Below are 1,153,433 nucleotides of genomic sequence, written 5' to 3'. Positions count from 1 at the left end.
CTCAGAACTATATTCAGAGTAAATAGAAGAGCTTTTGAAAATGACTTTTTCTATGCAGAGAAAGGGTTGAATCTCTCCCACTTAAAGCTGTGTGATCTCATGCAAATAACCTTAACCTATCTGGACCTCAGTTTTCTAATAGGAATAATTTCTACCTCATAAAGCTATTACGACAGTAGATGAAAAGAAAAAAGTATTAATTTGTTTGATATTTCCAGCACCATGTTCATGATAGGTAAAATAAATGACGACTTTCATTATTAAAGTTGTTAAAATGACCATCAGCAGTGCAGCACAGTCCTTTGATTAAAAGAAAGAACACAGTGAGCCTATAACAATTTCTGGTTCCTGATCCACCTAAAAAATACAGGCAACCATATGAGAGGAGTTTTGGAAGGAAGGTCAAGAAGTTATTAGAAGATGTGACTATTTTCAACTAAACTTTACATAAGACATCACCAAAGAGCTCAACTTCCAAATGTGTGCCATAAGCCTTAAACAAAAAATGTTAAATAATGAATAAAATAATATAATTAAACATTTATGAAACAGAACAGTCTCTCAGGGTGATTTCTCTATGACCCTCAGTTTTACTTACATTCCTCTGCAGGCACACTTAAGTAAAACCCTAGGAAACACAAGAGATTATTTTTCCAAGTGTTGGCATCTACATTACTTTAAAATGATATTTCTTATTTTTAGAAAGAGAATCACTTTTTTTTCCAAAGGAGTATAACAGTTTCTTGGCCTTTACCTCTGAACTCTCACCTTCCCAAAAGGCATCTCCAGCAATGTACAAACTCCTCCATAAGAAATGATTTAATTTGGCAAATGACAAAAATACCAATTAACTTTATGTTAATTGACTCAACTGTGTGATGTCTGGAAAATTTGATGACTCACAAGAAAGTCTGACAAAAATGTTTTCACATCAGAGGGAAATTGCAAAACTTCTGGCCGTGCACCAAATAGGCCAACTTTGGCAACATCCTGTAATAAACACCAGGAGAAAATTGTTAGGTATGCAACAATTTATTCAGGACATTTTTTTAAAGGTTTCCATGGGATAAAATGGCCTTTTCTTTTTTCATTTATTCTTGAGCGCCTGTCTGTGTTTGGTATTCTTCACAGTGAACTACTAATTAGAACCAGACCCAGCACAAGCATCTCTGAAATTCTCCTCAGTTAACTGTTGACCTGTAACATTCATGATTCCTACTGGACAACTATTATGCAGGTACTTGCCTTAAAAATAAAACACACACACAAACACACACACACACACACACACACACAAACTTCTTGTATCAGATACATTAGGATTAAATTGCAAACTTGAGTTTTTCCTTAGTATGGAGTTACCAATAGTGAATATTATCTTCATCTAATGGGCAAAATGCAGCAATAATGAGAAGCTATTTAGTACAATGGTCATGAGCTTGGGCTCTGTCATTGACCTAGGCCTCTATTTTAATCACAAATTCTTTGCTTATTAGCTGAGTGACCTTGGACTTGTTAGTTAACCTTTTCAAGCCTCAATTTCTGATCTGCAAAACAGAGCCAGCAATATTAATTCCTCTAATTAAGAGTTAAATCAAGGATAAAATGAAATAAATTTTATAAAGTTTTCAAGCAGTGTTTAGCAGATTTGGGATGTATTACATTGTTTTATACACTTGTAAATTCAGAATAAAAGAAGCAAATTTTATTTATACATATTGGGTTAGATATACAACCAGGATAAGCTATATTCATTACTTCACAGATTTAGATGGGAAAAAATGTGATCCCTTCTAGCAGATATTGGTTAGTTTTATTTTGTGGAATACATGTAATTTTAGTTTCAGCACTCAAATCAGTCAAAAGAGTTGGGCCAATTTTGTCTGTAAACATTACTTGAGATTGACTCAATTCTAAAATTATGTAATTTTGTCTTTTGTTTCTGAAGCCTGATACATTGGACTGGGACCAACCAACTATAAGAAAAACAATACAACATTAATTTTATTTGGATCCATCTTATATTTCTATGTATTCAGACAAGTTAGCCACTCCCCCATGATGAATTATTTATAATGAGTTACCATATCTTAAGAAATTTATATATATTAAAATACACAAAACAAATAAAACCACACTTCTAAAAAGAAGCAAACTCTCTGGACTTCTAAAGAACAGGTGACCTAAAATGGTATGCTCACTGTTCTCTGAAAGTCAACCAGAGGATGCCAAATTACAGTACCCACTCCAGACTTCCTACAATATTAAGCATTTAGAAATGTTAACATTTCTAAAACAGTAACCCAATCAAGATGAGAATAATGATTGATCTTCATGGAATGTGGAGAAGAAACAGAAGGAATCCCAAAGGTGGCAATTTACAATAACACAAAGATGTGCAGTTTGAAACTGTCATCTTGCATAGTACCTAGAAATGAATAGGAAGAAAATAAGAACTGCAAAAAAATTATTCCCTTTTGCTCCAGGAATTTAGGAGAAAAGTTTAGGAGGCATGAGTCTTCTGGATAGTTGTCCAGGGACTTTCAGTAGTATCCCACAGGCTTGGAGAGCTTCGGAAAAGATGCTACAGGGCTTTAAATGTACAGCAACTGAAAAAGTACTTTTAACCCTGTTGACTTGTTGGTACCTCACAGAAGCACATTCAAAAGAAGCATCACTGAAGAGAAAGTCAAATTGAATCACAACAAAAACTTGTACTTCCTAGCAAGCAGTTTCATTTGCTTCTTCAGATTTGGCAAAAGTCATTTTTGATTTTGTCTTTAATTTGAACTCTTAATGTGATATTGAGGGAGGATGACATGGAAAGAAAGACTCAAATTGAAGACTTTATGTGGCTTATAGCAATAATTCTTCTTAATTTAAGATGGTCTTCTATCTTCTAGACTTATAACTTGAAGTTTATGAGTGTCAAGACAGAAAAAAATAGGTCAAGAATGCTTTTGTAGCTTGACATAATAAAAGGAGATGCTTAAAAGTTTTGAGAAATGATCAAAATATGCCTTTCACAATTCGGTAATCCCAAGGAAAGCTGAGGATAACATTTCTAATACACAGGGAATGAACATGCCAATATTTATATATTTCAAAGTTGTCTTAAAAATAAATATGCTTAGCAGAATACATGACATGTTATATACACATGAAAGAGATAGAGAGAAGGGGAGAGAAAGAGAAATGGAAGAAGGAAGAAAGGAGGAAGGAAGGAAGGAAGGAAGGAAGGGAGGGAGGGAAGGAGGGACGGAAGGAGGGTAAAAGAAAAAGAAAGGAAAGAAAGAAAGACAGAAAGAGAGGGAGAGAAAGAGTGAAAGAAAGAAAGATTAGGTCTTTTTTCTTTGTTCCAGGCCTACCAGTTGATAAGACCTCCCTGAAAGGAGGTTTTGGAAAGGCATTCTAAACTTTTACCAATGACTGATGATGTTATAGACTTCATGCTTAACCAATTTTCAGATGACATGAAGTATATTAGAGGCTATCTAACCTATTGACCATCTGTCAGAATCCCTCCCTCCCCACACACAGAAAAAGATAAATGGAGTGAAGAGAAGAATCTAATAGGTTTTTAATTTTATTTTAAATGTAGAAGCACAGTACATATTCACTCTAAAAAATAATCTTAGAAAAAAATCAAACAAGAAAGAAGGCTATAAAGTGAATATTATAAGATTCTTTTATTTTTTCTTGGACTTCTACAATCTTTTCAAATATAATCACGCCTCAATGTTTCTTGCTTACCTTTTCAATATTTTCTATGTGACTATATGCATATAGATACATATGTAGCTAATTTGTATACATTTTCTAAAGGTTGCATAAATGGATCAAGTTACACATACACACACATATACAGAGAGATCTATATGTAGTATGTATGTATGTATATATGTATACTCATACATAATTCTTGTTAGCAATTGCATGACAATCCATTATATGAACTAATATCTATTTAACTAATTTCCTATAGATTGAGATTCAGGTTTACATATAATGCTGAAATAAACAATGTTATACACAGATCTTTATGCACTAACGTGAGTTTTAAAAAGTGGAATTATTGGAGCAAAGTGTGAAAATACATGAAAACTTTTGTTAACTACTAGAAAATCTCTAGGAATGTCCAAACTCAAACTCAGCTCACAAAACAAAATCCTAATGAAACAAGCATGGATCTGAATAAAATACTCAGAAAACACAATACAAATATAGAGGATATAAGACATGAAGAATATAATATAATAACAACTAAGCCTATCATAATAAAATTATAGAACACAAAAAATAATAAATAAAGCAAATAAAGAGGAAATGCAGATAATATAAAAAGGAAGGAAAATTAGACTGACAGTAAACATCCTTACAACAATATTGAAAGTAATATTTGGAATGGAACACAGCACAGGTTTAAAAAAATCATAGGAGTTTGAGTTAAGAATATACTCATTCTCAGCCAAAATTAAGCAGTGACTTCCAAAATAAACTAATATGAATTTAGAGAAACATAGTAACGATATCAGAATAGCAGGGGGAAGAGATTTTAGAATTGATGTGCTATTTACTTGTAAAATTACACTGGGAATGTGGGACTTAGTTCTATTACTATCTTGTTTCAAGTGAAGATATTCTAAGTTCTGTTCTTAAAGGAGCTGGTGAAGGAATTGGGGATTTGGAGAAGTCATAGAGATCACAACAGCTATTTTTAAATAGTGTCAAATTTGAGTGCTCGCCACACAGAAAATAAGTTAGATATGTCCTACATGGGATAAATTTGAATGATTGTCATACTGAATAGGAATTAAATATGTTCTGTACCTGAGAACCACATGTGCATTGTCATATTCTGAGGAAACACTGATCTCATTATTACAAATATTCAAAGATAGAATGAGCTCTTTCAAAAGGTAGTGAGAGTCTCATCGTTGGAGATATTCAAAAGAAGGCAGGAAGAAACTTGGCAAGTAGACTATAGAGAGAAATCAGGAAGTACACGAAAAAAAGTAAGCTTTAAAGTTTATGTCAGTTGGCCTGGAAGAACAGGAGCATGCACTGAGGGTATCTCTCTGGAGAAAATAACAGCAATGAGTGGAAACCACCTCCCACAAAATCCCATCTTTACCAGCAAAGGCCTCAGTCTTTTTATACCATCAAAGACCAAAGCAGGGAAAATGCAACAGTTAAATGCTGGCCTCTTTTAAGAACATAATTTAAAAAATAATCCTCTTATTTATATGGATTTTTAGTTGTAAAATCTATCCAGTATGTTTACTCACTTCATGTCTTCAGCCCTATGGGAAGAATTAAAAGAAAAAAAAGCTCTAGTGGCCAATAACAATATTGAGTGTGCAGATTTCTCTATTTTCGGTACAATATTTTGTGTTCCACTGTACATTATTTATTTTGATAAAGTTAAATTATTGAGTGAAACAGAGGAAAGGGCAATTTGAATAAAAATTCAGTATAGTAGTTGATGGCACTAAACTCAGGAGAGGTATCAAACTATGGAATCACACCTGGATTCAAGTGATTACTTTGTTATTTACTAATTTACTCTGTGACCCTAAGCAGGAACTCAATCTCTCCAACCCTCACTTTTTCACCTGTGAAATGAAGATAATGGTAACTACCTTGCAAAGCCACTAGGAAATTTAAGTAAGAGGGCAAAAACCTAGCCGAGTCCTGGTGCAGTTAGTACTTGATTTATGTTAGTTTTTTTCTCTTCAATTAATTGATTCATTTTGTAAAACTGGTTTAGAGCAATGAAGAATAATATTTTCATAACACTAAGCAGCATGAAGGTAAGAATCAAATCCGGGTTGTTTACCATGATAGACCTAGGACTTGGCACAAAGGAAGTCCCCAAAAATAATTAGGTTGATATTGTAATTTATAAAATTTAATTATATAGATTTGAAAAAACAAGTTAAGATTAAAATTTTCCCCTTATTTTCCTGCCATTCTATGACATGAATTACTATGCTAAAGCAATGATCTTGTCTTAAAATTTGGAAAAAAGTAACGATTTTGTACTTTGAGATACTATATCTCATCAGAAGCTGTATTTCCTTATCTTCAAATACAAGAGGCCACATACTTTACAGGACAACTTCTTGGAACAGGCCAAAACCCAAGAGCCCTAACATCTGACTTTGTGACCAACAAAAGCTGCCTTTTAAGTTTGTATTTGTAGATGTCATTTTAAAAAATCAATTTCCCATTTTGGCATAAGAGTCAAGGACCACATTTTCAACAGAATACATCTGGTTTGCATTTCATTTCCAACTTCAACACCAGGTGTCTTTCATGTGTATTTAATTTTAGAGAGAGGGAGCACCTCAGACATGGAATGATTTGAAGTGGTTTAATAATACAGATAAAGGATATGCTGATATTGTATTTCCAGAATACAATTACTTCTTATTGGTGATGTTGCTATTATTGTTGGTATGGACTGAATTGAAATTATCTTTCAAGTTGTAGGCTTGGGATATAAGACAGTAAGCCTGATTTTAGGTACACAGTGAGCTCACATACATTCATGAATAAACAAACACTGTATACACTCAATGAGAGTTTCAGAAACTAGGACACCCCCCCTCCCAAAAAAAAAAGAAGAAAGGAGGGAGGAGGGAAGAAGAGTGGAGGTGAGGGGGAGAGAGAGAAACAGAAAGAGATTTTTTCACCAACATCTTTATCAAATAATTAGTCATCCTTGGGAAATGTGGCTCAATCTCTTTGAGAGTGTGAAATTTAAACAGAAGAATAATTATTACATTAGTTACAAAAACCAAGCCGTCTTTAGGGAAAATGTTTTGATTAATGAAAATCAATTTCATCTCCTTGTATACAGAGTGCTATAAAATGATTTCCATTGGGAGAATGAGTCCACTTTTTTTTTTTTTTTTTTTTTTTTTTGAGATGCAGTTTCGCTCTTATTGCCCAGGCTGGAGTACAACAGCGCTATTTCAGCTCACTGCAATCTTTGCCTGCTGGGATCAAGCAATTCTCCTTCCTCAGCCTCCCGAGTAGCTGGGATTACAGGCATGCACCACCATGCCTGGCTAATTTGTATTTATAGTAGAGATGGGGTTTCACCATGTTGGCCAGGCTGGTGTTGAACTCCTGACCTCAGGTGATCCACCTGCCTCGGCCTCCCAAAGTGCTGAGATTACAGGCGTGAGCCACCATGCCCGGACGAGTCCACTTTTAATTTAAACAGAGCCCACGGTATGAGTCCATACACAGTGTTTATTTCCTCTAGTGATCAGAAAATCACCAACCATATACAATGCTACTGGTTTTAACAGAATATATGAAGTTTTATTTCTAAAGCAAGTAAATATCACTAAATATTGATAACCAAAAGAGATTGTTTATATTGTAAAATCACTAATACTCAGAAAGATTTTTTTTGGAAAAACATAATAATGATTTTTCTTGAACACTCTAAATAGAAGTTGGCATGAACGTGACAGGACAATAATTTATGTAAAATCAAAATAATACTAAATATGCAGCCTGTATTAACTAATTAGCTAATAAATTAATCACAACACATGAGAGAAACCTAAAAGTGTAATTCTTTATTATTAAGCAACCAACTCTAAATCTAAAATCTTCTTTCAAATTTCCTTGAAACTATATGTTCTTCCTTTCAGGGTAAGCTTTCAACAAACACAGTGCTTAGTTTGTAATAAAAAAACAAAAACAAAAACAAAAAACCTCTTTATCTGTGCTGCTTAGTTGAAAGGTAAGTCTTCACAGAATGCAAAAGATACAGAGGTCAAGTTTACTTGGTACATGATTATATCATGGCTTAACATCTCTTTATCCATATTATGACATGCTTTGTAAACAATCAATACAAAAACATAAGAAAAATTTGGGTTCAAACTATTTATGCCAGAAATGCTCAGACAACTTCTTGCATTATGTAACTCATGGTTACGGGGGGATCATGAGAACTCTCCAGAGCCACCTTCTGGGGGCACTCAGCAGCTTGCACCCCTAGGTTTGGGCGATGCAGCATGTTTCTATGTGTCAGTCACATATCCAGAGGCCTTTCAGAAAGCCCAGCTTTGTGTCCAGCTCATTCCTGCAAAGACAGTACTGAGAAATAATTTTACCTCTTTGAACTTTAATAGTAGGTATTAAATAAGCTAATGCATCGCATGTGCATACTTATTGTCTGGTCCACAGTAAGCAGTCAGTACATAATTATAATCTTTATAACTACTATTATTATTATTTTCATTAACTCCTAAACCAAGGGGAGGACAGTTGCTTAATGGAACCTTATCAGAGCACACAGGGTGAAATACAAACACTATCAACAAACAAACTCAGACATCTTTAGTTAACTTGAAATTATAGAATGAAAAACCACACTCCTACAAGCTAATTAAGATTAAGGATCACATTTTCCCTTAAGAAAAGCTGAAAATAAATTGGGCTTTTCTGCCTATCTCAGTTTAAAGGCTATAAGCCTTATTAAAAGCATAGTAAATAATGGCTTTTCATTAATTTGATTTATTTAGATGTAAAGAAACTGGAGAGATGCACATCCTGAACTTACTGTATATCCCAAACTCCTAAACTGAAGAAGCAATGGAATAAGCATATACTCCATACTCCAGAAGCAGAAACTAATGTTTTAAAGGTTGGAATTATTTCACTTAAACTCTAACACATGGAAGGATTTTTTTCCATATAAACTGCAAAGATTTGAAAATAAAGATTGATAATAGAAATGCCACATGACCCCAAGGTGAACTTGGTGGGTAAGCCAAGATGCAAGAGGTCAGAGTTATTTCCTTATGACTTGATTCCTCATCTGGCTAACTCCCTTAGAGATCTGCAGAGCTTGTAGTAGTTAACTGGCAGCAGCTGGGTTGGTTATCAAAGCCATGCATTAGATAAACATTTATTGAGTTATCTATTGTAGAGCCAGATGCTGGGTTAAACTGTAGAGATAAAAAGATGACAAAGACACTTCTGCTGCTGCCATCTGTAAAGTTCAGTGACCCTAGAAACATGAAAATAGCGAGTGACTGTACAGCATGATGACAAGTTACCAAGGCACTGCCAAAATGCAACATATTATGTCCAGCTACAGGAAGGGGCATTCTAATTTACCCAAGGGATAGAAAAGACTTCACTGAAGTTGTAATACTAGAAACAGTGGTTCCAGAATACCTGCCTAGGAAAGTCTTGGGGCAGCAATTTGGTCACCAGTGACTGGCTTAAAGTTGTGTTTGCATACATAGCGCTTTTTACTAGATTAATTGATAAAATGTCACTCTTCACAGGAGAAAAAATGTGGAGGGGAGCGGGCATATATTATGAGAGTGCTGAAGTTGTTCTGAGTCTCTCTCTCTCTCCTCTCAGTGCCACAACTAATTTCAACTGAGTGTTTAAAGATGAACAGAGGTTTGCAAGATTGAAATGGTGAGCAAGGATTTCCCTGGCAGGGAGACAAGAGAGAAAAATAGAATTCGGAGATTACAATAGTTTAATTGGTGAGAAGAAGTGGGTCTTGTTCTGGCGGCACATTAGAATCCCTTCATGGAATTTCTGTTTAATGCCAATGCCAAATTTTATCTCAACTAATTAAACCATAGGCTCTAGAAATGAGGTGCTGTCATTGGTTTTTGCTAAGTGATCCCAAGGGGATTCTAATGTGCATGCTGGCTTAAAAACTATTGATCTAGAAAAGTGTTTGCAGAGACAGAGAAGAAGATGTGACTGGGAAATTACTAACCTCGAATCCTTCATTATCTGGAAAAGAGAGATTATAATACCTAGTGCATAGGCTTGATGTGGGCATTAACTGGGAAAAAGTAGAAAGTAAGATTGGTAAGATTTATAAGTGCTTATAATAATACAGAAACTCTTCAAAGTATTAGTATTTTGTACATATTCTAAATTTATTTAATCTCCATAAAGCCATAGTGAAACATTTAAAGGTGAGGAATCTGATAAAAAGAGGACTCTGAGGTCACATAACTGATAAGTCTGCCAGGCGGCCTTCAGAGAGCCTTGTTTTTAAGCTTTGCTTTTCCCAGGGTGCCTGGCATCTGGGAGGAACCAATAAACATAGATGATCATTCCTATTGTTACTAATTTAAAAGATAAAAAGAAATATATAAAAAAATAGAGAGGGTTTGTCTTTGGGTAGTGGGCCTATGGATGCTATATTTATTCTTCTATTGTTCTGTATTATCTTTAAATTACTTTATCATGAACTTTCAACTTTATGGTACAATAAAATAAAAACATAAAATAAGTTAAAAACAATAATAATCCAAGTTCTATTTCTGCTTCCATACTGTTAGAATAACTTCACTGAGTTTAAATGCGGATGATATTTAGCTGTGACTTTCAATATTTTTAGCAGTGGAATTCTTTGTTTTAAGAAAGTCTATTTTAGAAGTCCAATCTGGTAAACAGACCAACACATATCTTCTCTGATTATAGTACAGGAGGGGAAAGAGATTTCAAGAAATCTCTTGTAGGGGACACAGAGTAGTGAGGCCTGAGCTATCATCACCCTATAAAATACGCACACACACACACACACACACACACACACTCGGGAGAGACATGGTTAAACTGTAGAAACAAACAATCTCAAGTTTAAGTCACTTTAGTCAACAAGAATTTCTTGCTCATGCTCTATGTCTAAGATAAGTAAGTGTAAGTGATGGGCAAGGAAAGATGGAGGTAGTGGATTCAGCTCCACATAGTCACTCAGGGATCCAAGCTAAGGAGATTTCTCCAGCTCATTGCTTTACTTTCAGATGTTCATGGACTTTTTGGTTATGAGGATGGGGAAAGAGACAGATTGAATAATTACATAGAGTCTTTATTTGACTTAACCAGGAAATGAAATGTGTGGCTTCTACTGACATTTCACTGGCCAGAAATAGTTATATGGCCAAGTCAGCTATGAAAGGGCTGAGAAATGCAGTCTCCCACATGCCTGCTAGAATAGGAGTAGTTATCAACGAAACCCAGCAATGTTCACTATATGCATCAAGGGGGCCTAAGAGATTCCTCAGAGCACAGTTTTAATACACCACTAAAAGAGGTGTTTCATCATAGCCTTTCTACTCAAGTAGTCTGTGAATGTTTGTGTCCTACAAAGACTTTCAACAACTCTCCTTTCTTACTCCTAATATTAAACAGAAGACATAAATCTATGTTGTATTACCTTATTTATCCTTCCTGTGCTTATGTCTTTGGGTGCAAATAAATGCTCATTAACTCTCTTTACATGAGCACAACCCATAATATCGCTATGTACTTTGCTTTTCATTCAGTATCATTTTCCAATTGAAATAAGGATTTCATGAGAACAACAAAAGCTCTACATTCAAATAAATTCCAGAAATACTGGATAAAACAAAATTAAACAGTTATATTTATTGCAGAATTACTTGCTTTTAATATGGCTGCATGATTTAAATTTTGCATAAGGTAGTTATGCAGCACTTCTCAATCTAAATATTCTTTTAATTAGACAATTATACAAAATTTTCAGAACTCCCTAGAGCACAGTTATAAAACTACTGCATATATTAGAATATGGCATCTACAACACAACCAATATTTTGATACTGATAGATGTGCTGTGAACCATGTTTTGGCTTGTCCTATTGTTTCTTAATACCTTTAACAGCCACAGAAGTGAGGTATAGATAATCAAGTTCCCAAATCCCAAATCCCACATGATAGTGGGTGCGAAGTCTCTCAGCAGCAGTGCCTCTGACCTGACTGTAATGGTGTTACACAAAAATCTATGCATGTTGCTATGCAAAAGGGGGATCTAGTTTTCAACACCAAACCTGATAAAGAAGTGAGAAAATCTTCCCCTCTAAGGGAGGAGAATGTGACCATCATCTGTGTCCATAGAGCACATCCAGTGAAAAGCAGACCAAAAGAACAGAGCATTCAGGCCACAGAGAGCAACAGGATGAAGCAGACAGATAAACACGATACCTAGGATTAACTGGCACAATCCAACACTTTGCAGAACCTTTTCAAAGTAGATGTCTGAATAAACAAATTGATAAAGACTAGGGGATTTTTTCAATGTATATAAATGAGGCTTGAAATTAAAATAAAGGATCACAAAAAGAAAAGTTACAATCTGAACCTAGATGATGATATTTTGCAAGATGCGAATGTCACATGTTACAAAAAATTTTAGGAGAATTCAAAAGATTAACACACCTCTGTCCATAATCTATCCCCTTAGACTCACTGACCTAGGGCTTTTGCCAATTTATTTGTGAAATGACATCAGTTTCATCAGAAAAAGAAAGAAACATAGCCAGAATCCAGAAATGATCATCCTTGACCAGATGCCTTTTGCCAACACTGGCCTCTGAGAGAGAGGCTCACTTGATGTTCTGGACAAAAATACTCTTTATTACTTGATAGACCTTAGCCCTGAGTCCTTCTTTGGTCTTCTATGCCACAAACTTGGCTGGCTGCTGTGAGAAACATACAGGTTCTCTCTTGACACTCTTGTCTCCAGTTTGCCTAAGCAGATTTTTGTCTGCACGTTTGTCTCAGACCAAGCTCAGCCTTTCATCATTATAAATGGTAAGAAGAGACATGGGAAGAGAAACCCACAGAAAAATTAGCATCATTTTTGAAGCCTAGTATAGAGCTGTCCAAGTCATTCCCTAGATGCTTTTCTTCCTGTCATGGGCATTATAAGCAGTAGGAAAAGGAGTAGGAGGCCACTTCGAGTTGCATGATAATGCCATTGTCACTCTCTAGCACTGCAGCCCAGTGGGATCCCTGGGGGTTAGGTATATGACATCAGACTGTATATAAAAGGGCACTTCAAGAATTTCATGGAAAAATGAAATTAAAAGATAAAAGTAAAAACTATAAACTTTATTTCTCAACACAAGCTCCACCAAGTTTAAGACACTTTTGTAAGCAAGGATACCAGTCATTTAGTCCAGCCCTTGAAAACTAAGGGTCTTAGGAATTTAACCATGCCAATGCAGTCTTTTTTACATGATTGATGGGAAAAAATGAGTGCCCTCTAAAGATTTTTTTTAAGATTAGGAAACAAAAAAGTCAGAAGGAACCAAATTAGGACCATAAGGTGAATGTCTAATAATTTCATATTGAAACTCTCACAAAATTGCCCATGTATGATGAGGAGGAATGAGCAGGAGCATTGTCGTGGTGAAGGAGGACCCTCTGGTGAAGCTTTCTTGGGCATTTTTATTCTAAAGTGTTGGTTAACTTTCTCAGAACACTCTCATAATGAGCAAATGTTATTGTTCTTTGGCCCTTCATTAAGTCAACAAACAGAATGCCTTGAGCATCCCCAAAAAAACTGTTGCCATGACCTTTGCTCTTGACCAGTCTGCTTTTGCTTTGACTGGCCCACTTCCACCTCTTGGTAGCCATTGCTTTGATTATGCTTTATTAAGCCATGTTCCATCTCCTGTTACAATTTTTTGAAATAATGCTTCAGGATCTTGATCCCACTTGTTTCAAATTCCATTGAAAGCTCTACTCTTGTCTGCAGCTGATCTGGGCATAACAGTTTGGCACCCATGATGTGGAAAATTTGTTCAACTTTAATTTTTCAGTCAGAATTGTGTAAGCTAAACCAACTGAAATGTTGATGCTGTTGGTAATCATTTCTGATGTTTATCATCAGTTGTCTCCAATTAGGGCATGAATAAGATGAAGTTTTTCCTGACAAATTGATGCAAATGGTTTGCCGCTGCAGGCTTCTTCCTCAATATTGTCTTGTTCTTTCTTAAAATGCATTATCAATTTGTAAACTGCTGATTTCTTTGGGGTATTGCCCCCATAAACATTTCATAAAGCATCAGTAATTTCACCATTCTTCCACCCAAGCTTCATCCTAAATTTGATGTTTGCTCTTGTTTGAATTTTAGCAAAATTCAAATTGCTCTGACAGGAGTTCTTTTTAAACAGATGTCTTAGCCTTGTTAGAGCCTCACACTAGATCCTGTTCAAACATGTTATGACAAGTTAGTATGAGTTTATTTTGGTGGAAAAAATGTGAAATCCATGCATTCTTTTTATAATAAGCACTTTCCATGAATATTTTAAAGATTCCTCATATAATAGATTGGGCAGCCTTTACACCATGTGAGGTACAAGCGAAGGGATTACCCAGAAATAGCCACATCTCCTCCTTCTCAGTACTCCCAAATATCTCTTGGTCTCCCAGTAAGAAAACAGGGTATGCCACTATCCAAGTTCTGGGACAGCCTGACATGATGGCACTTGAGCAAGGAACAGTGGACTTTCTAATGGTAGGCCTCAGAATCAGAGAGATTTGCCCTCAAGTCATAGGCAATGTTGTCCAACCTCCGGACTTCCACAAAACAGGGGCAAATCCTTCTTCTCTCTACCTGTCCCACTGCTGGCAGTCGACCAGAACACATGCTCTAAATAGCCAGCATATCCCCATTGAGAAAAAGGAGCAGAAGAAACAATGTTACAGAGTCCTTGTCACAAATTCTATAGACAAGTCACCACACCCGTCAAGGGAAAGAGAGAGTCAGGCAACAGGAGGAGGATGACATGCTATGCAAAAGGAAGCAGAAAGCAGGGGGAATGGAGGTTCCTGGATCCAACAAGACACAGAGTTAAGACTTCATGGTGTCCTATGCATTTCAAGGCTGGTCACGCACAAGTGCTCATGGCCCTCCCCCACAGTTCTCCCATTCTGATTCCTCCTCTGAGCCAATGTTTGCCACTCAACCCTCCTGCAGTCTCATCTAATTGCAGTCACCTCTGTGGGGAATCTGATTATGCTGCCTTTTTACTTTGTCTAGACTACTCTCTTCTTGTCTCCTCATCTCCTCTCACTTCTCCCACAAGCTGCCCAATTAATGCATGGAGGCATACAGTTTACTGGCCACAGTTGCCTTTCAAAAGAAAGCCCCCTTTGTCCTAGCAACCTGAGTAATGATAGGCACCACCAGGTTTTGTTATTTAGGGTATCTTCCTCACAAGCAAACAAAAGCACATTTTAAAAGACTACCTAAAGGCTGGAACTTGTTATAGAAACTTGAGGTTTCTGGAAAGACAATTCTTGGATAACAGAAATCTCATGCTAGATCCAGAGTTACTGTAGATCCTAGTTTATAGTCATTACATGGGGTATCAAGAATCTTCACAGTGACCACTAATAGGGTTCTCCAAATGGCATAAATGTCTAAAGAGGTTTTCTTGCTCTAGCTTATTCATGATAACATACAGGCAACCTCAGTACATATTTGACTTGTCTATTCATTTGTGAATTTAAAAATAAACCTATATAATTTTCTTCAGAAATTACACGTGGCATAATTTTCATGTCACATTATTATGTTTTTTAAAAATACAAATTTAAATATTTTGGAAACTACACAATTTTTGTTATTCTTTGCCATTGCATACATTTGATCGAAATGCCTATGTTTTTCTTCAAATTGTTACCAGTGGCAAATCTATACGGGTCTGCAGCAACTTGATCCTTGCCTCCTCAGTGTAAAGAATTCAGCTGAAGGACAGAAGTAGATTTAAGGCAGAGGGAGAGACTAAGGCAAGTTTTAAAGCAGGAGTGAGAGTTCATTAAAAAGTTTTAGAGTAGGAACAAAAGGAAGTAAAGCACACTTGGAAGAAGGTCAAGCAGCAACTTGAAAAATCAAAGTGCCCAATACGCCCTTGACTTAGGGTTTTATGCATTGACATGGTTCCAAGGTTTGTGTTTCTCCCCCCTTGATTTTCCCCTTGAGGTAGGCTGTCTGCATGTGCAGTACTTGGGAAGGGCCACATGTGCAGTGTGTTTACTGTAGTTGTGTGTATGCTCACTTGAGGCATTTTTCCCTTATCAGTCAAGCATTCCCAGAGGAAAGTCATATATTGGTTGAACTCCTCCATTTTGACTCTTACTGCAAATACTTGAGCTCACTCACCCAGCTCCTGAGATCTCCTCAGGAGGCTGCTGATCACCAGCTTCAGTTTTGTATCTACTGGAAGACTGTCTTTTCTCGGTGCTGGCTGTGGCCCATTATCATTTTTGAGGGACAGTTTAACAAGTGCCTCTCCATCACCTGATGGTCTCCTGGCATTCCTGGTCTGGGTGAGGAGCCTCTTCCACCCTGCTCATGTCTGTCTAGCTACCTACTCTAACAAAATCACCTCTAATATTTTATGTTTTAAATGCAATGGAATATAGCTACATATAGAGATAGACAGCAAGAGCGATAGATATAGCCTAAAATAGGAGCACAGTTCTCATTTCACAAATGCAGGTATAGCAAAACACATGGTTTCTCCATCTGGGCAGGAACTATTCTTGTCATGCTTGCCTAAAACAAACCATATAGTAGTTACTCAATAAATATTTGTGAATTGTTTAAGCAATTGTCTGGAAAAATGGAAAGCTAGAAAAATAGTGTGTTTTTAAAATTATTACTATTATATCTCTACAAAAACTCATTCATAAGCTATGATTAAGAGCTTGGAGTGGAGTTAAACTACTTTGATGTAAATTCCAACTCCACTATTTAAATAACTGTAACCTGAGGCCTTAAACTTACATCCCCTCTGCTTCAGTCTTTTCCTCTCCTTTAAGATGGAGAAGACAGTAACAGGAACTCATAGGGTTAGAGTGAGGATTAGGTAACATTACATGTTTAAGATATTACTAAGTAAGCACTCAGTACATTTTTACAGCTACTACTACTACCACTACTACTACTACTATTTTCTCTGTATTGCAATTTCCTCGCTTATAAAACAACGTGTATGAATAATGAGTAGCTTTCAATCACATTTAGTATATCTTCTATGGTTCCATCAGAGAAGCAGAGGGTCTTTGAGTGATATAGAATAAGGAACTTATTTTATGTATCATACCATATACAATGGTGGGAGCTGTGAAGATATCTATGGAAGGCTGCTGCATCTATAGTCAGTAGTGAGATTGAAGTTGCTGTAGGTCAACAGAGCCAGCGTCAACATCTGGAAAGAAATGCTTAACATGAAGCAGGGAAAACATGGACAAAACAGAACTCTCAAGTACAATAGAAACCCAGGAGATCAAATTGGAACTTGCCTCTGTTCTGTACCCCCTCTACCTGTGATGAGAAAGGCAACTTTCAGAAAAAACTAGCACCCTTCGCCATAGTAGAGTTGCATTGCTACTGGCTCAGGACATGGAGAAGTTGAAGAAGCAACAGGACTAGTTGCTGTCTCATGCAAACAAAGTAATCCGGCAGATTAGTGACAGTACGTAAAAGCTGGTCTCTATACTGAACTTCATAGCATAATGATACCTCTTCACTTACCTACCAAATCTAGTACAAAATTTCCTGTGACCAACCCTAATCTGAAACAATACAGAAAAGGGAATTCTGGAAAACATAGTTGTAGTTAGGCTAAGCTGACACAGTACAAAATCACTGCATTTAGCAATAGAACCATAAAAAATCTTCATGTAGGATCTATAATCCAGTAGTCCACACTTATTTGTGTTTTCACTTTCCGTGGTTTCAGTTACTCACAGTCAACCCTGGTCTGAAAATACTAAATGAAAAATTCCGGAAATAAACAATTCATAAGTTTTAAATTGGATGCCGTTCTGAGTAGTATGATGCAATCTCACAGTATCCTGCTCTGTCTCACTCGGGATATCAGTCTTCCCTTTGTCCAGCATATCCTCGCTGTAGACATTCTCCATCTGATAGTTACTTAGTAGTTGTCTGGGTTGTTAGATGGACTGACAATTTCTCAGTGCTTGAGTTCAAGTCGCTCTTACTTTACTATTCATAATGACCCAAAAGTGCAAGAGTAGTGATGCTTGCAATATGGATATGCCAGAGAGAGGATGGACAGTGCTTTCAAGTGAAAAGGTGAACGTTCTTCACTTAATAAGAAAAGAAAAAAAACTGTATGCTGAAGTTGCTAAAATCTATCTTAAGAACAAATCTTCTATCCATGAAATTTTGAAGAAGGAAAAAGAAAGTTATGCTAGTTTTGCTGTCACACCTCAAAACGCAAAAGTTATAGCCATAGTATGTAATAAAAGTTTAGAGTAAAAAAGGCATTAACTTTGTGGGTGGAAGACATGAACAGAAAGGTGTTCTGATTGATGGCAGTCAGATTCAGTACTATCCGTGGGTTCAGACATCCACTAGGGATCTTGGAAAGTATCCACTGTGGATAAGGGGGAAATATTGTATCAGAAACCAAAAACAAAAGTGCTTTAGCTGAAAAGGAGCAAAGGTCAAGGATCTAAACCCATTGGCTTCTTCCTTATATGTCTCCCACAAGCTACTCCCTCCCCAAAACTCTGCGCAGTTTGAAAACTCTTTTCAGTTGATCTCTCTTTCTCTGTAAAATGCAGACCAGAGTGTAAAATGCAGACCAGAGTGTAAAATGTCAGATATGCTTCTCATATCACAGAGCTATGATGTCAATTAGGCATTAGACTGTTAAATAACATAGAATTCCAGTCAATAAAATGCAAATCATTAAAATTAAATTAACTCGGTAGAGTTACATTAGATTCCATCATTTTTCAGTAATGATCAAACATACCACCATTAATACTGATATCAACCATGTAGACAACAATTGTCCTAAAATAGTGACATTAACGTTTTAACTCAATGGTGCAGAATGTAGAAGAACATGGATTTTCCATATGTCAGTTCAATCTATGTGTTACTCCAGGATTTAAGTATACCTGTATTTAATCCAAGGGGTTTTTATTTGCACAACTGTTGCTTTTAGTGTTTTTTTTTTTTAAACTGTCATGGTCTTACCAATATAGAGAATTATTTTCCTAATAGTTTTAAAACTTGGATATTCAAAATATTAAATGATAGCTCTCATGAATCAAAGTGATTGAAATGAAAACATTTTCACAGAGTACAGACCCAGGTACATTGTGTGTGAGTGTGTATATGCATTTTAGGAGTCATCTAAGATTTATAGAGGTAACTGTCTTGGAGGTTGGCCAACTTTTTCTATAAAGGACCAGAGAGTAAATTATTTTCAGCTTTGTAGACCAGATGGTCTCTGCCCCAGTGATTCAATTCTGCTATTAGAGAACAAAAGCAGCCACAGACCATATGTAAATGAATGGGCATGGCTATCTTCCAATAAAACTTTACTTATGGACACTAACATTTGAATTTCAGATAAATTTCATGAGTATTATTATAACTAAAAGTTACTTTTTTAGCAATTTAAGAAAATAAATATAATTATTAGCTCACAAGACAAAAGAAAACACAAATGGAATGCTTTTGAATCACAGGGCATAGTTTACCAACCCCTGACTTATTTCAATAGAAATCACTAGCCAATTAAGAAACTAAAAAAAATTAACAAAAACATGCAAATACTTAACTAAATTTCCTTATAGAGAAACTCAAGATTAAAATATATATATATATATATATATATATATACAATTTTGTGTCATTAAAACAGAATTATGGAAAACTAAAATCCTTTTGTATACTAAAAGTTGCAATTTTTTTTCACATTGGTACTGAAACAGAGCATATGCCTTGCATGCAGTTATACTGAAAAAATCTATTATTTAATTAAAATAACAAAGATAAATTTCTGTATTTAAGTTTGTTTTTATATCAGTGTAGGCTTTAGACAAGTTAAGGTTACTTCTTGGCTACATAGAAGCATGCCAAGAACGATTAAATAATCTCTTGCCACATCATCATAGCTAGTTGTTGAGTATCTTGCTTTTTCTATCTTATGGAAAAATGAAAATCTAAGCATTCTGCCAATGTATTTCTTTCCCTAGTGCTTCAAAATCCAGTGTATAAAGCCATCACTTGCCATAGAAGCAAAAGAACATAGGTTGTAATATTCAGAATATGTCAAAACATAGTACGGATTATCATATCAATCTAGCATGTAAGAAAGACCTTCGCAACCCTGCCAATTGATTATGGGATTTGTGTCTTGCAATGGGTAGGCTTAGTATTCCATCAGGAAATATCATATGACTGCATTGATTCCATTGTGTTTATCTTTAGCAAATGTTCTGGGCAATGTTATCAGAGACAGCAATTTAAAAAATAGTGATTTCCATCTTTTAGCAAAAATCAGACCAAAAAAAGTCAAAATTTAAATTTCTTTAAAGTGAACCTAGACTATAAGACTGTAATTTAATCTTTATTTCAAGGGAGAAAGAAAACTCTCAATTAAGCTCATGTTAAACACTCCTTTGTCTGTAGCCATGCATTCTAAACTTACCTTTTTATGTTAATTGAATAGTACACACAACGAAGAAAATAAGTTTTGAAATAACTCCACTTTTAGTTAAAAGACTACAAACTACACATTTTCAAATTAATTCAATTTATCTTCCCCAAATTCAGGTCTGTGTAAGTTACTTGTAATTTTGTTTTGTTTTGCCTTGGTTCTTTAGTAGTTTCTTTTTGAAATTGTTTCGTATCTATGAAAGTGAATTGTTTACTATAAATATTTACTATAATATACCTCTTGCTTTTATTGGAAACATGCCACATAAATATCAGTAATAATTGAGTAACACATAAATAGTGAAAAGTCTAGAGTATTTTAAGAATTGGATTCAAAAATAATGCATCAGAATATCAGAATATTAGAGCAATTTAAAGTTAAAAGAAAGTGAATAACAATATATTGACAATATATAGCATTTCAACTTATTGGTTGGACTCCAATCAATTAAAAATAATAAATAGAAAATTATAAATGAACTAAAAATGCAGGTATTTTATAAAATGCAGGTCTTTTATACCATTTCAAATTCCTTGTTTTTATCCAAAAAGTACTTTGTGTGTGAAAGAATCTTTAAGTGTAAGGCAGACCTGGTGGTGACAAAATCTCTCAGCATTTGCTTGGCTGTAAAGAATTTTATTTCTCCTTCACTTATGAAGCATAGTTTGGCTGGATATGAAATTGTGGGTTGAAAATGCTTTTCTTTATGAATGTTGAATATTGGCCCCCACTCTCTTCCGGTTTGTAGGGTTTCTGCGAGAGATATGCTGTTAGTCTGATGGGCTTCCCTTTGTGGGTAATCTGACCTTTCTCTCTGGCTGCCTTTAACATTTTTTCCTTCATTTCAACCTTAGTGAATCTGACAATTATGTGTCTTGGGGTTACTCTTGTTGATGAGCATCTTTGTGGTGTTCTCTGTATTTCCTGAATTTGAATATTGGCCCTTGTTTGGAGGGCTCAGAAGAAGACAGGAAAATTTGGGAAAATTTGGAACTTTTTAGAGACTTACAGGGCTCAGAAGACAGAAAAATGTGGGAAAGTTTGGAACTTCCTAGAGACATGTTGAATGGCTTTGACCAAAATGCTGATAGTGATATGGACAATAAAGTCCAGGCTGAGGTACTCTCAGATGGAGATGAGGAATTTGTTGAGAACTGGAGTAAAGGTCACTGTTACCACGCAAAGAGACTGGTGGCATTTTGCCTCTGCCAGAGATCTGTGGAGCTTTGAACTTGAGAGAGATGATTTATGGTATTTGGCAGAAGAAATTTCTAAGTGACAAAGCATTCAAGAAGAAGCATATCATAAAAGTTTGGGAAATTTGCATCCTGACCATGCAAAATTCTATGGATCTACCCTAGAATTGTAGATCCATTGACAGCTTGCACCATATGTCTGAAAAAGCCACAGACACTCAGCACCAGCTGTGAAAGCAGCCAGCAGTGGGGCTGTACCCTGCAAAGCCACAGGAGTGGATCTGCCCAAGGCCATAGGAGCCCACCTATTGTGTCAGCATGACCTGGGTGTGAGACATGGAGTCAAAGGAGATCATTTTGGAGCTTTAAGGTTTAGTGACTGCCCTATTAGATTTTACATTTTACATTTCCACCAACAATATATGAGGAGACTCATAGGCCCAACACCACGTGTAAGCCACCAAGGTTTGGAGCTTGCACCCTCTGAAGTAACAGCCTGTGGCCCTTTTGTTTTGGCCAATTTCTCCCATTTGGAATGGGTGTATTTACCCAATGCCTGTACCAACATTGTAACTAGGAAGTAACTAACTTGTTTTGATATTACAGGCTCATAGGCAGAAGGGACTTCCCTTGTTTCAGATGAGACTTTGGACTTGGATGTTTGGGTTAATGCTGGAATGAGTTGAGACTTTGGGGGACAGTGGGGAAGGCATGATTGTGTTTTGAAATGCGAGGACATGAGATTTGGAGGGGGGGCAGGGTGGAATGATATGGTTTGTCCCCACCCAAATATTATTTGGATTGTAGTTTTTATAATCTTTACATGTCATGGGAGGGATGCAGTGGGAGGTAATTGAATCATGGAAGTGATTACCCCCATGCTGCTGTTCTCATGATAGTGAGTGAGTTCTCATAAGATCTGATGGTTTTATAAGGGGCTTTTTCTCCTTTAGCTCTGCATTTCTCCTTCCTACCACCATGTGAAGAAGGACAAGTTTGCTTCCTCTTCCACCATGATTGTAAGTTTCCTGAGACCTCCCCAGCCATGCTGAACTGTGAGTCAATTAAACCTCTTTCCTTTATAAACTACCCAGTCTCAGGTATGTCTTTATTAGCAACATGAGAATGGACTAATATAGATGTCCATGTGCAAAAGAATGAAGTTGGACTCCTACCTCACAGTATAAACAAACCAATAAAAAAACTAAAACTCAAAATAGATCAAAGATTTAAATGTAAAAGCAAAACTATACAACTTCTGTACGGGAACATCTTCAAGAATTTTGGTTAGGCCATTATTTCTAAGACATGACATTAAAGATACAAGTGGTGAAGGAAAGAATACATCAATGGAACTTGATCAAAATTGAAAACTTTTTTGCTGCAAATTATGTAATCAAGATAGTAAAAAGGCAACTCACAGAATGAGAGAAAACATTTGTATATCATACCTCTAATAAGAGACATGTATCCAGATTACATGAAGAATTCTTACAATTTAATAATAAAAAGATAATCCAATTTTAATATTGCAAAGGACTTGAATACACATATCTTCAAAGAAAATATACCAATGGTCAATTATCAAAGAAAGAGATTATCAACAGCATTAATCATTAAAGAAATACAAATTGAAGTCACAATAAGATACCACTCTATAACTACTAGGCTTCCCTTAATCATAAATATAAATAATAACAAGTGTGACAAGGGTGAAGGAAACTCAACTCCTCATATATTGTTGGTGGAAATGTAAAATGGTGCAGCCTCTTTGGAAAAATATTTTGGCACTTTGTCAAAATGGTAAGCATATCAAAATATTACATGCACCCCATAAATATGTACAACTATTATAAATTCATAAAAATAAAAAAATTAAAAGAACATAGAATTGTCGCATACTCCAACAATCTGTTACTAGGTAGATAATTACCAGAAATGAAAACATATGAGCACACAAAACTTGTACACAAATGTTCATAGCAGCATTATTCATAATAGCCAAAAAGTGGAAACAACTCAAATGTCTACTAATTGATGAATGCGTAAACAAAATATACTACAACCTTAAAATGGAATATTATTCAGCCACAAAAAAGAATGAAGTATTGAGAGATGACACAGTATTGATGAGCCTTGAAAACACTATGCTAAGTGGAAGAAACCAATCACAAAGTACTGCATATTATATGATTTCATTTATATAAAATGTCTAAAATAGCTCTATAAAGACAGGAGTAGATTAGGATTTTTCTAGAATTAGATAAGGGGCATGGAGAGTGACCATAAGGACTATTGGGTTTCTTTTATAGATGATGAAAATGTTCTAAATTTAGATCGTGGTGATAGCTGCACAACTTTTTTAATGTAGTAAATACCGTTGAATTGTATACTTTGAATGGCTCAATTATATAGTTTCTGAATTACATCTTAATAAAACTGTTAAAAATAATATGATCAAAGCTGAATTTCTCCAAAAAGTTAAATGTAATCTTAATATGCGGGAACTAGAGTGAAGAGAAATTGAACATAGGGAGAATTGGGAGTTTGTGCCTTGGTCTATTCAAGAAGTACCAAGGATATGAAAGGAAAAGAAAGACAATCGTCATTTATTGAACACTAATTGTGCCTATATCATGTTTAATATGACCCAAATCTTTACTTACAATATCCTTTCAATAGTACTCTTGACCTATACTATACTCCGGCTAGACTTAATATCCCCTTGAACTAAGGTGGTAATAATAGGATTGGTAAGGAAGATTCGAATGAAAAATATACAGTTACTGCTCTCCTTTTCCTCTACGAAGACTATATTTAGTTATTTAACACGTTGAAAAACTAATTATCAATTATTAGAAAGGATAGGCTAGATTATGCTACTGCAGTGGTATTTAAATTTTAACTTGCGTCAGAATACCCTAAAGGGATTATTAAAATACAGACTGCTGGGCTCCATCCCCACAGTTTTTGACTCAGCATGTCCCAGTGAGACCTGAGAATTTGCATTGCTGTAAATTTCTTGTTGAAGCTACTGTTCTTGGTCTGGGACCACACGTCCAGAACACGTGTGATAATTTTAACAAATATGTTTTCAAATCCTTGTGGCATATTTGCACAACAAAAAAAAAATTGTCATACATGCTACTTGTCCACCTAAGGTAGGCTAATGTCGAGAGGGAGGTTTCTGTTCCAAGTAGTCACCCAGGGACACAGGCCAGGCTCCATCTCTGTAGCTGGATCCTCTAAATCCCACCACATCTTTGGTTGCCAAAGAAGGAGAAGAGAGACATGGGGTCCTCAAGGCCAGTCTCCTATGCCTTGGCTTAGAAGTGATGTATGTCATGTCTGCTAAGAGCCTACTGGCCAGAACTAGTCATATGACCCTCACAGCTTTATGAGGGTCATAAGATGAGTAAAAGAAACCAGTCGCAAAGTACTGCATATTATATAATTTCATTTATATAAATGTCCAAAAAAGATAAATCTATAAAGATAGAAGTAGGTTAGAATTTTTCTAGAATTAGGTAAGAGGAATGCAGAGTGACTGTAGACTCCATTTTCTCTAACTGAAAACAAATTGGATATTAGTGAGCTCTAGTTCTCTAACAAACATTAGAATTGCATGTTTAGGGTAATTAGCCTCAGTCTTTTATGGAACACAAATGATCTAACTATACAGAGTTGATAAGCCTTAAGCCTGATAGTGGCTGACTAGAATATAGTTGTGTGAATACTAATTTTCTATGGTTATCAGAATAGTGTGATACTGGCATAAGGATAGACGTATAGATCAATGACATAGAACAGAGAGCTCACATATTTATACCTTTGCATATGTGATCAAATAATTTCTCACAAGGATGTCAATACCATTCCACAAGGAATGAACATTTTCTTCAACAAGAAATGGGAAAATTAGTGCTGGGAAAACTGGATATCCACATATAAAACAATGAAATTGGACTCTTACTTTTTTTTTTTTTTTTTTTTTTTTTTTGAGACGGAGTCTCGCTCTGTCGCCCAGGCTGGAGTGCGGTGGCGCGATCTCGGCTCACTGCAAGCTCCGCCTCCCGGGTTCACGCCATTCTCCTGCCTCAGCCTTCCGAGTAGCTGGGACTACAGGCGCCCGCTACCACGCCCGGCTAATTTTTTGTATTTTTAGTAGAGACGGGGTTTCACCGTGTTAGCCAGGATGGTCTCCATCTCCTGACCTCGTGATCCGCCCGCCTCGGCCTCCCAAAGTGCTGGGATTACAGGCGTGAGCCACTGCGCCTGGCCTGGACTCTTACTTTGACCATATACAAAAATTAACTTAAAACTGAATAAAATATAAGAAAACATAGGAGAAAATCTTCATGACCTTTGATTTGGCAATGATTTCTTAAATAAGACACTAATAGCACAGGTAACAAAATAAAAATTAGATAAATTAGACCATCAAAATCAAGAATGTTTGTGCAAAGGATATCATCAAGAAAGCAAAAAGACAACCTTCAGAATGGAAGGAAATGTTTACAAATAACACATCTGACAAAGAATTAATATCCACAATATATAAAGAACTTCCACCACTCAATAACAGAAAAATATAAATATTTTAATATTTATATTGAAATATAGGCAAATGACTTGAATATATATTTTCCCAAGAAGATATACAAAGACCAATAAGCACTTAAAAATATGTGCAACATCATAGCCATTAGGAAAATTCAAATCAAAACCACAATGAGATACTGCTTCATCCTTATAGAATGGCATAATAAAATACAAAACAGAAAATAACAAGTGCTGGTGAACATGCAGAGAAATTGAAACTGTCATACATCACTAGTGGAGGTGTAAAATGGTAGAGATGCTGTTGAAATGTTTGGTGGTTCCTTAAAAAACTATATGACTAACAATTCCAAGAGAATTTAAAACAGGTACTTTAACAGAAACATATACTCCAATATTCATCTTAGCATTATTTACAATGGCCAAAAGCTGGAAACAATCCAAATGTCCATCAACAGATGAACAGATAAACAAAATGTGTTAAGTACACACAATGAAATATTATTCAATCATAACAAGGAATGAAGTTATAATACATGCATAGCATGGGAAAATCTTAAAAACATCACACTAAGTGAAATAAGTCACATACAGAAGGACAAATATCGTATGATTCCACTTATGTGAAATATCTAGCATTGACAAATACACAGGGATAGAACTTAACTTAGTGGCTACAAGAGAGGGAAGTGGGGAATTATTGCTTAGTGGTTTCTGTTTGGGATAATAAAAAATTGTAGACAGTAGTGATGGTAACACATGTTGTGAATATAATTAATGCCACTGAATTATACATATAAAACGGTTAAAATGGCAAATTTGATGGTTTTATGTTTACCACAAAGAAAAAATTGACATTATAGTGCCTCTGTATCACAGTAAATATTATAGTGATCTCATTTAAAAATGAATATCAAAACTGTGTCGAATATGTATATATATGAGGGCATGTATATACCAGAACATGGACAATACTCTCAAATAATAGGAGAAATTATCTTATTTTTCCTCTTATTATTAGTAAAAACATTTATCCTGTTATTATTTTATCAGCAGTTATATTTAATGATATCATTGAATCATATGTCTATTACTCAAGCTGCTTTGAGAAATGCCAGATGGATTGTGATGGTTAATTTTACCTCTCAACTTGACTGGGCTAAGGGATACTAAAACATTATTTCTGGGTGTGCCTGTGAGGGTGTTTCCAGAAAAGTTTAGCATTTGAATCAGTGGGTTGAATAAAGAAGATTTGCCCTCACCAGTGTGGATGGGCAGCATCTTATCCATTGAGGGCACAGATAGAATAGAAAGGCAGAGGAAAGGTAAAATCTCTCTCTTCTTGAGCTGAGACATTCCTGCCCTGGGACATCAGAGCTCCTAGTTCTCAGTCATTGGGACTGCGGGACTTGCATCATTGAGAGTTACACCATCAGCTTCCCAGTTCTCAGGGCTTCGGACTCAGACTGAGTTACACCACTAGCTTTCTAAGTCCTCCAGCTTGCAGACAGCAGATGGTGGGATGCCTTGGCTTCAATAATTATGTGAACCAATTCTCATAATAAATCTCCTCTCATATGTCATATATATAACGTATAATCCATGTCTGTTTCTCTGGAGAATGCTAACTAATACATGGAATCAGGTAGAGAATCAACATAAAATGGTTATGAGCACAGATTGTAGCTGGAGTACTTAGCTAGATTTGGATCTCGACTCTGTCATTCATTACCTGTTTCATCTTGGGTAAGTAACTCTGTCTCACTTTCCTCTTTTTAAAATGGGGCTAACAATAGTACCTGCCTCTTACATTGTTTTAAAATTTAAGTGAATTAATACATATGAAGCACATAGAACAGTGTCTGGTTCATGGTGAATGTTATGTTTGTTAAATAAAGTGCATTTCCCAACACAGTGGCCAGGTGATTTAATCTGGAATAGCTCACAGATTCTCAAAGTACTGTAATGCTTCTGTAGTTGCTATAGTGGTAATGCCAATATCATATCCCCTTTCTTGAAAGAAAAATTTCACTGGGGTTACTACAGTTTGGAAAGTCTTTGTATGGCAGTGAAATGATGTAATCACATTTGGGAAAGAGAACACAAATGATCCATCAGAATATCTGAGAAGGATCCAAAGAAAATACAGTTCTCCCCAGCCCTTCTCACCTAGGTAGGTGGGAAATGATGCCCAAATCTCTCTCCTGTCAGGGGATGGGAGAGATGAACTCTGCTTCTCCACCAGGGTTCTGCAGGGTAAATACTGGAGGAGGAGTCTCTCACCAATGTTTTTAGGAACACTGAAATCCCAGGAGTCAACTGAGCTAAGTTGAGAGAGATTCTCAACTCCAATTAGCCAAAAAGCCTGGGAGGTGGGAGTAGGGAGGGGTAGCCAGGGATTCAAAAGCCAGAAAAAGAAAGTGAACCAAACAATAACAAGTCGATTGTTAACAGGAAGAGATCTAGGTCAATTTCTTGTAGTTTTATTGCTGTCTGAAATTTGCTTTTATGTGTAAACCACAGCTATGGAACTAGGAGGCAGATTTCGTCGTTTGTTCATTCAATAAGCATTTAGGCATGTACTGTACCCTGTTGGGAACACTGTGCTACACATGAAATGGGGTGTAGGACCTTCAGCTGCACCAATACATTATGGCTAAGAAGGAAAAAAATGTTGGAGACGAGGGACCCCAGGGAACTCTAACATTATTGCTGTTGTTTTTCAAAGGAAGTGTAAAAGGATACGAAATATTTCTTGCATGATGTCCTAGCAAGAATTCTTACACCTAGTTTGGAAAAAAAAAAAAAAAAGAAGAAGAAGAAGATAAAATCAACTGTGGGAATAAAGCTCTTTTGACCTTGTGACTTATCTAAGCAGAAAGTTGCTTCCCTTGATGTTGGGTAAGATGCCTTGTTTGTACTCACTTGATCCCTGGACTTCTTTACCCTCCCTCTACCCCCGATCTGCCTGAAAATAGTTAAAAGGCAAAGCAGTAAATCAGGAAGTCTCCAAACACAGCAGGGTTCACTTTACAGTACATCAGGGTTAGGGTTGAAAACTGAAGTCGTCTAATTCCATTTTCAAAGCTGAACATCTAATGGTGGATTATCATTAATGACAGACAGCATGGTGTCAAAGGGTTGTGCCAGGTTCCAGACCTTTTCATGCTTTAAATTCCTATGTTTAATCAAAGGTTAACCAAATCATTGCTGGTAGCAAACTGCTGCTTCAGTGTACTGTGGGTGGCCTGTCTCTGCCACTGAGTCAGCCATTGCTGATAAGGAAAATAATCCACGGAGTTCATATAGATACATTCCTTGATGTTTACCACTTTTCAAAAACTGTAACAACCAGCACATGGGAAATTGGGGCTGGAGAGGCTATGTCATTTTATCTTCAATTGGAAACTAATTTGGTGATTTGAATATAAAATTGTTGCTTTGTTAAATCATGTCTTTGTGTGTTAAACAAGCATTACTAAGTCTTAGCAATGTGCCCAACGCTTTGTTAGCTCCTAAGTATTTCCTTGAATACAAGAATCCTGTCCTTAAGCCTAGACACATGTAAACAGCATTCAATTCATTGTGATAATTATTTTATTCACAGAACATAAAAAAAGGTTTCAAGAATATAGCAGAGAGTAACTGCTGGCCAGAATCAAGGAAGTCTTTATGGAGGAGGTAATGTTGAAACTTGGGAAGAAAAGTAGGGGTTTGCCAGGGTGAGAGAAGTATGCTCTAGACGAGATAGTAGAGATAATACAATAGCAAAGAGCTTGGTGTGGTCAGGAGACGCTGAAAATTGTACATGTGTCTCGTATAATACAAATGTCCTCAGTGTGGTAGTTGGGTGGCAGGCTAGGGCTAAATGAGGCTGCAAAAGTTAGGAAGACCGTAAAGAACCTTGAATGATATTTAAGGAGTCATCACTGTACCTGCAGACGAGTAGTTCTCTACTCAAGCACTCCTGAGAATCACCTGGATGACTTTTTGAAATACACATTGCTGAGCCCCACCTGCAGAATTCCTGATTCAGCAGGTCTGAGTTGGGTCAAGAATGTACACTTTCAGTAAGTTCCCAGGTGATGCTAATGCTGCTGGTCAGGGGATCACACTTTGCAAACTATTGTTGGTAACTGGAAGCCAGAAGCAGGTTTTATTCCTAAAAAGAAAATTTAAAGTATAATAGTATTTGATATGGTTTGGCTGTGTCACCACCCAAATCTCATCTCCAACTCTAATCCCCACGTGTTGAGTGAAAGCCCTGGTAGGAGGCGATTGGATCATGGGGCGGTTTCCCCCATGCTGCTCTCGTAATAGTAAGTTCTTGCAAGAACTGATCATTTTATAAGTGCAAGTTTCCTCTGCTCTCTCTCTCTGTTTTCTGCCGCCTTGTGAAGAAGGTACTTGCTTCTCCTTTGTCTTCCACCATGATTGTAAGTTTCCCGAGGCCTCCCAGCCATGTGGAACTGTGAGTCAATTAAGCTTCTTTCCTTTATAAATTACCCAGTCTTGGGTATTTATTTATACCAGTATGAAAACAAGCTAATATGGTATTTAAATGGTAGAAAGAAAATTCAAGATGGAATGGATAAATTAGAGTATGAGGTTGCAGAGAAATAAGACACATAGTCCATTTATTGCCATTTACTGCATGAAGCACTCTGTGTTGAGAGTTAGATTTGTAACTTTCATTTAAAATACTTACATAATTGCCAAGTCTTACGCATAAGGCTTTGATTTAGCTGAGTGTTAGAATCATAGTTAATAGGTTCTGGAGGAGAGGAAGAGCTGAAGGATAGTGTTGGTCCTGGCATGGTAGAGTTGCAGCTCCCAGGACCAGCTGTTGGCTGCTGGTAGGACATGGAACATTTCCAATGAGGTGAAGGGAACTTCAGCACAGCAACCTTTTCATTAGCTGTGATGTGGGAAGGGAGACTGGCCCCATCACCTCACAGAGGCTCCTAAATCCTCCGAATCAGGCACCTTGTCAGCTGCAACCAAACCTCACCTTCTGAAAGTGAAGACAGGTGAGTTGCCTAGACACAGCTTGAAATTTAAACTCTTCATCTTGGCTTTTTGACTTCTCCTTAAACTAGATAACTTCAGGTCCCAGTGCTTTTAGATATACACTTGTTCTTGAGAACCTGGTTATCTGACAAGACCTCTAATATGCCATCTTTGGTCCCACCTTAGTGCTTTTTCCCATACTTGTAATGCTCTTCTCCTTTCCTGTCAGTCATATCCTTCTCATCCCTCAAAGCCAAGCTCATATTCTTCTTCCTTGAACCCTTTTTTTAGTTTTCTAGCCTGCACTGATTCTGCAAATTGTGAAATACTATAACCACAACTGACTTATAATTCTCATAATTTAGTAATTAACTATGCACATTTCTAACCTCTATTCAGTGTTTCTTTATCAGTCTTAGTTTCTCAGCCAGACTGTCAACTTCTTGAAGTTGTCTTCTATACTCAGAAATTATCAAGGTGTTCTGTACAGAAAAGAAAACCAGACCTGAAATGCTGATTCATAGTGTCAACGTAAAGAAGTACAGTTAAATCCTGAATCAAACATGTACTTCAAGTGGCACATGAAAATGCTGTGGCAAATAACCTAAGATAGAATAATGTAACCTACACATATCCGATGAACATCCCATGCACCCACCCTCTTTGTACTTGGCCTTTGTGAGCACCTCCATCTTCTGATTGCTTGTCCTCATTCTTACAGGCATTTGTCTTCTCTTTGCTTTCAGGAATATTCTTTGTCTTTTGTTAGTTTTAAGCTTCTGAATTGCAAACCATAGGAGGAGGCAGGAATAGTACAGATACAGAATTTTGAAATTCTAGACTCCAGGAAAGTGCATTCTGCACTCCTACCTCATCTTGCTGCCCCTGTGTCTGGGACTGGCTCCAATTTGGCTTGGCTCCTGGAGTAAACGGTGCCAAGATCTCCTTTTCCCTAACAGAAAACTACTCTCTTCCTACAACAGCATTTTCTTGTAGATCATTCCCAGACTACCTTTCTAAGCCAATCTTACTACTCCCTTTGTCTAGACCTGCCTTTTAAGCTTTCAGATATTTTTGCCCAAGTGTTTCACATTCTGCAAACATATCATCCTATAGACAAATATAAAGATTGCTATTTGACCCCAAGGCCATGCTCCTATCTTGCTTGTCATTATTGGTAGTAGGAGCAACAAACCACTGCAATTCTCACAGGCAGCCAATGTGGAGATCATTTTAACTCTTTCTCTTAGTTTATTTTTGTCCTCTGTTCTTTGTTCATAATATTTGCAATATATCCCGATTTGCAGCAAGAGGAGGAACCCATACCTTGCTAAACACATGGAGGAATTATGTGTAACACTGGCCTCTCTTTTGTGTTGTCCATTTAATTTGAATTGGTTTTTCTGTCCATAGTAAATGTGGTTTCCAAAGACTCTAACAGGATTAGATTCTCTCTCTCTCTCTCTCTCTCTCTCTCACACACACACACACACACACACACACTCCATTTCTGTACAGAATTTATAAACTCTTAAGAGTGGCTTAAATGTTGGCCACACATGTATCCTTATTTGGACTCTTTGCCTTCTTCCTTCTGACTCCTGAAATCAAGTTGGGCATTGGATTACTTCAGCTCTTTCATTCTAATTACCTCTATACTTCTATGACATTCTGAAATCTAGAACAATCTTTTTTATTGAGTTAAAAATTATTTTAGGAGCCCTGTCCTTCAAAGAAAATCAAGAGTTACCCAAAGCAGCCAACTTGAAATACTAATCTTAAAAAGCTGGGTGTGTGGCGGGGGGGTACATATTGATTATTTCTAAATTTTCATCAATAATCAACCTAGACTAACCCAACTATATTTTAAGCTGAATCTACTTTTAGATTCCAATTGAAACCTTCTTTAGATTATGTGGGGAAAATAAAAGAATCATGGCCCAAATGGTCTGAAAACTTGGAAAAAATATCTTGAGATAATGGGAGAATGGATAGTGGCAAGTAGTTTTCTTCCCATTTCTTTATGTGTGCTATAATTTTTCATAACCAGTACAAAATAGTACTAAATATATATAAAAGAATAAATTAACATCAAAATAATGCCTAGAAAATTATAGCATATGGAAATGTTCCTACTGATTCCAAAGTCTGCTGGATTCTCAATTCAAGATGCTCTAGTTTAATTTTCATGTTTTGAAAACATAACTGAGGATGCAGCCAAAATACATCATGAAAACTACATTTTGAAAATCTTGTTAATTTATGTTTCATTTTAGAAGAAAAATTTGTTTCATTTTTTTAATGTATTTCCCTGAGTCTTGTCAAAAGGGTGGTATTGATTACAATGTTTACTTACACTTTGGAATCTCTCTAAACTTTAAACTCAGCTTAAAAGCAGGATCATGTATCTGTTCTTGAGTAAGTGTAAGGCAAAGTTGCTATAATCAAATAATTTTAGTATTCACATTAAAAATAAAAATAACATTGAAGTCATTTTAGGTAGACAATTTGCAAAGGCTCCCGAGTCCATTAATAATTGCACATTCCAAAATCTCTGAAACTTTGATTGATGCATTGATAATACTTTCTTCTGTTTTAGATAAAGAAACTATTGACTAAAACTAAAGCCAAGTTTTGCTTTTAAAATATCTCCAGTGAATGTCAAGCTATATCATAGCCTAATTCATACTGCAGTGCATATCATGAACATTGTACCAATCATAAATCCCTACTTTAAATCTAGATTTTATAATGACAGCTCTGCTTTCAGTTATATTGTTGGCAAGATTTCTCTGAATACTGACTACAGGGATTACAAGGTCATTGTTGGTTCCAATGAATCCCATAAACTTGTGAATAAGAAGCCCTTAATTTTCCAGGGCTTTAAGTGTCATGATAAGGAATAGAATATGTCAATAACCTGCTCTGTAGGTTTCCTGTCTTAGATGTCTGGATTTGATCACATCTCGGGTAATAAATTTGCCTCATAATTATTTAAGGAAGATCACTTGGAAACATGGATGGCCAAAGGAACTCTTAATATTTAAAGTTACTTGGAACCATTAAACAAATTTATTAATATTGATCAATTTTAATTAATATTAACCTCAGGAAAACAAACCAACATTAGATGATTTTGAGCACTCTCTTGATTATTCATATTACTAATGCTTGATTAGTTTGTCCAAATTGTCCTTTCATACATGAGCTTTAACTGTTCCTGAACATCAAGTCTGATTCAGATGGCAGTAAGAAAAGGTACAAAAGCTTTATCCACATCAGAGTCCTGATTAAGAAGCTAGAGTTTCACTGACACTATGAGTTCCATTATTCTTAACCTGTGAATAACAGCTTCCATAACCATTTAAATGACATCCTACTCCTCCCAGTATGTACCACTGACTCAGCCTTACCCTTCTGGTGTACATACTTGATTCTCATTGCTTCTGTGTCTCTTGCCTTCAATATGTTTCCTTTTTCTTTCTTAAAAGTCAAGAAACTTCTGATAGCCTCAAATCCAGGGTGCCATTTCTTCTATTTTTAACTCCTTGACCCTTTAAGCTATGTGTATTACTCTTTATGTGTCACTGGTGTGTCTCTTATTCTCAGAGAGGCAGAAACAATGTAGTTTTTTATTAGTACTCACACACAGCCAACTGTAATACTCAGTATGCAGTAGTTATGTCACATATGCTTGATGAATGAAGAGATAACAATGCAATTTGGAGAATCTTCCCAAAAGAGTTATCTTGCCCACTCACCCTTGCGGTTTGTTAACCCTCTATGAAAACAAATATTAACGAATTATATTATTACATCCCCCACTCTCCTTTATAATCATCCTTTGCAATAGCAACTATATTGCCCAGGTATAGGTACTTGGGGAGAAAAGGAAGAAAATCAGGAAAATGGCTGATTTAGGATTCATCTTATTGCTTAACAATCATAATTTATAATGTGATATTAAGAGTTTTTAGGGAGATATATAGCTTGAAATAATTTATTCTGTTTATTAAATTATTTTAAAAACCCAGGAAATTATGCTTACTACCAAGCTTTGCATTTGATTTTTCTAGCTCTGTCATTTCTAAAATATATGTGCAGAAATATTCTTCTGGAAGCCTGGTATTCTGGTTTCATAGACGGGAACAAAGTAAAGTAGGCTGTTGAATTAATTGGAGCTGAAACAAAAGGCTTCCTGAACCTCACCTGTTAATCACTGAAATGAAAGGCCAATTCAAAGATGTAACACAACCCTGTCAGCCGTCCAGAGCTGCTTGCATTGCCACAAATTCACTTATGACTCTCCTGGGAGTCCCACTGCTGTGAAACCTACAGATTCAGAAACTGCCCCTCAGTTCTGCTCAGCACAGAATGCAAACATTTGACTCGTATGGCACTTGTTTGTCAAATGAGCCAGGACAGGGAAATTGATGAGTGTACTAATTATTCTTGAAAGAGCCAGAGAAGAGTGGAGAACATTCATGAACTTAAGATAATGAAGTGAAGAGCAAGGGAATGAATTCCCCCAAATTTTAAAAGGCTTCAGATTCACAGACAGCAAGGCTGGTGAGCAGGACAGGGATTTCTCAGTTAGAAACAGTCCTCCTCCTCTATTGCAATCCTGACATCTCCCTTGCAGATTAAAGCAATTGGAGCATAAATTTTTGGAAATTGTGAAATTTTTTATTTTTTTTTCCAGCATTGAATACCTATGTGTAATAGGGAAGTACAGATCATAACTCCTTTGAGTAATCACTTGTCTTCTTAGTTTTTATAAAATTAATGCTTTTTCTCCTAAGTACCAAAGCGGAACACCACGGTAGTTCAAATGGTGGAGCCTCTCAGAAAAAGGCTAAATTACTATTTAACATAAACATACAAAGGGACAATCCTGAGCCTAAGTGAAATTACTCTGGACTTTTTAAAAAATGAGTCAAATTTGGTTTTTAAGCCACAGATACTTGCCTGCATCAAAGTTACAAGTAAAAAATGTCATAAATATGAGCTAGAATTAAATTTTTGAGTTGGTATACTAATACAAAGTGGCAATGATTTTAAGCTCCTTGCAAGGAAAATTAAAATATTTATATCTTCTACATCCTTTCTCTAGAAAATAAAGAAGACACTAGAAGAAAAAACCTTCAAAAGAGAAATATCTTAGGTGAGTAGGCACCCATTGCCATAAGAGGACACAGTGGACTTTACCCAGGGATATTTGCATTTTTAACTGGACATGGTTAAAGATTGAGAAATTTCCAAGCCTAAAGAAATGAAGCCTTATGTTGGGAAATCAAGTGGTATGACTTACCAAGATGGAAAGTATTTGAATGTGTGCTGGAGTATGATGAGCTATCCAATGTCCATAAAATCATACCAATGAGATATCAAAAAAACTGATGAAAGTTTACCATGTTTACAGAGCACTGTTGAAGGTTCTATAAGAGCTTGCACTAGCCTTCAAAGAGCATTTAATTTAGTAGTGTTACAAGAAACACACAGAAATCTGATGAGAAACTGGTTGGTTTAAGACATAACATAGAAAGAGATGTTATGTGAGAGCACAAACATTGGAAAACCAATTCTCCATGCTGAAGTGGTCAAGAAAATTTATGGTAATTGAACATGCACAGTTGCTTGTTTTGCCTAATTGTAGAAACATTCCCACTGGCTGAACTCTGCTTTTCTGCTTTTAAAATGACTCTCAAGTCTTTCATTATTGATTTATTGGGGAACACAAACAATCCTGACAAATCCTCTTCTCCCATTTCTCACCTACTGTGTTACCCCCTCGACCATCATAACCCTCACAAAGGGTGGTTGATGTCACAAGAAACAGTTTAGCATAGTGTCCATAATTGTCTTTCTTTTATCCCCTATAAAATATTTCAGCTTCTCCAGTAACTCAGAGCTGAGCATATCCAGATAAAAGATAAGGTTAGATTACTAAAAAGAAACTAGAGTGAAGAATTATGATTGGGTGACCCCATTTGAACTAAGGAAATATATTGCAAACACACTCAACTAGGCCAGAAAAGACATGTTCTTCCCAGAGGCTTGCCAAAGCTGGTTGCAGTGCCAATACCTTTGATCTCAATGTTCTCCAGTAACTAGGATTGTGGCTTAATAAAATAGAATCCTATTGTCCTTGGTTTCTGAAAGTAAATACAGATTGTGGGCACCATCTGGGCATGCAGGTACAACCAAGTGTCCTTTGCACCCTATGCCCATCAAGCCAGGGCAGCACACTCTGTCTAAGGATGCCCTGAGGAATGCTTCAGATGCAGCCAAAGATAGGAAGCTGTTTCCCAGGCAGAATGGGTTTATTCAAGGGAAATCCTAGACTCAGGATTGTTCCTTTGCATGCTTAGCTTAAATAGTAATTGAGCCTTTTTCTGAGAGGCTCCACCATTTGAACTGGTAAATGTTCTGTGGTTATTCAATTTCACAATGACTAGGTCTGGATTACAGAAAGTTAAATCTAAACTAGGACAGAAAATTGACAATAGAAGCAATTCAGATAGATTCTTGAATTAGGACAGTGACTTAGTTACTCAGATCTTCAAGGAGGGTTTTGTTAATGTTTTTGTATTTTTGTTTCATTTGGTTTAGAGAACTGCTAGAGTGGCCAAGACTGGGTCCATGGAAGAAAAGGGTATATACCAACTATCTCAGGTAGTTAATTGACATTTCCTTTTTTTTTTTTAACATAGTGTTCACTGTGTTGAAATGGATACTTGAGGGTAAATTACATGGTATGCTCCTTTTTTCTTTCCAGTTAGTTCTAAAGCAGGAAATGATAGACTGTTCTATTTCCTTGCATGTCAGAAGAGAAATGTCAAGCATTTTATTGGCTAGGAAAATTTCTGCCCAGTTTTGTGGGCCCAAGGGACCTTAGATATAAGAAAGACGCAAGCTGAAAGTGAAGAGTACATAAAAGAGCACTGTTCTTAGAAGACTTCCTGAGAGAGTGATTGGCTATACTTTATCTCTCTTCTGCCATTTAAATCTTCCCCTCTTGTATTTTCTTTGAACTTTGGGCCATAACAAGCCTTCAGACTATTCTGCCTCTCAGAGGTCCCCAGATGTATTGGAGAAGCTGTGGGTTCAGATGTCTGCAAGTATCCTCACTTATTTGCCATACTAGCCCATTGTTTAAAACTGCCATGTTCTCAAGTATTTTTTATTTTTTAATAGAAAGGCCATTCCATTTGTTGGAAGATTTTTCTTACCAAATGTTGGAGAGTTAAAAAGAAATTTCCCATATACAGCACTTCAGAAGGACCCAAGTCATTCACAGACTGTTTATGACTACAATTAAGTCTTCTCTTAGTGGATGACATCAACTCCAAACCCATACAAGCAAGCTGAGTTCCATTCAAAGCAATAACAGCACCTACTCTGTGCTTTCTCTTCTCTTCTGAAAACAGCTTAGCAGCTTCACAGTAATGATGTCTTCAAAGAATTCTGATGAGCCAAGGACTGTGAGCATAGGGCTGATCTCCATCATACCTAGTGCAGCTCTGCCTGATTGCACAAAACACTTATGCAGTTTCCCTTTCAAATGAAATTAGCATAGATGAACGTATAATTTCTGAGTAATTTGCCAGGCCTTCCCCCTTTTTCTCATAATAAAGCTATTCTATTCACCATCTTCAACTTCAAGGATATCATTTTGAGCTAAATAAAATTGTAGAAATATCTACTGATGTTTCTACTCTAACTTCATTTATCAGTCTTGGATATATAAAGTTTTGTTTGGTGCCTTATCAATTAAAACAGCTAACATTTTCAGAGTTCTAGCCAAAGCTGTTAGCAGTCTTACTCTCCATTTGATATCCAGAGATGCTTAATCCCCACTTTGGGTAGATCTCACTCCCCTACCCACCACTGATTTTGAATAGAAAAAGGATTATTTTGCAATTTTCCTGCTTGGACTTTGTTTCTCTCATTTTAAAATTATGCTTTTTTTCCCCTCTTTTGAAAACAATATTTTCTATCACTATCTAAAGAAATGCATGTTTCAACACATCAAATCTTATCTCAGGTGTAAAAATGTGTATTTTCCTCAAAATGAAAAATGAAAAATTATATATAATTCATGCTTATTAGTTTGTCAAAAATTAAAAAGCAGGATAAATTATTTATGAATGTGTAATTGGTACACTCTTTCTGAGAACAAACAAAAGATATGTAATAAAAGCTTTAAAATACACTTACATTTTAAGCAACTTCACCTTAAAATCCTTATCCTAAAATTACTATTAAAAGCATGGGCAGGCCGGGTATGGTGGTTCATGCCTGTAATCCCAGCACTTTGGGAGGCCAAGGTGAGTGGATCACCTGGGATCAGGAGTTTGATACCAGCCTGGACAACATGGTAAAACCCCACCTCTACTAAAAATACAGAAATTAGCCAGGTATGGTGACTGGCACCTGTAATCCCAGCTACTCAGGAGGCTGAGGCAGGAAAATTGCTTGAAATCGGGAGGCATATGTTGCAGTGAGCCGAGACTGCGCCACTGCACTCCAGCCTGGGCGACAGAGTGAGACTCCATCTCAAAAAAAAAAAAAAAAAAAACTAAACATGGGCAGATAGATAGATGAGCAAGGAAATTTGCTGAACCATTACTTATAAGTCAGATCTTCTACAGCAGGAGATTCAAGTACGCTGGTTATGTTCATGGGATAAAATATTATATTGAGCATTAAAAAATTATGTTTTAATGTAAAATTATACTTGTAAGTAAAAATTAAACAGACTATAAATCTGCACATATGGAATGAGCATATATATATATATATAGAGAGAGAGAGAGAGAGAGTCATGCACATATTTATACTGAAATGAAAAACTGCAACTGTAGATAAGTAAATTGTTTTCTATTTTTCAAGTATTAAGTAATTTTTTTTTTTTTGAGATGGAGTTTCGCTCTTGTTGCCCAGGCTAGATTATAGCAGCGCAATCTTGGCTCACTGCAACCTCCGACTCCTGGGTTCAAATGATTGTGCTGCCTCAGCCTCCCAAGTAGCTGGGATTACAGGCATGTGCCACCATGCCCGGCTAACTTTTGTACTTTTAGTAGAGACGGGGTTTCACCATGTTGGCCAAAATGTTCTAGATCTCCTGATCTTGTGATCTGCCTGCCTCGGCCTCCCAAAGCCGAGGGATATAGGGTGGCCTATATCTCTTTTTCACAATAGATCACAATTATAACATAATTACCCTACTTTAAAATGTACAGAACTATTCTATAAGCATTTGTAGACATAGAATATAAGTATGAAAAGCTAATAATTTGCAGGTTGCAACTTTTGAAAACAAGTCCATCTTCTCACACTGTAAGAGCAAGATTAAATAATTTCATATAATGTATTATGTTTTTTGAAAATGGATTAGTGACACTGCTCTAAAAACAGAATTTTCAAGCCTTTCTCAACAGTAGAATAGCTTTCTTTAAATAATTTAAAGAAATTGTTAAAAGAAAGCTATTCTCTAATATTGAGTCATTAATATACAGTACTTCTTTTCAAAATACTGTGGCTATAAAAGTTTGCAGTGTGTATGTGTGTGTATGTGTGTGTGTGCAACTGTGTGTGTGTAGTCATTGTCTGTCTTCAACTAATTAACAAAACTAACCAGATCTGTGAGTGTTATGAAGACGTCCTAAAGGCAGACAGCAGTTGCTCTAGGTTAATGCTATTGCCCTGTTTAAAGCATGTGCACAAAGGCAAATTATCAGCACTCTTTCAAACCAACAAACATAGTAATACATAAACAATGGGCCTTCAATAAAGAGCTATTAACAGCTATTTAGTGAGCCTCTACTACAATCCTAACTCTGTCTTACTCCTTCCATAGAAAAAAAGAGGTTTAAGAATGATTACCTTCTAAACTCAAGATTCAAATTTTAACAAAAAGTAAAGAGAAGAACAAGTGAGAAAGCTAGTAGCAATGCAAGCATGCTTGAGGACATAGAAAATTCATGGAAATCTGCAACATGAAAAAAATCAGAGAAATCGTCAAATCGGTATCAGAAAAAGGTTGTGGGAAAAGCCAAACATTGGTTGAATTTGAGCTGACTGGAGGATGCAAACTACAGCCGCAGGTCCAGGCAGGTAAAAGCAAATGTGCAAAACAGGCCACTGTAAGACTTAATAGACAGGGATGGAGACAGTGACAACATAGAGAGGGGACAATTGCTTCTCTTTCCCAGCAGGTTGTCAAAAGGTCATGAAGACCCAGTGTTGGCAGGTCTTGGGTTTTCCAATGCCAGTTTTTTGCCTGAAGACAAAAGGGAATCATGGCTAAGATAGTGATGCCAATTGATTCTAATTATAGAGTCCTAGCCCCTCTGTGAGACAGGGTTCCATCAAAAAAAAAAAAAAAAAAAAAAGCATAACCCCTAGGAGATGTAAATGTAATATTTACTATGGGGGTTTGGCCATGTGTAATTATCAGAACTGGTTACATAGTCAATTTTTTTTTTAGATTTTTTTTAATTCAAAAAACAAAAAACAAAAACAGGATACATGTGCAGAACGTGCAGGTTTGTTACATAGGTATACCTGTGCCATGGTGGTTTGCTGCACCCACTGACCTGTCCTCTAAGTTCTCTCTCCTTACCCCCGACCCCCAACAGGCCATGGTGTGTGTTGTTCCCCTCTCTGTGTCCATGTGTTCTCAATATTCAACTCTCTCTTATGAGTAAGAACATGTGGTGTTTGGTTTTCTGTTCCTGTGTCAGTTTGCTGAGGATGATGGCTTCCAGGTTCATCCGTGTCCCTGCAAAGGATATGATCTCATTCCTTTTTATGGCTGCATAGTATTCCATGGTGGTGGGAATGTAAATTAGTTCAACTATTGTAGAACACAGTATGGCAGTTCCTCAAGAATCTAGAACCAGAAATACCATTTGACCCAGCAATCCCAATTCTGGGTATATACCCAATGAAATATAAATCATTCTACTATAAAGACACATGCACATGTATATTTATCGCAGCATATTCACAATAGCAGAGACTTGGAACCAACCCAAATGCCCATCCATTATAGACCGGATAAAGAAAATGTGGTACATAGTTGATTTGAGGCTATTGTTCGTTGTTTCTGTGTCTGGTGCTAGAATCAGAAGTTCAAAAAGCAGGACATTAGGAAGGAAGAGTGGACTTGAGAGGAAAGCAAGGGAAATCTGGAACCTGTGAGGCTGAACTGGAACCCTTAAGGAAGAAAAACCTGCAGTGGCCTCTTACTACTCCCAGGCTTCCAACTTCAGTGAAAGAAGTGTCCTGCAGGAGAAGCTGTGGGCTGGGTTGCTGCCCTGCAAACCAGCTGAGTTCGCATATAAGCAATAACTTGTGCATTGCAGCAGTGCTTTGGACTCTCCTCTAACCTCCAAACATAAAAAGATAGCTGCTGCAATGGCAGCCGCTACCTGATCCTCTTTCAGCTCTTCTATTCCTCTGACAAATGTGTTTTAGCTTTTTGATGAAAGGTGCCAGTTCTCCTGCAAAGAATTCCCATCATCAAAGTTGGGGGCTTGGAAGAGTAGAAGCAACTTAGATAAGATGATAAACAATGTCAGTTCTGGACTTTACTCTTTACTGGAGTAATTCTAGGCTAGACACTTAACTTCTCTGGGCCTCAATTTTCTCATTAATAAAATGGAAGAATTAGGGTGGCCTCTAAGTTGGCAAGCCTAGAAAAACAATGCCTGTGAAGACGAAAATAATATGCGAAAATTGCACTGGGAGAGGCTGCTCACATCTTTGCATGGGGTATGTAAAAGTACCTAATGAAAGATCTGAAATTAAGCTCACAGGCCAATTCAAAGGCAACAATATGAAATAAGGAGAGGTAGGATGACAAGAGTATGGTGAAAAGAAGAGAATTAGTTGCTGAGAGACCTGGACTCTTGTCTTGACTTCATCAATGACTACTTGACCTATAAACACAATCATTTAACTTCAGAGGACCTCAGTTTTCTCCTCTGTGAACTAAAGGCATGACGTGGTGTTGCTCATCATTGGCTGCACATTGGAATTCCCTAGGAACCTGTAAAAAATATTGATGTGCAGATTCCATCCCTGGGGATCCTGATTTCATTGGTCTGTGGTGTGGCCTGGGCATCAGGATTATTTAAAGCTCCCCAGATTCTAATGTGAAGCTAAGCTTGAGAACTCTTTGTTAGGGATTGCTTGGAAAACGGCCGTATGATTTAAGGGTGGTGGGAAGACTTTCCCCCTCCTCCCCACCACACACATACATGTCCACCACAAACCTGTCAGGCTGCATGACATTTCATCCTTAGAGATTCACCCCATTGAGCTTTGAAGGCTCTTCATTACTTATGAAAATTCATATACTCCTGGTAGATGTGACACCTTGAACTTATAATAAGTATATCTTACCCAGAATCAGAAAAACTAATTTGGGAAGAATTTCAGAGGTCACAAGTTCAAGCTGGCAAGTATTTTTATTATGATTTTTTTTAGATAAGAAAAGTGAAGTCCAGAGATGTCTTTCTCCAGCATTAGGCTTTTCTGTAGTCATTCATTTTGGTATGTATGTGGGAAGGGAGTTTAATTAATGACATCTTTCTTACATAACCTTTTTTTTTTTTTTTAAAGGCTTTGGATTGTACTTGTGTGATCATGTCTTTTTTCTTTCTTTCTTTCTTTCCTTCTTTTTTTTTTTTTTTTGAAACAGGGTCTCACTCTGTCACCCAGGCTGGAGTGCCGTGGTATGATCACAGCTCACTGCAGCCTTGAACTCTCAGGTGAGGACTACAGGCACACCACCATGCCTGGCTAATTTTTGTATTTTTAGTAGAGACAGGGTTTTGCCATATTGCCCAGGCTGGTCTTCAACTCCTAAGCTCAAGCCACCTGCCGGCCTCAGCTTCCCAAAGTGCTGGGATTACAGGGGAAAGCCACTGTGCCTGGCTAACCATGTATTTTTAAAAGCCATATGTGCTTTTATCTCAACCTAGAGTTTTAAATCCTTTCTAGATGGGAGTCACCATGAATGACATTTAGCCTTTAATATGCCTCATTTATCTAAACAAGCATTTCCTGCTCTGTGTTACTGTTCTGTAATTGCTTCCTGTGATCTACCTTTTACTCTTTCTACCTTTCATCTTGATCCATGATATCTCTGTTATGCTGGCCAAAAAGAATAAGTCATTGCAAATTCAAAAGCAGAAAGATCTCCCCTTTATATCAAAAGACATAGACAGCTGGCACGCAATCTACATGTCTGTTCTCAAAGACATGTTGGGCATTTTGCCTCTCTGGGAATCGTTCAGGTTGCCATAAAGTGAATGGAGACAAGTCTATAAATTTGTAAAATGTTAAATAAGTCAATCCATAAAAGTAAAGTTCTAGTCTGTTTAAGCTTTGGTTATGCTAATTGGAGGACACCCTTTCTCTCCCCTTTAATTAGCATAGTCTGTCTAAATCAACCTGTCTGAATCAAACCCGAGGTATCTTTCTACCAGATGTTGGTGAAATGATGTTTGCAAAGGCATGACCTCATCAAAGATTCCATTCTATAGGAAGGGATTCTGAGGGATTCACACAAGCAGGAAGTTACAAGCAATATATTTATTATTCTTTGTGACCTAAATTATAATTGGAATAACGCAAGCCTCCTTGTCAAAATTCCATTGCTGGTTTATGTCTCCATTGGGGAATTTCTTTCTGTACGAAAATAACTGCAAACAATTAAATAATTTTTAAAATTCTCACAAGTTTTGATGTTTCTCTCCCTTTACTATCTAAAGCATAAAGATGAGTGTAACATTTAAGTATATTATATGTTGCTTATGTTAAGACTTCTTATTTACATAAGGGACATTGCCATAATATGTTGATTTGAAAAAGTATTCAATATGTTACATGTTCCAGCCTGAGAGAGAAGAAACCTCTTAAGATGTTTCTTAGATATGAATATTATTTCCTAACTTACCAGACTAATACAATTATTTTTTAAAGAACTAAACAAGAAATAAAAATTTTCACTTATATCTGTCCAGGAAGAGAAAAAATTACATTACTTTCACTTGGAAAAATTACTAAAATGATCTACTATTTTAAGGCTTAATATTTTTGAAAGTCTCAGGAACTTTGGGAATTTTGGAATTTATCCATAAATTAATAACTTTCAGCATGAATTTCAATTTTCTCTTCATTTTGACTCAAATACTATGAAAACTGTTTTAATAAAATATGTTCTGTGAATCATACAGCGTTTTAAACAACAATAATTAACACAGAGTGATATAGTACTTCTGAACTCTATCTTTACTCTGCCACATACTGGTTGTGTAAAAATTAGCAAAATTACCTCTTTAAAAACAGTGGTATTCTCATTTGTAAAATTCATGTGTGATGAAAAAATGCCTGACAAAATAGCAGCTACTTGAAAGAAAAAAGCATTTTTAAAACAAAACATGATTATCCATGAGAGCATTGTTACTTAATAGTGATCCCCATCCATTAAGGATTCCATCAAATTTCATCTTCTTCAGAACAACCCTCCCCAAGACTTGCCGAAATCTGGATCTTGCCACTTTCTTCTCATTCTTGAGATCTCTTCATACTTTGCTACTTAATTACATGCAACTTGCCATTATAGAAATCTTTATTTTTAAATATTTTCATGGAATCATGGTATCTAACATTATAGGGAGTTTATGAAATAGTCTACTTCTATAGAGAAGGAAGTGTTGTATATTGGTGCAGCTTTTGTAATAAGGGCTGTATGTATTTAATACTTTTAATTAGTTTATTTACATAAAACAGCTTCATCAATACAAAATTCACATACCATATAGTTCATCCATTTAAAGTGCACAATCCAGTAGTTTTTAGTATATTCAGAGTTGTGCGAGCATTACCACCATAAATTTTAGACTATTAGTATTACCCTGAAAGAAATCCCATACCCACTAGCAGTCACTTCCCATTTTGCCCCAGTCTTCCCATTCTTAGGAGATCATTAATCACTTTCTGTCTCAATAGATTTGCCTATTACTGACAATTAATATAAATGGAATTACATATATGTATATGTGTATGTGTGTGTATGTATGTGTGTGTATATTTATATATGCACAGACCACATTTTGTTTATCCATTCCTCAGTTGATAGACATTTGGGTTGTTTCCACTTTGGGGCTATCATGAATAATGCTGCTATGGATATTTATGTATAAGTTTTTGTAAGGACATATGTTTTCATTTCTCTTAGGTGTATTCCTAGGAGTGGAGTTGATGAGCAATATGGTAACTCTATGTTTAACCTTTTAAGAAACTGCCAGGCTGGTTTTTTTTTAATCATTTTGCATTCTCACCAACAACGGATGAGTGTTCTAATTTTTCCACATACTTGCCATCATTTAGTATTACCTGTTAAAAATTAAATCCATCCTAGTGGGCATGCAGAGGTATTTCATTGTGGTTTTGAATGTATCCTATGTTTCCCTGATGGATAATGATGCTGAGCATCTTTTATCTGTTTTTTTAATCACCTTTGGAGAATTGTCTCTTCAATTCCTTAATCCATGTTTTGATTGGGTTATGTCTTTTATTGTAAGATTTCAGGCTGGGAATGGTGGCTCAGGCCTGTAATCCTAGCATGTTGGGAGGCCAAAGCGGGAGGATTGCTTGAGCCTAGGAGTTTGAGAACAGCCTAGGCAACATGGCAAGACCTCATGTCTACTAAAAATTTTTAAAATTAACCAGGTTTGACAGTGTACATCTGTAGTCCCAGCTACTTGAGATGCTGAGACAGGAGGATTGCTTCACCTCAGGAGTTTGAAGTTACAGTGAGCTATGATCATGCCATTGCACCTCAGCCTGGGTGACAAAGCAAATCCTTCTTTCGTTAAAAAAAAAAACAACAACTTATTATACATTAGAAATACAAGTCACTTATCAATGCAGTATTTTCTTGCATTATGTGGGTTGTCCTTTCACATACTTGGTGGTACCCTTTAAAAAGCAAAATATTTTAATTTTGATGAACTATTTATCTATATTTCTTTCTTTGCTTGTGTTTTGAACGTCATATCTAAAAAGGCTTTACTTAACCCAAGTCACAAAGACTTACTCATATTTAATTCCTTTAATAATATTTTCACTATTTTTTAAAGTTATTTCTCAGTGGTTGCTTTAGGGTTTACCATATATATCTTATAGAAATCTCCTTCAGATGTATACTATGAATAACACTACTCAAATTAGATATAGAGTTGTGACTCCTATATAGCTCTTTTCTCCTCCTTCATTTTTTTATGCTATTGTTGCCATACGTATGATATATACATATGTTAGAAAGCCAATAATACATTTTTGTATTTATTATTTTGTATTATGTGTTCTAAAGAGGCTGACAGAAGGAAAAAGATCTAGTTTATATTTATGTAGTTTGTTATATTAATTTTAATTTTCTTATTTACTCTTTCATGATCTCTTCATTTCTTTCTGTGGATTCAAGTTACCATGTGGTGGTATTTCTTTAATAAAAGTGGGTCCCCCTTCCAAATTCTTTGTGCTATTATTGTCAAATAGGTTATATTTCCATATATAGGCCAATAACACTGTGACTTTAGATCCGTTAAAAGAAGAAGGAGAAATATGTAGTTTTTACAATCATTTATAACTACCTATATAATTGTTTTCACTGAAGCTCTTCAATTTTTACACGCGTTGAATTACTGCCTGGTGTCACTTGCTTTTAGCTTGAAAGGACTTCCTTTAGTATTTCTTGCAATGGAGGTCTCTAGCAAAATGTTTTTAGGTTTTGTCTGTCTTGGAATGTCTTCATTTTGCTTTCACTTTTCAAAGATAGTTCTGCTGGATATCAGATCCTTAGTGATCATTTATTTTTCTTTCAGCAATTTTAATATGTTATCCTACTGCCTCTAGCCTTCATTGTTTCTAATCAGAAGTCAGTTGTTAATATTATTCTCTTGTATGTGAGGAGTTGTTTTTCTCTTACAGCTTTCAAGATGTTCTATTTATGTTTGGCTTTCATCATTTTCTCTGTGATGTGTCTGTGTATGGATCTTTTCCATTTATCTTATGGGGAATTCCTTGAGTTACATGAAGTATAAATTAATGATTTTCAGCAAATTTGAGTATTCTTTTTTTGATTATTTTCTCTACACTTTCCTCTTTCCACTCTGACTCTACCAACAAACATGGCAAGCTTAGTGCTGTCCCACATTTCTCATTTTTCTTTATTATTTTTTCACTTTATTAATTTTTCTCTGTTCTTCTGATTACATCATCTCTCTCTACCAATTGTTCTTTAAGCTTATTGATTCTTCTGCCAGTTTAAATGTACTGTTGAGCCCCTTGAGTGAATTTTTCATTTCAGTTTTACTTTTCAACTCCAAAATTTCCATTGGTTCTTTTTATAATGTTTCTCTTTATTGATAGTATCTATTTGTTGAGACATTATCATCATATTTTTTTTCTTTAATCATGGTTTGCTTTAGTTCTTTGAACACGTTTGTAATAGCTGCTTTGAAGTCTTTGTTAAGTCTGACATATGGGCCTTCTTATGGTAATTTCTGAATGTTTCACCCCACTCCCGTCTTCACCCACATGCATATGAGTCATATTTTTCTGTTTCTTTGCATGTCTCATAATTTTTGTCAAAAATTGATATTTTAGATAAAATAGTGTAACAGCTCTAAATACTGACCCTCCCCACTCCGTATACCAGATTATTGTTTATTTGTTTAGTAACATGGCTGGACTATTTTAGTGATGTCTGTATCTCTAGCAGTATGAAGCCTCTGATGCTGCGCCTCACAGGGCACAGCCTTGGACATGTGCACAGGTGCCCTGCTATGATAGTAATTTCAGCAAGGTCTCTTTTTGTCTTTTTCCCTGATCTCTCTTAACTATCTGCCTCTTTAGGTATCACACCCAGTTGTTAGCTTCTATTTATTGCTATCTGATTACTCTATTGTTTTCAACATTTCCCTGGGACATAAATTGCTTCAGTCTAATCCAATTAAATTTGAGCGTCTTTGAAGGGATACTTTTTGAGGCCAGACTTGGAGGTTAGTTCTGAACCTGAATAGTACTCTTTTTAGCTGTTCCTGTTCCTGATTCTAATAAATTAGCTGGACTTGTATAATATTTAGTTTGTTGTTCTCATGGAACTACCAGCCTCCTCTTTATTTCTTACCACCAAAATCTCATGGTTTCCAAAAGTGTTATTAGGCTTGAACTCCCCCATCATCTGTTCTAAATAAAGTCAGTTCCCTGAGGAGAGCGTTAGGGCCTTGTATTATTATGGCCTGCTTCTCCCTGCTGGGCAAAATCTCTGAACTTTTTCAACAGGATGGAGTTATAGCCCTGCTTTAAGAGCAGGCCACCCAGCAGGGACAGTGGCATCTAGTCTTCTTAACTTACCTCTCCAAGGACTGAACTTTTTCCCTGCAAGTGATCTCCGGTGAGGTAGACTGGGGCCCCAGCATTCTTGGCCTGCTACCCCTGGAGTACAGCCTTCACCCTGAGAGGGGCTTGGGTAGAGAAAGCCCTTTTCCAACCTCTTGGCCTCACTCACCTAGAATATAGCCTCTGTAGCACAAAATTGAAGGGGCTGGTTTCCTGCCCCACTTGGGAAATGCCGGGTTTTGAGAAATTGAGAAATGCTGGTTTCCTGCCCCACTTGGGGAGATACCATAGCTCTTAACTGGGAGCTTGGAGCAGAGGGCAGGAATCTTGGGTTCTTGGCTGTACTGACTTAGAATGGAGCTTCCATCACACTGAACTGACAAATTGATTACTAGAAAATAATTTCCATTAATAATTTTTCTGTGCTACAATTAATAGGGTGAGAATATCCCTTTTATTTTTTAACAGGAAATGACATTTTCATTTATATTACGTTATTACTGATATTGAAAATGTTTCCATTTTCTCAATATTGATTAGTTATTTATACATTTTATGCATGTCTATTGAAACTATTAAGGCTTTTCTTATTTTTAGTAGATATTTATATGATATAATAAAGATAAAAGTGACAAATATTTGCTAAGTGCTTTTACTTGTTTTACACTCTTTTCTTTGAACACATTTTTGACTAAGTAATTTGTATGCAATCACATTTATTCAGGAGAGCATCTATTTGATTTTTTTTTAGATGGCAGAAAAGAGGCCCATAATGCCTTATCTTAGAGGTCACAATTCTGAAAGCTATCAGTTATTTTTGGGCCATGAAGTACTTCCTGGGGAGTGGCTACCCCATAATAGCTGTAGTAGCAATGTCTCCACTGAGATGCATGGGGCTGGTCTAATCCTCTCATGAGCATCACATCTCATCAATTCACTCTGTCTGGGAAACTCCCTACCAAGGAGCTATGCTCAGGGTCATTTCCAGTGGGTTGGGCAGATCAGCTCTCTCCATTACCGCATTACTGTTATTCATTTATTTATTTTATTTTTTTTACCCCAAACACTTTGAGAGCCATGATAGTCTATATTGTAGACTTCAATTTTTCTTCATCTTGGAGGCACATCTTTTAACCCGCTCAGTGGTGTTATCTGGGGGAAACTAACCAGACAATGTAAAGAAAAGCACATTTCTTAATTCTAACTCTTTTTTTTTTTCATTCATCTGATTGAATGAGAACACATCCATTCATCTTGACTAAGATAAATTCTTCCTGCATGCTGACTATCTTGACTATTCCTCTTAGTAGGAGGGCACCAGCATGTGCCCTCTAAAATGTGTAGTTCACCATCAATTATGAATCTTAATTGACAGTACACTGAGCTCTGTAGAGACAGCACTGGGGCACTTGAGACTTGAATGGGCACTGAGCAATTCTGTGCCTCGCTGAGGAAAGATAACTAAGCCTGGGCAAAGGAGGTCCTAAGAAGCCGAGAGGCAAAATGTCATTATATGCATTCTTTGCGCAAACTTGTCAGGAGGAGCTCAAGAAGAAGCATCCAGATGTTTCAGTCAACTTCTCAGAGTTTTCGAAGAAGTGCTCAGATAGGAGGAAGACTATGTCTGCTAAAGAAAAAAGAAAATTTGCAGACATGTCAAAGGTGAACAAGACCCGTTAAGAAAGAAATTGAAACCTATAGCCCTCTTAAAGGGAAGATAAAAAAGAAGTTCAAGGATTCCAATGTACAGAAGAGGCCTCCTTCAGCTTTTTTCTTGTTCTGTTCTGAGTATTGCTCGAAAGTCAAAGGAGTACATCCCGGCCTATCCATTGGAGATGTGAAGAAACAAGAGTTGTGGAATGACACTGCTGCAGATGACATGCACTCTTATGAAAAGAAGGCTGCAAAGCTGAAGGAAAAATATGGAAAATATATTGCTGTACATGGAGCTAAAGGAAAGCCTGATGCAGCATAAAAGGTAGTCATCAAGGCTGCAAAAAAGCAAGATAAAGTAACAAGAGGAGGAAGATGAAAAGGATGAGAAGAAGGAAGATGAAGATGATGAAGATCATAATGAATGAGTTGGTTCTAACAGTTGTTTTTCTTGTCTATAAATCATTTAATCCTCCTGTATACAACTCACTCCTTTTAAAGAAAAAAGATTAAAATGTGATGCTGTCTAAGGTTTATTTTCAAACTGCACAGTGTCTTTATTTTGTGTAATTAGCACATCACCAAATGTATCTTTAGATAGCTCTGTCCTGGTGGTGGTTTCAGTAGACACTAACCTTGCCTGGTACAGTATGGGAGCTGTAAATTGTCACGGAAATTTAAAGTAGGTTCTTGGTACACAGCACTGATTAATCGTATACAGGGATGGGGGTTTTCTCATCCCCATTTGTCTCAGATGCACTGAAATAATTACATGAAATTGTTCTGTTAACTACTCTGTTAACAGAGTAGTAGTAAATACTACACTGTAATTGCAGAAAAAATTGTAGCTTTTTTTTTGACATTCTGAATGCTTCTAAGTAAATATAGTTTTTTTGTTGTTTTTAAAAAATCTTAATTCTCAAGTTTTTCTCGGACAACATTTCAACCTATTTAAATGCCTCCTGTAAATGTCTGTTGTTTTCCTTTAAGAGGGTAGCCATATTTAGTTAAACTTTCCACATTTTCTAGCCTCTGGGCTACAGGTAATTATGGGTTGCATAAATTCTCAGGTAACCAGAAAAAAATTAATTTCAATTTCAAGGTGGCTGGGAGTTGAAAGCATGATATGCAAATCCATACATCAACTCTAACTGATCTAACCAGTGACATCACAAAAGTAGATAGTCATTAGAACATTCCAGGATGGCTGTGCAGACAGATAACTGCTAATGGGCAATCCCCCCTTATCAACCAAAACCCAACTAACAGGAAAATGAAAGCACAGGCACATATCCTGCAAGTTTGTGTTATTAAGTTGTTATTTGTATTATTAATTTGCAATAGGATTAGACAAATGTGATTTTATTTTCTTAAAATATCTGGCTGGTAGTAGTTCCAATAGAAAATACTGATCAAAGTAAATGACAGTCCAGTTCATTTGGGAAAGGAATCAGCTTCTATCAGATAATTTTGCTCTATGGTCTGAAATAATATGGAATCACATTAATTGAGTCCAGAAATAAGTCGAAATTATGTGTTACTACCCATTCTCCCTAAATATATACCGTGGTCTATAATAACTTGCAGTTTTTTCCTACTGCCCTGAAAGGAAACCTTTCTGACTGAAAGCTCTGGAATCATATAACCTATATTTTATTGGCTGGGGGGGAGGGGTGTCTTAAAAATGGAAATTCCAAACTGGCGTTTTCTCCAGAATGCAGCTCAGGCTCACTTTTCATATGTGACCTTATCCTGAACTTCTCTGAAACAGCACAGTCAACTGAATATATTTGTATGACCCTATCATTTTACTGGAATTTGAATATATCTGTTTCTATATATATATCTGCATATATCTATATTGGCATATATCTATAGATAGATAGATAGATAGATAGATAGATAGATAGATAGATAGATAGATAGATGCCAGTATTAGCAGGGAAATGATACTCCAAAGTTTCAGGTATTCAAAACCTCTTCATGTGAAAATCTGAATGTACTTTGTTACTAATTGAAAATGTTTTGCCCACTATTATCTGCCCCTGTGTGAGTCTTCCCATCATAAGCAAAAACCTTGGAAGATCAAAAAATATAAAACACAGTAGCTAATGTTTACATCCCCAGAGTATGTTGTTAGCTTATGTCCACTTTGGGGAAAAGGAAGTCAATTGCCCATTTTGTCTCAGGCAATTGCTATGGCCACAGTTACCAGAAGGAATAGAAATTCATGTTGCAGCATTTTTTCCTTCAGTGAATTTTACAAAATGGATATGTGACAAAGGTCCCACCCAGTAGCACCACAACACACCATGCCATGTCAACACGTTCTTGCCATTGTTATTCTCAATGGCTCAGAGGAAAAAAACAATAGAAATTCCTCTGGGCAAGAATATGAGCCAGCAGGCCCCAACCTAGTGAAGAAAGCTTACGTTTAAAAGGTTCAATGTTTTTAGTTAAGTGGCTTCATGGGCTTTATTATACATTCATGCATTTTGCTAGTGATATTTTTAAGTAAATAGTTCACAGATTTAATTTATAAATCCAACTTTTGACAAATCTGACCAAAAATATATATATATATTAAGCCCTCTAAATGGGAAACATGTCCATCTTTGGTTATGAATATTCATAGGCCTGAAAGCTTCCTTTACAGAATATTATGTAGCAAGCACCCTTGGCCCACACATCTGTGCTCTATTGTGTTTTCCTGAAAAAATCAACTCATTCAGGGACTATAAAACAAGAATTTGTATAAAAATGTATATAAGGAAGACACATTTCCCTTTTTAAAAGTTCATTCATCCATGACAAAGCTATTAAAAGTAGTTCAAGTTAACAATAAAGAACAAAAGATAATTGTGTGGATCTATGTGTTGGGAAGACCCAGACATGGCAGTCAAGTTAGAATGATGGAGACCCAGACACCGGACAGACCACAAGGATGTCCTCTGGGGACTTATTTGAGTATGAATAAAGAGTAGGAGATCTACACAGATGTGCCAAAGACTCATGGTAAACAGCTGGCAGACATTCCAGTCAGTGAAGAAAGTGTGGTGCTGGAGAGTGCTGGGGTTAGAAGAGGAGAGGTGTGGCAGGACATGGGAATGGTGCTGGAAAAGAATGGGCAGCCAGCAACACAGAGAAGTTAAGGAAGATACCTGGGAAGTCGGGACCTGGGAGGTGCAGCTGTAGCATATACTAAGGGAGGAGACCACCCCTCATGCCCAGTTTCTGCCTCTAAAGAAAGAAGTAAAAACTAAAAGGCAGAAATGAAATCCACAGGCAGATAGCCCGGTGTGCACCCTGGGCCTGGTAGTTAAAAATCAACCCCTGACCTAACTGCTTGTGTTGTCTGTAGATTCCAGACATTGTATGGAAAAGCATTGTGAAAATCCCTGTCCTGTTCTGTTCTGTTCTAATTACCAGTGCATGCAGCTGTCAGTCACGTACCCCCTGCTTGCTCAATCGATCACGACGCTCTCATGCGGACCCCCTTAGAGTTGTAGGCCCTTAAAAGGGACAGGAATTGCTCACTCAGGGAGCTTAGCTTTTGAAACAAGTCTGCCGAAGCTCCTGGCCGAATAAAGCTCCTTCCTTCTTTAACCCGTTTGACGAGTTTTGTCTGCAACTCGTCCTACTACAGTACCAGGGGAGGTATGTTCAGGAATAAATCTCTGACACATCTGTGGGTCCTGGTTCTCAAGAAACTGAGACATTGGAGGGTCTCACAAAGCAAGGATTGCAGCACAAGTGACCCTCCTTCTGATCTGAAAAGGATTCTCAAAAATGAGAAGGGAAAACTCCCCCTTGGCAGCACATATTAGAAACTGATCAGAGTAAAGGCAGTCCATATGCAAATTATGTAACTCTACCTCCATCCAGCCTCCACTCTACCATAACATGCACTCTTACTGATAGAAAAGCATCTTGTTGTGAAGGTATGTTGGGGCAAATAAAAAATGATGGAATGCTGAAAATCATTGAAATAGGAACTTCGTCATAAAAGGACCAACTTAAGGAGCCTAGTTCATGACTGCAATGTCAGGAATGGATTTGAATTTAGGTCAATCATGATGCTGAGCTGTGAGCACCAGGCAGCTGGGTGTTACAGGAGTATCATGCACCTTAGAGTGAGAGTGGCCAGGGTTCAATTCCCAAGCCGTTGCATACCATAAGGCATGTTTTTACATCCACTGACTCTCATTTTTCTACTACTTTAGATCCTCATGACCATATTATTTTTTTAATGTACACAGCACGTTTGCTATACTTTAGCTCTTCAGTGACTTATTCCTCCCACTACCTCCTTCAAAATCTGTCCCTTCCCATCCAGCTGGAAAATGGAGGGAAATGTCTTTACAATCTAATTTTCTAGGGCTGGGGCTCAGACAGAGGATGCCAGAGAAGGCACAATAGAAAGTGAAGAAGAATAAATTGGAAGTTGAGAAGGGAAGTAAGGATCATTAATATGAGCTCTTGGTGGGGCAGAGGAGGAAGGCTGAGGATGACTTGGGGCCATCCAGTGTAAAACCCAAGAAGCAGGTGCTCTGTGCATGGCCAGAGGTGTTTGTGTTCAGCATTCTCTTTGTGTCTTTGTGTGTGTTCTCAGGTTCCTGGCCCCCGCTTGCCATCTGTGACAATCATCTCTTTATCCCTCTCTTCTTTAGCTCTCTGAAAAATGAACTGTAGTTTCAAAAAAAAAAAAACCCACAAATATATAATTACAAATCAAGTTAAGTGCTAAGTAAGAAAAATACAGAATGAAATGAGAAAGTATATTAGGGGCCTAATTTAGGTATGGGGGGTTGGATTTGAGAATTGGTGAAATAGAATAAGTAGAAGCTAAACATCTACAAACTAGGAAAAAGGGGGTTTCTAGGCAGAGAGAGGTACAAAAGTTCTATTTTAGCATCACTTGTGTTAATAACTCTAAAAAGCAGTCATCAGTACCCAGAAACCAGCTGGGTTTCAGAATCAAATGATCTATGAATGCTGTGATGCTTACAAATGGAAAAAACAACAATACTTAAATTCCTAAATAACGAGACTAAATCAGCAATATAAAATAAGAAATTAAATCAGTAGTAATTACATGGTTCTAGCCATTTCCATTTTGACCCAAAATGGGAATTTTCCCAGGTCCTAACAGAGGGAAAGGGGAAATAAAAGCTTAGAAATCTTGAAATGTTCCAGGTTGTCTTCCTCACCATTCTGTAAGCTGCCACTGATGCTTAAGAAACTTAGACTCTCTCACATGCTTCCAGAAAAGTTCCAGAAATCTCCTACAGACTATCTCCCATGTGCTTCATGGACTAGGACTCTTGACCTCTTCCATTTTTCCTCCTCTTTCATCGATTCTCTGTCTAAGCAACCTAAAGAAGCAACTCTCCTGCATTCTCATCTCCATTCCTGCTAGGGCTGGCCAGGAACTGACAGGCACCAAAGGGAGGTATTGCCAATCTGCCATAGCTGTCTTGAGACAATTGATTACTTACATCAAGGGCTCTACTGACTGCACCTAGAGTAGCTTCTGTCATTTCTAGAAACTTCTGGCACTATTTCTCATCATTGCTAGAAACTCCTGAAAGTTTATGGTCTCACTGTTTCACGAAGGTTACACTGAAAATTAGACTAGGTTTCACTTATTTCTTTAGTGCTGAATGAGGATTTAGTCCTGAGTCCTTTGGACCTCTGGCAGAAAGACAAGCCCAAATGATCAGCATAATAAATATAAACAAGATGATGCTTTACATATTATTATATGTTTTTCCTTTTGCTTTTCTGAATACAAAATTCACTTACCCGAAGCATCCATTAGCCTCAGGGGACATTCGGATATTATAAAGAGAAAAGCAAAGTAATACTCAACCTCTAAGATCAAAACAGGCTATTGTTAAGAGCAGAGAATTTTCAGATTCCATGGAGGTTTTATCCCCCTTTTAGATTATAACAAGTAAGCCTAGGAACACACTGTGGTGTGGAGAACATGTTCCATCTGGGTTAACTGAATATAAAGAGAAGATGTGATTTGAGAGAAATAAAAGAAATGATCAACACTTTTCAGGTCTAGGAATTTGTGGGAAGGAGAAGAGAAGAGAAAAACAAGAGTGTGAGACGGATATCCTCTCTGAGGAGGAGAAGCGAGAACATTTCAAAAGGGTGAGGGAAACGCTGAAGGCAGAGAAAAGCTATGCCTGTTCCACATGAAGGCCTCTAGAAAGAGGCTACCTCTGAAAAATCCCACAGTCACAAAGCCAGGATGTGGCCACGCACCCGGGCACCACGTGGCAGTCAGACGGAGGAATGCCTCAGAGGTTAATTTTCTGCAACCACTCTGAGTTTTAAAGCAACTGAGATTGTGGCTGGGAGGTTGTCACACTAGTTTGACAAGAGGACTTGTACCAGGGGTTGCTGAGCAGAGGACAAGGCTGAAGTTTCATGGAGTCAGACCCCTTCAGGGTCTGAACACAGCAGAAGCCAATGCAAGTCTCATTTCCCAGGGCAGACTACTCAGCCTTGACCACGCTGAGAAAGACTCCATTCAGATATTTTGTCAGCTACAGGCTTCAGTGGCAAATGGCAAGACAACTAGCATCACCAGCTGGAGGAAGGATGTTGTCCTAGAGCTGGTCACAGCATGGAGCCTCAGGACCCGGGCCCTTCCCATTAACTGAAGGTTATGTGTGCCATACTCCATTCTTCATGTGCTCAGACTAACATCAGATATTAACTATCATAGGACACTAACATAGGACACTAACTTAGGGAGAGAAAGAGAGATGAAATGATATTTGAATGGCTACATATATTTCAAGAAAGACTGAACTCTTAAAGTAATAGTTATATCAAATATTTATTCTTATAAATGTTTAAGAAGATGGTAAATTGTGTCAGCTCCTTAAGTTGAAGGATCATGCTTTTTTTTTTTTTCCATTTTTGTATCCCTTCCCGTACCCATTCCATGGCTCTGCATGTAGAAAGAGCTCAAAAACCACTGTTGAATGAGTTATGAGTAAATAGATAACACTATTTTAACATTTTAATGGTTCACAAAACCCTAGAAAGCAGCAGAGTATCTTACAGTTTGTCCCCTATTTCCATACTTCCCTAACTCAGTGCTCCAGAGATAAATTATCTTGAGAAGAAACCACACTCATACGATTGGATTTCAAAACTTAATGATTTTTTTTCTGTTCCCCAGTAATTTTTGTGTTGGGAGGGGGCAATCGCATCAAGTTTGTGAAACTCTGGCTGTAAGAGATTTTCAATCAACACACAGGTTCAGAGGTTGTTCCTTCCAAGGATAATCTCCCAGGGCCTCATTCGACAATACGTATTTCCCAACTTCCCCAGGCAGAACTCCGCAGAAGGCCGCAGAAGGCCGCAGAACTCCGCAGAAGGCCGCACACAGTAAGGAAGTTGCCTCCGCGTCCAGCCCGCTGATTGAGCAGGCCGAGAGCCAATGCGCAAAGAAGGTCCGTTTCCGTTTGTTTTCCTCATACTTTTCCTTCTTTCTGACCAGTAAGCCACAGAGTTATGGAAAAGGCTGGGAAAGAATCTGTGGCCGAGTCCTTCTTCCCACAGGTCCACTAATTATGGAGAACCAAAGTTTTTTCTTAAAACTGACGGGACAATCGATGAACCTGACCACTGCAGACATGGACTTCCCTAAACTTCAATCTGTGGAGAGAGGCCTCAGAGTCTTCACTCGCTATTTCATTTTCAGGCTCCTTCCAGCAAAATAAAAGTAAAAACAACAGCTATTTGATGGCTCATTGCCTTTGTTTCCCTGGTAGATCCTCAGGGACGTTCCAAGGACATTCTACTTTGAGTGTCATAGAAAAAGCACCAGAATCACAGTCTGATATCTTAAGAGTGACAAGAGACCAGCATTCAAGACTTAGCTTCTGATAATGGTATGTATGGATAAAGCCACTTGCTTCCTGCATGACAATGGCCAGGTTCTTTTACCTCTCTGTGTCTAAATTTCCATCCTTAGTTAAAGGAGACCTTGGAGTAGTGTTTGAAATTCTGTATACAGGATTTTATTATTATTATTGTTATTAACTAGATAAAATACCTTGACACTTTGGCCTGAGTTACACTTCTGTTTTTGCAAGAATCGTTTTAGGCGATTTTCTAAATTCGTTTCTTCAATTTACTAGCCTGAATTAGTTAATAAATAAAAACTTTCCTTCACAAGCTATTTAGATACTTTTAAGATAAAATTCATACAGGAAAGTTAGAATAACTATTTTTCTTCTTTCCCATTATCACACATTGTATTATCAAAGCCCAGAGAGCTTTATGAGTAGAGTTGTTTGTGATTTTTCTCTTTGGAGTTCTGAGTATCTGTCTCTTATAGATAGCTATGTTTTATGCTAAAAGATGGAGGATGGGCCAGGTGCGGTGGCTAACGCCTGTAATCCCAGCAATCTGGGAGGCAGAGGTGGGCGGGTCACCTGAGGTCAGGAGTTCAAGACCAGCATGGCTAATAGGGTGAAACCTTGTCTCTAGTAAAAATACAAAAAATTAGCTGGGTGTGGTGGTGGGAGCCTGTAATCCCAGCTACTTGGGAGGCTGAGGCAGGGGAATTGCTTGAACCCAGGAGGTGGAGGTTGCAATGAGCCAAGATCGCTCCACTGCACTCCAGTCTGGGCAATGCACTGCTTGGTGCATATTGGTTGTATTCAGCCAAAAAAAGGTATTTTCTGGAACTAGCCTTGGTCCAATTACTAATTTTTTGAATTTTGTAAAAGCTATATTAATCAAAAGACTCTCATGCTGTATAATGGAAAAATTCTTCCTAGACAATAACAATATATTCAGAAAATCCAGGTAGTCTCAATAAGAGAAATAAAGTGTTAATGAAGAATAATAATAATGAGATATTGAGATGGTAGCTCGAAAATAGGGACTTCAGATTAAGAAATGTCTTGAGAAAGAGGTTTGCAACACGTATTCAGAAATATATATGACAAAGTGATTAAACAAAATTATTTCCACAAATTTGCACTAAGAGAACAAAATAGATGTCAATTTATTTAAAATTATATAGGTGTTAGAGGGAGGGCATGATTTTATGTATTTTAACACAAGCATGCTATTTATGTTTTTAGAAATACTAGCTTTTATATACTCTAAATCAGCAGTCCCCAACCTTTTTTGCACCAGGAGCTGGTTTCATGGAAGACAAGTTTTCTATGGAGGGACAGGTGGCAGAGGGGATGGTTTTGGGATGAAACAGTTCCACCTCAGGTCATCAGGCATTAGCTCTCAAAAGGAGCATGCAACCTACATCCCTCACATGCACAGTTCACAATAGGGTTTGCGCTCCTATGAGAATCGAATGCCACCGCTGATCTGACAGGAGGTGGAGCTCAGGCAGTAATGCTCTCTCACCCAACACTCACCTCCTGCTGTGCAGTCTGGTTCCTAACAGGCCACGAACCGTCTCTGGACCACAGCCTCAGGGTTGGGGACCCCTCCCTGCTCTAAATATACTCCTCTATTCTTATCAATAGCCACTTGGCAAACCAAGTATACTTGTATTAAGTTCTCAATTATCTCTATGTTAGCAATCTCCGACATCTATACTCAGGTCAAACAAGTACCAACATCTAACAGAAATCAACAAAGAACATGACATGTGGAACCATTGCTTTTTCGGTTACAGGTGATTACGTTCAGAAAAGAATGCAATAATTCCTTTAATGTTAACTCTACTTAAATGTCTGTTTTCCACCTTTGTGTCTTGCCAGAAGCACAGTAATCATTCCAGACCTGAGCTATGTAATAAAGGTCTGGGAATAGTTTACTTGCTTGATCTGTTCCTCATACTAAGACATAGAACATGTGTTATTCCACCATCTGGGGCCAGTATTCGTAACTCTTCCTAGGTCTCCACAGAGTCACATGCTCTGAAATACAGTAATACAAATAATAATAAGATGTTATTTCACCTATGGCTCAACCTATTATTCAAAGAAGCCAGTTAAACTTTTCATTTGAAGTAAAGTTTTTAAAAATGCTTTGTTGGAAAATAATGCAGAAAGTGCATTTGTATTTTAAATTTCTAAAACAATTACCAAAGTATCAGAAGTTTACAGCTTGATAGTAATCCTCAAACAAAAATCAGCTGGAGAGGGGTGGTTAGGAATCAAATGATTACATTTTAAAATGCAACAAGGGAGGTGATGAAAGCATATTAATAATGAAAAAAAAGTAAAACACTAACAGATGTGGAATATTGTACAAAGTCCAAATTCAATAGACATCCATGTAGAAAATAACCATGAAAATGAAAAACTAAAAGAAATTTCCTGAGGTGGTTTTAGTTTGAATTCAAGTAGGCTGGGCTTAGTTAAATTTCCCTAAAATTTTCCATTTCCCTGTCAACCTGGATGACTGATAAATAGATCTTAAATGCACAGATAAGCATATCACCCAGTGAGTGGGTAGAAGTATGGACTGGAAATAAAAGGTGAGACATTCCCCCGGTGCTAGGAGATACATAATGTATACATTACGTTCCACAATGTTCTCTTGAAAATGCAAAAGCTGATTCTTCTGGATACTTCTCTGTGAACAATAGTCATGAGAATGGACTTCCTGAGTTTCTTTCCTCACCCTCACCCCCACCCCAGGTCCAAGCCAATTTTGTCCATACATAATCTACCAAGCCGGTGATTTTCCTGGAATTATCACTTGGGTTTCAGAGTCAATTACTACAGTTCTCACAAGGTCACTCCACCCAAAGAGCCTAGATTGTTCTTCAGGAGTTTGCTATACCTCCAGGGTTCTCATGTGATCTGTCCTCAGCCTCACTCACCAAGCTCAATCGGTGAAACTCTGCTATCCCACAGCTACACTGGATTTCGAAAGGTCTTTTCAAAAGCACACAAGCTGTTTCCTGATCCTGCCCTTTCTCTCTGCCTGAAATGTTTTCCCTCAGGCTCTTTGCATGTTTGAAGTGGTCTTATTCTTCAGATCTCTGCTTAAATACAACTCTTGAAGGTCTTCCTGAACACTAGGTAAAGTGTTTATATTTTACGTAGAAAGGAACTGGTCTCCATTACTATCTGTAACGGCAACCCTTTACTCTCCTGGTTATTACTGTTCACTTGTTTACTGTTGGTTTTCCTCACCAGAACGTAGCTGGGCAGGGAAAAGTTCTGTCTCATTTATTATTGTGTCCCTACTGCCTAGCCCACCTCCTGCAACATAAGCCTCAGAATAATGTTATTAAATAATAGAAGAATGAAAAGTTTTTATAGTGAAATGGAAAGATAGAAGGAGGGTAATTAGCCATTCTAACGGGGGTAACACGATATTGCGGTTTTGATTTGCATCTCCCTGATGATTAGTGATGTTGAACATTTTTCATATACCTTGTGGCCATTTGTATATTTTCCTTTGAGAAATGTCTATATGGATCCTTTGCCCACTTTTTAATGGGGTTATTTGGTTTTTTGCTTTTGAGTTCCTTGCGTATTCTGGCTATTACTATTAATCCCTTGTCTGATGAATATTTTGCAAACATTTTCTATCATTTAACAGGCTGTTTCTTCACTCTGTTAATTGTTTCCTTTGCTGTGCAAAAGCATTTTAGTTTAATATAGTCCCATTTGTCTTTTTTTTTTTTTTTTGGTCTGTGCTTTTGGGGACTTACTTATAAAATCTTTGCCTATATAAATGTCCTAGAATATTTCTCTCGTGTTTTCTTCTAGTAATTTTTTAGTTTTAGGTCAAGGACTATTATCAAAAAGATGAAAATATAACAAATGCTGTCAAAAATGCAGAGAAAAGGGAACTTATACACTATTGGTGAAAATGCAAAATTAGTACAGCCATTATGGAAAATAGTATAGAGACTTCTCAATAAAATAAAACTAGAACTACCTTACAATGCAGCAATCTCACTACTGAGTATACAAAGGAAAGGAAATCTGTAAATCAAAGGGATACACATACCCCATGTTTATTGCAGCACTATTCACAATAGCAAAGATATGTAATTAACCTAAGTGTCCATCAACGGATGAATAAAGAAAATGTGGTATATTTATAGAATGAAATATGACTTAGTCATAAAAAAAAAGAAACCATGTTATTTGCAGCAACATGAAGGGAATTAGAGGTCATTATGTTCAGTGAAATCAGCCAGATACAGAAAGACAAATATGGCATGTACTCACTCATGTGGGAGCTGACAAAGTGGATCTCATGGAGGTAGAGAGTAGAATGACAGTTACCAGGGGCTGGCAAGTATGTGGGTATGTGTGTGGGAAGATGGAGCATATAGTTTGGTTAATGGGTACAAACATACAGTTCAATAGAAGAAAAAAATTCAATAATAGAGTTGGGTGAATATAGTTAACAACAATGTGTTATATATTTCAAAATAGCTATAAGTGAGGACTTGAAATGTTCCCAACACATAGAAATAATATATGCTAATGGTGATGGATATGATTAATATCCTGACTTGATCATTACATTCTATACATGTAACAAAATGTTACACGCAACCCATAAATATGTACAAATATTATCCATCAATGAAAAAAGATGGAAGAAGGAGAGAGGTTCATGTAGATGGTGAAGAAGATGAGAGTATTAGAATTAGGGTGAGAAGTTACTTATTTCCTGCGACTCTTTCTAAACCCTGAGGTTTTCCCCAGAATCTATGTGGACAATATGAAATTGTTCTTAAGTGTATCCCTGGACCATTTGGGGATGCAACAATGAGGTCTGACTTCAAGAAGAAAATGAAAATCAGAGGGAAATAGCCAAAATACCACAAAAACAAGTCTTCAGATACTCTAGAGGGACTAATAGAGTCTCTGGATGCACTCCTGCTAGTTACCTTAGCCATTTACCCTGTCTGTAATTTGGGAAATTGAGTATTGCTAGAAGATAAATTTTAAACATCTTAAATGTGTTAAATTGTTAACTAAAAAGACAAAAATTAGGATAAGATTTGTTAGAGAAAGGCAAAAGACAGTAAAACGAATGCTTATTATATTCATAGTATGAAATCATTGAGAACAGTGTAAGATTAGAGACATACATGTGAGAAGGTGAGTAACATTAAGAATCAGAGCAAGAATGCAGCCGAGAATAACCCTGCAGTCATCCTTAGTCAGATGCCCTCCGTGGGGACAAAATGCCCACCGTCACCTTGTTGGTTGGTTCAGGAGTTCAGTGACCTTCAGTTAAGCTGTATTGATGTAATGTGCTGGTGAGAATAGATGTTTGCACTTCTACTGAGGATGGAGCAGCTTTTTCCTGATGTTTACTGTAGAACTTGGATTGTAAAACATCAGCAATGAAGAGGGAACAGACAACTTAAGCTTTTTCCCGTAAGCACTCACTCGTCTCTCACTTGTCCCTGCCAAGGGCTCCAAGTCAATCTGCATTGAGCAGAGAGCTGAAACCCCGCTGAGTTGACAGCTGCTGCTGGCCTGGAGCCCACTGTGGACCTGAGGAGAATAATGCTCCCCACTTCACTCAGGGCTCAAAATAAAGCTGAATCACCACTTTGGAGATACACAATGTGTCCTCCTGGGGAGGACTGAGGTCTTTGCTTATGATCTTCTTGGGTCACACAATAATAGCAGCCTTCTGAAAATACGTTAAACACGCCACGAACTGAATCACTTCAGTTCACCAATTTGCATTATTTTCCTGTTTCCTATGCAATGAAGAACTCATGGACTTTCCAAAATTACTTTTGCTTCTCCACTCATTTCAGAAAGTTGAGGATAACTTTCCAGACCTTGAAAAATATTTATAAAATAATGTTTTCTAAAGAAATCATAGAGAACTCTTAGACCTGTGGTCCAAAGTAGTGGGACATGCAGGCTCAAGGGCCATCCATTGTCAGGCATTCCTGCATTTCTTTTCCTTTTATGTCCCAAAGTGATGGCAGAACTTTAAGAAATAGATTTGAAATATATTTTGACAAATGATTAGAAAAGAAATTTGTCAACTAGATAAAGGATGAAGCCATCCATTCGAGAATACCGAAATAATAAAATTACAAGGGTTTCCTGGGATACTGTTCCTGAAAATTCATCTTCCTTTTTGACAAAGCATTCTTAAACAAATATAATTACTCACCATATACAAAAGCTATGTGTCATCAGAAACAATTTATGAAGCAGTAGAAGGTTGTATGTGGCAATATATTAAACACTTCTCAAATACATATGCAGCAGGGGTTTTTTAATATGCAAATAATTTAAGTTCTCTATTAATCATCTCATGAATTTCAGAGAAAAATGGATACCATATAAATGGTGCGGAAGAACTGGAAGATGCTGAAACACCTCATTAACACATCTAAGAAACTGGAGCACATTTTAATCATGTGTTTTCAATAGCCTAGTTATTTAAAAATTGGTAAACTACTTCTGTTTTTAACAGAGGGATTCAGATGAACTAGAATATTCCCTTTCCATTTTAAAAATCATTCATTTCCTACTATGTCCCAGGCACTATGCTAAGCACTAGGCATATAGGAATTAAAAAGCTGGGTATGGTGGCTCACATCTGTAATCCCAGCATTTTGGGAGGCTGAGGTGGACAGATCCCTTGAGTTCAGGAGTTCGAGACCAGCCTGGGCAACATGATGAAACCCCATCTTTACCAAAAATACAAAAAATTAGCATGTTGTGTTGGCATGTGCCTGTGGTCACAGCTACTCAGGAGTCTGAGGTGGGTGGATCGCTTGAGCCTGTGAGGCGGAGGTTGCAGTGACCCAAGATCACACCACTACATTCCAGCCTGGGTGACAGAGCAAGACCCTGTCTCAAATAAATTAATAAATAAATAAAAATTTTTAAAAAGAAATTTAAAAGAGAAAAGATCCATGCCTTCGTACAACTGGTTATCAAAGGAAGTAGATTGATTTTCATATTTAATGATATAATTATGTCTATGAAAAGTTTCCCTCAAATGAAAATAAGTGGCACTAAAAGAGCTTATAACAGGATATCCTGACTTAGTTTGTAAAATCAAAGAAAAATTTTTTGAGGAAGTGATGTTAATCTGAAATACGAAGTGTGGATAATATTAGATACAGAGCATTCTAGGGAAAGAAACAGCATATGTGAAAGACATGAGATGGGAAAAAGCTTAGCAAGTTGAATAACTAAAAGAGCCAAAGTGGCTGGAAGCTCAAAAGCAAGGGGGAGGGTAAAGGGAGAGGAAGGTATTAATGTAAGCAGGATCTTTCAAAAATTTTTATGTAAAAAATTTGAAATTTATCTTAAGAGTCAATGGGAAAGTTTGATGTATTCGATACATCAGAATGCTATGTATTTTTAAAGATCAATTTTTTTGCTATTTTAAAAAATGAATTGAAGAGAAAACAAAGATGTATGTAGAGAGATGCATTCAGCAGCTATTGCAAAAGTTCCAAAGCACAAGAATAGTAGCATAAAGATGGATAGTAGAATCAGTGGAAATGAAAAAAAGTAGATGGATCTGCAATGTAAAGGAGAACACTTGATTTATCTGGTACAGAGTGGAGTTCAGTAAATATTTGTTAAATGAATGACTGATTTATTTTGCATTTAGGAAAAGAGAAGAATCAGGCGTACCTCTTCCACTGGTTTAACTGAGAACTTATTATGCATAAAGGTGTTTTCTATTCAAAGAGTTTTCCACAGACCAGCAACATCAGCTTCATTTGATACCTTGGTAGAAATGCAGAATCTCTGGCCCTCCTCTCAGAACTGCTAGGAATGTGGCTGTTAATGAGATCCCTCGATGATTCGTGTGCACGTTAAAGTTTGAAGAGTGCTCTCAGGTAGAGCAACATTGAGGCTCAGACACACAGTTGAAACCAAAAGAAGGAAATGCAGAGTGTATTTAAATTATACATGGATTGAAGATAACACCCTATTAAAGATAGACTTTAGTACATAATTCGGTGAATCTTTTATGGAAACTTGTCACCAAATTTGCCAAATTGAATTTTCAAAATCGAAAAGTCACAAAACAATGCTTGTGATAAAACTATTTCTCTGCCTAAATGAGTAATAATAATTGTAATGACAAGGGTTACATTGTGTTTTATCATTAGTGTGTGTGTGTATATATATTTTTTCTGTTAGGGGAATTTATATGAAAGAAAAAAACCTGTACAAGTAGGGGGAAGAAAAGACTATTGTATAGTATGTGCAAACAAATGTTAAAATTCTTAATTATACCTAGGTATTTTGACAGAGGCTAACTTAAGAAAACATAGATACTAAAGCTCAACATAATCATATCATAAAATCTATAACCCATGTGTATAAGAAAAATTATGTCATGCTGTTTATACAGAACAAGCACAGAAACACTGGAATATAGAAAAGATGTGTCCAGGATTGCTGTATCAATATGAATCTCGATAGGAGGAAAATGCCAAAAATAGTTCTAAGTTGCACTCTAACCCAAAGTTCCATGCAACCAAGATTACTAGCCTGCTTACCATTATGCACTAGATTAGTTCCATATATCCCCAAAGTGGAGGGGGCAGGGGAGGGAAGCCACAATATTACATCTATCCTTTATATATTGCCAAAAATAGACAAGGTTCAATTGTGCTCAATGGCTCCAGAGGTTACAGAACATCATTCTTTTCTAAAGTTCCAGCTGGCAGGTAGTTCCCCTACTTTCACCTGCTCCTTTGTTTCTTTTGTATTCATGCACATGACAGTGGAGTAAACAATTCGGCCTGTGTCATCATGTCAATATTGTGGTCAGAAAAAAAAGGCACAGGACAATTATTAGATAAACAATTGAATAATTCAAGGTGGTCACTTAGTATTAAAATCAAGTATATAACTTGAAAAGGGCAAAGAGAGGAGCAACAAGAAAGTTACAAGGTATAAATGTTTGACCTACAAAGAAAGAATGAAAATGATGACTTGCCTTGACCTTGGAAACAGGAGGCTGGAGGAAGAAATGAGAAGCCTAAGATTATATGGCAGGCTTTAAAGGTGGAGGCACTAACCCTTGGTCAATAGGGCAACAGAACAACACGATGGAAATGGCCACAACAGAAGTTTAGGATAAATCTGAAAGGGTGAGAAAGCCCTAGCATAATGGTTAATACAGGACTTTGGATTTTAATATCCCTGGACTTAAATTCTGGCTCTGCCAGGTTAAGACAAAACTGACCAGAAAACTGCAGAAATAGAGAAACTATGAATTGTTATTTTTGTAATAAAGAGGGTGAGAGAATGGGGTTTAGATTATTTAATGTCTTTGTAGTGAAGATTGAAACATATAATCTTAATCTCTGGTTTGTAATTCCTGTCAATTACTTGCTAAACTTTTTTTTAAATTTTGTGCCTTTTCTCTCTCTTTTTTTTTTTTTTTTTTTTTTGTTTATTTGTTTTTAAGTCACACTGCCAGGGTTTGAATATTTACTAGTTACTTACTCTCTTGAAGTTTGGGGTCTCATACTCATATAAATAATAATAGTACCTATGTTGTATGGTTTTCAAAGAATTAAATGATGCCTTCTGGACTGCTTGGGACATAGTAAATATGCAATAAATGTTAGGTCTTTTTATTATTATTCCTGGCTTGTATACAGGACTAAGTACCTATGAAGAATTCAGAGATGAATCAGATAATGAACCCAACCCTAAGAGCTTTTAGAATCAAGTAGGGAAAATAAGACATGCAGGCAAGTGACCATAATAAAGACTAAATCTGCCTCAAGAGAGATACAGGTAAAATAAGATGGGCATTTATAGGAGAGAACTGACTTTAAAAGAGAGAGGAGGATATGGGAGGAATTTGTGGAGAAGGTGGTTTTCGAACTGGATTTCAAAAGACAAAAAGTTTCACTGACTAAAGATGGGAGTGGCACAGAGTAGTGGGAAAATAGTGAGATAATGCATTGCTTCATAAGGGAATAGGACAAGTATTCATTTTGGAAGGTTTTCAGATTCTAATACTGACTTGAAGATATGTTTCAACAAATTTTCCTTTTAAGATATTCTAACACTATGCTAAACTTTCAGTAGTAACTTGGCCTGCACATACCAGTCCCAAAAGCTGTGACACCTGGTTTGTTAAAGAAACAACAGGCATTTCAATGAAATGCCGAGGCCTCACATGGGGTATAACCCTTATGAGTTGTCATTGTGATTCCATTGTTGAACTTGCTTCCAAGTTTTATTTCATCATCCATATTTGTGCTAGAACAGTAGTTTATTCATATTTGTTAAAAGAGAAACCTCAAATAATCTAAACAACCTACTTAGATCCCAAATACAAAACTCAAAGTGCATCTTTTTGGAACAAATGTTCTATTTCACATTTTGATTCGAAAAGTGTAGAAAATCATGAACATCAATAAGTTAAAGATGTTAGAAAGGAATGGATTCATTTTCTAAGTCACATAGAAAATTTATTGGGACGAAAATACTAGGGGAAACATTCTTGGCAAAAATATATTCATGATTTGTCTTCAGGCCATTAATTTGGAAACTTTTGCATAACTGTGAGGGAATGACTCTTGGGACTCCCAGACATAGCTTTCTGTCGTCTCCTCCCATCACCCCTGCCCCAGCTTATGAATATGGTTTTTAATAATATACATTTACATACATATATATCTGTTGTATTTGTACATTTCAATAAAAACACGAATTGTGTAGCATGAGGACTTAAATTCTCAGCTCCACCAAGGGGGCGTTGCCTTCTGAAACTTTGTTGACATTCAGTGGGTCAGAATTAGATACCAAGAAGGAAGGACGCCATCACTTCACCAACTTGACCCAATGAATTCAGACCAGCTGAGAGCAAAACAGAATCAAATACAGATTAAACTAGCTCACCCCAGGGAACGTTCACATCCTTGGCTGAGGTGTCCAAATGAATCAATAATATGCTTTCCTGACCTACATATAATGGTAAAAAATTGAACTCAGGTTCACAAAGAAACTGTTAACTTTGGCTATAGCAATGGCATTTCCCCCTTCTTTGGAATGTATTGAACTAATGTTTCTTCTGAATCATAAATTCCTCAAAATTAAATCTAATGCAAAATCACATTTCCTATAAGAAAAAATCAAATTTGCAGTTTCATCAGAACTGAAATACATGGACTCGAGTTCAATGTGGAAGGAATCCCCTGCTTGGGCTGTGTTTCTACTAATGATATTATAGTGCCCTCTCTCCTTACTTCTGAGACACTATTTTATTTTTATTTTTATTTTTTTTAATAAAGGAAGGAGTTCAAAGAATGTCTTAAGAGAATAATGCCCAGATTTATGGGCAATATTTTGTCTTGGGAAACACATTTTGTTGTAAACATTTTTTTTTGATTCTTCTTAGAGGTAGGCTGTGTATTGTGGGAAATGGAGGGCCTCCTCTCATCTGTGCACCATATGAACTGATAGTTGAACAGCTGTGGTATATACACACATTTATGCACATATTAAAAGTGATCGCTACATCTGAACCTACATTCTCTAAGGAAAACCACATTGAGAATCATCACATTGTAGCAGCTTACCGAAGCTTATCTATCTTAGGTGAGGACAAAACCCTTCACTGGGGAGTTTATTTTACAAAATTATCAATGAATTCTAATTTCTAGGTCATGAGAAATGCCATGTACTGAGAAAGGAATGCTTTGCCTATATTTGTCAAACAGAAGATAGAGTGCTTTTTTTTTAAATGCGTGATTACAGGAAGGCAGTATGGTACAGAGGAAAGAACGTGAGCTTCACAGTCAGAAATAGCTAGGTTTGTATCTTAGCTCTACCACTTACAAGAGTCCTGGTTTTGAGTATGTTATTTCTCTAAGTTTCAGTTTCATAAATGTCTGTGGTAGAAATGATAATGCATATCTTGCAAGCTAATTGTGGAGGAATAGATAAGATCATTTTTGTATCCCGAACAGTTTCTAGACTTCTCAAAATCATAGGCACTGTTGGAATCTTACTCTTACTGATAGGAATAATGCAGACCTTAGTGTTTTTTGCCCAGTCCCTCATAATGGAGGATTTACAGTCTAGCCAAGTTTCACCCAGTTATTTCTTGACATTACTAGATAAATCACCCCAACAGTATTTACTACCCCAGTGCTTTCCTTTGCAACGTTCTCTGAGCCTGAAAGCTTTCCTGTGCCAACACTGCTGTTGCAGGTCATGAGAAGGACAATAGATGTTCTAGGAATGTTGGCTTCCAGAGCTGCCCAAATGGAACACCCTCAAGGTGTTTGAGCCACCACCTTCCCCTAAATCCTGTCTGCACTGAAGCCGGGATGAGGCCTACTCAGAAGTGAGAAGAGAGTCTGTCTCTTACTCAGTGGCACACTATGTCACCTGAGCCCCAAAACTACTTGTGCCACCCTGGTTTTCAGAGTAACTCACACAATCAGTTTCTTCACCTTTTGCCTACAGCTCCCCTCCCCACAAAGCTCAGAGTGATAGAAGCCACAGAGATCTGCTGTGTGATCTTGAGCAAGTTACTTAACTTTTCTGTACCTTGGTATCCTGCCATATAAAATAAGCATTATACTAATAGGTACTCAGTAGAATTGCTGTTATGACCATATGCTTCAAGTATACAAAACATACATTGTAAGTATTGCATAAGTGTTAGTGGTTAGCAGAACTTTTACCCTCAGAAGTATTCTAGAGTGTAGGCCCTGGGAATAAGAAGAAATTGTTGGAAGAATTATATAACGACTGAAACCATTTAATTGAAATATGAAAAGGAGAAGTGATTAATGCTGTGCCCCAAACTGGTACAGTTATCTCTAATCAGATGATACTGTTTCAAAACAAATAAGTATTCTAGGAACGTAGAGGAAAAATTAACTTGTCCTGTGAACCTAAGTCTATTGACTGTATAAGAGGAAAGGAAGAAAATTCATACTGGAGTTAGTGTCTTCAAAAACCTGGAAAAATTTAAGTGATTTAAAAAGAAGAGAAGAGGAGATGGTAAAACTAGATTAATGGTATGTCATGACTATGGAGATGGCAAGGAAACCAGGTATATTTGAAAACAGTGAGTGGTACACAGGATAATGGAAATGAAAAATATGGGCATTCCAGTTGGAAAAATAAGCTGGGTGTAGGGATAGCGTTGAATGGCATGTTCAGAAGTTTAAATTTACTCTTCAAGCAATGAAGAAACACCAAAATTTTTATAAATAGAACCCTTGACCATTTTAACATTTTCAAAGAATGCTCACTTTCAAACATGATGCTTGAAAACCCTCAAATTGCCTTTTATGTTCTAAATTTACCTGTGTTTTTGTTGGTAGGGCAAGCTGTGTAATTTGCAGGTGCGTCAGCATCTTAGCACAAATTTTTAAATTGTATGTTTTATTGTGTTTTACCTATATTATACCAACAGAAAATAAAGTGCTGATATAGGTGAGAAGTAAAGACCTCATGAACTGAATAAACTTTGAGATAAAGATGGAAATCATCACATAGAGACTGTTAACCTTCAATTTGTTACTCATTGAACCTAAGCCTGTTGACTGCATGAGTAATTAGGAATGAAGAGAACAAAGTCAAAGAACATATGTGAAATGCTAATTACAAACTTTTAAGATAATATCTAAAAGGTGAATGGTAATTAGAAGTTTGGATCAATTTTTTGTACTCCAGGAGTTTTTTCTTTCATAATTTCACTGGTGGCATGCACATATTTGCCTTTGGTAAGTTTTCAGGAATGTTGTTATGTAAGAACACAGGGGACTATTTGAAACTGATGTTTTGAAAAGATAACTTGGATAATCCTGTGGGTAAGGGAGGAAAGCTTTGCTATAGCTCAAATTAAAGATGATGGAGACCTAAGGCAAAAGCGGAGAGCATGAACGGAGGTTCCACAGCAGCTGCGCAAGAGAAGAGAAAGGAAGGCCAGAAAAGAAAGGAAATTGGATGACAGAATATCATCTAACTTTCTCTAAGATATTTCATGAAGTTTGTATAAGCCTGACGTCAATACCACACAAAGACAAACAAAAAGGAAAATTATATCTTGAACTGTGTGTACATAGACAGAAAAGTTCTAAGAACATATTGGCAAACCAAAGATAACAATGCATAAAAAATCATGACCACATTGGATTTATTCCAGCAGTGAAATGATGGTTCAATATTAAAAAGACATTAATATACATTACCACATTAACATACTTTTTAAAAGACATCATTATTTCAACTTGTGGAGAAAAGGACTTTAAGTTCAGTGCCCATTAATGATATTTATGATAAAACCTTTAGCAAAATAAGAAAAATGACTTAACCTGGTATATCAGTGTTGTTCTAATCAGGAAAGGAAAACCATACAGCAATATGAATAGGGAAAGTTTAATAAAAAGTTTTTTTAAGTAAAACATGATATTAGAGTGGGTGAGGAATTAGCTACAGCAAGTATAAAATGCACTGCTACCACTAGGGCTGAGATACAGTACCCAAAGAACACCCTCTCCCCATTCCAGGTCCAGAACTTCTTGGAGTGGGAGATGGTAGAGAAGTTACTATGGTGCCATGCCACTGGAATTTGATGAAAATCTGCCCTCAGGAAATTGCAAGAAACCTACTCCGGGATTTTGAGGGAAAACTGTTCATACAGTAGTATCTTCCTGGAAGAACTGTGCAATGAAACAATAGGAGAGAGATGCCAGTGGAAGCTGCTGTTCACTGGTGGCTTCTACCCTCCATGGCCTCTGGTTGCCTAGCACTGAAGAAGCAGTTTGTGTTATAGGAGCTGGACATTGGGGAAGCTGCCCATTCCTGATCTTGGAGAAGCTGTAGTGCTTCAAGAGCAGATGCTAGAGGAGCTGCCTGTGCTGTAGGGGCTGGGCACTGGACAATCCATATGAGCAAGAGCATGCATGGTTACCACCCCAAAGTCAGGAAAGAAAACCCTTTCCTCTTGCAGTCTCTCTCTACAACCCACTACTGGCAAAGTTTAACATTATGCCAGCTGTCAAAGGAAAAATCTTAAAGGGCCCATTTCCATTTACACAGGCAGGCAACAAAGAGTGTATTTGGAGTGAAGAGGCAATAATTTGATACGTAGTGCAGCTAGTAATAGAAATCAGCCAAAAAATATAGCATATGGAGCAACTATTATAATTTTGCAATATTTAAAAATATTTCCTTTTAAATCAAGAACAGGACACAGATTCTAGCTATTATTTCTTCAACATTTAACTGAAAGATCTAGCCAGTAAAATAAAATAAAAATGAAACAAAACATATAAGCATTGAAATCAAAGGAAACAAAAGGATTATATTTTCATGAAAAACATAAGAGACTACAGATAAATAATTAAAATTTACATCATTTTTAACCTGGGCTGCCAGACTATGAGCTCATATTTTTAATCGTCTTTGTATGTTGTCCCCTTAAATTCTCAAAGACAAGTGTTCCCAAGCCAGTGGCTCATGCAAGTTCAACATTCAACAAATATCCATTGAGCACTTGTTATGGGTTAGGCAATCTAAGTTGTTGGAAAAACAGCACTAACAAGATAAGCAAAGTCCTTCCTGTCTTCAACTTATATTCAGATAGGAGAAGTTCTGTGAGGAAAGTAAAACAGGGTAATCTACTAAGGGTGCCTTGGTGAGCTTAGCAAAGATTCTTCTTCCAACATATCAACTCAACAATGGAGCACTAACACCAGTCTCATGAGTTTAAGTACTGATTACAAAACTAAATTTGATAAAACATCTTTGCTCAATGCACACTCCAGCCCATCGATTTCAGGGTTAATTAATGCCTAATGGGCTCTTGAATAAGTTCAGTTTGAAACCTTGGTGTACCATTTACTATTCATTAGCTATTCATGACACCTCTGAAATGGAGATAACATATATATATATCTCAATAAATAACATTATGCATAATCACATACGATGGTTATCAAGACTGAATGAAACTAAAGTGCTGGGCATCGTGGTTGGCAAGCAGCATTCAATACATATTGAAGATAATGGTGATAATTTTAACTTTATTAAAAATATATTATCATTTAATATAAAATATTAATATAAATATTTTATTTTTATTAAAAGCCATATATCTTAAGTTATCCTATCAAATGCAGTCAATCAAATGGCATACCTATATGATAGTTACTGAGCTGAGTGAATAAATTTGTTGGTCTATATCCATCTAAGATCTAAAGGGCTCTTCTGTTAAAGAAATCATTAGCTAGGGAAACAGAGTTCTACATGTTTCTCACCATTGGGTGTAGGCAGTCCAGATTTAGTGAAAACACATTTGTGGGCAAGCTTACATAGAATCGTAGTTTAGATTTACACAAACCTATACATTTTCAAAGCATGTTATGATTATTTACCATGTTGTTATGACAAAGAGCCAAAGCTATAAGTCAGCATTGTATGGGAAATGCTTACAATTACATACAAAGAAGTAAGTAAAGGTGTTTATAGAAGCTTTAAGTAAAAACAAAAAAAAGCAGGAAATTCTGTGTAGTATTTTTATTTTTGATGAATTGTTTAATCTTTTGAAGTGATCACTTTGGGTGAGGTGTGTAATCAAGATTGGTGATGTTAGCTTGCAAGTCTTTTGCCAGTAGCAGATAGCAGGGATCTGGTATTGATGTCAAAAATAAAAGAAGAAAGGGAGAGAGAGGTAGCAAGGGAAGCAGAAAGGCTTAGAAGGAGGATGAGAGAGAGAGAGAGAGAGAGAGAGATCTCCAGTTGTCATAGTGATTCATTTTGTGTTTTCTATTTAAAGCTGTTTGCTAAGGCATTATTATAAATGCAATTCTCTGCTTTTCCTTCTCATTCTCCAGATTTTCTTTCATTCACCTTTCTTACCCTACTTTTTCTGTATCTTGTGACTCTTCTCAAAGTCAGGTTTCTTCTATTGGGTCTAACATTTTGTTTATTTTCTATTTGTTAATAGAAAATAATGATCCATTCAGGTCAGCAGAGGAACTGAATAACAATGTTATGTCCTTTTCCCTTATAACAAAACTAAAGTTTTGTATAGGAGAAGGCATTAAGTAAATTTTCTAAGAAGTTTGCTTTTAATGGAAGGAATAGTATGGAGATTATTTTTCTGTTATTAATCTTCAGAAAGAGGCTACAGTAATATTCTCAATACCACCTTAGAGATTTCTCTAGCCTGAAGCAGTATTATATATAAAATATAGAATCATAGAATTGTTAGTGGATCTATGTCATTTTTCATCTACCTAGGAGGTCTCCTCCTTCCTAATCCCTCCTTGGTTTCTGTCAAAGATGTCGTCCTTTCCTCATTATATGTAGTCTCAGTGGGAAGTAGCATCTGCTTCCTATCACAGTCTTGGGGTCAGATCCTCCCTCACCGTGTTCCTGCGCACAGAGTCAGTAGACTGTGATCTGGGCCAGAAAAATGAGATACTTTCTCCCTGGACCAGAATGATAAAGGATGTGAGTCACGGTTAGAGCTTATTGTTTTATCACTGCAGTGGTGACATGCTACCTAAATTCCTGTTGAATGTCATTCCTCTGTAATCCTCAAGTGTGATCCAAGTGAATCTCTTTTGCTTTAAGTAGCCAGAGTAGATTTTTTTGTTGCTTACAACAAAAAACTGAATTTTAGAGTCATTTCGTTGATTAGAAGAAATCTTGGAAGTTCCATTTTAGGAAAAAGATATAAACAAGATGAGAGTGGTCACCTATAAAACAAGGTTCAGATAAACTAACCTTATCAATGACCATCCATCACTTGATTGACAATGGATCATAAGCACACAGTAGTTTTATCTGTAGAGGGACATTCAGAGATCAGCTAGTGTGGATTGGGCTCAGTGCTCTGGAGAAGGGATGTCACACAGAACAGGAAAAAAAAGTAAATTCTCAAAAAATAGACCTTAAAATACTAAGCAAAAGATATATATGATCAAGGTTTTTTGAGTTCTTGAAGCCTAGCTTTGGTTGACCAAAATCCAACTTATTGTATAAAAACAATAGAAATGAGAAGAATGTATATGAGAGTCAATTTTTCTAACCTGAAGTTAATTAAAAAGAAAAAGCTGAGGAGGGAGAAGAAAAGCCTAAGAAGAGAGCAACAGGAGTACAGGTCGGGTAGGGGCTTTACGCCATCTTCTCCAGATTGTCCTCACTCTAAAAGAGGTTTAGAATAATAGGAGAGTACATTAAATGTGCCTAGTCTCTAAGTAAGCCTAAGGAGGCAGGAAGCCTTTCTGAGAGCCTCACACTCAGGGGCGATTGGCAGTGGAAGAAAAGACACAATACCTTGATGTCTAGGCAGAAGGGATGTATGTGGCCTTCCAAGTTTTGATTATATAGCAGAGAATCAGGAAGTTTCTCAAATTCTTAGAAGGGGTGCAGAAATACCCTAGAGAGGTTTGACTCCAATTATGATTTGGCTTTGTGTCTCCATCCAAATCTCATCTCGAATTGTGATCCCCATTTGTTGAGGGAGGCACCTGGTAGAAGATGATTGGATCATGGGGTCAGTTTCTCCCATGCTGTCTCATGAATTTTCATGAGATTTGATGGTTTTATAAGTATTTGGCAGTTCCGCCTTTGCTCTCTCTTGCTTGCCGCCATGTTAGAAGTGCCTGATTCCCCTTCTGCCATGCTTGTAAGTTTCCTGAGGTCTCCCAGCCATGTGGAACTGGGAGTCAATTAAACTCCTTTTCTTTATAAACTACTCAGTCTTGGGCAGTTCTTTATAGCAGTGTGAGAATGGACTAACACAACTCCTCTGAGAGTCCAAGAGGATCCTGTGTGCACGGACTGACGCACATCAAATAAGAACTTGCCTCTCCACAGAATGCCAGTGAAGATGGATGCCAAAATGTAGGGTAGGGATGAGGTACATTTGAGTGGATGCTAGCATGGACACATGAGGAGCTTGGGCCATATCCCTGATACTTCAAACCCAGCCTCATAAATACATAATGTTACAAAATCTCACTGGATGGCAGATCATTTCAGGTAAAAAGAGAGGACTGACATGAATGAGAAAATTCCTAATTTGAGTTTACTTGGCATTAAAATTATATTTTATGCAGTCAGAAAAATTGGCAGCTAAATAGAAAATCTACTTTGAGTTATAGAATAATAAGAAAAATATATTTCTGGATGAATAAATTATGGATCAAAAAGATTGTACCTCATAAATGTATCCAAGAGTGTATCATTTATTTTGTTAAAAATTCTTCAAATATCTGATAAAAATATTTTGTGATTGCCTGCACAGAATTCATCCCCTCTTGTTCTGCTTGGAGCTCTGTAGCTTTTCTTCGGGAAATCCACCATCTGTGTTCGTTCCTGAGAGGTTTTTATGAGGCTGATTCCACCCTCTAGCTCTGGGGTGGGCAAGTCAACAAGGCACAGTGGATCAGAGTCAAAGTTCTTGGTTCCCAAGTGAGTTTGTGATAGTGTAGAACAATAAGGGTTATCCTGGGGAATTGTTTTTGCATGGAAAACAGGTGTTAGTGTGGACATGCTAGTAGTCATCTTTCCCATGTTAAGGTAAAAGCTTGCCTGAGAGTAGTACCAAAATAGAGAAAGTAAATATGTAGAGAAACAAAAACTATCCTGAAATTATTACTCAAAGTCTGGATCTAGCTCTGCCTGGACCAGATTTTTTTCTTCACTAATTTTTGGTCACATGCAACAAAATTTTTTGCTTGTTTAAGTAAAATTTGTTTACCCAAATTTGGGTACCCAAAAAAGCCATAATAGAAATACATTCTCATTGAAATTCAAAATAAAACACAAACTTCTTAGCATGACCTACCAGGTCTTATATCATCAGTTCCTTGCTGGGCCCTTCAGCCTCTTACTATACCCTTCCTCCACAACAAAGCTCTGGACATCCGAGATTATCCTGCCTCATTCTTCCCACTCTCCCTTCGGTGATTTTCCTGGTTGTTTCCTTCTCATCCTCAGGCCCTGGTTCAAATATTAAAGATACTATCTCTGTTCAATACTGCTCCCACCCCACCTCAAATCTTCTCCATTTCATCATTCAGTTTATTTTCTTCATAAAATTTATCAGTACCTAGAAAAACGATGTCTATTTAATTATTTACGTTTCAAATTATCTTCCTTCTCTAACCAGAATGGAAGCTTCATGAGAGCAGGTACGTTACCTATCTCAAGCAAGCCATGGTGATTAACCTTTGGTAGGCACATAATCAATACTGCTGGAACGAATGAGTGAGTTTTACTTTTATATTGAACAATTACGTAGTGCTTACTACAATGCTACAGGTCTTCTAATTATTAATATTTTTCTTATAATGTTCCTATGAGGTTGGAATTAGTACTTATCTCCATTTGCATGATTATCAATCTGAACCACAAGATGGTTAAGCCATTTGCCCAAGTGGGAGAGCTGGCTTCATACTGGATTCACACTGGCCAGCTGGCTCTGAAATTACTTCTCTCATCCTATGTGCTTTACTTCCGGAAACACTAATTGGATGATTTAATGAACAAGTTGGCTATTAAGGAAGTGATCCTTGCTAGATGGGCTGAGAATGCTCAGTTCTGAATGTAAAAAGCAATGATTGACCTTGTAATCCATGACTTAGCCAAGACATTAGCCCTAAGAAGTTTGACCAGTGGCTGTAGGAACTTCCTTCATATTTACTGGTACAATATTGTGCATATTTGAGAGAGTTGTTAGGCTGCTGTGGTGGTTTATGAGTGCTTATAAAATCCTTTACATCTATTTAATATTGTGATATAACCTTAGTCAGTTGAAAAGATACCAATTAGTTCATTCATGAGGAAAAATTGTAAGGGCTTTCAGTGAGAAAAGACCTCAAAGGCATACTTTTCTCATTCTTTATAAAGCAACTGTGACATTTTATAATGTTTGACCAACCATTGTATAGTGAATGCTGTTGAATTTTTGTAATGTACTTCAAATCTTATCTCCCATTTTCTTTAATACTTTTACAATAGTTATGGTCTGATGCTACTCATCATCTGGAAATAAGATGAATTTAATAGAAAGAATGTTTCTCATTTATTCTTCAAAACCATTTTTATGTTAACCAACATTTAAAAAGCTGTGGGTATACTTGTTTCTTTCCATTGAGAACATTATTCTTCTCTTGTTATAGACAACTTTTTTCCCCTTCTTTGGGCAAAACTTAATCCTTACTGAAACGAATTGCAGCTGTTGTCCAAACTTACATTTTTATACTGATAGGAAGCAGTCAGACATTTCAAATATTCCGTTTTGTTTAAAAGTAAGTTAACAGTTTGGTTAACTGTTAAGAGTACATCAATGAAGGAATTGTACAAGAATGTGTTTGTGGCCAACTGGATGTTTGTCATTTAAAATACTTGTGAAGGCAACACAGCTAGACTTGAAAGAGTTATAAGGCCCCGCAGACTGGGAGAAATTCATTGAGGGAGAATCCACTAACTCTTGAAGTGGTAGCTTTTGACTTCTGGCACTGTAAATACCAGCTAAATGAGGCACAGACTGCATTTCTAAATGAACTAACCCTTACATAATTTCCTTTTTTAAACAACTCCATAAGGGCTGCAATGGTTAGAATTACAGAATCTGACATAACAAGATAGATTTATTTTGATACCAAGCTCCCCTAAAAGTCAACCACTCTCTTCTTGTATCTCCATTCTTGACTTAGAACAATATTGATTTTCTTTTTTGAAAACTTGCAAAGTATTAGGAAAAATCAGCATTTGATACATTCTCTTCACCTTGAATTTCCCACTAGCAATTCACACCTTATTTAATCTTATGAAATAGTAATTAAAAGCATGGGCCTGAGATAACTGATCAGAGTTAGAATCCAATTAATGTAAGCCCACTAGAAAGTAGCCTCACCACTTAATAGCCATCTAGCTCAGGGTGAATTAGGTAACTTTTCTAAACCTCACTTTAATCTTCCACATAAAAGAGATAATATTGTCCACTTCATAGAATTTTGGGGGGCATTAAAGAAATAATCTACTTGTAGTACCTAGTATCTACTCTATGATTCATCAACAGAAACACCAACACCAAGAGTTAAAGGAAATATTAAAAAGCTTAAATTACCACTAGAAAAAAAGGTTCCGTCTCCCACCAGCTTGTATTAATTAGAACTAATTCAAATTAACTAAAGAAAAAACTTCCTTAATAATAATTCAAAATAATACTAGGATGTCTTATATAACTCAAGGACAGGAATGCTGCTGGTCTCAGGAAGAACTGGAAGAGAAACTTCAAAGCCAACAGAATTCTCTGTCTCTCACCTATTCACATTTCTGAATATCCACTTTGTCCTTCTCTCTACTCTGTTTTCTCTCCCTTCTCTTGACCATGTGGTAGAAGTCATGACCATTAAAAACTCCCAGAGGTTATAAGTTCATCCGTTTAAGAGAAAATTACTTGTTATTTACCTGCCAAATCCAAATCCCTGATCAAAAGCTTCACTAGTCCACTCTGGCTCAAGAGTCCACTGCTGGTTCAATAAGTGAAGTCAGAGAGCCCCTTGGCTACAATCATCATAATAGGAAGGGGGAGTAGTAGTAAGGAACTATTTAGTTTCTTGCAAAGGGATTTCTTGGGTGGCCATAAAATTGCCCAGCCTTCTCCAACTCTGTTCAGCTCTCCCCTTATGTTGGGGCATGTGTCATCTTGGAGATTCTGGTTTCTGTTGTTGCCGATGCCATTTTTCTCCCAAGCATGGTATCTTTCTATAGTACTTCTATTATGAGCACAGCTACTAGCCTTGATGCAAATGGTCCAGGTTCTCAAAAGTGCTTGTCTAATCTATGTGCCTTTTTTATCTCCTCCAGGTAGATTATAGAATCTCAGCACATCAAAGTGAATTTAGAAAATGGAAGGCACACACACATGTATATACACATTTTAAAAATGAGAAAACTGAAGCCCAGATAGGTGAAATGCTTAGCTAATGTCACACAGCAAATTAATAAATTATGACCAGAAGTCAAGTCTCTGGACTTACAAATTAGTCTTCTTCTTCCTATATTAATCTGGATACTTCTTGGTCATCAATTACCACTCATAATCCATTTCTCTGTCTACAAAATGCAGATTGTTTCTGTGTCTAGAGTGCTGCTCTTCAACAAGAATAGCTGTGTCCCTCAGTGCACCCTAATGATAACTATGCTGATTATACCCCACTTCAGCAAAAGCAGCTGCTGCATGAAACTGTGAACTTTAATTGCTGTTAGCTTACAGGCAGCAAAATACAACTGAAAGGGGTATAAATTATAGACTGTAATCATTATCTTTGTAACCCATGTTTCATTAAGTTCCTTGTTATTAGTGCATATATTAAGCACCTGAGTATCCTATTTGTGACTATTTTGAAAAATATTTATAAGTGGACAGCAGAAAATGTATAATAGTGAAGAGTTTGGACTTTGTGAGACTTACTGTGAATGAGCTTGGGTCTTTGAGGAATCATGGATATTTTTGAATACATTTCTAAAGAAAATAAAGTCACTCATTCCTGGAAAAAAAAATCAAACACTTATAAAGAGAGCCTGATGCAAAATTATTTCATCTACTCTTTGATAGTTCTCTAGGTAGCCCTAAATATTATGTATTTGAAAAAAATAAGGAATAATTAATTATTACTGCCTAATGTAAAGCATTTCCAATATTATATCATGATGTACTGAGCTTCATGATTATTTGTTTATATTACACATATACTCCTTATTGACATACCCATATATTTTTCCTCATGTCATATTTACTTCACATTTGTTGGTTTGGGATTCTCAAAATGTCCACTAATTTTTTCAAGTCCCCCTTTCTCCACTCTAGTCCATGTGGTTTTAGGGAGTTGGCTCTACCGTTAGATCCAAGAGATGGCACATCACCAAGATATGGCCAACTAGAGACCCCAGGTCTCCTGTCCCTGCTCAGGAATAAGCCTGTATCCCAGTAAAAGACAATGAGACACAGTTTTATGACATTTGTTTAAATCATTGGGTAGAATTCTAAAAAGATAGATTGTAAGTTAAAACTCTTGGCAACCACCAGGGGAAAAAAAAAGCCTTTCTGAGACTTGAGCCAACACAGAAGCCAAACTGAAAGATGGATAGAAGTTCAGCTGATATTATTTGAGCCCCTGGATCTAGATCTAGCCATGCATGATTTTTTTTTAATTTAGGAAAGTATTATTTTTATCTGTCACTTGCAGTTGGAAGATTCTTGACCAATTTGATGTAATAACTTCTTTCACAAATCTATCTTCGTATAATCACACTTCGCTATATCTTGCCTACTTTTAGAAAGGTGGAGCTCATTTAAAAGTGTAACTGCAAACATTGGAAGATCCTTAAGTAAAGGATGGCATGTTTTCTGAAAGGAAGGGAAAAGACCAATAATTAGTAATAATTGGTTGATGCTGGAATTTGATTTTTTTGAAAGTAAAATATAATAATCAAGATGGGAGATAATCACACTTTAAATGATAAAGGTGGAGAGGAAGAAATGCACAATGGAAATATTGAAGAGGAAAAATTCAGCAGTTGTTAATATTTACCCTCAGGCTTTGTGCTTTGGGTAATAGTAGCATGATTCAGTGCATTTGGCAACTGGGGAGGGGCAGAAATTATGCAAGGGAAGTTTGCTATTTTATCTCTGCTGAGTTTTCTTTGATTTGGCACCAAAACAGCTTGTTTGAAAGCGCTGAGGCTTGGATCATAGATAGATAAATCCATTTGCTTGTCTTGTGTGTAGAGAAGCTGGTTTAATGAGAGTAGGAGGAATTAGTTACATGTTATCCTGCAGAGATTCAAGCACAAGGTCTAGGCTGGGATGCCAGAAGTTCACAGTTGTTGTGAAGAGAACTGTGTAGAACCTGCCATGGGGAATCCCAAAGGTAGGGGAGGTAAACTGGTAAAGATGCAAATGTTCTACTTGACCATTTGATGGGGCCAAGGAAGACTAGCTAAAAGCAATGTCTATCCCATGGCCTGTATATTTAAGAGAAAACCCACATTTTAACACAAATTAAGGGAAAGAAAATTGGAATTCTTGAGTGCTACTTTAATGTGAATTTAGCCAGATACCAATAGACATTTTTCATTATCCCCTTCTAGTTTGTCTGTTTTTAAAAATAATGTGGCAGATTAAAACACTCAGATAATGTGTTCAATGTAAAATGTGACACCAAGCAAAACATTGTGGTTGCTCTCTTTTTATAAGGCACCATGTTTCCAAACTACTAGATTTATGGTAATTTACCTAGTGGGAAAATACCCTTCCAAAATTGTAGTATAAATGTTAGTTTAATAATATCTGATTATTTACAGTATATGGCATTGGGAAGGCTTAAATCATGTTAAAAAATATCTTTATACTTAAGCATCACCTTAGCAGAATTTAAATAACTGAATATATATAAATGTTAATAATCTCACTTTCTATAGAGAAAGTGTATCAATCATTTGGAACAAAGAATAAACATACCATACTACTTTATTTTCAAGGAATTATTCAGAAATAGACCACTATTCATTTATATGCATGGCTTGCTTGAGTTAATATATCTTGATAAATTTTTAAAAGCATTTATATCATCAGTAGAATAATATGCATAGGATTTTGTATGATTCAGGAAAAAATTATGAAAGTTATATTAATACATAATTCTAATAGGATTTCTAAGCATGCTTCCTATACTTTACAGAGTCATGTGATTATTAGCTATTTACTCATCCCTTTTCTTACAAAAACTAACAGATGGGTATTTAGGGATAAACAAATTTGGACTTTTATAAGAATACAAGCATTTCTCATTTTGTTGAACTTTGCTTTATTGTGCTTCACAAATATCTCATTTTCTATAAATTGAAGATTTGTGGCAACCCCACATCAAGCATATGTACTGGTGCCATTTTTCCAAGAGCATATGCGCATTTTGTGTCTCTGTGTCACATTTTGGTGATTCTCATAATACTTCACTTTTATTATTATGGTGTCAGTTATAGTGATCTGTGATCAGTGATAAAATGGCAGATTTAATTGCTAAATGTGTGTGGTCTGGCTACTCCACCAATCGGCTATTCCCCATGTCCCGCCTGTCCTTGGGCCTCACTTTTCCCTGAGACACAACAACATTGAAATTGGGCCAATTAATAATCCTACAAAGGCTTTTAAGTGTTCAAGTGAAAAGAAGAGACACAGGTCTCTCCCTTTGAGTTAAAGTTGATTAACAGGTTTAAAATACACAGTTTGATAGAAGAAATAAGCCATAGTATTATTGGATAGATTAGTAGCATGACTATAGTTTACAAGAAACTTTTATACATTTCAAAGTAGCTAGAAGAGAAAAATGTAAATGTTTCTAGCATAAATAAAAGATAAATATTTAGGTAATGGATATTCCAAGTACACCGATTTGATCCATATAAATTATATAAATGTATTAAATGATCATGTGTACTATTTTTTAAAAGCTAGAAATGATTAAGCTTAGTGAAGAAGGCATGTTGAAAGCTGAAACAGGCCAAAAACTAGGCCTCTTGCTCCAAACAGTTATCCAAGTTTCTAATGCACAGGAAATGTTCTTGAAGGAAATTAAAAGTGCTACTCCAGCGAACATATAAATTATAAGAAAGTGAAACAACCTTATTGCTGATATGGAGAAAGTTGTAGTGGTCTGGATAGATGATCAAACCAGCCTCAACATTCCCTTAAACCAAAACCTAATCTAGAGCAATTCCCTAACTCTCTCCAATTCTATGAAGGCTTGGGGAGCTGAGGAAGTTACAGAAGGAAAGTTTGAAGCTAGCAGAGGTTGGTTCATGAGGTTTAAGTCAAGAAGCCATCACCGTAACATAAAAATGCAAGGTGAAGCAGCAAGTGTTGATGTAGAAGCTCCAGCAAGTTATCCAGATTTAAGTAATATCATTGATGAAAATGGCCATACTAAACAATAGAATTTCAATGTAGATGAAATAGCCTTATATTAGAAGATGATGCCCTCCAGGACTTTCATAGCTAGAGAAGAAAAGTCAATGCCTGGCTTCAAAGCTTCAAAGAACAAGCTTACTAGCTTGTTAGGGACTAATGTAGCTGGTAACTTCAAGTTGAAGACAATGTTCGCTTACCATTTCAAAAATCCTAAAACCTTTAAGAATTATGCTAAATCTACTCTACCTATACTCCATAAATGGCAAGTGGCACCAACAAAGCCTTAATAATAGCACAAAGCCTTAATAATAGCACATCAGTTAACATCATGGCTTGCTGAATATTTTAATCCCACTGTTGAAACCTACTGCTCAGAAAAAAAATATTTATTTCAATATATTATTGCTCATTGACAATCCACGTGGTCACTCAAGAACTCTGATGGAGATATACAAGGAGATTAATGCTGTTTTCATGTCTGCTGACACAACATCCATTCCATAACCCATAGATTAAGAAATAATTTTGATTTTCAAGTCTTATTATTTAAGAAATAAATTTTGTAAGGCTATAACTGCCAGAGGTATAGTAAATTTACTTATAGTAAATTTTTACTATAAGTAAATAGTAAATATATGGTAAATAGTAAATTTTAGTATATACTATAAAATTACTACTATATTACTATTATTCTATGAAATATAAAATGTTTAGTATATACTATAAAATATAGAGTATATAGTAAGTTTTTACTATAAGTAAAATTTTTGGCATATACTTACAGCCTTTTGTAAGGCTATACCTGGGAAAAGTAAATTGAAGACCTTCTGGAAAGGATTTGTCATTCTAGATGCCACTAAGAGCATTCATGATTCATGGGAGGAGGTCAAAATATCAACATTAACACAAGTTTGGAAGAAGTTAATTCCAACCCTCATGGATGATTTTGAGGAGTTCAAGACTTTGGTGGAAGAAGCAACTGCAGGTGTGGTAGAAATAGCAAGAGAACTAGAATTAGAAGTGGAGCTGAAGATGTGACTGCATTGCTGCAATCTAATGATAAAACTTCAATGGATGAGGAGCTGGTTCAATGGATGACCAAAAAAAAATGGTTTATTGAGATAGAATCTACTCCTGGTTAAGATGCTGTGAACATTGTTGAAATGGCAACAAAGGATTTAGAATACTACATAAACATCATTGATAAAGCAGTGGCAGAGTTTGAGAGGATTGACTCTAATTTTGAAAAATTTCTACTGTGGGTAAAATGTTATGAAACAGCATTGCATTCTATAGAGAGATCTTTCATGAAAGGAAGAGTCAATCAATGAAGAAAACTTCACTGTTGTCTTACTTTATGAAATCGCCACAGCCATCCCCACCCCCACCTTCAGCAACTACCACCCTGATCAGTCAGCAGCCATCAATATCGAGGCAAGACCCTCTACCAACAAAAACATCAGAACTTGCTGAAGGTACAAATGATTCTTCACAATTTTAAAAATAAAGTATTTTTTTAAATTAAGATATATACATTGTGTTTTTAGACATAATGTTATTGTACAATTAATAGATGACGGTAGAGTGTAAACATACCTTTTATATGTACTGGGAAAACAAAAAATATTCATGTGACATGTTTTGTGATATTTGCTTTATTGTAGTGGTATGAATCTGAACCAGTCATATCTCTGAGGTATGCCTGTACATTAACTCTCCCAAAATATCACTGGACAACTAATAGATATTTAATACTCCATGATTGCTTTTTTAAAGTACCTTTATACAATATTTATGCTTAAACGCACCTGCATCCAAACTTCCATACCTATGTTCCTAGTGTAAAAGGATGAAAAAGAAGAAAAAGAGGAAGAAGAAGTAGGAGAAGGATAGAAAGGAGAAAAACAGAAAGAGGAAGAAAAAGAATATTAGCATACTTTCTTTTCTCTTCATGTCTAAAGGCAAATCAAGTTTTCTTTCTGTAAGATGAGAGGGAAGTTTGGAAGGAAAGATACCCAGAATGAAATTGGAAAACACCATCTGGCTTTGGTTGTCTACCAGTCTAAAAATCCTTAAGAAATTTGCTACAGGACACTTCTTGGTATTAGAGGGAAATAGAACCTGTTTTTGAGGTGAGGACAATAAGATTCTAGGTGCCAAGCTGTTTTGCCCCTGTATTTGACTCCCTGTTAGGATTATCTGCCACATACTTTCGTACCCCTTTTAAAAAAATTCCCTGAATTCTCATTTCATCCACAAAATCCTCCCTGACAATTTCCTCCCCTGCTATGGCCCCAGCTATTTTCGTACAACAGTCATAAAATGAAGAACAAAGTTTAAATGACCAAAAGTGTTAACCACCATCTGTAAGACTAAAAATATGTTGCTAGTTGATGCTGTAAGGGTCGTAGCTTTTCCTTCACCTGTAGTTTTTATTCAGGCTCCACAATTTAACTAAGTCTACTTTGATACATTCAGACCATATTTTCATCTCATGGAAGAGCATTTTTTCCTTTTATACTTTTAAAATTTATTTTATATGCTCAGGAGTTTGACACACTGCCTCTTATAAATTCCAATATTTATTACTATCCCAAATGGACTGGAGAACATTCTGGTCAAAGAATCTAACCATGAAATCACCTTTTATAATCCTTAAGACTTGTATTTTTTATAAAGGCATATGCCTTTCTAGTTTCCTTATAAATGCTTGAGCAGAAGTCTAAGCAAATTTAGCCATATGTCTGATGCAGTGAAAGGTATATGTATTTGGAAGCACAAAATGGTAGGGATGCAGGCAATAATTTAAATGAATCACATAACTTCATTTATTTAGTAATTCACTGGTGTAGATAGAATAACCTCCCTGTAGTAGTTATAGATGGGGGTGAAGAATTAAGTAGTAGTAATGACAGAAGTATCTTGTTTCATTTTTAAATAATTTTTCTACTTTCTGTAACCACCCAGAAGCAACAAAAAGCACTTTGGTTTTGTGCCCTACTTAGTTCTTTAGATAGTGCTATTTTAGAAACTTTATTGCATTTCCTTTTCATATTTCAAAAGGAAATACATGATTACTCAAAACAGTAAAATTAAAAAATATCTGTAATGGAGTTTTGCTCTCTACTTCTCCAGCACTGTTTCGTCTTGTAGTATTTATCCCAGGTTTATATGCAGGAATCCAAATAGACAAGGCTACAGGTTACTTAAGCCTAAACTGATCAACATGTACCATACCTTGATATGAATGATTGGGTCCCAGATGAGCACTGTATTAGTCTGTTCTTGCACTGCCATAAAAAATACCTGAAATTGGGTAATCTATAAGAAAAGGGGTTTAATAGGCTTAGGGATTTGCAGGCTGTACAGGAAGCATGGCTGGTGAGGCCTCAGGAAACTTATGGTCATGGTGGAAGGTGAAGGGAAAGCAGGCACATCTCACATGGCAGGAGCAGGAGGAAGAGAGTGAAGGGGGATGTGCTACATATTTTTAAACAACCAGATCTTGTGAGAACTCACTCACTACCATGAGAACAGCAAAGGGAAAAGCACCCCCATGATCCAGTCACCTCCTACCAGGCCCCTCCTCTAACATCAAGGATTACAATTTAACATGAGATTTGGGTGGGGACACAAATCCAAACCAAATCAAGCACTTCAATGATAGGTAGCAAAAGGCAATAGGATTTTTCTAAAATGTTGCAAAAGAGGTTTCTCTTTTTCACTGGCATTCTGTCTGGGAGCATATGAGGAGATGATTCAGCTACCTTGTAACCACAGTGGAAAATCCTGGCATTCTGGGGTTATATTTTTGAGCCTCAGAATAAAACCAAAATAGGAATAGGAACTACTGATGAAGAGAAACTGGGCCGGGCACGGTGGCTCATGCCTGTAATCTCAGCACTTTGGGAGGCCGAGGTGGGTGGATCACGAGGTCAGGAGATTGAGACCACCCTGGCTAGCACGGTAAAACCCCGTGAGAAAAAGAAAAATTAGCCAGGCGTGGTGGTGGGTGCCTGTAGTCCCAGCTACTCGGGAGGCTGAGGCAAGAGAATGGCCAGAACCCAGGAGGCGGAGCTTGCAGTGAGCCAAGATCGCGCCACTGTACTCCAGCCTGGGTGACAAAGTGAGACTCCATCTCAAAAAAAAAAAAAGAGAGAGAAACTGATAACCTTTGAGCTGCAAATCTATGTTGGCAGCCCTACTTCTGAATATTTCTGATGCTGATAAATGTATTTGAACTGATTGAAGTCTCTTTTACTATTTTTGATCCCTTACAATTGGAGTTGTTAACTGATAGATAGTCCTTGGTTAGAGTAGGATTTCTTAAAGTATTAGCCAAAATATTTTCCAAAATTTCCCAGGAAATTTATCATTAAAGTAAATTTTCATGGTCAATACATTTGAGGAATTCTGAATATCTTTTTCAGGAAAATGATATTTTAAACACCAGTTCCCTCCTTAAAAATTTTTGCACTTAGAATAAAAATCATCATTCATATTATCTATAAGATTCTGCATGGACTTACCCTTAATTATTTCTCCTACTTCATCTCGAGTCTCTTGTTTGCTAGACTTTAACCACATTGGCCTTTTCTCTCCTCCTATGTAGCAAACTCTCTCTTGCCTTGAAACTTTGAATTTGCTTTTTCACTCTATGATCTTAAATGCCCCTCTTTATCTGGCTAATTCCCACTTCTTGCTCCAGTTTAGATCACCCTTTTTGTGGGAGGAATTTCCTAAATCCATCCTCCGTTAAATTGATACCTCTTCTTCATTCTCATGGCATCTTATTCTTTCCCTCCATAGTACATTACGATTCACTGCTATCTAAACATTTACATTTTTATTTGTTTAATCTCTATCTTCCCACTACTTTGGAAAGCTTGTGAGGACAGAAACCATGTCTGATTTGTTGATGTTTCTTTGAGCAAAGCATGGTACCATTCCTGGCACACAGTAGGAACTAGATAAATATTTATTGCTTAAATGCTATCTAGAGCTGTGAAGCATCTTAGCATATTACAGTGTTTTAATAAAGAATCCTATTTAAATTTGTTTAACCAAGAATTTCCCAATTATTTAAAAATCTAAACTTTTTGTGTTTTAACATATACTAATATTTCTAGATACTATTGTCCTATAGCTCACATTTCATAAAACATTGTTTTACACTGTTTAAGACATTTCTGATTTAAAAACTCAAGTCTAAAAGCCTGAGCTTATATTCTTATGATCATTGGATGAGTCTAAACCTCAGAGGCTTAAATAAGATAAAGCAACAATCATCTTTTAGGACATTAACCCCAATCACTTTAGGGGGCATTGTATAGCATGCATATGTTACTTTTCTTGTGCTGCTTTTCAGGGAAAGGATGTAAAACATGCAACTTAAAGTTCATCAGCATGGAGATTTTTATGATATTAGACTTTAAAGAACTAGTGCATACTCCATTAGAATTTTAAAAATTACTAAATCAGTGTTCATTGAGAATATGGTTTGGCTTTTATTTTTAGGCACCTTTTAAATAAAGACAATCACATCATTGTTATGGGGATTAAATACTGTGGCGATTATTTTATTTTATTCATGTTCTCATTTATATTTGAAATGTACATTTTCCTAATACACAGAATTCCATATAAGCGTCCTTTAAAAAAATCTCAGAAGAACACTTCAAGCTGGCACTTGCTTTACTTTGCCTTCAGTATTTTGAACTTAACTTTCTGAGTTCTGCCAAAAGCAGATGAGGTGAGTCCAAGAATATTTCAAATGACCACACACCTCAATAATCAAACCTTCAAGCCCAGGTTCCTAACTCCAGAGCACAATAGAGTGCAGAAAACATTGAAAATGTCCATTATGCTGAGCAGGTGGAGAGTGAACTATTATTTGCTCACTCTGATGGAAGTCTGCCCACAGGCAGAATTCTTTCAAAAACCACAGGCTCCTCACTAACCATATGCAGGAATGACTTGCTCAAGGAAGGGTTGGGAAAATATCATCAGCTAAACCTGATAGTCGTCTTTGCTTCTACCCAACTAGATCTACTTTCTCAATTTCATTTTAAACCAATGGATTTCAAACCAAAACTTACCAAGGAATGTTATGATTTTCTACTTATGATTTGTCCAACACCATCTGTAATAGTTTTTTGATGTGTTCAAATTCATTTTCAACCACTGCAGAAGGTAAGAAGTTTTTCTCTCTTTATCCTCACATTGGAACATAAAACACAATCATCACCTTCTGGAACTTGCACGTAGAAAGCCTGGACAATGAAGAAGAGGCCCTTTTCACTGTACCTGATAGCAAGATAAGAGATAGAGGGTCTCTCTAGTGAAATAATACTCAGGTGTCCTGCAAGAGACAAGCCATCCTAGCTAAATCAAAATCTGTTTTGCCTCTAGAGAATTGGCACTGAGATCAGTCAGAATTGTTTTAATTGTCTCCCTGCAAATGTCCTCAACCCTTCTTGGATTTGAACACTCTCTAGTTTAAGGAAGAACAACTGGAACTGCATGACAGACATCCCCACACAAAGGAGAAAGAGAAAGGGTAGGACTGTAAGAGGAAGAAGGGAGTGGTGTGTGAAAGTGGACCTAGAACACCAATAGGAAAGGGGTGGAGAGGAGATCTGAAAAGAAATAGGCTCCTTGGGGAGCAGAAGTAGAGACTGTGCCCAGGAAAGTATAATGGGTGGAAATGGGCTTCTGTGAGTGGCCAGTCCTGCAGAAAGGATTGTCCTGCACATTGTTATGGATGGCTTGTGTGTGATCAGTCAGCACTGAGTTCCATCAGTGACAGATTATACTGTCTCATTTGTCCAAAGTTAAGGTTGGGTTAAGAAAAATTATTTTTTATAATTTCAACTTTTATTTTAGATTTAGGGGATGCATTTGTTACCTGAGTACATGCATGATGTTAAAGTATGAGGTATGAATAATCCCATCACACAGGTAGTGAGCATAGTACCCATAGGTGATTTTTTAGCCCTTAACCCGCTTCCCCACTTCCCCCTCTAGTAATTTATAGTGTGGGTTAAAGACATTTTTTAACACAGTTTTAAAAAAATACCTCATATCAGAAGCACATTCAGGAATAAATATATTCAACTGTTGTTGGTGGAATAAATGCCTATTTTAGGACAAATTCTAAATCACTTTATACAATATCAAATATACAGATACCAAGGTATATATACAATTCCAGGCATCTATAAGAAGCTCAATGCATTACATAAATTATTTTATGTAGCTGAGATTCTACATGTAAACACACACACACACACAGACACACACACACACAGACTACCATCATTGCCTTAGGAATCCTGATTCTACTTTAAAGCTTACTAATACCTCATATTTATTCCGATGCTGCTTTGAGTTCTTAAAATGAAAGTGATAATTTAAAACAGGGTGATTTACTGTTGAACTTTGATATTGAAGTGAGACCAAAGAACAAAACATTTGTATTTCTGCAAGTTCAAGCCAAGTAATTTTATGTATCAAAGACATCACTTCTTTTTTTCTGGGTTCAATAACAGTCTCACCAGTGGTGGCCAACATTTCTCATGAGTTGAATATCATTTTACCAGACTTTAGCTGCAATTCAATCACCATGGGTCCTTACTTTCATTTGAGGAAGGGGAGTAGATTAATTAATACTTATAAAGCATTACATAAGTTTAAATAAAAGTTGAAATTAAAATGTGCTCGATGCAAGACAGACTGAATTTCGTCAGCAAAATCTTGAGTCAATTTTTAAGTATATGAATAGGGTTAGGGAGCCAAACTGCCAAAGAAAGTCTTAACGACATTGAAAAAGGGATAAAAAAAGGCCAGAAAGCACAAAAATTGCTCAAATGAAGGAAACAAAAAGAAGAAACAGACATCAACTCAACTTTTAAAACCTGAAACCACAATCAGCTAGAAAATACATAAATAGAAAACAGGAAATTAAGACAACAAGAGAAATTTTTTTTTAAATATGAGAAGAAACCAACAAGAAATGGAAGAAACGGGAACCTAATTATATTTAAATTACAGGGGTGGAGATTTAAGCAGCTAAATAGATGGCAGATGTTAGAGATTTCAGGATAATAATACAAACCTTTGTATTTAAGTGGAAAGTGAATTAACAAAAAAATGCAGCAAAGAAATACAGTATTATATTAAAATAAGAGTGTAGGTATAAAACAGCTAAGCAATGCAGTTTAGGAGGACCCAGGTTATATTTATACCCAGATCTCCAGCCTGAGATTTCAGCATGCTTGGATATGAAGGGAGTGTTTGTAGGATGGCTCCACCAGGAGCCATCTAATAGAAAGAGCTACCTGGGAAAGAAGAAGAAAAGGACAGGCACTTGAGATTGGCCAGTATGAACACATCAGTCATCTGACAGGCCTATTGGAAAACAGTGTCGTTCTTATTTAACATCTGCCATATATTGAACATTCCCAGGACCCCAGAAATACTATCTGCAGCTGAGGCTCATCCACTATTCACCTCCTTCCTCTTTCCCCCTTCCTATCCTCTCCATGCATGTGTCTCAGGTCTAAGGAAAAAAGTGTGATCATATTAAAAATAATAAAATAAGAATCAAAAGATCTTTCATCCCCAAATCCTTGTGAAACCTTTTTGCTTTGCTACCAGTGGAACACAAAACAGTGAGAAAAAAGATGCTCCTTCCTTAGTAGATAACACATCCTGGATATCTGTAGAACAAAACCTGCCACCGACACAAGAGAAGCACCTCAGGGGCCTGGAAAACAGGAAAACCTGATTGAGGCATGAATGTCAACTCCCTGTGCAGTGCACACAGCCAGCAGTGGTAAAGTGAGTTGCTCTCATGAGGGTTTACAGACATGTGAGGCCTAGAGAAGGCAAATATCTTGGAAGTATATTTATGAAAGCAGAAGTGACCTATTTGTGAGCACATATGAGATATCCCCAGAGGCCTCCCAAGGAATAGTAGAGAGACTCTGAAACAGAGGATGGATATCTATAAAATTTGTGGTAGAAAATAGAGCCAAAGAAGTTTATCATCAACTTGTAGCCCTGCCTTGCTTTGAGATAACAATGGTCTGTAAAATGGACCCTATAATTCAAAATTATAAAAGGCATGAAACCACTTGCATGAATGCATGATTACCCACAGATATGTAATAGTTTAACAACAAATATATTTACTGAGGACTATACTTCCTATTAAATTGAAACTCTGGGTGAACTGAAAGTCTGGATGAAGTCTACCATCTGCAGTCAAGACCTAGGTTCAAGAAATCTTCTTTTAATGCCATAGGAAATGACCCTAATCCCTTTGGGTTTAAAACTCAATTATCACAGGTTTTTCTCACTCACCTACATTTGAGAAACCCTTCCAAAGTTAGTGACTTATGAATGGTTTAGCCCTCAGAACAGAAACTACGATGGGTAATGATTAAGGGCCACTGCTCCAGTATTAGTCTGCCTTTGTACACATCACACTTTCAATATTTAGTAGTTTAAATGCTCTAAACTTCAGTATACCTATCTGTTTTGTAGACTTTTAAGCACAGAGCCTGAGCTCATGTCAAAAGTATATGTGCCATAATCACATTCTCAACTAAAGTTTTATTTACTGGGTTAGTGCAAATGTAATTGTGGTTTTGGACCATGAATTTCAAATCAATTTAACTAGGCTAAAACACGTCTTTATTAATGAGAATAGAAAATGATAGAGTTTGGCTATGTCCCCACCCAAATCTCATCTTGAATTACAGTTCCCATAATCCCCATATCCCCCAGATAGAGAAAATTGAATCATGGGGGCAGTTTCCCCCATCCTGTTCTCATGATAGTTAGTTCTCACAGGATCCACTAGTTTTATGCAATACTTCATAGTTTTATAAGAAGAGTCCTTCACCAGGCTCTTATTCTTCTCCTTTATGCTGCCATGTGAAGAAGGATGTGGCTGCTTCCCCTTCCATCATGATTGTAAGTTTCCTGAGGCCTCCTGAGCAATGCTGAACTATAAGCCAATTAAATCTCTTTCCATTATAAGTTAGCCAGTCTTGGGTGTGTCTTTATTAGCAGTGTAAGAGTGAATTAATATAGTAAATTGGTACCAGTAAAGTGGAGTGTTGCTATAAGGATACCTGAAAATGTGCAAGTGACTTTGAAACTGGCTAACAGGCAGAGGTTGGAACAGTTTAGAGGACTCAGGAGAAAACAAGAAAATGTGGGAAAGTATGAAACTTCCTAGAGACTTGGAGGACTCAAAAGACAGGAAGATATGGGAAAGTTTGGAACATCCTAGAGAGTTGTTAAATGGTCTTGACCAAAATGCTGATGGTAATATGGACAATGAAGTCCATGTTGAGGTGGTCTCAGATGGAGATGGGGAACTTCTTGGGAACTGGACTAAAGGCCACTCTTGCTACGCAAAGAGACTAGTGGCATTTTGCCCCTGCCCCAGAGATCTATTGAACTTTGAACTTGACAGAGATGATTTAGGGTATCTGGAAGAAGAAATTTCTAAGCAGCAAAGTGTTCAAGAAGAAGCAGAGCATATAAGTTTGGAAAATTTGCAGACTGATGATGTGATAGAAAAGAAAAACTCATTTTCTGGGGAAAAATTGAAGCCAGCTGCAGAAATTTGCATAAGTAATGAGGAGCTGAATGTTAATATCCGAGACAATGGGGAAAATGTCTCCAGGGCATGTCAGAGACCTTCACGGCAGCCCCTCCCCTCAGAGGGCCAGAGGCCTAGGAGGGAGAAATGATTTTGTGGGCCAGGGCCAGGGCCCCCCTGCTCTATGCGGCCTTGGGACATGGTGCCCTGTGTCCCAGCTGCTTCAGCTCTAGCCATGGCTAAAGTGAGCCAAGGTACAGCTCAAGCTGTTGCTTCAGAGGATGCAAGCCCCATGTCTTGGCAATTCCATATGATGTTGGGCCTGCAGGTGCACGGAAGTCAAGAAGTGAGGTTTGGGAACCTCTTCCTAGATATCAGAGGATGTATGGAAATGCCTGGATGTCCTAGCAGAAGTTTGCTGCAGGGGCCCTCATGGAGAACCTCTTCTAGTACAGTGTGGAAGGTAAATGTAGGGTTGAAGCCCCCATATAGAGTCCCCACTGGGGCACTACCTAGTAGAGCTGTGAGAAGACAGCCACCATTCTCCAGATCACAGAATGGCAGATCCACCAACAGCCTGCACCATGTGCCTGGAAAAGCTGCAGACACTCAATGCTAGCCCATGAAACCAGCCAGGAGGGTAGCTGTAGCTTGCAAAGCCACAGAGGTAGAGCTGCCCAAGACCATGGGAGTCCACTTTTTGCATCAGCATGACCTGGATGTAAGACATAGAGTCAAAGGAGATTATTTTGAAGCTTTAAGATTTAATTACTTCCTCATACACTTTTGGACTTGCGTGGGCCCTATAGCCCCTTTGTTTTGGCCAATTTTGCTCATTTGGAATGGGTGTATTTACCCAATGCCTATATCCCCATTAAATCTAGGAAGTAACTAACTTGCATTTGATTTTACATGTTCATAGGCAGAAGGGACTTGCCTTGTGTCAGATGAGACTTTGGACTTGGACTTTTGGGTTAATGCTGGAATGAGTTGAGACTTTGGGGGGCAGTTGGAAAGGCATGATTGTGTTATGAAATGTGAAGACACGAGATTTGGGAGGGGACAGGGCAGAACGTTATGGTTTGGCTGTGTTCCCACCCAAATCTCATCTTGAATTGTAGTTCCCACAATCCCCATGTGTTGTGAGAAGGACCTGGTGGAGATAATTGAATCATGGGGGCAGTTTTCTCTGTTGTGTTCTCATGATAGTGAGTGAGTTTAATAAGATCTGATGGTTTTATAAGGGGCTTCTCCCTTTGCTGGGCTCTCATTCTTCTCCTTTCAGCCACCATGTAAAAAAGAACATGTTTGCTCCCGCTTCCATCATGATCATAAGTTTCCTGAGGCCTCCTGAGCAATGCTGAACTATGAGTCAAATAAACCTCTTTCCTTTATAAATTACCTGGTTTTGGGTAGTCTTTATTAGCAGTGTAGGAACAGACTAACACAGGAACCAATACAATCAACACATTTTTGCCAATGAGGAACATATTTATTTATTGCTGTGTTGTGAAAATCAATGCTTTCGGATGCTATGAATGCTTGGAAAGCATTTTCTACATCCTGCTGGTTGTGGAAGTGTTTTCCTTGCAAAAAGTCATCAATGTTTTTGAAGAAGTGGTAGTCAGTTCATGAGAAGTCAGGTTAATATGGCAGATGAGCCAAAAATTTTTAGCCCAATTCTTTCAACTTTTGAAGCATTGGTTGTGCCATATACAGTTGGGCATTGTCATGGAGAATTGGGCCCTTTCTGTTGACCAATGCTGGCTGTGGGCATTGCACTTTTCAGTGCATCTCATGGATGTGCTGAGCATACTTCTCAGATGTAATGGTTTTGCCAGGATTCAGAAACCTGTGGTGAGTAAAACCAGCAGGAGACCACCAAACAGTGACCATGACCTTTTTTTTATTCAAGTTTGGTTTTGGGAAGTGCTTTGGATCTTCTCAGTCCAACCACTGAGGTGGTCATTGCCAGTTGTCATATAAAATCCATTTTTCATTGCACATCACAATCCAATCAAGAAATGGTTTGTTGTTGTTGCATAGAATAAGAGATGTTATTTCAAAGCAACAATTTTTTTTTTATTTTTGGTCAGCTCATGAGGCACCCAGTTGTAGAGCTCTTTCACCTTTCCAATCTGCTTCAAATGCCAAATGACCATAGAATGGTCAATGTCAAGTTCTTGGGCAACTTCTCATATAGTTGTAAGGGGATCATCTTTGATGATTGCTCTCAATTGGTTGTTGTCAACTTCTGATAGAAAGCTACTATGCTCATCTTCAAGGCTCTTGTCTTCTTTGCAAAACTTGAACTATCACTGCCCTGTATGTTCATTAGCAGTTCCTAAGCCAAATGTGTTGTTAATGTTGTGAGTTGACCCCACTGCCTTGTGACCCATTTTGAACTCAATTAAGAAAATTACTTGAATTTGCTCTTTGTGTAACATCATTTCCATAGCGTAAAATAAATAGAAAAGAAATAGTAAGTAATCATTAGCAAAAAAGCAAGAAATGTGCATTAAAATGGTGTATAACATAACCACATTTATTTAAGCATGCATTCCAATATCAAACAGCAAATTCTAACCATGCAAAAACTACCATTACTTTTGCATCAACCTAATAATTAGGTATCATTATAGATTAGACATCATTATAAAAAGGGTATATTCTCTTGACATTTCACCTATGTGAAATGCCATGCAACTCATACAAATCCACAATATTAATTAAGTTATTCACATAAAAATCAACACATTTTATCAAGTTTTGAAGGTTATTATATTACCATTCATTTCATCAACAAATATTTACAGAATGCCTACTTCCTATCAGGCTTTGTTCTAGAGCTATAGGCATAGTGATAAATGAGACAAATTAAATTTTTCCCTTCCTACCTCTTAGATTCTAGCAGGGAAGTCAGCCAATAAGCAAGGAAATAAAAACATAATATTATATAAAGTCAGGGTAAAATATGAGGAGATGAGAGAGTGATAATTTAAATACACTTGAGGATCAGAAAGGCATCTTTGAGGAGGTGATAGTGAGGAAGGAACAAACTGAAGGGAGGCAATGATCCTTGAGAAGAGATGAAGTCAAGCAATTCCAGGCAAAAGCAAAAATAACTGCAAAGGTGCTAAGCCAGGAAGAAGCTGGGTACATAACAAAAAGGGCAAGAAGTCCCATATGGCTGGTGCAGAATGAACATGGGGTCAGTAACAAAAGATGAGATTAGCCATCTATGCTGCAGCCAGATCAGGCTATGGTAAATACTATGAAAATTCCTAATTTGTGTGTGTGTGTGTGTGTGCGCGCGCATGTGTGTCGGGGGGGGGGTGTTGTGTAATAAAAACTCCAGAGCTAAATTGTAAACATAAAACTAATAGATTATTATCTAAGTAAAAATGAGGAAGCCATATAGGCAGGCTTTTAATTACCTCAGGTCCTGTGGAAGAGCAAAAAATTATATAAGCCAAGGACCGTGAGGTATTAAACTCCGGTGAGGTGTAGCAAAATAGTCTAGGGTCACTTGTTTGGAGGTATGAGAAGGGAGAATCTGGACTTGACAGGAGGCTATATGACTCATACATTCTCTGATGTAGGCTCCCAATCTTATTTCTTAGGAGAGAGGATCTGTCAGTAAAGAAAAGATAAATGAATGAGTGAGTTTGTTTGCCTTAATATTGGATTTAATATGAGAGGTTAAAAATGAATGGTCCAACTTGAACTTCTATTTCTAATAACATTTCAGATTAGAAGGTCTCAGATACTACTCCTAGCACAGCATAGCTGAAAATGCTATAAGGGGACTCTTCTGTCATGGGATCCTTGGGTTGTTGCTTCACCAGCCAGAAAACTTTGTGGCCAGTGGTGCCTTTGCCTGAGTTTTGCTCGAGCCCGCTGCGCTCGTTCTGCCCACTCAGCCTAGCAGGCTGTGCTTGGCTTTTGTTACCAGCCCAGTTCCCACGCCTGCCAAGGGTGAGCCACACGTGAAACAATGAGGGGTGGGTAAGCGAGCAAGCACAAGGTCCAGCCACTGAGTGCAGCCATGCATGCCAGCTTCAGTGGGGCAGGCAGCTCTAGGCGCCGACACAGGCGCTGGCTCTCTGCAAGGCTGCGACTGGACCAGGTGTACTACAAGTGGCTTCCACTGTGGGCACCAGGGAATGCGGTGGCACCCAGAAGCTTGAAGATGCCAGGAACCACAGAGCCCCAAGAGGGTGTCACATCCCTGGCTTGGGGTGCTCCTAGGTCTGGAATCCCTGAAGGGCTGCAGCTCTTCTCTCCTTCTTTATTCTCTTCTTGTCACCTGCAACGTGGTGAGCAGGCTGGTGGGGCGGGGGACGGAGGGGGGCCTGTCTTAGCCCTGTTTGTGTTACAGCTTTTTTAGTCCCTCCATTCAATGGGTCCTGAGTTCTTGTTCAATGTCCAGGAAGAATAAGGTACATGGACAACTGGACGGTAAGGGTGAGCAAGGTGGAGAGGAGCTCTACAATAGGTCTCAGGAGACCTGGAGTGGGTAGCTCTCTTCCACAGGCAGGTTGTCCCCCAAGTGTGCGGCTCTTAGCAGAGAGGAGACCTGAAGTGAGTAGCTCTTTTCTGTACACAGGTTGTCCTGATGAGTGTGCAGCTCTTAGCAGAGAGGAGACCCAGAGTTGGTCTATATGCAGGCATGTTGTTTCGACGTCTGCACGGCCCTCAGCAGAAAGGAGACCCAGGGTCTGTAGCTCCTATGGGCAGGCAGGTGGCCCTGTTGTCTCTGAAGCCCTCAGCCGACAGGAGACTTTTCTACCCAAGAGCCTGTCTGCCTCCTGCCGTCATCAACCTGCTGTGCATGGCGCCCAGGCTGTTCCTGCGGAAAGGCGCCTTCAGGCTCATGTTGAGCCGCCCTCAGCCCTGCCTTGGCCTCCCTTCCATGCTGTGGCACCCAAAGTCCAGAGGGGGCTGAGGCGGCAGGGGGGTTGGCCTATCAACACCACCCCAAGCATGCACACATCTGGCCAGATCCAAACAGCGCTGGGGCTTGGCCACAACTTTGCTCTGAAATTGAAGCAGGCGCTGGGAGTGAGGAGAAGCCAAGTAGCAGGAGCAGGCACTTCTGAGCCTGTAGGGGAAGAGGAGCCTCCTGGTCCCCAAGAGTGCCGGGACGCCCAGGTCCGCAACCATGGCTGGGTGGCTGCAGCTACCCCTGGGAGGGTGGGGCTCCTGCCCCTCCCACTCAGAAAGGGGCGGGGCTCCTACCTGTCCTGGATCCTGCAGGCTCCATGGAGCAGGCAGCCCCAGCGGCACCTCCCACACGGCAGCCGGCGTCATGGCAGCTGCTCCAGACAGGCCACCTCTGCCATCACTTCCAAAAAGGTGATATCCTCAATTAACACATTCTGAAAATAAGCAAACGAGAAAAGACAATAGGGAAACGTCATCTGTCTTGATGTTTGTTCTAAGTAAACTGTGAAAAAAGTCAAAATGAAAATAGTTTCCCTTGAGAAACTAGCTACAGCCATGTAGTCACATGGTTTTGTGTGGGAATTCATACTAACCACATGGTGGGGGAAGGCCTCACAAAAACAAATATATATATATATACACATACACACATACACACACACACACACACACACACACACACACACACACACTCTGTCTGGAGAAATGTACTTAAAAGCCAGATCTAAAGGACATACAGTATGCAGAGAAAAAAGTAACTGATACTTAAAATTCTGTATCCAGTAAAACTATCTTTTAAGAATAAGGTCAAAATAAAGACAACTTCAGGTGCACAAAACTGAAAGATTTTATTACACAAAGATCTTCAGTAAAGTAACTTTGAAAAGATATCCTTAAAGATCTGCGATGTAAGGTGAATAATGAGCTAAAAAATGTAAACATATAAAAATAATAGGGATTTATAAAAGGGTAATAAGAATGAATAATTTGTGAGATTAAAAATTCAACATTGAATTAACTGAAGCATCTACCATTACGTAAATTGAGTGATCGAAATTGAACCACTCTAAGAAGTTTGTATTATTCAGGAGAAAGAAAAAAGATATATAACCTTTAAAATTTGTTGTTACTTGAGTATTTTCAAATGTCTAGTATAACCATTAAAAACACAGAAAAATACTTTACATCTCCCAAACTATCAGAGAAAATGTAAAATGGTGAGAGAGGAAAATAATTGATTAATCACAAAACTAGCAAGGAAGAAAATTAGAGAAGTGAAAAAATAGAAAGTAGAATATAAGATGGTTGAAATTAATCCAAATATAACAGTAGTCACAATATGTGTAAATGAAATTATTTCTTCATGAAGAACAGTGTTAGAATTGACAATAAAATCCAATTATGTATTGTTTACAAAAGACAAAGATTAAAAACTGAGAACAAAGCATATTTACATATACTATGTAAATTACATATACAATGTAAATTACATATACGATGTAAATTACATATACTATGTAAATTACATATACGATGTAAATTACATATACTATGTAAATATAAATCAAAACAAGTCTTGTTTAGCTGTTAATAACATAGATAAAGAAAATTCATTTTAAGGCAAAAAGCAGCATTAGTGATCTTTGTCTTTTGGGAAATCAGATACTGATATATTATGTAAATATACATCAAAATAAGTCTAGTTTAGTTCTATTAATAACATAGGTAATATAAAAAATTCATTTTAAAGCAAAAAGCAGCACTGGTGGTCTTTGTCTTTAGGGAAATCAGATACTGATAAATCTTTTAATTTTGAAAAATGATATAACAAGTCTTGGATACAACTATAATGAAACTATCAAATATAAGAAAAATATTGACATATCTACATAATAATTGACAAATCATCTCTGAATTTTAGACTTTCTAATACTTCTCCCTCAGTATTCTCTCAAGTAGACAAAAGATATTAATAAAACTCTAGAAAATTTGAACAACCCCAAATTAATGATATTGATTCAAAGGACATATGCAGAAAACTCACACAACTATTGCAAAATACACATTCTTTGTCAGCATAAATATTTATAAAAATTTATTTCATTTTATTTTTTGAGATGGAGTCTCATTCTCTCACCCAGGCTGGAGTGCAGTGGCACGACCTTGGCTCACTGCAACCTCTGCCTCCCGGGTTCAAGTGATTCTCCTGCCTCAGCCTCCTGAGTAGCTGGGATTACAGGCACATGCCACCACACCAGGCTAATTTTTGTATCTTTAGTAGAGACAGGATTTTGCCATGTTGGCCGTGCTGGTCTCAAACTCCTGACCTCAGGTGATCCACCCGCCTGGGCTTCCCAAAGTGCTGGGATTACAGGCATGAGCCACCATGCCCAGCAAAAATTTATGATGTACAAGTCCATATAGCAGCTCATAACAAATTTCCAACATCTTTATGTACAGACATATTTATCAATCCAAAATGCAGCTTTGAAAATCTAAAACAGTAACATAAACTTAAAAAAATTAACATTTATGTTCTAAAGAAGATATAGTACTGAAAATTAGACAATATTTAGAACTGGTCATTATTTCATAATGACAAAAGTGACATTATTAGAGATGTAGCAAAGACGTAAAAGATAATATAAACCACTTTGAGGCAATGTATAAACAATTTAGTTGAAGAAATTCCTAGATTTAAAAGTAACAAAATTGTCATTAAAAAAAACCTGAGACGTACAACAATTTAAATATTCTGATCAGTGGTTTAAATGTTTCTCCCAAACACTATGTCATAGCTTTGATATTTGGTTCACATTACTAGCCCCCCAAAATGTCTTTTTTATAAACTGAGAAAAAACATCTCCTGTACTATAACAAGAATATAAAAATAAGTGTATAAAGATTTTTAAAGAATAAATATTTTTATTATTTTCAAATTCTGTGATTGTCTACATAGCAAATCCAAATTTCTAATGAACAAATTCTTACTAAAACTAACTAGAGATTTCAGCAAAATTGATACATAGCTCATGGTGTGTCATACAAGAGCTCATGGTGTGTCTTTACATCAGAGAGAAAATGTTAGACAATAATTTTTCTTTTTTTTTGGCGACGAAATCTCCCTCTTGTCCCCCAGGCTGGAATGCAATGGCACAATCTCGGCTCACCGCAACCTCCGCCTGCTGGGTTCAAGCGATTCTCCTGCCTCAGCCTCCTGAGTAGCTGGGATTACAGGCACCTGCCACCAGGCCCAGCTAATTTTTGTATTTTTAGTACAGACAGGGTTTCACCATGTTGGCCACGCTAGTCTCGATATCCTGACCTCAGGTGATCCACCCGCCTCAGCCTCCCAAAGTGCTGGGATTACAGGCATGAGCCACCGCACCTGGCTGGCAATAATTTTTTTAAACCATTTGCAATAATAACTAAAAACAAAAGCACCTAGGAATAAATATAGCAAATTGTGTACAAGACTACTTTGGAGAAATCTACCAAACTTTTAAAAAAGATTTTAAGGAGGACTTAATAAGTAAATGTAATGATGTGGCATGTCACGGAATAACACAAAACAGCTTAAAGACATCAATTTTTAAAATCTATAAATTTATGTAAAATCTAATTAAAATCTGAATACAGTTTTTTATATGAATGTGAAATTTAAATAAAAACTAAAGGGCCAATAACAGCAAAAAATTCCCAAATAGTAGCTAGGGGGAAATGACTTATTAGATATCAAAACTTTTGTGAAGCTATAATGAACAAGACAGTGTAATAGTGGAAGAGCATTGGAAAAATTTTCTAATTAAACCAAAAAGAGAGCTTAGAAATAACACAACACCAGTGCACAAAAAAGAGGCAAATCAAGTATGGATTGCAGAGAAATAGGAAACTGAAGGACTACTTTTCAAAAAATAGTATCGAAAATTGGGTATCTGTATGGGAAAATGGAAATGGATCTCTACTTCACAATATAAAACAATTTCAAAATGGATTAAGACTTAAATCTGACAAACAAAACCTTATAACTTTCAGAAAAATATGTAGGAGAATAATTTTGTAAGCCTGTAGTTAGGGAATATTTTCTTAGACTCATAATATGTAAACTGAAAAATATTTCTACAGATCTGCAAGAAAAAGAGTACTCGAAAGAAAAATAAGCAGATGTAAACAGACATTTCATTGGAAAGGAAATGTAAGTGACCAATAAAAATGTGAAAAATACTAAACTTTGCTAATAATGAAATAAAATTTCAAATTAACCTGACTTGCAAAAATTTTAAATGTTAGGCCAAGTGTTAATGAGATTATAATAATCTCCTTCATTGTTGGTGGGTATGTATAAATAGGGTCAACTTCTTTGGAAAACAACTGGGCCTCACCTAGCAATATGGTAATGAAATGGTCCTAACTCTACAACAGTTTTTTGACTCCTAAGGCATATACCATAGACAGCATTTTCACATATTTACATATAATTACACAGAACATGGGCATTCACGATAGAATTGTTCATATTATTTAAAACATTGCTGACAAACTAAAAGTCCATCTAGAGTAGAAATGACACTCAAAGTGGCAACTCATACAATAAAACAAATACAGGAGTGAAAACTAATAAACCTTAGCTATGCACACCAATGTAAATGAACCTCAAAAACATATAATGAGCAAAACAAGCAAGTAATAGAACAAATGCATTGTAATTCCTTGTACAAAAGTTCACAACCAGGCAAAACTAAATACCAAACACTTTTGGGATATGTGTGCATGTGGGAAACGATAGGAAAGGCAGGGAGATAAGTGGTAAATTCAGGCTAGTGGTTATTACCTCTGCTGGGGAAGTGGGGATGAGATAGGGGGACAGAGAGTGATTCAAAGCTAAAAAGTGATTAAAGTTCTATTTTTCAAGCTGGCTGTCAGGTTCATGAATGTTCATTTTATTATTGTTGTTTATACATACAGGTATATCATATTTACTTTTGTATGCATTATATATTTTATTAAGATTCATATATTTAATATATGATATGGTTACAATTTTTTTTAAAAAAGGTTTGAGGGTCCACTATATTCTCCCTTTTCAGCTTGGCGATGTTGAAGCAGAGCAGCTACACATTATTGGGGTGCTTGCTAAAACAATCAGCATGGCCTCAAGAGAAACATGGATAATTTTTAAAAATGGTACCAGTTCGAGGATGTAAATTCCAGTCATTGAACAAACAAGGGTACAAGGATAATTAGCACAAAGTTGACAAGGAGGAATACCTTAGTCACTCCTGAATGCACGAGAAAAACCAAACACTGCTTAAACTGGAGGAAAAAATATTTTAGACCATTCAGGTTGTAGTGTTATTGCTAGAAATTTGTTGCAGCCAGAAATTATTATTTTGTTTGTGGTCTGCAATGCACAACAGGCTGTAGTGACCTCAAGAAATGTAGAATAAATATGCAAACATAATTAAGTTAGAAAATTATTAAATTAAATTTAATTTTTTCCCCACCGAGTTATATAATGATTCCAGGTTTTCTCAGTCACTAGGTCCTTCATGTTTTAAAGCAAACTGCATAAGACAACCTGTATTTGAAAAAGTAAGAATCTATGTAGGTCACTTTGAATTCTGATATTCTTGTAAGAGCTAAAATTAGCAATGTATTGCATTGCTTCTTAAGTGTGTTCTGAAATTATTAACACATTCTCCAAGAGGCTAAACTTCTTCCAGGAAGGCTCTTATCTCAGAAGAGTAAAGCTTTTCTGTTTTTTTCTAAAACAGCTATAAAATAAGACTAGTATTTCCTGCCTTCCTCAAGACATGGTAGTATAGTTGATTGCTGAGATGTTTAGAAAGATCTATATGGTTCTATAGAATAAAGGACAAGTAAAGCATTATTATATTTGAACATATTTTCCCCTAATGAACTCTTCAGATTTCGGGGGGTTGGTATCATTCCAACAATTATAAATTAGGAAGAAATGTGTGTTTTCTCCCAAAGGGCAGTTGAACTTTGTTCAGAATGCTTAAGAAAACATCCGGTGGGATGTTTGCTGATGGAGCTATGTCAACTCATCTTCAAGATTCCCCTCTAGAACAGTACAACAGTTATGAGTGCAAATGCCATGAATATTTTATTATCACTGAGATCTCATCTCCTAGTGGTCACAGAGCTGTTCTAAACAGCTACTGCTGGAAGCTTGGACATGTTGTTTATTCAAGAACAAACCGAAGGTTAAACGATAACATAAAATTTTAAGAGTTAGCATTAGTCACAGGAACAAAACACTAGAGACATTTTTAGCCAATAAGAAGTGTGTGTGTGTGTGTGTGTGTGTGTAATTCTTCTCCACTGAGAAGCATTTAAACATTAAACAGTTAACAAATAAAAATGTCTAAGAAGATCTTTACAAGAGCTGAGCCATAGAATATTACAGTATTCACTGGATGAGGTGGTTTGACCCTGAGACTCTGTCTCCTGTTCCTCATGTGTTGTACCCCTCCAGGGCTGCAGCAAGCAGGCATCTTTCTGATTGAGAGATTCAGAAACAGGAACAAAGGTCATGAATGTGTGACTCTACAGAGAGAGGAATTTAAAAGGAGATTACTCAGATAGTTCTTCTGTTCTTTTGATCTGTTAATCAAATTATATTTAAAAAGCCATAATTTCAGGCATTCTAGAAACAGTCTTGATTTATTTTTCTTGACAACTCATTTTAGAATATATGGTTGATAGCTCATTATAAGCAAATCTCCAAATGGAGGCTAACTAAAGTCTTAAAGTATAACAATCACCAAGTGTAAATCTGAAAAATTTAATGTAAATCAGAAAATTGGAATGATTCATTTATTCATATATAATTACTGATTACCTGCTATGTGCTCAGCACTGGGCTGTGTACTGGGGGATGTAGCCATCCCACACATGAAACTCACAATATAGTGGAATGAGTTGTTTTTACAGCCACATATATCATCACACAAATGTGATGATAATTAATAACTACACACGCTATGCCAGAGTGCTATAATAAAGAGCGTGTAGCTGGGGGACCTTGAACACACCATACTCATACGCATGCACACACACACACACACACACATATATATGTCTTAGTGGCTGGAAATGTTTTTCTTGTTTTGTTCCTGTGCCTCACCCTAACTCCTTACAATTTTATGTTATCCTTTAACCTTCGCTTTGTTCTTGAATAAACATGTCCAAGCCTCCAACAGAAGCTGGTTAGAACGGCTCTATGGCCAGTAGGAGATGAGATCTCAGTGATTAATAAAAAAAATTCACGGCATTTGGACTCATAACTGTTGTACTGTTGTAGAGGGGGAATCTTGAAGTTGAGCTGACATAGCTCCATCAGCATGGAGGGATTTCTGGCCATTAGAAATGCAGAATGGCTTCATAGTATTTCATGGTGCATACATACCACATTTTCTTTATCCAATCCATGGTTGATGGATACTTAGTTTGATTCCATGACCGGAAATCAGAGAAGAATTCCAAAGGAAGCAATGGTTGATCCAAAGATAAATAGAAGTTAGCTTGGCAAGGGATTGAAGATGAAGGATGTATGAAGACAGTTCCAGGCATTTAAATATTTTTCAAAATTCAAAACCAAGACAGACTTTATGTTTCAGGAGAGTTTTAAAAATGTATTCACTAGAGTCACTTGTCCTCACAAACCAAACTGAATATACTCTAGGCTGAGAGAGACTGATGGCAGAATCACTAAGCAGTGGCTCCATCTCTGGTCTAACCACACCTTTAGGCGAGGTAAGCCACCTGTTACATGGAATGATATGTGAAACTTTGTAAGACCAGGTGAGCTCAAATATCACGACACATTGTTATCTTTCCATTCCACACTTTTATTTTTTACTTTGTTTTATATTCAAGAAATACTCTATGCAGGTTTGTTACATGGGTGTATTGTGTAATGGTGGGGATTGAACTTCTAGTGTATCCATCACCCAAATATTGAACATTATACCCAAATGGCAATTTTTCACCTCTTCCTCTTCCTCCTTTTAGAATTCCCATTATCTATTACTTACATTTTTATGTCCATGTGTACTCTTTGTTTAGCTCTAACTTATAAGTGAGAACATGCAGCATTTGATTTTCTGTTTCTGCATTAGTCACTTAGGATAATGGCCTCCAGCTCCATTTATGTTACTGCAAAGAACAAAGGACATGATTTCATTCTTTTCATTATATAAAAGACAACTGAACTTGTATGTTTATTGCAGCACTATTCACAACAGTGATGAAACAAACCTAAGTGTCCATCACTGATTGACTGGATAAAGAAGATGTGGTATATATGCACCATGGAATACTATGCAACCATCCTGCATTTCTAATGGCCAGAAATTCCTGCCATTAATTTCATTCCTTTAGATTACACAACTTCAATAAAGGTATGGGCGTTGTGCTCTATAAAGCCATTTGTCATGACTTTTCAAGACCTTGCATGATCTGGCACTTGTCTCCGCCCAGCCTCAGCTTCCCCTCGTGTTTCTTTCCCTCATCCTCAGTATAGCCCTGCCACACTAGCCTCTCGGTTCATCTAATATGCCATGTTTCTGCCCACCTCAGTCTTCACAGATACCCTTCCCTCTACCTGATGTGCTCTTCATTCCCTTCTTTTTCTCAGCAATTGCTCTTTTTAATTTAGATCACAAAACATTTCTCAACCATATTTCCTTTGGGAAGGCTTTCCCTGACCCTCTAGGCCAGGCTACTTTCTCAGTCCATACTGTTTTAGCAGCCTGTACTTATATCATTTATCACAATTGAAATAATTAAGAAATTGAATAATTAACTAGTCATTTCAAGTTTATCTTCCTTGCTAGAATAAATACTAAACTTCACAGAAGCAAGGTTATATCTGTTTTATTCCTGACCCTTTTTGCAATAACTAGCACACCCTAGACGCTATTGAAGGAAGAAGGGAAAAGGGAATGAAAAGAGAAAGACAGAAAAAACACATGTGGCCCAACAAGTTTGCCCACTACCTCACTTTAAAAACTACTCATCATTGCAAGTAGCATAAATGGTGCTGGTTCCAACCTAGGACATTTGGCACAAGCCTATCCATATCCCTGGTCACCATGATTTATTCAGGGTTGTGCATATGGCTCAAATTGGGTCTGTTCAGCTTCTTTCCCAGATTTCTTATCACAAAGCTTTTGGAAGAGATGCTGTTATTTCCTCTGAAATCACAAGGTTAAAAGTAAATGCAAATGAAAAGATACGCAGTTATTATCATTTGCCACATGGAAGAAGCAGTCAGTTACAGAAAACAATCACGCCAAAACTCAAAATGTAGCACATGGAGACATGGGACAGAAAGAGTGTGGACACAGAGAGCGAGAGCAAAGCAGTAGGCTCTATAACATCCCTTGACCTCTGGTCCAGCCACATTTGAAGGCTCCCTACCCACAGATTTTCAGTCATACAAATTGATATGGTTTGGATCTGTGTCCCCACCCAAATCTCATGTTGAATTGTAATTTCTAATGTTGGAGTTGGGGCCTGGTGGGAGGTGATTGGATCATGGAAGTGGATTTTCCCCTTGATGCTGCTCTCATGATAGTGAGTGAGTACTCATGAGATCTGGTTGATTAAAAGTATGTGACACCTCCCACCTCTTTTTCTTCCTTCTGCTCCAGTCATATAAGATGTGCCTGCTTCCCCTTTGCTTTCTGCCATGATTGTAAGTTTCCTGAGGCCTCCTCAGATGCCAAGCAGATGGTCAGCATCATGCTTCCTGTATAGCCTGCAGAACTGTGAGCCAATTAAGCTTCTTTTCTCTACAAATTACCCAGTCTTGGGTATTACTTTAGAGCAGTGAGAGAATTGACTAAAACACAAATCAATTCATTTGCTTTAGATTTAAGTAGGTTTCTGTTACTGTTTCTAAGTTGGGTTCCTATTACTTGGAAGAAGAAAGCAACTTATGCCTGTAATCCCAGCTCTTTGGGAGGCTCAGATGGGAGGATCACTTGAGGTGAGGAGTTTGAGATCAGCCTGGACAACATAGAGACCCTGTTTCTACAAAAAAGAAGCAAGCAAACAGACAACTGCAGAAGTTAATGGTCTGCTTAAACAAAAATTAAACCCTTCTCTCAGTATAAATTAATATTTTTGTTTAGTCTGTTCTCATGCTGCTAATAGAGAGATACCCGAGGCAGGGTAATTTATAAAGGAAAGAGGTTTAACTGACTCACAGTTCAGCATGGCTGGGAAGGCCTTAAGAAACTTACAATCGTGGTGGAAGGGGAAGCAAAAATGTTCTCTTCACATGGCAGCAGCAAGAGAAGAATGAGAGCTGAGCTAAGGGGGAAGCCCCTTATAAAACCATCAGCTCTTATTAGAATTCACTCACTATCAGAAGAACAGCATGAGGGTAACTTCCCCCACAATTACATTACACCTCACTGAGTCCCTCCCAGGAAAACATGGGAATTATGGGAACTACAATTCAAGATGAGATTTGTGTGGGGACACAGTCAAACCATATCAATGTTGTTCTTCCCAAGTGCCAAGAGCAGAGCGTGGCATATGAGTGGCACCTAGTAAATATTTGTGACTGACTGATAAATGGATAAATGACCTAACGGTAACCATGAGTATTTTCAAAGGCACAAACAAAGGAAAGAAATCGAGAGAATATACTTTCAACATGAGATACAGAGTTCTTGGCTAGCAGATGAGAAGTTCAACCTGAATAACTATCATGGGCAAACTAGGCATCAATTATTAAGCAATAAACCTGTTCTAAATTGGGACAAAGAAGACCCAGCTTGCATCTCAGCCCTATTCACTACTAGAGAGTTGTTGCTGAAGAAAAAAAATTAAAGAACACAGAATTCAATTAGTAAAGAAAATGCATGAATCTAATCAAGCTTTCATTGAAAACACACACATATACACACCAGGAGAAGTAGGGTATAAGGTCAGAAATAGATTGCAATTTCAATTGAATACAATGGGTTTGATGATGCCCCATGGGCAGTACTAAAATAATTGCTCCAACCTTCCAACTATGGTTCTAGGATGATCATATGGAAACTTTTTACTCTCAGGCACCATGTTCTAGACTCTGATTCCTAACTGAGAAGTAGCTATATTATGGCCCTGAGTTTATGGATTGACAACCTAAATATGTCTCAGATAGTAACTCTCCTCCATGTAGCTGGGCAATTAAACTCTAGGAAGACTTAGAAATAAAAATCAAATTAATACAATGTTGAATAGGAGTGGTGAGAGAGGGCATCTTTGTCTTATGCTGGTTTTCAAAGGGAATGCTTCTAGCTTTTGCCCATTCAGTATGATATTGGATGTGGGTTTGTCATAAATAGCTCTTATTATTTTGAGATATGTTCCATCAATACCTAGTTTATTGAGTGTTTTTAGCATGAAGGGTGTTGACTTTTATCAGAGGCCTTTTCTGCATCTATTGAGATAATCCTGTGGTTTTTGTATTGGTTCTGTTTATGTGATGGATTACATTTATTGATTTGCATATGTTGAACCAGGCTTGCACCTCAGGGATGAAGCTGACTTGATCGTGGTGGATAAGCTTTGTGATGTGCTGCTGGATTTGGTTTGCCATTATTTTATTGAGGATTTTCGCATCAATGTCCATCATGGATATTGGCCTGAAATTTTCTTTTTTTGTTGTGTCTCTTCCAGGTTTTGGTATCAGGATGATGCTGGCCTCATAAAATGAGTTAGGAAGGAGTCCCTCTTTTTCTATTCTTTGGAATAGTTTTAGAAGGAATGGTACCAGCTCCTTTTTGTACCTCTGGTAGAATTTGGCTGTGAATCTTTCTGGTCCTGGGCTTTTTTTGATTGGTAGCCTATTAATTACTGCATCTATTTCAGAACTTGTTATTGGTCTATTCAGGTATTCGACTTCTTCCTGGGTTAGCCTTGGGAGGGTATATGTTTCCAGGAATTTATCCATTTCTTCTATATTTTCTAGTTTATTTGCATAAACGTGTTTATAGTATTCTCTGATAGTAGTTTGTGTTTCTATAGGATCAGTGGTGATATCCCCTTTATCATTTTTTATTGTGTCCATTTGATTCTTCTGTCTTTTCTTCTTTATTAGTCTGGCTAGCAGTCTATTTTGTTAATCTTTTCAAAAAAACAGCTCCTGGATTCATTAACTCTTTTAAGGGCTCTTTGTGTCTCTATCTCCTTCAGTTCTGCTCTGATCTTGGTTATTTCTTGTCTTCTGCTAGCTTTTGAATTTGTTTGCTCTTGCTTCTCTAGTTCTTTTAATTGTAATGTTAGGGTGTTGCTTTTAGATCTTTCCCGCTTTCTCCAGTGGGCATTTAGTGCTATAAATTTCCCTCTAAATATTGCTTTAGCTGTGTCCCAGAGATCCTGGTATGTTGTGTCTTTGTTCTCATTGGCTTCAAAGAACTTATTTATTTCTGCCATAATTTCATTATTTAGTCAGTAGTCATTCAGGAGAAGGTTGTTCAGTTTCCATGTAGTTGTGCAGTTTTCAGTGATTTTCTTAATCCTGAGTTCTAATTTGATTGCACTGTGGTCTGAGAGACTGTTTGTTATCCATTCTTTTGCATTTGCTGAGGAATATTTTACTTCCAATTATGTATCCCAGAACTTAAAGTATAATAAAAAATAAAAATAAAAAAAGAAATTATGACTAGATCAAGAAAAAAACAAATTAAATCTTTAGTATGAAAACATCATGTTAAATTCAGAATAATCTGTTTGCTATTTATTTTATTTGTAATATTTAAGATAATCTGACATAATGGTTTTGTAACTTTTAAGTGAAAGTTATTAGAGAATTTAAGTTAGTCAAGAGTGCTAGAATGTCTAAGAGAACTTGATTTACTATACTGATGAGTTAGATATACTAAGTTAGTAAGAGTTCTGATACTTATTAGCTTATGTGACTTTCAGCAAGTTACTCAACACCTCAATGTCTTAGTTTTCTCATCTGTAAAAGAGAAATAAGAATAGTTAGCCACTTAATGAGAATCTTGTGTGAATTACATAAATTAATATTAAGATATGTAAAAAGCTTACAAAACTATCTGGCATAGTGTAAGCACTAAACAAATGTTAGTTGTAAGGGTTTAGAAAAGTTTTGCAACTTAAGGTTACAAGTCTACCCTGTTATACATTTGGATCATTTAAGAAAATCAAATTATTAAATTCATAAGTGCAGATAAAATATTTAGAGAAATTTAACAAAATTGTAAATGCCATTGATTATTTAAGATGTTTTAGTCTATTCAACCTGAGCTCATGGATTGCTGTTTTGATACATATAAAAGTGATTTTGTTTTTATATTATAAATAGCAGATATATTGATAGAATATATATCAAGAACTGTATGTTAAATTGAAAGACTAAAAGCTATGTTTTAAATTTTTTTCTAATTTAATATATTGAATATTAGTTGAAATCCCAAGTAACTATAAGGAGTTACTTTGCTCATCAAAAGTTATTTCTGGCCGAGATGGCTTACACCTGTAATCCCAGCACTTTGGGAGGCCGAGGTGGGCAGATCACTTGAGACCAGGAATTTGGGACCAGCCTTGGCAACATGGTGAAACCCCATCTCAAAAATACAAAAATTAGCCAGGTGTGGTGGTACTCACTTGTAATCCCAACTACTTGGGAGGCTGAGGCACAAGAATTGCTTGAACCTGTAAGGCAGAGGCTCCAGTGAGCTGAGATCACACCACTGCCCTCCAGCCTGGGTGACAGAGTGAGACCCTGTCTCAAAGAAAAATAAAAGTTATTTTTGTTCCCAATATTAAAAGAAAATTTACCTTGACAAATACCAGTTTCTCTTAGTGCAAAAGTGAAATAGAATCTTATATGTAAAAATGTATTTAATTATTTTCCAGTATGTGTTAAGAAACTACCTATACTATCTGTCACTTGAAGAGTCACAGTGCTTGTTAGCCTGTTGGTAAACCTGTTAAATTTATCTAATCTGGATTTTCCAACAGCCACAGAACAGTTTATTTTTGTACATCTATTATCTTTTTTGTGTTAACACTTTTAGAGCTTTAAACTCTAGGCCTACAATAAATTTATAAATCACTAACTTTGGTGTGTCTGAGATGGTAACTCTCCTCTCACGTAGGAGCCAAGAGGGCAGGTGCCTGGAGGGATGACAGGGAGACCCAGCGGAAGGTGGGAGAGAAATCTTCTCATGAAGGGGAAAGGCAAAGGGAGACAGTAACCCTGGGACACCTTGGGTTTAGGGGCTCCTTGTCAGGCCATTCCTCCCTGATTTGTTTTCCTGTCAGCATTCCCATGGACAACAAGATGATAGAGATTCATTCCTCCTCAACCCTTCCTCCCAATTTCTGTTACTCCTGGGAAAAAATTGTACAATATTTTATTGATAGTTTTTTTTTTAATTGGTGGTTTCGATGGTGCATCATTTCAATGGTTGATGTATGGAACTGGCAAAAAATTTGCCTGACACTGCACAACCCTGATGCGCATGAGTCAGACTACCACAGCAGAATCTGGAGACGTCTTTCCCCCACTTCCTCTGTGCTTTTCCAATGTTCATGCATTCTTACCCAGCATAGTCCTTTTCTGGTGTTCATTGGCTCCACCTGCATTTGGCTGATGCCCCGTCAAGTGCATGCTAGTTATGCTAGCATAGGACCTGAAGCCCTTTGTTCCTCAAATCTTAAGTATGTCCAAAGAAAGGAAGATTTTTTTATTTGCTTGAAGTCCCCAATCCATTTTTTCCAGGTGTCTTTTACTTTCCCAAATCTGAAAGTTGTCACTGTCATCTTCCTGTGGAAGCTTTCTCCTCCAGCCAATCTCTACTCTTTATCGTAGGGACCCTCCCATAATGTGAAGTTGCAGGTATGCTGTTTTCTGAAGCATTACATTTTCCATAAAAGTTTTGGCCCTAGCTTGTATTTACCAGATAAAATTATGGTTCTTTTTTAGTTTATATGTATATGCATGTGTGTGTGTGTGTTCTTTGAAATTGCTCTAATTACTTGTTGCTCTGATTTTGGTTTGGTTGAGGTTAGCCAGAGGAAATACATGACCCAAAAAAGGACTGTCTGAAGAATTTTTGTTTCCTGTCTATTTTTTTAAGGTGCTGAAAAAAAAATAGATGAGATTCCATTGAAAAATCTCAGAAATGAGAGGCAGTCAGGATATTCGTTGGAGAACTACACTTTAGAAATTGAATATAGCTTCCAGAATCTAAACGAAACTTCTGCTTTGGGTAACTGTTTAAAGTTACCTTAAAGGGTTTCATAACAGTCAATGTATGTCCTGCGATTTACATATTTAACACATATAAACACATATAAAAATTTATAACACATATAAAACAAAATATATGCCTCTGGATAAAACTGTGCTGGGCTTCAAGCAATCTAGGAGATAAAACATTTGTATTAACATCTACAACTGACCTGCTTCATCTCAATCACATATGCTTGGTGGAGGTGATATCAACCCCAACAGGGCCAAAATTGGTTCTTGAGAGGTGAAAATAATCTTAGCTATTACGATGGTTTGCAGTTACATATAAATAGATATATCTATTATATTAAAATTTCATGGGGAGTAGGAGAAGTGATTAGGAAAAAAATGCTCGTTGGCAAGAGAATGATAATGAAATAAGGTTGAGAAACAGTAATCTAAACTGAGATTGTGATGAATTGGTAGAATTATTGAAAGTTCATTTTTCCAACATTTATCAGTCCTTGTTCTGGAATGTATGCTTTGCAAACAGAATCTGCTGACTGTGTGGATCTTTCTGCTTTGGTGCTGAAGAATTGTGTCATTTCTCATAGCCATGCAATTTTTGGTGTTTCTTAGATGACATGTTGGGAGAAGGCTACACATGTGAAATTCAAAACAACATTTTCTAATGGCTCATTTGACTGAACCAAAATCGATTTTTGTATTGGCCTAAGAAAACCTTAAATGAGGCTCGGCGCAGTGGCTCACACCTGTAATCCCAGCACTTTGGGAGGCCAAGGCAGGTGGATCACTAGGTCAGGAGATTCAGACCATCCTGGCCAACACAGTGAAACCCCGTCTCTACTAAAAAATACAAAAAATTAGCCAGGCGTGGTGAGGGTGCCTGTAGTCTCAGCTACTCAGGAGGCTGGGGCAGGAGAATGGCATGAACCCAGGAGGTGGAGCTTGCAGTGAGCCAAGATCGCGCCACTGCACTCCAGCCTGGGCGACAGAGCGAGACTCCATCTCAAAAAAAAAAAAAAAAAAAGGAAAACCCTAAATGATTGGACTGCATTGCCATATGTCACCACTCATAATTTGTAATTACTTGCAATTTGCAAGACTTATAATTTCCGTACCTACTCAATCTTCAAGAGCTAAATCAAGCACCACTCTTTCGCTGAAGTCTAAATAGAGCTTCAAGGTCCACAGGGTAATTATTCCTTCTTCCAAGCTGGCAGTACTGAGTATATATGTCAATTATGATACTAACCACACTGAATTATAATTATTTGTTTCCGTGTCCATCTCACCACCTACACTGAGAGCGCCTGGTAACTGGAGAGCAATGTCTTTTCCATTTCTATATTCCTAGACCCTAAATGCTAACCAGCAGATGGGGATGTGATGCACAACTTACCAGTTGTCCAAATCAGAAACCTGGGAAGTCTAACTTGCCTCACCCCAATCTCCACCCCATGTTGATCTTTTTTCTACCTCTTTAATATTTATTCAATTATTCTTCAACTTCTAGTGAAGAAACAGCTTCATAAAAGTATATCCCTTCACTGGTTGAAGTGTTAAATTTGCTGTAGTGCAAAGACACTGTTTGTTTTTTCAAGCTCTGCTGTGGGGAGAGGGTGGTGGCAGCTGCAGTGCTGTAGCTTGGTAAAGTTTGGAAAGTAATACGTTTGGAAACAAGGATTTCAGAATCAAATGGCAGCCATTTTTATTTTACATAGGAAGAGAGAACACAGGAGAAGAGAAGACTGCAAAAGCTGAACTGCTTTTGTAGTAATAAGGGATATTTTTAAATTGAAGAGACCTCTCAATAAAACACATAACACACACACAAGCAAACTATACAATAGGCTAATGCTGTTATATACTTACCTCTATTTTCACAAAAAAGTAGTTTAAACTGAATATAGTTCCTAAAAGTACTTTTTCTGTTTTTAAAAGATTATAAACATTCCCTGATAGCCATACAACTTTATCACACATTATTTAATGACTCTATCCCATTCTAGTCTAGACTATATGAGGAACCTTGCATTGTGCAACATAGTATTTTTTCAAATGTATCATTATATATAATACTTTGAAGGAAAACTGTATGCATGAATCTTAATATACATCACTGAAATTTTTTCCTAAAAAATTCCAGAGTCAAATTGCTGAGTCATGAATGGTAAGCATTTTTAAGTTTTTTAGTGGGTACTGCCGCATTTCCCTCCAGGATGGTTGCATTGATTCACAGGCAAAATATATTAAAGACAATATTTAAAACCACAGCATGACCCACCTTCACATCATAGCACAGATGTGGGCTTCTAGGCTAGACCACAGCAGATAGAATGGCTTGCTTTGTGGCAATAAGGAAAGCTCTCTTCCTGGAAAAGTTTGAGGCAAAGTTACAGAGTCACTAATAGCAACAGCCTTGATTTAGGGTTCAAACCACAAGCAAGAATTAATTCCTACATTACATGCTGGTCATGCCAACACATTTTTTTAAACTTTTCCAATAAGGTTAGTAGTATCACTTTCAGGATTATGTTTGAATCCTATAGGACAACATAGGCACAGCAGAGAAGGAAATAAATAAAAATATACATAAAGCCTTCCAAATAGACACTGAATTAAGATTCTAAAAGGAAACCACAAATTATGCCTGTCTCTATAGATGGTCTCTGCATTTACATGTCAAATAAAGTTTAATGCCACACAGTGGAAACAATTAGGGACCTAATATTAGTCTTGTCAGCCATTTCTCCCTCAGAAATGACATATAAAGACAATAGAAGCCTTGGACTTTATAGTGCCACTTCTTTCCAGTGCCCAAAGCATTTCACGTAAGTGACAAATGCAATCATTTGTTAATGCTGGATAATACTGCTTTTATCTCCATAGTATAATTACAGCTGCCTCTTAACATATCTTAAACTGATAAACAGAAACATGTTTTCTACTTCCTTCTCTGCTCTCACTGTTAACAATGACAGAACATCCAAATGGGGAAAATGTTCAGAAGCAGAGATCCAACTTATAGAAGAATTAATGTCATCATCAACTCATGGCCCAGGGGTCCTTGCACAGACATGGCATTCTAATAGAAAATGGGCAATGGGACACTGTTGAAGGTAACTGGACCTCAAGCGACAGAATCCATCAGGCCAGTCATTCTGCACAACTCAATTTATAGACAAAACCCATAAAATTTTACAATCAGGAAAGAAACCTTCAAAGAGTTTCATCTCTTCAAAGGATCAATTTTCATAATTAAGCCCACAATTTGAGGCAGCAAAATACATTTAGTGGGAATGCAGCCTGGTGATTATCTGTACAAAATAAGCAGCTTCAACACAAAAAAGAATTTACACGTGCACACTTCTGTTTGTATAAGCAATCTTCTACTTTGCACATGAGGCCATATATTGTGCAGACACAGCTCCTTAAAATGTTCTGGAGCCACTGTGATTTAGCTGGTTGGTATTCACCTAATGTCAGTAATTAGAGTACAAGTGCTGACCTAGGGGCAAATTCAAGTTCTTTACTGTTTTACAGCTAAATACATGTATTTTTAAAAAACATAGTTATTTAAAAATTGATAGGTTTATAGTTAAAGTATTTGAGGATAAATACTCAAAAAATCTAACTTCTGTAATAGTAAGTTTACCTATGACTTGATTCGTTTTAAGTTCCCAACTTACAAACAGACCATGCTCAAGTAACCTAAATCTGTCAACAATTACTCCTTCTTACCCTGCTTCTGAAATACTTACTAAAAGGATTGCTGGGAACACCTATCAAATGCTTATAGGAAATTTGTTGTTTTAAAATGGAAAGAAAAGAACAAATTGAAAAGCAGAAATCATGAAGAGTGGCTAATTTTAAAAAAATGGTTATTGGCAAAACTAGGTTTGCTATGTGCATGTTGAACAGAGACTTCCTCATTCTACACAGGGCGCTGGAATGATTTTATCCTTTCATTTTTTCACATCCCTTTACAATTAAAAAAATAGAGATACATTTTTAGAAAGCTTCTTCATAGTGCAAAGGGCTCTGCAAACTTCTATTCTTTAAAAACCCCCACATTTTTGTAAGGACTACATAAGATAAAATAAATTAAAATGCTTTTTAACCTTTGAGGTAGTTTATAAATGTACAATCCCCTCTACTATTGCCTAGCAAACCTAAATTATTCCTTTGCCCCCCTTTTCACCATGTGAGAACTTGATGTCTTACACATAAAAAATGCTGTAAGAGTTGCCCAGACTTAAAATAACAACTTTATCTCTTTGCTGACATGTGGCAACATATATGCCAAGTGTGCATATACAGGGTACACTTTTAAAAATGTCCATGGAAATAAAGACTGATTAAAAGACCCAGTATATCCACAGAATTTTAGATTAACAACCTAAGCAATAGTAAATTGGGAGCAGAAGGAATTATGCAAGGGTATAATAAGTCTTTTTAAAACTTCAAATGGCTTTACAATAAGGGGGATGGTATATTTTCTTAGAAAACAATTTTATTTAATAGTTTCTTCAAGTTCTAGTGACAGATATGATTATTGCCAAAGCAGATTAAAAAATGATAAATGAGAAAAGGCAAAAATAATAGCTAACAGAACAGGGTACTAAAATTTATCATCAGTAATAAGTACACTCATGAATCAAGATGCTAATGCTCTATATCATATGGAAAACAAATGGTATGACTTACTATTAATTCTGACACAAAGCAAGAGACTTTCATGCATCTTCCCAAGATATTTCTAATACACTCTTTTCTAAGTAGCTAAAAACAAATCATATGATGAATGATTGAAGCAATGGGAAAAAAAAGTTTTTTTGCCTGAGGAAAATAAATATCCAAGGAGTAGCATAAGAGCATCAAGAAGGAACAACAACAACAAAAACCTGCTCTCAATTCAGACGGCAGAAAATGAGAGGAAGTACAGAAAAACAGACTTCAGCAGATCAACATAATCTAAGAAAGAACATTTAACAACTACAATCGACTAGCAGTGAAATTGATTCCTTATAAAGTTGTGTGTGTTTCTTGTCACAGATGTTCTGTGGAGTTTCAGCAGAGTTGGGCTGACTTTTTCATGGAAGTTGTATAACAGCATCTTATTTATAACTTTCTGCAAATAACCTCTTCTTTCCTATTTATCTTTGGTATCACCTGGTATAGAATCCTATCATCGCAGTGACCATATGTTTACCAGGAACAGTCTTGATTTATAACTGTTATCCCTGTATAATAATTGATAGAGCCTATTTCACTCTCAAAGCAATCTCAATTTAAATGCTAAATTGTATTGCCACCTACCTGTGACCTACTACATCCTAGAGTGACTATACGTAGTCCTTGCTTTGCATGGTATTATTAGTGGGAAGTCATGCATGTCAGAACTGTGTCCTTGCTTTGTACAGTGAAACCATACAAGATGATGAAACTATTTTGGTATGTACAAGTGTTATTTAGACAGGCCATGCACAGTGAAGACTGCCTGTAGTCTGATATAAAGACTCCTGTGCTTTATATCAGACACTTCTGAAGCAATTATTTCTGGCAAATTGGGATTACAGGTCTACTCTAACCCTTCTTCTAGATATTGTCCAAACACATCAAACACTAAGGAGACTTTTGCAATTAGTATGCTAAATATTGTACCTTACAACACAACCGTTATTTTGCAATTGACCTAGTATCCTAAACAAAAAAACTGGAGCCCCTGACCCAATATGGCTTTCTTGTTAACTCCGTGTAGTTAACAACACTAATTAGCTTAACTGTGTTAGGGAATCTGCATCTACAAAAAGCTGGCCCTTTGGAATACATACAAACTTCTCTGGGTACACATCTAGGCCAGTTTAGACTTCATGATGTCATAAGCTTTATATAACATTGTGTCTCGTTAGTTAATAAATTGTTTTACCCCATGAATTCCTGACCTGGGAAATATTTGATGTAGTCTATAATATATTTAGATGATATTCTAATACAGTATTCAGACTTTCTTGTACAAATCTTCAATCTACACAGATCTCAGTCATCACCATTTTTAAGTTAATTCCAAGTAATGTTTTGTTTCTATTCGAGCAGTGGACTTCCTGGGCTTAATTTGTCAGATAAATATTATTTATTTTTTACTTTTCTGAGAAAGGGTCTTGCTCATTCACCCAGGCTGCAGTGTGGTGGTGTGATCATAGCTTACTGCAGCCTCAGAATCCTGCGCTAAAGCTATCCTCCCACCTTAGCCTCCTGAGTAGCTGGGACCTCAGGCACACACTACCATACCTGAAGAATTTTTTAAATTTTTATTATAGATGGGGTCTCCCTATGTTGCCCAGGCTGGTCTTTTTTTTTTTTTTTTTTTTTTGAGGCAGAGTCTTGCTCTGTCGCCCAGGCTGGAGTGCAGGGGCGAGATCTTGGCTCACTGCACTGCAAGCTCCGCCTGCCAGATTCATGCCATTCTCCTGCCTCAGCCTCCCGAGTAGCTGGGACTACAGGCACGTGCCACCGTGCCTGGCTAATTCTTTGTATTTTTTAGTAGAGACGGGGTTTCAATGTGTTAGCCAGGATGGTCTTGATCTCCCGACCTTGTGATCCACCCGCCTCAGCCTCCCAAAGTGCTGGAATTACAGACGTGAGCCACCACACCCAACCTCCAGGCTGGTCTTAAACTCCTGGGCTCACGTAATCCTGCTTCAGCCTCCCAAAGTGCTGGAATTAATAGGCATGAGCCACCACACCCAGCATTTGATTCTTTTATCAATATCTGTATCTATCCTCTTGGTACATCAGGCTCCCTAGGCTAACAGCACCAAAGTTTCTGAGGTTTCAACTAAACTCCAGATATTCCAAGTTCCATTTCTCCATCCTTTATGTTTCATTTATGAATTCCTTCAAAAGGGGACCCCCACAAGTCACCATAGTGTTTGTAGGAGAAAAATGGGGAAACCCCAGCAGAAATAGAAAAGAGCACTTTAGGAAGACCCAAGTACCAACAGATTTACAAAAAGTTGGCCCCAGATATGGTAATGCATGTTCATGAAAGATCATTAAGTCCACATTCACAGTTCAAGCATCCAATAGTCCAGGTTTGGAGAAGGTCTGACAAATCCAGAAAATCTTCTGTGATGTGATGTGCCAGTCTTTTGGGATCAAGCAGGTCTGGGTTGAATTACTTCAGTCTAGTTTGCCCTGTGCCAGTCTTTTGGGATCAAGCAGGTCTGGGTTGAATTACTTCAGTCTAGTTTGCCCTTTCACATAGAAACCATTTAATGAGAAATGTATCTAATTACTAAATCTAAAATGCAATGCTTTTCCATGTGTCTCTACATATTCTTGGATGTCTTCATTATTTTTGTCATTTTCACAGGCTTTTCAGGATTTTGTAAACCAATTTGTTTAAGTTTATATCCAACTTTTTAAAAAAGTATTTATAATATTTACAGCATCTTAAAAGAAAAAGTGTTGTTTTGTTCCCTTGTAGGAATTCTTTCTTCTCGGCCTTTGGGAACTTAATATTGCCCTACCCATATTAAGAAGGAAGCTTTGTACACATTTTAATAGTTTTATTTAATTTTACTATTTTTGACTGCTTTAATGAATCCTTAAACACAAGGGACTCCAATTTTAAGCTAGCTAATCATTAAAACATTAAGTCAACAAACTGATATTACATGAAGAAGTGAGTTTGTTTGTTTAATTGGTTAGTTTTATTGTTTTTCCCCTTTCTTCCCCCATCTTTTCCTTTTTTTCTTTTCTTATTTTTCTTCTTTTCTTTTTTTATACCTGGGATCCAAAATCAGTAGGCAGATTTCTGCTTTGAAACCTATGATAGTAAATGGAAAGCAGAAGCTTTTCCACTCACAGAAACTCCTATTGAGGCTCAGAAACTGATACCCTGAAATATCAAACACCCTGAAATACAGTGCTTTGACATGCTCAACTAAAGAAGCAAACTCAAGGTCTCTCTGACCTCCTGCCTACCCACCCTTGTCTCAATCCTCCATCTCTCCCAAAATACAGGATGAGGCTCTTCTCTGATGTCCCCTTATTTACCTAGAAACACAAACAAAATTATTTTTTATCTCTTCCCTGAAATGTCATTAATCAGAGAAGATTAAAATTCCTCTTACAAAGGAAGAGACTGAAAATTAAATATCACACCTAGAATGTAGATGAACTTTGTCCCAAACTACTGTCTGTTCTTAGACCCCATTCAATTCCCAAAGAGAATCATTTACAAACCATTTTATAGTCTTCAGGCCCATGGTTTTACAGCAACCTCCTCCGTGCACCCCATACACGCTTGCTTCTCCTCCAATGAAAAGGGTATTTAAGCATCAACCATCTGGCCCTTTCTTTCAGTTTTCAATATTTTGCATGACTCCTGTGCACATAATACATTTGTTATGCTTTTCTCATTAACCTGTGTTTTGTTTTATAGGAGTATTGGCTGTGACTCTTTATGATTGGGAGGAAAGAGATTTCTCCCTTTCTGCCTCTAAATCCCCAACTTGCTGAAACTTCCCTACAATAGATTAGCTGAAGTTGGAATCACATAGGCAGGACTGATGCTCTTATGTCACTGTGTATCTATATACACACAATGGTATATCTATTCCAGTTGTCTATAACTGGTATCTTTTAAAATTGAGCCAGCATCAGGTATGATTGGTTGATACTTATGCTATATTAAACTTCACTATACTTCTGCACTGAGAATAGATTATTATTAATATCTTGGCTTTCATGGCCACTAATTTGCCCATAACACCGTACATTAGGGGTCCCCAACCCTCAGGCTATGGACCTGTACCATTCTGTGGCCTGTTAGGAACTGAGCCACACAGCAGAAGATGAGTGGTAGGGAGCAAGCATTACCACCTGTGCTCTGCATCCTGTCAGATCAGCGGAGGTATTAGATTCTCATAGGAGTGCGAACCTCATTATGATCTGTGCATGCAAGGGATCTAGGCTGCACGCTCCTTATGAGAATCTAACACCTGGTGATCTGAGGTGGAACATTTTCATCCCAAAACCATTCCCCCACTCCCAGCCCCTACCCCCACCCCACCCCCAAGTCCATGAAGAAACCGTCTTCCACAAAACCAGTCCCTGGTGCCAAAAATGTTAGGGGCTGCTGCTATACATCATTATAACACTGAATGTGAGCTGGAAAAATTGCCAGGCCAAACAGGGATATTATAACACACAATCCAATGCACCAACAGGTAATACAATTGTAACTGAGTACCCTATTTTTTCCCTCAACAAGTACAATTTTATTTATTTTTAACTTTTATTGTAAGTTCAGGGTACAAGTGCAGGTTTGTTACATAGGTAAACTTGTGTCATGGGGGCTTGTTATACAGATTATTTTATCACCCAGGTATTAAGCCTAGTACCCATTAGTTATTTTTCCTGATCCTCTCCCTCTTTACACTCTCCATTCTTTGAAATGTGTTCATTGTGTTCCCTCTACGTGTCCATGTGTTCTCATCATTTAGCTCCCACTTATAAGTGAGAACATGTGGTATTTGGATTTCTGTTCCTGTGTTAGTTGCTAAGAATAATGGCCTCCAGCTCCATCATGTCCCTGCAAAGACATGATCTTGCTCCTTTTTATGGCTGCATAGTATTCCATCATGTATATACACTACATTTTCTTTATTCAGTCTATCATTGGTGGGCATTTAGGTTGATTCCATGTCTTTGCTACTGTGAATAGTGCTGCAACAAACAAACATGTGTATGTGTTCTTATAATAGAATGATTTATATTCCTTTGCATATATACCCAGTAATGGGATTTCAGGTTGAATGCTATTTCTGTCCTTAGGCCTCTGATGAACTGCCACACTGTCTTCCACAATGGCTGAACTGATTTGCACTCCCACCAACAGTGTAAAAGTGTTCCTTTTCTCCACAACCTTGCTATCATGTGTTTAAATTTTTCTTTCTGTTTTCCTTTTTCATCCTTTCTTAGTAATGAAGTCATAACCTTTGCTCCTTCTTCCCATCAGGCATCCCCTGAGCAATGTTTCCCTTATCTAATTATATGCTTGCTTCAAAGTAAGTTCTGGGGACTGAATCTTAAAACAATCTGGGCACCTGTGGAATTCTGGCCCACCAGGGGATTACCTCAAGGCTTTAGTTAATTTACAGCCTGATTGTGCCCAGGAGGGCTCTAGCCCACTTACCAGATGGGACAATAACTCAAGATAAGTCGTTGGAACAAGTCTCATAGAATAGCACCTCCTCACCCTCCTTGCATGCCCCGCATTCCAAGCACTCCTTTTTAAGTCTTTGTTTTTTGTCCAAAATTTGAAATGGTTTCTTTAAGGTAGGAGCCTGGACCATTTCTTCACTGCTAGCTTTGGAAAATAAAGTCATTTTTCTTCCACCGAACCTCATCCTTGTTATTTGGTTCTGCGAGTGTTGAGGGACTGGACCTGCGTTTGGTTACACAATCAACATAAGTCATAGAGAAAGGACAAGCATGGATATCAGGAGAGACACTGACTCAAACACTGCATGGTACAGAGCTAACAGTAAGAATTCAATAAATATCATCCAGGCTCACTTTTCATTTGTTACATGAATATCTTTTTTAATAATATAATAACCCTATGAAGTCAATACTGTTATTATGTCAATGTTACTTATGAAGAAACTGGCATTGACCCAGCATGGTGGCTCACACCTGTAATCCCAGCACTTTGGGAGGCCAAGGTGGACAGATCACGAGGTCAAGAAATCAAGACTATCCTGGCCAACATGGTGAAACCTCATCTATACTAAAACTACAAAAATTAGATGGGTGTGGTGGCGTACACCTGTAGTCCCAGCTATTCTGGAGGCTGAAGCAGGAGAAGTGCTTGAACCCGGGAGGCGGAGGTTGCAGTGAGCCATGATCACACCACTGCACTCCAGCCTGGCAACAGAGCAAGACTCCATCTCAAAAAAAAAAAGAAAAAGAAAGAAAAGAAAAGAAAGAACCTAGCATTCAGAGAAGTTAAGGAATTTGCCTACAAATCTATTCATTGATGTTACTTTTCTGAGGTTTTCTCAATCCCTGTGACCTCCGCTGATCTCCATCAGACCATGTGCCATCCACCACTGCTCCTGCTGCCCAGCACGCACTATGAGGGTAGCTGCCATCTTTTGCTTTTTAAATGCTCTTTCTAAACATCTCTGACCAGTGAAGTTTGGACACACTGATCCCTTCCACTTGTCAGTAAGCTAAGTTCTTGTTGCTTTTGACATCTTTAACTCGCACTTGAGAATTTCTCTTATTCTTCACTGTAGCCTTTGACTTGATCAATCTTGATTCTGAATGGTTAAAGATCCAGCAGGCAGAAGGTTGGTAATTTAAGGCATTACTTTAATGAAGTGGTGGATAAAATATATTTGAATGCCTTCAAAGTACAAATAGAAGGTAATTTGCATCTTCTCTAATAATGTGTGTTGGTATTTGTGTGTATAAATATGCACATAAACGTATATATATATATGAATACACATATATCTATTTTTAAGATTAGAACATATTCTCAGGAAAATAAAATTTACAGATGGGAAGAATTTGCCATCTATTTCATTGCTATCCTGATTTATAACTCCCCTTAGTTAAAGACATTTGTTTTGGAAGTTGTCGGTTCTTATGTATAATCCAGTGTCTCAGAACACACTACAGAGTGCCATTTTTTAAAGAAAAAGCAAGAAACAACAAGTATAAAGCAACACATTGAAGACAATAGATCTCAGTCTAGAGTGATCTCCCGTTAGCCATCTGTCAATTTAAATAAAACTTCTTGCACAACAAATTTTTTTTAGGCAAAGACTTGACTAAATAGATTTGACCTTTCCTTCTTTCTGTCCACTTTCAATTCACTATGAAAGAGTTTAAGACAATTGGTTTGACATTATGAGCCAGGTCCTCTAAGTTGCTATTATAGATAAAGCAAAGCAAAACAAAACACCACTGACAAGAGTTCTTTTTGAAGATAGCTTATGAGATTTTTATTTACCCCAATCCAATGATAAGAGTAGGTAGATCCAGGTTAAAGCATATATAAAATATTCAAACATCATTGCCTCTGTCTTATAGGCCATAGCCACATTCCTGCCATACCACAGCAGTAGCAACTGGTAAAAAAGCCAAAGTAAAATAACAACAAGATACCACTACATACCTATTAGAATAGCCGAAATCTAGAAAATCTGACAGCACCAAGTGCTAGGGAGGTTGCAGAGCAACAGAAACTTTCATTCATTGCTGGTGAAATGCAAAATGAGACAGACACTTTTGAAGACAGTTTGGCAGTTTCTTACAAAGCTAAACAGACTCTTATTATAAGTGATCTAGCAGTTGTGCTCCTTGGTATTTACCTAAAGGAGCTGGAAACTTATGTCTACACAAAACCTGCACATAGATGTTTATAGCTTTATTCATAATTGCCAAAACTTGCAAATAACCAAGTTGTCCTTCAGTAGGTGAATGGATAATAAACTGTGGTGCATCCAGACAATGAGATATTATTCAGCACTAAAAAGAAATGAGCTGTCATCCATTAAAAAACGAAAAAGGAAACTTACATGCATATTATTATACTAAGTGAAAGACATCAATCTGGAAAGGCTATATGCAACACAATTCCAATTATATGACATTCTGGAAAAGGCAAAACAGTGGAGAGAGTAAATAGATCAGTAGCTGCCGGAGGTGAAGGGGTGGAGGAGAGATGAATAGGTGGAGCATAAAGGATTTCTAAGGCAGTGAAAATGATCTGTATGTTACAATGGTGAGTACATGTCATTACACATTTTTCTAAACCCACAGAATGTACTAGAGTGAACCCTCATGTAAACTATGGACTTTGGGTGATTATGATGTGTCAATGTAGGTTCATCACCAGTAACAAATGTACCATTCTGCTAGGGGATTTTAATAACGGGGCGGGGGGGGTTATGCATTAGTGGGGACAGGAGGTATGTAGGAAATCTCTGTACCTTCCAACCAATTTTGCTGTGAACCTACAACTTCTATAAAAATTAGCCTCAACGAAAAGGTCAAGGTGACACTTCTGTGTGCATGCCTATTCCCACGCCTTGGATAAGGTCTAGACAGCCCATTGAAAAGGAGGCTCACTCTGTTATCAACCAGCTGTGTTTTCAGCACCACATAAAACTGATTTGATTGATTCTTGCTCAGTGAATTGGTCAAATTATTTAGCTGGTTTAGTATAGGCTTCTGGATCTAAAGTGAAGTCTTAAAAGTATTATTTAACTTTTGGGGGAGAAAAGCGAAGCAAATGTCCATCCGATTTATCCTTGCTTGGGTAGTGGTGTAAGAATAGCTGGCTGATCATGTGTGCACTGATGAATGTTCTTAGGTACTACTACAAGAAAAGCAAAGTGAGTTAAAATAAGAGACAAAAATTCATCCAGAATGTTGAACACTAAGCATTTTACTTCATCAAAATCTTTGAAAGCAAGAAGGAATTCTTGCTTACTTAATCCTTTAAAACAAATTACAACTTTAAATAAATTAAGTGAATTAATTAATTTACCTATGGTAATGACACCTATCAACAACAGTGAATAACACCTCTGAAATATTTCCTAAGCATTCTGAAAAGTAGTAACGCCTGATATATAAATATTTTGAAAGCATGTCAGGAAGAATTCAGTATTTTTTAAAGATAAGAGAAATGATACTTTTACATAGATATCTTGGAAATTCACGTCCTTTTTCTTATTTTTTTTTAAGTAGTGGATTATATTTCCTGACATAAAATTGATCCAGTCAAAAAAGGTTTGAATATTATTAATACATGTATTCATATTGAATTCTCACATCTTTTCAATCATTTCCTTGACAAATTGAGTATTGAATACAAATGTTTTTTCAGAGAGTATTACTGGTTAATAATTTCAGTGATCTTTAAGTCACATACTCTTACATATATATTCATAAATATGTACTTTATAGTACTTTCACGTATATAAATATGAACTTAAAGATCAAAGTCCTATAATTATATATATTTATACAATTTTGTGTGTGTGTATGTGTATAAAATTATGTTAAAGCAGGTTTTGTTGTTGTTAACAATCTAATGTGATTTAGGCTCTTTTTTATTGCTTCATGTGCTAGACAGGCCCAAATAAAAGACAATTGTCCCATTTCCTTTGCTTTTACTTTCCTATTATCTCACTTATGGTACTCTGTTTGAAGTCTGTCTTCCACACATTAATAAAACATTTCTTGCATTTTCCTGCCCAGCAAACTTCATATCAAAATACAGGAGCGATCATGTGGGAATCTCGCTGTCATTTGTCTTCCACACAGGCTTAACTGAGCTGGTTTTGGGGCAGATTTGTTAGGCTCCTGATGATGATGGGCTTGTTTGGGGATTTTCTTTTTAGTAACCTTGCCCTATGTATGTGAAATTGAGCCCAGGATATAGTTGATTCTTCTAAAATCCTCCCAAGAGCTACTATCTGCAGATAATTTTTCACAGAGAGTCATACAGCTCACAAATCTTTTGGACTTTGATTTTGATACATCCTTGAATTACTATTTAAATGAAGAGAAAACAAAAAATATGAGTTCTTCAGTATATTTGCTAAGTAGTTACTGAGCACCTATATTTTACATAGCACAAGTGGGAAAACTAACATTTGTTGAGTACTAAGTATTTTAGATGAGGATCATTATACGTGATCCTTTGAATCAATTTGTCTTACTCATTCTTAAAGATGAGCACTGAGGCTGAGAGAAGTAAATGAATGACCTTCATGAAGCTTGTAATGGTGTCAAGATTCAAATTTTAGGATTGCATATTCTAAAATCAATGCACTTTTATGCACGGTATTCCAAAGGATAAAATAGGCAGTGTCTTCCCTAAAGAGCTTCTAAAAATAGATGTAACTAAGTGATAGCCCAAGAATCAATCAAATATATTACATAGAAAAGTATGGATATAGTTAAATGATAGCCCAAGAATCAATCAATCACATATATTACATTAAAAAGTATAGATATACCAAAAAGCATCACTAGGTTAAATGCAACAGATTGATATAATGTAATGAATGCTTGAGAATCAACATTACGGTGGTTTGAAATGATCAAAATAGAGGTGAGAGAGGAATTGGACCTAGAATTAAAGGTAACTGGAAAGGCAACTGGAATTAAAAGTAACACAAATTGAGAAGAGGGACAAGAAATTATGATATAAGGATAATTAAGAGAGATGTTATAGAAGCAAGAATGACCAGCTTTATTTTAAGAGACAGTGAATAACATACACTTGCTAAAGAAAAATGTAAAAAAAAGAATAGTGGCAGATTTGATTTCAAAGGTCATTTTATGGTTGGTTATGTCAAACTTTTAAGACCTAATAGTAATTTGGACACTACCATATAGGGGAAAAAAAGGGAACCATTGAAGATTGGTGAGTATGAAAAATGACATGATGAGAACAGGATTGAAAAAACTAGAAGCTAGAACCTGAAGTCAGGAAGCTGGGTAATACTATGCAGGAGGGAGTGAAAAAGTGTATTGGGGAACACAAGAAATGCTTAGGCAGGAATCTTCACATTGATACCAATATGTGGGCCATTCTTAAAGGTCTGATGTTATCATAAGTAATCTTATTAGTTTATGTTTTATTTTTAATTGACCGGCACATATATTAATTGTAGATTTTATAACACAGAGCCACAAACGTTTATGCTAAACATAAAGTAATTATAGACTAAAATGTATTTTCAAGGCTTTATTAAAATTTAAATTTAAAAAAATTGTAGATGTCTTTGAAAAGAACAGTTTTTTTACTGGTTTCTGGGAGGAGGGGGCTAGAATTAAATATCATATATCAATATTAAATTTGGCCCAAAAAGTATGTATCAGCAGACTTGAAAAATAAAACATTAAATGCACACATCACTTTTATTTTATCACTGTCACAGACAATTTTCTAAAATATGATCCTATTTTAAGACTACTAAAGTGTCAGCTAAATAATGTTACATCAGGACATTTGGATGAAATAATAAATAGGTTCTTTGACCTACAATGTTAAATTGTGAGTTAATATTTATTTTACTACCACAAGAGAAATATTAATTTTTGAATGTAGTGATAATTCTTATTATCAAGATAATCCCCTCATATATAACTGACTGTAAAGAAATGTTGTTCCTGAATCTATTGTATAAGACTCATAATCTATTCTTAAATATGTTTTATGCTCTTATTTATGAGCTTTTTATCATTATAGTACTCAAATTTTAAATAAGATTTGTAATTTAAACTTCTCTAATCTAAATGTGACTATGTGTAGTTGAGGCTATGTGATCAGAAACAGGCAAATGTCTGCTTCCTTGAAATTTCATCTAACAGTAATAAGATGTGTGTCAGTTATGAATCTTAGCCAATTTTCTGGATAATGTTAAGTCTCAATTTATATAGAGCTACTTCATTAGATAAGCAGACTTTTTAGAAGCCAGACCTCCCAAACCAGCATTTGTAATAAAGAAAAAGGGGCTGTTAATAGTAATTCCCTCATTGTTGGTGGTAGAATTTTCTATTTATGTTTGTTTTGGGGGGATTTTTTTTTTTAGAACCAGCAGAGACAGAAGATATTTCTAATAATGAAATGGAGGAAAGGAATATAAAAAGTTCAGAAACGAGGAACATCATTTAGTCCTCCTCATCCAAAATACCTATAATCTAAGTATATAAGCCTGAGAGGTTTTTTTTTTTTTTTTTTTTTTAAGTTTTAAGTTATGTTGTATCTTATCCATGATTATTCTGGATAAGAATGGCCAATAATAAAATGATGATATTGAGGCTGATGATGATTATGATGATGATGATAGTCCAAAAACAAAACATGTTATTTAAAAAATATTTTTGATTGTAAAAGATAAGGGAATTGAGGTGATAAGAAATAATGAAATCACCCACTAATAGCAATGCTGGGACTGTTCTATTTTGACTCGGGAGTGTGAGGAAGATTAAACCTATGTATAAAGCCAAGAGTAAACCACTGACCTTCCAGAAAAAAAAAGAAGATATGATTGGTTTTTAGTCCTTCTTTCCAACAGTGATTTCCAGGAAGCAGTTTCCTCATGATATCATTTTTCCTAATCTTACCTACAATATTACAATTTGGAAACATCTTTATTATGCTTTGTTCTAAAATATAATCATTGCTGGACCAGCCATTACAGTAGATAAGTGAAATTTATTATACCATATATTAGTAATATTACACTCTAATGTATATTGTTAGATGTGAAGGAGGTACATTCTTAAACTCCCTGGTGGGGAAGCTCTCGTACATTATCTCTTATTCTCCACAAGTTTGATTCTCACAAGTATCAACATAAATGTAGAAACAGCCTGCTTGAATGTTTGTTTTTGAGAGGCCCAAGTTCCTGCCTCTCAACAGAGGTCTAACACTCAGACCAACAAAAGATTGTGATTCTTCACTGAAAGTCAAATGCCATTGAAAATATAGAACCCTGACCACTAGATCTCAAAATACTGAAAGGCTGGTAATCTGATAACAAAATTTTATTTGATATTGGAAAATATTGTTTCTTTAAATATTGCTTTCAAAGAGCACTACATATTTGTTTGGTTGTTTTTCAAATTTCAATTTGCCACACTGAGTGTTCCTGCATGATCCACAGATACACAGTATCTGTGTCCTTTTCAATTTTGCTGACCACTGAACCTATTATGAGGGATATGAGCTTCCTACACACAATGGGCAGGTGAGTGAGCCTAGCATCCATGAGCACACACCTTTTCATCAGGCTTTGTGTTTGTACCTTGAAGTGGGTTATTACTGAATCCAGACACTTTAGAAGGTCCCTGTGGAATAAAAAGTCCATTCTACAGGTTGTAATATATAAGATAAAGTTAGAGTTCTAACTGTTCTCTGATCAAGGACAGAAAGCGAGTTTACATTGTACATTCTTAACAGACCTTCTTTGAAACACCTTGATCTCGATTCAATGTTACTAACAAAGTTGTTGAATGAAGAAACCATCCCCAAATCTCGTAAATGCAGTAAACTGTATTAGAATATGTTCGAACTAGAAATCTAGTTCACTACATTATTAAATTGGATGCCAACAGATAGGAAAAAGTGATTATGACATTCAACAAATTATTGTCTGCCTTTAGGTAACAGACAAATAAATAAGCCCAGATATCTGATAACCATTTAAATTTCCAATACAGCCACAATAAATCCCCTAAAGCTTAATTACAATAAGAAAAACCAAATACTAAAGTGTCTAATTAAGAGCATCCCTTAACATATGTTCCATAAAATAGAAATTTGCCAATATATGTACTATTGTCTCTGAATTAATTGCTTTATATTTTTTATTGTATCATACCAGCAAACATTACAATCATTCAGTGCATGAATTTTGTCTTTATTCATTCAACAAAGATGGCTGTTTCTATTTTTCTTCATGCTTAAATGAACAGTACAGAGTATGCAGATGAAGCTCAATAAGTAATTATTAACTAGGCTTGCCTACATGACACTGTACTAGACTCAAACAATACTTTCAAGAATTGACATCTGTAATCAAGCTGTGGTATATCACTTCAGGAAATGCATATTATTTTTCGTAATGCTTTAAAAATCTCAAGAAAGTGTATGCTTTCTTCATTACTCTCTGTGAAGGCCGTTACTTCTGCTCATAAGTATGCAGTTGATTGCTTCAAATATATTTGTGAGTAATTCTCAAAGTTTGTGAGAACAGTTTCTTTTGTTCAGTTTTCTTTCTAGAGCTCCCAAGACACATAAACTTTCACACAAGTTGCCTCTCACAGCAGGAAGTTCTACTGTGTCATAGAGAGAAAAACATAACAGTACCAACCAAAGACTTGACTATACCCTTAGCTGTAAACAGCAAAGCATTTGACCAAAAATGAATTGGCCAAAGCTGGAGCAATTTGAACAACAAAATAAATAGTAATAAGACTGTATTACAACCCAAAGAATAAAATAAATATCCATTAATCCATACTGATATCAATAAATGATTAAACAAACAAACTGGGGAGGTGGGATAGCTGCTCCTTAAAGAAAAATTCTAACTTAAAAATGTTAAATACATGAGGAAAACAGAAAGTCACTACTGAAACACTTCAGTAATACAGCTGCAAGCAAGATTTACTGAAGAATGCTAAATTAAAGAGAAACAGAAAGTCTACATAGCCTCAAAGTACCTCCCTCAACATATTTATTAATTATTGTGGTGATTTTTAAACATAGCAACATATTTTATGACACACATTCTTTGATGCTCCTCTTTAGAGGATGAAGCTAAATCCTTCTCTCCTTGAGTGTGGGCTGGACTTACTGGTTTATTTCTAAAGAATATAGTACAGAAAAGGAAGAATAGTGACTTCACAGTAGTGAAACCTGGCAGGTACCACCAGGTTATCAAGGTCAATATGGCTTGTAATAAAACATTGATATCCTGAACCTTTTTATTTAATGAGAAGAATACTTCGCCTCTGTGTATTTTTTCTCGAAATTCATAACCTCAGTCTAATCATCAAAAAAATCAGACAAACCCTAATTGAGGGACGTTTTACAAAATACATGATCAATACTCTTTAAAATTGTCAAGATAATGAAAGACAAGAAAAGGCTGAGGGACTCTCACAGATTGGAGGAGATTAAGGAGATATGATCACCAACTACAATGTAATATCGAGGCTTGGACACTGGAGCAGCAAAATGGCATTAGGGGAAAACTGGGGAAATAGGATTAAATCTATAGTTTGGTAAATGGTATTGTAACAATGTTAATAACTTAGTGTTGACCATTTTACCATGCAAAATGTACAAGATTAACTTTAGGGGAATAAAAGAGGTCACTGTACAATTTTCTTTTTTTTTTTTTTTTTTGGCGACGGAATTTCACTCTTTTCCCCCAGGCTGGAGTGCATCGGCGCGATCTCGGCTCACTGCTACCTCCACCTCCCAGGTTTAAGTGAATCTCCCACCTCACCCTCCCGAGTAGCTGGGATTACTGGTGCACGCCACCGCACCCGGCTAATTTTTGTATTTTTAATAGAGACGGGGTTTCACCTTCTTGGCCAGGCTAGTCTCGAACTCCTGACCTCAAGTGATCTGCCCAACTTGGCCTCTCAAAGTGTTGGGATTACAGGCATGAGCCACTGTGCCCAGCCTCTGTACCATTTTTATGACTCTTCTAAAGACTAAAATTATTTCAAAATAAAATTTTTAAAATTTTTGGAAGGACTCTTAAGTGAAAAACCTTCTCTTCAGGCAGGTAACGTGTCATTTATTCAATCATTTATTCCTAGAATGCAAACTTCATGAAAGCAGGGAATTTACCAGTTTCATTCACCACTATAGCCCAAACATCTAGGTGTAACATATCATGAGGGAAATTTTTAAAAATTTGAGCTATAACAAAAACAAAAACAGAAATAAAACACCATTTAATAAAGTTGACTTATCCTTATATCTTAAAAGTAAAAAAGTAATGACCGTAACAACAGCATAAATCGTAGATATGAAGGATATTCTTAAACTGTCCCTTTTTTTAAAAAGCTATAAAGTTCTCATAAGACATTTCTCATTTTCCTAGTTTTGAGGAGCTGAGATGAATTTACTGACAAGGAATCACCCTGCATCTTGTTTCAAGGCCCTTTAATCATGAAGTTAGATATCACCTTCTGAAGATTTAATAAATAGCTACAGTGGCTTGGGGCAATAGACAACCAGTCGGTATGGAAAGTGATCTGGAACTTGTTACCGATCACCAGGAACTTGTTAAATGATGTACTCTGTGACTGATGGAGGCTTTTGAGTTAACACTCTGCAGGAAGCTGACAGGGCACAGGTTACACTCTGCTTTATCTTCAAACAGGTTTTAGGAGGAAGGAAAAATAGGAGGGAGATTACAGACACCTCTGGTGAGAATTCCTTAAATGTGAGAGAGTTTCACCCTGCTGTCAGAAAGCTTCATTCCTGACACTTTCCTCTATCTAAACAGAATCATCTTTGGAGCGTAAAAATGACAGGATATGGCTTTTCAGTCAGAGGAAGGGTAACTATTGGTGAAGTGATTTAATCCCTGTAATCTGACACAACAAGGAAAAAAATAAATAAATATTCAGACCCACATTCAAAATGTGCTACTTTGGAGCCAAGACACAAATAATATGTCTGCTTAGCAACTGGATTGGCCAAAGTAAATAATATTTTCTCTTCTGCTTCTTACCTCTCCATAATATATATATGTAGATATAATTCTTGCTGAAAACCAAAAAGAACATACCATATGATTTTTTTTTTGCTAATCTCATAAAATTACAAATAAAACTTTCATATAATCATAACATCTGCTTTAGCAGTATTTTGGAGAAAAGCCATCTCTGCAGAATCACATGAGGACATACAGCTTAATGTGCAACTTGCCTTTCACATTTGGCATTCATATTGTCTTTGAGAGAGCTTGGAGAACATTAGCAATAAATGTCAGATGAGGAATACAAAACCTCTGGACAATATGAAGACTTTTGCCTTATGTTACTGATAGTATTATCAAAATTGAAGTATAGTGTTATTAATTTGTTCTTAAGACCTATGCTAAGGCTTTTTAATATACATTTTCTTAAGAAACAAATGGTATGACTAAATGTACAATGGAATGTCCAAAGAGTTTGAGCTTTGTTTTCAAGCTGGAACTACTTGAAGAGTATCAAGTTAGAACTCTACTGGCGGATTGGAAAAGAGCCTGGTGCATCCTATGCCTTTCTTCTGTCTCCGTCTCTACTTCCAGAAAGCCAGATCATACCTAAATATTTCTCAAACGTAGCCATGTCATTCCATTCCTATTGCTACCACCCATGTCCAGGCCTTCATTTTTCTCATCTCCAGTCTTGCTTATATCCATCCATTGGCATTCTGGTAAACAAGCTTTGCAATGACAATAGCAACATGAAAACCAGTAACAACAAAACATTTACTTGTGGTGTTTGCCATTTCCAATACATAAACAGTCCTACCATGGCCAATTTCAAGCTACCAACAATTTAACAACCAGTAAGATTCCTAAACCTTTGAGAATTGACTCTCCTGTGCCAGCTCAGCACACCACTGTCTCAATGCAGTACCCAGTGCAGCCAGTCATCTGTAATCTCCTTGCTTAAGAACTTTCAATATCTCCCACTTCCTTTAGCACTAAGTCCCAAATCCCTCTCTAAATTGACAAGCCCCCTACACTCTGGCCCACATCCACCTCTTTTTTTTTTTTTTTTTTTTTGAGATAGAGTCTCTCTGTCTCCCAGGCTGGAGTGCAGTGCGGTGATCTCGATTCACTGCAAGCTCCACCTCCTGGGTTCACACCATTATTCCCCTGCCTCAGCCTCCCGAGTAGCTGGGACTACAGGTGCCCGCCACCACGCCCAGCTAATTTTTTTGTATTTTTAGTAGAGACAGGGTTTCACTGTGTTAGACAGGATGGTCTCGATCTCCTGACCTCATGATCTGCCTGCCTCAGCCTCCCAAAGTGCTGGATTGCTGTCCCTCTTTTAACCACACACCAGCTACACTGTTTTGGTTTGCTTTTGTTTTCTAGTTCCTTTAACTTATCCTGGTATCTCTGGTCATTGAGCCATCTATCCTTTGCTCCCTGCTCTGTTCACTTTAATTACTTCTACTCCTTAGGTCTCAGTTTAAACAGTCAACATCCAGGAAGACTCTAGACATTGTAAATCAGGTAAGTATCATTCTAATGTACATTTGTATGCTTTCCTCGTATCGGAAAACTCCCCAGAGTCCCTCAGGATTACTTGTTTTACTACCTTTTCACTCACCAAACTCAAAAGGTCTTGGGAGCCATGTCTTTGAGATCATCACTCTTTTCAGGGTCTAGCAATAGTGCCTGGCACCTAGCACACTTTTACCTTTTTATTAAATGGTAATTAAATGGGGATTTTTATCTGATATACCTGATCCTTAGGACAGGGCATATTTATAAATAAAAGAAATTCATAGCCATATTCAGTTGTATTATAACTTTGCCATTAAGAGTCAAGTAAATTCCAAAAGAAAAGGTTTTCCACATTCTCGCCACCAAAATATGGTTTAAAAAGCAATATATTCTGAAAGCTTAGGTCTTATGAAATCAAAGTTATGTAGCTTATGGCAATGACTAAGGAATGCCACTCTTAAAGGGGATTTCAGAGTAAAACAGGAACACATTCTTCCCTAGTCCAGAGCACACACTTTTGAATCTTGGTTCAGGGCCTAGAACCCAGAGATGAATTTTTATAAACTTGTCAAAGCTAATAAACAAGAGATCTCTGTACTAAGAAAGAAGTCAGAGCAGATGATCTTCATGTTTGCATCCAATTCAAGAGTTCTAAGAATACATAAAATAAATATGGGTGGTAGGTGATGGTAGAATAATATTCTCTTCTGCCTCCACTTAGTCTTTTATCCTGGCACCCTGGCAGTGACCCTGAATGTTAGGAGAAAATGTAACTGCAAATAGGGACACACTTCCACTGAGCTGTGCCAGGAAAGAAATAGGGTAGCATAGTGAGAACAATTTTGCTTTGCAAACCATCAACCTCTTCTTTAATGTTAGTGTTGGAAAAAAATTATCTTCAGAGACTCGAGGAACTAAAGATATATGTAAAAACAAAACATAAAATGCTTAAGACATTGTGTATGTGTATTCTTAAAACTTACAGATTCCTAGATGTGGATTCCCACATAAATTAACCAAAAATATTAGAGCAGTTTATAAAGAATGCCTTATAAATATTACAATGTATTTTTGAAATCTCAACTAAAATTATAACCCCACAAATAAGAAACAGCCCTCTTCCTTTCAGGATGTGAGTGCCGAATACCTCCTATCAGGAGTCTAAAATTAGCTCTACTTGTGGTGTTGGTGGTATACATCTGTCTATGATATAGTCTGTGTCCTCAGGATACACACAGTATAATAGAAGAGATACATAGTGGAAATACTTGTAATTCAGAGTGATGGGTACTGTCATAAAGATATATATAAACTATTCAGGAACAAGGAGTGAATACCACGTGTTTCCTTTTAATTAGTTCTTTAGAATGCCACAGAATATTTTCAAATAGATCTTACATTATATTATATATCTCCCTCTCAAATTTTAACATACCAGATGCATTATTAGATTAAATTGGCATATTGATTTTAAATTGTATTGCATTTTCAAAAATGTTTACATATGAAAAAAAGTATTTGTATAGAAGTAAAGAGATAAGTGAAGAAAACTAACTTCAAAATGAAAGCCAAATTCTTCTTAGATAGGTAATTCTATTAATGGGGAAATATTACATTACAAATATATCTGATAAGTGATATGGTTAGAAAGGTATCTTTTCCTCCAGTGCTTAGGTTTTGGCTGGGCAAATTTGGGGTGAGGTGTGGGAATGGTGACAGCACTCTACAATTTAAGGAGAGACTGGAAAGATAGTTTCCAGGGCAAACTCATTTGTGAAAGAAGTAAAAATAATAGAAAAAAAGGGTAGGAAAGTAGGGAAACACTGATAAGAATACTGTGAATTATTCACCACGTTCAACCTAATCAACATATCCATCACCTCCCATAACCTTTTTTTTGTGTGCTGAGAACATTTAAGATCTACCCTCTTAGCAAATTTCAAGTGTATGATACAATATTGTTATTCGTAGTCACATTGTTGTACCTTAGATCTTTTTAACTATATATAATTTTTAAATAGTTAACTGTATCTCAATAAAGTTGGGAGAAAAACTTAAAATTTAAAACACTGTGAGCTTGTCCTCTAATACATAAAAACCCAGAAATTTTCATCTTGAATTTTACAAGAAAGGAGTGGGGAGCATAATGAAATGTGAGATATAGACAGGGCTGGGTTCACGGGCATGCAAACTATATGATCACCCTACATGTTGTTTAATGCTCTGCTGTTGTCATCTTAAAATTCCTAATAATCTTTGAAGGTATATTTTGTAGGTGAAGTCCAATGAGACAATGGAGCTTGTGCGTGAGCAGAGGAGATAAGAGCAATATGCATATCTGCCATTTTTGCTGCCCTATTTGCATGCAATAGTTTCAATGTCACATGAGTGTAGAAATCCCAGGGACCTACCCTGCATGGGAGTTCAGCAAGACTCAAAGCATGAACAAGGTACGCATATTATGTCTACTCTTAAGAAAGTGGGGCCATTGACAACCCTTAGAAATCACAGTGTCCAGTCAAACCATAACTTGCTTAAAATGCAGAAAGAGGGCAATAATTTTCCAAAAAATACAAATAATCAAGAAATCTATCATATCACTTACATTGCTTCTCTGTATTAGCTGACCCTTATGCTAAAAATGTTAACATTATGGGGAAGATAGGCAATACATAGTTCCTTTTCCTTTCAGTTATTTTTTATTCATCAGTAAGCCTAAGATAGAGAGTGTTGGTAGAATGTGCACACATCAAGAAATGAAATAAAAAATAGCTGAGTTAGTTTTGTGCAGCATTTCTGTGGTTCTAGTCGTAATTACATATATATGCATGGATGAGTTGTAAAAGATAAATTGTATAGTATCAGTGATTCTACCCATATAAATTAAATGCTGTAATTTGGCATTAAAGCTGGAATTGCATAATGTAAAGAACAGTAAAACTCATTCTAATAATTTACAATTTTGATTTTCTTTACTTAGAACAATGATAAATAACAAAAAAAATACCATAACCAGTAGAGAGAAAAACTACAGAGGTGAGAAAACTTTTACATTTTACTGTGTTTAACAGCAATTTCTTTCCTGCTTTATGTGTTTATTTTTCACTAGGCCTCAAAATTAAGTAGCAGGCCTTGGATGTATAAGGTACAGGAAGGGAGAAAGGGAGGCAGCAAGATGAAAGGAGAGGTCTAGAAGTCTCCTGGACACATACCCAAAGGCAAAGCAAGGGATGGAGGATTACTTCCCAGGTTCTCATGTGACTTCAGCTCAGAGTGATTTTCTTCTCCAAGCTGTGGTTAATGAAGTTTTTACATATGCTAAATCACTATATATTATGTATTTGATACTAATAAAAATGTAAACTCATTATTGGCAGGAGCTATATTTTAATCTTTATATATGCATATTCTCTTACAATGATGTCATTATTAAAGATTTTTTAAAGTATTTAACTTATATCTGTTGAGTCTACCCTCAAGATATGTCCAGAATCTGAACATTTCTCCCAGCCTCTACCTCTACCAGGGCTGGCCCACCACCATCATATCATACCTGGATTATCACAATGGTGTCCTAACTGGTTTCCTGGATTTTTCCCCTCCTCCCATTACATATCCTTTTAGCACAGCAGCCAGAGGGATTCTTTCAAAATTTAACTCAATTTAACTAGATTAAATGCAATCCCTGTCAAAATGCTAATGACATTCTTCACAAATTTTTTTTAAATCCTAAAATTCCCAAGGAACAACAAGACCTCAAATAGTTAAAGCAATCCTGAAAAAAAAGAACAAAGCTGGAAACATCACACTATCTGACTTCAAATTATACTTCTAAGCTATGGTAACCAAAACAGCATGGGACTGGCATGAAAATAGACACATAGACCAGTGGAACCCAACAGAGAACTCAGAAATAAATACACACATTTACTACAGATTTGACTGTGTCTCTACTCAAATCTCACCTTGAATTATAGTTCCCATAATCCCCACGTGTCCTGAGAGGGACCTGGTGGGAGGTAATTGAATCATGGGGGCAGTTACCTCCCTGCTGTTCTCATCATAGTGAGTTCCCATGAGATCTGATTATTTTATAAGGGGCTTTTCCCCCTTTTGCTTGACAGTTCGCCTTGCTGCTGCCATGTGAAGAAGGATGTGTTTGCTTCCCTTTCCACCATGATTGTAAGTTTCCTGAGACCTCCACAGCCCTGCAGAATTGTGAGTCAACTAAATCTCTTTTCTTTATAAATTACCCAGTCTCTGGTATGTCCTTATAGCAGCATGAGAATGGACTAATACAGTAAATGAGTACCTCAGAGAGTAATATGCTGCTATAAAGATACCCAAATATGTGTAAGCAACTTTGGAACTGGGTAACAGGCAGAGGTTGAAACAGTTTAGAGGACACAGAAGAAGACAGGAAAATGTGGGAAAGTTTGGAACTTCATAGAGACTTGTTGAATGGCTTTGACCAAAATGCTGATAGCAATATGGACAATGAAATCCAGCCTGAGGTGGTCTCAGATAGAGATGAGGAACTTGTTGAGAACTGGAGCAAAGGTCACTTTTCCTGTGCTTTGGCAAAGAGACTGGAGGCTTTTTGCCCCTGCCCTAGAGATCTGTAGAACTTTCAACTTGAGAGAGATGATTTGGAGTATCTGGTAGAAGAAATTCCTAAGTGGCAAAGCATTCAAGAGAAAGCAGAGCGTAAATGTTTGGAAAATTTGTAGCCTGACAATACAATAGAAAAAAAAATGTCTGCAGAAAAATCCAAGCTGGCTACATAAATTTGCATAAGTAATGATGAGCTGAATGTTAATCACAAAGACTATGGAGAAATGTCCCCAGGGCATATCAGAGACCGTCATGGCTATTCTTCCCATCACAGGCCTGGAGGCCTAGGAGGGAAAAATGGTTTCCTGTGTTGGGTCCAGGGGACCCCTGCTATGTGCAGCCTCGGGACTGCATCCCATCCCCTCCAACCATGGGTAAAATGGGCCAAGGTACAGCTCAGGATGTTGCTTCATGGGGTGCAAGCCCCCAGCCTTACCAGTTTCCACATGGTGTTGGTCCTTTGTGTGTGCAGAAGACAAGAATCGAGGTTTGGGAACCTCTGCCTAGATTTCAGAGGATGTATGGAAATGCCTGAATGTCCAGGAAGAAGTCTGCTACAGGGGTGGAGTCCTCATGGAGAACCTCTACTAGGGCAGTGTGGAAGGGAAATGTGTTGTCAGAGCCCCCACACAGAGTCCCCACTAAGGCACTGGCTGGTGGAGCTGTGAGAAGAGGGCCACCAACTTTGAGCCCCAGAATGGTAGATTCACTGCCAGCTTACACTGTGCACCTGAAAAAGCTGCAGACAGTCAATGACAGCCCATGAAAGCAACCAGGAGGGGAGCTATACCCTGCAAAGCCACAGGATGGAGCTGCACAAGGCTGTGGGAGCCCACCTCTTGCATCAGCATGCCCTGGATATGAAACATGGAGTCAAAGGAGATTATTCTGGAACTTTAAGGTTTAATGACTGCCCTATTGGATTTTGGACTTGCATGCGGCCTGTAGCCCCTTTGTTTTGGCCGCTTTCTCCCATCTAGAATGGTTGTATTTACCCAGTGCCTGTACCCCCATTGTATCTAGGAAAGCTAACTTGCTTTTGATTTTACAGGATCATAGTTGGAAGACACTTGCCTTGTTTCAGATGAGACTTTGGACTTGGACTTTTGAATTAATGCTGAAATGAGTTAAGATTTTGGGGGACGGTTGGAAAGGAATGATTGTGTTTTGAAATGTGAGGACCTGAGATTTGGGAGGGGCCAGGGGAAGAATGATATGGTTTGGCTATGTCCCCACCCAAATCTCATTTTGAATTGTAGTCCCCATAATCCCCACGTGTTGTGAAAGGGACCCAGTAATTGAAGAGGTAATTGAATCATGAGCTGGTAACCTCCATGCTGTTCTCATGATAGTGAGTGAGTTCTCATGAGATCTGATGGTTTTATAGGGGGCTTTTTCCTGTTTTGCTTGACATTTATCCTTGCTGCTGCCATATGAAGAAAGACGTGTTTTCTTCCCCTTCCACCATGATTATAAGTTTTCTGAGGCCTCCCCAGCCCTGTGGAACTGTGATTCAATTAAACCTCTTTCCTTTATAAATCACCCAGTCTTGGGTGTATCCTTATAGCAGCATGTGAATGGACTAATACAACAACCAACTCATTCTCAACAAAGGTGCCAAGAATATGCATTAGGGAAAGGACAGCCATCTTATAAATGGTGCTGGGAAAACTACATAACTACATGCACAGTGAAACTAGATCCCCATCTTTTACCATATACAAAAATAAACTCAAAATGGATTAAATACTTAAATTTAAGACTTAAAATTTTGCTAGAAGAAAACATTAGGGAAATGCTATAGGACATTGGTCTGGGCAAAGATGTTTTGGGTAAGATCTCAAAAGCATAGGCAACAAAAGCAAAAATAACAAATGAGACTACATCAAGCTAAAAAGCTTCTGAATAGCAAAGAAAACAATCAACAAAGCAAAGAGACAACCATCCCAACCACAATCAACAAAGTGAAGAGACAGCTACCTATTCCTGTCCTGTCCATGTGGCAAGGGAGCAAAATAAGAATATATAAGGAACTCCAATGACTCAATAGCAGAAAAAACAAATAACCCAGTTTTAAAATAGGCAAAAACCTGAATAGATATTTTTCAAAAGAAGACACAGAAATAGCCAACAGGTGTAGGAAAACATTTTATCATCATTAATCATGAGGGAAATACAAATTAAAAGCACAATAAGCTGTATCTCACACCAGTTAGAAAGGCTATTATCAAAAATACCAAAAAACAACAACAAATGATAGTGAGGATGCCAATAAAAGGTAATATTCATACACTGCTGGTAGGAATATAGATTAGTACAGCCATTATGGGAAATAGTATGGAATTTCTTTAAAAATCTAAAAATAGACCTACTATATGATCTAGCAATCCCAGTGTTAGGTATATATCCAAAAGAAAGGAAATCAGTATATCCAAAATATATCACATTCCCGTGTTTGTTGCAGCGCTATTCACAACAGCCAAGATATTTAATCAACCTGGGTGTCCATTAACAGATAAGTGGATTAAAAATGTGATATAGATACACAATGGAATATTATTCAGCCATTAAAAGAATGAGATCCTGTCATTTGCAACAACATGGATAGAACTTGAGGTCCTTATTATAAGTGAAATAAGCCAGGCATAGAAAAACAAATATTCCTTGTTCTAATTCACATTGGGAGTTGAAAAGATGGATCTGGATCTCGCAGAGGTAGAGAGTAGAATGGCAGGTACCTGAAGCTCAGAAGAGTGGGGGTTGGGGATAGATAAAAAGAAGTTGGTTAATGGGTACAAAAATGCAGTTAGATAGAAGGAAAATGTTCTACCATTTGATAGCACAGTAGGGAAATTATAGTTAACAATAATTTATTGTATATTTCAAAATAGCTAGAAGAGAAAAATTAGAATATTCCCAACACAAAGAAAAAAATAAATGTTTAAAGTAATGGATATCCCAATTACCCTGAATTGATTATTACACGTTGTAGACATATATAAAAATGTCACATGTACCCCAAAATATGTACAACTCTAACTTATCAATAAAAAATCTAGCCCTTAATAAAGGATTTAATATCAAAAAAATTAATTCAGATCATGTTGCCCTTCTGCTGAAAACTGTTATTAAAGCCCATTCCGTAGATTGACTCCAAGTTTCTATACATGATCTGGCCCCTGCTACTTTTTTGAATGTATCTTTCCTACCTTCACTTATCACCAGCCACACTGACTTCTTTGCTTCCTTGCTGTTTCCTAGCACACCAGACATATCCTTGCCTGGGGACTTTCACAATGGTTCTTCCCATCTCTTTGAATACTCTTCCCCCAGATACCTCTGTACTTTTCTCCTTCACCTCTTCTTTGTTAAGCCATCCTCATTTTTAAAGTACAACTCCATTCCCACCCAAAGCATTCCTTCTTCCCTCTTCCATGCAGTATGATTCCCCACAGCACTTAGCCCCAGCCAGCCAGTATGTATTTCTTATATTTATTTTAAATTGCCTCCGCCCGGAATGTAATCCCCATGAGAGCAAGGACTTTTTGTCTGTACTGTGGAATGCTATATCCACAGCATTTACAACACTAACTGACATTCATTGAGAATCCAATAAATATCTGCTAGATAGATGACTAAATGAACACCAGATGATTTACTAGCATGCTTATAGGTGATCATGAGTCCCCAAGAAGACTGTGTTTCTATATTTTATACCTTTGGGGAAATAAGTGTTTAGTACCATATGTCAATATAAACTGTCATTTTTCTTAATTTTTTTAAGAAATATACTTCCTTTTATATCTTCACCTTGATTGTAGTATATCCCTTGTCACCAGAGAGTGGTGAGGTGTAGAGTACCACACTGCAGATATTTCAGAGATTCTAGAGGAGCTGTCAGGGGCTTGTAATCCAGCAGCTTAGTCAAGCACTTGCCCTGATTAACACCTTTGAATATCCTCAGCATGTCTATGGTTTCGTTTTTGATGCTGGTGTTGACTTTTCTTGGGATTCTTAAGCCAAGTGGCCTCTTCTGCTGCTGAGGTGCATTTGAGCATGAGAACTAGCCATGCAGCTCCCATACAAACATGTCTCTCTTGATGCAAGCAACTCTTAATCCCACTTTACAAATCTCAGCCTAGCTATGAATACTAGGAATGTAAAAATTGAAAAATATTAAATATTATATATATATGCTTTCCAAAATACAGTTGTCTTTAGACAACTATAAATGTGCAAAAAAACCTGATTGATAGTTCTTTAAAATCTTCATAATCAAAGTATTTTCTTCCAGAAGCCAAGATGTGTATTTTCAGAATTCTTTTCTTTGCAAATAACAGAAATCCATCTCAAAACAGATGAAGAATAAAATGATGAAGACTAGGAATAAAAATGGCTACTGGAATATCTGTAGTGAAATAATGCTATATGAGTCTCTCTCCTTCAGACAATTCTCTTTTTTGTGGTAGGCAAGATGGCTGACCTATATCCTGCCAACTTATCAAGCCCAATGGAGAGTAATAGTTTCACTAATATTTATGGTGAAAAGCTAGAGAAGAACTGTTCTGACTGAGATTACATGCCACTTGTCCATTCCTTAACCAATCTCTTTAGCTAAAGGGAGAAATACTCGGATTGATTGGATATGGAGGTCATGACTACTCTTGTAATTGATGAGTGGAGTTAATAGGGCTATCTCAGCCACAGAACCACAGGAAAAAGTGCTTCTTATACTGGAAAGGTCTATCATAATTCTCAATGTAATCTGTCATAGGCCAATCACCTGACTATTATTTACAATACGATTTCTAGGCAAGTTTCATGATTCAAATCTCCGGAAAAGGGGAGGCTTTCAGAAGTCAGGAGGTGGATAAAGTGGTGGTCTGGGTATACAGACAGGGTCTACTGGATGCCTTCTATTTGTAACAGACAATGCTCACTATGCCTAGAGCTCCCATATTTTTTTTTTCTCTTTAATCTTCAAAACAACTCTGGGAGGTAGATATTACTAGTCCTCATTTTGTGGCTGGGAAAGTAAATTGCCCAAGTTCACAAGCTTGGTCACATAAAAATTGGAGCCCAATTCTGAACCCAGATCTAATTCTGAAAACCATGTGCTTTTCGACATAAGGTAATATTCTTAGTTGGAAAATGCTGATGCCCTGACAAAAGTAGAGGTTTCATTTTGTTTTCTTTCTTTTGCTTTCCTATTAATCAGAACATGTTACTTGTTAGAGGTCAACTTTGAGAAAGTGACCCATTTCCAGGGTCCAGGAGCATGGGTCCCAGAAGGGCTGTGAGATCATTAGCATTGAAAGCAGCAAGAAGGACAAGAAAGGCTTTCAGGTGATCTCAAGATGGAAGACCCCCTGTTCCTCTATAATCATAATATTCAACGGATGGAGATTTGGTAAGATATTTTATTTCCATATGTAATTGATAAATATATTATTTGTCATGGATTTTATATTAGTTGGTATGGAATGTAAGAGTATGTTATTCACTTATGTAACTACTATTACTGAATTTTTACTATAGGTTAAGCGTAAAAAAAAGAAACCTAAGGTCATAAAATATCTAATGAAACAATAAAGACATAAACCAGTGCTAAAGATAAAGAAAGAAAGGTACAAAAGGAAGAGACTATATGAGTCTCTTCATAAGCAGAGTCTCACATAGGCTACCTTATGTACTTTGACCATTCTCATCCTCGTAAATGTAAAGAAAGAATGTGTTATGGACAAGTTCAGCTCTTGTTATTCCTTCTACAAAATTACAGTACACTATGAACAGTATAGTTTCTGTCCAAGTGAAAACTTCCCATAATTACGATTCTGGCATTTTACTATTTGAAAAGAAAAATCTAATTTCTCTACAGAAAAACATGATTTCCAAATTAAACCTGGAAAAGTGAATAGTTCAAAATGCATACTCTCTCTGTTATTTGGAGTGGCCTTCAAGGATGCTTAGTTGGAACCACTAAAGAGCAAAGTTATTTATTTTTAGTTTTTCATTTTTTAAAAAAGTATGTGCATATAAAGACCCCAAAACCCCAAAGGGAGCTTCACAGTATTGTCTAATCCAGAATAGACATTGTCAGTATCCACAAATATTTATTCACAGAAACCTTCAGTTTCTCAATTCCTACAGGATTAAGTCCTGAATCTTAAATGGCATACTTGGCTTTCTGCATTTGGGTTCCTGCTTACCATTATGTCTTGCCTAAGTCACATCTTCTCCCTCCTTCAGGATCCAAAGGCCTATTTGCTATTTTCAAATATCCTGTTGTGGGTGGTTTTTCATTTTGCCTCTATGCCTTTATCCCTTTGGGAACAATGTCTGTCACTTTTAGAACTAGGAAACTCTAATAATGCACCCTTCAAATTTTAACTCAAATACAATTCCGGATGCTGTTACCAAAGGAAAAGAAAATCAACCTAACTATCTGCTATCCCAAAAAAATTTTTGTCATACCTCTAGGACAGATATTTTACTAAATTATTTTACATTAAATTATGTTTAATTAACTGCATTTAATTATATTTTTCTTGATTTACTTAATTTAGGTCATTAATCTGCAAGTTTTTCAAAAGCACTGTTTTATTCATTATTATGCTTTCAACCCCTAAGGGTGCTTTTGTATGAGACTAATTACTCACTTCATAGTTGGTTAATTAATTCATTACTTTCCTGAACTACATGCTAAACAGTATTCCAATCAGTCAAGATAAAAAGAGACAGAAATAATGCCTCTGACTCCAAGAAGTATGCAATCTGTTTGCAAATGGAAGGTACACAAAATTCATGACAAAATAAAAAATATTGATATAACACATACCATATACCAGGGACCATTCTAAGTGTTTTAAATGTATTAATTTGTTTAATCCTCATGATAGTACCTATAAGGTAGACGCAGTTTTACTAGTGAGAAAACTGAAACAGAAAGAATAGGGAATTTGTTCAAGGTAAGCAATGTAAATGGAACAAAATCCCAGGCAGTCTGGATTTAGAGTTACTTTCAATCTACGTATTATACCATAAATGACCTAATAATACCAAAAGTTAAATTTAGTTAATTACATTAAACTAAAATGACTTTAAGTGTAAAATAACTACACATTCAACTATTAACACATGCAAAATATCCATACGAAAATATTCTATATTTTAATTTGAATCAAGGGCTGTGCCTTCATCCCACGTATCCTCTCAAACACCGTTAAACTTGTAGAAACTCCTAACAGCTCCTTCTTAAGGTCCCCCATTGGTACCAACTGCCACCTACTCCAACCAGGGAAGCTCTGCTTTTTAAAAATTGATACATGATAATTATATATATTTATGAGGTATATATATTTTGATAGATGTATACAAATACATAATGATCAAATCAGAGTATTTAGGATATCCATTACTTCAAAACATTTATCATCTATTTGTGTTGGGAACATTTCAAATCATTTCTTTCAACTATTTTGATATATACAACAAATAATTGTTCAATATTGCCACTTTACTCTGCTATAGAACTGTAGAACTTATTGCTTCTATTTTTTATGCACTGGGGCTTCATACAGGATTTTGCCCACTGATCAAGTAAAAGGTACTTTGGAAATCACTGTTATATCTAACATATATAAGTATATGTAAGACTCAGGACTAGCCTCAGACAAAAAAACAAAAAATAAGTAGAATGTTCCTTCCGAGATCACATAGCTCCCTTCATCTCCAACTCCCCATACTGCCAACAACAGCACCACTCTCCACAGCCACTACCAACTGCACATGTGGTTAAGCCAACCCTTCCTTGAACTAGATGGGAGATACTCCCCAAATCTTGCCTTTATTAACCATCTATGTCCTGAATTTTTCAACCCATCTCCTCCCTCTTCCTTGGTCAACACCATTTTGATATCTGTACTTGATCCCCTCTTTCTTCTCTATTAACACTCACTAAACCTTGGATTTGCTGCTAAGCACATGCTTCCTTCAATACTCTCTATTCTGATCTTGTTTCCCATATCATCCCAAATGTCCTGGCCCAGGACATCATGCTGGTACCAGTCCAGGTCACTTGTATTCAGAAGAAAATAGAGCATCCACAGGGTCTTGATTGGGGCTATAGCATTTGCTGATCAGAGATGTCTCAGCTTCTATGACTTTATATTTTATAGATTCTTATAAAGTAAAAAAATTGGATTTCTGTTGGTAGTTTGAAGCACTGCTGGAAGTCTGGGTTCCAGAGGCCTATCATCAGAATTGATTTTTCTGACCTGCCATCTTTTCCAAACTCATGTAAAAAGGAATTATAGTGTCACCCACCTCTTCTATTTTATCATTCTTTTTCTGCTACGGTGTCTGTAAATACAAGGCTCTATTTATAGGTGGTACTGTTCTTGGCTCCAGAAACCATGAAGAATGGGCTTTAAAATAGGGCTACATAAGTTAAAATACAGACAGAAAGTAGAATATCTAATCAACAAGACCTTCAAACACTTATATGAGATTAAAAGACAAAGTCTTATAGGAAATTAAAAGTACCAATAGGCTGACACTGGTATCATAAGTAGCATCATATGTAGTCTTTTAAATAACTCTTAACAATATTTTATGTTTAAGGCAAAACAGAATGGCCAAGAACCTAGCTATTCTAATATTTCTGAAATCCGGCTTGTGGCTTACAGAAACACATGTCCATTGGACTTCGTAACTGAACAAAAGACAAGTGCTGCTGGATGGTAGATAAGATAGATGGATGAATATAAAATGTATAGAAAGGGAGAGTGCTGGAAAAGCATCACAAAAGTAGAAGCTGAAATTACCTGACCATCAAATTCTAGGAAGTCAATCTAGTAGACACCCTATTATAATGTTGTAGGAATGATGACAATCTTTTTGAGCCAGGAATCATGCGGTACCTAAGACAATTAGGTAGTTTGATAAGATGCAAAGACCTCTGTAAACAATACCAATGCAATAGAATAATTCTGATGTAATGGAGAAGATTAATCACATATATATCTTTAAAAACCAGAAGATGGGAGGAAATAATCTCAGAAGGAGTATCTTCTCATACAGAGAACAAAAACAACATGCTTAATAGTCGTTCAATTTTTTAAGGAAAAATTTGAGAGCATCTTAATAGGGCTTGGGAGTCACCCATCTGACCATATCTGTCTTCTTGCAGTTATTTAAAGGTAACTTCTTTCCTTCTTATTTTTCTTCCTTCTTCCCTCAACCCCTCTCCTTCCCTCCTTTCCCTTCATCTTCCTTCACCAAATATTTATTACATTTGCACTCTATGTCAAGAACTTCACTAAACAGTTCATATCTTTATGCAATGGGTCTTGAAGCCATTAGAGCCTAGGATTGAATCCAACTGTGTAACTTTTGACAAGTTGCTTAATCTTTAAACTGCTATAGCTTCATTTGTAACCTGAGAATGGTAGTTACTTATCTATCTCCTAGGTTTGTGGGAAATATTAAATGAGATAATCCATGTCAAGGATTTAGTATTATACTTGGCATGTGGTAATAATCCAATAAATCTTAGCTATTATTATTGTTATTTTTAAGATTCATTGTGGATTCACTATCTATGATCTACTCCCTGAGGCTGCTTTGTAACCTTCCTCTAGGGTTTCATAGCATCCTATGTGTATGTGATCTATACTGTAATGCACTACCCAAAATTCCCTATAAGAAAGGACTTGCTTCTGAGCTTATAGGAAGTGTGGTCATGAGGCAGCCTTCAAATGTCAGCTTCAGGGTCTGCCTCAGCTACAAAGAGTGACCTCAGCCTCACCCAAGGTCATGCCTTCCTAGGGCAGCCCACATCTAGCCACTGAGTGAGACAAAGATTTAAAGGCCCAGGCTGACGTGGGACAGCTCTAATGGGCAATACTTGCCCCAGAAGTCCCACCATGTTGCCCAGTGCTTTGGCAGACCTGCAGCACATTTTAACTTTCCTCCCTGCCCATTTCTATTTCCACCCCCATCTTTTCACAGGTGTTTAACCCTAATAAACATCTTGCACCCCAAACTCCATCTCAGTATCTGCTTTCTGAGAATGTAACTTAGGACCACATCATAGCTGTGCTCTGTTAGTTGGCTTATTTCTCTCTAACTCACTGCCTGAACTGTATGATCCTTGAGGACAGGGAAAATCTTATTTACCTTTGTATCCCCAGCACCTAACAAGTGATGGTTAAATAGAAAACACTCAGTCAGGATTTGTGGACTGAATGAATAAAAAACAAAGTCAACTTGAGAGGCAATTTAAAATAAAAACAGTATGTTCAGGGAAATTAAACCATCATAAAAATAATTAGTACATTTCAAGTTAACTAAAATGTTTCCCATGAATGAGGTAGCAGTTCTTTTCTAAACTGCATGTACAATGTTAGAGGAAGTAAATTTTATCAGTAAACTCAACACTGCTCTGGACAGAATCTTCTTAACAGCTGCAGCAATTCTTTCTCTTTCCAGCACTTACTACATGTACTTGGAGAAGTCAAATAATGAACAATGTATGTACGACATCTGGTGGCTCCCAGATTATGTTACATCGACCTTGCCTGGAGTCTGAGCCACAGAGGTTGGTGATCCTGTTAGCCTGAACCTTTTCTTCTATTGAAATCCTACACAGCATTAACATGGGTCAGTCTGCCTGTGCTGGCAAGATGGGAGCTATTAAATTTGTCAAAGATTCCAGTTGTGATGAATATAACAGCCCCATTTTTAAATCCTTTGATTTATATTATCTTTAGAATTAATAATCACTCATCCAATGAAAAGATCTTGGTCTGGGCCTCTAGCCAATTCTGTCATTGAAGGCGATAAGACCTATTAGCTATAAGCCTTATATCAATCAGCTTCAGACCCACGGGAAGTATGTTGCCCAAATGAGCCACTCCCTTCTAATTCCTTGCCATCATGACTGATGCTAGCAAGCATCTTCATTACATTGCTGCTTTTATGGTCTGCAGAACAGATTTACGTGCTACAGTTAAGACTACAAAACAAGATCTCATGGTACTTTTTCAACCGGTGGTGAATTAAATTTAGATAATTTTAAAAATCTATACAAATATTACATGACCTAATGCAAACTTACGCAAACATAACCATCTATAGGTAGAAAGAGTAGAATAAAAAGCATACAAGAATTTTATATGTTGTTGATGATATTATTACAGTATTATACTCTGGTGACCAACACTTTGACTTGATTTAAAAATACTCTGAGGGAAAAAAATAGGAAGATCAAACTTTTGTTAATAACAAGTTGCAGATTGAAGGTGAAATTATCTTGATTTGTATTATTTGGATAATTGACTTTATTCTACCCTTAATTTTGCTAGTCTTTTTATAGCTTGTGTTGACAAAATATAAACATATGGAGATATAGATCATACATCAGGAAAACTAGGAGAAAAAAATCAAATCAAAATGTAGGAAACATTAACTAAGTATCCGAGGTTTCTTCGGGATGCAAAAGAAATCCACTAAAGCTAGGTAAATGTTTGGTGAAGTTCACATGGGTTGGAGGATATAGTACTTTGTAATGGGCTAAACTATGGACCTTTCTTTGAACTACAAATCCACAAGAATAAGAACTGATGAAAAGGGTCAGTTAAATCGCCACGGAAATCCAGGCATTTTTATCCTCTTCACTTTCAAAGTTGACTAGTGTCATTGGGTTGAGGTCAACCTTGGTGTTCAAATAAGAATGCACCTACATTCCTTATAATGAAAGCCTAATAAATATTTTTAGAATATATTATTAATAGAAACATCAATATATCTTCAATCTTTTAAATTTTCTTATACTGTTAATAAACATGGAAACTTTTTTCTAACAATGCAATGATACTGGGAAATATTTCTTTATTAGTTTTCATCTAAGTACATGAATTGCCTAAATTATAATTACCAGAATTTGTTGATCATGGTTCAGAGAAAATCCAGGAGATTTTCTGGATTAAGTTACCTCACCGCTTATTTTATTCCACTTGATTTACAATGACTTGTGTATAATCTCATGACTACACAGTTTACCACAAGAGTTTGATTAGTCAAGAAGGATATGAGACAATATTTGTTCTTATTGCCTGTTGCCTGCTAAGGACTATGCCATCAATTCATGGATAGTAAACTCATCCAGAAATGGGGTATACACATGAAGCTCTCTAATTCTCTCTTTATTTATCATGCCTATGTTATCATGCTTATATATTTATCATGCTTATTGAACTTTGAACTTAAATTCTTTCTCAAAAGTTACTATCATTGTTTCCTATCATAAATAGACATCTATAGAAATGAAAAAGGCTGAATTTGTATTTGATTCTTAAATCCCCAAATTGTATCTTATTAAGCAAAATTTTAATAAATGACTGAAAGTACAGACTTTTAAAAATAGCTAATAGATGACCTCATGAAAATCAAACCATATTCTAATTTTACCTTAGAAATTATAAAAATTTGGAAGGAAAATATATACATATGAACAAAATTAGTTTTCTTTTATATATGTCTACTTTTTCTGTTTTAATTATAAATATTTAAGGTGTAAAACAGGATGTTTCGATATATATACACATAGTGAAATGATTACTACACTCAAGAAATTTATCCTATCTATCACCTTCCACGGGACCTTCTAGTCATCACAGTGTACATTAGATCTCTAGAGTTATTCCTCCTACATATCTTAAAGTTTGTACCTTTTTGTCAACATCTCCCAATTTTCTCCCCCTCTCCCTCCCCTGGTAGGCTCCATTCTAACCCTCTGTTTCTATGCATTCTACTTTTTTATGGACTCCACATATAAGTAAGATCATGCAGTATTTTTTATTTCTGTTTCTGGCTTATTTCACTTAGCATAACCTCCTCCAGGTTCACCCAGGCTGTTGCAAATAGCAGAATTTCCTTCTTTTAAAAGGCTGAATAACATTTCACTGTGTATGCATATATGCATGTATGTATCACATTGTGTGTGTGTGTGTGTGTGTGTGTGTGTGTGTGTGTGTGTGTGTGTGTGTGTGTGATATCTCACATTTTCTTTATTCATTTGTCAGTAGACACATGGGTTGTTTCCATGTTTCTGCTATTGTGAGAAATGCTACAATGAACATACAAAGGCAGATATCTTTGAGGTGCTTTGCATATATATCCAGAGTCATATGGCAGTTCTATTTTTAATTTGATGAACAGTATAAAGAAACTCCATACTGTTTTCCATAACAGCTGTACCAATTTACATTACCACCAACAAGGTACAAGTGTTCTCTTTTCCCTTCACCCTCACCAGAATTTGTTATCTCTGGCTTATTTGGTAATAGCCAATCTAACAGGAGTGAAGTGATACCTCATTGTGGCTTTGATATGCACTTCCCTGATAATTAGTGATGATGAGCATCTTTTTATATAACTGTTGGCCATTTTTATATTGTCTTTGGAAAAAATGTCTATTCAAGTCTTTTGCCCATTTTTAAATTATGTTATTTTGGGTTTTTGCTATTAAGTTGTTAGAGTTCCTTACATACTCTGAAACACTTATCAGATATATATTGCAAATATTTTCTCCCAGTCCATAGGCTGCCTTTTGATTTTATTGATTGCATGTTTTGCTGTACAACAGCTTTCTAGTTTGATACAACAGCTTTTTAGTTTGATACAGTCCTAATCCTTTATTTGTGCTTTAGTTGCCTGAGCTTTTGGTGTCATATTAAAAAAATAATAATAATCGATTGCTGGCAAGATGGCCGAATAGGAACAGCTCCAGTCTGCAGCTCCTAGCAAGATCAACACAGAAGATGGGTGATTTCTGCATTTCCAACTGAGGTACCCAGTTCATCTCATTGGGACTGGTGGGACAATGGGTGCAGCCCATGGGGGGTGAGCCAAAGCAGGGTGGGGCGTCGCATCACCTGGGAAGCACAAGGGGTCAGGGAATTTTTTCCCCTACCCAAGGGAAGCCATGAGGGACTGAGCCTGAGGAACTCTGGCACAGATGCTGTGCTTGTCCGACGGTCTTCGCAACACGCAAACCAGGAGATCCCCTCTGGTGCCTACCACACCAGGGCCCTGGGTTTCAAGCACAAAACTGGGTGGCCATTTGGGCAGACACCAAACTATCTGCAGGAGTTCTTTTTTTTTCAATACCCCAGTGGCGCCTGGAATGCCAGCGAGACAGAAACGTTCACTCCCCTGGAAAGGGGTGCTGAACCAGGGAGCCAAGTGGTCTGGCTCAGCGGGTCCCACCCCCACGGAGCCCAGGAAACTAAGATCTACAGGCTTGAAATTATCACTGGCAGCACAGCAGCAGTCTGAGATCCACCTGGGATGCTCCAGCTTGGTGGGGGGATGGGCATCCGCCATTGCTGAGGCTTGAGTAGGTGGTTTTACACTCACAGTGTAAACAAAGCCAGCCATTGGGAATGTCGAAATGGGCGGAGCCCACTGCAGCTCAGCAAGGCTGCTGTGGCCAGACTGCCAGATTTCTCTTCTCTGGGCAGGACATCTCTGAAAAAAAGGCAGCAGCCCCATTCCAGGATTTACAGCAGACTTAAACGTCCCTGACTGATGGCTCTGAAGAGAGCAGCAGACCTCCCAGCACAGTGTTCGAGCTCTGCTAAGGGTCAGACTGCCTCCTCAAGTGGGTCCCTGACTCCTGTGTGTCCTGACTGGGAGACATCTCCCATTAGGGGCCGACAGACACCTCATACAGGAGAGCTCTGGTTGGCATCTGGCAGGTTCCCCTCTGGGATGAAGCTTCCAGAGGAAAGAACAGGCAGCAATCTTTGCTGTTCTGCAGCCTCTGCTGGTGATACCCAGGAAAACAGGGTCTGGAGTGGACCTCCATCAAACTCCAGCAGATCGGAAGCAGAGGGGCCGGGCTGTTAAAAGGAAAACTAATAAACAGAAAGGAATAGCACATCCATTCAAAAACTCCATCCAAAGGTCACCAACATCAAAGACCAAAGATAGATAAATCCACAAAGATGGGGAGAAACCAGCACAAAAAGGCTGAGAATTCCAAAATCCAGAATGCCTCTTCTCCTCCAAAGATCACAACTCCTCACCAGCAAGGGAACAAAACTGGACAGAGAATGAGTTTGACAAAGTGAAAGAAGTAGGCTTCAGAAGGTGAGTAATAACAAACTCCTCCGAGCTAAAGGAGCAGGTACTAACCCAATGCAAGGAAGCTTTGAAAAAGTTTGGACGAATTGCTAACTAGAATAATCAGTGTAGAGAAGAATATAAATGACCTGATGGAGCTGAAAAACACAGCACAAGAACTTACTGAAGCATACACAACTATCAATAGCTGAATCCATCAAGCAGAAGAAAGGATCTCAGCAATTGAAGATCAACTTAATGAAATAAAGAGAGAAGACAAAATTAGAGAAAAAAGAATAAAAAGGAATGAACAAAGCCTCCAAGAAATATGGGACTATGTGAAAAAACCAAATCTACGTTTGACTGGTGTACCTGAAAGTGATGGGGAGAATGGAACCAAGTTGGAAAACACTCTTCAGGATATAATCCAAAAGAACTTCCCCAACCTAGCAAGAAAGGCCAACATTCAAATTCAGGAAATACAGAGAACACCACAAAGATACTCCTCGAGAAGAGCAACCCCAAGACACATAATTGTCAGATTCACCAATGTTGAAATGAAGGAAAAAATGTTAAGGGCAGCCAGAGAGAAAGGTCAGGTTACCCACAAAGGGAAGCCCATCAAACTAACAGTGGATCTCCCTGCAGAAGCCATACAAGCCAGAAGAGAGTGGGGGCCAATATTCAACATCCTTAAAGAAAAGAATTTTCAACCCAGAATTTCATATCCAGCCAAACTAAGCTTCACACATGAAGGAGAAATAAAATCCTTTACAGATAAGCAAATGCTGAGAGATTTTGTCACCACTAGGCCTGCCTTACAACAGCTCCTGAAGGAAGCACAAAACATGGAAAAGAACAACTGGTACCAGCTGCAAAAACATGACAAATTGTAAAGAACATTGACACTATGAAGAAACTGCATGAACTAACAGGCAAAACAACCAGATAGCATCACAATGATAGGATCAAAGTCACACATAACAATATTAACCTTAAATGTAAACGAGCTAAATGCCCCAATATTTACAGATTGGCAAATTGGATAAAGAGTCAAGACCTATCAGTGTGCTGTATTCAGGAGACCCATCTCACGTGCAGAGACACACATAGGCTCAAAATAAAGGGATGGAGGAAGGTCTACCAAGCAAACAGAAAATTGACCACAAAATTGGAAGTAAAACACTCCTCAGCAAATGCAAAAGAATGGAAATCATAACAAACAGTATCTCAGAGCACAGTGCAATCAAATTAGAACTCAGGGTTAAGAAAATCACTCAAAACTGCACAACTACATGGAAACTGAACAACCTGCCCTTGAAAGACTACTGGGTAAATAATGAAATGAAGGCAGAAATAAAGATGTTCTTGAAACCAATGAGAATGAAGACACAATATACCAGAATCTCTGGGACACATTTAAAGCAGTGTGTAGAGGGAAATAAAAGCACTAATTGCCCACAAGAGAAAGCAGGAAACATCTAAAATAGACACCCTAACATCAAAATTAAAAGAACTAGAGAAGCAATAGCAAACAAACTCAAAATCTAGCAGAAGACAAGAAATAACTAAGATCAGATCAGAACTGAAGGAGATAGAGACACAAAAAACCCTTCAAAAAATCAATGAATCCAGGAGATGGTTTTTTGAAATGATCAACAAAAGAGATAGACCACTAGTCAGACTAATAAAGAAGACAAGGGAGAAGAATCAAATAGATGCAATAAAAATGATATAGGGGATATCACCACTGATCCCAGAGAAATACAAACTATCATCAGAGAATACTATAAACACCTCTACACAAATAAATTAGAAAATCTAGAAGAAACTGATAAATTCCTGGAAACATACAACCTCCCAAGTCTAAACCAGGAGGAAGTCCAATCCCTGAATAAACCAATAGCAAGTTCTGAAATTGAGGCAGTAATAAATAGCCTACCAACCCAAAAAAGTCCAGGACCAGACGGATTCACAGCCGAATTCTACCAGAGGTACAAAGAGGAGCTGGTACCATTCCTTCTGAAACTATTCCAAACAATAGAAGAAGAGGGAATCCTCCCTAACTCATTTTATGAGGCCAGCATCATCCTGATACCAAAACCTGGCAAAGACACAACAAAAAAGAAAACTTCAGGCCAATATCCCTGAGGAACATCGATGTGAAAATCCTTAATAAAATACTGGCAAACCGAATCCAGCAGCACATCAAAAAGTTTATCCACCACGATCAAATCAGCTTCATCCCTGGGATGCAAGGCTGGTTCAACATATGCAAATCAACAAACATAATCCATCACATAAACAGAACCAATGACAAAAAACACATGATTATCTCAATAGATGCAGAAAAGGCCTTTGACAAAATTCAACAGTGCTTCATGCTAAAAACTCTCAATAAACTAGGTATGAATGGAACGTATATCAAAATACTAAGAGCTATTTATGACAAACCTACAGCCAATATCATACTGAAAGGGCAAAAATGGGAAGTATTCCCTTTGAAAACTGGCACAAGACAAGTATACCCTTTCTTACCACTCCTATTCAAAATAGTATTGGAAGTTCTGGCCAGGGCAATCAGGCAAGAGAAGGAAATAAAGGGTATTCAAATAGGAAGAAAGGAAGTCAAATTGTCTCTGGTTGCAGATGACATGATTGTATTTTTAGAAAACCCCATCGTCTCAGCCCCAAATCTCCTTAAACTGATAAGCAACTTCAGGAAAGTCTCAGGATACAAAATCAATGTGCAAAAATCACAAGCATTTCTATACACCAATAACAGACCAACAGAGAGCCAAATTATGAGTGCACTCCCATTCACAATTGCTACTAAGAGAATAAATTACCTAGGAATACAACTTACAAGGGATGTGAAGGACCTCTTCAAGGAGAACTACAAACCACTGCTCAAGGATATAAGGGAGGACACAAACAAATGGAAAAACATTCCATGCTCATGGATAGGAAGAATCGATATTGGGAAATGGCCATAATGCCCAAAGTAATTTATAGGTTGAATGCTATCCCCATCAAGCTACCAGTGACTTTCTTCACAGAATTGGAAAAAACTACTTTAAGCTTCATATGGAACCAAAAAACAGTCCACATAGCCAAGACAATCCTGGGCAAGAAGAACAAAGCTGCAGGCATCAGGCTACCTGACTTCAAATTACACTACAAGGCTACAGTGACCAAAACAGCATGGTACTGGTACCAAAACAGATATATAGACCAATGGAACAGAACAGAGGCCTCAGAAATAACACCACACTTCTACAACCATCTGATCTTTGACAAACCTGACACAAACAAGCAACGGGGAAAAGATTCTCTATTTAATAAATGGTGTTGGGAAAACTGGCTATCCATATGCAGAAAATTGAAACTGGACCCCTTCCTCACACCTTATCAACTCAGGATGGATCAAAGACTTAAACGTAATACCTAGGACCATAAAATCCCTAGAAGAAAATCTGGGCAATAACATTCAGGACATAGGTGTGGACAGAGACTTCAGGTCTAAGACACCGAAAGCAAAGGCAACAAAAATCAAAATTGACAATTGGGATCTAAGTAAACTAAAGAGTTTCTGCACAGCAAAATAAACTATCATCAGAGTGAGCAGGCAACCTACAGAATGGGAGGAAAGTTTTGCAATCTATCCATCTGACAAAGGGCTAATATCCAGAATCTACAAAGAACTTAAACAAATTTACAAGAAAAAAACAACCCCATCAAAAAGTAGGCAAAGGATATGAACAGACACTTCTCAAAAGAAGACATTTATGCAGCCAACAGACATATGAAAAAATGTTCATCATCACTGGTCATTAGAGAAATGCAAATCAAAACCACAATGACATACCATCTCATGCCAGTTAGAATGGTGATCATTAAAAGGTCAGGAAACAACAGATGCTGGAGAGGATGTGGAGAAATAGGAATGCTTTTACACTGTTGGTGGGAGTGTACATTAGTTCAACCATTGTAGAAGACAGTGTGGTGGTTCCTCAAGGATCTAGAACTAAAAATACCATTTGACCCAGTGATCTCATTACTGGGTATATACCCAAAGGATTATAAATCATTCTACTATAAAAACATATGGACATGTATGTTTATTGCAGCACTATTCACAATAGCAAAGACTTGGACCCAATCCAAATGTCCATCAATAATAGACTGGATTAAGAATATGTGGCACATATACACCATGGAATCCTATGCAGCCATAAAAAAAGATAAGTTCATGTCTTTTGCAGGGACGTGGATGAAGCTGGAAACCATCATTCTCAGCAAACTATCACAAAAACAGAAAACCAAACACCACATGTTCTCACTCATAAGTGGGAACTGAACAATGAGAACACATGGACACAGGGAAGAGAACATCACACACTGGGGCCTGTTGGGGGTGGGGGGCTAGGGGAGGGATAACACTGGGAGAAATACCTAATGTAGGTGATGGGTTGATGGGTATAGCAAACCACCACAGCATGTGTATACCTATGTAACAAAGCTGTACATTCTGCACATGTACCCCAGAACTTAAAGTATAACCAAAAAAAAGAAAAAAGAAAAATAAATAAATAAAAATAAATAAAATCATTTCCAAGACCATATTTTCTGTATCTTTTCTTCTAGGAGTCTTACAGTTTCGGGTCTTACATTTAGGTATTTAATCTATTTTGAGTTGATTTTTGTGTGCGGTGTAAGATAAGAGTCCAGCTTCATTCTTTTACAGGTGGATATCCAGTTTTCCCAGCACCATTTATTGTGTCCTCTTGACAGCCTTGTTGAAAATCAGTTGATCATATATGCTTGCATTTATTCTGCATTCTCTATTTTGTTCCATTGCTCTATGTGTCTGTTCTTATGCTAGTATCACGCTACCTGACTTCAAACTATACTACAAGGCTACAGTAACCAAAACAGCATGGTACTGGTACCAAAGCAGATATATAGATCAATGGAACAGAACAGAGCCCTCAGAAATAACGCCGCATATCTACAACTATCTGATCTTTGACAAACCTGAGAAAAACAAGAAATGGGGAAAGGATTCCCTATTTAATAAATCGTGCTGGGAAAACTGGCTAGCCATATGTAGAAAGCTGAAACTGGATCCCTTCCTTACACCTTATACAAAAATCAATTCAAGATGGATTAAAGACTTAAACGTTAGACCTAGAAGCATAAAAACCCTAGAAGAAAACCTAGGCATTACCATTCAGGACATAGGCATGGGCAAGGACTTCATGTCTAAAACACCAAAAGCAATGGAAACAAAAGACAAAATTGACAAATGGGATCTAATTAAACTAAAGAGCTTCTGCACAGCAAAAGAAACCGCCATCAGAGTGAACAGGCAACCTACAAAATGGGAGAAAATTTTTGCAACCTACTCATCTGACAAAGGGCTAATATCCAGAATCTACAATGAACTCAAACAAATTTACAAGAAAAAAACAAACAACCCCATCAAAAAGTGGGCAAAGGACATGAACAGACACTTCTCAAAAGAAGATATTTATGCAGCCAAAAAGCACATGAAAAAATGCTCACCATCACTGGCCATCTGAGAAATGCAAATCAAAACCACAACGAGATACCATCTCACACCAATTAGAATGGCAATCATTAAAAAGTCAGGAAACAACAGGTGCTGGAGAGGATGTGGAGAAATAGGAACACTTTTACACTGTTGGTGGGACTGTAAACTAGTTCAACCATTGTGGAAATCAGTGTGGCAATTCCTCAGGGATCTAGAACTAGAAATACCATTTGACCCAGCCATCCCATTACTGGGTATATACCCAAAGGACTATAAATCTTGCTGCTATAAAGACACATGCACATGTATGTTTATTGCAGCATTATTCACAATAGCAAAGACTTGGAACCAACCCAAATGTCCAACAATGATAGACTGGGTTAAGAAAATGTGGCACGTATACACCATGGAATACTATGCAGCCATAAAAAATGACGAGTTCATGTCCTTTGTAGGGACATGGATGAAATTGGAAATCATCATTCTCAGTAAACTATCGCAAGAACAAGAAACCAAACACCGCATATTCTCACTCATAGGTGGGAATTGAACAATGAGAACACATGGACACAGGAAGGGGAACATCACACTCTGGGTACTGTTGTGGGGTGGGGGGAGGGGGGAAGGATAGCATTGGGAGATATACCTAATGCTAGATGATGAGTTAGTGGGTGCAGCGCACCAGCATGGCACAGGTATACATATGTAACTAACCTGCACATTGTGCACATGTACCCTAAAACTTAAAGTATAATAATAATAAATAAATAAATAAAAAAGAGTAAGGAAGAACAGAGCACTAATAGAGAATGGAAAATAAGATGAAGGAGAAGTTTGGGGAGAGAAAATAAGAGGCCTCTACAGAACTAAATCATCACAAATGTCCTAAATTTAGTGCAAATTATATTGGCTCTGAAACTGGCTGAGCTTTACAGGAACTACCTGGGTTGGTCTCAGGGAAATAGTGGAGGATTAGAAATGGAGTGAGCAACTGCATCAAATGCATGTGACTGGTTAATGTGGCAGCGACAGTGGTATGTGCTCCCATTTTCCTATCCTCCTGGCCATAGAGCTAGATTCAATTTCCATTATGTTTAGCAGTTAGGTGTGGCAATGACACTGAATTAGGCCCAATGGAATGTAGCAGCTATATTGTGCATCATTTTTAACACTAACCCCTTTGTAAATAGTAAACCTTGCACTATTTTCTTCGTTTTTCTCTTCTCTCATCTGCCAGCTGTATGCCAAGAATCCAGGGGATGACTCTAGGGCTCTAGGGGTTGATGAAGCCATTGCTGGGAAAGGACTTGGTCATAAGGTGGTGGCATGGAGCAGCACTCCTCCTACTCCAACCTTCATACAACAGTGGCGTGAGCAAGAAAAAATCTTTCATTGTGCAAAGACATTCAGATTTCATGAATGTCAGTAAACCTACCCAGATGAGAACTCTCTGTTGACCTTTAGGTTTGGCACAGTGTGGGTAATTGATAACCTTCAGCTAAGTTTCTAGTAGAATTATGGAAATGAAAGCATTATGACAATACATCTGAGAGACAGTGTCACAAGAGAATGTAGAGACACAATTGAGGAGTTTTCCTGTGAAAGCAAAAAAAAAGTGTATTTGTATGTGTATATAAAGTAGAAAATATAAATGTATAATGAGGTGTGTGGTAGGCAGAATAATGCTACCTCAAAAGTCCACATCCTAATCTCTACAACCTGTGAATGTATTAGGTTACATGGCAAGGGTGAATTAAGGTTGCAGGTGGAATATAGTTGCTGATTAGCTGACGTTAAAACAAGGAGATTATTCAGGTGGGGCTAATGTAAATTTACATACATTCTTAAATAGAGAAGGAGGGAGAGGAATCAGAACTGGAGGGAGAAGAATCAGAACCAGAGAGATGATATCGTGAGAACAGCTCAACTGGACATTGCTGGCTTTGAAGATCGAAGGGGGTCAGCATCTGGGAACTATAAAAGGCAATGAAATATTTTCTTCTTTAGAGCCTCCAGAAGGAACACAGCCCTGCCGACATCTTGCTCTTACGCCAGTGAGGCCCCTTTTGGACTTCTGACCTCCATAACCGTAAGATAATAAATTTGTGTTGTTTTAAACCACTAAGTTTGTAGTAATTTGCTACAGCAGCAATAGAGATCAAATTTTAAAAGCTCATTGTTTAAAAACAACAAAAATGGCATGCCTAAGAACATACTTTATAAAGAATATGTTCATATATGGAGAAAATTACAAAATCTTAATGCATGTTATAAAAGAAAATCCATATAATTAGAGAAATATGATCTGCTTCCAAGTAGGAAGGCCAAATACTAAATGTGTTCAGTGTTCTCAAGCTAATGTATAGATTTAATGCAATAGCCCTAATATTCTTCAAGGTCTAATGTATTAGTCAAATATTAAATCCAGCTTGACACAGTATTTTTTAAGTGCTTTTGTTTTGAAAAGTGAAGCTAGGAAGCGTTGAAGATTTGGATGTTCCTTGCCTCTCTCTCATCAAATTAATTTCATTACTTCCTACCACAGTTAGGTTTTTTCACATTCTCTAGGGTGAGGGGGTGGGAAGGTGGGGTATGATTGCCCTGCAATACGCAATCAATAAGCTGTTTGGCCCTGTCTGGATCACATAACTGCTCCTGAATGTGTTTGTGTCGTGAAAAGAATGGGTATCGTAATTGGCCCAGTCTGGGACACATGCCAGTCTTGTAGCCAGAGGAGATGGGTATTTTACCATAATAAGTAGGGACACAGATAAACAGAGTAGGTACTTAAGAACTTTATTTCTAGGAATCTACTATAGGAAACCGATGCAGAAAAATGTCTATGCAAATGTTTTTCATCATTGTAGTATTTATAAAGGTTAAGGAAACAATTGAAAAAATCCAACATAAGAAATAGTAAATTAAATTATGGCCTATCCACATGATGAAATACTTTGCAGTCATTAAAAATATTTTCCATGAGTTTTTCGAACTGAGTGATAGAATTCAAAATCCATGGGGAAATGCTCAAAATAATAAGCTAGCAAAAACAAAATACAAAAGAAGGTATAATATGGCCTAATGTTACAAAAAGGTATATATTTATACAACTTATCAAAATAATAATATATCTAAATAATATTAAACTTTATCTTGAACCTTTTCTGTTTTCAAATAAATAGCCTAAAGTGACAGATACCTTAAAGTGTATAATTCCACATATAAGATTGTCTTTGTAAACTCTATAAATATTCAATTAGTGTAGACACATCTCTTGCCATGGTACCCAATGTTTTAATCCAATAGTTCTGAAGCTTGACTGTGTATCCCAATCACCTGGAGGACTTGTTAGACCATAGATTGCTGAGCCTTATCCTCAGAATCTGACTCATTAGGTTTCTGGTGGGAGCTGACAAATTGCAACCCTAAGAAGTTCCATGTGATGCTAATGATAATGGTTTGAGGAGCACAGTTAGCTACAGCTCAAATTCTGATTAAATAAAATGCCTTCAACACTCCCCTCAGATGCACCTCTGAGCCTTCATCTAGCTTCTCCTTTTCCAGGTACCAACCCCACCACCATGCTTTCTCACCTGCTGAAATCCTCCCTGTTCAAGAATCAGCTGAGGGATCATCTCTCCTAAGAGGTATTTCCTTAACTTCCTAATCTGAATCATGTGATGTTCTCACCTGCTCTGAGTGTCTTGGCTCACTTCTGTCAGCCTCTCTGAAAGTCAACAAGCCAGTATATCCCCTACCATAGCTTTGAATAGATAAATGAACCTATTATTTTTATCGATCTATAATTATGTAAGGTGGTAGTTGTTATTCAATCAAATTGTACAAACCAGCAAACAGATTCACAGAGATTAGTTACCTATTCAGGGTTAAACAGACAGTGATTAGCAGGGGCAAGTCTCAACCCCAGTTTTTCTGAATGCAAGTTTTATCTTTTCTATATTAGTCCATGCTGTTCTCCAACCATATATGACATAAGCTATGCATATACAACATTTTTTTCCTACCGCCTACTACTATGAGATAAATTTGGCTCAAAACTAATGGATCTGAAGGCTTCATCTTTGCATCCTTGAAGAGCCACCAGCAGCAGAAAAGTAGAAGGCAAAAGAAATGATTCTTACTTAAAAACAAAACAGAAACATTTCTCTGTTTAGCCAAGTTGGTTTTTTGTAACAGATTTATTGAGATTTTTCATATATAATACACCTATTTAAAGTATACAATTTAATACTTTTTTAGTAATTCCATTGTGCAACCATCACTACAATCACTTTTGGAACACTTTCATCACCCTCAGAAGAAACCCATATCGTTTAACTTTCATCCACCAACTCCTGCTTCCTTTAGTCTTAGGAAACCACTATTCTCTCTCTCTCTCTCTGGATTTGCCTGCTGTGGACATTTCATGTAAATGGGATCATGTCGCCTTGTGTGCCTGGCTTCTTTAAGTTAGTACAATGTTTAAGGTTCAGCCATGCTGTAGCCTGCACCAATAGTTCATTTGGTTTTATTTCATTTAAGATATACTATATTTTAACATTTTTTCATCAGGTGATGGACTTTTAGGTTGCTTTCACTTTTTGACTATTCTAAACAATGCTGCGAACATTTGTGTATAAGGTTTTGCGTGGGAATATACTTTCACGTCTCTTTAGGCAACAACCTAAGAATGCAATTGCTAAATCATACAGTAATTCTATGTTTAACCTTTTGAGGAACTGCCAGACTGTTTTCCAAGGTGGCTGCACCATTTAAAATTTTTTAAATTATGAACTTAGTTGATAAATTTTATTCTGGGAAAAGCAACATTTAAACCAAATATATACTTTTCACTTGTTATTCATTGTCAGGCCAATACAACTGGCAGTCTCCTGGGTCTCTCTGAGGGAGGATCTCTGAAGAATCCTCACCCTCCTCACTTGTTCATGCCATTTCGTCTGGTCCATCTGTTACCTGTGGCTAATTTATCATTTCACTCATTGCCTACCTCCTAGTCTGACCATTTCTAGAATCCTGGAATAAGGCCTAATTGATTGAGCAGCTGACCTGTGGTTTCATGTAAGAAATTGAAGAAAAAGTTGGTGAAAACATGTACGTTTACTCAACCAGCAGACAAGGTTTGGCCCTGATTTTTTTCATTACTAATCATTTTTAACCTCTTGATATATTTCTGCTGAACTCATGGAAAGTACCATGCCATTGAAGTACTAATCAAGATATCTGTTTCCCATTTCAAAAATATTTATCTGTAATCTCTTATAGCCTGTTCTTTTATTCATGTTTCAATTAGGCTTTTCCATAATCAGAGTTAGGTCTCCTCTTTAAAAAAATCAAATTTACAAAATGCTTCAAATTAGAAAAGAGTTGTAAAGGAGGGCAGCCTATAAGCCTACTGCATTAAGATTAAGTTTACAGTAATTCTGAAAATGAATAAGCCATTGAAATTGTGATTTTCTTAATTAATGAGGAGTTGGCAGTACTCTGTGGGATTTTAATATTTCTCCAACAAAATAAGAATCGTATGTTTCAGAGCACAGGCTTTGGGGTCTGTAGCCTCCAAGCTGAGTGACCTTAGGCATGTAATTAAATCTCTCTAGTTGCTCGTTGGTAAAATTGGACTATCGATAAGATTACCATCCTCTTACAGGATTTTTGCAAGAATTAAACCTGTTATGTAGCCAAAGCTCATTGCCTAGTCCTTTGAAGATAGCAAGTACTCATAGATGTTAATTATTATTATTATATTACTGCTACTAAAAAGAGGAATCAATCTTCTCTGAAAGAAACTATTAACTATTAAACTGTGTCAAATAATAGAAATAAGAAGTCTATAATGAAAAACAGCAAAGGATGTTTTGCCTCCAACTTCTCAAAAACTAAAACGGTTTTTAGAATTGGTTTTGGTACAGTCCCCCTTCAACAAACTCACCTGCTTTCAAGCACTAGTTGAGTCTTCTCCCGGGCTATTGTAGCAATTTTTTACAGCTGTCTTCCTTGCCAGTTCACCTTTCCTTCTTTACCATATCAATCTTCAAATAGTTTCTTCCAAATGGTGCCTCCTCTTTAAGATGTTTCTCAGCTTTTCAGACACAAATTGCTGTCTTCATTACCATTGCTTGAATCTGGTTCACATCTTTCATGCTTATCACTCCTATTTTTATCTTTTACCAGTTCTACCTCCCTTTTTCCCTTTGTATTTTGAAAATTAAGTCTTCAGAAAGATTGCTAAAATAGTATAATGAATATTCAAATACCTTCACCTAGATTCATCAATTGTTAATTTGCCACATTGACTAATTTTTATGGTATGTATTTTTTCAGGATCACTTGAGATTTCAATGTAAACATCTTGATATTTTACCCTAAATACTTCAGCATGTATCTCCTAGGAATAATTATTATACTTGGGAAATTTAGCATTGTATAATTGTATTACCTAGTACATAATTCATATTTAAACTCCTCTACGACTGGGCCATTGGAGTTGTCTATTAAATGTCTTATTCCCAATCTAAGTTAATGGAATCACTATCCATCATTGACAGCATGTTTACAAACCATGCAAAACATGTCTTTAAGGTTTTTTGTCCAATAACCCCACATTTTGCAACATTTTGATTCCAAAATGCATTAGTTAATCAATAGATTTTGAACTGTCAGCAGAAGGTTAAATTTTATTTTGGGTAAATATCTATTACACCTCTTATAGACTTAGTGTTGACAACAGTATTTAGACTCCTTCCCACACCTCTGGAAGGGATACATGAACCCCCAAATTGAGAACTATTATCTTAATAAATGTGAAACTACTTAACCTGCCCTGTAAATCCCTTATGCTGTGTCCCTTCCTGCCTCTGGCCTAATTATCCACCTCACCTTATTAAAGAAAACCAGAAAGGTTAAAGCAGTAAAGGCAGATTTTACTTAGGAACTATTGAAATAGGGTAAAAGAGACCTTAGTATAGAATTGGGCTCAATTCTGAATACAACAAGACAAATAAGAATTTATAGCCAAGAAACATGTTTTTATGTTGTTTATTTGGAGGGAGTGTGGAATTACTAAGAGGAGACATTAAAGGTAAGGGAAGTTCTTGCTAAACTGACCTAACAGGATTCTTGCTGAAGGAAGGTCAGGGTGATCAGCTATCATTTCAGGAATTGCGGGGGAATGAGGAATTTGATCAGATATCAAGGTTGAGGGATTCTCCCTAAACTGACTCGGCAGAAATCTTTCTAAAACTAGGATATACAGTCCTGAGTACAAGGGCCAAGGACAAGCCTATTAAGAAAAGGTCTTTTAAGTCTATTGATAGATGTAGATCAAGTCTATTAAGACTCCTATTATAGGAGTCTGGCTAAAGTTTGGTCAAGGAAAGAGTCTCTCAACTCCTTTTTACATGCTATACTCCAGCCATTTTTGCTGTTCCTCCAAATATTTCACACTTAACATCCTTTCTTTATCCTGTTTCCAAAGCTTGCAATCTACTTGTCTCCTTTTTTACCTGTCAAGACATGGGTCAAATGTCATGTTCTCTGTAAGGACAACTCTTCTCACACTGACATTCCTAGTCTTATTTGAATGACTTCTCAATAATTTGATGATATCTCCATCATAGCATGTATTGACTGATTGATTGATTGAGATGGAGTCTTGCTGTGTTGCCCAGGCTGGAGTGCAGTGGCGCTATCTTGGCTTACTCCAACCTGCATTCTCCTGCCTCAGCTTCCTGAGTAGCTAGGATTAACAGGCCTGCGCCACCATGCCCGGCTAAGTTTTTTTTGTTTTTGTTTTTGTTTTTGTTTTTGTTTTTCTTTAAGTAGAGATGGGGTTTCACCATGTGGGTCACTCTGGTCTCGAACTCCTGAGCTCAAGTTACCTGCCTGCCTCGGCCTCCCAAAGTGGGATTACAGGCATGAGCCACTCCTCCTGGCCTATCATAGCTTTTATCACATTCTATTAGAATTACTATTTTGTCTCTCACTTAAGAGATAGTAAGATACTAAAGTTCAGAGCCCCTCATTATTTTCTTCTGTGGCCTTGCACTTAGAGATCGTTAATAAATATATGGCTAATAAATTAAGCAACTAACTCTTGGGCAGACAGTGAAGGCAATTAGAGAGTACCTTGGTGATAGTGGTCTATTGGTTCTCAAGCATTTTGGGGTCTAGAACTACTTTGAACATCATATTACAAGTTCAGAACCCATTCCCCACAAGGATGTTTACATAAAATTTCTTACAATGTTAGGTCAGTGGACTTGGTCTCAGTTTATAACTTCTATCTTGAGAGAGAAGGATGTTCTGTTCTTCTGATTATAGGGTGGGTACCACTTACATGAGGGTCTTATGACCTATTTCAGGGGAAGGACTGAAAATTCTAAATTTTATGGACCACTTAAGGGAAGAAGGATGGAAGATGGTCAGACTTTCCTCCTTCTGCAATTTTCTCAGCTTCCTTCAACTTAAAATATTCAGTATACCAAAGTGTTATATTGGGGTAGTGTGCTCTGAATCCATCAGGAGAAAAGGATAAATAAATATGAAGTGAAGGGATACATTTAGACTAGTATTTGTTGTCTTAAACTAAAATTAATGTAATTATTGCTTGAAATAACACAAATGTAAAAGACATACTACATAGAGTACAGAGCTAGAGGATAAGGAAAGAGTTGGTGGGAGGGAGAGTCCATATCTCCACCAATACTGTATTTATTGTTTTCTGTTGCTATATTTAAAGAGAAAATAAGCAGTAGGATAGGATATCATTTTTCTTTCTACTATGGTTAAAGGGCACAAATTACAAGATAAAATGTGTCTGAATAATGTCTTTGTAATTAGTGACTGAGTATGTCATTGCAACAAAGGAAGGTAATATCCTGGGTTGGCTGAACTTCAATTGTGATGAATTATGTAAATGAAAATACCTGAAGAATTAACTAAATCAAATTATTTTTGGAAAAATGGATGAGAGAACACACATGACTGTAACAATGTATGAGTATACTAGCAAAAATAATTCTTCTAGTGTTCTTGAGTTGCTTCCATGAAATCCCTGAAATTATAGATGTTTCCATTTGAAAATAATTTAATTATCAAGTTCTTTTAGAAATCTATTATAATGGGATTTTATAAACTTATTATAATGGAATCAAGTTGGTATTTGCACATCCTTTGAAATGTTACTGCATTGATAGAATCATTTTAAACAAAATTGTTGCCCACAGATAGTTCAAATATGTGGAGATGCCGTCAAGGAAACTCTCTTTGTGCTAGATATTGATAAACAATTTTACAACTGCCTCTATTTACATTGTAAAACTGCCTCTTCAAACAACTTCTCTAAAATGACTTCTTTACATGTTAACTTTCATAAAGTTTAAATAGATTTAAAGAAAAGCTGTTTTCTATTAAATAACATTTTGGGAAGCATCCCACTATTTTATCTCAATTCTATAAAAAGGAATAAACAAACTAAAAATACATTAATGCCTATTACTGCTTGAATATAATACCGTCTTCATTTATTATTTATGGGGGAAAATACTGAAAAGACGGGAAAGCATAAATTAGATGTAGAAGACAGGCTGAGACACAGGTAGGGAGAGGAGTTTGTCCCTTCAGCTACTATTGTTAATAGGAAGAATGTGTAATTGATTATCCAAGTTGAGACACTTTAGAGAGTCCAAAGTGGCTATTACTAATTATGCTGGGGCAATGGGTATAAGATTAGGCCTTTCTCAGGAGAACTGGGTCATATGAAGTGGGTCATACACTCACCCTAATTAAGCATCTGTTAACACACCAAACATAGGGACTCTTTAACAGCAAAAGAATAATAATTGTGGCCCTCAAGGGTCCCACAGTCTAACAGGTGAAAGAGCACATTGGTCCTGCAAAACATACTACAGAAAGGCACTATCTTCCCAGCCAGCTGTGCCTCATAACACCTTTCTCACCCCCTGTTAATGTAGGTTTCCTACATTTAAGTAGGAGCATGAGAACGCTCTTGCTGTCAGAATTGTGCATGCCACAGAATGCTTGAGCCAGTTCTGAGTGTTAGCTCACTCTCTGAGGACTTATGAGATAAACAGCATTGATCTCGAATCTCTACATTGACACTTTCAAGTAGATAACAAATTTCTCATTGTTTATAATATGCTGGGTACTGTCCTATATATAGGCTTCCACACATATATTGATCCACACAATCTTCAAAGCCACTCTGTGACATTGATCCTATTGTTACCGCAATTTACAGATGACAAAATATCTGTAACATTTTATACCACAAAGAGGTTAGTTAACTTATTCCAGGACACAGCTCATAACCATGGAAACTGGATTCAAATCCAGAAATGTAGCTCCAAACCTGTTATCTATAATCAGTACACTTTACTGGATTTAATAGAATACCAGGTTCAACTTGGAACTGACATCTATGAATTAATAATCGTTATCAGTTCAACTGTAATATAAGTAGGTTTAGTGTTATTAATCTGCTTGTATAGCTATATATACTTCCCTTATAATTGATTATCTTTCCCCAAATATGTATGCTTAAAAATAAAGGAGTCTAAAATTGCTTGGAAGATACATTATCCTTTCACAAAATAAATATATACTAACGTTATTGAAGAAAGGCAGGAGTCCATGTTTTAAGGGTCAGAGAAAAAATCACTATTTAAGCTTCAAAACCCACAGGAAACCACAATCCCTTATCCAACAGTGCAATCAGCTGAGTGGTCCAAGTATCCATCATTCCAAATATACCTCCCCAAAGGCCAAATGAAGGTGATTGGTTCAATCAAATTCTTCTGTCAGAAAAGCTTTTTTTTTTTCCTTTTTTTTTAACATGCTGATCACATAAAGATGACTGGCTTGTACCTACAATGTGAGTAAGTCAGTTTAACTTACATTTCAATTTCTGAATTCTAAATAGTTTCAATTACTAGAACAGTTTCAGATATCAGAAGGACATGAAGAGGATTCTCATGGCCTACCATCTGCATGAAGTAGGATTGTATTCCATCAGGTTATTCCAAGTACTCTGCATAATTGGGTTTATTATTATAAATGTTTGCTAACAGAATTAATTGGAGTCCTCTTGCTTTTGACCTAAATAACTGAAAAACATTCTAAATTGCATTTGTTCACATTACTTCTTTTATACATATAGACAAAGACTTTAAGGTATCTCTACCAGTCCTTAATGAGGTAGTATGAAACAGTAAACTTAGAATCAATTGGGTTCCATTGCTGTCTGCTCCTGTAATTTAGTCATTCTTGAATGTATTAGTCTGTTTTCACACCGGTATAAAGAACTGACTGAGACTGGGTAACTTATAAAGAAAAGTTCAATTGACTCACAGTTCTGCATGGCTGGGGAGGCCTCAGGAAACTTACAGTCACAGCAGAAGGAGAAGCAGGCACCTTCACAAGGCAGCATGAAAGAGAGCAAGCAATGGGGGAACTGCCAAACACTTAAATCACCAGATCTTGTGAGAATTCACTATCATGAGAGCAGCACTGGGGAAACTATAGAACTGAAAATAACCAGCCCGAATATTATAAAGATGATGTTGTTCCCCCATGATCCAATCACCTCCTACCAAGTCCCTCCCTCTACATTCAAGGATTACAATTTGAGTTGAGATTTGATGGGGACACAGAGCTAAACCATATCATTGAGGAAAACTCTTGACAGTTTATGCCCTGGTTTTCCAAACTATAAAATGAGATGATTTCCCACCTATTTAATTTTAAATATTGGTTCAAAATTAAAATAGCATAATACATACAAATATACTTTGTAAATTATAAAGCTCTATATGTTTCATATTATGAAATATGGGTTGCTGGACAATATGAACAGATCCCAAGGTATAATCTGAAAGTTGAGAGCTTCTTGTCTGATACTTTTTTCCTTACTGCATTTGACTTCTTGATACAATAATCTATAATCTATATTCCTATTTTGTGATGGTACTATATTTTGTAATGTTTATTCCTCCCTTCAATATGGGTTCCAGTCAAGAATTACATATTGCACTTAGTTGTCATATCTCTTTAAGCCTCCTTTTATCTAAAAAAGTTTTCAGCTTTCATGACACTGATATTTTCATAGTATATATCACTTATTTTTATAAAAATGATATTCAGTTTGAATGTGTCTGATAGTGTCTTGTGATTATATTCAGATTGTCTCTCCAGCCTGAACATTACAAAGATGATGTTGCTGCCTTCTTTTGTTGTTACATCCAAAAGCACATGATGTCCAGTAGTTCCTCGTTCCTAATATTAAGCTTAAGATGATGTGTTAATGACACACTTAGGGAAAAATCTTGCACCTACAAGAGACTATGGGGAGACATTATGGACCATGTAAATATCCTGTTCCTCAGACAACCCACTATCCAAAAAGGTTTATTATCTCTTAATTCTTGCCTGAACAGAACTACTATCACATCTGAAAATTCTGATTTAAAAAAAAAACTTCCATTACTTTCTACTTAAGTGCTCATAAGTATGTATACATTATTTGAAAACTTTATATTTGTTTTAATAGGAAAACATATTTATTGAATATATTGTTCTCTATTTCTCTCTCTCTCTCTCTCTCTCTCTCTCTCCCTCTCCCTGTTTCTCCCTCTCCCTGTCTCTCCCTCTCCTTGTCTCTGGCCACCCACCTGCTCTCACTGCTCACTATGCCCCCACCAATCTCCCCTCCTGGCTCCCTCCCAGCTCTAACCCTTCCCCCTCTGCTCTCCCCTCCCTCTCTGTCCTCCCTCCCCCAACTATTTCCCTTTTGCCCTCTATCCCCCTCCCTCCTGTATACCCCCTTGCTACTTCTCCCATCCCTCCTGCACCCCCACCCCGGCATGTGATCCCCACCCCTGCGCACCCCCGCTGCTACACACTCACACACCCACACGCTCTCCCCCATGCAAGTTCCCATCCCCATATTTTTTTTAATTTTATTTTTCTTTAAGTTACTGGATTATAGGTGGTATCTGGTTACATAAGCAAGTTCTTTAGTGGTGTTTTGTGAGATCCTGGTGCACCCATCACCCAAGTAGTATATGCTGTACTGTATTTGTTGTCTTTTATCCCTCGCGCCCCTCCCACTCTTCCCCCCAAGTCCCCAAAGTCCATTGTATCATTCTAATGCATTTGCATCATCATGGCTTAGCTCCCAACATCAGTGACAACATACCAAGTTTGGTTTTCCATTCCTGAGCTACTTATAATAGTCTCCAGTCTCATCCAGGTCATTGCAAATGCTGTTAATTCATTCCTTTTTATGGCTGAGTAGTATTCCATCATATATATATCACAGTTTCTTTATCCACTTGGTGATTGATGGGTATTTGGATTGGTTCTATGATTTTGCAATTGTGAATTGTGCTGCTATAAACATGCATGTGCAAGTATCTTTTTTGAATATTGACTTCTTTTCCTCTGTGTAGATTCCCAGTAGTGGGATTGCTGGATCAAATGGTAATTCCACTTTTAGTTCTTCAAGGAATCTCCACACTGTTTTGTACAGTGGCTGTACTAGTTTACATTGCCACCATCAGTGTAGAAGTGTTCCCTGTTCACCGCATCCACGCCAACATCTACTGTTTTTTTGATTCTTTAATTATGGCCATTCTTGCAGGAGTAAGGTGATATCACATTGTGGTTTTTATTTGTGTTTGATCACATTGTGGTTTTTATTTGCATTTCCCTGATCATTACTGATGTTGAACATTTTTTCATATGGTTGTTGGCCATTTGTGTATCTTTTGAAAATTGTCTATTCACGTCCTTAGCCTGCTTTTGAAGAGATTGTTTGTTTTTTTTCTTACTGATTTGTTTGAGTTCATCATACATTCTGGTTATTAGTCCTCTGTCAGATGTATAGATTGTGAAGATTTTCTCCCACCCTGTGGGTTGTCTATTTAATCTGCTGACTGTTCCTTTTGCCATGCAAAAGCTCTTTAGTTTAATTAGGTCCCAGCTATTTATCTTTCTTTTTATTGCATTTGCTTTTGGGATTTTGCTCATGAAGTACTCGCCTAAGCCAGTGTCTAGAAGGGTTTTTCCAATGCTATCTTCTAGAGTTTTTATAATTTCAGACCTTGGGTTTAAGTCCTTAATCCATCTTGAGTTTATTTTTGTATACAGTGAGAGATGAGGATCCAGTTTTGTTCTCCTACATGTGGCTGGCCAATTATCCCAGCACCACTTGTTGAAAAGTAGGTCCTTTCCCCACTTTATGTTTTTGTTTGGTTTGTTGATCAGTTGGCTGTAAGTATTTGGGTTTATTTCTGGGTTCTCTATTCTGTTCCATTGGTCCATGTGCCTATTTTTGTACCAGTACCACCAGGTGTTTTGGTGACTATGGCCTTGTAGTTTGAAATCAGGTAGTGTGATGCCTCCAGATTTGTTCTTTTTGCTTCGTTTTGCTTTGGCTATATGGGCTCTTTTTTGGTTCCATATGAATTTTAGAATTGCTTTTTCTAACTGTGGAGAATGATGGTGGTATTTTGATGGGGATTGCATTGAATCTGTAAATTGCTTTTGGCGGTATGGTTATTTTCACGATGTTGATTCTACCCATCCATGAGCATGGGATGTGTTTCAATTTATTTGTGTTGTTTATGATTTCTTTCAGCAGTATTTTGTAGTTTTCCTTATAGAGGTCTTTTGACACCTTTGTTAGGTATATTCCTAAGTATTTTATTTTTTTGTTTGTTTTTTGCAGCTGTTGTAAAAGGGGTTGAGTTCTTGATTTGATTCTCCACTTGGTCACTGTTGGTGTATAGAAGAGCTACTGATTCGTGTACGTTAATCTTGTATCCAGAAACTTTGCTGAATGCTTTTATCAGTTCTAAGAGCTTTCTGGAGGAGTCCTTAGGGTTTTCAAGGTAAACAACCATATCATCAGCAAATAGGGACAGTGTGACTTCCTCTTTACCGAATTGGATGCCCTTTATTTCTTTCTCTTGTCCAATTGCTCTGGCTAGGACTTCCAGTACTCTGTTGAAGAGGAGTGGTGAGAGTGGGCATCCTTGTCTTCTTCCCATTCTCAGAGGGAATGCTTTCAACTTTTCCCTATTCAGTATTATGTTGGCTGTGGGTTTGTCATAGATGGCTTTTATTACATTAAGGTACGTCCCTTGTATACTGATTTTGCTGAGGGTTTTAATCATAGAGGGATACTGGATTTTGTCTAATGCTTTTTTCTGCATCTATTGAGATGATCATGTGGTTTTTGTTTTTAATTCTGTTTATGTGGTGTATCACATTTATTGACTTGAGTATTTTAAACATTCTCTGCATCCCTGGTATGAAACCCACTTGATTGTGGTGGATTATCTTTTTGATATATTGTTGGATTTGGTTAGCTAGTATTTTGTTAAGGATTTTAGCATACTTTCTCCAAGATAGACCATATGATAGGGCATAAAATGAGCCTTAATAAATTTAAGAAAATTGAAATTATATAAAGCACTCTTTCAGACCACAGTATAATAAAACTGAAAACTCCAAAAGGAACCTTCAAAACCACGCAAATACACAGAAATTAAATAACCTGCTCCTGAATGAGCATTGGGTCAAAAACAAGATCAAGATGGAAATTTAAAAATTCTTCTAACTGAATGACAATAATGACACAACCTATCAGACATCTGGGATACAGCTAAGGCGGTGCTAAGAGGAAAGCTCATAGCCCTAAACACCTACATCAAAAAGTCTGAAAGAGCACAGGCAATCTAAGGGCACACCTCAAGGAACTAGAGAAACAAGAACAAACCAAAACCAAACCCAAACCCAGCAGAAAAAAAGGAAATAACTGAGATGAGAGAAGAACTAAACTCAGTTGAAACAAAAAAAAATACAAAAGATAAATGAAACAAAGCTGGTTCTTTGAAAAGATAAATAAAATTGATAAACCACTAGCAAGGTTAACCAAGAGAAGAAGAGAGAAAATCCAAATAACTTCACTGAGAAATGGGAAATATTACAACTGATGCCACTGAAATACAAAAGTTCATTCACGGCTACTATGAACACCTTTATGCACATAAACTAGAAAACCTAGAGGAGATGGATAAATTCTTGGAAAAATACAACTCTCCTAGCTTGAATCAGGAAGAATTAGACACCCTGAACAGACCAATAACAAGCAGCGAGATTGAAATGGCAATTTAAAAATTACCAACAAAAAAAGTTCAGGACCAGTCAGATTCACAGCAGAATTCTACCAGACATTCAAAGAAGAACTGGTACCAATCCTTTTGACACTACTCCACAAAATAAAGAAGGAACCCTTTCTAATACATTATATGAAGCCAGTACCATCCTCATATCAAAACCAGGAAAGGACACTACCAAAAAAGAAAACTACAGACCAATATCTTTGATGAACATAGATGCTAAAATTATTAACAAAATGCCACCCCCATCTTTTTTTAAAAGACAGTTTTGCTCTGTTACTCAGGCTAGAGTGTAGTGGCACAATCATAGCTCACTGCATCATTGAACGCCTGGGCTCTAGTGATCCTCCTGCCTCAGCCTCCTGATTAGCTGGGACTATAGACACACATGCACTACCATGCCCAGCTAATTTTATTTTTTTGTGGAGACAGGGTCTTGCCAAATTGCCCAGGCTGGTCTAATGAACTCCTGGCCTCAAGCAATCATCCCACCTCAGCCTCCCAAAGTGCTGGAATTACAGGCATTAGCCCATTGCACCTAGCCCCTCTGCTATATGTTTGAACTTAACTCTATCATAAATTTATATAATTACTGTATGTATTATATTTTATTTTCTATGGTGTTATCTACTAGATATGTGTTTACTTTGTAAAGAATTTTCATTTTGAACTTATGAAGGTTAATATTCTTAATCGTTACCTTCGTAGAATCCTTAACCCTTCTTTTCTTGCATACCCTTTTACATGCTGTTGTTTAAAAATACTATTTTTTGGCCGAGTGTGGTGGCTCACACCTGTAATCCCAGCACTTGGGAGGCCAAGGTGGGTGAATCATTTGAGGTCAGGAGTTTGAGACCAGCCTGGCCAACATGGCAAAACCCCATCTCTACTAAAAATATAAAAAATTAAGCCTGGGTGGTGGTGTGCGCCTGTAGTCCCAGCTACTCAGAAGGCTGAGGCAGAAGAATTGCTTGAACTTGGGAGGCAGGGTTGCAGTGAGCTGAGGTCATGCCACTGCACTCGAGCCTGGGTGATAGAGTGAGACTCCATCTCAAAAAAAAAAAAAAAAAATTCCTTGACTCCCATACATTGCCTATTCAACAATCGGTAGCCACAATTCACTTCTCCCTTTCCCTTTTTCCGTTGCAGTCTTTCTCTTCTGTAAGTACACATAACATTTGCTTATATTCTTCTGCCATCTTCCTACTTGTTTGTCGTCTTCATAATTATATCGTATGTCCATAATATAAATGTTTTCTGCTCACCATCAGTCCTTTTGCTGAATGTTTCCCAATTATATAGTTGTATAACATGTATTAACTAGTAATTTTCTCAAGAGGTACACTTCTGAATAATATTCGCTGCTTGCTTACGTGTTTAAAACTGTTTTTTCATGCTCGCCTCGGCAACACATATACTAAAAAGCACCTGTTTTTCCTATAGTCCTGATAATTAAAGTACAGCTTGGCTGAATAAAACTTATTCTTTCTTCATAACTTCCTTGAGCTTCTTAAAAATTACTGATCTACTAGTACTTGTATTAAAAGTTGCTCAAAGTCTGATAACAAGCCTAATTTTCTTAACCTAATTAATACTTTGATCATTTTGCATGGAAGCCGTAAAGTTATTTTTCATCTTTCAAATCTAGTAGTTTTCATAGGCAAAGAATGGACCCCTTTTGATTTGTAGATTTGTCTTATTTATAGAATGCTTTCTTGGATTGTAACATTAAATATTAGTTCTGTTACATTCCCCCCATAGGGACCTCAGTTACGTGTATGTTGAACCTTCGTAGTTTGACTTCCTTCTTATCACTTTGTCTGTGACCTTCATCTCTTTTCTTTTGTTTTTCTTCTTTTATTTCATTCTCATTTTCTTGAATGTTATGCCTTTCTTTGGTATACTTAAATTTGTATTTGAATCTTTTTTCCCTTGTGCATCTTATTCTTTACTTCTGAAGTGGTTTGGAGTTTTCTTCTATTTTTTCCCTAAAATTGATCAGCTGTGATATACTTTCTCTTCTTTTTTGTCCATTTCTATTTAGTTTGTTATTCAATTTCTGATTCTAGTTTTGTTTTTTAAATCTCCAAATGCTTTTTAAAGTATACTAAATGACATTTGTAATATGTCACACTATTTTTCTGCTTCATAATTGTTGGGGAAGGAGGGGATTTTTATTACTTAAAACGTTATAATTTGCCTTTTCTGTTTCTTTGCCATGAATTTCTATGAATTTTTTTTCTATTTTTTCAACTGCCTTCTGACAAGGGTTTCATCAAGCACACACTCTTTAGCCAGTTCGAGACCAGCCTAACCAACATGGTGAAACCCCCATCTCTACTAAAAATACAAAAATTACCTGGGTGTGGTGGCTTGTGCCTGTAATCCCAGCTACTCGGTAGGCTGAGGCAGGAGAATTGCTTTAACCCGGGAGGTAGAGATTGTGCCACTGCACTCCAGCCTGGGCTACAAGAGTGAAATGCTGTCTCAAAAAAAAAAAAAAAAAAGTACAGTTTCTTTAATGAGTGGTGGTGGTGGTGGTGGTGGTGGTGATTGTATGAAATTAGGAGAGGATGACATGTCATTTTTTCTTTCTGCAAGGTATTTTATTTTCCCCTTTTACTTTCTTCTTTCCCTACACCTACCACTTTTCTGGGAATACCACCCTTGTTTATTTAATTCTCTTAACAGAAGTAAGGCTTCTCTGAGGTTGCCACTCTTGGTCCCACTCAGGTCAAGTTCTTTTCCTGTAGCTGGTACTTTTAGTTACCACGTTCCAGTCCTGAGTTTAATATTTTGGAACTGGTTTTGAATGTATCTGAAGTGGATTCTATCTGTGTTTCATCTATATCTTAGGTACTCTTTCAACTCTGACACACAAAAGTGAACAGCTGTCCTTCCCCCACTCTCACAGGCTTAAAGCATCAGGAAGAGCTCTTTTGAAAATTAGTGTATATTTCTTTAATCAAAAGAAATGGAAACTTCAGAGAATTTTGTATCCTAGTACTGTGGAAGACAGGCCGTGTGTGATTCAATTTGTGCCCTTTGCTTTCTCATTCTATAATTTTTGAGATGAATGTGTGAAGTCATTGGATTCAGGCTACACCATTATTCTCCAAACCCTGAATTTGGCTTCATTACTGATTAAAGATGAGTAAGTAAGGCGAAGAGAAGGGAGAAAGAATTGAAAAATGACTGGAAAGTATGACATAATCAAGAAAAGATAAAAAGTAGAGACTGATAAGGAAAGAGACAAGGAAGGGCAGGAATACAAAAGGTGAGAAGACAGCAATTAAAAAATATCAAGACTGAGAGTGACCTAGGGAGATTATATACACACACATATTCACAAAATTATACATGCAAGTCATTAAGGAAAAACTAGTTAGATGACACAGTAGTAAGTTCTTCATCTGTATAACAGGAATAATTATACCTCATAGGAATTATGTAAGAATTAAAGGAATTCTTATATGTAAATAGGATATTAGTGTATTATAAACCCTCAATAAATGTTAACTATTAGAGAGAAAATAAGAATGCAAGTTTGCAGAGAGACTGATAGGCAAATGCATATTCACAGAAACACAAAGTTACAAAGAAATCAAACTTTCAAGTAAAAGCATTTTTATTCCGCTATTAAAGAGGAAACTTCCTCTTGACTCAGGTCCCATGACTATCATAAAGCATGGAAATGCAAGAGGTAAAACTGATATATATAATGAAATTACTCATTAGTACATGCTCACTTTAAGCTCAAACATACATGGTTTAATGCACTGAGGTGGTATATGTCTCACATTTGTATTTATTTGAAAATATAAATTGAAGTATTTTGAAAAGTCTTAAATTATAAAAATACATTTAGAAATACATTTTAAAAGCACAAAAGGTAGACAACCTTAAAAGAATTATGCTGAGTTTTCTCTTTATCTTTTTTGTTCTTTGTAAAATTAATTTTTTCAATGATTACCTTGTCATTATTTTTCCCACTCTATCATATTTATTTTGGTCTTTTTGCCAGGTACAAATATTTTTAAAGTGCTTTAACATAGGCTCAAAAAATGTTAGACTTGGAAAAGGACTTTATTTTCTAAAAGAAATTAGCTTCTCCTCTTTTTTATATGTTTTAAGGTTGAAAAATTGAAGACAAATGAATATCAATAAATTGTATAGTACTACTTTATGTGAAGCTCTCTTCTCAACCAAAAGATTAAGAAAAGGTGTAAGATATATCCCCATCTGTAAATGAGTTATAATAGGTGCCTTATTACCCATATAAACTATTATTTTATACCAGTGTCTTTGTATATCTATGTGCCTAAGCCTTGAAATTAATCATGTTAATTCGAAAGACAACCTGATGTATTAACATCACCATCACAGGAGATTTCATTCCTATGAAACTGCCTAGGTCACTAGAAACTAACTTTATCAAAGCCAGCATTTAACTGTCTCTTTAATCTCGACCTCTCAACAGCATTTGACAGTGTCTGTTGCTGCTTCTTGCAATGCTTTCATTGCCAAACTTCCATGACCACACACTTGCCTGCTTTGCCTCTCTCCTGACTAGTCTCACTTTTTTAGATCCTTCTCCTCTAGCAGACCTCTAGTTGTTGAAGTATTCTAGAGCTCTGTCTTCAGCAATGTCTGTTCCCTATGCACACCGTCTCCCTATAAACCTTCCCCTGCTCCCATGGTTTCAATATCATCTATATGCCAATGTCTCTTAAGTTTTACATCTTCAAACTGAAATGATTAAGCGACTCAATGTAAAAACTTCGACAAACAATTGCCATCTTCTTTTGAATGCCTAAGAGTAGTCATTGACTAGTTTTGTAGATTATGCATTGTACAACCCTAAAGGAATATCATTCAGATTCAACATGATATGAACAACTTATATAAATTGTTTAAATTATCTTACTCATAATCTGGAAAAGTAGATTCAACTAAATTCCAAGGTTTCTCCATATACTAAACACCTGGAGCTAGCTATTATACTTCTACTGTCTCCTTTCCATTTTAAGCAAAACTGAAGTTATACTTTCATTATTCTAATATTCAAAACTAGAAATTAGTAATTGGTTTTAGGACTTGCTAATACAGGCAATTGGAAAACTTTTATAAAACTGGATAGAAATATATCCTCACCAAAGATAGCAAGCAAAATTTTGAAAAATATTCTGCGGTTACTCCAAAAAAATTAATACAGACTAGGATCATGTTAATACATCTACAACTACATTTTACTAGTGGAAAGGAAGAACAGGATTCAGTGATCAACTCAAAGACATAAAGCAGATATGTAAACAAGTCTTCCATTAAATAAAACAGCAAGTAAACTAAAACATTGCCAGACTTCCTTGATAATTAGCAAATGAATGACAGTGTCCTATATTTCATTGGTTTAAGCATACATGATAATTATTAAAGTAATCCTGCAGTTTTCAGTAGACTGACTGTGAGAGTTTCCAGAAATTTCAAGATTCATAATATGTCTTCTAGTCTAATATACAAAGCCTTGACACTCTAGTCTAGCTGGGATTCTTATGTCCAAATTAAAGAAATTCAAAAATAGTCTATTCTTAACCGATTGAAGAAATACTCAAGCAACTTCCATTCTAACAGATTCATATATATTTCTCATTTTTCCTACCAAATGAAAATGAGCTTTCGAACAGATTTACTTCCCAAAAGATGTTAAAGAATTAAGAAAAATCAGCTTATGCAAAAGGTAATAGTAACAAGAATATTGTGAACAGGAGAAACCAAAAATTTCCTTACCTTCAAGTTATTACCACAGACAGAAGAGTTCTCAAAACGTTTTATCATATATGCTCCAAAGTATATTTGTATATAGTGTGCTATTTTAATTTTGAACTAATATATGTTCCAATCTATACTAAATTTCACCAGTTCAACTTTATTTTTTCTTCCTTTTTCTCCTCTTTCTTTGACTGAAGTAGTTGTTTTTTTAAATAAATGAAATGAACTCGAAGGTTTCCATATTAGAGTAAACTAGGAAATACTCCTAAATACAGACTTGATAACAAAGAAGGATTTTTAAGAAGAGAAATTGATCACAAATGATATCTCTGAGACAAATGTTACTGATGCTAATATTGTCTATGACAGTGGTTCTCAAATGTTAGTGTGCATCAAAAACACCTAAAGAATGCTACAACAAGGATTGGTGGTGCCCACTCCCACAATTTGATTCAATGTGTCTCAAATACAGTCCTATATTTGCATTTTGATCAAGTTCTCCACTGATGCTGATGAAGTTATCTGAGAGACCACACTTTGAGAACTACTGCTGTATAGAATTCTTCTCTTCCTTAATATTTTGAAAACCTGAGAAGATCCAATTACTTATTTTTCTTATGAGTTTTCAAAGAGCTGTCCTATATCACCATCTGGCCACTTTGATTAGAGGTTTCAGGTCTCTACAGCATTAGTAACTGTTAGTAACAATAAGATATTTTTAGAGGCTTACTTTGTTGAGCCTTTATGTGGTAATTTCATTATCTGACAGATAGAAATATTATTATTCCCACCTTAGAGATATAAAAACAGTCACACAACAATAAGTAAAGCCAAAAGTCACACAGAGGTCTGCCTGACTCCAGATAATGAGGTTTTACTCCCTCCCTATGATTTGCTTTGAGATAATAAACTTGGAAGACCAAAGATGCATTATTCTGTTGTCTGTGGCACAGTGTAATTCAGCAAGGATAATTAATAATTTGATTGCATTAATGATAGAATTCTTTTACAAGAATAAACAGTATCCATTGTATATATATGATACATTTTTATATATCATTCATACATTAACGAACACTTGGGTTGATTCCATATCTTGGCTATTGTAAATAATGCTGCAGTGAACATGAGAGTGAATGCAGGTACCTGTTTAATATGCATCCCTTGAATATATACCTACTAGTGGAATCCTAGGATTCCTACTGGATCATAGGACAGTTCTATTTTTGATTTTTTGAGTACATACCTGTATTACTCCATTCTCACACTGCTAATAAAGACATATCTGAGACTGGGTATTTATAAACGAAAGAGGTTTAATTGACTCATAGTTGAGCATGGCTGGGGAGGCCTCAGGAAACTTACAAACATGGTAGAAGGGGAAGCAAACACATCATTCTTCACATAATCGCAGAGAGAAGAAGAATGAGAATTGAGCTAAGGGGGAAATCCCTTGTAAAACTATCAGATCTTGTTAGAACTTACTGTCATGAGAATAGCATGGGGGAAATCGCCCCCAAGATTCAGTTACCTCCCACCAGGTCACTCCCATGACATTATGGGAACTATAAGTCAAAATGAGATTTGGGTGGGGACACAGTTGAACCCTATGGACTGCATACAGGTTTTCGCAACTGCTGTACTAATTTACATTTCCACTACCAGTGTATAAGTGTTCTCTTTTCTCCACACCCTTGACAACACTTGTTATCTTTTGTCTTTTTGATAATAGCCATTCTAAATAGTGTGAAATAACATCTCATTGTGGTGTTAATATGCATTTCCCTAATAAGTGAAGTTAGCGTTCTTTTTCATATACATCTTGGCCATTTGCGTGTCTTCTTCTGAGAAATGTCTATTCAGATTTTTTGCTACATTTTAATTGTGTTGGTATTTTACTATTGATTTGAGTTATTGATATATTTTAGATATTAATACCTTATCAGATATATAACTTGCAAATATATTTTCTCATTGAAGTGAAGGTTGTCTCTTCACTCTGTATCCTTTGCAATGCAGAAGCTCTTTAGTGTGATATAATTCCATTTGTCTATTTTGCTTTTGTTGCTTGTGCTTTTAAAGTTATATACAAAAAAATTATTACCCAGCTCAAAGTCATGGAGCTTTTCCCTTATGTCTTCTTCTAGTAGTTTTATAATTTTAGGTCTTTTTTTTTTTTATCTGTCATCAAAATCTTTTTTTTTTATTATTATACTTTAAGTTTTAGGGTACATGTGCACATTGTGCAGGTTAGTTACATATGTATACATGTGCCATGCTGGTGCGCTGCACCCACTAACTCGTCATCTAGCATTAGGTATATCTCCCAATGCTATCCCTCCCCCCTTCCCCCTCCCCACCACAGTCCCCAGAGTGTGATATTCCCCTTCCTGTGTCCATGTGATCTCATTGTTCAATTCCCACCTATGAGTGAGAATATGCGGTGTTTGGTTTTTTGTTCTTGCGATAGTTTACTGAGAATGATGGTTTCCAGTTTCATCCATGTCCCTACAAAGGACATGAACTCATCATTTTTTATGGCTGCATAGTATTCCATGGTGTATATGTGCCACATTTTCTTAATCCAGTCTATCATTGTTGGACATTTGGGTTGGTTCCAAGTCTTTGCTATTGTGAATAATGTCGCAATAAACATACGTGTGCATGTGTCTTTATAGCAGCATGATTTATAGTCATTTGGGTATATACCCAGTAATGGGATGGCTGGGTCAAATGGTATTTCTAGGTCTTATATTTAAGTTTTACTCAATTTTGAGTTAAAATTTTTTTAATGTGATGTAAGAAGATGGTCTAGCAGCAGAAGTAGTAGTAGTGGTAGTAGTAGTATTGGTAGTACTGCATGTGAATATCAAGTTTTCCCAGTATCATTTGAAGAGAATGTCCTTGCCATTGTGTGGTCTTGGCACCTTTGTCAAAAGTCAATTTGCCATAAATGCATTCATTTATTTCTGGGTTTTCTATTCTGTCCCACTGGTGTATTGTCTGTCTTATGCTGTTATCATATTGTTTTGATTATTATAGCTTCATAATGGATTTGAAATGAAGTAATAAGATGCTTCTAGCTTTGTTCTTCTTGCTGAGGAATGATTTTGCATTGGGGTCTTTTGTGATTTCATACAAATATTAGGTTTGTCTTTTCTATTCCTATGAAAAACGTCATTGGAATTTTCATAGGGGTTGCATTAAATCTGTAGATTGTTTTGGGTAGTATGACCAATTTAACAACATTAATAATTTCAATCCCTTAACATGGGATATCTTTCCATTTATTTGTATCATTCTTAAAATTTTTATCAATGTTTTATAGTTTTCAATATGTCTTTCACCTGTTGGTTATATATATTCCTAAGTATTTTGTAGCTATTATAAATGGGATTGTTTTCTGAAATTCTTTTTCTAGTAGTTCATTACTAGTGTATAGAAATGCTAGTGAGTTTTGTATGTTGGTCTTATATCCTGCAACTTTATCGAATTTATTAGTTTTAACATTTTTTATGGAGTCTTAAGAGTTTTCTATATACAAGATTGTTAAGTGTAAACAGAGACAATTTAAGTGCTTCCTTTCCTATTTGGATGCCTTTTATTCTGTTCTCTGACCTAATTGCTCTGGCTAGGACTTCCAGTACTATGATGAATAGAAGTGGCAAGAATGAGCATCCTTGCCTTGTTCCTGATCTTGGAGCTTTCAACTTTTCATTGTTGAATATGATGCTAGCTATGGGGCTTGTTGTAAATGGTTTGAATTGTGCCAACGTACATTTCTTCTATACCTAATTAGTTAAGAGTTTTATTATAAAATGATGCAAAAATTTTTAAATGCCTTTCATGCATCTATTAAGATGATAGTATGGCTTTATCCTTCATTCTGTTAATGTAATATATCGTATTTATTTATTTACATATACTGAACCATCTTTGCATCCCAGCGATAAATCCCACTTGATCATTCTGAATAGTTCTTTTAATATGCTAATGAATTTGGTTTGCTAACACTCTGCTGAAGATTTTTACATCCATGTTCATCAGTGATATTGGACTGTAATTTTCTTCTCTTGCAGTGTCCTTGTTTGGCCTTGGTATCAGGGTAGTACCAGCCTCATAAGTTTGGAAGTTTCCTGCCTCTTCAATGTTTTGGAAAAGTTTGAAACAGTTTGGTATTAGTTTTTCTTTTTTCTTTTTTTTTCTTTTTTTTTTTTTTGAGACGGAGTCTCACTCTGTCGCCCAGGCTGGAGTGCAGTGGTGCTATCTTGGCTCACTGCAAACTCCGCCTCCCGGGTTCACGCCATTCTCCTGCCTCAGCCTCCCAAGTAGCTGGGACTACAGGCGCCTGCCACCACGCCCGGCTATTTTTTTGTATTTCTAGTAGAGATGGGGTTTCACCGTGTTATCCAGGATGGTCTCGATCTCCTGACCTTGTGATCCACCCGCCTCAGCCTCCCAAAGTGCTGGGATTAATTTTTCTTTAAATATTTGGTGGAATATAGCAAAGAAGCCATCAGTTCCTGGGCATTCTTTGATGGAAGACTGTTAATTACTGATTCAATCTCCTGACTTACTCTGTTTAGATTTTATATTTTTTTTATGATTCAGTCTTGGTAAGTTGTATATGTCTAGGAATTTATCCATTTCATCTAAGTTACATAATTTGTTGCTGTATGATTGTTCATAGTAGTCTCTTATGATCCTTTGCATTCGTCTGGTATCAGTTCAAATGTCTTCTTTCATTTCTGAATTTGAGCCTCCTCTCTTTTTTTCTTAGTTTAGCTAGAGGTGTATCCTTTTTCTTTTCAAAAAATCAACTTAGTTTTGATCTTTTGTATTGTTTTTCTAGTCCTTATTTCTGCTGTGGTCTTTATTTCCTCCTTTCTACTTTCTTCAAACTCAGCTCTTTTTCTTTTTCTAGCACCTTAAAGTGTAATGTTAAGTATTTTTGTTCTTGTGTGATGTAGGCATCTATTGCTATATACTTTCCTCTTAGAAATTATTTTCCTGCATCCCCTAACTTTTGCTATGTTGCCTATAGATTTTTGTTTCTATGAAGATATTTTTAAATTTCCCCTTTAATTTCTTCTTTGACCCATTGGTTTAGGAGCATGTTGTTTAATTTTTACATATTTGCGAATTTTCCAAAATTCTTCGTTGACTTCTACTTTCATAACATAGTGGTTAGAAATGATACCTGATATGATTTCAGTCTTTTAAAATTTGTTAACACTAGCATTATGGCCATATGATCTATCCTAGAGAAGAATTTCTGTGCACTTAAGAATGCATGTTCTGTTGTTGTTGATAGAATATTCTATATATATCTGCTCACTTATTAGAACTCCTGTGTATGTGATCTCTTTTTCTCTTGCTGCTTTCGGTATCCTCTCTTGTTTTGATTTTTGGCAATTTAATTGTAATATATCTCAGTTGTCTTGTTCTGATTGGAGACCTTTGACCTTCCTGTACCTGGATTTTTATCTTAGAGTTCAAAAGTTTCTTGCTATTATTTTTTTTAATAATCTTTTTTCCTCATTTGCTTTTCTTTTCCTTAACTCCTGTAACTTAAACACTTTCTCTCTTAATGCCATTCCATAAATCCCATAAGTTTTCTTCATTCCTTTTTATTCTTTTTTCTTCTGTATATTTACAAATAAACTGTTTTCTAGTTCACATATTCTTTCTTCTGTTTGATCAGTTCTGCTCTTGACGTTTTCTATTGCATTTTCCATTTAATTTATTGTAGTTTTCAGCTCCAGAATTTGTTGGCTTTATGTGGAGATACATATAATTCAGATAGATAGATAGATAGATAGAGATATATATGTATATACACATATAATTATTTTGGTCATTTATTGCTTTTCTGATTTCACTGAATTGTTTTTTGGTATTTTTTGAAGTTTGCTGTGCTGCTTTAATTATTTTTTAATTCTTTGTTAGGGAATTTGTGTATCTATTTCATTGGGTTCAGCTACTAAAAGATCATTTTGTTCTTTTGATGACTTTATGTTTCCTTTCATTTTTTTATGTCTTCTTACTTTGATATCTGCACATTTGATGGAAAAGTCACTTTTTCCAGGCTTTACAGGCTAGTTTCACTATGGAACGACTTTCCCTTATAGGGAAAGTACTTACTGGGAAAGTATATGTGACAGTACTTACTGGGGTAGGTGCAGTGGTTAGGGTACTTGTGAAAGTTCCTTTGGTATGGTCTCTGCAGCTCTTTCAGCTAAGGTCAGTATTGATGAAGATTTTGGAGATCCTCAGTAGCTAGGACTACTATGGTGGAAAGGGCATTGGATAAACATTCCTATTCCAAAAAAGAGAAATCAGTCAAAAGAAATGGGCAGCAGGTCCCAATGCAAGTCCAAAAACCAGCAGGGCAATTGTTGATTCCATGTGCCACATTCTGGGCACACTTATGCAAGTGGTAGGCTGCCAAGGCCTGGGGTAGCTCTGCCCCTGTGGCTTTTCTAGGCTGAGATTGTAAGCTTCTGTGGTCTTAAGGGTGGTGCCCCCATTCCCACAGCTTGTCTAGGCAATGCTCCAGTGCAGACTCTGTGTGGGAACTCCAACCTCACATTCCTCCTCGGTATTTCTTAGTAGATTCTCTCTGCAGGAGCCCTGCCCTGTAGCAGGCTTCTGCCTGGGCACCAAGATTTTCCATACATCCTGTGAAATCTAAGTGAAAGTTGTCAAGCCTCCTTCACTCTTAAATTATGTGTGCATCCTGACTTAACACCATGGGGATGCTACCAAGGTTTTTGGTACTTTGTGCTCTTCAAAATAGCCCAAGCCATACCTGATGCCCTATGAGCCACAGCTGGAGCTATAGTAGAGGGGATATAGGGAGCTGTGTCCCAAGGTGGAACTGAACAACTAACTCCCTGAGCCTGGGCCCCCAAATCATTCAGTCCTCCTAGGCCTCTGGGCCTGACAAGGGAGGGGCTGTCTTGAAGATTTCTGAATTGCCTTCAAGGCCTTTTCCCTATTTTCTTGATTATTAGCACTTGGCTCTCTTTTAGTCATGTAGATCTCTCTAGCAAGTGGTTATTCAGCAGCCAACTTGTATTCCTCTCCGGAAAATGCTTTTTCCTTTCTATCACATAGCCAGGTGGCAAATTTCCTGAATTTTATGCTGTACTTCCCTTTTAAATATAAGTTCCAACTTTAAGTCCTTTCTTTCCTCCCATATCTTATCATAGGCTACTAGAAGCAGCCATGTCACTTCTTTAATGTTTTGCTGCTTAGAAATTTCTTCTGCCAGATACTCTAAGTTATCACTCTTACATTCAAACTTCCACAGCCGTAGGGCATAGAGGTAGTGCAACCAAGTTATCTGCTAGGGCATAACAATAGTGACCTTTGTTCCAATTCCCAATAAATTCCTCATTTCACTGAGACCTCATCAGCCTGGGCCTTTGCCGTTTATATTTCCATCAGCATTTTGGTCACAGCCACTTAAGTCTCTAAGAAATTCCAAAATTTCTCTCATCTTCCTGTCTTCTTCTGAGACCTCACAACTCTTCCAACCTCTGCTTCTTATCAAGTTTCAAAGCCACTCCACATCTTCAGGTACTTTATAGCAATGCCCCACACTCAGTACCAATTTTCTGTGTTAATCTCTTCGTGTGGCAATAAATCTAAGACTGGGTAATGTATAAAGAAAAGAGGTTTATTTTGGCTCATTATTCTGCAGGCCATATAGGAGGCAGGATGCCAGCATCTGCTTCTGGCGAGGCCTCAGGAAGTTGACAATCATGGCAGAAGGCAAATAGGACAGATGTGTCACATGGCAAGAAAGGGAGCAAGAGAAAGAGGGGGAGGTCCTAGACCCTTTTAAACAATCAGATCTCACATGAACTCAGAGTAAAAAATCATTTATTAACATGAGGACAGCAGTAATACATTCATGAGGGATCTTCCCCTGTGACCCAAACACCTCCCACTAGGCTCCTCACCTCCAATATTAGAGGTCACATTTCAACAAGAGATTTGGAGAGGACAAAACATCCAAACCATATCACTGGGAACCTGTGGAGGGAGTATAGCTCTGAGATCCAGGACCCTAATGACACTGGTGCACAAGTTGCAGTTATCTCCACTGCCATGTTGGTAACAGAATGCATGGTATAGATGATTTTGAAGCAGCCATGGAGCCAATAATGGAAGCACTGGCATTTGAGAAGCTCCATGCTTGGAGCAGGGTCTAGCTCTCTGTGGCACGTGAGCTGGTATCCAGCATGGGCAGGTACAGCAAGTACTTGGTTCCAGGCTTGTGGTGTGAACTAGCTAATTATGGAAATGACTTTGTTGTCTGAGATGTGGGTTGGTGTTTGGCCCAATGCAGTCACAGAATTTAGATCTGGATTATGAGAACTCATGGAGTTGCTGAAGCTTAGGGGTCAAGGCATGCAAGGGGTTGGGAGAAGTGGCAACTGCTTTCCCAAAGCAGCTCAAAAGAGTGACCACTTAATAGGTGGGCAAGGAGTGTGGAGCTCTATGGAATTCCCTGGCAGGAATGGCTGTTGGTTACCTCAGTGACAAAATGTGCTGGTATCCTCTGGAGAGCAGGCCACTGGAGACCAGTGGTTCCCACCATGTGGCTGACACTGATAGCTTTCACCTTTCCTCTTTGCTCCTAGAAATCTCCTGGTGTCTCAGATATGCCAGTCTAACCAGCAATCCTTTCTATGTGGATACTCTCCTTTTCTTGCTCCACTCTGTTGCTGCAGATTCTTTTATGGGTCATGGAGCTGTCCCAAGGCTATTTTCATATGTAAATAGCTCTTTTTGTTATGTCAAGACATGAAGGTTGGTATCTCCTACTCTAATATTTGGTGACGTCACTCCCTTGGTCATTTTCATATTCTCAGCAACATTGTCTGCCATTTGACAAGAACCAAAAAATCACTGTTGGAACTGACATACACTTGAGTTGTCTCTCAATTTGTTTTCAAATTACCAAGTCTCATCACATGGTATTAGCAATGATCAGGTCTGAACACTCTTGGCAGCAAGATGCAAGCAATTTTCTGGAAAAGACTAAAAAAAATTTTAAAGGTCATATATGTTTTTATTCACTTCTTGGATCTCAATCAGTAGCACCATTTTCTTAGAATACTATAACAAAATAAAAAGCGGATATATTAATAAAACTCTAAATCTCTTTCAACAATGCTTGCTTTATGGCCTGACTCTGAGAGAAACTTAATCCTAAGCATTGAATAATGAAAAAGATTCCTACTTTCTATAAAGGTGTGATTCCCCCACTCATACCTAAAGTACAGTCAATCACCCATTTATCTTTTCTAAGGAGCAAAAATATCTATATTACTCATGTATTACATTGATAGTATTTCTATCAATGAGGAACAAAAATTTCTTTGTTTCCCTTTCCAAAGTGCTGCCCAGAGAAAGTAGTAAATTTACTGTTGGAAGTCACTGGGAAACCAAAAAAAAATTTAAAATCTTGATTAAAACCCAGATGTTGAAAAATCCGTGGCCAAATTCCAGGGCAAAAATCTATAAATTTCAGGGGTACAGATGCCAAAGAAATGTAATGTAAAAACTAGTGTTGACAGGGAACCAGCAGGGCAAGATCATAGGAAGCAAAAAGCATGTAATTAGATATTTGATCTGTGACATGTTATAGTTAAGTCAAAATGATGTCAACCAAGTTATGGCACAGTTTGAAAGGCTTACAATGAAGCTGAAAGTAAAGAACAAAAGGATTATATGGACAAAGGATCCAAAGCAGTAAAGAAACCAAGACATGCTCTTGAAGCAGACTAACATCTTTACTGGTGAGGGCCTGGGGGTTACCATGTCAAGAACAATCACATCTGAGCATAAACTTTACAAATTTATAGCTATACAAGTACTCTATGTATACATACATATATATGTTGTATATCCAGGCATTCTCTCATTCAGTAAATCCTACTCAAGCAGTTTTTCCTCCAGGCTGAAGGATAGCTGTTTCTTTAGGTGACACTAGAATAAGTTATGTGCTTTGTATCTTGATATACTAGGTAGTAACATGCTTTCAATATAAGAGACTCGTGGAATGATAGACTGGATTAAGAAAATGTGGCACATATACACCATGGAATACTATGCAGCCATAAAAAATGATGAGTTCATATCCTTTGTAGGGACATGGATGAAATTGGAAACCATCATTCTCAGTAAACTATCGCAAGAACAAAAAACTAAACACCGCATATTCTCACTCATAGGTGGGAATTGAACAATGAGATCACATGGACACAGGAAGGGGAATATCATACTCTGGGGACTGTGGTGGGGAGGGGGGAGGGGGGAGGGATAGCATTGGGAGATATACCTAATGCTAGATGACGAGTTAGTGGGTGCAGCGCACCAGCATGGCACATGTATACATATGTAACTAACCTGCACAATGTGCACATGTACCCTAAAACTTAAAGTATAATAAAAAATAAAAATAAATAAAAAAAGAAAAAAAAAAAGAAAAAAAAAAAAGAGACTCGTGGGATCAAACAAGGAAGCATAACAGATTTACTTCACCCACCTGCCACTCAAAGGCATTGGCTCATCCCCGGGGAAGGAGGACAGCTTTTCCCACATTGTCTTCTTCCCCACTCTTCTCCTTTCACTCTTTTACATTTGAGTAAGTTACATATTGGTAATTGGACTCTTTTGTTTTGATTTGATTTTGAAGTTCTAGCTCTGGGTAGACATGGCCTCTGTAAACATCCTACCTGGCTTGACAATTTGGGGTTTGATCCAATATCATTTAATCCAGCCTCCTTTCTCCTAACACCAAGCATCTGTTCTCCATCTCTAGAGGTTAAAACAACAGGAGCTGCTTTCTTCTCCAAATATACTGAGGTTTTGACAGTATAACTTTTTTTTTTCAGAGCTACACCTGACTTAATAAAACAATAATATTGGAGACAATAGAGTTGAAAGAATACTTGGCTTCTAACTTCCCATGGACATTGAGTCACTGTCTTCATACTACAAACCCATGGTTGACAGTAACTTTTTAAAGAGAAAATTGTTATATGAACTTACGAGCTCAGTTTCAAATAATTATTTTCTTTAAAAGTAAACTTTTGCATTATTTTGAACTAGCAAATACAGCCAATACAAGTAGGTACGGACATAGGATGCATCATTTGCAAGTAAAACAAAATAGGTTTGATCAATTTTATCCCACATTATATTTCCATTCACTTTAATTTGTAATGTCTTCATTTATTGTGTCTCTCATTTGCAGTACTGACTCTGTAATAGTAGTAAATACCAAATTTTTAAGAAAATAAAAAAATGGAACTAACTTAAAACTGGAAAAATTATGGATTTTTTCTTCTAGAATCTAGTAAAGGCTCTGCTCTTTTTTTCTGTAGGAATTTATTCAGCTCAAACACCAGTGTTTTACAAGATCACAGTTTGAGAACTATCATGAAATCATCAGATACTATGATAATAACCTATTCTTGTTCCATCTCTCCATGATTTGGACACAACTGGTTCTTACAGCCAGTCTCTTCTCTACATGGATTGCAAAGAGCCTAAACTAAACAGAGCAATTTTGAGACCCCAGTGTGGTTCATATTTTATTGAAAGTAAAACTCTAATCTGTGGCCTCTTGTGGATACAGGGCCCCAGGGCAATAGGTTTTGTTGTGTGTTTATTTTTGTTTGTATTGGTTTTTAGTGAAGGACAGCCACAACTATGAAGGAAACAGGATTTTAAAAGAATTTCTGTCTTGAGGAGATAGCTCTCAGTAGCTCTTAGTCCAAACAATATTATACTTCCTCCCAAAACATATTCAGAAAAGTATTTCAGGCTTGGTGCGGTGGCTCACGCCTGTAACCCCAGCACTTTGGGAGGCCAAGGCAGGCAGATCACCTGAGGTCAGGAGTTTGAGACCAGCCTGGCCACCATGGCAAAACCCTGTCTCTACTAAAAATACAAAATTAGCTGGGTGTGGTGGTGCATGCCGGTAATCCCAGCTACTCGGGAGGCTGAGGCAGGAGAATCGTTTGAGCCCAAGAGGTGAAGGTTGCAGTGAGCCAAGATCATGCCATTGCACTCCAGCCTGGGCAAAAAAAGCAAGACTCCATCTCAAAAAAAAAAAAATTCATTCTTGTTACTTGAGAGCATCTGGAAGGAGGAGCACAAGAGGACTGTCCATTGTGCAACTCCCCTTTGCACTGATTTGAGCAATACTAGATAGAGAAGTGGCAATAGAATTACAAGTGACAGGGACCCACGATGTTCACACAGAAAGCATCTTTCCTTTACAGGCTGAGATTTGAACAACTGCAGGCAAGCATCTTCTGTTCTCAACAATGAGCCCTAGATACAGAATACAGAAGCAAACCATATGAGTCAGAGGCAGAAACAGAACTAAGATAAAGACTTAAAACAGACCAAGATTCAAATATATTATTCTAACCATACCCAGCTAGGGACTTCCCCAGGAGCAAGAAAATGGGTGATAAACAGCTTTCTACTCCAGAACCTGTTCGGATAATTGGGTAGCAGTTGCTGGAGTGCGGTTAGGAAATCTCACCTGATTTCATTCTATATAAGCTCCATGTTTGAGTCCAATGTCTATCCATAGGTGGAAGAGACTTAAAAAGTAACACCTGTGGCCGGGCACATTGGCTCAGGCCTATAATCCCAGCACTTTGGGAGGCCGAGGCGGGCAGATCACGAGGTCAGGAGATCGAGACCATCCTGGCTAACAAGGTGAAACCCTGTTTCTACCACAAATACAAAAAATTAGCCGGGCGTGGTAGTGGGCGCCTGTAGTCCCAGCTACTAGGGAGGCTGAGGCAGGAGAATGGCGTGAACCCAGGAGGCAGAGCTTGCAGTGAGCCGAGATAGCGCCACTGCACTCCAGCCTGGGCGACAGAGTGAGACTCTGTCTCAAAAAAAAAAAAAAAAAAAGTAACGCTTGTGCTATAGGTTTACAACCCCAAGCCTAGAAAAATACTTCACACAACCTGCAAGCAATTATGTATTTAGGCCTCTGTTAACTATAAATAGAATATTTTTAAAAATGGATTTTATATTTCAAACAATTCTTTTGTTGATATTAAAAAGTATCAAGTAGAAAACTTTGTTCAGACCTTGTTTAGGAAGGGCATGTGAATGAGAAGGCCCCACATGAAATTGCAGTTACCATCCTGGGTCACTGACGGATTTACAGAAATGGCTCCATCACAGGGAAACATGCCTACTGAAACAAGTCAGTAAGTGGTCTCCTTTTGAAATGTGTCTGAAAAGAGCCCAAATGTTTAAAAGCCAGCATGTAGCAAGAAAATACACATAACTGCATCTTTAAATCTAAGACATACATTTACTGTTTCAGAAGTCAGTAATATTAGAACACTGATGTAGTGATAGGTTTTTGCTAAACCACTGAATTGGTAATTAAACTGACCTATTACAAATTATGGTACCTTAAAACTGGGAATATGACAGTAGTTTCATCATGCTATCAAAACATTAAGCCTAGCATTTATCCTGGTATCTTTAAACAGGAAGCTGATTAACCTAACTTTAGGTGATCTGTATAAGCCTGTGATTCAGAAAGTGATTAAGGTGCTGTCTTGGAGAAAATCCAGATGACCTTGATCTCATTTCTGGCTCTATGCTACATGAACTTATTAGAATCTAGTCTTCTATTGATAGTAAGCTTTGATTAGATTATGTCTGTGAGCTTTGCCAAATCTAATCTTGGTTTTTATTAGTAAGCTTCAAAATATCCATAATACAAGAAGAATTGATATTTATAACAAATCATTTATAATTCAAAATATAAATGTATAAATTATCAAGGATTAAACTGTCAGTATAATCTTAATGCTAGATATATTTTTTATTTTCACCTTTAAATTGCCCATCTACTTACAGCGAATGAGCTTTTTCTTAAATATAATTTGCTATCAACTAATTAACTCTTTATTCAATCTGGTTAAATAAGCTAAAATTTATTTTTTAGATATTATAAATTTGATACAAGCATGGGCTACCACATAAAACAGGTGAGATTTAAATTATTATTTCTAAGTAAAAATAAGGTAGGCATATAGCATCATCATAGATTAATCACTAAGTTATATTTAAGTCACTTTTCATTCAAATTAAGAATCTGTCCAAGAAGAAACATATCAACATTAGAATATATTCATTATACATAAACACAAAGGACTATCTCTAGAGAATTTAGCAAATAATTAATCCCCCAAATCTGAAATTTATAGATATATCCCAATATGCTTATCATGGACTGTAGCAATAGCTTGGTTTTTAATTCCTAAATGACATTAAATCCATAGGCATCACTTAGCTGAAAAACATCACTAAAGTAGAATTGAAGCTCATATTGTTATTTGGAGAGGCTTAGATTTAGGAACTTTTTGTAAAAGCTCCAAGAAGACTAAAATAGAAATATTGGCATGGGATATACCACTTCTTTGCCTGCTTTAAAAAGAGATGTCTGTGACAAAGTTTATTGACATGGAAAAGAACATTAATGATATCAAATTCTCAATTAGGAATCTTGAAACATGCATTTCTCTGAATTAAATACCAGTTGCACGTTGTCTCTCACCAATGACCATTTCAAATAGTGTTTTAGCAACACTGGTGCATCATAGTCCCATAATATGTTTTCATTCCAAGCACAAACAGTTGTACTTGGAAAATATTAGTAATGTACCCAAAAGTCTTTTTAAAGAGACATTGCAAAATTATGAGACAGTCCAATAAGGGAATTCTTAAATGTGAATAATATTATATTTACAAAAAAATTAATATGGGGAAAACATGACAATCTCATGTCAATGAAAATTCATAGTACAAAGCTATATGTATAGAATAATGTTCACCATATATAACATCTGTAAATATAAATGTATTAAAATGAAAAAAAATTAAATTATTCAAATCAGCTCTGGGCATGACCTTTATTATTCCTTTTCATATTTTTAATAGCTTAATTAGCAAGTGAAAATTGTATGTATTCATGGTGTACAGCATGATTTTTTAATTTATGTATACATTGTAGAATGGCTAATTCAAGTAACTTAAGGCATTCATTATATCACATACTTATTTACTTTAGGACAAGAACATTTAGAATATGGTATCTGAGCAATTTTCCAGTCTACAATGTATTGTATAAATTGTAGTCATCATAACGATCTGTTGAATTTATTTCTCCTGTCTAACTGAAATGTTGTATATTTGGCCAAAATCTTTCCAAACTTCCCATTCTCCAACCTCTGGTTAAGACCATTTTACTCTGTTTTTACGAAGTCAACATTTTTATAATTCATATATAAGTGATATCATATGGTATTTATCTTTCTGTGCCTGGCTTATTTCACTTAACATACTGTTTTCCAGGTTCACCTATGTTGTCATAATGACAGGATTTCATTCTTTTTTATGGCTGAATAGTATTTCATTGTGTATATATACCACGTTTTTAAAAATCATTCATCTGTTGATGAACACTTAGGTTGATTCCATATCTTGCCTATTGTGAATAATGCTGCAGTGAACACAGGAGTTACCTGTGATTTTGGAGTCATATCCAAAAATAAAAATAAAAAAATAAAAATCATTGCCCAGAAAAATTCCAAAGTTTTTGCCCTATGGTTTCTTCTACTAGTTTTACAATTTCATATCTTACATTTAGATCTTTAATCCATTTTGAGTTGATTTTTTATATTGTATAAGATATGCATGTAATTTTATTCTTTTGTATGTGGATATCCAGTTTTCCCAGCACCATTTATTGAAGACCCTGTCCTTTCCCCACTGTATGGTTCCTGACATTTTCATTCAAAGTCAATTGACCACAATGTACGTATTTATTTCTGGGTTCTTTATTCTGTTTCTTTGGTCTATGTGCCTGTTTTTATGTCAATACTATGCTCTTCTTCTACTTCTGTTTTAGGTTCAGGAGGTACACGTGCAGGTTTGTTACATGGGTAAGTTTTGTATTGCTGCAGCTTGGTATACAAATGATCCCCTCACCAAGGTAGTGAGCATAATACCTGATAGGTAGCCTTCCAACCCCCACCTCTCTCCCACCCTCCCCACTCAAGCAGTCCCCGTGTCTGTTGTTTTCATTTTTGTGTCCATGTGTATTGAATACATAGCTCCCGCTTTTATGTAAGGACATGCAGTATTTGGTTTTCTGTTCCTCTATTCACTTAGGTTTTGTTCATTTTTTTAAAGTTCTTTATTTGTGTCTGTCTGTGATGCTTTAAAGAAGCGCTCTTCAGGTTCTGAGATTCCTTCCTCAGCTGGGTCTGTTCTGTTGTTAATGCTTGGAACTGTATTTTGAAATTCCTGTAGTGAATTTTTTCATTTCCAAAAGTCCAGTTTAGTTCTTTCTTAAAATGGTTATGTGGTCTTTCAACTCTTTGGATTGTTCTACTGTTTTCCTTGGATTGGGTTTCAACTTCCCCTTATATCTCTGAGCTTCATTGCCATCCAGATGCTGAATTCTATGTCTGTTATTTTAACCATTTCCGTCTAGTTGAGAACCACTGCTGGAGAGCCAGTAGATCATTTGGAGGTAAGAAGTCACTCTGGCTTTTAGAGCTGCCAGAATGCTTGTGCTGGTTGTTTCTCATCTGTGAGGGCTGATGTTTTGTTATCCTTTGACACTGCTGCCAAAGCGGCTTTTTGGATGGGGCTTTTGTTTTTAAATCCTCTTTATTGTCCTTGAAGGTTTGACCATGGTGCAAGTTGGTATACTGAATGCTTCATTTCTGGGTGCTCTCAGAGGTCCAGGGTTCAGATTTGCACTCATGGGCTGTGTGCTCTAGGACCTGGGACTAGGTCTGTGGCTTTGTCCTCTTGTCCCTTAAGGTTGAGCCCTGGCTGGGCTGGAGGGGCCAAGGAGCTACCAGACCCATTGGCAACAGCATTTTCTAGGAGAGGTGGGGGCAGGTGGGTGTAAGTGCTTCAGTGGTGTCTCCATGGAAAGGAAGCACACCCCAGCAGGGGTTATGGGGGCACTGTAGGTGAGCATTCTCTGGAGGGGTGGCAGTGGGGTCACCGGCAAATCCATTCTGCTGGGAGGCTGTCAGCAAAATCACTCCAGTGGGGCAGTGGGGTCCTCTGGCAAAAGCACTATGGTGGATGGCCCCTGACAAAAGTGCTTCAAATTAAGGAGTAGCTGAGGCTGCGCTGCATGCAAATATAGCCAGGCAGGGACTCTAATAGGGGGCTGGCAGAGAGCAGGGGCACAGATCAGACTCTCTAGTCCCACAGGATAGACATTCCTGCTGTCTCTCCAGGTCTGGCAGACAGGTCACAGCCTCTCCTTTAGGAGCTGTCCAGGGCCTGGAATGCATCTCAGTGCTTGGCAACCCCATGCAGGATTTACAGCATCCTCCCACTTCAGTCCTGGTGTCTAGGTCATCTCTCTAACCTCTCTCAGTGCCTTCTCTCAGATGATCTGTTCCAAGTATGCCAGTTAACTCAATATTCTGTTCTATCTGGGTGGAATAAGTTCTTCCTGGCTGCATCTAGTGGGCCATCTTGCCTACGTCTCCATATTATGCTGTTTTCATTGCTATCGTTTTGTAGTGGATTTTGAAATAAGATAGTGTGATACTTCTAGCTGTGTTCTTTTTGCTTAAGATTGCTTTGGCTATTCAGGGTCTTTTATGGTTCCATACAAATGATAGAATTGTTTTTAAGGTTTCTTTGAAAAATGTCATTAGAATTTGTATAGGATTTCATTTAACCTGCAGATCACGTATGGACATTTTAACAATATTCTTCTAATCCATGAACGTGAGATATCATTCATTTGTGTCAACTTATTTCATCAATGTTTTACAGTTTTCAATTTATTGTCTTTCACTTCCTTGGTTAAACTTGTCCCTAAGTATTTTATTTTTGTAGTTATTATAAATGGAATTGATTTATTGATGTATTTTTTGGGATAGTTTGTTAGTGTATGAAAACACTGCTGATTTTTCTGTGTTGATTATGGTATCCTAGAACTTTACTGTATTTGTTAGTTTTCAGTTTTTTAGTGACATCTTCAGGGTTTTCTATATGTGGAATCATGTTGTCTGCAAACAGACATTTTTAATTCTATCCTTTTTAATTTGTATGTCTTTTTTTCATAATTGCTCTGGCAAGGACTTCCAGTACCATGATGAATAAAAATGGTGGTAATGGGTATTCTTGTCTTGTTTTGGGTCTTAAAGGAAAAGTGTTAAACTTTTCCTCATCGAGTATGACATTAGCTATGGGCTTGTTGCATGTGGCCTTTAGTGGGTTGAGGCACATTCCTTCTCTTCTTACTTTGAGAATTTTTAATCATGAAAGGATATCGAATTTCATCAAATGTCGTTTCTGCATCTGTTGAGATGATCATATGGCTTTGGCCTTCCTTTTATTTAGGTGGTGTACCACACTTATAGATGTGCATATGTTGAACCCTCCTTGCAATCCAGAAATAAATCTGAGTTGATTGCAGTGATTGTAGTGTGTAATGTGCTACTAAATTAGGTTTGCTTGAATCTTGTTGAGGATTTTTGCATCTATGTTTATCAGATTTAGTGGCCTGTAATTTTCTTTTCTTGTAATGTGCTAGTCTGGCTTTGGTATCAGGGAAATGCTGACCTTATAAAATGAGTTTGGAGTTATCCCCTCTGTTTAATTTCTTTGGAAGTATTTGCGAAGAATTTCTTTTTTAAAATATGTGGTAGAATCTGCATGGAAGCCATCAAGTCCTGGACTTTCCGTTGACAGGAGACTTTTCATTACAGATTCAATATCCTACTCATTATTGGTGTCTTCAGATTTTCTATTATGATTCAGTGTTGGTAGGTGATACAGTTTGGGTATTTGTCCTCTCAAAAATCTCATGTTAAAATGTGATCCCCAGTGTTGGAGGTGGGGCCTGGTGGGAGGTGATTGGGTCATAGGGGTGGATTCCTCACAAATGGCTTGGTGCCCTCCCACAGTAATGAGAGAGTTCTCACTCTATTAGTTCACACAAACTCTGTTAAAAACAGTCTAGCATTTCTTTATATTTCCTCATTGTCTCTCTGGTTCCTTCTCTCACCATGTGACATGCCTGCTCCCTCTTCTTCTTCCATGAGTAAAAGCTTTCTGAGACACTCACCAGAAGTAGATACTGGCACCGTGTTTTTTTGTATGGTCTGCAGAACCGTGAGCCAAAATAAACTTCTTTATAAATTACCCAGTATCAGGTATTCCCTTTATAGCAATATAAAATGAATGAATACAGTAGGTATTATATGTAGGTTTTATATTCCTACAAATTTATCCCTTTCTTACAGGTTATTCAATTTGTTGATATGTAATTGTTTATAGTTGTCTCTTACAATCTTTTGTATTTCTGTGATATCTCACTTGTAATATCTCTCTCATTTCTGATTTTTAAAAATTTGGTTCCTCTTTTTTCTTAGTGTAAGATTTGTTGATTTTGTTTATCTTTGACACACTTCTTAGTTTTGGTCATCTTTTCTAATGTTTTTCTCATAATCTGTTTCATTTATTTCTGCTCTGATCTTTATTATTTCCTTCCCCCTACTACTTAGCTCAGTTTGTTTTCTTCTAGTTCCTGGAAGTATAATGCTAAGTTGTCTATTTGGGATATTTATTCTTTTTCAGTGTAGGCGTTTATTGCTATAAACATTCCTCTTAGGACTGCTTTTGTTGCATCCCTTTAGTTTTTGTATATCGTGTGTCCATTTTCATTTCTCTGAAGACATTTTTTAATTTCCATTTTTTCTTTGACCCATGAGTTGTTTTAGGGCATGTATAATTTCCATATATTTGTGAAGTTTCTGAAATTGCCCCTATTATAGACTTCTAGTGTCATACCATTGTGGTCAGAAAAGGTATTTGATATGATTTCAATCTTCCTTGTTCGATTTGTTATGACTTACACTGAGGCCTATCATATGATCTATTCTGGAGTGTGTTCCATGTGCGCCTAAAAAGAATGTGTATTCTGTAGCTATTGGTTGGATGTTCTATATATATATCTGTTAGGCCAATTTGGTCTAAAGTGCAGCTCAAATCCAATGTTTCCTTATTGATTTCCATCTGAATGGGCTGTCCAGTGTTAAAATCGTGTTATTAAATTCCCTATTACTCTTGTATTGTGGTCTCTCTCTCCCTCCCTCAAATCTATTAATATTTGATTTATATATTTTTGATATTCTGATGTCAGATATGTATATATTTACCATTTTAATATTCCTGTGATGAATTGACTTTTTATCATTATATATTGACCTTATTTGTCTTTTTTAAAGTTTTTCACTTAAACTCTATTTTGCCTTATATAACCATTTCTACTTCAGCTGTCTTTTGGTTTCCATTTGCAGAAAATATTGTCCCTTTCTTTATTTTCAGTCTATGTGTGTCCTTATAGGTGAAGTAGGTCTCTTGTTTGCAGCATGAGTTTGCATCTTGTTTTTTATCCATTCATTTACTCTATGTCTTTTGATTAGAGAATTTAATCCATATACATTCAAGGCAGTTATGACAGGTAAGTATTTACTACTGATATTTTGTTAATTGTTTTCTGGTTGTTTTGTAGATTCTTTCCTCCTTTCTTCCTCATTTGCTACCTTCCTTTGTGATTAGATGATTTTCTTCAGTTGTATGCTTTGATTCCTTTTTATTTTTTGTATATTCTCTTTAGGTTTTTGGTGGTTACCATGAGTCTTACATAAAACATATGATATAATATACTATTTAAAATGGATAACAACTTAACTTTGATTGCATAAAATAATACACTTTTAATCCACCCTTCCCACATTTTTTATTGTCACAATTTACATCTTTTTATATTGTATATCCCGTAACAAATTATTGTAGCTATTTTTAATAGTTTTGTCTTTAAGCCTTCAAACTAAAGATATAAATGATATAAGTGATTTATACACCACCATTAAAACCTCACTACAGTATTCCATAAAATCATTACAGTATTAGGCTATCTTAAAGTTGGTTGAATACTTTCTTTTACCAGTGAGTTTTATATTTTCATATGTTTTTGTGTTACTATTTAGCATTTTAAAAATTCAGTTGGAAGAACTCCCTTCAGCATTTCTTGTAAGACAGATCTAGTGGTAATAAAATTCCTCAGCTGTTGTTTGGGAAAGTTTTAATCTTTCAATTTCTGAAGTACTGCTTTGCCAAATATACTATTTTTGGTTGCCAGATGTTTTTTTCCTTTATAACATTGAATATATCATTCCATTCTCTCCTAGCCTATAAGATTTCTCTTGCAAAATGCACTGATAGTTATTGAAACTCCTTTTTATGTGATCTGCTTTTTAAAGTTTTGCTGCTTTTCGGCAGTTTGGTCATAACATGTCTTAAAGTAGTCTTGTTTGGATTAAATCTCACTGAAGACCTTTGACCTTCCTGTTACCTGCTTTCCTTATATTCGGAAAGTTTTCTGCTATTATTTCTTTAAATAAGCTTTCTAATACTTTTTCTTAAGCTCCCATAACTAGAACATTTGTTTTTTGAAGCTGTCCCGTTAATTTCATGAGATTTGTTTATTCTTTTTTAGTCTTTTGGTTTTCTCCTGACTATATATTTTTAAATAGCCTGTCTTCGAGTTCATAGATCCTTTATTCTGTTTGATCAACTCTGCTGTTGTTGCTCTCTATTGTACTTTTTCATTTCATTATCTATTTCTGCTTCAGAATTTCTGGGTTTTTTAAAAAATATAACTTCAATCTCTGTTAAGTTTCTCATTTTGGTCATTTATTGTTCTCTTGATTTTTTTTTGGTTGAATTGTTTCTCTGTATTTTCTTGAAGTTTGCTTAGCTTCCTTAAAAACAATTATTTTGAATTCTTTGTCAAGCAATTCATATATCTCCATTTCTCTAGGGTCAGTTACTGCTGCTTTAAAGTAGTCCTTTAGTGATATGTTTCCCTGATTATTTTTGACTGTTGTGGCCATGTGTTGGTAGTTATGCATTTAAAGTTGACTTATTTCAGTCTTTAAAACTGGCTTCCTCTGGGAAAGCCCTTCACCAGTTAACCCATCCAGAGATTGTGTAAAGGCTGTCTAGGGTGGTCCATAGGCAGACATGCTGCTGGAGCACTTGGGCAGCCTAAGTTGTGCCTGGGTCAGCAATTTGACTGTAGTGGCCTCCGAATCTATGGGTTTGTTTCTGGAGCTGATAAACAGGCCCACAGAGTGGGACTGGAGCCTGAATTTACATGGGGCCAGCATGAGACCTAGGTCTACAGGTACTACCTGGAACTGGGGTAGGCCTTAAGACTGAGTCTGCAGAGACCATCCAAGCCCTGGGATGGGCCGGGTGCCTGGGTCCACTGGGACAAGCCTGGAACCTGGGTTCATGAGGGCTGGCATGGTGCTAGGGCAGGCCTGGATCCTGAGTTCCTGAGAATAGGCCCATATTCAGGGTCTTGGCAGCTGGCCTGGAAATTGATTTACAAGGGTGGTCTGGAACCTTAATTCTTGATGGCTGACCTGGCACCAGGTCCTACTAGAGTTGGCCTGCATCCTGAATCCACTGGAGTTTGGAGCCACAGGAAATAATCTGGAGCCTGGGGCAAACCTGGTCCTAGGGCAGGTTTAGAGACTGGGACCATGAGGGTAAGCACATGGGATCTGTTCTGGAGGGTAGGTCCAAGAAGGCTGGCCTGGATACTGGATCCAGTTTGCAACCTGGATCCACAGCAGTGGTTCTAGAGCCTGGGTCCATTGGGGGCTAGCCCAGTGATGGAATCTACTGGGATAGACCTGGGTCGACTTGAGTGTGGGATTGCAGCAGCCAGCTTGGGAGCTCCCTAGGGCTCCAGGAACTGGCCTGGTCTTGGGAAGGCCTGGAGCCCATGTCCACAGGTGCTGACCTCATCCTGAGGGCTCCAGGAACTGACCTGGCCTTGGGAAGGCCTGGAGCCTGTGTCCACAAGTGCTGACCTTATTCCTGAGGCCAGGAGTATTGATGGAGACCTGATTCTGGGCTGTCTTAGAAACTGGAGTATGCTTGCATCCTGGGGCTGCAGGGGCAGGCCTGGCACTGAAAAGGCCTGGAGCCTGAGTCTTGAGGTAGGCCTGGTCCTGGAGTGGGCCAGAAACTCAGGACCCCTGGAGCTGGCTCAGTATTTTAGTCTGTCCAGAGCCTGGAGCCACTGGGGTTGGCTTGGCTCATGGGACAAGCCTGGAATCTGGGATTGTGTAATCTGGCCTGGCATCAAAGAGGGTCTGAAGTTTGTGGCCATGAAGATCTGCACTGTGCTGGTTTTTAATTGGGCAAGCCCAGTATTGGGATCTGAGGCAATGTCCAGTACTCACTTTACTATCCTTCCCCATGCAGAGGGTCTCTCTCTCCATTCTGTTCTATCTCTGGTTGGGAGAGGGGTGACATAGGTAATGTAAAACTGTTCTTCCTGCACTCTTAAATGCTATTTTCTTATTTTTCTGTTATGCCCAGGTGCTGTAATCTCTCCTCTGGTTTCTTTATCTCTTATGAAGTATTTTTGTGCATGAATAGATCAAATTGATGCTTCTATGGGGGATTAGAGCTAGAAAGCCCTATTCTGCCATCTTATTAACATTCCCTCCTGATTATATTTTTTATACTTTGCTATATTTTTCACATTCTCTTTATGAAAAGGAAATATGGCTAAGGATATAATACAAAATTAAAATTTTTTTTGTTATTAGAAAGGTTGATAGCCAGAATGATACAAAAGTGAAATCATATTTATTTATTTATTTATTTTTGAAACAGGGTCTGACTCTGTTGCCCAGGCTGGAGTATAGTGGCCCAATCTCAGCTCACTGCAACCTCCACCTCCCAAGCTCACACAATCCTCCCATCTCAGCCTCCCAAGTAGTTGCGACTACAGGTACTTGCCACCACACCCAGCTAATTTTGGTTTTTTTTGTGTGAATTTTTTTTTTTTTTTTTTTTTTTTTGTATAGACAGGGTTTTGCCACATTGCCCAGGCTGGTCTTAAACTCCTAAACTCAAGCAATCTTCCTGCCTCGGCCTCTGAAAGTGCTGGGATTATAGGTATGAGCCACTGCACCTGGCCTGAAACCATTTAAATGGGGCGAAAGAGTGCCTCTATACTCAATTCAAATAAATAAGACAGAATCAATTCTAGATTAGAAAAAAATAGTATTTAAAATTCAATAACTAACCAGAGAACAATATCTTTAGTAAAAATGTTTTCTTCCTAATAAGAGAAAGGACTAATAAGAGAAAGGAATCATTGTCTATATTCAGAATTGGGATTTCAGTCTTTTTTTTCCTAGTTATCTTGTGTTTCTTCTGATTGATGTCTACAACTCAGTGTTTGTGTTACTGAAGTCTGCGTCATCTTCTCCATTGTTAAATCATATTTGAGACCATGTTATAACATGTTATATGAGAAACCAAGCACAGACAAATCTTGAGTCAGGCACCTGTATTCATATCTTGCCTTCAGCACTTTTTCTGAATGCTAGCCAGTTTCTTAATTTCTATGTCAGTTTCATCTTCAAGATGCAGATTATAACGTCAAAGAGTTTTAAGATGATTAAATGGATAGTTCTGTAAGCTGGTGATAATCTCTGCCACTCTACTCTGAAACTTCACCCTTCCCACCTCACTTTCATTGCTCAGGTTCAAATCCAGGCCCATCCTAGTCCCTATTTTTCTTTCACACCCCACATCCAACTTGTCAGCAAATTCTGCTCTCTCTGCCTTCAAAATAAATGCAGGCTCTGATCACTTCTCACCATCTCCACTGCCACCAACTGGGTAAAAACTGCCATCATCTCATCTCTTTCCTGGATTATTGCAGCAGCCTCCTATCTACCTTGCTATCTATGATAAATTCTGTGCAAATAATGATGTAAGCCAAGTCATGTTATGCCTCCACCAAAATCCTTCAATGGATGCCCATTCTTGCTCAGAGGAAAAAGTAAATTCTCAACCAAGGTCTAGGAAGGCCTACAAAATCGAATCTCTCACTCTCTCTGAGCTTAATTCCCTGAGCTAATTTTCCCTGTAATACTTTTCTTCAGTCACACAGGTCTCCTTACAGTTCATCTAAGACAAAAGACACATCTTGCTTCAGGACCTTTGCACTTGCTGTTCCCACTCATGCCATGCTTCTACTCTAGAGGGGCCCATAGTTAGCTCTCACTCCTTCACATCTTCACTCAAAAATAATAATCTCAACAAACCTTCCCTATTTAAAATTGCAAATCCTCCTTTTGAATGCTCCATCCCGTTTCCTGGTTCTATTTTTCTCTTAACATGTAGTATTCTGTAGCTTATTAATGCTATTTATGCCATTTAGAATACCACTTTATGAAGGTAAGAATTTGATGTAACCCTTGGGCCTAGAACAATGTCTGGCATCTAATATTTAAAAAGCATTTTTTAATGAATGAGTGAGCACATGCCCTCAGAACAGTATCTCGAAGATAGCAGGTACCATCTAAATTTTTAACTACTTTCATGTTTTATGATAATACCATGAAATCACTTAATTGAAAAGAACAAACACTTTATCTAAATTTTTAGAAGATGATCATCTGACCTTTAAGCTCTTTCTCAACAGGGAACCATTAAAATCCCATAAATTTTATAAAATGAGCCAGAAGAATCTACTTATTTTAAGAAGGTAACATGTATGTTGATTTCTTGGAACTGAGTTTCTACTATACCACACACATTTATCCACATGCAACAAGAGATGTCAACTATCAAACTACCCCCTCTGTTTGGACAATAGGTAGTCCAAAGCAAACATGTGATTTAAAATGACATTAGTAAGAAAAGTTAAAGAAGTTTGCTAGGCAACTATAGTCTTTGCAGTAGAGTCAGCTATAGTGATTAATGTTTGAGACAGATTTCTAATCATGACCTCACTTATATTTATGCCAAGCCAGGTAAGCAGCATTTTACTAAAAATGCTTACAGAGATTTCTGCCTGCTGTAAATTAAGAAGTATAGACCAATATTCAGTTTCTAATTTGTTATGGAGTGGCAATGTGGCACTGTTAGTATCTCTAATTCACATTAGCCCCTTATTTTCTACTTATTGACACATTGAGTTGGCCATGCCTATGATTTTCTGCCTGCACAGAAAAAAAATACATCTTATAGGAACACAACAGAGATGTTTCCTGTGGGATACCTTGTACATAGGGGTCACTCGTTAAAAAAAAAAAAAAAAGGACTAGTAATTCTTACGTAAGCCTCCATTATTTGAATCACTGCATTGTTAGATGGTACGGTAATTAAGGAATGAGGGTTTGTGTTGGTCTCTTTTGTGTTGCTATAAAGGAATTCCTTAGCCTGGGTAATTGATAAAGGTTTATTTGGCTCATAGTTCTGCAGGCTGTGCAAGAAGAATGGTGTCAGCATCTGCTTCTGGTGAGGGCTTCAGGAAGTTCCCAATTATGGTAGGTGGCAAAAGGGGGAGCAGGCATGTCACAGGGTGAGAGAGGAAGCCATAGAAAGATGCCAGGCTCTTTTAAACCACCACATCTCACATGAACTAACAGAGTGAGAACTCACTCATTACCATGGGGAGGGCACCAAGCCATTCATGATGGATCTGCTCCCATGACCCAAACACCATCTACCAGATCCCACCTACAACACTGGAGATTACATTTCAACATCAGATTTGGAGGGGACAAATATCTCAAATATATGAGGGTTATAAATTTACCTACAAGCTGTCAAATTATCTCTCCTGTAAGTTTTGGTTTTATTATTCAATTTCTGGCATAATTTAACTGAAAATTTCACTACAGGTTTTCCCTACTGTTAGATTTAAGCAAGGAATCTGAACATCTAAATTGAGAAGCCTAACTTTATAGAAAGAATTACATGTGTAATTGGAACAAATAGTCACACTGGGGATATCACATGCAATTTGTTACATGGTGAACTAGAGAATCTAGATCATGTAGGATTTAGTTTTGACATAACATATCCAATATTCAATGAAGTTCCCTATGGATGCTATCAATTGTGAAATCTTTATTATCACATTATTTTTCCATGTATAAACAGAAAAGAAACACAGGGAAAAGAGGGAAAAGGTCAAGTGTTTCATGAAGAAAACAAAACAAAAAATAGAAAAGACGACTTGGTCCATGATTTTAGGAAAGCTTTCCACATCTTGGATGTCATCTGCTTCTGAGTAGAAACCTGCCTGGTCAGTTTTACCTTGATCTGCAACGGGTGTAAAGTTCCAAAAGTCTGAAGGTACCCTCTTGGGTTGAGAGATGTGAACCCAAGATTTGAGGCCCTGACGTTTTACTGCAGTTATTGGTGGTGAAAATCTGGCATGGCCTTCCAACAGAGCTCAAGGGCAGTCTTTCTCTGGTGTCGTTTCCAAAAGGCCCAATCTCTGGGTACTAGATGATGAAAGTTCTGATTGTTCCCAGTGGGCGGCGGCTTTTAGTTGGTAAAAATACATTTTGGCATAATGCGTTAAAGCCTTCTAGTATTTAGTCATAAGCAGAGATTACAAGCACAAGAGATACATGAGGTTCTATTACTAGGTACAAAAGTCTCCCAGTAACTATTTTATTAGGGGTTAAATTGAATATTACAGTAGGAGTGGATCTGATTGCTATCCAGGCCATTGATAATAGCCAAGGGAATCTAGTTGATTTAGTTAGTTTTGTCAATTTGTTTAACATTTTTAAATTTAGGTTTTTGGGGAACAGGTAGTGTTTGTTTACATGAATAAGTTCTTCAGTGGTGATACCTGAGATTTTGGTACCCCCACCACCCAAGCAGTGTACACTGTACCCAATGTGTAGTCTTTTATCCCTCACCCCCCTCCCACCCTTTCCTCTGAATCCCCAAAGTCCATTGTACCATTCTTATTCCCTTGAGTCCTCATAGCTTACCTCCTACTTATGAGTAAGAACATACGATGTTTGGTTTTCCATTCCTGAGTTACTCCATTTAGAGTAATGGTATCCAATTCCAACCAGATTGCTGCAAATGCCATTATGTCATTCCTTTTTGTGACTGAGTAGTATTCCATGGTGTGTGTGTATGTGTGTGTGTGTGTGTGTATATACACACACACACACACATATATATATAAATCACATTTTCTTTATCCACTAGTTGAGCATTTGGACTGGTTCCATATTTTTGCAATTGTGAATTGTGCCACTAAAAATATGTGAGTGCAAATATCTTTTTCGTATAATGACTTTTTCTGCTGGGTAGGTACCCAGGAGTGGAATTGCTGGATCAAATGGTAGATCTACTTTTAGTTACTTAAGAAATCTCCACACAGTTTTCCATAGTGGTTGTACAGGTTTACATTCCCACTAGCAGTATAAAAGTGTTCCCTTTTCACCACATCCACCCAAAATTTATTATTTATTGTCTTTTTTATTATGTCATTCTTGCCAGAGGAAGCTGGTATTGCATTGTGGTTTTAATTTGCATTTCCCTGATAATTATATTGAGCACTTTTTTCATGTTTGGCCATTTTTATATCTTCTTTTGAGAATTGTCTATGTCCTTAGCTTACTTTTGGATGTAATTGTTTGTTTTGTTCTTGATGATTTGAGTTCCTTTGGATTTAGTACTTTGTTGGACACATAGATTGTGAAGATTTTCTCCCACTCCGTGGGTAGTCTGTTAATTCTGCTATTTATTTTGCTGTGCAGATGCTCTGTAATTTAATTAAGTCCCATATATCTTTGTTGTATTCTTGGTCATGAAGTCTTTGCCTAAGCCAGTGTCTAGAAGGGTTTTTCTTATGTTACATTATCTTCTAGAATTTTTATGGTTTCAGGTCTTAGATTTAAGTCTTTGATCCATCTTGAGTTTTTGTATAAGGTGAGAGATGAGGATCCAGTTTTATTCTTCCACTTGTGGCTTGCCAATGTCCTTTCCCCACTTTGTTTTGGTTTGCCTTGTATAGAAGATCAGTTGACTCTAGGTATTTGGCTTTATTTCCAGGTTCTCTATTCTGTTCCTTCGGTCTATATGCCTGTTTTTATATCAGTACCATGTTGTTTTGGTGACTATGGCCTTATAGTTTGAAGTTGGGTAATGTAATGCCTCCAGATTTGTTCCTTTTTCTTAGTCTTGCTTTGGCTCTGTGGCCTCTTTTTGGGTTCCATATAAAATTTAGGATTGTTTTTTCTAGTTCTTTGGAGAATGTTGGTGGCATTTTCATGGGAATTGCATTGAATTTGTAGATTGTTCTTGGCAGTATCATCATTTTCACAATATTGATTCTACCCATCCATGAGCATAGGATGTGTTTTCATTTTTTTGTATCATCTATGATTTCTTTCAGCAGGGTTTTGTACTTTTCCTTGTAGAGGTCTTTCACCTTGGTTAACTATGTTCCTAAGTATTTTATTTTTGCAGCTATCATAAAGGGGGTTGAGTTCAAGATTCTCGGCTTGGTCACTGTTGGTGTATAGCAAGGTTACTGATTTATGTACATTAATCTTGTATCTTGAAACTTTGCTGAATTCATTAATCAGTTATAGGAATCTTTAGAACACCTAGGGTTCCAAAAAATGAGTTAAAGAACTCATCTTTTTGGATGAGTCTTTAGGGTTTTCTAGTATACCATCATGTCATCAGCAAACAGCAATTTTTGACTTCCTCTTTCCCAATTTGGATGTCTCTTCTTTCTCTTGTCTGATTGCCCTTGCTAGGACTTCCAGTACTATGTTCAACAGAAGTAGTGAAAGTGGGCATTCTTGTCTTATTCCAGTTCTCAGGGGGAATGCTTTCAATTTTACCCATTTAGTATAATATTGGCTGTGAGTTTGTCATAAATGGCTTTTATTACCTTAAGGTATGTCCCTTCTATGCCGATTTTACTGAGAGTTTTAATCATAAAGGGATGCTGGAATTTGTCAAATCCCTTTCTGGGTCTATCGAGATGATCATGTGATTTTTAATTCTGTTTATGTGGGGTATTACATTTATTGACTTTTGTATGTTAAACCATCCCTGCGTCCCTGGTATGAAACCCACTCGATCATGATGGATTATTGTTTTGATATGTTTTAGGATTCAGTTAGCTAATATTTTCATGAGGATTTTTGCATCTATGTTAATCAGGGATACTGGTCGGTAGTTTTCTTTTTTTTTTTTTTTTTTGTTAGGTCCTTTCCTGGTTTTGGTATTAGAGTGATACTGGCTTCTTAGAATGATTTAGGGAGGATTCCCTCTTTATCTTTTGGAATAGTGTCAAGAAGATTGGTACTGATTCTTCTTTAAATGTCTGATAGAATTCAGCTGTGAATCTGGTCCTTGACTTTTTTTGTTGTTGGTAACTTTTTAATTACCATTTAAATATCACTGCTTGTTATTGGTCTGTTCAGAGTTTTCACTGATTTCTGATTTAATCTAGGAGAGTTGTGTATTTCCATGAATTTATTCATCTCCTCTAGATTTTCTAGTTTATTATGTAAAGCTATTTATAGTAGCCTTGAACAATCTTTTATATTTCTATGGTATTGGTTGTAATATCTCCCATTTCATTTCTAATTCAGATTATTTGGATCTTCTCTCTTCTTGGTTAATAATGCTAATGGTCTATCAATTTTATTTATCTTTTCAAGGAACCAGCTTTTGTTTCATTTATCTTTTGTAGTTTTTGTTTCAATTTTATTTTGTTCTTCTCTAATCTTGGTTATTTCTTTTCTTCTGCTGGGTTTGGGTTTGGTTTGTTCTCGATTCTCGAACTTCTTGAGGTGTGACCTTATATTGTCTATTTGTGCTTTTTCAGACTTTTTGATATAGGCATTCAATGCTGTGAACTTTCCTTTTACTACTGCCTTTGCTGTATCCCAATGGTTTTGATACATTGTGTCACTATTATTGTTCAGTTCAAAGAATTTTTAAATTTCCATCTTTATTTCATTGTGTACCCAATGATCATTTAGGAGCAGGTTATTTAATTTCCATGTATTTGCATGGTTTTGAGGTTCCTTTTGGAGTTGAGTTCCAATTTTACTCCACTGTGGTCTGAGAGAATACTTGATATAATTTTGATATTCTTAAATTTACTAAGACTTCTTTTGTGGCCTATAATATGGTCTATCTTGGAGAATGTTCCATGAGCTGATGAAAAGTATGTATATTCTGCAGTTGCAGGTTAGAATGTTCTATAAATATCTGTTAAGTCCATTTGTTCTAGGGTATAGTTTAAGTCCACTTTCTCTGGACTATCTTGATGACCTGTCTAGTACTGTCAGTGAAGTATTGAAGTCCCCCACTATTATTGTGTTGCCATCTATCTCATTTCTTAGATCTAGTAGTAATTGTTTTATAAATTTGGGAGCTCCAGTGTTAGGTGCATATATAGTCCCTCTTAGTCCTTTTTAACTGCTGTTAAAGTTTGTTTTGTCTGATGTAAGAATAACTGCTTCTGCTTGCTTTTGGTATTCATTTGCATGGAATATCGTTTCCACCCCTTTACCTTAAGTTTATGTGACTGACTCTTTAGCGTCAAGAGAATCTCTTGAAGACAGCAGATACTTGGTTGGTGAATTCTTAATCATTCTGCCATTTGGTTTTTTTTGTTTTGTTTTTTTTTTTTTGACGCGATCTCAGCTCATTGCAACCTCTGCCTCCCAGGTTCAAGCAATTCTCCTGCCTCAGCCTCCTGAGTAGCTGGGATTACAGGCATGTGCCACCACGCCTGGCTAACTTTGTATTTTTCATAGAGACAGGGTCTCTTCTTGTTGATCAGGCTGCTCTCAAACTCCCGAACTCAGGTGATCTGCCTGCCTTGGCCTCCCAAAGTGCTGGGATTATAGGTGTCAGCCACCACACCCGGCCCATTCCGTATCTTGTAATTGGAGAATTTAGGCCATTTACATTCAATGTTAGTATTGAGATGTGAGGTATTTTTCTATTTATTGTGCTATTTGTTGCCTGAATACCTTGTTTTGTTTTTAACTTAAAAAGTTCCAGGATACAAGTACAAAATGTGTAGGTTACATAGGTATATATTTGCCATGGTGGTTTGCTGCACCTATCATCCTGTCATCTAGGTTTTAAGCCCTGCATGCATTAGCTATTTGTCCTAATGCTCTCCCTCCCCTTGCTCCCACCTGTTGACTGGCCCCAGTGTGTGTTGTTCCCCTCCCTGTGTCCATGTGTTCTCGTTGTCCAACTCCCACTTATGAGTGAGAACATGCAGTGTTTGGTTTTCTCTTCCTGTGTTAGTTTGCTGAAAATGATGGCTTCCAGCTTCATCCATATTTCTACAAAGAACATGATTTGATTCCTTTTTATGGCTACATAGTATTCCTTGGTGTATGTGTGCCTATTTTCTTTATCCAGTCAATCGTTGATGGGCATTTGGGTTGGTTCCATGTCTTTGCTATTGTAAATAGTGCTGCAGTAAACATATGTGTCCATGTGTCTTTATAGTAGAATTATTTATATTCCTTGGGGTATATACCCAGTAATGGGATTGCTGGGTCAAATGATATTTCTGGTTCTAGATCCTTGAGGAATTGTCACACTGTCTTCCACAATGGCTGAACTAATTTACATTTCCACCAACAGTGTAAAAGCGTTCCTATTTCTACACGGTCTTGCCAGCATCTATTGTTTCCAGACTTCTTAATAATTGCCATTCTGACTGGTATGAGATGGTATCACATTGTGGTTTTGATTTACATTTCTCTAATGATCAGTGATGATGAGCATTTTTTCATGTCTGTTGGCTGCATAAATGTCTTCTTTTGAGAAGTGTGTGTTCATATCCTTTGCCCACTTTTTAATGGGGTTTTTATTTTCTTGTAAATTTAAGTTGCTTGTAGATTCTGGATATTAGCCCTTTTTCAGATGAGTAGATTACAAAAATTTTCTCCCATTCTGTAGGTTGCCTGTTCACTTTGATGATAGTTTCTTTTGCTGTGCAGAAGCTCTTTAGTTTAATTAGATCCCAATTGTCAATTTTGGCTTTTTTTGCCATTGCTTTTGGTGTTTTCATCATGAAGTCTTTGCCCATGCCTATGTCCTGAATGGTATTGCCTAGGTTTTCTTCTCGGGTTTTTATGGTTTTGGGTTTTATATTTAAGTCTTAATCCATCTTGAGTTAATTTTTGTATAAGGTGTAAGGAAGGGGTCCGGTTTCAGTTTTCTATGTATGGCTAGCCAGTTTTCCCAGCACCTTTTATTAAGTAGGAAATCCTTTCCTCATTGCTTGTTTTTTGTCAGGTTTCTCAAAGATCAGATAGTTGTAGATGTGTGGTGTTATTTCTAAAGTCTCTGTTCTGTTCCATTGGTATATATGTCTCTTTTGGTACCAGTACCATGCCATTTTGGTTTCTGTAGCCTTGTAGTATAGTTTGAAGTCAGGTCGCAGGATGGTTCCAGCTTTGTCCTTTTTGCTTAGGATTGTCCTGGTTATATGGGCTCTTTTTTTGTTGTTGTTCCATTTGAAACTTAAAGTATTTTTTTCTAATTCTGTGAAGAATGTCAATGGTAGTTTGCTGGGAATAGCATTGAATCTATAAATTACTTTGGGCAGTATGGCCATTTTCACGATATTGATTCTTCCTATCTATGAGGATGGAATGTTTTTCCATTTGTTTGTGTCCTCTCTGATTTCCTTGAGCAGTGGTTTGTAGCTCTCCTTCACCTCCCTGTTAGCTGTTCTCCTAGGTATTTTATTCTCTTTGTAGCAGTTGTGAATGGGAGTTCATTCATAATTTGGCTCTCTGCTTGTCTATTGTTGGTGTACAGGAATGCTTGTGATTTTTGCATATTGATTTTGTATCCTGAGATTTTGCTGAAGTTGATTATCAGCTTAAGGAGTTGTGGGGCTGAGACGATGGGGTTTTCTAAATATAAAATCATGTCATCTGCAAACAGACAACTTGACTTCCTCTCTTTCTATTTGAATATGCTTTATTTCTCTTGCCTTATTGTCCCAGCCAAAAATTCCAATTCTTTGTTGAATAGAAATGGTGATAAAGGGCATCCTTGTCTCATGCTGCTTTCCAAAGGGAATGCTTCCAGCTTTTGCCCATTCAGTATAATGCTGGCTAACGGTTTGTCCTAAGTAGCTCTTATTATTTTCAGATATGTTCCATCAAAACCTAATGTATTGAGAGTTTTTAACATGAAGGGATATTGAATTTTATCAAAGGCCTTTTCTGCATCTATTCAGATGATCATATGGTTTTTGTCATTGGTTTTTTTTATGTGATGCATTATGTTTATTGATTTGTGTATGTTGGACCACCCTTGCATCCCAGGGATGAAGCCAATTTGATCTTAGTGGATAAGCTTTTTGATGGGCTGCTGGATTCAGTTTGCCAGTATTTTATTGAGGATTTTCACATTGATTTTCATCAGGGATATTGGCCTAAAGTTTTTTGTTGTTGTGTCTCTGCCAGGTTTTGTTATCAGGATGATGTTGGCTTCATAAAATGAGTTATAGAGGAGTCCCTCCTTTTCAATTGTTTGGAATAGTTTCAGAAGGAATGGTACCAGCTTCTCTATGTACCTCTGGTAGAATTTGACTGTGAATCTTTCTGGTCCTGGCCTTTTTTAAGTTGGCATACTATTATTACCTCAGTTTCAGAACTTGTTATTGGTCTATTCAGGGATTCGACTTCTTCCTGGTTTAGTCTTGGAAGGGCATATGTGTCCAGCAGTTTATCCATGTCTTTTAGATTTTCTAGTTCATTTGTGTAGAGGTGTTTATAGTATTCTATGATGGTAGTTTGTATTTCTGTGGGGTCAGTGGTGATATCCCCTTTATCATTTTTTATTGTGTCTATTTGATTCTTCTCTCTTTTCTTCATTAATCTAGCTAGCAGTCTATTTTGTTAGTTTTTTTTTTTTTTTTCCAAAAAACTGTCTCCTGGATTCATTGATTTTTTTTTTTTTGAAGGATTTTTTATTGTCTATCTTCTTCAGTTCTGCTCTGATCTTAGTTATTTCTTGTCTTCTGCTTCTTTTGGATTTGTTTGTTCTTGCTTCTCTAACTCTTTTAATTATGATGTTAGGGGGTCAATTTGAGCTCTTTCTAGCTTTCTGATGTGAGCATTTAGTGGGCATAAATTTCCCTCTTACCACTGCTTTAGCAGAATCTCTGTGTCCCAGAGATTCTGGTACATTGTCTCTTTGTTCTCATTGGTTTCAAAGAACTTCTTGATATCTGCCTTAATTTCATTATTTGCCCAGGAGTCTTTCAGGAGCAGGTTGTTCAATTTCCATGTAGCTGTGTGGTTTTGCATGAGTTTCTTAATCCTGAGTTCTAATTTGATTGCACTGTGGTCTGAGAGACTGTTATGATTTCAGTTCTTTCACATTTGCTGAGGAGTGTTTTACTTCAAATTATGTGGATGATGTTAGAATAAGTGCTATGTGGCACTGAGAAGAATGTATATTCTCTTGATTTGGGGTGGAGAGTTCTGTAGATGTCTATTAGGCCCACTTGGTGCAGAGCTGAGTTCAAGTCCTGAATATCCTTATTAATTTTCTGTCTTGTCTACTATTGACAGTGGGGTGTTTAAGTCTCTTTGTAGGTCTCTAAGAACTTGTTTTATGAATCTGGGTCCTCCTGTATTGGGTGCGTATATATTTAGGATAGTTAGCTCTTCTGTTGAATTGATCCCTTTATGATTATGTAATGCCCTTGTCTTTTTTTTTTTTTAATCTTTGTTGGTTTAAAGTCTGTTTTATCAGAGACTAGGATTGCAACCTCTGCTTTTCTTTTTTTTTTTGCTTTCCACTTGCCTGATAATTTTTTCTCCATCTCTTTATTTTGAGCCTATGTATGTCTTTGCACATGAGATGAGTCTCCTGAATATAGCACATCAATGGGTCTTGACTCTTTATCCAGTTTGCCAGTCTGTGTCTTTTAATTGGGGCATTTAGCCCATTTACATTTAAGGTTAATATTGTTATGTGTGACTCTGATCCTGTCATTGTGATGCTAGCTGGTTACTTTGCACATTAATTGATACAGTTTCTTCATAATGTCATTGGCCTTTATAGATGTATATTAGGTCCACTTGATCCAGAGCTGAGTTCAAGTCCTGAATACCTTTGTTAATTTTCTGATAAGAAGCATTTACAATCTATTCTCTTTGAAGCCAGCCACCTGGAGGCTTTATGTGCATGACAAAACTTTGGTCTCCACAGCCTCTTATCACAACCCAAACATTTCCTTTATATGACCCCAGGTCTTTAGATAAACTCAGTCAATTATCAACCTGAAAATTTTAAATCTACCAATAACCTGAAAGCCCTGCTTCAAGTTGTCCCACCTTTCTGGACCAAACCAATGTATATCTTAAATGAATTTGATTGAAGTCTTGTATCTCTCTAAATGTGTAAAACAAAGCTGTACCCTGACCATCTTGGGCACATGTTCTCAGGACCTCCTGAGAGGCTGTGTCATGGTTACTTACTTTAGCTCAAAATAAATCTCTTCAAATATTTTACAGTTTGACTCTTCATCAATACAGACATACATAAACACGTAGAAACTGATCTTATAGCTTTTATTTTAAAATTTTGGTGATGTGCCTGGTACAGTAATACAAAGCTCACTAATTTATTAAATAAGATCTGAAGCCAAATTGTATTTCTGGATAATCAAACAAGATTTCCTGATGGCTAAAACTGTTTACTAATATTTGTGGAAAATCAATCATTTTTATTTGTCCAGTTTCTAAATACCTATTTTTAGTTCTTCTAATGAGTCATCTCCCCTAAACTTAAATTTTAAAGGGACAGCTGTCAGGTCCTAGAGAAGACAGGTAGAACATTTACATCTCAAAGGCATAGAGCTTAGACTTCAGGCTTAAATACTGCCATTTGCCTAAACCATGAAACAGGAGTGTAGGTAAAGGTCTAGTTAAAACAAGATGGGCCGGGCACAGTGGCTCATACCTGTAATCTCAGCACTTTGGGAGGCTGAGGTAGGCAGATCACTTGAGGTCAGGAATTCTAGAACAGCCTGGCCAACATGGTGAAACTGTCTCTACTAAAAATACAAAAATTAGCTAGGAATGGTGGTGCACGCCTGTAGGGTCCCAGCTACTCAGGAGGCTGAGGCAGGAAAATCACTTGAACCCAGGAGACAGAGGCTGCAGTGAGCCGAGATTGCACTTCTGCACTCCAGCCTGGGCAACAGAGTGAGACTCCACCTCAAAACAAAAACAAACAAACAAAAAAAGACAGCCAGAAAAGCATCTTTAAACCAAGGGTAAGGCTTCTTATATAAATTTAAGCCAATGCCTTCTCCATTGTAAGAGTTTCTAGTGACTTAGTCTCTCTTTCTGCACTGGGAAGAAGCTTTGACAAATGGAGATTTCCTTTATAGATGTAAATTTCTCTTGCAAAAGGGTTTTAAAATAAGCTAAAAATAGTTCTAATGCCAGAAAGACAAATTTTAGAGACTAATTCAGCTGGATCAGTGGTTTCCCTGCCCAGCTTGTGTTTTAACTATATAACTGAGTTCAGGGTTGAGTCCAGAAAAGAATAAGACAAGCATTTTCTATGCCTGCATGGATACTTCTAATCTTGCCTTATTGTCAGAGATGGGTTAACTTTTGTTTGTTTTGCAAGAAAGAGTTTTGGGGCATAGCAAAGGCAATGATAACAAGAAAGACAATGTTGGCAGAACATATCATTTGTCAGAGAGGGTCCCAGGGGAAAACAGGATTAGAGAAAACAGAGGACTAATTTTTACAAGTGCTTTTCTGAAAATGAACTTTATTTCTGCAATTGGGGTTTCAAATATTCTTCTGGTTTTTTTTTTTTTTTCTTGGAGGGATTGGTTAATTATTGTCCTGGGAATCAAGCCCTTGGCTTGATTTCCTCTAGTGAGGAAATGGTCCAGGCCAAAGGAAAAATGTCTATCAGATGGCCGGTGTAAGCATGGACAATTTATTTTCCAGTGGCCTGGCTATTTACAATAAACGAAGACATCTCAGGGCATAGGGCATAGTTTGGGACCTCTTGGTTTGGTTTAGAATGGTGGTCCCCAACCTTTATGGCACCAGGGACAGGTGTCATGAAAGATAATTTTTCCACAGACAGGGTGGGGGGATAGTTTTAGGATGAAACTGTTCCACCTCAGATCATCAGGCATTAGTCTCATAAGGAGTGCACAACCTAGATCCTTTACATGTGCAGTTCACAATAGGGTTCACACTCCTACGAGAATTTAATGCCACAGTCATTGATCAGAGATGGAGCTCAGGTGGTAATGCTCACTTGCCCACCACTTACCTCCTGAGTGGCCCAGCTCCTAATAGGCCACAGACTGATATAAGTACATGGCCCGGGGGCTGGGGAATCCTGGTTTAGAATGTATACATGGAGGTCTGCTTGGTCCCTGTAGCTGTTGTAGCTATAAAAATACATGTCCTTTTGCAAGGAGTTCCTCCACTGCAATTCTAAGTTATCTTTGATAAGGTCCACCCATCTCACTAGAAAAGCATGTTTTGGGTCCATAGTTCTTGTACATGAAATTAGCCAGAATTCCAGATTGAGGAGTTATAGATTCCTTGGATCCAAATGATCCCATGATTCCCTGTCTTCTAGTAACCTTCTCTGCTGAAGGTCTCTTAGTGGTCCCAGTCCATTTTCCTTATTGGATGTCATCCAATCCTGAACCCAGTCTGGTCAAAGAATTGCCCAATAAAGTCAGAACAAAAAACAGAAATTTGCAGAGCTTGCATCCAAGAAGAAACTTACCCATGACCTCCAGTTACTGTGAAAGAATGATGGGTCTAGTGGAAACCTTCTCTGGGTCACTGGAAGTCTCCTTCATATCCCACTTCTGATGCCAAACTATTATTAAGAAGCAACTTTAGAGAAATTAATTTTAGCAATATTTATTTGAACAAAGAATGATTCATGAATCGGGCAGGACTCAGGACCAGAAAAGGTTCAAAGAGCTCTGCCCAGCAGAGTGAGCAACAAGCTTTTACAGGCCAGATGGAGAAGCAAAGTAGATAAATCACCTGATTCTTTACAGTTAGACATTGCCTTATTTGGGCACAGTGCAGTAAGTTGTCAGCATGTAATTGGCCAAAACTTGGCTCTTTGTTATATTCCTAAGTTAGGTTGTGGTTTGCTACTTAGGAACTCAAACTATGTAGATAGCCTCAGACTAATGATCTACTTATTTAACATCTTCTTCACAAAGACATTGTGAATCCTTTCACATCCTCCACTTCACCCCAAAATGAGCACAGAAGTGGTCATACCAATATTAATTTTATCTAGTGTGGTCACACCATTAGCTCCTGGTGAATTTGTAGTGACATAAAATGTCGAAATCATGCACTATTTTTCACATTAGCTTCTTTTAAGGTAGTTCTTTTTTGTTCCATTCTATGCTTTTCTCACAAACACAACTTAATCTCAATTGAGGTCCTATCCTCTTAAGTTTAAAAATAAAAGTCATTCCAGTGAGACGCTAAGGCTTTGAAAGAAAACAGTAATGTTAGCTTTGAAAGAAGACGTTTGGTATATATTTAAAGCATCACCAAAGAATTTCCATTAAAAATTTTATTCACCATGTTATTTTCTGCTAAAATTTTCAGAATTTGCAGCTAAGAAGGATCCCATCTTCCATGGCATCCTCTCAAGCACCTCTCTCTCTGTCTACCACAAAGTTCCAAGATGTTAAGAAAACTTTGAGCTGAAAAAAGTCTCCTAATGTAAAATAAAAAATATTAAGTAGGAACTTTAATTTGGTAAACAGCATCCTTATTCTATGATTTTTTGTAACCTCATTGCTCAATCCCTTTATTATTAAAAGTATGACCACAGCACAGTATCTAACAATATCAACAGTAGAATCAGATAGCCTTAATTGGATGCATTTGTAATGTATTTGAACTCCTTACAAGACATATTATAAGTAAGTATTTGAGTTAAAGCATAAATGCAAGCAATTAAGAATTGCTTAATAGCAGAGCAAACAGCTTATTTCCTGTAACAAAATATATTAGAATCCTCCCGAAACCAAGCCTCAAATGGAAAACAGGCTTTATTCTAACCTCAAAACAAATTAGTAGCCAGGAAGATGGCAATAGATGTGGTGCTGCTTCTGGGTGTGTAGTATTTGCGATCAAAACAAATTTGTTTGTTGAACACTTATCTACTTTGGACATGAAAGACATATACATATACATACATTAAACCCTGCAGATAATGAAATGTTCATCAGAATGTCTTCCAGTGGCATGTACAGGGCTTTGGCTAAGATACAGTTGCCAGGTTTAGCAAATAAAATACAGAATGCACAAACTTGAATTTCAAATAAATATGAATAATTTTTAGCATATGCATTTTTGAATGGTTCATGGGACATGTATGTACTAAAAACAGTTCATTGTTTATCTTAAATTTAAATGGATGTCCTGTATTTTATTTGGAAATCTTAGTCCAAGATCAAAGTAACATGACTGTCATTGGCGTTCACATCAGTGTAACAGTGCGTTCACTGAAAGTTTTGACCCAGGCAACTAAAAGAAAGGAAAAATATTTTTCCTCCTAACCATCTTAGGTTCATGCCTGAGGCCCCTGTAACAAAAGACAGATTAACAAGAAAAATGCAAACTCATTTATTTAATATAAGTTTTATGTGACACAGGAGTTTTCATAAGGAAATGAAGACCCAAAGTAACTATTAAACGTGAATGTTTTTTTACAGAAGGTTTGATGAAGAATGGAGAGTTCTGGAACAATATGATAGAGCAAAAAGATTATGATCTAATAGTAATAACCTGGGGGAAACTTAGCAAGGCCTGTTCAGATTCTCCTTAGCAACTCTGTATTTGGAGGTCAAGATGCTTCTTTCCTATGGGTAGAGGGAGCGTACCTCTCACATGAGTGTTTTGTCTGCCTCAGGGGAAGGTCAAAAAATCCCTGGTAGGTTTCATAAACTGCCCCCAAGGGGCAAAGAGACCTTCCTTATTTTGTCATTTTCTCAAATCTCTTTAATTTGAAATACTCAAAATGCCAAGGTGCCATATGTTGGGGTACCACATCCTGAACTTCATCACAAAGATGCCAAAGCTAAGGCCCAAACAAAATGCAGAATTCACAAACAAAATGTGCAAAAACTGGTTTCACACTTGAGCTTCTGAGACAGATTAAGGATATATTAAAAAGTGACAGTGTGCACAGAATGAAACAGAATTTGTGGGGAAGGTTCCCATGGGAAAAGCTGGGCTTGAGCCTTACCTCTACTACCCAAGGAAAAGAAGAGTTTGTTGCCCACACATCTCAATGTAAGTAAGGGCTTCACTTGGAGGGCCCGATATTCTCTGCAGGGGGAATAACATGGACTGAGAAAGTTAAATTGCTTGTGCAGGGACAATAGAGAGAAGAGAGGCCTGTGTTTGTGATGTAACTATATTTCCACTGGTAAAAATCAAAGAATGTGTGTTTCCCATGGACCAGATGTGGGCACGTTAGGGAGATAGCTTGCCTGGAGCACAAAAGGATTTGGATCAGCCCTGAGATGGACAGAGTCTCAGTACCAGGGCTGAGGCGGGAAGAGAAACATTACCTGTGCTGTGGGAGCTGCTGCTGGACAGGGCCAGTCATAGGTCTTCAAATACAAGAAAAAGCATTAGTTGCAAACAAACACCTGCGGAGTAAGAAGTCAGATTTTGACAGTACCTATCACCAGTTAGGAAAGAACTTGCCTCTTTGTCTCCCTAAATTTCTCCCTTCTTCCCTGGCAGAATCTACAATTACAGCTAGAGAATCCAGGCCCAGGAAAAGGGTGCTAATAAGCTTTTCTTCCTCCTCTGCAAATCCCCCAGACTGCCATCTATAGAACTCAACCTTTTACTCTTGATTAAAGTGCTAATATATTTCTCTGGATTATTTTTTAAATTATGCATTAAGACTATATCTTATCTCTTACAGTAACTACATACCTTAAGTGTGAGCATAAACATTTAGAATCTGCTAAATTTTCATCTAATAGAGGAAAGGTTTCCCCAACTAAATAAAGTTAAAAGGAGTGATAAGAGATAAAGATAAAACTGTTTAGATTATATCCAGTCACGCACATGTATTAATGCATTGCTTATATTGAGACAGGGATTAAAATTGAATGCTTTTTTTGAAAACTTGGTTGGCTGGAACAGCTTGCAAGATAAATCCATCTGTTTATCATATTGATTAGCCAAAACAAAATGAAAACTACTGTACTGGCCACTTTTGCCATGCTACATTTATTTTAATGGCCAAATATAGAGCTAGTTTCAACTTTAGACGTCTGTACACCAAGATGCTTTTCATGCACTTGAATGCCTACCATTGAACACTTTTTTTCAACTTGTGATTCTCAGCAAGAATGGAAAAGGACTATATATAAAAATACTTCTAAATTTGTCTGCAATTTTTCATACCTAGCAAGGTTTCCCTTTGAGTCAGTTTATAGTTTTCTCTCCAAAAACTTCATTCAGCTCTTTAAAAAAAATGTGGCAGTTTTATTCAACTCTCAAGGATTCCTAGATTCCTTTCTGCAAGAAAAGGAAAGATGCTAGGCAGATTAACCTCCAGAAACTGAGAACAAGAAAGACATATAAACATATCTGGAACCAATAACAAAATCTATTGCAATAATGTATACCAAGAAACTCTTGACACAGCCAAAATGTGATATTAGCCAAACATTGCACAATGCTGAAGGCAGCAGTCAAATTTGAAAGTAAAAATAGTAGTGTCAGCATAGACAGAATGTACAAATTCCCATAATATAATTATCTCACTGGGTATGCAGAAAAAGAAGAGCAAATATGAAATGACCTGATGATCTATAACATGTGTCTATCTTCAAAAATTTTCAGAAGTCCAAAATGCAGACAAAACTATCCTGTCATACTTTCTTTGATATTATCTTTTATAATAAATAATAACTAATTTCACACTTGGAAAAGGGCAGGAGATACTTTTAAACAAAAGTGAAATTACATATAGCATCTTGTGAGTCCATGGAATTTATATGTATATATCCAAGTATTTATTTTTCCTAAACTTTTGAAAATATATATAATACATTATATATAACATATATTTTAAATATATAGAAAAAATAGTGTATATATACATATATGTGTGTATATGTGTATATATATACACACATTAAAAGCCTAGTTTTAGGGCAACAACCGAAAAATGCTATTTATGGGGTTTTTAAACATTTCTGAAGAGCTAGGCATTAATAACAACCAGTCCTTCAGAAGAAATTTTTAAAAGTATGTTAGTGGGTCACAAATGAGAAGCCCTGGCTGTCATCTCCTGAGAGAACCTGAAGAAACCTGGCGCAGGTGCACCCACACGCCATTGCTTTTGCACCATAAACAGTTTTGCAAAGTAGTAGTTGTGCCAACAAATAATTCTACCTTGGAGCCATGGCCTAGAAGAGTCTCTAATATAAAACACACTTGTCTGTAATTTCTCCTCACTTCCCACCCTCACCCGTTCCCGATAAAATATTAATTTTTCTTCAGTGGAATAAGCAAGATGGATGCAATCTAACCAAATATTCAGGTTAAATTTCTGCCTGCCCATGCAGGTTAATCACAACAAAGTTTGTCAGCCAACTGATTCAAAATAAACCAAGCTCTGCTACACATTCAGAACATTTATTTATTTTAGGTTCTATTATGGGCTTTACTTTGAAAGCTATTCCTGTAACAGCTACAATAGGGGAACATTAAATTACATTTTGGAAGTTTGGGGACTTCACTTTGGCTTTAATTATGTTGGGTTGAAGGGGCTTAGGTTTGTTCATTTGTTTCCCTTTCTTTCTGAAAATTAAATTTACACTACTGTCATTGCATATAACTTCCTTAATTTTTTCATTTGAGACATTAACAGACATTTGAAAATTCACACAAGTAGAAACAAAGCAAGGAAAACTATCCATTTTCCTACCAGCTACCTTCAACTACTTTTTTCTAACAACTGTGGTCTTTGTATTCTAATCCTTTGACAAAAAAATAGGTGTACTTCAAAAAATATATATTTGTGTCTTTATAATATGTATCTTACATATGGCATAAATGATTTCATGTTCGGTTCTTTTCACTTACTCTTCCATTAGTGGTAGCCATGTTATTGCATAATCTTTGTAGATACTTTTAGTGGCATTTACTATTTTATTGAGTGGGTATACCATGGTTCATTTATTTATGATGGGATATTCTGTTTCCAGTTTTTCACAATAATTAATTGTGAACCTCTGAACTTCTTTGGGTATAAAGCTCTTTTCTAGATTTGGAATTAGTTTATTACAGTAGATTTTCCAGGGTGAAATTACTGTTCAGAGGACATCAGGTTTCTTAGGACTCTTGATAAATACTGATAAACTGCTTTCAAGAAAGGTCGTACCGATTAACACTGCCAGCAGCAATAACTAGTACATTCCATCACACACTTACTTACTAATGTTTTCATCCCAGGCTCACTAATATCTTTGCTAATTTGAAAGGCAAAGAATTGGATTCTATTATAACTTTTAGTGCGTACTCTTTCATCAGAGACATATATGAAGATGATTGTAGGCTTAAAAATCTTACAAGGACTTTTATGAAAAATGATAATCCCTTAAATCCCTGCCCAACTACTTCCCTACTGCACAAAGGCAATGTGTTCCAGCCACTGATGCTGCCTTATCTTTTAACAGTAAGACCACCTGTGTACAGGCCTGGAGCAGCATGACATCCTTCCCTCCCTATTCTGATTGCTGATCTGCCCATCCACCTTGGCATGATAATGAGCCAAAGGAGTGTCCTTATGTTGGTGTGCACTGAAATGCCCCACACATAAGGATGTAAAACAACTTTTGTCTTGGTTTTTGCTCCTTAACATGTTTCACTCAATAGTCGGTCCCTGGGTCATTCTGCCAGCCTTATGCCAATAGCCCAGCAACACATAAGATTAATAACAGGGTCAATTGTTTTTACCTGTCTTTCCTGGCTCTGCTCATGGAGTTGATTTTCTCCATCTTCAGCGGTCCAAGTTCATTCACTTAGTTACAAGATTAATTGTTACTACCTTCCTCTAAAGCAGTGGTCCCCAACCTTTTTGGCACCAGGGACTGGTTTGGTGGAAGACAATTTTTCCACGGATTGTGCAAAAGTACTAGATTGTATGTGCAGGGATCTAGTACTTACATCCGTCAATCTAAGAATACTATTTAGAGTGCATGCTCTTATGAGAATCTAATGCCACCACTGGTCTGACAGGAGGTAGAGCTCAGGTGGTTGGAGACCCCTGCTCTAAAGAGTATCTTGGGGGTATTGAGCTGCTCCATTTCCTGCCTGTACCAGGGTAATTTCTCAAATAGCAGAGCTGAAGTCAAAACGAAGAAAAATAGGAGAAAGTAGGGTAGGAGCTCTAACCTCAGTCACTCTCTGGCGTGACCTTATTGCTACTTACTGGTGGGACCTGGGGCAAGTTCTTCAATCTCTCTGATTCCATTTTTGATGTGTAAAATAGAAACAATAATACTTACCTCATAGGGTTACTGTAATGATAAAATGAGCTAGTATGTGTGTGTAGCACTTAGAAAATGAGTGTCTCACACATAGATATACCATATGTGCTAGCTATAACTACAGTTTTATTCCACTTAATTCTTGCCATCTGAAATGAACATCTTGCATTCTGGTTTATGTTTGCTTGCTCCAGACCTTTCACACAACTTAACTATGTCATGCTTCAAAGCATGGTACAGAACCTGGCCACTTCTATTAATTTGTTCCAGCCTTATGCTCCCACCAGGGAGCCTCAGAGATTCAGTGCAGAGACTTTCTGTGTTCTGTGGCATACTTACTGTTAAACTATTCTTACTGACGTTTTAAGTTCTCGGAGGTGTCCAACTGGATTTGTATCAGGACTATTAAATTCATAACTGCTTTCAGGGAGAATTGACACCTGCCCAATAGTTAATCATCTCAGTTTACAACATGACATGTGCTATAAATCTCTGGCATCAGAAATAATTCTATCAGAGAAGCAGAACCACTGCATGTAAAATAAGGGACATGTTATCAGGATTGAATCTTACACAATCATGGGAGCTGGCTCAGTAGTATTTGTAAGGCTGTTGTCTTCCATTTGATGTTGGAGCTTGAAGTCTGCAGGGCAGAAAGTTGGGGACACAAGATGGATGTAATACAGGGGAGATCAAGGACCAACTAGAACCCATGAGGAAAGAATAAAACCCATGCCAGTTCTCACTGCCTGCAATCTTGATGACACAGTGTTCTGCACAGAAAGATGGCACCTGTCATGTAGCTAGACACATACCTGCCAAGAGGAGGAGGAGGATTCAGGGGAAGGAATTAAAGCTGCAGACCCAGTTGCTGTCCAAACCAAGATCCAAAACAGCCCCACTGGGTATGAACCACAAATTAAATTTCTGTTTAATTTCCATTCCCCAAACATCCTATGAACATTCTCTAGTGGCCCACTCTAACTGGCAATATACAAGAAAGGGAATTTTGGGAAATATTGTTGAGCCTAGCCAAGTTGACAGATGACAAACCCACCCCATCTGTTAGAATTTTTAATAGATCATACATGTTTCACACTCATAATTGTTTATTAGCATATTGCTGCCATTGACGTGATCTTTATATACCATACTTACCATATGATTGTAAACACCCTAATTCCTTTTCCTTCTTTCCCTCCATCATATTATATCCCAATAACTCAAACTTCCTTGTCCAACACTGTTCTCTGTGCACTAAAGTAGCTGAATAATGCTAGAATAAAACCTGAAACTATGCTGAACAGTCCAACTTTAAATTTATGAATAAAAATCTTAGGTAAGCCCTCAGAACTGCCTGCCAAACTTACTATTACATTTCCCTGCTCAATTCACTTTACTGTTCTCCTCTATTACTTTTACATAATTTCTCCTCAAATCTCTAACATATCTTCTTCTGTTTTAGTTTGCTTTAGGTAACAAAATGTCACAAACTGGGTGGCTTAAACAACAGAAATTTATTTTCTCACATTTCTGCAGGCTTGAATTCCAAGATCTAGTTGCTGACTAATGTGGTTCCTTGGTGAGGACCCTCTTTCTGGTTTGTAGACAGCCACATTCTCCCTGTGTCCTCACATGGCAGAGAGAGGGCAAGCTCTCTGGTGTTTCTTCTCATAAGAGCAAGTCATCCAATCATGAAGGCCCCAGCCTCATGACCTCCCCTAAACCTAATTATGTCCCAAAGTCCCCATTCCAAATACTATCACATTGGAGGTTAGGATTTCAACATACAAAATCTCTGGGAGGGGTGGGGTTCCACAACTTAGTTCATAGAATCTCCCTCTTGCTGAAAAAACTCTTCTACTTTTTATGTAGAAAATGGAAACAAAAGAGAATGTGTACATCATCACACCTACAAATCTATCAACTCACACACGCCTGAATTCATATACTCTCTTCCTCTCCTGTTACAATAGCTAAAATATACACACTTCGTTGTGGGACCAAATGTTCCACTTAGGCACCAGACTTTCTTGTTCACTGAAGAACCTCACTCCAGGAAATTATCTTCTTTCTCCTATCATATTGATTTTTCAATATTTTCTCTGCTGAATAATTCTCATGTGTATAGCAAGTTGTTGTAATATCACTAATATTGATAAAGCCTTTCCCTTCACCTTACGTCCTCCTGCAAACAACTGTCTTTAGAATAAAATTCAGGAGTTGATTATACCCACTTTCTCTATTCCTTCTCCTGTTCTCTCGGGCCCATTCCAAACAGGCTTTCATGGACGCCAGTGACTTCCTCAGCAATAAACCCAATCATTAGTCTCCATCATATGTGGTCCACTGGCAGCATTTAATAATATTAACTCCTTCTACAAAAACTCTTCTTCACTTTTGAGACACAAGGTACTACAAGTCTTTTACCTTCCTGGCCACTTTTTCCCAAGATCCTTTAGCTAGTCCCTCTTCATTAGTCCACCTTCTGAAGGTCAGAATGCCTTGATAACTCAAACCTCAGTGCTCTGCTCTTCTCTAACCAACTCATTCTGAAGTGATATCATCAAGGCCTCAGTTTAAAAATCTTTCATGATCTGGTGATTCCTAAATGTGCAGCTCTAGCCCCAGTCTCCAGACTCATACATGCAACTATCTACTCAACGTCTGCACTTAGATGCCTAAAAAGCACCTAACACTTGCATGTTCAAAACTTTCCGATTCTCCTTACCTTCAACATGGTTTTTTCCCCAATATTCTTCTCAGTAAATGTCAATTTTATTCATCCTGTTAGGCCCAAATTTATAGCATTATCCTACCTCTTTTTCTCCTGTGCCACAATCTATCAATGAAACTCGTTGGTTCTTTCTTCAAAATACACCCAAAATGTACTCACTTCTACCCAGGTGGTAGCCTGTTCCCAGTCCTCTTCATCCTGGAAAATTGTACAACCCACCTAAATAACCTCTCTGCGTTCTACCTTGCAAGTCTACAGTCTGGTTTCTAAAAACTCTTAGAATGGGCCTTTAAGTGTTGGATTATGCCAGACCTATTCTCAAATCTAATAGCTTCCCATACAACATATTGCTGTTTTGCATGTTATACATCTAGCCACTTAAGTTAATTCACCCAAATTTTAATCATTTTTGTGTTCTGATGCTTCTAGGTATCCAAGCATACAAATTTCAAATATTTCCTTATTTTCATATATTTACTATCAAAAGGTATGCTTTGTATCCTTTTTAATTGATTGGAACTTTTATAATAACAACCCTTACTGTTCTTCCATCTCAATTTTAAGAAGGATACATAATAGTGGCTACTGGAAAAAAAGAAAATATCAATTTTGAAATTTACTAGAATTACTTTTTAGTGTAAACAGTAGTCAAATAAGTTCTTTCTTATTTAACCTGGTAAAGTGTTAAGAGTTTGTGTGTGGCAGCCAACTCTTGCAATCTAAGCACACAGACCCTGGGATCATACAGACATAAGTTCAACTCCCAGCCCTGACTTCCCAGTCCAATGACTTAGAATAAAAGATTCAGTGACTTGTTCAATTATGTTCCTACTTCCTCAAATGATTACTGTAATAATTGAATAAAACAAAGAAGATAATATGCTTGAATTGATTAACAAATAACCTAACATAAACTATATACTACATGCTAAAAATGTTGTGTCTCTCTTCCCTTTGTTTTAAAGAATCATTTCTGAATACTTACATTCATTTATTTGTCACATGTGTATACAAAGTTTACTAAATATTAGCCATTAATCCAGCCACTGGAATAGAAGTTTCTCACAGTCTGGTAAAAGACAGATCATTAAACACATAAGTATAATGCAATGTAAACTGAGCAGGTGTTCAATTAACGTTTAGTAAATAAATGAACAAATAGTTAAGTAAAAAGCTTAATCTATAGTACCTATCTTTTTCTAGAGATTCCATTTTAAAGTTATATATCCTTTATTGGTGAAGGCTAAAACTTTCAGTTTATGCATATATTAACACAGTATTCTTCATGTATGTCTATGGCTAAAACAGGGAATATGATCTAGGTGATATAGAGTATGTGGCAACAGTAGAATGACACTATGGTTTTGGTGCCTCAAAAAAGGTTTCAAAATAGACTAATCTTCAGTGTTTATTTTCATAAATATCCAGCTCCGTCATTACCAGTATATTCAAACAACAATCACATTAAAAAGTGCCATTAGCACAAAATGAAGAAATTCTTATGACTTCTAAATACCCTTCAACTGTTTTCTTTTCTGAGTTTCCAATAAGCACTTAATTGTGAGATAAGGCAAAAGTCCAAAATACCACACTGGTATTTTTCTAATTCCAGAAAAAAAAATAGACATCATTAAAGTTAAACCTAAAATATTACATTCACCTATCATCATCCATCTTTACTCAGAAAACAATAGTTGACTATCCAAACAGAGAGTTTGATTGATCCTAGGTTCTCAAAACACAGATGAATGATTTTGGACAGATGCTTCATCAATGACAAATTGGCCTTGAGGGAAATCCGACCACCTTGGAAAAACGCCACATATCCAACTACTTTTAGTTCCAGCAGTACTCATTTGAAACTATTTTCCAATCTTAAATTTCTAAGTAAACTTTTGTTAAAATAAATATTAAGGAACTCCATTTAAATTAGATTTAAATAAATCCACTAAAGGCTAAAATTACAGCTTTAAGTAACCCACTGATCAACTCTCCAATTTTTATGGCAATAAAACTATTGGCAAGATTTTGCAAAGCGGTTGATGGCATAAACCACAAAGCTCTGTTTGTAAGTACATATTATCACATTAGGGGCACCCTGTTTTGATTTTTAGAAAATTCCATTGAAGTTTTGACCTTGAACTGATCTCATTAATACTTTTTCTTGTAGTGGTTGTATTTCATTTTTGACAACAGTGGGAACAGACGAAAATTTCCACTTAAATTCTCTAAGTATCTATGATTTAGCACTGTTAGCACCAGAAACTGTGAAATTATCTCCTAGATATTCTTCAGAATCTAGGATGGAAGAAATATCTGTAGTAGATTTACACGGTGCTTTCAAGAGGAATCCAAGAATTTCATAGCTAGGTAATCACTGATGACTGAGATGTTTCTGCTGAATTTATATTAAATGTTCTCTAATCATAGAATTAGATGCCCACAAAAAAATACTACCACCAAATACGACGAGGGCTCTTTATGCTATGAGATTGTTCTCAATCTACCCATTTTTTTTGTTGTTTTATTATTTCATTTTATGATATGTTTTGTAGTCTTCATTATCTTGAAACCTGTTTTAATGCCATATTCAGGAAATCAATTGATCAAAGCTTAAATGCAAAGAGCAAATGCAAAAACAATCAAGTGTGTCTAAGATTCTCTTGACCTCATAAAAATGGGTTTGTGGATATGTTTTCACACATAAACACTTGTACACAGGCATGTACACATGATGCTTCTTGGGTCAAATATTTGATCATTTAAATGCTAATGAAGATACAACAATTTCTAGAGAGCTTACCACTCCTCTTAACTTAAAAACTTTTATGTTTAATAGCACTTACAGGATATTCTCACAAGTGACACAGGATGGGTTGTGATAACTGGGTTCTCGCCCTCCCTACACACTGGTTTAGACACACTATAGCCTAGTAGAAATGACTCTCCTCACTATACCCTGAGCCAGGGCAGGAAAGACTCTCTTTCCCCCTGCTAAAGGAGATTAATATTCCTAAGATTCTCTCTCCCCCTGCTAAAGGAGATTAATATTCCTAAGATCTACATTCAAGAAGAGCACCATTAAAAAGTCACGGACTCAAAGCTAGCAAGACCCTCGACACAATCAAGTCCAACATTTTTCACCATTGTCCCAATCAATGACCTGAGCTCTCCTCCTCTTCACCAAACCAACCCCTGGCCATCCTGTGAGTCTCTCTCTGGTTTTTGCTTCTGTAGAAATTAGATTGGCAAGCACCTTTCCTGTGATTTCACTTGGAATTCTTTGCACACCTCTATACCTCTCTCAGGGCATTTACCAAACAATATTGTGTAATCCAAATGTCAACCGTTCCCTCCGCCCCATGGTCAAATTACACTTCTGCAAATAAAAAAATAAAATCACTATTAAATAGGTTTACATCACACAATCTACTACTTATAACTTTAAAATTCTGCTTTTGAATCTGTCTTTTTCGAAGTTCCCTTCTTTACCATTCTCCTTTTGGAAGAAGCATCCTGGCCTCCAGGATTCCCTGGTTATCATCAACACAAAACAATTCCACTTTAAGGCATACCAGATGCATTTTAGTGATTGAAAAAACTACGTCATGCAAATAACCGTATCTACCCTCCCCAGAGAGCAATCACACATCAATCCAGTCTAGTGTTTCTTGAGCATGCTCTTTGACATCTTCCCTCCTACTTGAAAAAACAAAAGTATTTCACCATCAGGACTTTGTAGTTCTTTGGTCCAGTGCTCTACTAATGTAATTCAACTCCCCTTCAGGTTTCTGCTTTGTTTCCCATTCTCCATTTCTCCAACAATTGGCCTTTTCGCTCTGTGCTGTCTGCTTGCCATTTTTACACCTCGAGGTTGCTGCTAACTCATAGTATCTGCCTCCCTCAGAACTCCAGCCTGTACATTAGGTCATCATGGCTTCTCAGCTTCTGCTTCCAATATAGCCTACTTCAAATATCCAAATTAAGAAATCTGATTGTCCTAGCTCATCTTTGAAACCTAGTCTTATCATAACTCATTGCTCAACATAGGTACCAATTGATCTTTTTCTGAGGCCTACCCTATCAAGCCATATATGGTTTTGATAATCCCATGGTAGAAAAATAAGCATCCAGACCTACCCACTCTGCAGCCATTGCTGACAATTTAGTTCATGTTAGACTGAGCCAGAAGGAAGCAACTATCATGGCTGTTGTCTGCTATGCCAATTGAAGGTCTTTTTTGTCTATTGCAATAGCATGTAATCCATAACCCCTGTCTGCATTGTGAGGCAGTGCACCCTCTCCCAGCTCCTATGAGTATGATTCCCTCCCTTCTCCAGGAACTGTCCTCAGCTGATGGGAGCTGCCTCAACCCACAGGGCATTGCCCTTTCCCCTCTAATTCACCTTCCCTCTCCTGCTTCACTTCCTCTCTTACAGATTTTTTTTCCTGAAGAACACTCCCTCAACAAATCTGCATCTAAATCCTTGTCTCAGGCTCTGCTTTTAGGGAACATAACCTAAGAATCCTGTTAAGTAAACCAGGCTTCTCTTGTAACTCTATTGGAAATAAGCAATTCTGCCAGCTACTTTTGATAGTAATAACTTTGCATTTATTTTTAAATGTCTAGAATGCAGATTGCTTTGATTTCAGACATAGTATCATTCAAATGGGGACATATAATTGCATAATTAATCTATTGAAACACTTTCACGAGTTTGTGAAGGTAAATGAAATCAACTACAACAAGCTTAGCATTTGTATTCATATACATCATATATTTTTAAAAATCAAATTTCCAGGATCAAATTTAATGAAATAGGCTTATGGGAAATAAAATTAAATCATTTATGTCTAAAAAGAAATTAAAATAAAAACATTTTTTAAAGTGCTTTTAAAAAATGGATCAGAATAGTTAGCCTTAGGAAGTAGACAAGAAAAAGGAACCGAAATAGAATTTCACCTTATACAGATAACAAAAGTTGGTATTATATTTAGATTTCAGTTCTCAAAAGCTAACTTCTTCAAAGATTAATGTTTTGTCTCTTGCACTCTGCTTTATACATTTATTTTTTAACAAAACTGAGATGGCTAGTTTAGAGTCCAATTAAAAATAATTCCAAGAAAAAAAATCTCCCTTATGAGGTATATGTCCTTGTTATTCCAATAACTTGTTTCTGGCAAAAATTGATTAAGGAGCACTTAGCTTCGGGCCTAATTTAAAGACCTTTACATATTAGCTTTCATGTTGCCAATTTTAATTAGGTCATTAATGTTACCATTTCTGAAATCTTTAGAAAAGTTTTTCACTTTTACATAAGTAACCTCAGCCTTTTGTTGTTTTTACTTGGTATTTCCAATATTAATTTGTCTTCTGTATTCTTGATTAGCTTGCTTTGAGTTACTTTTATATTCCCTGAACTACTGATGGTTTCTTGGTTTAATCTGAGATATAACACAAGTCTAGCAGTTTTCAACAAGATATACTTCCATTCTTTTCAGTTTCTCCATACTATAAAGATGGTAGACCTTACTTTCTACACTTTGAGTCACTCTACATGGAGTCAAGGTGATTAAGACAAATTCCCTCCACTTAAGATATCATTTATGAATTTAAGAAAACTTTTTGTCAAATACTATAACAAAAAAACACAAATATTAACACCCATCCAGTAGGATACGACACCAATTATCCAGTTGGTGTGTTTTAGTGTTGTTTTATTCACATTATTATAACTATTTACCTAAAATTCTCCTCATTTTAATACAAAACACGTGTAATGTTTACTGAATACCCCTCTGGTAAATAAGAATTGGCTTACCGGTGTTCTGTTCCTTCTACTTTCTAAAGTATGTTTTTGAGTTGCAAATACTGAAAAACTAAAAAATTATATTTCAAACTCCCTTGCAGCTAGGATTCTAGATGCCAAGCAGGTTCCACGCATGAGATCCACTCATGCAAGATGCAGAAAACAGAAGTGGGTTGGAGGGCAATGATCTACTTCATTGCTGTCTTCTGTGGACAGCCATAGCCAGAGACATTGGGTCTTTCTGAAATGGTGCTCCAGTGCCCAATCACTGCCACAGGGATGCCCAGCAGCAGTTGTGGAGTCCACTGTTGTAGCCTTGTGATTCCTACCCTTTACTGTGGTGGAGGGAGCCACTTTTGTTTCTTGCAACTGTATTCTTACTGATACTTCCTGTGGAAGAACAGCTTAGAAAAGAGCAACTGAGGTATATTTAAGGTAAATCATTTCCAAGAAATTCAGCCACTGAAGCACTTTATTGTAGTCTTTGGTGCTTGGTGGGCAGGGGCAGGTAATAACTGACTGATCATGCTGATAGGAAGTATAACTGGGTGCAAAAAGCAGAGTCTTTGAAGACAGACAAGAGTGTTAAGTCTAGTAGGTTCACAGTTAGAGTTCTGGTTCCCAGACAGGCTAGCAAAAGAAAAGGGAGCAAAATCAAGGAAATCTATCCTATGGTAAAAGTTTCATGGTTGTCACTGGAAGATGAGTGTCCCATGCCTGGGAAGGTGACCCCACCATAAGCTAGACCTGGTAGACAGACCATAGCATAATAAAGAAGAGAAAAGACTTTCATAGGCAACAGTCCTGATGTCTTCCATGAGCTTTGCTACATACTGGCAGCATGATCTTAGGCATTTTGCTTAATCCCTGTGCTTCAGTCTCTGCAACTTTAAATGTGGATTTAATACCATGTGCATATAGTTATTTTATTATAAATAAAGTATGCAAAGCCCTATACTGCTGGGCACATAACAGGTGTTCAGAAATAATTAACTATCCTTCCCTCAGCTTTTGATTTAATAGCAAATCCAGCCTTGTTTATACAGAAGCAGAAATAATATGAGAATTTAAACAGAAAAAGTAATAAGATAAATAGCAAGAAATAGAGCCAAAAGGACTCATAGAGTCTCATGGGCTCTGAGACATAGGGAAAAAGGAAACATTCTCTGATGGTGAGAAGAAAGGAAATAAAGTAGTTTGGAGACACAAAGAATCCAGGATAGGGCTCTCCTGCTGCATTAACAATGGGTGACTACAAAAACATGAGGTCTGATCTCAGCAGCAGAGGCATGCATAATGGTTTCTATTATAACTCTGTTTTCACTCAAAACTTGCTAAAAATTTGCAGTATTTTCTACAGCACAAATTGAGTATTTGAAAGTAGCATTGAAAGAAAGTGGAAGAAGAGGCACAAAGTTGTATGCTATCCCTTGTAAAACGTTAGCTGTTAGATTGCCCATCTGGATCATTAAAAAGCACTTGCATTTTTTTTTTCATTGAAATTCAGCATGTGAAAATGCTTTACAGTGAAGGGTTCTGCACGTTTAAATGTTCTAAGTATGAACAATATTGACTAAAACACAAAACAATGTGAACTCCATGAGTCTAGCAACCACATTCTTTGCTTATTTGGACCAACATGGCTTAATGTACACTGTGTCCACAGCCTATATGAAACAACTTCTACAGCCAAAACAGCACAAAAATGACACATTCATTCAGTAAAATCTACCAAACTATTGGATAGTTCAGTGAAACAAAACATGACACTTGTTTTACCAGGCAAATCAAATTTGTTTGTATATAGACATATCTATAATCTTCTGGTAATTTAAATTCCATTTAAAAAACCATGTCCAAATAGCATATATACATATATTATTATGAACTCTTTAAATATGGATTCAACTATACTTTTTGGAATGACTAACCATATTCAATGAAGTTCAATCTTTGTCTGGTGTCAGTTTTCTTTAAGAAAGTTTACTTTTGTCAGGCAGAGGAAAGTTTACTTTTGTCAGGCAGAGATAGGTCTGAAAAGTACCACTGTCTTGAGCATGACCCAGAAGAATGATGCTTCCTGGGAAAGCCAAGTGCTCTGGACATTTCAGGATGGATCAGCAAGTGATACAGGTAAAACAGATACAACTTGGAGGTCTGGCTTAATTTAGAATGTGGTTCGATGCAGATATTTGAACAGAGTAGAAATTAGAGAATAAGGCACAGATACTGAACCTCGATGGCATTAAGTACCTGGTCATTGGCACTCTTCAGATTAGCAATCCCTTTGAGGCAAGAGGAAGGTGCTATAACATCTCCTGCACTCATGGATGCCACCCCCACATAGTACCCTGTGCTGACTGACATCAAGTTCAAGCCCTCGGAAGAACTTCCAGCCAAGGATTTCATCCTGCCTCTGGTGGAAGCCATAGCCTTCTCCTTTTCACAAGCCAAGGTTTCTCTCCAGCCTGGCAGCTTCAGTCCATTGTTTCTATCGAGCCACTCCACAGACCCTTGTGGTATATAGCCCTTTAGCAAGAATCCTGCAGCATTCCGTGTTGCCATTTTAAGCAAGAATGTCTGCTGTTCTGTCTCCAGGGGTCCTGTCCTGGCTGCCTCACACAGTTCTGGTAGCTATTGGCTATTGGCATATATGAATTTTATATGCAATTCATGCTGTCCCCTCAGTCAGTCTGCAGGGTAGATGGCTGGCTTACAGGCCATCCTGGCAGTGGTGAGATCATTGTTCTCTGTGGTATAGGCTCCATGGCAGCCCCTGGTTTTTCATTCATTGGGAAAAGTGACAAAAATACTAACACAAATAATGTACTTTTTCTGGTCCTCCCTTCCCTTCCTCCTCCTTTTCAGGTCTCCTTATCAGCTTTCTCTCTTAAACTTCTAATCCATTCTAAAGTCCATTTTGTATCTTAATACTAAAACTTCAAAAACTTGGTTTCACCCTGATTCTGCTCTGTCAATATTTACTTAAATCTTACGTCCATAACATTAAATTACATTTAGACTGGTGTAGACTGGAGAGGAGCCTTAGGTCCAAAAACATTAAATAGTTCATAGAATACATCTATTGTGCCACTGAAGTTGTAATTTGACTTGAGAATAATAGTAGTAGTAGTAGTAAAATACATTTGATATTTACTGAATTCCAGACACCATGTTAAGTACTTTCCATACACAAAGATGGTATAGAATAATGGTTAAAATCTTCAATCTAGTATCAGAAAACAGATTTAAATCTCAGTTTTGCCATGTACTAACTCTGTAATCTAGACAAATTAATATTCCAAAGGCCTCCAATTTTCTTCTCTATAAAATGATACGATTATCTGTTCCAGGGCTATTTTTGTTACAGGTAGTTAGGCATGAGCAGGGCAAGAGAAGGCTCTCTCGGTGTTAGGAATGCCAAGTGATGGTTTGACAATTGTCACACTGCCTCTCTAAAAATGACAATTTGCCAGCCCACCCAGGGACCCAGGGAGAGGCCATTCCCTGATGATCCACAGCTATTAACATTAAAGCATTGATTGAATGTAGATGCCAAGGAGAAGAAACTTCTGGGCATGCGCATAGGAGACAAAATAGTGAAATACGATCTTCCTGGTACACTCCTCAGGAAAAAGGAAAAAAGCCTCAGATAGGCATGCATACAACTTCCTAAACACACTGTGCCTGCTCAATTCCCAAGGGTAAGGAAGGCACCACGCATGCGGGAAGCCCATCCTAAGGGAAGAATCATGGTCTGGCCTGAACAGACTCAGTATCAAGGTTAAATGCCTCTTTTATTCTCTTTAACCTTCACATGCTTGCCTGTGTCTCTTCCAAGTGCACCTCCCTATCTTTCCAAAGCCTTTTTTTTTTTTTGAGACGGAGTCTTGCTCTTGTGCCCAGTCTGGAGTGCAGTGATGCGATCTCAGCTCACTGCAAGCTCCGCCTCCCGGGTTCACACCATTCTCCCGCCTCAGACTCCCGAGTAGCTGGGACTACAGGCGCCCGCCACCACGCCTGGTTAATTTTTTTTTTTTTTTTTTTTAAGTAGAGACGGGTTTCACCGTGTTAGCCAGGATGGTCTTGAACTCCTGACCTCGTGACCTGCCCGCCCCTGCCTCCCAAAGTGCTGGGATTACAGGTGTGAGTCACCGCGCTCGGCCTCTAAAACCTTTTTAAATAAATTTCCAGTCCTGCTCTGAGACTTGCCTCAGTCTCTTTGTCGGCTTTACGCTCCTCATAGTCTTTCTTCTGAGAAAGCAAGGACTGAAGTTGCTGCGGAGCCACGCAGATACGCCACCTGTAACTCGGGGTAACTTGGAGCTCCTCTAAGGTACCATATCAAGGATTACCTAAGATATTGCATGCAAAACTCTTAGAGAATGTTGAATGCCTGGCACTTACCAAATCAGAAATGCAGTGTGTGAGCTGTTGCTGACACGAGTATTTTTTTTCATCGAATGATGATGTCATGTAACCCCACTATGTAGATGAGGAAACTAAAGCTCAGAAAAGCTAAGTAACTTGCCCAAGGTTATGCTGCTGCTAACTGGTTGCAAAGGAGTTTATTTCTAGTCTGCCCATAGAACCTGGGCTGTGAAACAACGTATTTATGGTTCTTGCCTCATGTTCTTTAAAACTACAGCTGCCCACGTGTACCCATGGGGATTCACATTCATGAGTTTGCTGCAGCTACTCACAGGTGGCATTTTGTTATTACTTTTTAGTTTAACCAATAATATTGATGACAACTACACAATGTACACTGCCTCTCACCTATAAAAGGGCACCAAAGCCTTCCTCATGGCATGCTTTGATTAGGATAAAATGAGAACAAGTATATGAAAACTACTTAAAGTCTCTAAAGACCAGCTTCATGTCAAGAGTTATTATTTTCCTAATTATGAAAATAATTCATAACGATAAATGCATCAAAGGAAATTCTTGTTTGTTGGGCAAAAGACATTGCACCTGGCAGAAGGAAAGCTCATGGGCTCTGAGTAAATTATACTCTGACTCTGAAAGTACAGGAACTTTTCAGGAGATGTTAAACAGTTGTTCCCTGGGACAGAACAGGAATCTGAATCCCTGGGGTGAGTCCACTGTGCCCCCAGCTGATCTTTCCATGAGGAGCCACCTGCTGTTTTGACTCTGCCCTCCTTACATCCATTGCTGTGCCTCCTTCACTCCCGTCCATCTTTTTCCTCTCCTTTCCCACTGCTTCTACTTTAAATCAAGCTCTCATTAACTTCCCTCCTGGAATATTTTAAGTTTCCAACTATGCTCCTCAATCCATCATTTCTACACACATACCATAGCTCTGCTTAAAATTCTTTTTCCTAACTAAAGCCAAATCTCCTTAGTTGACTAGTCAACGATATCTATGAGCTGGTTCTAGCACTAACTTTCCATTTCTTTCACCACAATCATGCCCCATGCTTTCTCTCCACTCTCTGCTATATTTCTGCATGGCCAAGCCCTGTCCTGATCTCTGAGTGAAGTTCCAAAGCCAATTTTTCCACAACTTTTCTGGTTCCTACAAGCAAATGTGATATCTCCCACCTGTGAACTCATGCCAAGTGTTATTATTCTATTTCTACTAATTTTATGGCACTATAAGAAAGGAAAAAAATATCTGCCTCCACTCATCTTAGGTTCTTCAGCTTAGAGGACTATAAAATGAACTAGGCAAAGACAGATTAATAAGAGAAAAAAAGTTCATTAATATTTGTATCACATAGGTACACAGGGGAGCACCCAGCAAAGAGTAACCCAAAGAGGTGATTAGAACTGTGATTGCACCACTGCACTCCAGCCTGGGCAACAGAGCAAGATCCTATCTCAAAACAAACCCAAAAAGAGTATAACAACAAAATAATTACAACAAAATATTGTAATAAAAGTTATATGAATGGGATCCCACTTTCAAAATATCTTACCGTATTATACTCACCCCTCCTGAGAGGATGTGAGATAATGCCTACATGATAAACTGTGGGGACGTGACTGATGTAGGCTTTGTGCCTAGCGTTAGGTTGCTATTGAAGTTCTGATACTACATCAGAAGGACATCATCTGCTTCAGATGATCCTGGGTCACTGAGCCTCAGTGATATTGATGACCAATGGGCAGGTCCCATCTACCGTGTGGATACGCTGGAGAAAGAGACAATTCATGTCTTGGGTGGGACAAAGCAGGACAGCATGAGATTTCTTCAGGGTACTCAGAATGATGTGCAATTTAAAACTTATGAACTGTTTATTTCTGGAGCTTCCCATTTTATATTTTCTGATCACAGTTGACCATGGGTAACTAAAACCACAGATGAAGGGGAGACTGCTATATCTGCAAACATCTCATCTTGCCTAATATTATTATATGTGGATCATCCTGACACAGATTAAACTTGAAATCTTTCTCCCCTCTCTGCCTCTGCAAGAAAGATACTTTTAAAAAGGGTAAAAGAATAAGGAAACAATGAGTCCTACCTTCTTTGGAAGAGGCTGGGTGGGTGACTGGGGTGGGAATCCTGCAGTCACTCTGGAAACGCCAACTCATCACTCATATTTTCCAGAGAGAAAACTACTTGGAATCACTAAAAAATCATTTTACTTAACAAAGATTGGTGTGACTAGGTGGCCCCACTGTCCTTGGTGGGGGGAAAAAAAAGCAGAACTAAGCCTTTCCTATTTTTTAGTTTAAAATCAGAGCAGCCTCAGGACTGGGACTGTTGGCTCTGAGCCTGGGAGTTGGCAGAGTAGATGTGCACCTCAATCCTGACCCACACTCTGATACTGTCCTGTAGCCAGGGAAGTGACAGAACTTCTTTAAAGAGGCATCACCCCCACCCCCACCATGCACCTGACCATGTCTTCAACAGAAGACCCAGTTCAGCCCCTAAGCTCCCAAGCTCCCGAGTACCTGATGACTCTGCCCAGGAGCTTCAGAATAGGATGGGCCTTAGCACTCCTGGGGACCACAGGCTCTGCACATCAGAATTTCCTCTCTGAGGCACTTTCCCATTCCCCAAGGGCAGCACTGGGAGTCTGGCTCTGAGTATGTAGCCCTAGGGGACCTCTGGAAAAAGGATGATTTTGGATTTGCTACTATTCTTAATAGATGAGGAAACGAGTGTCAATCATCTTATCCTATGTTCATAGTAACACTCCTGAAATACAGAAAGAAGACCCACCCCAGTTACAATAATAAAACCACTGTAGTAGATGATCTGTCTTATTCACAGAGGTTCAATAGCACCTTGCACACCAGGTGTTAATACTCACTGAATAAAAGTTATATAGATACATTTTGGTAATTGGTGTTTTCTTTTCTTTCTTAGATATGCAACTCATCTCACTTGGATTTGTTGCTAATAAGTATAAATGGCAAGTTTTATATAAGATATTGCAAAAGTCCTATAATTTAGATAATTCTAAGACATTGTTTATGCATTCCTTCATTTAATAAAAATTTCAGCTCCTAATATGTGTAAAGAACCATGCTTGATACTAGAATAATCATGATGTAAAACCACAGCCCATGAGCCTGAAACTGACAATATATTTAGATAGGCATTCACCAAACATTTACACATGCAACTTCTATTTATTTGGGGAAAACTAAAAAAACAAAAAGCATCTTCCTGCCTGGGCCCTAGTGACACAGCCCTTCCCTCAGCGTAGCCACTAAGTAAGTAAAGAAAAATTTAATATATAACTATAAATCTTGATGAGCTCTATGAAGAAAACAAATAAGGTAAAGTAACTGAAAATTACCTACATAAGTGACAGAAGATCTCCATGAAGAGATGAGGTTTCAGCTGAAACCTGAAGGTCAGGAAGTAATCATTTGTGGGAACATCACCCCAGACAGAGAATAGTATGCTGAAGGCTTTAAAGAAATACCTTTTAGACTGATCCAGCAAGACATTCTGAGGGATTAAACTGGTACAGTATTAAGAATATTTGTAATCTTTTCAACAAGTGTTTAGTGAGTGAACACAATGATCTAGAAATACAGTGGTGAATACAGACACAAAAAAGTCTGGCTGTCCTGGAACTTACAATCAGGTGAGGAAGATGAACACTGAGCATGTACTGGGGCTCAGAAAATGATACTCCAAAGCAGCAGCCTCGAAAGCAAAGTTTCTATCTTTGTCCTCCTGTCTCTCACCCCGCATTCTCCACAGAGGCTAGCCATAGAAACTATAATTCCTCTTCCCCATGGTGAGCCATAAAAACCAGAACCCCTTTTCCCCAAAGCCAGCCATAAAACCTAAAAATATGACTCCAACTTTCCCCCACCTTTCTGTGTGAGAATTGGCCATAAAGAAATTCTCTGGCCTCCCTTGTTTGATTGTAGGTCATAAGACCCCCATTCCAAAGAGGGCCCTGCCCCATACTCAGAAGGAAGGAATGCTGCAGGGAGAAGAATCCAAACAAGCAGGGCTTGCTGGGTTTCCCGCCCCTCAGTCTATTACTATTAGATCACACCCTTTTTGTTTAATCATCTTTCTACATGGCTGGCCATGCTTCATCTACCTAAGCATAAAAATGGATAGTTCACCCTGGGTCTTTGGGGTCGTCAGTCTGAAGCCTCCCATGTCATGTAAAACTATGATCAAATAAATTTGTGATGCCTTTTCTCCTGTGAATCTGTCTATTGCCAGTTTATTTCAACAAACTGAAATCTCAGATCTTCAGAGGAAATGTTTGAACTTCCCTACACATGTAATTACAGGTGTGATGAGGGTCATGTGACAGAATCATAGGAATGTAGGTAGCACGTGGATCTTAACGAGCCTAGAAGGACTGGGGGAGTTCTTTCAGAGGAAATATCTAAACCCCAAATTTTGAAAGACAAGTAGGCATTGATTGGATAAAAAGGGCTGGAATCTCAGGAAATTGTCCCAGACAACAGCCCTTATCTGCTGGTTAAAGAATCTCTGAACGTGGGGACAAGCATATCTGTTATTTCAGGTAAAGGATTGATAGGAGTTTAGGGGCAGTTTAGCACTGGATGATAGAGAAGGAGGCAGTAAACCTCCTTTGTTGAAAACAAAAGGGATAAAGTGCTGCTCATGGCTGGATAAAGAAAGGAGATAAGCACATTTGCGCCTGATGGCCCATTAGTTTTCACTGAAAACCGTTTGTGTAATAATCAGCCTTATATTTTCTGTTATCCATGCTATTAATAATAAATTTAATTCTTTTCAAAATTGTTGTCAATAGGGCATTTGGGTTCCTCTCCTTAGGGTATAGGTTTTGTTTCTTTTCACTCAGAGTAGATTTCCTTGGGGGAAAAAATGGAGCAGATTTTATGACAACTAAAGTAGGTCACAAAACATAAACACAAACAAACAAACACAAAACAAAAAAGGTATGTGTTTTCCCCCAAAGGCTTCTAAAGTAATTTTGAACTCAGAACATTTCTGATTTTTTTCCTGTCCACAGCATCAGGCATTCATGAGAGCAAGAAAAAGGTTGCAAAAGGTGAATGCATTCCTTTAGTGGAAAGCACAATTTGTGGGAAATACTAAAATATTTATTGTTTTTCTAGGAGCTTTACCAAAGGATGGCAAGGCCATAAGATTACTAATCAAGATTTTACCATTGTGACACTGGATTGTCAAAATACTTTAGTTTTTCATTTCAGAAGTTGCTGTTCGAAATATAGTTTTGTGGCATGACAAATTGTCCAGTGATCTATGGAACTTACCATACTGTGGAAGTTGCTGTATTATAAGAGCACAGCTGAATGCCACTTCAGATGGAGATCTTGAGCCCTGTGTCTCCTACTCCATGAAACCTTCCCATCTTCTTTTGAAGACCTGATACTTTCTGTGCTCAGCCTTTCATTCCAGCAGTTATAATTGATTGTAGTTATTGTTCACATGACTATCTCCCTTGCTAAACTGAATCATCAAAGGCAGGGACTATTATTTGTCTTTCCAACTGCATGAACTTGCATATAGTAGATGTTCAAAAATCTGTTTTGCAACTATAAATGTAAGTGAAGTTTCAAGATATATTATTGAGGAAATCAAAAATCAGATTTTTGTCTTAACATAGATAAAACCTAAAAGATGTTCATTTAAAGAGACCACCTCTCCCCGACAAGTGAACCAATATTCAAATATCCCCTCAGCCATTTTGACACCTAGTTCTTTTAAATGTTTCCCTTCCTTGAATGTACTCACTTTCACGATCCAGTGAGCCTAGGAAACACAGCATTGCTGAAACATCTGGGATTCATCATGCTGGTTCTATTAATCAAAGTTTTCTAGATCAGTTCCAGATGTTGACTAACTAAAGTTACACAAGCATTGTTCACATTTTTAACTACAATCAGATCTAACTTTCCATATCTTGAAGGTGGCTTAATTTGTGTAGGTAGGAGTTACACTCTGTCCTATCTTTAAAAATTAACTCTTAGTACAGAGATAAAGCTGATAGGTTATCCTAGAAGTAAATAAAGATCATTAAAAAATTCAAGATATATTTTCAGAAATTATACATCTAGTCACATAAACTCATGGATGTCATGAGAAGGAAAGAAAAATTAATCCTGTGCAAGTATCTACTATGTGCTGGACACTGTAGTGGGTAATTCCACATGTATGATCTTGTTTAATTGATTTAAATCTCATAGTGACTGTACAAAATAGATATTATCTCCATTATACAGATGAGAAAACACAGGCTCATTATATTGTTGAAAATAATATGCTTAATGTCTAAGCTGAGATTACAGACTATTTTCTGACCCCAAATTCAGTATTTTTTTCCACATTTCCTTTCCCTGTGATCTTAAATAATATGAATTTGGAAAAGAGAAAATATACATACAAGTATGTTGTAAAACATTTTCTCAAGGAAGACTATAAATATAAAAGCTATATCTACTTTTCACATAATTTAGTATTTTTGTGCATATTTTATTAAAATAATTAGTTTAATGATATATCTGATAACATAATTGGATTTTCATGAAGCCTGAACAAATCTGGCAGGCAAGGAAAATAAAGTGAATCAATGTAATTCCAGAGCTGGAGACTCCATAATAAACACCTTACACCAATCCAGAGATGCTGCAGGGCACTAGAAGAAGGCTGTCAGTTATAATGACGGGCTGACTTCTGCTGTTAGAATTATGAGATAGATGTTTCTAATGGCCCATGGATGGCAATGCAATTTGATCCTGCATAACTACAACAAACTTATTTATTAAAGCAGTGTTGGGGTTAAAAAAAACCTGTAGAAATCACCAAAGATGAAGACAAAGAAAATATATGGGAAGGAGAAAGTGGAGAAAGAAGAAAAGAAACAGGGAGCTATACCCTGAATTATGCCAGTAAGCAAACACAAAAGCCAAGGTTCCCTGATTCTAAGAACAGTCCCTGGCTCAGGAGATGGCTCGGCCATTCTTTAAGGTCAGGATGTCTAGCATGAAGGCAGGATCCTCCACAAAAGTTAAGATGTACATTTACTTTTACTGGAGCCAAAGGAACACAGATCTATAATCACTTTATGTGGCAGAAAGCTACTCTACACATTAGGGCTTCTGTTCTCAAAGATTATGTGTAGTTAAAATAAGCTCACAATTTTTTTTTAATTTACCCAACCATAAATAAAATAGGCCACCATGAGTGAGAATCAGCAGAAACCACACAAAAAAACTACCAGATATTGGAGACATTGGAATTAGCTGACAGTAAATAGAAAATGATCACATTATAAAATATCTAGGAAATTTTTTAAATAGTAAAAGTCAGTGAGGAACAAGAAATTATTAAAAATGACTAAGCAAACTGATTATAGAAAGATGAAGTAGAAATTTTAGAAAAAATAGATTTATTGAAATTAAAAGCTCAGTTTTAATTTAATTCCGTTATTTAAATTAAATAACATATTAACGGTGAAAAGACAATGAACTAGAAGTAAGAGCTGTAGAACTTGCAGCACTGAGAGACAAGGACATGAAAATATAAAAAGAGCTATTGAAAACAGAATAAAAATGAGAAGGTCAAACATATATGTAATTGTACTCTAAAAAATAAGAGAATGGAAAAGAGGCAATATTGGGAAGACAGAGACTTAAGCTGAGAATTCCTTGACTTTTTGGATAGGCACACATCTACAATAGAAAATGCACAATATATACCAAGAGGATCAAGCAAAGAAAAATCCACAAGTAAAACACAGTAAAATTTCAGAGCACCAAAGATAAAGTATCTGAAAGAGAGCCACAGAAAAAACCAGAGTGCCTAAAAGGAGGATGATCTACTCTAACAGCAGATTTCTCAAGAGGTTCAGTGGAAACCAGAGTTCATAGAGTAATATATTCAAAATACTGAGAGAAATACTATCAACCTAGAATTGTGTTATAAAAATTATTTTTCTAGGACATTGTCAAACACATGTCCAAAATTAAAAACTGAGTTTACCACCAGCAAATCTTTACTAACGCACATTCTAAAAGATATATTTAAAGAAGGAAAGATTGTAACAAGTTCTAAAATGCAAGAACTGTTGATCCAAGAAATTGTGAAATATGTAAATTAATCTGAAAAGAAATAATGTAAAATAATACATAATAAAATGAGTAAATTCTGAGTTCATAGGGACAACAAAAATACTACACTGACACTGTCCAATACAGAATCTACTAGCCACAAGTTGCTATTTAAATTTAAATACAATTAAGTTAAAAATTTAGTTCCTGAGTCACACTGGCCACATTTCTTGTGATCAATAGCCATATACCAATAGAGGCTAATGTTTTGGATAAAACAGATATAGGACACTTCTATTATCACAAGAGTTTATATTATACAATGCTGCACTAAATATATACTTGTAATTTGGAATGTGTTAGTCAGAAGTAGATGGTTCTAGGGTCCCTGTGTTCTTTAGTTAAGATACTGGCTCTCTTTAAGACTTTTAAATCACTAAATATGCCTGGTAAAATGTTTATAATAATCACTAAGGAATAAAAATAGAGAAGTAAGGTGTGGAAAAATCAAATAAGGAAAACATAAACCCAAAGTAGAAAAAAAAAATAAATGAAAGTGAAATAAATAGAAAGCACAAGGGAAGGTGGTGAAAACAATTTCGAATATATTTGCACACAATAAAATGTAAATAGACTGAAATTGCTAGTGATGAATAAAAATATCTGTCATGATTTTAATAATTTGTTTTTTGGTTCACTATAAGAGGTTTAATTAATCTAAGTATGTAATACTATGAACAATTTTATAATACAAATTTGAAAACTGGGACAAAATGGGAAAGTTTTTGTAGCAATGAAACCAAATGAATGTGACTAAAACCCAAATTTTAACAAATAAAATTTGCCAAACTATATGCTATCTAGTGCTGAGTGGCAAACCACTCCAAAACTTACTGAATTAACATTTATGTTGTTCATGGTCCTTTAGTGTGAGCAGAGATTAATGGAGCTCATTCTTCTCTGTTCCACTCACATCAACTGGAGCAGCTCAAAGGCTGGAGGCTGGAATCCAATCAAAGTTCAATCATTCACACATCTGGGGTTGGTGCAGGCAACTGTCTGAAACCTTGACTGGGTCTGTCAGCCAGAACACCTACATGCAACCACCCCATGTGACTTGGACCTCTCAACATGGTGGCTTTTTCCCAAGTGAGCATCACAAGAGCATTCCTAGGGCAGGGCACTTGATGTTTCATCACTTAGCCCTAGAAGTCATGACACGTCACGTCTGCCTCACTCTGCTTGTTGACTCAGTCACAAAGTTCCATCACCTTTTAAGGGAAAGGAAAATAGACCTCACCTCCTAAAAGGAGTGGAAAGGTTCTTGTAGATGTTGTGGGACTGAAAAATTGCTGTGGCCATTTTCGGAAAGCACAATCTGCCACGTTTCAATAATTTACAAAATTCATCAGAAATTAGGAAAAAAAACCCGTTTCTTTGAGTCTAGTTTTACCTCAAATACAAAAATCATGCAAATCTAGTAAAAGAAAAGTAGGCCAATCGCATTCACATGTATGAGAAAATATTAGTAATTCAGCAGCCATCCCACTGCTGGATATGCATATAACAAAAAAATGAAATAAAATATTTGTCAAAGAGATAGCCACACTGCCATGTTTACTGTGGCATAATTTGCAATAGCCAGGATATGGAATTGACTTCAGTGTCTTTCAGTGGATGAATGAATAAAGAAAATGTGGTTTATATACACAATGGAATATGCAATGGGATATTCAGCCTTAAAAACGAAATCCTACCATTTTTGACAACATGGACATTATGTTCAGTGAAATAAGCCAGACACAGACAGACAAATACCCCCATGATCTCACTTATTTGTAGACTCTAAAAATGTTGAATTCATAGAAGCAGAGTGTAGAATGTTAGTTAGCAGAGACTGGGGGTGGGAAGGAGGTTGGGAAAATATTGATCAAAATACAAAATATCAGCGTGGATGACCAAGGTTCAGAGATCTATTGTACAATATGGTGACTATAATTAATAACAATGTATTATAATCTTGAAAATTGCTAAGAGAATAGGTTTTCAGTGTTCTCACCATGAAAAGTAAGTATGTGAGGTAATGTATTTGTAAATTAGCTCAATTTTACTATTCCACAGTGTCTAAATTTTGAAGCCATCAGGTACATGAGAAATGTATAGAATTTTGTCAACCTTTTAAAAGATAAGAAATTATTAGGTATCCAAATGTAGTCAAGTGTTAGAGAATATATCATGAAGAGGTTGTGTTTACTCCAATAATCAAAGGTGGCTTAACATTAAAATGTTGTAAGTGTAAACCACTATATTTCCAGGTTAAATGAGAAAAAATATAGTCATCTCAATAGATGCAGAAAAAACATTTTCTATAATCCAACACCCTTTTCCAACAAAACTAAACTAAATGCTTAGTAAAACAGGAATAGAAGACAGTTTTCCTTATCTGCTAAGAAGCATTTACAAGGAGAAAAAGAACCCATAGCAAATACTAATGATGTAATGGGGGCATTCAATTTAATATCATGAAAAAGAAAAAGATGGATACCCCAAATCACTACCTCTATTCAACATTATGCTGAAGATCCTATCCAGTTTGTAAGAGAAGAAAATACTATAAATATGGAAAGAAACCAGGCTATCACTATTAAAAGGTGATTTGATTGCTTATATAGAAACCCCATCTACCAACAAAATATGAGAATTAATGAGTATTTAGCAAGGTGTCTGACTATAACAATATGCAAATTTTATTGTGTTACTATACAACAACTATAAAACTACAAAACATTTTAGAATTCTTTGTAATAGCAAAAATATGTAAGTAAAATGAAATAGATATTTTTAAGAAGATCTGTAAGAAACTAAGGAAGAAAGACAAGATTTTTTGAAAGCTTTTTTTAAAAGACATAAATATGAAAAGGGAAATATGCCATGTTCATGGGATGGGATAACTCAATATCATAAAAATGTCACCTTAAATTGAACTATAGATTTGTTTCCAATATCATAAACTGAATATCGTAAAAATGTCTCCTTAAATTTCTCCTCAAAATGAACTATAGATTTAATTTTTTTTCTAATAAGGTTTTTCAGAAACTTGAGAAGCTAATTCTAAAATTTATTTGAAAAGGCAAAGGCTCATTAATGGGTAAAGTATTGAAGAAGGATAGGAAAACAAAATTGTGCTACCAGATACCAAGTTTTATTATAAAGCTATGTCAATGAATACAGTGTCAATTAATAAGCAAAAACCAATCAGACACTAGGACAGAATTCCCAGTAAAATAGAGAACCCAGAAACAGATCTATACATAACAGAACCTGATATATGGCAAAGATGATATTACGATATCTGGAGAAAGGAACTAAGCTAATAATATTAAAAAATGCAGGTATTATTTGTTTATATAATAAACAATATTATATATAGGCATATACAGGCATCAATTCCAGGTAGATCAAAAATTTAAGGCAAAAAGGAATATTTTAAAACTTTGAGAGCAAAATATAGAAAATAATCTTTGTGAACTCAGAATAGAGAAAATATTAACTATAAATTTTTAAACAATGCTAAGCTCACCTAGATTAATAGGAAGAACTTCTGCTTATCTAAAGACACCATAATATAAAGTTACAAACTATTTGTAACTTTTAGAGTCAACAAATAATTAGTATTCATTAAGTATAATGAACTCTTCCACATTGAAAATAAAATAACAACTTCCTCTCTCCCCTCAAAAAACTAGTAAGTGGCCAAACCGGCATTTCAGATCAGAGAAAGTACTAATGACCCAGCCTCTTCAGTAATCAAAGAAGTACAAAGTAGGATCGCAATAAGATATCTTTTTTTTTGCATTATACTAAAATTAAAAATTGATATATAGTGTTGGTAAGAAGTAGATTGATGAAAAAGATATACAGCTCTATAGTATAAGTGTAATTGGAAACATCTTATTTGAAAAATGCTCATCTTATACATCTAAACACTAACTTATCTATAACTCAGCAATTTTACTCCTAGAAACAAAACCTAGAGAAATTTCCATGTGAGACCCAAAAGATATATACCAGAATTTTATAATTGTCAATAATAACTGTTGTCAATAATAGCAATAGAAATAGAAAAAAATCAGGTAACAAAAGTCAATTTACAGAAAAAACATACTGATTATAGCATAGTCACATAATATTATAGAATTGTGAAAATGAATATATTATAGCTACTGGTGACACAATAAACAATGTTGAGTGAAAAAAGTTGAATAAAATTGCATAATATATGAAATGACCTATAGTATGTACATAATTATTACATGTTATCAATTTTGAACTGTTACTTGTTTTAGAAACTGCCTTTATGTAGGGATTGCTACATATTTGGTAAATTTATTGTAGAAAGAAAGAATAATAAATACATCAGTTACTTCTGGAAAGGTGGTAAAGGAATGGAATTTTGAAAGAATATGCACATAACTCAATGATGTTGATAACGTTCCAGTTTTTAACCTCAACAGTGGGTTCACCAGTGTTGATGTTATTATGCTTTCTAAAATCTCATAAATTATGTATATGTATTGGTTATTACATAATAATGCTTAATCAGAGCTTTTGTTTATTGTTTGATATACTTCATAAATTGTTTTGCTAAAAATAGTAAAGAAGGATTCATTCAATAAATTATATTATAGATGAGTAAACATAATAGAAGAATGAATTTGAAGCCATATAGATCTGGACTGGAGTTTTTGTTTTGAAGCTTACTAGCTTGAGCTATATACTTATGAACCAGATACTTAAGACCGCTGAATATCACTTTCCTTCAACAGTATTTATTGTAAGTCTGCTATGTACTAAGTACCATTCAGAACACTGGAGATACAGTGGTGAACAAAATAGACACCATCTCCAGGCGCTGCATAAGTGTATGTAGAAGAGGTTCTATAGGAGCCTGTAAAGGGCTAACCATGAAAGAGCAGCAGTAGTACTTGGTGTGAGGTGTATGTCAGTACCTTCTTACAAAAATTTCTGTGGAAAGCATGTCATGAGCCTTTTCTAACTTGCCATATGCTATTCTTGCAACTTGTGCAACATTTTGCACAATATTGGGGAAATTTCCTGCAACTGTGAGCAAAGCAACACAATAAGACTTGACTATGTATTCAGAATATATATCCTGGGAATATATGAAATACAGCTGAGGACATCATGCATCAAACTAATATGAACACAAAATACTATCAAGTAGTTTGCATAAAAGCCGACAATCTGCCCTTTTGCCAATCAAATTATGGTGTGAGGATGGTACAGTGTACAAGGATGTCTCTGTAGAAAACTCTTTATTATAACTTCATCAGATGCTAATAATCCCAGACTGCTTTAGTTGTGTGTTTTTCCTATTTACACTATCACTACCTTGAATCTTCCCTAGTGTTACCAGAAAGAGAAGAATTCACTTCCTCCCAAATTACTTTTGCAGGTGTCAGGAGTCTAGTTCTCCCCACTCCTATCTCACTTTCTGTCTGCTCTCACTGAGCTCCTAGACACTCAATCTGTTCTAGGGTTACTGTAAGTGACTCTATGTGGGTTTATCAATAACTGTCTATCCTCAAGGAACATTTGCTCCAAAGAGGCACATGGCCAATTTGAAAGCAGAAAATGTTTCTATCATCTGCAAAGAACCCAAGGAAAAAATACAGTGATAATCTGATACCAATATCATTAATATGAAAATGAAATTTGAAGAAATGAGAGAAGAATCAAATACATGCAGTAAAAAATGATAAAGCGGAGATCACCACCAATCCTACAGAAATACAAACTACCATCAGAGAATACTATAAACACCTCTATGGAAATAAACTAGAAAATCTAGAAGAAATGGATAAATTCCTTGACACATACCCCCTCCCAAGACTAAACCAGGAAGAAGTTGAGTCTCTGAATAGACCAACAACAGGCTCTGAAATTGAGGCAATAATTAATAGCTTACCAACTAAAAAAAGTCCAGGACCAGACGGATTCACAGCCAAATTCTACCAGAGGTACAAGGAGGAGCTGGTACCATTCTTTCTGAAACTATTCCAATCAATAGAAAAAGAGGGAATCCTCCCTAACTCATTTTATGAGGCCAGCATCATCCTGATACCAAAGCCTGGCAGAGACACAACAAAACAAGAGAATTTTAGACCAATATCCCTGATGAACATCGATGCAAAAATCCTCAATAAAATACTGGCAAACCGAATCTAGCAGCACATCAAAAAGCTTATCCACCATGATCAAGTGGGCTTCATCCTGGGATGCAAGCCTTGTTCAACATACGCAACTCAATAAATGTAATCCAGCATATAAACAGAACCAATGACAAAAACCACATGATTATCTCAATAGATGCAGAAAAGGCCTTTGACAAAATTCAACAGCCCTTCATGCTAAAACCTCTCAATAAATTAGGTATTGATGGGACGTATCTCAAAATAATAAGAGCTATTTATGACAAACCCACAGCCAATATCATACTGAATGGGCAAAAACTGGAAGCATGTCCTTTGAAAACTGGCACAAGACAGGGATGCCCTCTCTCACCACTCCAATTCAACATAGTGTTGGAAGTTCTGGCCAGGGCAATCAGGCAGGAGAAAGAAATAAAGGTTATTCAGTTAGGAAAACAGGAAGTCAAAGTGTCCCTGTTTGCAGATGACATGACTGTATATCTAGAAAACCCCTTGTCTCAGCCCAAAATCTCCTTAAGCTGATAAGCAACTTCAGCAAAGTCTCAGGATATAAAATCAGTGTGCAAAAATCACAAGCATTCTTATACACCAATAGCAGACAAACAGAGAGCCAAATCATGAGTGACCTCCCATTCACAATTGCTTCAAAGAGAATAAAATACCTAGGAATCCAACTTACAAGGGATGTGAAGGAACTCTTCAAGGAGAACTACAAACCACTGCTCAACGAAATAAAAGAGGACACAAACAAATGGAAGAACATTCCATGCTCATGGATAGGAAGAATCAATATTGTGAAAATGACCATACTGCCCAAGGTAATTTATAGATTCAATGCCTTCCCTATCAAGCTACCAATGACTTTGTTCACAAAATTGGAAAAAACTACTTTAAAGTTCATATGGAAACAAAAAAGAGCCTGCATTGCCAAGTCAATCCTAAGCCAAAAGAACAAAGCTGGAGGCATCACGCTACCTGACTTCAAACTACACTACAAGGCTACAGTAACCAAAACAGCATGGTACTGGTACCAAAACAGAGATACAGACCAATGGAACAGAACAGAGCCCTCAGAAATAATACCACACATACACAACTATCTGATCTTTGACAAACCTGAGAAAAACAAGAAATGGGGAAAGGATTCCCTATTTAATAAATGGTGCTGGGAAAACTGGCTAGCCATATGTAGAAAGCTGAAACTGGATCCTTTCCTTACACCTTATACAAAAATTAATTCAAGATGGATTAAAGACTTACATGTTAGACCTAAAACCATAAAAACCCTAGAAGAAAACCTAGGCAATACCATTCAGGACATAGGCATGGGCAAGGACTTCATGTCTAAAACACCAAAAGCAATGGCAACACAAGCCAAAATTGACAAATGGGATCTAAGGAAACTAAAGAGCTTCTGCACAGCAAAATAAACTACCATCAGAGTGAACAGGCAACCTACAGAATGGGAGAAAATTTTTGCAACCTACTCATCTGACAAAGGGCTAATATCCAGAATCTACAATGAACTCAACCAAATTTACAAGAAAAAACAACCCCATCAACCAGTGGGCAAAGGATATGAACAGACACTTCTGAAAAGAAGACATTTTTGCAGCCAACAGACACGTGAAAAAATGCTCATCATCACTGGCCATCAGAGAAATGCAAATCAAAACCACAATGAGATACCATCTCACACCAGTTAGAATGGTGATCATTAAAAAGTCAGGAAACAACAGGTGCTGGAGAGGATGTGGAGAAGTAGGAACACTTTTACACTGTTGGTGGGACTGTAAACTAGTTTAACCATTGTGGAAGTCAGTGTGGCGATTCCTCAGGGATCTAGAACTAGAAATACCATTTGACCCAGCCATCCCATTACTGGGTATATACCCAAAGGATTATAAATCATGCTGCTATAAAGACACATGCACATGTATGTTTACTGCAGCACTATTCACAATAGCAAAGACTTGGAACCAACCCAAATGTCCAACAATGATAGACTGGATTAAGAAAATGTGGCACATATACACCATGGAATACTATGGAGCCATAAAAAAGGATGATTTCATGTCCTTTGTAGGGACATGGATGAAGCTGGAAACCATCATTCTCAGCAAACTATCACAAGGACAAAAACCCAAACACCGCATGTTCTCACTCACAGGTGGGAACTGAACAATGAGAACACTTGGACACAGGAAGGGGAGCATCACACACCAGGGCCTGTTGTGGGGTGGAGGGAGTGGGGAGGGATAGCATTAGGAGATATACCTAATGTTAATGACAAGTTAATAAGTGCAGCACACCAACATGGCACATGTATACATATGTAACAAACCTGCACGTTGTGCACATGTACCATAGAACTTAAAGTATAATAAAATATATATATATACAAAAAAGAAAAGAAACCTCCAGATTAACTAAAAAAAAAAATAAAAAAGAATGCAATAAAAGCCCTCACATTTAGCAAGAAGACAGCTTATGTGTCACACAAAAAGCCTGTGCGAAACCAGTGGTAAATTATTGGAGAAGGGCAGTTAACTGAAACAAATTTGAGTATAAAAGCAGCATGGAGACAATTGATCACTAAATTCTCAGCATCTGCAAAGAAATAGGATGGAAAAGAAAAATAAAAAATTAAGTCAAGGACCTTTTTCACAAGTAATATTTGAGAAATTTCCCACAACTCTGAGCAAAGCAACAAAATTAGACTTGAATATGTATTCCGATAGTTACTGATGGAAAAGAAAAAAAGAGATGAGATTATAATCATTTAATTTCCTAGGAAAAGTGGTTAGGAGAACACATAATAGAACTCTGTCAACCCAAAATTCAGATGGTAACATAGGCTTTCTTGAAAGGGTACTTCCCATTCTCAAGCAGCTGAAAGGGTAAATGAACCAGGTAATCAGACCACAGAAGAAACTTTAAATATCAGAGGTTGGTTTTTAATTGTTTGCTTATTTGTATTGTTGAAGCTCAGATTTATACCCCAAAATATGGCCAACTGACATGCTGAACCAAATAAGCAGACTCATGGTCTCTGACCTTCCCCATCCCTCAATGTCTTTGCCAAAAAAGTTGACGTTCTTTTATCTGTCTGAAGTCCGGATCCACCAAAGGAAACAACTGCTTTTCCCTCCCTTCTCTGTAAGACCAAGAATATAAGACCACACCTGAACAGACCTTTTCATTGTCAAAGAAAATTATTTACAATCTTTTCCCAGATCCATTCATTCTCCCTAGAATTGCCAATAGAATTCCTTTTCTCCCCCTTCCCATATCCTGTTTTGCCAGGATAATATATAGGCTTCTGAATCATGTTGGGGGGTTGTGTCTTCATTCTGAAGGCTCCCCTGTATACACATTAAATAAATTTATATGTATTTTCTCCTATTAATCAACCTGCCTAATGTCAGTGATTTTTAAGCAGACCTCTATGAAGCCAAGGGCTTTGGCCCCCAAAGGGTTTTGGAGTTGTTGTGTGTGTGTGTGTGTGTGTGTGTGTGTGTGTGTGTGTGTGTGTGGCAATATCTACAACATAAGACTTGCCTCATTTACAAACAAAGCATAATACCTAAGCAAAAAAAAAAAAAGTACCACTCTGACTCTATCCCATTATACCACTTTTTAAAAAAATTTTTAAGTTCCATGATACATGTGCAGAACATGCAGGTTACATAGGTGTATGTGTGCCATGGCGGTTTGCTGCACCTATTGACCCATCTTCTAAATTCCATCTCCTTGCCCCCCACCCCCAACAGGCCCTGGTGTGTGTTGTTCCCCTCCATGTGTCCATCTGTTCTCATTGTTCAAATCCCACTTATGAGTAAGAACATGCAGTGTTTGGTTTTCTGTTCCTGTGTTAGTTTGCTAAGGATGATGGCTTCCAGCTTCACCCATGTCCCTGCAGAGGACATGATCTCATTCCTTTTTATGGCTGCATAGTATTCCATGGTGTATATGTACCACATTTTCTTTATCCAGTCTACCATTGATGGGCCCATTATACCACTTTTCTAAGCAGTTAATGATTTCCAACCCATAGGATTAGGAAAACCTAGAACTACTAGGCTACTAGCTCTATCCTGTTTTAGCTATCTTTCCATAGAAGATCAATGAACATTCCAATTTTATTATAGGAGCCTTGAATTTCTTGATCTTATTCGAATAAATGGGATTCTAAGCACAAACAAGGGTCAAAAATCTAAAAAGCATAAGATTCAGTCAGCACACATAGCTCTATCAAGTAACTGAGATGGATTTTAGCCTGCACAATATTTATATGGTTTACTTATTCTAACACCAAGTAATAAGAATCTTCATGCAAACTATGCTTTTCTCTCACCTGTGTTCTGTATTCTTTGCGTTACTCTGCATAATTAAGCAAACCCTTGAAAATATCTGATTGATCTAATACTTCAACCCTTTTGCTGTTTTTACTAGTTCCAGTGGTATCTTGCAGACACAGTTCTAGTCCCTCTAGTCAAAGTATAATTTTTTTCTTAGGATGAACAAAAGAGGCTATTTACATCTGGGTAGTGTGTAGCTGCAGACTTTTGTCAAACAATATTGGAAAACAAAAGGGTCACAAATCCTTTTCTCAATTGAAAATACAAATCGGTTCCTACTTTCTATCCAGGCAGACAGCCAAACATAAAATAAGGGAAGGCATATATCCATATTTGAGAGAAAGGTGCCTACATAAGTAAGGATTTCCCCCAAAGAACAAAGTTAACTTTTTTGATGGCTTTTGGTGGAAGATGGAAATGTAATGGACAGACGACAAAGTGTTAAAATACTTTCCAAATCACTTGAGGTAGTTTTTGAAGAAGAAACAGCAAGATAAAAGAGCCATAACCTTCATCAAAACTGATTAATGCAAAGAGGGCAGCTATGGTATTTAAAGGTTCACCAGTTTCCTTACACTCAAGCACATCTGAAACTTGTTCCCAGTTATTTTTATCCATGTTCAAAAGAAGAAAAGTCTCTGACTAAACAGGAGAGAACCTGTAAAACTGCCCATCCTTATCCCCTTCCTGATCTTCATCTGTACTTAAAGATGATGTTATACACTTCCATGCACTTCAAGTAGACTGATCCTAACATCTCCAGGTTGGGATGAGACTAAAGCTCTTCCAAACAAGTGGCTCTTAACTGGGAACAATTTTGCCCAGAAACAATTTGGCATGTCCAAACTTTCTATGGACACAATAGGAGTGGAAGGAGGTACTAGTGGCATCTAATAAATAGAAGCCAGGAATGCTCAAAGCATCCTATAACACATGGGACAGCCCCTCACAAGAAATAATTCTGGCCCAAAATACAAGAGTAAAGGCTGAGAAATGCCCTGGATCAGCCAATCTGTGAGAAAGGATGGTCCCCTTAATGGATTGATTTCTGACCTAGGAGGCCTGCATGATAAGCAGCTATTTAGAGCCACATTCCTCATGCTGTGCATGCAGTTTGTGCAATTTCTTTTCCTGTTTCCGAGTTGGGAGATCCTCCTTGTAAGTAAATATTTGAAGCCCTTAGCATGCATGGCTGCTCTCTCCTAAAGGTTCTGGCTGTCAGATCCTGTCCTGCTGTGGCCTAAAAAGAAAGGCAAAGAAGGGAGGCTAGAGCTGTATTATTTAATAGCTGCTATTCTTTGGCTTTTCTCAGCCCATCTAGAATATTCTAAATTAAGCGAAAAGACAGAATGTGCTTCCACCCCTAGGTCAAATAGTATGTTTAACGGACTCTAAACAAAAATAAACTTCAAGAAGAGCTTAGCCCGGGCACAGATGCTCATGCCTATAATCCCAGCATTTTGGGAAGCCCAGGCCAGTGGAGCTCCTAAGCCGGGAGTTTGAAACAAGCCTGGGCAATGTGAAGAAACCCCATCTCTGCAAAAAAAAAAAAAAAAAAAAAAAAAAAATACAGAAAAATTAGCCACGTGTGGTGGTGAGCACCTGCAGTCCCAGCTACTTGGGAGGCTAAAGTGGGAGAATCACCTGAATCTGGGAGATCGAGGCTGCAGTGCCCATGATTGCACCACTGCACTCCAGCCTGGGCACCAGAGTGAGACCCTGTCTAAAATAATAATAGCTTAGACAGTTGGATTCTACTTCACATATTATTCTATGCATGAATTCCCAAATATATGAGAATATAATTACGTACCACATAACAAAACATAAAATGTTAAAAAAAATTTGTCTTTATTTGAAAAGATTTAAATATATGCTTTAAACAAATATCAGTCCCAAGTGGCTTTTTCTCGAGGCAAAAAAAAAAAATATGCTGGGATGATATGCTTCATTATTTTAATGTTAAAATGTTACTTATTAAATGGCAGTGGAAATAGGAATTGTCTGTTTTTTTGTGTTTAAGTGTGACAACCTTTATTGCAAAATAGTAAGTTGGAAACTGTTCTTTAATTATAGTTGTCACCCAGTATACACAGGGGATTGGTTCCAGGACCCTTATGTGTCCCCCCAATCTAATGTAGTCAAATCAAGTCCCTACAGAACCTATGGATATGAAATATCAGCCCTTGGTATATGAGGGTTTCATAACCCACCAACACTGTATTTCTGATTTGCATTGGGATATAAAAAATCCCCATTGGGATGCAAAAAACCCATGCAGTTCAAGGGTCAATTGCATTCATTTGGAGTTTTGCTGATCCATGAAACCCCAAATTCTGGAATCACTGTCCTAGTCTAGATAATAATAGCTAATAGTCAAGGTTTTTGCTTAGGAAACTCCAGTGGTGGGGAAAACACTGCTTTCTGAGGAAGACCACATGGTATTTACCCAGTCCTGTTGGAAAGTTACTCTATGTTGAGGTAAAACATAACGTTTGCAAGCATTTGCAATTTCCATCGCTTGGCTCTTGTTCTACCCTTCAGGCCACAGCAAACAGGCCCAATTTTACTCATACAGGACAGCAATAAGTAATGATGGTTCCCATGTCTTCCCTGAACCTTGTCTTCTCTAAGGCAAGCATTCCCTACCGCTACACATGACACTACCCCGAATTCTTCTCATCATTCTGGCCATTGTCCTCTAAACAGCTTCCAGTTCCTACAAAATTGAGCAACATAAGTTCTGATTGCTACAGAGTTGAATAGCACTATCATTTTCTATTTTAGACACTTCACATATACTGTTCAACTTCAAAACAAATTAAATTTGTTGGCAGGCCTCAGTAGTGTTGACACATGAAATTGTAGTCAAATCAAATCTATATAGTTAAACAAATTCTTCTTTTAACCCACATGCCCCCTACTGTGTATGCATCCAACTGGTGGAGTTTCTATTTGATTCAAAATTAGGATTTTTTTTAACTCCCTCCCTCTTAAATTTTAACTTGTTATTGTCAGCACATTGTTCTACCCTGCTGAGATTTTTAACAATATTTTGCCTATAAAATATTCCAAACATATGGAAAATTAGAGAGACTAATATAATGAAAACCCATGTGCCCAAACCAGATTTAATAAATATTAACATTATACCATATTTTCTTTAATGTTTTTTCTTTTTTGGAAAACTAAATATTAACTACAGTTCCAGTCCCATTGATGACTCTGAAATCTCCTGCCCTTTCCTCTCTCCCCAGTAAAACCACATCTTAAAGGTTCTATGTGTTCTTCTCATACAAGACTTATGTGTCTAAGCCTATATAAGCAGATAGCTGTAAACTAAAAATAGTATAAAAACTTTTATGTTATCATGGTATATGAATCATTCTGTAACTTTTAAAAAATTTACTCAATTTTCATTTTTAACATTTATCCTTGTTGAAACATGAGCCACAGTTCTTTCCTTTTAACTTGTCCATTTACCTACTTTGCTATTTTCTCTGTTTCAAACAATGGAGTGAACATTCTTACACCACATCTTTGTGTAATAACAATGGCTCTAGAACAGACATCTAGAAGTAAAGTTCCTGAGTTATAATCATGTATCATCACTTTGAATAGGTACTGTCAAATTGCTTTTCAAAGAAATGGTAGTAATTTATGTTCTCATCAATAGTATATGAGAGTTTGCATCACTCTACACCCTAAGGAATACACGGTATTATGAGTTGAACTGTGTCCTCTTCCAAAATTTATATGTTGAAGTCCTAACCCCTCATCACTCAGAATGTGACCTTATTTGGAAATGAAATAAAATGAAGTTGAAATTGAGAGGGCAGTATATTAGACAGGGTGAGCCCCTAATCCAATATGACCAGTGTCCTTATATAATAAAAAAGGAGAACTGGACACCGACATGCACACAGGGAGAACACCATGTGAGGATGCAGGCAGACAGAGATCAGAGTGATGCAGCAAAACCCCAGAAACACCAAAAACTGCCAGCAACCCACCAGAGGCAAGGAGAGAGGCAAGAGACAGAGTGTTCCTTCATAGCCCTCATCAACAACCAATCTTGCTGAAACCTTGATCTCAGATTTCTAGGTTTCAGAACTGTAAAACAGTAATTTTCTATTGTTCAAACCACCCAGTTTGTGGTACTTTGTTATGGAGATCCTAGAACACCAATACACTTGATATTGCCTGACCTTTCAAATGTTTGCTAATCTGAGGGGCATAAAGCAGAATATTTTAATTTTAATTTCTTTGAACTAAAAATAGTGAGTTCATATATTAGTTGAGTTTCTTCTTCAGAGAACTATCTTTTTACATTTGTATTTACTTTTTTACCATTTCACTAATTTTCATATTAAATGTGAAATTTAATATTTTCACATTTTCTTTTACATATATAATTTTAAAAATTATTCCATATATCTTTATGTAATGGACTCTTAGTATCATGATTAAAGATATTTTCTGCCCTGTGGCCTTAAATATCTTCTACAAATTCTTGTAAAAATTTAAAGTTTTCACAATCTGTTCTTTAATCTAGCTGGACTTGGATTCTGTATATGGAATGAGAAAGGAATTTAATTTATTGCTTTATCTATTTGGATAATCAATTGTCCAAGGACCATATATAATTATCAGCTCTTTGTTCATTAATTTGTATTTCCACATGAGTCATAATCTATGTTCCCATATATGTGGGATCAGGTTTCTGGGTGCTGTGTTCCATTCTCTTTGTCCATTTGTCTAATACTCTTGCAATTCTACAATGTGTTAAGTATTATAGATATGTAGTAAGCCATTCCACATTTTTAATGACACAAAAATCTATCATTCTCTCAATTTCTAATATCATTTTCTAAATATCATCGAAGCAATTGCTAAATAGCTGATGACAGCCCAATCACCACATCAAGGACAAATATGTAAAATTTAAAGAGGTGAGAAGAGAACATTTCCATGGCAAAACTTTCTAGAATATTGTAGCATTTTCCCCCTCCCACATAGGGGAAAGAAAGAGATACTCACCTTATAACTTATAAGGAGCTTTAAGAAACCACTGGTAGTTCGACGCCAGTGTTCTGGAGCTCAAATAGCAAAGTGGAAAGAAATGGAGATTTACCACTAAAGGCAGCAGAAGCTGATGTGGAGGGATCAAGCAACAAGCAGCCAGCCAAGGAGGTGCTGCCTACATCAGGGAGCTAGAGCCAAATGGAGACTCTCTGAGGAACCTTTGGAACTACCCTCAAGAGAAACATTCAGATGACTTAAAAAGAGTTAACACGAATCCATGTCAAACTCTTCCAAAAGCTAAAAGCCAAAGGACTACTTTCCAACTTATGTTATGAGGTCATTATTATTCTGATCCCAAAACAGATAAGAAAATTATACAGATTAATATCCTTTATGAATAGAAACCTAAAAATCTTCAACAATTACTAGCAAACCAAGTCCAACAACATATAAAATGTACTGTACACCATGGCCAAGTGGGATTTATTCTAGGAATGTAAGGTTAGTTCAATATGTGAAAATCTAGCCACATAATATACCATAATAGTAGGAGAAAAGACAAAAACACATGATCATCTCAGTAGATGCAGAAAGGCATGTGACAAATCCAGCATTCTTTTTTTTTTTTTTTTTTTTTTTTTTTTTTTGAGACGGAGTCTCGCTCTGTCGCCCAGGCTGGAGTGCAGTGGCGCGATCTCGGCTCACTGCAAGCTCCGCCTCCCGGGTTCACGCCATTCTCCTGCCTCAGCCTCCCGAGTAGCTGGGACTACAGGCGCCCGCTACCACGCCCGGCTAATTTTTTGTATTTTTAGTAGAGACGGGGTTTCACCGTGTTAGCCAGGATCCAGCATTCTTTACTGTCAACAAACTAGGAATAGAAGGGAACTTCAACCAGGGCATCTATGAAAACCTCACAGTTAACATTATACTTAACGGTGAACAACTGAGAACTTTTCTCCTAAGACTAGGAGCAAGAAACGTTTTGCTCTCATGATGTTTGCTCTCATGATGTACATTCAACTTTGTACCAGAGGCTGCAGCCAGAGCCATTAGGCAGGAAGAAAATACAAAAGGCATCTAGATTATCAAGAACTCTTACAAGTGAACAATAAAAGGACAAATAACCCAATTAAAACATGGGCCAGCGGGGCGCGGTGGCTCACGCCTGCAATCCCAGCACTTTGGGAGGCCAAGGCAGGCAGATCATGAGGTCAGGAGATCGCGACCATCCTGGCTAACATGGTGAAACCCCATCTCTACTAAAAAAATACAAAAAAATTAGCTGGGCGTGGTGGTGGGCGCCTGTAGTCCCAGCTACTCGGGAGGCTGAGGCAGGAGAATGGCGTGAACCCAGGAGGCGGAGCTTGCAGGGAGCGGAGATCGAGCCACTGCACTCCAGCCTGGGCGACAGAGTGAGACTCCATCTCAAAAAAAAAAAAAAAAAAAAAAAAAAAAAAAAAGGGGGCCAATAAATTAAATAGACATTTCTTCAAATAGGAAGGAAAAAGTTGAAAAAGTTCTCAATAATATTAGAAATTAGCGAAATAAAAATTAAAATCACAGTGAAATACCACTTTTCACCTACCAGGATGGCTATTAGAAAATAGGTTTTGGCAAAGATGTGGTAGGTCCTAATGTGAATGAAAAAGGTGCAGCTGCTTTCAAAAAGTTTGGCTGCTTTCAAAAAGTTTGGCAATTTGTTAAAAACGTCAACCTAGAGTTACTTTATGACTCTGCAATTCTGCTCTTAAGTATATACCTAGGAGAAATGAAAGCACATATACATGTAAAAACTTGTGTCCAAATGCTCATAGTAGCATTATTCATAATAGCCAAAGAGTAGAAACAACTGAAATCTTCATCGTTATTCAGCCATATAAAAGATTGGAGTGCTGATACATGCTACATCACAGATGAATGTTGAAGACTTTATGCTAAGTTAAATAAGCCAGATATGAAAGGCCACATGTTGTCCAATTCCATTTATACTAAATTCCCAGAATAGGCAAATCCACAGAGACAGAAAGCAGCTTGGTGGTTGCCAGGGGCTGGTCAGAAGGGACAATGAGGAATAACTGATTAATGGGTAGAGGTTTCCTTTGGGGATGATTAAAATATTTTGGAACAAAATAGAGGTGATAGTGTCACAGATTTGTCTATATTCCAAAAACCACTTAATTATACACTTTAAAAGTAGATAATTTTAGGTACTTGAATTATATCTCATTAAAAAATGATCAATGTAATAGCCCACATGAAGCAGGGAAAAGTAATGTGATTGCTTCAATGGAGGAAAAAAATTCTGAAAAAATTCCAGGTTCATTTATAAGAAAAAACTGGCTGGGTGCAGTGGCTCATGCTTGTAATCCCAGCACTTTGGGAGGTTGGCATGGGAGGATAACTTGAGGCCAGGAGTTCAAGACCAGCCTGGACAAAGTAGTGAGACTGTCTTTGCAAAAAGTAAAATAAAATAATTTTAACTAAACAAAGAAAAAACTGATCACAAACTAGAAATGGAAAGAAACTTCTTTAGCTTGTTAAACTTCACATTCACACACAAAAAGTAAACCAAAAATGCAACTATCTATGATTAATTATATACTTAAAGTAGAATAACTTTTTCCATTAAGAATACCTACCACTGGCCGGGTGCAGTGGCTCACACCTGTACTCCCAGCACTTTGGGAGGCTGAGGCGGGCAGATCACGAGGTCAGGAGATTGAGACCATCCTAGCTAACACGGTGAAACCCCATCTCTACTAAAAAAATTCAAAAAATTAGCCGGGCGTGGTGGCAGGCACCTGTAGTCCCAGCTACTCAGGAGGCTGAGGCTGGAGAGTGGTGTGAACCCGGGAGGTGGAGTTTGCAGTGAGCTGAGATGGCGCCACTGCACTCTAGCCTGGGCAACAGAGCGAGACTTGGTCTCAAAAAAAAAAAAAAAAAAAAAAAAATACCCACCACCAACAATGTTATTTAACATAGTACCAGAGCTCCTGCCCAATATGATGAATAATGATATAATGATAATGATGATGATGATGTAAACCTTATAAGGGAAGATTTTTAAATGTTGCTTACAGATAATATCACCATCAACCTAGAGAAAAACAACTAAATTAGCAAACATTAAGAATTAGTAGGACAGTTTCACAAGATTACAGGAGATAGAATCAATATATTTATCTGGATAAATGGAGATATATTCTGTGGATGAGTCCATTTAACATTATAAAGATATAAGTTCTCCCCAATTTAATCTATAAACAAACTCAATTGAATCCAATAAACATTGCACTTAGAATTTTTAAAGAAAAAACCTCCGAACATATTCTGAAATGCACATAAAGAGAAATATACAAATAACTGTCAGCCTACAAAAATGGTTTAAATGGATAATCATCTCATATGATGCTGAAAAAGCAAATAATTTTTATCTTGCTTAATTCAACAGTTAAGAGAAATTTTTGTTTCAAAGGGGAATCAGTAAGGATGCCTATTCTGACCATCATTATTTCTTGTTTTTCTAAACGTTCTGGCCAATTTCAATAAAAATCAGAAAACATAGATGTAACAACATGGAAAATACAATAAAAATAATTATTTTCTGATTTAAATAATTCTTTACTGATAAAGCTCAAGAAAATTGACTAAAAGCTTACTAGCATTTTACTAGCATTCAGTAAAAAATCCAAATAAAAATGAAATATTCCCAAATGAATAATCATTCTCCTAATTTAATGAAAGGAAAATAACAAAATTATAAGATGGATATAAATGACCTCAATAATATGCTGTGTTCATAAAACTACAAAGTTTCTCTAAAGAATAAAAATTTATATTAAATAATGACAGTGCCAAATATTGTAAAGATATCCATTTTACTAGAATACAATTTTAGTTAAACCCAAAGATAACAAAGAATATATTTAAATTTTTCTTGATACATTTGAATTTAAAACATCTAGATAATAAGTGTTTTACCAAGAAAAAAAAAAGGTAATTAAAAAGGGATGCATCCTACAAGGTATTCAAATTTATTCTGGAGTTACAGTAACTAAAATAATGTAAGCTTAAACTAAAAAATCAGAGTATATGAAATTTTAATATATGCTAATCATTGTACAATGAAAAATAACTGGGTTATTTCAAGGGAGTTGGAAAAAATTGACTTGTAGAAAATCAGTTGGGTCATACTGTACTTCCAAATAAATTTCATATTAAATGCTAAGTATTAAAAAGAGTAAGCTAGAATAAAATATAGGAGAACAGTTTTAGATGACAGAGGAAGATTTTTCTATCTATGCTGAGCCGGGATAAATGGAATAAAGAAAAAATGTGTCTAGGGCCTCTGAGGGAATGCCCAGAAACTAAACGTGGGTTAGATATGGACAATTTTCCCACCCACCATGCATCTTTCCACAAATGTGGACTTCCTACCCCCAACCCAGAGCACTACACCTAATTATGTCAGTTTCTCTGTGAATCTCTCACATCTTCTTCCAGTAACTCATGTAATAAATATACATAGCAGAATACACAGGCTCTGACTCTGATGAAGAAAAACTTCTGGCTTTTTGGGGTTGAACTGAGGATCTCAAAAAGGTAGCTCATGGAGGAGATACCCCTACCTTTTATGAGAAGTTTATTGTTTATAAAATGTTCATAAACAATCCAGTATTTGAGCAACAGGACCTTAACAAAGGTAAACTTTGAATATGTGGATGCAATAACAGGGCAGTCCATTACAAAGGAATAGCAATGAAAAAAGGCAAAGAATTGGAAAGGTTTTGGAACACAGATGGGGATATCAAGAGATGGAATGAGCAAAAGGATGAGGAGGTATGTTCATCTGCCAGGGCTACAGTTACAAAACACCAGAAACTGACTTAAGCTGATAGTCACAGGGTTCTGGAAGCGAGAAGTCCAAGATCAAAGGATGGTCAGGGACATACTTCCTCCAAAGGCACTGAGGAAGAATCTCCAGATCCTAGCTAGGTAGTTGTGGCAGAGCTTGGCTTGTGGCAGTGTGTTCCAATATTTTCAGTATTCACATGGTGTTTTCCATATGTGTCTTTTATTTTTATTTTTATTTTTATTTTTTTACCAAATTTCCCCTTTATATAAAGACAGCAGTCGTATTGGATTAGGGCCCACCCAAATAATCTCATTTTAGCTTGATTACCTCTATAAGATTGTTTCCAAATAAGGTCACATGCTGAGATACTGGTGGTTAAGACACCAACATACTTTTTTGTGGGGAGTGGGGGGCAAAATTCAACCTCTATAGTAAGCAACAGACCAGGGGGAGCTTTATTTCATGGGCTAGTGGGGTGAAGTACTGATAAACAATATCTGGTAACAATGTAAGTTAAGTGATTTTAGTTTGAGGAACAAATGAAAACGGGAGGAAGAAAAAAATCTAGTCAGCAAAAGCAAAAATATTAGTGCAGGTAACAAGGTCAGAATAAGCTATAACAATTTACATAGGCTTTGTCATTTCCTTTGGAAATTAGGAATTGGTAGTTCAGGTCAGGGAAGAACTATACCAAGACACAGCTTTTAGCAAAAAAGAATACTGGAGCTACCAAGAAAAGTTGAACCAACAGTCTTAAAAAAAAAAAAAAAAAAAAAAGGAACACAGCAAAGAAATCTGCTGGAGGATATACAACCCCAGGAATTTTGCATGTCCTAACAATGAACAGCAGATGGTACTAAGTCCAAAGAACATCGGTAAATAAAATAGCCACTGGTTTCAATCAGTTGAAAAACTGGAATGTTAACTCCAAATCCTATGTAAACCAGTTTCCACAGAGAAATTTTTTTTTCCTTTTAAGTGAAAACATATTTACATTTTGATGGCACATTTCTTCCATGGCTTTCAAAGCATTTCCATGGGTAAGTGTTCAGCTTTATGAGTCATCCAGGGCAGATCACTTTTACATTGGTATTGTGGGGTTGCTTTCATTATAAAGGGGGTATTTCAGGTCTACTGTAGTTTCTAGGGTTTGGGGATGGCTTTCCTGGGAAGGGAACCATTATTTATAACAACGTTTCTATGTGAAAATGAGTACAACTGTATGAATAAAGTGCAAACTACTAAGTATAAGCAAACCAGGAAATAAGAGACTTACATATTGCCAAAAATGCATCCAACTCAGTGCTAGTTATAGCTGTTTGCAGAATGTAGAGATGTTGGCACAAATCCATGAATAGTAACCGATTATGCAAAAATTAATCTAACCCATAGAAAACAGTTCACATTAGCACAATGAAATCTCTAACAGGCATTATGTTCCAAAATGAAGTACATGAAAAAATTCATATTGTCATAATTACCTTCAATAAGCCCCCAAACCACCCATAAAGTACATTGTGTTTTTGTACATTCTCCCAACATAGAATAAAACTGCTATTTTGTTTCTGCTTTTTGTTTTTTAGGTGGGCACCAAGCAGAGATAAAGTAGCTAATATAGAAGGTCCATATTTAATAGATTTTAAAGGTATGTATCTATTATCTATGTCGAGTGCTGTAGTTGAATTTGGATAAGTGATATGACGGCTCTACTTTCCCCTTAAAAATATTTTTTAATATTTTCATGATTAGGGTTCACTTCATTTTTACTCAAGTCAATAAAGTATCCTTAGGCCCTGACCTAACACTTCTCTTCCTCTCTCTTATTTTCATTGTCTGTTTCTGTTTCTGTTGGATCCCACAGGTCCAACCAGTTCTTGCGGGCATAATGGGAACAGCAGCAGTATTGGAGCTGTGTCAGCCTTAACCAGACTCTGCCATTTACTAATTTTGAGGTCTTGGATCACTAAACCTCTCTGATCATTAGCATAAAGTCAGCATTAGCATCTAATTTATATGGTTTGGGGAAAATAAGGTATTTATACACAAACAGGTAGCTATAATATATGTGTAAAATGGCACCCATTTTACAGATGAGGAAACTGGAACTCAGAGACATTAAGCCCAAGATTATTCTGATATGAAATTACAATTGGCTATTTTAATTCAAGCTGTTATAACTACAGAGCCAGAGTTCTTCACCACTATATGTTCCTAATACAAAAGCCATAGATCCAACATTCCTCAAGATCTGAAATACTGCAGTCAGACTTACACATATTCACCTAACAACTGAGAAACCCAGGCTCTTTTCTCTTCTGCATCCTGCCATCTGTTTAAATGTGAAGATTCTGTGCCCAAATTGCCACATTCTGCAAATTCCCCTGATACTTCAGTAAGATGTGGCTCATAGAAAATATTTCAGAAAGAGCTAAAATATACCACATGCTGAATCAAGATTTCAACTTGAACATATGAGATGCTCAACTCAAACATATCAACAAAAACAAATCAACTATTTGTTCCATATCTACATCATCGAAGTGTTAAGACAATTTTTTATAAATTCTCTTAGTATGCCTTCTAAAGGGGCTTCATATAAATTCTATGTTATCTTAAACATTCTCTTACTTTAGTAAAATGAAAAGTATAAGAAAGTGATAAAAGTCAGAATAAAACTTAAGCCATGTTCTCAGTAATATTAAGCACAGATAAAAATAAAATAAATGCATGCCAGAAATCAACTTAGAAAAAAACAACAAAAGTGCTAAAGAAAAAAAAATAAAAATTGAAATGTGCTATTTCCTTTTCATTCCAACTAGCTTACTTTTGCTTATAATAATCTTTTAGAATATATACAGAATTTTCCTGGGGCAAGGATACATTCTGAATCAAGCAATTTCACTTTTTGGCCCTCATAAATACATAGCAAAGAAACATAAAAAGATGACAAACATTGAGATGCTGGATGACCCTGAATTAATAACACTCCATACTTCATTTGTTAGTGGCATTCAGTATTGATCCTTAGTCCAGATATTCACAATTCCAAACATTAAAAAGAGTCAGTAAAACATATTTATGAATTTTTTTTCTGATCACAAGATGAATATGCATGCCCTTCTTGAAAAATTCTACATTAAAAAATATGGCAGGAACAATAAAATCTTCCATAATCCTCCTTGAGATAACCTCTACTTCATTTAAAGATGTAAGGTATTATGGCTAAAAAATAAATAGGCAAATACTTGATTAAATTTGGTTCTAAATTGCAATTCTCAAATTTTAGAGAAGTCTACATAGAAAATATTTGTTTAGGTCATCAGTTAAGATAGAGGTACACATTATTTGTTCCAGGAATCTTTATTTGATTCTTTATTCAACAAATTCCATTTGAAATATACTAAAATTCAAGTACTTTCCTAGGTGATAGGAATGAACTAAACACATGCAAATTTCTGCCTTCACAGAAAAATTACATTTTATTAAAGGGGATGAAACCAAATAATAATTATCTTTAAAAGACAATATTTTACAAGAAACTGAATGTATTGATGAAAAATAAAGCAGAGAAGGGAGAAAGAGCCTGCCAAGGAGTAAACAAATGCTGCAACTTTAAGTAGGGTGGTTAGGGATGGCCTCACTGATAGGATGATGGTTGAGCAAAAAGCTGAAGACGAAGAAATGAGGTATGTCTGTCTAGGAAGCAGATTTCAGACATATCTCACATGCTTTCATGGGATCCTTGGGGTGTCACTTTGCCAGCCAGAAACTTCTGTGGCCAGTGGTGCCCTCTGCTTGAGTATAACTCATGCCCTCTGGGTTCATTCTGCCCACCTGGCCCAGCTGGCTGTGCTCAGTTCGCACTACCAGCTGTAGCTCTTCTCTCTTCATCACCCACAATGTGGCAAGTGGGAGACAGGCATGTTTCAGCCTGGTTTGTTACAGCTCTTTCAGTCCTGCCATTTAGAAGATCCTGAGTTCTGGCCCCACGTCCAGGAAGAATGAGGTACACAGACAACTAGGGGGTGAGCAAGGCAGAGAAGAGCTTCATTGAGTGACAGAACAGCTCTCAAGAGACCCAAAGTGGGTAGCTCCTTTCTGCAAGAAGGTCATCCCAATGAATGCCCAGCTCTCAGTGAAGAGGAGACCTGCGGTGGGTAGCTCCTTTCCACAGGCAGGTCATCCCAACAAGTCAAAGAGGGTAGCTTCTTCCAGCAGCTGGTAGTCCTGATATCTGTCCAAGTCTGGCTGAGTCCAGGGTTTTTATGGGCTCTGATGGGAAGAAGTGCATGCTGATTGGTCTATGGGTGGCCATGAGTGGGCCTGAAAAAAGCAACATAAGTTCTCACTCTGGGCCACAGACTCCACCTGGAACTGGCAGCTCAATCCCCAGGTTTCAGGTTGTCCCTGGCTTGAAGGTGGGGTCTCACTGGGGACCTGTCCCTTTCCACCCAGAAGCCTGCCTGCCTCCTGCCGCCATCGACATGCCATCCATGGTACCCAGGCTGTTCATTCTGAGGAGTGCCTGCACCAGGCTGCCCTCAGCCCCTCCTTGGCCTCTCTCCTGTGCTTGTTGGCACCCAAAGTTCAGAGGGGACCAAGGCAGCAGGGGGCTGGTATGTCAGCACCACCCTAAGCACACGCATACTTGGCCAGGTTGCAACACCACCCAGGCTTGGTCACAGCTTTGCTCCACCCTGGAGCAGACACCAGGAATGGGGAGAGGTCAGAGAGCAGGAGCAGGCACTTCCAAGCCTGGACAGTAGCTGAAATTGCCATCCTATCTAGTCTTGCCGGCAACAGAAACATTCTATTCTCTAATACTAATACCAATTACCTCTTAATGGCCCATATGAGTGGCCTTTGGAGGAATCCTATTGCTAGCTTATGAGAGGGAATATCTGGAAGACACACAGGCTCTTCTTAGTTACAGCAGCTTATTACATTTAGATCTTCCCATCAAGGGGATGCACAATATTGTTATCAACTTTTCTGACAAGTTTTCACTCTTAGCTGAGATAGTTTTAATAAAAATTTTGGGTCTACCTACCCATATACAAACTGCAAAAGATAAAAAGCTACTTGTCCTATAACTCTCCACCCTTCCTGGGGTCATGACGTATGCACCCAACAAATCAAAGGTCTTTCTTCTCCCTTGGGGATAAGCCAGACACTTTGTTCTTTTTCTGGAGCAACGAGCTCTACAGGAATTCAGGAATAAGCATTTGACTGCAAAGCGTGACTTCAGAAGCAGAAGAAAGTAGCCTTAAAGCAAAGATGAGGTTAGAAGTACCCTTGTAGTCAGCATGACTATTAGGCACCAATAGAAAAGAACATTCACATTCATGTCCATCTAATTGCCTTCAACCAAGGTCTAGTTAACACCAGTTTTTTTTTCCATAGGAGATACCCCTTATGAGTATACCCTTAAAAATCTGGTCTTAAATGACCTTGTGTTTGACCATGCAAATGAGGTCATTAGCAATAGCTCATTAGAACACACCTTAGATTTCAGCCCACTGAGAAAGGGCAGGCAATACTGAGAGCTACCAGAATTTCCAATTATTATGCTTGATAGCTGCAGCTCATTGACTATGACCACTTCAGAGGTAAACTGCTTCATCAGGGAACCAGTTTTACTTGTCAAGTCTTAAAGACAAAACTCTTTTTGAGCTAGAACTTTAGGGAAAACAGCTAATGTAGATATTTTTCCAATAGATGGGCAGCTAACTACAGGTGGAGTTAACTGAGTCTGGGAGGAATGGTCTTATTCCTTGACTGGATGTACCATTTTTATTTCACAAGACAGCATCCTCAATTTTGTTTTACCTTATGGGACTTCAACTCAGAAAGTACTTATTATCAAATAGGAATGTGAAATTGAAGAGTCAAAGTTTTCCTTTAATGAGGAAAATCTCTCCACCAAATCTGAAAAGAGGTAAATAGATGCCAACAGTTTTATTATCAAAGACACAAGCCAACCAAGAGCCAGGTTATGTATATCTGCAAATACTTACTTTGAATGACCATAGCAGGTCTTGGTAGCATAGGAAGCTCCTACTGGTGCATTCAGCGTCAACACATCAGGTCCTACTGAGGGTCTTCTACAGTATAAATTTCCTTTGCCAATTATGCAGTCTGACAAAGGAAGGGCTATCATGTTCCATTCAAAAGGTGAAAAATATCAAGTAATTATGATCTGGGCTTATGAGCAATGGCAAACACTAATCTCAAATCAAGAAAAAAAAAAGAATTTATTTTGTAGCTTCTCTGACCCATGGGTAAAAGTTACCTGGGGTTTTTAATTGAGTAAAAGTAGGAATTTGAAGAGTTCAACACTTATGGTGATTCTCCCTGGGAGATAGAAGGACAAGACCTCAACACCAGTTTTTTAATGTGAAAGGGCTCCCACTCAGGGACCAGGATCAGTTTTACAAGATGGTGCTGAAAGCAGCAAGAGTTTCCTCCATGTGCTCCACTTCAGTACCACCAATGTAAATGAGATTGGTTTGACAAAGTCTTTAACTTCATCTCTTGGATGTACTTTCAAAGATTCAGGGATTTGAGGGTCATGCATGGCTAACATCAAGGATGAGAACAAACAATTCTAGTCTTTAAAGGGATCTCCCTTTGTCTCAATCTTCTGAAGGTTCTCCTTCTACTAACAAATTGCTCTAGCTCACAGATTAGTCTTCATTATATCCTATTAGTCTGTTCCTTGTACTTTCTTTAGCTTCCTTTGGGTTTCCATATATGAACAAGCTACCTTGCATCTACAAGTTTGAGAAGCCATCATTTCCTCTGTGTCCATCTCTTTTCATAGGAGCTTTAGTCACATTGTTTGGTGTGAGATAATCTCATAAGGCAGTTTGTGGTCTAGCACTCAATCCCCCACTTCATCTTTATGTCTTACTGTTTTGATAAAAAAAAAACATGGATTCGTTTTGAGGATCCTTTGTCTCCATTAACTTCTTAATGCAAGTCATCTACCAGCCTGGAAGAATCATCTCATCCTCATTTAGACATTTAGACACCTATTCCAGGTATATTCAGGTCAGGCAACCAGGTGGGGCTTCATCATGCTGTACTGGTGTTTCCCCCTCAGGGCAGATTTGCTGTTCCAGGGCTGCAGTAGTCCAGAGACAAAGACCCCTAATCACTCCCTTGCTGGCATCCCAACTCAGCCAAGTCATCCTCCATGTCCAAAGGGAGATATTTCTCACATTTAGGGGTAATATAACACCTTGGACACTTTGTAAAGGTTGTACCATCAGGACTAGTGGGACTTGTACTTCACTAGGTGCCACTGGATGTGCAAGTAGAAAGGGCAGATATTACAACCTATGTGCAGGCTCACAGAAATGTATACCTTCAGGGGTAGCAGGAAAGATGTGGTTTGACATCCCAAGGAGAGGCACACATCGTCAGCCATAACTAGGAACTTAGTGGATTTCCTCCAGGAGACGGACATACATCCTTGCCTCCTTCCACTTACATGGGGGAGCTTGGAAGGGATGGAGCAGAATCACCTGAACAATCTAGTCTTGATGGCATCCAAAGTTTCCTCTTTTCTTATACTAATGACATGGAGATAAGAGTTACATATGAGAGGTCTGGCATGGTTCCTTACTGAGCCACAGTATCCAGTGAGCATATTTCTGTCTCTCTTGAGTCCACATCCTGGCCCCAGTGGCTCTGGAAACATAGCTTTCATATCAGAAGACATTAATTGCAGTATTGTGACTTGTTTGCACCCTGAGCTATTGGCTGGCATGAATCTGAGAGGCTATTTGAAGGAGCTTCTCTGTAGCTATAATACAAGAGGAGAAAGAAAGGATCATTTGCCTTGTAACCACAACATGCTGCTACTTGCTTTCTGGAGCTGGAAAGATTCACCTCAAAGTCTGTAGCCCGTGGCAGGGCATGTGGGGGTGGGTGTCAGGTTTTTCGGTCCTTGCCTGTCACTCACTTGACTGGTTTATGTCTAGCCCAATTATGTCTCTTATGTGGGATGCCAAAATTCTGGGAGGTGATGTATATTTTGATAGTCTGGCATTTAGAGATTATGCCAGATTGTGTCTTTTCTGGTATTTATCCTATCCCTTGCTTAACAATCCTAGAAAAGATAAAAACCACGTTGCATGGTTAGCCAGGGAAGGTCTCAGGTAGAGTTTTCCACAGCACTGGTGAGATCCAGGAGCAAAGGTGATTGGTAAGCTTAAATGGAACAGTAAGGTAGCTAAGTAAACACAAAGTCTGAAGAAGACTTCTTGTTAGAAGCAAGAGATACCTTAGTTATGATCTATGTGGACTATCCTGGACCAATCTGTAGAAAAAGGTGACTCGGCCAGGCGTAGTGGCTCACACCTATAATCCCAGCACTTTGTGAGGCTGAGGCGGGTGGATCACCTGAGGTCAGGAGTTCAAGACCAGCCTGACCAATATGGTAAAACCTCATCTCTACTAAAAATACAAAAATTAGCTGGGCGTCGTGGCATGCGTCTGTAGGCCCAGCTATTCAGGAAGCTGAGACAGGAGAATTGCTTGAACCCGGGAGGCAGAGGTTGCAGTGAGCTGAGATCGCACCACTGCACTCCAGCCTGGGTGGCAGAACAAGACTCCATCTTGAAAAAAAAAGAAAAAGGTGACTCAACAGATGCCAACTCAAATAGAGAGAAACCTAGTCCAGCTTCCTTCAATGTCCGTGGGGGATTTGTACAGGTGGTAACCCAGAAGCAACCCTGGGAAAGTAGAAAAACTGAACTTAGTGTTTGCCACCATGTGGGATGGGAGTTGAGTTAAAAACCAACTTGGCATAAAGAAAAATAAAACTAGTGGGTTCGTTTTCTTCTGCTGTGTAACAACCACAAATTTAATGACTTAAAACAAGATCCACTTACTAAGCCATAGTTCCACAGGTTGTAAGTCTAGCATGGCATGCCTGGGTTTTCTGGTTAGGATATCACAGGCCTGAAATCAAAGCATCGCACAGGCAGAGCTTTTGTCTGAAGGCTCTAGGAAAAAACCCACTTCTAAATTTATGCTTATTGTTGGAAGAATTTCATTCCTTTTGGTTGTAGAATCAAGGTCCCTTTTCTTTGATGACCTTCATACAGGGGACTCTCTCAGTTCAAGAATACTCAAGTTCCTTGCCACTTGGCTTCTGCTAACTTCAAGCCATCTTCCTGTGTCTCAAATCTATGACTTCCTATCTCTGATCCCCAGCAACAGCTCTAAAAGGCTCATGTGATTAGTTGAGGTCTACCTGGATAACTCCCTTTCTTAAAGTCAATGGTTCCATGTAGCATAACTTAATCATGGTTTTTCTATTCTATCATATCCACAGTACTCAGGGATTTTGCCAGGCGTGCATGCCAGGGGATATGAATTAGGCAGACTTCTAAGAGGTCCTCCAATCACAAGTATATATTTTCTGTATCCTTGATTTAATGAGCTGGGAGAGATACGTGCTACATGTATATCTAGGCTGGTAGGCCCTTGGGACCAGCAACTGTCTCCATAAAGAGTAAAGTGGATGTTAATGACATAGAACAGGGATAACTTGGCCACTTGAATATAATGCAGGTACTTTAGGTAGGTAGCAAGAAAACACAGCAGCATGTTCCACTACATACCATGAATATCTTCATAAAGTTTTATTCAACTTTTAGTTCCTTTTGTGCCTCTTCTCAGCTTTGTCTCACTTTCCTACTTCATTTCCTTTTTTACCTCTTCATTCTTCCTTTATTTTCCCTTCTCTTGTGTCTGCCTAAGACCTATCATCTGTGGATTGGGATCAGAGGACCTAGCCTCTACATTCTAGTTCCACCAAAATATGGGTGGCCTTGGGCAAGTCTCTTATCCTCCCCATGGTTTGATGCCTTCCTCTGATGGTTGTAGTGAGAATAGAGAGGGGGTGCGTGATATTGAAATATATAATAGGGAGGCTATAGAGTAAAATTGAACCACAGGGGTTTATAATCAGGCTTCTCTATGTAAGTTGCACAAAGTCATACGACAAGTAGGTTGTAGAGGCAAGACCAGTAGGTTGTATGACCTTGTGCAACTCACATGATCTAACTAGTTCTTAGTCTCGCAGTCATAAACTGCAAATGATAGTACCTCAACTGTCAGGAGTATTTTCATTATTATACACATAAGGCACTTAAAACAATGTCTGTCACATACTAAGTTACCAATAAATGATAGCCATTATTTTAATTAACATATAAATATACATTATTATTTTACCTTTCTGATTTTATTCATAGCTAAAATTATTAATGATATTCTTCCTAGATCCTTTGCAAAAGATCCTTAGTAGCTTTGGGGAAAAAAACACATCATATTGGACTTTCATTTTTCATTTACCACTTTGCATCACCACTATGCACTCAATGTCATCTTCTTTTGGCAATTAAGAATTTCTGCTGACATTGGCTTTTTCTTTTCCTACTTGTATCTGATTAGCTTATCTTTCTCTTACTCATGACTGATTAGGTTATCTGCTCCTTTGGCAACTTGCAAGATTATGTGTTCTCAAGATCTATTGGCTATGTAATCTTTCCCTTGAGTCAATCTAATACATATTTAGTAAACTCCTGTAGCCTCAATAAAGTGAGGGGGCAGAGTAGACTAGATAAAGCACTAGAATGTCATTTCTGTCTTTAGGTGCGGGTGACCAGCTAAAGGTAAGTAGCCATGAAAAGAGGAAGGAAAAAGAAACGTTAAAACATGGGGTCAAATACAACATAGAAATAGAAGTCAGGTCAAAAAAGTAGACAAATGAAAGCTGTGGTAGGCAGAATAATGCTCCCTCCCCATGGATATCTACATCCTAGTTTCCTGAACCTGTGAATCTGTTACATTACATGGCTAAGGGGACTTTTCAAATGTGATTAAGGTTCTTGAGATTGACAGATTATCCTGTGTGATGCAGGTGAGCCCAGTGTAATCATGGGATTCCTTATAAGGGAGAGAGGCAAGACAGTGACTGTAAGTAATACAGCCTGAGAAGGACTCTTCCAGCTATTTCTGGCTTTGAAGATGCAAAGGAGCCATGAACTAAGAAATACATGCAGCCTCTAGAAGTTGGAAATGGCAAAGAAACAGATTCTTACTCAGAGCCTCCCAAAGGAATACAGCCATGTGATACCTTCATTTTAGCCCAGTGAGCCTCATATCAGAATTCTGACCTAAAAAACTGTAAGGTAATAAATTTATGTTGATCTAAGCCACCAACTGGGTGGTAATTTGCTACAACAGCAATAACAATAAATACTAAAAAGGTATCTAATAACTGCAGTGACACTTAGATGGCAGCCAATTCATCAAGAAAAATCAGCATAGGCATTATAGGAGATGTTTCAGTGCATGTGTTGTTTACTGTCCCCCATCTTCTGTGCTGGGTTCCCAAAGGCAACTGTGGTTGTAACATTTTGCTGCCATTCCTGTTTATTACAGCAAGAAACAAACACCTGATCAGATATGGGCCAATCAGGATCCATTTCCTAGAAATAAGAGAAGTCTGGCTTTGCAGTGTGCATTGTAATATATGAACCTGAATGTCATCAGTGATCATTTCCTTCTTACCACCAATACTGATAACAAAGAAAGCCAGCCTGTCAAGAAAGAAGACTTCAGCCCTGCAGAGAGGAGGAGAAAGGAGGGTGTGTGTGTGTATGTGTGTGTGTGAATTTGAGAGTGAATATTCTCTAGGCTTCCTACCCACCTTCTAGTTCCTGGATCAAATCCATTCTAAGGTCAAGCTGCATTCCTGCCTTTCAATTCCATGCGAGTTCTCATTCATGAACAGTTGATATGCCAATTTCAGGTGGTTTCTTTTGGTCAGAAAGCAAAAAGTCTTAAATATTGCAGAAAGTAAAGAATACAAAAGGAGAAGGGATGGATTAAGACTTGCATCTAAAAACTGTAAGCTAATGAACTATAGCCGACTTACTATGTAAGAAAGGATCAGTGGCCTGGATAGCAAAGTATGTAACAAGGTGTTATAGTTAAGCTTTTGTTGTACATACACATATAATTTTGTATGTCATTTTTAAATTTTTGAAAATAAAATATTTTCATAAGTCACAAAGGTAAAAAAATAAAAATTTACAAAGGTAAAATGTCAAATGGAAATGCAGCACTTAAAAAAATAGTCAAAACTTAGTCCAAGATGCTTTGGACAGCATGGACAGAACAAGGATATAAAAAGAGGTCAAATTGGAAAGAGAATATGATTTTAAAGAGCTACTTCTGCAAAGAGGACTTTCAGAGCATGCCCCAGAAGGCTGGAAGATCTACTCCCTCGAAGGGAATATTGTGGAACCTAGCCCCATACCTCACAAGCTGGCGAAGAGGGATTCCAACCAGACTCCACTGAGAGCTTACTCTGAAGCCCTTGAAGCTTAGGGCATAGTGAATTAGGGTGCTGATAGAGATAAAAGCAGAATATGAGGCAGAGGGCTAGACACTATTTTATGCAGAGCAAAAACTAGAAGTTATGTATAAGCCCAGGTGACTTAGTGCTTTTGGTTGCAGAGCCAGGACAGTTGCCTTGTCACTGGGGTTGGGGCCATCCCCAGAGTTTGTTGAAGCAAAGAATGCGTGAGTGTTTCCCATGTGCCATGAGTGAGAAAGAGCTAGTGAGGGGTCACCTCTGGTGTTCTAGAAAGGTCAAAGAGATCTTTCAGCAAGGGGCTAGAGATGAACATGAGTTCCTGAAGGCCACAGAAGGAAGTTCAAATGACTAGGTAGAATGGACAGGCAATCTCCTGGGTCAAGAACAGCCAAGTGAGAGGTCCTCTACTTGAGATTTTCAAAAGAGCCTATGGAAGACACCACAAGAGAGAGAGTGGGCATAAACCATGCCAAGCCCAGAGAGAATAAAGCCATTCAGGCCAGAGACACTTGTATGCCTTCTGACCTCTCTTCTTTCCCCAAGCCTCACCCCTGGAGGGGTATAGAACATCCACTGGGGGATAGAATTAGAAAGGGTGCAGGTAGTGAGTACACCCCAGACCTTAGCTGGGAGAAGGTGAGAAGTCATGTCTTTCAATAAAGACAGAATGTTCATTCACAGCTTGGACTAGATGCTCCTAACTCTTGAATTATGACTGTATTTTGTGACATATATTGACTCTGGGACAGTCTATTATTTCAGTAACTCTATCGAGGAGCTGAGGAAAGTCTTCCTCCACCGAATGAAGTTGAAAGGGATGTCAGGAGACAGAGCTTTTATCCATCTATGAGTCATACATTCAGTGCATCAGTTACACATACCTACTACATATAGGTAATCTTCATTATAAATGTTGTGGTTTTCACATTTTAAGACATCTGTAAATAATTGGGCATGCTTAATTTAAATGCTGTAGATTTGATCTTACCCATACATTTAGTAAGTAATGAGCTCTCAGTGAGGAATTGATGCTTCTAAGTCTGTATAGAGACAATGCAGCTGATGTAGCTGTTGTCCCACCCCCTAAGCACTGAATCCACCTCTGAATTCACCTCCAGGTTGGGGGAGAAGATCCCTGCAGGCTGATAGTTTCCCTCCTCACAAGGGTGCTGTATCATTTAGTGATGTAGATATAATTAGCAGGAAAATGTAAAGAGAATTTGTATAAAAAGGTAATAATGGTTTCTTCTGGGGAATAGGATGGGATAGAGAGGGGAGAAACCGGTGATGGCTTTCCTTATGAACACCTATCTCCTTTTAAAAAATAATTATTTAAAGTATTTATCTGTGTGATATGGTTTGGCTGTGTCCCCACCCAAATCTCATCTTAAATTCCCATGTATTGTAGGAGGGACCCAGAGGGAGGTAGTTGAATCATGGGGGCAGGTCTTTCCCTGCCCCTGTTCTCGTGATAGTGAATAAGTCTCATGAGATTTGATTATTTTATAAAGGGGAGTTCCCCTGCACAAGCTCTCTTTGCCTGCTGCCATCCATGTAAGACGTGACTTGCTCCTCCTTGCCTTCCACCATGATTGTGTGGCCTGCCCGGCCATGTGGAACTGTAAGTCCATTAAACCTCTTTCTTTTGTGAATTGCCCAGTCTCAGGTATGTCTTCCTCAGCAGGGTGAAAACAGACTAATACATTGTGCATACTTTCCAAAAGGAAAGCTATACATTAAGTTACAACTACAAGGTGCAACGAATATATACCTATCCAATTTCAATAGAACTAAATGCATGCATGTGCAGGCACATACACAAACACACTCAGAGGACATAAAATTTTTGAAACTCCTCTTAAAATGAGCCAGTTTCTTTTGTTTCAACTTGACAGCTATTATGATCCAGAGAAAGTCAAGACAGGACAGATGCTATCCTAGAAATTTCTTCCAACCCCAGAAGACTGTGGGAAGAAAAAGATTAGTGGGGAATGGTCAAGACCTCCTCTTTACTTTAAGCCAAAATCTGAAGTTGGGGTAGGAAGCATATTAGATAGGTTGAAGAGAAGCTAAAAGTGGGAGGGCTTTTTGCCAGTTTCACATTTTGTCCTGTGGGAAGAGTCTTGCATGGAGTGGCCACCACACAGTAAACACATGGACATGGTGCAGTGAAGGAGAAGTCAGGTCTGAGTTTATCCTTCTAGAACTTCTGCCAGCAGCCTGCACACTATGTAGAAGGTATCCACAATTCTTAGGTGCCCTGTGGAGGGAGGATGGGCCTTAACTGGTTCTTTCCGAGAAGCAGGACTGGAAGAGGAAGATGGGGGAAGGTACAGAAGAAAAAGTTTGGGCAGGAAGAGGAGAGGAGAAGCAGCTGACCCTAGTCTCCTTACAAATACTTTTGTACAAGTAAGCTTTTTATATGCTCTCCAGCCACAGGCTTCAGCAGGCAGGGGTAGCAGTGACCTTGTGGACAAGAGTCACCAGGCTGTAGAGTCCAATAGGGAGCCAGAAAACAATCTGGGACTCTCCTGCAGATCTGAAGCCCTCCCTCCTAACACCCCCTCCACCAGCCACCGACACGTGGCAAACTGCCCTAAGACTTCGTCATCAATCTGGGAAGAAGAAGAGGTAAGACAATCTGAAAAAGCAAGTATTTCCTCATGAAGGGCTCTGGTACACAAAAAAGGAGACTTACAACTACCATCAAAATTTCACAAAATACACCCAGAGGTTTTTTTTTTTTTTTAAAAAAAAAAAAAAGAAACTGTCAGAAAACTAGTCCAAACATGAAAAATGGTGAGTCATGAAAACACAGTGTGAGCTGTGATCTTTTTTTTTTCTCCAAGACAGTGTAAAATGTACGCAGGTTTTGTTAGAATAAAATGGAGAATGGAGAGGATGGAGTGTCCTCTTAGGGGAAGACCTCCCATCCACTGCCTCCTGGGAGCCACCAGCCCTCCCCCACCCCCAACCTATGTTGTCCCAGATCATACATGCATATCAGAGTTAGCTAGTGTCAAACTAATTAATCAGAAGCACATAAGGTTTACATCAGACTAATTAACTTCAAAACAAACATAAATCTTGACAGCACGTTCCAAAAAACAGCAGGGGTGAGTGGAATAAGACATTGTGACCGGGGCCCCAGCTCCAGCTCTATAACACCTCACACAGCCTGGCCATCACTAACAGAAGATGACCAGGTTTTACTTTAAAATTGTTATTTTGGCTGGGTGTGGTGGCTCACCCCTGTAACCCCAGCCCTTTGAGAGCCAAGGCAGGTGGATCACCAGAGGTCGGGAGTTTGAGATCAGCCTGGCTAACATGGTGAAACCCTGTCTCTACTAAATACACAAAAGGAGCTGGGTGTGGTGGCACACACCTGTAATTCCAGCTACTCGAGAGGCTGAGGCAGGAGAATCGTTTGAACTCAGGAGGCAGAGATTGCAGTGAGCCAGGATCGAGCCACTGCACTCCAGCCTGGGCAACAGAGTGAGACTCTGTCTCAAAAACAAAAACAAAAACAAAAACAAAACAAAACAAAAAATACTTTTATTTTATACTTGATGACAAAACAATGACCTGAAAACTAAGATACACAGTAAGTCAATGAGCCACTTCCACAATGCTAAGCTTTATTTTTACAGCCATTTTTTGCATTCTTTTTCTCACTAAGTTGAATGAACTGAAGATGGTTTCAGCATCACAGACACCCCTGAATTGAGTTAGGATGAGAAAGCCTGTCCCTGCTCTCATTAGAGGTGCCACTGCAGAAGGGTATACAGGTTTTAATGAGCCAAGAGTGATTTTCTTATAAAATTGGACCCAGAGGCAGCTTTGCTTGGAAAAGAAGCCATCTCTGTAGCACAACATATTAGAAAGAGCATGGACTTTATAGACAAATAGGTCTTCATTAAACTCTGATTTTATTCCCTCCTTGATGATATCAGATTAATAATATTAAATGACTTAGGTTCTTAGATGCAAGCAGCAGACGCTGACTATGGTTTTGTTCAGAAAAAAAGAAAAAAGACTTGATTTAAAAGATACTGAGTAGCTGACAGGATTGCAGGGAAGACCAGAGAACCAGGCTTAGGCTAAGGAACTCCACCGGAGCCCCTACTGGCAGATGCCTCAGCTTGCCTCTCAGATACTATGGCCACCTCTGGAAAATGGATGTCTCTTTCAGTCCCTACTGCTTCCATCAGTCACCAGCTCAGTTTTATTTTGTTTTTCTATGGTCTCTGCTTCATCAGGACACTCTCTTCCCATTCAAAGTCTGGGGCCAGTGTGCCCACACCTTAGCTAGGAGGGATGCTGAGAAAATGGAGTTGAAAACAGACCCTGCTCATCAGTCAACTACAAATACTTCTTTGGAAAAGTTTCAATAAGGCTAAAATTACAAAGACAGGTGTAAATTCCATCAAGGAAGAGATCTTGACCCCTAATTTAAGACTGGCACATAATGAATGCTTAAAAAGAGTTGTTAGAGTAATTTTAGGAAACAAGAAATGGATGAAGAATACGGGTAAAAATTCTTACTCTGTGTGGAATATAATAGACAAGTAAGGAAGTAAGACAAGTAAGACAAGTTTTTTTCTTTTTTGGTCTTATGTCACTAACTTCTTTGGAAACGATATTCTATACATTCTTTATATTTGGCAATAAGAAAATAAGTTTTCTGATACATGGCTTAGTATGTTTAAATGGGAACTATACGTTATCCAAATTATCAATTTTAAAATAACTAGAATGAAATAAATGCACTTATTGCCAAAAGTTTTTTTCATCTTCAGAAAGTTCTATGGCAGGCAGGCATTGTGGCTCATGCCTGTAATCCCAGGACTTTGGGAGGCCGAGGTGGGTGGATCACCTGAGATCATGAGTTCGAGGCCAGCCTGGACAACATGGTGAAACCCTGTCTCTATTAAAAATACAAAAATTACCTGGGTGTGGTAGCGGGCACCTGTAATCCCAGCTACTCAGGAGGTTGAGGTAGAAGAATTGCTTGAACCTAGGGAGGTGGAGGTTGTAGTGAGCCGAGATCACGCCACTGCACTCCAGCCTGGGAGACACAGCGAGACTCCATATTGAAAAAAAAATAAATAAAGTTCTATGGCATTACCCACTGGGCATTATTTGTTATCTCTGTAATTAATACTCTGATAATGAAAGTAAATGTCACATAATAGACTTCCAAATTTTAGATTGCTTCCTAAATCAACTTTTAAATGAATACTTTTCTTAGTGACTATAATTTTAAAAATATTAAAAATTTAAAAAACAAACACCTAGTGACTTTTTTCAAGCAATGTCATTTCACTTTTAAGAGAAAGAAATGCTGTTTTCAAACATGCAAATTAGTTTTTAATTGCCTCACTGGCAATATGTCCTTCATTCACACTATGAAGTGTTTGTGTCCTCTAAACAGAATTTGCTTTACTAATAAAGAAATCTTTATGATGGGCCAAATTCTCACCCTATTCAGTTGTCAGAATTCAAAACTTTTATTATAAAGATCTTATCATTTTCTAGGCAAGGCACTGAAAAATTGGAGGGGAAAGTAATTTACCATAGTAACTCTGAATATCTTTCTACCTCTGAAATTTGCAGGCTTATAAAATTACAAAATAAATACAAAAGTAATTCAAGATGTTCTGAACCATGGTAAATCAGAGTTAAACAGACCATGCAGCAAAGCTATTTACTCAGCATAGAATTTTGGCCATCTGGATCATCTTTAAACCAGACCAGGCAAAATGATAAAACACACAGCAGAAGGACAAAAGCCACATGCAGCAAAGCCTCCACCTCTCACCTACACACTATGTGTGGCCCCATTGCTAGAAATGGCCTAAAAACCAAAAGTTTCAAAAACAAACTTTCAATAAAAAGCCTTGGTTTGTTTTTTTTTTTTTTTTTGGAAAAAAAAACACATCAAATATGTGTTAAAGGAAAATGCAAATAAACAAAATCAGAATGAAATTCATTATAATCCTACCAGAAGTAATCATTGTTAACATTTTTGTGCATTCGCTTCTAATTTTATGTGCATATATGTGTACGTGTGTTTAGATGTATATGTGCATATTCACAAAAAATGAAGTCATATTGCACCTACTTTCATAACTTAATTTCCTCACCTATTAATATTTCCAGTCTCACAATATTTCATTGCATGGAGCTACAAAATTATTGACCACATCCTCTCCTTGGGTATTTAAGTTGGTTCTAATTCTTTGTCAGTATAAGTAGAATTATGATGAATATATTATAATAAAAAATCTGACTTCCTTTCTGATATTATACCACTGACCCCTTTCAAATCCCATCCCTTATTTTCCCCCAGTTGCCCCACATCTGGGCAAGCCTATAAGAAAGCCTGGTGCTGCTACTCCTGGCACAGAGAAGAACTTCAAGCCACACAAATCCTGCAGGAACCCTCACCCAAGCTCCAACCCCCAAATGCAATAAAAATCAAAGCCAATTTTTCCTTCTGTTTTACAAACCATTTTAAATGATCCTATTGCTTGAGTATAAAAACTTTTCCTATCCCATTACTGCATGTGTGGCATCATCAGTCTCAGCATCTGAACCAATTTTGAGAGGTACAATTGGCGCTACAAGCAGGAAGTTCTACATGATGACTCCTACTTCCTGGGTCTTTCTTCTTTTGCCTTTGGCTTGCCAGCTGGATCATTTGTTGTTACAAACATGCCCTTTGACCTGTTGTCTGCTGACTCATGCAAGCTTTGAGCTGTGTGGCTGTCTGCTGTCAAGCTTGTATTTTGAGCATTCCCATGTTCTGATCCACTTGTAGAGTCCTACTCTGAGCATCTGTTATAGACTTAACCTACCTAAGTCATATGTTCCAATAATTAGCATTTAGGGACAGGAGTATGAAATTGAGGCCTGCTTTATAGTGAATCTGGGTTGTATGCCTTGGTCAGGGCCTATCCATCTGTCTCAGGTTGAATCATGTCTCAATCCCAGCATCATTAGTAAATTAAAGTTGGGCCATTCATGTCATCACTGACAAATTGCCCCATTTTGAACTGGGTCCTCTACAAAAAAAGAGGGGGCAGGTGGGGGCAGTAGTCTCTAGAATCCATCCAGATTGCTATGCAACAGGAACTCCCATTAGTATGCCCGAGACCCCTTCCTGTAGAGGCTTTAGCAACCTCCTCTCAGCCCTCCTAGAGCCACTGGACCATCCATAGTGGCCATAGTTGCCCATGTGTTTCTGACGCAAGAAACTGCCCTTCCCAGCCCAATGCCACATTGCAGTGGAGCAGCAATTTCTGGCCTCATACAAGGCCCTTCTGGAGATGAAGGCTTCCACAAGCCCTGAGCCTATGACTCTCCAAACTTAGCTGATTGTTATGTCTCAGGTTGTAGGGACAGAACCCTGAAGTCTTGGCATGGCCAATGACCTCCTAATGAAAATGGAAATTGTGCTTCCAGATAGACCCAAACCTGGATCCTCTGGCATATTCCACCTATGAGAGGAAGCAGCTTCCCCTGTCCTCATTCCCTTGTCATGTACAATGACACCAGAGGAAGGTCATCCCTCTTTGGACCCAGTGACCACTTAGGAGGCCCACAGGAGTCAACTGAGTGATCAGAAAGGGTGTTCATAACCTTTATAGATATCACATGTGTTGAAGCTCCCTGGAGAGCTTTTGCTGTCTATCCCCCAACTGGGATATCCCTGATCAAAGACAAGATCCAAGGGTTACAACAACTGACCAAACTTCAGGCAATCGCCTTAGCACTAGAAGATGACTTGGACAATAAGAAGCTCTTTCTGCACATTTTTACAGACTCTTGGGCTATTGACAATGGTCTGGCTAACTGATCCAATTAATGCTAACAGCAACAGTTCCTTCTCTGAGGTTATCCCGTTAGAAAGAACTCTGGGAATTCTTTGTCCCACAGATACCTAAAATACACATCAAAGTCACACCTATCTCTCTGTGCCCTGAGGCATGACACAAGGCCTCACCAAGACATTCCTTATACCCTTCAGTTCTAGTCATTTTTGATGGTGACCAAGGCATTCATTTTATTTCTCAAAATACAAAACACTGGGCCATTCACCAAAGCCTTGAATGGAACTTTTACATTCCTTACCAGGCTCAGGGTGCAGGCCTCACAGGATGCCAGAATAGCCTATTTAAGTTCAAATTTCATTAAATGAGACATGGCACATTTCCATCATTGATCAGGTATCAGGAATGAATTGTAATAAAGAGTCTGACTCCAGTTTTGGTGTTTGTTCACTGACAGCTTTTAAGGCCCACCCCTTCTCTTGCCCCTTTTGCCCCACATCTGGGCAGGCCCATAAGAAAGTCTTTTGGTGCCAGCAGGAAATTCAAACCACACAAGTGGCTGGCCCTGCACAGGAACACTCATCCCAGCTCCAATCCCTAACCACAATCAGAACCATCACCTCTCACCTCTCGCATCACTGGAGCCTTTGCAGATTGGCTTGGGTTTCTGCCATGCTCTCCCAGAAAGTCCTGTTATGTGAATTAAAAGCCTTTCCATACCATCTTGGTGTGTGTGTGGCTTTATCAGTCTGCACATTCAAAACTATTTTGGGTGAGGGGTTGATACCACTCTTCAGTGGCAAACACAAAACATATACCTATAACTTTGGGCACTTGTCTAATTATTTCCATACGAAAAATTCCTAGAAGTAAAATATTCATGGCTTGCAATTTTTAAAAGTTTACTCTTTACCTAGCAATGTAAATTGAGTATCTGTTTCTTGTAAATATCAAATAAGATACTCTTTATCCTTGCTAGTCTCATAGATGAAAAATGTATCTTATTGTTTAACTTAAATTTATTTGATTCTTAGTGGTATTAAGCATGTTTTCCAAATTATTTCCTATACCATTTATCTATATTTTTTATTTCATGTACTTTCTATTTATATAATTTGTCCTTTCTTCCTATTGAAGATTTTTTTTCTTAACTCTGAGGAAATTTATACGTTGATATGAATCCCTTGTATATACTTACAAACACATAGAAATATATAAAAATTGTATATACAAAATATAAACAAAAAATACAAAATAAAAATACAAAAAAAATTCTATGTTACAAATATATACAAAATAATGTTTGTTAACTGTCTCATTTAACTATATCTATGGATTTTTGCAATAGAAATGTTTTAAAGTTTTTATATTAAATCCAAAGTCTTCTAGTGTCATTTACTGATAACTTGGTAACCTACAGAGAGATTTCTTTTTTATAATGAGTTAAGAAAATTTTAAGTTTCTGATTTGTAGTGGGAGGAGAGATGGCATATTTGGATTTACTGTGATTGCTATGAATTTCCTTTAACTATTGAGCACATGAGATATCATACAAGGAGAAGAGATCCTTGAATATGCAAAAAAATTCTCATTGGCAATATCCAGATTTTAAAAATCAGGATCCATTGAACTACAGAAATATTGTATGATTTCTCTCTCTCCAATTTGTACTCAAAATTGCAGCCAGAGTGATCCTATTACATTTTAAATCAGATCTGCAATCTTCCCTTCAAAACCTTTCAGTGGCCTCTCATATCACTTTGAGCAGTGGTTCCCAACTGGGAGTGGTTTTGTCCCCCAGGAGATATTTAGCAATGTCTAGAGATATTTTTAAATTTTCACACTGGGGAAGTGCTACTGTAATCTAATGCACAGAGGCCAGAGATGCTACAAAACATCATGGAATCCCCAGGCAACCCTGTAGTAATATGTCAATAGTGTTCCAATTGGGAAGCCCTGAGTTAGAGTAACAGCCAAAGCCCTTGCTATGACTTGCAAAGTTCTACAGTATCTACCTCCTGTCTGCAACTGTTACTGTCTAACTCATCTTGATCTTCCTCTCCCTTGCTCTACTCCAGCCATGCTGGCCTCCTTGCCTTCCATTTCACAGGAAGCCAAGGACAGAAAGGCACAGAAACTGCAATGCAGAGGTACTGTCACCATAGTACTCCTTCCCTCCCAGCATCTCTCCTCAAATGCTGCCTTCTCAACAAAGCCTTCTCTGGCCACAGGCTCTAAACTTTGTCTTCCTCCTATGCTTTCTTCTTGTTCTCTTTAGTGCTTACCACTAACAAGCTATGAGTTTTATAGCATATATTGTCTTCCTCCCTAATTAGAATATGCTATGGTTTGGATGTGTCCCCACCCAAATCTCATCTTGAATTGTAGCTCCAATAATCCCCACATGTCATGGGAGGAACCTGGTGGGAGGTGATTGAATCATGGTGGAGGGTTTTCCTCTGCTGTTCTCATGATAGTGAATAACTATCACAAGATCTAATGGTTTTATAATGGGGCATTCCCCTGCACATGCTCTCTCTCCTGCCTGCTGCCATGTAATTTGAGCTTTTGCTCCTCCTTTGCCTGCCATCATTGTGAGGCCTGCCCAGCCACATGGAACTGTGAGTCCATTAAAGCTCTTTTTCTTTATAAATTATCCAGTCTCGGATATGTCTTTATTAGCAGTGTGAGAACAGACTAAAACAGAATATAAACTCCAAGAGAACAGAAATTTTTTTGTCCATTTTTTTTTTCACTGCTGAATCTCCAGTACCTAGAACACTGCCTGGTGTATAGCAGGTAGTCAGTAAATAATTGTTGAATTAATGAATTGATGAATGTCCTAAAATATTGGACACCGTATATCTGCTGTATCCCAGGAACTCTATACCATCCACAATATGTAGTTAGAGGTTTTTTGTTTGTTTTCCAATGTTAGTTTAGGTGATAAGAGAATTTAAGGAAAGTATTTGAATTATTTAACTACAGAATCCAATTTTGCTTCAATTATTTGACTATATCAGACAAAATTTTGTTTTTACCTCAAAACAAAGTACTTCAGAAACTATAAATTTAAACAAATGATTGGGGCCAGAAAAGATGTAGAGAAACTAACACTTCCACAAATGCCTTTCCTAAATCTACACCAAAAATTCTTTGAAGTTTTCTAACCATTTTCTAAGAAGACAATTTCGTTTATAATTTTGAAGATCTGAGCATAGAACAATTGCTTTACTTTGGATGAATTATTTTAACTATATTACTTTATTTCCCAAGACTCATTTTCTACTGTTCTATTCAATTCTAAGATACTCCTTAACATTCTGCAATATATACCTTCTAAAAGTATTCAGTCCCTACAGACATCAAAAAAAGGAGATAGGATTTGCTATAAAAATATAACCTATTTGTATACTAGCTTCAAATCTACACTTATATTCCTGGGTCTAAAGTACAATACTATCTACATGAAGCAAATGAAGTAAGAGCCACAATCAAGTACTCATATCTTGATTCTAAATAAATTGAGTTCTCCGTGAACTATGTCAACAGATAAATATTACAGACTACGTACAGCTTAGAAAGCCTATGTCTATCAAAGGCTTCCATCTCTGTTGACCTGTCGTAGAATGGATTGAAGAGACAACTCCCAAAGCTACTTATGTGGAAAATTTGAGAGTGAAAAACATTCTGTGGACTTAAAAAAAAGTAGATTCAAAGCAAAATGTGAATCTGAATCTCATAAAATTGTCTGCCTTCATCAGCCAGCCAACAGATCAAATAAAGTATACATCACCCCTCCCTTCTGTCTGATTTTAGGTCATCAGTTTATTAATGCAGGTAGAAATTTTGCATGGTTGAGTGATTTGTACAGATTTGATTTAAAAACAGGAAGAGGGCCATAGTTTCACTTTGGCAGGAGGACTGAATATCAAGTGAAATACTCATCACAGTCCCAAAGTCCAGACTCATAAATATGAAGGAAAGTTTTATAGAATCAAACTGAGCTCTCAAAGATACTTGTCCAAGTATCCTAAGTTCACAAAGCTGTGTATTCCTTCTTAAAATATAAATTTTACTCCGCATTCTGCTAATGCTATCTTTTTTTTTTTTTTTTTGAGATGGAGTCTTGCTCTGTCACCTGGGCTGAAGTGCAGGGGTGCAATCCTAGCTCAACCTCCACCTCCTGGGTTCAAGCAATTCTCGTGCCTCAGCCTCTTGAGTAGCTGGGATTACAGGTACATGTCATCATGCCCGGCTAATTTTTGTATTTTTAGTAGAAATGGGGTTTTGCCATGTTGGCCAGGCTGGTCTCGAACTCCTGACCTCAGGTGACCCTCACCTTGGCTTCCCAAATGGTTGGGATTACAGGCGTGAGCCACTGTGCCCAGCCAATTTTTATTTCATTTACTTGGGAGCGATGGGGAAGGGATGAACAAAACAGAAAATAGTTGGGAAAGTAACCTCCTAATACCACAAAAAGAAATGTTTTAGTTCAAGCATGGGATCCAGAGATGGAACTTAAAATCTTCTCCCAGTCAAGTAGGGTTGATCACCAGTGACTGTCAAGAGAGCTCAACTGGGAAGGGGTCTGAGGCTGAGGCGAAGTGCATCTAGGTCATCTAGTTACATAAACTCTCAGTTGTGAGAAGGCTTTAGAGTCAGAGAGATGTGGGTTTGAGGCCTGTTCCCATCCATTGCTAGTTTTTAAACTGGCCGCATCATCTGTAAATGGAGATAATGTTTCCTACATCAAAGGATCTTTGTGAATATTACATAATTTCCATAAAATGGGTGACACGCACTCATGGTGAGTGCGCAAAATGAGTGAATATGCACTCAATACAATGATAGCTGTTATTTTAGATTGATCAAGTCCTCATACAATTGTTTATTCATAACCTGTCTTGTTCCAAAAAGGACAAGAAAACATTTTGAAATGATATGCTAAGTAGTGGTATAAATTTACCTTTGAAAAGACATGTTGGAGTAAGGACAAATCATGATAAGAAGACAAGTAAGAGGAGATCAGTAAGAGAGATTAGCTCCCAGAATATATATATATATATATATATATATATATATATATATATATATATATATATATATATAAAGTTTTTAATTTTGCTGAAGTTTAGGGAAAAAAAATTGACTTTAAATCTTCTTACAGGAAGCATGAGAAGGAAACCTGAACACATTAAAGATTCACAGGGCCCAAATGTAAAAACATGTTAGTTGTTCAGATGAAACAAAGCCATTCCTAATTTAGCATTAGAAACATTCATATGGTTAATAGAACAATCAGTTTCACACAGGTCTGCTTCTGAAAATACCTTTCAAAATAATTCAATGTCATTAATGCTAATTCATCTATATATACACACACACACACCACCACGCCTGGCTAGTTTTTGTATTTTTAGTAGAGATGGGGTTTCATCATATTGGCCAGGCTGGTCTCGAACTCTTGACCTTGTAAACCACCCGCCTTGGCCTCTCAAAGAGCTGGGATTACAGGCGTGAGCCACCACGCCCAGCCAGATCAGCTGATTTTTAACAAAATACTATGAACTAGCTGAACTGCTCCCTTGCCTATAATATTATTCTCAATATCAAAGAGGCCTTCCCCACTTTTAGACCTTAGTTTTTTGCCTGATTATATAGCATGTGATACCTATGGCCTTCAGTATGTTATTATGGCATTAGTCTTATCGTTCCAACTGGACCATGCATTTCTTGAGTCCAAGGAGAATATCTTACTAAATGTTTAAGACAGAATAGGATTTATATAATTTAATATAAACTCAGTATTTATATAATTTAATAACTGATGCTCTTTTAACACTGTATAGATACAAATTAGAGAGAGAGTGGCAAAGGAAGATAGCAAGATAGATGACAGCGAGATAGAGATATATACTGTATTATATCTCTTCATTTTCCTTCTTGGTAAGCTAACGGTACAATGGAAAGAAATTTGGAAAATTACTTCAGGAAGGACTGTTGTGATTTAGCACAGATCGATAAATAATACCTAAAATCAGGAGATAAAGAATAGTTAACACATCTGGGTCTGAATTTGATTGCCTCTACTTACACCTCTGTCACCTAGACACAGTAACTTCTCTGAAACTTCATCTCCTGAATGGCCAAAGAGAGATGATAAAAGAAATCTACCAATAAGGCTGCTGGAAAGAATAAAGAGATGACACATGTAAAATATTTAGTCTAATTCCTGGCACAGAGTAAGTGATCAATAAATGCTAGCTGGTGTTGGTACTCGCCTGTGATGATACTTTGCAAACTGCATTTAGAAAAATTCAAAGATGGAAATGCTCTGATGGTGAGAGCTCTCTACTCTTTGCTTTGGGCTCTGTTTTCCCAAGATTCCCCACAATTATATCTGCTAATCTCCTTGACTGACAATTCCTTGAAACAGGAAGTACTTAAGCCCTATCTTGAAGGGATTGTAGCATTAGGTTATCCCCAACATGAAAAAGCGACATCCCATCGTTCTCAGCAAACTAACACAGGAACAGAAAACCAAACACCCCATGTTCTCATTCATAAGTGGGAGCTGAACAAGGAGAACACATGGACACAGGGAGGGGAACATCACACAACAGTTCCTGCCGTGGGGTGGGGGGCAAGGGGAGGGAGAGCATTAGAACAAATACCTAATGTCTCTGGGGCTTAAAACCTAGATGATGGGTTGATAGGTGCAGCAAACCACCACGGCACATGTATACCTATGTAACAAACCTACACATTCTACCTATGTATCCCAGAACTTAAAATAACAAAAACATTTTTTTTCCAAAGAAAAAGTGGCATCCCCAGGCTTTCTTCTGATTTGCAGCCTGTTCATTACTTTTTGATGCCCATTCATTTAATTCTAGGGCACTTTTGCCTGTCCTCCTGAGATTACATCATAGAAATTTACCCAGATTCACATCATTGTACTTCTGATTCCATGTTCCACTTCTAGAAATCTCTCCCAGGAGTGTAATTCCTTGACCATGCTCCCAAGTCTCTGAGATTGTCTTCACTCTCTCACAGTGTTCCCTGGCTGTAAGGGTTTAGTCCTACTACATTTGGATGCTCCATGAATGACCATGGTCTACTCACCTGTGCTCAGTCTCCATCCTGCTACCTCTGTGAACCTGGGACTGCCCATATGTGAATACAATTTTGAATGTTCATTGTTCTCCAAACAATGCATATAGTTAGCACAGCAAATTCCAATCTGAGGATTTTAGTTCAGTACCCTCTTGCAGACCTAACACACACAGAAAAATAGGGAGTTAAGATAAAACTATTTCAGCAACAAGTACAGATGAATCAGAACAGTTTGTTTTTCAACTTTGCCTATGCAAGATTCATCATGCATTATATGATTCTACCACTCCTAGTTTAACACCTCATCAGCTTAATATCTACACAGATCTGCCCTGCCTCAGTCTAACTAGCATTTCATTTCAAATACTATCTTCCTAGCAGCACTCTCTCTATTCCCTGAAGTGTAGTGTTCTGAGGCAGGTCAGAGAAATCGTTGTGGCAGTGAGGCAGGGATTGTATAGAAACATGTAAGGGCTGAGTCAGGACTAGGAGTTTAGCTACATGGAGTAAGGCCTAATGTTATCTGAGATAGATGTTCAGAGACCAAGCTGAGTGAGGTCAGAGAATCTCCCAACACCAGAAACATAATTTTCTATCCACTCCTTACACAACCATCTATGGAACTTTCTAAAACGCAGACACCTTGGCCCTAATCTTAGATATTCAGAATCTGTAACTCTGTAAAGGACGCAGGAAATGATTGCCAGGTTCTGATTTAAAAAGAAAGTAAGTCTGTTGCCCATACAATCATCAATATCATTGCACTACAGATTGAGTATTCATCATAGGGCAGAAACTATCCTAAGTGTTTATGGAAAAAATTAAAGCTTGCCTAAAATTGTGCAACAACCAAAGGTCAAAGCTGAGATTTTAATAATGAAACTCCAAAATCCAAAGCCATTCTCAATCCCTACTCTACACTACTTTTCAGTGTCTCTGGCTCTTGCTGCTGTTGCCATTTATACAATTTAATCTTTGGGATCTGGCCAGGTGCACTGGCTCATGCCTATAATCCCAGCACTTTGTGAGACTGAGGCAGGTGGATCATTTGAGGTCAAGAGTTCAAGACCAGCCTGGCCAACATGGAGAAACCCCATCTGTACTAAAAATACAAAAATTAGCCAGGCATGGTGGCATGTGCCTGTAGTCTCAGCTACTTTGGAGGCTGAGGCAGAAGAAACACTTGAACCCGGGAGGTGGAGGTTGCAGTGAGCCGAGATTGCACCACTGCACTCCAGCCTGGGCGACAGAGTGAGACTCTGTCTATGGAAAAAAAAAATCTTTGGGACCTTAGAATCAAAATTCAGCAGAAGGCTCAGCTCAACCATTTCTCCAAAAGTACTTGGCCTAAACATAACCAAGACAGGAGACAAAGAGCCTTAGATCAAGAACCTGTCCAATTCTTTCTCCATGTCAGCTTGCAGGAGGGAAATAGACTTGACATAAAAAATTACCCCAGTGCTGCTCTCCCAATAGGATGCTGACATTTCCCCACATTTCCCATAACATTCTTATGGCAGCCACATAAAACACTAGAACAAAATGTTCTGAAGCTCAAACTAGCTAGGCTTGCTGACATTGTGTTATTGTGTATGCATATGAGTGCATGTGTGTGTATTATTAAGGTATTGTTTAACCTAAAGCAAATTTAAATCCATAAAATCAAGGCAAAGCACCACAAACAGCTAAAATTGGAAGTAGAATTTGCCATAATCATCATCTTCAGAATTCTCCAGCTTGGAATGTGTTATTAGTTTGTTTAAATTACAAACAAATTCTATCTGAGCAGGTACTAGAGAAAGAGGCTCAGCTACTTACAGTGTGGCTATTCTCAGATTTCAAGGGCCCTAAACACATGCACAACCTAAGCAGAGAAGAATTCATCACCGTTACTGCTCTAACCCACTAATATGAATCATGTAAATTGGAAGGTAATCAGAACTTTTTCTCCAGCCATTAATGGGATAAACGCATGTGCTGAATTGCCCGAAGAGATGAATGAACATACAGCATGAGAAATGTTAGAACACTTTTGTCCCAAATTTATGCTGCCCTGTGTATCCATCCATTCCTGAAGCGAGATGTCAAGACAAACATGTCAATCTTTCTTGGAAGCAGCAGCCAGCAGCACTGCGAGCATCCAGTAGTCTAATCTGTTCAACCTGACCATGAAACAAAGCCTCTGGGGCTTCTCCCAGGCCCATGTCCTAAGCCAGTCTCCTCTCCATTAGTGATCACATTTCCCCCATCTGTGAAATCGAAAAAACCTGTCATTTTGCTCTGCGAGGATGAGATGATGATTAATTATTTACTATCTGTCAAAGGAGCATCAACTACTCTGGGGAAAATATCCAAAACTGTTATGAATAGTAATATACAGAAAAGTGCCCTCCTGCTTTTTTCTTTCTTGGCCAGTTGGCAGCTACTGAAAGATTAAGGGCTTCAGGAAATATTGCCCCAAAGCCCCAGCATTCCAAAGATGTACAGTCACAGCACAAAATATTTCATCTGGTTTTTGGTGTGAATACAAATTCTATCTTATTCTCTTTCTCTCCGAAAGACCCAATGAATGATGGATCCTTTGTCTCTAGAAATAGAACATCCCCAAGTGTGTCAAGCAGTTATTTAGGCATGGTTTTTAGAAATCGTAGAGAAACCTTTTAATAGCTTGAGAGTGTTTATTAAACTTCCCACCATCAGTAAGCTTAGATTCTCATGGGCATAGAATGCTTCAGGAGAATAAGTTGGAGACAGGAGTATGCCCCATGACTGCTAAATGACCTCTCCTCTTTTACGGTCTGACACCTGCTGTATTAGTGTGATACACAGTGTGGAAGGCTCACAGGGCTTAGACAGAGGCTGTTTGACCTGCTTTATGTGTGACCACAGACTCCAAAAGACACACTGCCTCGCCTACTCAATTCATGTTTAAATCTGGGTTTCTTTTTTTTTTTTAAGAAAAGTTTAGGTTCACAGGAAAATTGAGCAGAAAGTATAGAGTCCCCATATACACCTGTCTTCACCTGCCCCCTGCCCTCCTCTCCACACACACAGTATTCCTCACTATCAACATCTCCACCAGAGTAGTATAGTTGTTACAGTCAGTGAACCTACACTGATGTCATTATATCCAAAGTCTTTCATTAACATTAGGTTTCACTCTCAATCTTATACATTCTGTACATTTAGATAAATGTATAATGACATGTACTCCCCAGTATAGTATGAGAACACTTTCACTGCCCTAAAAATCCCCTAGAAAGAAATCTCCCTGTTCATCCTCACTAACCCCTGCCAACCACTGATTGTTTTCGTGTCTCTAGGGTTTTGCCTTTTCCAGAACATCTCATAGTTGGAGTCATACAGTATGTTGCTTTTTCAGATTGGCTTCTCCTGAAGTGAGATGTCAAGTAAGATTCTTTTAATGTTCTTCTATTTCTCTTCATGGCCTGATAGTTTATTTCTTTTTAGTGCTGAGTAATATTCCATTGTCTAGATGTCCCACATTTATCTATTCACCTACTGAAGGACATTTTGGTTGCTTCCAAGTTTTGGCAATTATCAATAAAACTGCTATAAACATCCATGTGCGGGTTTTGGGTAGACATGAGTTTTAACTTATAAGTACCAAGAAGTGTGATTGCTGGATTGTATGGTAAGACTATGTTAAGAAACTGCCACACTGTCTTCCAAAATAGCCCTCATTTCTTTTTTTATCCAGGGGAAAATTGTCTTGGGGCTCCAAATTTCTCCTGTTTATTACACCATCATACTCAAAGAATGCTTCTAAACAGAGGCGGGCCTCTGGCTGGGACACTTCTAATATGCTTTGGCTCTGTCTCCACCCAAATCTCATGCCAAAACGTAATTCCCAATGTTGAGGGAGAAACCTGCTGGAAGGTGATTGGATTATGAGGGTGGATTTTCCCTTTGCTGTTTCTCATGATAGTGAGTTCTCATGACATCTGGTTGTTCCCCATGGTTCTCTCTCCTGCTCTGCATGTGAAGAAGGTACTTGCTTTCCCTTTGCCCTTCTGCCGTGATTGTAAGTTTCCTGAGGCCTCCCAACCATGCTTTCTGTATAGCCTGTGGAATTGTGAGTCAATTAAACCTCCTTTCTTTGTAAATTACCTAGTCTCACCTAGTTCTTTATAGTAGTGTGAGAACAGACCAATATAACTTCCAATTCCTTCCTTCCTTATCCCATCTCTGAGCAAGGCCTCTGGAAGAAGATGCCAGCAATGAACCATGCACCACTAATTAGGTGGTCAAAAATCATATCCAGAAGCTTCCATCATCTGTTTCATGTCAAGAAGAAGCCACATCCCAATCACAGTTCAGTCCGTGTGTTGTATTTACTGGCAGGAGTTTTTCCTATACCCGAACCAACCTTTCAGAGGTTAAGATTTGCAAAACTTCTTCATCAATTTGCCTGTGGGGCTGTCAGGTAACTCACCCATTAGTGGCTGCTTATCGTCCATCAAGCTCTTCAGGATTTTCTCAGTTTGAGAAACACATTGCTGTCATCAGCTACATTGAAGGGTCTGGAGCTAGAAAAAATCTCCAGTTCACTATCTATGGATGCAAGCCTCCATATGTTCACAAATTCTTAATTGAATAAATAAATGGATGAACAGAGTCACTCTGCATCATCACCCACAACGCACAGATGTGGATATGTCTTCCCTTTAGAGTGGATACGCATGCATTCTCTTATGCACTCCAAGAAGCTCCACTGAGCCTGACAGGCTCACGAACAAGGACAAAGTAATAAATTATTGTTACTTAGACCTGCCCAAGATTCTGTTAAACACAAATCATTGCCAGAAAATGTCAACATGTTAATTCCACAGTCTAAAGAGATAAAGTAGTAAACCTGGGAGTATTCACAGTAATAATACACTGTAGGTTATAATGTCCACATCATAATTAAATGGCCCCTGATTATCCACAAACAAAGCAAGCTATAACTCTGGAAATCAGGATGAGTAAACTTTAATTCTTTGGTTGGCCTGGATTGTGAAAATGTAAGGTACAATTGTATTTGATGAGAATTGTTTTGAGAACTATCTTGTTGACACAAGTTAAAAAGTCCTGTGTTAAAATTGCACTTGTGAATAACATCTAGAAGGTTATAGCACATGGCATCAGTCAGGGGCCTAACAGTAACCATTAGGCACAAACTAGGCATTGATGAGATCTCAATAATGAATTGCTATGCACAGCTTAGAGCAGAGTGCAGTAGCCAAGGGCTATAGCGGGGCAATTACCATTCACAAGCCAAAAGGTGCACAGGAAAGGGGAGGTTACTGGAATCCAAAGAGAGTTGTATGCAAAGAGGCTGCTGGACAGAAGTCTGTGACTTCCAGAGACAAAAAGCAGCCAACCTATGGCAGTAGGTCAGGGAGGAAGCTAGGGGGATAAATACTCAAAAACTCACTCTCCTCCAGTCTTCAATACCCTGCCACTGCTTCTGCTGGTAGAGCCTAAAGGATGACAGAGAGCAATGTGGCCTGTGATACAGAGGTTAGCCATAAGGAACAATTGTCTTATTTAAGTTGAAATCTACATGCTCTGTTTCTTATTAGCACGATCAAAGCTCCTCGCCTTAATATTCAACTGCTTAACTAACCTTTTGGTTTAATCACAAAGGAATGTCACTTTTAACCATAAAGCTTTTAATAACCACAAATCTTACGAAACATTTGTTATAGAAAGCCACACTCACCCATGTAAATAAAAAATGTTTGTTATCAGAAGTTAAAGTTACACACTTAATTTATAAGTGTGCTTACCAGCATCACCCTTATAATCAATCCAGCCCTCTGTAAATGAACTCATCCCTTTTGTGGATTCTCTGTTAAGCAGGGGGCTTTCTGGCTGGCTGCCTTCTCTAGCTATAGAAAGAAAAAAATCCATCTCACCTCTAAATTGACCTAAATATATCACAAAGTTAATCTGCTTTTTCATATCAGATAATTTCCTATGTCCTGGTTAGAAAGCTTGTCTGTCCTTCGATATTCATGTCAGTCATGGTCATAATTACTGGACCTTGAAATAGAGAAAATTCTAAATTACCAAGATGTTATATGCTATATTGTTTCTTACTTACGATCACCCAAATACAAGTGACTCCAGACCTTCGCAGGATGTTCAAAGCAATTACCTGGGGCTGGGGAAACAACAGGAAAATCTGTATGTGTATCCGTTCAAAACTTATCTGCAGGTGGGAAATGTCAGTGAAGCACAGATCCCAAGTGTTCAGTGCATACTGCTGTTCTCTCTACACTTGACCCTTGGGTCTTACATTAGCCCTATGATACCAGGATTCTGGAAAATTGACTTAATAACACTCCTTAACACGTATTCATCCAGAACATTTTGAAAATTTTCTAGGCCTCAAGGGAACCCAACCAATTGTTATTGGACTCAAGCATCTGTTTTTACACTTTAATTTTTTTAATGCTATTTGCAGTTTTATTTGTATACTTATATACAACAAAATAAAAAGGAATTTATTCTCCTAAGTAGTGTGGCTAAGCAGGCAGCTGTGAGTCAGTTCTAGAACCTTTTCTATGGGACTCGTCCTGAGCTTTGATGTCATTCTCCAATGTCTCCTGAATCCAGGGCCTGTATCCTGTCTTTAGGAAGGAGCTGATGGGCAGTTTACCAATGCATTTGCCACAAGTCAGCTGTTATTGAAATCTTATTTTTCTTCCTCCAGCTTTACCTGCACCTGATCCTGTACAAGCTGCCCCAGTCCCTTCTAGGTGGCCAATACTAAACACCAGTCTGCAGTCTTCCACGTTTTCCTTTTGCTCATAGAATTACATATACACATGCACATTTACACGTACTTAGGGATGGAAGATTGTTTTACAAAAATTATTTTCACATTATTTTCTCTACATCTATCATTTCGCACATAGAAATCTCTTTTTTCTCAAGAGAGTTGACAGATCTAACTCATTCTTTGTTCACATATACATATTTGATGCATTTAATCTTAAATTCTACCCCATCTAATAATATTGCCATTCTGTCTCTTTCTTTGCCTTTGTCTGGCTTCTCTTTTTAAACTTTCTTCATAACTTTCAGTGTTTCATTACTGACTATATCTGGGTGGTTTTTTTTTTTTAAGTCTCTCAGTGTCAATTTTTCAATAAGAGAATTTGGCCAAGTCATATTTAACATAACTTTTATTTACTTTGTTTTATTCCTTACATCTTACTGCTTACTACTGTTTTACTTTGTTGTTGCTTCTTTAATATTGCTTACACTATTTTTTTGCTTGCTTTTGATGTTTTACTATTTATTCCTTCTTTTCCTTGGACTTAATATGAAATTCTGTAGTTTTCCATTCTACGAGTGTTTACTTTCTCTTTTCCAACTTCTTACATCTATCTCTTTTTATATGAAACCAAAATAACAACTATTTTCCTGACCACGGTGGTGGTGGTGGTGGTGTTTTTTTCTTCCCTAAGAAGGCCACTGAGAGACTTTTCTTTCTCTATTCTCCCTTTTAGTGATGAACCCTGTAGAATGAGCCTTCCTAAGTTTTGGTGAACATTTAGTAACTGCAGTTTTTCCTCTCTGAATGTCCCTTCTGTTTCAACAATTTGTATTTAGCACTTAAAACATGCATTCCTTGTTATCTTATCACTACTATTTATTTATAAACATTTTGTATCCCCTTGGTTATATATTTTAGGTACATTGTACACATTTTAAAGTTTATTGCTTGCTTGCTATTTGTTTTTTGACTTATAGTCACCTATGTGGAAGTTTCTTCTTTTTTTTTTTTTTGTTTGAGACAAGGTCTTGCTCTGTTACCCAGGCTGCATTGTACAGCACAGTCAAGACAGACTCACTGCATCCTGAACTTCCCAGGCTCAAGTGATCCTCCCACCTCAGCCTCCCAAGTAACTGGGACCAGAGGCATGTGCCACCACATGCTGGAGTTTCCTTCTGATGAAAGCTTTATTTTTTTTTTAATCTTTCCCATTTGGGGCATATACATGACATATTCTCCAAATTCTCACAAATCCATAAATATCTTTCTTTTCCTTTAGCAGATGAATTATATCCATATTCCCAGCTTGTAGCCCTCTCCTCCTACTGATCTGCAGCCAGTTAGTCCACAATCTCTTTGCTTCCAGAATTCTAATCTCGTTTTTCTTCCATTGTAAGTAGCTTATTAATATTTTTTTTGCCTCTTTAGAAACTTTCCAGATTTTCTCTTTGCATCTTTTACCTTCTCAAAAATTTTATAGGCCTATTCTTCACATTTCTTAACTTTTTCTATTATCTTTTACGTTTTCCTGAATGTCTTCTAATTACATAGTAAGGACCATACCAAACTAAAATTTTTTCTAATTTTAAATTATTTTTTACTTATCCTCTTCTTTCAGCATGTTGACACACTATTTCTATTCTCTTCTTCTGACACTTCTTAAATGGGAAATGTGCAATTAATGTCTGCACATTTATCCACTGTCCAGTACATGGTAAGTGCTTACTGCTTCTCATGTACTCTTCCACGGGCTGGGGGGTCAGTCATACATTTTAAAAAGACAAAAATGTTTGCCCTACTGAAACTTGCTGTCTTCATTTTATTTTCCCCTGTTCACTCTTCTACCTACTGAAATCTGCTTCCATCCCTCTCCCCAAACAGGGCTAATCTAGCAAAGACAGAGAAAGAACTGCAATTGCCAAACTCATGCCTAAGGTTTCTGTGGCATTTGACACTTTTCTTAATGTCTTATTTAAACATGTCCCTTTTTAATTGTATATATTTAAGGTATACAGCATGGTGTTTTATATACATACACAGCAGAAACTTCCATTGTCACTTTGGATGTGTGAGTGTATGTCGTAAGAGCACCTAAAATTTACTGTCGTAGCAAATTTTCAATATGCAATACAATATTATTAACTACATTCCTCATGTTCATTTGCAGCTATCAGGGTGCTTTCCATTTCAAACAAAGGAAAACTCAAATAAAATTGGTCTAAATAATAACAACATATAAGTTAATGTAAATGAAATTTCCAGATAAGGCAGAGGTCAGAGCTGATTGGATTAGGCAGCTTGTCCAAGGACCTGGTTTCTTTCCTTCTATTCTGCATCTCTGGTGTCAGTTTTATCCTATGTTGTAACAGTTCCAAGCTTCATATTAACATGTCACACCTTTCAGAATGAACAGACTGTCTTTCAGAAGATATACTTTCCCCAGAAACCTCCATCCAGCAAATTTCCCATCATGTCCAATTAAATTTAATTAGATCTTTTGCCCCTCCCATCCTGAAAATGCCATGTTACTTAGGCTTGGGTTATTTGAATTAATCATTATGGCAGTGATATAAGGTTAGTCTGAATGGCTGTATAAACCATGGCTCATCCCTAGAGCTGTGTTTGAGACAGATTCCTAAGGAATCTCGGCAACATAATGGGAAGATGTATGGATACCCAAACAAAAACCTGGGCACAGTTAGGAAGGGGAAAGGGGGAAATTATTGCTCAGCTGACCACAGACAAATGCCAATCATTATAACTCTCTCTCAGCTTCCTTCTTGACCGCGAAGTAAATTTTGTGGCTTTGTAGAGTTTCATGTACAGCAATTTTGGGTATTCTCATCCACTACTCCATAGCTTTAACTACCAGCTCTATGATGGACATTCTCAAATCTATATCTGCAATTTCAGCTTCTGCCCTAGAATGAAATACATATTTCTAGCTATAAGACAGTTATCTTGGCTCATCAGTACTTCAGACTTAACTTGTTCTATACCTGCATCAACATCATCAGTAATCCAAGACAGAAGTCTCAGAATAACCTTTTACTAATAACCATCCTTTCGTTGATAATGCTTTCTCCAAAACCGGGGAGCTTCTTACTCTCTGCACCAAATATTTGGAACTTCTTTATCAATGTGCATCTTGCCTATCCTCATATTACAGTCATTCCAGCACCTGAGACTTTCATCAAGAGGACATTTAATGTTGAGTCTTTGCTCCTGACCGTATCTTTTGTCCTAAAGGTCCATCAATGTTCACAATATCAAGGCAACTTGGTAAACCAGCTTAGTAGTATGGGAAGGTTGATGTCATTACCCTTTGTTATTCAGCCTTCCTTGGAGCCTTGACCAGAGCTAATCAGCTGGAAATACATTACTCTTTCATGTATTTGAGTTACCGTCTATTCTCCATGCCTGAAATTTTCTTTCTGCTTGTGCTCTTAGGTGAAGTCTTCCTTGACTCATCCCCAATCCTAACAGAGTTACTGACTCTATCTCTCCAGATGTCTTACACAGACCTAATCCTCTATAACAAACATTATCTATTATTGTCCAGATGCATTGCATCAAAATTATTCACTTTTGTCTATCTTCACAGCAGATAGCAATATCCTTGTAGGGTAAGTAAAGATAAGCAAAGATGCAAAAACTATTTTTAAGAATGGAAGAAGGGAGGGAAGAAGGAATGTGTTGCATAATAAACAATGAACTATATTGTGCCCCTTATAGAATTTGCCTTCAATTTTCAGGAGATTTTATATGGGGAGAAAAAAGAATAATTTCAGCATCAAACAAGGATCTGAATCAAAATTCTTCTATTAAGCACAATGTATACCAGGGGCCCCAGAGGAGCCAAATCCCTTTTCTTTCCAGGTCCAGCCTCAGTGATTTACAAATGCAGACAATTCTAATCAGTCAGAAATTTTAGGTTGGCTCTGAGCACTATGAGATATGCAGTTCACTGAAAATGTTGCAAATCAAATGAAGCATGTTACATTGGTAATATATACCTGGTTTCATGTGCCACAGCACAAATCTACATAGGCATTAAAATAGACACAAATATCACAAGAGGATAGCAGATATCTCTCTGCCCCATTTAACACACACAACTTTTTCTTGTTTCTTGGAGATTGAGCTCTTGTTTCAGTTTTTTATTGCCTATCAATCAGCTTGAGAAGGCATCTGCAATTGTGTTTCGTTCATGAAGATATAAATCCTGGCAGCAGCAGCCTACAGACATCGAAAAGCTCCATTCTAAATTACCTTTGTCAGACTGTATAGAAAGTAAAAGGCACACTTCAGTCTTATTTTATTAAACAGGGGACGTACCAGCCAGCCTAAAAATGGAAAATCCTTTTCATTGACATGCTCCATTAACTGCATTTCTCTGAAAAAAAATATATATCTCAGTGCACTTCTTTACCTCTGCTCCTCTAATTACTGCTTACAAATTCTTTTCTCTCAATCATGCTATCTCCCATAAATCAGGAAGCAAAAACATTTGCAGCTGAGTCCCTAGCTATAATTTAACATGATATGCCACAATGCCACTATTATGCTAAAAACTAATAATATACCAGTCACCATGGGAACCAGGGCATGAAAAGGTGAAAGTCCTCCTTTACACAAGATGGGTGGGACTTTTATGGAGCCATGTGTCCCACCAACATCATGAGCCATACTATTCCGGCAAAATTCCTTAGACTCAGCCGATTCTCAATCCCAGAGAAGTGTTCATCCATCCTGCATTTCCTGATATTTAACTTGCAATTTGTCTACACCCCCAAAGGAGATAAATTATAGGGTAATCATTCAGATTACGGACAGGTTTTTCATTATACATTCACTGCCAAGAAAAATAGCATATGACAAAACATTAAAAGATCAACTTAAAAAAGAGAGCAACTGAGAGTTATCACTACCATTAAATTAGTATATTTCACTTTACAAAAGCACTGATGGATCTTAAGGTTCTATACTGTACTTCCCAATTCTTATGGACACATTCAAGATTGATAATTTCAAAGTTGGAAAATGTGGTCACAATGTTAAAGGTTGATCAGAAAAGAATTAAATATCTCTATAGTTATAAATCAGTGGGAAGGAATTATTTCATTTTCCAAAATATTAATTCACATAGTGATTCTGTGATAAGACTTGTTTCAGTGAGGAAAACCTGTTCTAGCACATGCATTCATACCTGTGCCCCCTACATACAAGGAAGGAGCTCCCATATAATTCTGTTCTGCGAATATTTCTTGCTCACTACTCTCCATTTCTATCTTATTTGCTCGGCTTTGGCCTCATGAAAACAGAAAATTTCAATTACGGGGAAAAAATAATTGGATTTCTACCATAAGGAAAATATTTCTTTAGAGGAGAAGACAAAGAAAATGCAGGGGACAATACTAAAATGATAATATATAATGACTTTGGATAAAAGTCAACTCAGCTGTACGTATGGTATTGAATGATATGACTCATTTATTTTTCTGCAAAGTTTTGTCCATGATTTCAAGAACTGAGCTGAAATTCTCTTTTGTTATAGTTCTATAAAATTTAAAGTAAAAATTGGTGCACAAATGCATTGCTGCTTACCAGAGTAGACAAATCTTTGCCACACATGTTGATTTCATTGTGATTCAAATGATTGCTAACAGTCTTGAGTTCATTAAATTTAAAACATATTTTATGGAATATTTTGTTCCTTCAATGTGAAAACCATGTGTGCTTTAATAAAAAATTTAGTTCAAGAGAGTTCAATTCCATTTCAAATTATTAACATTTAAGTGATTTTCTTGATGTTAACCAATAAAGTCAGCTAAACCTGCAGAATAATGTTGCATGAGATGTTTTGCAGTTAATGGGAGGCCAAAGTTAGAATTAGTGTCCTATGGAAGGAGTGGAAACATTTGTCTATGTACGCCAAGAGAGTAACCATGAAATTTTGAAAGATAATGGTGGATTAGAGGGTGCAGATTTATTGCAAATGGTCTTCAAATGATTTGGCACATTTATTTTGCTCTTTTTGTGACTAAATAAATACATATGTCTCTCACATATATCCTTTCTAGTTGTGTGTATGTACGTGTGTCTACATGCATTGTTATAATAAAATATAAATTCATCTAATAGGATAGTTTTTCAAGTGTTTTTTAAAGTAAATCATTTCTTTTCATGACTGTTCAAGTATCAGTTGAGCTCTAAAGATATCAAAATATATTACGCTTGAAATAATACTAATAAGATAATATTTATTGAGCACTTACCATGTGCCACACACACTGCTAAAGGCTGCTTAAAAATCATCTCATTTAATCCTCGAAACAATTCTAAGAGGTAAACCTCTACCATACCTCAGATCTCTTCCAAGGTCATATATGTACATATATATATATATGTACATACACATACACACACACACATGCTTGTTAGATTGGTGCAAAAGTAATTGCGGTTTTTGCCATTACTTTCAATGGCAAAAGTGACAATTACTTTCGCACCAACCTAATAAATGTGTATATATACATGTATATTTTGTGTGCGTGTGTATGTGTGTGTGTATGTATACATACACACACACATATATACACACATGTGTGTGTATGTATGTGTGTGTATATGTATACATACACACACATATATATACACACATATGTGTATGTATGTGTATATGTGTGTATATACACATATGTCTTTATAAAGGATAAATATGTCTGTCCTTTATAAAGCAGTTTAGAAAAGAGTGCAAAAAAACAGGCTACCCTGAGAGGTTTTTATTTTTAATTTTATCCTCTCAAAAAATAGGCATCCTAGAAGATATGGGGGGAGAGAAATGCCATCTATTTGTACCAGAGTCAAAACTAGACAATCTGTAATTGTATATGCTAGAGAGTCAAACAGTCTAGGTATTAAACATTGTACCAGGCCCAATCAGGCAAAACCAAAAACACAAGAGGTAAAACCCTTTGCTTGCAGCAACGTAATATATTATTTATTCAAAATATTCATTGCTCTCAGTGGGAGGATTATACATCCCCACTCTGCTGATAACAGGTTTAGCCATGTGACTTGCTTCGGACAATGAAAAGTGAACAAAAAGTGAGATACACTTCTCGGCACAAGTTTACAATTCAGCTCATGAGTCACCATGATTCTATGTCCCCTCCGTTATGAGCCTTGCAATATCCCTGACAGAATCTCCATCACCCCGGGTCCAGTTACGAAGTCAACAGATGGCAAAGCCTCAATCAGCCCATGTTGAACATGTAGATGTAAATGAGAAATAAGCTTTTATGGTTTAAAGCCTCTAAGTTTGGGGGTCATTTGTTATTACATATTAACTTCCTACACCCCATCAAATATAAACAATATAGGACAGGTCTTAAAAGAATGGGATAAGCAAACTGCCTGGCCTTTAATCAAAATTCTACCACCGTTATTTATGCTATTGTGATTTGGTTCCAAAAATCTGACCATTGAATTAGCCAAAGTGAATGTACAACAAATTTGATTTGATTCCTTAAATATTCTCATTGGCTAACATGGGAAAACAAGTAGGGCAATTTAATGTAGGGTTTACATTAAGCAAGGTAGATTACAAAGCTCATACATCTCAAAGGTAACTGTCAAAGTTTTTCCTAAATATATGTAACCATTTAAAAATTTTAAATTCTGACTGATGACCTAATTCCTTCTAATAACACATGCATAATAGAATGTGTTATTTTATCATGAATTCACAATTCATGATAACATGAATTATCAGTTTTTTTCTCCCTTTCCATTACTGGAATAACAACACTAAGATTTTTTCATTTCTGATCTTCATACTTGGGAGTCCGTATTCAGAAAATAATGGTATGTGATTTTTTATCTGTCACTTTGGCATAGTTGATAATTCATTCCTTGTTACTGTTTATTGCACTTATAAATTTTGATAAGGAAAAATACAACATTTGTTCAGGTAATTATACCCTACGTCCTTTCAAAATGATTTGAATTTTCTTACAGAAATATAGATAATGCAACAGGCTCAAAAACAAATCCAAGAATGAATACAAAGTATAATAAAGGCTGGCCTATTAGATAAATTTAGTACACAAAATTGAATTCCACAGGATATTACACGGTTAAATAAAATGCTTTTCAAATTCAGCTTTGAGATTCCTAGTGTCCAAAGCAAAAAGAGAAACAAAATTGCTCATCAGACATATAATGTCCAAATAATTTTAAAAGGCAATCATTCAAAAGAAGCATAACTTTTCATGTCATGGAAATATGTCAGACATTTCTTCTGTGGGTCAACATAAAAGAAAAAATGTGACATACCATCCTTAGCAATGTCTTTATCAATATCCCTACAAACACAACAGCAATGTGTTTATCAATCGTCCTACAAACCCAATAGGAAAAAGACAGGAAATTTTTCACTCTGCATTCTATTGGAGTTGCAGTTCATTTTGTGACTTGAGGAAATATTCAGTCCAAGCTCATAAATTCTTCCACGATTTTCCTTTACATTAAGCTTATGCAGCCATTTACACAATGTCAGATTCTTTATGTATAACATTCCAAGTGGCATTTCTGAACCAAATACAAAAATTAAGATTGAAACATTAGTTGTTGTTTTAGATACTCTGTGGTTTGTGTACTACAATTTATTCAGGCCAAATGTTAGAAAAACATTCTGATTTATCTCCAAAAGAGCTTTGAATAAGCAAGACCATATTTTTATTCAGTCCAACAGTCTCTACATTTCTTGCCATCAACATCATTTTCTATTGTCGTATACAATTGTTTAGTTTTTATTTAGATTTTCTGAAACCAGTCTTCGTTTTATAACTGCCATCACTCATCTGTCACTTCACTTAAGGGGACAACCATGTGAAACTAGTACAGGATACTGTGTTCCTAAATAAGAGTATAACTCCTTAGGGAAACACCCCACTTGTATTAATATAGAGATTTCACAATGATCTCACCATTGGCACTTCTCTACAGAGTCCCTTGCTTTCTATAAAGTTTCCTTGACTTTGCTTATCTTTCTATTAGGTTGGTACAAAAGTAATTACGGTTCTTGTCATTTCTTTTATGGCAAAAACTGCAATTACTTTTGCACCAACCTAATATATATGTCAATGTTTGTTGTAGTAAAACTGGGCCTCATTGAAGAGTATTAACAAGTGCAGTCTAGAAAAATGAAAAAATCAGCAAAATAATGAATTGACTTGAGTAGCTCTTTGAGATTTCATATTTAAAACGAGAAAAATGGTTTCAGAAGCCATATAATGCACTGATAGGAAAAAAAAAACAGTCCATTTAGATTTCTAAAGTCATTTTTGCTCTGCTATTCATTCCTAAATATATAAGGATTACTAAAACACTTCATTTTGGAAACTAATATTGGGACATACTGTTCATATTTTAATTGTTTGTTTGACCCAGAGCAAGTAGATCTATCTCTTGCTTCTGTTTCTTCTTCTTTAAAATAGAGATTATAATCGCAACTCGTGGACTTGTTATAAGGATTACATGGATTAAATTCATAAATCACTTGGAGCCCTGCTGGGCACAGTGTGAATACTATAAAGTGCCTGTTATAATTATTGTTCCTGACAAAAATCTAATTCCCTATATTTTTTCTTCGACTATTCAATAGCATATGATGGAAACAAGGGCCATGAAAATTAAACGTATTTGTAGATGAATTCCAATTTCTACTTCATTAGGAAGAAATGAAGCTGTAAGTTTTCCTTTTTTTGCACACACTGTTTTAATCAACAGACATCATGACATTTCAATCAGTGATAATTCAAGAAAGATTTGTTATTGCTAACATTTCTTCACTAATTAGTACTTTTTGTTAGAGGCCTAAATGAAGCGAACTACAGTTTTAGATTAAAAAAAAAAAAAAGACTTATGCTCTTCCATTTAGCTTGTCCCTAAAGGTCCTCTTCACCCATCCCTGTGGGCAGCAGGTTACAATAAAAAAGAGCGCCAGTCTGGAAATAAAAACCTTGTGCTGAATTGGCTGTGTGACTCATAAATTCTCCATATTTAAACAAGACATTTTCCCTTATTTAATTGAGTTTCCTGCAGGGGCTAAATGAAGATGATCATTTGGAATTATGAAAATTATATAATTCTCAGAAGCCTTTCACACATTATCTACATATGTTGGACAATGTAACATCAACTCCTCTAAAATTATACATCTAAATATATTCAGATTATCATTTATATCATTCATATATTACCCAGTTTTTTGCTTTGTTTTGTTTTTTGAGACAGAGTCTCGCTCTGTCACCCAGGCTGGAGTGCAATGGCGCGATCTCGGCTCACTTTAACATCCGCCTCCCGGGTTGAAGCAATTCTCCCACCTCAGCCTCCAGAGTAGCTGGGACTACAGGTGTGCGCCACCATGCCTGGCTAATTTTTGTATTTTTAGTAGAGACAGGGTTTCACCACATTGGCTAGACTGCTCTCGAACTCCTGACATCAAGTGATTCGCCCGTCTCGGCCTTCCAAAGTGCTGGGATTACAGGCATGAGCCACCACGCCCAGCCAATATATTACCCAGTTTTTTTGCTTTCTAGTAGGAAGGGAAAATAGTTTATATTTAAAGCTAATTAATACTTTAATAATTAGAATATTCTTAACAGCATTGGAATTATCTTTTCTTTCTTTCCATAAAGCAAACACAAATTTGACTGTATTTTTTTTTTTTTTACGACAGAGGGTCTAGCTCTGTCAGCTAAGCTGGAATGTAGTGGCATGATCATAGCTCACTGCAGCCTTGAACTCCTGGGCTGAAGTGATCCTCCTGCCTCAGCCTCCCTGGTAGATGGGACTACAGGTGCACACCACCATGCCCTGCTAATTTTTAATTTTTTTTATAGAGATGATATCTCCTTATGTTGCCCAGGCTGGTCTCAAACTCCTGGGCTTGAGGGATCCTCCCAACTCAGTCTCTCAAAGTGCTGGTATTACAGTCATGAGCCACTGTGCCCCTACCAATACTTTTTACCTTTCCAATGTTGACAAATTTCTGGCTGCTGCTTCTTGTTAGATGGTCACAAATACAAGAAAGATACTAATGCCAACATTTGCCTCTCAAAATATAACATCTTAAATATGGTTCTTTTACTCTCCATATACAAACATAGCTACTTTCTGGGACTGCCACTTGTATATCACAGTGCCAAGACGTCATCACCTTGTTTTTACTTCCAGGGTCACTAGTATTTAAAAGGTATGAGCAATCATTTTATTCATAACCAGACAAAATACTGCACCTCCTTGGAGACAACCACTGGTGTCACAAAAGGTAGGAAACATTTCCTGGAGTCAACACCACCACACCACCAAAAAGAAAACAGACAAGCCAACAAAATATTGCTAATTCCAGGACTTCCAGGATAGGGAGTCTGGGTCAGACTGGATACAAAGCAGGAAACCCTGAAGGCTTCAGGAAAAACATCCCGGGACCCAGCCCATAGAGAAGGGGAGTCTGAGCTAAAGCAGCAGTTAGTCAGAGCAGTGGGCAGCCAGAGGGCATCGAGCTGGACTAAATCAACAGGTGCCCCTGGAAAGCAGTGCCCCCAGGGAACAATGCTGTAGAGATAGCACCAGGACGGAAATTGAAGTCTCAGAGCCCTCTCCTGAGCCATAACTGAAAGAATAGCAACTGACGTGTCTGGGATAAATCACCCACAGGCAAAGGCAGAAGCAAGCCCTCCTTGAAGGAAACTTTCCTCAGGTAGGCTAAGTCTCCTACAGATTAAAAGCAAGCATGACCTTTCAAACAAGGATTCTCAAATACACAGAAAATCAAGCTGCTATGTGTGAGAATCATCAGACAAAAAAAAACAAAGATTTAAAGTGAAGGAATTGCAGACCTTGAAACTGACATAATAGAAAATAGCTATAAGGGCCTGGTGCGGTGGCTCACGCCTGTAATCCCAGAACTCCGGGAGGTGGATCACAAGGTCAGGAAATCGAGACCATCCTGGCTAACAAGGTGAAACCCCGTCTCTACTAAAAATACAAAAAACTTAGCCGGGTGTGGGTGGCAGGCACCTGTAGTCCCAGCTACTCCGGAGGCTGAGGCAGGAGAATGGCATAAACCTGGGAGGCGGAGCTTGCAGTGAGCCCAGATTGCCCTGCTGTGCTCCAGCCTGGGCAACACAGCGAGACTCCGTCTCAAAAAAAAAAAAAAAAAAAAAAAAGAAAAGAAAAAGAAAAAAGAAAATAGCTATGCATGAAATTTGTAAAAGAAAAGTGAAGTTACAAAGAGAAGCATAGAGTAAAAAACATGAGAAATAAGCACATTGAGCTGAAAAGATAGTAATTACAGAAATAAAATATTATAACTGTTGAAATTAAAGGCTCATTAAAGGCCAATAAGTATATTAGGTAAATAGCAAGAATTTTTTTAAAGAATAATAGATCATACGCCTATAATCCCAGCACTTTGGGAGGCTGAGGTGGGCAGATCACGAGGTCAGGAGATCAAGACCATCCTGGCTAACACGGTGAAACTCCATCTCTACTAAAAATACAAAAAAAAAAAAAAAAAAATTAGCTAGGCGTAGTAGCAGGCCCATGTAGTTCCAGCTACTGGGGAGGCTGAGGCAGTAGAATGGCATGAACCCAGGAGGCGGAGCTTGCAGTGAAGCCGAGATCGTGCCTGCACTCCAGCCTGGACGACAGAGTGAGACTCTGTCTCCCCCTGCCAAAAAAAAAGAATAATAGATTATGTAATCCCAGCACTTTGACTTTGGGAGGCCGAGGCAGGAGGATCCCTGAGGTCAGAAGTTCCAGACCAACCTGGCCAACGTGGTGAAACCCTGTCTCTACTAAAAATACAAAAATTAGCCAGGCGTGGTGGCAAGTGCCTGTAATTCCAGCTACTCAGGAAGCTGAGGCAGGAGAATCGCTTGAACCTATGAGGTGGATGTTGCAGTTAGCCGAGATTGAGCCACTGCACTCTAGTGAGGTGACAAAGCAGACTCCGTCTCAAACAAATAGTAATAATAATAGAATAGGCTGGGCGTGGTGGCCCATGGCTTTAACCCCAGCAGTTTGGGAAGCCAAAGCAGGCAGACCACCTGAGGTCAGGAGTTCGAGACTAGCCTGGCCAATATGGTGAAACCCCATCTCTGCTAAAAATACAAAAATTAGCCAGGTGTGGTGGAAGGCACCTGTAATCCCAGCTGCTCAGGAGGCTGAGGCAGGAACCTGGGAAGTGGAGGTTGCAGTGGGCCAAGACGGCACCATTGCACTCCAACCTAGGTAATAAGAGCGAAACTCTGTCTCAAAAAAAAAGAATAATAGATTAGAGGAAGACATAGCAAAATAATTTATCCCCAATGTAGCATAATGAGACAAAACAAGTAAACATTAAAAGATATAGAGGCCAAGTGATCACGCCTATAATCCCAGCACTTTGGGAGACCAAGACAGATGGATCACTTGAGGCTAGGAGTTCGAGACCAGCCTGGCCAACATGGTGAAACCCCATCTATACTAAAAACATAAAAATTAGCCAGGCCTGGTGGTACATGCCTATAATCCCAGCTACCTGGGAGGCTGAGGCACAAGAATCACTTGAGCCAGGAGGCAGAGGTTGCAATGAGCCGAGATTGCACCACTGCACTCCAGCCTGGGTGACACAGCAGGACTTGGTCTCAAAAAAATAAATAAAAGAAAATAAAAGATATAGAGGATATAGAGGACAAAATGAGAAGGCTTTGGATTTTGTTGAAGATCCAAAAAAATATATAAAAGGAAAGAAAATGAAGAGAACAAAAGAAAGGCAATAATAGCTGTAAAATTCCCAGTAGAGATGCAAAATAAGAAACCACAGATCCAAAAATACAGCCATATTTGACAGATCATAATAAAATTATACAAAAAAAATATTAAACGTGTTAAAGTGAGCCCCTACTTACAGACAAAATACATTCCTTGTGGCTGAGGTGCTCAAAGTTAAAACAGGTGGCCATGGCTGGGTGAGGGAGCAATCACACAGTTTGCGTTCTCAGAAAGTTGTTGTAAAAGTTATCATAGGACCTCCCTTTCTAGAATCAAGGCAGACCAGTTATTGTTGTTAGTGTCAGGATAAACTGCTTCCAGAAATCCTCCAACACCTGGCATTTGAAAGAAGCATCTGACAGATTTCTGGTTTGAGGGTTGGAAACCAACCAATCAGAGCTCATTTGTCCTAGTCCAAGGGCTGAGCTATATCAACCAATTAGGGCTTAACTGTATTGACCAATCATAACTAAGCAAAGTTCAATTCTTCTTTTGCATAAGTGAACCTGGTTGAGAAACTAGACAGGAACGTTTGCTATAAAACCCAAACCCTCTCTTTGTTTTTGGAATGTATCTTTGTCTTACATGCTATGTTTCTCCAGTTTGCAAACTATTCACTGGAATAAAGCCTCTTTCCTCCAAAATCCTTTCCAAAGAACTCTTGTTCATAAAAGCAACTAGAGAAAAAGCACAGCTCATATTTTTAAAAGTAGAAGATCAATTAAAATGACAGCAGAATTATTTTTGTTTGTTTCAATTGAGATGGAGTCTCACTCTGTTGCCCAGGCTGCAGTGCAGTGGCGTGATCTTGGCTCAGTGCAACCACCACCTCCTGGGTTCAAGTGATCCTCTTGCCTCAGCCTCCCAAGTAGCAGGGACTACAGGCACATGCCACCACACCTGGCTAATTTTGTATTTTTAGTAGAGACAGGTTTTTGCCATGTGGGCCAGGCTGGTCTCGAACTCCTAACCTCAAGTGATCTGCCCGCCTCAGCCTCCCAAAATGCTGGTATACAGGTGTGAGCCCAGCCAGCAGAATTCTTAACTAAAATTACAGCCTAAAGATTATGGAATAAGAACTTCCGAATGATGAGAGAAAATAACTGTCAACTTGGATTAATTATTGCAGCAGAATAAGGACAAGATAAAAATATTTTCAGATAAAAACTGACAGGGTTTAATCACCAGATCCCATCCAAAATACTTGCCACTACATTGGTAGGGAAGGAAAGATAAAACCTAAAATGTTTTAATATACATTTATCATATAGGAGAGGGATCAAGATGGTGTTTAGCTTTAAGGCTCTATTGGAGTAAATGTTTACAATACAATTATAAAGCTAAGGACTAAAGAAGAGAAGTTACATGTATAAATTCTAAGCAAATAAGATGTGAGAAAAGGAGGATAAAAACAAATGAAAACTCAATCACAGAAAAGGAAGAGGAGAAAACATAAGTTTTAAATGGTAGAAATAGCTCCAAATATACAAATAATCACAATAAATATAAATGTACTAGAATCATAAATTAAAGGACAACATCAAATTAAAAGGAAATGTAACATATTACATTTATAAAAAGTATCTGGTCTTTGTTTCCAGTCCCTGGCACACAGCTCCTAAAACACATGGAATCTGCATAAAGAAATGAGTGTCTCTTGTATGCTAATTAGATGACTGGTGACTGAGGGTCCCTAGTTAGCTTTGGGATTGGAACTAGGCAACAGGAAGACTAAGGCATGATTGAAGTATTAGAGCTTTCAACTCCTGGCCTGCAGGGAAGAGAGTGGGGCCAGAGATTGAGTTAATCACCAAAGGGCAATGATTTAATTAATCATGCCTATGTAATGAAACCTCCCTAAACAATGGGGTTCAGAGAGCTTCCAGGTTAATGAACACATTGAGGTCCTGGGAACACCCTGAGAGGGCACAGAAGTTCCACACACCTCGTCCATACCTGACTCTATGTATCTTTTAATCTGGCTATTCATTGGTATCCTGTATGACATCCTTCATAATAAACTAGTAATAGTAATGTGCTTTCCTGAGTTCTATAAGCCATGCTAGCAAATTATGGAACTTGAGAAGGGGGACATAGAAAACTCCAATTTATAACTGGTTGGCCAAAAGCAAAGATGGCAACCTGGGACTGGCATTTGCCATCTGAAGTAGGTGAAGCTTGGTAGGATTGAGCCCTTTAACCTGTGGGCTCAGTGCTAACATAGGAGAGTTAGCGTCAGAATTGAATTCAATCATAGGACACAAAGTTGGTGTCCATAGAGTTGGAGAATATATTGGTATAGAGAAAACCCCCACAAATTTGATGTCAAAAGTGTTGATAATAAATATAGGTCAGGAAAAAAGTTGTATCTTGCTTTTTAAAATTAGACATACATAAAGAAAAATTCATTTAGCAGACTTGGAGCCTAGTCTACAACCCTGGCACTCCCCATTCTGGTCTTTGCCTCAGGGTTATTGCTCAGGTACCACGTAAGACAAGTTGAAAATGCCTGGCAGTTAATGGCCCATGCTTTAGTCTGCATATTTTCTGTGGGCCTATATTCCGGTTCACTAATCCTATATTTTGTTTTTCCAATTGGCTAATAAATGCATCTGTTGACTAATTAATTTCAATTATTGAATTTTTCAGTTCTAGAATTTATATTTAAAAAAAAAATTTTAGAGGCAGGGTCTTGCTTGCTCTGTTGCCCAGGCTGGAGAGCAGTGATGCAATCACAGCTCACTGTAAACTTCTATTCCTGGGCTCAAGTGATCTGCCCGCTTCAGCCTCCCAAAATGCTGAGATTACAGGCGTGAGCCACTGCACCTGGCCTATAAATATTTTTTTGTCAAAGAAAAGATAAACAAAAAATTCAGCATAATGTTTTCCTCTGAGAGAGTGGCCAAAGACAAGCTGGAGAGAAGGCTATAGGTAGAATGTCTGGCTTTGTTATAATTCCTGGTTTAGATAAACTCAGAATGAATATTATTGAGTAAATAAACAAATGAATAAAAAGAATGTGAGGGTCCTGTGTGGAGCAATAATTACAGTACCATTGCTCTCATTCCTCTGCAACAGCTCATGTTTCTTACGAGCTACCAGAAGGAAAGTCTCCTTCCTATTTCAAGAGCAATTGGTTCCTTATATGAGACTTTGAAACATATCCAAATTAAATAATCTGTATCTTATTTGAAATCCCACCATTTTATCCCATAATACCATCCTCTCTTCCTTAGGACGAAAAGAAGAAGGAAGAAGGGGGACAATCTGGAATTTAATTTTTTTTTTTTTTTTGCCTCAACGCTATGTTTGCATGGCATTGCTTCACGCCTTGAAAATGGACCTTCAGTCACTTTGACACTAAACAACCAAGAGTATAATTGTTTTAATTGCATTGAATAACTGATTGAATTGACAAAAAATCAGGCTTGTGTTTGATATACTTAGCATAAATTGAGGCAGATTTCATTTTTCTATAAAGTTTTTAAAATTGTAATAAAATTAAAAGACTTTTCATCACAGAAGCCACAATATTCCCAATATTTTTTATTTCTCTGAAATCAAAAGGAGTTATTCTGCAGACACAAACTTGAATTGAAGAGTCACAGAATCTTACAAAGGACCTATGGTAGACTAATGGACCCCAAAATGTTTATATCCTAATTCCCAGAATATGTGAATGTTCCTTTTTGTGGCAAAAGAGGCTCTGCGGATGTGATCAAGGTTATGAATTTTGAGATGGGGAGATTATGCTGGATTATCATAATAGGCCTAATCTAATCACATCAGCTCTTAAACATAGAAAACCTCTCCCAGCAATGGTCAGAGAGATGTGATGACACATAAAAAAGCAGGAGAGAGAAGGCAGGAGAAGGATGACAACCTACATTGTTGGATTTGAAGACAAAAGGGCCCACAAGTTAAGAAATACAGGCCACCTCTAGAAGCTGAGAATGACCACCAGCTGAGAGCCAGCAAAGAATGGTGCCTCAGTCTAACAACTTCAAGGGAATGAATTTGTATTTGTCAGTTCTCATGCTGCTAATAAAGACATACCCAAGGCTGGGTAATTTATAAAGAAAAGAGGTTTAATTGATTCACAGTTTCACATAGCTGGGGAGACCTCAGGAAGCTTACAATCATGGTGGCATGGGAAGCAAACATGTCCTTCTTCACATGGTGGCAGGAGAAAGAATGAGAGCCAAATGAAGGGGGAAGCCCCTTAATAAAACCATCAGATCTCGTGAGAACTTACTATATTGAAACCAGGATGTGGGAACCTCCACCAATGATTCGGTTATCTCCACCTGGTCCTGCCCTTGGCACACGAGAATTATTACAATTCAAGATGAGATTTTGGTTGGGGACACAGAGCCAAACCATATCAGGTCCAATTTACTTCCTATCGAGATATAAAATAATATATGTGTGTTGTTTAAACCACTAAGTTTGTTGTAATTGATAAGGGCAGCAATAGAAAATGCATATAGAACCTTAGTGAACAGAGATGTGATTTCCTCAGAGTCTACAACTTTTAGGAAAAATATTAGGGGCAAAATACTGTACTATTAATTTATCAATTATCTTTAAATTTATTATTGGGAAAATTGGAATATACCCATAGTTTCCTGGTAATAATTATTGAACTGCTTCCTAATGTACATTAGCAAATTAACAAATGTTTTGAAAAGATGCAGAAAATGATTTTCTTAAATTAACATCAATTAGTTTTCAGGGAAAAAAATTACAAAAACTTTTTGTTTTGGCTTAGATGAAAATAATTTCCACATTTTAAAAAGTTGTCTCATGTACATCATTTAAGAAATGTTAGCTTTCATAGATGTGTACTCTGACTACTGCTATTCAACATAGTACTAGAAGCCCTAGCCAGAGCAATCAGGTAAGGGAAAGAAATAAAAGGCATCCAAATAGTAAAAGAGGAGGTCAAATTTTCTCTCTTTGCTGACAATACCACTCTATATCTAGAAAACTCTAAAGACTCCACCAAAAAGCCCCTGGATCTGATAAATAACTTCAGTAAAGTGTTAGGATACAAAATCAACATACAAAAGTTGGTAGCATTTCTATACACCAGTGATTTTCAAGCTAAGAGCCAAATCAAGAACACAATTTTTACAATAGCCATACACAAAGAAATAAAATACATGTAACCAGGGTGGTAGGAGAGCTCTACAAGGAGAACTACAAAACACTGCTGAAAGAAATCATACATGACACAAATAGAAAAAACACTCATGCTTATGGATTGGAAGAATCAACATTGTCCAAATTGTCCATATTACCCAAAACAATCTACATATTCAATGCCATTTGTATCAAATCATCATCATTTTTCACAGAAAAAACTATTCTAAAATTCATATGGAACCAAAAAAGGGCCCAAATAGCCAAAGTAATTCTATGCAAAAAGAATAAAGCTAGAGGCATAATACCTGATGTCAAACTATACTACAAGGCTACAGTGACTGAAACAGCATGATACTGGTACAAAAATAGACACAGACCAATGGAATAAATTAGAGAACACAGGAGTAAAGCCACATACCTACAACCAACTGATCTTCAACAAACTCAACAAAAATAAGTAATTAGGAAAGGACTTTCTATTCAATAAACAGTGCTGTGAAAACTGGCTGTTTGTAGAAGAAGGAAACTGAACCCCTACCTATCACCATATACAAAATGACTCAAGGTGGATTAAAGACTTAAATGTAAGACCGCAAACCATAAAAATCCTAAAACAAAACCCAGGAAATACCCCTCTAGACATTGGCCTAGGGAAAGAATGTATGACTAAGTCCTCAAAAGCCAATTGCAATGAAAATAAAAATTGAAAATTGGGACCTAATTAAACTAAAGAGCTTCTGCACAGCAAAGGAAACTACCAACAGAGTAAACAGACAGCCTAAAGAATAGAAGAAAATATTCACAAGCTATGCATCCAACAAAGAACTAATATCCAGAATCTACAAGGAACTTAAATCAACAAGAAAAAAAATAACCCCATTAAAAAGTAGACCAAGTACATGAACAGATACTTCTCAAAAGAAGACATAAAAAGGCCAACAAACATATGAAAAATAGGCTCAACAACACTAATCATCAGAGAAATGCCAATCAAAACTACAATGAGATACTATCTCACACCAGTCAGAATGACCATTATTAAAAAGTCAAAAAACAACAGATACTGGTGAGGCTGCCGAGAAAAGGGAATGCTTATACTCTGTTGTAGGAAATGTAAATTACTTCACTATAGAAATCAGTTTGGAGATTTCTCAAAGAACTAAAAATAGACCTTCCATTCTACCCAGCAATCCCATTACTGGGCATATAACCAAAGGAAAATAAATCATTCTACCAAAAAAAAAAACAACACACACACACGCATGCATATGTTTATTGTAGCACTATTCACAATAACAAAGAAATGGAATCAACCTAGGTGCCCATCAACAGTGGACTGGATAAAGAAAATGTGGTACATATATACCATGAACACTACACAGCCATAAAAAAGAATGAAATCATGTCCTTTGCAGCAACATGGATGCAGCTGGAGGCCATTATCCTAAGCAAATTAATGCAGGAACAGAAAACCAAATATCACTTATAATGTCACTTATAAGTGAGAGACAAACCTTCAGTACACACAAACATATAGATGGGAATAATAGATACTAGGGGGCCTAAAGATGGTCAAAGGGATGAAAAACTTCCCATTAGGTACTATGCTGACTATCTGGGTGATGGGACTATAAAAGTCCAAACTTCAACATCATGAAATGTACCCTTGTAACAAACCTGCACATGTATCCCCAACTCAAATTAAAATTAAAAAAGAAATGTTCATTTTATTAGCAACAGAACTCATGTAGACTTCCAACAAAAAACCTGTTTGCTGCTGTTCTTATACTACAAGAGCAGCAGTCAGGTTCCCTGGAGAGTTCAGGGTGGACCACTATGGAAATTATTGCTTTATTAATTCAATAAAACATGTATTTTAAAATATTATAAATATAAGAAATCCAAAAAATATGAAGGGGGTTTAAAATAAAAAGAGATTGTAGAATTTATTAATGGGCCATAGAGAATGTTTTTAAGTTGGAAAGCCAGCAAATTGTACTGGAAATACCTTAAACTTGGGGGCAAAACATTTCTCGTCATATAGCCTTGGACAAAAACCCCTCTAGGGCTCAATATTCTTATCTGTAAACTAGTGGAGGACCAAATCTGTTTCTGCCTGAATGCCATATTATTTTATGAACCAAATGATACAGTGCAGATGAAGGTGACATGTAAAGAGAGCACAAAAATTACTCTGGACTAGGAGCCAGAAGCCCTGAGTGTTCCTTCCCAATCTGCCACATGACATTGTATTCCATAGCAAGCCATTTCAGCCTTCAAAATTTCAGTCCTATCATCTGAAAAACAAATAATGTAACATTGCCTTTGAACATCGTAAGATGCTGTCTTTGATATTATTTTCAAATAGCAAAGCTATAATACACCTGAGACTTTTTGGATACATAAGAAGGACAGCTCACTTTCAAGGAGTCAGGTCCAAAGAAATCTGAATACTCTCTGAGTAAATGATGAGATAATGTGTTGTGGATGGAGTTGTTGTCCCAGATACATAAATTCATGATTTTAGACTGCTATGTAAACCTACAAGTTTGGATTAATTCCCAAAGGAGCTTAATCCTTAAAGGAAACACTCTTTGAAAGAGAATCATTAAGTATATGTACAAGATTAATGGAAGAGAGACCTAAAGTGAAGCCAAAAAAGAAAGGCATTGCACAGAAACTTTCTGAAAGTCAAGAGGTAAACACTAACAGCATTGATATAATGAAGAGGACTTCCACATATTACTTCATGAAGAGAGGATTCTGTCTCATGTGTTTTCAGAAATACCTGAAAGGGTTATATGATATCTCAGTAATGAGAAATATCACAAAAGCTAGCCCACTCATCTCTTTGAATGGAATCTGGAGTCTCTAACATGTCACTAAATTAAGAACATAAAAGTAGAATACCATTTTTTGGGGGGTTTTTGCCATGCAATTGAGACTCTTTTTCTTACAAAAATGGTCAGAATACTCTAATGTTTCTGATTAGAACACAATTCCACCAAACTAATCATACATGCTCAGATGGGCCAGGTATCTTATTTCTAATATAAATTACAAAAGAAAATGTGTATTCTGTCCAGGTGGATCAGAACCCAGAAATTCTAACAACTACTCATTAATTGTACTTTCCACTGTTAAGACCAAAGATGATAACCTGCTGTTAATAATTCTTCCAGAAACCTCCCTGGATGCTGACATACTGTTTCTGAACAAGTTGTGATTATTTATCCCTCTCTTCTTGCAATTGTTTACAAATATCAAGCTTCTCATTCAGAATTAAAATTTTAATTTCTCCCAACAAGTAGCAGAGCATCACTTGGCAAATCCACAGTATGGCATCATTATATCTTCATAAAAGATAGGATTTTTAATATAATCACTAGGTCATTAAAAATGTAATGGCAAAATATTAAAAATGTTAAGGAAACTAGCTGAGAAATAAACCAATTATAATTGAATTATAAAAATGAACAATAAAATTATAACACATAAGAGTGTTATTGTATGGCTCTTTAAAATCCCCACCTTGCCTTTGGAATCACGGAATCACTCAGACCTGATTTAAATCCTCTCTCTGACACTAATTCATGTTAGGAACTTAATCATCTTAACCTGTTTACATTACAGTATGCTTGGTAAGACTATCTAGTTTATAGGACTGTGGTGAAAATTAAAAAAGGAAATATGTGCAAAGCTCCTACCATAATATATATTAAACCATCAATAAATAAATGGTAGATATTTCTCTTTAATTAGTCGATAACCATAAAAAGTAGAGAAAATCATTCCAATTTTACAAATGAAAGCTCTGCAGAAATAGAATCTAGAAACCACTTTGGTGACACCAGTGTAATAATCAGAGCAACCTTTTAGAACTGTATAGAAGTTTGTCATTTAAAACTTTTAAAGTATCTTATTTGATACATATCCATAGCAATAGACAATTCATACACTTTTAGAGAAGAGAAAATTGAGGCTTAGAGAAATTAAGTGACTTTTTAATAATCACTGTTATTGTAGTAGATGTATTTTGGTTGCACAGCGTTTTTCTTTGTCCTAAAACATGTCCTGTCCTCTTCTTCATTTATAGGGTTCCTGTGAGAACTTCCAAGCTTCAGATCATTCCCTTTTCTGTCTAGAGTTGATTGGCTCATGAGTGGGAAGAAAACTCAAATAGGGCAATAATAGTAGCCTACATTCACAGAGACCACAATTGATTGGTCCAAGGGTAGACATCTGACTCAGTCTGAGCCAATGGGTCCCATCTCAAGATTTTTTGAAAGTTCTCTCTGATGACAGGGGTTTAATATGTTTAACTCTGGAGCTGTGTGTTGGCTTCTGTGACTTCTGTAGAATGTGAAAGATGATTCTGAGCAAGAGAAAAGAATAAAGTAAATAAACAAATTGAAGTAAAGATGTAAGAGAGCAAGAGAGTCCCTGTTCCACTTTTTCATGAGATGCAGGCTCATCACATCCCTGTTCTTGGGTTCCATGTGGTACACCAGTATCCTTGTTCTAAAGAATTCCATTTTAGATGAGGCCAGTTCATATGGTTTCTGTAACTTGGAGCCAAGAGAGACTAAAAGGAGGTTTTCTTCTACTAAATTTGGTAATCATCTCACTAGATAAGACACTAATAACCATCGCTGTCTTCCAAATACCTCCTTTTGCCATTTTTATTTATTTAATATTTGGTCCTAAGTAGGAAGTGTGATGAGCTTGAAATTCTATGCATGCATCGAATGTATTACAGTATATATGAAGGAAATGACCCAAAACATAGAGGGAAAGACCCATGCCCTAAAACTGCTTCAATTCATCCAGTATACACTCAATTCAGCTAATGAATGTTGAATTATTTAAGCCTGCCCTTCTCCATATAACCCCAGTTCATTCCATATGTTTGTTGTTTGCTTGCTTTTCCTGCTGTTGGTATTCCCAACCCCCAAACTACAACCTTGACAGCTGTTTACCTAGCAAAGTGTTGTTGCTTGTATCTCGGCAGAGAGGTAATTTCAAGAAGTCTTCCCTTAATTTCCAGCTCTGGGTTCTGTGCACCTCCTTGTGCTCTCTGAGCACCTGTATTTGATCTACTATAACTCTTATTCCTCTGCGGTGAAATTGCCTAATAAGGTCTACCAATATAATGTAAGTCTAAAGGGCAATAACTACCTATTTCAGTAGTGCATTTTTGGTAGCTAGAATATTGTATAACATGTAGTGGGCACTCAACAAATATTTGTGAGAGTCACTCTTTGTGAATATACTCCCTTGGAGATTTCTAACAACTTCAAAAGCACCCACATGCAAACAAATCACTGATGAGATTATCTCCTTACTGATGAAAGCATCTGAGATTACTCAGTTGTGTTGGGATACACATTAGATTGAAAGCTACTCAATTTTAATATGCCTGAAGTCCTCTTTGGAAATCTGATAAACAGAGTATTAAAGGCAAATTTAAATGGGCACTGAAATAGGAGCATGTTTAGACAATTCTATTTGGAGCATGTTTAGACAATTCTATTTAAGGTTGATAATAGAGAATGAAAGATTAATATCTATATTCCAGCAAAGGACAATAAGAACACCAAATATTGTCCCCCTAGAAAAGCAACTTACAACAGGTTAAAATTGAGAATTGTATAATGGTTCTCATCTAACTGGCTATTGACTCATATTTTGGCAATATTATTGTAGACTATCAATTCTCAAAAAACAAAAAAATGTTTTGCCATATGGGAGTGGACAAAACTGTATAACCGAATCTCTCTCAGAATCTATTGGAAATGACAGTGATTAAATAAAATAACACAGTTAAAGAAATATATATGCTACTCAGATTCCACCAGCAATTTAAATGGTATGAAACAAATGATCCCCCTCACTAGGTGACATCAATCTGACATAAACAATAGCACTAGGAGAGAAACATACCTAAATATACTCCTGTCAAAAAGACTTAGGTTGAAGAGAGGCAGAGAGGAAGTCCAATGTTTTAGTTTCTATCAACTGTTTGACACAGTGTTTTCATCCTACTGCTGATCTTGGCCCTCCACTGTTTTTCTTAAGATTTCTAGAAATTTACAAGGGCATTGTGCATCCTAGGCAGGAGAATGGCAGTGCTTGGTAATGTGGTATGTCTAATATCATGCCTGGCACATACTATGCATTTAATAAATACCATTCAATAAGTGAAAGAACAAAACTAGCCAGCTTATTGCTTGGCTATACACTTTAAACTTATTTTGCAAATGCTTTTCAATTTTTAATTGATTTTTAACAACAACAAACCTTGGTAGTACATGAAAGCAAAGCAGTTTTATTCATAAATAGAATAGACGGCCTTTAACACATCTTGAGTTTAAAGCATGCCTCTCCCAAACTGTCTATGTCTGTCATTAGAGTCACTTTTGGTTTGTTTATAGAAACACACTAGTGAAATCCAAATGTTTTCTCTGGGTCAAGTATTTGAATATAAACATACCTATAGTTCTTAACAAATGGGAAAAGACCAATTTATCCACTTCCCCAGAAAATATCTTTAAAATCAGAAAAGTGACAATAATATATTAATATTGTGCCAACATGATTAGTAAACTAAATAAAACAATTTCCTACAAATATGTGTTTAGTATAAGTCCCTCAAAAAGAAACAGGAAACATAAAAGTCTATAAACCATTTGTGATGGTTAATACTGAGTGTCAACTTGATTGGACTGAAGGATGCAATACTGATCCTGGGTGTGTCTGTGACAGTGTTACCAAAGGTGTTATCAGTGGGGTGGGGAAAGCAGATCCACCCTTAATCGGGTGGGCACCATCTAATCAGCTGCCAGCAAATATAAAGCAGGCAGAAAAACATGAAGAGGCGAGACTGGTCTAGCCTCCCAGCCTACATCTTTCTCCCGTGTTGGGTGCTTCCTGCCCTCGAACATTGGACTCCAAGTTCTTCAGCTTTGAGACTTGGACTGGTTCTCCTTGCTCCTCAAGCTTGCAGACCGCCTATTGTGGGAACTTGTGATTGTGTAAGTTGTGTAAGTTAATATTTAACAAACTCCTATATATATTATATCATATATATAATACGTATTATATATAATACACGTATTATATATATTACATATAATACGTGTATTATATATAATATATATAATATATATAATATGTATATGTAATATATATAATACATATTATATGTAATATATAGAATACATATTATATGTAATATATGTATTATAGGAAATATATAATAGATATAATATATAATATCACATATATTATTGTTATAATATAAATATTAATATAATTATATTATAATTTATTTTACATATTACATATAATATATATTATCTTATATTATTACATTATATATTATATAAAATAATATATATTTTATATAATATGTATATTTCATATATATATGAAATATATATATTTATATATATATATCCTATTAGTTTTGTCCCTCTTGAGAACCCTAATACACCATTAAAGAAATATTAGCAGTTGAAAATCTACCCAGGTCATCCAAAGCATTTCAAACTACATTACAGATAAATTATACTAAATAATAAAGAAAAATTGTTACAAACTTCACAAACTCTTCCAGAAAAAGGAGGAAGAGAAGAAACACGCTGTAACTTTTTTTGAGGATAGCATCACCTTAATATAAATATTAGAGTTTAAAAGGAAACTTTAGACTAAACTCCTTATTAACAGAATTGAAAAAAATGAGTAATACATTTTAGATTTATTCTATCAATACAAGATGAATTTTACAATAGAAAATATTATTCACCACCTAAACAGGGTAAAGAACATTCAGATAATCACAGAAGCAAGGCAAGCATTCAGAAAAATTCTATACCAATGAATGACAAAACTTTTATAAAAGTCAATAAGAGATTGGAATTTCAGTAAAATCATCATCTAGTGTGATATTTATTGTAAGTTTTATATAGATCCTTTTATGCTTTCAGATAAAAAGGATCTACATAAAACTTATAAAAGGATCTACATAAAACTTACAATAAATATCACACTAGATGGTGAATCATTAAAAGCATCCCCTTTAAATTCAGGAATGGATAATATCTGGAATTATCACTTTTAACCACATAGACCTGAAGGTTCAAGCCATCCAGTAACATGGAAAAATCAATGTTTGAAGGAATAAAGATTGAAAAGGAAGAAACTAAACAATTATTATTCCCACACATAGATACCCCAAAAGTTAACATGGGAAATTTGTGAGAACTAAGAGAATCCATCGAGATTGATGGACATAAGGTAGTTTTAAGTCTCATTTCTATATACTAGCAACCAATAAAATAAAATTTTAAAACATCAATTTAAATAACAATAAAACATAGTAGATAGAAATGAATTTAAGAAAGAGCTTCATGGAGAAAAGTATAAAAACTTACTCTAAGACATTTTAAATACCTGGATAAGTTCTTTGCGGGGACATAAATGAAGTTGGAAACCATCATTCTCAGCAAACTAACACAAGAACAGAAAACCAAACACCGCATGTTCTTACTCACAAGTGGGAGTTGAACAATGAGAACATATGGGCACAGGGAGGGGAACATCACACACTGGGGCCTGTAGGAGGGTGGGGGGCAAGGGGAGGGAGAGCATTAGGAGAAATACCTAATGTAGATGACTGGTTGATGGGTGCAGCAAACCACCATGGCACATGTATACCTATGTAACAAACCTGCACTTTCTGCACATGTATCCCAGAACTTAGGGTATAATAAAAAAATACCTGGATAAGTGAACAAGGATAATAAAATATGATATTTCTCAAACTTAGCTGTGGCTGCTCATTGGAATCATTTGGAGGATTTTAAAAAACACTGACCTCTGGGCCCCACTCCCAGAAATCATGATTAAATTGATCTGGAGTGCAGGCTAGGCTTTGGAACTGTGCAGAGCTCCTCAGGAGACTCTAATATGCAGTAAAGGTTGAGAACGAATATTCTAGTGAATGCTGTGGTGCCCACCCCGATCCCCACATATGAAAGAAACACCCCATTCCTCCAGCTGCTTAGAGTAGTACTGGCAACTGATAAGCTGTCAGGTGACTCCCATCCCCAGAACTTGCCCTCAAGTACTTCAGCTGAGGACAGTAGATACGTAAATTACAAAATTGAACAGATTCTGGCATACTTAAACAAGCTCATATAGGTGATCCGTAACAATGATCCAGTTCTTCCCTCTTGTGTTGGTCCTGGCAGCCTATGATTTCTAATGTCCTTGTACATGCACGGCATTGATTCATCACCTGGTTTACCTTGTGACATCGCACATCCCTTCCCTTGTCCATCAGTCTCACTAGAGACATCCTGAATGAAACGATTTCCACACCATTATAACTAGGATGAACTTTCATTCTCATTTGCCTGGGACAGTCATACTTTACAGCTATCTCCCAGTGCCATTATTAATAGCACCCTTTTCACTCTCATAAGTGTCCCACTTTGGTAAAATTTATGATTGCCAAAATTGTAATTCAATTTTATGATCACCATAAATGCAATAGTTGAAGACAGGCTTTTGAGAAGGAAACTTCATCTCTTAGAAATAAAGACACTGAAGTAACTTTTAAACAAACATAGCCATTCTTTCCAGCAGTAGAGAGAGATGAATAGCACCCAGTCTTACCAATATTCAGAAAGTCCTTGCCATAAACAGAGACTGCAGGTCCCTACAGCAGATGTTCACTAAGGAGATGGAATGGGACTAGGTAGATGAAAAGAAGCTGTTCTCCATGCTGCCTATTGCAGGAGAAAGAAATGGTTCTCTGACAGCATGACTAATGATCACTTGTCCCAGCCTTGCCCTTTCACTGGCCAAATCACCTGACCTCTGAACTGATACACTACTTTTAGAATCCAGATTCTCAGAATTCTTAGTAACTTGTCCAGCTCCCAAAACTAACTTTGTAATTCCCAGAAAGAAAACATGCTGTGAAAAATGCCTGTAGTACCACCAGTAGTCAGTTCTAAATACACACTTTAAGTGGAAAAGTGTATACTATATTTTCTATGCCTATCTTTGATACAGTAATATATGAACATTAGAATGGCAGCATTAAGAGTGCTTTCATGATGATCAAAATGTTATAATTATAATCAAATGAAAACTGAACACAGCATTGTTTATATATTAAATGGGGACACAAAAATGAATTAAAGCACACATTAGTGATGTGGAACTTTCAGTGATGTGCAATTCTTCAAAAAAAGTGAGACAATCCCAAATTTCCAATCTATTTGTCCACAAAGACAATTTATAAATCTAATAAAGTAATAAATATGAATAAGACGGAAATGAAGATTTTAAATTATCTAAATTTAGGAATATATATATATATAATATATGCTAAGCAGAAAGATTATCATGTGAAAATCTCCCCAGAAAAAAATTCCTTTCTTTTAGAAAATTGCCAGAGCTCCAAGTAAATTGAATTAATGTGAACAACTGATACCAGTGAGGGCTAGATAAATATCACTGGAATCCACCTGGCTTAAGGAATAAAAATTCTCTGGTTGAAAGTATTTTATTAAAGGAAGAAAATCATTCAACCATATGATCTCCAAGGAGAAAAATCCTAAGGAACAAGTATCCATCTTACAAAAAAAATCGAATAGGACCTACATTCTGATATAAATGCTGATGGTCTCGCCGAATGTTCTCATGCTGCTGAGATTTCCCCTACAGCTTGAAATGAAAATTCAACCATAACTGGCACGTAGGGACATGTTCCTTGTTCAAAAATCCAGTCTCGCCAAGTGAAGTAAAACCCAGTGTATGTCAACCTTGAGGGGATTGGTGTTTTTATTTGGCTCAAGAATTTGATATGTAGAACATGAGCTGGGAACACAATTTAACCCAATTCCCATCTCAAAGCCTAAATCCAAATGAATAAATGAATCCCTTTTGGGTTTTATCTGCCTGGTACAATAAAGACACTGTCAAGTTAAAAGAAAGCTGTGACATGATGGACCAAGTGGACTCCTCCCACAGCATTGAAGCCAGTGCCAAGGAACTGGAATATTTGTAGGATGAAACCATATCCTGACTGGTTAGTCTTCATTTATATCCAACTGTTCCTTGTTTGGCAATCTGAAGCTATTCCAAAAGGGCATACTATTCTATCAACAACAGTGGAGGCAAGGTTGTTTACAAATGCCATCTACAAAGTTACTAGCTTTTGAAACTTCCATGTGCTTCCATCCCATTAGGCAATGCTGCTTCCCATTCTGTTAACAAGGGCCAGTGTCTCTGGCAGGTGTAGCGAGTTTAGACAGAGATGTCTTGCATAGGCATCCCATAGAGCTGACCCTAGACCATCATTTTGAATCCCTGGAAAGCCAAAGCAAGAAGTGCTTCTGAAACAACCTCAGGTTCATGCCAAGTCCCTAGCTGTACAAGAAAGAGACATACTTTTTATATATCCCCAACTAGAGTTTTTGTAGCTGAGAATACGATTTTTAGTCCTCAGCATACCAGTGAGAATTAGGTTTTGGACCTCAGCATGGTACCTCATGGAAACTGGAAATACATGACTTTCTACTTTCTCTAAATATCTGTTTTAAGCCCTGCAAAACTTAGGGAATGTTAGGAATCCAGTGACTGCATGAGGAATATAACTTCTGCCACTTTCAGGTGCTTATTAACTGGCATCTGAATATTTTAAGCTATCTAGAAAGCATAGTAAATAATATACTTCTAAAACACCCTTCATTAAAAAGTAGTAACAGCATCAATGAAAACCTGTTTATAATACAAATGGGTACTTATTCATATCAAGTATCTAGTGAGCAAAAATATATATATGTAGGTAACAAATATTATATGTTTACATGGTTTTATGTCTCCTCATTAATTGAAAGTTACCTACTTGGGTCAGCCATGCACTGACCAAAATTTAGAAGGATTTTTTATTGTACTTAGTTCCCCTTCTACACAATATGATAATTAAATTTATCTGTCAACTTAGTGGGCCTCAGGTGCTCAGATAGTTGGTCAAACATTATTCTGGGTGTGTCTGTGATGATGTTTTTGGATGAGATTGACATATGAACTGGTAGACTGAATACAGCAGATTGTTCTCCCTGAAGTGGGTGGCCCTTATCTAATCAGTTGAAGGCCTAAATAGAACAAATAGGCTAGCTCCCCCATGAGTAAGAGGAAATTCCTCCTGCCTGACTGCCTTTGAGCTAAAACATCAGTCTTTTTTTGCCTTTGAACCCAAAATGAAACATAGGCTTTTCTAGGGTCCCGAACCAAACTGGGTTTTGGACTAGAACTTACACCACTGGCTCTCTTGGTTCTCAGGCTTTCAAACTCGAACTGAAACTACATCATCAGCTCTCTTGGGTCTCTAAGTTGCTGAATGCAGATCTTGGGGTTTATACTCCTCCATAATCATATAAGCCAATTCCTTATAATAAATAAATATATCCTATTCTGTTTCTCTGGAAAACCCTGACTAATACACATGAGGAAAACCACCGAAATAATTACCAAACCACCAAAGAGTTTCAAAACTAGCCTTTGGAATTCAAGTTCAGTTAATGAACGAATATATTTTTAAATATCTAGTGAATCAGAGCTGCTCCGGGCAACACTGAAGAAAAACACAATAAACACAGTCTAGTGAAGAAAAGACAACATATCTAGGCTAGGGAAAGAGATACTTATTATGTAGATAAGAAAACTTCTATACATGAAAAACCAAGGAAAATGTCCATGAAAAAATATAAACAAGTGCTAGATGGTGAAGAAAAGAGTTACTTTAATGTCAGAAATAGCCCTGGGTTAACCAAAATTATTGACACAAAATTCAGTTCTTTCACATCTGCATTTAGCATTTCCTGCTTTATCTAAATTATTTCATGTCTTCCTTAAATTTTGAAACCTCAGTCATCTACATTATATTACATGTCAAGTTGCAGACTAGGAAACAATAACCTATCTACAGAGAGAGGCTATATATATATATATATATATATATATATATATATATATATATATAGCGAGAGAGACTATACATATATACCCTATGTGTATAGCCTGGATATATGGTGTGTGTGTGTGTGTATATATACATATATATATATATGAAAATACAATTAAAACCACAATGAGATACCACTACAAACCTACTAGAATTACTAAAATTTTAAAAAGTTGACATTGCCTAATGTTAGCAAGACATGGAGCTATTGGAACACTCATATACCCTGATCATGGAAGTGTAAAATGTTGCCAACACTTTGGGAGTGGTTTGACGGTTTCTTATAAAGTGGAAAGTAAATTTACGTATGATCTAAAAATATATCTCTTCCCAAAGATCTACAAGATAAATAAAAATACATGTCTATACAAAATCTTCTCTTAAATGTTTATAGCAGTTTTGTATGTAATAGTGAAAAAGCAGAAAACTGGGAACAAACTGAATGTACATTAACAAATGAATGGAAATACAAACTAGATATTTTAATGCAATGGAAAATTACACAGCAGTGAAAAGCAGTGAATTGCTGAGGTACACAACAAAAAGATGAACCAAAAGGTATGCTAAGCAAAAGAAGACAGATGCAAAGAAATACATATAATTTTATTTTTCTAAAATTCTAGAAAGATAAATCAAAGTATAGGTACAGAAAGCAAATCAGTAAATACCTGGGGCTAGTGGTGAAGCATAGGGACTGATTAGGAGAGGGCATAAAGCAAGCTTTGGAGGTGTTGAAAATGTTTTATATTTTGTTGCTGATGGCAGTAACATGGAATATATATTTGTCAAAAATCATCAACCTCTACAGTTACCATGGGTGCATTTTACTGTATGTAAATTATCCCTCAATAAAATTGATTTTAAAAATCCAAAGAAAACCCAAAGTCAAGTCTAATGTTCTTCTCGATACTCACATGAAAGAGTTCCTTACCTCCTTTCATTCTTTGTTCAAATGTCATCTTCTCAGTGAGGACTTCCCCTACCACTATATTTAAAATTTCAACCAGGCTTTCCAATTCTTAACCCTTCTTCTACCCTCTTCCCTACAGTGCTTAGTGTCAGCTAATACACTATATAGTTTACCTAGATTGTATATTTATCATTTATTGTCTGCTTTCTCAAACTAAAATGAAATTTCCATAAAGCTGCAAATATTTTATATTTATTTTTATGTTTTGTTCACTAATGCAACCCCAATAGCTATGTACCTTACACACAGCACATGTGCAATAAGTCTGTACTGGATAAATGAATGAAGTTCCAAAGAGCAAATTTTTTCAGAGCAATCCAGTTTTAGCAAGCCACTAGAGGAAATGTATTGGGATACCTTTGGGTAATCACATTTCTATGTTGTCATATCTAAACAGTCTTTCTCAAATGTATTTGCAGTGTTACTGGTTAAGTCTAAGTAACAATTGACACATAATCTTGGTATTAAACAGGAGAAAGACTGAGAAAAATATTTTTTAAAGGACGCAAAGACCATGGTGCCACATTCAATGATACAACAAAGGAGCTGACACGTACCCTATTAAAATGTCACTTTAATCACATTTACTCTTAGGAATGCTTTCAAAGTTAATTTACTCTTAGAACCATTCAAGAAGGTTTATTTACCTGTGTCAAAGAAGGTTTATTATATTTACTTTAATCAAGTTATTTAACCTCTCTGGATCCGTTTTCTCAACTGTAAAATGAATAGGGTTTTCAGACTAGGTAGAATCATTGAGTTTTGAAGAAGCTTCTGAGAGATCTAAAGGGTGTTTTTGGCAAGTAGAGCTGGGCTTAGGTAATTAATGAAAAATTTTTGGAGCCAAGTCATCAACATATCAGAACGCTAGAGAGAAAATTCACAAATTCCAGCTAATTCTCCGCTTCCCCAAAGCTAAATTGTCCCACTCTTCTTTTGATTCTATGGGTTACCACAGGGATTCTCCCATAACCTCACCCCCTCTTTTAAAAGTATGTTGACCAGGGTCATCCTCTATCATTTGTCACTGAGAATCCTGACTGATAAAGAAATTGGTCCTTGGTGAAGTGGGGTATCACATGCAGCAAATGCTAAAATGTGAAAATAACTGAAGTTTAAATGAGAAACATCAAGGTTTTCTTGCATTAATTGAGAAAATTTCAATTCTTGCTAGTTTAAATAGAAAAAAATGTTTGATTAAGATGCCATCTGTTATATTTTGAAGCCCAGATCAAATGACTAGACTGGACTTCCAGGCTACTGCTAGGAAAGGTCAGTATGCTGAAGTGTGTCAGTTACTTCTTTCAAATTTTCATAAAATGTTACAAGAGAGCGATGATCCATTGACACAGCTATATGTATAGGTTTTACCACAGAAGTTCATGTGAAATAATTTATGGGGGTTCCTGTCATTTTTACTGCATTTTCTAAGTGTTTGTTGTAATTGTTAAAATTGTGCTAATGAAAGACTAGCACATTTAGATTATAACAAAATTTCAATTGTAAATCACATTACTTTTCTATGTCCTCCAATATTGATCGAGATACAGTACAGAATATTATTAATATAGAAGAGCTTAGCTAATTATAATGCAAAGATTCAGATCTTCCCAAGCATTAAATATGCCATGTTTTTATGACTCTCTGAGAAAACCTGTTATTGTCTCTTTATGTAATTGTACCTTTAACTTTCCTTATTTGCCATTTATAAAAAGCCTTTATAATGCTTAATTGTAGATATATCTTTCTACCAGTCACATCACTGTTTTATTGTGACAATCAGACAGAACAACTTTAAAGAATTGTAAACAAAGTTTCATCAGCTTATACTTGCATTGTTTTTCTTTTTTTTATTATTATATCTTAAGTTCTAGGGTACATGTGCACAACCTGCAGGTTACATATGTATACATGTGCCATGTTGGTGTGCTGCACCCATTAACTTGTCATTTACATTAGGTATATCTCCTAATGCTATCCCTCCCCACTCCCCCCACCTCACGACAGGCCCCGGTGTGTGATGTTCCCCTTCCTGTGTCCATGTGTTCTCATTGTTCAATTCCCACCTATGAGTGAGAACATGTGGTATTTAGTTTTTTGTCCTTGCAATAGTTTGCTGAGAATGATGGTTTCCAGCTTCATCCATGTCCCTACAAAGGACATGAGCTCATCATTATTTATGGCTGCATAATATTTCATGGTGTATATGTGCCACATTTTCTTTATCCAGTCTATCATTGGTGGACATTTGGGTTGGTTCCAAGTCTTTGCTATTGTGAATAGTGCCACAATAAACATACATGTGCATGTGTCTTTATAGCAGCATGATTTACAATCCTTTGGGTACATACCCAGTAATGGGATCGCTGGGTCAAATGGTATTTCTAGTTCTAGATCCTTGAGGAATCGCCACACTGTCTTCCACAATGGTTGAACTAGTTTACAGTCCCACCAACAGTGTAAAAGTGTTCCTACTTCTCCACATCCTCTCCAGCACCTGTTGTTTCCTGACTTTTTAATGATTGCCATTCTAACTGGTGTGAGATGGTATCTCATTGTGGTCCTGATTTGCATTTCTCTGATGGCCAGTGATGATGAGCATTTTTTCGTTTGTCTGTTGGCTGCATAAATGTCTTCTTTTGAGAAGTGTCTGTTCATATCCTTTGCCCACTTTTTGATGGGGCTTTTTTTTTCTTGTAAGTTTGTTTGAGTTCTTTGTAGATTCCAGATATTAGCCCTTTGTCAGATGAGCAGCTTGCAAAAATGTTCTCCCATTCTGTAGGTTGCCTATTCACTCTAATGGTAGTTTCTTTTGCTGTGCAGAAGCTCTTTAGTTTAATTAGATCCCATTTGTCAATTTTGGCTTTCATTGCCATTGCTTTTGGTGTTTTAGACATGAAGTCCTTGCCCATGCCTATGTCCTGAATGGTATTGCCCAAGTTTTCTTCTAGGGTTTTTATGGTTTTAGGTCTAACATGTAAGTCTTTAATCCATCTTGAATTAATTTTTGTATAAGGTGTAAGGAAGGGATCCAGTTTCAGCTTTCTACATATGGCTAGTCAGTTTTCCCAGCACCATTTATTAAATAGGGACTCCTTTCCCCATTTCTTGTTTTTGTCAGGTTTGTCAAAGATCAGATGTTTGTGTATGTGTGGTATTATTTCTGAGGGCTCTGTTCTGTTCCATTGGTCTACATCTCTGTTTTGGTACCAGTACCATGCTGTTTTGGTTACTGTAGCCTTGTAGTATAATTTGAAGTCAGGTAGCGTGATGCCTCCAGCTTTGTTCTTTTGGCTTAGGATTGACTTGGCAATGCGGGCTCTTTTTTGGTTCCATATGAATTTCAAAGTAGTTTTTTCCAATTATGTGAAGAAAGTCATTGGTAGCTTGATGGGGATGGCATTGAATCTATAAATTACTTTGGGCAGTATGGCCATTTTCATGATATTGACTCTTCCTATCCATGAGCATGGAATGTTCTTCCATTTGTTTGTGTCCTCTTTTATTTCCTTGAGCAGTGGTTTGTAGTTCTCCTTGAAGAGGTCCTTCACATCCCTTGTAAGTTGGATTCCTTGGTATTTTATTCTCTTTGAAGCAATTGTGAATGGGAGTTCACTCATGATTTGGCTCTCTGTTTGTCTGTTATTGGTGTATAAGAATGCTTGTGATTTTTGTACATTGATTTTATGTCCTGAGACTTTGCTGAAGTTGCTTATCAGCTTAAGGAGATTTTGGGCTGAGACGATGGGGTTTTCTAAATATACAATCATGTCATCTGCAAACAGGGACAATTTGACTTCCTCTTTTCCTAATCAAATACCCTTTATTTCTTTCTCTTGCCTGATTGTCCTGGCCAGAACTTCCAACACTATGTTGAATAGGAGTGGTGAGAGAGGGCATCCCTGCTGTCTTCTGCCAGTTTTCAAAGGGAATGCTTCCAGTTTTTGCCCATTCAGTATGATATTGGCTGTGGGTTTGTCATAGATAGCTCTTATTATTTTGAGATATGTCCCATCAATACCTAATTTATTGAGAGTTTTTAGCATGAAAGGTTGTTGAATTTTGTCAAAGGCCTTTTCTGCATCTATTGAGATAATCATGTGATTTTTGTCTTTGGTTCTGTTTATATGCTGGATTACATTTATTGATTTGCGTATGTTGAACCAGCCTTGCATCCCAGGTATGAAGCCCACTTGATCATGGTGGATAAGCTTTTTGATGTGCTGCTGGATTCGGTGTGCCAGTATTTTATTGAGGATTTTTGCATCAATGTTCATCAGGGATATTGGTCTAAAATTCTCTTTTTTTATTCTGTCTCTGCCAGGCTTTGGTATCAGGATGATGCTGGCCTCATAAAATGAGTTAGGGAGGATTCCCTCTTTTTTTACTGATTGGAATAGTTTCAGAAGGAATGGTACCAGCTCCTCCTTGTACCTCGGGTAGAATTCAGCTGTGAATCCGTCTGGTCCTGGACTTTTTTTGGTTTGTAGGCTAATAATTATTGCCTCAATTTCAGAGCCTTTTATTGGTCTATTCAGGGATTCAACTTCTTCCTGGTTTAGTCTTGGGAGGGTGTATGTGTCCAGGAATTTATCCATTTCTTCTAGATTTTCTAGTTTATTTGCGTAGAGGTGTTTACAGTATTCTCAGTTTTTCTTTAATTAAGCCAATGCAGTTAAACTGAGGTTTAAGAAGATATGCAGAGTCCTAGTTCTGTTCTTAAGAAATTATTTGTTTTACTTAATATACATACATAATGTGCTGTACGCTATTCAAAATGAAGACAAATACTAACTCTTTAAATCCTTATGAGGATGGTACTGTTATCCACCCTATTCTATAGATGAGAAAGCTGAGACACAGAAAGCATAAATAAGCGTACCTGATCACACAATTAATAAGCAGTAGAGCTGAGATTTGAACCCAGGCAGTCTGGCTTCAGAAAACTTTTTTGGTAAAGCCCATCTTTATATTTGTGTCAATGGAAGGTTTTAATACAAGATCTTTATGTACATAATCTTTATGTATATAAAGGACTCCATTTACTAAAATATATAAAGTTATCTGATATATCAAATTATCGTAAGCATTTAAAAACTCAAAATAGCATTGACAATTCCAAGATTAACCAAGCCCCAATGCAAATATTATAATTCAACAACATTTTTAGTATTAATTACTTGGTATCACAGTATTCTAAAAAGGAGACCAGGCCGGGTGCGGTGGCTCACGCCTGTGATCCCAGCACTTTGGGAGGCCGAGGCGTGCGGGTCACGACGTCAGGAGATCGAGACTCTCCTGGCTAACACGGTGAAACCCTGTCTCTACTAAAAATACAAAAAAAATTAGCCAGGTGTGGTGGTGGTTTCCTGTAATCCCAGCTACTTGGGAAGCTGAGGCAGGAGAATGGCATGAACCCAGGAGGTGGAGCTTGCAGTGAGCCAAGATTGCGCCATTGCACTCCAGCCTGGGCGACAGAGCAAGACACCATCTCAAAAAACAAACAAAACAAACAAACAAACAAACAAAAAACCCAAAGGACTGAAGGTAGTTGTCAGAAAAATGCCAATTCTGAAAGCAGTCTATTGTTGTTTGATCTTTGTAACAATCTCTTGGAAATGGGTAAATAAGTTTTTATATACCTGCCAAAATATACTCTACAAATACCCACTTAGAGAAGGCCATCAAAAACTATTATCGGTTTCCTCCAGCCCAAGATCACCAGAGATACGCCCGTGGTCAAAAAAGTTGGCATGATTGACTAATGCTGCATAAGAGAGCACACACACTATGGAGAACCATTGGGCATCTCAGCTAGAGAGGTTTAGAAAATATTCAAAACAGGGTTTTGGCTTGTGTTAGGTGATCTGGGGTGAGGTCTGTGGAAGGAGGGCTTGCTTTATTTTCTCCAGGAAATTAGCATAAATTTCTAATTATCTTAAGTTTTATCTAGAAGGTGGGAAGAATTAAGTGAGGCTAAAGCTATAATTGGTGAAGAAGCAGTTTCTGCTCACAGTAGCCAGGAAATGGGATGTTAGGTTGTTTTTGTGGTTTGGGCAACAATCTTGCATTTTTCTGTGGCTAGATGTGATTATGAAGTGGTCTTAAACCACAGCACAACTGAGCTTTAAGAAATTACTTGTTGAATTATGGTGCAAAAACAAAGAAAAATATTCACAATTATCTGAAAAGGCTACTAAAATGCATCTTCCTTTTCCAACAACGTATTGTTTTGAGGCTGGATTTTATACAGATCCTTCAACCAAATCAATATATTACAAAAGGTTGCAGACGCAGAAGGAACAATTCATGTATCTTCTATTAACGCAGACATTGAAGAAATTTGAAGATACAAAACAATGGTACCCTTCTGAATTGTTTTATTTTGAAATATATAGTTTGCCCTTCATAAAAATGTTATTTGTAATAACACAATAGGTTCATGTTGTTATATCAGAAATTATTAAAGTTTCGGATATTTAATTTCCAATGTGGTAGACATATAGCCTATGTCAACAAAGGCTTTTTGGAGTTCTCAATAATCTTTATGAGTATAAAGGAATCCTAAGAACAAATAGCTTGAGAATTCTTGATCTGGACAAAGGGAGCAATGTGTGCAAAAGTTCAGAGGTCATAAAGGATATAACCTCACTGCAAGAACTGAAAGAAATTCAGTATGGTTTCATCATAGAGTAGGAGGAAGTAGAAGAAGTTGGCAAGAATTGAGGAAAAACATCTGTCAGAATGGCACAAAACTCTCAGGGACGTTAGCATCTCATGGTCCATCACAAAGGCCCAGCATATTTTCTTATTAATCCTTTGATCTTTTTTGTCAGCGCCTATTGGTGATAAGGCAATATCATTGTGAGATCTACATTTAGGCAAAAATCACAATAATAATAATAATAATAATAATACAAAACTACTTAGACGAATTCCTTTCCTCCTCCTTGCTTCAATTATTTGGAAATAAACAAAAATTAAGACCTCTTTCTAATAAGGGGTTTTGGTGAAGGGCGAGAGATTGAATGAGGCAGAAAACTTTATTGCCTTCTTTTCAATAATCACCAGCTAACCATCATGACAGTGTGCAGCATTAAAATACACCTGCTGTTAGATTTCAGGTCATGCAAAATAATGATTGAAATACTTATAAGCTAAGCCACTGACTGCCTGAAAACTCACCCCCCATATTTTTATTTTGCCTTAACTTAGGCAGGTATTGTGCTTCTCTCTAAATAAATTGTGAAGAGAGAAACTTAAAGCCTGATACCTCTCTGATGGAAGTAGCAGGCAGGCCTCTAAATTTGAAGATCCTTTTGATATGGATCTTTTGAAGATACTTTATTGTACTGTCAAGTATAACCACCTAGTTTTTCTGTAACACAACCTTGATAAGTTTGAGCAATGAATTTTAGTCATAATATATCTTACCCAGGAATAATACATCATGAATTTGTTATAATTTTTATATTAAAGGACATGGCTTTGAAACTGATAAGAAACTAAAATCTATGAGGTTAAAATAGCTCACATGACAAAGCAGTATGACCTTATACATACAAAAAAATCAACACAGGGAAATATGTTGAAGATACTTTTAACAGAGTGAATTTACTTGATCAATAAGATCTCCAAACTTCTTTAACTTACCATCCTAGAATTATTCATATTTTATTAATTCTAATGGTAAAGATCCACAACACAAAAATGCCTTAAAAATAGTACAAATGGAATTATCTGACATTTATTTGACAAATAATTCCCACATTCTTTTTAGAAACCAGATTTAAAATATGCGTAAACTGATCTAATCTTCCAAATGCCCTTCTCTGTTGCTTCAGTTGTCCCGTCATATTTTTAACCAAAGCCAAACCCCTATCTTTTTCTCATAATTGCCATTAATCTTCTTAGGAGAAAGAACATAGCTTCTGTTTTTCACCACAATACTAATATAAGTCATAAGCCTCAAATATAATGAATTCACTGGAAAAATCAGCTGGGAATGTTTTTCACACATGCTACACATTAAAATCACATAAGAGCTTTTTAAAAATACTTGTATTTGGATCCTACTCAGAAATTATGATTTAATTGTTTGGGGCAGGTAGATAGGTGGTTATGTATCAGTACTTTTAAAGCAATATTTCTCAGCCCCTATTTCGTATAAGAATTACTTGGTAGACTTTTAAGCCATATAATGCCAAGCCCAACCCCAGAACTATTGGTCAGACTTTGGGGGTAGCACCCAGCCATAGTAGTTTTTAAAAGTTCACATTTATTTCTAACTGGCAACACATGTTAAAAACTTCTGGTAGAATTTTTTTTTCTACAAAATAAATGAGCAATCACAAACTTGCCCACAGTAGGAGATCCTATCAATAGATGAACTTTCTGGCATTATGCTGGTAGAACATACTGTGTTCTGCAATCTGTCATCTTGAAGCTGCATTGCAATCAGCTATACCGAATATAGTGGGGTTTTCATATCTGTACAACTGGACAAATTACAAGCCCATAAGATTTTCAAAACTTAGTGCTAACACATTACTTAAATATCACCATTTAAAAAAGAATGTAGAAGACTGAACATTCCTAAGGAAAGTCCAGCAGTTGCTACACATGAAAACCAAATATATGAAAACAGTAATTCAAGAGATGAATAAGAAGGAGATTATAAGAGGAATGTAGTTGAGGCATAGTTGAAAAGTGCTGACTCAGAGGACATAAGGCTATATGACGGTATGGGCTAAATTCACCTAGCCTCTGTTTCCTCATCTGTAAAGGGGTTCATATAGATTCCATGTAGTTATTGGAGGATTCCATGTCAACATGCAAAAACTCTGTGCCCTTGCTACTCCAAGTGTGGTCCTAGGACAAACAGGATCACGTGGAGTCTTGTTAAAAATGCAAAAACTCTGGCCTCACCAGAAACATCCTGAATCAGAATTCATATTTAATGAGATCCTTCAGATGGCATGTAAACACATGCAAGTTTTAGAAACTGACCTCTGTACATCATCATTGATGCTTCTACTGTTGAAGTCAAATATAGTATCTCAAATTTCTAAATTTAAAACATTTTATATGGGAAGCAAGAATTGCAATGTGAGGCATACACACAGTCCAGGTGGTCTTTGGTATGTCCAAAGCACAAAGAGAAGGTTGGAGGTCCTATAAAAAGGAGAAATGTTACTTACTGTTTTGCAAGAAAGTTCATTGTGACCAGTAAAGTTTTAGGGAGCTAACAAGCTCCAAATGATGGCAAAGGGTAAAACTCTTGTTTCAGAAGCTATTAGATAAAACTGGTTTCAGGTTACAACAGGCAGCTTCAGCAGCCAGGCTTACACAGAATTACATTCTCGGAGCAATGTTATATGCCCTGAGTGCTTTCCCCCGCTGGCCTCTGGAGTCTGTTTTAGATGGGTATGACAAAAATGACTCAATTTGTATGATCAATTTTCACATTACTAAAGAAGCCATTTGGGGATGCCTTTAACATCAAATCCTCTGATACAGATTCAAACACAAAAACAAAATACATGTACATAGAACTTGCCAGTCACACAGATTTTTCTGAAGCAGCGAGCATCTATGAAGCGTTGAGTTATCTGCAAACGTGTGCTACAACCTTGCGCTACAACCTTGCAACTTAATAGTGGGAATTTAGTTGCCCCGATAGTCAATCATTGGGATCCTGTTCTGAGCCAGCTTTGAGGCTCCTGCCCATGTGACCATGACATCTCAGTGGAGAGGGCAGCTTATGTTCAACTGTTTTACATTCAGTTGCCTGAGAAGACGCCTGTCCCTTGTATTCCGGACAAACACACAAGATCCAGAAATCATTTCTAAGGTTAATTGGAGAATGAGACCAGGAAATGGGGCTGAATTATATCAATTTTAAAAGACAGGAACTTGTTCAGAAAAACAACAGATAGAGGATCATGAAGTTTTACAGAAAAAAAAGAAGTTATAAATTTTAACCCTTAACTACATCTCATTTCTTTGTTTTCACAGGAACCATGCTTCCAGCAGTGAACTGCAGTGGCTAAGCTATATTTTGGTAGGTAAAATATCTTTTGAGAGTAGAACAGAAGTTGCCTGGATCTGACGGAAGCTGTTTATGTTTATATTTGATATAAAAGATGAAATAGACTACATTACATTGTTATGTGACCATCCATCGTTTCTCTAAGAAACTCTCTCTCTCTCTCTCTCTCTCTCTCTCGAACCACATACAAATGCAACATGTGTCAAAGGATAAACAAGTAACTATTTTGTGTTAAAATATCTATATGGAATGGTCATATGACCATTCTCACAAGCCCTAACAAAAAGTGGGCATGACAAGAAAAAAAGAAAAGTTTTTTTTAAATATAGTAATTTAGCATATCATTGGAGACTAAATGTCCATGTGAACATTCTCAAGAAATACTTTAAACATTTGGTCTGCCCCAGACAAAATGATAAGCTCTTGTTAATGCCTGTCTGATGATACATCTGGATGGGAATTTTCAATCTGCTTTGCTTGTAGGCAAACTTTCCTCTATTTGACCAGTCCATGAAAAATGGAAATACAATTACGCACAGAATGAGGAAAACAGAAACTCACTCTCAGCAGGTTTTCCCTTCAAATAAATTTCAATATCTATAAAGATTGGAAGTTTAGGAACAAAATAGAAAAGCACAAAGACTAAAGAATAAGCTTTTATCTAGGGTGCTTTATTTAGATCTCTAAGAATTTTTCAATTTTAACCCTTTCTCACAAGTAACTAATGGTAATATCTTTATGAGCTAGCATTTAAATATTTTGCTTACAGGTTGATATTAAGTATATTCTCCAACTTCTCAATGCAATGCTTTGTTTTGTCATTGAATCTAGTTTCTTAATTACTGTTCAAAATCTACCATGTACTTAACTGATTTTGGTTTTTTACTGCTTCTTTTACTAGGATCTTATATGATATATTCTCCCTTTTGATTATAGACTTTTCCATTTCTCTTTGTACTACGTCAATTTTAGTTTAGAATTGTTCTTTCTTCCAAGTAAATCAAAGATTTTTTCATTATGGGGTGACTCTATGAAAGAATAAAGTAATCTTACCTTTTAAAAAATTGCCTTTAAAATTATTTTAACCTTAAGGTCTACTTTACCTATTAATTCAGCTTCATTCACTTTCTTTTGGTTAAAATATAATCATATTTTTCCATTTCTTTTTCTTTCAAAATTTTACTGTTATTTTAGCCAAATCCCTTATAAATATCACAAAATTGAATTCTAAATTATATGCTTACAATTATTGTATTTTAACTTGGGGGTATATTCCATTTATCTTTATTTTGGTTGCTATAAATTTTGACTTTTTTCTGCCCTATTTGCACTTTCTCATTGTCTCAATTTTCCTTTTTTTTTCCTCATAGCTTGCTTTCTTTTTATAGGGATATCTTGTTTCCTTATTCTGAATCTATTCCCTCTATTAGTTTGTGAATTAGGCTAATTCTTTTAGTGCTAATTCTTTTCATTATTTCATGCATAACTCAATCTAGACCAAGAGTCATGTTAATAAAGATCCTTATTCTCCTCCAAAGCCATATAAGGGTCTTAGAACACTTTAATTCTGAAAGTCCCTACTAGATCATATGCTATTGTTTTACAGTTTCTTTGTTCTATCTTGTTGTATTCATTCCACCAGTCCAGACTGAATGATATATATTCAGCTGTATCTCACTATTCTTTTCTTTTAAACTATGAGTTCTACATTTTCTACCTGTCTATGTGATCCAGAAAACTTCAATCACACTCATCAATTTTTTTCACAACAAATGTTTATTTAGACCTGTATCACACAATTACTTATAACTGATTTATCAGTTCTCACCTCTTAGAGCTTACCTATAAGTTTTCTTCTGCTTTAAGTATATTCTATTGAATATACTCTAGTGTGGAGTTATTGGCGATAAGTGCTCTCAGTTATTGTTGTCTGGAAGTGTCTTTATTTTACCAACACTCTTTTTATTATTATTATACTTTAAGTTCTAGGGTACATGTGCACATTATGCAGGTTTGTTACATAGGTATACATGTGCCATGTTGGTTTGCTGCACCCATAAACTCATCATTTTCATTAGGTATTTCTCCTAGTGCTATCCCTTCCCCAGCCCCCCACCCCCTAACCGACCCTGGTGTGTGATTTCCCCGCCCTGTGTCCACGTGTTCTCACTGTTCAGCTCCCACTTATGAGTGAGAACATGCGGTGTTTGGTTTTCTGTCCTTGTGATAGTTTTTTGAGAATGATGGTTTCTAGCAACATCCATGTCCCTGCAAAGGACATGAACTCATCCTTTTTTATGGCTGCATAGTATTCCATGGTGTATATGTGCCACATTTTCTTAATCCAGTCTATCATTGATGGACATTTGGGTTGGTTTCAAGTCTTTGTTATTTATTTTACCAATAGTCTTAAATGATATTTTCACCAGATGTACAATTTTAAGCTGACAGTTATTTTCTTCAGCATTTTGAAGACATTTACTTATCTTTGGCTAGGGCTTTTAAGAATTCAATCATCGATCAAATTGTCACATCTTTGTGGTAATCATTTTTTTCTGTGTTTGCTATTAACATCTTGTTTTTGCCTTTAGCATTCTACAGTCCGCTCTGACTCATCTAAATTAGGATTTCTTTTTATTTATCCTGCTGAAAATAGTATTTTATTCTTGTATTTCTTCAAAGGATTGGTATCTTTCTAAAATTCTAGAAAATTCTTAGTATTTACCCTCTCAATTATTGCTCCTTCCTCAGTCTCTGATTTCTTTTAGACTTCTAATTAAATATATTTTAGAATATTACCTTCTCACTATTCCTTTTTTCTCTTACTCTCTCTTTTTCATTTTCTATCTCTCTATGTAGTCAAAAATACTCAATTATATGCTTACAAATTTCTCACAGGATTCGAAGTGGTTATGCTTGATATATTTTTGGAACAAAAAGATCACATGAATCCAGACAGTAAATCTGCATGAGGATTAAGTTGTGGTACAAAAAATCAGGGGAGATATTTTCTTCTCCCAATCTATGTCAGTGTTATGCCCTCCTCTGTGTGGCAGGGTCATTACTCATCCTCCATTACATTAAAGTGTGGGTCTTTGACATTCCAGCTTCAGCAGCTTTGACCACTAATATCTTATTTTTGCCTTTGGCATTCTACAGTTCACTCTGACTCATCTAAATTATAATTTCTCTTTGTTTATTCTGCTTAATTTTGTATTTTATTCTTGCATTTCTCTAGTCAATGGATTGATATCCTTCCAGAATTCTGGAAAATTATTAGCATTCAGCCTCTCACATATTGCTATTAGATTATTCACATTGAGAATGTCCTAAACTTTATCCCTGAACATCAAGACCTAAGGAACTTTGGAAATTGGGATTCAATTCTCTTCCCCCTTCCTTCCTCTTTTTAATTTTAAAAATATATTGACTTCTTTCCTTCATCAAAAAGCCATTCAAAAGTCCTGAACTTGGTGGTGTCCTAGAGAGGCAGACTCCTAAGTGGGTGGGGTGGATTAGCCGCCAACGGAGTGAGAACATTGGCCTCACACAGGGAGACTGAGCCAACAGGAACCAATTTTCTTATTAGACTAGGGGGAACAACTATAAAAAAGGGAAAGGTAGAATAAATCTTTTGTTGTTGGACTAGAATTGGAGATACCAGTATGAACTCATGGATTTTAGCAAATATCTAAGTAAAGGAATAAATGTATGTGTTGTGAATATGTGTGTGTGTACACATATATACATGCATGTATTTCCTAATCCGTCCACTGAGAGCAATGGAGGAATGACACCCCAGTAGCACCATGCACAGCTCCTACCCAAATACTGCTTTCTGAATACCTTTCTCCACTAAATGGAACTAAGAGTCCTTGGAATAATAGGTTAATCAAGGGCTTGTACACAGGAAGGGCAAGATAGTAAAGACATATACAAATAATTGGCACATGGCCAAAGAACTCAAAAGGCAACTTGAAGGAATTCCCATTGGCTAAATCAGGGAAAATAAAAGCATCAAAACAAATAGTGGTAGTAATGTATTATATCGCACCCAATAAAATAGGAGCTCAGAAGCCCACACTAATATAATAAATAAGTATAGAGAAAAGAAACTTCTCACTTAATAGATACCAGCTAACAAATGTTGAAAAAATAATAGTATTATTTTTAAAAATCACCGTTTGATAACCATACTAGTAGTCATTAATTCAAGCAAGAAACATTAATGCTAAAATTAGTTGATCAAAGTTATTTAAGAAACAGGATTTTGCATAGTCTTTAAGTATCTTACCATAAAATAATTATTAAAAAGGAAGGGGTGTCTGGGAACAACTCTACAATGGAGAAACCTGGCAAGTATCACCTTTTTAAAGTAATCATATATAACTCAACCAATAATGGGACAAATAGACATGCACTATCCAATAGGATTTAGTGATATTCAGATGAAAAAACATAACCTGGCTGTAAAAGCATGTATTGCCTTCATAATCAGTTAAAAAATAAAGCTAAAAACATTTTTTAAAAATACATAACCTGAGACGGATAAGGCAATACAAGAGTAGCTCAAATTGAGAAACATTCTACAAAATGACTAGCCTAAAGTCTGCAAAACTATTAATGTCATGAAAGTTAAGGACTGAGGTTCTGTTACAAATTGAAAGAGAGAGACATACAACTAGTATAAGGCCTAATACAGGATAGAACCTTTTCTATTTAACAAAAACAAACAAACAAAAAAACATCATTGGGATGCTTAGCCAAATTTAAATGGGGTCTCTGGAAAAAGCATATTTAGGGATTCTTTGTGATATTTTTACATCTTTTCTTTAGTTTCAAACTATGCCAAAATAAAATAATAACAAATCAAACAACCTGAAGCTCAGGGTCACTTACGGTAGAGCAGGTATCCTCAGGACACTTCCTCACCTCCCAGTATTCCTGCTTTCACTTTGCTTATAGCCTTTGTGGATTTATTTTGTCAGCTCAGTGATACATCCTAAATATTTTTTTATTGTATTTTACCAAGAATTTTCTGTTGTTTTAAGTGGAAGAAATATTCAGAGTATCTCATCTACAATACTGCCAGAAGCTGTAGTCTCATATCTATTTTAATCTTTTTTTGTTCCATTTTTCCCTTCTGTTAAGAATATCGATAATGTGTGTGTGGTATCTCCTTTGCCTTTCTAGCACATTCTCCCTACTTCCTTTCTCTATGTTCTTTTTATCCACTTTTTTCAATTTCTTCAGCTGTCTTTCATATCTCCAATTTCATTTTTAGCAATATCCAATTTTCAGTTTTCTTTTTGTCAATTATTTTATGTTTTTAATTTGTGATACACTTTTGTTTCTCACATTTCTTTTCTGAGTTCTGCCAACTTACTATTTTTATTACCTTCTCTTGTTCTATCTCTATTTTAAGCATTTAGGGCTTATCTCTATTTTTAGCATTTATTTCAGGGTAGTCGCTACTAAAATAACTTTATAAAGACTTTCTATCCTAATTTGACCTGCTTCATGGTTAAAAAAAAACTAATATGTACCAATTTTCAACCCTTTTTCACATTTTTGTCCAGATATTTTATACAATTTTAAGAGTCCCATCCTCATTACAGTTATTACTAGCCTTTAAAAGGGGCTGTTCTTTTGTGCCACCTATATTACTGAAAGATAGTCAATAAAGAGCTTCAATTTCAGTAAGTTGTCTCTGTACACTTACTTCCCCACCAGCTTTCTGCAAAATGAGCAAGTTTCCACTCCAGGAGAACAGGAATGTTTTCTGGTTACAATGACGCCCCTAATTCACAAGCCAGTATGTAGTAATTTAGTCTACTTCTCTTTAGCTGACAAGGATCTACAGCTGCAAAACTAATTACAACCAGAAGTGTAGTGATATGGCAAAAGAAAGCAAGCAGGTAGTAAAGATGGCATATCACTGCATTTGCCTTTTTTCCCTGTCCCCAAACAGTCTGCAGTATCACACGGGGATGTGCATATAGCATATTAGACACACACAAACCTCTAGATCATACTAGAAGTGTTGCCCATAGGTGAGATGAGGTCAGAGGAGTAGGCAGTGGCCGGCCCTCAGAGAGGTAGTGGGGAGTCCAATTTGAATGGTATTCTCATAATCTAAAAAGAAATTGGATTTAGATGGTAGCAGTAAAAAGGATTGAAGTGCATGGATGCACAATTTGGGAGATACAACCATCAAGACTTCCTGATGGATGAGATATGGAGGGAGAACAAAAAAGAGGACTCAAAGATGCTTTGCAGTATTTTTCTAAACAAAGGGAGAAATGAGAGATTATGAGTAAAAATAGGAGGGACCTTTTTAGAAGGAAGGTTAATACTAAGGTTTGGAAATAAATTTAGAAAACCGTTGAAGACACATCAGTCTCTGCCCTCAAGGAGCATATATAACTCAGAAGGGGAACATAGAGAAGGAAGGAGGAAATGTCAATAAAATGTGATAAGTGTGATCATTAGGAGAATGTAGAGCACTGTTGCAGGAAGTACATAGAAAGGGCAACTAAACCATTCTTTCCAAGTTGGAGTGGACTACCTGCAGGAAGTTACTATCACTTGAGTGAAGATCAGTGATGAGAAAGAGCTAATGCTTTCAGGAAGGCTCAGGATGGCTGAGACAAAAAGCAAGGCAGGAAATAATGAGAGGAGGGCTGAAGGGGTAGAGGCAAACAGACTGTGAGCAAACATTTAAACCATAATCAGAGTTTGGTAATTATCCTGAGGGGAACAGGACATCAGGGCAAGTGACATGCAAGCAGGGAACATATGTACTTCCCTTCTGCTCTCATTTCATTGGCCAGAACCGCTCACTGGCCTCACACCGCTGCATGGGCAGGAGAATGAGGTCTCCTGCAGGTTCAAGGAAGAAAAGAAGGAATAAGTGAGCACTAGCAACCTCTACCACAGAGGGAGATCAATTACTATGTAGATTGTATGTTAAATACCAGGTATCCAAACCATTCTTCTTCAGTGGAAAAACCACAGGGACAAGAGTTTTTTTAAATGATCTATTAAAATAAAGTTCCAGTCTATGTGTGTATTTTTCTATTGCTATAATATATGGATAAAGATATATACACTGTGACCAAATCTGCAAGCTAAATTTGGGACAATTGATTTTTAATATGAGCTCTGCACCAAACGCCTGAACTGCTGAAATGGTACCAAGGAGGGCCCAGTATGGCTAATTGGAAGAGATTTGCCAAGTATATTAAGATACCATTGACAGAGAAAACAGCAGTTTCAAATCTGATCTCCAAACAGAAAGCCACATATGGAGAGGCCTCGGATTGCTGTGAAATGATTAGACTGTTTCTCCCTGTGACTGTCTGTGTGGTCAGGGGAGAACAGATCAGTGGTTGCTTTTTAATAATGGTTTTGATTCCCCTGAATACCTCTGTAAAAACTAGCTAATTTTTGATATTACAGGGAAAGTCCAGTCTATTGCTGATATGAATCTCTGCTTAAGCTGTTTGACATTGCTTGAACTACATCACCTTTGCCTGCCATTTAGGTAAGCTCTTTTTGAGCTCTAAAATTGTTTTAATTCTTCTACTCCTTTATTCTGCTACATCTGGAGCATTTATATACAGCAATGCTCTCACCATGAAAATAATAGCAGGCACATATTCAGCTGTCTTGTGAAGCAAGTTAGAGTAACTGTTCCTTCCACTTAGGTCCCGGGGCTGCAAAAGCTCTAGCTACTTTCAGCTGGACTCTTGCTGAAAATTCAAAATATCACTCTCTTGTAGGATCAGATTCTGAAAAACCGAATTCGCTTGAACTTCTCAAAGAGGTAAACAAATGCTAAGTATTCACTTTCTTGTCAGTAAAATGCACCAGTAGCCTCTCACGGATTAATAAATTATAATGCTGAAACTGACATTTCTCAGGCTGTGCAGTGCTTCCTATTTACAACTGGTAATACACTCTACAAAGTTTACTCTTACTCATTACTGTAGGTAATACACTCTACAAAGGCATGTGCTTTGGTTTGGATAGAACCCAAAATAACCCCAGGTTCTACCATCTACTAGCTGTGTGGTCTTGGATAATAAACTCAAACTTTGTGAGTCTCAGCTTCCTCATCTAGAATATGTCATAATAATATGTATTTTACTATGTTGCTATAAGGATTAATGTTTTAAGGCCTGTAAGTCACATAATACCATGCTTGGCATGTGGTGAAAGTTCAATGAATGCAAGTTCCTACAACCTCATCTTTCAGACCCCTGTGTGCAGTTGTCATTTTTGGATAAAACCCATTTTTTTAGGTCACAAATTTAAAATAACATGATTTTTTTATTTTAAATGTACAAAATAATTATCGTAAACAGGAATTTTTATAAAGTTGATTTTAATAAACAAATTTTACTTAAAAACACAAGTCCTAGTAAGTTCAGATCTTTTTGTTTTTCATGAAGTATGGACAAGTAAAATCAAATGTTTGTTACATGTTTTATCATCTGCTGAAAACTACAGATGTCCTGGCACAGGGTCCAATAACACCCACAGTCATGCCCACAGCCTGAAGGGCTTAAAAAAAAAAAACCTAATGTTTTCATATGAGCTAATGTTTTAATATGATTCCTAACATATGGAATCAGAGCTCATGGTGCTTGTTGGTTCACAAAGCACCCCAACATCCAGCTCTTGGGCTGGGCTTGGTCCACTAATGGCCCCCTCAGGAACCCCTAAACTTCGGCTGAGTACTAGAGGCATTAAATGCAGATAATGCATTTTTGCAGATCTCCCTGTAGATATGATCTATTCCAGAGTTCATATGGTAGAACAGGTACAAAGAAAGAGGGAAAGTATTAAGCAGCATCTGGACATTTGTGCTTAAATAGTAGTTCTGTAAAACATGAGGATAAATACAAAAGACATGGAAAAAGACTACATCAACATCTATGCAAATTCACCAGGTTGCTAATATTAGGAAAGAAAGAGCAGAAAAGAACCATAAAAGGGAACTCATATTCTGAAATAAGCCTTCAGAGAGCAATAACACTAAAGCAGATGAAGTAACACAGTCCTTGAAACAGTGAGGTTTGGCTAATGAGCGGTTCACTAACTAATGTATGCCTGAGGTCGTTCCTTTCATTCTATTCCTATTCCTTCTGCATGTGTGCAGGGAGAAGGGCAAGAAAAGATTAACTTCCAAAAACAAGCTGAAGGGTAAGAATTCACCTTTGTTCTCATAGTTCCCCCATTATGATTTGCAAAGTTTCCTATCTAGCCTCTCTTGCCAGGTGAGCATAGAAACATGTAAAAGAGTAGTTGGAAAGGAAGGTAACTATATAGGAGAAACACACACACACACAACTTTATCCTAACGTGGTCCCTGGGGGAATCTGTGACTTCACTAAGTTACAGTGTAGAACTGTGGCTTCTTTTCCTAATCTGTAGCCTGACAAGGTTGACAGTTGACCTCTTGGTAAATGACCATACATCCCAGAACAGTCCAGCCTCCACCTGTGTCCTAGGGTTATTATAGCATCGCCTCTCACTCTCAGACATGTTCTGGTTTGAAGTTATATCGCCTGCCGTATTCATTTCAGTTGTCTTTTTGAGCTCTAAAATTGGTTTAATTCTTCTACTCCTTTATTCTGCTACATCTGGAGCATTTATATACAGCAATGCTCTCACCATGAAAATAATAGCAGGCACATATTCAGCTGTCTTGTGAAGCAAGTTAGAGTAACTGTTCCTTCCACTTAGGTCCCGGGGCTGCAAAAGCTCTAGCTACTTTCAGCTGGACTCTTGCTGAAAGTTCAAAATATCACTCTCTTGTAGGATCAGATTCTGAAAAACCAAATTCGCTTGAACTCCTCAAAGAGGTAAACAAATGCTAAGTATTCACTTTCTTGTCAGTAAAATGCACCAGTAGCCTTTCACGGATTAATAAATTATAATGATGAAATTGACGTTTCTCAGGCTGTGCAGTGCTTCCTATTTACAACGGTTAATACACTCTACAAAGTTCAGGATTTTTAGATGCTAAAAGTCACTGAAAATATACATATACAATGCCACATTTTGTGGAAGGTTTTTAAAGGATAAGTCAAACTCAAAAAGCACTTTGCCCATAAATATATTTAAATAATTTTAACATCTTCTTTCCCAAATTAAGGACTATCATGATTCGTTACATGTTTTAATATGCCAACAAAATTGTATAATTAAAATTTTCTGGCCGGGTACGGTGGCTTACGCCTGTAATCCCAGCACTTTGGGAGGCCGAGGCGGGTGGATCACGAGGTCAGGAGATACAGACCATCCTGGCTAACACGGTGAAACCCCGTCTCTACTAAAAATACAGAAAATTAGCCGGGCGTAGCGGTGTGCGCCTGTAGTCTCAGCTACTCGGGAGGCTGAGTCAGGAGAATGGCGTGAACCTGGGAGGCGGAACTTGCAGTGAGCGGAGATCACGCCACTGCACTCCAGCCTGGGACAGAGCGAGACTCTGCCTCAAAAAAAATTTGTCTCGATTTAAAAAAAAAAAAAATCTAAACCTCTAACTTGCCAATTAATTAAAATATGCTTTATCTTAGCGTAGCCTAAAGCAAACAAATCTATTTATTGGCCCTCTTATCCACACTTGATGCTCTTCCTTGGAAACCCTGACTCCCTCTCTTCCTTCTCCTTTTCTTTGGCAGCCATGATTGTTTTCTGGGACTCTCCTCCTCCCTCTGTCTGGGCCTCCTCTGATTGCCTTCATCTGTCCTGCACCCTTTGGCCGGAGCTGATGGAAATTTATAAATGTGATGGCTGCTTTCAGCAAAGCTGAGCTTTAAACGTTAACACAACATGTGTTTGGGGACATCTACAGGCTATCTTCACAGGGAACTCAGATGAATTCTTGGATTAATTAAGGTCACCTCACCTTCATACCTTGCACTCTCATCCTTCCTCCAGCAATTAATCTTCACATTTGTCACCATTCCAAAAGAAGACTTAGACACAAATCTTAAATTTATTTATCATCCACATAAATAATCTATACTTATTAATTACTTTGACAATAACTTCCTGGAAAGATTGTAAACTCTCCCCTCTATATATGTGTTCCAAAAATATTTAAGTGACTGATTTTATACTTCAAACTGCAGAATATTAATAGTTTGACAAGTTATAGTTCATACTTAAAGATTAAAATACTTTGGAAAGTCAACCAAAAAATGACACATGCATTCAGATAAGATTAAAAAATAGATAAGAAATGAGAGTTTAGTCAATGTTTACAATAATTGTATATAATGTTTACCAGAAACGTGTTATGTACCAGTCCCAGATTTAAGCTTTGAGATGGAGTCCTGCTCTTGTCGCCCAGGCTGGAGTGCAATGAATGGCGGGATATCAGCTCACTACAACCTCCACCTCCCAGGTTCAAGCGATTCTCCTGCCTCAGCCTCCCAAGTAGCTGAGATTACAGGCACCCACCACTACACCCGGCTAATTTTTGTATTTTTAATAGAGAAAAGGTTTAGCCAGGTTGGCCAGGCTGGTCTTGAGCCCCTGGCCTCAAGTGATCCACCCACCTTGGCCTCTCAACGTGCTGGGATGACAGACGTGAGCCACCACACCAGGCCGATTTAAGAACTTTCTGTTGTATAAACTTATATAATCACCATGGCAATACTATGAGTTAATCATTTCACAGATGGGAAAACTAAATCAAACAGAATAGGAATGAATTCCCAAGGTCCTCCCAGCAAGTGGCAGAGATGAGATTTCATCCCAGGGCCAAGTTCATAGTCCTTGCTCTTAAATCATTGTGCCCTTCTACATAGATCAATGATTGTCAACCCTATCAAATCAAATACCCACTTAAAAATAAATATTGTGTAACTCCATTTTCACTATTCTAAAATATAATTTATAGAAAATGTAATCTGCCTACAAGTATAACTTTTAAAAAACATAGAACATCCTAGTTATCATATAAAAGAAATAAAAAGAAAGCAATTTGCAGTAAAATAATAAATTCAATATGTAAATACTGAGGAAGCAATAATGATCTAAACAGTTAAAACTGCAAGCTGATACAAGTGCATTGCATTTTTAACTCAAATACCACAAGCAGCATTGTCATCAGTGATGAGATTTAACATAATAACAGACAATTCTTGGTAGAGTTCCAAATCAAACAAAGTAAAATCTTTCTCTATATCACAATAATTGCATTCTAGCAGGAATAGCAAATTGAGTTAATAAACTGCATTTTAAAAAACATGTTTATATGTGAAAAGAAAATTTGGTTATTCCTTCAGATAGTTTTAAATAAATTATTTGCATATATAAATGTCTGAAGGGACTTCAAAAGTCAGCAGTACAGGCTGGGTGCAGTGACTCACACCTGTACTCCCAGCACTTTGGGAGGCTGAGGAGGGCAGATCACTTGAGGTCAGGAGTTTGAGACTAGCTTGACCAACATGGTGAGACCCTGTCTCTACTAAAAATACAAAAATCAGCCAGGTGTGGAGGCAGACGCCTGTAATCCCAGCTATTTGGGAGGCTGGAGGCAGGAGAATGGCTTGAACTCGGGAGGAAGAGGTTGTAGCGAGCCGAGATCTCGCCACTGCACTCCAGTCTGGGCAATACAGCAAGACTCTGGCTCAAAAAAAAAAAAAAAAAAGGTCAGCAGTACATAGGATGATTATTTATTATGTAGGACTCTCCTGAACATTGTTCAACATCTAGCTTCCTAAGTTTCCTACTCTCTAAATGGCAGTAATACATTTTAAACATTCAGACAAAAACAAAATACCCGCATAGATTGTTAAAACACTGCTTAGTAGGGGGACCGGCCCTAATAAGCACCATTGCTATACATGAGAGAACAGATGATTGCCTTAGAGCAGAGAAGGCGCCACCTCCAGAAGAGGAAAGTAAAGCACAAGAACAAATAAAGATGGAAAAGTTTTCTTTAGAATCTACAATCTAAGAAAAACTGAACTTGAATTTTAAATGGATCCTGAAAACAGGTCTTCCAGGGTTTTGGTTTTGACATTTTCCTCCCACCGCTCCAGCAAAAGGCATCCCACCTGGCACAACTGAGTGCATGCCTCTGGGTTTGGTCCTCTTCCAAAAGATCATCTTGGAATGGGCCCACTCTACTCCGAAGTTTATTTGCTCTTTATTCTCCTTCAGTCAAACATCATCAGCTTCTTGTCTCTGACCTCTCTTTCCTCATTATTCCATTATTCCTAGCAGATGCTCCCCAGAAAGAGAGAGGAACAGAAATGAACTCCAAGAACATTTTTGTGATAAAGAGATTAGTTGATATAAAAGGGGACTATGACTCTTCTAGAAAGTATTTTATTCATTCATTCAACAAATATTACTAGGCACCTTTGCTATGCTAAACACTGGGTTTGGTACATACTCTCCCTCTAAAAGGAAATTACAACCTAGTGGGAAGGCAAATAATAAACAGGCAATTTCAAGAGACTATCATAGGCCGGGCATGGTGGCTCAAGCCTATAATCCCAGCACTTTGGTAAGCAGAGGTGGGTGGATGACAAGGTCAGGAGTTTGAGACCAGCAGTGGCCACTTTTGAAAGTTATGATGGACAAAGGAGTTGATAGGACTAGGCAATTGTCTGAATCGGAGGGGTGAGGATGGGTCACATGAAGGTCTCTGGTCCCATAACCTCAGTGGACGATGGTGCCATTAACTGAGGTGGAAACCACAGAAGAAGCAGGTTAGGAATAACGAGAATGCTAAGGGTGGAGTTTGAGGCACAACATCCTGTTACTAACAGCTCTGCTACGAATGCATCTAATTGGTGGCTCAGAAACCAGCTTCTCTATTTAGAGGTATTGACTTTTATAATAATAGAACCAAAGGAGGCTTTGGATATAAGCAATCTCACTTTAAAAATAAACTGAGTACAGACTAGGAGAGAAAGCAACTTAATCCCAAAAGTACAGCTAATTAATTAATACAGAGTGATATGATGACAGGAAGACACAGAATCAAATCCCTGACCTGCTACTTGTCAGCTATGTGATCTTTCCAAGTTTCCTTCCCTGTCTACCCCTGCTTGTGTTAAAAGACAAATTAAATCCCAGATGCAAAATGTAGCATAGTGCTTGGCACAGGGTAAGTACTCAAAATATTTTCCTTGTGTCTCATTCCAGGGAACTTGATTATTAAATTAAGTCTTCTCTAAGTAAAAGGGCAAAAGTACAATATTCCTAAAATTTATTTTTCATCAATCCTCTACTTGAGCATTGGAATTAGGCACAATATGATTTAAATACAGTTTCTGATATCCATTTACTAGATAAGCTACTTAAACATCTTAAACTAGATGTCCTTATCTGAAAATATGAAGACATCTACCTTGCAGGTTTTCCCAAAGATTACATGAAATAACACATACATGAAAATATCTAAAATATCATATGTCACATAGTAGATGCTCCAGAAATCCTTCCAAGGAGGCAGAGATGGTGGAAATTTCAATCCAGCTGTTAAGAGATCAGGATGAGAGGTGGGGTACTCTAAACAATGACAATAGATAGAAGATTGAGATTGGGAAGAGAGAGATTAGGAAGACAAGTAGCACCCCCCACACCAAAAAAAAACCCCACAATTAAAAAACCCAAAATGAAAATCATGCACACCCCTGGAAATTAATATTTGAAGTACAGTACATATTTACCGACTCTTTTTCTTCTTTTTTTTTTTTTTTGAGACAGAGTCTTGCTCTGTCACCCAGGCTGAAGTGCAGTGGTGTGAAAACGGGAGAAATCTATTAAGTCTTAAGGAGAACCTATACTTAGAGATGAGGGAGAGAAACAAGGGTTAGTCAAACAAAGAAAACAGAACCAAAGATACAGCATAACAGTGTAGAGAGGGAATACAGATTAAGCAAGTAGAAAAAGAGGCACAGAAGTAGATAATAAGAGGTGTGGTGCTAAGAAAAGACTATAAAATATGGAAATCAGTTGTGAAGGATAGGAACATTTAAAAGAGCAGTTTCAGTTGACACTACAAGAGGCTGAACTGGTACAAAGTAAAGAAATAAGTCGTTTGGGAGGCTGAGGTGGGCGGATCACGAGGTCAGGAGATCGAGACAATCCTGGCCAACATAGTGAAACTCCGTCTCTACTAAAATACAAAAAATTAGCCAGGCATGGTGCTGTGTGCCTGTAGTCCCAGCTACTCGAGAGGCTGAGGCACAGGAATCACTTGAACCTGGGAGGCAGAGATTTCAGTGAGCTGAGATCACACCACTGCACTTCAGCCTGGGCGACAGAGCGAGACTCCCTCTCGGAGAGGAGAGGAGAGGGGAGAGGAGGGGAGGGGAGGTCAGTAAATACATACTGTACTTCAAATATTAATTTCCAGGGGTGTGCATGATTTTCATTTTGGGTGTTTTAATTGTGGGTTTGTTTTTTTTTTTTTGGTTGTGGGGGGTACTTGTCTTGTAGTCAAAGGATATTGTCTGCACCATTTTTGCTTTGGAAAAGTTGTTGTACATACCGGAATCTCTGAGACACAGCTAAGGTAGTGTTAACAGGGAAATTTATAGCACTAAATGATCACATCAAAAAGTTAGAAAGGTCTCAAGTTAACAACCTAACATCACAACTAAAAAGAACTAGAGAATCAAGAGCAAACAAATCCCAAAGCCACCAGAAGACAAGAAATAACCAAAATCAGAGCAGAACTGAAGGAGACTGAGATACAAAAAAAAAGCATTCAAAAGATCAATGAATCCAGGAGCTGCTTTTTTGAAAAAATTAATAAAATAGACCACTAGCTAGACTAATAAAGAAGAAAGGAGAGAAGTTTCAAATAAACACAATCAGAAACAACAAGAATAAAATACCTAGGAATACAGCTAACTATGGAGGTGAAAGATCTCTACAAGAATGACAAAACACTACTGAAAGAAATCAGAGAGGACACAAACAAATGGAAAAACATTCCATCCTCATGGATAGGAATAATCAATATTGTTAAAGTGGCCGTACTGCTCAAGCAATTTATAGATTCAATGCTATTCCTATTAAACTACCATTGACATTCTTCACAGAACTAGAGGAAACTATTTTAAAATTCATATGCAATCAAAAAAGAGGCTGAATAGCTAAGACAATCCTAAGCAAAAAGAACAAAGCTGGAGGCATCATGCTAACCACCTTCAAACTATACTACACAGTGTTACAGTAACCAAAACAGCATGGCACTGGTACAAAAACAGACACATTGACCAATGGAACAGAATAGAGAACCCAAAAACAAGACCACACACCTACAATTATCTGATCTTTGACAAACCTGACAAAAATAAGCAATGGGGAAAGGATTCCCCATTCAATAAATGTTGCTGAGATAACTGGCTATAGCCATATGCAGAAGATTGAAACTGGATCCCTTCCTTACACCATATACAAAAATTAAATCAAGATGGATTAAAGATTTAAATGTAAAACCCAAATCTATAAAAAACCTAGAAGACAACCTAGGCAATACCATTCAGGACATGTTAACATGGTCATTATCCTTTTGAATTTCTTTGTTCCTGACAATTCCTTGCCATTTCTTTTATTCTTAATATTTTTTGTTATTTCACTTTAGCTGTGTCCCTTGCAGTATATATTTGACTTTGGTGGGTTTTTTTGTTTGTTTGTTTGTTTTGACACAGAGTCTTGCTCTGTCGCTCAGGCTGGAGTGCAGTGGCACAATGATCTCTACTCACTGCAACCTCCACTTCCTGGTTTCAAGCAGGAGGTTTCAATTATTCTCCTGCCTTAGCCTCCCAAGTAGCTGGGATTACAGGCACGTGCCACCACGCCCAGATAATTTTTGTATTTTTAGTAGAGACAGGTTTCTACTGGCCATGTTGGCCAGGCTGGTCTCGAACTTCTGACCTCAAATGATCTGCCCAACCTCAAAATGATCCTGCCTCAGCCTCCCTGAGTATCTGGGATTACAGGCATGAGCCACCGCACCCAGCCTCCTTCTCTTTTTTATTTAAAAATAGAATCTGTTTATATTTAAGTTACAGACAAGTTTATTGCTATTTATGTGTATGTCTTTTAATACAGCTCTTGTTTATACTTTTCTATCACCTTGTTTCTTTTTCTTTGTGTATCTGCTACATTTTCTCTGCTTTTATTAAAAGTTATCTAAAGTGTCTTCCAAATGCATTTGAAATCATCTTCTCCAATCGTCAATATCAAGAATGTAACATCCCTCCCACATAAATAAGAAATTAGCATGTTTTTGTTTCCCTTAATTCTCTTCTACCTACTTGGAATTTTTATAAATAAAATTTTATATAACATGTTTTTCTTTTATTTATAAAATATGGCTTTTTTAGGCATATATTTTATATATTTTTCTTTGGACATGTTTTTATGTTTGAACTACTTTTGTATTTGTTTACAGTAAGAACTTAGGCTTGCATCTATATGTTACTATTTTCAGTATTTAATATCCATCTTTTTATGATCTTATTTGTCCTTTTTTATTTTATTATGTCTTATTCCAAAGTATATTTAAATTAATTTTTTAAAAGTAGATGGGTGGTATATTTGAATTTTTTACTTTATGAGACTTTCTTTTTTATTTTATATTTCATATACTTACATTTTCACATTTCACATATACCTTGGATAAAGAGCAAAAAACTGGGTCACAAATTTTTCCCAAGAATGGATAATGGGTTGTGCCTTTAGAGTCTAATGCTAATGTTTTCTTTTTCTTTTTCTTTTAAATAGAGACAGAATCTCACTATGTAGGCCAGGCTGGTCCTGAACTCCAGGCCTCGAGCAATCTTCCCATCTCAGCCTCCAAAAGTGTTGGGATTACAGGCATGAGCCACCACATCTGGCCTAACTCTAATGTAAAGAAGTATGGGCCGGGCACGGTGGCTCACGCCTGTACTCCCAGCACTTTGGGAGGCCGAGGTGGGTGGACCACTTGATGTCAGGAGTTTGAGTTCGACCAGCCTGGCCAACATGGAGAAACTCCATCTCTACTAAAAATACAAAAAATTAGCAGGGTGTGGTGGCGGATGCCTGTAATCCCAGCTACTTGGGAGGCTGAGGCAAGAGAATCGCTTGAACCCGGGAGGCGGAGGTTGCAGTGAGCCGAGGTTGCGCCACTGCACTCCAGCCTGGGCAACAAGAGTGAAACTCCACCTCAAAAACATAAATAAATAAATAAAAATGTGAGACCAGTTTCATTTCCGTTCATTTGTAACTACTCTGGTTTGCTTCTGTGTTGTTTTTTTTTTTCTGCCTGGGTACTTAAAGAGAGTGCTGTCTCTGAAATTTAGCAATTCATTAGGGTATGACTAAGGGTTGTTTTAATCCATTTTACTTGTTATTTGATGAGCCTATGTTATCTATAAATGGTGTTTCTTAGGTCAGTAAAGCTTTATGTTCTCATGTGTTTTATTTTATTTTATTTATTTATTTTGAGATGGAGTCTCACTCTGTTTCCTAGGCAGGAATGCAGTGGCACGATCTTGGTTTACTACAACCTCTGCCTTCCAGGTTCAAGTGATTTGATTCTGAGGTTATTTTTAATATTTATTATGTCCTTCATTGCTTCTATTGAAACTATAAGTCATGCTACATCATTTATGGTTTTGTATATGATTTTTATTGTTTTTACCTCCACAAAAGCCACTCCTTTTTTATATTTTCTTGTCTTATATGGATATGCTAAGCATCTTCTTATAGAAGTTTTCTGTGTTTTACACAGAAAAGCTTATAAACTTTGCTTTAGTATTTTTCAGAATTTGCCTCTACAACTTGAAAAAAAAGTTCTCATTCTTTAGACTGTACAATCTTTCTTAAGTACAATATTTATTTTATCTGATTTCTTATCTTTAAATGAGGAACACTCTATTCAGGTCAACTGTTTCAAAAAAAAAAAAAAAACGACAGCATGAGAACATTCTGCTTGAGATTCTGAACTTGGCATTCAAGTTGACGTCTGGAGCATGTTAGAGCATTCCAAAGCCAATGAAGCCTATAAAATGTTCCTCCCACCCCAACCCCAAGAGGAGTTCACCAGCAGAAGGCATCTTGATACACCAGAGGATAATGGTTCTGCCCACGGATTCCGGGGCCCGACTGCCCAGGCTCAAATCCTGGCTCCACCCCCCTTAGGAGTATTGTTACCTAGATGCCTGCTTTGGAGAAGGCCCTCTGGGGCTGTGGTGAAGGAAGTATTTCATAAGCTTTAATGGTCTCATCTCTACAATAGGGATAATGATAGTTTTTTCCTCGTAGGGCTGAGAGCATAAAATAAATTTATCTGTGCGCATAAAATAAATAAATCTGCAAGAATGCCTGGCACGTAGTGATGTTATACAGCATGGTGGCTGTTTTAAGGAAACTTTAGCTTTGAAAGAGATTGTGAGATTGGCAGCCTTAGCATTTGTACAGATCTATGCCCTGTCAAATAGGAACTGAAACAACTAGAGCAATAAATACCACCTGGTGCGCAGATGATCCACTCCACACTGAGGAAACTGCCTCCACAGCGCTGTTTCGTCTTTGGTTGTGTGCTACCCGTGACGTCATGTTCTAACAATTCTGTAAATCCCAGGGTGTATATTCGCACGCATTAAAATCCTCCCATGGAAAATGGGTCAGTAATGATGTAAGTATCCTTACTATCTGGCTGGCAGTGAGCAACAATGAAATGAAAAGACAGCTGTGTGTTTGGAATTTGAGACCTCTGGAAGGATAGAGAGCTGTACCGAAAAGGCAAATGAGATAGAAGTTGGAGAGACACAGGGCTGTGGGCCAAGCAACAGAACAGACTTGAAGTGAACTGATTGTTCCAGAGAAACAGACCTATGATGTTTCAAAGGACTCAGTAAAGAGAACACAGGTTGCAAAAGAATAAAAATGCTAAGGAGTCAACCGTCCCATGAAGGACATTAAAGGACAGGGCAGAGGCGCTGCCTCACTCCGCATTCACACAGACAGCATCTACTGTGTGCGGAACACCACAGAGGCCCAAAGCATCACCAGATATAATCGATCGCTTGCATGGTGGGGCACACCTGTAATCCCAGCTTTTTGGTAGGCTGAAGCAGGAGGATCTCTTGAGTCCAGGAGTTCAAGTCCAGCCTGAGCAACACATCAAAAACTGTTTCTTAAATTCAAAAACAAAAACAAACAAACAAAAAAAATCAACAGTGAATGTAGAGAAAGGGATTCTCTGCCCCTCTACATATAAAAAAGATTCTGGAAGGGAATAAAATTAAGAGTAGTACAGGTTTGTGTTGATACAGAAGGAGTAGGAAGAGGTGGGAAATGGTTATGCTCACATTTATTTGGCCACAAACCTGGCCCACCCCATTCTGCTCCTGTGATGTTTATACAAAGTAAAAATGCCAAAGGTGAAGCACTTATGTACTTTATACATATGTGCTTCTCTACCTGATCTTCTCTCATTGTTTATTATCAACAGCCTTTTTTGTTTCAAACCTAACCATTATAGATTTTAATGATTTATAGATTTTTTAAAAACTAAACAAACTACCTAAATAAAATATATTTTGACCCATAGATATTAAAGAAGTTAAGAAAACATCATAGATTCTGTATGTTCCTCCAATCTAACCAGATCAAGTATAGTTTTCTGGTAATTTTGTTTGAAATTGCTTCAATAATTTACATATTTAGGTAAAAACTCACTTTGATCTTAACCATCTAAATAATTCATGTCCATTTTTAAAACCACAATATTTCCTCCTTGGTTCAATACACACGGCTTTGCTATTACCTTGAGCAGTCATGGTTTAGATCGAATCTGATGCAATTCTCACTATGTCCTCAAGATGGCAGGCGGGGATTTAGACTGAGCTTCAGGGTTCTAGCAAAGCCTTTTTACAGCTTTTTTTCTCTGAGTTAGGTCTCCTGTTACTGAATCTATCAGCAAATCTTTTTGGAATGCATATTATGTGCCAAAGATTATGCGAGATTTTGTTGGGCATTACTATTCAGTTTTTCAAAGTGCCTTAACGCACCACATGGTTAAAAAAAAACACCGGGTGTTTTTGGTTTGTGGGAGAAAAGGCAGGGACTTTTGTATAATGTCATTATACTGTGCACAGGATGCTGCAACTAAAAAGCATGGATGTAAAGTAACAAACACATAAGACAACAGTCAGCATATGAGGGTGACTGGGAATACCTGGAACATCTTTTAAAACCTACCAGGATTACCACAAAAATCTGGAGATTGACTTCAAAATCCCAACCCTCTTTTGTTCCCAAAAATATTTCCTTTGGAATTTGTTTACAATAATAAAATTATAAAATATTTTTCCAGATACCAATGTTAATCTTGCTTATTGATTACAGTTTGAATGATCAATACTAAGAAATCAATCTTCACTATGTTACAAAAGTCAATAAATAGAGTTATATTTTAAAATAAGGGAAATTTGAAAGGTCAAGAGATACCAGGAAAAATGTTCTTTCCAGAATCTTAAAATTTAAATAAGTTTTCTTTCTACCACACCGATATGAGGCAACCTAGATTTAAGCAAAACTGAAGTTACTGAAAAATTATATATAATACAGCTTTTCACGTGTTCATTTTCTTAGCATTCCATGCTGTTTAACATCATTAATTAAATTAAAATTATAAAAGATAAAATTTAAGATTAGTATCCAAGATTAGGGAAGGCTAAAATAACATGACCAAATGCAAAATGGTTTTATGGATTAAATTTATCTGGGAAGAGAAAAAAGGATATTAGTGGAAAAATAGATGAAATCTGAATGAAGTCTGCAGTTAATAGTGTGGTATCAATGTTAATTTCTTAGTTTTGAGGAACTATGGTATGTGACATGTTAATACTAGGAAAAGGGGAGCTAAGTGAAGGTTATATAGACACTTCCTATATTTGTAGCTTTTCTATAAATCTAATATTATCTCAAAATAAAAAGTTAAAACAATATTAGTGCCCAATCTATTCAACATTGTTGAGCACCTCCCACATATCAGATAATGATCTGGATGCTGAAGACACACACACCCTACCTAAGTTGTTGACAGCCTAGTAGAAAAATTATATTGTTATATTACAAAATATGTCTTTACTATACATTTTGAAAATTTACCATTCTTGTTTTCTTTTTTAATTTTAATTCTTTTTAGAGATGGGTCTCACTGTGTTGCTTGGGCTGGTCTCAAGCAATCCTCCTGCCTCGGGCTCCCTAAGTGCTGAGATTATGAGCACAACTGGCCAATTTTCTTTGGAAGAAATAAAAATATATCAAATAAATTCATGTGAGTGAGAGAAAAATGGTATAAAAAGCAAAGAAGGGAGAGGTCAAGTGGAGAAACAAAAGGAATAATGGCAGAAACAAAGAAGAGTTGTATTGATGAAGTACACAATCTGGTATGGTGGTGGAAACCCTCTCCACATTGCTTTACCTGTAAACTCGTTTCTTATTTAAAATGTGCAATTATTAATAGCTGCAAAACAAATATGACTAATATGACACCATTCTCGTGGGTAATTTCATGGATACCTTGTTTTACATCCTATCATTTGGCTTGCATGAATGGGGCATGTGTACCCCATTCTAATAATATGCTTTGTAGATCGTGAGGAAAGAGAGGTTAAAGAGAGAAGAAAAAAGCACAGGAATAAAACATATTGTGGAAAATGAGAAAATAGAAGAGAAATATCAGGGAGGGAAATGGAAAAAGGAAAAGGCATCCTCAATCCAAACATTTTTCTCTAGTTCTTTAATACTCAAATAATCCATCTCTTATCTTAAAATTTTAAAAAGATCCTCTTGAAGACTTTTATTTGGGGGGTAAGTCCAGAGACGGAAATACATTCGTTCATTCATTCATTTAGAGACAGAGTCTCGCTCTGTCACCCAGGCTGGAGTGCAATGGCAAGATCTCGGCTCACTGCAACCTCTGCCTCCTGGGTTCAAGAAATTCTCCTGTCTCAGCCTCCTGAGTAGACGACAGGCACACACCACCACGCCCGGCTAATTTTTGTTTTTAGTAGAAATGGGGTTTCATCATATTGGTCAGGCTGGTCTCAAACTCCTGACCTCAGGTGATCCACCAGCTTCAGCCTCCAAAAGTGCTGGGATTACAGGCATGAGCCACCATGCCCAACCAGTTGAAATCCTTATATTGAGAGAAAGATGTTCTTATTTAAAGAAAGTATTTTTAGCTTGCCTTTCTCTTCAATGGTTTCATTGTATATAGATGGAGATTCTGATTTAGAATTATCTGTATCAATTTTGATATCGTATTTTCTTTACACTTTGAAAAGTCATCTCACTAAAATAAAATTTGCTCTTTCAATATGAAAATAAAAAAGGAAAGGCATCCTGCCTTATCCAAAAACTCAATCTTGAAATATTGAAATAAACAAGTCTGGTACATGCTAAGCCAGCCCTACTCAGGATCCAGCTATCACCATTAATTACAAACTGATGGCCCAGATAATGAACTCTAATCTGAAAGGATGCAGGAACTCTGAGAAGGGAGGCTAGCAAATTCTGATAAAGTCACATTTTCACCCTCCTTTATGAATCAAGAATAATTTTGCCTCCTCTTGTCTCTTTTCAAAAATTGAACCATACACATTTCTTGAACACATCACAGTCTGTAATGAAGTATACTTCTGTACCAGGGAACACGGGATATGATACAGGTAAAATGTATACATTTAAAAATTGAACCGACTGGCCACCTTGAATTTTATAATAAATAACACAACTATTTTATGAGAAATCATTTCTCATGTCAAAAACTCAAAGTTCATAAAGTGGAAAATGCTCAGAGAAGGGCAACCAAAAAGATCAGAGGAGAAAGGGTGCTGACAGTTTGGAATGTGTAGATTTATAAAGGCAAGGCTGGAAAGGGAACAGGAAAATGAATAAAACAATAGCATGGATAAACAGAGTCACTCATCAGATTCTGCAATGTGAAAATACTGTTTGAAATCTGAATGAAGTAGAGCTATGATATATTTAAATATTTGTTCTTTCAACTGGTTAAATTTTGGAACTGAGGGGGTGATAAAAATCAGAAATTTGTAGAGGCTAAATCAAAACTGGTTTGAGGAAAAGAATTTTGACTACAATATGCTAAGGGATCATTTTGTGATGGTTTGCCCAATGTCTCTCCACAATGTGTGTGATTGTTATAAGAGCTGTCGGGTTACAATGTGACCTGTCCACCGGCCGATGAGTTTCCTCCCTTTTGAAAAGCTGAACCTAAGTCAAGAGAACTGAGATAGTCTAAGCCCGTGTTGTCGTACACAAACCCTGGGAGTTGTGGCCGTGTCCCACCATGTAGACAGAGGATCAAAAAACGCTGGTGTATAGTAAGAGGAAAACGTAAACCCAAACATCGTAAGGAGTAGAAAGAAAGCGCCTTGATAGGGGTTCAGGTCCCTGAATCCCTAAAATGAATTTCCAGAGGCCCAGGGCATTGCTATTCTTTGATTCCATGATATACCCAATAACCTTATAGTGAAATTTTTTGCTGAAATTTAAATCGGTTTCTGCTCCTTTTAACCAAAATAATCTCAACTAAAACAAAAGCTGTATACCACTGTCTCTTCCTTTCTCTCTCTCTCCAATCTTTTAGTCCCCTGCTGTAGACTGTTTATGTATACATGTTGAAACCTAACATTCAATTTGATGGTCTTAGGAGGTGGGGCCCTTATAACTGGCATTAGTGCCTTTATAAAAGAGACTCCAGAGACTCGCCACTTAACGCCATGTGAGGACACAGTGACAGGATGGCTATCTATAAACCAGGGAGTGGGTTCTCACCAAATACTAATCTGCTGACACTTTGATCTTAGGACTTTCCAGCCTCCAGAACTATGAGCAATACATTTCCATTTATAAGCCAGTCAGTTTATGGTATTTTGTTATAGAGGTCTGAACAAACTAAGACATGTCCTCTCTCATATCTTCAGTTCTTCTGTATATAACCAGTATGTATAACACAGAGAAAACTATTGAAAGCAGTTACATCCCTGCTAGTTAGTAAGTAGAGAATGTTAACCACAGCCACAGCTACTTGGGTTTCGGGTGGGTGCAGTGGGATAGCATCACCTGATAATGCAAGCAAACAAAAGAAAAACAAAGAACAATTACTTTTAGTGATGAGTCTGAGCCTGAAGTAGTAGTCAGCGTAGAAGGTTTTCTGATCTTGCTGAATACAACACGGGTCTTTAAAACCTCTTCCGCCTGGCGCGGTGGCTTACGCCTGTAATCCCAGCACTATGGGAGGCCGAGGCGGGTGGATCAGGAGGTCAGGAGATAGACACCATCCTGGCTAACACGGTGAAATCCCGTCTTTACTAAAAATACAAAAAAAAAAAAAATTAGCCAGGCGTGGTGGTGGGCGCCTGTAGTCCCAGCTACTCAGGAGGCTGAGGCAGGAAAATGGCGAGACGGAGGCGGAGGTTGCAGTGAGCTGAGATTGCGCCACTGCACTCCAGCCTGGGCGACAGAGAGAGACTCCGTCTCAAAAAAAAAAAAAAAAAAAAAAAAATTACCGGCCGGGCATGGTGGCTCACGCCTGTAATCCCAGCACTTTAGGAGGCCGAGGCAGGTGGATCATGAGGTCAAGAAATTGAGACCATCCTGGCCAACATGGTGAAACCCTGTCTCTACTAAAAATACAAAAAGAAAAAAATTAGCCAGGCGTGGTGGCGGGCGCCTGTAGTCCCAGCTACTTGGGAGGCTGAGGCAGGAGAATCGCTTGAACCTGGGAGGCGGAGGTTGCTGTGAGCCGAGATCGCGCCACTGCACTCCAGCCTGGCGACAGAGCGAGACTCCGTCTCAAAAAAAAACTACCAAGATAAATCTTATTATATATGATAAAATTTATCATTTATCCTAAATAAATAGGAACAGAAATATCCAGTCATAGAAATACGGTTGTTGAAAACCCTAAACGAATATGGCAGTTAGTGTATCACCTCTGGCTGCAGAAAAGACAGAGTAGTGTAATCACAGAGGGCATGCCCCAGTCCATGGATCACTGATGATGTGGAATTGATCTTATTAGTACCCAATCTACTCAACAGACATCACTGAGCATCTACCAAGCAAGAATCAGAACCAACATTTTATTTAGATTTCTATCGCAATGATTTCACCAGTTCCCTGGGTTATTAAGAGAATTACCTTGCACTGACACCTCTCATTTCTAGGAGGAAGTAAAAGTTCTAGCACATGGGGCTGCTTGGACTAGATGATCTCAATTTTTCCCTCCAGCTCAACATGTTGCTGTGCTTTTTATATTTCTAAATGTGAAAGGACTTTTTGGTTGACACCATTAAAAAGATATTTGCAATGACAGTAGAGGATGTGGGAAAGTGGTGACAAGACAGAGGAAATCAGTGTGTATAAAAAGCCATTTATTTCATCAAAAGAGGATTTTTCTTGTTAAAATGTTTGAAGTACTTAGAATATGTCAAACTCAAAATATCTCTGTGGAAGGGATATGATGATGTATAAAGCTAGACAGCACACCAAATTGACTCATTTTATTCTCATCATAGATTCACATGCATTAAAAAAATGAATCAGGCCGGGCGCGGTGGCTCACGCCTGTAATCCCAACACTTTGGGAGGCCGAGGCGGGCGGATCACGAGGTCAGGAGATCGAGACCATCCTGGCTAACATGGTGAAACCCTGTCTCTACTAAAAATACAAAAAATTAGCCGGGCGTAGTGGCGGGTGCCTGTAGTCCCAGCTACTCCAGAGGCTGAGGCGGGAGAATGGCGTGAACCTGGGAGGCGGAGCTTGCAGTGAGCGGAGATTGTGCCACTGCACTGCAGCCTGGGCGACAGAGCAAGACTCCGTCTCAAAAAAAAAAAAATGAATCAAAAATATATATTTCCACGTAATATCTGAGTGTCTGAATGTGTGTGTGTACTGAGCATATATGTATTTTTTCACACTTTTTCTACTTTGACACGGCAATACAGGCTGGCAGCCTTGTCTTATAGGAAAACCTCAATATTAGATTGGAATTAAAATTATTTAGGAATAATAAAATTAACTTTTCTTGAGAAGTCACTGTGTACCAGGCACTTTTATATGTGCTTTATGTATACATAATCCTCATCATACGTCTATGTGTCAAGTACTATAATTATCAGCACCCTTTTATAGATGAATAAACCAAAGCACAGAGAAATCTTCCAACTTGTCCCATGACCCACTTCTAGGAACTTGCAGTGTTGGGATTTGAACCCAGGCATCCTGTGTTCAGACCTACTGTCATAACTCCCACATAACCAGCTTCTGAGAAGCCATTAGGGGTAGAATTGTATGTGTAGGGGCTTGGTGTGGGCTCTGTAGGCTGTCATAGCTGGGTGCCACAATTCAGGTGCGAGGAGCTGATACAAAATTGGAATGGACTGTTTGGAGAGGGTACAGTGGATATGTATCAACTCTGCAGACAAATCGCATGTAATAAAGGACCAAGTACAAGTTTAAAGCCAATTCCACTCTATTCACTTTATGTCAAAGGAAATGACAGAAACCACAAAAGGGAACATCTGGATTGCTCGCCACTTTGCTCACATAAAATTGAAAACTATTATGATGCCAGCAAGACCACCAGCGTACATCCCCTTGGATCATTTAGAGATTGTTCCCATCACTCACTCACTCACCCATGTGAGAGCTAATAGAGCAATATAAATGCCCTAATAGGACCTGCTGTCTTTTATATACTGCTTGCTGAATTTTTGAAAGTATTTAATAATTTTTGGTAATATATTTTCACATTGCCTTTTAGAATTGGAAATTCTATGAAAGTTACTTATAGAGGGTTAAAAAGAAGACTTTATGTGGAAGCATAGTGTATAAAAAAATACTAAAAGTATGGTGGCTTCACTGAAGGGGCTGCAGAGTTCTGGTCTCCCACCATCACTACCAGCACCACACACACCCCCTCAATCTTTTTTTCTCTCTCTTTTCCCTAAGAGAATCCATAAATGTCTCTATTCAATTCACAGGCCTCCAGATCACAGTTTGAAAAGCACTGGCTTAACTGAATGGGAAGTCTTCCTGAATTCTGGAGGTGATGTATACTGCTTTCTGAGGACCAGAAAGATCATGTTTTGGTGACTCTGGCAAAGTGATTTAGTGTAGTCAATTTCCCAGAAGGTCTCCATGGAAATGGTAGTGGTGGGGAAGGGATAACGTGGGTAATTCTGAAATACGCAAGCACATATGATAGACTAGACACAAGTCCATTTGATTTAGGATTTGAGAAGTGTCTTCAAGTATTCTAAGGAGAGAGGGAGTCAAGCTGAGAAGATTTTATGAAGGTTATTAGTGCACATAGGGCAGGAGGAAGGTGAAGAAATAAGTGACTATGGTCAGAGGCAGAATGTCAGTCTGATATTAGTGACAAAAATGCTTCCTGATAGTGATAAGTACAAAGAAGAGTCACTGAAGTAAATTTGAAGATGACTGCTTAAAAGTGAGGAAATTAAAGAATGATGTTAGATTGCTGCCAGGATCATCATCAATATAGATGGAAAGAAGAAAAAGCCAGGGAGTACACTGAAGAGAATAAAGCACATTTGATGGAGAATCAACTGCTATAAGCATTGAGCAATATTTCGGAAAGTTCAAAAGGTTCTTAGCAAGGGTGGGACAAGCATCATATGGATGGAAAGCACAATCACAGGTGGTGGTGGAGGTCTTCATCCCAATTAGGGAGCCTTATGATATCTGTGTAAATTTCAACATGTTACAGACTTTTGCTCTGGCTGAGATGCTTTTTCGATTATATGTCTGTTACTCCAAAATTTTACCATTTTTTTCCATCTTAAATTCATGAAACCAACTTAGGTCTCAACCAGCATTTTTAATAAAATGGGATAAAATATTAAATGTATTTCACAGAGTAAGAGTACTGTTTTGTGAGATCTTTGTATGAAATATATGTGCATACATTTATTATGTGTATAACAATGTGTGTGTGTTCTAAATTACAATATAAAACTTGTCTTTTCTTACTGTTGGGTTATATTCAAGATAATTTGGAAAGCCATTGGATTAGACAAACTTCTGGTAATGATGATGGTGTGGGGGAAAAAGGCATTCTCATAAGCTTCAAGAGAGAACATGAAACAGTACAACCATTTTAGAGGGCAATTTGGCAATAGGTGTACTGAAAGTCTCAACGTTATTTGGAACTTTTGATCTTGTAATTCTGCCCATCAAAATTTAGCCTAAAGAAGTATTTGATCAAGTACTTAGGCACATATGTTTTTTCACAGCAACATGAGTAATAATGAAAACCTGGAAGCAACTAAAGGTCAAATGAAGTAATACTCTAAACAAATTTTGTGGCAGGTATATAACATGCAACCAAAGTTGCTAGTTGTTATTTACCAATATAGAAAGATATTTATTATAATATTACATAACACAAATGGCATCATCCAAGTTTTGTGGTTTTCTAAATTTGTGTCCATAGAGACATTTCTGAAAGGATCTATATGCAAAAACTGTAAAAATCAGTAACTCTGTGGGAAGTGGGGAGGCGTTATGGATAAGTTCTGTTTTTCCCATTTCGATTATTTCAAACATGCTTTTTTCTAAAATGAATATGTATTTCTATTTTAGAAACATTGATAATTATTCCAATCTTGTTCAGTCTCAGATAGGATGACTTTCAGATCTTATGCCTGGAGACCAGCTTCTGACGCTCAGCCCAATTTCTTAAAAGAGTATTTTGACTTAGGTATGTTATACCCTAAAGTTTGAAAAGGGAAATCAGAATTGTGTATAAGGGAGACAAGAAGAAATTGATCCAACTAGAATAGGAGATGCTTTTCATAATTACATTATAAGACTAGATAATAAAAGGAAATCAATATAAAATCAGGCCTTAAGGTTTAGGATTTGCAACATGGACTTGATCTTCATAAGGTAATGTGGAGTCATTTAAGAGGAAGGCATTGATGATGTTTTACCAAACAGTACATCGTAATTTCACCTCATGTAACTTTAATACTCTGTGAAAACTAGTTCTGAAGGTCAGTGTGAGAGCCATGCTGCAAAGTAAGAACGGTGGAGTATGGAATGAAAAGTGAAAGTGACACAGGAGGGTTCTTCATGGAACTCTTTTCTCACAAAATGTCATATTCTATTCCAGCTCCTCTTGCAAGTACTTAAATCTTTATGACAAGCTGAAGAACATTGCATTTATACACCTACAAATGTCATCTTGAGTCCTAGGATTAATATTCTACTTGAATATCACCTCCATTTTGTGGGGAAAGATCTTTAAAGATTCTTTTTTTTTTGCAATGTTTCAAGAATTATGTTTGGAAAATACCATGCCCTAGTGAAGACCTTATATTGTTCTAAGAGAAATAACATAGGCTCTACTCAGTATTTCAAAAGATAAGACCACACATATGTTTTGCTTTGACTAAGCCTTAGTCTATGAGTTGGCAAGCTTTTTGTAAACGGTCAGATAATTATTTTAGGATTTGTGAGACATATGGCCTCTTTTGCAACAGGAGCCATAGACAATATAAAACAAATGGGAGTGGCTGTGTTCCAATAAAACTTTATTTGCAAAACTTTGTTATTTGCAAAAACAGATACCGGAACCAATTTTGCCCACAAACCAAGGTTTTCCAGCTCCTAACTTAGACAACATAATGTAAACTTTACCAAAACACAAATTTATCCACATTCAGAAATTTACTAAAAAATAACTGAGCAGGATATTTGATCATTTAAGAATTCAATATTCTACTAGATTTCATATAAATCATTTATATAGATTTAGTGATTTTCTAGAAAGTTTTTATATTTTACAAAATCCAACAATACAGAAATGGAGATCAGGTCTCATGTTTACAAACTTACTTAGAATTTTAAATTTAATAAAGGTTGAAATTATTCTAAATCTGTTGGAACCTGCATGCGTTTTAAGTGCATGCTTGGCTGTGCAAAAATGTAGCCTTTTTCTCTATACTGGAAGTTGACTAACTTCATAGCCTTTTCTGCTGATGGTGGAAAATTAGCCAATTCTTGATCAGTTCTCAGTTCAGCTCAAATACTCAGTTCAGGCCCAGGCTCAAAATTCTCTCCCAAATTTTTGGGATTTCTCCTTTATCCAGTTCCTGGATTGACTCTGTAGTCCAGTACCAGGGAGGTACTAGTATCAGCTACTGAATTTTTGTCCCATTTCTCCCCGGGGCACAAATGAGGCATGTTTCTCCCGAATAGTAACCTTAGTGTAACTGACTCCACTTCTTCCCTCTTCCCTGGGTTTTGGGATCTACTAGAATTCTAACGAAGTTTTCTGATGATACCTGAGATAAACTATATATCACACTCTCTCCCACTTCTATTCATGGCCACCTGGTGGCAGGCCTAGGAACACTTCCTCTTGCATATTCTTTGAGACTCCGCCAGTTCTCCAGAACAGTGAGAAAGTCAGATGGGAGATGAGGACAGGGCAGTCCCTGACCTTCTGATTCTCAAATACGTTACATTTGCATTTTCAGCTCTCTCCCCCCATACTGAGCTCAGTGGTATGGGGAGAAAAGGTATGGCTGCTACTGTTCAAGATCTCAAACAGGCAGTAGACGAGTCCATTCTCTCTCCAGTCCTCAAATCCTATGGCAGTGGAGGGTAGGGGGTGTTGAGGCTGTTGAGTCAGGGTACCACATCCCCACTAACTATTATCTAACTCATTTTATTTCCACAGATAGCTCTTTACATCTGGTAGAATGTACCCTTAGTTTTACACATGAAATTAAGATTTTCAGGTCCTTTATTTTAAATTGGTCTGTCTTTGTCAACTCTTTCTTAGTGGATGGGGTGGGTGATGGGATGACAGGCAAAACAAAACAGGACCTCAGGAATGGAGCCCAAGAATCTCTGAGCCTTTATTCTAAGGAGACTGCCATCTCTAGTTGTCAACAGCCTAGAAACCCATGGGTGAGAACAGCTGGGAACAAAAATCTTGGCTGGAAAAAGGAAGTAGGAGATTAACAAAATATATTTATCGCCACTGGAGGCTTAAATAAAAAATAAAAATAAATTTAAAAAACAATGAAAATATATTCTTATGATTCTTACTTTTTAACACATTTTCAGAAGGAGGCAGGAATATGATATAAAGCCATGAACTAGTAAATTGAGGAAATGGTATTTGAGGAGAGATAGACATAACAGGAAATTCATACTGAACGGTAACTTACAGCAGTATAGAATAATGAATTTAATATGCCATTGTATGGTGACTCAGCAGCAGAAACACCCACTTCAGAATGCTTAGTTCTCTTTACTTGTCACAGATGAATTTCCAGCTCCTATCCAAGGCCAACCACTCCACTGGTACAATGGATCCTTACATTACCTACCCTTCAAAGATTTTGCTTCTGAATAGACCCCCTTTCTTTCCTACGCCATCCTTTTACTGTCTTGATGGGGTCTTTTCTATCAACATACTTAGGTGCTGTAATATCTGCCATCTTTCTTTTGTTTTTTGTTTGTTTGTTTGTTTGTTTGTTTGTTTTTATTTTCTTGAGATGGAGTTTTGCTCTTGTTTCCCAGGCTGGAGTGCAATGGCACAATCTTGGCTCACCACAACCTCCGCCTCCCGGTTTCAAACGATTCTCCTGCCTCAGTCCCCCGAGTAGCTGGGATTACAGGCATGCGCCATCAAGCCCAGCTAATTTTGTAATTTTTTAAAATAGAGACGGGGTTTCTCCATGTTGGTCAGGCTGGTCTTGACCTCAGGTGATCCGCCTGCCTCGGCCTCCCAAAGTGCTGGGATTACAGGCATGAGCCACCGCGCCCAGCCCCAATATCTGCCATCTTTCAGAAGACCCCTCATCCACTATATTAATCTGCTCTAATGCTGCTAATAAAGATATACCCAAGACTGGGTAATTTATAAAGGAAAGAGGTTTAATGGACTCACAGTTCCACATGGCTGGGGAGGCCTCACAATCATGGCAGAAGGTAAAGGAGAAGCAAAGGCACTCTCTTACATGGCAGCTGGCAAGAGAGCTTGTGCGGGGAAACTGTCATTTATAAAACCATCAGATCTCGTGAGACTTATTCACTACTGTGAGAACAGTATAAAGGAACCCACCCCCATGACTGAATTATCTCCACCTGGCCCCACCCTTTACACGTGGGGATTATTACAATTCAAGGTGAGATTTGGGTGGGGACACAGCCAAACCATATCATCTACCAACCCTTTTCTCTCTTCCTATTTATAGAAAAATTTCTCAAGATTTTGTCTGTACTCACAGTCTCCATTTCATCACTTCCCATTCTTAGAAAGCCACTGGCTATGCTTTAATGCATTCTAAACAAGTTATCCTAATAACCCTATGGAAACCTCACTTGAGATCACCAGTGGACAATCTGAAGGTCAATTCTCCCAGCTCATCTACTAAAACTATTCAGCAGCATTTGGCATAGCTGATTATTTCCCCTTGAAAAATTCTCTGCAGTTGTTCTCCAGGATATTACACTCTGGGAATATGACTCCTATTCATGAATCCATCTTTCTCAGTCTCTTTTGCTGGCTTTGCTGGCTCTTCTTCCTCAACCAACTCTCTTTTTATTATTATTATTTTTTTAAGACAGAGTTTCGCTCTGTCGCCCAGGCTGCAGTGCAGTGGCACAATCCCAGCTCACTGCAAGCTCCGCCTCCCAGGTTCACGCCATTCTCCTGCTTCAGCCTCCCAAGTAGCTGGGACTACAGGCGCCTGCGCCTGCCACCATGCCTGGCTAATTGTTTGTATTTTTAGTAGTGATGGGGTTTTCACCGTGTTAGCCAGGATGGTCTGGATCTCCTGACCTCGTGATTCGCCCACCTTGGCCTCCCAAAGTGCTGGAATTACAGGTGTGAGCCACCATGCCTGGCCTTCCTCAGCCAACACTTGTCTATCCTCACTTTCCCTAATGAGCCCTCTCAATGTTCTTGCTTTAAGTGCTTTAAATATCATTTATAAGCTGAAGATTTTCAAATCTTTAGCTCTGTTCTTGACGTCTACTCTGAGATCCAGAAAGACTGCTCTGTATCTCTATCCTAATATGTAATAGGCACCTCAAATTTAATTGCCCCAAATAGAACTCAAAATCCTCCCTCAGTCTAAAGATGAAAACAAATGCAAACAAATACTGAACTCTATTTAATAGATTGTTTTTCATGGTGATATGAATTAGCAATTCTGAAACTATTTTATATATATTTCAGGACTGAACAAATGGTTAATATATTGATAATCATGGGAACCAGACATCTCTGTTAGAGAAAAAGCTACAAATATGGGAATGAAAAAGTATAGACTGGAATGGAAAGCATTAGTATGAACTATGGTGTTTGACATAGATAATAGATGGAATGTAAATAGTTACACACAAAACACACACACACACACACACACACACACACAGACACACACAGCTCTTTCTGCTGAAAAGACAGTAGCATTGACACCCCAGGAGCAATGAGCTCACCTCGCATATACATTTCGATTTCAAAATAGCATTCCTCACAATAAGGAACCAGGGAATCTTGGAAATCATGGAGCACCAAAAGTATGTCATAAACCTGGAATATCTTTTTCCAGAAAGTAACGAATTGCTCAAAGAATAATGGGAGCATATAAAAAGGCTGCAAGAATTAGCATAAAGATGCTCTCAATGGCTATATTTCTTGGGAAATTGGAGCAGCAAAATAATTAATGAGGATAGATAATAATCCATTGAATAAAGCAAAAATCCACAAACCAACACTTATATAAATACATAAATAAATAAGTAGTATATGCAGGAGAAAGAATAGCTTTATCTTAGAGTTGAATGACAACTAATAAATGTAAAAGCAATGACAGAGTTAAGGGAAAATTATCCCTTTGCAACCACGCTGTAAGAACTGATTTAGGTCAAAATCACCAGTGGAGTGTTTGATGAGGAACAGGGTATTTACATAACCTCTGAGTATCTGACAAAGGGAAATATAGTAACTTTACAGTGGACCAAGCTGGTGGACACCTTAATATAGAAATCAAAGTTAATATCACCAATAGTAGGCAACACTTTATCACATGCCTTCTGATATGATATACTGAGAAAAACATATTATTACTCTAGTTTCCCTGCTGAAAATACATAAATGAATCTAAGCATGAGAAAGCTGTAGATAAACCCAAATTGAAGGACATTCTAGAAATTAATTGCCTGTCCTCTTAAAATATTTAAAGCTCAAGAAAGACAAAACAGACTGAGGAAATGTCCTAGGCTAAGGGAGACTAAAGATATGGGGAAACTAAAAACAAATCATGATAGTGGAATACTAGGCTAGGAAGAAAAAGACATTATTGGGACAACTAGAAATTTGAATATATGAGTTAGATAAGAGATATTTAATATTTAGGATCCTGATTTAGATCATTTTACTGTAGTTATGTAAGTCCTTATTCTTAGGAACTGCACCCAGAAATGTTTAAGGGGTTAAGGGGTACTTTGCAACATAATTTTAAATAAATCAGAAAAAAAAGAATGAGAAAGCAAAGAGGGCAGAGTGTTAATAAGTGCTGAATGTGAATATGGAGAAGAAAGTTGTTTGTACTATTTTTGCAACTTTCTTATGACATCGAAATTGTATTAAAAATCAATTGTTTTTAGAAGAGTTGGGAGCAGCAAAGATGTCATAAATAATGCCAGAAGCTAATATCAAGTAAGAATAAGAGAATTCAAGTGTGTGCTGAGAGCAAGGAACTTCAGAGTTTTACCTCATAAAGGAAGCTATTTCAGAAGATACAGTCTAAATTATGGCCTTACTTATGGTAATGATTTTATATATCAACTTGGCAGGGCTAAAGGATGCCCAGATAGCTGGTAAAACAGTATTTGTGGGTGTGTCTGTGAGGGTGTTTCTGGAAGGGATTAGCATTTGGGCAGTAGACTGAATAAAGAAAATTATTCTCACCAACGTGAGTGTGCATGATCCAATTCACTGAGGGCCCGAATGGAACAAAAAGTCAAGTGGGACAAATTTATTCCCTCTGCTTGAGCTGGGACATCCATCTTGTCCTACCCTCAGACATTCACACTCCTGGTTCTTGGGCCTTCAGACTCAGACGGGGACTGACGCCATTGGCTCCTCTGGTTTTGAGATCTTCAGACTCCAGCTGGAACTACACCATCAGCTTTCCTGGGTGTAGCTGCAAGATGGCTGATCATGAGGCTTCTTAGCCTCCATAACGATGAGTCACCTCCTTATAATAAATCTCTTTCTATGTAGAGTTGGTTCACAGTATCCGTGGGTTTTGCATTAGCAGATTCAACCCACCATGGATCAAAAATATTTAGACTTTAAAAAACAACATTATAGGCCAGGCACGGTGGCTCACGCCTGTAATCCCAGCACTTTGGGAGGCCAAGGTGGGTGGATCACAAGGTCAGGAGATTGAGACCATCCTGGCTAACACAGTGAAACCCCGTCTCTACTAAAAATACAAAAAAAAAATATTAGCCGGGTGTGGTGGTGGGCACCTGTAGTCCCAGCTACTTGGGAGGCTAAGGCAGGAGAATGGCATGAACCTGGGAGGTGGAGCTTGCAGTGAGCTGAGATCACACCACTGCACTCCAGCCCTGCGCAACAGAGCAAGACTCTGTCTCAAAAAAAAAAAAAAAAAAACACTGTAAAAATAAAAACACAAATTTTAAAAAGTATTAAAAATATTTTAATATCAACTAAAATAGTTGATATACTGCATTAAAAATAATAAAGTATATCAACTATTTAAATAGCATTTACATTGTGTTAGGTATTATAAGTATACTAGAAATGATTTAAAGTATATGGAAGGATGTGTGTAGGTTGTATACCATTTTATATAAGGCACTTGGACATCCCCAGATTTTGGTATCCACGGGGGTCCTGGAACCAATACCTCTAAGATACTGAGGAATGACTGAATGTGTATCCTACTTCCTACTGGTTTTGTTTCTCTGGAGAACCCTGACTAATATACTGACAGTTTTTAAAAAAGGAAGCCCAAGATCTTGGCATTGTGAAAGTCAAGGAAGAGAGGCCAGTCATCAACATAGTGTTTGAATTCTGCAAATATGATAACAGTGATTCAGCTGTAGAGAAAGACTCTTCTCAAGTTGTTGAAATCTTTAAGATGGAATTAGTGAATCATAGCAATGAGGATGGAGAGAAGGTGGTCTAAGTGGAAAATACTGGGCATCCAGAGAAAGACACTAAAACAAATTTGAATAAGCTCGAGTACAGTGAGGGAGGAGCAGAAAATGGGAGCTTAACATGTATGATCTTTCCAGGATCCATGAGAAATTATAAATAAATCCTTTATTTAATAGGGCAGCCAGGAAGTGATATATTATTGGGGAGAACTAAAGTTCTTTAAACAAAGTGTTCCAGAGAAATACTGAAACTATGGGGTTGTGTATTAGTCTGTTCTCATGCTGCTCTGAAGAAATACCTGACACTCGGTAACTTAAAAAGAAAGAGGTTTAATTGACTCAGTTCCACAGGGCTGGGGAGTCCTCAGGAAACTTAAAATCTTAGAGGAAGGGGAAGCAAGTACGTCCTTCTGAGAGACAGGACTAGCTGGATTTCCTAGGCCAACTAATAGCACTTGGGTTTTCCTGTTGAGAGTGGGGACTGAGAGACAGGACTAGCTGAATTTCCTAGGCTGACTAAGAATTCCTAATCCTAGCTGGGGAAGTTGACCACAACTACCTTTAAACACAGGACTTGTAACTCAGCTCACACCCAACCAATCAGGTAGTAAAGAGGGCTCACTAAAATACCAATTAGGCTAAAAGCAGGAGGTAAAGAAATAGTCAAATCATCTAGCATCTGAGAGCAGAGCGGGAGGGACAATGATTGGGATATAAACCCCAGGCATTTGAGCCGAGAGTGAGCAACCCCTTTTGGGTCCCCTCCCATTGTATGGGGGCTCTATTTTCACTCTGTTAAATCTTGCAACTGCACACTCTTCTGGTCCATGTTTGTTCCGGCTCAAGCTGAGCTTTCACTCACTGTCCACCACTGCTGTTTGCCGCCATTGCAGACCTGCCGTTGACTCCCACCCCTCAGGATCTGGCAGGGTGTCCACTGTGTTTCTGATCCAGCGAGGTGCCCGCAGCTGCTCTCAACTGGGCTAAAGGCTCGCCATTGTTCCTGCATGGCTAAGTGCCCGGGTTCATCCTAATCGAGCTGAACACTAGTCACTGGGTTCCACGGTTCTCTTGCATGACCCATGGCTTCTAATAGAGCTATAACACTCACCGCATGGCCCAAGATTCCATTCCTTGGAATCCGTGAGGCCAAAAACCCCGGGTCAGAGAACAAAAGGCTTGCTGCCATCTTGGGAGCAGCCGCCACCATCTTGGGAGTGGCCCGCCACCATCTTGGGAGTGGCCTGGCACCATCTTGGGAGCTCTAAGAACACAGACCCACCCCTTAATAGTTCTTCACATGGTGGCAGGAAAGAGAGAGAAGTGTCTAGCAAAGGGGAAGCCTCTTATAAAACCATCAGATCTTGTGAGAACTCACTATCATGAGAACAGCATGGGGAAAACCGCCCCCCCTTGATTCAATTATCTCCACTGGTCCTGCCCTTGACATGTGGGGATTATTACAATCAGGGTGGGATTTGCGTGGGGACACAGAGCCAAACCATATCAGGTTGTCTCTTCAACAAATGCTGCTCAGTAAACGGAATAGCCACAAGAATGAAATTGGTCCCTTACCTTACGCTGTATATAAGATAAACTGAAAATGAATTAAAGGCCTAAATATAAGAACTAAAACTATACAACTCTTAGAAGTAAACAGAGTAAAATCTTCCTGACACAGAATTTAGTAATGATTTCTTAAATATGACACCAAAAAGCAACAAAAGAAAAATTGTACTTTAACTGCTACTTCAAAAGACAAACTGTACTTCAGCACAATTTGAAACTTTTATTAAAGAACACTATCAAGAGAGTGAAAAGTCAACCCACAGACTGGGAGAAAATATCAGCAAATCATACTTCAGATGAGGGTCTAGTATCAAGAACACATAACGAACTTTTACAATTTGACAACAAAAAATACAAACAAAACCTAATTGCATGTGTGTGTGTATATATATGGATTTATATACAAGTATACATATAAATTATCGATGGATTCAATAAATTCATATATATAATTATATATAGTATATGTTTATATAAATTGAATGTTCTCTTGTTGAAACTTCTATATGTATTCTAAATACATATTTAAATTCACATATATGAATTGAAAACAGATGTTGAGAAACTTGTATACAGATGTTCATAGCAGCTATTCACAATAGTCAAAAGGTGGAAATATCCAAAGTGTTCATAATGGATAAACAAAATTTGGTATATACATACAATGGAATGGGTAAACAAATGGGTAAACAAAATGTGGTATATACATACAATGGAAGAGTCTTCAGTGATATAAAAGGAAAGAAGCACTGCTACATGCTACAACATGGACGAATCTTGAAAGCATTATGGTAAGTAAAAGAAGCCACCTGCATAAGGCCATATCTTGTATTATTCCATTTATATGAAACATCCATAATAGGCAAATTTATAGAGACAGAAAGGGCTGGTGTGTGGAGGAGAAAAAGGGGGTGGATACTTACTGTGTATGAGCTTCCATTAGCAGTGGTGAAAAAGTTCTGGAACTAGATAGTGGTGATGGCTGTATCACATTATGAATATACTTAATGCACTATATTTTACACTTTAAATGGTTAAAATGGTACATTTTATGTTGAATATGTTTTACCACAATTTTTTAAATCTGGAGTTCCTTCTGGGAACATAGTAGAGGGCCCTAGAGAGGTGTGAAGTTGTATCAGGTGTTGGAGGGATGGGGAACAAGCTGATGGGAGAAGGAGTTGCATAAAGACACTAGAAAGGAAATTCGGGACCAAATTGGAAGAAACATGAACATCATACGAGTTTGCATATTACCCAAAGACTATAAAGAACCATTAAAGAATTTTAAGCAGCAGGGTAAATGGATCTGGCAGTTCTAAAGTTTCTGTAATTCTCTTTTGAATGGAGTCCTGGTAGGGTATCTAAGCAGCTATCAAACACTCTTTTATTGAGAGTTTCATTAGTAAACATAATTTAATTATCCCCCACCCTTTTCAGGAAGCCCAGGCTAAAATGTCCTCTCCTAGTGTATAATTTTTGCTAAATCTTTCTCCCAACTGTAAGCCAAAAGAAGTAGCCAGACTGGTGACCATCTCTGACAAAGTTTTAATACCTCTCAAAGAAAACATTTTGTAAAAAAGTATGAAGACTAATGCCGCCATAAACAATTAGTGGATTAAAGGCCTAGGCCATGTTAAAAGGAAAAAAAAAATTAGCAAAAATGTTTCCTCTGCTCATAGGCAGCCCTGAAACCTCCTCCCAGCTGTGGGATGAGCCTTTGTATGTAAGCACAAAAGCCGGGGCTGTTAACATTACAGGGCAGAAAGTCAACTCTGCCGCCTGCAAGTCTGGCATGTAAGGCATATAGATCTATCTTTAATGAAAACCACAAGCAGCTGGTACTTTGGGCACTCCAAGAACGCAGGCAGGAATTCTCCATGATCCAACCCTGGCCCTAAGTGCGCATGAGCACCTGATGCCAAGAGACTTTGGTAAGATCATTGGTAAGTCTCTACTGTTCTCAATAGTCTAAGTGCTACTCTAAGTTAGATGTGTTCATAAATTTCACACGGAGGCCTCATTACCATAGTCCCCCATTTGCAGGCCTTTAGTAGACTTTAAGTAATGTTATAGTTTCAGATTCAAATATCCAACTAAATAATACTTCTTTTGTTTTAAAAATCAACCACATTAGCCAATGTGTATTCAAGACCCTCCTTGAGTTGCTTAGAGGCATTCTATCCTTCTAGACTCATCTCCCTCTTCTCCCCCAGAGAGCTCCGACTTTTACCCACTTATCTTGTTGTGTACCTACTGATGTGCTGGGTGCTGGAATACAAAGATGAATAAGATATGGTTTCTGCTTTCAAGGAACTATCATAGTCCAACAGAAAAACAGACACTGGGCATTCGCAGGAACAAGGTATCTTTCAAATGTATCTCCCCAGTGCTGTTTTAGTGTCTGCCAAAATTATATGCAAAACATTTTAGAAGCTTTACAAAATTAGAGTCACCTCTCCATTCTAGGCAGGGCCTTACTTTGCATTGTTTAATCACAAGGAGATAGAAATGTAGGAAAATTAGAAGAGACTAGCCAAATGGGCTTTAGTGTCTCTTTATGGCTGACAAAATGCTGCGCCAAGCAGTACTTCGATAATACTAGCTTTGCCCCTGCTCTGAGCATGAGGGTGTCATCCCCACCCTAGGCCAGGCACACATTCCACAGCCAAACTTCATGGCCTTGACCAAGTTGATGGCATCAAAAGCTGAGGAAGTGCTATATTCTCTTTTATTGTCTCCTGAGCCTCAAACTGTGCTATCTAATCACAACTTTCACTTATTTTTGAGTCGTGAAGGGGCAAGTCTCTAACATCTTCTGGAAACATTAAAGAGCAGGCAATCTCTGGTCCAGGCGCAGTGGCTCACGCCTGTAATCCAAGCACTTTGGGAGGCTGAGGCGGGCGGATCACAAGCTCAGGAGATCAAGACCATCCTGGCTTGATAGTAGAGATGGTGAAACCCCATCTCTACTAAAAATACAAAAAAAATTAGCCGGGATTGGTGGCAGACGTCTGTAGTCCCAGCTACTGGGGAGGCTGAGGAAGGAGAATGGTGTGAATCCGGGAGGCGGAGCTTGCAGTGAGCCGAGATGGCGCCACTGCACTCCAGCCTGGGTGACAGAGCAAGACTCCATCTCAAAAAAAAAAAAAAAAAAAAAGAGCAGGCAATCTCTGGACAAATAGAGTTTTCTCTCATACATTTTATAAGATCAATATTTTCAACTCCCCTGTGCAATATGCAGAATTTATCTCACAATGACTTACTAACAACACTAAACAATGGGTACAGTTAATCCTATTTGTTTCCCATGAAAAGATAAAAATAGCAATTATACACCAAGTATCAGGGATTTTGACTGAGGATCTCGCATAGCAAACATCAAGCGTGGTGCTGGGTGCATAGTTTATATATGTGTTCGTTGTGGGCATGGACACAAACAATAAATGACAAAGGTCATCTGGAAACACGAGAAGCACACTGTCTGGAAATAGTCAGGCCTGGTTTTGGTCCTCCCTTGCTATTAATGACCTCAAATGACTGTGAGAAAATCCCATCACTTTTTGTGGTTTTGGTTTCCTCATCTGAAAGTTAGAAACTGAGCTTAATTTCCAAACTTCTTTCTAACTCTAAAAAATGTATTATTTTGTATTCTTAAGCCAAATCTCCCACCCCATCCTCAGCCTTTCCTCTAAGATGCCCAGTCTTTTTAGTGTGACCACTAGAATATAATGAGCTCCATTAAATCTTAGTAATATAAGTTCTAATTTCTAATATATGGTAGGCACTCAGTAAATTTAATTTCATCCTACTATAGAACGACAGTAAATTTAGTCCTGAATGTGGGCTTTCATGGAAAACTGGTAGGTACTTTTCTCCCAGTTTATACAGATTCTAATTAAATTTCTAAATATAGAACTTTTTTCAATGCCTATTAGGTCCATCCTATTTGCATGTAGCAATTCTACATAATCATTAATAAATTTTTATCACTCGCCCTCTCACTTTGCAAACTAAAGTCAATCTGACATTTTCCACCTAAGGTCATTAAGGCAGATAGCTTTTTTCTGTCTGATATTTCCACCCTATGTGTCAAATATTCCATACCAATGGAATGGAATCACACACAAGGGGACAATTGTGAACTTCATATGCAGTCTTTGGATTAAGACAAAAAGTATTATGGGATACATATTCACCATGAATGAGTTTTCATTTTGGCCTGCATATGTTATAGGATTATTATTCTAAGACTATTATAGTCTTGAGACTAGAGCAAACTCATATGGGAATATTTCTCTTCTCCCTGCACTGCTACTGGCAGTAAGGCAGCCCAAGATCCTCCAAGTAGTTAGTAGAATCAGGTCACTCTATGTTTTGCAGAACCAACCTTCTCCAGGGCCAGTTCAAGGCCATTTGGATGGAGGTAGTAGGAAGCCTCTAATATTGCATTAAATGCCAATCAGGGAGCCATGGGCTTTGGGGTAATAAAACTAATAATTAAATTTTATTTATCTGGATCTGTTTTGTACTTGTTAGCACCCACAGCAGAAGAGAGGTGATTCCTTGGTACCCCTGGATGCCAACAGGTTTAGAAGGCCATTTCTACATTGGCTCAATTGTACTTTTCAGGACATGTTTTTATAACTTTGTGGGCAAAAGAACATAGAATTAGAATGAACACTTGAATCCCTTAGCTCTAACTCCTCCTCTCCCTAAATATATGCAAAATCTGTCGTTCAGAAGGCAGATCAGAGTCTAGAATACCAGACAAATCTATGTGTCTCCAATTTACTCCCAAATAGCAGGAGTGAGAATCTATTAAAGGGAAAACGATAAGAAATATGAGAGGAAAAAAATAGGTACATAGCTATAGAAACTAGAAAATAAATTCAATCTTAGCAAAAACAAAAATTCTAATATTGAGGACCCTTAGCAAAGAAATGAAACTTATCACTAGAAATACAATGCGCAAGCTAGGTGGTCATGTCAAAGGGCTCTAGATGAGCTGTACAATTTGAGGGATAAATTAAAGATTGTCTGAGATCCAGATACATGACACAGTCAGAAGACACCAAGCTGCTGGCCAGACCAAAGCACAACCTAGAATGGCTTTCTTTCCTCACATAACATGAGAGGCCACCAGGTGTCAGTGAAAGCTAGAAAATAGAAACAAGACTTTGGGTGTTTTTGTTGTTTTGTTTGAAAATAGCTTGCCTAAATTTACATGAGGAGATAACATTCTGGACATGTTTGAGATTTTAAAAAATGATGAATCTCAAATATAGGAAATCTCAAATACAGAAATTCACAAACGTCAAAAAAGTTTGTTAATAAACATCATGAGGTACTCCCAATTTTTTACATATCAGAGAATGTCTATTTTAGTTAACCAATGCCACATTTGAGATGAAGAAACAAAGTTTTCAATTGGTTAGAGACGCAGGAGATAGTAAAATTATTTTAATCAATTCGACTGTCAGATGCATCCCCATCCAGGATCAGCGCAAGCATCATGTGAAAGAGGCAGTTGTTTGAGGATCCCGACTATTGATTAACTCCAAGGAATTTTAGCTGGCTTTTCCATACCACACTGCCCTCCCCCAAGCTAATGACCTTGCTTCAGATTCTTAATGACTATTTAGAGAAAGTATTATTTCATGAATTGTTGTGCCAGAAACAATCTAGTGAAAACAATCAACTCCCTTTTCCCTCCATGGATCTTAAACTTACCATGCTTAGAATAGATTAGAACCTCCTAGAAAGCAATTTTCTAACTTTCTACTTTAGAAGCCAGTAGGTCCCTGAGGGGCCTCACCTGTGCTTTCAAATTAGCCCTGTTCTTAAGACTTAACTGCCTGTCTTTGCCTCAAAACCAAAATTATTCCTGAGTAAATAAAAACCAGCATTTTTTATCTCACCTTATAGGACAACACATTCACTCATATTATTTGACATTAGCAGCAATTCTATTTTGCAGGTAAAATAATATCATCCCTGTTTTATAAATGAGATTGAAACTAAATAATTCATCCAAGTTTGCACACTGTTAACTTCTTAGCCTCAATTTCCAATCTGTAAATTTTTCTGACTCAGCTCCAAGAGCAAATATAAATAAAGAGCCATGTTATAAAAAAATGTTTTCTGTTTCCAGAGAAAACCACTATACAAAGGTAGAATAGAGACAAATGTGAATCTGGTTATCTGACAGAAAAAAAATTCAATACTGAGAACAAAAGCAATATTAGTCAAATTTTAGCAAGGAGACTAAATTTGTCATGAGGCTATAGCACTATAAACAAAATAGAAAACGGCTACATATTTTTTCATGTCTTTGGCAGAAACAGAGTGGGTTGTGAAACAAACTCAGTGTTTATTTAAAAGGCTAAATTTTAAATTTTTCAATTTTATTACCAGGAAACTCAAAGAAGCAGAAAAGTAAAAATTATGAAGACTTGAGAAGGAACACCAATAATATAAACCATTTACCCACCTGGATACTGAACTGAGCTAAACAGAGAGGTCAGGCAGATGGGACTGGAAACATCTGCTTTATCACTATGAGCTGTGGGAGAAGGCAGCATAGGCGGGAGGCAGCGTTGCCTAAATGATGGTCTCTAAACAGATTCACCTGAAGCAGAACCCAAGCCAAGGATTGGACTAGAAGTAGTTCGTCTGGGAATCAATCCAAGAAGGGGAGTGAGGGAGTGAGACAGGGAAGAGAAGAAAGCCAACAAAGAGAATGTTCTAAAGCCAGCTATTGTTGCAGGCAGCCTGAGCTCAATCCATCCGGGTAAGGCTGGGAGAAAGCACAGAACACAACTCCAGGAAGCTGGCATATTTATTCATTAACTCCTAGGCCGTCCTTGTTTGAGGGCTGCTTCTAGGGACATGAACTCTTAAATAGAGCTTGTCTTATGCATGGGCCAAGAATACTCGTGTGGCCAGAAAAAAAACAACAAAAACATTCCAACATAAAGTGCAGGTGTTTGTGATAAACACTCTTCTGCATGTAGAGGTGAACACTGGGAGAAGGATGGGGATGCGGCAGCATTTGCTGTATCCATCAAATCACAGGCAGGGGGCCTGGCATGGTGGCTCACACCTATAATCCTTGCAATTTGGAAAGCAGAGGCGGGCGGATCACTTGAAGGCAGGGGTTTGAGACCAGCCTGGGCAACATGGTGAAACCCTGTCTCCACTAAAAATACAAAAGTTAGCCAGGTGTGGTGGTTCATGCCTGTAATCCCAGCTACTCGGGAGGCTGAGGCATGAGAATCCCTTGAACGTAGGAGGCGGAGGTTGCAGTGAGCCAAGATCACATCACTGCACTCCAGCCTGGACAACAGTCAGAGTGAGACTCTGACTCTGTCTCAAAAAAAAAAAAAAAAAAATCACAGGCAGAACTGGCCAAACTCAGGATCCCCCCGCCCCCGCCCCCGCGAACACACACACAGACACACACACATAAACACACAAGGCAGGCACTTCACTCTAAGCTTACCACATGGCCAAGAGCAGAGAGACCAGACATTAGGTGTTCCTGAGCGAAGAAGAAGCAACTGAGCCATGTATACTCAGGTCTTCACCCAAACTGATTGCTTAAATCACACCTCTGCTGAGTGAATGAATGGCGAGATGAAAGGCGCCAGGCGCATGCTCTGATGGAGCTGGGGAAAAAGGGACTTCTCAACAAAGGTAGTTCTGGCCAAGAATTACAGCAGGTGAGGACTATCTAGAAAAATCACCCAGAATGTTTTCACTCACCTTTTTACCTCCTGTTGCTGACTATAAAGAAATCCTGAGAAAACTGCTTTTTCTGGTGTAACTTAGGTTTCACTGAGGTATTAGCACATCTCAACAGAAATAGCAGAAGGTATATTTTAGGCAGTAGAGATCCAAAATATATACATTTAATAGAGTCAACTGGCATAAACATTACTTTCAGACATTAACATTTTTCCTCTATGGGAGAATTCAAAACTATAATCCAGCTATTGAGTACTAAATTGGGCTATCTTAAAATGTTTTTATAACTCCTAGATATCAAGTAAATTGACTTAAAAAGGTGAGAAGAGAATAAGCAAAAATAAATAAATGCTATGAACAGCAAATAGTCTTATTTGTAACTTGTCAGAATTTTTTTAAAGTTTTTATAGGATTATAGCATACTTGTCCTAGGACCATTTACATAACACGTGGATATGGCAGGCCAACACAAACCACCTAACTTATTTTAGAAAGGGAATCCTTTCTGATATAAAATATATTTGGCAGTATCTATATCTATATATAGATACACACACATATATAATGTGTGTGTGAATGTATTTATGTGTGTATACCACTGACTTATTGAGTATAGATTTGAATAATAGATGTGAGTGTAGATTTAAATAATAGTCTTTGGCAATTTTCAATTCCATAGAAAGTTGAGACAATCAAAAGAGACCTATAAAATTCCCATAAGAAAAGCAAGTATGTGCTATGAGAGACAATGGACCACCTTTGAGGGCCAAAGACAACTTATTCAGCATTGACAAAGGGAGACTGGGGAAAGGACAGAAAGAGATCATATTAGTTATCGATTATTGCTGTGTAATGAGTTCACCTACAATGTAGCAGCTTGGAACAAAAACAGGAATTTATAAAGGTCAGGAATCTTAGAGTGACTTAGTTGGGTCTAAGGATTCTCATGAGGTTGCAGTCACCTGAAGTCTGGGCTGGAGGATTCACTTCCAAAGTCCCACTTCTGGGCCTTTTGGCCCTAATACTCAGTTATTCACTGCATGGGCCTCTCCCTAGCACTACATGGAAGCCAGCCTCCATAGAAGCATGTGATCTAAGAGAAAGAGAGAGCAACCAAGAAGGAAGCCACAGTGTTGTTTACCATCGCAGAAGTGACACACCTGCACTTCTGCCACATTCCATTGATCATATAGACCAACCCTGGAACAATGTGGGAGGGAACATGTATAAATACGAGTGCCCACATTAGCAGGCAGGATCACTGGGGGCTATCTGGGAAGCTGGAAGAAAATAAGTACATATAGGCCTTGGAGCTTTTTCATCACAGCCAAAGAGATGATAACTTCAGTGAAACCTTTCTGAAGGATGAGGTCTTGATGCGAGAACAAAAAGATGATCAGAAAAAGCCTGAAAAATTGGAAAAGGTAGACTATTGCAAGTTGATAAGACAACACAGAGAAGCTGAAGGAGGAACCCGGTTGGGAAAGCAGTCAGATCTGTTGTGAACTGATAGTGCAGAAAGCAGGCATTTTCTAAGCAAAATTGTGGTTCTCACTTTGGAAATTTTATATCCGATCCTACTCAGAGAAGAAAAGATGTCTTGGGATTTTCTGGTTTTTGTTTTTCTTTAGTATAGTTCTTCATCTGTCATGCATTTCAAGATGGCCAGCTCTGGCTCCCAGCTAAGGAAGCCCCATAGGTAATCCTTGGGCACACAGAGATGAAAAGGAGGAAAATCCATCAGATTCAGATGGGCCAATGGTTCTGAGCAGACAGAATGCAATTGTATCTCTTCAGATCATTACCAACAATCTCCAGAGCACAAACCATGTATAGAACAGTGATGCATAAAATGTCACTATGGGAATGTTGGGCTCCAGACATTCAAACGATACCACACGCCTGACATGGTACTGAAGGCAAATTTGTTTCTTATGGCCACAGATCTAAATTACAGTCTTTACTATGAGCAAGGATTTGAGTTTTTTTCATACCAAGAGCAAGGCCTTTGCAAATGAAACGAATTTGACCCTGCGGTGGTTGTAAAACATGCCGCCGATAGTTTGGCATGTCGCCCAGCAGAGGCAGATCTTAATCCTGCTTTCCTTAAGCATGGGCCAGGCTTACTAACTTCCTCCTAACAATTAGAATGTGGAAGAAATGACTTCCAGGACCAGGTCATACAAAGCAATATGACTGCTGCTTGGCTGTCTCTTGAGACACATGTGTTTGGAGCCCTGAGTCACCATGTAAGAAGTCTGAAAACTGAAGCCACCATGCTGAAGAGAGCCCTTGGAGAGGCCACAGAGACCCAGAGAAAGATGCCCAGGAGACCCAGTGTGGCAGACGCAGCCTACAGCAGACCTTTGAGTTTGGAGGCCTTCGAGAAGACCCAGCCTCAGCCACTATGGGACTGCAGTCCCATGAGAGAACCTGAGCGAGAGCCACCTCCCTGGATTCAGCCAAACCTCAGCACTTTCAGAGATAATAATCATCAGTGATCCTTCTTTAAGCCGTTATCTGAGGGAGTTTTGTTACACAGTCATAGATAACCTGAGACAGACTTCATTAAAAGTAAAAAGTCCTTCAACCACAACTAATCAGAAAAGGGGACTGAGAGGGATTATTTATTCGCATGGAAAAGGACTTCAATTGATGTGTTTTAGTCCAGTTTGGTGACCCTGAAAGCCCCTGATTTCATTCTTCCCGCTTCCTCTCTCCCTCGTAAGTGCAGGCCTCTTATAGCACTTTCTCTCCTACAGAGCTCAGCTGTCAAACTTTCCCAGTACAAAACAAGTCACTTTCTTATCCTTCTGTTTAGAAATTCTAGTGGCCATTACCCTCAGAAATGGCTATTTTAAGGGAGAAAACTACCAAATAACTGTGAAAAAATGATATTTTGGAAGATGACAATATCCAAAGGGTAATTTTCAATACAACATTATTATAAATTTCACTAGTGCCTTCTGTTGTGAGTTTTTTGTTTTGTCTTGTTTTTTGTTTGTTTGTTTTTTGAGACAGAATCTCACTTTGTTGCCCAGGCTGGAGTGCAGTGGCACAATCTTGGCTCACTGCAACCTCCGCCTCCCAGTTTCAAGCGATTCTCCTGCCTCAGCCTCCTGGGTAGCTGGGATTACAGGTGTGTGCCACCACGCCTGGCTAATTTTTGTATTTTCAGTAGAGACAGGGTTTTGCCATGTAGGCCAGGCTAGTCTCGAACTCCTGGCCTCAAGCAATCTGCCCGCCTCAGCCTCTCAAAGTGCTGGGATTACAGGCGTGAGCCACTGCGACTGGCCTGTTGTTGTTTTTAAGCGACATATAAAGCATTCATACATTCATGGGTGACTCCTTTTAGTCACTGCAGCAGGAAGTGTGCGGATTGAAAGACATCAAATGCAGGAAATGGACAGGATGCATTTGCTTCCCAGATCTAATTTAGAGGATGCTAGAAGTGCAGGCAACAAAGCAGTCTCAGGAATGGCCAGTGCAGCACCTGCCAATGAGAGACACTCCAGGAGTGCCAGGAGAGAAGGAATGCCAGGGTGGGGGCCAGCCAGTGAGCACAATAGGAGGGACTAAGGGGATAGGCAGGGGGAATGAAGTGGAATACCAGAGCTTCTTACTCAAAGTAACATCAACTGTGTCTCCTACATCTGTGTCACCTCTCCTACATGGAATTCGTGTTGTCACGTAGGGCAAATATGAACTAAGTGGCCCAGGCCCTCCTTTCTACAGATGCAGAACATCAAAGTGAGCTTTGCCCGAATGCCTGATTTGCTCTGTAGGACTCAGTGGCCTTTGTGGCAGATTTTCGACATTTGCATACTGGCCTTGAACCTTGGGCCAATTCTGCCATTTATTACAAATGCAACATTTAAATGTGGCCATGAAGTTTCTTTTTGAGGTCACAGTTATTCTGCATGGTAACTCCTAGATACTCATATCAACCCAGAAAAGTTCCTTGACTTGACAGTATCTTTACTTCCTAAAGAAGCACTAGAGATGGGCTTTCTTGTGATATATTAAAGCTGAATGACAGAAGGGTGTTGGAGAAAAATGTATGAGTTCTCCACACATGTGACTGATATGCCTGTGGCCTTCATCGGCATGCATGGTGGTGACAATCTCTACAACAGTGGTCCTCAAGTCTGGCAGCACATTAGAATCACCGGGAGAGTTTATAAAAAATAGTCATGCCAAGCCCTCCCCAGACCAATTATATTCAAATCACTAGGGGTAAGACCCAGGCATTGGTATTTTTTAAATCTCTCATGATTCTAATGTGCAGTTAGGTGAACTTATGCTTTATATCATTTTTATCTATAATAAATTCTTCTGGTTTTCAGAGTAAATAACTGTTTTCAATGCCTTCTCATACTATAGGGCTGTTCACCCCTATCATTCATCTTTAAGTATTGCTACAATTGGTACTAAAAATGGCCCTAAATCCTTATTGAAAAGAAACATTGAAGACTATTAGGAAAGACAGAACTCTGAGAAGAAATTGATGCTTGAAAGTGGAGATCTGTACTCAACATGATCCTGAGTCTAGTCATTTTCCTTAAAGACTTGAAAATGGCTTCCAAGAATCTTATGTAACCCAAGTTAAACTGGGTACCCTCTAGACCAGAACCAGCATAGTATTGAATCCACAAGACAGCCCAAAGATACTTCCAAAAAGCCTTAACAGATAGTATAAGTCTTTACTTATATTTCTTGAAAATTGAGAGAGAAAACTATGTAGCAATGTATGCTTTAAAATACTGTCACCTCAAAATCCTACATTATAGTATAGTATAGCAAACACCTCTAATATTGACTCCCTGCTTTGTGTTTATTTATTTACTTATTTATTTTATTTATTTATTTATTTATTTATTTTTGAGACAGAGTCTCGCTCTGTCACCCAGGCCAGAGTGCAGTGGCGCGATCTCTGCTAACTACAAGCTCCGCAACCCGAGTTCATGCCATTCTCCTGCCTCAGCCTCCGAGTAGCTGGGACAACAGGCGCCCACCACCACGCCTGGCTAATTTTTTTGTATTTTTCATAGAGATGGGGTTTCACCGTGTTTGCCAGGATGGTCTCGATCTCCTGACCTCGTGATCCGCCTGCCTTGGCCTCCCAAAGTGCTGGGATTACAGGCATGAGCCACTGCGCCCGGCCTATTCCCTGCTCTTTCTAAATACCCCGTCTTTCTTTCTTTCTTTTTTTCTTTTGGAGACAGAGTCTAGCTCTGTCGCCCAGGCTGGAGTGCAGTGGCATCATCTCGGCTCACTGCAAGCTCTGCGTCCCAGGTTCACACCATTCTCCTGCCTCAGCATCCTGAGTAGCTGAGACTACAGGCGCCTGCCACCATGCCCGGCTAATTTTTTTTGTATTTTTAGTAGAGACGTGGTTTCACCATGTTAGCAGGATGGTCTTGATCTCCTGACCTCGTGACCTGCCCGCTTTGGCCTCCCAAAGTGCTGGGATTACAGGTGTGAACCACCGCGACTGGCCAATACCCTGTGTTTCAAAAGCTCAGCGTACTCAGGGTTTTTTGTTCTCTCTCCCTTCCTTTTCAAATCCATTCCTTTCTCCTATAAATAGCTTTCTGTCTCTTTAATATTTCACCAGTCATCAATATCTTCTATATTTTATGCCCAGTATCCATAATTTCTTTTTTTCCCAGCTGAATTTAGGTATAATTGATAAAATTGTGTACATTTATGGTATGCAATGTGATATTTTGATATCTATATACATCATGAAATAATTAAATCAAGCTAATTAACATATCTGTTTCCCCTCATGCTTATCTTTTTGTGGTGAGAACATTTAAAATTTACTCTCAGCAATTTTCAAGTGTGCAATATTATTAACTATAATCACCATGCTGCTCAGTAGGTCACCAGAACTTATTCATCCTAACTGAAACTTTGTACCCTTTGGCCAACATCTTCCATTTCTTAGTCTAGTAATGATAAAAGCATTTTTCTTAGAGTAATCAACCTTGCCTCTGCTAAAAGTGTTTCCAGTGGAGCTGACCAAGCCTGCCTCAAGGGCCAACCATCAGAGGGCCAAGCATGAGATCTGGTCAGTCATCTGCATCCCGCAGTGATCTGTTTAAGATGAACAAATGTCCCAGCAAGGTGAATTAAGGGCAATGGAACAATTCCAAGATTGTTTATATTGTTAGACAAGAAGCTTGCTTTCTTCTGAAGATAATAGTCTTAGGAATAGATAGTCTATAATTGCTGAAAGTGACTATGAGAATTCTAAGAATGAAGCCAATGATAAGGAAATAGAATTTATGGGTAGAAAGAAAGTACACCTGGATATGACATAACTCTAGTAGGTTAATCCCAAACCTACTTAGCTTTTGATGGAATCCAGTTGTGCTTCCAGAAAAACTATCCTGTGTTGTACACATAGAAGACAATGAACTATTTTAAAGTAGACTGAGTTTGGTTTCTATTACTTGACACTGAAAAAGTTACATCTAATACAGAAACCAGTATTTGGAAATAAGGTGTTATAAATAAATCCATAAAATGTGGAACTGCCTGAGCTGTGATATGGTAGATGGCAGTAAAAATACCCATATCCTTACTAAGTTAAGGATTTGGAAATGTTTGTTACAAGGTGCTTGACCTGTCACTTATTGTACCTCGGGATACAGATAATGTGCCTAACAAGGCTAGAATGTTAGAAAACTTGGCAGAAAAACTCTAGAATGTAGGAATACATTGATTACTCCTTGCAGCCTTCACTGAAATCCAGCAAGAGAGAGACTTTGTTTATGAAGAACTTATATGCATGCTAGCCTATCTGGAGACAGAGAGGGAAAACAGTAACATTTTGCTAAGAAAGACTTTTCCTGTCCACAAGTAATTGAAGATGTTTTAGAACCTGTTTGTCTTTTTATAGCAGGGCTAGAGATACTAAATTCTTTGCCCCACATTGAAGTTAGAATTGAGGCTAAAAGTGGAACCGGAGATAAGATAGACAACCAGGAGGAAGAGTCAACACCATCCTCCCTCTGGCTTCTTTTAAGCACCCCGACCTATGAGCTCCCTGTCAACATAGGAGATAACCCCAAGGAAAAAAGCCAATCATTGGTCTGCAGGTTGGCAACAAGGGACAGATAAGATAGAATTTTTGAGCTATCTTGAGACAAAGGTGGAACTGGAAAATATGAAGCTAATCACTGGTCTAACGTGCAGAGCTCTCCTTAGGCCCCATTGTCCCGAATCTAAATTCTGAGACACTGAATTGACAAGATAATTAACCTTATCAGGACTAAAATGGACACACCTACCAAACTTTTAAGAGACCTGTTTTCAGTGAATTCTCAGTCTGTTAAACAAAGGTCAATATGTGTATCATTCTGAAGCTTTTCTTCTTTCAGTTAGTGGTAGGTTGTATCTTGTGAAAAGGTCTGTACTAGTCTTTACTGTCTTAACTCTCACACATTAATTTCTGCAAATGGTATTTCATTGTATAATTTATTTGTCAAATTCACTATTTATATTTATTTTCAAGTCCACTATTGCTAACCACAACTGCTATCCAATTTAGGTATATCATAAAGAATGATCCAACGATATACTTTACTGTATTTATGGAAATAGATTTTTACTGAAGGCTCAAACCTGGTACTATTGGAAGGGTTAACATATCCTAGCTGACAACTTCTTTAGGCTCAAAAAAAGCATTTGTTCAATAAACAAATTGATGACTATCATTATTACCATGAGTGTCATACTTTATTCCCTCATCTGAGGGTCTTATAAATATCCTCCATAATACTCCAACCAAATACCCCACTGATGGAAGAGCAAAGTGCCCCATGGATAGTGAGCTGAGGTCCCGGCCTTTTGTGGAGCCCACCAGCACAGTCTCCACACCGGAGTCTGTTTTTTTTTCTTTTACTAGTTGGTTTTGTTAAAGTCCCATGGTTTCCTAATATGCCAGCAGTATGTTTGTTTTTCATTTGCTTGTGGGTTATTAAAGCCACAGATGCGGGTGGGTGGCAGGAACTCAGCACTTTGCTTCCTTAGTGATAAGTACTGCCATCAACTGCACACACATGGCTCCTATTAAAGTCAATGGAAGGCACGTGTCTAATTTGGAGGGCAAAATTGGCAAAACTGAAACAGCTGTAGCTATTGACCCTCTGTTTTGAATGGGTACTACATGAGGTGGATAGTTCAATTCCTTCTTCTAACCTGTTTATATGACTTCCTCATTGCATAATGGTCATCTCTTTCAACCTCTGTTCACATATCCTGGGATTTTCTCTAGGCTTTTCTTGGTTCAGTATTCACTTCTTTCTTTTTCATTATGAAAGAAGAAACCTAGGAAAGCCATTTTGGATCAAGTCTATGAACACCAATGACAAACAATAACCCTCTAGTGCCAACAGAACCTGGGTGACCAGTTGTTGAGGCATTTTAGAGGAGAATTAAATATCTAATCGGAGCAAGGAGTTAAAGGTAATGAGAGGTGAAGCCAGCTGGACTTCCTGGGTGGAGTGGGGACTTGGAGAACTTTTCTGTCTAGCTAGAGGATTGGAAACACACCAATCAGTGCTCTGTGTCTAGCTAAAGGATTGTAAATGCACCAATCAGCACTCTGTAAAAACGCACCAATCAGCACTCTGTAAAAACGCACCAATCAGCACTCTGTGTCTAGGTAAAGGATTGTAAATGCACCAATCGGCCCTCTGTAAAAAAACACACCAATTAGTGCTCTGTGTCTAGCTAAAGGATTGTAAATGCACCAATCAGCACTCTGTAAAATGGGCCAATCAGCACTCTGTAAAATGGACCAATCCGCATACTGTAAAATGGACCAATCCGCATACTGTAAAATGGACCAATCAGCAGGATGTGGGTGGGGACAAATAAGGGAATAAAAGCTGGCCACCCCCAGCCAGCAGTGGCAACCTGCTTGGGCCCACTTGCACACTGTGGAAGCTTTGTTCTTTCACTCTTCACAATAAATCTTGCTGCTGCTCACTCTTTGGATCTGTGCCATGTTTAAGAGCTGTAACACTCACCGTGAAGGTCCGCAGCTTCATTCTTGAAGTCAGTGAGACCAAGAACCCACCAGAAGGAACCAACTCCGGACACAATAAGGCTCCTTTTGCCCTCAATTTGTCTATGATTCATTGGCTAATTTTGTGAACATTTTTTGAACATCTCAACATGCCAATTACTGGTAGAATCTGGACACACAACAAAACAAAGACAATTTCTATATCCAAAGATTTTACATTCTAGGAAGGACAGTCAAAAAAATTATCTCCAACATGAAATCATGAACAACTTGAGGGCAGGGAACTTATGCCATTACTGTCATGTTGTCAGTTCTCAAGAAATATTATTATTATTAATAAAATAATTGCAATGTGTGGGAGAAGGTCAACTAGAGACAGTAGAGACAAGGTTTGAGAGTTAAAAGAATGGTTCAAACTTAGATGGAGAATTACAAAGCATCACCATAGAGGTTATAGAGAAAATGTCAAAATGAATAGGATTGATCATATGAAGCATGGTCAGCTTTGGAGCAGCTGATGACCCCTAGGAGACAGAACAAGAACAAGGAGTCATCAGGACAGATAGAGATGTAGGATGAGAATCTGTAAAAACTAATGCCACAGAAGGCAAGGAAGAGAGAGAAATATCCAAGAGGGTATGATTAAAGATAAGAAAAGTTCCAGAGTACATATGTAAAATGCAGACTAAAAGTGTATGTTGAATAACGAGGATTGAAAAAACTAAAAGAATGAAAACAAGGCCAAAACTATAAATAAGAAGTAGATGAGAGAAAGGAAAACATAAGCTTAGAGGAATAAGGGGTTCCTATGCCCATCCTTATGAATAAAAGCTTCTTTTGCAGCCCTCCACAGAACCCAACACAAAGATTATCAAAGCAGTCTCCTGTGAAATTCAGATATATTTCAAGGCCAGGCGCAGTGGCTCACAGCTGTAATCCCAGCACTTTGGGAGGCCGAGGTATGCAGATCACTTGAAGTCAGGAATTCAAGACTAGCCTGGCAAACATGGTGAAACCCCAACTTGGCTAAAAATACAAAAATTAGCCAGGTGTGGTGGTGCATGCTTGTAATCCCAGCTACTTGGGAGGCTGAGACAGGAGAAAGGCTTGAACCCAGGAGGCGGAGGTTGCTGTGAGCCGAGATCATGCCACTGCACTCCAGAGTGCAGTGGGCAAGAGAGGGAGACTCTGTCTCAAAAATAAATAAATAAATAAATAAGCTGAGCATGGTGGCACATGTCTGTAATTCCAGCTCCTCATGGGGCTGAGGCAGGAGAATCACTTGAACTCGGGAGGCAGAAGTTGCAGTTAGCCGAGGCGGAGGTTGCAGTGAGCCGAGATCACACCCCTGCACCCCAGTCTGGGCAATAGAGCGAGGAAAGAAAAAGAGAGAGAGAAGGAGAGAGAGAAAAGGAAGGGGAGGGGAGGGAAGGGAAGGGAAAGGAAGGGAAGAAAGGAAGAAAGAGGGAGAGGAAGGAAGGAAGAGAGAAAGAAAGAAATTGATATATTTCAATAATTCAAGTTGGACAAAAGGCATTGTAGCACCTTAAAATAAAATACTGGTAATTTTCCCCAATTTGCAAGGAAAAATAAAGGGTGATATCTTGTTAATTTCATTTGTCTCATATATTTGTATTACATTTTTGGCATTCACTCCATACTTCTGCTCTCAAGTGATAAAGGATGAAAAATAAGGGACTAAATGGCAATCAATATTAAAGAAGGAAACCTAGGAAGAAGTTAACCATGTTGGTTTGATGACTTTATTTCATGGACATGTATGCCCACGATTGTGATTTTATGCTACAAATTAAAGTATGCTCTTAATACATATGACAGAATTAACTAGTGCTTTTTTTCATGGCGTTCTGAAAAGTACCATAAAATTTGAGCACTGTATCTCCTAAAACAATTTAAGAACGATTGGCCTAACACATTAATTGGTATAAAGTAAGCAAACAAACTTCTAAACTGTCATTTACCTAGATTTCTATGATAGTAATCAGAGAAATAATGGTGCAACAGTGTCCTGAAACTGAAGAAATGATGGCATAGCCCAGGTCAATTTTACTTTCCCCCATGTATATTTCTTGTCAGAAACCTCATAGTGAGTTCAGTGTGGAATGCACGCTCTGGTGAGAAGCAGCTTTCTCTTTTGGGCCTACAGGAAGATGATTATTGCCAAGAATGTGGAATCTTCTAGACTGGAAAGTGAGACTATTGGGAGAGATTGGAGAAACTAGATAATTGAAAAGAATCGATATTTTAATAAGTATTACTGTATACTATTGAAACGGGAAAAGTTCCCTTGTCCCCCTTTCAGGGCACACAATGGGGGTGTGGCTTGCTTCTTCAGTGCCCCACTGCTTATACCTCTAGGAGAGCATACAGATGGGCAGGCTGTGGGGCTCTGACCCCACCACAGTGTCTAGGGGTGAATGTTTACTGCTCCTGAAGCCCCAGTGGACATGCATTACAGGGTGCTCTTTTAGTTTTGCTCTTTTTATTTTGCTGTCTATACGAGGCTTGTGTTAACCAGCTCAATTAGACCCTCTACCTTGTCACAAGGACAGAGGGCTTTCTGTATCCCTGGGTTTCTTGCCATCAGATCACACATGGACTTGGAGAATGAGAGCAAGGTTTTATAGAGTAGAAGTAACTCTCAGCAGATGGGGGAGCCAGAAGGGAGACGGTTTCCCCTGGAGTCAGGCTGCTGAGCAGCCCAGGCTCTCCTCTGACTGCTCCAGCCAAACTCCACGTTGTTGCACCAGTCAGCGGCCTGCCGGCCTGCTGGTGGCTGTCAGTGCACTCTTCTGCCTCGTGCTCCTCTTGACGCCCTCACGACGTCCAGTCGCTTCTGTTCTTCTGCTGCCAATGTGTTCCCTGGCCATCCAGCAGCTTCTTCTGTCTCTGCTGTGCTAGGGTCTTGGGTTTTTATAGGCCCAGGATGGGGGCGTGGCAGGTCAGGGTGGTCTGGAAAAATGCAACATTTGGGCACGAAGGCAGAAGTGCCTGTCCTCACCTAGGTCCGTGGGGGTAGAGCCCTAGCCAGGGAACATGCCCTCCTCTACCCAGCACTTCCCTTCCCCAATTCCATATCATTTAGAAGGACCACGCTCTTCCCTTCCCAGCACTCCCGTATCACTATATTCATTCCTATTAATATTCTCAAAGTAGCCCAAATACTTGAATTTTTTTCTAGATTCCTTTTGAGTGTCTGGATTGTATTTTTTTTAATGTAAAACTACTACTTAAATAGGCCTATATGAGTCTCTGAGTTCAAACACGTTACACATAGAATTTCAGGTTCATTGGGATCACTCTGGCAGGTCTCCAGGTTTAACAAGCCTGACTTCCTGGGTAGAAGACTTCCTTACCAATGATATGCTGATACACACATTCTCTTTGTATCAGTGTAGATGCTGGGCCCACCACCTCTAAGTGACTAAATCCTGGACAAAGGGCTGTGTCCACCTACCTTGCTTTAATTCGTTACTAAGTTTAAAACCAGAAGGCTTTCTATTTATCAGCAAGATGTATAACCTACTTCCTATTAGTATCCAAAGGAAGCTGGATACCATCACAAATAAAATGAAATGTTCTCTAAGACCTTCAAGGAGGCAGAGCTGAAGGAAAGACATTTGAATACTATTGCTATGGTTGGTCTAAATAAAAGAGTTGGTCTCTTTGGCCATGCTCAAAGCTTGTGATCTTTAATATTATATACAAAGAGGTGACTGCGGGCCGGGCACAGTGGCTCACGCCTGTAATCCCAGCACTTTGGGAGGCCGAGGCGGGCGGATCACGAGGTCAGGAGATCGAGACCATCCTGGCTAACACGGTGAAACCCCATCTCTACTAAAAATACAAAAATCAGCCAGGTGTGGTGGCGGGCACCTGTGGTCCCAGCTACTCGGGAGGCTGAGGCAGGAGAATGGCATGAACCTGGGAGGCAGAGCTTGCAGTGAGCCAAGATGGCGCCACTGCACTCCAGCCTGGGTGACAAAGCTAGACTCTGTCAAAAAAAAAAAAAAAAAAAAAGAGGTGACTGCACACAAAAATCTACATTTAGAAGAAATTGGTGTCCCAGTCTTAATCAAACCTCTCAGGTAGAGAAACCAGAGTCTTGTATCCCATGGTGAAAATGTACTGCTGCATCATTGGTAGGCTATCATTCTCCACACAATTGCCAAATGAGCTAGAGGAGTTTCCCATTTTCTCCACCCTTGGGAGAAGTCGCTGGAAGAAGTAGACCTCAAATTGATTTACAATTCTAGACACCCTTTCCCACCTATGTGAGAAAGTATTTCTCACAGGGCTTTTCTCAGCTGTTGCCTTTTCCTGACACAAGTGTCAAACACTCTGGCAGGTGAATTCTGCGCCCCTTGGTGGCCTTGGGTGTTGGCATTTGTAAACCAGCGTATTTCTGACATCACCCGCATGCCAAAGCTCAGAAGAAAGCTACATGTGTGTTGGAGGAAAGACAGCTGCCTGGTCCCTGGAAGAAAACGCAATTAAGAAACCTTTCACCATACAGCCTCAGCAGAGTGAAGGGAGTTCAGGTGAGGGGAATGGAATCCCTGGGACCAGATATATGTCCCTGACAAAGAAGCCTAAGGAGACAGCAAGGTAGAACAAAAGGGCAAAAGATCAGTGTCTCATCTTGTTCCTCATTTTGCCCAAACCCTTGTCTGACGCAGCACCCAAAAACTGCTTCCTTTGATTCTGTATGGCAAGGCACCCAGGGTGAAATTAATTTCCATTGCACTTAATGTTTTGTAAACATAGCATGAGCTCATTGGAATGAAAGAAGCCAAATCTACACAAAAGAGTCATCTACGCTGAGCCTGGTTACCTGTCAGGTGAAACATCTGACACTTTACTGGAAGACAATTAATGCTTTTTCTACTTTGTCAAACAATAAAGAGAGTGTGTAAAACCATCACAGGGTGAAGTGACACTTTACACACTGAAAAGATCATAGAATGTTAGAGACAGAAATTACCTTAGAATTAAGATTTCTAAGCCCCTCATTTTGGATGAGGAACCTGGGTCTCAGTAAAGTGAATTCACCAAGTTTACACAGCCAGTTAGTGAGAGTCATATACTTGATATAGTTATTTAGCAAAAAATCATTTAGTGATATTTCCAGGCCCTATGCTGAGGACTGATGATACAAAGGAGATATAAACAAGTCTGAGTTCCTTGAGGTCAGGGGCTATAGTTTTCCAACTGGGAGGTCAAAGTTGAAGTATTACACTAAGAATCATCCAGATATGATGACGGATAAATCCACAAGTGGATGAGTTCATTCAGGTCCAATGTGCAAAGGGGAAACAGGGGACTCACAACCCAGTCTCCTCATGAGCAGTCCAAGGTATTTTCCACAAGGTCCACCCCAGCCAATACCTTCAAAAGAAAAACAAAGCAATCCCTGCAGCATCACATTGTAAAATCTTGTGATTTAAGAGAGTTTTCTGTGAATCAGGAATGTCATATTTATTACCAAAATGCTCTCAAATCTCATACTTGTACTGATTACTATAAAACAGATCTTGGTACATTACATAAATAGCCCAGACTTCATAATCCGTGAGGTCCCACTTTCCTTTAACACACAAATCACAATAGTTGGAAACTTTTATCCTTCTAATGTTCAGTCTTTTGCCAGGTTTTCTTCTTCTAACAGTTTCTGAATATCTCAGTTTCTGATGTGTTCCCTGTACTAGTCAGGGTTCTCCAGAAAAACAGAACCAATAAGAAATATAGAGATATGTGACCAGGCATGGTGGCTCACGCCTGTAATCCCAGCACTTTGGGAGGCCAAAGTGGATGGATCACAAGGTCAGGAGATCGAGACCATCCTGGCTAACACAGTGAAACCCTATCTCTACTAAAAATATAAAAAATTAGCCGGGCGTAGTGGTGGGCACCTGTAGTCCCAGCTACTCAGGAGGCTGAGGCAGGAGAATGGCGTGAACCCCGGGAGGCAGAGCTTGCAGTGAGCTGAGATCGCGCCACTGCACTCCAGCCTGGGTGAGAGAGCAAGACCCCATCTCAAAAAAGAAATATAGAGATATGTAAGAGGAGATTTACTAGGGGAATTGGCTCACAAAATTATGGAGACCACGACATGTTGCCATATGCTATCTTCAAGCTGGAGAACCAGGAAAGCCAGTGGTGTAATTCAGTCTGAGGCTGAAGGCCTGAGAACCAGGAGCTCTAATGTCTGTGGGCAGAAGATGGATTTCCCAACTCAAGAAGAGAGAGCAAATTTGCCCCTCCTCTGCCTTTTTTACCATTTTGGGTCCTCAAAGGATTGGATGATGCTTGTGCACATTGGCAGAAGTGAAGCTTCTTTACTCAGTCTACAAATTCAAATGCCAATCTCTTCTGGAGATAGCCTCACTGAGAAAAAATGTTTTACAAGCTATCTGGGCATCCCTTAACCCAGTCAAGTTGACATATAAAATTAATCACTGCCTTCCCCAGACCCCCTTCAGCAGCCATGTGATTCTGGACTCTGTAGATTGCGTCTTCCCATTCTAGGGGAGCCATCTTCAAGTACAGCAGAAGCTATTTCCTTCCATTTCTGACAGCATTGCAGAAACAAGATACTTTTTGAAAAACTAAGACTTTTCCAAGATATTGCACAGTCTCCACCCTCTTCTAGTTCCCTTACAAAGTAAGTTGACACCGTGTCTTCTATCCCAGGCCACTTGCTCAGGCCCAGGGGTTTATCCTACCCCCAACATCTATATGTGTTCTTGGTTCCTTTCGCTCCAGATCTAGGCTAAATTAACCCAGGCCTTGGAGAGAAAAGAAAGGTGTTTTCCTCACCCTTTCTAAGACTCATCCAGGAATGACTTCTTTCCAAAATGATTGACAATTGAAATATCCACTTCCATTAGAGGCAAACTTACTCCTATGTACAAGGCTGCAGTTGAGCTGCTCCCAGGAATTTTCTATGACGTGATATCAGCACATCCCCCAAAGCCTCTGTTCTTCAGTTTGTCCCAGTTTATAGGACATCAATAGCCCAATGGAAGTTAAGTGGTGCCAAAATTAGTCTTATTTTGTAATAGGCAACATAATGGCTCCCAAAAGTATCTATATCCTAATCCCTGCAACCTATGAATATATATGTTACCTTACATGGGAAAAGGTACTTTGCAAATATGATTAAGTTAGGGACCATGAAATGGGGAAGTTATCCTGGGTTATCTGGGTGGGCCCAGTGCAATCACAAGCATCCTTAAAAGCAGAAAGCTCTTCCTGGCTGTGAGGAAGGTATGACTATAGAAGAAAGATCAGAGAGCTGCACATTACTGCCTATGGAGAAAGGGGCCACAAGCCAAGGAATGCTGGCGCCTAGAGAAGTAGAAAAGGGCAAGGAAATGAATATTTCCCCAGAGCATCCATAATGAATTCTACATTGCCAACACCCTGATTTTAGCCCAGTGAAATCTGTACCAGGCATCTGACCTGCAGAACTGTAAGATAAAAAATTTGTGTTGCTTTAAGCTCCTGAATTTGTGGCAATTTGATATGGCAGCAATAGAAAACTAAAACCTATTCCCTTTCAGTCTCTTTACATAAAGAGTGCAGAAGGCATGGAGGAGCAAGACTCACCCAGAAATATCCTTGTAATGTGAGTTCATCTTGGATGTGGTTTAGTGGGTTTTGATAAGCAGCAGCTCTTTCCTAACCCCAGTCATTGTCAAACTCAATAAAATCATCTAAATCAGTAAGTAAGGTTGAAGTCAATAGAGAAAATATTTAAATCAATTAGAAATAGACTCTCTAACCTAGGATTTCTCAACCTTGGCACTATTGACATTTTGGACCAGACAGTTCTTTGTTGGAGGTGGGGATGCTGTCCTCCTCATGTAGGATTTTCAGCAGAATTCCTGACCTCTACCCACTTGATGCCAGTAGCAACCCTTCACCTGTGACAACTAAAAATATCTCCAAATATTGCCAAATGTCCCCTAGGGGGGAAACATCACCTGTGGTTGAGAACCACTGTTCTATCCCAAAAATCTCTTGGAGAAAAGCAAGGAAGCTGTCTTATAAAAATATCCTGAAATAGGATATTTCAGGATATGAAATGTTTAGTTGAGAAGTAAACACTGGGAGGATATGTGTCAATCCCATAGGCCTTTACATTTCTGGTACGTGAAACAAACAGAATCAGGGACGTAAATATCCATTTCCAAGTGATTTAGGTATCAAGACCTTCTTGAATAAATTCTCTGTGCTTTCCTCCACTTTTAATACACGCTTTCTTTCCATGAGTCAATCATTTTTCCTGGCAAAGTGACCTGGAATGGCATTAAATGAAGCTAGGCACTGTGATTTCACTTGTAAGGACATGGCATGACTTCTTAGGATATTACACACCAACACAACCAACTGCAGGTGGCTTCAAGTTACACAGCAGAGGCCAGTAGACAGTGGGTGTGTCATCATAGAGCAACCTACTGAGAGGCGTGGAGGCCTTCAACATAGCTAAATTAACTTAGACTAAAACTATTAGGTGGAATCTCTTCCTAGAAAAGAACAAAAACAATTGAATTCAATGTCACAACTACAACCAGCCACATACTTTCATTCCATGAATGAAATTTAGCTACAATAGCCCTAAATGCTGGCACCTCAAGCTGCCACATGCCTAGGAAATCAAAGGTTCTCTATTCTTCTCAAACACGGTAATGATCTAAAAATAGGGAAGTGATTTAGGAACTAAACAAAGCAACTGAGTTAGTTGTTTGTAACCTGTAAATAAGTCAGCATATGAATTCAACTGACAGCAATTTCAAAAGGAAGAATTCAACCTAGAGCAAAATGTAATCTATCATCACAATCACATTAACCAAATTAATACATTAATGGAGCAAATGATCCAAGGTTTGAGTCTATAGCAAAACAGCTAAAGATCTGGATGACATTTTTTTCAGACCAATAATAAATTTGTCTGGATCTCTTTTGTGGGATTGAGACTTTTCAAAATTGGAATTTTCTGTAAAGTACATTTCAAGATCTATTACATTAAGGGGGAATAAGTCCTTATGTATTTTTCCAGAACTAGGGCCCATGAATGGAAGTTTTAGAAAATCAGGTTTCAGAACAAAATACCAAAAAACATTTTTGCCCTTGTTGTTGAATAAAAATTGCTTAACAAGGGACTGAACTCTGCTGTGAATCAGTTTCCAGAAGGGGCTGCATCATCATTTATTAAAAATGGTGGTCGGGTGTGGTGGCTCATGCCTGTAATCCCAGCACTTTGGGAGGCCGAGGCCAGTGGATCACCTGAGGTCAGGAGTTCGAGACCAGCCTGGCCAACATGGTGAAACCCCGTCTCTCCTAAAATACAAAAATTAGCTGGGCGTGGTGGCATGTGCCTGTAATCCCAGCTACTTGGGAGGCTAGGGCAGAAGAATTGCTTGAACCTGGGAGGCAGAGGTTGCAGTGAGCCGAGATCATGCCACTGCACTCCAGCCTGGGTGATGGAGTGAGACTCTATCTCAAAAAAAAAAAAAAAAAAAAAAAAAAAAGGTGCCTGTGACAGCCCTGATTTAAATGAGAGGTTAGACTAGCAGCCCTTCACGTGGCCTCTTCATGCTTTTGGGGGGTCTACACTAAGGTAACAGCAACCAAGAAGTGACTGTCATTGAGGGCTTCTGGGTCCTGGGTTCTAAGACACCAGATGACCTTTCCCTGCCCCCAATCCCAGAGGAACCTGCTACTGCCCGCAGGAGAATTGGTGACAGGGTGCTTGTCCTTACTTCTATGATGGAGCCACTGTATGACTGAGCACATAACTCTGTCAGTTTGCACAGGTTAGCAGCAGATGAGGAAAGGCCCATCATCCTCTCTGTTCTCTACCTCTTACTCTTCTCGACAATATTTTTTTTGGTGGGGGGGTAATTCAGCTAAGGTTCAATCCCTAATAATTTAGTTCTCTTATTGATGTTTTTAAGTGGCTCACAATTTCAGCTCTCACTTGTTCCCTTTGTATATTATAAACTGAAACCATTATTTCAATAAATATTCATTAAGAATCTACTCATGTTGGATACTGCAGCAGGCACTGGAATTAAAATGGTGAGCAATATAGGGTGGTCCCTGCCCTTCAAGGTGTTAACAGTCAACAGAGAATACATGCAAACAAGCAGGCAGCAGCATCAGTGAGGTGTCAGAAGGGCAACAGAGGGCCTTAGGGGAGTGAGGGGCAGCATGCCTCTCACCTCTGGGAGGGGTTTGCCGGAGCCAGGGCCCTTTAAATTGAGCCCTGGGGAAGGAGTGAAAATTAGACAAAGAAAAGAATAACTGTTCAAAACAGAGAGAAAAGCATGAAGGCCAGGAGTCAAGAGAGCTACGTGCTTTTGAGGAGGTGGTAGGAGCTGTCCATGGCTGAGTTGCAGAGGACCCGGGGGCGGGGAGCCCTAAGCAATGAGGCTGGAGAGGTGGGTGGATGTCCTTCTTCCCTTTGGTGACCATGTGGTGTAGCCACATTAAGCCTGTTATAGTGGGAACTAGGAAAGCACCACCCTCCAAGTGCTGTAAAACAACCCTGTCTGTGTTCAAGCAACCCCAGGAGGTAATCTGCTCTGGGCACACTTTTCCTCCATGCAGCCTAGAGATGACACTGATGGTAGAGTCGGTGACTGTCCCTGTGCCCCATTTCTCCACAGTTCCCACCAAAGGCTACACTTACACTCTCCCCTCTCTCAGAGTGGGCTTACTGGTGATGTACACTGCACAGCACAGGCTCTAGGTCCACCCCACCTCCCTAATTCTGGTACTACCTGCAGGAACATTTCCAGTAGGCAGGCTGGAGCAGGGGCCTCAGTGGGGAGCACCCACCTATCAGCATTGTTCTCAAGGCATAGCCTCACCTGGAGAGGGAGGTTGGTGAGGAGAGTGTTAGTGAGACAGCATGTCCCTTCCATACTGAAGGGTTTCCTCTTTGCCTTCCTTGCCAGGTTTGACTGGAAAGGTCTTTCTGGAATGACAGATACCAATGCTAGCCTCTCTCCTGCACCCTTCCTCCCAGGGTACATAATGTGGGAGGGTGGGGAAACAGTGGAGGTGGCTGTAGGCAATGAGGTCTCCCTCATCTAGAATTTGGGCCCGCCCACTCCTGTGCATCACTGAGCTTACTAACAACGAAAGAGAAAGCTCACTCGATTCTCACACTTAGCCACTAGAGCTGATTCAGGGTCTCATGGGTGAATGTAGATTTTCAGGACATGCCTCTCCCCTTTTTCTCATAGCTGGCAGCTCTCCTGGGCCTTGGCACTCAATATTCCCAGAGAATGCCCCAAGTGGATCAACTTGGTTGCCAAAGGTTCTTGTTAGGCATAAAGTGGCCATCTAGCGGGTGACCACACAGACTGACAATTCGTTCTGGAAATGACACCTGGGAAAAAAAAGCTACAATTTTCTGAAGTTAAAAATATGATTCATTTGGTGAAATTTGGACCCTGACTTATTGATCATGATGTTAAGAAAATATTATATTTTAGGCCGGGTGGGGTGGCTCACGCCTGTAATCCCAGCACTTTGGGAGGCTAAGGCAAGTGGATCACGAGGTCAGGAGATCAAGACCATCCTGGCTAACATGGTGAAACCCCGTCTCTACTAAAAATACAAAAAATTAGCCAGGCGCGGTGGCGGGCACCTGTAGTCTCAGCTACTCAGGAGGCTGAGGCAGGAGAATGGCGTGAACCCGGGAGACGGAGCTTGCAGTGAGCCGAGATCACGCCACTGCACTCCAGCCTGGGTGACAGAGCGAGACTCTGTCTCAAAAAAAAAAAAAAAAAGAAAAAAAGAAAATACTATATTTTAGATGTGATTATGGTATTTTATATATATATATATTTTAAAATAGATTTATCTTTTAGAAAGATGGGCTGAAATATTTATCAAAAGAATGATATGCTCTCTAGGGTTTATTTCAATAGAATCTGACAATAGAGAGAGGGTGGGTATGTAGGTAGATGAGACAAGTTTGGCCATTAGCTTATGAGTCTGGGTGATGGGGACTTGGGGTAAATAGAATGTAGTATGCTATACTCCCTACTTTTGCTACATTTGTAACTTTGCCCAATATGGAGTTTTAAAGGATATAATTAGTAAATACATAAGCTCTTCAAAAGCTTTAAAATATCTGAAATCTTTTAAAACACTTTAATAAATACCATTTCACCTCATGAATAAAAGAACAAAGCCTTCATAGTACATGTTGTATTCAACAAATCAAAGATTGATTTTGGAACACCTGCTACTGTGGATTATAGGTAAGTGAAAATTTAGGCTCAGAAAATTAAAATTAGATCACATACAAAGAAGCTAAAATTAGTAAAGAGATCTTAAATATTATATATTCTTTCTTGGCAACAATACTATTGGGTTTACTTGTAGATGATCAGTATTGAACAACAAAAAAATTTACATATTTTCTGAAAAGTTTTGAGTCTAGTTCTGCCTAAGGACAGAGATACAGTTCCAAGTAACCTAGGATCTCTCAATTGAGTTTCTGTGTAAATGAGACATAATATGAACTCTCTCAGAGACATTCTTTCTGTTCTATTGAGGGCCTGTTTCATCCAAAAAAAAAAAAAAAGCAGACAGAAGTTTCACTATAGAAGCCCAAGGGACTGGAGATGCCCAGTTTTAAAACAATGGTGTAGACAGATGTGGCAAAATTCAAGCGGCTCCTAACCCTATAGTTTGGGCTTTCTCTCAAATGTAAGAGAAAAGAGACTACTCCAGCGAGCTGATCATTTCATTCTAACTTAGAATTTAGGTGTGTGTCACAATCCAAATTCTTAGAGCTCTGTTTGTAAAAACTCTGGTAAAGTTTTCATGTCACACTTCAACTGCCACTGAGGAACTGTATCAGGGGACAGATAGAAATTGACCACTTGGGCCAGTGCCTGGCCACTTTCAGGTAGGAGCGGAGTTTAACAATGAAATATTGAGTACTTGCTGGGTGCTAAGCACTTCGCCAGCATTATCACGTGAAAATCTTTCAACACCCTTTATTACTGTCTTCCCAATTTACAAATAAGGAAACTAAGGCACAGAGAGATTCAGAAAGTCACCTGAGATCATACAGCTGAAATCATGGGGTCAATTGAGATCATGGAGAAGCCTGGATTTAAAAGATATGAATAACCCTAGAATATATATTCTTCACCAGCACACAAGCCCATTGTATTAAGTATAACAGAGGTATATGAAATATATCAGAGACCATGTTCTCTCTGGCATTGACCGAGTAAGTATTAATACATATCTTTTTGTTGATTCATCAGGCAAGTCATGGGCTGTGTCCTTTCTCCCTCGCTGCAATTAACCTCTAGTGCTGTGAAATTCCTTTTCATGCAGAAGCTCACAGAGCTCCAACCCGGGGTATGGCAAAGAGCCACTCATACATCCAAAAGTAGCCACTTATTTTATACACACACACACACACACACACACACACACACACACCACTGATTTCGGTGACTTGAAAGAGACGAAGACCAAAGAATCCCTAAAAATGATTGCTGAGTCAAAAATATCTTCTGATTAGAATTCAGAAGAGAGCCCAATCTAAGGCAGAGTTGACTTCTTAACTTGCCAAAGAGTTTATTTCCTACTCTGGGAGAAAAAAAAATCTGGGCCTGCAAGTATGTGGGCAAGAAGGCTACATATGACTTGAGAAGAAACTAGGAAAGGAGTAATTCATTCAAATAGAGTCTTTCTCAGGAGTAAGAAGAAAGGCTGATCTTTTCTCTGCAAGTGGACTTTAAGTGGATCTGGTTACAAGGTCCTTGTTAACCCTAAAGGACAAGTTACTTGGCAGAAAGGCCGAATGCAATCCTCACTTTTGAGAGATGTAAATGTTTACCTCCCTAATACCACTTGAACAGCAATCTTGTGGCAGGCAATATCCTCCATGCAAAGATTTACCATAATACCCAGCACAGTATAGTTGTTAATTAAACGACAGCTTCTCCATGACATAACATTTGTGCCACCTGACAAGAAGCATTTGAAAGTAAATAAGGTATCTTATTTCCTGGTTTTTGATACTTATTTGGGTTGACTATACTCAGTTCATAAATTCTTTTTTTTTTAGGGGCGGGGGGAGCATTATATTATGTGTTTCAAGAAGACCTATTAGGTTTAGCGTTCTGTTGTACTTTGTGTTGAGATTTTTCATGAAGGATGGTGGCCAATTTCTTTTATAATGCTTGACCATAAGACATTCTTAGGTGTGGTAAATTCCTTCTTTAATGAAAATCTGAAATAGACAAATTATTGCCCAGACTCATGCTCTCCTTAAAAGACATCCCATAGTAATTAGAAAAATGGCGCAAAATAATATCTAATTGCATTTAAGAAAACAAACATTTATATGATTTTTTTCTTAAAGCAGAATCATGGTTATTCCTAGAATGTCACTCTCACTGGCTTATATTTTATTAAATCCCAGATTTTACTTGATTTTAAATGACAAAATTTTTTGCAAGATGGCTTAAACAAAAAAGGGAATTTATTGACTAACAAACTGAAGAGTCTCAGGAGACTACCACCTTCAGATACAGTTTGGTCAAGGTGCTAAACCAATGTTATCGGGAATCTGACTCCATCTTTTGGCTTTGCTTTCCTTTATGTTGATTTGATTTTTATATAGGCTTTCTCTGTGAACTGGCAAAACAGAGTACCCATTATTTAGCAACACCCACAGTAAGAAAATCTTCCCTTCCCAGTAATTCCAGCAAAACTCAGGGATTGAGTCTCAATGTATCAATAGAATCATGTGTTCATTCCTGCTTCCAAGGGGGATAAGAGATGCTAATTTCTTAATCCAGTGGGAGGGAAAGAACTGGGTAGGTGGTAGGTTTTCAGTCCCATTCAACTACATTAGTAAGGAGTAAGATGATTTCCCAAAGAAAAATTGAGATTCTATTTCCAGAAAAAAAGAAAAATAAGAGACAAACAGACAAAACCAACAGTAGTTAACTCCATACAGTAGGGTGGAGTTTTAGCAAAAGCATTTGTGAAATGCATGTACAAGCCAAGCCTATCTTTTTTTTTTTCTGACTTTCACGATAGCAGCAGCTTTATAAGTTACAGTGGTATTTGTGGGTTATAATTTCATAATTCCTTTGAACTTGTTTTCTCATTTTATTAATAGATAAGCTTTGAACAAGGAAGAAAGAAAGGGAAAATGCAGGAAGAGTAAGTAGTATATCCACATCTACATTGACTCTGATGCACTTATGCAAACTTTGCTTCAACTTACATCCACATTGTTTAAATTGCCCTCTATCACGTGTGTGAAAGCAGATAGAAGTTTGACAGCTGCTTTGAAACCTCTAGAGATTAAACCTTAGGGTACCCCAACTCTGCCATAAGGTAAGCCTCCAGCCCACTAAAGATTTTTCTGGACCCTTAGTTTACGGTGTTTTGGAGTATCCTGTATTTTTTTTCTTAGATTTTCAACATACACTAGCACATTATGTAGAAATTGCCATAGATGTGACGGATATCTACTGAATGTAATTTGCATAAAGATTCATGCATTGGCTGGGCACGCGGGCTCATGCCTGTAATCCCAGCACTTTGGGAGGCCGAGGTGGGCAGATCACCTGAGGTCAGGAGTTCGAGACCAGCCTGGCCAACATGGTGAAATCCCATCTCTACTAAAAATACAAAAATTAGCTGGGCATGGTGGCAGGCACCTGTAATCCCAGCTACTCAGGAGGCTGAGGCAGGAGAATTGCTTGAACAAGGGAGGCAGAGGTTGCAGTGAGCCGAGATCACGCCACTGCACTCCAGCCTGAGCAACACAGTAAGATTCCCTCTCAAAAAAAAAAATTCACTCATGAAAATGAGGGTAGAAATAATTATTTCATTGCTTTATACATGTAGTACATGTAGTTGCCTTTTAATGGTCCTAATACAATACTATCTTGTTTAACATTGTCATAAAATGAGATAGATATTCAACATCGGAAATTCTTCCAGTCGATTATTTTAATTACATGTTTCCTTGACATATTTTTCTAAAATGCATTATTTTCTTTAGTAGCTGGGTTAACATACATATCTGGATCATAGACAAAAAAAAAAAAAAAAAAAAAACAATTAAATTACTATGACCAGAATCAGTGGCAGCATCAGGGCTTATGTCTTACTCAAGTTTGCAAGGATTGTTAGCCAATAGATTAGATGACTTCAAACTCACACATTATTAGAGTTGTGTCTGCTGTGGCCTCTGCCATTGCGAGGTGGTCAACTGAGGCTTCTTAGGGCTATATCTTCTTTTTTGTGGTTTCCAATTTGTTAGAGAAGGGATAATACACAACTGGGTTTGTTAGACTTTTCTCTAAAATAAGAGTACCTAGATTTCATGTGATCATATAAGGGGCTCTGTAATGAATAAGGTATAACAGTTTCAGTGCATTGGTTGTGTTTTTGTCAACCACTGCACTCTAAAATCTAAGACAGCAGAGGCCGAGTCTACATTAGAGCCTGATAGAGTATCTAATATATAATCAGCACTCAATACATATGTGTAGAATGACTGAATTTTTAGTTTGTCATTTATTCTGTCTGAAACTTATAAATGTACTTGCATACTCTTGGCTTTGTTCCAGATAGTGAAGATTTAGATAGGTGGATTCTGCATGAACTATTATTGACAGTTCATATGAAATGAAAAAACGTGTATAAAAACCACCTAGCTTAGTGATGAACATGTAATATAATGGGTGCTCAGTAATATTAGTTGAATCACCATTTTCCTCACCTAGGGTACTCTTTAGTTTGTTTTTAAAATTGACCTTCATTGCTTACAGAATTTTTAGAGTTTGCATGGTATATCAGGAAAACCAGCTAATCAGGTGTCAGAATACCAAGTTCAAGTCCTCCCTTTCTCACATATTGTTTATCTGGCAATTAACATCTTTTTTTTTTTTTTTTTTGAGACAGAGTCTCGCTGTGTCGCCCAGGCTGGAGTGCAGTGGCACAATCTCAGCTCACTGCAAGCTCCGCCTCCTGGGTTCAAGCGCTTCTCCTGCCTCAGCCTCCCGAGTAGCTGGGACTACAGGCACCCGCCATTAAGCCCGGCTAATTTTTTTTTTTGTATTTTTAGTAGAGACGGGGTTTCATCGTGTTAGCCAGGATGGTCTCAATCTCCTGACCTTGTGATCCACCCACCTCAGCCTCCCAAAGTAACATGATTTCTTTGAACCTCAGGTTCTACATATGTAAAACAGAAGTAATGATTCAACCTAACAACATGTATTGAACTCTAGTCAGTGTTAAGTTGTACAGGATTCAAAAATGATCTATGCTTTGCTACTTTACATGGGTTCCTTTGAAATTCAAATTAAATAATCTATCATATGTAAACAATGAATCAATATTAAAAAATTAAATATGATTAGTATTATTTTTCCATGAACTCTGTCGTATTTTTTGCTGCTGAAAATCATCTAAATCCATGAGTTTCCCCCTTCGTTGTATTTTTCTGAGACAAATCAAAATCAGTAATATTTTGTTTTATTGAAAGCTTGTCTTTATTTGCATTTGAGCTGATTTTCCCAAAGTCCAAGTTCTAGTTTGCCTTTCAATTTGTTCTATGGGATTCAGCTAAATATATTATAAAAGTTTGGGGAATGTTAGGAATGAATATTTGCTTAGAGGATCTTGGGGAAAGATTTGTAGCATTTTAATAGGTAGATTTGATTGATCCAGGGAATCTACTTTCTGTATTGATTTAACAAAAAGCCAAGGAATAAAATATGGAAGGGGATGATTAGTTTCTTCGAGACCAGCCCCTTTCTTTCTCAGATAGAGATTCAGGGACCTGTGCTAGGTTGCCAAATTTAGCAAATAAAAATAGAAGGCAGTTAAATTTGAATTTCAGATAATAAATTTTTAGGGTTAATATTGCTGAATATTGCAGGCTCTATTTTATGTGTCAACCCTAGGTGAGAAGTGCTTTTAAGATTCTTAGAATGCTTCTTGTCTAGTTGAAAGGGTCTATGAGTTATGACCTTTAATCTTACAGGAGCCTTAACAAATCTGCACCCTTCAGATGATCTTCACCTTGTTAAAATGTAGGGTAAATTTGCCAACTGGATAGAGGGGTCTGTTCTTTGACTAGGGTCATCTGGAAAGTTCTCTTTGGGCTCTCTCATGTGGTACAATGATATGGCTGCTGGGGTTGGGAATTTCTGATTGCTCAACTAAGGATGACATCTAAGAGAGCTCACTCACAGGGCTGACTGTTGGGCTGGGTGGTGACCAGGAGTTCAGCTGGAAGCTATGGACTGAAGTGCCTGCATATGGCCAATCCCCACAGCTTGGGCTTCTCCCAGCACAATAGCTGTGTTCCTAGAGGAAGCATCCTAAGAATGAATGTTCCAAGAGGTGAATCCTTTTCTTTTGCCTTCATACTAAAAAACTCACTGGATTTGGTGATACCACCAGCACCTACTTCTTATAGATGATTGATACTGTTATGTGGCTTGTTACACAGCTTCTACTCTCTAGGAGAATATTTATTTCAATGACCAGGAATATAAAGATACAGAGGAGAGCTCAAAGCCTAAGATGTGAAGTGAGGATTGAAGAAGGAGTAGCAGAGGGACTGGGGAAGCAGGTGTCCCCCTAAAATTCATATGTTGAAATCCTAACCCCCAATGTGATGATACTAGGAGGTGGGGATTTGAGGAGGTAATCAGGTCACGAAGGTGGAGCCCTCATGAATGGGATTGCTGCTCTTTTAAAAGAGTCCAGAGATGTCCTTGCCCCTTCTACCATGTGAGGTTATGGAGAGAAGATAAAGCAGGTCCTCACCAGACACAGTATCTGCAGGTGTCCTGAACCTGGGCTTCCCAGCCTCCATAACTGTAAGAAATTAAATGTATGTCATTCATCAGCTACCAGTTTATGGTATTCTTTTACTAGCAGCCTGAACAGATAAGACAGCAAGTTCATAAAGCAGATATATAGTGTTTGAGAAATAGCCACCTCTGCTGGATCAGGGTATTAGGTAAAGTGGGAGAGTTATGGAATACATTGGATTGATACCTGCATTTTCTAGGATAATTCTGAGAATAAAGAGAACAGGTTTAAGAAATAAGTTGATCTCTGGGGAATAAAAACTAAGAACCTAGAATACACTTTAAAAAAAAAATCTCAGTCTGTCCAAACATTGGGTCTGAAACAGAGGTTCATGGTTTATCCTTTTAAAAATTCTCATTTGCTTTTATTTAAACTTTTTTTCATTTAAGTCTATGCCTGGTTGCTTTAAAAAAAAAAAGGCTACTTTTACTTAAATGCATTCAAAAATGGCAATTAACTAAAGGAACTTGCCTCTGACACAGATCTTGGCTTATATCTTGAATTGTATTGTAATATTTGGTGCACTTCTATTTCCTTTCCATATTTCATGGATGTCCCACATGTAACCTAAGAGTCCCAAAGGCACTCAGGAGCCTGAGTGAGTATAAATCCCACACTACTGAGGTTTCAAATCACAAGTTCTTGACATGCTTAAGACACACTAGATGTACAGAAAATGTTTGATTGAAGCTCACTATGATTTTACGTTAGCCCCAGAGGTTGCTTTTAGCTAAATAAGTATTAGGTCTGTTAGAAGGGCGCCTTTTCCAACCACAACAAAGCTGCCTGCTGAGCAAAGCAGTTGGTAGCTAGAAAAGCAATGAATAAGAACATATTCTGCCTGTTGCTATGAAATGTGAAAGGAGGTAGCTGATAGCTCAATTTGCTCCAAGAGATTCTGAAGAATAGAAAGGTCAAGCAGCTCAGCTTTATTTTTAGACTAAAATGAAACTGAGTTGTTTCTCAAAGCTTAGTCTAGTGAGGGAATGTAACAAGAGGGAAAAATGAGATCATATTGTCCATCTACTGACTGAAAAGTCAGGCTGTGCTCTTAGGGTCTGCCACTGTATCAGAATTGACAGTTTCACCAATAGCATTCAGTAGTGGGACCTGGAAAGCCACCTTGCATAGGCAGAGAAAGGTAATGAGAGTGTGTATTTCACTAAGGCAGAGTACAGGTGGCCCTGGAAAATAGTAAAATAAAACTGGTCATCGGTGAACAATATATACATCTGTGAATGTGGGCTGGCCATTACCAACTAAAACAAAGTTTTACTTGGAAAATGGGGATTAGGGATGCAAAACAATTACTCTCACAGTGAGCAAAGAATCAGTTTGATGCCATAGAGAATACAAGTTGAAATAATTCTATCCTAAGATGGCATTTCTGAACCACCATTGAGATGGATACTAATGCCTAAATATTTAATCTTCAGTCTCCTTCCCTGTGAACTAGTCTTGACATTGGAGCCATTCAGATATGTTGGAAAACTAAGGTGAATCTTTACTATATGAAATGTTGCTTTAACCTTGTCACATTATCGCAGCAGAAAGACGAGTGATTCATTTATAGATATTTGAAACTTCAGTTACCAGTCTTCCCTCACTTAAAGAAAAATAACTCATGAGGTTTATCTAACTCAATTCACAGACTGTCTTTGTTTATCTCCCAGAGAAGATCTCTTCTTTATTCATATGTGTTTGAGGCCAGCTTATCATAACCAGCAAGGTTTGTTTCTACGCAGCCAAATCCTGGCATTCTCCAAGAAGTGGTTCTGATAATATTTTTGCTCTCATCAGATTACTGTTTTAAAGCATTCAGAGGGACTCAGCAAGAGTTTTTTAGCAGCTCCATTAAGGTATTCATTTTTCCAAATATCAGGCCCCATGAAGAAGTTTTCCAGGTTGGAACTTCACAGAGCAGAGGCAGATTAGTTGACATTTTTAGAGTTTGAGATGAAAAAATAAGGAAGCACGCTACAACAGAAAGAAGAGCAAACACATCACAATCTTTTTTAATACTGCTCTAGGTCTTAAAAAGGTGAATCACTGAAACTTCGCCAGCATCACAACTAGTTATTAAATAACATTGTCCATGGGTGACACTCGAAATATTGAACCACTGGGACAGCCTGAGCACTGAGTTGAAGCTGACTCTCAGGGTGCCACTATGCACCAGGTGTTGACCTTTGAATGCTGGATCTGGGGTGTCCAGGTGGGGTGTTGAACATGGGCACATATTTTAACAATTTAAGCAACTCTGATGGCTGTGACTGTGTTTACCTGAATCATATTATTCCATATTCATATTATTCCTGTTTATCCCATGCTGCCCCCCAAATTGTTTATTACAAGATACAACAAGAAACAAATATGAGCATATAATCTAGATTCTGTACCTTTGTTGTGATTTTCTTATGTGATTGTACAATTTACTTAATCTCTTCATGTCTTAGTTTCCCTTGTATAAGATAATTTTTCCCACCCTAAGTCAAGGCATTGTGAAAATACAATGATGGTGAAAGCTTTCTGAAGGAAAATACGTCATCTAAAAATATTTTTATAACTCTCTAGTATTGTTTGTCATTAAAAAGTTCTTTAGGAATTTTTGTCACGTAACTTTCCTAACATAGTCCATTAAAAATGCCTACATACAAATTTAGCTGGATTTAGATTTTTTAAAAAAGGTCTACTTGTTATCATCAATATCATTATTATATTGTGTGTATATTGTTTAGATATCTTCAGTCTCTAATAATGTTATGAAGAAAGGTTTATGCTCACTTTTATCACTATCACCAAATCAAGTTTTCTTTTTTTTTTTGAGACAGAGTCTCACTCTGTCGCCAGGCTGGAGTGCAGTGGCACGATCTCGGCTCGCTGCAGCCTCCTCCTCCTGGGTTCAAGTGATTCTCCTGCTTTAGCCTCCCAGGTAGCTGGGATTACAGGTGCACACCACCATGTCCAGCTAATTTTTATATTTTTTAGTAAAGATGGGGTTTTACCATATTGGCCAGGATGGTCTCGATCTCTTGACCTCGTGATCCGCCCACCTCGGCCTCCCAAAGTGCTGGGATTACAGGCGTGAGCCACTGCGCCCAGCCAAATTAAGTATTTTTAAGTAGGTTAAAAACATACTCCATTGTGGCTTTTGTCACCAAAACAACTACAAATCCCATAGTTAGTGATGTTGGCCTCTTAGGGTTAAAATATATTAGGAATCCAGGGACTTATAATACATGGATATGTTAGGTTGTTGCAAAAATAATTGTGTTTTTTGCCATTACTTTTAATGGCATAAACCACAACTCCTTTTGCAACAACCTAATGAATAAATATTTACGTATATGTAGACACCTGTAACCTGTATATTAATTGAGACGTAACTTGTAATCATCAACACTGGCACATTAAATTAATTAGTGAATATGAAATAAATATATGTACATATGAATACAGTCTATTGTATTATCATGCATATCTGAGGACAACACATAATTTCACAATTCAGCCACTTCTTCAGCAGGCAAAGGTAAGAAAAACATATTTGCATTAGCAACAAAACCTAAAGCTTTAGTTGATAAAAGAATGAAAAGTAAAACATGTACTGAGAGAGATAAACCTGCTTCTTTATCGTATCCTTTAGTGGCTTAGGAAAGGTTTCTGTGAAAAAGAATGACAGGGATACTAAGAATGTAGGTGTCTGGAACTGCATTGCATATGAAGGTTCATGTAGAGGCTAAAAAATTAAGCATTAGAAGAAAAGATAGAATTCATCTCCCATTCTAATTTTATTGTCACGACAGCAGTTGTGTTGCCACTCAAAGGCTCAGAGACCTGCCCTCGCTTCTGCATTGTTGATACCTGCAAGCAATGGTGTATAATCAGAACTAACATTTTACAAGTCTCCAAAGTTTCTGTCAAAGAGAAACAATGGATGGTTTATTGATTGGCAGGTTAGGAGGGGTAGACCCAGAAAAAAGACACAAGAGCTGAAATTTTCCCTGAGAAATGTCCATCCTCTGCCTTAATTTGTCCTTTGCCAAATAGCAAATAGCTCATGATGTTGTGAGAATCCAGGCATGAATCAAGATGCAGGACTTCGGCCAGGTGCAGTGGCTCACGCCTGTAATCCCAACACTTTGGGAGGCCAAGGCAGGCGGATCACAAGGTCAGGAGATCGAGACCACCCTGACTAACATAGTGAAACCCTGTCTCTACTAAAAATACAGAAAATCAGCTGGGTGTGGTGGTGGGCGCCTGTAGTCCCAGCTACTCAGGAGGCTGAGGCAGGAGAATGGCGTGAACCCGGGAGGCAGAGGTTGCAGTGAGCTGAGATCACGCCACTGCACTCCAGCCTGGGCAACAGAACGAGACTCTGTCTCAAGAAAAAAAAAAAAAAGATGCAGGACTTAAATTCCAATTCCATTTATGCAATCAATTTCCTCCATGACATGCACAAATCATTTCCTCTGCAGCTCCACCTAACTGTCTATAAAATGAAGATAACGGTGCATATTTTCACACTTTGGATTGTAACCAACAGATACTTCAACAGATTCTTTTAGGTGAACAAGCCTGATACAAACATGGACATAGACTTTAGCAGTGCTTACCTATATTTTTAGTGAAGCTAATTCAATAGACACATTTGGGTTTAATGTCCTAGAAACTCATATGCACGAAATGCAACATAATTTTTTGACCTTCATTCATTTTCCACACTGCTTCAGCTCCCTTAAAAAGCAGTTTTCGGCCAGGCTTCATGGCTCATGTCTGTAATCCCAGCACTTTGGGAGACTGAGGCAGGTGGATCACAAGGTCGAGAGATTGACACCATCCTGGCCAACATGGTGAAACCCCGTCTCTACTAAAAATACAAAAATTAGCTCGGCTTGGTGGCTTGTGCCTCTAGTCCCAGCTACTTGGGAGGCTGATGCAAGAGAATTGCTTAAACCCAGGAGGCGGAGGTTGCAGTGAGCTGAGATCGTGCCACTGCACTCTAGCCTGGCAACAGAGAGAGACTCTGTCTTAAAAAAAAAAAAAAAAAAAAAAAAAAAAAAGTAGTTTTCAAAATAATTAAATCATGTAATTGTTTGTATCAGATAAATGCTATAATAATAAAATTTACTGAGTACTTACCATGTGCCAAGCACAGTTTTAGGCATTTTACACATATTACTCATTAATCTGCAAAATAACCCTATGGTTAATACTAATTTTATACTCTTTTTATATTTAGACAAACCTGTCAAAAGCAGATAAACAAATTGCCCTAGAAGTATTGGTTTTCTATTGTCATGGAACAAATTAGCATAAGTTTAACAGCATAACATAGTATTCATTTATTAACTTATAGTTTCTGTGGGTCAGAACTCCAGGCATATCTTAACTGGCCCTTTGCTCAGAGTCTTACAAGACTGTAATCAAGTTGTTAGTTGAGCTGCATTCTCATCTGTAGGCTCAACTGGGGAAGAATCTGTTTCTCTGCTCCTTTAGGTTGCTAGCAGAAATCGTATCTTGGCAGCTATATGGTGAAGGACCCTGCTTTTTGCTGGCTATTGGCTGGAGGTCACCCTCGGGTCCTATAGGCCGCCAGCAGTTCCATGTGGGCTTCTCCAACACAAAGCCATTTAGTTCATTTATTCCATCAAGCCTAAAAGGAGAGTCTCTCACCTCAAGGAAGGTCCAGTCCCTCTTTTAAAGGCTATTCACCTGATAAAGTCAGGCCTGCACAGAGTACTCTCCCTTTAACTCAGAACCAATTAATTTGGGAGGTTAATTACATCTGCAAAACCTTTTCACCTTTGCCCTCTTCCATTGGGTAGAAGCAAGTCACAAGCCCCATCCATACCCAAAGGGATGGGGTACACAGAGGCGTGAACAATAGGAGGTGGGAATTATTGGAGGTCACCCAGGGTGTTTCTGTGACACTAGGTTAGTGCTCCTCAAACTCTAATGTACCTACAAATTATCCAAAGATTTTGTTAAATGCAGATTCTGATACAGTAGGTCAGGGATGTGATCTGATAATCTACATTTCCAACAAGCTCCTACACAATGCTAATGCTACTGGCTGGTCTGGGAACCACCAAAACCCCATAAAGTTGGGACTGGAACAGTAGTTTCAGCTCCAGGCCAGATACTCTTAACCACTTCCCCTATACTTGTCAACTCTCCCTGGACTTTATCTAAGGTCATTATCAATAAGGGATATAGTTTTATTTTTGTTCCACATTTATCCTAAGGTAGTCAATGTAGTTGACATCTAATTGTCTCTTTTCACATTTATGGGTTTTTTTTTTTTTTTTTTTTGACAGAGTCTAGCTCTGTTACCCAGGCTGGAGTGCAGTGGTGTCATCTTGGCTCACTGCAAGCTCCACCTCCTGGGTTCGCGCCATTCTCCTGCCTCAGCCTCCTGAGTAGCTGGGACTACAAGCACCCGCCACCACGCCCGGCTAATTTTTTGTATTTTTAGTAGAGATGGGGTTTCACTGTGTTAGTCAGGATGGTCTCGATCTCCTGACCTTGTGATCCACCCGCCTCGGCCTCCCAAAGTGCTGGGATTACAGGTGTGAACCACTGCACCCGGCCTATGGGGTTTTACAGAACAAGCTTTGCCACAGGAAACGTGGCCTTTGAATCAAAGCTCAGGCATTCTCCAGCTGGCCCAGACGTCTTCTATCCCTTTCCTCAGGCAAGTGACCATCTGCTCTGGGCTAGGTAACACTCCGAAGGGGGAAGATTTGCCTGTTCTAGAGGCCCCATGTTTTACTTGCTGAGGAGTATTGGACAAGTGTCTAGGCCATCACCACCTTTCACTAGAACGAAGAAGTTTCTTCTTCTTTTCAAATTTATTTTTCATTGTATATATTTGAGATGTGTGTACAACATGATGTTTTGACATACATATAAATGGTAAAATGATTACTACAGTCAAACAAATTTACATATTCATCAAAAGAAGTTTCTTCTTGTTTTATAAATTGGGTCTCCTAGGAACTTTTCATTTGACCTAAGTGTTTTTACCAGAAAAACATTTCCTTTTTTTTAGAAAATAAAAGAAGCGAAGATTTTAAACACTAGTTGGCTTTTGAAGAGAATAAATATTTACTTTGAAGAAAAGATTTATGAGGACTTAAAACATCTTACTTAACTAGCTACAAATAGCTCCTCCCTGGACTTTATGTAGGGAGTAGAAATCATTCTCACCAAAAGAGTAAGGAAATGTTGAATCAAAGTTTCCTTTTCAGTCATCTTTCCCAGACAGGAAGCTGTTATCTGTCTTCTTTTAAAAGTGCTGCTTATACCCTTGCAACTTAAATTTAGCTCTGAGGCAGCCTCTCCTTTCTCCCTGTGGGGTACAAATGGTGCTAAATGGCAGACAGATGTTAAACAAAGATACCTTCCCACACAGCTTCCTTTGACTCTTTAAGTAAACTCCAATCTCTATTTTTTAAGAAAATTGCAAGATAAGCCTGTCAGAGGCCTCTGAAATTAACATAATTCAGACCTCCTGCCAGTGTCCTAAATCCTAAAATAGTGAATTTCCAATGGTCTGCTAGCAAGCTGCAAGGCTTTCAAAGCAAAGCCAGCATTCCAAGATTGGACTAAACCCCCAATGCTAACCTTAGCATTGGGAACTTGAAGGCAGAGGAACCAAGATAAATGCCTCCTTGTATAACTTGTAAAACCATACATTGAAAAGCTGGAGTCCTCCTGGTCTCTACTGTTAGAGATTGCTAACCACAACAAAATAATATCTTCACATATTTATTGAGCTGCCCTAGGAACTTTACCTTCCATGCCTCATTTAATCTTTACAACAATCCTGTCAAATGCTCATTTACAGCTTCCATTTCGATGGACAACTCAAGCAGAGAGAAGTTAAGTAACAAGCCCAAGGTCACACAGCTAGCAGCTAGGCAGAATTCAATCCAAAGTCAACATACAGTGCTTTTAAAGAAGATTAAATACACAAGATGCTAAAAGAAAGAGGACACTTTCTTTCTTCTGAAGTGGCTGAATGGTGTTCCCCTAAAAGACATGTCCATGTTCTAACTCCTGGATTCAATGAATGTGACTTCTTTTAAAAGTGTCATTTGGAAAAAGGGTCATTTCAGATATAATTAATTGAAGGATCTCAGGATGAGAATATCCTGGACTATCTGGCTTGGCCCTAAATTCAATGACACGTGTGCCTGTAAGACAAAGGCAGAAAAAGATCTGACTTTGACAGAAAAGAAGACAGAGACACAGAGGAGATGACCACGTAAAGACAGAGGCAGGAATTGGAGTGATGCTGACACAAGCTAAAGAGGCCTGGAGCCACCAGGAGGTGGAAAAGAACAAGGAAGCCTTCTCCCCTAGAGCCATCAGAGGGAGCATGGCTGCACTGACACCTTGATCTTCTGGTTTCCAGAACCGTATGACAATAAATTTCTATTTTCAGCCACTGAATTTTTGGTAATTTGTTATTTACAGCCTTAGCAAACTAATATCGTCATGCACCTCCTGTTTCCATCACTGACTGACCACATATAAGACCATGGTCTCATGAGATTAGAATGGATCCGAACATTTCCTGTCACCTAGTGATATCCTAACCATTGCAATATGTCTGGAGTTGGTTCCTTCTGGTGGGTTCTTGGTCTTGCTGACTTCAAGAATGAAGCCACAGACCTTCGTGGTGAGTGTTACAGCTCTTAAAGGTGGCACAGAACCAAAGAGTGAGCAACAGCAAGATTTATTGTGAAGAGTGAGAAAACAAAGCTTCCACAGCGTGGAAGGGGACCCCAGCAGGTTGCTGCTGCTGGCTGGGGTGGCCAGCTTTTATTCCCTTATTTGTCCATGTCCATGTCCTGCTGATTGGTCCATTTTACAGAGTGCTGATTGGTCCATTTTACAGAGTGCTGACTGGTCCATTTTATAGAGTGCTGACTGGTGCATTTACCATACTTTAGCTAGACACAGAGCACTGATTGGTGTGTTTTTAGAGTGCTGATTGGTGCATTTACAATTCTTTAGCTAGACACAGAGCACTGATTGGTATGTTTACAATCTTCTAGCTATAAAGAAAAGTTCTCCAAGTCCCCACTCGACCCAGGAAGTCCAGCTGGCTTCACCTCTCAATCCCCCCTCTAAACAGGACACCCCAACTGCTGTTGGGAATTGGGCGATGACTGCTCTAGCTACTTTCTGCTGGATAGGGGTGAAGAAGGGGCCCTGCAGTTGTAGTGTCCTCCAGAGGGGAACTCTTTAGGCCAGTCAAAGGGCCAGCTGGTTGGTCCAGGGGTCCTCGGTAGAAGTTGTCAGTTGAGCTCGTTTGGGGTTCCATTTGTAAGACCATCTGTAGCTTGATGGCCTCAATCCTAGAGGAAACAAATTTGACAAGGAGGTTAAAAATACAGGGCCCGAAGGTGAGTAACAGCAAGATGGCTGTCACAGGACCTAGAAAGGGGAGAAGCCATGTCGCCCAACTCCAGAGGTTGGTATAAGAGTTTGAAAGGCATTGTCTGATTTCAGAAGCCTTTTCCTGTAAATGCCAGGTGGCATCTCTGATTGGTCTATCCCTGACTGGTTAGTGTAAAAAGAACACTCTCCCCCTAAGAAGGTGCAGAGTCTGCCTTTCTCAGCAGTGAGGAGGTCTAGGCCTCAGTGATTTTGGAGAGTCACTGCTGCCAAAGAGTCTATTTGGGATTGTAGAGTAAGGATAGATTTCATTATTTCTTGCAAACTGTCTGAGAAATCCTTTGAGGGTTTGCGGTAGTAGGATAATGAAGCAGATAAACTGACTATTCCAGTTCCTGTAGCAGTAGCCATTCCTAACCCTGTAAGTAGGGGTATTAGTTGTATGGCTCTGTGCTGACAGACTTGAGCTTTGAGGGGCACTGATAGGGTTTGATTTCCTGGGGCAATGTTAATGTTGGGACTTAGGAAGACTAAGGTGCAGGTGCCTGTCCAGTTAGTAGGGAGGCAGATATAGGTTGACGTTCCCCATAAGAAAAATATGCCTTGACTGGGTAGACAGAACCAGTTGTATGTGTTAAAAAGGTATGTGAGTTTGTTGTTTTCATTTTCCCATACTCCTAGAGTACTTGTTAAGGTAGTTCCGGTGAGCGGCTGGAAAGGGGTATTGGGAGCAAACTGAGTGGCTCCCTGTGTTCTATTTTCCCACTGGAGAAAAAACCGTTTTGTATCTACTAGGAACCATTCGAGAGTGTGAGTGAAAGAGGGGATGAGAAGGAATTCACTAGTGGTGGGGGTGCTGCTGCAGGGGGTCGAAGGGTGAATGGTCATGCAGGGAGTATATTTGCCATTAGAAAACCTGGACTGTTTGTTAAGTAGGGAGGAGGTGATGAATCTAAGATCTTGCACTAATCTCCACTGACCGTTTGGTTTTTGTACTCCTAGAATTGGGGTGTTGCAGGGACTGCTGCATTTTCTTACTAAGGCTTGAGCTTTGAAATGTCTAACGATATCCTGTAATCCTTTATGAGCTTCAGGCCTTAAGGGATATTGCCTTTGATAAGGAAAAGTGGTGGGGTGTTTCAGCCTGATTTGGACTGGACAGGCACTTTTTGCGCTTCCGAATTGTCCTTCCGAAGCCCAGACTTCAGGGTTGATTCCCTCCTCAAGCAGTGGACTACAAATGGGTAACTTGTTCCCCATATTCAAGTAGATAATGGCTCCAGCTTTGGCTAATATGTCCCTCCCTAATATAAGGGTATAGGACTTTCAGGCATAACAAGAAAGGCATGTGAAAAGAGCAAAGTCTCCCAATTACAACTGAGGAGGTGAGAGAAATACCTGGTTACAGGCTGTCCCAGGATTCCTCAGATGGTAACGGACCTTGAGGACTGTCATCCAGGACAGGAGATTAACACTGAGAAAGCCACTCCACTGTCCAAGAGGAAGTCAACTTCCTGGCCCTCAACAGTTAAACATACCCAGGACTCAGTGAGAGTGATGACATGAGCTGGCGCTTGCCCTGGGCACCCTCAGTCCTGTTGTTGGATCATCTGGTTGGTGGCTTCTGGCCCAGAGAACCTTTGTCCTCTGGGGCAGTGCACCTTCCAGTGATTGCCTCGGCATAGCGGACATGGGCAAGGGGGCGGCTTGTTTCTTGTTGGATAATCTTTTTTAAGGTGTTCTTGCAAACCACACTGGTAACAAGCCCTACTGGGTGATTGGCCTGCTCCATTTTCTGTCCTCTCTGAACCACCAAAGTTTGTTTGTCTGAGGGCCATGACTAAGGCTGCAGCCTTTCTCTGATCTCACTTTTCCTTTTCAGCCTATTCCTCTTGTTCCCTATTATAGAACACCAAGGTTGCCAGGTTTAATAATGCCTCCAGATTTTGTTCAGGGCCCAGGGGTTGCTTTTCAAGCTTTCTCCTGATATCTGCAGCTGATTGGATAATAAACTTATCTTTTAGGATCAATTGACCCTTGAGTGAGTTGGGTGACAGGGGAGTGTATTTTCTTAAGGCCTCCTGTAGCCGCTTGAGGAAGGCAGAAGGATTTTCTTCCTTTCCCTGAGATATGGTGGACATCATTGACTAATTCATGGGCTTTTTCCTAATTCTCCCTAGTCCTTCTAGAACACAGGTGAGCAGATGTTTATGACTCCAGTCTCCAAGATCTGAGTCTAGATCCCAGTGGGGATCCATACTGGGGATGGCTTGCTGACCGCTAGGGAATTTGTCCCTTTCTTCGGCTGTCATTCTATCATTTACTTGACTAAGATACCAGGTATCTCCAAACTCTCGGGCTGCAACTAAAGCCACATTCTCTTCATGAAAGGCCAGGGTTTGATCTAACAATAGCATGACATCTCTCCAAGTGAGGTTGAAGGTTTGCCCTAGACCCTGTAGGACATCTACATACCTATCAGGATCATCTGAAAACTTTCCCAGGTCTGCCTTGATCTGCTTTAAATCAGAGAGGGAGAAGGGGACATGTACCCAGGTTGGGCCAAATTCCTCTCCCCCTACAGCTTGAAGGGGACATAACCAATAGCCCGGGGGTTTTTGTGGTCCCATAGAGATTTCTTTGCTTGTTTCCTTCCAGGTGGGGGAGATTAGAGGAGGCTTGTCATTAATAGGAAGGGGAGCTATAGGGATGCTAGGATATGGGGGTAAGCTGAGAGGTCCTCTTGTGGGATATAAATTGCAAGCTTTGCATAGCTGTGGATTCTCCTTCAAGGAAAAGAAAGCTTGGACATAAGGTATTTTATTCCATTTGCCTTCCTTCTTACAGAAAAGGTCAAGCTGCAGGATAGTATTGTAATTTATACTTCCTTAGGTGGCCATTTTTCCCTATCAGAGAGAGAATACTGGGGCCAGGCCATAGTGCAGAAAAAAATAAGCCACTTCTTTTTCAGGGTTTGCAGGTCAAATGGGTCCTAATTGTTTAGGATGCATTTCATGGGAACCTGCAACAGTCCTTGGACCCTGCTGTTCAGAATAGTTGTGCTCACCAATGCAGCAGCAGAAACCCCTGTTGCCCAAGAACCCTCAATGGTCACTGGACCCTGCCAATCGGAGTAGTTGTGCTCACTGATGCAGCAGCAGAAACTCCTCTTGCCCAAGAACCCGCAATGGTCCCTGGACCCTGCTGATTGGAATAGTTGCATTCACCGACGCAGCAGCAAAAACCCTAATTTTCCTCTTAGACCACAAAGAGGACCGAGGAAGGTCGGATTTTTTGGCCCTTACAGATGCATTCTCGAAAACCTGTTAGAGTCCTGTTAGTATTGGGACCTTACTCCTGTCCTATAAAGATGTTATGCCCCAAAAATGAAGTGGAGGGCCATACCCTGAGGGAGGGAAGGGATCTCCAGGGTTGGAAGAGTGATGCCTTTTGTCCTCACTTCTCATCATATGAATAGGAAGTATATCATTTCTGAGGCTCCCCATATCTTAGCTTCAGGAATAGCTTTTGTTAGACCTGTTAGTCTGAGGAGGGATCCTAAAATTCCAGATTGTGCCCCCCACCAACGGGACTTTGGGAAAAAATTATGTCTCTCTGCCTGGTGAGCCTGGGTGCCTAAAGAAGGGAACAGAGTCCTGAAGTTTATACTAGAAATCATTCTTATAGGATAAATTAGAAAAGCACCAGAGACAGGGAGTGGTTTTTAGAAGCGGGACTAGCCTTGGAGAAGGGAGGCAGGAAGAAGTTGTCTGACAGGCATTAGGACCCAGGAGGCAAGGGTCAGGATAGATATGATAGATGGACGAGTCTCACTTGGGTGACATGACTTTGAGAGTTCCACTCATGGCTACAGGGTCAACGAACTTTTTGTCGGGACTCCAGAGCTGAATGGTTTTCCTCTCTGTCAACCCTTGGCTTAGCCCAGAAGTACAGGAAAAGTGTAAGCTGGTTCCAGGCAAACCAACGCTCCCAACTCTGAAGAGTCAGGGGTTGTTAGAGAGTCCTTTCCCAGAAAGCCTGACACCTGCGTCTTTAGTCCAGTGGCTGCACTATTTGCTTTCAACTGGCCGACAGGTGCCCAGTATTTAGCCCCCAAATTCTAAGGAAAAATAGGACAGAATAGCAAGCAAAAGGGGTCCGATGGTACTCATTCCTTGGCAATAGTCCCATCTGGGTTGCCAAGATATGTCCAGAGTTGGTTCCTTCCAGTGGGTTCTTGGTCTTGCTGACTTCAAGAATGAAACCATGGACCTTCATGTAACGGTGAGTGTTACAGCTCTTAAAGGTGGTACAGAACAAAAGAGTGAGCAACAGCAAGATTTACTGTGAACAGCAAAAGAACAAAGCTTCCACAGCATGGAAGGGGACCCAAGCGGGTTGCTGCTGCTGGCTGGGGTGGCCAGCTTTTAGTCCCTTATCTGTCCACTCCCACGTCCTGCTGATTGGTCCATTTTACAGAGTGCTGATTGGTCCATTTTACAGAGTGCTGATTGGTGTATCCTTTAGCTAGACACAGAGTGCTGATTGGTGTGTTTTTACAGAGTGCTGATTGGTGCATTTACAATCCTTTAGCTAGACACAGAGTGCTGATAGGTGTGTTTTTACAGAGTGCTAATTGGTGCGTTTACAATCCTCTAGCTAGACAGAAAAGTTCTCCAAGTCCCCACTCGACCCAGGAAGTCCAGTTGGCTTCACCTCTCAGCAACATCACAGAACAACACGGTACTCATGTGTTTGAGATGGTGCTGGTGTGAAGAAACCAACTGAGCTGCCAGTCCTATAAAAGTCTAGCACATACAATTCTCTAGGGTATATAATACTTGATAATGATAATAAACGACTATGTTACTTGTTTATATATTTACTATAATATACTTTGTATTGCTATTGGATTGGTGCAAAAGTAATTGCATTTTTTTGCCACTAAGGGTAAAAACAGCAATTACTTTTGCACCAACCTAATATTTTTAGAATGTGCTCCCTCTACTTATTTTTTTAAAAGTTAACTGTAAAACAGACTTAGGCAGGTCTTCAGAAGGTATTCCAAAAGAAGGCATTATTATAGGAGATGACAGCTCCGTGTGTGTTATTGACCCTGAACACCTTCTAGTGGGACAAGGTGCAGAGGTAAAAGGCAATGATATGATGATCCTGACCCTGTGTAAGCCTAGGCTAATGTGGATGTCTGTGTCCTCATTTTAACAAAAAAGTTCAAAAAATTAAAAAAATTCAAAATAGAAAAAGTTTATAGAATAAGGACATAAAGAAAAAATATTTTTGCACAGCTGTACAATGTGTTTGTGTTTTAAACTAAGCCTTCCTACAAAAGAGTCCAAAAGGCTAAATAAATAAAAGGTTTAGCCGGGGCGCAGTGGCTCACACCGGTAATCCCAGCAATTTGGGAGGCCAAGGCAGGTGGATAACGAGGTCAGGAGATCGAGACTATGCTGGCTAACACAGTGAAACCCCATCTGTACTAAAAATACAAAAAGAAATTAGCCAGGCGTGGTGGTGGGCGCCTGTAGTCCCAGCTACTCAGGAGGCTGAGGCAGGAGAATGGCATGAACCTGGGTGGTGGGGCTTGCAGTGAGCCAAGATCACGCCACTGCACTCCAGCTTGGGTGACAGAGCAAGACTCCGTCTCAAAAAAAATGTATATATAAAAGGTTTATAAAGTAAAACAGTTACAGTAATCTAAGGTTAATTTATTATTGCAGAAAACTATTATTTAATCCATTTAGTGTAGCCTAAGTGTCCAGGTTTTATAAAGTCTACAGGAATGGACAGTAATGTCTTAGGCCTTCACATTCACTCACCCTCACTCACTGACTCACCCAGAGCAACGTATAGTCATTGTAAGTGCTTTATCTAGTGTACCATTTTTAATCTTTTATTCTGTATTTTTACTATACCTTTTCTATGTTTAGATATGTTTCGATGCACAAATACTTACCCTTCTGTTATAATTGCTATGGTATTCAGTGCAGTAACATGCTGTACAGGTTTGTAGCCTGGGAGCAATAGACTATACTGTCTAGCCTGGATGTATAGTAGGCTATACCAGCTAGGTTTGTGTAAGCATGGTCTATGATGTTTGTACAATGACAAAATCACCTACCGATGCATTTCTTAGAACATACCCCTGTCATTAAGCAACACATAACCTTACAAAGACTTGAGAAAAAAAAATCTTTAGGTGAACTCCAACAGTCCCCTGTAATTATTATTTGTGCCTGTCCTCCTGAATTGCAAGCCCTGAGACGGCACAGATGACATAACATTCACCTTTGTGCCTCTAACATTCATGACACCAACATGAATCTCAATGAATGTTTGTCGACTTGAAATAGCAGGAACACTGGTGAGTGAAGACTGTGGAGACCGCAGGCCTGCAATCATCTAGGAACATACAGAGAAGAATGAAGCAAGTCAAATTCTTGTAAAGGAGCCAGATCAGGTGGCAAACATCCATGTGGCTCTTCTACAGAACTGTGAAGAAGGCCAGGAGGCCCTCCGTCCTTTAGGGGCATGTGAAGCTGGCCCCGGGAAGGTCAGAGCCACCAAACATTTTCGGCCCCTGTTTAATCAAAACATAAACATCGAAATGGAGACTGATTTCAACAAATACTGAAATGGGAAAAAAAGTGGGAATACATCTACTACTATTCACTTTTTGGTTTTACTTTTAATTTACTTTTCAAAAAAATTTATTATTAAAATATACAAAAGTATGCAGTGAAGTTTCCCACTCCCTTACCTATTCATTCATTGAACGCATATTGGAGTGTCTACTGTGTGTACTATTGTTGGTGCTTGGGACATACCAGGGAATAAAACAGACAAAAGCAATAGTCCTCATGGCCTTCACATTCAACTGGGCAGCTAGCCAAGGAAATCCTCTTTGAGAAGGGAAGATTTTTCCAAAGGCTAAAAGAAGTGAAAGAAATTAGCCAAGAAAGTATCTTTCCCAACAACCTCTATATTTAGATGTTTCTGAGTCCTCCCAGGGTTTCTTTATGGACTTGTCCACAAATTCAAACATATATTCTTATTTTCCCTTATTTTCAATTTGAAAGACTGTATATTATATAGATCTTGCTTTTCTCATTTAATGTATCTTAGAGCTTTTTATCCAATAACTTTATCAGAAAGTTTATGTATTTATTTATTTTTGTATTCCTGCATAACCTATTTGGGTAGCTATGCAGTAATTCATTTCACCTTTTCCATATGATAGAATTTAGATTGTTTTCATTATTTCGAGAAATGTTGTAATGCCTAACTGTGTATAAATATCATTTAAATCCCTTGGATAACTTCCCAGAAGAGGAATTTCTTGGTCAAAGACATATGAATAAATCATTTTGACAAATATTGCCAAATTGCCTTCTGTGGGGTTTTACTAATGTCTGTCTCCCCAAAGCAATGGAGAGTTCCTGTTTTCTCACAGGTTGCCAATGGACTATGATGTCAAACAAAAATTTGTGGGGTTTCTAGCCATTATGATTAGAAAAAAAATGATAATCCCATGTAATTTTAAATTTTCATTTGTCTTATTTTGAATAACAGTCAACAGTTTTCATGTATTTAAAAGCCATTTTTATTTCTTTTCCAATAAACTTTTACTATTTTTTCCCAATATAACTGGGCAAGCAATTGGGAAGTTGGTGTTTTTCTCATCAATATCTATGTGCTTTCTATATATGATAGAGATTATTCTGTTTTATGAATTATAAATTTTTTTTTCCTGTGTGTTATCTTTTGACTTTTTAAAATAATTTTTTTGCCTTACAGATTTTTAAGACATAGTAACATTTACCTTTTTTTATGGCTTCTGGATTTTTAGTCATATTTTAAAAGATTATACACACCCCAAATTTAAAAAGCAATTTTATCATTTTCTTCTAGTACGTTTATGATTTCAGATTTTACATTTAAGTCTTTGATCTATTTAGAATGTATTCTCATATACGATGTGAAAGATGAATCCAACTATTCCCCTAGGTGGCTCTCTGGCTTTTGTCTGTGACCATTTTTTGAGTGGTTTATTTTCCCTACTGATTTCTGATGACACCCCTATAACATATGATGTTATTAGTATGTCATTGGCTTTATTTATTTCCTATCTTGTTCTATTTTCTGTTTGTCTGTTCATATGTCGATACAATACTATTTAATATTTTAGCTTTCTTCCTTTTAAATGTTTTCTTGACTATTTTTGGTTGTTTCATTTTTTTATACAACCTTTAGTATCAGTTTGTCTCTTTCTAAAGAAAGAAAAAATTGATACTTTTCATTGGAATAAAGTTAAACTTACCACAGAGAGAAATCGTGTTTCAACTATGTAGAATTCTCCTATCCAAGATTATGGCTTTATCTTTTCTTTGTTTGATTGAATTTAGTATCTTTCAAAGTATTCTTCATATAGTTTTTGAATATTTTCTAGTGAGTTCATTCATAGGTATTTTATTTTTATTGCTGATATTGTAAATGGTTCATTCCTTTCATTCTATCTTCTAAATGATTTTGTGAAATATATGAATGATATTTTCTACATTCTCCTTTTCTACCCTACTATTCAGCTAAATTCTCTTTTTTAATTTTAATTTTTTTGGTTTATTCTTTTGGCTTTAGTTTTTTTAGAGTGTCTTGGGTTGATATTATACTCTGAAAAAAAGTATTCATCATTGAATGAGTTAAATTTTTCTGGACTAGCCATTTAAATAAGTTCCTATGGGGAAGGAAGAAGGACCAGAGTAGCTTCCAGGTGTCAAACTCTAAATAACCTTCCAATGCAACCACACAGACAGCTTTTCTTCAAAGATGGCACATCCATGTCATGCATTGTGTGATTTTACTGCCTCTGCATCTTCAAATCCACTGCTTTTCAAAGTTGAAGTCCAGGAGAATTTTTATTCGAGTCTTGCCACCAGATTTCTTCACTCACTGTAGCAAACAAGCCATGTAGCTTTTTCACTAGAGGGTGGACCTCTTCCTCTTAGAAAATGTGTTTTTGCAAAATCCATCACTTCCAGGACTTCTAAGTATTCCTTTTGACTTCCTTCTAGATGAAATCTAACCAGGTCTCAGTTAGTTTTAGTGGTCATTGTTAGAATCTGCAGATTATAGTTTTAGTGGTCGTTGTTAGAGTCTGCAGATTATCTGTGTCCTATTTTACTGAAATTGGAATTTGAGAGTTTTTAAAAATTCTACTTATTACCTTTGGATGGTTTCCAGAAAAGGAGAGAAATCTGGTATACAAATCGATGTTTAATGGGTTATCTCAACTACTTTTCAAAATGAACTGAAAGTAATACTTCTAGCACAATCAGTTTCAGGATTGGGAGTAGATTGTAACCAGATATGAAATATACATGTTTATGCACGAGCTGCATGAGTGTGGCGTAATTATGATTTGCCATTTCCTTCTGGTTTTCTAAACTTTCTATTTCTATCATGACTCCTTCTCCCTCGATACACACATATAAACACACACACGAGTGTGTAGAAAAGGATGTGTACAAAAATATCCAACACTGGGCCAGGCGCAGTGGCTCACGCCTGTAATCCGAGCACTTTGGGAGGCCGAGGTGGGCGGATCATGAGGTCAGGAGATCAAGACCGTCCTGGCTAACATGGTGAAACCCCGTCTCTACTAAAAAAAATACAAAAAATTAGCCAGGCGTGGTGGCAGGCGCCTGTAGTCCCAGCTACTTGGGAGGCTGAGGCAGAAGAATGGCATGAACCCAGGAGGCAGAGCTTGCAGTGAGCCGAGATGTGCCACTGCACTCCAGCCTGGGTGACAGAGCGAGACTCCATCTCAAAAATAAGTAAATAAATAAATATTTAAAAAAAAATCCAACACTGTACTATAAACAGTTAAAATAAGTGAGAACTACAAATCTTTCTTGGATTTGTCAATGACTTTCTGTATGACTTTGACTAAATTGAGTTTATAGGCAGAAACCAGAATTTTTAATGGAGTGAGTTGAAGGGTGAGCAGGAGGTGATAAATTGAGGAATGTAGACTACTTTTGCAAGACTCTTGGCTATTAAGGAAAGGAAAATTTTACGGAATCAAATAGAAAGTCACTGCTGAGAAACTCTATATTTAGATCCCTGTAAGAAGCTTGTTTAGGGAGTGATGTCACAAGCTTGTAAAGTTCTGCCCTTCAAAGTGGGGGTGGGGAGCAAGGAGGAAGGAAGGAATTTGTGTTAGAGCACAGTTCTCAACAGCCCTGACCCTGGAGCCAGAGTGCCTGGGTTTGATCCCTCCGTAACTCTTCTCTCTCTCTCTCTCTCTCTCTATACACACACACACACACACACACACACACATATATATACACACACACACATATATATACACACACACATATATATACACATATATACACATATATATATATATACATATATATATATTTTTTTTTTGACAGAGTCTCTCTCTGTCATCCAGGCTGGAGTGCAGTGGCACAATCTCCTGCTTTCCGCAACCTCCACCTCCCGGGTTCAAGCAGTTCTCCTACCTCAGCCTCCCAGGTAGCTGGCATTATAGGCTCCCACCACCATGCCTGGCTAATTTTTGTATTTTTAGTAGAGAGGGGGTTTCACCATGTTGGCCATGGCTGGTCTTGAACTCCTGACCTCAGGTGATCCACCCGCCTCAGCCTCCCAAAGTGCTGGGATTACAGGCATGAGCCACTGCGCCTGGCCCCTCTGTAACTCTTGTTGGCATATGACTTGGCATGACTTAGTCATTCTGATCCTAAATGATGCCCTAATCTATGTAATAGCTTAGATCTTTTTCCTTAGCTTCAATATCTGTATACTGGATAATTTCCCGTGGATGTCCTACAGGTACCTCTGAGTCAATATGTCCAAAATGTGATCTAATATTTTGTCTAATCCCCAAGCTTGCCCCTACCCTTTGTATGTTTATTCTTTATGACTAAAACCACCATTTACCTAGAAAACCAGGCCAGGATGCACATACTCATCCCAAATGCCTTCATTTCTTTCATATCTGACATCTAACTGTGAATAGTTCATATCAATCCTCTCTTAGTTTCACCTGCAAGACTTATGTCCTCCTTTCTAACTTTACTGCTACGATTTTAGAGCAGGTTCTAATTATCTCCTAGCCAGGTTGTTGCTATCACTTCCTAATTCTTATCTCAGCTTCTACTCTAGCCCACACACCATTCCTGAATCAAACTCTACACCATCAGCAAAGTGAGTTTATTAAAATTCTATGCTCATCCTGCCATTCTGCAGGTGAAAACCTACATTTCTTGTCAGGGTATTCATGTTTCTCAACAATCTGATCCTAGCTGTGTGACTCTCCATCCTCAAACCACACTGTATGTCCTTCCTCAGTCTCCATTGCAGATAGACAAAATAAAAGAAGGCACAATTCCACCCCCAACACCCTATTCTACAGAAAAGGAAGCATTCCTCCTAAGAGGAGAACTTCCCTTGTTTAGAAAAAGATTTTAAGAAGTCTTTTGAATATGCAGGAGCAAGGGCAGCAAGTCTGGTGGGGAATAAGGAGGTTAAGGGGCTAGTGCAGAAGTCCTGAAGCAGGTGCCAACTTGGAGATCAGTATGACTGGGGCAGGACAAATAATGGGGTAGAGGAGGTGACAGCAGAGGTAGTCAGGAAGCTAACAAGGGGAGGGAGTTGTAGGATTTTACATTATGAGGGTTTTGGCCTTTACTCGAAATGAAAGCCATAGAAAGGTTTTGAACAAAGTAATCTGATCTGACAATGTTTTACATAATCTGGCTAATTTTGAAAGCATCCTGTCTGGATAAGAGTGGAAGCAGGGAGACTAGTTAAGTAGACTGTGCAATAATCCATGCAAGGCTTGATGTGGCTTGAGCCATGGACGGCCAGGGTGGGTGCGGTGGAAGACGGTTAATGGTGGTAAAGATGGTGAGAAGCATTTCAAGGTAGATCCAGGATATAGTGGACTGTATGTGAGATACGTTAGAAAAAAAGGAGTCAAATATTTTTTCAAGATTTTTGGCCTGAGCAATGGGCAGAACAAAGTTGACTCTAGGCTGAAAAGGAGAATGCTATGAAAAGCTCAAGCTGGAAAGAAGATTGAGAGTTCACTTTTTTGCACATTAGGGTTGAGCTAGACATTCGACAGATATCCTACAGAGATACCTAGCAAGTTGTTTAGTATACAAGCCTGAAGTATAAGGGACAGGTCAGATTGGGGATACATGTGTGGGAATTGTCATCATAAGATGGTATTTAAAGCCTGACCCCACCAAGGAAGGGAGTACAGATTGAGCAATGAAGAAAACCCAGGCTAAGCCCTGCACACTCCAATGTTAAGAAGTTGAAGAGAGCAAGTAATGACAAAGGAGGCTGAGAAGGAGCATCCAGTGATGTAGGAAGAAAGCCAGAGAGAGAGTTTTGACCCAGAAACCAAGTGAAGAAAACACTTATAGAAAAGGTGAGTGTTCCCGCATGTTCTCACTCATAAGTGGGAGTTTAACAATGAGAACACATGGACACAGGGAGAGGAACATCACACACTGGGGCCTGTTGGGGGGTGGGGGGCTAGGGGATGGATAACATTAGGAGAAATACCTAATGTAGGTGACGGGTTGATGGGTGCAGCAAACAACCATGGCACATGTATACCTATGTAACAAAACTGCATGCTCTGCACATGTACCCCAGAACTTAAAATATAATAAAAAAAGAAAAGGTGAGTGTTCTAATGTGTCCAATACTGCTGATAGGACAAGTAAATTTAGGACCAATAATTGATCATTAGATTTAGCAATGTGGAAGGTATTGCTGATAGAACAAAAGGAATTTTAGTGAATCATGAAGGTAAAACGTGTTTGGACTGGGTTCAAGAGGAAATGGGAGAAAAAAACTGAAGTGGGCAGTACACACAATTCTTCCTAGGAGTTTGCTGCTGTGGGGTGGGGGGAGAGGAATGGGATGGACCATGGGGTCAAGGGAGTGTATTTTTTAAGATGAAAGAAATTGCAGTATTTTTGTCTGATGGAAAAGATACAGAGAGGTTGAAATTGTGATGAAAGAGAGCAAAAAATACCTAATACAGCAGTATCATGACGGGGTGAGAGGATGCGCCAATAGAGATGATGGCCTTCATCAGAGATCTGACCACTCATTCATAACATCAGGGCCAAAGGCAGGGTGCATGGACACATGCAGGAAGGCGGGTAGACTTCAGAGTGGGAGTTCAAGGGTACTCTTGGCTCTATGTCAAATGGACAGCAAACTCACTAGCTGGAGTGACGATGGTGGAAGAAGCATTGACCATTTAGAGAAAGGAAAACATTAAATAGTCACTCAGGACACTGGAAGAATGAAGGGACAAGGGAAATACAGCAGAGAGCTGAGCAGCGTCTGAGTTGGAGGTCAAAAATTGTAAAGTGAGACAGCAAATTTCCATGTGTTTCTCTAGTCACATTCAGCTGTGTGTGTGGGCATGAAGGATGTGGTACTACATGGCTGTGTTTTGCTGTGCAACTCAATGAGAAAAGAAGTCAGAAGTCAGGGTAGCTTAGGTTTAAGGTGTTCCTCAGTATTATGAGATACACGTTTAAGTTAGTGCAGTGTGGAGTTAATTGGGCATTAATTGAACCAACTTAGTGTTACTAACGTAGCGAAGGCTTAGCAACTGCTACTCAAAGAGAAGTGAGTTTGAATCATAATTGCAAGACCAGTTTCTGAGGCACCATTTTTCAGATTAAATTAGGTTTGCCAGGCGATTATGTGTTCATTTCCTGAATTAAGTTAATGTGAGTATCGTTTACTAGACCATGGGATCCTGTGGCATTTGTTCCCTGAAATGTTCTTTAGGCTCTGACAATGTATGTAAATTGCTATTGTTTATAACATAAAAGTTTAAATGCATTATTCATACTGAAGTTTAGTATGTTGTCTATGAATCTAGGTCATTTATTTACAAAGTGGCATCATTACCCTCAATAATAGTATAAATAACAATATTAACAGCTTCCCTGTGATGCTCCTGTATGGTGTATTAAGCACCAGGCTAATGTCGTCACAGACTTGGGCTCATATAAACCTGATAGCTACATGTTGCCAGGAGGAGGTTAATGTTACTACTATTTTCAGACAAGTCCATCAACTATCAGAGAAGTTAAATAACTCTTCCAAGGGTAGACACCTTCTAGAAGAATATCCAGAATGCAAAATCAATCTTCCTGAACCCACATCGTGTTACACTCTTGAAACCTGCAAGTCAAGTGTCTGCTAGACCCACAGCACTCCAGCAGCTGGAACCATGGTTCTCAACCCTGATGCTATGCTTAGATCAAGCTGGTGCCAGGATCCCACGCAGGACTCGTCTCCAGAGACAGCATTTTACCATCTGTAGTTTTGAAAGTGCCACAAGTGATCCTAATGTGATTTAAGATCTCAAATTCTCAGTGATCCCCAGTGATTGGAAACCGCTGAGCTCTATATTCCACAAGGCTCCAGGAGAGAGTCTGTGTGCAACACTCCCAAGTAATTGAGACCTCATCTGACCTTATCCACCAGGCGGAGAGAAACCTTTTACACATAACCTTAAAAGCCACACCATAAATTACCTTAAAATAAAACACTAAAAATAAGTTTTCCCTTGCAGCCTCCAGTCTCTACAGGTGACCATACATGACCTTCCTACCTGAAGACTCACCCCTGTCCTTGGTCAAAGAGAATTTAAGGAGTCTGTTTGCTAACTCCCATGACTCAACATTAAAATATTAATAGTAACCGCATATCAAGAATTAACATCTGCCAGGCATGGAGCTAAGTGCTTTACACGTGTTAACTTATTTAATCTTCACACAGGCCCTGTGAGCTAGGTGCTGTGCTAATACTCATTTTACAGAGGAAGAAACAGAACCTTAGAGAAGTTAAATAATACACCCCGGGTCACTGTGCTAACCAGCAGAGCCTGGATTTTCACCTGGTTCTGCCTGACCACGTGGTCCAGGTTCCTGATTAATCTTGCTACTTAACAGCTCCACATGCAAGTCCCAGAGATTCCCCAACTCAAAATGAAAACTTTTCCCTCTCACCACAAATCCTGCTCTTCCACTGCCCTCTCCCTGCTGTCACTTAACTCAGAAGCTTCTGGATCACTCCTCACTGCCCTCACTCATGGCGACTTGTCAGTTTCTATGTCATTTTGGTGTTATTCTCAATGGCTCTCAGATCTCTTCTTTCAGACCTTCATTTGTTTCTTTCCAAGATTATTTTAGTAATCCCTATACATAATCTTCCTATCCTAGTCTTATCTTTCTCAAATCCAAACTTTTTTTTGCTGGTTCTAGATTGATCATTTGATAACACAAATTGATACCACATCCAGGCTTAAGATCCTTGAGGGATTCAATGAGCCCTACTTGATAAAGCACCGATTTCTTAGCAAGATCCTCACAAAATAGCTCCAACTTACCTCCTTAGAGGTATCTCTTACCACTCTCTGGCCCCTTGTCCTTACCCCAAAAACACTATGTTCTCCAAAGGTCATAAACTGGGAGCACACAAGCAGGATCCAACCCAAAGACATGCTACGTTGTTTTGGTTCACCCAATACCAGTGTGTGTGTGCACACAAGTCTTATCATTTAAGGAATGGGAGCACTCAAGCGAAAATACAGATCTCTTACTTCTTTGAAACATTATTTTATAAGTTGTCCACAATTCTCACCACACCCTATTGTGGCTCCAACCCAACTCACTTCGCATCTTTAAGTGACCTGCCTGACATTTGAGTTTGTGATCCCTACTGTAGACCATTAGAAAGTCTCTAGGTATACCAGATATCTTCATGCCTTTGTAACTTTTTTTGTGATATTTCTAATGGAGCTCTCTCCTAACTATTAAAGGTAGTTGTATGTATGTGTTCTCCTGGCTAGATTGGGAAAAATCATGAAAGTAGATTCTCTTTTGTTCATCTTTATACCCTATCCCACATTGTTTACCATCAGTCTTCACCCATTGTATACATTCCACGAACATTGAGCATGGTAAATTCCACTGCAATAAGAAGCTCTTTTTTACTCTATTAAAGTATTTTCATGACCAACTAAGCAAGTTACCAGTTTACCAAACAAATAAGTCCAAACAAGTAAGGGACTTATTTGTTTAAGGACCTCACATAAAAAGGATTAATAAAATTATTCTTTCTCTAAAAATATTAGCAAAGAGAATTCAACAACACATCAAAAAGATTACACATCATGATCAAGTGGGATTAATCTCTGGCATTCAAGGCTGGTTAAACATGCAAATCAAAGATACATCACATTAACAGAATGAACAATACCACAGTATTGTCTCAATTGACGCAGAAAAAGCATTTGACAAAGCTCATGATCTTTTCTTGATAAAAATTCTTAACAGTTTAAGTATAGAAGGAAAGTTTCTCAACATAATAATGGCCGTTTAAGAAAAATCCACAGCTGGCCGGGCACGGTGGCTCACACCTGTAATCCCAGCACTTTGGGAGGGGAGGTGGGTGGGTCACGAGGTCAGGAGATCGAGACCATCCCGGCTAACACGGTGAAACCCCATCTCTACTAAAAATATAAAAAATCAGCTGGGCATAGTGGCGGGCACCTGTAGTCCCAGCTACTTGGGAGGCTGAGGCAGGAGAATGGCGTGAACCTGGGAGGCGGAGCTTGCAGTGAGCCGAGATCGCTCCACTGCACTCCAGCCTGGGCAACAGAGCGAGACTCCATCAAAAAAAAAAAAAAGAAAGAAAAAGAAAAATCCACAGCTAACATTGTAATCAACAAGGAACAAGTGAAAGCTTTTCCACTAAGATCCAGTACAAGGCACGGATGCCCACTGTCACCACTTCTATTCAACATAGTACTGAAAGTACTAGCAAGAACAATCAGACAAGAAAAAAAAAAAAGGAAAAGGCACTCAAATTTAAAAAGAAGTAATCTCTGTTTGCAGATGATATTATCCTATAGGTAGAAAACCACCAAAGTTTCGTATAAAAAAACTGTTAGAACTAATAAATGAATTCAGTAGTTGCAGAATACAAAATCAGCATATAAAAATTTTTAGGTATCTATACACAAATAACCTAGCTGAAAAAGAAATCAAGAAAAACAATCCCACTTATGATAGCATAAAAATAGTGAAATAAATTTAAACAAAGCAGGTGTAAGATTTTTACAATGAAAACTATAAAACACTGATAAAAGAAATTGAAGAATACACAGCTAAGTGTAAAGATATCCCATGTTCACAGACCAGAGGAAGTAGGATTGTTAAAATGTCCATACTATCCCAAGAATAATTCAATGCAATCAGTTTTAAAATTCCAATGACATTATTCACAGATTCAATGCAATCAGTTTTAAAATTCCAATGACATTATTCACAGAAGTGGACACAACAATCCTAATATATATATATATATATATATATATATATATATTTTGAGATGGAGTCTCACTCTATCACCCAGGCTGGAGTGCAGTGGCACAATCTCGGCTCACTGCAAACTCCACCTCCCGGGTTCACGCCATTCTCCTGCCTCAGCCTCCTGAGTAGCTGGGACTACAGGTGCCTGTCACCATGCCCAGCTAATTTTTTGTATTTTTAGTTGAGATGGGGTTTCACCATGTTAGCCAGGATGGTCTCAATCTCCTGACCTCGTGATCCGCCTGCCTTGGCCTCCCAAAGTGCTGGGATTACAGGCATGAGCCTCTGCGCCTGGCCAACAATCCTAATATTTTTAAGGAACCATGAAAAAAAAAAACCCAAACAGCCAAAGCTATACTGAGAAAGAAAAACAAAGTTGGAGGCATCACACTTCCTGAATAAGAATTATACCACAAAGCTATAGTAATCAAAACAGTATGGTATTGGCATAAAACAGAAACACAGACCAAAAAAACAGAATAGAGAGCTCAGAAATAAACATGAATATATACAGCCAACAAATTTTTGACAAGGGCATCAAGAAGACACAATGGGGAAAGGGTAGTCTCTTTAATAAATGGTGCTGGGAAAGTTGGATTTCCACATGCAAAAGAATAAAATTGGACCCTTATCTTATACCGTACACAAAAACCAACTGAAAGTGGATGAAAGACCTAAATGTAAGACCTAAAAGCATAAAATTCCTAGAAGTGAACATAGGAATAAAGCACCTGGACATTGACTGGCCTTGGCAATGATTTTTTAAATATGTTATACTAAAAGCTCAGGCTACAAAATCAAACATAAATAAATGGAACTATATCAAACTAAAAAGCTGCACAGCAAAGGAAACAACAAAACAAAAGGGCAACCTATGAATTGGGAAAAATATCTGTAAAAAAATCTGTAAATTACATATCTGATAAAGAGTTAAGTATTTTAAAAGTATAAATAAAACACAAGTTAATAGCAGAAAGACAAATAACTTCATTAAAAAATAGACAAAGGACCTAAAGAAATATTTATCCAAAGAAAATATAAAAATGGACAGTAGGTATATGAAAATGTGCTCAACATCAATAATCATCCAGGAGATGCAAACCAAAACCACTATGAGATATCACTTCATATCCATTAGGATGACTATTATTGAAAAGTCAAGAGATAATAGATGTTGGCAATGATGTGGAGAAAAGTACATTGTTGGTGAAAATGTAGGGTGTTGCAGTCATTATGGAAAACAGTATGGAGGTTCCTAAAGAAATTAAAAATAGAACTATATATGATCCCACAATCCCTCTTTTCAGCCTATACCCAAAGGGAATGAAATCACTACCTCATAAAGATATCTGCAATCCCATATTTATAGTGGTATTTTTCACAATACCCAAAATATGGATACAACATACATGTCTGTAGATGGATAAATGGATAAAGAAAATGTGGAATACGTATATATGTGTGTATGCATATATATAACATATAATATACATATTATATAGATGTATGTGTGTATATATATGTGCGTGTATATGTATATGTGTGTGTCTATATATAAAGAAAGAATGGAATATTATTCAGCCAGAAAAAAGAATGGCATCCTGCTATTTGGCACAACATGGATGGACAAGAAGGACATTTTGTTAAGCAAAATAAGCCAGACACAGAAAGAAAAATCTTGCATGATTTTTTTTTAAATGGTCAAATATATAGAGTATAAAATAGTGGTTACAAGAGTTGGGTTGGGGGATGAAATGGGAAAACATAGGTCAACGGATACAATGTAGCAGATATGTAGGATTAACAAATCTAGAGATTTAATGTACAACAGAGCACTATAGTTAATAAAAGTGCATTAGAAATTTTAAAGTAGATTTTAGCTGCTCTTATCAAAAAAGCAACTATGTGAGATGATAAATATGTTACCTTGCTTTCTTATAGTAATTATTTTGCTATTTATTATACATGTATTCCATAAAATCATGTTGTAAACTTCAAATATACACAATAAAACAACTTAAAAAAGCAGCTATTGTGGCCTGGTGTGGTGGCTCACGTCTGTAATCCCAGCACTTTGGGAGGCCCAGGCAGCTGGATCACCTGAGATCAGGAGTTTGAGACCAGCCTGGCCAATATGGCAAAACCCCGTCACTACTAAAAATACAAAATTTGCCAGGTGTGGTGGAGCATGCCTGTAATCCCAGCTACTCAGGAGGCTGAGGCAGGAGAATCACTTGAACCCAGGGGGCGGAGGTTGCAGTGAGCCAAGACCATGGCACTTCACTTTAGCCTGGGCAAAAGAGTGAAACTCCATCTCAAAAAAAAAAAAAAAAGCGATTGTTTCATATAGCTTTGAGCAAATGTAGGTTCCTAAAGTCTCTTTAATCAGATTATACAGCTGGCTATGAGGGTTGGCTCTACCTAACTTCTAAGTGTATCATGCAGAAAAATATATAAATACCTCTCCTTCCTCTTTCTACTATTCATATGATCAAAAAATAACAAATACTATTTTCAAGATACTTTCTCACTTATGACAGACTTCTTAGGCGATAATGATTTCATTAATCAAGTCTGCATCTTCACAAACAGTTTCAAATCTCAAGGTTTCCTAGGAAGCTCCCATTGTAAAACACTTAATTCATTTTATTTTTGTCTTTGAGGTTTTATTTTCATTTCTAACATAAATGAAACAGGAAAATCTAGAACTCCCAAGAATTTGAATTTCGATTGAGACAATGAACGTAACATTTCTATAGTAATCAAAGATGTATGGGAGGTAGCATACAGACCTTGCTTTAGGGAAGAAAGGCCCAAAGCACGCGTGAGGAGGAAAACGATTTTACACTCTCTTCTGTAGAGTGATGAATGAAGGACTGCAGTTGCCATGGAGGCTAAATCTCAGAAGGAATGACTAGGTTCTTTTAGAAGCTGCTCCTGTTTTTCAGCCAAGACCATCTGCTGACATCCCCAAACCCCAGTAGCTGACTGCAATGCCAGTTAATACGTGAAAGACTGTTAACATTTGCTGTTTCCCTTTCTTCTCCCTCTATCAGGACTGAATCTTGGGCAGGTGTGGACAGGCAAGCAGGAAAATCCCGTTGAAAGCTATAAATTATCCTGATTCTGGGCTAAGCGTATGGGTGTCTTAGAGGAACTCTATTTTTTCCTAAGACCTTCCAAGTGGGATGAAGAGATTCTGATAAGAACCAAACAGGCTGCAGTGAATCTGCATTGCTGGGAGGAATGCCAGAAATTTCAGGCTCAGATTGAAATCTTTGTTTGTAATAGTTTTCTTTCCTTGTGATTCAATTTCCTCTTAATTAATCAAGAGGGATTTTTTTTTTCTCCGCATTTCTGGCCCTCAGTTAATGTTATCAGATGCCGTTGAACTCTGGAAACACCTCTGACCGATTTGTAGATTAAGTATTAAATCACTTCCCAATTTTTTTTATCCTAAGAGGTAAATAACCCACATGATGAAAAACGAATAGCAGCCGGGCGCGGTGGCTCACGCCTGTAATCCCAGCACTTTGGGAGGCCGAGGCAGGAGGATCACGAGGCCAGGAGATCAAGACCATCCTGGCTAACATGGTGAAACCCTGTCTCTGCTAAAAATACAAAAAAATTAGCCGGGCGTGGTGGCGGGCTCCTGTAGTCCCAGCTACTTGGGAGGCTGAGGCAGGAGAATGGTGTGAACCTGGGAGGCGGAGCTTGCAGTGAGCCGAGATTGCGCCACTGCACTCCAGCCTCGGCGACAGAGCGAGACTCCGTCTCAAACAAAAAAACAAAACAACAACAACAACAAAAAACTAATACCAACCTTTTTCCAAAATAAATGTCTCACTCTCTGAAATAATTAACTTTTATACCTTTTTGTGCTCTTCAACAGCAGTTTTCAATCAGTATGGTTACTTGCATGCAAGACTGAAGGAAAGGATATAGTTTTAAAGCCAACAGACCTGTTGAATGAAAAAAAATTCCGTCTTACTTTAAGAAATTATTCATTGCTGAGCCCTGGACATTTCTATCTTGTTTAATACACTGCATAGATGTTTCTCTTTCTGTCCACATGCTTGTCTTTCCAGTCCTTTTAAAAAAATATTATATTTCAGTCTCTCTTGTGAGAGTTGAAAAACTGTCTTTGCCTACATGAACATAAAGTCCTGCTAAGGAAGATTGTGTTACTAAAAACAAAGGGGGCCAGACGTGGGGGCTCACATCTGTCATCCCAGCACTTTGGGAGGCCAAGGTGGGAAGACTGCACAAGCTCAGGAGTTTGAGACCAGCCTGGGCAACATAGCGAGACCCCGTCTATATAAAACAAAAACAAAAACAATTAGCTAGGCATGGTGGCTCATGCCTGTATTCGCAGCTGCTTGGGAGACTGAGGCAGGAGGACTGATTGAGCACAGGAGGTCAAGGCTGCAGTGAGCCATCATCACACCACTGCACTCCAGCCTGGGGACACAGCAAGACCTTATCTCAAAAAACAAAACAAAACAACAACCACAAACCAAACGGTAAGGGTAGGCGGGATAGGGATAAGAAGTGAGCTACCGATAGCTTTCATTTATTCTGTCCTTAGAATTCTGTCCTTAGATGATCTTTTCAAACAAAGTATTTCAAAATATGTATTCCAACAATAATTTCTTTCTTTTTTTTTTTGAGACGGAGTCTTGTTCGTCACCCAGGCTGGAGTGCAGTGGCTCGATCTCCGCTCACTGCAAGCTCCGCCTCCCGGGTTCACAGGATTCTTCTGCCTCAGCCTCTGGAGTAGCTGGAACTACAGGCGCCCGCCACTACGCCCGGCTAATTTTTTGTATTTTTAGTAGAGACGGGGTTTCGCCATGTTAGCCAGGATGGTCTCGATCTCCTGACCTCGTGATCTGCCCGCCTTGGCCTCCCAAAGTGCTGGGATTACAGGCGTGAGCCACCTCGCCCGGCCTCCAATAATAATTTCTAAAATCCAATGTGTATACAGGTTTTAAAAACATTTTTTAATGATTGGACCAAAATTTTGACTCCCTTTTTGTATTTTAATATGAGTTATCTATACAATAGTTCAAAGTTGGGACTAGAAAGTAATTAGTCTTTGACTATCTGGACTTTGGTCTTTCTCGTATCTGGGCTTCAATTTTCTCATCTGGAAAATGAAGACTGGATGAGTTGATTTTCTAAGGTCTATTTCTAATGGAGTTGAATGAAAAAGAAAAAGGCAACTTAGGATCTTTGATAACTGGAATAAAAGGAGGCACAAGCTTTGAATTACACAGAGATGGATTTGAATCTCATATTTTATTAGCTGCAGGAAGTTAGATTTTATTTTACTTAGCTATAAAGTGGAACTAATTAGGAGCTGTACTGAGGGCTGCTGGGGTTTAAGTGGGAACAATCCTATAATGTTCCCTGGATAATATGTATGCACCTATAAATGGTAGGACCATATTAAGGTCAGACAAACGTAAGGCTGAGCACATGACTTGATCTAGTAATTTCCACTCTGGCACTTGGAGAAGAGAATGAGCATATCACTGTTCCTTACCAGCAGAGATGTCCCTCTGCCGTGATGAAACTGGAGCTGTCATGATTTATAAAAAGAACACCATCAGGGCAAAGGTGCCACATCTTGGCAAGAAATGCTTCACATAGTTTCCATCGTCACTAAGCTCTCCTTCCCACCCCGCACCCTGCTTCTATTTAAATCCCAGGCACTCCACTGGACCACACTCATTTTAGCCAGTGTCCAGGCTATCAGCAGAGAAAAGACAGGTGGGCAGCATGGCTCCGGGCGAAAAGGAAAGCGGGGAGGGCCCAGCCAAGAGTGCCCTCCGGAAGATACGCACAGCCACCCTGGTCATCAGCTTGGCCCGAGGTTGGCAGCAGTGGGCGAATGAGAACAGCATCAGGCAGGCCCAGGAGCCTACAGGCTGGCTGCCGGGAGGGACCCAGGACTCACCTCAAGCTCCTAAACCAATCACATCCCCTACTTCACACCAGAAAGCTCAGAGTGCCCCAAAGTCGCCACCCCACCTGCCAGAAGAACATGGAGATGGACAAAGCTCAGAGAAAGCGCCTGAGGTTTCTCACATCAAAAAGAAAGAGGTGTCCAAAACGGTGGTCAGCAAGACTTATGAGAGAGGAGGGGACATGAGCCACCTCAGCCACAGGTACGAGAGGGATGCTGGTGTGCCTGAACCTGGGCAGCCAGAGAATGACATTGACAGAATCCTCCACAGCCACGGCTCCCCAACGCGGAGGAGAAAATGTGCCAACCTGGTGTCTGAGCTAACCAAGGGCTGGAGAGTGATGGAGCAGGAGGAGCCCACATGGAGGAGTGACAGCGTAGACACAGAGGACAGCGGCTATGGAGGAGAGGCTGAGGAGAGGCCCGAGCAGGATGGAGTGCAGGTGGCTGTGGTCAGGATCAAGCGCCCCTTGCCCTCCCAGTAAGTGAATGCATTCTCCCACTCCTTGTGTCAGGATCACTACTGAGCCACAACCAAGTCTGGGAATCCAGGCAGCAGATGAAGTCCTGCCAGGGTTACAGTGAGAATCTCAAAGACTGGACAGGCAGTGAGTACTGCAGAGGAGGGATGTCCCTGGGCTGAAGGTCACTGCCAACCTTAGACATGGACCTTTTGGTCAGGGCCTGCGTTATTTTGTTTCTCGTTTTTGTTTTGAACTGAACACTCAAGTCTTAGCCTCAACAAAGATGAAGCCATCAGAGAGGGAAGCCTGTTTTGCGTGAATTCTTTAAGTCAGTTCTATAATGAGTAACAAATTGGCTTATTTCTTTAGAGATAAGAGTGGTTTCTGATAGACTCATTGGGGAAACTTTTACCTTGTCCCAAATGTCTATGCTATTATCAGGAGATACGTCTGCTTCAATAACACCCATGGAATACAAATCTCTGACTCTAAACAGGTGGATGCTGCTGTCTAATTTGAAAGCAGGCTCTGAATGAAGTCAGACAGACCCAAGTTCAAATCCTAGTTCTGCCCCTAACTAGTCATTTTTAAAGGTGATTTCATCAGCTGGGTGCAGTGGCTCAGCCTGTAATCTCAGCACTTTGGGAGGCTGAGGAGGGCGGATCACTTGAGGCCAGGAGTTTGAGACCAGCCTGACCAACATTGGTGAAACCCCATATCTACCAAAAAACACACAAATATAGCTAGGCACAGTGTTGTGCATCTGTAATCCCAGCTACCCGGGAGGCTGAGGCATGAGAATGGCTTTAACCCAGGAGGCTGATGTCAGAGTGAGCCAAGATCATGCCACTGTACTCCAGCCTGGGCAACAGAGCAAGACTCTGTTTCACATAAAAAATTAAAAAAGCAGATTTCCTCATTTGTAAAATGACAGCAACAGTAAGCTTTTGGGAGAAGTTCTATTGTATTGGGAAACGTAAATGAGATTAGGGCTACCAAACACAGAGCTTGTCACATATGCTCAATACACGAAAACTATTATTATTCACATAGATTTGGTTACTTTGCAACTTTTCAAATTTTCAAAAACAGTTTGTCCTATTTGTAAACAAATACAGCAATAATTAAAATATCTAGATGGTAAATACACATACATACACTCACATACACATTTACTAAAACTGAAACATTTATATAGACAAGAAACACGTGCTTTATTTCAAGACAGTAACTCCACATGGTAGAAAGTCAGAATTTCTTATTCCACAATGCCAGGGTATCAAAATATAAGAAAAATGTCTGATGTCATTACATTTATAGACTGACTCCCTTTGGGGACAGTTTGATGTGCAAGTGTGTTTTTCAAGTCTTATGAAACAATAAGAAAATAAAGAAAAAAATTGTTACCTAATTTGACAAAAAGCTGTTCCTTTTTTTTTTTTTTTGAGATGAAGTCTCACTCTGTTGCCCAGGCTGGAGTACAGTGGCACGACCTCGGCTCACTGCAACCTCCATCTCCTGAGTTCAAGTGATTCTCCTGCCTCAGCCTCCTGAATAGCTGGGATTACAGGTGCACACCACCACGCCCAGCTAATTTTTGTATTTTTAGTAGAGATGGGGTTTCACCATGTTAGCCAGGCTGGTCTCGAACTCCTGACCTCAGGTGATCCACCCACCTCGGCCTCCCAAAGTCCTGGGATGCATGAGCCACCACACGCGGCCTAAAGAGCTGTCTTATAGTTTGAGACTGTAAAGGTGTTTTGAAAGAATTAGAACTACTACACTGCCAGCTCTCAAGAAAAATAAAATGGCAAATGGGTAATTACAATAATCTGTCACGTGTTCAGTGTGTGCTGTAGGTGTTTAAATGCTTTGTCGCTTCACTTCTCATAATCCTTTGAGTAGCTATTCACTCATTTCAGGGATAAGAACACCAAAGCTCAGAGGGGAAGTTTGCCCAGCAAATTAGTGACAAAGCTAAGACGTGCCCTACTCCAAATGCAATGTTTTAAAACCAGACATGGTTCCAACCTTCATGCAGTGTCTTGAGGATGCATTCAAAGGTCTGGATTTGTGCTTAATGTAGGAGTTCATGATCAGAAGTAACTATGCTATCCGAACATGAGGAACCATATTCCAAACTCTGGCCTTTTGGATCTTGGGACATGTGTGCTAGAAATGGAATAACGGGGTTCAAAAGAATAAAGACTGAGGGGGCACAATGACAAGATCTTTCTCTCAGCACATTTTAAATTAACTAGAAGTAAGGAGGTGACAGCTGGGACCGATCTTGAATGCATAGTAGAGCTAGACATTCTTTGGCACTTGTCCAAGCACTTTTCATATATTTATTTATTTAATCCCACAATATCCTCATATGATAGGTTATAATCATCATCCCTCTTTGATAGATGGAGAAAGGAGATGAAGAAATATTAGGGAATTTGTATGAGATTTTACAGCCCATGAAATTTGAACTCAGTCATTCTGGCTCTGAGTAAACTGTCTCACCTAAAAGTGGGGAGTGGGATACAGGACCCATCTTGGGGTTCCCCAAATCAGGCTGGCACATGGGCACCTTCTTAATGTGTTGAAATGCCTACGCTTGGAATAAGAGATAATTAGATTTGAATCATGGTTACTTTGGTAATCCTGAGTCTCTCGGTCCTTATCTAAAAAAGAGATGTGATAACTCATATCTCACGGGGTTATTTTTATATTAGCTATGTAAAGTGATAGACTCAGGGGACCTCATTAGTAAATTGTACTCATCATGATACAGGAAGCCAGGCTTGGTGATCCCAGCCCTTCAAGATGCTAGGAGCTTGGCTCTGCAGGTTCAGAGTAGTAGTGGTGGTTAAATCTCTTCTTTCCTTTTTTGGTTCCTTTCCCTCTGTCTTAGAGTACATAGGATACCAGAATGTTATATGCAGCAACAGCAGCTCTTAATTCCAGTGGTAATCTTAGCTGTGCTCAGGAAACTTCAGCAGAAGCCTCATGGGAATTTTTGCCCAGTGATACTCTCAAATATTGCTTGAGAAATGAAAGCAGCATTACTAAGCCAATTTGGAAAGCCTTTTTGTCCACTTATTTTTAATTATAGGCACCCTTCTCTCCGTGTATCTGCCAATAAGGAGACAATTATGTATCACAGATGTTTAGGTGGAAAGAAAGTTTCTTGGTGGTTAAGATGTTCCATGGATAGTAGAAACAGATCAACTGTGAAAAAAGTAGATAAATTCTTTACCAACAGTGGTTCTTCTGACTGGAGTTTTACTATGAAAATGGTTCATATTTTGTCTTGCTTTAAAAATATTCAGTCTTTTGATCGTATGTGACTTGTTCAATCCAGTTCCTTTAGACAAAAGAAATTAGATCTCTCTCTCATAAAGGTGCAAGATTAAAGTACCAATCACTTATCCATCCTGTCCTCCATGTTTAATTCAGTGAAAATAATAGCAGTTGAGCAGGAGGCTGCCATTTTGTAAATAGGGAAACTGACACACAGAGACATTAAGAAACATATAATCCAAGTCACAGAACGAGGAAGGGATGAAGTTGGGAAGGCTGATGCCAGCACTTGTGTTCTTAACCACTATGCTAGACTGTCCCTCTTAGTAGAGAACAGACTTAAGGAACAAAATGGAGATCAAAATGTGGGCTTAATTAGTGAAATCCTAATGACTCCCAAAGTTCAGGGTTTTGGTGCAAACGTATTGAAAGATCTCACAAGAAACAAAGGCAAAATTATGCTGTCCTTCTGCCTATGCCCAATTCTAGGGCCGCAAACCCTTTCAATAGACTCTGAAGACAGTTCAATCTGCAAGGAGAATCACAGGCCTGGCTCTCAAACGAAGCTGAAAATGACAGACAGCAAAACTGCTGAGCAGAAATGTTCATATTGCCTTTTGAATGCTGTCACTCTGCTTCTGATAAATGTGCCCCCCTTGATGTCACGCTCTCAGTAATCAAATGGGCTAAACTGTCTGTAGGGAAGGACAAGCAAACCAATGCAGCATTTCTCCTAGAAGTTGGAAAGGGTAGCAGAGATTCTTTGCTTTACTGACAGAGGAGGGTGCCTGCATGAGGAGGAGAAATACTCCCTCTACAGGAAGATCTATGGAGTTGGCAGTGAGAGCCCATTTTCACTTTCTCCATACAGATCGGAGACAGAAGAGAAAATCACGCCTTTAGGCGTCCCATGCATTTTGAAGCTGGTGATTCAAGTGAAGGGCAACCACCAGGAAATGTTTTCAGTGCCAGTGTTTTCAGTGTAGCTGGGACTATAGACACGTGCCACCAGGCCTGGCTAATTTATATTTTTGATTGACTATAAGAAAGTTTTTTTACTAATAATGAAGAAACTGAGAAGGTGGGTCTGGATTTAGGACTGCTGTTGTAAAATACGGGTGAAATGTTAGCCTTTAAATATTGCTTTGCTTTCTTTCAATTTATGCTAGGTTATCTTTCTAAAGTTCAATCTAAAGTATCATTCACATTTTTCCCTGAAATTTTTAAAAAAGCATAATCTGGTATCGATTCTTATATTTATAGTACTTACGACCAAAAAAAAAAATTCAGTATATAAGACTTTCTAACCCTGAGTTAAACCAAATACACTTTGACCTTTTAAAAATTGGAGATATAAAAACAATACAGAATGTTTATAAAATAGAGAAAATTAGATGCTCATTAGGATGAATTTCCTTCTTTTTTTTCCTAGCCCTATTTTCTAATTCTTCCTTATGGGACCAACTTTCTTTGGTGTTCTTCTCTCCAATTAGAGGGCATTACAATTTGACAATATAACAAATAGACATTAATATTTAAATGGTGTTTCTTTTAGAAGCTCTTTACAGTCTTGTTTGTTTGTTTGTTTGTTTTTAATAGAGTCTCTGTCACCCAGCCTGGAGTGCAGTGTAGTTACACCATCTCGGCTCACTGCAATCTCTGCCTAACAGATTCAAGAGATTCTCCTGCCTCAGCCTCCTGAGTAGCTGGGACCATAGGCATGCGCCACTATGCCAGCTAATTTTGTATTTTTAGTAGAGATGGGGTTTCACCATGATAGCCAGGCTAATCTCGAACTCCTGGCCTCAAGTGATCTGCCCACTTCACCCTCCCCAAGTGCTGGGATTACAGGTGTGAGCCACTGTGCCTGGCCTAGAAGCTCTTCACAGATTTATTGGCACACACCAATCCCAGCTGTTATCCCAAATGACACTAAGTTTCAACATTTAGGGAAACTAAGTTCCTAATTAAAAATTAGAAGAAAAAAAGGCTACATCAAAGAATCGGAGACCCATATAACGTACAGTTTAAACAAATTACCTCTGGATGCAAATTTGAGTATTTACCTATTTTTTGCTTTCTTTGTTACAAAATCAGTATAATACCAACATATAAGAGAATTTTGAAAAGTGAAAAGAACCAACTGCTATCTGGATACCGACATAATTACTTTCAATTGTGCAAATGTTATTAAATTCTTCAGCCTAGTGCTTATACATTTTACAGAGTTGTGATTGTACCATAAACCCAAATTTATATTACTTTATTTTCATTATAAAATATCCAATAAGTACCTTAAAAAGTGCCTGGCACACAGTAAGTATCACAAATAAATACTTCAAAGCATGGGAGGGATGTAAACGTGCTCAAAAACTGTTTAAAGCCAGGATGCATTAGGATTTATACAATAGGGCAGAACTACAGTTGGTGCTCAGGAGACAAAGTATGAGTTAATAAATCACACTATTCACTTTCATTTGAGATACTTCAAGCCTCTTCTCTGGCAGGACACCTCAGCTGTTAAGTCTGGCATGAAATTTATGCTCTGCTAAGATGGCCTTGGGCTTGATATTGAAGAATATGCCTTTGATCAACATGGTGATCAGTCATTGATTAGCATGGCTCACAAGGGACAAGGTATTTGCTCTCTTTTGATAATGAGATTGAGCAGCCCACACTGAGGGCAGCTGAACAGGAAAAGTCGATGGAGAGGCAGGGAATCAACTGACAAGGAGGGCTGAGGGAAATCCATTATACTTCAGCCTGGTGAGCTCCTAGCACTTTTTCACACATATATTTTATAAAGTTGTAATAATTGTGTATATGGTTTTTGTGTGCTTTCTTTTACTAATTAACTTTGTCATACACTGTTATCCATGTGTATAAAGGATAGTAGTGTTATATGTAGGAGTATTTCCAATTCCAATTCTATTGTGATATGAAACGATACAGCAAGCGCAGGACTTTGGGAAACACCAAGCATAAGAATTGATGAAAGTTCGCCATCTAGTGGATGTCATTTCTTTTTTGAAAACAATGTTAATGTATGTATTCCTCCCGGTCCACATGTTTGGTTCCAGCCTTTGGGTAACCAGATTTCGGGAAGTGAGTTTGGATGGTGAGGGATACCCAAATCTGATTGGTTCCTGGGTTTTGAATAGTAAATTGTGAGAGCTGGGATAGCTCAGGCATGCCATTCACACAAGTACTTTCAGCACCACTTGAACATCTGCAATCCCAATGCTTCCAGGCATGAGGCCACTTGTTACTGGGGAGAAAAAGGGAGGGTGGGACGCTTGTGATGGTTAGGAGTACAACTCTCTTTTAGATAGTTCAAGAGTTCGTGTTTTAACTGTTAAGTTAGAGACCTAGGGAAAAAGTCGAGGCAATTGGAGATAGAGAAATGGCAGGGACGTCTTTTTGAGTTCTGGGATACATGTGCAGGATAGGATGTGCAAGTTTGTTGCATAGAAAAATGTGTGCCATAGTGGCTTGCTGCACCTATCAACCTGTCACCTAGGTATTAAGCCCCACATGCATTAGCTATTTATCCTGATGCTCTCCCTCCCCCTGACCCCCAACAGGCCCCGGTGTGTGTTGTTCCCCTCCCTGTGTCCATGTGTTCTCATAGATCAGCTCCCACTTACAGGTGAGAACATGTGGTGTTTGGTTTTCTGTTCCTGTGTTAGTTTGCTGCCCCATCCTAATATTAGGCTGGCATCCTCATGATACCACTAGTCTACACTTTGCAGAGTTGGTTTTTTAATAGAAAATGCATTCTGAATTCCAAAGATATACACATTTAAAACGCAACTTATTCCTTTATTAGACACTGTATGGGCCTGCTGAGTGGCATCACTACATAGTAGAAAGAGCATTGACCTTGATCTAAGGCAGTCTTGCGTTTGAATCCTGCAACGTCACCTATTTAGGGCAGTATTTCACAGTTATAGACAGGCTCTGGAGCCAGCTTAACTTTGGTTCAAAGTCTAGTTCTACCACTTAACAGTTTTGTGACTTTAAGAAGTTACTTAATCTCTCTGGCCTCAGTTTCCTCATTTGTGAAGTAGGAATAGTAGTACCTATCTCAGGAAATGGTCGTGGGGAATATTAATAAAGCATTTAGAAGAATGCCAGTACATAGTGTTCAGTAAATGTTACTATTGCTAGCTAGTGTTTTCTATCTGTACAACTTCATATTTCGAAGTTTGTGGCATCATTGATACTAGTCTATATATGCTCTCACTGAAAAATCCACATATAAAAATCTATATATGATTAAATATTAAACTGCATGTGTAGTGGTAGAGTCCTTACCTTTGGGAAATAATTGGTTTCAGAGGTCCTCTAAGAACTAGATTCCTGAAAACACCTACATGATTTCAGTTCTAAAATGTTACCAATACTCAACTTAAAGATATACACATTTGCATTAACTTTGTGTGGGGAAGCTTTTTTCTTAAAATAGATTTTAATATCATTATAATGCTTAAAATAGTTATTCATAGAGAAAACAATCTAGAAGGATATGCACCAAACTAAGAACAACGGTGGGACTATGTATGATTTTTCTTCTTTCATTTCTAATTTTTTATATTGTGTTTATTTTTGTAGTGAAAAAATTATACTTACATTAAAGATGCATATGTGTGGGAAGTACAAAGGGAAAACAACACTCGGTGTTAACATATCTGAATCTTGATTGTTCACCCTCTCTCTACTTTAGGGTAAACAGATTTACAGAGAAACTCAACTGCAAAGCCCAACAGAAATATAGCCCAGTGGGCAACTTGAAAGGGAGATGGCAGCAGTGGGCTGATGAACACATACAATCCCAGAAGCTCAATCCTTTCAGTGAAGAGTTTGATTACGAGCTGGCCATGTCCACCCGCCTACACAAAGGAGATGAGGGCTATGGCCGCCCCAAAGAAGGAACCAAAACTGCTGAAAGGGCCAAGCGTGCTGAGGAGCACATCTACAGGGAAATGATGGACATGTGCTTCATTATCCGCACAATGGCTCGCCACAGACGAGATGGCAAGATCCAGGTTACTTTTGGAGATCTCTTTGACAGATACGTTCGTATTTCAGATAAAGTAGTGGGCATTCTCATGCGTGCCAGGAAACATGGACTGGTAGACTTTGAAGGAGAGATGCTATGGCAAGGCCGAGATGACCATGTTGTGATTACGCTACTCAAGTGAACCTTCAAAAACAAAAGCCAAATTTGGCCCACTATGTTCTTAATGCTAAATGCTCATGTAGGTAAAATGAAAATGCAAACTCTCTGTAATAAGTTAGTAAATATTAAACAATTTTTACATAAACGACTTTCTGGCATTCTATTTCTATCTAGAATGAGGAATTCTGGAGATTTTGAGAAGGCACAAAGCATTTCAGAAAGCACACAGAATGTTAATGTATAATAGTAGTATTAATAGTTGAAATTCCACAGGGTGTTTTTGTTTTTGTTTTGAGACAGATTCTCTTTATGTCACCAAAGCTGGTCTTTTAACTCCTGGCCTCAAGTGATCCTCTCACCTCAGCCTCCCAAGTAGCTGGGATTATAGGCATGAGCAACAGCACCCAGCCACTTGTATATTTTAGGCAAAATATTTAGCTAGTCATTGTAGAAACTACTATAGATTTTTAATTAAACATTACATCTAAGAAGAATGCTGACTTGAGATAAATATCAGTAGAACATATAATAATGTGTCTTTATTTGGAAAAAAGAAAATACCATTAAGTTTGGTAAAACTAAACTTACAATTTTTTCAGAAGCTTGACTTTGTATTATTGTTTATATCATAGCATCACTTACAAAACAAGCACATATATAAAAAGTTGTCAAGATGTTGCTGAAATTGTTGAAGTTCCTCTGTGGGCTTGGATTCTAACAGGTTTCCAGTAAGAGTTCACCTTCCTCTTGTTTGATTTGAGCAAATCACATAAAAACGGACACTTCCTGTCTTAGTACCAACAGAGGAAGGCACACCCTCACTAAAAGTAGAGCAGAGGTGAGAGATTCAGATTTACTTGCCTTTGTAGGAATTCTTGGAGAAGTTTATTGTTTCATTACATGTCAGCATATAATGAGTCAAGCTGCCTGCATTAACATCAATGCAATGATATGTATTTCTCCAACAATGGAGAAATACAGAAAATCTATGAAGTGGAATGTTCAGTATTAGAAAAATCCCATAGAATCATTGGTGAATTAAAAACAGATTTGAGACAGTTTAATGTTCCTCATACTGTAACAAAGAAAACTTTATGAAATGTTTAAGTCATAAAACTGCAATATTAGTTCTGCCAAAGTAAAAAATATACAATGATGATGGCAAGGAGAAAATCATTGGACATTAATGTGCCTATGTGATCTTAAAAACAAATGGAATGGAATGTGAGATTGCAATTCTTACTGGATTCAATGAAATTACTAAAATGCATTGATAGTATAGCACTTTGGTGTTAAATGTAAAAATTAATGTCTAAATATGATACCTCAAAATAATAGGTATTAGACTGCTATAAGAATTATATTTGTTTTCATGTATGAGTCTCTTTCAAACTGAAGGTTCTGGTATCTTAAGAAAGTATGCGTATTTTGTTTCCATACCATATTTATAAAGCTATAAGTTAATGACCAATATTTCTAAGTAGGATTTCATGTAAGATGCACACTTCTATTACAAGTGAAACCTATGCCAAATGTTAAAGACAAATAGCATAAGAATAAAAGATGTTTTCTTGTATTTTCTGTTCTTGTTTTTATAGTATTTATAGGTTATATTCCACATACACTTTCTTCTGTTTGAAATACAATAAAATTATAGTTCGCAACTTAGGTTACTTATAGTATCAGTAGAATATGTGTTAATAGATGAAGGTTTCAAGAGTCTCCTCATATTCAATTCTAAATAATATTAAGTTATGCAGGCACTGACATAGATTATTCAAAGTTCAATTTGTTTGAGTGTAAGGATGGAGTAAAAGGCCTCTTCTCAGACAGCTTCTAAGACATTGACACTCTTCTGAATAAGGCCTGGCTGTAAAGTGAGAAAGCTACTTTCCTTAGATAAAAACGCCTGCTGTGTGATAGGCACATCTTCCCAAGCACCTTGTGAGACAGATATCATCGTAAGAGGTGTCTTGTGATACTAGCTTGTGGTTTGTAGACTTTTTTCTTTATTGTGTATTATTCTTCTGATAAATATTTTATTTATTTTTAAGGCCATTTGTCATCTTAATGTTTCCTGAATTGGGATCCAAAAATATCTCCTCAAACAAAATATTATTATCCTAAAAACTCCATGATAGGAATATCCATAGTTGGAAAAACTTAGGATATTTTGACAAAAAATTAAAACAAAAAATAAAAGAACTCAGGTGGCAAACAAGGTAATGAAAGTCCTCGTATTTTTATAGTTACCAAATAATATATGAAATCATGTTATTTTATTTCTGATAATTCTAAATTCCCAATAACAGGCAATATACAACTAATTTCCCAATCTTCAGGATTTTCCTTTTCCAAACTTTCAATCAGATGTTCGGAGGGTTTCTGTGCTGTACTTTATTACCCCTTCTATCTCATAACTTAAAGTTGTGTAAGTTCACCTCATCACTCTGCCGACTTACACCACAAGGAGGGAGGTTCTGAGCGTGGGCTTTCTTCTTCCCACAGTGTTGCAAGATGAGGCTGCATCTATTCTTGGTTTGCCTTCTGCTTTTTCCTTTCCCTTCCCAAGCTCTACTTCCTTCTTTTTCTAATCACTACTAACTGATAAAACGTAAGAATACCCAGTGCTGTTTCTCACATGATATAGAAACAATTCTGTGTAAACTAGAATTTTGTCAGTGGGAACTTCTCTATTACATTACTGAACAGTAATGGGTATATAAGTAATGGGTATATAAGAGGAGCAGGAGACCATGGAGTCCATACTGAAGTGACCCCTTAATGTAGATGTCCCCCAGGATTCCTAGAATATTTTAATTGCATTCCCAGTACCTATATTTTTAGTATAAGAAGTACACAGTCAATTTCTGTTACTTAATTTAAAAATGTGCTCTATGACCTAACCTCTCAGCCTAGAGGTTTTGTGGTCCATCCACCAGCTATCATTCCCATAAGGATTATCTAATAATACTATGTGCCCAGATTTGGGGGGCATGCAGTATCTAACAAAATTACATTGCATTTACTTTTTGACCAACAAATCCCACTCCTAAAATTTCTATAGAAGATACAACTCAAGCAATGTGAAAATACATATGCATAATGTGTTGTGCCTTGTTTTTAACTTAAAATACTATAAACAACCTAAAACATATAGGAAATGGTCAAATCAAGTATGGCATATGCACACAATAGATGCAGCCATGAAAGAAAAGGAATATCTTTTAAGAAGTGAAATAGAGGGCCAGGCACGGTGGCTCACACCTGTAATCCCAGCACTTTGGGAGGCTGAGGCAGCCGGATCACAAGATCAAGAGATCGAGACCATCCTGGCTAACACAGTGAAACCCCGTCTCTACTAAAAATACAAAAACAAAATTAGCCGGGCGTGGTGGAGGGCGCCTGTAGTCCCAGCTGCTTGGGAGCCTGAGGCAGGAGAATGGCGTGAACCTGGGAGGCAGAGCTTGCAGTGAGCCGAGATTGCGCCACCACACTCCAGCCTGGGCGACAGAGTGAGATTCAGAGTATACCTCTTTATAGGGTTAGAGGTTTTGACTTTTGGGAACTTAAATATTATGCATGAAATAAAGTAAAATCAAATAGAAGTAGGAGAAAAACTAAAATTGGACACAAAGCAAATAAACTGAATTCTATTTTATCTTATTAAAATAACTACACAGGAAGAGAAAAGAAATGTACCCAACTTTTGAATACAATACTTTTTGAATAAATACTTTCAGTCTAAAGACATAAAAGAACTACAAAGAAATGTCAAATTCTACTTAATTTTGGTGTTTGGGAGGGCATGGGTTTGGCAATTCTGAAATTCTAAGGTCTGTATCATAAAATGAAGCAAACAAGTAAATACACTGATGTCCTGACTGTGGGGGAAGAGACAAACATGGAATGAGGGAAGACAAGCAAGAACTCTGTGATGTGAGATTGCAAGGAGTGGTATTGGTGTGAATTTATGCTGTATTTAGATGTCTCCTGAAAGGCCCTAAAGTGATACCACCCTAGTAGCAACAAGTGCCCCTGATTCTAAATAATATTCTCCTGCAAAGGAAATATGGGTCCTTTCAGAAATGGCTGATTCTAGGATTGGGTTACAGAAAGTACAAATAAATCTAAAACATTTTTGTTACACGAGGAGTAAGCAAATGCTCAAGAAAATTGAAAAACTCATAGAAATAAGACTGATGGGGTTCTGACTGGTTAAGTCTAGGATAGAAATTGATTACGTAACCTCTTGAATTAGAAAAAAGAGAATTCGGCCGGGCGTGGTGGCTCACGCCGGTAATCCCAGCACTTTGGGAGGCTGAGGCAGGCAGATCATGAGGTCAGGAGATCAAGACCATCCTGGGTAACACGGTGAAACCCCGTCTCTACTAAAAATACAAAAAAAATTAGCAAGCGTGGTGGCGGGCGCTGTAGTCCCAGCTGCTGGGGAGGCTGAGGCAGGAGAATGGCATGAACCCGGGAGGCAGAGCTTGCAGTGAGCCGAGATCGCGCCACTGCACTCCAGCCCGAGTGACAGAGCGAGACTCCATCTCAAAAAAAAAAAAAAAAAAAAAAGAAAAAGAAAAAGAAAAAAGAGAATTCATTAGTTCATACTGATAATACATATTCATAAATGATGGAGAAAGGAAAGCTCTTCCTTGTAGTAAACGGCAATGGCAACTAATGTGTTGGGAATGAAAAAGTTTAAAAATACGCATCTCTCTACATATTACTTATTACACAAGGAAAACTGATAGCAGGAGAGAAACATGGTAGACACTATCTAATCAAATAATCAAAGCTAATATCACCAATAAAGGGATAAACATACATTATGTGCACCCTGATTTGATGCAGAGGACAAAACACTTCTTTGGTTTTCCTATGAAAAATGCATAACCAAAATTTAAGCATAAGGAAAAATTCAGACAAATCCACATCAAAGCACATTCTACAATCCTGAAATTTTTCAAACACACAACTAACTGTCATGAAGCAATGAATAATGAACTCTTCCAGGTTAAGAGAGATTTAAAAAAAAAAAAGGGCAGAACAATTGAATGCAATGCAGGATCTTTGGATCATGAACTAGTAAAAATAATGCTTGAAAGGATATTATTAGGGTCACTGGAGAAATTTGAAATGAATTACATATTAGACCATATTATTGTATTAATGTTAAATTCCCTGAATCTGATCATTGTACTTTGGCTATTTAGGAGGACATCTCTGTTCTTAGGAAATGCATACACATCTTTACAGGTAAAGTGAAACAATGAGATGCAGTAAATTAATAAGTAGGGTGTGTGGGTATGTGTTACAGGAGGAGAGAGGATGGGAAGTGACGAGAGCAAGCAAATAGTTCTGTAAACATTCCAGCACATCTCTTGGTAAACACATATACATATTACTGTTCAGTACATATCACTGAATTAAATTTGCTGGTCAAAGTCATGTGTATACTTAGCTTTAGTGGATACTGCCAGAAACATTTTCCAAGGTTGTTCCACTCTACATTCCCTTTTAAAACAGCTTTCACAGTTTTGGGTTTTACATTTAAGTCTTTAATCCATCTTGAGCTGCTCTTTGTGTATGGTGTAAGGAAGCCGAGGTGATTCTTCAAAGACCTAAAAGCAGAACTACTATTCAACATAGCAATCCCATTACTGGGTATATACCCAGAGAAATATAAATCTTTCTACCATAAGGACACATGCATATGAACGTTCACTGCAGCACTATCCACAATAGCGAAGACATGGAATCAACCTAAATGTTCATCAAGACAGACTGGATAAAGAAGATGTGGTACATATATACCATGGAATACTAAGCAGCCATAAAAAGAACGAGATCATGTCTTTTGCAGGAACATGGATAAAGCTGGAGGCTATTACCCTTAGCATACTAATGCAGGAACAGAAAACCAAATACTACATGTTCTCACTTATAAGTAGGAGCCAAATGATGAGAACTTATGAACACATGGAGGGAAACAACAGACAAAATGGTCTACTGGAGTGGGGGTGTGGGAGGATGGCAAGTAACAGAAAAGGTAACTGTTGGGTACTAAGCTTAATACCTGGGTGATGAAATAGTATGTACAACAAACCCTTGTGACACATGTCTACCTATGAAACAAACCTTCACATGTACCCTCAAACCAAAAATAAAAGTTGGAGAAAACAACAGCTTTCACTCTTATTGGACACCTTCTTACTTTCAATGATGTCTTTTGATGAAGTGCTTAAAGTTTTAATGTAGCATAATTTATTTTTTTCCTTTATATTTAGTGCTTTTTGTGTCCCATTAAAGAAATATATGCTTACCCTAAGGTCATGAAAATATTCTCCTATATAAACTAATGTCTTTATTGTTTTGCTTTTCACAATTATTTTTCAATCTCTAATTGTTTGTGGTGTGAGATAAGACTTTTTGTTCCATATAGATATCCAATTAATCTACCATCTTTTTTTTTTTTTTTTTTGAGACGGAGTCTTGCTCAGTCGCCCAGGCTGCAGTGCAGTGGCACGATCTCTGCTCACTGCAAGCTCCACCTCCCAGGTTCATGCCATTCTCCTGCCTCAGCCTCTCCAGTAGCTGGGACTACAGGCGTTCGCCACCACACCCGGTTAATTTTTTGTATTTTTAGTACAGACGGGGTTTCACCATGTTACCCAGGATGGTCTCGATCTCCTGACCTCGTGATCCACCTGTCCTGGCCTCCCAAAGTGCTGGGATTACAGGCATGAGCCACCACATCCGGCCTAATCCACCATCTTTTATTGAACAGACTGTCTTCTTTACTGAGCAGACAGCAGTATCACCTTCTTTAGAAATCAGTTTCTTTCTGAACTTTTGACCAATATATTGTTTTTCTTACTCAGCTTTCTAATAAATCATGATTATCTGATACTGAAGACCAGACACTCAATTCTTCCATGATGGCTTAGCTATTCTTTGATTTTACATTTCCATATAAACTCTACAATCAGTTTAATTTCCAAAAAATAAGCCTGGGTGAGATTTTCACTGTCAATATAATTTAAGAGAACTGATATCTTTTAATCAATATTGTCTGCCAATAATGAATATGGTATATCCTTCCTATTTTGGTCTTCACTTTGTTATATATCTGATATTTTCAATGGTATTACAAATGGTAATACATAAATTTCATATTTGTTTGCATACAAAAAGTGAAAGTTTTATTGTTTTTTGTTGACTTTTAAAGTTCATCTTTCAGAATAGTATATAAAATGTCCTACCCCCAAAAAGTTTATTCTCCTGTTTCTCACATCATACTCTCATAAAGTCCACGACTAACTTCATTTTGCCACCTGCTTTTTTTTGTTTTTCCTCTATGTACCTTGCCCATCTTGATAAATAATACAACTAAACTCTTAAATCAAAATCCTGGGAGCTATCCTTAACTTTTTCTGACATCCAATCAATAATCAACTCCTGTTCATCCTAACTCATAAATCCTTTCCAAATCCACGCTTCCTTATTACCATTACCACTGTTCTTATTCGGGCCTAATCATTTTTTTTCTGGACTTTATAAAAGGCTTGTTTTCCCCTTGTCTCTAGTTGTTCCTTCTACTCATCTATTTTTCACAGATATTTTCCTAAAGTATACACCTGATCATGTCATTCCTCCTCTCAAATGTTAACTGAACCTATGGGATACAAAATATCAAAATTTCTTGGCATTGCACACACATAACTGTTTATGATAAGGGGCTTAGCTTGTTATGCATTCTCCACCCAAAATGAAAACAATGTACTTTAAAAATATCAAATAACTTACACTTTCCCATGTGTCAAGTGCCTTCTCCCATCTCCATTTTAAAAAATGTAATGCTCCCTCTAATTGAATGCATTCTCCTATCACTATTACTCCTAACACCATGACGACCACCACCACAATGTAAGCTATTAGAAGCATTAAAAAAAAAAGATAGTAGTAGGCTTAATCAAAGACTTGTTAAGAAAATGAGTATTCAATAAATCCAAACTCATTTGTATTTCTGTATTTGATTTTATTTGGTATATGCCACTATGACCTTATTTTAGTAGAAATCCATTACAGGATTTTTAAATTATCATTAGTCAACTCCACAAAGACAATAATACTGCTGTGGAAGACCAAAGGGGAAAAAACTGATATATTTATTTACAATTCCCTATGTTGTAAACATTTAATCTATATATTGTTACTAACTTATAATGAGACAAGGAAATGATGCCCTGTATTTCTATTCATATTCAGCAATAGCATATTATAATAGAACATCAGATTTTCTTTTCCATTAGCATTATGCTTTCTTTAAATAATTATCTAAACTTTCAAAAGGACTAAATATGTAAGTGCTATACAACTAAATCTACTTAAGCCAAATATTTGGCTTATAATTTCATTTTTAGAATAACTTAAAGTGCTATAAGCAACCTGGCAATCAACACTTTCTATAAGAACAAAACTACCTTTAAACATTAATTTACAAGATATACAATGTTTATCTGGAATAGCTGAAATTTCAGCACAAAGTCACTGTCACATGTATAACAGCAGGATTCTTTTTTGCATAACATGAAGCTTTAAAATCAACTGATGAATTATTGCCACAATGGCTATTATTGGTTTCCTACAAAAGAGGATAAGAACTACTAGTGTATTCTATCTTTTCATTTTTTTTTTGAGGTCACTTGACAGTAAGTTTGCATATTCAACAAGTCTACTGAGTTACAATATTGTCTACTATAATCATTGCCCTTTATAAGAGCAAATGCTAATGGTAATTAATAACATATACCACTCAAAGAAAATCACAATTTTTTTTTTTCCTTTTGAACAAGAGTAACCTATATTTTGGGAGTTGGTGTGCAATAAGGCTAAAACAACCAAATTATAAAACAGTATACCTGACACAGTATGTTGAGGAAATATGCATCTGTTTCATAGTTTTTGTACTTATGTTAATGCCTTACTAAGCTACACATATGTAAATAGTATGTTTTCTTGCTAATATATTAAATCCAATAGAATCATTAAGTTCTCATTCTCCTTTGTGACTTGTAACTTTATCAGATAATTTAATGATGAAAGCATATGCCCAAACCTGCAGATCATATGTACTGTCATCTATTACAACCAGAATTCTCCTCACATTTCATTTTTCTTAAAAGGAAATTGAGAATACCTGCAACATCGTTAAAGAGAATGTTGTAGTGTGAATAAAAACTAGAACTCAGTGGTCTATGAAGTATGTATTATTTTGGCAAGTGATTTTTTCCTTCCTAAGAATAAGATGAACATGTCCAAATGTTACCTGTGCCAACTTCACAGATACAGAAGTATCTAGTCTTCATTTCCTCAATGCCCCAATTAGACTCTTCTAGTAAACGCATCAATATAGTTAAAAAAAAAAAAAAAACAATACAGGTTCAACAAAAGAGCACCATCCTATTAGGGAACTGAGTAACATGTGAAAATGAAGTTGTCATTATAATCAAAATGTTGCCCAAATTCTAACAAACGCAAGCTGTTATACTAGTACATGGACGCAGTCCCTAGTGTTAACCTAAAGAACTCTGGGACAAGAACATGATTTGAAAAATAAACTCCAAAATTATAACTGTAAAAAATGGTGATACAGACTAATTTTAAAGCACAAGTGACATGTTACACTGTATTGCTTCTTGAACTTTCCAAACAATGCTTGTCCATGTCAGGTTTGGGCCATTCTCCTGCTAAGACAGAGAGCATTGTATTTATTCAAAAGCCCAGATTTCAATATCTTGGATAAAGAAATCTTCCTTCTTAGAAAGTGTACGATTCCCAAACGTTTTACAAGAATGGCTTCTTCCATGGTAGAGATCTCCATCAAGCCAAAGGGCAAATTCTCCTCTGCAATACATAAATAATAATCTGTTAATATTTATGCCCTAAGTTATAAAACAATTTAAGTGAGACTTTGAATACCTAACAACCCTAAAGTTATTAATTTTCTCAAATCCTTCCCTACTCCTTTCCACACGGACACAATTTTGTTTTACTCCTATTCCATTAAAAAATTATTTATGGGCCGGGTGTGGTGGCTCATGCCTGTAATCCCAGCACTTTGGGAGGCCGAGGCCAGTGGATCACCTGAGGTCGGGAGTTCAAGACCAGCCTGACCAACATGGAGAAACCCTGTCTCTACTAAAAAATACAAAAAAAATTAGCCAGGCGCAGTGGCACATGCCTGTAATCCCAGCTACTCGGGAGGCAGAGGCAGGAGAAGCACTTGAACCCAGGAGGCGGAGGTTGCAATGAGCCAAGATTGCACCATTGCACTCCAGCCGGCGCAACAAGAGTGAAACTCTGTCTCAAAAAAAAAAAAAAAAAAGAAAGAAAAGAAAAGAAAAAAATTATTTATGATACAGACCAGGAACAGTGTCCTCTATAATGAACTTTATATAGGATTAGCTTTTGAGACAGGTACTACTCTGTAATTTTTTGCCTGGTATTATGAGTTTTTCTTTGGGTATTTTTTTTAGTATGGTTTTTTTTTTGTGTGTGTATGTGTGTGTTTATCTTTTCGGTATGGTTTTAACATATTTAACATGACTTTCGCAAAGGCACAAAAACTCAGTATCATCTAAAATAAAATTTGGGGATTCATGTTAAGGACCTAGTAAATAACTCTGGTTTCCTGCATAGGAAGCTGTTTGCAAAAGAGCTCAGTTAGAAAGGACTTTAAATGGACAAATATGTGATGTTGAGATTCAAGCAGAAGGACCAAGATATAATCTAGGTATAACAGGAACTTAACAGATAGATTATAAGGTCCAATTTATCTAATTATCTAATACATAACCGAGAGGGGAAAACACCAGGTTATGAGAGGACTTCTTTCTATTCTCTAGAAAATGTTTTCCCACCTAATAGAAGAGGAGAGGGGGCAAACTATTAATTAACATAATATCCAGAGAGCTATCCCTTGGGATTCTCTAAATCTAAAGTAATATATCAAGTCAGCAGAATTGAGCCAGAGTTTAGGAGGAGGAGGCTTTTTAAAAAAATATGGGCAGTTATATTTCATTGAAAGAAAAAAACTGGTCTGGGATCAAGACTTGTCTGTCAACTCAGTGGCCACAACTTATGTCAAACTTAGTTAAGTCACTTAACCTCTCTGGGGTAGAGTTTATCAATTATATTAAAACACACAAAAAAGAAAAGCATATTAGGTAATCTGTAAAGACTTACACAACTCTATAATTTGGATGGCTATAACCTCTGACCTTCAGGCTTGCCATCAGGAGTCACATGGCATCACAGAGTTAACTGACTTGTGTGGGAGAGGAACTGACCTATTATTATTTTTTTTTTTTTGAGACAGAGTCTCGCTCTGTCACCCTAGCTGGAGTGCAGTGGCGTGATCTTGGCTCACTGCAAGCTCCACCTCCTGGGTTCACGCCATTCTCCTGCCTTAGCCTCCCAAATAGCTGGGACTACAGGTGCCTGCCACCACGCCCGGCTAATTTTTTCTATTTTTTAGTAGAGATGGGATTTCACTGTGTTAGCCAGGATGGTATCGATCTCCTGACCTTGTGATCCACCCGCCTCAACCTCCCAAAGTGCTGGGATTACAGGCGTGAGCCACCGTGCCTGGCCTGGAACTGATCTATTTTTAACACTATCTTAGAACAAAAGAAAGGAACTATTTATTTATACTCTGTAATAAAAAACAGCATCAAATATATAATGTATATTAATTACATATACAAATTTTAAGTATAGAGATGTGTTTCTAAGTAGAGAAGGTGGCTACAGTGACCATGTAGAATGGTTCCTTTAAGAGTTGGGGCCGGGTGCAGTGCCTCACGCCTATAATCCCAGCACTTTGGGAGGCTGAGGCTGGTGGATCCTCCGAGGTCAGTAGTTTGCGACCTGCCTGGCCAACATGGCGAAACCCTGTCTCTAATAAAAAATACAAAAGTTAGCTAGGTGTGGTGGTGGGCGCCTGTAATTCCAGCTGCTTGGGAGGCTGAGGCAGGAGAATCATTTGAACTTAGGAGGCAGAGGTTACAGTGAGCCAAGATTGTGCCATTGCACTCCAGCCTGGGCGACAAGAGTGAAACTCCATCTCAAAAAAAAAAAAAAAGAGTTGGTACTTCACAACAAAACAGAAAAGACAGATCAGGATAGTAATTCACAATGACCAGGTAAAGAGATCATCCAGTGTCACTCAAGAAGAGAGTTGACAGTACAAAAAAACTGTAATGGGATAACCAGTGATGATGTTCTGATGAACCTCTTCTATAAATGAAAATGGGACATTGCTAAGATACAAGATCACCCTGAAAATCATAACAATCCAGAGTCTGTGATACAGAAGCACTGCAAAACTATATCGTCCCCAAAATGCCCCCTGCCCCATGAGGAAGCCATCATTTGTTAAGGTTCAAATTGAAATTCATATTTGACTAATTTGTTCAACTTTAAATGTGCATTTATCATGTTTCAGACACTGGCACTGGAAAATACAGAGATAAATTAGAAACTGCATTTGAATTAAAAAGTTTATGGTCTTATGACAATAGACTTCTAGAGACTCTAACACTACTGGCAACAACATGCCTTTAAAGAGATATCTGAATCCATGAGCCTTAAAAGCGCAAATAGACTATCATAGCCAATCTATTAGAAAGGAGAATATGAAAGGGTCAGACTTCCTCATAAAAACCTTCTGCTAAATATGAAAGGGTTAATAAAAGATTAAGACATCTAGTTGTAATCTCAGATGACTGCATCTAAGTAGTACCTCAAAATTGACCTTCAAGATTCATGAATGTCACTGATGCTGCAATAAGTTTTATTACCAAGTATGAATAGTTTTTTCCAAGGTAACCTGAATTTTCTGAAGCCCTGAGTAGAAGTTTTCAACATTTTTGTCAATTTCTTAATATCACATATAAAATTGGATTATTTGTATATTCATTTTAGGACAATGGGTACCTCTGCATTTCATCAGCATTTCAAAAAGGTATGTGATATCCAAATATTTAAGTAAATGTATTTAAGAGGTTACAGATCTGTCCCAGGTGAAACACCCAGAAAGCCAGAAAGTGTATTTTTATATGAGCAATGCTTTCAAAGATGATTCATACAACTTTCTGAAAAGAGAATGGCTAAGGAAGTGGAAGGAATAAAAGTAGTCTTCTAAATCTTTAATTAATGTCTTATAGCTCATGCAGCCAATGATACTGCAGGCAGAATTCTTCCTGGTATCAGAAGGGAACAGATCATGTTGGATGAAAGAAAATGAGTAAAGGTGGCTATCAGTTTAGGTGGCTATCAGTTGTTGAGTACTTACTATATGCCAGATACTATACTAGGATTTGCACAAAAATTATATCCTTGTGAATTCCTTATAATCTCTCTACAAAACTGGCTTAATCTCCAATTTATAGCTAAGGAAAGTTTAGATTTGTTAAGGAGTTTGCTCAAGGTACCACATATAGCATATGTTGAAGTGAGAATCTGAATCAGGTCTATTGGACTCCAAAGTCTACATTAAGTCCACTACATCATTTTTCTTTTGGGGTGCCTTTCCCTTGGAATTCTGGAATATCAACTCCCTGTAGTTTCTGCTTTCTGAAGCTGTACTCTCCTTTAAACACTGAAAACTTATATTAATTTATTATCAAATAACCCAGTGGTTACTCTAGCTTGGTGAAATCATGTTGTACAATAAAATCTAGTTCCAGCAGACATCTAATGGCATTGTGTATGACATTTTTGAAGACTTAAAGCACCCATAAAATCTTGAAATTATAAGCCACTAGCTTGAGTGGACCTGTTGGAGAGCTAAGAGAATCACATGTAAGACTACTGTTTAGGGGAGGGCTGAATGATACCCCCCCAAAAGGTATAATTGGACCATGTAAATACATGCTGAGTTCAACAACTAAAACTAACAGAGAAGGCTACAATAACCATGATCACTTTTTAATCACCCTACTTATATCTTCCAAACACCTACTTACAGAGAAGTTGTAAGAAAATTTGTTAATAATAGAATAACCTGGGATGATGAATATTCTTTGGTGGTCTGAATAAATTATCATTATATATCCTCAACTGTGGGATACAAATAATGTAACACTTTTACAAGTCTGAAAATTATTTAGCATACCCATGTCTAATACTGAAAGACAGAAATACCAAAGGAAGGAGTTGTTGCTTGCTAAGCCCAGGCTAGGTGGGACCAGAGCAGCCTACCTCCCAACAATGCAAAGATTAAAGGAGGCTGGGATACCAAATAAAAAACAAAGCTCCTCACAGTACTTGCAATGCCAAGATAATCACATTATTGTCTGATCCATAATTGTTAAAAAAACAAGCAAGTAAAAACCCCTGAAAACTTGAGGGGTCCCTACAATTTTCTGCAGAAATACCCATTTCTATTATTGTCAAAATATCATTCCAAATGGTCTCCAGAGTAGAATAACATGAAAACAATTGGACTTGTTCTATGCATTGGGAGAAATAAAATATTCCATCACAGTTATTTAAAAATTAGAGAAGTTCAAAGGTACTGAGATATTTCCCTTTATATTATCAAAGAGCCACTGTGCTCTAAAGAAAAAGATGGGTCTTAATTAACAGTGAATAAACTGAACAGTATTTTAAAATGAAACAAATACTCCATCAATAGTTTCAATAACTACACTTGAGCGACTTCTTGCAAATACATTATACTTTCTTTTTCATAATATACAAATTTGAATTCTAATGTCAAAACTTTCTAAAGACAACTGAATTTATAAATAATCCAAATGCATTTTTAAAGTTCTTCAAAAATCTCATAGTGAAATGTTCAAGAGACTTACCCTCCACCACCGAAAGCTAGTGAATCCATGTCTCCTTTGATAAAAAACATATTATCTCCTGTCCACTTAAAGACCTATATAAATTTAAAAAAAGCTTTAAATATATAGATGAAATGGTTATTATAGAGAGTTAGTTCTCCAAAACTCAAACGAGTTAACAAAGCCAAGACTGGCAGTATAAGAATAAGAACACCACAAAAAGCTTGGCACAGAAGGCTCTGGTGGTTTGGGTTTCAGTGTTTATATGACTAAATTTGAAAGCACACACTCTATCACTTAACTTTCAATTCCAATTTCTCAAAATTTTGTTAACTTTTCACACATACTTCTTTCTCCTGACTCTACAGACACCAAGAGTTGGACGGTTAACAGAAAAAATTGAGAAAGAAGTAAATGAGTTGAAAAAAAATCGGACACAAATGCCATTAACTTTTACCATTAAACAGAAATGTATGTTAATTGGATAATATTTTAACATAGGGCCAAGGCCTTTTCTTTGCATATATATTTACTGATCACAGTTCTTAAATAAACCATGACCATAATGGGTATTTATGATTTTCAGTTTCAATTTCTTTAAACAGTGAGAACTTAAAATCATTTGAGAAATCCAAGAGCAAACTAGACATGAATATTCTTAAATATCTTTTTCTAACCTTTTATGGGTGTTTTACCTAAACCTAACATAGTAGCAATTTCTAGCAACTTACTTTTATCAAGTTTTTAAAATGTGTTCATTACAGTTTTCAATAAAACTTTCTTTTAGCACTCGTTTTTCATAGGTAACATTTAATTGACTACATTATTACACTTATCAGGTAGCAGTAACATAAGTTTGAGAATAGGCACCACTGATGCTTAGAAAATCTGTAATAACTACAAGCTTTCAAGTAGCTGTTGCTATCAGTTGACATATTTTATGGAAGGAATGAAAAGCATTGGTTATTCTGGTGAGCTAGTTAAGTACAAATTTGCTAAAAGAATTTTTATTGTGTTACCAAATCGTTCCTATTTTCTTCATTTATTTTTATAACCAATGGTGTTGATTCCTTTTCTTGAGATTAAAATGAAGGTTTTACATGCCACACTCCAATGTGCCCGAGATACTAATATTGCACTCAATGTTTTAAGAATAGTCACACATTCACTAAAATTCATTTATACCTTTACATTTTAGATTTTATTGGCATGAGAATGTATTCAATTTGTGTTAGTCAAGCCACAGTAAAGCCACACAGGTAAAGAAAAAGAAACCAGTCAATAACTTGTTATTTAAATCCAAATAATTTATTTTTTATGCTTTCATGACTTACATGATTAAGCTTAGTCATTAAATGTTTCTGGAAATTTCACAATGACAATTTGTAAACAGAATAGTAATGATAATGTATATTCTTTACTAAGTCCATAATTTGTGTTTGGTGCCATCCCAAGTATTATATATAAATGATCCTCATTTAATTATTAAATGATCATGCCATATTTTATGATTCCTCATTCTATCTACAGGAAAGTTGAAGTTCAAAATGGTCAAAGAAAAGTTACCAGGGAGTAAAAGGCAAAGATAGGGGTCAGATGCAACTTGCATGACTCCAAAGTACATGGTTTTTTCATTTATGCCATCTCTTTCTCTTTTTTTTCCTTTAACTTTTAAGTTCAGGAGTACATGTGCAGGATGCACAGGTTTGTTACACAGGTAAACGTGTGCCACAGTGGTTTGCTGCACAGATCATCCGATCAACTAGGTATTAAGCCCAGCATCCATTAGCTATTATTTCTGATGCTCTCCTCTCCCTCCCCGCACCCTCACCCCACGACAGACACAAGGTCTGTGTTGTTCCCCTGAAATGTGTCCATGTGTTCTCATCATTCAGCTCTTTCTTGTAAGTGAGAACATGTGGTGTTTAGTTTCCTGTTCCTGCATTAGTTTGCATGGTGTATATGGTGTATTCCATGGTGTATATGTACCACATTTTCTTTATCCAGTCTATCATCGATGGGCATTTAGGTTGATTCCATGTCTTTGCTATTGTGAATAGTGCTACAATGAACATTTGTGTGCATGTATCTTTATATTAGGAGGACTTACATTCCTTTGGGTAAATACCCAGTAATGGGATTTGCTGGGTCAAGTGGTATTTCTGCCTCTAGGTCTTTGAGGAATTGCCACACTGTCTTCTACAACAGTTGAACTAATTTACACTCCCAACAGGGTAAAAACATTCCTTTTTCAGTTGGGCGTGGTGGCTCACGCCTGTAATCCCAGCACTCTGGGAGGCCGAGGAGGGTGGATCACCTGAGGTCAGGAGTTCGAGACCAGTCTGGCCAACATGGCAAAACCCCGTCTCTACTAAAAATACAAAAATTAGCCAGGCATGGTGGTGTACACCTGTAATCCCAGCTACTTGGGAGGCTGAGGCAGGAGAATTGCTTGAACCTGGAAGGCAAAGGCTGCACTGAGCTGAGATCATGCCACTGCACTCCAGCCTGGGCGACACAGCAAGACTCTGTTTCAAAAACAACAACAACAACAACAAAATAAAACATTCCTTTTTCTCTGCAACCTTGCCAGCATCTGTTGTTATTTGACTTTTTAATAATAGCCATTCTGACTGGAGTGAGATGGTACCTCATTGTGGTTTTGATATGCATTTCTCTAATGATCAGTGATGTTGAGCTTTATTTCACAGGTTTTTTTGGCCACATGTATGTCTTCTTTTGAAAAGTGTCTTTGCCCACTTTTCAATGGTGTTTTTTTTTCTTGCAAATTTGCTTAAGTTCCTTGTAGATTCTGGATATTAGACCTTTGTCAGATGGATAGATTGCAAAAATTTTCTCCTATTCTGTAGGCTGTCTGTTCACTCTGATGATAGTTTATTTTGCTGTACAGAAGCTCTTTAATTAGATCCCATTTGTCAATTTTTGCTTTTGTTGCAACTGCTTTTGGCATTGTTGTCATGAAATCTTTGCCCGTATCTATGTCCTAAATGGTATTGCCTATATTTTCTTCTAGGGTTTTTATAATTTTGGGTTTTACATTTAAGTCTCTATCCCATCTTGAGTTAATGTTTGTATATGGTTTACGGAAGGGGTCCAGTTTCAATTTTCTGCACATAGCTAGCCAGTTCTCCCAGCACAATTTATTAAATAGGGAATCCTTTCCCCATTGCTTATTTTTGTCAGGTTTGTCAAAGATCAGATGGTTACAGGTGTGAGGTCTTATTTCTGAGTTCTCTATTCTGTTCCATTGGTCTATGTGTCTGTTCTTATACCAGTACCATGCTATTTTGGTTACTGTAGCCTTGTAGTATACTTTGAAGTCACGTAACGTGATGCCTCCAGCTTTGTTCTTTATGCTTAACATTCTCTTGGCTATTTGGGCTCTTTTTGGGTTCCACATGAACTTTAAAATAGTTTTTCCTAATTCTGTGAAGAATATCAGTGGTAGTTTAATGGGAATAGCACTGAATCTATAAATTGCTTTGGGCAGTATGTTATGTCACCTCTTTATAAACAAAATATTGAAATAGTGGTTCTTACCTCAAACTCCGGACAGAATGTAAAAACAAAGGTCTCTCCAGTACCATAAAAGCCATCACTCACTTTCAATGGCTCAGATGCTAACGCACCAAAAACCTAAGGATAAAAAAGGCATATTCAATGACACGACTAACAAATTTATTCCAGTAAGCATTATTTCATCATATATGTTTAAATAAAATGCAAAAAATAGAAATCTGGTATAGTTTTATCTAATCATACTTAAAAAGGGAAAAATGGCTAGCTGCTATATAATTTACATTATTGTCAAATATGAAGTATATTGGTTTTTCAATGGAAATACAGATTTTTTCCTAGTTTTTAAATTTTGGGATTTTATTTAAAGTAATTAAGCAGACAATCTTAAAAAGTGGTTAACACATTTCAGGATGACTTATATGTACAATGTATGTATGATATGGATAACATGATGCTATGGGATTGCAGTGCTTAATAAAATAAGTCCTTCAGTATAGGGAAACATTCTATCACTTTTAAAATATGCTATTTTTTCTTTATCATTATACAGTAAATTCCATGAGGGCAGGTGTTATGTGTGAATTGTTTTGTCCTTTAACCCTGTGCATGATCTTATACAAGACACACAGTACCCTAATGAGAAAATTGATGAATAAGAGATTGACCAAGTAATTTCAGTGTTATGGGCTGAAGTTTCCACATCAGAAATGGAGTGCAGAGAGTCTGACAGATAATCTGTACAGTCACTGTCTATCCTGACATTCTATCTTTATAGTCTTAATTTTGAAAATATTTCCTTATTGAAAGGTTATTTTACATATACATTATAGAAAAGTACACAAAACATAAACGCATAGCTCAGTTTAGAACTATCACATGGCAAAGTCCCATGCAACATTCATTCAGACCAAGATACAGAACACTACTAGTTCTAGAAGCTCTCTTTGTGCTTCCTCTCATCAATAGTCTCAACTACCTGAAGGAGTTACTAGACTAATACCACTACAGATTCATTTGGCCCACTGATAAAACTTTCTATAAATGAAATCATAAGAAAGTTACTCTCTGGTGTTTGATTTCTAATTCAATATTATGTTTGTGACATTCATTTATGCCATGGCATGTAGCAGAAGTTCATTCATTTTCATTGGTGCAAATACTTTTTCTTGGGTATGTAACCTTGGGCAAGTTGATGAGCTTATGTCATAGTTGACTCATTCTTTAATATAAAGATAACGGTATCAATCTCATAGGGCTTTCATGATTAAATAACATAATGCATAAGTGATTAGTCAAGTTCCTGACACATAAAACACTAAAGGTGTTAGTAATACCAGTGTTTTGTTCTAATATTGCTATTTTACCTTCTCATTAGTTTCCAATTACAACTGACTTGAACTTGCTGTTTGAAGAACAAACCAATATTACTCTTATTTGTGCTTCTGTTCTGGCTATCATCTTCAAACAATTATCTTTAATCAAAACTTCACCCATTATTCAAGACTCTGTCAATTTCTACCTTTCCCATGAACCTCATTCTTATTTCCTCACTTTTTCTAGGTTCTAAGAAACCTACCATTTTCCCCACCATTAGAGATGTTGGTATGTGCAAATGTTCTTTTCTACCACTCTATAATCCCTTTGAAGGCAGTAACTCTTAATCGTCATGCTCATATCTATCCTCTGTAACACTCAACATTGCCTTGCATATTAAAAGTACCCAGTAATTATCAGTTAAACAATAAAATGCACGAATAAAGTAATGTTTATCAAATAAATATGCTAAAAGTTACTGTTACTGCTCTTAAAGGATAAGCAATCTATGCAGTTGGTGTTTCATACCTGTCCATCACTGTCTTTAATCACCATCAGCACTGGGGTGTCTAAACCTGTCATTGTTCGATAAAGAGTTTTCAAGCTTGTGCCATGTTTTCCAGTACCATAAACAAGAGTCCATGGATAGCCAATTGTTCTTGGTGGAAGATGCTTGGTAAGCTTTAGAAAACAAAGTGTTAGTATTTACTTGATAGCTTGTTGTTCATTATGTAGAATACTAATGCCAGCTGGAATGTAATGGTGCCTATATAATATAGGCTATAAAAATAAATTAACAGTAGAAATTATTATTCTCAAAGATATTAAGATGATTGAAAAGTATTACACATTTCTCAGAATAAAATATTAATTGTCTATTAGGAAAATAAAGAATCATCCTGAACCAGACACAGATTAGAACAGAGATAAGAAACATAGATTACTTAATGCTTTTGCCTTCCATATTGAATTAACAAAAATACTTGATAGACTATTAGCTTGATTATTAAAATATCTCTCAAATAATAGGCTAGGGAGACAGACTATCCAAGTTAGGAATCAAGCTTTAATACTTCTCCCTGTGTGACCTTGAACAAGTTAATCGCTCTGTGCTCCCGACTTTTTAACTTAATAAAAAATGTGCATAATAAGAGCATCCAATTTCTACAGCTGTTGTAACAACTACATGAAATAATCCACATAAAGCAAGTAACAAGCACACAACAATAAAACAAATATTGGCTTTTAGTGTCTGCTTACCTAAATCTCCTAACATCTTAATTAACACTAGTTGCTATGTTTTGCTTACTCTTTCTTTTCACTGGAGTGGAATAGTAATAGCATTAACGCTGTTGCTTCAGAAACAAGTAAAAAGAGGCTGTTTTACTCTCATGGGTACACACTCACACTCAGAAATGCACATATGTGAGCATGTCATACCTTTTCAATTTGATCTGGCAGTAAAAGTTCACTGGGATCACTTAGGTTTGGTCGAAAAGATTCAGACTCCAGGTCTGCTTTCACTGGAGCAACCTGCTTTGAATTTATGTCTTCCCTTGTAGTAATCTAAAACAGTAAATAGAGGTAGTGCATTAATGTAAACTTGTGACATGCTTTCAAAATTGTCAGACTTTTCAGATAAATAAAGCTTTATATCGTAGAAAATGTGGCTAAATCTTTAACCTTAAGATTTTATAGGGCAAAAGATGGCCCATATCTAATATCTATGATGTAGCCAATGTAGGAAAAGATTTTATAACAATATAAGCAGACGTTTTCTCATCCACTACATGAGGAATGACTGGTAGGAATGATAAATCTCCATATTTCTGTGTAAAGAAGATAGTTGCATGCATCTTTAATTAAGTCCTTGAAGGGCAAAAGTCAGCTAGCTGGCTTGCGCTGTGTGTGTGTGTGTGTGTGTGCTATTTAAAATAGAATTCTTTCATGCTAAACACAAAATTTGTCAAAAATAATGAACAAAACTTCCTGGGTGCCAAAATTTTAATGTAAAGAATAGTAGAATAAAAAAAAATAACTATTTTCTGTGAGTTGTGCATGTATTTGTTTCACTGACAAACGTTACCATTTTTTTAAATGCTTTCTTTTTATAACTTTCTAAACATTTAATTTTTTTCATCTACTTGGACCAAACAATAAATTTTACTGTTAATTTGTTCATAAATTTATTTTTTAAATTAGATTAATGTGTTGCACTACAAAGAATACATGCTTTTGCTTGGTGGAAATGATTTCACTGGTATTCTTAAAACGATAAGAATGTTAACTAACTAAAAATAAAGCTTACTACTGCACAATATATTCTATTGGTGCTTACTTTTTAATATTAATTTTATTTTAATATATAAAACATAATAATATTAGAAAATAAAATAAATGAAACATTATTTATGAAACTTTTAAATTGGAAAATATGCAGAATTCTATTGGAGCAGATAACTAAAATGCAGCAATGCTCAGCAACTGTGATTCTATATGGGAATGAAATTCTTGCTAAATTATTTTGTTCCTTTAACAGGTTTCTTAACAAACCTGAGCAGCATATATTTGCAACCAATACATGTTCTATAAGTGTATTGTTTTTTGACAAGAAGCTAAATACTCATTCTTTCATATCATCATGTTTCACCCTTATTTTGATGATGTGAAAGGTAAAAAGAAAAAGAAAAAGAAACCCAAGGCAGCATTAGAAGCATTAAAAGAAAAAATTCAGGTCTAGCAGAGCCATGAAAGCATATCTTATTAAGAAGAAAGAAACACAGTATAATAGACACAACTTAAAAATGAGTTTTCAATTACATTGCTTTCTTGTTTCTAAAAAAAAATCACAAAGATTATCTCACAGAATTTTAAGTAATTTATCCAGTTCTGTGTCTAAACTGTACTATTCCAATGTACTCCTAATACCAACCAAGAATGCCTCAAGAACAGTTTATCCTATTGAGATATTTGATGTGACGCTGATACAAATGAAATAGCCTTAAATAAAATATTTAAGCCTTGCTATTAATTTTTTATTAGTTTTCCTATAGTACCATATCTTTCAGATTTTGTTTAGAAAAGATTCAATCTCAAAACCAACACCATTCTTCCAATGTTAAATGAATGAAAACTCCTCATCGCTGAAAGAAACACACAATACTGAGAATAATTCTGAAGTGACAGAACATTCTTCAGAATATTTTTCAAATGAAAAGATGACAGAAAAGATAATCCACAGCTCTTCACGGCAATACTATAACCTTTAATACAAAAAGGAATTTAATTTTAGTGCTGCAGTCAAAGCAAATTCTTCAAATGAGATTTGCCATGACAAAGAACACTAAAAACAGGGAGTATTTAGTCTCTGGAGGGGTTTAAACTACTGAAGGGGGCACCTGGAGGCGTCTGCAGAGTGTGCGCAGTTCTTCAGTATTTAGAGCATCGATCCTGCGGTGATACTCAGCCACTGACACTACCTAAATATGGAGACAGGAAGACAATAATTCCACTGACAGTTGAGAAAAACAGCAAAAAAAAAAAAAAAAAAAAAAAAAAAAAAAAAAAAAAAAGAGGAGAAATTAAAATGGGAAGACAACTGTAATTAGGATTTCTTCCCCACTCTATGTTGAAAATCCAAGAGATTTATATATCAAACTAGAGTGAAATACTCATGAATGATTTTCACTACTACATCCAACTAGTTGGTATGTAAGGTTTATTTTATGGACTATTCCATATAGATTCAACTTAGTAAATAGAAATTATAGTTTTTTATACAGAAAACACTATATAAAACACACACTTTGCTAACATTAAAGATAACGTCTGAAAACTAAACGGTCTTGCAGTTACAAAGGAAGTGGTAGTTTCAACTACCCCCTCCAAATCAGGTGAGCTCAAACATTATATCCTAACGGCCATGCTGGAAGAATTTCTTCTAGGCACAGGTGACAAACATACCCATCTATAACAGAAACAACAGAGGAGAGAAGAGCAAGAAAACAATATAGAAGTACATTTTAAAACCTATGGCAATAAGAAAAATAAGCTCTAGAAAGTAGAAAATTAGATTTTCAAAAGTATGTCTAATCAAAAGTACCTTCTAAGTATGTCTGCTTCAGCCCTTTAAATGACTTTTTTTTTCTAGTTTTTGCCTCTCTCCTGTTTTATTTCTTTATGGTTTTTACTGTATCATTTATTTGTGACTAAAATTTAACAACTTTCCTACATTTTAACTTTCAAAGGAAAACTTTCTATCTTCTATAATTGCCTAGACCAGGCTCTTGCACAGTATTAAATTTGAAAGCCATAAATGACAGATAAACACTATTACAGAAAGCCCACAAAAACAGGTAAGTTTCCTCAGGTTGACAAAATAGTTACAGCTTTTTCAGATCATGACATAATTCTAAAAACAGTTACCATACTACAGTGAACGCTAATGGTGTGATAAATATGTGACGATTCTCTTGAGCTATGACTAGTTCCTCTTGTAATCAATCAAAAATGCACAGAGGCTCTGACCACAAAATGAGTTAATCCAACTGCCTCATAAAGAGTTTAGATTTTGAACCTAGGTTTTTTTTTTTTTTTTTTTTTTTTTGAGACGGAGTCTCGCTCTGTCGCCCAGGCTGAAGTGCAGTGGCGCGATCTCGGCTCACTGCAAGCTCCGCCTCCCGGGTTCACGCCATTCTCCTGCCTCAGCCTCCCGAGTAGCTGGGACTACAGGCGCCCGCTACCACGCCCGGCTAATTTTTTGTATTTTTAGTAGAGACGGGGTTTCACCGTGTTAGCCAGGATGGTCTCGATCTCCTGACCTCGTGATCCGCCCGCCTCGGCCTCCCAAAGTGCTGGGATTACAGGCGTGAGCCACCGCGCCCGGCCGAACCTAGGTTTTAAAGGCTTTTTATTTAGCCAACTAAAAGGAACTGGCTACCAGTAAACATCAAGGTAACTATGAAAAGCTATGTAAACTTGTTGAAAGTTCTGAAAGACATGAGAATAGAAAAAAGGAAAAGAGGCTGGACAGATTTCCATTCTGGCCATTATTATTATATTGAATTCTGTGAAGCAACAAAGCATACAATATGTTAGCTGACTCTGTACTTAGAAACCAGAAGCTGTTATTCTCTCTAGCTCTGGGGGCGGGTGGCAGGGGGGTGTCAGATAAACCTGGGTTCCCCATTGCCTATCAATTTTGTTATAAAACAATGAAAATAATAAAAGTGCATATCAAATCTGGTTTTATGTGAATTACTGAGGAAATGCATATTAAGGACTGAGTATAGTGCCCAGAACATATTAATGAGAACTACTATTATTCATATGACTTTTACTTGATTACTTTTCACCAATTACCCTGAAGACTAAATGATAATGGCCAAAGAGCCTCCTTATTAATTTTTGGTTTTTATTTTTGAATGAGAATATTTCAGGTTTGACATCTCAACTATTTTTAACATTTTGATTATTCTGAATTTAATTTTTATATTTCAGTATTAGATAAAAATAATGAAGGACTTTCAATTAAGAACAATAGGATTTCAATAAACATAAAAGAAAAATTAGGTACTAAAAATAAAAAACATCACGGGCTTGCTTTTCTATGCCCAGCAAAACAGGTCTCTAGAAATATTTAATGGCCAATTATATTTTTCTTTCTTTTTTCATGGCCTTCAGTCCAATAGTCTCCTAGACAAGGATTGTCAAAAATAACTTATCTAATTCTCTGCTTTCCTTCTATCCCTCCAGTTAACAATTATCTTATATCTATATTCTAAAACTCCTTCATTTACTATAAGAAAAACACTTCCTGGGTGGAAGTGAAATTAAATTATGCTTACAAAAGAGATCAGTCATAACCTAATTGTATCAGCATTGCTGAGAGTAGGAGTTACTAATAAGAGAACAATAAATCGCCATCATAAGGCTAAGCTTATCTTAATAACACTTGATAAAGTCATAGTTTCTTTCATGTCACAAATCTACTCTTTCAAATTTATTTTTTTCAATTTTATTTTTTTCTAGGACTTAAAAACTTTCTGCTTCCTTAACCTTAAACATTTACTCATGCCCTGATGGGTGAGGATACAGAAAACTGTAAGAAAAAAAAAAAAGTCTGTGAGTTAATAGAAAAAAGAGATTTGAATTTGAGTACAGAAATATACTTCCTTCTCTCAAAATAAAGGGATAAAAGAGCTATATATTCCCAGTATATATGAGGAAACTGGAATTACTCTTACATTAATTTTATACCCTTGGTAAACCATACTCCATGTATACAATTTATTACTTTACCCAAAAGATTAAACCTAAATAAAAAATGAATACATTTCTCCAAAATATCCCTTATCACGCTCTGAATTATTAGGAGTAAACAGTTGAGAAAACCAAGACCTTCCAATTAAAAGTGCATTCACTGGCTAAAAAAATCGTTTCTTAAGGAATAAAGTATTTGGATATACTGCTAACTCCTATCTATAGGAACTAAGTACCATGACCTATACTCAGCAGAATTAAATGCCACTCTCTAGTCTTTTCAGTCTTTGACAAAGGACCCTCACAAAGAGAAAGTATTTTCCTAAGCCTTTACTTCTACAGAATTACCAATGGAAAGGCAGGGGTAAATCCACCCATCACTATTACAAATGGACTAACAAAAACAGAGACTAGAGAAAATTCACAGTTGCTGCCAATCCCATGATTAAGAACACGTTCATCTCTTAGATATAAAGAACAATACCTTATGGATGTTCCAGTGTTTCCCCAAGATTACTCCAAAACAAACCCCAAATCTCCCTTTCTTCAATGTCTTGCACACTAACAAAAATCTGCTAGTTATATGTCAATGTGCCATTTTTACTACTTTCTCAGTAAATGGAAATGCAAGAGAAAAAGAAATACTATCTAATCAATGCCACTTACACTTACTTTGGTCCCAAAAAATATGTTAAAGAAGGAAATATAATTCTGAGCTTCTGTATCAAACAAAAAGAGCATACAACAGCATCCTTGAAGTCACATAAGCCGTTGTTCTACTATATCTCATCATATATTAACAGTCTTTATTACAAAATAAGACCTGAATTATGTTAAACTTTGCCCCATTTTGCCCAAATTAAAACTACTGCTTTCAAAATAACATTCCAGTTTGAGAACAGCCTGGGCAACATGGAGAAATCTCGTCTCTACAAAAAAATACAAAAAATTAGCCGGGCCTGGTGGCATGGAAGGATCACCTGAGCCCAGCAGGTTGAGGCTGCAGTGAGCCAAGATCAAGCCACTGCACTCCATCCTGGGCAACAGAGCAAAATCCTGTCTTAAAAAAAAAAAAATCCAGAATTAATTCTATTAGTGAAGTTTGATTTGAAAAAATCTGCATTTAAAATCACTTCCTGTCTTTCATCAATACTGGGAAAAGGAAAAAAAGGGAATGAAGAGGGGAGGGAGCCATATCCCCATATCCTTTTTTCTTTTCTTTTTTTTTTTTTTTTTTTTTTGAGACGGAGTCTCCCTCTGTCACTCAGGCTGGAGTGCAGTGGCACAATCTCGGCTCACTGCAATCTCTGCCTCCTGGGTTCAAGTGATTCTTCTGCCTCAGCCTCCCAAGTAGCTGGGACTACAGACGTGTGCTGGGACTACAGGCGTGTGCCACCACGCACGGCTAATTTTTGTATTTTTTGTAGAGACGGGGTTTCACCATGTAAACTATACTAAAAAAAATGTGTATTACAAATTCTAGGGGAACCATTTAAAAAAGTTTTTTAAAAAAGTATAACTGAGATGCTAAGAGATGAAAGAATATGGAATCAAATTAAATCTCAAGCACAGGAAAATAAAATTAGAGCAGAAATCAATAGATTAAAAATAAAATCAATAGAAAAACAGCAATGGAACCAGAAGCCAATTTTGTAATCTTTCAGAAGGTCAATAAAATTGATAAACCTCTACCTCTAGCCAGGATAGATGAGAGTGAGAGAATAAATATCAGAAATGAAGAGGGGCCATCATTACTGATCCCATGGATATTAAAAGAATAATGAAGAAATACTATAAACTGTACACTCACTAATTTGATAATCTAGATAAAGCAAACCAATTCCTTGAAAGACACAAACCACCAAAAGGCACACAAGAAGAAACAGGTAATGCATGCCTATTATCTCAGCTACTCAGGAGGCTGAGGTGAGAGGATCACTTGAGCCTATGAGTTCAAGACCAGCCCAGGGAACATAGCAAAACTCCAACTCAAAAAAAGAAAGAAAGATATGTATTTAAATAATTAATCAATAATTAATAACCTCCTAAAACAGAAAGCACAAGGCCCAGATAGACTCACTGATGAATACTACCAAACATTTACGAAGAAATTATACAAACTCTCCACAATCTCTTCCAGAAAACAGAAGCGGAGGGAATACTTCTTAACTAATTCTGTGAGGACAGCATTACTCTAATAGAAATAAAAACTTTACAAGAAAGAAAAACTACAGGCAATTATCTCTCATTAACATATATGCAAAAATTCTCAACAAAACACTAGCAAACTGAATTGAGCAATGTACAAATGTACAGAATTATATACAACAACGAAGTAGAACTTATCCCACCTACGCAAGACTGGTACAGCCTTGAAAATCAATTGATGTAATCTATTACATCAACATGGTAAAGAAGAAAAATCATGTGATCTTATCAACAGATACAAAAAAATGCACTAGTCAAAATCCAACACTAATAAAAATGTTCAGGAAGTTAGGAATAAAGAAGAACTCCCTCAACTGGATAAAGAACATGTATTTTAAAAATTCAGTTAATACAACGCATAATAGTGAGAAACAAGATCCTTTCACACTAAGACTGGGAGCAAGGAAAGGATATCCCTTGCCAGTACTCTTACCTGACATTATGCAGGAAGTCCTAGCTAATGCAATAAGACAAAGTTATATAAATTAAATTCAAAGAAAATTAAAGTTATATAAATAGGGAAGAAAGAGATAAAACTGTCTTTGTTAGCAGATGACATGATTGTTGGTATAAAAAATCCCAAAGAATCAACCAAAACTCTACTGGAATAAGTGATCATGGCAGGCTTTCAGAGTGCAAGATTAATATGCAAACGTCAATGGTCTTTCTATATATCAGCAATGAAAACTTGGAATTTGAAAGTTAAAAAGAATACCATTTATATTAGCATAATGTAAATGAAATACATATAATTCTAACAAAATACATAGAGATCTACGTGAAAAAAAGTAGAAAACTGTGATTAACAAAAGATTTAAATACATATCCCACATTCATAGATAGGAAGACTCAATATTGTCAAGCTGTCAGTTCTTCCCAACTTGATGTATGGATTCAATACAATTTCAATCAAAATTCTACCAGGCTATTTTGTAGATACAGGCAAATTGATTCTAAAATTTATAGAAATAGTTTATATGCAAAGACACAGAATAGCCAAGATAGCAATGAAGAAAAAGAACAAAGTTGGAAGACTGACACTACTCAACTTCAAGACTTACTATACTATAAAGCTACAGTAATCAATACATCATGGTTTTGGCAAAAGAACTGACAAATACATCAATGATACACAATAAAACACTCAGAAATATCCCACATAAATACAGTCAACTGACTTTTAACAAAGGAGTAAAGACAATTCAGAGGAGAAATAATGGTCTTTACCCCAATAGTACTGGAACAACTGGATATCCACCTGCAGAACAGTCAATTGAGACAAAGTCTTTATACCAAATGGACTACAGAGGAAAACACAAAACTATGGATCTCCTAGAAAATAGCACAGGAAAAAAATCTTGGTGACCCTAAGTCTGAAGGTGCATTTTTAGATAAAATACCACAAGTACAATCCATGAAAAAGAAAATTATTAAGTTGAATTTCATTAAAATTAAAAACTTCTACTGTGTGAAAGACACTGTCAAGAGAATGAAAAAGACAAGCTACAGACTAGAAAATCTCTGCAACATATATAAATGATAAAGGACTGTTATCCAAAATATATGAAGGAATACAGATAGGAAGGAAGGAGACAATGGTCTGTTCTATCTCTATGTTTATGTAAAACATAACAATGATATCAAACAACCTGATTAAAATATGGACAAAAGATATGAATAAACATCTCATTAAAGAAGATATACAAATGGAAAATAAGACTATGAAAGGATGCTCACTATGATATGTCACCAGGGAAATGCAAATTAAAATGATTGAGATATCACTACACATCTATTTAAATAAAAGCTAAAATCCAAAGCGCTGACAACAGCAAATGTCAGCAGGGATGTGGAGAACAGGAATTCTCATTTGTTGTGGATGCCATGCAAAATGGGTACAGCCAGATGAAAGACAGTTTGGCAGTTTCTTTTTACTTTCTTTCTTCGTTTCTTATTTTTTCTTTTCTTTTTTTTTTTTTTTTTTTAGAGACAAGGTCTCACTATGTTGCCCTGGCTGATCTCAAACTCCTGCCACTTCAGCCTCCTAAAGTGTTGATATTACAGGCGTGAGTCACCACACTGGCCTAGCAAACACATCCTTAACATAGGATACAGTAATCATGTTACTTGGTATTTATGAGTTGAAAACTTATGTCCACACAAAATCTACATCTAAAAGTTTGTAACAGTTTCTTTTCATAAGTGCCAAAAGGTGGAAGACAGCAAAATGTCCTTTACCAGGTGAATGGGTAAAGAAGTGGATAAAACCATAAAATAGAATATTATTCAGCAATAAAAAGAAATGAGCTGTCAAGCCAAAAAGACATGAAGGAGTCTTAAATAAAAATTGCTAAGTGAAAGAAGCCAATCTGAAAAGGCTACGTACTATATGATTCCAACTATATGACACTCTGCAAAATGCAAAACAGTGGAAAGACCGGTGGGTGCCAGGTGTTCAGTGGAAGGGAATGAGTGATAAATAGCTGTGGCACAGGGAATTTTTAGGGCAGTAAAATTATAGCATGTGATTCTACAACTAGATACATGTCATTATACACTTGTCAAAACCCACAGAATATACAACTCAAAGAATGAACCTTAATGTAAACTATAGACTCTGCATGACAATATATCAATATTAGTTCATACACTGTAACATATATCACACTAATGTCATTTGTGAATAACAGGGAAAACTGTGTTTTGGGGAAAAGAGAGTATATGGAAACTCTCTATACCTTCCATTCAATTTTTCTGTAAACCTAATACTGATCTAAAAAATGAAATCTATTATAATTAAAAAAAGTTAGGGGGATAATAAAACAAAAAATCCAGAGAGGTGGTTACCAATATGAGGGTGACACAAGATGAGAAAAAACACACAGACAGATGCAGCTACATTAGTGATATTCTAGTTCTAATATTGGGTAGTGGTACATCACAGATGTTCATTTTACTATTATGCCTCATAACTTGCATACATAAGATATATGCTTTTCAACTACAGAGTCAGTGTTACAGCTCTCTTAGAATTTATCTAGCAGGTTTTCTGGTCTTCACTGGAAGACCACTATGCTATTAAATTTCACTGGAAAGCCCCCTATGCTATTAAATTTCTTTAAATGAAAAATAAAAAAACAATTGAGTCAAATAAATTAAGAAAAAATATTCTACATTGAATATATGTGTATATTTTTTTCAACTAGGTTGTGACTGGAGAGCAGAAGATGTTTCACTTACCATAAGACATACATAAATACTGGTTAATAAATGTCTTATGACTATCTACTATAGATAGGCGGCATAATATTGAAGAATACTGGCTTTGGTTTTAAACTGCTACCTTAATTTTGATTCTGATTTTTATTAGTTTTGTGAACTTAGGGAGCCTCATTTAGTTTCCCCATTTCTGATTCTTCAAATGGAAATACTTTACATTTTATGAGAAATAAATAATATGTATAAAGTATATATAAAATAGGTTCTGATACATTAAATATATGAAATAAATAATTCTCTTCCTCTTGTTATATTCTGAAGATTTTTGAGGGCAAGTATGACAAAGAGTTTAAGGGCATCAGCTAGAGCCAGAATGCCTAGATTAAAAAATCAGCTCTGACTTGCACTAGTTGTAGTATGATTGCTATGTCCCTGTTTTTTCACTTGTAAAATGGAGATGATAAAGTAATATTCCACAGGGTTGTGAGAATTAAATAAGGTAACTCATATTAAGTGTTTAGAACAATATTTGGTATACACTGTCAGTACAAGTAATTATTTTTATCATTATAGTTATTATCTCAGGCTGAAGTCACTGGAAAGATTTTTACATTTAAATTAGCTCTTCCTAAAAATCCACCTGTCAGCTAATTCTTGAACAGATGTAAACAATTCGACATACAAACTTTTCTCCTGTGTTTTCATATATGAAAGCCTAAATTTAAAAAAAGTCTGTTCATATATGACGGCCTAAACTAAGAAAATGGTGATGAAATTAGTGACTACTGATAAAGGCAATGAAACAATGATGCTATTTAATGACTTGTGACTTTGATTAAGACTAAATCCTTATTATAAAATGGGCTTATAATTTCAAGTAAATTACGACTTATTGACAGACACTAACAAGGTAGAGTATGGCACATGAATATATCAAATACATGAATAGCTTCAAATAAATGAATGATTAAAGTTTAAGTTATCAGAATAAACTATAAAAAGGCCTTTAAAAAAATAAAAGATAACAAAACTTAAGCATGCTTGATCAATATGGTTCTCACCGAAGCTAACTGGCAAAAGGTTAATTTCATGCCATGCATTTTGTTAGGAGTGTATGCTGCTTATTAGTTATTAATGTATTTGAGATGTAAATTAACTCACTTATAAAACAAAACAATCCGGTTAACACACAGGGTTACTGTAAGGTCATGTGATACTACATACATAGGCATTTGGAAAATTGTCAAGGTATCTATAGATACCTCAGTGATAATCTCTCTTACAGAGGTAGTAATAATATGGCCATATTATTTGTTGGGTAAAGACGAAGAATTCTAAAAAGCTACACATTATAAACTCCAAAAAGTCAAATTTCATGTGTTCTGAAATACTGGTTATTCTCTTAGAATTTTTTTTTTTTTTTTTTTTTTTTTTTTTTTCAGTTTAGAAGCATAAGAGCCCCTTGTCAGGCAAAATCTTACAGGGCTCTCAATCTACAAAGCAGGTAAAAGAACTGCTAATCCTTTTCATCCCAATTTTCTTAAGAGCTGCCTGCCCTACAGCTCCTAGAATCTCTGCTTTAAAACAAAGAAAACAACTAGAAAACTGGGACTTCAGCTTGTCTACGCAACAAAACACATCATATTGTTCTATTTCAGAAAAACTTCAAAGTCATCCTGGTGAACTACAATATGTGCCAGGGTCAAGCTGTCTCTGTACTACATGACAACTTAGTTCAGTGACCACTCCATGCTTCAACTAGTCTTCAAAATGGGAAATAATTCTACTAAACTTTCAGGGTTACTGTGAGGGTTCAATTAAATAACATATAAGTATGGGCAGAGCTAATGACCAATGAGTAGGAAGCATTCCTGCTCAGGCATGAAATAAAGTATCTGACAAAATTATATAGCCTCTCATAAGAATGAACAGAACTTGGCTGGGCGCAGTGGCCTGGAATCCTAACACTATGGGAGGCCAAGGCAGGTAGATCTCCTGAGCTGAGCTCAGGAGTTCAAGTCCAGCCTGGGCAACAAGGCGAAACCTAGTCTCTATAAAAAATACAAAAAAATTAGTGGGCTGTGGTGGTGCATGCTTGCAGTCCCAACTACTTGGGGGGCTGAGGCAGGAAGATCACTTGAGCCCAGGAGGCCGAGGTTGAAGTGAGCCAAAATCCCGCCACTGCATTCCAACCTGGGTGACAAAGTGAGACCCTGTCTCAAAAATAAAAATAAAAATAAAGAATGAACAGGCCTTGGACGTGGTGACTGTAATAAATGTAAGTGTTTGATGCACATTAATTAGATTGACCTATAAATTTCAGAATACCCACAATTTATTTTGCTTGTATTTGTAATAAACTGTATTGAAGTCTTTGCAAACTAAGAATAAATGATTATTCAAACTTCAAATAAAAAAAATGTATGAATAGCTTCATTGTTCTTGGTTTTAAAAAAAAACAACGGTGTTAACTGATTTATCTGGTAAATCTAATCACAAATTTTAAAAATTCAATCATTTCAGGTGCCTAAATCCCTCTGTGCTGATGTAACATATAAATGAATTTTGAAATTACAATTAAAAATAACACCTATTAAAATTTTAATATTTTGACACATTTAACATTTAAGGGCGGCAAGCTGCTTTGGGGGCATCTTCCAAAGTCCTTATTGGATTTTAAATCATCTACAATTAAGTAAAAATAAAATAAACATTCATAAGCAAAATATAATCCCAAATTACCACAGAAAGAGCAATGGACAATACATTTTATAACAATGTACACATACAGAAAAATAAACAAAATTCTTACAATAGTATGGTTGACTGAATTTCCTTACTAGGATATTGTTTAAAGATTTGTATTAGGTAGCATTGCCTGAAAACTTTTTGAATAGCTTAAAAAACCTTTTAGTCAGATTCTTAAAATTATACCCTTAAGTAAACAATATCATAAAAGAATCTGGTTTGAGATCCAGTCAATAATAATTAATTTACTCTGTTCTATTCAATTTATTTTCAAGCAAGAGAAAATTCTGAATATTTTTCTAAAAAGTTAAGCTAAAATAAAAAACATTAGGGCAGCAATTAAGATTTGATATCTTCCTGTTGGTGTAGAACATACAAAACACTTAATATGAAACAAAATTACAGTCCCTTATTAATTTCCCTTTTTGAAGATACTCAGAATTAACAGAAACAACTTCAAGGTACTTTGTACAATCCTAAAATTTTGTATTCTATAAATATCCTCTATGCTTAAACTTTCAGAAATTGTATAATTTTTCATAATGTCACCATGAAAAGACTAGTATATATACAAATTAAAATAATTGACTAAGATTTACCAGAGTGTATTTATGATTAATTGGTTGATGTCTTCTCCCTTTTTTCCCATACCAGAGACGAGACATTTCCTTTCCAGGGCAAATTAAGTTACATAAAATCACGTAAGAACTGTTTTCAAAAGCATTCTTCCTCTGTCAAAGATAAATTTCCAGCACTAGAGCCTTACTACAGTGACAAAACAGTTTGCTAGAGACAAAGATTTGATTGACAAGAGAGAGAGCTAATCACTAAGTAGTATCCATAGCAATGATAGTCCTGAGTGGAGGCTGTAAAGCTGGGGAGGGAAGAGAGAATTTCCCATGCTTAAGTTTGGTTGCACTGTACCCAAATGTGCAAAGAAAGGGCTCAAAACTTTAAAGATACAGAGCCTGTATTTCCAAACATCAGTACATGAATATACTAAAAGTAACCCAGTAACAAAAAAGTAGTAAATATAATTTCCAGAGGCTCTCAAAGCACATGAATGATTTTAATGAACATTTGTTCATATAGTCATAAAATTATGTTCCTTACTTACAGTTAACAGTACTATAAGATTGTATCTTTTATGTGAACATTTTTTAAGCAATAAGATGCCTTTTGTGGACTCTTCCACCCTAAAATTTTACAGAATGACTGTGTAAAAACCAAGCCAATGTGCTACAAATAAATCCTACACAAATATTCAAAGTGACCTGAAAATCCCTCTGCCTGTTACACAGTCTGTTTTTAAATTGCATTTTCTAACATCTAATTTCTTGAAAAGGTAGTTATATTCACTATGCCTACATATACTTCACTAACCAGTGATATTTTGAATATAAGCAAAGAAGTGAATTTTTTAAAGATTAAATATAAACTACAAATATATATAAACTAAAACTATCTAGAATTCAGTTTTAATTAGAGTATCAATATCATGATGATACATTTGAAAATTTCTTCCATTTTAAGGTAAAGCAGCTCCTTCCACTTCACTTTGTTGTATGCACACATGATGCCACCTTTTCACACACACACTACCTTTCTAACACGCAATACTGCATCCCAACCAAACCCCCACTCCCATCTCCTTCCTCCACATTCCAGCATGCACTCACACAGGGCACAGCACACCCCACAGTAACACCCTACCTCCCCCACATACCAGCCATTTCCCCTATTCCTCTCATTCAGCCCCACTACATTTACCCTAAAATCTCTCCCACAGTCCCTCATAGGAACATCATCATTATCTTCACACCAGGCTTAAAGTTCTCTTCTACATACAGTGCATTGTGGTCACACTCCACCCCTCCATCACAGACTCTCCTAACAACCATCAGCAATATTATATAATTTGGTGGTGGTGGTGGTGGAAGCAGCATTTTGAAAGCTTGTCATAACTTCCAGCTACATTTTCTAAAATAACAAATACGATGTGTGTTCCAAAATGAGGTTTAAATGAGATATTAAAAACAAAACCAAAAACCACCAAGCATGGCATAGTCTATTCTGTTGGTTGCCTATTCAATATCCACCCTTACAACTCCTTCCTAAAGTGGCCTTGATTTTGCTCAGGTATCCTTCCAGCCATGTGTTTCTGAGGAGGCTGGCTCTCATCTCTGGACAGAACTAGTCATTAGAGACCTAAATCAGTGGCTTTCAAGTTTTAGCCGGCATCAATATCACCTGGAGTATTTGTTATACCAGAATGCTGGGCTCCAAAAACGGTTTCTAATTAATCAGACTCAAATGGGGTCTGAGAATTTGCATTTCTAGCAAATTCCCAGGTGCTGCTGCTGCTGATGGTCTGGGAACTACACTTCAAGAAACAACAGGTTTAAGCTATTCTGAGTGTGGTTTTCTGTTTCTCGAAGTCATCCAAATTTATAAATACAGTGTCAGGCAAACATAAAATGAGCTCAGTAAGTCTCCTTCTTGCCCTTTCTGTTTTTGTAGTATTTATAACACATATTGCTAAGTCATTTAAATTTGCCTAGATATCCAAGAATTTGAAGCAGATGTCAATTGTTATTATTATAACATGATGGGATATAAAACAAAGCACTTTTGAAAACACTACCAGTTTATAAGTTGAACATAATCTGTTCTCATAATTCAGATATTCAATTTAATAATCCTTTTCCTTTACTTTATTCGAACTGAAGTTATTAAATTACCTTATATCTCTTCCTATTTGAGTTGGGAATGGTATGATAGAAGCTATAATATATAATTTACCCTACTCACTATTTATTATTTTATGCCAGGTGAGGTGGCTGTAATCCCAGTGCTTTGGGAGGCTGAGGCAGGAGGATTACTTGAGCCTAGAAGATTGAGACCAGTGTGGGCAACACAGCAAGACTCTATCTCTACAAAAAAAAAATTAGCTGGATGAGGTGGCACATGCCTGTAGTCCCATCTACTGAGGAGGATGAGGCAGGAGGACCTCTTGAGCCCAGGAGTTCGAGGATGCAGTGAGCTGTGAGTGTGCCATTGCATTCCGGCCTGGGCAACACAGCAAGACCCTTTCTCAAAAAATAATAATAAATTTAAAAATAAAGTAATATTTTAGAATTTTAATATTTAAAATCATAAACTAGTCTGTCACCCATAAATCCTCTTCTGACAGTCTATATTAGAGGTTTTTTTTTTGTTTGTTTTTTGTTTTGAGATGGAGTATTGCTCTGTTGCCCAGGCTGGAGTGCAATGACATGATCTCTGCTCACTGTAACCTCCGCCTCCTGGGTTCAAGTGATTATCCTGCCTCAGAGTCCTGAGTAGCTGGGATCACAGGTGTGTGCCACCACGCCTGGCTAATTTTTGTATTTTTTTTTTTTTGAGACAGAGTCTTGCTCTGTCGCCCAGGCTGGAGTGCAGTGGCACGATCTCGGCTCACTGCAAGGTTCGCCTCCTGGGTCCATGCCATTCTCCTGCCTCAGCCTCCTGAGTAGCTGGGACTACAGGCATCCACCACCACACCTGGCTATTGTATTTTATATTTTTAGTAGAGACGGGGTTTCACCGTGTTAGTGAGGATGGTCTCGATCTCCTGACCTCATGATCCACCCGCCTCGGCCTCCCAAAGTGCCGGGATTACAGGCATGAGCCACCGCACCTGGCCTAATTTTTGTATTTTTAATAGAGATGGGATTTCACCATATTGGCCAGGCTGGTCTCGAACTCCTGACCTCAGGTGATCTGCTTGCCTTGACCTCCCAAAATGCTGGGATTACAGGTGTGAGCCACCACGCCTGGCCTAGATAAAGATTTTTAATGGAAATGTTATAGCTCGTAACTTTGGGCTAGCAATTGAAGAATATTTTTACCAGGGAAAGCAAAACACTAGTTCAAAACTCTCCTGAGGTCGATAACAACTTTAAGATAACATAATCAGTAGTCAAAACAGACCATATTAGGCATAAAACCTGGGTGCCAAATGCTAATAAAAGAAAACATAAACAGTCTAAAAGTTTCATTTGTAACTATACAGGTTTCTCAACATAGAAATATAGTCATATATCACATAATGACAGGGATATGTTCTGAGAAATGCATCTTTAAGCAATTTCGTTTTGTGAACATCACAGTGTGTACTTACACAAACCTAAATGGAATAGCCTACCATATAACTAGGTTATACGGTATGGCCTATTACTTCTAGGTCATACCATATAGCACGTTACTGTACTGAATACTATAGGTGACTGTAACACAGTGATAAGGATTTGTGTATCAAAATATATCTAAACATAGAGAGGGTAATACATTGTACTATGATGTTATGACATCACTAAGAGACGGCTCCATTATAATCTCAGGGGACCAACCAAAATGTCATTATGTGCTGCATGACCATATTATGAAAGTCAGTACCTATCAACTAATAAATTCTAATTAAGTGTTTAATCCTTCTGATTTCTTTTTTAGATTTATTAAATTTCTTCTGGAGTTATAATTTGTAATATTATTTGATTATTCGATCAGTATTAAAAAAAAGAATACTTAAAAAAATTCCCTTTATCTGAGAAATGTGATTTCTCAATGTAGTGACTTTATACACAAAGAATTCCTTCACTTTTGGACAAAATTAATTCTATGTGGATTTTGCTGGCTAGACTGAGAAGAGATCATGAGGGTTTTGTGCGTTTAACATATTAACTCAGTTTTAATTTTGGTGTTACTTGTACCTTAATAATAATAGAAAACATATGTTTAATAAAATGAACACCAGAATACTCACTGCCTGTCAGCTTAGGAAATAAGATATTAACCAAACAAGGGAAGTCTCCTGATAAGGTGTTTCTTAAAAGTGGCAGCAATAACCACGGTTGTAGAAGTTTTCTGGGAAACCTAATGAATGATCCTGACCATAACTCTACTTAATGATAGCTGTGAAAACAGAACTGGCTCCACAAGGCAATCACCACATAGTAGTGAAAAACCAAATCCAACAATGACATAATGTGATAAATGTTATGGCCTACAATGCTAAGAACGGGTTATATATAACTAAAAGGGACAGCACTAAATACTAAAGTCAAAATGGAAAGACTATAAATTATTTTAAAAACTAAGCTGAAAGGCAGATTCTAACATATTTTGAATAATAGTATAGAGGTTTATACAGTAAGTAGTTAACATATTTACATTTATACTTAAATAATCTAAACTTCAATTATTGAGAAAATGTGACTAATGTCATGTACCTAAAAAGATACAGGTTGTTTCAAAACCCCAAAATTGTACAGAATGTCTTTTTATCAGTATTTTGGCAAAGGTGAGAAGCAAGAGGGAAGCCAGAGCAATTTTATTCAAATACGAATCATTTTAAGAATGAAAAATACTGTTACACACCCTATCAACACATAATCTTAGTAAATTCGTTCTTAAAATTTAATCAAGTAAATGTATGGGAGACTAAATAAATCAAGTAAAGTTGATTAAATAAAACCAGTTTCTTAGCTGTTTTTATTTATCATCCTAGGAGAACTGGATACTTTAATTAGGTTTGGAGTATGAAAGATACTGAAGTACATGTGGTATAAAATTAGAGATGAAAAATTTTGGAAAGCTTTCTCTGCCAGCTTTTATCCCAAAAGGATTGGAAAAGTCAATCCAAAGGAAAGGAACCAAAAAGCAATGTTAGCATAAAAAGCTCCACCTTTGAGGCCTGTGTGGTCAAGCAGCAAGACTGGCATACTGAACATGTGACACAATGAATCCTTGATTTTCAGAAAATTCTAGTATACAGCCTCTTGAAGTTGGTACTTGGGGTGGATGCTGATATTGTCCAGGGGTATGTAATGTCTCATGATAAATGATGGCAGGATAAAAGTGATTCAACTTACAGTATTACCATTTTGACTTCATGATAAGAAATTCCAAATTCATCTTTATATTACAACAAATAAATTATAAAGCTGAATGAAAAGTTTTACATGAATCTGAGCTTATTGTGGTGGTCACTCCTTTAAGCTATACTACTGGATCCTCAGGCACTTGCCAAATATATTAAATTTTAAAGGGTATTTGATGGACAAAGTTGAAGAAGACAAAGTTCAAAGATCATTGACTTACAGCCTGGTATGTTTTTTGATCTTCCTCTCCTTGTAGTATCTCTGAGTACACAACATGATGGAAGTCCTGTGGTATGTAAGGGAGCTATGACAACATCAATTGTATCTGCATAGCTGTTACTGAGGAGAAAATATGTTTTCTTAAAAATCAAGGCACAAAATGATTAAACAAACCTTTTTCCATAGTGAACCAAATTTATGTTTTTGATGCAGCAGCCCAGATGAAAGGAATATGAAAAATATTTCATATAACTTGCATGACAGGAACTCAAAAGCTGATCTATATTATAATCAATATAGTCTAAAGAGTCTTCCACAGTCTTAATATTGTATATGTTTAACACAACACCTGAAGTTGTGGCATGGTGGTATACTAGTTTTCGCACCTTGACTGCACAATGTAACTACCTAGGTAGCTTTAAACAACACTGATAACTAGGTCCTAGCCCCAATTATTCTGATTTAATTGGTCTGATTTGTGACCTTGGCAATGATATGTTTGAAAGCTCCCCATCATGATGCAAAGGTTCTGCCAAAGTTGAGTACTTGGTATGGTGGAAAAGGTATAGGCTCTGAATTAGAGATTAACCACTAAGAGAATTTTAGCCAAATAAAAAACCAGCTTAAAGAAATTATCTGGGCCAGACACGGTGGCTCACGCCTGTAATCCCAGCACTTTGGGAGGCCAAGGCAGGCGGATCACGAGGGCAGGAGATTGAGACCATCCTGGCTAACACGATGAAACTCCGTCTCTACTAAAAATATAAAAAAATTAGCCGGGCGTGGTGGCGGGTGCCTGTAGTCCCAGCTGCTCGGGAAGCTGAGGCAGGAGAATGGCGTGAATCCAGGAGGCAGAGCTTGCAGTGAGTCAAGATGACGCCACTGCACTCCAGCCTGAGCGACAGACGGAGACTCCGTCTCAAAAAAAATAAAATAAATAAAAAAATACAAAGAAATTATCTGTAAAATAAAGATGATAATCTATACTTAAGTGTATTGCTCTAGATCTATCAATCATTCAAGTGGTAGAATAATATGTTAACAGACACTATGGGGATGCAAACAGCAAATTCCAGACTGTGTGACATTCTACAGAAAAAAAATCTGATTTCTTAAAAACTGAAATAAAAAAGCAAAGCAAAGCAATGGAGGAGGAACCTACATTTAGAGAGACTTAAGAGATATTTTAACTAACTGCAGCATTTGAGAACTTAGTTGGATCATGACTCAAAAAACAAATTGTAAAAATACATACTGTACATATTACATGTATTCTAAATATTTTTATGACATTTGAATAAGTATGAACAATTGGAGAAAAGGAGGGACACAGAAGAAATAAGCTGATGAAGCTGAATGGTACATGTGAATTTGTTTTACTATTAATCTTTTATTTTTGTATATTTATTGAACAAAAGTGCGATCATCACAAAATAGCAGATGTCAATAGGCATTCTGCCTCATCTTCACCTCAGGACTTGCCTGACAATTTGTTAAAATGCCATTAGAGCACTTCCCTTTTCAGTGGAAAGGCATAAAAAAATCTGTATCAAAAAACAGAAAGTAATATTTATCACAGAACTGCAAAGCCCCACATCAAACAGTATCCTCACAACACTGGATATACTTATTGACTTCCTGTGTTGAATACTGGCAGAAATCAGGGGAAAGACTGTAATAAGTAGTTCCTTCTCAGTTATCAAATAAGGTTATCAGACCCCCAAAAGCAAGACTCATAATGCATATTTCTTTTATTTGGGTATCACACCAAAAACATAAGTTTGGTTCACTATGAAGAAAGGTTTCTTTAATCATTTTGTGCCTTGATTGTTTAAAAACATGCTTTCTTATCAATAGCAGCCATGTTGACGCAATTAATTCAGGCATAGCTCCTTTTTTTTTTTTTGAGGTGGAGTCTCGCTCTGTCGCCCAGGCTGCAGTGCAGTGGCATGATCTTGGCTCACTGCACGCTCCACCTCCCAGGTTCACGCCATTCTCCTGCCTCAGCCTCCCGAGTAGCTACAACAAGAAGCGCCCGCCACCACGCCCGGCTAATTTTTTGTATTTTTAGTAGAGACGGGGTTTCACCGTGTTAGCCAGGATGGTCTGGATCTACTGACCTCGTGATCCACCTGTCTCGGCCTCCCAAAGTGCTGGGATTACAGGCGTGAGCCACCACGCCTGGCCCACACCAAAGTACTCTTTATCATGTGGCATACAAAGTGACACTACAAAAAGAGGAAATTCAGTCCTTTACACATTGTGAGCAGATCCTTTATCCAAATACTTAGGAACTGATTTATCATTAGGAACTTTTACTCCTGACCACCTTAAAATTTGGCTAAATTTTCTTTTTCTTAGTAAATATATGTTTCTGTCTGTCTTCAATAGGACTGATCTTCAATGTTCATATTTGGAAATTAAAATTTTTTAAAATATTACGGAATTTTTCCTGCTATCCCAAGTGTACATTTTAGTAATTTGGGGTGCCATAGTTTATGAACTCTTTTAACATATTTTAGGGTACTGATATGAATAAGATCTGAATAGAGTTCATAAAGTTAAACAGTTGAAGTACTGGAAAAAATAATTCTGAAACAAGATTAAAAGGGAAGACAAACATTTTCACACTATCGCAGTAAATAGAAAATGTTTCTTGTTGTTATTGACTTGCATTGGAAGACAGAATAAAGATAAATGAATCCAATTTACAAAGATATGTTTCCTTAAGCTTATTGTAACAAATAACTTTCTAACAGAGCTGTCCTAAAATGTAAAGTATTGCCCTTTGAGGTAACAAATTCCCTTTCACTGAATATGTTTAAACAGAACAAAAAAAAAATGTAAATGACAGACTGTGGACTATTAGTTAAAATGTCCAGAATCTATGGCTTTATGAAAAAATATTTACTACAACTGATGTAAGAACTTATTTCAGGAAATAGAGCAATCTTGAAAGATTAGAAGCTTTATACCTTAATTTTAATCTACGCCCAAGTTTATCCATTAATAAATATTGAGAATGAACTATATGCCTATACAATTCTTAGTTCTGAAGATATAATAGTGTATGAAGTTGACAAATCCCTGCCTTATGACACTTACATAGGGAAAGGGAGAAAAAAGCAAACAATAAGTTTACCAAATTTATCATATACAAACTTCCCCAGTCAATGTATACATTTCTGGCTAGCAATATATTTCTGCTTGAATAACAGTCAGGGATAATAAAGATCTTTTTTAAGTATCACTAAAGCAGAATAACAGTGAGTAGAGGTGTTAGTTTAAATCTAACTGATGCCCAAGTTGGTAGCCATAACAAGTTCATCCTAAATTCTAGGACACCTATTCTCCATTCCTTTGTAGAACAAAAAAATAAAAAACATCATGGCACATTCTGAAGTACTACTGTTTTATATAAGGGCTTTAGCCAAATTCTTCCTGTTTTAAAATAAATCATGTTAACATTTAAAATTACTCTTTCACTTAAACGAGTACTCATTAGTTTAACAAACATTTTTATTTTATTTATTTATTTTTTTTGAGATGGAGTCTCACTCTGTTGCCCAGGCTGGAGTGCAGTGGCGTGATCTTGGCTCACTGCAATCTCCGCCTCCCAGGTTCAAGTGATTCTCCTGCCTCAGCCTCCCGAGCAACTGGGACTACAGGCGTGTGCTACCACGTCCAGCTAATTTTTGTATTTTTAGTAGAGACAGGGTTTTACCATATTGGCCAGGCTGGTCTCAAACTCCTGACCTCGTGATCCACCCTAGTTTAACAAACATTTTTTATTTGTTACCCTCGGCCTCCCTAGTTTAACAAACATTTTTTTAGGCACTTAGTATCCATGAGGCATAGACCTGCACTGCACAAGAGCAATATAATGTAAGATACATTACAATTGTAAATTTTCTAGACACCACATTAAAAAAGTGAAATTAATTGTATTAATATAGTTTATTTAACCTAATGTATTCAAAATATTATCACTTCAATATTAATCAGTATAAACAAACAAGATGTTTACATTCTTTTTTCTTTCCATTCTAAGTCATTAAAATCCAGTGTGTATTTTATACTACAGCTCATTTCAATTGAGACTGGCCACATTTTAAATGTTCAATGGTTACATGTGGCTAGTGGCTATAGGAAGTAGAGTATTTTACACTACAGCACATCTCAATTCAGGCACTAAATTTTCATAGGAAATACCTGACCTTAATTAGATTTAGACTGATTTAGATCATATTTAGATTTCATGAAATTTACAGTTGAAAAAGTAGATCATATATCTAAGTTATTCCTAATATATTTAAAAATTGTCCAATAATGGAACCAAGTATCAGTTTTTAATTAATAATTAAAACTAAAAATGCAGTCCCTTAGTGGCATTACATGAATTTCAAGTACTCAACAGCCACATATGGCTAGTGCTACTATACTGGATACTGCGGTAATATTTTCAGACAATGTAGCAAGGAGTTTCCAAAATTATTTTTTTCTCTTCCATTTTCTTTTGAACTGCACCAATTCCGGTCAAAGGACTGGTGAGGAGATTTATTTTTCCTTTAGAAATTATACCCTGCAGAGTCTTGCACAGAAACTGAGACAGTTCCTTTGAATCAAAATAGTCAATAGTCTCTTATTTCCAAAGTTAAGTACTCCAACCCCAATGGAGAGAAAGCTCTCAATTCCCGTTCATGACTGACAATTCTGCCATCCACCGTGCCACCCAAGCTGGAGATAACTTTATGGTTACCAGGTTGTCACTGAATCCTGTGTAATTAGCTAGCTAATACCTTTTCTTCTAGCTTTATTTCATCACCTTCCACTCTACCTTCAACTGTTGCTGCCTTAGTTAGGTACATATCTTTGATCACCTGGGCTATTTTAAGTACCTTCTAAAGCTAATCTTAAAAACACAGCTCAGGGACATAGATGTATATAATATATATATATATATAAAATACATACATATATTATATACGTGTTATATATATTATATATATTTTACATATGTAATCACCCAAGTAACCACCACTGAGAGTAACATACAGAATATCCCCAGAACGCAATAAAGTTCCCTCCTGTCCCTGAGCCACCCTGTCACAGCCCAGTATCAAGTAGTGTGATGGATTTCTGACTAGTTTTGCCCTTTTGAACTTCGTGTAAATGAAATTACATAGTATATGTTCATTTGTGTCAGGCTTCTTTTACTCAACATATTATTTGTAAAATTCATCCATGTCATTGCCTGTACCAGTAGATCTTTTTTATTGTTATTTGGAATTCTGTAAGTATTCAAAAATGTATTCATCCATTCTCCTGCTAATGAGACTTTCCAATTTGGGGCCATTATGAATAAAGCTGGTATGAAGACTGATAATGTTGGTTTAAGTATTAAAATAACCCAAAATACATGGTCGATATGTTCTTCTTTCCCTCCCTTATATTGGAGTCACAGTAGAAACTGATGCTGTATATACTACACAGAATGAAATTAGACACATTCCAAATCAGTTTGCATTTTAAACAAAAGACAAGCCATGTATACCTTCAATTACTATACATGTTAAGTGCATGCAAGATACATTCATATCACATTAACAGCCACAAACATTAACACCCAATGAATAACAAAATTTGATTACATTTATTATAACATTTTGGCATCTGCTCTACATTTTCTAATGCATCAAGAAGAGACTAATCTAGGCAACACCAACAGATATTGCCACCCTACCAACCTTGTAAGACAAAGCATGTAAAAGGTAATACGTAATCTTAAGATATATCTAAGAGGAGTTACAAAAAGTTTGTTAGTATAACTTTGACCATTTAAACAAGTTCAGTAAATTTGAGCATATAAAATTTCTACTACTTTATAAAATTAGAACCTGCTTATTTCCTTAAAATTATTATTGAAAAATTTAAGTCAAGATAATGCTTAGGTCTGAAACATAGAAAGGAGTAGTAATTTGTATAGATGCTATGCAAATACTATGCACAGATGTGTTAAATGACTGCCGTACCTCCTCCATGAAGGAGATGAAATTAAAACAAATCAGATGTGAAATCGATGTTTTATGAAAATTAATATAACAGCAAAATTAAAATTATTTCCTTCTTTGCCATAATGTTAATCTTTCCTAAACTAAATATTCTATAAGACACTCAATAAAAGTCATTTTATTGCTAGTGGGTTTTCTAGTATTTTAAAGCAAAAGCAGAATGACAAATATAGTATTAAAGTCACTATTCAGATTCATTCAATAACCACAAATAAACACGGATAGTGAACCTGACCTTTAAAAAAATTCCTCTTTTGTGGAAACATCACTTATACTTTGTACTACCATAAAGCTATAAATTCATACAAACTAAAAAGATGACTAAAATCTTCATATTTTTCTCCTTACCTCCCATTCTCTGGCTGCTGCTTGATTACTAGAATCCTCAATTGTTTCAGACTCCTCAATCTTTTTTACTACTATAAATCCAGGTTCTCTGGTATATTCGCCAGTATCTTCTGCATATATTTCTGGACTCCACTGAATGAAGAAGGCATACAAGTGATCTGTCCTGTTAGGAGAAGTGACTATTAATATACCTAGTATTCTGTGCTGCCAGAATTACAAAATTATATTTGTAAAATATCTTGATAAATCTTGAAGACTTAAAATATACACAAAATATATTGTTTTATATTAATATAAAAGGTCTACTATCAGGAAGGCATTAACTTAAAAATTTTATTTGGCTATATTCTGTCAGGTTGTTCTTTAGAAAACCAAATTAAGATTTTCCTTGGCATGTGTTTGACTAATTCAGATGCTGTATATTATAATGCTTTTCTTCTTTAAAGACACTAGTGATGGAAAAGGAAATTAGATACACAACTTTGACCTCATTCCTACAATAATCTAATGATCTAAAATACAAGTAAACAATTTATTAATGGCCTATTCTGAGACATTACATAGAATTTTCCAAGTTAATAGAAATGTAATGTCCTTAAATTTTAAATGATACTAGGAACATACAGTGTTGAGAGACAGATGATCTAATCTTAGAAATCTCAGGTTCCCCTTTTCAATGTTTTGTTTACTACACTAAAGCCAGTTGTTACATTCCCTGATAAACGTATTTGAGAGTCACACATACATTTCAAATATCTATGTTTTATTGGTTTTAATTAACATGTTTTTGAAAATTGATTATATAACTTTCAGCTAACATATACCAGTTAATAACCATGGTTCTAGAAATTATATTTTCAATATAATAATTTTTAAAATTGCCATTCTTTACGTGGCAGCTAACATATTTAAAAGGTGCTACATTTTATCTTTCAATGTAACATCTTACCTTTTTATCAATTTCTCACTATCTATGCAGCAGTTTTCCTAAGTTTTATGTCTACAATAAAGATCAGAATCCTAATAATACTAATTTGTAATGAATATTAACCAAGATAAAAGAATGAATATTAAAATAGGGAATTCCATGTAAACATTAAAACCAAGAATAATGAGAAAAACTAAATTTTTATGTCCATTTTAACTAAATATAGTTACATTTCTCATTGTAGTGATTTCAACATCACTGGAACGTTTGAATATCAGGCTCTGTCCCTTTGAGGTATTCATCAATTATGCAAATCATATTTTAAGATTAAGCCAATGTTGTGGAAGACACACATTGTACTTACTCTATATATGGTGGAGTGGGAAAAGGGAAAAGAGCATTATCATTTTATGCCTAAAAGCTGTAGTCTTCCAAAGCAACATACAAAGATTTTCCAAGAGGTACACAAACGTGTAAGATGGTGCTAAGGGAATCAATTCGCGTATCTCCAATTTCCATATGTTACTCTTTGCTCATAATAATCTGCCTAAAAACAGTATGGTCAAGATATTTTACAGATTTCCTGTTATCTGCTTTCACTAAAGCACTTTTTCTAATTTATAAAAGAAGGGCATATCTTCACCTATTCAGAATTTACAATGGGATATGCCCTACAGTATAAAAACTTTTAGGCTGCCCAAGATTGGTGTTGAGACAGGAAATGATTATAAAGACTGGGTAATAAGTCCTTCTGTATGTCAGGTTGTTTCTCATTAATTGATTTCCACAAAACTGAAGGAGTTTTCAATGGAGTTGTTCACTGATGATCACTAAAAATATTGTGACAAAAATGATTAATTTTTGGAATTATATAGAAACAAGTTTAAATAATTGAATGACATTATTAAAATGAAACTCTCTTCAGTCTCACTGACTTTTCTATGAACAAAGCTTCTCAGTACTTATAAAGAAAAATAAAAGGGAGAGGCAGAACTGATGCTGAGTCCTATCTCATCCTTTCAATGAAACATATTAATCTATCAATGGATATAGGAAAGGTCTATCTATCTCCTTAAGACAGGCATTTCCTATGATATTTTACTTTTTATGTGTAATACCTTTGCTCAGCAGTATCTTTTCAAGTATGTTAGTGTAGCATTATCTTAGAAGTAGAGATAGTATCTTACTGTCTAGCAAAGGGTAACCATGCTTACTGTCCGTTATAAAAATTCAGGTTCCCTAAACTTATGGTTCCTCTTCTGTAAAATAACCCCAGGTATGTGCAGCTGTCACTTGGCCTTCTTCACATCCTTTGTGGGAAAGGAGGTACAGAGAAATCACACAATTGCTGATGCTCTGATTACTGCTGTTGTACAGATGTTTGTGCTTTCTCCCAGCATGCACCAAATGGAGGCAGACTAAGTTGTTGGCTTGCAGGTAGCCTAAAACCTTAAACCCTTTACTATTTTTACAAAAGTCACAGAAAATGTTAAAATAAATGCAATTTCAATATACACACACACAGATATGTAAATGTGTTAAGTATATGTAGTTTGTTGCAAAGAACTATAATGGGGATAAAAATATAGTACCTTGTAATGAGTTTGTGTGAGGTGGTATTATGGAAATACAAGTTTAAAGAGAAAAAGTAATGATGCAATGTCTAACTGTTAAAGTAATTTTAAGTGAATAATAGTACAGGGAAAGTTGTTATAATGTTTCAGTTCTACTGGGTATAAGTAACACTATTTACTTAAAATGTAAAAATTGACAAGATAGTACAATAGACATCTTTTACAACCGCTTAAAACTTATGATGAAAAATTTAATTGTGCAAAGGGTACACACAAATATTGTGAAGACCACTACATCCTTTTAGTAGCTAATTTAGTGTCACGTATATAGAAGATATTTAATATTTGAAGAATTTTTAATATAAAGGAATTATACACCATTAGCTGCCTTCAGGAAGGAGCTATATCAAATAATATTTTGATGAATCTTCTTGCTCCAAGGTATCTTAAGTCTCTTTACTACCCAAATTGGATATTTGTTCACATTTTTAAATAATAAACTACAAAAGGGAATGCAATTAAAAATGGGGCAAATTATAAAGTAGGGGCAAAATGGTTTCAAATAGACATTGTCTGCTTTTAATCATAAACTATGTTTCAATAGTTTATCATTGGTATTTTGACACACAAAATAATTTTAGTTCAAAGAATCTCAATAATGCTCTCAAGGTGTCGTATGGGTTTTTTACCTTTCTTGTGGCACAGCAAACCAATATTCATGTTTCTTATCTCTCTGTGCATACTGTTGCATTGTAGCACTTGCTTGAGATACAAACGTTTTCCTCATTGGTTTTCCAACTCTGAGACACAAGAACTTATGTAATCGATGCCTTCGCTTTTCTTTTAAAAGTGCAGAACCTAGAATTGAGATGCAAACAGTGTTTATTCAATTCTCACGCACCAAGTTTAGGTAGTTTAGGTAACTTTACCTTCAAAATTCTGACAAATAGTTACAGAATAAAACCTCACTTTAGTGGTGCTAAAGTACATTTTCTTAATTTATATTTTTTTTCCTTCAAAGGTAAAGTCACAGATACAACATGACTAAACTTAACAAAAGAGCCAAGTTAATGAACAAAAATTATGTCTAAGGACATTAAGAAAAAAATGTAAAAGTTTCAGAAACGTTGTTACATTTTCAACACCCATACTAAAGCAATCATATATATACACACACACATAGTATATATATAATTTTCTACATATTCTCTATCAGTCTTTTTGAATGACATCTAAATAACTGTAGAAGTTTTAAAGGTATACTTAACATGGTTGTTTCAGACAAAAATTTAATGAAGTTTCTAATGCTTTTACATGTATACAAAATTGTAATAAAACAGTCAATAATATGTTAGATTCTGCCACCTGCTTGGACAGTTAATTAAGAACGAATTAGTTCTAACTCTTTCAACCAGAGGTGCTGATAGAGTATACTGAGGGTCTGAATATATAGGTGAATTTAGGAACCCAGACATTGATTAGCTTACCAAGGCAGCACACTGGAGGAAATAGCACTTATAGTCAGGAGACCTGGGTACTCATCATGGCTTTTTCTGTGCAGTATTACACAAGGTAGATAATCTATGGGAACCCCACTATTTTCATGTGGTTAAAACGATGAGCTTTCACCATTCTTCTCATAATTGGACTAGACACTTTTATATTTATTACATAATTTTATTATAAAGTCATAAAGATCAGAAAGTTTGAATATTTCTCTATTACAGAATATTAAGTAACTTAAAATTACTTAAAACTAATTATTCCGAAAAAAGAAGAAACCAAATGGTAACAGTTTAGAGATGACTGTTTAAAAACACCTATCAATTTTTGTCCTTTTAATATTTGGTTATAATAACCTCCCCTAACCCCATTAAACCCCCAACCCCCACAACAAAATTAGTCCACCACATCATCAGCTTAAACAGATTATTTTATCTTTTTCAAAGTTTTTATAATGTAAGGTAACTATCAGATGTAGTCAAAGATGCAGTCAAAGATCTTCAAAATATAAGGTAACTATCAGATGCATTTTCTGTCTTTGATGTTTTGAAGAATACTGGGCAGCATTCTTTAAAATGTCTTAACAATACAGATTGTTAATAACAACTGGATGTCTTAATAAGCAAATGGTTAAATAAATTTTAGGGCCTTTAAAGCCATGTTTTCAAAGAACTGTAATCACATAGGAAAAGGTTCATGACATAAAAAAGCAGGATACAACAGTATAGTATAATCTTGATTTGATGTAAATAACAAATTAACACGTATGATTTTGTTCTATAAGACAGACAGATATATTGAATGTTAACAATGATCATCTCTGGGTGATGAATTCCAGAAGATTTTTATAAATTTTCTAGAATCTTCCTATGTTTGCCAAATGTTCTTTACTGAACATGCATTAGTTTTGAATTAAAAAAATATTACAGAAGAAAAATATTAAATCTTTTATAGAACTTGGTTCAAGTATTAATATATGAATTATTTTAATATCTACTGAACACAGCCCTTAGGTCTTCAGGATATCTCAACTGCATGATGAAAAGAAAATTCAGTATTTTAAAAACTGACCCAAATCTTGTGTACTGCTGCAGGGAAGGTAAAATGGTGCAGCCACTATGGAAAACAGTACGGAGGTTCCTCAAGAAATTAAACATAGAGTTACCACATGATCCAGAATTCCACTCTGGGAATATACCCAAAAAAAACTCAAAGGAGGGATTCAAACGGATATTTGTACACTAATGTTCAAAGCAGCATTATTCACAATAGCCAAAAGGTTGAAACAACCAAAATGTCCAGCAACAAATGAACAGACAAAATGTACACACATACAATGGAATATTATTCAGCCTTAAAAAGATAGGAAATTCTGACACATATTACAGAATAAATGAACTTTGAAGGCATTATGTCAAGTGAAATAAGCCAAACATCAATGGATAAATATTGTATGACTCCACTCACATGAAGTATCTAGAGTAGTTAAATTCAGAAACAAAGTAGAATGTTGGTTGCCAAAAGCTATGAGGAAGGGAGAAAAGCAAGTTACTGGTTTTTGTTTTTTATTTTTTTGTTTGAGACAGCATCTTGCTCTGTTGCTCAGGCTGGAGTGCAGTGGCATGATCATGGCTCACAGCAGCCTCGACCTCCTGGGTTCAATCAATTCTCCCATCTTAGTCTCCCGAGTAGTTGGGCCTACAGGTGTGCCCCATCACCACATGTCTGACGAATTTTTGTAATTTTTTTTTGTAGAAACAGGGTTTTGCCATGGTGCCCAAGCTGTTCTCCAACTCCTAGGTTCAAGCAATCTGCCTGCCTCAGCCTCCCAAAGTGATAGGATTACAGGCGTGAGCCACCATGCCTGGCCAACTTATTGTTTAAGGGGTACAGAGTTTCAGTTTTAGAAGATGAAAAAAGCTCTGGAAATGGACAGTAGTGATGATCTGCATAACAATGTGAATGTACTAATGCCACTGCATTGTAGATATAAAAATGCTTCAAATAATATATTTACGTTACATTTTACCATAATTTTAAAAAGTTAAATGGTAAATTTTATTTTATGTATCACAGCAAAACAAAAATCTTTGAATTTAAAAAATGAAAGAAAAGTTCACATGTGAATGGACTAGTCTGGGATAAACATTCTAATAGAATATCAGAAATGTTAGCTAAGTTAGTAGTTATACCCCATTTAACCCATAATTTATTAACAGAAGCACAGTATATTAGAAATAAAAGACTGAAAATAGTGTAATTTTCAGAAGTAAACAGTACCAGAAAACTGACAGATAAAATAGTGTTTTTATTTGTCCTGAGGGCAGGTTTTTAAAAGAAAATAATTAGATGATGATGATGAAACTTCTCGATACGTGGAAGAATTCTGTAAGTACACTTTTAGGTTTAACTGTACATTTTATAAAAGATGGGATTACAACTTTGGCAATTAAAATGTTATATATGAAAAAAGACATTTTTAATGGTAACACACCAAAAACTTTTTAAGAGAAAATGGAGTGATCAAAGGTATTATACAGCTTTTGTGCAATTTCTCAAGAAATAAATTGTTTAATGATACGATGTAGTGAGCCAAGAATGTTTACACATGGTGGGTAGCAATGATGCTCATTATGTGTACAATCCACCTGTGGGATAAGAAAAGACAGTAGACACTGGAGACTGTATATACTTGTCCCCAGAGAATCACCAGTCAAGGGTCACTCACTTATCCTTCAGGTTGCCCTAAGGTACAGCGGCTTTTGAGTCAGTGAGGAAAGACGGAGACACCATACAATCGGATGAACTAACTTTATTTACTCTATAACACTTACTTTCTATGTGTCCATCAGCAGATGTAATTTTATGCTTAGCTTCTTTTTGTGACACTTGTTGAATATTTTCCCTTTGCTGTTTAGTTTGTTGCATAGTATGGGTTTTCCAAAGTTTGCGTAGCTCTTCTGCCTCTGTCTGTGAGTCCTGATTTTGCTCCTTTCCTTGTTTTCCTTTGTTAACACTTTGCTTTTGTTTAAATTCTGCTGTTTCCCCACAAGGCATATTTTCTTTTTGACTCTCTTCTTGGTGTAACGAATTCTCATGAAGAAAAGAATCCTGGTCTGAATTACCTTTTATACTTGTGCTGTCTTCTTTAGGACCTGATATTCCTTGAAAGTTATCTGCAATCTGATCTTCCTTAATGGCCATTTCAAGATTATTTAAATCAGTTTTGTGACATAAAGTCCCAACTTCATTTGTAGAATGTTCAGTATCAGATCTTAAGTGACCAGGAGTACCAGCAGATTCTGATTTGACTGTCAGACTTTCTACTTCAGCCTGATTGACAGTTTGCACAGATTCTGATGACGCACCAGAAGATTTATCTTGTCGCAGTTCATCTGAAGATACAAGCTCCTCTCGTATAGGGGAAAGTTCTGATTCTGTGAACACATCTTCAGAAAGAGACTCCTCAGTGCTCCTAGGAGCAGTGCTGGCACTATCATTACCTGCATCTCGGATTCTTGAGTCTATTTCCTCAGTGTTACTTCCTGTCATTTTCTTTGAATGGCAGAAGTCCCTTCCTGATAGCTGATCTATGTCTCTGTCATTAAACAAAATTAAAAATAATTAGACTTTTAAAATTGTGGTATTTTACTTTTCACACACTGAACACAGAATTAGTATCACTAAAAAGACTTTTTAACAAAAGGATGTAGCACGTATCTCCAAAGAATATAAAAAATCTGATTTATTCAATATGACCAAATAATTAACCTTATAGACCAAGTAATTCTATAAATCAAGTAATTAAGTCAAACTTTTATATCAATTGCTTAATATTTAGGAAATATCAAAGTAAGATTTCCTTGCAAGTAATCTACTTGAAGGGAACTTGATGACATAAACCCTGGGTAAAGCTGTAATTCTAAACTAAAATTTACTCACTGATGGAATATGGAAAATAAACAGAAATGTTTAATTAAAATTTTAAATCTCCCAATAAAGTAAAAATAAACTGATTTCCATAGATACACACACACACAGTGCTTATTTACATTCAAATAGAGCTTAAATTAAAATATATGGCTCAAATGTAAGGCTTAAAACCAATCTGAATAGAACTCAAGCAAAATTATTTAGAGAAAATCTTCAGGCTAACAACTATACTCTTTAATACCTCTAAGAGAACTTGTTCAGGTGAAAAGTTTAGATACTAGACAAATGAATGGTTCATAACTGGGTCTAGACTTTCAGATTTAATGACATTTGTATATGTAAACACTAATGTTCAAAAGTTAAGTTCTGGAAAGAGGGAGTGTAAACATCTATACCATGAAATGTAAGTTGCTAATTTAAAATGATGGTTACAAGAAGTCTGTGATAAATGAAAATTATATGAGTTCTTAATGAAAAAAGTATTAACATTTATACATACATAGTTTGAGAACCATGTAAAATATGCTGAAAAGGAAAGATTGTAAAGTAAGTCAACACAAAAATAATTGGCTATCTCTGAATGGTGAAGCTGGGTAACTCTTTGTCTTGTTCCGCTTTTCAGTATTTTCCAATTTTTCTGCAACAAGTATGAATAATTTCTATAACTAGGATGGATAAATTTTTGAAGTATTAATTAGTTGAAGTCAATATCTCTGCTGCCTTTGTATCTGATTCATCTTAAACAAGAATCTAGTTTGTTATTAAATATACAATAGTGTCATCTACTGGTGATGCACTCATACTGCATCTATAGGGTGTTGGAACCGGGCAAAAGTTTTGAGAAATTTTATCTGTACATTTAAAGAATTAGAAGACCCTTAGGTAAGAGATAAATATAACAAACGTGACAGGATATATATTTAGAAAAGTGCTATACTCTTCAGATTTAATATGCTGAAAGGCTAAACATTTATGTCAATGATGTTACTACTGTTGAATGTAATACCATAATAATACCTTTGAAATCAACCTCCCAAGGAGCATAAGACAGAAGAAAAGCAGTCAAATCTTATACCTCATTTTTGGCATACATTTGTTTTATTTATCTAATTTTATGCCAAATATTGTTTTTAATCAATCCATAAGGCAGAATTTAAAGATATTTCTTTTTGAAGAAATTTCTTTAAATATTTAAATCCAGGTGACACTTTCCAGCTGACAATGAATGACAAAACAGTGATTTGAAAGGGAAGAGCTATACAGCATCCTTGTAGAACAGTGATGGATTGTTCAGAATAAGAGAACCCCAAAGTACCATATTGCAAATGGAAAAGGACAAAGCCAGGCATCGTGGCTCACACCTATAATCTCAGCACTTTGGCAGGCCTACGCCAGTGTATCACTTGAGGTCAGGGGTTTGAGACCAACCTGGCCAACATGATGAAACCCCGTCTCTACTAAAAATACAAAAATTAGCCAGATGTGGTGGCAGGTGTCTGTATTCTCAGCTACTCAGAAGGCTAAGGCAGGAGAACTGCTTGAACCCAGGAGGTGGATGTTGCAGATCGTGCTACTGCATTCCAGCCTGGGTGATAGAGCGAGACTCCATCTCAAAAAAAAAAAAAAAAAAAAAAGAAGAAAGAAAAAGAAAAAGAAAGAAAAGGAGGACAACAGAATCTCACCAATGACTCTCTCTCTCTCTCTCCATATATATATATATATCCTTCCTCTTCTTTGAATGTAATCCTTCACTCTTTTACCTTTGTCTCATTCCATTATCCACCTCCCAATAATCCTTATTTGCTGAAACTGGCCTTGGATGATGATCTACAAATATAACTAATACAGAGGATACTAACACCTTCTAGGAATTATCTGCAGCTCTAAAGATTAGTCTACCAAGTCAAAATAATATCTGTTGGGTGGAAGGTACAGTGGAGACTTTTGAGCAAAGGATTTTATTCTGTCACGGATATTCTACCAATTCATTTAGTCTTCCTCAGAAACAAAAATAATTTGTGCCTTTTTTCCTTTGTAAGTTGCTCTGCCCCACAAGGTTAATTTTAAAACAGCTATCATTCCTGTGGGTTAATACAGGGATATAAATATCAGTATCAGTTAAAGTGAAGACAATTTTAAAATGTTGGTAGTCATGTATGAAGGAATGAGGAGGTTATTTCCTAGTACATATCAATTTCCTTCCTTGCTACTTCTCCTTCCTTTCTTTTTATACCTATCTTTTATCTTTTTCTCCTTTTATTTCCCATTCCTCCTTTTCTTTCTGGCCATTACTTTGGACAAGCATATTACTTTCAAAAGCTGTGTCCAAACTGTAGTCTCACAGTTATCTTAACATATCACACAAATCCTCTGACCAGTATATTCCAAAGTTAACTCTTTATATTTGAGCAAGTTGTGGGTTTTCTTCCCTGTACTTTACACTGTATTTTATACTGGGAGAGAAGATTGCAAACATATAAATCAATCAATTAAAAAAAAAAAGCTGTCTTGCCCACAGCAATGTCAGCTCTTTGCTCATGTGGCCTCTCTCAAATCACAGCTCTTCAGTCACTTCCAAGGGAAATTTGAAAACTATCCCAACAGTGATTGCTCACAGGGGTAATTTAGAAGACTGGAAGCTGTGTCTGAATAAAAAGGCTGGTAAACACTGAATTAAATGGGCACTATAGGTTACTTTTCAAATATCTGGTTCTCTGACCACATACACAAATACAAATCTAAGATAATTCATAACTATCCCAGGTGCAAATTAAGAATAATCTTCTCAATAATGCATATATTTTTGTTTCATTATTGACAAAATAAAAGGCAGTTATAAGAAAACTAGTAAAAATAGTTAAGGTATTAGACAAGGGTCAACTATCTAGATACAATAAAGTTGCAAAGGAATATAAATATCACTCTTACATGGGTAAAGATTCCTTTATTTTGCTATCCAAAATTTCTTTGTACATTGCAGCTGACATCACCTCTTCCATTGGACACATGATGCCATATTCCTCACAGCCATTCTCTTGAACCAAAGGGTCAGTTTTATGTGGATCAAACATTATATTATTTGGTGTAACTAGCAGCACACCACTGACTGTGCCCTAAGGTGAAAAAAGAAAGTAACATTTAATCCTCAAGGTTGATATTTCAAAAATTATCTAGCTATTTTTACTAATTTTCTTCTGATGTTAGGCCATATATAAAAATAGTACACTCAGGAACTGCGGCATTCTCATGAAACCATTTTTATTAAAACCCAAGTTTTCCCAGTAAATTCTCCTCTTTAGGAGAGGTAGAATATCATATTCCCCCAAAGACAATCAAGTAAGGATATAAAATTTGCAAACTGAGTAAAATACTGAGTTACCTCATATCAGAAAGGTAACTTCAGTAAGGTAAGAAGTGCCACCTTTTATGTTAATTTGCATACTGCTTCCTGTGTTATTCCCTCACTACAAGTACCAAATACAGTGTCATGTATACAGTGCAGACTCAATAAATAATGTTGATAATATTATAAAAGGAAAAGAGTATAATATCTTTAAAACATCTCTTTAAAAAATCTGTTTCCACTTGACTCTGCTACTACCTAGATTTGTGACCTTGGGCAAGGAGTCTCTGGGCTTATTTCTTCATCTGTAAAATTAAGTAGATTATATGACATCTAAAGTATATAGTGTATATATACTTTTAACTCACCATGAAAAGCTATAAAATTTTAAATATATTTATATAAATAGTGATACAGGGCAGGCATGGTGGCTTACGCCTGTAATCCCAGCACTTTGGGAGGCCAAGGTGGGTGGATCACTTGAGGCCAGGAGTTCCTGGCCAACATGGTGAAACCCCATCTCTACTAAAAAACACAAACTAGCTGGGCCTGGTGGCATGTGCCTGTAATCCCAGCTACTTGGGAGGCTTAGGCATGCAAATTGCTCGAACCCATGAGGCAGAGGTTGCAGTGAGCTGAAATCACACCACTGCACTCCAGCCTGGGCAACAGAGTGAGACTCCATCTCAAAAAAATAAAATAAAATAAATAAATAAATAGTGATACAAATCTTAAAAGTTTAACCTTCTTACTTTATAAATGAGCAAACTAGGGTCCACAGGCAGCTGATCATACTAACATGAATATTTATTGAATACTTTATATGTACCATGCTTTATATGCATATTGCTTATTTGATCTTCACAATCATAGCTCTGAGATGGGTAAAACCATTTCCATTTTACTGATAGAGAAACTAATGGTGAGAAACACCTGGAAACTTGTCCTAAACAGCTAGGATTTGAAGTCCAGTTAGTTCATGCTTTATGCTATATATAATTCCTCTGTATCCAAGTCACAAACCATAATCACTCCAAGGGTGCAACATTCCTTAATTTCATTTTCAAATTTTCAGTCCACTATATATCCTGTAACTGTAAAAATGAAGAGCCAGAAAGAATTTAAAAAATAAACTAAATAGCTTCTTATCCAAAGAAAAAGAAAAACTCAAATCCTGATTGATTTGGCATCACATCCTCCTCCCAAGTCCATATTCAGCTCTGTGAATTCACCTGGTTTAACTTTAAGAATATAAAAATTAAGTTATGGCAGATATTGCTTTTAAAAATGATAAAATAAAAAGTAAATCTACAGAAAATGGTCATCCAATCACAAGTGAAAAAAAGCTACTGCGGATGTTCAAGATCATATACAGTTAATGCACACAATATTGGAGAGAAGAGTATATGTGTGTGTGCAGTTTGGTGAGGGAGAGGGAATCCATATGAAACTCTGAATAGCACCTCTTTTAGTTGAGGACGTGGACCACCTAAATAAGGAGTAACTTTATATAAACTACAGCCTATTTCTCTTTCAATTAATATTTTAATGAGATCCATACACATCAGTTTGTATTCCTGGGTCACATACCAACTCAAGTCAATGAGAGATGGTAAAGTACATTGTAGAGAACATTTACATTGTCAAGGATAATCCAAGATGTAGATAATCAAGGATAGAGCATATTTGATATTAAAAAAAAAACAACTTTAAAGGTTTCTGATCTTTCATAACTTTCTCTCTCCCATCTTCTGTAAACTTATTTGAGAAAGGAAACCAAGCAATCAACTAGAAATAAAAAAAATCAAGCTCTAAATTCTCTGAAACACTTAAGGTTACTCTCCATTTCATAAATTTCACTTTTGCATTAGTTTTAACCAATTATTTGGTTCACTAGCATAATACTACATTTTATCTTTTAGGAAGATTTTCACAAAGACAGTGATAACTAGCTATGTATGACAGAAAAGCCTCAGTATACTGATAATGCTTTTAATTCTCTATATACCTTAATACCTTAATCCTAGTACTGTAACTATACAAATCATTTGAAAAGCATCTCAAAACCATGAGTCTACTTTTTGGATTAGAAAGAGTTTGAAGTCCTACCCACTAGACTGATCAATCTGCTAATGTTACTTTCCAGGAATCTCCCTTATGTGCTATTACTAAAAAGACACACTGATATATTCTTTAAGTTTCTTTCCCTCTGCTACACACTCAAAGTTCCCATACAGCTGGGGCTTTCTGCGGTAATCTGTTAGACGTCATTCTCCATAAATCAAGAGTTTGCCAAGAGAAAGATTTCTTCAACATAAAATTCATGAAAATGTCTTGAAAAAGTAAATTCTCAAATTCATTTGATCAAGTTGAAAATCATAAACTTATACCAAAGCACTCCCACCTCATTATTTTTAAAATATTTCATAACTCCTACATATTATCAGCATTATGTTAAGACTATTATGAGCAAGACGTTTTCAATTAAAGTATCTACTTAATCCACATGAACTTCAGAAACTTTAAGCACAGATTATTCTTTTGTATTAACAACTTCCATTTCCTTACGTGCAATTACCTGACTAATCTTCTAAAGAGAAATTATTTCTATTAGAAAATAAAGTAAAAAAAATAAAGTCTATCTGCAAAAGAAAAATTACCACTTACATTACAATATTTCTGCAAATACTAAGAGATAAAATCATTATAATTGGGAATCCATCCTAGCAAAGAGAAAAGCTTGTACTGATATTTTTTCAGTCTTACATCCACAATAACTTAGCCATTATAGTTATTGTTAATAAGTTTCCATAATTGTTACATAAATAATCTTTTGTATAATCAACTTGTAGGAAGATGAAAAAAGAAAAAACGACTTCCATGAGAAAGCACCACTTCCTGCTTATCTCCTTTTGTGCAGCAGAATGCACAGAACCAGCCTATAACAAGGGATTACGTTCCAAAAACACTAGGCTGCAGATCATTCCTAATCCTGCCAATGGCCTTATCTTTGCTTTGATCTTTAAATAAAATTTTTATTCAGATATCAAATGAACTTCTGCTTCTAGTCAAGAACTAATGCTGCCTAAAACTACAATAAACACACACATGCATACACACACCAAACTTACACGAACAAAATATGTGACATAATATTTTCAGACACCGGAATGCTAGGCAATGATACCTGAATAAGGAGAAACACATAAGATCAGCTCTTTGATTACCCAAGCATACTGGGTGGAGAAAGTTTCCAGTCCACAGGCAGAGAAAAAACAAGCAAAACAAACAAACAACCCAGAAATGAGCACTGTCCAGTGAGAAAGCTTTAGAGGTCTACAAAGGGTTCCCTTCCAGCTTTGAACTGAGTACTGATTACCACCTACATGTATCGCAGCTATCCAACCATAAGAAGAGAGTACTTGAAAGGAGCAGAAGAATCAATAGTCAGCGTCCACACAGTAAGAATAGTTTGTGTTCTCACTAAACATTAAAGCAAAAAAAAATCTTGTATTTACAAAGCCTCAGAATACTTACAAGTGTATTATTGTCTTAGTAAGGAGAAAAATTAGCTACACACTAAAGGCTATTCTGGTCCTAACAAAACTTATGAACAAGCCATTACCAAGTGATCATCAAAGAAATAAAAGCCACAATAGGATCAAGAAATAACTGTGTCCCAGATAAAAAGTGCAAGAATATACATAGGAATACAAAAATATTCAGTATCCAATTACATAAAATTCATGATGTCTGGTAGCCAATCAAAAATTACCAGGCATGTAAATAAACAGAAAAAAATGAACCACATTAAAGAGAAAAATCAATAAACGCAAACAGACCCAGAAGTAACAGAGATGAAAGAACTGGTACAAAAAAAAAGACGTTAAAACAATTATTATAACCATATTCAACAATATAGAAGATTATACACAGTATGGATATGGAAAATATAAGGGACCCAGTATGAACTTACAGGGAGAAAAATTGCAATGTGTGAGATGAAATATGCTGGATAGGATTAAGAGTAGATTAGCCATGGCAGAAAAAAAATTGGTGAATTTAAAAACAAGCAATTAAAATTATCCAAAATGAAAAGAGAAGGAAAAAAGTGAATGGAGTATGAGGGAGCTGTGAGACCCAATGTTAAGTAGCCTAAAATATGCAGAATTGGAGTTCCCAAAGAAGAGGAAAGAGAGGATGGGAGACAAAAAATATTGGAAGAAATCTGGTCAAATATTTTCCAAATTTGGCATGAACTATAAACCTAAAGAACCAAGCTAAAGGAACCCCCAGCAAAACAAATAGAAAAAAATACACCAGGGCACATCCTAATAAAATTGCTCAAAATCAGTGATAAATAGAACATCTTAAGTGCAACCAAAGATAGACACATTTTTTAACAGAACACCAAACATAAAAATAATGCAAGACTTCACTTTAGAAAAACACAAGCCAGAAAACAATGGAGTAAATTTTTAAAGTTCTGAAAAGAAATAAAACCTCATCAACTGAAAATTCTGTCTAGTGAAAATATCCTTTGAAAATGAAGAGGATATCTGGGTAGAAAATAAGCATATAAGAAGAAGCTCGGCAGCTGCAGCCCTTGCCTTGAGTGAGTGTGCCGCTCTCCAGCCCACTTGAACGCTCCCCGCAGCCACCGCCACCCATTGGAATGGCCAACAGGGGACCTGCATATGGCCTGAGCCGGGAGGTGCAGCAGAAGATTGAGAAACAGTATGATGCAGATCTGGAGCAGATCCTGATCCAGTGGATCACCACCCAGTGCCGAAAGGATGTGGGCCGGTCCCAGCCTGGACGCGAGAACTTCCAGAACTGGCTCAAGGATGGCACGGTGTTATGTGAGCTCATTAATGCACTGTACCCCAAGGGGCAGGTCCCAGTAAAGAAGATCCAGGCCTCCACCATGGCCTTCAAGCAGATGGAGCAGATCTCTCAGTTCCTGCAAGCAGCTGAGCGCTATGGCATTAACACCACTGACATCTTCCAAACTGTGGACCTCTGGGAAGGAAAGAACATGGCCTGTGTGCAGCGGACGCTGAGGAATCTGGGTGGGCTGGCAGTAGCCTGGGATGATGGGCTCTTCTCTGCGGATCCCAACTGGTTCCCTAAGAAATCCAAGGAGAATCCTCGGAACTTCTCGGATAACCAGCTGCAAGAGGGCAAGAACGTGATCGGGCTACAGATGGGGAGCGTCTCAGGCAGGCATGACTGGCTACGGGATGCCGCGCCAGATCCTTTGATCCCACCCCAGGCCTTGCCCCTGCCCTCCCACGAGCGGTTAATATACATGTAGATATATATTTTAGCAGTGACATTCCCAGAGAGCCCCAGAGCTCTTAAGCTCCCTTCTGTCAGGGTGAGGGGTTCAGCCTGTCCTATCACCTCTGAGGTGCCTGTTGGCAGCCTCTCCCCCGTGCTTACTAATACATTCCCCTCCCCATACCCATCAAAACTGGACCAACTGGCCTCTTCTTTTCCCCTGGGACCAAAATTTAGGGGCCTCAGTCCCTCACCGCCATGCCCTGGCCTGTTCTGTCTCTCCTTTTTCCCCCTGGCCTGTTCTGTCTCTGAGCTCTGTGCCCTCCGTTCATTCCATGGCTGGGAGTCAGTGATGCTGCCCCTGCCTTCTGATGCTGGACTGGCCTTGCTTCTACAAGTACGCTTCTCCCACAGCTGTGGCTGCAGGAACTTAATTTATAGGGAGGAGCCTGTGGCAGCTGCTGCCCCAGCCACAGCTGCACTGACTGTGCTCACCACACATCTGGGGCAGCCTTCCCTGGCAGAGGCCCTCGTGGCTTCTCATTTTCCATTCGCTTCACTGTGGCTAAGGGGTGGGGTGAGGGGACGGAGAGGGAGGGCTGCCTACCATGGTCTGGGGCTTGAGGAAGATGAGTTTGTCGATTTAAAGAATTTGTCATTTCTGAATGGAAAAAAAAAAGACGCTTAATATAATATGCCATTAGAGAATTTCTAATTAACACAGTGAGATATTACTACTACGGATCTATTAGAATGGCTGAAGTCTAAAACACTGAAAACATCAAATGCTGGTGAGGCTGTGGAATAGGGATTCCCATTGCTTATTGGATACAAAATAGCACAGGTCCTTTGGAGGAGAGTTCTTCAGTTTCTTACTAAGCTAACAATGGTCTTACCATACCATCCAGTAATCATGATTCTTGATATTTTACCTGAGATGAAAACTTACCACACAAAACCTGCACATGAATGTTTAAAGTAGCTTCATTTACAAGTGCCAAAACTTAAGAGTGATCAAGATGTCACTTAATAGGGGAATGGATAAACTACAGTACATCCACTCAGTGGAATATTCAGTAATATTAGTAAAAAGAATTAAGGTGTCAATCCGCAAAAGACATGGAGGAATCTTAAACACACATTGCTAAGTGAAAGAAGCCAATATGAATTCATTCAATCATACTCTATGATTCCAACTATATGACACTCTAAAAAAAGGCAAAACTATAGAGAGAGTAAGACGACCATTAATTATCAGGAGTTCAGGGAAAGAAAGGGAAGGAGGGATGAACAGGTGGTGCATAGAGGATTTTCAGCCCAATGAAACTAATCTGGTAATACTGTAATGATAGATAAATGTCACTATACATTTGTTATAGCCCACAGAATATACAACAAGAGAGAATCTTATGGGCTTTCCTTGGTGCCTGAATACTGCTTCATTGATTGAAACAAATATAGCACACAAAAGCAAGATGTTAATAAGGGAAACTGGGGAAAGGGGGAGAGTATAAATATGAATTCTAATTTCTGCTCAATTCTTCCGTCCATTTAAAACTGCTCTAAAAATGAAAGTATATTAATTAAAAAAAATTCAATGGACCAAAAAAAGATAAAATGGCATAAAATTTAAAAGTTAGGGATCCTTTTTTATAAACACACATATAATTTTGAAAATGTACATAAACGTGCCGGGTGCGGTAGCTCACGCCTGTAACCCCAGCACTTTGGGAGGCTGAGGCAGGCGGATCACGAGGTCAGCAGTTCGAGACCAGCCTGGCCAACATGGTAAAACCCCCTCTCTACTAAAAAAATACAAAAATTAGCCAGACGTGGTGGCGTGTGCCTGTAGTCCCAGCTACTCAGGAGGCTGAGGCAGGAGAATTGCTTGAACCTGGGAGGCGGAGGTTGCAGTGAGCTGAGATCAGGCCACCGCACTCCAGCCTGGGCAACAGAGTGAGATTCTGTCTCGGAGAAAAAAAAAAAAAAAAGAAAATATACATAAACATGACAGTAACATTTAATAAAATAAGGAGAAACATAGACTTTTTCAAGGCAAATAAACACTGAAAGAATTTATCACTAGCTGACCTACACTGTAAGAAATTTAGAAGTCCCTAAATAAAAGGAAAAATGATACAAATGGAAATCTGCAACTATAAAAAAGGAATGACAAGTGTAGGGAATAAGTAAGTGGATAAATATAATAGACTTTACCCTTATTTTAAAAATTATTTTAAATTAACTTTTTAAAGCAAAAATAATAATGAATTGTGTTTATAACATGTAGAAATAAGAGGTGTTATGATAAGAACACAAAGGCTGGAAGGGGGAAATAAAAGTGTACTGTTGTAAGGTGTGTGTACTATATGTAAAGTGGCATATATAATGCTACTTAAAGTGAGAATGTGACATATTAAAGATATATATCATACTATACATGTAAATATATATATTTTATATATTAAATATATATATAAATATATATATTAAATATAAAAATATATTTATATATTAAATATATATATTTATATATATAAATATATAAACATATTTATGTATTAAATATCTATAAATATATTTATATATATTAAATATATATAAATATATTTATATATTAAATATATAAAAATATATTTATATATTAAATATATAAAAATATATTTATATATATTTATATATTAAATATATAAATAAATATTTATATATTAAATATATTTATAAATATATTTAATTATAAATGTATGGCAAAAACAGATAAATAAAACTGAAAGGCAAAAACAGATAAATCCACAATAACAGTGAGATAGTTCAAAATTCTTCTATCAACAACTGATAGACAGAAAATCAGAAATACAGGACACTATCACTCAATTTGATTTGATTGACACGTGTGGAATATTCCACCCAACACAAATATAATGTGTCTTTTACAGTGCACACATTACATTTATTAAAACATACGATATTCTAGACCATAAAACAGATCTAAATAAAGCCTTCAAATAGTAGTATGTTCTCTGATCACACAGAATTGAATTAGAAATTAGTAAAAGACAGTTATCTAGAAAAATAAAACACTCTCAAATGGGTCAAAGAAGAAATCAAGAGAAAATAAAGTAAATGAAAATGAAAACACAACATTTAAAACAATATTTAGGGCAAAATGCATACCACTAAATGCTTATTATGTGTTTCAAATACTCATAAATTTATGAATTATACTACAAAGAAACAGTTCTCATGTGTGACTTCTAAAGGCAGTATCATGTTATAGACATTTTTTGAGCAAAACCTGGAGTTTATTTTCCAACTCTATTACTTTACTATATTCTCTTTTCAGATTAGAAGTTTTTGCTTAGAAAAGCAACAAAGTGAAGCAGACAAAATAGATTCTGGGCTGGGTGCGGTGGCTCACACCTGTAATCCCCAGCACTTTGGGAAGCCGAGGCAAGTGGATCACCTGAGGTTAGGAGTTTAAGACCAGCCTGACCAACATGGTGAAACCCTGTCTCTACTAAAAATACAAAAAGTTAGCCAGATGTGGTGGTGAGTGCCTATAACCCCAGCTACTCAGGAGGCTCAGGCAGGAGAATTGCTTGAACCCAGGAGGCAGAGGTTGCAGTGAGCCGAGATCACGCCATTGCACTCCAGCCTGGCTGATAAGAGCAAAACTTCGTCTCAAAAAAAAAAAAAAAAAAAAAAGATTCTGACTAGGTTTGAATTCTGGCCATTATAGAGAGATCTTGGACCTATTACCCTTTCCTATGAACCTTTCCTGTTTTGTTTTTCCCTGTGGAAAAGAAATATGACTGCCTATTTCACAGGATTGTTTTGAATTGATAAAATAATTAAGATACCTCAAATACTCTCTGGCATATAGTAGGTACTCAATAAATACTAGATATCTTCCTATTTGTGTGCTATACTAGTTATACAGAAGTTCACACTCCACACAGTACCTGGCAGCAGTCATTTTATTCACACTTTTGAAATATCCTACCAACAGCAACTTAGCTGTGCCTTAGTGAATTTATTTATATTCCATTACTTTTAACAATTACAACAGATCACCAGACTCTAAGTTATAAGCAACATCCATACTAACCCAAAATAATAGTATCACTAGTACCTTTCTATAATATTCAAGCATTTTCTGACATTGATGACTTAAAATGTAAATGCCAAACTATCATACATTAGTAATAACTAAAGCATGATTAAAGGTCTTCTCTAAAGTGTCATTCTTTACCTTGCCACTGGTAATATATTTGCAATTAATTTTAAGAAATTTCTCAGTAAATGCTTCCTCCTCCTCCGAAGTTGAAGATACAACTCGTGCAGGTCGAATACCAGTGAAAGTAGATGAGGGAGTTGCTTCTGTTGGATGGACATCAGGATTCTTTTTTTTTTTTTTTTAAAGGAAAGAAAAAAAAAGCAGAAAACAAAATAAAAATGAGCACACTATTAAAAAGTCAAATGAATAGCTTCCCCCAATAAGTGTTGTTTCATTTGACCACATTCTGGAAGTCAGCCCGAAATATTTTTACGTACAAATTATAGGAAAAAAGTGGCACTATTTTCATATTCAATAAAGATCACAAACACAGGTTAAACTTACATTTATAGTGATTTTTAATAGGGAGATACACATATCTATAAATTTAAAAAATAAAATAATCTGGAGAACAGTGAATACTACATCTCTTGTACCCACACCCAACACATACACACACGTGCACACACACTCAGATGCTCCTGAATTAAACCACTGACTCTGATAAGACCATATAATATAATATCCATCAGGTGCTGGGAGCAGGAAAAAGGTGGAAAGCTTACCTTAGTACCTAAGCATACAGCAGAACCCGTTCACTGGAATAGCCTTTTAAATCTCGAGCTACAGTTGATAAATCCCATTCCACTTGATCACAAGTTTCTTAACTTTTTTGGTGCTACTGACCATTCTTACAGTGAAGCCTATGAACCAGCTTCTCAGAATGTTTTGGAATGGTCAAAATAAAATATAGAATTATAAGGAAAAACAAATGGAAACAACAGAGTATTAAAACATTTTTTAAAAACAAACTAGAGGTATAGTTATATATATATGTATATATATATGTATATATATACATGTATATATATGTATATATGTATATATATGTATATATATACACATGTATATATATGTATATATGTATATATGTATATATATGTATATATATACACATGTATATATATGTATATATGTATATATGTATATATATGTATATATACATGTATATATATGTATATATATGTGTATATATATATATACACACACACACACACACATATATACGCTTCTTGGTTTTTTTTTTGTTTGTTTATTTTTTCTTCTGAGACAGAGTCTCGCTCTGTCACCCAGGCTGGAGTGTGGTGGCGCCATCTCGGCTCACTGCAAGCTCCGCTTCCTGGGTTCACGCCATTCTCCTGCCTCAGCCTCCTGAGTAGCTGGGACTATAGGCGCCCGCCACCACACCCGGCTAATTTTTTGTATTTTTAGTAGAGACGGGGTTTCACCGTGTTAGCCAGGATGGTCACGATCTCCTGACCTCATGATCTGCCCGCCTTGGCCTCCCAAAGTGCTGGGATTACAGGCATGAGCCACCACGCCCGGATATATATATGCTTCTTTATTAATATATTAAATAACACAAGATTTAGTGGTGACTCTGGACTCTGATCATTACAAGTTTGAATCCAAATTGTGATATAATGACCATGAGTAACATTTTGTGTTCTCTGTAACAATTCTAAGGTGATCTGAAAATATCTGTAAGTTCTACTGAGGACAAAGTCACAGGTATGCCAGGTATTTGCTGCTTATATGATATCCTCTTATTTTTAAAAATGTTAGAGGTCACTTAAAATTTTTTACATCTAAGTTCACAGGTCCTTTAAATACTACTCCCCACAATTCCCCCCAAAGTTTAATATTCTGTACATTGTAGGAAAGCTAGACAGATGTGTTTTAAATACTTCCAAAGGCTTTCATACCGTATGAATAAATCCACACTGCCTTGAAGAAGTTTTCATAGGAGCAAGATTCTTCAGAGCTTTGAGTTAAAATCTGTCACTTTGTAACTTCTACCTAATAGCTCTGATTTGGCATTTAGAAATAATAAATAATACTGCCTTCTCTTCAATATCATAAACCGAGATATCTGAAAAGAGCTATCAAACCTGAACATAACTTTTTCTCCCCTAATACATGGATCAAATTCCTTCAACCCATATGAGGGCAGAATTTTTACACCTCCTTTCATATATCCCACCTAAAATGTAGGGCTATATCCCGAGCACTGGGGCAGATATTCAACAAATGTTTGTTGAAGGAAGGACAGACAAATGCAAAATACTGCAAAACAACTATGTTTGATATACTACAATTTCACTGTTTTAAAAAACGTGAAATGGAATGAGATTTTAAGTTTCATGACACCGTTCAATCATTAATATCTATTAACAAAATCTTCCTCAATTTTTTCATTTTAAAATACAAATTAATAACTTTGCATTCATCCTGTTGTCTTTGGTAGTTATTATAGCTAAGAGTTTTATAGCACATATAAATTCAGTTAGCACAGATAAATAAGTGATATTAATAATAATCTCAATGATATTTATGAATACTTGTTATTTCTAAGTGTTATATGGACTATTTCATTTAGTTTTTCAATCACTCATATGAAGTATACTATGACCTTAATTTTTAATGAAACTTAAGCTTAGCCAAGTTCAATAACTTGACAAATGAGTAAGGAGCTAAGATGCAAACCTATGTTATCAACACACAAACCAGTGAGCTTAACTGTAATATTGTATCGCTTCCCTTTCAAATCTTCTACCAAACAATTCATAAATATGCTAAGAAAAAAATAGCTGATGCAGAGCTATAAGAGGGTCCCCTGCAAACTGGCAAAAAGCTATCAACAAATTTTGTGATTCCTCAATTCCCCCAAAATTGAGTTAACCGCATTAGTCACACACAAATATAAATATATGTGTGTGTATATATATATATGTATATATATGTGCACATTATCATATGCTTTCCTTAAATGAAGATATGCCTTTTTGAACAATATATGATCTCTGAGGTTACCTGAAAGTCTGAACTCAGTATCTATAGCAATACCAATTTGTCAATGTAATTCTTTTAAAAAGAATATGAGATTACCAAATGCTCAAAGCAAAGCACAAAAAAGGAGATTACTTTCAAAAAAGATCAAAGTTGTTCAGAGGAATTACCAGACCTCACCGTAACTTACATAAATGTACACTATTCAAAGTATTAGTATCTCTATGTAGATGGTTTTGAATGCTATTTTTAAACTGTGATTATTAATGCGGTGGTTTTGCAGCTCATTTGATGGCTTGCTGATGCTTCCCTGTATAATTTTGTTTTAGCCACCAGAGAAGGTCCTTAAAAATATAGAAATATAAACATCTATATCTATCTATCTAGCCTCATTATTGCCCCAAATATTCAAATGTAAAAAAGCAAAGCATTGCTAGGGCAAATGATTTACAAAAAGTTTAATAATCACCTAGAGTTATCTTTTTTTGTAGAATATATTATACAATATGATTTGTATGTTATTATAAACCATTACCATAAATGAATTAGCAACTCCAAACTGTCCACTTCCCTTCTTGCCTTGGCTTTATTGTATTTTTGCTCTTTTGCGATTGAAAATTTGTAGAAATGTTCTCTAGTAACACATAGGTAGGGCAAAGGAAGATTGAGGAGGAAAATCCATACAGGCACAGAAATACCAACATTTGTATTTACTTCATGCAACGTATATACAATATATCCTTTAAAGAAAACATTTACTTTTGAAGCAGTGTATGCTGTATTTTTCTTTCAATCCAATATATACGATGATTGCCATTTACTGTCTATAAATTATGTTCAATAATCTCTACTTCCTGGGACCAAGAACTTAAGAATGTTTAAAATCAAATACAGAATAAAATAATAAAATTAAAATATCGGGATCAATTTTTAATTCTAATTATGGAAATAATGTTTCCATCTGGAATCTAGGAAAAAAAAAACTCTCATCTAGTAATTTACCCATTTCTTGTGATGTTAAAAATACAGGGATTTCTTCTATATAAAATATTTGTTTCCTAAAATCTTCGCAAACACTAAGTCCTATTATAAAGTTTAATTTTTCAGATACTAACCATAAAATTTTGTTCTAAGAATATAAGACCAAGGTATAATTACAGCATAATCTATTAAAAAGTGCATATTAAAAAACAATTCCTTACTAAGTTGTTATTTAAAATAGGTTTAAAAGCATCAAAGCTAAATTATATGTAATAATATGAATGTAGTATATATGATTTATGTGTTATTTACACATTTGAGTGGTATTGATATTTATAGTTTTATTATAATACTATAAGCTTACATTTAATATATAAATTATATATCGCATAAGTTGTATATACTTATATTAACATTGAAGTCTAAAAGCATTAAAGTTAAAATCATAATTTAGAAAAAATTACGATTTATATATTCTATAAAAGAGATAAAACATGTTTTATATATAACATATAATATTGTATATGATAGATATTAGTGCCTTTAAGTTAAAAAATATATATTCTATATATGCACAGAGAGAAAAGAGAGGTTATGTTTGTGAATTGTTAAAGGATGTCATATGTGAAAGCAATTCCTGAAGCACAGGCGATATTTAACCTTTTCAAACTACTTTGATATTCCTAACTAAAATTGTTTTAATTTCTTGCATGTCTGCTATTACTTGTAATTAATGTCTATTTTCAGGTATACAGGCATACCACTTCAAGATGCCAATTAATTATGTGACTATCATGATTAAAAAAGAGAAGTTTTTAAAAAAGTTTTCACAATATTTCACAAATATTCACAAGCTTCCCAAAACCCTATGAGAAATTAACTTAACCCTTCAACATATCTTAAATGAAGAAAATTAACTAAACATCTCTTAAAAAATCTTACTTGACTAGAATTAGAAAGTTTTCTAAATTTCCCCTTTCCTTCAAAGACAAAAAATATAAAATTCTAGAATATAAATAAAGCTCCATAATATAAATTCTATATAATTATAATTTTATGAGGCAATGTTATGGTTTGACTGTCTCCCCCAAAATGATAATGTTAAAGCCCTAACCTCCAGTATCTCAGAATGTGACCTTATTTGAAAATAGGATTTTTCAGATGTAATTATTAATTTAAGGTAAGGTCATACATGAGTAGGGTGGGCCCTTAATCTGACTGTTTTCCTTATATAAAGTAGAGACCACCATGTGAAGACATACATACAGGAAGTAGATGGCCACTTGTCACAAGGAAGGCAGAAAGTGGTGATATATTTACAAGATAAGGAATGCCAATGATACTTGGCAAACACCAGCTAGAAGAGGCAAGAAATGATTCTCCTCTACAAGTTTCAAAAGGAGCATGGTCGTACCAATAGTCTGAATTCAGACTTCCAGCCTCCAAAACTGTATGGTAATAAATTTCTTTTGTTGTAACCCACCCAATTTGTCACCCTTTGTTATGATAATACTAGGAAACTAATATAGGTAATTAAAGAACATTTCTAAATCTTCTACATTTTTATTTTTGCTTTGGCCAAGCAAAAATTTCATGCATTACTTCCACACAGTTCTTTACTACAGACTTCCTAGTTCCTATAAATTGTGACACATATATTTAATTTAGATCATATGTCTCAGTTATAGAGTACCTGCACTTGCTAGTAGTCATCATTTCATTACTTAGGCAGTACAAAAAGTAGTTAAGAACACAACACAGAATCTAGACCTTGACTGCCAGGTTTTCAGTCTCAGTTCTACCACTTACTAACCATCATTCTTCTCTCTATGCCTTACTTTCCTCATTTTTAAAAATACAGATCATGATTATTATACCTACCTCATGGGGTTAAAGATTAATTAAAAGTCTAAAGTAATTAAAATGTTATTAAAGTGTTAAAGATTAAAATTCTGAAATGAACACAGTAAATACATAGTAAGCACTCTTTAAGTAAAAAAACAATAGCTACTGTAGCAGTATAATCACAGCCTATCCTTAAAAAGGAAGATTTAATATGCCTACATTCTATTGCTATTTTATACTTTTTCCTCTTTCCTCCTTTAGGACTTCCTAGGCCTTCCCCAGAATCTCTTAAAATTATTTTTTTTTTCAAAATTATATTGTCTTATCATCATGTGTATCCAATTCAAGTGTTATTAATATTCTATTTTTATCATATTTTAGATTGATTAGAGTATTATACCATGTTTTATCTTAAAGAGAATATGACTATCTGCATATCCCACCCTTCAATAGAGTATATTAATATAAACATAAGTACTTTAAAATTATTTCATTTTTTTCATATTACTTATTTTAAACATTTTTCCACTGAACTTCATCCTGAATATAACACATTAACAGTTTTACCCTAAAATGGCATTAGCATAATGGGTGAACTTACAGTACAAAGGAGAAAAACCAAAGGTGTACAGAACAAAAGCAGGTTTCTATATTTATTCAAAAAATGAGAGATTTAAAGAATCTTAGGAAGATGATAGTGCGAAATGGTAGCTATTACTATATCGACTTTTATAATGATTAAATATTACTTAACTCTTTGGGTCCAATTATTTATTGGGCAAGAGTAGTGTTTCTGAGTTATCATTTTCCAGCTATAAAGTAGTAATAAAAACTATGGGCTCCGAACCAAGCCCATCTGGGTTAGAATCTTAGCTTAGCTACTAGCTGAGTGACCTTAAACACAAAATAATTAACTTCTCTTCCTCTGTTTCCTCCTCTATAAAATGGATACAATACTTATTGGTCACGTACTAGAAAAAACAGATGGCACATCAAACTGAGCTTTTTTTTTTTTTGAGACAGAGTCTCACTCTGTAACCCAGGCTGAAGGGCAGTGGCGTGGCTCACTGCAACCCCCGACTCCTGGGTTCATGTGATTCTCCCACCTCAGCCTCCTGAGTGGCTGGAATTACAAGTGCCCGCCACCACACCCGGCTAATTTTTGTATTTTTAGTAAAGATGGGTTTCACCATGTTGGCCGCTCTAATCTTGAACTCCTGACCTCAAGTGATCTGCCTGCCTCGGCCTCCCAAAGTGCTGGGATTACCAGCGTGAGCCACTATGCCTGGTAGAAACTGAATAATTTTAAGAGGATTTAATTATGGAACTATTTACAAAGGTACATATGGTGTATAAAAACCCAGGGTGAACAATAACAGAAGACTCCTCTATCCCTAAAGAGGTAAGGGGGAGAAACAGATACCTAAATTTAGAGATGGCTCTGTGGAAAGGGCTGACAAAAGATAAGATGAGATGCTGAAGAATGTGGTCACTCTGGAGTAACCTTACAGGGAAGGAGCTAGGAGAATAAATATGTCCCCATCTTATTCTCTCTTTCCTTCCCTCTTATCTTCTGCAACTGCTCCAGAAAGAAAACCACCAACAGAAGCAAAAGGGCAAGAGAGAGTGCACTGATGCAGTCTACCACCCAAAGGACACTAGAGAATACAGAGTAAGTCTGGAGGGACAAACACAGAAACCCAGGCCAAGTGCCTACCTCATAAATTTGAGATAAGGAATAAATGATAATACTTTTAAAGTGCTTAGAATTATACCTGTTGCAATACTACATTTTAGCTATTTTTATGATTTTTACCATTACTTTGGTTCTATCTCCTTCTATATTTCTTCCTCCATATGTGAACAAAAAAAAGTGAAAAATAAAGAAAAAATAGTTTTCCATGGAAATTCTCAAAATGCAATATTTTTAAGTGAAAACGAATTATTACCAATGAAAGTCTTCATGCCGACAAAGCCAGGAACATATTTTTAGACTCATAGTAAACCACTACTAAGCTGGACATTCAAAAAATTTATCAGTGGTTGCTGGTAATATAAACTGACAATTTCTGGTAAAAACATATAATAACAATACTAATAGACATTATTTTAATTAGTGTAATGAAAATGTAAACTATATCTAATAAAACATAATATCCTTATTTCTAAGGGATTTATACAGCATGGGAGACATAAAACCCAATAATTAGAATATAGAAATATAGGCACTTGAGATATGCAGAAAGTCATAGAAATATTATCCTGGAGCCTGGTAATGAATATAATCCTAGGTAAAAAAAAATACAACTAAAATTTACACAATCAACTATTTTAAGAATTATTTCTAACTATTGCCCATAATCTCTTTGATGGCAGGTAAAGAGTATCATTCCATGTAAAGAGAAGTTCACAAACTCTTCTCTTACCTCTTTTTTTTTTTTTAAATTATTTTCCATTTCAATATGTTTTCAGGGAGCAGGTGTGTCTGGTTACAGGAGTAAGTTCTTTAGTGGTGATTTCTGAGATTTTGGTGCACCCAACACCTAAGCAGTGTACACTGTACCCAATGTGTAATCCTTTATTTCTCACCCTGCTCCCACCCTTTTGCCTGAGTCCCCAAAGTCCACTATATCATTCTTATGCCTTTGCATCCTCATAGCTTAGCTCCCACTTATGGGTGAGTACGTGCGATGTTTAGTTTTCCATTCCTGAGTTACTTCACTTAGAATAAGAGTCTCCAATTCCATCCAGGTTGCAGCAAATGCCATTCTTTCATTCCTTTTTATGACTGAGTAGTATTCCATGGTATATATATACCACATTTTCTTTATCCACTTGTTGATTGATGGGCATTTGGGGTGGTTCCATATTTTTGCAATTGCAAATTATGCTGCTATATACGCATGTGCAAGTATCTTTTTCATATAATGACTTCTTTTCCTCGGGGTAGATACCTAGTAGTGAGATTGCTGGATCAAATGGTAGGTGTATTTTTAGTTCTTTAAGGAATCTCTTACCTCTTTTTTTTTTTTATCTATCCCAGGGACAAAGAATTTACTCATATCACTGGCCAAATTACAGGAAGTTTTTTGGTCCATCTTTGACAGTAGCTAAGTCACTGAGGATTAAAAGATCATTCACATAACTTTATCCTCTCCATCTCTTTCAGTCAAATGGCAAAAGTAAGAAGGGGCACATTTTCACACAGGTTGAGGCCTGGCCTTGTTGCTCCCTTAACTTTCAACATTTTGTTTTCTTTGCTCTTATATCTTCCAAGAAAGCCAGTAGACAGGCAGATTTAGGTTAAAGCCGAGGAACAGGAAGAGACTCCACAGGTTTCTAGTCAGGCATGATGCTACAGCTTAGATTTTCATCATTCTGCTTTAGGGTTTGAAACACAGGCTAAATTAACCTAAGGCTACGTAGTTACTTTGTCATTGCCCCTTATGAGTACATCTCTTTGTAAGTCCCATGGGAAAATGGCATGGCTATGTTCAAAAAGGTATTGTGTCATTTGGTAAGTAATACCTACCATTAAAACCTGACTTCTATTCTTATCAATGATGACAACAAATGTAATATATTCCTTTCATGTGACTGCATTCTAAAGCATAGTATTGCCATAATTATATAAATAAGATATCCAACAAATAAATGAAAAAGGCCTCATTTCTCTCTCTCTCTCTCACACACACAAACACACACACATGCAGAAAAAAGTTCCCAGGCAAGGAGAAAAATAGTTATTAATAATATCATGTAATTTATTCTATGAAAGGCAAAGAAATATATAATTCCTTTCAGAAGATTTTAATCAAAATTATTAAATGAAGTTTAGTTCCCTGAAGTTCATTTGTAAAATGTAAGTTATTAGAACACTCATTCCTTAGAAATGCTAGATAAATTAATCTACTATGTCAATTCTTGGATGACTAAGATGATAAATTATTTTTTTAAAGGCAATGTGTCAAAATTAAACTCACTTAAGAGTTCTAAGTACTATATACTCATTTATTTATAGATGAAATAAACATCAAATTGGACATGAACTTCCTCTACTGTGATAATGTCATGTTTTTTGGGTAAGATTCCTTTGTAAGTTAAATTATATATGTTCTTTAAAAAATAAGAGTTGATGAATATTTTTGGCCCACAACCACCACCTACAAAGGTAAGTCAATTTAAGCTATATGGTTTCATAAGAATGTCTTATTTTTAAAGTTGGGATTTACAAACTTAAGCAACAAAATAAAAAGGAAATATTTCATTCTAACCATAGTCAAAATGGAATGTAAAAAACAAGACAGTCAATGTAGACAAAGTGAGATTTCTTCATAGCCATCTTTGCAAAGCAGAGATACTTACAGTGGTCTTATCAAATTCAGCCTCAGATGATGTTGGTGACAGAGGACTTACGGGGCTTAGAGATGGAGAGCTCTCAACACTGGAGACATATTCAGGATCAGGAACATACAGAACCTGTAAGAAAACATTCACACAAAGATTTAGTTAAAATGAAGTGTTAATAATTAGATGGTGTTCTATAAGCAAGCACTATTAACAATTACCAATTAAATAGAAAAACATAAAAATTTTCAAATTATAAGAATATAAAAACATTTTTAAAAAAGAACCTTTAAAATCAGTTTAGACACATTTGATAATATATACGGCTGGAATAGGGTGAGGAAATATTAATTGTCATACACTATAGAGGTGTCACTCCTAAAGGACAATTTGGCAATAGCTAGCAAAATTTAACGTGCACATATCCTCTGATATAGTAACTTTACTTCTAAGAATTCACCCTACAGAAATACTTACATTTAAAGAAAAACAGATGTGTACAGGCATGTTTACTACAGCACTATTGACCTTAGCAAAAGAGTAGAAATAGTCTAATGCTTTAAATAAGTATGATATATCAATACAATGTAATACTATGCACGCGTGAAAAAGTCTGAACTAGAACTGTGATTAAATATAACACTTTCCAAGAATCAAAGTTAAATTAAAACACAACAACAACAACAAAAGTAGGCTAGATTATTCCTGAAAGAAATGCAAACTGGCAACTGGTTGCTTCTGGAAAAGAAACTGAAAGTTTGAGATGGAGGGATGCCTTACTTTGATAAAGTAATTTTTTATCATATGCATATATTGTTCTGAATATTTTAAAAAGCTCATTGTAACTATATTTAAAAAGAAAAATCTACAATTATTTTCAATATGTATTAAAAAAGAAACTAATACAGACATAAAACAGTTAATTTTCTCTTACATGGCCAATATGATTTGTTAAAAGCACATATAAAATTATTCTCAAATTTTCTATATTATTAACTACAGTAAAATAAATACTTTCTGCCTTTCTGTTTAATGTTTCTAAACATCAGCACATTAAAAAAAAGATACTACCTGTCCAGTAACAACTGCTCGGGAGAATAACTTATTTAATTGAACAAGTTCGTTAGGTGTTGTATCAAATTTCAGGGCTATGCTATTCAAAGAATCCCTTGATTCAACCTGTTTAAAAGAAAAAATAAATTATTTCAATGTTTAAACAGAAAAACTAAACTATAATATTTAATGAGCATTAATATATCTAGGGACCAGCTTACATTTGATTAACAACTGGTATTGTCATCTTTGAAAATAACTGTCAAGAAACACTGTGTTTTGTTAGCAAATGCTCTTAATCTATTACAATACAGAGTAAAGGCTTCATCACAATACATTTACGTGTAGGTCTCTACTTCAAGTAATTTCAAAAAACAAAACATAATTTAAAAGTCAAAAACTGATTATTTTCATTTTACAAAGGTTTTAAAATAATACACTATTCCTTTGAATAGTTTCTAAAATATATGTGACTTCTAGCAACATACTAATTTCATTTTTGCAAAGTACACCTGTATTGAACTCAAAATGATCTTTATGCATATATTCTGTCATTGCACATATAAATTAGAAAAATATTTGAACTAAAGTTGAGTAATTTAGTTCTGAATCATTCGTATGTTTCCATGATCATATGTGTAGAAATTATAAGTAATGAGATTTCATCAATTACCCTAAAAGAAAATGTCACTTGGTCAATATAATATAACCACTTAAAGTCCCCATTACACAAGGCATTAAGAGAGCTCTAAAGAAGGCCGGGCGCGGTGGCTCACACCTGTAATCCCAGCACTTTGAGAGGCCGAGGCAGGTGGATCACGAGGTCAGGAGATCGAGAACATCCTGGCTAACACGGTGAAACCCCGTCTCTACTAAAAAAAAAAAAAAAAATGAGCAGAGTGTGGTGGCGGCGCCTGTAGTCCCAGCTACTCGGGAGGCTGAGGCAGGAGAATGGCGTGAACCCAGGAGACCGAGCTTGCAGTGAGCCGAGATTGCGCCACTGCACTCCAGTCTGGGCAACAGGGCGAGACTCTGTCTCAAAAAAAAAAAAAAAAAAAAAGAGAGCTCTGAAGAAAACACAAATAAGTGCAACTAAAAGTCGTTTTGCACAAGGAATTTACAATCTAGTTGGAAACTAAGATAGAAAAGGTTATGCAAAAGATGAACAATTTAAAATGGAATAATGAATGCAATAGAAGTTTTGAGTATGAATAAAAGCACCATGTAATCCAAATTTTCCAGAAAAGACTACAGAAAAGAAATGATTTAAAGCTGGGTCTTGAAGAAGGGTTGGGAATTTGAAAAGTAGAGAGAAAGGAATGAACTTTCAAAGTGAAGATAACAGAACTGACATAGTTAAGAGACAGAAAAGCATAACATATTTGTGGGATACTGTCCTCTTCCTCCTAAACCATCCAGAGTAGACTCATGAAGCACAAATTTTTAGGAAGGTGATTACATGGAGTTAAGTCTCTAAAAACGATTAAGAGGCATTCAGAGGTCAGACATGGTAGATCATGCCTGTAATTCCAGCATTTTGGAAGGCTGAGGCAGGTGGATCACTTGAGCCCAGGAGTCCAAGACCAGCTTGGACAACATGGCAAAATCCTATCTTGACAAAAAATACAAAAATTAGCTGGGCGTGGTGGTGCATGCCTGTAGTCCCAGCTACTCAGGAAGCTGAGGTGGGAGGATCACTTGAGCCTGGGAAGTTGAGGCTGCAGTGAGCTGTGATAGCACCACACTCCAGCCTGGGCGACAAAGCAAGACCCTGTCTCCAGAAAACAAAATAAAATAAAATAAAAAAAGAGGCATTTAGAATTAGGTTATAGAAGATTTCAAAAGTCAAGAAAAGCAGGTGCGTGTGCATTTGTTTGTGTATGTAAAACAATAATATACATATTTTCCTTAATGGTTTTATAAAACCAAATGTATGCCAAATATTTGGGTTAATACAATAATAATCTAGTTCTGCCTACATCCTTCTATGCAAACTTCCCCATCTACACAATGTACTGATACAAAACCTATGTTACCGAGATAATATATATAAAAGGTCTCTGTAAACAAATGATATTTTGCAGTAAAATCTGTAAGTTTACCAAGTACTTTCATAATTAATAATAACACATTTTATTCTCACAGTGATTCTATTAAATGAGATGATGAAGGTAACAAAACAGCCCAAGTGGCATCTCATATTACTGGCATCAGGGCTAGGATTACTGGAACAAGAAAGAGAAAGGATGCAGAAAAACAAAGATAAGGTTTAAAGTAATAAAAATGTAAAGAAAGAAATTAAGGTACAAGATTTCAACTAAGACTCAAGAGAAGACATTCATGGATTGAATGGAGTTGTGGTGACAGCAGTAGCAGTACGTCAGGGAAGCAAATGTGAATGAGCAAACTGATGCTGACTCTAAAGACTGCAACCTGAATGAATAACAAACTGAAAGGGAACGGAAATGAGAAAATCAGGAATTGTGGAAGGATGGAGGAAGAAGAATTGGTAAGAGGTTTCCATAATATGTTTAGTATGAAGTGATAGTAGGAAATGCAAGCAACTAGAAAGGGAGGGATAGAAAAAAAGTTTGAGTCTCACTCCACATAGTTTATAAAGTTCTTAAGCACTCCAAGTAATAGAATGTCAATAGAAAAGCAAAAAGAAACAAGGGACCACTCACATTGGGAATTAAGAAGAGGCAAACACCTAGCAAAGTAGACAGAAGATACAATCAAAATAATAGCAAGGTCAACAAAGCATAATGATAGCAAAATGTAGTACAATTAGTTTCAATAAAAAATTAGAGTTCTGGAGAAACAAAATAGAGAAAGGAGGAGAAAATGGCAATCAAAGATAATTACCAAGAATTCTTCTAGAATTTATGAGTGACATGATTTCTTAGGCTGAAGAAACACAATAAACATGATAAAAACATGTATATATCTAAATTTTTCATATTGACACTGCAGAATTGTAAAGACAAAGAAGAAATTTTAAAGGTTACCTATAAAAAACTTATTTGAACTTATTTTCTCAATTATGCAGAGAAGGTACAAACACACGCAATTTGAGTTTAAAATATGCTGTGAGATTATCTTGATATTAGTAAATTTTATTTCATCCTAAATTATATGATTCCCAACCTTTTAAAAATATTTAAAATCTCACACTGTCCGCTATATACGAATGGTATATCAAAATAGAGTATAAATTAGAATTTTGATAATTTGTTCAATTTTAAAGATGCATGGAAAATAAGAGTCAAACCAAGACTGGACGGTTTCATAATGACACAAATGCTAAATTAATGTTTAAAATTGCTGTTCTCCTTAATACAGTTATGTTAGAAAAACACAGAATAACAAAATTAAGCTCAGTTAAAAGTGCTTTACAACACGTTAACATTATCCAAATAAACAATCTTTACATTCAATCAAATATGCAGCATACCATACACCAAAGCTGATTTCTCACTTCAGTTTCCCAGAGTAACCAGAAATGTGAAAAGCCAGCTGACTGCAGGGAGATTTGAAGTTCATTTCAAGAATACAGAAAAAAAAAAAAAGCTCAATGTTTAGAGCTAAAGGGAGTTAGCTATAAATAAATACAAATGATTTAATGTGGAAGGTTATACTGGAAGATTAACATCAACTTTTCTTTTATGTATCCCATCTGCCATTATAACTATCACTAGCACTGCTGCGAATATAATGAAGATCACATTTCTAAAAAACTAAATATTTTCCTAAAAGCCTAACCTAATAAAAATTATTGGCCCATGGGAACTCTCTCAGTAAACTATCATCTATATTAAATTAAATTTTCTAGGATAACTAACTTTATATCTCAGTAAAATTTCTCTTTAAAGAAAAAAACAACAACTAAAAAATAAAACAATTATCCAAAGTGAAATACAGATTTTTAAAAATAAGGCAATTAACAATGCTTGTCTTATTTATAGTATAAACAGAGAATGTCTTAAAGAAGACTCTTACAAAGAAAAATAGCTTTTTCGAAAGCAAATAACTTACAGTATACTCAATAGTCCCTTTAGGTTTCTGAAAAGACATTCGTCTTCCATCTTTCTTGTCTAGGGTCTTCTTTTGGCCAGTGTCTGGGAAAAAAAGGCAAAATTCCTATTAAATTCATCTTTCTTTCAGAGTAATGTCAAGGACTACTGAATAGAGCTCTTTGGGCAGATGTCTAATTTACTAGTAATACAGCTTACTCCCTGGGATGCTCTGCTGTAAAAATCAAGCAACTGTCAAAAAAAAGGAACTGAACTTCCTACTTGCTTGCTTTAGGAACTTAACTAGTATGAACCACTAGAATAATTGCAAGTCAACGCAAAACATAATTGTCAACAGAAAGGAAGTCATTAAAAACTAAATTACAATTTATTTCAACAGATTTAACCTGATTATAATACCAACACATTTTAAGATACATTATATATTTTTAAAATACATCTTTCAAGATATATATTATTATTTTCCAAATAAGAAATTGTAACATTAGTTCTCACAGGAAAAAATTTTTCTACAAGTCATAATGAAAAATAGTCTTCTCTATGGAATTAAATTATGAACTTTCATATTAACATGCCATGAAGTAAATCAAGGTGTGCTTTCATATAGAAACATACATTTGAACATTTAATTTCAGATTGAATGCCAATTATTAATATTTTTCATTTGCTTATCAAGACTTCCTTGAATGTTTCATTATCATCAAGATTAGCGAAACTGCTTCCCTTTAAATTTTGTATTAGTGTTAACCTTCTCATCTATACTTCATGTAATAACAACACTGAATTAATAAAACACCACTCCTACCTAAACATAAAAATTATTAAAATGAAATCTAAAAAACTAAATAAATCACAAAATTAAATAAGATAGTAAACATGGCAAAATGCTACATTTACTTTACCCTCAAAATTTACCAAAATTAAAAATTATAGTTTTCAAAGAAAATTTATGGTTCAACCTAAGACCATATAATCTAGAAAATATCTATTTCATTGTTCTCCCTCTATCTAAACTTAAATGGCATTTTGACCATACAAGAGTTTATGTTGACCTAATCATCTCAGCTGTCGGGTGAATGGTTCTAAACAAGCACTAAAAAATAATAATAATATCAAAATCCCCAAAAAGGACAATTACCTCTGCAATGCTTTAAAAAACTATCCTAAAACCTTCCTGATCACCCAGCTAACCCAAGTCCCTGTTATTAGTCACATAGTATCTTTACGTCTCCTTCACAGCATCTGACACAGTGTTAAGTTAATATTTGGGCTTTAAATCCCTTCCACTAAATTGTAACCTCCAAAACATTGCCTTTCTTCCACAAAGCCTCCTCAGTGCCTAACTAGGGGCCTGACACATGGCAAGCATCTAATAAAGTAATGTTCTGAAGCAACAACTTGAACTATACTTTGAACTACCAAAACTATTATGAACTGCCATTAATTTTCCATAAAGAAAAGTAGAGAAAGAATTATGGTTCATCCATTACAACTCTAGGAAAAAAAGTATGCAGAGATACACACACACACACGCGCGCATACATACACATATTCTACTTTTGTATCCTAAATATTTAAAGAACTCTTAAAAACTAGGGAAAAAATAATGCAGGTGAAAATATGCACAAAAGATATAATCAGACAATTCACAAGAGGATGTAAAAATGTCCTTAAACATGTAATAATGTTGTTCAATCTCACTCATAATTAGATAAATGCAAATTTAAACTATACTGAAATATCATTTCACACCTATTGGGTTGGTAAAAACTCAAAAGAAGTTTGGTCACATACTGTTTGACAGTAGGAAATGAGATATTCTTCTGCATTCCTGGTGGCAATGCAATATGGTAGAATTTTTATAAAGAATATTATTTTTGCTTATCAAAGTATTCTAATTCTTCTACACCGAATAGTTTATATTTAAATTTGCTTCTCTAATGAGAAAATGCAAACATTAAAACTATTTTAAGATAAAATAAGTTTTAAAGAATTTATTTTTATTTTAAACAACTGAAAATGTATTAAAATAAAATTCGATTTATTTTTGAATAATTTATGTTTTAAATAATTTTTAAATGATTTCTTTGAATAGCAAAAGAACCAAAAACACTCCTCATTTTGCAATTTAAACTTCTCAAGCAATGCAATATACAATTACAGATTACCTTTAACTAATAATATACCCTTCCTTAATTGATTTTAGGAGTAACCCTTAGTTTGTATTTACTTTGCCTAATAGCTTTTCAATCTGTGTTTCATAATATCCCAATAATTCATTAAACATGTTTGCAAGTTTGCAATTGCTCTGTAATTTTCAAAAGCTCACCACAGAATGCAGTTCAGGGCAAGAAAACTAATGTACTAACTTTCTACACTTTAAAGTTTGAAAAACAAATGGAAAATATTCTCTTTACTAATTAAAAATTATAAAATATTATGCAATAATTACATATTATAAAAACAGTTCTAAATTTTAATAATTAATATTAAAATGTTTATTCACAGATATAAATACCAAAGCACATAAAATAAACTATTTGTTTTCTTCCATCAATATGAAAGTACAATCAAATAATCACAACATTTGAGAGCAGCTAGAGAAAAAGGCCAGGTCACCTACAAAGGGAAGTCCATCAGACTAACAGCAGACCTCTCAGCTGAAACCCTACAAGCCAGAAGAGATTGGGGGCCAATATTCATCATTCTTAAAGAAAAAAAATTCCAACCCAGAATTTCACATCTGGCCAAACTAAGCTATATAAGGGAAGGAGAAATAAGATCCTTTCCATAAGAGCAAATGCCGAGAGTACTGGTTAGCATCAGAACTGCCTTAAAAGAACCCTAAAATATGGAAAGGAAAGACCATTACCAGACACTACAAAAACACAATGAAGTACACAGACCAGGGACATTATAAAACCATCACATACACAAGCCTGCAAAATAACCAGCTAACATCATGACAGGATAAAATCCACACATAACAATACTAACCTTAAATGTAAGTGGGCTAAATGTCCCAATGAAAAGACGGAGTGGCAAGCTGGATAAGACACCAAGAACACTGATATGCTGCCTTCAAGAGATCCATCTCACATGCAATGACAGACATAGGCTCAAAATAAAGGTATGCAGGAAAATCTGCCAATCAAATGGAAAACAGAAAAAAGCAGAGGTTGCAATTCTAGTTTCTGACAAAACTAGGATTTAAATCTAGTTTTAAACTAAGACTTTAAACCAACAAAGATCAAAAAAGACAAAGAAGGGCATTACATAATGCTAAAGGGTTCAATTCGTAAGATCTAACTATCCTAGATATATATATGCACACAACACAGGAGCACTCAGATTCATAAAGCAAGTTCTTAGAGACCTACAAAGAGACTTATACTCCCAAACGATAATACTCAGAGACTTTAACACCCCACTGACAATATTAGACAGATCACTGAGACAGAAAATTAACAAAGATATTTAAGACCAGAACTCAGCACTGGAGCAAATGGACCTAATCTCTACAGAACTCTCCACCCAAAAACAACAGAATATACATTGTCACATGGCACATACTCTAAAACTGATCACATATTCAGAAGTAAAACACTCCTCAACAAATGCAAAAGGACTAAAATCATAACAAACAGTCTCTTGGACCACAGCAAAATCAAATTAGAAAAATTAGACTAAGAAATTCACTCAAAACTATACAATTACATGGAAATTGAATAATCTGCTCCTGAATGACTTTTGGGTAAATAATGAAATTAAGGCAGAAATCAAGAAGTTCTTTGCAACTAATAAGAACAAAGATATAACATACCAGAATCTCTGGGACACAGCTAAGATAGTGTTAAGAGGGAAACTTATAAGATGTATAAATTTTGTAAATGCCCCATATATGCTTGAAAATAATGTATACTCTGCACTGCAGGGTTTAGTGTTTTATATATGTGTATGCATACATGCACACACATGTATTTACATATCCATGAGGTCAAGTTTGTGGACTGTGTTAGTCAAATTCTGTATATTTGTATTGATTTGTTTTTGTCTGATTATTCTGTTACCAATGGAGGTTGTTAATATCTCTCACTCTAAATTATGGGTTATTTGGTTCCCAGTAGGTCTCCCTACTTTGCTTTTTATACACTGGGACCATGTTATTAGGCTCATACAAATCAAAAATTATATCTTCCTGGAAAATTAAACTTTTTCTCAGAATACTGTTTCCATAAAGTATTCTTTGTCTAATATTAATGTACCAATTCTCTTTTCATTAGTTTCTGCTTTTTCTTTCTACTCTCAACATTTCTGTATCCTTATGTATTAGTCTGTTCTCACACTGCTATAAAGAACTGCTCAAGACTGGATAATTTAGAAAGGAAAGAGGTTTAATTGACAGTTCCACATGGCTGGGGAGGCCTCAGCTTAAGTCATAGCGGAAGGCAAAGGGGAACCAGGCACCTTTTTCACAAGGCAGCATGAGGAAGAATGAACTCAGGAGGAACTACCAAACACTTATAAAACCATCACATCTCATGAGAACTCACTATCACAAGAACAGCATTAGGGAAACCACCCCCATGATCCAATTACCTCCACCTGGTTTCTCCCTTAACACAGGGAGAGTATGGGGATAATATTTCAAGATGAGATTTGGGTGGGGACACAAAGCCAAACCATATCATTCTGCCCCTGGCCCCTCCCAAATTTCATGTCCCTTTCACATTTCAAAGCCAATCATGCCTTCCCAACAGTCTCCCAAAGTCTTAATTCACTCCAGCATTAACCCTAAAATCCAAGTCCAAAGTCTTATCCGAGACAAGGCAAGTTCCTTCTGCCTATAAGCCTGTAAAATCAAAAGCAAGTTAGTTACTTCCAAGACACAATGTGGGTACAGACATTGGGTAAATGTCTCTGTTCCAAATGGTAGAAATAGGCAAACCAAAGGGACTACAGGTCCCACGCAAGTCCAAAATCTGGCAGGGCAGTCATTAAATCTTAAAGTTTCAAAATAATCTCCTTTGACTCCATGTCTCACATCCAGGTCACACTGATGCAAGAGGTGAGCTCCCATGGCCTTGAGCAGTTCCACCCCTGTGGCTTGGCAGGGTACAGCCCCTCTCCCAGCTGCTTTCGCTAGCTGGCATTGAGTGCCTACAACTTTTCCAGGTGCACAGTGCAAGCTGTCAGTGGATTTACCATTCTGAGGTCTGGAGGAAGATAGGCCTCTTCTCACAGCTCCACTGGGCAGGGCCCCAGTAGAGACTCTAGGTGGGGGCTCTGACCCCACATTTCACTTCTGCACTGCCCTAGCAAAGGTTCTCCAAGAGGGCTCCACCCCTACAGCAAACTTCTGTCTGGACATCCAGGCGTTTGCATACATCCTCTGAAATCTAGACAGAGGTTCCCAAACCTCAATTCATGACTTCTGGGCACCCACAGGCACACCACCGCATGTAAGCCGCCAAGGCTTAGGACTTGTATCCTCTAAATAAATGGCCTGGGCTGTATGTTGGCCCTTTTTAGCCACAGCTGGGATTCAGGGCACTGTGTCCTGAAACTGCACAGAACAGCAAGGCCCTGGGTCTGGCCCATGAAACCATTTTTTTCTTCCTAAGCCTCCAGGCCTGTGATGGGAAGGGCAACCACGAAGGTCTCTGACATGCCCTGGAAACATTTTACCCATTGTCTTGGTGATTAACATTTGTCTCCTCGTTACTTAAGTAAGTATCTGCAGCTGGCTTGAATTTCTCCTCAGAAATGGGTTTTTCTTTTCTATTGCATTGTCAGGCTGCAAGTTGTCCAAACTTTTCAGCTCTGGTTCCCATTTAAACATAAGCTTCAAATCCAAACCATCTCTTTGTGAATCCATAAAACTGACTGATTTTAAGGTCACCCAGGTCACCTCTCGAACACTTCGCTGCTTAGAAATTTCTTCTGCTAGATACCCTATATCATCTCTCTCACGTTCTGTATATCTCTAGGGCAGGGGCAAAATGCTACCAGTCTCTTTGTAAAGCACAGCAAGAGCCAACTTTATTCCAGTTCCCAACAAATTCCTCATCTCCATCTGAGACCACCTCAGCCTGGACTTCATTTACCATTATCACTATCAGCATTTTGGTAAAGCCATTCGACAAGTTTCTAGGAAGTTCCAAACTTTCCCACATCTTCCTGTCTTCTTCTGAGCCCTCCAAACTGTTCCAACCTCTGCCTGTTACCCAGTTCCAAAGTCGCTTCCACATTTTTGGGTATCTTTATAGCAGTACCCCACTTTGTAGTTCCAATTTACTGTATTAGTCTGTTCTCACACTGCTATAAAGAATTGCCCAAGACTGGGTAATTTAGAAAGGAAAGAGGTTTAACTAACTCACAGTTCTGCATGGGTGGAGAGGCCTCAGGAAATTTACAATCATAGCAGAAAGCAAAGGGGGAAGCAAGGCACCTTCTTTACAAGGTGGCAGGAGGGAGAATAAAGGCAGGAGGAATTATCAAACACTTATAAAACCATCAGATCTCATGAGACCTCACTATCACAAGAAGAACAGCATGGGGGAAACTGCCCCCATGATCCAATTCCCTCCACCTGGTTTCTCCCTTGATATGTGGGGATTATCGGGATTATAATCCAAGATGAGATTTGAGTGGGGACACAAAGCCTAACCATATGACGTTATGTTTCTGGTGTGTATCTAAGCAGGTCCTTTTTGTTTATTTCTTCTTTCTTTCCCTTCCTTCCTTTCTCCTTTCTTTTCTTTTTCTTTTCTCTCTCTCTCTTTCTTTCTTTCTTTGATGGAGTCTCACTTTGTTGCCCAGGCTGGAGTACAGTGGCACGATCTTGGCTCACTGCAACCCCAACCTCCCAGGTTGAAGCGATTCTTCTGCCTCCGCCTCCTGAGTAGCTGGGACTACAGGCACACGCCACCATGCCCAGCTAATTTTTTTTTTTTTTCATTTTTAGTAGAGACAGGGTTTCACTATATTGGTCAGGCTGGTCTCAAACTCCTGACCTCAAGCGATCCACTCACTTCGGCCTCCCAAAGTGTTGGAATTACAGGCATGAGCCACTGTGCCCAGCACTATTTGTTCTATTTTCTATTTGTCTACCTGTTCTTTTAGACTTCTCTCCTTTGTTGCCTTCCTTGGATTCAGTGTTTATTAACTCTGTTTTTTCCCCACATATCTGAAAGTTATACATTTTTTTAAACAATTATTTTAGTGGTCATCCCAGAGATAAAAAGTCTGAATTACTGACTCCTCACAGCCTTTTGTTATTATTATTATTATTATTATTATTATACTTTAAGTTCTAGGGTACATGTGCACAACATGCAGGTTTGTTACATATGTATCCATGTGCCATGTTGGTGTGCTGCACTCATTAACTCATCATTTACATTAGGTATATCTCCTAATGCTATCCCTCCCCCCTCCCCCCACCCCACGACAGGCCCTGGTGTGTGATGTTCCCCTTCCTGTGTCCAAGTGTTCTTGTTCTTCAATTCCCACCTATGAGTGAGAACATGCAGTGTTTGGTTTTCTGTCCTTGTGATAGTTTGCTGAGAATGATGGCTTCCAGCTTCATCCATGTCCCTGCAAAGGACATGAACTCATCATTTTTTATGGCTGCATAGTATTCCACGGTGTATATGTGCCACATTTTCTTAATCCAGTCTATCACTGATGGACATTCGGGTTGGTTCCAAGTCTTTGCTATTGTGAATAGTGCTGCAATAAGCATACGCTCACAGCCTCATATTAACTGGTACTTTTATCCTCTTCCCAGACAATGCCAGGATGTTAAAAACTGTCTGCCACTGCCAAGATATATGAAACAGTTTTACACGCTGAATACATGTGTATTTAAAAAACATTATTTTTAAGATAGTCAAGGTTGATTTAGTTTTGCTCTCATATTTATGGTTATTATTGTATCTCTGGGAAATTTCACAGGTCACAGAATTCTAGGTGGCAGGTATTTTCTTTTAACATTTTAAATCTATAGGTTCCCAGTTTTTTAGTTTTTACTGTGTCTGTTGAGAAATCAATGTCCATCTTAATGCTGTATGATTGAAGGTAGAAACACTATTTTTTCCTTTTTTTTTTTTTTTTTGCCTTTGGTGTGGTTTCCACTAGAGGTTGATAGGGATGCTTGAATCTGAATTAAAGTTTTTCTTTAGTTTGGACATTTTCAGCCATTCTTTTTTTTTTTTTTTTTTTTTTTTGAGACAGAGTCTCACTCTATCGCCCAGGCTGGAGTGCAGAGGTGCAATTTTGGCTCACTATAACCTCTGCCTGCCAGGTTCAAGCAATTCTTGTGCCTCAGCCTCCCAAATAGCTGGGACTACAGGCACGCACCACCACGCCTGATTTTTATATTTTTAGTAGAGACAGGGTTTCCCCATGTTGGCCAGCCATTCTCTCTTTAAATAATGCTTTTGCCCATTCTATCTCTCATCTACTTTTAGGATTCATATGTATACGTACATACATATTAGAACTTCTCACTGTATCTTGTATTGAACTTACCTTCTCCTATATTTTCCTTTCTTTCCTGTTTACTCTGAACATTCCCTTTTGACTTACCTTTCAGTTAGGGAATTCTTTCCTCTGCGGTGTCTAATTTGCTGCTAAATCCATCTACAAAGGTCCTAATTAGAGGGGTTGTATTTTTCACTTCTAGAATATCCATTTTTCTTTCTCATAGTTTGTAACTTTCTACAAAATTCTTAATCAGGTCAAAATTCTCAACATAGCTATTTTAAATCTGATAACTAGAATATCTAGAGTTACCGTGGGCCTGTTTCTATTCTCTATTGTGTCACATATCTTGTCATGTGCCTATTTTGTGTGCAGAACATAAAATTTGCAAAATCATCTGACGAAACATTTTGACATGTAGAAACTGGTAATTCTCCAGAGGGAATTAATGTTTGCTTCTGTCAAGTGCCTGAGGACACTAGTAATACCAGATCTTATTAATTAAGTTACAGAAATTTTGATAATTTGAAGCTGAAGTATCTTCCTAGGGAGGCCTAGCTACTTCAGTTTATCTTTCTCCCTAATGTACAACATTTTGGGGTCCAAAGTGAGAAGAGATCACTAGGGCCACCCATCCCCTGTGACAGGCCTTGCACTCTGGCCCGGTTCCATTATACCCACAGCCTGTCAAATGCACCTTTTGGTCTCTCAGTTCCTGTTTCAGGAATCAACACTTCCCCTGGTTGTAAAAAGCAATCAAATTGGAGTTCTCCCTCCTTAGACCTTTGTCCTCATTCAGATCCTATCCTACCCATACCACTTAGCTTTCTGATACCCTTAATAAAATGTTTGCTTTGTGTCCAGCTTTTTAAATTGTTCTCAGCAGGATAGTCTGAATTACCTAGCTTGCTATTACTAGACTCAGAACTCCTGAAGGACTTTCAAGCAGAGAATTAACAGAGCAGTATAAAACCTTTAAAAAAATCATTTTGGTAAAAAAATGGAAAGGTATGCTGTAGAAAGTCTGGAAATCATCAATGAACGTACTATGAGATCAGGTTTAATGTAATAAAAGACTCCTATTATAACTGAATATTACAATATTGATAACAGCTATGTATAAAAAGTTTGACTATTTAAAACATTGAGCTGCAAGTCAGTATTTTCAAAAACAGTAATATAGATACTAAAACTTCAAACACTTTAAAAGTATCTTCTAAACTAAAAAAAAAAAAAAACAGATTGCTGATTGTAGCTTTTCTAATAATTCTCTCAATAATGAGATACTAGGGGAAAAAACCTGTATTTTCAACATTCACTATTGACTCCTTATCCACGATCAAAACAAAAACAAAACAAAACCCCTCAATTTTCCCTCAAATCTAGTATCTATCTTTTTCTAGATACTACTCCATCTTTCTGCTTCTTTTCAGTTGAATTTTTGAAAGTAGAAATCTACTTTTACTGTCTTTACTCCATTATCTCCTACAGAATCCACAATGTATTGTAATATCTTCTCTTCCCCAGTTCACAATCCCCACCCTAAAATGAATAAATTAAATGGCAAATTTGATGGGCTTTTCCACTTTTATTTTATCTGATCTCTGTGAAACATCCAAGAGACTTCTGCATGTTCCTCTTTCCCTTTATTTGAAAGTATTTCACACTCCTCTTGGTCTCATACCCATTAATGTTCCTTTTTACTGCCCCTTTTCCTCCATCTGGACCTTAAAGTTGGCTCTCTTCTAAGTGAAAAGATCCATGATATTAAAGAGCTATAGAGCCTTGCTATTCAAAAGTGTGTTCCAGGGACCAGCTGCATTGACATCACCTAGAAGCTTACTGTGAATGTAAGATCTGAGGCTCAGTCCGGACCTACAGATTTACTATTGATTTGCACGCACAACACATTTGAGAGACATACAAATAGAGCTTCTGAAGAGATCAAAGACCTGCAGACTGCGTAAGTGACAGAAGAAATGGGCTTCCCTACATAACTTCATATTTGTGACAGTTAACACCAGCAGTTTTCAAATCTGTCAAACTAATATAATGGTTTCTAAATTAGTCATGGTGATAGACTATATTATTGTTACTAAGCCTGTATTCCTTCCTGTTGAGGAATATAAAATATACTTCACCATCCTATTGATGTCAGACATGGCCAACTTGCTTTGCCCAATGAACCATATGTGTCTTCCAGGTGGAAGTGTTTGGAGCCAAAATTGTACTTCTTAGCTCTCTTTTCTATCTCAAAACCAGAGATCTTCCAAATAGTGGCTGCTCCATCAACATGTATTCCAGAAGAAAGGTGTAATTCCTAAAAGATTATTCCACATAGATACATGTGGGCACATGAGTCAGGGTATTCCCATTTCTACTCTTAGTTACATTATTATGCTTGGGAGCTTAAAAAATTATTCAACAATTCATGCATAAAAAGCAAATCATCTACTAGGGGAAATGGAAAAGAATCTGGCTGGCTTGCATGAGACTTCTCTACTGAAACATTATTCAGTGCTATAAGACTGAAATTATGCCAATTGCATCAAAAACTCCAGAATCAAGGAGGACATTCTAAAAGGACATTCTAAAAGAGAATATAGAACAATAATAAGTTATAAAAAAGTGGTTGAAAAACTAAGTATGAATGTTACAAACATGGACAATGTAAAAATAGTAAAATGAGTAAATATTAGGATGTGAGAAGCAGAAAAATGAGAAATGAAACTGCTAATGTCATACCAAAGCATGGTTAAATATATCCCACCTAAAACTGAAACAAGATTGTAATAACAGTATCTGTAATTTTTTTTCTTTTTTTTTTTTTTTTAGAATTTGCTTAAATTTAGACACACCCCTTAGGAATTAACCTCTTGTGGTGAATAAGTATTATCTTTCATTCTGTCACTCCCTCCTTCTAACCACCCATCCATCCTTCTATATGTACATACACATAGAAGTGATCTTGGCAGTAATGTCTACCCAAATATTAACAGTATCTCTGGGTGACTGGATTAGAGGTGATTTTTAAAGTTCAGTATTTGCAACATATGACTTATTTATATATAGTATATATCAGGTTTATTTTAAAAATTAATTTCTTATAAAAGACTGGAAGCAAATATTCCACAATATTAATGGCTCTTAATTGTGGCATGTGAAAAAAGAATGATCATAATTCCAGTAGTTTATTTATTCCACAAGGACCTTGCCACACAGTCATTTTATCTTCAGCATCTTTCTCTCAGCATACAAACATGTCTTCCTTTTAGGAACTTTTCATTGTAAGTCACCTCAACTTTCCTAAGGTCTCAATACTATCCAGAGGTTGGCAGAAAACTTAAACATGCATTTCTTTTATTAACTTGCATCATAAAATAGGTGCATGCCCCAAGTACTTGTAAAGAAAAATAAATATATAAAAACCTGCTAAATTCAGCAAGAGTTTGATTGAGAGAAATATCATTAAGGAAAACAGAATGATGTAGAGTCCTTCACAACCTAAGTCAGTGGTTTTTAACCCTAGTTACATATTAGAATTCCGTAAGAAACTGTAAGTGGAGATCTTAAACAGAGATTTCAAGATCAAATCTTTGATTATAATCAGATCTTGGCATCAAAATTTTTTCATGGCTACCCAGGGAATTCTAATGTGTACCCTGCATTGGGACTCATTGCTATCAATGCTGCCCAATAAAACTTTCTGCAGTGGTAAAAATGTTTTATATCTGCCTTGTATAATATGGTAGCCACTAGCCATCTGTCTTGTGAGTACTTGAAATGTGTCTAGAGAGACTGAAAACTGAATTTTAAGTTTTACTTAATTAAATTAATTTACATTAAAATAGCTACATGTGCCTAGTCACAAAGATTATTTGCATAGCCAAATTTTAGTCAGGCTGCTGAACCTTCTCCTATGCCAATCTGTTCACTTCCTTATAAAACCCAGTTTCAGCAAGAATCATGTTAAGGTCAGTGTAGCAGGAACCCCCACCCCGATCCTGGATATCTGATTACCTTCCGTATCTGATCAGTTTTCTCATCCTCCACTGTCCAGGTGAAGTCTGATTACTCTGGCCTGCCTTCAGCAAGAATCCTGGTAGGTCAGTTTCACCATAATACCCCTTATTCCTGACGTTACCTCTTAGCAATTGTCCATCTATCTATCCTTACTCTACTCCTTGGCTAGAAATTCCCACTTGCCCATTTTGTATTTGGAGTTGAGCCCAATCTCTCTCCTCAACTACAAAATCTCATTGCCACAGTCCCTATCCCTATTGCAATGGTCCTGAATAAAGTCTGTCTTATTGTGCTTTAGGAAGTATTATCAAATAATTTTTCCTTTAACACTAGTTGCTACCATATTAGATAGAGCAAATACAGAATCCTGAATCCAAATTTCTCAATCCAGTTCCTCATTTGCATTAGCTGCAATTCAGATACTCAATAGCCATATTTGCCTAGTGGCTACCATACTGGCCATCACAGATACAGACCATTTTCATCACATCAAAAAATTCTATTGAGTAGTACTCTCAAAAAAATCCAAAACAGAGAGTCGTAACTATCTAAAATCTATAGTTTAAAATGTAAAACCTACCTCTCAGTTAAGATGGACTGTTAGATAACTGCATATTTGGATTAATTGTTTTCCCCTTGTACAGAAGTGCTTTTACTAACTTGCAGTTTAGAGCTACACCATTGAACTACATTCAAGATTTAATGGGTTTAAAAAAATTGAAAATAGATTTTTGAAACTGAAGTCTGTACTTACCATAAAAATAAGCTTTTTGGTTTGTTTTGCTTTATTACAGAGTTCCATGAGTTTTTTTTTGTTATATTCTCACTATAAGGAATAACTGTGTTTCTCCTGGCTGCCTAAGCAACAGGTTTATCTTTATCCTAGGGACACTGTGATTTATGGCTGATTACATTTCTTTCTTTCCATTTACTGCTAGAAAATAAAAGCCAATTTTTGTCCTTTCTCTAATGTATGTATTTGACCCTAAAACATGTTCCTTTTTTGTACTAGTATCACCTATTGAACAACATTTATAAAGAGTCTCCTAATGTAAGTTTCCTAGTGGCCATGAAATAAGCCTTCATACACAGAAAAACACTATCTGCAGTCACTTTACTTTTAATGTTAGATTTCTTGAAGTTAAAAATATAAAAACCTACTTTCCCTTAAGTCTTCTACCATAAAAAGTGCATTCTATTTATAATCTAGCAAATTTTAACACTTTCTAAGGTGCTTTAAATAGCTGACCAACTCATACTGGAAAATTAAATATCCCTAAATAATCCTGTTACAAACATGGGTAACTAAGTTCTCTTACATATATTACAGGTCCTTGAATAACATCGTTTTGTTATCATTGTTTTGTTTTAACATTGATAAGAAAAAAACATCAATTCCCAGACAAGGCCACTGTCTGTGTGGAGTTTACACATTCTACCCACATCTGTATAGGTTTTCTCTGGGTACTCCAGTTCCCTCCCACATCCAAAGATGTGCACATTAGCTTAATTAGCGTGTTTAAACTGTCCTAGTATGAATGTGTGTGTTTGTGTGCCTGTGTGTGTGTGTGACTGTGCCCTGAGGTGGAATGGTGTCCCGTCTAGGGCTGGTTCCCACCTTGTGCCATGAGCAGGACAGGATCCAGCCAACAGTGACTCTGAACTGGAATAATTGAGTAAATAATTCTCTTGTCTTTATTAATCTTTCTTTAATGTTTGTATAGTTCACATTTATTTCAATGTTTAATAATGGAAGTATTTTAGGTCTTTACTTACAAGTTTGCTAATGTTTTTGTGACCAGAAATATATGGTAGGAACCTAACTCTTGTTTACATCAATTAGCTTATGGTAAAATTGGTTTCTTTACACATCATTTTGCTTAAAAGTTGCAACTTCCACAAACCTATTGATGATGTCAAAGGAGGACTTACTATACTAAACTGCATTTATAAATTTACTATATTCTATTTTAAACACATTGCTTCTAACAAGTAAACCTCCTGAGAAAAATATTAAAAACCCTATACTAAGTTTTAAATATAATAAATGTTAAGTTCTTAAACATTCCAGTGGTTTCTAAGTTTAGCCAAATTGTTGCACCTTTCAACTTAAAATCCCAAGTCAAAAAACAATTACGCAAGTATGCATTTTAAATTATACTCTTAAGACTAATTTGTTGGCCACTTTTATAGGCCTAATTCTATGAAACAGAACAAATACCTTAAAGACCAAATACACTGATTATTCCTAGACTTAAGACAAAACTATTAATATAAGCATTTAATAAATTTCATCATTTCTATATTTACTTCTAACCTTCCCATGGATAAAAGACTTACCCACTAAGAAAAGTGTGGTTGCCAGACCAGCAGCATCAGCATTACTTAAGAACTTGTTAGAAATGCAAATTCTTAGCCACACAGAATCACAAATTCTAGGAGAGGTATTCAACAATATTTTTCTAACAAGCCCTTCAGGAGATGATTCTGTTGCATGCTGAAGTTTGAGAATCATCAGCTTATTTTAGAGGCAGTTTTGTTCTACAACATAGATAATACAGAACTTCCTATCAGCTATCCTGTGAGACAAGCAGCAATTCTAAAACAGGCAAATCAACCTCATGCCTGAGAACCACTGAACTAAATGATACACCATTAAGAAAGGCTAACTAGTTGGGAGTTACCACTAGAGCCCACTGAGGTTGCCGATCAAGTAGAGAGTATTCTCTTCTTCCCATCCGTCTTTAGGAAAAGAGATTAAAACTGGGGCCAGCTAGGGTTATCTTCTACCAACACTGTGAGTTTTTTGTTTTGTGGTGGTGGTGGTTGTTTTAAATAGTTACTGTAACAACTGGTACACTCCAGGTCTCTTAGAGCAGTGGTCCCCAGCCTTTACGGCACCAGAGACAGGCTTCATGGAAGACTATGGATTATGGACATGTGGGCAAGGGGTGGGGGATGGGGAGAGAGATGGCTTCTCAATGAAACTGTTCCACCTCAGATCATCAGGGATTAGACCTTGCATGTGCAGTTCACAATAAAGTTCACACTCCTATGAGAATCTAATGTCCCCACTGATCTAACAGGAGGCAGAGCTCAGGCAGTAATGCTGGCTCGCTTGCTGCTTACCTCCCGCTGTGCATCCTGGTTCCTAACAGGCCATGGACCAGGGCTGGGGACCCCTGCCTTAGAGGCACTTGGTCTTCCTGGGTTCAAGATAAACCATCATCTAACTCTTAACACATCATCTGAGGTGGCAATTTCCAACCTAATATATACCTAATTTTTCTCACACCCTCATTGGATTTTGCATTTCCAGCTCTGTCATTTTACTATCTTTCTAACTCTAAAGAACCTTCAATGACAATCCATCCTATCCTTTACAATCTTAACTAATTTAACTTTAATACCTTACATGATAGAATTTTAATTCTTCTCACATTTTTTTCCCTATCTCAAGGACTGTAACTCTTGCAAATACTAAGAAAACACCCAAATAAATTCTGAATTTCTCACTTCTTTCTTTGGCTCAGATTTTTCAAAAGGAAAATAGGATAATAAAAGTACTATCTCATCAGGTTTTTATTAGGATTAAATAAAAAACTTTTGCTCAGAGCCTGCCCCATTACAGCTATTGTTCTTGCTATAGGCTGAGTACCACTTATCTGAAATGCTTGGGAACAGGAGTGTTTTGGATTTTTTTGAATCTTCCTAAAGGATAGGATGGATTTGGAATATGTGCATTACTGATTGAGCATCCCAAATCCAAACATCCAAAATGCTCCAAAGAGCATTTCCTTTGAGCATCATGTAGGCCCTCAAAAAGTTTCAGATTTTGGACTTTCTGATTTGGGATGCTCAACCTGTATTACTACTTCTGTTATTACTACAAGTATCATTATCATCATCATCATCATCATCATCATCATCATCCCATTTATTGAAATAGACATTACCCCCAATCCAAGCAAAACATAATATTTTACACCCCCCAATATTAGGTTAGAAATCATTCTTATATACTCCCATAATATATTTTACATTCCATGCCCAATAACCAACACAGTTATAAATTCCTTGCCAATGTCTATTTTCCCAACTAGACAGGATCATTAATGAACCTCAGTACCCTCACCAGTAAAATGAAAATGCTACTATTAATTACCTCATAGGGTTGTTGCTGAGGGTTAACTTGTGCGTAAGACACAGCAAGCACTATATGTTTTGTCTATTATAATTATTATTCCATGTCTTGGTTTACATTTTCCATGATTATCAAAAGTGAACCAGTAACAAGAATATCAATCTCAGGCTTCTAAACGCTTCTCCTTCAGTTACAAAATTCAGTACATAGGATTTGCTTAATGTAAACCTAAAATGAAATTTCAGCAACACGGATAATCATTTAAAAAAATATTATTATTAAATAGTTTTTCCTTGACATGTCAAATAATTCAAGTCATAAAAATGTAATACGTTCCCATTTAACTTCATTTTTCATCAACTCTATTGATATACACACACATACCAGTAACATATATGCTATGAGGCAGAGCAGTTTTAGGTGCCCAGTACAACAATTTGCAACTAAGGTCTATGGTTGGTATTACCAGATGTTAATGTCCCAGATTCAAAGTTGAAAGAACTGTTGGCTACTGAAGTCAGTACTTCTGCATAGGAGTAGCCATTTTAGCAGAACTGTTCCATCACTGCTGCTACTACTGCTATCCACCATTGTCATCCTCCCACTAAGGGGCCAAAAAGGACTAAAATGAAAAAGTGGACCCCTGCTTCTATTCCTTCCCACATCCCAACATCAGAGGAGTTAATGCATCAAGAAGGGGTGGAGGCGAGTTTGTGAGAGCTAGACCACACCTCTTCTCCGCTACCAACCTAACTTGGAATGGGAACTGAGGTAGAAAGGTAAATGGAGATATAAATTGAATATGAGACTGAAATTTTTAAATAAATGGACCAAGTCTTAAATAACTGAAAGATAGTTTTAATTGCTAAAAATAAATGAAAAGAAAATGTAAAAGGGCTGAGTTGTGCTCAAAGAATCCTGTCACCAAGTGGGAAAATGAGGTTGATATAATAGGACAGCTTATGATAAAAACTATTTCATGTTTATATTACAGTAAGCTGAGTCTACACTAGTAAAATTTATCTATATTTATTACAATATAATCTAGTGAAGTGAGTACTTTTAAAGATTATACATTATGAGTTACAGTTATGCCCCCAAACAAGAGCTATATTTAAAGTTCAAAACAATTTTTAAAAATCAAAGCATAATGTACCCGTTAATCAGGAACAAGCATTGTATTTTAAGATGTTTCCTTTGTAATTGTTGTTAACTAGATCGATGGTGTGATAATGTCCTTAACATGTCTAAGTCTCAATTATGGTTTTCCTGAGAGGGCTATAATGGTGGAGCCAGCAAGCACTAAAAGCTGGTAAGAGCAAAAGCAGCCACCTTGGAGAGGAGTAAAGGAAGGAGAGACACTAACAGTTCAGTAAGTGGTTTGTTTATAGAAAGGGTAAACTCAGAAACATTGACCAAAGTTTTTTTTGTTTTTGGTTTGTTTGTTTGAGATGGAATCTTACTCTGTCACCCAGGCTGGAGTGCAGTGGTGTGATCTTGGCTCATGGCAACTTCCACCTCCCAGGTTCAAGCAATTCTCCTGCCTCAGCCTCCTGAGTAGCTGGGATTCCAGGAGTGTGCCACCATGCCCGGCTAATTTTTGTTTTTGTTTTATTTTTGAGATGGAGTCTCGTTCTGTGGCCCAGGCTGGAGTGCAGTGGGGTGATCGCACTGCAACCTTGCCTCCTGGGTTTAAGCGATTCTCCTGCCTCAGCCTCCCGGGTAGCTGGGATTACAGGCACGCACCACCACGCCCAGCTAATTTTTGTATTTTTAGTAGAGACAGGGTTTCACCATGTTGGCTAGGCTGGTCTCGAACTCCTGACCTCAGGTGATCCGCCCATCTCGGCCTCCCAAAGTGCTGGGATTACCGACGTGAGCCACCGCAACTGGCTGACATTTGACCAAAATTTTATCTGGTCTATCCTTAATCTGTCAATGGTGAAACTATCTTATCAACATCATTGCTGAACATGACTCCCTCCACCCCTTCTTGATGAGTAACTCCTCTGATGTTGGGTTGTGAGAAGGAACAGAAACAAGGTTCTACTTTTTCATCTTGGTGGATGAAAGGAGGAATAAGATCACTAACAACCAAGGGTTTCCTGGAATGCAGTCAATTTACATGTGTGAAAGTATCTGTAACAAGAAATACTCCTATAATACACAGGGCTTTTTAAAGAACTGAAGAAAGAATGATAGCAGGAAACTTAAGCAGCTATTAAGAAACTGAAATAAGAGTAGAAAGAGCAGAAGAAATCCTTCAAACAGACTGACAGACACTCATTCTAAAGGACACAAACACAAAGAACAACCCTAGAGCCAAAATCCATCTGAGAAGCAGCTGCAAAGCACAGAATTCTCATTTTAAACAAAGGCTAGCTGGAAACATATGAAGAATCATTTATTTTTCACTTGTGTATATATACACGTTGCCTCTCAAAAGTCAGCTAGTTTTCACTAATTCTGCTCCAAATGAAAATGCTCTAGAATAGAGAATTTTGAAATCACAAAATCCAACCTCATTTACAAAGAAGAAAATATAGGCCCAAAGACACTAAGTAACTTGTCCAAATTCTTTCAGGAAGTTAATGCTAGGACGTACCTGCCCACATGACTGTGGTCATACTTTGACCTCACAACGCCTCTCTAATGTGTCAGAGATTTGGGGGCACCATGACTATTAAAGAATATGCAATGAATACATAAGGCAGCTTCAACAGAAGAGGAATACATATCACTTCCGAAGCGCCACTTTGAAGAAGGGTGTCAGGTATAGCTGTGTGCTCCACATATATAAACACAAAAGTGTCTCTCTGCTGCCCAGTCTGGATTCTCCTCCTGGGCTCAAAGGATCTTCCCGCCCCAGCCTCCTGAGCAGAGTAGCTGGAACTACAGACACGGGCCACCAAATGAATCAGATACACGTGTTTGGGCATATTTATTAAAATACTAACCATATTCCTTTTTAGTTAAGTTACCCCACATATTTCTGAATTCTCCACCCATTTCAAGGCTGGTCACACATCAAGTGTTTTCAATTAGGCTACTGAAAACTCATTTTAAAAAATCCTTGATTTGAACACTTTAAAGTCCCTTTCCTATGCCTGGTCCCACCTTTAAGAGGATTCTGCATTTGGTTAAGGTCCTTCAGAGAAGAAACAAAAAGTATTCCCCTCCCCTTTTCATTTCCTAATTCCATAAACAGCATTTCTAAAGATAAAAAATATTTTATGTAAAGTAAGGAAAATTTATTTTAAAGGGCTATGCTAAAATGAGACTTTAATATTTCTTCAAAGCTTAAATTACATACCTACACACATAGATCAAAAATGTCCTCACTGTTTTACTGCTTTAAAACAACTGGCAGGGCCCAGCATGGTGGCTCAGGCCTGTAATCCCAGCACTTGGGAAGGCCTAGGCAGGAGGATCACTTGAGGCCAAGAGTTAAGACCAGCCTGGGCAACACAGCGAGACTCCATCTCTACAAAAATAAAGTAAGATAAAATTTAAAATAAAATGACTGGCACGATGTGGAGTTATAAACAGATTTTACACACTTTGTGCCTATCTCTATTTTCTAAACTCTCTAATGCTCATTTATTTTCATAACCCTCAAATATTAAAGCAATTAACAAAAATAAAATAAAATCAGACATGGCTAGGATGTCTGCTACCTGTTAAACGAAGCCAAGGACACTGGAAGTTACCCTATGCATTATGCTAAAACTGTTCAGCAGCACTTTCAAAAATTCTTTAAGTTATCAATATCATGTCTCTACAAATGACTGTTTTAAAGAATGGTACAAAGCCACTGTGGTGAAAAAAATCGGCCAACACAACACAAAATAAACAGGAACTGAGAAAGTTTCTAGGTTCTGCCACCACAAGACAACGTGCAGCCGTTCAAAAAGTACACGACGCAAAATGTCAACTAGCTTCCAATGTTAATGAAGTGTTTTATTTTACAAAGAAGTATCTGGCTTTTTATTTTTCGGTTAGGAAGTGAATCCTAACAACTGAGAAATATCAAGGAAAGACTGACCCAAACCAAAACCAAAGCAGGCACAGCGCTCTTCAAGAATCCAAGACTGAAAACACGGACGTCATAACTGGTTCAGTCTTCACCTCCCAGTGGGAGGGAAAGAGAGAATGGATCGTCCCCTTTAAATACCTGGCGGGGAAAGAAAATCAAGCCTAGGTGAGGAAAGCAGGAAGAGCAGAGCAGGAAGAGCTGGCACGCAGTTGAAAGTCTTCCCTCCCCAGAGCCGAACGAGTCCTTCCTTCCTCGCCCCCGGCGGCCGCCACCCCGGCCACGTTGCCCGCCCCGGCCCAGGCACACCTGCCAGAGCCGGGCCGCGACCCCCGCCCGGCGCCACGACCGCCGCCTCCCCACAGCCCTCAGCCCAGGTCGGCCGCGCGGGAGGCGAAAGAAAGGTGGGCTCACCAGGTCCCTCCGGGCTGGACGGCGCCGGGGGCCGGTGGGGCGGGGACCCGCACCCGAGGTCCCCCTGGGCTGGCTCCCTCCTCAGGTAATCTTCAAAGCGCACCTGCCGGGCTTCGCCGCCGCCCCCGAACCCCAACAGGCGGTTGGCCGTGCCCCGCAGAAGGCGTCCACTCTTCTCGGTGAACGTCGTCAGGTAGTCCATGCTGCCGCGGGGCTGGATGCGGAACTGGGGCCCAGGAGGTCGACGGTTTCGGCGGTGGCGGCCACCACTAGCGCGCCCACCAGCCCATCAGACCTGACCCAGGGGAGGCGGCTCCGCGCGCCTCACAAGAGGCGGGGAGGAGGATGGGGCGTCCCTCTCTCTGCCCGGGGACGGACCATCAGGAAACAACGCGTCGGGGGAGCAAAAGACGGACAAAAGTTTTCGAAAAGTTTTTCTTGTGGCTTCTAAATGCAAAATGAGGCAGAACTTAGCTTGTCACATAGGTATATTCTTCCTGGAACCGATGCGGGGTCAGAAAACTGATGGCTTTTAAGCAAGCTGTACGGGTCCTCTCAGCGCATCCCCCCACCCGCCTGGCGCCAATGGAGCTGGCCTGGCCCGCCCAGCCCCTCCCCGCCCCGTTCGCGCTCGGACCGGACTTTCAGGACTGCAGGGGAAAAGGGTGGACACCCAGCCTCCCGCCAGGTCAGAGCAGAGGCTAAAAATGGCCCAGGGGAGACTGCTGGAGTTGCATGGAGTTCGGGAGCCTAGGAGGGGTCTGAAAATAACTGTCAAAAAGTTTGAAGGGTGTGTGTTGGCTTGGGGAAAAAAGAGGGTGGAGTGCATTACATAAAACTTTTGCAGCTTGTATTTCCTTTTTTTTTTTTATGTTTAAGGACGGCGGAGATACTTTCAACGTAAGACTGCAATCATAATTAAAACATGAATAGTAACATTTTAAGTTCGTTGTGCCATTATGAACTCATGTTAGTGTTGGACATTCTATGATCCCAGTCCTGTTTAGGCAACGTTATTGAGGGATTTAGTTTGCGGATCTACCTTTCAGGGACAAAGAACCTAGACAGGGAAAGAACAGTAACTTTTGACAGAAATTTTGCTCCCTGTGAGATGTGGTTATTCTCTTCCTTTCACATCTGTTTGTAGTTCTTTTAGTTTTCCCAGGCATTAAATAAATTAAACCCTCTTTCTTGGAATCACCAATATATTAATATATTGGGGGGAAAAATATTAGAATTATTTAGGAAGTTGATGAACTAACTACCCACTCCAACAATAGAGCCCTGAAAATCAGGCTTAAGCTTTTGGCCAAACTGCTAAAGATTATCCCTCCTGACAAACACACACCCTCTTTTTTTTTTTTTTTTAACTGGTTGACAGATCTTTTTTGCATCATCACCATTTTCAGTTTAGATTCTTACTAGGTGGGATAAATTTCACCATTCTAATATCAGCCATCACCATTATGCCTGGTGAAAAATACAGAATGTCTGGGCTGCATCCTCAGAGTGTCTAATTCGGTGTTTATGGGAAAGGGACCCAGGAGAATCTGCATACCCAGCAATCCATGTTTTCAGGGTTGTGGCTTGGGAAAGAGCTGTTCCAGACTTCTGCACTTCCTAAGGACCTATTTTGTAGATGTTGCAGTGGACGGAATGTTTCTGCTTTCCCTTAAATTCATTTGTTAAAATCCTAACCCCAATGTGATGGTATTAGGAGATGGGGCCTTTGGGAGGTAATTCATAGCATAGAGGCCACATGAATGCGATTAGTGCCCTTATAAAAAAGGGACCCAGAGAGCTGTCTCCATCTTTCTGCCACATGAGGATACAAAAATACATCAGTTTGCAAACCAGAAGAAGGTCCTCACCAGAAACCAACTATGCTGGCACCCTGATCTTGGACTTCTAGCCTCCAGAACTGTGAGAAATAAATGTGTGTTTATAAACCACTCAGTCAGTCTATGGTGCTTTATTATAGCATCTGGAACGAGCTAAGACAGCTGCTAAGTAGCATTCCATTTGACAAGGAAGACTTACCATTCACACTACTTCTGAGTTCAATGAAAGAGAGGCTCGGTAAGTTTTAAAAATCAAATTTCAATGACTTAGTCTAATTCTCATTAATAATTTAAATTATTTTTCTAAGATATGTTTTACATCTTCTAAAAATTTACCGGTTTGTTATAAGCATATCCAATTAATGCTTGAGATTTTACCTGATTAGATCTGCACTTTTACATCCAACATTTGCAGGAACCTTCATTCTACCAGTTCAAATCCAGATTTACAGGTAGTTAACCCATCTGTTTTGGGGTTTTTTTTCTGCTTCTATTTCATAGAAGGCTACAGCTGCTGGAGAAAAATGTATAACCTTGATGACTGAATGCCTTACAATCTTTGATTTAAACTCGGCTGAGTCGTAATGTCTCTAAAATCCTTCTATTCATATAGTCAGTGTTCTCTTTTATTCTCTATATTTGTTGTCTGAACTGTCATCATTCTCCTGAAGTTACCAAATTCATCACTTGAACATGTTACTTTGCCTTCTACATGACCCAGAAAATCATAGGCCATCAAATATGAACATTCATTTTTCTTTCCTTTTTCTCTTCAATCTACATCAAGTTGCTCTCCCTACCTTGCTTTAGAAGGAGGTCTTTATTCCTGTCCATGCCTTTCTTCCAAATTTTCTTTTGATAGTCTAATTATGTTGTCTGTGACTTGCCAGCTTTATTATTCCTCTCTGTTCCTTTTCACTATATTTCCTTTCCTCTTATCCTTCCTCTATCAGCCGCATAAGTCACTCAGTCTTAAAAAAAAGCTTGCTTATATGCCATGCCTGCTTTTTCACGCTACCTGTTGCCTCATTAAAAAAAAACTTTATTCATATGTAATTTAAGTACTGTAAAATTCACGTGTTAAAATTATATAGTTCACCTGATAACAATTCAGGGTTATAAAGCCATCATCAAAATGTAATCTTTGAACCTGAGCATTTCCATCACCACAAAAAGAAACTTTTTACCATCTGTAGTCACTCCCCAGTCACACTTGCAGCCCTAGGCAATCACTAGTCTATTTCTGCCTCGGTGGATTTGCCTTTTATAGACATTTCATATAATGCTTGGTCTTTGGGGTCTGGCTTCTTTCACTTAATGTTTCTGAGGCTTCTTCATGTTGTAACATGTATTGGTACTTCATTCCTTTTTACCGCCAAATAACATTACTTTGTATAAGATATACCACATTTTATTGATCCGTTCATCCATTGATGGATATTTGGATTGTTCATACCTTGCAGCTATTATGAATAATGTTGTTAGGAACATCTAGGTAATTAAGTTTTTTTGTTGACCTGTTTTCATTTCACATATATACATAGAAGTGAAACTGCTGGGTCAAAATGGTGGCTTTCAATGTGCAAAAAGGTTTAATTTTGATGAAGTCCAATTTATCAATATTTTTATCACATCCGTGCTTTGCATTGTATCTAAGAAATCATTGACTAATCCAATGTTCGAAGATTAACTATTATGTTTTTTCTATGAGTTTTATTTTATTTAGCTCTTATATTAGGTCTTTGATCTAACATAGGACTTTGATCTAATATAGGTCTAATATAGATCTTTGATCTTATATAGGTCTTTGATCTATGTTGGGTTAATTTTCAGGTTTGATGTGAGGAAGTGGTCCAAATTCATTCTTTTATGTGTGGCTATCCAGTTGTTCCAGCACCATTTATTGAAAAGATGGTTTTTCCCCCATTGTCTTTGCATCTTTATCAAAAATTAATTGACCTTAAATACAAGGTTTTATTTCTGGACTCTCAATTCTATTCCTAAACCCATGCCAATACCATGCTATCTTGATTACTGTAGCTTTGTAGTAAGTTTTGAAATTGGAAAGTGTGAGTCTTCCCATTTTGTTCTTCATTTTGAAGATTGTTTTGGCTATTTTGAATCCTTTTCATTCCATATGAATTTTAGGATTACCTTGTCAATTTCTTCAAAGAAAAAAGTCAGTTGTAATTTTGATAGGGATTGCATTAAATCAGTAGATCAATATGGGAAGTATTGCTATATCTTCTATAAACAAAAGGATGTCTTTCCATTTAGGTAGATCTTCAGTTGCTTTCAGCAATGTTTTGTGCTTTTCATTGTATAAATCTTGTACTTTTTTGTGACATACATTAATAAGTGTTTTATTTTTTGTTGATATTGTGAATAGATTTTTTTTAGATTGCCATTGCTAGTATACAGAAATAAAATTGATTTTTGAATACTGTTCTTGTATCTTACAACCTTGCTGGACTCATTAATAAATTCTATTCATTGTTAAATGGATTTCTTAACATTTTCTCTATATAAGTACATGTTTTCTGTAAATAAAGATGGTTTTGTTTTTTCCCTTCCAATTCAGGTGCCTTTTTTTTCTTGCCTAATTGCCCTGGTTAGAACTTTCAGTACAATATTAAATAGAAGTTGTGAGAGCAGATATCGTTTTATTCCTGAATTTGGAGAAAACGCATTGAGTCTTTCACAATTAAATATGATATTATACGTCGTTTTTTTGTAGATGCCCTTACTCTAGTTTAGGAAGCACCATTCTATTCCTAATTTCTAATTTTTTTGTCATAAATGACGTTAGATTTTGTCAAATGCTTTTTCTGCTTCTGTTGATATAATATTGTGCTTTTTGTCCTTTATCCTGTTAATATAGTGTTTGCATTAATTAATATTTGTATATTAAATGAACCTTGCCTTCCTTAGATAATCTTCAGAATGTATAATATGATGCTTGATTTGGTTTGTTGGTATTCTGTTGATTATTTTTTGTCTATATTCATAATAGATATTACATTGGTTTATACTTTTCTTCCCTTGTGATATCCTCGTCTGGCTTTGGTATTTGGGTAATACTGGCCTCTGACAATGAATTGAGAGGTGTGCCATCCTTTTCACTTTTTTGGAAGAGTTTCTAAAGGATTGTTACTAATCATTCTTTAAATGTTTGGTAGAATTCACCATTGAAGCCATCTGGCTCTAGGCTTTTCTTTCTGGTAATATTTTAAATTACTATAATCATTTACCATATATATATATATTTTTTTCTATTTCTCCTTGTGTCAGTCAGTTTTGGTAGTTTTGTCTTTCTAGGAATTTGTTCATTTAATGTAAGTCATCTAATTTGTTGTTCATAGTATTCCTTTATAATCCTGTTCATTTCTCTGATTTATATTAATATCAGCTCTTTTACTCCTAATTTTAGTAATTTGAGTCATCTCTGTTTTTTTCTTGCTGAATCTAAATCTTTGTCAATTTTGTTGCTCCTTGCAGAGAGCCAACTTGAGGTTTCATTAATGAGGTTTCTCTAATGTTTTTCTATTTCCTGTTCCATTAATATCCATGCTAATCTTTATAATTTCCTTCTATTTGTTTTGTGTTTAGTATCTTCTATTTCCGCCCCTCCCCCCCCCCCCGCCCGCAACCTCCCTAGTTTCATAAGGCAGAAGGTTAGGCTATTGATTTGAAATCTTCTTTTTTTTAATAATATAGGTTTTTACAGCTACATACCTCATTAGTTCTGTCTCACAAATTTTGGTATATTGTACTTTAGTTTTTATTTATCTCAAAGTAATTTTCCTTATGACTTATTATTTGACTCATTGGCTATTTAGGAGTATGTTGTTTAATTTCCACATATTTGTGAATTTCCCAAATTTCTTTGTGTTTTTGACTTCTAACTTAATTTTACTGTAGTTAGAGAACATACTTGGTACGATTCCCCCATCCTTTCAAAATCATTGAGTTTTTTTATGGCCTAGTTTATGGTCTATCCTGGATAATATTCCATTTCCTTCATTTTTAAGGCCTTCCATTCATCACTGAATTTCTTGAAAATCCATATTTGCTGCCTCTCTTAAGCTCCTACCCAAGCTCACTCTCAGCAAATTGTCATCCATTCATTCAGCTTTAGTAAATGCCTACTCAGCACTAAGATAGAGAGTCCCTATTTCTATGGCACTTTCAAGCTGATGTTACACTCCCAAAGATCACCAGTGCCAGCACAAGATGTTTTTGTGCGATTAGAAAGAGATACCCCTGCAAATAGACACATTACAAAAAGGCATCTCTAATCCAAAAATGAAATTAAGAAAATAATTCCATTTATAGTAGCATCAAAAAGACAAAAATACTTAGAAATAAATCTATCCAAGGAGGAGCAAGACATATACTGAAAAATACAAAACATAATTGAAAGAAGTTAAAGAAAATCTAAATAAATGGAAAGACATCCCATATACATGGACTAGAAAACTTAATATTGTTAAAATGGCAATTCAGAAATCAATATACAAATGCAATACACTCCCTATCAAAATTCCCCTGCTTTATTTACAGATATGGAAAATCCCATCCTCAAATTCATGTAGAATTGCAAGGAACCCCAAAGAACCAAAACAATATTTAAAAAGAAAAACAGAGTTGGGGGACTCATACTTCCCAATTTCAAAACTTTCTTCAAAGCTACAGTAATCAAAAACCGTAGTACTGGCGTAAGAATAGATGTACAGATTGATGAAATATAATTCAGGGTTCAGAAGTAAACACATACATTTAGGGAAAACAAACTGATTTTCAACAATGATGCCAAGGCCATTTAATGGGGAAAAATAGTGGCTTCAATAAATGGTGCAGTAACAACTCCATATTCACATACAAAAGAATGAGATTAAACCCTTACCTCACACCGTGGACAGAAATGAACTCAGAATGGATTAAAGACATAAGTGTATGACTTAAAACTATTAAATTCCTAGAAGAAAACATAAGGTGAATCTTCATGATCTTGGAATTGGCAGTGGACTCAGAGATTACACCAAAGGCATAAACAACAAATTTGCTTCATTACTAATAAGAGGAATGCAAATATCTGCCAATAAATACCATTTTCTTCCAGCAGGATGGTGAAGATCAAAAAGTTTCAAGCCATTTTGCTAACAGTGGGTGGAAACTACCACTTTCATATATTACTAGTAGGGGAGCGAATAATGGTACTACCATTTTGCAGGATCATCAAAGAAAGTCATTTTGCAGGATCTATCAACATTTTTAAAGCACACTCCTTTTGACTCAGTGTCCTTACTTCTTGATATTTATCCTATTGATGTATGAAATGATGCAGTTTTCTATTTGCAATAGCAAAATTTTGAAAATAACCTAAGTGGTGACTAATAAAGAAATGATTAAATACAATATGACATGTCCATATAATGGAATATTATTCAGCCATTAAAAATAACTACACAGTTTCTGGTATAACTGATTATGAAAGAATCTTGAAAAAAGTATTTTTAAGGGGGAAAGCAAGATATAGAACACCACATGTGGTATGCTTCAAGTTTTGAAAACAATGTGAAGTATGTGTAGTTATCCACATACAAATAAAACATTTCTGTTAGTATATATAAGAACCTAGTAATGGTGGTTGCTTTCTGAGAAAAGAAGTGGGTGGCTTAGGGTGTGATGAGAGAGAGCCTTAATTTTCACTGTGTGTATAATATGCATGTATCACCTATTCAAAAATGATTTTTTAAGTTAAAAAGGACCTGTTTCCCATAAGCCCATTCTATCTTGTAGGAGCTTGCTAGACTGTCCACTGTCAATTTGACTGTCATTTAGCTACTATGAAAGGCATTTGAGATAGACTGCATTTCTCAATCATCAGTAAGAAAAATGTGATCTTTCTTAAGTCGTCTAAGAGTTACAGGCATATCAAGTTAGGTCATCTGCAGTCAGTATACCTAAGGCATGTCTCATCATTGAGAACATGGGCCCTTAGTCTAACTTCAGATCCTGGCTTTGCCACTTACTAGCAGCGTAATGGGAAAGTAACTGACTTAGCCTCTCTCTCCCTCAGGTTCCTTACCTGTAAAATAGAGATCATATAGAGATGTCGGGAAGATTTAATAACATCATGCAAGCAATATGCCTACAAGAGTGCCTGTAAAACATTAAGCCTTGATAAATGTGAGCTATAATGCTTCCTATAAAATACCTTATCAAGTTACACCATTAGTGTTATATTCTGAATTTTATTGAAGTTCAATGCAAGAAATAATTGTGTGAGGAACTGATATTGAAGACATTATTCATTATGTTGTTATTTAGTATATATAATTAAAAAATATTTTTGGCCAGGTGCGGTGACTCACGCCTGTAATCCCAGCACTTTGGGAGGCCAAGGTGGGCGGATCATGAAGTCAGGAGGTTGAGACCATTCTGGCTAACACAGTGAAACCCTGTCTCTACTAAAAATACAAAAAATTAGCTGGGCGTGGCGGTGGGTGCCTGTAGTCCCAGCTATTCGGGAGGCTGAGGCAGGAGAATGGCGTGAACCTAGGAAGCAGAGGTTGCAGTGAGCCGAGACCGCGCCACTGCACTCCAGCCTGGGCGACAGAGCGAGACTCCGTCTCAAATATATATATATATATATTTTTTTTTTTTTGACAGATATTTAGAATTTTATGTCAGGAAAAAATCCTTGTGAAGACAGGACAGGCATTCATTAACCAGATAATACGTATTATCATCTTGTCTTAAGTTTCAAATACAATGGCCATCTTTTCTTTTTTTTTTTTTTTCCAAAAAAGTAAAACTACCTTGCCATTTCCTTTGCTTAGTAATTTCTGGTCTCATTGAAATTATTATTTTTTACTAGATGTTTAAATTAAAAGGACAATATATAACTGGGTACATGCATATGGGAAAACAAAACTATAGTACAGAAGGCTATATAATAGTAAATTTGTTACATCCTTCCTGAATTAACCTCCACAGCTTTGTGTATATCCTTCTGTAAATTTTGTATGCATATATTTACATAGGGGTTAGTATGTGTATATATGCATGTGTGTTTCTTTAAAAAAAAACCCACAAAAATGGGAACATATTGTGTCCACAATTTTGTTGTTGTTGTTGTTGTTTTCTTGTTTGGGATAGGGTCTTACTCTGTTGTCCAGGCTGGCATGCAGTGGTGCAATCAGGGCTCACTGCATCCTCGACCTCCTGGGATCAATCCATCCTCCTGCCTCAGCCTCCTAAGTAGCTGGGACCATAGGCACATGATATCACACCCAACTAATTATTGTAGTTTTTGTAGAGACAGGGTTTTGCCATGTTGCCCAGCCTGGTCTTCAACTCCTGGGCTCAAACGATCTGCCTGCCTCTGCTTCCCAAAATGCTGTGATTACAGGCATGAGCCAAGATGCCTGGCCCATGTCCATAGTTTTATACAAATATTTTTACTTCACTTTGTCTTAGAAACCTTTCCATATCAATTTCTATTAGTTCTCCTTCATTCTTTTTACAGTTTCCGAGTTCAATTTATTATTATCTGTTGAAAAAGCCTTTTGTTGTTAGTTGCTAGAATATTTAATTTAATTACATCACATTTACTTCCAAAAAAAAATGTAGGAGCTAAAAACTCACTGGAAAGCAACTATTAATAAGTTGGAAACTTGTGCACTACTATATGTAGGTTATTTAGTTAAACCACTCCCCAAAATGCTTTAAGAAATTCTGCCCCTGCCCCCGCAGCACTATTCCTTAAAGGAAACATTGCTCTTTTAATTGTGGAATCTTAAATAGAAAACTTTCAAGTAAGACAATGATTTCTAAAAATATGAAGTAAAATGACATGAAAACTAGGCAAATGGCTCTGATTTTATATTTTTATACTAAAAGAATATCATCAGTAACCTAAAAATAATTAGAACCAGATTAACAAAAACATTGGTTTGTAATGTTTATATTTTCTTAATTGTTAGATGAATTAAATGATTCCTATTTTAAGGGGACTATTCTTTGATTGCTTGTTTACATTGGCTAATGACTGAAGTTCTATTTAATGTTCAATCTTCTCAATCTTTTTGTTCCTGCCCCAACTCCTATCTCTGGCAGTCATCCTATATACCAAGCTCTCTGAATTCAAGCTCACTTCTTTATCTTTTACTGAAGATGACATGAAATGGTTTTTCTACTAACAACCATCCCCTGGCATACTTCCTGATTCACTAAAACTATTATGAGTAGCCACAACATTGTGTTCATTACATTTTAAAATACTTTTTAACACAGATAAAATTATTGAATTTTAGGAAATAAAAGAAGCAGAACTGTAACATCCTGAGAAAACACAGAGACATTGAAGTATATGAGCACGACACATCTGCAGATCTTTAAGCAAAATGGTAAAAGTGAGAGCTGTGTTCTCATTATAAGGCTAGCTATGTTAATAAACTCAGAAAATAACAATTGGATCTTAAAAGAACAAAATGAAAAAATAATTTTCTCCAGTAACAAATTATATCTACCTGTCAACTATTTCATAAGATAGAAATGTTAGGGTTGGGCATCATAGCCCACACCCGTAATCTAAGCACGTTGGGAGGCTGAGGCCAGAGGATCGCTTGAGGCCAGAAGTCAGCACTCAAATTTCTGATATGATAAGCCAAACCACTGATGGAATCAATAAAGCAGACTGACACTCTGACACTAAACTAAGCAAAGAGATTTTGTAAGTTTAGAAACTAAGGCATGAATCTATTATACAGTCACTACATCTGCATCTGCCAGTAAACCTAAAGCTTAACTTCATAGACAAATTTGATACCCTTAAAATTGACTCTTTTTTTATATAAAGCATTTGTGTGTTTTTTGCCACTAAAATGGTTTATGCTAACATTCAAATTCCTTATCATATGTGAGACTGCCACCTGTGTCCCAAATGACCACAAAGAGGAAGAATGTGGGTTATCGTTTGAATATAATCATGATCACAGCATTGAAGAGTATATGATAGAGATTTAATATGGCCTTTCAATAGACTGGGAGAGAGTCTAACATTAATTTTCTAAAAAGTTCCCCTCTAGAAGATACCAACCTTGGATATAATAATTACAAACCCTACTAAAAACCAAGTAATTTTCTTTCAATTCTGAAAATTGTCCAAAAGGTGTTAACTCCTTCACTCATCAGAAAAACACTGCATGGCAGTCAAGCCAAACAAGGACTCAGCAATAGCATCGTTAACAATTATAATTGAAACTTGGGTCACAATAAGTGACATCAACTTACCATAGAATTATTCCAGTTCTATTTTTAATCCTATTAAAGACAGTAATTACAATGATATAATTACAGCCCCCAAATACTCCATACCTGGAATGTGGCAGCTTCTGGAGCTTTTGGATCAGTTTCACTCAGCTCATTGGACAAGTGCCAATTGGTATTACCAATGGTGCTTAAAGTTCTGAAAACTCAATAAAGCTTTAAAAACCTTGAGGAACAATAGCTCATCAGGACATCCAAAGAGTAATGTTACATCATGAAGACAAACATTCTCATTTTCTTTCTTCTGCAGATTTCTTTTCCTGCCTGCACTTTCTTTGAGGTTGCAGTAGAGAGTGTGTGTCTACAGAAGGTACTGTATGCATAGCTATAAGGAGGTCTTACCCTCTGTCTTTTTATCTTTCTGGGCCCTTCTTTACCCTTGTTCTTCCTCTTCTCCTCTCTTAATTCTATAATGGGTCTTCACATGTTGCTGTACCTTCTCATGTTACTTGAATAGAATTTTGATACTTAATCTGAAAAGCTGATAAGTGAAAACATTTGTTTTGTGGCATATTAAGTACTTTATTCAAATTATTAATTTCACATATTTTAAAGTTATATAGCTTTTAGCTAATTTTTTGGATAATTTCCCTATCTTTGTTTTGATTAAAGATAATAGGGCCAAGCGCGGTGGCTCATGCCTGTAATCCCAGCACATTGGGAGTCTGAGGTGAGCAGATCACCCTGAGGTCAGGAGTTTGAGACCAGCCTGGCCAACATAGCGAAAACCAATCTCTACTAAATATTACAAAGATTAGTCAGGCTTGGTGGTGTGCACCTGTAATCCCAGCTACTTGGGAAACTGAGGCAGAAGAATCGTTTGAACTTGGGGGGCAGAGGTTGCAGTGAGCCGAGATCACACCACTGCACTCTAGCCTGGGCAACAGAGTGAGACTCTGTCTCAAAAAAAGAAAAAAAAAAAGATAATAGAGAAAAAAGAAGATGAACAGGCAAAATAATATTGGAAAAACCTAAATCTGTTGCCAGCACATTTCCAGCTTTAACCTGTAACCAGTAGTTAGGTAGTTTTTTGTTGTTGTTCCTTCTGTTGGGGGAAAGTCTATACCTGGGGCTGTGTCAATACAAGATGAAATGAAGTACAACAATAAAAAGAGAGCCTACCTATAAGTTCATCCATCTCAGAGAAAGTGCTGGGCAGCAATGACAAATTTTTATCAATTGTCCAAATGTTTCAGCCATGATGCATGAACAGCAAACTCCTAAGTGCTGTACATAATGTTTGAAAGGAGTAGAACTTATTCCTCTTCCCAAAGTAGATGGGAGTTCCCTAACTCCCCACCTCCCCATACCAAACACAATCTGGGAAAGATGCTAATATCCCCAGGTGAATCAGCCCAAAGGCAGTCAGCATATAGGAAGAGAAATTCAAACCTAGATGGTCAATCTTTAAATGATCCAGCACTGACTAGACAGGTTTAATTTTCAAGCAGAATCATGCACTGGTCATTTTCTTCTGTTGCAGATCTACTCTAAATTCTCAAGTCTTCCTAGAGAACAGTAGACACAGCAATATAACCAGATTCAAAACTCAAATCTATGCTGCCCTAACAGGCTTGAAGGAAAGTTGGATCATTTCTAATTGCCTCTCAAGAGAGAAGCAGGGCATGCCTAGGCACCTCAGCCCCACCTACTATCCACAGACTCATATGGGTGCCAAGCTGGCTATACAGCCACCACCACCAGTAGAATTTATCAAATGCATTGAACAAGGACTGGTTGGCAGCCAATTTGTACCTACCCTACTGGTTTTCTAGGAGTCAGGAAGGAAGGGTTGGGGATAAGATTCTTAAATATACAGAGACATCAACAACATTGTTAGGCCCTCAGATTGAGCTAGTTCTGCTAACACACTGCATGATATGTAAGCACATGCATTTGTGTTTGCTCATTAGAGCCTATACATTATGTAGTAAAATGAAATCTCCCAGCTTCTACTTTACCCCCTCTTTAATCGATCTCCAACACTGCAGCCAGGGTAATCTTAAATCCGCCAATCTAAGTATTGCCTTTTCTCCGCTTTAAAAACACTCCTTGTTCACAGCAGCAGCTGCCTGTTGATAATGAGAATCAGCTGTGGAACTTTTTAAAAAATTAAAATTCTCCAACTATACACAGAGATTCTGGTTCCATGGCTGTAGGGTGGGGAACTCAGGAACCTCAATTTTTAAATTATAAGCCATGTTTGCGACCTGCTACTTTAGTTCTTCCAAATGGTTTTTGCATATTTAGTTCATATGAGTCACACAATGACTTCCGAAAAAGGTCCATGAGACTAGATCTGGCAACCACCGAGCAGTGATGTATGTGTTTCACATACGTGTGCAAAGAACAGGCGCTGTTTAAAACTGCCAGTGTTTTACGCTCCAGGTGCCTTGGCCCCTGCCTCAGCAGCTAAGGATATGACGTGCACAGGATGGTACAGCTACAAGATGGTGGAGCCTCCATCAGTCTGGATCCCTATGTAACTATATGGATCAGAGCCCCTGCTCCCAATACAACCCAAAATTGGATATGTAAGAGGAACAAGAAATACATCAAGAAATATACACCTATTTCAGCAAGTCACTTAGGTTTAGGGGTTCATTTGGCATCACAGCATAAGCTTAGCTTATTTTGACTGATAGATTTTGCAAATGATTAAGTTACATTTTTAATGATATATTAATATGCTAAAGATCACCTGATTTGTTAATGATTTTGCTTTTCAATTGTCTCCTTGCCATGTCTATATTCTGAAAAGTATTCTGAGATTGCGAAACTATTCATTTACCTTTTGTGTATGTGAATAAGTATTTTCTTAATACAACCAGAGGAAAACCAACAAACAACAAAAGCAAAATGGGGAGAATGCGGAGTTGCTGAAGCTGAAAAGAATCTGTCGATCATTTATACTCCCAGTTTAAAAATTTGGTTTCCTATCAGCCTTATTCTCTCAATAAATATCTTTATAATCAAAATGTAAATTTGAACTTGTATAACACATGTAGGCTCATAAAATGCCATTTTTATGTTTTACATACTGTTCTCCCATAAAAGTACACTAGAAAATGGTTGAAAATAATTACTTTAAGAGCTACAAAGAATACATCTCAATTGTCTTTCACACAATGCCCTTAACATACTAATCGCAACCTTAACCATAAGACATGAGCGGGGCCTTGGTGTTTATCTAGTCGAGCCTTTCATTTTTATAGATTGGGTCACCAAGGCCGAGAGAGGTCAAGTGTACCTCTCAAGGTCACACACTTGGAAAAGAACAGAGCCAGAACGCAGGGTTTGCCCATGGGAAATGCTGCCACATGACGTTTCCCTCCATCTTTTACTCAAGCAATTAACTGTTACTCTCTCAGTTCACCCAAACATTTGGTTAAAGTGGCATGATGTCCCACAGAGGGTTTTCTGGCTGTGAAAGCTAGGTCAAACTATTGACTTATTTATTTATTGAGATGTAGCTTTCTAATCTGTAAAATAAGAGCAAATAGTGCCTAACTTGGAGCTCTTCTATTATTAGAAAGGACATGATGTATGTATTAGGCCCATTGTTCTTTGGCTGTAAATTAAAAAAAAAAAAATTCTAGTGATTCCCTTCAGAATTTCAGCCTATTCTTCTAGACCAGGGAACAGCAAACTATGGCCCATGAACCAAATCTGGCCGGCCACCTGTTTTTATAAATTTGGTTTCCTTTGAACACAGCCATGCCCATTCATTTATGTATTGTCTGCGGCTGCTTTGGGACTATATCAGCAGAGCTGACTAGTGTGACAGAGACTTTATGGCCCAAAAAGCCTAAAATATTTGCTCCCTGGCCCTTTTCAGAAAAATTCTGTTGGACTGTATTCTAAACTGTTGGGATCATTTTGATTCTTTCACCCACAGTGACATTCGGTATCCCTAATTACTGAGTCAACCATAAATTTGCCTCTGTTAAGGTTGTTCATAAAAATATTTAATGAGACATGAGAAAGGAAAGTCACAAGACACAGGTCAACTGACACCTTCAAGGATGACAATGACTACCACTCATTGAACACATTAATCTAAAGAAGTATGAATCCACTAAATGCTACCATCACCCAGAACTCATTTATCAACAATGCCACATATTAGTTAAACATCTTTCTAATACGCAGAAGATGAGGTACAGACTCCAAGTGATCACTGCTTTCCCCTCTGAAATGGTTTCAAGTCTATGATGTTTCTATACCCTTCAACTCCATTTCAATAGCATTTTTAAAATTCGGGCTATTCACCTAACTACAGTTTTCTGGCAGATGTCTCATTATCCAGCTACAGAATGGCTAGCTGTAACCAAACCTGATTCTTCTTTTTTCTGGGCACATAGTGAGCCTACATTTCCCAGATTCCTTTTTGGGCAGCAGTGCTCAAGTGATTATTTTTTAGCCAATGGAAGGACTGCAAAAATGGTGTGTGCTACTTCCAGGCCTGGCCAGAGAGTCCCTATTGGTGATCTCCATGCTCTTTTCTTTTCACATACTTGTAGCAGATGAACATGGTGACTTGAGAAGCCATTTATTAAATATGACAGAGCCTTGAGATAGAAGGTACCTAGGTCCTTGAACCCACCCTTAGTGGAGAGCCACCACCACCCAGGAACTCCAAATGTAGACTCAAACAAGAATAAACTTCTCTTGTATTTAAGCCATTTTATATATTTTGAAGTTTGTTACAGGAGGGAGTATAACTGTCAAAAATACACTATGATTCCTGTAAGGTTACTACCAAAGGTTTTGTGACCACATAGGAAAATATTCTGGTTTTCTGGACCAAGAGGTTTCAATTCATGTAAAGTAGATGTAGGTGTTCTTTCACTGTATCCCTGTGTGCCTTAGCCTAAAAATTTCAATTTTACAGTATTTGTTTTGTACTTCCTTGTAGCTCATTCTTCTTAATTGAGAAAAATAAAGCAAAACTGTGGCCAAGTGTGGTTGTGCACACCTGTAGTCACAGCAACTTGGGACACTGAGCTGGGAGGATCTCTTGAGCCCAGGAGTTCAAGCCTAGCCAGGGCAATATGGCAAGACCCCATCTCTTAAAAAAAAAAAGTTAAATAGGCATTAAACTTACTCTTTCTTTTAATAAACTGTTAAACAACACAAGCCTCACCCATCCATCTTGTTCTCCTTTATTGTAGGACTTTCCTTTTCACTAGTTTTTTTAGTGCTTATATAACCTCACTCTATGTTTTGGCCTGATACTCTTTCACAGTTTTATGCCAGTCTTTTTTGTTTGTTTGTTTTTTGTCCCTGGTAATATGTTCCTCTTTTGTTTCTTCTAAGAACTAAGCTCAGAAAACAGCTTGCCAAATCACACTGGTATCGCCCCATTTTGCTTTCTTATTAAGATTACTCACGACTTTGTTTGCCAGAGTTTGATTTTTTGGGTATGCTACTAACACTCAATTAAGAAACCCTATTCTACTGGATGTTGAGAAAGATTCAGCACTCCCATAACCACCTTACACCTCTGGCAACTTTTATAGTCTGTTTGTAAAAAGCCTTATTTCATCCTGTATCTAGACACAATATTCAATATTCTTTAACACTCGTACTTTAGTATGCTGCACGTGGAGATAACATGCTTCTATTGATCCTGATGCTTCTCCATCTCATTTACAGAGAAGATGCAGGGCAGGCTGTTGCCACTTCCTGACATATCTTTCTGGGCTTGCTCTTTCAGCCCCACGTTTTCACTCACTAGCTTCAAAAGCTATGAGGTCCCATTCAAGACATCCTACTCTCTAAAGCCCTCTTTATACCAGTTTGACTTAGCTTCAATTGGCACAGAAAAATCTGGGAATGAAAGATGTGATTGTAAGCTCATATGGCAAAAAGAAGAAGACAGCTGCGTGCAAAAAAGTTTATGGCTAACAGAATGATGTTTCTTTAGCTAGCAAATTTATATGTTGTAAATGTCATTAGCATGATTGGATGTATTTGATAACTTGTAGAGTTATACTACTGTCTATGTAGATGCTTTCTTAAAATTTTAGTTAAAAAGTATAGAAGTGAGTTTTACCTCAGTGAATTTCTGAAACATGCATATAAGCTTGTCATAAATAAATGAAGTAAATTTACTTTATAGTATGCATATGTTCTAGTTTGATTTTGGAACTAGTAAAAAGCATGCTATGTATTCTTTCAAGTATTGTGAACAAACATAGGGTGTATTTGTTAAAAACAAAGTTGTAGCTATTTTTGCAAGAATTTGAACATTGAATCACTGGCAAAATTTGAATTTCAAAATTTTAAATTTGTCTTTCTCAGATGTAATTTAAATATAATCAGTTTAGGGTATTTCTAAAAATTGATTTGCAAAGAAATAAATGTTATTTTTATGCTATCGAAGTTACTTCCCAAAGTAAAGATTACATGTTATTCACACTTTAAATATACATGTACTTATTCTATTATTATTAAAGAGAGGATTCCTCTGCCATTCTCACTACTTTCTCCTCAAAAGAAGAGACCATATGTCTTAGATAAAATAAAAAAAGCACCATACAGATGCCTGCTTATCCTTAAGGTCTCAATGATGATTATCTGCATTATAAGGGGAAAATCATAATTAACATGAAAATATAAAATATAGTTCATTAATATATATGTATATATACATATGCATATATTTGTGTATATATACATCTATATACAAATATGCAAATATATGTATTGGTATATATACACAAATACGTATATACAAATGTATATATTTGTATATATGCAAACATATATATATTTGCATTGGTTGAATGATATAGTAGGTCTTTAATAAATATGAACTATTTTCATTCCCCACAAATTTGATATTGTTTGTAAGATAAAATATGTGAAAGTATACACATCAGTTCTGAGGCTGTTAACAGTATAAACAAAGAAAGAGAAAGAAACAAGGACAAACTTTGCCTTGCTAAAAATCAGTGCCTTTTCCTTGATATACCAGAGATAAACCAAAGTAAGACATTCACCATCTTGGAATTCCTGGCAGTGGCAGATGGCAGGGAGGTTACAAGATTTGATATACTTGCTCACAAAGGGCACTGTGACTACCTTGATTATACTTACCTTACCATACTAATTTTTTGTTTATGTGTCTGTCTCTGAGAATGGAAACCATTAATATACTTGTCTACATTAACATGACCTTACACTCACTCTACTGTCTCCTAGTTTATTCTAGGAGCATCTGGAATGATACATCAATTCTTCAATAGAAAGCATTAATCAATAGTTTATACACTAGGACTCTTTGAATCCCTTGCCACATCTTATTTTATCAATCCTAAACTATCATATCATGATCCTAACCCAATCTTAGGCAAGTTGCCCTATTGAGAGATCTGCCTTAAATTAGACTTGAAAATCTCAAATATTCCAACTATGTCCCACCCTTTTCCTTCTTTTTAGGCACTACAAAGGCTCTGTTGAAGTGGTATTCTCCATACCTCAATGAACTTGTTTTGTCTTACCAAAAAGGTAATATCAGTGATATTTTGGGGAGCCAGCTTTCAACACTCCCGTTAGATTGTGAACTCATGAAGAGCTGGGTATATGTCTCATTCATCTTCTTGTCTGCAGTTTTTTACATGGTTTCTCTGTATAAAATAAAATTTACAGAAGGCCATTGTTTTATGGAAGGTTGGCCATTGTTTAATGGCAATTGTTTAAGGCCATTTATGGAAGCACCTGCAGTAGGCCCCATAAGACCAGAACAAATCAGAATAGAGTGACATGTGCTAGGTGACGCACAATCAGACTGAAATTTAAAATAAACCAGTTTAAAAGCAAAAACAAAAAAAAAAGGGAAGATTCATAGCAACCAGTCAGAAGGGGTCCAGTCAACCTGAAGTGGTATGATAGGAAAGTCCCCTCTGGTTTAACTCTATAAGGAAAGTAACTTCAAAATGACCAATCTACTTTTTGTTTCCACTTCTTTAGCCCTTTTCTTCCTATAAAGCCAACTCATTCAAGCACCTTTCTATTTCATAGATAGGATGCTGTCCCATTCATGAGCTGCTGAAAGAAAAAAGCCAATTAGATTTTTAAACTGAATTTTTTTTTTGATTTTTGATTTTTGTTGTTGTGTTGTTTTATAGGTTTTTGTTTTTTTTTTTTTTTTAAATGGAGTCTCACTCTTGCGCCCAGGTTGGAGTGCAGTGGCACGATATCTGCTCACTTGCAACCTCAACCTCCCAGGTTCAAGCATTTCTCCTGCCTCAGCCTCCTGAGTAGCTGGGACTACAGACACGTGCCACCACGCCCAGCTAATTTTTGTAGTTTTAGTAGAGACGGGATTTCACCATGTTGGCCAGGCTAGTCCTGAACTCAGGTGATCTGCCCACCTCGGCCTATCAAAGTGCTGGAATTGCAGGTGTGAGCCATCGCGCCCAGCCGGGTATTTGCTTTTTGACATCCCTGGGTGGGTGGTTCTTAAAGTGTTGTCCTCAGAGAAGCAGGATCAATGTTATCTTAGAACTTGTAAGAAATGCAAATTCACAGGCCCCACCTCAAATCCAGTGATACAGAGGATAGATGAGGCTCAGCAATCTGTGTTTTAACAAGTACTCTAGGTGATTCTGATGCCTTCAAGTTTGAGAACAGCAGATAGTCAATACAGAAGAAAAGTACTAAAAAATGCGTAAGTATCAAAAGGAGGGTAGTAATTCCTGGTTAGAATAGATAAAATACGACATGGCTTCTTGGTGAAGGTGACGATTTATCAATGACTTGAAAGATTAATTAGAATTTGGGAATATGTAGTTAACTTTGACTGAATAAAATAGGATATAGGGATGGTGGGATTCATAAAAGAAAATGTTAGAAAGAAGTTGAAGCTAAATTGTGAACGTCAGCCTAAGGAGGCTGGACTTCTTTTTCTTGGCAGGAGGGACTAACTATGGATATCCTGCCCTTAGGAATACAAAACTGCTGGTTAAAAAAAAAATCGGGCCAGGCACGGTGGCTCACGCCTGTAATCCCAGCACTTTGGGAGGCCGAGGCGGGTGGATCACCAGGTCAGGAGATCAAGACCATCCTGGCTAACTCGGTGAAACCCCGTCTCTACTAAAAAAAATACAAAAAAGTAGCTGGGCATGGTGGTGGGTGCCTGTAGTCCCAGCTACTCAGGAGGCTGAGGCAGGAGAATGGCGTGAACCCGGGAGGCAGAGCTTGCAGTGAGCCGAGATCGCGCCACAGCACTCCAGCCTGGGTGACACAGCAAGACTCCGTCTAAAAAAAAAAAAAAAAAAAAAAAAATCGAAACTATGTAGTGTCTAGAGTATACTCTTAGGGCTATCTGATTCTGATTTGATAGGAGCTAATTTACAACTCTATAAATTGTAAAAGCTGGTAGCAAGACAAAACGGTTTTTGTCTATAAACAATGACATTCTTGTCTATGCAAATTCAACCCAATAGACTTTGAATTGACTTTCCTCCCCAACATTGGAAGAATGTACCGTCTATACTTTCATTTCAGTCATCTTGATTTATAAATATGTCTGGTTTTTGAGTTCTCCTTTGAACTATCTGTTAACATCTTACTGGTTCCTTCATTACAGAATGAAATAAAATATTTAACACGTGTTCATCTTTATGTCTTAATCTTATGTTTTCTGGGGAAAATGATCCTTAAATGGTACTCATTGTTTTATTTCACTGTAGAATCCATTTTGGATATATATATATACACACACACATTAAAGTTCTTTCTTTTGACATAACATAATTTTAAAATAGCATCATGCTCCTACAGTAGTAGAAGAATTTTAGGTATCTTGAAATGTTATTATATTTTATAATCATGAACAATCTTTAACAGTAGCAACAAGGTTAGGAGAAATAACAAATTATTTTAATTACAATTCTCTAGCCAAGGATGATAATATTGTACCATAGCAAAACAAACAAGCTGAGGAGTAGAGGGGTGTGTGGGGCATGTTTGCAGTATGCCAAAGGAATGATTACGATTTGACTACCAGATTTTGTTTGTACTCACTGAGGGCTAATGAGCAATGGAGAAAATTTTATGCAGGAGCTGCTCTTGTGGATGGAACAGAGAGAGACTAGGTGACTAGAAGAATAAAGAAGAGGAAAAGCAAACAAATATCTACAAAATTGAAAATCATACACATCTAAGAATGTGGCTTCCTATAAATAGGGAGCCTGTCACCATGGGCATACCTAAATGACAGGAATGTAAGTAGCACTGTCTGAGTGTCAGTGACTCTGCTTCACAGTTGAAACCAAAATTCCCTTCACTAGCCTATTATTCTACTCATTTATTCCTCCTAATAGGTATTCGTTTAAAGAAAAACTTAGATCCTTTGTATTATCCCATGAAGCCCAAACAAATAGACCAAAACATAGAACCATATAGGAGAAACTATTTGTATTTTAAATAGGAAGGTTTCTGGAAGCAAATTTTTGCTGTCCCACTGACTCACTCTATAAATACATGGCATCTACTAAACCAGTCAGGCATTAGTGGTTCATCTGCATACAGGATAGTGTCTATCTCTGGGGATGATGGCTGAGTTTATTTCAGTTTTTGAAAACTATTCTCGGGTTTCTATAGGAAGGAGCCACAAAATATAAGACATACTAGCACAAATACTGCCACTTAATAAGTTGCAAAAGGGTTTGGCTGGTAATAGCTTGTGGAATTCCTGTTTGCCCTCCTTGTCCAGAAATAAAAAAAAAAAATCATGTGCTTTACAGTGAGTAAGTACATTAAAGGGTTTATATGATGTTAAAAGGAATGCTTTTCTATATGACAAACACATACCAGCTTAAAATGTTTCCTATTGATCACATAACATCAAAAGGCCTTAGTTTGCACTTATAAGAATGAGATTAGTACAGGACTCTATTAAATGCTTGATGTGGACAAGTAGGTAGCTCAGCATTCCATTGGTCAACCACTAAAGTGAACTGCCAGTGAAGAATGCCATGAGAGTAAGTACAGGGCTAGAACAGAGCCATCATCAACTGCTTTTTAAGAAAATCATAACTAAGGCATTAAATCTGACGCAAATGGCCCAAAGTATTCACAAGTATAACATCTACCATGGAATCATTTCTTGTGAAAGAGAACTTGAAAGTTTTTTAAGTCTTCTGGCTTTTACCAAGACTATATCTAAAACTGCCCCAGACCAATGAATTTGTCCTGTTGTAAAAAATCCTTTGGAGAAAGATTTTCTGGCATCCCTTTAAGTGATTAATCACTCTTACTATAAGAAACTTCTTTCTTATAGTTATTTCTAAAACTCGAGGCCGGGTGCAGTGGCTCACACCTGTAATCCCAATACTTTTGGAGGCTGAGGCAGGCAGCAGATTGCTTGAGCTCAGGAGTTCGAGACCAGCCTTGGGAACATGGCAAAACCCCGTCTCTACTAAAAATACAAAAATTAGCTGGGTGTGGTGGTGCATGCCTGTAATCCCAGCTACTTGGGAGGCTGAGGCACAAGAATTGTTTGAACCCAGGAGGCGGAGGTTGCAATGAGCCAAGATTGTGCCACTGCACTACAGCCTGGACCACAGAACAAGACTATGTCAAAAAAACAAAAACAAAAACAAATGCACCTCTCCTAAGGCATAAACCCATTTCTTTTAATCTTTAAAATAAAAACAAATTTATGAAAAGCTCTATAATATACTCAAAAATAGAGGAGTAGAATGGCCAATCACACATATGCAACAATTTTCAAGATTTCCTCATATTTGCATCACTTATTGCTATTTTCTTTGATAAAACACTGTAAAGAAAATTCTAGACATATACACTTCACTATGCATGCCTAAATTTTAAAAGATTTGGACATTCATTCATATCCAGGAGGCACCATTATCACACCTCGTGAAATTAACAGTCATTCTTTGGTAGAATCGATGAACAAGTCAATGACCAAATCTCCTCTCTTGGCAAAAATATCTTTTTGCAGCTGGTTCTTTAAATCATTTAAACAAGGTCTACATATTATAACTGATTAAGTCTTTGTCATTAAGACCAGTGCCTCTCAAACTTTAATATGCAAATGAATCACTTATGGATCTTAAGATTCAGTAGGGTCTGGGGAGGGCTAGAGCTACTGCATTTTAACATCTCCCAGGTAGTGCCAATGTTGCTGGACTCAAAGTGGACCACACTAGCAAGATCCTAGCAAAGGCCTTTTTTTTTTTTTTTTTTTTTTTTTTTTGCATGCCAAGAGCTTGTTACAGAAATAGGTCAGTTATCCTGGTCTAGATTTGCATGTTTGCTGCCATGTGGTATTATTTAACATATTCCTCCTTTATTACCCTTAATTTCTAATTAAGTAAATGATGTTAAGTCTAAAAAAACTTGAATAGATTCAAGCTCATCTTTTTTGGGAATAATTTATTAAGGAGATATGTGATTCAGTTAACTACTTGATCTGTAGGAATATCATCCTTATACTTTGTAATAACTGTAGCATTAAAAAGAGGGCTCTACAGTCATATTTCTATTAGTCCACTTCCACCTCCATCACTTACTACTTGTATGTGCAAGTTACATAATTTCCCTAAACCTCAGTTTTCTCATCTGTAAAATGGGTATAATAGTACCTACATTATAGGGCATGTGACAAGTGGTCAATAAATATATGCTACTATAACTTGATTTTGTAACCTTTTTACTTTGAGCTAAAATATTTTAGTTGCTGGGACCTTTCTTCGAAAATTAGCTTTTCAGCCCTTTGTTCATTTGAGGCTCTCCTATAAATCAGCTATAGCTTTGCATACCACAGAACTAGGCAGGACCCTCAGAGGGAGCATATTGTTAGTTTTTGGAGGATTTCCTTTTCATGTTTTAACTTGCCTTTCACGTTATACTGGCTCATAAAGCCTACAAATAAGACTTTCAAAAATCTTATGTTAACGCATTCAAGTAAGTCTTTCAAAGAGTAGTAGTTCTGATAGTTTATCATGGAAATTTTGTAACAAAATGGTACTATGTAAAATGGTTCAAAATCATCCTAAGGTGGATATTAGAAAACTAAGGGAGATTATTGTCGATTCAGGTAAATCCAATATGAATTATGTAGCCTTTTTGTATGTCATTATTCATAAGGAAATTGCTGAAGTTAAGCATATGGGACCTCTGATATTTCCTTACTTTTGTTTAATAAGCTCCTGCAGTTTGGAGCAAATCCTCAAATTAAACTTGACACTTTGGGAAATCTAAGAAGCTAGAGAAGGAAGCCTAGGATGACCCAAAATAGCAATGTACATTCTGAATTGTCTTATGACTTTAGGAACATAGCAGATGACTTATATGAACTTGAAGTCTGCAATTATAAGTTGACACCATGATGAGGAAATTATTCCTTTCCTTGTAATAAATTCTATCAGCACAGAGTAACTTTGAGCCACCTTTCAAAAGAAGCAACTGCTGGCTCAGATGATCAGGGCCAAAAATAAATTAGATAATAAGCCCAACATTGTTCTACACTTTGGTCTTTTCTTTTTCCTTTTGGGCTTGAGTTTTTCAGATGTCTTTTCTAGAAGACTATGGCTTTCAGAGATGTATTATCTTACTTTAATGATACAAAGAGTAAGACACGATGGTAAAATTGACAAAGAGCACTAAGACCAAAGTAAAATAATTGAAGGGAATATTTTGAAAATCAATAACTTTTGAAGAGTTATTTGTAAGACGGCCATATAATAACAGCAGAGTAGAGTAGTGCTATTAACATAATTTTGTAGTGTTTTTTATTATGCAATATTTTCTTTGGTTGGCTGTTTTTTTTTGTTTTGTTTTGTTTTGTTTTGATGGAATCTCACTGTGTCGCCCAGGCTGGAGTGCAGTGGCGCAATCTCGGCTCACTGCAACCTCTGCCTCCCGGGTTCAAGCAATTCTCTGCCTCAGCCTCCCGAGTAGCTGGGATTACAGGCACCTGCCACCATGCCTGGCAATTTTTGTATTTTTAGTAGAGACGGGGTTTCACCATCTTGGCCAGGCTTGTCTTGAACTCCTGAGCTTGTGATACACCCGCCTCAGCCTCCCAAAGTGCTGGGATTACAGGTGTGAGCCACCGCACCCGGCTGGTTGGCTGTTTTTTGAAACAGGGTCTCACTCTGTCACCCAGGCTGGAGTGCAGTGGTGTGATCTTGGTTCACTGCAACCTCTGCCTCCTGGGCTCAAGTGAGCCTCCCACCTCAGCCTCCTGAATAGCTGGGACCACAGCCATGCACCACTATGCCCAGCTAATTTTTTGTTGTATTTTTGGTAGAGACAGGGTTTTGCCAGTTGCCCATGCTGGAATATGCAATATTTTGAATCATACTATTTACATTGTGATGCAAGTAAAGCATAAGTAAAAATTGTATGACAGGCTACAAAATTATGTCTAACTTGACAAAAGGCAGAAACAATTGAAATAAAAAAAAAAGAGGTATATAAAGTGTTCCCCTCTTTTGAGTGCCTGGACCAAAATTAAGATCAATACAGAAGAAGCATTAGCCAACAAGAAAAACCCATCAATTATTAGATAGTAGAGCATTTAATTTGACAGCTTGTTTGATTTTCAGACATTTAATTGCATTTAGCCTGAAATTATTGATTAAAAGCTGAACATAAAAATGAATTAGATGAAATAAGATTATCCAGAAACAAACACAATAACATTTTTAAAACATGTTCAGATTTTAGGCCATAACAGTTTTCCAAAAACTGTGCATATAAAGATAAAAGACACAGAACATGTTTTATGTAATCACTTCAATAATGGATGCTACTGCAAAACTAGGTATGTACTTGAAGACACCACTTGAAGGTAATATTTGTTTTCACATTAAGCTTGAAGAACACTATTTTTTTCTCTCTAAACCTTTCATTAAAATCTGAAGGGTAGCTCTATTTGAATCATGTTGTATCTTTCTTCATTTCATATCTAGAAAACCTTCTGTCTTCCTAATCTATATTTAGGTTTAGCAAGCATATTGACATTTTCTCAATGAGTATACACTTTTTGGTCTCCTTGTCTAGGATAAGAACTAAAATATTCCCAGGACTTCTGATCATATTTCAGTTTCCAAACCAAGTATTTAGTATATTTTTTGTACTATATCTTGATGAGGGATATAGTAGTATATAAGGTGCTGTAATAAATAGCAGACATAGCAATTTTCTCAGAACTTTACTGAAGGGATTTTTTCAGTTGGCAATTAAATCCCTATCTCAGCAATATGTTCTCCAAGTAAATTCACTGAACATCTGTATGACCTTATTAGAATCAAATCTTTCTTAGTAGGCTGATTATGATCCTTTACAACATGATCTAGCTCATTATTGGCATATAGTAACCATTTAATAAATATCTGTGAAGTGAAATAAATACAGTAACAGAATGCAATTAAAACATATTACATGTTCACTTATTGCTCTCACTATAGGCTTACACCATAAAATATTTTACCTTTAACAATTCAATTTGCAACAACTTAAAATTTAAGACCACAAAAACATTTTAATAGGGCTTTTATGGCAGCTAAACAAAAGACTAATAGATAAATGCAAAGTGGGATGCTTAAACAGTTGAAGGGTGAATATTTCTAAAGGCTTTACATTGCCACCTTAATTTTGTGTTCCATCCATATGCATGTAAAACAACAGGTTAACATCCTCACTTAATGCCATCAAGAACTGCCATAGAATAGTTGTGAGCTTTGAGAAAACCACAGGTGATAATGTAATACTTACGTTTATCTCTATTTATGGATAATATATTTACATTTGTATTTATATTCTATTTATATAGATGTGGAAATTAAGGAAATAAAGGAAGGAACTAGGGTATAAGGAGGATTAGTAATGATCAAACATACACAGGGTTAAGTCAGCTCTTACTCTTATCTAAAAAGCTTCAAGCACTTCCACTCTCCTGGTTCCCTTTTCTGCCTCTCCTCTCTCAACCACTCACATATTGTTGGTCTTTCTTACTTTTCATTATTGAATGAGTATTTGACATGTTTAGTCAATATTTTCTTCTTTTCCAATTATCTTCATGCCCAGTAACTATTCCTCATCTCTTTCCGACCAACCCCCAAAAGTCCCTTACATTTTCTCACTGCACCTTCTGCCCTCAGCCAGCACAAGCAGCAACACAGCATGAAGCAGGGTTTTGGTGCTCACTGTTAAGAGCCACTGAGCCCTAGAACTAGAAGTGTTAGAAACAGAAAGCAAGGAATGTGTTTTTGATAACTATACATTAAAAATAATACCCTTAGTAGATATTTAATCAGGTATACAAATCTGGCTAAAAGGTTTTCACTTTTTACTCTATGTTTGGCATGCTGTAAACTCTCTAGTAAATATTCTTCCTTGTACCTTCCTCTTTGCTCATCTGCTATCATGTTACTTTGTGTAAACAACCCGCTTCCCCTTCCAGATAATTTTATCATAGCTTTTACTTCTTGCATGTGCATTTGAGTTCTGTTGTGCCTATTAAGTGAAAAGACAAAGAAACCTTACAGCGACACAACAATAAAACACAAAAATAAAACACAACAACATAGTACGGAATCAAAATACTTAGTTTCTAGTCTTATAATAGATGTATAACTCACTGGCCAAGTGTCTTAGACACGCATGACCTTTACCATTCCTGTGCCCCAGTTTTCTTAGCTGAAAAATGGCGAAGTTACAGTCCATGTTGTAAGAATCCTTCTCCGTTCAGAGATTGAATGAGTTCAGCCCTATTTACACCTATGTCATTCATCTCTGCAACAACCTTGAGGGGAAGGACAGTAAGTAACATTATCCTCACATTGCAGATAAAGAAACGGAAGCTAAAGGAGATTGTAGGACTTTTCTACTGTTCCACATTTGTCTGGTAGCAGCGCTAGGACCCAAACCCAGGCTTTATTTGCCTTTTATATCTACAGAGAAAGCTAAGCCACAATCTCCCAGAGAAAGCTAAGCCACAATCTCCCTATATAAAGAAGAGACAAAGGGGGTAAATTGGTGAGATTTTAATGTTTGTCTAATAAATGTAAAGGCAGAGGCAGGAGTTTCTCTCTCTTAAGAAAGAGATTGTACTTTATAGATATACTGTATTTAGATCACATTGACTATTATTTTGTTTTACATTATTACTATTTTCTCCCAGAGTACCAAATCTGCTTTGGACCTTATAGTTGTTGAATCTCACTCACAGATGGAGAATCCTACCACACAAGTTTTTTTAAAGAGCAGTTTGTTAAAAATAATGTTTGCGCTCTTCCTTAGCAGAATAATAATGCAGAATGAATATTTATGTGTTTTATTCTATAATTTATGAAATGCCTTTGTGGTGATATTATGTGGGTTCTCTGTATTTAAAGGTATAATGTAAATTATAGAAGTATTTCTGTACTGGTGTTTTTTACATATTATTACATAATAACCAATAGCATACATGCATTAATGAGTTTTTAAATTATGCTACTGAACATGGAAAAATAGAACATGGACAGTGGCAATGACAATGATTTACTTTGTCAGTTATGCCATCTGCTATTTTTACCAAATTCTTCAGGGAACATGGCAGTAGCTAGATGACTAGGACCCTAGACGAGTAGTCAGAAGATCCAAGCCCTATTCATAGAACTTACACTGACTCACTTGGTGACCATGTGCTCATCAGTTGATCTCCTGTAAGTTCTCAGATGTTAGAATTTGGGAGTGTTTCCTCATTTGCCAACCTCTCAGAAATGCCATGAATGTAGGTTTTCCTGTGTTTGCAAAATATTGTTAAAAAGGATCATGAGGAAAAAAAAAACAGATTTGAATAGCAGACTTAACACAAGGTATAACTAATCTTTAAAAAAATTTAAATGTTACTTTACTATCTAAGCACACATTTTCTCTCCTTCAACTTTGTCTCTTCCTCATCTGGCAAGACAATCTCTCAAGTTTGGAGGGTGGGGGAGAGGAATGAAGTAAAAGAGGGTGATTTTGTCTTTTCTTCATTCTCTCTTACTCTGTTACCCTCTGAAGTCTGTCTTTGCTCTTTCATAATCTAGCTGAGTGTTAGTTGAAGTGTTAGTGCAGTTAAACATTAAATGGAAGCAGAAATGCAGCAGTTGCGAGAAAAGAGAGAGCCCACATACTTTTAAATTATCCTTGGAGTCTGTTTTATTCCTTCAGTTGTTCAACAGATATTGAATGCTGAACATCAAGATGCTAATCCCTGAGGGTACGAAGACAATGGAGACACAGTGCTGCATACGTGAAGTGCCAACAGATCAGAGGCATTAGATATACAGGTCAACCATTACACTTGAAGTATGATGTGTGTGAAGATGGAAGAGGATAGCAGAGAGGGGATGGGACATCTAGAAAGAGTCCAAGAAGTGAGGTATCAGCTAACCTTGGAGGGCAAGGAAAGCAAACCAAAATATTTTTTAGATACTGTAAGTTTTATAGTAATGGTTTTTAAAAAATGAATATTTAATCAAATGGAATTGTACACTAGGAAATGTGCCAAGCAACAGTAAAATCTATAAAATCATCAATTTTGGAGTTGGAGAGATAAAATTCAACTCCATTTCTATCTATAGGTGTGACCTTGGGAAAGTTGCCTGACCTCTCAAAATCTGTTTCTTCATTTATAAAATGGAGTTTATAAAAGCATTTACATCTCTTGGGGTTGTACGAAGATTAAATGAGAGAATATGTATAAATTCCCTGCCCAGTCCTTGGCACCTGGTAAGATGATAAAGGGTCAATAAATGCTAGCTATTATGAAATATTTCTATATATTTTATCATCGAACCCTTGCAACAATCCAATGGACAGGCATTCCTAATGTCAGCTCTTTGGGAAAGGGACACAGAAAACAGGAGGTTCTAGGAATATAGGTTAGAAACCCTGAAAGACCCACATGTGCCATAATAAGGAGTTTGGACCACATGAAGAAGGCAATAGGAAATCTCCAAAGATTTTTAAAGGAGAGAACCAATGAATTTTATGTTTTAGAAATACTGTTAAGATGGCAGTGTGGATAATGGATTGGAAAGGCAGGGAGAAACCTGAAAGGTAGGAGTCCAGTTAGGAATTCTATGTAGTAAATCTCTCTGTGTAATAGTAAGCATGGGAAATCTGCTAAGTGCAATCATACAGACCTGCAGAAGGGATAGCTGGTGGATCCCCTGTGCCCTCAATCTCCACTTATTTCTATATCAATCCTGCTATGGTAAAGGCTTTAGGACTCACTTCCAAAATGCTTAATGCTTTCCACTATGAATCCCACCAGTAATGGTGGTCTCTTTATTGCTAAGTGGCATGAGGTTTTAATCATCTCTGAAAAAAGAGTAAGTAAGCTTCCTGCTGGAAATGAAAGAACTAAATGTCAGTATAATTGCTTCTTGGCTGCGGGGAAGAAGTAGAAAGATTCCCTAAAAACATTTGGGTAGTTCGGTAGCTTAATTTTTTTTGTCATCTTCATATGTTGATGATGTCATCATCATTAAGCCACTACATTGATTCAAGGGTAAATCAGACATAATAGAATTGATGTAAAACACAAATATAGAATATCTCACGTTACCACTTTTTAACCATCAGATGGCTATCATTTCATCTTTTTTTCTTTCAAAAAGTTGATTTTCCTTATCTCAACAGCATTTAGTATTTCCACTGTAAAACACCAGTCCTTTTCCACTATTTTTGTGGGAGAGTCTCCATATTAAAATGCATACATTTAAAAAGTAATGAATGCAAGGGAAGTTTAAGACATGTCGAAGGCTACTCTTCTCTCAAAACACCAGAAACTAAATAATTTGGAAGGAATGTTCTCTTATGTAACAACATCTGAATATATACCATGAGGAATCTGTGAGAAACCAAGTTTTCTTTTGAAATATCACTATTCTATCCTGAATTCTTCCCTTTACGGATGTGCTTCCAATCCAATTTTGCTTAATAGAATGTACTTTTTTTTGCCTTGATTTTAGTTGTTTGCATAACATGTGCATGTACTTTGAGATACAGGTTGTTGTAGACACGAGAGGTTAACTACGGAGAAAAGCATCGAAACATAATAGAGGAAATGTATCCAAGCATTTCATATTTTTCAGGACTTGAATATTTTAAATAATATAAGAAAAAATATATCCTAGTGCTTTACAAAAGTTATTGAGCACATTAAAATCATGATGCATTTAAAATATGATAATTATAATATATATTTAAAAATTAATTTGAAATATTTATCACAACGCTAGTGAATAATAACCACAAAATTTTTTCCTCAAGTTTAAGATCTGGTAATAGTGATTTGTAAAAAATTATTACAGGGATCTACAATGTTAAATCAGGAAAGCAGCTTTGAGACTTGGCAGAAAAGTGAAATAATTTTTTTAAAGATATTCTTAAACACATACCTCAAGCTTAATAAATGTGTAAGTGTTAAAAAAAAAAACCTAAGAAAATGAGCTACTTTTAAGGTAAAAAAAATTTTACAACATGGATTTAATAATTCAGACAGAGAAGGTGTTAATAAACCAGAAAACCAAAGCAAAAATAATTACATTAATGTAAAAATATGAAAAGGACTGAATGAAAAGGGAAAAGACACCAAACTTCAATCAAGGCCATGCCATACAGAGAATGACATGTGTAGAAATACAACTAAAATTATAAAAACAATAAGCTAGAAACAGGAAAGACTTTTTTTTTTTAGAAAATGAATTTTAAAGATAACCTTCATCTTATCATCTGCATAGGGTGAAAAGTCTTTTTAGTTAATAGTTGAGTCAGTAAATAATATACTTCTATATAATATCTTTTTAAAAATTTTTTTTAAAAGGAAAAACAGGATTACCTATCTTTTGCCTCTAAAAAGTAGGCTTGATAGCTTCAACACTGGAATATTTTTAATGTATCTATATTGTTTTTTCAACTTAAGAAACTTGTCTTTTTTCTTGTAAGAACTTATGCTATAAGACACACACACACACACACACACACACACACACAACGCAGAACAGAGCACAATAGTACTTCTTGATAGAAAATATTTTTTAATTCTAAAAATTATACATTAGTATTTGAAAAGATATAAAATTAAAAGCAATTTTAAGCATATAGAGGAGAAAATTATGTATTAAATATAACTGAAATTCCTAAAAAGACATATATAATCTAATATACATTTACAATAAAGTAAATATATGAAAAATAGAAGAAAAGTAACTATAGCTCACTTCTTTGAATTTTTAAGTGCTATCACATGTGAGGTCATTTCAACAAGATTGGGAAACATTATTGATTATACAATGCAGACACACCTTAGTGACTAAGATGGCTAAGCGAGGAGACCTAAACTATCATTACCCTAGTTCAGATTGTCAGCATATCTCACCAGGCCTAAGCTGTCCTGCTCTCCTCAAATACATGTTTCAGAGAGAATCACTTAAAACTTAAATCTGACAGTGACCAACACATGATTTATAAACTAGCCACCCAGCAGAATCAAAAATGTGGCTGAACAGAGAATGTAGATTCTTGCTCTACACACATGTGCTATTAGAACAAACCAAGGTTGCCTGTTTTTAATTCATTGCAGCAATTCTTTTTGTTTTCCTGTTTTGAGCAATAATGAGCCCTTAGTTATACCAAAGTCACAAATCCATTTTCTATCCAAGCTAAAAGGCAGTTTTGACTTTCTGAAAGGGGGTGGTCTCACTTTGTTGTCCAGGCTGGTCTCAAGTAATTCTCTTGCCTCAGCAAGCTGGGATTACAGGTACACACGACTGCTCCCAGCTTGAAAATTTTGATTTAGCCTAGCAAGTCAAAATGGGTGTCAAGCATAGCATGTCAAAACATGTGGGGTATGGGGAGGGAAGGGGAGTTGACCTTTTTATGGAATTCATGTAACCTTTTGGTATCATAATTTCCTTATCCACAAAACAGAAATAACATTAGGCTTGGCCAGGTGCAGTGGCTCATGCCTGTAATTCTAGCTCTTTGGGAGGCCAACGTGGGAGGATTGCTTGAGCCCAGGAATTCGATACCATCTTGGGCAACGTGATGAAACCCCATCTCTACAAAAAATAGAAAAATTAGCCGGGCATAGTGGCACATGCCTGAAGTCCCAGCTCCTTAGTGTGTTGAGGTGGGAGGATCACTTGAGCTCAGGGAGGTCAAGGCTGCAGTGAGCCATGATTGCATCACTGTACTCCAGCCCGGCAACAGAGTGAGATCCTGTCTTAGAAACAAACCAAAAACAAACATCAGGTCTGCAAACTTCAAAGTGATGTTATGAAATGTTAAATAAAATGCGAATGTATGTCAAAGGTTTTTTACAGTGCAGAGCAATGTGAAGTTATTTTCTACAATAAATAATGGTAGATTTACAATTGGGACACACCTGAAAAACAGCAATTCCAGTGCTTGTAGATGTAAACGAAGGTCAGTTTGAGTGGATACCCAGCCCTCAGCTATCTCTGAGACCTCATTTTTGTACCCCTACCACTCTGTCCCATCTTACTGGTATTTGTTCTGTTCCTTGAACAAAGCAAATTAATTTCCACCACCTGGCTTTTCTCTCTACCTGGTTAGCTATTCTTCCCGATCCTTGTTTTTCTGCTTTCTTCTCACAATTTGGGTTTCAATTCTAATGACACCTTCTCAGAGATGCCCCCATCGTTAGCCAGGCTAATTGCACCACTGCCCTACCCTACTCCAGTCTCATTACTCTATTATTTTCTTCTTAACATTTGTTATCTAAATATCTTACTCCTTCTTTACTTCCTTATTTGGAATGGCCACCATACAAGGGCACTATGCCCTTTTATCAAAGGACCTGAGTGACCCAGCAGTCTGTCACTAAGCTAGACCATACTGCCAATGGTTTCAATGAAAGGAAGTTCAGAGTGACCTTGTCAAATCAGGGAAATAATCGGTCGAAAACCTGACTTTCCAGAGAAACAAGGGTGGAGAGGAAAGAAAACACACATGTGAATGAAAACACTAAACAGACACAGGATAACACAGGATAGTGTGTGTGTGTGTGTGTGTGTGTGTGTGTGCTGTAGGAAGCTGAAGCTGGCTTAATGTGTTAGCAAAAATAACAATTTGGAAAACAGAATTTCTTGTTCTGGTTTGTCAGAAGGAATAGATTGAGGTAGTCTGGGGAAATGAACTGGACAATTTTCTCACATGATGCATTTGGATAAGTAATGATACCCTTTTACAAGTTAAATTCAACACAGCCTTTCAATAACTGATTTTCCTGTAATTTCTATTCTATGGCATATAAAATGTTATTTAAAAACCTTCTCTCATACTAAGTCCCATCCTCTATAGCAAAATAGTGAGGTAAGTCACATTTCTCTTTGGTACTCTCCCACCTCCTCTTTCAGAAACTGTTTCTTCAGTCTCCAGTAATTCAATCCCTTTCCACCACTATTATTCACCTGCCCCACAACTTACTCTACCAGGCCCCACTTTCAGCTGTCAGAAGACTTCTGTTTGATGTTTTTTCTTCTGAATTCCAATTTAGAGTTTGTCTGAGTATGTGTCTGTCTCTCTCATTAGACTCCATGTAACAAATATGTCCTCAGAGTGCCGACTTATTACAGAATATGATAGGCATTCAATGCATGTTTTCATCTCATACTTTTCCCTAGTGTTTTTTTTTTTTTTTACTATTGTGTAAGTTAACATTATTATTACTATTTTAATGTCCACAGGGGTGGGATTAGGGTTGTTTTTAAAAAATATACATATATTTTCTATTTTTAAAAGGTCTCATACTTTTTTTTACAAAAAGAAATTAAAGAGGAATGAGAAAAAGGAGCTTTACTATATCTGACTATGTTGTGAGTAGCAGATGACACAATTTTTCCATTTAACTGGATGGAACTCATATTGAAGAAAATCTCAGGGAATAGAGGAATCTATAGGTAGCTCTCTTCTAATTAATCTACTCAGTCAGTGATCTGAACATATATTTTGGAGCCAGGGTCTTGGGTTTGAATCTTAGCTCTGATGCTTGCTTAGCTTGTTTGACTTTGAATAAGTTTCTAAATTTTTCTGTCCTTAACTTCCTCATCTGTAAAATGGGGGTAATAATTGTACCTATTGAGGGTACAGGGTTAACTGAGGATATATTCAACAAATAATGTTTGAAGACATTCTACGTATTAGGCCCTGCTCTTGGTACAAGGGCTAGAATATGGAGGGAAAAAGACAAAAATTCATTTTTTATAATGTTTGTATTCCAGTAAGGTAGATAAATATGCAAACACCTATATGTGTTAGTGTAAGGAGAAAAAGAAAAAAAGCAGAGAACAGTGTATGTGAACTGTTGATGGGCAGGGGATTTGAAATTTTAGGTACAGTGGCCAGGGAAGGTCTCACTGAAAAGACAATTTTATAAGAACCCGAAGAAAGTGAGGAAGTTGGCTATGTGGATCTCTAGGAGGAGAGCCTTCAAGGTAGAGGGCACACAAATTGCAAAGGCCTTGAGAAAGAAGCAGGCATGGTGTGTTCAAGGAATAGCAAAGAGACTAGTGAAGTCGGAGTGGAGTAATGGCGGGGGAATTATATGAAGTAAGGTGTGTGTGTGTGTGTGTGTGTGTGTGTGTGTGTGTGTGCTGGGGGTGATCAGTTAGGGCCCTGTGGGCCATGATTAGGACTTTGGGTTTGGACAAAGGAGTGATACAATGAGATTCATGTTTGAACCACATTCCTCCCAGTTGCCTCACTGAAAACTGACTGGGGTGGGGATTGGGGAGCAAGAGCAGAGACAGGAGGCCGGTTGGGAGTCTCTTGCACAGTGCAGTCAAAAGATGATGGTGTTTGGACCGAGGAGGAAGCAGTGCAAGTGGTAAGGACTGGACAGATTCTGGGTTTATTCTGAGAAGAGAGCCAACAGGATCTCTGGGCTGATTAGATGCAGGGTCAGTAAGAAAGAGAAGGCCTAGAATTACACCAATGTTTCTGGCCTGAATAGCTAGAGAAATGATGCTTCCATTAATGGAAATAAGAATATAGTTTAATATATGAATAATATATTATCATGCCAAAATGTGTTAACATGTTAATGAATTGGTGAATTAAAAGCACTAAGTATAGCAGTTAACATCAAGTGGGCCTGATGTGTTTGTTGTTATTAATAATACATTGAAATGGGAACATTTTTTAAACCCCAGTATATGATTAAATGTTCATGTCAGAGTCACAACTTGTGGTCTTTGGAAATAAAGTGATTTAGACTTTCCACTGACAGATGTAGTATAGGAGAAAAATATAATTTTCAAGTAATGACTAAGAATTCCCTCTCCTTCAATTCCCCTTTTAACCTGCACATGCCTTTAATATGGCACTTCCTTCTTTTCTTTATTCTTGCCTTTTCAAAGTATCCCTATCCTCAAAAGTAACACATATACTAAATATATTAACTTTTAATGGATAATCTTGTGTTTTATAGTTACTATTGCAATGGAATTTCTATTCAACAGTACTATTTCAAGTGCCATTGAAGTATCCTGTCTTTTAAAGATGCAATAATAACAAGTTTTTTTTTTTTTTTACTCTTATTGAATGTTTTTGAAACTGTGAAAACCAATACAATTCATTTTTGTTTTTGTTTTTTTTAGAGACAGCATCTCACTCTGTTGCCCAGGCTGGAGTGAATTGGTGCCGTCATAGCTCATTGCAGCCTGGAACTCCCGGACTCAAGCAATCCTCTCACCTCAGTCTTCTAAGTAGCTAGGACTACAGGCATGCACAACCACGCCCAGTTAGTTTTGAATTTTTTGTAGAGACAGGGGTCTCACTTTTAAATGGAAAGAATCAAGGCAGGAAAGGAACTGGGGAATCTAAGTAATCTCTTTTATTTTTAATACCACAGAGATACTGTGGGTTGTGGCTTGCTAATTCAATAAAGGATACAAGCTCTCAGAGATTGGCATGGATTCAGCACTGGAGTTCAGAACAGACAGGACTCTGATATGCAAGAAATAATCTGAAGATAGATTTCACGGTTCTCCCCTAAATTCAGAAAGCTAGTTAATGGGTCATATCATCATTTCCAATGATAATTTAAAACTTTCTAATTTGGAATGAATTATTTAATTTTTCCTTCTTTCCTTTCCCTAACTTTCTACTCACACATTTCTAATAATGTTTCATTTAATGTTGATCCTTATGGTTTATAATTTAACAGTACTTCATGGCTTAAAAAGTACTGTCATACACATTTCATTTTCACTATTTTTACTGGTACAATATTTTTTACTAATTGTCTTAATTCATAGATGAAGAAATTATTTGTATTATTTCCTCCTTTAGATGTGTAATTTGAAGCTCTGGGAATAATTATCAGATTGCTAAATACACATAGCTTTTAATGAGCAGAAACATAACTTGAATGTGGGTCTTCAGTTTTAAAAACTTGTTCCCTGTCCATTTCATTACAGTTGAATATTGGTAATTACTAATAAAATTCTCGGAGTATTTTCCAGGGAGTTCAGTCAAGACAGTGGCCTAAGAACAGTTAGAACCATAGTGCCAGGAAGCCAGAGTGGAAGAATGTAGTGAGGAGAGACAAAAATTGGCCACAGATAAGCCACATAAGGAAAAAAGAAGACTTTATGAAGTTCCAAATATATGGCCTTTAACATATTATACAAGTCACAAACTTAGGTATATATTTTCACTGCTGCATTTCATCAATCTAAGATACCACTGATTGTGAGATGCATGACCAAGAAAGAAAGATTGAAAAAAAAAACTGTCAATTAAATCACAATACAGCTCGATCACAAGGTGATTTTAGATTTTAAAAAGTTAAAATTTGAAAAAAATGTACATCTTAGAATCAAAGAAATATAGTACCAGTAACTGCAGAGGGTATGAAAATTCTCAAAATCAGTTATAATACAATCTCACTAGACAATCGATAAGCACTTATTAAGTGCCTATGGATGGGTACAATGAAGCAAAATGCATAATCTAGATGAAGAGGTTTAAGTGCTATATATGAAATATTCATTGCTATCCTTCAGTTTCACAACAATGACCACTGCTGAAGACAGCAGATCCACTTGTAGATGTCTCAGTGTAAAAGTGCCAAGAGGATATAAGGCATAGGAGGGAGGAGGAGAGAGAGGAATACAGAGGCAGAAGCAGCAAGGGGAAAGGAGAATGGGCTGGGGAGGGGTAAGAAAGATGGGAAGAGGGATCTAATTGAACCAGGAGTTTCATTGAAATTCAAAAGTGGTCTGAATCCTGCTCACGCCAAATCTCCTGATCTTATTAAATATAAATGCTGTCCTGTATATGAAATGATACCTTAAAACATCAGCTTTGAAAAGGGGTTCATACATTTTTATAGCGTTGACAGCTCCATGTTTAATACTAAAAATTTTTCTCCTTTCTTGTGTATTTTTTTATTACAAAGGCAATTTTAGTACCTCTCAAATTTGAACTAGATATAATTGATTAAATATTTGGCATTGCTTAAAAATTAAATTTTGTTATGACTGGTTATCAACCTCCCCAATGACTTAAAAGTTTTAGAATTTGTGATTAAAATTAAAAAATTGTTTGGGCTCAAAACCAATCACCTAAACATTTCACTTGATAATTTTGTATAAATTATGATTATCATCACAGTATCTGTGTGCTGAACTGGAAAAATGAAATTAGATTATTTCTAATTAAAAACACTTTTGTTTCAGCAATGAGAATTTCATAAATAAATTGTCTTATGATATGAAATAATTGCTTTTGAAATTACCCAGATAAAAAGAAAAGATAGTCAACCTCTTAGCTGTGCATTATGCTCATAAATTTATTACTAACTTAAAAAGGGATAATGTCCTGCAACATCATTAAGCCTCATGTCTAAATAAGTGGTAAAGTATATTATACATTGTGATACTGTCACACAGTTGCTTGTGATTGAGGAAAAACTAACCTAGTAATGGTAATTACTTCTTTTGAAAGGCAAAACTATAAATAAATAATAATGCAGAGCAATTTCATTTTTTAAAGTCAATAATGAATTCCATCTGCTGCATGCCATTAAAAATCAAAGAGGTTACTTACACGCCTCAGTTCTTTTTATATCTTTATTCCTTCCATTTAAAAGTACAGGTCGATCCGTTTAATGATAATGTTATTTTGGCTTGTTTGACCAAAACTTCAATCAAAAAAAAAGAAAAAAGGCAAAAAAAATCCTCCTATTTCTTGCCTCGTTTTTCTGGAGCCTAGAGAATGTAACATAATAAAACGCTAATGAAGAACAGAGACATTTAAACAAATGTTTAAGGGGATGGTTTGGAGAGTCTTAATGAAATGAATTACAAGTCTTTGAAACCCAGAATACAGTGGTGACAAAAGTGAGAGCATGTGACTTGATCACTGCCATTACCCGAGTTAGGGCCAATTTTTGAGTGAAGAATAAGGTAAGGCAACATGGAAATCTTACTGACAAATGTTGTCCTATGAATGAATAAAAAATAAATCGCTAAGGACTTGTTACAAATGGCCACTGGACATGAAGAGACTCAAAACCATTATGTCTGAATCTATTTCTGGGAGTACTTATGGAATCATAATTAGCAGCAGTATCTACAGCAAATCATAGAGAAATAATTTACACACATGTGAAGTCTTTTTAAAAAGATATTCTATTTAGATTCAGTGTTCTGACACAGTTTAATCCCTCCTAACCTCCCCAACCAAACATTTGCATTTTGGAGGCAGTAGCTATAGAACCTCCAACTGCATCGTCACAGATCCATACAGCTCATCTGGACTTTGAAAATGCAACATAAAGTGTGCCCTTTAATGTCCGCTGTATCTGACTTTCCAAAATAACTTATTTAAAGCCACTAAGAGAGCACTTACACATACCTTTGCGCTGGCAGAACATTTCCGAGGTCCTTCCTTCGAACCTTGCTCAGCTAGCAGTGAGCTGCTTTCAAGAAGAGGAGACAGGAATTTTGATTCCTGTGCTTCTCAGGGTAATATAACACTTCCTTTCTGCCAGAGTGCCTTCTCCTCCAGCCCGGTCCCTGACCCCTGGTGGCAGTGTGCAAGATTCAGAGGTTTCTGTTTCTGCACACAGGAAACTCACTGTACCTGCCCTGTGACTGTGGACTTGCTCTTGGCTCACTGAACATTTTAGAAACGGTGACGATGACATGCTCTGTATGACACGTTACTAAGTTGACACTGTAAAGTCTATCATGGAGTGAGATCACAAGACTCAATATCTAGCCTCTGTACAATTTCTTATCATAAAGTAAATAAATGGCATGGCCACCTTTAACAAGTCTCTATTTTATAGTCCTAATAGCAACAACAGGTAGAAGATTTGATAAGCTGAGTATGAACCAGGCTAGTGTTCTGTACCTTTATAGATATGTAAATATTGCTAGCCATTGTCAGAACATAATTTTGATGTTTTGCATCCAGAACTTCCAATTGCATCATAATGGATATAGTTCACACTGCTTTGCATTATAGTTATTTCTTTTAGTCTTTTTTCCCTAGGAGGGAAAGAAGAAAGTCCACACAACAGCACTAACTGCTTAGTAATTAAAAGAATGGATAAAAGTAGTAATAACTTCCTTCTTTGTACTTAGCACCCACCCCCCCTTTTTTTTTTGAGATGGAGTCTTGCTCTGTCACCCAGGCTGGAGTACAGTGGCGCCATCTTCATCTCAGCTCACTGCAACCTCTGCCTCCCAGGTTGAAGCCATTCTCCTGCCTCAGCCTCCTAAGGAGCTGGGTCTACAGGCACACGCCATCATGCCTGGCTAATTTTTGTATTTTTAGTAGAGATGGGGTTTCATTATGTTGTCAATGCTGGTCTTGAACTCCCGACCTCAGGTGGTCCACTCACCTTGGCCTCCCAAAATGCTGGAATTACAGGCATGAGCCCTTAGCCCCCTTTTAATCCACATTCCCTGTTATCCCAGTAGAAGTAAAGGGCAGCACCTATAGCCCAGCTGCTTCTGACTTACTGTTTATGTCCTTAAACTTTAGAATCCTGGAGAGGATTGTGGTGGAAATCTGCCTTTCCTTCTTCCCTGTCATCACATTTTTATGAGACCCTTCAACAGCAACTCACTGAGATATATACAAACTGTAACATCATATTTTATTTGAGGGCAGAGATCACAACCATTAAGAACAGACAATGTCAAGTCAGTGGGTAAAGATCTTCGTGAGTCTAAGAACTAATGGATGCCCAAACAGGTGGGCTTCAGGGGTAAATTTAAAAGATAAACAAATTGTCAAAAACCACGTGCAGAGTTAGTACAAGGTGATGAAGTGACAATGATCATGAAGAAAATGGAGTTCATGGTGCCACCAGTTCACAACGCTGAAGTTGTATAAATAGTAATAATACTAAGATTTTGCATGTAATATAGAGCTTATGGTCTTGGCCAAGTTCTGACAATTCCGTAATAACTGGTCATTGACTAGTAAAGTACATGACCAAGCCAATAAGCTTTTGCAGGAAAATGATATAAATTGGCAAGATGATTCATTCTCAAATGAAAATTCATGATGTCTAATCTTCTCTATGGAGCTACATTTGTATTCAATACAAACGCTATTTGGTTCCTTTAAGAGTTCCAGTATTTCCTATGAATGCTGTTCAATACATGAGATAACTTATGTAAAACTTCTAGTTAAGCTCCTGGTACTCTGCTATAAGAAGGTGTTTGGCTGGGCGTGGTGGCTCACACCTGTAATCCCAGCACTTTGATGAAACCCTGTCTCCACTAAAAAAAAAAAAAAATCCAAAAAATTAGCCAGGCATGGTGGCGGGCACCTGTAGTCCCAGCTACTCAGGAGGCTGAGGCAGGAGAATGGCGTGAACCTGGGAGGCGGAGCTTGCAGTGAGCTGAGATTGCGCCATTGCCACTGCCCTCCAACCTGGGAGACAGAGCAAGACTCCGTCTCAAAAAAAAAAAAAAAAAAAGAAGGTGTTTCATTGGATATTAATTTGCATTCTCTTCCTTAGTGACATGAATGGCTTATTCCAGTCCTGGATTCCATTCTACTACATTAAAGTAATGCTAATGATAACAATGACTTACTATGTGTAATGTTTTATCGTTTACAAAGTGCTTCAACGAATATTCTCAAGTTATGCACACAACCACCCTGGGAGATGTTGCTTATTCTCCAAGATTTGCCAAGCACGCTATGTATAGAAAATTAATGACACAATGTTTCCTTGCAGCTTTATATGGTGAGCATAAGGAGAGAGCAGAAATGTTTTGAAGATGCCTTGATGTTCCTGTTCAAATCATTCAGCATACCTGCAGACTTCTGGAAAACAACAGCAGCAGGTAGAAAGCAAGAATGAATTGGCATTTTTTTCCTTTTTTTTTTTTTTTTTGAGGCAGATTCTGTCTCTGTTGCCAAGAGTGGAGTGCAGCAGTCTGATCTCAGCTTACTGCAACTTCTGCCTCCTGGGCTCAAGCCATCCTCCCACCTCAGCCTCCGGACTTACTGGGGCTGTGGGGCTTTAAGTGCTTGCCACCATCCCGGCCATCTTTTTTTCTTTTTTTTTTTTTTGAGATGGAGTCTCACTCTGTTGCCCAGGCTGGAGTGCAGTGGCGCAATCTTGGCTCACTGCAACATCTACCTCCTGAGTTCATGTGATTCTCCTGCCTCAGCCTCCTAAGTAGCTGGGACTACAGGCATGTGCCACCACGCCTGGCTGATTTTTTTGTATTTTTAGTAGAGACAGGGTTTCACCATGTCGGTCAGGCTGGTTTCAAAGTCCTGACCTCAAGTGATCTACCTGCCTCGGCCTCCCAAAGTGTTGGGATTACAGGCACGAGCCACCGCGCCTGGCCTATTTTTCCCCATGTTGCCCAGGCTAGTCTCGAACTCTTGAGCTCAAGTGATCCACCAGCCTTGGCCTCCCAAAATGCTAGGATGACAGGCATAAGCCACCATGCCCAGCCAAATTGGCTCTTTTTTAAAGCAAGACTTCATGTAACAATAAAACTCATACACACAGAAGCAGCACCCCAAACAAAACGTAAATATATGTGGTTTTTAGCATCTGCGGAATATGCAAAGGAGGGCTTTTACAATATTTACATCTCACATAGATGGTATAGTAATACTATCTACATTTGCATTGTGTCTGAATATGAATGAGAGAGTTATAAAACCATACACACACACACTGCCATATCAAACACACCTATGAATTGGTCATATGACAGTATGTATATAAGTAAATATATCTATTTATCTATATGTCATATCTATAAGATACCTATTTCCCAATATTTGGCCATTTGTTCTTTATTCTTTGCTCTCATTAGGAATCTGATAGGAGCTAGACTCAAGTCACTGGTCAGTTAAGTTTACTTCTTTCAAGGTTTTGTAAAACCAAATCAATCTTATAATTGTGCTTAGAGCTGTCCACTAGGTATACAGTCAACATCATTTCTGACAAATATTGGCTATCTACCACTTTTGGGATGTGGGCTGCTAAGAAGCTCTGACTTACGGCAGTCAAAAATGCTCTTGCTTCTACATCTCTAGTTTTTATTCTAGATTCTTTTTCTAGTTTAGTTATTTATTTTACTGTAAGTTGGTTCTTTATATCCTAGCTGACTTATCTACTTTCCTTATATCTGTTGTCACACCATGTAGATTGACCAAGTTGTGATAATGTGATTTAAATGTCTAGGTTTATTGATTTATTTTTATGGGATTGAAAAATGTGCTTGAGAATATAATTAGAACTTGATCAAACTGAACCTTTTTTAAGATGGTGAAAATAATAGACCTTTTACAAAAGAAAAACATATGGTAAAAACAAGCCTTTCCAAGACTTGGGTAATTTTGAAATCATGTAGTTTTCCTAATTATAGATGTGAATTGTTGGCAGGTAGGATTATAAAAGTACTTTTGCTAATATCACATTGCAATGCTGAGGGTATAGTCTTAGCCTGAGATGTGAATTTCACTTGTAGTGTGTACACGTTTCTCAAAATGCACTCTGCAGAACACCAAAATGAACACTTTCACCCCGAGAAGTGCCAGATGGGGAAACAAATGCGGTCGAGATGCCAAGCCATATAAATGGTGTCAGTTCTAAAACAAGGCTTTCCAGGGGATGGCTGCAAGGGAAAGAATTCCAGAGAAAACATCTAGTTTTTCTGTGAGAAAGGTTACTTACTAAGTAGTTAACTCATTTTCAGGGGAAGAGAGTAGGTGTTTAAGAGTAATTCTTAGGAGAAATTTTGAACTACTTATACTGACAGTTATGGTTGGCTGATACGTATAGGACATAACAGGCTGGGCGCAGTGGCTCACGCCTGTAATCCCAGAACTTTGGGAGGCCGAGGTGGGCAGATCACCTGAGGTCAGGAGTTCGAGACCAGCCTGTCCAACATGGTGAAACTCTGTCTCTACTAAAAATACAAAAATTAGCTGGGTATTGTGGCACATGCCTGTATTTCCAGCTACTTGGGAGGCTGAGGTAGGAGACTTGCTTGAGCCTGGGAGGCAGAGGTTCCAGTGAGCCGAGATCGTGCCATTGCACTCTAGCCTGGGCAACAAGAGCGAAACTCTGACTCAAAAAGAAGGACATATCAAGTATGTTAGGTTTTGTGGAAATTAAATACATCACAAAATTCCCATAAATTTAGGTTGCATAAAAGAGCCTTCACTAAACCAGATCAGGTAGCATGCAATGAAAATTAAAGTTTAATGAGCAACTATATGTTTGAGGGCAGCCTACGCTAAGCACTCAGGTTACTGGTGATTCAGCCATCTGATCCAAACAGCTCTTTTCATTTCCTCCTCTTTCCGTCTGTGTGAACATATTTTCTTCTGCTTGAAGGGAAATAGCCAAAGTTCTGTTTTCCCTAGGGAAAAATGTCTCATATTAGGTAAGAAGCATGTTTTCCATTCTGTTCTTCCCTCCTGTTATATTTCTCAGCAATCTGCATAAGTAGTCAACTTGCCTCCTGTTTTCCCTGAGCTGCACTGACTAACGCTTGTCTGAAAGCACGTGTTGCAGAGTGATGAGCAGTTATGATTCTGAAGATAGTTGACCAGGGTTCAAATCTCAGTTCCTTCACTTTCTAGACTTGAGGTGTAGGGCCAATTACTTAACCCATCTGCCTCTCAGTTTCATCACCTGTAAAACTAGAATCTTAGTATTCGTAGGGCTGTGTGAGAATTAAAGTATTTAATACATGTAAGATACTTAGAATAGTACTTGGAATGTAATAAATACTCAATAAATGCTTTAAAATTTTCAAGAAGTGAGAGCCATAAAAGTGTATGTAGGTATTTCACATTTTGCCTGCTCTGTCAAAATAAACAATGTTAATACAGTCCTAAACATATAGAAATGCATTATGATGAACTCCTGAAAAAAAAGACTTTCTTAACTATCTGACTTAGAAAATACAAAATTGTCAAAAGAGATGCAGAAAGGAAATGAATTAAAGAAAAAATTCTCAGATCATAATAAGAAATGAGTTTTGAGCTTGAATTTCAAGCTTCTATTAAAAAGTCATCTGAAGAAAATGAATGATACATATGTAACAAGTTATATATGAAGGTTATTATACCCCCCAAAATTATATAAAGTTATTGTTTAGGTACTTACATCAATCATGCTTTGGAGACTGCTTAATAGTGTATATGTTTACCTTATACAGTTTCACTGGACTTAACCTATATGCCTTATATATACTATTTCATTTCCATATTATTTTCTTCTCCAGTTTCCTTTCTATCTTATATAAGTATTTACATTTCTTTCACACAAATTTTAAAAAGTATTCCTATCAGAATAATATTTTTTTCTACAAAAGGTAGACAATCTTTAAGGTATGAACATGAGAAAAGGGAAAAAGCAAAGCTGAAATACAAAAAAAAAAAAAAACTGAAGGAGAAAATTATGAAATGAGTAGAGACTGATTAACAAGAAAAGAAAATGCAAAGCTATCCTTTTGGAAATAATTCAAGCTCTCTCAGTCATACAGAATTAATCCTGGAAATAAGGCAGTTCTCACGAAAAACAGAACGACCTATTTTTTTTTTGTTTTTATGTGTTTTTACCATACAAAGGTATAGAAATTAAAAGTATGCTACATTTGGTCTATTTAGGCCACTGTGCCGAAAACTGATGTAAAAACTGAATTCATTATTTTATTTTTTTAAACAATGTGTTATACTTCCTTACAAAAGTCACTGCTGTTTACAGGCAACAGGACTGTCCATCCCCACCTAATGCTGGCAAAGAATAAAGATGTTCTAAGTTAATTTTGGAACAGTTAGGAATGAATGGGGGTGGGAAAGGGCAGAGGGGAGAGATTAGATGCCAAGACACTCTGACAAGCACTGCCAATTTGCGTGGGACAAACACTTTGATCTACTTACTTCTACCTTTCTGACATCACCCTTCTGGTTCTCCAGGGTCTATCCAATTCTCAATCTTTAACCCTTAGGGAAATAACTTTTTACTAGAGATGCTCTCTTTCGATCACCTTTGACCTCCATACAAAATGCAGCCCAGTTTGTGTTCTCCATTCACTCACAAAGTTATTAGGACAAATGAAATGCGTACAGAGTTAAACTGAACCTGACAAAGCACATTCACTGCTCAACACTCCAGGTTCTGGCCTTCAGGACTCCTTTCCACCAACACATCTTGCTCACCGAGTTGAACACAGACAGGCCTCTTTTCTGGTCCTTGAATGCACCAAGCATGCTCCTGTCTTAAAGCCTTTGCACTTGCAGTTTCTCTTTTCTTAGAATGCTCTTCCCCAGACATTGGCCAGCCCTTGCTCTTCCATTCTATTTAGGTCCCAACTTACATACCTCCTCTTTGGAGGGGTGTTCTCTGACTACTGTATCTAGGTCAGCACCCTATACAAGTTTCTTCTTCGTACCACTTATCACTAACTGATACTACCCATCTCATTGTTTGTGATTAGTCACCTCTACTAGAATCTAAGTTCTAAGAATGTTCACTGCACCCAAAATAGTGTCTGGAACACTGTAGGAGATCAATAAATAAATATCTGTTCAATGACCCAATCAGAAGTTGCTGGGCATAGAACAGATATTTAATAAATATTTAAGGAAAACCTTATTGACTGAAGGACTGTGTACATGCTTTATGCTAGTTTAAAAACAGGCAGAATCTTATTACTTTATTTTAAATTTGCATTTAATTATTGGTTGGATCAGACTTGGGATGTCATGATTGTTTCTTCGAATAATGTCATCTAAGTTGGGATTTAAAGGAGGAAAGAGTAAGTCAGGCAAGTAGGATTATGTATTGAACAGGTAGTTGGGAGCAGGGGAAAAGGAAAGTGCTCAAGTCAGAGAGACTAGCATGGGCAGAGGCCTGGCAGCCAGAGGAACTTCCACTGAAAGGAGTCGAATGAGACTGTGGCATGGTACGAGACAGGATAGGATAAACGATGGTAGGATGAGAGGAGAGAGATGAGGTTAGAAAAATAAGCAAGAACCAGTGTCTTCACATGCATTGTAATTATATTGAGGATTTGGATTTTGATCTGAGGGTAACAGAGAGATACTTCAGCTTTTAAGCAGAGCATGAACAAGATTAGATTTGAACATTTGAAATTAGCTGCAAATGAGAAGATGGATTGGAGGAGGCACATCCTGAATGCAGGGGACTACTTAGAAGATGATGATTATAAACTGTGTGATATATGAAGATGAATAATAGCAGCAGTGGTTGACAGAAGTGGATCAACTGATGAGAATTTGCAGGGTTGAATAGACAGAATTTTTGGATTGTAGCAGTGTTGGTGGGGACTTGGGAGGGAGAGGAAAGAATCTAGTTTGGTGCCAAAGAACACTGAAGGCAACTGGCTTAAAGGGGTAAATTATAAAAAAAAAAAAAAAAAAAAGGTTGATTTTAAAACACCTGTGAAATATTTTACTGTATATTACTAGTGAACAATTGGATTTATGGGTCTAGAGTTTATGATAATCTTCTGGGCTAGAAATTTAAATTTGAGCATCATCTTCCCACAGATGTGAACTGGTATCGTTTAGGAAAAACATATACTCTTTACCTATATTCAACTATTGTTCATACTTTATTCCATTTGCTTTATGTTTGTGTTCTCTTTCTCTCATAAATATGTGTGTGTGTGTGTTATATACATACCACACACACATATATACTTATTGAACCATTTGAGTGTAAATTACATGCATCATAGCCCTTTACCTCTAAATAGGAAATGTATATTTCCTATAAATATGGGTAGTCTTTTACATAACCATAGTGTAACTTTCAACTTTGGAAAATTTCACATGAATGGAATAGTTTTCTGTAATCTGTCATCTGCATTCTAACTTTGACAATTAACCCAATAATGACTCCAGAGAGCACTTTTAATTTTCAGGTTAAAGTCTTAATTCTTCTGCTATGTTGTTTTCACAATTACACAAAAACCTAAGACCTATGTAGAATAGTTTACATTTTCCTTCCGATAAAAAAGTAATAGGTTTGAAAGAGTATTTCCTTATATTACTGAAGACCATTTCTAACAACTTTTCTATTATCTACTTAGAATCCATGAGGGCAAAGCTACTATGTGATTAAAAAGGAGTTGCCCAAACTGACCTCCTGTGTATATAGCACTTGCTTTGATGCTTCTTTGTGAGCAAGAAGACTTCTCAAGGCCCAGGAAGTGCTCTTCCTTTTATTATTATTATTGTTGTTATTATTATTATTACTTTTTTGAGATGGGCTCTTTTTTGTCCAAGCTGGTCTTAAACTCCTGGGCTCAAGCGATCCTCTCCCCTCAGCCTCTCAAAGTGCTGGGATTACAGGCATGACCCACCACGCCCCACTGCCCACACATTCTTCCTTTTACTAAGATCAACTAAGATTGAGTTATGTTATGTTTTTCTCTCTTCAAGAAAGTAAAAACAGAAAGCAATCAGGAAAGCATATGGTGGAGTGATAAGTGGGGAACAAAGTTCATTCTACAAAATGGGCTTTATGATTTCAGTCACCTTTAAGGAGTAGCAGAATTCAAATACTAAAAAATGCAATGTAGCAAGCATCAGCTAGAACTAAATTCACAATGTTGTCACCAAGAATTCAGAGTAGGACGATATAAACCCATCAGCATTCCAAACCTAACATGACCAGAGAAGCATAATGAGCAGCTTTATTTATAGGAATACTTCTGCACCCACTTGCAAAGTTGCTAAACTGGTTTCTGTTTCCTTTGTGGGTGTTTTGGTCAAAGAATAAAAGCATGTTTGGGCCTGTCACTGGGTACTGAGAGTTGATCTCTAATGACAAAGAACAGATTTATCAAGATTATTTACCTCCACAAGAGCTCTAACTTACTGTGACTCAAAGCCTCTCGCATATAGAAAAATTACTTCCTTCCCTCAGAACCCATCCTTTTCAAAAAATATGAGAAATGTACCTGGATTAATCCACAAGCCACTTCAAAGGCAGATGTCTGACAGTACTAGATCTCTGATAAAAAATAGTACACATAGCAGTCTTTAGCCTCCCACAGAAACCACCACCAAGATGACCCAACCATAATATGTTTGTCATTAGGCCATTGAAAGATTTGCCCATAAAGTACATGAGGACAGGTAAGCCTTGATAAAATGGATTTTTTTTTCATCGTTTTGGTTTGTTTGTTTTTTGCTTTTTTAGAGACAGAGGACAGGGTCTCGCTCTGTAACCCAGGCTGGAGTCTAGTGATGCAATCGTAGCTCACTGCAGGCTTGACCTCCTGGGCTCAAATGATCCTTCTGCATCAGCCTCCTGAATAGCTGGGATTACAGGCACATACCACCGTGCCTGACCAGTTTAAAAAAAAAATGTTTTTTTTAGAGATGAGGGTCTCACTGCATTGGTCAGGTTGGCCTCAAATTCCTAGCCTCAAGCTATACTCCTGCCTTGGCCTCCCAAAGTGCTGAGATTACAGGAATGAGCCACAGTGCCCAGTGCCCACCCTAATAAAATAGATACTTTCAAAATAAAGTCAAATGATGGGTCTAATGTAGTGGTAAAACTAGAGGCTTTAAAGAAAGACACAGCCGAGTCTGAACTCTTTGCTACATACTGTGTAGGTTTGGCTGAATTACATAAAGTTCTCTATGTCCCAGTTACCTCACTAGTAAAAAAAAAAAAAAAAAAAAAAAAAAAGAAAAAAAAAGAGGAAATAACATCGACCTGCTAGGGCATTAAGTTGGGATTAAATGAGATAATGTATGCAAAATGTCTAAGCACAATGTCTGGCATATGGTGGCTGCTTAAAAATAGTTCCCTGCACCCTTTGGCATGCTGACAAAGACTTATTTAATACTAAGCAGAAGGGCTGATTTAAGGCAGAAGGATCGATTTAAGGAAGAAGAGATGAGAAGGAGGGACCTGAGACCTCCAGGGAGTGATGACACAAATCAGTGAAGGAAGGCAGGAGATGGTTCTGAGGCTTTGCCTGTAGTCCAGATAAGTGTAAGCAATCCTTGAACTTGGATAGCACAGTGAGGAAGGCTACTTGAGAGGACTGTGAAAGTGTTAGTACAAGAGGGCTATTGACTCCAAATGTTGACTTATGCATGGCAGAAAGAGTGGTGCTGCCCTTGCAATCAGAGGGGAGGAAGGGATAACTTACGTCAAAAATGGTCATTTGAATTCTGGAGATGTTTTCAGAGGCACACAAAATATAAGGGGAAAGTTGCCTAGCTCACAGCTGGATTGTGGTGCTTTAAGCTCGACAGAATGGCTGGCATTCAAGTTCCACTTCTGAGGAGTCAGCTACATGTAAATAAGTTGATACCCCAGCAGTAAAATATCTTCAAGAAAGGAAGAGGTATGGAGAGAGAAGAGGAAAGTTACAGACCATGTGTATTTAGGTCAGACATAACAACCCTGCTCTTTGTTTTTCAGCTTGGTAGGCAAAGTGCCAAAATTACTGTTTGTGAAAGGTGTTGAAATGAAGCATGCTAGGGCTCTACACCCATTTGGTTTCTGGGACATTGGTCAGCTGGCATTTTCTTAACTAAACAACAAAAACCATTCAGAGAAGGGCTCTTTCTTCCTTTGGGTTAAGAACAGCAAAAACTACCATTCCTGGTGTTTTTATTTAGTAGCAGGTACTCCAATATGGTAGGCAGAATGATGACCCCTAAAAAATATTCTTGTATTGATCCCTGGAATCTGTGAATGCTACCTTACTTGGCAAAGAGAAATTAAGGACGCAGATGGAATTAAGGTTGCAGCTGACTGTGAGATGGGAAATTATACTGAATTATCCAGGTGGGCCCATTGTAATCAAAAAGGTCCAAGTGGAAGAGGGAAGCAAGAGCTACCATATGATATCAAGAGTATCATAGTGGCCAGGTGCAGTGGCTCATGCCTATAATCCTAGCACTTTGAGAGGCTGAAGCGGGCGGATCATTTGAGATCAGGAGTTTGGTGCCAGCCTGACCAAAATGGTGAAACCCTGTTTCTAGTAAAAATACAAAAAAAAAAAAAAAAAATTAGCCAGGCATGATGGCACATGCCTGTAATCTCAGCTACTAATGAGGCTGAGGAAGGAAAATCACTTGGACTTGGGAGGTGGTGGTTGCAGTGAGCCGAGATTACACCACTGCACTCCAGCCTGGGCAACAGAGTGGGACTCTGTCTCAATAAATAAATAAATAAATAAATAAATAAAGAGTATCATAGTGATATGCTGTAAGGAAGACTTGCTGGGACATTGCTGGCTTTGACGATGGTAGGTGGCCAAGAGCCAGGGAAAGTAGGGGGCCTCTAGAAGCTAGAAAAGGCAAGAAAATGGATTCTCCCATAGGGCCTCTAGAAAGGAGCACAGACCTACTGACACCTCGACTTTAGCCCCAGTGAGATGCATTTTGGACTTCAGAATGTTGGGACTTAATATAATAAATTTGTTTTAAGCCACTAACTTTTGCATGACTTGTTACAACTGCAATAGGAAACATAATACATCTGGTAAACACTTTGCATCCCATAGTGAGGTGGGATTATCATCCACATTTTATTATTATCATCCACATTTTATTATTATCATCCACATTTTATTGAAAATAAAAATAGAGACTTAGAGAAGTCATATGTTGTTTCAACCTAAGTAGGAAGTGGGAGATATCAGGAGATATCAGATTTGAGGTGTTTTTTGCGTTTCCTTTTTTTTTTTTTCTTTTTTTTTTTTTGGAGACAGGGTCTCCCTCTGTCACCCAGGCTGAAGTGCAGTGGCACCATCTCGGCTCACTGCAACCTCCACCTCCCGGGTTCATGTGATTCTCCCACCTCAGCCTCCTGAGTAGCTGGGATTACAGGCGCCCACCATGCCCGCCTAATTTTTTTTTTTTTTTTTTCAGTAGAGACGGGGTTTCACCATATTGGTCAAGCTAGTCTGGAACTCCCGACCTCAGGTGATCCACCTGCCTCAGCCTCCAAAAGTGCTGGAATTACAGGTGTGAGCCACCATGCTAGGCCCAGATTTGAGGATTTTAGGAATGCCTTTGTTCTCACCATTAAATCCTAGCTATTTCTGGCCTGGCTTTTCCCCTACAGAATGTGGTTGGCTCAATTAAAGCAGGTCACCAGGCAACTCCAGGCTGAGTCTTGTTGGAGAATAAAGTAGAATATCTGTCCTGTACAAATAGACCTAAGACAGAAACCAGATTAGCATTGCAGAAAGTCAACCATACCCTATCTATGTGTTTTAATTGCTAGAGTTTTGATTTGGATAATGTCTTTTTAAAAAATTTTAGCTTTCAAGTATAAAATATTACAGATTTTATCTTTATGAATTATACAGCAAACTCTTCTAAAAAAGCTTGGCTTTCCCAGTGGCATCTTGTCAGCCACATGTTTTCAGCACAAAGGAACGATTTTGCCCCAGTGCAAATTAAAAGTCCCAGGCTCTCACCTCCTTCAACTTGTAAGATTTTAAGAAATCTAAGTTGAAGAGAGCATTATGTAGCATCTGACCTATTAACTGCTTGTAATCTGAGGTGGCTTTTACCCAGGATGAATGACATCCTGAGTGACCTCAAATCTTTTGTGAAAAGAAATGTGTGAATCACAGGCATATACACGTGCCCAGGCCCACACAAACACACTTACAGGCTTTTGCACACAGATAACCAGCTTCAATCATTTCTGAAATGCTTCCTTCTTAGTATAACCTTCAGGCATATTACATAAACTTTTTGCAGACAACTCTAGGAGAACAAACAAGAAAAACTTAGTCACAATTATCGAAAGATAGGCTTCTTCCATGTTATTGCAAACAGCTGTACAACCATTTGTTAAGCATCTGTTTCCTAGAAACGTTTATTCAATAAAACTCTTCCTCTCTCCTTTTTGTCTCAAGTTTAAGGTCACGCTATCAAAATATGTTAGTAAAGAAACTCAGTTTTGTTACTGGATATATTGTCTGCATCTGTCAGAGTTCAAAAGCAGTGCTTTTTAATGCTGCAAGCTTTAATTCCTATGGAATTTTACAAAAAGCTAAATATCCTATCTGGTTTGGAGGATATCAATAATACTGTATATGGGTGGCTCACGCTTGTAATCCCAGCACTTTGGGAGGCCGAGGCAGGTGGATTACTTGAGGTCAGGAGTTTGAGACCAGCTTGGACAACATGGTGAAATCCCGTCTTTCCCTGTGAAAGCCAAGACCCCTGACTTCAAGCATCGTGGCTTATCCCTTCACCCATAGGAGTCATAATGCTTTTGACATTTTTGCCCCTGACACATTTTTAAAAGGTGTTTGAAAATATATTTAAAGATTAGTTAGGGGTTTCAAAAGTATACTTGGTTTGTGGCCAAGTGCTATGGCATACAGTTAATAGACGGTATACACCTGCTTTTTAAAAAGTTTTCCCATTTAATCCCTGCAAGTGTTCAGGTTGCTTCTGCTTTTTGTTTGTTTGTTTTGTTTTTTGAGATGGAGTCTCACTCTGTTGCCCAGGCTGGAGTGCAGTGGCACTATCTCGGCTCACTGCAACAACTGCCTCCTGGGTTTAAGCGATTCTCCTGCCTCAGCCTCCCGAGTAGCTGGGACTACAGGCATGCACCACCACGTCCAGCTAATTTTTATATTTTTAGTAGAGAGGGGGTTTCACCATGTTGGCTAGGCTGGTCTTGAACTGCTGACCTCAAGTGATCCACCCGCCTCAGCCTCCCAAATTGCTGGGATTATAGGTGTGAGCCACTGTGCCCGGCCCTGTTCTTGATTTTTAAAGCAATTTTACAGACTTGCTTTCTAAGACATCTTAAAGTACTCTTTACTAAAATTTAAAGCTCTATTCAAACCTTTCTTTTTAAGGGAGAATTACACGTTCCATATTAAAAGTTTTGGCAATATAGAAAAGCAACAAAAACAAAATAACAATCACCCATCATAAACCCATCACACAAAGGGAACTATTATTAAATAATACACACTCTCATTCACTTAATACACCTCTCATAACTGATTCTTGAAATACGTTGTGGAGGTTTTACTTGATAGTTTTAGCTGAAAAAGATGGTAGTATTATCTACCATATACCATTTAAAAAATACAGAAAAGCCAGATGAAAAATGTTACTGACTTTTTTTTTGCTTTTTATTTTATATAGGCAAGGTATAAAAATAACTATACACTGTATGTTTTTAGAAAAAAGCTGACTTGTATATAAGGACAACATCAAGGCTTTCTGATTCTAGATACAATCTCAAGAAATGTCAGAGGTAATACCCATGTTATCACAGAGGATGTGTGACTTAATGGCATCATTCTTACTAACAACAGGACCTGACTCCAGTCATACGCACGTCAAATACAGTGAGAGATGTTAGGCCAGGCAAGAAGAAATAATACAAAACACTGAAGCATACCTTCAAGATATACAGGCTATGAAACATTAATAGAGAAGTGAGTTTTTTTACCTTTAAAATGGCAAAGATGCTTTTAAAATAATAATACCCAGTCGTGAAAATGGGGTCAACTAGCTTTCTTATATACCATTATGAGGAATGTAAATATAAATCATCTTTCTGAAGGGTAATCTAATACATTTGAATAAACCTGAAAGGATAAGAATATTCACTAGGACAACATAAAAGCAAAAAACAAACAAAACAAAATAAAACAAAAAACAAACAATAGGGGAATAAGGGACTGCACAGGGTAGAATATTTTATAATTATTAATATTTATGTTTTTACTGTTAAGTGGAGAAAAAGTAACATGAAGAAATGTACTATCATCATAATTTTTATAAAATAAACACATAATCATATGTAATACAACATGCATACATATATACATGTATATATACACATACATATGTATATGAAGTTCACCTAACTTCTAATTTGGTAAAATAGAATATTAATGAAACTGAACACCATCTTCTGCCACTCTTGTTAACTCCACAGAACAAAATATTCCTTCCCTATTCTTTCAATATTTACTAGACAGCACCACCATCCACTCATTTGCTTATACCAAAGTTGTAAGAATCATTCTTGACGATTTCATTTCTTTCACCCTCCAAACTGTATTTATCAGCTAGCTAGCCCTGTTTCACTTTCAAAACATAATTCAAAGTCTGTCTACTTCTTTCCAAGCCACTCCAGGCCATGCTTATCTTTTGCCTAGACCACGACGGTGACTTTCTCAATGGCCTCTACTCTTGTCCCTCTCCAGTCAGTTTGGTTACAGAGAAAATCATGTCATTCCCTTTGTATGAGTTTGCTATTGCTGTGCAACAATTACTATAAATCTAGTGGCTTAGAAAAAACAATTATTTATTCTCTCACAATTTACTACCCATGGTTTTGTGGGCTAGGGATCCTGGCATGGCTTTCCTGGGTTCTCTATTCAGGTTCTCACTAGGCTGAAATCCAGGTGTTGGCTTGGGTTGCAATCTCAGATCTGAGCCTCTTCAAGATCACTGGGCGTCATAACACATTTCCTTTCGGTTGTAGGAGTGAGGCCCTCAGCAATGAAGGGTCACCCATCACTTCTTGCCACTTGGGTTTCTCTACACAGCAATTTTCTTTAAGTCAACAGTAAAGCGCATCTACTGCTCTGAATCTCTCTGACTTCTGTCTCTGACCTCTAGAGCCTCTTTTAAAGGGCTCCCTTGACTAGGTCAGGCCCACACAGGATAATCTTCTTAAAAAACTTAATATAACTGATCAAACACTTTAATTACATTTCTAAAAAATCCTTTCACCTTTGCTACATAATGTAAGCTAATCAAAATAATGATAAATCTTATTCATGTTCACATTCCCATAGGCAGGAGGAAAAGAGTACACAGGGAATGCACACCAGAGGATGGGAATCTTGGGAACTGTGATGAACTGCCTGTTTGTGACTCCCCAGAATTCATATATGGAAACCCAAACCCAAATCCAATAGGATAATATTAGGAGACGGAGCCTTTAGAAGGTAAAATCATGGTTATATTAGGAAATGGGGGTGGAACCCATGAGGGAATTAGTGTCCTTCTAGTATATTAGATGGAAGGGCCCGGGCTCTCTCCATGTGAGAATACAAGGAAAAGATGGCTTCTACAAGCCAGCTGGAGTGCTTCACCAGACCCAGATCTGCTTGCGCCTCAGTCTTGGGCTTCCCAGCTTCCAAACTGTGAGAAATAAATGTTTGTTGTTTAAGCTACTCAGTCTGTGGTATTCTGTTTTAGCAGCCGGAACAGATAAAGACAGGAGCCATTTTAGAATTCTGGCTACCATACCTCCCATCCTACACCAGACTTGTCTCTGGGTAATGGTCTCTTGCATAATGGATATTCTTTTTAACTTTTTTGGGTATTTTCTCAAATTTCTACACTGAATATATGTTAGTGTTCTCACTTTGCAAACAGTGCCCTAAGATCAGTTATTCTGCTTAAAACCCTTCAGTGGCTTCTCACTATTTTCTTACAATACTCCAAACTCCTAATAGCCTGGAAGTCTACTAGGCTGCATGATCTGGCTACCTCCTGCCTCCCTCCTCCAGCCTCTATTTCCTTCAGAGAATTTATTAGAACATTTAATTACCATGTTTTTGTTTTCTTGATTGTATTTATTTCCCTAACTAAAATGTAAGCCCCAGGAAAGGATAGCCCTTTATGACCTTTTGTCTCCTGTACCCCAGTAATTAGACAGTGCCTAGCATGAAGAAATCAGTCAGTAAGTATGCGATGGGGTGAACCAATGCTAATGGCAAACAGGCCCTTCTGAGATCAGCCTATATGACATGAGCCATAGAAGTAAACTTGGAATAATATAAGAAAAAGTAAGATCACATTGTACAGTTCTGAAACTGACTATATCTTCCACGAAACAAAGCATTATAATCCTCAATAGGGACAGAGTCTCAAGGAACAATCACAAAACAAAAAGAGGTCCATTGGATCCTTGTTGGTCAGAGCAATCTACTGTTAAATCTCACTAATCTGTTCTGATTTTATCCTAAAGCACAAAAGATACTACCATCACTACCACCACTAATATGATTGGCAAAGGACTTGACAGTCCCCCAAAATTCTTGCAACTGGAATTGCTCAAACAGAAGCTGAATGGCCACTGGTAGGAGTGCTCAAGAAAGAACCTAGGCCTTGGATGAGAGGTTGGAAGAAACTGTAGTCTAGGCTGGGCTAAACTGTAAGGGGAGAAAACTGGAGAGCCACAGGCCACATTGGGTTTGTGGATGGACTTTGTATGGAAGGCACAACATTTATTTTTAAGTTGATTTGAATATCTTTAAATAGGACATATGCTCTCAAATTCCCATGGTTTCCATTACTCCTATTACTTACAAGTGACAGATATGCTCATCCATTGTAACTGCTTGGCCCCAAATAAGTATATGGGTTTGCTACTCTTGGACTCTCTAAGGCAGGGGTCCTCAACCCTAGGGCCACAGACTGGTACTGGCCCTTGGCCTGTTAGGAACCAGTCTGCAAAGCAGAAGATGAGCAGTGGGCAAGTGAGCATTACTGCCTGATCTCTGCCTGCTGTCAGATCACCGGCAGCATTAGATCCTCATAGAAGCATCAACCCTATATAAACTGCACATGTGAGGGATCCAGGTTGCACACTTCTTATAAGAATCTAATGCATGATCATCTGTGGTGGAACAGTTTCATCCAGAAACCATCTCCCCAACCCCCAATACCCCTACCCCAGGTCCCTGGAAAAATTGTCTCTCTGGTCCCTGATACCGAAAAGGTTGGGGACTGCTGCTCTAAGGTTTCTTCTGGCACCTGAATATAAAGGACAAGGTAATACGTTAAAAGAGTTGTTGGCATGGAGGAATATAAACTTTACACTAAAGATAATCATTTTATGGATGACTTGCAAATCCTTCCTCTACGCTTTATCCTTGACATTCTAGCACATGAAATCTAACTTGCATTATTTAAGCTTCTGGCTTACTCTGAAGATTTTATCTGTTATCAAAATATTAACCTAACCTTTTCCAGTAAGAAATTTGACAACAATCCAATACGCATGTGGATCAAAAGAAAATTAAAGAATCTCCTTTTGTTCCTGGTTGAAGAATAAATATGATCCAGGTCAGACATTAGAAGGAAAAAATATATATAGTAAGAAGTCTCTCTAATCATGAAATATTGAATTCAGGCTCAGCATCCTTTTTCATTTTTGACCACTGAGTTACAATTACATTTGGTTTTAAAAGTGCACACTTTTAAACTACTCTGGTTGAGTAACTTTGTGTCCTGCCACCAGTTTTCACCATCTGAGGTGCTGCATTAGCTTCTGTTAAAAGAAATACTGACATTTTCATCTTTCAGTAATAAATAGCAACTGGGGAGAAAGAAAACTACTCATTGTGCATGAGAAGGAGGCAATGTCATCCTCACATTTGCCTTTCAGCTAGCCTCCTTAAATGAAATGAGGCCTACTAAGTGAAGCCACTGAACTTGTCTACAATGTCCCCTCTTTCTTATGTGTTTATAATTTTCTCCAAAATAAAAGCTAATTTTTAAAATAATTTCCCAAGTTTTATCAAATGAAACCTGAAGGTAATACTTTTTAAAATTAAGGACACGAGAAATAATTCTTTACAAATTCAGCCTCTATTTCAGGTAATTATATTTGCTTAAAATATCAGGGGCCTCCTGTTATTTTATTTTATTTTTTTTCTGAGGCAAAATATCCCTCACTTGTGAGATTAAGTTTTTGAAGATATTGTTCAATGGTGAAGTTTATACTAAAATTTCATCCTGAATGTATTCCAACTGGACTATGTAAATATGAATATTAATCACTTCAAAATTAGCAATTGTTCAGCTCATGACTTCTGTTTTCTATGGATATTTGTAAACTTTCCAAAAATATTAAAAGGCATTAGTTAGAATTACTATACAGCTTATATAATACGTAGCTTAAAAACAGTTGTCTTTTGAATTTTGGACATGTCGGTTCCTGAAAGCAGGAATCAAACCACAGTGAGCACACTGGGCTTGCTTCCACAGAGGAAGCAGGGAGGACAATCGCAGCAGAACTGTGAAATTGCCAGACATTGATTGGTAAGTTATTATCAAAACTGGGGGAGTTTTAGAGAGGCCCACAGAAAGAGAGGCAGGAGTTACCTTTCCTCCTGTAGTGATAGAGCTGTGATAAGGACAGGAAGCACCTGGCAGGAAAAACTGAAGTTAGCAGAAGTGAGTCTGAAGGAGATACCTTATAAGACATTAAACTTGCAGAGAAGCCATGTGTTAAGCCACTAATCTCTCATCTTGAAAGGTCAAGAAAAAAATTCAAAAAGGGGAGAAAAGGCTGACCTAGATTACGGATTTCACCCTATCTAAGCTTCAAGCTCCTCCACAAGTTTAAAAGGTTTGGATGAGGGGTGGGGACCATCATGTAGGACTCTAAAGGAGAAATATTGAGAGAAACTATAGTGGCCAGGAGGTGCCTGTGGAACAGGGGGAAGGCCCTGGACTCAGATGATTTTGTATGAGAGGTTCTAGCACTGGGAAATAAATGATGCCCAAGTGGAGACTGGGATAATCTTTAGAGGGTGGCCAGAGGAGGTGACAAAAAATAGTATGTGCAAAAGTCCAAAGGCAAGAAAGGGAGAGCTTAGCAAATAGTGAAAGGAAGTAGCTAGATATTGGGGGAGTGTGGGCAGTAAAGAGGAAATTAGCAAGAGATGCTGTGGAAATGAAGCAGAAGCCAGATCGTGAAGGGCCTTGTGAATAGTGATCAGAGATCTGGGGAATGGGGAATCCGAGGGGCAATGTGGGATTGCTTAAGGGGGAGTAACTTAAGCAAACCTGTAAGCTTCATCTTTTCACCTAGAATATGGAAATAATTCCACCTGTCTCAATGAGTTATAACGAACATCAAATAAAAATGTGTGAGAAGAACTTTGCAAGCTAAAAGATTGAGAGAAAACTATTTTTTAAATAGTCCTTTCCCTTATTGTACAAATATAAAATACCCAAAACAGATATTCTTTAAGCAGTTTATTTTGTAGAACTGTTTGTGTTAAATTTGTCTTCCTTTCTTAGTCCATTCAGGCTGCTATAACAAAAATATCATAAAATGATTGTGGCTTAAAAAGAACAGAAATCTATTTCTCATGATTCTGGAGGCTGAGAATTCCAAGATCAAGGTGCTTGCAGGTTCTGGAAGGAGCCTGCTTTCTCACAGGCAGACATCATCTCACTCTAACTTCACAGGAGTGACGGGGTCTCTCCTGAGCCTATTTTGTAAAGACACTAATCCCATTTATGAGGCCTCTGCCCCCATGACTTAATCACCCCCCCAAAGGCTCACCTTTGAACAGCATCGTCTTGGGGTTTAGGGTTTCAGCATATGAATTTTGGGGAGACATAAACATTCAGACCATAGCACTTTCCCTCTTTGTTTTAAAGATGTGTTCTATGAGCTGTACATACCACGTACTAGTTCTTTTGTTTGTTTGTTTGTTTTTGAGGTGCAGTCTCGCTCTGTCCCCAGGCTGGAGTGCAGTGGTGCGATCTCAGCTCACTGCAGCCTCCGCCTCCCAGGTTCAAGCCATACTCCTGCCTCAGCCTCCTGAGTATCTAGGACTACAGGTGCGCACCACCACGCCCAGATAATTTTTGTATTGTTAGTAGAGATGGGGTTTCACCATGCTGGCCACAATGGTCTTGATTTCCTGACCTCATGATCCACCCGTCTCAGCCTCCCAAAGTGCTGGGATTACAGGCGTGAGCCACCGCACCCGGCCCCATCCACGTACTAGTTCTTTACCATTTAACGTATACTACTTGGATAAATGGAAAGAACCATTGACTCTATGGAGTGGGAAAGTCAATTAAAAAAACACCAACCTCCTCTCTATAAGTCATTGCTGAAAAGTCACCAAGGCCCACTCTGACCTCTCTAAAAATACAATGTGTACACCCTCTATTTTTGATCCCTCTTAACCTGCTTCAATTTTACTTCTTCCATTGCACTCATTTCCTTCTAATTTGCTGATAAATTTATTATTTATTAGTACTGGATTGTAAGCTCCTTGATGGCAGGGCTCTTCATAAGTTTGTTTGTTTTTTTGAGACAGAGTGAGACTCTGTATCCCCAGGCTGGAGTGCAGTGGTGTGATCTCAACTCACTGCAAACTATGCCTCCTGGGTTCAAGTGATTCTGATGCCTCAGCCTCCCAAGTAGCAGGGATTACAGACACGCACCACCATGCCCAGTTAATTTTGTATTTTTTAGTAGAGACAGAGTTTCCCCATGTTGGCCAGGCTGGTCCCAAACTCCTGATCTCAAGTGATCTGCCCACCTTGGCCTCCCAAAGTGTGGGGATTGTAGGTGTGAGCCACTGGATCCAGCCCTTTCATCTGTTTTGATAACCTGTTGATCTTGTGTGCCTAGACTGATCTTTGGTATTAGTAGGTGCTCAATAAATATTTATTGAACAAACGGAATGAATAAAAGAAAAGAAGGGTCAGTAGAAAGTTTTGCTAAAATTTATATTTAAAAATAAATGATAACTTGAAATTACAAAATTAGGAGAAGGAAGAAATATTTAGAATTCATTTTTCAAAAATCTAAATCCTTATTCAACACTTTCTTTTTCAAGGGTTCATATTCACCAGTCTCCCCTGACCTGCACCTGTAGCTAGACATGCTACAGATTCCATTTCCAAAAATACTCAAATGTGTACTGAATTCTAATTTCAGCAAGTTTTGAGAATTTGAATACTGCTCTAGGAGTTTTACCTGGCACAAATGTTTATGGGATATGCTGCATCTCTATGAGGCATGTGGGATTATTTACAAGCAAGGAAGAAAGGCTATTTCCAGCATTATTCCATGCTGGTAAAAGTGACCAGAAAACAAACAAACAAGATAAATGCTGCCTTTCTTCCTATTTTCCCCCCATGAGTTACAGTTCTAGCACTCTTTCGTTTTCTTTCTTTCTTTTTTTTTTTTTGAGACAGAGTTTCACTCTTGTCGCCCAGGCTGGAGTGCAGTGGTGCAGTCTCAGCTCACTGCAACCTCTGCCTCCCGGGTTCGAGTGATTCTCCTGCCTCAGCCTCATGGGTAGCTGGGATTACAAGCGCCCACGACCATGCCTGGCTAATTTTTGTATTTTTAGTAGAGACGGGGTTTCGCTATGTTGGCCAGGCTTGTCTCGAACTCCTGACCTCGTGATCCTCCCTCCTTGGCCTCCCAAAATGCTGGGATTACAGGCGTGAGCCAGCACACCCGGCCAGTTCTACACTCTTAAGGAGAAATGATACTTCTTTAAACAGAGAAGGTAATGATCAGACTGCTTTTTAACAAAGCAAAACGATAGTTCTGTGCATGCTTCTTTCTCAGAGTCTAGAGAACAGAAGTTGGTTATAATTTTAAGGCAAGGGTTGCAAACTGGTCGTCCACACAAAGAAGACTGTGGTTTTGCCTATATGTTTCAAAAGCTTTTTTGAATTGATTGACAACATTTAAAGAATAGAAAGTGTTTCATAAAAATGCAGAACATCAACTTCCACTGAAAAATCTAGCAGCAATGGGCAGGCATCTGCAGAGCAACAGCTTAACAGAGCTAAACAAGAGCTGCCTCTTTCATCACTCTGATACTTTCCAGTTCCAACAATTCCCCTGCCAATTTCCCTCTGATGTAGTACTTGCCCTTACAGACAAGGGGCATTGTGTAAATACTGAGCACCTTCCAAGGGAGGAGAGCCCGGCTCTGGTTCATTTGTGCCCACTCTGCTATGTTTCATAGGTCAGTTCTGAGTCTTAGCAGCAATATGAATCAGTTCATTCTTATCAGTATCCCTGGGCTCCAGATTCCATGCCTCACAGTCTTGCTGGTCGCCTCCTCTTATTTTTTTAGGTGCCAAAACTTTATTTTCAACTAAACTTGCTCTGAGAAGAGATTATGTACTCACACTGAAGGCAGAAAGGCAGATGAGAACACTAGGAGGTCTGAAAACAGGAGGTACAACTCTCAACTAATAAGGTTCTGAAAATAAAAGCAGCAGTTAAGGGTGGGTTCCCAAGGCTTCCGTGGGGGTCTGACATGATTCTTCCAGTCTTGCATGTAACAAAGAGGACTATCCCCAGCTTTGCTGGTTTTAGGACCACTTATACAAACTTCCAGTGGAAATAGACGATGAATTAATCATTTAATTTCAAATTAATTTCAAAGATGACAAGGAGGTCCTCTTACATAGAAACATTGGTGCTGGCATACCCTTATTAGAGTTTCACTTTAATGGGGACTAAGAAGAAATCAGCTCCCAAAATAGAGACACATGTCCTTTACACTACTAGCTGGAGAAAAAAAAAATAAAGCCTCAGCAATTGAATACACCCTTATATTTTACTACCCCTGGATATTGTGACCTTTGCTGAAAATATGTCATCAGCAATCTTAACAAAAGTCCTCAAGGTTTCTAAACCATGGTATCATAGACTGTGGTGCACTGCAGTGTCCTAACACTTCAACATAATGGCCTGTTCCAGTTTGACGTACCTTAAATCTGTCATCTACGCTTTGTTTCCCTCTTTTTACACAAACCACAGCCTATCAAGCAATTGAGATATGGTGGCTTTGCAGGGGGGCTTGGCAGGATGTCCAATCCCATTCCTTTCTGCATATAGCCTTGGTAAATGAGTAAAGCATACCATAAACCTTGAGTTTTTCATCTTACTTTCCACAACTGGACTTAGTTAAATCAGAATCTATTATTATTATTATTATTAGAGATGGAGTCTCACTCTGTCGCCCAGGCTGGAGTGCAGTGGCGCGATTTCTGCTCACTGCAAGATCTGCCTCCTGGTTCATGCCATTCTCCTGCCTCAGCCTCCCGAGTAGCTGGGACCACAGGTGCCTGCCACCATGCCCGGCGAATTTTTTGTATTTTTAGCAGAGACGGGGTTTCACCGTGTTAGCCAGGATGGTCTCGATCTCCTGACCTCATGATCCACCCGCCTTGGCCTCCCAAAGTGCTGGGATTACAGGCATGAGCCATCGTGCCTGGCCAAATCAGAATCAATTATTAATAAAAAGGTTTGATAAAATATCTACTATGTATATACTTCTATTGCTAGATGTGATGTGCTGTTTCGGATGCAAAGATGAAAGAAATCAATTCTGGATCCACTATTTTATATGATATCTCTATACAAATTAGACAAAAAAGGACTCTCCCCTTCATGGGTGCAGCCTGTGTCAGGGAGCTCAGTTTGGTTAGCAGAGTTCCGGCGGGTCAGGTGCCCTTGTGAAGGAGTCAACGTGCATACTTATACAGGATGGCCTGAAAGTCCTAGCCCTTGATCTCAAGACTGGGATCTAACAGTCCGTGAGGTAGGCAGTCAAATAACAGATATCCTAGGACAGAGGTTAACACAGAAAAGCTATACTTGAAATATACAGAGTTCAAAGGATGGAAATTATATAATTGAAGAATCCAGGAAAGCTTCACAAAAGAAATCTTAAAAGGCAGGCTGCAATGGAAAGGAGAGGACTCAAGGAAGGGATTCTAAACCGAGGAAAACACCTGAAAAAGGAACAGGAGACTGTAGGGGTCACATTTAGAAAACATGGAGTTCAGTATTGCTAGCGTTTATGCAATGTCTATATAAATGGTAGAAACAGGAAACTCTTATCCTACCATCTGTTTTCCTTTCAACATCCAGAGTGAGCTCCTTATACCATAAATCAGGTTGGTGCTCTGATTGAAATCCTTCAATGGGTTCCTCTTGCAATTTAGAATAAAATCCAAGCTCCCTACCATGACCTGGCCTCTGCTAGTCTTCTGCATGCTCCTTTAGTACAATCATATGGGATGGTTTTTGTTTGCTTGTTTGTTTTTCCCTATACCTTGCTATACCAAACTCACTTCCACTTCCAGGCCTTTGTGCTTGCTCTTCCCTTAGATCTTCAAAAGCCTGGCTTCTTCTCTTCATTTCACTGTTGCCTTCTCAGAGCAGACTACCCTAGACACTTCTGGAGTCAGAAGTGACTTGGTTTCGAATCTTGGTTCCATCACTTAGGATCATTCTAGCCCTGCCTCAATATCTTCATCTATAAAGTGAAGTAGCTATTTGCAGGTTGCAGTGAGAATCAAATGAAAGAAATCATGGAAAGCACTGGGAACAGTGCCTTGAATTCCATGTTCTCCTAGTACTCCAGAAATCTTTATCATTGTTACTATTTAATACATCTATTATTCTCTTAAATTATTTATTGATTTTTTCTTATTTATTGGCTGTTTACTCACACAAGAATATGAGTTATGTAAGTGCAAAGATCTTGATTTTCACTTCTCCATTTTGAGTAATTCTACGTAGGCACACAGTAGTTTGCTGACTTTTAATTTAATAGGGAAAAGGCAATATGGTAAAGCAGGAAGAAGTGACTTTTCCATAATCTAAATTTTCTACCATCCATGTCATCCAGATCACTTTCAGGGCCTCAGTTTTCTCCTCAGTATGATTTTATAATCTGGGTGACAGACAGTGTTAATTTTGAGTATACGTGAAGGAAAACGATGTATCAGGCAGCAGGGGGCAGCCGTGTGTCGGAAATGCCGCTGCAGCTCTCACGCCAGGTGTCCCCTCATTTACCATTTTATGAATAACCTTGTGTTTAAATTTCCCATCAAGTTATTACATCCTGTGAGATAAAGAACAGATGTTTTCAGAGAAATGGATTGTAAAATGTCTTTTCTTTCTGTAAAAATGGAGTTTTCAATTCAAGGATCAAGAAAAACTCATTTTTGGTTTCTTATTTCATCCAACTGGGAAATAGTCATGGGACCCTCCCCACTCCCCCAATAATTGGGTGGGTAGTGGTGGTGGTAGCAATATTTATGATTCCCAGATGTGTTATGTTTACCAGCTGTGTGACCTTTGGAATGTTGGAAATAAGTGGTAAAAGGTAACTTATCTACAATTATACATTTAATTTATGGACTAGACTTGTAACCAAGTACTCCCATTTTTCTAAGAGTAAGAGTTATTTTTTAATAATTTTTCTTTCCTCCTTTCCCCTTGTTTCCTACCTCCTACTTAGTTCTTTTTTTTTTTTAAATTATACTTTAAGTTCTAGGGTACATGTGCACAACGTGCACGTTTGTTACATATGTATACATGTGCCATGTTGGTGTGCTGCACCCATTAACTCGTCATTTAGCATTAGGTATATCTCCTAATGCTATCCCTCCCCCCTCCCCCCTCCCCCCACCCCACAACAGTCCCCAGTGTGTGATGTTCCCCTTCCTGTGTCCATGTGTTCTCATTGTTCAATTCCCACCTATGAGTGAGAACATGTGGTGTTTGGTTTTTTGTCCTTGCGATAGTTTGCTGAGAATGATGGTTTCCAGTTTTATCCATGTCCCTACAAAGGACAAGAACTCATCCTTTTTTATGGCTGCATAGTATTCCGTGGTGTAAATGTGCCACATTTTCTTAATCCAGACTTAGTTCTTTAGAAACGCAATGATACCCTTTACCTTCCCTTCACCAGATGCTCCCCACAGGGCAAGCTTATCTAACTATGTACTTATCTCAAAATGTGTACTTATCTCAAAAGCTCCAGGTCCACTCATGCTACCAAAAATAGAGTGGGCTTCCTCAAGGAGATGGGCACACCTGGCTATCGGGGTGAACACATCAATCAGCTCACCCGCCAGCTGAGCTAGACCCAGGTGAGGCAGGGCTGAAAAACTGCCCTTGGGCTGACTTTTGATAGGCCATGCCTTGCCACTTTACAAGTTCTTTTTGCATTTACTAGTATTTAAGAGTAACCTTGAGATTGGGAGGAAAGAAGAGGCTGGTACAAATAGATGGAGACCTGCTGGGATCAGTGAATGCCTGATTAGGACATGGGGCTATGCATAGCCTAAGAGTTATAGGCTTAAAGATGTCGAGTAACTAAAAACTGTATTGCTGGCCGGGCGTGGTGGCTCACGCCTGTAATCCCAGCACTTTGGGAAGCCAAGGCGGGCAGACCATGAGGTCAGGAGATTGAGACCATCCTGGCCAACATGGTGAAACCCTGTCTCTACTAAAAATACAAAAATGAGCTGGGTGTGGTGGCACATGCCTGTAGTCCCAGCTACTTGAGAGGCTAAGGCAGGAAAATCGCTTGAACCCAGGAGGCAGAGATTGCAGTGAGCCAAGATCGTGCCAGTGCACTCCAGCCTGGGCGACAGAGCGAGACTCCGTCTCAAAAAACAACAACAACAACAAAAAAACCCAAAAAACTGTATTGCTGCAGTCATTTAGATGGAAATGGGGAAAGAATAATATTAATAATTGATTTCAAAAAGGACTTGAAGATATGAATCATCTATTTTGCTGAAGAAATCGTAACTCTTTGAAATTACTTTTTATTGCTGTTGTCATACTCTTAGGTGCCAAACTGCATTAAATTTTTTATCAATGAAGTAGAAGCATGTGTTTTGTCGTTTTGGGAATTTTTATCAAGTATCTTCAGAGAAGATTATTTCCTGCTTTATCTTCAAAAACTGGAAAGGAAGGATCAAAGAAAAGACAGTAGCTGGCTGGGCGTGGTGGTTCATACCTGTAATCCCAACACTTTGGGAGGCTGAGGTGGGCGGGTCACCTGAGGTTGGGAGTTTGAGACCAGCCTGACCAACATGGAGAAATGCCGTCTCTACTAAAAATACAAAAATTAGTCGGGCATGGTGGCGTGTGTCTGTAATCCCAGCTACTCAGGAGGCTGAGGCAGGAGAATCGTTTGAACCTGGGAGGCGGGAGTTGCAGTGAGCCGAGATCATACCATTGCACTCCAGCCTGGGCAACAAGCGAAACTCCATCTCAAAAAGCAGAAAAGACAGTAGCTTATGTTCATGTCAAGCACCTCTCATCACAGTCTAGTTCCAAGGAAAAATTCCAGCGTTTTCTACATTGGGTGCTGTGTTGTCTGAAATCGGCATATTCCATGGAGGAAGGAGTCCTGCTTTGTTGGATCTATCCTAGGGTTTACTGTTGGTAAATGAGTCACTCTAGCATTTGTACAAGGCTCCCTAAGACTCCTGCAGCAGTCAACCAAGCCCAAGGACATAATTGAATCTGGAGAGTCCTGGGGCCTTGTTTTGAAAAAGACTTGAAATACACACAGGAAGAAAGGCATAAAAATAAATGTTCACTTGTCTCTGCTGTGGGAAAAAAAAAAAAAAAAAAAAAAAGCTCCAGGGCCAGAACTCTGTCTCACCAAGCTGCCTAGAGACAACAGCCAATTTACAACCTAAGGTGTGCCCTGCGATGGAACTCTCTCCCACCTGGAGGGTGTCTTGAGACAATGGCCATTTTACAACCCACATCTGCCTGTGATGGTGCCAGCTCACCACCCAGTAGATAAGGCACCAAAATGATCAGCACCTGCTCGCTCTCTCCCCTGCATGCTGTTCACACCAAGTCCCCCTTTAAAGCTTCGGCTTTCTGCCCCAAAAGTGAAGCAGTCCACTAAAGGCAGGAGCCTGCACCTCTTTCCCTAAGCTAAGCTTTGGAATAAAGCCACTTTCTTTATACCAGACATCGCTCTTGTTAGTTGGACTTTGCACACAGTGTGTGATGGAATCTGCATTTTGGTTACAAAGTTATGAGTTAGATATTAAAACATCAGACAGTGAAAGATTAAGTAATCTGCCTAGTATTGTGCAGCTGAGATATACAAGCCCTGATAGGAAGCTTTTAACTATTATACCATATTAAAAGAAATTGCTTGGTTTAAAATTAAATGAGAGGCTGGGCGCGGTGGCTCATACCTGTAATCCCAGCACTTTGGGAGGCCGAGGAGGGCGGATCACGAAGTCAGGAGTTTGAGACCAGCCTGGCCAAGATGGTGAAACCCTGTCTACTACAAATACAAAAATTAGCCAGGCACAGTGGATGCCTGTTCCCAGCTACTCGGGAGGCTGAGGCAGGAGAATTGCTTGAACCCGGGAGGCAGAGGTTGCAGTGAGCCAAGATCGCGCCACTGCACTCTAGCCTGGGTGACAGAGCAAGACTGTCTCAAAAAAAAAAAAAAAAGTAAGTGAGAAATTATATGAATTTCTTGCACGTAAATGAAGACCAAGAACCAATCAACATTTTCCTCCTTGCTTGGCACATTAGATCATTAAAGAAGAGCTTCAGTGCTCAGTTAACCCAATATCTGGCAGTCCTATCAAAGATAACTCAAAATAGGTTAGGAGTCCTTTGAGATATATTGAATTTCCAACCCATCACTGCAGTTTCTTCTTCTATTTAAAAAAAAAAAAAAATTGTTGGCCGGATGCGGTGGCTCATGCCTGTAATTCCAGCACTTTGGGAGGCCGAGGTGGGCGGATCACAAGGTCAGGAGATCGAGACCATCCTGGCTAACATGGTGAAACCCCATCTCTATTAAAAATACAAAAACAAAAAATAATTAGCCGGGCGTGGTGGCGGGTGCCTGTAGTCCCAGCTACTTGGGAGGCTGAGGCAGGAGAATGGCGTGAACCCCACAGGCGGAGCTTGCAGTGAGCCGAGATTGTGCCACTGCACTCCAGCCTGGGCGACAGAGCGAGACTCCGTCTCAAAAAAAAAAAATTGTTTATATTTAGAAGATGGTTCAACTGGTCTTACCTTCATGGATCAATTATTCTAAGTAATTCTTTATCTAAATATCTATCTTTTCCTTCTCTGTACTAGGCATCCTAGTACCATTTTCTTTTCCTCTTCCCCAGCTCAAATAATGACTATACTCAGTGATTCAAATATTAATGTTCCAGTCTATACCCTTAAGAAAAAGAAAACATGCAAGAAGAGAGGGAGGTTTCATGAAGAGGAGGGAAGGAAAAACCATGCTACGTAGTTTATCCAGGCACAGCAATGGCCACAGGTGTGAACACGCCTCAACCAGAACCCCAATGATGATTACAAACCTATCTACTGGGACTTCTCTGAGAAGTGCTGCAGCCCATCATTTGAGAACATTCTTTATTTAAAGTCCACCTTAAAATAACAACCATAACTAAGGTGTCTTTGTATTTTCAAATATAACTCTGTCATAATGGTAAGCAAGCTTTGCTAAGATATTTATGAGTGTGAGCTTCAAGTGAAACTTTAGTGCTGCCTGGTCTTTGCAGTATATTTTCATAGTTCATTCACTCTCCTACTCTCCTAGAGGATAATTTCACGCCATTTGTTCTTTCCCTGCAAACCCAAGAAACTCTTCCAACATCCTTAATCTCCACTGATAATCTTGGTCCCTACTTTACTGAAAAAAAAAAAATTAGAGAACTTCCACAGACTCAATACCACATCGACCCACCTACCAGTATCTGTGCCCACCGACTCAACCTTCTCAGATGCTTCTACTTTAAGCTAATGTATCCCCATCCTCTCTCACCTATTCAGAGACAATCTTGAAACTCTTTACTCTCCTCTATATCACCAAATTTTCTACCTCTACTGGATTAATCCACATAAAAATACTCTGTTACTTTCTCATCTTAATAAAACCCTCTCCTGACCCAATTTACACTATGGATGAACACTCCTTTCTACTGCTTCTCTTTACAGCAAAAATCCTAGAAATTTTCCCTAATTACCATTTCTAAATCGTCTCTTTCCATGCTCTTTTTAAAATCCATTCTAAATGGGCCTAGAGACCCACCACTGCACTGAACTGCTCTTGCTGAAGTCACCAATGACCTCCTCCTTGATAAACAGTCATCTCAGTTCTCATTCAACACATTTATCTCTATCTTCTTCCCACCTGCTTTCCTCACTCGCCCCCAGGACATCACAATCTCCTGATTTTCCTCCTCCACTGCTGCTCCTTCTCAGTCTCTTTTCCAGGTCTACTTCTTCCTACCCAACACTGGAAATCCTAGGCCTTAGCACAGATCATCTATCTATGCTTTCTCCTTTGCTGAGCTCTTCCATGGTTTTTGCTATCACCCATGTATTGAAGACTCCTAAATCAATATTTCTAGTACAGATTCTCCCCCAAACTCCACATTCAAATAGCCAGCTAGTTTATTCCATTTCTCAATTTAGAGATTTAGCTAACACCTGAAACTTGACTATGCTCAGAAGTAAACTCCTGAATTCTCTGCAAACCTGTGCCACCTTCACTGTTCCCACTATATGTGAGGTCAAATCCATTATTTTCTCAGGTCAAAACTTGGGGGAGGAATACATGACTGCTTTGTTTGTTTTTCTTCTCTCTTTTTTTTTCTTTCTTTCTACTCCTTCACACTCACCCCATCGTATTCATCAGGAAAATGTGTCCGCTCTATCTTTAAAGTATATACAGAATGTGACCACTTCTCACCACCTCTAGCACTACCATCTTGGTCTCAACTACCATATTTCTCACCTGAATCATGGCTGTAACTTCCTAACTGGTCTGCTTCCAATCTTGATGTTCCAACAATTTGTTTTCCACGTTCTAGTTAGAACAAGTCTCTCAAAATGTAAGTCAGATTTGTCAAATCATTGCTCAAAATCACTAATCACTTATCATTTCACTGGGAGTAAAAACTCCAGCCCAGAATTAGAGTAAAAAGTCTAATTGGGAGTAAAAGCTTCTAAGATGTCATATAATTTAGCCCCCATTATCTCTCCAAAGGCATCTCCCATATATTCTCCTGTTGTTCATTCTAGTAACATGTACCTGGATATTTCTGAAATATGCAAAGCAAGCTCCCATCTCAAGGCCTTACTTTCCTGCTTCTTGGAATGCTATTTCCCGATGTATCTACATTACTAACTCCCTTACCTCCTTCAATTTTTTACTTATTTAAGTCATCTTCTCAATGAGGCTTACTCTTACTACCATTAAAGATTGTGACACATCCCTTCTTTGGCACTTCTGACTTCCTTTACCTGGCTTGGCATTTTCTTTACTCCATAGCATCTGTTACCTAATTTACTCTACAATTTACTCATGCCCTACATTCATGTTCATTTATATAGTTTTTGCCTTCTGCTGATATGTAACATAAGTTCCATGAGGAACTGAATTAAATTACTATAGCATGTAGAATGGTGGATAATGAAATAATGTAAAATTTTAAAAGAGTACTGAATTCAATCAGGTAGAAAAGAGAAATTCTAATCTGGGTAATGGATATACAACCTAGCAAGTCGGTTTAGACTAAAGTTGCCTGAGATAACAGGAAAATAGTGAATAAAATAACCTGGGATGCACTAGGGTGTAAGAAAAGGAGTGGGATTTAGAAGTCCCACTGAAAGAAGGGACTTGGATTGCTATCTTGTTTTTAGATAGAATTTTCCTAGAAATATCTCTGAGAAGCCCTATTCTAGAATTGCCATCCACAACACAAACCTATGGTCATAGTTGCTGTTGTAGACTGGAGATGATGATAAAATTCTCCTTAGTCAAATAAGCAACTTTTCACCCCAGGAAAGTATACCATAAAAGTGCAGAGATGATGAAGGAATAACCATTATTCAAGTTGAGTTTATAGAGGAACAGTGGATTTTCTAATTGACATGGCATTTAAATTATGTTTTATCTCTTTATAAGTTTAGTTTTAATTTTTATCAAAGTTCCACAAAACTAAAGAAGCAAATAGCTAGTTCTAATTGACTTGTAAAATAAAGCAATCCCCCCAATCCCATCCTTTTTCCTACTCTCCAGAACCAACCACTCTGAATTATTTTCTCAGACCTGCACCAGCCTAGACTGTTTTTATGTGGTATAGCTGTCTTAGAATCACCCTGTGCAGGATTCCCTTCACTTCTTCCTTATGGATATCTCCTATTTCTTGGATTCCATTTTTTTTCTTTCTCATATTGCTGGAGCACTTGAGAAACTGTAATGGGAGGGAAATTTTAAAAATGTGCATATATGAAAGTGGCTTTATTCTACTCATAGTTGATTTATAATGATAGTAAAACTATTGATAGGAAATAATTTACCATTTACCATTCAAATTTTAAAGGCATACTCTATTACTTTGTAGCTTCTAGTATTGCTATAGAGAAGTCCTATGTCATTCTGATTCTTGATCCATTGAATGAATATGTCTCCCTCATGATTTAAGAATCTTTTCTTTGAAACAAGTTTTCTGAAGTTTCATGATAATATGCCTGAGTGTGAGCCTTTTTTTCATTGTTCTTGCTACTGGGCCCTTTCAATTTGGAAACTCATGTCCTTCAGTTCTGGGAAATTTTCTCACATTATTTCTTTGACTTTTCTCCCCCCTCCCCCGAACCCCCCTCTCTTTTTTTAAGTCTGGTATCTCTTTCTGGAGATCCTGTTTGGATGATGGAGTTCCATGACTGGCCCTCAGGTTTCTCTACTTTTTCTCTATTATTTTCATCTCTTTTCTACTTTCAGAAACATTTCCTTCAAAGCTTTTACTGGGTTTTTCATTTATGCAATTATACCTTTAACTTCCTAGAAATTTTTGTTTCCTGAATATCCCTTGTTGTATCACCCTATTTTGGTTTCCTGGATACAATCTATTTTATCCTTTTGAGAATGCTAAGAATCTCTTTAGATGGTTTTCTTTCTTCCCAAGTATTTTCTTTTCCTTCCAATTTTTCTTTTCTGTGTCCTTGGTTTAGTCAGTGTTCTCATATTAGGAGTTGAACCTCAATAAATTTCCCATTTAAGAACAAGACACTAAAAAAGCAGATTGGAAGTGAGGCAGTAACTGTAGTCTTGACTGTAGCATGCTCTGATTGAGCTGGTCCTAAGAGAATTCTTAATGTCAGTAACGTTAAGTCTTCTCTCCTAGGTCAATCTGCTTTTCGAAAAGATACTTTAGTTTTATCTTTACTCCTACTTTTTAAAATACTCAACATCACCAACTACTTTCAGGAGTTCCACACTGTAAATTGGGTGCTTCTCAGTTATTCCCACTGTTAGGGTTAGCTTTCTTGGGTCTGCTAAATTGTCTGCCTTCAAACTACGAAATTTTATTACTGTTACCTCCTCTTCTGGTTTTGGTCCTTTTGGCATATGTCTCCTTAGAAAGTCCCTTTACTGTCATTTTAGTTGAGGATAAAAATGGAACAGACCTTAATGGTTGCATTTAATCCGCCATCTTTTACTGGAACTCTTGCTTCCAGTCCTGATTTTAAGATGTTTGAAATGCTTAGGAGAATCTAATTTACTACATTTATAGGTTTGATTTATTAGTTTTACAGAGGTTAAGTGTTTAGCAAGCATTGGCTTATTACACTTTAAGTTTGTCCTATCAGGCATTTAAAGTGTTTGTTAAAAATCATATAAATTTGTAATTTAGCTTGAAGTATTTAAAGAAGTTTAATAGGCTTGTAAATGAGAGTAAATTTTGGGGAACTTAACCCATTAGAGTCACGAGTCAGTGGAATCAAGTGACTATATTTTATATGAAAAATACTTAGCCTTATGAATTGCCCTTAAAGCTTAAGGAAAAACTATACTTTCTAATTCACACTCTGTTTATGAAAGTTATATATTTAGACACAAATAATTTTAGTCTTTTTCAAAAAAAACTCCCTCCTAACAACTAAAAACTTAATCAATAGGAATAAGTTTAAAATAGCATAACTACATTATGTCATAGAAGTAGAGAAGCAATGGAAATGGAACTTTGTTTTAGTTTTGGCTGAGAACCCCAAGGCTGAACACTGTGGGGAGGGTGCCAAATATATTCATATCCTAAAAGTGGTGCCAAGAGACTGTGACATTGGTTTGGTCCATCATGTCCCTGAAACGTATAAGACAATTGATAAGGAAGATGCTTCTCCAAAGTCTTATTATTTTATAAATTAGTAAGTTCTTTGTAAAATAAGCCTGCTTGTCAAGTGATAAGCTTTAGTGGTTATTTTCTTTCTTTTTTTTTTTTTTTTTTGAGACGGAGTCTCGCTCTGTTGCCCAGGCTGGAGTGCAGTGGCGCGATCTCGGCTCACTGCAAGCTCCGCCTCCCGGGTTCACGCCATTCTCCTGCCTCAGCCTCCCGAGTAGCTGGGACTACAGGCGCCCGCTACCACGTCCGGCTAATTTTTTGTATTTTTAGTAGAGACGGGGTTTCACCGTGTTAGCCAGGATGGTCTCGATCTCCTGACCTCGTGATCCGCCCGCCTCGGCCTCCCAAAGTGCTGGGATTACAGGCGTGAGCCACCGCGCCTGGCCTAGTGGTTATTTTCTAAAAAGAGGAAAAACAACACTTCTGTGGCTTAATAAGCTTTTTTCACTACTTTATAAAATGTGGTGGGTGTTTTTCCTCTAACTTCATTATTATTAAGCTTTGCTCAGAAACTCAATAAGGAATTTGTCTCTTTAACATTAACAAAGACTAAATTAAAATGTTGTAAAAGACTACCTACTTTTATTTAACGCTCTCCATTGTGGAATACTACCACCAAGAAGAAATAATTGTAAGCTCTACAATGGCAGGCACAATTTTGTTTTAGTCATCATGCCAGCTAACCAGCATAGAGAATATGGGAAGAAAAACCTTGTTGTCCCCAGGTTTGCTATTTTCAGCTGCCACAAAGAACAAGTGCTTTGTTTTTAGTGTATTCTTAACTCTTACTCCTATAGTTCCAAATAATCTTGTTTTACCTAATAGGTCTTTGTTATTTTTATTTCTCTCCAAGTGAGCTGCCCTGGATTTTGATCAGTATTTACCTTCATATATATATATATATATATGTCAATAGAAAAAAATCTGTCTTGCTTGTTTTTTAAATCCATTATTGTTATAAATTATCTGATAGCTTTAGAAAATTTACTAGTCACTGGCTAGAAAATGATAATTTTCTTTTTGTTGTTGTTGTTTTTTAGTTTTTTGTTTTTTTTTTTTTTTTTTGAGACAGAGCCTCATTCTGTTGCCCAGGCTGTGGTGCAGTGGTGCGACCTCAGTTTACTGCAAACTCCACCTCCCACGTTCAAGCGATTCTCCTGTCTCAGCCTCCCTAGTAGCTGGGATTACAAGCACCTGCCACCACACTCAGCTAATTTTTGTATTTTTAATAGAGACAGGGTTTCTCCATGTTGGTCAGGCTGGTCTTGAACTCCTGACCTCAGATGATCTGCCTGCCTTGGCCTTCCAAAGAGTTGGGATTATAGGTGTGAGCCATTGTGCCTGGCCCTGAAAATGATAATCTTCTTTTCTCCATACAAGCAATTTTCTAAGAATCTCAATATGGTTGTCTCAAGTGTGACATTAAATGTATTAGAAGTTCATTTTATTCATCTGCGTTCATGTTTAAAATGAAAAAAGACATTTACTTCTAGAAGCTTCTATGAATGAAACAGGAATTGGAAACCAGAAAAATCAAGTGACATTAATAGAAATAAGACAAATGTTTTAAAGGTTTTTTTTTTTAAAAAAAACACAGAATCAAAATATTACTGACAACACACATATTCTTTTCTCAAAGTCAAAAGTTGGCAATTTCTAATACTCCATAAAAGGGCCACTAAACAAATATCCAAATCTACTATTATTTGCATAATACTCTATTTGGTTAATTTATACATTCCAGTAGCAAGACTCCGCTTGCCTCAACAAGTGGTTGACATTTTTTAGGCAAATGAAAAATTAAAAAAAAATAGAAAGGCATGATTTCAGAAACTTACTTCTCAGCTTCATGGATATTGGGCATATTTCCTTGGAATTCAGCTTTCTGCAGCAGTGGTTTGTCAAGTTCTCTTTCAAATGTTCTTGCTATTTCACCGGATTATTTCCATCCAAAATTCTAAATCTTTAAGTATAGACTGTCTTTGAATAGCACCATATTTTTCCTCCATCTTTAGCAGACTATTGAAGTGAGAAGTCTACACCTTCCCACTTGTCTTCCTCTGACTAATTTTAAGAAGCTTTTAGTGCTGGGTAAGACAGTGGTAGCCACAAGAATGAAGAAACAAGCATGTGTTTTAGGTTCAAAAGAGCAAGTTATTCATTTACTTAAGGAATGTTCAGGAAAATATTTAGCTTCTGAAAGTGAACACACTTAAAAGGCTGGATAATATTTCAATATATTGGCCCTGCATTTTTGCTCACAAAATATTAGCTTAAGTCACATATTTCTTGAAATAAAAATTATATTGCATCATTAAAAAAAGAAAAAGATATAATGTTTTACAGACAATAGCAAGTGTTGGTGAGAATGTGGAGAAATTGGAACTGCCATGTACTATTGGTAGGATGTAAAATAATGCTACCACAATAGGAAACAGTATGGAGTTTCCTCAAAAAATTAAAAAAATAAATAAATACCATAGGTTCCGATAATCTCAGTTCTTGGTATGAATTCCAAACAATTGAAAGCAAGGTTTCTATAAGATATCTGCATATTTATGTTCACAGCAGCACTATTCACTATTGCCAAGAAGTGGCATCAAACTACTTGTCCACCAATGAATGAATAGATATACAAATGTGGTATATATGTACAATGAAATATTATTCAGTCATAGAAAGAAAACCCTGTCATGTACTACAACATGGATGAACCTTGAGGATATTAGGCAAAGTGAAATAAGCTAGTCACAAGAAGATAACTACGTAAGATTCCACTTTTCTTAGGTATATAAAGTGGTCAAATTCATAGAAACAAAAGAATTGAGGGAGGGGAAAAGGAGAGTTGTGATTTAATGGGTATAGAGTTTCAGATTCACAAAACCAAAACAGTTCTGGAGATGGGTTTTACTATTATGTGAATATTCTTCACACTACTGAACCATACACTTAAAGATGGCTAAGATGGTTTAAAAAAGATATAATGCTTTAAAGGATACTTGTTGAAATTATTCTCATGCCTATAGTTCTGTGCATTTAGAGTCACAGCTGCCAGTCAATCATACACAGGAAGAAAATGCTGGCCATCAATATGCTTTGCAATCTAAATCATGAATAGTGATTTTATGCAGCTGGCGGGAAGTGTGTGGTCAATCAGAATGCACATGCTTCTGCTGTGAGCCTAGGATGATAAAAGCATTTGCTCTGCTGCCATGAGACCAGTGAAACTTTTTGGACTTGCAACCAATCATTACTACCCCACAACTCACTGAATTGAAGAACTAGACAGATTGTGAGGGCTCAATTATATGAAATCAAGCATATATAGCATAGTGATTAAAAAAAAAAAGTGGGACCAGAAACAGCTTGAATTTAATTCCTGGCTCCCCTCCTTAGCTACTGTGTGCTTTTGGACAAGTTACGTAACCTTTCTAAGCTTTAATCTTTCTTTCTTAAGTCTGGAAGGTGAAAGGGTGATGCCTACCCTATGGGGTTCTCATGAGCAGTGCATGAGATGAGGCAAGCAAATGCTCCAGAGCCAGCAAGCTCAGTCCCAAGGCTTTGCAACATCCTTCCCCGCACTCTCGTAGATAATCAGACATGCAGAAAGTCACCTAATTCTCCCAGTTCAGCCTATTCTTTCTAGCTCATTTTATTTAGCTAGAAATAGCTTGCTCATTTATTTCAGCAGGCCTGGAAAGCAGCAAGGCCAGAGCTAATCCAGGGCCTCAGGTAAGATGAAAGGACACACAGGAGAGCCAGAAGTTTGAGGCAAATCAGGGATAAGGAGTTTCGAATGTCAAACACTAGCAATTACAGGATTTCAGGCAGGAAGTGATGGGTTTGAAGTGAACACTGTACAACCAACTACAGCCATAAATAGGGAATTACAATGAAACCCAAACTGTAAGCCAGAAATGTGGCCCAAGGCAAGCCAGAAACCCAGAGTCAGTTCAGAAGGGTATAATCAAAATAGTCCAGCTAGAGAAAGGCAAAAAAGGAGAGTCAAGATTTTTAGGAGCTTTGAGAGGACATTCCCAGTCAGCAATAAAGAAGGTGGTATTGGGTATATTTTCATACTAGGCAAAAAAAAAAAAAAAAAAGAAAGAAAAAGTGAGGTTACCTAGGTGGTCACTAAAGTCAAAGATGCCACTATAGCAGTGGTTGGAACAGGCTGGGAACAGGGTGGGAATAGGGTAAAGAGTAAATGGGAAGCCTGGATAAACTTGATAAGAGCAATGCAAACACCATGTAAATACCACTGAGCTGATGAATATATAACCAGGTGTGCTGACTATTTTGCCAAGTAATGAATTTAGTGCCCAGAGTCTAGAACTCAGATGCAAGTGGACTAGAAATTAATCTATTTTACAAATTAATAATTGTATTTTACAACCACATTAAATCTGTAAATTGTTTTTCTTCTTGTCCTCCTGTCACAATTTTACAATGACACACAGTATACATAGTAAGTCCTTAATTCCTTAAAATGTTGATAAAGGAGATATGCTATGCACAAGAATTTACTATGACTTATGTCTCTGAACCACATAGAACTACAAATATTATGTATATGAACTCATTTACTCGCAAGTTAAAGTTTGGATAGCTTCTATCGGAGTTACCATATGAGTATCCCTGTTAACTTATACACAGGAATATTAACTGGCAGGAAAATTATCTTGTCAAATCCCAGTATCTGCTTTAAAAAACTCTACTGTATCAATCAATGTAGTCAGGAGACAGGACAGAATATAAAGAATAATGGAGGTATCAAGTTGATGACACTAAGTTATCACAAAGAAAGCAATAGCAGAAAACAGCTACTGACTCAGGGGCCAGGGAGCAAAGGGAAATGGTTGGAATTATTAAAATACAGAAGCTTACAGAAGGAACCCTGCACACGGCTGCTGCTAAAATACAGTAAGCACAGTTAAATATGCAATATCGGAAACATACTTATACTAAATGTTTATTCATTGTTTACCTGAGATTCAAATTGGGTTTCCCATAATTTTATGTTAAATGCGACACCCCTAGCCCTGTGAAGCCATAACCCAGATTTCCACAAAGGGGCACCGGCCAACTAATGCTGGCGTCTCTGAAGAGCAGGGTACAATGGAGCTGGTTCTGCAAATGTTAGAAAAACTGCAAACTGAATTCAGTAGTTGCTGCTGGAATGTACCCTTGTTGCCACAGCAAGGAAGGGTAGCTGGAGAGGAGATACAGGAACTACAAGCGTACCTGAAGTGAATTCCTCCTCCCAGTTCCGGCCTTGCAGCTTCCTTCTGGAGCCCCCTACTGGCAGAGCCTAGCAGGTGGCTGCTGGCAAAGCAGAAACTTGGGTTGCAGGAACTCAGCCCCAGCATCCCGAGGCTGAACAGAAAAGGGTAGCTTTGGCCAGGCGCAGTAGCTCACGCCTGAAATCCCAGCACTTTGGGAAGCCGAGGAAGGTGGATCACCTCAGGTCAGGAGTTCGAGACCAGCCTGGCTGACCTGGTGAAACCCTGTCTCTACTAAAAACACAAAAAATTAGCCGGGCGTGGTGGCGGGCACCTGTAGTCCCAGCTACTCGGGAGGTTGAGGCAGGAGAATGATGTGAACCCGGGAGGCGGAGTTTGCAGTGAGCCGAGATGATGCCACTGCACTCCAGCCTGGCTGACAGAAGAGAGACTCTGTCTCAAAAAAAAAACAAAAAAAGTTAGCTGGGCATAGTGGCGGGCGCCTGTAATCCCAGCTACTCGGGAGGCTGAGGCAGGAGAATCACTTGAACCTGGGAGGTGGAGGTTGCAGTGAACCAAGATTGCACCACTGCATTCCAGTCTGGGCGACAGAGAGAGACTCCATCTCAAAAAAAAAAACAAAAAACAAAACAAAACAAAAAAAACGGATAGCTTTGGGTCTGTGAGACAATAATGTAAAAACTGACATATATATCCATTGTAATTTATAATTTCATGAAGCAAATACTGTAGTTTAATTGTTCATGTTAGTTTAGAAAGTCTGCCGATGACTATTATTAAAGCTCATACATTTAATAATTTTCTGGAAAATACTATAAATTCTTCGAAGTAAAGGTAGTTGAAAGTTACTCCTACAAAATAGAAACAAAAAAGTTCGAATTAAGAGATACTACAAAAACAATTTACATAAACATGCCACTCTCATATGCAAGATGAGTGTATATAAAATTTAAAAATATTTTGATTAAAATTGTTGGGGTTCTACCAGCTTGAAATGTAATTTTACTTTCTATAGTGTTTTCAGTATTTACACAGCATGAGCACACTAAATATATGATGGTGTTTGACTTACTGAATTTGAGAATTTTCTTTCTAATGCCATCATAGTCACTATGATCATTATTTTATAAAACAAATAATTTAAATATTACTCAAGAGACATCCTCAAAAGACCAATGCCTAAATAATGATTTTTAAAATCACCCCTATGAGTTTTGAATCTCTGTTGTTTACCTTTATATGTTACATAGACTGTACATTTATTTTTACTTTGGATAAAAATCTTCAACAACAGATAACTTTCCCAGGTCTTCTGCAATAAAGCCTGTGGCTCTATTTGATGTTTTCTTTTTTTTTTTTTTTTGAATAACTGTGCTACCATTATAAGCACAAATAATTGTATAATTCTATTTGTTAGTAATATACAAAAGAATAATTTCTACTCCTAAAATTTCCAGAATGTTATTCTAAAAATAACATAAAGTTAATTTTCTTTATTAAGGTAATATATCATATACATTTTAGAAAATTTACGAGATACAGAAAATAATCTTACTGTTCCTAAGAACAGTACTTCCAGGATATCTCTTCAACTTTTTAAAATCATATTTGTAATTAAATTCTATCTGCAAAGTTATATCCAGCTTTCCCTCTTAGTATAAAAGCGATTTTTTTCTGTGACATTAAAAGTTCTTGTAAAAATAATATAAGGACTTCTTAATAATCTTTGAATAGATGAGCTATAATTTACTTAAACTCTGTTATTATTAAAAACATCACCATTTTAAAAAACATAATTTCAGGGTTTTGTGTGTGTGTGTGTGTGTGTGTGTGTGTGTGTTATAAACATTTCTATCTCTTCTCTTTGTCATTTTCTCAGTGACCATTATTTGTTGTTAATGTGTCTGCTGCTCCTTTCTTCTTTGCTGTTTTTAATCTGCCACGTATTTGAAAATCATATAATCGAATGTGTTAGGATTTTATCTAGGTTAAGAATTAATGTGCTTTGAAATAAGAATTTAAAGTCTTTCCTTCTGAGAAAACTGCATGAGCTTTGGCACATAAGTGAGGTGCCATTTATTTCAGTAATCAGTAATTCAAGCCCCTTTCTCTCTTTTTTTTTTAAATATATTCTTCAAGGTTCTTGGATGGATCAAGTTGATTGCTATCATTAAATTAATTGTATATCATTAAATGCAGGGGTCATTAAATGAGATATCTTCATTTACTTTGTACCTGCCTTCATGCTTAACACAGGCAGGACTGTTCATATTTGCATTAAAACAAGAAATGAATACATGATCAAAATATGAGAATTTAATCATGGTAACATTGCTGGTACATGTGAAACCATAGGAGGTCTCATCAGTCATCAAGGGGCTGTGAATGTCCATTTTCATTTAATTAACTGAGTCAAATTTATTTAATTGTAATAATGCTAGTGAGGGTGATATGAAAAAAAACTAGTAGAATTAGTTTAAGAAGAAATTTTCACAACACTTTTTGGAAAGTGATGTAGCAATATAGATTAAGAGCCTTTAAAATTTCCCTACCATTTGAGCTTATTTCACCTTTAAGATTCTATATTAATAAATACAAAATCAGATAAAATTTATGCATAAAGATGATGATAGTGGCATTATTAATACTAATAAAGACTGGAAACTCTAAGCATCTAACATCAGTAATATGTTGAAAAAATTCTGGAACTTCTACAGGTTAAATTAACGCAAATGTAAAATGATATTGAGAATCACATTTTAATGGTGTGAGAAAAATGTATATTATTAATATCAGGATAAATAATGCAAAACTGAGTCCAATTATGTAAATGAAAAGTCACATGGAGAAAAGCCATAAAAAAACAACTAAAGATAACTTAATGGTTATCTCTGGCTAACGGAATTGTAGTTGATTGTCATCTTCTTTATTTATTTTTAGTATTTCCCAAACTTTTTAAAAATGGGCATTCAAAAATATCAGAAGTAAAGAGTACATGTTATAATTTTTTACATGCTGGAATCTAGAAGCCATGGTAAGCTGCATTAGAAGCACTATTTTCATAAGTGTATAAGAATCTTATGTTCTTTCCATGGTTATTTCTATTTGGACAACCTGGCATACTTACTGGGAGATCTGGACAGATGCCCCTTACTTAGCTTTGGTGGATGGGACATAGCCCCTGTCCTTCAGAGGGTCTGTGCCAAAGCCTTCTTGCTTTCTCCCTACTGTCTATACTCACCTTTTTCTATGAAGATACAGGGTTTAACTGTGCCCAATGCTGTCCAGTAAAGGATCTTATCTCCTAGACTTACTTAGTGCTAGGTGTGGCCATGTTTGTGGCCAATGAGAGATAAACAGAAGTGATGTGGCAACATTTGGGTCATGTTTCTACAAGGAGGGTTCTGTGTCCATCCTTCATTTCCCCCCTTTTTTTCCACTGGCAGATGTTGGAGTGGGAGAGAAGTTACCAGCAAAGCCTTTTTAGACCTAGAGATGGGAGTTGAATATTAAGGAAGCCAGAGGAATTAGGAGAATCTACCCTTGATACCAAAAAATCTGCCCAGGAGGTTACTTATCTTCAGACTGTTGTGTGAGACAAAAATAAACATTTTGGGGCTTTTTTACAGGAGCAAATTAGTATCCTAACTGTTACTGCTTCTATCTGGCAGAAGCAGCTGGATTTTGTTATTATTCTTAGAATATTAAGTTACCATTAATTACCCCCAAACTAAAATCACTATATTTAGTAGCCATTTCCCAACATTTAAATGGCTAATCTTAAATAGCCCATTCTGTAGGCCAATTAATATAGCAATTTGAGAGTGCAGAGTGCCATGCTACTTGAAACCAGATGTCTCAGAAGCCATCTAAATTTCTTCTAAGAATGAATGCTTTCTTTTTTTTTCGAATTAAAAATTACCCATTAAATGCCACATGGCCCAGAATCAACTGATGGAGAACATTCAAGGAATTTATTTATTGAGAAAATGTTGTGAATACTTTTAGGTTACATGGTTTCCCATTCTAGTGTCCAAATAAAAATTAGGTTCTCAAGTCTTCACAGTAGAAATCTGGGTACTTCAGATCAGACATCTTAAGCATAAAGACATCTTGCTTTACTTATCTTAAAATGCTGCACTACAGTCCCTTCTTAGAGAACTTAAACATGAAGTCACAGCAATAGAATACTGCTCAAGCATTTACAATGGCTTTATTTGAAGAACTAATGGATATATTAGCAATCTAGTCTAGATTCTTCAAATCATGTCTTTCATTAAATTAAAACAAATATGTATACAAAAAGTCAGTATTTGACCAGTGTTTCTGAGCTTTTTTAGCAGAATCATTACTGAATACAGCATCTCTGCTTTTGGCATTTCACTCAATAAACTCTTCCTTGAATTTAATTTCTGAAAGTATAACACACACTTCAAGCTTTCCGTGTGTGTGTGTGTGTGTGTGTGTGTGTGTGTGTATGTGATGGTTAATTGTAGGTGTCAACTTGACTGAGCCATGGGGTGCCCAGACATTTGGCCAAACATTATTCTGTGTATGTCTGTGGTGGGGCAGGGGTGGGGTGGTTCTTGATGAATTTCACATTTAAATTGATAGGCTGAGTAAACCATATTGCCCTTGCTAACGTGGATGGACGTCATCCTATCATTTGAGGACTTGAATACAACAAAAAGATTTAGTAAAAGGGAACCCCTCCTGCCTGACTGCTTGAGCTGGGATAATAATCTTTTCTGGCTTTCAGACTCTGACTGAAACACCCAGTTTTCTTAAGTCTCCAATGTAATAACTGTGGACTAGAACTTACACCATCATGGTCCCCATGCCTTTGATCTCAGACTGGAACTACACATCAGCTCTCCTGGGTCTCCATTGGCTTGCTTGACTACAGATCTTGGGAGTTCTCAGCCTTCATAATTCCATTAGCCAATTCCTTATAATAGATTCTGTACTAATAAGAAGGGGCTACTGTAACAAATACTTAAACATGTGGAAGTGGTTTTGGAACTGAGCAATGGGTAGAGGCTGGAAGAATTTTGAGATGCATAGCAGGAATGTAGATGTAAAGGGTGATTCTAGTGATGTCTTAGACAGACATGAAGAAAACGTTATTGGATACTAGAGAAAGAGCAGTTTTTGTCATGTAGAAGCAAAAAAATCTTGGCTGAATTTTGTTCTAGGGTTTTTTTGAAAGTTAGAACTTGCATGTGATGAAATTGAGTGTTCAGCAGACGAGATTTCCAAGCAAAATATCAAAGGTATGGCTTGGGTCCTCCTTACTGCTAACAGTAAAATGCAAGAAGAGAGAAATAAATTGTAGAAGCAATTTTTAAGCATAGATGCAAGAGCTTGGATATTTGGAAGATTTTCAGGCTACCTATATTGTGAAAAAATGAGAAAGCTTTTTCTGAAGAGAACACTAAACATGTAGCCTAAAAACAACTTGATAAAGAGATGGTAAAAACAATGGATTTAATCAGCCATCCCAGCGGAAGCCAGAAATATAGATCAGATTATACCATAGGGGTCATTACCAGTTTGAACTGAAGGGATGGAAGCTAGGTAAAATGAAGGAAGGCTGTCAGACTTTTTGGAATCTATAGGATGGAACCATTGAGTTATTTGGTTGTGAAAATGCACTATTCTTCAAGAAAAGAGAAGGATGATATTGAAGGTGATTCCGAAATCACCAGGGCTGCCACTCCCATCACAGGCAGAGGGGGAAGAGTTGTTTCTTATTCCATTTGAAAGAGTGGGGACCCTGCAGAGAGCCACAGGGGCAGCAATCCCAGGCCAAATGGGCAGGGCTACCCCATCAAGTCATGGGAGTGACATTGCCGTCTCTGCCTGGAGGGCAGAGCATCAAACCAAAGAGGACTATTTTTGAGCCTTAAGATCTGATGATATTTGCCTTGCTACATTTTGGACTTGCTTGGGATCCATCATGCCTTCCTTCTTTCCTATTTTTTTTCCTCTTTTGGAATGGGAATGTCTGTTCTATGCCTGCCCACTCTTGTATTTTAGAAGTGTATAACTTGTCTGGTGTCACAGGTTTATAGCTGGAAAGCAATTTTGCTTCAGGATGAATTCGACTTCTAGTCTCACCCGTATCTCACCCCTATGATTTACATGAGAGTTAGATAAGACTTTGGACATTAGAGTTGATCTTGGAATGAGTTAATAATTTGGGGGCTGTTGGGATGGAATAAATATATTTTGCATGCAAGAAGGACATGAATTTTGGAAGGTCAGGGGAGGAATGCTGTGGACTGAATTATGCCACACCCCTGGCCACCACCCAGTTCATATGTTGAAGCCCTAGCTCCCAGGGCAATGGTATTTAAGGAAGGAATCTTTGAAATATAATTAGGTTTAGTTGAGGTCATGAGGGTCAGGCCTTCATCATGGGCACCAGAGAGGTACCACAGAGCTTTCTCTCTCTCTGTCTCTCTTTCTCATGTAAGAACACAGTGAAAAAGCAGCTGTCTACAAGCCAGGAAGAGAGCCTTCACAAGAACCCAACCACACTGGCACCCTGATCTCTGATTTCCAGATTTCAGATTGTGAGAAAATACATTTCTCTGGTTTAAACCACCAGTCTATGATATTTTGTTACAGCAGCCCGAACTAACTAATGTAAAACCCAATGTTTCCATTTAGTTGTAGCTACCTTGGTGGATATCTGCCTTTTTGGCCACCTAGCGTATATTCCTCTTGCTCTTGGTGGTAGCACTTCCATTTGTTTACTGGTTCCGACCCTTTGGAACAATGTGTCCTGTGTGCTTCAAGGGTAGCTGGCTTGACCTCTGAATTAGAATCTTTGACTCAAGTCTAAGCTAATTGGCATGACCCCATACCAAGCTGCATTACTGGTATAGAATGGGCAAGTGCTCTAGGGTGATTTGTTTAGGTCAAAACTCAGTAATTTTGTTTGAGAGTGAAAAACCTGTGCTCTTGTTTGCTGAATGTGAATAAGATAGCAGGTATGAGATTCAAGTTCCCAACTGTTCACAGTAGAATGTTGGCTATTTAGATTGGACAGCTTAATCAGGAAGAAACCTGAATGTCAACAGGACTGGCATTTGGGGACAATGAGGTAGGAAGCCTGCACAAAATGGAGTCAGCATGAAGGAAGCAGAGTCAGGAAATGAAGACAGCATGAAAAAGGGTCCTTCTCACAGGATGGAAAAGGGTTCTTCTTGCACCATTTCAGAAGAGAGAACAGTCTCAAGTCAGCTGACCTCTGTACTTCAGGCACATGTGCCTGTGAACTTCTCTTATTATTTATATCAATTTGAGATAGAGTTTCTGTTACTTAATCTTTCTAAATTCTCAATTTTCTCCCCTCCGATTTCACCCTATCACTCAGCCTCCTTCCTAATCGTTTATGTTGGTTACTTCATAAAAAGTGAAATCATATCTAAAGCTCTTGGTAATCATCATTTGATCATATCAAATTGAGCTCTATGCAATACGGCAAGTACAAAGCGGAGCACTATGCAATACAGAAAATACAAAGTCATTGGTCCTGGACTTCCAGGACTATGTATTCTAAAATATCTTCAAAGGGGAAGAAAATCACAAGTATGGAGATGTAGACACAGTGGAAGCAGCATTAATGATTTTTCTGAATGTCAAAGTCAGAGAACATAAGGAAGCACTACTGGATATTATCAGATTTATTGTTCACATTAAGAGTGGATGATAAAAACACAAGCAAGAATCATGGCCAGGGGTCAAACTCAGATCAAAGCATCAAAGCTGCACCATGACAGTGCACTGACAAGAATGCAGCAGCTGTGAAAATTATGTAAGGGCATATTCAGATGCTGTATGTTCTGGTTATTTAAAAGCATTTGCACCTAGAGATATAAATAATAATCTATTTACCTTAGGAAAACAGCTCCCACACAGACATTTCACATTTGATTCCATAATGGGAGACTACTGTACAAGCTACAAATGTTCTACAAGGGTTTTTATGGATTTCATAACAGTTTAGAATTAATTTAAATGGGCATTGTAAAACTATCTGCATGTAAAACATTATTTACTGAAAGTGATACTGACGTAGAATGGTAAAATGTCAAAGTGAGAGAATTCATGTGAATGTCAATGGACAATTTATAGGAACTTTCCTGTCATTTCTCCTAAATTAATCAAATTAGTAAGACAAGACAGAACTCTCTTTATACCGATTTAGTGAGACTGCATCTTTGCTGGGTTATAGGATCTTGTATATCTGGAAAAGGGTTTGGAAAGTTGTCGTGGGCTGGTAACATAGCATGAAGAATGGATGTTCTTGCCGTTCAACACTTAGGATGCGATGATTTGCTTTTTAAATGTGTTTTTTATTTTTATTTTTCAACATAATACCTATACCTGCAATTGCAGAAAAATGCTCAATCTCAATTGACTGGATTGTAAATTGATATAATCTTTTAGAGAACAATTGGCAATATGTAATGATTCCCTAAATTGTGAGTAGATTACTTGAACTTGGCAACTCTCCTTTTAAGAATTTATCCAAACAAAATCATTGAGAAGAAAGAAGAAGGGGGGCATAGGTTTGTTTGCATGGGTGTTGATTAAAACACTGTTATGGGGGAACAAAACACAGAAAGCCTGACAAGTCAAAGTAGGAAATAAATTAAGTTTTGATTTTATCTATATTGTAGAATACTATGTGATCATTAAAAGTGATGCTGCAGAATTGTATTTATTGACACAAAAAGATATATGGAATATACTAAGTTTAAAAGGGTGTCCAGTACGTACCCTGTGTCCAGCATGTTACTGAAAAACAGATATCAAAGCAAAGCACACCCCAGCCTTTATAGAACACTTATTCTGATGCTTACATTAGAAATATATAGTATTAACTCTTGTTTTGTACACATTTTACATAATGTTTACATGTAGTTAGAAAATGTAGGAAGTTATATAAAGTAGCTCTCCCTGGAGGGTGTGTTTATGCTTAATGTCTTACATTTATTTATTTTCTAGTATTTTGTATAATGAACAAATAATCATGTTGGTATTAATTTTAAAAATTGGGATATACAATAGCAAAAATAATTTAAAAATTGTTGGAAAGGAGCAATGAGGAAAGGTATTCTATCATACAGGAAGCATGCCACTTTTTCATGATTCGGATGTATTTCATTTACAAAAGCAAACTGGATGTGAGACCTCAGTGACAAAAGGAAAAGGGAACAGCAGGAGGGACAACTCTCTTCAAGAGCTGCCATCATTCTTTTTACTAAGACAACTCAGGAGGAGGGGAAAATTGTCTTTTATGTTTTATCTGCTCTAATTCTCATCTATATTTTATTATCGGTCTAGTACATTCTCCAGAATTGTAGTCTTTTCTATTGGGAGGAGAGGATGGAAGGTTTCATAGAAAAGGCAGATTTGAGAATTCTAAAATGATGGAATATAAGAAAAGAAATACAGCTTATTGAGGACTTGATAAGTGAATAATCAGTATTGGAACTTTAAATACTTCCTTGTTTATTTATCATAATCCCATGAGGTACGTGTTCTCCATTTTTTTCCAAATGAAGTAGCTCAGGCAAAGGTGTCTTGTTCATGTACATACAGCTAAGAAGTGAGGAAGCAAGATTTAAATTCATATCTGAGTCTGAAATGAGTCTTCCTTCCGTTACTTGATCGGTAGTGCAGAAGAAAACAAGATATAACAAAGTCACAGAATTTTAGATCAGGAAAGAATCTTGTATTCCTGAGGAAATGTGTTTCCATTTCCTCATTTTGTAGATGGGAACACAAAGACTCTGGAAGGCTACGAAACTTTTTCAGGCTCACATTCATCTAGTACTAAAGAGGAATGATTATAACATGTCATAATTTGAATCATGAAGCAATGATTCTACTTTATTTTAGACATTGTTCAGTGGCTGTCAGTAAATTATTCAATGATGACATATCATCCAGATAGATCGCTTCATGCAATGAATTCCATTTACATTTTAATTGAAGATATTCTGTATTAACAAACTGGAATGGAGAGCTGCAGAAAATTATTTAAAAATTATTTAGTTTTCATTACCTTTATTTGGTTTGCATTACCCTTATCAACTCTTCCTGAAAACTTCATGTCCTAAAAGGATGCATAAAAGATACAGCTTTCAAATTATTTACTATTTTGACACACAAATGTAAGCTTCCAAATGCTCCTCATTTTAATAGCATTTGTATTTGGTATTACAATAAATCTTGGCAGGCCAACTCCAGAAAAGTAACTCCTTATTTAGGTAATTATCTGGCCATCTGCTCATAGAAAAAAATGTAAACAGATGAGGCTAAAAAATGAATTTGAACTCATTCCTCACTGAAGTAAGCACAAAACAAAAGCCACGGCATTAAACTAAGTATCTCCCCCTTTTCAGGAAGCATCTGTATAAAGCACACACTGCTGATAAAATTTCAGAGAATCTGGTGAAGCGATGAGTAATCATTTTAAAACCTGAGGAATTTACCTGAAGTGTTTGGTCCACCTTTCCTGAATCTAAATAGATTCAATATCTTGGAAATCTCTATGTACACAGCAAGCATGTATAAAAGAAAAAGTTCTTCTCTTCTCTCTCCTCACTGCACCAAATGGAACACAAAGTTTGAAAACAAAATAATTCCATGAGAGGTAACATGAACACTTTCTTTTATTATTCTTTTTTATTATACTTTAAATTATGGGATACATGTGCAGAATGTGCAGGTTTTTTACATAGGTATACAAGTGGCATGGTGGTTTGCTGCACCTATTAAACCATCATCTACATTAGGTACTCCTCCTAATGCTATCCCTCCCCTTGCCCTCCAACCCCCGACAGGCCCCAATGTGTAATGTTCCTCTCCCTGTGCCCATATGTTTTCATTGTTCAACTCACACTTATGAGTGAGAACATGCGCTGTTTGATTTTCTGTTCCTGTATTACTTTGCTGAGAATGATGGTTTCCAGTTTCAAGCCCTGCAAAGGACATGAACTCATTGTTTTTTATGGATGCGTGTATTTTATGGTGTATATGTGCCACGTTTTCTTTATCCAGTCTAACACTGATGGGCATTTGGGTTGGTTCCAAGTGTTTGCTATTGTGAATAGTGCTATAATAAACATGCGTGTGCATGTGTCTTTACAGTGGAATGATTTATAATCCTTTGGGTATATACCCAGTAATGGGATTGCTGGGTCAAATGGTATTTCTAGTTCTAGATACTTGAGGAATCACCACACTGTCTTCCACAATGGTCGAACTAATTTACACTCCCATGAGCAGTGTAAAAGCATTCCTATTTCTCCACATTTTCTCCAGCATTTCTTGTTTCCTGACTTTTTAATGATCACCATTCTAACAGGCATGAGATGGTATCTCATTGTGGTTTTGATTTGCATTTCTCTAATGACCAGTGGTGATGAGCTTTTTTTTCATGTTAGTTGGCCACATAAATGTTTTCTTTTGAAAAGTGTCTGTTCATATCCTTCACCCACTTTTTGATGGGGTTGTTTTTTTCTTGTAACTTTCTTTAAGTTCCTTGTAGAATCTGGATCTTCGCCCTTTGTCAGATGGATAGATGGCAAAAATTTTCTCCCATTCTGAAGGCTGCCTGTTCACTCTGATGATAGTTTCTTTTGCTGAGCAGAAGCTCTTTAGTTTAATTAGATCCCATTTGTCAGTTTTGGCTTTTGTTGCCATTGTTTTTGGTGATTTAGTCATGAAGTCTTTGCCCATGCCTATGTCCTGAATGATATTGCCTAGGATTTCTTCTAGGGTTTTTATGGTTTTGAGTCTGACATTTAAATCTTTAATCCATCTTGAGTTAATTTTTGTATAAGGTGTAAGGAAGGGGACCAGTTTCAGTTTTCTGCATAAGGTTAGTCAGTTTTCCCAACATTATTTATTACATAGGGAATCCTTTCCCTATTGCTTGTTTTTGTCAGGTTTTTCGAAGATCAGATGGTTGTAGTTGTGTTATTTCTGAGGCCTCTGTTCTGTTCCATTGGTCTACATACCTGTTTTGGTAGCAGTACCATGCTGTTTTGGTTACCGTAACCTTGTAGTATAGTTTTAAGTCAGGTAGCATGATGCCTACAGCTTTGTTCTTTTTGCTTAGGATTGTCTTGGCTATACAGGCTCTTTTTTGGTTCCATATAGAATTTAAAGTAGTTTTTTTCTAATTCTGTGAAGAAAGTCAATGGTAGCTTGATGGGAATAGCATGGAATCTATAAATCACTTTGGGGAGTATGGCCATTTTCATGATATTTATTCTTCCTATCCATGAGCATGGAACGTTTTTCCATTTATTTTTGTCCTCTCTTATTTCCTTGAGCAGTGGTTTGTGGTTCTCCTTGAAGAGGTTCTTCACATCCCTTTTAAGTTGTATTCCTAGGTATTTTATTCTCTTTGTAGCAATTGTGAATGGGAGTTTGCTCATGATTTAGCCATCTGTTTGTCTATTATTGGTGTATTGGAACACTTGTGATTTTTGCACTTTGATTTTATATCCCGAGACCTCACTGAAGTTGCTTATTAGCTTAAGGAGTTTTAGGGATGAGACAATAGGGTTTTCTAAATATACAATCATGTCATCTGCAAACAGAGATAATTTGACTTCCTCTGTTCCTATTTGTATACCCTTTATTTCTTTCTCTTGCCTGATTGCCCTGGCCAGAATTTCCAATACTATGTTGTACAGGAGTGGTGAGAGAGGGCATTCTTGTCTTGTGCTAGTTTTCAAAGGGAATGCTTCCAGCTTCTGCCCATTCAGTATGATATTGGCTGCGGGCTTGTCATAAATAGCTCTTATTATTTTGAGATATGTTCCAATGATACCTAGTTTATTGAGTGTTTTTAGCATGAAGGTGTGTTGAATTTTATCGAAGGCCTTTTCTGCATCTATTGAGGAAATCATGTGGTTTTGTCATTGGTTCTGTTTATGTGATGGATTACGTTTATTGATTTGCTTATGTTGAACCAGCCTTGCATCCCAGGGATGAAGCCAACTTGATCATGGTGGATAAACTTTTAATGGCTGCTGGATTCAGTTTGCCAGGATTTTATTGAGGATTTTCACATCAATGTTCATCAGGGATATTGGCCTGTAATTTTCTTTTTATGTTTTGTCTCTGCCAGGTTTTGGTATCAGAATGATGCTGACCTCATAAAACGAGTTAGGGAGGAGTCCCTCTTTTTCTATTGTTTGGAATAGTTTCAGAAGGAATGGTACCGGCTCCTCTTTGTACCTCTGGTAGAATTCACTTGTGAATCTGTCTGGTCCCAGGCTTTTTTTGGTTGGTAGGCTATTAATTACTGCCTCAATTTCAGAACTTGTTATTGGTCTATTCAGGGATTTTAGTCTTGGTGGGGCGGGGAGGGGGGGGGTGTATGTGTCCAGGAATTTATCAATTTCTTCTAGATTTTCTAGTTTATTTGCGTAGAGGTGTTTATAGTATTCTCTGATGGTAGTTTGTATTTCTGTGGGATCAGTGGTGATCTCCCCTTTATCATTTTTTTATTGTGTCTATTTGATTATTCTCTCTTTTCTTCTTTATTGGTATGGCTAGCGGTCTATCAATTTTGTTAATCTTTTCAAAAAACCGGCTCCTGGATTCATTGATTTTTTGAAGGGCTTTTCGTGTCTTTATCTCCTTCAGTTCTGCTCTTAGTTATTTCTTACCTTCTGCTAGCTTTTGAATTTGTTTGCTCTTGCTTCTCTAGTTTTTTAATTGTGATCTTAGGATGTCGATTCAATGTCTTTCCTGCTTTCTCCTGTGGGCATGTAGTACTATAAATTTCCCTCTAAACACTGCTTTAGCTGTGTCCCACAGATTCTGGTACATTGTGTCTTTGTTCTCATTGGTTTCAAAGAACTTATTTATTTCTTCCTTAATTTTGTTATTTACCCAGTAGTCATTCAGTAGTAGGCTGCTCAGTTTCCATGTAGTTGTGTGGTTTTGAATGAGTTTCCTAATCTGAGTTCTAATTTGATTACACTGTGGTCTGAGAGACTGTTTGTTATGATTTCTGTTCTTTTGCATTTGCTGAGGAGTGTTTCACTTCCAATTACGTAGTCAATTTTAGAATAAGTGATATGTGGTGCTGAGAAGAATGTATATTCTGTTGATTTGAAGTGGAGAGCTCTGTAGATGTTTATTAGGTCTGCTTGGTCTAGAGCTGAGTTGAAGTCCTGAACATCCTTGCTAATTTTCTGTCTTATTGTTCTGTCTAATATTGACAGTGGAGTGTTAAAGTCTCCCACATTATTGTGTGGGAGTCTTAGTCTCTTTGTACGTCTCTAAGAACTTGCTTTATGAATCTGGGTGCTCTTGTATTGGGTGCATATATATTTAAGATAGTTAGCACTTCTTGTTGCATTGATACCTTTATCATTATGTAGTGTCCTTCTTTGTCTTCTTGGATCTCTGTTGGTTTAAACTCTGTTTTACCAGAGACTAGGATAGCAACCCCTGCTTTTTTTTTTTTTTTTTTGCTTTCCATTTGCTTGGTAAATCTTCCTCCATCCCTTTATTTTGAGCCTATGTGTGCCTTGCACGTGAGATGGGTCTCCTAAATACAGCAGACCAATGGGTCTTGATTCTATCCAATTTGCCAGTCTGTGCCTTTTAACTGGGACATTTGGCCCGTTAACATTTAAGGTTAATATTGTTATGTGAGAATTTGATCCTGTCATTATGTGGCTAGCTGGTTATTTTGCCCATTAGTTGCTGCAGTTTCTTTGTCGTGTCAATGGTCTTTACATTTTGGTTTCTTTTTGCAGTGGCTGATAACTGGTTTTTCCTCTCCATATTTAGTGCTTCCTTTAGGAGCTCTTGTAAGGCAGGCCTGGTGGTGGCAAAATCTCTCAGCATTTGCTTGTCTGTAAAGGATTTTATTTCTCCTTCACTTATGAAGCTTAGTTTGGCGGGATATGAAATTCTGGGTTGAAAATTCTTTTCTTTAAGAATGTTGAATATTGGCCCCCACTTTCTTCTGGCTTGTAGGGTTTCTGCAAAGAGATCCGCTGTTAGTCTGATGGGCTTCTCTTTGTGGGTAACCCGACCTTTCTCTCTGGCTGCCCTTAACATTTTTTCCTTCATTTCAACCTTGGTGAATCTGACAATTATTTGTCTTGGGGTTGCTGTCTCAAAGAGTGTCTTTGTGGTGTTCTCTTTATTTCCTGAATTTGAATATTGGCCTGTCTTGCTAGGTTGGGCAATTTCTCCTGGATAATATCCTGAAGTCTGTTTTCCAACTTGGTTCCATTCTCCCTGTCACTTTCAGGTACAGCAATCTAACATAGGTTTGGTCTTTTCACATAGTCCTATATTTCTAGGAGGCTTTGTTCATTCACTTTCATTCCTTTTTCTTTAATCTTGTCTTCACACTTTATTTCATTAAGTTGATCTTCAATCTCTGATATCCTTTCTTCAGCTTGATCAATTTGGCTATTGATACTGTGTATGCTTCATGAAGTTCTTGTGCTATGTTTTTCAGCTCTATCAGGTCATTTATATTCTTCTCTAAACGGGTATTATAGATAGCCATTCTGCTCACCTTTTTTCAAGGTTCTTAGCTTCCTTGTTATGGGTTAGAACATGCTCCTTTAGCCTGGTAGATTTTTGTTATTACTCATCTTCTGAAGCCTACTTCTGTCAATTTGTCAAACTCATTCTTGTCCAGTTTTGTTCCCCTGCTGGTGAGGAGTTGTGATCCTTTGGAGGAGAAGAGGCATTCTGGTTTTTGGAATTTTTAGCCTTTTTGCACTGGTTTTTCCTCATCTTCGTGGGTTTATCTACCTTTGGTCTTTTATGTTGGTAACTTTTAGATGGTGTTTTTGTGTGGATGTCCTTTTTGTTGATGTTGATGCTATTCCTTTTTGTTTGTTAGTTTCCCTTCTAACAGGCCCCTCTGCTGCAGGTCTACTGGAGTTTGCTGGATGTCCACTCCAGACCCTGTTTGCCTGGGTATCACCAGCAGAGGCTGCAGAACAGCAAAGATTGCTGCCTGTTCCTTCCTCTGGAAGCTTCGTCCCAGAGGGGCACCCACCAAATGCCAGCTAGAGCTCTCCTGGATGAGGTGTCTGTTGACCATTGCTGGGAGGTGTCTCCCATTCAGGAGGCACGGGGGTCAGGGATCTACTTGAGGAGGTAGTCTGTCCCTTAGCAGAGCTCGATCGCTCTGCTGGGGGATCTGCTGTTCTCTTCAGAGCCAGCAGACAGGAACGTTTAAGTCAGCTGAAGCTGCGCCCACAGCCGCCCCTTCCTGCAGGTGCTCTGTCCCAGGGAGATGGGAGTTTTATCTATAAGCCCCTGACTGTGCTGCTGCCTTTCTTTCAGAGATGCCCTGCCCAGAGAGAAGGCATCTAGAGAGCAAGTCTGGCTACAGCAGTTTTGCAGCACCGTGGTGGGGTCTGCCCCGTATGAAATTTCTGGTGGCTTTGTTTATACTGTGAGGGGAAAACAGCCTACTCAAGCTTCAGTAATGGTGGATGCCCCTCCCCCCACCAAGCTCCAGCATCCCAGGTTGACTTCAGACTGCTGTGCTGGCAGCAAGAATTTCAAGCCAGTGGATCTTAGCTTTCTGGGCTCTGGCGGGGGTGGGATCCGCTGAGCAAGACCACTTGGCTCCCTTGCTTGAGGTGTTCTAGGCGCCTCTGAGGTATGAAAAAAAAACTCCTGCAGCTAGCTTGGTGTTTGCCCAAATGGCCACCCAGTTTTGTGCTTGAAACCCAGGGCCCTTGTGGTGTATACACCCAAGGTAATCTCCTGGTCTGTGGGTTGAGAAGACCATGGGAAAAGCATAGTATCTGGGTGGGAATGCACCGTTCCTCAGGGCACAGCCCCTCACAGCTTCCCTCGGCTAGGGGAGGGAGTTCCCCGACCACTTGCGCTTCCCGGGTGAGGTGATGCCCCATCCTGCTTTTGCTCACCCTCCGTGGGCTGCACCCATTGTCTAACTAGTCTCAATGAGATGAACTGGGTACCTCCATTGGAAATGCAGAAATCACCCACCTTCTGCATTGGTCTTGCCGGGAGCTGCAGACCAGACCTGTTCCTATTCGACACATTCTTAAGTCAAGCTTGTTGTAGCATATTGTGTAAAAATGAGATGGCTGAAGTAGAGTGGTTTCATCAGAGAGTGGGATCTACTTGTTGTGACCCCTGGAGAGTGTTCTGTGACTTCAGTGCTATTTGGAGCCAAAGTCACTCAGGTCAGCACCCCTGCTCAGCAGATGGGACTTCCAGGTCTTACAGATGCTTCAGAAGAATCTCAACCAGTTATCTGTCAAGGTTCAGGATGGGAACTACATCTGGATGTCTGCTTCGAGCAATCCTAGCCAGTTTTACACAACTCCCATAGAAGTAAAATGAGTAAGTAGGGAGTGTTGGTGCTATCAAGATGGGCTTAAGGGTGGATTTATGCAAAAAAAGCACAGAAGAAAAACCCAGCTTACAGGGCAGAAATCTGTAACCAGTGGATATCTTGAACTTGCCTTAGCAAGCTGCAGTACCTCTTTTTATTATCCAGGTTAGTGCCTTTTTACAACTGCATTTCCTCAGTACAGTGAATAGTTTGTAGCCAATGGTTTTCCAACTTTAGTACCACTAGGAATCATTTATTTAAAATATAGGCTCCTGGGCTGTACCCCAGAGATTTCTCCATATTACTATATTTCCTCTAGCTTTCTCCATATTATCTCTAGTTTCATGTTTCTCGGTTTTAACCCATGATGTCTTTTGAAATGGGGTGTGTCTCTTTTGCTACTTCAAGAACTGCATGTCTGTGCAAATCTCCACTAGCTTATTTTCTGTTATCTGAAAAGATGGAGGTTTTTTTCCCACTTGACAAATATAATTGCTATATTATTGAAATGCTGAATATGTTTTTTCAAGCTAGCCATCTCTCTGTGCCCCATCAAAACTCATATGTTGAAATCGAATCCTCAATGTGTTGGTGCTAAGAGGTAGAACATTTGGGAGTTGACTAGGTCATGAGGTTCTGCCCCATAAATGGGATTAAGAACCTCATAAAAGAGGTGAGGGAGCCAGCTAGCCTTTTTGCCATGTGAGGATACAGCAAAAAGGACCCACACCATCTATGGGTCAAAACCCTCACCAGATATCAAGTCTGCTGGTGCTATGATCTTGGACTTCTCAGCCTCTAGTACTGTAAGAAATAAATTGTCTTATAGTCTATGGTTTTACAGTATTGTTTTTTATTTTCTATGATATTATGTTGTAGCAGTCCAAGTGGACTAAGACAGAAATTGGTACCAAGAAGTGGGGAGATACTGTAACAAATACCTAAAAATATGGAAGCAACTTTGGAACTGAATAATTGATAAAGGCTGGAAGAGATTTTTATGTACATTACCAGGAAAATAGTTGTAAGGATGATTTTGTTGAGGGCTTAGAAGAAGAGGAGAGCTGTAGAGAAAGCCTCAATCTTCTTAGAGATTACCTGTGTGACTGTGATCAGAATGTTGTTAGAAATATGGACAGTACATGCCATTCTGATGAAATCTCAGATGGAAATGAGGAACATGCTACTGGAAGCTGGAGGAAAGTCCATCCTTGTTATAAAGTGACAAAGAACTTGGCTGAATTGTGTTCGTGTCCCAGTGTTTTTTGGAGGATAGAACTTCTGAGTGATTAAATGGGGCATTTCAGAGAATAAATATCTAAGTAAAGTGTTGAGGGTGTGGCATGGTTTCTCTTCACTGATTACAGAAAAATGCAAGAAAATAAAAATGAATTAAAGGTGAAATTTACAATCAAAAGGGAAGCCAACTTAAAGATTTGGAAAATTCTCAGGAAAAGACACCATCACTACCACCTTTTCTCCTAAGAATTGTTGCCCTATTTCCAAGAAGTATGTATATAATGTGTGCTTGTTCTTGATGTAGGTTTATTGGCGTTTGGGGTAGGAGGGATGGACAGACACATGGATATAAGCAGTATACTTGTTGTGAAGATATAGGGAATACCAATGCTAATTGGGCCCTCACATCCTATGTGATTCATCTCACTTGTTGAATTCATCATCTTATGATTTTGGAAAAGATTTTCGGTTGTCTTGCAATAAGGTTGTTCCTAATAAAAGAAGTAGAATTCCACAAAACAGTAGTTTTACTGTGATTTCTGCTATTTTATGGGTATATTAATAAGATATCAAGATGCTTGGGGCAACCTGGACAGGAAAAGGATTGTAATATGAATGGGACAGGGCTAACATAGCCAACATTTAATCATTGTGTATCAGAATACTTTGTACTGGCTAATATATGGCTGCTGCCTTAGCCTTCCAATGGCCCTCTCCCTTGCTGTCCTGGATCCTCCATTTGGCCTACCAGGCCACCTGATTATCTAGGAACTAGAGGACTGTCAATCACCTGGCAGGGGGAATCCAGGGTAGTGATTCCGTACCAGGGCAGTGGCTTTGGAATTGCCAGCTCATAGAATTCTGAGTTTGATAAATGGTTGTTGTTTTAAGCTGCTGGCTTTTGGGCTGCTTTGGTACATAGCAATACAAAAAGGCTATGTGCTTTTACTCCCCAGAGTAGCCTCTTCAAGAGGGAAGCTTTTCCTATGCATATGTCCTAGAATTAGGAGTTCATTACTCATGTGATTCTCACAGTAACTCTGTGAAGCCATGATTGTTACGCCCACTCTGTACATGGTGAAACGGAAGTTTAGAGAGATAAAATGACTTCTTCCAAGTTAAAAAAATCTACTCAGTGGTAAAGCGGAAGTTCAAAGCCAGTCTGACTTCAAATCATAGAGATTAACAATCACGGTAAAATGTAATATACTTTGCTTTGCTCATATATCTTCAGTTTTCAATTCAGTTTCTGAGTTATGTTTAAATTATCACTTATTGATTTTTCCTTCTTTATTGAGATGGAAGTCTCTTCTTAAAAATAAAAACAAAAGGAACAAGGCAAGTCTCAACAAAGAACCCACTTCTGAGAGAAAAATTCTGTTACCAACATGTGTGGCCTTTAACTATGTACAACTGTAAGGGCTTGTTCTTGCAGCATTTTAGCTAAATTCATCATTAGGTGCCTGCAGAGAGAGCGAATAAATGCTAAGTCCCAATATTCCTTTTTGTTGCCAGAGTCTCCTATGTGATGAATTCAACATGTGGAATCTAGGGGAAAAAAATTGAGTTGCCTTGCAGTAAAGTTATTCCTAATTTAAAAAAAAAGTAGAATTCTAAAAAACAGTAGTTTTACCATGCTTTCTGCTAATTTATGGGTATAGAATTTTGTAGCTCAGACATACAAGCTTAGGAAATGCTACTCACCTGAGTTGCCTGTCAATCACCATCATTATTGAGGAAAAACTTTAGTCTAGAACTCTATGAATAACATAACCCCAAACTATATGATTTACATAATTAAAATTTCATTTTAACCTGAACATTACCTTACAGCTATGTATGGAATTATTTCCTATGCTTCAGCTTACCTTAAAAAGAATAGCAAGAAATGAAAATGGTTTTAAGTACCAACAAAGTGGAAAGATGTCTTTAAATCCTGTTGATCAGCTTTTCAGGTATATTTCCTCAATTAGAACAGGAAAATAATCTTAATTAATTGGAAGGGCTCAATGTAGGAAATGTTTTATTAACCACAATTAGAGCAAATACGAAGGGAGAAAGGAATTTGAGTTTGTATATTATGTGTGAGAAGAAAAAGAAAGAATTAGATTCATATAAGAGTTTGGGGAAAAAAGAAAACTGCAGGTGAGTATTTGTTCAAACTGCGTAAATATCTTCAAGGTTACAAAATTAATGAGGGAAGGGAATTGCTCAGTCTTGGATGATGAGAGCAAGAAGCCACGGCTCAAAGCTATGGGAGGAAAGCTCAGACTAGCTGTTAGGAAACACAGTGAGTTAGAAAGAACATTTAGTGGTGAAACATATACACAGAAAAGTGACTGTGAAGCAACACCAGCAGAATCATTACATAATCAGTGAGGAAAGATTATGTAAAACAGACTTGGCATTAGCTGGTCATCTTGCATAACAAGGGGCTTCTGATCGGCTTTTGCTGGAGTGAGTTTTCAATTCCTTTTTTGCCTTTTGATTCTTAAGGACATATGACTTCCTACTAAGCTCATCTTTCTGTGCATGAAATCATTTAATTAGAAAAATTTGTGAATTAGATCTTTCTATAATCCTGTTTCCCAGATGAAGCAAATGAGGCTGAGAGATATTAAGTATTCCACCCAGCTCACACACACACAATAAAGGCAGAGGCAGGATTCATTTGGGATTCTCTACTTCTTGATGTTTACATGACTGGCTTCTTATCATTTAGGTCTTAAATTAAAAGCAATTTCCTTGGAGATGTTTTCCTTGATGGCCCAATCTCAAGTACCCACTTACTGTCCCACATCTCTCTCTGATGACATCATAAGGAACTTTTAAAAATTATTATTAGTAAGGCAAAATGTGCATAACATAAAATTATTGTAAAGTGGACACTTCAGTGGAATTTAGTGCATTTGTAACATTGTGCAACCACCACCTCTATCCAGTTCCAAAATATTTTCATCACCAAAAAGGAAGTGTCATATCCATTAAGCAGTTGCTCCTCATTTTGGCTACCCCAGGCCCTGGCAACCATCAATATGCATTCTGTCTCCACAGATTGATCTTTTCTGAATATTTCATATAAATTGATTCATACAACATGTGACCTGTTTCTGTCTTACTTCATTTAACATACGTTTTTTCAAGTTTTATTTACATCATAGCATCTATCAGTACTTCATTTCTTTTTATAGTTTAATAATATTCCATTGTGTATATATATATACATATATATACGTATGCCTACACACATATACACAGACACACACATATATATATACACACACACATACACATATACATATACACACACACTATAATTTGTCTGTTCATCTGTTTATGGACATTTGAGCTGTTTTAAAATTATTTTTTAATAGTAATTTATCTGAAACTATCATATTCATTTATAAATTATTTATCATATTCATTTATACTTATTTATCATTCTATCCCTCTACCACTGGAATGCAAGTTCTATAGGTCAGGGACTTAATTGTCTACTACTCTGTCTTTAGTAATGAGCACAGAAAGCGCTTAGAAAATCATTAGTGAATAAATAATGGCCACAATTACTTATATTCCATTGGAATTGGGGATTTCTCATCTATAGACTCTTCATTTTCCTGCTACTACCAGCTGTGTGAAAGGTCTCTTAGTAGGGCCTTAAACTTCACTATCAGAAGCTGGACCACACCTAGAATTTCTAGACAGCATATAATACTTCCCAAACTTTTCTGATAATAAAACTCATCTTGAGTGAATGTTAAAATACTATCCTCCCTGAATATTGATTCAGTAGATTTTTAGTGGGAGCCTCTACATTAAAATGCTCATGATCCTGGACTATTCCACAATATACTTATTATCATGCACATTTGGGAACCTTAGCTTGCAGCAGCAGTTCTCACCCATGACTTGCATGGAATTACCTGAAGAGCTTTTAAAAAATATAAAACAGTGGTTTCCAAGGGTAAGGGCAGAGGGAGAAATGGGGAGACGTAGATCAAATAACACAAAATAGCATATGTAGAATGGAGACATCGAAGGATCTAACATACAACATGAGGACTATAGTTAATGTATTGTATTCAGGATTTTTGCTAAATGAGTACATTACAACTGCTAATGCCACAGGGACTAAAACTGGTAACTGTGAGATGATTAATACATTAATTTGTTTTATTATAATAACCATTTTACTATATAGATATCCTGTTGTATACTTTAAATATATACAATAACATTTTTTCACAAAGTTTAAAAAAAATAAAAATATCAATTCCTTGGTCCTACTCTTGGACATTCTGCTTTAATCTGGGGGTTAAGAATGAGCACTAAGATATTAAAAAATCTTCCCTGCTGATTCTAATGGACAACCAAGGTCAACTAACATTGGCTTAGAGTACTGGTTCTCATATAATTTGTGGGGATTTTTAAAAGTCCCAATGCCCAGATTTCACATCTGGGGGTGACATAAGTCACTTTGTAAAAATGCTTAAGTTTCTATTTAAAAATAATTGTAGATTACAGTAAAGTTGCAATAATGGCATTAAGAGTCACCATACACATTTCACCCAGATTCTTCTAAAATTGTGTTACCTAACCATAGTGCAATTATCGACATTAGGGCATGTGACAGAATATTTTAACTAATCTACCGGTCTTATTTGAATATTACCAGTTTTCATAGTAATGTCCATTTTCTAGTTCAGGGTCCAATCCAGGATCCTGCATTAGATCCTGAAAATGGAGGTGAAATTGATATAACATAAAATGAATCATTTTACCCTTGAAAAATCCCTTGCGGAAAAAAACAATAACCATTTTGAGGAGTGCTGGCTATTTTGTAAGTGTCCTTGAATTACATCTGTCTGATGTTTTCTCAGGATTAAACTGGGTTATGCACTTTTGAGAAGGATACTGCAGAAGCCACGTTGTGGCCCCTCTCTGTATATCACATCCGGGGCACATGATGTTGATATGTCTTATTACAAGCATCCATCTATTTTCAAATTCTCCAGGTGACTCTAATGTTAAGTTTGAGAACCACAGGCATAGAGGATGTTATGGTGAGGGTCTCCAGCAACCCATGGTAACTCAAACCCTGGGACTTGGATGTTACAGAGATGATGAAAAAGAGAAAAAAAATTCCAGGATAATGAAAACTCATATATAAATGACTGGCATTTAGGTTTAACATTTTAAATTGAATGTTTACTACATGCTAGGCATTTTGCTAGGTTTTTGGAAACAATGATAAATGGGATATTCACTTGGCCATCAGGGAGCTTAAGGTAATGGGTAAGAAAGTATTTTTAGCATAAGATATCCAATGCGGAGGCACTATGAAGGCCTCCTGGAAGCGATGCTACTTGAGCCGAATCTTAAGAAAACTGGAGGCAAGAAGTGAAGTTTATGGTAGGGGTGGTGGAGGTGGATGTATAGATTATACACATTTTGCTCTTAGTATTATATAATGTTTTGGTGATTTTTAAAATCTAATACTGGAATATAAATTATATAAGAATAAAATTGCAGCTGGACATGGTGGCTCACACCCGTAATCTCAGCACTTTGGGAGACCGAGGCAGGTGGATCGCTTGAGCTCAGGCGCTCAAGACCAACCTGGGCAATATGGCAAAACCTGGTCTCTAGAAATCATATAAAAATTTAGCCAGGTGTGGTGGCACACACCTGTAGTCCCAGCTACGGGGGAGGCTGAGGTGGGAGGATTGCTTGAGCCAGGGAAGTTGAGACTGCAGTAAGCTGAGATTGCACCACTGCATTCCAGCCTGGATGACAGAACAAAACCCTGTCTGGAAAAAAATCAAAAAGAAGAAGAAAATTGCATGAAAAGTTTACTTTGAGTTTTGATTTTTAAAGTACAAGACTTTAGGCTTATTTTTTTCCACAGTATGAATATATTTATTTTATTTTATTATTATTGTACTTTAAGTTTTAGGGTACATGTGCACAATGTTAGTTACATATGTATACATGTGCCATGCTGGTGTGCTGCACCCATTAACTCGTCATTTAGCTTTTATGCCTACAATTTTTTTTTCTCTCTTTGGTTTAGAAAAATTTTCTTTCCTAAGATGCTGGCAAATACTTATAAAATCCTACTGCACACCCAGCACTCTGATCAGTGTGAGGGGAATAAAAGAGAAGGAGAATAAAACAGTCTTTGTTATCCAGGATGATATTATTTATATGGAGAGACAAGTTGAAATCATCGACCACTATGACCACACTTGGGCTGAGAGAAAACATGTGGATTTAAGTAAACTGAGAACCCACCAATGTCACTATTGTTAAGAGAAATGAAATATTCATACAAATGAACTTAACTGCATTTCAAATGAATTTCATATCTGAAAATCTAAGGATAAATATAGTCTTCAGCCACCTCCATCCATCAGAAAAGCTATCTATTTTATCTTTTGCAAATGCAAGAGTTACTGAATCCTCTCTCAGGAAGACACAGAGAATAAATGAAATCATCATGCACTTTTGCTTTGTGGCTTTCCATCAATATATATGGCCAATTAAGAGCTAAATTTACAAAATAATCTCTATCAGGAGGCCTTAATGTTTCATGTCTCTAAAGTCCCTATGGATCTAAGAGGCTTGAATGTACTGAATTCAAATTTGGTTTTTAAATGTTATAATAGTTTAGGCCCGAGAGCCACATATTTCTGCCTAAGAATAGAAAGCATAGCTAGCTGCCCACACAGAATATTCATATAGAGGTGGGGGACAAGAACAAAATTTATTCATTTGATACATAGAAATGGGACTACTTAGAATAGACTCATAATAGAAAGCATCATCCGGTTTCTCATCTCAGCTGCAAGTCTTCCAACAACATGGATTTCTGCCATGTACTTGATCTACAGGCAAGCAGAAAGGGTGATGGCAGCTTTTACCAGAGGTAAAACTTACTATCTCAAACTATGAATAAATCCTCCCTGTTCTCTTTATACAAGTATTCCCCTAGTATGAATGATCACCCTAGCTGATTTGGTACAAATGATTATTTATTGAACCCTGCCTTCCTTTTATTTTTACTTTTATTTTTTGAGACCAGGTCTCGCTCTGTCACCCAGGTTGGAGTGCAGTGTTGCAAACATAGCTTACTGCAGTCAGGACCTCCTGGGCTCAGGCAATCCTCCTGCCTCAGCCTCCCATGTAGCTGGGACCACAGTGCGCACCACCATGGCCGCTATATATATATATACATATATATATGTATATACACACACACACACACATATATATACACATATATATACACATATATACACACATATATATACATACATATATGTGTGTGTGTGTGTGTATATATATATATATATATATATATATATATATATATATATATATATGTAGTGGAGACAGGGTCTCACTTTGTTGCCTAGGCTGGTCTCAAACTCATGGGCTCAAGTGATCCTCCCGCCTCAGCCTCCGAAAATGCTGGGATTACAGGTGGGAGCCATTGTGCCCAGACATACCCACTCCTTCTAAGTCAAATCTTCTTAAAAATTTAGTTAGCAGAGAAACAAAGAAACATCCCCAGGAAGTCCCTCTCATCCTCTCTCCTCCTTCTCTAAGACATTAAACTAAGACTTGCCTTCAGCATTTGAAACTGAATTGTTATCACAACCAAAAGCCAGTATTCAAGTAATAGGCTACTTTATTTTAGCCTATATAAGCAAAAAAGTGAACCATATACTAAAGTAAATAGCTAATTAAAAGTTTATATATTTTTGTATTTATACCTTAAGTGAATAGAACTTTCAAGTGGATTTTCTGTGGCTCATTTAGTTTCTTAATCATTATGCTTCAACCAAATTTTGCTCATTTCAACAAGAAATATTCCCTAATCACAGCAATTATTGAGCCCTATATGGCTGGTTGTTGGTTGAATACGATGTTTAATTGACTATTTCCTAAAATAGATATAGTGTTCTGGAATGAGTGAATTTTCCAGATAATTTACCTACTTATTTTAAAATGTAACTGCTCTTGATGTTAAACTCTTTGAATTACATTACTCCAATTAAACGCCTAAATAGACAAAGGTATAACAGAATGGATGCACTGAGGAAGGAAAGATTTATTTGGGACTGGGAGTACGTTTCAGAGGACAGGTAGCATTTAAATTAAGTTTTAGAACATTAATAAGCTCTCAGGTCTAGATAGCTGAAGGATAAAAGAAAGGGCCATTCTAGAATAAACAATTGAGTACTTAAACATTTTAACAGTTCTTTTCTGCATTGCTTGGTCATCACTTAGTTTGGACTGTTAATTGTTCTAGATAGGGTGTATTAGTTCATTTTAACACTGCTATAAAGACATACCCAAGACTGGGTAATTTATAAAGAAAAGAAGTTTAATTGACTCACAGTTCCATGTGGCAGGGGAGACCTAATGAAACTTACAATCATGGAATCATGGTGGAAGGAGAAGAGGCATGTCTTACATGGCAACAGGTGAGAGAGAATGATCAAGAGCAGGGAAAACTGCCTTATAAAACCATCAGATCTCATGAGAACTCACTCACTATCATTAGAACAGCATGGGAGAAAAAGCCCCCATGATCCAATCACCTCCCACCTCATCCGTCCCTCAATGTGTGGGGATTATGACAATTACAATTCAAGACGAGATTCAGGTGGGGACTCAGAGCCAAACCATATCACAGGGGATTTGTTTCTACCATAGGTGAAATCCAAATGAGTGAGGCTTCTGGAGGTCTTACCCCCTTCCACCATGATTGTAAGTTTCATGAGGCCTCCCCTGCCATGCAAAACTATGAGTCAATTGCATGGAATGCTGTTGTGTGAACACACTGTGATTTCTGCCCTTGCTCTTCTTTGTCTAGTGTACAATCTGTGTTTTCAGAGTAGTGGCTATAACATTTTTCTCCATTGGAATCCTCAGAGAGAGCACTCTGGGACTATCTGCTGGTGAACATCTGATGAATCCATTACCAGTAGGAACCAAAATTAACACCACAGGTGACTGAATTCCACTTCTTAGTGGCATAATGACTTCGATACTTAAGCTCCTCAAGCCACGGTTTTCTCATATGTGGCATAGGAATTACAATAGCATCTGCCTCGCAGGATTGCTATAAGGATTAAATTAGATATCCAGGAAATGTTTATTAGCACAATGCCAGGCAGACACTAAGAGTTGAGAAGTATCAGTTGTTTTTATTCAAGGTGACCTCTGCTAAACAATGCTCTTCTCCAAAGCAGGAGATAAAATAGGATTGTTTGTGTTGTCCAAAAGTCGTATGTTGACACTTAACACAAAAAGTGATGGTATATGAAGGTAACACCACTGAGAAGTGATTAGGTCCTGAGAGCAGAGCCATCATGAATGGAATTAGCACCCTTATAAAGGGACCCCAGAGAGCTTCCTCATCCCTTGCATATGTGAATACATTGTGAAAAGACAGTCATCAATGAATCAGGAAGCAGCCCTCACCAGACATCAAATCTGCAGGTGCGTTGATCTTGAACTCTCCAGCATCTAGAACCATGAAAAACACATTTCTGTTGTTTATAAGCCATCCAGTCTATAGTATTCTGTTATAGCAGTCTGAACGGATTAAGATAGTGATCATTTTAAAAATAGATATGAGGGAATTAGTAAGAAAAAACCCTTTGTGTCCTGTGCAGAAATAAAACTTCAAAGCTTTTAAAAATTAAAAGTTTCTAAATTGTGTTCATACATATTTGCTAATATTCAATATTTCTTCACAAATTCAACAAGTGTTTACTGACTATTTCCTATATGTCTATTCTCAAGTAAAGTGCTGGGGAGATAGTAATAAACGAAGTAGCCATAACTCCTGCCTTCCTGGAGCTTATGGTCTAGATAAGGATGTAGCTAACTGCAAAAAAAAAAAAAATGTTTGATATGTTTGTGATGGGAAAATACAAGGGGGCCTGGGGGTTTTGCAGTAGGATTTGTGACATAAGAATTTCCTTTGCTTCAAGGAGCATTGCTTCTATTTAGGCTGTTTCAATTCTCTGGAGGAAATAGCCATATCTTAGATTTATTTCACTGGTTTTGTTTTTTTTTCCGGTGATCATGACTTTGAGGCAGGTGTAATCTTTGCAGGCAACAGAATTTCTTCTTTATGCCACTTTAATATATTCATGGATGTGCGGAAGTTATTTTTGTGTTGTGATCAATTACAGTGAAAGGGAAAGATTCTGTGATTGGATGTTTAGACAAGCAATTCTTTTTCTGCAGCTGGTTTTAGGCTGCCAGAAATGGCACATTTTATAATATTCACAGACTACATTACCTCTGAATTCCCCAAATATTTTGAGAACTCTAAAAATCAAATCCAAATCTCTTCATATTAATAGAAAATGACAAAGCAATAGTCAGTACACATCCCACTAATATGCTGAGCACTCCTTTATATGTAGCCATTCCCTCCAAACTACTTCATCGAGTTCCTAAACATACAGTATACTAATAAATTAAAACTACTTTGGCTGCTTATAATTTATTGTTGAGCAAGAGAGTGTAAACTACTCTTTAATTCATCCTTACTTATTAGTTTGTGGAGGAAATAATATTTGCTCATGTTTCTTATTGAGCTTTTTATATATTATAACATTTTTATAGTTGTTGCCTCTATAGCCTTATAATTTTCTTCTCTCTTTTTTATAGTGAGATATTAGAAAATGTTTAGCTATAAAGCAAGAGGGAGGCAAAGATAAAGTTAAAATAGAAAGTTTCTGGCCTGTTCCTCTTTGTGTCTAGTTGTATGACCATAGGGACATTTTGGCTTGTTGGGAGGAGCACTGGACCAGGGGTCAGAAAAGATGTTAAGTAGTCGTTTAACCTAGAGTAAATCCCATGAATCTGAGTCTAGGTTTGCTTAAGGTGTAATGAGTAAGTCAAATGAGACAACTGCTGAGATACATTCTAGGTATAAAAATGAAAGATTCATAGCATTTCCCACTCATTAGGATGACTATTACTAAAAACAAATACAACAAACAGAAAATAAGAAATATTGGCAAAGATACGAAAAATTGGACTGTTGTGCATTGGTGGTGAGAATTAAAATTCCCACCATGAGAAACAATATGTTGGCTCCTCAAAAAATTAAAAATAGAATTTCCATAGGATCCAGGAAAGCCGCTTCTGCGTGTATACCCAAATGAACTGAAAGCAGGGACACAAATAGGTATTTGTACGTCCATGTTTATAGTAGTATCAGTCACATAGCCAAAAGATGAAAGTAACCCATTTGTCCATTGACAAATGAATGGAGTAAGCAAAATGTGACACAGGATGGAATAATATTCATTCCTAAAAAGAAAGGAAATCTGGCCAGGTGCAGTGGCTCACACCTGTACTCCCAGCACTTTGGGAGGACAAGGCAGGTGATCCACGAGGCAGATGATGAGGTCAGTAGTTCGAGACCAGCCTGGCCAACATGGTGAAACCTCGTCTTTACTAAATGCACAAAAATTAGCTGGGCATGGTCATGTGCACCTGTTATCCCAGCTGTTTGGGAGGCTGGGCAGAAGAATCGCTTGAACTCGGGAGGCAGAGGTTGCAGTCAGCTGAGATTGCGCCATTGCATTCCAGCCTGGGCAACAGAGTTTCATTCTGTCTCAAAAAAAAAAAAAAAAAAAAAAAAGAAAAAAAGAAAAAAAGAAAGAAAGGAAATTCTGACACATTGCACAACATGGATGAACCTTGAAGATATTATACTAACGGAATAAGCCAGTTACAAATGAACAAATGCTGGGTGAGTCCACTTATATGAGGTACTTAGAATAGTGAAATTCAAGGACAGAAAATAGAATGATGGTTGCCAGTGTCTGGAGGGAGTGGGAATGGGGAGTTTACTGGGCACAAAGTTTCAATTTTGCAAGATGAAAATGTTCTGGAGATGAATGGTGGCGATGTGTACTTCATGCCACTGAGCTGTTCACTTAAAAATGGCTAAAATGGGCTGGGTATGGTGGCTCATGCCTGTAATCCCAGCACTTTGGGAGGCTGAGGCGGGTGGATCATGAGGTCAGGATGTCAAGACCATCCTGGCCAACATGGTGAAACCTGGTCTCTACTAAAAATACAAAAATTAGCTAGGCGTGGTGGTGCACACTTGTAATCCCAGCTACTTGGTAGGCTGAGGCAGGAGAATTGCTTAAAACCAAAGGCGGAGGTTGCAGTGAGCCGAGATTGCATCACTGCACTCCAGCCTGGCGACATAGTGAGACTCCGTCTAAAAAGTAAAAACAAACAGGTTAAACTGGTAAATTTCATGTTATGTATGTGAAAGGAAAATAAAAACTTGGAACCCCAATTCACTATGCCAAAAGGAGAAAATCAAGTTGAAAGCTGAGTCACGCAAGCAACTGCTTTTCCTTTTATGCCTAAGCAAATAGCTGCAGATGAAAGGTTAACTGTCTGCACAGGTAGCTTCTCTATGTTCACCTTACCTTATGTAGAGCACTGATTTACTGACCAGGAGGGGAATACATCATTGACTGTTCCCCTAACTGCTCCTTTTTTCTTGCAACATTTTGATTCAGTAATGTGACCATACCCTTCCTCTTTTCCCTCCAGCTTGCTTTTCCCCTTGAAATACCGAAGGTCTCAAAATCATCTTTGGAGAAAGGTACAGACCTCTCTTCCAGGCACATCCTTTACCTTGGCAAAATAAACTTCTAAATTGATTGAGACCTGTCTCAGACACATGTTGGTTTACATGTATGTTTACCACAATTTTAAAAATGAATGATCCCTTTTATAAATGTACTTAACAAATAACAAGTCCACTGTGTTAGATCCTGGGAATGCAATGACAGAAGTCTCCCCAAAGTGAGCACAGTTTAGCAGAGACAACAGCTAAGGGACATTCACGATGAAAGCTAAGCATATCCCCATGTGGAATTACATGCCAGAGGTATCTAACAAAAACTGTGGTGGGTAAAGCACGAAATGACTCAGCTATGCCCTGGGGTGAGTGTCCTGTAGCCTGGTGAAAAAGACAAGACAGACTCTTGGGTAGAATGAGACCCTACCGAATGACACGTGACAGTCAACATTTATTTTGTTGAAATGTAATGTGTGAAGTGTTTAACATTTTTATTCCAAATGATTAACCAATTATACCTGCATCATTCAATTTTTTTTTTTTTTTTGACAGAATCTCACTCTGTCACCAAGGCTGGAGTACAGTGGTGCGATCTCAGCTCACTGCAGCCTCTGCCTCCCGGGTTCAAGCAATTCTCCTGCCTTAGCCTCCGGAGTAGCAGGTACTACAGGTGTGCACCACCACAACTGGCTAATTTTTGTATTTTTACTAGAGACAGGTTTTGCCATGCTCACCAGGCTAGTCTCAAACTCTTGGGCTTAAGTGATCCACTCACCTCAGTCTCCCAAAGTGCTGGGATTACAGTTATAAGCCTATTTTCCTTCCTTTACCTTTTGATCTGTGGGGCTTCCTTTCAAAACTAACTTTGTTATATAAATCAAAGTCAGTTTTGAGGCAATTCTGTTCTACTTGTCTAGTCAGATATACTTTAAAGAACATTTAATGAAGGTCTAATGGTTAGTTACTTCATCTGTGTACCACCGTTTTAATTATTATAGGTTTACAGTATGCTTGAGTGTCTGGAAGAGTGAAATGATTTTCATTCCTTTCTCCTTTATAATATCCACACACACTTTGCTTGTGTTCTTTATAGTTTTTTCTTTTGTTTTTGTTACCCAGTATAAAACGGACTTCTAAATTACCTTTGCTAACTTGTTATTGATAGTTATTGATTTTTGTACATTTATGTTGTTTTGGCTACTTTATTTAAGTCATTAGATCAAATAACGTTCCAGCTGAATGTCTTGTTTTCAGACAATCAATCACATTATCTAAAATAATCATTTTTATCTCCCTTTCAGTACCTTTGTTTCAAACTTCTGTTTTGTATTATACTGCAGTGTCTAGAAGAGTAGCTTTCAACCAGGGGTGACTTTGCCCCCAGGGTACATGTGGCAATTCCTGGGGACATTTTTGGTTGCCCCAACTGGGAGTAGTGCTGTTAGCATCTAGTGGGTATAGGCCAGGGATACTGTTAAACAGCCTGCAATGCACGGGACCGCTTTCACAGCAAATAATTCTATGGCCCAAAATGACGTTACTGCCAAGTCTAAAAAAGTCTAACGTCAAACTTCCAGAAGATGTTAAATAACAATGGTAAAAAATGGGCAATATTGTTTCTGGATAATCACATTTGCAGTAATAAACTCTAATAAGCTAATCCAAATCCGGATGGCGAAATTCCAGTCTATGTAAGTGTGCTGGCCATTGTGAAGGTTCTTATAATAGGATAGTCACAAAAAAAATTAATTAAATAATAGGAGATACTTTGGAGCTAATTGAGACTATTGTCTTGTTCCAAACTTTACAAATTGTTCCAACACAACCATATAATCTTTAATACAAACTTTCAGGGAAAATCCGTCTTTTGTGATGACGAGATTCAGCATTATATATTTTTTTCCATTATTTTTATTTGCAGAGGAAAACAGAATACTTTTTTCGTAGTGCTATGTCAGTCAAAAAGAATGAAACATCACAAGAAGAGCATTGCTCTTTTCCCCACAGCTCTTTTCACTGATGTTATAGACATAATTGCTTTCCAATAGACAACAAATCAGATATACTGTAAAGAACATTTCCATGATGAGGTGTAACCTTTTAGCTTCTAAAGCAAGATAAAGTGAAAACACTGAAATAGGTTTCTGCATGCTTCACCTTTTAATGTGATCGAACTTTCTAACAAAAATGCTCATATAGGCAAAGAAAAGCTGGACATTTCAAATCTCATTTATTGCTAAGGAACTCCCTTATTACCTGTGTGTTGCACATCTGCCTCCCTTTGGATTTATGCCTTGACAAGAACACCATCTTATAAATGAAAAAAAAAGAAAAAGAAAAAGTTTATCCTTTCTACAATTAAGAGACAGGATAAGAGTGGGTACATAAACATTCAGAATGTTAATTTATTCAACATTACTCAGGCCAGTACTTTGAGAAAAAAATAAAATTCTACGTAAGACTTATAGGAGCTGACCAGTGTGCTTTTTATTGTATATATGTCAATGCAGTGTCATCTCTGACCTTTTAAGCACAATGACCCAAAGAGTTAGAAGCTTGAAAACCACATTTTTCAAATTCTCCTAATAGTAAGGGTTCCATTTAAATTCCATCAAGGTGAGTTATTCATAAAAGATTTGGAAAGGAGATGATATGGAGAAGTCATTCCTTTCCTCCATTTGTGACATGGTAGACTTAGGGCTGGATGGCAATGGGAGGTTTTCAAAGGCTTCTTGGTTAGGTCTCAACAAATTATTCACTTTAGCACTGCAGGCAGCTGAAAGCCTGGCTACAGCTTCCTGCCATATTGACATTTCTGGGTTTGTCTAAAATCAGCAATAATTCCTCTGAACTTGACCCTCAGCCCTTTCCATAGCTTTGTAGGCATATAATTCCCTGTATTAAGAAGTTATTTCTTGGTCAAATATCTAGAGCAGTTTCAGTTTTCCTAAGCAAACCTTAGCTGATACACAGTATCAGCTCATCAATGAATATTCATCTGGGGATATTCACCTTACTTGTATCTGAAGAAATCAACTCTCCTCTCTAAGGAAGGAAGGCAGTAGCTTTTCATAAAATTTTAAAGATACCATACCAGTTGTGGTTAAGAATGACACAATTTCTACAGGATTTTTTTTTTGGTCTTATCTTTTGTTTGATGTGAATGCAATGTTCAGAATCATTAACCTCTAACCCCCACAAAAATGAAATAAACATGGAAGAAAAACAAAGATGAATAGACTGCATCTCAGGTGGGGAATTTAAAAAAGGATGAAAAAACAATGACATGAACACACATAAATTAAACGAGTTAAATTAATTCAAAGCATGGTACTTAATCAATAAAACATTCATGGAATTCTGTGAATGATGAGTGTGGTGCTCATTAGGAAGTCTCTTTCTCCTTCCTCAATTCTGCTCTGTAGACTCCTCCAATATACAAATTCAGAGCAAGCTACAGTAGGTGCAGCCCCTTTTATCACAGAAAATAAAATAGGACTCATAAAAATAGGAGCTCAGAATTGTGTCTTAAGTCAAAAGCTAATGGACTTACAACCTAAATTTGAAATCAGTTAAGGGCAAAAAATAATATAGCATACCCTCAACTCTTTGGGGGCAATCGTTGACACAAACTATCTATGAAAAGCAGAACAAACCAGAGAATGGTGAGAGTTTGCTAAAAATATTAAAGTAAGATTCTTCTGAGATGCCAGAACTGACACATAATTATATTAATTTTTTTTCTTCTCACGACCCTAGGCATCAAGCTAAATAATGAGAAATTTACTTTCTTGCAGCGTTACTACTTCGTGGTTATTGCTAACAGCATGATATATTTGAAACATTTAAACTGAATCTATTTTTATGCAATAATGCTACCACAGTTTTACTGAAGGGAATGGAAATTAAAAAAGAAAAAAAATAGGTGCCTAACCCATACTGGAAATTTACTAAGACAAAATAATTTTATGATTGCATATATGTGAATATATGCATATATATAATTTTCTTAACAAACATTGGTGGAAATATGGATTGGGAAGTAAAACACGTCTTTTCTTAAGAACTTTTTAAGTTCTTAATAAGAATTTCATGTTTAGGAAGCTCTGCCTCCAAATTTTCCTAGAGTTGCCCTTTGAAGATGAACAAAAATCCATGTAGGTGTAGGGGGGAGTGTTTTCCCCAGTCAAGTGCAACACCAGTTTAATAAACACTAGTTTTAGGCTACTTGTTGCTTTGTTTTGCTTTCTTGTAAACTTGATTCATTTTAGGATTTTGATATTCATAGTAATCTCCAAGTATAAACTTAGCTGCTGAACACTTTGCCTACATCTAAAAAATTATCTCTAAAGGTCTTGGGAAAAAATCTGCCTACCTATTAAAATTGTGAAATAATTGTGCCCTCTTTGTAAAAGAAAGGGTAACTTTATCCACTGAAGGCAGTGACATGGAGCACAGCTTTTGTACAGAAGCTAGACTCAAGTCCTTACTCTAGGTTACTAACTGGGCTCTCAAGGCAAGCTCCTTATCATGTCTGAGCCTTAATTTTGTCCATTTGCTAAATGAAGGTGAAAAACACATAAGTTAGATACTTGAGATTAAACAAAATGATACAGGTAGCCAGGACCAAATACATACAGTAAACACTGGGCCTGGGTAAAATGTTGGTATCTTATCCCTACTTCATTTTATGTGTTTCTTCTCTAGCACTTTTGAAGATCTCTGCTTCCTCCCTAGATTCCCCTTGGGAACTATTTTTAACCACTCAGTGTTAAATCCTCTCCCTGCTTCTCCAACCCTCACTGAAATCGACTGTTTCCATAGCTAATCACACCCTGGGGAACTGCTTCCTTGCTTCTCAGGCATCAGCCACCAATTTACTAAACTCAGTTTTGGCGAGGTACTGGTAAGCAAGAATAAAAAGTTTGGTTTGGGATCAAACTAAAAGAGGAAATATTTGCAGGGTAGATATGGTTTTATGATACTACTTGAAACATGCAGTACATGCTAGCACCAATGTTTTAAATGAATCGTTCTTTCATTTCTTCACCATTGTATTTCTCTTGGTAGAGGTTAATGTAAACAATACAGTGCTTCTAAGAAGAACATATAGCATGAGTTTATGCTTGTTGGTAGAGGCACATGAAGTGAAAATAAATGATTTGTGTCAGGTCCTCACACATTTGAAACACTGTTTAAGGAGCAGCATTATACGAATTTGCTTCACATTAACATAATAGTTATTCACTTTTATTTATTTACCACTTACTATGTGTCTGACACACTACTAAATGTTTTAAAACATGAACTATCATACTTTTATAAACTGTTACTTGTGGGTATTATTTGTTAAATATTTAACATATTTTAAAGGATATCCTAATTTAAAAAGCACATAGTCCACTGTCCTGAAACAACATAGTGATATAGAGAATATCTTTTTACTGATGTAGAAAATGAGGGTCAGAGAAATTAAGTGACCTTTCCAACATCACACAGTACATGGTAAGCCTGGATTTAAATCAGGATATATCTGGCTGTGCACCTGATATGGTTTGGCTCTGTGTCCCCACCCAAATCTCATCTTGAATTGTAATTCCCACAATTCCCACTGTGTCATGGGAAGAACTTGGTGGGAGGTGATTGAATTATGGGGGATGGTTTTTCCTGCACTGTTCTCGTGATAGTGAATGAGTCTCATGAGATCTGATGGTTTTCACAAAACAGGAGTTTGCCTGCACGAGCTCTCTCTTTTTGCCTGCCACCATCCATGTAAGCTGTGACTTGCTCCTCCTTGCCTTCCACCATGATTGTGAGGCTTCCCCAGCCATGTGGAACTCTGAGTTCTCCATTAAACTTCTTTCCTTTGTAAATTGCCCAGTCTCCAGTATGTCTTTATTAGCAACATGAAAACAGACGAATACAACAGCCATGGCTTTTAGCCTCTTTTATAATGCTAATTGAGGGCAGAAATGCAGAAGTACTAGAGGGAAAAGAAAACAGAAGTGTATCAAAATGCAAACAAGTTGATTGTAACGTTGTGTATTCTAAAAACTGGAATGGTGCAGATATAAGCATGGTTTTGTGCAAAAATGAAAAATGTTATTTTAAAAGAATAAAATAGATTCACTCTAGGACAGAGTTGTCTAGAATCCCTTATATATATTTATTATTTTCATATAGTCCTTTTTTACATTAAGCTAAATAGTGATCTTTCTGGAACTTTTACCCACGGGGGCTTTAGATTTACCTATGGAACCCATACAAACAATGGTTGATCTTTGCTCCTCGGGTGTTCCACTGTTAACATGTATCTCTGTGCTCCTGATTCCTTAACTTTATTTTCCTTTTTTGGCTTGCTATGTCACTTTATTGACAGTTCACTCCCAAAGAACAAGCTTCCAAATGAACTCACTGGATCTTTTTTACCCAAATTGCTGCTAGTCCAAGTGTTCTGAAATCTGTATATGTATACTTGACTTTTTCAAAGACAGAAAAGAAATAAATATTTAAATTTCTTAAATATTAACTTTTCCATTTGAGTCAATTTTATAAAGTTTGAATCAATTATATAAATATTATTTTTTCTATTTACAGCTATCATTGAAAGTGAACTTATCTTGTCATATGTTGATCTCACTCAGCATTGTGTTCATTCTTTTCTCTATGAGTCAAAGATATGAATGAATTCTAGATGAGACACAGCCTGAAACTCAGGCCCTTTGGCTCAGCGCTAGGGACCACTGTCCCATCTGACCCCTTATTATTACTCTTCAAAACTAGGAGTATTATCTCATGTGCATTTCTCTTTCTTTCTAAATGACAGCCATAAGTTTGTAAAAGGATCTGCTAAAATCAACATACTTCTCTATGGCATTTTCATATTCCTAAGAAAAGTTGTTTGACATGATTCACTCTTAAAGAATTCATACTACATCCCACTGCAGATCCTAACCTTTTCTTTTGGTTCTAATTTACCATTTCCTTAGCAATATGTTTACCGAGCTTAATTTTGATTTTCATCAAAAAAACCACTGTAATTTTATCAGTTCATAATTTACTAAGGAGTAAAATATGCAAATTATAGAAGTCGTATTTAGTTTTTACTGAAGAACACAGACACACACAATTCCCCAGCACAACTAAATCATACAATGAATTTTCAAACCTTGACAATATGGAAAGGGCATGTTCAATGCTTCAGTGGCAGTAATGTATTGATTACAAAATACTGTTTAGATATACACATGAGAAGTAAAATTACGGCAGTAAGACTAAGTGCATAATTGGGCTTATCAATTACTTATTTTTGTTACTTAGGAAGTTTAAATGGCTTATTCACTTTTATCAACTACAGCAACATAAGTGATAGTTATGTAGCACTTTATGGTTTATACAGAGTTGATACAGTCATTATCTCATCTGATAAATAAGTGGCCACAAGATAGTATAACATGTACCCAGAGAAAGTAAAATTTAATGGAAGGAAGACAGGCTTTGAAGTCAAATGTGGATTTAAAGCCTTACTCTACCCCTTTACAGGTGGGCAACCTTGGGCAAGCCATAGAATATCACTGAAATTTACATGTAAAATGAAGATGTAAAAAACCTACGGCATAAGGTTTTTAAGATTATTAAATGAGATAATAATGCATAGCATCCAGCATATGCAGTTCCATACTTTTTCCTTTTCCCCACGTTGAAGAATTTCACTCTGCATGCATTTTTGAGCAAACTTTAACTTTGTTTTACTGCATGCAAAAAGCCTGTTTTTATGCTATTCACAACGGCTGAGTTTGTCAGACCTATCTGGGGGCACGAAACCAAAACAAAGAGCACATATGTTGAGAAAAGATCCCTTTCTATACAGATATTTAATTATTACAAAGGTTGCTCATTTTAATCCAGCAATAGAGTTGTGCTAAATAAAGAAGTTTATGAAACTGCAAAACAACAAAATGTGATGAATGGTTAGAATTATGAATGAGCAATAAACAAGTCCAACCTTAAATTTGTACATTTTGGAAAATGAGTTAAGCCTAGATTTGGAACAACAAAACTTAATGGGAGAGAAAAAAAATAGCAGAAAAGAGATGATACAAGAAATCGAACATGTTTTTATCAACAAATGTTATTTTGAGCTTTATTTAGAGAGGCGTTGTGCTAAAAAATCAAATCAATGCTGAAGATAATTTCATTTTTACTTGTATCCAAAAATTAAAATTAAAAAGTAATAATTTCATTTGAATACAGCACTAATAAAATGAATCTCAGTTAAAAATATTAAAATTCAAGAATTTGAGGCCTAAAGGGGTCTTTGGGATCACAGGATATTAAATCACATAATTTGCCAGATGTGAGATTTAGAATCCCAGGAGAATACCTACATGGCTGCTATGGACTGAATATTTGTGACCCAGGTCCAGGACCACACATTTGGCTAGGAGTAACCATTTCTCACTATTTATGCCTAATTCAGCCAGGACAAATAACTTAATCCTGTCATCAGTTTCCACAGAAAATCCAATCACAGCCAGAATTTCATGACTTGTATAAACTTTGCTAAAATTTCAGGAGTCACAGATAGAGGAGGTGGGAAGGTGGTATAAGGCTCAGCATTCTCATAATTTCACCCTCCCCTCTTTTTCCTCTCTCCTTCCTCTCTTTATTCAGGTTTCTACTCCAAGATCCATTCTTCTTTTTTGGGATGGAGAGTATATTCCCCCCTCTCTGAACCCTGAACCTATCTACGTCAAGTCTCCATTTGGAACTCCTTCATTATCTTCACTGTAGAAATCTGTGCCTGGCTGTCAATAGTGGCCACTAGGATCCTTCTTCTTCTTCTTTTTTTTTAATACTTTAAGTTCTAGGGTACATATGCACAATGTGCAGGTTTGTTGCATAGGTATACATGTGCCATGTTCGTTTGCTGCACCCATCAACTTGTCATTAGCATTAGGTATTTCTCCCAGTGCTATCCCTCCCCCAGCCCCCGACCCTAGGATTCTTAACTATTACTGAAATCCTTTCCATAGGTGAAGACCCACCTCAGACTTTCCTTTCTTCTGGAGCCATGCTTTATTCTTTCTAAATTACATGTGAGCTCCTCTGTTTTTAAACTCTTACGGCATTTTGCACTTGCCTTGGGACATTTACATCCTGTGTGTTATTAGAATCACTGCACCCTCACTCTCTTTGCTCCACTGTACTAGCAGTCAGCTCCTAAAGAAAGGGGCCTTGTCTTACTAGCTTTTGCATCATCTGATGCATTGCTGCTATGGACTGAATATTGTGTCCCCTTGAAATTCATATATTGAAGCTGAATCCCCAATGTGATGATATTAAGTAATGAGGCCTTTGGGAGGTAGTTATATTATGAGGGTGAAGCCCTCATGAATGGAATTAATGCCCTATAAAGACATGAGGATACAAGGAGAAGATGGCCATCTGCAAACCAGCATGTGAGTTCTCACCAGACACTGGGTCTGCCAGCATCTATTTTTGGACTTTCCAGCCTCCAGAACTGAAAAATCAATATTCATTGTTTAAACCACCCATTCTAGGGTAATTTGTCATAACAATTCAAACTGGCCAAGATAACTGCTTTTCAGATAACAGATAATGTTGTGGATTTGAATTCTCATGAGGATTGAATGTTTCCACTGGTGTCAGGGTCCTTTGTGAGTTTGGTTAGAAAAAATACAATCAAAAAACAAATGGCTGACAAATCTGAGCAACAGAGACAGTCTCAGAATCTTAAAGCATTTGTTAGGCTTTTGTCTCTGCTTTTTCCCCTTTCATGTTTGCAGATTATTTGCTTTGAGTGACCCAGCACCACCTATTTAAAAATGGCTGGCTAACCCAATAAATATATACACCTACAATGTACCCACAAAAATTAAAAAAAAATTAAAAAAATAAAATGGCTGGCGAGATTGCTATGTAAATGCTATTTCCTAGTAGCCCTTAGCTTAGTCAAGTTACATCCGACTATGTTCATGGAGACACATGTCCTTTAGCAATTTCCCTTTAGCAACTATCCTTTAGCAATTGCTTGGGTATTAGTCTTCAGTCATTTCTGTGCTTGGCAATGACCATGTGTTCTCGGTGATGCTGATGTTAGGGAGACTGCAAATTCACAGCCTTGCTACTCAAAGCCATTCTGGTTTGTACATTGGTGGGAACCATACAGAGCACAGCCACATCATTTGGTCAGGTGTTATCTGCCTTGTGGTCAAACTAGAGAACTGCTTCCTACATTTTTGAAAATTTGTTTTCTTTCTTTCTTTCTTTCTTTCTTTTGAGATGGAGTCTTGCTCTGTCGCCCTGGCTGGAGTGCAGTGGCGCGATCTCTGCTCACTGCAAGCTCCGTCTCCCAGGTTCATGCCATTCTCCTGCCTCAGCCTCCCAAGTAGCTGGGACTACAGGCGCCCGCCACCATGCCCGGTAATTTTTTGTATTTTTAGTAGAGATGGGGTTTCATCGTGTTAGCCAGGATGGTCTCGATCTCCTGACCTCATGATCCGCCCACCTCGGCCTCCCAAAGTGTTGGGATTACAGGCGTGAGCCACCGTGGCCAGCCTGAAAATTTGTTTTCTATCTTTATAACTACTCATGCAATGACAAGGAAAATAGTTCACACATTAGGAATTATTTAGGAGGTATGGAATGAATGACACACACTAATAATGAAAAATTTGAAGGAAATTTATAGAAAGTCTGGGTTTTTCTTATTATTATAATTATCAGAAATGAAGGTTGAGTAGGGGAGGATTTGCTAGGGATGGTTTTACTTTTTTTCTATTATATGAGGTAGTTAATAATTTTGTTTTTCTCCATTAATGTAACTTTATAATAGGGTTATAATTATCAGGAAATGATGTAAATTTCATGTTGCTACAGGGTCAGGCTTTCTGAGCAAAGAAAATTGGCAACTGGGTGAAATGGTGATAGAATAGATAGGTCAGGAGAGAAACAGAGATTTATCTCCTTGGGGCTTTGTGTTTACATTTCAAAGGAGGCTAAATCCCTGAGCTATTTTTCTTATATTCCAAAGGACTGTAAAAACTTAGGGATCTTTCCCAGAGAAGACTCTTTTACATTAAGGACAAAAGTTTCTCTCCTTCTTTCCAGAGGGGGAGTAGGGCAGCTGTCCAGCTCCTCTACAGATGTCCAGATTCATAATTTCAGCGGTTTTGCAGTAGAAAGCCCTGTAGGTACAGCTGACATCTACCTTCATTGCATCGCCCTGGAGACTGGGGAAGGGGGAGCCAGCCTGCTGTTATTTCTGCAGATCATAGTTCTCATCCAAGAACCTCGTGCTACGAGGTCAGGAGATCGAGACCATCCTGGCAAAAACAGTGAAACCCTGTCTCTACTAAAAATACAAAAAAATTAGCCGGGTATGGTGGCGGGTGCCTGTAGTCTCAGCTACTTGGGGGGCTGAGACAGGAGAATGGCGTGAACCCAGGAGGTGGAGCTTGCAGTGAGCTGAAAAGGCGCCACTGCACTCCAGCCTGGGCGACAGAGCGAGACTCCGTCTCAAAAAACAAAAAACAAAACAAAAAAAAAAACTTCGTGCTAGCTTTCAGGATAAATGAATATAGGTATTAAAAACTTATCAATAATGTATTTTCCCAAGCTAAAACCACTTACTATTGATTAGCTATTACTTCCCCCATTAACCTCTTTCCATTTTCTTTCTGCTTCTTTAATGAAATTGCAAGTATTTGTTAAGTACTTACTAGCCAGATTCAGTACTAAGAGATTTACATTCACTATCTTATTTAATAATCACACAAATCCTATGAAGAAAGTGCTTTTATTCCCATTTAACAGTTGAAAAACTGACCAACAAACTTGACCAACACAGCCAATGACTGATAGAGCTAAAATAGCCAGTGAATTGCTAATTCTAATGTTTTTGTGTGTGTACATCTGAACCTGTGTTATTTTCACTGCTCTACACTACACTATACTGTCACAGCTAACTGCTAATGTGTCTCAAATGCTCTAATTTTAGTAAAACAATTTTATCCATTACTACTTTGTGGTCATTTCTGTCTTTTATAGTATAAAAACTACAGGGATGTCTCTGTAATAATATCCATATTCTTTTTCTTACTCTAAAGGTTTCTTACAGGCGTTAAGGGCTGGGAACTGGGTAGTTTGTTCTGGGAAAGAACACACGTGTTAAGATAAATAGATTCTTGATTCAGGATGATAACTTGGGATCAAATAGTGAAAAGTATTTTATATGTGTTGTTCGATGATGAAAGCCTTCAGGCTCTTTAAATTAGTCTTGCTACCCAGGATTGGCAGCATTCAGCATCAGCATCATCTTGAATCTCGTTACAAATGCAGAAAAAATTGTAGGCCCCGCCCCAGATCTGTTGAGTCAGCATCTGTATTTTTGTAAGATCCCCAGTGCACATTAAAATTTGGAATGCAATTCTTTGGAATAGATTTCAGGCTTTAAAGCTTTCCCCTCTGAGTCCCTCTGATAAAAGGTAAACCTGGCTGCGCGTGGTGGTTCACGCCTGTAATCCTATCACTTTGGGAGGCTGAGGCAGGTGGATCACCTGATGTTGGGAGTTCAAGACCAGATTGACCAATATGGAAAAACCCTGTCTCTACTAAAAAAATTCAAAATTAGTCAGGCATGGTGGCACATGTAATTTTAGCTATTCAGGAGGCTGAGGCAGGAGAATTGCTTGAACCCAGAGGGCAGAGGTTTGTGGTGAGCCAAGATTGTGCCATTGTACTCCAGCCTGGGCAACAAGAGAGAAACTCCGTCTCAAAAAAAAAAAAAAAAGTAAACTCAACTGCTGCCCTGTTCAGGTAGCATATCATAAAACTGCCTTCAAGTCCTGAGCCATTTATTCTCTGCTGCCTTGCCTTTAAGTCTTCTATAAGTCCCAAAATAATATAGGAGAAAGGTCTCAGGCAGTGTGATGTGGTATGACTCTGCAATACATAGGGTGTTTAAACAGAATGAATCCTAAGTGTGATTTACACTAAGTGCAAAAACTAATAGATACCAAACCAATGTGCTGCTTCCTCTCTCTCTTTGAATAAAGAGTCTTCTCCTGCTACCATCCCCAACATAACTTTCATAAACACCTTTATTCTCTAATTCCAGGATGTCAAGGTCCCATCCTAATCGTCTTCTTTTGTACTTTTCATCATATGAATGACATAGTTTCATTTGTTTTCCTAATTACTAGCAGAGGCTAAGAATTAACAAATTTATTGGATTATAGAGCAGGAAGAAACAACAAAGATTGCCTTCTATGTCTCTGATCATTGGTTCTCAACGTCCTTTCCTATTTGGCTCTTCCTATCCTTTTAGGGCTCTGGTCCAGAAATAGTCAGGTGCATCCAAGAGCTCAACTCTAGCATTGTAACTAGGAAAAGGACACCATAAACTGTCACAGCTGAGAAAAACCCCAGATGTGACAACTAAATATAATGTAGTACCCTGGATAGGATCCTGGAAAAGAAAAACGATGTCAGGTAAAAAGTAAGGAAATATGGATGAAGAATGGATTTAATTAATAGCAATGTATCAACACTGTGCCTAACAGGCTGTCCTCCATATGCTCAATGCATGATGTTTCTGATATTTATGATAAGGTTATTTTAAATTCAATGTATATTAATTCAAAAGGCCTATAGCTTCAACACTCATTTATTGTTATGCATTTTATCCTTTTTCTGGCCCATAGAGATACTTATTTTGTTCATGAAAGAGGACATATCTTTTTAAATGAAAAGGTTAGCTTCTATGGCTTCAAGTATTTAAAGCCTGAAATCACAGCATTGACTGGAAAATCTTCCGCTTACTTATTTCTAGCTGGTCATGAATTCATCTAGATTTATATACTGCATCTGTCTGGAATCTTTTGCTTGTCCTGCTGCCTCTTAGTTTTGGTTCTTGTTACTCCTCTTTACTTTTCTTCTGATAATTTGCTTTTTAATTAACATTTATTGTGTGCTTACTGTGTGCCAGGATCATTTAAGCAATTTATATACATTATCTTATATTACAAATCTGAGTAATACCAGGTAATATCCTTAATTTCATGAAAATCAGAAGTCCAGAGAGATTAAGTGACTTGTCCAAGGTCACAGAGCTGCCCAGAATAGCAGAGGTAGGATCCAAATCCAATTGTATGTAATTCCAGAGCCAAGGCTCTTAAATAACATAATATGCTATCTTTTTAGCTCTTACACTATATGGCTAAAAGATTCTTCTCTTTGTAGGCACATAAATTCCCAACCATTCTCCATGTGATGCTAGAAATATCTCTCTATAAAGCAATCTCATCAAGACACTGCCTTAGGCAAAGCCCTTCACAAGTTCCTAAGATGCCAAGAGTAAGCCCAAATTCCATGGTGTAGCACACAAGACTCCCTCTCCTCTCTCTCAAGCCTTGTTTCCAACTATTGGTAGTTGATAATGTAGGCATTCAATCATGTTTTTAAATGAATGAGTAAGCATTCTTAAAATTGTCCACTGAATTGAGGTTTACCCAGGCTTATACAGGGGTGGAGGTGAAAAAGAAAGAAGACAGCATGGAGAGACAGAATTATTATTTATATTCCCCTTTTCCTTAAGTGCATCTTTTTGGCTATCCCCATTCCATCCCACTCACTATACGTTTATTTACACGAGTGTTTTTCATATCACAAAAGATCTGCAACTTGAGAGAATTATTTACAGCAGGAAGTAAAAACTTTGTACCCCAAACAGCACACCACGTACCTTTTTTCTTTACTTAGAGTAAATATTATTGTGCTGATTTTGCCACATCTTGCCTCTCTTGAAATAGTACTTGAAAAAGACTTCAAAACGGAATCTATCTAACTGGAAAAGAAATTCTATTGAATTGGCCTGTAAGACACTCAATAAATCAGAGTCACAAGGTTCAACTTTCTGTGGGCACCTATGATATTTTGTCTACAATATGTTATCAAAGATAATTTTTGCCCCCTCTAGCTCAGAAAACTAAGAGAGGATATCAATGCCCTTTCTATCAACATGTATGAAAATTTAAGCAACACAATAACCTCCAAGAATCTTTGAGTACAAATCCTAGCAAATAGAAAACATTGAAATGCAGCAGGGAGGCAAATACTGTTAAAAGTCTTACTGATTTGTATACTGGGTTGAGCTGCCTCTATATGCCTAATCCATAGTGTTTCTCATACTAAGAGGGTTTATAAATATAATAATTCATTCATTAAGAGTTTATATTACATTAGTTAAAAGAGTTCATTTAAATCCAACGCATATTAGTTTTTTCTACAAAGCATATTAGTCTTTTTCTATAAGACAGTAGGTTCAAATTTATGAAAGAGGCTTATCAAATTAATGATCAAACAGAATGGAGGAAACAGAATGCTAAGATTTGTTGGTCATAATTAAGGACACATTATGGGCTTTCTCCCTCAAAAGATACCAATCTAAATTAACTAAACTTGTTCATGTAATATTTTGGAGGAATTTCACTTTATTATTTTCAAACATATATGGTAACATAAAATAAACTAACAAATAACCTTACTTTAAAACCAACTTATTAATTTCTCTTAGTACATATTTTTCCCTACCAAAAAGCAGTTTTCTAAGCTAAATTGCTGAACCTAATATCTTCTGTGTCCTGAAATCATGTTTCAGTTATAAACCCACATAGATTTTTTTTTCATATTGTACTAACACAAAGACTTTTTATCTCAGTTTGTTCAGATGATCACAAAATTTCAGCTAGTGAATTTTAAAGCTGTTTACTAATAGCTTGCTTGTATGTAGATGTACACATAATATATAGGGAATGTATCATGAATGGTCACTGTAAAATTTATAATCTTCAGTTGAATTCACAGTTTTTAACTATAGTAAAAGTAGTTTCAAAACTTTGGTAGAAACAGCAATAGAAGATTCTCCCCCCAATTGTGTCTGGTTTTTACCTATTTTTCCATTCTCATATGTAGTATTCTTTCAGTCATAACTGTTAACATGGTCAAAATTTCATTGACCAGCATAAATCCTGTAGTATTTTTACATGTAAAGAAATATCTTGACTCGGTACGGTTATGCACACCTGTAATCCCAGCTACCCTGGAGGCAGAAGGCTGACTTGCGCCCAGGAATTCAAGGCTGTAGTGAGCTATGATCGTACCACTGCTCTCCAACCTGGATGACACTGAGACTTCATCTCATAAAAGAAGAAAAAAAATAAGAAAATATATATCCTTAGGTACAACGTGGGAAGAAAAGCAAATTAAAAAAAATCAGGAGATACCAATAGTTTCATTTCTGAATGTGAGCAAGATCCTAGAAGCTCTTTAAATTCATACTCTTAAAAAAATGAAAACATTGGGAAATGTAGACATATTACTTCACTGTTCAAATCGCCATTAGTTCTATCTATAAATGTTTAAAATAGAGTAGGTCTTGCTTAATAATTTGTCATTTTCTTCCCCTCATCATTATTCAGTGAAATGGGATGTTCATAGACGTGTTAAAAGGGCAAGTTTTGTTTGCTAACAGCGGTGAAAGACTAATTTTAATAGTGATTTAGGAAATTTCAAACAGGATCATGCTTATTTCTCAACCATGAACAATGTCCATTTTAATTATTCCATAAATTAAACCAGTATAGGTTTAATTGGGCAGTTTAGAAATCATTAAATAAATTGACAGATATAATTTGTTTTTTAATAAGTTATAAGACTATTATGCTGTAGCTCAAACATAATACCAAAACCATTTGCTCAAGGAGACCTCAGTGTTACTGACATTTCTTAATCTGTTTATCATGGCCATGATTAAGCTGTGTTTCTTGATTCTAGGTTGATTACTTCTGACAGAGAACAATCACAGAATCAGGGCAAAAAAGAATAAAGCAAATCTATAAAATAAGGTACTAATGCTATAAAACTAGAGTTGGCAAGCTTATTTAACAAATTATAGGCACTACGATTTTATAGGAATATCAAGCAAACATATTTTTTCTCGTTCTGAGAATACCTCCGGTTCCTTGGTAAACTTTAGTTAAAATTACATAAATGATTGGTTAAAAAAAATCTAATTTATCTTGAAAGAAATAAAGCTTTCATATTAATTTTAGAGTTGAAAGTAGTTTCAGCTTGTGGGATTTCCTTAATCTCATGTTTTAAAGTAGATATTAAATGAAATAAATGAAAAATGTTGTAAAATAAAATCCCAATCAAATATCGCCCCCAACAAACATGCACATGGAGATGTAGACTGTCAGAAACATATATTGAATCCCATGGTCTTATTAATCCACAAATGAACCAGAAAATTAAACTTGAAATCTTGATATCCTCAAATTCCATTATCTTGATAAAAAAAATTCCATATTGGGTACTTACACAAACTTTGAACCACTCTTCAAAAGCTGTGAAATGCCCAGGTCCACTTAGGGACTTTTAGCTTCCATGTGTAACAAGAAACCTCAGCAAATGAAATAATTTTCCCTAAACATTTTTGTGACCCAGAAAATATAAAAAGCCATCAAACTGTCAAAACAAATTTCAATTCAAAACAAAGTCATAGTTCTCAAGAATTTAATTTAATTGGAACCCTCAGAGCAGCTATCTGTTTTAGTTTCTGTGCTTATAGACAGTAATCTGCATGCCAAGATAGTTCTGTTGATAAATCGCAGAGACTTCCTGCTTTTCCATGAAGAATCTTCTAACTTGGAGAGAACGTTCCAGGTCAGTGGTGACCTAGTTTCACACTGCAGAATGTGCCACCTCTAGCAAGATTAGTTTTTTCCTTTTATTTTTTAACCTCCTGTTATAGTATTGTTACTTTAGGGTTATCTTTTTTATTAAATGAGAGGCGTACAAGTTATGTGATGATATTTTAAAGTGTCTGGTGTACTGCAATTAAAAAGCAGTTAAATATGTGTCTTGCTTTTCTCTTTAGAGCTTCCAAACTAGTTATTACTGTTTTAATTTTGCCTACTACTGAGAAGAATTCCCAGGGAACCCCTAATTCCGTAGGCTCTCTTTTCAATATGTAAGCAGCCTGGGGTTAGTAAGATACAAATTTGTATTTAACTGTGCATCGTTAAGTTTGGAATGTTGAAGGTATTCTATCCTGCAAGCAGGGCAAAAGACAGGATCATTGCATTGGATTTTAGAATTTGCAATTTCACAGACCATCACAATTTTAAGAGAATATTTTAGGAACCATTCCCAACTTAATATTTTGACAAGTAAAATAATTTTAAAAGAACAGACTTAAACAAATATCCTAAACTGATACCATATACTAAGCAGTCATTTCACAAAAGACCATTCATTTTAACACAAGGAGGGAAGGAAAGAAGGAAAAAGAGAGGAAACAGGGTGGAAGAAAGAGCAGAAGGGAGAAAGAAAGGAAAGAGGGAGGGGACAAAAGAGGAAAAAAGAAAGAAAAAATGGAAAGGACAGTCACTTCAACTAAGTATCATCTTATGAAAAACTACTGTTCTTTTATTATTGCATCGTTTTCACCATCAATGGTATAGACTAGCACTTGGGGAACCACTCAATGAGATCTCCATCAATGATCTAATTTCATTTTTGTTTTTGAAAAGAGAATTTGACCTGAAAATCAATGTAGAGGATGAGCTCTTTACCACTGGCCATTTTACTTAGATTCTTCCCTTGGCTTTGAAACTATTTACAGTAGGACCATGAATAAGTCATTTAACTTTCAGAGACTTAATTCCACTCACTCTATAAAAATGTTATAAGCATTTATTAAATTTATTAAATTCAATATGTTAGTCACCTAAAAGACTGACAATCTGTATATTAAAATGCTTGAAATGTATTCATATTAATCAGATTTAGAGAAGTTGTGGCCAGGTGTAAAGGACGTTTGGATTGAATCCTGGCAAATGAGTAGTTAATCAGAAGGCTAAAAGAGGCGGAGGTATCACTATTCTAGGCAGGAGGAAAAGCCCAAGATACATCATACAGAATTACAACTTTGAGAAACCACAAAGAGTTTTTAGCTTGGCTGGAGTGTAGGGCTGAGGTCTGCAATGAAGCTGATGAAAGGTAAGCGCAGTATGAAAGGTCTATAGAGTAACAACCTTATTTTGTGGAAGTGGGGAACCACTGCCGGGTTTTAAACTGGGGATGACTTGATCAGATCCACAAAGGTCAAGACAAGAGGCTTGTTTCATATAAGCTCCATGAGAGCAGGTACCATGGTGCTTCATTCATACTCTATCCTTAATTCACAACAACAACAAGCTCACTAATATTTACTGAGAACTTGCAAGTCCTAGGCACTAACATAAGTATTTTAAATACATTACCTCACTTACACCTCACCACAGCCCTTTCAGTAAGCAACAGTTTTATTTCCTTTTATAAGGAGGCATACTGAGATTTGAGATTCTAACTACTTTGTTTATGGTCTCATAACTAGCAGGAGGAATATAAAGGTCCAACTTGGACTTTAGATTCTCAAGGCCAAGTTCCTCACCATTGATTCACCTGCCTTCCTGAGCAAAAGAAGGAGCTCAATAAACACCCACTGAATGACTACACAGCTTTCATGGCCTTGATCAAAAAATTTAGGATCTTTGAGAGCTAATTTTCTCCTTCCCTCTGGCAAGCTGACACCTAAACCACTCTGAAGAGACAATAGCTATACATGGCGCGGTGGCTCACGCCTATAATCCCAGGACTTTGGGAGGCAGAGGCAGGCGGATCACGAGGTCAGGAGATAGAGACCATCCTGGCTAACACAGTGAAAACCTGTCTCTACTAAAAATACAAAAAAATTAGCCGGGCGTGGTGGCGGGCGCCTGTAGTCCCAGCTACTGGGGAGACTGAGGCAGGAGAATGGCGTGAACCCGGGAGGCGGAGCTTGCAGTGAGCCGAGATCGCGCCACTGCACTCCAGCCTGGGTGACAGAGCGAGACTCCGTCTCAAAAAACAAACAAAAAAACCACTTCCCTGTATATACTAATACTTGTTACATTTTCCCTGATATTTAATTTCAATATTCTAAATTATAGCTTAATCCACACTCCTTATTCATTGTTGGTAGAAATGGACATCTGGATACCTCCTCTTGAAAACAATGTGGGGAAGCATGAGGGTCATTAAATTTCCCCTCAATCATTTTCTCCTTCATGCTGCAAACATCAATTCCATTAGTCTTTTCATAAGCTAATCTGATTCCAAGGAAGGTGAAAAACAACTCTGAAAAATCTATTATTAATGCATCTAATGTCCTGTAATCGAATCCAGCCAATTGAGTTCCCAGTTAGAGCTGAGACAATTCATCATCTAGAATGTCCATAAAAATTGTATAAGATTTAAACATATTTTACGTGAATAACATATCACCTCTCTCACTTAATCTATTTTATTCTTCTTTAAAAACTTATCATTACTTGACAGTGTGTTAAATACCTGATTGTATATTTATTGCCTGCCTTCCCCACTAGAATATAAGCACTTGAGGGCTGGCCTTAATCTTTTATTCACAGGACTTTGAACACAGCCTGGAACATAGTAGGCATTCAATACATATTTATTTAATTCATTTATCTGAATCTAAATTACTATAAATGGCTGTGTAAAGAACATTGGATGATTAATCGTAGACTGTGTCTTACAAGAAGGTGTTACAGTGAGATTAGTTTAGATAGGATAAAAGGGAGAGGTTGATCCTGAAGACAAACAAGATTAAAAGGGACAAATAGACTGTCAATTCCCATGACAAGGTGAGAAACTGAGAGGGAGAGATTTCAACTGAAGGAAAGTTCCAGAGGTATTATTCAAACACCTGTTAGCTGAGGAGCCCCCCTTTTGGACCTATTCAGGAGCCCTGCCGAGGAAAGGCTAAACTGAAAGCTTTTCTGGCTTTTCTACGAAGTTGCAGAGAGCATTTAGGTGGCATAAGTAATAAAAGAGGACTTTTAAAAAATAAACATAAAGGTTGTAATTATCTTACTCATTGTTTGCTACACCAGGTATTCCAATCCTTCTCTAATGGACTACAGACAGAAGAATCTTTTAGCTGTATACTTAAGGTGAGGGGTAAACAGATAGCACGTTGTGGTGTTTAAGAGCCTTTGCTCTGCAATTACATTAAACTGGGTCTGGATCCTATCTAGGCTATTTCAGGAAGCTGTGACCTTAGACAAATCTCCTAACCTCTCTGGACTTCTGATTTTCATGAAAGTGAGGCCATTACCCTGTGTCACTGAGCTTTGGATAGTGAGATAATGTGAATAAATTGCTTAAAGATCCTGGCACACAGTAAATGTTAAGCTCGTCCTCCAACTGAATTCTGAGCAGACTCCCTCCTCTCCTCCTCCACTTCAAAGGACAAGATTCATAACCCTTTCTAACTATCCTCTCTGCCCTCCACAGTTATTTGGCACTTAACTGTGTGCCTCACACTGCACTAAGTGCTGGGATTAATGAGATTGCAGGCACCATTCCCTCCTCCTAAGAACTGAGAACCAGTATGGAGACAGACATGCCAACACAAGAAAACAGGAGGCACAGAGAAGTGCAGATGCCAGGGGAGCTCATAAGCAAAAACAGAGGAGGGTGGTGAGGGTGTCTTGCTCTATGGAGCCCATAAAGGGCCTCTGAGCATCTATACAATCTGAGATTTCTCCATTTTGTGGATTCCAGGGCACTCTGAATCTCCCTTGGCTCCTGCTGCCCCCTCCCTCATTCATTACACACCACCCTCTCCCCCATCTCTATGGCATTTAGGACATTCTCTGTTGTCTATTTTGCTTACCGGTGTGCTCATTTCAACCAGGCACACTCTTTCCCAATGCATATGATGGCTGCCTTGAAAGCAGGGCTCTCTGTTTCATTTTTCATTCTATTCTGAGCAGCATCTTCTATGAGGCCTTCACACAGCAGGGATTGATCAGGGACTAATCAGTGTTTGGTGTGTCACTGAGTGATTCTGATTGTGTGGATATTCATTCAAGAGTGGTCCTATTTCCTAACTGTCCAGCAAAAGTCCTCCATATAGAAAAACATCAGGAGCTTTTACTAATAGTTGCAGAAGGTGGACCGTGATATATGAATTCCAGCTCCAGTTCCCTGAAGAATCAATATCACATAGAACTGTACAGGTATACCTTAGGGAGCAATGGTACATGCTTGGTTCCTGTGTGCACAGTTTTCTTTACTACTTCCATGCTTAATTTACAATATTTTTCAGAAGTCCTTATATGTAGTTCTTTGAATGAAGGGTAGTGAAATAAACTGATTATCACAAATATCTGAGTCTACTATTTGGCTTCATTATCTATCTTTAAGTAGGGGCTGTGGTTTTGAAGGATATGTTTCTTATGCTCACTGTCAAATTCAAATGGTTTTATGTAACACAAACAATAATTGGAGTGGTAAAAAATTCCACTCCAGGCCAGGGACGGTGGCTCATGCCTGTAATCCCAGCACTTTGGGAGGTCGAGGCAGACAGATCACGAGGTCAGGAGATCGAGATCATCCTGGCTAACCTGGTGAAACCCCGTCTCTACTAAAAAAATACAAAAACTTAGCAGGGTGTGGTGGCGGGCGCCTGTAGTCCCAGCCACTCAGGAGGCTGAGGCAGGAGAATGGCATGAACCCAGGAGGTAGAGCTTGCAGTGAGCCGAGATCGTGCCACTGCACTCCAGCCTGGGCAACAGAGCGAGACTCCGTCTCAAAAAAAAAAAAAAATTTCACTCCATTTTCTTCTATTTACCTATTAGTGCTACTCCACTAAGTTAATGTTTTTTATTCTAGCTCTAATTAACAATTCTATTTTTCAAAGAATAATAGAAGTTTAAGTATCTGAAGGATTTCAAATATCAAGTCCAGTGATTTTTCAAACTTCAGGTCATAGCCCATTAATGGACTATGAAATAAACTTAGTGAGTTGAGACTGTATTTTAAAAAATGAAATAGAATATTGTATTCTATTTCATATTCTATAGAATATTCCATTCTATAAGTAGTCAAAATAGTAATGGAAGTGCTTTTAAGAAATTTCATCTGAGATATATTGGTATTTGCATGTGTATATATCAGGTGGTGCTGTAAAATGTGATAGGCAGAATTCTAAAATGGTCACCAAGATCTCCCACCCCTCTGGTGTACATACCTGCATAACTCCAGGGTCTGGAATTTATGATGGACTTTATTCCTGTGATTAGGTTGTGTGGACCTTAAGACAGAAAAATTATCTGGTTGATCCTGACTCAATAACATGAATTCTTTAAGAGCAGAGAGTATTCTTGGTTGGTTGAGGCAGAGGATCCAAATGAAATAGATTTGATGTGAAGTTCTTTACTTGAAGGTGGAGGGGGCCACATGACAAGAAAAGCAAGTGGCCCCTAGGAGCTGAGAGTGGTCCCTGGTTGACAGCAAGCAAGGAACGGGTAGCTCAGCCCTACAATTGCAAGGGACTGAATTCTGCCAACAATAAGAATGAGCTTAGAAGCAATTTTTCCCCTGGTTGAAACTCCAGATGAAAACACAGCCCAGCTAGCCCCCTGACTTTAGCCTTGAGACACCCTGAGCAGAGAATCCAGTCATACCATGTGGACTGAACTACAGAGCAGTGAGTTCATAAATCGCTGTTATTTTAAACTGCTAATGTTGTGGTATTTTGTTTCACAGCAATAGAAAACTTATACAGTACTTTCTATGGTCAGTTGTGATCATAAAAAGAGAGTAAGAAGAAAAACAACTCTGAAAGACAAGATTTGGTTTCTGTCTTTCATTGTACACATGTAAGTATTAAGGTAAAATGATGGTAAATAACTTGTGCCAGATTACACAGTTAGTGATGGAAGCAGGGCAGAAAATGCTCTTTCCTGAACCACAGCCTGACATGGTGATTACTTTCCTTTTATCTGAAGATTCATTTATTTCACATCAATAGTGACTAGCTTTCCCCTACTTATTCTAAATCGATGGAATTTTATTATACAGCCATCCCTCCATATCTGTAGGCTCTGCATCTATGGACTCAACTAACCACTGATTGAAAATATTCCAGAGTAAAAACAATAAACAGTAACAATGCAACAATATAAAACAATACTGACTAAAACTACAGTATAACAACTATTTATATAACTTTTACATCGTATTAAGATATTATAAGTAACCTAGAGATATTTCCAGTATAAAGGAGCATGTGCATAGGTTATATGATGCCATTTTATATCAGGAACTTGGGCTTTGCAGATTTTAGGTATCTGTGAGGGTTCTGGAATCAATCCCCTCTACTCCCTGAATACTAAAGAATAACTGTACTTCTAAGAAAATAATTCTAGAAAATCCACTGCAGCCACTAAAAGACACTTCAATGCCTGCAACATTTTTCTAGTTATTATTTTTTATTTGAAAATCCTTTAAGCCCTAAAATTATTGCTTGAATGTATACAGTAACTATAGTATGAAACTTCATTGCTAAATTTAAATGCACTTACTTGGCCACAAGAGGGCTCCTAGAGTTTTCCAGGAGTATAAACTCTAAACTGAGATATTGAAAAATATCTTTCAATGAATGAGCATATTGGCTTGTAGACGGGTTCGTTCGTTGGCAAGGCTTCCTTCAGTGAGATTCTCTGGGACTTGTGGTAAAAATATCACTCCACTATATTATCCATAAAATCTCCTCCAGCTGGCCGGGAGTGGTGGCTCACGCCTGTAACCCCAGCACTTTGGGAGGCTGAGGTGGGCAGATCTTGAGGTCAGGAGATCGAGACCATCCTGGCTAACGCAGTGAAACCCCGTTTCTACTAAAAATACAAAAAATTAGCAGGGCATGGTGGCATGTGCCTGTAGTCCCAGCTACTCGGGAGGCTGAGGCAGGAGAATTGCTTGAACCCTGGAGGTGGAGGTTGCAGTGAGCCGAGATCGTGCCACTGAACTCCAGCCTGGGCGACAGAGCAAGACTCTGTCTCAAACAACAACAACACTCCTCCAGCTTATTATAGCGCAGGGATGGCAACCTTTGAGATTCAGAGAAAGCCTGATTCTGACGGGTCACAAGAGAAGGTAGATTTAATTTGCAGAGCCTGCTCTCTACAGCTCATGACCCCATCTTTAAATGATCTATGGCTCTATCCTCATCTATAAAAATAGGGTGTAACACTTACCTGTCCAAGCTGTTGTGAGGGTGAATTGAGGATAGAACCCAGGAGCTTAAATTGCCCCTGGCGTATGAAATTATCAATAAATGAAAATTTTTATTGTTTATTACTAATACTTTTACTAAGAGACATAGAAGTACATTTGTTTTGTAAAGGGAACTTTCAATACCGGTGATTATACGGTTGCTAATATGTTAGCCTTGAAAATAATGTTTCCAGGTCCAAATTACTAAAAGGGTTATATAGATAGAGTATATTTAACAGTTCAGATGTCTCTTTTAACACAATAGACGTGCCACTCCCATTGATTATGAATCAAATTGTTACCAATTCAATAGTGAAGAATTCATGAGTGGTGGTATTATTTAAAATAACTCATCGTTCATCTTTCTGCAATCCACCCCTTCTGAGACTTCTATTTTCTAGGCTTAGCCCATTAGTCATGGTGGCCAAGTTGGTCAGTATCTCTCCCTTTTTCTCTAATTTTTAAGGAACATTGAGTTTGTAGGATAAGCTTTATTTGCTGAAGGAAAAAATACTAATTATGTCTTTTTAGCTAATTAGAAAAGCAATAGAAGGCGACAGACATGTTGCAGAGGAGAGGAGGATAGTGGTAATTGGAGAGAGTTATGTAGACTTTGTGAGCTTTTCTAGTCAATTGATTTGAGGAACTGTGCTAGCATAGGTTTTAAAAATGGAAATATGTGCCTGTCTACACTTTTATTAATTCTCATTACCTGACTATGGACAGTCTCATTGACACCATACTTGTTGCCTTTTAGAAAATAAGACTTGACCATCTGGAAAAAGGAAGCCTGAGAATGAATATATAAGAAGAGGACATAAAATGGTGGAAAGAGAAAGCATGGTTTTAGCAGCCAAATTCTGAAATAAGGCTAAACCTACATGGAGGCATTTCTTCAGCTTGAAGGAAGGAATTTAACCCAAAGACATTGGAAAATGACTTGACAGAGTCACATAGGAAATTGTTGTAGGAATTAGAACTAGAAATCTGGTCTCCTGATGATCATTTCTAGGAATGGCTACTAAAATATCAAAGAAAAAGATTTCAATCATCTTAAAGCAAACAGTCTCATACTGGAGTGGTGAGGATGGTACATTTTAAAGAAAACAGGCCCTCTTTGATGTAACACTGGTTAACCCATTAAGCCACAGTCTCTACTATTACAGCTTTTGGATGTGACCAAATCTCTCCAAATTGAAGTAACAAGCAAGGCCAAAGCAGCCACTCTCTTTTTGGGTGGATTTGTCTCCCCTACACACCATTCTTTCCCATATACTAGATGTTTAGTAACTTTTGTCTCAGATAGACTGAAGACACTAAAAGCTGCTATTGTTCATTAAAAAGCAAGGCCAAAGACATGCTGGGCTAATATGGTACACTAAAGTTGGTAATTTGATCTGTTTGGACTGATTGCCTACAACTCTCTGATTAAATATTAAAATACAAAAATTACAGGATATAATTATATCTGGGGGAAATAATGTAATGCCTGCAAAACCCAAGCCATATCCTATTACTCTTCCCTATGAAGGGCCTGGATGTCATTCAATTTTTCCAAAGTAAAGCAAGGTGCAAGGTCAAAATAGACCCACAATGTAATCTGTCCTCTCTCAGAATGTAATAACGTTACTTTCTTACTGGCTTTGTTAGTTACAGGCTAACGTCAACCACAGTCTTAACAACCTGACAGAACAGGTTCAGAGACCTGGGAGCCTGAAGGGAAAATGAAAATAACAAAAACAAAAAACAAGAAAGGTGCTGGCTGAACAATGGCTAAAATGAAAATAGCACACAAAGTTAAAAATTGAAAAACCTAAGAGAGAGAGAGATAGTATATGTGTACGTATATGTACGTATATGTATATTTACTTCCCTTAGGTTAGGATATAGAAGGTCCTCAAGCCTGCTTTTATTTAACTTTGCTGAAAGTTTTTCAGTAGTTTTCCATCTTTATGTTCAGACCACATAAGAAAATGTCCAAATAAACCATCAGAAAGATTTACATGTTTTATAACAAGGAGCCACTTAACTAAACAGACCCAGAAATTCTCAATGCCATTTAGGTAGATTTCATCTATTCACTTGCATAAAACATCTGGTGCTCACCAATTGTGTAGAACCTCTTCAGTTCGCTCCTTCTGGAAGGATGTTTCTGAGTATTTGCTGCATTGTTCTGCTCTTCTTCAATGATGGGGGTCTTGGGTGCCGGGGGCTTACTGGCTTGTGGTGTTTGCTTTCCTGCACCAGCCAAAGGGTTGAACCCTGGAGCATTAATATCCACCGACTGGGACTTTTTCTTCAGCCTACAAGTAAAGAAGACCACATGCTGTGAATCCTGATTCTAGAGACACATTTGTTCCATGTTTATAATTTTTTTTTCAACAATTGAGTTACATTTAACCTTGAGATAGAACCACATCTATTCAGAAATGATAGACATTCCCTACAGTATTTTAAGAAAAATTCTACAAATATTTTTGAAACTAGAAGGAAAAATATCTTCTGCCTAATCATTTTGAAAGATTGCATTAAAATATAAGGTGATAAAGAGCTTTTATTTTTTCAATAACCAATTAAAATATAGTGTCAAAGATAATGTATTTGACTATAGTATTTAGTTCTGAAAGGAATTTTTTAATACAGTGAAACATTAGTTAAAAATAAATGTTAACTCCAAAAAGAATAATAAAATCATTATTTTTTAACCAGAGGCTGCCAGTGTTTTTCTGCTTAATCTATACAGCATCTTAGCTGTAAAAATGATAGAATTCATGTTATTTTACTATGCATTCTCAGTAACAATAAATGTGTTGCTCACTTCTACATTTTAGATAGCTGACATAAGGCCTAACATGGAAAGCAAAAAGCTATCCAGGAAATATTTCCCTGCTCATGCATATTTCCTTTGGCATAAAAATCATTGTAAATGATGGTGAGTTAACTTCAAGCATTTCAAGCTACACAACTAATGTAATTAAACCCTAAGTCCAATTTACTATTGGCCCTTGGTACTTCTGCAGGCTAATGTTAAGTGTCATTTTTCAAGTCTTTCATTCCCTATAAACAAGATGGTGGCAATTTTCCTTATTTTCTGAACACTTGCAATTTCCTAAAAGTTTCATACTTCTTCATACCTTCAAATATTATTTAGGCTTTTCTAGTACGTTGGCTTCCCTTTTCTGCCTTACTTGCAGACCCTGTTCATGCTTGTTAAACATAGCTTCAACGTGACATCTGGGAAGCTTCCCATGACGTGGACCTTGGTAGCCTCACACCATTCAGCATGGAGGGTTATTCATAATTAACCCACAATTAGCTTCTATTGAACTGAATTTTCCACAGCAAAAGCTTTGTAAAGATAATACAATCTATCAAGTACTAAAAGAGTCATTAATGAAAGCAATGTTTACTAAATTTTAGTCATTAAATTATGACCTATATGATTTCTACCTTATCCATATATGACCTATATTATCTTAATATCCATGAAAATAGATTCACGTAACTCAGATTGGCAACAAGTACATTTTTAAGTGTTCAACAACAGTAGTCCTGAGGAATACAAATTATAACTACATTGCACTCACACCACACCCACCACAGTGGCTAAAACGTAAAAGACATGATACAAAGTGCAGTGATGAGAAGCGAGTGGAATTCTGCTGCCCTGCTGGTGGTGGTGCACACTGGTAACATCACTTTGGAAAAATGTCTGGCAATATATTTTTGAATGAAGTTCAAGGCATGTATTTTTATGTGTTAACCAAAAGATGCATTCAAGGATGTTAATCTCAGCAGGATTTGTAATACACAAAAATTGAAAAAAACCTCAAACGTCTATCAATGGTAGAATGGAATTTTATACAGCAATGGAAATGCATGAACTATGACTATTAGCAGCAACATGAATGATTTTCATAAAAATAGTTTTGAGCAAAGAATCCAGATATAAAAGAGGGCATGCCCTATGATTCTACGTATATTAAGTCCAAACACAAGCAGTACTATCTATGATAGTAAAATGGTAGGCTAAACATTGGGGAGTTATTACATTGACAACAACATGAAGGGGTTTATGGGATTCTGGTAATGTTTTGTTTCCTGATCTGGGCACTGGGTACCAGGATGTATTTACTTTGTGAACATTTAACCATCTACGATTTTTGGATTTTTCTGGGTATATGTTATACTTTCAATAAAACATTTTCATGAGAAATTGACTTTTACCATATAGTAATCACTTCTTATCTGCAGGGGATATATTTCAAAACTTCCAGTGGATGCTTGAAACCACAGATAGTAACAAGCCCTATACAGTACATACCATGTTTTTTTCAATGCATGCATAAATATGATAAAGTTTAATTTATAAATTAGGCACAGTAAGAGATTAACAATAATAACACAGAACAACTATAACAATATACTGTAATAAAAGTTACATGAATGAGGTCTCTCTCTTTCTCTCTCTCAAAATATCATATTGTACTATATTGCAGTTAACTGAAACTGCAGAAAACCAAACTGTGGATAAGGTGGTACTACTGTATTCATTTACAATGAAGATTATATATGGTGCCAATGACTACTTGCCACAAAAAGGTGGTAATAAAAATAAATAGAGTGAAGCTCTTTTCATTCCAGCCTCCTAGAAACTGACAGAGTAGAGTGACATTTAATGAACAACCCTTTTTTTTCCACTGGGAATGGCTGTTCTCCCTATCCAGCGCCCTACTTCTCATGAGCTGAAATGAACTGTTCATTCATTCCTGGAATGGCTACTCTCCACCCTACACTGTTCTGGGCACCAGGGATACACAGTGAACAACACAGGCAAAACAACTGTAGTCCTGGAGCCCTTATTCTTATGGAGGGAGACAGGTGATAAGTAAACAAGCCAATATATAACAAATTAGGTGGCAAAAAGTGCAGTGGATTAAAATCAAGCACAGTAAAAGAGATAGGGAATGAAGGTATGCATTTGTACTGCTATATATGGGACAGCCAAGTAGGGCTCATAGACCATTGGACTTTTGAGAAGAGACTGAAGGAATGAGCTATGATCATAACTGAGGGAGCAGTTATGAGGGAGCAGCATTTCAGAAATAGACTTGTATGTGATGTTAGTGGAGCAGGGAGGGCACAATGGCTGGAACAGAGAAAAAGAGGGGGTGAGAAGCTGGAGATGAAGTTAAACAAGATGGTCCTGAGGGCAGGGGAGTGAGGCCAAATCATATAGAGCTTCAAGGTTCTTAAATGAGGCCAAGAGAGGATTTGAGCAAAGCAGTCATCACATGGTAAAAGAATCACTCTGAGCTGCTTTGTGGAAATTACGGTGAAAGCTGTATCTCACAGTTAAGCAAGCTGAATGGAGTCCTTCAAGGAGTAGTAACCAAAAATCACCTATGTTGTCATATACTTGAGGAAACATGGATTTACACTGTATAGCTTTATCTACTTTTTCCTAATGCCTTGTTCCTCCCAATAACACCATTCTTATCTTAGGTGTTTTCAGACTAGAGCTAAAAGCTACAGAAGTACTATATGCACCTAAGAAGGCATTAAGTTTAATAATAAAAAAAAGCAGTTTAAGAAATAAGTTGCATGTATACACAACGGAATACTACTGAACTTGAAAAAAAAATCTTGTCATTTGCAACATGAATGAACCTGGAACACATTAAATGAAATAAGCCAGGCACAGAAAGACAAATACCACACATTGTGACTTATATGGAATCTAAAATAGTTTAACTCATAGAAGCAGAGTAGAATGAAGGGTATAAGGAATTTAGATGGGTATAATGTTGATCAAAGGATATAAAATTTTATCAGGAGAAATAAGTTCAAGAGATCTACTATACAACCTGGGTGACTATAGTAAATACCAATGTAGTGTATTTTGAAAACTGCTGAGAGTAGGTTTTCAGCGTTGTCACTACAAAAAATAAATATGTGAGGTAATGCATACGTTAATTAGATAAAGCCATTGCACAGCATATACATATTTCAAAACATCATTTTGTATCCTATAAATATATATAATTTTTATTTTTCAATTAATAAAAAAGAAGATAAATAAGCTATAGATCACCAAGGCAACAAAGTTTATTTGGACCAGCATGGCTTTCCAGGAGAGCACACTTACACACGCCAAGACTTAGACTGCACTAACAGTATTATGTTGAACCCGATGAAATCACTAATATTCAACCATTTTTGACATACAAAATGTCAATATTCTATAGTTGATCCTATAAATTTTATTTCAAAATTAAATTTAAGTTTCAATATAAAGTAAGTTATTTTGGGGGAAGGCAGTTTCAGAGGAGTAAATATTTAAAGGAAAGGTGTGAAATTATACAAAAAGCCAGCTGCTCTTTTGTTCTCAGCAATAATTATCATTACTAACAATTATTTACATTTTATAAATGTTTTACCTTCAATTCACATAGATTATTTTATCACCAGAAACTGTTTGTATTTTACATTGGCCCATTTTAGAATTGATCTAAAGTCTCATATTGGCTTATATGATGGCTTATATTTGACAAAGGGATAGATATTATAACTGATGATGCTCTGCCAGCACTACAAAATATATAAGCATCTCATTGCCCTTTTTATATTCTCCTTAGAATGAGCAAAGGACGTGGCACTGAGCTCCAGATGGCCAAAAACAAACAGAAAATGACACTATTATTCCCCTTCTTCTTTCTCCCCCTCCTCACCAAACACTCTTCCCAACCAAGACTCGAAGGGCATCACGTTTTTGTTCTAAGTTTAGAATACTGCTAGTAGGTTTTCTGGCTTGCATAAGACAAGACTTCCATTTGCATGTTCTTAGAAAGCAGAACTGTGTGGGTAATTGAATTACTGGCTAACAATTCTAAAAATGAGTATTGTGGTTGACAAGGAAACCTGTTAAATGCTACCTTCAATTTCCAAATTTCGTGAAAGGGGAAGTCTTTTTAAACTTTTAACAATGTTCTTAATTAAATGCGTTAAACAAATGTAAATATGGCATAATGGAACATATAGGTGTGCACGAGATAAAGTACCCTATTTGATAATAAATGAAACATTAAAAATGAAGACAAAAGTAAGCTCTTAATAGGCACTGCGAGGTTCTTTGTTGAATGTGCTTTGCATTCCCAAAGGAAAATGGGTGCTAAAGCCTTAGATAGAGACTAGGAAATAAGGAAAAGAAGCCATCTCTCTCTTGGCATGGCTCCTATAAGCAGACTGGTTTGTTTTAATTTTTGCTTTTTCTTGTCCTTCTGCTTTTGAGAAGAAAAGAACAATCTTATTCCTCTGCACATGTATTCCAATGCCTTCCTTCAGCATGGTAACAATGTTGGGTGCTTTTCTGAGACTCGCTCTCCTCATCTATAAAACGGGTATAAAATATACCCAGAAAGGTTCTAAGAATCAATAAACACCATATGTGAAAGTGCCTAGCACAGCATCTACACAGGAAGCTCTCTATAAATGCAAGTTCCAATCATTTTGTAAGAGTATGTAAGATGCTATAATTGTGTTCTGCACAATTCCCAGGGATGCTGAGGAAATTATATCCACTTCTCAGGCTCCTTTCATCCTGTACCACTTTCGATAAACACTGAACCTGCAGGGACTGCACTGCATTTTGAAGGAGGCTTGACTCATTCTGGAGTGTGGGTTTTGAGGGAGGAGTGAAGGATAACAAGAGAACTAACTGAATACAAGTCCCTTATGTGGTATGCAATGTGGTATTTCTTTCATGACAATCCCCAAATCTTTCAGAAAACAACTAAACCCATCGGATAGATCACCTGAGTGTGTGTGTGTGTGTGTGTGTATAAATCCACGCAGGTTTGACTTGAGACAGCAAACTCAGGAGCATAGATGGAGACCAGAGAACCATGAAAAAGTAAGGACAAGAAGTGGTAATGCAATTTGAGGAGGGCTCTTGACTTCCCTACTCTGTGAAAATAGGGTTCAATCGCATTTCAACCAGTTCTCCAAGGAGCAGGAAAGGCCTGGTAGGTTGATAATGAAATCTGAAGTCACAGAAACTAGTGAAAAAAAGAACTGGCAGAAAATATCCAAAACTCACCAATTTTAACAGAATGATTCTTACAGTAATTAGCTAATTTTACTCTTGCATAATTTATTTCTATTTTACTAGAAGCATAGGAAATCTTACACTCATTTTCTAAATCACTTTTTGAATAGGATAAATGCACTTTTTGGCTTAAATGAATGAACGTACATCCCAAATCCCAGGGCATAGGCCAACAGTGACTGAATGTGGCTTTATACTGCTCACTGTGGAGGGTTTCTCCCAACATCTGGGTCAATTCTTTATTTCAATAGCTTTCGTTGTAGTGAATCTTTCTTCAAGCTTCTTCACTTTTAGCCCTTATAAACCATTATTTATCACTTGTCTTACTTTTTTTGGTCTGATCTTCCCTTTTCCTCTCGCATCTGTGGGGTTTTCTCTTTCCTACTATCTCCACCCTTCTATCATCATCCTCCCACGTCATAACCAAGCAATGCTTTTCATCTTTCCTCGTCTATCATGCTCTGCATCTCTTAATAGTTTTGTAATCTGGTCTAAATACTACATGATACAACTCTACCTTGAGCCTAAACTACATCATGATATGACTGAAACGCATAAAAAGGTGTTTTTATTTAATTGAGTTCTTCACTGGAATCACCTCTCCCATCAAGTGGAATTCAAATTATGCCTGGATTATAACTAGTTGGATATGTTCCTGAGTTCTGTAGTTGTCTGGAAAAAAAAACAGGTCTTCTACTATCCACTTATTATAGTCCTAAGATATTGGTGGTAATAGTAGCAACAGTTGAGAAAACCCATTATAGCATATGGGAATATTCCCTAGGACTTAGGAATTTAAAGCAGTATAAAATTAGCATATACAACTCACATTTCCATATATCCCACTGTGTACATTGAGAATAACAGAATAGCATTTAAGACTATGGACATGGGGACTGGATTATCTGGAATTGAATCCATAATGTGGCATTTACCAGCTGTGTGACCTTGGGCAATTGGGCAATTTTCTTAACCTTTCCTTGCCTCCATTTTCTCATCTGTAAAATGGGAATATTAACAATATCTGTCATAAAATTGACATGAAGATTAGACTAATATTTGAAAAAGTACTTAGATTTGGCATAAGTATTGTATAAAGGTTTGCTTTGAAAAAGCAAACATGAACATTCATTGAGCATTTATAATGTATCAGGTACAAGGCCACATGTTATACATGCAATATTTCATTTATTGATCACAACAAGCTTATGAGGTAGGTAGCATATGTCCTATTGGTAGAGGTATCAACTGAGGCTTTAAGAAAGTAATGGAACTAGAAAGTAGAAAAGCTGAAATACAACCAGGGCATTTTGAACCAAAGGCCACAATCTGGAATTAGGAGACAGAGATAAACTTCAGCTCTTACACTTGGGCAAGGACCTGGACTATCTAAGTCTTATCTACAATAATGGTATTCATGCTATATCTGCCTGCTCTACCTAAGAAAGCTATTGTAAACATAAAATGTGTTCATTTCTATTAAAGCAGTGTATAAAATTCCACATAAATCTATATACTAGTAGTAGCTATACACATTCTCACTTTGCCTTATTCATTTGTATATTCACACAAGTGTGTGTGTGTATGTGAGAGAGACAGTGTGTGTGTATGTGTGTGTGAGGTGTATGAATGCATGTGAATGACTGTGCCCCAAAGGCCCAACACTCGTAGTCCTTTCCAGTAATTTCCAGCAAGAAGACCATCTGTGGTTTGCACATCTTGTTACTGTTAGGGAAGCTGTCTCTTTGCTTCCTAAAAGAGCTAATGTAAGAATATTATTTAAAGTAGGAAAGCTGCTGAGAATGCAGGTTTTCCAAGTTGGATACTGTGGCTGCTGCAAAAGTCTCAAGTTACTCAAAAATAAGCTTTCGGGAGCAAATGCATAAAGAATTTTCACATTGCAAAATTAAGGGTTTTTGTTACCCCCCTATACAGTCTGACTAAAAATCAGCAGCTAAAAACAAACCATAAAATCAGCAAAACCCAAGCATGTTCAGAAACTCAACCACAGAAGAAATGATAGATTGGAAACTTATGCTTTAAAAGAAGAAAACAATCCCTTGGGGGTATAGAATATTCCAATTCTAGCCCACTCAGTAATTGCAGTGGCCATACTATTCTTTGTGCCCTTAAACAGGAGGATTAAGACAGAAAGTCTCATTAACGTGGAATCGGGAATTACTCAGTCTACTTTTGCAATTCCAAACCAAAGCAAAAATGCTTCAACAGAAGTATCCTTTGGGAATTCAAATTGGTGTTGGAACAGTTAATGGAATGCTGAAACTAGATAGTTTGTTATAACAAGATGTGTTTCTAACCCTGTATTCACTCTAAGAAATTTATGCTTTTCTATCTTGGAAATTCAGAGAACAGAACATGTAAGAATTTAGCCACAGGTGCAATGACATGCAGAAATGGTTTGCTAGAAATTCTAACAAAAAAACAAGAAATTCTCTCATTAAATGTAGTTGAATTTAACTCTGTGAAGGGCTAGGCCAGTATAAAGAATAATAATAATTATATAGAAGCATACATAGATTCACTGCTATTATACCTAATTTTATGCTATGAATACTAGAAATTAAACCCCAAACTAATTCTGCCTCTTCAGAGTTTAATAAATGCTAACATAAAACGTTAGCATTTCTTACTGACCTTTGATGAAAAGGACATCTAAATCCTCTAAGTTTGCCAGCTGGTTTATTTATATTCCAATTCTTGCATCAGCTCAGAGAAAGAGGTAATATGAGAGAAGCATTTTCTATTAGAAGTGCACACCACCAGATCAACTTAATTACTACATTCATGGAAATTCTAGTCTGTTCATCATTTCATTCCTAGGATTTAGCATAGAGCTAGTCATAGAGTAGGCACTTAGGAAATAAATTGTTGAATGAATGAATGGTTTCATTACAGGGGAAAAACCACAAAGAAGAAAGCATGTCTGCATATAAAAACCTATGAAAATAAACTAAAAAAAGACTTGATATTTGGTGGCGGATATAATGATTAAATTAATGCATCCACATAACATAGCCTCCTCCCTATCCCATTATAAGAATATGTGTTGGGGCTGGGTGCAGTGGCTTACTCCTGTAATTCCAGAACTTTGGGAGGCTGAGGTGGGCAGATCACTTGAGGTCAGGAGTTCGCAACCAGCATGGCCAACATGGTGAAATCCCATCTCTACTAAAAATATAAAAATTAGCGGGGCGTGGTGGTGTGCACCTGTAGTGCCAGCTACTCAGGGAGGCTAAGGAAGGAGAATTGCTTGAATCCAGGAGGCAGAGGCTGCAGTGAGCTGAGATCTCGCCACTGCACTCCAGCCTGGCCGACAGAGCGAGACTCTGATTAAAGAAAAAATAAAGAATGTTTGTTGGAGCTTAGATAAAAGAAACAGTTTCTTCTCCACCATTAATACTAAGATAAATCCAAATAATACCTCAATTTTTTATTCACTAAGTCATTTTATAATTTCTAAATACACACTCTGCAGTTTTGATAAATTGATATCATCATGCAAAAATTTTCTATAGTGCCCTGGGGGACAAAAAAGGGCAAGGGCTCTAAAATCAAAGATCTAGATTTAAGTCCAGGATCTAATGCTTTCAACAAACTAGTGATCAGATATTTTAATTTTATTGATTAGAAATATGTAGCATGTGTCCTTGGAGCAATCTTTAAGAATTTTGCATATCATCTTTCTACTATAAAGTTTCAAACACTGAGTTAATAGTAGCAAAATTTGTATGGGTTTTCCCTCATGTGCTTTCTGATTATGTCACTATATCACAAGCATTCACTTTGAAATTACACAAATTTCCAATTTATTTCAGTTTTTGCCTTGGAACTTCAAAGTCTTTCAACTGGAAAAGGCTGAAAGTAGGAACACATTATGTAAATCCAAAGATTAGGGCTTGAAGGATTTGGAAGTCAAATTCTTGTAAATGTTAAACAGTCTTTTGCAGTAACTCACAGAGATGAAATTTAATTTCATTACCTTTGATGGAGTGATTTGTAAGACGCTATTGCCACATCGATTTCTTTCTGTTTATTCATTTTAGGAAGAAGGAATCAGAATAAATATGACTATTTTAAGACTTTAGGCTTTTATCCAATATTGCTGATTAAAGATACCTATTTTTAACAAGGCCTATTACAAACTATCTCTATAAAGCATATGGACAAGCTGATTAAAATGTAGTTTTGCTTATGCACAACATAAGGCAACTCCAAACTTAATCAAGATAGCTTCTGCAGGTAATAATAATCTGGGCCAAAGTCCAGTGGTTTATAGTTAAAATGACAATGTAGTCCAACGATCTACCCTCTTAACTTTCCCCAAAAGAAGACACAAAAGACAGGAAAAGAAGGTACAGAAAATATGAGTCTTAGCTACATTTTAATTCAGGAATTGGGTGGAAAACACTCTGGGTAACCCATTGTTTCTTGACTTCTTCAAACTGAATCATCCTATTGATGAATATAAAACTTCCTTAAGTCGTTATAAATGTTTTAAGTAAAAATGACATTTTGTGGTTTTTAAAAATGTACGATTGCATTACTGATTGCATTGTTGATTGAAATGATTTCTTTTGAAAGCTGCCCTATCGAAATTCGGATTAGCTACCCTAGACAGGGCGTGCCACATCCTCTTCCTCAGTTTGAGAATCACTAGGTGTATCTGTTCTAGTTTTCTTCTGCTTAGATGATAGTGGCTTCACACATGAAAGCTATGTAGTGCTCCCAATACAACCAAGTTGGATTTCAGACTTTATTCAGAAAAAAAATTATAAAATGTTAAAAATTACATTACAGAAATCACTTTTCTTCTTCTCAGCAGCGACTCTATAAACATTATCTTTCCCCATTATTTTAAAACTTTTCTTTCTATTACAGAAGAGAACATGATCCTCTTCTTGCCAAAGCCAATCTCTCTACATGTTCTCTAAACCTAATTGCATTCCCTCTTTACACTGGGGGATTTAATGTACTAACCACTCTCTTCCTTCTGTAAGTCCTGAACTAATTGAGAAATAGACACAGGGGGCAAGGACCCCACCCCAAGCTGGCACTTGGAGAAGCAGTGTCCTGGTGAGATTGCCCCAGGGGGAGCAGGAGTTAAGATGGACATGCTGAGGGCCATCAGGTCCCAAAAGAAGAAGCCAGAGGAGGCTGGGTCATGCAGCCAGAGTCCTTCCTTTTCACAGCCTCAGAAGTCACTTTTCTTCCTTTGGGGAGGCATGAGTCAGGGAGAATGAAAGAAAAGCCAACATTCTCTTTGAAATCCTTCAGAAAGGAAGAACATTTCTATTTTATGCACAAAGGAAGGGATGCAGGAAAGGGAGAAAAACTTCCTCATACACTCCCTTTTCAAGGCTTTACTCCGAAGTGATCTCTCTTATCCTGTTCACTCGCTCCCTGCTCACTTATTCCTACCAGCATTCACCCAGCGCAAACACTTCACATCACTTCAAGTCTGTTTCTCTGTAAGGCCACCATTCCCTTCCTCTAATTTCTTCTCTCCTTCTCAGCACACAGCTTCATCTCCGATTCCCTGCACAACCCTCTCCAAAATACTGCTTTGTACTCACCGCTTTCACAAAACAACTCAGGTTTTCCTAACTTCATGTAGTCAATTTCAAAAGGTACTTTTTGATATTTATTTTTCTCAGTCTTTTACCTGCTGGGTGTATTTGTGGAAGAGAATAGCACAAGGGTTAAGACTATGGACTCTGAAGTTAGAATGCCTGGCATTCGACACTTGCCTTCTTATTATGGGATCTTGGGCAAATTACTTAATCTCTCCATAGTTTCCTCATTTGTAAAATGGATCTAATAACAGTACTCAACTCAATAGTCTATAGAAGGGATAATATAACACCATCCAGATAAAGTATTCAGCATGATACACACTGGCACATATAAATACTCAACTTTTTTTAACCACTCCCTCTATCTTGAAACATTCTACTTTCATAGATTCCCTGACATAATTCTCCAAATATTCCCTTTTTCACTATTCCTTGAATAAGCCTCTTTTTCTTTTCTTTTTTTAAGAGACAGGCTCTCACTGTGTCTCCTAGGCTGGAGGGCAGCTGTTATAGCTCACTGCAGCCTCTGAACTCCTAGGCTTAAGGGATCTCCCCACCTCAGCCTCCCAAGGACCTGGGACTACAGGGGCACACCACTGTGCCCAACTTTTTTTTTTTCTGGAAGACACAGGGTCTCATTATGTTGCCCAGCTTGGTCTTGAATTCCTGAGCTCAAGCAATCCTTCCATCTCAGCCTCCTAACTTGTTGGGATTAGAGGCATAAACCACCACACCTGACCCAAGTCCTCATTTTCTATTCGACCTCTAAATATTTTGTAATTTTGATTCAATCCCTAAGTATTTTGGAATATCCAGGGGCCTAATCCACTTGGTCCAGTTGGGCCTCCCTCTGCTCTATTTTCACTCTTTCCCTAGATATTGTAGTCTATTTCTTTGGGATTAAATATTTATATCCTGAAGACTCTTTTTTTCTTTTTGAGATGGAGTCTCGCTCTGTCACCCAGGCTGGAGGGCTGCAGCGTGATAGGCTCACTGCAAGCTCCACCTCCTGGGTTCACAACATTCTCCTGCCTCAGCCTCCCGAGTAGCTGGGACTACAGGTGCCCGCCACCACACCCGGCTAATTTTTTGTATTTTTAGTAGAGACGGGGTTTCACCATGTTAGCCAGGATTGTCTGGATCTCCTGACCTCGTGATCCGCCCACCTTGGCCTCCCAAAGTGCTGAGATTACAGGCGTGAGCCACCGCGCCTGGCCAAAACTCTCTGTTTTTACCTCCAAAGTTTTCCTCAACACTTGGAACTTAAATATTCAACTAGCCACTTGGCATTATCCATTACATGCAACACATTTTATACTTAACATGTCCAAAACAAATTCTTGATTTCTAAACTTGACCCTGACTTTCCTCCTTGTCTTCCCCATCTCTGGAAATGGCACCAGCAGGCACCTACACAGTCGCTCATGACAGAAACCTTGAAGTATATTTCATCCTTTCCTTTGTAACACTTTCCAACTCTGATTCATCAATAAACTCTTTCTATTATACCTCCAAATTATATCTTAAGTTTCTTCATTTCCTAGTCATCATTTCTCTCGACTGTTACCAAAGCCTCCATGCTGCTCTCTCTGGTTAGACCTTGGTCCCCTACTACCTACTCTGCTATAGCAGCCAGAGCAAGCATTTTTAAACATCAAGCAAATGGGTTGTTCTCTGACTTTAAAGAACTGAATGGCTTTCCACTGTGGTTGGATGAATTTCTAAGCATCTTTCAATGGTCCATAGCGCCCTGATAGTCTTGGGCCACTTTTCTTGCCCATGTCCTAGTTGCCTTGATATCCTTCAAGATTCCCAAATATGTGAATCTCTTTCTGTCCAGAGGGCCTTTGCATATGCTCTTACCTCCACCTGGAATGCTCTTTGAATTGCTGATTGCTTCTTATTTTTTAAGTCTCCTCTGAAAGACCATCCCTACAATTTTAAGTAGGTTGTCTCTCATCCTCCTTCCCTAGCTCCCACTTCACCCCAGGTTACTCTTTAGCACTGCATTCTGCTCATTTGCTTCTCATGGTGTTTATCATAAAGTCTACCAACAGATTTATTTGTTCATGTCCACTTTGTTCTGTCTCTCTCATTTCATTAGACTCTCTGATGGGGAGTGTCTTTTAGAAGTCACTTCAAAAGGAAGTAGATTTCTTTTATGTATCCAATACAGTGCTTTGCAATTATATGCACACCAAAAACATATACTATATGAATTAATAAATGAGTGAATCAATCAATTCATGAATCAATGACCCCCTCCTCATAGGCTTCACACTTGTCTTCATACAGAAGACTTATAGGACATGTGGTTATGTTTATTTTCTCCATCTTCTTTCATTCTTAGTTTGGCTCAGTCACAATGTCCCAAATCTTTCACAAGAAATTACTGTCATATCTCTCTGGTTAGAAAACCACAGCATTCCTAATAGTTATGTAAAAATACAGCTATCTCCTGATCTATAACCTGGACCAATTTTGAAATCTGAAAATTATGACTGAATACACAGTTTAAGAAATAGGGTTAGGTAGAAGATTCTTTTAAACATGTGTTGATTTATTGGTATTGTGCTAATGAGCATTTCACACCTGCATTTTCCAGGCCTCATACTTCTGCAGGTGGTAAATTACATTAGGAGAAAAATCAAACGGAGAGTGAATGCAGAAAAGCAATATATTATACATTAACAAAGCCAGGAAAAAAGGGGCAATAGAAAAATTATGTATCCATATATGTACTTCTAATTGCATGACTGATAGAAATTATGACATAACTATTTAAAGCAGTATATTTTTCAATCCTCATTAGTATATTTAGTCAATCATCATCAAAGAATAATAAAATCTGATGATAACAAAAAGTACAATCTTTATTTATCTCTATATTAGAAGGCTTTTACATCTGTTGGGAAGCCTAGTTCAACTATTAATGTTATAGTGACAGTAATGTAACTATAGAAATGTAAGATTTCTTGAGCTCATGCTATACATTAAGTAAATGATAAACAATTGCCTTTAATCCATTTGCTATCAGCCACTTGAGGTCAGGGATTGTCTTATTCTCATTTGAGCCTTCAGTGCCCTGTATTCTGCCAGGCACACAGTAACTACTACTTAAAGCTTGACTTCACCTAAGATAAGCTTAATAACCTGGAACGTAAAAACAGCACAGGAAAGGATGCCTTGAAGCCCTCTCAGAAACACTTAGTTGCTCTACATCACAAACTTGATATTAGCACTATAGTTTCAAGGGTGCTCCTCTGGACTCCTCTTAACTGTGAGTGTAGTAAAATTAAAACAACAATGGTCTGGACTAAAAATTAAATTTTGAAGTGAGGCACTTAACCTGAACCTCATAATTCCTTCATGTGTACAAAGCTGAGAATCATTCCTGCAACATTAGCCCAACGAGGGAACAGGTCTTTGTGTTCCCCAACATCTGTTGAGTCCCTTCTATGTTCAAAGCACTGTACTAGATTCCAGGGATCTTACTTGCTGGCATCAGCTCTTTGTATTTTGTTAGGTGTTTAAAGCTGACTCTCTCTTGTTGGGTGGGATATTTTAGGAGTTCTTTGTCTTCTCCTCACTAGGGAGATATCTGCAGTTTGCTCTTTGTGACTGAAAGCAGCTCTTCCCACTGGTCACTCATAGCTCCTTCCCAGGGCTCTGACAGTAGACCTCCATGTTCTTTCTGCTTGCATTACCTCCCTCCCCCAGGTAGAGGAGAACTAAGATTCTTGCAGGACAGTTCTGGACAAGATCCAAGACTCTTTCAGGCCAGTTCTCTCTTGTAAGGCCACATCTTGCCAACAGGAAACATTCTTTGCCCCGCAGGTTTCAGCATACTCACCGGATGGCAGCTCTTTACATCCCCTTGTCAGGTCTCCAAGCAGCTGTAGTCTCTCCCCCTTTTCATTTCTCATATTTGACTCAAAGTCTAAGCCATTGTTTCCCCCAAGCTCTTTGGTTTGTTTCAATGAAGGCTCTTACCTATTTGGGATAAGGTAAAAGCATCCCTCACCCCTTACCCTTAAGGGTTGGGATAGGACAGGATTCCCAGAACATCAACAACAGCCCTCTCTGAAAACCTTGCTCTAATCTCCACACTGTTGTACTGGGCGGTCAGCCAAGGGTCATGAAATCAGTCCCTGGCTACCAGCTTTTCAAGGCTTTATTTGGTGGGCTCATGCCTCATTTTGAAATGAGGGAGTAATAGGTACCTTCTCAGTTTTAGCTGAAACAGAGAGAAAATGTCTAATTTTAACTTCCTGTTACAGATGTAGTGTATCTTTATTAACATTTCTTACGGTTATTATTGTTCTCTGGCTAAGGAAGAGTTGAAACTGCCAAAGAAGGTGTAAATGGAAGAGAGACATCCTTCCATTTCTAGTTTAACATTTTTATTTATTTATATTTATTTAGTTTCTATATATTCATTGAAGGATTATTGAGTACAATGCCCTGTGCTAAATGCTGGAGACACAAAGATGAAAAGAAAAATGTTGCTATCCTTTGGGGCATAAAAAGGATGGATTTATAAAATAAAACTATAAAAAAAGATAAGTAGTTTGGTTGCAAGAGGGTAATCCTTCCCTAATTTTAATTTTGCCTTGCCAGAAGTTCTAATATTCATGTGGATTTGTTTCTGATTACCTTTTACTCAGTTGTACAAAACTGAGTTTAGGTATTTGTGAATGGTGAGGCATTGGTATTGAGAATAATTACAATAAGAGAAAAGTGAGGCTGGGATTAGAAAAAACAGGTAAAGGTACAGGAGTGGGATAAAGGACTTCTTCCTTTCTGCCAAGAAGCATTGGGCTGAAATGAGGTGGTCAAGTTTTCTTTTACAGAAGGTACTTTAAATACAAAGAAAAAGCTTCTACCTATTGCCAACATGTTATTATACAAAACAAAAATATTTTTAGAGCAAAAATTATAGGTGAATCTAATCTCAGAATAAACAGCAGACATTTGAGTTGAATAAATTTAGCTAAAAAATAAGAACCCAATGGCATCATCATTCTTGTGATTTTGCTATGGAGAGGTAAAAATCAGGTGGGCATGGACTGTACACAGGCACCTGAGAACCACTAGACTAAAAAGTCTCAAATTCTATAATTGATGAATTTGCTTTTCTGAGAATTCCTTTATTCAAGTCTCCTCCTTTCCTGTCTCTATCTTTCTATATCTTATAGCAGACGAACAGGTTTTCATAGAGTGTTTTGAGCCCTGAATTCTGGACTGGCTACATAATTTGTGGTGCCTGGTACAAAAGAAAACTGTGAGGCCCCTTGTTAAAAAATTATTAGGAATTCAAGACAATGAAGGCACAGCATTCAACCAAGTGTGAAGCCTTGCTAAGCACAGGCCCTGGGAAGCTGCATGGGTTGCACATTTATGAAGCTATTGCTGCCTGTAATTCCTGATACAATCCCCCAAATTGATTTCCCAAAGCACAGCTTTTTAAAAATGATGTTTCAGTATCTAAGAATCTTATCAAAAGAAACATTTCTGGAATGAGGTTCCAGCTAGGTGGCGTCTTTGTTACTGGTCAGTAAATTACATCCTGCAAGTCAAAGCTTAACCCCAAAGTACTATAGATTATGAATTGAAATATTGCCTTAATCTCCTGGCAGTTAACATTTCTTTAGTCAGTTTATGTTAATCTTTGTATCTGTAGGGTTATTATTGAAGCTTAAGAATAATATTCTAAGAATATATGATTTGATCAAAACCACCTGGATGTTTCAAAATAACCTCCATGTGGAGAAAAAGCACTGACAGTCCCAAGCCCTGCAACAGGAAACAGATGTGGAGGAAGTACACCATCCTTCCCATTTGCATTAAAACAGGAACTATTTACATGGAAAGGATTTTGTTCTGCAGAGGCAGGAGGCATTTCAGAACAAGGATCATTGGGAGACTCCTAAAAGAGTGCTCTGGCTATCACCCTAGGCTAACCCACTTTTCCTCTTTTGGATACCACCTTGGCTTCCTTCTCCTGCTTCCACTCTTTCCTCTCACTCATTCCATTCTGCACACGAAGAGCAAAGTGCTTTTAAAAAACATAATTCAGATCGTGTCCGTCACTCCATTGGCTTCTCATCCCACTGAGAGGAGATTCTAAACCACTCACCATACTCTGCAAGATCCCATATAACCTGGCCCCTGCCTACTTCACTGGCTTCATCTCTATGCTCCTCTATGCTCCTCCTCCCTCTCTCTGTTCTGTTCACACTTTCCTTTCTGTTCTGAGAAACTGCACCAACTTCAAGCCAGGCGTGGTGGCAGTTGCCTGTCGTCCTAACTACTTGGCAAGCTGAGACAGGAGGATCCCTTGAGTCCAGGAGTTTGAGGCTGCAGTGAACCTTGATTGTGTCACTGCACTCCAGCCTGAGCAACAGAGGGAGACTCTGTCCCTTAAAAAAACAACAAAGAAGCAGTTGTATGAGTTTGTACGAGAAGATTTTTCTGCTTGAAATCCATCTTCCCTAAAATTTCACATCTGGCTTTTTGACATGCTGGTCTCAACTCACAATTCCCTTTCAGAAAGACCTTCCTTGATCACCCAACTTCAATTTGTCAGCTCTCTCCATCACCCAACTTTATTTGTGTTTTCTTCAGATGATTTATCAATGATACATTTTCTTGTGAATTATCTGTGACCTTAACCCTTTTACTAATGATGTAAGAGTTGAAAGTTTGCCTGCTTTGTTCACTGATTTATCCCCAGTGCTTAGAACAGAGATTTAGATGATATAGCAATTTTGTTACACATTCACATATTTCACTCTGCATTAACTAAAAGGAAAACATTATATACTTGCTATAATTAAAAAATGACAGTTTCTCTGCAGAGATTTTAAATATACAGGGAAAAGAATGACATCTTGGATATAACGCTTCAATGTATTGTAGCAGGATGAGCCACAGACAAAACCTCTTAGACACCAAGTTGTAGAAGGAAGGGCTTTATTCAGCTGGGAGCATCGTCAAGCTACTGCCTTAAAATCCGAGCTCCCTGAATGCACAATTTCTGTCCCTTTTAAGGGCTCACAACACTAAAGATTTTACATGAAAGGGTCGTGATTGATTTGAGTAAGCAAGGGGTATGTGACAGGGGCTGCATGCACCAGTGGTCAGAAAGAAACAGAACAGGGCAGGGAGTTTCACAATGTTCTTCTATACGATGTCTGGAATCTATGAATAACATCGGTTTCTAAGTCATGAGTTGATTTTTAACTGCTGGGTTTAGGCCAGGCAGGCCCAGGCCTGGTTTCGGGCCTGGCGCCGGACTGCCTGTCTTTGGTTTTACTTCCTTGTTGTTTTTTCTTAAAACAGGTACTGAGTATAAAACAATATAAAATAATATGAGAGGGTCTTTCTCTTCCTTCAGTATAATATATGCTATATTTCTCCTTGATGACTATACTAACTTATTTTATTTCTTTGGTAATTTCACAGGAGCTCCTTTAAGTAGTCTACAATTGATGATGATTTGTAGCACAAAAATCCATACAGCATACAGCCAGCAGCTAGACAGTAGTCACTTGTGATTCCTGGGTCACTGGCTTTTGGCACAGTAAGCAAATGAAAGCTCAGTGACTACATATTTAGCATTCACTTCTCAGCGTCACAGGCCACAGAAATGCTGCTTAATTATTCAGGCAATGATTTGCAATTGCAAGTCACTGCTGAGACAGTGACAAGCAAGTCAGAGCTTTAGGGGGAGAACACGTCTTTTTTCTACCACACATGCTCCTATTTGACTTCAAGGGTATTGCTGGAGTCAGAACCCAAATATTGCTTTATCTCATATTAGTTATATTTTTGTGGTTCCTTTCTCCCGTGACATGAAACATAGAATAAAACTCTACCAGTTATTCAACAGTCAAAGAAGAAAAGAGAAAACTGTGAAACTTGTTCATAATTTCTGTCATGCACTGAGTTGATTAATGGCAGCAGCAATTTTGGAGGTGGTGGTGGGTCTGTTGTGTGTTTTCATCATTCCTACACAGTAAAAGCAAAGTATCACATAAGTTTATGGAAAAAAACCCTCTAAATATACAGAGAAGAATCTATTATGCTATTCGTACTGCTGTCAACATAGACTAAGAAAGAGAAACCAAGCTATACAAAGGTTTGGGTTACAAAGAGGAAGTATATTTTACATGAAACATATACACTCTTTCCCCTGACTTAGGAGGACCCTCATCAACTGGTCTTCAATAAAGACCACTAGAAATAACATTTTTCACAAGAATAAAATATTAGACCAATAGAAAAATAGTAATTTAGCAGTCATTCTGGTAATCATCTCCCAAGCAAAATTATAGTTGTCAAGGAAAACAGGATATAACACTTAAACATCTTCTAATTCTTTAGCTAAAAAGGTAAAACCTGCATCAGTTGGTTCCTTGTCATATAAGACGATGAGATGAACTAATGGCACATAAAATTATCTTGGAACAAAATTAACTCCAAACATTTTTTTAAAGTTTTTAAGTGACATACTGCAATGAGTGCCCAGATGCATCATGTAATTTACACATACACATGCACACACATGCACTTACAAGCACACATGCCCACACTCACACACACACTCACACACACAGCTTAACATGTGAGTTGAATGAAAAATAAAGATGCAATCATGATTTAAAACAACAGTCTTGAATTAAAGTCTCTTAAATAAAACACATTTCTATGGTCCATGCTGTGATTTAAAGGATTCTGAATTTCGTATAAAGCTTTTTGATCAAAACTACAATATGTGGGCTGCAAATTGTCTCATGAAATTTCTTCATTAGTAAGCAAAATTTTTACTATTTATCACATATAATATTTCCCTCCATATATTTTTATTGTATCTGAGTCACACACTTGATTGATTTATTTGCAAAGCAAAATGGTGTTGGGATTTATGTTTAAAGGAATACTCCATGTATAGATTTATTATCTAGGCAATAAACCTCAAAAACACATTTGAGAAAAATGTTTGGTGTTAATAAGTGTAGATACTTGATGTTCATGCAATTGTACCACTTTCCTAAAATTATATTTTACTACAATATTGTGAAATGGAATTTATAGCAAACAACAGAAGCATATTTCCAGGAGTCTCCATAAGAAATTTTGGTGGCTATTGCTTAAGGACGACTATAAGCAAATTTCTAGCATGGAATTATAATGAGAAGACAAAAGTCAAACATACAAAAGTCAGAGATGAGACAGTACATTTGAACCCAGTTAAATGTACATTAATTAATCCTATAAATCAGTTTTCCTGAGCAATACACATACATGGTAAGAATGGGGAAAAAAACAGGGCCACAAGTGGGCAGAAATTAAAATGTCCATATTTCATAGTGAGAAGGTGAAACATATGTTTGGCCTCACTCTCTGACATGCAATGAAGACACACACACACACGCGTGTGCGCACACACACACACGCACATATGGTGACCATATAAATTTTTCTACCATAAACTTTTCCCCCAAGGAAGAGGGGTTTAATCATCTAATACACATTACAATGCAACTGAAACAAACATCAGAGTCATTCAATACAAATGTGCACTTCAGAGGTAGATTTTGATCTTCATCAAATACACATTTATGGTGTCATAGTGGCTAAGACTCCAGTAGATATTTCCAAAAGTGTGAAGTAATAAAACCTTCACCACATGAGCCAGACATTTTCCCAAGACTGTATTATTTCAATTTTTACTATGACTACTTTCTCATCACTATGTGGCTAATGCCTTCTCTTTCTTTTGAGATGAAAGCAAGGCAGGCAGGGAAAATTATATAATAGAAAAATACTAGCTGAATGTTTGTAAAATTTTCTAATAGATAAAAATGAATTACTTGTCACAATCACAAAAAGTGACTAACTACCAACGACTCATATTTCTCCATTAATTGAATCCCCAATATGAATTTACAAAAATTATAGGTCTCAGGCTTTTCTAAGTCAATATGTCAATTTAGTGTTAAAGTATATGAAGAGTTTATCATCTTCCAAGCATTTATGAAATCCTCCTCTAAACTGCCCCGTGTTAAGTGCTGAGCTACTGCACTTCACACAGATAACAGCTCTAGTGGATATGAACTTTTCTCCCCGTGTTGAAGTGTGTCAGAAATATCACATATCTCTGAATCAACTTAAATCTAACACTGAGCATCCTGTGGCAGGAAATTCAATCTCAATCACTTTTGTGCTTTCCTTCCTTGCCCAGAATGGTGCAAAAATCCCAGGATCTTAAGCATCTCTAAAGCAAAAGGAAGTGCTCCCTTCCTTGACCCTCCCAGTCTTTGGTTTACATTGGTCTACCTCCGTCACAGATTGCATGGAACACATTGGGCCACACTAGTTCACCCACTGTCTCAGCTGATCCTTCATGGCTGTGATTCTGCTGTTTCTGTGCCTGCTGCAAGCAAGGGAATCATAAGTGCGACTGCAATAGTCTCCCTAGGGATATTAGCAGACCATCTTCTCTGAGATCTTGCTGTATCTTGATAGTGTGTTAGTCATCATTAGCTCCCTGGCTTCCAGGCCCTTCCTCTCCTTGTAGTTACTGGCTGGAACCATGGGACTAGCTCTGGCCAATTAGATGTTAGTAGAAGCGATATGCATCACTTCTGCACCAAGAATCACCAATGTGAGACTCTCCAGCTCTCTTTCTCTCCTGGTATAGTACTAGTAATGTTGGAGATGATGGCTGTTCTGTCAACCAGGTTCCTGGATTGAGGAGACATGGAGCAGAATAAGTCCATACTATCTGTGATGAAAATGAAGATCGAATGGAAAATAAACCATGTATTTTACACTACTGAGATTTGAGGCTGTTTTTTTTAATTGTTTGTTTACAAAAGTATAATTTAGCTTAGTGCTTCTAAAACTTGAGCATGTATCAGAATCACCTGGAGAGCTTATGAAAACATACATTACTTGGTCCTGCTCCCAGAGTTTCTGGTTCAGTAACACTCGGATTGGAACTGAGAATTTATATTCCTGATAAGTTCCCAGATGATACTGATATTATTGGTCCAGGGATTAGACTTTGAGAACCACTGACCTAGACTATCCTGACTGATATGCACTGCCTCAAAGTGATGTACAAGCCCTTCTTCTGAACCTGGGGTCCATCCTCAGGGGTCCATGGACTTGAGTAGGAAAATAATAATGTCCGTTTTTTAATTAACCTCTAACTGAAAATTTAATATTTATTTTTTATTATAAATGCAGATAATGAACCACAATAGTATTAGTAGTAACTATAAATCTACAGTGAATAAAAAGCAGATTTTTATATAATTTTATAGTTAAAAATCTGTGCTCATCACTATATGAAGGTTAATTACTTGATCTGCTGCTAGATATTAATATTTTATGAATTAATAAACAAACACATAAGTTACTTATTCCAATCTCTAAAGCATTTTATAAACAATTTTTAATATAATGCTTCCTTTGACATCCTCATCAAACTGCTGAAGGGGATTGTGATGCAGAAAGGATTAATATTTGAAGTTATCATCCTCTTGCTCAGACTGAATTCTTTGCTGTCTTGGGAAAATTTCTCTTTCCACTAGCTGTCTGCAAAAGAAGCCATCTCTCTTCTATCTTACCCCAGGATACACAGCATAATTTCAGCAAATTTTGGAATTTACAAAACGTAGAAAGAACAAACTTCTAGTAACTTCTGCTTTTTGCCTCAAAATTCCCTACAACAGGAAAACTAGGGAACTGGATAATTGATCAGAAATATGGAGATGTCAAGAGGAATAAAACTTAAGAATAAAACCTCAGAAAATTATCCCACTACATTCCATCTACATGGAATACCCTCTTCTCCTTTTCTCTCTCTATTTATAGAATTGTCTGCCTTCTTCCAGGATGAGTGCAAGCTCTAGCTCTTCATTCCTAACACTTTCAATAGTTACCTGATTTCAGTAAGTTTTATTTTATTTGCCCATAATACTAAATAGACACATATTATTGCATATTTACAACCTGTGGTTGATAATAGATTCCTCAAAATGTTATGTGGATTATGTAAACAATATATAAATATTATATATCTATGTATATTAAACAATAGATAACTATTATATATGCATATTACCAATACCTATATTCATTTACTCATGTACTGAATCACAAATATTACTGAGCAGTGGTGTGCAGGGGCAAATCGGCTATCAGCTCCACTACCCTAATGTGAGTACCTACACGTGTCTGGCACTATTCCAGGTGCTGGGAACACAGTGATGATCAAGGTAGAAAGGTCTGTGCTCTCATATAACTTAAATTCTACTGGGGGATGTAAGTAATAAATAACAAATGAACAATGAAGAAATGCCAAAAAGTATTACACAGATATTTAAAAGGCAGAATGGGACACCACAGTGTGTCTCAAACTTAAATGTGCACAAGAATCACCTCGTCCACAGACCAGCAGCTCTGCTGTCATCTAACAGCTTGTCAGAAGTGCAGTCTCGGTCCCGCTCTACACCTACTGAACTGGACTTTACATTTTGATCACTTCCCAGAAGATTTGTTTATATATAAATGAGAAGCACTGTTATAAGTGACTATATAGTTGCACATAGTAGGTATTCAATATTTATTCATTTAGTCCCAGTCAATATTCATAAGCCAACTACATACTGTAGATGCAGGTGGATAAGTCAGGATACTGATGGGAGTTGGGGAGGGTTAGGACTTACAGACACCTGTCTTCAGGCTTTAAGGGAACTGGGATCATTTTCAGGGCTCCTTTCATTCCTTACAGTGCACACCTACTGTGTGTGTGGTGAAAGGTCATCAAATATAAATTTTTCTTTAAAAAATAGGGAAAAGCCACTGTTTTTAGTGAGACCATACACAATATAATCAGCTTTAAGTTTTCATCAAATGCTACAAAAACTGAAACAAAAAGAGCTAAAATCTTAATACTGGAAAAACTTGATGCTACAGAATCCTCAGCTCCTAGAGGTCAATGAATTATCGGGCAAGAAAAAGCCTGTAGAAGGGGGCAGGTAGGGGTGAAAGGTGCCTTCTGGTCCTGTGGTTTATGAGCTATGAACTGCAGCATGTTCTCTTACTTCCTCTGTCCTCGGTTGACTCATCTGTAAAATGGGTTTAGTAATAATAACGTGTTTACAACTTTCAGAGATTTAAACTCTTTCAAACATTTTCTGGTATAAATCTCATAATGACTATGCAAGGTAGGTATCATCATCTCCTTTTTATAAAGAAATAACTGAGGCTTAGAGTGGTTGAATATATTAGTCAAGACCATGTAAACTTGCAGAGCTAGTTTGATAACCAGTTCAGAAAGCAGCCTTCTAAGAGTGTGTCCTTACCTTTAGCTTACACTGCTTCATAGAGCTATTTTGGTAATGTAATACTAAATTAGCCTTCATTCCCAGCTCCATTTTTCTTTCAATATCCTCTCCTATAATAACCATAAATAAAAATGTAGAATGTAAACAAGTATAACCTTGATATTCAATTAGCCGATCCTGAGCCCCCAGAAGACATAAGCATGGCTTGGGAAGATAGTGAAATCTCAGGAAGGGAGAGAAACACATTCATGTGTAGAGAGTCCCAAAAGAGCAAAAAATGTATTTTTTTCAAATGGAGAATTCAGTGTGGCCCGACATTTTTAGTTAATATAAGCATGAAAGAATCAAACTGGAAGTTAATTAACACTGCTCATTCCTGGGGCCCATCCTCAGAGGTTCTGATTTGGTGGGAGTGCATTTTAAATAGGCTCCCAGGCCCGTCTGGTTTCAGATGGTCCATAGACCATGGTCTTGGGTATGGTGGTAACAAAGTGTGTAAAATGAGTTAAGAAGGGAAAAGGTAAGAGATAAAAGGAGGACACTCAAAGGAAAACAAGGAGGAATGAGAAGACACCTGCAGGGAATACAGGTATATGACAAATGCACACTGGAACCTGACAGAGGCAGCATGCTAACATCTGCATGTCAAGCAATATGGTTCTGCAGGCTAGAATAGCTTTTCTCTAAATTGTAATATAGTTGCAACATTGCTTAACCCAAAAGGTCCCTACCAGTTAGCTACCCATATAGCTGTAGCTGTAGCATTTAAGAATGCATAATAATTTATAATGCATTTTAGAAAAATTTACTATGAATACTAGTTCAATTTTTTTTAAAAAAAGTCTCCTAGCCTGAAGGTCTACTCCAGGTACTTCTGTACATATAACTACAGCTTTCCAGAATGTGGGAAAATCCACAATGCATTTTAGAAAAAAAATATTTTTTAACATCAGTTCATATATAAAGGCTTGTGTCCCTGTCTATCCCCCAGATCTTCATAAACATAGACCCTCCTATTTAGGATTCTGGACTGGTGAAAGTTCGCTGAAGTCTTAACACAATTTGATAAGCATTAATATGGAACATATACTATTTGAGAGGTTAATTGGCCTGAGAGTTTAAGGTGTATGAGGCATAGCTTCTTATCCCAAAGACCTAATCAGCTTCTTATACCCCAAATACCTGTAGACAGTAACTTAAAAGCTTGTAAAGGATCTGAAAGACAGTAAGCAGACAATGTTATATTGCTGTCTGTTTCCAGAGCCTGGAGGGGGGCGTGGTAAACATAAGACATTCCTTTTACACACATCATTGTGCAGGTGACCTTCAAGTAGCTCCTGCTTGGTACGCCTGCCAAAGAACCTCAGAGAACCATAAAAGCAGGTATTCCCAGGTTTTAAGGGCAACTGTAACTGATATAGTGAACACACTGAGAATTTAGTCTCTTATTTTCCTCCCATTTTGCTTTAGATTCTCTGAGGCTGTTGGACACAAAACAACACTTTACCTGAAGTTTTAGCTTTCTTTTTAAAGTTTTCATCTGAGGGCCTTCTGAGCTAACTATCTAAAGAGATCAAAATGTTTTGGAGACAGGGAAGTCATGAATTAGCAGCACATAGCACTTGCTGAAAGTTGGATGAGTTAAATAGCAGTCAGAAAGTAAGAGCTGAACAAATGAGTTCCTCCGTCATTCCCAAACTGTGCCCCAGGCACCTCAGGGTATCAGGGGAATTTTAAATTTTCAAAGAAAACACATTGATATCAGATGGACATCGGGCAAAAGTTATCTTTCAGTTGTCTGGACCTAATTATTTCATACACAAAATGTTAGGTATTTATTTTAGTTTGGGGGCCCCATACAAAATTCTGAGATAAGGATAAACCCAGAAAGTTTGAGAACCTCTGGTGTGTCCCATAAAATATAGCCAGATAGCATTTTATATCACTTTTGTTTTTCTCATTTATTTTTCATTGTTAAATTGAGAGGTAACATACTAAAGGTGACGACTTAAAGATAACTTAGTATGTGTTAAGCATTGATCTAAACACTCACGTAAACCACCTCAACTGATACCTATGAATTTCTCATTCCTAGCTTCATTTTACAGGAAAGAAATAAAGCACATGAGGTAGACACACTTGCCAGAAGTCGCACACATTAGGAGCAGACCATGTGCCCCTGGAGGTGGTTCTTCTAACCACCATATTGCTGGTCCTCACCCGGCAGAAGTGTATCAAAGTGTGTGACACATAATTCAACTAGCCACCGCTTGCTTTCACAGGCTTGAAAACTAGAAATTTCACACTACCAATATTTGCACACTTCTAAAATGCCACAGATCATATAGGAAGTTTTTATGGGGATTAGGAAGATGAGATATATCACCACATTAATGGTATGTATTGGTTAAAAGAGTTCTATTTCAGATTAGTTAAAATGTGAAAATAAAGTTTACTTAAAAACAAGGAAAAACAACATGCTCACACTGGTGTATGGGTATATGTATGTGTTTGTCTGTAGGCAAATGAATATGTTTGTCTGCACATACATATTAATTACAGGTGTGTTAAATGAAATAAAATGTCAACTAAAAACTGTTGAGAGGAATACTCATGGAAGAACAAAGATAAATTAGAAGTCAGAAGAAAATGAAAAAGAAAGGAAAGCAAGGCCAGTATCTAAGCAAGATTGGCAGAGATAACTCCTCCCAGAAAGGAGGCAGACAAGAGAAAGTCTGTGACTATCACATTGCAAGTCAGTAGAAATCAGGATGCCTGCATATTGAGCAGAGCGTCGAGGAAGCAGATCTGAAAAGAGCAGAGGGAAATGAATGATAACCCCAGATTGAGATTACACTAGTCAGTATAAAGGCAGATAGGACACCCAGGACAAGCGAAGGGGCTGAGCACTATCATTTGTTTAATAACAAATAAATCATATAAATATATAAATGTATATATCCCTCAGATTGACTCACCAACCCTCCATAATGCTATAGGGCATTATCTCCTCCAGCTCCCCCCTCCACACACGCTAAACACGCCAAATCCATCTTATCCTTCTCTTGTGCTTTCCAAGCCGAGGTGACAGAATAGAAGGCTTACTCTTGGCCAGAGATATTTCCCCGGGGTGCTTGCCCACTTACATTTCCATCTTGAGTCCTTCTCACCATCCCTCAAGGATCATCCTAAAAAGCACTCTTTTAAAATAGTGCATCCGGCTGGGCTCAGTGGCTCATTCCTGTAATCTCAGCACTTTGGGAGACCGAGGCAGGAGGATCATTTGAGATTGGGGGTTCGAGATCAGTCTGGCCAACATGGTGAAACCCCATCTTCCCTAAAAATATGCACACACAAAATTAGCTGGGTGTGGTGGCGCAGGCCTGTAGTCCCAGCTACTAGGGAGGCTGAGGCAGGAGAATAGCTTGAACCTGGGAGGCGGAGGTTGCAGTGAGCCAAGATCATGCTGCTGCACTCCAGCCTAGGCAGCAGAGTGAGACTCCATCTCAAAAATCAATCAATCAATCAATCAATCAATCAATCAAATACCGCATCCTCCTACCTTCCACAAGACATGCTTTCCTTTACCTCTGTTTATCACAGCATTTTAAATCTCTCTCATGACACTGACCATATTCCTGCACTCTAATCCATCAGTGGCTTTCAAATACTTTAAGCAGGTAACGTATTGTTGAAAGAAAAACAAATAAAATACTACATCAAAGCAGAACACTGCTGGCTGGTGGCGAAGATGGCTGGTGAAGGGGAAAGGTATTCCTTTTTAAAAATCTGTGGTCTGAAACACAATGTCTTGGAAATAACAGTACTCAATAAAGATTTGTGGTATTTAATGAAAATAGGGCTATGGTTGGGTGATCCCACATTCCAATTTGCCTGGGATGGTTTAATTTAAGCCAGTTGTCCTGGTATAATTTTTAATAATACTTCATTCTCTCTGAACTATTTCAATCTGGACAAAAATTATATGATCACCTTATGTATAGGAAAAAAGTTATGTGATAGGTGAGAAATATATGCAGTAGAAAAGGTTAAATTATTTTCCCAAAATCACAGCACATAAAAGGACTAAGAATCCCTTGTTAATAAAGCCCACAAAACTCAAGCCAACAGAATGCAAGTATTTTTCATAAAACTAAACATGATAAGTAGAGAAGACTATTTCAAAAAATGAAATAGTTTTTGAAATTTTTTTAAAAACCGTATCAGAACAATTCCCTTAATACATATAAATATTTTGTGTTGTCTATATCATCACTAATTTATTTAATATTCCAAACATATCAATACAGTCCTCAAAATGGCAAAATCAAGCAACCAATAAATATTTACTTAGTATCTACTACATATAAGATATGATATATGTCAGATACACTAATATCAAATGTTTGTATTTTTGGCACATATCATAGTTATTAAAGGAAATGTATCTCCTGGGAAAACTTACAATGCTGAGCTTTCCTGGCAATTGCTCAAACTCACCCAAGTGAGGGTACTGCTGGGGTGTGCTCTCTCAGGGCTTATCCCGTCTCTGCCAAATCACACAGCAGCATTAGAAATACCTGGTTTAGATCAGGGAGTGGTGGCTCACACCTGTAATCCCAGAACTTTGGGAGGCTGAGGCGGGCAGATCACCTGAGGTCAGGAGTTCGAGACTAGCCTGGCCAACATGGTGAAACCCCGTCTCTACTAAAAATACAAAAATTAGCTGGGCATGGTAGCACACACCTGTAATCCCAGCTACTCCAGAGGCTGAAGCAGGAGAATCGCTTGAACCTGGGAGGTGAAGTTTACAGTGAGCTGAGATCCTGCCACTGCTCTCCAGCCTGGGTGACAGAGTGAGACACTGTCTCAAAAAAAAAAAAAAAAAAAGTGTCTGGATTAATTTTCAAGGAAGGCCTCACAATATTTGGGATATTTACCCACTATTACCCAAAGCTGTTGTTTCGTTGAACTTCAAAATTTTTCAGGTTAAAAACTACATTGAAGTTGAAGGTATAATTACCATATAATTATTACAACTTATTATAATACAATAACGTCTACCTTGTCATTTCAGTAAGTTATTCTGCATATGAATTTAACTGCTGTACTATACTGGAAACCCACAAATTTTACTTCTTCCTAAATAAAAAATGACAAGATGGAAAGTCATTTTATGCATATAAATTAAACAGGAATATAAATGAAAATTGAAACAAGAAATCTCAAAAACTCTTAATATAAATAAAAATAGGTCTATTTTCCACAGTTTCAGGCAACTTAACGTATAAACACAAATTTTACTACTTATGCAATTGAAATACTGCAAAAAAGACAAAGGAATTGTTAAAAATTCACAAAACTACCAGTATTTTTCTCTAATTTATTCCATCTGATTAAACAAATTTAGAAAAGACAAGTAGGTAGACTCTGGAATTTTTTTACCAAGATCAGATTCTTTAATATGTGTTACTTCTTGACATAGTGGACTCTAAAACCTGGAAGGTCATATCTGAGAGAATACACACATGCACAATTTGCTAGAAGAAAACCAATTTGAAACATGGCGTGCAGCTTGTGAAATTAGCTAAATGTAAAAGTGGAAGCAATTAGAGGTTGTAATGTAACATTTCTTTTAAAAATGTTTTATTTTATTTTTTAGAAAATCACAGATAAAATTTTACATAATTACCATGTACATGATGTTTTGAAACAACTATACCTTGTGGAATGGCTAAATCAGGAGAATTAACACATGTATTACTTCACATATCTCATGATTTTGTAATAGAACACATATAAACTACTCTCTTAGCATTTTTAAGAATACAGTATATTATTAATTATAGTCACCATGTTGTACAATAGATCTTTTGAACTTACTCCTCCCATCTAATAAAAAATTTGTATCCTTTGAACAATATCTCCTCAAACTCCACCCCCACCCCCTCTGTCCCAGCTGTTGGTAACCACCATTCTTTTCTCTGCTCCTATGAGATCAACTTTTTTAGATTCCACATATCAGTGACACTATGCAAATTTGTCTTTTTGTGCCTGGCTTATTTCATTTAACATAATATCCTCCAGTTTCATCCATGTTATCCCAAATAGCAGGATTTCCTTCTTTTTAAAGGCTGAATTGTATTCCATCATGTATATATACCTCATTTTCTCCATCCATTCATCCGTTGATAGATCATATCTTAGCTATTGTAAATAGTGCCGTATTAAATATGTAAGTGCAGATATCTCTTTGACATACTGATTTCGCATCCTTTGCCTATATACCTAGTAATGAGATTGCTGGACCATATGGTAAGTAACATTTCTTTGAAATGTATAAAACAAATAGCTGAGACTAACACTCTGAAATAGGTGAACAGTTTTCTTTTGCTTGATTAATCAATGGAATAACTATTTGATAAATGAACTAAAAAACATTTATTGAGTGCTCTGTTCTAGGTCCTACAAAACAAAAACTGTAAGTGAGGCATGGCTCTTCTACTAAAGAGGCTGAACATTTAGGGGGAGATAAGAATGTTACATTTGTTACACTTGATAAACTTATACTAACACATCATAATAATGCAAAGTCCATAGTTTATATTAGGATTCACTCTTGCTCTTGAACATCTATGGGTTTGGAAGAATGTATAGTGATGTGTATCCAACATTGTAGTATCATACAGAGTATTTTCACTACCCTAAAAATTATCCATGCTCTACCTGTTTATCTCTCTCTCCTTTGAACCCCTGGTAACAATGGATCTTTTTGTTGTATCCATAGTTTTACCTTTTTCAAATGTCATATAGTTTCAATCATACAGTAGGTAGTCTTTTCAGATTGGCTTCTTTAATTTAGCAATATGAATTTAAGTTTCCTCCCTATCTTTTCATGGCTTGAGAGCTCTTTTATTAGCGCTGAGTAATATTCCATTGTTTGGCTGTATCACAGTTTATTTATCCATTTATCTACTGAAGGATATCTTGGTTGCATCCAAATTTTGATAATTATAAATATAGCTGCTATAAATATCAGTAGGTAGGTTTCTGTGAGAATTCATTTGGATAAATACCAAGGAGTGTGATTGCTGGGTCATGTGGTAAGTATATGTTTAGTTTTTTTTGTTTTTGTTTTTGTTTTTGTTTTTTAAAAAACACCAAACTGTCCCCCAAAGTGGCTGTACCATTTTGCATTTCCATTAGCAATGAATGAGAGTTCCTGTTGTCACACATCCTTGTCAGCATTTGGTAGTGTCAGCGTTCTGGACTTTGGCCATTCTAATAGGTGTGTAGTGGTATCTCAGTATTATTTTAATTTGCATTTCCTTGATGACATATGATGTGAAGCATCTTTTCATATGCTTATTTGCCATCTGTATATTTTATTTAGTGTGGCGTTAAGATCTTTGACCCATTTTTAATTGGTTTATCTTATTTCTTTTGTTTGTTTTCTTAAAAGATTTTAATTATTATGGATACATAATAGTTGTATTAATACATGTTTATGGAGTGCATGTGATATTTTGGTACACGTATACAATGTGTAATGATCAATTCAGGGCAATTGGGCTATCCATCACCTCAAGCATTTATCATTTCTTTTTTTTTTTTTTTTTTCTTTTTTTTTTTTTTATTTTATTTTATTTTTTTTTTATTTTTTTATTTATTTTTTATTATACTTTAAGTTTTAGGGTACATGTGCACATTGTGCAGGTTAGTTACATATGTATACATGTGCCATGCTGGTGCGCTGCACCCACTAACTCGTCATCTAGCATTAGGTATATCTCCCAATGCTATCCCTCCCCCCTCCCCCCTCCCCACCACAGTCCCCAGAGTATGATATTCCCCTTCCTGTGTCCATGTGATCTCATTGTTCAATTCCCACCTATGAGTGAGAATATGCGGTGTTTGGTTTTTTGTTCTTGCGATAGTTTACTGAGAATGATGGTTTCCAATTTCATCCATGTCCCTACAAAGGATATGAACTCATCATTTTTTATGGCTGCATAGTATTCCATGGTGTATATGTGCCACATTTTCTTAATCCAGTCTATCATTGTTGGACATTTGGGTTGGTTCCAAGTCTTTGCTATTGTGAATAATGCCGCAATAAACATACGTGTGCATGTGTCTTTATATCATTTCTTTATGGTATAAACATTGCAATTCTACTCTTTTTGTTATTTTGAAATAAACAATAATTGTTAACTATAGTTGTCCTATTTTTTCCTTATACTTTAGTTTTAAGAGCATTTTGCATATCTTGGATAAAGGTCCTCTACCAGGTATGTCTTTTGCAAATATTTTCTCCCAGTCTTTGGCTCATCTTTTGATTCTCTTGACAATGTCTTTCACAGAGCAGACATTTTTTCATTTTAATAAAGTTCAGCTTATCATTTTTTTTCTTCCTTAGATCATGTCGTTAGTGTTGTACCTCAAAAATCATCACCATACCCAAGGGAATCTAGATTTCCTAGTCATACATTTTTACAAACAGAGTGAGAGACTAACAAGTGATTCAAATTCCCTTGGGCTGAGTTCTTCAAAATCAAATGTACATTCAATCATTTTATTTGAGTCTAGGATATAATAGCTTCATTTTGAATGAGAAGGTTTTCAGCAAGGTTATCTGGGGGAGGCTCATTCCCCAGATAGTCTCCCTTAGCTTATAATGACATCACTATTTCTCAGAATCTGTTCCTCAACTCTGTGGGCTTGGAAATTTGGTTGTTCATCCATGGGAGAAAATCTGCATATAATCAAATTACCATAAGACTATTACATTAAGATCACAATGCCAAGTCATTAATTTATAAATAGAAATGTTTTCAAGTGGACCAGATACTTCATTGGACCATATGCAAACTAATAATTCATAACTATATTATAATTGGAAACTTCTTGGTGCAGATGGGGTTAAGTGGATTTTTTGTTTGTTTTTAGATGAGGTCTCGCTCAGGCTTGCCTCAAACTCCTAGGCTCAAGCAATCCTCCTGCCTCAGCTTCCCAAACAGCTGGGATTACAGGTACATGCCACCGAGCCCAGTTAACTGGATGGTTTTAATGGCTACATTAAAGTATTTCCTAATAATGTCATTATTAGGAATTCAATCATGTTTAAATGGTCATATCCACCCTGTCCCCCACTCCAGATGGCACTGGAGGTCAAGCGTCCCTCACAAAGTTGCCATTTTGTCTTTTCATTGCTATTAACTCTCTACTGACTGACACTTTCTTTTGGATAGAAATGCCCATAACCTCAAGTCAAAGCTTGCCTGTGAATCATTCTCACCTGACTACTGTGAAGCATGATATTTGCTTTACAATATCCAATATACCAATATACCTATTGGTATATTGTATTTCTTTTCCCCTAATGGTTAGAGCTAGCTGTTGCTGCCATATTTTCCTATGGAGTCAGATGACCAAGTGACCTAGGATATTGCCTGACAATTTTCAAAGCACTTTCACAGGTTCGGTGTCATTAACTGTGAAGATTATTTTATCTTCATAGTAACTTAAAGCTCATACAACTAAGTGTTTAGGAAATGATATCTGGTAAGACACACTGTACTCATTACTAAAAAAATTGATCTAAGTGCCTCACATCATGACATGTGTAAAACCACTGCTCATTTGAAAGAGTTTTTGAAGCCTGGAACAGATGGTCCATACTTAATTTGAATCAAAATGAGTGAAAAGAAATTCTACAGTTAATAAGATAGATGAAGGAGATGTATTTTGTCTGTTATTTAAGTCTATGGATATCTGATGCCCATCAAACTATATTACTGATATTGTTGTGTCAATACAGTAATAAGGAAAGTCATATTTATTAATTACATCATATTTATTAATTACTTACCATGGACCAAAAACTATGCAGGACACTGTGTGCAAGCTTGAGTAGTAGGTATTTTTTAAACTCCATTTCATAATGAAGAAATAGTCATTCAGAAAATCGATGTAACTCTCTCAACATCACAGAGCTTTGCAGGGGCTACGGATGGGATTTGAGCCTTTTTTTTTTTTTCTTCCCCCAGTTCCTAACTCTTGTTCTTCCCAATATCCCACACTGCCTCATCATCTCACTCACTCATTGCTAAAACATTTACTTGACTGGATCCCTTGGGGAGGGGTTTTAATTCTTGCTCTTCGTTCTTTTCTGCCAGATAATCTGGGGGCTTGGAGCAGGCATGCCCATACCACAGCCCTTCACAGCCCCTATCACTAATACTTCCTCCACCAAGATGCAGAAGTACAGAAAGGCCATGAGGGCAGCTTGATGTTACTTACTCTAAGTTGTTTTGGCAATTTCATACCTTTTTCCTCATTAAATACCCACGATATATTTAAATGCAAACCAGCATGGGGTCTGTCTCAGATTTGGCACCCAATAAATGTCTGTTTAATGAATGAATGAAGGCATCCTTGAATACTATGTACATGTCATTTTTTCATGTGTACTCTCCTATCCCCAATTTTCTGATAACAGTACCTCAAATGTATTTTCTTACATATTCTGCTCATGGAAGCCCAAGAGAATTATAAGTATATAGGAAAATTAGAATTACTTCATCTACCCATAATTCATTTGCATCACTATTAGGAGGAAGATGCTACAGAATACAACAAAAATTAATGGACAATTTAATTCTGAGACACAATATCGACCTAGTAGGAATCAAACTATAAGTCCATCAAGTTATGTTTTAGCATTGTTTTCAAAGTAAAACAGGTTAAAATTTTAAAGTAACAGGTGGCAAAATTGAGTTGGTCCATGTATAGAATGATTTGTACTTTTCCTTCTCAAAAACTAAATTTCAGTGCAAGCTCTCCCCAATTCTCCATAGCTCATTTTAATAATTTACCCTCTGGGCTCTCTAGCTTAAAGATGCTTCATCTTTTCCTCAATTTCAATCAAGTCCTGCTCACATAGAAAGCAGCCAGTCAGATGTTCTTACTGGAGCTATTAAAACACTTTATTGGAGAACCATTTAATATGGCCTTAGAAAGTTTTCTTATGCTTAAAAAGTCAATATTGAAAAGCCTTCTGTATCTGGTTGTCTTATATTTCTGATAGTCAGCCTCTCTTTATTGTTGAAACTCTTTAGTATGATTTTCTAAAAGCTTATTTGTTTAAATTTAACATGCCGAATTAAGTAGGTAGCAGAAAACCATGTTATACAGCTTCATGGTAAGGCCTTCCCATTCAATATCCAGTCTGTAACATTAAGGGTCTTACGTGTGACAAAGGCCCAACTATTTAAGATTCCAAGATCTGAGTATGTTTTACTAAAGCACTTGCCTGTCTTATGATCAGCACAACATAAATTTTTCAAAGAAATGAGAGGCTACTGTTATCCACCTCATTATTCTTGCTTGGTTCTAGCTATGACCTGGTTTTCTTTATTTACTTGGTAAGCCATACACTGTCCTAACAGTGCTGGGGATAGTTACGTAGGAGTCAGAGTTACCAATTTATTTTTACTCAGTGACCTGAAGCAATGAAGTTTTTATATGATAACTGTCACCTTAATTCATTTGAGAAGTATTCAATCATTCTCTTCCTTGGATTCATATGACATTTTATTGGTCTAAAGAGTTTTTCATGTACATTAAATAATTTGATCCACACAAACTTTTGTGAGATAGGCAAGGCAGGTATTTTTTATTTCTATGAGGAATTTAAGGCTCAGAAATCTTATGTGACTGTATAAATCTACATGGCTGGTGATTGGCGGAAAGGACGCATAAAGCCAGATACCTCCCCCATTGTTGGAGCACATTTTGCTATGCTACAAAATAAGGGTTTACTGAAGGCTCGCAGTAAACCCTTATTTTGCAGCATTATCTAGTTTATAAAACCGTATAGAAACACACGAAAGAATGAAGCAAAGCTATCACTCAAGTGGTCTGAAATACTTCTATAGTTTAACACTCAATATCCAGTCAACCAATCAAAGTACATTAGTAGTACAAAGGAAATAGCATTTTAAGGAAAAAAAGGAGAATTATTATACACATAGCAGTTAATATTTTTCCATATGCCAAGTTAAAGACTAAAGTAAAACCTTCTCCCACAAGGCCTTTACACTGAAATGAGAAAAAAATGCAGGAAATGAAATGGCTATAATAGGTTTGAATTTTAGAAGCAAGATAATTGGACAAATATCACAATGCAGAAAAACAAGAGATCAGAGCTGGGTCTGCATATTGGTGTGTGGTATTAACAAAATCAGTTGATCTTTTAAGGTTTTTTCCTCTTTTCCATCATCTTTCCATCTTCCCAATTATTTATCACATATAGCTTGAGGATTAATGAAAAAGTAATCAGTTCTTTTGGAACCACTGTGGGGTAACAGAGGATCCCAGAAATTTGAGGCATTGCTACCACAGTTGTTAAAAACATAGAGAAATCAGGGAGTTGCAAAATGCTTGTAATATACTGACTATCACAACTCCTACAGCTCCCGCCTACATAACTAACCAACTTCACAACTGAAAACATTGCACTGTAAATATGCCAAAACTATTTACATTCCAGTAAAGTCTTTCACGTTTGTTCCTTAAATCAAAGTAAAAACTCTATAATCTTTTGGAGAGTAAATTATAAAGTCCAAATCTTTATATTCCCAAGTGCCGCTTCCACTTTAGGAATAACTATGAACTGCCAAAGAATAAAACAGATGTGAATATTGATTAAATTTATAGCAACTAAGTCATGTTATCAAATTCTGGATCTTTATGAAAATGCTAGTTTATGTAAATCCTATGTCAATTAATTGTCTGTCTCTAAATAGTAAACATAAATACCTCAAATTGTATTCCTCTGTGCTTGTGCAAAGAAAGCAATGCCATGGCTGCTGTGGATGGTCAGGCAGGCTGTGTACTGCACAGTACCAGGGGGATTGGGGTGGGGAGCAATGATGCAATAGTGCTCTCTGGAATTATACAATGCAACAGTGTAAGTGAATTTAGTGGAAGTAATTGTTTCCTATTAGCAGTAGAGAAAATCCAAAGTTATACTACAGAAGGCAATAAAGACTCATTAGGTAGATGAGACAGTGCATAGACTATGTTAATGGGAATTGAATGAAAGATTTTAACTTATGATTCCATTAGGTATCATGACATGATGGCATGCATAATTATTAACAGCATTAGGTTGGTACTAATTTCCAAAAGTAGTTTAAACAGGCACAATCCTAGAGAAACAGACAATATAAGACAGATACTAACACTGCATTATTCTAAATATTTAGGCCAATATTTAGATCCAAAAAGCTAATTATTGTTGTTGTAGTTTTTTATGTTAATGTAGTATTTAGTTAGGATGGAATTGTAAAAGTGAAACAACCTATTGAAAAGTCACACTTTTTCTCCTCTGAGGAAGTCACACTTTTTCTCCTCTGGGTATTGAATTGCTATAGTATTTAATGGAGGATATCTATGAATTATCAAAAGTATGGGACTGGAAGAGAATTGGATAAGAAACAAACTATCATAGATTATTTAAATGTAGTTAAATTTAATTTCCTACTTTATAACAAAGTATACACACACAATCACATATACGTATATACACACTCTCCAATTTTTCTTAGAAACTTATTCTAATTTTTAAATCTTGCTTGCAGGAAAACCTTTTCTTACTGCTAAAGTTCATAATGGGTTTATAATGAAAAGCAAGCAGTAGGAAAAATTAAATAATAGTACGAATTATTTTTTAGAATTAATCATACATATTACGTTAAATTTAATGATTACCTCAAAGGCATTGACATCTTACTCTAACTTACCCAACTGTCATCCTAAAATATTCTGTTTTTCTGGATTTAACTAAGTCCAGTGTTTATCTCTAAACAAAAAGTTCTCTACCAGCCAAGCACTTCACTTCATCCTTTTTTATATAGATACTCTCTTTGCCAAGAACTTACTATTCCGACACAAAAGAATTCAACCATGAGATTTTTTTATTGCCCTTTTATTCTACTTTGCAAATGTGAATTAAAATGTAATCTCTGTCAACTTCTGGTGATTTGAGATGGCCTAAAATATATAATACAATAAAAAGTAATCTACTTTGACTCCAGTAATTTTGAATTCATGGCAATTTGGCTAGAAGGCTTATCAGTTTATTTTTTTTAATATATTAAGGATAGTTTGCTTTGTGAAATAATAATATAAACACAAAAAGTTAAGGACTCCTTCAGTCACACTCAATCTTTGTAGAATGACCAGTTACATAAAATTCGCACACTGATAATAAACTCTTCTCAACTATTTATATAACAAGGTCACTAAGGACATTAGCACTAGTTAATAATTACTGTCAAGTTAAGGTCAGTGACACCGATGATTTTAAATGTAGGAATAAATATTGTATCAATCATATGGAAGCCCTTTAAATTTACTTCCCTTTTACTTCCTTTTATTCTGACAGCCATCCAATCCCCAGTCAACATGAGAATCACAGATACACCTGCACATTACAGCTGGAAATGTGTCTCATCAATAACAAACAATAACAGCTAATATTTATTGAGCCCTAAGTTTCACATGAATTATCACATTTAATTCTTATAATAATCTTGTGAGGTAGATGAAAACAATCACAATACCATCACCAATAATAAAAAAATTACACTATTAAAGCCAGACACTACAGATGACCTTTCAACAACATGGATTTGAACTGTGAGAATCCAGTTACATGTGAATTTTAAAAAATAAATGTACTGGAAAATATTTTGGAGATTTGTGATAATTTAAAAAAACTTGCAGATGAACTTTGTAACCTAGAAATATTGAAAAAAATAAAAAGGTATGTCACAAATGTATAAAATATGTTTAGATACTAGTCTATTTTATCATTTATTACCATAAAATATACACCATCTATTATAAAAGTTGAAATTTATTAAAACTTACACACTTGAAGACCCTACACAGAGCCATTCGAAGTCTAGAGAAAAGTAAACAAACATAAAGATGCAGTATTCAATCAAAACTGCATAAAATTAACAGTAATACATGTATGTACTTTACTACTATAATAATTTTGTACCCACCTCCTGTTGTTATTGTGGTGAGCTCAAGTGATGCAAGTATTGAGTATGCCTTAAAACACCATGAGATGGTAATCTTCTCTGTGTGAGCAGTCTGTCTCTCCAGTAAATTACATGTCACAGGGAAAAAGTGATTTCTCATGGTTCTAGTGTACTTTTCATCGTGTTTGGTACAATACCGTAAACTGTGAATAACACCACAGGACCCATATAAAGTGTAATTAGTGATGCTGAACTGCTCCCAAGAAGCAGAGAAAAGTCATGACATTACAAGGAAAAGTTTAATTGCTTGATATGTACTGTAGATTGAGGTCTGCAGCTGGGTTGCCCACCATTTCAGGATAAGTGAATCCAGCATAGGGACCATTGTGAAAAGAGAAAAGAAAATTTGTGTAGTCATGGCTGCAGCTCTGCTGGCAAACACAGAAACACTGCACTTTGCAAAATGCCTCGAGGCTTTCATGTGGGCACAATATTGCTATAAGAAAGGCATAGCTACAGACTCAAATAGGATTCCAGAAAAAGAAAAGCCATTATATGACAAATTAAAGGAAAAGGAGGGTGAAGAATCTAAAGTTGGAGAACTGAGGTGCCAGGAAAGGACAGTTTGATAATTTTAGCAAGAGGTTTGGCTTTAAAATGTCAGGACAACAGGAGAAACAGCTTCTGCTGACCAACAGGCAGCAGACAAGTTCCCAGACGCCATTAAGAAAATCACTAGGGAGAAAGGATATCTGCCTGAACAGTTTTTTTAGTGCAGATGAAAGTGCCCTATTCTGGGGGGAAAAATGCCACAAAGGACATTTATTAGTAAGAAAGAGAAGTGAGCACCAGGATTAAAGGCAGGAAGGGTTAGGCTAACTCTACCATTTTGTGGAAATGCAGTCAGGTTTATAATCAGGACCGCCTTTATCTATAAAGCTGCTAACCTCTGAACCTTGAAGGGAAATGATAGACATCAGCTACCAGTCTTTTGGTTGCACAACAGGAAGGTCTGGACAATGATAACCCTTTATCTTGATTGGGTTCATCAACGCTTTGAGTTATTGAATTCAAGAAGTATCTTGCCATAAAGGGACTGCTTTTTAAAAGTTCTTTTGGTATTGGACAATGCCCCTGGCCACCCAGACCTCCATGAGTTCAACTGAAGATGCTCTACTTGCTCCCAGACACAACATCTCTAATTCAGCCTCTAGATCAGAAGGTCATAAGGACCTTTAAATTTCATTACACACAGTACTCTATGGAAAGAGTTGTCAGTGTTATGCAAGAGAAACCTGATAAACAGAATGTCAAGAAAATCCGGAAGGACTGCACCATTGAAGCTACCATCATTGTTATAGAAAAAGCTGTGAAAGCCATAAAGCCCAAAGCAAGAAATTCCTCCTTGATTAAACTGTGTTCAGAGGGTGTACACAACTCTATAGAATTTATGACAGAGCCAATCAAAGAACTCATGAAAGAGATTGTGGATATGGAAAAAAAAGAAAGGTGAGAAATAAAGAGTTTCATAGGATGAATCTTGAAGAAATGAAAGAGCTAATCAATACCACAAGACAGGAATTAACAGAAGACAACTTGATGGAGATGAGTGCTTTCGAACCAGTGCCAGACAATGAGGAAGAAGGCATAAAAAAAGCAATTGACAGAAAACAAATTGACATTAGAAAATTTGGCAGAAGGGTTCCAATTATTCAAGACTTCTTGGATTCATTTTCAAAATGGACTCATAAGATATGGGCACTGAAACTAAAGCAAACAGTGGAAGAAGGATTGGTACAGTACAGTACAGAAACATTTTTAGAGACTGCAAAAGTAAAAAACATCAGACAGAAATTATGATATATTTCCATAAAGTTATACCAAGTATGCCTGCCTCTCCTGCCTCCCCTTCCACGTCCTCCACCTCTTCTGCCTTTGCCACACATGAGACAGTAAAACCAACCCCACCTCTTCCTCCTCCTCCTCAGCCTACTCAATGTGAAGACAAGGATGAAGACCTTTAGGTTGATCCACTTCCACTTAATAAATATTAAATATATTTTCTGTTTTTTAGATTTTCGTAAAGATTTTTCTTTCATTTAGCTTACTTTATTGTAAGAATACAGTATATAATACATATAACGTACAAAATATGTGGTAATGGACTATTTATGTTATAAGTAAGGCTTCTGGCCAACAGTAGGCTATTAGTTAAGTTTTAAGGGGAGTCAAAAGTCTTACATGGATTTTGACTGTGTGGGAGATTGGCACCGCTAACTTCTACACTGTTCAAGGGTCAACTGTACAAGAGTCACCTATGTTAACTCATTTGATTTTACAGAAATCCTATGAGGTAGGTACTAGTACTATATTTTCCTCATTTTGTAGATAAGGAAACAGGCACAGAAATATTATGTAACTTGCCTAGGCCAAAAGCTATTAAACAGAGGACCAAGATTTAAACTCAGACAGTTTGGGTTCCAGAATCTATGTCTGTGATCATTACACTATACTGCCTCTTCATTCTCTTATAAAAATTCTATGAAATAGGTACACTTTATTATCTTCATTTTGCAGATGAAGAAACTGAAGCACAGAGAATCTAAGTAATTGAATAAAATCATCTTGCTCAAGGGTTGGAAAAGCTTTTCTGGAAAGGGATAGATAGTAAATATTTTCAGCTTTGCAGACCATGGGGTCTCTGTCACAACTACTCACCTCTGCTGATGTAGCACAAAAGCAGCCATTGATAATACACAAATGAGTGTGGCTGTGTTCTAATAAAACTTCATTTATGAACACAGAAATTTAAATTTTATGTAGTTTTCATGTGTCACAAAATATTCTTTTGTTTATTTTTTCAACTTTTTACAAAGTACAAACTATTCTTAGGTTGAAGGTCATACAAAAATTGTCAATAGGCCAGATTTAGAATTGCAGCTATCATTTGTCTACCCTTGACATACCTTCTTGAGATTATTGGAGTTTATATATTACTCTCAGGTAATTCACCTCCAGTGTTTGCATCCCAAAACACTGTAATCTAAAGAAGTACTTCTCATACTTGAATGTACATAGGCATCTCCTTAAAATGTGCTTCTTTAGATTACCATAAACCCTCCTAGACACTGGAAGATACACATCCAGTAGTATGCTGCTGTTCATGATCAGACATTTGAAAGCTCATGACTTCCAAGCATACTTTGAGAAATAAGATTTACCCCTGTCACATGGGGATGTCAATTTACCTGGTAAATTAAAAAAAAAAAACAAAACTTTAGATTACGTAGTCCACATATTGTCAGTCCTAAGGGAACATTAGCATGAAATTTACATGAAATACTGTGTGTGTGTGTGTGTGTGTATATATATAAATATATAATACATATATTATATATAATATATATAATATATAACTAGATTCATGATAGCATAGTACAACTAAGTAAACTTTTGCTTTCAAATTGGACATCCTTTCTGCCTTCCACTCATAAGGGCTATAGTACTTATAATGGTGGCAAAAAAAAAAAGAGGAATAGACAGAATATGAAAGAAAATGAGGCTCCTTATCTGATTTTTCTTAAGAGTACTGAGTAGGCAAAACTAAAACTACCATCCCTGACAAGACCCCAAATGCTCAAGTTCATACCTTAAAAAATGAAAATAACTCTCTTAAGAAATCTTCACTTTCCACTAGAAATTATTAACAGTTAACTACTACTTCAGTAACGTGGGTTTTTTCATCCTGTAGATTTGAGATCATATCACATGGCTCTTTTTAGAGCCTTTTAGAAAACAGACATACGCTTTGTGTAAAAATAAAGCCTTTATGGTTATTTTAGGAGTTTATTATTTTACATAACAAAAGGTTACATTTAATTTTCTTTTAAACCTACAATCTAGTACTCAGAACCCTAACATTTCTTTGATTTTTCTAATGAAAACATGAGATACTTAATGAGGGCATTTTCTGCCTAAACAAAACACATAGTATTTTTTAGACTTTTCAAGTGGCATTTTCAAAGGCACCAGGAGAAAGGCTGATATTGTGTGATGACTACCATTAGGATGCAGTGATATTCTTTGACCTTTATTTAATCACCATCATCAAAAGGCATTTTCCAGTTGCCCAGTTGTGGCAACAGCCGATTTGTGCTGTGGCATTAAGTTCCATCCTGACTTAGAGCTGAAAAAACACTTGAGTGGTCATTGTATCCAACACGAGCTTCCAACCAAGAATCCACTTACCCCATTCAGAGAATTTTCTCTCCTTTTCCAAAGAGTGTAAACAAATTTTTATATCCTTCCTAGTCAATCGTTTTATGGTAAACTCAACTGAAAGGCAGTGAAAGGCAGATTTTATACTACATACAAGTAATGTATAATTTGGGCAATGCTGGGGAAAAAAAGAATGATGGAGAAACTGGTTAGGAAGTTTGCAACATGGCTTACTGTTAGGGAAAAACAACAACAAAACAAAAAACTCAAGAGTATAAGGTTAAGAAGAACAGCTGTAAAAAGTTAGTCACCTGTAGTCCAGACTAAAAGACATAGGGAGTGAGACTACTGATTACTCTGGCTTAACAAAGAGAAATTCCTGAGAAATAGAACCACTGGACACTGATATTTACATGGAGGGCAAATGTGGATATTAACATTAGAAAGAAAAAAGACTGGAGTGACAGGGATGAAAGAATAATGTAATTTAATTGCATAAGTCTCTTCCTTTACCTAAGCACGGGATAGCAAGTTGTCTGCATGTAGACATACCTTTTACTGTAGCAGTAAATTTGTCTGTTAAAATGCTTTTCATTTAAACTTTTGTGCATATACATTTTAATAGTGAAGAAATTCATTAACAATGAACATATTCTCTATGTCTTGTCACCTTAGCCTGACTGTACAGTATTTGAAGTAAAGGATTATGTCATATATTTCCTTGTATTTCCTGAAGCACGTAACAGTATGTTTTTACTTCATACTCTCAAGCATTTTTTGCTTGATTTACTGAATCACCTTTTTATTTGTGAATAGGAAATCCTCAGTAGATTTAAATTGGGGAAAAAAACCAGCCCAAAACTGTTAAAATGTGGTCTTTAAGATTATATTGTTTGCCTATAACATATTACTACTTTTTGCACAAATGCATCCTGGCTCATATATTCCAGAGAGTATTCTCCTACATATCCTGAATCCCGTGATGTGGAAACATCATTCAAACGTTCTTTAAAATAACTGACCCTTACTCTTTGAAAATGGGAACGTCATGGATGATAAGGAAAGACTGACACAGATTAGGGGATACTAAAGAGACATAACAACAAACTGCAATGTGGGATCCTGAATCAGATCCTAATCCACACAAAAGACAGTAGTGGAAAAACTAATGGAATTACTTAGGGTTGGTAAATTAATTAACAGTATTTCATCGATGCCAATTTCCAGATTTCAATAATTGAACTATGGTAATGTAAGATATTAACACTAGGTGAAGCAGGGTAAAGGACATATGTCAATGCTGTGACTACTTTTGTAACTTTCCTCTAAGTCTAAAATTATTTCAAAATAAAATGGTAAAGACCAAAGAAAAGTACGTAGCTTGAATATGCCCCAGTGATTCTGTTGTTGTTTCAAATATTTTTGAAACTTATCTTTCAGAATTGCCTTCAGAGCAAATTTTAAAAACATCTCTTATTACTTTAAAATCAGAAGCACTAGCTTGGTATGCTGCCTTATATACATGAGACCCTTGAACATGGGAACAACACTGGGAACAATCTAGAATGCAATCTAGCTGTATTGTAGCTTCAGCACCAGGTCTATGGTTACTGAATAACCTAGTATATCGCATGCAATACACAAAGAAACAAAGATTAATGTGAAAGTTCTTTAACTTAGGCACAGGAAGGAGAACTGAAGGAAATGAAGCCAGTAAGGTACACTGAGGTCAGAGTACAACCATCTTGCCTGCTGGGCTGAGGTTCCTAGGCTGGATTGAGTAGGCAATGGGCTGCTACAAAAGGTTTTTGAGCAGTGATGAAAAACTCTCTAAGCAATTAGTAGAGAAACACTTTCCCAAATAAATTATTGCTAATTATTAATATTAAAATTATTAATCGTCTACTTATGTACTAGATATTTCTTATCATCTATTCAAGCCCATTGCTCTAATAATTTCCCCTCTCTCCTCTATCATCCACCCTTCCTTTTCTACTAAACTGTTAATGTCAGCATATAAACATGCTGTTTTTACTCTCATAAATACTTTCTTTTGATCCCACTTCCCCAGCCAGCTACAGTCCCATTTCTGTGCCTCCTTTGCCAAAAAACACCTCAAAAGCATGGACTCATATTTATTGTCTCTAATTCTCTTTCATTCTCTTTTAAATCCACCCTGCTCAAGTTTTCACTTTACCATACCACCAAAACTGCTCACATCAAGGTCAGCAATGACCTCCAATGGTCAGCAATCACCATTGCTAAACCTAATGGTCAGTTATCAGTGCTTACCTTAGCAGATGGCACAGTTTATCAGTCCCTCTTCCTTCATACCCTTCCTTCACTTAATGTCTAAGATGTCACACTCATATGTCTTTTCATATACCTCACTGATCACTTCTTCTCAGTCTCTTTTGCTAGATCCACCTCTTCTCCCTGACCTATTAATGTTGGATGCCCCAGAGCAATCTTTGGCCTTCTCTTTTCTATCTCCACTTACTGCCTCAGTGAAGCCATGGCTTTAAATACCATTTATATGCAAACAATTTCCAAACTTCTATCTCCAGACCAGATCTCTCCAAAAATCTCAAAAACCTATTGGCATCTCCATTTGGACACCTAAAGGACATCACAAGGTTCACATGTCCAAACTAAACTTTTATTTCCCTCCAACTATTCTACCCCCCAGTCTTTCCCATCTTGGTTGGTGGCAAGTCCATTTTTTCAGTTGCTCAGGCCAAAATACTTGGACTTATTCTTGATTTCCTTCTTTTATTCACACTCACCTCCAATCTGCCACCAAAACTTAGCTCTACATTCAAAATACGGAAATAACTGGAAGAATGGTTTCCATTATATTTTTCTGGTAGTGCATCTTCTGGTTTTTAATATACAAACTTCATAGGATGTATGTACTTTTAATAGGTTTATATGAGAAAATTTAGTATTTACAGATGATGTCTTCTGCTCAAAGTCCTGCAATGACTATCCTTTGCTCTGAAAAATAACCAAAGTCCAGGGAGCCTACAGGCCAATCACGAGATACTTCCTGCAACTCCATTACCTCACTGACTTTCTTTCTTACTATTCTTTCACTAACTCATTGCACTGTAGCCACTCTGGCTTCTTTGCTGCTCCCCAAACTGATCAAGTATATTCCTACCTAAGGGGTTTTGTTCTACCTACTTGCCCTGCCTAAAATGCTTCCCCCACAGATACCTGTTTCGCAGATTCATTTGTGTCTTTCATTCATGCCTTTGTTTCACTTCATTTGCACCTTTGCTTAAACTCACCTTCTTCAATGAGGCCTACAGACCTGTCTGACCAACTTCTTTATTACTGCAACCTGATTTTACCCTTGTCACTCCAGATGCCTATTTCAGGCTTTACCAACATATCGTAAGATATATCTGTTGCCTGTTTTTGAATATCACTTTTGTTTTAACCTTTCTACATGTGGGAACACCAAGGGAGACCTTGAGGATCCCTAATTTATACAACTCATGATACTGACACTGTTAATCACAAGCTGCCCATTTACTTGACTAAATTGTGCTGCTTACTCAAAACCTGTTACTTTCTGTCAACCCTAGCCAAACATTCAAGTCTACTAACAGCCAACACATTTGTTCCTTTATATTTCTATAGCTGAGGCAGAAATTAATTGAGCTATAAGCCAATACTGTACATGCTCTTGTATGTATAACTGAGCTCTCACAGCTCCTGCCATCCCAATTTAAGTATTCTAGGTCAGCTCATTTCTGACCAATTGGATCAGAAGTAGACATATGGCCCAGGGCAAATCAAGTGAAGAGTTTCTTCAGCGAAATCTATCTCTGAACATAGATTCAGAGAAGATATGTAACCATTCTCATGCATTCAAACTGGGAAATTACGTAAAGTGGAGCTGAAGAACTTCTGGTTGGCCATAGATTACCAAAGCAGAGAAAGTCTATAGGCAAGAAGGGAGGGAGGGAAAGAGGACGAGAAAGAGAGTATGAATACGAATGAATCCCTTGGTTCCTGATAGCTTTCTGTTGACTTTGGTTATCATGTTCACAGAAGACTTCTCTGAGGTGTTAACATTTGAATGAATATGTAATTATTAGAAGATAGCTATACATATACTACACACACACACAACAACAACAACACACAAACAAACAATGACCACAACAACACTTCAGGATGAGTAAGTATTCTAGGCAAAAGGAATATGTAGTCAGTTTCTTATGGCGACTGACTACCTTTCTGCCCTTGATTTTCATGAGCTATCTTCCTTACGATAAATTCTTTGCTGTTTCAACTAACTTCAATATATTTTTGTCTCTCATGATGAAGTAATCCCTAAAATGTACTTTCTCTTGGCTCAAGTTCTGCAAACATTATTAGACTCTCTGTGTTCTTTCTTGTCCAACTGCAATCCGTTCCACAATCCAAGCCATAAGGAGCCAGTGTAGCCAATATTAACCATAAATCCAAATATATCACATCATAATTTAAAACTTTCAGTGACAAACAAAATTCCTTACCATGACTTCCCCAAAGATACTACCTGACCATCCCCTTGACTAATATTTTTTCTCCATGGCCTCTTAATCTTACCCTTGTTCACTCTCTTTCCACCACGTTGACATACTTGTTCTCCTTCAAACATACCCAGCTTACTTCTGCTTTACAGTCTTTGACTATGTATTCCTTTGGCCCAGAATACTTACTCATCCTGAAGTGTTGTTGTTTTGTGTGTGTGTGTGTGGATGTAGTATATGTATAGCTATCTTCTAATAATCACATACTTGCTCAAATGTTGGCACCTCAGAGAAGTCTTCTGGGAACATGGTAACTAAAGTAAACTCAAAAATTGTTTCGTTTTCTTCATAGCACTTGTCACTTTCTGATCTTATTTACTGTTTGCATGTTTGTTTCCTTACTATACTCATTAAAATGTAAGCTCCTTGAGGGTGAAGACCTTGTTGGTCTTGTCCATGGCTGTTCTCTCCAAGACCTAGAATGGGGGCTGGTGTTGGACAAACATTTGTCATTAAATAGATAAAGAATGAATAAATACACAATGCTACTTATCTTCCTGTCTCATTCCCATAATCATTACCACCACAGACTAATGGATCAAAAATTTATCCATCCATCTCCATCTCTGTCACTCTCTTTCTAGCTCTAAACATACTTTTCCCTCACACTTTAACCTAATTTAATCACCCAGGCCATTTGGGATTAATATCTAAACACAAAGAAATAATTAGCAAAACATTACTATTTTCCATTGGTACAATTTGGATACTTGAAATTATGGTTTTACTAATTTGTCAACATTGTCTCTAAGAAAGATTAGATTCTTGAAGTTCAGAAATACAAGAATCCAGTGGGGAGAGATATCCTCCATGGATGTCTTGTGCTCCTACTCATCTCATTAGGAGTGCAAAGCATGTAAGTAAGGCTTTGGCTTTTCTTTCCCTGGCCACTTCTCAGAGTGTATTTGCCAGGAACAATCTTGATTAATGAGATAATGTCACCCTTCCAGACAAAGAGCAGGTTTGCTTACTGCTTACAATAAAATGAGTGGATTTCTAAAGCTCAATATTCTTTTGTAAGTATAGCTTCCATCAGGATCATCCCGGTGAGATATGGAGGCCAGAAGCAAGGACTTAGGCTGAGGGTCATGCTGCCTATCAAGCCACCAGGAATAAAGCTCTTTGTGGTCATCCATGAAGCAGTGACAGGCTAACTTGCAAATAGGGTAAAAGCAACTTTGAGACCCGATGAATCCCACTACTATATTTGTTAGCAAGTATTCAAGTTCAGTCAATATAGTCACAGAATACAGCTTCCATCACCAAGACTAGCCCTGAAAATATTAGTACAAAAAAGCCCACTCTTCATGAACATGATAATAATTGCTTGTTGTTTGCTAAACTAGACAGAATGAAGGAAGTAAGTGAAAAGTGGATTTCAGCTGGTGACCTGACCTTGAGACGTCTTGGTCATCTCATCTCTCAACAGTGGATGAAATACTCTGGAAGGTAGTTTGGAAGTGAAAAAAATGTCAGGCTTTGGGAACAGACTTGGGCTAAAAACTTGAAATTATCACTAGCAGCAACTTTCTTTAACTGAAAATTGGAAAGGATACTCCTTAGTTTATAGTGTTGTTGAATAAAGATGCAAATATGAAATACCAAGTACTATATCAGGTATGTTGTAAGTAATCAATAAGTATCATCATTTATCAGCTGTACAATATCAAATAAAAATATCTATTAGCCATCAATAGTATAAGTTATATTTTAATATGCTTAATCAGGGTTGTATTTTGCTTATATTTACATGTATTCAATATCCATTATGAGGATATTGTCTGTATACAGAAAAATGACATCTGTTGAGGCTCTTCCATGATGCAACACTGTGGTATGTGTTTTCCAGTATAACTAAATTACATGATGCAAACTGTAGATTTTCTTAGTGGCAGGCCTTGAGCCTTTCATCATTATTCTATTTCTACATTTATACTTATTATAAAAATGTATTTCCTCGGGGGGGGGGAAGTCAATAAATGTAAACTGGATTGGAAATACATTACATTCTTATAAATTAAGTTTATAAGATGTAAATTCTTGAATTGAGAGCAAAAAAATCCAAAGATAACCATGTGATTTCTAAGTTAAAGGTTTAACTTCTGAAGAATAATCACGAGCATGATCAAACTACACTAGTTTAATGTAAACTATTAGGGATAAAAGAATTGGCATTGAAAAAGAAGTCCCTCTTGTCTGCCACACTCTCCCCACAAAAAAAGTGACTCTGGGTGGTATAATCCATATTTCAAAACAATAATATTAATATTTCCTTCCACTTCTATAATATTTTCTAAAATTATACTATGAACTCTGAATTTCATGAAACAATGACAAATGTTCATCTTTTCATTAAATTCAGAAATCATCTAAAGTAAGATTTTAAGTGTCTATCATGTGTTGCTGTACACAGGATGCAAAAACTTATAAGACTCAATTGAGGACCAAACGGTATAGTAAGGAAAACAGATATATCAAGCACAAAATATGTGGACTATTAGAAGTTTATACAAGGTATAGAAGTAGGTCAGTAGAGACATTGATGAATACTCTTTGGACAATGATATTAGAGAAGGCTTCTTAGAGAAGATAATGTCTGAGTCAGTCTCATTTGCAAATGAATAAATTTGAGACTTACAGTAAGTGGTTGAATCATACATCATACGGCTTGTTCATGGAATACTCAAGAATAGAAACCAATCTCAGAATTCTCTCTTGGATAAAGTACTATAATAGTATCCTGCCATTATGTTCAAATTGGTGAAGTTATCCACTCTAAATCTAGTAATATAAGAGAAAGGATGTTGACAGGTCATGATGTTTCTCATATTGCTAATGACAGTTCTAGTCTTCTAGTTACTGAAAACAAAAACCCTGGTATCATTCCTGTTCTTTCTCTTTTTCTTACACTCCACAACTGGTCCCTCATCAAATCTTGCAGGGTATACTTTCAAAATTTATCAATAATTTGACTACTTCTCATCCTCCCACTACCATTACTCTAGCCCAAGTCAACAGCATCTCTTACCTGGTCTCTCTGCTTTGCCTTAGTCTACTCTTAAAACTGCATCTAAAATGATCATGTTAACATGTAAATCTGATCACATCACTCTTCTGTTCAGTACCTCTAGTGGCTTCCCATATCAATCAGTGTTAAAGCGAAAGTCTCTGCAATGAACTACAAGGCTGTACATGGTTTGACCTCTTATTGCCTCTCTGAACTCAACTCCTATTACTCCTCCACCCCTCCTGCCACCTTGATAACACCACTTTAATCACATTGTCCTTCAAGCACATCAGGCATGCCCCCACTTCAGGCCTTTGTACCTACTTTCATTCCACTGGGAATGCTCATCTCGCAGACATCCACAGCTAACTCCCTCACTTCCTTCCAGTATCGATCCCAAATCACCTTCACATTGAGGCTTTCCATGGCCAATCATTTAAAATGTCACCCCACCCAACATTTTACATCCCCCTTCCATTTTTTATTTTTCTCCTTAATACTGAAAATTATTTAACATACTCTATATATTAAGGTACCTTGCTTATCTCCCCTTTCCTCCTGGAATGAGGGCAGGAACTTTGATCAAACTGTTTTCCTTACTACTTTATCCCTAGTACCTAGCATATAGTAACTACTCAATAAATGCTCATTGAATGAATGAATGAGTATAAATGTAGTGATAGCAGAGAAGAGGCCCATCCTCAGTGATACAGAACAAGGAACAGATAAGAGATGACAGTCCATGGTTATTGTGTAATGAAGCCCGAGATATGCTTCGTGCTCAATAAATACTCATCAAATAAATGAACGTTTTTAAAAAAATATTTCTTCCAGCTACAGGATAAGTAAGACCTGCCACTCAACAACTATGAAGTCAATAACAGAAAAGGCAGATGGACTGACTGCCAAGAGTCTGTCTCACTGCTACTTCTACTGCACTAGTGCCAAGCAACCTGGGGATATCTCCTAAGGATAGCTGCGATAGGCTGACATTTGTCATGTCGAAAGCTCCTGCACTCAAGGAGGAAGAGAAAAAAAAATACCATAATAGAAGTCAGGAAATGAATAGTTTCTTCTTTATGTCTTTGTTTCAATTTTTGCATTTTTTAATGCCAAAAAATTGTCACGGGGGCAATAAGCCTCTTCTCACAGATGCACATATCTAATTAATTAATATTTTCGGTCTAGGAATAGACAACTTGGATTTCCTTCCTCATAGCTTGACTTCACTCCATTAACTATGGTATCAGTTTTCTCATCACAAAGTAAGAATAAAAATATCTCCATCACAAGATGTTTTGAGGATTAGTGCAACATTGGGCTTGAAAATGTTTTTAAAGCATTAACTGCTATTATTATTCCAAAGGAAATATTTGTGGAATACAGTACATTTCTATGAAGATTCTGGGTTCAGGTCACTAGGCTACAATAAGACAAAACTATGAGAATATAATCAGAGATTTTTAGAAATTCATAGGCTAAAATAAAATTAATAAATAAGTAACAGAAAAAAATAGGTAAGTTCACTTAACTGTACAGATAAATAGATGAGACCCTATAACTACATTCTGCAATTGGAACGATCTGTAGCTTTGAGTGAAATCAGTTATGTATCTATGAAGAAACTGAGGCTCTGAGCAATAATTGACTCTGTGCTACACAGATAAGTCAGGCTTAGAGCTCAGGTTTTCCTATTTCTAAATCAGGATTCCATAATATAGCAAAAAAGCATTTATTGAGCTCTTCCTAAATGCCAGTGTTGTCCTAAGCATTTTATATGAGTAACAATATGATGCTGCTGCTCTTACAATCCCTACTTCACGGATAGGCTCGTTTAGACAAAGATCAGATATGTAATTTAGCAAGGTTACACAGCAGGTAAGTGGCTAAACTAGGATTTGAATCAAGACAGACTGATACAGCCTCGCTGTGCTCCCAACATCTATGCCACTTCTCTAAGCAGAGATACATTGCTCAGCCTTCCATCATGTATTCTCATCATACAAAATTAGGTCTTGGGGTGAAAAAATCTTAGCATAATGATTCTGGAACTCCAAAGGGCCAAAGAACATAAACAGACATGAAGTATATTTGTGTTATTAACATTTTATTAAGGGGAGATTATGAAAAACACGTCTAAGAACTCTTCTTATTTGAGAGGCGTGCACAATTATTAACATGTTGAGAAATACTGCCTTTGATTGATACCTGACTAAACAGAGAAAAACTAAATGTTTATGCATTACATTGAAAATGGATTCAATAAACCGCCCTCCCATTAAATCTCTTCCTAACTCCACTTAGAATACTATTGTAGTTGAAGGTCACATGAAACAGTCATTTAAGTAAGGAGAGCATCGAGCTTTATTAAGGCTGACGACCAGCCTCTCTCCCCATAATTTTTTCTGTGTTCTCCTTGGCTTGCTGTTCTGTTTCTCCAAAGTATATAAAATATGGGCTTAGGGAAACAGGTATTCACTCAAAAGAGTGGAGGTGACTTATGGGTCAACCATTTACTGGTATTGATAGACCATTTTAAACCCTCTGAACCTCAGATCTCTCACCTATAAAATGGAAATAATAAACAATGAGGTGTAATAGATAAAGAATTATAAAAATGTTAGGTATTGTTATTATTGGAAAGAATGTAGGTGGTTTCACTTACTATTACTGAACTACAGAAATAATTTAAGCGTACTTATCTATATTGTCCCCACTGATCCTTCCTCAAGATATGGTAGGTTGATCATTATTTGTCCTCTTGAACACATGAGAAAAAATGTGGTTCAAGGAAGTGAATGCATCTCCCAAGGTCACAAAATTAGCAACTATCAGAACCAGGTCTTCTAACTCCTGATGCAGTGCTTTCTGGCAAATGTTTCTGTTCATTGCACATTATCAATAGGTAAAATTTTGTTGACTTTTGAATATATTAATTAGTTTTAGGAAAACAAAATAATGATGCTGAGAAAACTAGGAAATGTTTTCACCATGATAATGTTTCTGCTGACTGATTCATTCTTCAGAGGCTCTTATTTGACTTTTAAATAGCTTATCCAAGGTCTTGTGTTGCATTTGCTATTCATTCAGAGAAGCAAAGTGTTTTCCCAAAGTTCACCCAGGAATTGAAGAGTATATGAATGGGTAATGATTTAAACAGAGGTGAAAAAACAAACTAACATATTCAATGCAGAAAGAGCAATTAAGAGGAACAACATAATATCTCATTTATACATCTGTGCGCTGCCTGAAGCATAACAATCAGGTAAACCTTGTAACTTTTAAAGTTTAATAAAAACTATTATAGGAATGTGAATACATAAATCTGGGAAATCTAACTTAAGTTCTCTAAATGGTTTTAATTCTGCTAAATTATTTGCAGAGGTAGGATTTTCTGGGACAGATTATTATCCTTTTCCATAATTTCTTTAATGTAAGACATACAAAACAGACCAGCAGACCAATAAACCAACAAAAACCAGTCTGTAAGGTCACCCATCATCTTAAACATATTAGAAAAAGAAGACATTAATACAAATGACTAAAATAAATACAAAATGGAAATAAATTCACTAGTAATCCAAGTCCCTTTAAAGTGAGTCAGGGTCCTTTTCTCTAAACATAGTTTCAAAAATGCAAGTTCATGTTGTATCTTTAGGTGTTTTAATTTGAATGTTTCTTATAGATGATAATGAATAACCTGTGGTATTAGTCACATCTGATTCACACTCATTAATGAGTAATTTCCTTTGGTGCAATAGAAACACTCATTCCTTATATTTTTGTGACACTGCGCATATTATCTGTTCCGATCTGCACAACAATCTGCAGGTGACAAGACAGGTAATATTATTGTCAATTTACAAATAAAGAAACTGAGAATCAACAGGAATCCTGTATTTCCAGGCTTAAAATAGTTTTAAAGGCCATGTATTTAAACTGCATTCCCAATGCTTGATTCCTCTCCAAAATTCCTTTATTTATTTATTTTTATTTTTGAGACAGTCTCACTCTATTGCCCAGGCTGGAATGCAGTGGCGTGATCTCTGCTCACTGTAACCTTCACCTCCTGGGTTCAAGTGATTCTCCTGCCTCCTGAGTAGCTGGGATTACAGGTACACGCCACCATGCCTGGCTAATTTTTGTATTTTTGTAGAGATGGGGTTTCACCATGTTGGCCAGGCTGGTCTCGAACTCCTGACCTCAAGTGATCCACCTACCTCAGCCTCCTAAAGTGCTGGGATTATAGGCATGAGCCACTGAACCTGGTGAATTCCTCTCTAGAATTCTTTTATATTTAAGTACATCTAAGGAAAGAGAACTCACCATCTCCCAGGGGAGACTACTCTTACTCTAGCCAGATCTGAATTTGAGAAAATTTTTCTTCATAGTGAGCTAAAATCCATTCCCGTAATCTCAAACCACTAGCCCTAATTTGCTTTTGAGGCCATACAGGACAAATCTAACCGCTCTTGAATAAACAGATTCACAAATACACGTGCTTTGCTATTATGTCCCCCTAGTGTTCTTTCCTTCAGGCTAAACATCTGCTTGTTCAGCTCTTCATGTCTTAAATATATAAATATAAAATATATAACTAATATAGATTTTAATTTAATATACACGTGCCCATTAACTTACTTGCACTTTATATATAACTTCTAATATAGAAATATATCATCCAATTATATGTAATTACATATGTATATAAATAGCTGTAAAACATCCTTTTCATATTAGTCTATGATTTTGGCTCATCCATCAGTCATCTGTCTTAGACCAGTGTACATGGCTAGTACATTCTCAGTACAGGGAACGATTTTGCCTTACAGAAAGTCTTTTCCTTAACGAGACATGTTAAGGAGAACATGCCCAGAATTTTTGAAACATACCATCAGATGAATGCTTATTAACTTACTTTTATAAAATGGCAATATTCTACAAATTGTTTCACCAGCAGTGAACCTGGTTTTGCCCAGGCATGAGGCACAGCCACTTTTAGAGACTTTTAAGCCCCTAGCCACCATTAGAGCTGCTTCTGAAACCAAGGCATCACTTTACTTGGTGCAAATACTTTCAAAGTACCAAGCAATGGAATAGTAGGAAGTAGAACACAGGTCTTTGTGTCTCATTAGAATCCACCTCATTGTCTTCTGTGCAGTTCTCAGATAATTGGAAGCAGAATATAAGATTGCAAGTCATGTTTCTCATACATAAAAAGATGAAGGCACTTAATCCTGTGCATGGAAACTGACAATGGCAGCTTTTAAAGGATAGGGCAGACTCCGATGGTGTAATGTAAGTCTTTACAGATATTTCTAGGTGTAAAGAGATTCTCAGTGATCTATTCTTTGGGTAACTGTCAACTTAGAAGTCAGTGATTGAGAGCAATGGTGTTAAAAGTAAATTTAACGTGAGTAGCAAGTGACAAACTGAAATTCCTAAGGCTAGGACCATCTCTGCCTTGTCAACTATTGCATCTCTTGTACCTAGCACAGTGCTTCCACAAAGCAGGCACTCAAAAAACATTTTATTTTAAAACAAGTAAATGAATTAATGAATAAGTGACTGTGAGGAGTTGACAGTCAACAGTCAACTCTATAGCCAGAGGAAGAGAAACGTATGGATGCTCCATCTTCCCTTGATTGTAGCATGTGCTGGCTTGTGGCACCTGATGAAAAATGAGAGTTAACCACGTATCATCTTTCTGACAGCCTTTAGTATAAGGAGTGTCTTTTACGAAATTAGTGAATAAGTACACAGTGTGGCAGCTGATGCAATAGGAAACACAAGAAATTTATAAATGAGGCTATATCATGATGGACATATTAAACAAAAGGAACAACAGATATGCTATGTCCTGGGCTTTTCAAGATTTAGGACTGCCTTCCTTCTAATGAAGAGCTCCTGCATAGAACAGATAATGGTTAGCTTATTGTAGATGGGGACAGGAATAAAGAAGATTTTTCCTAACCTGTGCTAGAAGCTAGATAGTTAGAAGGAAGTAATTATTTTTTTTTTCAGATAAGAGTATGCTGGCTTTATGTATAGGTAATGCGCTTGTCTTAGTCTGCTTTGTATTGCTATAATGGAAAAATACAGACTGGATATTTAATAAAAAAAAAATTTATTCCTCACAGTTCTGGAGGCTGGGAAGTCCAATAATCACAGTGCCAGCATCTTATGAGGGCCTTCTTGCTGTGTCATACCATGGCAGAAGGCAGAAGGGGAAGAAAACATAAGAGAGGGCAGGGAAGGGGGCCAAACTTACCCTTTCATCAGGCACCCAATAACGCAATAACTAGCCCACTCCCCAATAACAGCATTAATTCTTTAATAAGAGGTGATATAACCACCTCTTACTAGGCCCTATCTCCCAACACTGTTGCACTGGGGATTAAGTTTCCAACACATGAACTTTGGGGGCTATGTTCACACCACAGAATTCTACTCCAGGCTCACCAAATTTATGTCCTTCTAACAGTGCAAAATACATTCATTCCATCCCAGCAGTCCCAAAAGTCTTAACTCATTCCAGCATCAACTCAAAAGTCCAAAGTCCAGAGTCTCATCTAAATCAGATATGGCTGAGACTCAAGGCATAATTCATCCTTAGATAAATTTCTCTCTAGCAATGAGCCTATGAAGTCCGCAAATTACATGCTTCCAAAAAACAATGGTAGGACAGGTATTGGGTATACATTCTCATTTTAAAAGGGAGGACTAAGCAAGAAGAAAGGGCTAACTGGTCCCAAGTCCAAAACCTAATAGGGAAAACAACATTGCCTGATAGTTCCAGAATTAACCTGGGCATACTGACGCAGGCATTGGGCTCCTAAGGCCTCAGGCAGTCCCACCCCTGTGGGACTGCTGGGCTCAGTCCACCCAGCAGCTCTCCTAGGTTAGAGTCTCATGCCTCCAGTTCTCCCAGGCTGATGCTGCAAGCTGGTAGCTCTACGGTTCTGAGATCTTGGAAGTGGCCCCACTCTCGTGGCTCCACTAGGTATTGCTTTAATGGGGGCTCTCTGCAATAACTCTACTCCTGTGAGAAATCTCTTCCCGGGCCCCTAGGCTATCCACAACAGTCCTTGAAATCTTGGTGGAGGAAGCCAAACTTCCACAGCTCTTGTAATCTGCATGTCTGTAGAATTAGCACCATGTGGACACCCACCAGGGTTTACAGCTTGTACCTTCCAGAGCAGCAGGTTGAGCCACATCTAGGCCCAACTGAGCCACAGTTGGGGCAGCCAAAGAGCACTGCACCAGAATGCAGGGAGCAGAGTCCCATGGCAGACCTGGGCAGCAAATATTGAGCTTTTAAGGGAACCTCTCTGGAAATCTGGCCCTCAAGTTCCTAGCTTGCCTCAAAAATCTTTGAAATGCCTTTGGGGTCATTCACTCATTATCTTGATAAATAGAACTTGGCTTCCTTCTATCCATATTAATCTCTTTAGTGATCAGTTGCTTGGTCAGACCCTTAGAATTCTCTCCTGAACATGCTTTTTTATTCTTTATGCGGCCAGGCTGAGAGTTTTCCAAATTTTTCTGTTCTTATTTTTTAGCTATAAACTCAGTCTTTAAATCATTTCTCTCCACTTGCATTTTACTATAACTAGTTAAAAGCAGCTACACAGCTCTGTCAAAATTTTACTTAAAAATTTTCTTCCACCAGATATCCTAGTTTATTGCTCTTCATTTCTGTCTTCCATATAGTCCTCAGGCATGGACACAGTTCAGCCAACTTCTTTGCCATTTTGTAAGAAGGATGGCCTTTCCTTCAGTTCCCGATACCTTGTTCTACATTTCTAATTGGGAGCTCATCAGAATGGCATTTACTGTCTATATTTCTACCAACATTCTGAGACCAACCACTTAAATAATCCCTAAGAAGATTTTGGGTTTCCCTACAGCTCCTGTCTTCTATGCCTTCATCAGAATTGTCCTTAATGCTCCATTTACAGTAATCTAGCCTTTTCTAGCCTGCTCCTCCGAATTCTTCCAGCCTCTATTTGTTACACAGTTCCAAAGGTGCCTCCACATTTTCAGGTAGTTATGATGGCACAGCCCCACCTCTTGGTACCAATTTTCTGTCTTAGTCTGGCTTTTGCTGCTATAAGAGAATAACACAGTCTGGGTAATTTAAAGAGGAAATACATTTATTTCTCAAAGTTCTGGAGACTAGAAAGTCCAATATCAAGGTGCCAGCATCTTGTGAGGGCCTTCCTGCTGCATCATCCCATGACAGAAGGTAGAATGTAAAGAAAACATTAGAGAGGGCAGGGAAAGGGACCAAAATCATCTTTTTATCAGAAACCTATCCCAAGACAACTAACTAACCCACTTCTGGGACAACAGCATTAATCTTTTAATAAAAGGTGACCTAATCCAAAGTAATTATTGTGCACACCAGTGAATCCCAGTACCTAGCACAGTGATTGGCACACTGACTGGCACATTGGAGGTATTTATCAAATGTCTTTAATAGATAAGTAGGCATTCAACTAATAAATTCTAGCTTAAGAAATGGAGAACTACTAAAAATTTTGATGAGAACTGTCTAAACAATAATGCCACTCAGATGGCTTAGCCATTTAATTAAAGGTCAATTTGATGATGTGTTATTATGTACAATGCATATAATAAATGCAACTGGAATTTTCAGGAAGAACACAAACACATACAACACACACAAACACATGCACACACGTTTCTTTATTTGGTCTCCTGGATTCCTGAGTCTCCATTCATCTATCATTCCTTTGGTTGACGTGGGACTTAATGTTTAATTTCATGACCAGTTCAAAGAACAGCTGGGCAGAGGGATTAACAGGCTCAAAAGGTAATCAAATAGCTGCCAATGTATTGTTATGTTATCATGGATGGATATTCTATAGATTATGCAAGCTGCAAAGAAAACATGTAGGTGAAATCATGGTGTGGAGAAAAAAACCCCACAATAGTTGTTCATCAAGATAGATTCCATTTGTTTCTTCTTCAAATTACATTGATGGCATTAAATAATTTTCAACATACTTATTTTATCAATAAAAATAAAACAAGGCAATGGTGCTAGATTTATCAAAATCCATTATTTGATCATTTTTTCAAGTTTTGTTTTTATTTCATAAATAATCCAATGCTTTTTTAAGATAAATAATGTTAATTCTGCTTCTGCTGAGTATACTAGAAGCCCAGAAAATCCTTAATAAAAAGCTATTCAGGAAACAACAACACTATGAGACGGTCATATGACTCAATGAATGAATTTGAATTGTTGGAGGAAGCAGGCAAGTGGGTAAGGGACAGAAAGACAGTATCTTCGTTCTATTCCCAGCTATATCTTCATCCTCTGGGTGACCTATGATGACTCACATCTCTCTGAGTGCTTGCAGTGACTCAGAATTGTTTTAAAAAGTTTTTTATTTAATTCTATATCATAGATCTTTTCCGCTGGAAAGCATACAATACAAAATGATCTCTTTTTATTTCTTTCTTCTATCTATTCAAAGGAAAAGTTATTAACTTCCTGTATAGATTGAAGTGAAATGTCATTAAGTTTACAGAATTTAATAGTGAAAAACTAGTTATAAAAATGTTATAGAAAATATTTTTTAAAGTTTTTGAATTATGTGACTAAACAGCATTGAATTGTACAGTCCAGAAGCAAGAGCTCTATTGGAATTTGGGTATTAATCTAGGTCTATTGGGAAAACACTAAATATATCTTTCGTGGTATCAGATTCAATGGATCATAATCTAAAAATACAAACTTTCAAACTTCCTTTTCTTTAAGAATTACTCAGAATCCTGGGAGTCAAAAGAGTCCAAAGGTATGAGTCTGACCCCAGGTAGCTGCATTTCTGCCCAGTATCCCAGGTGACAGATTGGACCGACAGTATTTTCAGTAACACTGCTCTAGGGGGTCATCACCTGTTCCTTTGTTGGCAACTCTTTGAGAATTACATTAACATCTATAAATAGAATGACTCATGACTAACATCAGGAATTCAGACACAGACTGTTAATTTTAACACTCAGTAATGAAATGAGAAGACAGTTTTAAAGGACATGCATTTGACCTTGGCTAATGTTTTTAATCAATAGACAGTATTTCAACTGAGACTTTACACTTGCTCCTGAAAGTTCTATAATTGCTTTTAGTTGTCTTATTTAGGTTCCGGTCTCTGGGATGATTTTAATGTAAAAATTGTGAAGATATAAATTGTCATTTATCAAATAGATTGTTCAATCCTGATGAAATGCAAAAAAATATTGGGTTAGTGAGCTTTTTATTTGTTTATTTTGTAAGACATGGGCCTTGGCCAACACAAAACTTTAATATTCTGACTAACTCAAAATAACAAATCCTTTGTTAAATGATGCTTGACCAAGGGCACCAAGTCATATAAAAGCAATAGTAACAGAAGTCCTCCCTGGACAACTCTGGAACTCTAAATCACTCCATAAGCAAATAAAAGGAAGGAAATATATCAAACTATATTTAATCAAGTTTTATCAAATAATAGCTGTGTGCAAGCAGCAAGGGTACAGACAAAAGTACTATAGTGTTAGTTCTTATCTTTCAACATGCATACTAAAAATTGTCAGAAGTATTCAAATAAGTATACACAAAATGCTCAGAGGGTGGCAAGGCGGAAGAGACCCTGTCCATCTGGGGAAGTAAGAAAGGCTTGAAGATGGCAATTACATTGGAATGAATGCAACAACACAGAGTCAAAAAAGCATCTGCCCCAGTTCACAAAATCTCATAGTCTGGAGTAAAAGTGTGAGGGATTGAGTAGCAGGAAGAAGAAACTGGAAGAGTATGTTGGGGACAGACTAAAAATGCCATATATTGATTCCACGAATAAGATAATTAATATCGTCAATTCTGAGACGGACTTTAGTTATTATTATTTTTTAACATTTTAGCACCTCTGAAATGAAGATGCTGTTGGGTTGGTAGCAGTTTTGATGTTGTCACTACCTATACATGGACATCAAAACTTGCAAAGTAGGTGTCAGCAACTTGAAATAAAATTACTTTTAAAATTTTATATATATACATATATAATTTTTCTTTTTTTTTTTTTTTTTTTGAGACAGAGTCTCGCTCTGTCTCCCAGGCTGGAGTGCAGTGGCGCCATCTTGGCTCACTGCAACTTCCCCTTCCCAGCTTCAAGCAATTCTCCTGCCTCAGCCTCCCGAGTAGCTGGGACTACAGGTGCATGTCACCACACCTGGCTAATTTTTTGTATTTTAGTAGAGACAGGATTTCACCATGTTGCCCAGGCTGGTCTCAAACTCCTGAGGTCAGGCAACCCACTTGCCTAAAATCACTCTTTTAAGAAATGCTTCAACTCTAATACTCCTGATGAAATGGAGAATACTGTGTGGAAAAACACAAATCTCAATGATTTGCAGGTAGAAAGAGATTCATAAAGGTCAAACTTAAAATGTAAAGTTGTAATAATTACCTTAACCAATGTATTTTTCTTATGTTTCCCTTTTATTTATGCATTAGAGTGACATATAATAAAATCTTTTTTCCTGAAGTATAAAAATGGTTTTTCAATAAGAATAAAATAAAAATTCAAAGAATAAGAATGCTTTGTGCCTTAGTTTAATTGGCAGGTTTTTTTCTTAGCAGTATGTAAAATAATGGTGTGTTTTCTGATCACCACCATCTTAGATTTGATGAAATGGGCTACTCAGCCCATGTGCATTGTGCACCTAGGCTATGCCAAGTACTATGCTATATGCTGGGGGCATAACAGTGAGGAAAACATGACAATGTCTCACATCTTACAGTGCTTACAGGCTCAGGTCCTGAATTATGGCTGAAAAGCCTGGACTATGTATTATAATTGGATGCCACCATGAGAGTTTAAGAATAGGAGTGATGTGATCAGAAACATTTTGAGGGAAGTTAGCTCTAGCAGTGGCATATAGGAGAGAAGGCAGGAAAAGGAACTGGTGGTAGGAGGAATAGTTAGAAAAGTCTTGAAATAGTTTGTGTGAGATATAATGAGTGCCTGAATTAAGGCATGGTCACAGACAGAGAAAGAAAAAAGAGAATTTAATCAACATGATTCCTACTGCTCATAGTTCATGATCAAAGAAATCCAGCAGACAATTTCCACTGCCTTCACATTGATGGAAATATACTAAAGCATTTGAGAGCTATTCTATCATCAAACATATTTTTCATTTTCAAAGTGGTCCATGTACTTTACCTTTGGTTAGCCCAACACTTAGGGCAAGGCACCGTGCTAAGCCCAGGGAATACAAAGAAGAGTCTTCCCAGGTGAGGGAGAGAGAGATCCATGGGTGATGTGATGACACCAATGTGATTATGTGCAGTAAAACCAACTGGGTGAGCTCGAAGTGCACAGCACCACTGGAGATGGAAAAGATCTCCAAGGGGCAGTCACATCTGACCAGGCACTTGAGGAAGTAGTACAAGGAAGTCATTGTACATTCTTCTACGATGCAAGAAAGGGCATCCTGGGCAGAGGTAAGCTTGTGCAAAAACAAAGAGGTAAGAAAGAGCAGAGCACATTTGGGGCAATTTTCAATATATGGCTATGGCTTAGTACAAGATGCCTATCAATAGTGGGAGAAGTTCCGGGAAGATAATCCAAAAGGCCTTACATCTATTAAAAGATTTCAATTTAGTCCTAATACAGGACAGATCCACTAAAGGATTGCCTATGTTTCATTTTATGTTTTCTAAAAAGGCCCTTAAAATGTACTGTAAATTGGATTCCGCATAGAAACAATCCTGGGAAGAATTTTCAACAAGTTTCAAAATAAACAACAAAAAGCAAAGGACAAGATTTCAAATGTGACCCTAGTTTAAGGATGCAATTAATTTGAAATGTTCTCATAAAGTACAATTCCAGGAGCAGTAAATTGGTGACCAAGTTAAACTTTTGTTTCTTTAAAAGTCCAATATCAAATAGAGTGGGTGGCCCTATTTTCAGAATAATTCCATGATGCACTTTGATGTAACAGAAAGAAAAGGTATCCATAGATACAGAATGTTGTTGGTGGTGATTTTTATTTTTTGGTAAAGATAACAAGATATGAAACAATTTTCCTGTTAATTAAAACTTACTCTATTTCTGAGCATGATATTTTAAAGAAATTTTATATATATATAATGAATATTTGGATATATATGTGGTTAATGGTTATTTTAACAAACATTTTGGTTTGCTGAAATTTTTATAGGCTAAATTAAAAGATAGTGCTGTCTTTAAGTTCAGACTTACATGGATTTCACAGATTTAAGAAAATGCAATGGAATAAAAATTTCAGCTAATATCATGCTTCTCTTCTGGATATTTGTGGAGTTCGGTTTCCATCTTGTATCATATTTAATTTACCATTGAAGAATTAACCACTTCTTTGTCCTGAGTCTGTAATTACACATGAGCTTACCAGACAGAAACCAAATGCAGATGGAGTTAGGAGCTAGACTATGTTCCATGTGTCCTGCACACAATATGTCGGCTAGCCTCTGGGACCCCAAACTGAACACACAGTGGACATTTAGTCAAATATGCTCCCTTTCCCCAAATCATCTCACGTTCTCATGTTTTTAACTTCCTATTGTTTGAGCAGTAGCAGCCTTCCTGCTGTTACGCACATTTGTTTTTAAGCATGTAACTCTCAGTCTCACCCACTAACCTGTAAAATTCTGGAGAGCAGGAATCATGTTTTATTCATTTTTGAATATTCTTATTTTAAAAAAAGTCAAGGGACATGCAAAAAATAAAAGCTAAAGAAATGTATGTTGAACCAAATTGGAAATATATGCAGAATACTTAAAACTTCTATTGCTAATCTCAACAGAGACGGTGTTTCTAGAAAACAATCAAAATCTTATACTATATCAAGCAACGTAATGCCTGTCTCTGCGCTATTTCAAAATCATAGTTTTCAACCAGCATACTTCAACATCATCAAAACTAATATTTGAAAGAAAAAAAGAAAATTTCCTGTTATTCTAAATTAAAAACAATCATTATATAAATTGAAACTGAACTGGCTTCCAAGTGAATGATTATGTATATACAAAATTGCTTAAAATGGCAAAGCTAAAATAACACATTCTTAACTCAATTCTGATCCATGTATAAGAATGAAAACTATAATGTATTCTACAGATAACTTTTTTGTTTCTAAATGGGCATAATTCATCTGTATAAATAAAATATATATTAGAGCCAGTATATATGCTTGTAAGATTTCCAATTGCAATGATAATAAGCCAAACTGTTTGCAAATATCACACACTCAGATGTGGCCCTTGATTCCAGGTAGTCTAGAATGGAATGTTCAGAGTATCAACATGAAAACTCACATGCTCAGGTGACGGCCTTCTTGTCCTCACCTCAAGAGCATATTGTTTTACACTAAACCCTGAGGGAATGAGCACAATTTCATTTAGACATTAGAATATTTGTTTCAGACACTGGAGCTGTTAAGAGAGTCAGGCTCAACATCTTTAGCCTTGATAGGTTCTATAGGAGTGCAAAGGATGTGTTATATCCTTTCTCGGTTCCCAATTTGCAGTGAGAACTTCACTGAATATCACAATTTGCTGCTTTACAGAATACTACCAAATTAGCAAATTTGCTTCGGTTCTAGAAGCAAGAAAAGTTAGGGAAATGACTAGATAAGCTGTTTGTTCTTAAGAAAGGAATTACTTTTCTGACGTGCACAGGCAAATTATCAATCAGTGCCAAAGCTTTGCTTTGCCTTAAAACTAAAACTTAAAAAAAAGCACCCTCGGCCGGGCGCGGTGGCTCACGCCTGTAATCCCAGCACTTTGGGAGGCCGAGGCGGGCGGATCACAAGGTCAGGAGATCGAGACCATCCTGGCTAACACGGTGAAACCCCGTCTCTACTAAAAATACAAAAAATTAGCCGGGCGTGGTAGAGGGCGCCTGTAGTCCCAGCTACTCGGGAGGCTGAGGCAGGAGAATGGCGTGAACCCGGGAGGCGGAGCTTGCAGTGAGCCGAGATCGCGCCACTGCACTCCAGCCTGGGCGACTGAGCGAGACTCCGTCTCAAAAAAAAAAAAAAAAAAAAAAAAAAAAAAAGCACCCTCTTTCAGAGCTCTGTAAAATGAAAATATAAGAGCATTTAAGGAATCATACTCCTATGCTCAAGAGATACTTATGTGGCTTTAAAAGGTCTGCTCTGTTTTACTTGGAATGCTAGTTGGCACTACAAGGAGTTTGGGACTGGCAGTTTGTTGTGTACAGTGCACTGCTGCTGCATCAGCCAAGAGGAGCAGACTCTTAGGGAGAATGTCCTAGGCAATGTGTTGATTTCAGAGCTGCCTCTCTTTTCCTGCTTCGTATTTTGATTGCTTTTGCTTTTCCTTTTCAAACCATAATTTAGAACTGCAATAATTTAGTGGTTTTTTCCCTTTCCAACAACAAAAATTTAATATTAAATGTACCCAATTCCTTCCACTTTGCTACAAAGAATCTAAACTGAAAATACCACACGGACAAACATGAAAAGATTCACCACATTCTTTCAGGTGATATGGAGTAATTTAAGAAATGTGTACTTGGGAGGTAGCCAGGCATAATTTTGATCATTTAATCACTAAGAAATTGCAGCGTTATGAGGATCGTCTTCATAATCAGACCTTAGCTTTGGTAAAAGCACCTAGCTCATTTCACTCTTTCTGTCAGGTGTCTATTTAAAACACTCAAGGAATTGATCATTCTCTTATCTGAACATCCATCATTGCATGAATAAATTATGGTTCATTCATCACATGAAATATTATGCATCAATGCAAAGCTCAGCTACAACTTTACTGGCCTGGAGTAAGCACTATGATATATGACTTGATGAAATATCAAGTTTCAGAGTAATGTTTATATTGTTATTTTTGTTTAAAAGTGTGCATGCCTGTGAGACAGCATACATGTGGCAAGCATGAAGAAAAATGTGAAAGTGCTCTCCATGCCCAGAGAGTAGGATTAGAAAGGGGATGTGGCCCCTACTGACTCCAAGGGACAGCAAAAAAAAATTAAAAGACAAAAAAGTAAAAGAAATCCTCTTAATGTGGCATCATTAAGATTTTTCTTTTATTTGTATCAATGTGTACATATTTTGTAATTTGAATATCTAATGAAGGAAATGTAAAAGGAATTTTAAACAAGTAATTTGGGATTGGATTTGTTTTAATTTTTAAGAAATCTATTACCAAGCTTCTGTGGACTCTACCATCATCATTTACTAGCTGCGTGGAGCTGGATAATTTGCTTACTCTTTTCTTACCTCAGTATGCTATCAGTTACAATGGGAATTATAACAATACAAACTTTGCAGGAGTGGTTGTGATGATGCCGTTAATACAGGCAAAGTATACAGAACAGTGTGTAGCCTACATTCAACAATAACTTTGGCTTTGAGTAGAAGTGGTGTTGTATCTGGGACTACTTCTAAAGGAGTAACTGGCTGAGGTTTCTGGTAATTCTATTGGTTCTGTGACTAAACCATATTCTATGTAGCTAGCTGCATTTGGCTCACAGCTATGAATGCTTTTCCTTGTTTAAATATTGATGGAAGGTAGGCAAGAAGCACTGCAAGTTATTTACTTATAATTAAACGAAGAGTCAAAAGTGATCAGAGGGGTAACATCAGCTGAGGGAGGTTAATTCTTAACAAGGCAATTTCAACCCCTAAAATATAAGTCAGGCAAAATTTATATGTTTTAAATTAAGTTTCCAGATAATTGTTGTTTTCTGGCTTCCAAGATGCAAATTCATGATCAACTATAAATGTCAAGCCAGGCAGAAGAGGGTGCTAATTAAGTAATCTGGTTAAGTACTCAACTTTCAAAAATTGTGTTTTTCTCACCTGCCCACCTATAAACTTTATACCAGAGAACAAAATAGCTTTAATTATATAAGAGCATAATATAATCTTGAAATTTAAATGATGTTAACAACATCAATGATGTTATCTATACCTGACAGAAATAACGAAAAAGAAAATGCATTCTTACAGTCAGGAATAATGAGAATTCATGAGTAAAGGTAATTTGCTTCTGGGGGTGGTAGATTTCTGCACTTTTGTTTTAACTGATTTTCTAAAAGAGCACCTGGTCATCTACCAAGGCCAATGAGACCTATTCCTGTAATGAGGTCTATGCCGGTAACAACTGAAAATAAGAATTTCCAATAATTATTTTTTGTTGCTAGACCTATGCTATTATTAGTTTAAAATATTAAGTGGTTGAAACTATTATTCACAGAATAATACAGACAACATTTTGCATGATTTTGTTTTTTTCAAGTAATTTTAGATTATTTTAAATAATATATTTAAGCTGAATACAACATACTGAAATATATAAGTGCTTAATATATTTTAATTGAGAATACAAATTATGATTATCTCCCTAAGCCATTTAAAACCGCTTACACCAAACAATAAAACTGTGTTCATAAATGATAGGTGGTGCCGAGCTGAAATTAGGAAAAACAGCATTTAAAAATACGAAGAACTATGACTTTGAAAGGGATCGTATGCAATGAATACTGCACAGCAAACATATCAGAAGGGTTTTCCCTTTCTTTAGTACCTATGTCTTCGGCAGTCTGCCTTGCTCACGGTCCCACTTCGCCAGGAACCAAATGGCAACAGAAATCCATCTGTTTGGTCCAATAAACACAAAGATTTGATTTCTCACTTGCACAGAAATCAGAGAGCTATTTTATAATGGAACTAGGAAACGTTTTCTTCATAACACAGGAAGTAACAACAGATGGAGGCTGATAGATCCCACCTACCCTGGGCTGTTTTTGTCCTTCGTCATTTCTGTGCAGGCAGGCAGGCAACCTTATAGCTGTGTGGGAGCCGGGGCGGATCTGATCAGAGTTCTGTTACCTGTGAGCCCCGTACTAGATGTCTCGCTAGCTCCACCCACTACCTCCGCCAGGAGCCCGGCTGTTGGGGGGTGGGGCTAGTATCAGACCAACATCTAAGGCAAAAAGAGACCCAAATCCCACATAGCAAGCTGTTATCACCCAAAGAATATGCCGTTCGTTGTGTACAACGACGGAGGGTATTAAATACGATGACTCTTCAGATACGTATGTGAGAAAGATCTTCTGGAAGTGTATTTTTCTTTGTATGCTACAAGGAAAACACAGAAGCGATTTAGAGATAGTGCCCATATCAGACTTTTAAGCAAAGAACACAAGAATATTGATATTGACATTGCTATCACTGTAATTCATTGTGTTCTTACAATGTGCTAGGCATTATGGTAAGTGATTTAAATGCATGACTTCGTTAATCTCACAGTGGACTCTAAGGGAGGTGCTATTCGTATTTCCATCGAACAGAATAAACAATAGAAAATTACCAAGGTTGAGGAACTTGCCCAAGGTTACATAATTAGTAAGTGGCAGAGATGAGATTTGAATTTTGTCCTGTAAGAACCCAGACACTGACTTCTTCAGCACTTTACCATACTTCCCTCCCCTTCATACATTGCTTTCAGATCTTTTTATATCATCAGACAATTTTCCCTTTATATTAAAAGAAAAATCAGATAAAGTAGATTAATGATTTCTTGTGAAGCATTCTAATAGAGATTAGCCTCAGTTACCAAAAGTCAAATTAATACCCTCAAAAATTTAAGATGACCTCAAAGTAACATTTGACTTTTAGTTTATTTTAGAAATAAGAGATATGTATGATGATATACAAAATTTGTAAACATGGTCTTCAGCTATAAATTACACAGCATTACAACAAATAGAACTACCAGAAAGAATGAACTATGTGTCTTTTAAGGAATACGTTGAGGGTGGGATAAAAGCTTACTAAGTTTTCTTCCACCAGAGGTCATCACAAAAATTCAGTTTCCTTTCTTTGTTTTTTTCTGTTTTGGTTTGGTTTTTGAGACAAGGCCTTGCTCTGTTGCCAAGATTGGAGTTCAGTGGCACCATCTTGGCTCACTGCAGACTCAGCCTCTCAAGTGATCTTCCTGTTTCAGCCTCCAGAGTAGCTGAGAGTACAGACACATACCACCATGCCTGGCTACTTTTTGTATTTTTCAGTAAAGATGAGGTCCTGCTATGTTGCCCAGGCTGGTCTTGAACTCCTGGCCTTAAGCAATCCTCCCACCTCAACCTTCCAAAGAGCTGTAATAGCAGGCATGAGTCACTGTGGCTGGCCAAAAATTTGATTTTTTAGTTTTTTGTTGTTGTTTTTTTTTTTTTTTTGAGATGGAGTCTTGCTCTGTTGCCCAGCCTGGAGTGCAGTGATGCTATCTCAGCTTGCTGCAACCTCCACCTCCCAGGTTCAAGCAATTCTCTTGCCTCAGCCTCCTGAGAAGTTGGGATTATAGGCACACACCACCACGCCTGGCTAATTTTTGCATTTTTAGTAGAGAAAGGGTTTCACCATGTTGGTCAGGCTGGTCTCGAACTCCTGACCTTGTGATCTGCTCGCCTCAGCCTCCCAAAGTGCTTGGATTACAGGCGTGAGCCATGGTACCTGGCCTCAAAAATTTGATTTCTAAGTGGAGAAGTTCCCTGTGGATTCAGAGAAGTAATGAAACAGGATAGCCCCAGGGTATTTCCACACCTTAACTTGTAAAGAAAAGTAGAAGTGAGTTACAGCAATGTTCTTAGACTACAAGTTTATTTGTTAATGAACCACATTTGAACACAAGTGTCCACCTTGCAGATTTCTAGAGGGTATCAGGGGTGGGGAGACAAACCACTTCCCATCACCCTCATATTTTTCACTTTCATTCATCTGCCTGGACTGGAAAAGAAAATTTTCACAAAGCCAATCTCTATTTGATAGCCTAGTAAGAAAGGGTTCTTCTTGCTTCCTTCTGCAGATAGTAGGGTCTGAAAAACATTGTAAGGCCCTGGTCTTGTTACTGTTTCTGTTAATCAGCATGTCCAACCCAGGCGAAATTAAAGTCAACTTGTTTTTAAGAAAGGACATAGCCTGGCTCCACAAACATTTCATTTTTGCCACGTTCTCCAGGAGGAGCTGCATTTTTCTTGCACTTGAAGAGGAGTAGGAAGATATGATTTGCCGTGCCTAGAAATTCTTTCTAAAGCCTCGCAGTACGAATAGTGCTAAGCTGCGAATTAATTAGTATGAATGTCCTTTCATTTCTGCCCCTAACATTTATATTCACATAGAATCTGATTAAGTGGACATCTAGAGTATACTTAAAAAGTAAATAAGGTCTAAAATAGGCAACAGATGATGGACATGGTTGGAAATGATGGTAAAAATGATGACTTGGTAAGTAAGTGAGAGGGTGCATAGGAGACAGGCATGGTAATGAGGCTAGTCGTCTTTTAGCACAAGCTGGAAGTGGTGCATCTAGGGTGCTCTCCTGAATCATGACCCAGTTAATAATGAGCAGTTCTCAAACTGCGGGCACCAGACAGTATACTTCAGTATCCTGCAGATGGATTCACCTGGCACTGTGAAAATTCTAATATTTGAATGGACTCTTACAATAAAGCTGTTAAGACTCATGGTACTTTTCACCTCTGTATTGTGGTTTGTTTTAGAATGATTCAGATTTCACTCTTCTTTGGTATTTCATGCTACATAAAGCCTCTTAAATGACTGCAAACGTATCACTAGTCCGTGAGGTTATACTAGAAATAAAATAGGTAAGATGAGTGTGTTTGTCTACTTCACTGTACTCCGAGGCTCTTTAATAAAAGGACAGCAGGTGGAGATTATCAGGAGTGCTTTAGCAGTTTCCATTTAATTCCCTGTAAATAAATGGCTCTGTTGGTAGAATCATTAGACAAAGGATTTAGAAACACTAGAAGAACTCTCCTTGAATTCCTAATGCCTATTGTCCAGGGTCATATCTAAACTATTCATATTTGTTCTTAAATACTGTGATTTATATTAAATTATCATAATGCTAATATCTGTGTGGTGTATATATATATATGGGGGGTGTGTGTGTGTACATATACATTTTCTACAAGAATTTTGTAACTAAATTTTTCAGATGATACTATCCTTTTTAATATATCTTCTTAAAAAAATGGGATACATGTGCAGAACATGCAGGTTTGTTACATAGGTATACGTGTGCCATGGTGGTTTGCTGCACCTATTGATCCGTCCTCTAAGTTCCTGCCCCTCACCCCCCACCCCCAACAAGCCCTGGTGGGTGTTGTTACCCTCCCTGTGTCCATGTGTTCTCATTGTTTAACTCCCACTTATGAATGAGAACATGCGGTGTTTGGTTCGCTGTTCCTGTGTTAGTTTGCTGAGGATGATGGCTTCCAGCTTCATCCGTGTCCCTGCAAAGGACATGATCTCATTCCTTTTTGTGGCTGCATAGTATTCCATGGTGTATATGTACCACATTTTCTTTATCCAGTCTATCATTGATGGACATTTGGGTTGGTTCCATGTCTTTGATATTGTAAATAGTGCTGCAATAAACATATGTGTGCATGAATCTTTATAGTAGAATGATTTATATTCCTTTGGGTATATACCCAGTAATGAGATTGCTGGAACAAATGTTATTTCTGGTTCTAGATCCTTGAGGAATTGCCATACTGTCTTCCACAATGGTTGAACTAATTTACATTCTCACCAACAGTGTAAAAGCATTCCTATTTCTCCACAGCCTCATTAGAATCTATTGTTTCTAGATTTTTAATAATCAATTCTGACTGGCATGAGATGGTATCCCATTGCGGTTTTGATTTGCATTTCTCTGATGATCAGTCATATTGAGCTTTTTTTCATACATTTGTTGACCATGTAAATGTCTTCTTTTGAGTGTGTCTGTTCATATTCTTTGCCCAGTTTTGATGGGGTTATTTGTTTTTTTCTTGTAAATATGTTTAAGTTCCTTTTAAATTTTGGATATCAGACCTTTGTCAGATGGCTAGATTTCAAAAATTTTCTCCCATTCTGTAGGTTGCCTGTGAACTCTGATGATAGTTTCTTTTGCTGTGCAGAAGCTCTTTAGCTTAATGAGACCCCATTTGTCAATTTTGGCTTTTGTTGCAATTGCTTTTGGCATTTTTGTCATGAAGTCTTTGCCCATGCCTATGTCCTGAATGGAATTGCCTTGGAAAGCAAAGAAATAAGCAGGGGTTGCAATCCTAGTCTCTTATAAAACAGACTTTAAACCAACAAAGATCAAAAAAGACAAAGAAGGGCATTATAAAATGGTAAAGGGAACAATTCAACAAGAAAAGCTAATTATTCTAAATTATATGCACCCAATACAGGAACACCCAGATTTATAAAACAAGTTCTTAGAGACCTACAAAGAGACTTAGACTCCCACAAAATAATAGTAGGAGTCTTTAACGCCCCACTGTCAGTATCAGTCAGATCAACGAGACAGAAAATTAACAAGGATATTCAGAACTTGAATTCAGCTCTGGATCAAGTAGACTTAGTAGACGTCTACAGAACTCTCTACCCCAAATCAACAGAGTATACATTGTTCTCAGCACCACATGGCACTTATTCTAAAATCAACCTCATAGTTGGAAGTAAAATGATCCTCAGCAAAATGCAAAAAAACCCTGAAATTATAATAAACAGTCTCTCAATACAACAGTGCCATGAAATTAGAACTCAGGATTAAGAAACTCACTCAAAAGCACAAAATTTCATGGAAATTGATCAACGTGTTCCTGAATGACTCCTAAGTAAATAACGAAATTAAGGCAGAAATGAAGTTCTTTGAAACCAATGAGAACAAAGATACAACGTACCAGAATCTCTGGGACACAGATAAAGCAGTGTTAAGAGGGAGATTTATAGCACCAAATGCCCACATCAGAAAGCTAAAATGATCTCAAATCAACACCCTAAAGTCACAAATAAAAGAGCTAGAGAGGCAAAAGCAAACTAATCCAAAAGCTAGCAGAAGACAAGAAATAACTAAGATCAGAAAAGAATTGAAGAAGATAGAGACATGAAAAACCCTCCAAAAAATCTTAATGCAAGAGGTGTTTTTTTGAAAAAATTAACAAAATAGATAGACCGATAGCTAGACTATGAAGGAAGACGAGAAGAATCAAATAGACACAATAAAAAATGATAATGGGGATATCACCACTGACCCCACAGAAATACAAATTACCATCAGAGAATACTGTAAACACCTCTATGCAAATAAACTAGAAAATCTAGAAGAAATGGATAAATTCCTGGATGCATACACCCTACCAAGACTAAACCAGGAAGAAATCGAATCCCTGAATAGATCAGTAATAAGCTATGAAATTGAGGTAGTAATTAATAGCCTACCAACGAAAAAAAAGCCCAGGACCAGATGGATTCACAGCTGAATTCTACCAGAGGTACAAAGAGGAGCTGGTACCATTCCTTCTGAAACTATTCCAAACAATCGAAAAGGAGGGACTCTCCCCTAACTCATTTCATGAAGCCAGTACCGTCCTGACACCAAAACCGGGAAGAGACACAAGAAAAAAAGAAAACTTCAGGCCATTATCCCTGATGAATATCGATGTGAAAATTATCAATAAAATACTGGCAAACTGAATCCAGCAGCACATCAAAAAACTTATCCACCATGATCAAGTCTTGGCTTCATCCCTAGGATGCAAGGCTGGTTCAACATATGCAAATCAATAAACGTAATCCATCACATAAACAGAACCAAAGACAAAATCACATGATTATCTCAATAGATGCAGAAAAGGGCTTTGATAAAATTCAACACCACTTCATGGTAAAAACTCTCAAGAAACTAGGTATTTATGGAACATATCTCAAAATAATAAGAGCTACTGATGACAAACACACAGCCAATATCATATTGAATGGGCAACAGCTGGAAGCATTCCCTTTGAAAACCAGTACACAAGGATGCCCTCTCTCACCACTCCTATTCAACATAGTATTGGAAGTTTTGGCCAGGGCAATCAGGCAAGAGAAAGAAATAAAGGCTATTCAAATAGGAAGAGAGGAAGTCAAGTTGTTACTGTTTGCAGACGACATGACTTTATATTTTGAAAACCCCATCATCTCAGCCCAAAGACTTCTTGAACTGATAAGCAACTTCAGCAAAGTCTCAGGATACAAAATCAATGTGCGAAAATCACAAGCATTCCTTTACACCAACAATTGGCAGGCAGAGAGCCAAATCATGAATGAACTCCCATTCACAATCACTGCAAAGAGAATAAAATACCTAGGAATACAGCTAGCAAGGGATGTGAAGGACCTCTTCAAGGAGAACTACAAACCAGTTCTCAAGGAAGTAAGAGAAGACACAAACAAATGGAAAAACACTCCATCCTCATGGATAGGAAAAATCAATGTCGTGAAAATGGCCATACTGCCCAAAGTAATTTAGAGATTCAATACTATTCCCATCAAACTACCATTGACGTTCTTCACAGAATTAGAAAAAACTATTTTAAATTTCACATGGAATCAAGAACCCCATATAGCCAAGAAAATCCTAAGCAAAAAGAGCAAAGCTGGAGGCATCATGCCACCTGACTTCAAACTATACTACAAGGCTACAGTAACCAAAATAGCATGGTACTGGTACCATAACACACATATAGACCAATGAACCTGAACAGAGACCTCAGAAATAATAATACCATACATCTATAACCATCTGATCTTTGACAAACCTGACAAAAACAAGCAATGGGGAAAGGATCTATTCAGTGAACAGTGCTGGGAAAACTGGCTAGCCATATGCAGAAAACTGAAACTGGACCCCTTCCTTCACCTTACACAAAAATTAACCCAAGATGGATTAAAGACTTAAATGTAAAACACAAAACCATAAAAATCCTAGCAGATGATACTATCTTTTTAAAAAACAATGAAAATTTTAAACAGAAGTTTATAAATCCAAGCTCAGCTATTAAAAATTAAGCAATGGCTAATACTAATACTGGGAATATGGTACGAATGGGGAAGTACCAATTATTTTTATACATTTAACCTGGGAATACACATTGGTGATAAAACACTCCTATCATCTAGGTTAACATGCTATACTGGTATTTGAATTTTAATTTGGTGATGTTTTATATTTCAGTATGTTTTCAAAGACTAAAGCTAAATTATTACTTAAAAATCCCAACTGCTGAATAATCTCTTAAATATTATTTTTCAATTTTCTGTATCTAAGGATATAATAATTACAAACCAAATCCTATGCCTTCCTGAAAAGAAAAAATGAGAGTGGAAACTGTGGCTAGTAATCTATTCAACAGTGGCTTGATATGTTTTAGATGCATGCCTAGGGCTATAGTAAGCTTTAACAATCCAATTTTGATGAGTTGGAAATTATTCTATCACCCAGAACTAGAAAGGAATGGAAGTATCTTTTTTTTTATGCTTTAACTACATACCAAATAGTTTACCATGTAATAATATACCATATAATTTCTCTACTACTGAAATCAGCAGTACTTTTCAGTATATATAGAAAAAACATCACATTTTCATTAGAGATTGAGCCGATTGTCCTATGACATTAGGATTGAGGACAAATTGTGCAGTCGTCCATATGGCAGCACTGAGCACAACTGTCCAGAAAATATTGCACTCTTTTCTTCAAAGCAGAGCCTATTAGACCATAGCTTTTTGGGGTAGGGTGTGGGTGTGGGAATAAATCAATAAATTATAAGACTACAATTATCTAGATAACATCCTAGAGTTTCTAAAACTGCTGTCCACCTTGAAAATTACCAATGCAGTCCCACCGCTGAGGAGCACCACTCTCAGTTCTCTCTATAATATGGAGCAGACTTTTTTCCATTTAGTTGAAGATGAAATAAAAGGTCAATTAAGTGAAATTTTCTTCATGCCTCCAAATATCAGCCACAGTAAAACCTCACTTATCCAGCAACTCCAGCTATCCAGAATCTAGTCAATGATTTAAAAAGTTCACAAATTCTCAAGGATTTTATTCACATAAGAGCTTTAAATGCAGAACCTAATTAGAACTATATTAAAACTTGATTTCATTATTATTCTTCAAGTAAGTATTTATATCGGGTTTCTCATTCATTCAACAAATTTATTGAACCCTTTGGTGAATACTTGGTGGCATGTTGCTAAGTATTAAGGATTCAGTAGTAAGAAAACAAATGCTCTGCTCGATCTCCTAGCAGGTAGCAGGGCAAGATAAAATCCACAATGTTTGTATGTCAAATAAGAAGGTGATTGAGGTGGGGTGGGCAGTGACTTTTAAAAGCCAGCACATGCCTTTAGCTACATGGGAATTCATAACACATAGTGGTTTAGAATCTCTGAATTTAAAACAAAATATCAGAAAAAAAGGAAAGCAAATATCAGGAAAAACACAAATTGAACTAAATTTTAAAAATTTTAAACTAAAACAACTGTTTTATTTTGGGCTGCTCTAACAAACTACGATAAACTGGCTGTGTTAAAAAACAAACTTTTTTTTTCTCACAGTTCTGGAGGCTAGAAATCTGGGATCAGAGTGTAACAGTGTGGTCAGGTTTTTGGCGAGGGCTCTCTTCCTGGTTTCCAGAGAGATACCTTCTTGCTATGTCCTCACATGGTAGCGAGAAAGCTCTGGTCTCTTCAACTCCTTATAAGGGCACTTAATCCCATCACCGGGGCTTTACTCTCTTGATCTAATCTAATCCTTATTGCCTCTCAAAGGCCCCCAACTCCAAATGTCATTTCATTTGGGATTAAGGTTTCAACACATGAATTTTAAAGAGACGCAGAAATTCAGTCCATAGCAGTAACAAACACAAATAGAAATACAATTTTTAAAGAAGCAAATATCTTCTGAATATGAACAATTGCAGTAACAACAATACAAATATAATTTTCCATTATTTTGCTCCAGGAAGGTTCTAAGCACCTTTCATGGATTATCTCATTTAATTATCCCAAGAACAGCAATGAGGATGCATCTCTTAATAAACCCAATTCATATGCAGGTGGGGGCTGAGGTACTTAGAGGTTAAGTAACTGGCCCAAGGTCATAAGGCTAGTAAATTATGGGAAGCGGAGTAGTGCTAATCTAATTCTACACTTATTGGACAAGCTGTATTGTCCTGCACCAACATGTTATGTCTGTATCATAAACATACTGCTCTCATTAATTGAATCCTAACTGTAAGCTGGGCACTGGTAAGTACTTATTAAGTATTATTTGATTTAACACTAAGAACAAATCTGTGAGAACAGCACTACTTTCATCCCCATTTTACAGATGATAAAAGTGAATATCAGAGCAGTTAAATGATTTGCACAGTTCCAAAGCAGGAAACCCAGTGCCATCCAATAGCCATATCATATAAGCCATATATGTAATTTTAAATGTTCTGGAAGCCACATTAAAAAATAAGTAACTTTAATTATGTTTTATTTAGTCCAGTATATCCAAAATATTATCATTTCAACATGGAGTCAGTATAGAAATGATTGAGATATTTTGCATTTTTTTCATATTAAATCTGGGAAATTCAGGGTGTGTTTTTCATTTACAGCATATGTCAATACAAACTAGTGACTCCTGTTTTGCATTCTAACATAGGTAGATATAACCATTTCTCTGGTTTGTGGTGGGCTTCCCAATCTCTTTCTTTATTTAGATGACTCTGGATTTGAATATAATTGGTTGACAATCTAGTCCTTGTGTCCCTACCTTGATCTCCTACATTTACCTCTATGCTGATACCCATGGACACAACGAGATCCACATCTATTAAAAGGTACGTGTGAACAGTCCCTAAAGATCTGCACTGGTCATTAGAAGCTGAATGTCTAAAGTGGTTGTTTGTCCTGTTCACATGGCACATCACACATCAAATATGCTGCCTTGTTGTGTTTACCTTTCTTTTTGCTTACATCTCTCCAGCTAGTGTATAAGCCCCAAGTAGTTTTCTTTACATCTCTACAGTCCCAGCTTCTAGCACAGTGTCATACACATATTAGACAATGCATTTTAGGGGATGACAACAAATTCCCAGGAGGAGGCATCTTGCAGCTTCACTGTATCTACCACAGTACCTTGTCATAGATTCTCAATTCATTTTGTCTGAGTGAATGAGTTTTGCTTTATTGGCTAATATGAAAAACTCTATTGCATTCAGCATGAAAACAGCCATTAAAGAGATTATATAAGAGGGTTGTTGGAGATCATCTCAGAAAGTTAGAACCCATTTGCCATCCCTTATTCACAGGGAGCCAATGTCAAATTGGGATCATGATCCTGGTTTCTTGGCTCCTAATAGTGTACTCTTTCCATTGTTTACATGATTTCTTTCTGCTTATATGCTTCCTAATTTCTCCCAAGGGGAGAGTACTGTCCTCTAAATCAGAGGTCAAAGATAATGAAATAAAGATTGTGAGTTGTTGATAAAGACCAGTTGCATTGGTGTAAAAGGCAGAAAATAGTGCAGTCTTATAAGGTAAGAAAAATTCCATTCTATGCTAAATATCCTTTATTTTGGAGATATGAAGAGGGACATTTTACTTAACGCAAAGATATCTATGAAATTAGACACGAAATCATTACATTTTCTTACCTAAAGTTCAGAGTTTCTAGCTTCTAGAAATAGTATTTACCTGTACATTGATAGACTTGCTATTTTAAAAGAGATTAACCACAAGTATGCTGATGCTTTTGAACATCACTTCCTTAATAATTTTTTTAACAGAAGTGCAAGAGCTTGACAGTCTCACAATGAATTTTAAAAGACAATTATATGGAGATAAAAGACAGCATAAAGGGTAAGAGAAAGTATTTTGGAGGCTTATGAATCTGGATCTGAGTCCTGACTATACCACTTACTGCTATTGCACTGGAGGCACATAGAAAGATTTTTTTGTTTGTTTGTTTTGCTCAGCCAGTAGTCACCCCCCTTTCTTTTTGGGGAAGGTACAATGTACCACTTCTCTTCTTTTGGGGTTTGAGTTGCATTGAGCTGATCTTCCTGCCCCAGGGGGAACATGTATTTCAGGTCAAGCCAATCAAGGAAAATGACACTCAATTCCAGAAACTGTAGGAACTACAGGGAGAGAGGCACGGCTGGTCTTCTAGGGTGACCAGAGAGGATGTGAGCCTGTAGCTGCTGGAAGCTATTCTGCTACTTCTGCAGGGAAGGCTATGTGTGAAGGTAGCTGACAGAGAGAAACATACAGTAAAGAGATGAAGAGAGGGAGATTATCTCCTTTAGGCTTAGGTATGACTGAAGCCAGGCCCACCCCTAGACTTTATATGAACCATTAAACCATTAAAATTTAGGTTTTCTGTCACTTGAAATTGTAAGGTCCTGAAGAAAACTTCTCATCTTCATTTTTTTTTTTTGCATAGGCACAAAACACTCATTTTTATTAGGCTGTGGTGAGGAGTAATTGAGCTCATATTCATAAAACTCTTGGGATACAGTACAGTGGTGGCTATTTGGATTTTAAATGGGGCTAGAGAGTGAGGTGATTACAACTTTGGGCCGTTGAGCCAAACAAATCTTGTTTGAAACCTGGATATGCTAATTACCAGAAGTGAAAATTTGAATGAGATTACATAACTTCTTAATTCCAGTTTTATATGTAGACTGAGAATAATAATCAATACTTGATAGAAGCCTCATGCCGACCAGAAATGACATATGCAAGGGTCTAGGTGACTGTATGGCACATAAACAGGAGACGTGAAATGGTAGCTATGGCTTTTGCTACTATCAATTTCAATAATTACTAGCTCTAATTTTTTTATGAAGAAAGGCTTATAAACAGTATCTGTTTTTGTTTTTAGACTAAAAGGGATGATTATTTTAAATTTCTCCTTGGAAAGGAAAAAAAATGTGAAGTGGATTTCAAAAAAGCTAGGGTGACCTTAAATAGTGAAAATGGATGTAGCATCCAGAATGTAAAGCTCTACTTTACTCTTCATCCATCTGACCCACTTTTGATTGGTTAGGTCACTTTTGGTCATATTTGTATGACCAACAACATCCAATAAAGTAGTGAGTGATCAGAGCACTGAAGGGCGACGAAATATGTCACACAAAGAATGGTTACTATACCTGAAACTGCTGAGCCTTGAGAAGATAGAGGGGCTTTGATAGGGCCACATGCTATGGTGGTGAAGAAGGAATGTTCTGGAACACCAGATAGTAAAGGAAAACTATAGTGAAATAGTATCACTCTTATTTCACGTCAAAATGTACCCACTTTCCACAGTTTGATGGTCACCCCATCCCATCATGTAGACAGAGTGTACTGGTTCTTTACATGGGACATAAATTCATATTCAGAAGTCCCCGATGTGCTTATAAAGTCACATGAACATATGAATAACTCAGGCTTTAAATGTTTAAGTGATTAAACAGATGTACTGGTAATTATTGGAACAGGCACTTGCCTTTCATAGCATCGCAGATCCTCACAATTGAGGGTGATTAGGGAGAAGACCTGATTGAATGACTGACAAGCCCGGATTCAAAGGTAATTTTGTCATTTTCTATGTTCAAGTAGAGACTCTGTCAAGAGCAATAAGGTCGGCAAGTAAGGTGTTGCTGCCAAGGAGAGCTCTTCGAAATCGGCTTTAGGAAACTCCTTATCAAGTCTCCACGGCCCCCTTCCTGTCATGCCAACCTCACCAACCATTCCTTCCCTCACTTCCTCAGCCACGCTGACCTTTGTCTTCCTCCAACACAGCAAACATGTTCCCATAATCAGCACTGTTCATTTGCTGTTCCTTGTACTGCAGAGTCTGTCACCGGATGTCTGCACAGTGATCCCTCATTCAGCTCTTATCTTGACTGTTACGTCCTTAGAGGTGACACCTGGCCACCACAGCTAAGGCAGTTCCTCCCCACCCCTACCCATTCACCTTCAGTCATGCCGCCCTGTGTTATATGCTTCATAGCAATGGTCATCTCACCATGGGATGCTCTCTCATTGAAACGCGTTTATTATTATCTCTATCCTCCACTAACAGTAAGCTCAAAGGAAGTAGAGACCTCAATGATTTTATTCATAATTGTATGCCCAGCATCAGGAATAGCATCTGATTCCTAGTAGGCACTAATTACAGAATTGCTGAATTAATGGATTGTATTTTCTGAATCCATTCAACTTTAACATTAGCAAATTTTTAATTTTTCTTAGCACAGATAAATGTAGAAGTAAAGTTTAGATTAACCTCTGTCTAAACTGTTACAAATTACAAATTAAGTAAAGTGAACTCAGCTTCTTTGTCTCTCAGAATAATTTGACTATGAGCAAGGAAAAATTATCACCCCTGGAAAAGTAATTTTTTTTCTTATCTGTTTTAGTGACATTCATAGCTTCAGAGTCAAAACACATGACATCACCCATAAAGTATGCTTCTTCAGAGCACATAAAAGCTCCTATTCTTTTGGAAACTGTCCATACTATACTCTAGAATTACAACCCTTAATGAGTTTTTCAATAGTTTCATTTCTTTCTCCTCATCTGTTCAGTTTAATAAAGCTTACAACTCTGTCACAAAATTAGCTTTTTCTTAAACTTTGACAAACGAAATGCAAAACTCTCTGAAAGGTTTCTCTATGATTTAGTGGAAGAGCAGTGTTGCCTATTACCACTGGGGCCACAGTAATTCAAATGATCTTACTGCTATACATGCTCACGAAAACATGCATGCATATAACACCACAACAAATAATTTAATCATGGGTAACATTATTTCTAGTTTTTTTAGGAGAAAATATTCACAATTAGGGTATTTTATCAGAAAAGTATGAGATTTAAAGGATAAACATAATATCAAACTTGTTCTTTTAAAAAATGTGATATTATGTTTCCCCTCCTAAAATGACTTTTAGATTTTTATGGGAACATTTGCTGGTAGACCAATCATCAAAGCAAAAAATAATTTAAATGCAATCACTATTATCATGAATGTAATTGTTAAGTGAAAGAAACCAAATTCTTATTCTGTTATACATCTACAAGGAAAAAACAAAGAAGGTAACTATCTTTAAAAGAATGTTCCTTTCAGCATTGCTTAGAAAAGTGAAAAACTGTAAGTAACTACAATCTAGCAATAGTGAAATGGATCAATAAACTGTGGGATAATGAGCCACAGTTAAAATAACTGGACTAGATAGATCAGATATACAGATAAAGAGCTCAATCTGAATCCGCATTTGCAAAATTGTAACGGAGAACATTATAACAGTGAAAGAAATCAGACCTAATTGACTCTACCTTGCTTCTAACCCTTAAGCTGTCCTTATTCATTCCTGGGCATAGACGGAACTAAGTTTGGGAAGGAATTCAGTTCATAGTTTGACTCTGAAACAAAATTGATAACAGCCCTTTCCCAAAAAGACCCACTTCTTGCCTGGGGTCCAATCTGCCTTTGCAGGACTAACAAATTAGCTACAAGATTTGAAATCACAATTTAGGAGTCATGCAGCCTCTGGCTCCAAGAGTCCAAACCTCCCCAAATTGCTCCTGGGGGTAACATCACTAATGTAAAACCTAAGATCAGTGCTTGAGATGTTTTGCTGACCCTGCACTGGATGAATCAGCTGACACCACTCAGATTGATAATCTGGCCCAACCAGTTCTGCCATCACACCCAGGAACAGAAGACATTATGAAAACCTAACTTCGGCCCCCTATGATTCAATCTCCAACCTGACCAATCAGCACTCCCCACTTCCCAAGCCCCTATCTACCAAATTATGTTTAAAAACTCTGATCCCCAAATGGGGAAACTGATTTGAGCAATAATAAAACTCCGGTCTCGCGCACAGCCAGCTCTGAGTGAATTACTCTTTATCCATTGCAATTCCCCTGTCTTCATAAATCAGTTCTGTCTAGGCAGCAGGCAAGGAAAACCCATTGGGCAGTTATAGATCAATCTCAATATGGACATACTTTGACATGAGAAAAGCAAATTGCCACAAGATGCATCCAGTATGATAAACTTTATGTACAGTTTTAAAAGCAAAACACTAGATTCCTATATTTTTTCATTCGAGACATACTTTGGGGGCACCTATTTTATGTCAGTTATTGTTCTAGGCCCCAAAACAATAGAATAATAGAAGGTCCCTGACCTTACAAAGTTTATAATCTAACGAGCGAATAGACAGCAAACAGATAAATGCATCCTACATGCATGCATACATACAAACATAAGCAAATTCTACCAGGTAGTGGTAAGTTTTGCAGAAAAAAAAAAACCTTGGTATGGGTTCATGAAGGTAGTTCAACTATTAATCAGTTGGTACTGCCCATCCTCATTGGGAGGTGACTTTTGAACAAAAAACAAATGCAGGTTGTAAGCAACTCACGTGAGACAAGATGGTGGGAGGATAAGCCAAGGGAAAGAACGAGCAAATGCAAAGGCCCAGAGGAGGAAATGTGCTTGGTGTGCTCCCTAAACAGCAAAGAGGCCAGTGCACCAGGAGTGCCTGGAGCACGGCAGGAACAGGAGGGCTGGCACTGCAGCATTGGATGAAACAGGGCCTTGAACATGGCAAGGATTGGTGTTGTATTTCAGGTATGATGGAGATCATGGAAGAGTGAGAAGAGGGGAGGATATGTGATCCAATGTTTGTTTTTGAAGGATCAATCTGGCTGCTGGGTGAAGAAGAGATGGAGTAGTGTTGCACTGATGCTGTGAGAGAGTTAGCAGAGAACAGTTAGGAAGATGTTGTAGTAATTCTGAGAAAAGATCGGGGATGCACTAGGGAAATAGCAAGGGCAGGTGAAAATGGATTGGAAATATATTATATTTTGAAGGCAGAGCCAAGTAGATGTATTATTTGTAGATAAAATTATATGTAGTAAAAGCATAAGAATATACAAGTCAAATATATGACAGTGTTGACTTTAGGACAATGAAGAGGGAAATAGAAAAATACACACAAATTCAACCTCCAACTCTAATATTTTATTTATTTAAGACAAAAACTATGATGTGAACATGTATCATCTTAACATTTGCTACGTTGGGGTTTTAGGTTATCAAATGTTTGCTTTATTACCTTTGTAACATTCTGGTTTTCACATTTTCCCAGAAGAGTAATACTCTAAACAGATACAGTGATATTTATGCTTTATTTTCTCTGAGAATCATCTTTCATTAATTCATTCATTTATTCAACAAATACACTGTGAGTGCCTAATCATGCCAGATGCTAGTATAGGTGCTGTTAAAGCTGCAAAGAGCAAAATAAAGTCCCCATAGAGTTTATACCCTGGGAGAGAAAGAAGACAGATGAACGAATAGATACATAACATAATGCCATTTTGGTTAGGAGATATGAAGAAAAATGAAGCATGATGGCAGAGTTATTTTAAATTTGTTCTAGCTTTGTTTTCTTATGAGAGAAATATAACTCATTCGTTTTATTCCTGTAATTCCTATAAATCATAAGTTTAATACAATATCACAGGTACATGGGCAGCTGACAGTTACAGGGAGGAAACTGAGCACAGGCACTAGAGTCAAAAGCTCTGAGTTAGAGTTTTGCAGGTGTTCCAGTTATCCATACCAGTTTAAAACAACAGTTTATCATTATTACTATCTTCATCATCATCATCACCATCATCATTATCATCATTAAATCTCATGAATTTTTAGGTCAGCAATTTAGACTCACATGAGTGGGGATAATTCATCTCTGTTGGATGTTATCATCTGGGATGGCTCAGAAGTCTATGGGCTACAACCCCTATACACTGGCTTAGCATATCTTCAGCATATCTTACAGGACGGTGGCCTCAGGATAGTTGGACTTCTATGTCAGCTCAGGGCTCCAACAGCAAGTGTCCCCTGGGTTGTGTGTAGAAACTGAAAGGCTTCTTATGATCCAGCCTCAAAAGTCTTATAGCATCAATTCTCCCAAATACTTTTAGTCAAACACATCACTAAGCCAGCCCAAATTCAAGGGAAGGGAAGAAGAGTTAGACCTTACATCTCAATGAGAGGAGTAGCAAATAATTTACTTTACTACAGCAAATCACTTAACTATTCAGAGTTGCATTACTGTAGTCCATAAGATAGACTAAAATGGTTTGTCCTGTCAGTCTGACCAGGAACTAGCAAGGAGACTGCAAAATTATTTTCCCCTGAGATGAGGAAGGGCCAGGAAATCCTTGAAATCCACTGGTACTAGAGAGTTTAGTATTCATAAGAAGGCTCTATTATTTTCTCCAGCAACTGGAAGACCATGATAGGAAGATAAACTGAAGTACTGGTTCTAAAATATCCCAAACTCTATGGATCTGTCTTAGTTTTCAAAGTTTTATACCTTCTACAAAATAAGCAGCAGCTTCATTTCAATAGAGGTAGGGCATCGTTTTACACCCAGCAGGTGTTTAGGAGAGTGTTAGGTAATGAAGTCTTTATTCTCAGGATTATAAAATCAATGAACTTTTCTTCCTGAGGCAGCTGTTAAAACCAGCTCATTTTGAACATATTAATAAATATTCTTTCTCTTAGCTCTGAAATGAAATCAGATAGGTAAAGAGTATAATCTACATTTGAAGAAAGCACAGGATAAACATAACATTCATTCCATCTGTGCTATACAATTGTAGTTTTTAAATGCTAGCTAATTCCATTCCATCATTTCCCTTTTAAGACTATCTAAAAGTTGGCCCATTGGTTTATATAACACATAAAGTTCCTTTCAATTTTTTGTAATGGGCCTTTGGATGATTAAAAAATACATTCATTTTGCAAGGGATTATGACTTTACAAAAAAGACTTAAAGAGAAATAAAGATACCAACCTGTTATATAAATGAAAGCACTACAGTTCTACACACAACACACAGACACACACACATACAGGCTACAGAAATCCTTCTATTCTTAGTTTCCATGTTAAGGGAACATCAGCCCGTATAACTGTCAATTCAAAGAGAAATTATTACAGAGATTACTGGAAAATATTTACACTGAGCATGTATAAGTTTTAAATATACTAAATAAAATATTAGAAGATATTCATAAATTCGACCTAAATTTTACAATCATATTTTCTTAGAAAAACTGAGAAATGCAAAATCAGTCTGGAAACAAACCAACCATCCCTGGTGGAAAGAGAAAAAAAAATAACATTTGTATATTTTTCTAATACCCCTCCAAAACTGGGAGAATTCTTATATCTATATCACACATTATCTGATAAAGTAAGCATTTTTTTTTTTTTTTTTTTTGACACAGAGTCTTGCTCTGTCACCCAGGCTGGAGTACAGTGGCGAGATCTCGGCTCACTGCAACCTCCACCTCCAGGTTCAAGTGATTCTCCTGCCTCAGCCTCCTCAAGTAGCTAGGATTACAGGCACACACTACCATGCCTGGCTAATTTTTGTAATTTTAGTAGAGACAGGTTTTCGCTATATTAGCCAAGCTGGTCTTGAACTCCTGACCTCAGGTGATCCAACCACCTCAGCCTCCCAAAGTGCTGGGATTACAGACGTGAGCCACTATGCCCGGCCTAAAGTAAGCATTTCTTAAGTGTGTCAGATGCTGTTCCGGGATCTAAAGACAATTAGAAGAAACTGTTAACTCTGGAGGAGCATATGATAGTCTTGGGCAGGCATCCTCCACTCCCTCATTGCAGGCTAGAGGGCAGAGAGTGAGATTGGGGGGCCAACTCAGAGCAGCCACTGTGAACGAATTTCAAGCTGGGGAAAAAGCGTGAGCAGATGTGGTCATAGAAAGATCACACAGAGAGGGGAAGAGGCAGAACGCGAGCCCAGGACAATAAAGCCATGGCTTCCCTGCCTCCGCCAACTTCGGATCTGAATCCTGACTGTCACATAGCAGTTGAGGTTTTAGATAAGTAGCGTAATGGCTCCAAGCTTCAGTTTCCTGTTCTGTAAAGGGAAGTTTTAAATCTGCGTTTGTGGTTGAGAGGATAAGCATTGGTGTGGGGGTTCCCAGGGTGACCCATGGGTTGGTGTTGCATCAGGCCATGAGTCTCATATATACTGTAACAATGAGATGCTTACTAATGTTGAGATTTTGGTTTTCAATTTCTAACTCTTATATCTTTATTTCCTCGGTACGTGCTAAGTTGTTTTTAATACTTCAAAATCCATTTACACTATCCAGTCATTAGACAGTTTTCCTTAAATGCAATACTCATCATCACTCCAATATATCAAAATTCTAATCCTATATTCTATGTGCTAAACAGTCTTCAAGCCCAAGCCTAGTGTCATTTACAGTTTGTCAACTAGATGCTTAAAAAAAAAAAAAAAAGACATTGGCAACTCCAGGCCCATGATTGTGGCATGATTGTGGAATTCCACAGGACAAAGAGTCAAATGTCTGCTATGGTAAAAACTGTAGACCAGTGGCCTCCATATCCATTCCAACCTCTTCCTCCTTTTGCTTTATCTACAACAGAAGTTGCTGAGGGAAATACTTAAACTCCCAGCCTCTCTTGCAGGCAGGGACGGCCATGTAACAAGTCTAGGTCAATGAGAAGTTGGTAAAAGTCTTTTTGGAAAAAACACAGAAGAGCCTTCTGAAAATGTCTACCTTTTACCCAATCCCCTTCTTCCTGTAGAAAATACCGATGAGATGCACCAGAGCACAGCCATCTTGTGACCGTGAGGATGAAAGTCAAATGTCAGGCAGGGATGCTGAGGAAGAACATGGAAGGAGCTCATTTCCTTACAACATCCTTAGGCACCCATGGTATCCCTGTGCTTCCCAGTTCTAGATTTCTTCTTATGTGAGGAAAATAAACCTAGTACTCATGTAAGCCATTGCTATAACTATGCTTCCAATAGGGTAGCCACCAGCCACCCACAGCAACTAAATTTTAAATAATTAAAATAAAATAAAATAATTTGTTCCTCGGTATTAAGCAGCACAAGTATAGAATATTTCCATTATCATAGAAATTTCTATTTAAACAGCACTGGAGAAAATTTTGTTAATTTGCATCCATAATTATGAATGCTACAGATGCTAATATTTTCATCACTAAGCTAAAGGCAGAAACATTTCAGCCTCTGTCCCCCAACTAAGACCATGTGCCCCCAGGTGTCTGACTGTTTATTCTACATTGAGATATCACATATTGATTTATCCCTAGCCTTTCATCTAAGACATTTCTCACACTTTCTTAGAGGATTAGATTAGCCTGTCAGAACATAGTCTTCACATAGCCCCAAGTAATCAAGTATTTTTCATAGAGATAATGGAAGACTTAAGAAAATTAATATTCCTATGCTAATATTTCAGGAAGAGAGGGAAAACACCCACAATCATGTCATAATAACAGCAGCTGCCAAGTTAAAGCAACTGATGACAATATACAGTGACAACAATGTACAGTGACGCCCCTAGTGGTGGTTCTTAGCCCTTTGGCGAATCTATCAGTCTCTTTTATTCTCTTAAAAATCAATTCATGCCTGTAATCCCAGCCCTTTGGGAGGCTGAGGCGGGCAGATCACGAGGTCAGGAGATCGAGACCATCCTGGCTAACATGATGAAACCCTGTCTCTACTAAAAATACAAAAAAAATTAGCCGGACGTGGTGGTGGTCATCTGTAGTCCCAGCTACTAGGGAGGCTGAGGCAGGAGAATGACATGAACCTGGGAGGCTTGCAGTGAGCTGAGATCGGGCCACTGCACTCCAGCCTGGGCGACAGCAAGACTCCATCTCAAAATAAATAAATAAATAAATAAATTCATGAGGAGAGATGAGTCTGAGACCCATATCATTCACAGCTGCAAGCCTGGTTGTTTGAAGTCTTCTAAGAAGATTTGCCCTGCAGTCTTTGATTGGGCTTCAGTGAATACAGTCATGAATCAGTATACAAAACGTGCAGCCATGAAGCAGAATTAAAATCAATGGGAGGAAATATCTGATGAGTCCATTTCTTACCATTTTTAACTTAGCAACAGCAGAAGAGAAGGAAATGATAATTTCAAAAATATTTCTAACAAATTTCCTGATGCAGTGATTCTAATTTTAGTTCACTTATATACTTCTAAGTCACAAATCGCTGATTATAATAATATTATCCAATATTTATTGAATGTTTACTACTAGTCAGGCAGCCTTGCAAATAATGTTCATACACCATACACTTTCATTTAATCCTAAAAAATGTACTGTGAGATAGGTACTATCATCATATTAATTTTATAAAGAGACTGAGGCACAAAGAGTTTTAAAAACTTGCCCTAGGTCACACAACTAAGTAGTGAAGCTCAAATTCAAACCCACACAACCTGTATCTAGGGTCTTCACTCTTAATCACTATACAATTTTAAATTGATCATATTCCTACAGAATGAAGTCAGAAATTACTCAACGACCCAATGGAAAAATACCACTTTCATTCCAGAAGAAATCTAAGACCACACTGAAGCTTTTCTCCATCACTTATAACTCTACTTCCTGAAGAACAGAAAACAGCTATTATAAATAGAAATGTTTTTCAAGACATAAGTACTATAGATTCAGGTATGATCTTTCAATCAATTGTTTAAAAAAAAAAACAAATGTAACAAGGCATCCAAAAGAGGCAAAGTAGAGTGGATATGCCAGAAATTAGAGGCCTTTAGAGGCAGGTATCAATTTTTAAAATAACAACAACAAAAAACTACTTAAGTCTTACGGTGCAAGGTCCTGTTCTAAGTACCTCAGATCAACACATTTTATTCTCATAATAGGTCAGAGGGGGAAATATTATTATCCCATATGAGGGAGTAGCTGAGGTATAGAGATGGTCACATAGACAGTAAGCAGGAGTCCCAGGCATCTGGTCCCACAGCCCCTCCACTGTAAGTCAGGGAAAACTGTCTGTCTCTCAGGCCTTTTGTGGTCCAGCCCTTGACTTTGTCTCTGACTTCAGCTCCTATGGCTCTCCCCTTCATTCACTCTGTTGCAGCTCCCTTGCTGTTCCTTACATACCTCCTCTGCAAGAAGTTTGCACTTGCTCTTTCCTCTCTCATCGGAGACAACCTTCCCTAGCCTCCTAAAGTAACAATCCACATACCCAATCCAATAACCTACCCCATGTTTATTGAATGAATGAATAAACAGACCTGTGTCAACTCCACCTCCTGCATTAGGTGCAGTGATGATACCAAGAACTCACTTCTGTAGAGGTGTCTCTATTTGTTTTCCTTTCCTTCCTAGTCTTTGGCACAGTTTTTAAAGAGTGGAAGCTAAGAATTCCAAGATAAAAAAACTCACTCTGGAAAACAAAACATTTCAGAGACAGAAATGGTCCACATAACCATGGTACTGCAGATGGTGTGTCCCTTTTACCATCCCAGACGTTGAAAGAAACAAGACCAATAATGATGCGGACTTACTGATCCCTGGTTCTTTCTTTGCTGATTATTTTTACCGTCTTCACTTATTGGCAAATCTTGTACTTTCACAAAATACATTCCCAGAGAGAAATTATATTCTCTATAAGACTGTATGAAATAAAAGGTAATATTAAAAACTAAATCTGTTTAGTTTTTAGTTTTACCACTGGGCACATTGGCCCATACCTGTAATCCCAGCACATTGGGAGGCTAAGGAGGGAGAACAGCTTGAGCCCAGAAGTTCCAGACCAGCTTGGGCAACATAGTGAGACCTCAGCTCTATAAAAAAAAAAAAAGAAAAGAAAAAAGAGGCAGGAGGATCCCTTGAGCCCAGGAGGTTTAGGCTGCAATGAGCCATGGTCACCATGCCACTGCACTCTTACCTTCCTACCTGGGCGATGGGAGTGAGATCCTGTCTCAAAAAAACAAAACAAAACAAAAAAAAACAAACCAAACCAAACAAAAAACCCTGCTAAATATCTACAAATTAGAGTGAAATTCAGTACTCAGCTTTCATAGCTTAATCCCAAATTAGTCTTCAATTTATTTTTTGATTAATGATGAAAGCAATAGTTCGAAATACGCTAAATAACTCAATCTTGAGGAGAGTTTTAAAAAATATGTCAAATCAAAAGGAAGAAATGTGAATACAAAAATGCATAAGAAAAGCATTTATCCTCACTAATAAGAAAATAAATAGAAATAAAAATAACACGATTTTTAACTCCTCAAATTAAAAAATTAAATTATAGTAATCAAAAATAGAGTCCAAGGAAAGTAGAATCTCATAAATTTGCTAGTGGAGATAAGACCTTGCAAGAGGACAAATTGACAAAATTCACTGGAGATTTATAATTTTACATACCCCATGGTCCATAATTTCTACTATTATGAATTCACACTGAGGAAATAATTTTAGATGTTGGAAAATTTTGTCAGATGTATGGTCATTGTAGTGCTCTTCTAAAAGTGAAAAATTAGAAACAATCTAAGTATGACCAAAATGACTGGTTAAATACATAATAGAATCTATAATGGAAGTTTTACTCCCACTTACTAGGCAGCCATTAAAAATAATATTATTGAAGAATATTTCATGACATGGGAAATTACCATACTATATATTTTAGTAGGAAAAAGTAGATGATAATCTGAACCCATTTGAATTTACAGAAAAATCTTAAGAAAATACACATAAAATGTTAAAAGTTTACTTGGATTACTAAGTTACAGATAATTCTGATATTTTCCCTTTTATTTACTGGTATTTTCTAAGTTTTTCTATAAAGAATCAGACTGGGTGTGGTGGCTCATGTTTGTAATCCCGGCAGTTTGGGAGGCTGAGGGGGGTGGATCACTTAAGGTCAGGAGTTTGAGACCAGCCTGGCCAAAATAGTGAAACCCCATTTCTACTAAAAATACAAAAAATTAGCTGAGTGTGGTGGCAAACGCCTGTAGTCCCAGCTACTTGGGAGGCTGAGGCAGAAGAATCACGTGAACTCGGGAGGCAGAGGTTGCAGTCAGCTGAGATCATGCCACTGCATTCCAGCCTAGGCCACACAGCGAGACTCTGTCTCAAAAAAACAAAAACAAACAAACAAAAAATCAAGACTAGTTAGGAAAGAAATGATTATTCTATTTAAAAGACTGCTTGGAAGAAGGTTGAGATTTTACATTTTCCCTATATTTTAGCTAAAGTGATATGATGGGATTATATTTCTCTCAGCAGAGGCTCCTGAAGGAGGATAAGATTCATTATTCAGAAAAAGGAGAGCTAACTCTTAAGAGATGTATGGTTTTTCATTTTGTCTTCATCTCCAGTGGTTTAAATACTGCCCACGTGCACAGATCAACACCAAGCCAATTTTTCCTCTACTTTTAAGATCTAGTTTTGCCTTAGCAAAAGTTTAAATAATGGCACAAATCCACTGAGTAAACAACTGTTCTGGCACACTAATTAGCAGAACAGAGGCTGAGAGAATAAACTCTGTTTAGAACCATCTTTGGATTAGCTAATTTACCTGCCAGAATTTAGCCCATTTATTTTTTTCAAATTGCTTCTAGAGTATAACCTAGCTATAATTCCAGAAATACAGAAATCGCTCCTTAAATGAACCCCAGTCATTTAGTTTGAATGACAGTTCCAAGAGTGAACACCTGGGACTGCTGCACTGATAAAGTAGGATGGTCAAAAGGATAGTTGATGACTGCATTTTCGAACAAATATTTCATCTGAGGGTATCCATCGTGTGCACTTTGGAGATAATCTATATAGTTTTGAAAGAGTGAGCTTACAGTGATAAGAGTTGTAGTCTTTTTTGAAATGTTTTTCTCTGTTAATATTTACTTAACTAGATGCTAATTTAATCAATTATGATAAGTAATAAAACTCCCCTGAGGCCAGTCTGTGTATTCATTACGGGAGCAAATCACAACGAGAAGGTGACTTAGTTGAAAACACAGTCAGAGCCAAGGCTGTGGTCCAGTGGGCTGCGTCAGCTTGAGAACTAATGTTATTGTATCTAGAATGTTTGAGAATGCTGGATATTTACGCTGGCCAGCCAGGGATTGTCTCTCCTGGCCAATCCCAAAGACCATTTTGACCATATCTTTTGTAGGCACTATTCAGACCATTTACCTCTTAAAAGTTCTCTATAATATTAATATCCATTAAATGCAGTGAAATGCAATGGTGAAGAGCATTGGCTTTCATGTCAAAGAGAAAAGATTTCAAGTTCTGACTCTACAACTGACTGTGACCTTAGGCAGTCTACCTTTAAAGCCCTTCTTTTTTGAATCTGCAAATATGGGGTAATTAAAATACCTGCCTTATAGAGTTGTGAGCATAAAATGAGTGCTCTAAAAATGGTAGTTATTTCTATAAGGGTACGTATGAACTCTGAGAAGTCATACGGCTCTTCATGTGAAATGATACAAGTGAAAAACAAATGGAAAATTATTAAATGTAATTAAAGTGAAGATATTATTACTATTAGTCTTTTTTTACTATTTTATAGTGCTTTAAATAAGCAAATATTATTTAGTATAATGAATAATAAGCAAATATTTATTGTCTTTTTCTAAGACAAAGCACGGAATCTAGGACATTTATATTATCTCAAAAATAGATACAGAGTTATCATTCAGAATTAACTTTTTTTCATGTTTGAAGAGAGGTGCTCTTATTTCCCATTGGGATCACATGTCTTTTAAATAATAAATGTGTGTAATATATACTACAGGACACAGACTTTGTATCTTTGTAGTGGAGCTTATCAATTCTTTAGCTGACTTACAGAATTTTAGCACGTTTCCTCCTTAATTTTCAGCCAGTGCTCCGAAAGGAGACTTCCTTTCTCCACTGCGATGTCCTATGTAGAACTAGTAAGCTCTATCCACATGTGGAACAAATGGATGCATAATTATGATAGTCACAATTCTTCCCTTCTTCTTCCTTAGAGCCCAGACTACCCAAGCCAGTGATAATGAACCCCCTTAAAAATTCAATTTAAAATTTTAACTTAAATTTCCAATGAACTGAATTACAAAGATGCAACTTCTCTAGCCTCTATGGCTAGAGAATTACCCCGAACAGCCAAATAATCAGAACACTGGGGTATAATTAGCACTAGCCACTCTTATAGCTATATAGAAATTATCAACTTGCATATATTTAAGGAAAAGAGACTTTCCTATTGCTGTAGATTGATTGCATTAATGACTACAATTCATGGCCTCTCATATTCATGCCTTTTGTCCTTTAATTTTGTGTCCCCCTCCCAGTCTACTGCTGAGCTCCATCACATAACTTGCTTTGGCCAATGGATAGAAGCAAAATTGATATAGTTTCTTTCTTCATGTTTATTTATTCATTTATTTCTTCATGTTTCCAGTCTTGCCTCTTTGAGATCACCATGAGAACATAACCAGCCTAGACTTCTAAAGGAATGTGATAGACAAGTATGTGAGAAGCATATGGAAGGGAGACCAGTTGTCTCAACTGAAGCAATCCTGAGTTGGGCATGTGAGAACCATGTGACCAGTCCACAGCTAGCCATGTGAGAGAACCCAGCCAAGACTAGCAAAACTGCCTCTCCACCCTGCAGCTAACCACAGGCTTACAATGGGCCCAGAAAACCGGCAGCCAACCTATAGACATGTGAAGAATTATAAATGCTTATTTTTTTAAACTATTAAGTTCTAGGGCAGTTTGATGCATCCTACTATTTTGGCAATAAGATAACTGATACACTTGTCAATTAGCAAAGAATTTTTAATCTTCCAATTTTAACTTCCAATTATGCAGCTCAGAATTATGTCAAGAGGTCTAGAGAAGAGCAGCATTCTTTACTAGTGTTCTATAGAATGTGTGTGGGTTGTAGGGGCTGGGGGACACAAATCCAAGTATTCTAAGAAATCATCTATTTGGCAGTGGTATTAAATATGTTAAAATTTCTGCTTATCTTAATAATTCTATTTTGGAACTATGTTTTACTATGTACATAGTATGTTATTGCAGTAGTTCATATATAATTCATTAATAAATACATGCATACATATTGGAAGGACAGGTCTTATTGATGGGGTACAGCCTCAAAAACACTCAGAGACAGCCGATCTTGACTCTGCTTACATTTGTTAATTTTCTTCTCTAGTAGCAGTTTCCCTTATAGTGTGGGTCTTCATTGTAGGTCATATCATCCAGAAATTAAATAAAGACCAGCTAGATTTTACATTTCTGAATTGTCTGAGACTTTAAATATCTTTAACAATTATTAGCATTAAATTAGGGTAAACTGAAAAAAAGGCAAGTAACTAACACACACACACACACACACACATAATATTTTAATGCATTGTCAGAGCATAGTCTCTTTGACTTGAGAACATTCCTAAAATATTAATACCTTAACTGGTTGTACTAATTATGATGTGATATCTTCTTAATGCTTTAAGCTATTTTAGGTATTATATATTATATATTTAATACCAAATATTTTATCAAGAAATGCCAGCAGACAAAACTATCTTAATGAGTATACAGATTTGGGAGTTTGTGATTTCATAAGAGATTGCATATAGCAATGTTTTAAAGCGATTTTAAAACATCACTTATTTACTTAATGAAATAAACCCTAAGTAACTGTAAAATTGGAACTGAAATTGAAAATAAAACTACTAGTAGAGTAAATATATTAGTAAAGAATAATATATTTATTTCTCATACATAAGGAAATTTATACAAAAGAAATTCATAAGAAAAATATATTCTTCAGTACTTCCAACTAAAAATAAATGTTAGAACATGAATTCTACAAACAAAGAAATAAAGATATATGACCTCCAATTCATAACCAATTTAACAAATGCTATAACTTTCAAAGAAAAGTAATTTAAAACCGTCAGCTTTGCTTCAGTGTCAGTTTCTTAGATGTTAAATTTCTCTCATAATCCTATAATAAATATTTTTCCTTTCCCCTTAGATTATTCTGCAAAATTCATACATGTTTATACTTAAAGGTATTTTTGAGCACAAGTTATTTTCCTCCTCTTTACATAAAAATGCTTTCCTTCCTTTCTGCCCTAAGAAGTTAAATATTCTGGGCTACTGACTTTCTAAAAGCTCAGTTTCAACCCTTTAAAAAAGGGTTAAAATAACGTGTATGCATTTATCCAGGATGAATTGTTTCCTTTTCTGAAAAAAGTTTGAATGCAGAGTCCAATTCGCATGTTGATTTCCGTAGTGTTTGGAGTTACGAGTTATATCTAATTCCGTAAAATAAAATAAAACTGTCAGCTAATACTACTGCAGAGGGACTGGCAAAGAAAAACATCCAGTGACTAAGAAAATCCAATTAGTTACTGCCCAAATAAGAAACAAAGAACCAGGGAGAAACTAAAAGCCTGTCTCCCAACAATCCAGCAGTCCAGAGGAACACAGAGCTGGGGACTTTGGTAGGCTCTAACTGCCCTGTTGGGAGGCCGTCCGCAGCCCCACAAAGGGAATGGAACATGATGCAGGATAACAAGTCTCACAGGCTCTTTGGCATTTCCACTGCTCATACCTCTAGCTATATGATGAGCTCATCTATCATCTGTTTAGCTTTTGAGCCAACAACAGGCTACAGACTAGATCCAGACTCCAGGAACTGGGATGTTCTTTGCAGATCTGCTGACAGACTCATCATGTGACCGTGAACAAACCAATACACCACCCTGTGCTTCAAAGTTCTTTATTTGTAAGTAAATAGAGGATAAGAAATAGCCTGCAACGTGCCTGCCTCACCAGAATGTTAGGAGGCAGAATGAGCACATCCTTTTAAGTCACCGTGAGTTCTGAGGAAGGAAGATGCTTCGTCAGGGTAAGATGCATGTTCTAGCCCACAGCACTCACAGCAGTCACAACTCTCAATTGCTCACAGTGTTCCTGTGCTTCTATTTCCCAAAACATTACATGCAAATGTGTGTAAATAGAAAATTTGACATTTCAATGGAGTCAGTGATGCCATCAATGAAAACCGTAGGAGTGGAATATTTTGCTTATTATATTTTTCTGATAATAGTGCTATATGTGTAATGGTTATGAGCGTTGGTTATGAGCATTTTTATAAAATTAAAAATAACTTTTTTCTGAAAACTAACATATGCTCATTGCTAAAAAGAATTTGAATGATACAAAAATGTAAAATGACTCTGAATCCCATCACTCAGAGATAACCACTGTCAACATTTTGGTGACTTTTCTTATAGTCATCTTTGTGGATACATGAACAGAATACATACACACATGCATACATATCTGGAGGTCTGGAGGTAGGTTCAAAGTGGCGCTGAACTATCTATTAACCCATCTAAGTAGCTGCTATTTTGCAGTCTCATTTTTTTTCAGTTGTCTTGTGAACATGAATTCCTCTTCGGTAAATAAATAAACTAATAGCACGATTTTTAATGGCTGCTGCATTATGTTCCATAGCAAGGATATATACTATTTTACTGAATCCCATTACTGAGATCTATTTTAAAGCACTCTTAAAAAAAGATGACCAACAAACAACAGGAAGGAGCTTTAGCATCATTAAAAAAAATCAGACATTTTGTTAGAAGAAAAGTCACTAAAATGTTGACAGTGGTTATCTCTGAGTGATGGGATTCAGAGTCACTTTATATTGTAACATTTGAATTTTTGCTCAGCAATGAACAGGGCAATGCCATGAAATATACAGAAAGGAGGTGAGAGGAGACAAACATATTAGTATACTTGCAAATGAATCTTTTATAGCTTATCTTTAGACATATATTATATATATATTAAGTAGCCCATTTACAAAATAAAATAAAAAACTAAAGTTTACAAAATCCCAAATTTGCAGTCTTCCTTCTTTGACAATAACACAGCTCCAAATGAACTTCCTCCTCAGTGATTTAATGTCTTTTTTCTACTTCCTTTTAATAAAATTCTATACATTTTTGAGTGATCTGTCACTTTTGTCAAAAGTTGAAATTTAAGATGAGTCCCTTTACTATAGCTGACCACTTGATACTGACTAGGCTACTGCATCCCTGAGAGAAGTCTGAGACTTCAAGCCCTCTCCACAAAGCCCTCAGCTTCTCACCGTCCTTGGCCACTCAGGCCTAGAAGTGGTAAAGCCCACCCCATCACCAATGCTGCTCCTAGTCCCCTGAGGATACTGCACTTTCCTTGCAGTCACCCATACTCTGGTCTAAACCTCTGCAAATAATCCCTTTATTAAACTCTCCTCAAATTACCAGTTTTGAGAGTGCCATCTATTTCCGGTTGGGACCCTGACTGAACAATACTTCATACTTTATGGGTAGAAAAGCACTATAGTAGTAACACTGTATGAATGTGGTAAAAGTTGGAACTCCTAGTGGGTCTTGTTTACATCACAAAATTGGGCTGATTGGGAAATGTAAGACGTTTTTCTGTGAAAAGTAAGAGTTTTTGTAGACAGTGTATGCATTATGTTATTATAGAAACAGAAATTTTAATAAATGATCTTATTGGCCTCAAGGACATGTTTTGAAATTTAGACTATTAGGCATTTTCTAATCACACTTGAAATGAATGAATCTCCTCAAACTCACAGTCTGAAGTGACAAATAATTAGTTCCGGAGAATAAGGACTATACATAACACACTATAGTAAACCTTACTCAGATCTGAGTGATAAATCTATAAATCTAGTTTTAAGAAGTGTACATTCTCTGTTATTTGCACAATTTATCCTCATAACCATGTCACATTTGCATAATAGTGGAGGAGTTCCAATAGCTAACACCAATAGAATATTTAATATCTGCCAGCTATCATGTTAAATATGCATATAAATTATTGTATAATTCTCTAGTGATCTTATGACATAGGTACTATTATAGTGATTTTTCAGATGAGATCACACAGCTGATATAAGGCAGAAGTGAACTTGACAATTCAATATATGTGTGTTAAACATAATACATTAAAAATTCATTAATCACATAGAAATATATTTGATGTGCAATATTCCTAAAGTCTCCTTATAGTACTCATTCTTCCTTCTTATGCATCAACCTTGTTTCTTTGTCATGTTAATTAACATTCTAAGTTAAGAGAAAACTTGATAATTCCTGAGTCAAGGCCCCATCCATCTCACCAACCACAAAACATTAAGCTGCAAAAAAGTTATTTTGAAATAAAACCTTCAAAAGCTGCTACTTTGGGTTTCAATCTAGAGATAAGCAACGGTGAAACAAGAAGGGCCTTGGACCAAGTGGCAAATATTTCAAAAATATTAGACCAGAATGACGAGCTTTCAAGGGAGCATTGGCCAGATTTATGCATTCTCACCAGGCCAAATATGCTTCATACCTCACTGGATCTTTCCCATGAATACAGACAGAACACTCCACAAAACATACCAATAATACAAATTGAATTCTTACATTTGCTGTGCACTATGGTATTCACTTTGTTTGCATTATCTCATTGAAAATTCAAATTTTAAAAGAAAGTACTATTATTTTTATATATATGTATACGTATACATATATATTAGAACTCTAATTCCATATAGATTCTAAATGTGCTTATAAGGTCTAAAATAATGAAATAAAATAATATTATTTTTAAACCAGACAACCTTTTATTTTTTCAAAGAAATACCAATGGATAGCCACAGCAATTGACCCCTTTGTCAAGAATTTAGCAACCAATTAATTTTAAATTGTAGCTTTAAAATGACAATATAGAAATCTGTTTGTAACTGATTTTTTGTGTTAAACCAGATTTATTACTCACCCCTCCCCTCAGTCACACAATTAGCCGTGATCTGATCCCATGATTCTCTCTTACATTCATGACTGTGTAGATGCTGTTATAACTATAGCTCCTGTTTTCTCATCTTTACACTTTTCCTTTTTAATTGCATTACAACTCAGATAAAAGGTCACCTCCTCTAATTAGCCATTCTCTAACCTCAAGGTTACCTACACCAATCACACTTATAGACTACATTGTCATTTTCTGATCCTTTGGCTGTAAGCTTTCTAAGAGAGGGACTCTGTTCTGTTTACCTGGCAAAATACTTAGGATATTCTCAAGACTTGTGGAATGAGCAAAAGCCCAAGCATGATAGTTCTCAGAAAGGAATACTTAAACTCCATGGAATAAATATTTGAAAATATACTATGAGCCAAGATGCCATGCTATGCATCAAATGCATAAACATGTCTTTGAGAGACACACAATCTAGTTAAAAGGAAAAAGGAAGAAGGCTTACTATAATAAATAAATTATATAAGTTCAAAATAATACTGGAATGCAGACAAAGAGGCAAAAATTTGTGACTATGTAAGCAATAAGTGTGGGTAGAACTAACCATCAAAATGTATTAAAAAGAGTGTGTCTTATAAGTAACTTAATTATGTAACTTTTTGGTTTGCCAGGAGCTGTTCCCGAGAAGGAAGCAATTCTCTCTCTGTCTCTCTGTCTCTCTCTCTCTCAGTCTCACTCTCAGTCTCCTGCCCTTGCATGCATGTAGGTGAGTACACACACAGACACACACACACACACACACACAGTCTTAAAATTACCAAATGGTAAAGGAAACTAATATGTTTTTATGTAGCTTACTCTCTAAATTTTAAAAAATTATCTTAGTTGCTAGAACTAAATTTGAATGTTGTCTTATAGTCAAAATCAGCTGTTAAATCAAATGGCAGAAAACATAATGATGGCTTCCCTTTTGGCAAAGCCTATTAATACCAATAAAAAATGGCAAAACATTATTACAACTAATAAGACAGATGGCAATAGATTTTAGGCCTGCAGAAAAGCCATAAAAACACACTGAATATTTACAAGGATGAGAGATTTGTTAAATGGTGAAAAGTAAATTATGGCACTGTTAAGGCATTTTAACAGCATGCCACTGTGGAGTCAAATAAGTGAAGTCGGCTCCAAAAAGACATGTCACCTGCCACTTCACATACTTGTTTACGTTGCCAGGAGTTTCTACTCCATTGTGAAGGATGACTCAGATTAAATTCAGGCCATCACCCCTCACAGTAATTGGTTTGCTAATTCTGCAGTACAGCGTTTGGCTTCTGCTCAGCAGTTGGCCTAAGGTTATAGACTGTACTATTTATTAAGCCTTATTAAGACTGCTGTCAGCTATAATCATATTGCTCCTCCACACAAAACCCTCAGTAGCTCCCTGGTGCCTTCCTAATTAAGTCCATACTCCTTATCTTGGCATTTGAAAAGTCCTTTACAATATGTTGCTAACCTTCCTTTCCAGTCTGTACTCTCACCAATCTTCCAAAGATTGTTCTGGCCAAACCAAACTACTTCGTGTTTATCAAACACACATTCTAATCTCTATCCTTCACCATGTCACTGTGACTGGAATATTTTTTACTGCTTCCCCTTGTTAACATCCCATTCCCACCCATCCGTCTACATGAGCAATGCTTTACCAAGCTTTCCAGATCTAAAAATACATTGTTTATTAAATAATTTAAGTAGTATAGATGAGAAGACTATCTGCTTCTGGAGAGATAGATTTGATTTTGAATTCTAGCTCTTTCTCATACTTGCTAGATGCCCTTGAACATGTTAAATGAGATCCCATATATAATAATCCTGTCACAATGCCTGAGACAGTGTAGAAAATAAATATACACTAGCTTCCCTTTCCCCAATCTCTCCAATTCAACATGGTCCCTTCCCTCTCGGAATTACATAGGATAGACACCACTCTAACTGTGGCAACTGGGAGCTGATCACGGTCTCTTAGCACTGGTCACGTTGGAACTATCTGCCGTCACTGATAAATCATTGGCAGTGCATTTACAAACCAACACCAAGAAACCATTAATACCATGAAACAAAGTCCCAAATAACACAAATCAGTTCAAATTCAGAAATTTTACATAGCTCCTTAGATCCTTATTTATACTAAAAATATTATTGGTTAAGAAAAAAAAGTACTGCACAGTACTAGCAAAAAAATTATAAAACATTAAATTAAAAGAAGATACAGCAGTCTGCGTGCAGTGGCTCACGTCTGTAATCCCAGCACTTTGGGAAGCTGGGATGGGTGGATCACTTGAGTTCTGGAGCTCAAGACCAGCATGGTCAACATGGTGAAACCCTGTCTCTACTAAAAATATTTTAAAAAGTTAGCTGGGCATGGTGGCAGGTGCCTGTAATCCCAGCTACTCTGGAGGCTGAGGCAGAAGAATTGCTCCAACCCAGGAGGTGGAGTTTGTAGTGGGCTGAGATTGCACTACTGCACTCCAGCCTGGGTGACAGATTGAGACTTCGTCTCAAAAAAAAAAAAAAAGTAGATACAGCATTAGCCATATATTAATCCTATGTCTTTACTTACAATAGGATAACTACTGTAAGCACTGAGAACTGGATCTACTTTGAAGACTAGAAAGCGTACAATTAAGAATATTTTCTAGATAGTATGGGGGCTAAAATAAAAATCTAATTATTGACCCTTAACCTACTAAAAGTCTTTTCAGTGTTACTGAAAATGTGTCTTACTTAGCTCTTATTCATCTTAACAAATGTTTAGCAATCACTACCTCTGTCTAGGATACCTTAAATTTTCAAAGATTTTAGACTCTTAAGAAGAAGCTCAAAAGACATTGATGTCTTTCCAAAAATACTAGCACATACATTAGCACATCACAGTGAGTATGGCAAGGGATCGTTAATTCTGAGAGTAGATGGAGAGCACAATAGAATTCTCAGGGTCAGCTACCTATATGTGCTTGAATATACATTTAGGACTTACAGCAAATGACTATGTTCAAAAGCAATGTTAGGCCAAACTTGAGGGCAAAGCCAAAAAAATATCACAGAAGAGCTTACTAAAAACAGGATTCCTATATGATGAATGCTATATATATATTTTTTCTACAAAAGTAAAGCATATATTTAAAAAATTAAATGAGGGCAATGTTGAGCCTTGTATAAAACAAATTTTCCTTGGTTATTTGCCAAAAAATGTTCTAAGTCAGTCATACACAACTAAATGAATTCCCTGACAAGTAATTAAAATTCATATGGTATTCATCAAGATTAGCTTTCAGAAAAATGCAAGGTATCATGTATCAGTAAATTTCTATAACACATTGTGCATAGGACCATAAAAACAAATAGGATTATAGAAGAGATACATGTACACGTCATTACCCTGTAATGATATATATATCTTTTTTAAGGAAAAATAATTTTTCTGATTCTATAAATAATACAAATTTATTATAAAACCTTTGGAAAATATAGAAAACTACCAGAAGAGAAAAGTTATCCCAAATACATGTAAGAAATAAAATGCAGTCTGCTCGCGGCCAATAAAAATTCAGGTGCATATCGCCTGACTTGATCATAAACATAATTTTATTTGAGAATAAAGTTTTGGGTCTAAAATCCTGACTCCCTGTGTACTCCACCTTGAAAAATGATAATGGTTGCTCCGGAACTTTCTGTGCCAACATAAATTTGGTTCTGAAAATTGATAAGAATACTTACGTAGGAATTGTTTACAGCCCAAAGGTCTGTTTGTTTCTAATGCTATAAGTTGGCACACTGTTATTATGGTGACAATTTTAAAGAAGTCCGGAAATTGTTTCCAAGATTTGGCTTTAAATAGCTTTTATATTTACAGCCCAGTTTGAGAGATGGGCTTTTAGGCCCAGAGACACAATTTCCCCATCCTACCATTTGAAGCACAGGATGCCTACTGGGATTAGGGGAATTGATTTTTGTGCTACTGAATACAACTGAGTAAACTTCCTATTGGCACAAAAAGCCTGGGGCAGCCAGATATAGTCAAGAGTGAAAGTGATCAGAAAAAAAAATTGAGGGTCAAATGTTAGAAACACTAGTATCTCACAGGAATTGTGAGAATTATCTAACAAAACAATAATTTAAATGCAGGTAACATTTTTGAGTATTTAATATTAACATGCATCAGGAATGTACTAAGAACTTTCACATTTAATCTTCACAATAATCCTGTGAAGTAGGTTCTGCTTTTCTCTCCACTTTATTGCTGAGAAGCTGGGGATAAGAAAGTTAAAACATCACAGTGCTTATGAGAAACAGAGTCATGACTGGATCCTGAGCACTTTGGCTCCGAAGTGTTCAATTCCCACACTGCTAGTAAGATCCTGTATATAATACAATAGCTTACTTTTAGTGGCCTAGCACTTACTCAGTCCTGAATGGGTGGGGCCCCCACCATATCTAAGGTGGTATGGTTTAATCACAAAGGTTCAGAGGCAGTAGCCTGAGTCCCAAGCTCTCTAGATTCTAAAAGGCCAAAGTTCTGAGAGTCAAAATCTTGCACAGAAATCAGGGACCTGGAAAGGCAAGGCCTTATCATCACATTATAGGTGTTTATTAAAAATCATGCAATCAATATGTATTATTTACTGCTGAGCAGAAAGTAGGTGTCATCTATTGTGTGAAGGACAGGGAATAAAATGAAAGCTTAGCGACCCTCTCTTCCAGAAATATCACATGAGAGAAAAGGCATCTTTTACTTGTCTCCTCCACGATACCAGAGGCTTCCTGAATGAACCAACTATGTCTTCCTCACTTCTGTGTCCTTCATGGTGCCAATTATATGCCATCATGTGCACATTATGTGCCATTTGTACACTGCACAGTACAAAATGGGCATTTGTTGGGTAAAGGCCGACATATTTAACTTGGCCTGAAATGCTGTGCATGATCTGTCATGCCACTCTCTTCCTACTCCTTATCATCCAGCCTTCTCTTTGGTCTCTTAATTCCTTGAAGATACCAGGACTTTCCCAAACTAGAGAGTTTGCCCACATGCAAGTTTCAGCTTAAGTGTCACTTTCATAGGGCAGTTGTCTCTTTCCTGTACACTAGATCAAATTCTCTATAAATCAGTCCCATATCATAAAATGCTTTTTCTTTATTACACTCATGTCAAATATAATTAGACACTTGTTTATGTAATTAATTATATCAGGGCAAAAACACTGCAGGGTTTATTTGCTGTTATAACCTCAGCACTTAGCATAGTACCAGGTACCTAGCAGAAACTCAATAATGGTGTATTAAATCAATAAAAAGGTGAATAATTGGATGAATATAAACATTTCTGAACAAATGAGTCATTTCTGGGAACACATATAAAACCATAGATGCAACAGAAACAGATGAAGCCTCAGAAGCTTTGAGTTTAATACAAAATAGAGTCATTAGAAATTATTGTTGTCTTCTCTGGGATATTAATTTTAAAGTTGCTTGTTATACACATTCCATCACTCCTCTTTTTCTTATACCAGTAAGTCAACCATATAATGATTTTCTGCTTTGTAAGCCATATCTTATATTGGCTTAGCTACATCTTAGGTTTTCAAATCAGAGATTTTTGACTATTCTCTTGGCTAAGTTTATAAGCACTTGGATCCTCACTTGGCTCAGCATCCATTTTCAGGAATTACCTTGAAAGTCTTTCAATGTTCTAAAAGTCTACTGCCTTCTAAAGGCTCAGGTCTACTTTTGAAAGAAGGTTCCAGGTTGAGTTTGTACTAATGAACTGGTTTACTGAATATTGAAGGAATTACATATTTCTTCTAAGGAAGAGTTACTAATAGCCAACGTCTAACACTACTTCACATATAAAAGATACTTAATAATCACTGGATTTGATTAGAAAAGCAAGTAAGTTACAGGAGTGTTAGCTTCCAAGCTAAAACAAACTCATTTAATTCTTTTGTTTGACAAAAAAGAATCTCTTTACTGGCAAATGAAATATCAAAGCAAAAAATATGCTTAAAGGGATATTAAAACTATAATTCAATCTACAGAAAATTTGGTGTACCTACATTCTTTTCCTCGTAGAAATGGACGAGGCCATGTGCAAATGCAAACTCAAATTTGTTTTGGCCTTCTAACCTCAGATTGTTATTGAAATAATAGGAAATTATCTATCCATTGTCAGTTTTCAGATTGAGATTTTGTTGGTAGTTTTTTTTAAAAAGTTCATACGTGTGTGTGTGTGTGTGTGTGTGTGTGTGTGTGAATTCCTGTAAGCATTTTCAAAAATGAATCCCAATAAATCAAAAAAGTCTTCATTTTGATATTTAGTGGCATTAGGCCTTGTCATATACTCTCCAAGGTAAAACATTTGCAAAATGATTCTCTAAGGAGAAAAATCAAGTACAAAAATAAATCATTTAATTCACAAAACTCATTTTAAAGGCCATATGTACTTATTTTTATGTACTCCAGAAAAGAAAGTCAGACTAATTCTTTTTCTATCATTAAGCCCAACTGTAACTAAGCCTTTCATGCAGTGCAACTATATCATCCCACTAAAATAAAGCTAGTGAGTAAATCACAAATATTCTTAAACATTCTCTAGGAGTTGTGAATTAATTTCCATGGATGTCATTCCTTTGAGCTTTAAAGTTACACTAAATGTTTTAGGGTTTTTGTTCATTATTTTTACAATTTCATTGGCTTTGTGTGTTCAGTACATTTAAAATGTCTGGTATTTCTTGTATATGATAATTGTTAAATCCCTTTTGTTAAATCCCTCCTCCCTTCCTGTTTTTTGTTTGTTTGTTTGTTTGGACAGAGTTTTGCTGTTTCCCAGGTTGGTTTCAAACTCCTGTCCTCAGGCGATCCTCCTGTCTCAGCCTCCAGAGTCACTGAGATTATGGGCACCAGCCACAATGACCAGCTAAATCCCTCTTGACAGGCCAAGTTCCCCTCCTCTCCATCCTCCCTTTGGCCCCACAAACACCACACCACAGAATATATGGTCGGTCTTTTCTTCCGAGAAGCTAATGGGGTTATCCTACTGTGACTGCTATTTTCCTTAGCTAAGTCATGTGTGGGGAATCAGTCAGAGTGGTGGGAAAAACTATAGGGAAAGGACCCAAACCTTCTGAAAGGTATGAAGCTTCTGCAGAGCCCCAGGGGAGAATAGCTGAAGGCAGCTATTCTATAACTCTAAGGCAGAAGGCAAGGAGTAGATACAAGGGAGTATGGGGGAATTTATCTTAAACGGGCTTGTTTACTTGTGTTGACCAGGAACTCACCTTTGATCATCCGCGTGCCTGACGTTCCCTGAAAGGGGAACAATAAATGTTAATTACCTACAGGTTGTGTTGGCTCCAGTTTTTGGCATTGTGCCTCCACTGAATAAAAGCAAGCAGCTCCAGCTTCTTGCTGCTGTTCTCTGGCCACTAGAGCCAGGCAGTCACCTAGCTGCTCTTACACTGCATACCTGTGTCTGGAGTAGTTATTTCATCTGTCGGCCAGGATCTGCAGGACAGATCCGGCAGTCATGATTAGACACACGTGCATCTTGCCCAAAGAGCAGCAACAATTGAAAGAATGTATAAAACAAATTTGTTGGTATGTATAAAGTTGACATTAGTGAAGAGAAAGGGACCTGCCCACTGAATTTGCCACCAGTGAGATATTAGTTTGCTCTTATTGGAAGCCAATAATTCTATTTTGGAAGAGGGAAGATAAAGTAATACAGCCATCCCTTATTCCCTCCCCTTGAAAATGTAAGTGAAATATTGTGCATCTAAATCCTTACAAAGTAAGTGAACTTAAGCAGGGGGAGGAGGAGAAGAAAGAGAAGTCTCACCATCAAGGAACTGATGCCAATGTAAGTCATATCTGAATACTGTTGAATACAGTTTTAGGTTTTAAAAATTGCAAGAGCAGTGGGAAAAAAAAACACACCTTTGAATTAATGTGTGTCTCTTGATGTCCTAAAATGTTCATCTCATTGTTTAGTTTAAAAGAACTAAAAGTAACTATTCCAGAGAGAAGAACCATTCTTGGCTTTGGCAAGTATCTAAAACAATAACTATAATTCAGGGGTTCTCAAGAGCAACGCTATTTGGTGATCGATGGTTCTTTGATGAGCATGGGCCGTCCTGTGCATTGCAGGATGTTCAGCAGCATCACTGGCCTGCACCCACTAGGTACTACCTCAAGCCATGACAATTAGAAATATTTCCAGACATTCCTCTATTTCTCCTAGAGAGTAAAAGCACCCCTTGGTTGAGAACTGTGGCTGTAACTGATGGATAGCACAAAACGTAGTGGGGATCTGGTCAATAGTGCCTGAGTACACTAGTGAAGGCTTTCCAAACAATATGATGCTTAAACCGAGTTTTGAAGTGTGAGCAAGAATTGTACAGAAGGCCAAAATAAACCCCTTCCTCCATGAGGAAATGTAATTGAAAAACTCAAAATTGAGCACATTCAGGGTTAGTACTGGCAATTCCCAGGTCAATTAATTATCCAAATTGTACATGTACAGTTGCTGTGGCATGCTCTCCTTCCACCATCACATGTTTCAGACAGTTTGTACTGCTGAAAGATGTTATCAAGTAATAAATAACAGTACTGGCCCAATCATTACCCAGCTATGTGATCTTGGGGAAACTGTTTAACTCTTGAGAATTTCAGTGCCTGTGTCTATAAAATGAAGGTGTTCAATTAGTAGATGACCTCAACTGGCACTTCAGATTAAGAAATTCTTTGATAAATTTGTTTCTTAGAGTAGTCTTTCTGCTTATTAAAATGGACAACCTTCATGTTATATTGATATGCCGTGGGCACTAATCAAACAGCAATTCTAATAAGTTAGGTACAGCAAACTGATTAGAAATGCATTCTGAATTCTAATGCCCCTCTGGGGAAAATCAATCAGATTCAAAGGAGAACTCACTCACCCTTCAGACAAATCCCAGCATTATTACACTGATGGTGAATTAAGTAGCTCAAGATAGTATCAGTTTCAAAGATTTAAATCTTGTCATGTGTTAGCCTGTCACAGATGTACATACATAAGTATACATTAATATACTTCAAAAATTCTGAAATGTTTTCACAAAAAAAGAGAGGGAAACATTTAGTTTAATACATAATCCACAGTCCAGATACTTTTAGTAAAAGTCTTTATATTTTAGAGAATTTTTAGGGTAACAGCAACTCTGAGTAGAAACTACAGAGTTTTCATATACCCCCTGCTCCCACTCTCGCACAGCCAGAGTATTTAGTTAGTGCAGAAGTAATTGCAGTTTTGCTATTACTTTTAACAGCATGAACCGCAATTACTTTTGCACCAAACTAATAGTACATTGTTACAAGTGATAAATTTATATGGACGTGCTATTATCACCCAAAGCCCATAGTTTCCATGAGGATTTACTCTTGATATACATTCTAGAGTTCTGACACATGTATAATGACAGGTATCCACCATTATAGTATCATTCAGAGTAGTTTTACTGCCCTTAAAAATCCTCTGTACTCTACCTATTCATCCCTCTCTCCTGAGTAATCCCTGGCAACTGCTGATCTTTTTATTGTCTCCATAATTTTGCCTTCTCCAGAGCGTCATGTAGTTGAAATCATACAGTATGTAGCCTTTTTGGATTAGCTTCTTTCATTTAGTAATATGCATTTAAGATTTCTTAATAACTTTTCATGGCTTGATAGCTCATTTCTTTTCAGCACTGAGTAATATTCCATTGTCTGAATGCACCAGTTTTTCATTGCTTCATCTACTGAAAGGACATAGTTTTGGCAACTATGAAGAAAGCTTCTATAAGCGTCAGTGTGCAGGTATTTGCAGGGAGACAGGCACTTTTCAAAACATAGTTTTATATATATATATATATATATATATGAATAAGTAAAACAGAGAATGGGTATTACATCTTAATTTTTTATTAAAAAATAAGTTAACTTCTATTAAGTCAACTTTTAATTTACATGTTTCTGAATCAACTCAGCAGTTATATTAGAGGGCCAGAAGTAACAGCCATTTTGGGGATCAATGAGTACAGACTGTGCTCCAGGTACTCATACAAATGCAAAAGCAAACAGTAAGCCAAGCCACCCTATGACAAGATTAGGTTGGGGTAAGATACAGACAGGAGAATCCCAAGTATGTTCTAGCCACACAGCCTGCAGATGCTTACTAGTTTCTTTGGAGGAATAAGAGAATGATTTCAGATTATTCATGCTTTTTAGAGTTAATTATATACAGTATATAAGATAGAGTTATTTAATATAATGTTGATTAGTCTTTTGTTCTGTTAAAGAACTCCTTTGGTGTATCGGTTATCTATTGCTGCATAACAAAACAACCCAAAACTTAGTGGTTTAAAGCAATAACCACTTACTTAGCTTATTATTCTGTGGATAAACAATTTAGGCTGAACTCATCTTGGTGGTTTTGGGTTTTTGTTTGTTTGTTTGTCTAAATTGGCCTCCTTCATCATCTGTAGTCAGTTGCAAATTGGTTTTGTTGATCTTTGCTATACTCTGTTACATCATGATGGCTAGGATACCTGGGTTGACTCAATTCTGGCCCATATATTCTCTCATCCTCTAGCAAGTTAACCTGTGATTGTTCACATGGTGGCTGGATAGGGTTCCAAAAGAGTAGAACAACTCTGGTGGGCTAGGCTCTGAACTTGCACAGTTATTTCTGCTGGATTTTGTGGGCTGAAGCAAATCACAAAGTCTGCCCTTATTCAAGGGAAGGGGAATCAGACTTCATTTCTTGATGGGACAAGTTTCAAAGTCACCTTTCACAGAAGAGATAAAGAAAGGAGTGAATGATTATGCTCCCAGTTATCAGGTCTTCAGACTTGGACTGGAATCTATACCATCAGCTCTCTGGTTCTTAGGCCTTTGAACTATGCCACCAGCTTTCCTGGATTTGCACCTTGTGGATGGCAGATTGTAGGACTTTCCAGCCTCCATAATCACATGAGCCTATACACACACACACACACACACACACACACACACACATATATATATGTGGTTTCTGAATTGGCTCTCTAATCTGATTTGATGTAAATATTTTAATGACTTCCTCTTCAGAAGTGAAGAAAGCACTGATAGTACATGTTTGATCTGGCAACAGAAATACACAAATATTTGCATTGGAAACTCAATCCATCACTTATAAGAACCAAGGAGCAATCCCAGCACTTTGGGAGGCTGATGCAGGTGGATCACGAGGTCAGGTGATCGAGACCATCCAGGTTAATGTGGTGAAACCCAGTCTCTACCAAAAATACAAAAAATTAGCCAAGTGTGGTGGTGGGCACCTGTAGTCCCAGCTACTCAGGAGGCTGAGGCAGGACAAAGGCGTGAACCTGGGAGGTGGAGCTTGCAGTAAGCCAAGATTGTGCCATTGCACTCCAGCCTGGGCAACAGAGCGAGACTCTGTCTCAAAAAAAAAAAAAGAAGCAAGGAGCTGAGCGACTGCATATAATACCTTCTGACACTTTTGGAAAAGTAACAAACATAGTAAGTTTGGCTGTTCACTCCTAATGTTTCTGGACAAAGTGGTGAAAAAAAAAAGAATGAGCTAAGAGGTTCCAATTCCCAGTTTTTATGTGGTAGAAATGACCTAACGTCCTCTATGTGTGTCCTGAAGGAAACCTGTTACTCCTGTAGCCATAGGGCTGGGACTGACAAAAATCAAATGGAATCTCATCTTGCAGCTGGCTGAATTATAACACAAGTTGAACTCCTAGTCTCACAGGTTCTGTACTGTTAAAATGAGGGTATTAGTTGAAAAAACAATGGGATCCTGTAAGTTGGGATGGAGATATGTGGGAAAACTCTGACGAAGTTGGGGACATTGAGGCCCTAAATTCTGATAAATCTTCTTTACCCGTAGAAGAAGTCTCCCCCTGTTCAGTAGAAGAAGCTTCTCCATGCAGCAGAAGTGGCCTCCCCACTCCCAGCGGAAGTGGCTTCCTTACTCCCAGCATCTCCACACCCAGTGGTAGCAGCATCCCTACCCCCAGGTGAATTGATTTGTCCCCCAACAACCTCAAGTGGTATAGGGCTTTCCACCCCTATCTGAAAACCCTATACCACTTTGTCTGAGGGGATTAACCCTGCATTGCCTGAAGAAACTGAAATGGTATCCCTTGAGGCCTCACATGCAAGACAATGCTAGATCTCCTTAGAACCTCCCCCTCTCACATCTCTTTGTTTGCAGATCTATAACAAGATTTAAGACCCAACAGGCCCCTAAAGGTGAGGTTCAAAGTGTGACCCATGAAGAGTTGTGCTACATTCCAAAAGAAATATTTGAGTTTTCTAATGTACACAGACAAAAATCCAGGGAACATGTGTGGGAATGGATACTAAGGGTGTGGGATAATGGTGAAAGGAACATAAAGCTGGAAAAGGCCAAACTTATTGATCTAGACTCCAGCAGTTTATTTGGATGGCTGAAACATGAACCAAAAGGTGGTCAACAGTGAACAAGTTGGAAATGCCAGACCTGACTTGGTTTATTACAGAGGAAAAAATTCAAAGGCTCAAGGAGATTGGAATGTTAGGGTAGGCTTGTTATTTGTGATCTACCTATCTAAACTGGTAGAATCCAGAAGATATACATTTTACCATAAGTATGAGAAATAAATTTGTGTGGGAGGCCCCATCATTCTTGAAGAGCTCCACAATTGCTCTTCTCTGTAGACCAGACCTTACAGTGGGAACTACACCCATTGATTTGGGAAAACTTAATTCAATGGGAATAACTGAACTGCAGCATGGCAGAGGCCAAGTGGCAGCACTCAACTGTCACAGGCAAAGTGGGCAGGGTTTCCCTGATGGACAGAAGTGCCAAAGCAGCAATCAGAATACGCTGAGTCTTGTAGACCTGCGGTATTAGCTAGTTGATCATGATGTTTCTCGAAGAAAAGAAATAGGAAGCCTACTAAATTCTTACTTCATTGGTATAAGCAGAAAAGTCTTGGTCAAGTGAACAAAAGCCTAACCTGAATCATAAAAACAGAGTCATATTCCCTCAATCAATTCCCAGACTTGAGCCACTTTAAAGAATCAGGACCCCTTCGGGAGGCCGAGGCGGGTGGATCACAAGGTCAGGAGATCGAGACCATCCTGGCTAACACGGTGAAACCCCGTCTGTACTAAAAATACAAAAAATTAGCCAGGCGTGGTGGCAGGCGCCTGTAGTCCCAGCTACTCTGGAGGCTGAGGCAGGAGAATGGTGTGAACCCGGGAGGCGGAGCTTGCGATGAGCTGAGATTGTGCCACTGCACTCCAGTCTGGGCGACAGAGCGAGATTCTGTCTCAAAAAAAAAAAAGAAAGAAAGAAATAGGACCCTTTCAATGAAGGGGAAGTTGGGTCTCCTTGAGGAAGGATTCCAGCATACTCTCAAAAATTCATGCTGTAATTCTTTTTCCCAGGCTTTTCCAAAGTGACCTATAGCCTTTTACTACAGTAATCTTGCATTGAGGAAAAGAAATAATCAGACCTTTGGAGAAATACTGGACACTGGTTTTGAGCTAACATTAATTTCAGGAGACCCAAACATCACTGTGGGTCACCAAAGTAGGGGCTTATGGATATCAGGTGACCAATGAAGTTTTAGTTCAAAGACGTCTCACAGTGGGTCCAGTAAGTCCCTGAACCTATCTTGTGGTTATTTTCCTAGTTCCAGAATGCATAACTGAAATAAATATACTCAGCAGCTGGCAGAATCCTCGCATTGGTTTCCTAACCTGTGAAGTCAGGATCATTATGGTAAAAGACCAAGTGGAAGCCACTAGAACTGTCTGTACCTAGAAAAATAGTAAACCAATGGCAATACTCCATTCTTGGAGGGACTGCAAAGATTAGTGCCATCATCAAGGACCTGAAGGATGCAGGGGTGGTGATTTCCATCATATTACTATTCAATTCATCTGTGTGATCTGTGGAGAAGACAGATGGATCTTGGAGAATGACAGTGGATTATCTTAAGCTAAACTACGTGCCTACTCCAATTGCAGCTGTTGTGCCAGATGTGATTTTGTTGCTTGAGGAAATTAACACATCCCCTAGTACCTGGTATACAGCTATCGATCTGGCAAATGCCTTTTTCTCCATCCCTGTCAATAAGGCCTACCAGAAGCCATTTGCTTTTAGCTGGAAAGGCCACCAATACACCTTCACTGTCCTATTTCAGAGATATATCAACTCTCCAATCCTCAGGCTATAAAACCATAGTTTGCAGGAATCTTGGTCAGTTTTCCCCTTCATAAGATATTATGCTGGTTCATTACATTGATGACATTATGCTGATTAGACCTACTGAGCAAGAAGTAGCAACTACTTAGACTTACCGCATGCCAGGGTGGGAAATAAAACTGACAAAAATTCAGAGGCTTTCTACTTAGGTGAAATTTCTAGGGGTCCAGTGGTGTGGGGGCATGCTGTGATATCTCTTCTGAGATGAAGGATAAGTTGTTGCATCTGGCCCCTCCTACAACCAAAAAAGAGGTCTCTTGGCTTTTCAAGGTAACATATTCCTCATTTGTGTGTGTTACTCCAACTAATCTACCGAGTGACCGAAAAAGCTGCCAGGCCTTTGTCAGACCCCTACAGGTGAATTACAGTGCAGGCCCTTAAAATTTCAGAGCTGCCAGGCCTTTGTCAGATCCCTACAGGTGAATCACAGTGCAGGCCCTTAAAAATTCAGAGCCCTGGCGTCACACGTAGATAACTACTCTGTTTTTGAGAAACAGTTACCAGGCCTTAGTAGACACCGAACGCTTAATCAGAGGAAGATAAGACCATAGGCATGGTCTGCAAATGGTTCAACGTGATATGCCAGTACCACCTGAAAGGGAACAGACAGCTGCACCACTACAGCTTTTTTTCTGGGACATCCCTGAAGTAGAGTGGTAAGGGACATCTTTCTCATGGGCAGAACTTTGAGCAGTACACCTGGTTGTTCACTTTGCTTGAAGGAGAAATGGCCAGATGCGTGATGACATTCAAGGACTGTGGCCAATGATACAGCCAGATGGTCTAGAATTTGGAAGGCACATGATTGAAAAATTGGTGATAAAGAAATTTGAAAAAACATTTGTCATGTAGTTTCAAATAAAACTCTCTTTGGAAATGTTTTACTTTTCATTTGTCTTTAATTCTCCATTTTCTTTAACTTACTCTTCACCATAATATGTACTAACAGACTGAAATTTTTGAGTAGCAGCTAATAAACCATGTTGACTAAATTAAAAAGTAACAATAATCATTTACTCCTCCAAAACACATACCTAGTTGTATCTATCTGTCATAATCTACCCAGCAGAATTGTGATATTTTGGAGCATGTTTTATTTACATATTGCAATTAGATACTCTGTCTCTAAGTGTGATTCAGAATGAAACCTCATTATGGAGATACTTAATACAGACATTTCATTTTATAACACAACAAATTTAAGTCTTATTTATTTTCCCAGTCTAAATTGGATGTTATAATTCAGTATTTCAGTCACAAGTAATCTGCCAACTCTAGCTATAAAATCATAATATAAGACCAATTTATGTTAATTAAAAAATAAAAGTTTAAAAATATTATTATCAGCATTTTAATACCTTTGAAAAAAGAGGAAACTGATTGGAAGGAATAATTTTGCTAGTGTTGGAAAATCCTGGGAATCTTCCAGCCTAAAAATATTCATTATGTTTCATCCTCTTTTGGGAGTATTTTTAGGAGGGTAGACATTAAACCAGAATAACAAAACCCAATGGAGTTGATTTGCTACAGGAAGATTTGTCATTTAACAAAAAATACTTTTGAGCATCTACTATGCACTGCTTGTTGGTGATATAAGGAATACTCCTGACTTAAGGATGTTGCAGTATGCTTGGAAATATGGAGCATGAACACTTTAATGATGTCAGAATATATACAAAGAACATAAACCTGAACGATCATTAAACTAGTGCAACACATGCAACTGCTAAGAGTCACATAGTGAAACAACAATCAAAATAGTTGGAAGGCTTATAATTAAGAAATGATTCAGGAAAAAAAGTGAATTTTGAAAGGGCAAAACACAAATAATTTCTGTGAAAAAATGAAAATAAGTTAGGGTTATTAACAAAAAGTAGAACAGAATGGCCACAAAACATATAATTGCTTTATATAACAGCCTGATGATAAGTTTTCTTTAATTAACCAGAAACAAGGATTCTTGATGCAAGGAAAAATGCACTGAGATTTTCTACAGAACCCTTTATCTTATCATAGAGACAGCAAAACTCAGGGGTAAGAAGCATGCCATCTGGAATCAGACTGTCTGAGTTCAAACTTGACTTTACCACTAATTAGCTGTGTGACCTTGAGTAATTTACTTGACTTCTTTGTGCCCTGCCTCTCATTTGTAAAACACAGGTGATAGTAGCACCTGTTTAAGCTAGACTGTGTTACGTCTGTTTGGTTAAAGTGGGAATTACATTTCCTAGAATCCCATCCCTGTATGACTCTGGGTTATTCTGGTCAAAAGAGGGTTTCTAATCACAGTCTGAATGTCACATATAATACTTCAGAGAGGGTTCTTTGGGGATAGTGAAATTCTATTCCAAATGATATTTGTTAACTATTCACATCCATCACTGTAGCACCCATTTTTTTGTAATGAGCTTTAAAATATAATATATTGGATGAGGTAGCTAGCATCAGACTATAAAATCCAAAACAAGCTATAAGAACTCATTTCTATTTTGATTGCTCCTGGCCAGGTAAACAGCTGGGAGCTCAATCAAATAATGATGATGAAATGCTAGGATTGCTATTGTCACAGCTGTATCACTGAATACAATAAAACTGAGAAAATATAGTATTTTATATTTCCCAAGTCCTTTTTACTATCTTTGTTCTTCTAATCTTGACAAGAACACAATGAAGTGCACTGGGACAATTATGGAATTAATGTGTCTGTGTCAGAGATGGGGAAATGTAACTCAGATCATTTAGTAGGCTTAGTGTCTAAGTGGTAGTTACTTCCACTTAAACTTCACAACATTTCAGTATTTTCAAGTGGCCTTTTGGGCACCAAAATCATTATGGAAAGTACAAATAAATAAAGACAGTAGTGAAAAAGTAAAAGATTTAGTATTCCAATTTGGTTGAGATGACTTTGTTGGGGAGGGATTAAACAGAAACTTTAGGGAAAATGAGAAAAAAATCCCCAGATGTGCATGTGAAAGGATTATTTTTAGAGAACAATAAGACTCAGTGAGTGAAGCAGTGATTTATCAGCAGAAAGAAGAATAGCAAATAGCTATGTTTATACTCTCAGATGTCTGTATTATTTCAAGCGTAGGCCCCGATGAATGAAAACTAACTGATCCACCAGAGGTGGGGTGGGTGGCACCTGAGCAATTGCTGCTACTCAAACCCCCTTGAACACATTCCCAAGAAGGGAAGAGGGAAACTTAAAGATAGTAGAGTTAAAGAAGGCATCTGGACCAACTAAATTTGCTGAGAGCCATTTAATTTCCCTTAATATTCCTGTGTGCTTGAACCTTACACACACCAGAAGGAAAAGAGGCTAATTAGTTTTATACCTATTCAGTATTCAAAAATAGAAAGGGTTGTGATCACTGACCCACTCATTTCCCATTCCTTGCCCAAGGCAGAATATGCTCATGTGGCAACTGACTCGTTCTTTCTCCTTGAGTGCATGGGGCTTGCAGCAGCAGCTCTCAATCCTGTTGCAAACAGGAATCATCTGGGAAAATGCTTTTAAACACTCTGATGCCCAGGCTGCACTCTGTACCAAATAAATCTAAATCTCTAAAGAGTGAGACTGCTGCATCAGTATTTTTCAAAGTTCCCCAGGTGACTCTGATGTACAGCTAAGTTTAAGAATAAAGGAAGACCACGGAAATGCAATTACTGACAGTCTAGACCACAGCTTAGCCAATGAAGAGAATTAGTGATACAAACTTTATTTGGAAATAGGATCTTTACAGAGGGAACCAAGTTAAAATTAGTTCATTAGGTAAGCCCTAATCCAATATGACTGGTGTCCTTATAAAAGCAGAATTTGGACACAGACACACACACACAGAGAAGGCCATGTGAAGGAGAAGGCAGAGATCGGAGTGATTAATCTACAAGGCACAGAATGCCAGAGATTGCCAGCAAACTGCTGGAAGCTAGGAAAAGGAGCTTAAAGAGATTCTGCCTCAGCCTTCAGAAGGATCCAACCTTACTGACATCTTGATTTTGGCTTGTGGTCTCCAGAACTGTGAGACAATACATTTTTATTGTTTAAGCCACTCTGTTGTACTTTGTTGTGGCAGCTGTAAAAAACTAATGCAAGGTACAACTTGATATCTAACTTAGAAGGCCAAGTTGAACATATTAAAACACTCTCCTACTTGGGTCATGTTGACTTTTAAAAGTAATTGTTGATTTATGGGAAAAAAAAAGTTGAGGTAAAACCTTATTAGCTAGCTTTTTTTCAAGGGCAGAAAAAAGAAATCTGTAGATTTAAATCCCCAAACAGGAACTAATAAATACTTTATTTATTTTATCAAAATTCCCAAGAGTATAATCATCTTCTGCTAAACTCTTAAAAAATCCCACGGAGACTATAAGTAATAAAGATTTAGAAAAAAATCTCTTCAGAGAAGTATGACTAGAATGCCACCACTAACTGAGCTTTTTAAAAAGTTAATTGTATTTTTTAAATCAGAAGATAGAAAAGTTTATTCAGTAAAAAAGTAAGGCTCCTTCCGACCCATGTACCCTATAGTTGTTATTTAAGATTCAAAGGTGTGACCTTCCTCTCCTCAGCCTTACCCCACCTTCCTAGGGTTTACTTACTACCCTTAAGCCCTAAGAGATTAGCTGGGCTTTAAAATTTATATACATATCATTAGTTTATTTTTTCAATAAGAAATGCATGCACAAGTACCAAAACTTAAATGGTGCAACAAAGTGCAAGATATCCAAGTAAATCTCCTTGCCACTCTTCTTCCCAGAAAACCTCAAGGCAATCAGTATCACCAAGTTTTTGGACAAACTTTCCAGGATACTCGATGCAATAGGAATAATTTACACATACATATTTTAATATAAATAGTAGCATATTATACATATTGGTCTGCAAATTGCTGGGGGTTTTTCCTTGCACTTAATAATATATCTTGGAATTGTTCCAAGTCATTATACATACACAGCATTCATTTGTTTTTAAATAAAATTTTATTTTTAAATAATTTTAGATTTAAAGAACTGTTTCAAATACAGTATAGAGAGTTTCTGTGTACCCTTCATCTAGTTTCTCCTAACATTAACACTTTACATAACCATGGTATATTTGTCAAAACTAAGACATTAACCTTGGCATATTACTATTATTGGTGCAAAAGTAATAGCGGTTTTTACCATTAAAAGTAATGGCAAAAAGCACAATTACTTTTGCACCAACCTAATAAAAACTACAGACATTATTCACCAGTTTTTCCACTGTCTCCTTACTGTCTGAGGGTCCATTCCAGGGAACCATACTGCATTTAGTTGTCATGTCCCCTTAGTCTCCTCTGGTCTGTGACAGTTTCTCAGTCTTTCCTTATTTTTGTATTACCTTGACAGTTTTAATAATATTTGTCAAGTATTTTGTAGAATGTCCTTCAGTCTTTGTTTCATAATTTTTTTTTTCATAATTAGACTAGGACTATGTGTTTGGGGAACACTGTCACAAACATGAGGCACCCTCCTCCCCACATCCTATCAGGGGGTACATGAGATGAATGTCCCGTATCACCAGCAATGTTAACTTTGATCACTTGGCTCAGGCGGTGTGTGTCAGGTTTCTCTACTGTAAAGTTACTCTTTCTCCCTTTCCCAACACTATTCTTTGGAAGTGAGACACTAAATATGACCCACTTTCCAGCACAGTGGAATTAAGCTCCACCTCCTGGAAGGGGTTATATCTACATATAGTATTTGGAATTGTTCAAAGTGGAAGATTTGTCCGTTCTCCCTCTATTTATTTATGTATTTATGTATTTATTTATGTATGTATGTATTTATTTATATAAGTAGGAACTCATGGACATTTGTTTTATGCTTTGGGTTGTAAACTAGCACTATTCTATTTATTTTGCTGCTCAAATGGTTCCAGTCTTGGCCATTGGGAACTCATTTAGGTTGGCTCCTGTGCCCCTGTGACACGCCCCATTCTTTTCTTTTTTTGAGCACTTCCTCATTTTTTGACACTAGAAGACACTCAAGGTCTGTCTTGTATCTCCCCTGCCCAGCCCTAGAATTAGCCATTTTCCCAAAGAATGCTGAGTCCTTTTATTGGAGAGTGGTATTTAGAAAGTACAATCTAGGCATTGGGTCTGCTCTTTACCAATAGAGTATCATTGCTTCTTGGCCCTCTTGGTAGACAGACCTAGGAAATAGATGTATCTGTACTAAACAATGTATACACACATATCTATACTTTTATGTATCCATATCTGATATGGTTTGGCTGTGTCCCCACCAAATCTCAACTTGAATTGTAGCTTCCAGAATTCTCACATGTTGTGGGAAGGACCCAGGAGGAGGTGATTGAATTATGGGGGCCAGTCTTTCCCATGCTATTCTTGTGATAGTGAATGAGTCTCATGAGATCTAATGGGTTTATCTGGGGTTTCCGCTTTGCTACTTTCTCATTGTCTCTTGCTGCCGCCATGTAAGAAGTGCCTTTCACCTCCCATGATGATTCTGAGGCCTCCCCAGCCATGTGGAACTGTAAGTCCAACTAAACCTCTTTTTCTTCCCAGTCTCAAGTATGTCTTTATCAGCAGCATGAAAATCTTTATCTTGTGCATATTGATGGCTCCAACTCTAATTCAACACCACAGGATTCATTCTAGACTGCCCCCTTTGCTTATTTTAGCTTTTATCTGATAGTGATTTTAGCTTTTATCTGATAGTGATAAATCTGGCTCCTATGATCTAAAACATACACATACATCAAAACACATAACATGGTTTCAGAACTGCCAGAAGGTATCGCTATGCACAGTTCCTTTTGTTTTTAGCTTTTCAGTTTCCAGTGAAAACAATGTTTTCTAAAGTTATTCAGGTCAATTACTTTTCCCCCCACTACTTTTAGTGAGGTTATAACATACATTTGTAAAACGTTAGATTTCTTTCTCAGTCTGCATTCCATCCTGAGATCCTTAGGTTGATCCTTTTGAAAATTTATTTGCATATCTAAAGTTCACACTCACGATGCACAGTTCTGTGGACTTCGAGAAATGTATAGAGTCATATTTCTGCCACCCAAGTAGCATGCGAAACAGTCCCATTACACCAGAGTTCATCTGTGCAGCCCCTTTTGGTCAACTATTGTCCTCTCCCTCAAACCTTGGCAACCACCAAATTGCTCTCCATCCCTAAAATAAGTGAAGTCAAATATGTAGCTTCCTGGGTCTAGCATCTTTCAGTTGACAAAATATATTTAAGAGTCATCTGTGATATTGTTAAAATCAATAGGTCCCACTCTTTATTGCTGAGTAGTATTCCATCATTTGGCTGTATCATATCAGTTTATCCACTTACCAGTTGGAGGACATTCAGGTGGTTTCCAGTTTTTAATGATTATGAATATAAATGATATTCAGAATGCACAATGATATTTATAGTTTTTAATGATAATGATTATCAACATCATAGCACAGGTGTTGGTGTGGATATTGGTTTTAAGTTTTCTTAGGTAATTACCTAAGAGTGAGGTTGCTGGGTTATATGGCAAGCATGTGGTTAATTTTGTAAGAAATTGTTTTATCTGTTTTTTTTTTTTTTTTACCATTCTAACAGATGTATAGCATATCTATTAAATATACCCTTTAAAAGGTCCTCTAATTTTAAAGATTTCATCTTTCAAAAAGGGCAACATGTTGTCATGATTTTGGGGTGGCTGTGTGTCAATAGCTGAAAATGTGTTTCCTGCCCCCAACTCTTAGAATAAAATGTTGCAGCTGAAAATGCTCTGTCATTGATTATTTAATCACTGAGTGGATAGTATATCTGTACAACAGTTATGGTCTGCCTTTTCAGGTAGAGATTCCATTTTAAAAATAATTTTCTACTATTTCCCCAAAATTTGTGTCCCATTATTATCTTAAAATGTATCTTAAACAGAAATAGCTAAAATTGTCTTTAAAATGTAGAAGTATCACCTTTTCCTTGGCTAACAATGTTTTAATTGTGTTTCTGATAGTATAAATATATAGGAATATCAAATCCTAATGATAAGTATGTATTATACAAGTTATATCAAGTACTTAGTAAAATTTGATACCAACATTATATATATGAAGATCATTATAGAATTATTTATAATATGTACATAAAATTTACTAGAAAAGTTACATTTTCGAAATTCCTATATTCTTAAACTATAAACTACTCCTTACATATCTGAAATATAGCACCTTTCAATCCACCTTATGTTATATATTTCATTACTCACAAAAACCATCAAGAAGAAGGAAGGGGAAATAAAGAAGAATTCATAAGATTATTTTAATAGCATTTAAGTGGTTGGAGATTTTTAACTTTTCAGACATAATATGTTTTTTTCTATCGACTGTTTCTTATAGCAATGGAAAGACTTTTACATAGACTGTTAAAAATAGATCACATGTGATTTCTACTTTTATTCATTATGTAAATTAGCAGTTTGAATAAAAGCTTCAAAGCACTGATATAAATTGGTGGCTAGATTATGACTCGTTACTGTGTTTTGGGATTATCTGAGTCCAGGCACACTGTAGTAAACTAATGAATAACTATCTCGCGTGGTTTATGACATGCAAAGATAGTGTTATCAATTTACCATTAGGAAATTTGTGTTGACTTACTTCTCTAGTAATAAGGATAAGCTAATATTCGCCCATACTGTTTCTACTAATTTCTCTTTGTCATACATTTGTGAGATCAATTAGAGTTAAAGGTACAGACTGTAGCAATGAAAAGATTACAGGTAATCAGCTTGCTATGTAAGAGGAAGGAAACAGAAACCATATGGAGCTGTGACTCAGAAAGGAAAACAATCTCAAGTTAAGTGGAGAAGTGGGAGAAGGATGGAAAACAGTCACAGGTTCTCCAGATCCCCCGTGTGGGGAGCAATATGGTTCTAAAAGGAACTTGGGTAATTGTTTTGAAGCTGCGTATGGCAAGAAAATCTAAAAAACAACAACAAAAAGAGCCAGCAAGCTGTTTTTATTTAGAGTCAATGTCATTGAGTTGGTACATCTATTGGGTGATAACCCCTATCCTGTGAAGAAATATCATAGCTATATTTACTGTTCCTAGGAAATTACTTTCCTATTTGCTCCCTGTCTTTTAGATATTATTGTCTATGACATACCTAGCTGGTTTAGGGTGATAACTAGGTTACAGGAAAATTATAGAAAATCTCATTCTGAAGCTTCTTGGTTAAAGAATATGAAATTCCCACCCATTACCAATTTTTTATGCTGATAAAGCAATAATATCATCACTGCATATCATATGCAATAATATCATCACTGCATATCATAAGCAACAGGTTTTCCATACTTGGCACTACCTTACTATATTTTGTTGTCAATATAATATTCCCTCATGTCTCTACCTCTGTGACCTTGTGTATGCTCTAACTCACCTGGAAAAAAAATTCTCTTGTCTCTTCACCAACCTAACTTAAATTTTATCTTCTCCAACTGCCTACTTGACATCTTTACTTAGATGTGTTAAAGGCAGCTCAAATTCAACATTTCCAAAACTGAGCTCATGAATCCTTCCCTCTCAAACCCAGTCCTCTTCCATTGTCCTCCACTAGAGTAAATAGGACCATCCTTTGGTCCTTTGCACAAAGCAAACACATATGTGGGGTGAGGATTTCCTATGTACAAGGAACTTTCTAAGCAATGGGAAAAATCAGTCAGTCACCACAAGGGTTGAACATCCATTGGGTTATTTGTAAGTCCTAAGGTCTCACTTGCCAGCAGAGAGTACCAAGAGCCAGCTGCCATTGACCACAGATGCACATAGGTTCATGCTCATCACCTGGTTCTTTCAAACATCCTGCAGCTCTGATGATGCTTTCGTGTCATGCTTTGAGCAAGGAATTATTTGCTGAGGATGAGAGGCCTTTAGGACAGAACATAACAATCCCAGCTGGTGTCTCCCTAATTCTCTGGGGCCGTGCCAGGGTATGGTGTGAAGGTGCCCCTGCCCTCAGTGTTTTGACTGGTACTTCTGGATTACAGATCTGCAGATGCCTTTCTTTCTTTAAAATTTTCCATATTTTAAATGTTTCTCTTATGTAAAGAATGGCTTTAGCCATCAGAAATAAATAAATACTGTATGGAAAAACACTAACAACAACAACAACAACAACAAAAAGAGATTTTAAACCTGTATGCTAAGATTTAAAAAAAATTCTAAGTTTGCAGAGCTCAAAAGAATGCACAAATAAATTTATCCTTCATAGGACATCAAACTGTGGTTTAAAAAAAACATTTGTTGTGGTATATAAAAAAACTAAAGGGACACAGACTTGAAATCTCATTTTAAATGGAGCATGTGTCTTTATTTGTTACATTTCAGCATTCATTACTCAAAAATATTTTAAAGAAAGAACACATTTTTCCCTCATGACTCAAGTCAAGGAGTGTATGTCGTGGTCATGGAACACAGGCATCATTTTAATAAAGATGATTTATTATTTTTATACTACCACATGCATAATACCATCTACGTAAATTCTTAGCAACTCATGGCCAAATTTCACATTGGATATTAACCCTGGCTGAATTAGATCTAGAGCAAAATGTTAAAGTATTTTTTGTAAATATAATTTCTGTATCTTTCTAAAACTTCTAATTGTGAAAAAATGGCAAATACAAGCATAGAAAGATAACCTAATGAATCCTCATGATTCAATAATTATCAAGTCATCACACATCTTTAATAATGATCAACTCACGGTCAATCTTGTTTTATCTCTGCTTCCACTCACTTTCTCCAATTCCAATTATTTTGAAGACTTCATATCATTTAAGTTTCTATGTTTTTTAAAGGCAAACCCCACAAAAGATAAATGATAAACATAAGCAAATGTTGCCTTTAATTTAATAACACTGAATTTCTCTTCTTGTGCAAAAACTTGAGTCCTACAAGCACAGGGTTGGTAGTTTACTAATGAGAGTATTTGGGGGAGGGGGGCTTCCAAAGAGCAAATTAAAATTTCCAGTGAATCATTCACTTAAGACCAAACTATATTGGAGAGTCTTATGTGTGAGTCTACTTGGGTAATCTATACATATTGACTTACAGAAGAATTTAGGTTTTCTGGAATAGAAATTATAAATTATTTTACTATTATTACCATTACCAAATTAACATCTGTTTTTCAGTAACTAAAATTTTCTACTGAATTGTTTATTCTGCTCATACTGTTATGATTTTTAAAATTCTGCAGAATAGTAACGTAATGATACTGTATGTGCAATACTTATGAACACCTGCAACTAAAGCCAAGTTGCCTGGGTTTGAAGCGTTGTTCTGATACTTTCTGTGTGACGTTGGAAAAATTGCTTAACCTCTCTGCATCTCAGTTTCCTTATGCATAAAGTAGGCGATAATAACAGTTTGCATCTCTTAAAGGTGTTATGAGGAACTAACTGAATTAATATATGGAAAGTGTTTAGAACAGTGCTTGGCACACAGAAAGCATTATATAAGTGTAAGCTATTATTCCATACACTCCCCTTCTCCTCCTCTCCAAGAGACAAACTCTAGAAAGGCTGATGTTTTTTGTCCATTAAGGTGTCCCAGTAGTGTCCCTAGACTGGCACAAAGCAGACATTCAAATAATATTTGTGGAATAAATAAATCTATAAAACCTTAGTTATCTTATTATAGATTTTTAAACATGAATGTATATTACTTATTATCACATTAAAAATAAAAATACTAAACAATCCTGCTGAAGTAAAAATTATAATTAAGTAAAAATCATGAAATTGCTACTTTCATCCACAATGGATAATTTTTTTTTGAGACAGAGTCCTGCCCTGTCACCCTGGCTGGAGTGCAGTGGTGCAATCTCAACTCACTGCAACCTCCACCTCCCGGGTTCAAGCAATTCTTCTGCCTCACCCTCCCAAGTAGCTGGGACTACAGGCACCTGCCACCACTTCCAGCTAATTTTTGTATTTTTAGTAGGGACAGGGTTTCAACATGTGGGCCAGGCTGGTCTCGAACGCCTGACCTCAAGTGATCCGCCCACCTCGGCCTCCTAAAGTGCTGGAATTACAGGCATGAGCCACCACACTCAGCCCATGATGGATAAATTTAAAATCCAAGAGCAAATGAAACTAATCCATATATACCCCCAAAGATTTGTCTTTCCAGTTAATATCTGAAGGCATACATCATCAAATATGAAATATCAGTTTTATTGAGGTTGAATTTATACTTCTCTTTGGGAGGTAAACTCAGTTCTTTAGGTCAGATCTCTATTTTAAAAACTAACTGGGAAAATGGGTATGATCAGCTTCTCACAAGTCTTCCAAGCATATGGATTATTCCATGAATTACTGAAAAAGGATTTTTAAGTGTTAAGTATAAACTAATTTAGGCTCTATAGACACAGGCCTCATAGGCATGGTAGGGATATAGTATTCATGTTTATTAATTAATAACTTATTGTCGTATGAGAAAACACAGTCAAATACAGACATGCTTCATTTAACCAGCACTGACAGCACATGGGCGTTTCACAGAATTTAACTTACCAAATAGCCTAAAGTTATCTTTCCTTATAAAGTTAAAACATTTTCATGGGCAGTTTTTCAAAATGTATGCAATTCTTCCTTGCTTTTTTGCACGTAGCAGGCATTGCTTGATTAAACTTTATGTTGGATGACTTAACCTTTTCATAATGACTCAAGGTCATCATTACAAAAATTAATTATTACTCTGGGTTATAATACAGTATTGTTCTCAGGAGTTTTTGAGGTTTGGAAAGATATTTATCTTACTAAAAGCTCTAGAGTGCTGTGATTCTTCTTATTAGAAGGATGAGGGTAAAGAAGGGGTCTAAACTGAATACTCAGTCCCCATGGCTCTGATTTTAGAGGTCATTATGTAATTCTCAGACACCTAAGTTTTGAGGCTATCCCTGGAAGAAACTACCCTAAAGTGGGAGAGAACAGAAAGATCTCATTGAGCACAGAGGACATCTACTGAAGCCCAAATAATTTTATACTATCAGCTTTCCAGCCTAGCTTATTGGCCTAAGCCATCAAAGCAGGAACATACGAGCTTCAAGGTGCAAGATAGTAAAATGGTAGAATTTCTTAGGTCCTGTGCTATTGAAGCTCAACTTAAAGAACTGAAAGGCTGGGCAAGGTGGCTCACGCCTGTAATCCCAGCACTTTGGGAGGCCGAGGCGGGCAGATCACAAGGTCAGGAGTTTGAGAACAGCCTGGCCAACATAGTGAAACCCCGTCTCTACTAAAAATACAAAAAATTAGCCAGGTGTGGCAGTGGGCACCTGTAATCCCAGCTACTCGGGAGGCTGAGGCAGGAGAATCGCTTGAACCAGGGAGGCAGAGGTTGCCGTGAGCAGAGATCATGCCATTGCACTCCAGCCCAGGTGACAGTGCAAGACACTGTCTCAAAAAAAAAAAAAAAAAGAACTGAAAGTCCTGTGAGACCTTGGGGCTAACAAATGGCATAAGAGCAGTATTAGGCCAAAGGCAAGGGCTGCAGGTCTTTGAATGCTGGATCCAAATGCACAGGTATTGGATGGGGACATCATTGTTCCAGCACTTGCTATAGGATTAGCCACAAATTTTATTTACAATTAGGCCTTCAAATAATTTTTCCAAGTCTAGGGAAATAAGGATTCTATTTCTCTTCATCCTCTTAAAGTGAAACACCTAGCTTTTACTTCTTGATGCACTCACTGTATTTGTCACTGTCACCTTTTCCTTCCCTTTGCAATTTCTTGCTTCTAATTTGTTATGGCCTGGAGAGCCACAATCTTTCTAATATTGGTTCTACAATAAAAGTAATATTTCCCCAAGGGATTTACCCATGGAAAGCATATGAGCTTTATACAGTAGACATTGCTATATCTATTTTAGTCTGTAAGAGAATTTTAAACTTGGTTCCTGGTCCTTAATGTGTCCTAGGATGGCTAAAAGTGCAAAATAAATTACCTTGAGAAAAATAAGTTGTTACTGTAAACAGATTTAGAGTCCTTTAAGTCACCAGCTTAGTACTGATGTGATGCATGCTACTCAAGAGTTGGAGCATAATGAACACCTTCTGGGTACTTTTATTACCTGGAAAATCGAATGCACTTGTACGACTGGTCTATACCATGTGTCCTCCAATGATCTATTTGAAATTAAATACTATGAGAGATGCAACCCTAGACTTAAAATACTTTTTGTATTTTTAAAATTTTCCATGTGGGAAAAGAAAAAGTAATCTTGAGCTCTGCTGTGACCCTTGCAGTTTTCCATTGAAAGGTAAGTATTCCAATGTCACTTTTATAAAGATTTATAAGCAAAATAAAAACAGAAGTAACAACTGGATAAAGAACCTCAGAGAAACACCCAACAATCTCAAAAGAATGACCTCCTTTTTTCAGACCCATGAGAACGTAGCATGAGGTTTCTCCTAGTGCAACCTGGAAAACATAATTGTGTCTAGATGGAGAGAGAGAGTTTCTGTGGTAGACCCAGCAGCTTTTAGATATTTGGTGCTAGTTATTTCAATTGTGAAATAAATAATTTTTCCACTAACAAACAACTAAAAAGAATGAGTGGTCTGTGCAAACCTGCATTCCCTGATATTTGCAATCTTTTTCCAACATTGTATTTGGAATTATGCTTCAAGGATAATTAATCTTCAAGTTCTATAGTTTAATATGTCTGTATTCTTATTTATATGTAAGAGGCATGGCACTAATGCTCACTCTCATTTTTTTAAAACTCTTTTTTTGTACCCAGCTTACATAACAATTTCTTAAGTTAGGCCAGTACATCTTTGCTAACTCTTGTCCTTTCTGTTTCCAGTTTTTTATTTCAGGTGTTTATTTGCCATTGCTGGCTTACTGAAGCAGCTTCATCACTATTTCTCCTGCTGTTTCATTCCCACCTCCAATCATCTAACTTACTGATTTCATATTAATCTTCTTAAAAAAGCCTTTTTTAAAAGTCTGCTAAAAAATCATCAGCCTATCCACATGATGGAAGACTATCTCCTTAGCTCTTTCTTAGCTCCTGTCCCCATGCTTATTTTCCCCTGCTTCTCCACACTTCCCTTTACACCAGAGAAACTTGCAGACTCCTGTTTCCAAAACATCCTGCACTTCTCAATGACTGTTCCCTTCCAGGGAGGCTTCCCACATCACCATATCCACCTTCAAGGTCCAGTGCCCTTCCCATTTTCCCCTTGACTTAGGGGTTGGAGGAGGGCAGGAGAAGAAAAACAAAGACAAGAGAGATCAGAGAACTCCCCATTCCATTATTGCTTTTCCAGAATTGATTGGATTACATAACAGGCAAGGTTCATTTGGGCTCTCCTTAATTATTTTGGTTTAGTTATTCTTCAAGACAGTACAAGAGGCACATTTTCTCCCAGAAATGCAATGCTTTTTGTCATATGGCTAACTCAGGAGGGAGGAGATAATTTCTATAGAAAAACTTGCTTAAGCAAATGCATGAAGGATCTCCTCTCTACCCTATTCAGAGTCTTCTGTCTTAAAAATCAGAAAAATTTTAAACTTAAAATGAGCCTTCTAGTTCAATTTTCCAGCACCGGATGGGCACCAAAGGTCAGAGACCCTCCTGAACCAATATCCCTTTATAGGCTTGAAGCCCTCTGCATCCACTAGGGATCTTGTTTGCAGAGAATGTAATCTAGCTAGCTTAAGTAGCAAGAATTTTATTACGGGATAGTAAACAGTTACAGAAGCTTCCAACCATACCCTAAGAGTGTTCTAGAGGAAACCTTGCTGCTGCTGCTGCTGCCCACTGCTCAACAGCTATAATGCCAGACCAGACCAGCATGCACAAAAGTACCCATCACATGTCTTTGCTGCCATGCCTGTACCTCATTTTCACACATTCCAAGGCTTAGACGTCTGAATCTGCTTGGCAGAGCCTAGAGCACAGGTAGAAGTCTAGCAGTAAAGGACTCTTAAAAGTGTGGCTTTCTAGTTTCCAGCCTTTAGAGTGCAGGAAGACATTTTAGAATGGGAGCAGGGTGGATATCAAGTGAGCCAATGTGCAGTGACTGCCCCACAGACTCCCCACGTAATGAACAATTTTGCTTCTTTCATGCATAACAAATTGGATAACAAAAGGCCATCTAGAAACCTGATTATGTGTGTACACATAACCTGGAACCTGGAAAAAGAATGTTCAGTTTCAAGTCACATTTTAGACACTCACTACCTGCGTGACCTTGGACGGTTACTCATTCTGTGCATTTATTATGTCTATAAAGAGAGAATATTTGTCATTGTTAACTCCCCAGGTTGGTGGGGTGTAAAGTACTTGGAACACTGCCTGTCACATACTGAGTGTTCAACACATGTTAGTTACAATTGCATAATATAGCATTATATAAGTTATATTACAGGAAATAGTGACTTTAAAAAATTTACGTAAGCTCAACTAAGATCTGGGTGCATCTTTACAAGAAGGCAGTTTATATGAATTGTAACAAATGAAACATATTATATTTGTAAAATATCAATAAGAATTTTCTCTCTAGACTTCCCTCCAGCTTTCTTTTGCAATGTTGCTTTTGAAGAATGGAAAGGAACTGTCATTCATTTGCCTCAAATTAGGTAATTGTCACAGACAACTGCTGTTCCAGGGAAAGTAATAAAAGCTTTCAGGCATCATTCTTCTTTGAAGGAGTTGCACAGTCCTGCCCTAGGATGTTCACTTTGAGTTCTGAATGAAACCCTCTATTTCTGTCTCTTAAGAAGAAGAAAAAGCAAGAGTCTAGACTGGAACTAGTATAAGAAATAACAAAATGCTCTTTAATATTATTTTAAGTTAAGAATTTTAAGACAGGCCAGGAGCAGTGGCTCATGCCTGTAATCCCAGCACTTTGGGAGGCTGAGGTGGGCCAATCACTTGAGTCTAGGAGTTCAAGACCAGCCTGGCCAACCTAGTAAAACCCCATCTCTACTAACAATATGAAAATTAGCTGGACTTGGTGGTGCATGCCTGTAATTCCAGCTACTCAGGAGGCTGAGGCAGGAGAATAGCTTGAACCCTGGAAGCAGAGATTACAGTGAGCACTCCAGCCTGGCCAACAGAGTGAGTGAGATTCCAACTTAAAAAAAAAAAAAAGAAAAGAAAAGAAAAAAGAAAAAAAGAATTTTAAGACAGTAAGACAGCAATGAATGCTTTTGACAATCCTTAGTACCTAGATAACTGGAAATTTCCATCTCTATAGAGAAAAGAAAATAAAAGGAGCAGACCAAAGATAAGAGCTTCCCCTGATTTCGAAATATACCTAAGATAGCTCCTCCTGCCATTTTTTCAGCATCTGCCAAATTTAGCCAACGACTAGTTCTGTATCCTTATACTCGATGAAGCTATGAAGTCACTTTCCTTCCTCACACAGTGTTGAAGGCCTAGGATAACACTGTCAAGGACCGGCAACTGCTTATGTTTGATGACCGGCAACTGTCATTAAGAACATGGGCTTGAGCTCTCCCGTGTCATGTGATCTCAGGAAGTGCAGTGACTTCTTTGTGTGCATGTCATTATCTGTGAAATGGGTGATCATAAGCACGCCTATTTCACTGGATTGTCAGAACATTAAATGAGATAATGAAACAAACATTGTCCTTAATGATATCATCATCATCACAGACTCCAATTGGTCTTAAAGTTAACCAACATTTTTAAACTCAAACATCCTTATGAGATGCAGTTCTATTTTTATTTACTTTTTATAGACAAGCGTCATTTTGTCAGTCTTCTCTGTAAAGTAGTGGTTAGAAATGAGCCCCCTACTCTACATGTGATCTAACTACTACAGCACACAGATGAAGTCTTCCCCCTTGCCCATTTGTTCTTGCCCCAGACTTCTATTCATTCTACCTTTTGTAATAGGTATAGAGGCTCACCACACTTTAGGTGTATATTAACTTTATGAACAAATAAAATCCCTAGGTCTTTTCCTGAGGAGCTGCTATTATGCCAAGTTTTTCTCATTCTATAATTTTGTGGTGATTTTTTTAATCCTAAGTGCTACATGATAAAATGATTTTGATTAAAGGCTGCACTGACTTGGCTTACGATGTATGGCTTCAGACCCTGTAGGTAAATAGAATAAACTCAATGAAGTTAATTCCTATGGTATGCTTTTGAAAGCCCAGTCTTATATCTAACTCTTTCACCAGACTGTGAGCTATGTGAAGCTGGAGTTTCAGTCTTGATCATCTTTTTATCTTTTGGGCAAAAGTGTACACTCACTACATGCTGAACTTCTAACCTCTATATTGTAAAGTAATGGTTTGCTCCCTACATTTTAATCAAACACATGCAAAATAATCCTTATAGATTTGTGAGCATTGCATCAATTTCTTCACAATGCAGTATTTCAAATGAGGCAATGACAAGTACACACATCTGGCTTACAGGAGATGCTTCATTTTAACACAATGCTGTAGCTGCCAAGAGGATATAATACATATCATAGATAATACATTTCCAAACTAATACAACATGGCCTATTATCAGCGCTGAAAATGAATTTAGATATCCAGAAACCAATGATGTTAACTATGTGAAACTCATGGAAACTTTACATAGAGAAATATAAAAACAACTTTAATGCTATAAACCTAATTAAAATACTGATTAACAGTGTTCTTGCATCATTATACGAGCAACTCAAAGAATAACAACTGCCTTCATGATCATTTATTATTAACAATGGGAAAATATGATTTCCATTAGAATAGATACCCTGAAATGAAATGAATGTGCTCTCCAAAGATATGGTTACCAATCTTTCCTTTCTCATATTCTTCAAGTCTCCCCACTTCCTTCCTACCTTTCCAGGCACCCAGGGTTACAAAAAAAAAAAAAGAAAAAGTACTCTTCCACCCAAAGTTACTATAGATGCACAAAATCAGAGTAGCTAAGGGCCAACACTTTGGATGTTAGCTGTCAGAGGTTCAGACCATTTCCCTCCGCTTACTTGGGTAAATTATTTCACCTGCATTAGCCTTAGTTTTCCCATATATAATGTTTTGATTACCCAGCTGCCAGAGCCAGAAAAGGTATAAACATTTATTGGAATTATATTACAGATCACCTAACACAGTGCCTAGTATATAGCCCCCCGTCCCCCTGACTACCTTCTCTCTCTCCTAAAAAAACAAACAAACAAAAAACAAACAAACAAACAAACAAAATCCTATAGTTCTCAGACCTGGATAGGAGACTTTAGAAAAGAAAATACCAGATTGCCGGGACCCTCTAGCAGAGCTGGCTGTGGGGTTGCGTGTAGTAATCATAATCAGGGTCCACACCAAGCAGGAAGCCTAGGTCCTAACAAGCGCACAAATGCTGTTCAGAAGGCCCGTGACTGGGACAGCTCCACAAGCAGCTCTAGATCAATGTTAGTTATATGCGAAGGAATCCATGGACAGGAAGGAAACACCACGATTTCTCTTTTGAAGACTTGTGGTCAACTGAAGAAATCAGCCATGAGAACATAAGACATTAAGGAACATTATACCTTTAAATCAGGATGCTGCATTTTTTTTTTCACTTGGGGATCTGGGTTAGTAAACAATGAGAGAAAGTTCAACTCCAAACTAACATAAAGACTCACAAAATAACAAAGCTGGAAAGGACTATATACTTAACATTTTGATCTTGTGATTTCACAATGAAGAAGCAAAGTATTCAGAAAGAATGTGACTTGACCAAGGACACAGAGCTAGTTAGCTGCAGAGCCAGGACTTAAAGCTGGATCTCCTGATTTCTGCTGAGTTAAAAGTCTGATTTCCATACATTTAATCTACAGATAGTGAAATCACATCAATAAGAAAGCTTCATATATAAACCACAGAAACAAAAGGAATGTCATCTGATGGATGCTCATAATTTAGAAAGAAATATTTAGACTATTGTTTAATTAAATTTGCTTCGGCTAAGTGATTAATGTTTGTAACCATTTCCCACTTTTATATGCCACCTGGAATTGTAGTATGACTGGAGGTATATTTAAGCCACTAAAATACTGAATTATAAGGGATATCAGGAGAATTTTTGAATTAAAAGTTTGCCTCAAACTTCAGAATGTCACTGCAAAAATAACTCAGCAATACAGAGTATTCCATAATAAGGAACATTTCTTCATGAATGAATCGACCCAACCCTGATGATTAGATAGAAAATTTAGATAAATATATTAGAAGAGGGAATTTAATTAAGATTAGAAACCTCATTCAGGTCAACAGGCCCACATGAACAGTAAAGGTATAACCTGTGTGTTTAGATCCCACATCTGAGCAAGGTTCAGGAACTCTAAGAGGTGACCCAATGGCCATTATTGAACAGCTCCCTGTGAGTTCTGTATTCTTCCCTGCCTACCTCACTGAGATTCTGCCCTACCCTTCTCTTTTATGTTCAATTGATTGGTCCCTCCCCACACACTTTCCTTCCATTCCTTCAAACATGCTCAAATCTTTCAAAGATTTGACCCTCTGCTTCCTTGACCCTAATTCCATCGCCTCACCAGCCTCCTCTCTCCTACTCATCGCATTCCAACTTAATGGAAGCAAGTCTTTTCCATCTCCATTTCCATTCCTCTCTCACACGTATAAGATGAGTGCTTGCTTATTGTTCCATCATTCCTGAGAAACTGTGTCACCAATAATTAAGATCATTGTTCACAGGTTGAATAACTTATATTTAGTTCCAGTCCTGTGTGAACTCTTCAGTATTCAGCTATCTATTCTTTATGGAAACTCTCTTTCCTTCAGAACTCTGCACTGACTTCCTTCTCAACAAATTTCAAGCAAAAATCTCAATTAAATATCCTGCATATATAATAGGTAGATTTGGTGTTGAATTGTCGTACTAATGCCCACTGCTACCCTGTGTTTCATTGAAAAGAAAATTAATATTTTTATCTCTCATTAATTTCTCTCTCCATTCACAGGAATCATATTTGATCTTTTAAATCTTCATCCCAAAAAACTTCTATGAAATCATATATCTGATAAGGGCCTGCATCTAAAAGATATGAAGAACTTTTATCATTCCATAATGAAATACAATAACCCAGGTAAAATATGAGCAAAAAATATGAATAGCATTTCTTCAAAAAAATTGCCAATAAGCATAGGAAAAGATGCTCCACATCATTAATCACCAGGGAAGTAAATATCAAAACCCAGCGAGATTGTACACAGACCCACTAGGATGACTGTAACCCAAAGCAGATAATAATAAGTGATGACAAGGATGTGGAGAAACAGAAACACCCAAACACTGTAGGTGGGAATGTACAATGGGACAGCCACTTTATAAAATAGATTGGAAGTTCCTCAAAAAGTTAAACACAAGAGTTACCAGGTGAACCAGTCATTCTATTTCTAAGTATATACCCAAGAGAAATGAAAACAATGCCCATATAAAAACTTGTACATGAGTGTTCACAGAAGCATTATTCATACCAGCCAAAATGTACAGACAACCCAATGTCCCTCCATTGATGAATGCATGAGTAAAGTATGGTATATCCATTCAATGGAATATTATTTGGAAATTAAGAAATTAGGTACTAATATATTTTATGACAGGTATAAATCTTGAAAACATTATGTTAAGGGGAAAAAACAGAAAGAGAAGACTATATAATGTATGATATGTATGATATAATTTATCTAAGATATCCAGAATAAGCAAATCCATAGAGACAGAAAGTAAATTAGTAGTTGTTTAGGACTGGGAGAAGGGGAAGGGGAATGGGGTGAGAGTGAGAAAGAAGGAATGACTGCTAACGGGTTCAGTATTTCTTTTTAGGGTGATGAAAATATTTTAAAATTGTGGCAATAAAAGCAAAACTCTGTGAATATACCAAAAGATATTAAATTGCATAGCTTTAATGGGTAAATTGTATGATGTGTAAATTCTATCTCGATAAAGCTGTTATATTAAAAAATATATATGAGAACCAAAATAGGCAGGGATACACATTCCTTTTCAAGTACTTTAAACATGAAGAATCCAGGTTTGGACCGGGTTTGGTAGCTCATGCCTGTAATCCCAGCACTTTAGGAGGGCAAGGCAGATGGATCACATGAGGCCAGGAGTTCGAGACCACCCTGGCCAACTTGGTGAAACTCTGTCTCTACCATAATAAAAATACAAAACTTAGCCAGGTGTGATGACACGCATCTGTAATCCCAGCTACTCAGGAGGCTGAGGCACGAGAATCGCTTGAACCTGGGAGGCGGAGGTTGCAGTGTCTGAGATAGCACTACTGCCCTCTAGTCGGGGTGACAGAGAGAGACTCTGTCTAAAAAAAAAAAAAAAAGAAAGAAAGAAAGAAAGAAGTAAAAAAAAGAATACAGGCTTATTATAGTAAACTTGTATACAAAAAATTGGTCCAGTGTTTATCTCAATTAAATGCCACAACAAATAGGAATAAAAGCATGATCTTACATGCTTATAATGTTCTTCTCTTGTCAAAAAACAACTTTAAAAAGCAGCTGAAACTGTTAGTTAATATTATCAGAAAGATCTACATATCAATTATGCCTAAAGCCATTATTTTTGGCACTCACACCATAAATCTAGACTCTAGAGTGATAATTTTATACCATCTGCTCTTAAACTTGAACATGCATCAGAATTACCTGGAGGGCTTGAGAGAATACAGATTGCTGAATGCCATCCCAGAATTTCTGATGCAGTAGGGTTGGGATGATGCCTTTAACACGTTTCCAGGTGATGCTGATTCTGCAAAGCCTAGGAACCACATTTTAAGAGCTCCTTATGCTATACTAATCAACTTAGTTGTCTTGCGGTCATAATTACGGCTAACTTATCCTGATTGGGTCAAATACAGTTATACTCAAAAATCAAACCCATTATATAAGGCATATGGCAGATTAAAGTTGCAATAGAAGAAGAATTGCTTGATTGAAAAAGGGTATAAGACTCAGCAGTGTAATGAATAGGCCAACTCTTGAGTTTGAAATATACAGTAAGACTTAAGCAGCGGTAGCAGGAGCAGAATTGGAAGTCCCAAAGAAAGTCAGACATCAGGCCGGGCACGGTGGCTCACGCCTGTAATCCCAACACTTTGGGAGGCCGAGGTGGGTGGATCACCTGAGGTCAGGAGTTCGAGACCAGCCTGACCAACATGGAGAAACCTCATCTCTACTAAAAATACAAAATTAGCCAGGCGTGGTGGCACATGCCTGTAATCCCAGCTACTCAGGAGGCTGAGGCAGGAAAATCACTTGAACCTGGGTGTCAGAAGTTGTGGTGAGCCGAGATCGTGCCATCGCACTCCAACCTGGGCAACAACAGTGAAACTCCGTCTCAAAAACAACAACAACAAAAAAAAAAGTCAGATGTCAGCGAATGAGATTAATGCCAGAGAACTAGAGGAGACATTAATAGAGTCCTGCTCCTTGAAGAGAGTGGGGGGAAGCAACGAGATGACAGTCACTCGGGCATCACTGCATCTTAATGGGTTTCCAGTTCCTAAGCCACATTCTCATTCCCATGTGGCCCAGTGGTGCAGCAGTAACAGGTTGTCCCAGCTCAACCCCTGACACTTGGATGTGCTGCTATTTCTGCAATGCTGCGAGTTTCACTGTGTCACTAAGATATTTGTCCTCGTGATTTCCAGTGTTAATCCCTACAGTAACCTGTCTTTACTTGAGATATTTGAGTAGGTATATTTCTTAAAAGCTAATTAACAAATTCCAAAAAGATCTTAATGTGACAGGTTGATGGACCAGCTCTAACAAGTTGATTCTTAATATAGATATGCACTTATTACAGGATTCTAATTTGGTATTTGATAACCACATGAAGTACTAGACAAAAAGAACACAACAAAATAAAAATGAACTTCTGTTAATGCTGATAGAAATATACAAATAGAAAAAGAAGATAGCACCTATACTACACTAGGTCAAAACAAATCTGATTTTTGTGTTCAGTTATCACCATAATTTCAACAAAAGCAAGGACAAAACAAGGGCATGCCTAGAGTAAAGTTAAAGGGTATAGAAATCATGTAACTGAGTAAGGGTTAAAGCAATTGACATGTTTAGATAAGAAAAGTTAAAGAAAGGTAGAACAGGAAATGAATATAATGTTTGTTTAATGATTTACTGCTGCCCTAAATAGCATTCGCTGCTTAAAAAAAATTAACTCCATAGTCGAAATTTCAGAAACTCGGATGACTGTATATCCCTCTGAAATATATCCAGCATAGATTAGCAAATAGAACACGGCTGCCCATGAACTCCTTATGCTATACTAATCAACTTAGTTGTCTTGTGGTCATACTTACAGCTAACTTACCCTGATTGCGTCAAATATAATTATACTCAAAAATATTTTGTTAGGTCAGTCGCCATAGCTCACACCTGTAATCCTAGCAATTTAGGAGGCCAAGATGGGAGGATTGCTTGAAGCCAGGAGTTTGGGATCAGCCTGGGCAACAAAGTGAGACCTCATCTCTATAAATTTTTTTTTTTTTTAATTAGGCAAGTGTGGTGGTGCATGCTGTAGTCCCATCTACTGGGGAGACTGAGACAGAAAGATCGCTTGGGTTCAGGAATTCAGGTTAGAGTGAGCTATGATCATGCCACTGTACTCTAGCCTGAGCGATAGGGGGAAACCCTGTCTCAAAAAAAAAAAAAAAGTGTGTGTATTATCCCAAAAATGCATTTCTGAAGTACTGAAATAACCTATAGTTTGAACTATTGTTTTCCAAAATAATTTGACTGTAGTTCTCCCCCCTTTTTGTGGTAATATCTATTAATAGATATTAATTATTCCATAGAGTTCCATTGAATTAATGTTCTGTGGAACACAATTAGGAAAATGTTACATTAGACATAGCATATACAGTTCTGGGTAAAATTAAAAAGTAGCAATTAGTATAGAAGACTTACATCCAATGTAGGGGATACTTGTATTAATTAGAAGAGCCCAAAAGCATAATGGGTAGCCCATCTGGCTGAGAACCCACAGGAAGGGTTTTCAGGGAAGGCTGGATTACCACTTGTTAGCATTTCTGTTGACAGGATACATGGTTTGAGTAGTTAGCTGAATTAGATCAGTAGTTCCCACATTCTTAGATCTATGAAAGCACACATTTGGAAATTAGAGGTGGAACCCCAATTTAGGGCTAACCACTTCTGATTTTATCAATTAGTGACATCAATGATCATTTATTATCACCTTCATTTCACAAAAGAATGTCCATTTTAATAACAAAAAGTCAGGAAGGACATCATTTTCAGACTAAAGGAAGAAAGTAATGTTAGGCCAATAACTATCTTTATTTTTCTCATTTTGAAGTCTTAGGCCAATATTATTTTTATTTTTCTCATTTTGTAACAAGATTCTTTGTCTTCACTAGTCCTTGATCATGAACTCAGGCTTTGCAACCCTGTCTTTTATGATTTCACAGCTTCGTTCTACAAAATTCTCTACAATTTTAGGGAAATGCCCCGTCAATGTCAGGTAATAATTTACGATGATGAGAAAAGGCTAAGGGACAGTTAGAAAGGGCAAAAAATGACAGAACATGAATCTGAGGATATTTCTCCAAAGGGTTGATGTTAAAAATCAACAGGACAGAATGGGAACAGGGTTGTTTTATTTTCTTGAATATCAGGAATGTTTTCACCTTAGCTCAAATGAGCCACAGCGCTAATTCACAGCTGGAAATATATCCTCAAAACTCCTCAGTGACCGGTAAAAAAATGTCGGTATACAGAGACTGAGGTGAGAAGGGCACTTGAGCCCAGGAGTTTGAGACCAGCCTGGGTAACATACTGAGACCCTGCCTTTGAAAATATTTTTAAAATTAGCTGGGTTGGTGGCATGTGCCTGTAGTACCAGCTACTCCAGAGGCTGAGGTGTGAGGATGGCTTGAGCCCAGGAGTTAGAGGTTGCAGTGAACTATGATCATGCCATTGCATCCTGGCCTGGGCAGCAGAGCGAAGGCACCACATGTCTTTAAAAACGTGTCTGCATATGGTAGGCACAGAATAGCCTTATAGGAACCAAATTATGTCACCTCTTTTTCTAACATTGGGCTTTGCTTTTCTTTTTAACCAAACTCTTCAACCAGTATTGTATACACACTCTCTGTTCCAAGGCCTAGCTGGGAGTCAGACTGAAAGCACTAATGAATGTCTAGCCATTTGTGATTGCAAAGCACCTGTTGAGCACCTGGGACCAGAACTGTGTAACATGACCCCATCCCTTTCCTAGTAGTCAGATGTCTCGTGGATATTTCAACTGGGAAGCTGAGGTTTCATGTGTCTCCCCATATATGTTCTGATGATAACTATAGCTCAAAGTTTGACTTCAATTGATCTCATTTATAACCTGCTAAATATGTGTTTTATTCTCCAAATGCTTAAAATTTTAATTAAAAAAATCTATGGAGGACTATCAAACAAATCTTCAAGAAAATTACTTTCTTATTTCATGAGAACCTAGAAGTAAACAATGAATGCTTTCACAATGCAAGCAAACTATTTGTCATTAAAAGTATGATAAAAACCACAATTACTTTTGCACCAACCTAATAATAGATGGCTTTTAAATCTTTTTATATCATCGTCTTTACAGTGACTTAAAATATCTAGCTAGTTTTCCATAAAAACACTACTAGCAATATTACAGATTGAAAAATATCATCAAAATTTCAATGAGCCTGATTCTATGCAAATTCTGTATCTGAATGTAATTTAATGATACTATAAAAACCTCAGGGATAAATATCTAAGTGAAAATACACACAGGGACGTCACTTAGTCTGAATTTCAATTTCTTTTGTCATAGTCATGAAAGCACTTTGTATCAGTAATCTAAAATCAAAAAGTAGTTAACCTAATCTAATTTTTTGTCAATTGTTGGATCAAAACCAATTTTCAATTACAGCGGGAGTCTATGAGGCTAGTGTGCACAACGCTGAAAAACCATCTGGAACAATAATATTCCTCCTACATGAAATTTATCAGCCAGAAAAGATGGTGGACATCTTAGAACCTCAGCCTTCTGCTATGAGCTCATAGCTGAAATAGGGAGGCCTGGTGAATCTGGCTCTTTATAAAATCGTCTGTCAGTGGAGATTATTCTGTCTCTGTTGCTGCTGCTGGGCTGCTCTGATTACTTAGCACTGAAGTTGCTAAAATCATGGACCATTTTATCTAAACAGACCTAGATCAAAGGAAAATGTTCACTTGAATTCAACCTTGTATCTATAATTAATAATTTGAACTCACTAAATATCATTTATGTGACCTCTGTAAGTATAAATGTGAGAACATTTAACTTTCCAAATTCTGAGAAATTAAAACACATTCAAAGGCTCAAACCTAGTTATTATGAAAAATAGATATTTCTAAATACTTGGAAATAGCATTAGCAAGTTAGATAGTATTGAACAATTAACTGATTTTGACCATAATAAAAATGAGTTTGTCTGACCCATCAGTAGGAAATCTTTAATGCTATCCAATAAAGAAAATGTAATCATTAAAAAGAGAAGGAAAATGCATAAATGTTAAATATGACTATAAAGCAGTAGTAGGAAAAAAGTAATTATAACACTATGGTGTATTTCCCAGACATCAAATGGCAAATATCCAGGGAAGAAGATGATTAGCCATGTTCCTTATATAGGCAGTGATCTATGTGTGTCTAGTAAAAGAAGACTCCAGTAGGCTGTAATATTTGTATGCTTATAAGATCATTTTTAGCCCTTTCTAGGCAATTATGTAATGTTTAAGCTGTTTCAATACACTGAATCTACCAACCTAAGTGCCAAATGAAGATGGGAGATACACGAGTGACTTCTGTAATACGGATCATATACCATTGACACTACTTTGGCTAGGAGCCGATTTTAAGTAATTCCCATTACATCAGTAATTCCAAACTTTTTGATTTTACATTCTGATTTTTAAAAAAGACATCAGGGCTGGGTGCAGTGGCTCACACCTGTAATCCCAACAGTTTGGGAGGCCAAGACAGGCAGATCACTTGAGGTCAGGAGTTCAAGACTGGCCTGGCCAACATGGTGAAACCCTGTCTCTACTAAAAATACAGAAATTAGCCAGGTGTGATGGCACACACTTGTAGTCCCAGCTGCTCAGGAGGCTGAGACAGGAGAATCGCTTCAACCTCGGAGGTCGAGGTTGCAGTGAGCTAAGATCATGCCATTGCACTCCAGCCTGGGTGACAGAGGGAGACTGTCTAAAAAGATATTAAAGAACACCCTATCTTCCATCTATAACCAGTACCATAGAAGAAACCATATTTTACCATGAAAAGTATAGAAAGGTCATAATTTTAGAATAAAGTGAATTTTATCCAAGAAGGATGCCTAGTAATTTTATGCCAACATTCTCTCCATAACATGTTAGCACCTGGATGGGTACTGTGTTATACATGATTCCTCACTAAAACCACACGCACATTAAACAGCCAGTAAAAAAAATTTATTGTTTAATGCACTTTTGTGTTTACATATTGAAATTAGCCTTAAAGTTTATGGGAAAGGGAGGGGATTTAAAAATAAGCATAAAACACAAGTTGGGCAACTGTAATACAGCCATCCCTTAGTATCTATGAAGGATTGGTTCCAGGTCCTACCAAGGATACCTAAATCCAAGGATACTCAAGTTCCAGGTATAAAATGATACAGAACTTACATATAACTATATACATCCTCCCAGAGACTTTAAATCATCCCTAGATACTTATAATACCTAATATAATGCCTACACATTACTTCATTCATGTGGATTCAACATAGTACTTGCTGTGGGCCAAATTCAAATTTTTAAGAACTTTGTAAATTTTTTTCCCTGAATATTTGCAATCTGAGGTTGGTTGAATCTATGAATATGGAACTCATGGATATCGAGGGTGACTTGTATATTCTGAATTTCCACAATTTATAAAAACATAATTCATCTACTGATAAAAGGCAAGGTAAAATGTTTCTATAGATGACATCTCTTTTATACAGATTGAGTATCCCTTATTTGAAATGCTTGGGACCAGTAATGTTTTGGATCTTGGATACTTTTGGATTTTGGAATATTTGCATTTATGATGAGATAACTCAGGGGTGGCACCCAAGTCCAAACCCAAAATTCACTTATGTTTCATATACACCTTATACACATGGCCTGGAGATAATTTTATATAATATTTGCAATAATTTTTTGCATGAAATGGTTTTGACTCTGTTTTGACTGTGACCCATCACATAAGGTCAGGTGTAAAATTTTTCATTTGCGGCATCACATCAGTACTCAAAAAGTTTGAGATTTTGGAGCATTTCAAATGTTGGGTTTTCAAATTAGGGATGCTTAACATGTATCATAGGGGAGAGGCCAAGATGGCTGACTAGAAGCAGCAGTGTTCTAAGGCTGCTATCGAAAAAAAAAAAACATAATAAGCATGTGAATTCTTTACCAGCAACCAAGGTATCCAGGTTCTCTCATCAAAATTGATTAGAAGGCTGGTGTGACTCACAGAGAGAAGGAAGAACAGTGTGGTGTGGCAGGCCACCTGAGAGCCACAGGGAGATGGGGAACCCCCTCCCCCCAGCCAAGGGAGGTGCTGATTGAGCACACTACCCAACCAGGGAAACTGCTTTTTCCATGAAACTGTGCAACCCACAGATTGGAAGATACCAGTTGCGAACCCATGCCACCAGGCCTACTGTTCCAATCCTGGAACAGGCAGATTCTTACAGCCTCTCAGCTGGAATCTGCCTAAGCCTGCTGAACTCCTGGGGGGAGGGGCAACCAGCACAGTTGTGACTGCCTGCTGTCTAAGTCCTTTGAGCTCCTTGTGGGAGAGGCAGCAGTCAGCACTGGGACTAGCAACTGCCTAACAAGCTAAGCTCCCTGGGCAGGGGAAGGGCAGCACCCATTTCTCTAGTTCCAGGCTGTGCTTTTCCCCTGCTGGAGCCAGGGAGGCTTTGTCTCAAGACTTGTCCCCACAGCCCAACACACCTGCTGTGGCAGTCTGCCACCAGGGTGTTTCTTCAGGCCTATCCTTCCTCATTGGGTGAGGCTTCCCTGCAGGAAGAGTTATCGGAGAACACAGTACAATCAAAGTAGAACTCAGTATCAAGAAACTCACTGAAAACCACACGATTTCATGGAAACTGGAAAATCTGCTCCTGAATGACCCCTGGGTACATAATGAAATTAAGGCAGAAATCAAGAAGTTCTTTGAAACCAATGAGAACAAAGAGACAACGTAGCAGAATCTCTGGGACATAGCGAAAGCAGTGTTAAAAGGAAAACTTATAGCACTAAATGCCCACATCAGAAAGCTAGAAAGATCTCAAATCAACACCCTAACATCACAATTCAAAGAGCTAGAGAGGCAAGAGCAAACTAATCCAAAAGCTAGCAGAAAACAAGAAATAACTAAGAGAAGACTTGAAGGAGATAGAGACACAAAAAAACCCTCCAAAAAATCAATTAATCCAGATGCTGCTTTTTTTTGAAAAAACTAACAAAATAGACTGCTAGCTAGGCTAATAAAGAAGAGGGAGAAGAATCAAATAGACACAATAAAAAAAGATAAAGGGATATCACTACTGACCCCACAGAAATAAAAATTACTATCAGAGAATACTATAAACACCTCTATTCAAACAAACTAGAAAATCTAGAAGAAATGGATAAATTCCTGGATGCATACATGCTACCAAGACTAAACCAGGAAGAAGTCAAATCCCTGAATAGACCAGTAACAAGCTGTGAAATTGAGGCAGTAATTAATAGCCTACCAACCAAAAAAAAAAAAGCCCAGGACCAGACGAATTCACAGCTGAATTCTACCAGAGGTACAAAGAGGAGCTGGTACCATTCCTTCTGAAACTATTCCAAACAACTGAAAAGAAGGGACTCTTCCCTAACTCATTTTATGAAGCCAGCATCATCCTGATACCAAACCCAGAAAGAGACACAAGAAAAATAGAAAACATCAGGACAATATCCCTGATGAACATGGATGGGAAAATTCTCAATAAAATACTAGCAAACCAAATCCAGCAGCACATCGAAAAACTTATCCACAATGATCAAGTTGGGTTCATCCCTTGGAAGCAAGTCTAGTTCAACATATGCAAATCAATAAGCGTAATCCATCACATAAACAGAACCAAAGACAAAATCACATGATTACCTCAATAGATGTAGAAAATGCCTATGATAAAATTCAACATCTCTTCATGTTAAAAACTCTCAATAAACTAGGTATTGATGGAATATATCTCAAAATAATAAGAACATTTATGACAAACCCACATAAAATATCATCTTCAATGGGCAAAAGCTAGACTCATTCCCTTTGAAAACTGGTATAAGACAAAGTTGCCCTCTCTCACCACTCCTACTCAACATAGTATTGGAAGTTTTGGCCAGGGCAATCAGGCAAGAGAAAGAAATAAAGGCTATTCAACTAGGAAGAGAGGAAGTCAAGTTGTCTCTGTTTGCAGATGGCATGATTTTATATTTAGAAAACCCTATCGTGTCAGCCTCAAAACTTCTTGAACTGATAAGCAACTTCAGCGCAGTCTCAGGATACAAAACCAATCTGCAAAAATCAAAAGCATTCCTTTACACCAACAATAAGCAAGCAGAGAGCCAAATCATGAATGAACTCCCATTCACAATCACTACAAAGAGAATAAAATACCTAGAAATACAGGTAAGAAGGAATGTGAAGGACCTCTTTAAGGAGAACTACAAACCACTGCTCAAGGAAATAACAGAGGACACAAACAAATGGAAAAACATTCCATCCTCATGGATAGGAAGAATCAATGTCGTGAAAATGGCCAAACAGCCCGAAGTAATTTAGAGATTCAATACTATTCCCATCAAACTATCACTGACATTCTTCACAGAATTAGAAAAAAACTATTTTAAATTTTATATGGAATCAAAGAAGACCACGTATAGCCAAGACAATCCCAAGCAAAATGGACAAAGCTGGAGGCATCACACTACCTGACTTCAAACTATATTACAAGGCTACAGTAACCAATACAGCATGGTACTTGTACCAAAACAGACATATAGACCAATGGAGCAGAACAGAGACTTCAGAAATAACATGACACATCTACAACCATCTGATCTTCAACAAACCTGACAAAAACAAGCAATGGGGAAAGGATCTCCTATTCAGTAAATTGCGCTGGGAAAACTGACTAGCCATATGCAGAAAACTGAAACTGGACCCCTTCCATCATCTTATTAAAAAATTAACTCAAGATGGATTAAAGACTTAAATGTAAAACCCCAAACCATAAAAACCCTAGAAGAAAACCTAGGCAATACCATTCAGGACACAGGCACGGGCAAAGGCTTCATGACTAAAATGTCAAAAACAATTGCAACGAAAGCCAAAATTGACAAATGGGTTCTAATTAAAATAATGAGCTTCTACACAGCAAAATAAACTGTCATCAAAGTGAACAGGCAATCCAGACTATGGGAGAAAATTTTTGCAATCTACCCATCTGACAAAGGTCTAATATTCAGAATTTACAAGGAACTTAAACATATTTACAAGAAAAAACAAATAACCCCATCAAAAAGTGGGCAAAGAATATGAAAAGATACTTCTCAAAAGAAGACATTTATGCAGCAAACAAACATATGCAAAATAGCTTAACATCACTGATCATCAGAGAAATGAAAATCAAAACCACAGAGTTCCAGGGAGGAGCCAAGATGGCCGAATAGGAACAGCTCCGGTCTACAGCTCCCAGCGTGAGCGACGCAGAAGACGGTGATTTCTGCATTTCCATCTGAGACCTGCAGCTGAGGGTCCTGTCTGTTAGAAGGAAAACTAACAAACAGAAAGGACATCCACACCGAAAACCCATCTGTACATCACCATCATCAAAGACCAAAAGTAGATAAAACCACAAAGATGGGGAAAAAACAGAACAGAAAAACAGGAAACTCTAAAATGCAGAGCACCTCTCCTCCTCCAAAGGAACGCAGTTCCTCACCAGCAACGGAACAAAGCTGGATGGAGAATGATTTTGACGAGCTGAGAGAAGAAGGCTTCAGACGATCAAATTACTCTGAGCTACGGGAGGACATTCAAACCAAAGGCAAAGAAGTTGAAAACTTTGAAAAAAATTTAGAAGAATGTATAACTAGAATAACCAATACAGAGAAGTGCTTAAAGGAGCTGATGGAGCTGAAAACCAAGGCTCGAGAACTACGTGAAGAATGCAGAAGCCTCAGGAGCCGATGCGATCAACTGGAAGAAAGGGTATCAGCAATGGAAGATGAAATGAATGAAACGAAGCGAGAAGGGAAGTCTAGAGAAAAAAGAATAAAAAGAAATGAGCAAAGCCTCCAAGAAATATGGGACTATGTGAAAAGACCAAATCTACGTCTGATTGGTGTACCTGAAAGTGATGCGGAGAATGAAACCAAGTTGGAAAACACTCTGCAGGATATTATCCAGGAGAACTTCCCCAATCTAGCAAGGCAGGCCAACGTTCAGATTCAGGAAATACAGAGAACGCCACAAAGATACTCCTCGAGAAGAGCAACTCCAAGACACATAATTGTCAGATTCACCAAAGTTGAAATGAAGGAAAAAATGTTAAGGGCAGCCAGACAGAAAGGTTCGGTTACCCTCAAAGGGAAGCCCATCAGACTAACAGTGGATCTCTCGGCAGAAACCCTACAAGCCAGAAGAGAGTGGGGGCCAATATTCAACATTCTTAAAGAAAAGAATTTTCAACCCAGAATTTCATATCCAGCCAAACTAAGCTTCATAAGTGAAGGAGAAATAAAATACTTTACAGACAAGCAAATGCTGACCGATTTTGTCACCACCAGGCCTGCCCTAAAACAGCTCCTGAAGGAAGCGCTAAATATGGAAAGGAACAACCGGTACCAGCCGCTGCAAAATCATGCCAAAATGTAAAGACCATCAAGACTAGGAAGAAACTGCATCAACTAACGAGCAAAATCACCAGCTAACATCATAATGACAGGATCAAATTCACACATAACAATATTAACTTTGAATGTAAATGGACTAAATTCTCCAATTAAAAGACACAGACTGGCAAGTTGGATAAAGAGTCAAGACCCATCAGTGTGCTGTATTCAGGAAACCCATCTCACGTGCAGAGACAGACATAGGCTCAAAATAAAAGGATGGAGGAAGATCTACCAAGCAAATGGAAAACAAAAAAAGGCAGGGGTTGCAATCCTAGTCTCTGATAAAACAGACTTTAAACCAACAAAGATCAAAAGAGACAAAGAAGGCCATTACATAATGGTAAAGGGATCAATTCAACAAGAGGAGCTAACTATCCTAAATATTTATGCACCCAATACAGGAGCACCCAGATTCATAAAGCAAGTCCTGAGTGACCTACAAAGAGACTTAGACTCCCACACATTAATAATGGGAGACTTTAACACCCCACTGTCAACATTAGACAGATCAACGAGACAGAAAGTCAACAAGGATACCCAGGAATTGAACTCAGCTCTGCACCAAGCGGACCTAATAGACATCTACAGAACTCTCCACCCCAAATCAACAGAATATACATTTTTTTCAGCACCACACCACACCTATTCCAAAATTGACCACATAGTTGGAAGTAAAGCTCTCCTCAGCAAATGTAAAATAACAGAAATTATAACAAACTATCTCTCAGACCACAGGGCAATCAAACTAGAACTCAGGATTAAGAATCTCACTCAAAGCCGCTCAACTACATGGAAACTGAACAACCTGCTCCTGAATGACTGCTGGGTACATAACGAAATGAAGGCAGAAATAAAGATGTTCTTTGAAACCAACGAGAACAAAGACACAACATACCAGAATCTCTGGGACGCATTCAAAGCAGTGTGCAGAGGGAAATTTATAGCACTAAATGCCCACAAGAGAAAGCAGGAAAGATACAAAATTGACACCCTAACATCACAATTAAAAGAACTAGAAAAGCAAGAGCAAACACATTCAAAAGCTAGCAGAAGGCAAGAAATAACTAAAATCAGAGCAGAACTGAAGGAAATAGAGACACAAAAAACCCTTCAAAAAATTAATGAATCCAGGAGCTGGTTTTTTGAAAGGATCAACAAAATTGATAGACCGCTAGCAAGACTAATAAAGAAAAAAAGAGAGAAGAATCAAATAGATGCAATAAAAAATGATAAAGGGGATATCACCACCGATCCCACAGAAATACAAACTACCATCAGAGAATACTACAAACACCTCTACGCAAATAAACTAGAAAATCTAGAAGAAATGGATACATTCCTCGACACATACACTCTCCCAAGACTAAACCAGGAAGAAGTTGAATCTCTGAATAGACCAATAACAGGAGCTGAAATTGTGGCAATAATCAATAGTTTACCAACAAAAAAGAGTCCAGGACCAGATGGATTCACAGCCGAATTCTACCAGAGGTACAAGGAGGAACTGGTACCATTCCTTCTGAAACTATTCCAATCAATAGAAAAAGAGGGAATCCTCCCTAACTCATTTTATGAGGCCAGCATCATTCTGATACCAAAGCCTGGCAGAGACACAACCAAAAAAGAGAATTTTAGACCAATATCCTTGATGAACATTGATGCAAAAATCCTCAATAAAATACTGGCAAACCGAATCCAGCAGCACATCAAAAAGCTTATCCACCATGATCAAGTGGGCTTCATCCCTGGGATGCAAGGCTGGTTCAACATACGCAAATCAATAAATGTAATCCAGCATATAAACAGAGCCAAAGACAAAAACCACATGATTATCTCAATAGATGCAGAAAAAGCCTTTGACAAAATTCAACAACCCTTCATGCTAAAAACTCTCAATAAATTAGGTATTGATGGGACATATTTCAAAATAATAAGAGCTATCTATGACAAACCCACAGCCAATATCATACTGAATGGGCAAAAACTGGAAGCATTCCCTTTGAAAACTGGCACAAGACAGGGATGCCCTCTCTCACCGCTCCTATTCAGCATAGTGTTGGAAGTTCTGGCCAGGGCAATCAGGCAGGAGAAGGAAATAAAGGGTATTCAATTAGGAAAAGAGGAAGTCAAATTGTCCCTGTTTGCAGAAGACATGATTGTTTATCTAGAAAACCCCATCGTCTCAGCCCAAAATGTCCTTAAGCTGATAAGCAACTTCAGCAAAGTCTCAGGATACAAAATCAATGTACAAAAATCACAAGCATTCTTATACACCAACAACAGACAAACAGAGAGCCAAATCATGAGTGAACTCCCATTCACAATTGCTTCAAAGAGAATAAAATACCTAGGAATCCAACTTACAAGGGATGTGAAGCACCTCTTCAAGGAGAACTACAAACCACTGCTCAAGGAAATAAAAGAGGATACAAACAAATGGAAGAACATTCCTTGCTCATGGGTAGGAAGAATCAATATCGTGAAAATGGCCATACTGCCCAAGGCAATTTACAGATTCAATGCCATCCCCATCAAGCTACCAATGACTTTCTTCACAGAATTGGAAAAAACTACTTTAAAGTTCATATGGAACCAAAAGAGAGCCCGCATCGCCAAGTCAATCCTAAGCCAAAAGAACAAAGCTGGAGGCATCACACTACCTGACTTCAAACTATACTACAAGGCTACAGTAACCAAAACAGCATGGTACTGGTACCAAAACAGAGATATAGATCAATGGAACAGAACAGAGCCCTCAGAAATAACGCCGCTTACCTACAACTATCTGATCTTTGACAAACCTGAGAAAAACAAGCAATGGGGAAAGGATTCCCTATTTAATAAATGGTGCTGGGAAAACTGGCTAGCCATATGTAGAAAGCTGAAACTGGATCCCTTCCTTACACCTTATACAAAAATCAATTCAAGATGGATTAAAGATTTAAACGTTAGACCTAAAACCATAAAAACCCTAGAAGAAAACCTAGGCATTACCATTCAGGACATAGGCGTGGGCAAGGACTTCATGTCTAAAACACCAAAAGCAATGGCAACAAAAGCCAAAATTGACAAATGGGATCTAATTAAACTAAAGAGCTTCTGCACAGCAAAAGAAACTACCATCAGAGTGAATAGGCAACCTACAACATGGGAGAAAATTTTCACAACCTACTCATCTGACAAAGGGCTAATATCCAGAATCTACAGTGAACTCAAACAAATTTACAAGAAAAAAAACACAACCCCATCAAAAAGTGGGCGAAGGACATGAACAGGCACTTCTCAAAAGAAGACATTTATGCAGCCAAAAAACACATGAAAAAATGCTCATCATCACTGGCCATCAGAGAAATGCAAATCAAAACCACTATGAGATATCATCTCACACCAGTTAGAATGGCAATCATTCAAAAGTCAGGAAACAACAGGTGCTGGAGAGGATGTGGAGAAATAGGAACACTTTTACACTGTTGGTGGGACTGTAAACTAGTTCAACCATTGTGGAAGTCAGTGTGGCGATTCCTCAGGGATCTAGAACTAGAAATACCATTTGACCCAGCCATCCCATTACTGGGTATATACCCAAATGACTATAAATCATGCTGCTATAAAGACACATGCACACGTATGTTTATTGCGGCATTATTCACAATAGCAAAGACTTGGAACCAACCCAAATGTCCAACAATGATAGACTGGATTAAGAAAATGTGGCACATATACACCATGGAATACTATGCAGCCATAAAAAATGATGAGTTCATATCCTTTGTAGGGACATGGATGAAATTGGAAACCATCATTCTCAGTAAACTATCGCAAGAACAAAAAACCAAACACCGCATATTCTCACTCATAGGTGGGAATTGAACAATGAGATCACATGGACACAGGAAGGGGAATATCATACTCTGGGGACTGTGGTGGGGAGGGGGGAGGGGGGAGGGATAGCATTGGGAGATATACATAATGCTAGATGACGAGTTAGTGGGTGAAGCGCACCAACATGGCACATGTATACATATGTAACTAACCTGCACATTGTGCACATGTACCCTAAAACTTAAAGTATAATAAAAAAAAAAAGAAAATCAAAACCACAATGAGATACCATCTCATGCCAGTCAGAATGGTGATTATTAAAAAGTCAGGAAACCATAGATGCTGGCAAGGCTGTGGAGAAATAGGAATGCTTTTACACTGTTGGTAGGAATTCAAATTAGTTCAACCATTGTGGAAGACACTGTGGTGATTCCTCAAGGATCTAGAACCAGAAATACCATTTGACCCAGCAATCCCATTACTGGGTATATACCCAAAGGAATATAAATCATTATACTCTAAAGACACATGCACAAGTATGTTTATTGCAGCACTATTTACCATAGCAAAGACATGGAACCAACCCAAATGCCAATCAACTGTAGATTGGATAAAGAAATCATGGTACATATACACCACGGAATACTATGCAGCCAGAAAAAGGAATGAGATCATGTTTTTGCAGGAACATGGATGAAGCTGGAAGCCATCATCCTCAGTAAACTAACACAGGAACAGAAAACCAAACACCGTGTGTGTTCTCACTCATAAGTAAGAGTTGAACATTGAGAACACATTTACACAGAGAGGGAAACAACACACATCAGGGCCTGTTGGGGGGTGGGGGTTGAGGGGAGGGGTCTTAGAGGACGAGTCAATAGGTGCAGCAAACCACCATGGCACACATACACCTATGTAACAAACCTGAAAACTGTGCACATATATCCCATTTTTTTAAGAAGAAACAAAAAATAAAAATAAAAAATAAAATAAAATGCAATAAAACAAAACAAAACACATACCATGTCCTTAATTATTCAGATGTGTCAGATTTGTCGAATCTCTTAAAATGTATAATAATGAGAAACTGGTTATATTCATGAAAATGGTTTTCCATTACCTTGGTATCTTTTCTTTTTTTATTATATCTTATTTTTCTGTCATATGTTTATATTAAGGATATAATATGAATTATTTTCATAAACTTTGAAGAACATAGAGAAATCCTTTTGAATATAGAAATCAGATCGTGTCAAGACTCTGCTTTCAACACTCAATTATTCCTATCACTGAATTTCTCTAAATTTACATTTCATATGAACTCTCACCTGTAACCTAGTAAGGGAGGGCAAAATTTCCCATCACATTTAGAACACACTCCAGTCTTTCTCTTGGCCTACATGCCTCCCTGCTACCTCTCTAAGCTCAGTTCCTGGGACTCTCCCCTTTATTGGCTGTTTTCCACCTACCTGGCTTCCTAGACAGTTCCCCAAGCATACCAGATACTTTTCAGTCTCAGGTTCTTTGTCCTTTCTGTTTCTCTGCCTGAAATGGTTTTCCTCTAAGAGTTGTATAGTTCATTTCTGCTTAAATGTCACTTCTGAGGAGCCTCTTCATACCAACTCCCCAATCCTCTACCATCATACTCTATCTTTATGAGCTGCTTATTCTTCAAAATACATATAACTATCTGTCATGCTGACATATTTTTTATCTATATCTGTCTTCAGCACAGATATAGACAAAAATTAATCTAAGCTTCATGAGAGCAGAAATTTCTGTGTCATTCATCATTCTCTCCACAGCATTGAAAACAGTAAATTGTACAATGTAGATGCTCAAAAATTTGTTGAATAAAGAAATGAATGAATATAAATATTTTTAAATTCTAATTTAATAAAAATAATATACTGCCTGTTTAGAAATAAATTATACTAATTTATCTCTAATTGAGCAAGAATTATTTTAAAATTATTCATTCATAAACTAACTTTAAATTATTCTCAAAGCTCATATCAATGAACCTACCCTTAAAAGCGGAACATAGATCGGGCGTGGTGGCTCATGTCTGTAATCCCAGCACTTTGGGAGGCCAAGGCGGGCAGATCACGAGGTCAGGAGATCGAGACTGTCCTGGTTAACACAGTGAAACCCTCTCTCTACTAAAAATACAAAAAATTAGCCGGGCATGGTGGCACGCACCTGTAGTCCCAGCTACCTGGGAGGCTGAGGCAGGAGAATCCCTTGAACCCGGGAGGCAGAGGTTGCAGTGAGCCGAGATCGCACCACTGCACCCCAGCTTGGGTAACAGGGCAAGACTCCGTCTCAAAAAAAAAAAAAAAAAAAAAAAGGGAAACATAAAACTAAGTGTAAATGAATGCATTGAATTCTTTTATTGACCATATAATGGTAATGAAAAGTGATTGTTTAAACTGGAATAGTTTTATAATCAAGCTGGAAATTTTAAAAACAAATAAAAACCAAACAAAATGTAATACATGAAAGAAGATGGAGAATGTATCTATTCTTTTTTTTTTCTCTTCGTTGGTTATTTTCTCTTAATTTATGCTCCCCTAAATTTGAGTTACTCTACTCTGTCTCTGCTCCTTTACAAGCTGACCATTTCCACTTAACAGGAAGATTCTTTGGTTTCAGGTTCTCAAACCCACTTTCTTCTCAGTACCGTAATGGAACAGTCATTCATTCAACATGAACTTACCACTGAGAAATACTCATATTATCTCACAGCTAAGCTTTTCCTATCACACAGAGTTCTCCTTTTAAAAAAAATTAGAAATATCAGCCTTATATTCATGTCTAACCTTTCTCTTTATTTTTTTTTACTAGGATAACACAATGTTGATAATTTTATACACTTATAGAAAATAGTGTTTAAGATTTGACAGTCAATTGTATTTGATCATGCTGAAAGTAACATCTCTTAGCCTACATATCTATTTTGATAACTAAATTATATCGTAGATGATTTGCTGGTCTTTTACCTAATTGTTCAAGTCCACAAATGGGTGGTGTTTAGAAACTCTAGCCTTAAGGTTTGGAATGGACTGCCCAGTTTTATGTTAAAGCTTCTACAGTCTAAGGAAATATTGGTGTGATAATTCACTGTAGATCTTCCACAAGAAAGTAAATTATGATTAATTTGAGAATGATGAAAAGTCTTATTTCAAAGCATAAATCTAAATTACTTGACCTGGATGATATTCAAAAGGAAGATGATACATGTGACCCATTATCAACCCCTAAAGAACACTTGATTTTCATGTTTATATTTTTCCCCAAACCTGGTTGTAAGCTGGTGATAATCAATCAATTATTTCTAATTACTTATGACCAATGGCAAGTTTGAGAAGGAGGGCTGGTCAAGGTTACAGGTCTAGTAGGCTTTGGAAAAGAAAGAGAATAGAACTTATTAGTCCCTGTGAGGTTTGAACCTGCAACCTCAGGCTCATTAAATGCACAGGAAATCAAACTCCTCTATCTAGACCAAAACTTACCAAGCAATTCCTTTCAAGGATATGATTTATGTCTAGTTGGCATGAGTTTTTAAAGACAAAATTAAAATATAGTGTTTTACTAATTATTTGACTATTCAAAGAGAAATAATTTGAGGGAGATACAAGAAGAAAAATATCCAAGTCTCTTATAAATGTCTAATTTTTAAAAAGTTATTCTAAAGGCACATAGCTCAAAGCCAAAAAATGGTTGCGGATTCTAAAAATGTAGTGTATTTAATTAAAGTGTCAATCCCAAATCAAAATAGTATTAATCATTTTACTAATGAAAGACTTTCAATTTGAAAAGGCATATTTTGAATAGAAAGACATTGGCATTTTGTAGAATTCATTAAATTTAACTTTAACCCAAATAATGATACTTTACCTTAAAGTTTTATGTAATTTGGGAGGACACATTTTTCATTCCTCTTGAGCTTTTGTTTTGGCTATTCTATTCTTTTTTTTTTTCTCTTCCTAGGTTATTTTCTCTGAATTTATGCTCCCCTAAACTTGAGTTACTCTACTCTGTCTCTGCTCCTTTACAAGCTGACCATTTCCACTTAACAGGAAGATTCTTTGGTTTCAGGTTCTCAAACCCACTTTCTTCTCAGTACCGTAATGAAACAGTCATTCATTCAACATGAACTTACCACTGAGAAATACTCATATTATCTCACAACTAAGCTTTTCCTATCACACAGAGGTCTCCTTTTAAAAAAAATTAGAAATATCAGCCTTATATTCATATCTAACCTTTCTCTTTATTTTTTCCTTCTTGACAACAATAGACCCTTCAAAATTCTGACTTTTCCTCCTTTACTATAAAACTGGGGCTAATAACTTCCCTTACAATCTCTATTTATCCACATTGTTCCCCCTGCAGGTCCTGATTGTTCCACAAATAGAGACAGTTCAAGTCTCTACTTCCTCTGCCATTGCAAATACAAGTACATTAGTATTGTCCCTGGGAGCCTGAAATTTAGCAGCACAAATAGGACAAGTAGTTTGCAAAACAGTGGCTATAGCAATTTTTGAGAGAAGAGTTCGATTTCCCCATTCCACCTCCTTAAAATGAAGTGGCTGCTTCTGTCTCTCCAGAATTTTCTCATCCTAAATGCAGGTGCCAAAGAACAATATAGAATGATTCAACTTCTTCATTTATTCATTAAATAAGAAGTTAGATATAAATATTATAAGTAATGTGAATAATCTGACAAAGCAAACTTTCCGCATTTCTAATTTTGCATTTTTCTCAACTCTAAAATTCTAAAAAAAATTATTACTTTTTTTGTTTTTGTTGTTGTTGTTGTTGTTTAGAGATGGAGTCTTGCCCTGTCACCCTGGCTGGAGTGCAGTGGTGTCATCTCTGCTCACTGCAACCTCTGCCTCCTGGTTTCAAGTAATTCTCCTGCCTCAGCCTCCTGAGTAGCTGGGACTACTGGTGTGCGCCACCACCCATGCAAATTTTTTGTATTTTTAGTAGAGATGGGGTTTCACCATGTTGGCCAGGCTGGTCTTGAACTCCTGACTTCAAGTGATCCACTCGCCTCGGCCTCCCAATGTACTGGGATTACAGGCATGAGCCACTGCACCCAGCCTAAAAAAAATCATTATTTTTGGATAAAGAGAATAATTCAAATGTATTTATTTCCTATTAAAGTGTTATTGAAATTGCCAACATTCATAATAGTATTTTAAATGATATGTATATGTAATGAAGATCATTCACCATTTCTAAATTTAGTCAAAACATTAATAACTTACCCAACTTAGGCTTTGTTATTTTTCCAATCTGTAGGCATGCAAAACGGAATATTTTGTTGACTTCTGATAAAATTCTACTAACCAACTGCAGTATTTCCCAGTTACCAGCACATTACTTGATGTTTATGAGGAACTAAATCTGGGAGAAGGGTGAGCATACATAATGGACCTTTTTCTAAAACTAAAAAAAAAAAAAGAAGATGAATTAACAAGACTCTTTCGCAGAAACATTATTTCTTCCAGGGCCTTGATGTCTACAATCCTGGTAGTTGCAACAAGATAGGGCTCTGCTGCATACCCTGAATGGCACAGTACTTTGTGACCAATAATCTCTGAATAATTTTCCCCACAGCAGAAATATTTACAATAGTATAAAAGAAAAGTGGAAGCTATCTGAAGGTCCAACCTAGATGGCTAAACAACACTACTGCCCTGCAGTGATACACCAGCCTCTATAGGTGATGATGTGGCTCTATATCCACCAAATGGAGTGAGGGCCATAGAAACTGTTCACTAAAAATAGAAGATGGCAAAGTATCATACATGGTTTGAGTCTAATTTTGCAAAAAAAAAAAAACAGTGAATATATGCAGAAAATAATATACATAAATGTTTTAAACAATGGTTTTCTGTGAATGATAAGATTTAGGTCATTTTTAGTTTCTGCTATATAATTTTTCTGTAGTGTTTGACCCTTTGCAATTAGTTTATTTCTTTATATTTAGGAATAAATGGAAGAGGTGTATTTGTATTTCTGCAAAATAAGTCATTTCATCCCAAGCAGGAAAAACAAATATCCCTTTTGTTTTCAAACACATTCTGCACATACCTTTTATCTTTTAAAGCGCTTATCACATTAAATCAGAGCTATTTGATCACTTATCAGTCTTCTGGCTTATAAATGAGCTCCAAAAAGAGCAGTCATTACTTTTAACCAATACTGTTTCCCTGTGCTTAGCACAGGACATGGCATGTTATAGATGCTCACTAGTTTTTGAGTGGCTACTTGGATTCTGCCTTTCATCCAGTGACTTCTTTCCCCCATACATGGCTCTAGAAGAATTACTATCACCTCCACAAGATGCTGTCCAGTCTTTAACAGATTTGGGGACCAAAATTAAAGTGTGTGCAGGCATCATAGTGAAAAATAATTTGGGTCAAAAAGATGTCATCTTGCAAAATCAGTTGAGCCTTCACTGGGATCTCTGTCAACATACTGAGACCCTCCACTACTAAACCAATTCCTTGCTAATCTCCAGGCCCTACTACACACTAAGTTCCCGCTATTTTAGTGTTACTGTACATATGCTGACCAGTATTTTGTCTCCAATTACTTATCCATGCTACCAGAAACAATTCTTTCCCTCAGATTAGCCTGGAACCTGTCACTTATTCATAGTTTTCTGCAACAGATTCTGCACATCCCTTTGTTTCTATTTCAACCAGCATCAACTTACTCATTGTCTCTCTCTGATCATTATTTACTAAATAGGAAGATTCATGAAACAATCAAGTTCCACTATTCCTTTTTTCCAACTGAGACTGTAGTTTCCTGGAAACTTGGAAGTTTCCTAGATTAAATATATTTCTTAGATTTTACATGAAATGGCTAAATTATTTATATATTTTTTTCAAGTATCATACACATAACTATTAGAGCAAGAAGTTTTTTTAATGTGTAAAAAGATAACTTTCTTATACAGGGTATTTAAAAGCTGGGAGAATTGCTTAGGTATCTGTAAATATGCCTGTAACTATACTAACCTATGCTTTTAAAATTCCTAGGTTTTCTACGAGAGTCACAACAGGCATCCTGCACTTCCCACATTAACCTCTGAGTTACTTTTTAAAATCAACACGTGGATATGGTCAACTAATACGATGTCATAGTAGGCAGACTACACTGTTCACAGATTGCAGGAAGTTTTGATTAGAAGCTCAGTGGCAACATTGACAAGACAGCCAAGCAGACAGAGTCTGGCAGAAGTGGAACTCAGAATCATCGGGACAAACATTGGCAGTGCTAATCCAACTCCTAGACACGAAGAAGCTGCCCTGCGAGGCTGACCTCTGTGTTTAGCAGGTGGATCCTTTATTGACAGGTGTATCCTGCCAAGTGTATCCTATCCTGATTCCTTTGAACACTGGAAGCACGTAGCTCTCCTTGTTATGATTATATGGTTATCAGCCAAACTTCTGATTTAGATTCCCGTGTAGTTTTCCACAACAGTTAGAGAATGCACTAGTCAGGCTAAATCAAGCATGGCATACACTTAAATGTTACATGTCTTATTTTAAATTAATAATCTTTCAACCCAGTTAATTTTCCCATATCAGTCAATATTTTCATGTCTTTGTTTCTGGATTTCAAAACAGAGAGCCCGATGAGGGACTATAACAGCTTAACTAAATTAATGTAATGATGAGTTACTGTGCATTCCTGCTAAAATATTTATAAAACAATAATCCCCAAAATAAAAATTAGAAGATGTTAGGAATATAGAAGAATTACAAAGGTTATTGTAAAAAAAAAAAAAAAAAAAAAAGAAGGTTAACGATGTCTAAACTAGGTATCACTGACATAAATCAGTGACTCGTTTTGCATGTTTTAGGTTTACTTTCTTGTCTCCTTTGCTGCCAGCACTTGGGCAACCCAAATGCTAAGTGGGAGAATGAGGATGCCAAATACCTCACAGCTGCATGGTGGGGGTGACACTGGTAAAACAAATTAATAGCTCCCTGCATGGAAATCTAATGCAGAACACTAGCTAGAATCGAGGATAGTGCTGATAAAAATATCCAAGAATCATTTCTATAAAATCTGAAGCTGTAACATGGAAAGAATTCTTACAAATTCCACATAGATGAATTCTATAAGATAGCCTCACAATTTAAAGCTTTCTTTTAGAAGGATAACATTTATTTACCATTGAATTACCTGCTTTGCATTTTTTCACTCATTTCCAAGCATGCACTTACAGAATATCTACTAAATTCTAGGTGCTGTGCTGGACAATTGGGCTGGAACCATGACATGCAGTCTCTCTCTTTGTGGAGTTCACTGGGTTTTGGAGCAACAATCATATCCTCATATCACATCAAAGCAGTTAATAGAAGTATGCACCGAGGCCAGGCCTCAATGTTAGTCCTGCCCTGACCCTGTGAACCAGACTGCACTGCACACTATCTTGAAATACAACAATCATACCTGTTTCAATCTCCTGCCCTTTCCTTTTCCTTTCCCCAACCATCCCCTCCCCCTTCTTTGACATGCTCCCTGCTTTTTGAGAATTCATCTCCTACACACAATTTGCCAGGAGTATAATTCCTTTAAGGAAACGTGTCAAGGTCTCCCAGGAGCTCGAAATGACTCACAGGTTCTACAAAAATTACATTTTTAAAAACTTTTAATTTTAATAATAATATAATAAGAAAACATACTGTGCAGTAATAATTCACAGTTTAAATGAAATTTGTTTGATTATACTTTAGTTTCTTTAATTCTTTTTTTTTTTCAAACTGAGATTCTTAGCACCCAGGCCAAAAGATCCAAGGATATCTACTAGGGAGTCTATGAACAGTGGGTCCTTCAGAAACATGACTCCGAATCTAAACAAATAATTACATCCTTGCCCTAAAAAAATTGCTGACTTCACTAAAAATAAATTTATGGAGCTAAGTTGAGCCAGTAACAACTGTTTAATCTGATGCTATCTACATTTCCAGCACAAATTGAAGAGCAAGGATAAAATGAATTCTTAAAGAAATGGAAAAAATTACCAGATTTTCCTTATATTCATGTATTGAATACTGTAAATTTATATAAATTTATATAAATGTCACTTACTCATCTCATATAAAAAAGTCAAAGTTCAATAAAATACCTTCAAATTTATCCCTACTAGTACTGTTCTTCATTGCTATAGAAAAGCTCATTTTTTGTCAGAAAAATATCCTTACACTTCTTTTTTTAAATCCCAAACAGCTTTTAAACATGCACTGAAAGTCAAAGATTATTTAGAATGCCAGCTATTTAGAGATGTGCATCTATAAAAAATTTTTCTCTTCCGTATTTCAGTTCTATTCAGTTTAATCTGGGTAGATTTGTTGAAATATAAAACCTGAAGAAAAGAAGTACTGACGAGCAAATATCTACCCCACACTGACAGCCACCCATATAGCTTGCTAGTCCTATATCTGGGAATATACCGATAGCAAGGAATACTGAAAGGATATAATATTACTTCTCTCTCCTAGGGTGTGCTGGGAAGAAAGGTATTGGAGGTCACTGGGATTCAGTGTGAGGCTTCAATCCTTTCCAGAGCCCCCGGATATCATAGCACTGAAAGTGTCAGCAATCTAATCCTAGATTGCTTTCTTTACGCTAACATGGGACAATAATCTTTGGAAACCAGATTTTTAAGTTTTCTCTCTGCCCAGGTTCTGCCTGTACGACTCCCTCATAAAATACTGCTCATGATATATTTTCATTTACATTTAAGGCAAGAAAACCATTCACTCACCATGATAGATTAGATACAGACATTGCAGCAACTTGTTGAGGAGTCTTCTCTCGATTCCAGAACAGGAAATTAGCAGGTCAAGTCGATAACACCGCTAAAAATTTTAGCTTTGCTTCTGGAATGATGCACAAACCACTTAGTTACTCACAGTTTGAGAGGACCTATAAAGAAAAGAAATAAATGAATATCTCTAGTACCTGGTCTATGTGGTTTGTCACAGATTTATTTCATCCACATCAATGGTTTTGTCATGGTATAAGATACACACAAAAAATATGATCTTTTTCTTAAAATATAAGACATGTAATAAACCAAAGATAAAATTAAACCAACCATATGATAAGCTGAATGCTTTACTTTTAAAACCATCTGAACAGTTAATAAAATGTTCAATCTCTGAAGTAGAGAATTCAGGGAAATGAGAGAATGTGATTTGGAGGAACCAAATATTTTCTCATATGGTTATACTCTCCAAATCAGTTTTATATACCTGTGATAAAAAGATTAGAACAAAGATCCTGATTAGCCCATAGCAAAGAAAGAAAGAAAGAAAGAAAAAGAATTCCATGACACAAGTTGCCATCACACCCAAGGCTTTAACAAAATATTATTCATTAAATAATTTAGTGAATTAAATTATTCGCTAAATAATTTAGTGAATTAAAGTATTCGCTAAATAATTTAGTGAATTAAAGTATTCGCTAAATAATTTAGTGAATTAAAGTATTCGCTAAATAATTTAGTGAATTAAAGTATTCGCTAAATAATAGGAAAAATGATTTATATTGATTAACATGGGGGAGATAAGCCAGGGTGTTATGTATGTAACAAATATGACAAACATCTCCACACATGTATTTTGACATCTACTATAGTGTCCTATGATTTTGAATCAAAATCAATCAAATTAATTCCATAGTACTGTTAGCACTTTATTCAGTCAGGTCATTAATCCAGTGTTTTTCAATTAAACAAATACCTATTGAGCATATCCTATGTGAACATACACTATCCTAGCTTTAGCTCAGGGATGAATGAATAAGACATTGTTCTTGTGCTTAAATAATGTTTTATGTAAAATAAGATGATTTCAATAAAATAGGGAAAGTGTTCTAATAAAGGCACATACAGGGCATGTGGGAGCACAGAAGAGGGGGCTTTCAGCCCAGTCTCAGGGAGTTGGGAAGGATTTCCAAAGATGTGCCCCAAATGACTACCATTAGGCTTGGCTACAAGTTTAAGAAAAAGCCACTAAATAAAGTGGCTTAGAAAAAAGTTTATTTTTCTTTCATACAAATAAATCTCGACCTGAGAAGGCCAAGGCATATATGGCAACTCCATGGACACCAGGGAAGGAGGTGTATTCTTTCCTGTAGTCCACCCTTCTCAATCATGTGTTTGCCTTCATGGTCCAAGAGGTTGCTGAGCTCCAGCGAACATGTCTGCATTCCTGCCAGCAGAAAGGAGGAGGAAGAAAAGAAGGATGCTTCCTAACATTTACACGTGACATTTCTGCCTACATTTTATTGGCCTGAGTTTAGATACTTGGCCACTCTTACTCTAAAGACAATTGGAAAATGCAGCCATTATTCCGGGCATCTAGTGTCCTAACCGTAGACCAAAGTGCCTGTCGGTAAGGAAGGTGGGGAAGTGGATACTGGCAGAAAACTAGCAGCGTCTGCCACCACGTTTGAGACTTGGTGACCTTGACCCCCAAAGTTTTGTGGTTTTTTTACTTACTGCAAAGTGGAAAACATGGGGCAAAGGAGAGATGGAATCAGTCCATTGTTTACTGACAATTTTACATTTTATATTTATAATTTTAAATATCAAACTTCAGCTTCCTTAAGTCATTCATAAGCAAACAAAATATTTCTCGTGCCCTATTACTCTTAGTATTAATGATACAAGGATTAATAAAATATAATATTTACATATAAAAAACTCACCATTTAACATAGAGGCCATCATATTTTTTAAAAAGCACAAAAAGAAAGCACACTCTGAAAATTGTTGTGTGCATACAAGCGCATATGAGTGGCTATCAAGGAATAAAGCAAGACTTACATCTGTAAAGGCAAAGGAACTCCAAATTCTGACACCACAACAGTTAACTTCAAAAATTTCCAAGCTGTATTGCCGGATTTTTATCGAGGGTTCAGTTTACCAAAAAAAAAAAAGCATATATATATACATATACACACACACACACACACACACACACACACATATATATGGAATATTGTCTGATGCAATTCATTCTTCTAGATATATTTAATTCCATCTTTAGAGGACTGTGTATCTGGATGTTGTTATTTTCATACCTAATCAAATTGCTTTTACTAAATTACACTGTGGAGTTTTGCCAAGTTTGCATTGAGAGACATCATTTAAAAAAAAACAATCAACGAGCAAAAACCCAGACTATGAAATCAACTATTAGGCTTAGTGGACAAGTTGCCAACACACAAATGTTGCCTTTATGAGCACTTAAAGGAAAAAACTGTGTTAGGTCTGAACACCTGTAAAACTATTATTCTAAATTTCTGGGTTGCTTTTCTCCTAGGGTCATTACTGCAACTTACTACACTTCTTTCCTTGCATTAACTTACGGGAAGCTCTGAAACAAACCTGTGACATTTCTTTAGGAAGTATTCAAGACTTCTGCTAACCTTTTTTTTATTATTATTTTTGCCAACTTCAATTTTAACCTTTTTTAAATAAGCACACAGATATATACAAACATATGCATATATATATATTATTTAATGTAAATACACATAAAATCCCCCTAAGTCCTTTTTGAAATAAGAAAGTGTAAAACTAAAAACCATAAGTGGAGAATTGTTTGCTTCTGCAGAATGTAAAAATAATACAAAAACAAACTGGATCCTAGACTCTTAGATAGAGCCATATGAACCCATTGCTTTTGTAGGTCAAAAATGGTCAAATATTGTCAATGTACATGGTACAATTTAATATAACTGAAGAGTTGACCAAGATAGCCTTAATGTTTCCCTCAGTTTGACTAAACTTTAGGTGGGTTTCTTCCTGTCTATGGCCTCCTGACTTCCTTTTCCTTAGGGTATTTACTTCAGGAAACTTGCAATTGTAAATCCATTCTCTGCCCCTTTGAGATGCAAATCTTGTGTCAACCACCTGTCAGTTTCATAATCCAGTAATGTATTGCTCAAGGACCTGGGAGCCATCCCTTTAAAATGTAGCCATTGAAAAAGATAGCTTTGCTAGCTGCCTCTCCCTGTGGGAGGGTAGAAGTCTAATTTAAATAAGTGCCAATTAGTAAACAAAGATGGCATAATCAAATTGACCAACCATGCCCTCACTCAATGTCCTCTAGAACTTTTCTGCGAGCTCAATCCAGCACTTAAAAACACTTCTGCCTTTTGTTTTAGTGGAGTTGTGTTCAGTCTCTCTCCTCTATTGCAATAATATGGAATCCAGTTTTCCTTGCAGCTGTTTAACTGTCTGATGCATTTTTTCTTTGACAGGGTATTGTTTTTAGTCCTTAAAGTTCAGGATAATTTCCTAAGATCCTAGCCATAATGTTTAAAAGTGCACTCTTTACTCAATGTCCTTTACCTGCAATAACTACCAACTTGGAATTTGATAAGCTTATATGTAGATTTCTAAAATGAAATAAATATTAAAGAATTGCATTTTTTCTGATGACACCAAAAATTAAAAAAAAGAAAAAGAAAAAAAACTTACATGTTTATAAGAAGTAAATATCCAAGCACACAAAAAAATTTATAGTGACCATTCATGGCAATTATACTAATCACTCTAACATTCATTTTGTTGTTATATCATCTTTCCTTTTCTTTTATAACTTATAACTATCTGATTTATTTTGTCAAGAATAGGCACAATGTGCCTAACAGGCACTCAAAGCTTACTGAGTTGAAAAAAATTAAAAAGCCTGTTATATTTACTTTTTTATGATGTGATTTTTTTAAAAAACCCTGTATTGGGCTTGTTATTTTTTTAATTACATGTAAATGATTGATTGCTTATCAATGTAATCTTTCCAGAGAAAACATCTTTAAAATCTTCACGTGAGTTTAAATTTTTTGTTCATTTTGGTGATTCATAATCTTAACACAAATTTCCAACATCATTCTCCACACTTACATATGAATTCATAGCTTTCAGCCAAAATTCTAACATTGCTAAGAGTGAGATCTGTCCCTTTTTCACAAGAGAAAGACTATATCTTCATATTAGAGGAAACATTTAAAAATATATGGAGTGATTTGACTTCCCCTGAATGCCCAGCTATGATATAAGCTATAAGCATAAACACAATTGTTCTCTTTAGGTCATTCATTTAGTGCAATATTAAGGAAAATAGGATGTGAATTTAATAAACCCTCTCTCTTTTAACATATTTATTAAAATGTGAAGAGTCCTTGAATACAACAATGGATTATTGGGATGATACTTTACCAAAATAATTATTTTAATCATTTTATTCATGAATGAGATTTTAGGCTTCAAATCCATCTGAAAAAAAATACTATATTCTAATAAATTCATTTAGTTGTAATTACTTTGCCATTTCACAAATCTTCTGTGAAGTGATTTTATTTAAGCAAAAGACACATTTTTCTAAACTACTTCTATGCATACCTAGATGCTGCTGTATCAGTAAGATCTTAAAATTCTGTGAATATCAGTTTAAGTAACCTACCACATAATAAATATAGGTTTTCTATATTTCATATTTAAAACAGTAAATCTATAAAAACGGTTCTTGGAAGAACCAAAATGGTTCAAGGTTTTGACCATAAGCACCATAAGCATTAAGCGTACACAGTGAATTACATCGCCTTGCCTGCAGAAAATTAGGCTTCAATTCCAAAGGGGATACTAAACATTATAGATAATTTCAAACTGGGATATCCAAGGGTCCATTGGATTTTGTTTTAAGAGATGTACTGTGCAGGTAATGAGGTACATATATATTTGAATTCCACTCAGGGCACTACAATAGCTAATGGGCATAAAATGAAGAATAAAATGCATGAGGTATGAAGAGAAGACTTTTATGCTAAAGATTCAAATAAATGTTAGCAGAACAAATTATCAAAGAAATATTAGACTCTTTTGAGTTTTACAAGGTGGATTCCTTTTTATTTTCACATAAAATCTAAAGCCTCTTTCTTGTTTTCTGGTTTCCCTATAAACTTACCTTATTGATATTTCCTAACCTAGGCTCTCTACTCTGCTTGAGCTTGCTTACTTACAATGCTCATACCTGAGCTCTGAATATACTATACATTTCTGATTCTTCTCTGTACTGAAGTTTTCTTTCCCCTCTAATCTCACTTATCCAAATTCTTCCAGAATCAATACAAGGTCCACAGATCCTGTGAATTCTTGCCAGATAGTTTCATGCTTCTCTCATCTCCCCTCTTCTGAAGCAATCTACAACTAAAATACATTCCACATTAAAATGTGTACTGCATTTTTCATATGACTTTTGTTTTTGCAAAGGTCAGTAATTGTGTCTTTTATGTCCAAACTCCAGAGCATCTAGCTAAGTACCAAGAACTCTCCAGGTGTTAATACACTAAGGGACAGCCAGAAAGTCGTTCTGTCTGCCCAGGGACTCAAAGAGACTCACGTCCTGCCTTGCAGGAAGGCCAGCTGACCTAGGTCCCACAACAGATCCTGAAACAACCCTGAGAAGTGGTTCCAGCCATCTCACCTGCAGCTTGAGACAAGTCTTGCCCACAGAGGGACCTGGAGGGAGATAAGCTGGTCAGTGCTCCTGCAGGCTGACTCTGACCTTGGCCCCCTGTGGGTCTTAAAATAGCACTGCATTAGGCTCCAGCCCCTCTCAGCTGCAATCTGAGAGCAGGCTTGTCTGCTCAGGGACCTGCTGGGAGACATGCCTGTCCATGACTCCAGAGACAGACTTGAAGACTTAGTCTCAGCTGGAGATCCTGAAGCAGTCCCCGTGACTTGGTTCCAATCCCCCTCAGCCACAGACCAGGGCAGTATTGGCTGTCTAGGGGCCCATATAGTGACCCAGATGGAGCCTTCCCAGGGACGTGGAGGATGCCACACTTCTTCCCAGGGACGTGTAAGCCACATTCATCCACATGTAGTAACAGTATAGATGTAGCTTTCCCAGGCACCTGTGAGCCACACTCATCCACACATGTAGTAGCAGTGTAGATGTAGCCTTCCTAGCCACCTGTGAGCCACACTCATCCACACATGTAGTAGCAGTGTAGATGTAGCCTTCCTAGCCACCTGTGAGCCACACTCATCCACACATGTAGTAGCAGTGTAGATGTAGCCTTCCTAGCCACCTGTGAGCCACACTCATCCACACATGTAGTAACAGTCCACCATCTGTGGACCCTGAAGCAGGTCCTTATCCCAGAACCAGCTCTGTGGACCAAGGTCCTGGAGATATCCCAGTCCACCAAGGGACCAGGTGGGATCTGTGCCCACTAGAACCCTTATACCAGGCCTCTCAACCTTGGACCCTGCTGCATACCCAGAAGCAGTAACATGACCCAGATCCAACCCCATTCCACAGTGATCCTGGAATAATCCCATCAGCCAGGAACCTAACAAGAGAAGGGAGAATGGGAGAAAACATTTTCCAACAAGATAACTGAAAAGGGGTTAATATAAAAAATAGATAACGAACTCAAACAAATTCAATAGCAAGAAGGCAAATGACTCCATTAAAAAAAAAAAAGGGCAATGGGCCTGAATGGACAATTCTCAAAAGAAAGAAATTCTGTCACTTCAAACAATTTGGATAACCTGAAAGATAGCACGCTAAAATCAGCCAGGAACAAAAAGACAAATATTGTATGATCTCAGTCATATGTGAGATCTACAAAAGCAGAACTCATAGAAGCAGAAAGTAGAATGGTGGTTACTAGGGGCGGCAGGCTGGAGGTAGTGGGAAGATGTTAGTCGAGTGACACAAAATTCAGTTAGACTAGAGGAATAAGTTCAGGAGATCTATTGTACAACACAACACGGTGACTACAGTTAATAACGATGTATTGCATTCTTGAAAACTGCTAAGAGAGCAGATTTTTTAATGTTCTCACCATAAAAAATGATACATTAGTGAGGTAATGGACATGTTCATTAGCTTGATTTAGCCATTTCACAATGTATACATACATCAAAACATCATGTTGTATATCATAAATAGATACAATTTATATTTGCCAATTAAAAAATAAGAAAAAAAATTTAATGTAAAAAATGAACAAAATAAAATGTTAGCAACAATATGACTTGAATGACTCAAAAATAATAATTTAAATCGTGACATTATTATATTCTTACACTTGAATTATGAATTTTTGGAACTCCAGGACTTTGGAAGGATATAAGTCAATCATTGGGGAAAGATATTATTTTTCCTGTGAAAATTGATTGTCTATATAGTTAAATTATTATTATTATTATTTTGAGACAGAGTCTCACTCCGTCACCCAGGCTGGAGTCGCCCAGGCTGGAGTACAGTGGCGTGATCTCGACTCACTGCAACCTCCACCTCCTGGGTTCAAGCGATTCACCTGCCTCACCTCCCCAGTAGCTGGGACTACAGGCATGCGCCACCACACCCGGCTAATGTTTGTATTTTTTGTAGAGATGGGGTTTTGACATGTTGGCCAGGCTGGTCTCTCGAATTTCTGACGTCAGATGATCTGCCCTCCTCTGCCTCCCATAGTGCTGGGATTATAGGCGTAAGCCACCATGCCTAGCCCATAGTTAAATTCTTAATGAGGCACAAAATAAACAAGGAAACCAAACTAACAGTTTTACTTTTCCCTTAAGGTAAACTTTCTCTAGAGACAAGATTTTAAAAGAGGGGGTTCTGCCTTGAATTTTTATAATTTGTGCTATCTTGTTATTAATTCTTAATAAGAAATCTATGCTTATAGAGTAAAATCAAAAGGATATTCGCTGAAGAATAAATATCTCTCCCTTTTCTGTCCTCTGTACCCAGCTATCAGATTTATATCTATATCTACTTCGATATCTATCCATCTACTTGGCTTTGATAAAATGGCAGCCTAACATATACAGTTTTACCTGCACCTTTATTTTTTACATACATACAGTCATAAAGTCATGTACATATACAATATTTCCCTATCAATACACATATAGAGATACCTCATTCCTATTCAGGATTTTAGAGCATTTCATTGAATGGATTTACCTTAATTCATCAGCCAATCTTATACTGAAGGAGATTGAGTTTGTATGCAATATTTTGCAATTACATAAGATGCTGCAGTGTATATCCTTATACACATGATATAATATCGGTTTATATTTGTGGATAAATACCTACACATAAAATTTCGGGGTCAATCCTATGCACATTTTAAATTCTAAAACACACTGGTAAGCTCCCTTTCATAGAAGTTGTACTAATCTACATTCCTACCAGAAATGTATAAATGTAATCTTTCTGACATTACTGCTTCTTGGAGAACCAACATATCCAGTGGATTTTACAAATACACTTCCTGAAATATACACATCGTCCAAGCCAGAAGTATACTGTTCCACCCATCCAGTTAATCACTAAGCCTGGTTGATTCTACCTCTGAGATATCTTTGGAATACATCCACTTTTCTCCATTCTCACTACCTCTATCCACTGTCTTCTGATGCCTGATTAATAACAATGACTTCATAACCAGCCCCCCTTTCCAGTTTAGCTGTCATCTAATACATCATTGCAATACACTGCAAAATGACTGCTCTTGGTGGAACACAGTCATTTTCTACATAAGAACTGCAGAGTAGAGAGGCAGGGACTACTATGGTGTCAGAAACTCCTGGATGCGATTACCAACTGTGCTTATTGGTAACTGTGAGCTTGGGGAAACTAAGTGCATTCCTTGTTTATTTCTTCATTTGTAAAACAGGAATATTAGATGTAGTAATAAGCTCATGATAAAAATTTTATGTAAAAATGCATGAACTAACTTGATATTGCCTGCCACATAGTGAGTTCATACAACGATGATGACGACAATCATGAGGAAGAACAAGGAGATGCTGGTGGTAATAGAGGTCTTCCCCAACACTCTTTAATTGCTCTATATTGCCCTCACAGTAAAGTATCAGTTCCCTGAGATGGTTGACAAGACTCCAGGTGATCTGACACCTGCTTTCCTTTCCACCTTCTCTCACTGAGACCCTTACCTCCTTTCCCCTGCTCCCCAATACACACTATATTTCAGCTAAGCTGGTTTGCATTTTCCCGAATGCATCTGTGTCTCCACAGCTTACAGGCCTTTGATGTGCTATTTTCTCTTTGTCTGCTACACTCATCCCTTTCCTTTCCCCTCTGCTCAGCTAACTTCTAACTCATTACATCTCAACATGCACATCATTTCTTCCAAATTTTCCTAATCCTCATTATGTGCAGCCCCTATGTTCTTTCACAACATCCTGTTCTTATTCCATGACAACCTTCAGAAAGGGTGGTTTAATTACCTGGGCTGGTCTGTTTTCCATCTAGATTGTAAATTCCTTGAGGACAGACAGCAAGTTTTAATGACTTTGCAAACTTATGGCCTAGCACGGTGCCTAGGACAGGGAAGGTATTCAATCAACATTTGTTGAAAAAATGATAAATGTTTTACATTAAGAAATGTTAAGTTCTATACAATTTTGAACTAAGAGCAGTCTCTCTTTTCCTTTTAGACTATCAAAATACCATTTCTTTAATTTGGAGCCGTATTTATAGGTTCTAGACTCCTAAAATGTCTATACTTTTATAAGTTTTTAAATATTTTCTTGAAACTTGAATATTACTTATGAAATAACTATGAAAACTCTAGAGTAGAAGTCATCCAATTTTTCAAATCTGTTTTGCCCCTCAATTTTATCCAGAATGTAGTTCAGTTGTACAACATGTAAATTCACATCTTTTTATTTGTATATGCAAAGTGGAGTCAAATAATCCTGACATTCTATTCCCCCAATCGTTGCACAAAATTTCTAACAGAACACAGATATGTGTCTCTCTAGAACAATTGAATGATTAAGGTCAGCATGGATGTATCCCAAATAAATGCTTAAGTAGCTTCCAAGCTGCTTTTATATCCTATTGATACCTATCCTGAAAATACAGTCTTTGCACAGGTTGAGAAATCCCACACATTGAAACTTCAGATCAGCACAGATGGTAACCTTGGAGACAAACTAATGCGGTTTTATGTGTCCTCTCACTGCAGTGCAGCTGTCATTTTACTTGTATTAAAGTCATTTCATGGGAGGTATTAGTATTCAATTGAGCATGTCAGTAATTAGTCTAAAGCATTTATCACAGCAACATGTCTATATTTGTGATTAGCCTAAGCACCCCCTTCAGAAATATCCTTATGTTCAAATTACAGGAATTATTTACCATAGCCAGAGAACTAAACAGTTATGAACCTTACAGCAACTTTTAAATAAATTATTACTTCAAACAAAGAACACCCTAAAACAGTTTGAGATATTTTCCCGAGAATAATTAACTATATCAGATACTGCTATAATTTTCTGAGAAAAAAAATCATTTCATTCATATATGAACTATAAAGACAACTTTTGTCCCTGTGCGTTGATCTCATTTTCTCCTGAACTTTAATGCGATTGTAAGCTTCTTTGGTGCCTCCATCTTTCATGTCTGCCTCTTACTGGTTCTTTCTCCTCTGTTTCTGATTCTGTACAATCTTTCCTTGCCTCAGCTGTGACTTCAAACTATTGCTTTCTCTCACTTCTTCCCTGTATTCACAAATGCCACCAACTATTACCCTATACGCACAGCCTTCACCTTTTTACATCCACTCTTGTTTTCTGAGCTTCACCCTAACATTCTCATCACCAGTCAACTGGTGTATTGACTTAACTACTGATTCCAATAGGCTTCTGTCAGACTCTACTCCGCCCACTTGTTCCTGATTTCTCCTTTGCATTTTCCTGAGTGCACCTGTGCCTCTATAGCTCATAGGATGTTGACGTGTTATTCCCTTTGCCTGCTATACCCATCCCTTTCCTTTCCCTCTCTCTTTGGGTAACTTGTAACCCTTGACTTCCAGGGTGCTGAAACATCGAAGCTCTCCAATTTTCACTGTTCTTCATGGATCCATCACCATTTTTCCATATGGTAATATTGTTCAAAGTTCTATCTAATGTGATTTTCTCAGGAGATAATTTTCAAAATTTTAATCTATGGAGTTGATCTTTTTCTTTGGCTTCCAGAATAATTTTCCCTGATTTTTTATTAAATGGTTGCCCGAGGTTGTTTTCGTTTCTGTTTTGTTTTGTTTACTGCTCAATTGCATATCTTGAAGTCACTTTCTCCTCTTTATTCTGATTGCCATCCCCCAAGTTCAAGTCCTTATTATCTTTCGTCTTGACTGGTTTATTTTTTTCAGATTTTTTAAAGCATCTGAATAACATTTTAAAATCTTAAGAATGGACAAACATCCTATTTTTTAAAAAAAGTTAAATTCTTTGGGCAGTTTAAAATCTTCAGTGTTTAATGGGGAACATATAATATAATGATTTTTTTGAACATTTGGATCATTTTGATCATTTGGATGATCAAAAAATCATATGATCAAAAACCTAATAATCAAAAAATCACCCTAATTTTTTTAAATTCTTAAAATTAAAAAATCTTCAGTGTTTGATGGGGAACATATCATTGGCAAATACTTGAATCCTCTCCACTGATCACTGGTGTTCCTGGTACACAGTTTGCACATCACTGGCTGGAAATTAGCTGGAAATTATTGCATTGGCCTTCAAACTTGTCTCTAACCCTCCAATCCATATTACAATGTAATTTTATTAAGGGAAAGCACTTACATATGCAAATTTCTTATTTAGAAAACCTCTGATGACTATTCCTACAACCTAACTATTACGCTTGGGATCCTCTTCAGTGTGGCCTATGCTATATCTTCTGGCTTGTCTTCCCTCGGATTACTACTGCTCAGTGTGTTTGTTTCCACTCTCTGCTGAAGGCCTAGCACAGTGCTCTTCACTTGGAACTAGCCCCAAATTAAACAGAATTCTCGGTTCAAAACTCAAAGTTCTTCAGGTGTACTTTATTGTACTCAAGGGTAGCACTAAATAAATAATCATTTTTTAAAAGTACAATATCTCAAAACCAGCTGTTTTGATATATTTATCAATGTTTTTATAATGTTTTTAGAATCTACAATAAATTTTGATGAGTCATTAAAGGTTCAATCCCATGTGGATTGCCCAATAAAAAAGATTGCCAAAAAACAGTTTAATTTTTTAAAAAGCAGCAGATTAAATTTTTTAAAATAAATGTTTCAAATGAGAAAATATCTTAGGCACATTTAATGAATCTTTCTGTATTCTCAGAACATAAGCATGTTAATGTTCCGAATTAACTTGGGACAAGTCGAGGAAAATCAGCTTTTGAACACAACGCACTTAGGAACGTAATATATAAATAGGTAGGGGTGTGTGCCTGTGTGTTTGTGTGTGTTTTCTGAAGACTTTTCAGACACTGCTTCAATGTCCTTCATAGCACAGCCCAAGTCACCTTGTTGATATTCATCCTAAACTTTCCCACCCCTCGTGTCCCCTAAACCTGGCAACATGTACCTGGTTTCTCTCCAAATAAACTAAATGCATCCATGACCTTATGTTTCACAATGAACAAACTGATAATTATGTTCCCATTTCAAGGAATGTCCTTTCCCTTCTTGAACAGAAATATTAGTCTTGCAAAATCTAGCTCAAAAATCAATACTCACTTTAATTCAAAACTTGGAAAAATTCAGTTCCCTTCATATATGTACTCTTCACATTTTATACATTTTGTACATATTTCTATAGCAAGGTTCATCAGAAAACTCATGTTACGGTTTACCTATCTGTGAAAGGTGAACACTAAATGTTAATAATATGATATTATTTACCTACTTAAGAAATATTTATTATTTAAGAAACACTGAATTTGAAGTTTCTAGCCATGGGAATCAGAGAGCCCCCTTTTTCATAACAAATGACAGTCAATGAAAGAGCAGATATAGTAATAGTCACATAAAATATAATTAATCATTTATAGGTATTTTAGAAAAAGTACAAAAGCAAAATAAACCCAATAACTACTTATTTACTTATTTGATCTGGTTTTTACTAATTCCTCAAGAACAATTATTATATCTTAATTTTTTTCCTAGTCCCCGTACAACCTAGTAGAGTTTATTGCCTACAATCAACAATCAATAAATATGTTAAGTCAATTTTAGTTGAATTGCTATGTTATAAACGTCATATAAGTTATTGATATTTCCTCTGTTAGACAGTGAAGGCATCTGTATCTACTGTTTGACTCATACTCAAACAATAGATAGTAGAAAACTAATGTCTACTTCTAAGAGGGTAAGACCTTCTCTGGTGATAACCACTACTCAGCCCCCAGGCACAGGCAGTATTATTTGTTAGGGCATATTGCAATCCTGAAGTGAGGCATTTTTCACAAATACGGATCACAAAAGAAATCTGCATGTCACTCTTTGCTTAGGAAAATGTTTTCTTCTTTAGGGCATTATTGGAAAATATACAACGTGATAAAAATCAATTGGCTTCTCTTAAGCAAGTTCTTTCATTGAGCCTAGAGAAGAATTGCCTATTCTCTAAAAGCCTTTCGCTTTCTCTCCACAGACACGGACATGCTTAATTAAAATCGAACACCAAAGAGCTTCCTTTTTTTTTTTCTTTTCTTTGAGACGGAGTCTCGCTTTGTCGCCCAAGCTGGAGTGCAATGGCGCGATCTCGGCTCACTGCAAGCTCCGCCTCCTGGGTTCACGCCATTCTTCTGCCTCAGCCTCCCGAGCAGCTGGGACTACAGGCACCCGCCACCACGCCCGGCTAATTTTGTTTTTGTATTTTTAGTAGAGACAGGGTTTCACCGTGTTAGCCAAGATGGTCTCTATCTCTTGACCTCGTGATCCGCCCGCCTTGGCCTCCCAAAGTGCTGGGATTACAAGCGTGAGCCCCCGCGCCCAGCCAGAGCTTCCATTTTTTGGAACTCAACAGAAAGGGCCTCTAAACCTCAGAGTACCACTGAAGATTCAGTGAAGCCACAGCATCCTTGGAGAAATGATGTTGCCACTGGCAAAATGAATTAGGGATGGAAAAATAATTCAGATATTCATGCTGATGTGAAAAAAAAAAGAAATTTTCTTAGTTTATCATCCAAACTAGGTTTCTTCACAGCAACTTTATTAACCATTTATTTTATTAAATGAAATTTACCCAAACCTCAGCCACAATTCTTTATGTTCTAAGATTCTATACCCCTAAAAAATGGACCACTGGAAACAATGACTCCTTGAAAAATGACTGAATGCTTCCTTTTTCAACCAGGTTTTAGATTTAAGAACCACATAATAGACACTTTACCCTTCCACATTTCTTTAATAGTCCCGGCTGTTCAGATTTACACAAGTAGAGAGGTTTTAGTTTACTAACGCCTCCACAATTTTCACTTAAAAGTTATGCTAACCTATCTTTGGATGCGTAATATTCTAGCTCTTTTTTATTATCTTCTGATAACACTTATTTATAAAAAGCCAAATTATATCAAGAAAATTTATATTACTGAAAATTTGTTTGCTACCTTTGTCAATAGTTTTCTTCAATTCACTGGGGTGGGGGGGAAATAAACTGCTGCAACCCCATTACCAAGAAGTTCCCTCCTCTATGATCTTCATTCCAATGATTCCATCTATCTTCATTCCAATGATTCCATCTATAGTTTTAAAATCTTTTGTACTAGTCCAGAATTTCAGCTGAAAGTCAACTTTTTACCGAATGATCAAATTTTTTCATCTCCTTCAGATCTTCAAAGAATTATAGCGCCATCAGTAGGTAATCCATGGTTTCAATTTTTCTGATTGTCTACCCACCACATGAGATAGGTCTCTAGCTTCTCAAACATACCATGTTATGCTTGAGTGACACAGGGAAGCTTTCAAAAAACCAATAATCATAATATATTTTAAAATTGTCTTACATGTGGAAAATACAAGCATTATAGAGAGAGCCATGTGCATGATCAAACGTATGTTTTATGTGTTAATCTTTCTCTGTATATTTTATGCACCAATATTTCTTTTAATACATGGGATTTTCTAGACCTCTTGTACTCACCAACTTTCTTCACAGGCTTTTCTACTTCCTTAGAAGACACTGGCATGATTCTATATGGAGATACTCTATATCCTCCTACATGGACTCACCTACGACTTAAACATTTCCATTCTTGCACTTATATAAATGCTATGATAGAATTTTCTATTTGGATACTAAAATTTTTGTGAAAATTCTAGCAAAATGTGACAGTAAATATTTGGATAGCAAAGGCTATCTTTATTGCAGGAATATATGTGTTTAATGGTCTCAAATCTAGAATCTTAGAGTGAGAAGCTTTGCCCAACGCATCCCTCCTAGCTCTAGCCAGCTTTAATTCCTGCCAATTAGGAGTCCTTGTTATATTTTCTGCATATCTCTTATGTTATTCATTCACTTATCTAATATTTATTGAGCACCTGCTATGTGTTCTTATGTCATTCATTAATTTCTCTAACATTTATTGAGCACCTGCTGTGTGTCAGGCACTTTTCTAAGGATATAAGAAATAATAAAATAGGCTCCCTGCTTTCAAGGATCTTGCAGCATAAGAGAAGCAGACAAACATAAATACAGAAACACAGTAATTAGTTACAGAAACTATGGCAAATGTTCTTTTAAGTGCAATTGGACAAAAGGAAGCACAGCTGTTTCCTCACAAGGAGGGTGATTCCAGGAAGGTGTTCACTGAGAAGACGACACTTGACACAACTTTTGAGAGATGATGTGTCAAATGCAGATGGTGTAGAATTTGTCAAGACACAAAAGAATTGTGAAAGGCATGTAAGAGAAAGGCATACTGGATTTTACAATAAAGGATGAATGTGAGGGGTATGTGGTAAGATGTAAGACTGGAAAGGAATACAAGAGCGTTACACATAATATACAAAATTTCACTTTTCATGCATCAGCTGGCTAAATTCTTCCTGTCCACTGCTTCTACTGGGAGAAAGGCCGGAATCCTATGTAATTGCCTTTTCACTCAAGTAGAAGTTTAAAAAAATTGGCCGGGCGCAGTGGCTCATGCCTGTAATCCCACCACTTTGGGAGGCCGAGGCGGATGGATCATGAGGTCAGGAGATCAAGACCATCCTGGCTAAAATGGTGAAACCCCATCTCTACTAAAAATACAAAAAATTAGCCAGGCATGGTGGCACGCGCCTGTAGTCCCAGCTACTTAGGAGGCTGAGGCAGGAGAATCGCTTGAACATGGGAGGCGGAGGTTGCAGTGAGCCGAGATTGTGCCACTGCTCTCCAACTTGAGTGACAGAGCGAGACACCGTCTCAAAAAAACAAAACAAAACAAAAACAAAAACAAAAAACGGTGGCTAGCTATCTTTGTACCCTGATCCCTGTGGAGGGATTAGGAGAGAAACTGTAGTTCGTGGGAAGCAGATATCTGCTGCAAGCAGCTGGGGACTTAACATCTCCACCCCAACCCAATCCTGAGATATTAACCTCCTAAAACCAGGGAACCCCAGCCATTTTGACATTTCTATGCACTCTAACAGTCATCTGGTGCTGTGGAAGACAGGGAATGTGAGAAATCTCCAGTGGTTTTTAGCTCTTTAAAAATGTAACACATTCACTTTATATTATTTAAGTTAGTTTCTGAACTACCAGTCATCTGGCTTACAAATATTCTCAGGAATTTATTAGGTAAGAAAGTAAAGGAAGGCCCATACTCAGAAATTTGTATTTTGCAATAAACACCAGTAATTTGCTGTGTCTAACTTAGTTAAACGACCTAAGCCTTCTGTATATCAGTTTCTCCCTTCCTCATGATGTTGTTTTAAAAATTAAGTTAACACATGCAAAACACTGAAGCACTACCCGAGATATACAAAGCACTAAATACATATTAGATGCTTTCATTATAAGTAGTAGCTTTCCTACTGTCCATTCTTCCAGCAAGAGTTTGAATTTCCATTTGAGGATATACCCTCCTTAACTTTGATGTGGCTTGGATACAGGCCAATCAACATATTACAATTTACTAGCAATGGTGATTCCTTTGGGGTAGGCACATGGCCCAGTTGCAATGAGATAATTATGAATCTCTTCATGGGAAGGTTGGAGTTTCTAGTTTCTTTCTTGCTATATGTTAAAGTTGAGACGTTATACAGCTGCAGTGGCAGCCACCATCCTTGCTATCACACCGAACCTGAGACTGAAACCAACACAATGGAAAGCAGAACTGAAATATGAAGAGAAACAAATTCCCGTTGACATCATTCAACCCAGATCCATTCTCTAGAATATTCAGTTGCCATTAGTTCCATTTTGCTTAAGCGATCTGGACATGGTCCTCTGTTATTTGGAAATGACAAAGTATTATATAATAAAGACATTATCCCAGAGGCTGTGAAGAGCCAGGGAAGGATTTTGAGTAGGGAAGAAACTTGATCAGGTTTAAATTTTTAAAACACACCATTCCAGTGGCATTGGGAAGAATGGGCTGAGTCTGACAGAAGGCAGGAGGACAAACTGGGAGAAGATTATAACAATCTATGTAAGAAATGGTAAAGACCTGAAAGAAGGTAGCTGGGAGTGAGAATGGAGTGATGGAGGAGGAGGGACAGAAAGATAGTCAGGGACTGACTGGATTTGCAGAGTGAAGAAAAGCAAGGAGTCTAAGATGACTCCCAGGGTATAGGACTTCCAGTAGAGGCAAGGGAAGCTGTCTAGTTTCAGAGATTTGATGTGAAATGAAGAAGCTGATAGATTTAGAGTAGACTCTTTTCCAGAACATGGTTTTAAGGGAAGGTGAGGGACTACAGCAGCAGTTTGCCTGTAAATGTTTAACAACCGGTGCTGGAGAGTGGAGGGGAATTTGATTCATAGAATTTGCCAATTTCCCACACATAAATAACCCCACTATAGTGAGGGCAATTTCAATCTACCAGTGTGACACCAAATGCAATGTTGGGAAGAGATGCTCACAATGGACTCTCAGATGCAAACTGGTATGGGCTGCACACAGATGAACTATGAAAAAACAACCCAGAGGTGAGATACAGGGTATGGGAAAGAGCCAGTAGAGAGAGAAAAACTAAAAAAATATATAAAAGATGAAAAGAGAGGCCGGGCACGGTGGCTCATGCCTATAATCCTAGCACTTTGGGAGGCCGAGGCAGGTGGATCACTTGAGGTCAGGAGTTGAAAACCAGCCTGGCCAAAATGGTGAAACCCTATCTCTACTAAAATTACAAAAAAAAAATTAGCCAGGCATGGTGGTGGGCACCTGTAATCCCAGCTACTCAGGAGGCTGAGGCAGGAGAATTGCTTGAACCTGGGAGGCCGAGGTTGCAGTGAGCTGAGATCGTGCCACTGCACTCCAGCCTGGGCAACAGAGTGAGACTCTGTCTCGAGAAAAAAAAAAAAAAAAAAAGAAAGAAAAGAAAAGAAAAGAAAAGAAAAAGAAGCAAGAAAATTCCTGAAGAGAAGACATCAGATTAAGGATATAGATGGGGTCAGGTTCAGTGGCTCACACCTATAATCCCAGCACCGTGGGATCTCATGAAGCTAAGAGTTTGAGACCAGGCTGAGCAACATAGTGAGACACCATCTCTACAAAAAAAAAAAAAGAAATTTTTTTTTTAATCAGCTGGGCATGGTGGTATGCATCTGTAATCCCAGTTACTCTGGAGGCTGAGGCAGGAAGATTGCTTGAGCCCAGGAGTTCAAGGATGCAATGAGCTATAATGGAGCCACTAAACTCCAGCCTGGTAATAGAGCAAGACCCTGTTACCTAAAAAGAAAAAAAAATAGAGGCGGGGGATATAGATGGAAGGATGATCCTAGTCCAGAAAAAGAGGAGAAAACCTCCTCTGAGGCTTGACAAAAGGAGGTGATCTTGGATGCAGATAGAGAAACACTTTTTAAATACAGAAATGGGAAAATGGGAAACAGTGGTACTTATGACTAAGCAAATGTATGGCCTCCAGTTCCCTTAGAGGTGAGATCATTTGGTTAGCAGTCAGGTGGATAGAAGAACAGAGCTTTCAGAGGATAGAAGAACTTGTGTGGGAAGCAGTAGCAGATGGTGAACAGGACAGAACACTAAATATATATATGGTGTATGTGTGTGTGCAGACACATTCACACATATTTGATATTCCTGTCTTCCCCCACTGAAGTCCCTCTAGAGATGAGACAATATTATTTATCTTTGTTTCATTAACATATATTCTATCACATTTAGTTGTCTTTTAATAATACTGTTTGTTAGAAAGCATATATATGTAGATTGACTAATTGAATAAATGAGGAAATCAATATGTAAGTATTTCTAAAAAGATGTACTATTTTAAATATTTTCCTTTTTTCTCAATCTTATTCAAGTCTCATTAACCTGAATTTGTATATCATATTTATACGTAGCATTTACTGTTGTTTTAGATATATGAGCACGTTTATTTGGAAAATAGTAGCCTTAGTCCCAAGATATAAAATTAAGTAAGGTGAAGGCTATAAAATAAACTATATATACAGAGGTGACAGAAAAAATATTGGAATGTCTTCACTTTTTAATATAATAAATAAAATGAAACTTTTAGTAGCAGCAGTTGAAATATGTTGACTGCTTTTAAGGCAGACAAGCTGTTCAAGCTTGGGCTTATCACTTAGTATCTTCATGTACTGTGTTTATATTTGCCTAGTCTACATTATGAATAATGCAAGTTTACCCAATGTATCTTTGAGATTACACTAAGATTTGCTATAAACTTTTTGCAAATATCAGTAAATGTTGAATAATACAGAGGCTTTAAGAAAAATTGTTTGAGATTCCTAAAATTATAGTAGATAGTATAAATGTAAATCATTGCTTCCTGCTGTGTTCCTTGGTGGTTTTCTATTCCTTATTCATTCATTCATTCAACACATATTTGAATGTCTATATATGAGAGGCACTGTTCTAAGTGCCATGAATATAGCACAAAACCAGGAAAAAGCTGTTTCACCGCAATTGTCACAAAAAGCTGTTCTGATTTATATCCTAGGGGAGGAAAAAGACAATAACAACTAAATAACAGGGATATATAATATCAAGAAATCATAAATGCTATGAAGAAAAATACAGCAAGTATGTAAGGGGCTAGTGGGTTACAGGGTTACATCTATTTTAGATGTGGTGATCAGGAAAGGCCTATCTAGGAAAATTATACTTGGGCAGAAAACATGAAAGGGGACAATTTAAACTTTCTTCTGAAGTATTTATGGATCTTAAAAGTTGTATTGAAAACATGATAGGGTATTCAGGAGCTCAGGTAGAACTTCTGAAGCATATAATTACACATACTTTGCTTTTTTAATGGACTAAAATAAAGATAATTTAAGTGCTTCCTGGTGACTTAGGGTGGCAGGTCATTATTATGATCCATTCAAGTCAGAAGGTTTTTTTTTTTTTTCTTTTCCCTCACAACTGTTCCAATCACATCCTATCAGTTGACTGCTGCTAATCACTATAGTACAAAAACCGGAGTTATGGTTAAAAGGATTCAGGGTAAACAGTTAAAACTTCTGAATGATGGTTTTACAGCTTGCCTACAGAAGAGCTTTAGGCTGGAAGCTTATAAAAATTCTTTCATCAGCTAAGAAAATTGTGTTTTGTAAAGTGACTTTGGGAAAACAATTACAGAAATGCAAAAAAATTTACATATCAGATCATAAAAGCTAATATTTATTGATTCACATTTATATACAGTAATATTTATATTGCTTACTACATTTTAAACTTTGTTCTAAGTACTTTATCTCATTTAATCCTTCAAAAGCTAAGGTCTCTGCCTTAGTTTTATTATCTGTAAAATGGAGAAAGCAGTAGTACCTTCTTCAGAGTTTTACTAACGGATTTATGATCTACAAAATATCCCATTTAGCATAGAAAGAAGTATTTTTTTTTTATCAAAGGAAGAAAGAATAATGAATAAAGGCCCTGACACAAAAATGGATTTGGCATGTTTTAGGTACAGCTAAAGGGCCAGTATGACTTATTAAATATGTATATCTAAATAGCAGTGCATGCTAGTCTCTATAATGATTGTTGAGTATCTATTTTATCTGTTATTTTGTTCTATATATATATATATATATATATATATATTTTTTTTTTTTTTTTTTTTTTTTTTTTTTTTTTGGGATGGAGTCTCGCTCTGTCCCCAGGCTGGAGTGTAGTGGCTTGATCTCAGCTCACTGCAAGCTCCGCCTCCCAGGTTCACACCATTCTCCTGCCTCAGCCTCCCCAGTAGCTGGGACTACAGGTGCTCACCACCATGCCCGGCTAATTTTTTGTATTTTTAGTAGAGACAAGGTTTCACCGTGTTAGCCAGGATGGTCTCTATCTCCTGACCTTGTGATCTGCCCTCCTCAGCCTCCCAAAGTGCTGGGATTACAGGCGTGAGCCACCACGCCCAGCCAATTTTGTTATCTTTATCAATATTTATAGCTGAATACATGCAATTAGGGAATGATCCCCAAAGAGCAGTATGTCAAATAAATTTATCAATGTGGACACAAAAGTATGTAAGTATGTTCTTAAAGGGAAACATGAAATGAAAAATGCAAATTTCCCTTTAAGAAAAGAAGCACCTTTAAACTAAGAGAAAATTGGGGGAAAAACATTTCTGTTCATATATGTAATATGTGTAAATTCCTTCTTTTGATGAGAGCAGCTTGAAGAGACAGAGGGAGTATTCGCAGTCCTATTTGCTAAATAATCAGATAGGGACCAGAGGGTAAATTAAAGAGAGAGAGAGTGGGTGAGTGAGAGAGTTACAGAGAGAGAGAGAAATTCTTGGTATAAATACCAAGAATCACAAAATATGTTTTAGAGAGTTACAAGTTATAAAGCATGGATGGCTTAGGATATGTCAAAAGATAAAATTACAACAAATTTAGTGATAGATATAATTGGCTTTTATTTGAGACTCATGAATCAAGTAGCCTCCGTTTTATAAAAAAGAATGAGAGCTCCCACTGGGTTATAGTAGAACAGTGGTTTTTTTAAAAAGTGGGAACAAGGAAAAAATGGATTGGTTAACACTGGGTTGCTTTTTTTTTTTTTTGAGACAGAGTCTCACTCTGTTCCCCATGGTAGAGTGCAGTGGTGTGATCTTGGCTCACTGCAACCTCCACCTCCCAGGTTGAAGTGATTCTCCTGCCTCAGCCTCCCAAGTAGCTGGGATTACAGGTGTGGGCCACCACACCCAGCTAATTTTTGTATTTTTAGTAGAGACTAGGTTTCACCATGTTGATCACCTCTGACCTCAGGTGATCCGCCCACCCCGGCCTCCCAAAGTGCTGGGATTACAGGTATAAGCCACCACGCCCAGCCCTAGATTACTTTTTTTGTAAGGGGCAAAGCAGACTGGACTTCCTTATTAAGCTGATTCGGATAGAATAGAATCTCCTATTTTGAGGAAAAACTGGTCTGCTTGGGACTGCATATGCTCCTTTAAAGTTTCCGTTTGATTATTTGGCATTTAGCATGAGTGACTCCATTTTGGTTTGGTCTGGTTTGTTGGGGCCCAGAACAGGAGCTCAGTCCAAAACAATGGCCTCCTATAATTTTGTTTAACAGATAAAATAGAAGTTCATGAATTATACTTGTAAATAACTTCAGATATAACCGGAACAATGAATGCTCTGAGTTTTCCCACAAAAGAGTTCAGTATTTGTTCTCCTAAACCTATAAAAAGCCACATTAACTTTTAGTGTTTTAAGTAGCTATTATAATTCTTTATTATGTACAATTTTAACTATTGAAATAAAAATTGTCCTGATAGTGCTTATAACCAGACAAGATATGGAATTCTGTTTATACATCAACATAAGAGAAAGGTGATTTCCAATAGAGACTTTATACTTCCACTTTCTTTGTTAGGAAGAATATTTTATTTTTTTCTTCATATCATGAAGGAAAAGATATGACCTCAAGAACATTTATGTTTGAAACTCTGAGATACTTAAGACTACATATAACACATTCTGACAATGTTTAAGTATTTTTTAAACCCAGATCAATAGGCATCTGAGAAGTTGTTTCATAAAGAGAGTTTCCTATGGGGACAACATAAAATTGATGGCTTAGAAACTTGGGTTCTACCCCAGGATGGTGTCAGTAAGTTGTGTGATCCTCGTCTGGCCATTTGAAGAATCTCAAGTTTATTCTCTATTCGTGAAACAAGGAAGTTGAATTAGATCATCAGTCTAATGTGACACAGTAAATGAAATGTCTCATAAAATGTCAAGCATTTACAGGCTTTCCTTCCTTCTCTCTATATTTCTTAGTTTATGCTAGTGTCACATTTTCTATAAGCTCTTACTTCCAATTTTTAATTTTAGTCAGTAAGCCCATATCATCTGCAGTACCTATCTAGGCCACAGAATTATTTTTTCATAATAATAATTACTTCCAAATTGTTCTGACTCATTAAATATGCTATATGATAGAGATATTTAAGCCTTAAAAAGCACAATTAAAATCTCATCTGTAAACAGTGAGTTTATGAATTATCTTTGTAATTCTACACTAATTACAAATTAAATATTTTAAGTCATGCTTTATAATTCACGGATATTTCCCAATTAGAAAACTGACTAAGCATAGCTGCTTGATGTTACATTTATATTTGCAAAATATAAGTATAGTTTTATTTACTAAGGGCTTAAATATCCTATCATAATGGTATACACATTTGCCTAACAAATTTTGAATTAGCTCAGTATCTAAATGACTCTAGGTAATGCCATAAGCCATGGGTTTATGTCAACATTTTCAGGTTATTAAAGAGCCATTATGATCCAGTGTTTATGACATGAAGTACCAGGAAGTTTTGTCAACCTGCCACAGGGCCCAAAATTCTCCTATTTGGTATTAATCTAAGATGGCCTTAAGAGTTCACCAAAAATAAAATATCTTCAGAAAAGAAAGCTGAAGTCAATATCTGGGGCTTGCCAGTGCCCCTTTCCCAAAGTAATAAAAGATTTAGTGGGTAGAGGGAGCAAGACACTCCACCTGACGTTAGTTAAAGATGGGTAACATAATTTGATTCCAATTCATCAGTTTGAATGTAGGCACAAGTCTATATTTGAAATGTGAAAATGAGGTAGCAGTATGTTACAAAGGGATTGGTGGGTTAGTTATGTGAAAGCAAATGAGTCCCTTAATGACTAGAGTCAGATCTACTGCTTCAATAGGGAGTGATTCATAAGACTATCATCCCGGGTACCCTGATGGAACACACTCAAGTCTCTGAATCTGTCATTGGAATTGCTGAATCTCTACAATATAATTTCTGCCTTTCCCTAAACCACACAATGAAAGTCTGTGTCCTTGGGGATCCACTGGGGTGCCAGACAATGGCTACTCCTGTTCTGCACTGACAACGTATACTTTGCCTTACCTGGAGAAACTGTGATCCTTTTATCTCATTTTGGCTAGCCCTGCCACCACTGCATTCTTTCCAGTGGGCCTCAGGAAAATGAGATTAACATTAAAATTAGCCTTTTTATTTCTATTATTAATATTATGAAGAAACAGTCTCACTCTGTCGCTCAGACTGGAGTGCAGTGGCACGATCTTGGCTCACTGCAATCTCTGCCTCCTGGGTTCAGGTGATTCTCCTGCCTCAGCCTCCCAAGTAGCTGGGCTTATGGGCAACCATCACCACACCTGGCTAATTTTTGTATTTTTGGTAGAGACAGGGTTTTGCCATGTTGGCCAGGCTGGTTTCAAACTCCTGATCTCAGGTGATCCACCCGCCTCAGCTTCCCAAAGTGCTGGGATTACAGGCATGAGCCACTGCACCTGGCCTTAAAATCAGCCTTTTAATTTATATCTCATGTGTCTATATTATCTGAATTAAAAAATCACTCTTTTATAAGATAAAAATAAAAACAAAACCCTGAGCATAGTTTTAACTATTGACCCAGAGAATTATAACTTAGATTAGGAATCAAATAATCGGGAAATCACTTAGTTCAAATCAAATTTTTTTTTATTTTTTCTTCAGTGAAGAGTGTACTGTAGTAATTATAATGAAGCAGATAGAATGGGCTGAAAGAGGGATAAAAGAAGGAAAGATTCAAGATGCCATGTCCTTCCATGGAGAAATGTCTGAGTAAAACTCAGTATTTAATTCTGGATACCCAGAAGGGCAGTATGAGTACACTATTAGTAGTAAGCATCCATTCAAATATTTTTGAGCATTTACTCCATATCACTGTTCAGCTTGAGATATCCAGAAACCAAAAATAGAATTTGATGTCAAGAAACTCAGGGGGCAAGGTGAGTGGCAGACCCGTAAATCAACAATTAAAATAAAGTGTAATTTTATACTTGGGGGTTAGAAGAGGAAAGTGGAGGATAGAAAGCCATCAAACAGAAAAAGGGAAGCTAGGCAAGCTTCCTAAAGAAGGTAATGTGAGAGTTTGAAAATTTGAGGCACCATAGATAAGGGAGAAAATAAAAGTGTTTCAGCAGACGAAACAACACATGGAAAGGACAGAGAGAGAGAGAGAATGGCATGTTTGTGAAGTGATTAGGACAAGGATGGTTAAAGGAGTAAGGATGTGTGTGTGTGCATTTGTGTGCGTGTGTGTCAATGTATGTGTCTGTATGTGTCTGATGTGAAGGGTAGACCATCAGAAGAAGCAGGGGAGGTAATAGGATGTTTCAAGAAAGGTGCTGAGATGGCAGCCAAGGAGTTTGCATCTGTTATTGAAGTCAATGCAGAACCACTGAAGGATTTATTAGCAGTAGTAGGATGGTGTGAGATGATACGATCAAATATGCATTTTTCTGCTTTCAGTATGGAGGATAAGCTGGAGGACAGAAAGAATGGAATATCAGGAAATAGTTTTAAAGTTTCTGCAATAGGCCCAGCAAAAATGAAAATAGCTGAAATCAAGAATGGCAGGAGAAGGGGAAGCATGCAATAAATTCCCAAGGTTTTTGAGTGTAGTTTAGATAAGATTTGATGAGTTATTCTGTTAGTGGTTGCCCCAGGGACTACAATCAACATCTAAATTTATAACAATCTAATTCAAGTTAAGTGAACTTAATTTAAATGGTATCCAAATTTCACAGCTAACATCATACTTAATGGTAAAAGACTAAAAGCTTTCCCCTAAGATCAGGAACGAGAAAGGACAGCCATTTTAACCACTTCTATTCAGGAGGCTCTAGTCAGAGGAAGTAAGCAAAAATGAAATAAAAGGCATCAAGACTACAGAGGAAAAAGTAAAAATACTTGCAGATATCCTAAGGATTCCACACACAAAGAAATAACTATTAGAGTTAGTAACGAGTTCAGCAAAGCTGGAGGACACAAGATCAATTCACAAAGTTCAGTTGTATTTCCATACACTACCAATGAACAAACTAAATTAAATTAAAAAAAAAACTTCATTTAAAATAGCAATCAAGTATAAAAAAGTATTTAGGAACACATTTAACAAAAAAAGCAAGATTTGTACACTGAAAACTATAAAACATTGTTGAAAGAAATTAAGACCTAAGCAAGTACAGACATGTTTATGTTCATGGTCTCGAAGAATTAATGTTGTGAAGATGGTAATCCTCTCAAATTAATCTACAGGTTAAATACAATTCCTCCACATATTTCAACTGCCTTTTATCTTTTATACAGAAATAGACAAGTTTATCTATAAGATCGTATGAAAATCCAAGGGACCCAGCAAAGCCAAAACAATCCTGAAAAAGAACAAAGTTGGTAGGACTTAATCTTACTGATTTCAAAATTTACTACAAAGTTACAATAATAAAAACAGTGTGGTATTGGCACAGGATAAGCATAAAGGTCAATAAACTATAATTGAGAGTCCAGAAACAAACTCATATATCCATGGTCAATTGAATTTCAACAAGAGTGCCAAAAAGAACAGTTATTTCAACAAATGCTGAAACAATCATTATCTACATGCAAAAAGAAGTGGATTGGACCTCTACTTCACCATATACAAATATTAATTTAATAATAGATCACAAATATAAGTGTAAGAACTAAAACTATGACAATCTTAGAAGAAAACATAGGTATAATTTTCCATGACATTGGATTAGAGAAATATTTTTTGATAAGACAGCTAAAGCACAGCCAACCAAAAACAGAAAAAGGTAAGTTGGAGTTCAAAACTAAAAACTTGTACATGTTACAGGATACTATAAAGAAAGTAAAAATGCAACCCACATAATAGAAAATATTTCCAAAGTATATCTCTGATAAGGATCTAATATCTACAATATATGAAAAATTATTACAACTCAGCAATAAAAAGATAAATAACTCAAAATTAGGCAACTGCAAATTAAAATGTTGACTAGAAGATTAAGAAACTTGAACCTCCATATATTGCTGAGAATAGCTGCTGTGAAAAACTTTGGCAGTTCCTCAAAAACTCAAAGGTAGAGTTATAATATGATCCAGTAATCCCATTCCTAGGTATCCATACAAGAGTATTAAAAATATACGTTCACACAAAAACTTATACATGAATGTTGATAGAAGTGTTATTCGCAATAGCCAAAAAGTGGAATTATTTTAGTTTATCAATTGATAAATGGATAAACAAAATATAGTATATGCACACAATGGAATATTATTCAATCATAAAACAGAATGAATAAATGATATATGTTACTACATGAATGAACCTTGAGAACATTATGTAAAGCAAAAGAAGTCAGACAAAAAAGGGCACAGATTGTATGATTTCAATTATATGAAATGTCCATTATAGGACAAATCCATAGAGATAGGATAAGCAAATCCATAGAGACAGAAAGTAGAATATGGTGTCCAGGGACTAGAAAAGAAGGAAGTAAGAAATGACTACTAATGGGTACAGTTTCTTTTTAAGGTGATGGAAATATTCTGGAATTAGACAGTGGTGATGGTTACAGAGCTTTTTGAATACCCTAGAAATCACTAAGTTGTATAAAGTTGTATAAAGAAATCACTTTATAAGGGTGAATTTTATGATATGTATATTATATTTCAAATTTTTAAAAAGAATTAATGTATAGCCAAAGGAAATGCAAACTCTCAGACACACATGGTAGGACTGGGTCTCCGATATAAGGTGCAAGTCTCCAAAATCTAGCTTTATCTTTCTTAGTTTCACCTATAATCAGCCCTTGTTCTATCAAATGTATGCAGTTTCCAACCAATAAGTTACTTGGACATTGGCAAAAATCAAATTCCTAAGCATTAATAATTTGTAATAAGCATTTTAAGTTTCTTAAATATACATAACAAGATCCTAAGTGTTCATAACATTTAAGATAGTGGATATCCAACTGGAAGATTCAACTGGAAGAAGAAACATGGCAAAGGCAGATTATTAAAACACAGCTTCTTATGTACAGCTCTGATTTTAAAGCTCATGATTTACCATGTGAGCATCCTAAATTTTTCATTGACCCTCTCTCATATTTGCTTCCCAATTCCTTAATACGTGACTTGATTTCATAAATTCTCAAATCCAAAAATATTTATCACTTATTTTATGAAAATAAGAAACTAGTATGCTGAGGATGGGGAGGAAGAAGGGCATACACACACACACACACACACACACACACACACTATGTTCTTTCTAAGAAATAAATATAACAAAGAATGCCAAAAGAATTATCTTTTTTTTTTTTTTGAGACAGAGTCTCGCTGTCACCCAGGCTGGAGTGCAGTGGTGCGTTCTTGTCTCACTACAACCTCTGCCTCCTGGGTTCATCATTCTCATGCCTCAGCCTCCTGCGTACTGGGATTACAGGTGCATGCCACCATGCCAATTTAATTTTTTGTATTTTTAGTAGAGATGGGGTTTCATCATGTTGGCCAAGCTGGTATAGAAATCCTGGCCTGATATGATCTGCCCACGTTGGCCTCCCAAAGGGCTGGGATTACAGGTGTGAGCCACCGCACCTGGCCTCAAAAGAATTATCTTAAAGATATTCTATGTAATGCTTCTCTTTACCATTACAAAGAATAAAAAGTTTGTCAGAATGGGATTTACGACATTTCCTTTTGTAGTTCAATACAAATAATTTCAAAGCCATCTTTATTATATTTTATTATAAAGCTAATATAAATCTTTAAAAAATATTTTATAATTTATTTCTAAGACATCTCTAAGTGCAATTGCAATGAGTTTGCAAAGAAATTAACTTGTATTTTTGTAAGTGTTTCAATGACAAATTAATCTATGGCAACAATAATTTTAATTGTGAAAAATATTTGAAGCAACTTTTCAAACATTTCATTTTAATCAACTAATGAAAAATATCCTATCAAATTTGCATAAAGTTAATTTAAAAATGTTTTGTTATATTAGACAATTAGAATACATTGCTTTTTTGTCACTGGATGAGATGTTTGTTTACTTGGGGACTAATGATAAAATGAACCTAAATATTTATAAAGTAGGGCAAATAGTTTTGTGTTCATACACAAACAAGTAACAAGCATGTCTTGAACAAGACAGTCATTTACTGTATTGAAGCAATTCTGGGCAACTCACCAAAAATAAATCACTGCAATTGCAAATAAAGTAACTCTAATATGAAAGATATTTATAATAAACCTTTATTTCTCTTAGCATTTCATACTTTTCTCCTTTTAACTACCATTTTTTGGGGGTCACTTTTATCAAGACTGGCTATGGAAATCAGGGAAGAATTAATATTTTTGAGTTCTCAGAAGAAGTTGCCAATTAACAACTACACATTTGAGTAGGAGAAATGCTTCTAATGTATTTTACTGCGGACAAATCACCCTGGTTGAATGGTTCAATGCTGATGAAAATGAAAGGGCCAGTAGTTCTTCATACTTTGATGGCAGAGCCCAATACCCTCAATATTAGTGACCTGCACTTGCAGGGGTCATGTTTGTTTTCTCCGGCACAGGGAAGGTGGAGTCTTAAGAAGACAAGTCATAATCTAGAAGAAGTTCTTAACATCCAGCAGTCATAAACCCCATCCAAAACTCCCCAAAACAGCTCCAGAGAAGCTTCTACAATTTCAAGACAATTTTTATATTTTCTCTAATAACCCTATAAATAAACATGATTTCTTTTTTAAATGATCTAATGTTAGCTTTATTTGAAACAGGCCGACATACGACTTTTTTTTCATGAAGTCTCTGGGACAACATAGAAAATTTTAAAAGGCTGTCAGTAAAATCACTACACTTAGCCCACAAAACCCATTCTGCAACACTGCAGAATATCCCTGACACTAGGGCAAAATAGTTTCCTTCAGTGAGGCTTCTGCACTACCCCACCATGAAGCTGAACTAAGGCAAGTACACAAAGAAGTCAATTCAATTTTGAGAAAGAAATAGTTGTCCTCATCCAGCAGTATTTGTTGCAGTCTTCAGCAAAGTGCCTGGCATTGTGTTAAGTATATAAAAGCACGGAAGAGAGAATTACTAACTTTATACTGTTCAGTCTAGTGGAAGAAGTAGAAGGGGCAGTATGAATGAAGGCTAAGAGGTGTGAAACAGAGTGGCAAATGAGGAACTCAGAAGTTTGCTGTGGCTAAATCATAGGACAAATTTGGGAGAGTGTCCATGGATGGGGCTACAGACAGAGAGGGGTCAGAGAATAGCCAATATTCATTTAAAGTTTAGTATTTGCCAAATGCTGTGGTGAATATGTCACATAGTTGTTTTTTTTTTTTTTTTTTGAATTGAGTTCTCACAACACAAGTCTACAAGGCAGACACTATTTCGATTCCCCATTATAGGTGATGAAACTAAGACCCAGAAAAGTACACTGGATACACACTCACACCCATGCAACCCGCTCACTGACACCTGTGCAACCTGCTCATAGGTAGGGGGATGTGAGACTGTCATGTGACTGCTGTTCCCACTCGCCAGAGCCTAGGCATGTATCATAAAAGGTCCTGTGCTCCAAAACGTGCATCTGTAGTTAAGAAAGTGTCACTGATGGCTGGGCGCGGTGGCTCACGCCTGTGATCCCAGCACTTTGGGAGGCCGAGGCGGGCAGATCACGAGGTCAGGAGATCGAGACCATCCGGGCTAACACGGTGAAACCCCGTCTTTACTAAAAATACAAAAAATTAGCCGGGCGTGGTGGCGGGCGTCTGTAGTCCCAGCTACTCGGGAGGCTGAGGCAGGAGAACGGCGTGAACCCGGGAGTTGGAGCTTGCAGTGAGCTGAGATCACACCACTGCACTCCAGCCTGGGCGACAGAGACAGACTCTGTCTCAAAAAAAAAAAAAAAAAAAAAAAAAAGTGTCAATGAGTATTACACAGATGAGCAGCATGATTAACCTTGTATTTCAAAATGGTGTGGCCAGGCACAGTGGCTCATGACTGTAATCTCAGCACTTTGGGAGGGCGAGGTGGGTGGATCACCTGAGGTCAGGAGTTTGAGATCAGCCTGGATAACATGGCGAAATCCCGTCTTTACTAAAAATACAAAACTTAGCCAGGCGTGGTGGTACACACTTATAATCCCAGCTACTCGGGAGGCTGAGGCAGGACAATCGCTTGAACCCAGGAGGCAGAGGATGCGGTGAGCAGAGATCGCACCACTGCACTCCAGCCTGGGCAACAGAGAGAGACTCCAACTCAGAAAAAAATAATGGTGAGCCTGACCCCAAGTTGAGCTCCTGACCCCCTCAAAGCAGGTGTGATAAGCAGAGGGCCAAAGTGGTAATCCAGGCTAGGGATGATGAGGTCGAAAATTCTGACAGCAGAAATGAAAAAGGGAAATGGCCCTGCAGGAGCATTAATGCCACTAGGTTATTTCGGTTGCTAACTATTGACTCTGGAATAAGAAATATGCTCTTGATGTATCTCTGAGACTCATTAAATGTGTTGGTCTGAAAGGATGGTGGTGATCTTGTTATGATACTATTCCTGCTCAAGGGTCTTCTTTTTTCTTATTACTTTCTTGCCTTTTATTCTTTATTCTTTGCTCTGAAACAAAATTGTCACCATCTCAATATCTGAATCTCAGAAAGCAGGCAGACTGACACTGAAGTTTCACATACCCCAAACAACCAGCTTCCAGCACAGTAGCCTTACAGACACTTCCCAGAATACAGCAGGACCGCCTTTGCTTATTAAATTTATTTTTAACTTTTAATGTAGGATATTTTAAAATCTAAAAGAGGATTTTACTGGACAGGGATAAAAACAAACAAATGATAAAAATGTCATCATAATCTTTCCCTTTATTGTGAAACAAATGAAACTAACCCACACTGGAATTTGGTATTGCTGCTGTTCATCTTGCATCTCTGGTTTTAAAGTCTCCCATTCTCTGTTCCTGCCACTTCACCTTTCCTATCTCAGTTGAGCACTTAATCCGTATCAGTTTCCCATTCTTCTGGACAAAGACTTATCCAGGGGTGTTCTCATGGCTAAGAATGGCCAAATATAGCCCTTGTGGCCAAATAATAAACACTGGATTGTTAGCTATGAGCCGCATAAGCCTGAGACTGACAGGGGCCAATTTGCTGCCATGTGGTGCCTGAAAATGATGCTAAACTCAAGAGTTAGTGAAGTGAGAGAAATGCACAGACAGTCAGCATCCTAGTGATATCATTTGAACACCTAAAGCCGCTGGGTTGGAATCAAACCCACATCCTTTAGTCTCCCCTCATCCTTTTTAAAATACAATAATTTGAATTGGATTTCTGCTACTTGCAGCTGCAATAGTCCTGATGACTAATGCAAGGACAACAATAAATTATGTTCTTTTCTTTGAAAACACAAAACAATAGAATGCTGGTACATTATATGGTGAAGTAAATTTATACTTTGCTTATCGATAGATTAACTTGAATTATGAGCTGGTACTCACAATTCCTCTGGCATGAGTAACCAAATATTAGAGAGCTTTGAAGCACAAAGCCAAATGAGTATTCCTTTAAGAAGAAACTTTTATAAAGAAAGCCAATGACAAAACAGACCAAAAGAGATTTTTTTCACAAGTATAAAAACATTAGGAATCTGAAAAGTTCAGCAACATTTAAAACAATGTGGTGAGCTGCATTTAGCAAGACGCATTACAATTGAGGAAGATCAAAAACAGGAGTGAATATATTTCATGAATTATGCATTTTATCAGAATCTCATTTGTTAAGTATTTTGACCTCTTCTATTTTTGTGCTGGTGTCTGTTGTACTCCCAATTAATCAGAAAGGAAATTAGCATGGTAGATAATAGATAATGCTAGAATTAAGGACAGAAAGTTGAAAACCCTTATAGTAATTTAACATTTAAAAGCATGAAATTAGTTTTAAAATTAAAATGAAATCAAAGAGCAGGAACAAAAAGTAACCTTTTCTTGGTTCAAACTATGCTTTTTGAAAGGACATAAAATTGCTCACTATATTTTTAATCTCCACAAAGTAGTTCATTTGCTTTTGAACTACTTTCTGTCAAATAAAAATATAGAAAACAATGAGCTAACCATTAGAGGTTCGGCATTCAAACTGAATATAGCATATTAAAAAATGGCATGATGGTCAAATATAGAAAACAATTTTTACAAAGGATACTTTATTACTGAAATTATAGGCAAAAATTTTCATCAGAGATGGGAAATTAAAATGATTATATATGTATTTGTGAATTTTCCTAAAAATTAAAATAATGTAATGATTTCTCTCATAAAGGAAGTATTAATTATAAAAGTAATTTCCTTTATAAAAATGCACTATTTTCTAAACACAAAGTTCTAAACAGAGAAATTAATAAAAGGCACCATCTCCTACAAAGTCCTAGAAAGCTCTCATGATGTCCCTCTACCCTTCCCCACTACCTCTCTGACTCCATTCCCTATTGCTTTCCTCTACTCACTGTGCACCAATCAAACTGGCCTCCTTCGTGTTCTTCAAATGTTCCAGGCATGTTCCCACCTCATGGTCCTTGCACTGGCTGGTGCCTCTGCCTGGAATGCTCTTTGCCCTATATTCACATGGCTCTCTCCCTTCAAGAATTTGTTCTAGTGTCATTTTCTCAAAAAGTCCTCCCTTGACAACTGTATTTAAAATTGCCCTGTGGCAAAGCTGAAAGATCTCTGGCTGAGATTAAAACAAAATTTTCTAATCAGAAGCAGAAATCAACTGGTTACTTTATTCTTTTCCTATCTTCATTGACTAGAAAAATAATTGACTTGTCTTGCCAGACGCAGAAATTAGGTTGGAAAACAAGAGTCACTTTTTTCAATATAGTTTACTTACCTTTTTCTTGTCTTATTGGAATTATGCTGCAGGCAAGGTTAACATTTAAGATCCATGTAAACACAAGAAAATTTACCTAACCAGAGTATCCCTGCACTCATCATGGTTGTTGTTTTCTACGCAACACACTAGGGACATCCTTCCATTTTAATAAGACTGCTTTCCCTTGGGAATGCTTCTTGGAAGAGTGAGAGGTGAAGGGAGACAGGTAGACATACTGAAATTTTGACAGAAGATGTGGTCAAAGATGGTACATTCCCACCAATACGATAATTATCAGCAATCACAGAACATTCACCCAAACCTATTATAATTCCAAAGACAGCAAAGCAACTGACTTTATATACTTGGTATCTAGGGTAAAAGATCAATCACAATCATGATAACTAATGACTATACATATGTCTGTTATTTACTGTTCTTTTACAAGTAACAAAAATACATTGCACTTAGATAAGAAGTGCAATAGATCTGAAGAAGAATAAACGTATTCTTCTTCAGATCGTCAAATACAAATGCTTTCACCTTGAATGAGGATTTTACCTTATAGTAAACTTAATTTTTAAAAGGCACTCTTCTTTTAATAAAGAGCAATTAAAATCAAAATAATCTATGCATATTTGCATAAAAATGTAAATGTAAAATATATTTTAAGTTTTTCTCTTTATGGGTATATTCCTAAAGCATTCAGATCTGAATGAAAAATATAAATCAAGTAAATAAATGTGACTGGCAAATTTCAGGGTGACTCAAGGACTGACTTGTACTAAAAACAAGAGTGGTAAAGAATCACATGTACTGAGCAAGCTGGAGAGTAACCAGCATGCACACAATGAGTGTTCTCATGCAGTAATCATAACCTTCACAGCAACCCTAGGTCATAGATGCTATTATTATACCCACTCTACAGTTGAGAAATCTAGGCACAGAGAAGTTATTTGATAAAGATTAATAGCAGAGTTGGGGATAAAAAAAACTAGGAAATCTCATTTGCGCTCTTGGGCCCTTAACCATTACACCATATTTTCTCCAATGACTAGCAAGTCTTCCAAAGGAAAAGTGTGGAAATAAATGAAGGAGAACACATGCAGATTATTTTTAAAGAAAAATTTTGTAGATTCAGAAAGAATAATAGTAAAGTAAAGACAGCCAAGTCTTTATACTGTTAGCAGAATATGTTATATGGCAATATGTTAAGAGGTAAGGAAACAATATTAGGACAAGCAATTCATTGTTCTATTGGGGGAGAAAGATTTCTGTGAAATAAAAAATTCTTCCCAAGAGTTTCTTCCTCTTTGGTCTTCTATTACTTTTATTCTTTTCCTAAAGGGCCTGCTATCCACTTACAGAAGATAAATACATCTTTTTTTTAACCTACAAAATTTCCTTTACAGTTTAGGAGGTCACACTATTAGCAGGAATTATGAAAAGATTGTAAAATTTCAAGTTGAATGACCAGGATTCTAGTTCTAATTCCTTTACCTTGTAGTGTGTGAATTTTATTTCAACACAATACACATTGTCTTATGGAATCATTTTCCCCTCATCAGCAGAGATGAGTAATTGTGACAGAGACCTTATGGTTCCAAAAGCCTAAAATATTTATTACCTGACCCTTTGCAGAAAAAAGTTTGCCCAAGCCTAGTCTAAGTAATCAGTGAGAAAATGCACAGGCAATACAGAGTTTCTGGCACAGGGTGAGCACTCAACAGATGGGGGCTCAGCATCCGCAGCAGTGGGTGGTTGATGACGATGGAGGGCACTAGGTGCTCTAAAAAAAAAAGAAGGAAATTTCACGATACCCAAGGACTAACACAGGATGCATAACATGTATTGCCAGAGAGTTCTAAAGTTTTTTTTTCTTTTTTTGTATAGAACCTCCTTTCCTTTAAAAAAAAAATATTTTAGGTTTGGGGTACATGTGAAAGTTTATTACATAGGTAAACACGTGTAGTGGGGGTTGTTGTACAGATTATTTCATCACCCAGGTATTAAACCCAGTACCCAATAGTTATCTTTTCTGCTCTTCCTCCTCCTCCTAACCTCCTCCCTCAAGTAGACCCCAGGGTCTGTTGTTTCCTTCTTTGTGTTCATAAGTTTTATCATTTAGCTCCCACTTTTAAGTGAGAACATGCAGTATTGGGTTTTCTGTTCCTGTGTTAATTTGGTAAAGATAACAGCCTCCATCTCCATCCATGTAGCCACAGAAGACATGATCTCATTATTTTTTATGACTGCATAGTATTCCATGGTGTCTATGTAACACATTTTCTTTATCCAATCTGTCATTGATGGACATTTAGGTTGATTCCATGTCTTTGCCATTGTGAACACTGCTGCAATGAACATTTATGTGCATGCATCTTTATGGTAAAATGATTTATATTCCTCTGGGTATATACCCAGTAATGGGATTGCTGGGTTGAATGGTAGTTCTGCTTTTAGCTCCTTGAGAAATCACCATATTGCTTTCCACAATGGTTGAACTAATTTACACTACCATCAATAGTGTATAAGTGTTCCCTTTTCTCCACAACCTCGCCAGTATCTATTATTTTTTTACTTTTTAGTAATAGCCATTCTGACTGGCATGAGATGGTATCTCACTGTGGTTTTGATTTGCATTTCTCTAATGGTCAGTGATATTGAGCTTTTTTTCATATGCTTGTTGGCCACATGTATGTCTTCTTTGGAAAAGTGTCTGTTCATGTCCTTTGCCCACTTTTTAATGGGGTTTTTGTTTTTATCTTGTAAATTTATTTAAGTTCCTTATAAATGCTGGGTATTAGAACTTTGTCAGATGCATAGTTTGCAAATATTCTCTCCCATTCTGCAGGTTGTTATTTACTCTGTTGATCATTTCTTTTGCTGTGCAGAAGCTCTTAAGTTTAATTAAATCCCACTTGTCAATTTTTGCTTTTGTTGCAATTGCTTTTGTTGTCTTTGTCATGAAATCTTTGCTTGCTCCTATGTGCATGAGGTATTGCCTAGGTTGTCTTCCAGGGTTTTGGGTTTTATATTTAAGTCTTTAATCCAACTTGAGTTGACTTTTGTATATGGTGTAAAGAATCTTCTGCATATGCCTAGCCAGTTATCCCAGCACCATTTATTGAATAGGAAGTCTCTTTGCCATTGCTTGTTTTCATCAGTTTTGTTAAAGATCAAGTGGTCGTAGATGTGCGGACTTCTTTCTGGGCTCTCTACTCTGTTCCACTGGTATGTGCCAATTTTTGTACCACTACCAGGCTGTTTTCATTACTGTAGCCTTGTAGTATACTCTGAAGTCTGGTAAAGACGCCTCCAGCTTTGTTCTTTTGCTTAGGATTGCCTTGGCTATTGAGGCTCTTTTTTGGTTCCATATAAATTTTAAAATAGTTTTTTTTTTTCTAGTTCTCTGAAGAATGTCATTGGTAGTCTGATAGGAATAGCACTGAATCTATAAATTGCTTTGGGCAGTATAGCCATTTTAATGATACTGATTCTTCCTATCCATGTGCATAGAGTGTTTTTCCATTTGTTTGTGTCTTCTCTGATTTCTTTGAGGAGTGTTTTGTAATTCTCCTTGTAGAGATCTTTCACCTCTCTGGTTAGCTGTATTCCTAGGTATTTTATTCTTTTTGTGGCAACTGTGAATGGGATTGCCTTTCTATCTTTGGCTCTCAGTTTGGCTGTTGCTGGTGTAAGGAATGCTAGTAATTTTTTTACATTGATTTTGTACTCTGCAACTTTGCTGAAGTTGTTTATCAGCTGGAAGAGCTTTTAGGATGAGGTGATAGGGTTTTCTAGATATAGAATCATGTCGTCTGCAAACAGATAGTTCACTTCCTCTCTTCCTATTTGGATGCCCTTTATTTCTTTCTCTTGCCTGATTGTTTTGGTTAGGACTTCCAATACTGTGTTGGATAGAAGTGGCAGTTGTCTTGTGCTGATTTTCGAGGAAAATATTATCAGCTTTTGCCTATTCGGTATAATGTTGGCTGTGGGCTTGATATAGATGGCTCTTGTTGTTTTGAAGTATGTTCCCTCAATACCCAGCTTACTGGGAGTATTTAACATGAAGGGGTGTTGAATTTTATCAAAAGCCTTTTTGCATGTATTGAGATAATCATGTGGTTTTTGTCTTTAGTTCGATTTATGTGATGAATCACATTTATTAATTTGTGTATGTTGAACCAACCTTGCATCCCAGGGATGAAGCCAACTTGATCACAGTGGATTAGCTTTTTGATGTGCTGCTGGATTCTGTTTGCAAGTATTTTGCTGAAGAACCTTCTTTTCAACTAAAGTGTTACATTGAAACTCAATATGCAAGACAAAAGCAATGCCCCTCTTGTTGGGGATGGAAATGGCAGAGCTAAAATTCAGGCATATTGGTTATCAGCCTTTAGTTTTTTCCTCTGCATCATATACTATTTTCCTATTTTCTCATGTAATAAAGTTTTGTTATTGCTGAGTTTTTATTTAATTGAGTAATGAAGATATATAAAGTTGTATTAAGAGATGTCATGACAAATTTATCTTTCAACTAATCAACTAGGGCCTCCTCAGCAAAAGGTTCATATCATGTTTTTCCAACATCAAACATCACAGATACTTATTTGATAGTTCCCAATTAATTGTTTAAGATTGTTTTACAACTCTATCATTAATTATCATTCTAGAAAATACCGCCTTATGAAGGGAAGCAAAAGCAATTTCTAACATCAGTCAGAATGCACTTTAGGGTAGAATCTGGAGGCTGTGCCTTTAGTTGGTGGGGAAGCTTGAATGCGAAGGAGGGGCTACACTCTAATTTTCTTCTCGCTCCTCACTCTTACTTCTCACTGCTCACTCAACATCTTTACTAAATAGTCTTAACACCATTCAGAAACTGGTGTCAAATGTAGGGCTGTTTGGCCCATCTGTATCCTCCTCCACCACTACCACTACCACCACCACCCCTACCTCAACATCAACCTCTGACTTCTGTCTCCTACTTGTCCCTGCTGCACTTTGGACCACATGTTACTACCAGTCACAGGTCCACTGTCCAAAGACCCTCCTCACCATAAAGGTTCCATTTCATTAGTTGTAGTATAAAATCTATACTATATACTATAAAATCCATTATATTTTTTCTTTGAAACATAGTCAACTGAAAACATTTAATGTGGAAAATTTTATTTAACATCAGTTGTCCTATCAACAAATAAAATTTTTCACAAGGCCCTGTTTTGTTAAATTGTGATTTCAAATTACTTTTCATATTACCTAAAAACTATTTTTTAACTTCTTGTTTGTAGAGATAAAATGGTTCCTATAATAGATTTGAAAAACATTTGCTCTTGTTACATGAAGTACTACAGATTTGTATTACTAAGTCTTACAGGCATTAATCAATACTTTCAGCATTCAAAAAGGTATGGGTAATAACTGCTACCAAGAATGAGAGAGAAAGAGGCTAGGCGTGGTGGCTCATGCCTGTAATCTCAGCACTTTGGGAGGCTGAGGCAGGTGGATCACTTGAGGCCAGGAGTTTGAGACCAGTCTGGCCAACATGGCAAAACCACGTCTCAACAAAAAATAGAAAAATTAGCTAGGCATGGTGGTACATGCCTGTAATCCCAGGAACTCAGGAGGCTGAGGCACAAGAATCACTTGAACGCAGGAGGCAGAGACTGCAGTGAGCCGAGATTGTGTCACTGCACTCCAGCCTGGGCAACAGAGCAAGACTCTGTCCCCGCCCCCCCAAAAAAAAGAAGAATGAGAGAAAAAGAGAAGAGAAAAGAGATGGGAGAAAATAAGAATTAAAAACACAGGGTAATTTTATACTTGATCACCAATAAATTATTTGTGAAGAGGAATATGCTCAGTAAATTCTTAACTGCTAAAATACTACTTTTCCCCAAAACCTAAACAGAAGGGCATATTTACTTACCACTATTACATGCAAAGTAATGGAATTATGAGCCTATGAGTCAAATGTTAAAGGGTAAGTTATCACAACGATTCCCCCTCCACCCCTTATAAAAATGAGTTTTGCTGCCTTGTCATTGTGGGCTAACCAGAGGTAAAGGGGACAAATACTTGGAGAAACCTAAGTCTACGACAAGGAGATCCTGACGCAGGAGTGGATGTAACCCAGTGAAGGAAAGATCTGTAGGGACAATGGGGGAAGAAAGCGACAGAAGGTGAGGAGAGTCACAGATCATTGTGAAGATAGATGTTGGCACTTCAGAATGAGGGGCTAAACTTCATTCAGAACTTCAGAATGAGGACTTAGCACTTAGATACGACTTCAGAATGAAGATTTGGTCTTGCTATGTGATGTGTGCTTTGACTGCATCATTACATGTCAATCATAGTTACCACTGCTCTAAGGTCTGCAGCCTGAGAGACAATTTCTCGGCAAAGGGGTACAGAGTGTGCACTTCACTCAGTTTCTCAGCCTCCTCCAGTCCACAAAAGGTCACCTCTCAAACTTCTGCAAACTTGGAAACAGAGAAAAGAACCATAACCACCCACAGGACTGTGCTGCGAAACTTCAAAACAAAAAGTACTGCTGACCTGCAACTATTCCTAATCAAAAAGTTGTGTTGACTTTTAGCTTGGGCTAACCAGCAAATTCACAGAAGTGCCCACAGTATGAAAAATAAAGAATCGCCTTTATTCCTCCTGCCCAAGGCTACTGAGGAACCCATTTATCTTTGGGGAGTTATTCTCTCAAATATTCCCTCAGAATGCTGCCTAAGGGAAAACGGCTGCAGCTGCTTCTTAATGCAATTTTTGTCAGGAAGATAAGTTTCCTCATTGAAAGGGTAAGTGGAAGAAGAACAGCCTTCTGCAAACTGTCATATTTCACAACAAAAAGGCCTTTTAAAATTCCCTTGGAGTTTGATTTTCTCTTCTAGACCAAAAGAGCTTTAATTGCTCTACCTCAATATGCCTTGTTTCTTCAGTCCAAATCTAGACAAAAAATTTAATTCTCTGAAAGACTACTCCTTTTCTGTTAAATTGCTTTCCTTCTGGATATAAAGTTGGCCAATAATGAGTCTGAAATGGGCTGTCTTTAGGGGAATGTGATTCTCTTTAGTCAAAGGAAAGACACTTTTCACCCTGTCCTTCTGGCTCTGCGGCAAAGAGGGAAGACAGTCTGCTATTCTGTCCTCTTTAAGGAGAGCTCCACTTCAATGCTATCTGCTAGACAGAAGGCTTTCAGATAGACACCAACCCGAAATTACTTCTGCTAGAAGATCTCATGGAAATAAGAACCCATGAAGCAATCAGTTTGAAGAAAATGGTATGCTATATTTAGCTAGTTATTAAATTAATTTTGGAAGGCATCTTTATGATGCCCACAGTTTGGGATTAATGGTAAAACACAGGAGCAACGTAAATTACCTTTGGAATACACAAGCTAATTAGAAATATCAACTATTCAAATAGTCCATCCACTTAAGCAATAAGATTGATAGACTCAGATAAAGGAGAAGAAAAACATTTTGGATATTTTCTCCCTCATTTATTACAATGACTTTTAACATCTGGAGATAGACCTATGATTCAATTCATTTATTTCTCTCCTTTACCATACTGGGCTCTAATGATTAAAAGATAAATAACATTGTATCTGCACTCCAAAAGACTAAGAAACTAGCAGAAAAGCAAGTATCTTATAATAATTGTGTAATCTAAGCCAAACTTGTGATATGAACAAAGGAGCCAGGGAATGCAAGGGAGGAAGAAAGTAATTTGGCCAGAAGTCAGAAGAAAGAAGAATGCAAGATGCCCTCCTCACTAGAGGGTAAATTTGAGCTGACCCTTGAGAATAATAGGAATTTGCTAAGCAGAGAAGTGTTAAGAGGGTATTTCAAAGAAGACTGAAATCTATAACATTTGAGGCAAGGCAGAGAACTTTGTGAACATAGGAAGCAGGGTGGAAGGAGTGGGGAAGAGGCTAGCAAGGGAGGCCTTTGTGAAGCCTTGAATACCATACAAAAAAATTCATTTTCCTCGAGGCTCTGAGGAGCTACCAAAGATTTCTGAGTAAGGAAGAGATTACCATGACTTTGCCTTTAGGTTAAAGTTGAAGCAAATGATAGCTGCAATAAATACTATATAACATAGCTTTTAAAAAGCATATTGTTTTGGATTTTAACAACTCAGTTCTAGGGCAGGGAACAAGAGAGAAATCGTAACCACTAACTTTTGGCTCTTCATTTTTGTGTACGTGTTTACACTCAAATAACAAAGCCATTGATTTTTTTAAATAATCAATTTTGTTAACAATTATTCTCAAGGTTAAATTCTGCTTGAGATGCCTACGTGTATAATAAGCATCACATATGCCCAGTATATCTAAAACTTATGGAAAAGACACTACAGTTTAATGCTATCATTATTTCCTGTCATGGTCATTAGGAATATATTAATTTTATCTTCTCACATTCAATACTATTCTTTACAGGTTTATTTTCTTTGTTAGTCTTTCCTCTGTGTCCTTTTTCATGAGCAGAAGGAAGATTGGAATATTAATGCACATTATTGTGGCTGAATACAAAAAAAAGCTATTTTCTAAGTTTTTATTTTCAGAAGAACAATACAAACTCTCCCACTCCTTTTTTTTTTTTGGAATTTAGTTAGAAAAGATGAAGTAGAGAGAGAATGAGAGAGAGTTTTCCTACAAAAAGATATTCTGAAGCATCCTGCTATGTCAGTCAGATCCTCAAGCTGCCAGAAACAGGACATACCCAGAAGCACTGTGCTGTGTAATGGGAGAGGGGCCCCCCTGTTTTTGACCACCTTGATCCAATGGTGTCCTAACTAGAAAGTCACCTCGGAGATGAAGCAAGGAAAAATACACATTAAGGTTACACTTTATGCAAAAAGCATTAATAAGATCGATATTTAAAACCAGACCTTACTGAACAAAGTAATGGGCTCATATCCTTTTTTGGTTTTCCTTTAGTAAATAGTTGCCTAAATTTGGTATAGTTTCCTGTATTCCTATTGCTAAAAATAAATAAATGAAAATGGGGGCTACTGTTTGGATACCTCATGGTCAACCACCCATAGACACTTAAGCAAAATTTAGGTCATCCCAATTTCCTGGAAATCCTAACCCTAAACATAAAAATGCAAGCGTTATGTTTTTGTCCCTCACAGCATGATTCAGTGAAATTAAATCAATCAGCTATAGACAAATCAGCTTAAATAGCTCTATTTGCCTTAAAAAAGAAAACATGACAGCCAATCACGACAAAGGTGAACACACTTCCTCTTTTATTCCCTGTCAACTGTGCTGTAACTGCTGTAGAATTGAGGCTTGATGCCATTTTTCAGTTTTGAGGCTCCCAGTCTGCAAACTATTGCTCTTAAAATTCAAAATTAGCTGGGCATGGTGACACATGCCTGTAATCCCAGCTACTCAGGAGGCTGAGGCAGGAGAATCACTTGAACCCGGGAGGCGAGGGTTTCAGTGAGCCGAGATTGCGTCACTGCACTCCAGCCAGGGCAACAGGAGCAAAACTCTGTCCCTAAATAAATAAATTAAATAAATAAGTAAATAAATAAATAAAATCAGACCTTAAACTTAGAATTTCTACTTGCACAAAAAATTACATCTCTCTCTCCCTCTCCCTTTCGAGCAATAGATAGATAGATAGATAGATAGATAGATAGATAGATAGATAGATAAAAAGAGAGAAAAACAAATACATTAAGCCACTAACCTTTCCTAGCCCAGTGTTTTACTTAAGTTTTAAAGAAAAAAGTTCAACATTTAATCTTTACAGGGACCGAAATAAAATGAGGAAACAAGGATGTGATTTAATATTGTAGGCTCATTTATCTTCATTTGTAAAAAGAAAAAAATCGCTCTAAGTAAATGGTTATAACCCTCAATGACCAACAGAGGTAAGAAGATGGCAGATAAATGCAAAATGTAATGAGGTAGGAATGTCCAAAAAGCCCTGCCTGTCCTCAGTGTAGATTCTTTTCAATAAAGATTGATTGTAGCCTTCAAGGCACAATGTATGTCATCATTCTTCAGACTGCTCTTCCTGGGAGACTGAACTCCCTGGCTATTTTTATTAACCTGGGTTTGTCTATTTTGACAGAGAAAAAGAAAAAAGCTTTGAGTTGTGTATTTTTGAAGTGTACCCTCATATAACCAAAGCAACAGGTTTGCATTGATATAATCATCTGATATGTGTGCCTATATTTCTGAAATTGTCAGATTCTTCTCTACATACTGTTACCAATGTTGAGCCACATCAGTGAACGCACATCATGAATGCACTGTCGACTTACTACAGTTTTTTATTTGACAAAAACTGTTAGAAAGTTACACAAATTATCCCAGACGAATTACCTCTCTAAATGGTCTAACCTATAGATTATCTGTTTTTAAAGGCTTTTGAAGAAATACATTTCATGATTATCCTTTAGTTTATGTCGAAGTTTAAAAATAATACACACACATGAAAAAAGTGTTTTCTGATCTACTCCACATGCCTCTTGTTTCCAATTTGGCTCATCCGGATTTACTCCTGTGGAATTAAGGGCTTGTGTTAAGTGTAAGTAGAGATGATCTTCTCTGAAAAGTGGAATCCGAGTCTTTTCTCTACCCAGTGCTACACAGGTGTTTGGAACTTCAGTTTCCTTTCAATGAAATGGAGAAAATAACAATTCATATGTAATAGATTTCAACACATTTCTTTGCTGCATCACCCAGTATGTTTCTGCTATATTTCTTCCATTCTAAGGTGCCACTGATTGCAAGTCCCACTAGTGAATGAATAACCGCTTTTCTGAACATTTCTGAAATATTAAATGAGTAAAAACATTGTCTTAGTATCAGAAAAGAAGGATTTTTAAGGCAATTTTTAGCCAGGCTTTAAACAGATGTTCAACTACAAATTAGTTTGTTAGGAGGATAACATCTGGTTGTAGAAGGTCTAGGATATTTCATCTTGGGATTTAACATATATATTAAGTGAGTTAATTTCAATGACAAATAAAAATTTTAAATATTACTAAAATGGAGAAAATGGGAAGAAAAATGTGATAGCTATGTGCCTTGTCCTATGTGTTTTATATAAGTTATTTCATTTAATATTTACAACAATCCTTTGAAATACATACTACCTTACCATTTTAAATTGAAGGAAATTCAGGCTCCAAAGAGGTAAAACAAAAACAAACAAACAAACAAAAAACTTGAGCAAAATATACTAATAATAGGATATCTAGTAAGTGGAGAAATGGAAACTTAAAAAGCCTAGGACCCTTTCTACTACAATGCCTCTCAAATAAACGCCCACTCGACAAGTTTACAAAAAAAAAAACTAAACCTCTGATAAAATATACTTCCACATGCTTAAAACAGTTTGCTTAGAAATACACCTTTTATATTATCTTGATCTAATTATTCAGGGATACTTACTCACTGAGCACTACTGTTAAAGCCAATGTCATCACGGAGATAAAATTCTGAGTGTCTATACCGTTAGGCTCTAATATACATCATCATTTTTAAAATGCAGATAAAATCCCATTATTTTTACTTAAATTAGGATACTCGTTCTCTGATAAGGCTAAACAATTATTATTAATCGCATTCTATCTGTGCCTATATATGCCAGAGATAGTTAGGAGCTGTGTGAAGTCAGAATGAACTGGGTTTGAGTCCCTGCTTCACTACGTTACCAGCCACAGGACCCTGGACTAGTTTACTGAGCCTGTTTAAGCCACAATCTCATCATCATTTACAAGTTCATGTTCCTAAAGCTCTGCCTAGCGTAGAGTAAACCTGGATGATTCATTCCATAAATATTTTAAATGTTACTGGGGTAAATAGCCTATAAAAGGGAATTCAAATTCTCAACACATTTAACTTCAGCTTAGGCAAACTGTGCTCAGTGTCTTATATATAGAAGTAATTATGCCTAATTTTAGACTCAAGCATATTATAGTCAGCTTCATCACTAATTAACATATCAAATATTGCCTTCTCCATAGAATTAGAGAAGTACTGGTGAAAATGGTATGGTGGCCCATAATAAGCACCTGTTAGAGATCACTTCTTGATCAAGAATATCAAGAACCAAAGTGAACTTCGGTTTGCAATGAGTGAAAATTACCTACAAAGGTGTTTCCCAGATTTTATTCCATAGACACTAACATCATAACATACTCCTAGAGGAAAAAAGGGTCCCTGCAATCTTGGATTAATATAAAAGCTCCCTTTTGGGGATGCAGGCTGCATATGTGCTCTCTGGTGACCTGCAGTAAGGAAGTCTGTTTAACTTTGTTTACAGATTCACAATTCTCTGAATGTGTATGATGACAGAATTGTTTTTCTTACATGAAACCTATTAAAACTAGTTCCGTGGAAACATAGTCCAGGATTCAATACACTTCTTTTGATTCTCCAATTAAAAAGATGAGAAAAACATTCTTCTTTAATTTCCAGTAACAATAATGGTATGATTGATCTCCTCTTCGGTTTTCAGAAAGTTTCTGCTACAGAGAAATGAAGGTTCATGTTAAAATTTCAACTAATTCAATGTTGAGGGTGATAGGATGAGAACAGCATATGGCAGTGAGTCTTACACTTCCTACCTACATGAACTGTTTTAGTTCCATAATTTTTTTTTTTATTTTTGGCAATGGATTCCTGCCACAGAAATAATATCTCTCTAGCCTATGATATGGCTGGACAAATTCATTTTGTCCTAGCAAAAGTGAGAATAAACGTACATTGGATTGGTAGGTTCTTCCTCATCACAAAACAGCAATGGTGTATCATGCAATGAATTGCTGTGCTTATTAAAAGAAAAAAAATATCCTTCCACAGTAAAACATGGTGTCAGCTTACTGGTCACTAAATCAGGAAAATCTCATTAAATTCAAATCACCCAAATGAAAATCAAGCAACCATGGAAAATAGTGTGCTTCATTTGCATGTTTCTAAAATCTACTACAGGACAGAATATGCTGTACCCTAATTATATTGGTTTCTAGTGGACTTAAAATGGAAATTACAACTCTCTCACTCCCTTACCCCCTAAAAGTCCACATTTAGAGAATTTTTAAAATCCCAAAATTGAATGTGTAGTTTCAACGGCATGATGTAAGGCAATATTAAATCTTCACCAACCTCAAAAGCAGTCATGATAATAGAAATTATTTCTCAAAAAAAGAGAAGCCAGTATTGTCTCATCATGCAATGATTCACATATCATTGTGACTACTTAGAGTATTAGGATTAAAAAAAATAAGAAATGACTACTGGAGAAAAAAATAAAGATCCTCTCTATCCTCCTAAAATTTCACATTGGTAAGTGATCTCTGATGCTCCTTATAATCACATTTCTAATAATCACTTTTCTTAATAAGAAAGTCCTTCCAAAATACATACTATGTGGTTCAAAACATTAGCCCTTCCAAACAGAAGTCCCTATTTGGGTATCATCTGATTCCTGGCCTACCCAGATGAAACACTGGACACATACACAATGTGGATACCCTTTATTAGCATCTTGAAGGATAATTTTATGTTGGGCCAATTTATAGGGTCCTAGTTAGGTGACGACTGTTATTAATAATATATAACAAATTACACAGGTTGGGGTTTTAATTTAAGCTTTATAAATGGCTTTCAGAAAACTGACATTTGTTATTTTCATTCTTCACAAGTAACACCGTAAGACTTAATTCACATAGGTGCAACAACCTGAGTCATTCAAGCTTGGATCTGAGAGTAACTTAATAAGTGAGGGAGCCTGAGTAAACATCCAGTGTGGTAGCTAACTTCCAATATGGCCCTCGGTGATTTTTGCCTCTGAGTATTCATATCCCTGTACCACCTCTTCCACAGTGAATTGACTAGCCTATCTCTGTAATTAATAGTATGCTGAATTAATGAAGAAATGTGACATCTGAGGCCAGGGCACAGATGACACTGTGGCTTCTGCCTCGTTTTCCCGTCTTTCTCACTCTGGCGGAAGCCAGCCACCATACCCTGAGGACACTCTTCTAAGACTGCTCTCTATTTCTGACTACAAATGATCCCCCATTGAAACTGAAGCTGGCCTTGGGCTGACTTGAGATTAAATTTGGCTGTTTATCTTAATGTACTCAGGGTAGAATTTGGTACTACGATTGTTAACTACTGCACAAGAAGCAAAAGAGGGTAGAGCAGGAGGTGTATGTTCAAGACATATTTAATTCAAATCACTTTAGTTTATTTCACTGAAATCATATAAAATGCAATCTTTAAAATCTCTTAAAATCGTTCAGACTCCCAGTCAAACAAGTTAGCCTCTGCTCCCTCCTATAACTACACACACAAGTGAAAAAAAGGTCCGTGGGCAGGGGTGTGGGGGTGTAGGTGAAGATGAGGATATAAAAGTCAGAGGCCCAAAAGAACAATGAGAATAAGAAGGGAAACAATAACAGAGAGAAGAGGCAGGGAGGGAGAGACGGTGCAAATTATAAACGCCGGAAAGTGAAAAGATAAAAAACAACTAACTTAGCAGAGCAGATGAAGCTGAAAGTTCAATGCTAAGAATGGGTAGGGAAGAGAAATAGCCAATTAACAAGCAAATTCACTTGACAGAAATCAGAAAAGGGTGCAGGAATAGGGCACATATTTGTATTTTTGAAGGCAGTGGTATAGGTAGGGCTGAGAAAAATGGTTGGTTAAACATCTAAAAAGCATATAGGCTCTTAGATCCAATCCCTACCCTAAGCAACCAGATGACTACACCTTCTCCACCCAGTAAGACAATAGCAGCTGGGTCTTCTAAAAAGTTAAACCAATAGTCTAGTAGGAACGAGTTCAGAATATTCCTTTCTGACTAAATTAACACACACAGGACAAAAATACCTAGAATTAATGATAGTTTGGTATATAAACTAAATATACCAAATAAAGTGAACAAGTGATAAAATAGTAATGCTTACCACTCAACAAGTTCTACACATAAATACCAGTTATCTAATTAGCTTTTAAATGCTTGATTTGCAAATATGAATGGACAATTCAGACAGAGACAAAAGAAACCAAAAAAAGGAACAATGCAAGAACAGAGGAAAACTTTAGAACACTATAACCGATATGAGAAGACATGCAACCATGAAACAAGAACAGGATACTATTAAAAAATTATCGTTGAAATTTAAAAGAAGAGCAGAAATAACTCATCCCATAAAGGAATTAGAAAATAAAGCTGAAGAAATCACACTCACAAAGTAGAAAAAGACTGAGAAAAAGATAAAAATTAGAGATAAATAATAAGAAAATTAGAAGACTGATCAAGATGGTCCAATATACATATTGTAGGAGCTCCAGAAATGTCAAACAGAAAACCAAGGTATTCATCAGACAATATTCCAGAAAATACACTAGAACTGAAGTACATGAATCACCAAGATAGAAAGGATTCACTAAGTGTTTTACACAATGGATAAAAAAATGATCCAACCTGAGGCACAAAAATGTAAAATTTTGGAACACTGAGGACAAACAGAAATCCCTAAAAGCTTCAATCAAAGAAAATAAAGCAATTGTAAAAAGCAGACCAACAACAAAATGTTAGGTAGCAGAATAGCATCACACCTCTCAATAATTGAGTGCTAGAAGAAAATGAAGAAATGCTTTCAAAATTTAGGAGGAACTTATTTCTAACCTATATTCCTGTACCTATTATACTATCAATCAAATGTGAGATTAGAATAAAGGCATTTTCAGACCATGTGATATCTCACAAATGTATACTCTCAATTATGGAAGCCTTCTCTAGAAGTTATAAGAGGATATGCCTGACTAAAATTAGGAGGAAAACTAAGAAAAAGGAAGACATGAAACCCCAAGGGGAGAAAATCCAAGACAAGAGAAAAGCAAAGAGAATTGTCGGGATGACAGTGAAGGGAAATGGTGCATGACAGTGGTGCAGCAGAATTACAGAGCAGCCACCCCAGATTGGAACAGGAGGGCAGACAACCAGGAGATAACTGTCTGAGGAATGTCTCCAGGAAAGCAAAACTAAAACCAAAGCCATGACAGAATACCTGATTTTAACAAAGTTATTGAGAAGTTGTTTATATTTCTGATAGAGAGCTTAGGAAAGAGTTCAAAAAAAAAAAAAAAGGTCACAGGAACTGTACCAATTATTAACTCCAGGAAAAACAAAATATTGTTAAAGAAATGTAATCATATAATAAAATATAACATTTTTATAGCCATAATATGAGTACTAATATTGATTTAACTGAAATTTTATGACTAACTGAAAAATATAGGAAAATATATATTTAAAATCATTCCCATTTTCCACAGTAGGAAATCAGAAGACAATATGCAAAACAAAAACATAAAAAATGAAGATATTCAGAATCACAGAGGTAAACCGGAAGAAAAAGCAGCTAAAAATGTTGAACATGGTTTCCCTAAGGAATAAGAATAGAGAGGTGGGAAGAAAGGGACAGAGTAATGGTACATTTTCTTAAACATTTGTAAAATTACAAACCCTCAAGCTCAATAAATATGTGGACAAATATATATATATGTGTATATATATATACCTTTATATATTTATATATGTGTATATATATATACCTTTATATATTTATATATGTGTATATATATTTTTATTTTAAAATTTAGATTTAAAGCAGCAAAGCTATTGGTTTGTCCAAAGAGTACTAAAATTTTATATTTAATAAAATATTAGAAAATTTCACCACATATGAAAACAAATTTTATCTCTCAAAGGAAAAAAAAATTTACTGCTCTAAGATTGAAATATTCATTTTGTTCATTTTTCTCAGGCAGAAAAGTCTTCAATAACTAATTTTTATATTAATAGAGATCCATATATAGTTTCAAATACTCATATGAAAGCTAACCAAAGTGACTGATAATAGGTCCACTAAAATGGCTATAAATAGCTCACGTATCCTGGAGTGGGTTCTTGCTAATTTATCGTCTATGTAAATGTCGTATATATGATAGATACACACATACATATATAATTATTTAAGATGTGTATGTAAGGTTATGAAAGATAATTTTGCTATGATTAGTACAGAATTGATTTTATTTTTCTGAAGATGTTTTGCTCAATATAAGAATTTAGCTGGGAGCAGTGCTCACACCTGTAATCTCAATACTATGGGAGGCTGAAGCAGGAGGATCACGTGAGCCCCAGAGTTTGAGGCCAGCTTAGGCAACATAGTGAGAGCTCATCTCTACCAAAAATAAAAAATGTAATTAGCTGGGCATAATGGTACACACCTTGTTCCTAACTACTTGTCAGGCTGATGCAGGAGGATCTCTTGAACACAGGAGTGCCAGGCTGCAGTGAGCCATGATTGTGCCACTGCAGCCCAGCCTGTGTGACAGAGCAAGACCCTGTCTCAAAAAAAAACAAAAAAAAAATTAAAATTTAACTTATAAATCCTCCAGTAGTACCAGAGCTTTTCACTGAGTACTACAATTTAAGTCACATATTGTATTAAACTGAGAACTATTTATGTCTGCTTTGCCAACAATTTATAAAATATAAGGATAAAAAGCAAGTAAATATTGAATATTTTCCTATGTAAATGTACACATTTAGCTGATTTTCAATTTTATTTTGTGTAGATCTCTAGTACTACACAGTAGTTTATGCAAGAGAGAATGTTCTAATGCATTCTAGCATTTTTAAATAAGTAGCTTTTAAGCATTAATCAATAGGCGATCATGTAAAAGCTTCCTGATGTTTAGATATTCACCTGCAGTTTCTTTCTTTGGATTTTGATCTACCATTAATAGCGAGGAATCAGCTAATACACAGGTAAGGCAAGGAATTCTTGGGCCCTTCTCCTAGGTCTGACCAGGTCAGTATTGGGTTATTAACCTAAAGAGGTGTGATGTTTAATTTTATGTGTCAATTTGACCAGGCTAAAGAATGCCCAGATAGCTGGCAAAACATTATTTCTAGATGTGTCTGTGTGGGCGTTTCTGGAAAAGATTAACATTTGAATCGGCAGATTGAGTAAAGAAGATCACTTCACCACTTCACCAATGTGCACAGGCACCCTCCAATCACTGAGGGCCTACATAAACAAAAAGGTGGAGGAAGGGCAAATTTGCTGTCTCCTTGAGATGGAAATTCTGACAACCTGGGACATTAGTGCCTTTAGTTCTCAGGCCTTTAAACTCAGACCAGCACTTAACACCATCAGCCCCATGGTCCTCAGGCCTTCTGTCCTTGATTGAAACTATACCACTGGCTTTCCTGGGCCCCCAGCTTGCAGACAACAGATTGTGAAACTTCTCAGTCTCCATAATCATCTGAGCCAATCTCTCTTAAAAAATTTCTGTGTGTGTGTATGTGTGTGTGTGTTTGTGTGTGTGTGTGTCCTTTTGGTTCCATTTTTTGTGTGTGTGTGTGTGTGTCTTTTTGGTTCCATTTCTCTGAAAATCATTGATTAATATAAGTGGTCCTCATTTATTTTCAGAAAATGGACACATGATAATCACTGCTTTTACTGTATCCTCAGAAATATCACTCCAAGATTTTGTAGCCATTGACCTAACATCTTGAGATCTGTCTACAAACAGGGAAAGATTTAGAATTCGACACTTACATTGCTTCTTAAAGTCATGCTACTATTTTAAAATGTCAAACTATGTACTCATTTGAAATATATGACTGGGAATCAACTACAGCCCTAGGTACCTGTTATAGCTGGTTTGGATGCAATCTTCCAAAAGATCCACATAGGGTTCCTGCCCTTGGGATGCTTTCATTCTGGAGGTAGATACATACAGATTAAAACAGAACAAAAAAAAAAAAGGACAAAAAAAATCCCTTAGGCCAGTGAGTATGGGAACTGAAGAGTTAAGTGTTTGAACCTGAGAAAACATTATAGGAAAAAGCCCAGGATGAAACAGAGTAAGACACATTCTGGAAACCCGAAGACAATGGGTGGATGAGGAGTGTGAGGAGGAAAAAGGACTAGCAAATATAAGGCTAGAGGGGCAAGGGGACGCCAGACCATGAAGGATTGAAGCTTTCGAATGTTATCCTGGGGACAATGGGGAAATCATAACATCTTTAAAATGTTATTTTCATCAAAGCACTGTGTATACACAGTAACATATTTGATCCATGGACAAACTTATGCTGAAAAGGAGGCGTGCCCACGCCTCCCTTCACATACCATTCCCAGGAAGCAACCTCCTCTAACGTTTTCTTATTTTAGGTCACTTGTTGGCTACCAACTCTGAATAAAATGCTGTTTCTTGATGATTCATGCTATTCCTTCCTTCTTTTCCCAATTGTTGATAAACCTGTTATTATTTTTAGAAATTTAAGTAGAGTCGGTATCCCCTTCTCCTGCTAGGTAAGGTGAAGCTACAAGTGCTTCTAGTTCTCCCTCCAACTTGGCAATCCTTTTTATTTCTCTCCCTTTGGCTGGCTAACATTTTCCTTTATTATCACAAGCTTGTTAACATCTACAGTCTATTTTGAAAATCTACATAAAATCTACACAGAGCAAAATGCACAGTTACCAAGTGTAGAGTTGGGTAAGGGTTAACAGTTGTACACAACCATGTAACCAACATCCCAATCAAGAAATAGAACATCTCCATTACTCCAGAAAGTTCTCTTGCTTTCCCTTTTAGCCCATAAGTAACTCCTCTTCTGATGTCTGTTCTAGAAATTGATAAAAATCGAATCATACAAAATGTACTATTTTTTCACTCAAAGTAAAGTCATGGAGACATCCAAGTTTTTGGGTATAACAGTACACCATTCTCTCTGTATTGCTAAGTAGTATTCCATTTTATGAATATACCACAATTTGTAAAACTCGTTTGGGAGTTTTTTTTTTTTAGTTTTTAGCTATTACAATTAAAACTGCTGTGAACATCATGAACAGCTATTTTTGTAAACAAAGCTTTCCATTTGCTTTCAGTAAATATCTTGAACTATTTTAATAGGGAGCTGGCTCCTCCCTATTACCTGATTTCTAGTCCTAGGTTAAGTGTATGTTTAATGAGATCAAGATATAATGGATTCCGGAAGCTTTAAAACCCAATGTATTATGATATAAGAATGAAATAAAATTATTAACTTTAAGGATTTGTACATCAGTGCTTTGTGAATCCAAAATTGTTGAATCTTACGTGCAGATTAAATCTGAACACTTATGTCTAATATTGCCCCAGCCATCAGGAAAATTATTCCTTAGATGTCCCCAAAGGAGAACCATCTCAGTGCAACTTAAACTAATGTGTATAATAGTATCCCTGGCTCTTCAAAATCTAGATAATCAGATTCATACTGCATTTTAATGAAAAAAAAAAAAAGAGCTCTGAAGGAATGGGGGGAAATGCACAAGAAGGGTAACCTAAAAATAAGAAATAAATCAAACATGTTGCTTTCTAAAAATCTAAGTCAATTGGGTAGTCTCTTATATCCTCTCCTGAGGTATTTAAGAAGAACAAAGAATCCTCAGTTTTTTCTCTAGTATAAAACTGTGGCTTTGAGTTAGAAATAGCAAATAAAATGCTCTCTATCCTCGTTAGATGTTACAAAACAGAAGGAAGTACCAAGGAATATAGTTACATAATGGTAATGAAGCAGATACATAAAACAGAAATTGAATCTTAGATACAGAACACTGCTAGGAAGAGATATTGGGCCTGGAGAAATCAAAGGGAACAGTGGCAGATAAAAAAAACATGAGAAGCAGCCACTGCAGAGGATAATGGGTGTGTATTTTGGGGATGCATGGAATTAAAAATGAATGTAGAAAATTATCATCCATCCACACAGCTAAATAAATCATTAAATATTATTTTAATCAAATGTTTCCCAAGTTAATACAAATAGATCAAAGATCATTTTTATTGTAGTGAGATAATTATTAGCAAAGTCATGAAAAGAATTATTTAAACCTGTCTCCTAAACTAATTTAAATTTAATTTGAGTGTTTGCCTTACCTAGAGCTGTTAACCCTTAAAAGCAGTTGTTAGCTAAATTTGACTCTCCAAAGTAAAGTTTGAAAAAGTGTACTTTCACCCATGATGGACCTTAAGCTGTAAATACACATCAACTTTTTAATTATCTCTTTATAAAATATATTTTGGAGATTAAGAAAACTTGTTAACACAAATTTGGCTACCAAAAAAAGAATGAAACATAAAAGTCAAATGATGAAAATACGATTCATTGATGGAGTGCATGGGCAAAGGAAGTAGTGTAACACTTCAATTTCAGTGAACATGATTCTGCTCTACATAATAGTTTTCCTGGACCTAATTTCTTCTAATTTGGAAAGCAAAATCACAAAATCTCTGAACCCAGTTTTTATTCTTTGCTTTATAAAATATTATACTACTTTAAGTGTCATGTAGAAAGGTAATTTTGATATAAATATTTATACTTTTTCTCAACCAAAAATAAGGAATTATTTAAACTAGGCATGTGGACTTCTGCCCATATATTAGCTGAAGTAATAACTATGGTGAGTTACATTATGATTACTACTGATAATTAACGCCAATTAACCATGAAACTAAAATTCCCTTGAGTAAAAGGTAGAACGTGCCAATACATGTTCCATCAAATAGACCTGAGCTGTCCAATAGGGTACCACTAGCCATATGTGGCTACTGAGCCCTTAAAAAGAGGCTAATTTGAGATAATGCTGTAAATTTAAAATATATACCAGATTTTGAAGACTTAATCTAAGAAATGTTAAATTAAATTGCAGTAATGCTTTTTTTGTATTCCTTACAAATTGAAAATACTTTTTGACACATTGAACTAGATAAAATGTATTGTTACAAATAATTTCACCTACTTCTTTTTACTTTTTTAATGTTGCTACTAGAAAATTTAAAATTATATATGTGGCTCACATTATATTTCTAGTAGACAGCTCTGGCTTAGAGCCTTTAAAACAAAATGAACTTCTGGTTCTCAAAGATTTTTAAATCTGTGGATTCATCTGACTTCAAATTAAAATGCACAATGATATGTCCAACATTTTTTGAAAATAGCTGGCTAGTCTGACAATTTACTTATTAGATATAATTCTAAGCTTTGACTTCAGACAGAAGAAATGATCAAATTCAAAACACTTTTCCAAGAAAATGTGTCTTCAAGCAAAAGATAGAATCCAGTTTGCCTTTAAAAAAAATAAATAAATATTTAGGAATTTGAGGTGATGAGTAAAGATTTTGGTTTAGCATAGAGTCCAGTTACCACTTAGAGATGAGAGACAGATTAAAACATGGTACAGTAAAAAACTAAATTAGAGAGGATTTGATATAAAACACACATTTAGTCAGGATTACAATCACTAGTCAGAAAAGACTTGATTGAATGAATTTTCCTGTGAAAGTAATTAAAACTAAGGCAATGTTATTTAATGAAATACATAAGGCATTTTAGTGTTTTTTACTATTTACAGATTACTTTGTTAATAATTTGCATAGCTAAAAAAGAGAGAAGTGAATAATGATGTCTTACTTTTGTCTTAAGCGAAAAATTACTGAAATACATATGATACTTATTAAATCACTGGTAGATATCACAATTTTGGAAGGAGAAACACATACACAAATATACTTACCTGAAGGGTATTGGAAAGGAAGCCACACCAATTTAAAAATATTTAGTTAAATTTTAATTAAAACAAGTTTATTGTTACACATTTTATTCCAATATATAAACCATTCCATTATGTAGGTTTTTCTGTTTTGAGCATGTGTACCATAAACGCTATGCCAAGGGTGACTTTGAATCCTGGTTTTTAATCTATTTAGTAGGTTTCCTTGAATGATTGAATGAAGTAATGTATACAAATTGCCAAGTTCCGGCCGGGCTCGGTAGCTCACACCTGTAATCCCAGCACTTTGGGAGGCCAAGCCGGGTGGATCATGAGGTCAGGAGACCGAGATCATCCTGGCTAACACAGTGAAACCCCGTCTCTACTAAAAATACAAGAAATTAGCCGGGCGTGGTGGCGGGCTACTCGGGAGGCTGAGGCAGGAGAATGGTGTGACCCTGGGAGGCGGAGCTTGCAGTGAGCCTAGATCACACCAGTGCACTCCAGCCTGGGCGACAGAGTGAGACTGACTCAAAAAAAAAAAAAAAAAAAAAATGCCAAGTTCCTGGCAGAGTAAGCATCCAATAAAGTTGATTCTGTATGTATGTGAAATGCATGCCTTCTAAAAGTTAAAGAAAAATTCAGCCAATCTATATAGAAAAACTGAAATATTAGGCTTATTCAGGGCTTTCATTTTCATATCTGTAATTTTTAAAAAAACAGGTTTGCGGCCAGGTGCGCTGGCTCACGCCTGTAATCCCAACACTTTGGGAGGCCGAGGCGGGTGGATCACGAGGTCAGGAGATCGAGACCATCCTGGCTAACACGGTGAAACCCCGTCTCTACTAAAAATACAAAAAAAAATTAGCCGGGCCTGGTGGCAGGCACCTGTAGTCCCAGCTACTCGGGAGGCTGAGGCAGGAGAATGGCATGAACCCGGGAGGCGGAGCTTGCAGTGAGCCGAGATGGCGCCACTGTACTCCAGCCTGGGTGACAGAGTGAGACTCTGTCTCAAAAAAACAAACAAACAAACAAAAAAACCCAAACAGGTATGCTTGTTTTTCCCTTTCTTCCCCACAAATACCCAATTTATAACTTTTTTTCTGTGTCATTATATTTTACTGCCATTACATTTTCTCTGTCATTATATTATACCTAGGTCATAATGTCTAAACGATTCTTGTTTTTTTTTTTTTTTGAGACAGCGTCTTGCTCTGTCGCCCAGGCTGGAGTACAGTGGCGCAATCTAAGTTCACTGCAAGCTCCGCCTCCCAGGTTCACACCATTCCCCTGCCTCAGCCTCCCGAGTAGCTGGGACTACAGGTGCCCGCCACCACGCCGGGCTTAATTTCTTTTTGTATTTTTAGTAGAGACGGGGTTTCACCGTGTTAGCCAGGATGATCTCGATCTTCTGACCTCGTGATCCACCCGCCTCGGCCTCCCAAAGTGCTGGGATTACAGGCGTGAGCCACCGCGCTTGGCTGATTATTGATTTTTTTTAAGGCATAGATCCAACCATTAACTATGAAACTTATTAAACTGAATATTTTGGGAAAACAAATTGTTGAATTCAAATATAGTATGAAGTTATTTTGACTGAAGAATGATTCTAGAACCTGGGACAAAGAAAACTGACAATAGACTAGAAAATAGCAGCAGATGGCCATGAACTCTTTATAAAGTTAGGAGGCCAACACTCCCAGGTGACTTCAATCTTGCTATAAGTAGACAGGTCTTTCTTTGGTTACTCCTTTCTTATCCCTATTATCAGTAATTTAACAAAATTGACTTTTGTTTTTATCTGCTCTGCTTTTAATTCTCACTCGTGATACTTTTATGTTCTTTTAGAAGGAAAAGATGGTCAAGACTACATTTTATTTCTCATTCCTAAAAGGGTTTTTATTTGAAATATAAACAACCTATCTACAATCACTGAGGCATTTACTGAGTCCCTGAAAAAAAAGGCTCGATATTTCTACCTATTCTGTCATATAACTCCCAGAATATCTCTATAAATCTTGAAAGCTTTCTGAGGAGAATACCATTATTCACTTACCTTTTTAACTGATAAGGAAATTAAAGTTCAAAGAGGTTATTACTTAACTTACCAAAATCAGACAGGTACTATATATTTATCAGATTCTTTGCATCCCTAAAGTCTGGGTACTATTTACAATCAATGGTGTCTTGATTGGATAAAATTTGCTAACAAGGGCATCACAGCAGGGATTCAGAGGCAGGTTTGTTCAATACAAACCTTGCTCTTCTACACAACTGCATTACAAAAGTTAGATGGGCCTAAACCTGAAGTTCAAAACCTGACTGAGCTCCCAGTCCCTGTAAATTTCAAAGCCCAAATACATCTTTTTTATTTTCCTACTGACTGAGTATTGAAATCAATCAAAATAGAAAAAACAAATTATTAGAATAAATTTTAAATAGTTGTTGTATTCTGCATATATAACATGGAAGCCACCTCAACTCTCAAATAAATGACTCAATTTTCTAAGTAGTGAAATCAGTACGTAAGCATAGCTGAAATATAAAGTGACTGCAAAATTTATAAACAACACGTTATCAGTGACAAGCGCTGCTTCTTCAAATCTTTGGCTCCAGGTAATGCATTCACTGTTCTTATTCTGGGGCAATTTTACAGTTATGCCCCTCAAAACACTATTGAAAGTCAAAAATGCTGGTTTATAGTCGCATCTTTTATATGACGTGCGTTTTATCACTTACATTTTTGTACCTAAAATTGTCACATTTTAAAACATATGGGTTTGAGTCACTCTGAAATATTCCAGTTCTAAACCCAAACTATCCATCATCTAATCCAGACATAAAAATGAAAAAGAGTTGGGAAAAAGAAGAACATTGTCCAACTAATTTCTGCAGAAATATACCCTGGAAGGCAGTGTATGAAGAGATTGTTCCTCCCTAGTGGAAAGTAAAGCATTGATACATAGTGTTCTCAACCTCAATTCAATTGAATCTCTTCAAAAAGATAATGCACAGGAGCTTCTCGTGCAATATCCGTACCACTAACTTTTATGAAAAAGTAACTAAAGCAATGATGGTTTTCCTAGCAGGTTACCTTTCGATCTGTTTCTGAAATGTCTGTACAGCATAGTCCTTATGCCACACATGAGTCATTGAATGCCTTGGGTCGAATATTTGTAGAACAGCAGAAAAACAATGATTCACGGTGAATTTCATGTTGCAAATGACTCATTTTGTTGAATTAATTCATTTTTGTAAACACGTTAACTGTAGGATCTAGTATAACAGGGGACATTGTATATGTTGGACAGAAATATAGAAATCAACATGAGAAAGTTAGAGGAGGGTCATCTTTTAGGCCACTCATTGGAGCTAGGTCACTCTATCCAAATGGAATAAGCCATAATAAAGATGCTGAAGTATAAATCTTAGATAGTCATAGAAAATGGGAAATGCAGGGCTCAAATTAATCAAAGTTAATACATATAAAGCAACCATGGGACTCACCCTGGGACACTGCTCAATTGAAAAGGGTGAGTAAAAATGAAGAGGTCAGAGTGCACAGTCAGAGGTGCCAGTGAGAATACTCAGAAGTTCAGGAAGATTGACCTTTCTAGATAGAGATGATGAATTGTTTCAAATATCTCCAATTTCTCTTATTGCATATATCCAGATGTATCTTTATGCTTTCCCCAAATTCTATACCATAACTATAAAGAACTAGTTTTATTTCTCAGACATGCTTTACATTTATATGCTCTTCTTTATACTGATTTCTTTGCCTAGAAGGCTTTCACCCCACTTCTTCCTTGACTTCTGACAAAATCCCATCAATCTTTCTCTGTAACTATGGTCCCAAGCACTCTGTAAACTTTTCTACAACGTGTCCGTCTCTTCCCACAAAACTGTGATGTAGTTTCATTCATGCACTATAGTCCTTCATCAATGTGTTTTTTTATCTAAAATTAACTATTTACTTCAGGCCTTAAATCACTAAGAAACAGTGTTTCTGAATGAGATCAACATACAGTCAAGCATGCAGCAAGGTGCCTGACACAAAGTCAGTCCTCAATAAGTATCTGTTGATTTAAAAATATTGGGAGTGAACTTTATAATATAGAAATAGTGTCGCAATGACATTAATATGAAGAATAAAGAGAAAGTATATGAGAATAAATGAGGCTAATGCCACAAAGCAAGATTCTGTTACTATCAACATCACCCCAACCACCTGGAAAAAAAAGTGCACACCTAGTATCAGATGGAACAGTTGCCCTGGGTACAATTACATTCTGAAAACTACAATGCATTCAACACCCACCAATACTTTCTCCAACAGATACAGTATTAGTTTTGTGTATCACTCTAATGTGCTACTATACTGTAGTAGCTTGCATTATTATTCAAAAATATTTTCTACAAGAGGATTATATATACTTGTCCCATGCTGACATTAAATTGCTTTGACAAAATGACATGTAGAAAGAATTCATTCACGTGAGCAGAAGCTCTTAAATCTAGTATGAGGTCTGCCATGTTCTTATCTTTCTCTCTGTTAAAAGGTAGGTAATATTACAGGTATAGGCTACACTGTCAGCCTCAGTCCAGAATGAAATGAGGTAAAGGAGAGGTGCAGTTAATCTGCGATGAACACAAAGTGATAAAGTAAGTTCACATGAGTGAGCAATGAACTTTTGTGGTCTAAAACACTGAGATTTGGGGTTTAATTGTTAACGTACAATATTGTCTAGCTTATCCCAACTCATTGTATATCTGTATATGTGTGAGATTAAATAAGTAATGTTATTACATATAACACATACATACATACAAAATACACACAGACACACATACACACATATATAAAAATGCATCTTTCTCATGTTTTGTTGTTCAGGGTCACTGGAGGGGAAAGAAAAGAACGTGTTTCAATCTGGACAGATTAGTAAAGGTTTTAACCTTCTGCCAATAAACACAATTGCTTTTGTTCTGGGGTGGTTTTTTGTTTGTTTGTTTATTTGTTTTGTTTTTTTCTCCAGAAAGTTTTTCTTGCAATAAAAAAGTATTATTTGACACTATAGCTCAAATCAGCAATGTGCATCTTCCATCTGTCAATATTTATGGCTCTGAGTATCCACCTTTGCATATTTTCTATTCCACTGCATTCTATTCCATTCCACTCACTTTCATAAAATACTGCAGAAAACATTGGCATTATAGAGACAGAGACTTTATTATCATGATTGATTCTGATATGGTCTGGCCGGGTCCCCAACAAATTCTCATCTTGAACTGTAGCTCCCATAATCCCCACATGTCGTGGGAGGTAATTGAATCATGGGGACAGGTTTTTCCTGTGCTATTATCTTGATAGTGAATAAGTACCACAAGATCTGATGGTTTTATAAAGGGCAGTTCCCCGGCACACGTTCTCTTGCCTGCCTCCATGTAAGATGTGCCTTTGCTCATCCTTTGCCTTCTGCCATGATTGTGAGGCCTCTCTAGCCATGTGGATCTGTGAGTCCATTAAACCTCTTTTTCTTTATAAATTACCCAGTCTTGGGTATGTCTTTGTTAGCAGCATAAGAACAGACTAATACAGATTCCTATTGTAAGGACGTATTTTTCCCCCATCCCTACTTGTTATGCATAAATAAGCAGAAGCATATCTGATAGAGAAGGCAGAGAAACAAATCATACTTATTATAAGAAAAACTGCTGTTGACTACCAGCCGAATTTTATTGCAATATTCCTTTGCAAGGTTTACATTTGGTTTGTCGCCAGATCATTGCCTCCCACAGGATAAAGTTTATGTATCTGCCAGGGCAATAGCTTGCTGGCAAAGATCTCTTCTCCATGTTAAACATCCATATTCATTAAGTCCCCTCACCACTTTTTGTTCATTTCCTTTATCTTATAGATTTCTCCCTACTCCTTTCCCAAGGTGTTCTTAGGCAAAGAGTTGTGCATGTTTGAAAATACATTCTAAATCCATATTTAACCTAAATCATAAGATTCGTAGAAATAAGAAACTATTTGGAAACAGCTAGGATAGTGTCCCCCAAACAGCAGGTACAGTCATACGTGGCATGATGACATTTTAGTCAACTATGTATGGCATATAAGACAGTGGTCCCATAAGATTATAATACTGTGTTTTTACTATACCTTTTCTATGTTTAGCAATATTTAGATACACAAATACTTACCATTGTGTTACAACTGCCTACAGTATTCGGTACAATAACGTACTGTACAGATTTGTAGTCTAGGAACAATAGTCTATACCATATAGCCAAGGTGTATAATGGGCTGTACCATCTAGGTTTGTGTAAGCACACTCTATGATGTTCACATAACAATGAAATCAACTAAAGATGCATTTCTCAGAATGCTGCCCTGTCATTAAGGGACACATTACTGTATTTAATAAGTGGTAGGATCCTCCTCCTTAGGAAAATTATCTAATCCAAGAAAAAATAATATATCTGATATAAGATAAAATAAAATTATATAATCAAAGACAAAGTAAAATAAAATAAAATAAAATCTGAGTCCATTCATCTAATGTCTTCCCAGTCATGAGGTTCAAGTCATTTTATAAAGGAATGAGTAATCAGCCACATGGATTGCTATATACAGATTACTGTATTCATAATACAGTGGAATCAACCTCCTGAGGTTTTTATGAGGATTAAGTGAAATAATGCACATGAAACACATGCAGTTTCAGGCCTAAGTGCCTCTAAACAGCAGTGATAATGTTGAGTAGTGTTACCATCACAGCTCTAGGGTGTGCTTGGACTCCTCCTAGAGATGAAGACTAACTTTTTCAAGGAAAAGCAATATTCATACAGCATCTGTTACAAATTCAGTTCAAAATAAATACATGACAATTATAAGACAAAAATTAGAAACACTCATACTAGCATGGGCAAAGACAGGTGTCATAACCTGAGACTACTCTTGTTCCAGTGTTATCTTTCCTCTCTTAAACCTGCCTCAGCCTTTGATACAAGCTCAAGAACCATACAAACATTCACTGCTTGTCCAAGGAAAGCATGACAGCCAGAGATGATATTTAGTCCCTAATATGTACACTGGCCTTACTACTATTCATCAACACAAACAGGTGATCGCTAGAGTTCAGTCAATCATAGGAAGCTTATGGGAAAACCAGAACTCAATATGGGGCTGGTTTTATAGGTGGTGCTAAGAAATGAGGAAGGTGATAGGCAAGAACTTAACTTCTCTTTGACTAGGTTACTTATCTTAAAATGTAATAATAATGCCATCTTCCTTCCACAGTTACAAGGAACAAATGAGAAAATATCTGCCAATCTCTTAGAATGGGAACTCATCTATTTTTAGCCCTCAATACATATTACTAATATCATTATTAGTATTATCATCATCATTATCAATACCTAAAAGAGCTTGGGGCGATCACTAATTCTTTTTATGCCTGCTTTTAGGAACAGGGTAAGAAAGAGATCTTTGGAGAACTCACCTGTAGCTAAGCGTAAGTTGATAGAACAATTGATTGCTTCAGGGCAAAACAAGGAAATGAGAAGGGACTGGGAGTACAGTGCAAGTTGATTATAAGCCCATGAGACTCGAAGAACTGCAGGTTGGGACAACCAGCAGGAGACTTCAAACAACACTGGCTTTGAAAAGTGCTGTGATAGTTGGGATCTTTCCTAATGAGTGGTACACCTACAGGAACAATTTCAAGAATTGAAGAAAGCAGCCACTTCTGGGAACAATCAGTGGGAAGAACAGACATGACACTGTCAGGTTAGAAGACTTTCCAGGCTCTGAGATCTCCACCAAGGAAGCATGACTCACTCTTCAAGACAGAGGTTCAGTGTGCATTATCCTTCAGTATGTGGAGGTATGTGCAACAAAGAAATGGCAGATACTTCATCTCACTCTTCCCTAAGGACAAGATTCATGTCTAATTCATCTTTCTATTCCCCTACAGTGCCTAGCACTTTAGTGGCACCTGGTACTTTTTCACATGGTAGATGTTCAAAAAATCTCTTGAATGGAAAACACCTTAGCTTCACAAATTGTGATTTGTTAAGAAACCTAGATGCACTGGATGGTAACTGGTCAGCTTGTAAACTATAATCAACTCTTTAGATTCTCAGAGGTTTTGCCAAATACCACTTCTGAACTCCAGCTGATACTAAAGCAAATAAGAGAAAAAAATTACTAGATCCCAGCACCTCAAATCTTATGGTAACATTATCTAATGAGTTATGCATATAATGAGTCGTGCATAACATGTTGTATAACGTGACGAGGTTATTATATGTATACATTATAATAGGTATACATCACATATATATGATAGACATATATACAGTGTATATGTAGATATATATACACAATATATACTATAATGTCCTTTATTTTTGAAGCACTATCACTCATGCCAGTTGCTCTCTTTTAATAGAGATGGTTAAGTCCAATGTGTAATCCTCATTTAAATCCTAAAACCTCTTATCCTTATATTTGAGGTTGCAACTGATATCATTTACCTTGGACTGTCATTAGCCTAATGAAGGCTTTGCCTTGGTAGTTACCCCAAAGTTAAGTGCTAACCGTTATGCCCAGCAGTGTACACAATTATCCTTTTGTTCCTTGAAATTAAGATCACACCACTTAGCTTGTAAGGATTTAATTAAATATCTACAATATTCTATACATCCTACTGGGTACTGAAGTTATAAGACACAGTCTTCCTTCTACTTGCTTCCAGTTTAGGAGGAGGCAGGTAAAGGTAAGTCAACTACTCTTGATTTATAATAATGCTATGATAATGGTAAAATACACGGATTGTTATGAAAACACAAAGGAAAAACATGTAGAATGGTTAAAAGATATGAAAGGCCACATAAAAGTGGCACGTGAGTTAGGTTTTCAAGAACAAGTAAGGGTTTGCTTGAGTTGCCCTGTGATATGGTTTGGCTGTTTGTCCCTGCCCAAATCTCATGTTGAATTGTAATCCCCAGTGCTGGAGGTGGGGCCTGGTGGGAGGTGATCATGGAGGCAGATCCTTCATGGCTTGGTGTTGTCTTTGTGATAGTGAGTTCTCATGACATTTGGTTATTTAAAAGTGTTTGGCACCTTTCTCTCTCTCTTTCTGTCTCTCTCTCTCTCCTGCATCTGCCATGTGATGTGCTTACTCCCCCTTCATCTTCTGCCATGATTGTAAGCTTCCTGAGTCCTCCCCAGAAGCTGAGAAGAGGCCAGCACCATGCTTCCTGTAAAGTCTGCAGAACCCTGAGACAGCTAACCTTCTCTTTGTTATAAATTACCCAGTCTCAGGTATTTCTTTCTTTCTTTTTTTTTTTTTTTTTTTTGAGACAGAGTCTTGCACTGTCGCCTAAGTTGGAGTGCAATGGTGCATCTCGGCTCACCACAACCTCTGCCTCCCGAGTTCACGTTAATCCTCCTGCCTCAGCCTCCCAAGTAGCTGGGATCACAGGCACATGCCACCAAGCCCGGCTAATTTTTTGTTTCTTTGAGAGACGGGGTTTCACCATGTTGGCCAAGCTGGTTTCGAATTTCTGACCTCATTATCTGCCCGCCTCAGCCTCCCAAAGTGCCGGGAATACAGACGGGACTACAGACATTTAAGCCATTGTCCCTGGCCTTTCTTTATAGCAATGCAAGATTGGCCTAATATACCCTGTGACCCTACTTCATAAACACAAAGTAATTCACTTTTTTAAAAAAATGTTTTCCTCAGCTTATTCTATTTGCCTACTTACCAAAAAAAAAAAAAAAAAAAAAAAAAAAAATCAAACTGTCATATGAAAATCTAGAAATCATAATGCTATGGTCTGAATGTGTCCCCCAAAATTCATTTGTTGGAAGCTTTATCCCAATACAAAAGTGTTGGGAGGCAGGGTGTTTTGGGAAGTGTTTAGGTCATGAAAGCTCCAACCTCACGAATGGATTAGTGCCTCTATGAAAGGGCTTGGAGGAATGGGTTCTGTCTTTTGCCCTTTTGCCATGTAAGGACAAAGAGTTTGTCCCTCTCTTGCCCTTCTGTCTTCTGCCACGTGAGGATACAGTAAAAAGGCCCTCACCAGATGAAGCCTTGATCTTGGACTTTCCAGCCTCCAAGAATCATGAGAGAGAATAAATTTCTGTTCTTCATAAATTATCCAGTCTCAGATATTCTGTTATAGCAGCACAAAATAACCCAAGACACATAAGTTTAAGAAGGCATTGTTCCACAAAGTATGTTATAACTTATCTGTGTGCAGTTCCAAGTAATGTTGGCAACCACGACACTCCTGTACAATGACAAAATCAGCAATTCTTCAAGAATGGGACTGGATAAACCACTTGGTAATAATGGCTTTCACTGATGACTTCATCTAATTCAATGCTGCAATGTAAGATCTGCATATGAGGCTGTCTGGAAGTGCTTTCCAGTCTATGACAAGATAAGGGACTGTGCTAGAATGTAAATCAATGTACTTCCTTCCTTGAAAGAATCTTGCCATGGAAAAAAATGTGATTTACATTTTGGCCCAAGCTTCTCATGTTGTTACAGACCAGATAGCAAAATTTCAGATGAATATTTTCTGTAGCATTGATCTCAAGTAGATCGCCCAGTTCTCTTTCCCTCACATCCAATATTGAATCCATCAGTAAATCTTCTGTGTACTACCATTTTTTGCACATTACCTTTGAAATATATCCCAGATCCAGCTACCTTTACCACATCTACTGCTACAATCATAGTCCAAGCAGTCCTTACTTCTCACGTCACAGCAACAGCCCATTAAATGGTTTCTCTGCCTCTACTCTTACCCTGTTCTAGTCCTGCCCCCTTGGCAACCAGGGCGAAGCTTCCTGAAAGCATGCATTTGATCAGGTCACTCCTGGCCTTAACATTCTTCAGTGACATAAACATTTGCTTAGAACTACTTACTTGATTATCGCTACCTCACAGGCTGCTCCTTCTCAGTTCCCTTGCCTGGTGACTCCCTGTCTTCTCTAGATATTGGTCTACTCTCAGGTCAATCTTCATGTTCCTTCTCTTTTCTATTACTGCTCACCAACCCTCATGCTTGTCATGCTTTATCACATTATCAGAATATGTTTTCTTCAAAGCTTTTATTATGTACAGTAGTCCCTTTTTATCTGCAGAGGAATACATTCCAAGACCCACCAGTGGAAACCTGAAACCGAGGATAGTACCAAACCCAATTGCCATCAATCAGAACATTTTTCTATTCATGGTTTCCATCCATACATTTAATGCTTTTTCCATCTTAAGTAGTCACTCATCACGCACTCTGGCTGTCACTTTTGCAGTTTTGAGGTGCAACCACAAAACTAACACAAATTTTGTTTTCCTTCTCCACAATTTCTTGGCTAAATTTAGTCTTACTGTAGATTTTTGCAATCTCAGCATGTGATTAGTTTCCCTTTCCTTATTAAGTTGAGAACTTTCACCTTTTCACTTAAAGGAAGCACTTTCCAGCTTCTCTTTGGCATATCCAAATTCCAGCATCACTACTCTTGTGCTTTGGGGCCATTATGAATAGTAAAATAAGGATGACTTGAATACAAGCACTACAATACTGCAACAATAGATATGATAACTGAGGCTATGGGTGGGTAGGGTCTATAGCATGGAAACGCTGAACAAAAGGTTGATTCACACCCCAGTTAAGCCACAGCAAGATGGCAGATTTCATCACGTGTTGATATGGTTTGGCTGTGTTCCCATCCAAATCTCATCATGAATTGTAGCTCCCATAATCCCCACGTGTTGTGGGAGGGACCCGTTGGGGGGTGGGGGTAAATGAATCATGGAGGTGGGTGTTTCCCTTGCTGTTCTCATGGTAGTGAATAAGTCTCACAAGATCTGATGGTTTTACAAAGGGCATGTCCCCTGCACATGCTCTCTTGCCTGCCGCCATGTAAAATATGCTTTTGCTTCTCCTTTGCCTTCTGCCATGATTGTGAGCCCTCCCCAGCCACGTGGAACTGTGTCTATTAAACCTCCTTTTCTTGATAAATTACCCAGTCTCTGATATTTCTTCACAGCAGTGTGAAAATGGACTAATACATGCACACTACTCAGAATGACAAGTAATTTGAAACTAATGAAATTTATGTATAGAATTTTCCATTTAATATTTTCAGACTGTGATTGACCACTGGTAACAGAAACCTTGAAAAGGAAAACTACAATTAAGTGGGAGACTGCTGTATGTGCTTGTTTTTTTGTTTTGTTTGTTTATATTTACTTCCAAGAATGATGCAATTTAATGCTGATACAAATCTTGCATTTATAATGGTTTCCACTGGAGTACAAATGCAAGTTTGCTACATGGGTGTGTTGCACCCATGTAGTGAGCACAATACCCAATAGGTAGCTTTTTGAGTCACATCTTCCTTTCTCTTTCCCCCTCTAGTAGTCTAGAGTGTCTCCTGTTTCCAGGTTTAGGTTCATGTGTTCTCAATGTTTAGCTCCAATTTATAAGTGAAAACATGCAGTATTTGGTCTTCTACATTCATTCACTTAGGATTATGGCCTCCATCTCCATCCATGTTGCTGTAAAGGACATAATTCCATTTTTTATGGCTGAACAGTATTCCATGATGTATATGTACCATAATTTCTATATACAATCCACCATTAATGGGCACCTAGGTTGATTCCATGTCTTTGCTACTGTGAATAGCCCAGCAATGAACATACTAGTGCATGTGTCTTTTTGGTAGAATGACCTATTTTCTTTTGGCCATATACCAAGCAATGGGATTAGTGGGTCAAATGGCAACTCTGTTTTAGGTTATTTGAGAAATCTCCAAACTGCTTCCCACTATGGCTGAATTAATTTACATTCCCACCAACAATGTATAAGCATTCCCTTTTCTCTGCAGCCTCACCAGCATCGTCTCTTGTTTGACTTTAATAATACTCATTCCGACTGGTTGGGGGTGGTATCTTATTGTGGTTTTGATTATTTATTTCTATGCTGATTAGTGATGATGAGTATTTTTTCATATGTGTGTTGGCCATTTGTAAGTCTTCCTTTCAGAAGTGTCTGTGAATGTCCCTTGCCCATTTTTTAATGGGGTTGTTTGTTTTTTGGCTATTGATTTAAGTTCCTTATAGACTTTGGACATTAGACCTTTGTTGGATGCTTAGTTTGTGAATATTTTCTCCCATTCTATAGGTTGTCTGTTTACTTTATTGATAGTTTCTTTGGCTATGCAGAAGCTCTTTAATTCGGTCCCACTTGTCAATTTTTGGTTTTGTTGCAATTGCTTTTTGGGACTTAGCAAAACATTCTTTGCCAAAGCTAATGTCAAGAAGGGTATCTCCTAGGTTTTCTTCTAGGATTTTTGTAGCTTGAGATCTTACATTTAAATTTTTAATCCAACTTGAGTTAATTATCATATTTGGTGAAAAGTAAGGGTCCAGTTTCATTATTCTGCATATGGCTAGCCAGTTATGTCTGCACCATTTATTGAATAGGGAGTCCCTTCCCTATTGCTTGTTTTTACCAACCTTGTAGAAAATCAGATTAAGTCTGTGGCTTTATTTCTGAGATTTTTACCCTGTTCCATTCATCTATGTGTGTATTAGTCCATTCTCACACTGCTATGAAGAAATACCCGAGACTGGGTAATTTAAGAAGGAAAGAGGTTTAATTGACTCCCAGTTCTGCAGGGCTGGGGAGGCCTCAGGAAACTTACAATCATGGTGGAAGGGGAAGCAAACATGTCCTTCTTCACATGGCAGTAGCAAGGAGAAGTGCCAGTCAAAGGGGAAAGTCCCTTATAAAACCATCAGATCTGGTGGAACTCGCTCACTCACTATCATGAGAACAGCATGGGGGTAACAGCCCCGATGATTCAGTTACTTCCCACTGGGTCACTCCCATGACACATGGGGATTATGAGAACTACAATTCAAGATGGGATTTGGGTGGGGACATAGCCAACCCATATCAATGTGTCTGTCTTTGTACCAGTACCGTGTTGTTTTGGTTACTATAGCTTTGTAGGATAGTTTGAAATCGGGTAGTGTGATCTAATTCTGGGAAGAATTACATTGATGGTTTGATAGGAATAGCATTGAATCTATAAATTGCTTTAGACAGTATGGCCATTTTAACGATATCGATTCTTCCAATCCATGAGCATTGAATGTTTTTCTATTTATTTGTATCATCTCTGATTTCTTCCAGCAGTGTTTTGTAATTCTCCTTGCAGAAGTCTTCCACCTCCTTGGTTAGCTGTGTTCCTAAGTATTTCCTTTCTTTGCGGCTATTGTAAATGGGATTGTGATCTTGATTTGACTCTTAGCCTGGACATTATTGGTGTATACAAATGTTACTGATTTTTATACACTGATTTTGTATACTGAAAACTTATTAAAATAGCTTATCAGTTCTAGCAGTATTTTGGAAGAGTCTTTGGAGTTTTCTAGGTATAGAAGCGAAGAGAAATAGCTTGGTAACTTATTTTCCTATTTGGATGCCTTGTGTTTCTTCCTCTTGCCTGATTGCTTTGGCTAAGACTTCCAGTACTAGGTTGAATAGGAGTGGTTAGAGTAGGCATCCTTGTCTTATTTCAGTTCTTAAGGGGAATGCTTCCAGCTTTTGCCCATTCAGTATGATGCTGGCTGTGAGTTCGTCATAGATGTCTCCTATTATTTTGAGGTATGTCCCTTGGATGATTGGCACTATAAACTGGAAAGCAGAGTCTGTGAAAACAAGGATTTCTCTGGTGTTATTCACCACTTTTTTCCCAATGTTTGGCAAAGAGTGCACAATCGACATACTTGCTGAATGAAAGAATGAATGAATGAATGAGTTGTGAATCCCTGAAATTCAGAATGAAAATGACTTACAGTTTATTATGCAGGTATCTTGAGAATATACTATATATATGTACACATATATATTTATATACACATATATATACACAAATACATATTCTCTCTATATATTTATATATAAATATATATATTATATATAAATATATACATTTGTATATTTAATACATAAATTTAAATATATATTAATATAGAGTATGTGTGTGTATATATTAATATATAGAGTATGTATGTGTGTGTATATAAATATATATAGAGTATATATGTGTGTGTGTATATATACACACTATATATATACACACACTATATATATACACATTATATATATATATACACACACACACACACATATATATACACACACATATTTAGGTTGTCAAGGGAGGTGTTCTTAAATCAATTCCAATCAATTCTGGTCAGAACCACATTAATGACAGGCTATAGGAAATATTTGGACATTCCTTCTACTTTTGTTGCCCTGATGTTGCTCCTCTGTGGTTCATGCTATTCTGCATTGGAACAGTCCCTTCCTTGCATCAGAGTCTGTACTGTAAATAACAGAATGCTCAGGCTGTCAGCAATGTTCCACATGCAGTGTTCATGAATTCAGAGTCAACACTTGGACTTCTGCAAACCCAGCTCTCTCTTAATTTCACAAAATTTAAGGAGGCTCCCACATCTTCCAATACACTTCACCTGCCAGTACTAAATTCTCATAGCCCAGGGACCCCATCTGTTTTCATGGCCAGCTGTCTTCAGGCTGCAGCTACAGGTCCCATCCAGCAGCCTCTGCATTCTGCATGGGTGTGGCCATGGCAAGAGGATATGCTTCATACCTCACTCCTTTTGGTAGAAGAACTTGCAGACAGATCCAAATGCAGAGGAAACTCCATCGCACAGAAGTTTGGATTGCAGCCACTTCCCATGTGAGACTATGAAATGTTCCATCTGGCTGGAACAGCTCAGAGGAGCTCTGCTCTGTTAACTATATAGGCTTGTAGAAATAGGAACTAATAACAAATCAAGTATTGGAAGCAAACACCAAGTTTAAATGTGAATGCTAATTTTGCTTACTAGAAAAATTTCTTATAGATACAAAGGTCAGAACTTTTTATTGTCACCAAGGCAATAGTTTATTAAGCCATCAGTTCATTAAATACAGCACAGAGTTTCATTATGCTCATGTTACTTTCTTTTGCACAGATTTTTTTTTTTTTTTGAAATGGGATGTTCTTCCCATTAAATTACCTGGGAAGGAGAAATCTATTTTTCCTATTGCAATATCATAAGGGATAATAAACACCTTAGTACATTCTATGATGCCATGTGGGAAATTGGTGTTTATTGCACTTTTCCCTCTAATTGGAAGTGAGCCAACCAAGGTGTTTCATAATGTACTTGGAGACCATTCAGACCACACCTTGGATGACACTGTTTTCTGGTCACTGAATTAATATGCAGATTATCTCTTCTTATAGCTTAGTAACCATGTTCTATTTTTAGTTAAAAAGCTTATCTTATAACCCGTCTTAGCAGAAATTATTATCCACAGGACAAGTATCAATGTAAGATAAAGTGAATCTTAATAATACCTCCAATACCCCTGACCTCCTTTTAGCCATGAACAATCCTAATTTATACATGTTTCACATGTCTTTTCATAAAGAAATCATGAGAAAAAAGCCTCTATCATAAACTTATATCAGAAATGTCATTTTAGTTCCTCTGTTTTACTGCTTTCTACTTTAGGTCTACAGGACATTTGAAATACTCATTTTTATTACCATATTGGGTATCTTTTCTTTCCTGTGGTTAAAAGGAAATGTCTGTAAGAAACTGATATCTACGATACCAAATGGAATGAAGCTGTGGCAGAATTTTGCATCCGAAATGACTGACTCCTATTTTCTAGCTATTTAATGTCCAAATGAGAACATAAATGGCTTTTATTGCTGAGTTACTAGAAATAGAGAATCGAAAAGATAATTTGTCTTTTATTATTTTTACTGCTTGTCCCTCTAATCTTGTTATTCATGTTAGAGACCATTACGGGAGTTGTAATATCTTATTCGTTGAACAATAGACCTTAGAATACCTCATGCTAAAAGCAAATTTATGAGAAATAAATGTATCCATGGATTTCAAATGGCAAAGCTGTAACTAGGATTCATCCAGCTCATTTATGTTTGTTTCTGTAATACATAGCAACACAAAGTCTCTCATTTCTGTATATGAGAAAAACTAGGATTCTACAACCTCGGAATGTAAACAGGTTTTGTTAAAACATCCAGTGCTACTTAAAGAAAATGGAAACAGGAGAGAAAAGTTACCACCTTCTTTGGTCTCCCTTACAAACTCTTTTTGGCTCAGGGCAACAGAAATTTTTACATCTATACCAGATGATATCTTCAGACCTCTCCCTTCCTGCTGCCACCTTAGTGTAGGGACAGTTTAGGCAGCATTTATGTTTTAATTCTTTTCATTGAAAAAAAAACCCCTAACTTAAATTAGCTTAAATAGAAGTGAAAAATAATGGGTTAATGCAGCTGAAATGTTCAGAAATCATACTGGCTGCAGGTGTGGTGGGATTAATGGGCTAGATGTACTTTTTTACTTTTTGGTTTTTTTTGACTAATTTCTCTTTCAGGCAGGCTTCCTCCATTGGATAACAATGATGGGCATCAGCTGCACTTGGCAAGAATCCTAATAGCTTTGTAACCTCCATGAGAAAGACAGCGTGTTTTTAGTGTTCTGTCAAAATCCCAGGGAATAAGGTCATCATTTTACCAACTTAGACCATGAATCTATCCTTGAGCAACTCACTGAGACTAGAGGTGAGAGTTATTTGGCTGGATAGGTCACATTAGCCCCACATCTACCACAGGACTGAAAAAGGTGGTTACGGGGTGAGGGCAGTCCACACAGGAATGTTGCATAGATTAAAGACACACATTCCCAGAAGGAGGGAAGTCCACAAAGGAATGATGCATAAAGACACACATTGACAGAAGTACAGTCTCAAAAACAGAACCTGCTAGAGAACAAGGTCCTCTGATAGTAGTCAGACTCTAAGGCTCTTGTTGACATTGTGTGTAAAGATGCCACACACACAGAAAAATAATTCTCTGCAACTGCTCTAGTCACCTCCTCTGAATATCCTTGTTTAAGGGGTCTTTGAAAGTGTATCACGATGCAGAATCAATATGCAACTTCTTACGTCTTCTGCTTACTAGACAATAAGTACCTGGTGAATAATAATGAGCCTCCCAAGTGCAGGCGGAGGCCAGCTGTTTCAGCACAAGCTGTCTTTGCTTCACATGAAACATTTCAGAAATTGCACATATGGGGACACACAGACCTAGGGTGGCAGCATTAAACGGAAGGACACTTGTTACTGTCCAATGCTCCAAAATATCCACAAACAAACTCTGAGTTTCCATGAGAATAATATAATGAGCTGGCAAGTAATTAATCCCCACTGGTAGTTAACACTAAAAATGAGGCAGAGCTGCCCAATTACTCTGCAGACAAAATTTTCTCATTTAAAAAAATATACGCATGAAATGAAAACTGCATTTTACATTCTTACTCAAATGATCTAAAGATTGCAAGGACTTTTAATTCAGAGGAGTAGTTGAGAGGGCCATGTACACAATTGTTTAGTATGACTTTGGCTCATGTTTGCTAATCAAATGGGGACTCAAAATTTTCTAGAACATCACATACCGGGGCCTGTTGTGGGGTGGGGGCAGTGGGGAGGGATAGCATTAGGAGATATACCTAATGTAAATGACGAGTTAATGGGTGCAGCACACCAACATGGCACATGTATGCATATGTAACAAACCTGCACGCTGTGCACATGTACCCTAGAACTTACAGTATTTTATATATATATTTAAATGTACTAGAGATTACCATCCCTATAAGGGACTATTTTTCAAGTCAATTCAATTCAATTACAGTAACAGTGTCTCCAGCCCTTTATAATAAAGTTCAAATAAACAAGTAAGCTATGGCAATAGCAAGCAAACAGCTGAATAATTTTAACAGCCTTTTTTTTTTAAAAAAAAGATTGAGGTTAATGTTAATAGCTTTTTATAATGGAAACTTTACAAACAATTCTTCAAAGGCAAATGACAAAGGCAAGTGGTTTAGAATTCCCTCCCCTCAGAACCTCAGAGAAACTAAGTAATCTAATCCTAGCACTGAAACTGAAAGCTTGCTATCCAGAGGTGAAGGCATATTTGTAATGTTGTATATGTATTATGGTATATGTATCATGTCCATTATGTTTAAATAGAAGACTTTTTTAAAAGTTGCTAGGCATGCTGATTTTGCTGAATACTATCTGTTCTCTTGGAAAGTAGATATCATTATGTCTGTGCCAATAAAGGATGGTTGATCATGTCACCCCCTGCTTCAAAGACCAAAATCCTTAGCCTCACCAAGAGGACTCTGGATTATCTGGCACTGGCTTACCTCTCCACCTCCATCTGGTCCCACACTCACCTTGCCCCAGACACTCTGACCATCTTTGGTGTCCTCATATGTGCCAACCTATTTCCTCTGCCTGGAACACCTCTCTACTCCTGCCGCCAGCTCCAAGTGGCCTTCAAACTAGGCAGCCCCTCCATTCTCAGTGTCATGTTCCCCTGCAGCACAACCTGCTGACCCCCTCTGCTTGGCCTTCAGAGCACCTTCCAGGTAGTCTAACTGACATCCTCTCCCCAGCACAAATATTATACTATTAGCTCCATGAAAGCATGGGCCATGTTTGCTTTACCCCTTATTGTATCCCGTGTTCGGCTGAGTGCCTGGCACATACTTGGATCCTCAGCATTTGTTAGAAAACTGTTCTGTGCATTTGGGAAGAGGCTGGTCAAAGGGTTAAAAAAAAAAGTTTCATGCAACCTAAAACTGCTGTTTCCCAGTAAATATATTTTGATTTGGCAGATGTCACTATGATTAGCATTCCTTGAATACATCAGGAAGGCCACAGTAAGAGCATTTTAGTAACTTCAGGAAATTCCTAAATAATTGTGAGGTTTCACTGACCTGAGTTAGGTCAATGACAGAAGTTAAACTGAAGCAGATTTTACCCTAAAAGAGCCAAAACTTCCTGTCAGGGAGTCAAAAAAGAAACGAGCTTTATTAAAATGGTTAGGAAGTTTAGCTTTAAAATGGGTATGTATCTAATTGTAAATACGACTCATGGGGAAGCAATTCTCCTACTCCTCAGGGGGAGGCCCTTTGACTACTACCTCCACTGATATTTAAGTCACTCAAATGATGTGCTTTGGCATGACAGCCCTTAGAATAAATAAAGTTTAAAAGATAAGAGTATAGATCTAGGCAAGGATGGTATGTTCATTTAAGTCATACCCAGCCTGCCAGGGAACCACATTAAAACTTAGAAAAATATCCCTGATCTATGGGCCTGGAAGTTTGACGTCGGTCCTTCTGGAATTCACAGACACATGAGGTTGAATCCAACAGATTCAGAGCTGCCTCTCTCCATCTAGGGTTCCAGGGATCCAGAGTCATGCATATGGTATGGTCTAAAGCCTAGGCCTCCTGATAGGAAAGGTTACAATGGGTTGTACATGGCACTTAATTCTAAGACTGCGTTGCTCCACATAGGAAAAGCCCTGTAGAAAGCCCACAGAGAATCTACAGATGCTCAGAAATGTGCTAACTCAGCAAATGGCATGAAACCTGCTAGAACCAGTGTTTCCTATGGAATTGCATAGCTGACATCTGGCAGATCAAGCACAAGTGTGGTCAGAACACCCTCAATAGTTCTGGCTTTCTGGACCACGCCAGTGTTCACACTGAATAGAACTTACTACTGGGAGGAATCAAAGAAAGATTTTAGGTTCTTCATCTTTTTTGGTTCTACGAATCCCTCTGGGAGTCTGTAAAACCTATAATACATTCTAAACATGAGATACATAGGATTTCAAATGAAACTAAATGCAATGAGAAACAGCTATCAAATTTTAAAAGAATGAATTTCTGACACAGTCTATGTGTTTCTTTATTAATACAGTTGACCCTTGGACAACACAGGTTTGAACTGTATGGGCCCATTTATAAGTGAATTTTCTTCCATCTCTGCCACCCCCAGAAAGCTAGACAAGTACCTCTTCTTTCTCCTCCTTCTCAGCCTACTCTGTGTGAAGAGGATAAGGATAAAGACCTTTATGATTATTCACTTCCACTTAATGTATAAACATATGTTATCTTCCTTATAATTTTCTTAATAGCATTTTCTTTTCTCTAGTTTACTTTCTTAAAAGAATACAGTATATAATACATATCACACACACAATAGCTATATTATTGGTAAGGCTTCTGGTCAATAGTAGGCTATTAATAGTTAAGTTTTGAGGGGTCGAATGTTATATGTGTATTTTCAACTGTGGGGCAGGTCAGCACCATTAACTCTCATATTGTTCGAGTCAACTATACTTGAAATAAAAAGTTCTAACAGCAGGTCTAATAATCATATTTTCAAAGTTGTGATGAGCATAAATGGTTTTTCAAAATATCTGCAAACAACTGTAATGTGATATATTCTCCGTGACTTCTATTGGTGACAAAGTGACAGGTACTGCTAATTACTTATGTGGTTTTTGACCCACACCCATAATTAATGAATATGCCAAATTCCAATTAGAGGTCAGTAACAATAAAGATGTCATTTTCTCTGTCCAGGTTTGTGAATTAACTGAATTCTATCCATGTCAGTGAGCTACAGGTTAAAATCACCTATTTTAGAAAGATTTTAGATTAATTTTTAAAATCATTTAAACTTGGAGACTCTATGATTAACTTGACATAAGTTTGGGGTAGGGGGAAAGTTGTATATATATAGATAAATGGGTTTGAGTTTTAAAAATAGAATATAGCATATAAATCAGTAGTATTTTATGTATGATAATGAAAAAATTCAGATTGCATATAGGATATTTTCCTTACTGAAAAATTATGGTTGCTCATTCCTGGCCTTATATTCTCCCCTTATAATCAGCCCTTCTAAGTACTCCTGCTTTCTATATAAGTGTCTTTTTTTTTTTTTTTGAGATAGAGTCTTGCTCTGTCACCCAGGGTAGAGTGCAGTGGCACGATCTCTGCTTACTGCAACCTCCACCTCCCAAGTTCAAGCGATTCTCCTCTCTCAGCCTCCCATGTAGCTGGGACTACAGGCGTGCGCCAGTGCACCCGGCTAATTTTTATATTTTTAGTAAACACGGGGTTTCACCATCGTGGCCAGGCTGGTCTCGAATTCCTGACTTGTGTTCCACCCACTTTGGCCTCCCAAAGTCCTGGGATTACAGGCGTGAGCCACCGCGCCTGGCATATAACTGTCTTAATCTACTTCCAAACATTTACATTTTCCGAATGTTTTCATGAAACTTTCATGGCTCCTGCCCCCGTGGTTATCCTCAGTGATCACTGGTACAGTGGTGAGGTCTATAAAATTCCCTCTATTCCTTTCTATTGCCAAGTAAAATTCTATTCTGTGGAATCCATGACTATAATTTGTTTATCCATTCCTCAACTGATAGACATCTGGGTTATTTCCAATTTGGAGCAATTACGAACGCAGCTGCTGTAAACTTTTGAGTTCTCTGAGTCCAACCTTAGTCTTAGGCCCCATGGACCTGGGCCTTGGGCTGGCTTTTCCACAACTTTTCTGCCCCTCCCTCTTCATGTGGCACCAAACTATGCTCTATATGGCTTGCAGACCTCTGCTTTGGATAAGCGCAGAACCCTGAGCCCTATAGTTTCTGCCCTTCCCCTAGTTGTGTAAGGCTTTTCACATGAGAGAAAAATCTGGGGTGGTATGTGGGATTTTGTGCCTGTTCCTAAGGGCAGGGTCTCAGTACCTGCACACCTGTGGAACCAAAGGGGGCTTTCTCTGGTCAATTTCTCTGTCCCCAAAATTTCTGATAAGTACTAAGTAAAGGTCCCTGGGAAAGAATTCATGGATGAGCACAGATTTCCCTTGTGTCTGAGGCTCCCAGTTACTCTCAACTATCCTACTGGCCCTCACTTGATTTTTAAGAATTAGAAATTTTCACTAATTTCTTCTTCTTCACTTTTTACATGTTTAATTTTTTTAAATTGTGGTAAAATACACATGATATTACATTTACCATGTGAACCGTTTTTAAGTGCACACTTCAGTGACATCCAGTACCTTCAAACCGTTGTGCAACCATCACCACCATCCATCTCCAGTAGTCTTTTCACCTTTCAGACTGAAACTCTGTACCCATTAAACACTGACTCCCTATGCCCCCATCACCCATCCCCTTACAACCACCATTCTACTTTCTGTCTCTATGAATTTGAGTCAGAGACACAGAGGAGAAAGCCATGAGATGATGAAGATGGAGACTGGTGGCGTGATGTGTCTATAAACCAACAAATGCCAGGGACGGCCAGCAAAACTAGAAGCTAAGAGAAAGGCATGAAGCAGATTTTCCCCATACAGCCTCCAAAGCCCGAATGGCCGTGTCAACACCTTAACTTTAGACTTCTAGCCTCTAGAACTGTGAGAGAATACATTTCTGTTGTTTTAAGCTACCCAGTTTGTGGTAGTTTGTTATGTAGCCTTAGGAAATGAAAACAGTATTTCTGTTTACCATATAGACATTGTTGAGATAATACACTCAAGGGTTTTGGTTTTCCTTTTCTCTTTCTAGTAATTCATGATCACTAAAGCAAGTTTCTGCATCCTGAATGGACATCAGTCTAACGTGCCTGCCCAGCAGGCACATTATCATTTATTCCCCTCTTCCAGTAGTAACAGATTATGGATTATGCTTTAGGACTATTGGTCAAAATGGCCTATTCTTCCCCCAAACTCTGTCTCTCTCTCTCTGTGTCCTTTCTAAATGCTGAGTCTTGAGGACAGTCACACAATGATGGAAAATAGCTAGAGCTGATCCATTCCAGCACTGGGATATTATCCTGTCCAAGGTCCTGCTCTTCAGAATTTCCTTCAATTCCATGAACTCCTCCATAACCATCCAATGGATTCCTTTCTGCTTAATCTGAATAGAATACACTTCTATTTAAGTCAGTGAAGGAACTCTGATAAGTTACAACATCATAACTTTGAGTTTTGTTCTGTTTTGTTTTAAGATTTACCTTATTTGGACTTACTACTATTAGTAAGTTCCAGTGAAATTTCAGCCTTACTCCATTCCCTTCCACAAAATAATCTAAATGATTAGCTCAGAGCTCTTCTATGTACAGTTATCTATAATGTATCTATTACTGTTTTTGCAAATCTCTGTGCTTCAGTCAGAAGAGGCAGTTGATGGAAAACTTTTTAAAAGTGCATAGTTTCTAACTAAGCTACTAACAACCTTTTATTTTCAGTCCCATTAGACAGCAAAAATAATTTAAAAACTGCAATACCAAAGAAAACTTTACCCATAATATTTAGGGACAAACATAATGTGTGCATGATACTCACACACAAAACTCTTAATATAGTATATAATCAACAGCTATGCCTTAAAGGCTATGTTAAAATGATTTCTCTCTAGGTATTTCTTAAAATTACAGAATATTTTTACCATGCCAGAATGGTAATTTTTTCTTCTTAGTTGTTCATTTCATATTTCAGATAATTAAAAACTGTATCTGAAACATTCACATGACTTTATGCTTTCTCTGTTATACACCCACCAATGTAACTACTGATTTGAAATTTAAAAACATGCTGGCAAAGAGGTAAAAATCTCACTTCAATGATACTTTAGTCGTGTGAAAGAATACCTTTCAACTTCTTTGGTCTTCTTAAGAATTTAAGAACCTAAATAGATGTAACAGAAAATGAAAGTCTGGTTCATTTCTGTGGTTTTTAATTTTTGAACTGCATTGTGCTAAAGTATCTCCCCCACCCCCCATGTTGGAAACTACATATGGAAAAACCAATTGCTACACTGACATACTTACCACAAGCAGACTACATTTTATAGTAGCCTGAAAGTTACTAACTTTAAAAATGCAAAGATATGTGATTTTATTTTCCCATTTTAAGACATTTTAAAATAAGGCACTTACATTTATTTATGTGACTAAACCATTTGGATGAATGAAAACAGAAGAAAATATTTTTCACTCAAAGCCATTTATCATTGCTGTTAACATTCTTCTGCTTAATATGTGATGTATGACATCCAGTCACTGTGATCTATGCAAAGGATGAAAAATAAATGACAGAAAACATCCTTAGTCCATTAATATGTTAATTAAAAAAGTAAGATCACATTTTATCTTAGAAAATGACTGCATTTAAGAGACTGCATTCAACAGCCCTAATGGATGATGTAGAATTTTTTTTTTAATATACAAACATTTAACAAGTTAACCTTTCTGGAATTTTTTTTTAGTTGCCCATGTTTGTAGAGACTAAGACTTGTTTGTACATAAATCTTAGTAGCCTTCCTGTAAAGTGTAATTTGGTATGTAGATGAAGGACCAGAGGTTAGTAAGGTAAGCTAGGAACAAAGGAATAAATCACGGGATGTTAGATTAACAATTTACATGATGACAGCTCCTGACTTTTATCAGAAAACAGTGATTCTACTACCTAGTATTTAATGTAAGAAAATATATTAATTTGTTCCTTGAACAAACAGTTGTTTGTAGCAAAACATAAATTCTAGTGTGTACCCAGCCAGTCTAATGATGTAGATTGAAGGAAGAGAGCTAATGTGCACTGCTGTCATTAATCTTGAAAATTCAGATCAATCACTGGAAACACATATTCAGTAATGGTACAGAAAGAATCCTCTAGATTTTAACCATGACCCAGATGAAATAAAACCATGGCTCTAACATTTTTCTTTGGGGCCAAACAGTAACATAAATGCTGTGGTGGCTTCTTATTGTGCTAGCATACAATCAGCATACAAACAGCAATCCCTCAATTTTCTATGGGAAAACACACTTCCTCAACCAGTATATTCCACCTTTCCAGCCACTATGACTGGTGGAGGGCTCTTGACCTGACCAGGGATATTTGCTGGAATTTCTAGGAAGAGCAGCTTCCTCTTTCGTCTGTAAAAGGTACAGGAAGAGACTGTCCTCTTCACTAGGTTTGAACCTGGGAACATGAAGCTCTGAAAGCTTCTGGCAGCCATCTTAGAACGCTGAAGAGTAAGCCTGTCAAGGACGTAGCCAAGACTAAGGAAGAGGAGCTAAGAAATTGCAATGGAAACTGCAGTGCAACTGGTCACATGGGTGTGAGCCCTGAATCAGGTCCTGCTTAGAGTCACATAGAGCTCCCGGCTCCACTCACACAGTCATGAATCATGTCTCTCTTTTTTTTGCTCAAGAAACTTGAGATCAGGCTTTATGATTCTTGAGAGTAAAACAGTTGGAACTAATTCAAGCATAAATGATCACTTGCAAGGGCACAGCTGAAGTGTGGTGGAATTAGCAGAGTACAAGGACAAAGAGGGTGCCAGACATCATGCTAGCATCTTTACTTGCTTATGTCACCGAATCATCACAGGAATCATAACCTATAATCCGGTGGATATGATTCTCAAAAAGTAGTAAGGTAGAAAGTAATTTGCCCAATTTTTTGTAGCTAATAACTGAGGAACAGAGATTTGAATACAAACTTGTGTGGTGCTAAAGAGAATGTTCTTTCAAAGTTTCCATCTGTTCTGGTTTCCAACTTTAACTCTTTCATTATTCTAATTGATCATATGCATATCAGTCACCATAAATTACAAATAAGAATACATACATTATTTATTTTACAATGAACAACATACAACAGGTTTTCAGATTTTTATTGAATCTGAAATGCTTCAATAAACCATAATGGCAAAAACACTAAACTGGTATAAAAACATCTATTAACTTAATAACAGAATTATCAGCAAGGGCCAATATTCAATTTTCTGATCATCAAAAAATACATCCTAGTTGAAAGACATTATGCATATGGTTTTGTTTGGTTTTAGATATCTTTACCTAAAGCTCTACTTATTTTCATCCCAATTGGAAAAAATAAAAAGGCGTTTAATCTTTTTGACAATTTAGGTGAATACCTGAATTGAACATAATTAGAGACCCATCAGTTACCTTTTTTTTTTTTTTTGGCCTCTAACAGAATCTAACAACTGAAAGGAGAAGCTCTTGAGCTAAATATCGGTTCTTGAGCATTTTTAAATAAACAGAAGAAACATGGATTTAACCAAGAAAATAAGCATGCTCTTGAGAAGGAGGTTTGGATGGAGATTTTGAAAACTGTAAACTAAGCTGAAATGATGCAGAGTGACTACTGACCTCAGGCAAATCACTTCATAATTATCTTCATTTTAAAGATGAAGAAATAAAAGTTCCATAAAGTTAAGCTCATCTAAAGTCACAAACTACTAAGCAGGAGTGCCAGATTTGACTGCAAAGCTCTTGATCCTCCCTAAATGTCTGTGCCTCTTTCCTTGTAAATGAGTGGTTAGTATTCTGGCTCATCAGTCAGTCTTTTCCAAACACATCAGTTGATTGTCAAACCTGGTCAAAACACTGTTGTTCAAATCAAAATTGCAAAAACCAGGCTTCATGATCTAGAAGGCTGAGTTCAGTGTTTTGGTCAGTGGGGTCCCAGACCAAGGTCAAGCAACATGCATGTAATTCTGTAAAACAGACTACAGCCTGCACCTATTACTGTGCCCCCAATGACAAACAGCATGTCTCTTTTACCTTCTTTAGGAGGATAGAGACAATTCTGAATCACAAAATCAGAAGGAACCACATCAGCCATCTGAGCCCAGGATTCAAGATTCCAAACGGCATCACATAATGAATATTCCAGAGATAGAAGAGATACACTATTTATAAAGAAGACTGAAAGCCTGGGGAAATGTTCCAGGCTATTTTTTTTCTTAAGATGAATAAGCATTTGTAAACAAAAGTAAAACCTTCCACAAACAAGGTTGCCTTTTTCCTGCATTGCTATTACTTATCTTTAACAATTATAAGATAAAATGAAATTTTAAAAAAAGATATTCTCTTTGCCTTTGCTACGGCATAAATTTCAAAATCTTGCTCTGTGTGTGTGTGTGTGTGTGTGTGTGTGTGTGTGTGTTGTTGCTCCTGAATTCAACAAGAACAACATAAGGTGTTTGATAAAATTCTCACACGACCCTCCTTCCAGCTGGCACAATAACTGACATGCCAGAGTAAGCAGCAAGTTTGTTTTTAGGTAAATGGAGCTGCCATCTTATCAATATTTCCATTTCCCCCAAATAAATATGGTTTCTCCAAATAAGTGTACTTTAAAGCATAGGTATTCCCTAGTACCCAAAATAACAAAAATGCTCAGTTCTGTAGTCTTTATATTAATCTCCCCAAAATAGTGACACAGAATGTTCAGTCTTTGAAAGTGTGTGGTTAGAGCCTTTGCTGCAAACACCATTAGAACAAAACTGATTTAAAATTCTGCTTCCTCTAACTACCAGTGCCAGCCAGCCCATTGTCTTCTACCACTGTGGCTATCAGAAGTGCAAAAGGGCACACATCCATTCAACAAGTATCTGCAGGGAAGGAAACCACCTCTCCTTGCTCAGATGTCAAATAAAATCAATAATCATTTGCTAAGGAAAGGAAAAGGGAGACAAGAACTGACCCCTTTCACCTCAAATGTCTCATTTCTTCCTTGTCTAGGCTGTACAGAAATCCATGTAACTGTTTTCCCTTTAATGATTTTTTCTGCCTTCTGCATCTCACCAATTGTGTTCTGAAGTCTTTTCAACAATCAGGAAATATCTCTATAATTGCTCCAAATTCAATGAAAATGAATGTCCATCTTATGTTTCTTAGTACAGATACTTTTAGAGATATATCTGGGTATTGCAAGTGCAAGAGTCCCAGTGTCTAGAACAGAACCTGCTACTGCTGAGTTTACAAATGCTTATTGAATTTACAAATATGATTATCATTGGTTCAAATCATATTTATTGGGTTTTCACATAGTCCAATGACAGGTGCATTCTATCAGTACCAGTGTTGCTTACACTGAAGTCATCTTTTCCTCAGGTCTTTCACTATTCCCTTGGGAAAGAGGAAGCCTCTCTAATAGCAAGAATATGCAATTGAACAAACCAATTCAGTAAATATAGAAGCAGAGAAACTGAGGTTGCCTTTGTGAAAAACAAAGGCTCTCCCCACTGCCTTTTTCCAAGACAGGCACAAATCCCCATTCCACCTAGAAGCAGAAAAGAACTGTTTGTGTTTGTATGCACAGGAGAAAGGGCAGGGTCGGGGGGGTGGCGTTGCTGGGTGCCCCAGAGTCTTAGCAGGAGTATCAAGTCTGCTGTGACACAAATCCCTGAGGGACAGTAATAGGTAAGGGTGATTGGAATAGTTATTAGAACAAGAAAGGAAGTAAGCAACCCTAATGATGATACCTTCAGAATGAATTCTGAAACAAACCAATAACAAAAATGGGTGGAATGGTGAGACAGAAGAGGGGGTAGATACAACGACCAAATTTTAGTTTCACTAGCCTTCATTGTGCTAATGACAAGGCTTTTACCTAATAAGTGCTCTGAGCTCCTGCATGCAGGGGATATTAGAACAGTATCTTATTACATTTATGAGTGTAAGGTATTGTTCCTCCTTTCTAGGCAACGTATTGTGCTACGGAATCGAAAGGCTTGATGCTTCTCAATACGCTCCATGCTGTCGATTTCAAATGGAAATTAAATACAATACGAGAAAATTATACGACATTCTTACCTTTCTATGTAGATACCTATAAATACTAAGATTTCATTTTGGAATATTTTGGGGTGTTTCAAATAAATATTTGTCTAACATTTTTCTCTGATTGTTCAATCCCTCACTTGATAAAGTACTTACAAGTTGTAATTTTAATTAAATGCATTTGAATTAAAAATTAAGATTATCGCTTTTAAAAAGCAATTACCAAACAAGTTCAGTGAAATTAGTACAGCAGAATAGTTCTGATTTGGTTTTATCAAACAATGTTTACTTAGCTCACATGCACATATGCATATGATTCACCTTTTAGAAATTCTCAATATGTCTTAAGATTTTTTTTTTGTTTGTTTTTTAAAGGCTGAAAAACAGTTCTGCCAAAAGGAAGCCTCTTTAATTTCCTTAAAACAAGTGTTTTTGAATATGGACCATTTTGCAAAGAAAGTCTCTTATTAACTACTCTTGATTTTCAAGATGGACTTCCAATAGGAATATTTGAAAGTATCCTAAAAGGGGTTGCTTTTAATGTTAAGCACATCTTATTGAAAGCCAAGTTTCTCAAATTAAGCATTACTGACATTTGGGCTGGATAATTGCAGAAGGCTGTCCAGTTTATTGTAGAATGTTCACAGCATCCCTGGCCTGGCCCACAAGACACCAGCAGCACCTCTCCCCCAAAGTTGTGACAACCAAAAATGTCTCCAGACATTGTCAGTATCCCCTAGGGGGTAAAACTGCCCCCAGTGGAGAATCACTGCTCTAAGCCTATCAACAAGATCTATCCCTAAAGTGAGAGAAAGTGATTTCTCTTCTTCCACTTTGACTGACATCTCTATTTCTCATTCTGCCTCCTCAAGCCATTTCACCACCTTTACTTTCTTCTTCTTCTTCTTTTTTTCTTTGTAATGACTTTATCTTAGGGCAACAAAGATTCCATTGACTATTTTCTAAAGCTTCCCAGGATTTAGGGAACAATCCTCCAGAAAAAAAGTGTCCAGTTAGGCTTCCACTTAAGGACCAGGAACCAGCCCAAGGGTACAATCCTTTGTATTTCAAATGCAGGAGATTGGGAGTAAAAGATTCTCTCATCTCACATTAAATTTAGCATTCTATAATGAAGCCTTTTCCCGCACACACTCATAAGATCTACCCGGACCTAATCTCTTCTTTTATATGATACCCTAATCAATTTGGCCGACTTTCCCTCTTCCGTGACCCCCAAACAAAACAATACAGGCAAACATATCAGATGATGTTTTATTTGAACAGCATTCTGTGCAGAACAGAATGGCTAAAATGATCATTTATTTTACCTTCACATGATTTATAATAATGACTGAAAAAAATCATAGCCATAAAAGCCAATAATGACAGCAGAAGTCTTTTTATTCAAATTTCCCACCTTACAGATGTCCAGAATAATCAACATATTTCAAAGGGTATATTTCAAAAACGTACTAGCAACTCAGCCAGCCACTGTCACATGGAATAAGAAGACATGCCCTGGCCATTAGAACCATGCTGTCCTCGCTCTTGTGTCCCTCCACGGGACAGACATCACCTTGCAAGACAACTCGTGCCACTGTCCCCAACAGTTTTCCACAGAGTTCTTGTTTCCCTTCATCTGAATCTTCTCTGTGCAATTTGATGTCCTGAACTATTTCTGACGGTTGCACACAAGATCTCAGGGACTGGACCTTTTAGTTATGAGACCAGCCCTCTTAGATAGCAGACAGTAGGTACAGTGCTTGCTCTCCCTTCTTTGCATCCTTCCAGAGTTGCCTTCATCCTCATTTCCTGCATCTGGTAAAGTCTCTCTGAAAATGTGAAACCGACGACAGAACATGGCAAGCTGGATGGAGAAGCCGACAACCCCTCCCCCACTCTCACCCAACGCCGGGCCGGTCCTGTTTCGGATCCTGCACACTGTGGAAGCTTCTTGCTTCCTTGTTTTGGTGGGTGAAATCTTTGCTGTTCAAAAGGGCGTTTTTGCACAGAAATTTTAGGACGTGTTTATTCTAGTAACGTAGTGTTTTCTTTTTTCGCTATATTTACATGTGGAGAACTCCAGGGAGGCCCCCACCAGAGATCCCTTAAATGCTGGTCTCTGTCCCTGCTTCTCGGCCCCGCTGGCCTTTTGGAGCCATCGTGCTTCCCAGTCCGCAGGCAACAATCACAGCATCACCTGCAAGGGGCAGCAGAGTGAACCGCGGACCCCTGGAGTGACGCCTTGGAGATGGACCCTTTGGATTTGGGAACCCCTCTGACGGCCGGGACTCCCAGGATTCCCTTCCATAGAGGGAGTCCACGGTGGTCGCAGCCGGCGGCTGAGTCCTCCTTAGAGTGCCGAATCAGAGAAGACCCGCATCAGGTTTGGGATGTAAGTGGAGAGGGAGAGGTTAGAAAGAGGCATCATTGGATAAGCAAAGAATGCTACCCTGGGAAAAGGAGGCAGAAAAGACGTAGGGAAGTATGTTCCCCTTAATCCCTTCCCCGTGCCGCCCGTAGATCCCTGGATCTTCTTGTCACGGAGACAGGCTGCAGCCACACACGCGACCCCGGGCCGGAAACATGCACACGCGCGCGCACACACGCACACACACGCCCCGCTGCGAGTTGCACGCTGCAGACTTCTGCCTGACTTCCCGGCCAAAAACACCGCACCTCTGGGGCAGACCACGAATTCCTGTGGCCTAGAACTGACACCACTCCCCCTACCCCACCCTACCCCCGCAATACACACATTCAGACCCTACACTGCACCCTGAGCGTGCCGGGAACCACTGAACGGAAGCCCGAGCAGCTCCCCCCGTAAACGACTACCTTCCCCACTGCCTAATGTCTATTTAAATCTCCTACAAGCTCGCCTACAGCGAGCCGAGGTGCGTCCAAGCCGGGTAGTAGACGGAGGAGGAGCCAGGGGTGAAAGTGAACCTCAGAGAACAGTACTAAATCACTATTCAAGGGGCGGCACGGGGAAGCCTCCAACCCTCTCCTGAACCTTTCAGGCCCTACCAGCAGCCCAATTCCTCCGCCCGATACTGCACAGCTCCCCTCCTCTTCACCCAAATCCCTCAGCGATTTTCCAGTCGGCCCTCCAGGCCACTTTCTACATCCATCCTTTCCCCAGCCAGTTCCCAACATGTGGCCTCGGGTACTCTAGCCGGAGACAGATTCCAGGCTGACTCCATCATGATGTGCCCCCTAGCCTTTTACTGATTCCCCAAATTATCCGAATCCACTCTCCCCTCCGGAGCCCACTGTCCCTTCCACCGGCGTCCTTTGCTCTCGTCCAAATCCGCTTTCCACGCGCCCCACTTTCCACCCATCCTCCTGCCGTTCTGTTCAAGACACGCTTGCCCTCCACTCTGCGCCCCCAACACTGTGCTCTCACGCTGCTCCCACTCTATCCCCCGGCGACACCCCCACTTTCCTTCTGCGGCTGTCCCTGGCAGGGCTCCCGCGCCCCAAACCCAGCCTCCCCGCCCGGTCTCCTCCCTCGCCGCCCGGTCTCCTCTCTCGCCGCGCGGTCTTTCCTTCTTCCCAAGTCCGCCCTCTGGGCCCCCGCTGGAGCTAGTTCTGCCCTCCTGCTCTGCCCGTCGTCCCCGCTCGAGCATCCCAATGGCCACCCGCTTTCAAATTGGCTAAGTGGCTCGGAGAGGCGCCAGGCACAGGGGGCAGAGGCCAGCCGGCTCTCCCGGGCGCCAGCCGCGCCTCCCGCTATCCCTCCTGGACTCTCCCGGGCGCCAAGCCCTCGCCCTAACGCCCAGCAGCCTCACAAACTTACTTGCGGGTCGCCAGGAGGGGGCTGCGGTGAGCGGCGGCGGGCCCCGCGGCGGCGAGTGCGCCCCTCTCGGCGGGGCTGGGCGGTGCGGCGCCGGCGCTGAGCTCCTGTGGCCGCGAGGTGAATGGGCTCAGCCTGACGCAGCCCAGCTCTGCCCCCGCTGCCGCCGGCGCCGCTGAGCGCTTGCAGACATGCTCAGTTTCCGGACCTGCCCGCGTGGAAGCTACCAAGAGCCGGCAGCGGCGGGGGAGACTGAGAGGAGCCGCGGGGCGCCGCGAGCCGGAGGCTACCACGCCGGGGGCGGGGGGAGCCACGCACCGCTAAAAATAGCTCCTGCGGAAGCCACGCTGACTTAGCGCGCACCCCTCCCCACGCGCGGCCCCTCTGGCTGGGGTTCGGGCTTCTGCGCTGGCTACCGCGGTGGGGACCCCAGCTCGCCGAGTCCTGCCAGGCGTCTGCCTGCACTAGGATCCCCATCCCGGTGGAGACGGCGCCTCCAGTTCAGGCGCCCACTCGAATAGCCTGGACTAAGCCAGAGCTGCCCCGATTTCGGGGTCCCGCCTGTCGGGCAGCTCTAATACTAGGCTCTCCCTAGAGAAGCAGAGGAAAGTTTTGTTAAAGCGATAAAAAAGCTTCTGCAAGGAAAGCTGCAAGGAAATTTGTTCAGATTTACGGAGGAAAAAAATGTTCTTCAGATGCTTTGGTTGCTGGGAAAAACAAGGAGGAAAGGAAGGCGAAGTCTGACAGCCTAGAAAGGGACCCAAGGCAGCTTGGAGCGGGCTGAAGGGGGTTCTGATAAGAGCTTCTAAAATTCAGAATTCTTTGCAAGGCGTTTGTGACTCCTCATTCCGCAGTGTTTTACATAATTCGTTGACACCCCACCCTGACCTTGGAGATTTTCTTGTTCCTGTCACCTGAACTGTAATTTACTTTCTCTGCATGCTGCCTTCACTCCTTCCCCCTTCAACCCGGTTTTAAATTGCAAAACGAAAAGGGCGCAAACTCTGGATGGGTAGATTCCCAGACCTGAACTGGAACCTGGCTGTTCTGTAACCTTGAGGAAAGGAGCTGGTCCTGTTGCCGAGTTCGGGATGTATCCCAGATCTCCTGTGCATCCAGCAAACACTTCAAGCGCAGGAGCCTTTCAGCCACCTCATCTGCAAATTAGCTATTTCCCGCTATTAGTGTTCACTCTATTCTACCTTAATTTCTGATCATTTATTATTATTTTTTAATTCTGTTCTTTAAAGTAAGAGGTACAGATATTTCCTGGGTCAAATTTCCGTCTTGTTTCACTCACCTCTCACAGCCACCCAATGAGAGAATCATTATTATTCCTATTTGACAGACAGGGATGTTGAAATTTAGCGACAGGCGCTCATCGCTTGCTTGGAATAATAGAGTGTTGAACCTAGGGTCGGCCAGACTAGAAACTTTCATGGTTTCCGCATAACCTATTTCCCCGAGTCAATAGCTTTACCTGAGATAAGGGATCAAGAAAATTAGATACTATTCTGAGTGGCGTGGCGTGTCAACAATAAGCCGATTGATAAGCCGATTGCGGGTTTTGTTCTCAATTATTTTTACCTAATTTCTTTACGAGCATTCGCAGCTTAAATTTTCTGTTATGTTGAAACTGATAGCGTTTAATTTTTATTCTATCAGAAAGATTTTACTGAGAATCTTCTACAAGCAATGTATAGACTAGGTATGTATTTTATAATTATCTCAGTTCAGACTCTGTGATAAAGCTACTTTGTTTTCCCAGTATTATAAATTAGTTAGACTTTGCTAACCCTACTAAGTAATGTACATGTGATTTTTTCATAGAACTGTAGTGGAATCTGTCTATTTGGGTCAAGATGTCCTCCCTCCTAAGATATTTGCGCCCTTCCATCCCCACTTGCACTTTAGTGCCATGTGCACCCCAAAATAAGTAATCAATTAAGGTTTGATCTTTTACTTTTTTACTGAAGCTGCAAATGTCATCTGCAGGACCAGGGCCACTTTATAATGACAACATCATGTTTCTAATTTTCCATAGGTGATTCATTAGGAGATCAAAATGTCAATTTCCTTAGACTATCAACACAAATCATTCCTTTCTATCAGTGGTGAAGGAAGGTGAAAAATAAACTTTACTTTCATCCTGGTTGCTTTCATTCTTCCTCTTTCAGTAATTATTCTTAAGGTGGTATGGCACTCTGAACATCTTCATGCTACAGCATGCACATTACCCATAATCATGAAACAGGGAAAATCTTGATTTCAAAGTCTCTTTGGTGTCCTATGGAAAAGTGTAGCTCAAAAATGTACTGCATTGAGGACTCGAAGTGACAAGTGACAGGGATGCAATTCTAACTTAGGCAGAGAAAATGCATTGACCCGTGTAACTCAGAAGTACTAGAAATAGCAGGGCTTGTCCTGGGCTTAACAACATTAGGAAGAATATGATTTTCTCTTTCTCTAACTTGCTTTCGGCATTGCTTCCTGTGTTGGTTTCATTCCCCTCACATTATGTCCATAGTGCCAGCCCTACACAGTTGACGAATTTTGTAACCTTACAAAGAAATCAAGTCTCTTGTTCTGTTGAGCAGATCAGTCTTTGAAGGTGTACTCTTATTGGCTGTCCTGGCTCACACAATCAACCACCTGCATCCTCTTGGGGATGAAAGATTCTCAAAAGGGAAAAAAGTATTTGGTTAGCAAAAGAAGGAATAGAGGATGTTTGAAAGATAGAAATAATGGATATCCAGTAAACTCATAGACTGGCCTGTTTCCCCATGGACAAAAAAAGGACAGCAAGTGTGTTGGGAGGTCCATTGGTTTCAGTTATTCAGAAATGAGCAAGATAATAATAATGCTTTGAAGTGAACTTTTCCCATCTCTTTTTAGGCTCAGTTGCTTCGATTTGCCTGCCTAAGGGTAACAGAGAGTCCCCTCTTTGTTGCCTTTTCATCTTTATTTCAGGGCCCTGGTTATTTCCAAGGTGGTGCCACTCATTAAAGACAGCTAATGAGCCACCCAGCCAACTGATGCTTTCAGTCCCCAATCTGTCTCTGCAGGAAAAGGATGTTTTCCATATTATTAAAGCCCATTTTTTTTGTTTTGATCTAATGTACTTGATCATTATGTAAACCATTTGATAATAAAAAGTGGGGGTTTTCCCATTGTGCCTCAAAACATGAACAGATAGGGGGAAATGCTGCTGTCCTTATAGTTTTGTATTATTTCTTATGCTAGAATTATTTGAATAATTGGCTGTCTTTTTTCCCTTTACTTATCTTATGCAATTTGTTTGTTACCTCCTTTAATATTTGTTATTCTAGCAATAAATCAATGCAATCCATGAGTCATCTCATTTAAACTGCATTCTATAGTTACGTTAAACTTATCAAATCCAGGATCTTTTCCTTGAACTTCTTCTCATGACTTTGTACATTGTCTTCTAGGAACTCCTCCCTTAGCTCTGTCACACCACAGCACACATCTTTTTTTTTTTTTTTCTCTGAAACGGAGTCTCACTCTGTTGCCCAGGCTGAAGTGCGGTGGCACTATCTCAGCTCACTGCAACCTCTGCCTCCAGGATTCCAATAATTCTCCTGTCTCAGCCTCCCACATACCACATCTTAACCTACACCTCAGATTATTCCTCTTTTCTTCTCCTAGTTCTCATCTCTGTAGTTCTTTGTCCCTCTCTACACCACACTGCCTTTTTGTTTTAGTTATCTACATACTTGCTTCTCCTCCCCCACTAAACGGCAAGTTTCTGGAGGATTGGGACAATGGCGAATTTATATTTGTGTGTATTTTATCTTCGTCAGTGCTCAAATAGGTGCTTGCGATGCATTGAGGGATTATAGGACAGGAAGTGAATATTTAAGTCTGAAACGGGGAATGCATGAGGTGGGCACTAAGTCATCTGCTTTCAGGGAGTCAAGGAAACATGGAGAGAGCTGATGCTGGAGGTAGGCTGACATGCAATATACACTACTTCTTTCACCATTTTGTGTAGGGATACCTCTGTATAGTCCCTTCTTTTCTCCTTTACTTTGTCTTACTTTGAATTCCTTCACTGAGATCTATGCTACACTGCCAAGCATCTGGTATACTTCCAGGTATTGGCACTGACCACTGAGCATATTCTCCTTCCATTACACAGAGGCAAACCATTTTAGATACTTGGACACTAGCCTGTCTTTCTGTTGCACTTCTTTCATACCAAATTTGCTTTTAGAAAATCAGAACCAAGGTAGAACTGTGAAACAATTTGTAAATGAGTTTTTTAAAGGAAAAGGAAATACCAAGACAGTTTCATTAAAGAGCTATTAAAAGTTTGTCTTCTTGATAGCTATTTTCCCATTGTGAAAAAAATTAAATTTGGAGAACTAAATAGTAGTAGTTCAAAGTCACTTATGCCCCAATTATTTTTTCATTTCATGACTATAGATAAATGTCACAACAGATTCATTAATGATATATACTAAAGATATAAATGCACATTTCTACCCTCTCTCTGCACTTTCAGGCTGAAACAATTCTAGACAATAGTCATGGGACATTAAGGATCACACAGTATTTGTGAATCAAAGATGCTTCTTGACTAAAAGACTTAGCTCTGATGGCCCTTTCCTCAGGAAAGAAGAATGTGGATAATTATGTACTTCAAATATCAGGCTGCTCTTTTCTTGCCTCTGAATCTAACACAAACATGGCTTAGTTCTTGCAGAAGCAGCAAGATCCTGATAAAGCTACAACTCGTTTCACTTCTCTTTGAGTCCAATGCTACAATAACAAGTATGTTTAATGTGTGATCTCAGATTCTCAAATATAACTAAGAAATCTATGACCATTAGTTTATTTCCACAATGTTTTTATTATAATGGATTCAAAATACTACTGTGCATCAACTAATATTGATAATAATATTCAACATTTATTGGTACCTCTATGTGTCTCTTTCTGTGGTAGGCACTCCTTTGCATACTACTTATTTAATTCTCATAGCAATCCAATGAGGTATATAGTATTTTAGCCTATTTTTGGTTGGACATATAGAAATTCAACCTAGACTGGTGAAGGTGAAAAGGGAAATTTTCTGGCACAATAGTAGAGTGAAATATAAGACAGGGAGCTTCTCTGAGCCTCAGGAGGTGGAAATGCCATCACAATTCTGTCCATATCTCATCAGCAGATTTATTTTCCCACCTTGCAGACAGGCTTTTTCCACAGCCTGTATAGTCCTTGGATCCCTTCATTAAATAAGGACAGGATCTGTTCAATTGGCTTTGGTTTAGAAGTTTCCAAAGAACTCGGTGGCTTGCTTCCAAAGAATATAGAAAAGGAAGAATAGCAACTTTACAGTGGAAAAGGCTGGCCGAAACTATCTTAACCAAGTGATGAAGGCTTAACATCACCAGTGATGTCATGTGACTATCATTTACTGTCTAATATGATGTAATGACAAAGGCACCTCATCTCTGTGGATTTCTTTCCAAAAACCTACAACTCCAGTTGAATCATGAGAAAATATCAGATAAACCCAAATTGAGAGACATTCTACAAAATACCTGACCAGTACTCCTTAAAACTGTCAAAGTCATAAAAAACAAAAACTAAGCAACTATTATACAACAAAAGAGACCAAAAAGACACAACAGCTAAATCCATTGTGGTATCTTGAATTGTATCCTGGAACAGAAAGAGGGCATTAATGAAAACAATTGGTGAAATACGGAGTTCAATTAATAGTAATGTAACAATGTTAATGTTAATAGTAATTAACCAATGTTAATGTTTTGACAAATGTAAGATGTTCACCATGGGGCAAATTGGGTGAAGGATTACAGGAACTCTCTGTATTATTATTATTACAACTTTTCTAAAAACATAAAACTATTCTAAAATTTAAAAATGTATATTTTAAAAATACAGAGGAAAAGAAATCCCTGAGGAAAAACATGATCCAAGAAGCTTGGGTTAGGTGCCCATCCAAGACAGATTAACTGACTAGCAGGCAAGTGCATCCAGCAGAAAAATGTCCCCTGGGGTCCAGACTTGGTATTCCAGCCATTCCCAGGGAATAAGAGTGGACAAGAGGGATGGAAGAATATAGCTGTGAAGCAGGCAGGACTGCAGCTGCTAAGTAACATAGATGAAAAAGCTGAAGGTCAAAGAACTAAGTACTGTATTTCATCAATCTAAGATAAAATAATCCACATGTTAACCTTCATGAAATTGGGATGTATCTTTTCTTTCTTGGTGATTTGTCAACAATGTAGATTTGATAAAATATGGTAATTTTCTTAACCATAGTTAATTATAAGACCCAGGATTCCAACACACATTCTTAGTTTAACTGTCGTTCTTTTCAGGCTTTCCTCGATATTGACCACACTGTCATATAAAACAAATGCTGATTATGTAGACAAAACTGCAAGAACAAAAGTAGAATTGAAACCATGAAAAATTTGACCTAAGAATTTATTAATCTAATAAAGTCATCAAGACACTATACACATCTAGAGACACCAAATTAGATAGAATTCTGTGAAATTAGGATAGTTGAGGACCAAGACGTAGGCTATTTGACATGTAATATACAAGATAAGTTATAACACTCCATTTTAGAAATTTTAAGTTGACATTTCAGTTCAAGTAGCTAGAAAGAAGCTAGATATATTTTTAAAATAACTTTTCTTAGCCCTGCACCTCATTAGTTTAATAAGATACTAATGAAACCAGGTAACATGGCATTTGTGTTTCATTCCTTTAATACACAATAACATACTATTAGGAAAACAACTGAAGACAATGAGGCAGAGCCTCTACCAATTCCACTTTTTAATTCATTATCATTTATTGTACACCTGTTATTAGCCATATACCCTAGTGGTATATATTTTTAAAAAGATAGATACACTTGGTTCCTGCTTTCATGAAACTTGTGTTTCAGCATAAAAGAAAGAGGTTTCAGAGTGTAATTACAAGTGAGGTAAGAATTTTAAAACTGTAGAAGTTTTGGGAGCATATAGCCAGGGAATTTAATCTAGTCCAGAAGGACAGAAATGGCCTAAGGAAGTGATACTTAAGCTGATACTTTTAATAAAATAAGTACAGACATTTATTGAGCACTTGCTGGGTGCCAGGCACTAACTTCAGTGCTTTACCCAACCTGACAGATACAGTCCAGATGGCTAGCTCATTATATGTTCAGACCTCTTTCTAGAGGTTTTATTGTAGGCATAAGTTGAATGGCTAAAAGCCCACCTTTCTCAAACATCCTTGTAGCTGGATCCCCAGGTATAATTTAGGTTCTACCAGTTAGAAGTTTTTGTCTAGCACACTATCCCAAAACTCTGCTGACCTTTACATGCCTGCAGAAACACTTTTTTCTGATTGCTTTACCTATAGCTACCTCATCTGAGGTAGTTGCCTTGAAAGATTGTGTGTATTTTCCATTCATTCACTTCTACCAATTTTCTTGGCCTCTAAGTCTATAGCACAAGTAAAATTTCAGCAGCCCGAAGAGGTTGGGGAGCAAGGGGAAATTACAAAGTCAACCCAAAGGAAATTCTGCATGCTTACAGAATAGCAATATTTATCTGTTTTTAAATTGTATTTGCATGAAGCATGAGAATATGGAATATGTGTATGTGAATGGATTCGAGTTTGCTAAACCAAGGAAGAAAGAGGAGCATAATTTATTAATGTGGGGTCACTCATCAGAGAGTCTGTCTTTAATGTACTAGCAGTTGGAAAATGTTCTAACAATTTGTTCACTTGGTTAACTTAATCCTGGTCTTAATGTAAATGTAAAATATGCAGTGAACTGTGATAAATGAAGATGTTAAAAATTCCTAGCTGTGATATAACAGGGATCTGAGAAGGTGTGGAGATGGGGATGTTGGAGTGGCATTATCCAGGACGATTGGCTCAACAACTCCCTGTTGGTCTCTGGGAAGGCCCAAAAGACCCTGCTTTCACCAAAACACCAAGTGCTGCATTGGCTTCCTTCTTTTGCCAAGAATAAAGGTGGGAGATACTGATATTTAAGTGGTTTCTAAGATTTGATGTAAATGGAAGACTATTAGGGCGGAGGAGGCCAAGGGAGCAATTTAATCACCAGAATCAAGGTGGATGTGATTGTCATGATATCATTATAAATTATCATTATATCATTATCAATCTATTTTATTTATTTGATAGGCCTCTAATGGTTATCATAAAGGTGTGACTCACCTATAAAATATCATAGGGTCCTTAGGATGGAAAAACCTGAGTGTTACTCTGAGGTCCTGCTTAATCTATATAACTGAGATAGCTTTAGTTTTGGTGAACATACACCTGACTTAAACCATCAAAACAGAGAATCATGACTCTTCATCTAAATTCCAGACCTGGATTAAAATGGCAAAGAGGGGGCAGGACTAGCTTGCAGCTCCTGCTCAAATGAACAGAGCAGCATGTGGATTCTCACATTGTGAACTTTTGCTCCAAGAACTACTGCAGGAACATAACAGGAAAGCTGAGAGAATCCACAGACCCTTTGAAGGAACTGGATCACTGCTGCAGGTTCCCTGAAATGCTGAAAAACTATGACTCTGCTTGCATTCTCAATGGGGAGGCTCATGGTCTGGGGCAAGTTCTAAGCCTTGGTCACTGGCTGCCTGGAAATACACTTGGTGCTGTTGCGGCAGGGGGCACGGCGGTAGTGAGACTGGCCTTTAGGACTACCGGCTCCATGGGAATGGGGTGAGGCCTATGACTGCCAGCCTTCCCCCACTTCCTTGGTGACCTTTATGACTCGACAGAGACAGCCATAATCCCCCTGGGAATATAACTCCATTGGGCTGGGAACCACACTACCATTCCCCACAGCAGCTGCAGCAAGCCCCGCAAAAGGAAAAGCTGAGCTCAGACATGCTTATCCCTGTCTCCACCTGGTGGTATTTCTCTACTCACCCTGGTAGCCAAAGACAAAGGTCATAATCCTTTGGGAGCTCTATGGTCCTGTCCACCACCTGAGAAACCTGAATACTTAGTCAGGTTTTCCTAGGGTAAGTTTACATCCTTCCTATAGGACTGCAGTTGATGGTGTCTGGAAAGTGCCACCTCCTGGCTGGAGGCCAACAAACACAAAACCAGTGCTCCAAACAAAAACAAAACCAAGGACTCTTGCAGAGTCCACTGCTCTCCCCTGCTACCTCCACCAGAGCACATGCTGGTATCCACAGCTGCAAGAGTTGAAGATAAGTCACATCACAGAACTCTTTGCAAACACTCCTCAGTACCAGCCTGGAGCGTGGTTGCTCCACTGGGTGACTAGACCCAGAAGAGCAAAAACAGCCACTATAATTTGGGTCTCAGGAAGCCAATTAAAAACCAAACCAAACCCAGTTATAAATCACACCAAGGGAGCATTCCATGGGACAAAAGAATGTGAGCAGCAGCCATTGATTCCCAGATCTCCCCTCTGACATAGTCTACCCAAATGAGAAGAAACCAGAAAAACAATTCTGGTAATACGAGGAATCAAGGTTCTTTAACACCCCCAAAAGATCATACCAGCTCTCCAACAATGGATCCAAACCAAGATGAAATCTGAACTGCCAGATAAAAAATTCAAGGTCAACTAATAAGCTAATCAAGTAGGCACCAGAGAAGGTGAAGTCCAACTTAAATAAATAAAAAACATGATACAAGATATGAGCGGAAAATTCCTCAGTGAAATAGATAGCATAAATAAAAAACAATCACAACTTCTGGAAGTCAAGGACACACCTAGAGAAATGCAAAATGCACTAGAAAGTCTCAGCAATAGATTCAAACAAGCAGAAGAAAGAATTTCAGAGCTCGAAGACAAGCCTTTCAAATTAACCTAACCCATTAAAGACAAGAAAAAAAATAATTTTAAAACAAAGCCTCCAAGAAGTCTGGGACTATGTTAAACATCCAAACCTAAGAATTACTGGTGTTCCTCGGGAAGAAGAGAAATCTAAAAGTTTGGAAAACATATTTGAGGGAATAATCGAGGAAAACTTCCCTGAGCTGAGTACAAATACAAGAAGCTCAAAGAACACCTGGGAAAATCATCACAAAATGGCATTGCCTAGGCACATAGTCATCAGGTTATCTAAAGTCAAGATGAAAGAAAGAATCTTAAGAGCTGTGAGCAAAAGCATCAGGTAACCTTTAAAGGAAAACCTATCAGATTAACAGCAAATTTCTCAGCACAAACCTTACAAGGTAAAAGGGATTGGGATCCTACCTTTAGCCTCTTTAAACAATTTTCAGCCAATAATTTTGTATGCAGCAAAACTAAGCTTCATTAATGGAGGAAAGATATAATGTTTTCTAGACAAACAAATGCTGAGAGATTTTGCCACTACCAAGCCAGCACTACAAGAACTGCTAAAAGGGCTCTAAATCTTGAAACAAATCTTCAAAATACACCAAAACAGAACCTCCTTAAAGCATAACTCTCATAGAACCTATATAACAATAACACAATGAAAAAAACCCCAACATATTCAGGCAACAAATAGCACAGTGAATACAATAGTACCTCATATCTCAATACTAACATTTAATGTAAATGGTCTAAATGCTCTACTTAAAAGCTATGGAAGGTAGAATTCACCAACCAAGTTTCTGCTGTCTTCAGGAGACTCATCTAACTCATAAGGACTCACATAAACTTAAGGTAAAGGGGTGGAAAAAGACATTCCATGCAAACGGACACCAAAAGTGAGCAGGAGTAGCTATTCTTGTATCAGACAAAACAAACTTTAAAGCAACAGCAGTTAAAAAATACAAAGAAGGACATTATATAACGATAAAAGGACTAGTCCAGCAGGAAAATATCAAAATCCTAAATATAGATGCACCTAACACTAGAGACCCCAAATTTATAAAGCAATTACTAATTGTTTTAGAGCTAAGAAATGAAATAGATGGCAACACAATAATAGTAAGGGACTTTAATACTCCACTGACAGCACTAGATGGGTCATCAAGACAGAAAGTCAACAAAGAAGTAATGGACTTAAACTATACCCTACAACAAATGGACTTAACATATGTTTACCAAACATTCTACCCAACAACTTCAGAATATACATTATTTTCATTAGCATATAAAACAGTTCCCAAGATAGACCACGTGATATGCCACAAAACAAGTCTCAGTAAATTTAAGAAAATCAAAATTATATCAAATACTCTCTCAGATGACGGTGGAATAAAATTGGAAATCAACTCCAAAAGGAACCCTAAAAATCATGCAAAAACATAGAAATTAAATGACCTGCTCTTTAACGATCATTGGGTCAACAATGAAATCAAGAAAAAAATTAAAAAGTTCTTTGAACTGAACAATAATAGTGACACAACCTATCAAAACCTCTAGGATACAGCAAAAGCAGTGCTGAGAGGAAAGTTCATAGCATTAAATGCTTACATCAAAAAGTCTGAAAGAGCACAAATAGAAAATCTAAGGTCACACCTCACAGAACTGGAGAAAAAAGAACAATTCAAACCCAAACCCAGCAGAAGAAAATAAAAAATGAATATTGAAACAGAATTAAATGAAATTCAAAGAAACATACAAAAAATACAGAAGATAAATGGAACAAAAAGCTGGTTCTTTGAACAGATAAATAAAATTGACAGACCATTAGTGAGATTAACCAAGAAAAGTATCCAAATAAGCTCAACTAGAAATGAAATGGGAGCTATTACAACTGATACCACAGAAACACAAAAGATTATTCAAGCTTACTATGTATTGGGAGAACCAGCCCCCAATATTTCAGCGTAAGTTCTCTTCTATTTTCCCTAAGTGTCGGCGGGTCTGAGAAATAAAGAGAAAGAGTACAAAAGAGAAAAATTTTACAGCTGTGTCTCCTGGGGTGACATCACCTATTGGCAGGTTCTGTGATGCCCATCTGAGCTGCAAAACCAGCAAGTTTTTATTAGGAATTTCAAAAGGTGAGGGGTGTGCGAATAGGGAGTGGCTCACAGAGATCACATGCTTCAAATGGCAAAAAAGATCACAAGGGCAGAAGGGTAGAGCAAGGTTCCAAGGCCAGGGTGAAATTAGAATTACTAATAAGGTTTCATGTCCCACTGTGCGCGCATTGTCATTGATAAACATCTTAACAGGAAACAGGATTCAAGAGCAGACAGCCGGTCTGACTAGCATTTTACCAGGCTGGAATTTCCTAATCCTAGCAAGCCTGAGGGTGCTGCAGGAGACCAGGGCGTATTTCATCCCTTATCTTCAACTGCATAAGACCGACACTCCCAGAGTGGTCATTTTAGAGACCTCCCCCTGGGAATGCATTCTTTTCCCAGGGCTATTCCTTGATGAGAAAAAGAATTCAGTGATATTTCTCCTATTTGCTTTTGCAAGAAGGGAAATATAACTCTGCTCTGCCCGGCCCCTAAGGCAGTCAGACCTTATGGTTATCTCCCTTGTTCCCTCAACATTGCTGTTATCCTGTTCTTTTAGGATGCCCAGGTTTCATATTGTTCAAACACACATTTTACAAACAATTTGTACAGATAACACAATCATCACAGGGTCCTGAGGCGACATACATCCTCAGCTTACAAAAATGACGGGATTAAAAGATTAAAGACAGGCATAGGAAATTATAAGAGTATTGATTGGGGAAGTGATAAATGTCCATGAAATCTTCATAATTTATGTTCAGAGATTGCAGTAAAGACAGGCATAAGAAATTATAAAAGTATTAATTTGGGGAACTAATAAATGTCCATGAAACCTTCACAATTTATATCCTTCTGCCGTGGCTTCAGCCAGCCCCTCTGTTTGGGGTCCCTGACTTCCTGCAACAATTATGAACACTTGTATGCACATAAACTAGAAAACCTAGAGGAGATGGATACATTTCTGGAAATAAACAACCCTCCTTCATTAAACCAGGGAGATAGAGAATCTCTGAATAGACCAATAGCAGTAGAGAAATTGAAATGGTAATAAAAAAATTGCCAACAAAAAATAAAATCCAGAACCAGACAGATTCACCACTGAATTCTGTCAGACATTCAAAGAAGAATTGTTATGAATCCCATTGACAGTATTCTAAAAAATAGAGAAAGAGGGAATCCTCCCTAAATCATTCTGTGAAGCCAGTATCACCCTAATATCAAAACCAGGGAAGGACATAACAGAAAAAGAAAACTAAAGACCAATAACCTTGATGAGCATAGATACTAAAATCCTCAACAAAATACTAACGATCCAAATCCAACAGCATATCAAAAAAATAATCCACCATGATCAAGTGGGTTTCATATCAGGGATGCAGGGATGGTTTAACATACCTAAGTCAATAAATGTGATACATCACATAAACAGAATTAAAAAACAAAAATCACATGCTCATCTCAATAGATACAGAAAAAGCATTTGCAAAAATCCAGCATTCCTTTATGGTTACAACCCTCAACAAAATTGACATAGAAGGGATTGTACCTGAAGGTAATAAAAGCCATCTACAACAAACCCACAGTCAACATTATACTGAATGGGGAAAAGTTGAAGGCATTTCCTCTGAGAAATGGAATAAGATAAGGATGCCCACTTTTAATACTTCTATTCAACATTGTACTGGAAGTCCTAGCAAGAGCAATCAAAAAAGAAAGAAAGAAAGGGCATCCAAATCAGTAAAGAGAAAGTCAAAATGTCGCTATTTGCTGATGATATGATTTTATACCTAGAAAACCCTAAAGACTCATCCAAAAAGCTCCTAGAACTGGTAAATGAATTCAGCAAAGTTTCACGATACAAAACGCAAATAAGTAGCTCTGCTATATACCAACAGCGACCATGCTGAGAATCAAATCAAGAAATCAACTACTTTTGCAATCATTGCAAAAAAATACAATATTTAGGAATATACCTTACCAAGTAGGTGGAAAGACCTCTATAAGGAAAACTACAAAACACTGCTGAGAAAAATCATAGATGACACAAACAAATGGAAACACATCTCATGCTCATGGATGGGAAGAATCAACATTGTGAAAATGACCATACAACTAAAAGCAATCTACAAATTGAATGCAGTTCTCATCAAAATACCAACATCTTTCTCCATAAAACTAGAAAAAACAATCCTAAAATTCATATGGAACCAAAAAAGAGTCTGCATAGCCAAAGCAAGACTAAACAAAAAGAACAAATCACATTACCCAACTTCAAACTGTATACTGTAAGGCCATAGTCACCAAAACACCATTGTACAAAATAGGCACATTGTATAAAAATAGGCACATAGACGGATGGAAGAGAATAGAGAACCCAGAAATAAAGCCAAATACTTCAAATCAACTGATCTTTACAAAACAAACACAAAAATAAAGTGGGAGAAGGACACTCTATTCAACAAATGATGTTGGGATAATTGGCTAGCTACATGTAGGATAATTAAACTGGATCCTCATCTCTCACATTATACAAAAGTCCACTCAAGATGGATCAAATACTTAAATCTAAGACCTGAAACCTTAAAGATTCTAGAAGATAACATGAGAAAAACCCTTCTAGACGTTGGCCCAGGCAAAGACTTCATGACTAAAATCCCAAAAGCAAACGCAACAAAAACAAAGATAAATAGATGAGACTTAATTAAACTAAAAAGCTCCTGCACAGCTAAAGCAATGATCAACAGAGTTAATGGACAACCCACAGAGTGGGAGGAAATATTCACGATCTATACATCCAACAAAGGACTAATATACAGAATCTACAAAGAACTCAAACAAGTCAACAAAAATAAAACAAACAATCCCATCAAAAAGTGGGCTAAGGATGTGAATAGACAGTTCTCAAAAGAAGATATACAAATGTCCAACAAGCATATGGAAAAATGCTCAACATCACTAATTATCAGGGAAATGCAAATCAAAACCACAATGCCATACCACCTCACTCCAGCAAGAATGGCCATAATCAAAAGTAAAAAAAAAAAAAAAAAAAAAATAGATGTTGGCAGGGATGTCGTGAAAAGGGAACACTTTTATACTGTTGGTGGGAATGTAAACTAGTACAACCACTATGAAAAACAGTGTGGAGATTCCTTAAAGCACTAAAAGTAGATCTACTGCTTGATCCAGCAATTCCACTACTAGCTATCTAACCAGAGGAAAAGAAGTCATTATACAAAAAAGATACTTGCACATGCATGTTTATAGCAGCACAATTTGCAATTGCAAAAATCTGGAACCAGCCCAAATGCTCATCAACCAATGAACAGATAAAAAAACGTGATATATATATATATATATATATATATATATATATACATACACACACACACATACACATAAACACACACACACACACACACATACATCATGTAATACTAGTCAGCCATAAAAAGGAATGAAATAATGGCATTTGTAGCAGCCTGGATGGAATTGGAGACTATTATTCTAAGTGAAGTAACTCAGGAATGGAAAACCAAACATTGTACATTCTCATTCACATGTGGGAGCTCAGCTACGAGGCCATAAAGGCAAAGAATGATATATTGGACTTTAGAGACTCAGGGGAAGGTGGGAAGAGTAGTGAGGGCTAAAAGAATACACATTGTGTACAGTGTACTCTTGACATGGTTTGGCTCTGTGTCCCCACCAAAATCTCACCTTTTATTGTAGCTCCCATGATTCTCGTGTTGTGGAAGGGGCCTGGTGGGAGATGATTGAATCATGGGGGCAGTTTTCCCCATACTATTCTTATGGTAGTGAATACAGCTCACTAGAGCTGATGGTTTTATAAGGGGTTTCTGCTTTCACTTATTTCTCATTCTCTCTTGCTGCCACCCTGTAAGAAGTGCTTTTTGCCTTCTCCCATGATTGTGAGGCCTCCCTAGCCACCTTGAATTGTGAGTCAATTAAACATATTTTTCTTCCAATTATCAGGTATATCTTTATCAGCAGCATGAAAACAGACTAATACAACACTGCTCGGGTGATGGGTGCTCCAAAATCGCAGAAATCACCCTAAAGAACTTATTCATGTAACCAAACACAAGTTTAATTTCAATAGGTTTTATTGAAATTAAAATAAAAAATAAAAATAAATTCCAGACCTAAGATAGGTCCCTGGAGTATGGATATATTCATAGAGGTGTCTTGCATTACAAGCAAATTTCTTCTCCAGATCTTACCTCAAAGGACTTGTGGTTATTGACCAGGATAACTATATCTCAGAAAAGCGAAGTACCCAGACTTTTCTGAGGGTTATTTTGTTCTGATTCTGACCCAGAATGCCACTGTGATCTATTGGAAGGTCATAAATAGAAAGTCTGTGCTGAGTCAGTGTTATACTGGGCCCAATGGTTCTGCAAACTCATCCTATGCTAATTTCCCACTCCCTGAGTGAAGAGTTGGAATAGATATACTTAGCAACTGGTATTAGCTTCTGACATTGTCCATGAATGCTGTGTCAAGGGAGAAAAAAAGAAAAACCTTCTAGATTTCAACCTCCCTAATAATATCACAACCCTGGGGAATTACAGAGAAAAGTTTCACCACCAAATACATGAAAGATAGAAGAATACTGACTGCAATCACATATCCCATTTAACTCACCTGTTTAATTTATGCACAAGCTATATGCATCCTGGGAATAAGAGGATTCTCAAAAGCCTAATTAAGTGATTATTCCAATTGCAGTTGATTTTTAAAGGTGACCTCATTACTGGAACAACTCAAGACAGCCTCTGGCATCCAATATGCAGCTATTTATTTTCCAGGTGTGTTTTCCATTGTATCCATAAATGCAGAACTCCAGAAGGTGTTTGCTTTCACCTTCACTTGACATAGAAGCAGAGCAGTATAATTCACTGTCTTGTCTAAGGGAAAGATCTACTCTTTGGTTCTGTTCCATAATATGTAATCCAGAGGCTCCTTGATTATGTCACCATCCCCAGATTTTATTCTGGACAACTACACTGATGACATCATGCTAGTGGGATCTGATTATTGGAAAATAGTGGGTACATTAGGTCCCTTAATAAGACAAATGTGTGCCCAGAAGATAGATTCAGACAAAAATCTATTTACCCATTTATTTGATTTCCAATTGTTTTTTAAATATTGCCTCTGTCAACTAGAATGTATGTTCCATGAGAGCAAGGATTGTGACGGCCTCATTCACCACTATATTTTCAGAACAGTACTGGCACCTACAATAAATAAGTGTTCAATAGATAGGTGTGTTCTTTACTGTACACTCTCTTCCAAAGAATGGTGAAGATTTTATAACAGCTGTCTCCCCAAGGTAGAGATGAAGTTTTGTACTGCTAGGCATTATAATTCAGAAAGATTTTGAATTCTGCTGAAACAAGATTTGATGTGGAATCATTTGGAGGAAGAAGCATGGTTTGGAATAGGTAATAAACATAGATTTCCTCAATTCTCTGTAACTTGTGCATCAAAGAACTCCCATTTATAAGAAAGTACAGAATAATTACTTACTTTGAGAGATGCTAGGAAGTTATTGGTCACATAGGGCAATCATAATATTCTATTGTGTATTTGTTGTTTTCTTTTAGCATTTATTATTGAGCAATGAATCTTGAAACACCAAAATACTGCATATTTATTAAGACAGGAGGTCAAAGCCACAAAAGAAAGGAGTAAACAAAAATGAAGCATCACTAAGACTATTCACATCATATTTTTTAACAGAAGACATTAATGAGAAGAAATACATTTTCTTGCCTATCTAAATAACAGTTGGTAAAGACTTCTTTGTACTAAAATTTAATTAGCATTTTTAAATGTCTTTAGGAAGAGATACAAGAATGAGACTGTTTCTTAAATAACGAATATATTCTGCCAACGCATACAAATCTACACAGAAAACCAGAATGGGTCATCTGCATGCCACATTTACCAGTGCAGGGCAAATAAATATGCTTCATCTATCCACCATCATCTGTCTAGATTGAGCTTACAACTTACATCCCTGACACCCCACTTTTTCTAAGTACTCTCATATTATCATGTTCTGCTCATGCCTCCATAATATTTGATGGTTGCATTTGCCTGTGTTCTTCTCTGCCACCCAAATGTAAGTAAGGGGCTACATCCTGTTTCAGATAATATTCCCAACACTAACATAGTGCTTAAGCACAGAGTAGCCTCCAAAAAGTACAGATTCAAAGGACAAGGATTCAAAACATGACATTTGACTTCCTCTCTACTGACAAAGCATCTTCCTGGATTTTAGGGAGAAGGGCTTGATTATTCCTGATGACACTCTTTAATTCAGAGAAGCAAGGGCAGAGGTGAGGATTGACTAAGGGGCTAAAAGGACCACAGACGACTTGCACTTTCTTCTGAGGATTAGCAGCATTTTGATCCATTCAGAATTAGGAGAAAGCTCTGTGTTTTGCCCATAGTGCAAACTCTTATACAACAAAGGAGCCACTGCAGTGAGGTAAGAGGATATTTTAAGCATTCTCTGCTGAGCCATAGAGATCAAGTTATTTCCCTACTGCCTAAAGGCTGTGATAATTTTTTTTCTTTTGTGGTTTGTACTTATATCCTGTCTACATCAAGGCCATAAGACCCTATTTTTTAATACTATTTTGAATAGTATTTTTTTAAGTTTCATTTTCTTTTCTTTTCTGTTTTGAGACAGGGTCTCATTCTGTCACCCAGGCTGGAGTACAGTGGTGTGATCTTGGCTTACTGCAACCCCTGCCTCCCAGGTTCAAGTAATTCTCCCACCTCATCCTCCTAAGTAGCTGGGACTATATACACGCACTACCACGCCCAGTTAATTTTTGTATTATTGGGTAGAGATGTGGTTTCACCATGTTGGCCAGGCTGGTCTCGAACTCCTGACCTTAAGTGACCCGACCTCCTTTGCCTCCCAAAGTTCTGGGATTACAGGTGTGAGCCACCACACCGAGCCACTGCTCCCAGCCTAATTTCATTTTTAATTATTTGCTGCTTATATATGGAAATGCAATTTCTCTTGTATATTGACTTTGTGTTTGGAAATTAACTTGTTAGTTCTAGTACCTTTTTTATACATTGGATTTTCTATCTAAAGTATCATGTTATCTGCAAATAGAGACAGTTTTACTTCTTTCCAATGTTTAGGTCTTTCATTTCTTTTTCTTTCCTTATTACAGTGGCCAGAAATTGCATTATAGTAATGAGAAGATGAGACAAAGTGACATCCTTGCTTTTTCCTGAGCTCAGATAAAGTGTATCTTTAGGTATATCACTAAACATGTCATTAAGCATGATATGAGTTGTAGTTTCTTCATGCTGTCCTTTATCACATTAAGAGAGTGCCTTCTCTTCCTGATTTATTCATAGATTTTATGACAAATGGGTGCTGATTTTTTGTCAATTTGTTTCATTTTATTTTGAATCACATTGAAATACGTACATTTTTTGAAAGTTTACTCAAGTTGCATTCCTGGGATAAACTTCATTTGATAATAACATATTATTCATTATTTATGTTATTAGATTCAGTTTGCTAATATTTTGTTGAAGACTTGTGTGTATTCTCATGAGGAATATTTTTCTGTAATTTAACTATATTGCAAAGTCTTTTTCAGCATGTCAGGATTAAGATAAATAAGTTGGAAATTATTCCCACCTTCTGGGATGGTTAATATTATGTGTCAGCTTGACTGAGCTAAGGAATGCCCAGATAGCTGGTAGACATTATTTCTATGTGTAGACACACCTAGAAACAATATGGGAGTGTTTCTGGAAGAGACTAGCATTTAAATTGGTGGATTGAGTAAAGCAGATAGCCGTTCTCAAAGTGGGCGCATATCATCCAATCCACCAAGGGCCTGAATAGAACAAAAAGTGGAGGAAGGGTGAATTCTCTGTTTGTCAGAGTAGAGACAGCCATCTTCTCCTGCCCATAGACATTGGAGTTACTATAAGTTAACTTACAATAAGCTAAGGTGAATTTATTACTGAAGAAAAGAATTTTGAATCAATTTAGCTTAATGTACAATGTTTATAAAGTCTACAGTAGTGGACAGTAATGTCCTAGGCTTTCACATTCACTCACCACTCCCTGTATGACTCAACCAAAGCAACTTCCATCACTGCAAGCTTCATTCATGGTAAATGCCCTACACAGGTGTACCATTTTAAAAATCTTTTAGACCACATTTTTACTGTATCTTTCCCATGTATACATACACACTTACCATTGTATTACAATTACCTACAGTATTCAGTACAGTAACTTGCTGTACAGGTTTGTAGCCTAGGAGCAATAGGCCATACCATCTAGCCTAGGTGTTTAGTAGGCTATACCAGCTAGGTTAGTGTAAGTCAACTCTATGATGCTCGCACAAGGACAAAATCACCTAATGACACATTTCTTAGAACATATTCCTATCACTAAGTGACACATGACTACATGTAGCTATTTATCTATCTATATATTCTATTGATTCTATTTCTCTGGGATACACCTTCTGTATTTTCTGGAATGATTTGTGGAAGGTTGGCATTATTTCCTTCTTAAGTGTTTCATAGAATTCACCCTCTGAAACCATCCAAATCTAGAGTTTTCTTTGTGGAAAGCTTTTTGATTATTAATTTAATTTAATGACTACATGTAAAGCTATTCCCATATTCTATTTCTTGTTTTGATATTATATTTTTCAAAGAATTTTTCTACTTCTCTAAATTATTAAATGTATTCTTTTAAATATGTTAACAATTCCCTGTTATAACTTAAATGCCTTTAAGACCTGTAGTGATATACCCTCTTTTTTTCCCAATATTAATGCTTTGTGTCTTCTTTTACCTGATTAACATTACTAAGGTTTTTTTTTTAACTTTTATTTTAGGTTTAGGGGTACATGAGAAACTTTGTTACATAAATGAACACGTGTCACAGGGGGCTGTTATACATATTATTTCATCACCCAGGTATTAAGCCCCGTACCCAATAATTACCTTTTCTGCTCCTCTCCCTCCTCCCACCCTCTCCCCTCAAGTAGACCCGAGTGTCTGTTGCTTCCTTCTTTGTGTTCATAAGTTCAGTAACAGATTTTTAAGCCAATTTTATTAATCTTTTAAAAAACAACGTTAGTCTTTTTTCTGTTGTTTTCTATTATATTGATTTCTGTTATTCTCTTTTTTATTTCTTTCCTTCTAAATGCTTTAATTACTTTCTTAGCTTAAGGTAGTCGTTTAGACAACTGATTGAACCTTTTTTCTTTTTTAGTATACACATTTAAAGGTATATGTTTACCTTTAAGCACTACTTCAGCTGTATCCCACATATTTTGATGTTATGTTATTATCATTCAGTTCAAAATATTTTTAAACTTCCTTTTCTTTGAACCATAGGCTATTTTCCAAATATTTGCACCTTTTTCTAGATATCTCCTTGTTATTAATTTCTAATTTAATTCATTTTATAATTTGAGACTTATTACATATTCTAGTGTATTTTCTATGTTGGAGAATGTTCTGTGTGCGCCTGAAAAGTATATATATTACACAGTTGCTTGGTTTAGTGTTAATAACAATAATGTCAAGCTAGTTAATAACATTGATGAAACATTGATGACATGTTCTATTTTCTTACAATTTTTTTGTCTACTTCTTCTGTCAATTATTAAGAAAGGAGTGTTACATTTTCCTACTACACTGTGAATATCTTTCTTTAGTTGTGTCAGTTTTTGTTCCATTCATTTGAAGATTACAGTGTATATGTCTTACTCATGAATTGCCCCTTTCATAATTAGATAATGTTCATGTTTACCTCTACATCTCATATTGTTATTAATGTAAGTATTAATATAGTAATACCAGCTTTCTTCGCTTTACTGTTAATACAAGATAGCTTTTTTCATTCTTTTACTTTCACTGTAATTGTGTATTTGCATTTAATATGCATCTTTTTTAGACAACTTATAGTTGGATCTTGCTTCTTTATGATTTTGAGTGTTAATTTCATTTACATTACATATAATTATTGGTATGATATGTTTTAAGCTGACTATCTTGCTATTTATTTTCCATTAGTGATTTTTTTAAGTTAGTCAAATTTTAAATATTACATTTTCTTTCTCTATTGGTTTCTTAGCTATATTTCTTTTTTATTTTGTGTTTTTTGTTGATACAGAAGGGATGTACATATTTTCAGGATACGTTGTGATATTTTGATACATTTATGTAATATATAACAATCAATGCAGGATAATTGGAATATCCACCACCCTAAACATTTATCTCTTCTTTATGCTGGGAACATTTGAATTATTCTCTAATAGCTATTTTGAGATATACAATAGATTATTGTTTGCTGTAGTCATTCTACTGATTTATGAAACACTAAGTCTTATTTCTTATATCTAACTTTATTTTTATACCCATTAATCCACCACTCTTTCTCCCTCTCTTTCACCCATTTTTCTAGGCCTCTGGTAACCACCAGTCCACTCTCTATCTTCTAGAAACCCATTTCTTTCTTAGTTTGCACATATGAGTAAGAACATGAGATATTCATCTTTGTGTGCCTGGCTTATTTCACTTAACCTGACGGTCTCTAATTAATAGACCTCTAGTTAACATAATGGCCTACAGCTCCATCCATGTTTCTGCAAATGATGGGATTTTACTCTTTTTATGGCTCAATAATATTCCATTGTGTATATCAGTAATCCCCACCCTTTATGGCACTAGGTACTGGTTTCATGGAAAACAATTCTTCCATGGACTGCTGGGGATGGCTTCGGAATGATTCAAGTGCACTACATTTATTGTGCACTTTATTTCTATTATTATATTGTAATATAGAATGAAATAATTATATAACTCACCATAATATAGAAGCATTGGGAGCCCTGAGCTTGTTTTCTTGCAACGATTAATAAATGGTCCCATCTAAGGGTGATAGGAGAGAGTGACACGCAAAGTGTGCTGCTTATGCCCAGTCTAATTTTTTTATTATTCATTTATTTATTTATTTTTATTATTATTTTTTTGAGATGGAGTCTTGCTCTGTCACCCAGGTTGGAGAGCAGTGGCACAATCTCAGCTCACTGCAGACTCTGCCTCCCAGGTTCAAGCTATTCTCCTGCCTCAGCCTCCTGAGTAGCTGGGACTACAGTCATGTGCCACCATACCCAGCTAATTTTTGTATTTTTAGTAGAGACGGGGTTTCACCATGTTGGCCAGGATGGTCTCTATCTCTTAACCTCGTGATTTGCCCACCTCGGCCTCCTAAAGTGCTGAGATTACAGGCGTGAGCCACCATGCCTGGCCTGTCCAGTCTACTTCTTAATCTCATTTTGGTTGCTGTAACTGCAGAAAACGCTTCTCCACAAGATAGGATATTGGAAATGGAAACAGCCTTTTCAGCGCTTTTGTGGCAATCTCAGGATATTCCGCCTTAACTTTAATCCAGAACATATGGAGATTTTAAGTTGTTTCAAACATACTTTTAAGACCACCATCATTTACCATTTCAAGCAGTTGATCATTTTCTAACACAGATAAAGTCGATTCACCTGGCTTATTCACACGTGGGCCACCGATCCATTCCTCCAAAGTTCAGGGGTCTTCCATGGTTGGGAAGTAATGCTCAAATTCTTTCGAAAGTTGAGATAGGTGAACAAGCACCAGCTGGGAGAAAGAAGTTTCTGGTTCAGTTTTTTTCAAAATTTCTGCTAATGTTTGAAACATGTCAGAAATCCCGATGTTGACTTGTCACCCCCGTAATTCCAGTTTGGTTTTGAATGTAGCCGCTTTATTTGCTGACTTGAACACAGTTGTCCTTCTCCCCTGAAGTGACAGATTGAGTTCATTGAGCAGGTTGAATGTGTCACATAAGTAAGCAAGTTCTGCAACCCATTCTGTGTCACTGAAGTGGACTGCCAGTGGTGATTGTTTTTCTAAAGGAAATCTATGGAATAGCTCTTGTGACTCAAAAACTCTGGCCAGTGATCTAACTTTAGAAAGCCATTTCACTTCTATGTATAAGAGAAGATGTGAGTGCTCTGCATCCATCTCCTTGCAGAGCTGTGCGAACAGACATGAGTTAAGGGTGTGTACTTTAACATGGTTGATAATTTTAATCACATCCTGCAAAACGTTTGTTAAGTTCAGGTGGACATTTTCCAGCTAGCCAGCATTTATCTATGGATGATACAGTGTGTAGACTCACATTCAGAAGTGACCTCTTTAACCCAAGTAGCAAAACCAGAAAGCTGTCCAGTCATGGCAGCCACTATGTCCACGAATATACAAAATGACCAATTCAGTTTTCCTGACATGTAATCATTCAAAGACCTGAATAGTTCTGTAGTTGTGGTGTTGGTTGGCAATAAAAGTGCACATAACATATCCTCATGCGGCACATCCTCCTGAAAAATATATTCCACAAAAACAAGCATTGTTGTTCTGTTGTCAACATCAGTAGACTTGTCAACCTGGATTGCATACCACGGTGACTCATTAATCCTCTCTAACAATTGTGCCTCAGTATTCTCTGCTATCTCATCAATTCATCTAGTTACAGCCCTAGGTGAAACAGGAACACATGTCACCTTTTGAACTTTGGCCTCTCCTAAAAGTTCATGACAAATGCCTTTAGCAGCCGGCAAGATCAACTCTTCACCAATTGTAAAGGACTTCTTAGTTAAGAATGATGCTGTTAGTGCAGACACATTTGATGAAGTGGTAGCCTTCAATAACTGCTTCTGTTCTTCGTGTTCACTTCTTTTTTCTTTTGAAAAACTCCAAAGCCTTGCCTTCTAACGCAGGGTGCTTGGTCCCCATGTGGCAAAGCAGTTTTGGAGGTTTCATGCCTTCACTGGGTAGCCTATTACCACATATTATACCAAGTGGGCTTGGAGAATGTGAAGCACTTGTTTCAATGAACCCATAATTTAAGTAGGACTCTTGGGATTTTCTTTTAAATGCAGCTTTCTTTTTGTTGGCAGTCTCAGAGTCTTCTGCAGTCTCATCATTGGGTCTTCCCTCCTTTTCAAAGAAGCTCTCCAGTGACGTTTGTTTTTTTACTGGTTTTGGCTAGGGTTAACTTGTGGGCTTACCAAAACTTTGACTGAGACAAGTGTGCAGTGTGGGAAAGAGGCACAGATGGAAGTGGTAAATAAAATAATGGGCAGAGCATGCATGGACTAAAATAAGTGTCGGATTCTGTCTTAAAGCCTGCCACCAGATGCAGCTTAATTGTCACTTGCCACTCACTGATAGGGTTTTAATATAAATTTGCAAGCAATTGATTTATGTAGGTCTCTGTGCAGCGAAACCTCTCTGCTAATGTTAATCTGTATTTGCAGCCACTCCCTAAGGCTAGCATCCCTACTTAGGCTCCACCTGAGATCATCAGGCATTAGAGTCTCATAAAGGGCATGCAACCTAGATCCCTCACATGCACAGTCCACAATAGGGTTCATGCTCCTATGAGAATCTAATGCCCTGGTTGATCCGACAGGAGACAAAGCTGAGGAGATAATGTGAGGATACGGAGTGGTTGTAAATACAGATGAAACTTTGCTCACTTGCCTGCCGCTCACCTCCTGTTGTGCGGCCTGGTTCTTAACAGGCCACAGACCAGTACCAGAGGTTGGGGACCCGTGGTGTATATTTATTTACTACATCTTCTTTATCCATTCAATCATTGATGGGTGCTTAGGTGGATTCCATATTTTGGCTATTGTGAACGTTCCAATAAACATGGGAGTGCAGATATCTCTTTGATATATTTATTTCCTTTCTTTTGGATATAAACTCAATAATGAGATTGCTGGACCATATGATTTATTGAGAAAACTCCATACTGTTTTCCTAACTGGCTGTATTAATTTACATTCCCACCAATAGTGTACAGGAATTCTCCTTGCTTCATATCTTCACCGGCATTCTTTATTGCCCGTCCTTTTGATAAAAGCCATTTTTATGGGGTGAGATGATATCTTATTGTGATTTTGGTTTGCATTTCTCTGATAATTAGTGATGTTGAGCATTTTTTATATGTCTGTTGGCCATTTGTATGTTTTCTTTTCAGAAATGTCTTCTCAGATCTTTTGCCCATTTTTTAATTGGGTTAGGGTTTTTTTGCTGTTGAGTTGAGTTTCTCATATATTCTGGTTCCTAATCCTATGTCAGATGGATAGGTTGAAAATATTTCCTCCGATTCTGTGGGTTATGTCTCCATTTTCTCAATTGTTTCCTTTGCTGTGCATAAGCTATTTAGCTTGATATAATCCCATTTCTCTATTTTTGCTTTTGTTGCCTCTGCTTTTCAGGTATTACATAAAGATTCTTTGCCCAGACTCATGTTCTAGAGTATTTCTGCACTGTTTACTTCCAGTAGTTTATATTTTAGGTCTTAAAGCCTTTAATCCATTTTGATTTGCATTTTGTACATGGCAGGCAAAAATTGCATATGGAAAGAGATAGGGATATGGTTTAGTTCTTCTGCATATAGTTTTCTAGTTTTCAGAGCACCATTTATTGAAGACACTCATTTTTCCCCAATGCTTGTTCTTGGCACTGTTGTCATAAATTAGTTGGCTGTAAATGTGTAGATTTATCTGTTTTGTTTCATTGGTCTATGTGTCTCTTTTTAGGCTGGTACCATGCTGTTTGGGTTTCTATAGCTCTGTATATATTTTAAAGTCAAGTTAGCACTACAACTCCAGCTTTGTTCTTTTTGCTCAGGATTGCTTTGGCTCTTATGGGTCTTCTGTGATTCCATATAAATTTTAGAAATTTTTTTCTAATTCTATGAAGAATGTCATGATATTTTGATAGAGATTACATTGAATCTGTAGAACACTTTGGGTTGTACTGGCATTTTAACAATATCAATTCTCCCAATCCATGAATACAGATATCTTTTTATTTTTTCTGCCCTCTTCTATTTCTTTTATCAGACTTTTATAGTTTTCTTTGTAGACATCTTTAACTTCTTTGGTTAAATTTATTCATAAGTATTTTATATTTTTTGAAGTTAATGTAAATGAGATTGCTTTCTTAATTTCTTTTTCAGAGGATGTGCTATTGGTGTATCCAAATGTTACTGATTTTTATATGTTTATTTTGTATCCTGCATCTTTACTGAATTTGTTTATCAGTTTTCATTCTAACCTTTTATGGCAGAGTCTCTGGGGTTTTTTAAGAATACAATCAAGTTTTCTGTGAACAAGGGTAATCTCACTTATTCCTTTGTAATTTGGATGCCCTTTATTTCCGTCTCATCTCTGATGGCTCTGACCAGGACTTCTAGTAATATGTTTAATAAAAGTGGCTAAAGTGGGCAGCCTTGTGTTGTTCCAGATTTTAGAGGAGAGGCTTCCAGCTTTTCCCCATTCAGTATCATGTTAGCTGTGGGTTTGTCATATATGACCTTTATTGTTTTGAGCTACATTTCTTCTATATCCAATTTGTTCAACATTTTTAGATCTTTCATATAAATGATGGAGCAGTGAAAAATATAATTAACCAGAATGCCAAAAGTGGCAATTTCTGATTGGTAACAATAGGTCATATTCATTATATACTTTTTTAACTTTTCCAAACAATAACAAAGGTAAACTTTATTATAAAATGTATTTCTCCTTGATGTCATAAATGGCCCCAGACACTGGAAGTATAAAGCAGCTATACTTTTTACTTCACAATATTTCTGTGCAAGAGATGTTTCCTTTGAGTCAATTTAATTCAACCAAAGCCCCCTCCCATCCAGGCTGATGGAAAAATTAAGTCTTAGAAAACCATGTAACTGTCTCTTATGATAAAGTCCTGCAAAGGCTCTGATTGTTGTATAAGCAACATAGCACATGAAGCCCCATCTTTCATTGATACACAGTGGTTACTGCTCAACTGACTGGTGTTCAGAAAGATCTTCACCCTTGAAGGCCAAGAGATCTCACTATCTTGCCCCCTAGCATGTAGAAAACCTTTCCATTTTCTCTAAGGTCCTGCTATTCACATAATTTATGGATCTTCTCCACTTCCTAATGTAGAGTCAGTTATCTTCTCTATACTACTTTCCTCACCTCCCCCAAAGCAATGACTTTTCTTCTCTTTTTTTTTTTTTTGTGTTCTTGTGAGATGATTCCCTTTTTAGTTAAGACAGGAAGAGAGCTTGCCTTTGGGCTTCTTATTTCTCCTCCTCCTCCTCCTCTTCCTTCTCCTCCTCCTCCTCTTCTTCTTCTCAAATATCCATTTTATTTTTAATGAGAGTCAAAGATTTTTGACAGTCAATGCAGTTAAAGGCCTTTTAGCTAGGTGCTGAAGTTGAAAGAAAGTCACAGCCCAGCTGGGAAGACAGGCTACTCATATGGATAATCAGCCAGACAGAGCCAATGTGTAAATGTTAAGTATAAATTGGTGGTGCTGGTTTTATTGTCATCTCTTCCCAAAGTCTTTAAATGTTTTCTACATCTTTTTACTTCTTTTTTTACTCTTGCATGTCCTTAATAGGTATCTTCGGTCCTTTTCCCCCAAATGGAAGCTGACAGATTTCTTCCTTCCTACACAGTTTACTCAGTCAGTATGTCAGAAGAGTTTTTGTTTTTCTCACAAAGCAAATTAGGAATCTGAAATGTCAGGTAGACCGATGTGTTAAAATTCTTTTCAGGTAGAGGAAGAGAGATGAGTCAACATGTATATAAAGAGGAAGCAAAACAGAATTCAGTTCTATTGTGTTTTGGAGAGTATAAATGTCATAAATTAGAGTTCCAAATTACTTCAACAAAATCTTTGTCTCTTCATAAGATTTCTCAAAAAACACCCCTTGATGATGATGATGATGATGATGATGATGATGATGATTTTAGAGATAGGGTCTCACTATGTTGCCCAGGCTGGAGGGCAGTGGCTATTCACAAGTGTGATCATAGTGCACTACAGTCTCAAGTTCCTGGCCTCAGTCTTCCTACCTCAGCCTCCCATTAGCTGGAACTATCTTGTTTTTTTTTTTTTTTTTTAAAGAAGCAAATTGCTGTTAAAACACAACTGACTGGTTCTCTAATTTCGTCCTTTGAGTTTTCAATTTATAAGCATTTCTTTCTTCTTTAAATATGCCTGCTTTAATGAAAGAAACTTAAGCTTTTCCTACATGAGCTAGTTTGTCCAATACAGTATAATCTTGTCTAGCTTTTTAAATTAGTGCCAGTTTATTCAAACCATCAGAAAGAAAAAATATAGAGAAAAAAGTGAAGGAATAGATAACATTCGCAATGCTCTAGTATTGAAAGATTGGAATGAAACACAGAGAAAGCCTCTTAACCCTTACTGTTCCAGCCGGCCTTCCTCACACTCACCTTTCTCATGCCTCTTTGTGATCAGTTTGAAGCATTGATTCTCAACATTTCCTATGTTTGAGGTGTCAAGAAACACATAAATATTGTATTATGCATTATTCTTCTGAGTTGAAATTTAGGCAATAGAAGCTATTGTCTTGGACAACATAATTTTGATGCCAAAAGACTTCAGTTTTAGTTCTATTTCTCGCTTCTTTCTTGGACAAGTAATGTTGTAGAAGGAACAACTATCCTGTGTTTTAGTTTTCCTCATTGGTAAAATAAGGAAAATAATGAAATCTAGTTCCTAGAATGGCAAGGGATACAAGAGGTACTCTGTCTCAGAGCCTGTAAATATAGAAAGTATATATTTGCAATTTTTAAATATGTTCATGAATATAAAGTAAAAAAAAAGTTTATAGGTTATATTTAGAAGTTTTGAATTTGTCTGTAGATTTTGCCTCTCTCTGGATCTCTCTCTCTCTCTCTATATATATATATATATCTTCATATATATATATCTTCATATATATATATGTGTGTGTATATATATATATGTATCAGTTCTGTATCTGAGGCTATGGGGAGAGCCTTTTAAAAATAGCATAGTTCTATGGAGTGTTCTCTGCCAGGCATATGATTCGCTTCTAACATTTATTATTTTTTTAATTTTATTTTGTTGTGTTAAGAACATCTGACATGAAATCTATCTTCTTAGCCAGTTTTTAAGTCTATAATATAGCATTGCTAACTATAGGCTTCTACTATTTTTTTTTTTTTTTGAGACAGACTCTGGCTCTGTCACCCAGGCTGGAGTGCAGTGGCATGATCTGGGCTCACTGCAACTTCTGCCTCTTGGGTTCAAGCAGTTCTTCTGCCTCAGCCTCCTGAGTAGCTGGGAGTACAGGCATGCACCACCACACCCTGCTAATTTTTGTATTTTTAGTATAGACACGGTTTCACCATGTTGGCCAGGCTGGTCTCGAACTCTTGACCTCAGGTGATCTGCCTGCCTCTGCCTCCCAGAGTGCTAGGATTACAGGCGTGAGCCACTGCGCCTGGCCGCTTCTACTATTTTTTGAATTTGACTTCTGCTCATAACCTATTTGTGATATCTTTTGGTGTTTTCCATCTCAATTACAAATTATCAGCTGCCCTTTGCCACCTGTTACACTTTCCCCTTGACTTTGCCATGGGCTGCCCAAGAAGCCCAATTGTCTCTGGTCTTCTCACCTTTAGAGATTACCCTGGCAGTGATATCTAGCAGAGTTCAAGTCTGTGCTCTCCAAAGGAACATGAGAAGTAATTTAAAAGATATTTCAGAGTGAATGTCAAAGGGAGAAGTATTAGTAAGATAATAATAAAGGTTAGTACTTTATAACTCAATGTTTCTTTACTTATTGAATTTATTTCTCTCCTGTTTTTTCCAAAACAAAGCAAGTCTCTGAAACGTCTTTAGTCATAAAATGAAAGATAAACATTATTTGAATTTTAAAAGACAAAGAAGACTTTGAGTGATATCTAAGATAGGATTTTCAGCTCAGTACATTTGCTTATTTGTTTATTTTATGAACTTTAGGTAAACAGTTAATAAAAGAAATGCTTCTGGGATTTTAAAGGTACCATGCAATAAAGAGCAATAACATCAGAAAGCAAATGAAAGGTAAATGTTAGTGGAATAAAGTTTCATGGGAATATAAAGGAAAGAGATTATTTCTAGTTGGGAAAATCCAGAAAGCATGCAGGAGGGGGTTGTCTATTTCCTCTTTCATTGTTCAGTAATATTTTGTTGTGAAAAGATAAGTGAAGGGTAAGAAAAATGAAAGAAAGTCAAAGGATAAATACAGGGAAATATAGTTAATGAAATAAAACTTTTACTTCCAAAGTTTTGCAGTGTTGGGTCAGTTAATCTATGGCAAGAGTCAAAATCTGAACTCTAGACTAACAAAGGCAATGCGTTAGGCCATATAACTGAAAAGTCCAGAAGGATGCTGATTTCAAGTATAACTAGATTCAGGTGTTCAAATGATGTCGATAGGCACTCTCTGTCTTAGCTTGACGGCTGTGCTTTCTTCTGTGTAGTTTTATATTCAGAGAAGTTCCTTGCACAGTGGCTGCTGGTTTTTCTAAGCCACACAGAGCCAGGGAATACAGTGAAAAGAGGACCTGGAGCTGACTTCTTGGGTCTGTTTGGTAAAGCTTGGATTTTTGCTTGTCCCTAAGCTAATTATTCTGGCCAAAGAAACATGTTTCTTTAACCGTACCTGCATTATGTGCAAACCTTTAGTGCCTGCGAGTGGGTTAGCCCTTAGGTAACCAGGTAGACTGAGAATAGAGAGAGGCGAGTAACCATGAAAAGCAAGGGCGATGTCACTAGCAGAAGAATGACTGTATGCTGAGGAAGCAAGTACACCAAATACTCTATTACCAAGAGGAAACGCCAGGTCATGAGGAAAGAGTGGCAGACCAAGCAGCCCTGACCATCTCCCTGATCTCTGCCATCATCTTGCTGGCACTGCATTGTTCTTTCTCTAGCACTCTGGTTCAAGTATTCTTTCAAAAAAGCAAACAAACCTTTGCTGGGTCTCTTTAGTCCAGATGAGGTAGATGGGATCTTTAAGACACTGAAGAACAGAAGGAAATAGATGCAAAGGAGAGTAAGTATTGGTATTACAAAATAAAGATTTATTTTAAAAAATATAGCTTAGGGGGAAAGATTAATTGCCAGCAACATTTCCTGCTTCCTTCTTTCCAGATAATGCCTGTATGTTTAGCCCAATTCCTTCAGCTCTCCAATAGTGTCCATGCACTTCAAAGGAAACTGAATGCTTCCTCAGCTCCAAGAGAACTGATATAAATGTCCTCACCACAGGGCATGAGACCTCATTCAGAAAAATAAGATCTGAGGAAAAGGTTTCCTGAGGTTTTCTGGAGACAAGTTTCCCCCCTCTTTAGAATGAGCCTTTTGAAGAAATACTGTTTCTGTTTAGGTGGCATTGTATAGCCATTCAATTTGTTACTGTTACTTAGCTACCAGAAAGAAAACCTTCTCCTTCTCCTCCTCCCCTACTCCTTTTTCTTCTCTTATTCTTTTTCTCTTTACTGAGCAACAAAAAGGACAACTAACCAATGGGAAAGGGATTTCTAAAAAATACTAGCTTTTGGAGCAAAGAGATATGTTTGTCTAGCTTTAATGCTATCTCAAAAAGTAGCAATGTTAAACAATGTGTACAAAGAAACTCATCGACTGTGCTGATTTCCTACATTATCAGGTTACTTGGTTCATACCCGGAGCTCAGTTAATGTGATCTGATCTGATCGTTTTATGACCAATTAGATGTGGGCCATTCGTTCACAAAGATCTTCAAATGCCACTGGTTAAAACATTTATCGTGGACACATTGACTTCTGCATGTTTTTGTCCCTTCAATTAGATTAATTGCCCAATTATACAAGCTTAAATAAAAAACAATTGTCGACCTTTTTATAATACTTTAAACACCGACATTCTTTAGAGCTATAGCTTTAAAGGTAGAATATTTATCTTCTCTTGGCTTTTCTTTTGTTAGAGTCACTGTTGGCAGCAAAATGTCATTTCTGCGTCCGTTTGCATGTTCAGAGCTTGAGTGATGTCACAGAAAGCAGAGTGGAACAGAATGTGAAAGGTCAGGTCAAAATTGATCTTGCTTTATAATGATGAAGGGCCAGGACATCTTGGAATGCTTGTTTGCTCATCCCACTCAGATGACACTGGCTGTGATATGTGTTTTCACACTAGTTAAAAATTTGTCAAAAACTTGATGAGAATAAGTAAGATCTAGCAACACTGACACTTGGAAAGAAAATTCTCCACTATACTATGGATCATTCTTTGCATTCATGAAAATAACACAATATGAAAGCCATTTATGTCTATGTCAAAACATACATGGGGCACTTATTAAACTCATTGGATGCTTACTACAGAGAGTGTAGTTTTTAATAATGAGTCAAAATAAGACCAATTAGACTAACTTTTGTATCCTTCATATTTGGGACTTGCTTTCTTTCCCAAAACATAAACCATTTTTGTACATGAAGTCATTCAAATATTGGAACTATAAATAGGCTTTAAATAAAATATGTTTTAATGTTGTTATAACTCTTTTTTTTTTTTTTTACCCTTGTTAGGTTTTTTGTTTGTTAGTTTATTTGGTTGTTCATGTTTTAGTTCTCAGGTTAAAGCCTTGGAAAAGCTTATATAGAAAGCTCTTTATAAATATAAAATTTTTTGTTACTTGGATTCGGAGGCCTGAAGGAAACCACTAGATTCTCCCCAGGGGAGAAAAGGTTTCTATTATCCAATAAATATAGAAAAAATAAAGCATGGCAAAACAGATCTGCCTAACTTCAGCACTTTTTGGAGACTCTACTAAGCTAATGTGCATGAGGAATCTGAGAGGGTGGATCTAACATGCAGCATTTTCCTAGCTGTTTTGACCACCAAATCTTTTGGTAATGACCATCTTATGGAGCACTGTTCCTTAGAGCACATTGTGAGAAAAGCCCATTTTAAGTCCTTTCAGAAGTGGGGAGAGCAGGAATTATGGATGACTTGTTTCCTCTCGTTGAGACATTTGGAGTCTATGGTAAATTGATAAATTCTGTGGCTCCATTTATCTATTCCATTTTTTTGTTTACTGCCAGCTCGAAGTTCCCTCTATAATATTTCATTATCAAAATGTCACATTCTAATAGCTTAGGCAATTTAGAAAAACTCTTGTAAAACCATACTCATTTTTAAAAGTTCAAAGTAACCAAAAATCTTTTAAAGAGAAAGATGTAAGCTTTTTAAAAAGACCTACATATGTTAGTAACAACATACTTTAATTGTTTGCAATGTATTTTAAATCTTGAAGGTGGTATCTGTCATAATATCATGGTCTCTAAAATGTGTTTGGAAGAATTTTATAATGAATTATGCAAAAAGCAGAAGTGACAACACTTAAATTTCTATTTTCAATAACAACATGTGCAGAGACAGTGAAGTGACATTTTAAAACCTCTAATAATTTTTGAAATAGTCAGAAAAAGATTCTGCATTTTCACACTGAAACTCAGAAAGAATATTTACCAAATAATTTTTAGAGCTAGATTTTTTATTAAAGAGAATCTCCCCATGAATAATTCTAGCATCTTTGCAAATACAGACATTGCTACCAGATAGTTGTACTTTCTGGGAATTTTACTGTACATTTCATTTATTCCTGTATTCATGTGTACACACATGTGTATATGAATAAAAACCTATTAGAGTGATTTTTTTATCTTTCATATATAGTCATTTTGTTCAATTCATTTACCATAATTTCTTCTTCCTCCTGTTATCTGAAAATATCTGAACTACAGAATAGGTACTTCCAATCTTCTTGTGGCTTTACCACTATGTTGGAAAAAAATTTTTTTGAAGGTGTTGGGCAGTGTTTTAATTTCCACTTAAAACACCTAAGATTTAAAAAGCAATCGATGTCATAAATGTTGTTTACACAGGAATAAATTAAGTATCCCTCTTCCAGTAGGTTTTTAAAGTACTGCCTTAATAAAGCAATGCCTACATTTTTACCCTACTCTACTCTTACCCTTCCTTTCAGCTTTATTGTGGTATAATTGACAAATCAAAAGTCTATACATTTAACATATACAATGTAATGTTTTGATACACATATGTATTGATAAATAATTACTACAATTAAGCTAATTAACAAATTCATTACCTCACAGAGTTACAGGGTTTTTTTTAAAGTGTAGTGAGAACATTTAAGCTTTATTTTGTTAGCAAATTTCAAGTATAAAATACATTATTATTAGCTATAATCACCATGCTCTATATTAGGTGTCCAGAAATTATTCATCTTAAAACTGAAAGCTTATACCACTTGACCAATATCTTCCCATTTCCCCCACCCCCAGTCCCTGGCAACTATCATTCTACTGTTTTCTATGAGTTTGACTTTTTACAATTGTACATATAAGTGAGATCATGCAATATTTATCTTTGTGTGCCTAATTTCGCTTAGTATAATGTACTCCACGTTCATCCATGTTGTCACAAACGGCAGGTATTCCTAGTTCTTTAAGACTGCAAAATATTCCATTGTATGTATACACAACACATTTTCTTTATCCATTCATCAGTTGGTGGGCAGTAAGGTTGTTTCTATATCTTGGCTATAGTGAATCATGCTGCAAGGAATGTGGGAGTGTAGATATCTCTTCAACATACCAATTTTACTTCCTTTGCTATATACTCAGAAGTGGGATTTCTGGATCATATGGTTGTTCTATTTTAACTTTTTGAGGAACCTCCATACTGTTATCCATAATGACTGTACTAATTTACATTCACAGAAATAGTGCACAAGGGTTCCCTTTTCTCCATATCCTTGCTACCATTTGCTGTCTTTTGACTCTTTGATAATAGCCATCCTAACATGTGTGAGGTGATAACTCACTGTGGCTTTGATTTGCATTTCCTTGATTTAGTGATGGCGAGAACCTTTTCATTTACCTGTCGGTCATTTGTTTGCCTTCTTTGAAAAAAATTGTCTATTTAGGTTCTTTACCCATGTTTAAATTGAGTTATTGGCTTGTTTGGTATAGATTTATGAGAGTTCCTTATCGATCTTGGATATTAAAGTAAATATCCCTTTATCAGATACATAGTTTGCAAATGTTTTCTACTATTCTATAGATTGCTTTTCCATTTTGATTGTCTCCTTTGATGAGCAGAATGATTTTCTGCATCTACTGAGAAGATCATTTAAAAAATTCATTCTGTTAATGTGGTGTATTATTGTTTGACTTACATATATTGAAAATCTTTGCATCTCAGGGGTAAATCCCACTTGGTCATAGTTACAATTCTTTCTTTCTTTCTTTCTTTCTTTCTTTCTTTCTTTCTTTCTTTCTTTCTTTCTTTCTTCCTTTCTTCTTTCTTTCTTTCTTTCTTTCTTTCTTTCTTTCTTTCTTTCTTTCTTTCTCTCTCTCTCTTTCTTTTTTTAGATGGAATCTCACTCTGTCACCTAGGCTGGAGTACAGTGGTGTGATCTCGGCTCACTGCAGCTTTTGCCTCTCGGGTTCAAGAGATTCTCCTACCTCAGCCTCCCTAGTAGCTGGGATTACAGGCACCCACCACCATACTCAGCTAATTTTCATATTTTTAGTAGAGATGGGGTTTCACCATGTTGGCCAGGCTGGTCTTGAACTGCTGGCCTCAGGTGATCCACCCCCCTTGGCCTCCCAAAATGCTAGGAGTAGAGGCATGAGCCACTGTGCCTAGCTGTAGTATACAATACTTTTAATGCACTGTTAAATTCAGTTTGCTAGTGTTTTGTTGAGAATTTTAATCAGGGATATTGGCCTGTAGTTTTCTTTTCTGTTAGTGTTCTTCTCAGTCTTTAATATCAAGATATTGCTGGCCTTATAAAATTAGTTTGAAAGCATTCTTTCTTCTTCAATTTTTTTTTTGTAACACTTGGAGAGGATAGTTATTAGTGCTTCTTTAAATGTTTGGTAAAATATACCAGTAAAGACATCTGGTCCTGGGCTTTTCTTTGCTGGGAGATTTTTAATTACTAATTCAATACCCTTACTTGTCATTGATCCATTCAAGATTTTTCCATTTCTTCATGACACAGCCTTTGTAGGTTCTATGTGTACAGAGATGTATCCATTTTGGAAGCTGATGCTAATCCTGAAAGTCAAAATCCCTAACATCTTAATCCTGAATGTTGAAATCCCAAAAGATCAAAATCCCAAACACATAATCTGGAAAACATAAATTAACATTTTTTAAAGACATATTTGTTTATATTTTTCAAAGGGGATTGAGAAACACATAAAAACATGATGGAACCCTTCATAGGACAATTTATATAATAAGATAGGCAACAACATACATATTTTTGCAAGCATAAACACTTAGGTATACTAATGACAGTCACACAGGTACAATAGCTATGAGAAGATGAACTATATTCACAAGTTAAAAGGTCAACAAGTGATGTATATAAACATATATCACTATGGTTGGTAATTGTGTGCACCCAGCATTATAATTGGTCACCTGAAACACCATGATGGACCACTTAAGTCTTTGACAAGATTGATTAGAAACCACAGTGGGTCACCACTACATATGTAGTCACCCAAGGGGCAAAGCTCTCAAGAAATTTTATTTTTCACAAATGCAGATGGACAAAAAGGACATCTCTTCACTTATGAGGAAGTTTTAGTGTTTTTACATTGAGAACCAAGAAAGCTGATGGTGTGACTCTTAGTCCAAGGCTTCTTTTTTCTTCTGTGACTAGATAATTTTAAATGAGCTGTCTTTGAGTTCACAGGTCTTTTCTTCTGCTTGATCAAGTCTGCTGTTGATTCTCCTTATTGCAATTTTCATTTCATTCATTGTATTCTCCAACTCAAGAATTTTTTATTTGTTCTTTTATATGTCTATCTCTTTGTTGAACTTCTCATTTTGTTTTCCTGATATTGTTGAGTTTGTCTTTATTCTCTTGCAGCTTGCTGAGTTTCCTTAAAATAATTATTTTAAAATCTTTGTCAGGCAATTCATAGATCTCTAATTCTTGGGGCTCAGTTATTGAAGGTTTATTAATTTCCTTTGTAGTTGTCATGTTTGCCTGATTCTTCATGATCTGTGTAGCCTGGCATTGATGTCAATGCATTTGAAGAAACAAGCATCTCCTTCTGTCTTTACAGACTGTTTTCAGCAGGTAAAAACCTTCTCCTGCTGGGTCTCCAGACTGATGGGACTATGTCCAATATTGCATTTAAGTGGGGCTGGAACTGGGCCATGTGGCTGTTACCAGTTCCGCAGTTGAATACACAGTTGGCAGGCATATTACGGGGGTGTGAGCAGATGTGGATCCTGCCAAATCCCCAGGTGGAGAGGACTGCCTCTGGGACCACAGTTGAGCAGGACTGGAACCAGGTTGTGGTACTCTTCTGGGTCTGTAATTGAGTCTACAGATAGCAGGATAACAAGAGTGTGGGTGCATGTGGCTCCATAGAGACCCTCAGTAGGCTTTTACAGGATCCCTGAGCAGATCCTTGTGTAAGTCCCTGGGAACAATGGAGTGCCTTAAGGACTTTGTTAGAGTGGGGTTTGAGCTTGGTTACAGAGCCACTTTAGAATCTGCAGTAGGGTCCATAGTGAGTGGGCTTGTTACCACGGGAACAGAGAGCATAGTTCCTCCTAGATCCATGTGCAGATCGGATGGCTTCAGAAATGCAGCAAAATAGGGTTGAAACTGAGTCCACAGGGGGCTGGGGCTGCCCTTGGTCTGCAGCTGGGGCCACATTTAGTGAAACTACCACTGGGTCATAAGCCTGCCTTCTCATAGCATCTCTGCTCAGTCTCGGGCTTCATCAGGGTTTTACCACCTCCTAAATGGATCCTAAAGCTCCCACAAAGGCATTTTTGTCTTTTGATGACTTCTAGATTGTTCCTTGTGGTGGAGGGAAGGTAAGTTGGGGATTCTGTCATCTTGCTCCCTACTCTCTAAAATGTTTAAATAAATATAAATTATATTTTTTAAATGCTCAAGTCCGTTGATGGCATATGAAAGACAAAACAAAACAAAAAACAAAAATGCTTGCCCTTATCCTCAACATCTCAGTCTTTGGTGAGTCCTTCCCAGAGTTCACAACAGCTTACCTGTCCAGTCTGCCAACCAGCTGCATTGTGTGCATCTGATATGTCACTCTTTTCTGCCCTGCATTTCCTGGGATTTCACTGTTAACATCTCTTCCTGACCACAGACAGCTTTATCAGTTGGAATGCAGTATCAACCATTGTTTAGTTTCTGGGATTACTGTAATGTCTGCTGTTCATGTAATCATAATTTTAGCAGGAGTGAAAGGAAAAGTCACAGCATCTCTTTCTCTAGATGACCATTTCAACTTCTAGATTCAGGCCTTATTTCCTTCTCTTTTTATTTCTTTCCTTTCCTACCGTTCATGCCCACCATTGCATAGCTGTTTCTGTTCTCTGGTTCTTCAAAGGTATCATGGGATACTGGAAAGAGTAGTCTTGGGATCAAGTAAATCTCAGTTTGAATCTGAGTTACAACTCTTACTAGTTATTTGGTCTTAGTGATTAACTTATTCTCAAGCTCACATGACCAAGACAGACCATATTCTGAGCTATAAAATGCATCTTAACAAATTTAAAACATTAGAAACCATTCAATATCTGTCTGCAGAAAACAATGGAAATAAAATAAAAATCAATAACAGAAAGGAAGCTGGAAAATCCCCAAACACCTGGAGATTAAACAATGCAGTTCTAAATAATATATGGGTCAAAGAAAAAATCTCAAAAAAATTTAAAAATAATTTGAATTAAATGAAAATATAACATCAAAATTTGTGGGATGGAGTGAAAGTAAAAGAAAATTTATAGCATTGAATACATATATTAGAAAAAAAGAAAGATCTAAAATCAATGAAGTGTCTACTTTAGAAAACTAGAAAAAGAAGAGCAAATTAAATCCAATGTAAGTTGAAGAAAAGAAATAATAAAAATTAAGACAGAAATCAATAAAATACTTAGGCATAAATCTAATAAGATGTGCTATATCTATTTGAGGAAAATTACAAAACTCTGATGAACAAAATCAAAGAAGTAAATGAATAGAGAGATATTCCATGTTTGTAGACAAGAAAACTCAACATTGTCAAGATGTCAGTTCTTCCCAGTTTGATCCATAGAGTCAATGCAGTCCCAATCAAAATCTCAGCAAATCATTTTGTATACATCAACAAACTGATTCTCAAACTTATATGGAGGGGCATAGGACCCAAACTAGCCAAATTAATATTGAAGGAGAAGAACAAAGTTAGAACACTGCTACTGCCTGACTTCAAGACTTACTGTTAATCTACATAACCAAGACAGTGTGGTATTGGTGAAAAAACAGAAAAATAGATCAATGGAACTGAACAGAAAGTTAAGAGACAGACCCACATAAATATAGTCAACTGATCTTTGCCAAAGCCATAAAGGCAATACAATGGCAAAGAGAGTCTTTTAAATAAATGGTGATGAAACAACTGGGCATCCATATGCAAAAATAATGAATCTAGATGTAGATTCAGATTTAATTTGAACCAGATCTTATATCCTTCACAAAAATTAGATTATAATGGCTCATAGTTCTATATGTAAAATGCAAAATTATATAATTACTGGAAGATAACATGGGCAAAAATCTAGGTGACCTTGAGTATGATATTTTAGATACAACTCCAAAGGTACCCATACATGAAAGAAATAATTGATAAGCTGGAATTCACTAAAACTAAAAACATCTGTTCTGAGAAAGACATTTTCCAAAAATAACCTAATAACAGACTATTATCCAAAATATATTTAAAAATTCTTAAAACTCAACAATAGGAAAATGAATAACTTAATTAACAAGTGAAAAAAAGGAACTGAACAGACACCTAACCAAAGAAGATATGCAAATGGAAAACAAGCACTTGAAAAGATGATCCACATCATATGTTATTTTTGATTTGGAAACTAAAACAGCAATGAGATACTAATTCACAGCTATTCAAATGGCTAAAATTGAAAGCACTGACAATACCAAACATTGGTGAGGATGTGAAGCAACAGGAACTATCATTAATTTCAGATGGGAATGTACAATGGTACAGGTACTTTGGAAGACAATTTGGCAGTTTCTTACAAAACTAAACATAGTCTTACCATACCATTTAGCAACTGTTCTCCTTTGTATTTACCTGAATTTGTTAAAAACATATGCCCACTCAAAAACATGCACATGAATGTTTATAGCAGCTTTATTCATAATTGCCGAAACTTGGAAGCAATCAAGATGTCCTTCAGTAGGTGAATGGATAAACTGTGGCATATCTATACAATGGAATATTATTCAGTGATAAAAAAGATATGAACTATCAAGTCATGAAAAGTCATGGAGGAAACTCAAATGGATATTGTGAAGTGAAAGAAGACAATTGGAAAAGGCTACGTACCATATGATTTCAACTATATGACACCTGAAAAAGGTGAAAGTATGGAAACAGTAAGAGGACCAGTAGTTACCAGGAGTTAGTAGGGAAGGAAGGATGAAGAGGCATATTACTATGGAATTTTTAGGGTCATGAAATGATATGTATTGGTGGATACATATCATTATACATTTGTCAAAACTAATAGAATGTACACCACCAAAATTGAATGCAAATTATGGACTTTGAATGATAATGTTGTGTCAATATAAGTTCATGGATTGTAATAAATGTACCACTTGGGTGTAAGAGTTTGATAATGGGGGGGAGAGGATTGTGCATAGGTGGGTGCAGGAAGGATATGGGAAATCTCAATACCTCCCACTCAATTTTGCTGTGAATCTAAAACTGCTCTAAAAATAAAGTCTCTTTAAAAAAATTAACTTAGATTCAATTTATTTAACTGAAGAAAAATAAAAAGAATACCAGTGTAATAAAATTGTTGGGAGTATTAAATGAGATAAATGTCTGTGAAAACTCTGGCATATAATTGGCATTCAATAAATATCAAGGTTCCTCGGGAAATTCTCTATCTTCTGAGCCATTGTACAAACTCCAAGTCCCTTTCTGGAATCATTTCCTAATCCAAGTAAAAGCAACAGGGGCAAAACTACCTGCTGGTTATTGCATTTTGACCCTTCAATGAAATAAAATAATTAGGAATTAGTTTACTTAGCAACTGATTGTTGTGCAACCTATGTGCATTTTACTGCACTAAGGATACTGTAAAGAAATTTAAGAAACAGCATCTACTTTAGAAGAAACATTAAATCTATTTGGGAAGATCAGAAATGAAATGGCAAAGTATCAATTCATAGTTACATATAATTAATTATAAAAATGAGTGCTATAATAAGTCCTGTGGGATTTGTTGTTAAACTGCATGTCTTAGCATACGAATGTTTGGAGAAGGCCTTTTGGAATTAGTTGATCACCTACAAAAGATACTCGTGGTAAATGGTCCCATAAGACTATCTGCCTTTCCTGTTTCAAGCTTGATGTTTTGAAGTATTTCATGTTTGATAGTCTAAATATTGCCTTCAATTTCTCTTTTAACAAAATCAAATGCTTGCTTCTTAAAAGTAAGATAGGTTTAAATTCTATGAGAAAAATGGTCACCACTTATTGATAAAAGAAACATATTTAAATATTATTTAAGTTATAAAAAAGACAAGAACCTATTTTAAGTAGACACAAAACATTTTTCTGACATAATTTTTCAGAATAACTATTTTGAAATAAGTCATTTACAATCAATAATGATTTAGAAATTATCATGTTTTGATGCTATAATTAAAATTCCTTTTTGATGTATTAATTAATTCATCCACTCAATAAATACTACTAAGTGCCTTTCATACTAGAGATGACTCCTGTCCTCCTGGAACTATGGTTAATGAAGGAGGCAGGCATTTTAATACAAATATATATTAAATAAGTAATTACCTATTTTAATAACAGATAATGGAGGACAAAAATGGGTATTGTCAGGGGAGAGGTGTTGTGGAAATCACAAAAAAGGGGACCACATTTAGATTTGGGAGGGAGTTAGGAAAAGACTCTCAGGAGAAGTATCTGATAAACTGGAGCTTAAAGAATGAGCAGGACTTAGCTGGTGAAGAGTAGGGAGAAAGAATTCCAAGCATTGGGATTAGCATGTGCCAAAACTCTAATGTTAGGTAGAGCTCAGTACAATGGTTGAAGACAGTTAAAAAGGCCATATGACTAAAAAGAAAGAGCAAGTGGGGAGCGGCGTAAAATGAGAGTGAGGAGGGTTTAGGAGGACAAGACAAAAGGTTTGGGTTTTATTCTAAGTAAAAGAGGGAGCCATTAAAAGTGTAAAGTTGCCTTTATAGACTGGTTTTTATGTAATAGCATATTTACATAATAAATATAACAGTACTTAATATAATAAATATAACAGTAGTTCTTAGCAAGTACTAATAATAAATATAATAAATTATGTAATATAATATGTAATATATTATATAATATGTAATATATTATATATGTAATATAATGTAATATATGTAATATATAATGTAATATAATGTATATATAATATATAATATGTAATATAATATGTAATACATAATATATTATATTACATAATAAATACACTTACATAATAAATATAACAGTAGTTCTTAGCAAGTACTAAGTGGTGACTCATTTTGATATCATTGGCAACATGAAAATGAATTAAATATGAAATTTCAACCCTAAGATAATTGCTATTCTTGAGTCTCCTATTCTATACATTAACATGACAGATTATGACCTAGTTAAATTTTTACTTAAAATATCAGCTTTTAGAGATTCTGATATCCTGAAACCTCAATGCCATAATGATGCCAGGTTTATTCAGTGAATCAGGAGATTGATTTCTTTAAATAGTAATACCACTTAAAATACTTTGGGGATAGTTTCTTAGAATTCAAAAACTTGAACACTGTCATTATCAACAACGTGTATTCATTAAACACACACTGTGATCAGTACCTGAGCTACAAATGGATATAAGAAAGAGCCCCAGAAGAGCTTAGAATCTGAAGATTCTAATTAAAATTGCACACAAAAAGAGCAGGGCAGATTCACACACTGTAGAAATTCAGACAGGGAGTTACCAACAAGAATAGAAGTAGTCTGAAATTCTCTTCTAGGGACAGTTAAGCTTGAACTTAGAATTGAAAAGAGAGCGGCCCTTTGAGATAACACACTCTGAATGTTTGTAAATGTATACAATGTTATTTCACCATAAGATATTAAAATGTTGTTGACAAAAGCATTTTTGGAGGAAAAAAAAGGATCATTCCTATACTTCTCTTCAGTGAGAAAATCCACAATTCGGGAAATTCACCCAGAGCTGGTTAATTAACTGAAAAGAAATTCCACACTTTAATTAGAAGGAGCAATTATGAGAAGGTCTGTTTTGGATGTAATGTTATCATTAATGAAGGTAAAATCTTCCAAAATATGACTTTATTAATAAAGCGAACATTGATGACAATACCTCATCAAATCTTGGTGCTCTGTTACAGCTGTAGAATCAATCAGTAGCTTTAATTTGGCATCAGTTCTAAACAATGATTGTTAAATTCAATAGAGGTTTTCTGTTAATCTCCTATCTAGTAAACGAATACATTTATGTTGCACCAAAATTTTAATTTTAATTTTAATGTACATTTTCAGTTTCTGCCATATAAAGAAGTACAACTTTACTTTCATTTTTTCAAGATTACTTAAGTTTCAAAGGAAGACTCCTTATCTAGGATATGGTGACCAAAGTGACATTCCCTTTATTCATTCTATATAGGATTTTCTCAGACAAATTTGGGGAGAAAGTATTGTCTAATGAAGAAAGTAGAAGATGGATTATGTGGAATATTTGATTAGCTATAAGAAACAGACTTAAAGTGTGTACAAGAGCCAACTTATTTTCCTTTATTTATTTATAATTAAAAAATTATTGTGGGTACATAGTTTTTAATCACATCATGGAAAAATGGAGTATCCATCCTCTCAAGCACTTATTCTTTCTGTTACAATCTAATTATATTCTTTTAGTTAGTTTTTAATACACAATTAAATTATTACTGACTATAGTCACCCTGTTGTGCTTTCAAATACCAGGTCTTATTCATTGTTTCTAACTATTTTTTGTACCCATTAACCATCCCTACCTTCCCCTCAATTCCCCTCCACCCTTCCCAGCCTCTGATAACCATCTTTCTGTTCTGTATTTCATGAGTTCAATTGTTTTGATATTTAGATCCCATAGATAAGTGAAAAAATCTGATGTTTGTCTTTCTGTGTTTTTTTTTCACTTAACGTAATGACCCCAATTGTATCCATTTTTAAGATCGTTACACTTTATTTTTTTTAGAGTTGTTTTAGGTTTACAGAAAAATTGAACAAAAAGTAGTGTTTCCATACAGTCTGTCACCACCCACCTAGTTTCACCTGTTGTTAACACTTTGCATTAGTTTGGCACATTCGTTACATTTGATGAGCCAATATTTTTACATTATTATCAACTAAAGGGTGTAGTAGTTTAGAGTTCATTCTATAATAACATGTATCCACCATTACAGTATCATATAGAATAGTTTCACTGCCCTAAACATTCTCTGTGCTCCACTTATTCATCATTTCTTCCTTTCCTTCAAGCCCCTAGCAACCACTGATCTTTTACTGTCTCCATGGCTTTGCCTTTTGCAGAATGCCTTATAGTTGAAATCATACAGTACTTCCACTTTTAGCCTAACTCCATTTCTCTTTCACTTAAGAAAGCATATAGGTTCACAGTAAGTCAGGGAGTTTTTATTATCAGAATATCTTGGACCTGCCCCAATTTAAAGATAAAAAGGTAAATCAGAATCACTTGAACACGAGAGGTGGGGGTTGCAGTGAGCCGAGATTGCGCCACTGCACTCCAGTCTGGATGTAAGAGTGAGACTCCATCTAAAAAAAAAAAAAACAAAAAACAAAAAACAAAAAACAAAAAAGGCAAATCCTTTATAAATTTGAAAAGTCTATTATTAAAGTCACATTACTAAGGGCAGTGTGGCATAATGATGAAATTCAAGGTCCCTGGAGGCAGACTGCCCATGTTTGAATCCCAGTTTCTCTACATAATCTGGATAACAGGTAAGCTACTGAACACCAGCATGTTGGATAGATTCTGTTTACTGCTCCAGATCATCTTGCCATGGTTCTTCACAATACTCTGTGCTTCTGAGACAGACCTGATGACCTATATCAATGGGCTCATTTGTCCTCCAGCTTGTGGCTAAGATACTAGGATGAAATTACAGGGTGGAAGGAGAGTGAGATGTAGGCTTTTACCCCTTTGATTTCTTCTCACCATTCTATTGGTTGGCAATACCCAAGTTCCTCAGCCAAAGGCTGTCTCACCAGGCAGCCTTCTCCTTCACCTGTGGTTCCCAAAGTTCCTGCTCCTGTCTCTTGCCTCTTCAGACCCAGAGTTGTAAAGACTCCCAGCGCTGATAGTCCTTGGGTGCTTTACCATCCATTTAGTGTCAACTTTAACCTTTCTTATGTTTTAATAAGCAGTTCCTTTATTAAACTTCATGCATAAAGGAACCACTATCTGGAACTGAAAAACTTTGGGTTTGGGCAGAGATTGCTAGATCTTTAATAAAATTAGTTTTCTCCTCTTCCTGGGCAAACAGTGAATCTTTATTTCCTGGCGTCTTTTCAATTAAATATGGCCAAATACCTGAAAGTTAGGTAAAATGTGAGCAAAATTGATGAGTGAGCTTTGCCACTTGAAACACTCAACCACATGTTCCACCGTGGTCTTTTCTCTTCATGGCTAACTGAGATGGCAGCTACAAACACAGTCTTGCTCCTGAAGATAGCAGAGGGGTCAACAGCCTGACCCTGTGACAACTGTGTGGAGAGATCATCCCACCAACCGGAACACTTGAGTTGGGCCGTTATATGAGCAACAAATAAACTTCTACTGTATTTGAGCTAATATACACTTTTATGAAAATTTATTATAGCAGCTCATATGGCTTTACCTTATATGGTGGTTAATTACATTATCACCACCACCAAAAATATATTGAGATGTTGTAAAAAGGTACAAAGCCAAAATAAATCAATGTACTTGAAAACTATATATTATTTGACCTGATGCTTTCCAAAATGTCACTTAAGGGCACAATATGATTATGCATATTATGACTGAACATGACAATGGTAAACACGACTATATTTTTGTTTGTCTTTCTATTTGGGTCTTATATCAAATTTTAAATAATATCTATCATGGTGATTTGATTAGTTGTATTTTTGTTTTACCACTTGACATAAAAATTTCTCATATTCATACATATCATTTTAAAACATGCATAATATTTTATTTGATTGATACACTACAAATTTCTTAACATTCATTTGTATACAGTCAGGTGTTCTAGTTTTTCTTTTTTTTACAAAATAAATATAGGGACATAATTAATACCTTCTGTGTGTGTTTTCCTTAATAAATCTTAAATACAAATCACTAGGTCCATTTTGCAAACATTTTTATGACTTGATATAAGTTTTCAAAATTAATTTATTATAAAGGTTATTCCAAATGACTACACAAGAATAAGTGAGTTGTTAGGCCAGGTTCACAGTCACTTCTCCAACATTAGGACTTGGCATTTCCAAACGAGTAAGATACATTGATCTTGTGGTAATGACCATGAGAATGAGGTCACATCTTCTATATATTCACAGGAATCATAATTCGTCTAGCTAAGTGTCTGCGGTATTAAAGTGCTCAAGAAACACTTGCTGAATGAATGCATGCATTAATGCCTAATGAATATATTGGACCACGTGTCCTAGTGTTGATATCTTAATACATTAAATGGTTTGGAGTATTTTTTAAATTGTTCATCACAAGGAATAGGTGAGTCATCATATGAGGACCCTGGCCAAGCCCAAGGGGCTGGATCTCCAGGAATCACTTCTAGGGCTATTTATTTCATTTGAGGCAACCCAGCACAGGAAGAAACACAAAAGGGCCTCTGAGAAAACTCCTTTAAAAAGAACCAAGAGTCAAGCTGGAAGGCCAGCAACAAGCATCAAGTTCAAAGGTGGGAGTGGTTGCCTTGGTCATCTGTGGGATTGGCCTCTTGGCACTATTTAGGGGTACAGCCTCTTGCCATTTACATGGTTCCATGGAAGCTGGTATGTGTTTCTATGACTCTGACCTCACCCCAATACCAAGGCATAGTTGATTTGTTTATGGTGGAAACATGAGTCACGAGACAAGTGAGTCCTTTTCAAGGGAATTGGGACAAAATAGAACGTGAGATACATTTCTTTGTTGGAATTTGTAGTTTTAAGAGTAAGGCCTAGAGCCTGAGGATGTGAAAATATTCTGCCAAGGATAATATTACATAAGGGGATTTTTTTTTAAAAAAGTATGTTTAGTGTTTGCTTCTTGTAAGGGTCCAAATTAATCCCCAAGTTATTCATTTAGGGAAGGATGTAAAAGTTTCATAATACTAAAAGATGTCAATCAGAAGTGTTTTCTAACACCATCCCTTTATGTTCTTCTCAACTAAAACTATGTAATAATTTGAATCTTCCTTCACAGGTTTCTTTTTGTTGTTGTTATTGTTGTTTTTTTTTTCTTTTGAGACGGAGTCTCGCTCTGTCACCCAGGCTGGAGTGCAGTGGTGCAATCTCGGCTCACTGCAAGCTCCGCCTCCTGGGTTCACACTATTCTCCTGCCTCAGCCTCCCAAGTGGCAGGGACTACAGGCACCCGCCACCACGCCGGGCTAATTTTTGATTTTTTTTCTTTTTTAGTAGAGATGGGTTTTCACCCTGTTAGCCAGGATGGTCTCGATCTCCTGACCTCGTGATCCACCTGCCTTGGCCTTCCAACGTGCTGGGATTACAGGCATGAGCCACTGCACCCAGCCCTCCTCACAGGTTTCTTGGGATTCTGCTTGGTGAGCTTATTCTCCTTAAACTGTTTTAGAGATTTAATCAGAATTCAATTAAAATGTCCTTACATCAACCCCTGTTTCAGAAGGTGAGTGGTAGGCAAAAAAGATCTTTTACCATTCAATTTTATGGATATGTTCCCAACACAGTATCTCCCACTTGAGATCAACTATCTCTTTCTTTCATACTCAAGGTGATTAATAGGGATATTAGCTCTGGTGAATTGTGTTTTTTTTTTTTAACTGTAAACATTTAATTTCTTCTTGTGTGTGTGTTTTTTGTTTACCTTATATTAAGTTCAGGGGTACAAGTGCAGGTTTGTTACATAGGTAAACTTGTGTCGTGGGGGTTTGTTGTACAGATTATTTCGTCACCCAGGTATTAAGCCTAGTACCCAGTAGTTCTTTTTCCTGATCTGCTCCCTCCTGCCACCCTCCACCCTCTGATATGCCCCAGTGTATATTTGTTCCCCATGAGTTCTCATCATTTAGCTCCCACTTGTAAGTGAGAAGATGCAGTATCTGGTTTTCTGTTCCTGCATTAGTTTGCAAAGGATAATGGCCTCCATCTCCATCCATGTCCTCACTGGTGACTCCATAAGGCCCTGGTCCACTAGGCTTCTTCTTGGTAGTCCTCCGCGTAAGGGCACTATTCTTTCTGCTCTTTGGCTGTCAAACTTGTCATAACTTGCTTTAGCCAATGGAATGTGAGCTTATGTGATGTATGCCATGTCTGAACAGAAAAGTTATGAACAATTGTGAGATTCAGTCATTGTTCCCTTCCCTCTGCTATGAGAATGGCATACTCCCACTATGGGCTTCTCCTTTAGCCTGGAACTTACTACAGAGAAGACACAGAGAGCAGAGACAGTGGACCTTCAGGCAACATTTAATATGAACAAGAAATAAACCTTGTTATGGTAAGTTACTGACATTTTGGGGCTGTTTGTTACTCTAGCATAACCTAGAGAAAATTGACCCTACAACAGCCAATGACTATTTTTCCCTTCTTACTTGAGGCAGTGATACAGGATCTTCTATTCTTTAGTAGAGAGAAGACAAAATAGCTACATGTGAAAATTCTCAAGATACCATGCAAGATAGAAAGACTACAGAATATCTTGTGCTTTTGTCTCATTTCCTTGCTATAAGTTATATAAATTCTTTCCTAGGGAAAACTTGGATTCAGCCTTGCTGCATCATACCCTTTTAATGACAGCTTACCAATTCCATATGTTCAAAAAATAAGACAAAGTCATGTGACAAATAGTTCAAATCTCTCTCAGTCTTATTAGGCAGGAATGACCAAGAGACCAAGCATATTCTACATCTTAATTTCTTCTTGTTGACTGTGAACAGACGGGAGCTATGCTATTTAAGGAATAGTAGATTTTGGCATTTGGCCATTATCCAAAGCAAACTGAAAGAAGGGGCAGTATTCATCTGGCTCAGTAACAGAAGACAACTAAAAATAGGCACCCAGCCCAAACCCAGCCAGGCTGTGAGTTGCTAGGCAAGAATGCTTTTTCCACAGCAGTCTAGGGTCCTCCATTCACAAGTTTTCCATTGGCTATAAATTTGTCTAAGATATTCATTTCACTGCTGTGTTTGATTAACATCCACCTCTATGACCTCTCCATTTTATATTAATTTGAGGTGCAAATTAAGATGACTTACAAACTGAAGCCAGTCTGGTTTCTATCAACCTATTGAGACTAAGTGTTATACTCTCAACTTTCAGAAGTTTCTGCCAAATGCTACTATTAATATTTCATTATGAAAAGCAACCTTTTCCTCTAGCTACAAAAGTTACACTATGACCTTAAAGGTGTGGTCCTCTGATATTAACATTAGATGCATTAATTGAGTTGCCATTTATTATTGAGCAATTGCTAGAATTGCTGTCTTTTTCTACAGACAGAGGAGTAGTTGAATATACAATATTAGTCTCTTAGAGCAAGGCCATATTTCTCTGTCTGTGCTGCAGTGACCATGATTTGAGACTCCCAGCCAGAGGCATAAAACAACTCACTGAGAACTAGTGTATATATAAGCATAGTGTTGGTAAATGGGACAGGCTATGGGAAGAACAAAAATGAACTAGAACTCCTGAAGCTCACAAGTGGCTGTTATACCATTCTCAGCAGACCTCACTTCTTTATACGTATTTGAAATGCTGTTGATAAAATTATACCTTAAAATGAAATAAACAGGCTGAATACAGTGGCTTATGCCTGTAATCCTGGCACTTTGGGAAACCGAGGCAGGAGTATTGCTTGAGTCCAGGAGTCTGAGACTAGTCTGGGCAACATATTGAGACCCCATCTCTATTTTAATAAATTAAACATAATTTAAATGATATGAACAAACTACAAAAACATGATACAACATGGAAGAAACACACAAAATTAATATTGAACAAAAGAGACCAGATACAAAAGAATACCGGGTGTATAATAGCATTTATAAAGTTCAAAACCACATAAAAGTAATCTGTACTGTTAGAAGTCTGATTTTCTTTGCAGAGGAAGGAGACACTAGAAATTGGGATGAACATGAGGAGGCCTTCAGGGTTAATAGTCATATTTTATTTCTTGACCCAAGTGGTAGTTACACAGATGTGTTCCATCCATGATGCTTCCTCAAAGTGTATACTTAGAATTTTTGCACTTTTCTGCAGACATGTTATGCTTTAATAAAAAAGGGGAAAAATCATACTCCATAACTAAAGGCACAATCTTGGGTGGCAAAGTATTATTAGCTATGTAGCTATTATTGGTTCTTCTTTATATATGAATTGTGAACTGTATATCATGATTTATTTTGAAACACTGCTTTGTAATTCTGTAAGTCCATTAAACCATGTTTTATTCTTTCGTTAGCTCTTTCTAAGCAATTAACAGCCTCTGTCTCTTGAACATGGGCAAAGTCTGACCTACAATTAAATGTGAACTGACTCAGACGTTTCAAATCACACTAAGGCAATGCTCATTGATTTCCATAACCTCACTGTCCCTGAAGCTAAGCCGACTCATTCTTATGTGTTCCAGTCATTGAGAACATTTATGTCAATTTCACCTAGTTCTTTATTTCATGGAATTTTTAAAGATTAGACGGCTTCAGTGAAAACCAGGTAAATTTCATATCCCAAGATGATTTAGCTCCATGTAGATTTCTTTTCTTTTCCTTTTATTATTATTATTATTGTTATTATTATTATTATTATTATTATTATTTTGAAACAGAGTCTTGCTCTGTCGCCCAGACTGGAGTGCAATGGTGCTGTCTGGGCTCACTGCAACCTCTGCCTACTGAGTTCAAGCAATTCTCCTGCCTCAGCCTCCCGAGTAGCTGGGACCACAGGTGCGTGCCACCAAGCCTGGCTAATTTTTTGTATTTTTAGTAGAGAAAGGGTTTCACCATGTTAGCCAGAATGGTCTTGATCTCCTGATCTCATGATCCGGCTGTCTCGGCCTCCCAAAGTGCTGGGATTACAAGCGTGAGCCACAGCGCCCCGCCCCATGTAGATTTCTTAACACAGTTCGGTTTTTTTGCTAGATACACTTCAGGATCTTATTCTTTTTTTGGAAACCTCCTTCTTTATCTTGGACTTTTTAACATAACACACCATATCTATATGCACTATGAACTCTTAAAACCTCAGAAAGTTTACCTGCAAAAGGTGGTCCCAACAACGCAGAGATGCCATTAGCACAGATGATGATGCCGTAGGCATTGGCCAAATGTTCAATGTCAACCAAGTCTTCAGTCACTATGGGCATTAGGGAGAAATAACCGCTGGAAAACCCTGTCAGTGTGCAGATGACCACCAGGCCAGTGTACATATGCATCAATGGCAGAATTAAAAATACTGAGGAGGCCAGGTGTGGTGGCTCACACCTGTAATCCCAGCACTTTGGGAGGCTGAGGCAGGCGGATCAGGAGGTCAGGAGATCAAGACCATTCTGGCTAACACAGTGAAACCCCATCTCTGCTAAAAATACAAAAACAAAATTAGCCTGGAGTGGTGGGGGCCACCTGCAGTCCCAGCTACTCGGGAGGCTGAGGCAGGAGCATGGCGTGAACCCAGGAGGTGGAGCTTGCAGTGAGCCGAGATCGTGCCACTGCACCCCAGCCTGGGCAACAGAGCGAGACTCCGTCTCAAAAAAACCAAAACCAAAACCAAAAACAAAAACAACAAAACAAAAATACTGAGGACAAGAACGAAGCTGGCCAACAGGAAGACATTCCAAACACTGATGCAAGGTAAGTCAGCTATGACGCCCAGGATCACTTTTCCAAAAATGTGAACTATTGCTATAATTGAAGTCAGAGGGAAAACGTCCGTTTGCTCCAATAAGTTATACAAATTGACGATTTCTGGGAGATGAATAAAGGAGATGACAAAGCTGCTGTATGCAAATAAAGCCCAGAAAACAAAGGCTACAAACATTCGATTTGTAAATAGGCTGTCCCAAAATAGCCTGAGTACCAGTACTCGAAGCCCTTCTTGACTCTCATAATGAGCCAGCTGACCGTCTTCAGAACCGGAGAGCGTACATGATCTGGCCTGATCGGGGCACTCCTGGGCTTGCAGGTCACAGAGGGTCTCCTCGTTCCCAGACCCGCCATCCTTCTCTTCTATTCTTCCCTGCTGTCCATTTGACATTACAGACTCTGTGGAGTGCGCGGGCAGGACGCGCAGATCTTTCTCTTCTGGGTCATTTGGGTTTTTCCCAGGAGGGAGGGGCCTCATGAGGGTCCCCAAAACAAACAGGTTTAAGGAAACGGCGCCTTAGATCAACATGGCATTCCTCCAGCCACACTCTGCGCACAAGTACTTCAGTAGCACAGTCATTAGGAACATACCGAATTCGGTCCCCTTAGTGCTGAGGCCCTGGGCGAGGGCGCGTCTCTTCGGAAATACCTGCTCACCCACGATGCCGCTGACAGATAGGCCATCCCGCTGCCCAGGCCAGCTGCCGCTCCAAAAGTAATGAAGAGAAAATGCACGTTTGCAGCGTAGGCACTCAACACCCAGCCCAGGGAGTTGACGAGCCCTCCAATGATCACAGTCTGGAGGCACCCACAGGTGTTAATGAACGAGCCGATGAAAGGGCGGCCCGAGGCCCGCTGGGTTGCGCCTTACTCGGCTCCGCGTCCAGATCCTCGAACTTGCTGCTCTGCCTGGAGCCCCCTGAGCTGCTAGGTGTAGAGATATCTTGCAATGTCGCCTATCATCCTGGAGATGCGGGTGCCTGCGTCTCAGCTCTCCACTGGGCTCAGTGCGCTGGGTACCGGGCTCCCGCGCTCTTCTGACGCTCGCTGCCAGGCCAGGTGAGAGTTTGGTGGAGCTGAAAGCTCGACGCCTCAGTCCAGGTGACTTTAAAAAGGGAGCTTTTGGAGGCGCCCAAACCTAACCTGGGCTTCCTTCCAATCGGATCAATTTCCAATCTTCATGCTCGTTCATTCCTATACCGGCTATTTCTGGTTTGGCAGGGGGAAAAAATGCAGTCACCTCACATGCACACTCTTGTGGTGGCCAGTTGAAGTTTATAGCTTTGGCTGAGGTTCCCCTAAGGCACTGCACATTTATCACTGGAGGAAAGGTCCTGAAACTGAATCCAGAATGCAGGTGAGACTAGCAGTAACCTCAATTTCTCTGAGATGGGAGAGAAGGGATGAAACAGACCCTCACTGCAATATTTTTGGCCAAAGAGGACTTAATGTGACTCATTGTCCCTTATTTTTTCTCTGTCGCTCGTTTAGAGTGAGGGGTTTCACTGTGTTGCCAGGCTGGTCTTGAATACTTGGGCTCAAGCGATCCTCTGGCCTTGGCCTTCCAAAGTGCTGGGATCACAAGCTGAGCCACCTTGCCAGCTCAGTCCCTCATTCTTGGTCCCACTCTGGGTTCCACCTCTCCCTGCTCTTTCTGCATGTCCATTACCTACCTTCATGGGCACCAGGCACAACTTTCATCTCAGTGTCTCCCTACCTCATTCCCAGCAGGGAACACAACACAATGCTTTACCTTGGACAATTTTCTGTATTATTGAAGTGAATGCATGAGTCGATGAAGCCTGTGCTGTTTTACCCCTCCTGAAGGTTTTGTAGCAGTTCTCTACTGCTGTTGTAGTAAATTACCACAGTAATAGCAGAAGAAAACCACACAAATTCACTATTTACAGTTCTGGAGGTTGGAAGTTTGAAATGGGTCATACTGAGCTAAGATCATGGTGTTGGCACCTTGAAGGCTGTGTTCCTTCTCGTGGCTCTAGGGGAGAGCCACCAGCTTCTGCAGGCTGTGCACATTCCTTGGCTGGTGGCTCTTACTCCGTCTTCAAAGCCAGCACTGCTGTATCATTCTGTCTTCTTTCCGTACTCACATTGCCTTGTCTCCTCTCCCAGGATCTTATTCTTAAAACGTCTATGTACTTTCCCATTTGTTATTTATTTATTTATTTTTGAGGCATGGTCTTACTCTGTCGCCCAGGCTGGAGTGCAGTAGTATGATCATGGCTCACTGCAACTCCTGCCTCCTGGGTTCAAGGGATCCTTCTACCTCAGCCTCCCAAGTAGCTGGGACCACAAGTGTACACTTCCACACCTGGCTAATTTTTGTATTTTTGGTAGAGACAGGGTTTGCCACGTTGGTCAGGCTGGTGTTGAACTCCTGACCTTGAATGATTCACCCGCCTTGGCCTCCCAAAGTGCTGGGATTACAGGCATGAGCCACTGCACCTGGCCCCATTTGTTATTTCAATTATATTAGACTGATTATTTACCTGACTTGAGATTATTTTAAAATGGAATTCATTTTGAATTCACTATCACTCAGGGTACTAGCAAATTCTTACTAAATATTATGTCTGTTAATAGAAATAATTTATAGTTAGGCACAGTTGGATGAGATCTAGTGTACTTTATAATTCTGTCTTCATATTAGGCACCTTGAGGTTGACTTAGGTGCTATACACACCAATTAACATTAGCATTTGTTTATCCTCATGGATTCACTTACCCAGTAACTATACCACTTCTATAAAGCTCAGTTTCCACCTATATATGCTGTGCAGGTATGTGATTAGATGTAATTCAGATTAAAACCCATAGTTGGTTTCTGGCATGGGAGCTGAGTTTTCTTCATTTCTCCAGAAATCCTCATGAGTAGTTTCCAGATATGCTTTAAAGAGGAATGGGTTTTCTTTCCATGTCCTATAATTATTTGTAGTCAGGGAAATTTGGGTCAATTAAGTCATAATGACAGCCATGATCATAGTAGCTTATCACTATAAGGAACAGGATTAGGGATCCAAACCAGAAAAGTAAACTTTTTGTCAAGTAAAATTTCTTAATATCCAGTAATTTGGGGGTATAAAATTATATTTTTCTTGGGCTCTAAAGCATTACTTCTTTTTGTGTAATTAAGCTATTGCATGTCTTCTGTATGGTCAAAGGAAATTTTCATTTTTACTTAATTTTTTTGATGAATGAAAAGTCGTAAGTCCTTGATTTGGTTTAATCAATAAGAAATTTTATATGTTTAATTATTATTTTTCTGAAGTTTTTGTTTCAATTTCTATGAGTTTTTTTTCTATGAATGTACTAAATAAGTAAGCTTCACTTTTACTTCCTCCACTTGGGCTTCAACAAAGAAATGTTCGAGTCTTATATAGTAGTACCTCCATGGTTATGACAAAATACACCTGCAGTGGGAGGGTGGTGGGAATTACAGATTAAATTTATTTCCTCCACTTAATTTTTTTCTATTCCTTGGTCTTATCTGGTAGGAGGCAAGTGACTACAGAGATAGCATCATATAGGAAGGATCTATAAGACAGGACCCCAAAGAAAAGTTCTATTAATAGATTCAAACCTGCTAACATTTTAGAGTGGGGAGAATTTTAATCCATTCCATAGTCCCATTACATCCATTGCTTGAAGATGAGAACAAATAAAATTTCGTTTTATACATATTCATATTGTGAACCCATTAATAGACAATAGTAATTGTGAAGTTTATTTCCTAAGCAGATATATTGGGATCAGAGATTCTGTGTATTTGAACAACATTCTGCACCAGACTACACATTGTTGATACTGCCTTGCTGCTTTAACTGGAAAAGTGTTCCTATAACCTGAATGAGAATAATATATATATACACATTTATTTTTATGTGGAAGGCCTAATGTGTCCTGGCAACGGACATACAAGTATTGTTATACATATGAAAAGATAATCTCACTCATAATAAGAGAAATGCAAATTACAGCCAATCTGAGATCCTATTTTTTAATATATAAGACTAGTGATATCAAAACATTTAATAAAATTATGTTAAAGATGGAGTGAATACAAATTCTTACAACTTCTATGGGATGTAATTTGGCAATAGTTATCAAAATTACAGTGCATTTGTACTATGGCCCACATTTCCCTTTCTAGGAATTGATTTTACAGATTTATTTGCACTATGTAAAATGATATATATAGAAGAATATTCACTGAAGCATTATAATTGTAATAATAAAAGACCAGGCTGGGTGCAGTGTCTCACGCCTGTAATCCCAACACTTTGGGAGGCTGAGGTGGGTGGATCACCTGAGGTCAAGAGTTCAAGACCAGCCTGGCCAACATGGTGAAACCCCATCTCTATTGAAAATACCAAAACTAGCCAGGCATGGTGGCAGGCGCACCTGTAATCCCAGCTACTCGGTGGGGGGCTGAGGCAGGAGAATCGCTTGAACTTGGGAGGCAGAGATTTCAGTGAGCCGAGATCACACCATTGCACTCCAGCCTGGGGGACAAGAGTGAGACCTCGTCTCAAAAAAAAAAAAAAAAAAAAAAGGCAACTTAAATGTCAATCAATATGAAACAAATTAAATGTAGAAAGGTACATTAATACAATAGCACAATGCACAGTCATTTAAAAATAACAGAGACACTTTTTATGTATTGAATTGGAATGTTTTTTAAGATACATATGTTATTAAAGCAAGGTGCTGAACAGTATGTGTAATATATTACTACTTATGCAAAAAAGGTAAGAATAATGAGTGTTTGCTCATATAACACAAGTATAGTGTTAAGTATAATAAATCTCTGATGGAATACAGAGAAATTGATAAGGGTGGTGTCCCCGAGGAAAAGTAAATGAGTGGCTGGGGAACAAACAGGAATAGAATGAAGAATTTTCATTATCTGTTCTTTTATTTGTTTTGAATTTTAAAATTTATGAATAAATTACCTACTTAAAAATTAAACACAGGAAAATAAAGAAAAGAATATATTTTCCTGGTCAGTGATCTCATTCAGTTAAGATTTAAAATATCATCCTCATATTAGACATGATTTCAGATCCAGAACAATTGTAGTTGGCACAAACTCATTTAGCTTCCAACCTTCCACAGTAAATATCAACAAGTTGGTGATTTAGGGGATAGTAAGTTGGATGGATTACCCAGTTCCTCTCACTCTCAAACCCCATTTGTGATTTCAATCCCTTCTTCTGGGTCATGGTACAGTTTCCCATTTATAATTGTGGTGGTATGGGGACAATTCCAGAAGTTTCTGTTTCATGTCCTATTATCAACCCTACTTGGTATCTGCACTTCAAATTCGAGCCACAACTCCTCCTTTCTGCCATCTTACTCTAAACACACACTAAGGGGGAGGTAAATTCACCCCAGGGGATATCTTTAGTCCTCTGTGTCTAACAACAAAAAATATATCACAATTCATAAACTGGATCCTTGCTTGTCCAACTCTGTTGTTGGTCCAAGAAGCCCCTCTTATGATCAGAATTAGTGCTTCCTCTGAACCTACATCTGAAAGCCCCTAAGATGATTATACTTATATATTTTCCCTGAAATACCTGGGCTCAGGCATAGGACCATCTTTCTGGAAAGACTTGATATTGTATATGGAGAGAATATACATATTTATTCTTCTCCTTAGACTGGGCTATTTATCCTTCCCCTTAGACCGATGAGTCCAGAGAGGATAAATTGAAATTAGTTTTCCTTAGCATTACCCCTTAATATTGTAAAGGAGTACTAATACAGTCAATTATTAAACCATTTTTCTCTTTGCTGGTTATACACACATGTTGTATAGAAGAATATACAATGCAAAGCTTTAATTCAGGCTCAGGAAGCACATTTTAACCCATACCAGGTACATAAGAATTCTGTGGATTTTCCCTTTATTTGAATATAGATATGATACTTTCAAATTCTGCCCACTTAAAACCTTCCATAGAGTTATTCCAATGGAACAAGAAAGAAGTATCCTATTCTTGCCTGACTGATTCATTTAGCCAACATTATTTGTAAATCTCTGACAGGAGTTAGTTCACAAAAGTGCAGTGCATTTGTTTCATGTGCTGCTGCTCCATGTCTCAGCTTCGCCTGTGTGTCGGCTGCTCAGTGGGTGGGTGGGCAGGTCAGCTTGGATATTCTTTTTTTTTTTTTTTTTAAACTTTAAGTTCTGGGATACATGTGCAGAATGTGCAGGTTTGTTACATAGGTATACATGTGCCATGGTGGTTTTCTGTACCTATCAACCTATCATCTAGGTTTTAAGCCCTGCATGCATTAGGTATTTGTCCTATTGCTCTCCCTCCCCTTGCCCCCCACCCCTAGACAGGCCCCAGTGTGTGATGTTCCCCTCCTTCTATCCATGTGTTCTTGTTGTTCAACTCCCACTTATGAATGAGAACAGGCAGTGTTTGGTTTTCTGTTCCCGTGTTAGTTTGCTGCGAATGATGGCTTCCAGCTTCATCGGATATTGCTGTTCTTAATGCATGCAGTTGACCCCTTGTTCTCAGAGACAAATGCATTTTCAAGTTTTCAATAGTTTTTTTTTTCCTTATAAAACTCAGCTACTGGAGTTGCAATTTCTCGCATACTTGGCTTGTTTTACCTATATAAGAGTACTCTTTAGAAACCTTCCCTATTATCTTGTGGTTGGCACTATCATTGAAGCTAATAATCCTGCAGCCTCAAAAACATCTTTCGCCTATGTGGACAGAGGGAGGAGAGGAACCTAGAGGAGATCTGCTTAGCTGCCCATGCACTCCTTTGGCCTTCCTATCACAGCGCTCCTTTAAGGTAACTGCTGCCATTTAGTCATATTCCTTCACTGTTCCATGAGTCTTTTTTCTCATTAAGTCTTCTGCTTACAACTTAATGTTTATACTCTTAGTCCTTGACTATGGCTTGCCTTCCTGTTCAATTTCAGCAAATTTGACCTTGGCCATAATTAAATGAAAGACAAGTACACAGAAGGATGTATCCTGATCCCACCAGTCTCTGAAGCATAGCTGTGGTAGGAAATACAAACGTAAATTCTGAAAATCCACAAAGTTTTCAGTACAATCATGTCAATTTTCTTTTTCTTTTTCTTTCTTTTTTTTTTTTTTTTTTGAGACAGGGGTCTCACTTTGTCACAGGCTGAAGTGCAGTGGAATGGTCATGGCTCACTGCAGCCTCAACCTCCCAGACTCAAGTAATCCTCCCACCTCAGCCTCCTGAGTAGTGAGTAGCTGAGATCATAGGTGCATGCCATCATGCCCTGCTAAATTTGTTGTTGTTGTTGAGACAGGGGTCTTACTATTTTGCCTAGGCTGGTCTCAAACTCCTGGGCTCAAGTGATCCTCCTGGCTTGGCCTCCCAAAGTGCTGGGATTACAGGCATGAGTCACTGCACCCAGCCAATCATGTACAGTTTGTTTCTTTCCCCAGATATTAGATTGAGGTCCCTGAGTTTGGGAATATTTTGAAATATATCTTTATTCCTGGCATCTAGCCCAGTACTTGACACATAGCAAGGACATAGTAAATGTTTACAGAGGAATGAATTTATTTCCTTTGTTCTCTCTATTCATGTACTTGTTAGGCCAGCATGATTTCCTCTTCAGAAATCAGGTTGTCTTAGGTTAGAAAGTTTAATGTGTACTGTGGCCCAACCTCTGAAATGACTCATTGGCTGTAATTTCCATAGTTTCCTGTGGGACTCTTCTCATGTTCAAGGTCTCATTGGTAAACTCTCATCCTCCAGCATCATTGTGCTTATAAAAAAAGGCTTTTCCATTTTGGCTAACAGTTCAACAATTTCATCCTTGGGTTAATTTAAAATTTTCCGTAGCTACCATATTGTCTCACAGATCTAATACATTTAGTTAGCTTATAATTTTCAGAATGCCTGAACATTTGCCAGCGTTTGCTCAAGTACATTCAACCTGTACACTTCGAAAGCCAATTTGGGAGTGTGAAAACTTTTAATAAGTTTCTCTTTAAAAATGTTGACAGATAATTTATTTGTTCTCTCTACTGTCTGTTCTTTTTCTTTTATATGCCCTGTGTATCATGATCATCAAAGTGATTGCTCTCTGTATTTAAAGAAATACTTTTCACATTAGGAACAAAGCCTTGTAATCTTCATCTTCATATGCCATGCCTGCTATCTTATTTTCCTTCCTTTTTTTTTTTTTTTTTTCTGAAACAGAGTCTTGCTGTGTTGCCCGGGCTGGAGAGCAGTGGCATAATCTGACTCACTGTAACCTCCACCTCCTGGGCTCAAGCAATCCTCCTACCTTAGCCTCCTGAGTACCTGGGACTACAGAGGAGTGCCACTACAGCTGGCTTATTTTTGTATTTTTGTAGAGATAGGGTTTTGCCATGTGGCCTAGGCTGGTCTTGAACTTCTTGGCTCAAGCGATCCACCTGCCTCAGCCTCCTAAAGTTCTGGGATTATAGGCATAAGCCACTGTGCCCAGGCTACCTGCTACAGTCTAATGTGCTAAAACTCTTTTTACTTTGCCTATATTGATACTTTCTGAAAAAAAATAAAAGGGAATATATTCAGGATAGTTCCTTTTAATTTTCCAGTTAAGGATGTCAGGTTTTTCTTGTTTAAATATCTAATAATCTTGATAGTGTATTTAATCTCAAGGTTCTAATCAGCTATCTTGAGGAAGTTTCTAGAATCTGTGTAGATTAATGGATTTTATATAGTTTCCACAAAAATATCCAAACTTTGTTTCCTCATTCATTAAAAAATTGCCTACTTATAGGAAAATATATTAATATAGTATAATGGATTTCAGCAAGACTTGTGACAAGATGTTTGATGGTATAAATACACTCAGATAGAGCAGCATTGGGATAGATGATTATATAAGCGGATAAGTTTGAGGAGTTGGAAAAAAAATCCCTAAGTGCTTTGAACATAGCACACATGAAATAATTGAAGGATTGAGTCATCTTTAAGGAAGGCATCTGGAGTCAGGACACAGTGCTCTGCAACTGACATTGTACAAATCGAACAAGAGTTTGGGTAACTAATGTAATCTTGGGTCTCAAAAACAGAAACATAAAAATAAAAAGAATCAGACTATGTTCTTATCATATCTGTAGAGTACCCTTCCTTCTGGATGCCAGTACATTTTTTTTTTTAATTTAAGAAGTATGCTGTCAAAACATAGTATATCAGGGTACACATTGCTAAATGACAACTACTTTGAAAACAAGATGAAGTGGCCAAAGTGGGAACATGGACAATAACTTCAAATATTTGTGTGACATCACATGACATAGGGATTTATCTAACTTAACTCTGGAAAAAATGCCTAGGGTCAATAGTTAGAATTTAAGAGGCTGCCAGGTTCAGTTCCATATAAAAAGTGTTTTAAAGAGTATTCCAACAAAATAGTGATTTAGCTTTGTGAGATAGTAAGTTCCCTGCCATTAGACCTATTAAGGCAGACACTGAATAAAGCTTGTCAGGTATTCCATCCAGTTGGGAGTTTAAATAAATTCATAATTTTCCCCTCCAAATTAAAGATAGCATGATTTTGATGCTTCCTGTTTGATTAATTCCATTTTCCACTGCTAAGGAGATAAGGTTGATTTGAAGTGCTGCACTCACTTTCAAAATTCATTCACAGGAACTCACCACGCTTACCTGACACAGCAATACCAATCACAGAGATGGCTGGGAGCTAATACTCCCTGGACTCTTGTCTTTAGAGGAAATGTTAACAAACATAGCACACCCACAAGGACCTGAACCTGAACGTGAGAAGGCTGCTGGTTGCCTTCTTTCTTAATCAGCAGATGCAAACATCTACTACTGGAGGACCATATTTTACAACTGATATTTCTAGGGAAGCTGAGGCAGACACTTCTTGTTCACTGACCCTCCTCCATTTCAACACTCTGCTCCCCCACTGCCCTCTGGGTTGTCATGAAATAGAAGCAGAGTCCTGTGCTAAGGTTCCAGGGAAAGCCTTTGCTTTCCTGATGCAGGCATTGCTACTTCCTCCTTCTAAAGGACTTAGTCATGAAAGCTGATGATGGAGCTGCAGCGGCTAATGTACAGCCAGGCATGAGCAAAAGCCCCTGGGGAACTGCAAAGGCATCAGCACTGACAACAACTGCCTTGCAAACACTCAGCGGCCATTTGTTTAATCATCTCTGCTCAGACATTTCTGTTGCCAGCAGCTGAATACTTTTCTGACAGAGAGTGATCCTTCATGATTTTCCCCCTTGGGAATGTAATATTTCTAGTCATATGACTGCTTAAGCATCCTGTACAACTAGTTCCTTAAAGCTATCCTCGTTTGTAACTGAGAGGTCTGAGGAACATATTGAATGTTTATGGGAATCATAGAATCTTAGTAGTCAGACAGAATCTTCAGGGTTCATCAATTTTAAAAAAAAATATATCAGAAGTATAGAAATTGTCTTCTATTAAGAACCCAAATAAATGTTGTCTTAGTCCATTTGGGCTATAATGGCAGAATACCACAATCTGGGTAGCTTATCAACTACAGAAACTTATTTCTCACCCTTCTAGAGGCTGGGAAGTCCATGATGATCAAGGCAACAGAAAATTCAGTGTCTATAAAGGACCCACTTTTTGGTTTATAGACATAGACTCTGTCCTCACATGGTATAAGAAGCAAGGGAGCTCTCCTAGGTTCCTTTTGTAAGGGCACTAACCACACTCATGAGGCCCCTGCCTTCATGACCTAATCCCCTCTAAAGGCTCATCTCCTAACACCAGCACCTTGAGGCTTTGAATTTCAACATGTGAATTTTGGGGAGGACACAAACTTTCAGATTATAGCAAATGGTCATGTATTTATTCATACAGTAATTCACAAAATATTGATTGAGTGGCTACTAGATTGAATGCCTTCATTGAAGGATCTCAATAACATATCAAGGTAGCCTTTGAATAGCTCTGATTGAGAAAAATTCTTTTATGAGCCAAAATATTTTGATTTTATATGGAATATCATTTTTAAAAAAGTTATATTTTGGTTTTGTAGAGTGTGTAATTTCTGAAATATTTATTACTATATATATATAAATATATATATATATTTTTTTGAGATGGAGTTTTGCTCTTGTTGCCCAGGCTGGACTGCAATGGCGCTGTCTCGGCTCACTGCAACCTCCATCTCCCAGGTTCAAGCGATTCTCCTGCCTCAGCCTCCCGAGTAGCTAAGATTACAGGTGTGTGCCACTATGCCTGGCTAATTTTGTTTTTTTTAGTAGAGATGGGGTTTCTCCATGTTGGTCAGGCTGTTCTCGAACTCCCAACCTCAGGTGATCTGCCCGCCTCAGCCTCCCAAAGTGCTGGGAGTTATTTCTATAAGTTATAGAAAAAACAACTTGTCACATTGGAAACAGTTCACAGAGTTTGTTGGCACTGTCTCTTACTAGCTGTGAGAATTTGGGCAAGTTATTTGGACTCGCTTTTCTCTGTTTGCTCCTCTGAACTCCCTCACCCTCTGTCCTCTCTTTGTACTACATTTCCATTGTGCATCGACAACTGGACTCCCTTGCCTGCTGTCACTGGGGAGCATTGGTTAGTGGAGGCATCTGCAGGAGATTGGAGGATGGGAGGAGAGGGAGAAGAGAGGTGAGGTTATTTGCTCCTTCAGTAGACTTTCTTATTCTCTGTTGGTTCTATCAGTGGCTGCATCCTTCTGCAGCCTTCTTTAAGATGCTGTTTCTTCTCTCAAACCTTCCTGTGGCTCTAGTAACATCCATCTCTCCCCTTTCTCCTTTGGGCCTAGATGTGGTAGTGGCTCCCTGTGGTTGCACATTCTGGTTGACATTATTGTATTTGCTTTTCATGTTACACTGCCTCTTATAAGTTTCCTTTTTCCTAATTTCTATCCTTATATATTGTTCCTTTTGAATATATCATCTGTTTCTTGTTGGGTCCCCAGTTGCTGCATTATTAAGTCTCTGTGCCTCAGTTTACTCATGTACATGAGAATATTAATAGCTACATCAAAGAGATCCTGCGAAACTTAAATGAGATTAGCTCTGAAATACTGCACAATGTCTGGCACATAGTAAGTGTTCCATAAATATAGGACTATATAAATATTAATCAGCATAGTAAAGAGGGCGTCAAGAGCATTCTTGCCATTTGTACATGCTGGTGGAAACTATTTAAATATAAATATAGCATAACACATAGGATTAGAGAGAACATACAGTAATATTAATGGCTGCAAGTGTAAGAAGAAGCATTGCTTCTCTTAAGATTCTCACCCTCCCCTACCAAGCCCATCTATCTTTTTCTCCCTGGGTGTCTGCTCATTCAAAGATGAGTAATAGGTAATGCTTCACTAGCTGAAAGCAGTGCCAGCTTCATTCATTTTATCACCAATTTAATTACCTGACTAAATGCAATTTAAAACACATAGCACTACCATTAATTGTGTGCGTGTGTGTGTATATATATGTGTATATATATATGCCTTTTCTTGATTTTTGAAAAGCTGAATGAAATGTTTGTTTGTACACACTTTAACATGAAGAAAAGCCTTATGCACATTCTTGCCAATGTGTAAATTCTTCCTTTAGAATTTGCACATACATCTCTGTATCACTTATGAAGTTGTTTCATAGTTACTTGCTTTCCTATTGCTCTTCTCTGTGTAACTTTTTAACCCACATCACCTTGTAGATTGCCTTTCACATAGTAGGCACTCAATAAATGCTTGCTGAAAGAATGACACATATAATAAGTTAGTAGGAACTATTGGTTTTATTTAGGATCCAGAGTAAGACACAGATGGCCTGGCAGATGGCATGTGAGGTCATGCAATGCCCTCCCAGGGAGCCTGAAATTATTCACCAAAAGCCATTGCGTCACCACTGTGACCAGCTTGAGCACTCCTGTGAATCTGAGCAGACACATTAGCTAGCAATAGAATGATTAATAAGGGAGAATTCTACATCGGACTCCCTGTTGAGAAAAGACAATATACAGAACTGAGAGAAATAATGGCCTGAGGATAGAAGCCTAGGTCAATGAGAGACATATCTTAAATTGAACCATGATCAGGATAAAGCACACAGAAATGATGTAGCATTTTTTTCCTCTTAACTGAGATCTTTTGGATTTAGATGTTGAACATGTTAAAGGAATGGACAAACAAGAAAAGGTAGTTATGATGGATTTAAAGTCATGGTTGAAAACATACCAGCAAATAAATCCAAGGTCTAATGGGAATTTCTTCACTGAGATCACATTGATTTATATTTACTGCAGTCATTATTCAAAAGATCTGCAGCAACTCAAGCGATGTAGCTACTTCATACTTCCTGATTGATTTGTCATGGTGCAAAGGAAATACATTTGTAGTTTTAACCTTCCAAACCTTTATTTCTGATGCAAAGAAAACTTCAATATCGAATGCTTTGCAGTGCATGGAACGTGACATATTTCTTTGTGTTGGGGTGCTGTATTGCTGCTTAAAATGCTTTGCTCTTCCTTTGTCTATCTAAATCCTGAATGAGAAGTCTTCCATGACTACACTAAGACCAGCATAATTGCTCCTTCTATGTACTTCTATGAAAATACCTTTGCACAATAGATTTTGTCAGCAGCCTGAGTAAATAACATCATCTGGAAACTCACATTAGCTAGCTAAAATTGTTTTGATATAGTCTAGTCAATATGCGGTTTCTCTAGTCATTCATTATTTTTTTCCAGTACTCATGGCAGTACTGGAGGTGCCCAGAGGTTATCTGGCTCTGTTTTACTCTCCCCGTTCCCAGTATGAGGCATATACCTTTTCGTGGATGCTTTGGTGGACTGTGCAGAACATGACATGAAGAACTTACTCACCTAGTTTCTTGGAGTAGTGGCAGGCAACATCAGCCGTCAACCCCCTTTGGAGGTGGCCTCAGCTGAAGACAGCACCCTTAGCAAGTTTGGTGGGGAGACAGTTTTTCTACCCCACTGAGACTGCTGTGAAGGGTTATTCTTTCTTTGGGATTTCCCTTGGAGTTGGCTGAGGCTTTAGCTGAGGCTTCATTGTTGCTCCACTTTTTCCTCTGCCCAATCTGCTTTCTTTCTGCAGGAACTGACTCCAAGAGCACTCCCTAAACCTCCTGAAGGCAAATTTCTATCTGAGAATCTGCTTCTCAGGGAGCCCAATTCATGAGAGGTGGTGGCAGTAGTGGACCAAGAGAGTACACACATGGATAGCATTTGGAGCCAGATTACACAGCTGCCTTGCAGGCAGTAAGGACCCCATCACTGGTGGTAGGTACAGCACAAAGAGCCTCGGCACAAGATAACAAACAGTATAAACTGCAGAGAACAGGGATGGCAGATAGGTAGAAGGGAATGCACTGGATGGTATGATGTTTCCAGTGTTTGAGCAATATAGGAAAAATAGTAACCATAAGGAGGATAGAGTTGGGTGGCTCTTGTTAAGCTTGATTGATGCTCTGGAAAAATACCACAAAAAGATGAATTGTAGCCTTTGTTCAAAAGCTAAGCTTGAAAGCCAGAGGGCCTCCTTTGTAGCATAAAAGAGACTAATCTTCTGCAGCAGGAGGGGAGAGAAACTGAGGACCAGGGCCAGGACCAAAGAATAGTTGAACCCCCTAAAATATCTAAATCCTACCATTGAAGGTCTACTATGCCAACATCAGGGCTCTGATTGAAATAAACTGGGAACTTGACTCATGGGATGGGGTTGGTGCCCTAAAAATCTTGAATTCCTAGATCCTCTTGAGTCCTCTGAACTTTCAAAAAGGGTTACTTTTCCTAACTACTAACTACTTTCCTAAGTTTTCCTAAGTAGGTACCTCCCTCCATTTGAAAATGATGCAGAGGCCTCGCCCTCCCAAGACAATATATGTTCACTCATTTTCATAGGATCTACCCTTAACTCCCTTCTGTCTACTAGGAGAACAACTAGGGCTGAGTTATAACCTCATCTAGTAATATGCTGGGTCTGACAAGTGAGGAAAGATCTTGCTATCATGTGCCTGGAGGAGTTGGAAGGTTCATATGGTGTTGGATCTGGGGGGTGCTTGATCAGGTTGGGCATGACATAATGGTTGGATAGAGGAGAGTATATTTAAATCTCGCTTAGGATATGTGACTTAACACCCTGAGAAAGACTTGGGGAGATGGTGAGGAAAAGCAGAAAGTGATAGATGACACATAGGGAAGAAATGCCAGAATTTCCATGACATATAGTGTAAGAAGAGATTAAAAGGCTCAGAGATGTGGACATGATAGGATGAATGCACTATGAATATATTATGCAAGGCTAGAAGTTCCATCATGTTACTATGTTCCATAGAAAAGCCAGGGGGATATGTCACTCACCAAAACAATGGAAAATGTACTGGGCAAGGGGCATCAACATCAGTACAACGTTCAAGGTGGCCATCCTCAGTAGGCAAGGGCTAATGGCGAGACTTGCCAGTACAAAACTGGCTCACTATTGCAGTGGAGATGCAAAGATCCCTGAGACAACAGAGTCCATTGACAGCACTTAATAAAAAGTCAGGTAGACACATTTTAATGAATGGCAAATTTGGAAACGGGGCAAGGTGTGGCCTAACTCTGTGGTTGACAGAACATGCTGTCCTTAGTCAACTGGTAACTAGTAAAAGTACTACCAAAACCGTGCAATTAAAAGAAATCATGAATGAATGATTGGGCAGTTGAGGGCAGTTGCCCTCCACAAAACTTACAATCTCATGCGTAGATCTGAGGTGGTGTTAGACCTGGGATCTACTGACTGAATGAAAGACCTGACCCCAGGAGGAAGGACCCTGAAATACCACAGCAAGTGCACATGTTGTGATTCCCTCAGTTTTTCCCTTGTCCATAGCTTTAAACCACCAAGTTTTGGAATGGATGGTTACACTGCAATAGTTATCAGCTACTCTGATCATTTTGTGCCTGAGCCCACCAATCAAACACTGGGGCAACTGGGGAAGGATCCAGAGTGATTCAACTTTCTCCTAATTATGAAACACTTTTTCCAGAGTGGAGGCCTTTGGTGAGAATTCACATGATAAACACCCATCTTCATAGGCTGGATGTGCTCATAACTTTTTCCCAAACTCTGTTTGTCACAAATCCTCTCTCTTTCCCTACTCCCATCCCCCAAATTCCTGACCATCAAGTAACACCATTAGATCTTCACAAATTGGTATACATCTTGATTTTAGGCTACCTCTTTAGAGGCAAAGAGGACAGTGACATCTACTTCCCAAGGTTTTTCTACTGATTAGACTTTCTTTATCCACTGCTTTTTAAGTCAGAGGATGTGACTCTGCAGCTGTCCACTTCCAGCTTATAGTAGCACACTGAGCAGAGTCATTCATAAACCACATAGCTATGGGTGGAGGAGGAGGTGATGTGCCAGGACTATGGATTTGAGTCCATGCCTTGAGACAAGGATTTGAGGTTTGAGTGTTTCATTTGCCCTTTCAGCTGACAAGTGCTATTAAAAGCCCTCACTTTATCTTGCCCTGAAGCCATTCAATACCTTATGCCCTTCATTTGGCCTTGCTGACATGAACCCCCAAAATATTGCCTTTGTTGTGTAGTTCATTCATTCCAAGGGAACTTGGATGATAATTTCATTAGCTGTTTTGTTATGGTAGGCCATGGACTACCAGTTTCCTATTCCTTAGATGCTCCCTATCCCTCAGATTTCCTGGAGGTTTTGTGCTACAGTCACTCCTGGTACCATTTTCTATAAAGTCAGAGTTTTTCCCTACCAGCAACAGAAGCTGACTTTGGCTGAATTAAGCTGAAAAATAATATATTGAACAAATATTGGGTAACTTGAAGAATTTTGGCAAAGATAAGGAAGCACCTGGAGAATGGGCAAGTTTAAAAGGTAACTGCACAACCAAAAATAGAAAAGCAAAACAAATAAACAAAATTAGTTCTGAGAAGCAGTCCAGTGAGATGACTAGTAATGCAGCCACCAGACATGAATGCTGCAGCTTGCACCCACGCTATCATGGGCTCTGCCTGTCACCATGGCAACACTGCCAATCCTGCCTCTGGACTCTTGATGTTGCTGCTGCTGCTTTTGCAACAGAAATAATTCCCTGGAGTCACTGCTTTTTTATGTTATTAGCTCCAGACTCCAGATCCATGGCATGTGCATTTGGTTAACTGAGCCTAGATCCACATCTGCACAGCAGCTGTCTCAGGGGCTTGGAAAACAATGAACTGGCCTTTGTGGGCTTTTTTAGTGAAAGATATGCTCTGATTCCTACCAAAACTCAGGTTCAGAAAATTTCCCAAACATGGAAAAGAGGTTCAGATGTTAGACAAGGAAGAAAAAAAGGCAGATGTCCTCTACATAAGATCCCTCTGATCTTTCTATCCCTGGCCTAGGTTCCCTACCGTGTTGTATTATACATTCGTCTTCTTCAAGAATCCATTTGTTTTGTAAGATTTGAAATAATCCACTTCCTAAACTTGAACATGTTAGCCTCCAGCCTGAACTTCTAACACGTTCTGAAGAATAATAAAGCTGAATAAATAAGAAATTACATTTGTTTTCAGGTGAAGACGTTTGTACAAGGGGAACTCCAAGTTAAAGGAAAACACATTTGCTTTTAGTATGAGAGTTATGTAAGGTCAGTAACTAAAGTCCACAGTCAGTTCTACAGAGTTGGAAATTGGCAATTTTTGTCTAAATGAAAATGATTTATGAAGAAGACTTGTGGTAGAGCCATTAAAAATGAAGTTAACAAGTTTAGATTAATAAAACTGGGAATATTTTTAAGATATTAGAATCTGAACTTAAGGTTTTTCATAAAAGAGTCAGTCATAATGAATAAAAAATTTTTACTTTTCCTGAGACAACTTCAATTGAGATGGTTAAATGTAATTTAGCCTATGGCCTCCTTTTCATGCACAGATCTTACTAAATATGGAGAAGAGGTGAAAACTCAATTACATACTTCATGAAAGACAGGAAAGGCAGGTCATTTTACATATGGCTCATGGTATGGGTGGCTAATAGAAAGGTGCCACAGACATATCTAAAAAAATCTTCTTTACCTTTCCATTCTAAATTAAGCTGCTGGGTCAACAGAGGCTGTAATCAGGAAATTTTCTTGAGTGGATATACAAAGTGGGCAGCGGGGTGTCAGCCAAATCTGAAAAGGTCATGGTGCACTTTAGAATCTTTGTAAGAATTGTGTAATAGGTCTGAAATGTAGGTTCTAATACCAAAAAGAAATTATGCAGGTGGATCATTGAAGTGCATGACACTATTTAGACTTTCAGAAACCATAGAGTTTCTATGATTGTTTTCCCAAGGCCTACTCATGCAGCCCTCACTACGCCATCTCCCAATTGTACGTTTTTAGGTTTATGTATTGTCTATTCTGAGATTCTCCCTCTTATCTACTTATCTATCTATCCATCTCTCTATCTATCAGATCTATCTTTTATTAAAGAGAAATTAGACCACAAACACAAAAAGACAGAGGAATATAAGAAACTTTTAGGTACCATTTTCCAACTTCAATAACAATCAATTTGTGGTCACTTCCACCAATCCCATACTATTTTGAAGCAAATGCCTGACAATATAATTGGATCTGAAAATATTTTAGTCGATATCTCTAAAAGTTAATGTTTTTAAAAACAACCACAATACTATGATCACAAATAGAATTCACATTTTTTAGTATCATCAATTATCCAGTCAGTATTCTAATTTCCAACGATCTCATATATCTTATAAATATGAATGTGGTTTTTTTTTCCAAAAGTAGAATCAAAATTCAGACATGACCTGTGCATTATGAGTGGTTGCTGTTTTTTTAATCTTTCTCAATTGGTAAGTTCTTCCTTTATCTCTGTCTCTCTTCTCTCCCTCCTTGAAACTTGTTTGTAGAAGAAACCAGGTCATTTGTCTTATAAATGTTTCCCACAGTCTGGAGTTGTGAATATTTGAGAACAAAAAATAGTAATGTGTGAGATGTGAGTGTTCACAGTCTTGTGGTCCTGGACCCTAAGAGAAATCTGGCTTTGCCATAATAGCAAAGTGAGGATGGGTAAAAAGGTCCTTCTCATTACAAGTCATGCTTACCCCAGCAGGGTTTGAGGATAGAGAGTGTGATAAGAAATAGAGCAAGTGTGTTTGGATGGAATATTAATTTTGTTGTATTTCTTAGAAGCTTGACATAATGGTTAGCAGCTGGATAGGATAGAAAACTAGTACAGAAGAGGAGGGACCAACTCTTACAATTCAGTTGTTGAAAGACATTTTAAGGAGAGTGGGCAAGGGAAAAAAGAAAAGAAGAAAGCTTTGACAAACAGACTTGATCATGTAGGCCTCTAGATTCCAGGCACAAAATTTAACATTCTCCCATTCATTCCTTCACAAATATCACAAACACACTGCCTTACTACTTTCCCTCTAGCTATGCTCAGTTTTGTTTGCGTAGATAAACTATGGACTATTTCTGTTGTAAGCTGGGAAAATATTTGCATGCATCTAATTATTCTATATGTATAGCATTCATTACTTCTTTGGTCTTGAGTGAATCATATTCTGTATTGAGACAGAATTCTATTTTCCATCCCTACTAAAGCATACAGGCAGGTATCAAATAAAATCATTCCTCCAACATTTCTTTTCTTCTGCTACAGGTTTTCCCTGGATATAATCACCCATTCTGAGACCTTAAAATATAATTTTTTTAAATATAATTTTTACATTGATGACTTTCGTATTAGCACGTATAGCCCAAGCTTCCTATCATCAAGCCTTAAAATCCTGAAAGCTAATTATTAATATGGGATTCAAGTCTTCTTTCCGAATTCATTTTTTGTCCACTGGAATTCTCATGGTGTTGAGACATTTTTTTCTATTGAATACAGAGAAGCCTTTGTTTTCTCTATCTTGTGTCGCTAATTTACAGCATTTTAAGCCCTTCATGAAAGTTTTCAAGGTCACTACCAGTTGGGCCTACCATGCTAAGTTAATATGTCTACCTAAATATCGTGCAGTTCTCACATTCTCCATCTCCAAAATGGACGTTCTCATCTTTGCCCTCTATCCATCTCTTCTTACATACAGTGTGATACATTTATTGACTTGTCTATTCTACCAATCTTGGTGTTTGGTACTTTGAGTAATCAAATGATGCATGCCATAGTTCCCTTTCTTACTATCTTACTCCATGATTTTACCTTCTAATGAAAAAGAGAGAGGGGGAAATCAGTGATAATTGTCTTTGTTTTCTAAAATCCTACATTGTTGGCTATATATTAATTTTAAAAGGGTATGCATCCTAATTAGTGTAGATTTAAGAAAACACTTCTCTTTATTTTCCCAGAGGTAACTTTTTTTAATTTTGAACATTTGTTATTTTTAATTATTATGGATACATAATAGTTGTATATATTTGTGGGGTACCTGTGATATTTTGATGCAGTTATACAATTTGTAATGATCAAATCAGGGTAATTGTAGTATATATTACCTCAAGTATTTGTTATTTCTTTGTGTTAGAAACATTCCAATTCCACTCTTTCAATTATTTTAAAAGATACATGTTAAATTACTGTTAACTATGGAACTATGGTAAGCTTTTGTGCTACCAAATACTAGATCATAGTCATGTAATCAAATTGTATTTTTGTACCCTTTAACCATCCCCTCCTTCATCCCCCCCTTCCCTGCTACCCTTCTCAGCCTTTGGCCTCCATCATTCCACTCCCAGAGATAACTTTAGTAAGGAATTGGGGTCGTGCCAAATAAATAAAAGACAAAATGGCACAATGAAGCAATTTTTTTTATCAAGATGATAAGCCTGATTGGTGGTGACCTTGAAAGCTTTCATGAAGATTTTAAAGTGACACAATGTTAAATTAGGGACACTAGACAGAGAAAGCAATGGCTCATCTGTATTAAGTTAAAAAGTGTCTTAACAGGAGGAAAATTTAAGTGGACAAAAAATGAATTCAGAAAGAAGACTTGAATCACATAATTAACTTTCAGGGACTCAGTCTACTTTCTCATCTGATAAAATCTTTCAGGATGACATGCTGTAAAGGTCAGCATTCTGTTACTTCTAAGTAGAAAAAGTTCTTATTCTCTAGTTTCTTAGTAAAGATGACTTGCAGATAATGCCTAAATTATGATTTCTGTGAAACATTCTTCTAACCAGGGGTTAGTGGAAATCATAATGTAAATAAAAATAAAATGAATATGACTAAATAATAAGACTAAGAAGAAGTGAATGTTCATGATGAAGTCTCCAAGGACACAGAGCCTGTCTTTAAGATTAGAAATTTGTAGGGAAAGGTGTATTCACAAGCTCCTCCTATACAAGGCAAATTTTGATAATTTTTAGAAAACACAAACACAGAGCTATGCGAGTTCAAATAAAGGGAGGCCAGATTTAATAGCAGGAACAAGGCAGTATTCATGCAAAAGTGACCACTTGAGTTGGGTCTTGAAGATGAGCTGAGCAGGCAGTATTAGTTATTCAGCAACTATTATTGAACCCATTTGCTAGGTACATACAAAAGTGATCATTGAAATTGTGGGAATGAAATCAAGTAATGCTGACTTGATTTAGAGAGGACCTTGAGGGAGTGATTAGGAGGAGAAAGAAGAGCCAGAAAAGAAGCAAGCAGTGGTTAAATGTTGCACGAGGACCAAGGATATACCAATCAGGAAAATAATCATTAAAAAATAAATTTCACTAGAGGATAAAGCTAAATTTTAAAGTGGGATCTTTATAGTTGGGGATGCATATTGGCATGGTAATTAATAATGCAACTCTGACAATTACAACTGGAATCCTTATTAACTATTATTTTATTCTTGATATCTTCAAAATACAGAAAGAATAGTTTTTGCTATGTATTAAGTTTATTTGATTTGAAAATGTTTACTTAGAAATCTAGGATCTTGAACAAAAATGTCAAAAATTACAGATATGCCTTTTCTTGGAGTTCTCAGATTGGTTGGAGTTATCAGAACCAGGATATTAGGCTAGAGGAAACGTGGAGGGGAAATTAGCAATGCTAGAACGAGAAACAGAAACAAGATAAGATCCAGGCTTTTACTGGAGATAGTATCCTAATTATCTACCACTGCATAAAAATAGGCTCAAAACTTAATTACTTAAAACATAACCATTTTAGGCCAGGCGCGGTGGCTCACACCTGTAATCCCAGCACTTTGGGAGGCCGAGGCGGGTGGATCACCTGAGGTCAGGAGTTTGAGACCAGCCTGGACAACATGGTGAAACCCCGTCTCTATTAAAAATACAAAAACTAGCCAGGCGTGGTGGTGTGTGCCTGTAATCCCAGCTACTCGTGAGGCTGAGGCAGGAGAATTGCTTGAAACCAGGAGACAGAGGTTGCAATGAGCCTACATGGTACCACTGCACTCCACCCTCAGTGACAGAGTGAGACTCTGTCTCAAAAACCAAACCAAACAAAACAAAACAAAAAACAAACAAGCAAACAAACAAAAAACACAAAAACATCACCATTTTATTATTTTTCATTTTTTGTGGGTTGCCTAGGCTCAGCTAGGTGGTTCTTTTGTTCCACATGAGATTGGCTGGGAATGCCATCATCTGAGGAATCCATTGGAATGCAATGACCAAGATTTCTTATTCATGTCACTGAAAGTTAATGCTGGCTTAGATGCATGCTTACCTGGGCTCTGGTGTACTTACATACTGAGGTCACTGAATACTGAGATGGAGTGTTCCAAGAGCAAGCATTCCAAGCAAGAAGAAGCAGACTCTTCCATCCTCTTAAAGAATAAGGTTAGAACCAGCATGGTGTCATTTTCATTTACACCACCATCTATTGTTAGGCACTTCCAGGGCCAGCCAGAGTCATAGAGGAAATAAAAGTTCACCTTTCAATGGGGAAAATGATCAAAATTTTGCAGCCAACTTTAATCCACCATAGATAGTGGCAGAAGTAATCAAGAAATATAGCAATGGCAAGTGAATCAATTAATTAAAGAAAGCCAAGGCAGAAAGCTATTTTGCTAAGTTTTTAAAACTGTTTATATATACTGAGCATTAGGAATGTCCTGAAATAGCCAAAAATACATTTAAAAAACTACCTTAGGTAAGTATCATGTTATACCTAAACCAAATTTGGTCGGAAAAGCAAAGGAAGCCTTTACCTAAAAGGACCATTGTATCAAAAGCAAAACATTCAGCAGAAAATAATTAATAAATTTTTAAAAAATTAGTTTTTCCCCGCCACTAGAGGGAGTAAATCCCCAAAACAGATTCTCAAGAGAGACTGCATAATAGTTTGCCCCAGTAGACTGGAGCTTGAAACTATTTCAAAATTTGCTGCCAAAGTGACTTTCATTGAGAAGTGAAAAAATGTATTTGATGTGATTCTTATGTATGTATTTCATTTCTAAGTGTGGCTTAATATTTTCTGCATGAAAGCAAGGCATTGCTATGGCAAGAACAATCATAAACTCTGTTCAAATGAACTCAAGCCACGAATGAATAGAATGTTCCACGTGGGAGTGGTAATAATGAATCATTAATTATTCATTGTTTACCTTTTGTGTTTCATCAGTAAAAGTACTTCTAAGATCAGAAGTCAGATAGTACATGAGATTTTTTTTAAAGGTGGAAAGCTCTAACATACTGACTTATTAATGTTTTTAATCTTTGAAAATATCTTCAGAAGGATACATCTGAATTCAAACTTAGAACAAGAAAATCCTGAGACTTTCAAATACCCAGGCTTAGTATGAGTTCATGTAGTACATCAATTCAGCAAGTTACCATAAATTTATCTCCAAACTGGATAAGAAACCAAGCCACTCATTCATTCATTGAAACAAGTCTTTATGTGTGTCTTCTCTACACCATGTGTTGGACCAGCTCTAGGTGTAAAATGGTGGGTGGGTAATAGAGACATGTTTCCTGGCTCCATAGAGCTGCAGACTCTGGTATTCAGGCCATTATATGGATAATAACACTAACAATTATAATTATTTAATTAAATGGGTCAATCCTAATTTTAGAAGAAACTAAAGAACCCTTAAAAATTAATTTATGCTTCTGCTTCCTTTTTAATCCAGTCTCATATTTTGAGGGACTTGGAACATTATGTTTGTGGAGACAGTGTTTTCTTTAGGATGCCTAGGCAAAATTTTTGAAAAGTTGATCTTTGTTGCCTTCGGAATTCTATCGCCACTTCTGCTTATCCTCTGCAGTATTCACAGTGATTAACACCTACTTCCAGTTGTCCCAGTGCATCTGTGTGGCTCTCTGACTTAATGACTCCACTCAGCCCCTCTCAAACCTACAGAGATTTTTCTGTTTCTTTTTAATCATCCACATATCTTATGATGAGACCTCTAGTCTTTCAGTGCAGTTAATACGAGATAGGTGTTGGGCATATCTTCAACTGCTCTGAGTAGACAATTCTGGGATGTATATCTCTGGCTCAGGCCTCCCCGTTCTCCACTGTAAATCCAAATGGCTATTTCATATCCCCATTTGGGTACTTCAAATCCACCATTTTAAAGGCTAAGCAATTTTTTTTTTTTTTTCAGACAGAGTCTTGCTGTGTCACCCAGGCTGGAGTAGAAAGGCGCAACCTCGGCTCAATGCAACATATGCCTTGAGATTCTCCTGCCTCAGGCCTCCTAGTAGCTTGAATTACAGGCACTTGTCACCACGCCCGGCTAATTTTTTGTATTTTTAGTAGGGACAGGATTTCGCCATGTTGGCCAGGCTGGTCTGGAACTCCTGACCTCAGGTGATCCGCCCCCCTCGGCCTCCCAAGGTGTTGAGATTATAGGCGTGAGCCAACGAGCCTGACCTAAAAGCTAAGCACCTTCTCTACCACGCTTGCAGCTACTGCTCAGCTTCTTGTGACCACTCAACAGCTATTCATTGAATATTTACTGCAGTCTGTGAGGTGTGGGAAGGTCTGATCAGATCACACTATAACAGGCTCTTTACTTGTCAAACTGTCTCATCTGCCCACTAATGTAAACCCCACGGATTTTCCAGGTTTTGGTGCAGATTAGAGGAGCATTAATATTTGTCTTTTTTGGAAGAGAACAAGAATGGTTTTCTTGGAGAACTATTCCCGTCAAGGCTCCTGATATTTATTGTCTTTTTAATTTTCCCCTTCACCTTCTCTAAGCTTTGCCATTTGCAGTTATCCTCAATTATCTTTTTAGCATCCAGAGACCTTCCTCAGGTTATCTATTTCTGTGAGATTAGTAATTATCCTGATTGTCAAGGTTTTTCTATTTCTACCACGTTGTGGGTATTTAGCAGTAACTCCTTGTAGGCCAGAGCATGGAAAAAATGTTTAGCTAGTATGTAGGAAGTGGGGCCTATATCTCCATCAGACATTCACAAAAATGGCTTTGTGAGAATAGCTTTTAAGACATGTATCTTTGAAGGATCCAGTGGTGTGCAGGTCTATACAAATAGATGAAAATGTAGTCATGCAACGTGAGAAAGGACTGGAAGAATGGATGGGCTTTTAGAAGGTGATTCTCAGCTGGTAAAATATAGAAAAATCCCATGAAGTTGGAGTCAATCACTATTTGGCTTCCAACTTCATGGTTTAAGATAAAAGTAATATGTCAACATTTTTATTTAAGGAAAAATAAAACATTCAGATACATTCGTAAGTGAAATTAAAAACTTTTTTTTTTTTTTGGTTTGCCAGTTCCATGACTTACCTGTTGTGATTGAAGAAACTTTTCTTTTTTGGGGGGGTCTGGGGGGGAAAGAGTCTTGCTGTGTCACCAGGCTGGAGTGCAGTGGCGTGATCTTGGCTCACTGCAACCCCCATCTCCTGGGTTCAAGAGATTGTCCTGCCTCAGCCTCCAGGGTAGCTGGGATTACAGGTGTGCGCCACCACACCCAGCTAATTTTTGTACTTTTAGTAGAGATGGGGTTTCACCATGTTGGCCAGGATGGTCTCGGTCTCTTGACCTCATGATTTGCCCACCTCATCCTCCCAAAGTGCTGGGATTACAGGGCGTGAGCCATGAAGAAACTTTTACATTCATGTTTGGGGAAGTACTGATTGTTTAATGAGAACTAAAACTACTTTTGGCTAATTAGCAAGATATATGTGGAAGAATCTACTGTTTAGATCATTCACTCTGCTTGTGACAGTGTTAATTTTCTTAGAACATTATGCTAAAAAAAATCACAGCTGGGTGTGGTGGTGTGCATCTGTAATCCTAGCTACTCAGGAGGTGGAGGCAGGAGGATTGCTTGAGCCCAGGAGTTAGCAATCAACCTGGGCAACATAGTGAGACCCCATCTCAAAACAAACAAACAACTTTAGTATCATCAAGTTTAATTATTAGATGAAGAAAAAAAAGGAAACGAGGGCTTAAGCAATTAGGTGAGTTGTTCAGGTTGACCCAGCTTATAGAAGAGGCCCATGGTATATTTAAACTAGGCTGGAAACATGAGGTCAGAGAGCATGTCTGTTTAATTCACCATTATAGCTTTAGCGCCTGCCATTTTCACTGGCATAGGGTGAGTATTTAATACATACATGTTGGGTGAATCAAATAATAAAGAATAGATTATTTCATTCTTCCTACTTTTCCAAAGTTATTAAGTCCATGAAGTCTCCTTAACCTCAAGTATATGGTTAAATATGTGGTCAAGTCTAAGTCTTTGCTACTTATTTCTTACATATACCTAAGGTTATTGGTTTTATTTTATTTTTATTTTTTGCTTAACTGTGGGCTACAAGAAGCATGGCCAGACAAATTCTATTCAGACCCTAAGACTCAAATCCAGTGATAAGTAATCCCTATCTACAGGAGAAGAAAGAAACTATTCCGTCTGCATCTGAGAACCCAGCAGCATGCAGAGCATGGGTCACAGGTAGGAAAGGAGTCCTACAGAAAGTGAGTTTGAAGGCATTTTGCTGTGTAGTGTATAGAAAATGATACTAAGGATATTTGGAAACAGCAGGATAAAGGCCATAAGCACAGACATCAATTGGTTATTCAGCTCCTGGGCTATTGGCTTGGCCCTTGGGGTCAAGATCCTTGTCTCTAAAGACCAGGGAAGTCCTTGTGACTGTCAAAGAGGAAAGGAAATTGAAATTTTAGCTTACAAAATCAGTACTGTAAGATTTAAACAGGAGTCAAACTACTGAAAAAATAATGAAATTATTGTTCTTGAACAAACTGAATTTGAACAACTAGAATTATAAATAGGTTAAAGTTTTCACATAGACTTTGGGCTCCTTTAGAACAGTATCCTTTTTCGGTAGCACTTTCAACAGAACATGTTCACGGGAAGAAGCCGAGGTGTCAACCTTAGTGTAATATAATACTCAGTAAGTAGGAGCAAATAGAAAATGTGGCAGATTGATGACCAGCATTGCTGTTTCCAGTTTTGTTTTATTCCTCTAATTTATAGTCAAGGTTCCTACTTGGAGACTTTAAAAATTAAAAAATTTCTTATTTCTTTTAAACATAAATTTCCAAGACAAATTTTAAAAGAATGTTGCCACAAAAATGTTTTGAAAGACAAAATTAGCATGTCCCAAAGGAAGTTTTATAGACATATTATAAAATTTAATGATGATGAAATGATGAATTAATTTAAAACCATTATTGTGCAGTATAGACAGTGATGGAAATTGGATTGTAGAGTCTTACTAATCCTGACATGAAAATAAGCTCAGGCACATAAACCAAGACCTCAACTGAAGAGCAGCAAGCCATATAGCCCAATAGCATTTCCATTTTATTTTGTTGGAAATACGGGGTCTTACAGTAAATCTTTTGAACAGGGATGTCTTTCAAATGGGTTCTCTAGAGGTAACACAACAAGCTACTAATAACTACTAATTATTGATGAAGCAGATGGCAGTAGTAGGGTGGGATTACTGAGCTAATATAATGCCCAGGAAAAAGGCAAAACTGTAACAGAAATCCACGATAATTTAGGACCAAATATCAACAGTCTTTTTCCAAGATTATCTGACTATTATTACCTGGTAGTTTAAGTGACTTCAATAATCTTGTTTATCTCCTTATTTTTCCACTCTCATTGCTGCCATAGGACAAGGTTCACAGTTGTAGTCAGGCGTAAAAGTTTCAGGTTAGCAACACACACACAAGTAGAAAGGCAAAGATCTTCCTGCCTTTTATTCTTGAACCATCTACCTTCACAGAGACCCCATTTTCCCCACCTGTGGGGTTAGCCCCAAATATGATTCTGAGACTATTTATGTGTTGTGATTTAAGGTTCCCTTTTTCAGTGTTTCAGTGGATAAGAAACACATCAGCTTCTAGCTGGGCCTGCTCTGAGATTATTCCCATTCTAAAACCTAAGCTTTCACTGCCCTCGTGAATAAGCTCCAACTTGAACTGCAGTTCTAGAGATACTGGCGTATATCTGTTTGCAGGAAAAAGATTTCAGCTCAAGGGACAGAGTAAAGATCTAATAACAAGAATTGTGATTTAAGGTGGGAATTTGTTTTAAGGTTCTAAGGAATATGATGGTAATCCAACTGGTAGAGCCAGGCATAAGGTCTGTCTGAGTACAATTGCCAGCATATTTCACTTGCTGCTAAGTACCCTGAGTATTGACAAGTATCTTCTTTAATCTCATCTGTGTGAGGAATATAGAATTGGGCTAGAAGAGAGGATCAAGCTGTCTTAGTAGTGAGGAGAGGAAAGTAGCTGGTAGGTAGCCAAACACGGACTGGTATACTTCATGCAATGAGTATTTTCAATCCCTTGTTGAGCAGAAAAGTGGTAAAAAAAAAAAAAAGTTATTCTGCACTTAGGCTACATAAATCAATGAAGCATCAGTAAATGATTGAACATGAAGTGCTTCCAACATGTCATCTTTTTAAAAGGTTGTTTAGATAATTGTCGTAGCCTTCTCTGCCAGTGACCAGGGTACAGTTATTAGCAATCATTTTGATTGTGATTTCTAGTCTAGATTGTTTATGTGCATGCATGCGTATAAGTGTGTGTATTCCTCCCTGGTGGAGTGTTTTATATATGAGGAGTGAGATTTTGTTTAGAAAAACTCAGAATTGGAACATCTTCTGAAATCTGAGTCTTTTTAGTCCTAGATCCCTGCAGCTCTGCCTATCAAATTCTGCATGCTACATTTTTTACTTGCTGACTTTGGAGGTCATTCTTTTTCTTTTTTATATTCCATGCATGATTTTTAGTAATGTAGAGATCTCTCAAAATATTCATAGTCAGTGTTGAACAATAAAAACATTCTGTGGTCAAATGCCTTTAGGAAATGCTGTGCAAATAAAGGTGAACACTTTTCTTTATAGGAGGATTTTGCAACAACTAAAAATACTTATAGTTGTTGTAAATCCCTGAGAAGAATTAAAGTGCTGGCTCTTTGAAAACAGAACCCTCCACTGTTCTGATCACCCATGAGGCACTCTTGGAACTATTTTTTGTTGGAGCACATTTTGGGAAAAGCTGCTCTGGAGCCCAAGGGAAAAGGCTTAAATAGAACTTTTCTATCCTTTTACATTTATTCCTCCTTCGTCACTCTAAATCAGGAGAATCTATTTCTTATAAAACAAATTTCATGGGATGATAAAAAAGCAGACCTTCTTTAGAGTGTTAACTTCACATTCCCTGTTCCTCAATCTGGCCCTGATTCCTTTGCTTTGAGGCATGAGTTTCCTTTGCCAAAAATAGAAAAGGTTGCTGTAATCAGTGAAGCACAATCATGGTTCTGAAAGGCTCGTTTTTAGATACTATTTGTATCATAGACATGACAGCTATATGCTAAAACCTACTGGGGATATTTTTATGAAAAACATCTCCAGGCAAGGTAATATTACTAGAATGTTAGAGATGTTTATTTTAGGTAGTAAAATTACATAATGTAATATATGCATTAAATAATAGCAAGAAGGTTAAAGAATTATGTGAGCTATAAATTAATGTTAACCAATCTCCATGATAAAGAAAGGAATACCTGTTTATAAACTAGTATAATGCTGAAATGAGTAAATTTTATGAGGAATTCACATATGAATTCACATGTGATTTCACAATTAAACTTTTATGTTAAATACTATTTCACTACTTTTTATTCTTATATTTGGTGGTTTTGAAAATATCTTCATTTTATTTTTTGTCCATGACAATAGTAAGATTTAATAGGGCTTTACATATTACCAGATGTACTGATCTCATTTACTTCCAAAACTCTGTGAGTTCTGTTTAATCATTGATTTCCTTGCAGAGATGAAAAGGATAGGTAAATAACTCAGTTGTAAACAGCTATTAATGTGTTAGAGCCAAGATGCAGATTCACTTCTTACAGTGCCAAATTCAAAAGTCCTTGTGACATATAAATAGCCTGGTCATTTGATGTATATAATGACTATCTACTTAGTACTTTGAGTCTTCATCTAAAAAACACCTAGCAACGCATTCAATTATATCATTGGCTGCCACATTTCAATTAATTCAATAGTAAATCTTTTTAGATTATGATTCTTCTAATTTTTTTCCTCTTTCTTTGCCTAATTTTTTTCCATTTCACTGCAATAGAGGAAAAGAATATGAGATGATAGAGAAGCTGTTCTTCTAAGCGGTTCATGTAATCTGCCGAATACTTTTGTAACATATGAATATTATACACTGGGCTATCCAACATTCCAGAAAACTCCAGGATAACCTGCCACATACCTCTAGAACAAATACCAGAGAATGTCCAGGTACATAAAAGTGACCCATTCACCTAGATAAGTAAACCATTTTGTTGTATATCTGATTTCTAGTTGTTTCTATCCTCATTTAAAAGGATTACACCTATAAGATCCTGCCAGTTCATGTTAGCACACCTAAAATCCCTATGGTGACCATTCAGACCCTCTCCCCAATTTCCCCTATTCTGATGAACAACTCCTTGTTTTAGTTTTCCTTTTTTTCTTTTTTTGACTTCTGCCTAGCCCTGGTTGCAGCCCTGGCTTGATGGCCCATTAGGACATGATACTCTTGAGTCAGCCTGGCATTCCTCTTTGACAGAATGTTTTTTTTCCTCTTTTTTGAAACAGGGTCTCACTCTGTTGCCAGGCTGGAGAGCAGTGGCCCTATCTCAGCTTCACGGGAGCATCAACCTCCTTGCACTCAAGCAATCCTCCCACTTCAGCTTCCCGAGTAGCCTGGACCACAGGCACACTCCACTATTTCCGGCTAATTTTTGTATTCTTTGTGGAGACAGGATTTCACCAGGTTGCTCAGGCTTGTCTTGAACTCCTAAACTCAAACGACCCACCCCTCTGGGCCTCCGAAAGTGCTGGGATTACAGGCATGAGCCACTGCCCCTGGCCGACAGGATCTTTATTTTCACATTCCCATTCTCATTATATTTAGATGAGAGAGAAAGAAAAAGAACTGATATGTTTATGCAAGCATATTGAGATTACTACAGTTGACCTGTGTTGAATGGCTAAATATCGAGGATGTATTTGGTAGATTTCCAGGCCAATTATTACTGCTGATTTTCCTTCTTTACCACACATTCCTTTTCAAAGGAATCCCCATGGGAGGAGTGAGGCAGATGGTGGTATTATTTCTTTCCATTTTGACCAAAGATTTCTCATCCTCTTTTTCTCATCAAGACAGAATAAACGAGAAAACACTCTTCTTCCTTAAAAAAGCTTTTTTTCTGTCCATGACAAAGTACTCTTTGGTAGTCATTTGAACTTAAATATACAATTTGTTTTGGAATATTTCAAATGGACCAGATCCACCTGCATCTACTAATCCCACTAACTCCTTTTTGAAGCTATCTATAATGTTCTGCCTACTGTAAATGTATTCCCAGTATCCAACACAGCCTCTGAAGGAAAAATGACACACATTAGATTCTTCCAAATGGATTGGTTAATTCTCATTAGATTTATTCTGTCTCTTTAGGACAAAGACACATGCATGACAGATTATTTCCATGGTTATTTCTATGCATAGTTTCATGAACTTTAAAAATATCTCCATCAAATATTGGCAAACAATTTATTGATGAGAAAAAGCTAGGCCATGGAAGAAGGAAGGTCAGCATAAAGCCACAGAGTTGAACAGAGACACGTAGGAAGTGAACTTCCGTAGGTACTTACCGTTTTTGACGTTTGACAGAATTTGGGAAATGGTAAGAAAACTGAATATTAGGCTTAGATTTAGGAGCCTTGGTCCTGAATCCTATTTCTGTTAGTTACTAGCTGTGTGAACTTGGAAAGTTATATAACCTCATGGGCCTTCAGTTTTCTTACCTGTTGTGCTGGAGATAACATATCTAATTTAGAGAGGTGGTAGGAGATTAAGAGAGAAAGCATATGTGAGCCTACATGGCATTGGTAGAAGCCCACTAACTGTTAAATGGTATCTGTAGTTTCCCAATAAGTTTCACTGAGCAAAAATGACACAGTCTGCCTCATTTATATATCTGGCATTGGGATAAGTTGTTGATAGAGAGAACTGTTTCAACTTTAACTCAAGACTGACACATGTATCCAAGCAAATTAGTACCCCAGGCCAGAGTCCCACAGTATGAACATGGGGACAATATATGCACTGAGAACCTGTCTTACTATAGACCAAATTGTCTGGCAGTGCATCCCAGAAAATGAGGGTAATGGGCTGAGCAATTTAATCATATCCTAAAATAAGAAAGAGAGAAAATATAAATTAGGAAAATTTATAAAGACTCTACAAGAAGGGGTACTTTTTGTATAAGGGAAATAAAAAAATAGTAACAAAAAAGAACAGACCCTGAAGTGCTCCACTGTCTGTGCTGGAGATCTGTGGTGAGCTGCAGGCCCAAGCTGTAGAATCCTCATTACAGGAGAAAGCCTTGAGTCAGGTTTTTTATGTGACAGTTTCACTGATTGTATTGTGGTAAGAAAGTGTAAAGAGGCTGCAGAAAACTGGGTGGAATTCCAAAGCTGGAGCAGAGAATAATCAGAAATAATGAATTCTGATAATTCAACTAATCATTTGGCAAAACTTTGTTTTTCTGATATTTAGTAATGCAAAGTACCTAATTTTATTTATATGATTGAACTTAAAGTATTCAAATCAGTTTGCAACTGTTGACATTTATAATACGAAAGTACCATGGCTCTACTAGGCCATGTAAGTGGTCAGCAGGGGAATGTCAATTATGAAAGAGTTCTTCTTCAGATAGAATAGAAAACAATGAGGGATTGACATAATTGCAATATGCCATTTCACTATTGAGGAGAATAAATGCTCATTTGTACTATGTGGCACTACATATTTTAACATGTAACTACAGATCATTAGAGAAGTCTGATCTCAAATTAAGTATTTAATTGGTTGGGTGCAGTGGTGGCTCACACCTGTAATCATAGCTTTTTGGGAGTCTGAGGCTGGAGGATCACTTGAGCTCAGGAGTTCGAGACCAGCCTGGGTCACATGGGAAGACCTTGTCTTACAAAAAAAAAAAAAAAAAGGTGGGCATGTTGCGTTGGTGTACACCTGTAGTTCCAGATACTCAGGAAGTTGAGATAGGAAGAGTACTGGAGTCCAGGAGCTAGAAGCTGAAGTGAGCTTGCACTCTGGCCAGGGCGACAGAGCAAGGCCCTCTCTCTGAAAAATAAAGAAATAAAAATACGAATAAACAAATATTTAATAAAATTATGTTAAGGCTTCATTTTTATGGTACATTTTAAAGCCAAACTCAAATATGCAGAAGTTGGAAAAACAATAACAAAATCCCTACTCCTTGAAATAAGTTTTATTTTAAGCAAGCATTTCCACAGTTTTACAGCATGATTAACAATTTATATAATCTCTGTGAGTCACCAAGGGAAGCTGGCATAGTTGACCTAAATGCTTTTGATGTGCAACAAAGGAGACCAGGCACGCAGTGGAATTGCATCTGGAACCCCACGTTAATGTTTACTACTTTGAGAGGATTCTCTCTCGGGTCTCCTTTGCAAGACTCACTGGACACCATGTTGATCACTTAAATTACTATTAATTAAGATTAAGCTTGAATCCCATTTTTCTGTTTTCTTCATTTCAACTTTTGGGAGTGCATTGATTAAGCATATAAAGCAATGACATGATGAATGTATAAACAAAGAAATAGAAGGCAATGAATCAACCTATTTAAGGTATAATAAGGTTTCTTGTTTTTGTTTTTGTCTCCACATTAATGTTTTTTGGCTCAAGGGAATGTCAGTGTTTTCAGGAATGCGTAAAGTTTCTTAATCTGACAATTTGCAGGATGCTTGGGGATTGTTAGTCAGGGAAATGTGGCTACAAAGGAGATGAAGTTTTAAAATTGGGATGGATCCCAAAAAAGTTATGAAAGTTGTAAATGTGTTTTCAAAAATATTTTGTAAAATTCTGAAATATCCACATTAAGAAGTGAAAATCTTGCCCTTAATCTCATTTCCTATTTCCTGTTAACAGTGTGGTGTGCATTCTTAAGGACACTTTCCCAGTGTTAATCCAATCCTATACAGTAGTTCTCATGTTGTTGTTGTTGTTTCAAAAAATAATAGAGAATCATACTATGTATATATTTTATACATTTCTTCCTCAAACAATATAAGCTGTGAAACTGTTCTTCGTTAGAATAGAAACAGCTACCTCATTCTTTTTTAATAACTTTAAAATATTCTGTAACAAAAATATACTATAATTAATCTAATCCTTCCTCTCTTAATGAGCATTTATATTAACTCTAATTTTTGAATTTCTACTTTTTGACTGAAATAAACATATTATATATACAAATAATACTATAAATATTTCTATGTGATAACTTCCTAAATGTGAAGTTATTGGATACAAGGATTGAGTATTTTATGTTTGATAATGGCTTCCTAAAAGGTTGTGTTGATTTGCATTTCTGTCCCCGTGTACGAGAATGCCTGTTTCCTCACGTGTTTGCCTACCCTGGATAATGCTGTCATTTAAAATCAGTGATAGTGTAATGGGTAATAAATGATATGTAATTACTGGTTTTAATTTCCACAAATGAAAACATCAGTGTTATTCACCTTGTTTTATTCACTTTCCTTTCCCTTGGTCAATTCTCTAGATATAATTATTTTATACCGACATGTTTTTAATCCTCCTTGTAGTCCTACTCGATTCATCATTATGGAATCACAGGAATTCAGAATGGGAAGGGGACTTGGTAGAAATGTAGTTCTTCTACTAATTTGGTACTTGGTTCATGCCAAGTGGTCAGCTTATGCTTGAATACTTCCAGTGATGGAGAACTCATGATCTTCTGAGACAGCTTGTTCCATCTTTCAGTGTTTTTTCACCATATGAAAGATTTTTCTAAGAAGTCAAAACTCTTTCCCTGTAGCTTCTAGCTATCACAGCTCATGAGTTTTCAATACGAAATCTAAAGCTGAGGCCATTGCGCCTTCTGCTCCAGGAATTTCTTCTGCGGTGCATTTCCTAACACTGGTTTACATGTCTACAAATTGGTTCAAATTAATTGCTAAATGGAAGTCTTGCTTCCATTCCCCAGGACACTTCAAATATGTCAGATTGGAGGTTAATTTTCTTCTTGGGCAACTAATGCTTGTACACTGTGTCTACTTTTATGCCTTCTATCATTCCTATTAAGACATTATAGTTTCAATGTATGCTATTTTCTCAGATAAAGAGAATAAACAGAGGCGTTCTTAGAAAGCTACCTACTTTCTTCTAAAAGATATCAGTTACAAGTAATTAGATTTGTTTATTGGGGAGTGGATGGATAAATTTAAATGGGCTGGATATGTTATGGGGTCTCTAAGGTGATAAGTTACAAAAATGAATTCTGAGGATGGGATTAGACTAGGGAATAGAAAGACTTTTCTTTCCCTTTCTGTTTTTATTTTTGCATTTTAACCTTTGCATATATATTATCTTATTCTCTATATCTAAGAAGAAAGAGGCATTTATATCTGGGTTGTTACTAATTCTTATTTTTTCTCTTTCCGAGTTAAAATAGGATTGTGTAAGACACACATATTTCAGCTCTACTCCTTTGTCCCTGGGTTCATTAAAGCAGAAATTCTGGAGTCAATGAAGGAGACCTTCTTCTCACTTAGGAATGCAGTAGGAGGTGGAAGTGGATGGTCATTTTTTCTCTTTTTTCTGAGTCAGTACATCAATTGTTATTATGGTCAGTACTGGCTAATGTTCATCAACCAGATGAACCAGGGAACCTGACTTAGAAATTGTAGATGTGATAATATTTCCCATTTCTTTTGTTTACTTGTGCTGTATTACTGGTAACTGGAATATTAATATAATTTTAGTGCTGGATGTAACCGTTACAGAATTTTATCTGTATTTTCCTTCAAATTTAATAGCTAAATAAACGGAATAGGAAGTTAGAAAAGCAATATCCTGAAAAAAGTTTTAAAGGAATTCAGTACTTCTAAGTTGCTATCTATGTTTGGAACAATCTGTAGAAAGTCTACTTAACTGAGAGAACCGGTGGTCGTTTACTGCGATACAATAAGTTAAAAAGCTATTTTAGGTTTTCTTCTAAAGAAAGTAGGACTGGCTTAGATACTTCAGATCAATAGAAATCACTTAAACTGAAGCACAGAGAGAAAATATAATAAGAAAACTGAAAGAATAGTGTATAAGAGATATGTGGGATCCACATGAAATACCTAGCATATGAACAATTGAAAACAGAGGAGATCTTGCAGAAGCAACATTCGAAGAGATAATGGTTGAAAATTTTCAAAATCTGATGAAAGCATCAACCTGCAAACTCAAAATCTTGGTGAACCAGGATTAAGAGACCCAAAGAAGACATCACATTCAAAGAGCTAAAACCAAAAAAAAGAAGAAAATGCAAAAAGTAGTGAGAAAAAAGTGCATAGTGATTTAAAAGGAGCAACAGTAAGGCTGATAGTTGTCTTTTCAACATAAAGAAAACAGTGGAAAGCCAGAAAACATTAAAAAGGCATATTTAAAGAACTGAATAAAAGTAGCTTCCAACCTAGTATTCTATATCCGTTGAAAATAATTCTCAAAAATGAAGGGGAAATAAGTATGTTTCAAACAAACTGAATGTAATATGTCACAAGAAGACTTTCACTTGAAACAAAGCACAATTTTAAAATAATAATTAAAAAAAAACAAATACCCTAAAGAGAAATTTCCAATTAGAAGGAATATAATCTCAGACAGAAAAAACGAAATTGAGAAAGGGTACTTTTGTATGTCATTATAAATTCATATTGACTGTAAAAAATAATTGAAAAAAGTACAACAACAAAAACATGTGTAGAGCAAAAACACATAAGAAATGATGAAAGACAGCAGGGTAAATGATATTTAAAGGTTTTAAGCTTCTTTAAAATACATGATATAATGAAAGAGAGAAAATAACAATTCCCTAATCAGATTCAGCGATTTTAAAGCCACACTCAGCAACTGATAGAACAACTAGAGAGAAAATCAGTTATGACAATGTTGATCCAAACAACCCTATCAACTACCTTCACCTAATATATATTTATACAACACCAAACCCAACAAGTCCAAAATACACATTTTAAAAAGTGCAAATGGAACATTAACCAAGCTATATATGGTAGCCTATAAAACAAATCATTGGAGAGATTGTATATTTTTTTTCCAAGGGAAAAATACATCAATAGCAATAAGGTAATCAGGAAATCACAACATATTTGGAAATTAAATCACTTACCTCTACATAATTCATTGTGAAAGAGAAAATCAGAAGAGTAACAAAAATATACTTTGAGCTGAATGACAATAAAAATGCATCATGTCAACATTTGTGGGATACAGCCAAAGCACTGCAGAGAGGGAAATTTATAGATTTAAATGCTTACATCAGTGTAAAAGAAAGGTCTAAAATCAATAACTATTTCTCATAGAAGACATACAAATGGCAAACAGGCATATTAAAAGTTATTCAACATCATGGATTATCAGATAAATGCAAATCAAAACTAAAATGAGGTATCATCTTACCCCAGTTAAAATGGCTTACATGCAAAAGACAGGCAATAACAAATGCAGACAAGGATGTGGAGAAAAGGGAACCCTTGTACACTGTTAATGGGAGTATAAATTAGTACAACTATCATGGAGAATTGTTTGGATGTTCCTCAAAAAACTAAAAATTGAGCTACCATGTGATCCAGCAATCCCACTGCTGGGTATATATCCAAAAGAAAGGAATTCACTATATTGCAGAATATCTGCATTCCTATGTTTGTTGCAGCACTGTTTACAAAAGCTAAGATTTGGAAGCAACCTAAATGCCTACCAACAGATGAATGGATAAAGAAAATGTGGTACATATACACAATGGAGTACTATTCAGCCATAAAAAAGAATAAGATCCAGTCATTTGCAACAACATGGATGGAACTGGAAATCATGATGTTAAGTGAAATAAGCCAGGCCCAGAAAGACAAACATCACATGTTCTCATTTATGTGTGGGATCTAAAAATCAAAACAATTGAACTAATGGAGATAGAGACCGGAAGGATGGTTACCAGAGGCTGGGAAGTGTAGTTAGGAGCTAGAATGGCAGTAGGGATGGTTAATGAGCACAAACAAAATAAAAAGAATGAATAAGATCTACTATTTGATAGCACTATAGGGTGATCATAGTCAGTAATAACTTAATTGTATATTTTTTAATAACTTAAAGAATGTAATTGGATTGTTTGTACCTCAAAGGAGAGTGTTTGTGAAGTATTTGGTTAATTTTGCTTACATCTCTGCTGGGCTGTGTAAAAGTGTTTATTTCAGACAAGAGGAAAAATGTTACAACTCTCCAGGTACAAGAGGTATAACGTTTTTACATTGCTGTGGCATCTACCAGCAAAACTATATTTATCTATCTGCCCACATCAAGTCTGGTGTATGCTTGAGGGGATGGATACCCCATTCTCTATGATGTGCTTATTTCACATTGCATGACTATATTAAAACATCTCATGTCCTGCGTAAATATATACACTTAATATGTAGCCACAAAAACTCTAAAAAATAATAAAAATGAAATGAATAAACTTAACGGCATAAGATTGTATACTAGGAGGCTAGAAAAGAAGAACAGAATAAATGCAAATAACTACCAGGAAATAATAAAGATAAGAGTAAATAATCAGTGAAATAGGAAGCCAACAATGGATTTTGAAAACATTAACAAAATTGATCAATCCTTAGCTAGACTGATCAAGAATAAATGAATGAACAGAGGAATATAAACTTTTAATATTAGAAAATCTATCAACTTAATTTACCTTAACTGAATAAAGAAAAAATCTATAAGATTATCTCAATATATGCAGAAAAGTGTTTGAAAAAATTCAACCTCCACTGATGATAAATACTCTCAGAAACTGAGAATAAAGAGTAACTTCTTCAACCTGACAAAGAACATTTATTTAAAAACCTGCAACTAATATAATATTTAATAGTGGAGTATGCAACTCTTTCTCTCTAATATTTGGAACAAAGCTAGGATGCTTACTCTCATCACTTCTATTCAAAGATGGACTGTTGTTGAATAAGTGATTATTTTATATACAGTGCTGGCCATACAGTAAGCACACAGTGCATGTCAACTATCCTTATTCTTTGTGTATTACTCATTGGATCTTGCTGTGTGCATTTGTGGAAGGGCACCATTTCACTTATTTTATTGGTCATGTCTGCTTGATTTAATGGGATCTTCAGAAAAGAGGAACTGTGCTACAGAAAATATATCTCTCAATCCTAGCCAACAACCATCTTAACAGATGAAAATGTAGGCAAAAATATATGCTTAGATTCTCATGGAAGCTCATCACTGCTACAGGAAAAGAAATTGCATATAAGTTATGAGTGGTAAATTTGATTGTTTTCATTTATAAAGGGGAGAGTGTTTGTGAAGTATTTGGTTAATTTTGCTTACACTTCTGCTGGGCTGTGTAAAAGTGTTTATTTCAGACAAGAATAAAAGTGTTACAACTCTCCAGGTACAAGAGGTATAACATTGTTATGGCATCTTCCAGCAAAACTTTATTTACCTGCCCACATCAAGTCTGGTGTAAGCTGACAGTTATAAGGCAATGCCTGTCTGCAATCCTAGTTTGGAAGTGATATTATTTCACAAGACAATAGTGAGGGGTTGCCACATGTTAAAAGAAGATGAGACTGATGTCAGATCCAACTGCTTAGTTGTTTGGGGGCATCCTGTATTTACCAGGTCTAGGATTGGAGTTATAAAAATATCAGAATTTTTAAACAATGTTTTTTTTGTAAGTTTATGGAGGGGGCACCTGTGAGCAGTCAAAGAATATTTCCAAATGAAAATTTTTTTAAGAAATACATAGTGATAGCAATGTGTTTTGCCCCTCTTCTTCATTTCTTTCCTCACATCTGAGATAACAGAAAAAAACATATTTCTGATATTAGAGTGGCTTAATAAAAGTATTCTTACCCTGGAAAACGTTTTCTTTCTAGGAACCCTCAGAAACGTTTTATTTTTCTTATAACTTAAATTGGAAACCAGAATTTGGGGAACCATATTTAAATAGATTAAGTGCTAGTTGGCATTTGGTTGCAAACCCGGGTTTCTCTTTTGTTTCATTAAAAATGTTCCAAATGATTGATGGGTAATACAGTAGTTTTATTTTTCAGTTTTTGAGGAACCCTCAAACTGCTTTCCTTAATGGCTGTGCTAATTTACATTCTTACCCACTGAATGCCCTCACATTTTCTAATAAGATCTCTGCTAAGTTCAGTTTTCTTCAGAAATAAGTACACAAAACTAAGAAGAGGGTAAGTCCTGGGACGCATCCTCCTCTCCCTTGCTTTGTTTTCCGTCCCCTCCTCCAGCTCCCACCTGCAGCTTCCACCTCTGCTTCTTATACTTGGGACTCAGGGGAAAAGCTTTTGATAATAAACATGACTTGCATTACCTTGTATTTTATTCCTTCCCATTTCAATGGCATCAAGAATGACAAAGAGAGAAAGAATTAAGGTGGAGAAAGGGAATAGACTTTCCAGAAATTGAGTTAACTATTTACCAATTCTAACGCAAATCCAGAAACTATATCAATATATCAGTTCTAGGATAGACCTTATGGCACTATTTCTCTCTTAAGTCTGGCATTGATGGAAAAAATTTTTTGGAAACTCTTATAAATATTACCAAAGGTTTGATTTGGAGATGAACGACTGGTTCAAAAAAGAAAAGAAAAAAAAAGATTAGCTGGGGTTGGAGTGGCAAGGGGGAAGGTAATTTCTCAAGGGTTTAAAAGAACACAGTGAATGAGTTAGAATTGGATAATGTTGATGAAGAGGAAGAGGAAGTTTGGTCAGCAACAAATTATTTTAGGCTTCCTCAATTTTTTACATAATAAATTTTAGGCTATGAGACATCCAAGTGAAAATACCCTAAAGACAGCTGGGATTGTAGGAATAGATCATGAATGATACACAGTAATGAAGATTTCTATTTGAGATTCAGAGAATCACAGTATTTTATTGCTTGAAGGAACTTTAGACGACATCTGGTACATTCTTCTCAACTTAAAGATTATGAAATTGAGTCTCAAGAGCTTAAATAATATGCCCAAGGTCACAAAGCAATTTAGTGTCAGAGTTAGAATTACCTCCCAGATTTTTTGGCCATCAACTAGCCCAATGTTCTTAACATACCACTGAGCTATTATCAGGATAGAGATGATTAGTAATGATATGAAAGAAGTGAATAAAAGGGAAATAAAAATATTTTTTAAAAAGAAAAATGAATGGAAAAGAATATGAAGCCCAGGGTTTGGTGATGATATTTATAATTACATTACGTATGCAGAAGGATGAGGAGCACATAAGATAGATGGGTGATTAGGGAGCTGGAAGGAAAGCAGCAAAATTGTTTTCTTAGAAATCAATCATGAAATGCTTCAAAGTCCTTTTCAGCAACTATTTTGTTGTTGTTGAGTTGTCCAGGAAGTATTAGTGACCTGTCAGTTGAGAACATTCAGAATATAAGTTTTAGGGACAGATAATGATTTTGTTAGTTTTGTGCACTTATGTGTCCCACACACATAGTAGGTCCTTAATATGAGAAAATAATTCACTAGTAAACAATACTACACATTGTTTTAAAGATGCTATAAATATATAACATGATCTATTTTGTGCCTGTTAACCTATAGATCATCTATTACTATAGATTACAAAAAAACTTCCTCTAAAAATTATAAGGGCATTTGAAATTGAAGCAGAATAACCATAGACTAAGATTCAATTTTCATGTCATAGATGCTCTGCACGTTTTGGAGCAATATGTTATGCCAAAACAATGTATTGTTATGACTACCATATTTAATATCAATAACAGTGGCATTCTGAAAAATTGGAATTGTCATTATGTTTGAATGTAAAAACTACTCATTTAGATTTGTTGAGTTTTAGGATTTGGAACCATAGGTATAGACAGTTAATAAACACAGAAACGTACGAAGTGCAACTTAGATTCATATACATGAAATTCAAAATTCTTGCATATCATCTTCATAACACCCTGTTTCTCTCTGTACCCTTTCTCTTTTCTCTTAATCAAAGTTTCACTTTTATTTAAAATTAGATTATTGAGTACTTACTGTGTGCAAGGCTATGCTCTAAACACTTTTCATGTATTGACTCATGTAACCTTCACAACAATCTATAAAATAGTTACTGTTAATGCTCTCACATATGTTCTTACATTTGAGTAAATTGAGGTACAGAGGAGTTAAGTAACTTGCTCACATTCGTACAACTAGTAAATTAAATAGCTGATATTTAAACCCAATAAATCCATCTATGAAGACACATTCTGAGCCATTACCTTATGCCACTCATTTAAGGAATAAGTATTTACTCCCATTAAAGATACTCATCATTTACCTCTCCTATCTCGGGTTTACCCTATTTGGGGTTTGCTAAACTCTTGAATATGTGGGTTCATATGTTTTGTCAAATTTGGGAGACTTGGGACCATTTTTTTTTCTGCTACATATTTTTATCTTTCTCCTTTCCATCTGGGCTCCCAATTTTACATATAATATAGAGCTTATTATTATTTCATAGGTCACTAGGGCTCACTTGATTCCTCCTTTTTCCAGTCTTCTTTCCTCTTTGTACTTCAGTTTGAATCATTTTTATTTACCTGTCTTCAAGTTCACTAATCCATTCTTCTCCAGTGTCTAATTTGCTCCAGTGTCTAATTTTCTTTTAAGTCCATTTAGTGAATTTTTCTTCACAGATACTATATTTCATAGTTCTAAAATTTCTATCTGTTTTTAATAGTTTCATTTATCTGTTCTCAGTCCTCATATGTTTATTCATTACATCTATATTTTACTTTACATTTTTAAAAATATTTAGAATACTTTTTAATGTGTTTTTTTGCTAACTCCAAAACTTTTTCATCTCACGGTCTGGGAGAAAATGCAGAAATAATAGCTTCAGTCAAGGCAAAGAAGTTGGGACTTCAAATTATACTACAGAGCTATAGTAACCAAAATAGCATGGTACAGACATAAAAACAGTCACATAGACCAGTGGAACAGAACAGAAAATCCAGGAACAAGTCCACACACCTACAGTGAACTCATTTTTGATAAAGGTGCCAGGAACATATATTGGAGAAAGAACACTCTTTTCTATAAATAGTGCTGGGGAAACTGGATATGCATATGCAAAACAATGAAAACTGACCCCATACACAAAAATGAAAATCAAAATGAATTAAAGACTTAAATCAAGACCTCAAGCCATGAAACTACTATAAGAAACATTGGGGAAACCCTGCAGGACATTGGTCTGGGCAAAAATTTCCTGAGTAATAAACCACAAGCACAGGCAACCAAAGCAAAAATGGACAAATAGGATCATATCAAGTTACAAAACTTCTGCACAGCAAAGGAAACAATCAACAAAGCGAAGAGACAACCCACAGAATGGGAGAAAATGTGTGCAAACTACCCATCTGACAAGAGATTAATAACCAGAATGTATAAGGAGCTCAAACAACTCTACAGACAAAAGTCTAATAATCTGATCAAAAATGGGCAGAAGATTTAAATAGACATTTCTCAAAAGACATACAAATGGCAAATGAGCACATGAAAAGGTGCTCAACATCACTGATCATCAGAGAAATGCAAATCAAAACTACAACGACCTATCATCTCACCCCAGTTAAAATTGCTTGTATCCAAAAGACAAACAGTAGCAAATGCTGGTGAGGATGTGGAGAAAAGGAAACATGTAGCCCCCAAAATTAAAACAGAAAAAAAAAAGCAAAGAAGCTGGTGTCTGTATGTTCTGTGTGACTGAAGAGTTGAATAACGCATTTACACAGTGGGCTTGTATAGAGCCATGAAAATAAATGACCTATGGCTAAACATATCAACATGATTGTATTTCAGTAGCATAATACTGAATGAAAAAGCAAGTCACTGAGGACTTTTCACAATAATGTACCCTCTTTTATTTTAATTTTAATTTTATTTTTGTTATTCATTTATTGATTTATTTTTGAGATAGAGTCTCACTCTGTTGCCCAGGCTGGAATGCAGTGGCGCGATCTTGGCTCACTGCAACCTCCGCTTCCCTGGCTCAAGTGATTCTCTAGCCTCAGCCTTGTGAGTAGTTGGGATTACAGGCATGCACCGCCATGGCTGGCTAATTTTTGTATTTTCAGTAGAGACGGGGTTTCACCATCTTGGCCAGGCTGATCTCGAACTCCTGACCTCAGGTGATCCACCCACCTCAGCCTCCCAAAGTGTTGGGATTACAGAGTGAGCCACCAAGCCCGGCGTACCCATTTTTTAGAGTTGAAAAACAGGCAACATCAAACAATATGGTTTAAACATACCAACATGCAATAAAAACAATGTAACAAGAAACATTCTGGATAGTATTTGTCCTATTCTGAATAAGATAGCTGGGGGCACTTTGGGAGGGGAAAATAGGGAGATGTTAATTTTACATGTTCTTGGAAAAATTACCAGAAATTCAATTTATATCCTACAACAATACTCCACAAAAAAATTTTCCTCTCTTGTCCACTAAAATTCCCCCTTTTTCTGCAAGTGCTTTGGAGCTTATTATTTGCTAAATCCTTAGAAGTTCCTCTCCCGTCTACCCAAGTTGATCGATATTGGTTTGGCTAGTAGTTTTATGGATATTGATATATTATAAAATAAAAACTTAAATGCACAAAATACTAACCAAATAAAGTAAGATAAATGAGGTTCACCATACCAATGAGAACAGAGTATTGTGAAAAAGGATTATGATTATGTATTGGGCAATTCCGAGCCCCTGGGTGACATGCCAAAAATTTAAAAGCAAATTAAGAAACAGGCAATGGGGTATATAATGCAGGAAAGGTGGGAGATAGCGACCCAATATTTTCTCTGCCCCATGATGTCCCTGAAACTCACAGCTTGCTTCATTTACAAGCAGTAAGCAAATATTTAAACTTCATTTGAATTTCTAGGTCCATCCTTTCTAAAGTAGGAAGTACCCCAATGAAGTTGGCATCCCCAACTCTCATTTAAAAGGGGTTCCACTTATGAGCTAATAATGCATCTGGGATCCAGAGGATTAGTCAGAATCACAGGCCTCTCAAGTTACCTGACACATCTGAAATCTTCAGCTTTGTGGGATGACTCTGCACATTTGCCTTATGCAGCCTCCACTTCCTTATCTCCATTTTGGTTTTCTCTGCTACAAACTATCACCACTTCCTATATCACTCCTGCTGTCTGAAAACACACACACACACACACACACACACACACACACACACCCCACACACACACACTGTGGCAGCAGTTGATAGCGCTGGGCTGCTTCATTGGTCTCTACTACTGAATTCTTTCTGTGCCTGCTCCTGAATTGTTCAATCCTCTTTCAATACCGAATCCATGTGCAGGCCAGGAGTTCTGCTGCTTTCTCTTTTTTAAGCAGCTCTGTGGCTCCAGACCTGCAACTATGTTCCACATTCCCAGTCTTGTGGCTCAAGTCCTGCCATTGTTTGACTTCTGGGTTTATCCTGTTACCTGCCTGAAATGTGAGGCTTTTCTGACTTTGCTCTCCATGGGTTAACTCATTTGTTCAGGTTCAACTCAGGCATCTCCTCCTCTGGGGAACCATCTCTGCCTGGTGTGCCCCGCTTCCTCCCCGTCTCAGCACTGATAACTCCAGCAAAAAAAAATTCCTTTGTAATTTTTTATTTGAGGACATGATAATTTTAATATGTCAGCATTCCCAAGTTGCCTTTCTAGTGTTTTTTTTTTTTTTTTTTTTTTTTTTTTTGTAACTCAAGTAGTGTTCTTTCTTTCCCAGCTCCTTTTCCTGGGCTTTTTGTGGGGTAATTGTGACAAAAGGCAGAGACAGACAGGACTAGGGAGGCTGCAGAAAAGGGTTTGTTCCTAAGTTTGCTTTTGTGATAAAGAATCCATGCAACTGATTAAAAAATAACATCTAAATCTGAATCCAGAAAGAAAAGTTGAAAAGTCACTTGGGTAAACTGAGGAGGAATTTTTGACAATAGTCTCTAAAGCATTTGCAGAGAAAGAGAGAATTTTAATGCACAAGAGAGGAAAATATTTTTTGTGTGGGATATTGCTGTAGAACATAAATTGAATTTCTGGTAATGTTTTCCAGGAAGAACATAGAAAGACTGGAATTACTTTTGAATTATTGTCAACTGACTTAAAAAATTGTTACTACATAACAGTCCTAAGTCTCTTTATTTTTTTTTTGTATTTTGTATTTAAAATTATTTTGGGGCCTATGATTCTCAACTTGGACCTCATAAGGGCAGAAATTGTGTGCCCCAAGCGGCTATATTGTGTTTAGGCATGAGCATCATGCTCAATAGTTTTTGTTGACCATACAAATACATTGTATTGAGATATATGTTCTAGGCAGGAGTATGAATTCTGTTTTGAGTGCAGTGGAGAGGTACAGCAGGCTTTTTTACTTTTTAACTAGACAAATAACTGGATTAAATTTCTTTTAGAATTGGTAACTATGGAAACAACCTGGAGGATCACTTGGACATGAGAAGAGAATGGAGAGAGTGAAATCTCTTGTGAGGCTGTAACAGTGGACAATGGGAGAGCTTAGCAGGGCTTGAATTAGAGTCTATCAGAATGAAAACAAGTGGATAAATATAAGAAGCATTGTGTGGGCATTGTTGTTAGGGCTGTCATCAACTTGTAGGCATCTTCGAGAAGCTTTTACTTGATCCTTGCATCTGCCACAGCACCTGAGGTAATACTTTGTACTTATATAGATTTAAGTCAGTGGTCACAAGGGCCACGAATGGGTCATGAGTTAGAGGGATGGACAATAACACTTGTATTGTGAATCTTAGAAATAAAAATGATGAAGTGGTTATTGAACCAGACATGTAGAAAAAGGACAAGAGATAGAATTAAGGTGTAAGATGATGTGTTCTGTTTGAAACACTCTGATTTTTATGCTTTAACACAATCATATAAAATGTACAAAGGTTATCTTACTTGGGGCTTGAAAGAGATTTCAGGGTTTGAGACATTTTATTTGAGAATGAATTGCATGGAGCTTATTATGACTATGGAAATAGTATTTCTGATGCAATAGCACGTACACCATAGTAAGAAACATGATGTGCTGAAGTGTAAACTTTAGGGAACACTTATATTTAAGTGTTGGACAAATGAAAACATGCTAGAAAAGCAGCGTCAGAACTCAGAGGAGGAGGAGAAGTAGGTCATGGTATCTTGTAAAGATGCCAAAGGAGGAAAGCATTTTCGGGAAGGCATGGCCAGTAATGAGGGACCCTGCAGAAGTTGGTGTAAGCTGGAGAGGAGCTTGGCTTGAGAAAAGGGCCAAGAATCAATGGTGGTTAGAGGCGCTAGTAGTCAAGGAAAATGAAGCTTAAGAAAGTTCTATTTAATTTAGCACAGTATTAGTGTACTTTAGTGGAGCAGTTTCATTAGGTGTGAGGACACTGCCCAGATTACAGGAGCCAATATAGAGAATGTGAGAGAAAGGAGAGGCAGCAAAGAGTGATGCTCCTTTGAGAAGTTTTGCAGTCAGAGGAAGAAACTAGCTAGCTTAGGTTGGGAGAGGAGTTGAAGAGATAGATTTGAAACTCTTTAAAGTTTGGCAGAGGGGAGGAAATGAAAAGGAAGAGTTTGAATATATGAAGGAAATGGAACAGGCTGATGCAGCAGGGTCCTGGAGACCCCAGGGAAGACTGAAAGGTTCCAAGAAACAGGGCTGCTTCGGAGTATGAGTCCTTCTCAAGAATAACATTTGGAGGAAAGAGGGAGGAGAGGTAAGGGAGCTCGTATCAGAGGGTCTCTGTTAATCCTGGACAGTAGGTATCCTGACAACCTACCAGGAGGATTCTGGTGGTACATTTAGAGTTTCATGGTAAATAGAAACAAATTCACATTATCTCCTTTTGTATGTTTCTAGAACAGTTTAGAGGCTGCTGACTTATCTTTGAGATCCTTCAAAGCTCTTTGGAGAGTATATAAAGTCAAAATAGTCCACCTTATTTTACCCATCCCCCAAATGGATTTATAGCCCTTTGCTCATCTTAGAAACTTGGAAGATGCTCATTTTGAATCTGTGTATTATGAAACAGCCATTGCAATCAAATTGATCTCTCCAAGTGGTAATTAGCTCTCCATCAGATTGTTTTCTGCCTATGACATTTTGCCGTGAGTTTTCTGTGGCAGCCCTGGGTGAGTGAGTATAAAGCCAGGAGCCAAAGCAACTCCAGGCCAGGCTGCCAGCAAACTGTTTCCTCCCCAAATGTCAATGCGTCTGGTTATAAAGGCTCATCATGCATCACTTTAAAAGGACAATTCTCTTTGGATCATATCAAAGTCAGATAACATTATTCCAGACAAATAGCCAAGATTAAAATTGCCATTATACCCTTAGGAGTGGTGTGTATCCAAATGAACCTTATTTATTTATTTATGTTTAAAAACTCCAGCTAAGGAAAGTTAAGGAAAGTTGTTGTTTTTTTGTTTGTTTTGTTTGTTTGTTTGTTTGTTTTTGAGACAGAGTTTCACTCTTGTCGCCCAGGCTGGAGTGCAATGGCGTGATCTCGCTCACTGCAACCACTGCCTCCCGGATTCAAGCAATTCTCCTGCCTCAGTCTCCCAAGTAGCTGGGATTACAGGCATGCGCCATCATGCCCGGCTCATTTTTGTATTTTTAGTAGAGATGGGGTTTCTCCATGGTGGTCAGGCTGGTCTTGAAGGAAAGCTTTTAAAGTAAGGATGTGCCATCACCCTTAAAAAATGTCCATACTTTTATTCCATGTAGGAAAACAGATTCCACGGTGGTCTTGCCATTTGGATTACATCTGTGAGCACCATCAGTTGAAATATGTATAAGTTCTCATCTAATATATATGCTGTATCTTGTGTTGTTAGACTAGACAGGTTTTGCTTTAGGTGTGAGAGATTAAACAACAAACAACCAAAGCAGTCGTTTGAAGAGGATGGAAGTATATTCCTCTCTCATTTAAGAGTCTACAGGTATGTAAACCGTGGTTGTTATGGCAGCTCTTCTCTGTGAAGTCCTTAGGGACTCCAGGTTCTGTCCAGCTCAATGGGGCCTTATGCTCATAATCCAATATGGCAGATTTCACATTCCAAACAGTATTACAGAAGAAGAGATAAAGAAGACCATGGGAAAGAGACACATTGGTGAGAAGCACCAAAATTTACCACAAGAATTTTTTGCCAAAATTTAGTCATGCCGCCAGAATTTAGTCACATGGCCATACCTGGCTGTAAAAAAGGGTGAGAAATATATTTTTTTCTAAATGCTCAGGAACTAACCTAAAATGTGGAAGTTACATTACGGATCTCAACTAGGAGGTGGCCACATAGGCATCTCCTCCTCTGCAAATGCCCTGAAAGGGAATATTCATAGGCATGATTATTAGCAAAAAGGTAACCTACTAGATTAGAGAAAAATGTGAGGAAGTTTATTTGACCAGAAAACAAATAGAAACTAGCTCTAGGCCTCAAAAAAGAGCTAAGGGTTCTTCATCATCCCTCTCAAAATACAAATTGGTTAACACCCTCTGTCTTCACTTTTACTCTTGCATGTGTGGTCTCAGCATCCTACCTAAGATCATCAATGCTTTGAAGGTCAGCTGCAGAGGGAAGCGGAATAGTAGCTATGGAGTGACAACTTTGTGCATGTAATTGTTAAGTTGAAAATATATGTTCTACGTATACTTATTTAGCATAACTACAACCTGGAAAGCCAAAACCATTTACTTAATATTAACTTAGCATCTAACTTGGGATTAGGAACAAAAAATATTGCATTCCAGAGATTAATATTTTTGTGTGTTCTAGCATTCTCTATACTTAAAAATCTGTTTTAAATTTTGACTCAGGGTTAAAGAAGAAGTAAACCAATATTTAATAACTGGATAGTATCTATGACACATGGAGAACTCTTGGTAGGGAAAGAAGTTGTGGTATTTACTTATGTCATTAACATGACATTTAGGCACCCATTAGTAATTAGTTCTCTACCATACTAAAGGTAATGAGTGAGTCAATATTCATCTATTTTTATAAAATACATTACACTTTAAAAAGCCTTTAATCCTATCATTTAGCATGGTTTTCTTTCATCATTATAGTGTTCAGTGCTTATAAGAGGCTTTGCCATTGACAACTGAGTTGCTGGGTTTCATCTGTTTGCAAGGGGGAGGGGAGGAGTAGTAGAAATCGATAGTACTTGTCTTGTCATTGATTACTTTTCTAATTCTGCTTGGAAGCTTGTTTCACCATGATAATCAGACTTCTCATCTTCTCTAATGCTGAAGAGCAATAGGAAGATGATTGGTAGCATAACATATAGCATCTCTTCTTTTAAATTTCTTCCTCTCCTTTTCCCTCCTCCCCTCCTCTCCTGTTTCCTCTTCTCGGTCTCTCCATAAATCTTTCTCTTTCCTTCCTTGCTTCCTTCCTCTTTCTTTTTCTTTTCCCATTCCCTTCCCTTCTTTTCCTCCCTTTCCTGAGCTTTCTTTAACTTTTCTTTATTTCCCTGTTACTCTCAAACTTAAAGAAAGCAAACACATCCAAATGGTGAATCAGACTTTGCAGCATAGAGATAATAAGTCTGAAGCAAATTCCAGATCTAAGCCTTTCAGTTCTGGATCCAAGATTAGATTGCTTAGACAATCAATGAGAACAGAGTCATACATTAAAAGATAAATGGAAAGAAAAAAGAAACACTGACACATACAAAGAAGAAGGTGAAAATAGCTTCTTTTACTTCAAAGAGAAAGCTCTATACAGTAATAGGGCAGGTAGTTTACAAATTTGAAAGTATATTTTATCAGTAAAAAATTTTGATCTCTCATCTCCAATGTATGCATATTTATAAGCTTTTCAATAATATATTCTGGCATTAAAATATTAAACATTAGATAATTAAAAGGACTTGCTGTAAAATATATATGAATGTTTCTTTCTCTATCATCTTACCATTCTTCAATAGACTGCTCTCTCTTTTTTCCCACTCCACCTTAGACACCTTTAATATGTATGTATTTGGTGTGAGCACAAGTTCTGAAAAGTGTTGAACTTTCCAAATGCCAACCCTTAAGCAGTGATTCTCAGACAGTCAGCTGACTGATTGGGGTTTTGAACCCCCTGGGAATATATAAGTATGAGTGCCCAATAATTTGCTCATAGATTCCAAGAGCTCAACTGAGAAACTTAGGATAGTTGTGTCTAACTGGAATGTAGTTCCTTGATTATTACAAAGCAACAGGAAGGGTGGTAGTGGTGTTTTATATCCTGGGATAGAGGATGGTGGGTTAAGACTCTTTAAAGCTGGAGGAGTTGAACTTTTGTGGGTTATGAGAAGCACCCAAGTGAAATTTTACTACAATATATGTGCATTTCATAAAATGGGACTAGTCAGTATACACAGTATTTAGAAAAGTGTTGATGGGTCTTACTCTCTCTAATTATATTCAGCACACATCACTTGTCACCTTCCACGCTTTAGGAACTGCATCAGATGTTATAGAAGTAATAAATAGTTGAGTAAGTCACTGGGACATCCATGACTTCACAAGTAACAGAGAGACTCAATATGAAAATTAAAAAGCAATCTAAGAGAATATGATATAGTTGTGAATCAGGTTCAGAAGAAGCAGGTGAGAAATGATTAACTCCAGAAAGAGGCATTTAAAGAAAGGTAGATTCGATCTTGGCTTTGAAAAATTCAGGTAATAAACATAAATGAGATGAGGCAAAGAGATACGGTATGACAAAGTTTTGGTTCTAATTTCACCATTAATTAGTTCTGTTGACTTGGTCAGAATATTTACTTGATTGAAACTTCGACTTTTTATCTTTAAAATTAGACCTTTTGACTTTATGGTCTTCAACAAGTCAGCAAATTTATTTGTGCACCCATTACATTTTAGGGGAAATAACAATGAATAAGACAGTACTTTCCCTTAGGGAGCTTTCAATCTATTAGTGGAAAAAGACAAACAGACAAATTACTAGACTTAAGGCTGTTTTTGTGAAAAATCTGACAGCCTAGGAAGTCAATAAGGAAACACTGATAATGGTTATCATGATTACAACAACTGGTATTTCCTCATAATTATATGTACCAGCTTTACCTGCATGACTCAAATTACCTCATGTAACTAACATGGAAAGTCTAGGAGTTTCTTCTGCATCCTCTTCTTCATCATCTTCTTCTTCCTCCTCTCCCCATTTTATGGAAGAAGGAACTAAAGCTTGGACAGGTTAGGCAAAGCTCCCAGGTAACAAGGTAGTTAGTGCTAAAGTTGATGTTTGAGTGCAAAACAGCCAATGATAGATTCTGAGATATTTATCACTACACTCTGTGACCTACTTCATTGTTCTCTATAGCTATGATTATGGAAAGCACTCAGGGCTTGACTTGATGAAAGCAAGAAGATAGCATGGTAGACAAGTGATCCATGTCAGAGATTTTTGCAGTTATTAGAGATTCAACCATAAAACTAAGATTGAGGAGCAGCATATTGGATCCACCATTTAAGAATTGAGGGAAGTTGGAGCAGTGGATAAGATTACAAGGTAGGGATATACAGGCTTTGTAAAAAGAACCAGAAGCGCACTTACTGAAACTGGAGTTCAGTGCAAGAATTAACTATTAGGAACAAGGCATGAACCCAAGTACTGGAAGAGGATACAAAATTAGAGAAGTACTAATGGCAAATTGTGGTAGAAGAGGTTGTTATAATGCCTCCAGGTAGTGGATCTCTGACTTTGGGTTAGATTGAGCCTAAAGCCTGGAGTAGATTATATTCTGTGAGTGATGATATGGCATGTGGTTTGAGAACACTTGCTGCAAGATGTACATGCCTATTTTGTAATGCCATTTACACCACTTACTCAATGTAAGCTATAATTTGACTTCTCTGAGCCTCAGTTTTGTTACCTGTGAAGTGGGTAAAATGATATCTTTTGAGTTGTTGTATTCATCAAATTATTACATAATGTATATAAAGCACCTAGTATGGAATGTGGCACAAAGTTAGTGTATTGCCAAGAATTACTTCGGGAGCAAGTAACAGAAACCTTAAGATAACAATGACTTAATTAGATAGAAATTAGATTTTCTCTCACATGAATGCAGGCAAGCTCAAGTGTGGCAGCTCGAAAATCATCAAGGTTTCAAGTTCCTTGGTTACCTCTTGTTCTGCCATGTGTAGCATGTATTCCAGGTTGTGGTCAAGATGTTTACTCCAGCTCCAGCCATTATCTCTGTATTCCAGCCAACAGCAAGGAGGCTAAAGGCACTTCCTGGAAGTTGCAAATACATCCTTTGTTATGTTTTATTTGCCAAAACCTAGTCACATAGATAAACTAGTCACATGTGAATCTGGAAAATGTCTTTAGTCCATGTAACCATGCCCAAGGCTGAATTTTGGGTGTTAAGTTACTGTAAAAGAAGGAGAGAATGGATATTGAGAGAGAAGTAGAGTCTCTGGCACAGTTTGTAATGATACCACCAGGAAAAGTACTTTAGTAGTTATAGAACTTAATATGGGAGTAGTAAGACACTCCATTTGTGGGAATTAGATGAATTAAATGAAAACTCTAGAGGAAATTGGAATTTTGAATAGCCAATCCTGAAGAAGCTCGGGTTTATACATAGGACTCGATTAGTAGAAGTCAGGAATTGAAGTTTGACTTTTACAGTTAAATACAGCTAACTAATTACTAAGCCTGTTTCCTCTTTTTACTGAACTCAGAGTTAGGCAATATTTTTCAGTTTCCCTTGCAGTTAGGGATGGGCATAGCATGGAACACTAGCTGATGAAATATGAGTAGAAAGATTATAACCCTCACAGGCCTGGCTCATATAAAACTTTCCTTGAGTGATCTTCCAGGTTCTTTTTCCTTCTAAAGTAAGCTAGGAATCCACTAGTTTAACATAGCAAGGCATAAAATAGAAGGAGCCTGGATCCCTGCATCACTGCCTGGGGAACAGTAAAATTCAGAAGAGTTTCTTTTGCAGAGATAAAACTTCCTTGATAAAACCTTCTAATGGCTTTCGAGTGTGCTTGGAATAAAATTACAATTCCTAATCAGGGCTTTCAGGACCCTACGTGAAGCAGTCCAGGCTTCTGTCTATACTCACTTCTCATTTGTTGCTCCTCTATCATCACTTTACTGGTTCACTGTTCTCTCATGATATTGACCCTCTATCTGCTTTTGAGACATGATAAGCTCATACTTATTTCAGAGTCCTCTCTCTTATTCTTTCATGGCAGAATCCATTCACTTTATTCAGGTCTAAGCTTAGAACTCTTTTCTAAAATGAGTTTCTTCTTGTACCCAGTCCCCATCTTTCTTGCTGCCTTTAAAAAATTTATCTTTATTGTTTATTGTGATTATCTATCTATCTCTCTATCTATCTATCATCTTTCCATCCATCTGGCCTCCTTAAAGTAGAATGTAATATGCATGATAGCAAGGACCTTGTCTATTTTGTTATTTGTTATTCTGCTTCCCAGCACTAGGATAGAGCTTTGTGCACTGTAAACATTCAGTAAATATTCATGGAAAGATTCAAGAAGGTTTTTATTTCTTATTTTTCAAACTGGAAATTTCCCCGTATCAAATATAGAAACTTTTTCTTCTGCATAATGGGATTTAGGGATCTATGTTATTGCAATGGACTGGAGAGCATAGATTCATGTATGTGCTGGGTGCTATAAGTGCTTGATAAATAACACAGATATTATTTAAATACAATATATACTGTATATGTGTATACATCAAATAGACATAGTATTATTCAGTATATACATAGAGTGTACAATAATTGTGAATTGATGTAAAATCTAGACACTTTATGGTTTCTAAATCTCCTCATCTAGACTGTAAGTTATTTGATGTCAGGGGCCAATTCCCCTATGTTGTTCTATCCTCTCAATACATTATAGTTAGTGATTATTGGAAACATCTGCTTATTAACTGAAGAAGAAAGCATTAGTAATAATTTATATTCTCACATGACTACTCTAGAATTATTTCCAACAAAGAAATAATTTACTGACTATCAGGTGCATGATAGTCATACTTTTCTCTTTGCCCTGCTGGGATGAAGTACCAGTCATAATGGTACCCTCTAATAATTTCCAGTGCAAAGAAGAGGGTAAGATGTAGTATGGGGGCTTCTGAAGATGGAGGGGGATCTATGTTAGGTGTATTTAGCTAGCTGGTAGGGTTGATTGGCTTATGTGGTAGATAATTTATAAATAAAAGAGAAAATGAGGTTGTGCAAGGTAGAGATACTTCTAAAACAAGTAAATTAATTAAAAATTAATTGATAAAAATGCGAAAAAAAGCCAATAAAAAGCTGGCTACAAAAATCAGCCAGAAGGCCAACATAACAGATACGATACAGAACTTCCAGATTATGTGCAAAAATATCTCTAAAAACCTCAGTTTTCATGTGGGGACTGCTGCTTTCCTAGCCAACTCTACCTTTGCTACTCAAAATATTAAAGACGGTTTAAACTTTACACATTTATTATTTATTATTTCTTTTGGTGATAATATTCAAAATCCTCTCTTTTAGCTATCTTTAAATATACAATACATTGTTATTAGCTATAGTTACCCTACTGTATAAGATTTTTTCTTTAACATATGTGGAAAGTTACTGGTAAAAATAATCCAGAACATATTGTGATTTTTACCTTTGGGTCTATCTCTTATGGGCAAGAATAATTATCCTCTGTCAAGGCAACTGCGTCACCTGATCATTGGATCTGCACCTGTTCTTCACTGGCAAAACAGTTAATAGTCTCAAGTTCCCTAGTGAAAACAACATAAAAACATTCTCTAGTGCGCCTTTTCATTATTTTGCAAAAAAATAAAAAACCCAACCAACGAAACAAACAAACAAAACATGGTCATACATTGCTCATCTGGCTCTAACTATATGGCTTCCTGAGGGCTATTTAGTTTTATGGGAAGACTGAATTCGTATTGCTCCTGAGATAAATGCAGGCATGTCCTTTTCTGAGGGGAAAATATGCTGGCTGAACAAGGAAGCGCTAGCACATCTTTGATGGGCCCAAGGGAAGTCAATGAGTCATTAAGATGAGTAAAGCTCTAGATTGATCTTAAGAGAAATGTGGGAAAGTTCTGATGAATCTATGTGTAAAGGTTCAGCAAGTGTCTGGTTTGGAAGCATCTTTTTAAGCATAAATGCAGTGTAAAGAATAATGAAGGAAAATGGATATAGCTCTGACTACCTAATTGAAAAATATTATTTGGAGATTAATATCACAAACATTCATTCATTCTATACACAGTTAATGAGGGCTTTATTTTATTTGTTTCAGGTCTTGTGTGAGGGCCTGGATATACAGTGCTGAGTAAAACACAGAGAGGGTCCATGCCTGCTTGGACCATAGAACATCTAGAGAAAAAGACAGACTTTGAAAAATATTCAGGTGGGGTATTCTGAGAATATGGTTACCCAAACACAACTTTCTTCCCATTCCCCTATTTCTATAATCTAAATCCAGGTTACTTGTCTCTACTGATACAAATGGCTCCAGGGTCCTATAAGTAGATGTGTAAAGTTGATGCTATGAGCGTTGTCGGCATCCTAGTGGAGAAAACTGGTATCGGGATGTTTTCCCTAAGGCCTGGAATGCAGCTGGAGATAACCATGACAGCCTCAGTGTAAGATCAGAGAGCAGTGGATCCTGTAAGAGCTTGGCCTTCAGAGATGTGTAACCACTCATGTAGAAGGTTCTCACTAGCTGCAGAATAACTTGCCAAGTCTCCTTGAAGGCATGAGGCAACTAGCAGCTGAATGGACGACTGAGTACCCTCAAGTTTGGAGAGGACAGGAACACCCAAGAACAAGGAGTCTTCCTGGAAGTCAGCAGTGAACTGGCTTATGTACCATTAGCACATGGGGATGGGACACTTTTCCTCCCACTGCTTATGAGAATGCTGCCACTTAGGGAGCTTTTATGTTGGCAGAGCCCTAATGAACAGATACAGAGAAACAGCCACTCATCTATAGGGACAAAAGCCAGGAAAAGGGAGATCAATTAGAGCAAATAGAACCCATCCCTAGTGAAATGAGAGCATCTGGAAGGGACAAAAAATGAAGAGAAAAATAAGGACACTTTTTGGATCAAAACATTGTTTTCACAACTCTACAATTCAGTATATAAATGAAGGAGAGAAGGATTTCTGCTAAAACCTGAATTATTAGCCTGAACATCAAGTTTAAAAAAATATTCCAAAGCACAGAGGCAAGTATAGATTAAAGATATAAAATGGAAACCATAAGAGAGTTAGTGGATAGATGTGAGAGAATTAAAAAGTGAAAAATAGAGATTGCAGGAGGAGAATGGAACAGATACAAGAAAGGAAATAACTATCTTGAAGTTGTTTTTTTTTTTTTTTCTGAGCTGAAGAAAGTCCAAGTTACCAATTGAAAAGGCTTAATAAATTCCAGACAGGATGGATGGGAAAATGCACTCACCTAGGCAAATTCTGGTAAAACTCCCAAGCTTGCAAGCATCCATTCAGAGAAACAAGTAGTTTATAGAGGCACAGATAATCAAATTCATGTTGGACATCCCATTCGCAACTGAAATGAAAGCCAGTGAAATAGAAACTATAGATTACTAGGAGAAAAGAACTACCACACAAAAATCCAAACCCAGCTGTCTGTCATTTATTCATCAGGGCAGAAGATTTGGGGGACCTGCAATGTTCTGGAATGATGAGACTCAGTATCACAAAATTTAAGTTTTTCAGAAATTAATTTGTAAGTGTCATACATTTATAACTTGGTAGAGTGCCAACAACTTTATTTGTAAGTAGAGGAAATTGGATTAAATAGCTTTAAATATAAATAGTATTAAATATTAAAATATAGCCAAATATATAAATTATGGTATGACTCTTTTTAAAATAAGATATCATAATACTAAAAAACAAAGCCTTTATAACCACATCAACATAATATTGACACAGAACTAAACAAGTTATGGAAGAAAATAGAAAATGCAGAAATAGACCATATAATTGTGTACATGAATTTATCACATGCCAAAAGTAATACTTTGATTTAGTGGGAAAAAGATGAATTATTCAATAAGCAATGCTGGGCCAACTGTCTATTCATTTTGGAATAAATAATAGGGAACAAAAATTTCACACCACATACAAAGTACATGTAGATTAACATTAAATTCAAGAGAAAAATATTAAAACATTATCATTCTCAGTAAACTATTGCAAGAATAAAAAACCAAACACTGCATATTCTCACTCATAGGTGGGAATTGAACAATGAGAACATATGGACACAGGAAGGGGAACATCACACTCTGGGGACTGTTGTGGGGTGGGGGGAGGGGGGAGGGATAGCATTAGGAGATATACCTAATGCTAGATGACGAGTTAGTGGGTGCAGCGCACCAGCATGGCACATGTATACATATGTAACTAACCTGCACATTGTGCACATGTACCCTAAAACTTAAAGAATAATAATAAAAAAAATTAAACATCTTGTGAAAAACATTAAAAATGCATGTGAAATCAAAAAGATGCTTTCTTAACCAGCACAGAGAAAGCAGAGATGTATAAGAAGGAATAAACATCTTTGACTATTTGAAATGTGAAATTTTTATACAAAATATTACAATGTTGATACATAAATGTTTGATCTGGAATAAAAGACAATGTAATATGTATAGCACACAGAGTTAATATCTATAATATACCAAAAATATTTTACAAAGTGACAAAGAAAAACAAGGCAAAGGAAAATAGGCAATCTAGTAGATAGGCAATACACAGGAAAGGATAAATCCAAATAGGCAACAAATTCATAGGAAGATTTCCAGCTTCATTAACAGTAAGGGGAATGCAAGTTTAAATAACCATGATATATAGTTTCATGCTCATTACGCTGTAAATATATTTATAATTTCTGGCCAGCACATGAAGAAAATAGAATTTTATATATCACTTGTAGAAATATAAGACTTTACAGCCTTTTAAAAGAACTTGATCTGACCACATCTATAACAATATAAAATACATGTGTTCTTAAAAGTAGTATATAAATCCTTGGATACTAGCTACTAGAGATAAAGCATCAGCACATAAAGTATATATCTGTAAGGATTTTTATTTCATCATTGTACAGAGTAGCTAAAAACTGGGAACAAAGTTAATATTCAATAATAGATAAATAATTTATTTTTTTTTTGAGATGGATTCATTCTATTGCCCAGGCTGGAGTGCAGTGGTGCAAGCATGGCTCACTGTAAGCTCTGTTTCCTAGGTTCAAAAAATTCTCCCACCTTAGCTTCCCAATCAACTGGGATTACAGGCAGGCACCACCATGCCTGGCTAATTTTTGTATTTTTACTAGAGATGGGATTTCACCACATTGGCCAGGCTGGTCTTGAACTCCTGGCCTCATGTGATCTGCCCAGCTTGGCCTCCCAGAGTGCTGAGATTACAGGAGAAATGATTGAGTATATTAGCATTCATCTGTAGCATGGAATATCATGTGGCCATAAAAAAATGAATACTTGTCTTAGAGACTATCCTGTAGTATTATTGAATGACAACAGTGAAACACAGGAAGGTGTGTAGAAAAAGGACAAATGATGGAATATTATTCAGCCATAAAAAATAATAAAATCTTGTTATTTGCAGCAACATGTACAAACCTGAAGGAGGTTAAGTGAAATAAGCCAGGCACAGAAAGACAAATGTTGCATGTTCTCACTCATATGTGGGAGCTGAAACAACTGATTTCACAAAGGTGGTAAATAGAACGGTGATTACCAAAAGCAGGGAAAGGAGAGGGTGGGTAGAGTTGAAGAAAGGTTGGTTAATGGATATAAAAATACAGTTAGAAGGACTAAATTCTAGTGTTCGATAGCACAGTAGGGTGACAACAGTTAACTAATTTATTGTATATTTCAAAAGAACTAGAAGACAAGATTTGGACTGTCCCCAACACAAAAAAAGACAAATATTTGAAGCAATCAATACCCAATTATATTGATTTGATCATTACACACTGTATGCATGTATCAAAATATGTACATAAATGTGTAGAACTATAATATTTTAATAAAAAATAAAATTAAAAAATATATTCTAAAAGAAAAATAATTTCATACATTGTGATAAGTGTTATGAAGAACTTCAGGGAGCTAGAATGGCATACAAAATGTGCTTTCCCAGAGGAAGTGACATTTAAAATAAGACACAAAGAATATATAACTATTGGCTAGGTAAAGAGGGAGGAGAATAGTGTTCCAGATAGAATGGCACATGAGCAGGTTGCATGTTGGGAGAGAATTCATATTGGCACCAAGGAGGAATTATGAGAATTCTAGAATGATAGGAACTTTGTAAAGGAAGAGCAGCCCAGCTTCAGATGAGATTGGAGGGGTGGGCAAATGGGCATGTTTTTAACATGTAAAAAAGCTTGGTTTTATCCCAAGAACGATGAGCAGTCTGTAAAGGGCTTAATTATGGCAGGAAACACCATATTATTAGTGTTTTAAGAAGGTGACACTGGCTATTTGGTTAGGTGGCATTTGTATCGTAGTGGGTAACAGTGAATGTGGATTGCTTGGTTTACAGACCTGAAAGCCTTGGCCACTCAAAGGTAAGTTGGATAAGGATAGAGGTAGTGATGTTGGAAAGAAGAAAAATAATTTTATTTTATTTTTATTATTTTTGAAATTATTTTATTTCATTTCATGTTAGACAGGGTCTCTCTGTTGTCCAGGCTACAGTGCAGTGGTGCAATCATAGCTCACTGCAGCCTCGATCTCCTGGGCTCAAATGATCCTCCCATCTCAGCCTCCGAAGTAGCTGGAACTACAGGTATGCACCACTGCACTTGACTATGTTTACTTTTATTTTTTATAGAGACAGGGTCGTCTTTTGCTGCCCAGGCTGGTCTCTCCTGGTGTCAAGCAATCCTCTCACCTTGGCCTTCCAAAAGAAAAAAGATTTCAAATATAATCCATGTTCCAGTTAAAAAGTTTTACAAGTATGTTAGGCAACAGTGTTATTAAAATTAGTAAAATTGGAAACAATCTAACTTTAGAAAATGATAAAAACAAATTTTAGAATACCCTTTTGATATACTATTTGTATTCTACAAAGATTAAAATTATGTCAGCAAAGAAAATATAATGGCAAGAAAAATAATAGTGATAAAATGTTTAAGGCAATGTTTGTACAGTGTATATTGTGATCCTAGCTATGTAAAAAAAAGTATTTGTATGTATGTATGTATGTATGTATACGTCAATTCAGAAAGTGATTATGATTTCCCATTATAATTTTTTGTGGTTTCCAAATTTTCTCCAGTGACTACAAATCACTCTCTTAATCAGATTTTTAAATAATAGGAGGATTAAAAGCTGCTTAATCATGGATCTTTCAGATGTTTATTCAGATAGCTGAATTAGTCAACTTTGTTTTATCTTCTTTAAAAAAATTCTTCATCTGTACTCAGATTTCAAGTTATTTTCATCATTATTTTCTTTAAGCCTTTAATATGTAGAATAAGTTCATTTACTAAAAGCTTAGGCAGATTTTAATTAACTTCAGAATTTAAGAGCCATTTCTTATTTCTAGTTTACTTCGCTGAAATTCTGGAACCCAAGTTACTGAATCCAACATACTATAAATGCCTATTTTTAGAGCGTCATAAAAAATTTCAGTTGTAAAAAGTTCAAAAGCAGTGAGAGAAACAACAATGGTGAGAGTTAGTTAAATCATAATTCTGAAATCTGCCTATGTGAAGAACAAACTTTTATTCTTAACATAGATGTGGAAACTTTAAAGTGTTGATTAGATAGAATATTCTGTCACAAATAGCAAGAAAAGTCAGTTCTATTTGGATTTTCATAGTTTAGACATGGCTGGGTTTTGACCACAGGGATGATAAACCGAGAAATGTATATTCTCATATGTGAAGTAAGAGAAATTTTACATTTGTGATATATGTTTATAATGCCATATAACACACGCATAATAATACATATTAAAGTATTATATATATTTTAAAATTTCCCAACCCTTTTCAAATTTTTAACATGCTTCTAAGATATATAAAAATAAATTCATGAAAGTTAATGAGATTTTCTTCTTACTTATAAAGGTATTAAAATATATATATGAAAGTATGAATCAGCATTTTACTTTCATTTTGATCTCATAAATATTTCATATTGTGGTTTTCCTATGTTTCATTTAGAATTATATTCCCATGGATATCTCTTTCTAGTTAAAAACTATGTATTTATGATATAATACAGTAAAATAATATTCACATATTTTCATATATTTTACCTGCCTTTGGATTATCACATGGAATTAATTCTCATAGTGAATATCTAAGCTGTAAGAAACCAAAAAAAAGTTGTATTAAGTAGAGTACCTAGGAGAGTACTGTATAAGTTATACATGTACATACACTGTCATCCTTCCATATCCATGGGGGTTGGTTTCAAGCCTACCCCACCCTAACGCCCCTTTCCACTGGGCAGATACCAAAATCCACAGATGCTCAAGTCCCTTATATGAAATGGTGTATTATTTGCATACAACCTGTGAACATCCCCTTGTATAGTTTAAATCATCTCTAGAGTACTTATAATACCTAATACAATGTCAGTGCTATGTTAAGCAGTTGTTTTACTGTACCGTTTAGGGATTAATAACAAGAAAAAAAGTTTTTACATGTTTTGCACAGATGCAAGCACCCATTTTTTTATCAAATATTTTTTACTGTGATTGTTTGAAGCTATGAATACAGAACCTGTGCTACAGAGGGCTGACTATATGTATGCACACACACACACACACACACACACTTATATGCATATATATACGTATAAATATTTCCAAGTATATTTATGTTCATAAATATTCTAAATTATAGGTATGTAAGTATTTATAATTCTTATACATTTAAACATCTATGCATAGAACCAAATCATAAGGTATTAGCTGGGCATAGATGCCAAAAAATATTTTAAATAGCTAACCCTTTGCTTATATGCAAATACTGCAATTAAAGCAGTATTTTTCTTTCATAAATTCTCTAAGTAGTTGGCAGAATTTAACTTTTAAGCAGGTTAAATAGTTCCCTTGTTTACACTATTGGAACTTTGCAACTAAAAGATATTATCTAGGAAGGTAAATTAAAGCTCAACCTGTTTGAACTACTACATATCCCAAAATAATAGAATCAGAAAATGAGATTTTGCTGAATTACGTATTAGTTGAGTATAATACAATGGTTTGATAAAGGCATATTTGATTCGGTTAATTCATTGTGTGAATATTCAGTAAATGCCAGTGGGATAAAATTACACTGAAGGGAGGAATTATGAAAGCAAACTTTCCACTTGTTTTACATAAAATTTGCAATTTCACATCTTAAACTAATGATTAAAATATTTGAAATTATATTTACATTGTGTTAACTTGATGGAATATGTTGAAAAATATGATTTATAAATTTTAGTTTACTCAGATTTAAGAGGATTCTCATTCATTTTGCAATATCATATCCTACCCTTTACAACCTAAAATCCCATAGTGAATTGTATATGTTGTTGCTTCTCCTGTTGTAGCCATACATCTAGGACCACAAAACACAGCAAAACAACACAGCAACAGTAAAAACCCTGGAAATTTGTTTGGAAACTAGAACTTACACAGAAAATAGTAGAAGACTTCGATTTTTATCTAGAGAAAATATTCTCTTTAGGACCAGCTAGCAGTTTAATGACTAAAAAATTTCTAAAATTTCTGTTTTTTCTCATTTTTGCTGGTAATGGAAAACAATTTCCATTAGAGGAATATAAAGCAAAGTTGGAAGCTGGCATAGTCATAGAATATTAGCGGTTATAAAAGCAACGTGTTAGATTCACTGACTGCTACTATTATTTCTCACATGAGTGTGTTAGACTCAGTTGACTCACTTCTGTTTGTACAGCAACCATTGGTGGGGTAGGATTGAAGCCAAAATTTTCATAGTTTTCTCTTATTTACCTTCTTTCGTAAAACCAATTTGTTCCATTTTAAAAGAGGCATATTCATACAGATTAGCTGTTCATATGTCACTTACCACTAGAGGGGACATGGTGAAATGATTTTAGATGGAAAATAAATACCATGTATTTTAATAGTTAAATATATATTTTGATATGTGCAAATACAACCACACTTATGTTTTCATTGGTGTTGCCTAGGATGTCTGCTTTAACCTTGCTTTAAATAAAATGAACCATAAAAAAAATTAAACAATATAACAAAAATATTATATATGCAATAGTACAGATGATACATCTATGGTTAGCATTCGAATGACATATGTATAAATATATATATATATATAAAATATCTAGGTTTTCTCATTTTTGCTGGTAATGGAACAAAATTTCCATTGGAGGAACAAAATTTCCATTGGAGGAACAAAATTTATAATCTTGGTTTTTGAGTGATTAAAGTTTGTGAAATGTTGTTTTATGTTAAAAATATCCTTAGAACTGTGATGACCATAAAAGTTCCCTAGCAATCTAAACGATTGCGCCAAATAACATCAAAAAATAACATTAGAACTCTGATGACCGTAAGTTCTCTGGAAATCCAAATTATTGAGCCAAAAAATAATTGAAAGACTAATACAATTATTTAGTTAAATTAACGTGTGTTTTTTTATTTTTGCCAACAGCATGCCGTTTAAAAGAAAAAAATAGTTACTCCTTTTCTCTTGTGTAAATTAATTGCTTTCTTTTCATCACCTTTGGTTTATACTCTCAGAATTTCCAAGCTGGACTAATATAAAAATCTTAGAATGATTTTTATGCCTCTAGTCTTGCTCCCTTCCAACTATATTCTATGATATTGAAAGATTTTTTTAAAATAAAACAAATTTAATAACTTTAATCTCCCATTTAAAAGAACCTCTTGGAATGGCATCATTTTGCTTGCAGAACAAAGTCAGGAATATTTAGTGGGACTCCTCTCCGACAGTTTCAGCCTTTGCCTTTGCATTCCCCTTTTTTTCATCTCTCTCCCCATTGGACAACTTTCTGTTTCCTGGTGTTTTTCTGTTCTAGAACTTCATCTAAAGATTGCTGTATTTCAAGACTCAACTTGTTCATATAATCTTTCCCTCATTTAATGAATATTTATTGAGTGCTCCTTATATCATTTACTGTGCTAGGCAAAGTGCAAACAGACATGTTTCCTTACTGAAGTTTGCAGTTCAATGCAAGAGAAACATTAGGGTAGTTTATACAATTAAAATGGCACTACGGTTTTTGAAGAGAAAAAAACAACAAATCTCTGGTGATACAACAGAGTAAGAGGAGAAACTTTTATACAAGGGACGAGGGAAAATCTGCAGAGTTGACACTTAAAATGAGAGCTGGAGACCAGCCTGGGCAACATGAAAAAAACCCATCTGTACAAAAAATTAAAAAATTATCCAAGTGCAGTGGTGCATGCCTGTAGTCCCAGCTACTCAGGAGGCTGAGGTGGGAGGATCACTTAAGCCCAAGTCTGTGAGATTGAGGCCACAGTGAACCGAGATCACATCATTGCACTCCAGCCTGGGCAACAGAGCAATACCCTGTCTCAATAAATAAAATAAATAAATAAAATAAAAAATAAAATGAGACCTGAAGCCAAAAGACTGTCTCTATTAGTTTCCTGTTACTGCTGTAACAAATTACCATAAACTTAATGGCATCACACAACACAAATTTATTATGTTACAGTTCTGGAGGTCAGAAGTCATTGTCCTGGGTCTTATGGGTCTAGAATCAAGCTGTGGCAGGGCTGCATTCCTTCTGGAGAACCTAGGGAACAACCTATTCCTTATTTTCTTCAAGCTTCCAGAGGCTGCCCCTATTTCTTGGCCTGTGGCTGTCTTTCATTTTCAAAGCCAGCAGTCACATCCCTCTGACCTCTGCTTCCCTATCTTCATACCTCCTCTATTATTAAAAATTCACAGAACTTTTTTTCCTTAGGTTTAAAATAGTAGTTAAGTATGTGGACACTGGCTCCAGGCCACATAGGTTGGAATCCCAGCTTTAATACTTACTGGCTGTGATATTGAGCACATCTAAAACACAAACACAAAAATAGACAAAACAACTTTTGATGCCGAGTTTCCTCAAATGTAAAGTGGGGCTGATGATGGCACTGACCTCAAAGGAATGTGCTGAAGATTAAAAGGATTAATGATGTAAAACTCTTAGACTGCTGCAAGGAGTACTAACTGCTATTATTATTATCATTAATAAATATTTATTGAGTGATGATTATAGTTGAGGCAGGGTTCAGCTGAAATTTCAACTATATCTAATTACTGTCTAATCAATCATGATTTCATGGAGCAGAAAAAAGATTTGAGGAACCACTGATACATTCATGTATATTTCATTAGTAGACTTTAAACACTTTGAGAACTATGTTATGCAACTAGAAGTACATGGGGATGGAGTTCAGCTTTAGTATTGACACTTTTTACTTGTAAAATGAGATTCTAAATATATACCTTAAAGTAACAACTGGGCCAGGTGCAGTGGCTCACACCTGTAATCCCAGCACTTTGGGAGGCCAGGCAGGTGGATCACCTGAGGTCAGGAGTTCGAGACCAGCCTGGCGAACATGGTAAAACCCCCATCTCTACTAAAAATACAAAAATTAGCTGGGTGTGGTGGGGGGCGCCTGTAATCCCAGCTACTCATGAGGCTGAGGCAGGAGAATTGCCTGAACCCATGAGGCGGAGGTTGCAGTGAGCCGAGATCATGCCATTGCACTCCAGCCCAGGTGACAAGAGCAAAACTCCATCTCAAAAAAAAAAAAAAAAAGTAACAACTTATTTGTGGCAAAACTTTGGCATTTCCAGAGATGACTAGCTTGGCTCTATGAAGATGGTCCAATGTCATCTAGCCTTTGATAATTTGATTGAAATTAATCTCAGTAATAAAAATAGAGGTTTTGCAGGAACAAGGTTGGATTTTGGGGTTAGGAGGTGGGAGGATCATTGCCTCAGCCATGGATAAGAAGGCTTTCATTGTGCATTATCCTTCAAAGGTTAAAACGCTCTTTCAGTTCTTGTTCTATCCCCATACAAATGCCTCCCAGCACTCTTTTAACTGGTGGTGTTATACTTTTCTTAGTTGTAGGTAAATTACATTTTACTGTGGATGTTTTCCAAGATTTGTGACTAGGCTGTGTGGTTTATTATGTGCTTTCAGTTTTCTGTCAGGTTTTATATGTTTTAATCTTCAGAATTTCAGCAGATGGTGACTCTTTCTGGAGGTTAGATGAGCAATTAAAATGCTGTCTGGTTGCTTTGTGTCAGTGCATATGCTATTCACATTTCATGCTAAATGTGAACAAACCACACAGTCTTCTTTTCCTTACTTTCCTCTTTGGGAATTTAGGAATAGAAATATTCATTCTTCCTGACTGCTGTGAGGAATGAGTCATAGGAAAGATGTGACATCTAGCTCAGCTAATACCCACCAAAGCTAGGCAAAATCATAGGTCCTCAAGCCTGCTTCTAAAAGTAGTTTTACCAGTAACTGTTCTCCATAGGGGTTCACAGCATACAGTCAAATAACATTATGAATGCAGGTTGCAAATTAACCTTCAGAACAAGAAATTAATTATGCAGAAGTACTCCTTTGGGTGCATTAAAGATGAAAGTATCTGGTATATTGTATTCTGCTTTGTTAATAGTTGATACCCATTTTCAACTTTGCTGAACGTTAGATGCTACTCATATATGGAATTCATTCTAGCCTCACTACCTAGGACTCTGTTAAAAGTCAAAAGAGGTATTAAATTGCATTGGAACAATAGAGGATTTTGATTAAATTCAGCAAACATTTATTGCACATCACATATACAATGGAAAATTCTATACTTAGTATGAAGGGTCAATCTGGAGAATAAACAAAATGCAATCTTTGCCCCAAAGTAATTTGCAATGAATTTATAACAGACAGAAATATATTGCCAGTGCCTAGAGGGCACTCAATAAATGTTTATTAAACAATTGTTAAATGTCATGAGAGGAGTAAAGGACTGGGATTGGAGCACAGAGTAGGGATTGATTTTGAATGTGAGTCTTAGAGAAGACTTGACAAAAAGGGCAACATTTAAGATTGACTTTGAACAAAGTAGATTTGGCTGTTGATGAAAAAGTTTCTTTGCATCATAACTGGCACATTGTGGAAAACCATTTTGTGTATTCAGCGACTATGAGTAGCTTGGTGTTGTTGGAGTTTAAGTTTTCTAGGCCACAGAGAATAGTGAGATATGGAGCTAGAAAGCAAGTTTAAGCCCAGACGATAGAGGTCTAACGTGCTAAAGAGTTTGGACTTTAGATAGTGACCAACACTAACCTTTGAAAATACAGGCAGTGGTGTGCTGGTTAACTTCTTGCCTAAAAACTTGATTTGTCACATTTGACAACTTTTATACTGTAAATACTCCCACTGTGACTGACTTCAAGCTGCCAACTGGACATCACTGAACTGTGAGCTGGGAAGATATGAAACTCTTGCCAACCAGCCTGAGCTAGCTGAAGGGCACATTGACAAGATTTGGCATGCTCAAATATCTATTTTAGAATGTTTATCTTGGCTCCTGGTTAATGAATAGATTGGAGACAGGAGTTGGAGAATCGATTGGGAGACTAAACTATAACTCAAGTGCAAGTTGAAGAAAACTAAAGCTTGGAGTGGGGATGGAAAACTGAGATGGATGAAGGAGAAAATACTTAGCAGGGAAGGGTTTTCAAGACCAGGGCCTAAAGATGGGTTCCGGGATGTCTGTGAACTCCCTGAAACTGTATATACTTTTGTGTGTATTTTTTGGGGAATGAGTTTTTATTAGACTTTCAATAGATCTATTACCTTCACTGTTAAAGTTTAAGAATTGTAATTTTCAGGTAGAATACACAGAATTTGTTAAGCAGCTGTATATGGTGCAAAAGGAGATTGGGTGACATGAGAGAGTACAGTTGCTGATGATTTGGAGATTTGCAACTTGAGCAATTGGAAAGATTTTATACCATTTTCTGAGACAGGGAATGAAAAATAGAGGCAAAATCAGAGGATTCAATATCTTACTAAGTAAATATAATACTTATAAGAGTTTTAGAACAAAATAACAAGATACAGCAGAGCACAATAGGTAAAACACAAGAAAATTGGATGCTAACATGAATTTTATTACTATGTTGAACGCAGATATGGAATCTCAGTATATATTTTTTTATGAAAACATGATTTTTATTATATCTCCAGGCCATCTCAAAGACCCTATCTATGAGGAAGAAGAAAAGAAGTAGAAAGAGGAAGAGAAGAAGGAAAAAAAATAAAGGATAGGCAAGAGGAAGAAAAAGACAAAGAGACTCAAGCCCTATCCTAAGTTTGTTTTGTTTTGTTTTCAAAGCAATATGTGATAGCAGGTCTCAGAGTTAGGAGGAAGTGCCGTGTAATGGAAAGAACACAGGCTAAGACAGGCTAAGAAGCAAAGTTTAATTTATATCTTATTTGCTTTATGACCTTCAGGAAGTAATTTAACCTCTCTAATTCTCATTTTCCTCATTTCCAAAATGAAACAACTAAAATTTACTTTTCAAAACTATTGTAAATATTGAAGATGAGGTCTATAGAGAATCTGGTGATAATTGTTTAAACAGGCTCTTATAATCAAAACAAGGTAATTCCTTGGTACTTACTATAACAGAACCTGATTCACATAATCTCTCTCTCTCTCTCACACACATGCACACACACACACACACACACACACACTTTAACTTTTAGCATGCATAAAAAATTAGAAGATATAGGTAAATAAAATTTGACTTCAGTAGGCTTTTGCTATTTCATGATTTCTCTCCAATCCAGTATCACTTTAACTTGTGGATATATAAAAAAACAAAAGAAAAAAAAATCAGTGGGACTCCTGTCTGCTCATCCACTAATTGATTTAAATGAAAACTGGCTTTATTGGTTGATAATCAATATGGAGTTGAGAAGGCAGTACCCCAGGGTTTAGGATTTGAGCAATATCATTTTTGTGATTTGCCTTTGGCCTTCTTTTATGTTACTGAAACATGACTGTTTAAAATAAATCTTCGTGAATTGAAGAAGCATTTTATTTCTTATCCTGAATAAAAAAATATTACTATAATAGACCCCATGGCTTTCTCCTAGACATATAAAAAAGTTTGAATTTAAGACATAAAGTGGTTCAAGTAGTTTTCTAGGGCTGCCATAACAAATTACTACAAATTTGGTTTAAAACAACAGAAATGTATTGTCCTACAGTTACGGAGACCAGAATCTAACATCAAGGTGTCTATACTCTAAAGAAGAATCTGTACCTTGACTTTTACAGCTTCTGATCACTGCAGGTATTCCTTGGTGTTCCTTGGCTTGTGACCACATTACTTCAGTCTCTACCTCTGTCTTCACTTCACTTGTATGTGTGTGTCTTGTTTGTGTGTGTATCACCCTTTGCCTCTCTCTCCTAAGGACACTACTATGGCATTTAGGGTCCAGAATGATGCAAAATATTATCTTCATCTCAAGATTCTTAACTTAATCATTTTTGCAATGACCCTTTTTCCAAATAAGATAACATTACTATTTTGACACATAAGATTATATTCAGGGGTTTCAGGGATTAGAAGGTGACTATATATTTGGGAGGCCATCTTTTTCAGACTACCACAATGGTTGCCATGAGTTTAAACAGAAGTATTTCCTAAAATAAATTCTTTAAAAAATTGCTGGGAGTACAACATAAATTATTTGAAAAGAGACAGAAACAAGAGACAAGATTATCTTAGAGACAAGAGATGCCTACTTTACTTTGGTCCTGCTTTAAGTCTCCATGAATTTGTGGATTTGTTATGCCATTAATAACTAGGGATTACTTTTGTCTATGTTCCACAATTTCAAATTTAGTAGGATAAAAGAATCTAGCCACACCACGAGAAGCTACAAAAAAGGTATTGGGAGTTCACAGAGCTGGCCTGCAGTGAAGAGCTGAAACATGTCTAGTTCAATTAATTAATTAATATGTTATTTATGAAGGCCTACAGGTGCCTTTCATTTATCACCTTCCTCACTGAGATATTTCAGCTTTGCTAGGGAAGCTGGAAATGATTAGTGCCACTGGGTATCATGTACATAGAAGATATTCAATAAACAGCTGATTCCTCCTTGAGGCTTTGACCTTTCCTTTCATAGTGAAACATCAATATTTTAAGTCTAAAAACTAGTTTTTGATTAAGAACCTTGTTACCAACCCAGAAATAAAAATTTTACTTTATTTTAAAGCCCAGGTTAAAAAAAATTCAAAAACAAGTGAAAGTATTAGAAAAAATAAATAAAGCCAAATGCCAACACTTTAAAAGGTATAATCAAAAAGATAAACTATGGCAATCCAGATTAAGGAAATAAAGAAAGAAAGCAGGCTGGGCGCGGTGGTTCACGCCTGTAATCCCAGCACTGTGGAAGGCCGAGGCAGGCAGATAACTTGAGGTCAGGAGTTCGAGACCAGCCTGGCCAACATGATGAAGCCCCCTCTCCAGTAAAAATACAAAAATTTTCATGGCACCGTCGTGGGCGCCTGTAATCCCAGCTACTCAGGAGGCTGAGGCAGGAGAATGTCTTGAACCCAGGAGGTAGAGGTTGCAGTGAGCTGAGATCACACCACTGCACTCCAGCCTGGACAACAGAGCAAGACTCTGTCTCAAAAAAAGAAAAAAGAAAATTATTCTATATTAAGACTGAGGAAACATAATCACAGATATAGAAGTAATTTTAGAATTATGAGATATCTTATGCAACTCTGTATAACTTTAAAATAATATATGGCAAGAAATGTGAGGATCTAGAGAAAATGATTTTTTTCTACTAAAATAAATACTACAAAAGGTTGACCCAAGGAGAGGCAGAACGTCTAAATAGATAGATCAATCACTGTTAAAGAGTTTGTAAAGATCATTGAAAAGTCTCCATTTTAAGGGCTAGTTTTGTGATTAGATTGACCTAACTTTTTTTTTTTTTTTTTTTTTTTTTTAGAGGGAGTCTTGCTCTGTCACCCAGGCTGGAGTGCAGTGGCGCGATCTCAGCTCACTGCAACCTCCACTTCCCGGGTTCAAGCGATTCCTTTGCCTCAGCCTCCCAAGTAGCTGGGATTACATGGGATTACCTGATCTGGCTAATTTTTGTATTTTTAGTACAGATGGGGTTTCGCCATGTTGGCCAGGCTGGTCTGGAACTCCTGACCTCAAGTGATCCGCCTGCCTCGGACTCCCAAAGGGCTGAGATTACAGGCATGAGCCACTGCCCTCCACCTAACTTTTAAAGAGAATACACTTCCTATGACGTTTAAATGATTTTAAAACATAGAATAAAATTGTATGAAGCATAAGCTTAATACAAATATGTATTATGTACTAACTCACTTTTTATGAGTTTGTAGTATATAGTAACTCATGTATTATGAGTTAGTATTATGTAGTAACTCATGTATTATGAGTTAGTATTATGAAGTAACTCATGTATTATGAGTTAGTATTATGTACTAACTCATGTATTATGAGTTAGTATAGAAAACATCAATCAAATTCATTTATATATATGTAAAAACTCATATCCACATATTAAATTCATCAGTATGTTGAGAGTAATCCAACATGGTCAAATAGGGCTTATTCTAAGACCATAAATTTGAGATCACATTAAGAAATATATCATCATTATTAATATGATTAAATATATCCACAAATTATAGGAAGGTGGAATTGTTTATATTAGTTGATAATAAAAAGGCTTCAATAAAATTTAGTAGATATTCCAAATAAAAACATTGACTAAAAAGTAGAATATTATCCATGATTAAATTCAGTTGGTTAGTATAGTTACATTAGTTATCCTTTCCTCAATACGTTATCTTGAATTAAAAAAAAATTAAATTATAAAAAAACACAAATAGGAAAATATTGAAATACAATAAAGACTATTTGTCAAAAGTAAGACCAAATATTATAACCAATACTAAATAATAAAGCAATTTCCATTAAAATCAGGAATGAGAAAGGAATACCCAAATTTATGTTTTAATATTGAAGGTGATTATGTCAAGCACAGTGATAAAACAAGAAAAAGGTTTTAAATAGAAAAGGAGAGACAAAAATGTGCATTTGCAGATGATATAATTATACAGTCAGGAAATCTAAAATTACCAATAAAATTAACTAAAAAACTAGTGGCAATTCATTAATTTCACTATAAACTTAACAATGCATCTTTCTTACTAGCATCAGTGCTAGGAAGAAACAAACATGTTGAAGGGAAAATAAAGAATGTTAATATATATTTTCAAATGTAAGTGAAAACTCAATATATAGTAATGTTAGCATTTTAATTCTGCAGGAATTAAAATGATTGTTTTATTTAATAAAAGTGCTGGTAAAACTGGCACTTAATTTAGAAGAAAATAAAGGTAGACTCTATCTCATATGATATGAAAAATAAATTCCAGATGGATTAAAAGTTTAGGCCTATAGTATGAAATAAATGTCAGAGAAAATTAGCAGATTTCATTTATCACATTTTGGATAGCTTTTTCATTGTGAAGTGGGAAACTCAGATGCTATCAAGAAAATAAAATGAAACATACCTCACTTAACTACCTAAAACATAAATAAAAAGACATAACAGTAAAAGACACTATAAGCAACAGCAAAAGATGAATGTTAGCTTGAGAAAAATATTTGCAATCTACCCATAACACTCAAAGGATTAAAATCCCAATTATATAATGCACTTTTATGAATTTTTGAAGCAAAAGTAATTAAAAATGGGTAAAAAATATAGTAATGCAATTCTTTGAAGAGGAAAGAGAGGCAGCCAACATGTATTAAAAGATATTCAATCTTAACAATAGTCAGGAAAAAGCAAATGAGAATAGGCAAGGAAGAGATTTAGCCTCTCCCTTCTGTTATTTCTAATGAGTCTTTTCTTCCAGAGAGGCTACCAGGCTGTTCTCCTGAGAATACACTCAGAGTAGATTTGCTGACTCTCCTAATGTTCATTCTTATTCTATCTGTGTTACACTTCTTACAACCTATAATATTTTATACTTTTATATTTTCAAGTTATTTGTTCAGCACCTGTCTGCACACGCTCTTTGTCTAGAGTAGGAGTAAGATATTGTCTTAGTCCATTTTATATTGCTATAACAAAATACCACAGACTGGACAATTCATAATAAACAAAAATTTGTTTGGATCATGATTCTGGAGGCTGGCAAGTCCAAGTGCATGACACCAGCATCTAGTGAGGCCTTCATGCTTCATTATCCCAGGGCAAAACGAAGAAGAGCAAGAATAAACAAGAGCAAGAGGGCAAGTGTGTAAGAGAACACCAAAGTTGCTTTTATAACAAGCTCATTCTCTTCATAACTAACCCACTTCCATGATAAGGACATTAATCTATTCATGAAGGCAGAGCCTTCTTATTAGGTCTCACCTCCCAACATTGTTGTATTGGGGATTAAGTTTCCTACATGTGAACTTTGAAGGACACATTCAAACTATAGCAAATACATATGGAGATAATTAGAATACAATGGGGTCAATAGAAAAATGCAATAGAGGCCCCGAGAGAGCTTCAAACTTTTCCTGTAAAGGCCAGGATGGGGAAGACCAGTTACCACACAAAGGTATTATTGTTTTCATTCACAGATTAGAAAACTCAGGTTCCCAACTTTAGTTTAACAACAGCTCTGTAGACTCTATAGTGATATTGTCACTCTCACGCTTGTCTTGATTATTTGTGTCTCCCTCTTTTCTGATCATCTGATCCATCTAGTTAGAGATTTATCAATTTTACTGGTAGCCAACTTCAGATTTCATTTATTTTTTCTATTTATATTTCTGTTTTCTGTTTTCTAGATTTTGGTCTGAAATTTATACTTAAGTTTTTTCTGCTTATTTTGAGTTTAATTTGCTCTTCTTTAATCTAGTTTCTTAAGGTGAAAGCTGAAGTCATTGATTTGAGATGTTATTCTTTTTTATAAAGATATTTATTCCATAAATTTCTCCCTGTTTCCTGCTTTTCAGCATCCCACAATTTTTTGATTTTTTTTTTTTTTTTTACTTTTACTTTAGGTTCAGGGGCACATGTGCAGGTTTGTTATATAGGTAATCTCAGGTCACAGGGTTTGTTGAATAAATTATTTCATCACCCAGGTATTAAGACTAGTACCCAGTAATTATTTTTATTCTCCTTTTCCTCCTCTCACCCTCTGCACATGGACACAGAGAGGGAAACAACAAACTTTGATATGTGGCATTTTCATTTTCATTCAGCTCAAACTACCTTGTAATTTTCCTTTTGATTTCTTCCTTAACACATGAGTTATTTTGAAGAGTGTTATTTAGTTTCCAAATAGTTTTAGAACTTTTTTCAGGAATCTTTCTGTTATGAATTTAATTTCAGTGTGGTCAGTGGATAAACTTTGCATGTCTTGAATTCTTGTGAATTTTTTTGAGAGTTGTGTAATGGGCCAGAATGTGGTCTCTCTTGATAAATGTTTTTTTTTAAATTATACTTTAAATTTTAGGGTACATGTGCACATTGTGCAGGTTAGTTACATATGTATACATGTGCCATGCTGGTGCGCTGCACCCACTAACTCGTCATCTAGCATTAGGTATATCTCCCAATGCTATCCCTCCCCCCTCCCCCCTCCCCACCACAGTCCCCAGAGTGTGATATTCCCCTTCCTGTGTCCATGTGATCTCATTGTTCAATTCCCACCTATGAGTGAGAATATGCGGTGTTTGGTTTTTTGTTCTTGCGATAGTTTACTGAGAATGATGGTTTCCAATTTCATCCATGTCCCTACAAAGGACATGAACTCATCATTTTTTTATGGCTGCATAGTATTCCATGGTGTATATGTGCCACATTTTCTTAATCCAGTCTATCACTGTTGGACATTTGGGTTGGTTCCAAGTCTTTGCTATTGTGAATAATGCCGCAATAAACATACGTGTGCATGTGTCTTTATAGCAGCATGATTTATAGTCATTTGGGTATATACCCAGTAATGGGATGGCTGGGTCAAATGGTATTTCTAGTTCTAGATCCCTGAGGAATCACCACACTGACTTCCACAATGGTTGAACTAGTTTCCAGTCCCACCAACAGTAACAGTAAAAGTGTGCCTATTTCTCCACATCCTCTCCAGCACCTGTTGTTTCCTGACTTTTTAATGATTGCCATTCTAACTGGTGTGAGATGATATCTCATAGTGGTTTTGATTTGCATTTCTCTGATGGCCAGTGATGATGAGCATTTTTTCATGTGTTTTTTGGCTGCATAAATGTCTTCTTTTGAGAAGTGTCTGTTCATGTCCTTTGCCCACTTTTTGATGGGGTTGTTTGTTTTTTTCTTGTAAATTTGTTTGAGGTAATTTACAGATTCAATGCCATCCCCATCATGCTACCAATGACTTTCTTCACAGAATTGGAAAAAACTACTTTAAAGTTCATATGGAACCAAAAAAGAGCCCGCATCGCCAAGCCAATCCTAAGCCAAAAGAACAAAGCTGGAGGCATCACGCTACCTGACTTCAAACTATACTACAAGGCTACAGTAACCAAAACAGCATGGTACTGGTACCAAAACAGAGATATAGATCAATGGAACAGAACAGAGCCCACAGAAATAACGCCGCATACCTACAACTATCTGATCTTTGACAGACCTGAGAAAAACAAGCAATGGGGAAAGGATTCCCTATTTAATAAATGGTGCTGGGAAAACTGGCTAGCCATATGTAGAAAGCTGAAACTGGATCCCTTCCTTACACCTTATACAAAAATCAATTCAAGATGGATTAAAGATTTAAACGTTAGACCTAAAACCATAAAAACCGTAGAAGAAAACCTAGGCATTACCATTCAGGACATAGGCATGGGCAAGGACTTCATGTCCAAAACACCAAAAGCAATGGCAACAAAAGCCAAAATTGACAAATGGGATCTAATTAAACTAAAGAGCTTCTGTACAGCAAAAGAAACTACCATCAGAGTGAACAGGCAACCTACAACATGGGAGAAAATTTTCGCAACCTACTCATCTGACAAAGGGCTAATATCCAGAATCTACAATGATAAATGTTTTTTTGTGCACTTGTAAAGAATGTTCATTCTGGGCTGGGTACAGTGGGTCACACCTATAATCCCAGCACTTTGGGAGGCCGAGGTGGTCAGATCCCTTGAGGTCAAGAGTTATAGACCAGCCTGGCCAACATGGTGAAACCCCGTCTCTACTAATAATACAAAAATTAGCCGGGCGTGGTGGCACACCCCTGTAATCCCAGCTACTTGGGAGGCTGAGGCAGGAGAATTGCTTGAACCTGGGAGGCAGAGGTTGCAGTGAGCTGAGATAGGGCCACTGCACTCCAGCCTGGGAAACAGAGCAAGGCTCTGTCTCAAAGAAAAAAAAAGAAAGAAAAAGAAAAAAGAAAAGAGCAAAAAAAGAACATTCATTCAGCTTCTGCTATTTTGGGTAGAATGTTCCATGAGTGTCAAATAGGTAAATTTATTCACGTCTGGATTATTCTTAGTACCACACTATTTCTGGTTTTCTCAATTTTATAAATTTCATTTGTATTGATGTTTTTAATTTCTACAACATTGGTATCTTCTCTTTAAGTTATTATGTACGGTGACATATAGCTCCCTCTGGTGACTAAATTAAAACTTTCATATTTCTAAAATCACTTGTTGTAATGTTTAGAGGAATATATTTAGTAAAAAATAAATACTTCAGAGGTTACAAATTCTTTTTAAATATTTCCAGCCAAATAAATGTAAAGTATTACAAATAATAAAACTTTATGAGGTATATTATATATATATCATATTATATATAATGCCTAACTATATATATATAATTAGAAAGTCATTTTTATAAATATAGGGGTATAAGTAATTATATCATTTTTCTGTTCTTCTTGTGAGTTCACATATTGCCTAAAACTTTTATGCAGAAACTGAAAGATGGGTCCCTTTGGCACAAATACAACAAACTAATCAACCATAACCCCTACTCTATGTCTACCGAGGTGATATACACTCTTAATTACCAAAACCAATTATTCCACTTGTAGTAACTGAATATTCATTATGTGCTGCTTTGAGTTGAATTGTGTCCCTCAAAAATTCATATGTTAAATTTCTAACCCCTAGGACCTCAGAATGTGACCTTATTTGGAGCTGGGTTCTGATATAATTTGGCTGTGTCCCCATCCAAATCTCATCTTGAATTGCAGTTCCCATAATTCCTATGTGTTGTGGGAGGGACCTGGTGGGAGGTAATTGAATCATGGGAGCAGTTTCTCTTATGCTATTCTCATGACAGTAAGTTCTCATGAGATCTGATGATTTTATAAGGGGTTTCCCCATTCGTTCAGCTCTCATTCTTCTCCTTCCTGCCACCCTGTGAAGAAGGACTTGTTTGCTTCCCCTTCCACCATGATTGTAAGTTTCCTGAGGCCTCCCCAGCCATGCTTAACTGTGAATCAATTAAACATTTTCCTTTATAAATTACCCAGTCTCGGGTATGCCCTTATAGCAGAATGAGAACAGACTAATACAAGTTCTTTACCAAATTATAATAAGGTCATTAGAACTGGCTGTAAGCCAATATGACTGGTTCCTTACAAACAGGAAAAAATTGAAGACAGACTCTAATATACAAGAAGAAAACCCTGTGAACATGAAGATGGCCATCTATAAGCCAAGAAAAGAGGCCTGAAACAAAACCTTCTCTCACAGCTCTTATATTTTAAAATAATGTAAGCAAAATTTCTCTTGCAGTTGTATTTGAATAAGATTTCTCAGATTAATTTTTTCTAGGTCAGAGTTGCTTTCTTTTCTTAGATTTCACTATATGTGTGATCATGAACTTGTACTTTAAATTTATTTTCTATAACTTAATATACCCAGAATTGATGAATAAATCTTAATTACTAATGATGAGAAATCCAAAAATGCTTATGGCCTTTAGGAAAGCTCAGTTTCAAGAAGCACAGCCGTTTCACATTATTAAAGTTTATGCCCTCAGAGTAAGGTTTTTTTGTTTGGCAGAAACAGCCTAACATTGCTTCTTGGAGAACATCAGAGATTCAGGTATAAATGATAGAGTTACAGCAAAGATCCTTTCTTTTTTTACTTTTGCATCTGGAGTCCCCATTAAGTACTGAAGAAGATAGGGCCCAAACTGGTCCAACAGTTCTCAAAATAGAAGCTACTATTTAAGGGAGCTGAGCCATGTTGAAGACCATAGGTTGAGTATCAGAGTTTAGTTTTGCTCCTTAAGCAGATCTGGCCATAACTTTTTGGATTTCCATTCTTTACTATTCCTGTGTTTCCTGTATATTATTTCTTAATTCTGCATGCAAATATTTCTTAACTAAACACGGTTCCTAATGTTCCATGTTTTTAGTTTTGTGTACTGCATTTTAAACAGATGGAATTTCTTCTAGTTATTTTTATAGAGAACAGAAGAGACTAGGGGAATTAAAATTCCTATATTGGATATGCATTTCAAGTTGCTTTGATTCTCGCAGGTGCTTTAGAGAGAGTTATAAATTCCTCTTCATAGCTAGCTCTTCTGCATCCTACTTACAGATCAATATTCATAGCTGGTTCTCTCATGTTCTTGTAGACCAATAAGTGAAGCTCTCAGGCATACTAACCTCTTGGCATAATCAGCTTCTCATTCAAACATGCCATCTGTGCTCCACCAGGGACATCCTTCTCTCATGAAACTGGCAATAGTGACAAAGTTCATTTGAATTCCCAGTACTCATAATCATCATGAAGTTTGAGTTACCCTTTTGGTAAATATGGCCTCTACTTGGAAAACTCCTATTGTCTGCTATAGTGCTTCAAGGTTTACATTCGTTTTCTATGCCAGGAAAAGAATACCTTGTGATAGTTCTCTTAAACCTCTGATTATGTTACAGTGTTTTTCTGTGGTCCCCCAAACAGGCTTCTTCCATACCATCAGGCTCTTTCACATAAATCCATCAACATGGAACTGAAGGCAATTGGATAGAAATCTCAACAGGAGCTGTCAGGGCCATTCCTTAATCAGATTTACAGGTTGCTACCGAACAGCATGAGACAGTCGTTCTCTGCCCAGAGATTAAGTACGATCTGCTTAGAGGTGATGTGCAGGGGAGCATCACAGTCGCCTGTGAAAACATGCTAAATCATCAGAGGTTTATTTTCTCCTCTAACCTCTGAAAACAACAAAACAAACAGGTGAGCTTAAATAACAGGCCAGCACCCTTATTAGTTCTAAGTGTATTTCAGAATAGGTTAGGATGCTGCTGTTAAAAAATGTCTCAATCTATTTTGAAGTTAAAGATACAATGGATTCCAATTGAGTTTCTTGTTTGTTATTGTTATTTGTTTGTTTCTGTTGTTGTTTCTGTATTTACTAAGGAATAAACTACTAAAATGCTGCTGAGAAAAAGGTTTCTCTTGGCTGGGGTTTTAAATCTCTCAATATTTCAAGGGAAAATTTTAAAAATGCTACCAGTTATAGGAATGGGAGATTAACCTCCTTGGATAGTCCACAGAAAAGTAGAAAAGATTAGTCAATTAGGAGGAGACATTCTATTTTGTTTTTTCTCAGTGACATAAGCAATTATCTTTTGGTTTCGTAAATTTTTCTCCATTTGTAAAGCAATGAAGTCTTCATATCTCCACTGTAAACAAGCTTAACATTTCCTTGTTAATCAAATGCTTATCACCTCTATGATGTCACATTTATGCTTGGTTTCAAAGATTTCATATTAGGAGTCTACAAAAGCTTTCATCCATATTTTTTCTTAAAAGTTCTCAACTTTAATAAAAACTGAGTATGTGGTTTGGTTTATTGCTGTCACTGCCAGCTGATATTTGGTCAGAAAATATTCATTGATCCATTCCAAAATATTGAATAAGTACCTATTAAATGTCAAGTGATATATGAGACATTGATGCTGTAGAGGAAAAGCAGATATAGAAATATGCAAAATTAGGTTAGACATGGTGGCTCACACCTGTAATCCCAGTGCTTTGTGAGGCCAAGGCTGGAGGATCCCTTGAGGCCAGGAGTTAGAGACCAGCTTGGGCAACATAGTGAGACCCCATCTCTACAGAAAGCAAAAATAAAAAGAAATTAGCTGAGCATGGAGGTGTGCTCCTGTGGTCCTAACTACTTGGGAAGCTGAGGCAGGAGGATCACTTGAGTCCAGGTGTTTGAGGCTGCAGTGAGCTATGATAGTGCCACTGCATTCCAGCCTGGGTGAAAGAGTGAGACTTGAGTCCAGGTGTTTGAGGCTGCAATGAGCTATGATAGCGCCACTGCATTCCAGCCTGGGTGAAAGAGTGAGACCCTGCCTCAAAGAAAAAAAAAAGAAATATGCAAAATTATTCTTAGTATATGTGTTTGTTATTTTATAAATCAGATATTTTTAGAAAAAAAGGGTGTGTAAATCAAACTTTATAAATAGAATTATTTAAAATATGAAAACATATCTCACATACATACATAGCATATATACGTTATATATATCTATGTTATACAGATGCGCACACACACATATACACACCTAGTATTAGGTAATAGGCAACTTATACCTTTGTATCTAATTCTCTTTCTGTATATAATATATATAACCTCCCAAATTAGATTATTGAAACCATCTCTATAAACTTTATAAAATCAATCAGGGAGAAAGGAGCAAGAGAAACAAAAATAAATAAAGTGTACAGTACATTCAGCATTAATCATTAGGTCAGCTTACTCTCTGGCCTACTTCCTCATAGTTGTTTGGTGCTTATTGTCCTAGAATCTTACAGACCCAGATTATAGTTCCCTTAACTGCTGTAAAGATAACAACTTGAGCATTATAAAACGTCAAGTTTTGTCTTTGAAATATTCTTTCAGGTTCCGCATTCTGATGAAACTACCGAAGGACTTTACTGATACCAGCTGGTCTGAAGGACCCCATGAGGTGCTGACTTAACAAAGAAGACAGAATGCAGTTTCCATATCCTGATGATTTCATCCCCCTTGCCTCAACCAAGCAATGACTCCAATTTTCAACCTGTCACCCTCCATGATTCTCTTAAAACCCCCCACCCAGAACCCCACTGGGGAGATGGATTTGAGGGTCTCCTCCCACCTCCTCACTCAACACCCTGTGATTACTAAACTCTTTCTCTGTTGCAAACCCTGCTATTTGAGTGTATTGGTATATTAATGTGCAGCAGGCATATGAACCTCTTTGTCCTATAATATTATAACCTGAACTTCTGAGGATACTTAGAAGAATACCTTAAACATTGTAAGTACTCGTGAAATATTAATAGGTTGATGTAAACACACTGATTCAACTGGAATGTTTCAGTGAAGAAAGGCCAAGTAAGTTGTTTTGTCAGAAAGTCCTCTGCAGATTTCTTAATACATATATTTTCTTTTTCTAGGAGTGCACAGAGAATTTCAACACTGAAGCACTTTTTATATTGCATTGAGATGGAAGCTATACTCACATTCCAAGCCTGAAATAAGAATTCCTATTAGAGACAAAGTACCTACAAGTTAGTTTCCATCCTTAGAATCTTAAATTCTAAGTGTATTTGTTTCCTTAGTTACAGCCACAGAATTGTGGTCAAGTTAGTGAGGGATGGTAACGAACTTTTCTGTGTCTTTAGTTTTGATAACAGAAGAAGAAATAAAGGTGTGCCCTTTTTGAAGAATTCATGTTTGGCAATAGAGGAATTTCTTCCAAGTGAGCTATCAAGCATTGAAGAATGGTATGTGCCTTAATCGTTATATTCTTTACATTGTACATCAGTCTTTTGCATACATATTCGTATTCCCCGCAAGAATATGTGTTGCTAGGGAGTTGGTGTCTATGCCTGGTTTAGCTTTTTGTTCGCATCTTTTAATACACTATTCAATAAGTCTTTGGGGAATAAATAAATAAATAAATCCATGTGTGATTTGGCCTTAAGCTATGGAAGAGGGTCACGGTTGTAACAAAGGCTGGGTTTGGTTTTCTTCCTCAGTGCTCTCATAACAACTCATTATTATAATTACTTAATCTGGTATCTGTCTCATTCAATAGAAAGGGAGATCTTAGGGATCTGGGACTATTTCTTATTTATCTTTTTTTCCCTTTAAAATCCATCACAATGCTTAAAAATAGTTAGAACTGTTTGTGAATGAATGAATGAATATGATTGTTGGCCAACTCTAAGCTCCTGTGAGGTTCTCATGTTAGGTGTCTTTACAGATAATATGTGTTTATTTTCAGAATCTTCATGTTTATCTAGGAAAACTGCCAGTAATTCCTAGAAACCAATTTGTCCAGAGCAAATAGTGATGGACACTACACTTTTGGTTGTCCCGTGCACCAAGTCCAAGGTAAAATTATGAAAGAAAATAAATTCCCAAGCCTGAAAGTAAGTTGACACAATTTTGAAGGTACACAGAATATGAGGTACTAATGGAAATTTAGTTTTAGTTCTCTCATCTAATATAAGCAAAAAACAAAATTCCACAGAAGAAGGATAATTTTGTTTCATATGATGAAAAATAGCTTTGTCTGTATTGCGTCTTGTATAAATATCCTTCAGTATTTAGAGAGACAGAAGATGAACTGCAGTCTTCCTCAGCAGCAAGACAGCATTTCATATCATTTTTTATTTTATATTAATGAATATTTGTGGGTATTTTAGTTCATTTAGTATTGCTATAACAGAATACCGGAGGCTGGGTAATTTATAAAGAAAAATTGTTTATTTAGCTCATGGTTCTGCAGGCTGGGCAGTATAGGAAGTGTGGTGCCTCCTTCTGCTCGGCTTCTGGTGAAGGCTTTTCGTGCCGCATCACAACATGGTGGAAAAGCTCAAAAGGAAAGCAGGCTCATGCAAAGATGCAAAACCCACAGGGGCATCCTGGCTTTATAACAACCCACTCTCACAGGATTCATTCATTCCCATGAGAACTTATTCAGTCTTGCCAGAGCAAGAACTCATTACTGGGAGAAGAGTACCAATCTATTCATGAAGGATCCACCCTCATTATTCAAACACCTCCCACTAGGCTCCATCTCCCCAAAACTGCCACATTAGTGATCAAATTTCAACGTGAGTATTGATGGAGACAAACTCAATCCATAGCACTGGGTTACCTTAAAATGACAGCTCCTACTCCTACTGAATAGCTAGTTATTCCATACACATGTACTATTCATTCATTCTTGGGCAAGAAACTTATAGTCTCAGATTCTCAGTTGCTTCATCTGAAAACAGTTTGTGAAGAATTTATGAGGATTAGCGTTTATCGATGTCAAATATTTAGTGCAATGTCTGGTACATATTTGATGCTTGAAAACTAATAGGTATTTCATCATCATCATCATCAATATCATGAGTCATTATTATAAAAATTTACTTAAAATTTGAAGCAGATTTTAAACTCACAAAATGCAATAAGTAATTCATATTGATAATAGTAAACAAAAATGCCATGGCCTTCCCATGTCTTCTTGCTCTTGATTAGTCAAGGCAATTAATTGATCTATCAATCAGTACCTTAAGTTTAATGGACTCAGAGGGGGACACACATAGTTATACAAGTGCTTACTTTCACTGGGCACCTTGGAAGATTGTATATCATGTAATTCTATTTTAGATACCAAGAAAAATACCGTTTTGAATGAGTCTGCCAATCTTACATTTCTTGAATTGTAGATTTACTTCTGTATTATCAAAATTGGGATGCATTGATTTTACAATTGCTCAGAATATTATGAAAGACTTCACACAATATTAAATAAACAGCACATTTTACTTAGAAAAAAACATAATGAATTATTTAGCAAACATACTGTAAAAAACCCTTATACTTGTGAATAATCAGAGAAATAAAAATACAATATTTTATTTAATATTAATCAACAACAAAATAAAAATGGTTAACAATTTTGTCAAATTTCAAAACTAGTGTTTTAATATATATTACAAATTAGCATAATCTTTTTGGAAAGCAATTTGGCTATAGGCCAAAAGTTACAAAATTTGTCTTCTCTTGACTGAGCAAATGCAGTATGTGGAATATATTCTTAAGAAAATAATTTATTCTAAATCAAAATATACATGGAGAGAATATTCATTGAACTTTTTCTATGCAGTGAAAGTGAAATAATAGCCCTAACAGCCAACACTTATATAATACCCTGCACCGGAGATGTTGGCATTTTCGGTGCTGACATACTCATTTAATCCTCACAAATGTCCTTTTCTCATCTTATTGATAAGGAAAATGAGGCGCAAATTGTTTAAATAACTTGCCACTGAGCAACAGGTATCAGACTGTGGATTTTGTACTCTAAATCAATACACTATTTAGCCTTACCAGTAGAGGCAAAGACTTATGACAGCAATAGAAAAATGGTTATGTAAATGATGATTTTAACTGAACAGAATATTACATAATGATTCAAATGAACTATTATGGAGAATATAAAGCAATTTGGACTTCAGAAAAATTCTACTAAACTACAAAATAATATAGTATAGTCAACTCATTATGGTTGCAACTGTAAAAGATGGCCCTTATGAAAGGCTTAATATATACTAATGTGCAAGGCCAGCCACTTGCACATGAATATTGAGAGATAATTGAAGTAAGATAAACAAGGAATAAGATCTAGACAACTACTAAATCCTATGGTCAGGAAGACAGCAATCTACATAGTCAGTCCCATCTGATGCTGCATGGGCTTCCCACTCAAAGGGCATTTGAACTGAATGATGGAGAACACCTAGCTTCAGAAGTGTGACATGCAGATGGAGGGCGAGTCAGAGACACAGGAAGAATTTTCCTGAAATATCTACCAAAGAAAAGTCCCAGGAGATTGAAACTGGAGCCTTACCCCTATGCAGATAGAGATTGGAGAGCAAGCTCTAGCCTGATGGCTCAAAAGCCGAGCAGGGCTCTTTTTGGTGTCAAAGACTAGGAAACACTTTGAAACCCTAAATGCTCAAGAGATTCCAGCAGAGGTGAGCAGTTGTTGATGGGAGTGGAAGTCAGATAAAATAGGAAGTTAGGCCTCCCTTTGACTGGAGTAATTTCCAAAAATTTTGAGCAATTAAAATTGTAGAACCCCAATAGCTACAGAATCCTTGAGTATGGAGAAGTAGAAGCTGCTCTAAATCCTACTGACCAGAGCCTTAGAAGCTCCTGCTAGCTTTCCAGATTTTGTTCCTATTGGATTCAGGAGAGGGCCAATGGAAGACATGAGTCAGGAGCATCAGATAGCTGAGATGATGCTAGGCCTGCTCAGGGCTTGACAACAATTAAGTAAAATATGAAAAGTAAGGCATTCAATTAAAAGGGTGATAAATTTACAGATATTTTTATTTTATGTATCTTTAATGTCATAGTATTTCTTTTAAAATTTTAAAAAATCTGGTAATTTATGGAAGGTACACTTTAGCAAGACTTTTAGCTGTGCCCTCTAGCTATCTGCTTAGGTTCTTGTAATTGGATGATTTAGACAAGCATTTCCTTTCTCTTTTTCTCTTTCACTGTCTATTCTCTCACACATGGGCACAATGCTATGGCCCCACCACTGAATGTATTTATTCACAGCAGTGCTGGCTATGATGCAGTCTCTCTCAGTGCATTTTTTGCAAAGGTTTATGGTAATATAGTATATTGATCTCCTTCTTAGAGCAATGTCGACAAGTTCGTTCCAAGACAGAGGTCACATGCATGATCCTTCATTAAAATATTAAAAAGCCATGTGTTTCAAAGTTAACAAATATTGACAGGTAGTTAATAATTTTCCTCTTTCTTGTACTTCATGGGATTAGTCATTAACCTCTGACATTCTGTGTAGGAGATTGCAATGGCAGAGAAATCATGTGACATCAGGCCAGGCTGATGTGACTCTGATGGCAAATGATAGCGGGCCTTTCCATCCAACAACAATGTAAATCAGTTGATATAGAAAATGTTGTGTAAATACGTTTGTTCATTTTATCTCTTTCCTCCCTTCCAGTCTCCCTTACCTTCTTCCTTCTCTCCCTTTGTTCATCACTCTCTCTCCCTCCTTTCCTTTCTTCTTTTCTAAAAAATTTTGGAGGAGTTACCTGAAAATAAGTGTTTAGGTATGCTTGTTTAATATTTTAATTATACAAACTTGATGAGTCATTTATTGTTTTAAGTTAACTTAGAAGAACTTTAATGTATGCCAATGTCTTATTCCAATCATAAATTTAAAAATAAGATATGGGATAAAGTGAGAAAAATATTATATTGATTTCTGTTTTGTTTCAGTGTCAAAAAGCAAACTAATGACTGTGTGGTTTCTGACTTTTGGATTTTCTATGGAATTAATTTTAGTCCTATATAACTGTACAGTATGTACATTTAAAAAAAATCTTGGCCACAATTTATAGATTCAAGTTCTAACATTGAACTAGTTTTAGTATAAAGTTTTCACTCAAATGTCACTGGATCATCTTGGGGGTTAAAAGATTTAAGTGAAACTGAAAAAGTACCCCATGTCCCTGACTTCTAGACTTATATTTATTAACCTATAGCAGTTGGCCAAATTTCATTTCTATTAAACCACCCATATTATCTAAATTTTTAAAATTTATCTTCTAAGAAGCAAAATTTAAGTATTGGTTGGATTGTATCCAAAATAAAAGTTGTTCTAGGGGATAGGTAATAGGAAATGAAGAAATCCTACTGTTGAGCTTTGCAAGCATTGTCAAACTACAGTCATAAGGCATAAATAATCTGTCCTTTACTGATGCTGGGCCAGCTTGATGCTAATGAACTTCTTTTCTAAGGCCTTAATCTGTTGCATTTCCTGTGACTCAGCCAATCCTCCCACTCTCTGTTGAAAAGAGTCATGGACCATTTTGGAATCGCTTGCAGTATGCACCCTTTATGCTTTGATGACATCAAAGATAGTTATATTTAGTGACTAAAATGCAAACATTTGCGCGTGGAAGCAGCCACACCACCCCCTTTTAACAAACCAAGACATCGCTTTCCATCAAGCAGCTTTTACTGAATATTCGCTGTGGTCAGACACTTTTCTGAGTACTTATTAACTCTATTAACTTTTTCTGAGTACTTATTAACCCTATTCATTTAATCCTTAGTAACTTTAGGAAGTAGGTGATGGTGATGATGATAATGATGATGATGATTATTATTATTATTTTGAGACAGTGTCTTTCTCTGTCACCCATGCTAGAGTGCAGTGGCATGATCAAAGCTCACTACAACTTTCACTGCCTGCTGCCCCCTCAGGCTCAAGCGATCCTCCCACCTCAGCCTCCCTGGTAGCTGGGACCATAGGCACATGCCACCATGCTGGCTAATTTTTGTATTTTTTTTGTAGAGGCTGTAGAGATGGGGTTTCTCTATGTTGCCCAGGCTGTCTCAAAATCCTGAGTTCAAGCAATGCACCTGCCTCAGCCTCCCAAAGTGCTGGGATTATAGGTGTGAGCCACTGCACCTGGACAGAATTAGACATTACTATTACTCCCATTTTTCTTATGAGTAAACAGAGACACAGAGGTTGAATAATTTGCTCAAGCTCACAGAGGGAAACTGGAGTTCTAAAGCAGGTAATCTGGTGCCAGATTTCCCACATAATAGCCTTGACTCCTATTTGCCCTCTCCTACCCCAGCCATCACCTCCTGGTGCTTTATGTATTATCTGTGCTCTAGCCAAACTGGACTACTTTGCAGTTCTGCAAACACATTCACATTTTTTCCGTTCGAAGTTAGATTCCCTTCCTGTGCACTGCCATTGCCTCCTGTGCTTGCAGTACCTCTGTCTGATTTCTCCATGAGGAATGTATGCCTACCTGCCTTCAAACTAAGGCATTGAGGGGATCTGTGGAAAAATTTTGTAGCTAGGAAAGCATTTTGGAGGCCATTCAGAAGGAAGAGCTACTTTTCTTTACCTTAGAGCTACTTTTCTTTACCTTAGTATCAGCCTGCTCAGTTTGCACAGATGGTTAAGGGGAAGGATACTAGAGAGAAAAATTACAGTAAAGATAGTGTGTTAGTCCGTTTGCATTGCTGTAAGGGAATACCTGAGGCCGGGTAATTTGTAAAGAAAAGAAGTTTATCTTGGCTGATGGTTCTGCAGGCTGTAGAAGAAGCATGGTGCTGGCATCTGCTCCTGTTGAGGGCCTCTGAAGCTTCCAATCACGGCAGAAGGCATAGGGGGAGCAGACCTGTCATATGGTGAGAGTGGGAGCAAGAGAGATGCCAGGCTCCTTTAAACAACCAGCTTGCCCATGAACTGATGGAGTGAGAACTCACTCTTCACCAGGGGGACGGCACTAAGCCATTCATCAGGGATCCTCCCCACCTCGATCACATTTCAACATGACATTGAGATTTGGAGGGGACACACATCCAAACCATATCAGATAGGTAGGATCAGATGTCCCCTACTTTGCTAGGCATTAACCCCTTAGTTGCTTGATAATATGAGGTACAGGATTTGATTGGAGGGGCCAGAGTAAATAAGGGAGCTGTAGAGGAATTTGGGGCAGGGTCTGTTATCAATGGGTATGACATTATTTAACGATGTAAGTAACCAGTAGGTCTCTATCAGTGTGTCCCGGCTAAAGATTCTCAATTGGTTGCATCTTGTGTTAGTGATCTGAATGGAATTCTAAAACTCCCAAATTCTCTCCTTATTTCTCTCCTTTTCCTCTTTAATCACAAATGAAATATGCTTTTGTTTAGTAATAATCCATTCATATTCTTGTCTCGAAGTAGGGGAACCTGGAATTCTTCCCTGTTTAGCCCTACAGAGGAAAATAGATTGAACTCTGATTATTTAATCTTGAAGCCAATATGTATAGGTGTCAAGTTCACAAAACACTTCACATTCTCTGTTCCCTGGTTTTATTTTAACCTCTTTCAGAATTATAATATTCTTTTACTTTCTGTCTTAAAAACATGCTGCTTTACCTTTCTGTTTATGACATTTCTAATGTCATCTGTCAGGCCTGGAAGACTAAGAACTGAAATCCAGATTTTAAAGAATGCCTAACTCAGGTGTGCTGGTCCCAGCTTTGTTTAGTGTGTGCTCCAGGTCCCCTGCACTTTCACCTCCTTAACTACTTCTGCCTTGAGACATCTAGTAGCTGGTGCATCATCCACATTGCTGTCTTTAATACATCATTTCTAGTGGTATTAAGCTATGTTTTTATATCTCTGATCTTAAAACAAATAGTCAAACATGAAGCCCCACATCTTCCAGCTTCTGAATGTCACAGTAAAACATCTCAAAAGAATTGTCATGTCACTCATAGTGTTCACTTCCTCACCTCCCATTCATTCTTTAACTCATTTGAATTTGGTTTCTCTTAGCTTCAATTCATTTGTCAATGACCTCAATGTTCCCTAAATCAATGGGCATTCCTCTCTCATCTTTTACCCAACCTTTCAGCAGCATCCAAAATAGTTTCTTTTGAAGACTCTCTTTTGTGTTTAAGTGACATGCCACCCTCCAAATTTTGTTTCTACTTACTGGCCATGCCTTCTTAGTCTTTGGTTTGCTGGCTTTTCCTCTTTCTTCAATAAAATATTAGAATATATTTTATTCAACTCAATATACAAAAGTACTATCATTTCAACATAATCAATATACAAAATAATTAATAATTAATAAACTATTTTATAATTTTCTTTTGTCCTAAGTTTTTGAGATTTGGTGTAATTTATTTTATTTTTTTGCTTTACTATTATTTTTAATTGACAGATAATAATTGCACATATTTTTGGAGTACAGTGTGATATTTTGATACATGTATACAATGTGTAATGATCAAATCAGGGTAATTAGCACATCCATCACCTTAAACATCTGTCCTTTCTTTATGTTTGAAACATTCAAAATCTACTCTTCTAGCTATCTGAAAATACACAATAAATGGTTGTTAATTATAGTTATTCCATAATGCTGTAGAACACCAGGACTTTTGACATTTAAAGATTAGTGTACCTCTGGTCAAATTCTGTACTTTTCATACTTATTTTCTCTCACTTAAACTTTCACCTGCCTGACTAGCAAGCTTAAGTTAAATAGAACCACATGAAACTGATGTCTTTGTAAGTAAAAATCAGGTGAATAGCAGCAATTTATTGATTCAACCTAATATTTCCAACCAAGAGCTCTCCTCTGCACTACATATCTAACTGTTTATCCAACACCTTTATTGAATGTCTAATAGATATCTGAAACAAAACTTTCAAAACGGAATTTATGTACCTATTCATCTGCTCAAGTCCAAGTTTTCTCTATGTTATTCAATGCCACCATCTAAGAGTCATCCTTAATTTATGTATTTTCCTTATCTCAAAAATGCAATCAATCACCTAGTCCTTTTTCTTCTTTTACAAATTTATATGTTGGGTTTCTAGGTCTACTCTAAGCTGCTCTAGTCCAAGTGACCTGTGTCTTGACTAAACACTGTAATAACTCTGTTTTTTCTGTTCCTTTCACACCCCCTCTGCTATACAATCTCCATATAGCAACCAGAGTGATCACTTGGAAATATATATCACACTTTCGTGCTAAACAAACAAGCAAGCAAACAAAAAATAGCAGCAACAAAAATACCTCTTCAGAGGCTTCCCAATGTATTTGGAATCGTCCAATCCTTACCATGGTTCTTACCACGGGTTGGCAAATGATACCCTGCAGGTTGTGTTGGTTTCACTGTCTGTTTTTGTAAATAATTTTTTTAGACACAGCCATGCTCATTCATTTATGTATTATGTATGGATGCTTCTGTACTACAATGACAGATTGAGTCATTGCAACAGGGAATGTCTGGGCTGCAAAGCCTATAATATTTGCTATCTGAGCCTTTATGGAAAATATCTGCTGATCTCTTGTTTATTCTCTACAATCTAAGTCCTATCTAGCTCTGAACTCGTGTCTAGCCATTCTGCCCTTAGCTCATTTACATCTTTTCCTACAAAGGCCTTATTCCCATTACAGGACAAGGCCTAGTAATTTACTGCCATAAAGAATTTCCTTGCATCTGGTCTTCCTTCTACAGGAAATGCTCTCTTTCTGGATCTTTGATTGGCTGCTACTTTCTCATTATCTAGCTTTCATCTCCTTGGAGAGAGGTATTACTTGACATTCAATCTAATGTTGCCCCTAATTCCCTTCTGTATATCATTGTGCTCTTTAAAATTTCCTACACAGCATTTATCACAGTCAGCAATTATCTTTAAGTTTTTGCTAACCTTTTCTCTTTCTTTCCCTCTAGAAGCTCCATGAAACAGGAATGTTTTCTTCCTTATTCATTTGCTCCACTCCAGCAACTCACACAGACTTATACATTATATGTGCTCAGTAAATATTTATAAATGAATGAATGTGACCATTGTCTTTGGTTTCCCAGATGGGTCTCTACCATAAACTTTCCTACCAGGCACACTTCTGAGCACCTGCAGCTAACATTTCTGCTCCTACTGAAGATTGCTTGCAGTTCTCTGGACACCACAAGAGCATTTTGTCCTCTCGACTCCTCTGGGTAGCAGAAACTACGCTATTCCAAGTAAAATTAAGGACACTGTCATGCTCCTCACTTTATTATTATAATTTTCCACCTGGGTCTTGAAGCAGTGTTATTAATGCCACTGTGTTTTATAGTGTTTTTCATAAAACACATTTTTCACTTTCTATCCCTAGCCCCTAACCTCAGCAAAACTTATTATCAGCCTTGTCCAGAATAGGGATAAATTCAAATGACAAGCACATGCTGCCCAAGTTCAGAACTGACTTTCATCCTGATGATTAAAGTTTTGTCCTTTTGTTAGGGTTGTCCTATTGAGCCCCTTTTCCTTAGAATGAGTGTTCATCAGGAAGCTTCCTTAAGGATTTCTGTAAATAGTATTCTATTGATTCTGCATCAGTAGTGTAAGGAATCCCTTCCTTTTGCAAACACATATTAAATCCCTGTTGTATGAAGCTCTGATTTAAATGCTAAGAATAAATTGTTAAATCTGATACATATGGAATTTACAGTTTAGTGGGTTATCTTAGCTCTGGTGTGTCCAAACATCTTTGAGTCTCAGTTTCCTTATTTGTAACTTGGTATAATGTCATCTACACTGAAAGTTCATTGTAAAGATTAAATGACCTTATAAATATAAAGCACCTAACACAGCATCCTATACAATGTAGGTACTCAGGAAATTTATCCACTATGTGGTTTGCAAATGAGAAATAAATACTAGCAATGAAGTAATACTTCCCATATATTCCTACTGATAGTGACAGGAGGCAGCCAAATGCGTAGGCAGATGGGGTGGGTACCCAATAAAACCCCACCTCCAAGATGAAGACAGTTTAAAGCCTGAAAGCCAAGCTACAAGTTGAATCCTTGGACCAGATTGAGAACTTGTTTTCCTCTTTGGCATGCTTTCCTCTGATTGATTCCCACCCTTCACTTATTTTACATATATCTACCCTTTCCTAATTGGTTTTCTACACTGTTGTGCCCACCTTTGACTGATGCCTTCGCTTTAATCTTTTTTTGCAAACTCACAAACCAATCAGCACACACTCCCCATCCTGTGCCTATAAAGACCCCACCTCAGTCGTTGGAGGGGGAAATGGTCTACCTTCTCCCCTTCTGAAGAGATGGGCTGACTTCAGGGAAGAGACAACCTGACTTCCGGGAAGGTGACCTGCCCTTCCTGTCCCCTCTCCAGCTCCCCTCTCTACTGAGAGCTGTTTTCATCACTCAATGAAATTCTCCACCTTCACCATCCTTCAGCTATCTGTTTGATCTCATTCTTCTTGGATGCCATGCAAGAGCTGTCACACTGGCCCTTTGCCCTCACCAGTGGAGGACAGCTGCCCCACGCAATGAGGCAAGAGGCCAACTGAGTTGCTAACACACCACCATTCATGGACAGCAGAACTAAAGGAGCACTGTAACACCTCATCTGGGGCTTCAGGGTTGTGGGTACCCCCACATGGGCACTGCTTCATTCTCCTTGAGGCAACACACCCGTTTTGGCCATGGGTCCCAAACGGAGTTTGCTCCTGTGTTGGCACCCAGGACAGCCAGCCGGGTCTTGCACTCGCTTTTTAGTACCTGGTCTGGCCGCAGGCCCCACACAGAGCTTGTTCCTGTGTTGGCCAGATCCGCACTCATTGGCTCATGTGCTCCCTCCTGCAAGGAGTTGAGCTCAGGACAAGTAGAGGGGGTGCCTCTGCTGGGAGTTGGGCGAAGGTGCTGAGAAAATTCCTGCATCACTACCATTATCAATTTTTCCACTCAGGTTATACCTCAATATGATGCATTAGGAAGGACAAAACTTCTAACATTCAAACTGTGTAGCTTTTAGGTAACTATTGTTCTAGGACTAGGAGAGAGTTATTTAGTAGCATTACATTACATTATTTAGTAACATTTAAAATCAAAATTATAATGTTAGAGTACCCCCAAAATATTTTTGCAATGGATACATGATTGGTTAAAGCATATTATTTTTAACGTATTTGCCTATCGTGCTGGTGTACCTACTCTGAAGTTATCGGTGATCAAACAAGGCAACTAGGACTTCAGAGACTGAGTCCACAAGCTCCAAGAGAACAGAAAAATCCGATTAGGAGAGCCTTACGTTTGGCTGTATTCCATCTCAGCACTTCCACCCAGTGCATTTACTATGTGATGTCCTGCACCAAAAAAATTGTTTAGAGCCTGTTGCAGTATCACTGGACTGGGTGAAGAAGGAAAAAACAACCTAAACAAAACAAAATAGCAGGAGCAACAACAAAACTGAAGTTCAGTGCAACCAAGGCAGGCAGGATTTGAGTAGCGAAGGTGTTAGACAAAAGTGAATCACTAAGCAATGAGCCCAGCACTGCACAAAATTTCCCGTTAGGTTATTTCCTGATTCCTAAGCTGTTTGTATATGGAGCAGGATTCTAGAAACCAACTAAACAGCAGCTTAGGCAATCTCATTGTGCTGGAGATTTCAAGTCCTACTAATGAGGAGTTGCCTTGAGACCCCACATAATCAGAGCATCTCAAACCCTGATTTCATCAGAGATTGATTGTTTGTACTCTATTTTCCTGGCAAAGAAAAGTATATCACATTGTGAGGAAGATAAATATGTCTAGTGCCTTAAAATGTTTTCTGCCAAAATGTCTGGCATTTAATTCAAAATTACTATGTCTTCCACGAAACAGGACCAAAATGACTAAATGTCTAATATTTTCAAAGAAATGATAAAGGTAGTAAAGAAATTCTAATAAGGAAAGGACACATGTTGCAATTGTTAGTTGACAACGGAAAAGAATCATAAAAGAATGTAGACTAATATACTAAAAACATACAAATATACAACAATAATTAATTTAAAATAAATCAAGAAATATGGGAAAGGGTAATGGATAGAATATTTATGTATGGTACATTGAAATCATGATCTATCAGTACTTATGTAAAAGAAATAAAAAAGATGGAAAAATATGAACCATATAGACACTAACCAAAAGATAGCTCGTATACCTATTATACTATCAGACAAAGTAGACTTTAAGGCTAGATGTATTACTAGATAGGCAGAACATTTATTGTCTATCTATAGAGAAGACAGATTTTTGTGGCTATATACCTACCAGACAAAGAACGCTTCACAGCAAGAACAATAAAGAAACTTAAAGAGGTATTTCATAATGATAAAAGGTCAATTCAGTAAGAAGATAAAAGCAATTTTAAATTTGAATGTACCTGAAAACATAACCTCAAAATATATAAAGCAAAGACTGGCAGAGTATAAAGAGAAAAATAAATATTCACAATCATCTGGCTGGAAATTTTAACACTAATTTCAAGAACTCTTAGACCAAGAAGATAAAATATCAGTAGTAAACCCTGTTAATGACATATTACTCTTTTTTAAAATTGCTGATTTTGATTTCTGAAATAATTTGTTTAGAATTTCTTATCTAAGTTAATGAAATATTTTGATTTATGGTATTCTTTTTTTGTAGTACCTTTGTCAGATGTTGGTATTAAGACTATGCTGACCTCATAAAATGACTTGGGAACTAGAGTTCTTTAGCAGTGTTCTTATAAGACTGGTACTATTTCTTCCTTAAATGTTGGAAGATGTTTCAGTGAAGTAATCTGAGTTAGCATTTTCTCGTGGATGGGTTTACTTTTTAGTGATAGATTCAGTTTATTTAATACAAATAGTAGTATTAAGATAACTCAATTTCTTTTTGTATCAGTTCTGCTAAGTTGACTTTTCAGGGAATGTATCCATTTTATACTTTTAAAACTTATTATCATAACATGGTTTGTATATCACACATGGTTATTGTATTTAATGTCTATAGAATCTGTTGTGATGTTTCCCATTTTAGTCCTTGTATTGAACCTTTCTTCTTGATTAGTGTTTCCAGGCATTAATCAATTTATTAGACATGTAAGATGCCAAATGTTTAGATATATTTGTTAACTATTGCACTGATTTCTAATTTTATCTTTATTATTTTCTTCTAATTAGGTTTACTTGCTTTTTTGATCTTCTTGAAAATGATGCTTACATTGTTGGTTTTTAGACTTTTTTCTCTTCTAATAGAGATACTTAAAACTATTAATTTTTCTCCAAGCATAGTTTTAAGGTGCTATATTTTCATTAACATGCACTTTAAATTATTTTCTAATTTTCATGTGGTTCCTTTATTGAACCATGGACAACTTAGGACAACATCGTTTAATGTCCAATTTTAGAAAAATATTTTAGTTACTATTATACTCATTTCTAGCTTGATTATAGTGATTAGATAATATGTTCTGTAGGATTTTAAGTCTTTGAAATTTGTTGAGACTTGCTTTATGGCCAAACATAAATATTTCATATATACTTACAAAGAATGTGTATTTTTCCATAGTTGTTTACAGTCCCTTATATATTAGGTAAAGAGTGTAATTAAAATTACAATGTTCAAGGTACGTTTTTATTTCTTGACCTTGGTGGTAATTCCATGAATGCTTGCTTATAATTTTAATTAAATTGTTCATTTATGTTTCATGTACTTTTCAACATATTTCTAGGTAAAAAGATATAATTTTTAAAAAAGAATGTGAAATAATATCAGAGTATATTGTGAAGAGTAGGGATTAAATCAGTAACACGGCTGCTATGGTATGAATGTGTCCCCTCCAAAATTCAGGTGTTGCCAATGGATAGTATTAAAAGTTGGGGTCTTTAAGAAGTGAATTGGCAATGAGGGCTTTTTCCTCATTAATGGAATTAAGGCCTTTTTTCTTCTTTTTTAAATTATATTTTAAGTTCTAGGGTACATGTGCACAATGTGCAGATTTGTTACTTATGTATACATGTGCCGTGTTGGTGTGCTGCACCCATTAACTCGTCCATTAACATTAGGTATATCTCCTAATGCTATCCCTCCCCCTTCCCCCCACCCAACGACAGGCCCCAGTGTGTGATGTTCCCCACCCTGTGTCCAAGTATTCTCATTGTTCAATTCCCACCTATGAGTGAGAACATGTGGTGTTTGGTTTTCTGTCCTTGAGTTAGTTTGCTCAGAATGATGGTTTCCAGCTTCATCCATGTCCCTACAAAGGACATGAACTCATCCTTTTTTATGGCTGCGTAGTATTCCATGGTGTATATGTGCCACATTTTCTTAATCTAGTCTATTGTTGATGGACATTTCGGTTGGTTCCAAGTATTTGCTACTGTGAATAGTGCCGCAATAAACATACATGTGCATGTGTCTTTAGAGCAGCATGATTTGTAATCTTTTGGGTATATATCCAGTAATAGGATGGCTGGGTCAAATGATGTTTCTAGTTCTAGATCCTTGAGGAATCGCCACACTGTCTTCCACAGTGGTTGAACTAGTTTACAATCCCACCAACAGTGTAAAAGTGTTCCTATTTCTCCACATCCTCTCCAGCACCTGTTGTTTCCTGACTTTTTAATGATCGCCATTCTAACTGGTGTGAGATGGTATTTCATTGTGGTTTTGATTTGCATTTCTCGGATGACCAGTGATGATGAGCATTTTTTCATGTGTCTTTTGGCTGCATAAATGTCTTCTTTTGAGAATTGTCTGTTCATATCTTTCACCAACTTTTTGATGTGGTTGTTTGATTTTTTTCTTGTAAATTTGTTTAAGTTCTTTATAGATTCTGGATACTAACCCTTTGTCAGATAGGTAGATTGTAAAAATTTTCTCCCATTCTTTAGGTTGCCTGTTCACTCTGATGGTAGTATCTTTTGCTGTGCAGAAGCACTTTAGTTTAATTAGATCCCATTTGTCTATTTTGGCTTTTGTTGCCATTGCTTTTGGTGTTTTAGTCATGAAGTCCTTGCCCATGCCTATGTCCTGAATGGTACTGCCTAGGTTTTCTTCTACGGTTTTTATGGTTTTAGGTTTAACATTTAAGTCTTTAATCCATCTTGAATTAATTTTTGTATAAGGAGTAAGGATGGGATCCAGTTTCAGCTTTCTACATATGGCTAGCCAGTTTTCCCAGCACCATTTATTAAATAGGGAATCCTTTTACCATTTCTTGTTTTTGTCAGGTTTGTCAAAGATCAGATAGTTGTAGATGTGTGGTATTATTTCTGAGGGCTCTGTTCTGTTCCATTGGTCTATATCTGTTTTGGTACCAGTACCATGCTGTTTTGCTTACTGTAGCCTTGTAGTATAGTTTGAAGTCAGGTAGCATGATGCCTCCAGCTTCTCACTGGGGCTTGTTGGACAGTGGGTGCAGCCCACGGAGTGTGAGCTGAAGCAGGGTGGGGCATTGCCTCACCTGGGAAGCACAGGGGGTTGGGGAATTCCCTTTCCTAGCCAAGGAAAGCCATGACAGATGGTACCTGGAAAACCGGGACACTCCCACCCTAATACTGCACTTTTCCAGTGGTCTTAGCAAATGGCAGACCAGGCAATTTTATTGCAGGCCTGGCTCAGAGGGTCCCACGCCCATAGAGCCTCACTCACCGCTTGCACAGCAGTCTGAGATCAAACTGCAAGGCAGCAGTGAGGCTGGGGGAGGGGTATCCGCTATTGCTGACGCTTGAGTAGGTAAATAAAGCAGCCAGGAATCTCGAACTGGGTGGATCCCACCACAGCGCAAGGAGGCCTGCCTGCCTGCCTCTAGACTTCACCTCTGGCGGCAGAGCATAGCTGAACAAAAGGCAGCAGAAACTTCTGCAGAATTAAACATCTCTGTCTGACAACTTTGAAGAGAGTAGTGGTTCTCCCAGCAGAGTTTGAAATCTGAGAACAGACAGACTGCCTCCTCAAGTGGGTTTCTGACCCCCGAGTAGCCTAACTGGGAGACACCCCCCAGTAGGGGCTGACTGACACCTCATAGAGTTGGGTGCCTCTCTGAAACAAAGCTTCCAGAGGAAGGATCAGGCAGCAACATTTGCTGTTCTGCAATATTCTGTTCTGCAGCCTCCGCTGGTGATACCCAGGCAAACAGGGTCTGGAGTGACCTCCAGCAAACTCCAACAGATCTGCAGCTGAGGGTCCTGACTGTTAGAAGGAAAACTAACAAACAGAAAGGACATCCACACCAAAACCCTATCTGTACATCACCATCATCAAAGACCAAAGGTAGATAAAACCACAGAGATGGGGAGAAACCAGAGCAGAAAAGCTGAAAATTCTAAAAATCAGAGCACCTCTTCTCCTCCAAAGGAATGCAGCTCCTTGCCAGCAACAGAACAAAGGTGGATGGAGAATGACTTTGATGAGTTGACAGAAGTAGGCTTCAGACAATTGGTAATAACAAACTTCTCTGAGCTAAAGGAGGATGTTCGAACCCATTGCAAAGAAGCTAAAAACCTTGAAAAAAGATTAGACCAATGGCTAACTAGAATAAACAGTGTAGAGAAGACCTTAAATGACCTGATGGAACTGAAAGCCATGGCACGGGAACTATGCGATGCATGCACAAGCTTCAGTAGCCAATTCAATCAACTGGAAGAAAGGGTATCAGTGATTGAAGACCAAATGAAAGAAATGAAGTGAGAAGTGAAGTTTAGAGAAAAAAGAGTAGAAAGAAATGAACAAAGCCTCCAAGAAATATGGGACTATGTGAAAAGTTCAAATCTACGTCTGATCAGTGTACCTGAAAATGACGGGAAGAATGGAGCCAAGTTGGAAAACACTCTTCGGGATGTTATCCTGGAAAACTTCCCAAACCTAGCAAGGCGGGTCAACATTCAAATTCTGGAAATACAGAGAATGCCACAAAGATACTCCTCAAGAAGAGCAACTCCAAGACACATAATTGTCAGATTCACCAAAGTTGAAATGAAGGAAAAAATGTTAAGGGCAGCCAGAGAGAAAGGTCAGGTTACCCACAAAGGGAAGCCCATCAAACTAACAGTGGATCTCTCGGCAGAAATTCTGCAAGTCAGAAGAGAGTGGGGGCTAATATTCAACATTCTTAAAGAAAAGAATTTTCAACCCAGAATTTCATATCCAGCCAAACTAAGTTTCATAAGTGAAGGGGAAACAAAATCCTTTACAGACAAGCAAATGCTGAGAGATTTTGTCACCACCAGGCCTGCCCTACAAAAGTTCCTGAAGGAAGAACTAAACATGGAAAGGAACAACAGGAAGCAGCCACTGCAAAAACATGACAAATTGTAAAGACCATCGAGGCTAGGATGAAACTGCATCAACTAATGAGCAAAATAACCAGCTAACATCATAATGACGCTATAAAATTCACACATAACACTACTAACCTTAAATGTAAATGGGCTAAATGCTCCAATTAAAAGACACAGACTGGCAAATTGGATAAAGAGTCAAGACCCATCAGTGTGCTGTATTCAGGAGACCTATCTCACGTGAAGAGACACACATAGGCTCAAAATAAAGGGATGGAGGAAGATCTACCAAGCAAATGGAAAACAACAAAAAAGCAGGGGTTGCAATCCTAGTCTCTGATAAAACAGACTTTAAACCAACAAAGATCAAAAGAGACAAAGAAGGCCATTACATAATGGTAAAGGGATCAATTCAACAAGAAGAGCTAACTATCCTAAATATATATGCACCCAATACAGGAGCATCCAGATTCATAAAGCAAGTCCTAAGAGACCTACAAAGAGACTTAGACTCCCACACAATAATAGTGGGAGGCTTTAACACCCCTCTGTCAACATTAGACAGATCAACAAGACGGAAAGTTAACAAGGATATCCAGGAATTGAACTCAGCTCTCCACTAAGCGGACCTAATAGACATCTACAGAACTCTCCACCCCAAATCAACAGAATATACATTCTTCTCAGCACATCACACTTATTCCAAAATTGACCACATAGTTGGAAATAAAGCACTCCTCAGCAAATGTAAAAGAACAGAAATTATAACAAACTGTCTCTCAGACCACAGTGCAATCAAATCAAAACTCAGGATTAAGAAACTCATTCAAAACCACTCAACTACATGGAAACTGACCAACCTGCTCCTGAATGACTACTAGGTACATAACAAAATGAAAGCAGAAATAAAGATGTTCTTTGAAACCAATGAAAACAAAGACAACATACCAGAATCTCCGGGACACATTTAAAGCAATGTGTAGAGGGAAATTGATAGCGCTAAATGCCCACAAGAGAAAGCAGGAAAGATCTAAAATTGACACCCTAACATCACAATTAAAAGAACTACAGAAGCAAGAGCAAACACATTCAAGAGCTAGCAGAAGGCAAGAAATAACTAAGATCAGAGCAGACCTGAAGGAGATAGAGACATAAAAAAACCCTTCAAAAAATCAATGAATCCAGGAGCTGGTTTTTTGAAAATATTAACAAAATTGATAGACCTCTAGAAAGACTAATAAAGAAGAAAAGAGAGAAGAATCAAATAGATGCAATAAAAAATGATAAAGGGGATATCACCACTGATCCCACAGAAATACAAACTACCATCAGAGAATACTATAAACACTTCTATGCAAACAAACTAGAAAATCTAGAAGAAATGGATAAATTCCTGGACACATACACCCTCCCAAGACTAAACCAGGAAGAAGTTGAATCCCCGAGTAGACCAATAACAGGCTCTGAAATTGAGGCAATAATTAACAGCCTACAAACCAAAAAAAAGTCCAGGACCAGAAGGATTCACAGCCAAATTCTACCAGAGGTACAAAAAGGAACTGGTACCATTCCTTCTGAAATTATTCCAAGCAATAGAAAAAGAGGGAATCCTCCCTAACTCATTTCATTAGGCCAGCATCATCCTGATACCAAAGCCTGGCAGAGACACAACAAAAAAAGAGAATTTTAGACCAATATCCCTGATGAACATTGATGCAAAAATCCTCAATAAAATACTGGCAAACCGAATCCAGCAGCATATCAAAAAGCTTATCCACCATGATCAAGTGTGCTTCATCCCTGGGATGCAAGGCTAGTTCAACATATGCAAATCAATAACTGTAATCCATTATATAAACAGAACCAAAGACAAAAACCACATGATTATCTCAATAGATGCAGAAATGGCTTTTGACAAAATTCAACAGCCCTTCATGCTAAAAACTCTCAATCAAACTAGGTATTGATGGGACATATCTCAAAATAATAAGAGCTATTTATGACAAACCCATGGCCAATATCATACTGAATGTGCAAAGACTGGAAGCATTCCCTTTGAAAACTGGCACAAGACAGGGATGCCCTCTCTCACCACTCCTATTCAAGATGGTGTTGGAAGTTTTGGCCAGGGCAATCAGGCAAGAGAAAGAAATAAAGGGTATTCAATTAGGAAAAGAGGAAGTCAAATTGTCCCTGTTTGCAGGTGACATGATTGTATATTTAGAAAACCCAATCGTCTCAGCCCAAAATCTCCTTAAACTGATAAGCAACTTCGGCAAAGTCTCAGGATACAAAATCAATGTGCAAAAATCACAAGCATTCCTATTCACCAATAACAGACAAACACAGAGCCAAATCATGAGTGAACTCCCATTCACAATTGCTTCAAAGAGAATAAAATACCTAGGAATCCAACTTACAAGGGATGTGAAGGACCTGTTCAAGGAGAACTACAAACCACTGCTCAATGAAATAAAAGAGGACACAAGCAAATGGAAGAACATTCCATGCTCATGGATAGGAAGAATCAATATCGTGAAAATGGCCACACTGTCAAAGGTAATTTATAGATATTCAATGCCATCTCCATCAAGCTACCAATGACTTTCTTCACAGAACTGGAAAAGCTACTTTAAAGTTCCGTGGAACCAAAAGAGAGCCCACATTGCCAAGATTAAGGCCTTTTTAAAAGAGATTTGCTGGCTTACCATTCCAACTTCTGCCATGTGAAGACGCGGTAAGAAAGTTCTTATCAGACACCATGTGCCAATGCCTTGATCTTGGGCATCTTGGCCTCCCAAACTGTGAGAAATAAACTTCTATTTTTTATAAATTACCTAATCTGTGGTATTTTGTTACAGCAGCACAAAAAGACTATGACAATGGGCATACTTTCTGGTTTCTGATATTTAAAACAGCTGACCCAGAGGTTTTAAATAAATGTGTTTGCCATGAATTCCCTGAACCTAAATTATGTTTGGGTTGTTTTATCTGGCAACGTCACTTTCTGAGTATCGCCAAAGAACTCTTGGTTTTGATGAAGTGATTATTCTATACTTATAATCAATCATTGTCATTCTTTTATAAGGTGAATGCTAGATTTATTTATTTATTATTTAAACATTTGCTTTGTGAATTAAAGGAATAGTTGACAAATTAAACTGTAAGATGGTAATATTTCTTTTTTTCCTCAAATAAATTAAAAGTTATTTTAATAAGGAATATTTGGTATTTAACTGATTACTTAATCACAGTGAAATGAGTATATCTGAAACTTCAGTTTCATTGGCTAGAAAACTGACTTAGTAAATAAACCAGAAATATACACTCTCCATAATTCACTACTGCTTAATTTTAAAGAGGCTTCAAAATAACAGGCATGTAGCGTTTAAAGCATTTTTTTTTTTGAGGCGGAGTCTCGCTCAGTCGCCCAGGCTGGAGTGCAGTGGCGCAATCTTGGCTCACTGCAAGCTCCGCCTCCTGGGTTCATGCCATTGTCCTGCCTCAGCCTCCCGAGTAGCTGGGACTACAGGTGCCCACCAACACGCCCAGCTAATTTTTTGTATCTTTAGTAGAGACGGGGTTTCACCGTGTTAGCCAGGATGGTCTCGATCTCCTGACCTCGTGATCTGCCTGTCTCGACCTCCCAAAGTACTGGGATTACAGGCGTGAGCCACCGCGTCCGGCCTAAAGCATTATTTTATTTTCTTTCTTTCTTTATTTTTGAGACAGCATCTCACTCTGTCACCCTGGCTGAAGTGTAGTGATGGGATCATGGTTCACTGCAGCCTCCACCTCCCTGGACTCATGGGATCCTCTCACCTCAGCCTTCTGAGTTGCTGGGACTACAGGCAGGTGCCACGATGTGGGCTAATTTTTGTATTTTGTAGAGATGGAGTTTCACCGTGTTTCCCAGGCTGGTCTTGAACTCCTGGACTTAGGCGATCCTCCTGTCTCAACTCCCCATTTGCTAGGATTACAGGCCTAAAGCATTATTTTAAATTAATATGTCTTTAGTGGACCTCCTTTCCTTTGGGAAAAAATGCTTTAAATGCTCAGGTGGTTATCAAGAACACTGGTCAGTTTTTAGAATAAACATAGTAAGCAACAAATTCAAGTTCAAAGCCATATCCTGTATGCATTCAAAACAAATGTCATTTACTTATAGTGCTTATTGTTTTGTTTTCATAAAAGAACTTAAGTGACTATAAACATCACAAAATGTTTTCCAATTCACAGCTATTTTAGACTTCCACAGTTCTACCTAGTGAGCAAAGCTCAATCCCTATTTTCATATGAAAATACCTAAAATGAACCAAATTTCCATTTAAAAATTAAACATTTGGAAAGGGAGTTGAAAAGCAATAAATGAATTTCTGAATTGTTTTTCACTACTACCCAATGGCTAGTTAACTTACAAGAGAAGGGATGAACAGGAATCTAGGAGTTGACACTTTCAACACCTTTGAAATATGGATGAATGAACATTTGTCATTCAGGGTTGACCAGTGTTTGAGGTTCTGGGTAGCTTTGTTTCTGAGGGCTACACATTGGCAGAATTTATACATTCTCAGCAGTTGTTTCTCACTAGTTAGACTGACCACACAGTGACAGATGCTCTTTCATCCTTTGCCAATATCCAGCAGTGCAAAACTTTATTACAGCAATATTCCCCTTCTACTGAATTGCTTACATTTATTTTTCATAGTGTTTGGTAGCCTGCCTAATCAGCTTTTACAACACCAAGTATCTACCATTATACAGGTTTTGTCCCATAAGCAGGATACCTAAGCCACTTTGTTTTTCTGGAAACCACAGTCAAGGGAACCAAGGACCTAAGGGCCACACAGGGCTTTTGGGCCTTTGTGTGTAGATGCTCCACTGAGAAGGTGAGACTCTAGAAAATATGAATGGACAGATGTAGGTTGTGCCCTATTTGCAGCTAGCAAAACTGTTCTTTCTTTGAGCTGTCTTTGGGTGGTTCTGGATCTTGTGAGGACTACTTTGTATTTCTTTGTGGATACCACATGCATCCTTGCAGAAATCATAACCTTGGTTAAGTCTGGTTGGTTTTGGTGAGTCATTTGGGATGGTAAGTTCGAAAGCTGGAAATATCAACTGTTTGTCCTGACTAAAATAAAATATAAAGAGATTTGAAAAAAAAAATTAAATATCTCTATGCTCAGAAAGCTTAATTTTGATCTTTTTGTTTGCCTCCTTTCTTGTTGGTATAATTTTGCTGAGAGAAATGTAAAATTGGCTGGGCGCGGTGGCTCACGCCTGTAATCCCAGCACTTTTGGAGGCTGAGGCGGGCAGATCGCCTGAAGTCGGGAGTTCAAGACCAGCTTGGCCAACATGGTGAAACCCTGTCTCTACTAAAAATACAAAAATTAGCTGGGCATGATGGCAGGCGCCTGTAATCCCAGCTACTTGGGAAGCTGAGGCAAGAGAATTGCTTGAACCCAGGAGGCGGAGGTTGCAGTGAGCCCAAATCATGCCCTTGCACTCCAGTCTGGGCAACAAAACCAGGCTCCATCTCAAAAAAAAAATGTAAAATTGTATTGGTCTTTTAGAAAGCTTAAAATCTCCCCAAAGTGGCTCCTTTAAGAATTGTTCACCCATTTATTTTTACCATTCCCTCATATTTTTTCCTCTTTACCATCTTCCGTACCATATGAATTTATCTACAGTCAATGTCTAATGACTCTGAGACCCCTTAAGAAACACAGAAAAAGATGACATACACCCTCCTTTGGGGGTCTTCTGTTTTCCTTGTGGAGTCCCAAGAGTCATGGGCAGTTTCCTCTCAGGTCTAAAGCTCTGCTCTCTTTTTGCATTGAGTTACCTGATCTCTTTGGATTTGAGGGTGCCAGGATTACTTTATACTATGAGAGAAAACTCGACCTTTGTGTGTGAAATGGCTAGCAAGTCACTAGTGGAAGCAGCAGTTTTGGATGTGGCTGCCTGCAATTATAAATAAAGATTATTACCACAGGAGGCTACTCAATTCTTTGAGTGTTTAGATATAAAATGCATGGTTTGAACACTTGGAGGATGTGGAAATACTCACCACAAAGGGAAAAGACTCCCATGAGAATGAACTGATCACAGGGTGGGCAGAGTGGCACTGGGTAGCCTACTGGCCTTGGGAGAATGTGTTTGGATGCACTATGGAAATGTTGCATGGCTCTGTCCCACGGGCTTTCCCTCTATGGGGGGACCCAAGTTTCAGTGTAAAAAAAATGGAATTCTTTGATTTGGGGACACCTAGGTGTTCTGCCTTCCAGCTGCACCTGCTTTTCACATATGTAAGTATTAGGCTCTGAAAACTACAAATGCTGTATTGGCTCTATTCATTGATGGAATCTTCTCTGATCTCAGTGATCCAGTTAAAAAGGAGAGACAAAATTAGAAGCTTCCTATCTAAATCAAATTAGACTCCTAATAAAATCCTGCTATGGCTATAATGTTGTTACCCTGGCATCCATTTTTAATCTTCCTCTAACACAACCAAATTCCTTCTTGAAAAAGCTGAAATTTTCTCTCTGTGCTTTGAAATATAAATTTGCTACCCGGTTTTCTCCAAAATTGAGTAAGGGTTTCAGACATGTGAGGCAGATAAACTTAACGTTCCATTTATAGAGGCATAATTTAATCCAACTGTCCTTTTAAACTAGTTATTTGTACCTGTCTCATGGCCAAAATTTTCTAATCAAAACTATAAAGGCTTATTTGTGTCTGTATTTGTTATATATATATATATATATATATATATATATATATATATATATATATATATATATACATGTCTGTTTGTATATTGTCTACATGGGACCAAAATGACCAAATTGACTTATAAATAAATGAACATTCATAAATTAAGTAAATAAGCTCAAATTCTTTTCAAGTTTATATGACTTCAGTAATACTTGGTAGATAAAGCCAGTTCTTAAAATGGTTGGTAAAGTGAGATGGAAATATCTTCTGAATTTAATTTATATCTTTTTGCCTGGGTCTATTGGTCAGACAGGATTATACTGTCTCCAATAGATGTGTAAGGTCATAAAACTGTTTCTTCTGATATTTTGATACTTGCTTAATTTTTCTGTGACACTTTGTCTTTGGTTTTGAGCCTTTATAGATTCTGTGGTCTAGACAAGTGGCTATGTTGAGATCTGGGGACATATGTGTATCCAAATTGCCTGGGTCATCAACTGTGGGGCAGAACCAAAGTCAGTATGTCCTCCCAGACCCAGCTGTGCCTTCTGGCTGTGCTAGTTGGATCCACCAGGTATTGTCTCCACACCTCTGTCCTTTTCCTAGCCTTTGCACCTGATATATTACAATTAAAATTGCTTACTTCCTAGGTAGTTTTCATTGAAAATTAGGGTAACTAAGAGTTAGCATTGCACTTGTATACATAATTAAAACTACTACATAAAAAAATTTGATATCAGAGAGTATAAGAAAATTAAGATATATTTTTGGTAACAAAGTTTATAAAGAAGGCATGAGAATGTGCTTTTTGTTAAAGAAAAAGTAATTTTGTCTGGCTTAGAGGTTCTTAGAGGTTGTTTTAATTGAAGAAAGAAATGAAAATGATAGATAAAAACTAAATGGGTATGGAAAGTTGGGGAGAGATAATGAAAAAAATTCTAAGAGGTTATAAAAGGTTTTTGAAAATCTTATCACATGTGGTCAAAGTTGATTGAGATTGGGTCAGTATGTGTATAAGGTTTTATTAAATTCAGATTCAATAATAATACACTGATACAAAGTTAGAATTTGGTTTTCTCATTTGAACAAATTTTTTATGCAGTATTAATAAGAGAGTAAAATATTTCATTTGCATTTTGAGTAAATTGCAAAAAGGAGGGAGAGTTTGTCTCATGCTATCATTATTAGGAGTTTTGATTATTTAGCAAACCAAGTTTCTTTTCAATTAAAGAGTAAAGGTTTTGGCTTTTTGAAATCTTTTAATTATCACTTTGCTGAATGAATAGTTATTATTTTACAGTGACCTATGTGATCTTATTTTGATCAAGTATTTTAAACATTTGATATATGATAAACTCCCAAAATTAAATTTCAAATTCTAAATTAAGTCTTTTTGACCTTGAACTAACCTTTGGAAATTCCAAAAGGAAACCCTGGAAGTCCAAGAGAATCGTATTAGGTTTATTTGGCTTATAAAATATCATCTGGGAAGCACTGTCAAATAAATGATGTTTAACTTTCTTTGAGTTGTATTTGTACATATGTGTTATTAATATGTGTTCCAAAATTGTATGAGCTTCCTAGGATTCTGACATGTCTTGGTATATGTTAATAGTCATAATTATTATGTTAAATTATTGTATGCCACAAAAATAGATAAATTTTCTTCTCAATTACATCTTTAACCATGGATATTCTATCTTTTGTCATCCACAATTATTACTTATTTTTATTTATCTCAAATAGCAGCTTATAATCAGCTATAGTCCAAAATCTGCTGCTTCTTCAAGGACAAGTACTTTTAAATTCTGGTTCCTGATAACTTTTGACATCATACCATTAGACTAGGTAAAAACTTGCAGAACTCTAATTTAAAAACTGATGGGTTCATGAAAATTGCTAACCTAACATGAGAAGAAAAAGAGTTAATTATGTGGGACTGAACTAAGGAAGGACTGAAATAATCTTTTGACTTTTTGTTTGAAACACTGCTTATTCTTTTTATGTTTTGTTTTCCAGAGTCAAGAAAACCTTTTCTTAAACTATTTATGACTTATAACAATTGAGTAAAGTACTTTTATGAGCAAAATGGAAACATTTACCTTCTTCTTTATCTAACTTCTCCAGAATTCAGAAACTATTCATGAGTATTCTTATTTTATGGCAATATAGTAATTTGCATAAGTTCAATAAGAATCTGTTTTCTTTTGTAACAGCACATAATTGGAGACACTGGTTATTTTACCAAAGCTTTTACTGGAATGTCACATTTTCAAACATGACCAAATTGCTTTGAAGAATGGAGATTTACTTTCAAGCCAATAGACTTGGAAAAGAAGACTTGCCTGGTACTTCATCTATACTGTTTCCTTACAAGGTTCCTGACCTTGCAGTAAGAAACGAATGTCACAGATGTAGGAACTTCAGGGTATTTTGGGGATCTCAAGAAGAGAGGAATTCACCCAATTCGTACAGGTATTACAGGCACAGTCTGATGTCAAATCCTTGGTTTGGCTTCTTAGACTCAAAAGCTTTTAAAAGTCTAATGAAAAATGTCTTACAAAAAAGTTCCAGCAACCTTAAGTTAAAAAGGTCCTATGTGGCTGGTCACTCTTCTTTCTGCACTTTATACAAATATTCAGGCCAAGAATAATAAGAGTAAAACTTATTTTGAAAATAAATTGGTCCTACTATGATTTATATTTGGTGAAAATTAGGGACTAGAGAGAAAAAAATGTATGTTTCAGAAGAAAGCTACAGCACACCTATTATTGGATCCTTGCCCTGATCATTGCTTTCGAATTCTTACTATTTGCCTACAGATTGGACTGAATTCTGAATTCTTTCCTGGCTACAAGTCTCCAAACTAACATTTAAAAATTTGTCTCCCATTTATCTAACTTGAAATTAACAAAAATTAAATCTGTACTTTTCCTGAAGCCCTGAAAACTTGCTATAAACTTTGGGATAAATTATTATGGCAACTTAGATATGCTTGTTGATATATGGACTACTCAGAAAGTTCATTGAAACACCTGATTCAAATCACGATCCAGAAAAATCTGCCATATTGCCCATGGAATCAGAAGATGCTTCAGAGACTCTAAGAAAAAGCAGTGTACAGACTACTGCAGACATTACCCTTTGTTTTTCTCCTGTTTCCATAGAAATGCCTCTGATTAAAGATCTGTTTTCCTACATTCTATGTAGATGGACCCTAGCCCATCTGCAATGTCACCTCCTAGAATGGGAAACAGCTGTTAAACTTAACTGACCTATTCTCAGGACTAAGACTGATTCAGGAAGATATGGGGCAATATATTTAAATTTGTTATTTTCTATTTATCCCAATTTGTTTTTCTCTTCCTTTGCCTATCTCTTACCTAACAACCTCTAATCTAAATCTCTACAAAGCCATCAAGTTGACATTTAATATGTGAAACTTCCTAAAAGTAAAGTTTCAAAGGAAGGGACTTAAGGAAATGAGAATATTCACCCCAAAATATATTTCCTTGACATAGTTCAAGGTGGCTATATAGAAGGACTGGAAATACAAATACAAGAATAGCTGAAAAGCTGTCTTTCGTTGCCGGGGATTTGTATGTGTAGAGAAAATCTTCATTGATGTAGCCAGGTTTTCTCTGTGGCCCTTTGCTTGTTCTATCTAGGAAAGTTTGACAGAGAGTATGACATCTTTAAAGGTCTGAAAGAAAACTTTGCCATCTATTCTCTCTGAGGACCTCTATGTGTAAGGTTTCATCTGCATTACAAGACCACCTTTTCTAGCTAGACCTCCTCTTCTCTCAGTGCCATAGCCTGTCCTGCCACCATAACCTGTTTTGATGATGCGCTGAGCCCTTATTTTTATTTTTATTCTATTTATTTATTTAATTTTTGAGACAGAGTTTCACTCTTGTTGTCCATGTTGGAGTGCAGTGGTGCGACCTTGGCTCACTGCAGCCTCCACCTCCTGGGTTCAAGTAATACTCTTGCCTCAGCCTCCTGAGTAGCTGGGATTACAGGCATCCACCACCATTAGCCAGGCTAATTTTCTGTATTTTTAGTAGAGACGTGCTTTCACCATGTTGGCCAGGCTTGTATCGAACCCCTGACCTCAGGTGATCCACCCACCTTGGCCTCCCAAAGTGCTGGGATTACCGGCATGAGCCACTGCACCTGGCTGAGCCCTTATTTTTTCCATAAACTCAAGATGGTATGTAAGCTTCTGAACCCCATCAGGAGTTTGGGGTAATGACTCTGTGCTTCTCCACTGTTCATGTCAATAAATTTGTATGCAATTTCTCCTATTAATCTGCCTTCTGTCAGTTGATTTTTCAGTGAAGCTTCAGAGGGCGAAGAGGAAGTTTTATGTTGCCCCTTACATTTCTCAGTGGTTGGACTGACCACACAGTTCCAGATGGTATTTCATCCTTTGGCAATATCCAGCAGGGCAAATCTTTATTATAGCAACACTTCCCTTCTACTGAATTGCTTATATTTCCTTTCAAAGTATTTGGTAGCCTGTTGAATGTGCTTTTACAGCACCGAATATCTACCATTATTAAAGAAACATTCTATATTCATCTGTTTACTTAACAGCCTTCCATACAAGACAGATTGAAGGAAAATATTACCAACCTTATTTACAGATAGAGGAATTTGGACTTAGAGAGTTAAATATGTATAGCGAGTCATGCAGAGAGTAATCAGGCCATGTGGCTAAAATATTCAAACCTTGTGCTCTCTGTCCTTTATCTTTTTCCCTAGATTACTCTGTCTCCCTGATGAATGAGTCAGCAGTTTATTGGGGTTTTTTTTTCCTGTAATTACTATACATCATTTTCTTCCTCATTATATATACTCAAATGTAATGCCATAATTAAAGATCTAAAAGATGTAGGGTTGGTGGTCCCTATCTCATCTCTGTTAAATTTGCCAGGTTGCCTCCTGCAGAAATGGATGGATTCTAGAGAATGACTGTAGTATAGACTACTGTGAGCTCAAACAAGTAGTAGCAGCATAGCTGCTATGCTGGATGTAGTGTCATTTCTAGAGCAGATTTATAAAGCCTCACTTTCTTATGGCCATTGGTTTAGTGAATGCATTCTTTCGTATTCTCGTCAGATGACAGGATCAGAAACAGTGTGCATTCGTGAGACTGGGCAAAATATATTCACTTATGATTTTCACTTCAGAGCTTTGCTAACTCTCCTTCCCTCGGTGCTATAAGTCTTAGGAGATTAGGCCTGTCAGAGTCCCTTGGAACATTACATCAATCCATTATGTGAATGACATCATGCTGATTGCACATGAGGAACAAGAAGTGGCGGGCATGCTGAAAGCCTTGTAAGACATGTGTACTCCTGGTAGTAGAAGATAAAATTCCATGAAGATTCAGGGACCCGCCATTTCAGTAAAATGATTAGGGGTCCAGAGATTAGGGGTATGCTAGGATATTTCCTCCAAAATTAAAGACAAATCAATACTTCTTGCATTTCCTATGATAAAGCAAGAATACACTGGGTTTTGGGTTTTGAGGCCACACATTCCATATCCAAGAATATTGTTCTGACCTAGAGAAGGCTGCTAGCTTTGAATGGAGTCAGGAGCAAGAAAGGGCTGAGACAGGTCAAGGCAGCAGTGTGCAAACAGCCCCACCTCATAAGCCATACCACCTGGCAGACTCTATGGTGTTGGAGGATTCAGTGGTGGAAAAAAGTGCAGGGTGGAGTTTTTCACAAGTTCCTGTGAAAGAATCGCAATTCAGGCCAGTTTTAGATGGGCACATGACTGCCCTAAGACTACTTTTCCCAGCCTCCTATGAAGGTTTGTGTAAATATGTGACTATGTTCTGGCCAATGGGATATGAATGGAATAATGTGTGCTTCTCCTGTTTGTGTCCCTAAGAAGAAACGTGTGTTCTCTTAATTCCATTGTTCCTTCTTACAAATGACCAAGATAGGCTTAGCATTCCCCTCAGACTGACTATTTCAGGCAGGTTTCTTCTTGATTACAGGCTCTTGACTTTCCTTAGAGCATTTGCTTTAGAAAACTTGCAATTGTGAATCATTTTCCTGCCCCTTTAAAATGTAAATTGTTTCCCATCTTCTTGCTGGATTTGCAACCCAAGGATGTCTTTCTCAAGGACCTGGGACCCATCCCTTAGAAATTTCATCTTCAAGGAAGATATTGCCTCTATCTCTCAGTCTCTCTGGGAGGGTAGGTGACTAACTTCCATAAGTGCCAATTAGAAAACACAAATGGCCTAATCACATGGACCAATCTGCCCCCTAATATCCTCCAGGACTTTTCCACCAGCTCACCCTAGTACTTCAACACTTTCCTGCCTTTCATTTTAACAACTCTGAATACAATTTTTCTTCTATCTTGCAGTTGTTTTGAATAGGGTCTTTCTGGCTTGTTTAACTCAAGACACAGGCTTCATAATGAGGAGAACTGGGGCAGCTGCTTTGGATGTTTTGGAGATTGCAGAGCTTCCCTTCCCCTTCCAGTGCTGTACCACCTACTTCTTGACCATGACATGAGAGAAGAATAAACATTCACTTTATTTTAGCAGCTGAATTTCATGTCTCTTGGTTGGAGCGGTTTCAACTGTCGTAAGTAATACAAGGGCCATTTGGCTAAGCTACTTTAAGAAGAAGAACAAAATGAAGTTTTCAAAAAATATAAAATTTACTTTGTTTTCCTCCTGTAAGCATAAATTATCACATTACACTTTGCTGAAAGTCAAAACTAAGTAAAACACAGAAGTACATGCAGTATTTCATCACACAATAATTTCAATAAATAAATAAATTTAGTCTTAGACTAAAATCACATTTTTAAGAAACAGGAAAACAAAGAATGAATAAATGTATATCTTAAGGCTCAGGCCAGCTAAATTATATAATGATTTATTTATTAGAAAAACATTACAGAGAACCTACCCTAAAGTCCATTTTTATTTATTCAATAAATATTTAACAAATACTCAGAAGAAGTGAATATAAAGACTTGGTATGTGTAAAAAGAAATATTTCTCTGTGTTGTTATGGACCTATATATATATTTTTCTCAATATTCTTTTTTATTTTTAATTTTAATGGATACATAGTAGCTGCATACATTTTTGGGGTACATGGTATGTGAGATATTCTGATACCAGCATACAATGCATAATAATCACATCAGGGTAAATGAAGTACTCATTACCTCAAGTATATATCATTTATTTGTGTTATAAACATTCCAGTTATACTATTTTAGTTATTTTTAAATGTACAATGAGCTATTGTTGACTGTAGTTACCCTGTTGTGCTATCAAATACTACATCTTATTCATTCTAGCTAACTATATTTTTGTACCTATTAACCATCTGCACTCCCTCCACCTCCCACTACCCTGCCAAGCCTCTGGTAACCATTGTTGTAACCTCTATCTTCATGAGCTCAGTTGTTTTAATTTTCAGATCCCACAAATGAATCAGAACATGCAAAGCATGTCTTTCTGTGCTTGGCTTATTTCACTTAACGCATTGTCCTCCAGTTCTATCCATGTTGTTGCAAATGACAGAATCTCATTCTTTTTTAATGGCTGAATGGTACTCCATTGTGTATCTGCACGGCATTTTATTTATCGTTTGTTGATGGAAACTTAGGTTGCTGCTGAATCTTGGCTATTGTGAATGTGTTGCAATAAACATGGGAGTACAGAAATCTCCTTGACATATTTTGTTTCATTTGGAAAAATACCCAATAGTGGAATTCTGGATCACATGGTAGTTCTATCTTTAATTTTTTTCAGAAACCTCCATACTGTTCTCCATAGTGGCTGTACTAATTTACATTCCCAGCAACACTGTACAAGAGTTCTCTTTACTCCACATCCTAGCTGGCATTCATTACTGCCTGCCTTATAGATAAAAGCCATTTTTACTAGGGTGAGATGATATCTTACTGTACTTTTGATTTACGTTTCTCTGATGATAAACGATGTTGAGCACCTTTTCATATGCCTGTTTGCCATTTGTATGTCTTCTTTTGAAGAATTTTCTTCAGATCTTCTGCCCATTTTTAAATTGGGTTATTAGATTATTTCCTATTGAATTGTTTGGATTCCTTATATATTTTGGTTGTTAATCCCTTTTTCAGGTCGATATTTTGCAAATATTTTCTCCCCTTTTGTGGGTTATGTCTTTACTTTGTTGATTGTTTGCTTTGCTGGGCCGAAGCTTTTCAATGATGTGATCCCATTTGTCCATTTATGCTTTGTTTCCCTGTGTTTGTGGGGCATTACTTAAGACATCTTTGCCCAGACGAATCTCCTGGGGAGTTTCTCCAGTGTTTCTGTTAGTAGTTTCATAGTTTGAGGTCTTTGATTTAAGCCTTTGATCCATTTTGATTTGATTTTTTTATGTGGTGAGAGATAGGGGTCTAATTTCATTCTTCTGCATATGGATATCCAGTTTTCACAATGTAATTTATTGAAGAGACTGTCCTTTCTCCATTGTGTGTTCTGGTCACCTTTGTTGAAAATGAATTCACTGTAGGAGTGTGGATTTGTTTCTGGGTCCTCTATTGTGTTCCTCTGGTCTATGTGTCTGTTTTTGTGCCAGCACCATGCTGTTTTGGTTACTATAGCTCTGTAGTATAATTTGAAGTCAAGTAACGTGATTCCTCCAGTTTTTTGTTTGTTTGTTTTTGTTTTTGTTTTTGCTCAGGATGGCTTTGGCTATTCTGGGTCTTTTGCAGTTCTATACAAATTTTAGAATTGTTTTTTCTATTTCTGTGAAGAATGCCATTGGTATTTTGACAAGGATTGCATTGAAACTGTGGACTGCTTTTGGTAGTCATTTTAAACAGTATTGATTCTTCTAATCAAGAAACATAAAATATCTTTTCATTTTTGGTGTCTTCAACTTCTTGCATCACCATTTTATAGTTTTCATTACAGAGATCTTTCATTTCTTTAATTAAGTTTATTCCTAGGTGTCTTAACTAACTTATTTGTAGCTATTGTATCATATGTTTCAAGAAATTTTTCAATTTCCTTTTCAATTTCTTTATTGACCCACTGGTTATTTAAAAGCATATTGTTTAACTCCATGTATTCTTATAGTTTCCAAAGTTCCTCTTGTTATTGATTTCTAGTTTTATTCCATTGTGGTTAGAGAAGATTCTTGATATTATTTCAATTTTTGGAATGTTTTAAGATTTGTTTTGTGACCTAACATGTGGTTTATCCTTGACATTAATCCATTCACTGAGGAAATGAATGTTTATTCTGCAGCGATTGGATGACACGTTCTATAAATATCTCTTGGATCCGTTTGCTCTATAGTGCAGATTAAGTCCAATGTTTCTTTGATAATTTTCTGTCTGAATGATCTGCCCAGTGCTGACAATGGGGTGTTAAAGTCTCCACTTATTATTATATTGGGATATATCTTTCTTTTTTGCTCTAATAATATTTGCTTTCTATATCTGGGTGCTACAGTGTTGGGTGCATATATGTCTTAAAGTGTTATATCCTCTTGCTGAATTGATCCCTTTATCATTACATAATGACCTTCTTTGTCTCTTTTTATAGCTTCGTCTTGAAATCTATTTTGTCTGACATAAGTATAGCTACTCCTTATCCCTTCTTAAGTATTTGTATGGAAGTTTTTCATCCCTTTATTTTTAGTCTATGTGTGTCTTTATAGGTAAAGTGTGTTTCTTATAGGAAACAGATTGTTGAGTCTCATTTTTTAATCCATTCAGCCACTCTATGTTTTTTGTTTGAAGAGTTTAGTCCACTTAATTCAATGTTTATTATTGATAAGTAAAGATTACTTCTGCCATTTTGTTGTTTTCTATTCTTCTCTTCCTTCCCTCTTGACTTCCTTTTTGTGAAGGTGTTTTTTTCTAGTGGTATGTTTTAATTTTTTGCTTTTTATTTTTTTGCACATCTGATGTAGGTATTCTGATTTGTGGTTAGTAGAAGGCTTGCAAATAACATCTTGTATCTCATTATTTTAGTTTGATGACAACTTAACACTGATTGCAAAAAACAACAGACAACAAGCAAAGGAAAAAGCAATAGAAAGTCCACACTTCAACTTCATCCCCCTGAGTTTTAACTCTTTGTTGCTTTTATTTGTATCTTATTATATTATGTCTTGAAAAGTTATTGTAGTTAATATTTTTACAGGTTTATCTTTTAGTCTTTCTTCTCAAGATATGAGTAATTTACACACCATAATTATAGTTTATAATATTCTGTTTGTCTGTGTACTTACAATTACCAGTGAGTTTTGTACATTCAGATGATTTCTTATTGCCCATTAACATCCTTTTCTTTCTGAAGAATTCCCTCCTGTATTTCCTGTAGGTCAGGTCTGGTGTTGATTAAATCCCTCAGCTTTTGTTTTTCTGAGAAAGTCTTTATTTCCCTTCCATCTTGAAGGATATACTTGCTGTATGTACTATTCTAGGATAAAACTTTTTTTTTTTCCCTTCAGCATTTTAAATGTGTCATGCCATTCTCTCCTGGCCTGTAAGGTTTCCACTGAGAAGCCTGCTGCCAGATGTATTAGAGATCTTTTCTATGCTATTTGTTTCCTTTCTCTTGCTGGTTTTATGGTCCTTTTTTAATCCTTGATCTTTGGGAGTTTGATTATTAAATGCCTTGAGGTAATGTTCTTTGGGTTAAATCGTCTTGGTGGTCTCTAACCTTCTTGTACTTGGATATTGATATATTTCTCTAGATAAGGGAAGTTCTCTGTTATTATCCCTTTGAATAAACCTTCTACCTCTATCTCTTTCTCTACCTTCTCTTTAAGGCCAATAACCCTTAGATTTGCCCTTTTGAGGTTATTTTCTAGAACTTGTCGGTGTGCTTCATTCTTTCTTACTCTTTTCTCTGTTGACTCTTCTATGTATTTTCAAATACCTGTCTTCAAGTTCACTAATTCTTTCTCCTCCTTGATCAATTCAATGGTTGGAGGACTCTGATGCTTTCTTCTGCATGTCAATTGCATTTTTAAGCTTCAGAATTTCTGTTCCATTTTAAAAAACTATTTTAATCTCTGTAAAAATTTATCTGATAAGATTCTGAATTTCTTCTCTGTGTTATCTTGAATTTGGTTGAGCCTCCTCAAAACAGCTATTTTGAATTCTCTGTTGGAAAGGTCACATATTTGTCACTCTGGCATTGGTCACTGGTGCCTTGTGTAGTTTGTTTGGGGAGCTCATGTTTTCCTGGATGGCACTGGTGCTTGTGAGTATTTGTCAATGCCCAAGCATTGAAGAGTTATGTATTAACTGCAGTCTTTGCAGTCTTGTCTTATTTGTATCCAATCTTCTTGGGAAGGTCTTCCAAGTATTCAAAGAGAATTGAGTGTTATGATATAAATCTTTGGTCACTGCAGCCATATCCACATTAGGGGTCACCCCAAGTCCAGTAATGCTGTGATGCCACATTGGTAGTCTTTTGAAACTTCTGGGAGAATTTCCTGAATTACCAGACAGAGACTCTTGTTCTCTTCACTTACTATCTCCCAAACAAACAGTGTCTCTTTCCATACTGAGCTGCATGGAGCTAGGTAGGGGAAGGGTGACACAAGCACCCCTGTGTCCACCACCCCTGGAAATGCACTGGGTCCAGGCCCAAAGCCAGCATAGCTCTGGGTCTTGCACAAGGCCCACTGTGACCACTGCTTGCTTACTGCCGAGGTTCACTCAAGGCCCAAAGGCTCTTCAGTCAGCAGGTGGTGAATCCAGCCAGGCTTGTGTCCTATCCTTCAGGAAGGTGAGCTCCCCTTCAGCCCAGGGTAGGTCCTAAAATGGTATGAAGGAGCAAGGGCTTGGAGTCAGAAACCTTAGGAATCTACTAGGCACTCTGTTCTATATTGGCTTAGCTGGCACCCATGCTGCAAGACAAAGTCCCTTCCAGTCTTCCTTCCCCTTTCCTCAAGCAAAAGGACTCTCTCTCTATGGCCACCACTGCCCCAGGCCTGAGGTGACTACAGCCTGGCTACTCATGATGTTCACTCAAGGGCCAAGGGCTCTTTAGTTGGCTTGTGTGGAATGCTGTGTGGCCTGGGTATCTCTCTTCAGGACATCCTAGGGCAGGCCCTCTGGCCTGGGGTGGGCCCAGAAATACTGTCCAGGAGCCAAAATCTAGAATCAGTGACCCCAAGAACTTGCTTGGTTGTCTACCCCACTGCGGCTGAGCTGGTGCCCAAGCTGTAAAACAAAATCCCCTTTACTCTTCCCTCTCCTTTCCTTGAGCAGAAGATATCTCTCCCCAAAGCCACCACAGCTGGGTATGTGCTGGGTCACACCTGAAGCCAGGACAATCCTGGGTCTCACCCAAGTCCCAAGGCAAGCACTGCCTGGGTACCTCTGATGCTTATTCAAGGCCCAAGGGCTCTTCAGTCAGCAGGTGATAAATCCTGCAGGATTCAGTCCTTCCCTTCAAGGCAGCGGGTTCCCTTCTGGCCCTGAAAGTGTCTCGAAATGTTGTTCAGAAGCTAGTGCCTGAAATGGGGTCTTCAGGACTCTGCCTGGTACTCTGTTCTACTGTGGCTGAGCTGGTGTCCAAGTTGCAAGACAAAGTACTCTTTATTCTTCCTTCTCCTCTCCTTAGGCAGAGGGAAGAATCTCTGCTAGAGCTGCAAGCTATTCTGTCTGAGGTTGGGGTGGTGCAAGCACTCCCTTAGCTGCTCTGGCTGATGTCTCACTAGGTTGCATGCAACCCAAGTCCACTGACTCTAGCCCAGCACAGCACCAGGACTTGCCCAGGAATTGCAGTCCTTGTGGCCTAGGCTGCCTTTAAGATTTATTTAGGAACCCAGAGTGCTTTAGCCAGTAGTGGTATGGCTAGCCAAATTTCAAGTTCCAGCTGCTGGGATAGTGGATTTCCCTCTGACTATGGCTGGTCTAAATGCTCCCTCTTTGGGTACAGGGTGAATTCTGCCCTTTATTGCTTTCTGCTGTGACAGGACAGCACTAAGTTCCAATGCAAAGTCTCAGAATCACTGTGTGCTCTCTCTCCCAAGTGCACATTCCCTCTCTGCAACACACAGCTGCTGCCAGGGATGCAGGAGGGGGTGGTGTCAGGAATTCAAGACTGGCTTTTCAACCTCTTTCAGTGCCTCTTTCTCTGATATATTGTTAAAGCCAGCTACTGTGATTGCTTATCTGATTTTGGTTCTTATGAAGGTGCTTTCTTTGTGGATAGTTGTTCAGTTTAGTGTTCCTGCAGTGGGATCAGGGGGATGAACACTGGAGGCTTCTATTTGGCCATCTTGGTCTGCTTCCCCTCTGGTCCTGTATATTTATTTTCTAATTTCATAATGCATTTTTGTCATCATGTCAATATTACAGTTTTCTTGAGATAATGCTAACTTTCCCCATATTACAGTTTTCTTGAGATAATGCTAACTTTCCCCATATTACAGTTTTCTTGGGATAATGCTAACTTTCCCCACGTCCCTCATTGAAGCTCTACTTTCTTTTCTCTCCATTTGCAATTATTCTTTTGTTTACTAACTAATTCATTGAACTCATTCAACAAAAACTTTTGAACACTTCCATTGTGCTAATGAGAACCCTAAAGGGGATTGGACAATAAAAATGAACAAATCAAATAAACAAAATAATTTTAGTTTGTGAGGAATAGGAGGTGGATGCCAGGAAAGGAAATGCCACGACGATAAGGAGACTAGTGGGATGGGGCACAGAGAATAGATCAGATAAGCTGGATAGAGCAGGCCGCACTGTGGAAAGCTGGGGAAAGTAGATGCCAGACCAAGGAATGTGGCCATACAAAGACCCTTGGGAAGGAAAGAGCTTGATTCTACAGTAGAGAAGAAGGCTAATGAAGCTGGAGCATGGTAAGTAAGGAAGTGAGTGGGATGAGAAGAGGTGGGAATTGGAATTGGAGATACCTGATTAAGGAAGGGATTTATGACACAGTGAAGGAGTTTAAATTTTATTCTAAGCACAAAGTAGATTTTTAAGGAGAGCAGTAATAGAATAAGATTTACATTTAAAAAAATATTGGTCTAGTTGGTGGTGGTTCTGGATTACAGGAGAGAGACTGTCTTACCTCTTGTGATTGAGGTCACATGCCTCTGGGAATAGGGGTGGGGATTCAGAAGAGTAATGACTTCCCCATTTGAGGACTTGAGGTGAAATCTCTGAATGCCAGAGTTCATTTGTGTATTACAGTTTGATTGGTCAAAAAAGGGTTCTCTTTGTATTCTGGTCAGACTCCCAGCCAGATGGCTTGTGGCTGAAACTGAAACAAAAAAATCTACTGGGCTATACACAAAAATTTTCTGCCTCCCCACTTGTTAGTAGGGCCTGAAGTTGTCACTGATGAGAGGTGAGGGCCATAGGGCCATTTTGGTCTTTGTACTCCAAGATGTGAGAACAAAGATGAATCTCTGATGATAACATGTTTTTTTGCTCTGGAGCATCAAACAGCCAGCAAGCATCTAGCACAGGTTCTTATTAGCACTCCACTTTAAGTCTGCATTGTGCTATTCTTAGTTAGGCACCCATCTTCTCTGCAGCAAGAATGTTTCTTAAATTTTGTTCTTCTTAAAACTTCTCGACACTCTTTATGAGTATCACCTTGAAGTTAAATGAGTTGGAATTAAGTCATTCATAACTAATTTACATGCAGCAGAAAATCCAAAGCAACTGTTCTAATACTTGGTAAATTATTATTTAGGAGCTAAACACATTTGAATAATTAATATAAATAATTAAGATACTTTGAGACTATTTGTGCTGTGTTGGCATTATGGGAAAAGAGATTTTAACTATCTGTGAAAAATTTATATTCAAGAAAGCATCCTTGATGATGATTAAAACTCAAAAGGAATTTCCTTTCTCCCTTCCTTCCCTCCCTCCCTCTCTCTCTCTCTCTCTTCCTTTCTTTCTTTCTTTCTTTCTTTCTTTCTTTCTTTCTTTCTTTCTTTCTTCTCTGTCTCTCTTTCTCTTTCTTTCTTCTTCTTCTTTTTTTTTTTTGACAAGGTCTCACTCTGTCACCCAGGCTGAAGTGCCACGGCATGATCTTGGATCACTGCAACCTCCGCCTCCTGAGCTCAAGCGATCTTCCCACCACAGCCTCCCAGGTAACTGGGACTACAGGCTTGTGCCACTATGCTGAGCTAATTTTTGTATTTTTTGTAGAGATGGGGTTTTGCCATGTTGCCCAGGCTGGTCTTGAACTCCTGAGCTCAAGCCATCTGCCCACCTCGGCCTCCCAAAATGCTGGGATTGCAGGTGTGAGCAACTGTGCCTGACCTTATTTTCTTCTTTAGTAATAAGAAGATAGTCCAGGCATGGTGGCTCACACCTGTAATCTCAGCATTTTGGGAGGGCAAGCTGGGTGGATCACTTGAGGCCAGGAGTTCAAGACTGGCCTGGCCAACATGGCAAAACCCCGTCTCTACTAAAAATATCAAAATTAGCCAGACATGGTGGCATGTGCCTAATGCATGTGGAACTTAAAACCTAGATGAGAGGTTGATGGGTGCAGCAAACCACCATGGCACATGTATACCTATGTAACAAACCTGCACATTCAGCACATGTATCCCAGAACTTAAAGTTGAATTTTTAAAAACAATTAATTAAAAATGAATTTTAAAAAATAAGGAGGCCAGGCATGGTGTCTCACACCTGTAATCCCAGCACTTTGGGAGGCCGAGGTGGGCAGATCATGAGGTCAGGTGATTGAGACCATCCTGGCTAACATGGTGAAACCCCGTCTCTACTAAAACTACAAAAAAATTAGCCAGGCGTGGTGGCGGGCACCTATAATCCTAGCTACTCGGGAGGCTGAGGCAGGAGAATGGCATGAACCCAGGAGGTGGAGTTCGCAGTGAACCGAGATTGTGCCACTGCACTCCAGCCTTGGTGACAGAGCAAGACTCCATTCTGCTTCATGGCATCCAGAGTTGAATTTATACTTGTGAAATATGCAAATATTTTCAAGGTGTAAACTTTTAACTCCAGTTGAAGTCAACTGAGGCATTACGAAAAACAAAACTAACATAGCCCATGTATTAGTCAGGATTCTCTAAAGGGACAGAACTTATAGGATAGATGTATATTGGTACGGTTTGACTGTGTCCCCACCCAAATATCAACTTGAATTGTGCTCCCACAATTCCCACGTGTCATGGGAGGGACCCAGGGGGAGTTAATTGAATCATGGGGGCCAGTCTTCCCGTGCTATTCTCGTGATAGTGAATAAGTCTCACAAGATCTGATGGGTTTATCAGGGGTTTCCGCTTTTGCTTTTTTCTCATTTTTCAATTGTCGTGGCCATGTAAGAAGTGCCTTTCACCTCCTGTCATTATTCTGAGGCCTCCCCAGCCAGGCAGAACTGTAAGTCCAATCAAACCTCTTTTTGTTCCTGCTTTTGGGTATGTCTTTATCAGCAGCATGAAAGTGAACTAATACATATATGTAAAGGGGAGTTTATTAAGGAGTATTGACACGCACAATCACAAGGTGAGGTCCCACAATAGGCTCTGTGCAAGCTGAGAAGCAAGAAAGCCAGTCTGAGTCCCAAAACCTCAAAAGTAGGGAAGCTGACAGTGCAGGATTCAGTCTGCGGTCGAAGGTCCAAGAGTCCCAAAGCTAAAGAACTTGGAGTCTGATGTTCAAGGGCAGGAAGTATCCAGCATGGGAGAAAGATGCAGGCTGGGAGGCTAAGCCAGTCTAGTCTTTTCATGTTCAGCCTGCTTTTATTCTGACCTCGCTGGCAGCTCATTAGGTTGTGCCCACCCAGATTAAGGGTGGGTCTACCTTTCCCATTCAACCAACTCAAATGTTAATCTCCTTTGGCAACACCGTCCTGGACACACCCAGGAACAATACTTTGCGTCCTTCAATACAATCAAGTTAACACCCAATATTAACCATCACAGTCTGTAATTTCATTTTTCATTTTAACAATCCTGATTAAACATTTTTTCAAGATTGAGATTTTTGGAGAAAATCAGTTTTAGGTACCACAATCTTGCTTCCTCAAGTTCTTTCTACCAACCTTCATGGGGCTGGACTACCACCCTCAGGATTCCAAATAGGATCATAGTAGAACCCACTTTTCCAAGAAGTCAGGAGCCAGCCCAACAGGAGCAAGTTCTACTTTGTTCTTTCCTTCCTTTGCCTTAATAAATAGACTCTCTTAGAATGCAAATGCCCTCTGGAAAGATGAGAGTTACAACTTTGCAGCATTTACTTGTCCTTCACTTGTTTGTTTATAAAAACATTTAAAATTAAGAAAATGTAACCAAGAGAATGGTATTTTGATTCTACCTGTAGTTATTTTCAGAGGTGAGTAGGGTGAGAGGATACATTTTAAAGTCTTACAGCACTACCAGTGAGGGTGTTGGGGGTGTCTGGACATCAATGATAGACAGGGATGAAAAGGAAGAGATAATGAGAAAAGGTCCAGGAATTTGGAAATGGAAGGAAAAAAGCATTCGTTGTTGTGAAGGGGAGAAAACTCTGGCTTAGATGTCAGGAAACCTTGATTTTAGCCCCGGGTTTATAAACAAAGCCATTGTAAATACTAAAGTGAAATAGATCCAAGGCACACCTCATCTTTCTGTGAAGCTTATACATCTCTGGGACCTTCTGGGGAAAAATGATAAAATTATGAATAGAAAATTAGGTATAGAGCTTTGCAGGGGGCCTATGCAAGTGAGGAACCCTGAAGCTTAAACTGTACTCTCACCTTCTCTTCTAGAAATTCTCTTCTAGAAGTAGATATCAGAATTTCAATTCTCACATGACCATAGCTGAGATACGAAGGTAAGAAATAGCTTCAGGCTAGTACATAGATAGAGCTAAGCCTTAAATTTGTTCTCATGAGCTGAAATCTCTGCCTTTTTCTATTTTTAATTTTTAAATGTTTATCTGATACATAGTTATGCATATTTATGGGGTATATGTGTTCTTTTGATGCAGATATACAATGTATAATGATCAAATCAGGGCATACCCATTACCTCAAACATTTATCATTGGCCTATCAATTACCTCAAACATTTATCATTTCTTTGTGTTGGGAACATCAAAATAATTTCTCCTAGCTATGTTGAAATAGAGAATACATTTTTTAAACTATAATCCCTACTGTGCTATTGAATACTAGAATTATTCCTTCTATACAACTATAATTTTCTACTTATTAACCAACCTCTTTATATGCCTTCTTACCCTTCTCTGGTAAACACTATTCTACTTTCTACTTCAATAAGATCAACTTTTTTACTTCCCACATATGAATGAGAACATGCTGTATTTATTTTTCTGTATCTGGCTTATTTCACTTAACATAATGTGCTGCAGGCTCACCCATTTTGCCACAAGTGACAGGAGTTCATTCTTTTTTATGGCTGAATAATATTCCATTGTGTATATATGCCATTCTTTTCCATTCATCTGTTGCTGAGTGCTTAGGCTGATTTCATACCTCAGCTAGTGTGAATAGTACTGCAATGAACATAGGTTGCAGACAACTGGCATACTGATGAAACTTCTGCTATTTATTACACAGTGAAACCTCCTTATGTGACCTCAGGCAAGTTACTTCATCTCTTGGGTCCTTCTGTCCCACCACGAACAATGAGAGGCAAGACAAAATGAAAGTAAATTTCTTCTCAGTTGAATAAAAGCACTCCCTATTTACTCATACTAAAAACAAGAAAATTATCCTTCTTTCGTCTCTCAGTCTCTTCCTTAAATCTAACATAGCATATAATATGGTGACTGCTAGTTCTGTGGTGATGTCAGCCTCCCAGGGTTTGATTCCTGGCCTTACTGCACACTAACTGTGGTTGCATGGGCAAGTTACCTGTCCTTTCCTCCTTTATAAAATGTTGATAGCCAAGAGCAAAGTCATGGAGTCAACCTGGCTGCCTATCAATGGTTGATTGGATAAGGAAAATATGGTACATATACACTATGGAATCCTACACAGCCAATAGTACAGTATAGCATAAGGTGCAACAATGCCCTTTGCAGCAACTTGGGTGCATCTGGAGGCCGTTATCCTAAGCAACTTAATACAGAAACAGAAATTCCAATAACACATGTTCACTTATAAGTGGGAATTAAACCTTGGCCACACATGGACACAAAAGATGCAAATAATGGACACTGGAGGCTACAAGAGGGGAGAGGGAAGGAGGGGTCAAGGGTTGAAAAACTAATATGTACTGTGCTCACTACTTGAGTGATGGGATCAGTTGTATCCCAAACCTCAGCATCTTGCAATATACCCCTGTAACAAATCTGCACGTGTAACCCCTGGACCTAAAATAAAAGTTGAAATAAAAATAATTGTAAAAGAAAATATGCTGACAGCAATGATAGTACTGACAGCATAAGTTATAGTGATTATTAAATAACTTCACACATAGTACAGTAAGACTTAACAATTATTATTTTCTACTCAGTCACTAAATCAAGAAAGACTCCTATCTATAACTCTGAACATCTGCCTCCCCTATTTTATCTTTTTTCTCTTATATTTCCAATCAGAATGCTTCTCAGAATTCACTTTAGAATCAAGATAGAAACCACTAGTGCTGGGTCTCATATATCTGTTTCTAGAACTTGCCATTCCTTTTGTCATTCTAGTCAAGTTTTTATTTTCAAAGACCTACTACTGCTAAACTTCCATTCAACAAACTTTTCCTGAATGCTATTCAAGCAACTCAAAATCTCATCGTGGTTGTTGATGGTGAGGATGAGAGTAAGAATACAAAATAAAAAGGGTTAGGATGCATGTGTGCACAGTGGGCAAAAGGACCACAGCCCTTAGCTCGGCTGGGGTCTGGGGAAAGCTCCATGGCAGTGAGCTCAGTCTAAAGGAGGTTCCTCCAGCAATCAAAGAGCATCCAAGACAAGGAAAGAGGTTGGGCAGAGGCATGGACATGCCAGTATAGTCTGTCCCCAGTCGCTTTCCTATAGAATCATTCTCAGCAGGAAAGGGAGGGCTTTACCTCTCCCTTTCTCCAAGTCTCCCATATTTGTAGTAGCAAAATCAGGCTTTTACAAATATACTTCAAAGTGAAAAGGTTGCAAAGACCTGCAAGAGGCTGCTGGCCGTTCTCAACATCTCTCTACTCTGTAAGTAAAGACACAAATAAAAAATGACCTTTGTCAGACCCAAGGAACCCTAATCATCTGAATAATCTGGAAAGGCTTGACTGAGCTCTTTGGATGAGAGGAAAGTTCACAGTGGATATGAGTATAGGCCGTAACAGTTTACATCCATAACTTCCTCTTCTTTTTTTTTTCCAATTTTTATTTTGAAAAATAAAATGTGCAGGTTTGTTACATGGGTATGTTGTGTGGCACTGAGGTTTGGGGTGCCAAATTGATATCATTACCCAGGTAGTGAGCATAGTACCCAAAAGGTAGTTTTTCAGCCCTTTCTTCCTTCCTTCCCTGCTCTGTAGTCCCCAGTGTTTAATTTTTTCCATCTTTATGTCCATACATGCTCAATGTTTAGCTCCCACCTATAAGTGAAAACATGGCATTTGGTTTTCTGTTCCTTTGTTGATTCACTTAGGATAATGCCTCCAGCTGCTTCCATGTTTCTGAAGGGGATGAGTTCCTCCTTTTTTATACTTGTGTAGTATTCCACGGTGTAAAAATTCCACACTTTCTTCATCCAATCCACCATTGATGGGCACCTAGGTTAATTCGATATCTTTGCTACACAATTTTCAATGCTTAATGTAAACTTAAAAAAAAAACTCTTAAATTTTTTTCTTCAGTGCTATGTTTATAATGTTTGAATGCAGCCCTAGGAATTTTTTCTCCCCAGCCCTCCTCTTTTTCTATTACAATATTCTCTGAATGGAAACCATTTGCCAAAATGTCTTTTCTGTAAAGGATTATCCAATATTTGCATTCATACTTGATTCTCAATTCTGGGCCAGGGCATCAACTAAGTTAATGTTCAATCAATTACCGTATTTGGTTATTTTAAGTTATTACTTAAAATTTTCAAGTTAAATAGTTCAGCAGTGCTTACAGCTAAAAGCTAAAAGCCTCTGAATCTCCCACCCATTTGTACCTTCCCTAAGGTATAAGAAGTCTAAGAACACTGCTTTTAATTTTAAATGAGCTTTTTATTTTCTGGAGGATGCCACTTATCTCTAAATAATAAACTTTTTTGAATATGTCAATTTCAGGTGTTGTCTCTTGACTGTCTGCTGTTAGATCCTACTCTATCACAGAAGACTCACTTATACGCTCCCCAGTCATCTTCCGAGTACACTTACATGACTGTTTTCAGTTGCTTTTGCAATTACAAAAATATATACTTATCATCTTTATTTTTTGTTCCTTCAATTACAAATAATGTTGTGGGTTGAATTGTATCCCCCCACCACCAAATTTATATATTGAAGTCCTCCTAACCCCTAGAACCTCAGAATGTGACTGTATTTGAGGTCTTTACACAGGTAATCAAGTGTAAAGTGATATTTTTAGGGTGGGCCCTGATCCAATGTATCTCTATCCTTATAAGAAGGGGACATTTGTCTTGTACAGTCTTGTACAGAGGGAAGATGATGTGAAGACACGGGGAGAAGATGCCCATCTACAAGCCATGGAGAGAAGCCCAGAACTGTTCATTTTCTCATAGCCCTCCAAAGAAACCAACCCTGCCGGCACATTGATTTCAGACTTCTAGTGTCCAGAACTGTGAAACAATATATTCCAGCTGTTTAAGCCACCTAGCCTGTGGCCTCTGTTATGGCAGCCCTAAGAAACTAAGACAGATGATTTCTGTTGATTTCCAATATTGCGAGATGAAGGTATAAATAGCCCTTCCCTTTTTGTTTTTCATCTGCCCTTTCTATTTCCACATACTAAACATTCAGGTGGGATACCTTTCTCAATATCAAGGGGTCCACCATCTTTCTCCTATTCTGAAGGAAGAGAAAGACCCTCTCATATTATTTTATATTGTTTTATACTCAGTACCTGTTTCAAGAAAAAACAACAAGGAAGTAAAACCAAAGACAGGCAGCCCGGTGCCAGGCCCGAAACAAGGCCTGGGCCTGCCTGGCCTAAACCCAGTAGTTAAAAATCAACTCATGACTTAGAAACCAATGTTATTCGTAGATTCCAGACATTGTATAGAAGAACATTGTGAAACTCCCTGCTCTGTTCTGTCTCTCTCTGACCACCGGTGCATGCAGCCCCTGTCACGTCCCCCCTGCTTGCTCAAATCAATCACGACCCTTTCATGTGAAATCTTTAGTGTTGTGAGCCCTTAAAAGGGACAGAGATTGTGCACTCAGGGAGCTCGGATTTTAAGGCAGTAGCTTGCCGATGCTCCCAGCTGAATAAAGCCCTCCTTCTACAACTCAGTGTCTGGGAGGTTTTGTCTGTGGCTCCTCCTGCTACAATTCCTCAAGTACTTTTATTTGTCTTCTCATCTAAAAGACCACATGTCTTTGGAACTGCTCCCTCCTTCCTGTGGCATGGCCTCATGAGTCCTGTCTTCTCAGCAGAGTAAGGGAGATTTGAGACAGCTTCTTTTTCTCCCAGACACTTCCCTCACCCCACTTCCATGCGTGGCCAATGCTTGCCTCTCAATATCTGCCAGGCAAGGCTACAGGTGGATACAGTAAACTACTGACTTGACTGGCAAATATTGAGAGGCACATATTGGCCACACATGGCCTTCGTTGTCTTGGTCATAGATTGGCATAATAATTGTTCCTACTGTGGTGAGGATTAAGTTAAACAAAGCATGTAAATTAGTTAGCACACTGCATGCACTGAGAAGTATTATTATTATTATTATTATCCTAACAATTGTTCTCTCTAGCAGTTTGGTAGCATCCTGTTTCCCTTTCCTCAGTAAAATACTTTCCCAAATGGATCCAGTGGCATTCCGGTTCCAAGTTCTGGGGATAATGAGCAGAAGGTTGGGTATATCAGTAAAGTTTTCTGCTAATCAGGAACACTCCTCTTTTTGATTGCAGAATACATTATTATGCTGATATGTAGTAATCATATTGCATTCTTACAAACCTCTGGTTTTAAAAAAATCTTCAGTGACTAAAAATTCTTAAGAGATGTTTACTTATACTGTGATAGAGATTGCATTTTACTTCTCTAAACAACTTCTTAATAAGTAATTTCAAATCGTATGTTGAAAATAGGAATACCATCAGGGAAATGTTGATGCAGATGGAATGGTTTTTGAACTCAAAGTAATTAGGAGCTCTTGGCAAGAAGAAAGAAACTTTGAAGAAATAGAATCTAATCCTTTACCCACGATAATTTAATGTTGTACCTTTAATAAGCTCTCATTAATACTTATTATTTTCTGCTTTACCGAAACTTTGGAGAAGTGAATATAAATGAGGCCTTGTTATTCTGAGTGCATGCATTTAAAATATTGATTGTGTCAGTTCCGTATTTTGCAAGGTTCTGCTTTAATGCCAGAAATAAAATATCAGCTATCTCTTTAAAATGATACCAAATACTGGAATTGCTACATATCTAGCATGGAAAGATAGTTTGCCTAATAATAAAATTGTTGGCTTGGAAAAATTATTTAGCGTTTCTTACACATTAGTTTTTTTTAGCAGGTTCTGATAACTGACCACATGCTGTTAACACCTTAGGTTAAATGTAAACACCTTCCCTTATCAATAGAGAGTAACACTTTGCTTACTTGAAAAAATGGGAAATAAATGAATGTTTTGTTATTGTAAAACATAATATACAGGGATTCAAAGCAGCCAAATCTCAATTATGATCACTAGAAACTAAAATCTCTATTAAATGTTGTATCCAAGAAACTGTAAATTTAAATCCAGAAAAGTTAATAGAACATTCCGTCTTTCTTTATTGACTTATTCATTCAACAATATGAGTACCAACTTTATGCCAAAACTCAGACTAGTTGCTATATATTCAAATATTAAAGGAAACAGACATAGGACATGCTTTTGGGAAGCTGAAACATTAATGAAGGAGGCAAACAATAAATGAATAAACAAAAAAAATTAAACTGTCATCTGTAGTTTAAAAAAACAACAAAGAAAGTAGGATTAGAGATAATGGGAGTGTAGAACTTTGATAGGGTGGTAGTATTTTCAGAGGATATGACATTTATGCTGAGGCCTGAATGATGCCCAGGAGCCTATATTAAGGAGAAATAGGGGCATTCCAGCAGAGGAAACTACACATGCAAAGGCCTCAAAGTATACAAGAGTTTGAGAAATAGCAAGAAGTTCAGATTGGAGCAAGGCTAGTGCATAAAGGAAAAGATGGATTGAAATGACTTTGGACAGATAGACAGGAGTCAGGTTATATGCATGAAATAGTAGGACAGTGATATGTTAACCAGTATGCTGTGGGGACCTTTAATTTCTAGAAGGAAGTAGTTGTGCCATTAATATCCAAATTATACATTGTTTTATGTCTTCTAGATAGTAGATATTGTTCTTCTTAAGTCATGGAGCAATTCAGGAGGCAATGTATGTAAGGAAGAAGAGAAAGAGCAGAAGCAGAGTGGTGGTAAAGAACTACCTGGAATGGAACAGAGAAATAGCATGTGCTGTGAGTATAAGATTTTGAGAAAAGATGAGACGCATGGCTGTCAATGTTGAATTTATTTTTAATTTTAATACTATCCTTCCCAAAGGCTGAAAACCTGGGTTTCCAATAGGGCTACAATTTGTTCAACAAATTTTTATTGCCCTTCTGATATGTGCCTGGAATTCTTCCATTTAGAGAGATATAATTTAATCAGATTGATAAGACAATAACAAAAATGGCGAATGAAGGATGGGGAAAAGTGGAAACCTCTTCATTGTGGTCAAATAAGTGCTTCAGTTGGGAGACAATATATCATTTATTTGTTTGAAAAGTATTTTGTGTGTTGATCATATGAAACTGTGACCAAGGTTTTCCATAATCTAGGTTATACGGTTAAGTCTAATCTGTGTCCTTTTCTCAAAGAACTCCCATCCAATGGATGTAAGACAATTACAATAGAATCAGAATTGATATGATTCTGAAGATCCATGTATCTGCTACACAGGAGCTACACCTTCATTCATTTATTCCATAACAAAATGTGTTGAACACCAACTATGTGCCAACTATCACCAACTCTTGTACCTATCTATTTTAGAATATTATTCCCTCGTATAAATTTTTACAAAGCAAAGACAACTAACATATACTTTGAACATATTTTATGCCAGACAATATGGTGGATGAGGTTCTATGTTATTCTTATTCATTGTAAATTTATTATCTGTCCTTCTTCTTAAACAGAAATTAAGGTCTATAAAGTATATGTAATTTGCCCAAATTCAACTAAATATTAACTAGCAGAGATGGAATATGAATTGTTTTTATGTTAAAGCCTCTTCTCTCTCCTATTCCTGGCTATTTCTGGATCTGTGCTTAGGAAAGAAAAGTACTTTTTCTCAGGAAACTGTTACGTGTTTTGATGCAAATTTTAGAACAATATATCTGAAGGTAGATGGACACAAGTGGAAAGACATTCAAAATATACACTTAAGTTGGAGAAAAAGTATATTGAAGGTGAAAACATACCCATGTATTAAATAGTAAACCTCAAACCAAACACAAACTGTAGAAACATGTAGAGAAAGGACTAAAATGTTGTGCACAAAACTGGTAACCAAGTTTGCCTCTTACAGGGCAATGGGATTACGAGGTGAGAAGGGAACGATTTGCCCTGCACTCTGTATAGTTTAAATGTTTTCACAAGAATTAATCCATGTGTTACCTATGTAATTAAAGCAAATAAACATATGCATAAACTTCTTTTGATTTCAGTAACTGTGTAATAAGGAGAACAGTGTGGTTTCACTTATGTCAATGAGAGTTCTAGGAACAGTTTCCTTTATTCTATGCAGAGGTATACTTTCCTGGGGGCTTAATGGATGAAGAGATTAACCATCAAATCACAGATTTAACGGCAGTAGAGCATTGCATATCACGGAAGCTCTCTGAGATGTTACTGTTGATAAACTCAGGCTAAAGATTTTCTGCCATCAGATCTTTACTTAGCAGATGTCAGCTGGGAAGTTAGTCACCACAGAGCCTGCTCTGGGCTCAGGATTCTTGCCTTTAGACCGTATGTTTACACCTTTCAGAGCAGCAGTAACAGTTAAAAGGCCTTTGTTTTCCCCGCGAGTATAGCCTCTTACCTCTCCCAGTGTTTGCAAAGTGCTCTTTCTGACTGTCAGTTTTTAGATGTTTTTATACACCCCTTGAGACAATCTGGTGTGCTGTTTCCATGGCTACTCTTTCTGAAAAGTTGTTTTGGCAACTGTACAACCTGCATGACTCAGGGAATTTTCAGATTTTCATTAGAACAGGCCATCTTTAGGATGAGGCTGTGATTGCCAGTAAACTGGGTGCTATCATATGTTCTGGGTCTAATTCTTATGCTAATATTACTATTTCCTTCTCAAGCCTTTTTCCAAAACATTTACTTTGGATCAGAAGATGTCTGCATATTAAAGAAGCAGATCCCATGATATGAAAAGGAAAACCATGACCTAGAGTCATTGACTATGCCCAGTTTTTAAAATGTGAACTAGAACTCTCAGTTCCTGCCTCCCACCCACTTTAATGCACTTTCCATCTATACTGTGGTATGCACATGTGTAGGTCTTTTTGGTTGATCTGTTTATGTTGAGTCACCAATTATCTCACTATCACAAAGACAAAATAAATGAACATTCATAACCCACCCACAGCAATAGATTGTTTTGTTTAAGATGTAGTAAGGAGAAAATTCTCTTTAAAACCACACTCACAGAAACATAATTTAATTCCCCACTATGTATCTTTCTTTTTTGTCTCTAAAGGGCCCTCTCTAGTGTCATCCTTCACATTATTTTTTCCTTTTCTGCTCCACACAATTTCTGAAAACTTCCTCTTTGTTCTTGGCAATTCAGCTCTGTCTCACAGCTTGCATCTGCAACTCAGAGGGAAGTTTGCTGAAATGCCAGCCTTGGATCAGTATTCAGAAATCTGCCTCATTCAAGCATGCTCCTTGATAGTCTCTTTTATCCTTATACACCCACTTTAGTCCTATGTGACTGACAAAAAGATATAGCAAGAGAATTTCTACATATAGATGAAGGCACTGAGGCTCATTGTATTTTCCGGGTAACTCAGCATGCCTATTTGAAGCAGAGGTTTGACTTTTTATCACTTTTATATCATCTAGTGGTCTAATGCTCTTACAATTCCACCAATCTGAACATGAAATGCCATTTCATTGCCTTAGTTCTGCTATTCTAAAGTCAATAAAACTACATTTGCTTCAAAGGAAC

The 1,153,433-nt window shown here is 37.2% G+C and overlaps 2 protein-coding genes, 4 long non-coding RNA genes, 1 other non-coding gene and 3 pseudogenes across 16 annotated transcripts in view; 8 read left to right on the top strand and 2 right to left on the bottom strand.

Annotated features, from left to right (window-relative positions):
• The first annotated feature begins 28,468 nt into the window (after positions 1-28,468).
• On the top strand, positions 28,469-38,380 carry LOC117981585 (uncharacterized). The gene is made up of 4 exons (XR_010113006.1): positions 28,469-28,970; positions 29,677-30,540; positions 36,193-36,243; positions 37,692-38,380. It is a non-coding gene; the product is annotated as an uncharacterized LOC117981585 (long non-coding RNA).
• A 12,583-nt stretch (positions 38,381-50,963) lies between these two features.
• Positions 50,964-51,583, top strand: LOC100980890 (high mobility group protein B1-like; annotated as a pseudogene).
• Positions 51,584-458,395: 406,812 nt separating this feature from the next.
• Positions 458,396-477,034, top strand: ABRA (actin binding Rho activating protein). Its single transcript, XM_003821748.5, has 2 exons — positions 458,396-459,133; positions 467,134-477,034. Exons 1-2 carry the CDS (start codon positions 458,466-458,468, stop codon positions 467,609-467,611), a joined length of 1,146 nt encoding a protein of 381 aa, XP_003821796.2. The 5' UTR covers positions 458,396-458,465; the 3' UTR covers positions 467,612-477,034.
• On the bottom strand, positions 475,616-965,130 carry OXR1 (oxidation resistance 1). 9 transcript variants are annotated; one of them, XM_034966478.4, is made up of 17 exons: positions 964,621-965,130; positions 874,140-874,300; positions 710,653-710,849; positions 550,254-550,336; positions 546,237-546,344; positions 545,184-545,297; positions 535,119-535,268; positions 525,169-525,353; positions 521,142-521,905; positions 517,494-517,662; positions 514,303-514,465; positions 490,706-490,786; positions 488,748-488,873; positions 487,836-487,988; positions 486,015-486,110; positions 482,475-482,548; positions 475,616-477,504 (listed from the first exon to the last, which is right to left on the bottom strand). In XM_034966478.4, the coding sequence occupies exons 2-17, from the start codon at positions 874,160-874,162 to the stop codon at positions 477,369-477,371; spliced, it is 2,622 nt and encodes an 873-aa protein (XP_034822369.1). In that variant the 5' UTR covers positions 874,163-874,300; positions 964,621-965,130; the 3' UTR covers positions 475,616-477,368. The 9 variants fall into 9 exon arrangements, with proteins under 9 accessions (XP_034822369.1, XP_057159056.1, XP_034822368.1 ...); XM_057303073.2 differs by lacking the exon at positions 490,706-490,786; XM_034966477.4 differs by lacking the exons at positions 874,140-874,300; positions 964,621-965,130 and adding an exon at positions 780,316-780,453.
• Positions 498,787-498,848, top strand: LOC112440745 (U7 small nuclear RNA). The gene has a single exon (XR_003028759.1). It is a non-coding gene; the product is annotated as a U7 small nuclear RNA (small nuclear RNA).
• On the top strand, positions 530,199-533,200 carry LOC134730999 (transgelin-2-like; annotated as a pseudogene).
• A 52,169-nt stretch (positions 965,131-1,017,299) lies between the features above and the next one.
• On the bottom strand, positions 1,017,300-1,019,480 carry LOC100980202 (monocarboxylate transporter 14-like; annotated as a pseudogene).
• A 59,054-nt stretch (positions 1,019,481-1,078,534) lies between these two features.
• Positions 1,078,535-1,088,946, top strand: LOC117981484 (uncharacterized). 2 transcript variants are annotated; one of them, XR_010113005.1, is made up of 4 exons: positions 1,078,535-1,079,136; positions 1,079,238-1,079,357; positions 1,087,829-1,087,952; positions 1,088,861-1,088,946. It is a non-coding gene; the product is annotated as an uncharacterized LOC117981484 (long non-coding RNA). The 2 variants fall into 2 exon arrangements; XR_008626470.2 differs by lacking the exon at positions 1,088,861-1,088,946 and having other exon boundaries at positions 1,087,829-1,088,841.
• An 11,620-nt stretch (positions 1,088,947-1,100,566) lies between these two features.
• On the top strand, positions 1,100,567-1,101,438 carry LOC117981483 (uncharacterized). Its single transcript, XR_004673028.2, has 3 exons — positions 1,100,567-1,100,636; positions 1,101,109-1,101,222; positions 1,101,337-1,101,438. It is a non-coding gene; the product is annotated as an uncharacterized LOC117981483 (long non-coding RNA).
• A 31,022-nt stretch (positions 1,101,439-1,132,460) lies between these two features.
• Positions 1,132,461-1,153,433, top strand: part of LOC117981482 (uncharacterized) — a 21,977-nt gene continuing 1,004 nt past the window's right edge. The window contains exons 1-2 of the long non-coding RNA XR_004673026.3: positions 1,132,461-1,132,667; positions 1,150,539-1,150,668. This is a non-coding gene — a long non-coding RNA (uncharacterized LOC117981482). The remainder of the gene's footprint in view (positions 1,132,668-1,150,538; positions 1,150,669-1,153,433) is intronic.

Source organism: Pan paniscus, chromosome 7 (assembly GCF_029289425.2).
Source record: "Pan paniscus chromosome 7, NHGRI_mPanPan1-v2.0_pri, whole genome shotgun sequence".
Classification (NCBI taxonomy): domain Eukaryota; kingdom Metazoa; phylum Chordata; class Mammalia; order Primates; family Hominidae; genus Pan; species Pan paniscus.
The sequence above is the reverse complement of the archived record's forward strand: the minus strand, read 5'-3'. Positions and strand labels throughout refer to the sequence as shown.

Excerpts from the sequence above, each read along its gene's own strand:
- OXR1 (XM_034966477.4), bottom strand. The coding sequence starts at position 780,341 with ATGACGAAGGACAAAAACAGCCCAGG. Across the intron at positions 514,466-517,493 it reads TTTGCTGTGCCACAAGAAAG|GACAGATCACTTGTATGCCT; the intron begins GTAAAAAACCCA and ends TTCTCCTAACAG. Across the intron at positions 486,111-487,835 it reads TTAAAGACAGTGATGGACAG|GTTTTTGGTGCGTTAGCATC; the intron begins GTATGAAACACC and ends TTTTATCCTTAG.
- ABRA (XM_003821748.5), top strand. The coding sequence starts at position 458,466 with ATGGCTCCGGGCGAAAAGGAAAGCGGGGAGGGCCCAGCCAAGAGTGCC. Across the intron at positions 459,134-467,133 it reads AAGCGCCCCTTGCCCTCCCA|GGTAAACAGATTTACAGAGA; the intron begins GTAAGTGAATGC and ends TCTCTACTTTAG.